Source organism: Panthera pardus, unplaced genomic scaffold, assembly GCF_024362965.1.
Source record: "Panthera pardus isolate Hobbes unplaced genomic scaffold, ASM2436296v1 HiC_scaffold_1, whole genome shotgun sequence".
In the NCBI taxonomy this organism is placed as follows: domain Eukaryota; kingdom Metazoa; phylum Chordata; class Mammalia; order Carnivora; family Felidae; genus Panthera; species Panthera pardus.
The window spans coordinates 86,269,763-87,423,195 of record NW_026526654.1 but is presented as its reverse complement, the minus strand read 5'-3'; the positions used below and the strand labels follow the sequence as shown (position 1 = coordinate 87,423,195).

The following is a 1,153,433-nucleotide window of genomic DNA, read 5'->3' as shown; positions in this document are numbered from 1 at the left end:
GCAAATTAAGACCAACCTGAATCTCCCGGACTAGAGGATTCTGTTTAAATACACGACCCCGTGTCATATGATAAGCTATTATCCCAATCATGTATGAAAGAATATCCAACAAAGTAGGATAAGTATACGATAGAAAATTAAACTGTACAAGTCCCAATGGGTAACAGATAGTAAATAATTATTCCAACTGTTCATTTAAACGCATAGCCTCACAAACACAAGCACACACACATATCTCCACCAGTAAACATCTGGAATGATACCTGCTAAAGAAGTATGTCTCAGGCCATGTGTGAGTGGTCCAGCGTAAGGCAGACTTTTTTTTTTCCCATTTTATACCATTTCATAGGTTCAAATTTTCTAAAATGAACACCTATTTCTTTCATAATGACACATGAAAAAATGTGATTTTTGAAGACTAGACATTTGCCAGGAAGGAAAAAAAAGAACTGAGAGCATTCTAAACAGAAATCCAAGTGCAGATCCAAGTTTAGAAGCAGCAAAGGGCATGAGGCTTTCTTCAGAGTGTTCTCAAATGGCAACCTTGAAACCCTAACTGCTATCCAAGAATCTGGAGGCTTTTACTGGGTCTATGATCTGTAAGGACCCAAGCCCTCTGGTCAACAGAGAAGGTACTAGCAGTGAGTAATGAGTGTGTTTTGTAGAATTTAAGGACTGGACTGGGTTGTAATTCGATTCTCGCCCATTGCTTATCTCTTCCCTAAAGAAAATGGCCCCTGAGTAATCAATGCTTTTCAAAATTTTCTTCTGTCCTAGAATTCCCAGTTTCCAACTAGAAATGTTCAAAAGCGTTTCCTTCTCACCACTGTATCACAAGGGAAATTTTAATAGCCTCTGAAGATTGACGAAGAGCACAATTCGATTTGTTACGGCCAAATCAAGAATGATTTCCATTAATTATAGATTGGTAAAAAAAATTAAAAATATTGTGATTGTTGCTTATACGCATCCGGGCGTCGGTATACAGTGTGTCCCATATGCAGTCTCATCAGGGATTATATGAAATGTAGGAACTGCATGATGATCATGGCGCTTTGATTCTCAAGATTTATTTCATTGTCCTTGCAGAGTGCGGAAATTAAAGTGCCATAAATTGCAGTGATTACCACAGATTGAGTTGACATCACAGAAGTCATAAAAATGGACTCTCTGCCCTGACATACCACTAGTCACTGTTCATTAATAAAGAAAGATCTAGATTATAACCAATAGCATTCTTGGTGTGAGCATTGGGAAGAGGAAATAGTGAAAAGCATTAAACTGCATCCATAATTTTGTAATTCTGGATATTTCCAATAATAACACCCTACCCTAGGGGCACCTGGGTGACTCAGTCGGTTAAGCGTCTGACTCTTGGTTTCAGCTCTGCTCATGATCTCACGGTTTGTGAGTTCCTGCCCCTCATCAGGCTCTGTGCTGACAGTGGGGAGCCTGCTTGGGATTCTCTCTTTCCCTCTCTGCCCCTACCCCCGCTCAAAATAAATAAACTTAAAAAAAAATCCTGCCCTATAAAGCAAAACTCAGTTACGATGGAAAGCTTCCTATATGTAGCGTTTAGAACAGTAGCTGGCACATAGTAACTGCCATCCAGAGAAGAAATCTAGTTGTGTGTCCTACAACAATTCGTATTTCTGGTTTTCTGTCTCCCTGCAGGACCAAGGTGCCATTTTGATTAAGTCATCAGATATGCTAATTATACCACAAAAATAACCATCCGAAAGTACTGTATAGGGATCTATTGATCTTGACATTCTGTCATTCTCCAAGTATTATTTAGCTAATTAGGGCAAAAAGCAAATAGGAAAATAATGCCAGTTTTCCAATGTACTTGAAAGCATTATAATGGTTTTATACATGATTTTTTATGAAATTTCAACAAATGATTTCAGTAATATAGTCATTAGAAGGCATCTTATGCCAGGATTAGGTGAAGAATGAGGAAAAGTAAGCAGGTATAACCTCAGAGTGAGCCTTTTTAGGTCAAGAATGAATTGTTTGAACTCCAGACTCGAGTCAACTCTAGGTTAGAGTGAAAAGAGGTCAATGACCTTTCCCCCTTGAGGATCGAGTCAACTTAAGCATCTTTACTCCTTAGTCTGGATCCAGGCTTCCCTGTTCTGTGTTCCATATTTCCAGATAACTTTGCTGAAAATGTGGATTGACTGTCTTCAGGTCAACATTAGGAGAGCTGGGACTTGTCAACTTAATAATGAGAATTTTCTTAGGTAACACTAAATGTGTCACAATTCTACTGATATTTAAAAATTACTCACGGATTTCCATGGAAAGCAAGTTGATCTAATTAAGTAATTAAATTATTAATTTCAAAATAATTTAACCTATGAACAAATGCAAAGATATCCATTATCAAGATATCATCCTTCCCACTAGTGTTCAAGTATTTTCAACCCTGGCTGAATCTCATCTTAATTCCATCTCTCTGGCATGAGGAGGATAAGATTTTCTATAATATTTTTCTATGAGTCAAAAATCTTTCTGAAAAGTGTTCGTTGCTCAAGTTTAATTCTTCAGAATTGGTTAATGGTAAAATTTCTTACAGGTGGCTTTGAGCCACTAACTGAAAAATACCAAAGGTCATGTCTGATCCCCTATCCCATGCAACCTTCTTACCAAGATGGGGGGGTGGGGTGGAGAAGAAAAGGAAAGAAAAGGAAAAAATTACATGTATTGGCATGGTAGACACTTTCTTAGATGCTTTATTTGTGGAACAAGCATACTGTCCTTTTCAGGACTTTTAATAGTCCACTTCAGCCTCAAATGTGACCCTGATCTCATACCAAAGTCAACTATGTTCCTACCAGGAACTAAGGGCCCAACTGTGGTTAAAAAAAAAAAAAAAAAAAGATACTTCTATTTTCATCTTGCTTCCCCATTTTTTCCCTCCCCCGTCCATCTTCTGACCCCTTCAAAGTCAGGGCACAGAAATGGGGATTTGAAAAAAGAAAGGTGGGGGAAGGATAAAGATCTTACCCATTAGCTGCTGCTTCTTGTAGTTCTGACTCAGCAGACAGTGGCTGGCCACTGTGTCTTCTATGGCAGCTGTCCAAATGCTGGCTCTCCCAGGGAATGCATGGGTGGGTTCTTTGGAATCTCTGTGGGCAGAGGTCTCTGTGCTGTGCTCTTCTCTGACGTGGGTGGTATGCTATTTGGCTGATGCCTCACGGTCAACCCTCAGAGTCTCTTACTCTTCGAGCAGGCAGCCTTACTAGACAGGGTCCTTCCAAGATGCCTACCTTCTAATGTCTAACTGACCCATAGAAAACATAGGTAGCTTTGCCTGGCAGACCAGAGGAAGTAAGGTTGGCCCAGATGCTGACTCCTCTTCCTTGTTCTGTGATTTGGGGCTGTTCCAACCAAAGTGCAGACTTCAAAATGTCCAGCATGGAAAGTAGCACATCAGTGTTTATACCTATGTTTCCAAATCCTGGGGACAAAGAGCACATGCTCACAAGAATTCTTTTGCCTTGTTCTGCTCACATGGCTGTGTCCGAATGGACCTACAGCTTAGTATGCCTATGATTAAATAGCTTCTTTTAAAGATCTTCAATCTCTAGAAGGTGTTTGTTTGTTTGTTTGTTTGTTTGTTTGTTTGTTTGTTTTGGCTCTCTCTCTCTCTCTCTTGCCTTACAGGTAGGGGAGTGGCTACTCTTTTCACCGAAAGGGAAAGGAAGAGAAAGCCTTAGAACACCCTGCAATTTCTCTATTCCTGAAAATTCCCCTACACGTTGTCTTTCACATTTTCAAATCTTCTCTCTTAGAGGCTTTAGTCACCTGATGATGGTTGGATCATTTCTGCTGCATTTTAGAAATTCCCATTTGGACATATTAGCAACTCGTGTAGCCATTTATTGAGACAATAGGGAAGGTCCCATTTGATATTCTATCACCGATTCAATATCTCATTTAACCCTGACAATAGTCTTTATTACTATTTTCATTTTATGGAGGAGAATATCAACATCCTTTGATGTAAATAAATGCTCCAAGGTCACAGTTAGTAGGTGTGCCCAGGATTTGGAATTTAGATGTATTTACCTAAGCAGCCTATCATGTGCCTTCTATGTCTGTGGTTCCAGAACTTCAGTGTATATCAGAATAACCTGAAGGGCTTCAAAAAATGTAGACTGCTTGGTCTCTCAGTGGATGTGAGCAAAAACCCGGAAATTTGAATTTCTGTCAAGGTTTCGAGGTATGCGGATGCCGCTGATCTGGGGGTTGCACTTTAAGAAGTAATATTGCATCATCCGTGAAAAGGGGAAAGAAACATTACGTAAGATTGTGCCACATACACAAAGCCATCCTTCTATACTTCTCACTTTGTATTTTGTTTGAAATTGACATAACATTTATTTCCCTAATAACCTTTCCAAATTCTTCGTTTTCTAATGGTTGGTTTCCATTATAGATTGACTAACACAACTGCTTTTCCTTTTTATATATACTTTTTAATTGTTCGAGTTCTCGCTCCCAGAACTTGTGTTTATAAACGCAGCTGTGCAAACGCTAGATCAAGTGGTGGGTCTCTTTTTAACTTTGCAAGGAAGCCTCATCCTGTTTTCCAAAGCAGCAACACCATTTTACGTTCCCGCAAACAAGATGCAAGGGTTCCAATTTCTCCAGACCCACTCCAACCCTTGTTGTTTTCTGTGTTCTCAAGAAACTGTGGTTCTTTAAACTACCGAAGCTCCTTTCTTTATCTTTCTTCTCCGGGAAATGTTTGAAAACAAAGCAAAACAAGCCTTTCTGCACAAGGCTGGGCGTGGTTTTCCTTTGCTCTCCTTGGTCATTCACACTTTAGGGAATATTGGTTTTAAGACCTTTTCTGAATCAGGTTTGGACTCACGAGAACACTAAGGATAGAACAATAGCGTTGCATCAAGATAACAGGGAAAGTAGAGAGTCCGGGAAATGGGATTGGAGCCCCTCTTCATTTTTTAGAGTCTGACCAACTACCTCAGAGACAGGAGTGCTAGCCATGTTTCTGGTGTTACAGCCCAGATTGGATTTTATCATCCATAGTGATGACGAGTGAGTATTAGATTCTAGAAGGGAGGGTGAATCTCTAAACTCACTGTTGTTTTGTTTTTCCGTTTGCTGTTACATATTACAGCATCGAATGACATTTGACTCCTTTTCTTCTCTTAGAAGAAAAAAAGGACTTAGTTAATATACCTAAATAACTTCAAAAGCAGTAGTGAACCTTTGTGTTATCTTTTCACTGAGGAAAAAAGATAGAAAATGGCATCATGTTTTATATTATGCTTTTCAAATGCTGAATGTGGTCCAGTCTGCGCAATTACATACGGCTTATGACCATTTCCACTTAAACCATCAGGAGGATACTTGTTTGGGAAGACACTATTCAGTTTGTTTGATTTTTAATTGGCAGGTAACTTACAAGGCTGTTTTTTACTGCAAAAGGCATAATTGTATTGTTTAGAAACGGGAGTGTGAAGGAGCTGGTAAAAAAAGATTATAGTGAGATATTTTAGAAACTTCATGGTTTATAGACCCTGCTATGTATAATTATAAATGTAGCCAAGGGGAGGGAACTATGCATGCACTTCTAAACACAGACACATAAAGATGAGCGATGAACATTCCAGGCGCCTTGGACAATAGCTCTTCTCTTTGAGATGCTGCTGACTGGGACAATTTCGGCATTTCCGGGCTTTCCTTCTCTCCTTGGTAACAAAATCAAAGCTTTCCTTTTTAGTTGGCATTAATCAGATAGAAATAGCTTTGTAGATGCTCTTTGGTTTCCTACTTTCTCAGCTATTTTCTTCACGAAGCAAACACTTCAGCTTTAGGAAATACAACTGTTTCCAACCACAAGTTTCCAGAGGAATCTTCACTCTGGAGAAAAGTTGGGCTGTGCAACTTAATCATCATGGCGTCCGTCCTCCCCACTGTGTGCTTCTCAGGCACGTGAGAGGCGGGTTATTTCTTGTTGGGGCTCATGTTTTGTGCTCTCTTGTGTTACACGTTCTTGCTCAACCCAGTGTGAAACCTGCATCCTAGCCAGCGGAATGTGAGTTTCATCTGCATGTTAGCGCTTCCCAGAGCACAAAATCAGGAGCCAAATGACAGCACGGGGCAAGCCACCAAGGGAGAATAAAAAGAGAAAAATCAGCACATTAACGGCCAGGAAAGAAACCGTGTTGTATCTGAGTACAAAGATGACACCACATTCCAACACTAACCATAGAATTCCCTCCAAAAGGAATTTTCACCGTTCTGAACCTTTTTTTTACTGTCTTCCAAAATCTTAATTTCCAGCCTGGAAAACCATTTCATACATCGGGTAATTTGGGCCTGAAGGGTCGTGAAAAGAAAAGGCGGTGGAGGGAGAATTGAAACAAAGTTTAGGCCTCCTGGAAATATATCTTTCGCCCAGAAAGACTTTTATCATCAATTTGTTATACGTTAATTACTTTCTTTGGAAAAACTTCTGCAGAAGCCTTGATGAAGGCATGGCACAGCTTCAGGATTCTGTTTTAATCCTCCTACAGGTTAATTTTTTCTGTGTATTTGACAAGACGTCTCCTTTCCTCCTGTTAATTATATTCCTCATAATTGTTTATTAAAAAAAACAGGGAATTAATGTATTTGTTTTTTCCGTTTGGGTAAGAGTTATCAATTAAAAGGAAGGCACACATGAAGTGTAACAAAACAAATCAGTTTAAATGATAGCATGTTTTTTTTTTGCATCTGAATTTTAAATTGGCATTTCTTATTAATGAATTAGAGCATTTCGTAGTTAATGACGACCTAACTGAAAACGAGGTCACATTACAGCCTGTTTCATTTGGCCAGTTCTTTTTTTTTTTTTATGTTTGTATTTATTTTGAGAGAGAGAGCACATGCATGAGCGAGGGAAGAACAGAGACAGAGAGAGAGAGAATCCCAAGCAAGTTCCACTGTCAGTGCAGAGCCCGACACAGGGCCCAAACCCACAGGCCGTGAGATCATGGCCTGAGCTGAAATCGAGAGTCAGATGCTCAACCGACTGAGCCACCCAGGTGCCCCTGGCCAGTTCTTATCCTCTTAAAGGTTATCTGCTCCAACCAACCACCCTTCCACTCATTTAACCCATGTTCACTGACCACCTTGAACTTGTACCAGGAATACCCACCTGTCTGCCTAACATCACTCGCTAAAATCACTTCCACACATTCTCATTCTTCATCATGAAAAATTTAGGATGTAGTTGGTACGTGGTAAGGCCGTGTTTGAAGTATAACAGGAATATAGGAGTTGGGTCCTAACCTATCTAGGAAAATGTAAGCCCCGGAGGACCAGAGAAGAACCCACACAACGTGTTGACCAATGACTTGACTTAACATATAACAGATACTTTACACATTCTTTCAGGTGCTACAAGTATGGAAAGATAAGGAAGACACTGGATGATGAAATAATGGTCCAGGAGTTTCTTCAGGAGTCAGAAAAATGATCAAATTTAAAGAGGTGGAGGTTAGGAGAAATGAATCCGTGTGTTTGTTTTCAAGAAAGTATTGCATGAATATAGTTGCTCTTAATAAAGAACACCTGGGTGGCTCAATCAGGCCTCAGCCTCTTGATCTTGGCTCCGGTCATGATCTCACGGTCCTTGGGATCGAGCCCCGTGTTCGGCTCTGCACCGAAAGCAGGAAGCCTGCTTGGGATTCTCTCGCTCCCTCTCTCTTCTCTGCCCCTCCCCCACTTGTGTGTGTGCTGTCTCTCTCTCTCTCTCAAAATAAGTAAACAAATAAACTTAAAAAAAAAATAGCAACACAATTCCCAAGATCATTAGCTACCCTTTGTTGAGTGCTTATTGTGTTCCAGCCACTTCTGTGGTCACTGTTTATTTCATCTGTACTCTTCATAGAAATCCTCTAAATGGAGGCATTATAACCTCGTTAGGAGATGAAGAAAGTAAGTAAAGGAGCAAAGCTCATGGCCAAGGGCTCACCGGTCTTTCTCAAATCAGTGCCATTCTTTTTTTTTTTTTATCTTTATTTTGCCTTCTGCAGTACTTAACCAGATTACATGGTTGCTGAAAATAATATGAAGACCGTACCTTTGTGAAAGGAGCCCGTAACAATGCAATTTCAGTAATTACCCTTAAATCCTGAACAGCTGTCATGAAGAGGTTCTACACAACTTACGTGATTCAGAACCACTGACTTCTCTGGATATCCAGTTTCGTTTTCCTGCTGGTGATGTTTTACTTTGTGCTTTTAGTTTATTACTTGATTTTATGGCCCTTTGCTTCAACATTTACTTATGTCTTTTCACACGGCATTGAATTCCAAATTTTTCATTCTTCAAAAAACAACAAACAAACAAACAAACACAAACCTTGTGCTCCTATGATAAGATTGAAGAGATTTGTTAAAGAAAAGATGGGAGATGAAAAAAGACAGTAATGGAGGGCCAGTTGTGCTTTGGACATTTTTAGGACTTTTGACTTAAACCGCTCTGACGTTTTGTACGCTACTGAGAGAAGATATTCTGCAAACAGAAGTTTTTCCCTGAGAAATGTTTGATAACCATAAGACTTCATTCAAAATTCCTCTCCGTTAGCCACTGAATCTGGGGGAATGCCTCCCTGTGGGGATGATAAGTAAGGGCTGACTTTGGTAGGCAATTTGCAGGCAGCTCTTATCGTATTTCTTATTTATTTTGCCTCACGAAAGAGGTACAGGTATTGCTGTTATCCACTTTTAGCAAATGAGGTAATTGAAGCTTGGGGAGTTGAAGAACTTGTCCAAGGTCAATACTCTCCAATGGTGGAGCTGTCATCCTGATAGAATTGACTACCCAAACCCATATTCTTACCTCCTACAATTACAACTTAATGGACATTGCCTATCACAAGTATGCATAGTGATTATAGATGAGTTATGGAACACAGATCAGTGATCAAGGATACAAGACATCCCTCAACTCAGACACAAGTCGGTAAACTTGCTGTAAATGGGTGAGCACACAGACACACACATACACACACAGACACAAAGAGGTTTGTTGTTGATGGAGGTGTCGTACGAATGTAGCCAAACGCTACACATTTTTTCTGAAATGTGCTCGATTTTTACCCATTCGTCAAAGTCCTTTCAATCCCGACTCGTGTAAATCACAGCATTCTTTTGACCTCCACCGTTTTGCAGTGTTTCCTCTGCTAATGAACCTTCAAATTATCTCTGGATAGTTGTTCGATTCTGCATTTAATTAAGTTCCGAGTGAACTTACAAAACGTGTGTGTGTGCTTTTCTGTCTTTTCAGTCTTGCAAGTACTTCTGCAGGATAAATTCTTACAAAAAGGTGTTCCTGTAATATATAGGCTTGCACATTTAAAATATCAGTAGATACTGGCAAAATTCTCACTATCCAGAGGTGGGTATAAGTACCCATTTTAACATACTCTTGCCAACCATAACTTTTTTCCAATACCCTATTCCAATTTATTCCACGAATTATACTTAGTTTCAATTTGCATTTTTTTACTAATGTGGTTAAGTACATCCCATCTGTGAATTTTTTTTACATATTCTTTTTTCTCATTTTTTTTCCTTCGGGTTATTTGGTTTAGCTCTTTTATCTTTATGGCCTTTTATATATAATTTATATCACTCTGCATTATCTATGTTGTAAATATTTTCTCATTCTGTCTTTCACCTTTTTAACATAGAACATCTTCTGTTCATTAGAGGATCTTACATTAGTTCATCATTATAGTCCTTATTTTTTTTTTATATTGGTTTCATGCCAGGTTTGGAAAAGCCTGCTATCTCAAGAGCATAGAACATATTTTCCTATATTTTTAATGTTATTGTTAGTTCTTTAATCTACTTGAAATTTATTCTTGTGGATGTAAGTGTGGATATAATTTTATTATCCCCCAAATGTATAATCAGTCCCCATATAGGTTAAGAAAAGTTCTCATCATCTTTAGGTCAGATTCCCAAGAAGTACATCCTGTGTCAAACAGGATTCTTATGCAAGTGATTTCTAAAGGAAGTGCTCCTACAAGAAACTTTGTAGTTGGTAGGGAATGGGAAAGGCAGGAAAGGAAGGGAAGAGAAGCCAGGGGAAGGCCCAGAGAACATTTTACAATGGAGTTATCCTTTCTGAAGGCACGGGAGCTGGGTTCTCATCCTCATATGCCAGGCTGCATCAACAGGTGCCTGAAAGGGACTTGAACTTCCAGTCACTTCTGGCTTTTGGGGCATCAGATAAAGCAGCTTCGACAACCTAAAGGTATCCCTCTACACAAGTTTGTAGGTGTGAACTATTAAAAGTGAAACACACAGAAACTAGAGAACAGGCCCATAGAAACTGTGGAAGGGACCAAAGGGACCTGGGTGGAACATGACAGACGCTGACACTTTCTGCTACTGTCTACTCCTTTCATTCTTAGACCCATTTGTTACTTGCCCTGAGCATATGCCCTCACGTCACAGCTTCTCCCAAATTCTGATTGTTAATATTAATTGGGGGGAAAAATCTTATAGGAGAATGGTTAGTGGGTCTTAATGGATAGCCCATGTCTTAAGTTGGTCTCAAGGTCAAAATTATTAATATTATGTAACTTCTCTACCACCTATTCTAGATTCTGCATAGTCTTATGTAGCATTTCTTTTTTTTTTTTTAATGTTTATTAATTTACACTCAGAGAGAGAGAGAGAGAGAGAGAGAGAAAGTGCACATGCATGAGCAGTGGAAGGGCAGAAAGAAAGAGAGAGAGAAAGAGAGAGAGAATCCCAAGCAGGCTCCATGCCATCAATGCAGAGCCTGACATGGGGCTTGATCTCACGAGCCTGAGATCATGAACTGAGCCAAAATCAAGAGTTGGACGCTTAACTGACTGAGCCACCTAGGCACCCCTTACCTAGAATTTCTGCTGGACCAGATGTCTTGACTCGTAGGTGACTCAGACTTTCGTCGATAAGGGATTTGAGCCTCTGTTACCGTGATCTTACCAGAATGTGGTTGCTGTAATTATCTCTTCACCGTGGATTGGACATGGAACACCAAGTGACATCCCAGTCGATCCCATGAGTCACCTTCTCAAAGACTGATTCCTCCTTACTCGTATGTAGCTGTGACTACTTCATAATGATGCCAAAGTCAATTACCCCTATTAGTATAATAACTTCATTCTTTGCCTGTTTGCCCAATTTTAGAAGGAGCCAAAGATGAGATGGTCACGAGTAGCTTTAACTTTAACTTGATCCTTTCTGGGTTCTTGGATTGAGGTATCCTTCTTCTGGGAACAAGGACCTCTGGACCAACACAGCCTCAAGTTGTAAGGAGGAAAGCACAAATATTCCAATGAGTCAATGAAAATAATGAGTTAGCAGAGTTATTCCAACTTCTAGTCCTCAGTTTTTGGATCCCTGTGCCCTACCTATTGATTTCATTATTATACAATAGAAGTTATTTTAAATTCCATAACACACTTAGAGGATAGCATCCTAAACGTACAGAGGCTTTCCTCCAAGCAATCACATTAGCTGAATCATGAAATTTCCATTTCTATGCTCTGTCAGACAGGCAGCTTGTAGATGGTAAAATATGTGGTAGGAATGTGAGATCTAATAGTTATACACTCAGTGTCACAAATGTTATGCAATGAGTGGGTCCCTTAGTCCTGAACGATGTTATGAGTGATCTCATGTCTATAAATCAGACTCTCTCTGAACCTTTGGGAAGTGGTATTATATCAAAGGCACTGTAGGGTGGGAAGGAAAAGAAAATTCATATTTAGAATATGTATTAGTCCTGAGAAGCCTAAATCACTTCTCTTTCCAGAGCGGAAGGCTACGTTAAAGTGAATTTGCCACCAAATGTTCTCTTTATGCGTGATACCGCATGGGGACTCAGCTTCATTCTCTTTCTGGAACATCAAAATTCCATTTGCAGTACCAGCTAGATTAACCCAGGTGAAGGGAAGCCCAGGCATCGATCTCTGCCACCATGCCAGCCATGGACCCACTCTATACCCACTGGGGTAGCTGAAAATTACTGCATAAGTCTTCCCGTCCAACCACTTTCCATACCTCCCTTGAAACATGATCTCTGACGGATATGAATGTGAAGCACAAGTCACCTCACTTTGTGTCTACCTCATACATCGACCTGCCTATCTCTGCCACAAATGTCCAATGTATTTTAGGACTCTTGCCTGAATTGCCTTCATTTTTTTTTTTAGACTGAATTCTCTTACTTACCTACACACCCTGAAATTTCTTCTGTCTTTTCGTGGCTTGATAGCTCATTTCTTTTTATCAGCGAAAAATCCATTATTGGGTGTATATAGTAATATTCCATGGTATTAATGTATCCGTTTGTTTTTCCATTCATCTGTTTAAGGCCATCTTTGTTGCTTCCAGCCTTCGGTTATTACAAATAAAGCTTTATAAACATTTACATACAGCTTTCTGTGTGCGGGCATAAGTTTTTAAATCAGTCAAGTAAACACTAGGAGTGCCATTTCTGGATCATGTGATTAGACTATGTTTGGATTTGTAAGAGCTGCCAGATTCTCTTCCAAAGTGGTTGTACCATTTTGGGTTCCCACTTGCAATGAATTGGAGTTACTGTTGCCCTATATCCTAGCCAATATTTGGTATCGCCAGTTTTTTGGATTTCAGTCAATCTACTTGTTGCGTACTGGTATCTTGTTGTTTTAATTGGTCATTCCCCAATAAATAATGGTGTTAAGCATCTTTACATCTGCCTATTTGCTATCTCTATTACTTCTTCGGTGAGATGTCTGCCCAGATCTTTTGGCCAATTTTTTAACTGGGCTCTCTATTTTCTTATACTGGAGTTTTAAGAGCTCTTTGTATAATTAGATGCAAGTCCTTTATTAGATATGTGTTTTACAAATATCTCCTCCCAGTCTGTTGCTTTTCTCTCCCTTCTCTTAACAGTTGTTTCCCACAAAGCAGGAGTTTTAAATTTTAATACAGCTCAATTTATGAGGTCTTTTTTTTTTTTTTTTCCTTCATGGATAAGTGGTTTTGGTGTTATATTTAATAACTCATCACAAACCCTTCTGGAAGTTTTATACTTTTGCATTTTACATTTAGGTCTATATGATCCATTTTAATTTAATTTTCATAAAAGATGTAATGTCTCTGCCTAGATTCTTTTTCTTTCTTTCATTCTTTTTTCTTTTCTTTCTTTTTCTTTTTATAGATGGAGATGCCATTGTTACAGCATTATTTGTTGAGAAGACGATCCTTTCTCAACTAAATTCCCTTCTCATTTGTCTAAGATTAGCTCACCGTATTTGCATGAGTGTGTTTTGGAGTTTGTATTTTATTCCACTGATCTATATGTCTATTTTTTGACAAGCATCATTGTGTCTTGATTTCTACAGCTCTATAATAAGTCAAAGTCCTGCTGTGCTGGCTAATCTGGGTCTTCTACTTTCCATGTAACCTTTAGAAACATGTTGTTGCTGTTGTTGTTGTGGTTTGAAATTTACAACATTTCAATTTTTTGTTTGTTTTTTTTTGTTTTGCAAAAGGTGTTATGGTTTTAATTTCAAGGTCCATTTTTTCATTGCTGGCATATAAGAAAGCAATTGACTTTCGTATATTACTATTGTATCATGTCAGCTTGCTTTAGTTGCTTATCACTTCCACATGTTTTTTGTTGCTGACCTTTTAGGGTCTTCTACATAAATAATCATGTCATCTGCAAGCAATCACGGTTTTATTTCTTCCTTCCCAGTCAATGTACTTTGTGTTTCCTTTTCTTGCCCTATAGCAATTACTAAGAGTCCCAGTATGATGTTGAATAGGAGTGAAGAGAGGAGACAGCTTGGCCATATTCCCTATTTTAGGAGGAAAACACCTTGTTTCTCATCATTAAGTATGATATTATCTGTAGAATTATTTTGTAGGTGTGCCTTATCAAATAGAGAGAATTACCCTCTCTTCCCAGTTTGCTCAAAGTTTTTATGAATAATCAATGATCTTTTAAATGCTATTTATACAACAATCGATATCATCATATGAGTTTTCCTCTTAGTCTGTTGATACAACCGGTTACATTAACTGATTTTCAAATGCTAAATCTGCCTTGTGTAACTGGAATAAATCTCCCTTGGTCATTGTGCATAATTCTTCTTACACATTGTTTGGTTCAATTTACTAATATTTAAGTGAGGATTTTTCTAAATATTAGTTTATGAGAGATATTGGTCAACAGGTTTCCTTTTTTCTGTTGTCTTTATCTAGTTTTATATTACAGTAATGCTGATCTTATAAAAGGAGTATGGAAGTATTCCCTCTGCTTCCGTTTTCTGGAAGAAATTTTGGAGAATTGGTCTCATTTATTCAATAAATGTTTAGTGGAATTCACCAGTAAAACCATCTGAGTCTGTTGTTTTCTTTTTTAGAAGGTTATTAATTTTTTTTTATTCAATTCCTGTAATAGACACCTATTCTGATTATCTATTTCTCATTGTATTTTTTGGTAATTTGTGTTTTACAAGGAATTGGTTCATTTCATATATGTTATGACATTTGGGGCATATTAGTCGCTTACAATATCCCTTTATTATCCTTTTAATGATCAGTAGTAATGGTCTTGCTTTCATTTCTTTTTTTTATTTGTTTTTAATTTTTTTTTAACGTTTATTTATTTTTGAGACAGAGAGAGACAGAGCATGAACGGGGGAGGGTCAGAGAGAGAGGGAGACACAGAATCTGAAACAGGCTTCAGGCTCTGAGCTGTCAGCACAGAGCCTGACTCGGGGCTCGAACTCACGGACTGCGAGATCATGACCTGAGCTGAAGTCGGACACTTAACCGACTAAGCCACCCAGGTGCCCCTCATTTCTGATATTAGTAGTTTATCCTTTCTTTTTTTTTCTTGGTTACCCTAAATAGAGCTTTATGAATTCATCAATCTTTTCAAATAATTTGAATTTTATTTCCTCCATTGATTTCTTGTTGTTGTTGTTGTTGTTGTTGTTGTTTTTTAATTTCATTGCTTGTGGCTCTGTTTTTTGTTGTTGTTGTTGTTATTTATTTTCTTCTGGTTGCTATAGAATTAAACTGCTCTAGGGGCTCCTAGGTGGCTCAGTCAGTTGAACGTTGGACTTAGGTTCAGGTCATAATCTCACTGTCCGTGAGTTCGAGCCCCGCGTCGGCTCTGTGCTGAAAGCTCAGAGCCTGAAGCCTGCTTCGGATTCTGTCTCCCTCTCCAGAGACATAGCAAGTAAGAACTTGCTGCAGCCAGGTCAAAGAGGTTGTTTCCTGTTTTGTCCTCCAGGATTTTGATGGCTTCCTGTCTTTTGTTCAGGTCTTTCGTCCATTTGGAGTTTATTTCTGTGTATGGTGTGAGAAAGCGGCCCAGGTTCATTCTTCTGCATGTCGCTGTCCAGTTTTCCCAACACCATTTGCTGAAGAGACTGTCTTTTTCCCATTGGATATTCTTTCCTGCTTGGTTGAAGATTAGTTGGCCATACATTTGTGGAGTCCATTTCTGGGTTCTCTATTCTGCTCCATTGATCTATGTGTCCATTTTTGTGCCAGCACCATACTGTCTTGATGGTCACAGCTTTGCAATACAGCTTGAAGTCCAGGATTGTGATCCCTCCAGCTTTAGTTTTCCTTCTCAGGATTGCTTTGACTATTCAGGGTCTTTTCTCGTTCCATACAAATTTTAGGATTGTTTCTTCTAAGACGTAGGTTGCTTTATTCACCGTGACCAAGTGGGATTTATACCTGGGGTGCAGGGCTGATTCAATACCTGCACAACAATCAGTGTGATACATCACATCACGAAAAGAATCATTCATCCCATATTACCTTTTTAAGTGGTAAGAACACTGAGGTTCTGCTCTCTTAACAAATTTCATTTACACATGCAGTATTAGCAACTATAGCCACCATGTTATTCAATAAACCCTCAGATCTTATTCATCTTATAACTGGAAGTTGGGATCCTTTACTAACCTCTCCCCATTTCCCTCAATACCCACCCCGGGCAACCACCATTCTACACACTGTTTCTATGAATTCAACTTTTTTTTAAAGATTCCACCTATAAGTGATACCATACAGTATTTATCTTTTCTCTGCTTGTCTCGTTTCAATTAGCATAATGCCCTCAAGGATAATCCATGTCACAAATGACAAGATTTCCTTCCTTTTTAAAGGCTGACTAATGTTTCAGCGTGTGCGTGTGTGAGTGTGTGTGTGTGTGTGTGTGCGTCTTTGACATTTTCTTTATCCATTCACCTGTTAACAGATATTTCAGCTGCTTCATACTTTGGCTATTATAAATGCTATTAGGATGCTGCAATCGACATGGGAGTACAGGTATCTCTCCAAGATGGTGATTTCATTTCCTCTGGACATATACCCAGAAGTAGGTAATTCTATTTTTCACTTCTTTTTTTTTTTTCTTAATTGTACATTTTTATATTTAGTTTCTTGAATCCTCCATACTGTTTTCCATGGTGGACCTCCCGGTTTACACCATGACCAACAACGCTCAAGAATTCCCTTCTTTCCACATCTTCCCCAGCATTTTTAAGTCTTTTATCTTTTTGATACTAGATATCCTAACAAGTGTGAGGTGATACCTCATTGTGATTTTGATTTGTGACCAAAACCTGACGATTAGTGATACTGAGCACCTTTTCATGTATGTGTTGGCCTTCCGTATGTCTTCTTTCAGAAAATGTCCATTTTTTAATTGGATTATTTGGTGTTTTGCTATTGAATTATAGGAATAACCTGATATATCTTGGGTATTAACCCTTTACTGAATATCTGATTTGCAAATTTCTCCCACTTGGTAGGTGTTTGTTCGTTTTCTGTTGATGGATTTCTTTGCTGTGCAGAAGCGTTTTAGTTTGACACAGTTCCACATGTTTCTTTTTGCTTTTTTTTTTAACCTGTGCTTTTGATGTTAAATCTAAAAAAAAAAAAAAAAAAAAGTCTCCAGGCCAGTGTCAAGGCCTGTTTTCCCTATGTTTTCTATGTTTCTGATTTCAGATTTTAGATTCAAGTCTTTAATCCACTTTGAGTTGATTTTGTGTGTGGTATAAGTAAAGGTACAGTTTCATTTCTTTGCATTTGGATATCAAGTTTTCCCGTAACCATTTATTGAAGAAACCTCCTTTCCCCATTATATATTTTGGCTCCTTTGTCAAAAGTTAATTGACCATGGGGCACCTGAGTGGTTCCGTTGGTTAAGCGTGACTTCGGCTCAAGCACGATCTCACAGTTTGTGGGTTCAAGCCCAGTGGTCCACACTGATAGTGTGGAGCCTGCTTGGGATTCTCAATCTCTCCCTCTCTGCCTCTTCTCCACTCATGCTTTCTCTCTTTCAAAAATAAAGAAATCTTTTGTTAAGAAAAGTTCATTGACCGTATATGTGTGGATTTGTTTCTAGGATCTCAGTTTCATTCTATTTTATGCCAACCCCATACTGTTTTGATTTCTATAGCTTTGTACTGTAGTTTGAAATCAAGCAGCATCTGGGAAAGTATGCAATTTAAACCCCTTCCAGGAAGAAACTGAGAAATGGGTGTTTTTGCTGCACTGAACGCTGGTGGGGAGAGCCACAGTGAGTATCATGTGTGCGTGTCATCTGCTTCTTTGTGTGCTAGAGTCCTGTACAATTCATCGACACAAGCCCTCTTGGCTTTCAGAGCTAAGTGATTTGGGGGACCATCTCCCAGGTGGTAGCCCGAAAATTCAGCTGTGTGACCCAAACCTTTCATTCTCAGGGAGAAGCTGAGAGTCGGGGGATCCCTCCCAATTGTATGGCCCTCTATCAGGGGTGGAATTTAGAGTGAGAATGTGTTCCAGCCTTTCCTACTCATTTCCATGTGGGTATTTTCTCAGTTGTTATGCAGGAGTCACCCATCTAGTTTCTGAATTTCTCTCAGAGGGAACTGTTCTGTGTGTAGCTGTACAACTGATATGTGCATGGGAGGAGGAAAATTCGGGAGCCTCTTATGTCGCCATCTTTGTACAGAGTCTCTAGATATGTCTACTTTTTTTTTTTAATGTTTATTTATTTTTGAGACAGAGAGAGACAGAGCATGAACGGGGGAGGGGCAGAGAGAGAAGGAGACACAGAATCGGAAGCAGGCTCCAGGCTCTGAGCCATCAGCCCAGAGCCCGACGCCGGGCTCGAACTCACGGACCGCGAGATCGTGACCTGAGCTGAAGTCGGACGCTTAACTGACTGAGCCACCCAGGCGCCCCTAGATATGTCTACTTTTTCATGCAATTCTGTCAGTTCAGGCCTCACATATTTTGATGTTTTGCTGTTAGGTGTGTTCACATCAAGGATTGTTATGTCTTCTTGGAACATTGCCTCCTTTATCAATACAGAATGCTCTTTTTCATGACTAATAGTTTTCTTTGTTCTAAAGTTGGCTTTGTCTGAAATTAATGTAGCTGCTCCAGCTTTCTTTTGACTAGAGTTATCATGATATATTTTGTTACGCCCTTTTACTTTTATCTGTGTCTTGATGTTTAGAGTTTGTTATAGGCAACACAGTTGGGCCATTCTTTTTTTTCTCCACTCCAACAGTCTCCATTTTTTTAAATTAGCGTGATTATTGATAGAGATGGGTTAACATCTACCTTGTTGGTAATTGTTTTTCTATTCACTGTTCTTGTTCTTTGTTTCTTCATTTTTCTCCCTTCCCTTCTCTTTCTACGTTTTCTGATATAAACTGAGCATTATACATTATTCCATTTTCTCACTTCACTTAGTACAGCGCTTATACTTCTGTTTTTTTTAATTCCTTAGAATTGTAAAATGTATTATGAATCTAAGTCTACTTTTAATGTAACAGTATACCACTTTCAGGGATAGTGCAGGTGGCTTATAATCAAGTATCCTCAAGTCCTCCTTGTGTCACTGCTGTCGTTCATTTTACTTATTCATAGGCCATATGCACCCAATAAATTGCTATACCGTTAATTTAAAAACCAAAGTGATCTACTCAATTAATTGAGAAAAATAAATTAGGGGTGCCTGGGTGGCTCCATCCATTGAGCGTCAACTTGGAGTCAGGTCATGATCTTGCAGTCTATGAATTTGAGCCCTGCATTGAGCTCTGTGCTGACAGCTTGGAGCCTGGAGCCTGCTTCGGATTCTGTGTCTCCCTCTTTCTCTGCCCCTTCCCTGCTCACACTCTGTCTCTTTCTCCTTCTCTCTCAAAAATAAATAAACATAGAAAGAAAGAAAGAAAGAAAGAAAGAAAGAAAGAAAGAAGAGAAAGAAAGAAAGAAAGAAAGAAAAGAAGGAAGGATGAAAGAAAGAAAGAAAGAAAGAAAGAAAGAAAGAGAAAGAAAGAAAAAAAGAAAGAAAGAAAAGAAGGAAGGAAGAAAGAAAGAAAAGGAAGGAAGAAAGAGAGAGAAAGAAAGAAAGAAAGAAAGAAAAGAAGGAAGGAAGAAAGAGAGAGAAAGAAAGAAAGAAAGAAAAGAAAGAAAGAAGAAAGAAAGAGAGAGAAAGAAAGAAAGAAAGAAAGAAAAGAAGGAAGGAAGAAAGAAAGAGAAAGAATGAAAGAAAGAAAAGAAGGAAAGAAAGAAAAGAAGGAAGGAAGGAAGAGAGAGAAAGAAAGAGAAAGAAAGAAAGAAAGAAAGAAAGAAAGAAAGAAAGAAAGAAAGAAAAGAAGGAAAGAAAGAAAGGAAGAAAGAAATTTTACTTTCATCTATTCCTTCTCCATCCTTGTTCCTTTCTTTCTGTAGGTCCAAGTTTCTGTGTTGATCTGCCATTCACAAAATTCCCTTGATTTTTGTTTGTCTGATAGAATCTTTGTTTTTTCTTCACTTCTGAAGAATAATTTCACGGGATAAAGAATTTTGGGTTGGTGTTCTTCCACTTCCAGCACTTTAACTATTTCAGCCACTTCCCACTTGCATGCTTTTTAATCTGAAGTCTAATGTAATTCTTATCGTTGTTGCCTTATACATAAGCTGTTATTTTCCTCTGGGTTCTTTCAAGCTTTTCTTTGTCTTTGCTTTTCTGCAGTTCAAATGTGGTATGCCTGAGTGTCCATTTTTGGTATTTATCTCGGCATACCCTAAGTCTTCTGGATCTGGGGTTTGGTGTCAGTCATTGGTTTTGGAAATTCTTAACTATTATTACTTTAAAAATTCCTTCTATTCTTTTCCTTATTTTCTCTCTGATATTGCAATAATACATATACTGCTTCTTTTCTAATTGCCCCATAATCCTCAGATACTCTATCTTTTTTAAATTTTGTTTTCATCTTTGCATTTTAGTTTGGTAATTTTCTATTGAAATGTCTTCAAGCTCGCTGATTCTTTCCTTGGTTGTATTCAATCCCAGGTATTCTTTTCTTTTTCAGTGTCTATGATTTCTAGTATTTCCTTTGGATTCTTTCCAGTAGTTTTTGTCTCTGCTTACGTTGCCCATCTGCCCTTGTGTGTTGTCCACTTTTTCCATTCGAACAATTAGGGTATTAATCAGAGTTAATTGAAATTCTCTCTCTGAAGATTCCAAAAGCTGTGTCACACCTGAGTCTGGTTCTGATGCTTGCTTTGGCTTTTCAGAGTGTGTTTCTTGTCTTTTGAAGTGTTTTTGTTTTTATTTTTGTTTTTTAGCATACCTTGCCATTTTTGTTGTTGGTGTTGTTGTTGTTGGAAGATGAAATGATGTGTCGGGTAATAAGAAATGAGGTAAACAAGTCTTTAATGTGAGATTTTATGTTAATTTGGCTAAGAGCTAGGGTGTGTTTAATGTTCACTCCAGCTGCAGGTGCCAGAAGCTTCAGTGTCTGTCCTCTAGCACTCTTGTTCCCCACCCCCCTCATGTCTTGGGGTTTTCCTAAGAACTCCTACTCAAGTAGAGTTTGTGTCTTGCAGTTCTTTAAACCATAATCCACTCTAATATACTGGAGCCCTGTTCATCCAGGGGTAAGATGTGGTGGAAATAAAGCATTTCCTATCTTTCAATTAAATCTCAGCCTTTTAATGGTCCCGAGTCCCTGGGCTGTGAGCTTCAGAAGTGCTTCGCAGCTTTTTAGGTAAAACAGGAAGTCTAGAGGGGGCTGGAGCTGACTAATCACCTCCCACCTGGTCAGATAAGGCTCCTAGAAAGTTCTTTCCCTAGGAGAGTAAGCCTTTGTGATGGAGAACACTCCAGGCCTAGATCAAGATGGTGGCTTTTCCTTCTCACCCTGCCTGGTACAGGAGGGGGGTTTTCACTATGAGAATATGGGGGAGTTTCTGGGAGAAAGACCCGTGAATATGTAGGGCACCCTTAAACCTGGCCCCCAGGAGCTGCTCATTTTCAAGCTCTGGATCTAAAGAAAACCAAACAATAGACTCACAGTCATTCAGCTAATTGCTTTTGTTTTCACTGCCGTGGTTTTAAAGCACCGTGGAAACCCTAAGAGGTGTCAGACATGATACCCATTTCTAATATTTTAAGTGGAAATGAAGGGCTTATACCGCAACTGCAATATAGATGTTCTCAAATGTCACTCTCAGTTTGAACCTTGACTTAATTATCTGGATATGATGAGTAATATACAGTAGATATTGTTCTCCCGTCCACTTTGTAGATTAATTTATTCCCTTGCCCTCCTTTAAGAGGATTCACATTCGAAAACAGATGAATTGTCAGCCATCTAATCCACATTATTACTATGAAATAGCTGCTGGCAGAGTACCGGAAAGATTAAGACCAGGAGCTCTTTTTTTTTTTTAATTTTTTAATATTTGTTTAGTTTTGAGACAGAGAGAGACAGAGCGAGAGCAGGGGAGGGGCAGAGAGAGAGGGAGACACAGAATCCGATGCAGGCTCCAGGCTCTGAGCCATCAGCACAGAGCCCGATGTGGCCAGACCGTGAGATCATGACCCGAGCCCAAGTCAGTCGCTTAACCCACTGAGCCCCCCAGGCGCCCCCAAACCAGTAGCTCTTTAAGTGGGTTTTCACCGCACCCTGCCCACCCCGTGCATGTCAGACAGCTAGTCCAGAGCAGGACTTCCTGGGAAGAGTCCACCCTGACTGTGGAGGCCCCTCTATGTGCTTTTCCAACTAGACACAGGAAGAAGCAGTGAATGAGCAGCCCTCCGGAAAATGCCTTGTGTAGCTTGAAGGACCTTCCCCTCGCCTGTTTTAGAGAGATGATGCAACTCGCCAGGTGCCCCCTGGAAGTTTATAGTTCATGCAGACTTAGTTTTGACTTGACTCCACTCTTGGCCTTACTGGCTTTCGGACTTTCACGTTAATTTCCCGAACTTCTGTTTCCTCATCTATAAAATGGCCAGACAAGCCTATTTCATTGCCTAGCACGTGATGAGAGTTTAGGAAAGGCCACTGAACTACTCACAGGAAACATATTTCTAATTTTAGCGCCATTATAAGAGCATCGTATGAAGTAAGTAGAACGAAGGCCGAAGATGGTTGTAAATGTAAACGACAAGGAGCAGAGTCGATGTGCAGTCCCAGGCCGTCGTCTACAATCTAGTGGCAAAGTGACAGGCAGCACTGCGGACACCTCTCCCCCCTACTTAGATCATCCCCGTGCCCTGTAGGAAAACACGAAGACCACCGTCACCACAGAGCACGAGCCACAAGTTCATTTCATGATTCTGTCTCTCAGATAAGATGAGCCTAACAGAAAGGTCTATTCTATCTTTCTTAGGTTTGTTTTATTTTTTTACTGTTTATTATTTTTGTGAGTGAGCGAGATAGCGTGAGCAGGAGAGGGGCAGAGCTGGGGGGCGTTGAGGGGGTGGGGAGACAGAGGATGTGAAAAGGGCTCTGTGCTGACAGCAGAAAGCCCCATGCAGGGCTCAAACTCCCAAACTGTGAGATCCTGATCTGAGCCGCCCCCAGGCGCCCCAGCTTTGTTTTAAATATAATGGAATCACAGTACTTTACACATAAAAAGGGACCGATACTTATTTTTGAAGTGACAAAAATATTTCCAGTGTAGAAATTGTAATGGCAAATTCACAACGTAGACGTAAGCGTCTGGTCTGCAGTGTCGAAAAGAGAACCGAGAAGGTTTTACCTAAAGGCATAGAAAATATTCCTAAGACACAAACTGACAGAAAGGTCTTTCAAGAGACATCTTTTCAGAGGTCCGACAGAAGGGAAAAGAAAAGAATCGGGGGGGTTGTTCGGTATGAAAAATGGTGAAAATCAAATTCTCAGGTAGGAGGCAGCTGAGGCATTGGAAATGTAGGCATCAACCCCTAGTATCTACATGGTTTGCAGACAGCATCATGGGGTCAAGTGCCTGATGAAGCTTGGGGACAAAAAGGGAGGGAGGCAAGGCTACCACGGGGCTAGGCACCCAAGGGCTCAAGCCAAAATGCTACAGCATCAAAGGACTGGCAGCCTGGCAGAGCGGTCAATGTTACCCTTGTCCGAAGCCTTGTCACGTTGTGATGTCCCTTTAATTCCCAGTTGCCCTCGGACTGTGAACAGCAGGGCTCACCGCTGCATTAAGAACTGTGCCGGGAGAATAAAACGTTACAAGTGGGAGAGGGCGAAGAAAAACAGGTTTTAAAAAGTAAGTAACTGGCTCAGAGGAAACAAAAGCAAAGCATCAGGGAAATATCTTTGGTTGAGTGGCAAAGGACGGCAAGTTTCCAAAATATTAGGTGCCGTCGTCATAAGACAGAATGAGTTAGAGAATGACAAGTTACTTAGCAGAAGGTAAAAACCGCTATCCAAATGGGAGAGGTAATCGCCGTAGATGTGATCATCATGTCAAAACTTACTGCTGTACTAGTATGTTTTACCTCCGGAGCAATTTCATAGATGAAAGGAAATGATGTCTTGTCTAGAGAATCTAGAAGATCACAGGCTACCTCAGAGCCAAATAGTGTCAGGCCTCTTCCCCGCGAAGCAGGATGAAAAATAAACCGTTTCGCTGTGTACTGGCTATGAAAATTATATTACGGTTTTCTATTTTACCCAAAGAAGGAAATAATTTTAAGAGCGAATGCTTCATGGAGCGCTTGGGTGGCTCAGTCGGTTAAGCGTCCAACTCTTGATTTCAGCTCAGGTCATGATCTGATGGGTTCGTGAGATCGAGCCCCAAGTCGGGCTCCGGGCTGACAATGTGGAGCCTGCTTAGGATTCTCCCTCCCTCTCTGTGCCTCCCCTGCTTTCCCTCTCTCGCTCTCTCTCTCTCTCTCTCCCTCCCTCCCTCTCTCTCCACACCCCTCTCTCTCTCTCGAAACAAATAAACATTTTTTTAAAAAGAGCTGATCCTTCACATTTTTAATGATGTGTTGGTAAAATATCCTTTGAATTAGGTCCAAATTTCCTTCTTTGTTAAGTTGAAAACAATAGTTTTACAGAAAACATTCTCATATATATTAATTTAGGATTTCTCTGAACATCCTGTTTTAGGCATATAATGTTTTAGTGCTAAACCAAGGAGTTTTTCCTTTCCTTCTGTTGTTTGTCTTTATACTAATTTTTTCCCTCTTCCATAAAGGGCTCTTTTTTGAAATATTTTACAGATTTTTTTTTTTTTTACTTTCATCCTAGAGTGCTACCCTACCCTAACCCATATCTTTCACTATTGGTGCATCAATAAGTAATTGACAAGGTATTGTATTTTGATTATGCAAAATGACATACAGTGTAATTTGCTCCTAGGTTACAAATAGAAAAGTCACCTATTCCACCCCCTCCTCCCCCCGCAACGGCACTGCTCACAGAGTCTCTTCGCAATGCTCACCAGGAATTTGACGACTGTGGCCTATTTTCAGGCTGCAGCTTCTGGGCTCACAGCTCACACAAGCTGTTCTGTTCTGAGCTACGCATGACAACCAGCAGCAACCGTTCAGGACTTCCCATTGAACACCTGCTGCAGACAGGGAGACAGATAGTTACGATGCAGTGGCCCGTGTCTTTCTTCCCCAACTACCCAGAATCATTGTTAGTAGTTTTCCGAGCACTTACATGGTTAAGGTAAATTATGCAGAGATGTGGAATTTCGAACAGTTCTTTTATGCCCATCCTATTTTCTTTGTTTTAGCTGTTAACTAAAAATTAAAAAGTGATGGTAATAACTATCTCATAACTGACCCAAGCTCCAGTGCCATGATTCTACCCCCTCCATGTTCCTCTTTCCTCTCTTTTCCTATGATCTCAGTGCTCTTTTCTTTTTATGTTTATTTATTCTGGAGAGAGACAGAGAGGGAGAGAGAGAGAGAAAGCAGGGGAGGAACAGAGAGAGAGGGAGACAGAATCCAAAGCAGGCTTCAGGCTCTGAGCTGTCAGCACAGAGCCCGATGTGGGGCTTGAACCCATGAACTGCAAGATCATGACCTGAGTCAATGTCGGACTGACAGACTGAGCCACCCAGGCACTCCTCAGTGCTCTTTTAGAGACTATTTTTCAGCCTATAAAAATGAATCTGGACCACTTTCTGACACCATACACAAAAATAAGCTCAAATGGATGAAAGACCTAAATGTAAGATAGGAAACCATCAAAATCCTAGAGGAGAAAGCAGGCAACAACCTCTTTGACCTCGGCCTCAACAACTTCTTACTAGGAACGATTCTGGAGGCAAGAGAAACAAAAGCAAAAATGAACTATTGGGACCTCATCAAGACAAAAAGCTTCTGCACAACAAAGGAAACAATCAGCAAATCTAAAAGGCAACCAACTGAATGGGCGATGATATTTGCAAATGACATATCAGATAAAGATTTTATATAGATAGAAAATCTATAAGGAACTTATCAAACTCAACACCCAAAAACCAAATAATCCGGTGAAGAATTGGGCAAAAGACATGAATCAACAACTTTTCCAAAGAAGACATCCAGATGACTAACAGACACATGAAAAGATGCTCAATATCACTCCTCATCAGGGAAATGCAAATCAAAACACAATGAAATATCACCTCACACTGGTCAGAGTGGCTAAAATTAACAACTCAGGAAACAACAGATGTTGGTGAGGATACAGAGAAAGAGGAATCCTTTTGCACTGTTGGCGGGAATGCAAACTGGTGCAGCTACTGTGGAAAAAAAGTATGAAAGTTCCTCAAAAAATTAAAAATAGAACTACCCTATGACAGCAATTACACTAGTAGGTATTTAAAGGATACAAAAATGCTGATTCGAAGGGGCACATGCACCCCAATGTCGACAGCAGTGCTATCAACAATAGCCAAATTATGGAAAGAGCCCAAATGTCCATCGACTGATGGATGGATAAAGAAGATGTGATATATATATATATACACACATACAATGGAATACTACTTGGCGGTGACGAAGAATGAAACTTTTGCAACAACGTGGATGGAATTAGAGTATATTATGCTAAGTGAAATATGTCAGAGAAAGATAAATATATGATTTCACTCATATGTGGAATTTAAGAAGCAAAACAATTGAACATAGGGGAAAGGAAAGAAAAATAAGATAAAACAGAAAAGGAGAGAAACCATAAGAGACTCTTCAGTACAGAGAACAAACTGAGAGTTGCTGGAGGGGAGGTGGGTGGGAATATGGGCTAAATGATGGGCACTAAGGAGGGTTCCTCTTGGGAAGAGCACTGGGTGTCATATGTAAGTGACAAATCACTAAATTCTATGCCTGAAATCATTATTACACTATATGTTAACTAACTTGGATTTAAATATAATTTAAAAATTAAAAAAATAGAACTCAGAGCATACATTATTACTTTTCTCTCTATCTTCTGAAACGTGAGGTCCCATATTTTCATTTTTAGCACCTTGACACAGGGCTTCCCTTATAGAGATTTCATGTGCCATCTAGGACTTTCATAGGTAGAGAGGAGTCTTGCTGGCTTCAAAGCTTCAAAGGACAGGCTGATTCTCTTGTTAGGGGCTAACACAGCTGGTGACTAGGTAAAGCCACTGCTCACTGGCCATTCCCAAAACCCTAGGGCCCGTAAGAACTATGTTCAATTTTCTCTGCCTGTGTTCAAAAAGAGGAGCGAGAAAGCCTGGATCGCGGCACATCTGTTTACAGCAAGGTTTACTGAATATTTTAAACCCACTGTTGAGACCTACCACCGAGAAACAAAGGATTCCTTTCAAAATATGTTTGCTCATTGACAACACACTTGGTCAGCCAGGAGCCCTGACAGAGATGAACAATGAGATTAATGTTGTTCTTATGCCTGTGGACACAACGTCCGTTCTGCAGCCCATGGATCAAGGGGCAATTTTAACTTTCAAGTCTTAGTTTTTAAGTAATACATTCATAAGGCCATACCTCCCATAGTGATTCTGATGGATCTGAGGAAAGTAAATTGAACTTCTTCTGGAAAGGATTCACCATTCGAAAAAAAATTTTTTTGAGTTTATTTATTTACTTTGAGAGAGAGCAGACACAAGTGGGGGAGGAACAGAGAGAAGGAGAGACAGAATCCCAAGCAGGCTCCATGCCACGAGCGCACAGCTCGATGCGGGTTCCAACGCACAAACCATGAGATCATGACCTGAGCTGAAACCAAGGGTCAGATGCTGAACTGACTGAGCCATCTACGCACCCAGGATTCACCATTCTAGAAGCCATTCAAAAATCTTTGATTCACAGGAAGAGGTCAAAATATCAACGCTCACATGAGTTCGGAAGATGTTGATTTCAAAAACTCACAGATGACTTTAAAGGGTTCGGGGCGTCAGTGGAGGCAGTCGCTGCGGATGTGGTGGGAACAGCGAGAGAACCAGGACTAGAAGTGGGGTCTGAAGGTGGATGGCGTTGCCACGATCTCGTGATAGGACGCGATGGGGTGAGGACTGCTTCTCACGGCTGAGCAGAGAACCACTCTGCTCAGAAGGCCACTCCAGCCTTCACCAACCACTACCCTGGCCAGTCAGCTGCCCTCCGCCAGCAAAAAAGATGAAACTCACTGAAAGCTCAGATAATGGTTAGCACTTTTTAGTGATGAAGTATTTTTTTTTAATTTTTTAAAATTTATTTTGAAAGAGACAGAGACAGTGCAAGTGGGGGAGGGACAGAGAGAGAGAGAGAGAGAGAGAGAGAGAGAGAGAATCCCAAGCAGAGATCTGCCAGCCCAGAGCCTGATGTGGGGCTTGAACCCACAAAGCTGTGAGATCATGACCTGAGCTGAAACCAAGAGTCAGACGCTCAACTGACTGAGCCACCCAGGCACCCCTTCAATGAAGTATTTTTTAATTAAGGTATGCAGGTAATTTTCTTAGAAATAGTACTATTGCAACGTAATAGACTGCATCATGATATAAACACAACTTTAATATGCACTAGGCAATCAAAAACTTTATTTGACTCACTTGGTTGTGATATTTGCTTTATTGCAGTGGTCTGGAACCAGACTGCCGATATCTCCAAGGTATGCCTGAATATACATACAGTGGAATATTATCGGGTCACAAAAAATTTAAATAATGATACATGCTCCCGTGTGGATGAGGTTTGGAAACAATTTGCTAAGTGAAAGAAGACAACAGTAGAACACGTGTTGTATGGTTCAATCGATACGAAATTTCCAGAAGAGGAAAATATAGAGACAGAAAATCGTTGCCTAGGGCTGCAGTGGAGAAGGAGGATGGGGCTGGAAGCCGAAGGCTGACAAGTTTGTGTTTGTGAATGAAAACACTCAAAAGTTGGGTTGATGGTTGACACCTGGGATTATACATTTTTAAAGCATTGGATTACATATTTGAAAGGGTAACTTATATGGCATGTGAATATATTTCCATAAAGCTGTTGCCAAAAAAATCAGGTGGATGTCTAAAAATCTCGTTAATGGAAAATGTGTGTTTTCTTGAGTTTGGCATTTTCTTTTTGTCTTTGTTTTTCTGGAGTTTTGTTATGATGTACCAAGACGTGACTCATTTTGTACTTAACACACTGTTTGTAGACCTTTTAGTCCATGGCTGGTTGTCCTTCAGTTTTATACAATTCTCAGACATAATAGCTTCAAATATCATTTCTTTTTTTTAAATTTTTTTAATGTTTATTTATTTTTGGACAGAGAGAGAGACAGAGCATGAGCAGGAGAGGGGCAGAGAGAGAGGGAGACACAGAATCCGAAGCAGGCTCCAGGTTCTGAGCTGTCAGCACAGAGCTCGACGCGGGGCTCACTCACAGGCCGTGAGATCATGACCTGAGCCGAAGTCGGGTGCTCAACCGACCGAGCCACCCAGGTGCCCCTATTGTCTCTATTCAATTATTTCTTTCACTTCTGGACATATTTTGAACTTCCTCACCGTATTCTACAGGTCATTTACTCTGCCCTAGGTATTTCCCTATCTATCTATCTATCTATCATCTATATCACTTATCAACCTATCTACATTTCTCATCTATCTAAACTACTCTTAACTGTCAAATGAGTTCTTAATTTATTTTATCCTTCAAAGTTTACACTCTAATTCATATTTTACTTTTTAGAATTTACAGTTCTCAGAGAGAATTGACCTGGGCCTCTTCCAGGGACTGGAGTTGTGGCGACGTAGGATCCCTTGTCAGACGTGGTGACCCACGTGAAGCAGGGGTGCAGCTCCCATGAGGACTGCTTTACCCTGTTACTTTTATTTGTAAGGTGCAATTCTCAGCATCTCCATTCAAAAGCCTGGAGGTTTCGGCAGGGTCCCCGGTCATCATATTGGCGGACTCGGGCTTCCAGTTTCAGCCTCCCGCCCCAGCCCCGAGAATTGTCTAAAGCACTGGCGGTCTTTCATGTGTATATTTCCATAATTGGCAATCAGCAAATAACCCCTGAGAGACAGGGACCCCTTTTCTGAACGTCTTTCTTCTCTCAAACTTTGTCAGGTAGTTTTTCGATATAGGTTAAGCTATCTTGTGCCTTCAAATAAGCTGCCCTCCACCCCTTCCACACACACACAGCTTGTCTGCTTCTCTCAACAGACTCAGGTATTCGGAATCTCATTGTGTACTGTGATGGATTCCCTTTCTACTTACTAAAGAACAAGTTGTGCCCACAACTTCTAGATAAATTTTTGATATCTTTCTGGTATTTCCTTAATGTCGCTCTACCAGCATGATAGGATTTCCTCTTTCTGTGGCCTGACGATTGCCTCATCAAAGATTAAGTTCTTTCTAGGTGATTTGAGAGACCCTGAGTTGATTTTTAGCTAGAACTGGTGAATGAAAGTGTAGCCACGTGGTTTCCTGCAACCAGTGCTCCCCGCCATGGTCATCCCCACCTAGTGTCCATTGTCCATCTCAGGACTCATGATGCCACTCTTTGCCTCGTCGGGCACTTAAATGTGCTGCTTTCCTGGGAGTTGTCCTGCACGGATCCAGAGGACCGCTTAATGTTCCCAGTGCTATTGGACCCCCGCATCCCTTACCTGGTTCCGTGGGTGTTTCTATGGGAAAAATAAATGCATCGAAGCCACCAAGCTAAAAGCACAATCTAAAAGCCCGGTCTTCGGGACGCCTGGGTGGCTCAGTCGGTTAAGCGTCCGACTTCGGTTCAGGTCACGATCTCACAGTCGGTGACTTCGAGCCCCGCGTCGGGCTCTGTGCTGACAGCTCAGAGCCAGGAGCCTGTTTCAGATTCTGTGTCTCCCTCTCTCTCTCTGACCCTCCCCCGTTCATCCTCTGTCTCTCTCTGTCTCAAAAGTAAATAAACGTTAAAAAAAAAATTTACAGAAAATAAAAGCCCGGTCTTCGTTATTATAAATTTACTCTTCGATCTAACAAAAATGAATGTGGAAAAGCAAAGTTTGCTGTGATATAATTAGAATATGTAATTGTCCACTGGGGCAGCTGAAAGAATTCGTTAGCCATCTGTTATTATGCATGTCTCACACTTACTGTCATGCAATAATTAAATATAAATATTGGTGGCCACGTAGACTCATTCGATCCAAACTCAGTGATTTAGCATGTTTGGATGGTGGTAGATACACATGCATCTATCCACCTGGCTACTATTTTTTTTATTTTCAGTCCTCCCATATGTAGCAAATATACCAGATGTCGTAATAATAGTTCAATGAATGCTTGCTGAATGAATAAGAGAATAATTAAATCACTTAATTTATTAATCAATAAAATCAATCCATTTATGGCACTTTCTGATTATAGGTTCCTTTTCAGAAGTTAATTCAAATTAGGTCATGTGATTACCGCTTATCTACGCAGACACGAGGTACAGAGGAAGGATATGCAGCAAGAGGTTTCAAAATTTTTAGAAGTTCTAGTAACACCGAACTTCTGGGGGAACCGATCTCAGTTTAAAGATCATAACGGGGGGATCACCTGGGTGGCTCAGTCAGTTAAGCACCTGACTCTTGATTTTGGCTCAGGTCGTCATCTCATGGTTTGTGGGTTCGAGGCCCAAGTCGGACTCAGAGCTGAGAGTGTAGAACCTGCTTGGGACTCTCTCTCTCTCTCTCCCTCTTTCCCTGCCCCTTCCCCACTCACGCTCTTTCTTTCAGAATAAATAAATAAGCTTAAAAATATCAAAAAGGGCACTCTAATGAAAATCATGCTATAAACCTTAAATAAATTGAATAAACCACATTACTCATTAATTTTTGTTAGGCTTTTCCAATGCAAGGCAAAACAGTGACTTGTTACCTCCAGATTCCTTCATTTTCTTCATCTGTTGATTGTCAACAGTGGGACAGTACTGGACAGTAAAACAGACATCGATAAACATCTCTGAGCTTTATATTTGCAAAACCGCAAAAGCTTTCATTCACGTGTTAGCTATTACAAATAGACCAAAACAATAAAATTAAACTCAGTTACTTCCTAGCTTTTTTCTTGCAAAATGCTGTATTATGTAGGCATATCCCCTCTGACCAAGAATTCAGCGTGGATGAGACTAAATGCATGAAGGATTATTCCTCAAAATACATGTCCTAGGATAATTAAAATAGGAAAGAATGACTTGTTTTTAATTTAGCATCCTTTGGGGGATAATTGGTCTATTTTAAGAACAAAGTTATTTAATGTAGCCAGGAGAAAAAAGTGAGGCAAGTGCCGGGATTCTGCAGCAGCCAGAGTTAACTATAATACTGTGTTTAATTAAGTTTTATGTCCTTTCAGTTACACGGACAGAAATGATGTGTATGAAATCCTCAGTCATGTAGAGATTATCTGTATTGTCCAATTACATATTGTCTATGCAACTGACCCCTTTCCGTCAGCTCCCCCTGCCCTCAAGTTGTGCAAAGACTTAAGATTAGGCCCAAATTCGAGGTGATGCTGAAACTCATTTGCTCCCAAGAAAAGTTCAGGAGAAATAAAGGATCAGTAAGAAGACAGAAGTCAGAGTTTGGAAACCAGATTGAGACCCAGAAGAACATCTCAGTCAAAACCGGAGTAAGGAGGGTGCTCTATTCAGCCCAGTCACCAGATGGCAGCACTGGGCTTTCATCCCCACCCAGTCAGCCATAGCAAAGCTTCTGCTTGGAAGGACTTGGAGGCACTGAGCCGCTTCTTACAGGGACAGGTTTCTAGTCCCCACGGACAAATCAAGAGTAGGTCAGTGCTGAAAGGAGAAGTCCAAATAAGTAAGAAGATACCCCGTAAGACATCAAGACTCATAAACTATGGTGGGGACCAGAAAAGATGGACCACAGACTGGAAAAAGACATTTGCCAAACACAGAGCCAACACAGAAATATCACACACAATACATGTATTTTATTAACCTCCTGCAAGTGAGGGCAAGAAAAGATAGCCCAAATTATATATATATATATTTTACAAGGACACAACTGGTAATCCACAGAATATGAAAACCAAATTGTCAATAAATAGATGAAAAGAGGTTCAACCCTGTTCTAATCAAAGACCAAAGAGAGACTACTGTATAATCGTCTGATTGATAAAGCCAGTCTGAGAGTACCAACTGTTGACAAGAATGGAACTGGGAACTGTCATACAATTCTGGTGAGACTATAACTTGGGACATCTAGTTCGGAAAGCAAGTTAGTAATACCCGTAAAGTTAAAGATGTGACTACCTAATATTTCAGCAACTGCAGGTCTAGAAACAACCACACTCATTGAAATGAAGAAAGTATTAGGATGTTTGCTACGGAATCGACAGGAAGAGCAGGAAGAAAAGGAACAATCCAATCGTCCCTCAGTAGGGAACCGATAGGTCAGTGTGGTTTTCCTGTAGGGGAGACCAGTGAAGCTCTTGAAATAAAAGGTCCTAATTAACTTGCAATAAAAAAAGCTGAGAAGTATACGTATGGAACTACCAATATACATTTAAAAATCAATTTCTAGGGGCGCCTGGGTGGCTCAGTCGGTTAAGCGTCCGACTTCAGCTCAGGTCACGATCTCACGGTATGTGAGTTCGAGCCCCGCGTCGGGCTCTGTGCTGACTGCTCAGAGCCTGGAGCCTGTTTCAGATTCTGTGTCTCCCTCTCTCTCTGACTCTCCCCCGTTCATGCTCTGTCTCTCTCTGTCTCAAAAATAAATAAACGTTAAAAAAAAAAATTTTTTTTTAAATAAATAAAAATCAATTTCTATTTTAAAAAATGTACACATAGGTTACATAAATTTTATATATTATTACATTGTGGTCTATGGTTAATATCACCCCTGGAGTACCATGACTTGGTGACCTACGTAATAAACACCCTCTTCGTATTCATATTAAGAAATGGAAGGAAAGGGATCTGATGGGAGCACAGTGTTAAATGGCACACGTAGGGACACGTAGGTGGCTCAGGCGGCCGAGCATCCGACTCTTGATTTCTGCTCAGGTCATGATCTCACAGTTCTTGGGATCAAGCCCCAAGTCGGGCTCTGCACTGACAACGCAGAGCCTGCTTGATATTCTCCCTCTCCCTCCCTCTCTGCCCCTCCCCCACTCGCACTCTCTCTGTCTCTCTCAAAATAAATAAAATCGATTTAAAAGAGAGAGAAGACGCAGGGGACACAAACACACAGGAAAGAATGCCAGGGGAAGACAGAGGCAGAGATCAGCATGATGCAGCTACAAGCCAAGGACAAGTCAAAGATAGCCGGGAGCCCCAGGAAGCTGGGAAGAGGCAAGGAAGGACCCATCCCTAGAGCCATCGGAGGGAGCACAGCCTGCCGATGCCTTGTTTAGTCCCCAGAACTGAGAGAAAGTGAAATTCCTGTTGTCTGAGCACCTCATCTTCTGGTACTTTGTTATAGCATCTTTAGGAAACTAACTGACGCAGGTGTAAGTCTAAGACACGGAATATGTGGAAATCATATTTAATTTTTATGCCATTTCTTCCTGGGAGTTCCATCTGTCTTCTGTTCAGTTGAGAGATGAGCATAGTTACCTACCTTTTCTCACGGACAAGGGGAGGATGTGAATTACGTCCCCGGGAATCAAAAGTCTCTGCACTTTCTACTACAAAGTGGTCGTCCATGTTATGAGATAGGTGGAAACATAATTAGGAATTAGATAAGCATCCATTCATTCAAACGTAAGACATTGATTCATTTCAATGATTCTTAACGGGTAAGGAAGATGACAGCTCTTAGTGAAATCTGTAAAGGAAAAGTTTTATTTAAGCAGCTTATGCCTGTGCTCTGGAACAATTTTGTTTTGCAAAACTTAAGTGTCATAAATTTACTAAATTCATATTTAGTGCTACCAGTATAAAACAGAATCAATCTCATGTGACCACGGTTTTGGCACATAACATATAAAAAAGTTTCTCTTTCTAAGATGCTCCTGTTTTATTTGTGGAAAATTTGGTGGATCATTCCAAATGGAATGAATGTTTTGCTTTCAAAACAAAGATTATAGATTGTTATGTGGCAAATAGCTTGCTTTCTCTTATAATATTGACAGCTGCTATGTGTTAAGGCTTTGCTCAGATTTCAAAATTGACTTCTTCTTGTGGAGAACCAGCTATGCCCTGCTTTTCTGTCATGTCTTAGCAAGAAACATACATAGTCCATTATGAATTCGGGAAGGCTTGAGTTCCTCTGCTACAATTTAGATTGAATTGGTGCTAATTGATCAATAGTCCTTGACAATAATGAGTTGAAACTAGCCTTCCTAGGGAATTATACAGATGCACTATCATTGACTGTGAAAATCCATTAGAGGTGTGATCGGATTGCAGGGCTTTTCACTGGTAATGTCTCAATGGCACTTCATTAAGGGATAGAGAAAAGCCAAGGCTTGCTTTCACTAAGCGACCCAGGATTGTCATCCAAAAGCACACCCAATAGCATATCTGTTAAGAACTTTGAAGTAAGCTATATCTGGTACAAATACCAATACTTTCCCTTACAATCTGTAAGACCTGGAAGTCAGTATCCTGCGTAAGTCGCAGTTACCCCATCTGTGTAACTGGGTGAGTAAAAGTACCTACCGACGACTTGCCAACAACAGGGAAGGGGGAATGGTCAGCCCCAGCAGGGATATCTTATTTTTGTCAACGAGTTTGTTTAGAAGCGCCGGTGTAAGTGACAACAAAAAGCAGAATGACTTTTGTCATTAGTTTCAAAATCTCTACGGCCATGCACCCACCTCCCATACTGCCCTACCAGTCAACCCTAAGTAGGCAACTGGTCCATGAGGATTTCTGGGAAAGGCAAGACCAGATAGGCATGATTGTTTTCTGAGGAACAAGCAGGTTAACTGGACAAAGTTTCCCAGGGTCTGCATGTGGCTGTGAGGGTCATTGTATGGGGAGTATCAACGTTGGAAGTCAGTGGAACGAGTGGGGTACGGTCAGCAAACCGATGAAAAGCTGGTATGAGATTCCACAGCACCTATAAATCTCAGTTAAATGCCCCACAGAAGGTTTGGTTCTTGTGGAATTTTTTCATAGAAATCAATAAGGGGATGTCATCTTAGGACCAGGTCCTCATACAGAAGGACCAAGATGGCGGAGGAAAGGAACCATGAAGAATTAAGGGTAAATAATTGGTTCAAGTATGGCAAATACCAAGATACTTTCTGATAAAGATATTATGTGAAAAGTGATAATAACAGTGCAAACTTAAAATCTGGCAAAAAAAAATAAAAAATGTAGGGGAGGAGAATGGATGCTGTCATGATAATTTCCTTTTTTTATATGGGGAATGAATTGCAAACCTAATAGTGATGTGAAATAATACATATGTAGGTATAGATACGGAGATATGTGCATGCAAGTAAATAGCTGAAAATCACAAACTGCTATAATAGAAACCAAGACGGTTAACTTTTAAATCAATGGGGAAAAATGAGAAAGGAAATGTATTTATGAAGAAATAGCAGGAAGCATGAAAAACAAAGTGTAAAACAAGAGAAGATTAACTATTCGGTTGTAATTTGTAAGATGCAACTCAAGAATCATGTTCCCGAGGGCGGAAAGCATGTAAACAGTATCTACTATCCTGTTTCTTGCTCATGGAACAGAGACTGGCCCCAACTGGTGCCCAGTGATTCCTGAATTGGATATAAATAAAAAGCCAAATCTGAACGACATTTCATAGAATGTTTTATTGCATGCGTTACAAGATTTGACTTACTGGCATTTTGTGAAGTTCAGGGCATCTATCAAGAGCTAAGCGTGGGCTGGAAGTTTCCTTCCTTGTATTATCATTTTCAGCTTTTGGTATCAAGGTTATAGCAGTCATATAAAATGATAGAAAGAGCTGCCTCTTCTTCTGTTCTCTGGAAAAGTTTGTTTAAGAGTGCAGTTATTAACAGACCCATAAGCAGACAGAGCAAACTAACGGTTGCCAGAGGGGAAAGGGGTCCGGGAATGGGCCAAACGGGTGAAGGGGAGTGGGAGGTACAGGCTTCTAGTTATGAAAGGAGTTAAGTCACGCGACCGAAAGCTGCAGCAGAGCAAACACAGTCCATGCCGTTGTTACGGCATTACGTGGTGACAGCCGGGGTGCATTTCTGCTGAGCACAGCTTAACGTATACACCTGTCAAATCACTATGTTGTACACCTGAAACTAATGTGACGTTCTGTGTCAACTATACTTCAATTAAAAAATATAATTATTGGGGCGCCTGGCTCGGAGGGTTAAGCCTCCGACTTTGGCTCACGTCATGATTTCACAGTTCGTGGGTTCGAGCCCCGCGTCGGGCTCTGTGCTGACAGCTCAGGGCCTGGAGCCTGCGTCGGATTCTGGGTCTCCTTCTGTCTCTGCCCCTCCCCCCCCCTCAAAAATAAACATTAAAAAAATGCAATTATTTGTTCCTTGAAAGTTTAGTAGAATTCTGTAGTAAAACAATGGGGCTTGGTGTTGCCGTAAGGGTAGATTTTTAACTACTCAATTTATTTCACAGATATAGTTCCTTCTTTTTTTTTTTAATGCTTATTTATTTTTGAGTGGGAGACAGAGCACAAGCAGGGGAGGGGCAGAGAGAGAAGGAGACACAGAATCCAAAGCAGCTCCAGGCTCCGAGCTGTCAGCACGGAGCCCGATGCGGGGCTCGAGCTCAGGAACCATGAGGTCATGACCTGAGCCGAAGGCGGACGCTCAACCGACTGAGCCACCCAGGTGCCCCTAGATATAGTTCTTTCTATTGAAGTTTTCTATCGTTTTTTTCTTTTTTAAAAAAATTTATTTATTTATTTTGAGAGAGAGAGAGAAAGAGAGATCGAGCATGAGCCGGAGAAGGACAGAGAGAGGGCGACAGAATCCCAAGCAGGCTCCTCGCCGTCAACACAGAGCGGGACCCAGGACTCCATCTCACAAACGGTGATGCCGTTACCTGAGCCCGAAGCAAGAGTTCGGTGCTTAAGGGCACTGAGCCACCCAGGCGCTCCTCTACTGTTTTTTACATCAATTTTTTCTAAAAAATGTGCCTATTTCATCTAACTTAGCCATGAATTTGTTCACAGTGGTCTCTTACAGTTCTAATCTCTGCTACAGCTGCAACTGTGTCTCTTCTTTCACACTTTCACTGATATTTATTTTGTGCTTTTCCCATTCTTGCAAAATCACACCCTAGTTTGCCTATCTTTTTTGCCCCCGAAAGAACCGATTTCTGGCTTTGCTCTTTCTTTATACTTAATTATTTGAGTTCTATTCCATTAATGTCTGCTTTTCCCTTTTTATGTTATTTCTTCTTCTTTATTTTTCTCCGGCTTCTTCAACTGTGTGCTTAGCTCCTGAATCGTCAGTTATTTCCTCTTTTCCTTTTTTTTAATGTTTTTATTCATTTTCAGAGAGAGAGTGTGTGTGTGCACATGAGCAGGGGAGGGGCAGAGAGGGAGGGAGAGAGAGAATCCCAAACAGGCTCCACACTGTCAGCGCAGAGCCTGGCATGGGGCTCAATCTCATGAACCATGAGATCATGACCTAAGTCAAAATCAAGAGTCAGCCACTCAACTGACCGAGCCATCCCGGTGCCCCAGTTATTTCCTCTTTTCTGATGTAAGTATTTAAAACTATAAATTTCCCTTGAACTGTTCTTCAGGAATCTCCAAGATATGCTCTATGAGGTATTTTGTGAGGTATGCGAAAAATATTTCAATATAACAGATTCTCCTATTTCAATTTTTTTAAAGATTCCAAGATCCTGTTCTCTGGTTTGACTTAATAGCAGTGTGGTCAGAGAACATGGTTGAAATGACACCACTTCTGAGAAACGTTTAGACTTGCTTTGTGGACAAAGTTGAAGTCTGTGGCCAATTTTCATAAATGCCTAAAGCATGTCTAAAAAGGAGTACATATTTCCTAATTATTAGATGAAGACTTCTGTATAATTTCATACATTTGGGCATTTTAGTTTGTCTGTTTAAATATTTTGCTCTAGTGCTAGATTAATTGCTTAAAAAAACAAATTAGAGAGATATGTCAAAATCTCCCACTGAGACTGTGTATTTATAGATTTCTCCTTTCTACTCTGTCAATTTGCCATGTGCATTTGAAATAATATTATCAGACTACAAGTTTGGAATTATCATCACTTCTCTTGAATTATACATTTCATATATTTCTTTTAAAAAATACTGCTGTATTTTATTTTATACAATTGCTTTGCTTTTACTATTTTAAAAAGTATTTTTGTAACCAATATAGGTATTTTTAGTTAGAAGAAACTTTTGAGAGAAATAAAATAGAATTATAGCCTAACATCTGGGGTCTTGGCTTAGGCTGCTATAACAAAATAGCATAAACTGTACGGCTTATCAACAACAGAAATTCATTTCCCGTGGCTCTGGGGGCTGGAAGTCCAATATCATGGTACCAACGTGGTCCGGTTCGGGTGAGGGCTGTCCTGAGGGTTATAGATGAAGGACTTTTCCTCATGTCTTCACATGGCAGAAAGGGGTGAGAGTACCCCCTGGGGCCCCTTTTATAAGAGCACTAATCCTATTTGTGAGGGCTCTACCTTTGTGATCCAGTTACCTCCTTAAGGCCCCACCCCCTAATGCATCACATTGGGGGTTAAGGTTTCAACATATGAATTTAGGGGACACAGACATTCAGTCCACTGTACCCAGAAATTAAACTTTAATATATATCTTTCCAGGTGCTTTTCTATTCATATAGATTTATATTAAAAATGTGTGCATATATATATATATATAGTACTATATATGAATACAGTATATATATACTGCATACACACACACACACACACATATACCTACATAATTATATCTCATATACAATGAGATCATAGTATCCAAAAAAAGTTTGCACCTGCCTTTTTTCACTTGACAATTTCCAGGTTTGCTTCCACGATTTTTCTGGTTGAAAATCAGCAACTAATCCAGGCTCACATGTTGTGTTCTGTATGTACCTTAGAAGAGAGACTGAATGAAACGAATGGTATAATAAATTCTCATGCGTCTTTCACTCTACTTCAGAAAAGTATATTTGAAGAACATTTTATAGGTGTCCAGGGCAAGAGGAAAAACAAATCATAGACCAATAATTGGATTCCCAAACTTACTGGACGTTTATGAAGGAAAGTTGTTTAAATTCAGGAAAGTGAGTAAAGTTTCCCACATTGTCTGGTCACATCTAGTTTGGAGCTGTGGGGACGAATGGTTCGACAGGTTCCTGTTACTGACCTGGGTTTATTCACCATTCCCCGTGACATTTCTGAAATCCCCTCCCAGCACAGAGTGTATTGTCTAAGGTCACTTCAAGCTCATGTTCTTGTACAATACATTGTATTTGGGAGAGAACACTCTTTGTGCTTACACTCTCCAATATACTTAGATGTTGCAAAAAATTTATTATTCAGAATTTTTGATTTACTTTTTAAGGTGTTATGAGGTCAGAAGCTGTTGCTACAGTACTGAGATATGCCCAAGATCCCGGACCCCAACATCCCTGTTTGAGGGAGATGACAAGTAAAGAGAATCTCAGAAAGGATGGACAGAAGGAAAACTGCTTCTTAACAAAATTCCTCTCTGGAAACCACTTAACTATTTCCAGAAAGTGATATTTTAATCTACTCTTAAATCCCAATGCTTTTCTTTTCAGCTTATGCCCACCTCTCTCTGACTCCGTCCCATCTGCTGGTACCCTTTTCTGAAACATTACTGACACCTTCTTCAGAATCTGCATTTGGCAAGATTAGCCTCCCCTGGTCCTCTGTCTTTGCTTTACTGAAACCTGTTTTTAGAAAGGCCAAAAAAAACCCACTTTTCCTTCACTCAGCCTGAATCTGGAGCAAACAGGCAAGGCCCACAAACTTGTATTCTTCATGGATACATTCAAATAGCTGGCTCACTGGCTTTCTGTAGGTATTTCTCTGAGAGGAATTCAAGAAATCTGAATAAACTGAGAAGTAGAACATTGAGATTTATTGAAAATCTCAAGTTTATTAAGAAGACAGCCCTTCTCAAATTGACCTACAAGTTCAGCGTAATAGGTATCAAAATCCTAGCAAATTCTTTGTAGAGATTGATACGCTGGCCCTACAATGTATATGGCAATGTGGAAGACCAAAAATATCCAAAACATTATTTTAAAAAATAACAATAAGGAGGGCACCTGTTGGGATGAGCACTGGGTGTTGTATGGAAACCAATTTGACAATAAATTTCATATTAAAAAAAAAAAGTAACCATATTGGGGCACCTGAGTGGCTCACTCGGTTAAGCGTCAGACTTCAGCTCAGGTCATGATCTCACAATTCCTGAGTTCAAGCCCTGCATCAGGCTCTCTGTTGTCAACGCAGAACATCCTTCGAATCTTCTATCCCCCCTCTTTGTGTCCCTCCTCCACTCATCTTCTCTCTCCCTCTCTCTCTCTGTCTCAAAAATAAATAAACATAAAAAGTAACAATATTGAAGAATTTTTGTTACCTGATTTCCAAATTCACTACAAAACTGTAATAGTCAAAAGAGATGTAGCATGCATCTACAATGGAATATTACTCAGCCATGAAAAAAGAATGAAATATTGCCATTTGCAGTGACATGGATGGAGCTGGAGAGTATAGTATTATGCTGAGCAAAACAAATCAGTCAGAGAAAGACAAATACCATATGATTTCACTCATAGGTAGAATTTAAGAAACAAAACAAGCAAAACAAAGGGGGGCGGGGAGACAAGTCAAAAACCAGACTCAACTATAGTTAAGATGATGGTTTCCAGAGAGAAAGTGTGGGGGGGGGATGGGCAAAATAGATGACGGGGACTAAGGAGGGAACTTGTGATGAGCACAGGGTAATGTATGGAATTGTTGAATCACTGTATTGTACACCTGAAACTCATATGACACAGTATATTAACTATACTGGAATTAATTTTTTTAATTTAAATATAAGTGCTTTAAAAAAGGGTGTGGAATTAGTATAAGGATAAACTTGTGCATTAAGTGAAAAGAGAACTGTTAGGCCATGAATAGACCCTCACATAGTCAAAAGAGGAAGACAATCTAATAGCATGATTTGATTCTATAGAACCAGCCATACATGAAATCAGTCTTGGACTTTCAGGTTTGTAAACCAGTTAATTCCCTTTTCGTGTAAACCATCTCAAATCTAAGTTCTGTCACTAGCAAACAAAAGAAACATATATTCCTGGACATTAGAAAGACTCCATACTGGGATACCAAATCTAGATGATTTTCTAGACCTTACTACTGATAGATGCACTATGTCCCCAACGTGTGCTGTTCCTTGCTGTCTTTGTGCTTTTCAGAGACATGCTGCCCACCCCACCCCCCCAACCTGGACTTTTCTATCCTTGAGTATCACTCTTATATAAATGTTACAAATTTTTGGACATCAATGAGATTCCCTGTGCATCATGGAATCTTGATTGCATGGAATCATGGATTTCTCTAACTGGATGTTTTGTTTATTTCCTTTTATGTTTTTTGTGTTGTGAAGGGATTATAGAAACTAGAAAGAAAATTCAGGGATATTCTCCATGATCTTTTTCAGAATGATGTTTTGAATGAAAAAGGGCATTGAAACCCCTCCTCAGCTGTCCAAGCCTTCTCACTCACGTAATGAAGGAGGTAAAGACTCCCAGAAGGAGGTAAAGACTCCCGGTAAAAGAAAATAGAGCTAGGATTCAAACTCACTCATACCTGACTCCAAATCCCATTTTTTTCTCCATGACACTTTCTCTTCTCTGAAAGAATTATGTTACATTTTTCCTTATTCTTTTAGAGGACAGTTATTTCACTCCATAGTTTATAACCTCCCCGCTAGCTCCATGAAGTATCCCTCATTTAGTGTTAAAATGCAGTAGCAATGAAAAGCTACTGGTGCTCTGTGGACTTTGGATAGGATATCACTGTCAACAACACCACAAGTCAATCGTAGGTGTGTTTTGTTTTGTTTTGTTTTGTTTTGTTTTGTTTTGTTTTGGACAGAGAGAGAGAAAGAGCACAAGTGGAGGAGGGGCAGAGGGAGAGAGAGAGAGAGAGCACAAGTGGAGGAGGGGCAGAGGGAGAGAGAGACAGGGGGAGAGAATCCCAAGCAGACTCCACACCCAGCACAGAACCCAACACAGGGCTCAGTCTCATGACCCTGGGATCATGCCCTGAGCTGAGATCGAGAGTCAGATGCTTAACTGACTGAGTCACCCAGGCACCCCATTTGCAGCTTAATCTCAGCCATTACTCCCTCATATATGGAGGCCTGACAGAATCTGGGCTAATTTTGCATCCCTGCATCCCCCGGCCCCACATGTTCTTTATTCTGATGTTCTTACCCTAATATTCTTGGAAGAGGCTTTCTCACAGGGCACCTTCCCACAAGCGGGGAGGCGACTATTATGAGGTTAATGGCATTGCTGTTGAAGCCATCGTTCTGCCAAGAAAGACTTCGCGAAGGCAGCTGACAATCATTGCAGCAGATTTAGATGTTCCTCTGGCAAAGCTTCTGTTTATCTTGATCTGAAGCATGACGGTGTGTGAGCGTCCGATGGTAATTTTAATTAAATTTATTCACCTCCAGGGTCTTCCGTCAAATGAAATACAACCCAGATCTACTAGTTAGTACCAGAATCGTGGGCTAAAGAGGAGGCACAGAATGAAGATAAAGGATTGAAGATGAAATCTGAACTGGGGAGAACTAAGAGGTGAATGACCCCAGGCTTGCTACTGTGTTTCGTTTTTCTCAGATTTTTCTCAAAACTCACATATCCTATTCTGAGTTGTAACTGGGAGACTGAGAAGTACGGCTTCAAGAGGGCCTGCTTATCAGCAACTGAGAAGTTGACAAGATGCTTCATGTGTTCCTTCTGTGTTCAACAATGCACTAAAACCCATGAGCCAGACAGACACTGTACATTCACGGTCACCCAAACCTGGCATGAGATGACTTTGTAGAAGGCAGGAGAGTGTCAGCACAGAAGTACTGAGGACCTAAACAGGACTTTAATGGAGAGAGAGCTCAGATAGACTTGGCCAACTAGGGTTAGTTAGCTAAGGACCAGCCTTGCAGCGACCTGCCCATTCCTCTCCCCTAAGCCTTCCAACAGCTGCTTATCTCTCCTCCCTCTGCCTTTGCTCTTCCTCTCATTGTGTACATTCGTTTCTTAGTTGCATATGTATCATTTGACAATATGTGGCTATTGTCATTGAGCATGCACATGAGGAAAAAAATTGCATATATATTGCATGTATATACATAGGTACATACACGTATGTATATATACGGCACTAGGCCCACCAAGAATGCTTTTATTGATAAAGAACGGAGAGAAGCAATTGGTAATAAATCAGACCATAGGGTTTATTTCTGCTCCCACAAACTACCCACAAGCCCCCACAGTTCCAAGGATATGAGATGACATTTGACCATTAGGTAGTGTGCTTATGGTCTTCTTCACGGAAGTGAGCAGTGTGTATCTGGAGATGTGTCCCAAAAAGAAAACTTACTACTACTCTATTCAAAAAGGTCACAGAAGTGCTTTGACCATTGATTTAAAGTTGTCGCTCCATTTGGACATATGTTCCTATCCTTGATGTTCTCTTATTCTTACAGTTTTCTGTGGTTATAGTTAATACGATGATAATTCATTCCCTACTACCCTAAGAGTTCAATAATCTTATGAAATTTAGAAGGAATATTTTCGACAGCTCTGGGCCATTGATTGATTCTTGTCTACACATGGGAACTATGCATAAACTGAGATGATTCATCTGAGCCTATTTAATCTGATCGCCCCGTGTCTCTTCCTATTTTATTTTTATTTTTTAATAATCTGGTCTTGCCCTGAAAGGATCTACTTTTTTTTTCAGCTTATGTATTTATTTTGAGAGGGAAAGAATGCATAAGCAGGGGAGGGACAGAGAGAGAGAGGGAGAGAGGGAGTCCCAAGCAGGCTCTGCACCGTCAAAGCTAGAGCTCTCTACAGGGCTCCGACCCACAAACCGTGAGATCATGACCTGAGAGGAAGTTGGACCCTTGACAGACTGAGCCACTCGGGCACCTGTCCCTGAAAAGATCCACTTTTAAAACTTTGACTCTGACTCTTTTGCCTGGATTGTGTAACCTATTGTCCTGTCATTACGATAAAAGTGACTTCATCTGTTAACACTGTTAAAAACTCAGGGCTACCCTATCATTCTTATTATAGGTATTAAAGACACCTAAGCTATTTCATTTTGTAGGTAATGAGAACAATTCTGTGTAATTAGCTGTCCTTCTTTAAGATATTTGGCTCAGGGGCGGCTGGGTGGCTCACTTAAGTGCCCGACTCTTGATTTTGGCTTGGATCATGATCTCAAGATTCATGCGTCGGGCTCTGAGCTTACTGGGCTGAGCCTGCTTGGGATTCTCTCTCCCTTTCTCTCTGCCTCTTCCCCCACGTGTGCATGCACATTCTCTCTCTCTCTCTCTCTCTCTCTCTCTCAAAAAATAAAGAAAAGGTATTTGGCTCAATTCATTATTTTAGAATATACTATTGAAATCTCTTTCTATTTGGTTACTTTGTATTGACGTCTAATGTTGTCTACTATGGAGCTTTGTTTCAATCTCATTGTAGGTATGATCACTAGCACTGTGTCGAGTATGTTCTCTAGAATTATTTACATGACTCAGGGTCACGTGTGAGGGATGCTATCCGAGCAGGACCCCAGATCAGCAGCTCCAGCATCACTTAAGATGCGGTTCTGGGGCCCCACCCCAATCCTAAGAAATCAAATTCTGGGGTGGTGCTCAGCGATCTGTGTTGTAGCAAGCCTTTCTAAATCTAAAACTTGAGAGGCATTCTTTTAAAACACTTGTGTTTTATCTGCACTGAGCATGAAGCCTGCTTAATATTCTCTCTCTCTCTCTCTCTAAAAAATAAATAAACATTAAAAAATTAAAATTAAAATGATGGGTGTTGTGACCACCTGGGTGACTCAGTCGGTTAAGTGTCTGACTCTTGATTTTGGCTCAGGTCATAATCTCATAGTTTGTGAGTTCGAGCCCCACAATGGGCTCTTTGGAGCATGGAGTCTGCTTGGGATTCTGTCTCCTCTCTCTGCCCCTCCCCTGCTGGCCCTCTGTATCTTTCTCAAGATAAATAAAAGTAAACTTTAAAATAAATTAATTAATTAAAAATGATGAGTGTTGTTTCTTTGCCCCCCTGACTTGTTTTATAGTTTAAGTTTGGGAAAAATATCTATTGCAGAGATTACAATGGGAAAGCTTCCGGGTGTGGAAAGCAGGTTTGGCTACACAGAAAGAAGGGTCCATACACATAAGGAATGATCACATGTAAGAAGAAACTCTAAATGAAGGGAGCAGAATGTACAAAGCTGTACCAGAAAGCAAATCTGGGCTTAGGCTATGAAACCATAAACATGGCAGTCCAGTTAGATTACAAGGTTTATATGAGGGAAGACTTATAAAGCGCCATGTAATATCAGGACAACATTTGCAAAGAACCCTGAAGTAACGGCAGAAGAGTTTGCCTACGATCCTTCAGGTACAAGGAAGCATCAACAATTTGGAAAATGAAGATAGCCAACCTCTTCACATATCTTCATGTGGCAGAAGAGGGGTGAGAGAGAGCTCTCTGGGGTTCCTTTTATAAGGGCATTAATCCCATCCATGAGGGGTCCAGCCTCATGACCTAATCGCCTCCTGGTCCCACCTCCTCATACCATCACATCAGGGATGAATGTCAGTGTATGAATCTGGAGGGTGGGGCACAAACGTTCAGTCCACAGCATTCTGAGACAATGCACGAAGCTCAAATTGTTTTGCCAATATTCGGAAAGATCTGTCGACATAACTGATGACAGCAGCGGTGAATAAGGTAACAGCTGCTGAACTACAGAGCCTGCATTCTGCTGACGTCAAAGCAGGTTCATACTCTAGGAGTGCTCACCTAGAATTGATTTTTAAGAGCTACTGTGTATATATTACATACATGACATACATTATATATATGTATTTATTTAAAGATTCATTACTTATTTAAATTACACATGTTAATATAACATCATAATATCTGTTATATAATAATATAGTATATACATTAGGCACTTTCCCTATGCCTGGCTCTACATTAAATAATTTGCAGGGGTGCCTGGGTAGCTCAGTCAGTTAGGCATCCGACTTCGGGTCACGATTTGTGGGTTCAAGCCCCGCATCGGGCTCTGTGCTGATGGCTCAGAGCCTGGAGCCTGCTTAAGATTCTGTGTCTCCCTCTTGCTCTGACCCTCAGGAGCTCTCTCTCTCTCTCTCTCTCTGTCCAAAATAAACATTAAAAAAAGAAAAAGAAAAAGAATTTTCAAATATGTCCTCTCTTAACCCTACGAGCTGTGATTACTGAAGCTGAAGTCTTGAAGAGTAGGCGACATCAAGGTGACACAGCAAATGGCAGGCCTAGAACTTGGATCCATTCTGTTGGTCACCAAAGTGTATGACTTCAACCACTCTCCTGGCATAAAACAAACTCCTTTACTTCCTGATAAATTATATACATTCATTTCTTTGAATTCCTCTATTGTACCTCAAAAAACAAGCATATTACTCCGCTAAAGATAGTCTTTATATTTCAAACAATTTGTTCATGATATTAATGAAAGAAAATTGTTGTACAAGAAACACGCTTTCAATTCTAACACTTTCATATCGTCCCAGAACAGGCAGCGAAGTGTTGGGGAACACTGTCTTCATTCCAACCAAACATAAGCTTACTTCTGGTCACAATCCAAATTGAAGACACTCCAGTCTAGAAATATCTGTTCCAACTGCTAACTAAGCTACTTACTAGGGATTCATAAATTAAAAGTGAAATGGATAAAAATATAAACACTGTGACAAAATTAGGAGGGCATTAAATTTATTTCGTATTTACTTGAAAAGGTTATCATAAATATCCCCAATCAAAGAGTGGCAAACTGTAAATCAAGCTTATTTTCTTCTCGAATTATCTTTACATTTAATTTATTTCAAAGTTCTTTACTTCATACATTTGTTATTCCTGCATTACATACATGTCTAAAATCAAGAGGCATGTTTTAACCTTTTAAAAGCTCGTCTATAACTCAATCATCTACATGCCCTGAATCACAAGTTAATTATGTTTATTTCTTGACCCTTAGATACTGAGAAACTGTCATTTGCTTGGGGATAGATGTCTACTGACAGATATCACTTAATGACCCTAAAATAAATGTGTTAAATGTCATCATGATTAATAGTAATTTTCAATTGAATATAAATAAAAGTATTGTTTAAAGTGACAAAAGCTCCTCATAAACAAAGGAAATTGTGGGGAGGGGCCTATCTTCCTGGGATATTTTTGGAAGAAAAATTAAAATTTTGGAAGCATTTCTTCAAAAACTTTAATGCTAAAAATTACTTTTTGCATGGTCAAATAAACATACAAAGTATAAAATCTTTGCTTTTTCTCATCACTGAGTGTAGAATTCAAATTTCTGGAGTATCCTGTGCCAGATTTCACTATACCTTTTTGAGAAAACTGTCAGATAAACTCAGCATATGATTTGGGTAAAAAATATTTAAATCCTTTTTATGTTGAGTGTTTCAGTTCTCTTGCTGAACTGACCTAATACGTATTATTTTTGAAACAATGGTTCATATAGGTAATCATATTTAATGTTTCCAACCTCATATAAGTTAGCCATTTAAAATTTACGTACTTCTAAGGGAGGATAAATTTAACATGCTTGAAATAAAATAATAGAAGTAAAACTTACTTTGTCAAATACTATTAGGTACTTGCTATTGGGCAGATAACATGTCAGAATTGTATTTGCAACTCTAAAACTGTAGCCATTATTAGAGAAGTCACTGGATCTATTTTTACAAAATATTTTTTTTTTCTGATTACGAAAGGAATCCATGTTACTCTTGGGTAATTTGAAAAATATGGATAAAATGTGAAAATGACGCTCCATATCGTTAGCCATTAGAGAAATGCAAATGAAACCCACAATAAGATACAAAATACATGGAGAAAAACCTGACAGATTGACGAGAGAAATGGACAATTCAGCAATAATATGGGAGACTTTAACATAGCACTTACAATAATGAATAGAGCAACTAGACTAAATTCCAAATAGGAAGTAGAATACTTCAATCGACACTGTAAAGCAACTAGTCTCAAGGTAGAGCACGCCCCCAACAACAAGCACCGGAACACGAATTCTTCTCAAGGGCACATGGAACATTCTCCAGGATACGCCATATGTTATGAAGCCTCCTCAGCCCCTCTGGCCAACCCAGTAGTGTACAAACTTTTCTTGGACCGCCTGATCAATGAACTAAACCTTTCTTTGCATAACTACAGACCATGCATTCTGTCCTAGAGAGACCAGAGCACTTTTGCACATCATCGGGCTTTCTTGCACAACCTCCCTTGGGCACCAAGAAACCAGAACCTCTTGCACAACCTCCAAGCACTGAGATAACTCTGTAGCTGGCATCCTTGAGTCTGCACGAAAGCAAGAAAGGTCGAAGACGACAGCACTTCCATAACTGATTAAGTGGCTTTAAGAGTCTCTGGGCCAGGGGCACCTGGGTGGTTCAGTCAATGAAGCACCCGACTCTTGGTTTCGGCTCAGGTCATGATCTCACCGTCATGAGTTCAAGCCCTGCACTGGGCTGTGTGTTGACAGTGCAGAGCCTGCTTAGGATTCTCTCCCTCTCCCTCTCTCTCTCTGCCTTCTCCCGCTCATGTACCCGAGTGCTCTCTCTCTCGCTCTCTCTCAAAATAAATAAATAAACATTAAAAAAAAAAAAAAAGTCCCTGGGCCAGACAGGAATGGTGGAGGTGACCTGGGAATAAGAGTCTGCCTTCTCAGATGGCTGGTCTCCTGAATCAAGCTCATGTTCCTTTCTCGTCAAAACTTGGCTCTTGAGAATTGGCCTTCAGAGTGAGCTGAACTTGGGTTTTGGTAACAAATTTGGCAGATGAGCCAGGAGAGCTACCACGCCATGCCTGGATGGGCAAAACCGCGGGACCTGCAGCGTGCCAGGGCTGACTCTTTGCTTCCAGGACTAGTCATTCTGATGGTCAAGGGAGACCCGCTGCTCCATGCTGGTTGGCCCTGGAAGGGAGCCTGGGAGGACTGACCAGTCCTGCAGCTGCCAACACTGTTTTGGTCTCAGAGAATCTCCCTGATGATTCCTAAGCTACCTACACCGACTGCCAGTCTGGCATCTTGGTTTCAGTGACAAGGAAAGGAGGACTTGGGAAAGCCCATGAGCTTCCGGACGGGGTAAGTCCCTCAGAGTGCCCAACGCGCCCCTGCATGTTTCTCATTTGTAAAGCACTGGGTGCTTTTGTTTTGTTGCTCTTACTTTTTCCCATTAGAAAGGCATGGCTTTGGGGAGAAACTAAAGGGGACCTGAATAATGGTCACTCTATTTGGAATCTGGAACAGATCTGTTTTGGTGGGGGTGGGTGGTGTTGTGTTAAATTTTTGTGCAATGGGAGGTTCTACCTCTGTCTCACCAACAGCCCACTGGGTCGTATTTTGAATAAATGGAAAGAATATAACCAGAAGCTCACAACTAAGAAAAGGATGGCGTTTTTCTTGTAACACAGCCTGGCCTATGTAGATCAATGAGCCCCTCAATTTGGGGGAAGAACAAATGGTAACAGATTCATCTTGTTACAATTTTGTTTCTCCTGGGTTCTTCCTGAACTTTCGCCTAGGAAGATGGGGACTACTCCTTCTGTTCCCAAAGAAAGCCCATTAGGACATATTTTAAATAGGGGCACCTGGGTGGCTCAGTCAGCTAAGCGGCCAACCCTTGATTTCAGCCCAGATCATGGTCTTACAGTTCAGTTTGTAAGACTGAGCCCATGTCGAGCTCTGTGCCGAAATCGAAGAGTCTGCCTGGGATTCTCCATCTCCATCTCTCTCTGCCCCTCCCCCACTCTCTCAATAAATAAATAAATAAACTTTTGAAAAAGGACACGTTTTGGGCGCCTGGGTGCCTCAGTCGGTTAAGCATCCACCTTCGGCTCAGGTCATGGTCTCGTGGTTCCTGAGTTCGAGCCCCACATCGGGCTCCACTCTTGGTGCACAGCCCGCTACAGATCCTCTGTCTCCCTTTCTCTCTGCCCCTCCCCATCGCGGCACTCTCTCTTTCTCTGTCTCTGCCAAAATTACATGGTGCAAAGACCTAAAAACAGTCCGAGAAAAAAACCTGTTCTGCAGGAGGGAGAGGCAGGAGACAGAGATAAGGGAAGGGTGTCGTTGGAACTTTTTAAATCCACCTCCACTCTTGCTGGCAACACCCTGCCAGCTCTGCCTCCCCTCCCCCTCCGCTGGTTCCCGCAAGGCCAAGGCCGAGGCTCCCATAACCAGCTCCAGTGCCGTCCTGGGTCCTCAGGCACCACAAGCTCCTCCTCTCCTCTATGTCAAGGAGCTCCAAGCACCTCAAGCCCTTAGGCCCCCTCCTGAGGAGGTTCAAACCGAAGGCCTCCCAAATCAGCATGAGGGGCCCAGGTGCTCCCCTGGATTGAAACTGCCCACTTGAGATTTCCCCACAGGAGCCCTCCGGAAAACTGACTTCGGGGAACAAATTGATCGACTTTCGGGGGACGCAGGTGTAGCATATTTGGTATCAAAGCTAATTTGAGTTGGTTGGGTTCATTAAATCAGATGTGTTTTTAGAGTGATTCACTCTAAATATAAACATCTTTATTCTACCAAGGTTTGCGAAAGGTCAAATAAGCTCATGTTATTTCTGTTGTAATTTTGCTGGCAAAAGATGGCTTACAATGATTAATTTTGTCTCATAGAGTTCTCACGAGTAATCGCTGGGACCACTTTTAACATCTTTGAGGGGCGACCGGGGTGGGTCAGTCGGTTAAGTGTCCAACTCGTAGTTTCAGCTCAGGTCATGATCTCACGGTCTGTGGGTTCAAGCCCTGCATCGGGCTCCATGATGACAGTGTGGAGTGTGGAGCCTGGAACCTGCTTCAGATTCTGTGTCTCCCTTCCTCTCTGCCCCTCCACAGCTTGAGCTTTCTCTCTCTCTCTCTCTCTCTCTCCCTCTCTCTCAAAAATAAATAAACATTAAATTTTTTTTTTAAATCTTTGGGAACTTGAAACTTTTTTTAATATAATTTATTATCAAGCTGGCTTGTTCATTTTAGCCACTCTGACTGGTGCGAGGTGATATCTCAGTGTGGCTTTGATTTGTATTTCCCTGATGATGAGTCATGTTGAGCATCTTTCATGTGTCTGTTGGCCATCTGGATTCTTCTTTGGAAAAGTGTCTACTCATGTCTTCTGCCCATTTCACAGAACTTGCATATCCCGTAAAACAGTGCTGTGTATATGTCCCAAATTACTCAAAAAATATAACTGAAGTAATGAAAGATTTAGGTAAACACATCATAGCTATAGATGCCCTAACTGTAGATACCTTTAGCAATTAGCTAAATTCAATACCATCCAAATGGAAGTATACAATATTAAGCATTGCTATGTTTCTTGTTCTCGTTGGTTGTTGTTTGATTTTTCGCATCTTGTCAAGCAGGAGCTGGCACTATTCATACTAGCTTGGACATGCCCCCTTCGGTGGAAAAGCTGGAAACAAGAGTCTCCAACTGTGTAAGAGTCCTTCCATTCCAAACTCCCTACATTGTCCCTGATCAGCAGAAATTGGACACAGAAGATGGACCTTTGCCCCTAATTCCACAGATATGGAATGATGAGATTGACAGTGGGGAATTGAAGCCACTGCCTTGGCCCCTCTTGCCAACCTCGTAGTCTTTATACTTTAGCGAGCACTCTGAGCCCATGTGATCGATGAATTAAACCTTTCTTTGTATACCTATAGATCATGCATTCTTTCCTAGAGAGAACAGAGCACTTCTGCTAGTCACCAGGCTCTCTCACACAACCTCTCCTGGGTCCCAAAGAACCAGACTATCTTTCACAGCCTCCCCCAGTTACCGAGGAACCAAATCTTCTATGCGCTGCCCCACCCCCAGGCACCAAGGAACTAGGACTTCTTGCAAAACCCCAGAGCACTGAGATAACTTTGTAGCTGGCATCATTGAGTCTGCCTGTAATCAAGAAATGTCACAGGCCACTGAACTCCCTCAACTGATTAAACCCCTTCATATCTCTGGGCTAGGCAGAAATGGCTTTTGGACAATAGTCTGCCTTCTCCCCAAGTGGCCAGCCTCCTGAATAAAGCTCCTATGCCTTTTCAATCAAAACTCACCTCTTGAGTATTGGCCTCAATATTGAGGGATGGGTAGCCAAATTTGGGGTTAGGAACAGCTGGACTGTAAAACGAGCCTCAATACATGTGAAGGGATTGAAAGTATGGAAGTAAACCATAATGGTATCCTTCCCTATACGGTAAAACCTTGGATTGCTGGTAACTTCTTCTGGGAGTGTTCTGCAAGACAAGAAAATGTCTCTAATAAATTTTAACATAATAAACAAGTGATGTATTGCAATATGAGCAGTATGTGATGCTGAATGTACTCAGACCGTACGTGATCGTACAGGAACGTACGTGATCATAACTGAGCCAGTGGTTCTTGAAATTCTCTTTGATATACAAGTACTTTGGAGTATAAGCATGTTTCTGGAACAAGTTATGCCCACAAATGAAGGTCTGACTGTATATGAAATGTCCAGAATGGGTAAATCCATATTATAGGAAGTAAATTAGTGGTGCCCAGCAGCTGGAAGCAGAGGGGAATAGGAATGCCTTTTCTTTTGGGGGAACCGAAAACATCAGGATTAGAAAGTGGTTATGGTTGCACAACTCCAACCACTAAGAACAGATTGGCCAACAGCTGAATGCCACCAGGTGACTTCAACTTGTCCCTTGTAGAGGAGGATAATCACCTGAGCTCTCTCTGAATTTCTGACTCTCAAAATCATTAGACGTAGTAATGTGATTAATATCTTAATCCATTAAATTTTGGGGTAGTTTGTTACATAGTAGTAGATTCTGGGACAGAATTTGGTATCTAGAATTAGGGTGTTGCCATAACACACCAAAGCTGTATGGTAATGTCTTGGGACCAAGCAGTAGACAAAAGCCCAAAGGATCTTAAGGAAATTGTGGATGAGAAGGTGAAGGAAAGAGCTACAGAAAGCTTTAAAACAGGGGTCCAGGTTATATACTGGCAGAACACGAATATGCTGCATATCAATTTGGCTTTTCTTTTTTTTTTAATTTTTTTTTAACATTTATTTATTTTTGAGACAGAGAGAGAGCATGAACAGGGGAGGGTCAGAGAAAGAGGGAGACACAGACTCTGAAACAGGCTCCAGGCTCTGAGCTGTCAGCACAGAGCCCGACGCGGGGCTCGAACTCACAGACTGCGAGATCATGACCTGAGCCGAACTCGGCCGTTTAACACACTGAGCCACCCAGGCGCCCCTCAATTTGGCTTTTCAAGATGGCTCCTAAGAATCTTACATTTATTGTCCCAAATTAATATCACTTGTGGCTAAAGGTAAATAAGGTCTTCTTTCATAAGGAAATTTGGCTATGTCAGGGCACCTGGGTGGCTCAGTCGGTTAAGTGTCAACTTCGGTTCAGGTCATGATCTCGTGGTTTGTGAGTTCGAGCCCCGCGTCAGGCTCTGTGTTGACAGCTCAGAGCCTGGAGCCTGCTTCAGAGTCTGTGTCTCCCTCTCTCTCTGCCCCTCTCCCACTAGCACTCTGTCTCTCTCTCAAAAATAAATAATCCTTAAAAATTTTTTTTAAAAAGCAATTTGGCTACATATTTTGTCTAATGCAGTGTATTACAGTGACACACGGGAGGTCCCCAAAGTTTTTAAGGGAACTGTATCTTGAAAAAATGCAGAGACCGTAGCAAACTATTTACAATCGCCAAAAGGTGTAAAGAACCTAAATGTGCATGAATGGAGAAATGGATAAACAAATTACGATATACACTTACAAAGAAATATTATTCAGCCACAAAAAGGAATGAAGTATTGATATACATAATAATGTGGATAACTCTCAAAAACAGTATGCTAAGTGGGAAGAAGCCAGACACTAAGAGTAAAATATTCTATAATTCCTGTATTAAAATTTTGTAGATAAATCCCCAAAGACACAAAGCAAATGGGTGGAGGCGTTGGGTCAAGATGGCGACACAGGAAGATCCCAAACTCACCTCCTCCCACGGACATATTAAGTCTACAGCTACATACGGAACAATTTCCTTTGAGGGAAAAAAAAACAAAACAAAACAAAACTAGAGGCCAGCTAAGCAATGACTATAACTTCAACAAACTAGAAGAAAACCACATCACTGGGACACAATCTCTCCACATAGACCCCACTCCTGACATGGCAACCTACAACTGGGAAGGAATTCAAAACCTAGAGCTTCCCCCTGATGAGTGAAGGGTTTGAACCCCACACTGGGCACCCAAACTTTTAAGATGTGTGCCTGAGAGATGAACCCCCTGAAACATCTAGCTTTGAAAACCAGTAGGGTGTGTCTACTGAGATCAACACTGTAGTCATCTAAGAAATGGCTCTTATAAAGCTGTGCGCCCTCCTACTCTTGTGCCCCAGGCCCAGCTCAGAGACAGCTGATTCTATGCAGATTTTAAGTGGAAGAGGCTCATTTGAGTACAATGAAGCAATGGCCTGAGGGGCAGGCTTCTGGTTTGACACGCACCTAGTGGCCTAAGGAAGAGCCTTCAGGTAACAGAGGCCAGTGGACGAAATTTTTGTGCTCTCTCTACCTCACTCACGCTTGCTGGTAAAGGGAGCTATTCTTGAAAGCTGGTGGAAGAGGGACCCGGTAGGTACTACAAGAATGATTTGCTGAACAGTCATCCACAGCACAATGTGAAAGAAGGAAAGGGTACTGAATGAACCCATGGATCTGGGCTTCCAAAATCCCACTGCAATCAATTAAATATAAAAGTGAGACAAAACGTGGAGAAGCTCTGGAGGCAGAACAATTTCCTATATACTAGAGACGTGGAAATTAGCCCCTGCCTCTCTGTCTTCACACCCACCGCTGCAGCCATGAAAAGTAGGTGGACGGATTTTTCTGGAACAAGCCCAGGACAATCCTGACATTTGAAACTCAGAAACTGGATCCACTGGGAACAAAATCCACCTGCAATAGGAGAAACTGGTTGTGCCATGTGTATCCAAGCTTCACTTTGTAGCACTGTTGGAGGAATAAATAAAATACTGCGCCAAAGATGGCCGATGGGACTAAGACAAGCTCTAGTCTCTGGCTTGGAGACCCCTCTTCCGGGTTCTTCTTGCCCTGATTGTCCCGTGCGCAAAACTGCCCCCCCCAAACATGGAGGCTGACAACTATAAATCACCCTTCCCTCTTGCATCCTGTCCTCAGATCTTTGGAGAAACCATCTCCTCTGAGCCCACCAGTGTTAAATAAATCTCCGATCCACCAAAATCTCCGAGTGCTGCTTAGTTTTTCCACCAGCGTTCCAGCCTGGTTCCCTAACAGCACCAGGTTATTTTTAAAAATAGTATCAAAAGAAAATATACAAGTATTTTAGTATAGGAAAAAAAAATAGGAAACTATAGGGGCACAGCCATCTTTGATTAAGAAAAATCTTTCTCAGCATGACACCAAGGTAAGACTTCACAAGGGAAGTGATTGATAGAACTAAGCACATAAAAATGTAAATTTCTGTTTGACAGACAATCCCATGAGGAAGCTGTAGGACAAATGGAACTCCAGAGAAATGTTTGCAAGACTTCTGACAGAGGGGCGGCACATTTGAGTCGCAAACACTTCTTACAAATCAATAAGAAAAGTATGAACGCCCTAAAGAAAAATAGGAAAGTAAGCATCAATTGTCATTCATTAGACAAAGACATTCAAGTTGAAACAATAAGGAGATGTCATTTATACATCTAGGATTGCCAGATGTTTCGAGATTAATAATACCTTTAGTTGAGGTGCTTGTGGGACAATGGACTTAATTCGTATATACTTACGGAAACGTAAATCCTTCTTAGGAGGAAAGAGGCAGTAAGAATCTGAACGTTGCACGTATATCCTTTGCCCAGACTGGGGATTTTTCCTTAAGCAAAAATATACACAGAAGTGTATGTGGTGCCAAAGTGCTCATAATAGCATCAAACTGAAAAATCTCCACGGCTCTCTAAGTATATAGCTATGTGCGAGACAAAGATCCTAAAATGGTACTGATCTTGTAACTTTGGGAACATGAAGAGGCCATGGGGGAGAGAGAGGCCGGTGGCAGGGGGCAGAGGCAGGTAGTTAACACGAGGATTAAGATTACCTGTCACCTTCTGCTCTCTACGTCAGCATCCCTACAACAAGACCCTTTCCTCCTGGTCATGAAGATACCTTACGGGGATTCATTAAAAGAAGAACAAGTTGGGAACAGAGTTCTTCTTAGGCCGATTCTTCCTTTATGTAAAGTATCAATAAGGCTTGGTTTTATCACATTTCGAGGTCCTATAGAGTTGGTAAAGCAAAAGTCCAGATTGGAAAAATCAGTATTTGCAATACACACTTGAAGAAACGTACATCTCATCTCGACAGCATGATCACAAAGGAAACCGTAAAAATCATTTGCTCCAAAGGAAACCACGTATGTTAAATAATTCTAAATGGCGATTATGGGCTATCTTTGCATCTCTTACAGAGAGCTTAAAAATATCCAGCCTACTTTTTACTTACCTTGTATATCTTATCATGCCAAAAAAAAAAAAAAAATACAGAGCATAAAATGTACCACCTTAGCCATTTTCTACAGTACACAGCGCGATACTGTCATAGGTATTCACATTGCTGTGCAACCCATCTCCGGAATGTTTTTATCTTAGGAAACCAAAACTCTAGAGCCAGTAAAAAAATAAATAAATAAAACCTCCCCATTCCTCCTCCCCAGAAGCCCCTGACAACTACCATTCTACTCTCTGATTCCGTGAATTTGACTCCTCCGGCTATCTTCCGTAACTGGAACCATAACGTATTTGTATTTTTGTGGCTGGTTTATTTCACTTCCATAATGTACTCAAGGTTCATCCTTGTTGCGGCATGTGTGAGAGTTGCCTTCCTTTTTATTACCCTTCCACTGAAAGGGTAAATGATATTCCATTGTATGTAGGTACTACATTACCAGATAATAAAAGGAATCAAACATATGAACATGCAAAAGCTTTAATCAAAGGTAGTATGATGTAGATATAAAAATATTGCACACACATTGAGCTACGGTGGCTTCAACTCAATAGCAGAGTTCGGTTTTTTGTCTTCAATATTCTGCCTACAATGACTTCTGCTTATTTCAGTGCTCTACCCAAGCTCTTCTCAGACAAGTTCAATCAATCCTCCCCTGATTTTAAGGAAAGCTAATATTCATAAAGATTATTTAATAATACCAGTATGTAGAAATTACTAGTGCAACTCAAACTTTAAATATAATCTGTAGCATCTCAAGTAAATACTCCCAGGAAAGACCATAAAATAAGAAGCTGAACCAGCAAGAATATAAACTTGAATATGAAAAGAGATGAAATTTATTCTCTCCAGATATTTTTGCGATAGCAATTGATATAGCAGATAAAACACAGTTTTATTGGGCAAATGTTATCTAATATTTAATATGGCTCTCTGTATTTTCCCATAAACAATTATTATTTTACATCTTTCAAGCGTTTTAATTATACTTTTACATCTCTTCTCTCATTTTGCCTTTAGCTGCAAAGATTCTAGGATTCTAATGATCATTACCAGTTTGCCCAAGAAAATATTTATGTACATGTTGGCTAAGTTATGCTTGACCATTTACGTGTTCATAAATTCCTCCAAAAATATTGAATCTAGCATCCATTACTGTTCATTGTTATCGTGGTGGGCACTAAGAAGGCAGAATCGAATGGGATAGTCTTACTTTAGCACATTTATGTTGAGGTTCACATTTATTTGGTATATTTGATCTTTACCTGCATCTAAATATTCAACGCTAATTAACACTGATATCAGACTAATATCTGATTAAACTACTCAAGACATATTTATATAGTCTGGTGCCGTAGCAGGCATGCAGAAATCAGTGACCACAAGATAGACATTGACCCTGCCCAAAATGAATCTTCAGTATCATGAAGAACACAATTATTAAACAAGCCTAATCATTATAATATACACCGTTATAGATTATTATATTGTTATGTATTATATATTGAAGGGGGAGTTATATATATATTATATATCATATGCATATATATGTATTATATATCATGAGAGAGGAGTATAAGTATTGTGTGAGACTTTCAAAACAAGTGTAGATTTCAAAAAGGACCCAGGAGTGAACAAAGAGTTAGCTGAGACAGGTCACATAAATAGGAGTTGGTCAAGTAAAGAGTAAAAACGATTGAAGAATGTGGAATATTCTAGGAAAAGGGAGGAAAGAATTTGAAATAACTAAAAAATACAACATGGCTAGAGGGTAGGATGAGGGGAGGGGCGCCTTCGGGAGGCTGAAGAGGAAAACAGACATAGCTCAGTAAAAGGGCTGGGAATTTCAAGGGAAATGGGAAGCCTTTGAAGGGTAAGGTACCAGTGAAATCATAGGGTCATATTTTCATTGTTTTGCAAGATCACTCTGGACGATGAGTGGAAGAGAGTCCAGACAACCAATATTTAAGCACGAGTGTTTTTAGAATGAGATGACTTTGGGTTCACCTCCTCAATTACGATTTTTCCCGAATCATTTGCCCTCCTTTGAACCCCAGTTTTCTCACCTGGAAACTACAGCTAGCAATAGAGCTCCCATGAATGAATACATGGAAAGGAACCACTCGCCCAGAATGTGCCACTCAGTATCACCTCCTATCATTTCTGAATGACTGGGCATCAAAAGTAAATGGTTATTATTTCAAATGCCTAACTCCTCTAATGCAGTCACTGGTTGCCTTAGAAATCTGTCCCTGTGAGTTCTCACAAATAATTTAACGAACTCTGTATGTTGGGGGGAACAAAACACATTGATTTTTTGAAATATATTTTATCTTGAAACAATACAGCCTTTGTCTGAACCCTCCAACTTTAAGTTAGTGACTGAATTAATGGTGCTTTAAAAACCCTGCCAAAGTAGTGTTGCCCCAGGCGTGGGATTGGGGGTTGACATCTGAACTTGGACAAGTTACTGAATCACCCCCAGTCACGTTGTCCCATCGGCCTGAGGATAAAGCCCGAGGAGATGCAAGACAGGGTGTGTTTGGGATTAAAGAGTTATAATCCGGGGGGTGTGGGTGCAGGAAGCTACCCAGGTAGGGCTCCCGCTTGTAGGGTAAAAGTAAGTGGTTTTAATGAGGCAAAGGAAGGGGCAGTTCTAGGAGTCAAAGAAAAGAGGGGGGAAAAAGTTCTTTCTATGGGTGTTAACAAGCTAAACTATGTGGGGCTGTGCGTTGATTGTCTGCTTATTTCATCTTCAGAAATTCCAGAACTTTGAGTCCTGTGATCACGATGTCCATACCCTGATGACCTCTCAGGTAGCTGCTTAAAACAATTGCTGTTTTGCCCAATCTAAAGATCTGGTTCAGGGGCACCTGCATGGCTCAGTGGGTTAAGCGGCTGACTCTTGATTTCAGCTCAGGTCATGATCTCACAGTTGGTGAGATTGAGCCCCGCATCAGGCTCTGTGCTGACAGCACGGAGCCTGGAGCCTGCTTCGGATTCTGTGTCTCCCTCTCTCTCTGCCCCTCTCACTCTCACGCTCTGTCTCTGTCTCTCAAAAATAAACATTAAAAAAGTAAATTTGAGAGGGAGGGAGCCAAAGCATAAGAGACTCTTAAAAACTGAGAACAAACTGAGGGTTGATGGGGGGTGGGAGGGAGGGGAGGGTGGGTGATGGGCATGGAGGAGGGCACCTGTTGGGATGAGCCCCGGGTGCTGTATGGAAACCGATTTGGCAATAAATTTCATATTAAAAAAAAAAAGTAAAGTGGAAATCATTAAGTGGTTTTCCTGATTCTCTTCCTAAACTTGCATCATCTGTAGGTACAGTATCATTAGAGATTTGCATATGCAGAGTTTGTGAAAAGCCAGGAGCGTTGGTTGGAAAACACGCTGTCGCTCCACTCATCCATGCACTAGACATAAGAGTTCCACCCGATCCCCGGGTACGGATGCCAAGTTTAGCTTCAAAAAGGAAGACTCCGAATGACGCATTTGAGCCTTGACTTTGATGCCAGATGTGATTCACACAATCAATCCTGTTTTCCTCATCTTTCGAGGAGAGCCTCCACAACCCCACGTCGTCTCTTCGCATTAGAGATGATGCAACAGCGGCCGTACCTTCACTTCTTCCGGATGAATCAGCGGCCGACACAAAGCCATTCACTAGTGCAGGTAGCCACCAATCTCTCACCGCAGCGCTTAGCCGACTCACATTTTAACAATTTTTCCTGGAAACCGGGACCTCTCTGAACACTTGGACAAAAATGGTGGCGATCCCAAACACTGTGACAGGGTAAAAAGGGACCTACTGGTGCACAAGCGATTTAAGTAGCCGCAGCGGGACGGAGAGTGTCCACAGCGCCCCTCGACTACACCTGCCACGGAGATAATTGCACCGTTTTTTCTACACATTTCCAAGCGCTGGCGAAGCTCACCGTCCTTTGAAATAAAGTGTTTCGGTGCTTCGGGAAAGAGCAGATACCGGCTTCTACATCCAGGAAGTCATTTTTCGGCTTTAACTGTCAAATTAGATCTTTGCTTGAGTTGTCAGCAGGGCAACTGAGTTGCAAACCAGGCTTTGTCAAAAGAGTTTTTAAATTCCTTGACCATTTAAAGAATGCATGCCTAGAGCAACCTGGTGAGAGAGTTTCTCCCAGTATACAAAAAAGATACGTCTTTCTCCTCTGAGGTCTAGACCCTGGGGTTGCTGCCCTCGGGCTAAGGAAAGATAGGGTTTCCGGGAGAAAAAAAAAAGTACAGCCTGATGACTTTCAATCCTAAGGGATGGTGGAGAGGAGGAGAAAAAGAGACAGAAATGGAGGGAGGGAGGGAGGGATGAAGAATACCACCCTCCCCACACTGGATTCCCAGCTCTGTGGTAGGAAGGAAGCAAGTAGAAAAGCAAAAAAAGATCAAAATTAGAGGCCTGTTTCCCTTGTCCAACTGAGGGAGGGGCTAATCGCCCTTAGAAGGATCTCAGCACACAGCCACTCCCAGCCCCATGTGCAAGCCTTAGCTCTCAGGTCAAGGCTCAGGGAAACAGAGCAACAGTACTCCTGAGTAAGTGTTCTTTGTCCCCTGTCCCCGGAGCCCACATGCCACATGCCAGAGACCCTGAGGGGAACTTTGCAGGAACTTCACAGAGGCGATGTTATTAAGATTTCAGGGGGACCCTCAGAGGCAAAGGTTCAGAGGAATAAAGTCAATTTTCCACTTAGCTTGCAGGACAAAACCCAAGTGTATGCTGTAAACAAGGGAGGACCTAAGACAAAGAGATTCCAAATGGTAAATATAGACGCACAAAGGTATCCCAGGCGTATAGAAACAATAAGAAGATAGAAGCAGCAATCCGGATATCACATAAAGTAGAATGCAAGCCTAAAAGCACTACATGTGATGAAGAAAGGCACTTTTTAATGCTAAAAGCTGTAATTCACAAGGGTGATTATGCACTGAGAAATATTCGTATCCTAAATAATATAGCAAGCACCCTACGATGCGAAAAGTACAAGAGATTCAAAGAGTCATAGACCCATGACACGCTAATAAGAGGAGACATTCAAAGACCACTCTTGGCCAAGACAGATAAAATGAACAAAAAGATATAAACAGACAGAATACTTAAACAATGTAATCAACAAGGAGACCTTATAGACATATACTCAACTTTAAGAGAAAGTTCCATACTCTTGAAACATTCACAACAATGGATCGTCTCTAGGCTACAAGGAAAACATTAGTTAAGTTGAATAATGTAGAAATATTATAGGAAACAGTTCTCACCACAATGCAATAAATTTGGAAAGTATTAATAAAAACTAAAATGAAAATGAGACTTTACCCTGGGTATTTAAAATCTATTAAACAACTCTTGGGCGACAGAAGAAATACAAACTGAAATAACAAAATATCTGTTAAAAATAATCATAACACAGCATTGTATTTCCAAATCTACGGGACACATTTAAAGCAACAAGGAGAGATGCCATAGCACTGAACACTTACCAGGAAAAATGAAAGAATGAAAATAAACATATTAAATGCTCATCTCGAAAAAATGGGAAAACAAAGCCAACAAAGGAATCCTCAAGAAAATACAAGGGAGGACATCATGAAAATAAATGAAGGGATAAACTAATGAGGTAGAATAGATAAAAATAGCATAATTAGTAAACTAAATTCCTGGCTTGGGAGAAAAAAAAAAAAGACCTCATGAGAATGAACAAAACGCTTGCCTGTGGAAGCCTTGCTACGTCCACCTGTTTCCCACCTCTGCTTTCTTGATACAATTCTTCCCATCCCTGAATACAAGACACATGCCCCTAGACATCACGACCAAAGAAAGAGCTGTGGAAGAATGGGGCGGTGGGAGTAACTCGATTACCAAAATTAACAAATGCTGCAGGAATTACTTAAGAAATATGATCTCCCTTTGCTCAAGGGACAGCCTCTGCCTCAAAGCATGACACAGAGTGAGGATCTGAGGTCTGGAAAAGACGGAGAGAAAGACACACATTATAGGAGAGGGCCATGCTCTCTCGTGCACACTCGCGAAGCGTACAGATTCCCTGAAAGTAAAGATCAGGGATGAAAAACTGGCACAGCCACTGGCGTTTGACTGGAGTGACCGCATCCAGCCCGTGGGGGGTCACGGGAGCAACATTTTCACAAAATAGGATCCTACCGTGGAACCGCCAAAAGAGAAGCCAGCTGACACCCTGTGGGTGTTAGGGTTATAGCACAGAATGTACCCACTGTAAAGGTGTTATCAGTTGTACAAAAGTAATAAAAATAGGAATTCGGGAGAAAGAAACAGAAGGATATACAAAAGGGGTGATTATTACCTTCATAGGATGGAGCCAATCGATATAGTCAAATTGAAATCTATAATAAAAGAAAATACAGTTGACCCTTGAACAGTACAGGGGGGAGGGGTGCTGACCCCCAAGCAGTCAAAGATCTGCATAAGACTTTGGACTCCCCAAACCTGAACTACTAATAGCCTACCGTTGATCGGAAGCCTCAGTAATAACATACACAGTCGATTAACACATTTTGTATGTCACGTTTTCAATTTTTTTAAAAGCTTTATTTATTTTTGAGAGTCAGAGAGACAGAGCGTGAGCAGGGGAGGGGCAGAGAGGGAGGGAGACACAGAATCGGAAGCAGGCTCCAGGCTCCGAGCTGTCAGCACAGAGCCCGACGCGGGCCTCAAACCCACAAACCCTGAGATCACGACCTGAGCCGAAGTCGGACGCTTAACCGATTGAGCCATCCAGGTGCCCCTGAATATTATATGTTTTATATACTGTATTCCTACAATAAAGTAAGCTAGGGAAAAGCGAATGTTATTAAGAAAATCATAAGAAAGAGGGGCACCTGGTTGGCTCAGTCGGTTAAGCATCCAACTCTTAATTTCCGCTCAGCTCACGAGCTCACAGTTTGTGAGATCAAGCCCTGGGTCCAACTCTGCCCTGACAGCACAGAGCCTGCTTTGGATTGTCTCTCTCCCTCCCTCTCTGCCCCTCTCCTGCTTGCACTCTCTCTTTCTCTCTCTCTCAAAAGAAACAAACATTAAAAAAAAAAGAAAATCATAAGGAAGAGAAAATACATTTCAGTAGTGCACTATAAAAAAATGCATGTGTTAGTGGACCCACAGTCAAACCCATGTGGTTCAAGGGTCATGACCTTTTTGCTATTTGTAAAGGGGTCACTTAGGATCCTTTACACTCAAATTCCCTAATGCAAATGAAAATTTATCTAAAGCTCAACCTATCTCATATTTTCACTTCGGTTGCCTGTCTTTGGAATTTGAATAAAAATGAACTTAATGTTTTTTTAAAGTTAAAAAAGTCATTTAAAGTTAAAAAAGTTAAAAAAGTCATTCTTGTAAATTACTTCTCTGTTTCACATGGATATGAATATATGCAGAGAGATTGAGTCTATTCCCAAAAATGCTAATGATGGCTAATTTGAATAGAATTTATAGGGTTTTAAAAATTGTGCTTTTTAAAATGCTTTATAATAAGGAAGAGTAACTTTTGGCAAAACCAAAAGGGTACATTATATCAAGTGAAGTTTTTAAAAGTAATAATGTTGCAATTAAAATACAATTTGATTGGAAATCACCAAAATTTAAAACTTTTGCTCTGCCAAATGCTCTGTAAAGAGGATAAGGGGATGAGTCATAAAACAGGTAGAAATAATATTTACAAACTATACATCTGACAAAACTTGCATCTAAAGTGTAAAAAGTCTATAAAGTACTCTCAAAACTCAACACTGAAAAAACTGAATCCAATTAGAAACTGAGCAAAACATAGAGGTCACCAGAGAAGATGGCAACCGTGTACAAGAAAAGATTTTCAGCATCATTAGCCATTAGGGAAACGGGAAACCAAAATAAGATATCGTGACACACTGATCAGAATGGTTAAAATAAAAAATAGCGGTAACAGCTAATGCTGCTGAGGATGCAGAGAAGTTGGATCACTCACTGGTTGCTGGTGGAAATAGCATAGTACAGCCACTCTGGAAAACAGTTTGGAAACTTCTTAAAACCATAAACTACCCTAGGAGCCCACAGTTACACTCTGGGCATTAATCACAGGTAAATGAAGAGTTACGTTCACACAAAAACCTGTGTGGGAGTGTTTATATAAGCTTTCTTATTTGTTTTCTTTTTTATTTTTTAACGTTTATTTATTTTTGAGAGACAGAGAGACAGAGCACAAGTGGGGAGGGGCAGAGAGAGAGAGGGAGACACAGAATCAGAAGCAGGCTCCAGGTTCTGAGCTGTCAGCACAGAGCCAACTCTGGGCTCAAGCCACTAGATCGTGACCTGAGCTGAAGTCGACCACTCCACAAACTGAGCCACCCAGGTGCCCCTATATAAGCTTTATTCTTGAAAGACCGAGCTAGAGGGGCGCCTGGGTGGCTCAGTTGGTTGAGCATCTGACTTCGGCTTAGGTCATGATCTTGAACCCGTTAATGGGTTCAAGCCCCAGATCAAGCTCTCTGCTCTCAGCACAGAGACTGCTTCAGATGCTCGCACCCACACCCCAACCCCCCACCCCCCCACCTCCCCCACTGCTTGTGCGCATGCACGCACTCTCTCTCAAAAATAAACATTAAAAAATTAAAAACAAAAGGCCAAACTAGAAATAATCCACATGTCCTTCAAAAAATCATCAAATAAGCCATGGTCCATCCACACCATGGAATACTACTCAACCGTAGAAACTAATGAGCGTTAATGTGTTGATACCCATGTTGTGGATGGATTTCAGGGGGATTGTGCTGAGTGAAAAAAGCCAATCTCAGAAGGTTCCATACTGTACGGTTGCATTTATGTAAAATTCTCAAAATATCCAATTATGGAAATGGACAACAGTAGTTGGCAGTGATTAGGAAGAAAATGGGGAGAGGGGGTGGACCTGGCTATGGGGGGTAGCAAAGAGCGCTTTGTGAAGGTAGAACAGCTCTTTATCTTGATTGTGGTGAATCCACATAGGGATAACATTGCACAGACTTGTACACACACACACACACACACACACAAATGAGAGTACTTAGAACCAGGAAAATTTGAACAAGCTCTGTGCATTATACTAATGCCCATTTTCTTATCTTGTTACTATACGGTAGGTGTGCAAGATGTTAGCACTGGGGAAACTGGGTGTAGGCATCCTTGTAGGTTTTTTTTGTAACTTCCTGTGAACTCATAATTATTTCAAGGTGAGTTGTTTAAAAATATATAATTCAAGACACAAATAATCAAGTAAAGTAGTATATTTTCAATACATAAATGGTACAATATTTGATGAAGTCAAATAGTCTATATTCTGCAGCAGATAGAATGAATGATTTCAAATTAATGCAAACCAAGGCTTGTTAGAAATACCAGAAGAAACAATCATTAATGAAAATTGCAGTATTAAAAACTTGTCAGAATTCAAAGCATTTGTGTCATGTAATTACTAAGCTTGATTTCACAGACACACATTTTCCCAGTTGGTGTTCCTTTGAAGAGTGTTATGAGAAACATAAATAGTTGCATGGTCAGGTAAGTGTGGAAAATTCTATATACCCCATCTTCCTCTTATAGTTTCAGAATTTACTGTTTAAAATTGTTTGACAAGCATCTTCTAAAGCAGTGTACCTATGTCTACTTTAAGCTAACCTAAGGGTTCCCAGGATATTCTCTTTTGATGTAGGACTTCCTAAAACCATTCTTTTCACGTGAAACACCAGAAGTTTGTCAGAATTGGAAGTGTTACCAACAGGTTTTTTAAATGAATTTCAGAAAGGAAGAAAGGAAGACAGAAAGAAATACAAATACCAAAAGAAGGATAAGCTAGCAGGATGGATGGATGATAGATGATAGATAAATAGAGAGATAGAGAGATAGATAGATAGATAGATAGATATAGATAGATAGATGATAGATAGATAGATGATAGATAAATGATAGATAGATAGATGATAGATAGATAGATAATAGACAGATAGATGATAGATAAATGATAGATAGATAATAGATAGGTAGATAGATAATAGATAGGTAGATAGATAATAGATAGATAGATAGATAATAGATCGATCATAGATAGATGATAGATTGATTAACAGAAGGAAGAGAAAGAGAAGGAGGGGAAGAAATAGAAGTTAGTTTTTCTGCTACATCACTCTTCTTCATCTACTAGCAACCGCATTTGTTTTGTTCTAGCACGAAGCTCAAGGAAGGCCATGCTGAGTTCACCCAAAGTGATAAATGCATTTATATACTTATCTCACTTTTGGAGAGGAAAACCTTGCTTTTGTTACCCTATGTAAATACCCTAAAATAGTCTACTAAACATTTTGCTAATCAACCATTTTGAACACTGTTGATCTCTGTAAGAAATAAAATAATAGAAAAATGGAATTACATTTTGTTTTAAAAAGCATGAAGATGGTTTGAATAATTCAAAACACTCACATTGTTTTCACAAAGAAAAATGCAATTCAACATGTAATACATCTCTGTGAGACACCAGTTAGTTCATAGAGAGTACATAAGTAATACTAACATCGTCATCAAAACTTTATTCCTGGTGTTAATTATTGGGATGCCTTTGGGGTGCCTGGGTGACTCCGTCGGTTAAATGCTCAACTTCAGCTCAGATCATGATCTCACAATTCGTGAGTTCGGTCCCCACATCGGGCTCTGCGCTGACAGCTCGGAGCCTGGAGCCTGCTTCGGATTCCGTGTCTCCCTCTCTCTCTGCCCTTCACCCACTCACGCTCTGTCTCTCTGTCTTAAAAATAAACAAACATAAAAAATGTTTTTAACAGAAAAACAATATTGGGAGGCCTTTGAGATGTATCAAGCAGAGAGGTCCTGGAACAAGCCACAGACTGCACATTAAAGTTCAGTGTCACTGAGTGTTGTAAGAAGTGCTGTATCACTAAACTGTATCCCTGAAACAAATACTACCCTCTATGTTAACTCACTGGAATTTAAATAACAACTAAAAAAAAAAAATCAGTGTCATACAGCTATCTCCCATCAGTGACATTTAAGACCACGGGAAGAATTATTTCAAGATCTTCTGGTGTGTTTGAAAGCATGAGGTTAAGAGGTGTCAGTCCATATCCCGACTCATCATAAATTCATTGCCCGACCTTGAGCAAGGCACTCAACCTGCGCAAACAATTCACCTTCCTCAGTCTTACTGTAAAGAATGAATCAGACCTACAAATGACAGACAACAGACCCATGGCTGCCAGAGGGGAGGGGGTGGGGGGGGGATGGGCAAAACGGGCAAAAGAGAGCAGGAGGTACAGTTACGAAATGAGTCCGTCGCCGGGCTGAAGGGCACCGCACAGAGAACGTGGTCAGCGGTGTTTTCACAGTGTTGTATGGTGACAAACGGTCACGATATTTGTGGTGAGCATGGCCTGCTTCATACACTGTGGACTCACCATTCGGTGCTGTGTGCCTGAAACTCTCTTTCGCTGGTGCTGAGAACTGTATAAAGGGTGGTGAAGGGGTTTATTAGATACTGCCAACAGATAGATAATAATAGCAAGGTAATAATAGACAATAACAGACAGTAATAGACAATAATAGTACGTAGGTCATAGTTAACAACAAAGATATTGCCTATGAGTCTTTTATTTATTTATTTACTTTGACAAACACACCTTGATCACCATCCTTTCTAACCTTGGTACTAAGTTCCGGGAAAACAATTCACAACTGAGATGGGGAGCCTACTGCATTCATAAACACAATTACAATCAACAAGTAAGTGACAAGTGGGGCATCTGTAATGACAAATACCAAACACGTCCCTGGGAGAAGCTACAAAAGGTAACAGTAGCCAAACGCATAAATAGTAACTAAGAAATGAGGCAAGTACCTTTTCGAAGTGTAAGATTTTTTAAGAGCTAGGACTCTTGGGGCACCTGGGTGGCTCCAAGTTAAATGCTCAACTTCAGCTCAGGGCATGATCTCGTGGTTCGGGAGTTCGGGCCCCGCGTCGGGCTCTGTGTCGACAGCTCAGAGCCTGGAGCCTGCTTCGGATTCTGGGTCTCCCTCTCTCTCTGCTCCTCCCCCACTCACACTCTGCCTCTCTCTCTCTGTTGGAACCAGCCTTGACCTTTCCCGGGTGGCTCCAGCTACTTCCTGCAGCACCTGTGAGCAGTAAACCTCTCCATCTCAATTTCTCCTGTGGTTTGGGTCAAACCACATCTCACCCTTTCCCCAAGGGCCAGGCGGGACTCTGCTGCACCGGTATTAATCTGATACATTCGTACCATGCATGCTGACTAATTAAAACTCTTTGCAACAGTCAACTTTGAAGATTAATTACAGAGTTTTAGTAGAATATGTACAAGAAAAATACTTTGGTTTATACCGACTTCAGGAAAACAAGAAAGATGTGGCTTTATCATGGTTTCGTATATACGGTCGCCTCCCTTGAAGGATCAAATTATTACTCAGGGACGGACATCAATTCATGGTCATCCTTTCAAAGGCGCTCTGAGAGATTTGTGCCTTCCCTGCATTTTCCTCACCATCTCTGGAATTCTTCCCAGTCGCCGTTAGCTCCAGACCCTGAGAACGTTTTCACAACCTGAATCAACGGGTTCCTTTGCGTTTTTTCTCAAGCCTGTTAAGCATGATGGAATTCAGCTCTTCTCGAGGCCGCCAGCCTACCGATTGCAAGAGAAACCCCAGGGTAGAACAGATTCTGTGCTGTAGTTACTTACGATGCCATTCCAGCTCCTCCCTTGGCCAAACCTTTTTCTGACTCTCTGTCCTCAAGGTGAAATGGAGACAATATTACCATGTAACTTTCAGGGTTGCTGCAGTATTACCAACTCCACCGAGTTAATAAGAACACCCTTAGTCCCCTCGTTAATAATTAATCAAATCATTATTAATTAATACTCTTAATTAAGTGCACCCTTGTGGTCCCCGGGTATCCTGTAAATTCTCAACAAATGTGAGATATAGGACGAGATTTAAGATCAACTTGCTCTCTATTACTTCACTGATCATTTAATTCCAGTTTTCTTATCGATTACTAGTCCATTAGAAAATTCAGCCTACGTGTCAAAATACCATCCGACAGAGTCAAAATATCATAGATATTTAAAATATTAACAGATGCTCACGTTTGTAAGGGTAGAAGACAAAACTACAGGATTTTTCAGCCAGAATGAGACCATTTTTCTTGTCTTCCCATGATTCCACACTTGGCTCTAAGCTTTAACCTAGTCCAATTAAGCATTTATTGAGGATGCCCGATGCGTATCCTTTAATTCACTCCCTTAATTATACTGGGAATCATCAGGGGCCATACTGGGGTTGCAAGCTGAGGTGGGGACCCCTGCATGCATGTCACCAAAGTCCTGGCCTGTGAAATAGCAGACTTACATTTGAACGAAACGCAAGTAAAACTTTTCACCTGCTTTACTGCCCATGGCAACGTGAATGCGAGAAGTGGACATGGGGCGGACACCATATTCGAGGTCGGTCGTGCTCCCCTAACACCTTTTTGCCACGACACCGGAGACTGCACGCTTCGCAGCATCCTTCTCTCGGGTCTGTGTTTCAAGCCCACGGTCCTCGCTTGTCCACGGACGACCAAGCCCATGGCTCATGGGGAGTGCGGGTAAGGGCACGTCGCTGCCAGCCTGCCCTGCCATGGCTGCAAGCCCGAATTCTCCCCAGCGGTATTGACACCCAGCGACCAGTGTCCCAGCTCCTTCCTGACATGGGTATGGCTACGATCGCAGTACGTGTGACTATGGCCAATACAGCAGTAGCCACCAAAACCAAGCAAATACTTGTATTGGTTCATTCAAAAATTACATCTACCATTCACTAAGCCCTTGGGATGCAGCAGTGAAAAACCAGATGGGTGTCTTTTTTTGTCGTGCAGCTCACGTTCCAGGAGGAGGAAATAAACAACCATGTACCTACTGAGTCGGGCGTTGCCACAGAGTGTAAGGAAATCAACGGGGTCAGAGAGACACGGGCGCACTGTGTTGGGATAGGATTCTCAGGAAAGGTGACATTCCAGCAGCGGTTAGGACAGGGCGAGAGAGCAAGCCATGTGGCTCTCGGGCGGGAAGAGTACGCGCCGGGCAGAGGGCGAGCAAATGCAGAATCGTGTTGGTTGCAGTCTGCTCGGGTTGCTCAAGGCAAATCAGGGAGCCCAGCATAGCCGGGGCGGGCTGTGGAAGGAGTGGACGGAGATGAGAACACGTTGTGTTGGGCACCACGGGACAAGGTCAAAATACCGTCCTATAGCGTCAAAATGTCAGAGGCATTTAAAATATTAACAGACGCTCAAGTTTGTAAGTGTAGATGACAAAATTACAGAATTTTTGAAAGGGAATCAGACCATTGTTACTGTCTTCCCATGATTCCACGCTGGTTCTAAGCTTTAATTTAGTTCAGTTAAGCATTCCTTAGGGATGCACTAGCTTTCGCCTGGAGTGAGATAGGGAGTCCCTGAAACCAGATGTTGAACAGAGAGGTGGTAAGATCAGACTTAAGTTTTAGAAGAATCTTCCTGGTCGTTATGTGAAGAACAGATTTGAGAGGCTGAGGGCAGGAGCAAGGATGCCTGGTTCATTATATTTACGTCTCCCGCGGCCTTCTATGTTGGGTGCTTACGAACCCATTCGTCTATCTACACGTGCCTCACCTGTCCCATTTATTGAGTGCCTGTGTGCCGGGCATCACGCTACTCGTAAAGGACCATAAAGGTGGTTCGGCCCGGTTCCTGTGACTAAGGACTTCTAATTTAATGGATGACACTGTTAAAAAATAATGCACAGACTATGGGCGCTAGAATAGAGGGTTGTATGAAACATTACTGGAGGAATAATCATTTCTATTATTATCCCTTTCTAGTCAAATAATTCCCATTATTACTCCTTTGAGGCAAGAGAAGAAAACCGGGGCTGTGCACCAGGAGGTGCCAACAAGAAACAGAAGGAAAGAGAAGGTTCCGGTAAGTCGCCCAAGGGCCCGTGGAATGTAGCCGTGCAGGCTTCGCCTGAACAGACCTGTCCACATTTGGAAGTTAATACCTAGCAAAACATAATATAGGCAGGGTGGAAAAAACAAAGAGAAAAAAAGGGAAAGAAAACACAACGCTTGAGGGATTGCAGATCTATGCCCCTGCTTTCCCCGCAGGAGCCTGAGAAAGGTTTTAGAAAAGGATTTATGTCCTAACAGGTTCTGGAAGACCTCTGTGAGATAAAGCCCCACTGGAAATCCAGGCTGAGAGGAGCAGTCAACAGACAGGCTTTCCTAAAAATGAATATTTGACAAAATTGAAGAAAGGTCACATATTGAGCGTGAAGAGGACAAGTGTTTCATATTGATAAAAGGCACACTTCATCAAGACGTCAAAAAAACATTAAGGACTAAACATAGCATTGAAATATAGACAGCAAATATTTTTAAACATACAAAAAGAGAGGCTGGCAAACTAGATCCGAGGAGGGAGAAGGAAAAATCCCTCTCAGAAAATGGCAAATAACCTGGGGGAAAAAATGACAGTATTAAGAATTCGAATATCACGAATATTCAGCGTGCTGCGATAGATATGTAGAGAGAATCGTGTAACAAACAAATAGAAAATACATTCTTTTCAAACACCACAGGACACTTGCAATGATTAGCCAGATGTTAGGTTACTAAAAAATTCTAAAGGAAAAAGTGCTCAAGGCAGAAATTACACAGCCAAGTTCTGATTACAATGTTACAAAACCAGGCAGTACACAACCAAAGGCTAGCCCCAAAGAGACTTTCCATGGAAAAAAAATGTCAAACCATTCTTCTAAATAACTCAAGACAGGAAAACTCAACATTAAAATTAACAACTATTCAGCAGTGAGTGGAAATAAAATACCATACATTGAAACACAGAATTTGGGCAAAGCATTAATCAAGGCAAATTTGACTGGGAAGGCATGTGTTAGATACAGTATTTAGAAAAATGGGAAATAAGTGAGCAGAGGAGTCAATTCAATAGAGAAGAAAAAAAGCAACAGTCTAAGCCAAAGCAAGGTGCATCAGCCAGCGATGAGGGGTGTAGGCTCTGATTCCAGGAAACCTGCCTCCGACGCTCCCCAGCTCTGTCCTGCGTGGAGTTTTCTGGCCTCTCTGTGCCTCGGCCTCCTCATCAGCAAACCACAGGCTCTTTTAGTTTTCTTAAGGGATTAAGTGAGATAGTAGAGGTAAAATTCTTAGAGGGCCTGACTTAAAGTAAGCATCCAATAAATTTACGCTTCTTTTAAGAGGAAGACAACAATATAATTCAATTAGCCAAGGATCCGTTTTCTAGTGGCACAGGTGCAGCAAGAGTGGGTTCCATTTCCTGTAAACAAGGCCCCTTTACTGAAATCTTTGATCTTCCAAGTATGCCGGGGTAGAGTGCCCATTGATGTCAGAGCAGTCCAGAACACTCCAGCAATGATGTACATTTAGGGAGACATTAGGGCCAATTCTGTACAGATCCTTTCAGAGGCTAGGCAGGGAACATACCCATTCTAGCTCGTTTTATGAAAGCTGCAAAACCTTGGCTGCAAAAGTGGAACAGGACACTATAATATTAAAAACTAGGCTGATCTCCTATATGAACATACATGCCAAACTCTTAAAGTATCTGCAAACCGAACCCATTTATACATAAAGGGTAATATGAGTGACCAAGCTGACCTTACTTTAGAAACACAAAGTTGGCTTCTCCTTGGGGGAAAAAAAATCAAATAATGCACTTTATAAAGAAGAAAATTAAGTGGAATAAAATAGAATAAGATAAAGGATAAAATTCATAGGATCTCAATCTATGCAGAAAAACATTTGAAAAAAATTCAACATTGATTGTTAAAAGCTCTTAGCAACTAGAAATAGAAGGAAGTTTCTTTCGTCTGAAAGAACATAACTATGAAAACATTATACGCAATGGTGGAATGCTTTATACTTCTATTTGAGGTTGGGAAACAAACTGGGATGCCCATTATCTCCCCTTCCATTCACCATTGTATTGGAGATCTTAGCCAATGCAGTAAAGCAAGAAAAAGAAATCAGATACAGTGATTGGAAATGCAGGAGTGTGCCTGGGTGGCTCAGTCAGTTAAGCATCTGACTCTTGATTTCAGTTCAGGTCATGATCTTGCAGTTCATGGGATCCAGCCCCATGTCAGGCTCTACACTGATAGCTCAGAGCCTGCTTGGGATCCTCTCCCTCTCTCTCTGCACCATCCCCCTTTCTCTCTCAAAATAAATAAAAAGACTTAAAAAAAAGAAATGCACGAATATAATCATCTTATGTAGGTAATATGATTATGCACACAAAATCCAAAACTATCCATAAATAGTTACTAAAAGGAATATTTGAGTTCAGTAAGTTTATTTTATGTAAGACCAATATTAAAAATTAATTTTTTTCTAAATATCCAAAACAAAAGAATTTTTTTTAACTTTTAAAAATAATTTGAAATAGGGGCGCCTGGGTGGCTCAGTGGGTTAAGCATCCGATTTCAGCTCAGGTCATCATCTCACAGTTCGTGGGTTCGAGCCCCACGTCAGGCTCTGTGCTGACAGCTCAGAACCTGGAGCCTGCTTCCGATTCTGTGTCTCCCTCTCTCTGTGCCCCTTCCCTGCTCATGTTCTGTCTCTCTCTGTCTCTCAAAAATAAATAAATGTTAAAAAATATTTTAAATAATGTGAAATAAATCTAATTGAATGTGGAAAGCTTCTACACAGAAAATTATAAAACATCAAGAGAAAAAACTGATGTAGAAGAATAAAAGATATATCATGGTCATAAATTGGAAGAGACAATATTGTAAAGATGTGAATTCTCTCCATATTGATTTATAGATTCAATGAACTATCGTTCAAAATCCCTTTAGGTTCTTTTATGAAATTGGCAGCTGGTTCGAAAACTTATGTGGGAATGTGAAGGACCGAGAGTAGCCAAAAGAGAAGAAAAGGGATGTGCCCTAACAGACATCAAGATTTATTTTTAAACTATGGTAAATAAGGAGTCTGGCACTGGGTGCAGAGATAGGCAGACCAATGAGACAGAAGTGAGAGACCCCAGATAAACCCACACACAGACACTTGATTTATGACACAGATGGTTCTGTAAAGCCCTGCATGTGGCCTTCTTGACAAACAGAACTGGGAAAGTCTATGTGTATCTATTGGAAGACAGGAAATAATCTCTAATCGCATCTAATCACTCAATCTAACAATGTAGAAGTTTCTCATCCCTTTATTAAAAGCAGTTTTCACTTAGCATAACACTCTCCATTTCCATCCACATCGCTACAAAAGGCCATATTTCATTCTTTCTCACTGCCAAATAGTATTCCATTGTATATATAAGCCACATCTTTATCCATTTGTCAGTTGATGGACATTTAGGCTCTTTCCATAGTTTGGCTATTGGTGAAAGTGCTGCTATAAACATTGGGGTACAAGTGCCCCTATGCATCAGCACTCCTGTATCCCCTGGGTCAATTCCTAGCAGTGCTATTGCTGGGTCATAGGGTAGTTGTATTTTCAATTTTTTGAAGAACCTCCACATTGTTTTCCAGAGCGGCTGCACCAGTTTGCATTCCCACCAACAGTGCAAGAGAGTTCCCGTTCCTCCACATCCTCGCCAGCATCTATAGTCTCCTGAGTTGTTCATTTTAGCCACTCTGACCGGCGTGAGATGGTATCTCAGTGTGGTTTTCATTTGTATTTCCCTGATGATGAGTGATGTTGAGCATCGTTTCATGCGCCTGTTGGTCATCCAGATGTCTTCTTTAGAGAAGTGTCTATTCATGTTTTCTGCCCATTTCTTCACTGGATTATTTGCCTTTCGGGTGTGGAGTTTGGTGAGTTCTTTATAGATTTTGGGTACTAGCCCTTTGCCCGATATGTCATTTGCAAATATCTTTTCCCATTCCGTCAGTTGCCTTTTAGTTTTGTTGATTGTTTCCTTTGCAGTGCAGAAGCTTTTTATCTTCATGAGGTCCCAATAGTTCATTTTTGCTTTTAATTCCCTTGCCTTTGGAGATGTGTCCAGTAAGAAATTACTGCGGCTGAAGTCAGAGAGGTTTTTTCCTGCTTTCTCCTCTAGGGTTTTGATGGTTTCCTGTCTCACATTCAGGTCCCTTTATCCATTTTGAGTTTGTTTTTGTGAATGGTGTAAGAAAGTGGTCTAGTTTAATTCTTCTGCATGTTGCTGTCCAGTTCTCCCAGCACCATTTGCTAAAGAGACTGTCTTTTTTCCATTGGATATTCTTTCCTGCTTTGTCAAAGATTAGTTGGCCATACTTTTGTGGGTCCAATTCTGGAGTCTCTATTCCATTCCATTGGTCTATGTGTCTGTTTTTGTGCCAATACCATGCTGTCTTGATGATTACAGCTTTGTAGTAGAAGCTAAAGTCTGGGATTGTGATGCCTCCTGCTTTGGTTTTCTTCTTCAATATTACTTTGGCTATTTGGGGTCTTTTGTGGTACCATTCAAATTTTAGGATTGCTTGTTCTAGCTTGAAGAAAAATGCTGGTGCAATTTTGATTGGGATTGCATTGAATGTGTAGACTGCTTTGGGTACTATTGACATTTTAACAATATTTATTCTTCCAATCCATGAGCATGGAATGTTTTTCCGTTTCTTTGTGTCTTCTTCAGTTTCCTTCATAAGCTTTCTATAGTTTTCAGCATAGAGATCTTTTACATCTTTGGTTAGGTTTATTCCTAGGTATTATATGCTTCTTGGTGCAATTGTGAATGGGATCAGTTTCTTTATTTGTCTTTCTGTTGCTTCATTATTAGTGTATACGAATGCAACTGATTTCTGTACATTGATTTTGTATCCTGCGACTTTGCTGAATTCATGTATCAGTTCTAGCAGACTTCTGGTGGAGTCTATCGGATTTTCCATGTATAATATCATGTCATCTGCAAAAAGTGAAAGTTTGACTTCATCTTTGCCAATTTTGATGTCTTTGATTTCCTTTTGTTGTCTGATTGCTGATGCTAGCACTTCCAACAGTATGTTAAACAACAGCAGTGAGAGTGGACATCCCTGTCGTGTTCCTGATCTCAGGGCAAAAGCTCTCAGTTTTTCCCCATTGAGGATGATATTAGCTGTGGGCTTTTCGTAAATGGCTTTTATGATGTTTAAGTATGTTCCTTCTATCCCGACTTTCTCGAGGGTTTTCATTAAGAAAGGATGCTGAAATACGTCATACAGAGAAAGACAGATACCATATGTTTTCAGTCTTATGCGCATCCTGAGAAACTTAACAGAAGACCAGGGGGGAGGGGAAGGAAAAAAAATTTAGAGAGGGAGAGAGCCAAACCATAAGAGACTCTTAAAAACAGAATAAACTGAGGGTTGATGGGGGGTGGGAGGGAGCAGAAAGTGGGTGATGGGTATGGAGGAGGGCACCTGTTGGGATGAGCACTGGGTGTTGTATGGAAACCAATTTGACAATCAATTTCATATTTTTAAAAAAAGCAGTTTTCACTACAGAGTGCCCAGGAAACAGTGATCAGCAGCAGCCCCAAAATGAGAGAGATGGTGGCACTAATGGCCAGCGACCACAGCTGCCGCCAGCAAGCCTTCCTTCCTTGGCACTCACAGTGCCAAGTGTCCCCACAAGCATCACCATCATCAAAACCATGGCTCTGACACCTGGCACCTGGCCCCGCCACTCTCTGGGCTACTGAAGTGGCCTCTTCACCAGTCATGGTGAGCAACCCAGCCACTCAAACACCTGCAGCTGCCCAGGTGAGGATGTCCATCTCTTCTGCTGTCCACACGTCCACCCATCCTGTCATTTAGGTGCACACATCAGGGACTATGATAATGGCCCGGCAAAGCCAGGTAGCGACCACGCTGGTGGGTGGGGTCATCAACGCCACCGCCCTGGTGAAAAGCCCCATCTCTATCCCCGGAGGCGGCGCTCTGACTTGCAATCTGGGCAAAGTGACATTGGTAGTCCGGATCAAAGGGTCCCCGTCAGCTGGGACCGTCCTGAAGCTGGGGACCTCGGCAGATGGCAAGCCCACCACCGTCATCAGTGGCATGAGAGCCGGTGGGGCTGGGACTAAGCCCATCATCCTGGCCATTCCGGCAGGCCAAGCCCAACACAACACCATCATCGAGACCATCCCCATACCAGCCACAGGCGGGACCAGCAGTCTTGACATCAAGTCCCTTTTCACCACCATCATCACCAAGGTGATGACTTCAGGAACAGGAGCACCCACCGAAATCACTGCTGCTGTTCAAAATGCCCTGGCCATGAGAAGCACGGAGTGACCCAGGTGGTGCTAAAGAGGGTCCCTGGACAGCCAGGCAGGCACTATCCTCTGCTCCGTGCCCGTTGAGGGATGTTCACCTGGTCACGACTGTCACCGTCTCCACCATCAAGCCAGCCGTCACCGTGTTGATCACAAAAAGCGTCCCAGATGTCACAACCCTCGGCAGAGGGACAGGCAGCATTCCCACCAGCCTTGCAGAGCTGCGGGCCACCGCACCGGAGCCTCCCTGGCCCATCACTACCTTGGGCACCATTGCCATCCCTTCAAGCCAGGTGATCAGCCCCCACTGGTGTCACCGTGCTGGTTGCACAGACCACGGTGATGAGGCTTGGTGGGCGCACCATTCCCACCATCACCATGCAGCCTATCTCCCAGCCTACCCAGGTGCCTCCAATCACAGTGCCCAGGGAGGTCAAGTCCAGCCTGTGCATGACCTTCCTGTGTCCGATCTAGCCTCGCCTACGACACAACAGCCCATGGCAGGTCACCACGGCTGACTTGGTGCAGGGTAACATGTAGCCCGGGACGGTGTCACGTAGCCTGGCACTGAGATGCCGGTGGGCTACAACCCACCCTGTGAGACCCATGAGACAGGCACCACCTACACCCCCTCCCCCACCACTGGGGGTTGTGGGCAAGCCTGAGGGTAGGTAGCAGCTAGCTTCCTGCCCACCGCCCCTGTGAGATGCACCAGACCACTTCCATTGGTACCACCATATCAGTCGGCCCTGGTGCCCTGCTCCCTGATACTCTCCTCTCCCACAGGACCCTCAAGTCCAGCTTGAAGGTGGCAGCACGACTTATTGCTACCCCCAGGCCAGTGTTTCACTGCCAGCTCCTTTCTGGACACAGAGGGTATGTCTCAACCATCCTGTGAGACACACAAGACAAGCACCATGCCCATGGCCATGACTGTCACCTCCAACATAAGCTCAAACAAAGATCCCCCACCATCTGTGACCAGGGACGGGTGGACAGCATCCAGGGCAACGGTGTGAACATCACCGGCTCCGGTGCCACCACGTCAACTGTGTCCTTTACACGGACGTGGGCTATGACCCTCGTGATAATTTCCAGAAGGTACTCACTTCCATTTATGTTCAATTAATACTAGCTGCCATAATGAACTCCAAAATCTGAGGGAGTTAAACCTATGACATGGCTTCTCGCTTAGGTAACAATACTGAGTTTTTCTGGTTGGCGTGCACTGCAAGGAAATCCATACATGCAGACTCCTTTCAGGGAGGGGCTCTGGCATCTATAATTTGAGGGCTCATGAGGTCATGCTTAGGGTTGTCGCCACTTCCTTCCATTCCAGCAAGGAACGCAATTTATCCAATTCGAACAAGAGTTCCAACAGAACATTCTTCGCTCGAGGAGAAAAATTCTAAAATGCCACTGTAGAATTCTACAATTATATTTTTTGTCACTTTTAAAGACGCTTCATTTAACTTATTCATTTTCCTCCTTTCCTTTTTTATGTATAAAATGCAACGTGTGAGCTTTGGTTTTAGTAAGCACAACGGGCTTACACACGCACGGTGGTTCAGTATTATGAATAAATATTCGCAGTTGATTTTGAATAAAATGCAACTAGCGTCCTGACATCACACTTTCCCAGGTTGCTCTTCAGGCTTGCCCAGACGAGGAACAAACATTCTTCCCATAGGCGAATCTACTCCTCTTTTCACTCCGCCCAGGGGTCCCTTGACCAGCCTTCCCACTCACGGCAGCGTGTGGAAAGCAGGGGTGTTACCAACCACAAGGAGATCACATTCCAGAAACGGAGTGATAATTGCCTAAAGTGTTCAAAAGGAGACATAGTTGGAGGATGTGTTGTTCCAGGGGCAGACTCTAAAACTCCCAATAGTAGATTTAAGTGGCAAGAAAATGCGATTATCAATTACAGTTTCCTTGATACTCCGAGACGGGTTTGTGTTAGCACGCTGAAGCACAGAACACCTTTGAGAGGCTGGCTGGAGTTCAAAGTTCATGGAGGCAGCACCACGGATGGTGCAGATCATGATAAAGGTGCGGCCAACATTAAATGAATGGAGTTAGGGAACTGTAGTATCGGCTCACCGGAGACAGGTTCCAAAGGGTTTGGAAGGGAAGTCTTTTTCAGTTAGAGCCTTTAAAGGAGACGGCAGTCACAGCCGCCATCTTTTATGTGTTGGTTTGTTTGTTTAACTGTTGAGAGAGAGCAAGCAGGGGAGAGACAGAGAGGGGAGACAGAGGATCCCAAGCGGGCTCCGTGCTGACAACTGTAAGCTCGACGTGGGGCTCCAACTCAAGAACCGCAAGATGGTGACCCGAGCAGAAGTCTGACGCTCAACCGACAGAGCCACCCAGGTGCCCCCCAACTGCCAACTTGATCTCAGCCTTGGGAGACTCTGAGCAGAGGACCCAGCTAAGCTCTGACGACTCCTGATTCGGAAACTGTGACATAATACATAGATGTTATTTCAAGTTGCCATTTATGTTCATTTCTCATGCAATCACAGGAAACTAGAAGACTGGGAGATACCCCGTACTGCTCTCTCTCTTTACCCCCAAACTCCACCTATATTGCACTAACATCTAATATCTCAGATTTCATTAATCCACTTCTCTATCCCTGTTGTTCTTACCTTGGCCCACACCATCACCACCTCTCAGCTGGATCGCTCTGAGGTTATTCTAATTGATCTCGCCACTTTTAATCTGTTCTCTAGAAATCCATTTCTATCCTGAAGAATGACTGATTTTGAAACTCTGATCATGTCATTCTTCACTTAAAATCTTTCAATTTCTTCACATCAAAGCTACTCTTTAGTGAAACGGTATGTGCAAGGCCCTGGGATGAAAACCTTTCCGAATAGAATTCCAATTAATCCCGACAGTTTCAGGATATAGGCACTATTAGTATCTTGAATTTTCTTAAGGTGTCTTTTGTTTTTGAAAGTAGGCTCCATGCTCATGGTGGGGCTCAAATTCACAAACTGAGCTCAGCGATCAGGAGTCACTTGCTTTAAGGACTGAGCCAGCCAGGCACTGCTGTCATTATGCTAATTTGTAAATGGAAGGCCCTGAGGCTTACTGAAGCTAAATAATTTCCCCAGGGGTACACAGTTGTGGAGGATTAGCCGACCCTGACGTCTTTCTGTTTCTCGAACAAACGCCTTCTCTCGCACCTGCCAGAATATTCACCTTGCCCAGGAAACCTCAGCCATCTGCTCTCACCCCTGCTCCTCTCTTATCCTGCAGGACTCAGGTTACAGTTTATTTCTCCAAAATGCCTTCCCTGAACTTCTGGAGGATATTAGGTCCCCCTGCTGTGCACTTGTAATTTCCTTTCTAAACTATCTCTGTGTAGGCTTATGATCAAGTGATCTCAATGTCCCTGCAAACTCTAAAAATGACTATGATTTCCCCAAGTTTAGAGCAGTTTCTCATAAGAAGTTGGAAATAGATTGCTTTGTATCTTTAAAAACTTTTTTCCCATAAACTCTGATAATTCACTGGAGCTTATCATTTTATTTATTCTTGAGGATGCCGCCTATGTAATTGTATTTTAAAATAGTCCATCATTATGATGATATGATTAGACATCTGGAAATACAAATAAAAGCATCTTTTGGGTATTCTGCTCAGAGAAGAATAATAAACTGCCTGTCTGGCAACAACAACATGTCACTTCCTCAAGCTGAAATGTTGTCTCATTTTTCCGGACCCAAATAGACTCGACTAATGTTCTCATAAGAAAGTGACACAGCCAAAGAGCCCTTGCCTCAGCACTATTAGGGCCACCATTATTCCACCATAATAGATGTGTTGTCTCACATATTCTAGAACCATTTGGGAACCATCAAAGAGACAAAATGATAAAGATTAAAAGTTATTATGGTTACTTTCGGAGCCGTAGTTAGACTAATGCATCTTCAGTAAGGACAGCTTACCCATCAAGAACAGTTTTAGAATGATCTGTTAACTTTTTCATAGAGAAAATTACTAAGGAGGAAAAGAAAGGATCGTAGGCACGATCCTTGTAAACATTGATATTTATCTGGCAAAAATACAGGCTGAGAGGAAGACAGAAGAACATGAAGGGTGTGGAATTATAGACACAATGCCATAGACTGTTTCTTTGCTGTGTTTATACAGTCCTATCAAATAGCTATTTTAACAACACAACCCCAGGCAACCTCTTGATGGCATGTTATAGAATGGTTAGAATGGTTTAATGTTTACAGTGGATTAGAGTAGACACAAACAAACAAATAAAAGCATTAAATGTTTTATTCGACTGTACTTCTTTTAAGAAGAGAAGAAAATAAACAATGTAGATGAAGACCACATAACAATGCAATATAATAGTTAAAAACATGAGGTTCAAGTTGCTATTGGGGTATGGGATATTTTTTAAGTTCAATGAAAACTGCATTAGTTAAGCCTCTTTGGGATGCAAGTAAAAGCCCGGATTTAACTAATTTGACTACGAAACTTTTCTTGAACACCAAGAGTAAAAATGCATATGGGGCACAGATAAATAGCTCAAGGGGCACCAAGCACCATTAAGACTGGGTTTGGAGGTACCTGGGTGACTCAGTCGGTTAAACATTGGACTTCAGCTCAGGTCACGGTGTCACAGTTCATGAGTTCAAGCCCCACATCAGGCTCTCCGCTGTCAGTGCGGAGCCTACTTTGGATCCTCTGTCCCCTTCTCTCTCTGCACCTCCCCTACTCGTACTCTCTCTCTCTCAAAAACAAACAAACAAACAAACAAACTGTGTTTGTGTCCCTCATGTCTGCTTCCCTCAGTGGATTGACTTCATTGTTTCTTCCTTGAGGATGGTTTTTTACACATGATGAAAACACAAACTCTAATAACTACAAAGTTTTGTCTTAGGACCTCAGTCACCTGAGAGACATTTCCTTCACACCGTCTCCGGTCTCAAGTAGGAAAGTTGGCCAGGAAATTGGCTCAGTGATGCATTTTGGAGTGAGAGCCACATCTGGCTCAACCAATTGTGATTGTATTAAAAAATGGAAGCTCCTGAGAACAAAAGATGGGTAGAGACAGGTCATATTCATAGAAGCCTGATTTGGGTCGGTTCGAATCATGGACAGCTACTCTACTAACACAGGTGAGAGGTATAACAGTTTATGACACTAATAGAAGAATTTCCTAGCAATGAAATAACTTAACAATAGACATTGGGGTCATCACGATGGAATAGGAAGTCCCAGCCCTAGTTTCCCCACAAAAACAATGATTTAACTAGACATGTGGACCCAACTGTTGGCATTTAGGTAATCCCCAAATCCAGGTAAGCGGTTGCAGTAAACCAAGGGAGCCCAAAGCTGAGAAGAGCTGCACTGAAATGCATCAGAAGATCAATTTCCCTTTTCCTGTTTCAGCTCCTCTCCCAAGCTAGCGGAGGACAGCACTGGGAGAGGACAACCCTACTAGCTACTTCTCCCTCGGGGAGCAGGAGAAGAGTAGGGCATTCATGCACCCAACATTCTGGTTCTCCAGAGGGCTACCCGAGGGTCTAATTTGTCTTATTTCATTCGGAGCCCCGATGGAACTAGCTCAGTTTGTATGCCTATGAGGGGCCGCTGTAAACAAAGAAGGATGCGGAGTGGCTGGCTGTAGCTGGCACGGCTTGGCGTGAGTGGGAAAAGAGGCACGACTCAAATCTTCTCCCCCAGGAAGGGGGACGAGAAGTGGGACGTGTGTTCGGTGTTCCAGTTTTTCTGATGGCTGCCTGAAGGACTGGCACCTGTTTGCCTGTCTTAGGGCACTGATGGGAAGTCAGCACACATTCGATGCCTGGCAGCTGGTGAGAACAAGAGAGAATTAGGCCTTACTGCTGTAGAACCAGAAACTTTCAGGGTCACCCAGAGACACCAGGTAGAGCTAGAGATCATAGGCTCCTGAGGAAGAAGCTGGCTGTGCCTCTCTACTTGATAAATTCCTCGTACAGGCCTAGAGAAGTCACATCTTCCCCCAAAAGTTTTTAGGTGCCCCTAAAATCTCTAGTGGGGCTGTTTAATGAGCATCTTCCCTTGTATGCAATCAATCCCTAAGGACTGGGAGAGCTGGATGGTTTTACAAATGGGCACATTCCAACACCGAGTTATAAAACAATAAAGAAACAAAGAAAGGAGCCACCATAAAAAGAACAAAATAAAACTCCAGAAATTAATCCTAAAGAATGCGAGATATATAAATTACCTAAAGAACTCAAAAGAATTGTCATAAAGGCACTCTGTGAGCTCAAGAAAATAATACATTAATAAAACAAAAAGATCAACAAAGAGATAGAAAATATAAAAAAAGAAACAAACAGAGATTCTGGAGCTGAGCAATACTATAATGTCCTTCAAAATGAAGGATAATTAAAGATTTTCCCAGATTGGGGAAAAAAAAAAAAAAAAAGAAAGGCTAAGAAAGCTCATCACCAGTAGACCTGCCTTACAAGAAATGACAAAAGGAGTTAAAGGTAAATATATAGACAAATATGGAGCACCAAAATACTGTAACGGTGGTGCATGCATCCTTTTTTTTTTATTCTGGTATGTAAGTTAAAAGATAAAAGTATAAAAAATAACTTTAACTATAAAAATATTCTAATGGATATGCAAAACAAAAAGATGTAATTTGTGACATCAGTTACAAAGTGTGGAGAGAAGGAGAAGCGACGTGTGGACTATTTGTACATGGTTGAAGTTAAGTTGTCATCAGCTTCGACTAGATTGTTATACGTGCAAGATACATAAGGCCCCAGGTAACTGCAAAGAAAATATCTGTAGAAGATACAAATAAAGGAAACAATAAGTAATCAAAGCATGTCACTACGAAAAAAATCAAAGAATCACATGGGAAGACAGAAGGAGGGGAAAGGATGGACAAAAAAGCTGTAAGATCGAAAAAAAAGCAATGAAGAAAATGGTAATAGTAAGTTCTTCCTATCAGTTATTACTCTAAATGTAAATAGATTAAACTCCCAAATCAGAAGAGTAGATGAATGGATTAAAAAAATGATCCAACTATAAGCTAGCTGTAAAAGACAGATTTTAGATTCAAGGACACACCCAGCTTAACAGTGAAAGGATAGAAAATTATATTCCATGGGGCGCCTGGTGGCTCAGTCAGTTGAGCATCTGACTTTGGCTCAGGTCATGATCTCACGGTCTGTGAGTTCAAGCCCTGCGTCGGGCTTGGACTCTGTACAGTGTGCTGACAGCTCGGGACCTGGAGCCTGCTTTGGATTCTGTGTCTCCCTCTCTCTCTGCTCCTCCCCTGCTCACATTCTGTCTCTCTCTCAAAAATAAATAAAGATTAAAAAAAAATTTTTTTAAAGAAAATTATATTCCATGCAAATGTTAATCAAAAGAAAATAGGGATGTCCATACTTATCCCAGACAAAATAGAATTTAAGTTAAAAACTGTCACAGGACACAAAGAAGGAGAATATAAAATGGCCAAAAGGTCAGTACATTAAGAAGATAAAACAATTATATACTGACCTAACATCAGAGCACACACACATGAAGCAGACTTTGACAGAACTGAAGGAAGAGACAGCAACACCATAATAGTGGGAAAGTTGAATACCCCATTTTCAATAATAGATACAAGATCCAGACAGAATATCAATAAGAAAACAGAAGACTAAACACTATAGACCAAAGGAATCTATACCTGGTAGAAATCTACACCTGGTAGAAATACCAGGACATTCTACCCAACTATACTAAAATGTACACTCCTCTCAAATGCACACGGTGCATTCTCCAAACTCGACCAAATAGGCCTCAAATCAAGTCTAACAAATTTAAGAAAGTTAAAATCATACTGAATATCCTTTCTGACTACAATGAAACTAGAAATCACTGGCTGAAAGAAAGCTGGAAAATTCACAGACATGTGGAAATTAAATAATACCTTCTTGAACAATGAATCAGTCAAAGAATAAACCAAAAGAGAAATTAGAAAACATCTTGAGACACATGAAAATAAAAACAAAGTGCACTAAAACTACAGGATGCATCAAAAATTATAGGAAGAGGGAAGTTTACAGCAATAAAGTACACATCCAAAAAATAAGATCTCAACTGAATAGCCCAACTATATAACCCAAAGAAGTAAGAACAGCAACAAAAGAAGGCCAAAGTTGGCAAAAAAGGACATAACTTAGAGCAGAAATAAATGAAATAAAAAACAGAAAAACAATAGAAAAAATAATAATAAATGAAGAGTTGGCTTTCTGCAAAGATCAACAAATTTGACAGACCTTAGGAAAAAAGAGGGTAGACTAAAAAAATCAGAAATTAAAGAGAAGGCATTACAACTGATACCACAGAAATTCAAAGATTACAGTAGACTAATAGACTACTAATTGGCAATTACATGCCAATGAACTGGATAACCTAGAAGAAATGGACAAGTTTCTGGCAAGCTACAATCTACCAAGACTGAATCATTAGAAATAAAAATGTAAATAGACCTGTAACTAATAAAGAGATTTAATTAATAATAAAAAAAATCTCTCAATGAGGAAAAGCTCAGGACCAGATCGCTTCACTGGTGAATACAGTCAAACATTTGAGGAAGAATTAACACTAGTCCTTGTCAAACTCTTCCAAAAAAATTGAAGAGAAGGGAATACTTCCAAATTCATTTTATGAGGCAAGCTTTAATTTGATAGCAGAGATAGCAAAGGAAAACAAGAAAAGAAAACTACAGGCAAATATCCCTCAATGTAAATGCAAAAATTCCCGGAAAATATTGGCAAACCAAATTCAACAGCCCATTAAATGAATCATACACCATGACTGATGGGAATTATCTCTGGGATGCAAAGATGGTTCAAGTAAGTAAAAAAAAAAAAAAAAAAAATCTGTTTGCAGATGAAATGATCTTATATGCAGAAAACCCTAAAGATTTCAGCAAGAAAATAAAAGGTTAGAACTAAAAACAAAAACAAAAAAAATTGTAAAGTTACAGAATACAAAATCAACCTGCAGAAATCAATTGTAATAGTATACACAAAATAACTAATAATCTAACAAGGAAGTGAAGAGAGCAGTCCCATTTACAAAAGAAAATGAATAAAATGCTCAGGTCTGAGTTCAACACTGGAGATGAAGGACTTGTGCACTGAAACTACAACATTACTGAAAGAAATTAAATACAATACAAATAAATGAAAGATATCCTATGTTCATGGATTGGAATACTTTATATTTTTAAAATGGCCCAGGGTTCCTGGGTGGCTCAGTAGGTTGAGCGTCTGACTTCGACTCAGGTCATGATCTTGCAGTTCGTGGGTTTGAGCCCCGCGTTGGGCTCTGTGCTGACAGCTTGGAGCCTGGAGCCTGCTTCGGATTCTGTGTCTCCCTGTCTCTCTGCCCCTCCCCTGTTCATGCTCTGCTGTCTCTCTCACTCTCTCTCTCTCTCTCTCTCTCAAGAATAAAAATAAAAATTAAAAAAAAACTAATAAAATAAAAATAAAATAAAATGTCCATACCATCTAAAGTAATCTACAGAGTCAATGCAATTTTTACCCAATTCACAATAGAAATTTTTACAGAAATAGAAAAATAATTCTACAAATTATATGGAAGTACAGAGGACTCTGAATATACCAAAACCAATATTGAATAAGAAAAAGCTGGAGGCTTCGTACTTCCTGGTTTTAAAATATATTACAAAGCTACAGTACTCAAAACATTATGATACTGACATAAAAACAGACATATAAAACAATTAAACAGAATAGAGAATGAAGAAAACTCACGCATGTATGGTCAAATTATCTTTGACAAGGATGCCAAGGCTACACAATGACAAAAACAAATGATGTTGGGAAAACTGGATACCCACATGCAAAAGAATAAAATTAAACATGTTTCTTATACTGTACACGAAAATGAACTCAAAATGGATTAGAGACCTGAAAATATAAAACTCCCAGAAGAAATCATAGGGGAAAATCTTCATAATATTGGTCTGGTAGTGATTTCTTGGCTGTGATACCAAAAGCAAGGGCAATAAAAGCAACAATAGACAAATGGGACGACATCAAACTAAAAAGCTTCTGCACGGCAAAGAAAACAATCAACAATGTGAAAGGGCAACCTATGAAATGAGGGGAAATATCCGTAAACCACATATCTGAAAAGGGAATTCATGTCCTAATATGTATTTTTAAAACTCCTACAATTTAATAGCAAATTTTTGATTTGCATGTCCCTGATGATTGGTGATGTTGAGCATCTTTTCATATACTTGTGAGCCATTCATATGTCTTCTCTGGACAAATGTTTAATCAACTCATTTACCTATTTTATTTTATTTTATTTTTAAATTTTTATTTATTTCACAGAGAGAGAGGCAGAGAGAGAGGGAGACAGAGGATCTCAAGCAAGCTCTGCACTGACCGCTTTCTGCCTGATGCGGGGCTCAGTTGGCTAAGTGCCAGCTCAGGTCATGATCTCACAGTTCGTGAGTTCGAGCCCACCCCATGAGGGACTCCAAATCACAAACCGTGAGATCGTGACCTGAGCCAGAGCCAGATGCTTCACCGACTGAGCCACCCGGTCACCCATCACCTCAAACCTTTTAAGATGCCTATTATCAAAAAGACAAGAGATAACAAGTTTTAGTGTGGATATGAAGAAATCGGAACGCTTATATGCTGTTAGTGGGAATGTGAAATGGTATAGACAGTTTAGAAAACAGTATGGACGTTCCTCAAAAAAATTAAAACAGAACTACCACGTGATCCAGCAATTCCATTTCTGGGTATACACTCCGAAGAATTAAAAGTTTGATCTTGAAGAGCAATTTGCACTCCGGTGTTCACCTCTCTCCGCAGTCAAGAGGTGGAAAAAACCGAAATGTCCATTGATGGATGAATGGATAAAGAAAATGTGATATATGCTTGTGGCGGAATAGTATTGAGCCACAAAAGAAAAAATGAGGAAATCCTGTCGTATGCCACAACATGGATAGACCTTGAAGGCATTATGTTAAGTGAAATAAGACAATCACCAAAAGAGAAATGCTGTATGATTGCACCCATGTTTGGCCTCTAAAGTGGTCAAACTCATAGAAACAGAAAATAGAATGGCTGTTGCCAGGAGCTGGGAGGAGAGGGAGAAATAGGGAATTCGTGTTCAATGGGTAAAGAGTTTCCATTGCACAACATGAAAAAATTCTAGAGATCTGTTCAACACGGTGCTTGCAGTTAACAATACTGTACGTTTGAATTTTTGCTACGAGGGTAGATCTTGTGTGTCTTTTACCCCAATAAGAAAAACTTGAAAATATTAGGTGTACTTTACTGCTAAAAATATAAAATAATTAAACTATGTATATCGAATTGCCCTTATCAATGCCCTGTGCTGAGAAAGTAAAAATACAGCTGTTACAATTCCTTTCATTTTTATATATTAGTTTTCTACCTTTTACTAAAGGACTTTCCATCTTGCTTAAAAAACACAAGAAACTCTATTGGACATTTAGAAAAGATTTCACTAAGTTATATTTTAATAATATGGGAACTGAGACTTATATGAGTGACACAAATTTCCCAAGAATGTGCCACCCACTGGGGCGCCTGGGTGGCTCAATCGGTTAAACGTCCGATTTTGGCTCAGGTCATGATCTTGTGGTTTGTGAGTTCGAGCCCCGCATTGGGCTCTGTGCTGACAGCTCGGAGCCTGGAGCCGGCTTCGGATTCTGTGTCTCCCTCTCTCTCTCTGCCCCCCCCCCCCAACTCATTCTCTCTCTCTCTCTCTCTCTCTCAATAATAAATAAACGTTAAAATAATTTAAAAAAAAATTAAAAAGAATGTGCAACCCATTATGGGCAGAGCACAGACTAAACCACAATCTTCTTGATTCCAAATCCTGAAAACTCATAATCAAAGCACAACATGTTGTGCATCCAGATCTTTAAAGAAATACACTTGTAAAAGAAGCTACCGTGTACGAATCATTCTTTAGCACGATAGAAGTTAAGGACAATTCTCCTCTTCAAGATAATGTCTCCCCTGATTTAGTTTGATTGATGTTCTCTCAGAACAAATTCCTCTCCCCCTTCCATTGTGCTGTGATACATTACTCCAAGCCGCCTTTGCGTAAACACATCAAGAGCCATTTTGGCTGGTGTGGGAAATTGTTAGGGCTGATAGGAACAGAAACACTTGCTGTGGTTCTCTCTAATGGGCCCTAAATTAAGACTGTCGGAATCTTGCGTCAGGTGAAATTAGACAGGAGAAAATGTGCCAACGAATCCAATCGGGAAGACTGTCAACTGGTAATAGGTGAAAATTGTACCTTACATCTGGACGAGTCGGACATCTTAATGAAGGTACTTTCCCAAATCTGCCGCGACGGCATCATCGTGCCCCCTCAACATATGGTTGACATCCTATAGCTTCACAGGCCTGTGTGGTTAATGTAGTGAATAATGTAAATGTTTCTATCAAGAAAGGGTTCGATTTTATCCCAGATTTCGAGTATTGAAAGCTTCTCGAGTGAAATAAGTCAGTGACGCTGTTCTCCTGATTTTAAAAATAATATCAGCATTGCCAATTTAGTGAAGGAGATAACCAGATGGCGAATTATTTTCCTGAGCATTTTATTTCAAGAGGGTTAATACATCAGCGTAACTCTTCCGTGTGTTCTGCCCGTAGATTTGAATCCAAGAAACACACAAAAATTCTTTTTTAATGTATTAATCTAAATAATTGCCCGGTGATTTGATAGTTAGGGTGATCTTAAAAATATTTGTCAATAACCTAAAATTCAAGAAATACGGCTTTACAGGTGCTTAAAAGGTCACACTCTTAGAACCTTTTCGGGAAAGTTTCGTCAACATTCAGATGGACAGCGGACAAGGCGCAAGACCAACACCAAGTGGCTACGATGGTGTGAAAAGAGACAAGAATTAAATGACAGGAGAAATCCGAATCCACATAAGAACATGAAGGTAGATTTAAATTCAGGTAATCTCTTCTTCCCTTGGCACAGTCGTTTTACATAATAATTTTACATAATAATTTTGTTTTCAATGCATGCTATGCTTGGATCCATATATAATGCCTAAGGTATTATAAAATGCAATGAAATCAAATTATTATCTTGCTAAATGTTAGGGACAATTAAACAAAACCTGTTATTCTAAGATTTAAGAGGAAAATTTTCATTTTTGTTGGGACTGTCTGGGAAAATGGGAACGTGGTACTCATTTGCTTTATCTTCCACCTGAACAAACCACTAAACCACTTTTTGATTCAAAAAGGAGTCAAGGGACACCTGGGTGGCTCAGTGGGTTAAGCGTCTGACCTCAGCTCAGGTCATGATCTCGCGATCTGTGAGTTCGAGCCCCGTGTCAGGCTCTGTGCTGATGGCTCGGAGCCTGGAGCCTGCTTCAGATTCTGTGTCCTCCTCTGTCTCTGCCCCTCCCCTGCTCACACTCTGTGGGTCTCTCTCTCTCTCTCGCTCTCTCTCAAAAATAATAAACATAAAAAAAAATTACAAAGGAGTCAAAATGGGGAAGAAAACACCATCCATACTGAAAATAGGATACGATTGTAACTCCACGGTGCAAAATCAGAGAACATTTGCCAAATTCTGCAGTTTGGATGAAAACAAAAGAGGAAATTTAGGGTCAACCTATATGTGAGCACAGAACAGTGGGCAGAAGACTGGAATGTTCTAAAACACTGTCAAATAGGGGCGCCTGGGTGGCTCAGTCGGTTGGGTGTCCGACTTCGGCTCAGGTCATGATCTCACGGTTCTTGAGTTCGAGCCCCGCATCGGGCTCTGTGCTGAACACTTGCCCAGAGCCTGGGGCCTGCTTCGGGTTCTGTGTCCTTCTCTCTCTGCCCCTTCTCTACTAGTGCTCTGTCTCACTCTGTCTCTCAAAAATAAATAAATGTAAAAAAAAAAAAATTTAAAGCACTGTCAAGTAGAACTAATTGGAAAGGTGAAAGAGAGAGAGGGAGATTTGTGGGTTTTTTTCTTGTAGCCATTTAGATTTTCTTTTGTTTTAATAAACTTTATTAACTATGATACGTATATATATACATATATATATAACTGACCCATTTCAAGTGAACAATTTGATGAGATTAGACAAATGTATGCATCTATGTAACCACGAACACACTCAAGATGCAGAACATTTCCATCACCCCCAAAAGCTTCTTCAGACAAATTAGCATTAGTTTCCTCCCCCCCTTATCCTTGGCCCCAGGAACCACTGATCTTTCTAGAATCTCATATGAATGAAATGCTGCGATATGCACCCTATCGCACCCACTTTCGCTCAGTCTAATGTCGTTGTGATTCCTCCTTCACTCACTTTGCTCCTTTTATCACTGAGTTCTTTTTCTTTGCCCAGATGAACCACATTTTTCAAAACCCATTTACTATCTGATATACATTTTGACTTGTTTCTAGATTTTGACTGTTATGAATAAAGTTTCTACGAATATTCATATGCCAGCCTTTGTATGCCATCTATTTTTATTTTTATTTAGTAAATACCTAAGAGTGGAATTGTTGGGTCACATGGTAAGTGTATGTTTAACTTTATAAGAAACTTCTAATACATTTTCCAAATCAGTTATACCTTATACGTTTCTCAGCAATTTACAAGTATCCCAGTTGTCCTACGTGCAATTCAAAACGTGTTAGTGCCGGCATTTTAAATTGTACCCATCCTAGTAGATGTGTGGTGGCATTTTAGATATTTCATTGGTGACTAATGATGTTGAACATCTTTCATATGTCTCCTTCGTGTAAGGTCTGCTCAACTCTTTTGGCAATTTTTAAATTAGCTTGTTTTCTTATAATTGAGCTGCGAAACTACTTTTTATATTCTGAATATAAGTGTTTGTCAGATTAAATATAATATTTACAATTGCTGCTGTAACAAATTACCAAAAACCCAGAGGCAACACAAAGTCCCGAAAGTCAGAATTCCGAAATTTCTTACAAGGCTGAAACCAAGGTGTTGGCAAGGCTCCGTTCGTTTCCGGAGGCTCTAGGAGGGACGCCATCTCCTTGCCTTCTTCCGTTATCTAGAGACCACCTGTACCTGCACCCCTGGCCATGGACCCTCCTTCCATCTTCACAGCCAGCAGTGTAGCATCTTTAAATCCCTCCTAGCATCTCATCACCTACCCTCACATGAGGACTTTTGCGTTCACATCAAGTTTACTCAGTCGGAGATAACTTCCCCATCTCAAGATCTTTAACTTAGTTACGTCACAAAGCCCTCTTAACCACTGAAGGGAACACAGGTTCTGGGGATTAGGACACGGACATCCTTTGGGGCCATGATTCAGCCTACCATATTATATAACAAATATTTTCTCCCAGCAATGGCTTCCCTTTTCCTTGTAATTTTTAAAAAATGTTTATAGTGCTTGCTTCGGCAGCACATATACTAAAAATTTTTATATCTACTTGTTTTTTGAGAAAGAGAGCATGAGCTCAAGTGGGGGAGGAGCAGAGAGAGAGGGAGAGAGAGAGAATCCCAAGCAGGCCCATCCTGGTCCCAGTGGTGTCAGTGCAGAGCCCAACATGGGGCTCGAACTCACGAACTAGGAGATCATGACATGAGCCAAAACAAGAGTTGGATGCTTAACCTACTGAGCTACCCAGGCACCCCTTCCCTTTTTATTTTCTTAAGTGTGCATTTAGAAGAAGAAACATTTTGATTACTTTTGATAATTTTGATAAAGTCTGATTTATTACTTTTCCTTTATGGTTTGTGCATTAGGGTCATATTGTAAAATATTCGCCTCCAAGTTTAAAGCTATAAATTGCTTTCTAAGTAAAGCTTTACATGAATCACACACATTGGAATTTATTGTTTTCCCCAGTTATCTTTTTTCATTATCATTCAGTTCAAAATATTTTATCATTTCCCTTTTGATATCTGCTTTGACCCACATGTTATTTTAAATTGTGCTGTTTAATTTTCAAACATTTGGACATTTTAGATATCCTGTACTTTTCTGTTTTTAATATAATTCCATTGTGATCAGAGATTATACTCTACAATTTCAATTTCTTTTAACTATTGAGACTCGTTTCATGGCCTATTGTCTATAACCATGTGCATTTATAAAAAATGTATATTATGGTTCTCTTGAATACAGTGATCCATAAATGTCAATTTGATCAACTTGGTTGATAGCTTTGTTCAATTAATTTATGGTTTATTAATTATATGTGTTCTTGTTTTATTAATTTCTGAGATAGAAGTATTTATTCCTCTCTATAGTTACATATGTTTGCTCTTCAAGTATTTTTTTACTTTCTATATTAGTTATATACACATTTTAAATAGTTATGTCTTCTTTTTGGATTGACCTTTTTCTCTTTTTCAAATGTTTTTCTTTATGCCTGGCAGTCTTCCTTGCTGTGAATGCTACTTTTTCAAATTTTAATATAGCCACTCCAGTTTTCTTATGATTTGTCTTTGCATGATATATATTAATCAGTGTTCTTGGCTTTCACCCATCTGTTTCTTTAGAAAAACAAGGTTTTTAAAAACATAGATATGTTGGAATATTTAAATACACACACGCAAACACTTGGGTTTAAATCTGCCTTATTTTTTGTTTTCCATTTGCCTTATCTTTTTTGTTGTTGTTCCTTTTTTCTTGACTTATTTTACTAATTTTTTTTAAGGTTTATTTGAGTGAAAGAGAGAGAGAGAGTTGGGGGAGGCGCAGAGAAAGGGGTGAGACACAGAATCTGAAACAGGCTCGTCTCTGAGTTGTCAGGACAGAGCCCGACGCGGGGTCGAACCCATGACCGGAGAGATTAGACCTGAGCCGAAGTTGGACACTTCAACGACTGGGCCACCCGGGTGCCCCTTTTCTTGCCCTTTTTTTTTTTTTTTTTTTTGGATTGAATATTTTTATAATTTCACTTGATTTCTACTATTGGCTTAGTATACCTCTTATTTTTATTTTCCATTGGTTGCTGTAGAGATAACAATATGGATCTCTAACTTATCGCCGTCTATCAATAGTATTGTATCACTGCGTAAGGTAAGAACCAGACCGCAGTATGCTTCTTCCCACATCCTGTCCTTTGCGCTGTTCTCACCCTTTTCGTTTCCACACGTTATAAACTCCACTACGTAGTGTTATCATTTTTATTAACAATCAGCTACCTTGGGACTTGGGGGTGGCTCCGTCGGTTAAGTGTCAGACTCTCGGTTTCCGCTCAGGTCGTGATCTCACAGTTCGTGTGTTCGAGCCCCACATCAGGCTCTGGGGTGACAGTGCAGAGCCTGCGTAGGGTTCTCTCTCTCCCCGTCTCTCTTTGCCCCGGCTCGTGCTATCTCTCTCTCTCTCTCTCTCAAAACTAATAAATAAACTTAAAAAGAAATCAACTATGTTCTGAAGACATTTTTAATGAGAGAAAAATGTCTTTTACTTTTCCCTACATACTTAGTCATTTCCTGTACTCTTCCATTTCTTTGTGTACATCCAGGTTACCGTACTGTATTATTTCCTTTAAAACGAAAGAAGTTTCTTTCACATTTCTTGCAATACAGATCGGCAGCTAATAATTCTGTTTTTGATTGAGAAAATCCTTATGTTGCCTTCATTCTTTTTGTGTTAAGTTTTTTTTTTTTTAATTCCAGTTAGTTAACATACAATGTAGTGTTAGTTTGAAGTTGTAGTTTGTTTGTAGTTTGTAGTTTGAAGTCGAAGTTAGTTTGTAGTGTTAGTATGTAGTTGGACATAGCGATTCAACACCTCCATACATCACCGGGTGCTCAGCAGAGCAAGGGACTCCTTAATCCCCATCACCTGTGTAACCCATCCCCCCACCCACCTCCCCTCTGGAAACCATCAGTTTGTTCCCCATAGTTCATCTGGTTCGTGGTTTGCCTCCTTCTATTTTTACCCCTTGTTCATTTGCTGTGTTTCTTAAATTCCACATACGAGTGAGATCATATGGCATTTGTCTTTCTCTCACTGCCACGTTTTGTTTACCTTAACACCCTCTAGCTCTATCCACGTTGCTGCAAGTGGCAAGATTTCCTTCTTTTGTATTGTTGCCTTCGTGCTTAGAAAAATATGTTCATGGGGTATAAAATCAGAATGGGGCTTTCTTCTTCCTTTCAGCATGTGACAGACGCTGTATTATCTCCTGCCGGGCATGGTGTCTGACTGGAGTTTCTCGTCACTCTTAGTTTCACACCTCTGTGTGGGGTACGGTCTTTTTTTACTGTAACTCTGAAAATTTTTCCCTTCATGCCTATTTTACAACAACCTACTTGCGCCAATGACGGTGTGGCCTTCTTTTTGCTTGGTGCGTATTAAGGTTCCTGGATCTACAGACTTCTGGTATTTTACAAATTTGGAAAATACCTTGGCCATTATTTCTTCCATCTCTTTCTTTGGCCACTCCTCTCTTGAGGTCTCTAAGTAAATGCATGTTAGATTGCTTTGCGTTGTCCCACAGGTCACTGGTCACTGAGGCTCTAGTTTTATTTATTTTGTTTCATTTTCCTGTCTCTTTTCATTGTTTCAGTTTGGACAGTTTCTATCATTTTTGAGTTTATGAGTTTTTCTTCCATAGCAATCTAGTCTGGCATTTATATCATCCAGTGAATTTTTTTATTTCAGATTGTTTCTTAGTTCTAGAATTTCCATTTGGTTCTTTTTATATATTTTATTTCTCTGGGTATTATATTCATATTTTCATTTACTCTAAAGCATATTTTAAGAACTAATTTAGAGACCTTGTAGCCAACATTGTTACATGTTTTATTTCTGGATTTGTTTCTACTGACTATTTCTTTCCTGTTTATAGGTGACATGTTCCTGTTCTTGCAATGTCTAAATCTTTTTGGAAAGTAGACATTTTATCTATTGCTTAACAAATGCTACATTCTTTATTTCTTTACAGAATGTTGGACTTCATTGTGGCAAGCAATGCTATTATTTACACCAGTTAATCGCTTGACATTGATCAAGCTTTTAAAGGCAGGTTTAGAAGGCTCTTGGGTGGCTCCGTTGGTTGAGCGTCTAACTCTTGACTTCAGCTCAGGTCATGATCCCGGGGTAATGGAATCAAGCCCTGCATCAGATTCTGTGCTGAGCACAGAGCCTGCTTAAGATTCTGTCTCTCTCCACCCCTCTCCCCCACTCCTGCTTTCTCTCTTTATCTCTAAAATTAAAAAAAATACAGGCGGGTGTAGAATATTACTCTAATATCTCCCCTGAGTATCCCAGGTGTTCACTCTGACCTTTTAGAAATTAAAGGTATTCCCACCTTATGTTAACTCTGGTAATTATTCAGCTTACAACTCCCCAGTCGTTCTTGGAACTTCACCCTACACGTACACGGCTTAGGACTCAGTCACACGATGCAATATACAGGATACGTGGTTGAAGACTCCATTTTTGGTTTGTCAAGAAGAGAAGTTATTTGTAGCTATAAGTGCCCCATGGAGCTGTCGAGAGGACTGTAGAAAAAGACTCCAGGGTGAGTTTCCAGGAACGAGTCCCTAAAATACCCTCTGGCCGCCCTCCCCGTCAGAAGGACAATTCCTCAAGGCTGACGTGCTCAATCTGAACGTGCATTTTTAATGGTGCGACATCATCTTCAAAGAGGCAAAAATCGGTTCTTGCAGGGATGGAGTAAAACAAACCTTAGACTTTACAATGTTTGTGCTTCTGCAAAGCTCACACCTACCCAACACATCTTATCCCTTAGTATTTCATTTGTCTTAGCTGAATTTTTCTCCATAAAAAGTCATAGAAAGGACTTAGAAAAACTGACTTAGCGTGGATGCTGTAAGGGCCATGGCGTTATGTAGCGTCTCATTAGATGATGAGTCAGGGGTGGCCACAAGAAGGTGCACAGGAGAGGCACAGGGAAACAACAGTGTCCTCTACATAAAGGTCCCAAGCAATATGATGTAATGTGTAGCTAAAGTAACACACTGTTTGCAAAACAAGAGGTATGGTGAGAAACATAGTATTCAGCAGATATAAACGTACATGAGTACAAACTCTAGGATTGGCTTTGGGAGTCACGGAATAAGAAATTAAATAGAACGACACATAAAAATAGGACAAAAGTCTGTCAAACACCTTGGACTTTAGATAGGCTTTCAAAATAATTTTTTTTAAGTTCATTTATTTGTTTTGAGAGAGACAGAGACAACCCAGGTGGGGGAGGGGCAGAGAGAGGGGAAGCCAGAGAACCCCAAGCAGCCTCCTCACTGTCAGTGCGGAGCCCGACGTGGGGCTCAAACTCACGAAACCAGTGAGACTGTGACCTGAGCCAAAACCAAGAGTGGGACGTTTATCCGACTGAGCAATCCAGCGCCCCTGGATCGGTTTTAATAAGCTTTTTTGCTGTGTCTTTACTGAAAGAGGAAGGAATATGCTGCAAAAGTGTTTAAGTCCAGCAACCAGCACATTCCGCAAGAGATGTTCTGGCAAGGGGAAGAAGGTCTCAACAACAAGCTTGGGGAGATAAGCAGGGGCCAGATTAGAAAGGCTATTATAGGCCATGCTTAAAATGTTTATCTCTATCAGAAAAGCAACGGGAACATATTGAAGAGCTTTAAGCAGAGGAGTGGCGTATTATATTTGCATATTTTAAAAGTTCCTTCTGACTCATCTTGGAGAGTCGATCAGAGGGTGACAGGAATAAATGCCAGAGAATTCTTCCGAGGTTTTTTAAACAAAAAGAAAGGTTAAAAACTTGGGTTAAGGTGGTTAACAGTGCAGGTGACAGAAATAAGCATTTAAATATTCAGCGAAAGGACTGTGTTTTGGAATGTAACCGTGAGCACCACTCACACGTCAGGGGTCACTAAAGCCATAGGAATAGATGAAACCGTCAAGATTGTGTGATGTGTAGAGTGGGTTGGAGCTCAGGACAAGCCTCCACTATTCAGAATGGCAGAGGGGCGTGGGAGGCACGGTGGGGACCCAGGCAGATAACCAGGTGAGTGCCGTGTCCTGTTTACTAAGGAAAAGTTGTTTCTAGAACGTTCAGTAGTCCGAATGCTACTGATAAGACAGCAGGAGAAAACAAAAGCTAAATTCTTGCGTTTTTTCCTTTTTCCTTTTTCTTACTAAATAGTGAAAACCGTTTCAGCCATACATTTTCATTACGGTTTTTCATTTCTTCATTTTCAATTTTGCTCTATCCTATAAAATTTTACGTGCACTATTCTCCTTTGATCTTATAAATTACCAATGACTATAGTAACTTCCTCTCTACCGAATTGTTATTTTAGAGAATGTTATTTTCATTTTCAAGTGCTTTTATTTTTGTTGCGGTAGCAATGTACAGGAGGATTTGTGAAATTCACTTGCGGTCCCGTGATTACTTGGTTAGTCTCCCTTCCTATAGCATTGTTAATTGGGTTGCCTTTATTCCACGCTGACCCCACCCAGATCTTAAGCTGAAGAAACTTGATCAAATCCAACGTCCAGTTTCCCCCTCTCTCTACTTTCCAGCACTACTGTGGGGGTTTCTTTACTCTCCACACTTCTTTCATCGCTTCAGTGGGAATCTGGAAATAATTAGGTGTGTGCCCAGACTGTATAACCTGGCCCAGAAGCCAATCACAGATAATAGTTGAGTTGCTACAGCTCTCTTTCCTTCCACTGTAAACCACTGTGTGATTTTTGTTCTCTCCAACACAATCAGTGTTTTTGTGACTAGAACAATGTCGATGTCGGGGGCACTTTAAATTCCTTTTGAAGTCACTATCTGCTTAGAATTGAAGTTGAAAACCAACAGCAAATCTCCATTTGATTGAGCCATGATTTTTTTTTCTACACAATGTGATTACTGCACCCTCTGGCAACAATAACTCAACAGTAACTTGAGGATATATCTGTGTAATTGCTTTATACTCAAGAGTCACATAGCCGATAATAACACTGCAAGAGATGTGAGAGATCTTGTAATTAGTATACCCCCTTGCTTTGTAAATGAGGAAAATGAGTCATGGCTAAGACTTTGCACACCACGATTTAGTGCAAAATATGCCTGCACATTTACACAAAGAGCAATGTCTTACCTAGTAGAAAACTAACAACTTAGCATAGTTTATGGAAATAGAATTTTTAAAGGGGCTACACATAACCTCAGGTCCTTTCCAAACTAGGTAGAATAGAAATATCTTTTTGTCAGCCTTTAAAAACAGCTATTAATTTACTATTCTAAATGTCAGCAGGTAAGTTACTCAACAGAGGAGAGCATGAATTGCACCCAAAAGATATTAGAAGGTTTATGGCTGAGATTTTGCCTTTTAAGCTAATTGGGATTTCTTGACTATGAAGACATGTGATATTTGTAAAACATCCACTTATCATTTAAAGGCAGATATATCCTGATTTAGTATGTCTATTAATGCAGCCTCCACATGAATAATTGTCATTTACTGTGGCCTCACCCAGTTTTGCTGTAATTTCTGGTCTCTTCTTTCTTTCTTCATCTTCAAAATGTACACATGGGGTGTCACTGGTGGGCTTAAAGGCAGCCCAGTGACAATTCTAATACAAATTCTCATGCTATTTTTATCCTCATCCCAATTCCAGTTTATTTTATTTTTTAAAAATTTACTTATTTATGGGGCGTCTGGGTGGCTCAGTTGGTTGGGCAGCCAACTTCCGCTCAGGTCATGATCTCGTGGTCTGTGGGTTTGAGCCCCGCATCAGGCTCTGTGTTGACAGCTCAGAGCCTGGAGCCTGCTTCAGATTCTGTGACTACCCACCCCCCCTTGCTGCCCCTCCCTGACTCGTGCTCGGTCTCACTTTGTCTCACAATAATAAACGTTAAAAAATTTTTTTAAACATTTATTTATTTATTTTGAGAGAGAGAGAGAGAGAGAGAGAGAGAGAGAGAAGAGTGGAGAGAGAGGGAGAGAGAAACTCCCAAGCAGACTCCACACTGTCAACACAGACCCCGACGCAGGGCTCGAACTCACAAACCGGCCATTCTTGACCTGAGCTGAAATCAAGAGTCGGAAGCTTGACTGACAGAGCCACCCAGGCTCCCCATCCAATTTTAATTCTGATACTAATATCAGCTAAAGCTTGCTGAGTGCTCACGAAATATCAAGCTCCTTCCTAAATGCTTTACATGGATTATCTCTTTTAACACAAATAATAACTATAACTATTTCCATTTTACAGATTAGGAAACTGAGGGACAGAGTGTTAAGTAACGTTTCCAAGGGGCAGAACTGTTCCATCCACCCAGGCAGTCTGGTTCCAGAGCCTGGAGTCTGGCTTTTAAACCCTTAAACGCTACTGCTCCATCCAGGGGCTCATGCGGATATTCAGGTCACGTCCAGGTTAATAGGGGAATTTGGGGACCCTTCCCCAGCTACAAATGGACAGCGTCCATGGAGCTTGTTCTTTCTTGCACAGACTGTAGGTAACCCGCCCGCACTTGACCATGCTTGGTGCGGCAGCCTGATAACAGTCACACACATGAGCAGAAGGCAGAAATGGGGTAAGTAAATCATACCCTTGGGAGAAGCAGAAAAGACCCAGAAGGAAAAGCAGACTGTTGAGATGTTGTACAAACATTTAAATAGTGCACATAACCCCAGAGATGACGGACAGGACCAAACCCACACGTGTTTTTTGTAGATGGCCATTTCTCAGAGGAAAATGATGGATCTTAATTGGAAGTCCTTTCTTCTCGGTCTCATAAGCTTCTCTTACCTTCAGGTCAGCAGTTTTTGACGGGGTTATTCCCACAGGTGTCAGAGAAAGACTGAAAAACTCATTGAATTCAACAGCTAGAAGAAGGTCAGGAATGGGGATGGTTGCAGCGAATGAGCGAAGGTTGAAGCGGGTGTCAGTGGACTCGCGAAAAGAACACTCTTAGACTCCCATTTATAGGAGAGGGAGAAAAATAGCTCTTAGCTAACTTTAAGAGCTAAGTGAGGAATTAGATTAGCAACAGATGTTTTTCAATTCTTGAATATAAATAGCGTGACAAAGGCTGTAAAGAGGGAGAAGATGACATAATAAAGAGGGCCGAAGCTCAAGGAATCAAGGGCACATGGATGGCCCAGGGAGAAGCCATTTCCCCCACTGACACTGACGAGAAGGGGTTGGCCAGGGATAACATGGGTAAGAGGCCGAGGTATTGTCCACCCACAGCTTTTATTTTCCCTGCGACGTCTGCAGGGCTCAGGCAGTACTCACTGATTTCAATGGTATTCATTGGAGGCTGAAATACTATTTTGAATTTCAAATGAGGTATCCTGAAATAAGTACGGGGGGAGACAAAGTTGGCCAAGTCGTTGTCCAGGACAGGAAGGGACAGAAAAGACCAGTAAAATGGCGCCATTTAAGATCATTTATGTTCAATACTTTAAGAGAAACACAATTTGAAAATCTCAACGTAAAATCACTAAGTTGCTTCACATTCTGCACCTATCTGAATAGCCATGTCAGATCATTGCTACCATCTATAAATTATTTTTGCCATTTAAATTATTTTGCCAAATTCAGATGAAAAAAGAGATATTCCTTCGGTTCCTACGTCCTGCAGTCTGGTGATCTGAGTTGAAAGGCATGCACAGATAAAAGAATATAAACATTTACAAAGAAACAAAAACGAAGGAAATAAGGAAGGAAGGGAGGGAGGGAGGGAGGGAGAAACTGAAAAGCAGCGTTCCTTAAAAAAATAAACATAGACGTTTTATAGGATGTTTGTGATATTTGATATCAATATATCAATATCAATATATTTGATATTAATATTTTTGCCTCATTGTGGCATTCAAAACTTTTGACATCCATCTGACAGATGAAAATAACATTTTTGAAGGGCTGACTGTGTTTTTTTCAAACATCAGAAGCAATGGAATTTAATGGTGAAGCGCGTACTGGTTGAGGCTATAAGACAATTTTCGTTTTCAACTCTCACACTGAGCCTGTATCCAAAGTCGGAACAGCTGCTTTGATGAGAGTAACTCCAAAAATCTTAGGTTTCAGGATCATCAAACAGAGAAATCTTAATCATGCGAACAAATCAATCGTAACTGCAGCTCTGACACGTTCATTTCAAAATACTCACAACGAAGTCCTTCTAAGTGAGAGGCAATAAATAAATCTCTGTTTGACTTGAATGAAGTCTTGCTCATGACACACGCTCCTTTTCTGCTGAGTAACTTTCCAGATTATAAAAAGTTTTCAAAGATGCCGACTCAACCAAAGCCGACATACATTCATAGCTTAAAATAGATGTTAAATTTTTTACGCCTCTAAGTTAAAGTTTTAATGAATAATAAATACTGTCCCTTTTCAGTCGTTTTTTTGCAGTTTTTATGCACATGCTATTCCAAGAGTTCTTGAAATTATAGTGTCCTAATAACTATTAGCTTTATCAACCCTCACACCATATATGTTTGAACAGATCCGATTTCCGCCAAACCTCCCCAGTTACTCGCTTCACTACGATCAACACCGATGCTCATGCCCCTTCCTCAGGCCTGGTTTATACTGTGATGTGAAGTTACAGAGCTTCCTCCTCAATGATGGTGAAGATGAGGCTGCCTGTTTATAAGAGACAAAAATTATCAGCATTTGTTGCATGATTCTGTGCTAAGAACTGAGCTAACTTTTTTACACAGATCAGCAGTCCTGACGACAGCCATTAGTAGAATCTCCATTTCACAGATTAGGAAATTGAGACTCGGGTTAGTTACCTGCTTCTTGAGAGACACTCCTACAGGGGCTGTATCCTCTCTCGTACCTGATGACCCCACTGAAGAAATGAAACCAATGAACCAACCAAACCGTAAGGTCCGTTCTCATTCCACCCGATATCTGCACACATATGCTCAGTCCTTCTCTGGATACAAAGAGAGAAGTTTCTCTGATCCTTTTGAAACCCAGTCTTTCCACTTAAGCCCTGGATCCTTAGCCCTCTCGCTTTCTCAAGAAATATATGCAGCCATTAAATTCTCTTCTGCATTATTTTATTTTATTTTATTTTAGAGAGAGAGAACATGCAATGCACATGAGCAGGGGAGAGGGGCAGAGGGAGATTGAGAGAGAGAATCTTCAGCAGGCTCCACACTCAGCATAGATCCCAATGCAGGGCTCGATCCCATGACCCTGGGATCATGACCTGATCTGAAGGCAAGAGTCAGACACTCAACTGACTGAGCCACCCAGGTGCCCCATCTTTTCTGCACCCGTTTTTACTGGATCATTCCCATCAGCATACAGACCTGCTCTCTTACCTCCCAACTTTGCAGAAATCTTCCTTGGCCTCTTATTCCCCTCTGGCGATACCATCCCAAACTTCTGTTCTTTCCTATATCAAATTCTCCAATGAGTTGTCTATATTGAACACCTCAGTTTCCCCTCTTTCATTCACTCTAGTCTGGCTTATCACCTTGCAGCTTCTCAGACTCACTTATCTATAGTCTCCATGTAGCCCAAGTGCAATGGGTCTCTCGTGATCTCAATCTACTTGGCCTCTGGACCTGCCTTAGAAGTTAGCCAACAGCAGGATTCTGGAGGATTCTATGTCCCCAGGAAAAGCCTCAGCATCACGTGTAGTGGCTATGAACATAAACACGAAATCTTTCCACATAGAATATATTTTATAACTCTGTCCAGTCATAGATTCTGATTTCCTTTTATGCCTTTGTGAAAAGCTCAATCTAAAATCTACTAACCCAAGAACCTATGCACCATAAGAGATTCTTGCTTTAAAACCTCTCTCAAAGACACTCAACATGTTGCATACATTCAATCTGAAAACCATGATCATGTTAAATTCTGCCAACACTCTTCCCCCACAGAGGCCGTTGTGTTTTTACATCTGGAGACAGAGGAGGGTATATATACATTCTGCAATCGAATTGCACTTGGGTAACTACCCAGTCGTAGAATTGTTGGGTCACATGGCATTTCTTCTTTCAATTTTTTCGAGGAACCTCCGCACCGTTTTCCACAGTGGCTGCACCAACTTACAGTTCCCGACAACAGTACGTGAGAGTTTCTTTTTCTCCTCATTCTCAGCGACAATTGTTATTTCTTGCCTTTTAAAGTTTAGACATTCTGACAGGGGCAAAGTGATATCTCACTGTGGTTTGGATTTGCATTTCTTTGATGATTAGCGAGGTTGAACATCTTCTCATGTGTCCGTTGGCCATCTGGATGTCCTCTTTGGAAAAATGTCTATTCAGGTCTTCTGCCCTGAATTTTAAAATCAGATCGTTTGTGTTTTGGTGTTGAGTGGTACAAGTTCTTTATATATTTTGGATACTAACCTCTTATCGGCATGAAGGAGTCCTGGGAATAAAAGTTACAGCATTAGGGAATATAGCCAATGATATTTTAATAATGTTGTATGGGAACAGATGGCAGCTAAACTTACGGTGAGCGTAACATAATGTGTAGAGAAGTTGAATCACTGTTACATACCTGAAACCAATGTCACACGCACATTTAAAAACTGAAAAACAAAATCTCAGCTGGGACAAAAATTATACTACCCACCGGGAGCTTTGAAATACCCTATTTTACTTGTAAAAAGCAAGGCAAAAATATTTACCATTGGGGTCGAGATCTCCACGCAATGAACTCTTTTGGATTGTCTTGTATTCTGGTTGTGCCTAGACTGGCTTTTGCTTTTTGGTGCATTCCTCCCTTGCCAGCCACTCCTATTTGTGTAGTTATATGGTAAAGTCTCCAAGCAATTCAGCCCAGACACTGAGATTCTCTTGTGCTCACAAATTCTTAAAGGAATACTGTGTGTCCAGCTACTCTGTCCTTACACAATATGTCAATATGAGAATGTATGTTGTCTTTAAACATGGCTAATTTTTCCTCCAGTTTCCCCTGCAATTGGCACATGGCACAGAACATTGCCACTAGAAAATAATCTTCATACTTTCTACCAGAAGAGTTGGGGGAAACTGTCTTCCTCCTTCCTGGAGTTGTTAATTAGGATAATGTAGATCTTGCCCAGAATAGGAAGACGCCTGTATTATATCTTTCCTAACAGATAAAACCTATACAAGGAAACAAACCAAGCAGATGGAGACACCAGTAAAAATCCTTTCCCTTATGGAACTTCTAGGGAAGCTCCTAGTGAAACATAAAATAAAGACAAGTAAATCTCTAAGGGCATATATAGCACTAAGTGGTAAAGAAAAAACACAAGCAGGGAAGAGTTGGGTGAGAGCAGCGTGGATATTTGATAGAATTCCCTGGGAAACTGCATTTGAGAAAGACCTCAGTGAAGTGAGGGATGACTTGCGTGGATATCCCTCACTTTTCAGGGAGAAGAAATGCAAGTGCAAAGGCCCTGGGAGGGAGGGAGCCTGGTATGATCAAGGAACAGCAAGCCGGCCAGTGTGGCCACGGCACAATAAACAAGGGAAGCAAGGCAGGCATGGGGTTGGAGAGGTCATATGACATAAGGTTGATGCAGGGCCTCATAGCCCGATTGGAATGACCCGGCTTCACTCTGAACACGGTGGGAAGCCAATGTCCTGATTTAAATACAAAGATGGCAGTGATGTGACTTACGATTTTCAAGGATCACACAGGCTACCGTGTTACGAGCAGACCACAAGGAGACGAGAACAGAACCGACTGGTGAGGAAGCAATTTTAATAATCCTGGCAAAGGAGGGAAAGGAACTTTACAGTAGCAGGAGGGAAGAAGGGAAGGGATGGAATTCTGCGATATATGCTGAGGGTAGAACCAATTCGATTTGCGCCTAATAACCATTGGGTTGGATGTGAAGCATGAGCTAAAAATGAAGGCTCGGGATGACTCCAGCGTTTTGCTGGTGACACTGGCTTTTTGTCCGTTGACTTGCTTGTTTGTCCTGTTTGAATGGCTGGAGGGATGGCGTTATAATTCATTGAAAATGGCAAAGTATTCAGAAGGAAAAATACATTGCTAAATTTTTTTGGTGTAGTCCTATTCCATTTCATTAACTCAACCAATAAAAATGTTACCAATTATCCTATGCTCTACAGGGAAAAACAAGAAATACATGCTGTCCTTTTCCTTGAGGAATTCATGATCTAATGGAAGACTGGACATGTAAGGGTGTGTTTCAAATAATTTATCCTCTATCAGCAGGAGGAAATTTGTTACCAAGAAGAGAAGTGAATTTATTATCCCACAGACTATGACTAAACAAAATCATCCCCCTGTCCCCACTTACTAGGACGAAGTAATGTAACAAGGTTCTATAATAGTAAGTGAAAAGTCTAAAATGTCATCATCCTGAGCAGGTCCTGAAGCCAAATTCTAAGTTTGGGTCAGTGTGGTCACATCACCTCCACCCCAAAGCAGGTAAGCAGATGAACATTCGTGAAGAGAGCTGGGTTGACAGAATAATTCTATCGTTATTTGTTCAAAATTCTCCTTTGTCTTGAAGCATCAACTCACTGCGAGAACCCAGGCAGGCAAAAGATCTAGCAGTAAATCAATTTAGAATAAATGGACATGTTCTCCTGAACACGGTGGTTCAGCAAACTGGAGGAAAAGTGTTGACCATAAAACTCAAATACCTTATCATCACTCTGGATGCACGGTTGGTTTTGGAATCTTTCCCTAAAATGTTAAGAATTTAGATTCAAGGAGAACATGAGAAGTATGATCACATACTGAATTTCGAATCATCTCTGTGTGGCATCTTTTTAAAGTGGTACATATAATGTCATACAGTGTAGACATGCTAAGCTTTACCCACAGTTTTCAGAAATATAAAACTTTTCTTTCCAGTGTATATAGACTTCAGTTTACTCATCTTCAGTCCGAGCTGAGTGGTTTTGTGAGGATTATGCAAATACTTTGCATCTTTAATTTCCTCCTGTTGCTAAATTTGGTCGGTTCTAAAATTTGTGATATCTCTACATGCACACTATAGAGAACAGGATCAAATTCAACTTATAAATGTTCTCAGCAAAATGGCTTAGCAGGTGGAAAGCTGAAAGAATTGCGCAATTACAGATTTTTTAAACTACACGAGTTCCTGATGCAGTCCCCAGGCACACAAATCAAACTGGAATTTACCGAGTCCTGCCTACCTGTGGTAAAGGAAGAAAGCTTGATAGGGAAAAAATGTTGAGGATGCTAGTGAAGTTCCGAGGTGCAAAGGGACCATGCGGGTGGCAGGAAGGATAGACAGATTGCAACGTGATCTGAGTTGTAATCCATTTGCATTATTACCTAGCAGTGTAAACTTAAGGAACTTCCGTAAGCTTTCTGAGCCTTAACCTTACAGATAATGAAATGGATTGCTGTATTGAAGGTAATGGTTATAAAGACCCTAGAAATACAGACACAGCGATCGGTAGTTATTGTCAACATTTTGGTATAAACGTTGGCACAATCGTGGCAGCCTCTGGTCAAGAAAACTGTTAAGTGAGGAATGTGGTTTTGGGTGGCTAAGTAATTCTAGAGGAACGAGAGAGATTTCATGTTTGTCAAGGACTCTGCCTTCCTCCTTTCTATTTTCCAGATGCAAGCACTCTTTAAATCCAGATGCTTAAGAGAACAGTCAGTGGTTCACTAATTACTTCCGCCTACTACGTGATTTTTCTTTCACATACAAATGTGAGTAGAATAATAAATCTATGTTCTAAATGACAGGTGTCCCTGTCTGGAGGTGTCCCTGTCTGGAGGCCACCGTATTCATACTCACTCTGTTGCCTCACCATAGATCCGGAAATCTCAGTCTCTACCCAGAAGGCACTGCTCTCAGCAGAAATCCAAGTTCACTCAATCCCTGCACTCCGTTTAGTTTTCATCCTAGCATTTGTCATGCTTTGAAATTACGGTCTCGCCCGTTCAGTTGTCTGTCTCCTACCCACTAGCATGTAACTCTAGGAGAACGGGGGCTTTACTGTCTAGCGAACCACTGGATTTCTAGAACCTGATGCGAGATGGGCATCATGCCACTATCAGTGCCATCACCTGCAGTGTGACACTTACAGACACTCCTCCCTTAGTGGTGATGAGAAACCACAGCAAAGACAGAGACCGATTGACCTGCAGACGCTCGGGATGCGCTATTGATTCATGACGCACGTCAGAATCACAGGCATTAGGTGAGATGATGTCTCAAGTTCAGCTCGCAGGATCAACGCAGCCGAACCCTATCTTATTGAAACATCACTCACGGTTCTCTCTCATTTTTCTCTCTCACATCACTATAGTAACCATATCCCATAACAATGGCGGGGGGGGGGGTAAACTAGGAGGGAAGGAGAAATGGGCGTTCCTAGTTGTCTTGGTGAGGGGTGTCCTCTCTTGATCTCTGGTTTTCTTGCGGTGTGGAGGTGTATAGGGTCAGAAAGTCAGCTCTGAAGGCCCAGATGGCTCATGGAGCACTAGACACATGGGCACAACTCATAGACCCTACACGGAGACATGAACACGGTGAAGAATCCCACGACGTCCCTTCCTTGATTGCTATTTATCTAAGTAGAGGCCAATTCATCCTGGCTTCAGCGCATGTGCCGGCTCAGGATTTCAGATATTGTCTGACCCCTCGCCCTCCTCCAGAAGTATTTCTGGGAATTACTGGGGATGTTCCGCCTTCTCTCAGAACTGGGCGGCCACCAAAACCATCTTCTGCTGTTCTGCCCGGCCGGGCGCCGCACCTGCGGGAGTTGCCGTGACCCGGCGCGGCGGGGGTGGTGGCCCCCGTGGCAGCAGCCTGCCCCCCACACCCACCTGCCTTGGACCCTGACATTCTTTGCCAGAGGCCACCGTGGCTCTGACTGGCTCTGTGGCCACCGGACGTATAGATGACCACTAGATGTACGGGAGTGGGCGCAGACACCTCTTGGCGACCCGCCCTGAACTTGTCCTTGGGATCCTCCTCCCGCTACTGCTCCGGGTGCTCCCCCGCCTGCACCCTGCCTTGGCTGGAACCGTGGGATGGCCAGTGTGCGACTGCCAGACCGCGGCTAGTGCCCTGTCCCCTTCTCACTCGCACATCCCAGAGCAGGCATCCTGTGCCTCCGAGCTCCTGAGGTCAGTACTTCAGTCCTTTCCATTTTTTAACAGCCCTCACCGTCCCCCTAATCCCAGACCCGCATTCAGCTGGCCCGGGGACATGTTCAAGCAACCACCACCACTGTCAGACTTCTTACTCCTCCCACCAGTGAAGCTGGACGGCATCAGTCTCACAAGCCTGTGTCATTCTTGGCTGGGTTCTCTCCTGGAAGGTCCTACAGCCATACCCTCCCGGCCCACAAACAGATTCTTGGCAGGCAACCCCCCACAAACTCAATGACCCTCAGCAATGGACATGGCTTGAATTCTTTCTCAGGTGGCTCCTCGGGGCTTCCACAGAGTCTTCTCCCAGAGACGATTGTGCCGCCATTTTGGCAAAAATGTTCAGGAATTCCTGAACTCTAGTAGTGGGAGTCAAGAGGTTGCGTTCCAACCTGGGAAACTCACTAGGGAGACTGGAGGAAATCTGGCTGCACAGAGCGTGTGGGATCAGTGTCCCATACCACCGGACAGACAGCCTCCCAATAACTCGGACATATTTGAGAGTATGCTTCTGAAAGTCACCCTCTGTCTCTAAACAGCTTGATGGAAAATAACTTATAACTTGCAGGACATTAAAGGAAGAGAGACTCAGGGGAAAGGAATTCTGAGGTGTGTGTCCTACCAAGATATGGCAGACTAAAAGGGAAGGAGGCAGGGGAAGGGGGCCACAGTCGAGAGGTTTTTGAGGACAAAGACAATAAGCTACATGCACGCCAAACGTTGCAATAGGATTAGTCTGGAAGTAACATTATATTTAAAACACCTCTGATAAATAAAAGAGCAGATAAAAGCAATAATTACGGGGCGGCTGGGTGGGTCAGTTGGTTAAGCGTCCAACTCTTGGTTTGGGCTCAGGTCATGATCTTGCGGTGTCGTGAGTTCGGGCCCCAAGCTGGGCTCCGCTCTGGCCGCGTGGAGCCTGCTTGGGATTCTCTGTCTTCTCTCTCTCTGCCCCTCCCCTACTCACACTCTCTCTGTCTCTCTCAAAAATAAATAAATAAACTTAAAAATAATAATAATAATTAAACTTACTGTTGTCATTCTATAATATTATCTAGCATTAAATAATTATTCTATTTTGAAAAAATCTTTAGTTGTTCATGGTATAATTATCTTGAATCGGGTGTCCTAAAGCTTCCCTGGCTTGAGCTGACCATGTTTCATTTCTAGGGAATAATTAGAAACAAATTGTAAGAGCAAACCTGTGGTAAGAGCAAATTTACAAGCCGATAGCCCATTTCCGGTCCACTTCCTTTTTATGCTAACATTCTTCTTACGCTCCTGAAAATGAGTGTGGCTAATTCCAGTTGATGCACAGTTTTTGGACTAAGAAAATCCAAGCCTCTCATTCTACTGAAAGTATAAGGAAAAGAGAGGAATTGATTCTACCGAAGAGTAGAGGGGGCTCTACTTTGAGGGGGGCTACTTATATCCTAGAACAGATATTCTTTAACTGTACCTACCCCACCATGGTTTTGCAACGGATGTGGCTATATGTTTATGAAATGGTTTTAAATAAGCAAATAAAGAAAAAGCATCGAGGAACGTATGAAACAGTATAAATGCCCTCCCTCAACTTGACGTTTGCATCTGACCCTGCTAGAAACAGAAAGCATCACTCTCGGACGGAGGCAAAGCTTCAAGCAAAAACGTGTTCCCTTCTCTTGAATCTATTCAAAACCTAGAAGCTGCTCCCTGTCCTCAAGGGCAAAGTTCAAGAGGGTGAGAACCATAATGATTCATTTTTGCATCCCAGTGGATAATACATAGATCTGTAACAAATGTTTGCAGATGAATAAAGGAACTAACCAAGTCATTATTTTCAGTATGATAATTGAATAATCTATAGCGGAAAGGATTTTCAAACAAGTTAAAGAATGACCACCTGATGTATGAATGAAGTGAGAGAGATCGAAGGCATAACAGTCTTGGGTAGAGGAAATTCTCAGAACTTCTCAGAAAGTTCTTTGGCTGATAATTACTCTCATACATACATATCAGAGAATAATGTGGTGAAATCTAAACTTCTCTGACAGTGGAGTAAAATATTTTGAGATGCCATTTAAGAGAGATTCACAAAAGAACCTGTAATTATAAAATGGATAGAACTGTGTTACAGAAAATCAGAGTACCTCATGTCATATGGTGTTTTGAGAGTTGTAAAACCTTAAAATAGTCACTGAGTCCCAGTAGGTGTTTTGGATATGTTGAGTGATAGTAATAGTAAAGAGAATAGTATAAGCACTTAAATTCAGCAAACCTTGAGAAGTACCCGTTTGAAACCGTAATGGATTAAAGAAACTTTTATCAATCACCTGCGACGTGCCCACTCTGTATAAAATACTGGAAATCGAGAGATGAATGAAACATGGTTTTTGCCTCCAAATGTAGTGGTGAGGTAATTATAAATAATTAAATGGCAACACGGGAGGAGGCAGAGTGGAGGTGCTTTCAAAGCATGATGGGGACAGAGGAGGATGAACTACTTTACTATTGACTTCTAGGCTCTAACTCCCTCTAGAGAACATAAGGTTTTCCTAGAGCTTTGAAGAGCAGGGGAGGAGTGGTTTTCCAAGCAGAGAAAACAGATGTTAAAAAAAAACCCTGGAAGCAGTGTGTATACAGTGGACTCATTGTATAAATTCCAGTTTAGAACACACAGGGCGATGGCCTCGGGTAAGATGAGGAAGATAGCGATGTTAGACTGTGAACGGCCCCGTGCGTTAGAATTTTTCTTGTAGGTGATGTAGAACCATCAAAATTTTGAAGTATGCCATAGCCTAAGATATAAGATACTTTATTTTATTTACTTATTCGTATTTTTTTAAGTTTCTTTATTTTGAGAGGGGGGCGGGCAGAGAGATGGAGAGAGAGAGAGAATTTCAGGCAGGCTCCGTGCCGTTAGTGCGGAACCCGACACAGGGCTCCAACTCACCAAGTGCGAGATCATGACCTGAGCCAAAAACAAGAGTCAGACGCTCAACTGACAGAGTCACCGAGGCAACCTTATCTTATTTTATTTTATTTCTAGAGAGAGGGAGTGCATGCTCACGTGCACGCAAGTGGGGGAAGGGCAGAGGGACAGAGAGAGAGAGAGAGAGAGAATCTTAAGCAGGCTCCGCACTCGGCTTGGAGCCCTGTCCCACAACCCTGGGCTCATGACCTGAGCTGAAATCAAGAGTCGGACCAGGTGTCCCTGCAATATGATGTTTTAAAATAGCTTTTTATTAAACACTGTACTTTGGAAACCTTATGAGAACTGAACCGTTGAAAAAAATATAGAAGGTAGAGGTCTGAAATGTTTCAGCAGCCCTGCCTCTGTCACTCCCTGGGAGGCACTTGGAGAAGCTGTAATGTTACCAGTTGCACTGCAGTGAATTTTAAGAACTTAATTTAGTATCAGGGATTAATTAAGGCATTGGAAGGAATCTGGCTCACTGCCCCTGACCAAGGTCATCAAACAATGCTGTTTTGGCATGTGTTCTATACAAAGCTGAGATTAATCCCGATCTTCTTCTATTTTAATGTTTCATCCCATAATTGCACACGCAGAGGCAAGAGGAAAATGGAGCAAACTCCAAGGCAATTAACTAGAAATAGGAAAAATTCTCCTGATTTCTTTCTTTCAGTGCTCTCCGGAAGCTCTACTGACAAAATGTGTGATGGTGTTCATGTGTGAACCCTTCTCTTTAGAAATGAAAGGACCTATTAAAAGTTTAAAAGTACGGACTATTATGAATATAAATGGGATTTCAAATACTATGGGCTTCAAAATGATTCTATCCTATGTGTCCTATCCTCCGAGTCCAAAAATTATGTTTCAGAGGCAAGCATTTTACACTTTCTATATCCATTATTATATTTTATTATGGGAGGAAGTCTTCTTGGAATAATGCAACTCTATGTCCTACATTTGGGAAAGAGCTGTATCTAGATATTAATAGGGAGTTGTTTCAATAGATCTTTATTATTACAGATTTTCACGACACCTACTCTTGAGTTCATTCCAGATTCTCTCTATGACGTTCAAATTCGGGGACTCGGATGGTCGTGGCATTAAATGTGTCTCCCCTTTTCCTCAAGAAGATTTGCACACGTTTCGATGGACCCTTAGTGTCCTGCTGAAAAATAAATGGTCTTTATTTTTCCTCTCCAGTGTCAACAGTTGGGGATGATTATATCCCTTCCGAAATAGCTGTTGTGCTGTGGTTGTTTTCAAGGTCCACTTAAGTACCTAAATCTACTCACATTTTACCCCTGGTATTGCAGTTTGGAAACACATAAAACATCACACAGCAAGACGAAGGCCATCTTTAAAGGAAGATGGCAATATTTACCTCCATTTAAAGGACAGTTATGGAACTTTTATGCAGCCCAGAAGCCTAGAGAAGTTAAATAATTTATCTGAGGTCACATAACTCGTGAGTGGCAGTTCTTCCAGACTCCAAATCAGACTCTGCTGATGTCTCAGGGTCTGTCTTCATGCAAGTGTGAAGCAACTGATGTTTCAACGTGTGTTTCCTGAGCACCGGCACTCAGGCAGATGAGGAATTAAATACTGTACCTCTTTATGGTTATTCATTCAAAAACCTTTTTCAGGCACCTGGTGCCAGGCCTTCTGTTTGCAAAAATAACTGAAACACTGTTCTCGGACAGAGAAATGCTTAGCCTAATTAGGGAGGAAATCTCATGCGTTGAAGAAAGAACAGGAAAAAACACCAGGAAGTCTCATGCGTTGAAGAAAGAAAGGAAAAAACACCACTACTATGTTAATTGCTGTGAAAAAGGAAGTGGGAGCAGGGTGCCTGGGTGGCTCTGGTTAAGTGACCGACTCTTGATTTCAGTTTAGGTGATCTCAAGGTCATGAGGTTGAGCCCTGAGTAGGGGCTTAAGATGCTCTCTCTCTGTCTCTCCTTCTCTCTCTGCCCCTCCCCCATGCTCTCTCTCTCTCTGTGTCTCTCAAATTAAAAAAAAATAAATGAATAAATAAGTAAAATAAAATTTTAAAAAAGGAAGGTGGAAAAGGAGAGTGGAAGGAAGGAAATCTGTGCCATGGTAACAAGGTGTAGGGCAGAGGAGGGGGTCCGGGACCAGGCTGCTCCCAGAAGATTTATGGAGGAAGCGGGCAGACAGGGAAAGAAGTGTCCACTATGGTCAAGCGTGCGACAAAATTGAAACTTTTCTTTTCACCTCAAATCCTGGAGAGTGCTCAGTCCCCTGATCTTCATTTGACTACTCACATCCAATACGGTACCCAGTGCTACCCACATTCCTCCAATCCCACCTTCTGTTTCAATTCTCATTTTCACCTTCCTAGCAAAGCCACCACGACCCTAATAACGCGTTGCAAGGGAAGAAACTTACCTGGTCTCCTGGCTTCCCGTCTTAAACCCTACTCCTAACTACTGGAGCTCTTTTTAGAATACCTACCTGGCCATGATATTCTCAAAACTTTTTGATGGCTTCCTGTGGTCAAAATAATTGGTTTCCAAAATGGAACTTAGGTCACCCGACCGAAATCACTCCCCTTTATCTATTTCCCGTGCCATAGCAATCGCTCCAGCCCAGAAATATTTTCTAAACATTTATTCATAAATAGTAAGGAATCCGGAGTCCCTGATCCCTGAAAGCTTTCAATCTGGTCGGAAAGAAAACAAAAAGCAAATTAGCTGAATAACAGAACATAGAATACTCATTGTATGGGAGTGACACGGAGTTAAGGAGCTACACACGAGCTACGGGGTCTCAAGAGGCGAGATTTTTGCAATCCACCCCATTTTTTTTTTCAAGTAAAATCTTAACCTTAGAACCCCAGGAACTAAGGCAGATTAAAATGTAATTTATTTGCATAAGAATTACTCCCAACCCCAGGGCGCCTCAGGGATCTGGGAAACCTAGTTTAAGAACACTTAAAAGATCAAGAAGCAGGCATCCTGACTACTGATTAGAAGCTGGAGTCTTGCCATGGACCACAGCATCCTATCACCCGGGAGCACGGGAGAAATGCTGAATTTCAGACCTACCCTGGAGCCGGAAGCAGTACTCTTGGTAGTAACTCATATGCACATTAAAGTTTGAGAAGCACAGACTTAAAGCACCGTAGCCTTAGCCCGCCCCCCCTGACCTTTGAGGGGTGGCCTTTCCCACCCCTCAAACAGGATGTGGTCTACCCTCTTGAGAACCTGTAGCACTCAGTACCATTTCCATACAGTGAATATTCCACGCTTTGTTTTTCAGCTAACCTGATTGTTGTCTTCTCTAATAGCAGACTGCAAGCTATCGGGGATGGGGAATTCTGGGTTCCTTCATATTCACGTATACATGCTAACAAAATATGTCTGGGGCGGACTGATTGTTATGGTAAGGGGCACAGATAAAGGGGAGGTGAGTTCAGTCGAACGACCTAAGTTCCATTTTCACCCTGCTGGCAACCAATGTACCCTAGTCGAGTCACTTAGGCTCTGCAATTCAGATTTCCCTTCTGCTATCAGACAACTCCGGTCCAACTCTCGGATTCTATTGTCTGTGGGCGGTCGTGGTGGTCGTGTGTGAAACGTCTGCCGGGACTATAAATTTCAAGTTATAGTCATTGGAATTACAAAACTGAAACCCATTATACACGTAGCCTTCTTTAATTCCTAGCATTCAACAAGTACATCCTATACTTGCCAAACAAATGTGGAAAATACAAATACAGAAAGTGAGCACTCCCCACAAAATTCCATGGAGTTATTAGATTTCAGAGGACAAAAATTTTTTTAAAGAAAGAAAATTTAATCATGAGGTCGGGACTTAAATTACTTTATTTTATTTATTCTCTTAAAAATCTCATTGCAGATGGGTTATGAGGAGTTTACAATGAAAGGCTTAAAATACCACAAAATGATGAACTAAAGGAAAGAAATATAAGCGTAGGAATGGGAAATGCAACAGAATGAGGCCCAAAGGTGGGGTAAACTTTGAAGACATTTGCTTAGCCTCTTTCCTAATACACAAGCAGACAATGGAGATCCGAAAGTTATACTGGGCTAAGCTTTTAGCAGCCAACACAAAGAGGGACATTTTCCCAGTTGAAGACTCATATCTATCACGTAAGATGGGCTGTATCATTTTTGCAATCAAGATTTGTTGAATATTAGAAATACAGTTAGAAAACTTTCTTCCAAGGAGCGCCTGGGTGGCTCAGTCTATTGAGCGTCTGACTCTTGATTTCGGCTCAGGTCATGATGGGATCCAGCCCCTGAGTGTGGAGTTTGCTTGGGATTCTCAGTCTTCCTCTGCCCCTCTCTCCTGCTTGTGCTCTCTCTCTCTCTCTCTCTCTCTCAAAAATAAAATTTAAAATATTTTTTAAAAAGAAAACAGTCTTCCAATAAACATTTGGAAGGTGCCTACTTTGTAGTTTTTTTTTTTCTTAAATTCAGCTTTGAGGTATAATTGACATAGAAAATTATACAATATTTAAAGTATACATAGTGGTGATTTTGATGTATAGCTACATTGTGAAAAGATTCCTTCAATCTATTTAATTAACACATCCATCACCTCACTTTTATGGGTGTGTGAGAGAGAACATTTGAGCTCTACTCTCTTAGCAAATTTCAATCACACAATACCATTCAGTGTTGACAGTTGAATGAAGACACGTATGTCTTAAGAGACAACAGAACTGTGGTTGGGTTGGCCACCTCTTGTGAAAGGCAAAGATTCTATTAGGACACAGTAACTTGCACAAAGATCAAGCCAAAATTGTATGAAGACAATTACTTTGCACCTTTTCTAAGGCACAGACTATAGAGTGAGAACCTCAAAGTTATTATTCCCTGTGTGAGTCCAATAATTTTAACCTTGACAAGTGCAAAGGGAAATAACATACACAAGCACTGAGCACAAAGGGAAAAAAATGTCTCAAGACACGTGGGGAATAAAAGGATTTTACTGTACCTGGATTTCACTTTAATACATGCTTTTTAACAGTCTCCACAATGACATTGGTCATTTGATTAGATGGAATGCTGAATGGAAAATTTTAATAGAGATAATTTAATTTTTTTTAACATGTATTCATTTTTGAGAGACAGAGAGAGACAGAGTGTGAGTCAGGGAGGGGCAGAGAGAGAGGGAGACACAGAATCCGAAGCAGGCTCCAGGCTCCGAGCTGTCAGCACAGAGCCCGACACGGGGCCCGAACTCATGAACCATGAGATCACGACCTGAGCTGAAGTCAGATGCTCAACCGACTGAGCCACCCCGGGGGGCCCCATAAGTACATGAAAACGTTGGTGATGCTGAGGTTGTAGCTGATGTTAAGTTTTCTGTATACTGTGTTTTTCACAATTTTTATAATGTATGTGAATTAGAATGACAGTCATAAATAATGATAGAAATACAAAGAAAGAGGCATGCTCTTCCGTGGCAAGGTGAATGAGGACTGCTTTCAAAAGAGTTTCCAGATGTACAATTCTGCAGTCGGCAGGGAGTCTGAATCTCCCGGCCAAAATATTCTGGCTATTTTCAATGAAAAACATCACAAATTAATAAAGATAAATTGCCTAGAGATAGATTTTAATGAAACTGAACATACAACAGCAGCATATTTATTACCTTGAATTTGTGATTTAACAGAGGCACATCTGGGATACATAGTGTTTAAACCATCTCAGCACATCTGGGCTTATCCTATTAAACAAGTAATGCAAATCCAGGTATAATTGAGGACCTCCTCCTATTCGTGCGAATCATGATTTTAAAAAAGCTTTCCAAATAGCAAAACGTATGCAAGGAGCCGCAACAGCACCTACAGAAAAGCGCGTGTTAATACTCGAGTTAAATCACGTACGGGTCAGACCACGGATACATCTTGAAAATGGCACGCACGATTCAAGGCATACTTTGCTTCAGGAAAACGACCGAACTTTAAAACGAAAGAGAGAAAAATAAATGTCTAAGTACACTCTAAAAAGCAAATTGTAAATTACGGGGCACGCCGGATCATACGTTGCATCCCATTCATTAGTTAAAATTCTGTACACACGTTAACGTGCCAGCTTCTGATGGGGCACTGGTGGGTGGTCCAGGCCTGACTCCGACAAGCACAGAGCTTTGAGTCAAATGGGTGGCAGACAGCACACATAAGCGGAAGAGAAGCCCCTAGAGGGAGAGAGAGAGAGAGAGAGAGATCAGGCTGTGAGTAATGTTTAATTTTAGACTTCACCTGCAACTGAGCCGCTAATAACCCAGAATGCAGCCCCCATCAATAAAATCACTCCACTGTGCAGTCTCCACTACATCAGCAATCAAGCAGAGGGGTGTCCGCGTAAGGTTTACTAAATGATTGAGTTGACATTGAGGCCTGAACCTTCTCCAGCCTGTTCGTCGCTCTATCTGGCCCACTTCAACATGCAATAAATAATTGCCAAGTGAAGGAATTAACCGTTCAGTAACTTAATTCACTGTTTCTCTTTAAGAGAGGCACGACAACATTTCCGTATGCTCGGGGAGCGACAAAAAATGTCTAAATTTGTCTTGGAAATGACCATGAATTGTGCAGTTTGGAACCACACAAAAATCATTACAAGATGTCATTGAACAATCTAAGTCATTGAAATTACAACTCCTGTAAACACCACCGGGCGTGCGGACCCAGACCCCACGACCCCAGCCACCACTCCATTTTGCCATGCCATCTTTCGTTTGACTCTGTAACCTATTTCCAGAATAAGAGGATACTCTAATTACTAGGAATGTTGTGCTCACGTTGGTCAGGACAGTTCTTCCTCTCTCAAGGGTAATTTTCTTTTGTAAAGCAACAAAACTTTTCCAGTAAAACACATCTCTAGTTTAATGTTTATCGTTTCTCTTTAAAAGATTGCTTCTGAAAAGTGCTGAAACAAATTATTCCTCAGAGCAAAGAATGATCTGTACAGTTTATTTTAGAGGTGTTTGTCTATTTCATGTAACCAAAATATCCAACCAAAGCTCTGACCATTTCTGGTCTCAATGTTTTTAAGAACGAAAAATAAGGGCATGGTTACTGCTCTCAGTGAATTCACAACATAGCCAGGTAAACACATCAAAAGAAACAATACACCAAAAGTGACGAACCCTTAGTGAAATATACATTAAGGTATATAATAACAAAATCATACGATGCAAATAATTAATAAATAACTCAGACAGAAGGCCCTCAGGAAGGGCTAGAGGAATCCAAAATGATGTCATAGAGGCGGTTAGATCTGAGAAGAGCTTGAAGGGGAGGGATTTTGTGTGGACAATCTTCAAAGTCATCGCAGCATGGTGGATGGAAATTTCTCAGGAAACTCTTATTGCCCCTTCCAGCTCTGTCTAATCAGACTAAACATTGGGAGCTATTCTATGCAAAAATGGAGTTCTAGGGAGACCTATATATAGACATACATACATATATATATATATGCATATATAAAGTATATAAAGATATACAAAAATATTAGATGGCTATAATCATATCTGAGGAATATATATTGTAGCATATATAATATAGTGTATCATATCAAGGAGACCCAAGTCCTATCTATGAACAGAGACTGCCCTAAGACCTAAATTCCTGGGTTGCCTGGGTAGCTCAGTCAGTTAAGTGTCCTCCTTTGGCACAGGTCATGACCTCATGGTCCGTGAGTTCAGGCCCCACATCAGGCTCTGTGCTGACCACTCGGAGCCTGGAGCCTGCTTCGGATTCTGTGTCTCCCTCTCTGTCTGTCCCTCCCCCACCTGTGCTCTGTCTCTCTCTCAAAAATAAATAAACATTAAGAAAAAAAAAAAGACCTAAATTCCTGACCCTGACCCTCAAAGTTTGCTTTTCTGAAAAAGCTCTTCAAAGAAACTGGCATCTATCTTTCAGATCCACAGATTTCAATCCCAGTAAATAAAATCGTCCCACAACTAGCCAGTCAGGAAACTCCAGGATACAGCTTCTTCCATGATGGGTTAATCTGACCCTTTAGGGCTCAAGCCACTGTCACCTCTCACCTGGACTATTTTCTTTTTTCACTTGGACTATCTGCCACATTGCCCCTGTTACTGCGATCCATTCAATGGGTGGAGGGAACAACAGAAATTTATTCTCACGGTCCTGGAGGCTGGAAGTCTAGGAACAAGTGGTCGGCACGTTTGGTATCTCCTGAGGCCTCCCTTGTTAGCTTGCAGATGGCCGCCTGCTCCCTGTGTCCTCACATGGCTTTTCCTCTTTTCCTCACATGCCTCGTGGCTGTCATATGTCCTGATCTCTTCATTTTAGGAGGACACCCGCTAGATTGGATTAGGGCTCCACCCTTAAGACAATTGCCTCCTTAAAGGCCAAATCTCCAAATACGGTCACCTTGGAGGTTAGGGTTTCAACATGCGAATGTGGCGGGGGGTGATGGGGGGAGACACAATTCAGTCCATCACAGTATCGCTCAATGGCTTTGTCATCACACATAGAGAACAAGCCAATGTCTTCTTGGTGGCCAGCAAATGGTACCTGATGTGGCCACCTTCATTTCCACACCCTCCCTAGATTTGCTCAAGTAAATTGGCCTCTTGGATCTTTCTAGAACTAACAGGCACCCTCTTGTTCTTGCTCGTCTTTCTCTTCACAATAATCTTTCCTGCAGGTCTTTACTAAAAGGCCGCTTCTCCAAGAGACCTCCCTACCGAATTTATGGTCTCGACCCTAGGCGCCCATCTGCATATCATAACCCCCTTTCCTGCTTTACATATCAAGGCACTTATCACCATCTCTCCCAGTCTTGACGTGACATATATTTTATATGTTTATGTGTTTATTGTCTGTCACTATGCTTCATGGTGGCTGAGGTCTTTGTTTTATTCAATGCTGTCCTCCATCATCTTGAACAGGAACAAGTATTCCCCGATCAAGGTGACAGAAATTCATGACCGTTTTCAAGGGTATACTACTGATGGGGAGTTATAAACTATTTCTAGACCAGACTTGGTCTCAGCCAACAAATGACCTCCGCTTTCCCCTACTTATTAATAAACTTTTACTGGCTCTTGGACATCTTTCTGGCTGCTGACTTTGCACAGCTACTCAAAATCCATTATTATTTCTTGTGTCTTTGCTTGTATACTTAGAACGTGCTGAAATCAGCACATACAAATTCATAAATTCAGACCTCAAGGGCTTTCCTATGAAAGCCCATGGTTTTATTGAGGTGTTAACATAAACAATAATACTGCGAACAGAGATTTTAGATTAAAGAAGAGAACATTTATTTATTGAGCGCCTCCCCATCATGCACCAGACCTTTAATAAATACACACTTTCACCGATTGTCTCCTTTCCAACACAATATCCTGTGCTATTCCTTTAACATAAGAACATCTCCATGTTTTCTTCCGAGTGTGCAAAATTTATTTACAAGCCTTGAAAATTTGATACGACAACTCTGTGTTTTCTCTTCTCAAGCAAGCTAACGTTCTCCTGCCTGGACACCCCTCTATTCTCACACATGGACACCCGAAGACACCTGAATCTAGAGGCTTACCACCAGCCGGAGCTCACGAAGGGAAGGACAGGCACGTGCCCTCATCCACCCACCTCTGGGGGCAGATGTCTGCAAGTGGAGAATTCCTTGGGGGTCTTCAACAATTTTCAAAACGCAGCCTAAAGGAGTCGTTAAGAATATGGACTGCTGAGTTCAAATCTCCTCTCTCCCATTCACCAGCTGTACGTCTTGGGAAACGACTCCCCTTCTCTGGAAAACAGGAAGGATGGGGACGATGGGGACGATCGTACTCACGGTGGTGTTGGGACGCCTGAAATGAAACGGTTCGTGGAAACACTTAGCACCGAACCCACGACCTGTGAGAGCCTCCCACAAATAATAAGCTAGTATGCTGCAACTTGCTTTGCTCCTTCACACAAACTCATCACAAATTTTTCTTTCTCCTGACGGCAAACATTTAGCTGATTTCCAATCTTTTGCTTTAATAAGCTTTTGCCAGGCTACACATTCTCACACGTTTCCACCGACTTACGTGGAAACTAGGCTAGAGTGTACACGTAGAACAGAGTCAGCTGTCTGGGAGATGTTCACATGCAACGCGTCTGGATGCTCCAGCAAGGGTGTCTCTAATGTGTCTGTACCAAGTTTTATTGACCCCAACAGTGACACCTGCACCGTCGTCTGCTATTGTCAGGCTTTCTAAACATGCCTCTCTGGTGTGTGTGAAATGACATTGTCTTTTCATATCTGTGATTATAATAAGCAAGGTTAAACATGTCTCATTGTCTCGGACGTTCAGATTTCCTTTTCTCCCAATTGCTTATTCACCATGATTTCTTGCATCTTATCGGTCAAGGAAATTCATTGAACCAGCCTGGATTCAGGAAAAACCGAGAAAACATCTCTAAATGGGTAAAGAGCCACACACACACACACACAGAGGGAAGGACGGGATGGACGACAGCCACCTTTGAAAACCATCTGTCACAGTCTGTATGGGCCTTTGTCAGTTGTACTGTTTTGCCTCTTGTAAGTTTTTGAGCTCATTTCATAGGAGTCATCCCGTCTCTTGCAAATAACCATTCTCCGTAGGTTGTGCGTCACAAATATCACTTCCCTCTGTGTGGCTGTTCCCGCCACACTTTCCAGCGTCTTTTTGACTCAGAAGTTTTCAGGGTCACTGCCAGCGCACCATCTTTTAACTATCTTTCTTTTTTTTTTTTTTTAATTTTTTTTTTTAACGTTTTTATTTATTTTTGAGACAGAGAGAGACAGAGCATGAACGGGGGAGGGTCAGAGAGAGGGAGACACAGAATCTGAAACAGGCTCCAGGCTCTGAGCTGTCAGCAGAGAGCCCGACGCGGGGCTCGGACTCACGGACTGCGAGATCATGACCTGAGCCGAAGTCAGACGCTTAACCGACCGAGCCACCCAGGCGCCCCTAACTATCTTTCTTAAAGAGAAAGTGAGCGCGTTCAAGTTCGGTCTCAAAACGCTTGTGCAATTCTCGCAGCGTCTTCTAGAGCAAGCTGAGTGACACCAAACCGTTTCAGGACCCCGTCCCAGTGAACAACACGCATTTACCTCTAATCTGTGATCTGCTCCAAATCTGACCCATCCAGTAACTAAACCTAATCATACTCGATATGCTTCTTACTCTACTTTTTCTCAGCGCGTAGAATCCCACCGATATTCTCTTAAAAACTCCTTGTAGGAAACCTGACACCACTTCTCATTTCCTCATGCTCCAAAGTGAGCTGTTAAATTCGGTTTAAGAAGTCCCTTGGGCAGAATGTCTTTCTCTTTGTTTGTCTTCTCCCGGCTGGCACATTTCCTGACATAAAGTCGGCACAACTTGACTGTTTGCTTACCTGTACTTAATTAAAGGGACAAAACCAAGGTGAAAATGGTAACGAAAGTTTATGAAGGACTTTTTTCATCACTAAAGTTGAAGCCAATGAAGTGAGAGTGAAGACTATAAGACATCTATTTTATCCCGTCTAAAAACGTCCTAATTATTGTTACAGATTATTGCAAAGCGTTTCAAATTATTTGAAAAACCAGCAAAGAGCACAAGGGTAAATTTTTTAAATATAGATAAGGGGTTTGAGCCAATTCAGATTTTATTTCTTCACTAAAGTTAATGAACCTTTCAGACTGTAGTTTCAATAGGAACTTATGACACTATTCTTGAAATCTGTTCATGACTATTCATGGTGAAGAAGTTTTAGGTTCACTGAATTTACATGTTGCAGAAAGTCACAGCTTGAAACCCCAGAGCTAAGAAACCTTGTGACTTCTAATTCAAGTTAATTTATGTCATGAATTTCGAGATATGTAAATTTGTAATAGGAGTGACAACTGTTTGTTTTCTACATGTTTGGTGCCGTTTCTGGCCGAGAACATTTAATCACGTTTTTTATACATTCACAAGATAGTTTAGGGCCTCTTGTATGTTTGTCCCGGGGTACCAAGCCACGGCTTCTTAAATTTCTAGCACAGTCCACAGGCTCCAAAGACTTTAATATACTTTTTATAAGTGATTATTAGAATGATGTGTCTGAAACATAAGCTGACACCACAGGTATGAAGTTACTGTAATCAAGGAAACTTTTTGAGAATCTTATAAAGGTTTAGACACTGTCCAAACGAATGCACACTTACACGAAATTTTCTTTATAAATTTAAGAATTTCAGAGAATACTGAGGTCTAATTCTTAGCATCCAGGTTAAGAACGTTAACTTCGTCCAACCCCCTTATTGGGAACCAAAGCCCAGAGAGGGACAGGACCCAACACTTTAGTGGCGGAGCTGGACTGAAATCCAGCTTCGCTGCCCAAAGTCAATACTCTTTTTTTCTGCACTGCGCTCAGACTTAAAGGAGGTGACCAGAAGCAAGTCACAGGATTAGAATTTAAAGGTATCATTAGATATGAAACGAACTCTGAACGAGATAAGAAGTATAGGGGCACCTGAGAGTGTCTGACTCAATATCAGCTCAGGCCATGATCTCACAGTTCGTGAGATCGAGCCCTGTGTTAGGTAGGCTCTGTGCTGTCAGCAACCTGCTTGGGATTCTCTCTCTCTCTCTCTCTCTCTCTCTCTCTCTCTCTGACCTCCTCAAAATAAGTATATAAACTTAAAAAAAACCTATAGGTATAATAATTATAGCATATATTTAGAAATGGAAGATGACCAAAACAATCAAAAGTGATATCCTAACCATGAGTGGCCAAAACAAATCTCATCAACTGAGCAGGGGTCATCAGTATAGGGTGATGACTGATGGGAGGGAGGAAGGAAAAGGGTAGGTTGAGAAAGAGGAGGGAAGAGAAGAGAAGGAGAAGGGAGTGGGTGGGAAGGAAGAGGAGGGGAGAGAGAGGGAGGGCAGAAATAGAGAAAAAGAGGAAGAGTACATGGGGTGCCAGGGAGGTGGCATAAGGACTAGGCTTCTGGTAGTTCTTTCTTCCTCAGAACCTCCAAATCCGGAGATGGTTCTAAAACTCATAGAATGTTTAATGTGGCTGGTTGATTTAGGGAAACCATTGAATGGACTAAATACCTTTTTTGGAATGATGTAGTCGTCAAAACAAAGCTGTTACTTCTAAGGAAACCCTTTCTGACGACAGCACATCGTGTAGTCCCCCCTTATCCGTGAGGATACGCTCCAAGACATCCAATGGATGCCTGAAACCATGGAGAGTACCCAACCCTACAAATACTATGTTTATTCCAGTACATGCCTACGATGAAGTTTAATTTTTAAATTGAGGATTGTAAAAGATTAATAGCAATAATAATACAATAGAGCAATTATAACAATACACTGTAGTAAAAGTAACATGGACCTGGTCTCTCTCTCTCTCTCCTTCTCAAAATGTCTTGTTGTACCATACTCACTCTTCTTCTTGTGACAATGTGAGATGATAAAATGCCCGTGCGATGAGATGAAGTGAGGTGAATAATGTAGGCATCATGACACTACTATTGACCTTGTGATGATAAGTCAGAAGGAGGACTGTCTGCTCCCGGACCAAGTTTGACTGGGGGTAACTGAAACCGTGGAAAGCAAAACCACAGAGAAAGGGAGACAACTGGGTTTCCGAAGAAAGTTACGGAATCGTGTCTGGCAACGTTAAGATTAAATTAGCCATCCAAGAGATTGAAACGATGTAGGAATACAACCAACCGAAGCCATCAAAATCTGCTAAATATCTTCTTCAATATCTTTTAACCTGTGGTTCATAGGATTTTATTTGTTTTTTCTTCAATAGCCTTCACGTTTTAAAATAATAAACACCATTAGAAACAAGACTTTCAGGTACCGAATTTAAATATATCTGTGAAATTCACTCATGCACAAGGATTTCATTAAGTTCAGTGAAGCAAATAAAATCTGTTGTTATGAAAGGGACCTTTGACAGCTCATAATTACATAAAAATAAATGCATCACTTGAAGAGTAGAACAAAATTAAGATGTCAGCATTGACGGATCTCATAACTAAAATTTTCAAAAAGCACATTAAATCTCGGTAATTTCTTCCTGTTTTGTGTAGTTCTATTAAAATGGTAACAATTTTGCAGCAACTTGACAGTATTTAATTCTTAACACATCATGAAAGTTAATTTTTAGAAATGATAGACTAAAATATATTATATTGAAATCTACTCAGTTAATTAAACCATGAAAGACTAAGATGGCAATCGCAATAGGAAATCAACTTAAATCAAAACCTGGGCTAAATGTATAGAATATAAATAAATGATTGGCTGTAACACTTATAAGGAGAGATTACTACCTTAAAACTAAAAGCGTCATTATATAAGTTAAAATTTTGTAAAACAAAAAGGGGAAATTGGTATTTTCTAGTGAGCTGTTCAAGTGGGTCAGTCAAGTTTGGGCGGGAAACTCGACAAAGAACTTGAAGGCTTGGTGCAGTCATGTTAGTGCAATGTCTCAACAATTGTAATGCAACAGTTCAACTCCTACCACCAAAGAATATTGTTCCAGAATAGAGGTAGTGCTTGGGGTTGATTTAAAAAATCACTTGTTAGGGGCGCCTGGGTGGCTCGGTCGGTTGAACATCCGACTTCGGCTCAGGTCATGATCTCACGGTCCGTGAGTTCGAGCCCCGCGTCAGGCTCTGTGCTGACAGCTCAGAGCCTGGAACCTGTTTCAGATTCTGTGTCTCCCTCTCTCTCTGCCCCTCCCTTGCTCATGCTCTGTCTCTCTCTGTCTCAAAAATAAATAAACGTTAAAAAAAAAAATTTAAAAAAAAATCACTTGTTAGCCTTTTCTCCCGTCTCTCCCCTCCCTGTGCACCTTCCCCGCGCCCACAGCTTTCCTGTTCAGAAGGCCCTCTTCCATTCTTCAGTGTCTAACTTGTCTGCCCTTGTCAATCAGCTGTCAGGAGGATTAACTGGGAGATAAATTAATTTCTAATCTATAAATAACTCTACCAAAACCCAGCACATTCCCCCCTGGCTCCCCACAGCTGTATCTCAGAATGTCACAGACCCCAAAACAGTCTGATGATGCTGGAACTTAATTGAAACCTCTGTGGAAATAATGATCTGAAAAACAATTCATTTTCACGGAATGAAACTTGCTGAAGTCACATTCTAAAAATGACTCCTATAATGTGTCTAGATTTTTATTCTCAGAAACCAATACCCGATACCTATAAGGTGATGCTAAGCAACTTCACCTTTCTGGTAAGGTTTTGTAAACATCGATTCTTTATGTAGTTTGTTTAGTGTGATGCTGATTAGGTTAGATTGACTGCATATAAATTTGGAATGTATATTTTACTATCTAATCTTTGCGACATCGTTACCAATATCTTCATTGGAAACATTGATTAGTGGTCTTTGTTGTTTTTGTTACAAGTCTTCTTTCATAATATGTCTTTTGGGTAGCTTGAAGTAGCATTTTCCCAGATCAAGAAGGTAGTGAAGGCCACCCTCAGTAGTGATCGTAGCAAGAGTCTTTTTGGTAAGTTATCAGTCGCCAGCAATAGTTAGGGCTGGTAAGTATCACAGACTTCATTTAAAACCTAAATCTCAGATCGAAATCTGTCACACATCCATTCGTTACAAAATAGACACGGAACAGTTCCATGGCCAGTTCTGCAAGTTACCTCAAGTCCACAGCACCTTCCACAAAGTTCCACCCAAAACAAATGTGACAATATTCCCTTTGTAGAACTGTGCTCATCATATAGCTCATGGATTATCTTCCAAATCAGTGACTGAACATGAGACCACTTAGCCACCCTATCCAAAGCTCCACTTCTAGGCTACTTGACTCTCACCAGTCTAGTGTCCTCATGTGCTTACGCAAGTGTGCTCAACATGTTCCTAGCCAATTTATAGACCTTAAACGTTGTGAAGTTCACTGGTCAACGCGATTTCCGTAACCATTCTGCTTACCAACAAGCCACACTTTTCATCAACGAAACCCATTTCTAACACCCGTGATGCTCACTTACTGGCTGCATGTGGAGACAGTGGAAGCCCTACGGTAGCTACTTCTCAAACGTGGTGCTTCAGGGAGGGAAGGAACACAGTGTAGGGGACTGGGGGAAAGAGCCAGACTTCTCTAATTACCCCTTGATTTGTAGGCCTGACACTGAAATTGTGACACTGACTGACATATTCGGTAAAAAACACAAAAAAAGAACCTGCCAAGCAACCTTCACTTGTTCTCAGTAACCATGGTGCTGATAACACAGTTGGTGTAGCACCCGGGAACTGCCATCATCCTGTGTGAGCCGACGATGCCAGTCTTCAGTACACATCCAACAGGAACGTTTGCACAGTGTACCACCAGTCGTGTACCAGACTACTCACGGAGTCGAAAGGGGGAAACAAGACAAAAGTCCATCCGCAGTAAAGCAAACTGTGTTCTAACTCTTCAATCGTGACCCAAAGCAACAAAAATGAACTGGTGCTGAATGCAACAACAGAAATGAGGTTCATAAACAATAATGTTCAGGGGAAGCCACACACAAATCTGTGTATCTCTGTATCTATATCTCTAAGCAGCTATCTATCTATCTATCCACCTATCTATCTATCATTTGTCCATCACAGGATTTCATTTAAAGTCCCCAAGACAGGCGAACCTAAACTTTTTTTCTTGTTAGAAATCAAGACAGGGGTTGGCACTGAGTGAGAAGGAGGGAACCAGACCGAGAGGGAGCACGAATGAGTTCACTTGAGTGCTGATAAATTTCTGTTGTTTTGGTCTGAATGTTGGGTATGTGGACATTCACGAAGTGACAACTCACTGAGTTTTTACATTTATGCCCTGTGCTCTTTTCTGTGTTTTGTTTTATTTGAAATTCCTTTTAAGGAAATGGCTGCATTCATTTACACTTGAAAACGTTCAAGTTAGATTTAAAATTTTATTTAAAAGAGACGTTTGATTTTAAAACCAAATTATTCGAGATTTTAAGACAGAATCCACAATATTATCAATCCGTGCCCCAGCTTCACAATGTGCTGTGTTACACTTCTGGATGTCTACTTAGATAATATGATTATTTAATTTAATAACTTGATAATAACAGTAATGTGCAAAATTTGCCATACCTTACAGCCAATACAGAATAGAAAAATGAAAGAGACAGCAAACAATAAAACAGGAAGAATGAACTTTGGCTGAGTTTACTGTTGGAAAAGTAAGCTGTAGGAGTCTGGTTCACTTAAAGGATGTTCTACCCTGGGCCTGTAACTCGTAGACATATCTTGGCAATTTTACCCTTTATTCCTAGGAAAATAAACGAATAAAATACTAAGAATGTTAAGAGAAAGGACTTTCCAAGTGTCCATTAAACGGAGCAAAGATGCTGCTCAGAGACTCTGAGGCACCGGGTCTCCCATTTTTCCCTTGATGAAAATGCCACCTTTCTGACTTTAGGTTTGGTTCAAGAAGCGGAAAACTTTATTTACCCTAGAAGGTAAACGTCACGTAGACAGCGGCCATCAGTTCTTCCTGAATAGTGCAGAAAACCCACGTTGAAAGGATCACGGTACAGCTCAGAATGAAGTTTCGCCATTCCAGCAACATCCCACCTCTCCCAGATGTCCAGTCCCTCGCATCTGTGCTGCCACCTCTATTCCAAACATGGCTCCTGGCACCTGGGCAGTGACCGTCAGGAGAAGGTGTGCTGAGCCACAGTGCAGATGCCCCCAGTCAGCCATGACCACAACAAACCGAGCCTTGACCAAAACTCACACAGCGGAGAATGTGTATTGACAAGGCCTTATCATCTTGCTGTTGCTCTAAGGGACCCACGGAAACAAAACACGGTATTTGGCCAGTTGTTCATGACCTGGTTGACCACCAAGTATTTCTTACATGGGTTCATGTGGTAGCTCTTCTTCCATCATAGACGAACACGGTTCCTACTCACAGTGACAATTACCCAGGGAATCCCAAGTTGAGGGAGTAAGGTCAAGCTCATTGTCAGCTCAATGATGGACTACGAAACACACCCCACCCCATATGCAGACAGTAGTGGGCACTTCAGCAATTGTTTTCTCTTTGCATTGTTAAGAAATGCTACTGATGAAATTACCTATAATTGTGATCTTGGTAGTTATGGAAATTTCAATGCAAATGAAGGGTGGAATTATTGCCTAAACCCTGCCAATGCATTTCTTTTTTTCCTGGCTGATCCAAGGCTCTGGTAGAATTGCTTTCTGAGATGAATGGTGGCACAGGATACCAAGGTGAAGGGTACTCACACCTTGACATAATACAGTGTTAATCAGTGTGGGAAAAGGAAAGACTTTCTTTGTTTTAAATTATCTTGAATGGTTGGAAAATTGGTTTCATAATGATAGACATGCACACTAACATTAGTACTCTGGAGAAGTCTATGCAGATGAACTGACTAGAATGAAACTCTGAAAATGCTAACAGTGGTTGTATTAGGTTAGTGGATATTGAAATTTGTTTCTATGTCTGTATTTTCCAAATGCGTTATAAGATTAACTTATTTTAATGATTTAAAAAGTAAATATGTTAGTAGGTATTATATATAAAAATATATTCTAAGAATAATGGAATCAAAATGACACGTATATCTATACACCCACATATGTAAATATAAAAATATATAGTTAGATAATTAGTAGGTTATGATCTTTTCACCTGAATGGTAGAAAAGCAGGCAACCTTTTATACACGAACAAATAGAATTAGTATCTTAATTTTAATGATATCTTTCTGAGAGTCATTTTAGCTTTTGTTTCAATTATTATTCAATTTTGTTCAATTATTTATATGAATATAATTGCTTCACATATCCATCTTCGAGGGATGGATATCTGCTAACATTATATTGGTGCTTCATGTTATGTCTGGTGAATTTTATTGAATTTAGTTGCATTTTTAAGTTTTACATTGTTTAAAAATATGTAGTAGAGTGATTTATTTCCCAATAATGTATAGATTGAATTCCAAAAATTCAAATTATATCTCACACTATGGTTTAATAGTAGGAAGTTGTTAACTAGTAATTTGCTTTTTCAAAAGTACTGGAAACCTATCCCCTTATTTAACATTCAGGAAGCAAAGCAGAGACTAAAAAAGAGAAATGCTTGACTTCACACACCCAAGGTAATATTTAGTCGCATATTCTTCAAACTTCCAACCTTTGCACTCACTGAGAGAGGCATACCTATTTTTTACGTAAAAGTTATTATTCTACAAGACTGCTTAATATTTGTCTTTTTTTTAAAGTTTATTTATTTATTGAGAGAGAGAGAGAGAGAGAGGAAGAGAGAGAGAAAAGCAGGGGAGGGGCAGAGAGAGAGAGAATCCCAAGCAGATTCTGCACTGGCAGCACAGAGCCCAAGGCAAGGCTCAAACTCACGAACCTTGGGATCATGTCCTGAGCCAAAACCAAGAGTTGGATGCTTAACCAACGGAGCCACCCTGGTACCCCTTTGTCTTTTTTATCAACAGTACATCATGGACACATTTTTAAGTCAACATAAACTGACCTCATAGTTTTAATGACTGACTCACGTTCCACTGAACAGTTACAGAATAATTTATTTAACCAATGCCTTATTGATTAGAAATTACAGTCCTTTACTAATTTTCACTACAACTCACAACATTATGACAATCTCGAAGTTCATCTGTGCAACACTGTCTAAATGTTATTTTAAGAAAAATTTGTAGTAGCAGAATCATTGTTCCAAATGAGCCTATAGTGCTTAAAAGTTTTTGATGGATAGTTTAATTTGTCTTCCACAAATCTTGTGCCAAAAGAAAACTCTCATTAGCAGTTTATGAGATTGTCATTTATCAAAAACCTTTATAACGTTGAATGCTATATGTTTTTTTAAATATTTGCCAACCTGAAGAATAGATATCTTGTTTTTATCATCACTTTGTTATTTATTAAATGATGGAATATTTTCCTTACAGCTGTCGACCATTTATGTTTCTCTGTGTATGTATTGCCTATTTGTGTCCTTTACTGTTATATGAATAGCTTACAATTTAATTTAATTTAATTTAATTTAATTTAATTTCCATTATTAGCTTCATTCTTTAAAAATCCCAAGTTCATAGGACAGTGTTTCTCAGTGAGGCACCACTGGCATTCAGAAAAAGACAAGTCTTCATTCAGAAGAATCATCTACATACTTCAGGATATTAATTGCACAAGGACCCTAAATGCCACCAGTGCTCTAGGCTGCCTAACAACCAAAACGTCCCCACTTATTTCCAGACACTCCCCCAAGAAAGCAACAGTACTGCCCCTTTGGTTGAAAATTATTTAACTGGATATCTCTGCTTTCCTTTTACTCCTAATTTCTAGTATCATCCCAGGTGTATTGACCATTATAAACAGTATTCTTATCATTACCTTTTAGCTGCCTGTGAACATTTGGGTACATTATCAAATTTAACCTTATGGCTCAGTACAAAAATAAACTCAAATTACATTAAAGACCTAAATGTGAGACCTAAATCCATAAAACTCCTAGGAGACAGCGCAGGCAGCAATTACTCTGACATTGGCCATAGTAACTGTTTCCAGATACGTCTCCTGAGGCAAGGGAAACAAAAGCAAAAACTCAACTATTGGAATTGCATCAACATAAGGAGCTTTTGCACAGCAAAGGAAACCATCAACAAAACAAAATAGCAACCTACTGAAGGGGAGAAGATATTGGCAAATGATCTATCCAGTAAGGGGTTAAGATCCAAAATATATAAAGAGCTTTAAAAACACAACACCAAAAAACAAAAAAGAAATCAATCTGCTGAAAAAATGGGCAGTGGAACCGAACATTCTTCCAAAGACCAACAGACATGCGAAAAGATGCTCAACATCACTAATCATCAGGGAAACGCAAATCAAAACGGCAATGGGCTATCACTTTACACATGTTAGGATGGCTGAAATGAACAAGCCAAGAAATAGTAAATGTTGGCGAGGCCTTGGAGAAAGAGAAATCCTGGCGCACTGTTGATGGGAACGTAGACTGGTGCAACTACTGTGGAAAACGGTACAGAGTTTCCTCAAAAAATTAAAAATAGAAACGCCAGATGATCCAAAGACAAGAAGTACCGTACGATCCGGTCGTTCCAAATTTCCCCAAGAAAAGACATCCCCCCCGCCTTTTTAGGATCCACGAGCATTCAAAAGCATGTATCATGGAATACCATCACGCATCACTTCACCATTGCTCAGATCCCCCGTCATGATCCACGACGACAGAACAAGCAGCCTGAGTCCGGATTCCCTCCTCAAGTGGCTGACTCAGCCCCACACCACGGATTCCGTGGATGTCTGCACACACGTGATTAGAGCAACCGACCCGCATTGAGACACCAGCTCCAGCACAGTTTGCAGCTTCCCGGAGTCTCCATGAGAGAAGAGGATGGGAAAAAAATGTGAGTTTGCCAATCCAGGGTCCATCGTATCATCATTATACTTTGTCTGTGTAGTTCTCTTAAATTTTCTTTCTCTTCTAAAATTCAAAACACGTCTCATGTGTTCTTTGTTCCTTTATTTCCTTCATTTTGTCCTTCAAACAGCCAAGACTAATTTACTTTGGGCAATTTAGGATTTTGAAGTTATACAGCTAACTTTATTCTATGACTCTGTCACTATAAAATATTTAAAACTTACATTCTTCTGTCAACATAAGGACCAAGCTAGTCTTTGTAGGCTCTCCCATAAGAAACAGAACCTTATCATTTTTTTATTCCTTTCACTACTCGCTCTCAAGGTATAATAGGTTTCTTAAATATTCAATAATATTTCTAGAGATAATACATGGTGGTATAGTTTGGGAGTCTTCACGCATTTGAAAATATCCCTTTTGCTGTTTGGCATAAATGTTGTATTAGCCGAAGTCAAATCCTACTAAGTCATAAACTGAAAATGTGTTCATCTTCCAATATTTAATATTAACACAAAAATTCTAAAGTAAAGCTGATTCCATCTCCTTACTAACCATTTATTTTTTCTTTCTAGATATTGTCAGTAATTTTTTCTTTTTTAATGGGGCTCTTGGGTGGCTCGGTCCATTAAGCATTTGAGTCTTGATTTCTGAACAGGTCATTATCTCACAGTCATGAGATCGAACCCCGGCGGGTTTCATGCTGACAGCCGGGAGCCTGCTTGGGATTCTCTCTCTCTGCCCCCCGTTGGACTTGATCCCATAAACAGTGAGATCATGAGTCTGACGCCCAACCAACTGAGCCACCCAGGAGCCCCAGTAAATTCTCTTTTTTATTGAAGTATAGTTGACATACAGTATTATATTAGTTTCAGGCGCACAACACATTGATTTGTCATTTATATACATTATGAAATGCTCACCACAATAAACGTAGTTACCATCTGTTGCCAACCAGCATTATTACAATACTATTGACTATATTCTGTATCGTATACTTCACACCCACGTGGCTTACTTAGTTTATAATCGGAAGCTTGTTTTTGCTATTCAAGTTTTTAAATTACGATCTCTTTAATTCTGCCTAAACATGGTGAAATTTTAAGTAAATATCCATATCTTTCTTCATTTTAAGAGAAATTTTCTCATTTTTTTCCCCCACTGCCACGTCTCCTCCTGCATTAGGTCCATTCTTCTTCTCCCTCTTAACTCCCATTATGTACTAATTGTATCTTCACAATCTATCACCCAGGTAGTTTGTCTTTTCTCCCCTAATTACCATTTGTTTCCTTTACTTGCACGTTAGGAGAAGAATTTTTCTCTTACTCAGTCTTACATAGATTTTTTTTTTCTTTTTTTACTTAAGTGCTGGTAATACTTGGACTCGTCACCTTTCAAAGACTTTAGGCTCTCTTTTGGTCTGTTAAATCTTATTTTTATCAGAGAGGCATAATAGAGACCCGTTAATTTTCAAAAAATCCCTCATGCGAGGTGACACAACAGAGATTTTAATGAATCGCTTTGTGGTATAATAGTGAATAATTAAGGAACGAGAAAAAAGAGAAGATAATTTTAGAAGTGAAAGCATCAAATAAAGAAAATCTGAAATGAAATAAGACACATTTGTCCGGTTTTTTCATTTGTTGCTTATGACTGCCCCACCCAAGGTTAGTTACAAGGATTGACTCTGATATTTTCTTCTAGGAGTCTTTTCTTTAAGCTCCTGCAGGAGGCCTGTGACCCATTTTAAGTTAACTTTTGTGCGTGGTTGAAGGAAGGGAACACGTTTCCTTCTTTTGCATTTGTTTGCATATATCATGTAAATTACATAATTTGTCAGTACAGGGTTGTTCGCAGTATTCCTTGAAAATCCTTTTCTCTAAGGTTGATATTGATGGTCCCTCTTTCACTCCTGGCTTGAAGAATTTGAGTCTTTCCTCTTTTCTTTCTTGGTCAGTTTAGCCTCTGAGACTCCTGTCCCCAAAGTCCCTGTTGAGCTTCTGGCTGGTTTGCCTCTGTGCATATCACACTCAGTTCTGAGCCTCCACTAATTGCTGGCTGGTTTCCCTGTTATTTTCAACAACACCTAGACATAAACTGTTCCTCAGTTGGATCCAATTACAGCCCAGTCCCTTTGCAGGAGTAATCTTTGAGGCCAGTCTCTGAGGTTTCCTCCACCCTGGTGGTGGGGCAGCGGGGGGAGCTCTTTTCTTTTTCCTGGGTTTCTCTGTTAAATTCCTAGCGGGTCCACCATTTAGCTTTTGGCTATCACGGAGCTTCCAACGTCCTCTTAAATACTCATTACCAAGATCTCCACTGGGTCCTTAGGTATGAGCTTCCCCACACCCTCTTCGAAATAAAATCTGTCTTCTCAGGGAGAGCTGTGGGGCCTTGTTACAGCCTGTGTTTCCCACTGCCCAGAACCTCTGCCCCGCTGCCCCAGAGCTGGAGGCAGGCAGCAGCCTTTTCCTTCACAGTGACCCTTGTGCTCTATGGGCAGGGCACTGATTGGGGTCTGTAGCCCTTGCTATTTATTTTCAGTTTTCCTCTCCCAAGGAGGAACCTCCACCCTATGAGTAAGCTATGGTGGGGTCATTAGAAGCCCAATATTCTTACCCCGCTATACCTGGCGTAGAGCTTCCACACCTCCCCCCCCCCCCCAACCCCCAATGGCGGCTGGATAGGTGGAAAGCCCCACACCCCTCAGCCACGTCTGCACACAGCTTGGGGACTGGGGCTGAGAAGGGTGGAGGCCTGCCCCTCCCAGGGAGAAGCCGATATCCTAGACCAGGAACTGGGGGAGAGAGGCCATCTTCTCTGTCCACATTCCTCCAGAGCAGAGTTTCCATGGCGTCGACCAGATGCCCACATTCTTGCTCTTCTTACCAAGATTTAGTAGATTTTCATGAACAAATGCTCCTTCATTGCCTGTATGCCCTTGGGACAATTTCCAGACACTTTAAATGATTGTTTTTAAAACTTTGCACCACTATGGTTGTTCCATTGGGGAGCCGGTGTGCAGAGATCCTCCTTCATTCCGATACTTTTCTCCTGTGTACCTTTATCTTTCCTTTTTAAATTTCTATTTGTTTTCCAATGTAGTATGTTAACTTCAGGCATGTAACATACTGTATCTTCACAAATGCATATAATTTACAAATAAATATACATGTACCGGGTCGCTCAAAATATTTTTTACTGATACGGTGCTCAAACTGGAGCCGTCATGCCCTTGTACACACGACTGGGGTTTTTCCATACACTGCTTTGGCCGTATTTAGCTTTTCTGCCAGGACAATTATGGCAAGTGCTCCCAATCCTCTGTGTTCTCACCCTCCACAGCATCAAACTGTTGCCAGTTATTTCTTTCTAAGGCAACAGAAAAGAAGTCCTGACTCTGAGATCGTATTAGTTTGGGCAGTGAAAATGAATTAATAACTTTTGAATTCTTTGACACAGACGTACACCCTGCAACCTTTGCTGGATAGTAAGGACATTTTTAGAGCAACAGTTCGCAATTCTTTTCACTATGCTGCCTGCAAAACAGATAGAAAATGATTCATATGTCCTTAATAATATAGCGCAACCTATATCTTATTTATCCTTGTGAGAGTGAAGTTTTTGAAAGAAATGGTTGTCACTATCACCTATGAGGTGATACGAAACCTTTCGTTGGACTTCTCTTATTGGACACTGACTTATCCCTTCCATTTCTACTTTTGAAAAAGTTTGCTTTAATGTAATCTGAGCATTAGAAACATTTCCGCCTCGGGACTATTCATTTTGTTACATGAAAGACATGTTTAAATTCTCCAGGATCTTTATGTTTCCATCTGGTTCCCGATGCGGTAGCATAACTCCACTAAAAAAAATCAGAAACTAGGGGCAACCGGGGTGGCTCAGTTGGTTAAACCTGACTCTCGATTTCGGCTCAGGTCCTGATCTCCCAGTCCTGAGATCCAGCCTGGCTAAGGGCTCCGCGTTGGTCAAGGAGCCTGCTCGGGCTTCTCTTTCCTTCTCCCTCCACCCCTCTGCTGCTCACGCTTTCTCTCTAAATAAATAAACAGTAATAAATCAGAAAACACACCAAAATGATCCTTGCAGGAAGGAGAGAATTTACCTCCCGAGCACATTCACCTAACGTCTTCAGATACCCAAACCATTCTCCAGACACAAAAATGCTAAAACCAAGTTCACTATCCTGTGTAGACAAAGGGGCGCAACTGTCTGTGTGGACGCAACCAGAAAATCCACGATTGAGGTACATCAGCACTCACAGGATACCTAGAGGCCATGGAAACACAGTGGGGCGCACCTCTCCAGGCCTGAGAAAACCAGAGTAAAAGCGGCTTCCTAAAAGTCGTGGATCAGCGCTCGCTGCGAAGGAGCCCCACGCAGGGAGCTGGCGGTGCGCGGCGGCATTTCTGCCGGCACCAGGCTTCCGCCCTTCCCGCGGGGTGCCTCCTCGCGGCGGGGGCCGGCCCTTGCTCTGCAGGAGTGTCGACGAGGAAAGGGCGCCGCTTCCGGAGCCCCAGTGGTGGTCGGCAAGGCTCTCGAGCCCCCTGCAAGGGACCATGCCCCCGGCGGGGACGCCCTAAATTAGGAAATGCGCTGGCTGTTGCAGCGGGGGGCCCGGAGCCCAGGTGGGCAGAGGGGTGGTTGCGCGAGCCCCAGGCCCGGGATGCCCGAGGCGGGCGCCCGGGGGCCGGAGGGGAGCAGGAGGGCGCCCCCCGCGGGCAGCCTGGAGGAGCCGGCTGGGAGCGGGGGGTCTGCGAGCGCCCTGCTCAGCGACACGCGCGCGTGCGCGCCCGTGGGGGGCGAGCGGAGGGCGGGAGGGGGCGCCGGGGTGCTGTCGGGGCTCGCGGCGGCGGGACGGGCGGCACGCGGGGGGCGCGGTCGTGCGGGGCGCGCGGCGCTGGGGCCGGCAGGGGGCGCGGCGGAGGGAGCCGGGGGGGGGGGGGGGGGGGGGGGGCGCGTCCCGCCGGCGGCGCCCCCTGCTGGGTCCGGCGAGCGCGCGCGCGGGGCCGCCCCGGGGCGGTGCGGGGGGCCGGGCCGAGTCTCACCCCCCGAGGGGAACGGCCCCCGCCTCCCCTCGCGCCCGGCCGGTGGCGCCGGGAGCCCGGGCGGGGATGGGGGCCCCCGCGGCTCGGGGGGAGCGGTGCCCCCGCCCAGGAGCAGAGCTGTCGCTGCGGTCGCCGAGGAAGGAGGACGGAGCCCAGGCCCGCGCGGTCCGGGGAGAAGCCGGGGGTCTCATCCCGTCGGGAATGAAGGGAAGTGCGGTGGCCGTTTGCTCGCCCGGACCGCCAGGAGGACCGCAGGTAGAGAGAATGGTCACGGACCACCACTCCGCTCTCCGTTGCCCGGATGTCCTTCCTTCCTCCTCTTGCAGCCCCTGAACGAACTCCTCCGAGGTTGGGGCCGCCTGGTTCCTCCGCAGCCCTTCCCCAGGACCCCGGAGCTACCTTCCCACCCCGCCCCCTCTCCCTCGCCACCCCCTGTGTCCCACGCAGCGTGGGACGTCCTCCGCCAGGCTCTGAGGGCTCTGGCACAGGTGGGAAACGTAGCTGGGACAGGTGGCCTTTCTTTGCGCGAGAAAACTTTGCTAACTGATGTGCGCTCTGCCACAGCTCTTAAGTAACTTTGTCGGGGCCGGGGTGGGGGAGGGGAAGAGTAGGGGGGGAGGGGGAGAGAGGCCGGCGTGGGCGGGGGGGGGGGGGGTGCGGGCATGAGACGGTATGGAGATGAGAATGATTTGTTTGCTGCAGATTGATTTTGCCAAAAAACATTGCCCTGGATTGGCGACTAGCCCATCCACGGACACTGAGTAAGCAGAGTAAATGCACCGAGTACAAAGTTGCCCAGGGTTAGTTGGGGCGTTTTCGCGGAGACACAGAGATGCTTAAAATCACAGGTGGCTCACCCGCTCCTCGGTGGGATTATAACTTGATGATCCAACCCCGTTCTACCCATTATCCCCATTATCCCTCGTTAAGTTCCCATGGTTGGCGTTTATGTATTTGCATGTTCTCGTTTGCTTAAACCAGAGTTAGCGAGTTGATAATTTTGAAGTCGTTACTGGGTGGTCTGGTGTTTATAAATACTGACACAATCACACGCAGTTTTTTTGTGAAACAGCTCATCGAGTGATGCCGAATGTTGTGCAGGTCGATTGGTAGCGACGGCGCTCTGTGTGTTAATGCCGCTGGGTGGGCTTTAAAACAGGTAGATCTGTGTTTGTAAAGCAATGGAATCGTGTTTAGTTTTCTTTTAAAGCAACTATTTTCCTATGGCTCTTCCTGTGCTTTTCTTTCTTGAATACGAGCAGGCTCTTAACCCCCCCCCCCCGAAAAAAAAATACAATAGATATCACAATATTTTTCAAAAATTTCCAGGAGCTGACCTCCTGGTTTTGGTGATGGAATGTTTCACTAAAAGGTTCAGTGTCTCTGGTAGGAGAACTTCCTCTCTAGAAAAGAGGTGTCTCCAAAGTGACATCTATTCCGCGTGTGTAAAAATATGCAGAGTAGACTTTTAACTTCATTGGGTTACCGTGTTTTCAAGTATTTCGTTTTGCTTAAGTCCTATGCTTTTTTGATGTTTAATGTATGTTATTACTGAACCAGACATTAAACACAATTTTTAGTAGATATTACACCTAAATCATTCATGTACAGTGTGGGCTTAAAAGTGTAGAAAACCTGGCCTGTAAAACAATTACATCTATAAGATAAATATCGGAAGAAATACAGTGATGAAAATCCATTTAGCAAGTGCAAATCATTAGACATACATAGCAGCCTATGAAAGAAATCAGGAAACTTTGATGTTTAACAAATAATGTATTTGCTTTTTTAAACTATCCTAATACCTCTTTCAGAGAGAATGAGGATCATATGACTCATTTCATTTGTAAAGAATCATTTTAATTGTGTCCAGAGGATATTTTAGATAGATTATATTAAATATATATGTACACTATTACATTTCAATCAGCATCATTGTATTATCTTGGGTATGACTTTTTAAAAGTTATTAGGCCCTCATTTAGATGTTCAGTTCTTTTGATTGTGTCCTAAAAGAGCTTCTAATGCCCTTTGGGCAAAATAGGCAACTATCTATGGACATACAGTTAAGCAAACAGTTAATGTTAATTTTACTTCTTTCTCTAGAATTGCACTGTTAGAAAGTGATTTATAGGGACATGCTTATTGTAATATAATAACCCTTCTAATTTCCTAACGGCTTAGGTGATGTTGCTTTGTGATTTTTCAAAAAGTGCCCATTTCGTTGTATCTTTGGTAGTTAAATTTATGTGAAGTCAACACAACTGGTTACATGGTGTGAGTGGTACAAATACAGGGTTATCTGTGTGAAGTTTTCCTCGTTTGAAGTTATATTTGCCTGTAACTTTCCCATCCTGACACCTTCTAAATTCGGAAACAAAATAGCTACCTATAACGGCCTGACTGTTTAGTGTATCATTTTGTTACACATGAGGGAGATACTCGTGCTGGAATAGGAGACATCAGGAAAAGGAAGGATATAGTCGGTAAATTAATGCTTCCTAACTATTGTAAGGTCATGGATTCCTTTGAAAACCTGGCGATAGTTAGACATCTGCTCTTTGGACTGGGTTTCAAAAGGTTAACTGTTCTTGTAGGCAGTTCTGGATCCCTGGCTGAGATCACTCAGATTAAGTTCTCAGCATGTAGGTGGGCTTGGTTGCGGCACCTGCAAACCCTTGAGTCAGTCCGTTATAATGAAGTGTAATTACATGAATACTTACGTTAATCATAAAACAATGAACACTTAATTGGATAAGTAACAGGAACCTGGTATTAATTTATAGAAATGTGCCTGGAATATTTTGTCTTAGTAGACTTTTCTGTTTGTTGCTAAACTCCTTTTTCAAAAATAACATACGGTAAATGACCTGAATGATAAAAGGGGAAGTTGAAAAACTAGGAAATCTTAACTACAGTCATATTGCATTGAAGACAGGGGCCTCAGTAGCAACCAGGTATAAAAAGACTAAGGCTGAGGCACCTGGGTGGCTCAGGAGGTTCAGCCTCTGAGTCTGGATTTCGGCATCAAGATGAGATGATTGTCACCGTCTCAGGGTTGGTGAGATCGAGCCCTGTGTCAGGCTCTGAGCTGACAGCACAGGGCCTGCTTGGGAGTCTCTCTCTGCCCTTCCCCTGTTCACACTCTGTGTCTTGAAATAAACAAACACTGAAAAAAAAAGGCTAAGGCTGTATAAAAGTTGTTTTTATAAAAATGTCTTTAGGAGTCACCAGATTATTTACATGAAATTCTGCGGGTTGGATTATAACCGAGGTTGCTTTGCCTTTCAAAGGCTTGGTTCCCAGATGCTCCAGTCCCCAGCCAGTCCACGGCTTCCACACCTGCCCCATGGCTGCTCTCGGAAGCCATGGTTCCTCTTCCGTATCCTTGGTATCCTTCTCCCTTAAGATTCTTGACTCTGTTTGTTTATAATCGCCTATACTCTGAAATGATTTCAGGTAAATACCCAGTAAATCTTTCTCCAAAGACTTTGCCTCTAACACGTAGAGCTTGCTGCTGTCCCTCTGACTTCTAGCACTTGCTGTAAAAAGGAAAGCGCTGGGACGCCCGGGTGGCTCGGTCGATTGAGCGTCCGACTTCGGCTCAGGCCATGATCTCGAGGTTGGTGAGTTGAGTCCCGCGTCGGGCTCTGTGCTGACAGCTCAGAGCCTGGAGCCTGCTTCCGATTCGGTGTCTCCCTCTCTCTCTCTGCCCCTCCCTCACTCATGCTCTGTCTCAAAAATAAATAAACATCAAAAAAAATTTTTTAATTAAAAAAAAAAAGAAAAGTGCTTTGTTCCTCCCCTTGAGCGAGGTCCTCCTTTAGGCGTGGCACGGTCTGTCTTCACAAGCACCCTGTGAGGAGGGCCCCACTTAACACAGACAGAAACCAGGCCCAGAGAGGCTGTGGTTTGCCAAGGCGATTGCTCAGCAGGGTTGAGGAATAACACAGACCTTACACCCTGCTCGCCCCACACTCCCTCCCCACCCCCACTGCCCCGGCCCTAGCACAGAGACAAGAGGAAAGAAAACTTTCACAAGTTCTTCTTGTGAATGCCAGCTAGCTCAAATGTCTAGTCGACAAAACTATTGTTAGTAACACTTTGAATCAAGGAAGAAGACTCATCTTTAAGGTGAACGTTCGCTAGCATAGAGAGTCAGCACCCGTAACCGCGGTGCCCTGACAGCCTCGGATTCTTCCTTCGAAACCCTGCAGAAGTCTTGGAGGGGACTTCAGTGCCTTCATTTTCTAATTAAGTAGTTTTCTCTGATTTTTTCAATAAATTAGGAAATACAGAAGGCCTGTACAGTACATAAGATAGCATCTCATTGGCACGGCGTTCCGTTAGCAAGTCTTGAGACGTGTCGAGCACGGTGCGACGCTGTCCAGCCCGCTGTTCTCACCTTTTTTATGAAAGCTTTTCGTGTTAGTATACTTATCTGAAGCAACAGTTGTATCACCCTTCACATATCATCCTATTTTGCGGCCTAAGTTTGGCTTTCCGGCCTCTTTTCCCCTTTCCTTTCCATAATCCAAACTTTGGTGAGAATGACCCAGCTGGAATAACAAAAGAACGATATTCCAGTCCCTTCCTTTGACCCGTCTCATGCCCAGGCGGCTGTCCTGCGGTGTATGTTTCTTTAAGAAATACCACACGGTGCTTAGGGTTCCACTGAGAACCTTTCTACGAGTCTGGAAAGGTGGACATCACTATCTCTTTGAAAAATGCTTCTCTCTTGTATTTTTTTTCCCACCTCCTTCTTGAATCCTCACTAGATGCATTTTGGCCCTTCTCGTTTCCGTCTTCCGTCTCTGCTCAGGCTGCTGATGCCCTCCTTCCACATCATGATGGTTTAATTGCTGCAGTGATTTGTAATTATTTTGTGTGAGCTCATCTACACTGAGAGTTATTCTTAGATAGGAATCTCAACTGCAGCAGGTGTGAAAGTCTCCCTAGTGGTGTTTCTTCTCATGTATCTGCTGGGATGCAGAGGTTTTATGGGTCTCAGAGCAGCTCTTATGTCAATTCCATGGCTTGGGGTGATAGCAGCACATATCTTTTGTAAATTTGGACACATTCACACCTATAAATGGTACAGGCTCGTAGTTGGTGCAAGCTTATGACTTTGCTTTCTTTCTACCCAGTGGTTCATCTTTCTATCACAAGCCTTAGAGAGGGAGGGATCTCTTCTTGTACTTTCTTTCATGGTGGGAGCTCCGGCCTTCTTCTGGACAGAGGCCAACTCTCCCATCTTTGTTGAGCGTTAGGATTCAGGCTCAGTATCTAGGCCCTAGATCCATAAGTGGATCTAATAACCTGCATCTCTGCCTCTGATTTCCATTCTTTTTTCTAGCCTTGAGAATGTTCCATTCTTTCCTATTTGACTATATATTTGTAAAGTATTACCTTTTGTGAAGAATTTCCGTGTCTTGGTGGTACAAATGGTGCTCTCTCATGTCTTCTCAGTCCATTATATTGGAAGAACTCTGTAGGTGTAATAAATTTCATTATTTGGGGGGAATACTTCCTATGCAACCACTTCTGAAGATAATTATGATATTACGAAAAATAAGCTGTACTGGCTAGATTCTGAGCTAGATTCACAAAAGGGCTCCATGACATTCGTTATCTAAATTTTATTTTTGGGGTACCTGGGTGGCTCAATCGGCTGAACATCCGACTTCGGCTCAGGTCGTGATCTCGCGGTTTGTGAGTTTGAGCCCCGCGTCGGGCTCTGTGCCGACAGCTCGGAGCCTGGAGCCTGCTTCGGATTCTGTGTCTCGCGCTCTCTCTGTCCCTCCCCTGCTCACGCTCTGTCTCTCTCTGTCTCAAAAATGAATAAAACATTAAAAAAAATTAAATTTTATTTTTTTCAAAGTGTTTTTTTAAATGTATTTATTCTGAGAGAGAGAGAGAACAAGCAGAGGAATGGCAGAGAGAGAGGGAGACAGAGAATCCCAAGCAGGCTCTGCTCTGGCAGCACGGAGCCCAATCTCATGAATTGTGAGATTGTGATCTGAACCCAAATCAAGAGTCAGATGCTTAACTGATGGAGCCAGCCAGGCGCCCCTAATTAAATCTTAAATAAACCAAATTTTAACTGACCTCTGGGATTTTCAAATTAGCAATAAAGTTAAATGGTATATTAAATGATATTGAATGATTAGATGTATAATAAGAGTAGTTCTCATTTATGTTCACCTGTGGATTAAGTTGGTTATCTAACCTGTTGTTTATTTTTGAGCTGTCTACACCTTTACTACAAAATTTTGTTTTTATTTATTAATATTTCTTCCAAATATTCATTGGAAAGTGAGGACAGACATCAGGACAGTTTTGTTACCGATTAGGGTTTGAGCATTTGGTTGCTTGAAACTAATAAATTGAGGTTTGGGTATTTTATTTACCTTGTGATGTAAAACTGAGACCTGAAGTATGAATTTGTAGTCAGGACAGGTACTCAAGTAAGTACCGGTTGATTTTAGATTTTTACTTTGCAGGGAGAGTGAAGGGGACATAAGAATGTAATACAATCATCAGATTCACCTCTTGGATTAACCATGATAATGAGACAATAAATTTATCTTTAAAATAGTAAAACCCAACTAAAACACGACTTGCGTATCTACAATGAGAAGCATCAGAAGTAGGTAGGCAAGCTTTTTCTGTAAAGGGCCCGATAATAAATATTTTAGACTCTGCGGGCCGTAAGATTTCTGTCACAAGTACACAACTCTGCAGTGGTAGGGTTGGAAATACATAAACAAGTAAGCATGGCTGTGGCCTGGGAAGACTGTCCTTAACAAAAACGGGTGGCCGGTCTTCTTTGACACACAGGCCATCATTGACCAAACCCTGATCTGTACTAATGAAAACACTCAATTCCAAAGGAATCAAAACTTCCGTCGTGAAATAGTTTTCAACATAGACTGATATTGTCAATGTTAAAAATTAAACAGCAAAGGCTGTCAAGCAGCAAATTGGTTTATTGGGGCACAGCAGAGAAGTCGCTAGTTAGGACGCACAAACTACGGGGAACCCCAGGCAAGTCCAGAGAACAAAAACATCCTTTTGTTTGTTTTTAAGTATAATTAATTGTCAAGTTGGCTAACATACAGTGGAGATACAGTGTGCTCTTGGTTCTGGGGGTAGATTCCCATGATTCATCACTTACGTACAACACCCAGAGCTCGTCCCAACAGGTGCCCTCCTCCATGCCCATCACCCACTTTCCCCTCTCCCCCACCCCCCATCCACCCTCAGTTTGTTCTCAGTATTTAAGAGTCTCTTATGGTTGGCCTCCCTCCCTCTCTGTTTGTAACTATTTTTCCCTCCCCCATGGTCTTCTGTTAAGCTTCTCAAGATCCACATATGAGTGAAAACATATGGTATCCGTCTTTCTCCGACTGACTTATTTCACTCAGCCTAATACCTTCCAGTTCCATCCACGTGGCTGCACGTGGCAGGATTTCATTCTTTCTCATGGCCAAGCAGTGTTCCATCGTGTATATAAACCACACCTTCTTTATCCATTCATCAGTTGATGGACATTCAGGCTCTTTCCAGAATTTAGCTATTGTTCAAAGATCTGGAAGAGCAGCCTTTCGTACAGGGAAGAAGGAAGTTGGGAGGGGTCGTTCTGAACAGATGTTCAGTAGGGGAAAATAGGCTCCAAGTGGCGACTGCAGGTGACTGAGGTGGTGACAGCTTGTCTTTGGCCGCAGGCAAGGGCAGCGTTCGGTCGCCAGACTGAAAGGAAATCGTGCCTCTTCCTGCTGGACTGGGTAGGCCACGAGGAGTGTCTCCTCCGCCATGACTCCCAACTCCGTTTTCAGGGAGGTTTCCTTTATTCCTTTTCACAGGAGATTCGTAAACGTGATTTTCTGAGGAGATCACTTCATACAAAATCCTAATACAGTCATACTCAAAAGGCTTAGGAAAGAAAGAATTGCCCCTGTTTATTTTTTCTTCACCTTGTTTTCTCACTTCTTGCTTCAGACAGTGAAATAATTCACAAAATTAAAAAAAAAACCAAAAACCATATTGCTTTCCTCTCGGGAGGAAAGTTAGGAGCTGAAACTTCAAACTGTTTGTAAGTTCATGGTTGTAAACTACCTCTAATTTATAAATGATACCTTAATATATGATACCTTATGATATGATATGATATATGATACCTTATGATACCTTAATAATGATACCAAAAAAATGATACCTTAATATACGCATCACTGTGAATTTGCTATACGTGGTACGTAACATTAAGGATCATCCTTGGGCGCCTGGGTGGCTCAGCTGGTTAAGCATCCGACTTCAGCTCAGGTCATGATCTCACAGTTCCTGGATTCGAGCCCTGTGTTGGGCTCTGTGCTGACAGCTCAGAGCCTGGAATCCGCTTCGGATTCTGTGTCTCCCTCTCTCTCTGCCCCTCCCCCGCTAGCGCGCTCGCGCGCTCTCTCGCTCTCTCTCTCTCTCTCTCTCTCTGTCTAAAATGAACATTAAAAAACAAAAAAACAAACAAAAAGGATCATCCTTGAATTTCATCACTATATGAAACTGTTGCGACAGGCCAAAATATAAAAAATTAGAGAAATGTATTTATGTAATCCATATTTAAAAGTGGATATTGTATTGTACCTTTCAGTAAGCCATGATCATCTGCATATTTGGTTTATGACTTTGTTTCTACATGTAGTAATCAAATGGAGGTGAGCCAGAAGAGTCATTTTCCTTTAAGAGATAAGAATTTATGTAAATTGGAAGCAAGGAGGAAAAAAACCCTAAAAATTATTTTATCATGTTTGCCTCTTTTGACATTTAAAAGATTTTACAGTTTCATTAAACTATTTAGTTTCATAAAGTCTTCTTAGGTTCATAGTGGGAAGGGCTCCAGATTTTTCTATGTTGCCCGATTTAAAAATATTAACTACTTACTGGCAAGTGATGTTAATCCTTTATTTGCTACACATTAAACATTTGGAAGACGTTTTTCCAACTCATAGATTTTGGTTATTTGTAGATTGTGTTTTCAAATAAAGTCAACAAAAGGTGGTAATCATTTTGCAGTACATAAATGTATCAAATCAACACACTGTACACCTTATGCCTTTAAAATGTTGTATGTCAAATATACCCAGTATAGCTGGAAAGAAAATAAATGAATGGAACCCTACTCCCCCATTTCAAAAAAGAAAATACTGTTATATTATATAGTGATGGTTATATATCATTATATATGTGTCCAAACCTATAGAGCATACACACCAAGAGTGAACTCTAGGGTAAAATATGGACTTTCAGTGATTATGATGTGTCAGTATAATTCAGCTTTGGTAAAAAACATACCATTCCGGTGAGTGGTATTGAAAACGGAGGAGTCTGTGCATGTGTGGAGGCAGGAGGTATATGGCAAATCTCTGTACCTCCCTCTCAGTTCTGTTGTAAACCTGAAACTGCTCTGAAAAATAGTCTCTAAAAAATGAGCCGTGCATACATACACCACATTTTCTTTGTCCGTTCATGTGTTGATGGACACTTAGGTTGTTTCCATATCTTGGCTGTTGTGAATGAGGTCGCAGCGGACTCAGAAGCGAAGCTACGTCTTCAATATCGTGACTTACTTCCTTTGGATATATACCCACAGTGGCATTGCTGGATCCTGTGATAGTTCTATTTTTAACCTTTTGAGGAACCTCCACGCTGTTTTCCATAATGGCTGCGCCATTTTACATTCTCGTCAACAGTTCCGGTTGTAAGAGTTCCGGTTCCTCTACGTCCTCGCCAACGCTTGTTATCTCCTGTCGTTTTTGATAATAACCGTTATAACATCTCATACTATACCATACAGTTGAATTTGGTTAAGGTGATAGCGTTTAAGTGTTCTGACCAGGGAAAAAAGGCAGGAAGGAAAGAGAGAAGGGGAGGGGGAGGGAAGGAGAGCAGGAACCGGTAAGTACTTGAGGTGATAGGTGTGTTAATTAGCTTGATGGCGGGGATCATTTCACATCACGTTGTACACCTACAACTTTGAGGCGCTTGGGTGGCTCAGTCAGTTAAGCGTCCAACTTGGCCCGAGGTCCTGATCTCCGGTCCAGTCCATGAGTTCGAGTCCCATTGGGCTCTGTGCTCGCAGCTCAGAGCCTGGATCTTGCTTCGGATTCTATGTGTGTCTGCCTCTCCCCTGCTCATGTGCGTGCTCTCTCTCTCTCTCTCTCTCTCTCTCTCAAAAATAGATAGCCATTAAAAAATTTTTTTAATATATGCAGTTTGTATTTGCCAATTATATCTCAGTCTGGGGGTGGAAATTTTCCACAGGATATGCTTTCGACGTGATTTCTATATTATATCCAAAGTGTGGCTGTCAACTCCTGCCCCAGTCAAACAAACAGATATCTAAAAGTTAATCTGCTGCATTCAGAAAAGGGAGGGGGAAGATTGAAAGGCCAGACTTCCATTAGCAATGGCTTGTGTTGTAGCGCCTCAGAGCTCCTCTGCCTCGCCTGCCCTGATCGCAGACCGCAGACTGTGTGTCTCCATCCAGCAGTCTGCTCGTCCCGCATCTTTGTCCAAAATGGGATGCCTCATTATTCACTTCAAACCATTCCTGCTCTGCTGGTTAACCTTGCTTTTCGTTCCACTTACGCTCCCACACAGCCACGTTAAAACCTTCCGCTTGCCCATCCAGCTGGGTGCTAAGTTCCATTAAAGCCTCGCTCTACACGGCCTCCCAGTTTCCTGCATTTGGGTCCAGTGGCCTCTGCTTCCATGATGCTTGGCAGCTTGGTACCTGCTACCATCTTGGATTGCTCGGCAAATAGTTGTGGAGTCGGGCTTAATGTTTTCCAGCCTCTCAAGTCTGAGCACGGAAACCTGCCCCGAACGTCCTTTGCACGTAGGAACTGTCATGAAGAAGCCGAGGCCCTGCCCCTGTCACCTTCTTGGACTGCTGTCCATAGGCCTCCTCGTCCTCCCCCTCGTCGCCATTCCCCTTCCCGCGTAGCCGGGCCCATGTTGGTTCCTGAGCTGCCTTGGCCTGGCCAGCACCGTCCGCTTCCCCCTGTCCACGTGTATCTGCTCCATCCCCTGAGAAAAGTCCTGCCATAGGTTAGTCCTGTGCGGTGATTTTCCTGTTCTTCTCCCCCAAATGTCTTTAAAATCCCATAAACGTTCAGTGGCCAGTGCTGACCATTCACAGCCTCCAGCTGCAGCTGGAAGGACCCTTTAGCATCACGCTGCTGTCCTTCGCTTGTGCTTGACTTGTTCCCTCTCCATCCCGTCGGGAGTCATCCCAGACCTCCTCCCTGGTCCTCCTTCGCTGCTGACCTCCCTCCTCTCAGCTGGGACGATGCCCTGCCTCAACTTCCTGTTCTCCCCAACCGTAACCCTAACCATGCCTGCATCTGTCCTTTCCTCTTCAGAGCTGCTTCCCCGGGTCCTCCCCTCTTGCTTTTCCTTCACCTTCTTTAGGCCATTACACTTCTGTGACCCTCCCCTCCATGGTGCTTTCCCGTATTTATGAATTAGTGCAAGATTAGACATGTATTTGAGGTTTACATAAAAGACTTGAGAGAGAGAGAGTGGCTGCATGTATGACTGGTTTATTAAAGACAGAAAATAAATTATTATCAGCCTAGCTTTGAGCTGTGTAAAGCAATCTTATCCTGTGCCTATCTTGATATAGTTTGTATTTGAAAATTTTAGTCAACTTACTCCATTAAAAAAATTGGGGCAAAAAAAATGATTTAAGACAGTTTTTGAACAATGAAAGGGATACATCGCATCATCCTCAAATCAGTAATTATGTGACATACTCAGTTCCACAAGTAAATGACCGGTATTTCTTGAACAAAATTTTGACGTACAATTGTTGTATTTAAAAAAGGAGCAAAACAGTATGGGATGAAAGGTAAACAATTTTAAAGACTTTGGGGAGAGAGGATAGTTGTAGGTCCACAGCAAAATTTAGAAGAAGGTACAACGATTTCCCATACTCCTCCTGCCCCCCCAGTCTCCCCAATATCAACATCCCATCCTACATTTGTTACAGTTGATGAGCCTACCGGTGGCAACTATTATCACCCAAAGCTCAGAGTTTGCAATTAGAGTTCACTCTTGGTGCTGTATATTCCATAGGTTTGGACAAGTGTATAATGACATGCATCCACCATTGTAGCACCATAGAGAATAGTTTCACTGCCCTAGAAGTTCCCTGTGTTCTGTGTATTTAGCCCTTTCTCCGCACAGTTTTCTGGTGACCAGTGATCTTTTTTTTTTTAACTTTATTTAGTGTGTGTGTGTGTGTGTGTGTGTGTGTGTGTGTGTGTGTGTGTGTGAAAGAGAGAGGGAGGGAGAAGGACAGAGAGAGAGAGGGGAGCAGCAGAGTGAGAAGGAGAGAAAGAATCCCAAGCTGACAGTGCAGAGCCCGGCAGGGGGCTCGAACTCGCTAACTGTGAGATCATGACCTGAGCCAAGACCAAGAGGCTGACGCTTAACCAACTGAACCACCCAGGTGCCCCACCACTCATCTTCTTACTGTCTTCGTAGTTTTGCCTTTTGCAGGACGTCATATGCTAGGAATCATACAGTAGGTAGCCTCGTCAGACTAGCTCTTTGTACCTAGTAGCATGCATTTAAGTTCCCGTACATCTTCTCAGGGCGTGAGAGCTCATTTCCTTACATTGCTGAATAATATTTCATCGCCTGTTTGCACCACAGTTTGCTTATCCATTCACCTACTGAAGGACATCAGGTTTGTGTGAAATCTTTTTAAATGCAAAGCTTATTTGACTTTTCTTTCCTGAAAACATTCCTAAAACTATTTCTTTCAACGTGAGTCCATTTAAAAAAAACAATTGTTTATACTGTGGGAAGAAAAAGGCCTGGGATGATCTTCCTCATAAGGTACACTACCATTTGTGTCCAGATAATTGGCTGCGTTCTAGACGTTTGTTGGTAAATCTAAATATATTTTCTCAGGGGCGCCTGGGTGGCTCAGTCAGTTAAGAGACTTCGGCTCAGGTCTTGATCTTCCGGTTCGGGAGTTCGAGCCCCGAGTCGGGTTGTGTGCTGACAGCTCGGAGCCTGGAGCCTGCTTCGGATTCTGTGTCTCCCTCTCTCTCTGCCCCTTCCCTGCTCATGCCCCCCCCCTCAAAAATAAACATTACAAAGAATTTAATATATATACATTTTTTTCTCAGAAATGTATCGTATATCTGTTATGTTGGAAGGACATTTTTGCAAATGCTTCTTCAAGTGTTAATGTTGTTAAATAATAATGTTTCCTTTGCACAAAGCCTAAGTATTATTCAGAGTATCACCTCTGTGTTTCAGTTATTAAAACCAAGAATATATCAGAATAGATGATGGTCACCATTGGCCTAAAGAATAAGGATTCAAATGGGACAAGTTTACAGTGACAGTTTGGTAGAAAGGGACTGAGTGTGGCCCAGGGAGAGAAGGAGGATTCTGCACACACGGTGGGGACAAGCTCACAGCTGCTTGGCGATATACAGCCGTGTGAACCTGAGCAGAGGGTTTTACCAGCCATATCGATAAACCAGTAGTGGGCTTAATGTCCACATAGTGTAGCCTAGAGGTGAAAAAAAGCTTAACTGGTTCTTTCAAATATACAGAAAGAAGGAAGGAAGGAAGGAAGGAAGGAAGGAAGGAAGGAAGGAAGGAAGGAAGGAAAGAAGGAAGGAAAGAAGGAAAAAGAAAAGAAACAAAGGGAAAGAAAAAAAGAAGAAAGAGAAAGAACAAAAGAAAGAAAAGAAAAAAGGAAAAGAAAAAAAAATCTCACTTTGGGAGCTAAAGCAATTACTTCATGCTATTGAGTTGAAATGAACTGTCAAAAATGACTAAGCTTTCAGTTATACTCCAAGGCATAAAGGTGAACTGAACAGAATCATGTTCCAAAAGGGAGCACGCACGTTGCCAGGGATCGAAAGTGGGATGCGATCTACAGAGGAATTGGGAATCCTGAAAGTCTGGCTCGAACCAAGGCCACAAACTGTCCTCAAGTCTGGGCTCCGTTTAAGCTTTTACTGAAACTGAAGTATGCTATTTTCCTTTTGTCTGGTTATCTAGGGTTTTGTGAGAGACCAGAGTTCTTTCAGGAGTCAGATTCACGGAAGGGAACACCATGGTGGCCACCAACAGTTGTCACGCGTAGCTGAGGACCCTCGTAGCCCCTTGATGAACACGTCGGTGACCGATTTCCATCTTAAAGATGACAGTGTGAGGTTAATAGTTACACAGTGCCCTCCCGAAAGCATTCAGGAGCAACAAGGAGAGAGAAACCCATTCACACTCTAGTTGAGGCAAAAGTAGGAGACAGCTAAAACCCAAACACAAAATTAGTGGAAAGTTGCCCCAAAGAGTGGGAATGGAACAGGGGTACGTCTGAAAGAATAGCGAGAGAGGCCACTGGAGCTGCAGACTCAGAAACCCGGGTGTGTCCTGCGTGGTGCAAAGTGTGCACGTCTCGCAGGGAGGACGGGAAGTGCACACGCGGACGGCAGGTGGGCAGACAGAGTCGCACAGGTCAGTCACACGTCCAGGAGGCAACCTGTTGAAGCTGAGCATAGACGGACCTTGTATTAGGGAAGGGAAGGGGAGGGGAGGGAGGAGGAGGGAAGAAGGAGAAGGGAGGAGGGGAGTAAGGAAGGGAGGGAGGGAGGGAGGGAGGGAGGGAGGGCTGACCGGGAAGCGAACATCAGACAAGCACAAAAACTCCGGATCGTGAAGAAAATTGCGGTCAGACCAGAACATCTCCCATCCCGGCACAGACCTCCTGAAAGTAGCCACTCAGAAGAAGGGAGAGAGGAGAGGGACGGCTGTGTGGAGCGGGCTTGTAGGCGGAAGCGAGCAGCATTGCGCTGACCGTGTCCGTCGCCCTCATGTATTTCTGAGTCTGGCATCATAGCGTCTCGTCTTACACTGGGCTATAGCTACGTTGTTGTGCGGCTGTGGCTCCATCCTTGGTGACCCACGAGACTGGCCTAGGCATCTGGACTGGTAGCGGGGCCCCTGTTGTGCCAAACACGTCAGAAGTTCTGCAGAGGATCCTGGAGAATGGTGGGTATTATGTTATACATCCCCTGCTTGGTTCTGTTGTGTTGCCACGGCTGAGAACCACTGTTCTTCATGCCTCAGTCTCTCTGGCTTTATCTGTGCTTTTCCACGCACCATGTTTCCACCCCGGGGCCTTGCTTGTGCCTCTTCAACATAGACGATCGTTCCCGCCCCAGGGCCATTGCATGTGCCACCCCTTGCCCGTATCACACTTTGCCCAAGTATTTTCACGATTAGTTCTTTCTCATTATTCAGATCATCCCACAAAGGCCTGCCCTATGTATTTAAAATATTCTCCCCATCACCCTATTTCTTTTTTTTAATGAAAAAAAAATTTAAGTGTTTATTTTTGAGAGAGAGGCAGAGTGTGAACAGGGAAGGGGCAGAGAGAGATGGAGACACAGAATCTGGGCTGTCAGCACAGAGCCCGACGCGAGGCTCGAACTCATGAACCGTGAGATCATGAGCTGAGCCAAAGTCAGACGCTCAACCGACTGAGCCACCCAGGGGCCCCCTTATTTATTTTCTTAGTAAACTTGCCACTGTAAGAAACCTTCTTGTTCATTGTTTTCACATTCATTGACTGTTTCCTCTCAACTAGAATATAAGCTCTAAGAAGGCAAGGCCTCCTTTGTCCTGTGCACTCTGGTGTCCTCAGCATCTAGAACAGTGTTTGGGACCAACGTCGTGCTCATTGGATCAAAAACAGCAGACGTGGCCTCAGCAGGATCCTGGTGGCCTTTAAGTATAACTGGTTCGTATAAGACAAACCAAGTCAGCATCCCAGAAAAATGGTTTTAGAGACTCAGTGATGAATTCCATTTGACAACCACCATATACAATGGGAAGCATTTCCATACAGCTACCTAAAAAGGCTTTACTTTTCTTAGATAATTACTGAGATGAGAACTGAATTTCTCCTTTATTCTAGCAGACAGACATAAAAACAAATCAACAAAAGCAACTCTTGTATGACAGAGACAACCCTTGATGAATATTATTTAAATAAATCACCAAATGACAGACAACTGCTGTTATCATTCACTCTGTTGTGCTGTTATCATATTTTACCAAATCTAAAATGTCCATTTCTTACATTTTGATAGCTCTTACTTGCGATGCATATTATAATTAGTGTTTTGGTTTAATTTGCAGAGGTACTTCCTTAGTGCTGAAAAACACCCGTGGTCTTAAAATCATCAGTCTTGGCTTTGATGAAATAATAGTCTGTGAGAAAGTTCAGAACTTTTGCATGAGGGTTTCTTGAATCGTTACTATGCCTATGGTTTTCTTTTTTTTAATTTAGAACTACCACCTTAAATTTTCCCATTCTTCTTTTGCCAAATCACGTGATGTCTTTTGGTCCTCATCCTTGACCTCCCCAGAGCACGTGGTAGCACAGAATAGTCCCATCGTTTGTGTATGCCACCACAGAGGACATGGAATTCTGCACCCCCCAAGTTCTGTTTCATGACTGATGGCAGGGAGTTGTTCACATTTGTGTTCATCACCTCTCTTCATTTTTTGAACTTTTACTCTTGCCACCATCGTCCCCTCCTTCTCCCACACCAGGTTCTTTATTGCACTGATTTCACTAAAACTTAAGTTAGATTTCTACGTTGCAAATTATCAAATACCAACTCTATAGTTTGCGATGAAAAAAGGCAATGTGCCGACTGACGCAGCCGAAAAAGTACGAGACTGCAGCTGATTTAGGCATGCCGTGATTCGTGGACTTGAAATTACCATGCATTTTTCTCGTCGCCCAGCTCCAGCCCTCGTGCTGTCAGGTGGTCATGGCCGCTCACAAGACAGGCTCATATCGCTGTCAGCTTCAAGTCCAGCAGAAACCAAAGTGTGTCTTGTCAGTCACTGAAGCGAAAGTCGTGGGGCTGCTCTGACTGGGGCTGGTTGGCTTGGATGGACTCATCCTGAAAGCATCTCTGTGGCCAAGAGAGCGCCTTGCTCTGCTCAGCCCGGGCTGAGTCACATGACCTGCCGCTCAACCTGGGAATGGCACTGATGTGACTTGACCGAACGTATAGACTAAAAGCAAGGTACGGGTGGCTGCTCAAAAAGAAAACCCAGCGGTCGTTACCAGTGGTAGAGTTAATGGATGTTGAGAAACGAACAAAAAGCATGTATTTCTACGTTTTCTTGGAATGAACGTGTTCATTTTTGCCATTTTCAAGTTTTCAGTTTCTCATTTTTAAATGAGAAAAGTGTTTGTCTCCTTTTTGCATATGAGTGAACGAATGGGATTTTTGTCCCTTGCTGGAGAAACCAGCTTTTGTGCTATTGTGGAGATGCCAGATTTTCTTGTTGCTGAAATTGTATACAATCTGGGGTGCCTGGGTGTCTCAGTCAGTTAAGTATCAGACTCTTGACTTTGGCTCAGGTCGTGATCTCATGGTTCGCGAGTTCAAGCCCTGCGTCGGGCTCTGTGCTGACAGCGCGGAGCCTGCTTGGGATTCTGTCTCCTTCTTCCTGTCTCTCTGCCCCTCCCCTGCTGCTGCTCTCTCTCTCTCAAAAGAAATCTTAAAAAACAAATAAACTTAAAAAAATTATGCTGAATCTGATGCTGGATATCAAACAGCTTTTTTTCTTTCATGGTAAACAACCAGACTGGGTCACGCATGGGATGTGCTTAGGCCAACATCCTTCATCTTTTCCCCTTTCATTGCAGTCTTCCTTCTCCAGTTAAAAATTAGCAAAAGAGCATTTGCTAACTGAGGAACAAATACACACAGTAGTTGAAATAATTTACATTAAGCTATGGATGATTTCCAGTGTGACCAACTGGCCAATGGCAATGCCATTAAGCTAAGGAGGAGAACAGAAGAGAAGGGTTGCAGAGAAGTGGGAGGGACGATTAAAATACGCTGAGTTTGCAACATGATGACTGAGATGTCCATGCCTATAGTAAGTCTTTAAACACAAAGGATCCAGGGCGCCTGGGTGGCCCAGTTGGTTAAGCGTCCAACTTCAGCTCAGGTCATGATCTCACGGTTCGTGGGTTCGAGCCCCATATCGGGCTCTGTGCCGACCACTCGGAGCCTGGAGCCTGCTTGGGATTCTGTGTCTCCCTCTCTCTCTGCCCCTCCCCTGCTCGCACTCTGTCTCTCTCTCTCTCTCTCTCTCTCTCAAGAATAAATAAACATTAAACACAAGGGATCCAAGCCAACTTCACCTCTCCATCTCATGTCTCAGTGTCATTCTCTTCACCACTGTCTTTTCTCCCGGGCCCCAGCAGCATAATCGTGCTGGCACTCCCATGACCTCACAACACAGCATTTCTGTTGTCAAGATCCCTCTAGTGTCCAGCTACACATTTTCAGTGGAAAAAGGGTTTTTGAAATAATAGGATCTTGAAGACTTTTCGGTAGATAGGATGAAGGTAGGAGGTCAGGAGCACAGGGCCCCTCAGCATGACCTGAGCAGGACAACGGTCAGGAGCAAGTCGAGTGCAGCTGCGTGGGATTACCAGCATCTTTAGTTTTCAGACTATAAAGTATCCCCGTGTGTCTGCCAAGACTGTTCGACTATACGTATCGTATCAAGGCAAGTTGTTGACAAATGCTGTGGATTTGGATATCAGAAAGCTAAACGGTAAGGAAAAATAATTTGGTTTGATAAACTGTAAGAAAAAATAATAATTTGGTTTTCTGTTGTGTGGACTGCCTGTGAAGGTTCGTTACTAGCTGAGCTAATGAGTAGGCACAACATCAAGTCAAATGAAGTCTAAATGCTTTTTATCATGTTAGGTATACGATTAAGTAAGCCAAAATACCTTTGCTATAAAGGCTGAATTTGTCATAGTCTGCGATTCACATATTTTATTTCGTTTTGAAAAATTCACTCACGGCATTGACAAAGAGTTGTAATAACATAGCTACCATTCATATGTGTTTTTACTGTGTCCCAAGAGCCTTTTGTGCATTGCCTCATTTAATTATTTTAAATAATTAAGTAGCTAATATTATCCCCAACATTAATGGCAGAAAACAAACCATTAAAGAAGGGAACTAAGTTACCTAACACAAGCTATTACTTGTGAAAAAGCTGAATTTAAAACTCACTTGATCCGAAAGCCTGGAATTTGGGGCCATTGGTTTACACTATTTCTAAGGAAAGAATAAGTAAGGAAGATTTTTACATTAACGCTGTGTAGTGTGAATCATAATCAGACTACAGAATATAGGAGATCAGCTAAGCTGTCAAGCCATAGAGGCTATCAGGTATCTGAACCTGATTTTGGAGGGTTTAGGGAGTTCAACGAAAGTCATCAATACTGTAACAGTAACTTTTTGAAGGTTTTGGTTAGTGCTCTCCAAACCCACTCATGAATCAATAGAAAACTTAGGTCAGCGACAGGCACATATGTCCATATGTGTTGACTCTCATATTTTTACAAATTATGTTCACCCGCTATTATGTCAACTTATCGAATGCGTTTGAAACATGCACAAGCATTAGAAATTTCAGCCGGCCAAGGTAATGATGATTTCTGCTGTTGGAGAACGCACTACCACTAGGTCTCTTCCAGAAAGAATTAACTTTTCCTTTATATGTCTCCGTAGCCTGTGCTACCTACCTAAACTGTTAGGCGAACCACACTATTGAGTGTTTAGCGGTCTGCCCTCTAAGCTGGAAAGAAAACTGTATAAGCATAGGAATTGTGGTTCACTTACTAGAATGCATTCATTTAGCAGATATTTACTGAGTACGTAGAGGCTCAGGAAATACAGGGGTCAAGACTCAGTCCCCGCCATCAAACTTAGGATAAAATAAAGGAATAACGGGATATAGGGAGGTAAATGAGCAGTGACACATTGGTCTGCCGTGAATTCTGTGAGGACCACAGAGGTATCCAAGAGGGCACCAGCCTGGCAAAAAGAAGAAGATGAAAGAGAAGAGTTAGATTAGGTGCTAATACAGAATAGCCCCTGCTATAAAAGTAGATCCTTAGCAGAGATGTGTGGTTGTTAGATGCTGATTTTTTTTTGTTTGTTTGTTTTTAGTTTGAGAAGATTGAGAAAAATCCCTTCTGTGTTTACTGCCCGAGTTCTGAACCAATTGAGATGAGGCAAATGAAGGTCTAAATGTCATTTTTGTTGCAAAGAGAGCTGTCGGAGAACATATTCTAGATGTGCAGCGACCATGGGCTTGCTAACGTTGCATTCCCAGCAAGGACTCACCCATCTCTTCGCTCTAGATGATCACAGGTCCCCCCCACCCCTTGCCCCCCGCCCCCAGGAAGGTTACAGTTGAAACTTACAGCCTGAAACTGTACTCCCTGCAGGCATGAAGGTCCCTGACGAGGGAGGGACTGCACCATACAGACCCCCTTTCTTATTGTAACTCATCAGGGAGAAGAATTAAACCACTTACCCTGGGAAGAAATGAATGCAATTATAGAGAGAATCCAGAAGAACTATTACACTAGGAGAAACGTCCTCACGGAAGGAATAAGTATTCTTTTTTGTAAGTGGCTATTCTCACAAATTTCAATGTCTGACTGCTTTCCATGGCCCTGGGAACAGATCTTAACTTTGCCTCCAAATGCAGATTTCCAATATTTTTTCAATTGTTCTTTTTTTCCCTCCAGTTTATTTTATATCACGTATCTTCCTTTTCATAAATCCTACCATCATTTACTCTCTAGTTCTTGGTCAGAAATTTCTGACCAGAGCAGATTTTAAGAATATTCGTGAAATATAACTTGAGTGTCTTACTCAATCATTACTTTTCAGTAAGAACAAATACACTTACATTTTATAAATGGACGCTACCTTCTCTTTGATATATTCAGATATGTGAAATACCAGAGGAACATAACAGGAAATAAACTAGGGAGAATATTAATTTTACCAACAAAAGATGCACACAGCTACCTTTAAATAGTAACGTACCTTACTCAAAATAAACTAGAAATGCCAATGACTAGAATTACATTTCTCTGCGGGAACTCTTAAGGACAGATGTCAATGGAGCCAGGACTTCAAAGTTTAGTCTGAAATTATTTTAGTCCAGAATTTTATGCTAAATGAAAGTATTAACCAGTTTGGGAGCAGAATTGATACATTTCCCGACATAAAAGGACTCAGATAGTCTACTTCCCCCAAACCCTTTCCGAATGCTCATTTGAGGGGACATCCCACCAAAGCAAGGGGGTAAATGAGGAGAGGACCTGAGAGCTGATTCAGGGAACTGTTCACGCAGCTTAGGAGCGCGGTGAGGAACACGACCACTGTGCGGGAGGCCAGCTCAGCCCCTTGGACTGGCACAGGACGAGGGAGAGTCTGGCATACAAGGATGCTGAAGAAAAACGCGATCGTATACAAAGGGTTTTATTATCAGAAATTCGCCAGAAGTCTGACGATGGGGCAGAAGTAGAGAATAAAAGAAACACAAAGACCATCAAAAAGTGAGGAGATGGAGGAGACTCCTACAAGAAAACCATGGTACAAGCTACTTAAACTAGAAAGGAACATTTTTTTTCCTTCAAGAAGAAAAATGACATTGATTCCAAATAATAGGTTAAAGGAATAAAAAGTGAGAGACAAGTAGGAGATAAGCTGAGGATGGCAAATTTAGCAAAACTTCTTGTACAACAATTAAGGTGGCATTCAGAAACCCCCGACCACAAAAGCTCTCTGGGAAAGGCAATTGAAATATTTGGAGAAATATTTCAAAAGTGGATCATTCAAACTGATAATAGAAGCTTTGAGGGGCACAGGTGCTTATCCCTGAAAGGAGCACGGTCGGATAGTCGGGTAGCTAGTCGTAAAATGTGAACACGGTGTATTGCATTAATTTTTAAATCAACTTGATCAAATCATAGGAGATGCAGAAGATTAGTTTCTTTTTAAAAATTTTTTTTCAATGTCTATTTATTTTTGAGAGAGTGAGAGACAGAGTGCAAGCAGGGGAAGGGGCAGAGAGAGAGAGGGAGGGAGGGAGGGAGGGAGGGAGACACAGAATCCGAAGCAGGTCCCAGGCTCTGAGCTGTCAGCACAGACCCCCACGCGGGACTTGAGCTCAAACCGTGAGATCATGACCTGAGCCGAAGTCGGACGCTCAACCGACTGAACCACCCGGGCGCCCCAGGAGATTAGTTTCAGTGTAGAAGGTGAATATGACCATTGTGAGCATGCACAAAAATAAAGGCAAGGACAGAAGTTTGGAGACAAGACTGGAAGGCACTGTGGGCAAGGGTCTGGGACATTCAGAATGCTAATGCCCTCCATCAGGCAGCAGGACCAACGGATACACGGTCATTATGGAACAGGAAGTGAATGTTTAAGTCGATTGTTTGAAATTGCAGAGGTGACCGCAGAAGAAAAGAACTGATGATCAAAGCACATAGGAAAAAGGAGACAAGGGCTCCCGGGTGATAATGTACATGAAGTAATAGACTAGGTCAAAAGTTCATAAACCCAGCTAGAGCCTTGTAAGGGTACTTGAAGGTCAGAGGTAGGTAGGAGAAGGAAGATCTAAGCGGTGACCTCTGACCGATGGAAGTGTGGATGGGGCGGGGGGAAGCGGGAGACAGTGAGGTTTCCATTACAAGCCCTTCTGATAGATTTCCCCTTCGCGTGTGCAAGTTCGGCTTTGGTCATTACGCCTCGTGCATTTCCTGTGATTCTGCTATGTGCACGCCACATTTCCGTTTGCTGCCCGACCTGAGAGTCACCGCTCGAGTTTGCACCTAACGGAGTTGTGGAACCTGTTCCCTGTCAATTTAGGCAAAGTCCTGTGTCCATGGAATAAGACTTCAAACATACGATGACCCAGTGAAGTGATTACCAGCGGGTAACTTTTGAAATCTCAGGCCATGTTTCTCTCCTGAAATGTGAGTTTCCTTTTTTTTTGTCTTTCTCACCTCTTATTTTTCCAGGATCCCACAGTTTTCTTTCCCATCATCCCTGACAACACTGAATTAGCTCTTTATACTAAAGAGTGACTCCGCAACTCTCCCAAAGTACCATAAGAAGCCACAAAATGCCTACATGCGGTAGTCTAGCGATCAATTTAATTTTTTATTGATACAGCAACTCCAAAAGAGAATACGAATTATCTTTTTCAAATATGCACACATGGATGATCCCTATTTAAAAATAACCAGAGAATTTGGGTGAGAAGCATCCAGGTGATGATGTTAATTACATTCCAGATTTAAATTCATCGAGAGTTTTCATTTGTGTGCAGAATCATCTGCTCACTCCATTTTGCTAGTGCAAAAAGTCTGTGGCCATCTCTCCTGAGGAAGTGTGGCTTCGACTGGAGGGACAGAGAACTGATGTGGTATTTTTTAATGCTTGAAAGTTTATCTCTTACAAAATAATTTAATTTGGTTTCACTGTCATTTGCCCTGAAAGCTAATATCTTTATTACTGTTATACTGACCTCTTCTGGAAAAGTCTTAGAATGTCATGCTGATCATATGTTAGCTCTTTTTTTTTTTTTTTTTTTTTTTTTTTTTTTTTTTTTTTAATTACTGTGCACTGCGGAATTGGTATCGTAAAAAACACTGAAGTTTGGTGTCACTGTTCAGAGGCCAGTTGACTGAGGGCTCACTTTATGCAGGTGCTGAGCAAGGAGTTCATGGTCTAGTAGGGAGAACACGTATATAAGCCAATGATGGCAACGTGAATACAAAGAACTCTAAGTTTATAAACACATCTAGAAAGCTGATAGTGACGTGAACAGACTTTTAAAGGTTAGACAGTCATTCGTTTTCCCGCAGAAAAGGACGGGAGGTGACTCTAGTCAGAGGCTTGGCCAGGTACCCGAGGGCAGGGCAGGAGAGACAGACGCGCGGCCCAATCGTGAAGGTGTGTGTGCCCCGTGGAGTACAGGATACTGCACCCTCAAGGCTCCCTGAAGCGCTTTAGGCTGGGGAGTGCTGTGGAGAGAATGACCTGTTCTTGGCGTCTCTCTGGCAGTTCCAGGAGAGTAAAGTGGAACGTGGCAGGACCTGGAAGCAGACAGCAGCACCCGGCGAGTCCTGATGTGACCCCCCGCCCCCCATCAGACGGGGATCTGGAGACGAGAGAGCAGGCAGAGCAGGCGATCCTGGGGCTTAGTGACCGACCGGCGGGCTGGTTGGTGAGGGATGTTCCTTTATGGGTCCTCCATGACTTTGGGGAGGATAGAGTCACACACTGAGAAAGGACGGATGGACGAAAGAACGGGTTTGGGGAGATGGGTTTCGTTGCGGAGGCAAGCGTGTCTACAGTCAGTGTCCAAAGTCACAGGAACTGTCAAAAATGGGACCAGTGGGTAGTGATCAACTCCGGCTGTGCCCTGAACACGATCTAGTATATTTCACGAGTGAATTGACTTCCCTGCTCCTCACAACTGCCCTATTCTTTTCACACTTTGAATGATCCCATACCCCCGCACCCTGTGTCTTGTCACAACTCACTTCATACCAAAACCAAAAATGAGTAGTCCAAAATGAACCATATCTCCACCAGAAATTCCTACTTTTCGCTAGATCTAAAAGTGATCTCCCCAACCCAGTATCTTAAGCTACAGGGCCAGCAGCAGGACTGTCTGCCCCCAGGCAGAAGCAAGGTAGGAGGGCAGGATTGCTAACTGACAACAGGAGGAAGGATGCGGGTAAAGCCCAGAAGGATCCTAGAGTTATGGAAGACCCTCTTAAGAATCCCAGAGAGATTCTAGAGTTATGGAAGACCCTCTTAAGAATCCCAAGAGATCCTAGACTTATGGAAGACCCTCTTATGAATCCCAGAGAGGGGCGCCTGGGTGGCTCAGTCGGTTGAGCGGCCGACTTCGGCTCAGGTCATGATCTCGTGGTCCGTGAGTTCGAGCCCCGCGTCGGGCTCTGTGCTGACAGCTCGGAGCCTGGAGCCTGCTTCTTGTTCTGTGTCTCCCTCTCTCTGCCCGTCCCCTGCTCATGCTTTGCCTCTCTCTCTCTCTCAAAAATAAATAAACATTTAAAAAAATTAAAAAAAAAAAAAGAATCCCAGAGAGATGCTAGAGTTATGTAAGACCCTCTTAACACGAGAGCCTAAGGACTTTCTTTCTTTTTTTTTTTTTTAATTGAAGTGTAATGGACACACAATGCTACGCTACTTTTCGGTGTGTAGTGATTCAACAATTCTGGACGTTACACGGTGCCCGCCAAGATGAGCGTAGTCACCGTCTGGCACTGACATTATTGCAATATTACTGACTACATTCCCTATGCTGAACTTTCCATCTCCATGATTTATGTAGGACTGGCACTTTGTACTTCTTAATCCCCTGCACCCACCCCCCACCCTCTCCCCTCTGGCGACCACCGGTTTGTTCTCTCTGTAGGTAAGATTCCATCTCTGTGCCGAGCTACGGCCAAGCCAGCTCCGTAAGCCTGAGCTCCGTAACCTAACATCCGGTGGAATGTTAGACCTGGTTTCCTTTAAGGTCTCTTACAGCTTTCAAGTGTTAGGATTCCACTGAAAACATAGGAGATGTGTATTTGTGAGTTACAGAGTGAAGCCAGACCTGCATTAAAGACTTCGAAGGTGTTTTAATAATTTCAACTATTCTATAAAATGAAAGGTTTTTTTCCTCTAAGCCTTCCTACTGAAGGACCGAAAAGAGACGTTGGTAGTACTAAATGAATTTTTAGATGTGAATGCAGATCGAGTCCACAGCTTGGCTAACATTTGTACAAAGCAGTCCCCAAAACATTGAAAAGTTCATCGTTATAAAACCAATTTACTGATTGATGAAAAGGTCCCTCGATGCGTAACCTTTCGTCGTGTGACATTTCAACCAGAATACTGAGTTAGGAGTTGCCAATTTTGACTTTTTAGACACATACTGGTACAAAAATACATCTTATGTCATCATTGTTCAGTGTTCTATGTTTTTATTAAGAATTGATAGTTGTGCTATAATTTTATGTCCAACTAAATTGCCATGATAGGGAAAACAGTAATGGGCAGAGAGTTCATGAAAGATTTTTTAAAGTCTTATAAATAAGTGTGTGATTAGTTGAAGCTGTATCAGCTCTTAATTTAAGGCCTGCAGCTGTTGGTATAAGAAGCATCAAATGTCAAAAGACGTTAGGGTTATGAATAAATAGAATAAGAGAAGAGGTCTCCTGAGAAGAAAAGAAAATAAATATTAAGCATATGGATTATAATTACACCACTTCTCCTTTTCAAGTTTTAGTGCTAAAATCCAAATTTCAAACAGACAGTTTAGTCCACGTTAATTCAGGCAGCTCACCAGGCTATACAAAAATAGGACAAAATAAAAGATTATTAAAAAGCTCGATATTTATTTTCTTTACCTCTTATAAAAGTTTAATGATCTAACTTTTTCAATAAAGCTAAAACATCAAGATTGCATTGTTACATTCGCATACATTGTTAAACATAATATAAGTTTAGTTTATTAGTAAAGAACGGTCATAATTTTAACATATAGAATGTATTTGCCTTCTCTTTATTAGGATGGTAATTCCTCAAGGTTTTCTTCTCAAACATTAAAATTTTTCACTTAAAAAGAGACTTAAAGAAACGGATCTTTAAGGAGTGACTATTCTAATATGCATTTCATTTGAATGAGAATAGTTTACACTTAATACTAATAAAGTCCTAAGTTCTAAATGCTGCCTGTTAATTTGAAATGATTTCTATGAGATTTTGTCAACATTAGCTTCTCCTGGAAACCAGTCTGCTTTTCTGCTATTCATTTAAGGTAAAGTTTATTTTAGAAAGTTGTTATTACATAAGGCCATCGTGATTCAAGATTTAAATGTTGGTTTTATAAGAATTTTCTTTTCTTTTTTTTGGCCCACTTAGAGCTGTGTCCCAGAATTGGTGCCCAAACAATTTTAAGTGTGGTATGAGCTGTTTATGTCACTGAGTAAAATTAGACACGCCTGTTGCTAATACGAGGGAATGAAACATGACCCAAGGCCAAAACACGTGAGAGCCTTCCCGGCACAGTGGGTGAAACCTCAACCCTTCACTCATTCTGCAGGGAAGGGGAAAGTTCGAAACATTGAGTCCCCGCCTAACTCTGGAGCTGGTACTGCCCCCCCGCGCTTTCTGCGACGTCTAAGGTAAGGCCCAAGTTTTACCTTGGATTTTGTATCCTTGAACTTGGATTTTTTAAAACCTTGCTACAATGTACAACTTAAAAACCCAGTAGGTACAAGATTTCTCCACTTGTTTTTCTTCATAGGTGACATAATAGTTAATAAGTTCCTTTTAAAGTGTTGAATAGCTTTCTCTGGAAATGATGATATGTAAGTATCAATAACATTTAGTATCATTTCTCATTTCAACTCTTAAGTTGCTCTGACTGCTAACACGCTACATATTTTTCACACGATTTGTGTTTCTAATGTTTTTAATCTGTAGAACTCCATGGTAGCATTTCTGTATTTATCGGACATTAAGTTGTATACTGTAGTTAATCTAGATAAAATATAATCTATAAGATTGCCTGATTCTAATTCTACCCTTCAGCTTTTGTGGTAGAACTACGTTTGCTTTACCTTTTGTCCATAGCGCTGTTACAGACGTTAAAAAATAGAGTAAAGTTAATGAGAGCAAAATTTCAAGTCGTGAGATAAATCTGGGGAATAAGCAAAACAAGAGAAGAATACCAACTTCGGCTTCCCAAATATTCTTGGAGCAAAAACAGGAAAGAATAGTTCTCTCCTAAAACCTGGAAAACAACGTGTTGTTCAAAACACTTGTCAAAAAGTAAATATAAATAAAGTAAGGTAACCATGTGCCAACACTCGGGCCTCCTAAACTTGTCAGCTCTTTCTCTGTTTCCCGAGTTGATACAGGACAGATTGGAAAGCAAGTTGAAAGGAAGGCGCAGAGAAAGAGGAGGGAAAATAGGACTCAGCTGGCAGAAAGACTGGCCAGCAGGATGGAGTAACTCACTAGCATGAAACGTCCTGTGTTTACTTTTCACTTATTTTCTTGGAAACATTTTGCTGAAATAGGTGCAAAGAGACACACTCAGAGTTTCAAGACGAATGGTTCAAGTTGGTGTTAGTTTTATAGGTTCTAGAACTTAGACCTGAGATTTTCTTTCAAAGCCAAATGAAAAGTAAAGCACTTCTGCATATGTAAATGTCCCATTCCTAAGACTGAAAAATCCAGGTTTCCAAAAGAGGCTGTAAGCTCGCGCTGGCAGGTGCCAAGGGCAGGCCACCCCAAAATGTAAAGGCCGGTTAAGAAACAGCCAGCAGAACACCCTGAGCCCCACCTCCCACACCTGTCTCCAGCCTCCCCTGTGAAAGGCGCCCTCCCTGTAGCAGGAGATAAAGAGACATCCTCATCACCTGAGGTAGAGAAGTTAGAGCCAAGAAGCCTATACAAGCAACTCTTGTTACTTTTTACTGATTTACGCCCCCAGCCAAAACTCCGCTTAGAATTCCTTACGAACGGGGGGGGGGGGGGGGGGGGGGGGGGGGGGGGGGTGCCTGGGTGGCTCAGTCCGTTAAGGCGTCCGACTTTGGCTCAGGTCATGGTCTCGTGGCCCATGAGTTCGAGCCCCACACTGGGCTCTGTGCTGACAGCCTGGAGCCTGCTTGGGATCCTGTGTCTCCCCCTTTCTCGTGCTCTCCTCCACTCATGCTCTCTCTCTCCCTCTGTCTCAAAAATAAATAAATGTAAAAAAAAAAATTCTTTACAAATGGGAGCTCCCAAAGCCAAGTTTTCTTTGTCAACTCCTCACCGACTTATGGCCGCTTTCTTCAAAAGGTATAAAAGCCACCCACCCCCGTCTTGTCCTCAAGCCTCAACCTCGTTACTGGGCCTCCACGTGCATGTGGTGAGCCTTTGGCTTGGTTTTGTTTGATTTGTTTTTTCCCCCCTTTATTCTTACACCACCTGGAAGACCTTCAAGGGTGGAAGGAAAAATATTTCCTCCCCTACCCAGTTAAAATGCTGAAAATAAAATGGTTCCTTGTTGTCCTTCAAAATACTCACCTTCTAGTCATATTGCTATCGAGTATGAAAATCCAGTAATAACTGCAAATGATGAATGGCCCTACTGTTGAACTTGGTGTATTTTGTAGGACCTCTGGTTCCCCCTTTGCTCCCCCTTTTACTTGGCTTCTCGTAGACCCTTGTTTCTTCTCAAGTGAGCCCAGCCCGCCTGCTAAGCAACCCCCCCCCCCCGCCAGGGGTTCCTAGTGGGAGGGGGAAAAACTCCAGTCAGAGCAGGATTCTGCTACTTTCCTACTCCTCAGAAGCTGCCTCTACCCCTCCAGCCTTCCCTCCTCCTCTTCTTCTCAGCCTCAACAGCATCTGCCTAGCTCTGTGTGCTTCTGGACCCACTACAAGGCCAGATGTTTCCATGACGGCCCCACGAGTGTTGTTGAATTCCTCGCCCACGGGACTTGCCATTTTCAGGGCACAACCTCACTCAATTTTATATGTGATTTTGCCCTAGAGAAACGTATGAAAAACTGGCAACAGCAGTATTCTTAGCAATTTGTAGATCTGCAGAAGTCTCAAGACTTCTCTCAGGACCCCTCGAAATATTGAAGAGTGCTGGGCGTGGGTCTGACTGGTGCGCAGCCTTCCGCCGATGAAAACCGAGCTGGGGTTGCAGGAGGGTTCGCTTGCCCCCAAAGGGGTCCACGCTTCCTCCGGAAGCAGTGGGGCGCCATTTAAGCGTTTGCCACAGAAAATCCACAGAGACCGGATTATTCCTTGGGATGCTCCCTCTGGTTGCCGTGCAGGATGGGTTGGGGGCAAGGGGGAGGGAGAGGAGAGGAGTTCTAGAAAGTCCAAGGCCGAGGACTGGGGAACGAAGGGAGAGCCAGCAAGAAGAGGTCATCGCTGTTGAGATGGATGCCGTGAAAGCTTGCCTCACCTTCGTGACTATTTCAGTTCTCTTCTGAACGTTCTCAGTTAGTCTTATGTGTAGAACACCCCTGAAAAGCACACTACGCATGAAGAGGCAATCATTACAAGTTCAGGCTGTGAAGTCAGGGGGCCACTCTCCCGCCGTGGGGCCTTGTTCGTGCGACTTGCTTAATTACCCTCAGCTTCAGTTTCCTCATTTGTAAAAATGGGAATAAAATCGCAGTATCTACCTCCTGAGGTTATAATGAGTGCCAAATGCAGTTGAGACAAAACATTTAGACAGTGTCTGACTTCCTGGTGAAGAGTAGTCGTACTCCTCCCCCCTCCCGACCCCACCCCTCCTTGCCTTCACAGTCACTGTCAATAATGAGGAAACACATAACCTCTTAGTCTCAGTGACCAGGAGGTCAGGGAGGAGCCTCAGAATGGTGAGTGATCAGGATTTCTAACCTGCTTCTCCTGGATCCCCTAGGAAGGCACCGTGAGCCCCATATAGAAGGTGCTAGACTAAGGAATGCTCTCCACACGCAGTCTGGGCTGCTGAGGAGGAAATGCACATTCCAGAACACAAACAGAAAACCCTCTCTGGTATTCTCACTAACTTACTGGAAATCCCTATTGCCTTCAGGAAAAACAAAAACAAAAAACAAAACTCAGCTGACTGGGTTTCCTATGAACATTTTCCCTTCGTAAAACATTTTAGGTCTTAATGAAAATTTTATATGAAACATTCTAGAATGTTAATCTTGGTGAAACATAGAGGTATGCTGTCCCCCTACCGGAATGCATTTGAATGTGTATTCTGTGCAACAGTTGAAAATCGCTTTAAATCCTCACATTTCAATCCTGAGGAAAAGGTGTCTATAAAGATAGAAGTGAATCGTGACCTTGAAGTTCCTGAAACTTCTTAATGAACTGTCAAAGCAATCACAAAATTGCATATACACTACATTTGATAAGAACCTTAATTATGCCTACCTCAAGAATTTCTTTTTGCCCTAAATCTTTCACATGGAGACTTGTAACTAAAAAGAAGCTCAGCTTGGTTGATACATTTAAATAACTTTTCTTTTCTTAAAGTTGGTCCTTAACTTTGTGTGGGTATTTCTCAGAGTTAGCATTTAGTTCAATGCTATTTTTAGGGACTCGGCAAATTGAGGTTTTGAGGGGAAGGGGTTATATAGTTGCTTTGCCTGAAAATTTCAGTTCGGTTAGAAAACTCCAAGGACTTAATGCCATAGGTGACAGGCTTCTTTATTCCCTGGTTAAATGCAGTCTCCCTGTGTCACTCGAGGAACATTCTAAACTCTGTCTTCCTTTGTAAATAATGTCAAACGTCAGGGTCATGTCTATACAGGATGAATGGTACTAGGGCGGGCTCAGGTCCCCCTCACCCGGCTGGTACACGAACTGGCCACTGAACCGCCAGTGACGGTCAGGACAGTTCTCTAGGCACCCGTGTGTCACTAGACACATCTTTGTGTCTGGCTTCTCCTGCCCCGACCAGCTGTTCTCATTGCCTGACATTCATGCCTCTTAGAGAACATTCCCTTCATGAATCATTTGAATGAGCGTCCTCACCTCAGGTTCCGGAGAATCCGACCTGAGATAGACAAGGTGGAGCCGTGTGCTACTGAGAAATCCATCGATGTGTCTGACTGATCGCTTGTTAAAATCCCGATGTTTCCAACAGCCGTTGTTTAGACCAGTGTCCCCAGGAACCACCCTGAGCTGGAGATTTGCCTGCCGGTTTATTGGAGGGAAAACACCTGCACGCGACCGAAAGCAGCCCAGTTGGGCAGGAGGGTTGAATAGCGATGTAGACGCATCAGAGCCGGGATGGCCCTCCGAGTTGTCCTCAGATTGAGGGAGGGGCCTGGGCTTTTGCCCCCCTGCTGTGATCAAACAGTGGACGTGGGACATACGGTAGGTGGGGCGGCTCAGTGCCATCGAAGCCATTCTCATCCTCAGGTGTCACCGTGGCAACTGGAAGAGTGAGGCCTGGGTTCTGAAGACTGACCAGGGTAATACGCCACTGCTGTTCACCCCTCGCGTCGCGCGGATTACTCCACGTACCTAATTTGGAGATCGCCCCCTGCCCCCCACAAGGTTCTAATCAGTCTCTTTCCCTGAGGAAACCACTGAAGGAACCTCAGTGGGATGAACTACAGGCCCTGTGGCTGCCGTCAGTCTCCAGAAGGCAACCGACGCTCATCGTGTCTCCCTCCCACCCACCACCCCCGGCCACCCGTTCATTCCCACCTAATACCTTTGCTGGTCTAGGTGGCCAACCTGGGTGATGACCGTGACGTTCACCTCTGAGGGGTCTGAGCCGTTGGCCACCGTGCCCTTATGTATCAGCCTTTGTGTGAACACGTGTCCATTTGCCATCCGCACGGTCAGAGGATACCGAGAAGTGCCCTTCCAGGCCTTCTGGGCGACAGACATTCTTCCCAGCCAGGAATGGCGCATCCTTTCCTTCTACCTGCTGTCTCGGTGCGAGGGCTCAACTGAGTGGGTGGTGGCATGCACGTTAATGGGACTCACGCTGCACTCCCTGGTGGAAGCGTTTCCCACCGCGGAACAGACTTCTAGATCCACAGAGCCCATAGTCGTGGGGATGGGAGGCCCGGGTTTCCCATCCAGGTCATTAAAAGCGATGGTAAGAATGACCACTCCTACTCTCACCCTTGGTTCCCAGGCCATGCGTTCTACCCGTTGAGGACGGGATACGGTGCCACGTGGTGGTTCAGATGGCCGGTACGGACTGCATCCTGAGGCATCACCCACCCTCACAAGGAATCTCCACACTGGGGCCTCAACAGCAACCTCAAAAGGCTGTCCCATCCCGTTCTCAAGCCGGCAGCTCTGGAACATGCCATGGGTGTTGAGAACAGTAGGCCGATAGTCAAGTGCCACGGTGCCCTTTGTTATGAAGTGGATACTTTGATTCACTGCAGTGTCGCAGGGAGTCCCACACCAGTGGATCCAACATCTGTAGGTCCTCAGAGAGTCATGGTGGCCAAGGCCATGCAGGCGAAAGAGAAAAGCCCATACCCGTCCCGTGTGTTCCAGTCAGAGTGATGCAGTCGTCTTGCCATTGAGTGGCTGCTTGGACGTGTTGGGCTGTGTCCAGCCTCGGCGTGGCTGTCTGTTGTTGGCAGTTTAGACATTCAGTAGTGGCAGTAGCTAGATCAGCCTTGACGAGAGGGCACCCTCGTTGGGCCCACACGTGGCCTCCATCGCAGCCACTGTGGCCACTGTGTTGATGAACCCGCTGTGGGAGCACGGGGTGGGTGATGATGAGCTGGCTGCTGTCAACTGGCTGAGTCATTCTGGCCGTTTGGTGCCTCCTCCACAGCGGACACTCGGGAGGATGTTAGTGTGTGAAGCGAAGGTCTTTGCCCTTGTGCCCCCACAGGTCCACCCTCAGGCTCTTTCCCTCATCTCGTTGTCCTCCCCCTTCCGGGTCCTGATGAAACAGCCAAGCCATTCACCCCTGTCAGTGAGACTGTCTGTATTCCAACCTCAGCTTGTCTCTGCTTCCACCAAAAGTGGATGTGCAGATGAACTGCCTGAAGCTTTGTGCTTTGGGAAGATTTCCTCTCAGCACCTTGACTGGGCCATGGTCCACAGCAAGACGTTTGTGGCTTGCACCAACATACTGAGCCAACCCAGCCTGAAGCCAGGTTTGGCCGTTCTCTTCCTCTACAGGCTGGTCGTAAGGGACACCCCTCTGTGGCCAGAGGACTGAGATGAGGCTGAGGTGGTGGGTGACAGAACCATGAGTCACCTGTGCACGCAGCCTCTTGTGCCCTCTGCCTGCCCCGGGGCCTGGTATGCCACTTCTAACGTCCGGGAGATTACTGCTGGCCTCTGACCTCATGCCTCGGTGGAGGGCTAACAAAACTCAAGTTGTGATGGGAGATTCTGGCCGCGTGGCCAGATAGACGTCTCGCGGTCGGGTGCCCTGTCTCCGCAAAAGCCCGGGAGCGCTTAGGGAAATGTTTTACAGATGGCATGTACTTCCCTAGACGGCACCACCTTATTCCAGAATGCTAGAGGACTATACTGTGATTCTTCCACAGCGTTGCCCTTTGCTCGTACCGCAGCCCAGTCACGCGGCCTCCGGTTCTGCCGGGCGGGGCTGGATGAGTCCTCGCACTGTGTGCTTGCTCCAGTGTCACAGGTGTTTCCTTCCGGGGACCTGGCTGCAAACTGAGCAGAGTTGGGATTTTTGAGGGGGCCGGGGGCCCTCAGCCCCCCGATCATCCGTCCTTGATGCGTCTTCTTGCACAAATGGAGAGAACTCCCTTGCTGGCTGCCCGTCTGTGTTTGTCCTCATCGACAACTAGCATGGAAGTGCCGGCCCTTGCCTTTCACCAGGTGTCATCCATTGCTTTCTCCAGGCCACCCGTTTCCCCAGGAAACAAACAAACAACAGGAGACTGAGATTTGCATGGAGGCGGTTCATTAGGAAGGGTTGCTAGGAGGAACAGCTCTGTGGGAGTGGAGGAAGCAGGAATGGGCAGAGGGAGAAGCTGGAGACAGAGGGCTCCGTGATCCCACCGGACTGGCTGGGCGGAGAGGCGAGGTGGGGGGTGCTCTCTGGGGCCAGACTGACCCTTCGGAGAAGACATGAATGAAGACAACAAGGGCCAGGCCCTTGTGCCACCAGAGCGACCTGTCGTGAGCTGCCCTGGGAGGGGCGTCGCTTTGGATGGGGTGGGGGTGGGGGGGGGGGTGGGTAGCCCTCTTTGGCCAACAACAGTTCCGGGACCTCAGGTGCACACTGTGTGCAAGGAGTATTCCTGGCGGCCGAGAGAATGAGCTCCTCGGTGACTCGGTGACGAGGAAAGAAGGTCTACCCGACACCACAGTATCTATGCAGTAGTCCTCAGGTTTGCTGCCTTTATGATTATTTGACCTTTGCGTGGATTTTTAGAAAATGATTTCTTTCGTGACTGTTTTACTTCTGTAAGTAGGACTCTTCGGTCATATAATCCAGTAGAATAGCAGTTTATAGAGAGCATTTAATGGAGAATTGATCTCCGCGTTATTTTCATCCATTTGTTCATCAAATATTGGCAGTGTTCTAGGGAGCGAGACTGGCCAAGAGCGTAACAGAAGAAAAAAATCCTGCCCTTGTGGGTATGGGGCAAACGATATGGGAATGTGGATGCAATATTTTTTGGATGTTGCGTAAGATAGGAAACTGGAGGCAGGAGAGAGAAATTAACGTTGCTTGGGTTCATAAGCAGGGGAATAAGTTAAAGCTATCAACAGAAAGGCCAGCATAACTCCACCTTAAGTAGTGGCTAACTTCAACTAACTAATTATCCCTTTGCTCTCAGTATAGACAAATAGAGGTCATTATTATTTTGGTGATTACTTTGATTAAATCATATTCTGTTATCAAAGCGTTTTATTTTTTTAAAGTGTTTAAAGTTTATCTTAGAGCACGTGCACATGCACACACGACTGAGGAAGGGGCAGAGAGAGAGAGAGAGAGAGGGAATCCCAAGCAGGCTCTGTGGTGTCAGCACAGAGCCTGTCACAGGGCCTGAAGCCATGAACCGTGAGATCACGGTCTGAGCTGAAATCAGAAGTCAGATGCTCAATAGACTGAGCCACTCAGGTGCCCCTGTTATCAAAACATTTTAAAGGGACGAAAACAAAAAATAAATATTTAATTTTTTGATATGCTGAGAGGAATTGATCATGAAAATTTTTAACATAATGAGTCTATTTAAAATATGGAAAATATGTAAATATGTGAATCATTTATATAATTTAGTATATTGGCATTTGGGTTTTGATTGATTATATCAATGATATTGTAGAGCTTTTCTGATCTGGTATGAGTTGTATCTGTAATAATAGTTTCCAGAACTTTGTCAAGATGTCACACCGTCATCTTCTATAAATACGTATTCTTTGAAATACTAGTATGATCTAGCTTCAAAGTCAAAAGACCACAAATGTTGTACTTAGTGTACAATAATAGCAAGTCTAACACTCTGTGCTAAACATTATTTTAGGAACAGTGCCCTTTCCCTTTGGAGCTAGGGTGGCAAATTTCGGGGAAATACTGGCCTCCAAATATGTAAGACTTACGAATATACTTGGGCATATATCAGAGCATATGTTATAAGGTTAACTGGGTTGGTCGTGAATGTTTGGTGTCCGATGGTAATAAAAGGGCTTTGTTTGGAGTAATGAGAGTGATCAGAAGCATAATAACCTTTATGAAACTTATAATTCTCATGATGTGAAACACATGTAAGGCACCCATGAGTCTTCTATTCCACCTGGTGGGAGAAAGACACCAGCAGGTCAGGAGTTAGACGCACCCTCAGAACTCTGGGAATCCCAACTGTAAGCATTTGGGCACTTCGAAGAAAACGATTACATTGCTCATGGTAGTAGGAAAGCGTTTATAAGTTATAATGCCAGTAAACAGCCCAGTGAAGGCTTCATGTGTTAAAAGAAATTCTTGAAAGACTGCATAATTAAACTCTATGTTTGGTGATCCTTTTTTTGTTGATAAAGCATTCAGGAAACACTATGCAATGAAATATTCCACACATTTGCAGATAGTTTCTGAGTAATTTGACAAAGCACAAAATCAACAACAAACACATGGGGGGAAATGGTAACCATATACAGTTTCCTAAAAGACTACATATTAAATCAGGAAATAAATAGTCTTGGTCATTTTGGACCATCGAAATCAGAGAAGTGGGTATTTTAAAGACAAGGCGAGAAGCCAAGACCGAATAACATCATATGCCTTCTGCCCCCACCTTCGTCTTCACTGTAGGAAACTGTGAGTCTCCAAGTAAATCTTGCGTGCCATTTGCCCAGAGCTTGAGTCGGATCACAGGTTGGAGTAGAATTTGAGAAAGGAATGACAGTCTGAAGAAGGAAAAGAAGATAAAACAGCAAGGGGGACCACATTCTCAAGGAAGCAGGTGCAGGGATCAGAAAGAAATGTGGCTCCGTGGGCCTTGTCTCATGGACAGGGCCAGGTGGCAAAGCCACAAAGCCCTGCCGAAAAGCTCTTCAAACATAGTCCACCAAAATTCAGGACGTGTCTTCGGATGAAGGAGTCTCCACTGTGAGGAGAAGGCTGTGGGGCCTTTTGACTTGATCGGTTGACAGAATCCATCACGGCATCACGAAGTTTTCATCATAGAGCTAAGTAAGGGTGTCTTTAGAAATCAGGCTGGTTTTATGTGAAAGCAACAGGGAAATACCTGAGATAAGACGGTTGAAAAGCAAAAGTAGGAACAGGGCTTTTCTGATGCTAATCTTCCTCCAAAATCTGACTCCTTTATCTTATCAGGGTAGAACTTTATATGATCTTGACCCTTAAAATGTGCTCTTCGGACACAAAGAGAGCTCATGATTCCCATTCATGCTAGAAAATGGAGTTGTGCGCAGGATGGCCGAGATGTGGAATGAGGGAAGTGTCAGCCTATGAATTGTGACATACGCATCAATCATATCATTATGCCAATAAAAGGGTCTGGCAAACAATGATGTGTAAATCAATCATTTTCCCCTTTTGTTTGGTGTGTTCCCATTCTTTTCCGAGCTATTCATGGAGTTTCTATTGAAGTTGGTAGGCTCTCAGTTAAAGAATGGGTAGGAGAGATAATACGATCCTTGGGTGGAGATGGAATGACTTGCATTTTCACGCGTAATGCCGTTTCGTAGACATGGAAATCTGTTCCACAAGTACGTTTAATTTTTTCACGTTTGTTTTTGAGAGAGAGCCCACACGTGCGAGCGAGAGGGGGAGGGGCCGAGGGAGAGGGAGACCCAGAATCCGAAGCAGGCTCCCCGCTCCGAGCGGTCGGCACAGAGCCCGACGCGGGGCTCGAACCCACAAACTGTGAGATCATGGCCTGAGCCGAAGTCGGACGCTTAACCGACTGAGCCACCCAGGCGCCCTGTCCACAAGCACATTTGGATGCGAGTGTGTCTTCTTTGGCCTGCCTGCCTGTAACCAGTACATGTAATTGAGCCCCTACTCTGTTGGCAGGTCCTACTCTCGGTGCTGTGTGTGTGACAGTGAACAAAACATTCTTCCTGCCCTCGAGGAGCTAAGAGTCTAAAGAGGAACAGACCAGAAAAAGTACACAAATGAAGGCAGCATCATCCGTCCTGGAAAATGAGGGAAATAAGCAGGCCTCGGTTGTAAATGACGACGGGGCGGAAGGTACACGGAAGAGGTGCTGGTGGAAGTCCACCTAAGTCCCGGCCGAGGTGGCAGCCACGTGGCACAGACCACGTGATTCGGGCAGAAGGAGCAACGTGTGAAGGCTACAAGATAGGAAAAGCTGGTTCTGTTTGAGGGATCGGAAGAAGTCAGCGCTGAGAAGGGCACAGTGGGACGGGATGGGATGGGACGGGATGGGGCTGGAGAGGCGGGATGCAGCCCCGGAGTGGAGCTTCGTCCCAGGGGCAAGGGAGGCCACTGAGTGACCTTCCCCAGGGCGACGCGGGGTTGCCTTAGGGCTTCTCGCAGCGCCTCAGTATACATTTTGTTAACTAACTTGGCTCTCACCGCAGCCAACCACTACTGGCCCTCTGCATTCGCTGTGCGCGCACAGGTTAACGGTAGGTATGAGCCCCGCGAAGAAGCGGACCCTAGTTGGTACCAAGTAACACCTGGTTCTGGTTAAGAAGCTAGTTCTCCAGGGGCGCCCAGGGGGCTCAGTCGGTCGAGCGTCTGACTTCGGCTCAGGGAATGATCTTAACGTTCGTGGGCTCGAGCCCCGCGTCGGGCTCTGTGCCGACAGCTCCGAGTCTGGAGCCTGCTTCCGATTCTGTGTCTCTGCCCCTCCCCTGCTCACACTCTGCCTCTCTCTCTCTCTCTCTAAAAAATAAGTAAGAATTTTTTAAAAATTAAACCAAAAAAAGCGAGGTGTCCAAATGTGGCAGCCTTTGTTATGACACTTTCACGGGCGCACTTGTAACTGACGTGAGTGCTGTTCTTACTCTGCCGTCTCTGAGCTCTGCCAGCTTCAGTTTCTGGATGTTACTGTTACTCCTTAGATACTGTATAACGACACCTAAAAGCCTCAGATTTCGGAGTTCATTTAATCAAAACAAGGACAAAATGCTAAGAAAAGTATATTTGAATTGCCCACCTTTATAAACCTAACGCTTTGAAAATAAGCCTCTATCTGAACCATGAAACAAAACATGACATTTAAAACCACAGTTTCTTGGGGTGCCTCGGTGGCTCAGTGGGTTAAGCATCCAATTTTGGCTCAGGTCATGATGTTGCGGTGAGTTTGAGACCCGTGTTGGGCTCCGTGCTGATGGCTCGGCGCCTGGAGCCCACTTGGGATTCTGTGTCTCTTTGCCCTCTCTGCCCCTCCCCTGCTCATGCCCTGTCTCCCTCCCTCCCTCCCTCCCTCCTCCCTCCCTCCTCCCTCCTCCCTCCCTCTCTCTCTCTCTCTGTCTCTTTGTCTCTCTCACAAAAATAAATAAACATTTAAAAAAACAGGGTTTTTTAGCTAATATTTGTATGACAGTGAGTTTGATGTTTTCTTTTTCCTTGTAGTCACTCGTTCATTTAAATAAAGGTTTCTTCCCATTTAGCTTTCTTAGCTACTTACAGGGCAGTTAATTCTCTTGGTTTGGTGTATTTTGTAAAGAGCTTTTTTTAAATGGCAACGTTTGCCGTTTTATTTTAAGAGTCAATTGTGGTGTAAGGACGAGAGGATAATTTGATGACCTTTTAATCTGAGTGTGCACTTGTGTATGTATGTAGAATATTGGGCATGTGTGATTGTAACTTTGGATGAAATTGATAATTACGATCCGCGTACTTTGCTCTATTTAGGTTTACAATGCTGAGCAATTTGATGAAAAGATAAAGCAGATCTATTCTTGAAATTGGTCATCCTAACTAGTGATAAAGTTGAAATGAGTATGGTAAATTAATTAGTAACTTTAGTATTATCAAAGGAATATATATGTATGCACACACACACATATCTCAAAAGATAGATTTGTATAAATTCTATAAATCTGACAACATTTGGGGGAGGCATTTAAAAATTTTATTTACATGTTTATTTATTTATTTTTTAATTTTTTTAAATGTTTTTATTTATTTTTGAGACAGAGAGAGGCAGAGCATGAGCAGGGGAGGCGCAGAGAGAGAGGGAGACACAGAATGTGAAGCAGGCTCCAGGCTCTGAGCTGTAGGCACAGAGCCTGACGCGGGGCTCGAACTCACAGACTGTGAGATCATGACCTGAGCCGAAGCTGGATGCTTAACCGACTGAGCCACCCAGGCGCCCCTACATGTTTATTTTTGAGAGAGACAGATACAGAGCTCTAGCAGGGGAGCCGCAGAGAGGGAGGGGGGGACACAGAATCCCAAGCAGGCTCCAAGCTGTCAGCGCAGAGCCCGGCGTGGGACTCAAACTCACCAACTGTGAGACCATGACCTGAGCCAAAGTGGATTGCTTAACCAAATGAGCCATCCAGGTGCCCCTAGGGAATGCAATTTTAAATGAAAAAAAAAAAGAGTCTGAGGAAATTGTCTTAACAATTTTTAAATTTCATCATCTTTTTTTCTGTGGGTATACATTTTAATATGTTTTTCAAAATTCTATCTTTTTCACTTAACACACGGTCATTAGCATTTTCCTGGGATGGTTTTTTTTTCATTTCAAGTCGTTAATTCTGTCATAGTGCGAGAATCCAGTGAACTCGTTAGTCTTCATTATTTATTTAGTGTCCGTTTTTCACCACCCTAGATAATGCTACCGTAGATATCCTGAAACACAAATCTTCATTTTCATTCCTAATTGGTCCTTTGGACTAAGTTCCTAGAATTGAAATGCCTGTGCGTGTTTGAGGCTCTTGGTACTTAGTGCCAAGTATCTTTCTAGAAGGGTCATGTTCCCCCTCCCGCTCACCAGCAGAGGAGTACCGTGGTTATTTTTCAAACACTTTGCCGATGCTGGCTATTGTCAGTTTGTCAATCTCTCTCAGTCTTTGCAGACGGCTCCGGTGCTCGTGGTTATTTGAACTCCTTGGACTCACAGCGAAGCTGAATTTTTTTACCGCGTGTATTACTGGTCAGTTAAGTTTCTCTGATGTGCGTGCGTGGCCTTGCGCAAGTGTTGCTGGATTACTTGTGGTTTTTAAGGGCATCAACCTTGCCTTTAAGGCACATGTTCCCCCCGTTTACTACCAGCTCTTGAGTGTTTCTTGTTCTGACGTGCTTTCTGTCACACATCGGTGAGGGTGGGCTCGTCCCCGAACTCCTTGTCTCCTAAACCGTGGCTCCCGTTCCGAGTGATGAGTTATATAATGCAAGCAGGGAGGCAGGAAGTTAGCTAATTACTGTGGGAAGCAGCTGTCTTTGAGAAGTCTGAAAGCAAACGGAGGTGCAACTGGGCCTGCGGCTCTCAGTGCTGTCACGACCTAGTCCGCTTTAACCGATAAGCGCACTATCTTCCTCCTTCCCCGGAAGAGTGGCCCACGCGTCCTGGATGCCTCTTGTTTCTCGCCTTCCATTTACTTATCGCTTCCATTTACTTATCCCTAAAGCGGGCTTGCTTTAGACGCTTCTAATCGTCTTTCCTGTCTCTGTCTGCCCTTTGTCATGATCTCATGTTTCATACTGAAGCACAAAACTATGCTTTGCGGCCTGTAAGTCCTACTGTCTGTGCATTCATTTGGCCACCGCATACTCACCGATTGCCTGTCAAGGGCGCATCACTCCTACTGGCCTCGGTGACACAGTCGCGCAGTTGACCCCCCCCCCCCCGCCACGGTTACGTAATCGTGCGATTGACCACTCACCTCAGTCCATGCCTTATCGTTTTAACAGATGATGTAACATGATAGCACAAGATGTGTGGTAAGAAATTACAAGGCGAGGGTGGCTCAGTCGGTTAGGTGTTCGACTCTTGGTTTCGGCTCAGGTCGCGATCTCACCACTCATGGGTTCGAGCCCCACGTCAGGCTCCAAGCTGATGGTGCGGAGTCTGCTTGGGATTCTCTCTCTCTCCCCCTCTCCCTCCGCCCCCTCCCCTCCTTGCTGTCTCACTCCGTCAGATAAATAAATTTAAAAAATTACGCCACCTGGATATTAGAGCTGTGTTACATGGTATGAAAGGCAGTTTTTGAGAGTGTCAAAAATGATTTTCCTACAGTTTTTGGGTTGACGTGATGGGTGCTATTAGATGTGTGGTCCGCCCCCAGTCAGCATGCCCTGTGGCCTGGCAGGACCTTACTCAAAGCGGTCAGAATTCCGGGGCGCCTGGGTGGCTCAGTTGGTTGGGCGTCCGACTTCGACTCAGGTCACGATCTCACGGTCCGTGAGTTCGAGCCCCGCGTCGGGCTCTGGGCTGATGGCTCAGAGCCTGGAGCCTGCTTCCGAGTCTGTGTCTCCCTCTCTCTCTGCCCCTCCCCCGTTCATGCTCTGTCTCTCTCTGTCTCAAAAATAAATAAATGTTAAAAAAAAAAAAAAAAAAAAAAGCGGTCAGAATTCCAACCCTAACACGCGGGTGACTCTCCCTTGGAGAGATGAGGTGGCTGAGGAGCTGGTGCCCACTGGACATCCTCCCCCCGCCTTGCCTTGTGGTTATGGCAGGAAAACACAGTCTGAATCATGTGTGTGTGTCTGAGTAAGCATGATCTCAAGCCTCAACCCCGTCCTCTTACCATATTTCAAAGACTTTGGTTTCTGTTTTATCCGTTAGTGTGCAATGCAGTTCTGATTGTACTGTATTATCACCAGAGCAGAGAATTTGTCTGAAGCCGATCCACTGGCCCTTCTTCATACTTTCTTGTTGAACTAACATGTTATCAGATTTTGCAAACGTTACCCGTATGCTTGAGGAAGATAAGCATTTCCCGGTCTCGGGGATAGGGCTCTATACGTGTCCATTTGAACACGTTTCAGTTGCGTCGTCTAGGTTTCGTGTAGCGCCACTCATTTTAGAGGGCTTGATCTATCCGTAGAGGTATGCTAAGATCACTGTGATGAGGGCTTCCTTCCCTGTTTCCTGAAGTTCTCCCATTTTTATTACATGTGCACAGATGAATAGATGTTTGTTAGACACATAGAAGTCCAGCATTTCTACAGCTGCCCGGTATGTATTTTATATCTATAGTATTACGGCAATACCCCCCCCAACGTGCCCTGTCATTATGGGCGTTCATGTATAACATAAATGAGAGATGGCTCCTGTCCTCTGCTCCTGCCCCGTTGTCAAAGGAGGGGTGGCTGAAGTTTTCCTCTCCTTTTGGGGGCAAAGGATGTGTGCAGGCTGGAAATAAGCAGCACCAGTAAAGGGCGCCCCATTCACCAATAATCCAGATTACTCGTCCCAGAACAGGTGAGCTGGGAGATTCTTGGAGTCACTGCTGCGTCCTCCTTCCCTTCCTTCTGGGGATCGCTGTGCAGGCCCAGAGTCTCAGCATCGCTCCCAGCAGTTGCCCTACCGAGAAGTGCTAGCTGGAAGGATGGATTTGAATTCTCTGCCGCCCTCTGGACTCTTAGCCCACAGCCTATAGACCGGCCCTCACTGGCATGAGTTCATTAATTCTGCAGCAAGGCTACGTTTGCAAAGTCGAACGCTGTCGTGTTTTCTGAGATTTATCTTCTATACCGATTTTCTTTTCGGCTGGATGTGATCTGTTAGATACAGAGAAGACATATATTTTGTATGTCTTATAGCTTTAAGCTATATAACTCCTTTTCGAATTTTAAAATATAACTGAGTTTCTCGTTTCTAAAGGGTCTGTTTAGTTCTTTTCAAACCCATCTTTTTAAAAATCACATCATAGCAGCTTCTTTTCAGCATCTTCCAGGGGTTTATGATCTCTGTGTCTCAAACTCCTGGCAACAGCCTGTCCAAATTAGGCGTGTCAATAAATGATGTTTGAAATTAAGAATGCCCCTTAACAACATTTATTTAGTAGACACAATGCTCAGTTCACTACGTTATGTCCCATGACAAGAATCAAAGAATACAGAAGACTGAATTCCTGTCCATGATGTGGTTTTATTTTCAATAATAAATAGGGAACCATTAATTCAAAGCAGATAAAAACTGATACTTATGAAAAAATGTATTCTAATGCTTCATATTTGATTCTCTATCTATTAAAATGTTGATAACTGGGGCGCCTGGGTGGCTCAGTAGGTTAAGCATCTGACTTCAGCCCAGGTCATGATCTTGCAGTTCCTGAGTTCGAGCCCCGTGTGGGGCTCTGTGCTGACAGCTCAGAGCCTGCCTACTTCAGATTCTGTCTCCCTCTCTCTCTGCCCCTCCCCCACTTTCTCTCCTTTAAAAATAAATAAACATTAAAAAAAGTTTTAATAAAAACTAAAATGTTGATAACCACATTTGAGAGAAGCACTTAAAACCCATCAAAATTAAGTATACCACCATCAACATACTTTGAGGATTAGGTTAACAGGAAAAGAGGTGTAATTAAAAAAAAAAATTTTTTAATGTTTATTTACTTTTTTGAGAGACAGAGACAGAGTGCGAATGGGGGAGGGGCAGAGAGAGAGAGGGAGACACAGAGTCCACAGTAGGCTCCGGGCTCTGAGCTTTCAGCACAGAGCCCGACGCGGGGCTCGAACCCACGGACCGCGAGATCATGACCTGAGCCGGAGTCAGACGCTTAACAGACTGAGCCACCCAGGCACCCCAGGGAATTCATTTTTGAATGATAACATAAGTTATTTAAAAAACTAAAGCGGTCTATGAAGGTAATTTTTATTCAAGATGTAGTAAAACTCAAAATTCCTTATCTTGGATTATAAATTTTAAGTTCTAAGATAAAGCATCATTTCATTAATGTTTTTGTACAAGGCTTATAAATAAATCACAAAGTGCTCTGCCTTGTTGCAGTGCACTTTCCCGCCAACATGAATGCTACCTTGCTGTTGTCTGACTTCAGAGTCCTGAAGAATTGGTATCCTTCCCAATGCTGATTATAATAAATATCTGAAGGAAGCTAGCCAAAGCAGATAGCCTCTGAGAGTCTCTTCTGGCAAAAATTTAATACACGGTGTCAAATAAAAAATGAAAACCACTATGAGCTATGAGGACTGTAAGCTAATAATTTATTAAATAACAAAATCGACTCTTTAGAAGAAAATTTAAGTTGAGTGTTCCGCCTGGCCACTTACATCATGCCTGTCTAGAATAAAGTCCTCGTTTTCTGCGTCATAGTCAGCACTGAGAAATAGCGATACCCGCTTGGCCAAAATACGTAAAGTGGGCAACGGCAAAACGCGATAGAGTGAGAACGACAACCGGGAAAACAAACAGATTCGAAAGGAGAGGTCGTGGCTTTGGTAAATACAGCTCGAGTCTGGAAGGACCAGAAAGCAGGTCACTGGCTTCTGAGAGTCAGCCTAGAGTTGGTATGGTCTGCTGAGGAAACGGGGTCCGGCCTCTTCCTTGGGCCGTCAGCAAAGCAGGGGTGCAAACGTGGGGTGACTCCTAGACTAAACAGAGCACTTTCCCCGGTTTCCTCTCTCCTGGGAGACCCTCCAGAGATTGTAGGGTAGAGCCCGCCTTCTCTCTCGCAGCAAACAGCTGGTCACGCTAACCTAGTCCGTTGTGAGTGGGTTTCCACTTACTAAATATAAACAGTTGAGGGAACTCTGAAGTAACTCTCCATGTATTTTTGTTGTTGTACATTTAAATTATCTGGGTATCTGTGCATTCAACGTTTATACTCAATTTATCGAGCAAATGTTTATCGAGGGCGTACTACGTGCCAGGCCCTGCTCTAGGCACCCGGGGATACAAGAAAATAACGAAACAATCGAGAGCCCTACCTTCTGGGGGCTTCTATGCGCTGAGGTGAGCCTTTACAGTAAAGTAAGTCAGTAAGGTATGTAGTATGTCATGTAGAGTTAAGCGCTATGGTAAAAAAAAAATAAAGATAAAGCAAGAAGGAGCAGAGAGAAATATGCAGTGGTGAGAGCGGAGGGTTATTTAAATCAGGTGACCGGGGAAGGCCGGTTGATAAATGCTCTTTGAGCAGGGAGTTGAGTGATGTGAGGGAGACGCCAGCCATTATCTGGGAAAAGATCTTCCCGGCTTCCAGGTAGAGGGCATCGCAACTCCAGAGTTCAGGCTTGGAAGGTGCGTGGGTGAGCAAGACCGGTGTGACTGCGCCAGGAGTTAAGGAGGAGAGCGGTAGAGGACGAGGTCAGGATGGGCCCTGCCAGTCAGGCTGAGGATGTCGGGGTTTACTCTGAGTGGAACGGAAAGCCGCAGGAGGATTTTATGGAGAGGTGGTCGGTGACCCAGTCGATGCTTTCACAGGACCTCTCTGGCCCCCGTGTTGGAAATGGACTGTGGGAGATTTGGGATAGGAGCAGAGAACTGCGAGGTGGCAGCTGCAGTCGGCCGGGTGACCGATGGTGAGACGCAGTCAGATCCGGATTATTGGCAGCACTTTGATTCACTGAGTCATTGATGGATTGCATGTGGTATGGAGAAAGAAAGGGATTAAGAACAACTTAAAGATTTTTGACTTGAGCATCTTTTTTCTCAACTTGTTAACGTTTATTTGTTTTGAGAGAGCGAGAAAGAGCACAAGCAGGGGAGGGGCAGAGAGAGAGAGAGCGGGAGAGAGGATCCCAAGGAGGCTCTGCGCTGTCAGTGTAGAGCCCCACGCGAGGCTAGATCCCACGACTGGGAGATCATGACCTGAGTCAAAATCAAGAGTCAGATGCTTAACCGGCTGAGCCACCCAGGTGCCCCTTGACTTGAGCACCTTGAAGAATGAACGAAGTTGCCACTCAGCGAGATGGGGACAGTTTTACAAGGAGCAGGTTGGGGAGATGAGGTCAGGACAGGTGCAACGTGAGATTCCCAGTTGGGGAATCTTGAGTTCAAGGTGAGCCGTAGCTAGGAACTAGGAGTCCTCAGCTTAAAGACGCATCCACAACTGGGGGTAAATTCAAATGAAGAGGGGAAGTAATCTCGGGGCTGAGCCTGTGGCTCAGAGACGATGAGGACATGGCAAATGAGAATGAGCGGCCATCGCCATTGCAAGTGGGGTTTCCAGAACCCTAGCGGAAGAGGAGGCAATGACTATTTGGCATGTGCTAACCCTGGGTCGTGTGAGCCCACTTTGCTTAGCAGCATGGAGACCCTTGATGAGCTTACCAGAGCAAGTTCAACGGTGGCCGGTGTGAAAGCCTGTCTGGAAGCGAGTTCTGGAGAGAAGGCAGGCACAGAATTAGAAAAACAGTGGGTATGGTCAACCCACTCAAGGAGTTTTGCCGGAGGGAGGAGTGGAGAAATGGAGCTGGGGCTGTAGATATTTGTGAAGCACCTGCCGTTGGCCAGAGCACACGGTGGTAAGACATCATCACTGTCCTCAGGAGCCCCAGGCTGGTGGCTCACCCCTTCTGATAAGACCGTTTTTCCAGTCTTTATGTAGTTTATCCTTGTTAGTATTCTTTCAGTAATAAAATCCTAGAGACCTCATGTTAGAAGTCCTCTTTCCAACAGGTCTTTTCTGAAAATGCTTTAGCAGAGACTGCATGTTTTATTTTTGCCTACTTAGCCTGGGTCCCCTTTGGAATTAGCTCCTCATCAACAATCGTTATTTTAGAAGAGTGTTAGACCGCAAGTGCCAACTCTTTTCTTAATGGATTCAGTGCGTGCATAAATCATAGAATGTTTTGTTTAGGATGTAATTCGGAGAAAACACTCCATCTATCTAGCCCCATTTACCAGCCTCATCTCTGGCAGGTAGGTAGCCCAATTAGTGTTTGTCAGATTCAGTAGTTCTATTTTTTTTAAATGTTTTAACGTTTATGTATTTTTGAGAGAGAGACAGACAGAGCATGAGCAGGGAGGGACAGAGAGAGAGGGAGACTCAGAATCCAAAGCAGGCTCCAGGCTCTGAGCTGTCAGCACAGAGAGCCCGACTGAGGGCTCGAACCCACAAACCGTGATATCATGACCTGAGCCGAAGTCGGACGTTTAACCGACGGAGCCACCCGGGCGCCGTTCTTTCTTTCTATTTTTTCATCCATTCACTCATTCCCTTAAGGCTTCTATTGTGTCACTATTATTTGTCAGTTACCCTGTTTTAGGGGCACAGCAATGAAAAGGCTCACATAGAGTTTACGTTCTGAGGAGGGGGGAGTCAGTAAACAAGTGAATAATCAAATAAAACAGATTCCCAGGACGAGTAAGAGGGATTTAAGGGCTACCCTCGTAACAGAATTGCTATTGTCTGTCCCGTAAGCCACAGCAAAATTGTCTTAAATGGATATTAAAGTCTTCCCCATCTTATGTAAGTGGGAACAAAAGCTTCCTATGAGAGGCAGAATAATGACCCCCACATATGGCCATGTCCTAATCCCTGGAACCTTGCATGGTAAAAGGAATGCTTCAGTTGTGATTATGTTAAGGCCTTTGAGATGGGGAGATTATCTTGGATTACCGAGGTGGGCCCGCTGTAATCACAAAGGTCCTTAGGACGGAGAAGCAGGAGGGTCAGAGTCAGGAGCCACGGCAACATAAATAGAGGTTGTAGCCAAGGAGTGTGGGCAGCCCTGGAAGCTGGAAGGAGGAAGGAGCAGATTTTGCCTGGCTCCTCCAGAAGGATTACGGACCTCCCCACACTTGGATTTTTAGCCCCCACAGACCCATTTTCAGACTTCTGACCTCCCAAACCGTAAGATACTGAAATTGTGTTGGGTTTAGCCTCTAGGTTTGTGATAATGTGTTGCAGCAGCAATAGGAAACTATATATAGGAATAGAAACGTGTAGCAGTTGGAAACTCTGTGTGCGTACACACGTTCTTGGAAAGCTGCTCTTTTCACGGATCTGGAGCGATGGCGTAAAGTGGTACACTGGCTATAAATTCAGACACTCTGGCCACCATTCTCCATCCACTTGCGGTCTGTTAGCCCACGCTTCACAGAAATTGTGGAGTTGCCACCATTATTTCGGATGACGGCAAACACTCCGAAAGAAGCGTAAGAGGGTAAGGCAATGGCAGGGGACTGCGTGCCCGGAGAAGGCTTCTTTGAGGAAATGACATGCGATCAAATGACTGAAGGCTAAGAAGGAGCCCGCTCGCAGCGTGTTTCAGGTGGACGCGACGCCCGGGACGGAGGTCCTGGGGTGAGATGACCCGGTCTGTTAAGGAGTAGCCGGAGAGGAGAAGGTAAAATGGTGGTGGATGATGTCGAAGAAGTACGCAGAGACCCTTCACGCAGGGTCTTCCCGGTGATCGAGGAGTTCAGATGTTCTCAGTTTTGGGGGAGAAAGCCGTCTGAAGGTCTGGAACGACACAGCTTGCTTACATCTTGCACATTTGGCTTCTGGGTGGAGAATGGCTTCTGGAGGGAAACAGTGGTACAGACGAGAGAGTCTGTGGTGGCCCGACTAGGGTGGCCACCAGCCAGAGGTGTGGACGGATTCAGGATGGGGGTTAAGGCGGAGCTGAGGCGATGTGAGGTTTGGAGGGAAAAGAGAAGAAGCAAGCGTCGCTCCTGGGACTGGGGAGCAACGGCGGGGGTGGGGTGGGGTGGGCCCTGAGTCAGGAAGGCCCAGGAGCTCAAGCCAAGGAGCAGGGAAGTTACACCAGTGTGGAACCAGTAAGCCCTGAGGTTTCGAATAACGTAGACGGTCCGTCCTGCGGATCTGCAAATCCCGTGTGCTGAATAGCATAGTTTTATATAATCACAACACAGGAAAATGCCAGTTGTTGAGCGAGAAGGAGATTTAAAGAGTTATTTCAGACTGTGACTTACTTGAATAAGGACACCTCCAAACCATCCCTAAAAATAAACGTAAGACCGTTGCATGAAGAAAAAACAAAATCCCAGAGGAGAAGATTTTCTGTTCTGATTCGTCGTTTTACCGCATGTACAGTCAGGAAGGTCTTCATTATCTGTCCTCTTCCCTTCATAAATTAAAAGCAAAAGTGGAAAGTGTGGAAAGTGGAATAATGGCTATTTTCTTAAATCTCGTCATGGAGTTGAAATGGTTATGAAAACTCTTGCACGAACGTATGTAAAACAGCGGGTACTTGTAACCATTTGCATGCACGTGTACATTCTGATCGTTCTTGGAAGTAGGTGAATACCAAGGAAATTTATTATGGGCAAAAAATTACTGTGGTGGGTATCTTGACAAGAGCCTTTTTAATTCTGAGTAATTTAGCGACTGTAGAAAGACGTGGCTTAATAATTTGACTTAACAACTAAGTAATTGGATTTTAAAAAGACATACAGGTATCAGCTTGATTTTCCACCCACTGAGTCCTTTAAAAACTTGATTACTTGATTATTTTAGGTTAATGCTTCCATTCTAAGTTTGTGCAGAATTTTGAAAGTTGTCTATATCTATCTATCTATCTATATCTATATCTATATCTATATCTATATAGATAGATAGATAGATAGATAGATAGATAGATATAATTTATTGATTAAAATCTGAAAATATGGCCACTGGATTTCAGATGGATTTGCCATATCTAAACTATTTTGCATGCTTGAAACAGTGACATGTTTCAAAGTAATGTTCAGTTCTTTTTAAAAATCATTTTCATTTTAGAAATTTATTATTGGGGTAGAAGGTGTTATTTTGTTGGACTTTTAGTAAATCAGTATTGACAAACAAGTTCTCTGTTTCTGTCTGTCTCTCTCCCTCTCTCCCCCTCCTTCGTCTCCTCCCTCTCTCACTCCTTCTCTCCCTTTCTCTCTCTCCTTCACTCTCTCCCTCTCTCCCCCTCCGTCTCCTTCTTCTCTCTCCCTCTCTCCCCCTCCTTCCTCTCCTTCCTCTCTCACTCCTTCTCTCCCTTTCTCTCTCTCCTTCTCTGTCTCTCTCCCTCTCTCCTCCTCCTTCCTCTCCTTCTGCTCTCTCCCTCTCTCCCCCTCCTTCGTCTCCTCCCTCTCTCACTCCTTCTCTCCCTTTCTCTCCTTCTCTCTCTCCCTCTCTCCCCCTCCTTTGTCTCCTCCCTCTCTCACTCCTTCTCTCCCTTTCTCTCTCTCCTTCTCTGTCTGTCTCCCTCTCCCCCCGCCCCGTCCCATCTCCCACCTTCCCCCTACGGCATGGCAGATGGTCCGTGAACAGTACACTACAGCCACAGAAGGCACCCACGTGCAGAGGCCAGAGAACCCGTGTGTCTACAAAATTGGCATTTATGGCTGGAGAAAACGCTGCCTCTACTTATTTGTTCTCCTTTTACTCATCATCCTCCTTGTGAATTTTGCTCTCACGATTTGGATTCTGAAAGTGATGTGGTTTTCCCCAGTAAGTATCGTCTTCCTTTCCTGGCGAGCATGTTCTTCTTCTGTTTGTCGGATCACTTTATCCATATTGTATTGGTAGAAGCCTCCTTTAGTGTCCTTGATGTTTGTTTCCGTCTGGATCAGGATGGTCTCGCGGCAAAATACTCGTCCTGTTTCTTTCTTTAATGTTTATGTTTGAGAGAGCGCAAGCGGGGGAGGGACAGAGAAGGGGGGGACACAGGATTCGAAGTGGGCTCGGCGCTGACAGCAGCCAGCCCCGTTTGGGGCACCGGCTCACGAACCATGAGATCGCGACCTGAGCCGAAGTGGGATGCTGAACCCACTGAGCTGCCCAGGCGCCCCCATACTCTACGTTTTCTTAATTTCACTATGAACTATAGTGTGTTGGGTTTTTTGTTTTTCTGTTGCAATTTTTTTTTTATTAGTCATAATGTCTACACGTGAGAAAATTGTGCCAATCTTGGGTTTGAGTCAAAATTGCGTAATGATTATTCAATAATTTGTAAAATTTTATGAATCCTGTTTTCCTAATCTCATTAATCCATAAATAATAACCATCCAGATGCTACCTTCTCATTTGTTTAAAAAAACTTTACTTTAAAATACAATAAATTAATAAATTCATGCACAGCTTCATGCTTCAACACTTAGCAACACATTTAGTAGATGAAATACCAGCAGTCCTAAGGAATTCATATTCTAGTTTACACATCCTGATGTTTTCTAGATTGTTGGGTAATGTTGTATGCTCTGATGATATTTCTGTGTACTTTTTGAAAAAAATATTCATTTAATATAGAATATCTAATTTTTGCTAGATAGTCATGGTGACAAAAATACTGCAATGACCGTCACCTGTAGGTGAATCTGTTCCTCGCATGCATCTTGAAGGTGTGATCCAGGCAAGGACTGTCTCCAAGAACAGTCGTTGTAGCTTGCAGTGTGAAATGCCTTCCACTGACGACTCTCTTTCTCTTTCTAGGCAAGTATTTCCTTCCTGCCACTGCTCTGTGGCCAGTAGGCACATTATTTATTTCGTTGACTTGAATAAATATTTACATTTTCATGTATTCAAAGAAGTAATATACCAACCCAATCAAAATATGCCTTAAGGGGCGCCTGGGTGGCTCAGTCGGTTCAGCAGCCGACTTCGACTCAGGTCATGATCTCGCGGTCCGTGAGTTCAAGCCCCACTTTGGACTCTGTGCTGACAGCTCAGAGCCTGGAGCCTGCTTCTGTTTCTGTGTCTCCCTCTCTCTCTGCCCTGCCCCCACTCGAGCTCGCTCGCTCTCTCTCTCTCTCTCTCTCAAAAATAAACATTAAAAATAAAGAGAGAGGGGCGCCTGGGTGGCTCAGTCGGTTAAGCGTCTGACTTAGGTTCAGGTCATGATCTCGTGGTCTGTGAGTTTGAGCCCCACTTCGGGCTCTGTGCTGACAGCTCAGAGCCTGGAGCCCGTTTCGGATTCTGTGTCTCCCTCTCTCTGACCCTCCCCCGTTCATGCTCTGTCTCTCTCTGTCTCAAAAATAAATAAACGTTAAAAAAAATTTTTTTAAATGCCTTAAAATATGTTATTTAATATAAACATTATACATTGTTATTATAAATTATATTTAACTATTAAAAATACCTAAATATATTTAAATTAGCCAAACAGAAGTAGTCATTTCTTCTTTAAAATTTACAAAAACAATATTTTTACGCTATCACAATAGTATTTTGTTCCATTGGACACCTTTATTAATGTGTCGTACATCATCTTCATTTTATCTATAAATTAAATTTTTTAATGTTTGTTTTTGAGAGAGAAAGAGAAAGACAGAGCACGAGTCGGGGGAGAGGCAGAGAGAGAGGGAGACACAGAATCCGAAGCAGGCTCCAGGCTCCAAGCTGTCAGCCCAGAGCCCGACGCGGGGCTCCAACTCACGAACCATGAGATCAAGACCTGAGCCGAAGTCAGATGCTTAACCGACTGAGCCAGCCAGGACCCCCTCTAAATTTAAATTTTTTATTTTAATATTTTGGGGACAGTTAGCTGAGGTTGGAGTCCTCAGATGATAAACTGGGATCTCTCGGATGCCTCCTGACTAGAGGGCCCTCCACTCACATGCAGTGCGCCCTTCAGTTATGCGGAATGTGGAGAGAGAATTTACTAGGGAGGCCAGATTTTAATAGTCCCTTGGCATCAGGGACCGTGAGTTCTGTCAATCATCTTGGCACATGCTTACCACTCAGTAAATATATCCTGAATGAATAAAGGTGTGCATTATATTAGAAATGTGTGTGAATTAATTTTATAGACTGTATGTGAATGTAAATGACAGTGTATCTACTTTGTGCTCTTGCCTTATATTGTAGCACTGAAAACAAGTTTTGGGCGTTATAGATTTTGATTACATTAACCCAAATTGTGCCAGCAACTGAGTCCACTTCGAGTTAGGATGGCTAACCCCAGAGACCAGCAAATGTTTCCTTGCCATTGCTGCCCCTGTTCCTAGCCCGCACTTTCTCGCGAGATACGGTCAGCACGCATGGCATTTTCTTCAACATTCAGGAACCTGTTGCTAATTCAGGGTGCTTCAGTGCTGCCTTTCAACAAAATAAGGTGAACAAACACACGTTCATGGATCAAAAGGCAAGATGCACAAAAAGATTATTCTGCAGAAAGTGCCAGGGTTTCACCGAAAGACGATGGGTGGACTTTAGGTCATTCTCCTCAAAGTGAGATGCTGTAAATGATATAGTTCTCATCTGTGGGTGAGCTTAATCCCTTGCTTTGGAAATACTCCCTACATACTATAAGTTAATTTATCCTTTCATTTTTTTCCTAGTTTGAAAGATTTCTCTGTAGAGAAGATTGCAGTTTTGTTTTTATTTTATTCATCTGTAAACTAATATCCTTCCTTGAATACATACATGCCAAGGAAGTAACAGGACTATAAAAGAACCCTTTCATGAGCTTTGGCACCAAAATGATAAAATCAGCTAGAGCTCTCAACATTTGCAGAAAGCTATAGAATTTTTAACATGCAACAGCTAGTTTCTAATTCTCTGCCTGAATGCAGTCACCTACACAGTCATTAGTCTCGATAGACTGAAAACCATAACTTCCCAAATTAGCAAAGTTTAGAAGACTTTCTCTGCTTAGATCCCCAGTGGGTAGCAATGGAAGGTTTATTATCTTACACATATGATCATTCCAGTCCCCTTGTCCACTCTTCATACTTTAATATTTCTCTATAGAAAACAGTAAAATCAACTATGGGTAATATATTTAAGAATGCCAAGATCAAATTATGGGGGAAGACAAGTAAAACATTACAAAATGAAAACACAAGGATGTCAAAGAATATCGAGACATTAAACAGAAGTTAAGTGTTGACAAGGGAACTAATCTGAACTCCGTGAAACCAAGCCTTTAACAGCCTTTATGTGCCCGACACGCATCACAAAGACCCCAGATGGTGAGTATCTCACCAATGAGTTCCACTCTTAGCACTGTAACTTCGTGTAGGAGAATTTTACATAATTGCCACGTATGACATCTGTTGAATATAAAGTAATATTAGGACGTTGTAGCAACTGATGCTAACCATAAAGGTTCTAGAATATTTTGCGTTGGCCACGATCATAACTAAATCAGTTAGGAATGTGGACATTAAAAGAAATCAGTGCAATAAAGTGGCTAATTCCGTTTTTCCTTTTTATACTTTCTTTCCATAAAACTAATATACAATATTAGTTTTAGTTCTAGTGTGCATGGTTATAAGATGACATCCATGAGTCTTATCAGTAAGTATGTCAAAACAAGGCATCTTTAATTTTTAATGACCCGCATGGATTTTTTTAAACCTTTATGGTTATTTATTTATTTGTGTAGAAAATATTTTAGTGCATTCAATGAATGTAATTTTAACAAGATAAGATGAAAGAATCCAAGCTTAAAAAGAAAAAAAAAAACACACTAACCCTGAAAGTTAAATTTCTTTAGGTACTTTTTATTTGGGGGTAAAAAAGGATATAAACAATCAGAGCAGAATTGTAGTATTGAATATCAGAATTAAGCTTACAGTTCTATATTGGTTCTTGACCCTCTCAGGAGCTACCCGGGTGAATCTGAAATTGGCCCCCAAACACGAAGGCAGGGGGAGACCAAAGAAAGAGGCAGGCTTCTCCAGGTTGGTAGGTGACAGTTTTTTGTGTTTTTAAAAAATTATTATTTAATTATTATTTTTTTAATTCCAGTATAAGTAACATACTGTGTTATATTAGTTTCAGATTACAATAGAGTAACCTGTAAGTAACCTATAAGGCCCTTTGCAGACTCAACAGTTATACACATTACGCAGTGCTCATCGCATTGAGTGTGTTCTGGATCCCCTTCCTCCATTACATCCATCCCCCTGCCCACCTCCCCTCCGGTAACCGTCTGTTTGTTCTCTGTAGTTAAGAGCCTAGTTTTCGGTTAGTTTCTGTTTTTCTTTGTTCGTTTGTTTTGTTTCTTAAATTGCACGTATGCGTGATACTGTATGGTATTTGTCTTTCTCTGACTGACTGATTTCACTTAGCGTGATACCCTCTAGATTCATCCATGTTGTTGCAAATGACAAGATCCTGTTCTTTTTTATGCTGAATAATATTCCCTTGTATGTACCACATCTTCTTTGCTCTTTCATCCATCAGTGGACCCTTGGGCTGCTTCCATATCTTGACTATTATAAATAATGCTGCAATGAATGTAGGGGCACATATACCTTTTCAAATTAGCGTTTTCCTTTTCTTTGGGTGAACACCCAGTACTGGAATTGCTAGATCGTATGGTGGTTCTGTTTCCAATTTTTTGAGGAAACTCCATACTGTTTTCCACAGGGGCTGCACGATTTTGCATTCCCACCAACAGCGCAAAAGGGTTCCCCTTTTTCCACACCCTTGCCAACATCTGCTGTTTCCTGAGTTGTTAATTTTAGCCACTCTGATAGGTGTGAGGTAGTATCTCACTGTGGTTTTGATTTGTATTTCCCTGCTGAGGAGTGACGTTGAGCATCGTTTCATGTGTCTGTCGGCCATCTGGATGTCTTCTTTAGAAAAACATCTGCTCGTCTCTTCTGCCCATTTTGTGATCGGATTGTTTGTTTTTCAGTGTTGAGTTGCATAAGTTATTTACATACCTTGGATATTAACCCCTTTTTTTGATGAAGTCCCAATAGTTTTGCTTTTGTTTCTCTTGCTTTGGGAGTCATGTCTAAAAGAACTTTTTCCTTAAAAAAATTTTTTAAGGTTGATTTTTGAGAGACAGAGACAGAGAGTGAGCAGGGGAGGGACAGAGAGAGAGGGGGAGACACAGAATCCAAAGCAGGCTCCAGGCTCCGAGCTGTCAACACAGAGCCCGACGCGGGGCTCGAACTCACAAACCGTTACATCGTGATCTGAACCGAAGTCTGGATGCTTAACTGAGCCACTCAGGCGTCACTTTAGTGATATTTTCTAACGCCTCCATTTGTTAACTATGGCATTTTATAAACTCTTAAAATCTGAAGAAAATTTACTGGCACTCACTGCATATGAAAACTTGAATACGTTGTTCTCTCAATGACTTGTTTTCTTCATCTCTAAAATACTTGATGAATACTGGATGATACCTAAGTCCTTCCTGATGTAAACTTTGATGATGCTTTCTCAGGTGCTTTCCTCGTGGATTTTCAATAAGTACTATTGTCTCATTTTGGCGGATCAAGACTCGTGATCTTGCTTTCCTTGCTTTGGATGGGTAGTGAATGTTGAACATGGCACACCAGCTCCATGGCAATCTAGACTGTGTTCGATTATGTATGAAAAGCTAATGAAGACAATCCCTACCATGGCTTTATATGGTTAAATATCTTTTTTTTTTTTTTTCAAACTACCTGGTTTATGCTTGTGGTGGGCAGAATTGTAACAAGGCTCCCATGACCTCCAGCCCTGGTGTCGTGTTCTGTATAATCCCCTCCCCTTGACCGTGGGCAGGACCTGTGATTTGCTTCTAGGACCTGTGATTTCAATTGAATATGGCAGAAGTGGTGGAATTAAGTCACATTATGTAGCAAAGGTGAAGGCACTTTGCAGATACGATTAATGGCCCAAATCAGTGATTTTGAGTTAGTGAGGAGAGACATTATCCTGGGGAGGCCTGACTCAATCAGGTGAATGGCCTTAAAAGACAGCCCTCTCGTGAGAGATTCTCCCGCTGGCCTTGAAGGCCTGAGCTGGCATGTTGAGAGGGTCTGTGAGGGGCCCCGTGGCGAGGAGGAGGGGGCAGCCACTAGGGGCTGAGAGTGGCCCCTGGCAGCATGGAGACCTTGTTCCCTCTCCTGCAAGGAACTGAATGCTACCAACAACCCCAGAGCTTGGAGGGGAACCCCAAGTCCAGAAAGGAACCCCGCCTAGCTGATCCCTCAGCCGCGATTGTGCGAGACCCTGAGCAGCACCCAGAATCCTGACCCAGGGAAACTGAGACAGAAGAAATAGTGTTTTAAGCTGCTACATTCCCGATAGTTTGTTACATAGCAGTAGACAGTGAATAGAGTGTTATCCAAGATTCAGAGTGTTTCATTTCTCTTTTGCTAGATATTGACAACCAGAAAGAAAACCGAGAGAAGACTCTAAAAGTACCTAAATGAATTTTCCTGATGATTTATATTCGTAACCACTTCTTATTGAAGACATATTTAATTTTTGACTCTTTGTGTTGCTGGACATTGATATATCTTAAGTAACTGAGGACATAAGAAAAAGATAAGAATATTTGAGCCTAATCTAATACTGTGCCTTTTAACCATTTACTACGTGAGAAATTCTTTATTCAGCAAGTAAATTTATTTCTTTTTGAAAATATTTTATTATGTATCCTCAGTTTTTCACTTTAATAACAAAAATGTTTTTATATGCATTATTAGGATAGATTGATTATTTCATTATAATCGAGGAAATCACTGAATATATGTATTGGTATATTATTATCGTGAAAAGAGCTTATATTTAAGAGTCTCTTTTTTATTTTAATAACTCCTAGCTGATGCACACAGATTGCACAGTCCATTTATTCCCATTAACTCAGTTCATCCTCACAATTACCCTATGAATATGACTTTGACTACACCATTATATATTTTATTTTGGTGATTTCAACGATAGGCGTACTTAACAAATACCAGTTTCCATGAAAATCAGGAACACCTAAGCCAGGTCGTCAGAGGTCTTCTGCACCCAGTTAGAAGGTAATAAGTACTATGAAGACGGTGTCCTTGGATTTGGGGTCCTCACACCGTGTCCCAAGGAGCCCTAGTGGGATCTTAGGGGACCCAGGAAATATCACTTTTTCCCTAGCCAAGTTCAGAACCAGTGAAAAGGAGAAAAAGGAGTCAGGTAGGGACAGCTCAAAATAACATCTGTATTCCTGATAAAAGCCAAGGGGAGGGTACAGTTTGGACCTGCCCAAACATCTCGTCCCTCAGAATTAGAGGAGTTGCCCAGCAAGTCACAGATAGCATGGGAAACTTCAGACACCCCTCCAAGGGCAGGGACCTGACCACTGTGCCACACTTCCGATCTGTACGGACAGCAAACTGGAAGTCTCAGGGCAGGTAGATCCTCAGGGACGGAGGAGCAGAGCCAGTGGACTGCTTCTTCTCCCAACTCACCAGCCCTGCAGGGCGCTCCTCCTGGCCTGGGGTGCAGAGAGGGGCCAAAGTGTTTCTCTGATGGCAGGGCCCTCCTGTGTACCCCACTTCAGTGGCCCAATGTTGACTTTTCAGACTGCCAGAGAGGGGAAATCAGTCAGGATGTAAGTTAGAAATTGGGGGACCAGAAATGTGCAGGAACGGGGAGCCCATCCAGCCACCTTGGAGACCTGGTGATCCCTGACCCTGGTTACCCCAGCCTGCCTCTTCAGCTGTTTTAAAAGCTCTGTCTGGAGCCGTCTGAGATGAGGAGATGACTCCATTGTGTACATCCAGTCCTGTTATGGAAAATCAATGAGTGGATTCCCTTCCCATTGGGCCCAAAACCACATTAGCTCTTAAAATTCTGCGGATAGTTCTCTTTCGACTCAGTGCTTCTGCACACGTTATTCCCTCTACCTAGAACAGCGACACGCGCGCACACACACACACACACACACACAGTCTCAGCTCAAAGGGATGTTGACTGGGACTCAGCTCAAAGGGATGTTCCTTGACCATCCCCATCCACAGGCTAAGACAGGGTCCTCCTATCCTTCTATTTTCTAGGACTCCGATTTGTTTCCCCCGTCATAGCACACATCATAATTTGAATTTGTATACCTTTCTGTGGTCATTTAATGTCTTCTCACCCACTAGGATCGTGTCCGTTAAGCCCAGTAGACTCAACATCTAGCATCTAGCATAAAATCAACACTCCCTAAATAGTTCTTGAATACATAACTGATCGAATGACTGAATGAGAGTATTTTCCTTATTTCCTTCAATTAAATTGTCGTTCTGTATTTTTAGCAAGGGAATAGAGAAGGAGCCAAGGCAACCCAGAATAGGCAAAGGCGATCGAAAAGCAGGATAATCCGGTTGCTAAAGTGCAGATTAGGGAGGAGGCTGGAGGGTAACATCACACGGGAGTGAGGGCTGTCCCACTCAGTGTGCATGACAGTTCCTGGAAAGGTTACTAGAAATAGATCTTGTGAAGCCACTTCCCAAAAGATGCTGGTTAATGGCGTCTAGAGTGGGGCCCAGGGTTCTTCCAGGGACCCGAGTCCAGGTTGTAGACCAGGTTTGGGAACACATTACCTTACGGTCATCTAGAGTTCAGATTACTTTCAGGTAATACAGTGTTACTTACGTGGTGTCATTTGTCCAGATTTCATGTTGTTTCCTATATCCTGTCATTCTTAATGGTTGATGCTGAGATGTGTCGTAATGTAGAAGCATTCTGTTCCTTAACTGATGGAATGAAAACAAAAGGAGGAATACGCCTGAATGAGATCATGCAGAGCAAGACATCGCACTTTGTCTAAAGAGCAGTCGACTCATTACCCGTATCTCAGCCCTGGTCTTACTAGCAAATACGTCGAATAGCGTTTATCAAATAGAATTCATTCAAAAAGAAAAGATGACGCATAAGCTGTTGAGATGGAAAGAATTCTTATCTGTGTCAGGCCTTGCTCATTTATTGAAGAGATCAAGTTCAGTCAAAACAAAAGTTGCTTGTCCGAAAATACTTTCTGCTAGAGTATTTCAATATTTGACAAATGTTTCATTAGAATTGGGCAGAGATTTAATTTAAAAATATCTTACTGGGCACCTGGGTGGCTCAGTCAGTTCAGCGTCTGACCCTTGGTTTTGGCTCAGGTCACGATCCCAAGGTTATAAGATCAAGCCCCATGTCGGGCTCTGTGCAGGCAGCGTTAGGATTCTCTCTCCCTCTCTCTCTCTCTGCCCCTGCCCTGTGCATGCTTGCTTTCTCTTTCTCTCTAAACATAAATAAGTGTTTAAAATATGTATCTTACTTACTGCAGTAGCTGAGTGGAAAAAAGAATTTCTATCATATATTCAGTTACTGATACGACAGTACATATATTTTTTAATTAATTTATTTTTATTTTCATTTTTTTTTAATATATGAAATTTATTGTCACGACAGTATATTTTAAGATGCCTCTGTTCGGTGACAAGACTTTGCCCACGGAAATCACTGGGGGGGGGGGGCAGGCACCCACAGGTCCCCCAGGGCCTACCAGGTCTGCAGGTGACGTTGTGCTCAGCCTGGCCCTTTGTTTGCCAAAAGCAGTGTGGTCTCTGCCCACAGGAAGACAGCAGGTGTAAGGGTGAAGGCAGTGACGTCTCATCTGGCCCGTAGATCGTGGAAGAGATTTCCACTTCTTCACTGTGCCTGTCTACCATGCTGGACATCTCCCTCCACCTCACAGAGTTTTACCCTCTGACTCCCACCTGCCTTTACAGAGACCCGTGCTCGTGGGGCGAGAGCAGGTGGCCTCCTGTTTCCATCCCTGCCTTCCGGAGCCTGGCCTCCTGGTCATTCCATCGTCAGGGAGCCCATATTGGCTCCTAACACCGCCTCCCTCTTTCCCACTCATTTTTCACACCAACGGAAATTCGGATTAAAAGAAAACCATGACGCGGTGGCATTTTCAAGCAGCACCTTGACATTTTCTCAAATTAGTTATAGCTCTCTAAGAAGAATTACACGACATCGGTGCTTACCAGTCTAAAAAGCAAATTGAAATGTTTGATTTGTGTCTTAGTCATAATCCCGTGGGATTGATCCAGAGGTCACAGACAGTAAGAACGCGTACTAACTTAATGGCATTTTCTTTCTAAGAAGACAAGCTATTAGTGAGCCGGGGTGGAGGGGAGGGAGATACGCCTAGAGCTGGTCCAACTACGCAGGAATTTCACTGATACCACAGTGACACAGATCCCATTGTCACCGGTGTCTAGAGATATGCATAACACTGTAGTTTTCATTTTAATCTCAAGGACATTCCTTCAGTTTTCCTTTTTATTCTAATTTTTCCATGAGTGACTCAAGCATATTTTAACGATTGGGAAATAAAGAAAGCAAAAGCACCCAGTCTCACAAGCCTTAGGTTCTTGCCACGCCTGGTGGCAGTCAGTCATCCGCTTACCCCGGGCACCAGATCCACGTTCCCGTCATGGGGGGTATTCCAGCACAGTGAATGTGCTCTAGATGCAAATGTATCCACATGCTTCCCTTTTCCACTAATGATGTAAGACTGATCATGCCTTTGGGCAAATAGTTTGTTTTTTCTCATGAATGCTAATGAAGAGAATATCTTGTAATTAATAAACCAACCTAGTCTCACTCACTTCTTGAAGTGATACTTGTTTAAAAAAGAACAAAAGCCCAATTTTTACCAGTACTGGAAGATGGAAAGAACATTAGCTTAGGAGCCAGACTGGATAAGAATCTTGGTTTTAATTAGGATTATGTTCATCTGTGATTTTCTGATGGTGCACACACACACAGTACTGTTTGCAAGTATTTGTGTGTGTGTGTGTGTGTGTGTGTGTGTATGTGTGTGTGTGTGTTTCAATATAATTTATTGTCAAGTCAGCTGACATACAATGTATACGGTGTGCTCTTGGCTTTGGGAGTAGATTCCCATGATTCATCGCTTACAAACAGCGCCCAGTGCTCATCCCAACAAGTGCCCTCCTCACCCACTTTCCCCTCTCCCCCACCCCCCATCAAACCTTAGTTTGTTTTTTGTATTTAAGGGTCTCCTGTGGTTTGCCTCCCTCTCCATTTGAAACTATTTTTTCCCCTTCCCCTCCCCCATGGTCTTCATTAAGTTTCTCAAATTCCGCATATGAGTGAAAACATATGATCTCTGTCTTTTTTGCCTGCCTAATTTCACTTAGCATAATACCCTCCGGTTCCATCCACGTTGTTACAAATGGCAAGATTTCATGCTTTCTCATTGCCAGATAGTATTCCATTGTATATATAAATCTCTTTTTTTAATTTTAATATTTATTATTTTTGAGAGAGAGACAGAGAGTAAGCAGGGGAGGGGCAGAGAGAGAATAGACACAGAATCCGAAGCCGGCTCCAGGCTCTGAGCCATCAGCACAGAGCCTGACACGGGGCTCAAGCTCACAAACCATGAGATCATGACCTGAGCCAAAGTTGGACGCTCAACCGACTGAGCCACCCAGGGACCCCTAAACCACATCCTCTTTATCCATTCATCAGTTGGTGGACATTTGGGCTCTTTCCATAATTTGGCTATTGTTGATAGTGCTGCTGTAAACACTGGGGTGCATGTGCCCCTATGGATCAACACTGCTGTGTCCTTTGGATAAATTCCTAGTAGTGCAATTGCTGGGTCGTAGGGTAGTTCTATTTTCAGTTGTTTGCTATTTATTATACTTAAATGCTTGGTTTAAATGTGGCACAAAATTATGAAATCCTTTGGCCAAAGTGTTTTTTACTTTATTCTGTGTTGAGCACAAAATAAATGTCATCCCGTTAAACTTCTCGCTGTAAAAATATGGGGAAAGTCACACTCAGACAATATTATCATTCCATTGGTCAAATATGGGTCTGAGCATGGATGATGTGGTTGATATTAGTACAAAGAGCAGGGGGTTAAAACCATCACTGAAACAAAGGTCTGTGTGGTCAGTAGTCACCATTGCGATAGAGCCATAATGCTTGAACTGTATGTGACTGTCAAATGTGAAAGTCCGACCAATTTCAGATATTCTGTCTACAGAGTTTGAGATAACAGAATTTCAAGGATGACCATACTCAAAAAAAAAAAAAAAAAATGAGACACAGGGAGGGGGACCATTTATCTACTGTGTCTTAAGAATTAATAGGAGACTTTTTAGCGTCCTCCTCCATAGCAATCTTTCTATGACAAAGTTCATTATTGCCATTCCATTAAGAGCCCTTTAAAAGTGAACTTGAGTCTTTCTTATCTTTCTGTCTTGGCCCAGATTGAGTCCCACACGCTCCGAGAAATAGTCTCCAGTTTCTCTATTAATCATGCCTCGTTCTGAACTCTCAAAGTTGTCTGTACTACTGGTATATTTTTTCACGTCAGAGAAACTTTCTGAGGGGCCAGTAGAGGTTTTTGTTCTGTTTTATTTTAATCCCCAGTATCACAGTGCCTTGTACAGAATTTACGTACCCAGTAAATACTTGATGCTCCTAAAAAACGAGAAGAAATGAAAGATAATTTTCGCACATGTGTATGAAATTAGCAATGACCAAGAAAAAAACGGCACAAATTCAGTACTAGGTTGATTACACAAAATTACTATAGGATTTGCAGATGGGTGGATGGATGCAAAACTACGAATCAAAAATTTGCTCATCTATTATGTATTTTGTTCATAGACTCTGATACTGAGTGGACCATGACATTTGCTCACAAATTCTCAATTTCTTTGCAAACGCACTTGGATAAATAATGTGTGTCCTTAAAGTTGTTTCCCCAAATTCTCTGAGATGTCAGTGTGGTGGTATAACATTGACTTCTCTTCGTTTCCAAATGTCCAGGTGAGTGGTAGCAAAAGCATCTGATCTCTAGGACACTTCCCAGCTGTGAGTTGTATAAAACAATATGGACTGACTGATTTAATGTAGACTCCTCCTGTTGGCCAGCCTGGTACTCTGACTTTAATCCCCAAATCTATACTGCTTGAATCACCTGGTCTGAGTATTCCCACACTACTGGTAATATATGGAGAAGCACATTCAGATATTCTGGAAATCTGGTTTTAATGCCAGGATAGTAGAAAACGATGATGATTAGGATGATAAATAACTTTGTGTAGTGCTTTAGAACGTATAAAGTACTTTCAAGTGTATACAGCATTATAAACATCCGTATATAACGTCTCTGTATAATGCCACCTTTTCCAAGTAGCAAATTAAGGAACTACCATTCAGAGTATTCCTGATATGAGCAGTTTTAACTGGATTTCTCTCCCCAAACACCCAGTTTTATGAACACCATTTATAGAATGATCTGTTTTTTGCTTTTGACAACTTTTATTACTTTTAATGTTTGTGAATTTTGTATGCAGTTTTGAAAGAAAGAAGACTTGAGAAAGAAACAAGAAATTACTCCTAACAGAACTATCTAAAAAAAATTTTTAACATTTATTTATTTTTGAGAGACAGAGAGAGACAAAGCATGAGCGGGGCAAGGGCAGAGAGAGAGGGAGACACAGAATCCGAAGCAGGCTCCAGGCCCTGAGCTGTCAGCACAGAGCCCGACACGGGGCTCGAGCTCACGAACCGCGAGATCATGACCTGAGCCGATGTCGGATGCTCAACCAAATGAGCCACCTAGGTGCCCCCGATTTTTAAAAAACCTTTTAACATTTATTTATTTTTGAGGTAGACAAAGCATGAGGGGAGAGAAGCGGAGAGAGAGAGGGACCCTAACGGAACTATCTAGATATAGCTTGGTATATTTGCGTAATGCTTCCTTTATCATATAATAGGCAGCTATTAATAGAATCTGCTTTAGAGCTATATGCTTCCTCTACCTGTTTATTGGTTCTTTTGACAATGTTTTAGGACCCAATTTTCATTATGATAAACTTATTGTTTTCACATATAGATAAGAGGGCAAAGTCATTCCTCCTTCCTTTTAACTTTCCAGGTGTCCTTAGCACTATGACCTGATTATTTTTGTCTTTGCATTATATGGTGAATAATTTCAAACATAGAGCCTGCAGATACAAAATTCTCCATGAAGTTGTGTGTCGTCTTTACAAAGTACCACGCTGATCTTTTCTCATGTTTACAGTGGTGTTATCTATGCTACTCAGTGAACACACCATCCAATCATTCTTGGCTCTTTGACGTTCCTTCATTTTCTTCTTGTCTCTCAAACTGCTCTGCTCTTACGGTGGCTTCTCTCCTGTTTCCTTCCCTGGGTCGCTTTATTAAGTCTACGAGGTAGAAAAGAAGCCAGTCTATGTATTTTGTTCCTAATACCTTGTCTACTGCCACCACATGCGAGGCACTGCTCCGTAAACATAGGTGTTCCTTAACTTGAAGTGTCAGAAATTTAAAAATTGTCTGAGATCACCGGGTGAAGAAAATAAGAATTAGAATTTGCATCCATTTCATTTCATTTGAAATCCGCCCTTTTTTCACTGCACCACACACATGGGCTATCGTAGATGGCGGTAATAAAAAGAAATAGTTGACCAGCATACTTCCCCTAACATGATAGCGAATATTTACCCGAACCAGCAGCCAGAAACATACTTGATACTGAAACCCTAGAGGCATTTCTGTTGAAGCAAAAACGAGAGAAGTGTATTACTGTATGCTACCCTTTTATTTTTTGAAATATTGTCCGTACAGCAAGGCAATCTGTTAAATAAGGCGTTGAAATAGTTAAACAGCAGATGATTTGAGGGAAAAGAAGTATTGGAAATAATTACCACGTTGTCTTATAAAATCCAGAAGAATTAAATGCAAAACCCCCCAAACAAATACGAAAGTTTGATATGTTGAGTAATAAAATGAGGTACAAAATGTAGTGTCTAACACCCACTCGTATTTTAGTCCAAACTAGTTAGAAAACGAACTAGAAGAATCACACTTCATATTGCAATAATTACGCAAATCCGCAAGACTCTCAATTTGTGGGAATATACTTTCCCGACAGTCCCGAAAGGAACCCTGAGGAAAAGGGTCTGCACAGCTGGATGAAAAGACTTCATATTAGCTTTATTCATGACAAAGAATAACAAGGGAAAGCTTGCTCTAGCAAATACCAAAACATTCCATGAAACTAGAATGATCTGGCGCCTGGGTGGCTCTGTCGGTTAAGCGTCCGACTTCCGCTCAGGTGATGATCTCGCAGCTCTGTGAGTTCGAGCCCCGCATCAGGCTCTCTGCTGTCAGCACGGAACCCGCTTCAGATCCTCTCTCTGCCCTTCGCCTGCTCGCGCTCTCGTTCTATCTCAAAAGTCAATAAACATTAAAAAAAAAAAACATCCAAATCATGTGGCTCATAAACACCAAAAAGACCCATGGAACATAAAGAGATTTTAGAGACAGAATATAAATTCGTAAATTTAGTACAATTATAATCTCACTTTTCTAAAACTTATGCTTAATTAAAATGTTTCTGAAATACAAGTAAGCTCCATAATTTTAATGTAATAATGTAAAGTAATAAATTAAAACATTAAAAATTATGTAACTTCTTTGTGACGTTAATAATTATAAATTGATAAACTGATAAGCTGATAAATATAAAAACTGATAACTGATAAGTATAAACTGATAAATATATAAACTGATAAAAAATTAAAACTTGTTTGATGGGAAAGGGTGGTAAACGCAAATACATCCTACTAACTTCAAAATCATTGTCAGGCAGTAACCAATATTTTGTCATACACTGGGATAACTTTGCTGCTTAAACAAAGGTAGAGCATATCATACCTATTTGTCTTTATTTCCTTGTGAAAGATTCTGTGCTGCCTCTATTGTACAAATATGCCAATACATTTGAATAATGTAAGTTGATGGGGGGAAGGTGCATTTCTTCGTGAGTCTATGGAAAACTTAGGGAAACTACCCTGCATTTAAGTTTTGCAGTGATATAGTGGGAAAATTATGAGCCAAAAGAATATGTATGTTGTACTGCCAGAGTATTTGTATATTGTATATTTTCCTTTATAGGTTTTTATTAGGTGGCATTTTGTAGTTTGGATCATTCCTTGGATTGCTTTTAATGTCAAAATGAAATTATCCATTTTTCATCAGAAGACAACTTTACTAGCAAATAAGTTTTTTTCCAGGGGGTTTTTGCTTTTGTATAACTGTAATAATATTAAAGGGATTTTTCTTCTAGGAGAGGATATATTTTTAACTTGTTTTGGAAGTCAATAGAAGGTATAATTCAGTTGAAATTAAATTTGCTTCTATAGCAAGTTGCTGGGAAACATCAATTTCATTAAATGAAGTATACCCAGAACTGGTTTCTATATATATTTCTAGAGACTCTCAAAGTTTTACTGTTGACGAGTCAGCTGATCAACTTGACCAAACTTTATCCTTTCTTATGCTGAGCCAAAATGAAAATTCATTATCCAGTCTTCTGCATGGTTTAGAAGAAATAAACATCAAAACTTCCTAAGATATAAAGCATTGAGAAATGAGTCTCTTTACGGGTATTTGAAAATAGACAAGACAATCACTGATTATTCTGAGACTATTCCCCAAGGCCATCTTTACACAAAATATGCTCACTTTAATTTCTCATTAAATTCTAGGAACCCCTTGCCCACAAGATGAAAAATCAGGATCACGATAAAATTGAGAGAAAATTGTATACAAATCATACCACTGAAGAATAAATTTATGTCTGTCCTTGATCTGTTGCAGTGCTTTAGAATATAGTCAGATAAAAAAAAACTGTAAACATTCATTCGTGAAATAATTCTTCCTGTTTCTAAGGGAAAAAAATCCTTATGAACTAGAAAAACTTACATTTATTTGATGCCTAAAGTTTTTACTAGGGGCCTAGCAAGTAAGAAAAGTTTTGTAGAGAACTCCCAGAAGTGATTGAAAAAAACCCAAAAACCTGAGGTAAACAAATAATAGTTGTGAGAATAATTAAAGGAGCCTCAGTTTGATTTTATGTCACCTCTCAACTGTCGGCATGAAGTTTATGAAAGCACAACAAGGTTAAAAACTTTAAAATCACTACAACATCCCCCCAAATGCCAAATTCCTTGCTACACACCGTGGGTCATCCTAAAGGTGCGAATTCTGAAGTAATACCAATTATCAACCTGTTCGTTTTTTAAATGTATGCCGAGCAGCTAACGTAAGGTGTCATGGATCTCGCGGTTGCAAAGGCCAATCAGTGAACCCACTGTTGGGTCCTGCTGTGTGTAGGGTGCTAGCCCCCACAATACAGGCCGGGTTTACAAAACTCTCAGTGCAGTAGAGGTCTAGATACATGTAACATAATGGGATAAGGTTTCTATGAGAGATATGATCAAACTTTTGTAGAAACCCAGAAGAAGGAGTTATGGCGGCCTGAGGAGATCAGAAAAGCTTCAACAGGACTTCGATAGTTTGGGGATGCAATACAAGGATGAAGAAAGATTGTTGAGTGAGAAGTGTATTGTCATGAAGATGTAAGGTTCGAAGGAGAAGGGCAGGAGATAAACCTGTAGAAATAGGGACCATGTATAAGAGCCTTGTATGCCCGTAGGTCACTTGTGTGGCATTGTGTACCCCAGTTTTTAAAGAGGGAGAGTAAACGTTAGGTTAGTGTTTTAAGAAATTATCTGGAGAACACTTAGGAGGGGTACTCACGTGTAAGAGGATGTGTGTGAGGGTTTAACATATATTCAGTATTTACATGGTGCCAAGGACGCAACTCCAAGAAACGCGGGCATTTCACAAAAAAGCCTAGGAGGACATCGTTGAGAAAAAGCGCCAAAGGAACAGTCGAAGCCAAAAGATAAACCAAACTGCCCGAAGCCTCAAGGGAAGGTAGAGTGCGAAGAATTATGGATTGGCCAACAGTCCCAAATGCTACCGAATTTTCCAGTGGAATGAGAATTGAGAAGGGGCGTTGGATTTTTTAATAACAAGGTGATCGGGGAGAGCAATTTCAGTAGAACGGTGATGGTGGAAGCCACACTGTCATGGGCCAAAGACCGAGTGGGACTGAAGGCAGTGTGAATTGAATGTGGACTCTGACAGAATGTGACTCATGCATTGTGGGTACATTCAGCTTTAATGGAAGCTGCCAGTGTTTAGGGCGGATTGCGCCAACTCCCGCCAGGACGTGAGAGTTCCAGAGCCTCCACATCCACTGCTTGCCACTGCCTCTTGACATTTTCTATAATGTTTTCAGCTTTATTGAAGTAGAGTTGACAAAACTGAAAGAGATTTGAAGCGGACCACATGATGATATGACAGACACACACACTGTGAAAGGACTTCCCTCAGGGAGTTCACACATCCATCACCTCCCATATTTACCTTTTGTGTGTGAGGGAGAATAAGTTCTACTCTATTAGCAAATTTAAACTACCCAAAACAGTGGTATCAGCTATAGTCACCATGTTGTTACACAATAGATCCTGAGACTCCATTCAGGTCTTTTAACTGAATGTTTGTACCTTTTTACCAACCTTTTCCTACTTCTCCCCACCCCACCCCACCCTACCCCCAGCCCCTGGCAACCACTTTTCTATCTGTTTCCATGAATTTGATTTCCCCGCTCTTTAGATTTCACATAAAGTTATACTATGCAGTATTTGTCTTTCTCTGTATGACCATTTCACCTGGCATAAGACCCTCCGTGTTCATCCAGGTTGTCACAAAAGACAGGATTGCCCTCTTTTTTTAAGGCTAAATAATATTCCATTGTCATTGTATACCACATGAGAAGAATGTATAATCTGCTGCTGTTGGGCTGAATGTTTATCTGGTCTAACGTACAGTTTAACCACACTGTTTCCTTAGTGATTTTCTGTCTGAGTGATGTATCCATTGTTGAAAGTGGAATATTGAAGTTTCCTGCTATTACTGTATTACTCTCTATTTCTCCCTTCAGTTCTTATACTCAAATGTTGGGTGCATATTTTCTGGTGTGACATTCTCTTGATGAATTGACCCTCTTAGCATTCTATAATGACCTTCTTCATCTCTTGCTATAGTCCTTGGTTTATAGTCTGTTTTTTCTGATATAAGAATAGCTACCCTTGATTCCTGTTGGTTTCCATTTTCATGGAATATCTTTTTCCATCACTTTCAGTCTATATGTGTCTGTAGAGATGAAATCAGTCTCTTATAGGCAGCATGTAGTTGACTCTTGTTTGGTTTTATTGTGTTATCTAGCCACCCTGCGTCTTTTGAGTGGAAAATTTAGTCCATTTACATTTGAAGTAATTTTTGGTAGGTATGAACTTATGACTGTCATTTTGTTGATTGTTTTCTGGTTGTTTTGTAATGCCTTGGTTCCCTTCTTCAAGTCTTGTTTCCTTCCTTTGTGATTTGATGATTTTTACATAGTGTTCTGCTTATGTTCTTTTCCCTTTATCTTTTGTGAATCTATAGGTTTTGGCTTTGGTTACCATAAGGCTTATATAAAACGCTCATAGTTATAACAGTCTATTGTTTTTTTAAGAAATAAAAGAGTTTTATTACAGCCCAAGTTAAAGACAGCTGCCTGGGATGCACAATCTTTACAAAGAAGAGAGTGCTCTAGGGAAGGAACATTGGGTGCAGAGTTACAAATGTTTTTTACATCAAGAGTTACAAATCAACTTGATAAAGGACATCCAGAAAGTTACAGGTTTTATCTTATTTTTTAAATTTTTAATTCCAATACAGTTAACACACAGTGTTGTATTAGTTTCAGGTGTACAATATGGTGATTCAAAAATTCCATACATCCCCCAGCGTTTATCACAGAAGTGCACTCCTTAATCCCTATCATCTATTTCACCCATCTCAGAACCCACCTTCCCTCTAGTAACCATCAGTTTGTTCTCCATAGTCAAGAGAATGTTTCTTGGTTTGTGTGTGTGTGTCTCTCTCTGTTTTTACACTGGCTCATTGTTTTAGTTTTGAAATTCCACCTATGAATGAAATCATATGGTATTTGTCTTTATCTGACTTATTTCACTTAGCATCATACTCTCTCACTCCATTTGTATTATTGCAAGTGGCAAGATTTCTCTATTTTTGTGGCTGAATAATATTCCATTGTATATACATACCACATCTCTTTTATCCATTCATCTATCGATGGACACTTGGGCTGCTTCCATAATTTGGCTATTGTAAATAATGCTGCTGTAAACATAGGGGTTCATGAATCACTTTGAATTAGTGCTTTTGCATTTTGGGGGTAAATACCCAGTAGTATGATTACTAGATCCTAGGGTAGTTCTATTTTTAATGTTTTAAGGAATCTCCATACCATTTTCCACAGTGGCTGCCCCAGTTTGCATTCAGCAAACTATCAGCAGTGAAAGTAAGTTCCTTTTTATCCACATCCTTACCAACACTTGTTGTTTCTTGTGTTTTTTATTTTAGCCACTCTGACAAGTGTAAGGTGGTATCTCATTATAGTTTTGATTTGTATTTCCTTCAAGGTGAGTGCTGTTGAGCATCCTTTCATGTGTCTGTTGACCATCTGGACGTCTTCTTTGGAGAAATGTCTGTCCATATCTTCTGCCCTTTTTTAAGTTGGGTTATTTGTTTTTTGGGTGTTGAGTTGTATCAGTTCTTTATATATTGTGGATACTAACTCTTTATTGGATATGTCATTTGAAAATATCTTCTCCCATTCAGCAGGTTGCCTTTTAGTCTTGTTGATTGTTTCCCTCTCCATGCAGAAGTGGTTTTTTTTTTATTTAGGTGCAGTCCCAGTAGTTTATTTTTTACTTTATTTTCCTTGCCTTAGGAGACATATCTAGAAATGTTGCCATGGCCAATGTCAGAGACATTACTGCTTGTGCTCTCTTCTAGGATTTTTGTGGTTTCAGATCTCACATTTAGGTTGTTAATCCATTTTAAATTTATTTTTGTGTATGGTGGGAGAAGGTAGTCCAGTTTCTTTGGAGTTTTCAGCCTTACACCCCATTCTCCAAAGAAAGGAGAGAGGCTGGAAATGATTGATCATGCCTACCTAAGGAAGCCCTCCATAAATCCCAGTCGTAAGGGATAAGGGGAGCTTCTAGATTAGCAAACATATCCACACCAGGAGAGTGATATACCCCAACTCCATGGAGACAAATCCAAAGGTCCCTGCACGTGGGATTTTCCCAGACCGTGCCCTATATAGCTCTTCGTCTGGCTGTATATCTGTGTCCTATACCATATTTTTTAATATACTGGTAGTTATAAGTGTTTCCTTGAGTTTTGTGACCTGTTTTAGCAATTTAATCAAACCCAAGGAGGGGACCATTGGAACCTCCAATAAAGAGCTGGTTGGTCAGAAGCACAGATGATAATCTTGGCTTATGACTGGCATCTAAAAGCGGTTGGGTGGGACTGAGCCCTTAGTCTGTGGAATTTGGTGATGTCTCTGGGAAGATATGTCTGAATTGAATTGAATTCTTGGACACTCTGCTGGGATCTGAGGATTTATAGTTGCGGGGAAAACTTCCACACATTTATTTGGTGACCAGAAATGTCAGAAATGAAGTGTCTATGTGAGGAACAGGATCCTCAACAGGAAGGAAAGACATAGTAGGGGAGAACTGAGTTTTTCCTACAGAGGAAGGAAAAAAACCCCAAGTGTTTCCTTACCATACCCAGCTGGCCTTTAGAAAATGTTGAATGGGGCAGTGCTGATCGGAGAAGGAAAGCGGAGGGTAATCTATTTCCTACAAGAAGGGAAAGTTATCAAAGGTAGTTATGTGAAACCAAATTGATGTAGTAAATTCAAAAGGATATGTAGGTTCATTTAACTTTAAGAGATGAAAGGAAATCCGAGAAGCCTGCAGAACTATCAAATATTTTGCAGTTTTTGACCTCCAGAATGAAGAAAGCCAACAACAATAGGAAATTGACTAGATGAATTTAGGGTTCCAGGGAAAGTTAACTAGATCGTGTTCTACTTGAGTTCAAGCTGTGAATGCTAAGCTTACAACTAAGAAAATGATGATTAAGGGCCAGAGCAGCACCCCATCTGTGAGCTCCAGCTTTGGGAAGATGAAAAGTGGGGAAGGGTTTGTGCCACAGGTAAAGGTTAAAGTCATGGATGGGAAGAATTTGAGTCATGACACTGTTCTTGTTACATGGAAGGGGCTTTGCACTGAGAGTTCATTCACCCTTCTGGCGTTCTGTGTAAATTGCCTAAGGATTTAACCAAGGCATCATCCTGCAGGGACTGCTCTCCCTGCCCCCTGCTATTGCCCAGAAGTGTTGAGCCCACTCTGAACGAGTGGTGGGAGCAGAACAGAGTCAAAATCTGGCACTTGGTTGATTTTTGCCAAAACAATGAATGAGTCACGGTACAGTCACATTATGATTGACAGCAGCTGATGCACCAAAGGAAGGAAAGCCAGAGATGAGATGTCCCATACACATGAAACTGACAGTGTGGTGCAACGTAGGATCTAAGTGACATTGAGCTTTATCAGCTTAACTGATGTTTTTCTGGACACGGATCGTTTAACAGCTCAACAACCATGTGCTGAGCACTTTTGTGCATCAGATATTAAACGAAGAGTTGAGAATAGTTGTGGTTCATCCCTGCTCACAAGAAGTATCCTGGCTAATCTGTTGCTACAAAACATGTTAGTCTAAAAACAAATGGCTTAAAACAAAAGCTATTTTATCATAACTTTTGATTTTGTAAGTCAGAAAATGGGGCAGGGCTCAGCGAGGCAATTCTGCCCGCCACCACCCCCCATGTCAATTGAGGTCACTTAGATATAATTAGCTGGTATTAGGGCTGGTTTGGAGGGTTTGGGATGACTTCATTCACATATCTGGTGCCAGTGCAGGGATGGCTGGAAAGCTGGGCTCAGCTGAAACTGACAACTGGAGAGTGTGCCCTTGGTCTCCCCAGCATGTGATCTCAAGGTCCCTGGACTTCTTACATGGTAAGACTAGTCAGGACTTCTAAAGTATTCCAGTAGGCCTGAGCAGAAGCCTCAAGACTTCTTTTGATGTCATACCTGCTGGTAGCCCAGATTCATGGGCAGAAGATTATACTCTACCTCTCGGAGGAATAACCAATATTTTGTGCAGAAACAAACAGGCTCTTATATTAGTAATGATATAAGTGCTACTACAGAGCTATGCACAGGGTGTCGTGGACAGGGAGAACTGAAATGAAGGATTAGGAAGAATTAGCTGTATAAATTAAAATAAGAAAGTTATTCGTCAACTCCATGAGCAAACACACGGATGCCGAAAGAGCGTGCTGCCACTCCTATGATACAAGAGAGTAGAAGTGAGGGAACCACAACGCCATCAGCAAGAGTCAGGAGAGACTGAGGGATCCAGAGCAAGTCTGTTCCACCTCAAGGGTCAAGAACGGACCTGGTGCCCAGAGCCTATGGCCACATGGCTCCAGACCCTCTCCCCATAAACAGGAGTCAGTGGGGAGCAGCAGGCACTCACCTCTTAATGCCCCTCCCCTTCCCGGATTTCCCTCCGCCATCGGCCTCCAGTGCGCTGCAGATGAGGCCCAACTCCCTTTCATCCCCATCGATGTTGGTCACCATAGGAAACCCTCGCCTCCCCACTGCTCATCTCTTGCACTCAAAGGCTCTGAGGTTCTGCTCACGCACTATCCTCTCCTACCCTCATCCTTCCCCAACTCTGGGAACCCTGTGTTCAACCCTCTGGAATTCAGGACTTGCATCAGCACGACGAATGTTTTACTTGGCCCATCACTTTAAGCACTTGATTAAAGGGCCAGGCTTCTTCCCTGTAAAATTACTGTTTTCCCATTTGCAAGTATAACTATTTGGTAAGGAGATAGGTTTAAACTATGTAAAGATACTGTTTTCGTCAACCCTTCCATTCATTTGTTTATTTTTACATGTCTGTATGGACTCATGATTTCTAATTCTATTCAGTGGGTTCTCATAATCCATTGCTGCCATTTCTTTCAGTGCTTATATTCAGTCTGATTTGGCGTCTGGGAGCCCCTTTTAGCCGGCTCTTCTGCCTTTTGGTCTATCCTCAGTATTCTCTGTGCCCTTTCTTGTCTACCCGCACAGGATCTTCCAGGCTCATCATGCTCTTTGCTTACTCTGGCCCTGAAATTAGCTGTCTCTCCAAGGAGCTGTAATCCCTCTTAGTGCGGAATGGTATTTAGAACCTGAGATTCAAGTGTCAGATGCGCTCATTGCTGTCAGTGTGCTGCTAGCCCAGACCCACTCAGAGGACATGTAACTAACACCCGCGTGCACGCATGCAGATGCACACACACACACACACACACACACACACACACACACACCTTTATATGAACATTTATTTCTCTACCTATCCATCTACATGTGGAACACCATGGGTTCATACAAATGTTTAACTTCAGTGCAACAATATGGGGATTAACCTGATTTTCTCTCTTTTTGTATTTGTACCTCCCTTCCGTGACAACGAGGAACTTAGCTCCCTTGCTCTTTCATCTACTTATAAACTCAATCCCTTGCATGTTTCCACCCTCCTACCTCTGCCACCACCCTCTCCCCGTTGCACTTGAGCTGGACACCCTTCCCCGGGGGAGCTTCGCCACTGAGGGGTTCTATTCACCCTTCTGGGACCTGACATCAAATGCTCGGTCACGCCTCTTCGTAGAAGCCCTCTTCACCCAGCTGGAGCATTTTATGTAACAAGAACACTTGGCCTTAATGGAATCGTACACCTTTTGTGTTCTTAAAACCACAGTGTTCTTACAGGGCTTTGCTATGGGTGTCAGAGCTCAAGGGGCCCGATGATTGTCAGGTCATGGGAGATAGTACTCAATAACCAGAGTGACTTTTCTTAGAGAAAAATAAGATAGTATAAATCCATCAGAATATTTCATTAATTTAAATGACTATGGACATTAAACTCTACTATTAATAAAGATTTTCAAGTTGTGTTTTTTAAAAGATCATCTATAATGTCCTTACAAGAGACATAAAAGAAAAAAATGAGAGAGTTTGAAAATAAAAGAAGGAAAAAGGATAATCCAGAACAGTACTGACTAAATAGAAGCTGGTGTGAGATAAAAATAATATCATTTATAATGGCACCAAGACACATGAAGTATTTATGTAAAAATCAAGCAAAATATGAATAAGATTTATATGCTGAGAACTACAAAACAATGATGAAAGAAATTTTTATGATTCAATGGGGAAATAGTGTTCGAACATTGGAAGACTCAATATTTTTAAGATGTTAGTTCTTCCCAAATTCATACTTACATTCAATACATTTCTAGTCAAAAACCCAGCAGAAATTTTTGTAGAATAGATAAGCTGATTCTAAAACTTATATTTAAAGGCAAAATGCTAGGATAAAGTTAGAAAGAAAGACAAAAAATGTATATGATTCCACTTACTTTAGGCACATAGAATAATCAGATTTATAGAATCAAGAAGTAGAATAGGAGTTACCAGGGGCTGGGGGGGGTGGGGAATAGGGAGTTGGGTTTAATGGGTACAGAGTTTCAGTTGGAAAAGATGAAAAAATTATGGAGAAGGATTGTGGTGATTGTGCAATGATATGAAGGTACTTAATACCACTGTACTATGCAATTAAAGATGGCTAAAATGGTGAATGTTATTAAGTATACTTTATCATAATAAAGATTTTTTTTTAAATTCGAATTGCCAAAATAATTTTGAACTCCCACTGGGTGATTTCAAACCTGACGGTAGGGTTAGAGTAATCAATACAGTATAGTAAGTACAGACACATAGGTCAACAGAACAGACAATCCAGAAATACAACCACATGTGGTTAATTTTTGACAAAAGTACAAAAGTAATTCAGTAGAGAAGGGATACAATTATCACCGTATGGTGCTGGAATAATTGAATATCCACCCATACGCAAAATAATCTTCATGTACGCCCCACACCATACACAAAAGTTAACTAAAAACTGGTCAGAGACCTAAATGTGTAATCTAAAACTATAAAAATTCTAGAAGAAAACATAGGAGAAAATATGTCCTTGGTTTAGGGAAAGTTGTCACATAAAATATCAAAAGCATAATCATAAGAGAAAAGTGATAAATTAAACTTCTTGAAAATTGAAAACTTTTGCTCTGCAAAAGACACCAGTCAAGGAATAAAAAACCACAAACTTGGTAAGAATATTTGCAAATTACATATCGACAAAGATGTGGATAGTAAAAAGCCCACTGAAAAACACTTACTATCATTAGTCGTTAGGAAAATACAAATTAAAACCACAATATGATACCATCACGCTCCTATTAGAATGAAAAAAAGTACTGACCGTACTAAGTGCTGACAAGAATACAGTGCAACCAGAATACTCATATATTGCTTATGGGAATGCAAAATGGTACAACCGTCTTGGAAAACTGAAGTTTGGCGGTTTCTTGTTTCTTATAAGGTTAACCATAAACCTACCATACAACGCAGCAAATCCCCAGGCGTTTGCTCATCAGAAATGACCACTATGTGCGCACAGAAGCCCTTTATTCGTAATCATCAGAGCAAGCTAAATGTCTTTCAACTGACACATGTATAAACAAACCGTGGAATATTCTCCAGTGGAATAGTCTGCCTCTCTAAAAAGAAACAAACTCCTGACACACACAAAAGCATGGATGACTGCCAGACGCTTTATCCTAGGGAAAGAAGGCAGTCTGAAAAGGCTACATACTGTATGATTCCATTTAGATGACATTCTGGAAAGGGCAAGACTATTGCAACAGAAAGCAGTGGTTGCCAAGGAATGGGGGTTGGCTGTGACTGCGGGGGGGGGGGCATTGTTTATCGTCTCCAGAACTGTTGTGTACCTTCACGGTGTTGGTGTGTGGTACTTTGATTGTGAAACCTGGCAAAAATATTCACTAAAAAAGGTGAATTTTATTATTTGTGAGTTGTAGCTCAACATGCCTGAGTTAAAAAAAAAAAACGAAAAGAGGCGTATTGTTTTGTTTTCAGACGTTGAGTAGTGATGGATTGTTTGTAGAGGTTTGTAATTCATTTTGTTAAAACCATAGAATGTGGGCTGAGGTCATCTCATGTCAATTTCCTCATTTTTCAATGAATGAAAAAGCCAGAGGAGGAAATGACACATGACAAAGAACAATCACCTTTTGCGATGTGATTATGTAAATAAGCTGCTTCAGAGGCTGGGATGTGCATTACTTTTTTGTTGTTTTCTGCCGATGTAGCGAAACAGAGTCCAGAAAAACTCCTGGCATCTGTTCGGTTGAACCCAGAAATCCACAGCAGATTTTCAGATTTGAATGTACAATGTTGGAACCTCACTTTGGCTAGTTCTAGGACCAAAAGTTCCTGATGCAGTTGTCTGCTGAAAATTGGTTTATTATACACACACGATGGGTCTTACAACATTGCTCATGTTGGCTTCATTTCATAAACTGTGTCTTACAACTGCACGGTTACATTTTGTGAGAAGTTGTACCATAGTGGCTGTCAACTTTTTAGATTTGGAGCCCCGCCTCCAAAGCTACACACTCAGTCACAAATGTAAGAGTGACTCGGGAAAGCTTCTCTGCGTGTGGTGTCGGTTGACCCAAGCCCAGCAGCACTGAGGGACTTCCATTAATCACAGTGCAAAATCCACTGCTCCCACACCCACGTTTGGGAAGAGGGCCATAATGGTGGCTCACAGACAGCTAGCCAGGCCGAATGATTCCAGACTGAATCTGGTTCTTGTTAACAGGGCTTATCAGTCAGTGGAGTTCTTGGGAAGAGAAGTCTGTGGCATCGGTTCAGAGTAACAGATCTCCGTCCCGGAAGTCACCTCTCACTGTATAAAATTGTGCTTAATGTCATTGTTCCATTTTATCTGACCATTCTACTCTCCCTTTTTAAAATCTAACTCTAGACTCAGAAGAGAAGGGAGATCAGAATTCAGTTTGTTGTATTTAGGTGTTACCAAACTTTCAAAAGGGAAGGAGAGATGGAAATTGTATATATGGGTCTGGAGCTCAGGAGAGAAAATGTAAACTGCAGATAAAAACAGGTGAGAATTTCCACACTGAGATGGTACTGGGAGCTGAGGGTGTGGTCAGAGAAGGACAGGACGGGGCCTTCCTGTGGACAGGAAGGGGCCGGACTGCTGAGGAAGCCAGCAGTCCAGGGCTGGGCAGAGGAGGATGAATGTATATGGAGGCCAAGGAGAGAAGCTAAGAGAGCCTGGTGTCCTGGAAATCGAGTGAGGATAGGGTACCAATGAGAAAGAGGTCCAGTGTTAAATGCTGCTGAGAAAGCAAAGAGAATGAAGTTTAAAAATGTCCACGAGATTTAATAGCATGGTGGTCACTGGTGATCTCCACAATTAAGTCTTCTATCCTTTGTGGTCATTCTTCATGATGAAAAATTCTTCGAGAACAGACCCTTTGAATAGAGCTTCACGTCCTCCTATATGGTTTTGTGCTTAAGAAATGGCCACCGAACAGTTGCTATATTGTAAACTTACCTGATACACATGAAACCTCAAGAAGGTGTCATGGTGGCGGGGGTGGGGGGGCACCTGGGTGGTTCAGTCAGTTGAGTGTCCGACTTCAGCTCGGGTCATGATCTCACAGCTGATGAGTTCAAGCCCTGCGTCAGGCTCTGTGCTGATGGCTCAGAGCCTGGACCCTGCTTTGGATTCTCTCTCTCTCTCTCTCTCTCTCTCTCTCTCTCTCTCTCTCTCTGAAAAATTAAAAAATAATAAAAACATTAAAAAAAATTTTTTTCAATGGTACCATGGGGGTGGGGGTGATGGAACTGTTATGTACCCTGGTTGTATCAGTGGCTACACGTGTTAAAACTCATAGAACGGTACACCTCAAAACAGCCCATTTTATTACATTTTAATTTAAAAAAAACTTTTAAATAGTAATGGTAAGAGTCTTTTTCTTACATGGTGGCGACTCTCGGGTGTTTATTGTGAAGTGACTCTTTCAATCTCATACGTATTTCCTAAATAGTCCTTTGTATTACGCAAGGGTTAATGAAATATTGACAATTTAATAAAAACAACTAACGTTTTAAGCAAAGTAAGAGAAATCCAGAAAAGTGCCAATAGAAGATTTATGAAAATGCATCTATAATTTTAGCTGATACTAAAAGAAGTGAAAAGGAAAGCAAAAACAAAATCTCTGTTGTCTCGTCTTTTTAACAGACAGGAATGGGTCACTTGCGTGTTACAAAGGATGGTCTTCGCCTGGAAGGGGAGTCAGAATTTTTATTCCCATTGTACGCCAAGGAAATACACTCCAGAGTGGTAAGAAAATGATGAAACATGTAAATATGTTGTGTTTTATGAAAAATTAATAATCGTTAAGCGTAGAAATTCAGCTATTTCGGAAGAGAGCTCTTAGAATGTATATATGTACACGCATTCATGTTACACGCTTTATAAAAGCTTGGTAGAAGGTTGTAAAACTTATTTCCGATATTACATTATAGAAAGACGCCATTTTCATGTGCTTCAGCTCTGAACTCGGTGGCCTCAGAAATTGAAACCATAATTAAAAACGTTTGGTAATTAAAACCTTTATCAAAGGCAATCTAAACCTCTTTCCATTACTGCAGGTAATTTAAAGACACTTTTCTCAAGGCAGTTAAAATTATCTGAGAAGTTTAGAAAGAAATTAGTTTCATTGTAGCATGTTCTGTACTAATTACGTTAATTATAGATTATGGTCCTGTGGGATTCTCCACAAGTAGATTAAACATATCTGTTCAATATTGTGTGACTTTAAAAATAAATCTGCCTCCGTATTATCTTGATTTACCTCCATGAAGTTTGTAACAAATAGAGCCAAGCGTGAAACACAGTCAAATAGCTTTTGTAATATGTTCTATTTTTCTTCATGTGATGCTATGGACTTCGTAGTAAAGGTAAACCTTTTGCTAAATTATTGGTTGGGTGTCATCTCAATGACATGTTGAGACTTCACCCAACTGTAACCTACCGGTTGGATGAAGAGTGTACTCTTCGTTTTCCTCCCGTGTTTACACGTGTGAAAGGAGGTGTCAGTACCTCCTACATGCTGAGGCTCTTCGAGTGACTCTAGGGCAGTCAGAAAGGATACAAAAGGCCAACCGCTGAGAAGCATGTGGTCTTATAGGAGGGGTAAAGCACACCCCCACACAGCCATCAGAACGGTCACCAAGCCCTACTACCAACCATAATGGGATGCCGTGTAAGACTTGCACATAAATACACTGCCAAGGAGTCTCGAGAGTGCAAGGCACATTAGTAGCTCTTAGGCACTATTGTATTACTTCTGATAGTGTCTCAGTTGACAGGAGGAACCCACAAATGACCTGGAATAGGACAGGCTGATACATGCGTGAGCCAGATGCCGTGAGCTTAGCTGAAGAGCTAAGACACGTGAATCGTGATGGCATTTCAGTGTATTAAATAGCCGTGTCATATGGAAACATGAGGAATAAACCCAAACTTATGTAAAGGGGGAAGTCAGATGTGAGCAAAGAATTTAAATATTAGAACCATTTTCCCCCCCAGAGTTATGTTGGCTAATTCCCTACCTATAGTTTTGAGGAGAGAAGACTGGTAAAATAGCCTGATGGCTGAAATCAGGTGATTAGTTCTAGCAAATTTAATATTCTGGAATTAATAGTACGTTTAGTTATATCTTATCAGATTTTTCATATCTCCATATACTTAAAAAAAATCAGGGAGCAAAATTATGTCAATTATTTTAGATAATCATATATTAAACTCTTACAATGATGCATTGATGCAGTATGTCGATCGATACATAAAATTATAGAAACATTTGGAATGATATTATGTGATCACAGCTATAAAGTATCTGGTAACTAATATGGCTTTCCAATAATTGGATTAACTGAACAAAATTAGGTCTTATATATTCTGTGTGCACTGATGTATTAGTTATGTTTCCTTTTCAAAGATGAGTCTAGGAGGTAATTTTCCGTAAAATTACAGAAATGGATTTACAAAATTTGGCACATATTAATTTATGTATAATGCTGAGGTGAGAGAATTTCCTTATTCTAAATATAATTCAACATGGTACTCTGGCTTCTAACATGTGATTACTTGGTAACTCTTCAAAGCTAATACATGAGGTCCTGTGAAGATTGTGCCTGGAACTCATGATTTATAACCATCTACCCTGCCCATTATTAACCTAAGCACATAGCAATTATAACTGATAAAACAAAAAAGTTATAGTTAGCAACATACAGACATCGTCAAAGATGAAATGAAACCAAAACACGCAATGGTAAAGCTTTACTTGGAATGATTGTCTTTGAAGTTCGCAGTCCTGGAAAGAGGCAGGGACAGCTACGGTCAAAGCCCACGGAGGCACAGGGACCAGAATGTTGCCTGATGGGACTGCTTGGGACTCTAGCCAGACCCACTGCATGAGACAGCAATGAAAGGCAGAAAATAGTTGCACCTACTGCCCAGACTTGAATAAAGATGCCAGACCAAGACCCGAATGTCATCCGAGGACACGAGCCCTGAGCCACCATGACAAGGCTGAGAAACCCAGGGGTCTCAATGAAAACAATGGGAAAGCCCTTAGGCTCGGTAAATCCAGAAATCAAAATACATCCACAGAGGGAAGCTTGAGACTGAGACTGGAAACCACATAAGGAAGCCTTCATCTAAAAAAAGGATTCCAACTAAACTCCCCAAAAAGAGAATTAACTTCCAACTAAGTAGAAATAATCATTCTGAAAATGACTGGAAAAGCACACGTAAGCATCTCACAGAGATAAAGCTGTTTTTGAGGAGGTTCTATGAAAAAGACAAGAAATGTAAAAATCAAAACAGGTAATACGAGACAAATAACGGAACGGACTCACCTGCTTTATTAAACAACTAAAAAACTTGAAAATGTATCAGAAACCATGGTTTTTGCTGTGGCCTGGAAGTTCACATGTTGAAACCCTAACCCCCAGGGTGATGGTATTAGGAGGTGGGATTTTGGCGACTTCCTCATGAGGGAATCAGTGCCCTGATCAGGGAGGCCCCAGAGAGCTCCCTCACCCCTTCCACAAGGTGAGCTGGAGGCCGGGAGGCCCCTTCTATGAACCCGAAAGTGAGTCTCACTGGACACACCAAATCTGCCAGCACCATGACCTTGGACTTCCCAGTCTCCAGAACTGTGAGAAAGAAACCTTTGTTGTTTATAAGCCACCGAGTCTCTGGTATTCTGTTAGAGCACCAAAATGGAGTAGGACAGTTTTCAGACGTTGGACGGTGGCAGTCAGGACAGTTCTCTCTGAGAGGCGGAAAGAAGAGGCGAGCCCCAGGACCGCCCCAGTTTGCTACTTGCAGAGAGTTTCGAAGGCCACGGTGAGGGAGGGGGGCCAACGAAGAGGCAGGGGTCCTCCCCGAGTTGAGAAGATATGGCCGGGAGTCCAAGGAAGAGCAGCCAACCTAAAGCTCACAGGCTAAAGCTCACCATTGAGGAGGCCACCACACAGGGAGAGCCCAGAGGCGGCGGGAGGTGAGCCCCTCCTCACACCCCTGCACGCCAAGGCTCTACGTAAGAAACCGGTAAACCGTTAACTCTTACCGTGCTACTTATTTTTGAGCAATGTGAAGACAAGTATCAAGGTCACATCAGTGGATGAAACACGAGATGCCGATAGGTCACCTGCTTCCACAAAGCGACGGGGAGAATTTCGGACCTGCCAGAGTTCCAGAGCGTTCCTGAAACTTCTTTCCTTCTGAAAAATCACAGTACTCGCTACGACTTTGGAAGACATTCGGTTCCCTCTGAATGGATCATAAACCCGCCTGAATCCAACAGCCAAATTGTTGCGTTCTTTTTTGAAGAAAATTGCTTATATAAAAGCAAACAATCTTCTGTAATGCAAAACCAGCCATTCGGAACTATGATACCACAGGAGGCGCTTATGACATAAAGCCACCTTATCTTCCAACAAAAGTTTAAAAAGTATAGATATCTGATAAATTTTTAAAAGCTCTTGTGAAGTTGTGAAAAGGCTTTACATGTTGAAAATAAGTAATGTGGTGTTTCTTACAGAAGAACTAACCATGCTCTGATTTATCTTCTAAAAATATGTCATGTCCTGGACATAGATATTAAAAAAATTTTAATATTTTAATATTTTATTAAGAAATTTTTATTCCTTGGAACAGGAAAAGACACTGATTAAAACTCGATTATTTTAGATCTTCACCCAGAGAGCTAACGTGGTACACTCTAGCCATTGCATGCGAGCAGTGCGAACCCATAAAAATATTATAATTTATGAAAAAAGGAGTTAGGACACCCTGTAGCAGCAAGGAAATGGATTTTGCCACCAACCACATGAGCTTAGAAGAAGCTCTTGAGTCTGGAATGAATCCTCAGCCCTTCAGTCCCCTTGAGACCCTGAACAGGGGACCAAGGTAGCCTGTGCCTAGACTCCTGACCCACAAAAGCAATAATATAATAGATACGTATTGTTTGAAACTGTTGGAGTAAAAAATTTTCATGTACTCTTTTAACATAGTATAATCCAAGATTTTAAAATACTGTGTAGGGCCACAGGATCTCTGACTATGGAAAAAGTATCTTATATAAATCCTAAATTTATATATGAATATAAATATACAGTCATTTTATTTTTTATTTAAATTTTTTAATGTTTGTTTATTTTGGAGAGAGAGAGAGAGACAGAGCGTGAGTGGGGAGGGGCAGAGAGAGGGAGACAGAATCCCAAGCAGGCTCCAGACCCTGAGCTGTCAGCACACAGCCCGACGTGGGGCTCGAACCCACGAACCGCGAGATCGTGACCTGAGCTAAAATCGGACGCTTAACCGACCGAGCCACCCGGGTGCCCCACAGTCATTTTGAATACTGTCTATTCATTGGGGTGCCCGGGTGGCTCAGTCACTTGAGTGTTTGACTCTTGACTTTGGCTCAGGTCATGATCCCAGGATCGTGAGATCAAGCCCCGCGTTGGGCTCTACACCGATGCGCTGAGTGCGGAGCCTGCTGAAGATTCTCCCTCTCCATCCCTCTGGTTGTTCCTGCCCACGGGAACGCACATGTACACGCTAAAAATAAGTCGAAAAATATGTCTCTCTAAAAATAAGTGAGTAAATGAGTGAATAGTATGTATTTGTCACATTTTGTAAATGCCCTTCTAGGATTCATCTCTGCTTCTGCAGTCAACTCAGAATGTGACCGTCAACGCACGCAACTCTGAAGGGGAGGTCACAGGCAGGTTAAAAGTGGGTGAGTCTAACCTCTTCACAGTGCTTTGCATGTGAGTGGTCCGTGGATAGTTGTGCTGAATGGATACACGTCTCTCTTCTGAAGAATTCACAGTTACTCATGAACAATTGCAGTACGAGTTTTCTAAATATCATGCTGTGTTGACTGCAGAGAATAGTTGGCATCACGAGGGAGACAGTCTGAGATATTTTAATTAAAGTTATTGCGATTCCAAGAAATAGAGGACCATTCAAGGTAGTAAAAGACACATGATTAGTACAGAACGCAAAGGAATCTCAGAGACCAAAGGAAAGGAGCCAAAGTATCTGGCCTCAAAAGAACAGAGACCAGGGGCTAAGAGCCAAAAGAGTCTCTCTCTCTCTCTTCCTCTCCCCACCCCCTCCTTCACCTTCCCTTTCTCCTCGCCCATGTACCCCTCCTTTCTACAGCATCTCTGCCCATTATTTTCACTTGGCCACGTCGGTTCTAACTCTGTAGGACGTACAGGACCTCTCTGGTTCTTCATCTGATAGGCTGTGCTTCTCAACACCAGCCAGCGTGGTCTTTAGTTTCATGAATTCTAAATTCACAAGAAAGTACTCTAATTGGCCCAAGTAATGTGTGTAACCAACTGCCCGGGGGCAGCTATGTATCCTATCCAACCAGCTAAGACCAGAGAGTAAGCTCACCCAGCAGTGAGATCACATGAACTCTTCTACAGTGAGAAACAAAGGATTACCAAGAAAGATCATAGGTGGAAGAAATGAAAGGAAGAAATTGCTTTCACCTAGTGAAAGGAATGTGTATCCTTTCTCTATACTATCAGCAGTCTATACATGTGCCAAATCTAAGAAACTGAGTGGCCTTCTGGGTTATGGGAGAACAGATGAAAAGTGTCCCGCCAGCACAAACTGGTAACTTTCAACGTCTCTTTTTTACGAAACAGAATAATGTTACATTGGAAACTGCAGCCGTATATTAGCCTGATGATTCCTTTTTATCATGTTGATACACAAGTTCCATATTATATGTTCGGCTTTAATCTTCATAACTTACTTCTCTTTTGCTTAGAAGTTTGTTTGATCACTAAGTCCAGTGAGATTCTCAGTGGTTCCAGACATGAACCTGAGTTTATTCAGTGTACATGTTCTTGAAACGTGTCTAAAATCAAATCATATTTTCTTGAAAGATTATGTAGGATTATGATTTATCTTTACTATTATTTCACAGACTTCTTTGGCTGTAGCTTTTATATGTTTGAGGGATTTTTGCTCATCTTTTGTCATTCATTTGCCATTTATTGGATGCCTACATGCACTTTCTATATGCTGTCACATGTAAATAATATGTATGTACCCCTTAGGAGCCCCACAAGTAAAAGACTCCCTTTATATTCTTATAAAAATGATTTACTACAAATACTTATTTCCTCATTTAATTTTTTGTTGAATGTAGATTTTCATATATCGTACAAGAGAGTTAGGGGCACCTGGGTGGCTCAATCCGTTAAGTTTCCGACTTCGGTCATGATCTCACAGTTCGTGGGTCCAAACCCTGCATCAGGCTCTGTGCTGACAGCTCAGAGCCTGGAGCCTTTTTCCAATTCTATGTCTCCCTCTCTCTCTGCCCCTCCCCCACTGATGCTCTCCCCCCCCAAAAAATTAAACACTTTTTAAAATTTTTTTAAAATTTTAAAAAAAGAGAGTTAGATGTGAAAAAAATCTGCCTCCAGTTCCATGAATGAAAAAAAACTGAAGCAGTGAAAAGCGAATTTGCTCAAGAACACAGCTATTTAGCAGAACAAGCCAAACCAGGAGTTAGCAGGAATTAGTAGTTTAGCAGGAAAAGCAAACCCCAGGACTTCTCTCCCTCAGCCTGGAATGTACCACTCCCTCTCTCCAATCAGATTTCCTTAAATTATGGCACACCAGTTTCCTTAAATTATGGCCCTATTTCCTGCAAATATGGTTACCATTTTTGTCACCAAGGAATTTACTTAAAAAAAGTTTAAAAAAAATTTTTCCCATTAGAATTACGTTGGTTTAAATTGTTCACCTTAAATCTTGAGTTTTAACCTGGGTGTTTCGTGCTTGATATAATGTTAAAGCTGGTGATTTTTCTTAAACCCTTGGTTGAAAAGCCTCTGCTATGTGGCGGACCCGGCTCACCGAGGGTATTTTCAAGGAAACGACTTCCGCAATCACAGCCGTTCCGGCCTCACGTTTCCGGGAAGAAGTTAAATGTAGCCAACCTGGATATTAAAATGTAATTTATGTGAACTAGGCAAATTCATCCCATGTAATGAAATGAATACTTGCTCATTACTAAACCACTGAAAATAATGGCAACCAGTACGGTCGAAACCAAAAGTCTTAAATCCCCAAAGAAGTCAAACACTGACATGAACAATAGCTAACACTCTAAATCCTTGAGCTGAAAGATACCAACTCATAGCAAAATAACGGGAAACTTACTGTGAGTTCAGCTCTGGTTGCCTACCAGTCATTTTCTTTTGATTTCAAATAACAGAGACAAATTCTGGTTAGCTTAAAAAAGTTTACACAGGAGGGCTGGTCGGGTTCGACAGTACGGGTTTTCTGAGGACCGAGCCGGGCTGCAGCCAGTGGTTCCTGGGGAACCGCCAGCTTTCCGGCAACTGGCAGTCGGTATAGAGTTTGATCAAGCAGGGCCGCTGGCCTCTCTGCCCTGCGATTCCTCTAGAGTTATGGTCACTACCAATCCAACTGGGGATTTTCAGATAACAACCAAATGAACCCACTGGGGAGGCTGGTAATGTTTATGGCTCAATTTGGTCACCATCACGCAGACACCCAAATCATTTTCCTGGGTGCTGAAAGATGTCCTCTGTCACAATCACACTGTCTTAGATCCAGGTGTTCGAATAGCAAAGCTGAGAAGTAAGAATCTCATTAACCCATTAAGTTGGTTCGGGTTCTTGGAACTTATGCATAGCCATGGTAAGCTTCTGCAAAAGCCTTTGTATACCCAGAGCGTGACTAATATCAAGAACAGAAATGTAAAACAGAAGGATAAAGTGAATGTAGTATTGCAGAGTTTCATGGACCCACTATTAAGGAACAGCAGTGCACCTGCAGCCAAGATATCTTTGGGGGTAATGATTGAACTCAGCAGAAGAAACATCAGAGATGAGGCCAAAAATACCAGTGTTATCCCAGCTGCATGTTTCTCTGAAGTTACCTAGATATTGCTGCTTTGCAATCCTTCCCAGGGAAAAGGAGACAGAGGACAGTGACTGCAAACCTGAAGACAGGGGACCTTCCGGTGCAGCACGCCCCAGGGAAGAGACGCTCCAAACACAGCACAGGGTCGCAACAGGCTGTGGATGTAAGAATATCCTCGAGAGACCAAAGCAGGACAGTGACAGACATGTTTGACATTTCAGCCACTTGATTAGTGACCCCCCCCCCCCCCAGGTTAGCAAATAAATTACTAAAACACACAGCAAGTTTTGACAAGAGATTTGAAGTAAGGGTGATGCTCAGGGACCTTTTCTCCAGACTGGTGGGAATTCATGCACTTTTTCTCTTTAGCTTCAATCCTTTGGGCAGGGGTTTCTGCAGCCCCGTCGAAGAGAAATAACCAAGAGCCTTCTGTTTGCTGCCCAAGCGTGCCATCATTGCTCAAAGCTGAGGCCAACAAGTTTGTAATTGACCAAAGGTCTAGGAAAGTCATGACAGTAGTAATCAACACTATTCCAAGACAGCAACTTGTCCTCTGGCTATGACCGAGACCCCTCCAAGATCTGGCCTTGTGTAAAACACACAAAAAGAAAACTGTGATGACATCGTCTGGAACTTTGGTTCAGCTCTCCTGAGCACCATATCCGCAGATGTTGCAGAAGAAATCCTGGAGTGAGCCTACGGAGGCCTCGAAAGAAGCACGAGTGCAAGAATACGGAGAATTCGATGCTAGATTGCATCTCAGAAGCGGACATTCTAGAATTCAAAAGAAGAGGAAGAGAATGACAGATGGGTGGGGAAGTGCCGGTCTCAGGGAGGGGAGGATGTCGATGGTGAATGGGTTGACACGGACCACTCTTCCCTGTAGAACAGCAAGCATTTGCCAAGAATCTGACCGGCACGCTCTCAGAGGGGAAATCCAAAACTTGTGCCTTCAGCAGATTCTAACCCGGAAAGACTTCCAGAAACTCCACCTGGATTTTTCTCCAACTGAGGAACAAATAGTACTTCCCCCAGGAAACCCCAAAATTAAATGTATTGAAATACCACCAGTGGGCCCAGAGACAAGTGATGTCCACTTAAGGATATCGAACGTTTTCATAAGAACCCAAGTCTAAAGAGGAGACAAAACCGGCAACTACAGTGGCTGAAAAGACAAACCAGAAACAGTAGATTCAGAAGAAAACCTAAATGAATCCACTTTCCGGTTCCACAAAAAAAGACAAAGGGGCAGGGGCACCTGGGTGGCCCAACCTGACTTCGGCTCAGGTCACGATCTCCTGGCTCATGGGTTTGAGCCCCGCACTGGGTTCTGTGCTGACAGCCCAGAGCCCGCTTTGGATCCTCTGTCTTCCTCTCTCTCTGCCCCTCCCCCAATAGCATGCACTCACTCGCCCTCTCTCCCAAAAATAAACATTTTGAAAGAAACTTCAAAAACTACTTAAATATCCAGATGTACGGGTGAACTGTTGAATAACCACAGTGCATTCGCGTGAATACCATGCATCTGTTAAAAAGAATAAGGAAGACGCCTATGAATTGATTCGGAGTAACTCCTGGGGCATATTTGTAAGCGATAAAAGTGCAGAAGCTTACCTATTGTAGGCTACCCTTCATGGAAGTAGGAAAGGGCTAGAAGGAAAGATACATGTGTTTGCTCATTTGTGGCCAAAAGAAATAGAGGAAGCATAAGGCCGAAATAGACTGGCTCCCTGCCCGGCTGCCTGGGAAGAGGCTGGGGGGCCGGGACTGAGGCAGAGGGGTGAGGAGGGAATCACACATGCAATCGAAGCTGTCAGGGATTCTGTATGTCAGGAAAAACTTGGTTGTATTTTCACCGGAGAAAACCCTTCGGCCAGTTTCACAAACTTAATTAGTCAGGTCCTAAAACCGTCCTTTATTTATTTCTTTCATTTTTCATTTCCTTCTTTGTACCAAAGCCGCTCGTTAAAAATTTTCCTTTACCAGATAGCTCTTGTTTTTTTTACCACCAAGGTAGAGTTTGAATTTCATCTCTTAGCTCCACTGCAGAAGAAGATTATTTGCTTGGCTCTAATCAGTGTCCAGCGAGGTTCATAAAAACAAGTAGAATATTAATAAAATTTAAAAGGTTAATTAGAAACTCAGTTATTTTAAGAGATGATTATCCCTGTGGTTATGGGCTAGGGAATGATGTTTTCTGAAGTGGAAACGTGTTTAAAGTTAACATTCGATGCCTCCTTGTTTTTAATAAAATGAAGACGGAATTCTATTCACTTCTGAGCCTTTCCTCTAGTATTTCCCTCTACCTGGCATGCCTCATTCTCCCTTCATCAGGGAAATGGAAAGTCTTTCTTCAAGGTCAGCTCAGACATCATTTCCCCAGGGTGCCATTCCTGACCCACAAGGACAGACCATGGATCCCAGGTTCTCATTAAACACTGCCCATGCTTGTATCATAGCGCTTACCAATTTGTCCTGAAACTAGGTTTATATGCTTCGCTTTTCAGTGCACTAAGTTGTGAGCTATATCCCACTTGTTTATATATCCAAGGTTCTTAGCACAAAACCTTGAACATAAAAAAAATGCCATAAATATGTGCTGAGTGGTACACTCAGTTTTTTACATTTTTTAAAGTTTATTATTATTATTATTATTATTATTATTATTATTTTTAGTAATCTCTACACCCAACGTGGGGCTCAAACTCATGACCCTATGATCAAGACTCATATTTTTGCATTTTCTTTTTCTTAAGTTTGTATCTTTATTTTTTAGAGAGAGAGAGAGAGAGAGAGAGAGGAGAGAATTCCAAATAGGCTCCACACTGTCAGTTCAGAGTCCGATGCGGGGCTTAAACTCAGAAACCATGGGATCATGACCTGAGCCAAAGTCAGACGCTTAACTGACTGAGCCACCCAGGCGCCCCTGCATTTACTTTGACTTGAGTAAGGGTTTATATGGTTTCCCTACTCATGAAAATTATGCAACTAAACTCGTTGAACATTTCATCACCGTATATGAAACAAGGGTTACAGAAAAAAAAAATCATGTCGTTTAACCCTTTTTACTTAATCAAGCCCCCTAGAACTGTGATATGAGTCTCCAGTAAGCTAAACAGTGAAGTCTTACTGGAGAAATTATTCCAGGTTTTTTTCCCCCTCTCAATTTTAAATTCAGATAACTCAATATTCATCATTTAATGCAAATCAGTACTTATATGATAAATGTCTAAGGTATATCCGTGATCCAGAAGAGATAAATGGTGCCACTGAACCCCTGAGTGACTGAGTCTGGGTGAAAGTGCAGATGAGCAAAAATACAGGCCACTATCCAAAAAATAAAGTCCGGTTTCCTTAAGAGAAAGAAGATTAAGACATAGAGGAAAGATAGAGAAATGTGGTCCACTTTATAACTGTCCTACACATACACGCAGACATAGGTAAATGAAGCCTTTTGCAGTATTGATTAATGAAATAACGTAAGAATACGTTGGTGACCATATCCAAAACTGTTTAATGTATTCACTGAAGAGCTCCTATTTAATTTCTAGTTAGGTATCCCTCAACTTTAATGAGTAGTGGGAGTGATACAGGAACACACACTCAAAGACTGTAAGATATCCATTTTCTCAGGACATTTACTCTCCCGGATAAGAATATAAAGCAAACCTACAGAAGGATTAGGGAACGCGTGTAGTTCCTTGAGCGAATGCTCGGAGCTGTGTCCCGGAGAGATTAATCCGTTATGCTCCAGGGTTAGAAAGATTGGAAACACAAAGAATTAAGAGACATAAAATGGTGAATGCCTGAGTGTGGGCGAGGGAAATGGAACAAGGTCGCATATGCTCTTGAGGGCACAGCATCCCCGGTCCCCGGGCACGTGGGAGCACTCCCCAAACCTTGTGAGTCTAAAGGGAGTCTAAAGCAGTGAGTCCACAGCTCACCCAAGGAGATGAAACTGGGACAGGAAAGTGTTGCTGTTGTCACTGAAATACAAAGAAGGAGGGAGTGAAGAGAATGACAAAAACGCCATAAGGGAATCTGAGTAGGATTCATCTTCTGGGCTGGCTTTGGCCATTAAAGTCAGCCATGCTTTTTTTTTTTTTTCTTTTTTAGATTTCAAATTTATTTATTTTATTTTATTTTATTTTATTTTATTTTATTTTATTTTATTTTATTTTAAATATGAAATTTATTGTCAAATTGGTTTCCATACAACACCCAGTGCTCATCCTAAAAGGTGCCCTCCTCAATACCCTTCACCCACCCTCCCCTCCCTCCCACCCCCCATCAGCCCTCAGTTTGTTCTCTGTTTTTAAGAGTCTCTTATGCTTTGAAAGTGAGCCACTCTTAAAATGGTCATTCATGGGGCACCTGGGTGGCTCAGTCGGTTGAGCATCCAACTTTGGCTCAGGTCATGATCTTGCGATTCCTGAGTTTGAGCCCCGCGTTGGGCTGGCTGCTGTCAGTGCAGAGCCCGCTTTGGATCCTCTGTCCCCCTCTCTCTGCCCTTCCCCCGCTCACGCTCTCTAGAGCGTGAGTAAACATTAGATAAAAATGGTCTTTCGCAAACCTCACGTCTCAGAATACAAAATCCTTAGTTGGCTAATACTCAAAAGATTACAAATTTACATAAGCTGAGTAGACAAATTATGTTATTTTTGGCTAGTTTTAACTTGAAAAACTTCACTTTTAAATGACTTATTCTTTTATGTGACATAGATTAACGCTTTCTTGTTCTTTTTAATTTTTTTTTTTTAATTTGAGTATAGTTGACAAACAGGGCTACCTTTGGGTCAGGTGTACAACCTAGTGAGTGATTCAGCACCTCCATACATTTGTGCTTTGTAGATTAGCATGTATTCGACATAAATTAATTTTAATAATACCATAGATTTAGGCTCAGAACGTAAAAAGTTTAATCGCAAAATTTTTAAAAAATACTGTTGGTAACGGATTTTGTATATTTAGTAATTTGGTATTGCTGGGTGATGTGGCCTGCGTAAAAAGAGATTTTGACACTACGTATAGTAAACACTTCATAACAAACTGTTTTAATGACTCGTGCAGGTCCCAAAATGGTAGAGGTCCAGAGTCAACACTTCCAGATCAACTCCAAGGATGGCAAGCCACTCTTTACTGTCGATGAAAAGGAAGTTGTGGTTGGTACAGATAAACTTCGAGTAACAGGTGTGTGATAACTTTTTCCTTAATTGAAATATAATCCATAGATAACATTAGTTTCAGGTGAACAACATAATCATTTGATATCTGTATATATTGTGAAATGGTCCCCCGGTAAGTCTAGTTAATGTCGATCACCACATGGAAGTTTTTTTCTAGTGACAAGAACTTTTATTTTTTTATTTTAATTGCAGTGTAGTTAACATACAATGTTTCTGTGTGTGTGTGTGTGTGTGTGTGTGTGTGTGTGTGTGTGCGTGTGTGTGTGAATATAGGTTCTTTAATGTAGTGCTCTTTATCTGTTTATTTTTTAAAAACTTTTAGTCAGTCACCATGTAGTGCAATAAATGTTGGTAGTAGAATTCAGTGATTCGTGTTATGTTAGATTCAAGATCTATTCTCTTAGCAACTTTCAAATATCCAATACGGCATTGTTAACTCTAGTCACCATGCTGTACATCATATCCCTAGGACTTAGGGATATTTTATAACTAGAAGTTTGTCCCTTTTGACGCCCTTCACCCACTTTGCCCAACCCCATCCCCTGCCTCTGACAACCATCAGTATGTTCTCTGTATCTCTGAGTTTGGTTTCTTTTTTAGATTCTACATGTACGTAAGATCACACAGTATTTGTCTTTCTCTGACTGACTTCACTTAGCATAATTCCCTCATGGTCCATCCATATTGTTGCAAATGGCAAGATTTCCTTCTTTTTATGGCTGAGTTATATTCCATTGCATATATAAATATCACATTTTCTTTATCCATTTATACGTAGGAACTCTTGAGAAAAACAAAATCCCGTAGAATACACTTCCACAAAAGCATATTTTACTTTTGGCAAGTTTACTCTGGAAATTGTCAGGCAGGTAAGAAAAAGTAGTTGAATTTGTTGACTCTTCTTCATAATGTTTGTTTTTTTAATTCTTGATACTCTCCTGGAAGAATGAAATCCTCCTCATAAATCTTTGCTTACTCTTTTCTTCCACCATATTGTTACCCTTTATCTCTTTCCAATTAGGGTAACCCAAAGACTTATAAATTCCTCTGTCATCTGTATGATATTCAAGTATCTCTTTTCCATATGGTTTTGCAAAAGAACCTTCTCCAGAGTTTCTTTTATTCTCATTGTATCAAGCACTTGGAGTCCTTCTATTGCTACAAAAAATTGTCTCTCTTGGAAATAAAGATTGGGTGGTATTCTTATAAGAATCACTTTTAGGACTGAAAAAAAGCAATTTTGTGAAAAAAAAATGTCCAGAACGTGTGTGAAATTTACCTGCTGAGCTCCTATAAAAATGTAATGAGAAAGACAGTAGTTAAATTCATCCCAGCACTTTTCTGTACTATTCTGAAAAACAATGGCAACCTTATTCTCTCACACATTATTACCAATACTCATAAATGAAAACTGCCTTAAGAAGCAGACTCAGGAGGCACCCAAGATGGCAGAACAGCATGGAAGTTTTTTGTGTGTCTTGCGTCCATGAAACACAGCCAGACCAACACTAAACCATCCTGCACACCTAGAAAACTGATCTGAAGATTAACACAACAATATGTACAACCTAAACCACAGAATTCAGCAGGTATGCGGCGCGGAGAGGAGAACTTGGGGAGAGAGAAGCCACGGAGGGCAGAGAGCTGCTTTTGCATGTGGAGAGAGGACGGAGACAGTGGGGAGAATACGGTAAAAGCACTCCCTGCCAAAAACAGCTGGAGAGAAAGTGGAAAATTGGAAACAGCCACAGGGACTAAACTAAAAAGGGAGAAAGGAGAGGGTTTAAATTCCATTAAGACTGTAAACAAGGGGAACGCAAAGGCTGCACCTCCGCAGCTCCATACCTGGCGGTGCTTTGGTGGGAAGGACGAATCCCCAGGAGCAGAGTGGGATCCGAGAGGTTCTCAGGCCACATGGGGAAAAGCGGTTCCACTGCTGGAAGGACATTTGGTAGAGGCTGTGAGGCAACCTGGGCCCAGCAGACCCCAGAGAATGGGCACATTCACTGGTGCTGGAACAAGGTCGTTAAGGGTGAAGCCTGGTGCCAGGTGTGTGTTGTGATTGTCGGTAATCCCGGAAACGCCTCTCGAACATTTTCTGGGGCGGGCTGGCACACGGCCGCAGTCTCTGGGCATCGGCAGCAGCAGGGTCCTGCAAACGTTCCTGCCATTGCTCGGTGAGACCCTCCCACAGAGGGGCGGAATGGGTCAAAGCCACAGTGCTTCGGAAGTAAGAGGCCAGGGAAAACAACCGCATCTGAGATAAAACTCGGAAGAGAGGTACTGCCTGGGGCCTGGTCACAGACAGTGGAAAACCGGGGAGTGGATGAGAGCTGAAGACAGAGGACGGGTGTGTGACTGCTGATTGGGAAGAACAGACTTCCGATACTAGAGACTGGGTAGCTGGGTGACGCCATTTTCACCGCTTCTGTGCGTGTGCGTATGCACCTACAAGCGCCACAACAATCCACCCCAGTAGGCTAGCAGCGCCATCTAGTGGAGAACGGAGACATTACACTGAGCCCGCCCAACTGGGCCAACCTCGCTCTTCAAGAATAGAAGTCTCACTGCCTATTTGGTTTATGGATTATAAAGTGCTTCATAGTCTGGCTTCTAGGGGAAAACAAAGTAATTCCAGTCATATTTCAGTCTGTTAGCAGATCCATCTCTTCACTTTTCTTTATTTTTCTTTTTTTCTCTTTTTCATTTCTTTTCTTTTTCTTGAATACAGAAAGAGAAAAAATTCATTTTTATTTTCAATTTTCATTTAAAATACTTTTCTTTGTTTTTACTATATTTTTTACTTTTGTGCAAATTTTTTCAAATTATATTTTACTTCCATCATTTCATTTTAGTCTACTTCAATGTATTCATTTTTTCAAATTTTCACGATTTCCTTTTTTTTTCTTCTTTACCCCTTTTTCTCTAATCTTTCAAGCCCCTTTCAACACCCAGACCAAAACACACCTAGTATCTAGCATCATTTATTCAATTTGTGTGTGTGTGTTTTTAATTTTTTAATTTTAATTTTTTGTAACTCGTTAATTCCTTTTCTGTCTTCAAAATGACAAAATGAAAGAATTCACCCCAAAAGAAAGAGCAGGAAGAGACGACAGCCAGGGACTTAACCAACGCAGATACAAGCAAGATGTCTGAACCAGAATTTAGAATCACAATAATAAGAATACTAGGTGGAGTCAAAAATAGATTAGAATCCTTTCTGTGGAGATAAAAGAAGAAAAAACTAGTCAGGATGAAATAAAAAATGCTATAACTGAGCTGCAATCACGAATGGATGCCGCGGTGGCAAGGATGGATGAGGCAGAACAGAGAATCAGTGATATAGAAGACAAAGTTACGGAGAATAACGGAGCAGAAAAAAAGAGGGAGATTAAGACAAAAGAGCATGATTTAAGAATTAGAGAAATCAGTGACTCATTAAAAAAGAACATCAGAATCATAGGGGTCCCAGAAGAGGAAGAGAGAGAAATAGGTATAGAAGGGTTATGTGAGCAAATCATAGCGGAAAACTTTCCTAACCTGGGGAAAGACAGTCATCAAAATCCAGGAAGCACAGAGGACCCCCATTAGACTCAACAAAACCGACCATCAACAAGGCATATCATAGTCAAATTCACAAAATACTCAGGCAAGGAGAGAATCATGAAAGCAGCAAGGGAAAAAAAGTCCTTAATCTACAAGGGAAGACAGATCAGATTTGCAGCAGACCTATCCACCGAAACTTGGCAGGTGAGAAAGGAGTGGCAGGATATATTCAATGTGCTGAATCAGAAAAATATGCAGCCAAGAGTTCTTTATCCAGCAAGGCTGTCATTCAAAACAGAAGGAGAGATAAAAACTTTCCCAGACAAACAAAAATTAAAGGAGTTTGTGACCACTAAACCAGCCCTGCAAGAAATTTTAAGGGGAATTCTCTGAGGGGAGAAAAGATGAAAATATAAATGCATAAATAAATAAAGACCAAAAGAAATGAAGATTAGAAAGGACCAAAGAACACCACCAGAAACTCCAACTCTACAAGCAACATAATGGCAATAAATTCATACCTTTCAGTACTCACTCTAAACGTCAATGGACTCAGTGCTCCAATCAAAAGACATAGGGTAACAGAAAGGATAAGAAAACAAGATCCATCTATATGCTGTTTACAAGAGACCCACTTTAGACCTAAAGACACCTTCAGATTGAAAGTAAGGGGATGGAGAACCATCTATCATGCTAATGGTCACAAAAGAAAACTGGAGTAGCCATACTTATATCAGACAATCTAGACTTTAAAATAAAGACTGTATCAAGAAATGCAGAAGAGCATTATATCAAAATCAAGGGGTCTATCCACCAAGAAGACCTAACAATTGTAAACATTTATGCGCCAAATGTGGCAGCACCCAAATATATAAATCACTTTATCACAAACATAAAGAAACTCGTTGATAGTAATACCATAATAGTAGGAGACTTCAACACCCCATTCATAGCAATAGACAGATCATCTAATCAAAATATCAAGAAGGAAACAATGGCTTTGAATGACACACTGGACCAGATGGACTTAACAGATATATTCAGAACATTTAATCCTAAAGCAGCAGAATATACATTCTTCTCCAGTGCACGTGGAACGTTCTCCAGAATAGACCATATACTGGGACACAAATCACCCTAAGTAAGTAAAAAATGATTGAGATCATATCGCGCATATTTTCAGACCACAATGCTATGAAATTCGAAATCACAAGAAAAAATTTGGAAAGGTAACAAATACTTGGAATCTGAAGAACATCCTACTAAAGAATGAATGGGCTAACCAAGATGTTAAAGAGGAAATTAAAAAGTTATGGAAGCCAATGAAAATAACACCACAACACAAAACCTCTGGGACACAGCAAAGACAGTCCTAAGAGGAAAGTATATAGCAATCCAGGCCTTCCTAAAGAAGGAAGAAAGATCTCAGATACACAACCTAACCTTATGCCTTAAGGAGCTAGAAAAAGAACAGCAAATAAAACCCAAAACCAGCAGAAGAGAGGAAATAATAAAGATTGGAACAGAAATTAATGCTATTGAAACCAAAAACCAGTAGAACAGATCAATGAAACCAGAAGCTGGTTCTTTGAAAGAATTAACAAAATTGATAAACCACTAGACAGTTTGATCAAGAAGAAAAAGACCCAAATAAATAAAATCAAGAATGAAAGAGGAGAGATCACAACCAACACAGCAGAAATAAAAACATTAATAAGAGAATATTATGAGCAATTATATGCCAATAAAATGGGCAATCTGGAAGAAATGGACAAATTCCTAGAAACATATACACTACCAAAACTGAAAAAGGAAGAAATAGAAAATTTGAACAGACCCATAACCAGTAAGAAAATCGAATTAGTAATCAAAAATCTCCCAAAAAACAAGAGTCCAGGGCCAGATGGCTTTCCAGGGGAATTCTACCAAACATTAAAGTAAGAGTTAACACCTATTCTCTTGAAGCTGTTCCAAAAAATAGAAATGGAAGGAAAACTACCAAACTCATTCTACGAAGCCAACATTACCTTGATTCCAAAACCAGAGACCCAACTAAAAAGGAGAACTATAGACCAATTTCCTGATGAACATGGATGCAAAAATCCTCAACAAGATAGTAGCCAACTGGCTCCAACAATACATTAAAAAAATTATTCACCACGACCAAGTGGGGTTTATACCTGGGATGCAGGGCTGGTTCAGTATCCACAAAACAATTAACATGATTCATCACATCAATAAAAGAAAGGACAAGAACCATATGATCCTCTCAATAGATGCAGAGAAAACATTTGACCAAATACAGTATCCTTTCTGGAAAAAAAAAAAACCCTCAAGAAAGTAGGGATAGAACAATCATACTTAAAGATCATAAAAGCCATATATGAACAACCCAACTCTAATATCATCCTCAATGGGGAAAAACTGAGAGCTTTCCCTCTAAGGTCAGGAACAAGACAGGGATGTCCACTCTCCCCACTGTTATTCAACATAGTATTGGAAGTCTTAGCCTCTGCAATCAGACAACACAAAGAAACAAAAGGCATCCAGATCGGCCAGGAGGAGGTCAAACTTTCACTCTTTGCAGATGACATGATATTCTATATGGAAAACCCTAAAGATTCCACCAAAAAAACTGCTAGAACTGATTCATGAATTCAGCAAAGTTGCAGGATATAAAATCAATGCACAGAAACCCATTGCATTCCTATACACCAACAGTGAAGCAACAGAAAGAGAAATCAAGGAATCGATCCCATTTACAGTTGCACAAAAAACTATAAAATACCTGGGAATAAATCTAACCAAAGAGGTGAAAAATCTATACACTGAAAACTGTAGAAAGCTTATGAAAGAAATTGAAGAAGACCCACAAAAAAATGGAAAAAGATTCCATGCTCCTAGATAGGAAGAACAAATATTGTTAAAATGTTGATACTACCCAAATTTATCTACATATTCAACGCAATCCCTATCGAAATAACACCATCATTCTTCACAGAGCTAGAACACATAATCCTAAAATTTGTATGGAACCAGAAAAGACCCCGAATAGCCAAAGCGATCTTGACAAAGAAAACCAAAGCAGGAGGCATCACAATCCCAGACTTCAAGCTATACAATAAAGCTGTAATCATCAAGATAGTGTGGTACTGGCACAAGAACAGACACTCAGATCAGTGGAACAGAATAGAGAACCCCGAAATGGACCCACAAACGTATGGCCAACTAATCTTTGACAAAGCAGGAAAGAGTATCCAATGGAAAAAAGATAGTCTCTTCAGCAAGTGGTGCCGAGAATACTGCACAGCGACATGCAGAAGTATGAACCTGGACCACTTTCTCACACCATACACAAAAATAAACTCAAAATGGATGAAATACTTAAATGTAAGACGGGAAGCCATCAAACCCTCAAGTCGAAAGCAGGCAAAAACCTCTTTGATCTTGGCCGTAGCAACTTCTTACTCAACACATCTCTGGAGGCAAGGGAAACAAAAGCAAAAAATGAACTATAGGGACCTCATCAAAATAAAAAGCTTCTGCACAGGGAAGGAAACAATCAGGAAACTAAAAGGCAACCAACAGAATGGGAGAAGATATTTGCAAACAACATATCAGATAAAGGGTTAGTATCCAAAATCTATAAAGAACTTATCAAACTCAACACCCAAAAAACAATCCAGTGAAGAAATGGGCAAAACACATGAATAGACACTTCTCCAAAGAAGAAATCCAGATGGCCAACCGACACATGAAAAATGCTCAACATCACTCAGCATCAGGGAAATACAAATCAAAACCACAATAAGATATCACCTCACACCTGTCAGAATGGCTAACATTAACAACTCGGGCAACAACAGATGTTGGCGAGGATGTGGAGAAAGAGGATCTCTTTTGCACTGTTGGTGGGAACGCAAGCTGGTGCAGCCACTCTGGAAAACAGTATGGAAGTTCCTCAAAAAATTAAAAATAGAACTACTCTGTGACCCAGCAACTGCACTACTAGGTATTCATCCAAGGGGTACAAGTGTACTGTTTCGAAGGGACACGTGAACCCCCATGTTTATAGCAACACTATCAACAATAGCCAAAGTATGGAAAGAACCCAAATGTCCATCGATAAATGAACGGATAAAGAAAGTGTGGTATATACATACATTCAATGGAGTATTACTCGGCAATCAAAAAGAATGAAATCTTGCCATTTGCAACCACGTGGATAGAACTGGAGGGTATTATGCTAAGTGAAATTAGTCAGAGAAAGACAAATATCTATAACTTAACTCACATGAGGACTTTAAGAGACAAAACGGAGGAACATAAGGGAAGGGAAACAAAAATAATATAAAAACAGGGAGGGGGACAAAGCATAAGAGACTCATAAATATGGAGAACCAACAGAGGGTTACTGGAGGGGTTGTGGGAGGAGGGGTGGGCTAAATGGGTAAGGGGCACTAAGGAATCTACTCCTGAAATCATTGTTGCACTCTATGCTAACTAATTTGGATATAAATTTAAAAAAATTAATTTTAAAAATTAACAAAGAAAACATAGAAGCAGACTCAATCCTAGTATAAAGTCTTGCGTAGTGTGTAACTCCTAACAAAACAAACTACAAGAATCATACCTGTGTTGCAGCATATACTAAGGCAATAGGGTCTGTGGTTTTCTTACTAAAATAAAGGACATTAGGAAATCTATTTAAAGGACATTGATTGTTTCCTAATAAAGAAATGGCTAGAAAGTCCAAGTGCCTCAGTCATCAGAAATCTATCTCAGGGGTGCTGGGTGGCTCAATCAGTTAAGTGTCTGACTCTTGATTTTGACTCAGGTCATGATCTCTTAGTTCATGAGTTCAAGCCCTGTGTCAGGCTCCAGGCTGACAGTGGGAAGCCTGCTTGAGATTCCCGCCCCTCCTCTGCCCTACCCTCAAAATACCCCCCCCTACCCTCAAAAATAAATAAATAAACTTCAAAAAAAAAAGAAAAAGAACTCTACTATTGCTAGTACAAAGCATATTGGCTTTTTAGATCTAGATTCTGTTCCTGTCTCAACAATTACTAGCCACATAACCTCAGGCAAGTTGATCTCTTTTGGCTGTTTCCTCATTTTTCAAAGTGGATTGATGATCCCTACCATACTAACATTGCTAAATTAAGTGGATCAGTATATACAGAGGACAGCAGAGGTCTTGATAAAGTATTATGGCACTGCAGGGCAATGAAATCTGTGGGGAAAACAGCCTAAAAAACAGGAGAGATTGCTACAACCCCAAGCCATCCTACACAGGGCATCCCTTAAGTGAAATTTTTCTTAGCGTAGGACTCCTTCCAGGCCTTGATGTTAATTTTAGTGGAAGAGGTGAAAAAAATTGATAAGCACCTATATTATTTATTACCTGCATACATGTATCAATCACCTGGAGGGCTAATTAAAATATATATTGTTGGGCTTCGTTCCCCAAGTTTCTGATTCAGCAGGTGTGGAATGGGACATGAAAATCTACATTTCCTACGAGTTGTCAGGTAATGCTGCTGTTCCAGGGACCACAGGCTGAGAACCACTCCCTACACTAATCTGACCGGAGTCAGTGGGAAAAACCTGTTGGTACCAGATAGATGCTCTCTCTGGCACACACATTTAAGTTAGCCTTTGTATTTATTTTTTAATTTCTTTAATTTCTTTTTATTATGGGGGGGGGAGGGGGATGTCGCACACACAGGAGGGGCAGAGAGAGAGAATCCCAAGCAGGCTCCACGCTGCCCGCACAGACCCTGATGTGGGATTCGATCTCACAGACTGTGAGATCATGACCTGAGCTGAAACCAGGAGTCAGACGCTTAACCCACTGACCCACTCAGGCGCCTTTAAGTTAGCCTTTTTAAAGATAAGTTATGTTCTTCTTCTTTTTCATAATTATTTTTGTCTTGTATGGTTTTCTTCTAAGCCCCTCTGCTCCCCAGTGAAACTAACTGGGGCAAATATACTGTACCTGTAATTTCTGAATACTTTCCTTGTCATTATGCCTTTAAAACAATATGGAGTTCTCCTCACCAGGGCAGCCAGGAGCGGTGACTGCATGAACAGTGACATTTCGACCCAGACCTTGACTCTTCTCAGCTTTTCAGTATGTTCTTAGCTTCCCTAAATTTGCAGTTAAAGCAATGCAAGGAGTCGTACAATTCTGACTTCTCTCCTCGTTTTTTTCTAAGGTCTGATTCCCTCTCTGTGTCATATAACTTAAACTTTCTCAGCCTCCACACTACTGACGTTTTGGGCTGGATAATATCTTTGGTATATGTGTGGGGGTATCTGTGCAATGTAGCGTATTCAGCAGCGTCCCTGACCTTCAGCCATCAATCCAGCAGCGTTCTTTCCCTGGGAGTTATGATAACCAAAATGTCTCCAAACATCGCCAAGACTTTTCGGAAGGATGACGGCGTTGCAAAATCACCTCTGGTTGAGGACCACCTGTCTAACTTAACCCTACGCCGTTTCTCTGGACTTATATTCACATTGCCTTCCTGTGTGTTGCCAGCTAGAAATGAAGCTAAATGCCTATAGTACAAAATAATTAAGACACACTTCCTTTCACATGGCGTTTATATTTTAACTGGAGAGCTGTTACCACAAATTAATTGGTTGGACACAGTCTGCTAAGGATTGTAATAGATGTTTGGGCCAAGGGCTACAGAAGCAGCCTGGACAAGGACGTCAGTTGTGCCAGAGTGTGATGGGAAGAGACACAGAGTAGGTCAGACAGGGTTTCTCAAGGAAAGAGGGATTTGAGGTGGTCCTAGAGAAATCTCTAGAGGTTGTCCGGAAGAAAAAGTAAGATTCATCGTTCTGAACAGAGTGTAGAGTGTGAAGGGCTATTAATAGACGATTGTTAAAAATAAGAGTGGATGACGCTCTGAGAGCCAGAACGAGTTCCAGTCCCGGCTGCTCACGGAACAGCCATGTGACCTGGCTCATGTCTCACCTGTCCGCACTTCACGATACATACAGCCGCACACATCTCTACCCCGGGTCTTCCGCTGACTGGAGGACAGTGGACAGAGCGCAACCAGGCAGAGACAGATTGGTCGTGAAATTCGATTGTGACTCTTGCAAAAGATGCAGGGCTCCCAGAAGTCAAAAGTGGTACAGAAATACTGGAGCCACTGACAAAACCAGTAACAAAAGAAGACCTGGGAAGTCAGACTTGCCAGCCGCTGAAGAAGTGAAAGTGAACCAAGAAGGTGACCTGGCGGGTACTCCAAAGATCAATAATGTTACTAATGGTCAAAAGATGACATTATTCACCTTTGGGAAGCGTGGCAGTGCCATCGGTTCGACTGTCACGATGGTTTTACTGCCTCTGTAAACCTTGTGAACAATGTCATGTTGTGTCGCTGTGGTAGGCAAAATTCTAAGAATGAGACCCCCAGCGACCTTGCCCTTGTAAAATTCCCTCACCTCTGAGCGTGGGAGGAAGCTGTGAATATGATAAGATATCACTCCCGTGATTATGTTATTTCTGTGGCAAAAGGGAGTCCATCTATCTGAGGATCCATTCTCGACGGCCTACTCTAATTACATGGGTTCTTTATAAGCAGAGAGTTTTCTCTGACTGGTGGTATACAGGGAAACCAGAGAATTTGAAGTGCTAAAAGGGTTCTCTGTTGCTATATGAAGACGGAGAGGGCCATGTGACAGGAAATGTGGCGCCTTTTAGAATCTTAGGTGCTAGGCTGGCAGTGGGAAAATAGGGCCTCACCCCTAAAACCACGTGGAACTCTCTTCTGCCAACAGCCTGACTGGGCTCGGAACAAGATTCTTACCCGGAGGCTCCAGAAAAGAGCCCTGCATGGCTGACTCCTTGACTTTGCCCTCGTGATGCCTTGAGCATAAAATCCAACCAAGCCCACTGGGTAGGACTTCTGACCAAAGGACTGTGAGCTAACAAGTGGTTACTGTTCTAAGCAGTGAAGTTTGTCACAATTTGTGATACAGAAATAGAAAATTAATACAGCCATCATATAATTCCAACTGTGTTGGAAAAAGTGCACCGCAGGACAAAACTTGAGTTATTCTTTGTTTATTTTCTGTGAATTCATAGTTATAGTTAGAACTAAGTTTTGTTAAATATAAAATACAATAAGCATATTTTTATAAACATTAATTTTTAAAGATCAGTTTCCATTAAAGCTTCCTTCCACTACTTACTATAAAAGTTTGGTCTTGTTTTAAATGGATCCACTCCAGGTAGCCTTTGGAGTTTCCTGGAGCAGAAGCAGCAGCGGCTGAGAGCCAAGGAAAGAGGACTGATAGGAGAGACAGAGCCAATTTCACTCTGGGGACTGGGAAAGAAAATTAAATGCTTTGCTTCACTTTTCTCTCTCCTGGTCACTTGCATGACTGCCCAAAGCATAGGATTAAAGAGGAGAGATCAAGTGGTTATTTATTTAACGTAGTACACTCCACAAATATCTGACTGGTGCTAAATCCTGATCTTGACTCTTGCATAAAGAAATGGTTTCTTTCCATTACCTTTGTCTTCAGTACTCCAAGAATAAAATGAAACCTCTTTAATTCTTAAGCAGATTCCATTTGCAGAAGATATGACTTTTTGTGTAGAAAATCTTCTAAGGATTCAACCAAAAAAGCTGCTGGAACTAAGCAGCAATTTCAGTAAAGTTTCAAGATGTAAAATCAACATACAGAAATCAGTTGCATCTCTATACACTGATGATGAAACATCTGAAAAAGACGTAGAGAAAACCATCCCATTCACAATAGCATCAAAAACAATAAAATATTTTGTTATGAATAAATTTAGCCAAGGAAGTAAACGATCTGTACAATGCAAGTTACAAGACTTTTTTGAAGACTGAAGAAGACACAAACCAATGGAAAGACATCCCATATTCATGAATCAAAAGAATCAATAATGTGGAGAAGTCTATACTATCCAAATCCATCTGTAGATTCAACAGCATGCCCACCAATATGCCAATGGCACTCTTCACAGAAATACAAAAAAACAGTCCTAAAACTTGGAACCACAAAAGACCCCTAATAGCCAAAGCAATCCTGAGGGGGGGCAGAGTGACTAGAGGTATCACATTTCCTGATTAAAAACTGTACTACAAAGCTATAGTAATAAAAACAGTATGGTACTGGCATAAAAATAGACCTGTAGACCAACGGAATAGATTGAGAGCCCAGAATTAACCCCCCACGTATGCCCTCAATTAATATTCAGCAAGGGAGCCAAGAACACCCAATGGGGAAAGGATAGTCCCCTCAACAAATGGTGTTGGGAAAACTGGATAAACATGTACAAAACAATGAATTTGATCTCTGTCTTACACCGCTCACAAAATCTAACTCAAAATGGATCCAAGACTTGAACATCAGACCTGGTGCCCTAAGCCTCCTTGGAGAAAACTTAGAGAAGATGCTCCTCGACATTGGTCTTGGCAAAGATTGTTTGGATGTGACACCAAAAGCACAAACAGACAAAAGAAAAACTCAACAGGAGGGACTGTACAAAGCTGAAAGCTTCTGTACAGCAAAATAAAAAATTAACAAAATGAAAATCAACATACAGAATGGGAGAAATTTTTGCAAACCGTATATCGGAGGAGGGGTTCATATCTGAAATATATAAAAACTCAACGATAAAATGTTCAAGTGCATAACTCCTACAAATCAATAAGAGCAAGAACAACAAAAAACTCACACAACTCAAAAACAAACAAAAAAAGATTTTAAAATGGGCAAAGAAACTCAATAGACATTTTTCCAAGAAGACATTCAAATGTCCAACAGGTACGTGAAAAAATATTCAACATAAATACTCATCCGGGAAATGCAAATCAAAACCATAATGCAATATCACGTCATACCTGTTAGAATGGCTTTCATCAAGAAAATAAGAGATAACACGTATCGTATCGGTGAGCATGTGGAGAAAAGGGAGTACGCTGTGGGTGGGAATGGAAATTGTCTCAACCACTGTCGAAAACAGTATGGAGGGTCCTGAAAAAACTCAACATGTATCTATATGATGCAGCAATCCTCCTTCTGGGTATACACCCAAAGGAAAAGAAAGCAGGATATTGAAGACGTGAAGGCAGTCCCATATTTACTGCAGCAGTATTCACAGTAGCCAAGATACGGAAACAACTTAAGTGCCCGTCAACAGATGAATGGATAAAGAGGATGCTGTGTATACATACAATAGGGTATTATTATTCAGTCATGAGAAAGGACATCCTACCGTTTGCAACAACACAGACCTTGAACACATTATGCTAAGTGAGATAAGACAGAGGAAAACAACTGTCTGATGTCCTATGTGGAGTCTAAAAAAAGCAAAACTCATAAAAACCAAGAATAAAACCATAGTTGCCAGGGGACGGGGGAGAGGACAGATGTTGTGTAAGTGTACCAACTTGCAACAAGTAGTAAATAAACCCCAGAGTCTCATGCAGACTGGAATGAGCATAGAAAACATTATTGTGTTTGATCATCGAAACTGCTAAGAGACTAGAACTTGGTTCTCACAGTCACTAAAAAGAAAGGACGACTAGGTAACATGACAGAGATGCTAATTATCGCTACAATGACAGTCATCTTACAATATATAAATGTATCAAATTAAGATGTTTTACCATTACATTTACACAACGTTCTGTGTTAAGCAATTTCCATTTAGGCTATAGTCAGCTGCGGAACTGAAGAATTGTTTTTAAATCAGATTTATGGAGGAGATTAAATAATTTCATGAACTCGGTTTGAAATTGATCACGGCGTTTAAACAGTCTTATTTTTCCCCCTAAGAATAGAATTGGTCACCAAGTGACCAAAGTTAGCATGCCCTTTTGTTAACCCAGTTACAGAACATATTACTGGAGCAGCATCAAAAGTTCATCTCAAAAAAATGTTTTATTAGGCTATTGCCAGAACTGACTTCTGGCAAAAAATCTACTTTGATTCCTTGGCAGCGATGTGCTTGGCTGGGCCCATTCCCCAACATTTAGTAAGAAAAACAGGGTCCTATAATGGTATCCAATTTCTCTTGAGGACAGCAAGATTCAGTGATAAGCCAGTTCCATTTCTTTGCACCTGTTGTGGCTAAGCAGGATTACATGAAGTCAGAAGTGATGGTAGAGAAATACTGCGGTCACTCACAAAGCCACTGAGGATCTGGAGAATAAGATTTCAACAACTGAAAAAGTGGACGTAAACAAAGGTGATAAGTCCAGGTCCCTTAAAAAGACATGAAGACAGATTATCTACAAGATGCTAATAGATCACCATATCCTTTAAGAACATAACCAAGATCTCCAAACACTTGGTAATGAAGCTCTGTGGACATCGGATAACCTGGCCCATCAGTTGACGATCTTTCGGCTGAAAAGAACAAAAGACCCAATTAAATCTGGGTTAAGTGATAAGGACATGTATCATCTTACATGAGAAGTCTGCAGGTTGATTAATTCAGTGGTCCAATAATTTCTGCTCCCGCTTTGCTTTTCTTAGATGTGTTGATATTCCCCTTTTAATCACAGAATGATTCCATCAGTGCTAAACATCACTTCCCAGTGCAATGACTTCTCTAAACTCCTGTAGGAAGTCGATGACCTCTTTAAATTACCCTTCCAACCTAAATCCTCATATTAAATGACTTACATTTCTCTTGAAAGTGGCATTTAGCTGAAATTTATTTTTTTAACCCATTGGAATAGACCTTGTGGGTTTTTGGGGGGGGGGGGGGAGGGGGGTTCTTTGTTTTTATTTTTGCTTTAGAGAGAGAGAGAGAGAGCACCTAAGCAGGGGACGGGGCAGAGGGATAGAGAAAGAGAATCCCAAGCAGGCTTCATGCTCAGTGCGGAGCCCAACTCAGGGCTCAGTCATGACCCTGGGATCAAAAACTCAGCCAAAATCAAGAGTTGGACACTCAACCAACTGAGCCACCCAGAAGACCCTAGACTTTGGTCTTTAATGAGGAGTTTTAAACATTTACATTTTGCGGCACCTGTGTGGCTCAGTCAGTTGGGCGTCCAACTTCGGCTCAGGTCATGATCTCGCGGTTTGTGAGTTCGAGCCCCATATCGGACTCTGTGCTGACAGCTCGGAGCCTGGAGCCTGCTTCAGATTCTGTGTCTCCCTTTCTCTCTGCCCCTCCTCACTCATACTCTGCCTCTTAATAATAAATAACATTAAAAATTTTAAAAAAATAAAACATTTACATTTGTTTTGATAACTGTTCTATTTGGGGTTATCTGTGTGATATTATTTCATGATTTTTATATTTTGATCAACATTTGTTTGGATAACTGTTCTATTTGGGCGTATCTGTGTGATATTATTTCATGATTTTTATATTTTAATCAACATTTGTTTGGATAACTGTTCTATTTGGGCGTATCTGTGTGATATTATTTCATGATTTTTATATTTTAGTCAACATTTGTTTGGATAACTGTTCTATTTGGGTGTATCTGTGTGATATTATTTCATGATTTTTATATTGTAATCATATGGAATTTCAGTCTGAAACAAGCCTGGTATAAGGCGAGATGCAGAGAAACCAGTTCATGCAAGTACTTTTTGGCCATTATAAGGACTTCGGATTTGTTTTTAATGCAATGGAAAGACATTGAATTGTTTCAAACGGTGCTTTCTGATCTACACATTTTAAGATCAATATAACCTATTACAAGGGAAAATAGATTATTTGGAGGAAAGAGAGGAAACAGTAAGACCATTTAGGAGGATGTCAACTGAACAGGCAGTAGATGCTGGTGACCTGGCTGGGTGGCAGCATTGGCCACTGAAGGACACTAATGACTCCAAATTAAGAACTGACATACAAAGACGTGCCAATGGATCAAACGGGTGGCAGATATTAAGAGAGGGAATCAAAGACCAAAAGATTATATTTGTTTCTGGATGATGGCATTATTCTCTAGATACTGGAGAAGACTGAGGAGGAAAATACATTTTCAAAACAAAGACTAGACAATTAATGTTTTAGATGCATAAATGTACGGTATGTCTGAAACAGCCAAATGGATATGCCAAGTCAGCTCTTGGATATGTGAGCTATTTAGTGCTCAGAGTTCAAGTCTTGACCAGAGATAGAAATGAGGGCATCATCGGCCAAGTGAGTTCTGAGAGATACCAACATTAGAGCCTGCCAGATAAAGGAAGCATAGCCAGCCAAGGACAGTGTGAGAAGGCAGAGAGTGGTGGGAGAAACGTCACAGGAGCCATTTTCTCGATGCCAAGAGAGGCTGTGTTCCCAGAATTTGGGCCGAGGAAAGATGAGGATGGAAACTGCCATTGAATATGTCATCATGGAGGTCATTATTATCTTACCAAGCATTTTCTTTGGAGTATTAAGGCAAAAGGCCGTTCACACTGGTGGCAGGATAGAATGGACCGGAGGCAGTAGAGACACCATGTGGGAGTCTGGCTGTGAAGCCAGTGGAAATCTTTCTTGTTTCTGCACCACTTGTAAAGCTCATTTCAGTCCATAAATACTCAGTGCACATGTGGAATCAATCTTAATAAATAGTTATCAGGGTAGACATAAAAACCTAACTGGTGTCTAGGCATATATCAGCCACTGTTTGGGCAGTAGCATTCTTACTGAAATACGTCTGTATTTCTGAACCGAAGGAACCTACAGTAGCCACGGGTAGGGAAGGATGGGGCAGCCTAGAGCAATTTCCCCGTCAGTGTTGGGTCATGTCCATGAACTCTAGAGTTCATGGGTTCTGTGAACTCTTCACCACCATTCCAACTCCTCTTATACCACAGTCTTACTACAGATCTTCATATGAATATCCATTCATCATAAATTATTCTGTGTTCCAGGAGAGAAAGATGGAGTCATCCAAACTATTGACATTTTATAGTGGAAATGACCAGACCATTTACTACATCTAATCTTAGTGATACATTCTTTAAAAAAAAAAAAAAAAAAAAAAAAGCGTTGTAAGACTAGGCTTTTTTTTATAAAATTTTTTTTTAATGTTTATTCATTTTTGAGACAGAGAGAGACAGAGCATGAATGGGGGAAGGTCAGAGAGCGAGGGAGACACAGAATCTGAAACAGGCTCCAGGCTCTGAGCTGTCAGCACAGAGCCCGATGCGGGGCTCGAACTCACGGACTGCGAGATCATGACCTGAGCCGAAGTCGGATGCCAACCGACTGAACCACCCAGGTGCCCCAAGACTAGGCTTTTTAAATTACTATGCTTCCCTTACACAAATGGTTATACAGGATCATACTATACAGAGTTATTTAAATGCATTATTTATATAATGATATTTTATAGTCGAACTTTTTTTCCCAGTTTAAATTAGATTATATGACCCTAACTAATATGTCCTATCTTCCACAAGAAACAGATGTTACACCAATGATATATTTTTATATCATCTTGGTTGGGAATACTTCATATGAATGCATACATAAGGGAAACATAGTTACACTGAAAATTAACAGAGATTTACTGAGAGTTATTTTATGAAACCATTTACAAAACATCTAGTGTAATGTATGCAAATAGGTCCTGAGGAATGTTACTTTGAGGCCAAATAGTAATAACAGAAGTAAGGTCATACAATTTGTGCATCGACAATTTCGATGACGGAGAAATTAAGGATGATACATACCAGTTGATAGGCTTTATGCCTGCCTTGTACTTATGTCCATTACGATACCCACACATCATTGTAACATGACTAAGTGGTTATATTAGAAAGTAACTGTTACACCCTTAAAGACTAATTGCCGACTTGTAGTTCCTTGTAAAAGAGTGCCCTCTGAGAATAATTTCAGCCCCCTGGAAAAGTTACATTAGTTCCTGTATATTAGTTGCAGTTTCTTGCCTCCATCTGCCCAGATTCAGCAACAAGCTCAAAGTCCACTTGTGCTTTAGTATATGAACTACATGTTTCATTTCCTTGATGCTGTTTATCTGACTTCCGTACAAAGTTGCATCTCTGGTTTTGTTTAGGGCCTGAAGGCGCCCTTTTTGAACATTCAGTGGAGACCCCACTCGTCAGAGCCGACCCGTTCCAGGACCTGAGGTAAGGATTCTGTTCACATTTAAACTCTTCCATGGAAGGTACCTGGATATGTGCTGGAATAATATTTTAGCCGTTATCACCAGCATCTGCCTTATTCCGTTCACCGTCTTTATTCTCATCATGTTCCACTTACCGGCTAGTGGCAACTTGCTAAAAGCCAAGGACACTAAAAAGCGCTACAGATTCCCTACGCTTAATCCGCCCCCAACAGAACACTTACCGCCTTAACCACTTTTAAGCGTGCAGTTCGAAAGTATTAAGTACATTCGCACTGTTGTGCCACCATCACCACCACCCATCTCCAGAATTCTTTTCATTTCGCAAAACTGATACTCTGTGGCGGGTAAACTCCTCCCTATTCTCACCCGCCACCAACCCTGGAAACCACCATCCCGCTTTCTGTCTCCATGAATTTTATGACTCTAGGCACCTCATGTAAGCGGAATCATACAGCATTTGTACTTTGTGACCGGCCCTTTCACTTAGGATAACGTCCTCAACAATGTGTATCTTTACCTAATGTCAGAAGATATACGGTCACCCAGTTCCAGATGCAAAGGGATTCTTCATATGGGGTCTCCGTGTGCCTATGTGTATTTCGCTTTATCACTGCACTACCAGATGACATGTATTCCAATATTATATTTGTATTTTATAACAAAAAACACTTTTTTATTGAGTTATTTTTAAAGTTTATTTATTTTGAGAGAGAGAGAGAGAGAGAGAGAGCGTGCACACACGAGCAGGGGAGGGGCAGAGAGAGGGAAAAGACAAAATCCCAAGCAGGCTCCATGATGCCAGCGTAGAGCCCAATGCGGGGCTTGAACTCATGAACAGGAGATCATGACCTGAGCCGAGGTCAAGATTCAGATGTTTAACCTACTGAGCCACCCAGGCACCCCCAAATACTATTTTTTTTAAACATTTTTTATTTATTTTTGAGACAGGGAAAGACAGAGCATGAACAGGGGAGGGTCAGAGAGAGGGAGACACAGAATCCGAAACAGGCTCCAGGCTCCGAGCTGTCGGCACAGAGCCCGACGCGGGGCTCGAACTCACGGAGTGCGAGATCATGACCTGAGCCGAAGTCGGCTGCTTAACCGACTGAGCCACCCAGGTGCCCCCCAAATACTATTTTTTAAAACAAATGTCTAAAGTCTAAGGCATCGCTCAAAATTATATTCAAATATATCTCTGAAATATACATGTGTAAATATGACAAATTTAAATTTTGATATTTGCTCAAATGATAGTCATAGAAGGGTGACAATTACTATTTAAGAAAAAAGATAATTTGTATTTAAACTAGATTTGCATTTCTTATAGCAAAATCATTTGAACTTGAAATAAAGGCAGAACAATTAACATTCTAATATATTATGTATCATAGAAGAAATAAAGTACAGTCCCGGCTTTACACCGAGAAGCCTTGTGACCTTGGCCAAACCTTTTGAAACTATTTTTTCTCATTTATAAAATGCTGGTAGTAATACATATCTCAAAGGATTCTGGGAAAGATTTAATAAGCTGTTAGGTTAAGAGTATTTTGTAAACTGGAAGTTGAAGACACATAATCATTTTTATTATCAGTATTATACCAAGTGAATAATCACACTAAATGGAATAAAAGGAAATTAAGCATTTCTCTTATCTTTAATGCCTAATTAAATATTAGTCAAAAGCAAGTGAGAGTTTAATTTATCTTACCCACTTAGAGAACATTTGCAGCATGAAAATAAATTGTGACTCTAATTACGTGAGAACAGTTTCATTAATTTTGATAAAGGGTCATAAGATCAATATTACAGAATTATTATAGTTAGGAAAGAAGAACATTTCACTTTTCTAGGATACAAAAGTGATGCAATATCTTTAAAACATAATCCCATTAAAACCATTTTGAAATTATAAAATCATACCAATTGCAGAGATACCAAACTCCTTTTTGAACTAAATGTCACTGTCTTAAAAGATACAGCGCTTGAAATTAAACCATTCATCTTATGTTGTCCATCAGGATATAAATCTGCCTGTTCTACAGCAGACCCTTGCTAAAAAAGAAATGGCAGACAAGTATCCTCTTGCTTTCTGAAACGTGACATACTGTGGGACGTCACGTAACCCAGGCATTATAACCAAGTTGACTGAGGAAATAACGAACTTGTAAGAATTCCTGGAGGAATGGGGTGAAGCTAGAAGGTATCAGCTAACAGGCCCTGAATGTCACGCATCTGTGCTCCGTGCTGTCTCAAAGTTTATCTCATTTCGTCATCAACTCGACCCTAAAAATTATCAGCTTCATCCCCATTTTATAAAACAGAAAGACTGAGATCGAGATAGCGGCGTGTTCTAAGCAAAGATTAAAGAGTGTCCAAAAGATCATCCAAATTCAGCTCTGACCCCAAAGCCCACGTGCGTTGACTAGATTGTCTCCACCAGCTGAGTGGACCCCTGAGTGGTTTATCCTTTGATTTACAGCCAGACTCCACTAATCGATTAGATGATAGTCATATTTTCTTCTGTAAATCCTTACTATAAACCTCCCACTTTTTCTTTCTGAGTCCAGTACCATTACTATTCTTGGCCCAAGTACAGTGAAAATGATTCTAGAATATCCTGAAAGAATGTGGATTTTGTAGGGCTGAGATCATAATGCATTTGCAAATATATCTCTGAAATATACATGTGTAAATACCACAAACTTAAATTTTGATATTTGCTCAAATGATAGTCGTAGAAGGGTGACAATTACTATTTAAGAAAAACGGTAATTAATTTGTATTTAAACTAGATTTGCATCTCTTATAGCAAAATCAGTCACAAGGACAACATGAACTCTGACATGCTGCCTTCATTTTGACTTGCTGTTCATTCATATGTTATGTAATTCATTGTTTTTTTAAAATTTTTTAACGTTTATTTATTTTTGAGACAGAGAGAGACAGAGCATGAGCAGGGGAGGGGCAGAGAGAGAGGGAGACACAGAATCCGAAACAGGCTCCATGCTCTGAGCTGTCAGCACAGAGCCCGACGCGGGGCTCGAACTCACGGACCACGAGATCGTGACCTGAGCCAAAGTCGGCCGCTCAACCTACCCAGCCACCCAGGCGCCCCAGAATTCATTGTTTTTTTAAAAAATTGAGCAAAAATGTACCAGACGTGTTTTTGTGCCAGGGTAGATGCTAGTTCTGCACTGATAAAAGGCATGGTTCCTGCTCTTCACGATTTTAAAGTCTGTTGGGAAGTGAAATAGGCAAACAAGTTAGAACAGTATAGTTCCTTGCTCTGATGAAAGTCCAAAATATAGTGAGGGCATAGGAGAAAAAGCTCAAAACCTTCCCGGGGTTAGCTGAGATGATGTCACAGGGAAGGAAGCATTTGAACTGAAACTTAAGGAATCGGGAAACATTAACATCACAGGGTAGACTCTGCAACCCAATAGGGATGTGATGGCAATTGACTAAGTGACTATTTGTAAATTGCTGGAAACAATGCCTAGCACCTGGCCAGTAATACAGGTGTGTCTTCATTAGGTAAAGTAAAAGGAGAGGACGCGGAAACATTTGCTCCTGTTTCAAACACTTGTAAATACGAGTTTACTTCTAAATAAATAAATAAATAGGAAGGAAGGCAAGGAAGGCAAGGAAGGCAAGGAAGGGGAGAGGGAGGGAGGAAGGAAATAAATACTTATAAATCTATATTGTAGACTTATAAACATTGTTCAGCTAGAAAGCGAGACAAGCTCATCCTTAGGTCTCAGTAACAAAGAGGAAATTCATTGTACTGCTAGAGAATCAGGATCCCATCGAGATGGGGGGCCGGGACCTTAACGTATTATGGGACGGGATGCCAAGCCACAGCCTAGTGTGTGTGAAATGCTCAGGCTGAGACGCCCTGTACACCCTGGTCTCCCATAGAAGTTATTGTAGAAAATGTGCCTGGTAGTCTAAAGATGCTGCGACTTGGGCCCTGGGTTGGGTGACCCAAAAGAAATCAGGAACTACAGGCCTTTGCTTGGCCAAGACAGGGGGACTATATCCACACTGCCTCATAAGATCTCAGAGCTGGAAAATTAATGTTAAAAACTGCACTGAAGTCCAACTACTTTGAAGAAAGTATCCCATTACCCATGACATAAAAACACCTATGGAAGACAGTCATTGCCGAAGATGCGTTTACTACAATAATAATAATAATGCAAAGACATAGAATTAGCAGCCTCTACAAGTTACCCCCTGAAACTCCAAGTAAGAGAGCAAAGTGAGAGATTTTTAAAAGATATGAATAAAGGGCTCAAAGAGGAAAAAAATGTATTCTTTAAAAAAATTTTTTTTAATGTTTATTTTTAGTTTTTGAGAGAACAGACGGGGGAGGTCAGAGAGAGAGGGAGACAGGATCTGAAGGGGGCTCTGTGCTGAGAGCGGAGAGCCCATCAGGGGAATTCACAAACCACAAGATCATGACCTGAGCCGAAGTCGGATGCCTCACCGACTGAGCCACCCAGGTGCCCTCAAAGAGAACAAAATTTTGAATACAAGGTTAGGCAATGTCACAGTCGTATGAAAATGGCAGATTTGAAAAATAACAATAGAAATTCTAGAAGTGAGAGATCAGGTAATTAAATTCCGTGTCACCCAGCAGTTGGTTCCTCATCTCATTCTGCAATAAAAGAAGTCAGGATTCTTTGAAGAAATGGCTCATTCTAGGACGGGGGCAGCGAATGCAGAAGATGAATTTGGAACATTTTGCAGTGCCAGCGAATAAGCTATGCTCAAAAATCAAAACAGCGAGGGCACATCAAGAAGACCCAGGAGCCACATGAACGAGCTCCCGATCGAAGGACTCCCAGTCACAGCTGGACAATTTAAGCAAAAAAAAAATCTTAGCATATTGAATTGTAACCAAAGGAGGTCGATATCGAATCTCCGTGATTTTTCGTTTCCATCGAATACACTGTAAAGTGATGAGTGGTATTTCAAAATGACGGTGTGTATAATATGCAGAAATGGTATCTTTTGTAAATACTTAAACTTCTGAAAAACACAACGTTAACTTAAAACTGTGTAACGGGTGCGTAGTTTTTCAGCTATCTTTTAGGACGGAGAGCCCTGCTCTGAGTTGTCTATTCCACCAAGTTTTACAAAGCGTGGGTTTGGGATGTGAACATACCTGGCCAGTGCGCCTCTCAACGTGCCTGATCTGATTTATTGCTCCGCGAGCAGTGTAAGGGTCTGTCTTTCCTCACCTTTTTACCTGTATTTTGCACTGTCAGACTTGATGATCTGTTTCATGTTATCTTGTGTTATTTTACTTTTCATTTCCCTAGGGACTAGTGTGGTTCAGCATCTTTCACATTTCTATTTTGTTATTTAAATACTCAGCCTTCTCTTCAGATCTTATAAATCGTTCCCTTTTTATTTAAGGCTGCTTCTCCTGGAACGGCCTTCCATCTCCTTTGCTTCTTTAATGACTCTTTAAAATGGATTTGTAGAGGGGCGCCCGGGTGTCTCAGTCAGTTAAGCGTCCAACTTCGGCTCAGGCCATGATCTCATAGTTCATGGGTTTGAGCCCCGCGTCGGGCTTTGTGCTGACAGCTCAGAGTCTGGAGCCTGCTTGGGATTCTGTGTCTCCCTCCCTCCCTCTCTCTCTCTCTGCCCCTCCCCTGCTCGTGCTCCATCTCTCTCTCTCTCTCTCTCTCTCTCTCTCAAGATAAACATTAAAACAAAATTTTACTGGATTTGTAGGGATTAAAGTATAATATAAAATATTCTGAATATTAACATTTTTCCTGTTAACATTCTACTTTTAATGTTTATACACTCAAGTTTATTTATAATTTCATTCATTACATCTGGATTTTAAGACATAACGTGAAACTTTCCTTACAGAAAGAGGAAGTCAGGCATGTTGCTTGTCTGGTTTTGCCTTTTACATTATGATACATTTTAGATCCCTGATGCCTTTAGAGTTTGTTCCTGTATCAGGTATCAGGTGTGAAGCGTGGGTCTAATTTTATCTTTTCCAGTCATCCAGCCACCGGAGCCAGCAACTAGATTATCTATTAGAAATTCCACCTTTGTCGCTACGATTTGAAATAAAACCTTTATCATCTATTAAATTTCCCTATGCACGTGGGTCTGTTTGTGTATTTTCTGTTCTGTTCCCCTAGTCTTCCTGTTCAGGTCCTAGTCCCAACCTTGTTAAATAGGGTATAAAGTTTATTTTATTTTATTTTATTTTATTAAGTTTATTTATTTATTTTGAGTTGGGGAGAAGCAAAGAGAAGGAGAGAGAGAATCCCAAGTAGGATCCATATGGGCAGCACGGAGCCTGATATGGGGCTCGAACCCGCAAACCATGAGATCATGGCCTGAGCCGAAACCAAGATTTGGACGCTTAACCAGCTGAGCCATGCACGTGCCCCTATAAAATATAGTTTAATGTCTGGTAGGACTAGTCTCTCTCCCTCTCTCTCTCTCTCTCTCTCTCTCTCTCTCTCTCTCTCTGTCACACACATGCACACATACCCTTGTAGCTTTCAATATTTCTCTGCCAGTTCTTGCTTATTTTTCCGAACTTGAGCATTAACTTATCTAGTTCAAGAAAAGCATATTCTTTTATTAGGATTATCTTAAATTCATAAATTAACTTGGGGAAAACTGACATCTTTATGTCATTATTTACCCGAAAAACATGGGATGTCTTTCCATTTGTTGAAATCCATTTTTTCCCTTTCAGGAATACTTAAAAGTTTTCCTTATGTATGTTTTTCACATTTCTTGGAAGTTTACCGCTAAGCTCGGCACCCGGGTGGCTCATTTGAGTATCCAACTTCGGCTCGGGTCATGACCTCAGTTCGTGAGTTCAAGCCCCACATCTGGCTCTCTGCTGTCAGCACAAAGCCAGCTTCAGACCCTCTGTCTCCCTCTCTCTGCCCCTCCCCTGCTCACTCACTCTCTCTCTCCCTCTCTCTCAGAAATAAAGATTTTCTTTTAAAAAGTTTACCCCTAAGCTCACCTTTGTCGCGATTATATCCCCTAACAAGTTACCACTGTGGATATGAAAGCTACTGATTGCCGTGTGATAATTTTATATAAACAACCTTACCAAACTTTTTATTCTTTGAGTCAGTTTTATGTTGGCTCATTAGGGTTTTCAGGTACGCTGTCCTATCATCTGCAGATAAATATACTATTACGCCTTCTTTTCCAACTCTGTGTCTCCGATTGGTTTCTGATGTCTTATCCCGTGTCCCAGCACTGTTAGCGCCATGTGAGGAAGAAGTGGACGTAGCGTAATCCTTGCCTTTTCCCAGTCTGAATGCAGATGCCCCCGGTGTTCCCCCATGAAGACGATGTGAATACGTATTTTATAAAGCAAATAAATACCAGTTTCTATTTTGTGTTGAATGGCCGTTAGACTTTGTCAAAGACTCTTTAGCCCTTGTGGAGATGGCCATGTGTATGTGTTCTTTAGATGTGTTAATACAGTGTATCATGTTCATGGGTTTTCTCATACCACACCAATCTTGCATTCATGGAATCAATTCTACTTGGTCACGGTATATTCTTTTCTTAAGTTGGTGTTCAATTCCACCTGCCAATATTCTATCTAGAACCTTCGCGCTCATATACGCTTAGTGATGTCAGTCTGTAACTTTCTTGTTTGTGTGCTATTTTCGTAAGGTTTAGGTAACAATGTTATCCATGCTTTTCAAGAATGGGGAAGATTTCCCTTATTTTCAGTGTTCTGGAATGATTTGTTGACAATTGGGATGCTCTGATCTCTGAAGGTTTTTGGTGGAATTCTCCCTGGAACCATATGGGCCTGATTAATTTTTTAAATATAATTCCTTAAGAGTGCGATTCTTCTTGAGGCGCCTGGGTGGCTCAGTCAGGTAAGTGTCTGACTTCAGCTCAGGTCATGTCACCGGTTGTGAGTTCGAGTCCCGTGTCGGGCTTTGTGCTGACAGCTCGGAGCCTGCAGCCCGCTTCGGATTCTGTGTCTCCCTCTCTCTCTGCCCCTTCCTCACTCCTGCTCTGTCTGTCTGTCTGTCTGTCTCTCTCTCTCAAAGATAAATGAATATTAAAAATTAAAAAAAAAAAAAAGCTTCCAGCTTCAGCTCAGGTCATGATCTCACAGTTTGTGGGTTCAAGCCCTGTGTCGGGCTCTGTGCTGACAGCTCAGATCCTGGAGCCTGCTTTCGATTCTTTGTCTCTGTCTCTCTGCCCCTCCCTCACTCCTTCTCTGTCTCTCTCTGTCAAGAGTAAATAAACATTAAAAAAATAGTGCAATCCTTCTTTAACTGATTTTTTTTTTAATTTTTAACACGTATTTATTTTTTGAGAGACAGAGAGGGAGTGCGAGTGGGGTAGGGGCAGAGAGAGAGGGAGACACAGAATCTAAAGCAGGTTCCAGGCTCTGAGCTGTCAACACAGACCCTGATGTGGGGCTCGAACTCATGAACCATGAGATAGTTACCTGAGCCAAAGTCGAGTGCTTAACCGACTAAGCCACCCAGGCACCCCCAATTCTTCTTCTTGGAGAAATTTGTCTGTTTAAACCTTTACCTTTATAAGGGTCAGTTTTGATCAACTGTTTTTGCCTAGATAATTATTAACGTATTCTTGGTTTTCACATATATTTGCATATGGTCTGAAAGTGTTATCTTGGGAATATTTTAATTCCTTCTCTTTCAGTGTTTTTTGAAACAACTCATTGATAAAAAATCAGTGTCTACAAATGGATGATTAACAAATGAAGCATTGAATTGATCTCACCCAGCTTGCATAATCGCATTCCTCATCCCAAATATTTATTTTTCATTTATCACAGGTTACTATTCCAAGTCTACTTAAATACTGAAAGTAATTTGTGCCTCATGGTAATTGGCAGTTTATGGTGTGGCTCGTTTTCCTTAATTCTAGAAATTCCAAGAAAAAAGAAAAAGTCATAAAATATCAAAACAAAACATAGTACATTTAGTCAACGCAACAAGTGGAAACAGTTTAAAGAATTGAAAGTTTCACCCAATAACAGGGGGTCTGCCTGGCTGGCTCAGTCAGTGAAGCCTATGACTCTGCACCTTGGAGGTGGGGGTTCCAGCAGTACATTGGGTGTAGAGATTACTTAAAAAATAAAATCTTAAAAAAAAAAAAAAAAGTTTCATCCAGGAACAGAATAGTGAAAATAAACCCTTAGGAACTTGAGTGTATTGGAAAACACCATTTGGGCATTAGGAAGGGAACGAATTCTTTCACAACCACGTTTGCTTTTCAGATTTAGGTCTTTGATCCAACCAGATTTGTTTTTCGTGTGGGGTATATCTTATGTTTCAGTTTCTCAAATTTCTGGATTTGAGATTTAACCCCCTACCTACAGTAAAGTCCCTAACTTTTAATAGGGGAATTAACCATTTATATTGATTGTTGTCACTGACATACTTGACATATTTCTGTGGTCTTATGTCGTATTTACTGTGCTTGTTCATTTCATTTTTTCTTCTTACTGACCTTTGGTTAGATCAAGAAGCTTTTCCTTATTTTCCCTCTGGTATTTTCCTCTACTGGTTCCGTTTTTATTCTTTTAATGATTACCCTTTATATTTTACATGCATGGAGATAAATTAATACTTTCTGATGAAGTTTAAGTGATTATCATTCTCTTCCCAAATTATAAAAAAAAAAAAATTTAAGTTATCCCCATCTTGTTTCCACTTTGCTTTTACTCATATCTCCGTTTTCTGTTTTTCAAGCAATACCTATTCAGCTTTACCCACACAGTGTGTTGATTATTCTAATGTCCACCATTAGATGGTGCTTGCAAAATACTCTTTTTGCAAAATACTGCTTCTTGCAAAATACTCTTTTCCTCTGGTTTTAGGTCCTAGAAGTACTGTATAGATAGTAAACTTTTCCCTCTGGGCCTGAAATGTCTAGTCCCTTCATAGTGGAATGGTAGTTAAGCTGGGATAGATTTTTAGGCTGATGGTACATTTTCATCAGCATTCTCGAGATATTATTCATTACTTTTGGGTCTTTGGTGAGCAACTTCATTCTGAATATTTCTCATTAATCTCACAGTTTTGCAGTTTTACCGCCAAGTGTCTGGGTGCTGGGTATGTCTTAATTCATACTTGGGTATTAGGTTGCCACTTCAATGTTAGGAACTCTTGTTATTTGTGAATTCTGGAAAGTGATTAACCGTGACCTCGTCATTTCTGTGTCTTCTCATTCTCCAGAGTACAGGCGTTCTTAACTTGTGGTCTGTGGATCCCCTGGGTATCCAAGAATAGAATTTAGCGGGCTAATGATTTTGAACGTGAAAAAGAAATCCTTCATTTTCGCTGACCTCCAATTCACATTTTGCATTCCTTTAGCTATAAATGAGAGGCAACAAACCACAATAGTATCAGCAGTTTCTTTGACTTTTTCATCTGTAGAAGCCAGAGGTACCTCAGTATCACGTAAAGGTTATAGCTAGTATCACAGAATACGTTACACACTCTTCCCTGCTTTGAAATTACACTAGTTGTAAGACCTCCGACCAGATCTTATTTAATACATTACTAAACAAGCTCATAAACTGCTGTATCACCCATTGAAAGATATTTTTACATTTGTATTTAAAAGTCATTAGTTCCCTTTGAAATTCTATGTGCTTTATTTTATGCATTGAAAAACATTAAACTTCTATTTCAGATTTTACATTTCTCGTTTTTCCACTGAATTACCAAAGCCACATTACAACATCCTATTCTCTTTTCATATGTGGCATGCCTCCCATTTAGCCTGCCAGAAGACTTCAATTTTTTTATTTCATGAATTTCTACTTCCTTGGTTTTCATTTTTTTTTTTAAGTTTCACTTATTAATTTTTGTGTGTGTGAGCGAGAGAGAGGCAGAGGAAGTGACAGAGAATCCTAAGCAGGCTCCGTGCTGGGAGTGTGGAGCCTGACTGGGGGCTCGATCCTACAAACCGTGAGATCATACACAAAACCAAAATCAAGAGTCGTTCGCCCAGCCAGCTAAGCCGCCCAGGCGCACCTGCTTACCTGGTTTTTAAGTCTTTCTTTTTCTACTCTGGTCTTGTTCTGTGAGCATTGATTTATCTCTTTGGATGCCCTGAACTTAGTTACGTGTTAGTCCCTTTCTGACTGATCTGTTATCTCTAGTTCCTCATGTTGAGAGATTCGCCCATGTGGTTTGGCAATTCTGGGCGTTCATGCCCTTTGGCTCTTCATCTGGGAGAAGCGGTCGGGGAGACCCTTCCATTTGCCTTTCATGTCTGTTTCACTTTCACTTCTGCCAGGGCCCTACAGGGGGCACTGTTCTGAAGCCAGGGTTTATAAGTCTTTCTCAGGTTGGGCTCCTGCAAGGCCTGAATAGTGTGTGCGTTTGGGTTCTACACTAATGCATGATTGAAGACTCTCTGCTCACATCCCCGAACGAGCAGCCTGCTTTAGGGTTGTTACCATGCTGCGTTTCACCTCCCATCTGTGTGCCCAGAGCCCGTTTCCAAACACCTCTGTCCTGCCCCCCCTACCCCCTTCCCGTAGTTGGCCACATCTCCTTCCTTGTAGAGATTTAAAATACCAGTCCACATGGCATTAGTCTGCCCAGTACCTGCAGGGCTCCGGCATTTCAACTCCCACTCATCACTCTAGGAGTTTCTTGTGTTTCTGGCACAATGAAAATGCCCTTTGTTTGTTTTTTATGCCTAGTACGTGTTTTAATGTATTTTGTTTTCCCATTGTATTTTAGCCAGCATTTATGTGTAAGCGGGCACTGAGAGGAGAGCTCTGAGCTGCTTATCTGTCTTGAGCAGACTTAATAGATTTGTCTGTAAAACATAGCTGGAATCGGGTCATTCCTCTGCTTACAGCCTTTCATCTGCTTGAATGTTAGACTCCTAAAGGCAGGAAGCTTGTCTGCCTTGTTTGCTACTGTTTTTCTACAAACCTAGAACAGCACATAATAGCACTTTATAAATAAGGGTGAAATGAATTAAATGCATTTTCCCCCACCACGTTTGGGTTAAAGACGAACACAGTGAACAGGGCCTAGTGGTCGGCATGGTCTGCCAGGGGACACAATCTAGCCCTTGCATGATTTGGCCAGTGCTGCCTCAAGGCCAGCTTTTCTGGTCAGTTTGCGTTTGTGCTCCCTGCTCCCTCATCCTCTTTGCAAAATTTGGACTTAATGGGAGCCTGAAAGGGCTTGAAATCAAAACATTATCCATACATTTCAATAACTTTTCCCCTTTGTTTGGTACTAACATGACATGAACAAGAAATATTCTAATCAGATGTGATTGACCAGTTACATGCCCTAAACTCAAAAATGAATACGGGCCAAAGTTTGGGAAGTTACTGAATTCTTTGTGTCTTTACTTAAAAAGGAACACAGCTTAAAACTCACCTGCTTTAACAATCACATTATCTTAATTAATTGTATTTTTATAACACGAATTGTGTGTGAGCATGTTTGTGTATTTACACACACAGCTTATTTACTTAGTGTATTTCTGGAGCAGTGTTCAAAACTTTTTGTTCCTCGTGTAAGTCACGAGTAAATATGTTTTTTGAATGTTTATTTATTTGAGAGAGTGGGGGAGGGGCAGAGAGAGAGAATCCCAAGCAGGCTCTGGGCTGTCAGTGCAAAGCCCAGCATGGGGCTCGATCCCACAAACTATGAAATTATGACCTGAGCTGAAATCAAGAGCCGGACACTCAACCGACAGCCACCCAGGCCCCCCCAGCCATGAGTAAATGTTTATATGTTCATATTTGAAGAACGGGCTCGATATCTAACCGGCAAACTAAAATATAACAAAAGAGAAAAAAACAAGTTCTTTTATATCTGACTGTTGCTCAGTGTGTTTTTGGAAATGTGTACTTCAGAGCTGTCTAATCACAGCCTTTTTTGGTAAAATGTGTCTTAACTTGTGCTGAACTGATACGTTTCATCTGCAAGGTTAGAAGTGATGCAAAGGGGAAGAAATTTGCTATTCCAGAAACACCGTATTATAACCTGGCTAAGAACTAGTGATTGGTCCTGCTGGAGTCATTTTGTGGTTTGATGGCTGATCTTGAAACACACTTGCCTTCACTAGGGTCTTCAAGATCACCAGTGGTTTGCCTGAAAGGGACCAGACCTCTGCAAGTTGCTTCCATGCTTTTCTCCCTTCCTTTCCTTCCCCATCCCCCCTCCCTTTCTTTCTATCAATCCAGGCAGGAAAAATGTAGATAATTAGCAGATGGCAAAGTGGCAAAATGGGCAGGCGATCCACAGACCAAATCATCTGGATATATCTAAGTGTTACCCCATAACGTAAGCTTAACATAATTTGACCAATACATTCCATACATATCTCTTAAGTGTTTTCTTGTACTCAATGTAAATATAAATTTCAAAATACATAACATCAAATTTTTCATATTGAGATGTACATAAAAAAAAAACGAACCTTTGTTTTCTGTAACAAAGAGTGGTAGACAAAAAACTTGCCAACTGAAGGTAGCAGTTCCTCCGAGTCAAAGGTCTATGGGGTAAATATTCAATCAGTTCAAATGAGAATTAACAATCTAGATACTTCTGTCCTCTGGAGCTGCTCCCTTTGTCTCCCCTGCCCATGCCTACCCTAATCTTACCCTGCCGTGGGTGGATGACAGACCTGTACCCTGTATCCTGTTCCACTTCTTACTGATCTTTAAACATTTCAGTCAAATCAGCCTTCCAGACTTTGGGGTTGGGTTGCCTTAGGTTGGGTTGGGCGTTGCCTTGGGTTGAACCTTTCAAGTGATGATGGTGTGCCATCTGGTGGAAATTTAGTGTTTTTTCAGGCAGAGGCAAATGGAATTTCTCTGATCCATATATTCCCCGGCTCTGTATCTATGTTTGACTTAGTCCCAAGGAGATTCTGATAGATTTTACAAAAACAAAGCCAGCTGAGGCCAGCTTCCATCCTGCCAGTATATCAACTCTACCAGTTCATTTCTTTCCCAAAAGAAATCTTTGCATTTGTAACCCTCCTAAGCTTTAAAAAAAAAAAAGCAAACAAAACCTCAAGGCTAAACATGCATTCTATTTTATGAACAGGTGGCAAATGAACATGTTATCCTTCCTTAAATCTGTCTTTTTCCCCAAACAAGTTTGAGTTTTCACTAAAAAGAAAGCTTTACAGAGTTTTCACAAGTAGCATTTTCTTTTGGTGTGTAATATGCAGGGTGCTTAACCCTGCCATCTGAAACTACTATGTAGGGGTAGGGCTGTCTACTGTTTTATCCGTTTTTAGAGGATACTGATTTCGTAGACTCTCACTGATGGGAAGTTAATTTCCTTACTGAAACTAACACATTATTTCTGGATTGGTCAATAAGGCGTATACACTCTAGTGGCATTCAAGCACGACACGATGGTGCTTTATACTTTATTAGTTATATTTTCATGCAACGCCATCAGTCAGTGAGGGATTCCTGGGGAATTATTTTTAATACTGTTTTTTTTTGTTTGTTTGTGTGTTTGTTTGTTTCTTTACCTCATTTCAGATTAGAGTCTCCCACACGGAGTCTAAGCATGGATGCCCCAAAGGGTGTTCATATTAAAGCTCATGCTGGGAAAATCGAGGCCCTTTCTCAAATGGATATCGTTTTCCAAAGTAGTGATGGAATGGTGAGTTCAGTGCGCCAGCTCCTGTTGTGTATTTCCTGGTGATCCTCACATCCATTAAGGTATCGTTAAATTTATGGCCGTCTGTAAACCGACTGAAAAGAAGGCAAGAGACAATCGTGCATTTCAAGAAGAGCCAAGGACGGTTAGAGTTATTCTGTACTGGATCCAGACAGTATTCTTTGCCTGGTATCTGTGCTGTCCAGTCTCTTGTTATTTTCATCTGGGAAAGAATACTGCAGATTTTCCGAGCCACTTCCTGTGGATGCAGCTTCTCTCGATGTGGCGGTCACTGGGAGCTCCCCATAAATGACAGCCACCAGCGCGTATTGCCTAGACCGCTATGCTTTCTCGCACCAAATTAAGTTTGCGTGCAAGTTAAATGTGAAAAATAAGAGCTTTAAAAGCCACAAGAAGGATGACATCTGGAACTTCAAGTCTGGGAATGAAACGTCACCGACACAAGCCAAAGTTCATAACAAAGCAGTAGAGCGCTTGCTGCTCAATATTGATTGTCCTAGTACCAGATCAGTTCGCAGGTTACCTGTTTGAGTTCGGGGAAGTTAACAGGCCTCTCCGGACCTGGACCTGTCTTCTCATTTGTCAAGTAGGGAAAATAATACTTGCTTAACTAAGTCACAGACGATACCAATGTGATAATATGGGTGACAACATTTTTAAATTAATTTAATATTAACAGGAAGGGACAGTAGTAGCAAACGTAGACCATGAGAGGTGGCCCACGTGTGTGGACAGGACCTGTCCGACGGCAGCCTGCCAGGAGAATAGAACAGTCATCTGGTGAAGCCCCTTCAAGTTGTAACTTAAAACGTTATGATGTCAGGAGCAGATAGATGCAAACGTGAGAAGTCAAGAATTCTGGTATCTCATTACCACATCGTAATGTGACCACATACTTCAACTGTATGACCTTGACAAAATACATACCGATTTTAATTTTGAAATAATGTCACTTGTTTCCATCAATGAGGTCATGTTTATAATTGCATACAGCCTGACTCATAATTGAAGTTGCTATCCCTTCTTACTGGGAGCTAGCTCCAAGTGAGGAGATGTCTGGCCTCCCACAAGATATATTCCCGTAAAGCCCAACGAAGATGAGCAAGGAACTGGTATGCGGACTACTAAGTGACTAGAGTTTGCTAGAAGAGCAGGAAAAAAATAACTAGAAAAGAAGCATCACCAAGTAACCATAAGAAAGGAGAGCAGACAGAACCCAAAGCACTGGACAACAGCATGAGTAGGTTCCACGTTTAAAAACAATACAGTCCACATTTCCCTTCTTTTCCTCTGACCGTGTCCCAGACCACAAGGCAAAGCTTTGCTTCTAATACTGTTCCACCCGCTACTTCACACAGGAGTGGCCCACTTCCCAAGAGTACAGACTGCACGCATCAGTTTATGTATATATATGATCGGAGTCCGTGAGGGCACCCGGATGGCTCAGTCGGTTGAGCGTCCGACTCTTGGTTTCAGCTCAGGTCATGATCTCACGGTTATGAGTTCGAGCCCAGCACTGGGCCCTGCACTGCCAGTGCGGAGCCTGCTTGCGATTCTGTCTCCCTCCCTTTATGCCCCTCCCGCGCTCGCACGCTCTCTCTCTCTCTCTCACAAATTAAATAAACTTAAAATTTTTTAAAAGTTAAAAAAAAAGGGGCGCCTGGGTGGCTCAGTCGGTTGAGCGTCCGACTTGAGCTCAGGTCACGATCTCGCGGTCCGTGAGTGCGAGCCCCGCGTCGGGCTCTGGGCTGACGGCTCAGAGCCTGGAGCCTGCTTTCGATTCTGTGTCTCCCTCTCTCTCTGCCCCTCCTCCATTCATGCTCTGTCTCTCTCTGTCTCAAAAATAAATAAAACGTTAAAAAAAAAATTAAAAAAGTTAAAAAAATAAGATTGGAGTTTGTAGATAAGAGTATGTAAATAAAGAAGAGTCCAGCCTTGTTTGCAAGGAAGAACATTGAGCCTGCCTGCGACACACCTTAATTCCTGCTAACAAGCGAGCGCCCTGGAGTGGGTGAGATTTGGCTACTCGGTGAGAGGGTTCTTCTTTCTTCATTCCGAGAATTTCAAACGTCAACTAATGACCATTTGTTTACATTTCAGTTTCAACTAGAATGGGAGCAAAAACCCCAATAGCTTTTACTCACTTTCAGTTGGCGTTAATCTGTGTGTCTGCTGTTCCTCCACACCTACGAGAAGGCAGCACAGTTTCAAATATTTTAGAAACTAGGGAAATGGTTGGTGGCTAATCGGATGAATGTAATTGCCTCTTCTAGGAAAACAAAATCAACAGAAATCCCAACATTCACAGGTAAAAATTGTGAAGGGACGCCTGGGTGGCTCAGTGGGTTAAGCGTCTGACTTTGGCTCAGGTCATGATCTCATGGCTTATGAGTTCGAGCCCCGCATCTGGCTCAGTGCTGACAGCTCAGAGCCTGGAGCCTGCTTCAGATTCTCTCTGTCTCTCTCTGTCTCTCTCTGTCTCTCTCTGTCTCCCTCTCTCTCTCTCAACAAAAAATAAATATTAGGGGCGCCTGGGTGGCTCAGTTGGTTCAGCGTCTGACTTCGGTTCAGGTCATGATCTCCCAGTTTGTGGGTTCGAGCCCCACGTCAGGCTCCATGCTGACCGCTCAGAGCCTTGGAGCCTGCTTCGGATTCTGTGTCTCCCTCTCTTTCCGCCCCTCCCCTTCTCGTGCTTTGTCTCTCTCTCTCTCTCAAAAATAAACATTAAAAATTTTTTTAAAGAAAGAAAAATCTGATCATATAATGATCATATAAGACTTAAGTCCCGTGCCTCATTTCATTTTCTATGCAGAGAAAAAACTAACCTGTTTGGAGCATTTGGAGATACGAGTTTCATGCTGTCCCGCTCATCCCACTGGACCACTTCATCTCTTGTTTTCTCCCAAACAGCTCGTGCTTGACGCTGAAACCGTGTGTTTACCCAAGTTGGTTCAGGGGACTCAGGGCTCTGCCGGCAGCTCACAAGAACTCTATGAAATCTGTGTGTGTCCAGATGGGAAGCTTTACCTGTCCGTGGCTGGCGCGGGTACGACGTGCCACGAAAGCAGTCACGTCTGCCTCTAAACCACCTCCATCTTCCACCGAACGCCTGCCTCATGTCCGTGAGCTTTACGGTACTGACCTCAGGCCTTCACACTGAGCAACTTAACATCCTATAAAACCGAGATGGTGGATGGGAAGTCGGAGGACGGAAAAACGTGCCAACGGAAGTAGGATGCAACTACGCGCTCTCAGAACGGTGTGTACTTATGAGACACAGACGTCTAGCAACAGCAAACAAGGAAATGTTTGTCCCACTACATTTATTTTCATCAGAACCGCTGTGACTTTTCCTTTTCTTTCTTGTAGATAATCTACAGTGAAAGATTGAATTGCTGTGTGGAATTAACTTAGGCTGTTCAGTTGTGAATATCTAATTCCCCACAGAAACAGCATTGGTCTAAATGCCCCCAAAGTTCAATGTGGTCCCGTTATATCACTCAAACCCACACACTCATTTTAACGCACAGCGTGTCAGGTCTCACGAGAAAATCTTCAGGTTTTAAGGGGACTTAGGTGGATCTGATTTTCAACATGTAGTCAAGGGAATAAATTCTACAAAATCAATCATGTTTTCTTTATGCATAGTCAACAAGCAATAAAAATCAACCTACATTTTCACAAACTTCAGTTTGTCTTTTATGTCCTCTAATCCTCTCTCCGGCATTCTGAGGTAGGTATCATTTTCCCCCAAGTTCCTGGTGATTAAAAAAAGGTTCAGCTTGGGGCGCCTGGGTGGCTCAGTCGGTTGGGTGTCCGACTTCAGCTCAGGTCACGATCTCGCGGTCCGTGAGTTTGAGCCCCGCGTCGGGCTCTGGGCTGACGGCTCAGAGCGTGGAGCCTGCTTCCGATTCTGTGTCTCCCTCTCTCTCTGCCCCTCCCCCATTCATGCTCTGTGTCCCTCTGTCTCAAAAATAAATAAACGTTAAAAAAAATAAAAAAAATTAAAAAAGGTTCAGCTAGGACAAGTCAGAAGGTCACATAATCGCCAGTGAAACGAAACCGAAACGTGAGCCTACATGTCAACGGCTGTTCTCGCTTCAAAAAACTCTGGCATATTGTCTCATTCCATCCAAACACCAACTACATGGTAACTGTGTAAATGGGATGATACTCATTTGACAAGTGAAGTAACCAAAGTCCAAAGGGGTTTTGTCGCCCACCAGGATCAGAGAGCCAGGAGGGGGTGGGACTCATAACTGCCCAGCCTGTGTATTTACTTCTGACACAACAGTAACGGACTGGCTGCTCCTTAGACTCTCTTCATTTTTGAAAATATGTTTAATACCAATGGGTCGCACATGCCACTGTAGAAATCAAACAGGACACACTGAGCCTGTGAAAACGGGCTAGCTTTGTGTGAATGAATCGCTCGCTCATTTTGTTAAATGCCGGTCGTCACAGAGTGGTGGCTTTTTGGTTTTTTAATGTTTTGTATTGTTTTGTTTCGTTTTTGTGTTTTACCAGTTGCTGTAATTAGAATCTCCAAGTAGCACAAGACGTGGTAGGACCAACAGCATTGTAACTTCCTATTTATAGGATTTGTAACTATAAACACCAGTTCGGGTTCATTTTCTGCAGTCTCAGAACGGAAAGCAGAAAAGGGAACCCTGTTTTTAATATGTTAACAAGGTGTTCATCCAACAGTGTAGCCCACTTACAACAAATCCTGGATTTTCAAATTGCTATGTGCGTAAAAACTGGAAAGTACAGGGGCGCCTGGGTGGCTCCATCGGTTAAGAGTCCGACTTCGGCTCAGGTCACGATCTCGCGGTCCGTGAGTTCGAGCCCCACGTCGGGCTCTGGGCTGACGGCTCAGAGCCTGGAGCCTGCTTCCGATTCTGTGTCTCCCTCTCTCTGACCCTCCCCCGTTCATGCTCTGTCTCTGTCTCAAAAATAAATAAACGTTAAAAAAAAAATGGAAAGTACAGAGTGAAAATTACATGTGTCCTGGTTAAGAGCAAACTTGACTAGGGCCGCCTGGGTAGCTCAGTCGGTTGAGCATCCAACTGTTGATTTTGGCTTAGGTCATGATCCCAGAGTCATGGGATCCAGCCCGGAGTCAGGCTCCACACTGAGCTGGATTCTCCTTCTCTTTCTGCCCCTTTCCCCCATTTGCTCGCCGTCTCTAAAAAACAAAACAAAAACAAAAAACACAATCTCCAGTTTCATAGGGGATGGGTGTTTTTAGATTTTAAATTGGTATTTCACCTTTTTCCATTTAGTTAAGTCCTGATTTTTTTAAGTTAACGTCTGCTTTCTTGTGACGACATTCCTACTGTCACGGTAAATAGTGTTGCCTTTGTTTTGTTTTGTCATATGCTCTCCTGCTCCCTGTTTGTGCAAAACAAATGTCTTCAAGCTCGGTTGACGCAAGGTCAAGAAAAAGAATCAAGGAGAAAGTATGGGGGATAGAACCCTTTGAATAAAAGACATAAATTAGGTGTTTTTTCGCTCTTTTGCTATCTGGAATCATCATGAAAGAAATTGGTATGGGTGGCTGCATTCTCCAGAGTGGTAAGGAATTTATCCTTGCTTAGAATCAAAGCTTTTAGATAGGCAGTATTCTCAGATGTATTACATACACCTTTTTGAACACGTCAATGCAGTGTAATTTAAATTTTCATTAAAGGTGTAAGATCATGACGATGACCATCCCTAACGGACATACCTGATGAGGTATGTGCGCTGATACTCCTGTATACCAAGTGGTTGTATGTAGACCATTGTTGATATGTGACCTCAAAAATAGCCCCTCTTTTTCCATTTCCAAGCCAGCTGAGTGGACACGAGTCAGAGAGGTGAAGAGCAAAATGTTAGCTTTCATAGTAGAAACAATTTGATTTGCAGCAAGGTGGACTGGCCTCCCTAAGCCTTGACAGCTGCGTATCACAGGAAGCTCTCCCAAGCCCGGCAGGACTGTGGGCCCCTGCCTTCGGTGGCTCGCCATGCCCAGGCCAGACGGAGGCACCTGTTCTGAAGGCAGCCACGTTCCAGGTAAGAGGAAGGGGTGAGCTACACGTGCACGAGTCCTTCCGGCCCATCCGCCCACCAGGTTCATCTCGGCTTTGGGGGTCAGCGAAAGAGCAGAAGCTGCTCAAGGCAGAGCCAGCCCCTCACACTAAGGCCGTTAGGCGGTGTGAGCTTTAGTTTTTTGCCCCTTCCTTCCCCCGAACGCTTCCTACTCAGTGGTAGCAGTTTGCCCTACGTTAGGTTCCACTTCAGACTTGCTGTGGTTTCAAAACCAAACAAACGCTTATTATCAGGTAGAACAGGTGGCTCAAAGGGCGGCGCTAAGGAAAAATCCATTTTTTACCGTGGAGACAGTGCACCTTCGATTTTGTCCTCTTAGATCCCAGCTTTGTGGTCAGAGTATATGAGGGTATTTCCCGAGCCGCTTACCAACCATGAGAGAAAGAATATGCATTTTAAACACATAATTCTTATTTTTAAATAAAATCTTATGCTGGCTTTAGCATACGAGTAGACTGGGCTCTCAGTGCAAACAGACAATTCTCACCGGTCTGTGCAAACCGACAGCCAGGATGGAACGCGGGCCTTCACGCCTCCAACACCTGCCCTAACGCCTGCGCACAATGCTGAGGGGCTGTTGAATGAGTGAATGAATGAATGGCACTACTTTCAGCCATATCTGCTCAATGGAAAAAGCTTTGGAAGCCGAAGGGTGAGGACGGTCCACGGCAGACTGTCTCGGCTTGAGCCCCGCCTGGGGGAGTTGGCCGCCTGTGGTGTCCCCCTGCCCTCTGGATTGCACGCTCGCCAGCCCCCACAGTCACGGTCACTTCCCGGAAATAGAGGTCTTCACGTATGTGTATCCGTGCACCTTCTGGTCCTGGGTTCTCAGGTAGAACCCTGCTTAACGCATGACTGATTAAAACCTGTAATTGGTCTTTTCTCCCAGCACTACAAATTTTAACCTTGAGATCTGCAGAACGTCTTTAGTAGGGAAGATGTCCATGGGCACTGACGGGAGAGAATCCCACACACCTGCCTATCAGACCCGTGAACCCCTCTTTATGAAAACGATTTGTACATTTTGCCAGCATCATCCTTGGGCTCTCGGCGTCCCCCCCCCCCCCCCACCTCTCCCCGCTGCCTTTGAAACTATCTGGTCTGCGGGGGGTCTCCCTGAGTTCCCCGTGGACGCTGTGAACAGCTCAGCCTGCAGGGGGCGCTTCCCTCCCCACCCCCACCCCCCACCCCCCTTTGGCAGCGAAGAACCAGCCCCCTCCTTCCCGGACTGCAGCTGCTGCACACGCAGGCCCAGTTTCCATTTTCCAAAAGGAGGAAAAGCAAAATAGGGGGAAAGCATAAAATAAGAAAATACAAAAATTAGTTCACGTCAAAAATTCCCTAACCCTGAATTTCAAAGTCCAAAAAGCTCCAAAAATCTGAACACCTTGCAAATGCGTCTGCTGCAAACTACTGGTGGCAAGATCTGACCTAACTTAAGGTGAGGTTATTTATCACGTCTGCGCGTTCAGCTTAGTGTGAGTGTCCATCGGTTTCCCGGCAGGAATTTAATGTGTTTAAGAGCGCTACCCACCCCTGATGGGAATGCTTGTATTAACTTTCTAAAATCTGATTTCTGAAATAGATTTGGATCCAAGGGTTTTATATAAGGGATTATGAACCTGGTTTTTAAAAAAAAATAAGTGTAGAAAAAGAACCCCAACTAACCTCAACTAGCATAATGGCCAGACAAGGTTTTCTGTGTAAATTTCAGTATCAAAAAACAGTAAAATATGTTCCAAGTGCTAAGTGTGAGTTTCAAAGGAGCAAGCTCTTCTCAAGACAGTTCCAGACAGCTAGCGATCCAGAATTTGCTAAACCCCAGAACAGTAAACTCTTAGCTCTGGTCTACCTAGCCTTGAAGACCTGTGCCTCAGGTATTAATGATGAACATTTTCTGTTAGGGCTCAAGTGTAAATTAGCCCCAGACATGCAGCCCTCTGCTGGGGCAAGGTAAATATCAATTCGGCCTCCACCTATGGAAGAACCGTATTTACTGGGTCTACTTCCGAAGATACATATGTATATATGTATATACACCCATACTGTATATGTCATCTAATCATATTCCCTAAAAAGGAAAAATGAAGTCTTAACAAAGCCAATGAGCACCTAATAAACTCAGTATATACTATCAAGTACTTTATATTCAATCATAAAAAAGAGCCTACTAAAATGCTAATATAAAATGTAATAAAAAATTCTATCCTAAACATTTCCAACAAACATACATATATGCACATATCAAAAACTTTATATAGGAAGGTACTAAGTTTGCTTTTCAGGAAATACCAGTTACAATAATTTCATATGTACATTTGCTTTATTAAAAGTATGGCACTTAATATAATAGCAGAAGTAATTACATAGCTTCACATCCAGAAGCAATACAATAGTGGAGGCACAAACATTCCTTATTCCCAATAAAAGTAAAAAAGTTTGAATATGTTCCATAAGCCCTTAATTGCATAAAATATTATATTTAGCATCATCTACAGCCAGCACACTTGTATAAACTAATAATTATCATTACCTCTCTTTTACATTCTGCCAAAGAAATATGCCAAAGTGAATACAATATAGGAGGACACTCAAGCATGAGAAAAATCAAATGTCAGTTCCGAATCATTCATGGGGAAAATGCAATAAACTGTCACAAGCTACTGGACATTGTCACAAGGATTTCACACTGATTTTTTAACGTCCTCAAAAGTAAAATCCAAGAAACTCCACTAAGTGCCATGTGGAAAGAAAAGCTTTGTTTTAACTGCAGCACCTTTAGACAACAAAAGATTGCATCCTGTTCAGTCGCGCTATATAAATTATGATATTTGTGGAAAATATGTACAAACAGAAAGCGAATGTTCTAACAGTTGACAAATGTCGTTTTGGTACGCAGTTCTTGGACGCGATATTGACATCTGGTGATAAGAACTGCCGCCATTTTGAGTTTTCCAAACATCATCTTCATGAGATAAGGAGCCTGTAAACAGAAGGTGTAAAAAACCACTTAAAAGAAAGATGTAAAGTGCACTCAGTGCACCCTAAGGAGTACTATGTGCATACTCTTAGTCAAGTAATATTCAGGATTAAAATACTGTACCATTTTTTAAATGTACTATTTACGATGTAAAATTGCAACAAATTCATAATCAGATCCAGCTGATAATGATGCATCCAAAAGAGGATCTAATTAAAGAAACGATCAGCTCCAAAGACTTGATTCCCCTTATTTGTTTAAACCAGTGATATGTCCAGTGTTTCATAAGCTCCTTCAAAAATACCGCGTTAAAAACATAAAAGATACCTCCATCCTGATCACGGACACACACAGACTCGCATCGAACAAACCGCTAAGCTTTGGTTACATAAAGTGCAGTTCAATAATGTGCCATCCTAGCCATTCAAATACATCTAGCAATTCTGCAGCTTACCACCTTCAAAATAATTTTCTTTTAAGGTCGGCCAAGGTCCTCTGTTGATATGCACGTTAACAACAACTCCAAAGTTCTTCCCAAACAACCTGCAATGTGCTTTACCATTCTTAAATAACTAACTGGCAATGAAGCCTAAGGACGTACAGCATTCATATTTGTGCTACAACACAGTCAAGGTCTGGCTCTGCTTTTTTTTTTTTTTTTTTTTCCTTTAAATACCTCACACCTTCTGTTGTATAAAATTTTCAAGTTTTATGATGATACAGGCGGTACATTCCATCACCCTCATAGCAACCTCAGAAGTGAACCTGTCGTTTGGGATCTGCGGGAAAGGAAGCAGATCAGGGTATCTTGTTTTTAAACTGTCTACGCCATAGGCCTCCAGCGTGTGGACATCATTCGTCAGCCCTTCAAGCTGCTGACTGTACTCCTCTATTTTCTGTGCGAGTGCGGTGGGCTTTACATCTTTATCGGACTTCCCTCTCACAGCGTAGTCAGCGGCGATCAAAGCTAACTTGGTAGAGAGGTGACATTTGAAGCACACCCATTCATTGGCGTTTTTATGAAGGTCATTCCTGGCAGCTGAAAAATTTGCTCTGGCCTGTCTTAACCATCTACGCGCTTCAACCGGATTGCCAACTGACTTGAAAGTGGGAGGGACAAAGAACCTCTGAGAGTAAGTCTGTCCAGCTGAAGGTGTGCTTTTTTCTTTATTTTGTTGTTGCCTTTCAGATTTATGGCTCGTTGCTTCTTGATTCCATGAAGTATAAAATCTTTGAAACGAGTACTTCTCTGACTGAAATCGGGATGCTGAGGTTGAAAATGTTCGCCTTGAGGCTCTGTCTGCATTTTGATCTAGAAAAGCCTGCTTCTCTAGCCTGTTGATTTCGTTCTGCAAATGTTTAAAAACTTCATTAGCAATGTCATGATTCTCTGGATTTTTGTCAGGGTGCCATTTCAAATACAACCGCCTAATAATCTTTTTCCTTTCCGATTCTGGAAGCTTCCAAGCTTGCTCCACCACTGATGTCACTTCTTTTAAAATTTCTGGTAAAGAATTCACCTTGAGCTTTTTGGGGGACGGATGCTTCGAGGATGAGGTCTTTTGGCTCTCTCTGCCGGAGAAAAGAGGAGGAATGGTTCGTAGACCAGGGGCTAGGAACTCGGTAGGGCTGGTCGGTGTAGAAGGGGCACTGTCCCTGCTTTGAGAGCTTTCTTCGGGCCTTGAAAACTTATAGAGATCGAGAGAGCTAACTATTTTATATTCACTGTAACCAATATCAATCTGATAGATCTTTCCCAGAAAACTAGAATTATCAGCATCTTCTCTTTCAACCTCTTGTACAATAATTGCATACGTATACGTTGGCTGGTACGATCCATAGATATCACCACCTTCAGCATCAACAAGGTACCCAACGTATTCTCCCGGGTAAAAAACATTCATTGGATCCATAAGCAGAGTATAATGGATTTCAGCAGGTATTGGAGTGCCAGGCATCGGAAGTTCAAGTTTCGATGGTTCAGAAGAGTCGTATTTTACTCCTAAACTGTCAAGTTTCTCACTGATCCTGTAAATATCATTGCAACCTAGCATAGCAATTAAATACGAAGTGTCAGAGATCAGATTGTCCGTCGCAGACTTCAGCGTCATTGCCAATGCTAACAGGAAGTTAATGTCCTTGCTGTCTGAATGCTGTATGTATAGCAGAATGACCGCGTTGCCAAATCTCTTCAAAAAAGCGAAAGTTTCACTTCTGCTGTGGGGAATAGGGTTAAAACCTTTAACTCTTAGTGTGGTTTGAAGCTTTTCAAAACAGGACACTTTCAATCCTTCTCTTAGGGCTTTGCAAAGTCTTATGGCTTTTTCTTCATTGGCCAGGAAAGCATTATCATTTTCATGCTTCATAATTCTAATCAGTCCTGTGATGAACTGTTCCGAAGACAAGAGTAGCTGCAGTCTTCCCTGAAGAGAACACAATGCTCCAAACTGACAAACTTTGGGAGTCTCCTCGTCTAGCTGTTCTTCAAGTATACTGCTCAGTAAACGAGGTCTAAGTTTTTGAGGAAAGAGCATTATCAATTTAGTGTGAAAGCCATGGTCCTTCCCTAGGTAGCACTGGCTAAGGTCAACCAACATCTGCACGCCGATATTCCCCTGGATTCTACTTTTGTAATGTGGCGCGTCATCAAACACTAAGATGCTCGACTTCACCAGTCTGCCATCCTGACTTGGAAGGTACAGCGCGAGGTCTCGGACGTTCTCGAGATCACCCCTCACCTTGACCGAATCATTTTGCAGACTCTTGAACAAGCCGGACACTACTCTCTTAACCGTGCGCATTTCATTAGGATCTAACTGTTTTCCTTCAGAATTTTTGAATATGCGGCTCAACACTTCAACATATTGCTTGGTTGAAATGATATCTTCAGTACCTAGGTGTTTGAACAACTGGTGAAACGTGCCAAGTTCTAAAGGCAGCTTGTACAAGTAAGGTTTAAAATCGGATTCGTATTCTAGATTTATCACTACCTCCTCAGGCTTCAGGAGTTTCCAACCATCTTCCACCATTACAAAAGCAACACCCCGCAGCTGAAACCGAAACTCCCTTTTTTCTGCACTGAGAAATTCATATATGCTCCTTAAGACCTTTGCTCTAGTTTTTACCATCTCTTCATCCAATGTTGTTATGTTGCATATGTTTCTGCAGTTATTAATGACCTTATCAAGAGGAGGATCCAGGTTAACATTAAGCATACTTAAAACTTGTTCGAGCTGTTCCTGCGGACCAAGGTCACTACCTTCTTGTTCTCTGATGCTCAAGGGTGTGGCCTTCTCTGGAAGAATAGGGCAGGATGTCCATAAGAGCTGGAGCACATCACACTGCTTGAATTTGGGGTTTACTTGTGCTCCATTGAACTTTATGAGAGGAAGCGTTCCATTGACCTCTTGATATTGAGGATGAAACCTAATGAACTCTGCAGGGGCCCGCTCAGGACACAAGAACGGTATTAGAGAAAGTTCTTTCAGAAAACTGCCAGATAACAAATCCATTCGTTCTTGGAATATGTGATGGAGAAGGATATCAACTGTATTTTGCAGTGTTTCCTTAGACCAGTTTTCTGTATTAGCTCTCACGCTGATTTCCTTAGCAAACTGCAGCAACTGTTGCTGAGATAGGATGTACTTTAGTCCAATGTTTCTCAAGAATTCCACCCAGGAGGTCATAAACGTGGCTTGATTTTTGGGCTTTATAAGCTGCTCCAATTTTTTAAAGAAGTCCTTAGGAATAAACAATTTTTCGGGAAGCATAACTTCAAAAACTCGCACCGTTCTATCATAAAAATGTTTCGCTTGCTTTAGTCGACTGTTCGCATCGTGGATTATCAGTAAACTTTCCAGTTTTTCAAAAAGTTGTTCCTTGATCTCTGACAGTTCCTCAATACTTGACAGCCTATTCTTCAGATAGATCAGGTGCTCCAATTTTGCATCGTAAGAGAGATTTTCAATTTTGGGTAAGAGGTGCTTCAAATATACCTCAAGATCATCTACAGGTACACAGCCAAGCAACTCATAGAGTTCTTTTAGGTGTATTTTTTCTTCAAGAAATGCAGATGACGACGACTGTGTCCATTTTTCCACTTCAGCTGAAGGAATACTTTTTGTGAGTACATAGCATGTCCCGAATTTTGCGATGCTCATGTAGCGACCACTGATGGATTTGTAGCATGGAAGTGACTTTAAAATTTTTATGTCGTCTTGGGACATCAAGTGACTGAGATTGCAGTTGAAATACATCAGAAGTGCTTCAAAGTCATTTTCTACTAATTTTTCGGTTCTAAAGGTTGATGTTTGCACCATATAATGTACGGCCTTTAAAATGCTTGTGGGGCTCTCTATGTTTGCAGTGTGACGGGACAACAGAGGAACAAATGCACTGTCTTTGGAGCAGATTTTGTTCAAAGCAAGCTGGATACAGCCAGCTTTCATGAGCGCATGAAAGACTTTATCGCTCTGGGCATTTGGAAAAACTGCAATGTGCATGAGACTCAGAGGAAGCAGAACATCACCTTCAGGGACTACAAGCTGGTTGGCTGAAACGGTGAACTTTGTTCCTGGAAGCAACGCCCAGTCTTTTAGGGTATCGACAACAATGTCAAATGTTGGTTGTGTTTCTTCTTGATCTTCTTTCACGTTTACAGCCTCGCTGATAAAATGCCACGCGTTCTTAAGCCAAGACTCACTTGCAAAACTGTCCTTCCACTTGGTACAATTTTTGGTCTTATACTCACGAGGCAACACAGAGGATAACAAATCAGCGAAGCTGGAGATGTCAAACACTTTTGCAACCTTACAGTTCAATAAAATATTACTGTATTTCAAATATAACGTATTCATGAACAAGTCTTTGCGGGATGGAATCAACTCATGGTACGTTGTTAGAAACTTGGGTCGTTTTGCATCAAAAGTCTGCAAAACACTGTCCAGTGTAATGAGAAGGGGCAGTCCCTCCACTTCAATCTCATTTTCTTCTGCGTCCTTGAAACAATAATCCACTAAAAGTTTCAAACTATGAAAAAGCTTTAGGTTAGTCTGCTGGAGACGACAAGGCAGCTTCCCAATGTGGCAATTAGTGTCAGGAGAAGAAAAGGTCATTAAAAAAGATCTAACATCAGCAGGGGTGACGTAACTAACAGGGATATCCGCATCTATAAGGCAGTGGTACAGATTGGCAGTTTCATCACAGTTATAAACCAAGTTGAAACCGATTTCTAAAAGGAGGTGTTTCAGTCTATAGACGTTCTCTGCCACCGTCTTGCGGGTCGTGATGTTATAATCTGCATTCTTCAGGTGTTGCAATTCATCCTGCAGTAAGTTGTCAAAAAACGGTCTGGTTTTATTTGAAGTAGACATATTAATCCAGGTAATTATAACCGCAGAGTGTAAATCCGAGCCATCGATATTTGGAGCCCGTACAACAGGTAAAAGGCGTTTCATGTCTTCGTGAATGCAGCTGTAAAGTGCTTTCACTAGACAATATAAATCTGGTTGTAGGTCAAGCCTGTTAACTGGGAAAAACGATAAAAACTTCTTTAAAGTATCCTTCACCACATGAATCGGTGTGTTCTGCAAAACCGACAGTGTTGGGTCAGAACCAGGGAAATAGCGCTTTTTTAGCTGGATTAGCAATTCAACATATGCAGGAGCTATTAATGCTGTCATTAAACTGTTATTCCAGTCACTGCGAACGCCAACTCCATTATCGTCCCGCCACAGATTTCTTCTGGCTGAATCTAGAGCAAAATGGCCGTTCACGTGGAACGGCAATCCCGTCTCTAAAGAGAGGGGCAAGAAACAGAAGGCCCTGTGGGGTTTTTTGTAGTTGTGAGTAATGCAGGCAGCTACTCCGCCACGTGGAAAGAGAGTAATATCTTGGTTCTTGTGAGCCGATATAACGCTCTTAGACACTTTTTCCATACTTGAAAAACCCGATCTATTACAAATTAGCCACGTAGTAAGATTTCCTTCGGAGTCTTCAGTGTCCATAGTATAGGTTATCTGTTGGACTGGTATGTCTTTGAGCTGTCTCTTTTTCGTAACACTATCGATTACAGATGCGTGAAACTGTTTCCTTTTCAGTCTGTCCCCGTCGGTGATTTTGCCCTTTACAGAATACAGCACATTCAGGGCTCCAGTACCTTTGTCTATTTCACAAATAGAAATCTTTTCCATGTGATTAAGAAACATTAAAAGTTCTGCCCCATCTGACCGCAATTTGTCCAAAAGGTTCTGGACCATTCTGTCTGACGACGGAACTGAAGAAATTTCCGAAACTTTTGCCATTTCTGCGTTACGAAGAGGAAACCTAAACATTGTGCAATTATCCAATTTAAAGTGGGTTCCCAAGTAAAGATCCAGGACATCTGAGAACTGTGTCCTAAAATCTGCATCCAAATCTCTAAACATGCGTCCAGGACTAACGGATGTGGCTCCTGGTGCGTATCTGGCATGAGGATCAAAGATACACAGGATGTCATTGCCAGAAATGAAAGAAGGGCAGTCGGTAATATGATACACAGAATTGAACCCTATTCCGTACTGCCCAGTTTTACAGGGATTTCCTTCTTTGGTGCCTTTTCCAAGGTTCTGAATTCCCCTGACGTCATCCTCCGTGAAAGGTTGGTTGTTGTACACACACAGCGCTGGCCCTTGCAGGGGGGCCCACTTATCATCAAATATTCTGTCAACTGGATGCTGTCTAGGATCAAACACAAAACAGATTTCTGTGGCCTTTGCGTCATCGGCATTCTGAAGAAGTTCTTTCAACATTTCCTTTTCTGAAGGATAGGCGTTAAGGATACTCTTGATTCTGCTGGTCAGCTTCTCTTTCTGCCCAAATTCCGTGCCAAGTGTCGTGAAACAGATGTTGGAGGCGTACCTCTCCAAGGCTTTGTGTCGCTTTGGGACGGCTCCTAGTTTCACAGCTACTTCCCTGGGTATATCAGCATGACAGTATTTCACGGTGGTGTCCTTAACTTTTATCCAGGGACAATCGTTGTAGCATAAAGATTTAGCAGGGAGAAGCTTAAGATTAGTATCTGGCAGTAATATTTTGCCATAATTTTTCTCACAAAATTCTTGTTTCTTTTCTCTAATGAGACTCCATATTCCTTCACTAATTATTCGCCGGCAAAGCTGAAAATTCTCTTCTGTTATTTGCTTTGTTCCTTTCTCCTGATCAATAGATTCCAAAACAAGGGCAAAGTCCTCAACAGTAAATGACTGCCGCACGCCCACACTTTCGAAAAGCTCACGGAAATTGTTTTTGTATTTATTAGGCAGCTGATAAAGGTAGGGTGCTGCCTCGAAATTCAAGTGAAAAGACACTTTTCCTGAGTCCACATATGCATTCTCAACTAGAATGAAGCTAAAGGGCTTTAACTTTTCAACAATTGACATCTTAGTGGCCTCATTTTGCATCATTGCATCATGAAGGTATTTGTAGCAAGCATTGGTGATGTTCTCCTGGTACAATGTTATCCCGTCGTCAACTGACTTTGCAACTTCTTTCAGCTGGTTCACAACCAGATCAACTGTCGGCTTCCTCAGTAATCCCAAAAACTCCTTAACAGCCAGTGACACGGAACCACACCCCCTGAAGGAATGTGAGTTTTCATTTAGAATTGGTTGCAGGAGACAAACTATATCTTGGTGCTCAGCCGTGTAAAGATCAGTCGCTGCGAACATGGTTTCGGGCTTAAAACTGTTACCTTTCCAGTCCAAAGAAAACCCTGCCGGCTTTGTCAGAAACGGAAGGAAGGGGATTGTCTGATATTTTGCAGCAAAATCCTTTGCCCTGGGATCCCTGATTTTCAGCTTTTCATCAATGAGACTTAACAGGATGCTGCTTCTCAGACAAGCGGCAGCGTGATCGCTTTTATTGATTTCAGCCACTGACCGTGCACGTTCTAGCATGTCGTCCCACAGAATGTCGTCTTTGGCCATGCCCAACTGAACCAGCTTAATCAGAATAATAGGATTAAGATAATCCTGAGTGGAGCCATAAGGAAAGCGTCCATCTTTAATATCAAACAGCTTGGCGACGCGTCCTTCAGGGTGGATCAGCCTTGACGGCAACACCAGAGGATGCCCCTGCAAAGAGCAAGGGATACATGGGGTAACGCGAAGAATTCCTGAGAACTCATCAATTTTCTCATTTAGAACAAAGTTCATTAAGGGATCTCGGAGCTCTGCTTCGATTTCCTGGATATTTGGGAAAAACACTTCAGAAAAAAACTGCTTCTCTGAAAAGGTATTTTCAAGCAGTATCTGTTTGCAGCCAGCTTCTTCAAATCCTGCTTTTACTGAAGAAGGAAGTTCAACAGCACAGAGGTTCTTTGACCCGGTCTTCTTGAGGTATTTCAAAAATATCTTGAAGGCTGCTGGGCCCACATCTTTTCTTTTAAGTATAGAGTCATCCAGAAATCTCACGTTCTTCATGGAAACCCACGTAGATCCGTCAGAGAAGACTTTGGTCAGCTCTTTCCCTTTTCCATGAGCTATATCTTCATAAAATCCTTGGCAAATGACAGAAAAATCATCATGGACTAATTCAGGATCAGGCCACACCGAGTAGTAAGTATAATCCATTAGCTCCCCATTAGTAGCCAGGTCGCGTAGGACGCTGAGGGCCTCCAAGTAAGCCCGCACAATAACGTGCCTCATGAAGGTGGCATTCCATCGTCCTTTCGTGTCTGTCTTCCAGATTTCTTTTCTGTTTGAAGTAACTGCAAAACACCCATTGATGTGAACCGGCAATCCTGTTTTTATTCGTAAGGGTAAATAGCAAAACACTTCTCCCATGTGTGGCTTCACAGCCCACTTCTGGTCCTGGATTTCGGACAGCAGAACCCCCACGGCCCCACAGGGAACCAGCCCTAGTCTTCGCCCACTTTCATTCAGGGAAAACTTTAGAGCCTCTCCTGTGTCCATGCAGGTGCATATCAGCCATGTGGTACACTCTACTGTTTTTTGAGGCAACTCATCTGACGGCTTTTTCGACTGGCCAGACTTAGCCATCTCGAAGAGAGCCGTTAGGTCATCCTCTGGACCTCTGAAAAGCGGTGACTGCAAATCAGCAATCCTCCTGAACACATGGTGAAATTCTTCAACTGTGACCTGAAGAATGCAAGACGACTTGGGGGCATCGGCAGGAAGCTTTTTATTACTGCTGCTGCAACTCTTCATGAGCCTAGAAGCTTCTTTTAAAACACTTAAGACAGGGGCACTCACTGCTTTGGAAGAGCAGGGGCTTTTCTTAATGATCACCGTATCCTGCGCCAAGCTGGGATTGCTCTCCTCGATTTTCAAGTACTTCAAGTACATGGAGTTCACACTCTGAGTGAAAATGATAAGCCTGTGACCACAGAGACTAAATTCATCCACAAGAGAGTAAATATCTGCCGTATTGTAGCAGGTACTACTAACTTCACTCACTTTGGCTTCCTGTTGCGTTCTAAAGGACAGTCGGAAAAGAGTTCCATCGTAGCTGTAAGGGGCTTCTACGGTCAGAGGTAACCGACAGCCAAATACGTCTATAAACGGTTTGAACTGATTGGGAAATTTCCGAAGTCTTTTCTGCTGTTTACTCCAATTAATCTTGATCCCAGGATTAGATTTGTCTTTAATGTGCTTACTGATGTGGTTTATGTTCGGATCGAACATTATCATGAATTCTCGACTCATAATGATGGGAATGTCGGTGATATGGTACACGGAATTAAATCCCAGACCAAATTTTCCAACTTTGTCAACCTCTTCCCTCTTCAAAGATTCTCCTAACCTAGTTATGTTCACAAAATCTGAATCGGAGAATTGAGAATTATTGAATGACCACAGAGCAGGTCCATGGCAAGCCGCCATCCCCGGGTCTAGAAGATTCTCTCGAATGTCCATATTTCTTCGCATATCAATCATGAAACTGCATTCTGTTGCATTTGCGTCATCGGCGTTTTGGAGCAGTTCTTTAAAAATATCTGACACTGATGGGTATTCTTCCAGAATATTTTTAATTCTTACAGTAAGCGGTTCTCTCTGACCTGACTGCTCAAATCCCATGTTCTCAGGATTGATCAGTCTTGTGCTGAGGCATGGAACTTTCAACCATTCTGCAGTCTTCATGGGTATGTCCTCGTGTACCAGAATGATTGGCTCCACCGAATCTTCCAGTAGATCATTGAGGTCATCAACTTTGATGTCACAGTAACAGCATTCATGAATTGGCTTCATGACAAGTTTAGAAGGGTTTTTGCTGTGATGTATAGGAACTGGTGTGTTGGGACTGGCTGGAATCTGATTGCTATACAGCCACCTGATGATATTCAACATAAGATGGAGATTTTGCTTGCTTTCCTGATCGCTGAGATCTTGGTCACTTTTGAGATACACCTTCTGAATGACTACGGAAATATGATCCGACGTCAACTCCTCTATCGAACCACATTCCTTAAACAGTTGGTGGAATTTTGCCATGGTTTTAGGCACACCGTGCAAATAGGGCTGAAGATCAAGATCATGGAATGGTTTTATCACAGCCTGGGCGAGGGGACAAAATTTCTTGCCGGTCCAAACCCACGGAAATTGTAAGGCCCTGAAAGCATCCTTCCCTTCATTTAAATGATCATGCATGAAGCCGTAAATTTCCAGCAAAATATGTTGAAACTGATAGTAGTCCTCATCACTAAAGGTTTTCGAAGTATACCAATCAACAACAATTTTAAAGTGTTTTAAGACCGCACTGATGCTAGGTTCTGTGAAGATGCCCAAAGCTTTTTCCAAGTTCACATGGACGCTCTCAACAAGAGGAAGTGACGAGCCAACCAGGATTGCATGGGCTACATCGCACATATCTGGTGGGGCACAGAGGTCGCAGACATCTCCCTTCCAGACCAACGAGCCTGGATAGTTTGGTGGCCTTTCCTTGCAAGCCGGGACCCATTTTATTTTCTTCAGGGTCATCTTTCCTTCGGATGACTGCAACAGCGTATGATTCTTGTTTAAAACAAGTAAGAGTGTTTTGGCTTTCTTTACAAGAACCTCCTGATTTGGACAAGAACTGACCTGTAAGGCTTCGATTTTTTTTGCCACTTGCACAACATCAGCTTCTTCGAGGCTGGCTTCGTTTTTTAAACCAATCTGTCTCAAAGAGTGCAGGATATCTGGTGAGGTAAAAGCTGCGGGTGGGAAACAGGTTTCTTCTTCACTATAAAAGAGATCCTTTAGTACTTCTAGATCAGGATCAAAGAGTTCGCCGGCTGACACCATCCGATCCTGCGAAATCTGAATGAATTTTAATGGCCTTAACCAATCAAGCACATTCGGATTCTCGTTTTTAAGGGAGGACAGATTCTCAAGGGTCCATAACATAAGGTGTGTCAACTCATCGTGTGAATAAAATTCATTTTCAATATCTTTTAAGATGAGCTTGAAGCAACTGGTGGTCTTTAACTTCTCTATCTTCAGCATGTTTGCCAAGCGAATGGTAGCTTCGTCACTACTGTCTATGACTGAGAGAGAGAGTCGCAGATCCGGTGGAAGCTTGGCGGTATGGTGCAAGACCTTACAGCCTTTTAGTTTTGTATACGAGGAAATGCCCTGACCAGATAAGTGGTTAATCCGCTTGAATATTGGCAACTCCTGAATTATTCTTTTCTCTTTTTCACTGCTATCAGTTAAAGTAGCTAAAAACTTCCTCAGGGCATCTTTGTGCGTGGGAAGTAGCGAAGCTATCTGATTACACAATTTCTGCAGCGGCATCTTCTCCATTATCTGCAGCACAGCACTTGGTAACGGCGAGTGAATGTATTTCTTAACAAGTGGATGCTGTATGGAGGCATCTAATTTCTTAAGGACAATCCCTCCAAGTTTCTGTACGATATCTGCTAAAAATTCAGGAAGCTGTGCTTCGGATTCATCGTCTAAAATGACTAACGATGGAGTCCTGAGTCTAATGAGCTCCACGCACGCCTGACCATCTTCTAGTGTAGTTCTGGGGATAAGTGGCATCTCATCAAATAGAGTCAAATCCTCTGAAAAATGTATATAGAGATTCTTCCAAACCATTTTAAGCCAAGAAACAGATGGGTGATTTTTGTCTTCATCAGATGGATACCACTGAACAATCAACTCTCGGCCAGGCCAGAATGTATTCATTACTTCTTTGATAAGACGTGCAAATCGTTCTGGATTTAGAAGCTGCAGCTGGGTACACGGTCTTCCTGTAAATCATACACAGAGATGTTATAAATACATACAACCCTACTCTAACTTGTCTAGCCTTCTAGTCTTACAGATTACGTAGTACTACGAAGCCATTTTTAGAAGGTTTAAGGACACTGTAAAAATGCGAACATTCAGCATAACTGGGCTAAAATAAGTTTTAAGTAACGACAGAGAATCTGCATATGCGCTTGTATTTATGGGAGAAGTGATTCTCTTTGGAGAGTGCTTATTTTAAATCAATCCATAAAATGCATTTACATGCATTTTTAAAATGATCCTGTAAGTTTCTACAAATAGAATCAACACAGAAAATAACTTTCAGTGGTTATCTGTCCACCAAAAAAAGCATCAAAGAAAATGTGGGAAAAGCTTAAACAGGTACCATTCTACTTAAGGCTAAGTAATTTACAAGGATACGCAATACAAATTTCCTTTCTTCGTGTTTCCAGGAGCTGCGCAGGATGAAGGGAGGGGCGTGATAATGGGGTCCCAGATGCAAGTGACCAGCACTCTCTGAAGCTGAGGCCGTGAGGAGTCTTCCACAGTTTCCTTCCACGTACTAACTGGATGCCTAAGGTAGGTGTCACTCAATCTTGTGGGGCCCTGAATCCTCTCATCTGGAGAGAGGATGTGGATGAGGTTCTAGGTCCCAAGACTGCTCCGTTCACATGCCCGAGTATAGACCGCATTCACAACTTTTCCCAGCAGCTTTTACCTCTCTACTTCTTACTGACTACGGTGGGCTCTTTGGAGCCCTGGGATTTTGTGGAAATGCTTCGGGGAGAAACAAGTGGGGCAGCCAGGTGCTGCTGGGCAGGTGGGGCTGTCCCCAGCCAAGCGGCTCTACTTCCAGGTGGTTCATAAATAAGACTCTAAGATTTGTGTCTCGGGGAAAAGACTGTTGCTGATTTTTTAACCACCGGTCCAGAAAATAACATTCGGGCTGGCCACGGCTTGTGTACTTAGTGCACAAGCATTTGCACCAAGTGCATTTAGTGCCTCAGAGTAGTTATAACACCATTGGGAAAAAAATGTTTAAATAATACTGTGTACCTATAGGTATGTGTCAGCAAATAAATAAATAAATGGCATTTCAAATTCAATCTTCTGGAAACCTAACAATTTTCTTCCAGTGTACATACAATTTCTAGACTCTAAAAGGGTAATTTTGGGGAAAAAATGATAAAAAAAAAAAAGGCACACCTCAAGCCCCTTGAAACTCTGGTTTATCACTATTTTTTAACCGAGAAAGGACACCCTTACCTCACAGTCTTACACCTCAGGAAGATGACTTTACCTTCTACCAAGAAAAGGATCCCTCGTGTTACAAGGAGACATTTTAAAATGACTGCCACAGAAATTGAAGCCAGGGCACAGTTTTGCAACCTTTGGGAGATGTCAATACCCAAACGCTGAACACTCTCAGTTTCTACATTGTGTCATTTAGGGTAAGTCACGTAGCTACACTTAAGAAATCCTAAGAGCTCGTCAGCAATTTGACTAGTATAGCCTCCTTGACCTATGTGCCCCATTAAAATAGACTTTGTATAATTAAGTTTTAACAACAAAGTTCTTAAAAAAAATGTTTACTGAATTGAGTTAATAGACTACCCAAGGCAAGGATATGATTTTGCAAGGATACAAAAAAGAGTTAGAAATTAAAATTCAGAGCACTTTGAAAACGAAACATTAAATATGCACCACATTGTTCTATGTTAATAGGGGCCACATGACGTGCATTTTGTAGATACTCCCATCTGGTATCCTTGCGCGCAACCGGCAACTTATAAACATACACCCACCTTCGGGAAAATAATCTAATATTAACATATAAGTAAAATGCCAATAAAGCACCCACACCACATATAACATGCAACTAACACACCAGTCATGCTCAACTGAAAAAACGTACGAGAAAATAAAGGAGAGAGAAAATGAAGTTAAGACACAATTCTAAGTGCTTCAGATGGATTCAATCTGAAGTCCCGATTTCTATTTCGTTTGTATTTAAGCTTTTCACCCTGAAGTATGAATGTTAACGCAGAAAAACATCTTCACGCCCCGGGTCAGAAAGCCACTGAAAGGCTGAAGCGCCTCCAGCGGTATCAGCCAAGTCAGTCTTGTGCCATTTTGATAAACGACTTGGCTTTTCTCGCCTCGGCCTTTCAAATCATCAGCACTGTCAAAAGAGGTCACCTGTTCAGGACTCAAGGAGTCCCTGCAGACAGAAACGTTTCACCTAACCTGTCATCAGACAGGACTGTCTAACTCCGAAGTGACTCTTTTAAAGAGCGGTTTTTGCTCTACTGTCCATCTTTCCAAACTAGTAACATCAACCCGCTCAATCACTCTTCAAAGACTGCGCTGATTTGTGTTCATATTTGTTCACTTGTTCCCGTTCACTACTAACTTCGGGACACGTTTGTGACACGGACAAAAGGATACTATAGAGACTACTTCAACGTTTACTTTCCAAGAGACCCCAGTCCTGAACGCTCTCCTTAACTGGGGGCTCACTACACTTGCGCCGACTGGTCGGAGGCGCAGCTGGCTGGCCACTCTGTGCATCGCGGCCGCGGGCACGGCGACAGCTTTCCGTGCTTCGTTTGTGCAGAAGGCGGCAACGGCAGCTCTGACGGCTGATGGGTTCTAGCCACGCTCCACTGCGAAGGGACACCCAAATCTCCCTGTAAATACACGTGCGAGTGAAAGTCCAATGAAACGGTAAGCTGGAGGGGGGTCACACCTTCCGAGAAACAAAAAGGAAGGAGGCGAAGGAAGGACCAAGTCAAGAAGGGAAAGGGAAGCGCCACGTCTGCCCGCCATCACTCCATCTGGCACCGGGCACGTCTAAGTGGCAGCACCGCGGGTGCCACGGGGGTCCGGGGGGTCGCTACTCTAACACGGGCCACGCCAAGGTGGCTCAAAACTCGCACTGGTGACCAAATTTCTTCCCGGGAAGTCCACGCTGACACTCTGCGGCTGCCTTCCTGGAGTTCATCTAGAAGAGGAGAGTGACCGACTGGAGCGGTCACTCGCCGGCATCACCCAGAGCGCCCCCACGGCAGGCGGAAGCCACGCCGCCTACTCCTACTGCCGTCGCGCTTTCCTCTTTGATTACACCTCAAAACTACAGGCCCCGTGAAGGCTTCAAAATATCTAGCAATAGTAGCTGTGGATGACACGTCACTTACGAGCCAGAAACCAAATTTCGTATTTATGGGAATCGTCAATATAACCTATGACTTGGGTTTCCCAATCAGTTTGAGCATGGGTATACGTTACTTCAAAGAACTGAGCCACTCCACAAATAGTATTTACCATAAAAACAATTTCCATAAAGCAAATCTTGCAACCTCTAATTTTCCAGGTGAAACGTGAACTGGGGGAAAATAATACCAGTTGGTCAAAATATTTTTATTTAAAAAAAAAAAAAAAGACGGTCCGTAAAATGACACACTAGGCTCCGTAAGAACAATCGCCAACTGCTCCTAACGAGCACGGTGTCAGCCACTTTGCTTTCCTCAGGGGGGGGCCGAGAAGGGGGTGCTCTCTGCCATTCCCGGCTGTGGCACAGCGAGCCAGGCTCCACCAGGGGCGCCGTAGGGCTCCTCCCCACAGTCCCTAGTCCCAGGACTGGCTCCCCTCTAGCCTTTTTAATCACAGACATTTGTGTGTATCATTAAGAAAGGGGTGTTCAGTCTCCTACTCCCCCACTAGAAACCACAGCTTAAAATACAAATTTCGGCAGAATTCTTTCATTTGAGACTAAGTGTTCTGTGAAATGGATGTTTTCAAGTCATTTAGGTATGGTTTTACTGTGGTGTGTCCAACCCCCATCTATACACCTATATTGGTACAGTTTCCTCTCTCCTTTAATATTTATTGGCATCAGAAAAAAAAAAGTTAACATAATTTCTAGCTACTTAGGTAAATGAAAAAACAAGATTCAAAGAATCAAATGAACAAAAACATCAGGCTACAAATAAACACAACATTCAGTTATCATACCTGAATATCCCCAGAGTAGTTGTTGTGCTAGAATACAATTAAATCCGATCTTAGAAAATGCCAGAATTGTCACAATTTCACATGATGGCTACAGAAATTATTCTATATCTTAAGATAACACTGTCTATGGAATCTTACACAACATATGTAAAAGAAAAGCCATACACACAAGTCCAAATATAGCAAAATATACATTTAAGATTTAAAAACGTATTTCAATGCAAACTAAATCCAAACTACACAAAGGTGCGGAATCTTAGTTTAGAAAGAGAGCAAAGACAAGAGCGGTAGGAACTCTGTCTGTATAAATTACATTTCAACCACATAAGTAAAGTCATTTGATAAGCTCCCAATGTGCTTTTGTACAGATGACCATCATGTGACATTCAGATATACTAGGTAAGAATTAAGAAAGGGAAGACATGTGATTTGTGGAGCAAATCACTCCATAAATTGCGGTGTCTCTACAAAGTAGGTGCACGAGTTTTGGAGTATCTCTATGAAGTAAATAGAATTCTGACTCCACGATAAAGTAAGGGAGGCTTTATCATACATTTTCACCACTTGCCTATGGTAACCATAAATAATTTCAAACTTCAGAGAGCTGCTCCATGGCCATCTAAGCCATGATCAAGTACGACTCCACAGCTCTGTAGATGTGCGCAGATTTGGGTACCTTAGGCTACACTTGGCGGCTAACACAGAGAACACGCTCTTACCAACGGAAGTTAAGCTCTCCTAATCTGAATACCCTTCCAATTACATGAGACGCAATACTGACTGTTAGAGATGGAGAAAAAAGCAAGACCTCGCGCCACGTCTCACAGTCTAATGGGGAAGGCGGGCCTTCGACATGATTATAAACGATTAAGCAGGTACAGGGGTATGGGTACGAGTGATACGAGGAGCTCCGTGCTCCATGGGGACACGCGGGCCATGAGACAGATGAACACGAGGGAGCCAGATGGGGGGGCAGAGGAAACCAGGTGCGCACCTAAGGGAGGACAAGGACAGGCTGTCTCCCAAATGTGAGAAAGATCAAGGGAGACAATCAAGGAGACTATTAATAATAATCACAGTGCCAGCCAAGACTGATATACCCTTTCCATGTACCAGGAATCTTTAGAACACCCAGAAAATGGAACCACATAATGCAGGGCCTCATCAGAAACATTAAGAATTTTGGCCTTTGTTCAAAGGAAAAAGGCAGAAGCCTTTGAAAGATTTTCAGATAAGAAGTGGGAAAAACTTCAGAAAGATCATCGTAGCCATACTGTTGCTGTATTAACTAGAGAGGCAAGGACGGACGTGGGGAGACTTTGAGGTTATGCGTATTCCAGGTGAAACAAAACGGTGGCCAGAAGGAGGGTGACGGTGGGGTTGGGAGGCGTCCTAAGACAGGGCCCTTCTGTCCAAAAGGCAGCTATGAAAGTAGGAACCTAGAACATCCTCACGGCACAAATCCTGCACCAAAATCTTTGGAATACTGCTGATCTATGTATCTGAGGTTGGCACCTGAAATTGCTTCTTCTGAAAAGTTCTGCATATATATATACGTGTATACATATGTATATATTTGTGTGTGTATATGTACACACATACATGTATATGCATATACATACACACATACAGGACTGTCTCCACAATGAACTGTAAATCATTGCAAAGTAGTGTCAACGTGGACCAGGGGAATACACAGCCCCTCCAGACACGACGTCTGCAGTCTGTCCCCTGAACGTCTGAGATGGAACACGGGGCCAGCTCCTCCGTGAGGTCCCCCACCCACCCCGACCTGCCACGCCCTCCTTGCACCGACTCTGCTCTCAGTGTTTGACACACGACCCGTCACGCTAACTGGCAGGGTTATTTGCACTGCTGTCCCCACTGGGTTGTGAGCTCCTTCACTTCTACTCTTCTTTCTGTTGCTTCCGTTCAGCATGACGCCTGGTACCCAGGGGGAAATTCAGACAAATGGTTACTGGGAGTCTTTGGTCATGGAAAGGAGCAAGGCAGGAGGCCATATGTAATAAGCAAGTATGAAAGTATTTTAAATAATAAATAGGATCCTGCTGCTAACCTAACAGGCTTTCCTACCATTTGTCTGATTTGACTGCTTTTTTCCTCCTGATGTCCTCCAAAATCCATCTATCCGCTCTTCTAACTACTCTCTAAATTCTGACAGTGAAGCGTTTACTCGAGCAACGTAACACTCAAACGACTCCAATGAACACGACAATATACGGAGAGCAAGTGAGAGGACAGAAGATGCTCGTTTGAGGAGGAAGTACTAAACCACGGGCACGACGCCAGGGATTCCTCTGCCGCTTCATCTTCGAGCTCCCGCCTGCTGCAACACCATCCCCAGCCCCGCACACAGAAGCGTGAACGTGTCCAAGCAGGCTTGTCAAACGGGCACTGCGAGTCAGAAACTAAATAAGGGATCGTCCCTGCTCTCAGGGATTTTCTAGCCCAGCATGGCAAAGTTAGGACCGTGAGAAGGCCAGGGGGACTAAAGGGACCACGTCCTGAGCTCCCCGAGCAGAGGAGGGGCATCTACCCCTGCTGAGCAGGGCAGGGCATGCGAGGGGCGGCCCACGCGAGGGGCGGCCTGTTGGGAGACACGTGTGGGCTGAAGGGTAGGCGAAGAACACAAGCCAGCGGGGCAGGTACAGGACGGGGAGGGTGTTCCAGGCAAAGGGAACGCGGTGCACAAAACCACAGACACGACAAAACTTTCACTGGGGTAAAAGCAATTACCGAGCGGCCGCCTGACGCGGCTCTACGTGCTACGCGGCGGTGGCAAGTGTCGCAGGGCACAGGGCCCTGCGCTCGCCGAGCCTCTCAACCTACAAGTGCTTGTGACGGCGAGAACAGAAGGGGGACGCTGCGGGAACCAAGGCAGGAGATGGCGAGGTCCCCACCACAGAAAGCCCTGTCGCCCGCACGAACCACACCAGGTCTGCCCGGGAGGAAGCGGCGTCCGCTGGGGATCCCGAGCAGGGGAGGGGTGCGTTCGGTGAAGAGCAAGCCCGGGAGCGAGGGGCTCTGTGAAAAGCCGCCTCGGCTACCACGGTGGCAGCACAGGAGGAGGAAGCCCGACGGACAGAACCGGGAAGCAGGGGCAACGCATCTGGGGGAGGAGGACTCGAGTCGTGGAAATGTTGATTTCGAGACACGCGCAGACCTCCGAGTCCAACGCGGCAACGGCGGCCGTTCCGTCGGTACTCACGACGTGCCCGGGACGGTGCTGAACCGTGTGCACCGCGGACACGTCACGCCGCAGTCACAGTCATGACTCCTGCGAGTGAACAGCACGGCAGAGCTCTTCTCAAACGAGCCCTTCTCAAATGAGCACCGCAAACGGGATAAAGTCCAGGTAGTACGTTGTGACTGCCTGCCTTCCTGACCCACCCCGTGTTCGCCTGCCATTAACCTCGAAATAAAGCGATCTTGCATCGGGTATCACTGAATCTTGAGGGCCTCAGCTACGCCCTCGTGGAAGGATGTTACTGTATTACCAGGTTACTGGTCAGGAAACACAGGCTAACTTGTTCAAAGTCACACAACGGAGGAGGCAGGAGTGAGCCCAGATCTGCGTGACTCCCAAGTCCCGGCACATAACCGCTACGCCACACTGTCCCTCCTGGGACTGGGATGGTAACTGGAGATCAGCGGCTCTCACACACATCTGGCAGTGGGGGCCCGGGGCCGCCTCACTCAAGGACAGCGAGGCGCAAAACAGAAGAGCGCAGAGGCGCCTGGGTGGCTCAGCTGGTTAACTGTCTGACTCTCGATCTCGGCTCAGGTCATGATCTTTCAGGTCGTGAGCTCGAGCCCCAGCTCTGGCTCTGCGCTGATAGCTCAGAGTCTGCTCGTGCTCGCTCTCTCTCTCCCTCTCAAAATAAGTAAACTTGAACAAAAAAAGTCAGCGCTGAGAAGAGCTCCTGAGCTAGCCCATATGCGGTGGATAAACTCAGGTACAGAATTCACAAAGAATTCTGGGAAGCAGGCCTAAGAACAAGGACACAGAAAGAGAATGGTGTCATAAAAGCCAAGGAGTTCAAAGAGGGTGTGAGCAACAGCATCGAAGCTTCAGGGAGATGAGGGAAAAGTGACAAAAAAGTCCACCGGATTTAACAAAAAAAAGTCATTAACGGGTGACTTCGGCCCGGCAATTTTATCAGAATGCTAGCAGAAGAAAATGTTCATCTGCAGTGATAATGGATGATAAGGAGGTACAGACGATAAGCACGCCCCACTCGCTCTAGAAACTGGACCGGGACAGACTGCAAGAAAGGAAATCAAAGTCAGGCTTTGTTCTGTTTTCCCCAAGAAGGAAGAGACTGGAACACGTCCACAGCTAACAGTAAAGGGGCAGTCGCAGCAAAGAGTGAAAGCACAAGCAGTAACTTAACGCTTAGCTCCGGATTCTAGATGTGATACAAGTAAAACTAGCAACTAATGAGACAGATTTTACTTGAGCTATGAAACCAGAGAAGTACCCACGGCAGAGAAAAAACCCTCATGTTTTAATTCTATGCCCAGAACTTTCAAAAACGGGCAACGGGTGGTTACTGAGAGTCCAGTTCCTGGTTCACAGCTTTAGATCCTGATGGTAACAGCACTGCACACTCATGGAACTTGACTCCTGGAACTTGGACTCACCTTTAGATGCCACCCCCATCCCAATTCCCTTCCCTTGTATTTAAATAAATACGTGTATGACCGGTAGCAACTTGTCCTTTACTCATTATCCTCGAAAACACCATATACTGTAAAAGACACATCACAAAGAATATGCTTTATAACCTTAACCAATGGGACGAATCCAGAATTTTTCAGGCCAATATCCAACTTCGAAAAAGTTCAGGCAACAGTTCCCTAATGGAAAAGATGCTGGCGGAAGTTGAAAGGTGACATTAAACTGAGAACCATGGTGATTTTGCCCCCCAAACCCTTCTGTCTTTTCCTAAAAAGAATTCTCAATATAAAGGACACCCATCCTTTGCCAAGACCTCAGGAGCCCCCTTTCCTGACCCTTCCATCTGTCTGCAGTCCCCAGAGCTGACAACGCACGGCTGCACACAACTCGGGAGGGCAGGGCGGTATGGGTGACATAAGGCTGGCAGGTGCGAGACCTGAGCTCTGGGCACACGGGAGCTCCTGACCTTGAACCGAACCTCTCCTTCCTCTGTGCAATCCAACCGACCACAGCTGTGCCCACTTCCCACTTCTACACAGACTAGGAGATAGGAGACTGGGGGGGGGGGGGGGGGGGGGGGAGGGCCACGTGACAAAGGAACTGGGAAAGCATTAAAAAGTTGTGTAAGAAATTACCATAAACGTACACCAGCCAACCGTGACAGGAGAGGTTCTGAAATACGATACCTGCCACCTTTCGATTCTTTTAGATGTCAGAGTGTAGCACTGAAACACCTTAAAATATAACAATTACAACAGGCTGAACCATCTGAAATCGTGACTTACAGATCTAGAGTGGGGAACTCCGGGCAATTTCATATTGGTTCAACTTCATACAGAACTTTTAAAAACTTCGTATTTTTAAAAATTGGTTTATGTAAAAAAAACTTTATATTTTTAAAAACAGGCTTATATATAAAAAAAGAAACTAAACAATTAATACCTCGGGTTTGGGCAGCTTCCTTTAAAGCAGCTATAAGATGAGGCTTCAGGGTATCCAAAATGAACCTTCCTTCAAGACCTGGGAAAAGGGACCTAAAACGTGAAAGGAACACAGCAGTGATAACCTTCTAACAACTACAACATATTCATTTATTATGTCATTTCAAGGCAGTTAAACGTGCTAGCTTGCATAAATCACACTGCCCGCGGTGTGATCACACGGCAATACCTTTTGAGCAAATCTTAGCCAGGCTTCACTAACTTAAAGTGTCGGCAGGCACCAAACCCAAGTCCAGAGGGGTCTAAACATCTCAGAATTCATTTTGTTTTCTGAAATGTCACGCACACGCTCAGGTACGTTGATTTCATGTACTGTTCCCATGCAATCGAATTGCCTCAAAACAATTCATCGCGGACTCCCCTTACTTCGTTATTCCTAGCACTTTAGGACCATGGCTTTCAATGGCCTGCGCCGCGCCTGCCACTCCGGAGAGCAGCAGCAGCTCGGGACACCCTCCGGCAGGCCCAGCCCCCAACGCTTTTGCACTTCAGCGGGTGCAAAGGGACCCTCCGGCACGTTAACAAATGCTTCCGCCAGCGGGCCCCTGACCGCCGCCTCCCCGCCCCCCACGCGGCCGACAGGTGGATTTCCCACTAAAGGGGTCTGGGAGTCGAGGCGGGCAGGGGCGGGGGCCGTACCTGGGATAGTCCTCTGAGGTAATGTAAATAACGTCTTGATCTGATACAGATGACGAGAAGGGCACAAAGTTGCCGTTCTGCACGGGCAGCAGCTCCAGCCCCAGCAGCTCGCTGTAGGCCTGGTCGGAGAGCACGAACTCCAGGAGGTGGAGCTTCTCGCGGGCCCCGCCCGCGGGCGCGCCCTTCCGCAGCACCTGCCGCACCCACGCGGGCGTCACCTTGCGCACCGGCTTCGCGGGGGAGGCGGCCAGCTGCACGGCGGCCGCCAGGTTGGCCGGGACCTTGACGATGTGCTTCCCTGAGCTCTGGAGGTAGTTGAGCACGGCGGCGGTGCACTCCGCACTCTCGTCCAGCTCTGAGAAGTACGCCTGCTCCAGCCGGACCCACTGGTTGCTCGCGGAGTACAGGACCGCGTTCTGGAACAGCTCGTTGAACAGAGGCTCTAACACGGGCTGCCAGTGCACCTTGACCTTGCCGGCGTCGGGCCAAAGCCTGTAGATGAGGTCCGCCGACAGGGGGAAATCGGCGCTCCTCTCCGTCTCCAGACGCTTGATGGAATCTAGGATGAGAGTCGCGTAGGCTTTGGGGACGACGTTCACCACCAGAAACTCGTTCCACAAGGCCGCCGGGTCTCTCCACTGGTCCAGCTCCCGCCACTTGATGCTTCGGCGGTTGTCGGTCAGGCCAAAGAACCCGCTGATGTGAACGGGGAGGCCCGTTTTGCTCTCCTCACCCGGCGGTAAAGGAAGAAAACAGAAGGCTTTTCCTGAGAGATCAGCTGTGGCTCCTTCTTCGCCACCGTCTCTCGATAAAGACATGGCTATTCCAATGATGGGGACAAACTTCAATTCGTCAGCTAAAGAATCAAGCTTCCCGCTGATCCCTCGCCCGCCCACACTGTTACACACCAGCCACGACGTTTTCTGGGCGTCCTTCCTATCCTCATCTTCTACAACTATATTTATATGATACGTGACACAGGTGATGCTGTTGCTTGGGACCTTCTTACAATAGTTGCTTATGGCAGTCTCCAGGATCTTTACAGAATTCGGCCGCTCGTGTCTCAGGGCCTGATTCTCGCTCGCAGTCACTCTGAACACCAGTTTCTCGGTTCCGTCGGCCTCTCGGACGTGTAAGGAGACGTCCTGCACGCTTTTCAGGAAGAGCAGCACCGTGTCTGCGTCTGCCCTGAAAGAGTCGAACAGCTCGAGAACCTTCTGCTTATTGTACAGGTTACTGCTGAGCTGTGAAGGCTGGAGGCGAAGGGGGGAAACGGAAAAATGTTCCCGGAAAATTGGCATTTACAAACGTTTCCTTGGTGCTTCCAAAAATGCCGATAAATGGCGCAAACTGGTCTGAAAGTTCACTCATTTCTTTGCTGTCGTCTTTGAGATTCCAACACTGGCCTGATTCGTGGGGACCAAAAAGCGTTTGATGAGGATCTAACATCCCAATCTGGTCACCACTAAAGATACAGGGAACATCTGTAAAGAAAAATTCGACACTCATGAACAGCTCTGAAATGTGATAGACAATTATAATTACAATGCAGACTATCAAAGCATTTCGTGTGGAAGAGCACAAACCATAAAGAGACTCTAATGCGGATTTATCTAAAAACCAACTAAATTTAGCTTCAGAAATTTAATTTCTCTGGGCATGAAACATAATGGTTTCTCTTTTGATTCCGTAAGTATCAGGCAGGGAAACTTCTAATGATTACTGAGCAAATGTAAGATGTACCTTCAGACACCCGTTAAACGAGATATGCAACGGCTACCTGGGTATTTATGCTCAATCTCCGCAGCCGCGTGAACCCAATTATGCAAAACGCAACTTCATCCCAGGCTCAAAATAAAAATTTCAACCGCAGATTCTCTGAAAAGCGGGGGAGAGAAAGCACAGCACAGCGACTGCCCGCCATGCTCCTCAGTGAGCAAAGGCCCCCGAGTGAGTCTGCAGTGAGCCCCGGGTTCGCCTCCCCCCCCCGGCCGCTCACACCGAGCACATCTCACCACGCAGAACCCAAGTGCGGTGCTGCGGGAGGCGCCCTGCGTGCACAGCGTGGCTCATAAAACTGGTACCAGCTGCTTCGCCTGATTCTCAACCAAAGACGGGATGACACTTAGACACCGGCAAAACGACTAGAATGTCAGATGCTCCGTACCTAGAGAAATTCTTCACCACGGTGCCCCTGTAAGGACTCCGTGAGAGTGATTTCGACACGTTTTTCCCCACATGCTGACATTAGCACCTAACCTTCAGGCAAGACACACGTATCAACGGTCACCAACAGCAGGCTGAGCCGTCACAAACACTGACTCCTAAGCTCTCAGCTATTTCAAGTATGAAATGTGACGTCCCCCAACCCAGCCACTAAATCGATCAACAACGTGGTCGGATGGCACTCTTGTCTGTGCTCCCTTTACCCCGTGTCCACACTCCCGTTACTTAAATTATGTCAGGGAGACTCCTGACAGTTATAAAGCATGATGTCGGACCTTTGCAAATCCTGTGATTAGAGAATAACACTCCAGTTAACACTGTCCCACATAAACGTGCTCATTCTCAAACAGGGAACAAATCCACAGCATTTGCTGGCAGTCAGCTAGACTCTCTGACTAAACAATTCATTCCTGTACAACAGTCTCCACACTCATGCAATTCACGTCGGTGCCCCCATAAAATTTTAAAACTTCCGTATGTCAGGGACCTACGGGGGTACCATGCAAATGGCTGAACACGTGAATCTTAGCATTCGTGTATGATGGTTATATAATGCTGTGATATATGATTTAATGTATTATTTACTTACAATACTATATAATAATATAAATGCAATTTAAAAAACAGGCTTAGTAAAACTGGGCTATATAGTGAGTGTGACCCTATGTCCCCCCACCTGCCAAGGGTAGTCCCAATTCAGGCCAGCTGGCCAGCTGTTTGGGAACAATACCATCCTCTTGCACTCTGACCAGTGTCCCAATGTGAACAATGAATTATATGGTCACCCTAGCTATAGCTATAGCCCTGCCAGCTCAATCCTTCCTTCTCTTTCAAGTTCAAAAGGCAAACAGAGTTTTGAAACTAAAGTGCCAATTACATTAAAAACAAAAACTTTTTATCACAAACGAGAGTAAATACCAAGAGCTTTGACTCTGGAAACATAGTCATCCATTCTTAGAGATGTCTACACCACAAGTTCCAAGTATTTCCTGCTCTAACTATGAACCAGAACCCTCATATTCTTTCTAGATTCAACACATGATTTCAAAGTAATCTTTAAAATACTTCGAAGCTGGGGGCGCCTGAGTGGCTCAGTCGGTTAAGCGTCCGACTTCGGCTCGGGTCACGATCTTGCGGGTTCTTGGGTTCGAGCTGGTTCGAACCGAGTTCTTGCGGTTCATCGGGCTCTGTGCTGACGGCTCGGAGCCAGGCTGCTTCAGATTCTGGGTCTCCCTCTCTCCCCGCCCCTCCCCCACTCACACTCCATCTCTCTCAAAAATAAATATTTAAACAAGTGCTTTAAAAAAATAAACAGAACAAAGTAAAATACTCAGAAGTTTGAGAAGAGCAAAAGTTTTATGAGGAAAATGTAGAGAAGCCAGAATCAAAGATCTTCACTTTGGCCGTCATTCAATACTGCCGGGCATTACACTTTCGTCTTTAGTCGCTTGATATTTAAAAACGTGTACAAGAAAATCTATGAACATCAGTTGGTCTGACTCAAAAGAAGTTCAGTGTAAAAATTCTGAGAGTGACAATTTGTGCAGGCATTTCAAGGGCTACATTTCAAACCTCACGTAAAGTGACTTAATAGATACTATCACACCGGTCCCACTGGACAGTGAGGACATTAACTTTCGGCATCACATGGTGACGCTTCGGTGTGGCTACCGTGGCAACTTCAGAAAACCCAAGACACGCTGATAGTTCACTGGCATATTTCTCGCCGCTGCCAGAGAATTCGGGAGATGCCTCTGAAACCGCTTTCATCTGGAAACGATGCCTTTAAAACAGTATCATCTCCAAAGTGAACCAAATAAATTACAAAACACAGGTGAAGATACTTGGCACTGGTGTGACAGAAAAGGCGAATACTCTACCTGTTATATGGTAGACAGAATTAAACCCGATCCCGAATCTTCCCACCTTCAGGGGGTCGTCCTTCTTCCTGCTCCTTGCGATCTCCTGAATGCCATGCCAGTCCTCGGGGGTGAAGACTGCATTGTTGTACACGTAGAGAGCCGGCCCTGCGGGGGAAATGCACGTGCAGGCGTTCAGAGAGAAGTAAGCCAGAGCGTTCGGCCCTCTCCCAGGAGCTTCCTCTACATAAAACCGCTTACTTGATGGCAAAAATGGAAAAAAGTGAAGGGAATGACTGAATTCTGCACCGTGATTCCAACGCTCACGGTAAAAACAAAAACGTAAGCTAACAGCAAAAATTATTAGCAGAACAAAACATTATGGCTGGTCAAAAACCCAAAAAGGAAAAATTAAGGATGTTATGATACTTAGACATCCAAACCACAGGGCACACAAGGAAATTAGTCAGAGTACACTATTACTGTGCAACATTCCTTCCTAAATAGCATGTTTAAATTTTTGTTTTGTAAATGCGATAACCTGTACGTGTACGGGAGGCCTTGTTATCTACGACAACCTTGTCAATATATTATTTCATAAGGAGGAAAATAATCCTTCAGTCATGTTAATAATCACCTTGTTTGTTTTTGTTTCCATCAGCCTTTGGATTTTTCTATTCAAGGCATTACTTGTCTAACTACTGTAATCATTAATGTGACACATTTTAAAATCAGCACCTCAGAATAATGCCACCCTGTCTCTAAAGTAGTTCCTTTAAAAAGTTCTCAAAATACTTGAATTTATAATGTGGATTTATAATTCAACATATTTTGGGGGCATCACTTTTTGAAACTTCTCTTCAGAATCTCTAACATTGTTTGAGTATGTTCAACTATAGTAATTCATCATATTTAAAAATAATTAACATTTTTCTTTTAAAAAGCTACTGAAGTAAACACACACAGTAAAGTACAAAGACCTTACATGTGTGGCCTGGATGAACTCCGACAAAGTGAATAAGCCTGTGAAGCCTCCAACTAAATACAGAGAACATTCCAGCACCCCCCAGCAGCCTCTTCGCGCGCACCTATAAATTCCAGCTCCGATACGGGGATGTTGGCCATTGTTCGCTTTACAAAAACGGCCCGACGGCTGTGTGTAAACGAGTCCAAGAAGGGAGATGAGAGTTCCCAGGCTTGTCTGAGGAGGAGAAGCCCACAGCGGGAGAAGGGGACTCTGGGGCCGGGGGAGCTGGATGTCAGACCCGGATCCACCACTGCCAACTGAATCACTTCAGGCAAACTAAAGCCACTCAGGCTCAGTTTCCTCGTCAGTAAAATAAGGATGAGAACAGCCCCGCACTCGCAGATGAGATCATACAAATGAAGGCCCCGGCCCAACGCCCAGCACAGAGGAATCACCTACACAGATGTTGTTACCAGTACGTGTAAGTATTGGCGACTAACCAAATAACTGTTCTAGGGATCTATAAAATAAGTATCGTACCACCCAAGAGCTAACGACAGCTGGTTTAGAATGGCATCCAGTGGGCAATGTCTGGTTCTGCCTCCTCCAAATCTCCGTTAGACATACCTCTGGAGACACAGAAACGGGGACCGCAAACACGGACCACACAGAACATGAGGACTGGGAGCGAGGCTCTTGCCAGAATCTAGAAAGAACCTGCGTAACTAGCAGGTCTATGGAGGGGAATTAGGAACCCAGCGGGAACACATCAGGTCACGGCGCCAGGAAGGAGGCACGGCGGGCCAGCCTGAAGGAAGACCCGCCTTCCTCCGCGCCAGCAGCCAGAAAATCCCTTGCTGCCCAGCTGCTTTTACAAAATATTTGTCAAGTTACCAAATAACAGATGCACGTTCTTAGGAATTCAAGCGGAGTGCTTCACGGGAAAAGGAATTTCCTCCTCACATCCTCGATCTTCAGGGTTTACTGACACATCAGAACTGTTCCGATGCTATACATCCACAGGTGACAGACCCCCCTGCACGTGGAACCGCCCTTACTCACTGGCTTCTGGAATATTCCTTCCACGAGGGCCAGTCAGTGTCTGAACAGGGTGGTGCACAGAGGAGCCCCCCCCCCCCCCCCCCCCCCCCCGCACAGGCAGCAGCAGAGAACTGGGTGGGTCAGCTAGACGCAGGCCCCTCACGGGCCTCCACACCCAGCACGTATCACCCAATTCTTTTTTCATGGTTTCGATCGAGGTGTTATCTGATCATACGCCTCCGGGACTCAGGAGGAAGCTGTATGTATTCCACCTCTGTGTTCATCTTGAATCTCACCAAATCTCCGCCTCCATCATGCAGATCAATTTTAAAATACCCCAATCTACCCTGATCAAAAGAACATCTCCTGGTTCTGAGAGTGAGATAACAAAAGAATAAACCTCTTGAGAGAATTTTCTCTAACAAAAGTTGCAGTTATCTGGGAAGGAAAGGTTAGCAGCAGGCCTGCAATCTACTTTCTCCTTTTAAAAGGGAATATGGAGAGAGAAGGGGGGGGGAGGGAGAGAGAGAGAGAGAGAGAGAGAACCCAGCCCAATCTCCTTGCAAACACGCTGACAACAGACCTCTGGGCAAACACACTCATGCTGTTTGCTAGCCGAGGAGTCTAGTGGAGGCTTCAGAACTTGATTATAAATAAACCTGGAATTTACAGATTTACGAGACACAACGTCCTGAAAAACTCACAAGCTACTGAACTATCGGAGAAAAACATGTACGTGTTTTATGACCGTGTAGGTGCTGGCCTTCGTGCATCATTCCGAGGCCACCTCCGCTAACTCTAGGCCCAGGTGTGCCCTAACACAGCACGAACAGACCCAGCAGGAAGAGCGGGGAGTCCGACCCTTCTCCAGCCTTCCTTCACCGTGTCTCTTAATTAACCACATCCTTGAAATCCTTACTGGTGGGACACTGGGTGAGATCTCCTCATTCTTATGCACCTGATTTGACAGACTGGTTTGTCATCTGGTTATATAAAAATATAAGAACAAGAATAAGGTGGACTGAAAAGTTCTCATTTGCAAAACTAAGTATCAATAAAGGGGAACAAAACTAAGATCCAAGATGACACCAGCTAAGACAATATTCACATCTGAACATAAAAGACAAGCTCGAATATGCAAGAACATGTAGGGCCCTCAACAAATATTTGTTAAATAAAGGGATCAGAGATCACTTCTACCTACTTTTATGTGGCCAAGTTTATTTTAAATCGGCTAATCTGATAATGCTTTCAAGAGCCCATCTACGTATACAGCTGACCCTTGAACAACACGGGTTCGAACTACACAGATTATACATGGATTTTTTTTTATAAGTTCTAAAAATGTATTTTACTTATCATTTTCCTTACATTTTCTTTCCTCTAGTTTACTGTAAGAATACAGTATAGAATATATATAGCATACAAAATATGTGCTAACCGACTGTTTATGTTCCAGATAAGATGCTCTGGTCAACACTAGGCTATCAGTGGTTAAGTCTGGGGGGAGTCAGAAGTCATACAGGGATTTTTGACCGCACGGGGTCAACAGCCCTAACCCCCATGTCCCCCCAGAGTCCACTGTACTTGATTCGGTTAAATAATTTTTATTTCAAATACTTTTCCAAATGAGGTAAAGTCAAGGCTGGAAGCAAAAATCCTAGATGCTGGGTCGGAGCCTGAAGCAAACTACTTCTAGGATCTCCTCACACTGTCCCCTTCGTGGCTCTAAGGTACACACATAATGATTAATATCAGTGTGACGCCAGCCGTAAAACGTCATCACACAGAGGAGCTCTCTTCACCCACAAAATCACTGGGAGGCAGGTTTTGTTCTTATTACCATTTAGAGGAGAGCAGACTGAAGCGAAGCGGGGCCAGGCCGTCTGCTCGGTCACGGTGAGTGAGTAGGTGGATCGGAGCGGCCGCCAGGCGAACCGGTGCCCAGGGGAGATGTGCCAGGGGGTGGGCCCGTGCGGGACCAGGACCTGAACCAAAGACCCTCCCTCCGATCCACGCCCGGTATCTTCCAACCACGGCTACAGGATCAGGAATGCCAGAACCGGGACGCCTGACCCGGCAGCCGTCATCATGAAACCGGACGACGGCAGAGGGGCCGCCTGCCCCCATCACCGAGGCAGGAGCAGCCCGGTCCACACGGGCAGCCGCCAGGCATGGCAGGTCTCCTCGCGCCTCGTCACACGACACACACGTGCAACCTGCCTGTCCCAGGTCTGACCAGAGAACGGTATATATCAGCTCTAATAAGTGTTAACTATATAACGTTTACGTAGTTAACAACAGTTTTGATCACCCTCCTAAATCCTAAAACATGTTTTCAAAAATAGAGGACCTGCACCTCTTTAAAATATATTCAGGGATGTCAGAATCAATCTTTGTTATTTTCAATAACTTTCTACCATATATAGTCATACACAGTCACATACATCCCCCATCTGACTTGTAAGTTGCACTCAAAGTTATGAACGTTCTCTTGAACACAGCACGTCCCAGAGTAGGACCGAGGTATCTGGAGTCTACTGGTCACGGTTATCTTACTGTCTTACCTTTCGTTGTCCTTATTCCCTTGTCTCCTTCAAGCCCTCTTCCCACCCACATCAATCAATAACCGATTATCGATTCTTACCCTGATATTGTGCCATATCTTTTGACCAAAGAGTCTCCGTTCCATACTGAGTTTCATCGTATAAAAATTTAACTTCTGTGGCCCCTGCATCTTCTGCGTTCTGAATTAATTCCTAATCAAGAAAATACACCAAAAAATAATATTTAATAACACAGCAATCTATTGCCCATCTTTGAACTTCCTATACTGTTTGAAAAGTAATTACATTTCAGTCACAGAAACCAACGACCGGCATCACTACCTTTAAATCCGGTGGGGATATGACTGCAAGTACCTGCCACACGCAGAGGAGAGCACGGTTGAGAGCTCGTGAGTCCCTCTCCAATGACACACTTAACATGCAACCTTTAACTTGCCATCTCCTGTCCCCCAGTACAAATCCTGACACTGTTTACAACGCTGACTTACAATCTATACAAGCCTTCATTCAAAAGAAATGACTCCACCTCTGAAAGGTGCACAGGTGGTTCTGGTTCTGGGACGGGCAGCTTGTTCTCAAGCAGCTACCAAAGACAGACCTTTATTTACCAGTCCCTTACCAAACTCACCTCTTCTGAGGAAAAATGTATCGGTTTATATGTACCGCTTAGTAGTCTGCATGCTTGAGGAATTGCAATCTGACCCTGACCCTGTCTTTCTCCTGCACTAAAGCTAAAAGCTTCTTCACAGTCAGGACTGACTCATTCCTTTCCCGTAAAGAAGGCAGCAATGTTATTTGTTTGGCGGATTTGTTTGGTGATCACACCTCTGCAGTGTAGAAAGGAAAGAGCAAACTACAAGGCTTACACACCCGTCGGTAGTCCCCCCAAAATCCTTTTTCTCAACAGCCCCAATCACTCTGGCGGGCCCACCAAAAACATGTGGGGCTCTGGTCCATCTGAAGGGAGCTCTGCCAGACTCTGAAGTAGGAGCCCAACTCTTAAAGCCAACACCGGCATCATGCATCTAAAGTAAGGAAAAGGCAACAGATGACAACTCCTGGATGAGCTCTGACACAGACTAAACCAAATCAACTGGTTTCATTTTTGATGGATGGGTCTTTAAAACACAGTAATTCAGTCTGTAATATTCACCCTGAAGGACAGGAGGAAGCAGTCAAGGATGGACGAGAAGTGAAGAGAGCTTATCCTGATCCCACGGCAATGCCAACAGCAAAGCCTTTATCACGTAGGGAAGAGATACGGTGCCCACGGGACACGACACCACCGTGGCCGAGTGAGGGCACACAGCAGAACTGGAGAGCTAATTCTGAGACCAGGGATGGCGTCAGGGTTCACCCAATGCACACCGAAAGGTGGGGCATCTTAATCCCACCTGCTGTTCAACCCCAAACACGAACATTTGAGCCATGCCCTTAGCTACGTCCTTATCATCTACAAATTCCTCCTATTTACGCAACTGTCTATTTCTAAAAGATTTTTAAGACCTATCCCTACCCTATTCAGTCTAAAAGAATCCCTAAAACATAGCAATCTTATTTACATTAGGAAATTATAATATAAAAGACAGAAATAAGAATTATCGGTAGCAAAATACAACGTTCACCTACAAAACGAATAGCACTTTAGAAGCTGGATCTTGTTTCCATTTGGATATCTGTGAGTGATTTCTGTGTATTTTAGGGAGCAGAGAGGAGGAACACTGGAGATAAAACCTGTTAAGTCCCAGGCCCCAACTAACAGTCTCAAGTTGAACAAAAAATAGGATGGGATGCTTTTTGTCAGGGGATCTCTTCCAAACTAATTCTGAGAAGAGGCAATAAATGTGCCAATTTGCATATGATCTTGGGCAAGTCACTACACTACGTCCAGACTTGTTCCAGCAAACATCACAGAGGACAGTGACCTGAGTGTAGGTAATTTCTATGATTCCTATTAATTAAATCTCTAACTGCCGAATTCAACCACAACATCCAAAGAACAGAGATGATATCGAGCCGGCTCGCACACAAATGCACGCAGTAAGAAGAGCGAAGGCCCGCGGGCTGCTTGCCAACTTTAAGGTGTACAAAGACCTCGCCCAAGCCCCTGCCCTGTGTCCCCTCAGTCCCCAGTCACTTGCTTCTGAACTGACGAGCCCCTACTCCCATTACCACCAACTAAATCTTCACTTAAAGTCGCTTAGCTTTGGGGCACGTGGGTGGCCCAGTGGGTTACATGTCCGACTCTTGGTTTCGGCTCAGGTCATGATCTCACAGTTCGTGAGTTTGAGCCCATCGGGCTCTGTGCTGACAGTGCGGGGCCTGCCTGTGGTTCTCTCCCTCTCTCTCTCTGCCCCTCCCCTGCTCACTCACTCTCTCTCTCTCTCTAAAAATAAATAAACTTGAAAAAAATTTTAAATGGATTCTATTCACCTCTGTCTACCCCCTGACAATCCACACTTTTCCCATACTGTCCTAGCATCTTGAAATAAAACAGTTTCCAAGCTCACTTTCTGTGAACCTTCTGTGAACCTATGCTGAAAGATGACCTTAATTTGCTCCAACATACCGTCATTAAAATCACTAACAATGGGAGCAATCTGCAACCAGCACCTTTCCAAGAACAACTACTTAAGTTCAGTTAAATACACCTAATCCTTACTTTCTAGAAACTTACCATCCAAACTAAAACATATAATGAACACCAGGATATGAAAGGTAATAAACATTAAAATAAATTAGGGGGAAGAAAAATGCATAGCAGTTGATCTACTTTTACAGTTAATTGAGGAGGTTTCTTATGAAGCTTAAACACCAAATAATTTTTGCACGTTCTTCTATTAGTGGTTTCTTTTATGGTTGTTTGGTTTTTTGGTTTTTGGTTTTCAGTGAGTGTATTCAAACTAAAAGAATACACTGTAAATAGAAATAAACAACTAAAGTCATTTTGTAGCAACGTGGATGGAACTGGAGAGTGTTATGCTAAGTGAAATAAGTCCTACAGAGAAAGACAGACACCATATATTCTCACTCTTATGTGGATCCTGAGAAACTTAACAGAAGACCAGGGGGGAGGGGAAGGAGGAAGAAAAAAAGGTTAGAGAGGGAGGGAGCCAAAACATAAGAGAACTCTTAAAAACTGAGAATAAACTGAGGGTTGATGGGGGGTGGGAGGGCGGGGAGGGTGGGTGATGGGCATGGAGGAGGGCACCTTGTTGGGATGAGCACTGGGTGTTGTACAGAAACCAATCTGACAATCAATTTCATATTTAAAAAAAAAAAGAAGAATTAAACCTCTTTCTAAACCCAGGGGTCAAATGTGCTCATGGCCCCTGAATGTGGGTTTGAATTATTTTGTCCATTCGGTCAACCGGTTGGTTTGCAGTGGCCCCACATGATGTTCCACAAAAGTTATAAAATTACATTATGTATTTACATAAGATTATTGAAAAAAGCGTTCCTAGAGCCACACTGTGCTTGACTACAGCAGCCAGCAACTGAGCGGGCTCCTTTGCCTCTGAACCCTCGCGTACTTACGACGGCCGCACTCGCAGCCCGGCCGAGCCAGCAGGTGCGGAGGGAAGGAAGTGCAGCTGTTCAAATCTAGACAACGTGTTTCAAAAGTTAAACGCCACCGGGACTCCCAACTCTTTTTTTTTACCAAAGTAAATTCACACACGTATACAACACACGCCCCTACCTTAAGGATCTGTCCTCCTTCCGGATATCTTCTTAAAATGTCCTTGAGAAAATCAACAAGCGGTGGGGTTGTTTGACCAAACCGACCTAAAGCACAGAACGCACTTAAAAACTGATTTTAGAAGAAAAATCCCCCGGCTGTTGCCCACGTGCTGTTTGGTTCCAAGACCTAAGGAAACTTGGACAAGTTATGACTTCACATGAGTTGTCGCAGCTCTCAGCTCTGAACATCTACCTGGCTAGACACAGTACAGAGCAGAGCGGACTCATTTATCAAATCTCCACCTTTTTAATCAAAGTACAAAATTCGGTTTTTAAAAAAGGCTCACAAACAGACCATATATCACAAAAGATTATTCATTCAAAGTCGGAGAGCATGGGGCGGGCTGTCGCCAGGTTCCAGAGCAAGCGAAGTCAAAGGCAGTCTTTTGTGGGTGCTCTTGCCGCTAAGAAATAAGCCAGAGATAGTGGTGGCTACTGGGCCATTGTTGATATTCTCAAACTCAACTGACGTTCTGATTACGCTGAAATCGGCCCAGTCACTGTCCCAATAGCTGTCCAGTTCAAATACCCGTAAGCATTTCCTCACCGAGAGATGCTTAGAATTGACTGACCCGGTGACCTTCAGAGAGCTGACAGGGAAGTATAGAGAGGACGGGGAAAGGGAAGTAACTTCTCAGACGCACAGAAAAACACACAAACAAAACTGGGCGTAAAATAACGAAATCATCACTACAAATTTATCTGCATCGTCGGGGTACAGCACCCAGCAGGCCCAAGCCCGGGCAGGACTCTGCTTCGCAGGGTACTACACCCCACACGTTCTCATAGAAAATTCGCTAGCTCCGCCCACCCTGGTTTTCCAGCCTGATACAGCCTCATCACATCCCGTGGAATATACCTTCATTGCACGTTTAAAACATAACCGTTATGCAACTAAAAACGGCACAGGCTCCTGGTAAAAGCAGTGCAATACCTCCCCCTTTTAAGCCTTTTGATTGAAGGTTTACAAAAAGATGACAGTTTCTGAAAGTCAGATCTCCAATCTTGATCCAGTCAGATAACTGAAAGAAAAGAAAAGAAAAGAAAACAGTATGTATGAAGAGCAACGTTGTTCACTCAAAACTACCTCCATCATTTTTCTCACTTAAGAAATAATGCTTGTTGACCTTTCTTATTAGGAAATCAGTTACTGTGGACAAGTGAACATTTCAAAGAACAGAAATCTAGTCAAAAAGTTTCCTTAAAACCTGACAGGACTTTTCCTTAACTCATTACAAAACAGATAAAGATACATATCTGCTTTGAAACAACGTAAACTTTTAATGATAAATCGGGATCGTCAACATAATCAAAATCTTCCTTTTTACATTTCCAAAATGTACCGCTCAGAAGCCAAGGCCAGATCAACCTGTTCCCCAGCACTCCTCAAGTGCTAAGATGGGATGACCTCTCACACGTCAACAGCCTGCAAAAAGTCACCCAAAAGCTCACCTGCAAGAATCTTCGTAACTTAACACTCCCCGACAGGGTGCGAATGACATCATTCACCGTATCAAAAAGTCAGTGTTTCCAACTGTCTACCATCATCCCACACAGAGATCCTCCAAGGTTCCTAAAGCTCAACCCGTCAAAAGTGACCTCACTGGGTTTCCTTCCAAACCCTCCTCTGCCATCTTTTATTGTATATTTCTATTAATAGGGGCACCTTCTACCTCTGCACCTCGGAGGGAACGCGGGAGAAGCGCTCTCTCTCTCTCTCTCTCGCTCTCTCTCACTCTCTCTGCAAACCACATGGCCAATTAACCTTCCAGGTGCTACCAGGTCCATCCCCAGCTTCCCTCAGACCTAACTTGCTCTTCTCCGTTTCCAAGTGCTCATGCTCAGACTCTCAGTATTTCTTGGATTTTTATGACAATCTCTCATCTGGCCTCCTTACTTTCTGTGTATCATCATTCTAGTCCCCATTTCTAAAACACAAATACTTATCATTTACATGTATTACATATTATATAGTATATATATAGTAGTATATACTATTATAGTATAGTATATATAGTATTATATACGTATAATATATACAATATATAATACTATATGTATGGTATTATATGTAATAATTATATACAATTTATATTATATATAGTATTTTATATATATATATATATATATATATATATATATATATACACACACACTCCCACTGAATCTTAAAGCAAGCCTGTAAAAACTAAAAACTCCCTGCACAGGAAATATGAATAAGAATCATCCTAGCAGTACCGTTGCTAACCACAATTATTTTAGAAACAACCCCAATTCTATAACATATTGACAGAGCGGAACATCATCCAGCAATGAAAAAATGGGTTAACTAAGCTGCACATAACTCTGGGTGAATATTCATAACATAATACTGACTTTAAAAAGATAACTCCAAGTTACCACATATAGAATAATAAGCTTATAAAGTTCACAAAGAACTAAAAGTAAACAGTGTATCACACAGGTTATAGACTTAGGTTACAGACCCACACATACACATATATGGATATATGTGTTCCTAGGTATACATATGTACACACATAAATATACACACTTATGATAAAACGACTGAAACAACCAGAAAAAAGGCAACAGAATAATAAATGCAAAGGGGTAAGGGAAAAGAGGCACACGGGCTGGGGCGGAGAGGAGCACACAGGTAAATACAAACTACCAACAGTGTTCTTCTCCAGTTGGATGATGTCATCAAAGTTGTTCATTCCATAGTTAGTTAATTAACCACTTAATTACTAAGTGAGAGCCATGCATAAACCAAGGATTACTAGTCCAATTTAGCACAGCTGAGGTTTATCTGAAGGAAGAAAGGCAGGAAGGGAGGAAGGGAGGCAATTTTTAATGCAGGAAGAAGTCTGCAGGTCTTAAAGAGGCCTTGAACAGGAAGAAGACAGGGTAGAATCGCGTTCGTAAACACAGATGTAACTGGCTACGGGAGCCTGACAGCGAATGCTTTTGGTGCAGTGTCATCAGTGACCTGTCCACAGGGAAGTGATTCTCCCAAAGAGAAATCGAGCAGCACAGATAACTGACCTCAGCAGGGCTCTCAGCTTTCCCCTCCGGAGTCTGCCAAGATTAAGGAATCTGGCTTGGGCCTCTCTCCTTCCTAGACCCTACACCGCTCCAACCAAGCAAAGTAACATTGGTCCTACTCCTCTCCAGAGGCAATGAAATCTTAAAAGTTGCCCAGTTAAGTCTTTAGTATTCAGACTTAGTATATAGACTAGTATACAGACTCCCTCAAAAACTTCAGAGATGATCATTTTCATGGACTATGAAACAACTCTTTCCAAATTATTAAGCAAACAATACGATAGTAATTACAACCTGGATCTCCCAACCCTTCTGCCTTTGTTCAGTTGTCAAGGACACAAGGAGGTTCTAAGACTCAAGAGGTGACAGAAAGGACATTTTTGATCAATTAAAAGACAGGAAAGTCAAGTCATGCTTCACGCCTCCTAGTTTGAGGCTCGACCACATTCGGTGCAGAGGAAACAGCTATAATGAGACAGTCTCTTCATCAGACCGGAGGCAAAGTGAAGAACTTACAAATTCCACTTCCAGGCCAGGGAAGGCAAAAGAGGGACGAGGACAATGAAGGTGGCGGATGGCCCGGAAAGACTGAGGACTGAGAAAGTGCCTGATGCCAACTATGTCCCAAACGGACCCAAACCCGTGAGTGACAAGGAGTCCTCAACAGCTTTTGCTTCCTGCTCACCCTGACATATTTAGGATTCCATTATCTCTGGGTCTGACTCAAGGCTTGTGAACATCCCTGGCGAGACCTTCTGCCTCTCCACATCTACCCCTCTACCCTGCGCACATGCACACACGCACATCCATTTGTACCAACTGCCGTAATCACATCTTTCCAAAGCCTCCTGTATATCCTTTCCTTCTAGTTTCACTGTGACAGTCGGTCACGATCTAGAACCTCACTAGCTCAGGACAGCACAAGCTTCCTGACCAGACCCCCCCTCACCCAGCCACTCAGTCTGAAACTCTCTATGCACCACGGCCACATTCACTATCCCATACCAATGCTTTGCACAGACGCCTCCAAAAGCACTTCTACGGGCAAGACTGAGCCACGACTGAGCCTCAGGGTTTGACCACGTGTAGGGGACGAGATGGCAAAGCAGACCCAGAGGAATAACCAAAGAAGTGGGTACAGAACCAGGAGACTATAGACAGGAAAGCTAAGAGACAGAGGTGGGCCCAGAGAAAGAGGTAAGAATGACAAATATTTATAGAAGAATAAGCTTCTTAAAAAGTTCATAATTTGCTCCTCAATTCTGTCCAAAGTCCTCTAACGAGTCACAGGTCTATGTGCTACCAAATACGTAAGAAGGGCTGAGCTGTGGAGGAACATAAGACCAGTTTAACTGTGAACCCGTGTCTAAGTGGTCAAGAGACCATGGTGTGGACCCAGGTACACACACGGTCAAGATTACACTGAGGGATTGAAAAATACCAATGTTTGTACCGGATACAAATCCGAGACTTGTAAGGTCATTCTGTGTGGCTCAGTATTCCTTGTATATCTGTTTAACATTTTTTTTTGCCTCTTCTAAATCCTGGAAAGGCTCTTTTATCTTCTAAAAAGTGAAGGTATTTATTAGGATAAAAGAATGGGTTAATTTTCAGTAAAATGTTTCCATTTAACTCCTTTAAGGAAATTAAGTTTTTTCACAACTTAAAGAATATATAGATCACAATATGAAATAGTCCCATCTTTCAAAGTTTTTATTGAAGCCATTCATTTGCACCCCAGAAATTTTAATGGGAAAGAACAGTTTCTATAATATAGTCTGAAGATCCTTTGCCTAAATTTCTGTGATTCAAAACTGGGGGGGGGGGGGGGGGGGGGTGAAGGTGAGGATTATTCCAGTAAAGTATACAACACAATTAGAAAAATCTGGGGGCACCTGGATGGCTCAGTCGGTTAAGCCGCGGACTTCAGTTCAAGTCATGATCTCACCGTTCATGAGTTCGAGCCCCTCGGCGGGCTCTGTGCTGACAGCTCGGAGCCTGGAGTCTGCTTCGGATTCTGTGTCTCCCTCTCTCTCTGCCCCTCCCCCACTCGTTCTCTCGTTCTCTCTCTGTCTCTCTCTCTCCCTCCCAAAAATAAAAGATTAAAAAAAATTTTAACACACACAAAAAAAAGAAAAATCTGAGTAATGGTTAAGTCACTTCAAAACAAGTAAACCAGCACAAAAACCCTCTGGCTACAATGCCCATCGAAAAAGTACCTTAATTTCAGGAAGTGAAGATTCAGACAAAACGGCGGGCAGGGGGCAGGGTGACACAAACGCTGAACCGGCAGCTCCATTAAAATTGCCACTCGCGAGGGGAAACCCCGTGCGCTTCTTGACCGTGTTACTCACAAAGCATCACGTCCCGGGTGATCGCTAAAGCCACCTCTGCCCTCCACGACGCGAGAATGAAACCCGCCCGGTTTCCGTCTCAGCGAGCCCACTGACTTAGCAAGTGGATGCGCTACAACCCCGAGCACAGAGGCGGGCCCACCGTCCTACAGGGAGCGGGGACCGGCGCGCCGTACCTCCCTGTCGCCGAGCCACAGCCGCTGCTCCGACACCGGGAAGCCCGTCTCCGCCAAGATGCGCTCCTTGATGTCGCGCACGGTCCAGGACGCCCGGACGGCCACGGTCCTGCAGCCCACGCAGCCGGGGAGGACGGTCACCCGGAGCCACCTGTGCAAAAGGCAAAGGGACCTTCAGTGGGGGCCACGTGGGGGCCCTCCCGCGCGGGGTCTCCGGGGGGGAGGCGGGGAGCCTCGCGGCCCTGGGCTCGGCCCGGCCCGGGCGGGGTTACCTGTCCCCCATCGCGAGCGTCCCGGCCGAGCGCGGGCCCGCGTCCGTCCCAGCGCGCCGCGCCCGCTCACGGCCGCCTCCGCCGCCCCGAGAGGCCCGGGGCGGGCGCCGAGCGCGGGATCCTCATGGCGCAGGCGGGCGCCGCCCCGGCCCGGCTCAGCCGCATCTCCGGGAGCGGCGGCACGAGCCGAGCCGAGCTGGAAACGCGAGAGGAAGCGGCGGCCGCGGAGGCGGGGCGGGGCGAGGCCGGCGGCGGCGGCGCGCTCCCGGCCGGCGGGGCCCCAGGAGGCGCCGCCCGCGGGCACGCGCCCGCCCGCCTGGACCGTTAGCCGCGTGGGCGCCCCGCCCTGCCCGCAGGCCCCGCCCCGCCGCCCGCAGGCCCCGCCCCGCCGCCCGCGTTCGCCGTGGCGCCAAGGCCCGAGGACTTGAAACACTTAAGAGTCCGCGCGGCGCCCTCGCGGAGAAGGCGCGTGCGTTTTCCCCGGCGGGGTTCAACAGGGCCGTGAGGGGCGCAACTCGACATTCCTGGGGCCTACGCCTCCGTCGCCTTTAATGACTTTTCATCCCTGGCAGCGTCTCCAAATAAGACTTCTGGTGGCCTCGCAGGCACAAGCTACCGCCGTGGTGGCTGCGGAAAGAAGAGCCTTTCGCGGTTTCGTGATTGTTTTTAAGGCACAAAAGTAGGATCAATGATTCGGTCTGCTGGAGGAAGGAGCAGTAAGAAAGTAATAGAAAGTAATAGATGACGATATACATAAACGTATTCTATGCCGTGTTGAAATACACGTAACTTATTTTGGCCATATTTCATGGTTGGTAGCCTGTTTTCCCATGACGCCTGCAAGCTCCTTGATATCAGAAACAGGCCTTAAGAGTTGGTGGAGGGGCCCCTGGGTGGCTCAGTCGGCTAAGCGTCCAACTTTGGCTCAGGTCATGATCTCACAGCCTGTGGGTTCGAGCCCGGCAGCAGGCTCTGTGCTGACAGCTCGGAGCCTGGAGCCTGCTTCTGATTCTGTGTCTCCCTCTCTCTCTTCCGTTCCCCCACCCACGCTCTGTCTTTCTCTGTGTCAAAAATAAATAAACATTAAAAAAAAAATTTTTTTTTTAAGTTGATGGAATCACCCAAGAGGAACTAATGTTGCCTTGTAATTTGAAAGCGTGCTAGCTTGACGAAGCTTCAGAACATACCATTATTTTCCTCTGGCTTATTTCTCAGAGGTAAGGATGAGACCCATCAGGGGCGGGGGGGGGGGGGGGGGGGGGGGGGGGAGGCGGAGGCAACATCTATTACGACAATTCAAAGGCTATGTCCTGAGGAAGTAAACTTCTGTGCTTCTTGTTTAATACCAGGAATAGAATTAAATTTTAGTGTTGGCGCAAAAAAAAAAATGATATTAATGACGTTTTCAGTTATCACTTTTCCCCCTCTTGCACAAAAAAATATTACTCAGAACTAGTTATCAGCAATAATAGAGTACCCATACAGAATATTCCATCCCTTCCTTCTAACCACATTTAAAAAGGAAAGGCTGGGGTGCCTGGTAGCTCAGCCGGTTAAGGCTGGGACTCTTGATATTGGCTCTGGTCATGATCTCACCATTGGTGGGGCAGAGCCCCGCATCAGGCTCTCTGTTGAGAGTGCACAGCCTGCTTGGGATTCTCTCTCTGCCTCTCATGCTCCCTCCCTCTCTCTCTCTCTCCCCCCTCTGACCTCTCCCGCTCTCGTGCGCACTCTCTCAAAATAAATAAACATTTTAAAAAGGAAAGTCTGTAAATCATGCAGCTCTTCCCCTACTTGGAACGAGTACGCACAGTCAATCAGAGAAGAGGCCAGAAAACCCTAATGGATGAATATTTGCTTTCTCAATCAGACAACACTGTACATGCAAATGCATTAGAATATCACCAAGGAGAAAATCTCACTGAGCTGCTGAGCACGATCCCCCAGGATAAATCCTCCACGCATAAATCCTTTGATAACCCCCGGGTCTACCTGCTTTCCTTATGCTCTCTCCTAGGGAGACAGGCAAACGTGATGTGGTACAGAATTAAAGCCTTGAGGAAAAGAAAGGCCCCTAATGGAGGGGATTTCACAAGAAGTGAAGCAGATCTGGCTGGGAAAGGGGGCTGATCGTAAGTATCTTCGAACATTTGGAGTTCGAAGTATATTCAGGATACACTCTAAAGCGTTAGTCTGCATGGGAAATATAAATCTGGAACTCAAACAAGATGTCAAAGCTAAGGATATAGGTTTAGAAATCATTTGTTTAATCATTCAGATAATATTTGTTAAACCCCTCCTCTGTGCTAGATGGACACATTTCTAAATGACGGGAATAAACAATGAACAAAACAAAGTCAACATCTCATGCTTGCATTCTAGGGAAGGAAGCCGATTAATAAATAGACAAAGGATATATGAATTCCTCCTATGGTGGCAGCCAAGTAGGGATAAGTAGTATTTAAAGGTGGGGGGAGGGAGTTGGGGCAGGACAAGATAAGAGAGGAAAAGAGCTAAGATGGCCGTAGAACTTTCTAAATGACATGTGAGAAGAGGCCTGAATGAAACACAGGAGAAGGAAATTATCCAGAAGGAGGTTATATGAGAAGGAAGGGGGGCAGAGCAACACTTGTAGCCCATGCATCCATCATCTCTGACCTGGATTTGGGGTCATCCCTCCCTACTTGTTGCCTCCCCTCTATTTCTCTCCTCTCCAACCCATGCCCCAACTGGCCACAAAACCAAAGTTGGAACTGATGTCTGTTCTGTTTGCTGATAGCTTCCCAGAGCCTAAAAGAGGTCCTCACACAGAATAGGTGTGCAGTAAATATGAAGAAAGGAAGGAAGTATTGAGGGAGGGAGGGAGGCAGGGAAGGAAGGAAGGAAGGAAGGAAGGAAGGAAGGAAGGAAGGAAGGAAGGAAAAACAGAAGAAGGAAGAAAGGACAGAAGGAAGGAAGGAAGGAAGGAAGGAAGGAAGGAAGGAAGGAAGGAAAAACAGAAGAAGGAAGAAAGGACAGAAGGAAGGAAGGAAGGAAGGAAGGAAGGAAGGAAGGAAGGAAGGAAGGAAAAACAGAAGAAGGAAGGAAGGAAGGAAGGGAGAAAGGAAGGAAGGAAGGGAGGGAAGAAGGAATTACATAAAGGAAATGAGGGGAGAAAGAAAGGGAGGAAAAGGAATAAATAAATATCTGGAAAATACAGAAAAGTAGATAAAAGCTCAAACATTATACATAATTCTAACACCCCAATACGAACAACATTTTTATGGCCATTAATTTAAGGGCTTTTTATATGATTACAGTAATATTATGGGTACACAGTGTTTTTCCTATTTTTATCACTGTAATAACTGTATTTCTAATAATTGCCGAATTTTCCATTGAGAAGAAATATCTTGGGCTACTCAACCCTACTGATAAATACAAGGGCATTTTAATTTTTCAGAAGTGCACAGACCAATAAATATCTTTGTTCATGAACTTTCACCACTATTTAAGATGAGAAAGAAGTTTGTAAAAATGATGCATTCCAGTAAATGTCTAGCTGAGCCCTAACTCATTCTGTAGGAGTATATTATAAAATTCAGAACAGCAAAAGCCAAAACCATAGTCTCTTCTTTTAGAATGAGTCCAGACACAATAAAAAAAAGGGGGGGGGGGAGTCCTGGGACCATCCTTTCAGCCTATTTCAGTTGTAGAGACGAACAAATAAAATTATTTTATTGCACAAGCCAGATTCAGCAGGACAGAAGCAGAAAACAATGTTGTTCTCTCTCACGAGCCCTGTTTTAATTTGTCCTGATACTTATTTCTTTCCCTTTCCCTGGATGACAGAGGATGGCAGGGCTTGGACCCTAGATTCCCCATCACTCCTGGATGATAAAAATTCTCCAGTTCCTTCCAGTCCCTAAAATGACTCATCTTAGTAATTGAAAACCCTCTCCAGGGTAACAACCAAACCACCAGTCCAATCCAATGTAAAAAATTCTGAAATAGTAACCGGGCTTTATTCCGTCTCACCAAGTCAACTGCAGTGTGGAAACGTAGCTCAAGGCTGAGCTAATTTCCCCTGAAACAACACTTTGTGGTTTTATGAAATGGAATGTGCCTGATAGCATGTCTTTGATCAGAGGGAAACAAGAAATTAGTCCCTTCTGGGGAATGTGCACCAGTTATGTAAAGACCGAAGAGTGACAAATCATTGTTCCTTTGTTTAATGAGTCAGCGTAAGGCTGTTTGGCTTGAAAATAAAAAGATGAGAATATTGTGGATATGTGAAGTCCTAGAAGAATGAGTAAAACCTTAAGCCAAACAGAAAAAGGAAAAAATCTCTCAGGGAGAAAAAATAGGACCTCTAAAATCATGGAGTCAAAAAAATAGCAATAAAGCTGAGGCATCCCAAGTAGCTTCCTATGATGGAATCCGAGGGGAGGATTCACGCAAAGGCACAGAAATGGGATCCGAGAGCACCTGCAGGGATACCATGGAATCCTTACGCTACATCTGCAGTTACATGAGGGGAATGGGAGCCACTTTCGGATTTGAATCAGGTTAGGTGATATAATTTGCATTCTAGAAAGACTGAGGATGACTTGGAAGGAGGCAAACTTAAAATAGGAACAAAACCAAGAAAAAAATGCTATCTGTGAGATGAAAACCTTCAAGAACAGTATCAATCACGTGGATAAAGTGCCCGTAGGATTTGACAACGAGGAGGCCATTGTTGGTTGACCTCTATGCTCCAGAACCTGCAAGAATTTCCTGATGACTGTGGGATCAAGTTCAAGTTATCCTGCATGGACAAGGCCCATCACAACAGAGCCCTGGTCAACCTTCTCAAATTCCTCTGAGGCCACCCCACTGTCTGTCTCCGTGACCAGCTGATAGTAACACGTAAACGTTATGGAATACTTACTATGTGCCAAACACCTACTAAAATCCTTATGTGACTTAGCTCATTGGATCTTCCCCCCAAACCCTACAAAGTACATAAACCCTTAATTTCCAGGCAAGGAAAATGGAACCACACGCCTTACTTGTAGCTGCACAGCTGTCAGTGGGCGAGCCAACTCCATGAGCCCGAGCCCTATCACTATTAAACTATAATATTCACAGAATACAATCACTTCACATGGCCTCGCTGCCCCCTGCCTGCACTGTCCTCACCTACTTGCAGTCCCCTTCCCATCACTTTCCATCTGATAAATCTCTAAGTCGTCCTCCAAGATTGACTACTTGTCCCAGATTCCCCCGTCTCTTCCGGGCTCCTTCTTTCTGCATAACGTGTGCACTGCATATTCACTGTTGGTATTATAGCACATATCATGTTTTTTAGTAACTATGACTCATTTTTATTCATTGCAATGGGAGCCCCATTGCACTCCTCTTGGTACCCCAAGGGCCTAGTACAGAATACTAGCCATGACTGTTGCTGAGATGTTTGAGATGAATGAACAGGCTGCATATAGGGAAATAGCAACTTCATTCCTAACATCAATCAGGCTTTGTTTTGTTTTGCTTTGGGGTCTGTTCAAAATGCTTTGGGCTGCAAGTAACTGATTCCCCGACTAGCAGTAGCTAAACTGATAATGGTTTGTTTTTCTCACGGGTCAGGAAGTCTAGAGGAATGCCATTGTTCACCAGTCTCAAGACCAGCATTCCAGTGATGTTTTGGGACTTTCCTTCCTCGTCATAGAATGGCTCATCCAGTTCTAATACTTCCATATTCAATGTAGGAGGAAGGGAGAAAGGGAGAAAGGGAAGAAAACAGTTTTACCTCTTTTATCATAAAAACAAGAATGTTCCCACAGACTCCTGCTTCTCATTGGCCACCCCTAGCTGCAAGGAAGGCGGGGAAAACCAAGCCTCTACAATACAAGGTTCTAGAAGGAGAATAGGGATTTGCAAGTGACTGTTGGATCAGCCTACAACATTATCTACAACATTGCTCTAATATACATGGCAAATGTATTTCTTCTAATGTTTATTTATCTTGAGAGAGACAGAGACAGAGAGCAAGCAAGGGAGGGGCAGAAAGAGAGGGAGACACAGAATCCGAAGCAGGCTCCAGGCTCTGAGCTGTCAGCACAGAGCCCCATGTGGGACTCGAGATCACAGACTGTGCAAGATCATGACCTGAGCTGAAATCGGACGCCCAACTGAGTCACCCAGATGCCCCGGCAAATTTATTTCCAAAGTGTCTACAGAAATATTGGAAAACAATGTAACGGGTAAGTTTTCATAGCCTGATTAGTGACATACCAAGGCACATCTTTTGAAAGGATAGTAGGAGAAGTGTTTCATGCAACTAATCTTTCGCTGCCTTGGGATGGGGATTTGGGTAAATCCTATGATTTTTCTGTTCACTTTTCTATAATGACAGTCCCTAAAGTCATTTTAAGTTGCAAAACAGAATTTCAATTCTCTCATTGGGATAAGTTCCAGGCAAAATCATTAGATAAAATTTCAACCTTACGTCTTCATTCAAAGGTCACCTTCCTCTTTCTGTTGCCATCACCACCCCACGCTAAGTAAGACCCGTTGTCAGATGCCGCCCACCTTCCAGGAGGCGAAAGCTGTGGAGCCAGGAGAAGGCAGGAGGACGGGCTGTTCGTTGGCTGTGTGGATCTGAGCCCTACGGGTCTGGCAGGTGATTAAGCTCACCATTTCTCCCGTGGGACTCTTGGGGAAGTCCTGTCACTGGGGACCCCAGCGGGAGTGGGGAGCGGGCAATGCCTCTCTCCACTGAGTGATCACTCACGACTGCTTCCACAACCTTCTGGAGTCCACGCCACCTCCCACCCCTTGCTGTTCTGGCCCTACCTCAAGCAAACCGCATCGAAGAGGCCCCGACCTGATGCTGTCCCACATAGTTCAAGTGTGTTCTATGGAAAATTCTCTCCTGTCCCTTGCCCAGCAAGCTTGGGCAGTGCAGGCCAGAGACCACGATGGCCGCCTGCTGCCTCAGAGTGCTTGGTCCCCAGGCCTGAACTGGCCTTGAACCCAGTCCCAAGTTCTTCCTGTGGTTCACCAGGCTTGATGTAAAGGAGATAAACCCCTCTAATCCTGTCCACTTGGCAACATCTTTCTCCAAAGAAATCGGTAGCAAACTTCTCTTCCCTCCCTATACTCTCACTAAAGGGGATCACACAACAGGTCCTGAGGCTCTTTGTAATTGTATATGAGGGAACGTCTGTCCCCCAAACACTTTCCAAACTGAGGTAGGAAGCACTTACTTTTAGCACTTTTTTACCTTCAATACGCATCAGCCATCGGAATAATTCAAATTGCGTTCACAGAGACCAACAGAAAAAAATACAGAATAGCATGTAAATCAAAAGAATATATACGCGAGACATGCATCATTATATATTCATCAATGCAAAATTCAAACACCACAGTATACCAGAACCATGGCAGTTAAACAAAACACCAGCTCCTATGAGGCTCCCATTCATAATGGGGAGGCAGAAAATAAATAAATGCACAGATATATAATATGGAAAGCAGAAATAAGGCCTATGATGAAACATGGTGGGCAAGGGATGGAACGTGGCATGGGTCGGGGTGCTGTCATCTGAGAACAGAACCGAATATGCAAAGTGAAAAAGCATAGAGAAGGAAGCCTCGGGATGAAGCTGGTGATTGAGAAAGCAACCCTTACCCAAAGGCAAAGTGTATGATCTCTTCCCCATAGGAAACAAAATCTGCTATTCTAGTTCACTCTGTTTAACTCACCTCACCTTATTCCCGTAACTCTGCTTCAAATATTTTAAATTAAGAAAGTACTCATCAGAATCCTAAGTATTTCACCCACTACAAATTTCTAAATGGAGTATCTCTTCTAAAGCCAATTAAACTATTAAAATGAGGTATTCATCCAAATGATGAATATTTTGTTTCATATTGGTTTTCTCAAGCTTATTTATTAATTTTGAGAGAGAGAAAGACAGCATGCGTGCGAGTAGGGCACAGGGAGAGAGATTGGGAATCCCAAGCGAACAGCACGGAGCCTGACATGGGGCTTGACTGCATGAACCATGAAATCATGACCTGAGCCCACATCAAGAGCTCAACCAACTGAGCCACCCAGGCGCCCTTATTTAATATTGGGTTTTTGTTTCATGTTTATTTATCTTTGAGAGACAGACAGAGAGACAGAGACAGAGTGTGAATAGGGGAGGGGCAAAGAGAGAGGGAGACACAGAATCTGAAGCAGGCTCCAGGCTCTGAGCTGTCAGCACAGAGCCTGACGCGGGGCTCGAACTCACAAACCACGAGATCATGACCTGAGCTGAAGTCTGAAGCTTAACCAACTGGGCCACCCAGGTGCCCCTGATATTGGTTTTATTTTTATTTTATTTTTTAAATCTTTTTTTAATGTTTATTTTTGAGAGAGAGAGAGAGAGACAGAGTGCAACTGTGGGAGGGTCAGAGAGGGGGGAAGACACAGAATCCGAAGCAGGCTCCAGGTTCTGAGCCATCAGCACAGAGCCCGACGGGGAGCTCGAACTCACGAACCCCAAGATCATGACCTGAGCTAACGTGGGACGCTCAACCGACTGAGCCACCCAGGCGCCCCTTAACATTGGTTTTAAATTCACTCAGTGAGACTTCAAGGCGAAGCACTTCGTCTTTGTCAATATTCGTACAAGCGGCCAGTGGGTGCACCACGTTGTGTGTGCAGTGGTGAGTGTGTATGTTTGGGCGTGTGGAAGACAGCTGCTCCTGCTGTTTAACACGCCGTGAGTCTCTGTGCAACTGAATCCTAATGCACGGTCATCACTGATGGAAGCAGGACTCCCCACTGTCTGTGCCCAGAGACACTGTGCGCAAGTGAAGGGAGGAAACTTACCTCCCCGCTCAACTCCCGCACGACCTAAGACGCCCAGTGCGGTTATGGCAGGATGTCCCAGCAATCAGGGGAAAGGTGGCAGGTGGCACCCAGACCCATGACATCCGGGCTAGACGGCATCATTGATAACGCTGTTACCTCCGCTGGCAGAAAGCCGCACGTCCGCAGGCTCCTCTCTGGAGCCTTCTTCCCTCTGGAGCCTTCCTTCCTTCTTCTCTTCCTTACCCCTGTTGTTACCGACCCGGCTCGGTGTGATAAGCCCCTTCCAGCGCAGCCTTCTGTCCAATTTTGTCAGGCTGACCCTTCAAGGTCATGGTAAGACCTTGGCCCAGGTCAGGCTCGTGGGCGTCCCCCCCCCCCCCCCGCCTTTCTGCTTTCTTAGGGCACCCCCACCCTTCCCCTGCTACCACCCCCGGCCCTCCCGCCACCCGGCTGCTCTGGTAGCACCGTCAGCCTCCTCCTCTTCCCGCTCCTACGCCTTTCTAGAAACATCCACTCACGTACAAATTCTGTTTTGACAATTTTGCGCTCAGCACGTGACGGCGCGGGAAATGACGACCCAAAGTCCGAATACAAACGTGACAGAGGACCGCAGGTGGCGGTCAGGGTCTTGGGGAAGGTGTAGCTACCGAACACAGGGGCAAAATCCAGATAAAATGGTGGGCTGAAGACGGAAATTCCTGTACCAATGGCTTCCCACGTCACTTAAAGGTAAAGTGAGGGTCCTCGGCGAGCAAGGCCTTAGTGGTCAAGCCCCCTGTCCCCGGGCTCGTCTCCTCCTCGCTCCTTGTCCCCCTAGCCCCTGCCTCCTCTCCCTCTTGCTCATTCCACCGCAGCCCTCGGCACCCTTCAGTCCTGAACACGGAGCCACACTCCCTGCCCCAGGGTCTTTGCACTTGCTGTCCCCCCGGTTCGGCATGATCTTCGTGCAGATGTCATTTCTTACTCCCTCACCCCCTTTCTGTCTGCACTCAAACGTCCTCTTTCTCAGGATGCCTTCCCAAACAGCCTGTACAAAATAGCAACACGCCCCATGCCCCCCCTTGAGTTGCCTGATCCCTCTCTACAGCACCCATGACCATCTGCTACATACTTAGTTGTTTATCCATTCGGTATCTATCTCAGCCCAATGTGTTGTCCACTCCGTGAGAGCAAAGCCATCGTCGGTTGAATTCACTGCTCTCTTCCCAGCATGAGAGGGGTTCAGCCACGCCACAGGCACTCAGGAAATATTGTTGAACATACGAATGGACGAACGCTCACTCTACTGGCATCCTGGACCCCGGGCCGATGCCCGGGGTATCTGTTCCCCCACACCCCCCACCCTCGTTCCGAGCTTGGCTTCCAGCCCCTGCCCCCAGGGCTCCGGCACTGCCAGGCTCACTGCAGCCACAGCTGGGGCGTGGCTCTGACCGTGTCCTGCCTCACGCGGTGGCTGTCCCCCGGCCGCACCCCTCTGGCCAGCAGCTCTCCACGGTGCCCCAGGGAGCCTGTGACCTGCTGTCCCACACTCACTCTGCAGGTGCCAGCTGACCCCAACTCACAGGTCACTTAGCAGGACAGGTCCTGCCACTTTGGCTTCCTTCCCAGGACGTGTAACCACCAGCGGATAGGGAGGACAAGGTCACCTTCACGTTTTACTCCCTTGATGGAGATTCTCACGTCTGTGTGAGAACCCACAGCGGAAGCATTCAGGAAACCTGTGCCTGGGGTTTAAGGTGGAGAACGTACATCCTGATGACTCTCACTGAGAGACATTCCTAAGAGACGCATCTCTGTAGGAGAGACAGGTTTTGTCGCACCAGACACTGCTGGCTCTTGCATCGTGCTCTCCCTAGATCCTCCTAGGGGCCCCAGAGTCCCTTCCCGTCTGCAGACACATCCTGCGCCTGCCCCCGTGCCAATCCCACCGGAAGGGAGGGAGTCCCAAAGCCCTGGGGCACGTTAACAACCCCCTGCAGTGGGTGTATCCCTAAACGACACTCTTCGCTCCCCAATACCGCAACGTGTACTGTCGCAGCCTCAGCTAGGGCGAGCTCTCCACCACCAGTTTGCACCCCCCCCACAGCTCCCATCTGGTGCTGAAAAATCTGTCCACGCCTGGAACACAGCATCCTCAGCGAAATGAGCCGAGCACTCAGGACCACACGTTACAGGCTTCCGTTCGTATGAAACGTCCAGAGGCAGCAAACCCACAGACACAGCAGGTTGTCGGGAGCTGGGGAGGGGGGCGATCAGGAGTCACGGCTAACGGGCTTCTCCGGGGGATGTTGAAAATGGTCTGGAATAGCGACACATCCTGGTGAGCATCCTAGAAGCCACTGAATTGGACCCTTTCAAGTGGTGAACTGTCCGGTAGGTGAATTTCAGCTTCCGAAGAAAACTAATACGAGCATTGCAGTTGACGGGAATACATCGCTGTACCGCCACGTGTAGAATCCCTCTGGGCACAAAAATTCTTTAATGCGGCTACCTTGACCTTCCCGGTGGTTTATCGAACTGTCTTCTCGAGATGGTCTCCGTCGCTTTCCAGAACGGTCAGAACGGACGGCTCTGTCCCGAAGACACACACAAACAAGACACGATGCAAACTCCCTATCGGCTCATCCAAGTTCTCCTTCTCGCCCTCATCTCTCACTGGCTCCGGGTGACTTTCCCCACCTCCCACCTACCTTGCCACGCCACGCTCCAGCCTCCTCAAATTAACCCTCTGGGCCTTTCGTGTAGCCTCCTTCCCTCCTCAATGTCCACTCCACCTTCAGACCCAACCTTCTTCGGGGAGCCCGGTGCTTCACAAGGCAGCACAGCCACGAGCCTGTCTTCTACCTTCTCCATCACTCACACCATTTGCGTCTCCTCCCCGAGCTCGCGAGGTCAGGGCACCGGGGTCCTGAGCTCCACTTTCAAAGCCTTATGCAGAGTAACCTCTCTAAGGGAAAAGGAGGTCTTCAGCCGGCACTGCAGGTGGCTCAGGCAGAATTTATCCAACAGGCCCCACGTAAGACCCAACAAGCCAGACAAATGACAAAACTTCCCTTCTCTTTGTGCTACGGTAGACACAATTGCTTCACTTCTATTTTTAGTTACATTGGACGTGCTCTGGGAAATGAGGTCATGCTTCTGAATTAACATTCCTGCCTGTTCTGCTTCCAACGAGGGTACCACGAATTCCCCAAAGCGCCGTCAGAACGATGAGAAAATCGGCTTGTCCAGACTTTCTTTCCCTGGTGCTTTTGCATCTATATCGCTAATGGGAATAAGGGCTAGTTGCTGGGTTGCCAAAAATCCTAGGTGACTCAAAACCAGCTTTGCCAAAGCAAAATTAACCAGTAGGGGCCTTATGTGTAGTCATGCGTACATACACCCATTGACTGATCCAAACGGACGTCGCATTAGAAAGGAAAAATAAAATAAAATGACTCGGCCCCTGGATGTCAGAGATGACACATCTTGAGCTACATTCGCCATTTTGAGGACGACTAGAACCACATGTGAATTCCTCTGGATTCTGAATTGCTCTTCCTTTCATGGTGACCTCTGGTTAAACATCCTCTCCTGGAACATTTTGTAGAAAGCACGGAGACAGCGTGAGCCGACTAGAGCAGTATGCACGTTAACATAAATGTGCCGCTTGTTAATAATTAGAAAGTTTGAATGGAGTCTCAGCCCCAGACACGATAGCAGGAAATTCATGATACAAACCTATCCCCTTATAAAACTAGACAAGTTGAACACAGAAAAGGAAATGGTAAGGGCAACAAACACCACAGTTCTTTTCTTCCTTTTTTCTGCCTCTCCCGCCTACGGTTCTTCTTCCGGTCAGTTGGCTTCCCTTCTTCTACTTGTCCTTTGTTTTCCCGCATTGTTGTCCTTCACTTTCTGCCCTTCTCCATCCTCTGCCCCTTGTGTGGTAGTGAATTGAGGGTGAGCCTCCCCCACCCCCAAACCTCACACCTGCCAGCCGGGTGGATCAACACGCGTCTGAGCTCACTTTCCCACCTGCCCACTGGACTGATTGTCAGGTTACTGTCAGGTGAAATGGGGCACCTGGGAGGTGCTCATTTATTCATCTAAAAAGAAGCGTAGCATCCACGGTGCCCCGGACACTGGTATCAGGCTGAAAGAGCACGTTCCTGCCTAGGGGGCTTGTCACCTCCCGGGAACAGCAATCAGGCAGAAATTGCAAGATGGCGGCCTTCCACCCCCTTTTCTTTTTCTCACCCCCAGTCTTTCCCTTCACACTTCTCTCTTGCTTGGGCCTCTGAATGGCCAAAATCAACATTGACGGGGCTTTCCTGGACCAGCACCATGGTTCATGAGCCAGTCAGGAAAGAGGCTGCCCTCCTGGTGGATTTTATATCTGGAATGAAACCTGTTTCGTTTTGTTCTTTCTTCCCCCATTATCTTCGTGCCCACGCACACCGCAGAGTTCAGCTTCCAGGCAGATCTATCTAAGACACCGGTGGTGGCTTACGGCCCAGTTAGGGCACACTTCAGGTCCTCTACATCTTTCCTGCGCGTGAGCAAAGTCCCAGTCGAAGGTGGTCCTGGCATTCCCTTCCCCCGCATCCTCATTGGTCTGTGCGTGTTTGTAGAAATGATTTCTTTGTCTTTCCACCTCTCCAGACCTTCCTGAGGACGGACAGTGCAAACAGAATAACTGTCACCAGCACACTCCCACCACTCTCGGGGGCCAGGGAGCTGTCCTTCGGCCGCTCTTTGCTTCTTCACACAGGAGGGCAATGACAGGCTATTCCCATAGCTAACACCTCCCTCCCAAGTATATTTGTATTTTAACAGGGGATTCTTCATTTCTGCTGCTGGGTGGGAACTGGGTTCATATTTGGGGAAGTTTAGTCACCCGATTCCCCCTGAAGTCGTATCTCGAGGATAGTTGTTCATTTTCAGTAGCAATGAGGACGGTGAGAAACTCAAAACAAGGTCTAATAATAATCCCTGCCATTAATTAAGTGCTTACCAGCCACCAAATGCTTATTTAAATCTTCACTAAAACTCTATGAGGCATTTTTATTACTATTTTATTCCAAAGGATGATGAAAGATTCAAAAAGGTCATAACTGCCCAAGACCACACACAGGGCCAACATCTAACCCCACTCGAAGTGAACCCCAAACCTGGGTTTTTAATCACTGTCCACATCCCCATACGGGGTTGTTACTGACAGAACTAGAGATGTTTATCCTGGAGAAAAAAAAAAAAAAAAAAATGACTCCCAGGGATGTCTTATGCCATCTAAATAGAGGAACGTTTTTCATGTATAAATATTTCTGTGGCTCCAGAGACAGACAAATTTGGGGTTCACTCTGATGAAACATATCCCAACAACTAGAACAATTCTCATTTTTATTCATTTACCACCAACCGCCCGTCAAATCCACATCCACCATTATATTCACTCCCCCCACGTACCTACAAAGAAGACATCATCCACACTTAGAAGTCAGAGAAGATAAATAATCTGCCTCAGGTTTCCTTGCAAATGCAAGTGTCAACATTGGAATTCAGGTCTCTGCTCAATTTCCCTTATTCTGTGCTGCTCTCCAGAATTGAGTGAGGAGAAAAGGCTTTGCTTGAGATTTTAAAAACCGTGCATGATCAGCATGCCCTGGAGACAGCAAGGTCTTAGGTTCTCTTCTTTAAAAAAAAAAAAAAAAAGTTTATTTTTTTTTTGAGAGAGAGAGAAAGCACAGGGGAGGGACAAAGAGAGGGAGACAGAGGATCCAAAGTGGAATCCGTGCTGACAGCAGAGAGCCCAAGGCCAGGCTCGAACTCACAGGCTGAGCTGTGAGATCATGACCTGAGCTGAAGTTGGACGTTCAACCAACTGAGCCACCCGGGGGCCCCTAGGTTCTCTTCTAAGAGCTGATCACGGTCTTGTATTTCAAACAGATGGCAATTTTACAGGCTGGCCAGATGTAGGCACGTGTTAGCTCTCACACATACACACGGGGGAACAATTCTAAACATAAATTTACAAGCATGAATTACACAATGAAGAGGATATAGACATTCGGCCAAAAAGGGGAGATTTTACAAATTAACTACGTCCTTTCAGTTAGTCATTTAAAACACACTCCGCTTTATTGAATGGTATCTCAAATAGAATCCCGAACATAATTCGATTAAACTAACATCCTGTAGTCATAAGTACGTGAGAAACAGTTTATTTATGAAACAAGAAATGGAAATCTTATTGATTTTTGGCCTATTTTATTTTGACTACTTCCTGTTCATATTCACTAAAGATTTTGAAAAACAAAAAAAAACACGTTCTTATGAATCCCATTCCTAAACATCTGGGCTCAGAGTGGTACGGCCAATGAGGAGTTCAAAGGGTGAATTATTTTATCTCTGTGCAAAGCCAATGGCATAACTTGGAAACCACACATCTGTGAATTTGTGAGAAGGAAGACTGTATTTTTTTTCCTTTGCTTTATAGTAAAAGAGGAGAGCCTGGACAGTCTTCCTCACCCAGAGGGTTTACAAATGGCCGCCCACACATGCTGTCTTAGGGAACAATTATAGCATCTGGCAGGAAGCCTCTACTGGAGGGGACACAAAGAAAATGCTAGTTAGAAATAGGTCAAGGGAGTTGTTTAAGGACAGTGACAGTGAATCCATTAAAAAACAAAACAACTGAATTTTACACGAGCGCTACAATCCAATAGAAGCTTCATCTATTAAAATTCTACATTTTGCTCATTTCCCAAACCATTTCAAATTTTCTCTTGATAGGACCTCGTTGGATGAATTAAATTGTTAGACGCTGGAAAAATGAAGATGTCTGCTTACTCACTGCTTATAAAAGTGAATATTTCTTACGTACCAAGGACAAAATTTTTAAGTAAGGAAAGCAGAGATAATATTCAAATGTACATTTTTTTCAGAAGCCACCCAAATCAGAACTTAAGTTCATCCAAAACAAGCCAAATGATTGCTCACTATTTATATCCTCTTTATAAATATAATGGCTAAGTAACTGACATATAAAACTCATCAATTAGAAAACTATTTAGGGCAATTGAATATGGTTCAGAAAATGTATTTTTTTAAATTTTTTAATGTTTATTTATTTTTCAGAGAAAGGGTAGACAGAGCGTGAGTGGGGGAGAGGCAGAGGGAGAGGGAGACACAGAATCTGAAGCAGGCTTCAGGCTCTGAGTTGTCAGCACAGAGCCCAACGCAGGGCTCGAACCCACGAACTGTGAGATGAACCTGAGCCGAAGTCAGACGCTTAACCGACGGAGCCACCCAGGCGCCCCAGGAAACGTATTTTTAATTGCATTGGTAATTAAAATTTTATGTGTGTTTGTCTTTTAAGTCTTTGGTCACCTTCTTGTTTTCTAAATATTTTCATTTTTTGAGTACATAATCTGCAGATATCGTAAATATAAGACAAATATTCCAAAAAGGAAATATTGTTTATTCTCTGCAAACCCTTCACCTACGCGTCCAATCAGCTGCCACATCTGAGTGCCCCATCACACTAGCTATCTTTGAATCTGTTCCTTCCTGGTGTTCATATTACTTTGGGCTTTCCTCTCTCTTGCTCAGACCATGAGGTCAGGGCCCTAACTTTCCTCACTGCCCCAAATCCTTTCCCTTCAGTCAATCCTTCACAGAGCCATTGGGTTATTCTAGAATGGAGTATGACAAAGCCTCTCCCCTTCATAACGATGTTCAGTACTTCAAGTTACCCGCATGATCAAGGTCAAATGCTTCAAAGACAGGCTCACTTTCTCGCCTTGTCCCCTCCCCTCCTTCCTGAACACCCCCCCCTCCAGCCCCGCCACCAAGAACGCTGCAGGCACGTTCACGTCTTTGTACTTGTTTTTGCACATTTCTCGCACATTCTGTTTCCTCCCGCAGCATCTGCCTCCTCCCTACCTGTTAAACTCAGTACCTATCCTTGGTGGCCCAGCTCAAATGCCCCTCCAGTTGTGAAACTTTTCCCTCTCGACCCAACACTGCCTAAGGAAAAACAGGAATGGGGCCATGACAAATAAGGCTTTCGGGCCCTTTCTTATTCTCTTATAATACTTATAATACCGTGTACTTACATGGCTGCATCCCACTCTGGAGACCGGGAACCTTTTAAGAACAGAAAGCTGGTGTCGGTATCCCTCATCCACCCCCCCAGAGACTGGCACACAATCCAGCCAGTGCTTAGGGAGTGAGTGAGGACCGACGAAGGTAAGCTGGGCAATTGCAAGATCTTTCTCTGAACGGCTGATGAAAAGCCAGAACCTTAGACTCGGGCCGTGCATCGGGGAAGCACTGATCTTATATTGAAGCTGTTAAGTGCGTGAACGGGGGACGTTGGAAACACTCCTTCGCATTTTAGGAGACAGCTATAAAACACTTGAGAGATGGGAAGAACCTGATAATCACGACTACCCAGACCCTACCCGTCCATCGGTGCCCAGCCAGCAGAGCAGAAGGCTTCCTCTATCGGAGCCGATGAGAAGAAACCTCTGTCTTCTTGAACATCGTTAGCACTTAACTTTCACGTATGGGTGACTGAAGAAGGAATGGATTGTCTTTATTCATAAACTATGGAAACGCCTCTCGCTCACAACCTCTCCCGTGTCGTTCCATGTCCCGCAACATTCACGGCTGAAAACGGGGAGCCCAAGTTTTCATATACTTGGTTGCTCATGACCATTCCCTAGAGGCACTTCCCCATCTCCATACAAAGTAAGAACTAGAAGAAAAGTGGGTTGTTCTTATCTTTTTTTTTCTTTTCTGTAATATTCCTCTTAACGGACAGATATTAATACGTGGCACCAGAAAAAAACTGGAAGCTGGTCTAACCTTTCATCGCAAACTCCAAAACAGTTTCTCACAGCTTAGGGAGAGGTACACTCCTTCACGACACAGAAGTTGGGGGAAAGCAATGATTCAAAAAGAGAAAAGAAAAGCAACAGGGCCCAAGGGAAGTTGGGACTCAGCCTATGGAAGATCAGACGGTAAGGAGTTATTGGCATTTGTGCAGAGTCTAAAAAATGTTTGTGGTCAATGCTGTGAGCATTTACTGGTCACTTCCTGTACTAAAGGCTTCCTTCAGAAGCTAGAAGTCCTGGTACACATCAACTGATCGCTCTGCTTGCCCCATACACTTTTAAGTACACCCTATGCCCAATGTGGACCTTGAACTCATGACCCCAAGATCAAGAGTCTCATGCTCTACCAACTGAGCCAGCCAGGCACCACTAAACATTTCTTTTTTGTCTTAATATATAGGTGATACCAATCCATTTACACGTGAAAGTACCATCTGCTCGTGTAGGATGATGATCTGAGATCTGGTGATGAAGCCGCTGGGGAGAATCTCTGGAGCAGAAGACCCTCGGTGGGCCGTGAAGTTCAAGTACGTAATTCCTTACTAAGTCCTTGCAACTGAATTTGTTCCTAAAACCTAAACTTCCTCAAGCTTAAAAAGTCTTTTCAAGTGTGAGAATAATGAATTTTAAAACTTCCATTTTGTAATAGATGACTACCCACGAGAAAGATATTAAATTAAACAATGTTAGTGATTCCGCTTTAATGACCTTACGGTAGAAATCAGCCACCAACACTAGGCTTCAACAGTCGACCGACTGGATGCAGGAGGTTCAGAAGACAACTTAATTCATGGAGAATCCACTTTACCCATGACAGGCATGAACTAAAGAACCTTAACCCTTGGAGCAGACGTCGCTAAATAAGTTTAGGTAAACTGATAACGTAACTCGGAAAGCCCTTACTTCCAAAAAGCAAACTAACAATTGCCTGTTTCAGAATTGGAAATAAGGGTTTGTAATAAGCTCTTACTGTGACATGACCTATGGATCCACAGAGTATGACGATAGGCACCGCTATGCAGCAAAATGTAGATATGTTTGCCTTTTACGGTGACTGGTCAGTGGGCAGAGAGAAACCATCATTTGCCTCTGCACTTAATACGATGTCTGCAAAGCACATGTTGTCCTTGAAAACCTGTCCTCTCCTATAACTCAACCAGAGTTTTAAGCTAAGCCTTCCCTCATTAGAGAAAAAAAAAAAAAAAAAAGGAAAACAGGACAGTAGACATGTACAAGGGGTCTGGAATGCATCCTTCTTTTCGAAGAACACGTTTGCTTTGTTCTTCTGCATGCAGGTGGAAAGAAGGGATAAATTACAGTGTCTGAACTCTGTTCCTTGGATTCTGCATTTAGTCACCATTTCCTTGCAACATGGCAAGGGGCAGTTCCTTTAATTCTTTTGGGGAGAAGGGAGCAATTTACTTTTATGTCAGAATGTCATGGGGCGCCTGGGGGGCTCAGTCGGTGAAGGGTCTGACTCTTGATTTCAGCTCAGGTCACGATCTCACCGTTCATGAGTTCGAGCCTCACATCGTGCTCTGTGCCGACGGGGCAGAGCTTGCTTGGGATTCTCTCTCTCTCCCCTCTCTCTCTTGCCTCTACCCTACTTGCTCTCTCACCATAAATAAATGAACTTTAAACAAATTTTTTTAAATGTCAAGTTGTTTGGCCATGCCTACCTATGCCGGAGGTCCCAATAATACAGAACCACTTTTATACAGCCTTTCTGTTTTTCATATTTTAGAAGATCTTTCAAGGGATTTTTTTCCTATTCATTCTGTGAGAGATTTTATATAGAACCTGTTTACTTGGTCTAGAAGCTGCTGTAGGCTTCCGATTGTGTCTGGCTCTGAAAAGAATTAATGTTTCTGTCTGCCCTGTTTTTCTTATGGCTGTGGCTTTCAATCATAATAAATTAGAAAAACCAGAATAATGTATGTCAAGAATTCGTATATAGAGCATTTTTCCTACTGTTTAATTAAAATTTAAGATATATATACATATATCTTCAATTTGACTCTAAGTTATCATTTCCGAATGACATTTTTGTCTCCGTAAGAGAGTCAGTAAATGAGATTATTTAAAACCCTAGTGTCTTGGGGCGCCTGGGTGGCTCAGTTGGTTAAGCGTCTGACTTTGGCTCAGGCCATGATCTCACAGTTCGTGGGTTCGAGCCCCACGGCCGGCTCTGCGCTGACAGCTCAGAGCCTGGAGCCTGCTTTGGATTCTGTGTCTCCTTCTCCCTCTGCCCCTCCCCCACTTGTCTCTCGCTCTCTCAAAAATAAATAACCATTAAAAAAAATCTTTTAAAAATAAAGAAATAAATAAAACCCTAGTGTCTTATGCCGGGTAATAAATTAACTCTATATTCTTCTCAAGAAAGAGCTACCAGTTGATTTTTCAGCGAAGAGTACCTTCTTAAGTAGTGTTTAAAGGGTGATGATTCCGGGGCACCTGGGTGGCTCAGTTGGTTGAGCATCTGACTTCGGCTCAGGTCACGATCTTGCGGTCCGTGAGTTCGAGCCCCGCGTCAGGCTCTGTGCCGACAGCTCGGAGCCTGGATCCTGCTTCAGGTTCTGTGTCTCCCTCTCTCTCTGCCCTTCCCCCACTTGTGCTCTTGTGCTCTGTCTCTCTCTGCCTCTCAAAAATAAAATAAATGTAAAAAAAATTTAAAAAAAAAAAAATAAAAGGTGACGATTCCAATGCCTACAAACGTTAAATAACGAACGTATTTCCATCTCTGTTAATGCCCCCCCCCCCCCGCCTTCCCAATCCCTCTGGGGGATCGCAGAGAACTTCCTCTGGCACCACCCACAGAACTCCCTCCTTCCAAACACACCTGCCTGGAGTGGAGAAGCCTCGAGGGCTCTTTCGGGGTGACCCCTGCAGTTTGAGAAGGGCCACCACACAGCTGCACCCGCCGGGGCCTTGCTGTGGGGACCGGCACAAAACAGAGGGCAGGACTGGCTCTAACGTGCCGAAGTAAAGAGAAAGAGGGGAAGGAACAAATTCAGCAGAACCTCAGTAAGTATTCAATCCGCGTAATGAGCGTGTGGGTGTTCACCGCAATGCTGTCTTCTGCCTCTACGGATGCCGAAGAGTTTTCGGGATAATATATTTTGAAAGGGGGTACGGGCGTCCTAGGGCCAGGCACACGACTTCTGCCAATCATGGGGAAAGAGGGTGAAAGCCCAGGCTCCATTCCACCTACGCCGAATGGCCTCTGCCTCTCACGTCCACTCTCCACTTGGCTCACCTGGTGGGGACCACATCCACAGAGCCTCAGGGCACTTTCGCCGCAGGCTGAGTCCACCAACAGGAGGGTCAACGCGAGAGTGACGTCAGAGAACCCATTCCCCCAACACCCATCCCACATCCTCACCCCACGGCCTGACGGTGTCTTTCAACCAAAGGTCCCCTCTCAAGGGACGTTGTTCCTTGTCCTTCAAGGTTCAGGCAACCGTTTCCACCCTGGTCCCCCTGGCCTCGGGAGGTAACGGTGCCTCGGCTGTCAGGTTCCTCGGCAATTGCCCGTTCCTTTTCACCACTGCATGGAAACCCTTGGCTTATCCTAAGCTGACTGCGGGGACCCCATCTGATAGAGCGCTCACCAGAGCATGATTGCCTATTCCGTCCACGAAGGAGAAGGTGAATCCGACTTACTATTCTGAGAAGCAGCAGCGTGCCTGGTTGGCAGGGAGCCACTGCAGACCATTCCTGAGTATGTCTGTCCCTCCTTCCCTCCCCAGATTCCTCCCCTTGCTCACTGGCGATGGATTTCTTACTGCTCTGAAGCTGACAGCTCCGGATCAGCTGCAGATCAGACACCAGGCTGCCAGTACCCCACGGAAGGGCTTAGAGCCGCACATGCAGGCTGAGGTCGCCCTCCCCCGGGAGCCAGAAAAATGGAAACTGCAGGGAAACCACGCTGGCCGTTTCGTCACCACTCGGTGAGGGCCGCCACCTGTCTCGTCCTCCGCGGCCTCCTGATGATGCTTTCCCTAAAGATACCGTGTGGTCTCCACCAGGATTCTGCCCCCCGCCCCCGCCTCTTTGCGTCTTGTGTTTTCCATTGGATGGCCAAAGACACTGGAGAAGCCCCTCCCCAGGCAGACCCTGGGGACACACGCCGACACACCGAGGGGATGATAGTGGCAAGAAGGAAAATCCCTGCAACCGACCTAGAGAGGTAAGACAGACCGGCTTCCGACGGCTCCTTGGGTCAGGAGGGCGGGAGGCAGCACAACTCCTGTGACAGCTGTGTGATGGCAGAAGCCGTCGCGGAGGGCTAGATGTCATGCGACTTTCTGGATAACGGAGAGTTAGAAAGAAAACCCCGGGCCCAAACGGGGTCACTTATGTTAAGAGCGTCACATCAGCAAACCAAGACTTAATACCTAACCCAACTGCAGTCTCACCCGCCTCTGAAATGTAACCTTTAACCAGTCAACAGGGAATTTCCACTCAGCGCTAGCAAATATGCTGATAGACCCCTTCCACTCTCCTTAGGAGGGTGACCTTGCCTACACCAATGCATTCTTCGCTAATAATTTCCCTTTTTCCACTCCGTCTCTGCCTTCAAAAACCTTTCCTTTTCTAGACCTCCTTTCTATTTCCTACATGGGATGCCGCCTGGTTCGTGAATTTGATCTTTTAAATTACTCCGTTGAATTTTTGTTGCTTAACAGAAGTAATCGTAACAAGTGTCACCTTTTCTTGGGCATTCTGGGTCCCATGCTTCGCTAAGTGTCTTACGCTCGTGACTTCTAACATTGTAGGCACTATGATCACCATACTAAGAAAAAGTAACGTACTCAAGGCCATGTAACTGTAAATATCAAAGCTGAGACTCAAACCACGTATGTCTGGCTCAAGAGTTAATACTCTTTCCATTACACAACTTGTTTTCTCTGAAAGGAGGTGGAAGGATATCTGTTCCGAGTTTGTTTTGTTTGGGTGCAGAGGTATCTAAGGAGAAGAGAAGAGAGAGAGAGAGAAAGAGAGAGAGAGAGGATACAGAAGAGGCAGGACAGGCCCCATCCTCCTCTCTCTGCTCATACATAAGGGACTGGTTTTGAGCCTCTGAGGACAGAAACTCAGGCACAGTGCTGATGAAAAGTTGGACTGGATTAAGTCCACACAGCACTGCTTTCTCCCTTAGAGAACAAAATCAGCCCAGGCTTGAGGAGAAGCTACTGCTCTCCCCTCACTGCCCTGTTCCCATGTTTCAGAGTCATTTGGGGCTCAAGGTGTCCACAGGGGATAATGTCTTACAGAAGCGCCTGCTGCAGAGACCTTGACAAGTCCCCTTGACCGAGAGGCTCAAGAGGAAAGAAAGGGAGAAAATACATTCCTGAGCCCATATAAGATGTCACCACCCTGAGGAGGCCCCGACACGGCCAGGGAAGCATTTACACTGAACAAGAGGAGCATGGGCGGGGTTAAGGTCTGATCAGACAGGTGAAGGCTTGGAGCCATGGAGATATGGATGTAAATATTAACTGACCTTATTTATACTCATGAACTACTGGACCCGAGGAGGTGTGGAATAGTGACGAAGCCACATGTTCTTTCTTTGGACTCCTAAAACCCTGGCTCCTTGTTGGGGTCACTGCCATTAGACCCATGGCTTCAAGCCTGCGTCTGCTCCTGCCCCCTCGTGAGAACGCCAAGGTCTGGCTTGTTTTCCTGGCCCTCCGCCGCCCGCCTGCTCTTTCCTTTCTCGGCTTCGTTTCATACACTAGGTCTCAGCTTCCTTGTCTGTTCTCCTGAAGACTGGACTCCACTCTCCCATCTGAATTTTTCTTACTCCTAGTGTGTTCCAGGGAAAAAAAAACCAAAACATGCATTTGGTTTTTGTCTCCTTGGGCCTGGGACAGAGCTTGGAAATTTCCTGAGCCACAGGGCTCGTTTGTGTATGCTAATGAGATCACTTGTGGCGGAACTGTTACGTAGGTTCAGGACCAGAGGCTGGACACAGAGGGACCAATCGTGTGATTCGAGGTTTAGAACTTTCCGCTGCCCCCCCCCCGCCCCCGGCCTCCAGGGAGGGGAGAGGGGCTGCAAATTGACTTCGGCCACGGATGACTTGACCAGTTTTGCCTACCAAGTCAAACTTCAGTAAAACCCCTGAAACAACGAGGCTCAGGGAGCTTCCAGGTGGGTGAACACACTAAGGTGACGGGAGGGCCCGGAAACTCAGCACACCCCTTCCCCCCCAGTCTCGTCCACTGCTTCTCTTCCAATTGGCTGTGACTGAGTCACTTGCGAGTGAAGTGCCGAGTTCTGAGTCGTTCTACTGAGACGCTGAACCTGAGGGAGAGCATCATGGGAATCCCTGAATTTGTACTTGGGCAGCCTGGAGATCCCACTTGTGTCTGGCCCCTGAAGTGGGGGGCCAGGCCTGTAGCGTCTGTGCTAACTCTTGGTAGTGTCGGTTGGAGAATTAGGAGACTGATTGCTTTGGGGGAAAATGGTGCAACAACCACCCTAAGTAGGTTGCTGTCGATATTCGTCTTGATTGTATTTAACGTGGTAAGGATATTCTCGCAGCCTTGGCGAGGACACTGACAAACACGTGCACGAACCACCACGGAGCCGTCAGGCAAGAGCCTCCAACACCCTTCTGTCCCGCCGAGAGCCGTCATCATCTCTCGCCTGGATTGTTACAGCAACCCATAAGGGGTCTCCCCACTTCTATACTGGCCCTCCACGCAGCAGCTAGAGGGATCCTCTAAACACGTAAATCAGAGCACATCACTCCTTAAAACGCTGCAGTGGACTCCCAGTTCCTCCACAGTGACCTGGTGCCCAGCTACCCGTTCAACCGCATCGTCAACTGGCCATCATTCACCCCACTCCATGCCTGTCACCTCCTTATTCTTGGAACATTCCAGGCAGCTCCCACCTAGAGGCTTCGCACGGGTTCCCCTATCTGGAACCTTCTTCCCCTAAATGGCTTGTGATTATTGCCTCCCCTCCTTCAAGTGTTTGCCCAGACTTCACCCTTCTCCACGAGGTCTGTCCCGACCTTCCTATTTAAAATTGTGACACATCTTCTCATACAACCCCTTCAGACTCCCACCTCCTTGTCCCGGCCTAGCGTTCCTTTTGTCCCGTCACATAAGATAGCATATAATTTAATCATGCATTGCATTTGTTGTTTCTTTTCCCTCTTTCCTTGCTTGAATGTAAGAGTCACAAAGCTCAGTATCAAATCAATTTCTTTCCCTGATGTATTCCAAGTGCCCGGCACATGATAAATGCGCAATACACGTTAGGTGAGTGGATGCTTTTAAGAACAGAGGTTTGTTTGAAGGACCCCGATGGACAGTGCTGCCCTGTAATCCCCAGGTTAGATGTGGAAGTGGCTGCATTTGGTAGACCCTGGGAGACGCTGGGAGAGGCAGGTCTAGTCACACTGGTCCGGAGCTTGCTTGAACCTGGGCTCTCTCCTTGACCAACCTTTAAAAAAGCTCCTCTGAGCCCTCTGTTCAATGAGGCCTTGCCTTTGGGCTGTGACCTTGACTTGTCTAGCCCAGTTTTAATAAGAATCCACTAAGTCAGTTTAGCAAAAATCGCCCTCCCCTTAATATGTGATTTCCCTCCATATTTAACCAAGTTCCTTAACCCCTACCCCTGATACACGATCACCATGGCCTGCCTTCAGCAAGAATTCTGTCAAGTTGGTTTAGCAAGAATCCCCCTACACTGGATATCTTCTCTTATTAATTTTCCATACCCTGGTCCCCTCACTCTGCTCATTGGCTATAAGTCCCCAGTTGCCATTGCCGTATTTGGATTTGAGCCCAATCTCTCTCCCCTGTTGCAATGGTCTTGACATCTCTTTCAATAGTCCTAAATAAAGTCTTCCTTACCATTTTAACAAGTGTCAGAATAAATTTTTCTTTAACCAACCCTATGAGTTTGAGCAAGTCACATAATTTCTGTGTCTCATCTGTCAAACCCATAAGAGAGGATCCCAGACATCGCCACTAGCCTGAATCAATACCAAAGATGCCAAGCTCCTTAGCACATTGTAACTAGAATTGTTTCCTAGGCATCATTGGGGGCAATTTCCCCAAATGTGGCCCACCCTTCCGTATCCTGGAATCTGCTTCCACACTGTCACACACTGAAGCTCCAGAAGCTTCCTGACGGCAATAGAGAGAGAACCAATCCCAAAGTAGCCTTCAACAAGTGAGATCAAGTCTCAACTTTTAGTTCAGATATTCATATGGCACATTCAACGATACATCTGCCTTAATTTTAGCATAACACTTGATATTGCTTATTAGATAGACAATCTAACTAACTTCTTTTCCCAAAACATTTACATAAATCTAGTACCTTAGGAAGGGCCTGATTTGTTGACGCTGTGACCGCATGACTCCCCCACCACACACCCACCCCCCGGGGATTCGCGATACAACCCCCCCCAGAGCTCAAGAAACCCAGACTAGATCTTTTTCAGCTTTAAAAATTATCTTGCCCCAGGAACAAGGAGACCAGGCAATCAAGTTTTATAGATTTATGGTCTTAATAAGACAGGTTTTAAATGCCTTAATAAAAGTGTGTACTTATAAAAATGACCTTAAGATAGATACGTGGACCCTCAACTCATGTACTCCACTCTATGTATTCATACATGTTGCTATATCCAGTCACTGACATTTTGGCTTTAAAAAAAAATTTTTTTTTTTAAATTTTTTTTTTAACGTTTTTTTTTTTTTTTTTTTGAGACAGAGAGAGACAGAGCATGAACAGGGGAGGGGCAGAGAGAGAGGGAGACACAGAATCGGAAACAGGCTCCAGGCTCCGAGCCATCAGCCCAGAGCCTGACGCGGGGCTCGAACTCACGGACCGCGAGATCGTGACCTGAGCCGAAGTCGGACGCCCAACCGACTGAGCCAGCCAGGCGCCCCTAAAAAAATTTTTTTTAATGTTTATTTTTGAGAGAGAGAGACAGAGTGTGAGTGGGGAAAGAGCAGAGAGAGAGAGACAGAGAGGGACACAGAATCTGAAGGAGGCTCCAGGCTCTGAGCTGTCAGCACAGAGCCCGACGTGGGGCTCGAACCCACGAACCACGAGATCATGACCTGAGCTGAAGTCGGATGACTTCAGTCGGATGACTGAGCCACCCAGGCACCCCCAACATTTTGGCTTTAAGTAAATAAGTAAATAAGCTTCAAGTAAATAAATAAATCAGTTGTGAGGAAATTCTAAAGCACCCAAAGCCTACATAATCTGAAAAGATATATCCAAAGTTAATATACTTTTTGCTAGCTATAAATAGAATTTATCAGCCAATGACTACAAAGACAATTGAACATGTTGTTTTCTCAACATCTGTCAGATGCTTTCAAATCAATCCTGACTGTTGAAAAGTTGGACTTCAGTATAACTATACAGCATTAATGCTTTATTTTAAAATAAATTTATAAGGGAGCGTGGGGGGCTCAGACAGTTAAGCGTCCAACTTCAGCTCAGGTCACGATCTCCTGGTTTGTGAGTTCGAGTCCCACATCGGGCTCTGTGCTGACAGCTCAGAGCCTGGAGCCCGCCTTGGATTCTGCGTCTCCCTCTCTCTCTGCCCCTCTCCCATGCAAACTCTGTCTCTCTCTCTCTCTCTTTCAAAAATAAATACACATTAAAAAAATAAAATAAATTTACAAATGAAATTATTTTTAACCGATCAGTCAACTGGTAAGTTGAATGAAAATGAATTCACCTTTAGTTTGAAAGGCAACGACTTTCATAACTAAGAAGACATTATACAGAAGCACTTTAAAAGGTAAAAAAGAGGGGCACTTGGGTGGTTCAGTCAGTTAAGCACCCACTCTTGATTCCCACTCAGGTCATGATCACAGGGTGATAAGATCGAGCCCTGCATCAGGCTCTGCATTGAGCATGGAGACTGGTTAAGATTCTCTCTCTGGCCCTCCCCCACTGGCATACGTGTGCAGGCACGTGTGTGAGTGCACCTGCACACACGCGCGCTCTCTCTCTCTCTACTAAAAGAAAGATAAAAAAAAAAAGAAAAAAGTCAGAACTACTGTGAGAAAACACGTACAGTGATACATAAGTATATTTCTCTCACGTCTAAGCAATTTAGTATCAGTAAGGGTACGAAAATCCATCTTAGATGGCTTCTTATTATACTAAAAAATTCAGAAAATAGATATTCCAATTGGGCAATAAAAATCAAAACCATGATGTAGTCTCAATTCGTGTGTGCATTCACATATTTAGGTAACAAGCAGTCGCAAAATTAATCCTGATTTGCTAGAAGGCAAGTACTATTGAAAAAGTTACACTTACCTCCACGGCCTAATGAATAAAACACTTAAGAATTTTTATTGTGGAAAAATTTGAAAGAGAAAAACAAATACTGAGCTTTTTCAAGGGTAAGCCAAGTTTGAAAGCCAACTTGGAAAAGCCTTCCATCCACTGATAGCATTAGGTTATAAGATGTGAAGCCTTACGTGGTCCCTGTGGCACGAAAATTTTATTTATTGAACATAACTGTTTGAATACAGCATTCAAAATCAATGAAAGAATGTTTTGCTATATGCTTAAGAAAAAAAAGAATACATGGAAATGTAAGGGGTAATTATAAATATTATATTTTTGCATAAATCCTCAAGCCTGCAAAAGAAGCATATATTCTCATAAAATAGCAATTAAATTTGAGGAAAGGAGTGAATTTTGTTGTTATCATAGTTCCCAAAGTCAATGCAGACTGTGTTCGTTCTCTCTCTCTCTCTCTCTCTCTCTCTCTCTCCCCCACCCTTTCCTGGGTTATCTGATACAATTTCAGGTACTTCAGTTTTTTATTTAACATTTTCTGAATAATCATATGGCCAGTAAGAGGCACTAACATATACACCTGAAGAAGGAGAGAACGGGGTAGATCCAATCAACTGTCCCTTACAGCAGCCACACCAGAAGACAGAAAATCAAAAACCATCTGGGCGAAGGTAAGGAATGATTTTCAACCCTTGGCTTGAACTTTTACACAGGTAATTCCAGTTAGAACTAAAGTACCTAGAGTTGATTCACTTTCATCTCTAGAAAGCTTTCACCTGTTTTTGCCTACCTATGTTTCACTCGGGAAAACCCAATAAACCTTGAAATATCAGTGCAAATTGTCATAATTGAAAACATGAGCTCATTTACCTATTATCCTTGGCCTCCATTATCACTTCCGGAATATGTGTCGGTGAAAATCATGAAACTCTTTTCCTGTCTTCTAAGTCTTTCGTTTGTGTCTCCTTTGAATGTGTACTCCAAGCTCAGCTCTGCCTGGCCGGTAAAAAGCCCGTGTTCCCCTCAGTGTCCATTCATCATCTGACGCCCGGAAGCATGGCTGCGTTTTGTGGTGTTCCCTCACGTGTGACTCTCCAGACTGAAAGTTGAAAGTGGTTGCCTCGTTGGGTTATGCGCCTGATCGAGCAACCCACAGAAGTTCTTCAGGTAAAATAGTACTGGTTGGGCAATGGTTTTTGGCTATTCCCCACAGCACAAATGAGCTATTTTCATCTGAGAATCTTCTGTATTTTCTTCACGAAGGTGGTGAGGAAAAATGTCACAGAAGCTTTGGGGCTCGGTGTTCCTCCCCCTCATCTCAGCAGATGTGAAATGCTCACGGGCGAGAGCCTTTCTTCTTGCTCTGCTGGTGATACCTGCTTTTCCACGTCACTTTTGGACCCTGAGAGAAAAATCAACGAAGGTTAAAGGAAGGAGTAAGGAAAAGTACGCGGAGTAAATGCACTGAAAATGTAATTCCTCATGGAAGACAGCCACGGTTCTTATTTCCAGCGACTTGCTAATTATAAACTGGTGGTTGCACTGTGGCCCTGCCAAACAGCATGGCATTTATCCCTCCCTCACAACCAACAGATGCACATGGCGGCCTCGGTAAATTAAAAAAAAAAAAAATCTACTTAATTTAGTTTCCTGTTCTCACTCCCTATGCATTTCTTCTCATTTCTCTATTTCTCTGGCTTCTTTCAAGTGAAATATGTGCTTCACATAATGTACCTTTTGCCAGGCACAGTACCATTAAATCCAAAGCTGCAACTTTACATATAACACAACTCACGTTTGAAAGTAAAACATCTACATCAGAAAGAGGAAAGAAAATGTGTCTTTCACAAAGCCTTTCTTTCTAGTATAGTCTCAATAACCACTAGTACCTGCCAGCAGTCTAACATCTTAAGAAACAAACTAGAAAAAAAAAAAATGACTAACTTTGACAACGGTGATAAGCCAGAGGGACACATGAGACTGAATTTTCTACCCGTTCATACAACTCTCTTGAGTATAAACGCTTGATAATTTTAGACAGTACCACACTTCAACAGTTCTTTGGAGCAGACAGAAGAGAGGTAGAATTGCTAAGATGTTTAATATGTTAACGAAACTTGAATGCAGAAAGGTAAGTAACTGTTCAAGCTCACTCAACCAGGAACTGATAAACCAGAAACTGGAAAACCAGCTCCTGGACTCCTATTCTACTTTTTGTTAGCCGATAATATTTCATTGTGGACAAAAGTCATTTAGAGGGGCGCCTGGGTGGCTCAGTCAGTTAAGCGGCCGACTTCGGCTCAAGTCATGATCTCGCAGTTGGTGAGTTCGAGCCCCGTGTCGGGCTCTGTGCTGACAGCTCGGAGCCTGGAGCCTGTTTCAGATTCTGTGTCTCCCTCTCTCTGACCCTCCCCCGTTCATGCTCTGTCTCTCTCTGTCTCAAAAATAAATAAACATTAAAAAAAAATTAAAAAAAAAAAGTCATTTAGAGAGAGTAATCTAAGCTATGCTTATAATACTATAGATTCTTGACTTCATGAAAACCAAAGAACTCAAAACTCACTGTAAACTATTTCCCAAAAACACTTCCCCAGTAACTTGTTATAATAAAAATATTACCAGGCATCATGAGTGAGATTAATTGAAACAAACCAAACCAAATCTTAATTACGCTTTCATATAAAAATGTGTACAATGAAATTTGAATGCCGTGTGTCAAGAATTAGAGAAACTTTGTATTTAAATTTTTAATTAAAGAATTAAAATTAAATTAAGAATTTATAGGGCGCCTGGGTGACTCAGTCGGTTGAGTGTCCGACTCCTAATTTCGGCTCAGGTCGTGATCTCAGGGTCGTGAGATTGAGCCCTGCATCGGACTCCGCACTGGGCATGGAACCTGCTTGGGATTCTCTCCCTCTCTCTCTCTGCCCCTCACCCCTGTGCATTCTCTCTCTCTCTCTTCCTCTTTCTCTCTCTGTCCGAAAAAGAAAAAAGAAGGAAATTACATAACAAGAAGATGAAACCCTTTTGTATGACAATGGATTTCAGAAATTAGACTCTTCAATTTGAAATGTTCAGTTTAAGAGAAGTTCTGTGCAATAAAGTGGAAGATTAGAATCAGTTTCTTTACCTGTAAAACAAGGAGCTGGAGTAAGTGTTGTAACTCATTAACACCTGTGAGATTCTACGATTCGTTCTATGACTTAACTTATAACAATTCTGAGCATAGGAATTAATCCAGATATGTCTTCTGACTAAAAAAGATTTTGTCATTTAAAATGTCATGTTAAATATAAACATAAAATATAAATGTATTGTAGAACGGACACAGGTTTTATATAAATGTTTATGATAAAATATGAAATTCCAAGGGAAATCTGGAATCAGTTATACTCAAATAGAGGCCTTAGGCTGCACGTGTTCTGCCTCTGTGGGAGCGTTAGAGAAAAACAGAAGTATTGACTTAAGTGTAACACTGCAAGTTCGTGCTTACTAGCCTCACTGAAGGAGTTTCCAGCTCTAATTCCAGTTTGTCAATATCTTTTGAAAAACATATTCTGAGATCTGCAATTTTAATTAGCTTTATATCACCTGGAACATTTTATAAAATTGCAATACAACGTAGGAGAACCCTGCGGCAAATTATTAGAACATTCCTCCAGAGGGACAATGATACGTTGATGACAAAAAAAAAAAGATCTCTAAATAGTTTTTACTACACAACTCTGAGCCCTAATGAAAGTCCCATCATCGAGCACATCAAGCTATCAATATTAGCAAGATACAACAGCTTTGCCCAGTGTATCACCAAGGCCAAGGTACAGTCTTTCTGCTGACCCCTCCACGGTGCTGCCAGTCTAAAAATGTTGTCAAAGGGGACATCGACATGACATGTTCTTGATGAACCCATGCTGGGTCCCAGGGATAACCGTGCCCTTGTCTAACAGCCCCTTAATTCTCTTTCAATGCAATCAATTTTAATATGACTTCTATAATTAACATCTAGGCTACAAGTTAGAATTCTAACAACTATTGTTCCTTTTTGGACACTGGAACATTGGTACGTGTGCATCTCCCCAGGACTTGTCTTTTTTCTCCAATTGTTCAGAACTTACCCCCTGTGAAAAGGCACAGCATAGGCAATACGGTCAATGATACTGTAATAGTATTGTATGATGACGGGGGGAGCTACTTTTTGGTGGACAGAGCAGAATGTATAAACGTTGAATCGCTATGCTCTACACCCAAAACTAATGTAACATTGTATGTCAACTACACTCAAATTTTAAATTTTTTTTAAAAAATTTAGAAAGAAATTACCCCCCGATGATATAACAATTGTATACGCGTATTGATGAGAGAAGACAGCGTGTTACCTGGAAACACCAGTTGCCCGAACGGTAGTCACTGATGAGTCACCCTTATGGTTTTTTTCATATTTGAGGATCTGTGGCCTAATTGGGTACCATCTATTTGTCACTTACTTAATAATTTTTAAAGTTACTCTGTGCTTACATAAATGTATTATGAAAGGAAACTCTCTATTCACAACATACATGGAAACCCAGTCCTACGTGCCACAAATAGAGGGCAACTCTAAAGATAAATAAGATGAATACAAAACAAAAGGAATCTTTCTAAATTCTGGTCTCTCTTCATTAAAAAGGGGGTTAGTAAATGGATGGGGACATTTAGAGCCTTTAATGATTTCATTTAGAAAGAAGAAAGACTGAAAATTAAGTATCCACTTCAAGAACTTAGAAAAAGGTAGTGGGACAAACCCAAAGAAAACAGGAAATAATGATGAGAGCAGAACTAATGAAGTGGAAAACAAAGACACAGAAGAAAATATCAGCAAAGACAAAAGTGAGTTTGTTTAAAAGACACACTGGCAAACTTGGGGCAAGTCTGATCAAGATAAAGCAAAGTCACTCACACTTTAAAAGATACACTGGCAAACTTGGGGCAAGTCTGATCAAGATAAAAGCAAAGTCACTCACACAAAGATAGTGCTGGGAATGAAACATTAGATGCGTCAGAGATTAAAAAGATAAGAGACGATACAACCTTTTGGGTAATGAATTTTTAAATTTTGAAAATGGACAAATTCCTGGAAGAATATAAAGCACCAAAACGAATTCAAGAACTAAGTCAATCCAGGAAATAGATTCGATCACTGATATTTAAAATCTTTTCACAGAGAACACATGAGGCTGGACAGTTTCACTGGTGAGCCGTACCAAATGTTCGATAAACAGATGAACTCTAATATCTTATAGATTCTACCAGAGAACATGAAAACAGACAGTATGTCCAAGTAATTTCATGAGGCTGATAATATTCCCAAATTAAATGATCTACACCAAACCGGGACAATTATGAAAAAGAAAACGTAATGGCCAATCTCACTCATGCAAAAATTTGAAATACCTATTAGCAAGTTGAGTCCAGCAGTGTGTAATAAGCATAATATCTTATGATTAAGCTGATCAGAGAATAAAATACAGTATCCATTAATAACCAAAAAAAAAAAATTAAAAGGAAAGAAAACAAAAAACTTCAGGTCAATGAGAAGTAGGTGAGCACTTCATTAAAGGGCAAACATACCCTCCTGTCTTAATTTCTATTCCCCATTTTACGGGAGGTGCCAGCCAGTGAAAGACAGAAAAGGGGGGAGAAGAATGAGAAACGAGGGGAGCAAGAGAGGAAGCAAAGCTGTCACTATTCACAGATGGAATATTAAAAAAAAGAAATTTAGGCAAATTACCAAAATTAATAGTAGAGTGAATCAAGATTATTGATAAGTTCAACTGCCTTTCTACATACCAACAAGAGTTTGTGGATTTTTTTAAGGTGTTCTTTTAAACGATAGCCATTTATAATAGCCCGTGGGGGGTGGGGGGGGGGGGAAGGAGTTACCTTGGAATAGTTATAACGAAAGAACTTGTATAAAACTTCTAGGAAGAAAATCTGTCAACTTGAACAAAAAAACATTAAAGAGGCCCTTTTAAAAATGGAGATAATGCATGTAATGCCATGTCAGCTCTCCTCAAATTGATCTTTTCATTCAGAGGAATTCCCACTAAAATCCCAGTAAGTTTTTAAAATAAAACTTGACAAGCTGATTCTCAGAGTTTTAGGGAAGAACAAAGGGACAAGAATTTTTTTAAAAAGACTCCTTCAGAAAGCTTTTCTAGATGTTGAATCTTAATGTAAAACTATTATAACTAAGTTGGTATGGCATTCACACAGGAACAATCAGAATAAAAAGCTTAGCCACAGGGCCCTGCATTCATGGAAACTTGATACATGACAGAGGTGTTTGTAGAATTCGGTGGAGAAAGCGGACCATTCGGAAAATGTTACTGGGACAAGCAGTTATCTACGTGGAAACACAATGTATCTGTACCTCCCACTGTGCACAAATACCAACACAAACTCTCATGAGCGAGAAGATCAAACCTTAAGCTTTTTAGAAAGGAATATAACACAATATCTTAATGACCTCAGAGTAAAGAAGAATTCTCCAAAGAACAAATAGAAGCCACTGATCGTAAGACAAAAGATTGTTACAGTCAAACCGTATTAAAACTAAGAACTTCTGTTCACCTAAGGTAAGCTACAAAAATCAGGAGAACGCATTTGCCACACAGATAATTGACAGTTTTGTGTCCAGAATACAGAACTCTTGAAAATAAAAAAGAAACAGCCCCCCAAAAAGTATGCAAAATTCTCTAATTTATATATACTCTTTCGTATGCATAGTATTTTCATTTTAAAAATAATAAAAATTATGGGGCGCCTGGGGTGGCTCAGTCGGTTGGGCGTATGACTTCTGCTCATGTCATGATCTCGTGGTTCATGGGTTCGAGCCCCGCATCAGGCTCTGTGCTGACAGCTTGGACCCTGGAGCCTGCTTCGGATTCTGTGTCTCCTTCTCTCTATCTCTGCCCCTCCCCTGCTCGCTCTCTCTCTCTTTCTCAAAAGTAAACATTAATTTTAAATAAATAAATAAATAAATAAATAAATAAATAAATAAATAAAAATAATAAAAATTAAACGTGTACTATAAATTGTGTCTTGTGCAGGGGATAATATTAAAAATAGGGTTATAACATGACGGAGCGCATATAATGACATCTTTGCTTAAGACAGTCTTTAATATCTTCCACTTATTGCTAGAACAGCTGTTAATTAAGAATGAGGTTCTGATGGAAAAATAGAGTCTACGTAATAAGGTTTTTACAGGAAGAAGGAAGGAGAGGAAGAAAAGAAGAGGGAGGGGAGGCAAGGAGAGAAGGAACTTGCAGAAGGGGTCATATCCTCACTGAATAATCTCATTTTTTTTGATGCCTATTTGAGTCACATCACATCTCCTCATTTCCCCAACACCGACCATTCCCTCCGTGATCAGGGCATGTGGCCTCCACGTTGTGAAACGCTCTGTGAGAACCTGCTCCCCCGGCATTCCAAAGTTTTCCTCAGAGTTGCAAAGATCCACGTGGTGCCCATGAGTCCTTCTGAATTAATATGAAATTCTGCAGGTGGCGTTTAAACGACAGCACCTTACCCGTGTAGTCCCGCACAATCGCATCCGTGGTTTCACGCAATCCTCAAGCCTACTTGAGGAAAGAGGGAGACCAGCTGGCTTCCCCATTTTACAGGTTAAGGGACCGAAGCTCAAAACACGTTAAGGCATGTGCCCACGCCACAAGGGGATATAGAAGGGAACGAGGTGACACACGTCCCCAGGGCCAGTCTATGGCAGATGTTGTCCATGTGAGTTTATAAATATGAAAACGTTCGTTTGCAAAGGCGTTAATCTTCGCGAAATGTAGCTCTGCAGGGGCAGGGTTAGAAGGGGAGACACTGCGCCTGCCATCACAGGGTCCCGTGGGCCACGAGGGCACTACAAAGGTCACACCGAGGAGGTGACAGAGCCCCGACACCAGCTCTACGCCCTTCGTTCAAGAGCTTCTCCAATAAACCCAACTGCTTCCCATATAATGATATCGAAATGTCTGCAGCACACCAACATTCACAAAGCACTTATTGTATATTCTTCTCTTTATTCTCATGATTATTTTGTACTAATCCAAGATCAAAATATATAGGCGAAGGAAACATTAAAATGTCTTTTTTATTCCCAACTCATGATGGCGCGCACACACACACACACACACACACACACACACACACACACCTTTACTCAATTCAACAAACATCTATTTCTTGGTGTGTGATAATTTCACATTGTAAAAAAAAATTTTTTTATGTGTATTTATTTTTGAGAGAGAGAGACAGAGCGTGAGCAGGGGAGGGGCAGAGAGAGAGGGAGACACAGAATCCGAAGCAGGCTCCGGGCTCTGAGCTGTCAGCACGGAGCCCGATGTGGGGCTTGAACTCACAAACCGTGAGATCATGACCTAAGCTGTAGTCCGGCTGCTCAAGCAACTGAGCCACCCAGGCGCCCGATAATTTCACATTTTGAATAAGCCTATATAGGAACACATCTCTGCTTGTGATTATTTATTTAGTTCTATTTCATGTTCATTATTTTAAACTCAGAAATGCTTTTTGTGCCTTACTGATGGTAACATTAACATTACGTGGGATTTTTATACTTCTATGTTTAACGCTTCTCTTGCATATAAATCTTCACCTGATAATGCATCCATTTTTAAGTGCTCCATTTACTTCGACAAATCCTTAACAATGACATCACACAGAAGACAGAAGCCTTTTTTATGGCATCAGCCGTGAATGAACAGCAGTCCAATGCAATTTAAGACAGCTTTTCAGGACGACCAAATTAACCATGAAGTGTTAACTCTGGTGTTTTTTACTGCTTTCATAATGTTGTGTTAACGTGGCTCATTAGCATAGCCAAGAAAATCAGTATATCCTACATTTTGTGTGCAGTTGAAATGTTATTGATAGTAAAATTATAATGCAGTATAGTAGGAGTGTCTTGCAAAGATAAAGTATCTTTTTTTTTAATTTTTTTATGTTTATTTACTTTTCAGAGAGAGACAGAGACAGAGTGTGAGCAGGGGAGGGACAGAGAGAGAGGGAGACACAGAATCCGCAGCAGGGTCCAGGCTCTGAGCCGTCTGCACGGAGCCCGACGCAGGGCTTGAACCCACAGACCGCGAGATCATGACCTGAGCCGAAGTCAGGGGCTTAACTGACTGAGCCACCCAGACGCCCCAAGATAAAGTATCTTTAATTCATTGAAGTGACTCCATAGATATTATCTTTTTGCAGTTTCATAACAGCCTGGTAATTCGGTAGAAAATTGTTAATTCTGTTTCACACGTAAGGAAATTGGTGCACAGAAAGTCAAGCGACATCCAACCCTGGGACTCAAACACGGGGTCTTCGACTTCCAGCTCTTACCTTATTCACCGAACACAACATCCGTACTCAAATATGATTTCCTTCTCTCCCATTGCTTCTTCCCCCAAAGGAAAGAAAGCCGCTTCCATCACATCAAGTCTGGGGTGGGGGGTTGGTGGGGGTGGGGGGTTAGGAGCGCAGGAGGAAGGCCAAGGCTGGAGAATCACGTCATCTCTCTGCGCCTCATCTGGCCTGCCCCCTCCCTGTGCAGGTTCATCAGAAAGACCACCCGGAACTATGTCTAAAAGCACTCAGCAGACTGCAGATGACGTTTGCCAATCTTGGATGTCCCTCTTCATGTTCGTGTAATATTCTCCAACACGTGCGGGGCCAGGAAATGCACGCGTGATACCCTCTGCCGCCTGACTCAGGCCCTCGTCCCGGGCGTCGGGCCCGAACAGTTGGCTCTCTGAACTTGCTACTTGGGAACGGGGATTTGGACATCCATCCCGCCAGCTGTGGAATCCGTTCGTCTGGCTCTGAAAGCTGAGGCCGCTGCCCATGGCTAAGAGAGGCACGGCGTGCCGTTCAGTGACCTCTCCGCCTTCCCGGCAAAAATACCCTGTTCTGGCAATCAGGGTTTTCCCCACAGCGGGTGAATTTGGCACCATCTACGGTCTCCTTTAAGGAGGAGGAAAGACACGTGCCGGCCCCGCTAACTCACGGAGGTGAAGCTCCCTTCGAGTTGCTCTGCGCGAAGCAGAAACGGCCCAGAGACTCGGGGCGGAAATCATGGCCCCGGTGGAGACAAGTGGTGACGTCCCCTCGGCCCAAAGCCGTCCTTTGGCGGGTAGGCGGGGAGGAGCGAGGGAAGACGAGGGGATTTCTAAGGTAGACTTCACCAGAAAGCAAGAGGACAGAACAGACTTCCCAGGAGCTAGAACACAGACACCCAGCTGCCACCCGTGGGAATGAAAGGAAAGGTCTTTCCTGCAGGGAACGAGATAGAAATATCAACAGGACCTACCCCTTGGACTTCATCCCCAGGATGATGTCCCTTCTCTTTGGCTTAGCGTGTCCGTTAAATACAGAACCACATGGGCTCGGAACTAGTAGAAGCCCGTCTTCATGGAGGGAGAGGAAGTGGCCTGTGGCCCCGAGGAAGCGAGGACATCCCGGGTGACCTCTCCCCCTTTCCACCGTTGGCCGTGCTGCCATATTCACAGGCGTCGCGCTCTGCAGCTTTACTTATCAGAATAACGTTGGTTTCGCCAGAAACGGTCCTTCAACCCACCTACAGCAAACAACAGGGTCAGAGCTGCCCGTGGTGACCTCCTGAGAAGGGCATCCACATTCATCTACAACTGGGAACTAACAACCCACATTACTGTGTATCGCGTCTGACCGAAGCCACTGGTAGCGAGATCCTCTGGCACGCGGTGAAAATTCACCCTTGAAAGTCCCTCACGTCACGAGAACGGGGAGCCGGCCACAGACAGACTTCCGGCCCCCAGAAAGCCTCGACTGGCACTGCCCTCGGAATAATTGCCTGGCCCTCCCTAATGTCAGAACAAAACAGGAGTCAGCAGAGACTTTCAAATGGCATCTTTGCAAAACGGAGAAATCAGATTCATTCGCCCTGTACGTGAATGGAGCAAAATTAAGATTTTAAGACGTAGCAACTATTTTGAGTGTCGCTAATGACAGAACTGTATCGGCACGATCTGTTGCAGAAAAGGCCACGGTCGCTAGTCATCATCTGACCTCAAACGCACATCCCTGTGATTGAAGGTGTCCGTAAATGCACTTTGTGGGCGATAAGTAACTGGTTGGTTGTGTGCACGTGTGCGTAATTGAAGATGTCCGTGTACAATGCATAACAGAAAAGATACCGTATTTCAAACGGAATAAGAAAAAACTATGAGCTACTCCCTCAGATTCCGAAGCTCTTCTGTGTTACACAAATCTTCCTCCCCTACTTTGCTGAACACGCCTCAAGAGTGTTTTCTTCGTCGTTGACTCTCTCACTCAGTGAGATCTGGGGCCATGGATACGTAAGGCATTCAACAGAGATTGAATAATTTAGTCACTTTGGCCAATTTCCAGCTAATAAAAATACACATACTTTTATAGCGTATCTTGGATCGAATTGAGGAGCCTCTGTTTTCAGTCTTGTCAACTAATGGAGCAAATTGTCTGAGGCAGGAGTCTGGGGAGGGCTGATACTGGAAGGTGACCTCCTCAGAGTCTTGGGTTTATCTTGGGATCAATGTTATCAAAGACAACGTTTCACCCCAAAATAAGTGACCATATAGATGAATTAGATGGCATGGGAATTCGATCTCCATAAAGCTCTTAAAAAATAATGCATGAAAAATAGACTATATGATTAAAATACATCTCATTTCATATTATCTGACTAATATTATCATCCGGGTTTTTTGCAGGGAAAAAGAATATTCATTCATTCCCTTAAAAAAACAAAGGGAGCTTGCCATGGAAATGCACGCCAGAGGCTTTATTCACCTGTCATCTGACCTCTGAGGTGGTGATTGTTAGCCTATTATCAGTGCCACTTAAGGAGGAGGAAACTGAGGCACGCCCGAGTAGCTCAGGTCATGATCTCACGGTCTGTGGGTTCGAGTCCCACATGGGGCTCTGTGCTGACAGCTCAGAGCCTGGAGCCTGCTTCGGATTCTGTGTCTCCCTCTCTCTCTGCCCCCCACCCATTCATGCTCTATCTCTCTCTGTCTCAAAAATAAATAAACGTTTAAAAAAAAATATCTTTATGCTCAAAGTAAATGACTCTCTAATTTATCAGTTAAGGTTCTGTTTATCTAGGGTTCCTAGATTTAGCAAATAGAAATGTGCCTAGTTGAGTTTGAATTTCAAATAAACAACAAGCAACTTTTTAGTGCATGTTTACCTTAGGCCATATTTCCTGTAACGGATCTGGTGACCCTATCAGTCATGTATTAATGGCCCTAAGAATTAATAATGACCCTAATCATTTCTTAATGATTAAATTGATCACTGCATTAAAAACAAGGAGAAAGAGCTAAGCCTTCACTGCTAGAAGTAGTGCACAAATCCCTGAAAAATGGAAATACATGCGGCTCTCTAGCACTCAGTGCTTAGATGAAACAAGGAGATCTATGAAGCGTAAGTGATCACCCATAACATTATTTGGGTCTTTGACTTATTTTAATATGTTGTAGTTTCAGGACACATGAAAAGGAAAATGGGGATTACACTGCCCTCATCTTCTAATTTTCTAACCCAGAGCAGAATATTTAAATCAAATCTTTGGACGCGATGTCACTGTAACCAGACCATCTATGCCCCCTTACAAAAGCGAGAACCGGTGTGCATTGGATTTCAGGCCACTGTAAGCTCTAAGTGCTGTGAGAGGGGACACGGGGGTACAGGGGCCAGAGCTCAGCGTTTGCAGGCTAAGGACTCACTGACGTCTAGCGAGAAAAGTCCACTTGGATACCACCTGGTCGACCTCCCCTTTTTACAAATGAGAAATCGTTGGGGCTCTCTTCTCCCTTGGTCTTACGTTTTATCAGCGGCAAAACAGGCCGGCTCTTCCTCGAGGCTATTGTGTCGAGGACAACGGACAATGGAGGTGAAAGCACGTGACTTGATCAAGTAACTCTTATACACCAAGAGTACCCCAAAGACAGGGTGTATTAATTGTGCACCCAGGACTTGAAGGAAACGTAAAGGGTGTCTGCGTCGTACCTCTGATCGCAGAGGTGAAGTCAAATGACTTTCCGGTTTGTGCAAAGAGAAACCAAGGCCTCAGAGCTAGCACCACGCCCCTCGATTCTCGCCCAGCACTTCCCAGCTCACCACCACGGTGGCTCCGTCCCAGGCTCTAACGTCAGACGCGATGCGCGACGCGTAGAGTTCAAGGAAAGAAAAGGTGGCAAGGAGGAAGGAGAAAAGCACATACGAACAGAAACTAAACTAGCGACAGGCTGGCAATACAAAAAGCAAACTGCTGCTCGGGTTGTCCAAGGTCAGAAGAGCAACGGGAACTGTTCTGGTTTCCAATTTGGCACTGTTCGCATCAGTCGCATCTAGCGGTCCTCACTTGGACAGTCGATATCATCATCACCTCTGCCATCGTCAAGGCTTTAACAGGAGCTGTACAAAGACACTTGGCCTTCCCTCCTCCAATGAACACTCTTGTGGCAGCGTGGAAACGTCACCATTACGCTTACAGGCAAGAGATCCCAAGCAAGTACCGGGTATGTTTCTTATATCTACTTAGAGCTGATTAAGATGCACTTGATCAAAAGATCATTTCAGAGTCCCTTCCTTTAAGGAAATGCTATGAGAAACCACGGTAGCCTGCTTCCCCCACGGATCGGGGAACAGGAAGGTGGGTAGACTTCCTATGGGAAGTGGGAAGGTGGGTGGGAATGGGAAAAGTCAGAACTCCCGCTAAACAACGATACGGTGCACGTTCGGTGCTGATGCCCTCACGTGCATGACCTCATCCGAACCCGGGGACAGTTGTGTGAAGAACAACGGCCCACATCTCTAATATAGGAAGGTACTGAGACCCACAGAAGTTAAGTGAGTTTTCGGCGATCAGAGCTACAACGAAGCGTGGCTGAGATAAATACCTGAAGCTCCTGAGAACCAGTCCAGCATAAACAACAATACAGCAGATGCTTCCGATGGAAGGGAACCTCGGTCTTTCAAAGAGCGTGACTGGGCTTTTCCTCTTATCATGGGAAGCATAGAAAACACCATCTTCATCACGGAAAGAATCTCAGAAACCAAGCAATGCACGAGGGAAAGACGGGAACGTGGGACATGTGGCTTGGTGTGTTTGAAAAGGAGACTGAAGGAGCCTCGAACGCCAGAGACAAGAAGGGGGGAAATCGGCCAGCCAAACAGCCAGAGAAGGTACGGAAAGGATGAGTAAGACTTTGCGGCAGGGTTAGGGAAAGGAGGCTGGTTAGTCATAAGCAAAACCACCGGGGCACCGTGGTCACATACTGACCTGGTGCGTACCCGGTTATCAATGGGCAGCTTTAAAAAAGACCAATATAGGAGACTTACTTCCCACGTGACAAATACAATGGGATTACGCGTCGATTACTTTTCTCTGCTTTGGAGGAGAAATAAAGAGCTGCCCTTGCGTGGAACTCGAGGGCGGTTCGTGCTGGGGAAACGCGTGGAACGAACCTGCTTTTGCCTTCCACTTACACAGAGCCGGATGAAACGAAAGCCCGGACCAGTGGCATGTTAGAAACCAATCCGGCGGTCTGTCCTGAGGTTATTAACCTGGTTTCAAGAGAAAGAACAAGACGGAGAGGTTTCCTCCTTGTTAAAACCGGGATACTCTTTCTAAGAATGTGACGGATCACTCGCTGGAAGGAAATGGAATGACTTGGTAAAACGCTGCTCACTAAAAGCAGGATTTTCAAAACCCGTTATGTAAGGTAAGGATCATATGTGGAATCACGCAAGGGCGTGCTGTTTAAAATGAGGACAGCCGGTGTAAATTCCGCCAGAAGCCGCTCTGAGAATCCCACTTGGTATTCAACAGGGCTCTTGACCCCCACACCCCGTTTTACAGCAAAGGACCCATTGTGACCAAACACTGCGTGGAAATTAAAATGACAAAGCCGGGCGGTCTGAGCACGGGGACCACCGTGGATCTCTCTAGTAAGCAGCCGGCTGGCGTCTCCCCGCCCCCCAAACCCGCAGGCTGCCAGCCCCAACGGCACATTCTAAAAAGAGCCCATTACTCACAGGTGCACGACCCGTGAAAGAAGATTCTCTGCCTTCCACGGAAGGCAGTGTCTTAGGAGAGTGGTCAGTGCTGTCCGAAAACAACTGCAGTGACTGACCGACCTGCTTCCAGCCCAGCTCTCGGAGGACCCGAGAACCAATCACACCGTGGGCTCGCCGATTTCTACAAGCTTCTTCCTTTTCCCTTCCCGTTCCTTATCTAACCGGATCCTCAGCCACTTACCGGTGGCCGTCAGCGTCCATCTCAGCGCCTTTGTTTTCCTTTTGTCACATCAGCAGGCTCCAGCGTGACTGCCACCGCAGCCGCACTGGGTCCAGGGGACTGGATGCCGCAGTCAGCGGGGCCCCCCGCCCCCACCCAGCAGACTTTTTTTTTCTTTTTAAAGAGATAGGACCATCATCAACCTTAGGCTTTAATAATGCTGCAGAACGCAGCGCGGGTGCTCACGCTGGTCGTGCAAAATAACAAGGGCAGTTTCTATTCTCACCAAATTGCCCAGATTAATTTTAGGACATAGACACGGCTGACAAAAGCCCGCTCTGTTAAACGCGAGCCGAGTGGCCTTAGACAAGTCATTCGTGGGTCTCGTTTAGCTCAGGGAAAATGAGGAGTTGCGACCAGGCGATAGTCTGGAAATGCTATCATTTACTAACATCAAATACAAAACAGCGGCCACATACTCACATATAAAAGACAATAACACGCTACGTTGGCCTTGCAGGTTATAGCTTACAAAGCGCTTTTCTTATTTTATTTGGATTTGGCTGTGAAGTTCCAAGGGTTAAAAAAAAAAAAAAAGAGCATTTACCCAAAATGCTTTGTAAATTAGGAAATGTTACCCAGCTATAAAATGGTCTAAGTTTTCACTGGTAATGTCAGTTTAGTAATAAAAATATGGTAAGAATAAATTTAAAAAGAGCTCTATCTTCTTGCTTCCTAAAATGGGGGTTGAAATACCCAGAGAGCCTGTTTTTGTAACTAGCTCTCCCCCGCCACCCTTGGGTGCACCATATTCCTCATTATAGCCTCCTCGTACAACTGCCTACATCAGTAGAAATCTAGAATAGAGGCTTACCTAGAACCACTTGAGCTCTGAAAGTCTGGCTTGCTTGACGTCTGAGCAAAATACCTGACTCCACTCAGCAAACTCCAGACCTGAAAAGGCTAAACTCTTACCTCTCCTGCGAAGACCAACTGAGGCCCAAAACAGCATCCACGCCAGAAGCAGCATCACTGTCTGCAGCGGGGGCCTCCGCAGGGCCGCCACCGAAGACACCAAATCTAATTTCCTTTGTGTCCTAGACTCACAGATTCAGGTATAGAGCGTGCCCAGGAAATAGCAGGGCAATGTCTTATTCCAATAAAATCACTGTGTGCCAACAAGGGAGAAATAGTGTCCTGACGGCCTTTTGTCTGACCCTCACCGCAGCGCTTTGTGGGCCGCCAACGGTCTGGTCCTCGGGGGTATTACCCCCGTGGGGGTGAGCTTCTCCCCTCCCAGGGTGCCTCAGTTCTCGCAGCGCCATCTTGGATGTCATCAAATTAACTCAGGGCACATCTGTGGACCACTGCCACATAGTTAGGTACAGGGGGCTGTGAGACGAATCTTCAAGTTTCTTGTTCACGTAATGTGGTCATCTACATACTCCCATCGTTGAGCTCCTGGAGCCCCGTGGGCGCCAAAGTTATAAATTATCAGGGTTTATAATTCCCGGTTCCTCCACCTTCCAAGGAAAATGGGTCCCTAAGGAGATCATTTTGTTTGGTTCAGTTGCAACGCTGCTGGGATGTAACAGAAACAAAGCGATAAGGACTGTTAGTGTTGTATGCTAATTAGAAAGACCGCGTGTTACTCTCTTAGAAAATAGGAGAAATGGAGCCCATAATCCTACCATCTGAAGCAACCACTTTTTATCTTTTGGTATTTGATATATACACATTATATACATATTTTATACATATATATATACATATATCTGGCTTTCCCACTTAACATTGTATTGAAAACATTTTCCTCTTTCACTCTTTGAGGACATACTTTCTAACACCTGCATAACACTTCTTACAGTTATACCATAGTGTGTTCAACCGATTCCCTATTGTTGGTCTTTCAGGTTGATATGTGCTTCTCTCAGAAAGGTTATGCCGTTTTGCCCACCTACTCAACACTGAATGAAGTGCCCAGTGACACACTGGTTATGCAGAAATGACCAAGTGATGCAGAGGTTGGAACTTCAGGACCCCCACGTGCACTGCACCTGACATGCCTTTCGCTGTCGCAAGGATGTGCCCGTGGGGGGGGGGGGGGGAGGGGGGGTGGTTCCACATGCACTCTGAAGGTGGTTTCACGTGAAGCACAGCCCTTGACCTCGCCCCAGTCCAGACACACTAGCGCACTCAGGAAACCATACGAGTCACTTAAAGTTGTGGTACGATTTATGGTCTTGAACACTGTGGTCAAAAGATTGAGGCTTTGTCCTAAACATGGTAAGGAGCCAAAGGTTTCTAGATAATCCGTGAATCGCAAATCCCGCATGTTCTGGTCAAAGATTGACTGTTGACACACGCTGTGCTGAAAGAGGTCAGCACATCTTTCCTCGCCTTAAGCTCACTCTGGCAAGCGGCGTATGAAAGCATCGTCTAGTACCTCCCTTGCCCAGAACCACGAAGACTTAGCCAGAGGGAGAAGTCTTTGCCACTTTTCTAGGGCTTTTAAAGAGTTGGCACCAAGTCCCTGGCCTCTTCTCCTGGACGACTCCCAGCCGTGGCTCTCGCCATGGCCCACTCTTCCTTTCTAGCCACATCATGTGGCCTGCAGTCCACGGGGCCTTTGTGGCCCTCTTCCATAAAGCCGTATGGGTGTCAGATGTTTATCAGCTCAGAAACAGCCATTGTTCCACCTGAGAGATGTTAGCTCAACCCCGACATCTACTCCTAATTCTAGAGTCTTAGCCTTAGTATCTTTGTCACAGATTCTGTTAACTCGTGCGTGTATGATGCCAGTACCCTCTCCATCTCAGTAACTGCGTTTAGCAGCTCAGTAGGCCAACCATGGATTTGATCCCTATAAACCAGTACGTGTCCACGCAAAAAGCACGTATGCTTTTTGACCTTCTGTTTCTCCTTCTGTGAAATGGCAATATTAACTCTCCAATATGGGGATACACAGTTCTTGGCAGGTAATAGGGATCCGAATTAAAGGAGCTGTTAGTTAGTTTTTTATCTTATTTTTTCTGCTTTAAGTCACTCTCCCAAATCGAGAAGTATAATTTTGGAACTGAGAGCCAGACACTTGCCCTTAAAAGATATCTATGTAACCTCAGCTCAAGACTTTTCGAAAATTCCCAGCTACATTTCTAATCCCAGCAGCAATGTGATCCCATGACATGTTCTAAGAAGGACACACAGACTCTAAGTTATGAAAATATGGAGGGCATCAGATGACAGAAATACGACCTCATAAGCATCGTGGCTCCCAAGTACAACCACGGGGCCACGGTAAAGGCACCCGCCATTTTGTACATTTCTTAAAAATCCCCACAGCTTCTAGTCCAGGGTAGGCATGCAGTAGACGTGTGGCCAATGTTAGCTGAGCAGAGAACGTGGGGGCAGAACCCGCTTCTTCCTTGGGCCAATTTTATTCTCATGTCTCACTATCAAACTTAGGGGACCAGAATATGCCATCCTAAAATACTCCACTTTGTCACAAGGATTATTTTACACTGAAAACAACTGAGAAGCAGCAGACACAGAAAAAACTCTTTATCCCTGTGTTAATCACCAGGGAGGAGCCCAGAGGAACATACATATCTTGCTACAACCCCCCTTACCAGCCATTAGTTTTCCCACAATTTGCCACCCCTAAAAGCCTGAGTCCCTCCTCCTTTGCCTTGTCTCATCTCTACAAACTTACCGTTCTTTGCGAAGACCCTAGATGGAGCCCCAAGTTCTAATCACCCCTTTGAGTCACTGCTCAGCGTTGAGTTCCTTCAGTGTTACTGCACATCGCACACACTGTTAAACTTTGTGTGCTTTTCTCTTGTTCGCCTGTCTTGTGTCGGTTTAACTTCCCAGCCCCACTTGTAGAACACGGAAGGAGGGAGGAAAGGGGTGTCTACTTCCCTGCCTACAGTTACAGACTCGCGACTGGCTCCCTGAACTAGTTTCCAAGAAGTCAGTCCCTAGAGCTTAGCCCTGACAACATTCCCTGCAGTTTTCTAGTCCTGTGATGTTCCAGGAAAACACAGGCCACTTGAGGCGCGGCCACACAGACAGGTAGAGCAAGACCACAGTGCACAGCTTCCTTACAAGTAGCTTTCTGTACACAGCCACGGTGGTGTTCCTTTGTCCCTTCTTCACCCCTTACAACATTGCAATGAAACCTTGCAGACTCCGTGCTTCTTAATTACAGCGTGCCCCGTTCTGCCACAGGATGCGGTGGAGGCAAAATCACAATCAATTTTTAAGGTCGATGATTAAAGTCATCCTGGCCACCTACAAAAAATAAAAGAAAGAAAGAAACTGCACACCAATTTACAGGATCATCAACTCACTGGAAAAGGATACTATCGTCAACAACCCAAACCTCGCTGAGACCACAGAACAGAGTCTCAGCAAGCAGAAGTTGTCTCAGCTGAGCACCGCCCCCTGCTCCCACATTTAAAAAAGAAAACTTCAGGGGCCCCTGGGTGGCTCAGGCGGTGGAGCGCCCGACTTCGGCTCAGGTCATGATCTCAGGGTCGTGGGTTCGAGCCCCGCGTCGGGCTCCGTGCTGACAGCCCGGAGCCTGGAGCCTGTTTCAGATTCTGTGTCTCCCTCTCTCTCTGCCCCTCCCCCTGCTCACAATATCTCTGTCTCTCTCTCTCTTTCTCTTAAAAATAAACATTAAAAAAAATTTTTAATTAAAAAAAAAGAAAACTTCATTTAAATATGCAAAAATTAACCATCCTACCACTCGGAAAAAAACACTCCTGGTACTTTAGTGGGTGTAACTCATTCCACGTTATTTCCCCGGGCATGTGTGTGCACCGCCACCAAGTTATTCAGGCACCGTGTGGCTTCCAGGTGCAAGGCCCTTTTCCACCTGCTGCTACAGTCAACAAATGGCGGAAAACTGAATAGGCAAGGGCCCTCCCATGGGGAGCTTGTACTGCAGTGGGGAGAGACCAAATAAAAGAAACGTGCGTATGCCAAGTGGTTAAAATAAATAAATAAATAAATAAATAAATAAATAAATAAAAAGGAAATTAAGCACCATGAGAAGGTGTTGTACAGGTGCTATTTTAGACGGAGAAGGAACTCAGTCAAGTTATCTACCTCAGGGGCGCCTGTGCAGCTCAGTCGGTTAAGTTTCCAATTCTTGATTTCGGCTCAGGTCATGATCTCCAGTCGGGGGACTGAGCCCTTCATTGAACTCCACACTGACAGCGTGAAGCCTGCTTGGGATTCTCTCTCTCTCTCTCTCTCTCTCTCCATCTCTCTCTCTCTCTCTCTCTCTCAAAAATACAGAAACATTTATTTTTTTTATATTAAATATAATTTATGGTCAAATTGGTTTCCATACAACACCCAGTGCTCATCCCAACAGGTGCCCTCCTCCACGCCCATCACCATAAGAGACTCTTAAACAAATTTAACACTTAATTTAGTACATTTAATACTTAAAATGTTAGTTTATTTTTAATTGCACAAGTCAGCAGACTTGTAATTGGGTTTTTCTTGGACATGATCAGAACCCCGCGGCTAAAACGAACTTTCTATTATAAAGCCCATCCTCTGTTTCTCATCTCAGAATAAGTAACCACCGTCATACGTCTCCTTTCAGAGTAAATTGTCTCAATAATGCATATGCTCATGCAGACATACTGACAGCATGTTGCAGTGAATCTTCCAAAGGACTTAAATTCTACTTTCCTTTCTGCAACTTGCTTTTCTCACCTAACAATCTGCCAGTAAATATTCTTATATTTCCATGCCAGTGCCCCATTCTTTCTTTCTCTTTAAGTAGGCTTCACTCCCATTGTGGAGCCCAATGTGGGGCTTAAACTCACAGCCTTGAGTTCATGACCTGAGCTGAGATCAAAAGACAGATGCTCACCCGACTGAGCCACCCAGGGGCCCCAGCACCCCATTCTTTCCAGCTATTGCGTGGTATTCCGTGGTTAGGACACATCATATTGTATTTAACTCTTCCATTTTGATAGATATTAAGGTGACTTCCAATTTGCATCATCAAAAAATAAAACCGTAGGGGCGCCTGGGTGGCTCAGTCGGTTAAGCGTCCCACTCTTGGTTTCGGCTCAGGTCATGATCTCACGATTCAAGATCGAGCCCCAAGTCGGGCTCTGGAGTGACAGCTGGGAGCCTGCTTGGGATCCTCTCTCTCTTCTCTCTCCACCTCTCCCCCGCTCACACTCCCTTGTGCCCTCTCTTTCTCTCAAAATAAATAAACATTAAAAAAAGAAGAAGAAAATGAAACCTGCCTGTTCATGTCCATGTGACTCAGGCAGGTAATATGGAGTGGAATGGCTGAATCATAAGATTTGAGTTTTAATACCATACTGCCTGATGACTCTATCCGTTTAAAGTGCTTGTGTTGGTTTAAAATTCCACCAGAGGTGTACCCTTTGCAAAATTAGAGCCACAATACACCTACTGTTTAAGACTGTATTTTCTCCCATGTAACGAAATACCATGAACATCTTTGTATGTATTTAAGTGTCTTTTATTTTAATTTTTTTTAATGTTCATTTATTTTTGACAGAGAGGGAGAGAGACAGAGCATGAGCGGGGGAGGGGCAGAGAGAGAGAGGGAGACACAGAATGGGAAGCAGGCTCCAGGCTCCGAGCCGTCAGCCCAGAGCCCGACATGGGGCTCGAACTCACAGACCGCAAGATCATGACCTGAGCCGAAGTCGGACGCTCAACTGACTGAGCCACCCAGGCGCCCCTCAAGTGTCTTTTTAAAAGACAATTTTTAGTGGAGGCACATTATTCTATCTCGGTTGTATTAAACTGCTTGTTTTAAATCAGTTTCCTTACTGTTGAATATTTCAGATATGTCCCATTGCAGCTATAATCTTTGTATGCATTCGGGATCGTTTCTTTATGGGACGTTCTTTGACGTTAACCCTGGACCAAAGACGACGCACATGTTTAAAGCATCTTACCCAGGAGCGGCCAAATTACCCTCCAGGAAGACTTCACCAGTCGACATTCCCACCGGCAGGCGGTCGGAGTTAACACATTTATGTTCGGATGCACATTCCAGGTGTTGCTCGGGATTTACAGGGCCTGAGGAAGTCCCGAAGGACTTTACGAAAGTGCTGAACTGCCCACGATGGACGGGCCCCGCACCGCAATGTGGGGCAACGTGGCAGAATGGGCGAGCGAACGCGCCAACTGTATCCAAACCCCGGCTTCCCACTTCCCACCGTGGGCCCTGGAAACACAACCTGATGTCTTCATGCCTCAGCTTCCTCACACGTGAAACAGGAATGCTAACAACACCCCAGTGGGGGTTTGTGTGCAATAAACGAGTCCACGGATATAAAGCTTTTCGCACAGCACCTGGTTCGGCTCTCTCATCAATACCCGCAGGAAGTCACCAGAACTTTGCTGTTTTCCACGGTGTTCGATGTCAGCAGCGTTAACATCCGATATTCACTCGTTCAACATGTTTATTGAGTCCCTCCTGTGAACCAGACACTGTGATAAACAAGTATCTTTGACCATGTGACAAATCTATTTGAAAATTTATGAGGAAGACTGTCCACTGGAAGGAGCACTGTCTCTTGTGAGCGGTGCAATTATATATGCACATGCGTTTGCCTTTTTACCTTCGTTCTTGGGAAGTTGAGAGGGAATTTTAATGCTCTGTTATAATAATACTGACCCCATTTGTCTCTTTATTTAGTATGTTAATGCTTTCTCGTTCTGACACTTTTCTTTTCACTTTCCATTTTCCACAGTCATCGGCCTTGCTTTGAGTAGCTTTTATATGGACATATAACCATATACTTTTACTTAAACACCTGCACGTTCTGGGGCGCCTGGGTGGCTCAATCGGTTAAGCATCCGACTCCACGTCGGGTCATGATCTCACAGCACGAGTTGGAGCCCCGCGTCGGGCTCTGTGCTGACAGCTCGGAGCCTGGAGCCTGCTTTGGATTCTGTGTCTCCCTCTCTCTCTGCCCCTCGCCTGCTCACACATTCTCTCAAAAATAAATAAAACATTACAAAAATAAAAACCATTCTAAGTTATGAGTATGGAAGCTTTTCATTTAAACAGATATAGAGGTTCCCCAAAAAAGGCCAAAGTGTAGCAAGGTACAAACTACAAAAAATACTAAATAAAAGAACTGATCTTTGTGATGTGTATCTATTTGGAAAAGTTCAGAAAAGACAAAAAACAAAAATGGGATGAGGGGCCTTGAAACTCGTGACCTTTGGTTTCCTGGGTACCTGAGCCAGGAAGGGCTAGAAACTGCCTTTAAGGAGAAATGGAAACTAACATTTATTTCACAATGTACAGAGCTCCAGGCACTACGTTGGTTCCTCTCATGCTTGGTCTTCGCAAAATAGTCCTGCGGGGTAGGTATCATCCCCCCTCTAGATGCAGAAGCTGGTGTCTAGAGTGATTCATTCCCAGATCTTGGTTAATTACCACCCCCATTCTCAGTAAGGAGTAACATGCTGGCATCCCCAGGGTTGGGTGAGAAGAAAGACAAGGGTAGGGCTCTCTTCAGGAGCCCTAATGCTGAGTAATCGTCTTACTGGTCTAAAAGAAGGAGGATGTGTAGTACTTTTTAATAAGGAATAGGGAGAAATGTTGATATCATATCAGAATATAGTAATATGAGACATAAAAATGTGTATGCCATGGTCCATCAAACCCACAGCTAGAAATTATCCCGATTCATTTAACAAAACTAGACTCTACAGGCATAAAGATAGTTTTGCAACATTGTATGCAATACAGCTTAAATGAACATAGAGTGAATTATGAAATAATAGTCATAAAAGTAAAATAAAGAGAACCTAGGGCCAGCTATGTAATTTTCAGGTCCCACCACCAAATAAAAAACATTAGTCGGGGCGCCTGGGTGGCTCAGTCGGTTAAGCGTCCGGCTTCGGCTCAGGTCATATCGCGGTTCGTGAGTTCAAGCCCCAAGTCGGGCTCTGTGCTGACGGCTCGGAGCCTGGAGCCTGCTTCGGATTCTGTGCCTCCCTCTCCCTGTGCCCCTCCCCTGCTCATGCTCTGTCTCTTTCTCTCTCTCTCTCAAAAATAAATAAAACATTAAAAAAAATTAGTCACCTTGTTCAAAATTATTAAGAATTTCAACATGTTGACAACTGGTCATTAAAGCAAGTACAGGGCCCTTCTGAGCACGGGATCCCGTGGTCCTTCATGAAGCTGATCTTGACAGAAACGTAGAAAATGTTTACAATGTGTCACACAGGAAACAATACGTGAAGCAAACGCACCATGATTATAGTTAGATAGAACACATCTGCACGGGCAAAAAAAATCTGGGAATTAACTCCAAATAACCCAAACAGTTGTTAAGGAGGTAAGGTCACGGGGAAAAACCTTCCGTAATATTTCCATCATATGATTTGGGGGATAGAAATGTTTTAAATAAAGCAGCTAGGTTAGAAATTCTATATAAACAGAAATTCTACGTAAAAAATCTATAGAAACAGGATAATGAGTGATGAGGCCCACAGCCTCTGCAGGGTCGTGTGCCTCCTCTGGCAGATTTCCTGCCGTCCCCACTCAGGTCACTCCAGTGGGGCCCGAGGTCACGTGAAGAGACCGCCTGTGCCTGCCATTCCGCGTATGACTGCCAGAATGGTCCGGAGCCGTCTTGGCTGGTCATCGGGAGCCTACCTGGCCCAGGCTCCTATCTGATGCTACCTGAAGGGCGGCACTCAGGGCCAGTGAGACAACAACCAAAAAAAAAAAATGGCGGAGAATGGTTAGGCACAAAGTATCACATCAACTAAGCTGGTTTATAAGATACAAACTCGATGCCTCCAGAAAACATCTCGGTCCTGGTCCTTACCTCCTCTGAGCCTGCCTTGTACCACCTGTGTCCACACGTCTGTGGTCACCACCCAGCGTTTGCCCTTTGGTGTCTGAGGTTGTACAACGCCCACCCGTAGAGAGCCTGGCAGTGCGTCCCCGGCAGGGCGACCCGTGACCCGTGACCAGGTGACCCTGGTGGGCAGACCCGTCGCCATATGCAGGATGTGGGTGGCTCCGGGAGCCTGTCAGGCCACTTACCCAGAACATTCCCCAAGCCCGAGCAGAGCCAGGAAGGCAACACAGACACACGGTGTGTCGGGAGGGTGGTGAAACCAGACCGAGTGGCGCACGAGGCCGTGGGGGCACGTATTTTTGCCAGGCGGCAAGGCCAGGACCCCGGGGGGGTTCATCGGACAAGGTCTCCCGTACAGGGTGAGCAGGGTCAGCGTTTCAGGCCAGCCCGGCTGGAGCATTCTGCAGGCCGGCTTCCTCCCCGGATGTTGGCCTCTCCGCGCTCGAAGAAGAGCCTGAAAAGACAGCGACTGCCAACAGCTGCATCGTGGGAGCCTTCGGATTTTGCGGGCGATTTCGTTTCCGCCACGAGACACTTCACAAGGTGAGCGCCACACGACCAAAAGCGTGCAGCCGCTTCCCAGCGGCTGACGGTGGGCTCACAGCTTCTGTTCCATCCCTTCCGGTCGCGAGCCTGCCCAGTTTGTAAGAGCACGCGGAGCCAGAGCTCAGACCTTCCTCGGTGCAGACCACGTCCACCCCAATCAGCCGCCATCTCTGTCCGCTGGCGGACGTTGTGTCGCCTCTCGGTGCACAGCCTCAAGCTCTCCGCTAACGATTGTGTACGGAATCCCCCCCCCCCCCATTCTTCTGTCCTGCAGTGAGCACCCTGTAGAAGCGAGGCATTCAAGCTCTCTTAGGCGGTCAAGATCTCTCGCCTCCCCACTGCTGACACCCGTCCGGCTGACCCGACTGAGTCACCGCAGGCTGCACGGCCATCACGGCTGACCGGCTCCTTTCAGGGCCTCTCTCTCCCACTGTCCTCTCTTCTGGTATGTGGGTGGCCCTCCCAGGCCAACCTGGCTGGCTATTCCTGGAAGCCACTTCCAGATTCCACGGCCACGTAGTAAACTCTTCCCGCTTCATCCGGAGTTGGGTCTGAAGTCACGTAAATCGGACGTTGCACCTTTCGTTGAGAAACCTGCTGGCAGAGAAACAGGATACCTTTCCACTGCATGTGCTTGGGAAATCTTTAAATATCTTACTTTAGGCTTCTCCAGGCTCATTATTGCAGGATCGTAGGATCGAACACCTTCTAACTTTATGGACATGAAAACGAGGCACAGAGAGGTCAAGTGACTTCAAGGGTAACACAGTTAATAAGTGTTGAATAATAGGTCTCCAGAGAGCCCCAATCAGAACCTGTACCTTGTGATTCCCAATCCAGAACATTTTTCTTTTATTCCTCCCACCCCTGCCCCTGACACCATCAAGCACTGACATAGACAATGTTAGGCATCCACTGCAACCTCTGTTGTCTACCTGAAACACACGAAAGGATTTCTTTTGTTGTTGGTTTTACACTGAGCTGACCCTTCCGGTCATGAACGTTGCCAAACGTCATTGCATTGGGTTTTGCAAAACAGTTTCCATAATTTGTAAAAAATTTTTTCCGTATCCTTGTTTATGAGTAGTTTCTAATGACTAGTTTGTAATTATGTTCTATAGTGGTGGTTTGGACAAGGTAGAAAATCAAAGACGACAAATGATCTTGGAAACTCACTTGTGAGTAAATGGTCACTGATGACACAGAATGACAGTAGGGGACAGGCTCTGGGGGCTGCAAGATGTAAATAGTAGAAAGGGCTCCGACAGCTTTCCTAGAGTGGAACTGGGTGTTTTGTTTCCGCGTTGTTGCTTTTCACTTGTTCACTGTTGGTGGTTCAGTCGGGAAAGCATCCGACTTTGGCTCAGGTCATGATCTCAAGGCTCATGGGTTTGAGCCCCACATCGGGCTCTGTGCTGACCGCTCAGACCCTGGACCTTGCTTCAGATTCTGTGTCTCCCTCTCTCCCTCTCAGCTCCTCCTTCACACTCTCTCTCTCTCTCAAAAATAAATAAACATTAAAAAAAATTTTTTTAAGAAAAAAAAGAAGTAGACAGTAGGCTGTCTGCTGTAAGAAATTGATAAATTAGATCTCTTCTCCATTTTTCAAGGAAATGGTGTCCCTGCTGTGCAGGGGAGGGGGGAAAGCAGGGAAGCTAATGGAAGAACTTAGTAATACCTGCAGACATCTCCTACTGCCATATTGCAAAACCATAACGGTTAATGAAAGATCCATATCCTACACACACAGGCTCAGATCCCTCAAAAAATGAAGGTGTGAATCACTCAAAAGAGGAAAGAACCCCAGCTGTCAAGATGCTGGCTAAAGACAAAGGGGATCCAGAATAAGCAGCAAAGAAGGAAACTCTTAAGTACGAGTTCTAGCCTCGGGAGCGTTTGCAGAAACGGGGACTCTCACCCACCCATGTTTAGTATTAACATATGGGATGTTGGTGGTAATGGAACTTACAATCAGATCCACAAGTTACAGATCATAACCCAAGTCTCAGAGAACTTACAAAAGAAAGCAGATCGGTCAGACGTACAGGACCTGGGTCTGAGTGAACATATGAGGGTTTGGTTTGTCTCCCTTTACAAAAGGTGTCTCTTTGGTCAGATGACCAATAGGAGCATCATACAAGGAGAAAACGTTTGTTTCCATAGACTATAAATATTGAAAGAAGGGAGCATGCATCAGTTACCTATTGCTGTGTAACAAATTATCTCCAAACTTAGAGGCTCAGAATGACAAACCTTTATTATCTCACGGTTTCTGGAAGTCAGGGATCTAGGTGTGGTCTGGGTGGCTGTGGTTCAGGGTCTCTCGTGAGGTTCTAGTCAAGATGGATACTGAAGCTGCCGTCTTCTAAGCCCTCCACGCGGGCTCTTTTCACATGCTGTGGGCTGGAGACCCCATTCCTGCCCACGTGGACCTCTCCATAAGGCAGTTTGGGGGTCCCTCCGTGCATGCGGCTGGCTTCTCCAAGAACAAGCAATCCAAGAAAGAGAACAAGGAAGAAACCACAATGCCTTTGGCGTCCTGACCATCGTGATCATTCTGTGCGTTAGACACGAACCACCAAATACAGCCCACACTGAGTGCAGTGGCTTACCCCAGCCATCCTTGGTTCCCGCCCGTTCTCCAAGTCTTCCCAGCAGTGCAACGAGCTACCAGCACCTTCCAATAATTTTCTTTTCTGCCCGTTGGTCAGACTCAGCTGGTCTTGCCTGGCACCTGCTCTTGACAAATACAAATATATTGAAGTCCCAGCAACATGGTCTCCTCAGAACCCGCAATGAAATGCCTCCACGCACTTCCCACTACACCTTGTCTATGTATCTGTTTACTTGCATGTTCTGCATAACCATCCGAATGGCAGCTCTATAAGAGCATCTCATCCATTTTATATCTTCCCATCTTTTAAAAAATAACTTTAGGGGCACCCGGGTGGCTCAGTCGGTTAAGTATCTGACTCTGGATATCGGCTCAGGTCATGATCACGCGGTTTGTGACCTCAACTCCCCTATCGGGCTCCAGGCTGACAGCATAGAGTGTGCTTGAAATTCTCTCTCTCTCCCTCTCTCTCTGCCCCTCCCCTGCTGACACACACACACACACACACACACACACACACACACTCTAAATAAATAAATAAATAAATCTTAAAGAAATTTAAAAAAAAAAAAAAGAAAAATAACTCCGGTTGCGGGGGGGGCTCACTCTTGATTTCAGCTCAGGTCATGATCTCACGGTTCGTGGGATCAAGCCCCGCATCAGGTTCTGTGCTGACAGAGCAGAGCCTGATTGGGATTCTCTCTCGTCCTCTCTCTCCACCCCTCCCCTGCTGACACACTCACACACACGCACATACATACACATGCACACACACACTTTAAATAAATAAATACATACACTTTAAACAAGAAAAGAAAAATAACTGTATATTTTGAACTCGTTTGTGAATCACAAGAAGCTGCAGAAAATGCTAGAGAGAGTTCCTGTTTACACTTTGCCCGCTTCCCCAGGGATAGCATCTGCATACGCGTGTGGCACATACTCAAAACCAAGTAATATGACATTCGTATCATTGGTATTGTACTACCAACTCCAATGCAAATATTTTTCTTCCTTTAATTTTTTTAATTGAAATATAGGTGACATAGTGCTACATTAGTCTCAGGTGTACAATATAGTGAGTCAACAATTCTACATATTTACTCAGTGTTCATCAGGATAACTGTACTCTTTTTTTTTAATGTTTTTATTTATTTCTGAGACAGAGCAGGAGCAGGGGAGGGGCAGAGAGAGAGGGAGACACAGAATCCGAAGCAGGCTCCAGGCTCCGAGCCCTCAGCACAGAGCCCGACGCGGGACTCGAACTCACAGAGTGTGAGAGCATGACCTGAGCTGAAGTTGGACGCTTAACCGACTGAGCCACCCAGGGGCCCCAGGATAACTGTACTCTTAATCTCCTTTACCTATTTCCCCATCCTCCCATCCACTTCCCCTCTCGTTTGTTCTCTGTATTTAAGTCTGTTTTTTGTCTCTTTTGTCTTTGGTTTTTTTTTTTTAATTGCACATATGAGTGAAACCACATGGTATTTGTCTTTCTCTGACTCGTTTCACTTATTTCACTTCTAGATCCATCCAGGTCATTGCAAACAGCAAGATTTCATACTTTTTTTTTTTTTTCTGAGCAATATTCCACTGTATATATATACCACACTAATCAGAGAAATGCAAATTGAGACCACAACAAGATATCACCTTACACCTGTCAGAAAGGCTAGAATCAAAAAGCCTAGAAATACCAAGTGCCGATGAGGTTGTGGGGAAATGGGAACCCTTGTGCACTCTTGGTGGGAATCCAGTGCAGCTAGTGTAGAGAATGGTATGGAGGTTCCTCAAAAGATTAAAAATGGAATTATCGTATGATTCAGTAATTCCACTACTGGGTATTTATCTACCTAAAGAAAACAAAAACACTGGGGCGCCTGGGTGGCTCAGTTGGTTGAGCGTCCGACTTTGGCTCAGGTCATGATCTCACAGTTTGTGAGTTCGAGCCCCGTATCGGGCTCTGTGCTAATGGCTCAGAGCCTGGAGCCTGCTTCAGATTCTGTGTCTCCTCTCTCTGCCCCTCCCCTGCTCGTGCTCTGTCTGTCTCTCTCTCTCTCAAAAATAAACATTTAAAAATGTCTTTAAAAAAAAGAACATGAAAACACTAATTCAAAAAGATACATGCATCCCTGTGTTTATTGCAGCATTATTTACAATAGCCAACATGTGAAAGCAGCCCAAGTGTCCATTTATAGATGAATGGATAAAGAAGGTACACTCTGGTATCTTCAGGACCCAGGTAATAGTGCTTGGCACATGGTAAACACCCAACCAATTCTTGCTGAATGAACAAACGGGTGAATAAGTGAATCAATTATAGCAGTACTCAGAGAAATAAAGGGAACACTTTTAATCCCAGGCTGTGGGATGTGACCTCACATGGAGAAAGAGAAAGGGAAAGAAAGAAGAATGTGGGGGGGGGGGGGTCCTGGAATGTAAGGGAGTTGAGACAAGAAGTGAGATTTTTGAACAGCTTCCAAAGGGACTGACAAGTTTTAAGGATGTTTTCCTATCAGATGCACTGTAGAAATCCTATTTAAAAAAGAAAAAACCTACACTAACATTCTACGTTACACTTTGAAGTCATATTTGACATTGAAGGCTCTGAAGTCATATTTGAATTTCATTTAAGCGCATCAAGTGGAGATGATCCTGAAGGCACTGCAGATATATCCAGAATATGCTAACTTACTCAACACTATAACCTTGCTGGAGGAGGAAAAGATCTGGAACGTCCAACATACACTGATGTACTGGACTGTTATGGAGGGAAGTAGGGCACTACTGTACTGGAAGGGGAGGGCTGCCCCAGCTCACCCTCATCAGTGGAGGCCTGTGAGGGTAGCAGCAGGACACAAGGGGACCCCCAAGAGACACCTAAAGACTGCAGATCATAATCAACCATCACCCTATGTCATTAGTGAAGTAAGCTGGGACCCATGGAAGAACAGAGAAGAGTTTGGAACTGGGAAGAACAGAATGAAGTTAAAATTAGGTTGATTAAGTCACTGATATTATATTCCATTCTTTTTTTTTTTAATGTTTATTTTTTAATTTTGAGAGAGAGAGAAAGAGAGCATGCGCACGCACCAGCCGGGGAGAGGGAGAGAGAGAATCCCAAGCAGGCTCCGCACCGTCACGAACTGTGAGATCATGACCCAAGCCAGAATCGAGAGTTGGATACTTAACTGACTGAGCCACACAGGCACCGCGAGAGTCCGTTATTTTTACAGCTGCAGACCCACTAGGAAATTATCCCAAACTGAAAACTGCATATAGTGAGTTGAACGTTAGCTCCCCTCCCCCGAAAAACTGTATTCTCCAGAATCTGTGAATGTAAACTTATTTGGAAAAGGGGTCTTACAGATATAATTTAGGATCTTGAGATGAGATCACCCTGGATGATTTAGGTGGACACTACATCCAATGACAAGTGTCCTTACAAGAGACAGAAGAGGAGGTGACACGGACACAGAGGAAAAGGCCAGGAGAAGACAAAAGCGAAGATGGGAGTGATGATCTACAAGGAAGGCACACCTAGGGCCACCAGCAGCTGGAAAGGGCAAGGAAGGTGCCCCCCAGAGCCTGCGGAGGGGTACGTCTCTGCCGACGCCCAGATACGGAACTTTTGGCCTTCACGCGGCCTCCACATAAATGTCACAAAGTCTGTGGTAATTTGTAACGGCTGCCCCAGGAAACAAATACGCTGCCTAAGGACACACAGTGTCAGGTTTGAAAATGTGGGCTAGTATAGCTTTCAAGACACGGAGTAATAGCGTCTGTATCAGTCAGGGTTCAACCAGTCCCGTAGGAGATAATGGGATTTGTTGGAACGAATGGCTTATGCAATCGCCGGGGCTGGCTGGGACGGTCTGAAATGTGGAGGGCAGGCTGGAGCCCTTGGCACAGGCTGACACCGCTGTCCTCAGGCTGACTTCCTTCTTCCTCTTAAAGCCTTTCCACTGGTTGATCGGCCCACCCAGGTTACCCAGGATAATACACTCTTGTTTCAGGTTAGCTGGCTTTGGACCTTTATCACATCTACGAAGTACCCTGGGAGCATCACCTAGATTGGCGTTTGGCTGAGTAACTGGGGATGGCATCCTCCCCAAGTGGACACATCGACAAGGCCACCACGACGCCCCTGAGCTACTACTTTATGCGCTGCCGTGCTGGAAGTCTGCACCCTCAAGTTGTTCCTGCACGTTCTGGCCCAGAAGTGACTGCTCCCACCAAAAGGTCTGGCCATAACCTCATCACTCGTTGTCCCCAAAGCGGAAGACCTAGAATCCAAGACAGAGCAAAAACTCAGTTAAGAATGGAGTTGGCCAAAAATGAACTACTGGAACCTTGGCAAAATAAAAAGCTTCTGCACAGCGAAGGAAACAATCTGCAAAACTAAAAGGCAGCCGACAGAATGGGAGAAGATATTTGCACACGACATATCAGATAAAGGGTTAGTATCCAAAATCTATAAAGAACTTATCAAACTCAACGCCCAAAAAACAATCCAGTGAAGAAATGGGCAAAAGGCATGAATAGACACTTCTCCAAAGAAGACATCCAGATGGCCGACCGACACATGAAAAAATGCTCCACATCACTCATCATCAGGGAAATATAAGTCAAAACCACAATGAGATACCACCTGACACCTGTCAGAATGGCTAACATTAACAACTCAGGCAACAGCAGATGTTGGCGAGGATGCGGAGAAAGAGGATCTCTTTTGCATTGTTGGTGGGAACGCAAGCTGGTGCAGCCACTCTGGAAAACAGTATGGAAGTTCCTCAAAAAACTAAAAATAGACTACCCTACGACCCAGCAATTGCCCTACTCGGCATTTATCCAAGGAATACAGGTGTGCTGTTTCGAAGGGGCACATGCACCCCAGTGTTTATAGCAGCACTAGCAACAATAGCCAAAGTATGGAAAGAGCCCAAATGTCCATCGATGGATGAATGGATAAAGATGTGGCATATATATATATACAATGGAGTAGTACTCGGCAATCAAAAAGAATGAAAGCTTGCCATTTGCAAGTACGTGGAACTAGAGGGTATTATGCTAAGTGAAATTAGTCAGAGAAAGACAAAAATCATATGTCTTCACTCCTATGAGGACTTTAAGAGACAAAACAGATGAACATAAGGGAAGGGAAACAAAAATAATATAAAAACAGGGAGGGGGACAAAACAGAAGAGACTCATAAATATGGAGAACAAACTGAGGGTTACAGGAGGGGGTTGTGGGAGGGGGGTGGGCTAAATGGGTAAGGGGCACTAAGGAATCTACTCCTGAAATCATGGTTGCACTATATGCTAACTAACTTGGATGTAAATTTTTTGAAAATAAAATTAATTAAAAAAAAGAAGAAGAATGGAGATGCTGTGGGGTGGCTGGGTGGCTCAGTCGGTTAAGTGTCCAACTTTGGCTCAGGTCATGATCTCGCGGTTCATGGGTTCGAGCCCAGCGTCAGACTCTGTGCTGACAACTCGGGGCCTGGAGCCTGCTTCAGACTCTGTGTCTCCCTCTCTCTCTACCTCTTGCCTGCTCATGCTCTCTTTCTCTCCCTCTCAAAAATAAACAAAAAAAATTTTTTTAATAGAAAAAGGAATGGAGATGATGTATTAAGAAAAACCTGACACAGCCGTGAATCGAAAAGTGAACGTAGAAACAAACCTCTGGTTCTTCTCACCCCCACCCCCGCTAGGGTGGGCTTTTCAACTAAAAAATGAAAAGATAATTTCTCCTCTTTCACCTTTCCCTCACAGGGAAAACAGTCTTGTATAACTGATACCATGGAACTATGGACAGCATAACATTTTTATTTCCAGAGCTAACCGTAAAGAGTTGTTGCCCAGGAGGGTAGGGTCAGACAGAGCCGATTCCTGCCAGGGTTTTCTGTGTAGAATTTAGACAAGAGGTTGCAAGTTGGCAATAAGGCTGGTGACAGGAGCCAAGTCAGCAAGGAAGGCAGAGCAGCAAGCTGGAGACAGCCAGGCACCGAATGGTGTCACTGAACAACCGAACCAATGCCAACCACAGCCTAGACCTCTGCTTATGTGGGAAAAACATTGAGATCTTAACCGGGCAGGCCGATATCTGTGTCTTTCCTTTTATTTGCAGAACGAGAAATGTGGCTGATCTGACAAAAACAACACTTAACGCAAAGTCTGCCCTGCCTGCCTCAGCAGGTTGGTATCTGAATTAAATGAGCTAATGCGTCTATAGACACGACAGTAAGATAAGGTGTTTTAATACAGTGCCCAGCCCGTGACAGCTGCCCAAGAAATGTGTGTTGATTTGACACACAACTCCCATGAAGCCAATGGTTTGCTTGCGAGTTTTTGTTTGTCTTTTTTTTTTTTTTAAATAAAAGCAAATGAAAAAAAAAGGATTGGAAATCAAAGTATTTCTATTTTTCGATCCAGGGAAACAATAGCACATTTTATTTTTCACAAAGAGGAGAGAATATTATTGTTTGTGAATCTGCAACTTTCATCTAAATGTCAATTTCCATGTCCTGACACCTTTTGGAAGAGGGATTAAGCAAGTCGAGGAGGTGTTCCCAATGCCATGCTGGCCCACATAACTTGGGGAAGGCTGAAGTCCCTTTGATCAGCTCATTTGCTGCCTCCCTTTGTGTCAACCAGGAGGAAGCTACGGGTCCATGAGGATCCGTGGAAATGAGAAAAAATTATGTCAGGCGCCCAGTGAACCTTGGAAGGTCATCAATGACCATCTCTGTGCTTCAGGCCAGCCAAAATCTAAACCATCCATGGGGCATGAGGACTCGCCTGGGCTGTCAAGCCACCTGCTCCCCATTAATCAGGATGACATCTGGAGTCAAACGTACCCTCTTGAATTCTGGAAAGCATCCTGGTGCGTGATGACGGCACTTCTCCTTGGATCATGGAAGTGAAGTGTATTTAGTCAAGTTGCAATAGTAACGATGCCTTCATGTGAACCTCGGAGAGCTGCCCCCATTCTCTGTAAGGCCATTATATGGGGGGCAGGTGAAATAAGTGAAGGGGCTTACAAAGGGGATTGAACTTCCAGTTATAAAATAAATAAGTCACAGGCATGTAATGCACAGCACAGGGAATAGAGGTTTTTTTTTTTTTAATTTTATTTCTTAGTAATCTCTATACCCAGCGTGGGGCTCAAACCTACAACCCTGTGATCAAGAGTTGCGTCCTCCACCGACTAAGCCAGCCAGACGCCCGGCGAGAAGAGCGTTACTATTGTAATAACTTTGTGTGGCGAGATGATAACTAGACTTATTGTGGGAATCCTTTCATAGCATATACAAATATTGAACCACTCTGATATACACCTGAAACGTATAGGAGCATGTCAATTATATTTCAGTTAAAAATTAAAACAAAATAAGACACTTCAAAATTCCTCCCCCCAAAACCTTTACTGGTTTGTGAAGAACTGTTTGCCGTAATCAGTGAATTGAACCCTTTCACTTCACCGCTTTTAAAAAGGTCCACCTTAACTGGAGAGAGTTATCGCAGTGGCTAAGCCCAAAGACTGTCCCTCGACTGAATGTCTAACTTCATCATTTAGCTGTGTGGTCTTAATGCAAATTACTTACCCTCTCTGTCAAAAGGGGTATATTAATCCTGCTTTTTATTTTCTATGTTTTAGGATACTTTGACGTCTTGGGGGCCTGGCTGGCCAGGGGCGTGACCACCCCTTCCTGGGTTAGCTAATTCCTACAGATAGCAAGCTGCTTCCCTCAGAGTGCGACTTTCCTATGCAAACCAACCAATCCAGATCCCGTATTCCCCAACACCTCCTTTATCCCACTCTGTCACACCAAGCCAGTATTTCCCTGGCCCCACATCACCCAAGAGCTAGGTGCTGGACGACTAGAGACGCCCTCTATAGACAAAGCCGATCAAAATTATTCAAGGTATCCGATCCACATCTGCTCAAACTGGCCTACTCTGCCTTACCCATTCCTTCTCATCCCCATAAAAACCACTGGAAAGACTCTGGGCCTTCACACCTTCTTCCCGTTGACCCTGGGACTTCTCTTTGTGGGCCTCTGTGGTGTGGCGTGCCCCTCCTCTTGGAAACTGTGAGAAATAAAACTTCTTTCAATGGCATCGATCTGGGCTGTCGCTTGAACACCTCTATCAGTTAAGCCCCGGGCACAAATGAAACAGGGAATGTTGAAGGTTCCCACCTCTAGGGCCAGTATGAGCATTAAGCAACTGAAAGCCTGCAGAACATCCAGAGCGATGCTGGTGCTTCGTATGCCTGTCACGGGTTAGCTGTTACTAACTGGGCCCATGCTGCTCCCTGGATGGAGTCTAGCACGACTCCTCACTACCCCTGCCCGGGTCCAGGCTCCTCTCCACCCCTGTCTTATGATTGCAGTCTCCCTGCCTCCAACATCATGTCTTGCTGCACTGTCCTCCTTACAATAATCTTCTTCCTCCTCTCTGATTCCCAGACCCCTAAAAGCCTGTTGTCTGGTAGACCAAGGCCAAGAGCGCACACTTCTTCCCGAGAGGGCCTGGGCTGGCCCAGGCACCCACCTCCTCCTCTGCCCAGCACACGCACCTGTCCCAAGTTGCCTTGAGGATTCAGTCACGCGCCTCTCCAAGATACCAACAGAGGTATTGAATAGACTACTCCCCACGGTACCATTTTGGACACAATCACCACAACAGCCACCGATAATACGGATGCGTCTCCTGGGAGCCAGCGCTTGGCTCACTTTCATTGAGATTTTACTTCTTAGTACAACTCCTGAACCCGGTACCATTTTACAAGTTAGACAACCATTGTTCGGAGAATTTAAGTCATCTACCAAAAGTCCTGACCGCTGGGGGGCCGAACCATATTTCCAACCCAGAGCTACCCGACTCTTAGCCGTGCCCCTATCACATCACTTACATGAGCCGCTTTTCATATTGTTGGGATACTGTTGACCATTATTGTTACTCGTGTGGTTCTTATCGCTATTGCTGCTTCTAGATTACTGGCCAACATCACAGAGGTACGTTTTTTATCATTCCAGGTATCCTTCCCACCAACAAAGAATCAGACTTCTAGCATAAGCAACAAAGGCCACCTCCATGTGGAATGCTAGCAAGTTAGAGTTTTCTCGTGAAGACTGGTTTCATAATTTACCTCACCTCTAGCTTGTACTGTTTATTGTAGAATCACTCGTGCTTCAATACCATTTTTTTTTTCCACTGAGAGAATAATTCTGGAAGTGAAACAGCAACGACCCTCCATGTATGAACCAGATGGAGGACTGTTAGCCAGTTCCCAAGGAAAAAAAAAAAAAAAACCTTCCCATTCTGTCATAATATTTTCCAGTTAATTATCCAGTTCAATTATCAATCGATAAATATCAGTTATCCAGTTAATTGTGGAAATTGAATGGCCTGATTTACTAATTAAATTTTCTAGGCAAAAATATAAAACTCTATGGGTTTTCTAGGCACAACTACTCATCTTGTGTAAGCGTAAAAATTATTTTATAACAAGACTGTAAGCTGATAAAAGCATTTTCACATGCGGCCAGGGTTGGATTCCGGCCTTTGTTGAAGCAATTTATTTTATTTAGAAAATTGTTCTTTCCATACGGGCATTCAGGACCTCCTCTGACTCAAGCCAAAGCACTGAAATATGATGCCTGGCAAGGCAGCACGCCACAAATAAGCAGTTAAAATTCTAAGATAAGCTGTAAAAACTAATTACGGGTAGAAAGCTCGGCTCAGTCGGTCAAGCGTCCACCTCTTGATTTTGGCTCAGGTCACGGTCTCTCGGTCCAGAGATGGAGCCCCACGTGGGGCTCCACGCTGAGTGTGGCGCTTACTTGGGATTCTCTCTCTCCTCTCTCTCTGCCCCACACCTGCTCGTGCTCTCTCTCTCAAAATAAATACCTAAACATTTAAAAAGAAAGCTCATAGATCTCTAACTGATAGAGCGATTTCTTTAATCCGTTTTTCCAAGGGAATAAACCAGGCTCAGACGTGATGTGTTGTAAAGCTCATGGCCAGATGATGCAGACAACGCATTTTTTGTTTTAAGTTTATTTACTTTGAGAGAGAGATAGGGAGGGGCAGCGGGAAGGAGACAGAGGATCCCAAGCAGGCTCTGCACTGACAGTGGGGCTCAAACTCGGAGACCATGAGATCATGACCTGAGCTGAAATCAAGAGTCAGACGTTCAACTGACTGAGCCACCCAGGTGCCCCCAGCCAACATGTTGTTATAATGCTTAGCACGAACACTGCTTGAACGGCAAAATTCACCCAACGTTTCTTATGGCCTTCAATATGCCAAGTGCTGTATCAAGCCTTAGGGTGAGTGAGAGGAGAAACACATTGCTATGCTCAAAGGTTTACAGTCTAGTGGGGGAGCCGAGCATGTAACAGTCTAAAATACAAGGTGATCATGATATATATGATGGAGGGACCATTGGGGTGCCTGCTGTGGGGCTATAGTCAGGGACCTAATTCAATGTGAGTGGCTGAGAACTATCACCAGGGCAATTCTTACCCATTGTCTACAGACCCTTTGGAGACAGGACGATGCATTTTCCTTCTCATGTGTATACAATCCCCACCCTGCACGCTGTTTAACGTGCCTCTCCAGCCTCAACTCTGAGCACGCTCACTTGCTTACATCCTGCCACGCTGACCTCTTCTCCTGCCCCAAACACCCTGCCCGACCTCTCTTAGGCGAGTTCCCTCACACCTACCGTCTTCCTTCTATGCCCCTCTTACCCGATCTTTTTCTCACCTGCAGGTCTTTGCCAATGTCACTCCCACATGATGTGTTGGGCCACACATCAACCCTCACAGGAACAAAGGGGTCTCTGGAGATCCTTGGCCTGGGAAGCCATCACTGGCTCAGCCAAGACCACATGGGTGCCCTCTCTCTGCTTCCTTAGCTGCTCAGTGACCCAGCCCTCTCTTTTCTGCCCCAGCCCAGGGGTGGATTCAGGGACCATGCCACCAGTGCCCAGGATAGATTCACTGTAGACATCCAACAAGTAGTAATAAAGGCAGCTTTTCAAAAATTTATGTAAAAATTCCGTTTCCACTTACACAATTATACAAACAGAATGGCATGTCCCTTGAACTCCCATAATTCTTTATCGAAAATGCACACTGCCAGGGGTTCAGGTTTACTCACATCTGTAAACTATAAGATGCTAAAACCCCCAAGTTTCCAAGAATAGGGTGACTCTCAGAGTATTCGACGGGTTTTATGTCTCTAAAGAACTTTTGTGCAATGGGGTGACCGAGTGGCTCAGTTGGTTAAGTGTCCGACTCTTGGTTTTGGCTCAGGTCACGATCTCGTGCTTTGTGAGCTTGAGCCCCATGTTGGGCTCCTCCTCTCTCTCTGCCCCTCCCTCTCTCTCTCAAAAAAAAACAAAACAAAACACTTTGTGCTATATTGGGTATAGCATATGTACAAGGCATTCAGATATTAACCAACCTTTTTATATGATGGTAGTAATGATTATGAAGTGGGACAAAATGTACTTGTCAATTGTGAACCAGTACACAAAAGTGAGGGACCATGAGCATCAGGACTCTGCCAGGCCTAGGACCCCTTGGATGTCCCGCCGTGTCCGGTTAATCTCAGACAATTGTCCCTCCTTCTCACCAGGCCTAGGACCCCTCGGATGCCCCATCATGTCCGGCTAATCTCAGACAATCGTCCCTCCCTCTCTCCAGGCCTAGGACCCCTTGGATGCCCCATCATGTCCGGCTAATCTCAGACAATCGTCCCTCCCTCTCTCCAGGCCTAGGACCCCTTGGATGTCCCGCCGTGTCCGGTTAATCTCAGACAATCATCCCTCCCTCTCTCCAGGCCTAGGACCCCTCGGATGCCCCCCTGTGCCCGGTTAATTTAAGACTATTGTCCCTCCATCTCCCCAGGCCAAGCCTAACCTAGCTGAACACCTTGCAGTGCCCAAGAAAAATCCCCCCAAGCCAAGAATGGCTCTAAGTTCAGCAACAAACAACAATTAAGACAAGCATCGAGGCCACCGTAAAGCTTGACATGCTCTCGCCTTTCCCAGCTTGGTGATTGCTTCTATTTGGGACTTCCCGGCAAGCCAACCACCACCACTGATGAGCTAGAAATGTGTGCTCCCAACATAAGGGGGGAAGGGCGGGGGGCACCGTGTTCGTCATCCTCATCAAACCCTAGAGCACAGAGAGGTGGTTCAGCCCCTGGGAGGAGCTTGCTTTATGGCCAACTGCCTGAGCTGACTCCAGACGCTGCCTCTTCCCAGCGGTGTGAACTTGAACATGTACACTAGCATGGCTTCGATTCTTCTTCTGAAAGATTCAACCACAATAAAACTTCCTTTGTAAGATTTTTTGTGAGCCCTAAGGGGACTAACCATTTTCTGGATTAGAACAGTGCCTAGTACGCAGAAAGCGCTCGGTACATTTGCTCTCATTACCAGCACCATCATCATTCAGCTGGTTTCCAGGAAACTAACTCAAACTAGTGTAGGCAAAAACTTGGGCCTCAGGAGTATAGAAACCAGAGCTGGAAATGCCACAAGGACTCTCTCTTCGTCTTTCGTCTCTGCCCTTCTCTTTGGCCGAGCTAATTCTCTTCGAGTGAGACAGTCCCCACTTGGGCTCCTGGGTTTGCTCCGGCCAATCCCCATGGACAGGACATGGCATTGAGGAAGATGGCAGCTGTCACTCAAACCTGAAATAAAGGAGCCTCTTGATAAGGGACCCTCTTGCACACAGACGAGTCAGTTACTACGCTCACTGCCGGCTTCTACAGAAGCATTTCTATAGGAGACAACCCCTTCCCCTTCTGGAACACTCTTCTTTCTCATTCATTCGCCCTCACATCTGTCTGTTACCCTCATATCTATTTAAACAAATATTTAATCACATTTCTGCAAAGTACCAGGTGCTGTGCTTCGAGGTGGAATCAGAGATGAAAAAGACATAGCCTCTCAAGACTCTAGATTTCCTTTTCTCCTAATAGACGACGACTTGGCCAGAACACATCCATTGGTTAATAAGAGAGAAACTGCTTCTGCCCAAAGATTGATGCCTGGCCATACTCCCTCTGAAACAATGAAGACAGCAGCTGTTGCCCCACAGAGGCCACCTTGTCCATCAGACAGTGACTTCCGAAGGCTCGGGAGCAGCTGCCTCCACTCACGGGTGACATGTGACATAATTCAGGGAATCCTACAAACGACGGCGGGGCAAGTGTTGGTGTAACCTCACCATGAATGAGTGTTTGGAATGTGGTGAAAACATGAAGCCCAGGTCTGTGACATACAAACAGCTGCAGAGTCAGATGAGCCTGAGAGAAGCATGTGAGAGGTCAGACTGGAGAGCCAGAGTGAGGCCAACCCCTGGCCCCCCTTCTACAGCCTGCCCCGCGTTCATCCTGGGCCATGTCCTTCCCTCACCTCAGCCTTCTCCCCTCTGTGTATCACTTTGGTGAACACTTCTGGAGGTCCCCTGCTCCGGACTGAATGTTTGTGTCCTGCAAAATCCGTACGTCGAAGCCCTAATCCCCTCCATGTGATGCTATTTGGGGGAGGATGATATTTGGTGGCTTTTGAGAAGCGATTAGGTCATGAGAGCTCCGCCCTCAGGAATTAGAGCCCTTACAAGAAGAAATGCGTCAGAAATGATCTCTCTCTCTCACCAGGTAAGAGCACAGAACGAAGGCTGCCATCCCCAAACTGGGAGCTGACCTGGCATCCTGATCCCAGACTTCTAGCCTCCGTCACTGAGAAACACATTTCTGTTGTTGAAGCTTCCAGCGTGTGGCATCTGTTACAGCAGCCCACTCTGACTAAGACATGTCCTTCTAGTGCCGAGGCTGAGGTGGGTGCTGGGGTAGAAAGAAAAGCAAGAATGGCCTCCTGCCCCACACCAGCATGGATCGCCCCTCAGGAGAGGCACACAGCCTGAAAGATGGTGTGGAATTCAGAAGAGTGGCTTTTGTGCCTCAAAATATGACTCAACTGTGATGTTCATTTTTAAAATTAATGTTTATTTCATTAAAGTTACAAATTTTAAAATTTAATTTTCCTTTAGTTTTTGTGGGTTTTTTTTTTTGCAAGTATTCTGTTCTTTTTTAAGTTTACTTATTTATTTTCGAGAAAGAGAGAGAGACAGAGAGGGAGAGAGAGAATCCCAAGCAGGCTCTGTGCTGTCAGTGTGGAGCCTGACATGGGGCTCAATCTCAAGGACCATGAGATCATGACCTGAGCCAAAATCAAGAGTCGGGCACTTAACCCAATTTTCCTTTAGTTTTTAATCCAACTTCCAAATCTTATTATTCTACAGCCATGAGTGGCGTGACTCTAGCAAAGCGAACTCTGACATCTCATTGAGATCACCATAAATAGTTCAAACTTAATTATAAATGTGAAATGTTCACTTTTTTAAGTGCTACAATAAACAAAATCTTCTTATTTAAATAGCTCCTACAAATCTTATAAATGTAATGATTCCTAAGGTATCGTAACTGTCTATCATGTTAGTAAGACTTCAGTATAAAACAGCAAGTCAGAGTGAACCAGTCAATGGCAAATTTTTAATAGAATCATAAAGCTAATCCATTGCTTTGGGACGCCAAGCTCTTTCAAACATTACAAATCCTTAAAATGTCAAATATACACAATTAATTTTCCAAAGGTCAACTACAAATACCACATGGTTGATGGATTTCACCTCCTTAAATATTTCTGTATGTCACACAACTTTCTCAGATTAAGAGATGTTTATCCACTAAGAAGGCAATGGTTATCAACCCAACATTTTGGATGTAACTCTTCTCCTTGCTGAGGGTGCATAACAAAGGAGATGGGAGCTAAGCCTGAGCCCAGAGGATTCACAGGTCTATTTTTCTAAGATCTTGAGTACCAGGCTGAGCCATACAAAATGAACTCTACACCTCAAAGAAAGGGTGTTCAGGAAACCCACATTCTTGGATCTACGTTTGACGCATCCACTTACCTTTACTTCTAATCGCTCGTGGAAGTCTACAACTGCCAATCAGGATGCTATGCTACCTAATTAGACTTTGTGTCCGATTTCCTAATTGGCTAAGGTTATATCTTTCATGTCTGGTAGAATAACAAACACAAAGAAAGCCTTGTGGAGAGAGAGGGACCTGAGCTATGTTTAGAGAAACCTCCTCACGCCATTTTCTGGCGCCTCATGCCTGCTTGATGTCTGCTCACTGTCCAAGACCCCACCGTGGTGGCCCAGGGGGATGCTGGAGGCAGCCGTATACATGCCCTCCTAGTGCTTGCTCAGCAATATCACATTGGTAGCTTTAAATCAGCCACAGTGAGAGTGTTTACTCCATGAAAATAGGCAGATGCTACTAACAAGAGCCTTCAGGAAGCTAGTTGTCACTTACCAACACCCAGTAGTCTCCCGCCTTATCTGTACCTTAGCCTTCGTGGTTTCAGTCACCCGCCAACAAGCCTGGAGGCAGATGATCCTCCCGTGACGTGACGTATGGCCAGAAGGTCAACAGTAGCCTAACGTTACTGTCATCCATTGCACTTCATCTCATCAGGTAGGCATTTGATCACCTCACATCATCACAAGAAGAAGGAGGAGCATAGAGCAGTAAGATATTCTGAGACAGGGAGACCACATTCAGATAACTAATATTATAGTATATTGTTATAATTGTTCTATGTTATTATTCGTTGTTATTGTTAATCTCTTACTGTGTCTAATTTATAAATTCAACTTTATCATAGGTATGTCCGTATAAGAAAAAATTCGTATATATAGGGCTCAGTACAATCCACAGTTCCAGGCACCTGCTGGCGGTCATGGAACATACCCCCTATGGATAAAGGGGGCTACTGTACTGTTGGTGGTACTCCAGTCAGGCTTGTGACCTCCGGTCAAGCTCTGTATTCTAGGCCAATCAGTTGATTATTCTCTTCTTCCAACCAAATTTGGTTTATGCCAAGTGGGAGTATTCCAAAGCTTTGTACTACTTTCTTTAATGGAAAAGACTAACCTAATGACGGATAAACTAAGTCACGTGAAGATATCAGTAACAGGTGTTTACAGGCAAGCTGAGAGAGGACTCTTCCATAGCATAGTGGGAACATAATTATAATTTTTTAAGTGTCACCCTTGCTTTCCATGATACTTTCTCTAGTATCTTTTTGGTTTTATTGGTGATCATAATCTTTAAAAAAAAAAGCGTAAACCTATTACTGTCTTTAAAAAAAAAGGCCACTTAGGGGGCCTGGGTGTCTCAGTCGGTTAAGTGTCCCACTGTTGGTTTCAGCTCAGGTCATGATCTCATAGTTCATGGATTTGAGCCCCGCATTGGGTTCTGTGCTGACAGTGCAGAGTCTGCCTGGGGTTCTCTCTCTCTGCCTCTCCCATGTGCTCTCTCTCTCTCAAAATAAATAAATAAGAATTTAAAAATAAATATATAAATTTTAAAGAGGCCACTTACAAAATGAAGAAAAAGAAATCTCGGTAACATCACTTTCCAGAGACCCCTGCTATTTCATATTTTGGTTTTCCCCCTCTGTTTTCTAGCTATCCATATTTTCACATAGTATTTAAATTCTAGACACAGTTATGATGCTTTTCACCTAGGACTTCTCCAGCCTCAGTGAACATACTTTACGCCAAAGCTACCTGACCTCTCTGGCCACCAGATTCAAGGGTAGCCTGTTCTTAGACTGAGTAAGGACCTCTGAGCTGGGATCTGACTCAAAAAGACAAGCTAGGCCAATCAGTCTAGGAGTCTGGAATTGGGAGGCTGAGAACTGAAGCCAGTGAGTAATGAAGCTGAGATGAATGGATATGAAATATAACAGAAGCTAAGAAGAACCTTTTGGTCTATGTGCACACTGAAATCCTGAGACAACAAAAACCACGTTTAAGGAGAAGAGGTTGGCATGATAGAGAAATACAGAAAAGGCATGCAAGGACAATGAGAAAATTCGGTAGCCCAAAAAAGGAGACTTATGCTCATTGATCTTCCAGATTCAATTTCCAAGAGACCTGTGTTTCTTCCTGTGCTTTGATTCTCATGAGACTTCTGAAACATACTTCAAGCCCCCTTTATCCGAGTTGGGTCAATGATACTGGCAACCAAAAGAGACCCGACGCAAACAATTTAAATTGGAATTGACAATTTTGTATTGACTATTCTAAAGTATTTCCCAGGTTATTACGTATGTTTTAAATATATAGTTTTAAATGGCTAATCGTATTTCATAGTACAGATACATGGGGTAAGAAAGCTGAAGGGCAAGGAAGTTGACTGTGATGCTATTAAAATTATCCCATAGGTACTAAGAAACCTAAGACCTGTGGTTGCCCAAATGACTTAGGAAAAGCTCCAAAAATTTTTAAGAATCTTTTTACCCACACTGAAATGGTGTCAGCTCATAGATTGACATCAATATGTAGTACACCCCTGGGCCAGCTCTGAATAATCTGAGCTCCACTCTCTTCAAAATATAATAGTAGGTTTGGAAATTGGGAAAAAAGGTTTATCACCTTTCCTCACGCAAACTGTATCCACATGTACCTAGAAAAAGCTTCTGTAGCTCCTTTCTCAACATAATAGGATAGTTAGCCTTTCTAGCTCCAAACTTGTAACCTCACACTAATCGTCCCACAAAATTATACGCATACAATATTACCAAATACGGACAAGAGAGAACACCCACAAGTAAAACTTAAAAAAAAAAAAACACACAAAAAACAGAGGCATCTATGAACATGAACTAGCCTTTCTTTGAGTGCTTTGCCTTATGTTTTTTTCAGGGAACGGATGATGCTATGATGTAGCTAAACCACCGATGAGGTTAGGGACTTAAAGTTTTACTATTTATTTAGTATTATTTAGAAACAATCACGGGCCCATGTAATTCAAAGGTTAGTTCTGGGAAAATGGGATATCAGGTGTGTAAAAGCATTTAATTACATTTTAAGCAATTTACAAATAAAATGATTTCCTTTTGCTAGAAGGTCAAGTAAGGGAAAAGGTCTAGTGACCAGAACAGGCTGAAATCTCACAGACTTGGATTCAAATTCTATTTACTTGACCCTGAGAAAGTTCCTCACTGCTCTGCACTTGGGTTTCCTCATCTGTATTACAGTATTACTGGTATATTATGTATTTCATCAAAGTTAAGTGTATCCTGTATGAATAACGCCTTCCTCACCAAGTTAATGAGAAGATTCAATAGGACTTGTGATGTGTCTGCAATTAATGTGGTCTAGCAGTGGTGAAAAAAAGGGGGGGAGCACTTTCCAAGTGGTCTTGCTCAGAGGTTTGATCATTCTTTCTACTACTCCCCTAGTTTCATTTGACCTTCATATTTTTTGGCCAGCACGGTGTTTAATAAGTAATTGCCACATTGACAAAACATTGTCAACATTCAAAAGTTGGAAGGCTTCACTTACAGTCCAGATTTCTGGCTTCTCTTGACAACTGGAAGATCTGTGAACACACTGACCCATATTCTCGAATGGCCGATGGTCAACAATGGGCGCAGGCTGGGAAGCAGGGGCTCCTCTTTAAATGGGTTATGTTGGCTTTAGCTCATCACAGTGCTGATCTGACCTACTTCTCTCTCACTTACATTTACTGCCCGGAACGGGTCTTGGAAATAAAGATAACGTTTCAAGCAGAGTGGCAGGCCGATGGATGTTTTTCTGACATAACGCGGGCCTTCCTGAGGGGAGTGTTGACACCCTCTAATAACACAACGCATTGCCCGGATGATAAAACTACAGCCCTTTCTAAAACTATTCACTCCAATGTCCTGAATCTCCAGGCCAGGCTACAGATTTGATCAGCATGCACACAGTGCTTTCTCTTAGACAGAATCACAGACTCCCTGGGATAAGAGGAACCTTCGTGATAATCTGGCCGAGGATCCACGTACTGCTTGAAACCTCTCTTCAAACATCCTTGCCAGAGATTCCCAGGGATCTTCAAGCAGCTGAGACGGTATCATCACCTCCAAAGGTAGCTTTTGTGACTCTTGAGACCCTCTTCATAAACTGGACAGAAATCTGATGTCCCTGTTATCTCACCAAACTTGTATAGCGGTGCAATCTGCAGAGTTCAACCACAAATGAACTCTCTTCAATGAGAGTCCTCCACAGGACTGCGTTATTATTTCTATCGTTGCTTCTTTACAGATGGGGACGTAGAGGCTCAGAGAAGTTGCGTGGCTTAGCTCAAGTCACAGAACGATGACCAGTAGTGGCAAGAGGTGGTTTCCTGATTCAAATGTCAATACTCTTGCCGTAGAACCATCAGTCTAAGTCGCTTTCCTACGAAATAATACTGCACCTCTCATTTCTCTTTTCTGTAATACACCTTCATATGTTTGAACGCAGATAGGATGTCTCCCATGAGCAGCTCCTGCTTCTAGGTAAATAGTCCACTTCCCCTCAATCCAGACTCATGTGACAAAGTTTCTACACTCCTCACCATTCTCATTTCCCTTCCAAACACGACTGTGATGATTACGTTGATAGGTCAACTTGACCAGGCTGAGGGATGCCCAGATAGCCAGAAACATGATTCCCGAGTGCGTGTGAAGGTGTTTCCAGAAGAGATTAGCATTTGAACTGGTAGTCTGAGTAAAGAAGATGTGGAAGAAGAAGTGGACAGGCCCACCTCGCCACCTCACCAAGGTCGAAGGGCATCATCCAATCTGTTGAGGGCCCCAAGACAACACTGTAGGCAGAAGAGGGGTGAATTTGCCCTCTGCAGACATTTCTCTGGTCTTGTCCTCAGACATTAGTGTTCTTGGTTCTCAAGCCATTGGTCCAACACCTGGACTTACCCAATAGACCCCTTGCTCCTGAGGCCTTCAGACTCCGAATAAATTACACCACTGGCTTTCCTGATTCTCTGGCTTCCCAGCTGCACATAGTGGACTTTTCAGCCTCTGTATTGGATGATGATCCAATAAGCCAACTCATATAATAAATAAATGTACATATCCATCCTACTGCTTCTATTTCCCTGGAGAAACCCGACCAATACAACAATCAATTGGTTTTGAAGTTCAGATGTGAACACACTACTCCAGAGACGGCCAGACCAGCACAAAGGAGAGTAGAGCTATCTTTTTCATCTTTCTGAGTATTACACACGTGGTAATTCAGCTGAAGTGTACCTCAGGGTTTGGACTCCCATATCAATACGTTAAGCTACATGTACAGTGATCATGGGTCATGTTTTACCCAGGACAGTCCCTGATTCTGCTTATTGTCCTAAATTATCAATACTGCCCCTTTTTACTCTCAACTGCCCCACTTTGGGTGATTAATTGTATGCTCGCCTTATCTATATGAAACATGGCGACAACTACATCTTTCCTAGATGCCGTTTCCAGATGCCGTTGCTCAGGCCTGTCTTCCTGGGATAAAATTTGAACCCAAGTTACAATAAATTTATCCGTGATACATTTCATCTCAATGGATTCAACCTATCTAGATTGCACCAGAGGTCCCAATTCTTTAGCGTTCTTTGTGCCTTTTACCACGTAACTTTGCAGGGTCCTTACCTTATGGGCTTGCTGTCATTCTCAGACCCTCAGCTTGGCCATGCAGTTTGCTTTGGTCAATGGCATGTGAACCCGACACGAGAACAACGGCGTCTTGCAAAGCGTTCCTGTGACCAGGCTTGCATGCTTCTGCTTCTGGCATCACTGTGAAGTGACTGCGTCCCGGGTGGCTGCCGGTCCCAAGAGAATGAGAAACACGTGGAACACAGCTGCCCCAATCCAATGACCCCAGCCTTGAGCTGCGGCCAGCGGACATTAAGTGAGTGTTAGCTCAAGCCACTGAGTTCTGGTGGCTTTTCAATGCAGCTGTGCATCTACGGTCCAGGACCTGACTCTCACATGGTATATTTGCTTCTCCTCAGCTAAGGAGCTGTCACCCAAGAATATGCACATCGTTCACATCCTCACTCGGGTCGCTTTTACATTGCTGAATAGGACACAACTTAGAATTCTGTAGCCCTCTAAAAACAACATTTCAGGGGCACCGAGGCATCTCAGTGGGTTAAGTGTCTGACTTCGGCTCAAGTCATGATCTCACACGGTTCATGGGTTCGAGCCCCGCATCTAGCTCCACACTGACAGTGCGGAGCCTGCTTGGGATTCTTTCTCTCCCGGTCTCCTTCTGCCCCGCCCCCAGCTGCGCTTTCTCTCACTCTCAAAATAAATAAATAAACTTTAAAAATAAATAAATAAATAAATAAATAAATAAATAAAAACAATGTTCCAGGTTCATATTGATAATTTAATCCATATCCTTTGGGCAGACCATTGATTTATTATACATACTAATAATAACTACCTTTTATTGAACATTTGCCATTTGTATGTCTTAAGCATTTTATATGTATTATCTCCTTTAATCCTCTCAACTCTCTTTTAGGACAAAGACACTGATGAACCCATACGTCAAGGACCATTTCCAAAGTCGTACTGCTGGGAGTAAAGCCCAGGTCCCCCTTCTCCCCCCAGCAGCACCCTCACTCACAGGTACCTCCTCCTACAGTCTCTTGGCTACTAACCCCCCACATTACGATCAGATTACAGGAGATCTTGGCAAACGGGGTTTGGGGGAGTTGGGAAATACATTTCTGAAATCTTAGCGGGAGATCACTCACCTAAAAGTAGTCATGGTGAACTAAAATAAAAGAACACACTCTTTGGAGGTAGCCAGACAGATGCGGGCTGAGATCTGAGCTCCCACCAACTGTATAACCTGCGGGCCACCTATTTGATCATTCACTTTGAGCCTTGGTTTTCTCACCAGGGAAATGAAGATAAAAATGCTAACTTCCCCCGGCTGTTGAGAGTGCGTGAAGCCCCTAGCTTCAGAGATATGTGCACTCTTCCCCTTCTTAGGTGGAGAATGAGGTTGGTCTGCAACCTGCCACGTGGTCTGCGAGCAAGGTGGGTTCTGCACTCATGCCCACACTTGCTTGCTGGAGACCCTGTTTTGTGTTCCCGACGTCCCCTCTTTCTCCAGCCACTGCTGAGTTTTACTCTGACTATTCAGCTCGTCACTTACCCCAAAAAGGACAATGCAGTCCTCCTTTTGAGCTAGCTAAGTGACTAAAAAACAAAATCTGGAGAAGTGAGAACCAAAAGAAAAATCAGCAAAAGTCATTTCAAGAATTCTAACTATGATAAGAGATGGAAAACTCACTCTCCAATTTTGGAAAGTCCTTTGTCATTTGAACCTAAGTATGGAAACGAACTCATCATTTTGGCATGCTGCACAGAACTCGGCCATGGTAGGTTCTGAGTAGCCACATTCTGACCAGATATCAGTAGAGGTGAAGATCACCATCCCAGGTGTTAGTCCTGAAAATTCCAAAGCGGCTTACTGGCTGTGGAACCTCGGCTACTCAACCCATCTCTGCTCTAGTTTTCTCATCCATAAAATGGAAATCACAACAATGCCACATGTCCAATGGCAGTGAGGATTCAAGTACCTGCAGAAACCTTAGCACATAGCAAACTCTCAAAAAAATCAGTGGGGATTTACACTGCAAAGAAGATTTTATTCAATTAAATGTGTCTCTGGAACACATTTTAAATTACGTGCGAGCATTACTACAGCAATCCAAGGCAACGCTATAAGAAATGGAAGAATCTAGGAGCACCTGGGTGGCTCAGTTGGTTGAGCATCCGACTTCAGCTCAAGTCATGATCTCACGGTCTGTGAGTCTGAGCCCCGCGTCAGGCTCCGTGCTGAGAGCTCAGAGTCTGGACCCTGGTTCGGATTCTGTGTCTCCCTCTCTCTCTGCCCCTCCCCTGCTCATGCTCTGTCTCTCTCTGTCTCAAAAATAAATAAAACATTTTAAAAATTTTGAAAAAAGAAAAGAAATGGAAGAATCTAGAAATGGAAGTCATCGATCCCCACCTGCAACTATTCCTAGTAGACAGCATAAAATGCTCTAAACTCCCTTTCCCTGTCCACCTCCTCTCTCTCCACTTTTCCTTCTCTCTCGCCACTGAAACAGGAGTCTAACCGGCTATTAAGGAAGGTCCACATGGAGGTGACAAAGAATAGGACATTGACATAAATGTCAAATATCTCTCCCCAAACACTCATCAAATACAAAGTGCAAAAAGTCATGATAAAGTCATGGAGGAACTGGGCAGACGCCCACTGGCCCATTTCATCAATATTAGCATCGTTCAAGTGGATCAAGGTGACCTCTAAGAGGAACACGGCATAACTTCTGATTCTTCCCAAGTCTGGTCGTGCGAAAACACCAGAGAGAACCAAGTCGGCGTCATCCTACACAGAAGACCTATACTTTTTTGTTATTACTCTCCAGATACAATCGACAGAGAACATCGTTTTAGCTTCAGGTACACAGCATAATGATTTGACATACGTGTCTACCGCAACACGATTCCTACAATAAATTTATAATTATCGTACCACTGCACGCAGTTACTCTTTCTTGTGGTGAGAACTTCCAGGATCTACTTCAGGTCTGTACTTTTTAACCCTCTCAAGGACCCTGTTATGAGCTGAATTGTGCTTCCCCCCTCCAAAAACATCATATTGAAGTCCCAGCCCCCGGTACCACAAAACGTGACTGCGTTTGAAGACAGATCCTCATCCAATCTGACTGAACGTATAAGAGGAAGAGATCAGGACACAGGCTCCTACGGAGGAAAACAACACAAGAAGACGACCGCCTGAAAACCAAGGGGAAACGCATCAGAAAAACCCACTCTGCCAACGCCTTGATTTCAGATTTCTGGCCTCCGGACCTGGGAGGAAGGAAGTTGTTGTTTCAGCCACCCAGGCCGTGGTACTTTGTTATGCTGGTGCTAGAAAACTAATCCAGACAAGAGAGGGAAAAAGTGAGCGTGTTCCAGAAGGAAACTAACCACATGTGACAACCAGGGGCCACACACGATCCTGATCCTGGACCAAAAAGGACAAAGAGAAATACACTGGTGAAAGAGAATGCCTCCTCCGTCCCAAGAGGATAAATGTCCTATGATTCCTCTTACATGAGGTTCCTAGAGTAGTCATACTCAGAGACACTGAGGGCTACCAAATTATGCCACCCCCAAAATATGCCTCCCTGGCAATGGACCCTTTTGAGCTTAAAGGCCGTTGCGAACCGGCAGAGGCAAGGACAGGCTCTAAAACCAGGGGACCAATTTTCCTTTTGGGAGGCGAATGTGCGTCTATACAGGACATTTCCATTTGTAAAAGGTATCCCCCTTCAGAGAGCAGGGAGGAGGACTATGAACAAATCTCATCAATGGACCAAGTAAGATCTGTACCCCAGGCCAGACCAAACACCCTTCTTGGCCACACTTCCTGGCTACCTTCCCATAACCCGCCTCCCCCACCAAGAAGCCCCAAACCCCTTTCCCTTTGCTTGGCCTACGAGGGGGTCAAAGCCCAAGCTCTCACCATCGCTTTGGTTACACACTGCTGGGCGTTGCCCTGTGCCCGTGCGTGATGCACATGCTAATGAACTTGTGTTTTTCTCTGTTCATCTGTGTTTACAGGGCTCCGGCTGGAAAATGTCAGTGAAAGTGGACCTCAACCACCTCCATGTTGACCTCCAACCTTCTCATTGATTCTTCCCAGCTTGTTTTCTAACTCAGGCAACAGACCCTGTGGGCCTGACCCCGTGACTGACCTCAAGCCAGTGAGGACTTGACCCTCCCTGCCCACCTGCACGTACTCACTAACCTTTATCCCACATTTTCCTCACATAAACCTGGACATATTTTCGCGACTTTGGGACGCTGGCCGGCTGTCTTCCCCGTGTTGTCCTCCCTGGAATCAATCCCTTTCTGTGTCACCACCTCTCATCCCTCTGCCTTTGGATTCTGTCAGCGGGGAGTGGCCGAACCTGGTCTGTTTGGTCCCCCAGGGCCAGGGGCCCTTGCACCCTCGGGTCCCGGCTCTAGGAGGATAGGAGGGAAAAGGAAATTTCCCTCCTTACGAGACTACGTAGAATGTTGCCAGGAGCCGGAGGAAGAGGGCAAAGCAGAGTTGTTACTCAATGAGGACAGAGTTTCAGTTGTGCAAGATGAACAGTGCCCTGGAGGCTGCACACACAACCCTGTGAACCTTCTTAGCAAGGCCAAATTTACAAAGAACGAAACCAGTAAATTTTCCTGTTATGTGTATCTTAGAGATTTAAAAGGCTCTAAAAGATATCGTGACGATCACTTCTGTCTTTATATATCTGCCTTTTCTTCCTTAGCTAGAATAAATCTTATGGAGGCAGAAAACATGTCTTAAATGCACTGCATCTTTCAGAATCGAAAGCCAGGTCCCAGAAGCTGACCCGTACAGGTTTGCTTACGGGAATCCTGAATGTTTGAAACTATAGTTGCCTTGGAAAACCTGGCATATGGGGTTTCCTTACTTATTCTTCTTAATATTCCCCAGCATCTACCACAGCGCCCCATACATAGTAAGGGCTCAATAAATGCTCATCGGTGACAATGATAAGGACCCAAAGGCTTCTCTGACCCTTTCTTGCACTCCTAGCGGCAGATGTAGGGGCACAGGGGGCTCTGGCTGAGTGGCCATTCTTCTCACGGTCTAGGAATATGTCTGCCACATCATATCCTGCAGAAGTTACTTTGACTTTGACTAGAAGCCAGCTCTTCATGCGCTTTTTATTTTTCTTGTCCCCATAATGACTTCGATAAATGCCTCATTTTTACTAACTTTGTAAATTCAGGGCTCCACGGGAGGCATCCAGAAATATGTCAGGACACCCGGAAGTGCCCAAGGGGACCTAAAATTCATGGAGTGCCAGAGGCTCTGCATTTGTTATTTCATTTCAAGCTCCCAGAAAACCTCAGGATTCAACCAGGCTTCCAGCGAAGAAAATGGCGGCTCGCAGGGGTTAAGTAGCTTTGCCACCAAGTCCCACGGGGCGAAGAGCAGAACCCATGCTTTCTCCGGCACCCACAGGTCTCCAGTGGCCGGTCAGCGGGGCCACTCTTCCCATCACGTGGGTGAGACCATGGCTCTGGAGGCAGCCAAACCAGGAAGTGGGGGGACTTGATGAAAAGGCCCTCCAGCAGGGTGGCTCATTCGGTTGAGTGGCCAACTTCGGCTCAGGTCATGATCTCACGGTTCGTGGGTTCAAGCCCCACGTCGAGCTCTGTGCTGACAGCTGGGAGCCTGGAGCCTGCTTCCGATTCTGTGTCTCCCCCTCCCCTGCTTTTCCTCTCTCTCTCTCTCAAAAATAAATAAAATAAAAAATTTTTCAAAAAGGCCCTCCAGTAAACTGTTAGGTGTCCATGTGGGGAAGGCACGGGTTGGGGGAGGGGGGGGGGGAAGGGTCATGTGAGTATTGGCTTCACCAGGAGGAGGAAATGATTCTCAGAAGTGCGTCTGAGAGATTCTTGAGAAGTAACTGACATCACCTGTTACCCAAGCAACAGCGGGACTCGTATTAGGACTGGTGTCTCCGGGCTGGTGACTCCCAGGGCCTCTCGGTCGTACTTGGCAGTGAGCCTACCTGGCAGTGCAGCGCTTTCTGGAATGGTCAGTTGACACAGACACGGATCTTTGTGACTTGGGCCACGCTTGCCTGCCCCCGGTTCCCCAGAGCCCTGCCGTCACACTGGGACCGCTTGAAGGCCCCACTTTCAACCACAGGAGGGCGCAGTGGTATCATTAAAAAAAAAATCCCCACCTCAAAGCCGCTGCTCAAGATGTGGTTTTGCGAAAAGACCCACATTTGGGTTGGAGGGGGGCGGTTCGGGGGCTGGGAGTTCATAAGAGATTGTTCTAACACAGACACAATTGTTGCCAACAGGAGTGTGTTCCAACGCCCTCGTTGTGCAAATAAGAAAACTAATCCCAGGAGGCTCCAGTCCTTTCTCCGCCCACAGTGCAGATGGCCGGTGACCAGGGGTATCACTCCAGGTTTCCCCAGAGAGTCCAACCATGACCCGGCCGGGGTCCAGCAGTGGAGCAGGGGGCCGCTCGTGACTCAGAAAGCACACAAGAAGGGGCACCCGGGTGGCTCCGTCAGTTAAATGTCCGACTTCGGCTCAGGTCACGATCTCGCAGTCTGTGGGTTCGAGCCCCGCATCGGGGTCTGTGATGATGGCTCAGAGCCCGGAGCCTGCTTGGGATTCTGTGTCTCCCTCTCTCTCTGCCTCTCCCCTGCTCGTGCTCTGTCTCTTCTCTCTCTCAAAAATAAAATGAACGTTTCTAAAAAAAGCACACAAGAAGCCTCAAGGGACAGGAGTCCCACTGTGTGTTGCAGAGAGTTGCCACCAAGAAGAAGTCAGCATTGTTTCTAGGCTTGAGGAACTTGTGGCGAAAGGAGAGAAATTAGTGGGTACACTTCACGGGAAGAGCGGATCACGGAAACACACAACCCAGCGGTGCTGAACTAACTGCAGCTGCCCTGCACAGTGTCAAGGATGCCCGAGGGTGGGTCGAGTGCGGCCGGCGCCGTGCCCGCAGAGATCTCCCCGAAAGGGTTTCCTAAAACTGGCCTTGATTCGCGGCTAGCTCCTTCGCCTGCACGCAGAGTTGACAAAGAACGGTTCCGCTCTGGAGTGTCTGGCAAAGGACCTGACGTAAATGATCATTAAGACAGGATAGGCTCAGGGCGGCTGGGTGGCTCAGTCGGTTGAGCGTCCGACTTCAGCTCAGGTCACGATCTCACCGTCCGTGAGTTCGAGCCCCGCGTGGGGCTCTGTGCTGATTGCTCAGAGCCTGGAGCCTGTTTCGGATTCAGTGTCTCCCTCCCTCTTTGCCCCTCCCCCGTTCATGCTCTGTCTCTCTCTGTCTCAAAACAAATAAACGTTAAAAAAATTAAAACAAAAACAAAACAAAACAGGAGAGTCTCATGAGAGAGGACTGAGGGCAGCAGCCTTCTTAGACACAGAAACGTCGAGGAATAGCTACCAAGTCCCGTCCCAGATGGCGAGATCCGTCCTTGTGTTCCAGTGCCGAGTTTCTGAGTCTGTTGGTGGCAAGGACCCAGCCAGCTTCAAGCCCGAGCTCCTAGGGCAGCACCGTGCACTGAAAGACCTCTGTATACCATTGGTGGCTAAGGCTGGAGGCTGCTGAAGCAAACCCACAGATGGACAGAGCCTCAGAACCAATGACCTGGGCTAGCACATGTCTAATACTCAGACACACGTCCCCACTTTTAAATTTCATTTTATTTACGACTCTGCTCTATTTAGTCTTGATCATTCACACTTAAGTACTGTTGTCCGTGGAATCTCATTAAACACCTGTTCTCAGATAATAAGCTTGCGTACCTTTCCAGAGTAATGTAGGAAATAAACAGGACCAAGAACCTGAGGGGAGCCTGGGGGGGTGCTCAGCTGGTTAAGCGTCCGACTTCAGCTCAGGTCATGATCTCGCGGTTCGTGGGCTCGAGCCCCACATCGGGCTCTGTGCTGACAGCTCGGAGGCTAGAGCCTGCCTGCTTTGGATTCTGTCTCCCTCTCTCTGCCCTTCCCCCACTCACGCTCTGTCTTTCTCTCTCTCTCAAATATAAATAAACATTTAAAAAAATGAATAAAAAAAAGGACCAAGAACCTGAGAGACTTAGGTACTGAGAATCTGTAAGAAATGTTTTCTGGTTAACAAATGTACTGCTAATCAGGCCTCGGGCATTTGTATCAATGTGGATGCTACACCCACAGTGAACTTCAGGAGAAGCGAGGTCTCTGCTTCTCGAGTTTTTAAAGAGATACGGTCTGTTTCTTCTAGAAGCATATAATCTAAAAACAAAGGTGATTTCGTTGGACAATAAAAGACAGTTATGCCTTATTGTTTATATAAACCCTGTCTTTCTCCAAAATGGTTTTGATATTATTTACAACAAAAACATACGATAGGCTTAATAAAAGAACAGAGATGGGAACTAAGGACCGAGAGGAAAAAAATATAGTAAATACAATAATATGAACACGTAACGTAATTTCTATAACTGAGTATAAAACGTGGCTCTGAGCTCCCTATGGGCTGAGGCAAAAGTAGAGACAAGACAAATGTATAATATCAGTAGGCAGACAAAAGAATGTGGATGTTTAAAAACAGGTTTTTTTCCCCTAGAAACCAAATCTAAAAAGAACTGCCATATGCAAGGATTCATACGGCTTTACGTGAGGATGTGACAGACAATACCCTCCCCAAGAGTTTTGACACAAGTTGAAGGGAATAAGAATTTTGCCATTAAAGCACCACTCGGTAAAGGTAATCGTCTCAGGGGCTGGGCTGCCACGAGCAAACTTGTGAAGAAATACTTAGAATTTCAGCAAACGGACGCAGGGAACGAAGGCCACCTAGTCATTCAACCTACAGCGTGGCGCACGGAGCCCGGCTTAAATGTTGACGACGGCTCCTTCCGTAGAAATTCAAGTGGGGGTGTTCAAAACGGGCGTCTGCAAGGAGTCCACATCTCTGATTTGAAACTGTGAATGGGTTTCATCAGCCGTGTATCCGGCCCCTCCGCAGGCACCCTGGGCCCAGACACCAGGCTGTTTGAGCGTGTCCTCCGTCAGGCTCGGTGCACGAACGGAAGACGTCTACGCAGCACACGCGTATCACCTCTTTATTTCCCAATCTCATTGCTTGATTGAATTTTGAGCAGATGTGCCTTTCTCTCTCCTTTTTTTTTTTTTTAGGGTAGAAAGCAATGGAAAATGCTGTGGCTTTAAAATTAAGTGAGCACTTGAAAAACATTAGCTCTAGTTTGCTTCAGGTTTCTGTCCTATACGAAGGCTCTGTTCTTGGCAGCAAAATGTCCAGTTGAAAACGGTGCAGCCACTGGCTCCCTGCTCCTTAAAACAAACAAAAAACAAGCCTGCGGAAAGTCTCCATTAACTGAAAGAGAGAACTTCTTCACAGTTTGGTTGGTTGGTTGGTTGGTTGATTTGAGAGAGAGAGAATGAGCGGGGGAGAGGGGACAGAGGGAGAGAGAGAATCCCAAGCAGGCTCTCATGCTCAGAGCAGAGCCACACACGGGGCTCGATCCCACAACCCTGGGACCATGACCTGAGCCAACATCAAGAGTCAGACGCTCAACCAACCGAGCCACCCGAGTGCCCCATGAACTTTTGCCTCATCAAAAATGTAGCAACCAACAAAAGAAGCAATCCCTACTTTTTGCCTGATGTGGAGTATTTCTTTTTGCGCAAACGTTTATGATGACTATTGAGGGAAGGTGTATGTTCTGGAATTACCAACACGACTGTCGAGGGCAGTGTGGCTACCAGGTTCATCCGCCTCCCTATTTCATGGAGTGCCCTTGACAAGCCAGTGGACAGAGACCGGGCAGCAGCAGAGATCTCATTTAACAGGTAAGATCTTGGGGTCAACTAACAGATCTGCTACAGTCCCCAATATCAGCTTGACAAACCCTTGTTAAATACCAGCCACGGCCGTGTTCTGGGCAGTGTGGGATGATTAACAAATGGTCGCTGCCCTTTGGGCAGTCATTGTTTTATAGGGAATTCTAGAAGCAGGGAGGAAGGAAGGTCTCAGGGGGGTAGGCTTTGAACTGAATCAGTCTTTAAAGATAAATTGGTCAACAGAATTAGAGAGCGGAAGAGAAAAGACCGTTTTGAAGGTGGACCTTTCAGAAAAAGCAAATAACTTGAGCAAAAGCATGGGCACAAAAAAGCCAGAGCATTTGGAGAATTTCAAAACATTTTGCATGACTGAGTAGAAGGAGCACGAGAGGGTCTTTTGAGAAATACGGCTGGAGAGGTAATGAGGGGCCAGACCTTGTGTCACACAAAGGACCTCTTATGCCACACAAAGGAATTTGGATTTTTTTTTTTTCCTCCTTAGGCATAAGGAAGCCATTGAAGGGCTTTAAACAGGCAGCAATGTAATCAGATTTAGTCTTTGGAAATAAGACCTCCTGATTAGTTAATGAGCTCGTATTTCTTTTCTTGTATGTTAACCATTGTTTTATTGCTCGGTCTTTAGACTCTATTATTGATCGAAATAACAAAATGATGGGAGTTAAGAGGCTGTGCCACTTAACCTTCCAAAGTCTGTTTCATCTGCTTTACCTTACTGGTTTGGTGTAAAATTAAAATAAGATACAGGCAGAGAAACTAGCTTTGCAATACTATTCCTTTGATTTGCCTGCTGGACTCCATCAGTTAGCTAGAACCAAGTAGCGTACAAATGAATCAATATTTATAATTGGGCCACTTGTGAACAAAATCAGGAAATATTTCATCTAGCATAAATTTTATAAACCACTGAGTTTTTCATTTTGCTTTGCATTTTTAAATATTGACAGCCACGTCCCAACCGAGAGATTCTGATTTTGTTCATTAGGGCTATAGCCTGGGGTCAGGATTTTGAAGAGCTCTTTGGGTAATTTGAATATGCAGTTAGGTTTGAAAATCCTCAGTCTGGTCTTTTGTGCTGTTACGAGTAGGTCTCTTAACTTTTCCAGTGATACATAATTCACACGCTATGTAGACTGTACTAAAACACACAGAAAAAACAAAGGAAGCTATTGAATTCATTTTATGAAGCCAAAACAATCCTAATAACAAAAATTAAAACTTTAAAAAATTCATCCAAAGACATTAAGCTGTAAACTAGCCTCTCTTATGAGTATAATTATAGAAATCATAAATAAAATATTTAAACTGTATATTAAAGGAATAGACCAAGTAGGATTTATTTTAGGAGTTTAAGGATGGCTTAATATTAGGAAATTTGTAATTGTAATGTGTCATCATTTAAATAATATTTATTGAGAAATACAAAGTAGCAGGTACTGTGGGAAATGATGGATATATAAAAGAAACTGTCTCTATCCCACAGAACGTACACAGCAGTGTTGAGGGTAAATAAATGTTAAATTAATCGTATACACCAAAAGGCAAAATAAGAAAAATATTAATAAATACCGAGTGATATTGGATAAATTTAAACACCAAAATACTATTAGAGCCAGGAATAGAAAATACATTTTTATCATGATATCAAAATGAAATATATTTCCTTCTAGTAGCCAATATCCTGTGAAAATCAGGAACAAAAAGTTGCCTGTTGATGTCATTATGATTTTCATTGTTCTAGAATTTCCGGCCAACAGAAAAATAAATAAATCAAAAATAAGAAAGGATACTAAATCGCAATTATTTGAAGAAAACCTAATTTTCCACTTAGAAAAACAAAGGGAATCATCTGAAAATTATGAAAATTAATTTCTGAAGCTTAGTTTAAAAGCTGAATAAAAAAGGGGCACCTGGGTGGCTCAGTTGGTTGAGAGTCTGACCTCGGCTCGGGTCCTGATCTTACAGGCAGTGAGTCTGAGCCCCACATTGGGCTCCGTGCTGACAGCTCGGAGCCTGGAGCCGGCTTCGGATTCTGTGTCTCCCTCGCTCTCGGCCCCTCCCCCACTCATACTCTGTCTCTGTCTCTCAAAAAATAAACATTAAAAAAATTTTTTAAAGAAAAAGAAAATGCAAAGGCAAATCTCAAGCTGAGAAAAATACTTGCAAACCATATATCCAATAAAAGACTGGATCTCGTATAAAGAGCTCCGTAACTCCATAGAGAACTTTATGATTCCATAGGAAAAAGGCAAATTCTCCAATTAAAATTGGGCAAAAAATGGAACAGATAATTCACCAAAACATATTCTGGATGAAAGATAAGCACACGAGAGCTGCTCAGAGAAATACGAATTAAAACTATAATGAGGACTATACACACACACTAAAATGCCTGTGATCAAAAAGACTGACAGTCAAGTGTCGGTGAAGATACGGAGAAATGGACCTTCACACACAACTGGTGGGAACATAAAAACCATACAGTCACTTTATAAAATAGTTTGGCAGCTGCTCAGTAAGTTCAACACATGCACTCCTAAATATCTACTTAAGAGACAAGAAAACTTAGGCTCAGACATGTCCGTGTAAACATCCGTAGCAGCATTATTTCTAATAGCCGCAAGCTGGAAACGTTGCAGATGTCCATAACTGATAAACGGATAAACGATATATGGTATATCAATATAACGGGATACAGTAGTAAAGAGAATGAATTGCTGATACGCGCAGGAACACCGATGAACTTTAGAAACACTATGCTACGTGAAAGGAGCCCAACACAAAAGACTATATACTGTATGATTCCATTCGCATGATATTTTTGGAGAGGCAAGGCTATAGGCGCAGAAGGCAAACCAATGCTCGCCTGCCGCTGGGGCTGGGAGAAGGAAATGGCTCAAATAGGCACAAGCGAAGGGCTTCTGGGTGGCTCAGCCGGTCAAGCATCTGACCCTTGATTTTGGCTCAGGTCATGATCTCACAGTTTGTGAGACTGAGCCCCACATCAGTGCAGAGCCTGCTTGGGATTCTCTATCTCTCCCTCTCTCTTTGCCCCTCCCGTGCTACCTTCTCTCTTTCTCTCTCAAAATAAATAAATAAAGTTAAAAAAAAATAGTCGCAAGAGAACTTTTTGGAGTAATGGAAGGTTTCTAGAACCGGACTGATGATTGCACACCTTTACAAATTTATAAAAGCTGTATAGAACCATACAGTTACAATTGGTGAATTTCATTATGTGTATAGTATATCTCAATAAAGTTGCAATATGAAAAAAGACAAATAAGCAGAGGAAATAATGACAGCAAACATAATGGAAGAATTACTCACTTTAAATATGCTTATTTTTAAAATGCACAAAATATCACCAAGGATAGCATTATAACTTTTTTAAATTATTATAAAATCTTCAAGCACACAGAAGAATATAGGGAATGATGAAACAAAAACTAGTATATTCATTAGTCAGTTTTGTCAGAAGATAATATTTTGCAATTTTTTGCTCTAAATACTTTTTTACAGAAAAGGACTGTAGAGAAAATAAACTCTCAAGCATTACTATTACAGCATTTCTGGGAAGAAATCTGATAATATCTGATACAATCTGTTAAAGCTAAAAATATACATACTATTTGACAAGCAATCCCACTCTTGGGAAAATATCTACTAGATAAAATCATCTGTACATAAGGATGTGTGTTCAAGGTTATTATTGCAGCAAGGATGTGCAAAAGAAGAACCAAAGAGATTATTCATCAATAGAGGAATGATTGAATAAACTGTGGCCACGTCCATAAAATAAATAAACTCAGACTTTTCCGGCTAACTTGGGGATTCTCAAACACTTGTATTTAATTTTAAAAAAATCAAGATTCAGAGATAGGTGAATTAAAATCCAAATGTTACGGAGGTCCAGTATACGATGGCAACGTAGGAAGACTCTGAATTCACCTCCTCCACAGAACACACCAAATTACACCTATTAATAGAACAATTCCTCCTGAAGAAGAACCGAGGGGTGACTGAACAGCGACTGAGCAGCCAAAGATAGAGAGAACTACAAGAGAGACAGAAACACGGCCACAAAGGGAACCCACACTCCCAACGCTGTGAATGGCCGTAGGGACACATAGTCCTGAGGTACAGGGAACTTTGTCCTTGGGCACAGAAAAAAAAAAAGCCATAATTTAAAAGAACAGCTAGCATATGAAAGAGACAACACTAGAACTCTACCAAGGAGCACAGGAGCAGTGAGAAGTCTCTCCAGGTCTGGGGACAGGAGGACAGCACAGTTTGCACTCCCACCCCACGTTAAAAGCCTAGACCAGAGCTGGTTCTGGCACACACTTTGCATACAAGACACCATACACAAGACTATTCCTTTCAGTTTAGGAAAAGTAACCATTTTGCCTAATCCATAGAAGCAAATGCAGAAACTCAAGCACAATGGGGACACAGAGGAATATGCTCCAAAAGCAAAAATAAGAAAAAAAACTCAAAAAAAAAAACCCAACCCTAAATGAAACAGATAAACAATATGCTCGATAAAGAATTCAATGTAATGATTGTAGACACACTCACTGGGCTGGTGAAGAGGGTAGAAGAACTCAGTGAGACCTTAGATAAAGAGAAAATATTAAAAAGAACCAATCAGAGTTGAAGAACACAATAACTGAAATAAAAAACCTACTACAGGGAATCAACAGTTGATTAGAGGGTTCAGAAGAACATACCTGTGATCTGGAAGACAGGGTAATGGAAACCACATAAGCTGAATGGCAAAAAGAAAAAAGAATTTTTAGAAATGAGGATAGATTACGAACTCTGTTGAACAACATCAAGTGAACAAATACTCACATTATAGGGGTCCCAGAAGAAGAGAGTGAGAAAGTTGTAGAAAACATATTTGAAGAAATAACTGAAAACTTCCCTGATGTAGGGAAGGAAATAGACATCCAAGTCCAAGAAACACAGAAGGGCCCAAACAAGACGAACTCAAGAAAGTCCATGCCACAGAACATAATAATTAAAATGTCGAAGATTAAAGATAAAGAGAGAATCTTCAAAGCAGCAAGAGAGAAACAAAAGGTTACCTACAAAGAAAAACCTATAAAGCGATCAGCTGATTTTTCGGTAGAAACTTTGAAATTCAGAAGGGAATGGCATGATATATTCAAAGTGCTGAAAAGAAAAAATATATCACCAAGAATACTCTACCTGGCAAGATTATCACTCAGACTTAAAGGAGAAATAAAGTTAACCAGAAACACAAAAGATAAGGAAGTTTATCACTACTAAACTAGCCTTACAAGAAATGATAAAGGGATTTCCTTAAGTGGAAAAGAAATGGCCATAATTAGCCATAAGAAAACTATTAATAAAAATATGTAAAATATGACGACATATACATAAAATGTAGAGAAGAGAGTAAAAAGGGAAGTGAAAGGAAAAAAGAAAAAAAAATTTCTGTTTTTAGTTCAGTTTTGGGTTTTTGTTAGGATGTGTTTAAATAAAAATGACCATCAAATTAATATGGACTGCTGTTTACTTAGGATGTTACGTGTGAACCTCATGGTCACTACAAACCCCAAACCCATGATAGATACACAGAAAATAAACGAAAGAAAGAAAGAAAGAAAGAAAGAAAGAAAGAAAGAGGAAAAGAAAAGAAAGGGAAAAAAAAAGAAACGCTAGACACACTCATTGATCACAAAGAAAGAGAGCAAGAGAAGAAAGGAACAAAGAAGAACTATGAAAACAAGCAGAAAACAACTTTTTTAAATGGCAATAAGTACATACCTATCAATAATTACTTTAAATGTAAATGGCCTAAATGCTCCAATCAGAGGACAGAGAGTGGTGGAATGGATAGAAAAATAAGATCCATCTATATGCTGCCTACAAGAGACTCACTTCAGACCTAAAGACACATACGGACTGAAAATGAAGCAGTGGAAAAATATCCATAATGCAAATGGAAGGGAAAAAATAGCTGGGGTGGCAAGACTTAATATCAGGCAAAATAGAAAATAAGACAACGACCATAACAAAAGAAAATGAAAGGCAGCACATAATGAAAAGGGATAAATCCAACAAGAGGGTATGGCAGCTGTCAATATCTGCATACCCAAAATTGTAATGTTCGTGGACATAAAGAGAGAAATCGATGGTAATACATTAATAGTAGGGGACTTTAACGCTCCACTTACATCAATGGATAGATCATCCAGGCAGAAAATCAATAAGGAAACAATGTCTGTGAATGACACCTTGGACCAGAGGGACGTAACAGATATCTAGAGAACATTCCATCCCCAAACCACAGAATACACATTTTTTCAAATGCATATGGAACATTCCCCAGAATATATCACGCTGAGGCCATAAAACAAGCCTTAATCCATTTAAGAAAATTGAAATTATACCATGCATCTTTTCTCACCATAATTACATGAAACCAGAAATAAATCACAAGACAAAAAACCTGGAAAAACACAAACATGTGGAGACTAAACAACATGATACTAAACAACCCACGGGTCAATGAAATAAAGAAGAAATCAAAAAATACATGGAGACAAATCAAAATGAAAACACGATGGTACAAAATCTCCAAGACACAATGAAAGCAAGTTCTAAGAAGGAAGTATATAGCAATGCAGGCTTACTTCAAGAAAATAGAAAAAAATCAAACAAACAATCTAAGACCTAAAAAAAGGAGGGAAAAAAAGGAGAAAATAACAAAACCCAAGGTGAGTAGAAAAAAGGAAATAATAAAGATTACAGCAGAAATTAATGACATAGAGACTAAAAAAATAATAGAAAAAAATCAACGAAACCAAGAGCTGTTTCTTTGAAAAGATAAAATCAACAAACCCTTAGCCAGACTCAACAAGAAAAAAAAGAAAAAGGACCCAAATAAATAAAATCAGAAACAAGAAAGAAATAACAACTGACACCCCAGAAATACAAAAGATTATAAGAGAATGCCATGAAAAATTATATGCCAACCACCTGGACAATCTAGAAAAAATGGACAAATTCTTAGAAACATACAATCTTCTGAAACTGAGCCAGGAAGAAATTGAAAATCTGAACAAACTGATTACAAGTAATGAAATTGAATTGGTAAGTCAAAACTACCAAAAAACAAAGTCCAGGACCAGATGGATTCACAGGTGAATTCTACCAGACATTTAAAGAAGAGTTAATACCCATTCTTCTCAAACTGTTCTAAAAAATAGAAGAGGTAGGAAAGCTTCCAAATCCATTCTGCAAGGCCAGCATTAACCTGACACCAAAACCACACAGACTCCACAAAGGAAGAAAACCCCAGGCCAGTATTCCTAATGATCATAGATCCAAAAATCCTCAAGAAAACATTACCAAACAGCATATGACATTTAAGCAAACACTCACCATGGTCAGGTGGAATTTATGTCTGGGATGTAAAGCTGGTTCAATATTTGCAAATTAATCAATGCCACACACCACATCAACAAAGCAAAGGATAAAAGTCATGTGATCATCTCAATAGATGCACAAAAAGCTTTTGACAAGATTCAGCATCCATTCCAGACAAAAACTCTCAACAAAACAAGTTAGAGGGAACATGCCCCAACATAATAAAAGCCACATATGAAAAACCCACAGCTGACATCATACTCAATGGCAAAACACTGAGAGCTTTCCTTCTAAGATGGGGAACCAGATAAGGATGTCCACTCTCACCACTTTTACGCAACATAGTCCTGAAAGTCCTGCCCAACATAATCACACGACAAAAAAGAAACAAGAGAAATCCGTATTAGTAAAGAAGCTAAACTATTTGCAGATGACATGATATTACACGTGGAAAATCCTAAAGGCTCCACCAAAAAACTACTGGAAATAATAAATGAATTCAGTAAAGTGACAGGATACAAAATCACAAGCCAGAAATCGGTAGTGTTTCTATACACTAACAATGAGTTGCAGAAAGAAAAATTAAAAAAACAAACAAACACCATTTACAATTGTACCAAAAAGAATCAAATACCTAGGAATAAATTTAACTGAAGAGGTGAAAGACCTATACTCTGAAAACTATAAAACACTGATGAAAGAAATTGAACAGGACACCAAAAAATGGAAAGATAGTTCATGCTCATGAAATGGAAGAATTATTATTGTCAAAATGTCCATATTACCCAGAGCAGTCTATAGTTTGAGTGCAATCCCTATCAACATACGAACAGCATTTTTCGCAAAACTGGGACAAATAAAACTAAAATTTATATGGAACCACAGAGGACCTCAGGTAGCCAAAGCCATCTTGAAAAAGAAGAACAAAGCTAGAGGTATCACAATTCCAGATTTCAAGATATACTACAAAGCTGTAGTGATCAAAACAGTATGGGCGCGCCTGGGTGGCTGAGTCTATTAAGCTTCCGATTCTAGATTTCGGCTCCCGTCATGATCTCACGTCGTGAGATGGAGCCACATGTTGGGCTCCGTGCTGACATTGTGGAGCCTGGTAGGATTCTCTCTCTCTCCCTTTGCCTGCCTCTCTCTCTCTTTCTCTCTCTCTCTCCCTCCCTCCCTCTCTCAAAATAACTAAATCAACGTTCAAAAAAACAGTACGGTACTGGCACAAAAAATATACACATAGATCAGTAGAGCAAAATAAAGACCCCAGAAATAAACCCACACTTATATGGTCAAGTAATCTATGACAAAGGAGGCAAGAATACACGATGGGGAAAAGATAGTCTTTTCAATCAATGGTGCTGGACAACTGGACGGCTACATGTAAAAGAATGAAAGTGGACCACTATCTAATAGGATAAACAAAAATAAACCCAAAGTGAGAGGCACCTGAGTGGCTCAGTTGGTTCAGCCTCCAACTCTTGATTTTGGCTCAGGTCATAATCCCAGGGTCATGGGATTGAGCCCTGCATCAGGCTCCATGCCATGCTAAGATGCTCTCTCTCCCTCTGCCCCTCTCCCCAGCTTGTACTCTCTCTATCGCTCAAAAACAAACAAACAGAAACAAACAAACAAAACAAAACAAACCCTGAAAATGGATTAAAGACCTAAACGTGAGACCTGAAGCCATAAAATTCCTAGAAGAGAACACAGGCAGTAATTTCTCTGATAGTGGCCGTAACAACATACTTCTAGATTTGTCTCCTGAGGTGAGGGGAACAAAAGCAAAAATAAGTTACTGGACTGCATCGAAATAAAAAGCTTTTGCACAGCAAAGGAAACCATCAAGGAAACCAAAAGACCACCTACTGAATGGGAGAATATATTTGCAAATGATATATCTGATAAGTAGTTCATATCCAAAATATATAAAGAACTTACACAGCTCTACATCAAGACAAAACAAAAACAAAAAACAAAAACAAACAAAAAAACAATTCAATTTAAAAAAATGGGCAAAAGACCTGAATAGACATCTTTCCAAAGAAGATGTATAGAAGGCCAACAGACACATGAAAAGATGCTCAACATCACGCATCACCAGAGAAATGCAAATCAAAGCCACAATGAGATATCACCTCATGCCTGTTAGAATGGCTAAAATCAGAAGACAAGAAAAAGGAGTACTGGCAAGGGGATAGAGAAAAAGGAACTCTCGTACTCTGTGGGTGGAAATGTAAAGTGGTACAGCCACTTGGGAAACAATATGGATGTTCCTCAAAAAATTAAAAATAGAAATACCATATGATCCAATAATTCCCGGGTATTTGCCCAGGAAAAATGAAACACCAGCTCAAAAAGACACATGTGCCTCTATATTTATTGCAACATTATCTACAACAGCCAACACACAGAAGCAGCCTAAGTGCCCATTGGTAGATGAATAGATAAGGAAAATGTGGCGTGTGTGTGCGCGTGTGTGTGCGTATACCTACATATATGGACCTAGAGGGTACTATGCTAAGTAAAATGAGTCAGAATGAGAAAAACAAATATTCTATGATTCCACCCATAAATCGAATCTTTAAAAATATAAATAAACAAAAAGCAGAATCAGGATTATAAATACAGAGAAGAAACTGATGGTTGCCACAGGGGAAGGAGCTAGGGGGGTTGGGCAAAATGGGTCAAGGAAAGAGGGAGGAGATACAGGCCTCTAGTTATGGAATGAGTAAGTCACAGGAATAAAAAGCAGAGCATAAAGAACACAGTCAGTGGTATTGTAATAGCATTGTCATGGGACAGATGGTAACTATGCTTGTGGTGAACATAGCATATCGTATAAACTTGTCAACTGCCCCCCTCCCCCAAAAAACAAATTTTATAAAATAAGTAATGACCAAAATACTCTATAAATGTGCCTTCGTGCATGCATTTGTATTAAATCTAAGCATAAGCAATCAGTGGGAAAATGTTAAATTCCATTAGTCATAAAACAATAAAAATCTTAGTAATAATACAATATGCCATTTTCACCTATCACATTTTAAAACTTTCAAAATAGAAATAACTGATTCAGGAAATGCTTCTATGAAGCAAACATTCTCATGCATGGATTTTGGAAGAATAAATGTGTACAACCCTTTTGAAGTATGATTTGGAAATGTTCTGAAAGCCTCAACGACACTATTATACTTTGAGGCAATAATTTCAATAATGGACTCGAGCCTTTAAAAATAAATCAGTAGGGAGGCGCCTGGGTGGCTCGGTTGGTTAAGCATCTGACTTTGGCTCAGGTCATGATCTCATGGTTCACGAGTTCGAGCGCCACATAGGGCTCTGTGCTGACTGCTCAGAACCTTGAACCTGCTTTGGATTCTGTGTCTCCTTCTTTCTATGCCCCTCCCCTGCTTGCATTCTCTGTCTCTCTCTCTCTCTCTCTCTCTCTCTCTCAAAAATAAATAAATATTTTCTAAAAATTAAAAAAAATAAGTCAGTAGGGGCACCTGAGTGGCTCAGTCAGTTAAACATTCAACTCTTGATTTCAACTCAGGTCATGATCTCACAGTTCATGGGTTCAAGCCCACACGGTCAGTGTGGAGCCTGCTTGGGAATCTCTCTCCCCTCTTCTCTCTGCCCCTTCCCTACTGTGTGTGCTCTCTCTCTCTCTCTCTCTCAAAATAAATAAATAAACTCTAAAAAGTATATAAGTTGGGGCACCTGGGTGGCTCAGTCGGTTAAGCGTCCGACTTCGGCTCAGGTCATGATCTTGCAGTTTGTGAGTTCAAGCCCCGCATCAGGCTGTGTGCTGACAGCTCAGAGCCTGGAGCCTGCTTTAGACCCTGTGTCTCCCTCTCTCTGCCCCTCCCCCACTTGTGCTCTATCTCTCTCTATCAAAAATAAATTAACGTAATGTAATTAATTAATTAATTTTAAAAGTATACAAGTCAATAGAGGCATCTGGGTGGCTGTCGGTTAAGTGTCTGGCTCACGATTTTGGCTGAGGTCATGATCTCTCGGTTGTGAGATCAAGCCCCACATCGTCAGGCTCCAGGCTCACAGCCTGGAGCGTGTTTGGGATCTTCTCTCTCCCTCCGTCTCTGTCCCTCTTCTGATCTCTCTCCTCTCAAAATAAATAAATAAACTCAAAAAAACATTAAAAATAAGTCAATTAGTACACAACAATGCTCATTATAGAAGTAAGTATCACCCTTGAAACTACAAAAATATCTTATTAGAAGACTAGCTAAATATATTTAAAATTACAGTAATTACACAGCAATTACGTTATAAGTTAATATGTACTATACACACAGTAACTTAAATGAATGACAATAAAGACTTCAGAATAACATTAAACACTGCTTATGTGATCATGTTAATTAGAAAGAAGAAATACAATTATATACGTAACGTGATATGAACTAGGCAAATACCTTTTTGAAGACAACAAGGAATACTCTAAAAAGATCACAGAGTCTGTTTCTGAGCTTTGAGTTTACAGGATCCACTGTAAGATGGAAATAATTGTAAACGGCCAATAATATTTCTCTGAATTGATAAACTTATTCCCCAGGGCTTTATATAATGGTACCAACCTCTTCCACCAGTCACTTAATATCATCCTGTTTTATTTTCTTCATTCTACTTTTCCCTATCTGAAAAATCTTATGTAAGTCACTCACTTATTTGCAGTCTCTCCTTATTAAATGAAATCTCTGTGAAAACAAGGAGCTTTTAGTTTTCTTAACTCCCTCATCCTCAGCATCTAGGACAGCGCTTGTCCATAGAGCACTCAACACATATTTGTTGAAAGAATGATATATGTACAAAGACAACATTACAAATATCAGTCGTGGTTCTTTCAAACGTAGACGAGAACAATGATGAGTTAATCCAAGTAATTTACATCAAGGAAAACTTTTAATCTAAAATATTTATATATTTATTACATAGAACTGGTAAATTTCTTCTTCAATTATCTGGATAGTATCTCAACTTGAGAGAAGTCACACTGTGGTATTTTATATGGTATTTGTTAAAAGAATTTACACATGCGTCAAAGATTCAAACCTGAGGATAATCGAGTTCAAGATCATAGTGAACATATATCCACCTCCCATTCCTCCTGAAAGCCATAAAACGACAGCATAGACACACGAAGAAGAACGTATTCACGCAACACAGAAAGCAAGGAAGAGGGGTATCGGTAGACCAGAAACTTGAACAAATTTCTGGAAGACAGAAAGCAGATGAACAGGAAACAAAGGAAGTTGGAGCCCAGAACTGTTGGAGACAGTGTCGGAGGGAGCCAGCCTCCCCTCTGGAGTCTTGGGCCTCAGAAATGGCAGATACAGTGAGCAGAAATGAAAAAGAAAGCAGAGAACCAGAGGAAATGATTGAATGTCTTCATAGACCTGTGCTAGTCTCCTCTCTTTCATACCCCATAACCCCTCCAGAGCATGTGGAAGGCCAACATTGTCCCTTCAAAGTACTAACAAAGGAAGTCTGCATAAAAGAAACTATACAAAACCCGGGAAGACGTAAACCTACTGTTGATACTTCATTACAGAGTATTCCTTCAGCATCAAAGAGCTAGGATGGACGCCAGTCCAACTGCCCCATGTTGGGGCTTCTCAAACCATCTGTGGTGAAGGACCAGTTCCTTTTCCTTCCTCCTGTTGTTTTTTAAAATACAATCGAAATAAATCACTAGCAAAATAAATATTTATAAATAAATAAAAATTTAAAGGCAAAGATGTACAAAGTACAAACACAAATGTTTCAGAATCCAAGAGACACAAGATTGCATTTCAACATAATCAGAATAAACTTAAGAAAAAAGTGGAATTACAAAAATGGTACACGCTTATTGAAAGTGAGAAAATAGGCAACTAAATAGAGAATTAATATTTAATAAGTTTTTGTCATTCTGGAGTCGTAACTAGAGTTATGAAAGAAATAGTGGTTAAAAAAAGGAAATTGTGATTGCCCATACAAAAAAATAGGGTTAGGCTTGTATGTCTAAAAGATAAATATAAAAAATGTATAAATTCATATAATTATTAAAAATATATATTCATATATGATATTTGTGTACACATTACCATGGTAATGTATATGTGTGTATAATATATATGCATGTGTATATTTTAATGATTATATTAATGAGAGATAACTATCAAAAAACTAAATATAAATGATGTTGATATGCTTACTGAATATGTATGCTGCCTATCATACATAAGATTGACACATAGGGGCGCCTGGGTGGCTCAGTCGGTTAAGCGGCCGACTTCAGCTCAGGTCGTGATCTCGCAGTCCGTGAGTTCAAGCCCCACGTCGGGCTCTGTGCTGACAGCTCAGACCCTGGAGCCTGTTTCAGATTCTGTGTCTCCCTCTCGCTGACCCTCCCTTGTTCATGCTCTGTCTCTCTCTGTCTCAAAAATAAATAAAAACGTTAAAAAAAATTTTTTTTAAAAAGATTGACACATAAAATTATATAATACACTTTGCTTTTTATAAAGAGGTATACTGCTATTTGTCTCTTTAGGTCTGTTAACATTTGCTTTATGTATTTAGGTGCTTTTATATTGGGTGTATAAATGTCTATAAATATATATTGTATAACATATTTTATATATAAAGGAGAAACAAACAAATACAATAATAGTTAGGGACTTTAATTCCCGACTCTCAAAAATGGATAGATCATCCAGACAGAGAATCAATATGGGAACAGCAGACTTGAAAAGCCCTACAGACCAAATGGACACAGACATACACAGAACTTTCTACCCAACAACAGCAGAATACACATTCTTCTAAAGCACACAGGCAACATTTTCTAGGACAGATCCTATGTTAGGCCACAAAACTAGTCTTAGCAAATTCAAGAAGGCTGAAATAGTACCAAGTGTTTTCTCTGAGCACAATGATATGAAACAAAATCAATAAATAGCAGGAGAAAAATTGGAAAACACAGGAGTACATGGAAATTAAACAGTGCTCTCCTAAACAACCAATGGATCAAAGAAGTAATTAAAGAGGAAACAAAAAAAATCTTGACACAAATAAAACTGAAAATGAAAAGAAACCATACCAAAATCTACAGGTTGCAGCAAAAGCTGTTCTAAGAGAGAAGTTCATAGCAATAAATGCCCACATTAAAAACCAAAAAAGATCTCAAATGAACAACCTAACTCCACACTTCAAGGAACTGAAAAAAGAAGAACAAATTGAGCATGAATTTAGAAGAAGGAAGGAAATAATAAAGACTAGAGTGGAAATAAATGAAATATAAAATAGGAAAATAATAGAAGAGATTAACAAAACTAAGAGTTGGTTCTTTGAAAAATAAACAAAATGACAAACTTTTAGCTAAACCAAGCAAGTAAAAAAAAAAAAGAGAGGACCCAAATCAACAAAATTCTAAGTGAAAGAGGAGTTATTACAACTGATACCACAGAAATACAAAGAATTATAAGAAGTTACTGTGGACAACTATATACCAACAAACTGGACAACCTAGAAGAAATGAAAAAATTCTTAGAAACATATGACCTACCAGACTGAATCAGGAAGAAATAGAAATTAACAGACCAACTACTAGTAAGGAGATTGAATTAGTAACCAAAAATCTCCCAATAAAGGAAATCGTAGGAGACCAGATGGCATTACTGGTGGATTTTACCAAACATTCAAAGTAGAACTTATATCAAGCCTTCTCAAACTCTTCCAAAAAATCAAAGAGGAAGGAACACTGCCAAACTCATTTTAGGAGGCTGGCATTACCCTGATACCAAAGCCAGAAAAGAACACTACCAGAAATGAAAATTACAGACCAGTATCCCTAATGAATATAGATGCAAAATTTCTCAATAAAATACTAGCAAACCAAATTCAGTAGCCCCTCAAACAAATTATTAGCCATGATCAAATGGGATTTATATCTGAGATGCAAGGATGATTCGACATATGCAGATCAATCAATGTGGTATATTAATACAATAAAAGAAAAATATATGATCATTTTGATATCTGCAGGAAAAGCATTTCATAAAATTTAGCATCCATTCATGATAAAAACTCTTAACAAATTAGTTATGAAGGAATATACCTCAACATAATAAAGGCCGTATACAGCCCGTAGCTAACAACATAAAGGGTGAAAGTTTTTCCTTTAAGATCAAAACAAAGACAAAGGTGCCCATTCTCACCACCCCCATTCAACATATTACTGAACATCCTTGTCAGAGCAACAGGTAAGAAAAAGAAATAAAAGTCATGAGAATTGAAAAGGAAGAAGTAAAAATATCTCTATTTCCAGATGACATGATTTCACATATAGAAAACCCTAAAGAGCCCACAATCTAATCAACAAATTCACTAAACTTACAGGATACAAAATTACTATACAAAAATCAGTAGCATTTCTTTACATTAACAAATTGTCGGAAAAAAATAAACTTATTTAAAATAACATCAAAAACAATAAAATGCTTGGGAATAAATGTAACAAAAGAGGTGAAAGAGCTTTATACCTAAAAGTACAAGATACTGATGAAAGACATTAAAGGCACTGAATAAATGGAAAGAGATCCATGTTCATGGATTAGAAAAATTAAGTTGTTAAAATGTCTATGCTACTCAAAGCTATTCATAGATTCAATGTAATCCCTATCAAGATTCTGAGGGCATTTTTTACATAAGTAGAAAAAAATCCTGAAGTTTATATGGAATTACAAAAGACCCCAAATAGCCAAAGCAATCCTGAGAAAGAAGAACAAAGCGGGAGGCATCACACTTCCTGATTTCAAGCTATATTATAAAGCTATTGTAATCAAAACAGTATAGCAATTGCATAAAAACAGACACATGGACCATTAGAACAGAATCAACCCAGAGATAAACTCATAGATGGCTAAAATGAACAAATCAGGAAAACAACAGATGCTGGTGAGGATGTGGAGAAAAGGGAACCCTCTTGCACTGTTGGTGGGAATGCAAACTCCTGCAGCCGCTCTGGAAAACAGTGTGGAGGTTCCTCAAAATATTAAAAATAGATCTACCCTATGACCCAGCAATAACACTGCTAGGAATTTACCCAAAGGATACCAGAGTGCTGATACATAGGGGCACTTGTACCCCAATGTTTATAGCAGCACTTTCAACAATAGTCAAATTATGGAAAGAGCCTAAATGTCCATCAACTGATGAATGGATAAAGAAAATGTGGTTTATATATACAATGGAATACTACTTGGCAATGAGAAAGAATGAAATCCTGCCATGTGCAGCAATGTAGATGGAACTGTAGGGTATTATGCTAAGTGAAATAAGCCAGGCAGAGAAAGACAGATACCACATGTTTTCACTCATATGTGGATCTTGAGAAACTTAACAGAAGACCATGGGGGAGGGGGAGGGGGAGGGGGGAAAGTTACAGAGAGGGAGGGAGGCCAACCATAAGAGACTCTTAAGGACTGAAAACAAACTAAGGGTAGACGGGGAGTGAGGGAGAGGGGAAAGTGAGTGATGGGCAAGGAGGAGGACACTTGTTGGTATGAGCACTGGGTGTTCTATGGAAACCGATTTGACAATAAACTATATTGAAACAAAAGAAATAAACTCGTAGGTATACAGTTGTCAAGATCCCTTGACAAGGGAGCCAAGAATATTCAATGGAGAAAAGACAGTCTCTTTAATACATAGGGCTATAATTTGGATATTCACATGTAAAAGAATGAAACTAGATCCCTATCATATAACTTAAATTCAGACTTAAATGTCTGAAACCATAAAACTCCTAAAAGAAAATAGGGGATAGACCCTTGATATTGGTCTTGGCATTTGGATTTGATACCAAAATCAAAGGCAATAAAAGCAAAAATAAGTATGTGGAACTGTGTCAAACTAAAAAGCTTCTGCACAACAAAGAAAGTGATCAACAAATGAAAAGGCAAACTAGAGAATGCAAAAAAATATTTGCAAATCATGTATCTGACAAGGGGTTAATACCCAAAATGTATTAGGAACTCATACAATATAAAGAACTCCTGCACAATAGCAAAAAAATAAATAACCCAATTAAAAAGTGGGCAAAGATCCACAGCTAATATCATTCTCAGTGTGGAAAAACTGAGAGCCTTTCCCCTACGGTCGGGAACAAGACAAGGACGCCCACTCTCACCATTACTATTTAACATAGTACTAGAAGTCTTAGCCTCAGCAATCAGAGAACAAAAAGAAATAAAGGGTATACAAATTGGCAAGGAAAAAGTCAAACTTTCATTATTTGCAGATGGACATAATGTTCTATGGAATAGAATAGGAATTCTATTGAATTCTATTGAAAAGACTCCACAAAAAATTCATCACTAATACATGAATGCAGCAAAGTACAGGATATACAATAATCAACATGCAGAAATCTGTTGCATTTCTATACACCAATAAGAGGCAGCAGAAAAAGAAATCAAGTAATCCTATTTAAAACTGCACCAAAAAAAAATAACATACCTAGGAATAAACCTAACTAAAGAAGTAAAAGATCTATACTCTGAAAACTATAGAAGACTTATAAAAGGAATGAAGAAGGAACAAAGAAATGGAAAGGCATCCCATGCTCATGGATTGCAAGAACAAACATTGTCAAAATGCCTACACTCCCAAAGCAGTCTACACATTTAATGCAATCCCTATCAAAACGCCCCCAGCATTCTTTGCAGAAATAGAACAAAAAATAATCCTAAAATTTGTATGGAACCAGAAAAGGCCCTAAATAGTCAATGCAATTCTGAAAAAGAAAAACAAAGCTGGAGGCATCACGGTTCCAGATTTTAAGTTATATTACAAAGCTGTCGTCATCAAGACAGTATGGTACTGGCACAAAAACAGACATATAGATCAATGGGAAAGAATAGAAAACCCAGAAATGGACTCAAAACTAGGACCTGAATCTTTGTCAACTCATCTTCAACAAAGCAGGAAAGAATATTCGATGTAAAAAAAGACGGTCTCTTCAACAAATGGTGTTGGACGGGGACATGCAGAAGAATGAAACTGGACCACTTTCTTACACGTGGATCAAAGACCTAAATGTGAGACAGGAAACCATAAAAATCCTAGGGGAGAACACAGGCAGCAACATCTTTGATCTTGGCCAGAGCAACTGCTTACTAGACACGTCACTGAAGGCAAGGGAAACATAAGCAAACTGAATTGGGACTCCATCAAGACAAAAAGCTTTTGCTTTCCAGTGAAGGAAGCCATCGACAAAACTAAAAGACATCCTATGGAATGGGAGAAGATATTCGCAAATGACATATCTGATAAAGGGTTAGTAATGAAAATCTATAAAGAGCTCTCAAACTCCCCCACCCCGCCACAGAAAAACCAAACAACCCAGTCAAGAAATGGGCAGAAGACATGAATAGACACTTTCCAAAGAAGGCATCCAGATGGCTAACAGACACATGAGAAGATGCTCAACATCACTCACCATCAGGGAAAAACAAATCAAAACCACAATGAGATACTACCTCACACCTGTCAGAATAGCTAAAATTAACAACACAAGAAACAACAGGCATTGCAGAGACTGTGGAGAAGGGGGAACCCTCCTGCACTGTTGGTAGGAATGCAAACTGATGAAGTCACTCTGGAGAACAGTATGGAGTTTCCTCAAGAAATTAAAAATAGAACTTTACCCTATGACCCAGCAATTGCACTATTAGGTATTTACCCAAAGAAGACAAAAATATAGATTTGAAGGGGTACATGCACCCCTATGTTTATAGCAGCATTATCAACAATAACCACTATGGAGAGAGCCCAAACGCCCATCAACTAATGAATGGATAAAGAAGATGTGGTATATATACATGATGGCCATCAAAAAGAATGAAATCTTGCCATTTGCAACAAGGTGGATGGAGCTAGAAAGTATCATGCTAAGTGAAATAAGTCAATCAGAGAAAGACAAATACCATATGATTTCACTCATATGTGGAATTTAAGAAACAAAATAGATAAGCACACGGGAAGGGGGGAAGGAGAAGAGAGGGAAACAAACCACAAGAGACTCTTAATGAGAGAGAACAAACTGAGGGCTGATGGGGGGAAGTGGGTGGGAGATGGGTATTAAAATGGACACTTGTTGTGATGAGCTCTGAGTATCGTATGTAAGTGGTGACTCACTGAATCCTACTCCTGAAACCAATATTACACTGTATGTTCGCTACAATTTAAATTTTTTAAAAAGTCCTACAAAAAGGGAGAAGAACTGGGGCGCCTGGGTGGCTCTGTCAGTTAAGTGTCCAACTCTTGGTTTGGCCCAGTTCATGATCTCACGGTTCGTGAGTTTGAGCCCCGCATCGGGCTCTGAGCTGATAATGTGGACCCTGCTTGGGATTTCTCTCTCCCTCTCTCTCTGCTCCTCCCCAGCTTGCTCTCTCTCCCTCTCTGTCAAAAAATAAATAAATAAACATTTTTAAAAAGGGAGAAGAAGTAATAATTATTTTTTTAGAAAATGGACAAAGGATCTGAATAGACATTTTTCCAAAGAATATATGTGAATGGTCAACAGATATTCAAGACCACAATCCCCTCTACACCCCAGAAAAAATTTTCCTTAATGGTATTCTAATGCTGACTATAATATAAGTTGGGGAGAAAAGACAATCCTAAAGACAGAAAGCAGAAGCTGGGTTAGTATTTGATGAAAAATTAAAACTAACTATTGCTATAGAACTTCCATTATATTCATGATGTGGAAGATTGGGAAAGACACTTGTGCTTCTGTACTTTGAAAAGTTTATAAACTCCAAACGGGTATATAACTATAAAATGATTTAAAGCAGACATCATACACTATGGAAAAACACGAAAAGCAGTTCCTTTAAAGTCAAGAAAAATGTAAGAATGGCCATGATCACCATTTGAATTCACCACTGTAACAGATATCCTAACTTGTTCAATTAGATAATGGACATAGGATACAAGGCATATTTTAATAATGTTATTTTTATAGATATTACAAATATAACTCTATAATTACAAGAACAACTACAAACAACTAAAACTTGTAAGAATTCAGCAAAGTTGCTTAGAGTACATAGTGATAAAAAGCTACCTTACTGTACAATCAGCTGCAAAATGTAACATTTTAAAAGCCCATTCACAAAGAAAGAAAGCATCGCTTGTGATGAAATAGAAAAGAAATACAAGATGTATATAGAGAAATGTATAAAACTCTATTGTAGGACCTGAAAAATATCATTGGTGTATAGGTTCCTTATTTAAAAATTAAAAATAATAGGGGCACCTGGGTGGCTCAGTCGGTTGAGTGTCCGACTTCGGCTCAGGTCATGATTTCACGGTTCATGAGTTTGAGCCCCACGTCAGGCTCTGTGCTGACAGCTCAGAGCCTGGAGCCTGCTTCCGATTCTGTGTCTCCCTCTGTCTCTGCCTCTCCACCGCTCGTTCTCCCTCTCCCTCTCCCTCCCTCCCTCTCTCTCAAAAATAAACATTAAAAAATTATAAAAAACTAAAATTAAAAATAATAAAATATTTCTTCCCCAAAATAAAATTTACTTGTGATGCCAATGAAATTTACAACATGTTTGTTCACTAAACTTGCCTATTCCCGGAATTGAGACAGAAGGATAAAGAACACAGAGCCAACATTAGCCAAAGCAATTTGGAAGGAGGAATGGAGAATGGATTCATTCAGTTTGCAATCTATCAGGACTTATAAGTAGAACCATTAAATTACGGTGTACTACTTGTACGAGGATAATGAACAGAACAATGAAATAAAAGAAAATCGGGAAATCCCTCCATGCATTCGTGAAGGCCCTATACGTAGCAGAGTAAAAATTTCAATTCAATGTGGAAACAATGGATCGATTATTCTACACACAATATCGGGACAACTGGTTACCAGTATGGAAAAAATAAAATGTCAGTGAAATTTACTCCACGTCTAATTTAATTTCTATACTATGCAAAATTTGTGAAAAGAGACTTTTAAAATACTAAAAGTGCATAGGAAAATATCTTTATTTCTTCAATAGCAGAGAATGAGAGTTTAAACAATGCAAAAACCAAAGGCATACACACATGCAATGAAACCAAAAGAAAAAATTGATAATTTTATCACATCAAAATGAAAACATACTATCTTGGTAAGGAGCTCCTGAGACAGCCACTTTCCCAAAGCTTGGGTCCTTCATGCAAATTCCTCCTTCTTTTTTTCTTAATTTTTTTTAATGTTTATTTATTTTTGAGAGAGAGAGAGAATGAGGGGAGGAGAGGGGCAGAGAGGGAGACACAGAATCCCAAGCAGGCTCCAGGCTCCGAGCTGTCAGCACAGAGCCCGACTCGGGCCTCGAACTCAGAAACTGTGAGATCATGACCTGAGCTGAAGTGGGGCGCTTAACTGACAGAACCACCCAGGCACCCTTGCAAATTCCTCCTTCTAAAAAATATTTACTTTGTTTGGTCACTGCACTGTCCCTTGAAATTAATGACTAAAACTATTAAGTACAAAAAAGGGTGATAAAAACTCCCGACAATAAAGCACACTGAGTTGAGGTATCCATTTGAAAACATGGGCCAAGGCCCCGAATAGACATTTTTCCAAAATTATATGAACAGCCAACAAGCACACGGAAAGGGGCTCCGCATCACTGATCATTAGGGGAATGCAAATCGAAGCTACAGTGAGATATCACTTCACACCTGTTAGAACAGTTACTACCAAAAGGACAAAAGAAAACAAATTGGGGAGGATGTTGAAGAAAGGGAACGCCATGGATGCACTGTTGGTGAGAATGTAAATTGGGGAGAATGTAAATCTCTCTCTGCCCCTCTCCCATTCCCAGTTCTTCTCTCATCATGGAGGTGATGGAGGTTCCTCGAAAATTGAAAAATAGAATTACCATATGATCCAGAAATTCCACTTCTGGGTATACATCCAAAAGAAAGGAAATCACTATCCCAAAGAGACAGCTGCACCTCCAAGATCACTGCATTATTATTGATAACAGCCAAGTCACGGAAACAACCTAAATACACACACACACACACACACACACACACACGCGCGCGCGCTGGAATATTACTCAGCCATATCAAAGAAGGAAATTCTGCCATTTGAAACAACATGGATGGACCTTAGGGCATTATGCTGAGCGCAATAAGTCAGAGAAAGACAAACATTGTATGATCTCACTAATGTGTGGAATCTAAAAAAGAAAGAAAGACAAAAAACAAACGCAGATAAGAGGAGACCAGACTTGTGTTTACCACAGGCAGGGAGTGGTGGAGTAGGGTGCAGAACTTAGATGAAGGTGGTCAAAAATTTAAAACTTCCAGTTCTAAGATGGTTAACACTGATGTACGATATATTAATAATTTTTTTTAAATAAGCTTTAGGCCCCACATGGGGCTTGAACTCACAACTCCAAGATCAAGAGCTGTGAGCTTTACCAACTGAGCCAGCCAGGCACTCCTTTTAACTTAAAAAACATTTGAATAAAACTCTACCCCCGAGATGGGATGGAACTCACAAGCCCGAGATCAAGGGTTGTCTTTTCCACTGACTGAGCCAGCCAGGCACCCCTAGCATGAGTTCTTAAGAGAACAGATCCTAAGAGTTCTCACCACAAAAGAGAAAAAAATAGGTTTTTTTTGTATCTATACAAAATGAAGGGTGTTAACTAAATTTATCGTAGTGATCATTTTATTTTATTTTTTTAATGTTTATTTATTTTTGAGACAGAGAGAGACACGGCATGAGCAGGGAAGGGGCAGAGAGAGAGGGAGACACAGAATGTTGAAGCAGGCTCCAGGCTGTCAGCACAGAGCCCGACGCAGGGCTCGAACTCACGAACTGTGAGATCATAACCTGAGCCGTAGTCGGACGCTTAACCGACGGAGCCACCCAGGCGCCCCCGTAGTGATCATTTTACAACACGTTCAAGTCAAGTCATTTTGCTCTACACCTCAAACTTAGTGCCGTCTGTTGATTTTATCTTGATAAAACAGGGAAGGGAGGGTTAAGCAAGAAAAGATTGAAAAAATAAAATAAACGTGTTTAAAAAAAGAAATCCATAGTCTACTGATCTATATTCTATCGTAATCTCCTTAATGTGGGTAAAATATTTTCCTGCCAGTGCAGCAGCCATCAAAATACACTCCTATGTAAAATTTAAGTGCAAAACCACACTTGCTAACATTAAGCACGCCAGCTTGCGTTTCTCAGCAACGTGCTAAAATATCACAAAAGTGTGCGAGCAGTCTGAATGTTCATCCTGACCTCACTGCCATGAAGAAAAGGAGGATTTCATTTGGTTAGCATGATAGAGAGGCAGATAAATATAGCAAAGGTATATTATGCTTTTTCCAAGAAGGATAAAAATAATTTCAAACTCTAGGGGAAAACAAATGAAAAGGTATACAGGAATGGCCCAATGTAACAATCATACTATGATAAGCTTTTGAGCATTTAATGCAGGAACAGAAAGAGCATTTATGTGACTCTCATGGGCACGCTCTCCCGGAGCATCACCACCGCTCTGCCCCGGACCCAATGGGAAGGAAACCTCACGCGGGCAGTCTACCCAGATTCGCACTGAGCAATATTTACAAATTCCTAACGGTTGCCCTTAGCTTTCTACTTTTGGAAGCAACCTATAAACATCAAAACTTTATAGTTAAAAAGATACAAGCTGAAATATCATCAGCCTTAACAGTAGTGAAATTAAGTCTTAACTGTCAGAAGTTGCCTGTGAACAAGGGTGAGGGAAATGAGAGAAGATCATGACGCGCTTTATATGGGGACAAGGGCATCAAATGACATTGACAAAAGTGGACCAAAAAAAATTTTTAAAGGAGTATATTGCTTAAAATGACAAAAATAACCAACATAAAAATAACCAAACCAAACAAAAAAAACCAACATAAGACTTTTAAAAATAGTATGTTATTGTCAAAAATTGGCAGACATGGGAGTGGGGGAAGGCAGTTCTATAAGTAAGGTAAATCTTTTGTATGAGAAAATTATTAAGTATAGTCTTAAATTGATTGATCACTTCCATTTCTATGAAATGTCCAGAAGAAGGACATCTACAGAGACAGAAAAATAAAATAGGAATTGCCTGGGGCTGGAACTGATAACGTGAAGTGACTGCAAATGTCTAGGACAGATCTTTTGGGTGCGATAGAAATGTTCTAAAATTAGACTGTCGTGATTCACGCAATCCTGTAAATTTACTAAAATTCATTTTGTTGTACATTCAAAATAAGTGAATTTGTATGTACATTATACATCAATAAAATTGTGTTTAAAAGAAGAATTGTGGGAATGCGAGCTGGTGCAGCTACTCTGGAAAACAGTATGGAGGTTCCTTAAATAACTGAAAATAGAACTACCCTACGACCCAGCAATTGCACTACTAGGTATTTATCCACAGCATACAGGTGTGCTGTTTTGAAGGGACACAGGCACCCCATGTTTATAGCAGCACCATCAACAGTAGCCAAAGTATGGAAACAGCCCCAACGTCCATTAATGGATGAATGGATAAAGAAGATGGGGTATATATATACAATGGAGTATTACTCGGCAATCAAAAAGAATGACATCTTGCCATTTGCAACTACATGGATGGAACTGGAGGGTATTATGCTAAGTGAAATTAGTCAGAGAAAGACAAAAATCATATGACTTCACTCCTATGACGACTTTAAGAGAAAAAACAGATGAACGTAAGGGAAGGGAAAGAAAAATAATATAAAAACAGGGAGGGGGACAACACAGAAGAGACTCTTAAATATGGAGAACCAACAGAGGGTTGCGGGAGGGGTTGTGGGAGGGGGGATGGGCTAAGGGGGTAAGGGGCACTAAGGAATCTACTCCTAAAATCATTGTTGCACTGTATGCTAATTTGGATGTCAATTTTAAAAAATAAAATTAAAAAAAATTTTTTTAAATAAATAAATAAAAGAAGACTTGATAGGCGCCCCTGGATGACTCAGTTGGTTAAGTGCCCGACTTCATCCCAGGTCATGCACCATCTCATAGTTTGTGAGTTTGAGCCCTGCATTGGGCTCTCTGCTGTCAGCACAGAGACCTCTTAGGAGCCTCTGTCCCCCTCTCTGTCTGCCCCTCTCCCATTCACAGTTTCTCTCTCTGTCTCTCTCTCAAAAATAAATAAACATTGGGGCACCTGGGTGGTTCAGTCAGTTAAGCAGTGGGATTCTCTCTCTCTCTCTCTCTCTCTCTCTGCCCCTCCCCCATTTGTGTTCTCTCTCTCTCTCTCTGTCTCAAAAATAAACTTTAAAAATAAATAAACATTTTTTAAAAAAGAATTGATAAAAAAAATTAATTGGTCAAAGCATAGACATGTAGACCTCTGTAAGTAACCAACAGGAGTGAAAACAGAAACGTTCTCAAGAATTATCTAGGAGCAGTGGGACAGGCTGAGGAAGAGTGAGAGGGAGACTGTTCTTTATCCGTTTTGCCTTTCTATACCGTTTCGATTTTTTAAATCAATGCACGTATTACCGAATACCTTATTAAAGTTCTTAACAAATAGTTAGATTCCCCGATGCAGAAAAAAATGTCCTGCTTGGAATCATTTGCAATTTAAACGCGAGCGGTGCTGTCATCTGGGCGGATGAGCAGAATTCATTTCTTCTCCCAATGACCCAGGCCAAGCGGCAGACTCTTGTACAAGCCGCCGCTCCGACCCGAGGGGGCGCGGGCTCCACGGAGCGCCGTCCAAAGTGCACTTCGCTCCCGAAATAGAACAGGGGAAATGAGACACAGCATGTGATCGTCCCGGGAACAGCATTTGCTAGAGCTGTGTTGGTGGCGGCCATGGGTTAACGGTTGCAACCTAAGTGCTCTTCGGGGAAGCGAGCGCCCTGGGCAAACGAGACGGCAGAGCGAAGAGGCTCATGTCACCAGCCGTCTTCCTCTGTTGCTGTAAGAACCCTGCCGAAGGAACCGGCTGTGAGCCTGGGTGTAAGCCTCAGCAGACAGCCCTCCTAACGTGAGCCCAAACCGACAGGGCGGCCCTCGAGAGACTGTTGACAGTGGAAACAGACACTAAGGACTTTTGGGGACAGGAAGTAATGGGGACGATCCTGAGGCCTTAAAGCTCCAAGCTGATGATGGCCTCGCGGTCGGTTCGGGGACCAACACACTCAGCGCCCAGGTCACCACAAAGCGTGGGGGGGGGGGGGAGGGGGGGTGGTATTTCTGTATCATTTCATCGAGTAGCCAGAAACTTGAGACACGTGTTCCCCTGAAAACTAAGCGCTCCACGCCCCGTGGTAACAACAAGAAGCCGATCCGAGTGACTGCGTACAGCCAAGCAGAACATGGCTTGCACGGTGGCTCCAAACGCGAGACCAAGAAATGGGAATGGGCCTGCCTTTCTGCCAACTCCACCCGATCCAGTATTTCCCTGGTGAAAGTGAAACCAGACCTTCCAAGGGCCCGTCTCTTGCCCTGAACTGGCCTCAGGATTTGGCACATTACCTGGATGGGCCCGTGGGGAGCCCCGCAGGCACTGAGGATAAGGTTGGGTTGCCCCTGCCATCTGCACACCCCCGGGTCCCTGCTCCGGGGCGGAGTGAGCAAGAAACCTGAGGAGAGCAGTGATGGTCAAGAGGCACCTGTCAGACACAGTGAGGGTGGAAAGGGAAGCATGATGTACAAGTCGGGGAGAATGCCGTACTCCCCCCGCCCCCCAAAGGTGGAAGCGATCCCCTAACTGCGATTCTGACACCCGTTCTGACTTGTGGGCCCTTTTTACCACACCACCAAGCAATCAGCTCAATCCGGACACTATCTACCTGGAGACAGCACCCCACCCCACAGGTTGAGGTTCAGTCCCGCTGGACTGTCCCCCCCCCCACGTCAACCTCAGATGCCAAACCGAGTCCAGTTTACCACTTGTGCTTCGGACCGACTGGCTATGGAATGGAGGGCCCCACCATCTTCTCATTCGGCTTGACCAGTCTGGCTACAGCAACTCACAGAACTCGGAAACATGTTGCTTACCAGGTAACCAGCTCGCTATAAAAGGAGGCAACTCAAGAAGAGCCCGGTGGGAGAGATGACTAGGGCAAGGTACGCAGGAAGGGGCACCACCGCCCCCAAATCTCCATGTGCTGACCAGCCCTGAAGCCCTCTGAAGCCCATCCTTTTTTTAGCTTTTAGGTCTTTAGGAAGGCTACGTTACCGAGGCACGATTGATTAAATCATTGCCCATTGGCGATCAACTCAAGCTTCCCTCCCTCTCCTTTCCCCAGAGGTAGGGGGAGGGGTGTAGGACTGAAAGTTCCAACCCCCCTTCTCAAGGTTGGTTTCCCTGGCAACCAAACTCCATCCTTAAGTGCTTTCCAAAAGGCCACCTCATTCACAGAAATTTAGGTGCAGTTGAAAGCTCCTGGGTGGCTCACTTAAGTATCCAACTCTTGGTTTTCAGCTCTCAGTTTCGTGGGTTCGAGTTCCCCCTCGGGCTCCACGCCAGAAGTGTGAAACCTGCTTGAGATTCTCTCCCTCTCTGCTCCCTCCCCCTCCCCACCCCCACTGTCTCTGTCTCTCTCAAAAGAAATAAACTTAAGAAAAAAAAAAACAAAGAGAATGGTGACATTTTGAATTTACTGCATATATACGAACCAGGCTTTTGAGAAAGCTGTAGTTTGTGAAGGGTGTGAAATAGAGATAGCATGTAGTGGAAATACACATACCAGAAAAACTTTTCCAAACAGGTGAAGTCATTGGTGAAGGAGTAGATTCAAACCTTTATAAGCCTCCTGGGCATTCTAGTGGCTTCCTGAACAGTTTTCATGAAACTTGATAGTAATTATTAAATTTCTGAGCCATCCCACCAAAGTTGTGGAGCTGTAAAACCACCCAAATTATGCACCTTGTAACGTTGGAGTAATGATGTAAGGAAATTTAAAAACAGAACGAGAGCCTTGTTTTCAGTTGGAGCACTGGCTGATCTCAAGATTTACATAAATGCCGAAAGGAAAGAACGCTGTCCAATTGGGTGTGAAAAGGACAAGGAATTCCTTTCCTCTTTCTGTCACCACAGCTGGGACACAAGTGCTGCTGTTCCCTGCTATTCTGGGAGGAGCCATGAGGAGGGAATCGGGGATGCGTCATGGATAAGTACGGTGGGCCAGTCCTGCCCGTGGTCCCAGCTTCAGCAGTTCCTAAGCGTCGGGACTTTGGGCGAGTGTCCTCATCTATAATATGGGGGAAATGATAATACCGATCTAAGTTTGTTTTGCGGGACCTTCTGTTTGTTTTTGCTTTTGTTTTTTAAGTGTAGTTGACCCACATTGTTACGTTAATTTCAGGTGTAGCACGTGGTGATTCAACATATTGTACCTTATGCTGTGCTCCCCACAAGCATAGCTGCCATCTGTCACCATACGACCCTGTTATAACATCATCCCCCACGTTCCCTGGGCTGCGCCTTTCATCCCAGTGGCTTATTTAGTCCATAACCGGAACCGTGTATCTCCCACTCCTTACCCACTGTGCCCATCCCCCCTGCCCCTCCCCTCTGGCAACCATCCGTTTATTCCCTGTACCCGTGGGCCTGTTTCTGCTTTTGCCAACCTCCTAACTTTGTGTGAGGATTACATGGGATGTGAGAAAACATTTGAAAACTGCCTCGTCCAGTGATGGCACCCTGCCTGTTCACAATCGTCCAGCGGTACCCTCTTTTTTTTAAAGCAGCGAAACGATACGCCTTTACGTTTGAAAAGATGTGGCCACCGTGAGGCGAATAAAGCAAATGGGAAAAAGACGATGGGACCCCCAGGAACCCCAGCAGCGGGGGGCAAGGCTCTGTGCTCAAACCCTAGCTCTGCCCGGGCGCCCGTGATGGATCAGCTTACAAGGGCTGGCCATCGAGGAGCAGCAAATTCCGGGTCCGTTATCTCCATTTCCTTTGAACTCAAATTTGGAACACAGTGCTATAGACTTTCTGAAACCAAGCATGTCACGTTAAAATGGCAATTGTCTTTTTGAAGCTACTTTTGAAAATGCTTATTTTCTTCGGGGGGGGGGGGCAAGAAAACAACACCCATTTTAATGTGGTTCCAGTGAAAGAGCAGAGCTTTGTTTGTTATGAAACCATCTGAATTAAAGAACAGTGTTCAGTTATGATACACCATTTTGCCCAAAACAGTCTTTGTTTGCTTATTTATTTATTTTTGGAATCCCATTTCTATTTAAAATTGTCCTCCAACCAGTTGGAAATAGAATTCTGAGAGAAAGCCAATTGTGAACCAGAGGAGCCGGGAGCCTGATTTTCTTCTGGCTCTATTCATGAGCGCTGGGGGGCCTGCATTCTTTTCCCTTCTTTCCAGGGCCGGAGCTCTGTACACAGTGACTCCCTTGGCTTCCCGACAAGCCCCTGGAATGCAGGCATTCAGCATCTGCTGCTGTCACTGACAACCCCCCCTGGCCCTTCTGGCTCACCCCCACCTCTCCTCCAACTGCCCGGGTCACTTTTTATCCACATTTAACTTTCCACAGGGAGTTCTTTACCTACGCCGCCTCTCAAAATTGTTTCCTGAAGTCACAAACTGACTAGTCTGTGAGGAGAAAATGCAGAAGGGACTGTAAGAAAATACTATGACAAAAGGCATGGGAAATCTATCAACTCACTTTCTGTACTATCGTCTACTTAACAATATTCATGCAGCTAGAAGGCACTTTCTCACTTACCTTTGGACCCCAGGTTCTGCTCCTCGTGGCCGACCGTTGGGAAATCTGGTTGACATGCAAACTGAGCATGACTAGCTCCTTCTGATTTTCTCTCTGGCATACGGGGAAAGTATATGGGATCATCATCTACTACAAATGCTTGTGGGCACATAAGGGGAGCGTGCCTGGTGAGGCAAGATGCAGAGCATTTTATGGGGCACAAAGTAATTACTTTGCTCTCAATGGCTCACACAGGGTACATTGATGAAATAATAAATAACAACAGAAACCAGCGTATTAAGGGTCAAATGTGTGTATACATATATAGTATGTATAGACTAAGTATGGATGATGGGTTTTGTTCAGTTTCACTTTGACATTGGTTACGTGAGCCCATCAGCACGTGTGCAGGTGTGCGTTGGAGAGGATGCTAATGATACAGAACATCTTAAACACTGAATTAGGAAGATATAAGAATAAATGATCAGTGCTGCTTTCTTCTCACTCATTTATCTACATTTGTCCAACCCAATCTGCTGACACATCTCTTCGTTTTAAGCCCCAGGTCAAGGTAATTGTTGAACTCCAAGATTTAGTAAGCTCACCACAGACAATTCCAGAAGGTTTTAACTCCCTGACAATTCACCAAACCCAGCACCACCCAAATTCTCTGCTGGGACACATATCATCGGGCTACTCAGCCCCAAATACAGATGAAGGATATGGTTTTCTTTCCTTGCACCTTCACTCCTCTGTGCCCCAACAGAAAGTTACAGAAAGAGACTAAACATTCCTCTTCACCTTTATTTCAGCCCAATCCTTTTATTCCTCCAGAAAGGAAAAGAATTGGAAGAATTATCATGAGTTTCCCTGGCCCTATTTTGTTGCTGTTGCCGTTGACTTTCATTGAACATACATCTCCTGTCCTTTTATTTCCTTTTCTTGACATAGCTAAGTAGCCAGACTGAAGAAGATATCCAATAAATCTCCTTTATTCCCTTTACTTTAAAAGTAAAAACTTGGAGATCTGTAAAAAGCCAAGGAAAATGGAAGAAGGAGACCGATCAAAGAAATAATGCAAGAATCTTTCTCAGAGCTAGGAGTCACTAGTTTCTGCATGGAAGGGGCCAACCAAGCAGTCGAGAATTAAAAAGCAAAATCGTATCAGAGCACATTATCAAACATTTTCAGAATCCCAGGACAAAGAGAACCTACAAAGATGACAACAAGAAAATACCGTATTACTTCAGCCGTCTCAACAAAAGCAATGGAAGCCAGAAGGCGATGGCGAAATGCCTTGGAAACTCTAAAGGAAAATATTTTCATCCTAGAATTACATATCAAGCCCAACGACAAGTCAAGCAGGAGCCCATAATAATCATATTTTAAAATATTTAACTTCTCAAAAACATTTTTTGTGTGCCTTATAGCCTCTCACAAAAAACTTGTTTCTTACCAGAAAATAAGTTCCACCAATAAAGAAGATCTGGAATAAGAGAAGAACACAGGAAGAGGCAAGCAATGGTTAAGAGAGATGCCAGGATGACAGCTGTGTACCAGGCGTGGAGGACAAGCAGTCTAGGTCAGAGGAAATAGGAAGGTTATAGAGGAGACTTGTCCAGAAAAATGAAACTGATAGAATGCCTCCCGTATCTGGAAGAGGCAGTTTGTGAAGAATCTGGTTGAACTAACAAGAGGACAGAAAGCCCAGGGGAAAGAAAAGATCATTAGCTCTAGGAAAAATAGAACTCTGCATAGAAAGGAAAAAGTAACCATAATCCCCCACATAACTCGGCTACAAATAACATTTACATAGTCATAATGATGTAAATACAAAACGTTGAGCTAATTGTTTCACAACATAACTATTTGGAGAGTCCGGAGACTAGGAACAAAACATGGCTAATAGGAAGAAGAGGAGTTAAATGATCATCTTTTATAGGAGGAAGGTAACCTACAATACAAAGACAGAAAAGGAGCCATGCCATTTAGAGACACTGAAGGAAAGCAAAATTTGCCTAAAGACGTAGAGGTGGTTATCTCAGAAAATGAGGGGAGAAGGAAATGAAACCTATTGTTTTTCACAACCAGCTCATTGGCTTCAGCTATGGGCATGTATTATTTTGATAAAAATTAAAGCTAAAACAAATATATACAAAAGTAATCCAACTAACAAAGGGGCTGGCACAAGGGGATTTGCTTCTGATACCATACAACCATGGAAACCTGGCATTTCCATTGACAAAATAGGGATCCAAACTGCCTTCAATTAGGATAAAAAAAAGACTTTAGACCTATATATTTAAAGTCATTGTAGTCAGAAATCACTGGGATTTTCTGGAATTGTCTAGAATTATAAACTTCTGGCACTAATAAGAAATAAGAAAGAGGAGAAGTAAAACAATAGAGTGGCTCACATTGTGAAACAGAGCTGAGTTATTTTATGAAATACATATCATAATTTCAGGTTTATGGCTTCCGCATCTATACAAAGAGTTTTCTCATAAGACAAACCAGGCTATAGGTGACTTCTACCCAGGGCAACAATGACCTCTGCCTACATAATAATGGGTGATGTGGGAGGGAGTCACAGACTACAGGGAAGTTTCAGGAAGAACTCATCTGGGAAATGCAGTCACCTGATGGTTGAGAAGAAACTGTCAGTACGAAACTGGAACCCAAAATAAAAGATCCGATTTGAGTACCTTACTATGAGGCAGCAGAAACCAGAAACAAATGGCGTAAACAAAAGCTGACCTTACGTGGACTAACAGTACATTCCGCTCCCATCCGTTTGGGTTTACTGAATGGTGCTTTGCCAGCAAAGCTGGGGAAAGGCATAAAAACAATTCCATCCCTTTTCAGGCAAGTAATGTAATCAGAAAGAAAATATAATAAACCAGTTCATGGCAATGGTGGGGGTGTATCCTGTAAAAATTCAAAGCCAACATATCCAAGCCAGGATTGACTTCTTCAATAAAATACTGCTGAGTTTCCCAGGACGGTACGTCTCCCTTTTTTCTCCCCAGAAGCATCCCAACCCAAAAAAACCTCTGGAAACAGTATCCTGGGCCAATTTCCTAACTCTGAAAACTCTACTGCAGATTATCCTAAGATAATGTCATTAGAAATGCTAGACTAGATTCCTGGTGGATTTCATTATAAGTCTGATATAAAGTCATCTGCAATTCTAAAATAGAGCAATAAATCCTAATCTTGCCCCCTGAATAGCAGGGGGGGAAAGGGGGGGTGTGGTGGGACTGGATGTCTTTAATAAAGCATGGACTTCTTAGTCTTTCACAAATCATAAGGTGTGTGCTCCTTAATTAAAATAGGAAGTTTTTCTGTTCTTCCTTTCACCCTACAAGCCATGGAGGCCTTTGCAGATGAAAGAGGTGATGCTAGCCCCTTGTGTATCAGTCAGAATCCCAGCAAGAAACAGGAGTTCACGCAGAGGGCTCACTTCATACAATTTCAGCGCGAGGACTTTTCAGAGCTGTGGGTCTCACGAAGGGACCCATCAAAGACGCTGAAACACCCAGAGGTTAGCAACATTAGGGAGCCATCATGTCCCTGGCCTTGAAGTAACAAAGAGAGAAAGACGGTGACCAGAGGCCAGTAGCTACAATCTTTGAAGGGACAGTGATTACCTACCTTGCGGGGCGACTCAAGACAGCAAGGGGAAAAAGATCCTCACCTCCCTGTCTTCCTGCTGTCCATCTGCTTGCCATGCATCAAAGCTACCTGGAAAAAAGCTAAAACATGAAATTTGAAGGGGCCAGTCTCCCAAGATTCAGGCAGAAGAGTAGAGATGGAAGGGGGAGATGGGGGAGAGAAGAAGAAAACAGGGAATGACCAGCACCCCTTGTGTCTGAACCAAAATGGTTGACTTAGTACCACACCTGAAATTCACTTTTCAGAAGCTCTAAAAGTATGTATATTTATGTGTGCATATATGTGTATATAAAACAAAGAGATATTAATAAATATATGATACACACTAACAATCTCTGTATCTCTAAAGTGATCTCAGTTTGCATACAGTCATAAAGACACAAAATACCTTAGGTTATAAAATTACGGATGTCATAGCATTTCCCTGCCCCCACCCCAAGATTCTCCTTCAGTCAGGAATAAGGGGCCCTGGTGTTTGTATTTTCAACAACTCAGTGATTGATTCATTGCACATACAATTCTGAGAACCATCCATTTCAATAGACTTATCAGTCATTCACTTCTTTTTTTTTAAATTTTTTTTTAATGTTTATTTATTTTTGAGAGAGAGAAAGAGACAGAGCATGGGCAGAGGAGGGGCAGAGAGAGAGGGAGACACAGAATCCGAAGCAGGTTCCAGGGTCTGAGCTGTCAGCACAGAGCCCGACGGGGGGCTCGAACTCAAGAGAACTGTGAGATCATGACCTAGGCCAAAGTCAGATGCTCAACCCAGCTGAGCCACCCAGGCACCCCAGTCATTCACTTCTAAGGAAAAATTCATTTAAGAAGATTATTTTCCTCCTAATGACTAGGTTAGACCTTCACTAACTGCGAGGAGAAGGGCAAGAAATGGCGGGGGGGAGTATTAAGAAAGGGAGAGAAGGTGAAGAGAGGAGTTCAAGTGAGCAAAGGTATTTTATGAAGGAAACAGAGAAAAAGAACGGAGAAGCTTGGGGGAGGGGGAATGGGTTCATAATAAGAAATGGGAATCAGAAATACGTATTTATATTAGAAGACTTATCTAGGATCAATTTAAAACCTTTAAAGATTCTAAGCACTGAAAAGATTATGACTTATCTGCTGAGAAGTTCTAAAGATGTTGACACCCTGGTGGCAATGAACATTCCCAGGGCCCTGACTTTGGTTTGTAAATACCATTCTGCAATAAAAGAAATAGGGTTCCTTGGAGCTGATTCTAGAGCTGGGGCAGGGGATATGCAACATGTGCCTGGAACACCTTGTAGCATCAGAAGGTAAGAGAGAACTCAAAAGAACAAAGAATGGAAGTGTATTAAAGGGACACAGGATCTAACCTGAAAGAGGTCCCAGTGGTCAAATCTGGAATAAGGAGAGCAACAGAATAAGGTAGATTGGGATTATAACCCAAAGTATAAAATAAATATACATAATTATATAAGTAACACTGAATAAATAAATGAGGGAGAAGAGACAAGGTTTTTGTACAGAATTCCAAACAATACCAAGGAGGTGGAGTCTAATTGCCCTCCTTTGAGGATGGGCTGGGCTTAGTTACTTGCTTTCAAAGAATGAAGAACTGGAAAGAGAAAAATAATAACTTTGCAATGGAGACATCTGATAAACCCTACCTGAAGCAGGTGGGGAAGGTTAACGTCACCAGCAACGTCCCATAGGTATCACGTGCTCTCAATATGACACATGAAAAAGACACCTGTGATATTCTTTCCAGAAATCCGTAATTCCAGTGCAATTATGAGAAGGACATCAGAAAAACCCAAATTACGGGACATCCTAGCAAATACCAGACTGGTACTCCTCATCACGTTCAAAGTTGTGAAAAATAAGGAAAGGCTGAGAACTGTCACAGACCAGAGGAACCAAGGAGACATGACAATGAAAGCAATGTGGCCTTTGGGATGGGATCATGGAATAGGAAAAGTGAATTAATCAGAAAACATATTGAAATTTTAATAAAGTCTGGAGTTTAGTTAATAGTAATGTAACGATGTTAAATTTGAGTAATTTCAAAATTATAACGCCTATAACAAATAAAAGATCACGTTTCTAGTAGGACTACTGATACTTTCTATAATATGTAAAGCAAGGCATTTAAGACATTGGCTTGAGTCCTAACGTAATTAAATTACGAACCATTTTTGGAAAACTAATATTGCACAAAACTATGTAAACCTTTCTGCTTCATTTTATGCACAGTAAACATCTGGATGTTTCCATTTACTTTACTGAATGAAAACCAGCTCATCCTCCAGGAAGCACAAAGTAACTACCATATGCACTCACTAGCCAAAAGTTGCATAAATGAAAGCTCGTGTAAAATTTCTGAAACTTTCCTTGAACTAAAAATAAGCAAAATGAGTTATTGATGACGAGATCACTGATAAATTCACCCCAGGAGACATTCCAGAAGCTCTGGAGATAATCATCTGCTTCCACAATAAATGTCAGACTCTTGGCCCATGAGAAATTTCACTCTCTAAAGCGGTAACAGGTTTTGATTAATGCAAAAAAATTCTCTTTAAAGGTTCCAATAGGAAGCAAAATTTGGATAACTCAAGATACTCTGAGAAATTAGGTATTGTAATAGATAAGATGTTCATAAGATGTTCCATTTACAGGACCTTCATTCTTGATAAGTCCCAAGGTCCTTACACATAGCAGTGACACACTGTATACTTTTCTTTAGACACCTCCCTCTGGAGACAATTAACTGACTCAGAATCATTCTAGCTAGAGATCATTTATCCAGGGTTAACATTTGGTTATGTCTTTTTCTTCCTAGAATTATGATATACTAATGATTCTCTGCAGCACCAGTTTCAAGAAAATACGCTAAGCCAGATACTTTCTGAATGTTTCTCATGGGTTGGAAAATGATTCTGGGGTATGGGGGAGACACTTCCCTGGACATCAAGTCCCACACAGTGACCAAGAGCACTTTTTTCTTTATACAAGGCCTTCTGAAGTAGTAAAGGGCAGAGAGGAAAGGAGAGAGAGAGGGACAGAGGGAGAAAGCCAGACCTCATGCCCGAAAGCACTAACCCACCACCAAGAAGCCAAAATATTTCATGTAACTGTGATAGGGCATCTTGAGGCATTAGTTTTATTAGTTATATTTCATTTTTACCAAACTCCAGGTTTTCAAATTGTGTCCTTTTATTTTTATCCATTTTTATTTTACAGATCTCATATTTTAACCAAAACATTGGCTTTGGTTTGTGGTTTTAAAGATCTTTCTCCAGTATGAACCACTGAATTCCCGTGGTTCAAGCATGATATTCCATGGGCCGTCTTCATACCTCATACCAATAACACAATTATATAGAAACATTCGCAGCCGATTCATCCTACTAGGCGACCTGGAGTGCAGAAGCAGATATTCCCCCAGGGGACTGTTAAGTGTTTTACCTATATAAATGACTGGTGCTATGGACAAGAAAAAGCTTCTGGGTGGCTGTTCTCTTTGCCATGCACCATGGCAGGAATTATACCGTGTCACATGAATCTGTGCCTAGATATTTGGATGGGTTCAAAGCTTAACTTTGAGGAAAACCCAACCTCTGCCCACAGCTGCCCAACCTTCCTAGCCCACCTTGAGTTGGGATTGTCTCCTTTCATTCCAACCCTGGCCAGATTTCTCAACATTTGTAAAAGGAGGCCACTCTTCCTCGTTTGGTAGCCAAAACATATGGATTCTCTTAAAGACTCCATTGAAAGTCCCTAGAGAACAGGAACTGTGTCTTTTTATCCCCAAGTCTAGCACAGGCCTAGCCTGATGAACAATAAATATTCATTGACTGATGAAATAAATACTATGTTATCACCCAAGCCCCTTGTGTAAAGTCTGATGCTCTCCACTCAGTACTGATCGCTAGGAAAAGGTTGTCTCTATTAAGGAATTTATGAACATCCAACATTAGAATTCTTTAACCCATTAAGCTTACATTTTTGTCCTGGCTGCCCAGTCAGAACCAAATACAGAGGCCCTCCCTCATCCCTGCTGGGGAAACTTCCGAGCCCCCGGTGGATGCCTGAAACCACCGATAGAACCGTACCCTGTATTTACAGGCAGTCCCCTTACTTATAGTGGTTTGACTTGGGATTTTTTGACTTCACAATGGTGCCGAAGTGACATGCGTTGGGTATGAGACATACTTGAATTTTGCATTTGGATCTTTTCCCGGGCTAGCGGTACGTGGGAGGGTCCTCTCCCGCGATGCTGCGGCTCCCAGCCAGGCACACCGTCACCAGGCCCAACAACCGTTCCACACCCAGACCTCCACAGTACCTGTCACTTTCAGGATGGCATTCGATCAGTTACATGAGCTACTTAGCACTTGGTGAAAAAATAGGCTTTGTGTTCGATGATTTTGCTAAACTGTCAGCTAAAGTCAGTGTTGTGAGCGCATTTAAGGTAGGATAGGCTCGGCTGTGACGTTTGGTAGGTTAGGTGTATTAAAGGCATTTTGACTTACAATATTTTCAACCTACCATGGGCTTATAGGGATTAACCATAATAAGCCTCTTCCATCTTCCGTCATAAGCCAAGGAAGATCTGTACTATGTTTTTTTCCTATAAAAACATACCTATGGCTCAGTCAGTTAAGCACCCAACTTGAGGTTTCGACTCAGGTCATAATCTCGCGGTGGTTCATGAGATCGAGCCCTGCATCAGGCTCCACACTGTCAGCAGGGAGTCTGCTTGGCATTCTCTCTCTCCCTCTCTCTGCCCCTTCCCCGCTTGTGCACACACAGACTCCTTCTCTTTCTCTCTCAAAATAAATAAATAAACATTAAAAAAAATACCTATGATAAAGTTCAGTTCATAAGTTAGACACCATATGAGATTAACAACAATAACGACAAAATAGAACAACTCTAACGATATATGTAACAAAAGTTACGTGAATGTGGTCGCTCTCGAAATATCTTATTGTATGGCACTCACCCCTCTTGTGATGACGTGAGATGATAAAATGCCTCTGTGAGGAAATGAGGGAGGTGACCCAACGTCAGGCTACTACTGACCTTCTGATGATACAGGTAACTAAATATGGGTAACTGAAAACTGCAGATAATGGGGTCACAGTAATGATACTAACCACATATTTTCCTTTCTCATTTTGATTAAACTTACTGTTTAATTATATTCTATCCTAAGCTGCCTCAAATTTGAAAAGCGAGTCAATTAAATAAATTAATCCATGGAGAGCTGATCCATGGTTCCAACAAGGTGTCCTGTTCTCCTCCAGGAGACACGTGGAGACTTAGTTCCTTCCTCCCCTGTCCTGGGGGCAGGAGAGTTTTCCATTCTTCCCCTAGGGCAGTCAGGTTTTGTCTTTGCCTCTTCGGAAGCAGAAGGTCTTGCCTCCTTCCCCAGTAGAGACTTTGCTCTCCTCCCTTAACCATTAAGGCTTTTGCTTTGTAAGAGGAAAGGTGTGTGGGTGGCATTTGTGCGGGTCCCCAGAGGCAGCTGCTCACTTCTGTCACCCTGCCACTGACAGGGGCTCCCCCTGCCCAGTCTCCTGCATGAACAGCCCGTGAGTGAGCGCGTTCTCCCTTTAGGTCTGGGCCCCCAGTTATTCCAGACAGACACGCTCACCCCCGCTTGGGCTTTAGGAATCTGTCAAGATTGTAACCGATTCCTTCTTACTTGCTTGTAGGGTGGCCGCCTCCCCTTTACGTGCTGCCCAAGGTGCAGCAACTCACAGATCTGGGCTCTGCTGGAGGGGTGGTCCCTCTTTGAAATGCCATTCACTCAGTGGCCTTGTGACCTCAACTTTCTGACGGGCTTCTGAAAAGTTACCATGTTCTAGATGATCCAGCCTTTTGTCATCGGCAGGGTGGGAGCGATGCCTTTTGCGGTTTTCTACACGCTCCGTGGAAGCAGAACTCACCAGAAGTGGCATTTTGCAACGCCATTGGGGTGTGTGCATCGACTGTTTGGCTAACTCCCTCTCAGCTGTAGATTGACATTTCTATTCCTTGAGGCCAACGGCATCCACTGGGCCAGGGATCTGATCCTTCGCCGGGGCTCCCGTACCAATCAGACCCATGACTTGAGTTTTATTAGTTTCCTTAGTACCGTGCCCACAGCACCTGGGAAACCAGCCACCCTGATGTGAAGTCAGATTACACAACAGGGACCGAGAATAGGTGCCTTGTACACAGCGATCGTTTTTCATAGCAGGCTTCTATTGGAGCAGGATCTCATAAATTCTCATAACAGGATCTTTGGCTCACGCGGTACAAAGAGAAATAGAGATGAAGCCTTCTAGTAATTAATATTTGGTAACTTGATCAACACAGTCCATCCGAATAATTTAAGCCTCCGTGATACTAGCTGTCTAAAGTTACAATGAACTCGGTTTATATGAATTAGCCCATGCAGAGTTATACTTTTTCTTAAGGTTTATCATTCCAGGAAAATCTGCAATGAAGTCCGTATGGAAAATGAAGGTTTAGTGCCTTCCTAAAAGTTATTTTTTCAAACTATAGAGGCCACTATAAATATATCTTCACTAATAATCAGCTTTCTTACTGTCTTCATGTTTCTACGTTAACTTGTCCTTGTATGGTTACTGTTTCTGGCTGGTGTTATATCAGGCCTGGTAAAAGAAAGCAAAATGTCCATTTGAGCTGTCATAAGACTGCTGCGTGATTAACACCAACTTTCATGAAGTCGCCTAAAGATCGTACCCCCCAAAATTGTATTGTTTCAAGTTTTGAAGCAAGTAGCCTTAAGTCTAAATAATGGCAGATGACCGTTTGTTTCCCAATAAAAAGTTAACAATACGGTTACACTATTACGGGGGCCCATGCGCTACAACGTTTTCTGAGGCAATTTTTTACAGTTTAAATTACAAATACCAGAAGTCAAAGGTTTATAATCAAAGCCTTACATTCTGGTTTCACGAATCCCAGACAGGGAGCCAAACAGGGAGCACATACCTTTTTAATTGAGCCTTCTAGCCAGAGCCCCCGGCAGAGCTGAGAGTGAGACTTCCGGTAACTGGGGGCAGGGGTAGCGTCTTCCGGTGGGATTCCCCAAGGGATCCTCCAAGGAGTGGGCCTGTGCCCAGCCCGGAGGTGACAGATTATTTCCAAAGAGCAGCATGGGGGCGATCACGTCTGATAGAAAAAGCATTCACTTTTGAATTTATGACGCTATGCTAGTTGAATAGAGCAAAAGCCTGTCTGACTTTCTTATGTACCCAACTTAGTAAGTTTTCTTTTGCAGTGAAGAATGACAGAGCAAGGCCGTGTTTCTCGGAGCCAAACCAGTCCAAACTTTTCTCCGGGGAAGAGATAAGGCACAACACTATATCTAAAATGAAAAGCTTAGCCAATCACTTGTTAGATCAGAAACACATGTAGAAGAAAAAAAAAGCCAGATACACAGGTATTTTATCTCAGCCAAACGATATTTTAGACAAGGATATTAGCTTTCTTTAAGCATTTGTAACAGATCACCCAATTCCACAATCTCATTTCTTAGGCTGTCTCTTATCAATTAGCTGAATGTGTATTTATTCTTTAATGATAAGAGTTATTTGGAATATAAACATTTTCAAAAAATTAAAATCCTCTTCTAGGCCTGTCCTCAGTTTTTTCACTCATTTAAAAAAAAAAATTTAAGGTTTTATTTGATCGGAGACTTTCTAGCCGATGGAAGAGAACATGTATTTTGCGAGAAAATATGCTCTTTGCAATCGCTTAAGTTCTAGGTCCGAAGCTATTGAGATTTTTCCATCACCTTGCTTTGTTCAGATTTGTATAAGCTATTGCAAAATACCACCGCCTTTCATAGGAGTTCCTTTGCTTTAAAAGGCTACGTTTACTTACGACAGAATTATAATTGATCTAAGCAAGATCTAAAACTACAAGCCAAAGCATCGTTTCTAAAGGAGCTGCTTGTGCTCTTAAACGTGGCCAGTTCACTCCACAATGGCATCTCTTCAATATCATTTAGCCACATCTGTTTCACGGATTTATCTGGAAAACAAAAGGGTTATGAGAGCCTGCGAGACATTGATGTGGCCACCAAACATGAATTCAATTCCTCTGTCTTTGAAATAGCCCTCCCAAGACACGTTCTATGCGTTTGATTCCATGTGGAACAGCTTAGGCAATTCAAGAGGACTTCAATATTAGATCAAAAGTGTATTTCCAGATGCCACTTTAAAATAACAAACAGAGCTTTGTAGCTTACATCCCAATAGAGGCAACATTTGGAACAACGCTTATCATCAACAGCACCGGCTTCTGCTGATTAAAAACGTGAATCTGTTCTTTTGAAAAGGCTACCAAAATATTTTGTACCAATCAAAAGAGAGTTTAACAGAGTCTATTAAACGCCCGCCGTCCCTTGTCCCTCTGTGAAGGCACCGTGCCTGCCCTGAGGAGAAGGAAACGCGTGACAGGAACAGGTAAGAATTTGTGTCTGGAAAAGTGACTTTCGTTAGAAAAAAATCAGAGAGTAAATGGAAGTCAGTGAAAAGAGAGAATAAAGATTTCAGGTGTAGAGTTTCCTCGTCAGTATTTCTGACTGGTTCTTTTTCTAGGCCCTTCTCTAGTTCACTCAGCCAACGTTACCCACCTCTCCTTGACGTTTCCAGGCACTTTCGTAAGTGATCCTCTGAGGACAGTGATATCATCGTACGAAGGAGATTTCTCTCCCAAAGTAGGCACTAGGTTCTTTGAGCGTCTGCACCACACCTTCAGATTTGTGCGTCCCCTACCGTCTTCCAAGTACAGATCTCCTACGTAGTCACTGTTGACTGAATGTTGAGTTGAAGCAGAGGGTGCAGAATGGAGGAAAGGACACTAAAGAATAAAGATGGAAGAAGACGTTTCTTCAAAATCAAAAAAAGTTCACAAAAACATTCTCCAAGAATAAAGAAATTTGTTCCCATTATTCAGGGCCACTGACATAGGGAATGGAAGCACTATTCTTCCAAAGGAAAGTCTTTGCGTTCCATCACATGTCCTGATAAACCACTTCTCCATCTTATAAACTAAGGGTGCACGTGGAGCCGGGAGGAAGGGAACGCACCTGTTCTGAGCACCAGGTGCAATCAGGGCTCCATTTATGGTCCTGCTCCCCAACCCAGGTTCCCAGCTGTAGAACATCAAGGAGCAGTGATGGAGATGAGCTGAATTTGACATCGTTATCAGTGAAGACTTCAGTCTGTCTTGCCTCCTATTAGCTTAGCTCAGAGTTTTCATCCATCCCTCCAGGAGAGGAAAGGAGAGGGGAGGGGAGGAGAGGAGAGGGGAGAGGAGAGGAAGAGAGAAAGAGGGAAAGAGAGGGAAGAAAGAAAGACCAAATTCTTTCCAAAGTGGCAAAAACAGCACAATGAAAATGTCTCCATATATTCTTCAAAATCTCACCCAGAAAAGCCACTTCAAACACTCAAGGTAGAACATGATACTCTTGGATTATTCCCGAAGTGTTGCTCAATCACAAAAATCTAAACGGCTCCTTGGCAATAGAGAAACAAAAGTATAAATAATGCTGCTTCAACGTTTCTAAATGATAGTAGCCTGGAAATGCTTCCCTCCCCCCAAAAGATTAGCCTGTGTGTTAGACAGGCGTATTGGAGGGACTGTCTCTCTTAATCACTGAAAATAATATTCCCTTTCTCACTAACTTAATCCAGAATAATCTTCTCACATTATTATGACACTTTTAGAAAGAAAACACCTGTGTGTATCACCTGGCACAATTTAAAACTTGTTAACAAGGTGGTGACAAGGAATTGGATGCCATTTAGCAGTGGTAGCTACATGTTTCCAATAAACAAAGTTGAGTTTGAACTCCCCAACGCCTTGCTTGCCAACAGTTTAAATACGTGCCTTTCCTTCAGTGAGAGGTAGGTCTTTGCCAGCAGGTGGTGCAAAAACCATATTGTAGAAAATATTCACAGAAAACAATAGGGTATCCCTAGCTGGGTATTCATGGTACCCATGGGCATTGCTTTTGGAAGAAGTGACGGTAGAGTTCCTCTTTTATCATCAATTGATATGCTATTTCCATAATGCGTCACCTCCTCCCAACCCGAGCCACCTTGCTAATTCTATACGTTGGGGTGGACCTCACGCTGACCCATTTTAGCCATCATGACAAACTTCACTATTGGTTCGCGTTCGCCTCATTCCTTCTTCTTTCTCCAACTGCTTAAGGTTAATGCCAGACCCGCACAAGCTCATCAGCTGTCCCCAAGGGACACAAGTTATTTGTGATGTTGACTCCAAGAGTGCCATACTGTTCTTCTCACTCCGCCCGGTAGGACTCACGATGAGGGACAGCGTCCTGAGATCTGATGGATCTTGTCTGCTAACTTGAGTGTCCCTTTCCCTGCCTCAGTCTCTGCTTCCACTCGGCGATGAGATCCCATACAATCAAGACTGGTCCAAAGCAACCTATTATTACTGGTGAGTGACAGAAATACTGCATCACGGGATGCGTTATGGAGAATAAACAAAATCGGCCTAAAATGTAAAGCACTTGGTAAGTTAAAATGAGCCTAGAACTTTTGAAGAGTTCAAAATCTGATTCTTTCTTCTCTGACCTCCTCCAAATTCCTTAACCTTTCTGCACTTGTTTATTTCTTTACTTACTTATTTTTGCCACCTGAAAAGGGAAAACGTGAGGTACGTCTAGAGAAAAAAGTCCAGAGAAAAAAGAATAAACTAGACCCAAATTTAATTCTTATTTATTTTTGGGACAGAGAGAGACAGAGCATGAACGGGGGAGGGGCAGAGAGAGAGGGAGACACAGAATGGGAAACAGGCTCCAGGCTCCGAGCCATCAGCCCAGAGCCCGACGCGGGGCTCGAACTCACGGACCGCAAGATCGTGACCTGGCTGAAGTCGGACGCTTAACCGACTGCGCCACCCAGGCGCCCCCCCCAAATTTAATTCTTATTCCCTGTTCCAGGCACTGTGCTTTGGACTTTCACAAACATCAGTGAAACAGCTATGGAGATATGGTTCTGGAATTCAGATCCAAGCCTTGGGTCTTCCAGTGTGTTTCTTTTCATATACGGATCCATAAATGCTAATTCAATCCCAGGTTACAGGCTCCAGTATTCAGACCCAAGTGATCCCACAGAGTGAAAGTGACGGCGGATGTATGGTTCTCCTTCTAAGGATGCCAGTGTTATAGGGACACTGATCAGAGGAAAATCCCCTCCCAGACACACACACACACATACACACACACACACGGTTCACTTTATTCTTTTTTTAAGTTTATTTTTATTTTTTCTGAGACAGAGAGAAAGACAGCAAGTGGGGGAGGGGCAGAGAGAAAGGGAGACAGAATCCCAAGCAGGCTCCACGATGTCAGCACAGAACCCACTGCGGGGCTCGAACTCACGAACCGTGAGATCATGACCTGAGCTAAAATCAAGAGCCCGATGCTCGACCAACTAAGCCACTCGGGCGCCCCTACAGTTCACTTTAAAACGGACTCCAATCTTACACATGGTAGGATGATCCTAGAAAGCCTGGACATCCCGCCATGTGTCACGGAGAAGCCTTTCTGCCAGTGAATCTGTCTACTTCCTTTCAGCTTATCTCAGCGTAGGACCAAGTACTCCGACCCAAGTAGGAGAGTAGACAGTTTCCCTCATTCCCCACTCTTCCGTGATAGTCAGAGATATCCTTGGGTAACCTGGACAGGCCTTAAATGACCCCGCCATTTGGATGGCCACCTGGACCACTTCCAAGCTCTGCCCGTCAGCTTTCACTCCCTGCGAGCTCGCTTCTCCTACGTGCACCTGCATTCCACAGGGGCCGGCTGGGTCCCGCAACCCCGCTCAACCTGCCCTCCTCCGCGTCTCTGTTCTCACCACCAAGCCCTTCCAGGAGCCACTCTGGGGACCCAATAGTCTCCTGCCCCCAACCTATAAGACTCTTGGGTTCTCAGACGAACCCTTACTTAGTTACGGTTGCGTTCAGTAGCATCTATCTGTCACAAAAAATTTAGGGCAGATCTGATTCATCCCCACCCCTGCGACCAAATTATTTCCTCCAACCTAATTCTATCCAAACGCAGAACTTTCTAGGCTCCATAAATGCAGGGTTTTTCTTTACCTGTAGTGAAAATCTAGGTCTTCTATATAATTCTTTAAACTTGCGTTAGATAGCATATTTCATGCTGATTCCCACTATCCACCGACTGTCGTTATATTTGCAGATGTCTTACCTTAAGACACATTTTGTTCCTAATATGTTCTAATGTCACACGTAAGAATGTAAATGTCTGGTACAGGTTTTATCCTTTTCATTGTTAATTCTACTTGTGCCTATTTTTTTCTACTCGACTTTTGCATCGAGTTTATCAAGTGAATGATCCGGATGACAGAAGAGCCCATATGTCGTTTTTCATATTACCCATGTTATTCAGTACGTATTGACTAAACAGCGACAAAAATGCAAGACACAAAGCCTAGCCCCAGGAAACAAAAAGCAGTTGAAAAGTGATACGCTCAGCCCTGAAGGAGTCTATGACCTTGAAAAGGGGGAAAATTAAGAGTGTACATATGGCTCCACTAGGAAGCAGGGAGAGGTAAACCTGTCGCAGAGGCATAAACAAAGTGGTCTGGAAACACAGGGAGGGGGGATTTTTCTGGCAGAGTGCAGCCTCTGCTCTCTACCAGAAAATGAGCCAGAGAGGGGATGGGGCGAGCAGTCTGTGCCATTTGAGGATAATGGCATTCACACGGCCAGAACGAACAGAGGAGACGTTCCAGGCAGGGGGACAGCATGCCCAAATCAGAGACGACCCGGCACGCTGGGGAGACGCGGTGAACTTTTTGCCAAAGCCCACCCCTGGCAACGGAGAACAGAGACAGATAACACCCGTAGGCACCGAATTGAAAAGGAGGGTGTGGGTTCAAGAGATATTTGAGCCGGGGGCGCCTGAGTGATTCAGTGGGCGAGCATCCGACTTCAGCTCAGGTCACCATCTCACGGTCCGTGAGTTCGAGCCCAGCGTCGGGCTCTGTGCTGACGGCTCGGAGCCTGGAGCCTGCTTCGGATTCTGTGTCTCCCTCTCTCTCTGCCCCTCCCCGGCTCATGCTCTGTCTCTCTCTTTGTCTCAAAAATAAACTTTAAAAAAGATTTAAAGAACAGCCTCCGGAATTTGGCACGTGGTTGGGTAGGAGAGCACGAGTTCACAGAGTCCTTTCTAAGCAAAAGGCAAAGTTTTAAGTCTGCAGCCTTTATCACATCGCACTGCATTTGCTTATACATGTATCTTATCCCTTACTTACATTTTACTCCTAAAGGATCTTCTTTCCATCTTGGCACTTATGTTCAACCGTATTTGGTTGCATTGAGAAGGGGCTATAAATATCATCTTTAGAGCATTGCTAATTCAAGTCAGGGATCGAGAGGTGCCAAGGGAGAGAGGAGACAGAAGACCAAAGACAGATCTCCCCTCTAGGGAACACCTCCACTGAAAGGACAGGAGAATGTGGGAGACGTAGTTGAAGGAGGGCCCAGAAAGAGCGAGATGCCAGAGAGTGGAGGCCACTACATCACACGAGCCGTGAGGTCAGTGGTGCCTTGTGTTGACAAAGGGAGGGATGAGAAACTCATAAATGCCTAAGGGGCCCCAGGATGCTGGGCATTGGCTGGGTGAGCTACAGCAGGGGAAGCAGGGACCCCGGTCTCATCTCATGGGCAGCAGTCCTCAGCTTGAGGGAGGGTTGACTCGGCAGATTCAAATCTTCCGAGGTTTGGGGGCGCCTGGGTGGGTCAGTCGGTTGAGCGTCCGACTTCAGCTCAGGTCACGATCTCGCAGTTGACGAGTTCGAGCCCCGCGTCGGGCTCTGGGCTGACAGCTCGGAGCCTGGATCCTGCTTCGGATTCTGTGTCTCCCTCTCTCCCTGCCCCTCCCTGCTCAAGCTCTGTCTCTGTCTCAAAAATAAATATTAAAAAAAAAAAACCCCAGGGGCGCCTGGGTGGCGCAGTCGGTTAAGCGTCCGACTTCAGCCAGGTCACGATCTCGCGGTCCGTGAGTTCGAGCCCCGCGTCAGGCTCCGGGCTGATGGCTCGGAGCCTGGAGCCTGTTTCCGATTCTGTGTCTCCCTCTCTCTCTGCCCCTCCCCGTTCATGCTCTGTCTCTCTCTGTCCCAAAAATAAATAAAAAACGTTGAAAAAAAAAATTTAAAAAAACAAAACAAAAAAAAAAAAAAAACCCAAAACATGAAATCTTCCGAGGTTTTGACAAAAGCCAGAATGCAGACAGACATGCAAATATTAAAGCTTAGCAACTAACTCGAGTTTAAAAACTAAACTACGGTAGTCAACACTACGTGAACCAAACAAGTCCCAGCTCACCTGGAGGCAGCCCGCGGAGGACATCCGGGCAAGGGCGATGACGGTGGGGAGAACAGACACTGGAAGTGGTGTTCAGTGGTTAGGGATCGCTGAGACCACACAGGACGCAGATCACACTGCACGGGGTTAGCAGTGGGTTGAGAGCTGAGCAAGTGGAGGCACAACACGTGACAAGCCACCCTCCCTTGCCGGCCTCTTGACGTCCTGAACCGCGCAGCACAGCCAACCTGGGAAAGCCTGGGGCTCAGGCACCTGCTCAGAGCAGCTCAGGTGGTTCCTTCTTCTCATTTATCGACAGCTTAGCACGGAGGGAAACTAAAAGTTATCGTTTCTCTAAAATACCTGCAGGGGCCCCAGAGCTGAGGCTGGATTTAATCAGCGAAGGTCATGCCCATTAGCGTCCATTAATGTCGTTGCCATCTGTGGTGCCTCTTGAAGCTCCGCCCGGTCCAGCAGATTCTTTCAAACCCTGAGGCGACTGTGTTTGGGCTGTTGCGGGCTGGGAAGCAAGATGAGAGCCCCAGGAGACTGAGGATACGATGCATCAGCTGGGTTCCTGCCACCGCTTAGCAAACCCTCACAGCGAAAGGACTCCCAGTGAGGGGAGTCTTGCCTTTCAGAAGGCCTTTGCTTGTCAGCACACCTGGATGTTAGCTTTCCAGTGAGGACCGAATAACGAAGGCTAGTTGTTTATGTCTTCTAGAACTTGGTTACCCCAACTATGAAATAGAAATAATGATAGCAAACCTCCCGATCCAGGAGGTTTCCTGTATTTATCATAGTGCAACATGCACCTGAATACGTGCGTGCGTGCGTGCGTGTGTGTGTGTGTGTGTGTGATTAATGGAGAAGTTCCATCACAAGTGAAAAAAAGGTTTTTAAACTGAGATTTTTTTTTTCTTCTTTTGGTCCATTATCTCCGAATCACAAAATAGACACACACCCATGAGCTATTTACAACCATCTCGTTGGACACATTCATAACCGTTCCATTTCAAAGAGTGCTATTTAAAGGTTATGAAGTATCTCATTGGAAAGCTCCAGTAAACATACCTTACTTCACTGAGCATTTCTGGAGAGTTAGTTCGGAATTGTCCAAGATGATACAGAGCAGTTCTGGCTCACTCAAAAGAAACAAAGGGGAATTTAGTAGCTGTGGGTTGAAACCAAATAATGTTGCCAAAACAGTGTGCAGCCTCTTACTCAAGACCTTGCTTTAACCGATAGTGAAAATTCTCATTTTCATGAAAGCTAAGTACAAGTTAGGGTTTCTGAAGTCCTCCCTAAACGCACAGTTGGCTCACTTAATGTTTGATCTTCCCCATTGCTTTGATGTGTGGCTTTATTTTGTGACCCTTTTGTTTAAAGGCACTCTGTGATTATTTCACTGCCGTGTCCATTCTTGAAATCCTTGGGATTTGAAAACACTACCTATCACAGTCAGTCGCTAGGAGGATTCTGCCAAAAGAGAATAATGGGATTAAAACACCACACACATGCAGGGAATATCTAGGAATAGACAGGAGTCAATTTAAATATATACTAAATAGAGCATAAATCAGCGGAGACAGTGCAGGTACAAGTTCATTCACTCTCAAGGCCTGTGAGCCTCTTTCCTCCAGCTAGTGCTGCTGGCGGCAAAGAGCTGGTTTTTGGGTGGCCCCGGAGACATCCATCTCCTTTTGGACAATTCTACTTCAGGGCAAAAGCGGGGCGAGAGAGAGCTTCGGGCAACAACACACTGTTTTAGCTGTCCACACATAAAGAAATATTCTTGCAGGCTTAAGAGGAAAGTGACCTGACATGCTTCCTCAGAGCAAAACCCTTCTGCCCTTGGGACACCATTTCCAGCTTTACTGGCCCCAGTTTGTCTGTCTCAAAGCGAGGGGATGCCCTCGTGGTGACTGATGGTACCCTGGGTAGGGGTGTTGCCGAAAAGGCACATGGGAAGCCGGTGACGTTTGCCCCTGAGACTGACTGTCCTCGGGAACTGTACACAGTTCTCATTTTGCCACATTCCCAACTGAAATGCTGGCTATAGACCAAACACTTGTGTTCCCCCCAAAATGAGTATGTTGAGATCCCACCACCCAAAGTGATGGTATTAGGAGGTGGGGTCTTTGGAAGTCATTAGGTCACAAAGGTAGAGTCCTTGGGGCACCTGGGTGGCTCAGTCAGTTAAGTGTCCGCTTCGGCTCAGGTATTGATCTCACTGTTCGTGGGTTCGAGTCCAGCATCAGGCTCTGTGCTGACAGCTCGGAGCCTGGAGCCTGCTTCGGATTCTGGGTCTCTCTCTCTCTCTCTCTCTCTGCCCCTCCCCTGCTCATACTCTGCCTCTCTCTGTCTCTCAAAAATAAATAAATGTTGGGGCACCTGGGTGGCTCAGTCGGTTGAGCGGCCGACTTCGGCTCAGGTCATGATCTCGCGGTCTGTGAGTTCGAGCCCCACGTTGGACTCTGTGTCGACAGCTCAGAGCCTGGAGCCTGTTTCGGATTCTGTGTCTCCCTCTCTCTCTGACCCTCCCCCGTTCATGCTCTGTCTCTGTCTCAAAAATAAATAAATGTTTAAATAAATAAATAAATAAATGTTAAAAAAATTTCAATATTGAACAACAGACATACATGACTGAGCACGCAAATATGTCTGTTTCATGACTAAACCCAGTGTCCGCAAATTTGGTGTATCTTCCTGCTTCTTACTGATTTGCATGCCGAGGCTGAACAGAAGTCCTCTCTAGCAAGCTGTGGGCTACATTTTGAAGCTGTGCTATGTCCCTGTCATCTCTCATCACTGTCTTTGTTCTGTAATGTCTTTGCCTCGGTTCAATGATTTTACAGTATCGCTGATGTGATTCTTTACTGAGCCGCTTCTTGAAAAGCAAACTGCCCCTGTGTATGCTCAGGAAAACAAAAAGTAGCCAGTGGAGTGGCTGAGCCAGCATAAACTACTCCAGGGCTGATGGCTTCCATGAAGGTTTCTTGAGCTCCTGCTGGAGCAGCCATACAGCTACTTAATTACGATGTTGTTTTTCTTGGTTGTCCCCCACAACAACCCTCTTCCTTCCGTAACTCACGGTTTCCTTCGTCCAACAGTTTGGAACCATGATTTTATATTCGTTCTCTTAATAGAACTGGTTCAGTTATATTATTTCATGAGCCTAACCTGATAGTTGAGGAAGTTAAAGAGCGGGATCACCAACGGTCCTTCCAACTCTGAAGGTTAACGCCAGCAGGGAAGCGAAGGTACCACGTATGATTTGAAGTTGTTCGTCTAGAGGGAAAAAAAGGCAAAGGGATTGCTTAAGAATGATTCGCAAGGTCTACGGAGCATGGCGTGCCCACAGTGACGACAATTTAAGAGAGAAGAGGATGAGAAGGTCAAAATCGATGGCTCTCACAACCGAGGGTGCTTTTGCCCCCAAAACACGTTTACGGTGTTTGGAGATATTTTTCACTACTTCAGCTGGAGCTTGGGAGCGGCTGCTACTCTCACGTAGTGGGTAGAGGCCAGGGGGATTGCTGAACATCCTACAATGCTGGGGACGGCCCCACCTCCAAAGCAAAGAAGGTCAGTAGTGTGAGACCGACACTCAAAGAGACTTAAATTAGGTGGAAGGAACAGCCATCCGACCACCACTTACCGGACTGAACCACACGATGGGGGGGGGGGGTCCCAATCGTCTTTTGTTCTTTCTTTTTTTAAATATAATTAACATGCAGTGTCATATTAGTTTCACGTGTACAACATATTGATTCAACCATCCTGTACATCACTCCTTGCTCACCACGAGGAGTGTGGTCTCCATCTGTCACTAAACGACGTCATTACCACCTGATTGACTATAGTCCCTGTGCCGTACTGTTCACATCCGTGACTTATTTATTATTTTCTGGAAGTTTGTACCTCTTACTTCCCTTTAGCTATTTCATCCATTTCCCGCCCCACCCCCATCCCCCTCTCCTCTGGTAACTACCATTTCTTCTCCGTGTTTAAGAGTCTGTCTTGTCTCTTTTTTTCTTTGCTTGCTTGTTTGTTTTGCTTCTTAAATTCCACAGAGGAGCGAAATCATGTGGTATTTGTCTTTCTCTACCTGACTTAGTTCACTTGGTAGGGAAGATAGGGAAGCAACCCAATAGGGATGGATCCTGTCCATCCATAGATGAAAGGATAGGAAGATGTGGCATATAAGACAACAGAATATTACTCAGCCACGAAAAGGATGCCATCTCGCCATTTGCAACAACATGGATGGATGTAGAGGGTATAATGCTAAGTGAAATAAGTTAGACAGAGTCTTCCCCAGTCTTCTGACCTCGAGAACATGAACAGAGATTTCACATTCTTCTGTCGCCAGTTGCTGATGCTGTAAAATCATTACAAACCAACAGAAGCATCTTGACGTCATGTACATGTGCATACATCAATCCCTTCACATGTCACTCTTTGTCAAGATTTGGGGGGAAACTGACCTGTACATGGTTTTCTGAAGACCCATCTCACTAGACATTCTGCTCTGGGGTTTTTTTTTTTCCTCTTCATTTTCTGAACTGATCTGACCGTGCATTAATGTTATTTTTACTCTGCTGTAAACTCTCAGAAGCCCTTTAGAGCATAACGTGTCATTTAGGTTAATAACCACAGTCGTCATTAGATGTGCAATGTGTTCTATGTGCCCACCATGCCTTAAATTATAGACTCCGTAATAACTAAATAACTAAACTATAAATAACTAAATTTAACTTGGAAATGTTTTCTGTTGAGTTTATATAACACGTTTTGACCTGCTCCGTCCACAGGAAGCCAGAAGAGAAAATGGTAAATAGAGTTGAAGAAGCTTTTCAATTCGGTGCAAACAGTAATCCACATTCAGGGTTAAATCTTGAAATTCCAGAAAGATTTGAAGGTTTTATAAGGCTTGCCCACCCATTATGTTAACTTCTTCTTTTTTTTTTTTAGTATCTACCTCGCTCGCTTTGAAAGACAATTATCACAGTGAATGATTTTTTTAAACCAAGATTTTGCCAATATACATAGCTAATTTCACTAAGTGTCAAATATTTGCTGCCTTTGGGGGATAATATCTTTAAAACTAAATCAGCAGTAAATCTGCCAGGATGCTGTCTTAGATGGAGAAGATTTCTTTGGTGGAACCAATTATCTAGGACACTGTGTGGTGTAGCATTTAAGATCCAGAACCAAAGTCAGACAGCTAAGGTTCAAATCTCCCCTCTGGGGGGATGGTGGGTGTGCAGCCACATTATTCATTTTCTCTGTCTCAGTTTCCTTGCACATAAAATGGGAATAATAACAGTATCTCCCTCATAGGTATTTGTCAGAATTAAATGAGTTAAAACAGTGATTTTCTTTTTTCTCTTTAATGTATATTTATTTTGAGAGAGAGACGGCAGTGGAGGGGCAGAGAGAGACAGAGAGAGAGGATCCCAAGCAGGTTCCATGCTGCCAGTGCAGAGCCCGACCCAAGACTTGATCTCACAGACTGTGAGATCATGACCTGAGCCAAAACCAAGAGTCGGCCGCTTAACCGGCTGAGCCATCTGGTGCCCCAAACCAGGGATTTTCAACGTGTGATCCACAAATCAGCAGCAACAGCATTATCTGGGGGCTTATTAGATGTGCCAGTTTTCTGGCCCCACCCAGACCCACTAAATCAGAAGGCATCCAGGTAGTTCTGATGCAGGCGAGAGTTCGAGAAACCAAGAGTTCGAGAAACCAAGAGTTCGAGAAACCAAGAGTTCGAGAAACCAAGAGTTCGAGAAACCAAGACAAACTGTAAAATGTCAAACAGTGCCTGATATATGATAAGCATTCAGTATATGTTAAATATTGTTATCAGCAAATCTGTGTAAGCTTTCCTAAGATACTTCACTAACTCCTTATTTATTTCAAAACATCTCTTAAAAACATCTATTTTTAAAACACCCTGGTTTTCGTATACTCTTGGCTTTTGGTCAAGCACAAAGTGATTCATTCCTCCCACGTCCCTCTGGCTTTCTAGACTTCCTGATCACTCTGTGCCTGCCCTCGGAGACCCCCATCTTTCCTCTTTGAGTCCCGTACGGGTCTTGTCGCTGTGGGATGAGTTCTTGTGGCTTTCTCCAGTCACTATGATTATGTGAGAAAGGGAATGTATACCCTGATGCCAGAAGGTGCACATACATTTTAATAGTTCCCTTCAGGAAACAGATCCCCCCTTTGTAGTTTATCCCACGGCACAACTCCAGGGGGCATCATTCATACTATATTGTATAAAACCCTGCCCAAAGTGCCATCCCAAAGGACAATTTTAGGACAAATAAGGAGGAAAGATGATGCCCCAATGGCACTGACACGAATATTTTTGGTGAGGTCGGTCCTCTTGACATTCCTCCTCGAAGTGCTAACCTTGCTCATGCCACTGAGCTGGAAAGACTCATTTGGGACACAGACACCAAAGCAAAGAGGCAATGTCATCGTTTAGTGAAGGACTTCTGATGAGAAAGCCTTGTATGGGGGGCTCTGATCCCAATGGGATTCCTACCCTCGCTAGGTTCACAAATCAATTTAACTGACAGAAAAGAGAAAAGCAAGCTTCCTTCCAAAGGGTATAGAATAGAGAGGGGGAGGACAGAAAATGGCTTTACAGTGGAGAAACCTCCCAAACACTACCTCAACCAGGTGACCTAGGTCAACATCAACAGTCATAGATCACATTGATAGCACACACCCTTGATTATGTAGCCTTGTATTCTAGATCCAGCCTATGCTTCTAGCTTTACTTCTATTTAAACCTTGTATGTTGGGCAACATGACTATAATTTTCTTAAGATCAGGTTTCACTACATTGATTCTCCGCAGAGTCTCGTCTTCTTAATTCTTTGAGAAATTGACAGAAGGAAAGAGAGAAGAAAGGGGGAGAAATAACCTTTTGGAAAAATAAATGGATTTTCCTAGTTTCTTAGAAGATACAGCAGATAGGGGTGCCTGGGTGGCTCGGTCAGTTGAGCATCGGACTTTGGATTTTGGCTCAGGTCATGATTTTGTGGTTTGTGAGTTCAAGCCCAGCATCAGACTCCATGCTGAGCGTGGAGCCTGCTTGGGATTCTCTCTCCCTCTCTCTGCCTCTCCCCTGCTCTCTCTCTCTCTCTCTTTCTTAAAAAAAAAAAAGATTTATATATATATGAGATATATATATATATTACCAATATATATATGATATTATCAATATATGTATGTATATGTATGTATATATATGATATCTTATAATTTCTAAGTAAAATAATCATTAGGATATATTTTTGTTAATAAAGAACAGAGAAATCATGTTCTTTCAGGCCATTGACATTTATGGACTTCATGTAGGATTCTCAGTAGTTGTGCCCTATATTTGGAACTTAGCTACGAAAGGACATAGAAATAAGCTAAAATAGCAAGGTAATATTATGAAATCTATATTTTAATGACTTTGAAAATGAGCACAAAACACAAGCCACTCTAGAAGATGATTCGATTGACTCAAAACTTTTATAAATCTCAAAAGAAAAACCTTTATAGTCATTTTAAAAAGTCAAGTCAGTGGAGAAACAATAAAAAAACAACCATGACTAAACCAACAGGCCACCCTTAGACTGTTTTACAAACAAGTTTACTAAATTTTGGAAAAAATAGCCTTTTTAATGAACTAACTATATTTGAAAAAGGAAGTGGAGAGCACATCATTTCATTTTGTGATGCTGCTATAATCCTAAAAATAATCAAATAACAGTGTCTCAGGAAGAAAAACTGCAAGCCAATCGTTGTTTAACACGGATGTAAAAATTCTGAATATTAGCAGACTGAATTCAACAATGCAATGTTATATTTCTCTGTTGCTTAAAACTGTTGTCTTTTTAGATCAACTTTAAGGGAGTATAAGTTCTAGACAATAAAGTTTATGGATGTAATGTATATGTATATACTAAATATTATCGCTCCCTCTGTGGTTACCTTTTCATTTTTTACAATACTTGGAAGAACAGAAGTTTTAAATATTGTTATTACTATTTTATTTTATTCTTGGTGTTTTGGTGTGCTAACAAATTTTTGCTGTCCCAAAGTCACAAAGGCTATTTCCTGTGTTTTCTTCTAGAAGTTTTACAGTTTTAAATTTATGTTTAGACATATAATCTATTCTGAATTCATATTTTCAAGCAAGGGTCATTCAGAAGTGAAATCCATCTGTTTTCCATGTGCTGAAAAGACACCCTTTCTCCCATTGAATTGTCTTGGCATCTTTGTTGAAAATCAATTGACCATACATATGTGGGTCTATTTCCAGACTGTGTATCTGTGAATGTCAATGTGGTCTAAGATATGCCCAGGTAGCTGGTAAACCATGATTTCTTGATGTGTCTGCAGAGGAGATTAGCAGCTGATTTGGTAGACAGAGGAATGAAGACTGCACTCACCAGTCCAGGCTGGCCTTATCCCATCTGCTGAGGGACTGGATAGAACAGAAAGGTCAAGGAAGGGCAAATTTGTACTCTTTGCTTGAGCTGGACATCTATCTTCTCTTACCCTCTAACGTCTGTGCTCCTGATTCTCAGATTTTCACACTGGCCAAGACTTACACCATCAAGCTTTGCCACACCTCTTCTCAGGCATTTGGACTCTGGCTGGTCTTTCCACTTTCAGCTACCTGGGTTTTCAGCCTTTGGATTCAGACGGCACCACACCATCAGCTTCCCTGGTTCTCCAGCCTGCAAATGGCAGATCATGGAACTTGTTGGCCTCCATGATCATGTCAACCAATTCCTGTAATAAATCTCATATGTAGACAGATATATATATATCTGTACATATCTTATTGAGAACTCTAAATAATACAGTATTCTACCCCCCTGATTTCTACCTGTCTTAACATAATTCCACCCTGTCATGATTACTCGTTAGCAAAACTTGCCATCAGGAAGGTATGTTCTCCAACTTTATCTCTTAGTGTTCAAAATTGTTTTGACTCTTCCAGGTTATTTGCATTTCTATATACTTCTAGAATCAGCTTTTCAATTTCTACCCCAAAAGCCTGCTGGGATTTTGACTGAGCTTACATTAAATCTATAGATCAGTTTCAAGAGAATTATCTTTTAAAAAACACTGAACCCTCTAGGAAGTTCTGACATACGCTACAACATAGATGAACTTTGAGAATGTTATGCTGAGTAAAATAAGCTAGTCACAAAAAGACAAATACTATATGATTCCAATTATGGGAGGAATCTACTCAAATTTATAGAAACAGAAGGTAGAATGGTGGTTACCAGGAGCTGTTGAGGGAAGAGAATAAGGAATTATCATTTAATGTATATGGAGTTTTGTTTTTGCAAGATGAAAAATGTTCTGGAGATTGGTTGCACAACAATATGAATATACTCAGCACTACTGAACTGTATGCTTACAAGTGGATAAGATGGGGAGTTTTTTTTAATGCGTATTTTACTGCAATTAAAAATTTAAAAACATGTATTGAGTCTTCAATCTGTTAATACAATGTGTCTCTTTATTTAGATAGTCTTTCATTTCTCTTGGTGAACGGATCTTACAAGATTTTGTTAAATTTATCATTGGGTAACTTTATCTTTTTATGTCTTTGATGTCATTGTAAAAGGTATTGTTTAAAGACAGTTTTACTACTTCCCTTACCATTTATATACCTTCCTTTTCCTCTTCTTCCTTTCTTCCTTACCTCTTTTCTCTCTTTTTTGGCAATGTTGAACTCAAGTGGAGAAAACAGACATCCTTGCCTTGTTCCTTAGAGAGAAAATGTTCAGGCTTTTTCCATTAAATGTGTTGTTAGCTCTGAGTTTTTCACAGATGATGCTTATCAGATTGAGGAAGTTTTCTTTTATTCCTTTTATTCCCAGTTTGCTTAGATTATTTAATATTAGTGAATGTTGAATTTTGTCAAAGAGTTTTCCATGCATGTTAAGATTCTGGTGGTTATGTGTATTCTGTTAATATAGTGAAGTATTTTGGTTGATTTTTTTTTTTAAGGTTGAGCCAGTCTTACATTCCCAGGGCGAAGCCCACTTGAACATGATACATTAATCCTTTTTATTTATTTATTTTATTTTATTTTTTTTAATTTTTTTTAACATTTATTTATTTTTGAGACAGAGCATGAACAGGGGAGGGTCAGAGAGAGAGACACAGAATCTGAAACAGGCTCCAGGCTCTGAGCAGTCAGCACAGAGCCCGACGCGGGGCTCGAACTCACGGACCGCGAGATCATGACCTGAGCTGAAGTCAGACTCTTAACCGACTGAGCCACCCAGGCGCCCCGCATTAATCCTTTTTATATACTGATGGAGTTTGATTGGCTAAATTTTTTTTAAGTTTTTATTTAAATTCCAGTTAGTTCATATACAGTGATTGGCTAGAATTTTTATAAGGATTTTTTTTAACTCTATGTTTACAATACATAGATAAATAGTTTTCTTTCTTTCTTTCTTTCTTTCTTTCTTTCTTTCTTTCTTTCTTTCTTTTCTGGTAATGTCTTTTTCTGGATTTGGTATCTGGTTAATGCTCACATCAAAAAATAAGTTGAAAAGTGTTTTTCTTTTCCTCTGTATTTTCAAAGATTGATGGGAAGACTTGTGTAGAATTTGCCGATCGAAAACTACCTGGGTCTGAAATTTTCTTCATCAAGAGATTCAGTAACACATTAAAATATTTAATAGCAAACTATTAATATTTTCCATTTCTTCTTGGATCACATTGACAATTTGTTTTTAAATTTACTAACAAAAGGTCATTCACAATATCCTCTTATTATTTTTTTCATATCTGTATGACCTGTAGTGATGATCCACTCTCATTCCTAACATTGGTAACTTGCCTGTTTTCTTAACCATTCGAGTATACTTCCTCTCACTCCATCTCATTTTTTGTGCTACTGCTGTCACGTATTTTGCTTCTACACTTATTACAAGATCCAAAATAAAATGTTATTCCTACTTCTTTAATTTTTCTTGTCTGTCTGTTTGTTTACTTATAATTTCAGATAATTAACATACAGTGTTATATTGGTTATTACTTCTTCTTTAAGCTGTTACATTTACTTACGTATTTACCATTTCTGGTGTTTTTCGCTCCTCTTTAAGATCCAACTTACTAGTATGATTTTACTTCAACCAGAGGAATTTCTTTTAACCTTGCTTATAGTAGAGGCCTCCTGGGAAAAAAAATCTTTCCAGATTTTGTCTTCAATAAAAGCAAATATTTTGCCTTCATTTTTGAAGAGTATTTTCACTGGACATACACTTCTATGCTCTCACTTTTTTTTCAGAAATGTAAAGATACCATTGTTTTCTGGTTTTCACTGGTCCGAAGAAGTGTGGGACATTCTTAATTTGTTCTTGTGAACGTAATGTCTTCTTCCCCCCTCTGGCTGCATTTAAGATTTTTTCCTAAATCATTGGTTTTTAGTAATTTGAGTGTGATGTGCCTTGGTGTGTTTTTATTCATGTTTCTTCTGCTTGGTATTTATTGAACTTCTTGGATCTATTGACATACAGTTTTCACCAAATTTTGAAAAACATTAACTCATATTTCTTCAAAAATATTTTCCGCCCTCTTCTCATTCAAATGACATGTTGAACCAGTTGATATTTTCCCAAATGCCACTAAAGCACTGTTCGTTTTTGTTCAGCCTTCTTTTTCTCTGTGTGTGCATCAATTTGGATAGTTTCTAACGCTATTTCTCCAATTTTACTGCCGTTTTCCTTCTGCACTCTTTAATCTGCTGCTAATCCCACTCAGTGATTTTTCTTTTCGGGTATTATAGTTTTCAACTCTACAAGGTTTCAACTCTATAAGTTATACACACACACACACACACACATAAGTATATGTATAATTTAATATCTTTTTTAAGCTTATTTATTTATTTTGAGCGAGAGAGGTAGGGGCAGAGAGAGAGGGAGAGAGAGAATCCCAAGCAGGCTCCACACTGTCAGCACAGAGCCCTATGCAGGGCCCAATCCCATGACCCTGGAGATCACGACCTGAGCTGAGATCAAAAGTCGGATGCATAACTGACTGAGCCACCCAGGCGCCCCTAATATGTAGTATCTTAAATATATATAAGATTATGTAATTATATATTATAGATTATTATGTATAAATTATATATTATAAATACTTATATATGGTTATATATAATACATATAAAGAAATATATATGTATCTTCAATTTCCCTTCTGGTTATGTACACGTCTTCCTTTAAATCCTGAACACAGTTGTCATTTCTTCCAGGTCTAAAGCCAGGATGATAGTAGGTCTCACCCTATCTGTTCCCTTCCCTCAGGAATCGCAATCCCACACTCCCTGTACTGCAATGTGTTCAAGCACCTATTTCTTGATTTCGTCCACTTGTCTAATTGTTGGTGGCAGAAGGGTGAGCCCAGTGACCACAACTCCAACACGAAGGAAGTGGAAGGTATTTATAAGCTTTTAACACACAATCTAACTTCATCTTTACCCCCCACCCCCCACCCCCACCTCCTTTTATTCGGTCTCCCTTACCAGAATGGAAGTTCTATCAGGTTGGGGACTCTGGTCTGTTTCCTTCCTGCTATATTTCCATTACCTAAAGTATACCATAAATATTTGTTAAATTATTAAAGCAATTATTTATTTTATCTGTAATTTGAAGTACTTTAGCCAAGAAAGAGTGAGAGCATATTTGTTTCAGTAAATTCAAATTTCAACACGGCACAGTCAACTTTTATAATCATAAGTCCACATTTAAGGGTGTTTAGCCAGCACGTGAAGAATTATCAATTAGCATAATGTGTGTGAAAAATGTGCTCTCGGGGCGCCTGGGTGGCTCAGTCAGTTGAGCATCTGACTCTTGATTTCAGCGCAGTTCATGATTTCACAGTCATGAAGTTGAGCCCTGCGTCAGGCTCTGTGCTGACACCACAGAGCCTGCTTGGGATTCTCTCTCTCTCTCTCTCTCTCTCTCTCTCTCTCCCTCTGCCCCTCCCCAGCTCACGCACACATGCACACATGCTCTCTCTCTCTCTTTCAAAAAAAAAAAATGCCCTCTCATTGATGGAATTAAACATATTTAGAATATGGGGATAGGCGAATGTATTTCAGAGGCATTCCTCACCCTTATAGGACATAAGAATTCAAAGAGTCTATCGTCTGAACCCACAGAGATGCTTTGAGGGCTTAATCTTTAAACAAAATACACTTGGAATCCAGCCACCGGTCGAAGCAAGTATCTGTTTGCTTGACACAAATCATGGAATGTTGTCATGCATTGCATGCAAAGTGTTGGTCAGAGGACCCAAATGTACAGAGGGCTGGAATTGCATCTAGAGTAGAGGCCTGGGTGTACGAACAGTTTTATATCCACTTTTTAATCAATATTGGTTGAGTACATGTTAGTATGTGTACAGAATTTTGTCTAAGATACGGCTTCATTATACCCGGCGGAGAGATTGTGAGGCAGTAGTTAACCTGCTCCCACCTCGAACTTTTCAGAGGCTCCTGCTGCCTACCAGACAATAACTAAGAGTTACGCAGTCCCAAATTTACATAGGCTAGTTTGCGATTGACCGAGTTGGGTTTATTCTCAAGAAATTTAACTTCAGAGAAATCTGTTCATGTGATTCATCCTATTAACAGACAAGATGAGGAAAATCTTATAATCATGTTGGAAGATGGATCATAGTTCTGATATATAATTTCAAACAAATTCATAATTAAAAAAAAAATAGCAAACAGGAAATGGAAGAGGCCTTTTCTTAAACTTCAAAAACGTTGTACCCAAATCTAACATTATTAAATGGGCCTATGGAATAAAATGAAAACCAAGGAAGAGTTTATTTTATGTATAACATATATGCAGTAGTCTAGAGGCAGCATTCTGGGTGGGGAAAGTATGAACTACTCAACAAATTGTGCTCCTTTTACTACCTGGAAGGAATTTGACCTTGGTTGGTTTTTCGTTTTTGTTTTTGTTTTTTTCCCCTGTGGTAATCTAACAGTCCTAACAACCTTTGATAATATGTCTGAATTATTTTAAAAGAGAGTCAAAATGAGGGCATCTGGGTGGTTCCGTCGGTTGAGTGTCCAACTCCTGATTTTGGCTCAGGTCACGATCTCATGGTTGGTGGGTTCGAGCCCCATGTCAGGCTCTGTGCTGTCACTGCAGAGCCTGCTTGGGATTCTTTATCTCCCTGCTCCTCCCCTGCTCACACTCTCTCTTTCCCTTTCTGGTGCGTGTGCTCTCTCTCAAAATAAATGAATTAATTTAAAAAAAGAAAGTCAAAATGACTAAATACCTAATCTCTTACGAAAAGTATTTCAAATACAATCTTTTTGCGTGCAATTAGTTTTATTGCATATACTGGGACACTTAGCGATTCTCTGTGGGGGATACACTGCATCTATTTCACTCCAAACACAAAAATAAATTCCAAATGCATTTAAAAATCTAAGTGTGAAAAGCAAAACAGTGAACAATAGGAGAAAAATTACAGAATATCTTTGCAACCTTGGAATAAAGAAATATTACTTAAGACAAAAGAAAGCAAACACCTTATAATTCATCAAAAAGATATATAAATTTGGGGGCACCTGGGTCGCTCAGTCAGTTAAGTGTTTGACATCGGCTCAGGTCATGGTCTTGCGGTTCATGGGTTTGAGCCCCGTGTCCGGCTCTGTGCTGACAGCTTAGAGTCTGGATCCTGCTTCAGTCTGTGTCTCCCTCTTTCTCTGCCCCTCCTCTGCTCACACTCTGTCTTCCTCTCTCTCTCAAAAATAAATAGACATTTCAGGGCGCCTGGGTGGCTTAGGTGGTTAAGCGTCCAGCTTCGGCTCAGGTCATGAGGCTCACGGGTTCATGAGTTTGAGCCCCGTGTCGGGCTCTGTGCTGACAGCTTAGAGTCTGGAGCCTGCTTCAGATTCTGTGTCTCCCTCTTTCTCTGCCCCTCCTCTGCTCATACTCTGTCTCTCTTTCTCAAAAACAAATAAACATGAAAAAATTTAAAGAAAAGATTTATCAATTTCATTATGTTAATATTATTTAACTTCAGCATAAAAAATATATCTGAGACAAAGATAAAAGGTGATCACTGCATGTACAATCAGCCACGAATTAGTATCAAAATGTACATGTGACATTGAGCAATTCAACAAGTAAAAGATAAACCAAGGTGGAAACCGGCAAAGTACATGAATGGGTGGTTCAAAAAAGAAAAAATATAAATGGTCAATAAGCATTTCAAAAGATATCCAAACTCACTAGTAATCAGGAAATGGAGCTAAAAATAATAAAATATAATTTCATACTCATTAGCTGGCCAAAGTTTAAAACCAAGCACTGGGTGGGGTTAGTGGAGGAATGAGAACTGAGGGCTCACTGAGAATCAGAACAACCACTTTGGGAAACAACCTGATAGCGGCCGGCAAACCCCTAAATGCTGCCTTTAAGGTATACTTGTAAAAATCTCACATATACGTATACACTAGAGTTGTATACGAGTTCAGTGATGTCCTTCGCAGCATTTTGAAGTAGTAAAAACCTGGAAACAACCGAACTATGCATCACCAGGTCAATGAACAAACACTAACTGTTAACATCCATGTGACAAAGATGTTTGTCTCTTGCTCCTTCCCGATGCTCAGCACCTAGAACAGTGCCCGACTCTTAGCAGACTCTCAACAAGTTCTTGCTATATATACGAATAAATGAGTGTTCACACCATGTTATAGCAGACAGCAGATAAAATAATCTACGTGCCTCAACACTGATGAGTCTCGAAGAAAAATGACCTGCCAGAGAATTCGTGGGGTATGAATCCATACATGTAAATTTTCAAACGCACACAATAATGTTATATTGGTGGATGGCGATGTAGGCACTTTCCACAAATTCAAAATCCATCCGGAATTCAACCAGTCCTGCCGCATCCCTGCTAACTAGCCGGCCCAAGCCACCACCAACCCCGCCCCGGATTATTATTGCTTCACTCCCCTAACTGGTCTCCCTCCTTGTGCTCGCGTCCTGCCTAGAATCGATGCTCCTCCGCACGGTAGCCAGAATGATGCTGTTAAACATTTGTCAGGTCAAGCCACCCTTCTGCTCAAAACCCTCGAATGGCTCCTACCTCAAAAACTCCTTACGATGGACTGCAAGGCTGCACCTCACCCCAGCCCTCGGCCCTCTGACTTTGTTCATTGCTCCAGAGCTGCCCCAACCTCACTCCTTGAACCTCGGTTCCCTTGGCCTGGCATGCCTGTGGCCCTGATGTCTGTGTGCTTTATTCCTTTTCTTTCTCCAGATCTTCCTAAAATGTAATCCCGTCACTGAGTTGCTCCCTGGCGATCTTATCCCAAATTGAACACGCCCCTACCCCTCCTTGTTTTCTTTTCCTGTTTTATTTTTTTCCTTAGCACGCCTTCTCATCTAACACTCCACGTGTTTTACCTAGTTTTCGCTCATTGTCTGTCCCTACATTCTTTCAAATGTCAGCAGCAGACACGTGGGGACATTTGTGTGTTTCATTGCTTGCTACATCTCCAGGAACCAGAATATTGCGTGGTGCAGAGTAGGCTTAGATTGAGACATAGGGGCCAGGATACAGACCTCTTTCAGAAGGGTGATTGCCTTTGGGGACTGAGAAATGTAGCAGAATGTGGAGACAGTTCCAAATATATTGTATTGTTTTGTATTCTAATCAACAACAACAAAAATGAAGCAAATATGGCAAATGTTAGCATCAAAATAGATTGGATGCTATAGATAAGAAATATATGTTGTCTACTATCTTTCATACTCTTATTTAAATTGATGGATATCTGTATAATAAAGTATACCAATCTTAAGTGTACAGATAATCACTATTCTTTTTTTTTAATTTTTTTTAACGTTTATTTATTTTTGAGACAGAGAGAGACAGAGCATGAACGGGGGAGGGTCAGAGAGAGGGAGACACAGAATCTGAAACAGGCTCCAGGCTCTGAGCTGTCAGCACAGAGCCCGACGCGGGGCTCGAACTCACAGACTGTGAGATCGTGACCTGAGCCGAAGTCGGACGCTTAACCGACTGAGCCACCCAGGCGCCCCGATAATCACTATTCTGACTTCTATTATCAGTTAAGTTTGCCTGTTTCTTGAAGTTCGTATAAACGGATTTATACAATATATATACTCATGTGTCTGCCTTCTTTCACTCAACGTAACATCGTTGAGATTTGTCCACGTTTCGTATGGACCAGTAGATCACTTTTTAAAAGTTAAAGTAATAGTAATTACTATAGTATAGTAATAGTAGTCCAATGCATGCATATACCGCAGTGATTTCCCTCCACGGCACCCTCCATGGCGGGCATTTGATTTTTTTCTCAGGGTTTGGCCATTATGCAGAAAGCACCTATAAATTTCTGGAACGTATTTGTTTATAAACGTATGCCCCCATTTCGCTTGCGTATATTCTAGAACTGGACCATCTGAATCTTGTATATGCTCGGATTCAGTAAAAATTGCCAAATAGTTTTCTAAAGTGGTTGTACCATTAACACCAGCACCAGCGATGTCCTAACTGCAGTGGCCCGGATCCTGCCAACACTTGTTACCGTCAGTCTTTTTAAATTGCAGCCATTCTGGTGGGTGTGTGGTGTATCTCAGTTCAGGTTTTAATTTGCATTTTCCTGATGAGCAATGATGTTAAGCCCCTTTATTCACTTGTTGGCCATCCGGACATCCTCGTTTGCAAGGTGCTCCCTTTAAAATTTAGGTTTATTGTCTTTGCTTATCCTTTGTAAAGCTTCACCTGTTCTGGAGAAGTCTTCTTCAGATACACGTATCGTGAATCTGGGGCTTGCTTTTATTTCCTTCCTTATGTTTTTTGATGAAGAAAAATGTCAAATCTCGATGAGATCCAACTGCATGCTTTTGGATATTTAAAATATTGTGTAATTAAGGGGCACCCAGGTGGCTCAGTCGGTTAAGCGGCCGACTTTGGCCAAGGTCATGATCTCGTGGTTGACCAGGTTGAGCCCCATGTCAGGCTCTCTGCTGACAGCTCGGAGCCTGGAGCCTGCTTTGGATTCTGTGTCTCCCTCTCTCTCTGCTCCTCCCCCACTCGCTCTCTCTCTCTCAAAAATAAAAACATAAAAAAAATTTAATATTGTGTAATTAAAAATGTTTAGTTAAAAAAAAGAGAGAGAGAAAAGGTCTTTCCCCTTCCCTTGCGGTTACACAGAACATAAATGGTTGGAAGATTTTTCCTTTTGCTTCTCCTTCCTTCTTCCTTCCCTTACCACCTTTTTCTTTCCTCTTTCTTTCTTTCTCTTTCTTTCTTTCTTTCTTTCTTTCTTTCTTTCTTTCTTTCTGTTGTATATTGTATTAACTCACCTAACTCCAAGACCATCATGGGGGTTAATTTTTAAATAGGCATGAGCCCTACACCCTTCCGGTTCTCCGAGGCTCTTACCTCCCACCCACTGGGCCCCGTCCCGTGCGCGCCTTGCCCGCAGCGCCGCCCTGCGGCCGGAGCCAGCCTACCCTCCCCGTGGCCAGGGACCGGTGGCGCGCATGCGTGAGAGGGGGAGGGGCCTGGCCCCAGCCGGGGAAGGAAGGGAAGCGTTGCCAGCGCGCCGCCGGATAGCAGGTGCCGCTGGAGTAGAATCGTGAGCCCCACGGAGCAGGCTGCAAAGGTTTGTGGGGCTCCTGCTTCATCGGGTTTCTGGAAAATCCACCTGGCCAGGGCTGCCATAAATGTGCTGTGGATTCAAGGCGCGCCCAGACACACTCACGTTCTGGGATAAATAGTTGAGATTCCACTTGAGACTAATTAAGTCGACTCTGCTTCATCAGCTTCAGGAAGAACGAAGGGAGTGAAACGAGCTTCTCCTGCTTGATCAGTGTGCTGAGAAGCCTGCCGCTCACCCAGAAGGAATAGGGAGGAAATGAGCGTTATGGTGCATGAACTTCATGGGCTTCGCGTTCGGCCAGATTTCCAATCTCAGTGATCCCCTGCACAACACTGGAGAGCTAGAGATTGCAATCGTGTTTCGTGAATGCGGGGGAAATGTCTCGCAAGATGAAAACAATACCTCCGACCACCTGGAACAGCCACCACTTGGTAGACTGGAAGCTACTGGAAGCATTTTAGTTTGGAGTCTAAACCCTAACTTAGTCCACGCTGAGCCTTCATTTACACGCTCTCTTCCAACTCCCTATGTCTGCTCAGGATTATCTGGGTACACATCTGTCTCTGTCACCAGATATGAGCTTCCTTAAGGTCAGGGCTATGTTTAGACACCCCCCGTGTCTAACATAGTATTTTGCTTTTATAAAAAATAATAATACTAAATATTTTTTAACTGACTAAACTTCTGGCCGTGTAGACAAAATCTATTCCTAAACATTGTATATACAAAGAAAAACAAAGTTTCTTACCACTTCTTTTTTTTTTTTTTTTTTTTAGATGTTCCACCTGCTTCTATTTGTTTGTTTATTTATTTTCAAATGTTGATTCCAGGGGCGCCTGGGTAGCTCAGTCGATTGAGCATCAGACTTCAGGTCAGGTCATGATCTCACAGTTGGTGAGTTGGAGCCCAGCTTCGGGCTCTGTGCTGACAGCTGGGAGCCTGGAGCCTGCTTCGGATTCTGTCTCCCTCTCTTTCTGCCCCTCCCCCGCTCATGCTCTGTCTCTCTCTCTCTGTCTCAAAAATAAATATAAACATTAAAAAAAATTTATGGTGATTCCAGCATAGGTAACATACAGTGTTGGATTAGTTGCAGGTGTACCATGTAAGGATTCAACAATTCTATACATTACTCAGTGCTCACCACGATAAGTGTATTCTTAATCCCCATCACCTATTTCACCCCTCCCCCCACCTCCCTCTGGTAACCATCAGTTTGTTCTCTACAGTGAAGAGTCTATTTTTTGGTTTGTCTTTTTTTTTTCTTTGTTGCTTCTTACCGCTTTAAAGCCAAGGACCGATTCCTTGTGGAAAATGTTCCAGAGATAGTATATGACATTGCAGAGTAAATAGACTAGAAGGAAAAAAAAAAAAAAAATAGGTCCCTGACTTCAAAACTTTTTGAAGTGTGAATCTGCGAAAACACCTATTGCAAATGCCACCGTGGCATTGGTCCCTAAGCAGTTTCCAGCAGGAACATTTCTTTGGGAGTTTTTTTGGCATCTCACTCACAAACTTCAACAGCTACCTCGAGTGGCAAGGTCTGCTTTGGAAAGCCAGCCACGAAGAATTCTGGAAAATCTGGCCTCCAACAGAAGGTTTCTATTTTACTTCTTGAGGTAACTCAAAGGGGCTGGTTTTAATCTACAAAACTCTGTTGTCTAGGTAAAAATTCCTTAGAAATCTCTGCATTCACTTACACACTTTTCCCTGTAATTAAGGTGCTGAGCTGTGTTACTGCTTATAATGCAAAAATACAAACTTCAGGGAACGTGAAGTTTGGTCTTGGAGAAGATAGTATCCTCTTAATAACCCCTTTATTAATTCACATTGGATTGAACAAGCACAATTCTGGATAACATGGAATCTGTCTTTTTTGGATGATGAAAAATAGAACTAGGTGGGATAGTGAAATTTTCACAGGAAACTGAGAAACATCGCACACAAAAAATAGATTTGGAGAATAATGCTCATGAATTTATAGAGGAAAAACAAGAGATAACATATTACAAAATAGGGCATAACTTGGAAAAGAGAATACGTACTCGTCTACCCAATGAACGAGTAACAGAACCAAAGAGATAACAGATAATTCCCAACAAAAACTAGTCATTTAGTTATTCAACCACTCTTTCTTGGCCATCTTCTGCGCCACACCCCATACGAGGTGCTAAAAATGGCTGCCAATTTGTACAGGGCATTGATCCAGTCCCCAAAGGAGCCCTACCAGCAGGACTGGCCCTAAGGCAAATGATGAAATCTACAATATAACATTTACCTGAGTTTTTCTTCTCTTCTTGTTGCAAACTTCTCCCTGCCCCTTTCCCTTTCTGTGGTTAATTTTCTAATTCGAGGCCCCAGAATTAAAAACGTTCTAGGAGGGGCGCCTGGGTGGCTCAGTCGGTTAAGCGTCCGACTTCAGATCAGGTCATGATCTCACAGTACGTGGGTTCGAGCCCCGCGACAGGCTCTGTGCTGACTCAAAGCCGGGAGCCTGCTTCGGATTCTGTGTCTCCCTCTCCCTCTGCTCATGCTCTGTCTCTGTCTGTCTCTCAAAAATAAATAAACACTAAAAAGAATTTTTTTTAAAAGTTCTAGGAAATATATGTAGTCAGTGTGGTTACATCTTTGTGGAAATTGAGGCCAATGTATCCCCTCACAGTGGTATTCGTATTTTAAAGCTTATCTATTTCAATTGAAATGCTTGACCAATCAGGAGAAGGTGGACCCAAATTCATCAGCAGAAGAGGGCGATAAACAGCCCTTTCTGTTACCCCACGGGTAAAGCCACCCCACATTGTATTATTGTGAGAAACCAGAAGGGCTAGCCTGTTTAACTGTAAGCTTGAAATGACTTTAGTTATAGTCATAGAGAAAGTCTTGAGCTGGGCCAAATGCTGCAGAGATTTACATCGCGGAACAGTAAAGGAATATTCTCTCTGCAATCTGCTTCTCCAAAGACTATAGTTGGACTGCTCGGAGCGATATTTGTTAACAGAAGTAAGTTGATACAGTTGAGAAGATCCCGAGCAAGGCACCAAAATGATCAAAGGAGTAACTTGTGCGTTAAGATCAAAAGACCTGGCGGTGTGCAGATTGGCCAAGTAACGGCGGAGAGGGGTACCTGGGTACTTGATAAGCGTCTACAAATATTTAAAAGGCGTTAACTTTTTAAAAGGTGCCTCCTTGCTAGAGGACGCAAGTCCTTATTTTGCGTGCTTGGAGGTGAAACAGCAAAGGTTAAACTAAGGAAAGAACAGCGTACCTAGAATAGCAGGAAATAGTCCCAAAAATAACAATCGAGGCTTTTGCAAAATGAGACCATGGGAAGCGTTAGATCCGCTACGTCCACAGCAGAAACTAAGCCTGAATGACTCCCTTTGGGAATCATTATATCTCACTGTACTTCTGGCCTCTGTTACCTGTCATTTGACACTCCCTTACCTTCTCCTACCTGCTGCCCAACGTCTTTCACATCCTTTCACATCCACTTTTACATCTACTTTTTGGCAGAGTATGACTCATGCGGCAAAGTCATATTGACGTATACAAATAGGAAAGCCTTTCAATAGTTGCCGTCACCGTATGTGTCCCCTACATAGCATCTCTGTTAATCAAACAATGCCCAGTTTAGGACGACGGAATTTTAAAAGCCAGAAACAAGCTTGAGGTAACCATTGTCATCGGAGAGGCTGAGTGACTTCTCCAAAAGGCACAAGCCTGGTGACCAAACAGGGGCTAATCCCAGGTCTTTGCCACAACGGGACCTGATTCCCACCATATGGCAATACCTTTATCTTTAAAAAAAAAAGGGGGGGGGGGGTTGCGCCTGGGTGGCTCAGTCGGTTAAGCGGCCGACTTCGGCTCAGGTCATGATTTCGAGGTCCATGAGTTCGAGCCCCATGTCGGGCTCTGTACTGACAGCTCAGAGCCTAGAGCCTGTTTCAGATTCTGTGTCTCCCTCTCTCTGCCCCTCCCCCATTCATGCTCTGTCTCTCTCTGTCTCAAAAATAAATAAACGTTAAAAAAAAATTTTTTTTTTAAATGCAACCCTCTCTGACTCCGTGTGACCATCTCAGTTTAGTGATTAGCAAATTCTAGGACATTTTTTCCTCTGCCAGACTTCCAAATTTTCACATTGTTATTCCTGCTTAGAACAGATTCGTTCCAAATCGCAAAATAGGTTCGTAAACAGCACAGCCTCTGTCCTAGCGGAAAAACGACGTTGGAGCCAGGTGTCACTGAAGGTCAACCCACCTGTTGTCGGACCCAGTGAGGTGCTCAGGCTGAGGGGCAAGGCCTTCTCCCTCACACACAAATGAGCAGTCCTGCTTGCTGCAACCTCTTTGCCTAGATCAAGCCTCACATGGGGCCCACCGAAGTCGGAGATGAGACCTCGCGCGGCCAAGAGCCACGAGAGCATTCTTGCCATAGTTCGTGACAACCCTACCAGATGAAAGTCGGGACGGTGTCGTTTCTTTTTACCTCAACCCTTCACCGGCGATAAGATGACTGTGGGGGGTGGGCTGCATCGCAAGGTGACGAGTGACGTGTTGCCGGCCTGACCTCACTCTTCGTCGGCTGCCCGGTTGGTTCTCAGCTAGACTTGAGGGTGGTGATACGGATGGGTACAATGTGGGTCCTGCCTTCAAAGGGCGCAGGGTCTAATGTGCACAGTGGGAGCGGAAACCACTTTGTAAGACTGAGAGTAACGCTACGACAGAGACAGTAGGGGTTGACAGGGGTCATTCAAGAGGGAGAGACAAGGGGTATCCATCCCCGGTGACGTTAGGGAGAGCTTCCCGAAAGAGCAGGCTATTCTACCATTCTTCCCGTTTTATTTCTCTCTGCATGTATGCAAATGTATACCCTTCATATGGAGACTTTTTAATGGGTTTATATCACAGATTGCTATGCAACTTGCTTTAAAAAAAAATCAACAAATAGCATGGATGTCCTTCCATATATTCCACGTCATTTTTTCAAATAGCTAGAGAGTGTATTTCCACCATCTACTTAACCGTTGCTCTGTTTTGAACAATTGGGTTGTTTCTAATTTTCACTAATTCCTAAGGTACTCTAGATCACAGCCTCCCCCTCATTTTGGTCCCACAGAAGGTGGCTGTGTGCCCCCTGGGGGCAGGGGGATGGACCCGGGAGGGCACGCTTTAGTCCCTGGAGTTGGGGTCCTCTGCTGGCCGGCGTTCCCCTCTACCAGTGCACCCCAGCAAGATGACTGGTGCTTCTCAGAAGGCCCGTAGCTGAGGGGCTGCGCTCTTGCCAAAAACCAATACAACCTCCCATCTTTTTCAGATCAAACACACTCGCTTCCAAGAGGCCTGTAAGTAACACTTCCCCCGGAAGAATGAGTGAGCTAAATATCCTAAGGTATTTCAGCTTGGTGGGCAAGATGGGAGGAAATTGAGTGAGGTGATGGCCAACAATCGCTCCTTTGTTCACCTAACTCCCTCTGTCGTTCCAGCCAAGACGGGCAATGTGCCTCTGTTGAGTTCTGGAGAGGGCGTTCCAGGTGCCCTGATTCCCTGGGCCTCATCTCTCAGTCCTCCTAGGTTCTGACATGAAAGCCCTCCACCCGCTGCCCCCACCCCTCGATCAGGAAAGTTGGCCCCCACGAGAGGGTAACAGAGGAGGCCTTCACCAAACTTCCGTGGAGCCTGTTAGGCTCCCATCTCTAGACAGGTGGCCAAGCCCTTGTCCCACAGACAGAGGACGGACAGAAATGGGCAGCTCTTGACGTCTCTCCACCAGCGAAGCTGAAACTGATTAACCCCCTGAGGTACCTGAAGAAAACATAACTCATCACAAAACCATGTGAGGAGTTCGTGATCAAGCCTATTTCTCCTATTACCTTGACTCTGACCCTATTCCTTACAAAACAATGACCTTGGCCGAACTGTGTCAAAGTTGCATCAAGCTCTCTCCTGGCCCGATTACTATTTCTAGTTCCTCCACATTAACCAAGAATGCCTCTGGGTGAGTCATTGGGGCAAACGGCACCACGAGCAATAATTTTCCTTCTCTGGCCTCCAAAAAGCGCAGGGGTGAAACTATCATTTCACCCGCCACACAAATAATGCGGAGATGCCTACCCTTGTCGGTGGTCCTTGCGCACACACATGGGTGCGTTCCCAGAACTAGACTAGATCAGTACAGCTGTGTTGCCAAATACAAATTTACAAACCTTCCATCAGGGTACGATAAATATCCCTTTCCCTCTGCATCACCAGCTCATTCATCACAGGCAAAGGAGGAAATGCAAGGACGAGACAGAAGGAGGCAGGAAGGAGAGCAAAGGTAGGAGGAGCCCAGGAGGTGCCATTGGACGAAACAGCTTTGAGAAGACACAGGAAAGTGGAAGTTCCCACATATGAGAACTAAATTCATTCATCCATACGCCCCCTCGTTTATTCATTCAACGAATGTTCTTTCAGAGCCTGCTACGTGCCAGCTTTGGGGGTTCAGTGTGCTGGGCATATGCTGGGCATTGGGTATGCATTGCCAAACAAAATAGGATTTATGCTCCTGGAACCCAAAGTTCAGACTTTTAAAGGAATTGTGGGGAAGCTCACAGAAGGTCAGATGACCCACTGTCTTAGGAGGAAGCTCTGTCTCCATCCTATAGGCAAGGGAAGTGACATGATGCTGGGGACTGAATGTTTGTGCCCACCCCGCCCCCCACTCATATGTTGAAAGCCTAATCCCCAATGTGATGGTATTTGGAGGTGGACTTCGGGGAGGTAATTAAGTCATGAGGGCGGAGCCCTCAAAGTGGGATCTGTGCCCTTATTAGGAGAGACAAAAGAAAGCTTGCTTCTGTCTCTGTCTCTCTGTCTCCCTTCCCCTACCCCGGCCATGTGGGGGCAGAGTGAGAAGGCAGCTGGCTGCTAACACCCTGATCTCAGACTTCCAGGGTCCGGAACGGTGAGAAATAAATGTCTGTTGTTAAGCCATCCAGTCTATGGTACTTTGTTACACAGCCCGGTTGACTAAGGCACATAATCTCAAGCGAGATTTTGGACCATCCATATAGATCCAAATAGACTCAAGGAAGCCCAGACTTCATGGCATGGTGAAGAGAAACACTTGTCTTTCTTCTCGTGGAAAAGGTGAGGAGCCAGCCCACTTACGAGGGGAAACTGAAGAATTTTTCCCCGTGTGTAAATTTAGGCTGCACTGTTGCAGAAAGAGACTATACCTTAAAAACAGTTGTCCTAACAATATTAACATTGTAAGACATACAAACACTGAAAACCCTTTAGTACGTAAGCTAAGTATTCTGAAGGTGACATGGGGGCTTGATATTGCTGTTGAAAACAAGGGTATTCTAACTCAGAGGAGATAGCCTTTCCTAATCATAACACAAACTCCAGAAATCCGGAAGAAAGAAAATATCCAATTGTTTCTTTGTGCATCGATGCACGGTGTGCGTAGTGGGGAAGGGGGTAGAAAATGAAATTAGAAATGAGGGTAGGAGGGAAAATATGTAAAATAAAATGCAATGCAATTCAATAAAACACAATAGAGCAAAATAAAGTAATAAATGAGCAGAGTCTCAGATAATAGTATGCCACAAGCTAAAAATAATTGATTTGATTGATTGTGTTATGTGCATATACGATACAGGAACACAGACAAGTTTAAAACGCAAGTAAGCAGATTTGGCAACAATATTTATAACATATGTAATACCTAAATTGTTATTTATAATATAAAAATCATTGTTTCAAATCAATCAGAACATGTTAAATAATAGACAAAGATAGCAAGTCACAATAGTGGAAACACAATGGCCAATAAATTTGTGAAAAACTGCCCCTCTTCACTTCGACGCAAAGAAGGAATGAAAATTGAGGGGGGCACTTGTTGGGATGAGCACGGGGTGTTGTATGTAAGCGACGAATCACAGGAATCTACCCTCGAAGCCAAGAGCACACTGTATACTCTGTATGTTAGCTAACCTGACAATAAATTATATTTAAAAAAAACAGTGAGATATATTTTTCACCTATCTAATTGGCCCCAGAAAGAAAAATGCTGATCAAATTCAATGTGAAGCAAAGCGAAAGTTGGAAAAAACAGTCCGTTTTCGTATACTCCTGGCAATAATGTTAACTAGTATGACCTTTTTGAGAGTAATGTGGCATTACCATACAACTATAAATGCCTGTCACTTGACCTAACAATCTTCTAGAAATCTTTCCTACAGAAATATAAGCACATTCTGGTGAAAATATTACCTATGGTACATTTACATTAACAAAATAATTGGAAATACCCTACTAGCCACTAATAAATGAGTATCACGCTAGCATTTTGGTATACTTAGGACAAAAGTAAGTTTTAAAATAATACAGCAGATGGGGACCCTGGGTGGCTCAGTCGGTTGAGCGTCTGACCCCCCATCTAGGTTCAGGTCACGGCCGCGTGATTTGCGAAATGCAGCCCATGTCAGGCTCTGCCCTGACAGCAGATTCTGTCTCTCTGCCTCTCCCCCACTCGTGCCCTCTCTCAAAATAAATAAGTAAAACATTCCAACAGTAAAACATGAAACAATACAGCAGAATGCAGCACGGTCACCTTTGTGTGTGTGTGTGTATGTGTGTGCACAGTGCATGGTGTGTGTGTGTGTGTGTGTGTGTGTGTGTGTGTGTGTGCACGTGCACGGGAGGCATGGGTGTTGCCCCCCGTGTGATGGATTTGGATTGGAAGTAAGGAGGGATCCTCTCCAGTGCACACGTCTCTGTCTTTGAGCTCTCATTACAGACTCCCGTACCGATGTTCTCATCTCTGAGTCATGGTTCTCTTTTCACGCTAGACCTTCACGCTAGACAGGGTGCAAAACCCATTCAAATTCCAACACAAGCGACCTTTTTCTTAGGAACCTCATCCGGGGACAGTGTCTTACTTTACAGCCTCTCCCCCGGTGTCGGAGACCTTCCCAATAAAGGGACCGATTGTCAGAGGCATCTGTTTCATAACGCTTTGCGCGCAGATACAATTGTGAGATAAAGCAGCAGAACGCATTTCCTGTATTAAATATCACACCGAAGCGGTACTTAGGGTAGCAACCGGAAGGTTAAATAAATAGGAGACGAGAACACCCTTGGCAGAAAACAGCACGTTCGCCACCTTCTCTAGTCGGTGTCCGCCAGTAAGGAAAAGGGCAGCGGCGCTCGAGGCAGCAACTGGGAGTGGCCTCGAATCAAAAGAATATCTGTCTAGAAGTTTGTTCAGTGAGCTGTTGGCCGGGGTCACTTCTGAGAGCAGGACGATACTTTTACTTCTTGCTTTAATTATCTAAAACTACATAGCTTTTTAAAAAAGAGAATAATTTAGAATTATGGGTGATAGGAGTGATTTCTTCTTACTTTGTTTTTCTTTAATTATCCAAATTTCCATTATTAATACTTGTTGTTTTTGTAATCGGGGAAAAAAAATCCCAATACTTGAAATTTAACATTTTTTCAGAGGCCGACACATAAGCCTCCTGTTGGGGATTCCTATGGCGCGAGAAGCCTAGATTAATTTACAGAGGCTATTAACACTTAGGTTGGCAGGGCTCCCTACTTGTGAAAACAAGAACAGCGTTTTAGAGAGATATTTAATTAACAGAAAACAATAGTGAAATAGTGTGATCTTGTAACAGAGCAGAGCTGTAGAGTCATATGCTCTTGAGGTCGATTTTAGCCATGGGACCTTGGAAAGTGACATAGCTCTCCTGACCCTCCCTCTCGTAGCCTTCGAACTGTGAATCTAACAGAGTGCCAGGCGGAAGGGGGAGAGTTAACTGGGAGCTTTTGTCAATAACTCTGCAGAATGCATAGGAAAGCAGAGTGCCACCATGTTGCCGACCCGTCGGAGACCCCAAAGGAGCTGTCAGATCATCATGGAGACATTTGAGGGAGGGCTGGACACTTCACTGTCTCTGATGATAAAGGCTCTCCCGCCAGGTCCCATGTGCATGTGGCCCCAGAGTCCTTCACTTGTGGTCACTCTCTGGACTTTTTACCAGTTGGATTCCTCTACCTTTTACTGGCTGAAGTCCTCACCGTTCACCCATGTCACGCGAGGCCTTGTAAGACCAAGCCCTTAATCCTAGCACAAGAATTCTTGTTCCTTCCCAGTACCTCAAGTTTTTGCCCCTCTCGGTAGAAGCCCACACCACACCAGGAGAGCAGAATCACAAAATGCTGCCCCCTCCCTCCTCCCTGACATACACAGACCACCCCTGCTGTGTTCCCAGTTATTCCTCCCTGCCTCCATGGAGAGTCTTGCCCTCCTCCATACGCTCAGCTTGGGCACTTAGGAAAGGCCAAACATCCTTCTCTGTTTTGGGGGACTCTGCCCCTCTGAGACCGGAGGAATCACTCCCTGTCTCGCTGTACCTGTATATGAAAGTCCTACCAGTCATTGACCTTGCTACACACTTCACGTATTATTTTGAGAGAATCTTAATTATAATCTTAAACATTCATCTAAAGAATGGCGCATCCTCGACCTTGACTCCTAACATGAACAGGAATGAAGTATCCCCTTTAAAAACTATCATGAGGGGCGCCTGGGTGGCTCAGTCGGTTGAGCGTCCGACTTCAGCTCAGGTCACGATCTCACGGTCGGGGAGTTCGAGCCCCGCGTCGGGCTCTGGGCTGACGGCTCAGAGCCTGGAGGCTGCTTCCGATTCTGTGTCTCCCTCTCTCTCTGCTCCTCCCCCATTCATGCTCTGTCTCTCTCTGTCTCAAAAATAAATAAACGTTAAAAAAAAATTTTTTTTTTAAATAAAAACTATCATGATACACTGAACTTTTTGTTTGTATAACACTGAAACGTCACAGCAGCAAGTTCTAAAACTCAAAGTTATCCACTTTCAGATTCTATAAAACAAGTTGCCTGCCAAAATGCAAAATATCTTTTGGCTTCAAGATGAGAAATGCTTTTAAAAAGAGGAATACGGAGTGCTTTCTCTCCCAAAGAGGAACAACTTTTTCTCACTTGTTACAGTCAGAAATAACATGTCTTTTTTTTTTTTTTAGCAATGCTTAAAACAGTCAAGAGTTAACATGTGTTCCATACTTACTACGCGACAGTACTATTCTAACGTTGACAAGAACTAAGGAGCAGTGTTCTTATTATTCCCATTTTAGAGAGAGGGAATTTGAAGTTTAAAATGACTCGTTCATCCTCAGACGTGTATGTTAAGGCACTGGACTTCAAACCAAGGGAACCTCGTGCGAGAGACCATCCACCTGAGTCGTATGGTTCTAACTAGGACACTGAAAGGTGGCAACTTGTCTAGAACAGTTTCCTTTTCCAAACTCTTTACATCTCTTACTTGCTTTCAATAGTCTATGAAATTAGAAAAAAAACAAGACTAAACTCTGAGACCCGTACAATCTGTACGTTTTGACTTTGAATCACGTTAGAAAAGTTCTCATGTAGTCATTTTTTACAAATTATAAATGGCAACTATGCCATGGTATATGCTTTATAAAAAGCTTTATGTGCTTTATAAAATAGCAGATGAAGTAACTCATTCCCAACTCATTTTAGGAGGCCAGCACTGCCCTATACCCAAGCCATACACCAAACAAAGACATTCCAAGAAAAGAAAACTAAAAATCACTATGCATCATGAACACACAGGCCAAAAAACATCAACAAATCGAATCCAGCAATATATATAAAGAGCTCATATATCACAACCAAATCCCAAGAATGCGAGACTAACCTAACATGTAAAAATCAATCCGTGTAATTCCCTATGTCAACAAACTGAAAAAAAAAACATATGGTCACCTCAATAGATGCAGAAAAATCATATCCTACAAGTCACCATCCATTTATGATAAAAACTCTCAGAAAACTAGGGATAGAGAGGGCTTTCCCCAAATTGTTAAGCATATGAAAAAGCCCTATAGCTACTATTATACCTAATGGTGAAAACTGTGTGCTTTTTCTTTGAGAGCAGGGCAAAGGCAAGGATGTCTTCTCTTATTATTCTGATTTAACATCTAATGAAAGTCCTAGTTAGTGCAATAAGGCAAGAAAAAAGAAACAGAAGACACGCAGATTGGAGAAATGATAAAACAATCTCAACTTGTAGATAGCATTGTTTGTGTAGAACATCCCCAAAAGCTTTTTAAAAATCCTAGAACTGGTAAGTTATTCTAGCACGGTAACAGGATAAAAGGTCAGTATGCAAAAATCAATTGTATTTCTCTAGATTCGTAATGAACAATTGAAATTCAAAATTAAGAAAACAACATAATATACAACAACACCAAACAATTAAATACATAGGTGTAAGTCTAGTAAAATATGTGAAGAATATTTATAGCAACAGATCTAAAACACTGATCAAAGAAAACCGAGAGAGAGAGAGAAAGAGAGAGAGAGGTCACGTTCATAGATTGGAAGCTTTTGCAATGTCAGTTGTAAGACCCACACATTCAACACAACGTTAGTTAAAACCCCTGAGAAATTTCAACAAGCTTATGCTAAAATTTGTATGAAAATTCACAAGAACTAGAGTAGTCAAAAAAATACTGGAAAAAAAAAGTTGGAGCATTGACACCACCTGATTTCAAGACTTATTATAAAGCTACGGTAAATAAATGCAGTGAGGTACTGACTAATAAAGACACAGGTCAACAGAAGGGAATAGAATGCAGAAATAGACTCACACAAAATATAGTCAACTGGGGTGTTTTTTGTTTTTTACAAAGGTACAAAGGTGGAGTGCCTGGATGGTGCAGTCGGTTAAGCATTCGACTCTTGATCTACTTAGGTCATGATCTCGTGGTTTGTGAGTTCAAGCCCCGCATGGGGCTGTGTGCTCATGGCACCAAGACTGCTTGGGATCCTGTCTCCCCCCTTTTTTTTCCAATACAAGATTTTTATTTTTTTAATTTTTTAATTTTTACTTATTTTTTTCCTTTTTTTACAATTTATTTTTTAATTTACATCCAAGTTAGTTAGCACATGGTGCAACAATGATTTCAGAAGTAGATTCCCTAGTGCCCCTTACCCATTTAGTTCATCCCCCGTCCCACGACCCCTCCAGTGACCCTCTGTTTGTTCTCCGTATTTAAGAGTCTCTTATGTTTTGTACCCCCCCATTTTTATATTATTTTTGCTTCCCTTCCCCTATGTCCATCTGTTTTGTCTCTTAAAGTCCTCATATGAGTGAAGTCATTTGATATTTGTCTTTCTCTGACTAATTTCGCTTAGCATAATACCCTCTAGTTCCATCCATGTGGTTGCAAATGGCAAGATGTCATTCTTTTTGATTGCCGAGTAATACTCCACTGTATATATATATCCCACATCTTCTTTATCCATTCATCCATCGACGGACATTTGGGCTCTTTCCATACTTTGGCTACTGTCGATAGTGCTGCTATAAACATGGGGGTGCCTGTGTCCCTTCGAAACAGCACACCTGTATTCTTTGGATAAATGCCTACTAGGGCAACTGCTGGGTCATAGGGTAGTTCTATTTTTAATTTTTTGAGGCGCCTCCATACTGTTTTCCAGAGTGGCTGCACCAGCTTGCGTTCCCACCAACAATGCAAAAGAGATCCTCTTTCTCCGCATCCTTGCCAACATCTGCTGTTGCCTGAGTTGTTAATGTTAGCCATTCTGACAGGCGTGAGGTGGTATCTCCTTGTGGTTTTGATTTGTATTTCTCTGATGATGAGTGATGTGGAGCATCTTTTCATGTGTCTGTTAGCCATCTGAATGTCTTCTTCGGAAAAGTGTCTCTTCATGTCTTGTGTCATGCACTACTAAGTATTTATCCAAAAGATATAAAGATGCTTGATTCAAAGGGGCACGTGCTGAATGTTTACAGCAGAGCTATCGACAATAGCCAAAGAGCCCAAATGTCTATCTACTGATGAATGGATAAAGAGGATGTGATAGGTAGATAGATAGATAGATAGATAGATAGATAGATAGATAGATAGATAGATGATAGATAGATAGGTATACAATGGAATACCGCTCGGTAATCAAAAAGAATGAAATCTTGCCATTTGCAACAGCATGGATGGAACCAGAGTGTATTATGCTAAATGAAATTAGCCAGGCAAAGAAAGATAAATATCATATGATTTCACTCATATGTGGAATTCAAGAAACAAAACAGATGCACATAGGGGAAGGGAAGGAAAAATAAGATAAAAACAGAGAGGGGGGCAGACCATAAGAGACTGTTAAATACAGAGAGCAAACTGAGGGTTGATGGAGCAGAGGTGGGTGGGGGGACGGGCTAAATTGGTGATGGGCATTAAGGGGGGCACTTTCTGGGATGAGCTCTGGGTGTTATATGTAAGTGACGAATAACCGGTTCTACTCCTGAAGACAGAACCACATCGTATGCTAACGAACTTAAATTTAAATAAATTTTTTGAGAATCCCAAAAAATAAAAACAAAAAAATGTGCAAAAGATGTGAATAGGAACTTCACCAGAGAAGACGTACAGGTAGCAAGCAAGCACATGAAAAGGTGTTCAATGTCATAGGTCACGAGGTAACTGCAAATTGAAATAATGAAATACCATGACACATTATGCTAAAATCCAAGAAAACTGACCCCACTTGACAAGGATGCAGAGCAACAGAAACCCTTGCTCACTGCATGGAAGAATGCAAAACGGTGCAGTAACTTTGGAAGACAGGCAAGTTCTTTCAAGCTAACCATAATCTCATCCTATGATCCAGAAACCATGCTCCTAGGCATTTATTCACCCAATTGAATTGAAAACCTACATCCACACAAACACCTGCACAGAGATGTTCAGCAACGTTTTTCACAACTGCCCAAACTTGGAAGATACCAAGTTTTATGTAGCCAATATGTCAACGTATCTATGCGATATGTAAACAAACTATGGCACATCCATACAATGGAATGTTATTCGGCGATGAAAAGAAAAGAGCTATTATGAAGCCATGAAAAGGCAGGGAGGAGCCTTCAATGCATATCCCCAAATGAAAGAGGCAAATCTGAAAAGGCTACGCACCGTACGATTTCTATTATGTGACATCCTGGAAAAGGCAAAACCGTGGAGACATTAAACAGATCACTGGTTGCCAGGAGTTCAGGGCATTGGGGATGAACAGGTAGAGCACAGAGGATTTTTAGGGCGGTGAAGCTCTTCTGTACGATACTGTAATGGTAGATACATGACATTACGCATTTGTTAAAATCCGTAGGCTGGTACCACACAACGAATGCGCTTCAGTATAAACTGAGGATTTCAGTTCATGACAATGTATCAATACTGATTCATTAATTACAAGTGCACCACACTAATGTAAGATGCAAATCATAGGGGACACTGTGTACAAAGCCTAGGGGTTCCGTGGAAAACCTCTGTATTAACTACTTGATGTTTCCGTCAACCTGCAGCTATGTCATAAAATGAGGTCTATCTGTGTAAGAAAAGTTAAGCACTGGCATCAGCAAATCGCAAATTAACACCCTCATCAGGCCCCAGTGGGCTCCGTTTGAATGGCTACAGTTATAAAGACTGATAATATCAAGTGTTATCAAGGATGTAGAGGAAATGGGAATCTCACACCTTGTGGACAAGAATGTAGAATGATCTAACCACTTGGGAAAACAGTTGGGCAAGTTCTTTTTCCTTTCTTTTTAAGTTTATTTTTTTTTTTGAAAGAGAGTGAGAGAGAAGGAGAGAGCTATGCCCTATAACCCAGAATTTCTCCTTCTAGGTGTTTACCTAAGAGAAATAAAAATTTATATCCACTCAAAGACTTGTCCACAAGGGTTCATTAGCAGCTTTATATATAACAGCCAAATTTTGTGCTTTAATTCCTGTCTTCAATTACTTTCAGCAGTGTTCTGCTTCATTCAATAGTACCCCTGAACTGACATTTTGGAGACGAAAGAAACTTTCTGCCCATAGGGGTGGAAGCAGTCCAGCCAGAGTAGGGGGTGCCCACAGGAGCTGAGAGAGGTTTCTAGGAAGTGGACAGGAAGCTTTCTGGTGAGAATATAAGCCTTTTGAAGTGTTGGGGGGCTCTGTCTCAGTTCCTAGGACTGATGTAATGTGGTACCTATTCTGGACTGGGCGGCTTAAACAACAGACATAGACTGTCACAGCTCTGGAGGCAAGAGGTCTGAGATCGAGATGCTGACAGAGTTGGTCCTTCTGAAGGCTGCAGGAGAATCTCTTCTAGGCCTCTCTCCTTGGCTGATACATGGTCGTCTTCTCCCTGGGTCTATTCACGTCATGTTCCATCTGTATGTCTCTGTGACCAAATTTCAGCCTTTATGAGGAAGCTGGTCATATTGGATTAGAGCCCACCCTAATGACCTCATTTTAGTTGATTACTCCTCTAAAGACCCTGCGTCCATTCTGAGTTCCTGGGGGTTAGGGTTCCAACATACGAATTTGGGGGCTACAATTCAACCTCTAACAGGCTTGAAACATTTCTTTTTAAGGTCATGTAGAAGATAAACAGATAATGGAAGACTGGTCCCTGGCCTCTAAAGGACTTGAGGACATCCGGGCTCACCTCGGACTCAGATTAACCAGACCCAGGACAGGGTGATGTTCCGCCCTGATCCTTCTGAAGATCGAGCCCAACTCAAATTTGAGTTTGCTCTCCAAATAAGCGTCGGTGTTTCACTATTATTCTTTAATCGTCACAGGGAACAAAAATGAAACTTAGCTTCTCTGTTGAGAGTTTTCTCTGCTTGATTCTCAATTTTTCTCCCTCTTGAAATTCTTGGTAAAATACACTAACATTAAATTCAGCATCTTAACCATTTTTAAGCGTACCCCTCAGTGGTACTAAATACATTTATATTTTTGTCTGACCATCACTGTCATCTCTGGATCTCTTTTCGTCTTGCAATGCTGAATATCTGTCCCCATTAAACAAGAACTTCCAATGGCCCCCTCCCCTACGCCCCTGGTAACCGATGTTTTTTGTTTCAGTCTCCCCTTTCCCCCCACACTCCAACTTCTGGTAAGCACCACTCTACTCTCTGTTACCATGAGTTCAGTGGGCCTTTGTGTTTGTTTCTGGTTTAAGATTCCACATATAAATGAGCTCCTGCAGTATCTGTCTTTCTCTGTATGGCTTATCCACTCCAGGTTCATCCACACCGTCAAAAATGTTAACTTTTCCTTCCTCTTTAAGTCTGAAAAATACCCCATTGTGCAGATATACCACATTCTCTTTATCCACTTATCTGTCACCAGACATTTAGCTTATTCCTCTCTCTTGGCTGTAGTGAAAACTGCTTCAGTGAACATGGGGACACGGAGCTCTTCCCTCTTCGATTTTATTTCCTTTGGATATACACTCCAGTGGGACTGCTTGATCGGCTTTACAGAAGCTGGTGGTCTCAACAACACTGAGGACGCAGATGTTGTCATCTTCTTGCAGTGTAGGAAAAAGAAGCTTTGTGTCTCGCCCACATCGTCCAAGCTGTCATGAAGTTACGGATGAAAAAAAAGTCAGACTCCGGTACCCTTGCCCCTCCCGCAGCATCGAGCTACCCCCACACACGGAAAGCGTGTCCGTGAAACAAGTTCTAAAATCATTTCTCCCAATTTGTGTCCCTACAACTGTATTAGCTGATGTATAACCCAGGATGTCGCGAAACAAAAAGTTGAGAAGAGACGGCGTTAAAAAAGAGGTCCAGGTAACTCCAAGAACTTTGAAACTTAGCGGGGGGGGGGGAAAAATCTGTTACCCGAAACTGTATCTCGCCATCGCAGGAGTGTATGTGATTCTCCTGTCAAAGCAGAGAAACCAAGAAGCGTGTGTCAGCTGTTGGGAAGAAAATAGCAGTGGGTGGCGACGGAGGGGCATGCGAGGCACCTGCTCCAGAATCCCAGGAAGGCCCCCCCCCCCCATCCTTTGATATGACAAGTGGAAGCTTCGTCCGGTTCAGGTGCAGTGAAACGTAGCAGGCAGCTAGCTCCTCACCCGGGATCCGATCGAGGTCCCTGCACCACTCACAGCCAGGTGGCTGAAACGCCATTTGGGGAAGAGTAACAAAAGCCACTCATGGGTGACGTGGCACTAGGAGTCATCGATAAAACGTTCTCACCTCGTGTCGTTGCAACAGGTAACGAGGTAGAGTGGAGCGACATATTTCTTATCACCGTGGCACCAGACTTAACGTCACCCGTCTAAGTTTCTGGGAGGGAAAGAGAAAAGCTTTGCTTTCAGGGTGCTGCTCACAAAGCACAATGGTCCAGGCCACATGTCCACAATGCAGGGAGCTCCGTGGGGCCGAAGCACAGCACTAATGAGCCCCGGGTCAAGAGGTCCCTCCTCATTCCAGAAGGGCCTTCAGCCACACTCTGCTTCTGGCGACAGATGGGGCCCTAACCTCAATTTCCTTTCATCTCACACGTGGGGGGCGAGGGGGACGGGTCTTGGCCACAGGAGGACCAATGCATAATAATGTTCAGTGACTCCGGGAATTAACCCTCCCATCGAAGACGTTACTGCATCGCTAGGCGTGTTTTGCACAGCAAATCTCCCTTGATGAGATTTGTGTACATCAAAGATCATTTGCCTGGTTTTCGTGTGAGTCCCTGCTTTCAAACGCCTCCTGGAAGCTCCCGGTGAAACCGTAGGAGTCCTCGTTCAGTCCCTCACCTATTTCTGCCGGTGTTGAACTCGGGCAAGACCCTAGGATTACTCGCCACTGCAACGAACCGTGCAGAGCACCAGGTGTTCTGACTCCCTGCGTCAGCTTCTAGGGAGGCCCTATTCCAGGGTGCAGGGGGATGGGATAGGGGTTTCATGCTGGTTGCAGGGGTGGGTGGCCTCCAAGAAGAAATGGGCACATGCCCACTCGGAACTATTTTGTCTTTTGAAATGTTTTCATTGAATTCGCTTTAGCATCGCCAGCAATGTTACGTGGAGTCCAGGGATCCCAGGATTTTTTTCCTGCCCTGCTTTTAAGACGTCGTAAAGAATGACACCTGCACTTCAAACACCATTGGAGCTCTGGGCCTCTTTGAGCAATGATGTGTGCGGTAGAAAAATTATAAAGGAAGTGTTGAAAAAGAAACGTGACTATTTAAATGTCATTTATACTGAGCTCAGTAGCTGTTCAAGCCAATGTTTTGCTGTTAAAATTCGTTCGAGATTCACAGAACCCACTATAAAGTACACTTTCAGGAAAAATTAGATGAAACAAATTAGGGAGAGAAGTTACATAAAGAATGATTAGATTCTACTGTGTTCTCAGGTTTGCAAAAATGTTTTCACCTGACCTTCTAAAGGTTGGCAAATTTCCCTTAGAAAATAGAACATTTTCCTTCATTCCATGAAAGAGTGGTCTGGAATTCAGAGATGCCCTGTACCCCGGATTGTGATGAAGACAAAATTTCTGATGACCTTCTGTTTTGATAAACACTAAAAATAAAATCATCTTGTTGTATCGAATCGGCCATTGTCAAGAACCGATCGTCAAGAGAACGCTAAATAATGTGCAACAGGTCTCATTTTAAATTACGGAGAATGAAACCAACGTGGTGATTTTTTGTGAGTTACAAGTGAAAACTATGGATTTAGGAGAAACAATCCCAAAGGCACGGATAGCTTTGGGGTTAGCACGGGGCAACGGCTTTCCTCTACCGAGTCCTTTTCTTTTATGAATTTAAAAAATGCTCAACAGGTGTTACTGAATTACACCTATCTAAGAACTACAGGGGCGCCTGGGTGGCTCAGTCGGTTAAGCATCCGACTTCGGCTCAGGTCATGATCTCGCGCTCTGTGAGTTCAAGCCCCGCATCAGGCTCTGTGCTGACAGCTCGGAGCCTGGAGCCTGCTTCGGATTCTGTGTCTCCCTCTCTCTCTGCCCCTCCCCCGTTCATGCTCTGTCTCTCCCTGTCTCAAAAATAAATAAACGTTAAAAAAATAAAATAAAATAAAAACTAAGAACTACATGTTGTTTTAAAATATAGTTTTCAGAATCCCCGATAAAGACCAAGAGTAAGTCTCTGCCCTCAGGCTTAAGGGAGAGGGTGGTACATATTTAGCCAGTGATTAATTGCTGGTTATCCGCGGAGTAATTACTTTAATTGAAACACCACTGTTTCGCTGGTGTTCGACCTCTACTAATTTAAGTTTCCAGGAAAAGACAGTTTGCTTTAAGTCCTTAAAGATGGGTCACGCTTCAGACAAAGACGACATTTTTAAAATGTTCCCCTCTCCTTGCAGCAGAGCCCCTGGGGGTTGTCTGCAATGGTCTTAGAGTGCTATTTAACTACTCTGAATATTTGACACCCAGGCTTTGTGAAAAAATTGTGATTCTTATCAACGAAGAGGCAATTAAATGCAGTCCTTTGGAACCCAGATGGATCAGGGATCTTATCACACTCCCGCGATCGCTGTCCTTTCCAACTGGGAAACAGATAACAGAAACTGTGCTGCGTGAGGCACACTAGCCTAACGTGATTGGAAATCAGGCAGACTCTGGCTGCTCCGGAGCTCTGCTCCCCCACAGGCTGAATTATAGCTCTCCTGCCAGTCCCACGGCGCTGAATGATGTCATGGGATCTGCAGTTCAGCGAGATGAAAGGGATCAAGCAGAACCCGCTGGCACTAGGCAAAGCCTCCAACACACAATCCACAACACGGCTTGGGAACCGAAAAGGCTACGGATCCAGCCACTCAGCTCAAGCTTGGGAGAGCCACGGGTATCGCCTGGTTGCAAAGGGGAAGGGGGGAAAAAAAGAGAGAGAGAGAGAGAGAGAGGAAAACAACGTGATCCGTGTTAAACAAAAGAATTTGTGGACGAGGAGGGGAGGGCAACTACCTGCGGAAAGGGAACTTTCTCGATATCCATGCATATATATAAACTTAGCCCTGCCTTTGAAGTTCTGCAACTGATCGCCGATCAGATTACGGCATTTCATCTCCCTGCTCGTCTGCCTTTGATCTGCATGGTTAATTTTATTTTCCTGGATTTGAAGTTTCGTCCGGGCTTGTGCTGACATACATTTTTGGGAAGGTAGCAGCACTTGGCACAGAAACGCTGCCGCGGAGAAACTGAGTTGCCGAAAGGGTGAGTCCTGGAAAGAGTTCAGCACGTTTGCAGGTACAAATTTTATGTTTTGTCGTAGCTTTCACTTCACTTTTCCTGTGTGCTCTAAGGAAACGACGGCTTCAGTCAATTAGAAGCGGGCATTTCTCTGCTTGAATACCACATTGTGTTTCCTGGGTGTATCAGAGTAACTATGATTCTCCATGCCGTTTTTAGAGGTGATACAAAAGGGTTGGCAATGGGTCATGCAAACTGCACTTGGAAATGAGTTGTTCAAACAGGAGAAAACAGAGCGCTAACTTTAGCATACAACCCGCCTTCAGAGCCTGAGATCTGTAAGCTGTAATTGCGTTGAGTGTTTACAGGTTACTTTATTTAGTAAACAGGCCGGAGAACTTTCCTAGACGCCCCGAGGCTTTCCTTATTTTCTTACATAAAAGAGTATAGTGCACCTTTGGCAATACTGTTCCTTAGTTTATTTATTCTCTCACCTCCCAGACGTAAACCCATCAACTACATTTCCTTACGCAGTTTGCATCCTCAAGGGAATCGCCGAAAAGGCATTCGAGTACGATTAAAGCCTTTTAGGTGTAAAACTGAAGGATGTTTAAACCAGAGAGGGTAAAGTTGTGCCAAGTTTTGTTAAAAAAATCCTCTAGTGATTTTCTGTAACCTTTGGAAATAGCACAAGCCTTGTTTACAGAAACATTCCCGCCGTTGGTATTCCTAAATTAACATTTACTTTAAATTTATAGTGACAGCTGTTGCCAGTTAAAAGTTGCCAACTGTTTATGAAAACTATCTGAGTAATCAACAGTTGCCATGCTCCACACAGGTTTTAGTCAAATTCTCACTTGGGTTTATACTCCACTTGGCAAAACCAAAATATATCTTGCAGTGGGTGCCAAATTTGAAAGTTAACTGTTGTTTTTTGTCAGTTCAGTGATCACACACACACACACACACACACACACACACACAACTAGCACACATACAGAGAACTCTTTACATGGAGAGGCAAGATTTTAATACAGTGCAAAAGAGTCTGTGTTCACATTAGTTCACTTTAGTGTTCTAGTCTTTATTTGGGTAAAATAATTATCATCACAATGGCATATTTTATGCTAGCTGAACCACAAAGAAATTATAAGTGATAAGATTAGTTATCCTTTAGTTTGAAATTCTGATGAAACAGGAAAGGTCTAATGAGCCTCATTTCATATGTAATTAATTTTTCAGAGCCAATTAATTTAATTACTTTCTAAACTTTCCTCCAGATATTAGAAGGAGGGTAATTAGCACTGTTTGTTTAATTTTAAAACTGTGATCACTGTTAAGAGGATATTATTTAAAACCATACTAAGCTGACTATATTTTAGAGATGTGTCGGTAAGAATTTAATCTAAGAGATTTAACTGTTGTTTTTTAGTCACGACGCCAGGAGAGGCATTTAAATTTTTGTTCTGACAGTGTAACAAAGCCAGTTCAAAATATCCTGGGGTATCAGTTTAGGTCGATTCTTTCAATTGTTTGCTGAAAAAAATCCTCTTTAAATCACAAAAGCAGTATTCATGTTCACATTCCAATAAAGAAAATTAAGCTTTTAAAGTAACCAGTGGAGAAGATGCCTGAAGAAATAACACGCTGAGGAACTTGATCATTTAGTTTACATTTGGGATTTATAAAATTTCTTAAATGATTGCTTCTACTGCTACCAGGCTCATTTTAACAGATACAAACACTCCTCAGCACTAAACAAAAGGGAGAATCAGCAATTATCTGATTAATTTCGGCTTTGTAGAAAACTAGCTTGGGCAAGTCAAGTCCTTGAAAATCCACTTCAGTTTCTGAATTAATTCAGTTAATTGTTTACTTCTTGGGTCCTGGTTGAGAAATGAAACAGATTGTATTTGATTTTAAAAGGAAGATGGCTATTGCTGAGGTACAGGTACGACGTCGAAAGGCATTTCTTAATTAATTGCCACATGATGATCTCAGTCGTGACTTAAGTAGCCCTGATCCATAATACTTCCATGAAGGACACCCTTGTATTGCATTTTTTTCAAAGCACTCTCCTATCTATTGCTTCAATGGCAGCGTTGTTACTGTAGAAGGACCAAGTCTTCAAAAGACTTTTCTAGTCCTGATTCGCTATGTGACCTTAAGAGAGTCACTTCACTACTTGTTTTTCTCCTGTGTTAAATGAGGGAGTTGACTATCTCGTTGTGAAATAAGCCGGAGGAATTTTTATAGCCATTTTGCAGATGAGCAGACTGAGATTAGAGAAAAGTTAACTTGACTCTCCTAACCAAGGTCACATGGCTGGTTTTTCAAGTCCTAATCCAGTGTTCTCTCTATTTCTTACTTTCAGACTAAGAAAGAGTCTATTTTCTAACAACTGCACAACAAATTCAATGCACTATGTAGCTGAACAGAGAACAATGTTAGTCTGAAAGATAAAGAGTAAGATAGCCACTTCCTAATGGAGTATATATTTTTGTTTCCTCAATAGATGTCAGTTAGCTGGATTAGTCTGGTTATGTTCTACCTGTTCCTTTTGCTTCTGTATTTCTAAGCAGTCTGAACACATGCTGGACCATAATGTTTAAGATGATTTTTTTTTTTTTTTTTGAGAGAGAGAGAGAGAGAGCAAGCACACGCAGGCAGGGGAGGGGCAGAGGGACAGGGAGAGAGAGAATCTTAAGAGAGAGAATCTCCATGCCCAGCAAAGAGCCTGACACAGGGCTCAATCTCACCACCGTAAGATCACGACCTGAGCGAGATCAAGAGTCAGACATGTAACCTCCTAAGGCCCCCAGGTGCCCCTAAAATAATTTTTACCAAAAGTCGAAGTCTCGGCTCAATGTGCAATTCTATATATTTGTGTGAGTCGGCCTGTGTATGTGTGCATATACAAGTGGGGCCTCATATAAATAAATCTCTATGTGTTTTCCAGGAATTCATATTTTCTGAGACGATGTCCCTGAAAAGTTTAATAGTGAATGAAATGTCGTTATTCGTTGAGGGAGATTCCCGGTGGGATTTTTGTGAGATTTTACTTTGCAAATTTCATATGGCTTGTACATGATCTGTGTTCCATGCCACATTTGATTACATTAAGAATCCTTGAACAAGTTTCCTTTAATTTTTTCTGTTCCTTTTTTCCCTTGAGAAAAAAACATTTCTTGCGAATAAATTCAACTTATTGATTGACTATAAAGCTTGAACGTAGATACTGCTCTTAAGGCCAAATACCATCCCCAAGTCTTCTCATCCTCCTAAAGTTTTCATATAAAGCTTTGCAGATTATTATTCCATAACAGTCACTAATATTTCTTAATTCACTAATTATTAATTATTTCACTGATACGTATTGAGGACTTGTGTGCCAGGCACTCTCACAATGTTTTTCACTCTCTCATTTAATTTTATAATTGTCTCCTTCATGGTACAGATGAGGAAAGTGAGTCTCAGAGAGACTCATAGACAACATGTGCGAGATCACAAGGCTAATTAAGTGGCAGCACTTGAGTGTATCTGATTTCAGACCTTGGGTTCTTTTGTTCTAGGACTAGACCGTTAATTGTTTCCATCACAAGAATTATATAGAGCCAACTTGATTTTGCCCAAAAAACAGGTTCTGTAGTTTACTTTCTTTTGATATATTTTATTTTATTTTATTTTATTTTTAAATGTTTTTATTTATTTTGGAGACAGAGAGAGACAGAGCATGAACAGGGGAGGGGAAGAGAGAGAGGGAGACACAGAATCGGAAGCAGGCTCCAGCTCTGAGCTGTCAGCACAGAGCCCGACGCGGGGCTTGAACTCACAGACCGTGAGATCATGACCTGAGCCGAAGTCGGACGCTCAACCAACTGAGCCACCCAGGCGCCCCTCTTTTGATTTATAAGAGCTATTAGAAATTTTTGATAGAGCTTTCCATCGGTTAGCCTAGAATCTATAGCTATAAAGGATGTCAAGACATAAACCATTCTTCCTCTGCTTCACTAGACAGAACTCAGACATCTGCCACCGGCTTGGTCAGACTCTCTTCTCTGTGATGGCAGAGACAGTCCAAGTCGCCCTGGAAAAATTAATAATTTGGTGCCCCCTTGAGAGGATGATGCTTTATCATTTTGTCAGCCCAATTTAGAAAACTGGCCCTGAAAAGGAGGGCAGGGGAGGCTCCCCGGTGGCGGTGCTTAATTTCCCCTCTACTGTCCCTCGCCGTTCAGCGTTGGCCCCTGAATTGTTCCTCAAACCCACCCACTGGCTGAAATCACCACTGAGAAGTTACCGAGTCTCCCATCCTTAGACTGACAGGTGGTTTCACAGCATCCAGGGTGAGTTCAGTTTGCTCTTTGATGAAAAGAGGGAGGGAGAGCGGAGATGGGCAGGTGGGGCTTTCCAGCAACTTTATCAAACCATTCCTTCCACCATAAACCACCCTCTGCGAGAGGCGTACTGATAAGTACAGCTTTCTGCATCCTGCTAAATGTCCCCATTCTTGGGCTGTTCCCAGGAAGCCCGGTCTTTCATTCAGCCACATGCGGAGGAGCCTGCCACATTTATCAGGAAAGAGAGGAGGAGAGTCCGGGGCCATTTCTTTTCTCATTAAACACATGACAAGTCTAGCCAATGGCGGATGTCGTAAACTCACAAAGATCACTGCAACTGCTATTCACTCATAACAGCTTTGCTCTAAATAACCTCGTTGGCCTTTGCACGTATATTGGCTTATGTAGTGGTATGGTGAACATTATGTTAAGACTCAGGGGGCCTGGGTTCTGACTCCGGCTTTATTATGAACTTGGTGTGTGACCTTGAGCAAGTCACAGCATGTCTGGCCCCAACCCGGCACTGATCATCCAGGATTGGCGGCAATGGGTGTTGCGAATTACTTAAGTAGCTGCATCTTGGTTATTTTTTCCCTCATTTTCTTAACTATATTTGACAAACTTTATTCATCTTTGAGATCGTCACTCCCACTTGTTAACTCATTCAACAAATGTTAATGAGTACCTACTATGTGCCAGGCACTGTAAATTAAATTCCACTGACAGACAAAATTCAGTACCTTCATGTGGCCTGCATTCTGTTGCCTTTTCCCAAGGACTAGTGGTTTACGCTAGAAATTACTAGGAAGTCAAACAATTTTCCTTGAACTTTGCTTTTAGTGAGCTGGCTGGTCACTAAAACTAATTTTTTTTTTTTTTAAGTTTGTTACTTCACTAGTTTAAGGGGGGGGGGGGGAATAGCCTCTTGTCTTCCAGCATCTGAATGAGGGTGGTAAAGTGGGCAGTCTTTACTGAACTTAACCAGCCTCTTTTTTTTTTTTTTAACGTTTATTTATTTTTGAGACAGAGAGAGACAAAACATGAACGGGGGAGGGGCAGAGAGAGAGGGAGACACAGAATCGGAAGCAGGCTCCAGGCTCTGAACCATCAGCCCAGAGCCTGATGCGGGGCTCCAACTCACGGACCGCGAGATCGTGACCTGAGCCGAAGTCGGACGCTTAACCGACTGAGCCACCCAGGCGCCCCAACCAGCCTCTTCTTTAAGGATAAGATGCGTGCAATAGCTAGAGTGCAGAATTCCAGTGCTCTTTGCCCCCACTGTCAAATATCATTTCAATTACCATTTATTTACTGCTGCTAGGCTTTGGATGCCCTACAATAGATATCCTGCCATCGTAATAATGGCTGCCATTTAGTGAGCATTTACTCTGTGCCAGGCATGGAGCTGAGTGCTTTAAATGCCTTGTTTTATTGAGCAACCAACGATGAGACAAATTTTACAGATGAGAAAAAAAAAAAAGGAAATTTAAGGAGGCTAAGCTCCTTTTCCCAGGATATGCAATAGTGGATGGCAAATTGGCATCCAAGACCAGATAATCTGATGCCAAGGCCAATGCATGTCAAAAATAATGTCTCTCTCTATTGTGAACTAATAGGCTAACCGGGCAGATCAATCATACACACATAAAATGATGCAAGAATGAATGGGCTAAATAATGTCTTACTGTCTCTAAGTACAAAAGGAGGCCAGAGAACAAAAGAGCTTTTAGCTGAAGTCACAGAGGTAGTTCTCAAGTTGGCAGATTAAATTCCACTGAGAAAACATTTATTGAACATTTGCTTGGATGTTTGATATTATCAGAGATACAAGTTTGAACAAAATACACCCCTTCTTTGTAAGCATTTTTAACTCCTTAAGGCAGAAAGCTAAGTCAGTCCCACTTGGATTCAAGTGCTATCATTGTAGGAAGCCCACGAATCTTGGATAGACTCGGGAGAGCTGTGGCTTTCCAGCTGGTTCTGAAATAGAAGTCAGGTGTAAGTAAGTGAGGAGTCAGAGCAGTAAAGGGGAATCGGTGAGTATTAAGAGGAAGAGAAGGGGAAGTTCGGGGCACATTTGAGGCAAGCGAGCCGACCAGTTTGGCCAGAACAGAAAGTGTGTGGTCTAGAGGAGAGAAAGATAAGGCTGAAAATGTGGGCAGAGCCCCAAACACGGCAATCTTTGAATGCTAATTTAAGGAGCCGGAAAGCCGGTCTTAACAATGAGGAGCCTCTCGTAAACCTTTTAATTAGACGCTGCCAGTGATGAAAGGCGGGAGGAAGCAGACCGCTCGCTGGACAGACCAGCGGAGAGAAAGGTTGACTGCGGCAATGTCCCGGGGCAAGGTGGGGAGGGCCTGTACCTTGGTGGAGTTAGTGGGACAAAGGGTTTTCCCTTCCTCTTTTTAGAGGAAGAAAGGGTGACTGTGTGAGACCTCACAAAGGAAGAGGCAACAATTCAGCTTCACCAAGACGCTGAGTGCTCTAGGTGCCAGACCCGGGGACGTTAAGGAAGTAACACGTGCCCTCCGGTGATTGAAGTCCAGGTAGGGAAAGGAGCGCAATCAAACAGGCGACTTCGGTATAACACGCACAGGAGTGCAGTCGTGTAGTTGTGCCAGGCCACGGCACAGATGGGCTGCGAGGCTCTCTTCCTATCTCCCGATAAATATGGCAGACTCCTCTGCGTGAAACTTCCCTGAGCAGCAGCACATGATGCTAGGCTAGGGCTGCCGGAGCCCGGGGACGTTTAGGAAGATGCAGAAAGCTGCACTTATCAGAACTCCTCTCACAGAGAGTGGTTTGTGCTGGAAGGACTGAGTGGATTGAAAAGTCGCTGCAAAGCCTACCCCCCCCCTCCTTTCATCGAAGAGCAAATTGAACTCACTGTGGATGGTGTGAAACCACCTCTCCATCTAAGGATGGAAGTCTTGCCGTGAGGTTCAAATATGATGGTGCATATCATTTGTAAGTTATTTACAAAGTCGATGTTGGGGTCTGTATTCAGACTGGGTTAGATTTGAAGTAGGTCATCTTGAGGTGTGACCCTTGGGAATGCTTTTGAATGTACTTTTCACAAGCACCTGGCCTAGCACTATGGTGTGCTCAAGGTCTCAAGACGTACTATCAGAAATTAACTAGAACAACTCATTCATTTATTCATCAACAAACATTTATCGAGGGGCTACTATGGGCTTTAAGGTATCGTAAAGAAACACAGGCTATGGTTCCATCCAAAGAGTGGTGTCCTTGTATCAGGAAAACAAAACCAACAGACAAGCGGTGGATGCCTCTTTTTACCAAAGTCATGAATGTATCTTGTGTTTGAAGGAAATTTCCCCTTTTATTTACCCGCTGGACAGATGAAACAATAGCTGCTTACATTTCTATGGCATTCTACTGCCGAAAAAGTATTTTTTAGGTACCTGATTCTTTTACTCCTTCCAACAAATTTGCAAACTGGGCACCGTTAGCTCCGTTTGATAAGTGCATAAACTCAAGTGCATAAGTTTCAACACCTTCCACAAAATACTTTGTTAAGGCGTGGAGCCAGCTCTCTGTGCTCCCCCACATGGCCAGCGGCTTCCAGGTTAAGGAGTGACCTTAACGGTTGGATTGGGCTAGTGCTGGCGTGGAGGAGGGGGACCCAAGCGTATACACAAGGATTCACCTTGTTAACTGATCCTTAGAGGTTTCTGGCCAAGGTGGGGGAGGGGGCGCCTTGGGTGAGTATCTGCTGGAAAAATGCATCAATGAATGAATGAGACGATTATTGACGAGCCAGGTCATCATGATTTTGATCGACCAGAGCAAACGTGCCACATCGTTTTCGGGGGGGAGGGGGGGGGGAGGGGGGGCGGTTCTTTCCTGCTACGCAGAAGCAGGTGCTGGGTAGAATGCGACCAGGCAAGGGAAAGGCACAAAGGTCCTGAGAAAATACGTCCAGAGTACAAACGGCGGCTCTCTCGCTTCGCCAAAGGCAGTTCCCCTCACACAGCCAAGCTTTTGCCGGTCTCGGTGCCCCGCTCTCCCCCCACCTCCCCCACCCCCGGCCCCAGTTAGCCTGCGGGACGCATCCGCCAGCTCCCGCAGCCTCAGGGGTCAAGCCTTCTGCGCCTCTGACCTCGGCTCGGCAGTGGGAGGGGAGCCGGGGTTGAGCGCAGCTGGGGCGGCCCAGCGCCGGAGGCGGGGCGAGGGGACGGGAGGGGCCCTGGGTGGGCGGGGCCGGCCCTGGGTGGGCGGGGCCGGCCCTGGGTGGGCGGGGCCGGCCCTGGGTGGGCGGGGCCGGCCCTGGGTGGGCGGGGCCGGCCCTGGGTGGGCGGGGCCGGCCCTGGGTGGGCGGGGCCGGCCCTGGGTGGGCGGGGCCGGCCCTGGGTGGGCGGGGCCGGCCCTGGGTGGGCGGGGCCGGCCCTGGGTGGGCGGGGCCGGCCCTGGGTGGGCGGGGCCGGCCCTGGGTGGGCGGGGCCCGGGAGGCGGCTGCCGTTGCCCGGCTACCGGAGAGCGCGCAGCCCGCGGCGCAGGGAAGCGTCCGGCTCGCGCGCGAAGAGGACCCCCCCCCCAGACCCGCCTGCGCGCCGGGTACCCTGCACCCGGCCCTTTCCGCGCGCCCCTTTGGCTGCAAGCCCGCCTGGACCTGCAGGGCGCGACGGGGAGCGGCGGCCGGCGAAGCCTCCCGGGTCACTGGGAAGGTAGGTGCCCGGCTCCGCCGGGGGCCGCGCGGAGGTCCCCCGCCCCCGCCCCGGGTGGGTCCCCGAGGCTCGGCAGCCGGGGAGGAGGCGGCCGCCTGAGGCGAGGGTCGCCGGCGAGGGCTGCTCCGGCGCAGCGGAGGGGAGCGGGCGGACCGAGCCGGGCGAAGGTGACCCCCGGGCGGGGGTGACAGCCAGGGGAGGAGGGAGGACGCTCTGCAGATGCTGGAGTTTTGGTCGCGGCCGCGAGGGGGACGCGGGAAAGCGAACGCCTCCGGGTCTCCGCCGGCGGTGGGAGCGGCGGGACTGGGTTTTAACATCCAGGGATCTTGGAAACGGGAAACGGCTTGTGAGGCAGACGTGTGCGCGCGTGTAGATGAACCTGCGGGAGGCTGAAGCCGGGCCCGGAAAGGTGGCGCTGCAGCGTGTGCCCCGGGCGCCCCTGCGTGGACGCGGCGCCCCTGCGTGGACGCGGCGCCCCTGCGTGGACGCGGCGCCCCTGCGTGGACGCGGCGCCCCTGCGTGGACGCGGCGCTGCCCGGGGGAAGCGGGCGCAGGCCTGGCCTGCCCGCCCCGCCGCCGTGGGGCGGGGCAGAGGACACTCACGGCCCTTACGAGCCCTCCGTAAACAAATTCCGTGGAAGCGGAATCTCGCAGACCTCGGACCGTCTGTCAGGACGGTGATGGGCAGAGCAGGTCGTAGATGAGGGAGGAAGGTCAGTGCTCGCGGCCCTCGTCTGGGTTGCGTCCCAGAGAAATTTACTGATCAACTCTCGAAGATGAAGTTTGGGAGGCTCGGCGTTCAGTGATCCGTTTTGATGGTAGCAAACTGTTCATCGGACATGTGACGAATCCTTGTGAGTCTTTTTTTTTTTTTTTTTTTTTGCATTTTCATCAAAGGGCTCGATCTGCAAACACGACCATAAGCCTTGTGCCGTATTTCTTGAGCCGAAATAACTCAAAATATTTATGCAGGTGTAGTTTTCTACTCCATTGACGGTTTTCCTTTACTAGAAGACAGTTTCTTCACATAAACAGGAAACAGTTATTGTTAAACATGACTTATGCAAACGGAAGATTTTAATATGCTGTTATTTCATGATCCGGTACTGCTCTGCAAAAGGGAGGATTATGTTGCATTAGTTCAGGATTTGCTCAGTATGTTTTCTGTTGTGCAGGTTCACCTCGGGCGTTTTTGCCAGTGCTGCTTTCATGTAGTTTGCAAATATTTTATTGCAAAGCGCTGCTTAGTCTCTAATTTAAAGATTGGCAACTTGAAGGGGGTGAGAATGGAGTCCCACTGTGGAAGAAGAACGTGTTGGGCATTAATCATCATTCACAGAGATGTGGGTGCTTAAAAAGAATTTATCTTGGGTGATATTTATCGAGTTGTCCTGAAAATAATACAAAACCTAGAAATGCATTTCATTGCGAAAATAACACCTTGACATCAATGCATAGCTCTGTAAGTTCTTTATTTTCTGATCTATGAAATGCCATAACATCTACCCTATTACCAAGGCCACGTGACTTTATTGACTTGAGAATTTTTTTCCACAGTAAGTGCTGACTTTGAGACATTGTGTTAGTATTTTCTGGGACATTGATGGAAGTTACCATCCTTGACGAGAGTGTCTTTGGACTAGGCTGCATCTTGAATTTGAAGTTAAGGACATGTGAAGACGTTTATGCACTTGAAATTGTAGTCTTAAAGTACCTTTCCTATCCGGAAAATTGAGTAAGGAACACTCCTCATATAAGCTTTTTAAAAGAAAAGAAAAGGAAATGAAATGTCTTTACTTCAGGTAATCACTGGATTTCATTTGTACCTACCTGCACACAACATATGAATGGAAAAATGGAGACATGTAAGGGTCACATGTTGTCCTTGATATGTTAATTTAATTTACTAGTTACAGCTCTCAATACATGAATCGAGGGCATGTTGGGAATTTTCGAAACATAAGTGAAATATTCAGCTAACACCCATGAAGAGAATTTGATTCTCCTTTGTCGTGTATTTAAATCTCCAAGCTTAGCCCAATCCCCTGTGATCACTTCCATCACTCAGAAATTAGTAAAACACAAAAAACTGCAGGCACCGTGAACATATGAAGAAAGCAAGTCCTTTCAAATCTGCCGAGTCAATATTTAAAGTCAAGCATTTAAAATTCGGGGAAAGGCCAACATACCCTATCTCTGTTGATGACAGGTTGAATAAGAATACCCACCTTGAATAAATGTACACTCCAAATAAATAGACAGCTGCTTATGTGATAAGAGCCAGGAGCGGTTCAACAGTGAAGTACATTTGTCTCATGGCAGCTGATTATTATGAAACGTTCGTAGCCTTTTTAGAGTAACTTTCTAACTGAAGAAACAACAGTAAAGCAGTGTGAACACAGTTTCTTTTCGTGATTTACGTTGAGCAGTGAGTTCATTCATTGTATTTCATCCACCTAAAATGTTTACATTTAAAAGTAAGATGTTTAAACAGTATCGGGCTATCTTTTAGTCCACACATCACAGAATATGTACCTTTTAAACTGAAGTTTTAAAACCTGGGCTTTACAAAGAGAACAGGCACCCATCAGCAATTAGGTAAAACAAAGGAACTTGTGTATCTGGAGATTAAATATTATGGAGCCACTCTTCAGTGGGCTTGGATAGGTTTAACACGAGGAGATCTAAAAGAACGGACGCCACTTATACTGGAAAAGAACCCTTCGAATGTTTCAAAGAGAAGCTTTGGAACCGATCCAGACTTCTAAAATAAAAATTGAAACAGCTGTGTTTTAGAAATGGCTGTGCGCAGTTCTCTGAAGATACGCCGTGTCGGCCTTTGAGGCCCCCACACTCCTTCATGCTACCGTTGTTCTATTTGCATTTTGAGACAGAAAAACATTTATGAATTGCAGTGAGGTGGGGGGAGGTGCCCTAGTTACAGTATGCCACATTTCTCGAGAACCCTGACCGTGATTTTCCTAAGGCAAAGATGAGAGAGTCCACAACTCAGAGAAACCAAAAGAATTCATCTTCAAAAACCCTGTCCTGGGTTAAGTTCCTAAAAAAAAAAAAAAAAAAAAAAAAAAAAAAAATTATTGTAGAAGCCTTGACAGTGAGTGGCCCCTAATGTTTTTGAACTTTGGGGGAATTGAAGGTATTGTGTTTGGCAACAGAACGTTGTAAAGCTTGTGGAGTTTCTAGTAGAAACTATTTCATGATCTGAAAAAGGGAAATCTTTCTCATTTCCCAGCCAACAACAATATGTATATCCTTATTACTGCATGCCTTGGTGAGGCTTCCTAGGCTACAAAGAGGCTGCCCACCGTATGATGTAGGAAGAATGGTTTTCAGAACGTCAGGCAATGGAGGGCTAAGGTGGGAGGAGGCCAGAGGCCGGGGTCACTGTCCTGCTTGGAAATAGCCGTACCCTACATTGCTAACTAGTTTTTATTCTCTCGGCATCTGGGACTGACCTTATTTCTAAGCCATTTATGATTATGGTCCACCATTAAAAAGGCCGTATGCATAGCACTGGCTTTATTTCAAAGCTGATTTTTATAAATTGTAAGCCTGCCAGTTTACTTTAATGTTGATTTTTTAAAAAAATATTTCAGTTTATTGCATATTGGAAAAACGTATGAGTTGAATGTAGCCTTATTACATAATGGTAATACAGTTTTATGAGATGAAAACTGTTACCTATTGCGGGCACTGTATGTTGGATAATAAATCAAATAACCGTAAAAGGATAAAAAACTAAAATTAATTTATTCTGGAAAAAATATCCAGGCTATTCGAATTACTCTGAAATGCATGCATTCTGGTCATTCGTAAGACAAAAAATAAAGGTCATTCTCAGAGAGAGTTAATGGATTGTTAACATTAGAAAAATAAATACCAGATTCTTCGTTAGTGATCTTTGTTAATATGATAGCACGATATTCAAGAAGTGGGGTCCTGAACTGAATCGTGTTCTACCAAAGCAATTTATATTTCGATCTCAAGTTACAGCTGCACATATTTTCAACACCTATTGTTTTAGTCCTTCTAACAATCATAAGAGCTAAGAGGTTATAGCTAATTAGTGAATTTCTCCATTCATTCAGTGTGTACTGGGCACATATTTTGGGTTAGAGTTCTACAGTGAAATCAGTTAATCTTGCCATTAAGTCCTCCAACCATAATTGGTGGTAAACTCAAATGGGTTGGTAGGTGCTGAAGTGAAGGGAGGGTTCTCAGTGTGCATTAGGGAGTGGTGGAGACTGGGGCGCTAGGACGTATATGTTCTGCGTGAGGGACAACTGATAGCTCAGCTCTAGCTCGTGCTGCCTTGATGTGGGACTCATGGTTGCCAGATTTTCTGGTTTTTCAAGAGAATTCTTTATTTTTGATATTGGAAACTTATTTTAAAAAATTAGGGGCGCCTGGATGGCTCAGTCAGTTAAGGGTCTGACTTTGTCTCGGGTCATGATCTCACAGCTGGTGGGTTCGAGCCCCGCGTTGGGCTCTGTGCTGACAGCTCGGAGCCTGGAGCCTGCTTGGGATTCTGTGTGTGTGTCTCTCTCTCTCTGCCCCTCCCCTGCTCACACTCTGTCTCTCTCTCTCTGTGTCTCAAAAAATAAGTAAACATTGAAAAAACAAAGTAAGAACTACATCGGGCTGCAGAGAGAGTGGACTAACCGGGTAATTATGCTGCGGGGCGGAGAGGAACCCAGGGTGCAGGGGCGGTGCCAGGGAAGCACGAAGGAGAGGTGTCATTCCAGATTCAGGGAGAGCCCAGAAGAACTTTGACAGATTGTGGGCCAGGCGTGGCAGATAGAGTCACGGGACACGTAGGAAGGACCCAAGACAAAAGAGGGGCGGTCACGGAGCCAGCTGCAGGTGGAGACGGCTGCCGTGGTTTGGGATCCGGTGGTCTGGCCGGCCGATGGGAGGTGGCGCCCATAACTGCTCCTCTCTAGCGGGCTCCTGTGAACGGCTGCTGGGGGCCTGGTTTCTTGGCCTGAGGACACAGCAGCGTAGGTTTCCGTGATCTGGACAAGGAAGCAGAGGGCGTGTGCGTTGCCGCGCCCCCTGGATCTGCCCCCGTTAGCGGCTGGCCAGCTAGGACATATCGTGTGAGTTACCCTTCGTTCGAAGGAACAGGCCGAGCAGCTTGACTGGATAAGCAGCCCCTTCTGTGCCGCCGAGCACGACGTCTGCCAGCTCTGCCCCTGAGGCGCCTGTGCCTTCTGTTCCGCTTGCCCGGGTCTCCCAACGCCGCCGCTCTGTTGGGTGCTGTTGATGCAGCCGGTGGGGCAGAAGGGCCAGACGCCTCGAATACAGTAAACCAGGCGTCATTAGGCTTTTCCTCATCGCTTAGCGACAGCCAGTTTCTCTGCACACGTTTTGCGAGAATGGTGGCTTGGTGGTTAGTAGGCGCTATCTGGTCTGGACCGTTTCGGCAAACTGTGAAAACCCATGATCCCGGTAATTTGTATGTGTCGTGGCTGATAAGTCATCTCCAAATAAGCAGAACACTGAAGTCGTTTTCTGTCTGGGCCAGACCCCGAATGCTCAGAAGCTAAAAGCCGTTTCAGTAAATACCTTTTTATTGCCTTGTTTTTATTTTAAATATCATTCTTTGAACACTTGTTATTTCGTTACGTTTTCCTTCTTTTTATGAACGCCGAAGCATCTCACAAAGTATTTCGCTTTATTCCGGGAAATGCAAAGTCACACTTACAACACCCTACCAGCTAAATTGTTTGTTTCCAAACAGCCCTTTGCCAGGCTAGACTAAAGGGTGCTTAGGAGACGTCCCCGCCCCTGCTAAGCTATGAGCTTCCTCAAAGTGCACCTTTGTACTGTCCTGCCCCAACCTGATGTTGCCTCCTTTCAAGCACCTAATAACCGTTTCATCGTTACATGTGTTATTTGGGTCTATAGTTTTGCTTTTGTTGATCAGTTTTGCTCAGGCACTCCTACTGTGCCAAATGACCATTGGGTGCCACGGCGTATGATGATCCAACCCTGAGTCGACCTGGCAGGGTGGCCGCGAGCCTCGCTTTGGAGTTACCAGGCGTGAACTCGATTCGGTTTTCACCTTCCTATCACGTGTCCTTGACCCCTGGTCTTCTCTCATCTCGGGTGGGAATAAATATCTACTTTACGGTGTGGGAGTAAGGGAAAAAATTATACGTTTCGTAAAGCCTTACCGCAACCCTCAACATGTAAGTGCTTAGTGCAGACTTTGAATTGATTCTTAGTGTTTGAATGTTTTGTGCAGACCCGTGGGTCTAGAGATCTAAAGCATCACCAGCCACCGGACTGTGGCCATCTGAATAATGTCTCCTGCCTGTCTACCAGGTTACGGTCTTCAAGAACTGTCACACGCATTGGATCATATGGCCTCCAATAATAACGTCATCGACAACAGTAATCATCGCTAACACCGATGCAGCACTTACTAGAAAGTTTGTGTCAATGAACTTTCCCCGGAAGTGCTTTTTAAGTGCTGTTAAACTCACAGGAAGTTCAGGAGGTGTTGTCACTGTGCCCTATGTAGAGATGAGGAAACTGAGACTCAGATTGAGGAACTTGTCCAAGTTCACACGCTAATGAGTGACCTTGGCAGGAACAACTGCGGTAGTAATGACATCAGCCCCAGTCATCCGTTAAGCATCTGTTCTGTTTTAGGTGCTGGGCTAAGCGCTTTATAAACATCATCTCAGGTAATCCCCACAACTCCCTTGTGAGATAGGTTCTGTCTTTATGGCTATGTAGTTTCAAAGTGACATCGCTAAGAAACGGGACTGAAAACCCACGCGTTCTGGTTGCCATTTTCCCTTGACAGTTTCCCCTAAGACCAGGGTGTTTTTACCCGTGTCGGGCTTACGTGCAGAAAACTGTTTGAACCTGGATTTTAGATCATCCCAACTGCTGTCAGAACAGTCGACCCCAGTCAAAATTATTTCCCAGCCCCTTGGTATAAAAAAGCCAAGCTAAGAGAGAAGTCACAGAAAAGAGAAGTGACATAGTCCAACAGCACATTTCAATCTCTAGCTCCTGGAAACCTAGGGAAAAAAAAAAAAACAAAAAACTGCTCACATTTTTTAAAGTGAATTAGGATTTTTAGAGAGAAAAATCCTCCTTCAGTCCTGCCTTCTAGTACAACGCACTTAATACCCATTATGAGATAGTAATAAGATATATCTGAGATGGAATGTTTATTCTCGTTCACCTCAGAATATGCAACCAACTCTCACCTGTTTTCCACAACACATTCATCGTTTTGTGCTTCTCCACGCATTTAATCCAGCAAACATTTGTGTGCCTGTGTGTGCCAGGCAGTATTCTAGGCACCGGAAATACAGAGAGTAATGATGCGTGCTCCCTATTTTCAAGGAACATACAATCTGGTGAGCGAAAATAAGCATAACTGCTAGGCCATACGATCGGTACTGTGCACGGAGGCAAGAAAGGCCTCTAGGGCCACAGGGAGCAGATCTCTTCAGTGTGCTTGCTCGTGGACAGCATCTCAGCAGGGTGACAGTTGACCTGGTTCTCGGAGGGATTGAGGGGGGACGTCTCTCAAGACCAAAGTTACAGTCTGTGCAACAGGGGAAGACCACGGGCGTTCAGGAAGAGCGTGGCTGTTGGGCTGCGGCACAGCCAGAGGGGCATGAGAGCAGTGACCAGGCGGGCAGGCCAGCAGGTGAGACTGTAAGGGCCTAGGTCCAGGCAGAGGAGTTTAAAGGATAATTTGCAAATGTAAACCCACTCAAGCTATTCAATTTAGCATATGTGTTGGGAGAATAACACAAGTCAGCACATAGGCTATAGTTCCATTCAGTTTCTACCTTAAAAAAATCTAAAAAAAAAAAATCTCTTTCTGAGGCACAAATCATAGTACTGTATTTAATTTTGCTTTTTCCTTAATAGTGTTTATGTGATTTTTATCTCGTCACTTCTTTTCATTTGTAGACTTTTCAAGCAGGACTCTGCAGTTTATCTTTTTGCCTGAAGAACATTATACATGTATTTTTTTCATTTACTTCATGAACAATGAAATACTTACACTACAAAGAAGTTTTAGGAAACGGGAAAACGTTCAGCCAGGATGCCACGATATGAAGGAACCTAACCGTTGATGGTATCCTGGCTCCTTTATTATTTTTTTAAACTTTTTTTAAGTTTATTTATTTATGAGAGAGAGAGAGAGAGCACGCGCGCGCATGAGTGGGGGAGGGGCAGAGAGAGAGAGGGAGACACAGAATCCGAAGCCGGCTCCAGGCTCCGAGCTGCCAGCACAGAGCCCAACGTGGGGGTCGAACCCACGAACCGTGAGATCATGACCTGAGCCGAAGTCGGACGCTTAACCGACCAAGCCACCCAGGCGCCCCTGGCTCATTTATTTTTGTACATAAAACAGGTGTATCTTCTGAATCATATTGCCATGACTTCTCACTTGGTGTGCATGGTAGTGATGGCCGCGGCCGGAAGATGCTAAGTATTTGTGTTCCGTCCCCAGCAGTGGGTACGGTATCCCAGTATAGCGATCTGTCCAGACCAGTTGCCTGATTGTGCTGTACTCTGACTCTGTCAATCTCTTTTTTTCTCATGTTTTGTGTAAATGCACGGGTATTTATACCCTCTTTTCCATATTAGCTAAATCCAAACGGATTTTATGCTACTACTTTTCAAAATTAGCACATTTTTAACAATCAGGACCATGTCGAAAAAGAGATAACCTGAAGCATACTTTTTAGGGAATGTGAGTTTATCTCATCCCAATCCTGTGTCTGCACAAGCAGGAAGCCGCATGGTTGGGTAATTGCTGGGTCATTCTGAGATATGCAAGGAGGAAAAAAGATGTGACCAAAAAGCTAGAAAAGCAAAAGCGAACAAACAAACAAAAACACCCCACAACACTTGGAATTCGCTCAGAATGGGTCATTCATTCAGCAAACGTGTAAATGATTCCTTATTGCCCCGATACTTGGACCTACTCAGGCGACTGGAGTGACCTTGTGGGTTGTTGCTGTCCCGGCTTGTTCAGGCTCACCCCTGGCTGGCTGCTTGGCCAGCAGTGACACAACCACCCGCCCGGCCCCGCTCCACTTCCTTTATTGTTATCGTTACTGTCTTTCTTGAGGTCTTTGGCCCACAGTTCTGGTTCTCTGCCCTGGTTTGTTTGTTTGTTTGTTTGTTTGTTTGTTTGTTTGTTTGTTTTAATTGATGTTCATTTTTGAGAGAGAGAGAGAGACAGAGACAGAGTGCAAGCATGGGAGGGGTAGAGCGAGAGGGAGACACAGAATCCGAAGCAGGTTCCAGGCTCCGAGCGGTCAGCACAGAGCCCGACGCGGGGCTCGAACCCACGGACCGTGAGATCGTGACCTGAGCTGAAGTCGATGCTTCACCGAGTGAGCCGCCCAAGCGCCCCTGCTCTGATTTCTTTCTAAGTGGCCTGATTGTCTGCTCTGGGTGTCTGTTAGTTTTAGAAGATTCCACTTGGAAGGGAAACTGAACCCTTGTTTCTCTACCTGATGGATGGAGCTGCCGGCTGAATGTTCACTTCTTCTTTTTTTAAAAAAACATAAATCTCTTCTCTTGACGTTGTGTGGACCTGTAAAAAAGGCAACCCTGTTTGTTGCTACATTTTAGGTCCTTTCTCGCAAAGATGAAGAGGTCTGGTTTACCTTTTGTTGAAAGGCAACTGCCTCCAGTTTCATCACTTGTGAATGATTTTTAGGTGTTTTAAAACAAATGCTTATTTTTCTGCCCGGAGATCACCTTCACTGTACTGTTGGCGGAGGAACTCACGCATGCCAGACATCGGCCGTATCGGCCTCTTAGTGGAGCTGAAGCCCCACCGTCCAAGCGTCGTGACTGTGTCGCCGAGGATAGTGACGCAGGGACACGCGAGCCAACCCACCTGGGTGTGCGCCCTGCCCTGCCTCTTACTGGCAGCGTGGCCTAGTGCGGTGTGATCCAGCCCTCTCTGAGCCTCAGTTTCCCCATCCCTAAAGCGGGGATAATGACGGTATCTCCCTTCTGGAGTACTTCGGAAGGTAAACGAGCTAATGCGCTGGAGACGGTCCCTGGCGGAGAGTGGTTGGCACATGTTTACTGTTGTTTTACCGCTATTATTCCCCTCTTGGCACTGACCAAACCCATCTCCATGGAGGTTGATATAGTCGCTGTTTGGATATACCTCTCTGCTGGGTGGAGTAGTTTGGACACTGTCAAGGCCTGGGTAGAAAATAAAGGCATGTGTGGGGGCTCCCGGTTGGCTCCGTCAGTAGAGCACGCGGCTCTTGATCTTGGGGTTTTAAACGCGAACCCCACATTGGATGTAAAGACTACTTCAAAAAATGAGATCTTTTTTTAAAAAAAGAAGAAAATAAAGTCCTGGATAGCCCAGGAATTCGGAGCCAGAAAGAATTTTGGACCAATTTCAGAAGGACAAAGCTTTCATTCTCCCAACCGAAATTGTTAAAGGCTTACCTATTGTTTGTCTGTGTATCTTTTACAGAGCGATTTCCTTTAAAACATAAATAGTATTACCTAGTATATCTATTAACGGTAAACATTCTAGAGTAAATACAAGAACACGGTGACCAGTGTTATTCCGGTTAACTAGATCTTCTTGTCTTTTAGAAAACTCTTCAACAAAAGGGAGCCATGACTTTCAAAGCGCACCTGGGACAAGAGAGGGCATTCCGCACCGTTGTGGTTTTACTGGCCTATTTGGTAAGTCAAGTCTTTACTTTCATAAGAATGTGGGAAAGAATCGCTATAAATTGTATTGAAACTGTTTTGTTTTTCCAGGGCCATCTTTTCAATTTTTCCTTCAAATTGTATTTTATCAACGTCACATGTAATTAAGAAGCAAAGATTGCTGCCGAGTCTTGACATTTGTACTGATGGTTACAATTATTTTCTTCTTTTAAGTTGATTTATTTATTTTGAGACAGAGACAGCGTGAGTCGGGGAGGGGACAGAGAATCCCAAGCAGCCTCTACATGCACTGTCAGCACGGAGGAACCCCAGGAGGGGCTCGAATTCACAGAACTCTGAGATCATGACCTGAGCTGAAACCAAGAGTCGGACACTTAACAGACTGAGCTACCCAGGCGCCCCTAAAATTATTTTACTACATTTAGATGAAGCAATAAAATCACAGCGTAACTTATAACCAATGACAATGGTGCTCCCTTGGGTTTATAGGCAGATGCCTCTACAATACACCCTAGACCCTGACGAGACCAGATTCTAATTGGAGTTCGTGACTTCCATGGTGTGTGAAGACACTAGAATTGACTTTTAAAAGAGCTGTTATTTTTATACGGTTACTTATATCCTTCTTGGTCCCAAAAAGGATTAAAGACAGTTGGAGAGTTTTAATGTTTGAAAACTTGACACAAAGGACCTATAAGATGTTCACAAGAATTGAAATTCATTAAATCTGGAGATAGGATCATCACCTGCAAATGTGAAAAGACTTATTTACCCTGAAGACGGTACCTGAAGTCTTCTTGAAAGACAAAGTAAGGGGAAATGGGTCACATTGGATTCTGAGGTTCAGGTATGGCAAGGAAAATTTCCTTTCTTTCAGTTGGGGCTGTTAAACGTTCGAATGACTGGTCTAGGAGGGAGGTCGTGGAATTTCTTTCGCAAAGCCATTGCAGTCTCTTTGTGGCGGAATGGAGTCTCGTACCTCTCTTAAATAAAATCAGACTCCTTAAGATGGGTAGTCAAGGGGAGTTAAGAGAGGCGGGAAGATATTATTAGGCCGTTAGCCCCAGATCATTTTCTAGTGCTGAACTCTGCCTTGAATCCTCCCCTTCTGCCTGCTCAAGAGGTTCAGGCTTTGATTTTATTCAATTAGTTGCAGGACATCATTGTAGACACTCTCGTGTCAAGGTGGAGGCAGTTTGTACTAAATAATGGCTCATTATTACAACCATCAAAAACAATTTCCGATACCCCTGTGTGTGACAGGCATTCTACAGAGCAACAGTCTGCTTGCCCAGTGCTTCTTACTTAGAAAAGGGAATAGGCCATTCATTAAAAAAAAAAAAAAAAAAAGACCTCATTCAGGGAATACAGAGGAGAATCAGGTTTATTGATTTATTTGTCCACTGACTTGTTCAGAAAGTGATTTTTCTTCCTAAAGTGAAAATTAAATCGGCCTCACTCCGCATTAACATTGACATTCAGTGCTTATATGAATAACACTGATAATGTTGCTGCTTTCTTGCAAAAAAAAAATGTGATGAACTTACTTTAAAATAACGTTTTTGGGAGGCACCTTGCTGACTCAGGTGTCCGACTTCAGCTCAGGTCATGGTCTCACGATCTGTAGGTTTGAGCCTTGCATCGGGCTCTGTGCCGACAGTTCAGAGCCTGGAGCCTGCTTCCGATTCTGTGTCTCCCTCTCTCTCCCCGTCTCCCGCTCACCCTCTGTCTCTCTCTCTCTCTTTCTCAAAAATAAAAAAATATAACGTTTGGGAAACTTTTTTTTTTTTTCAGGTATGTAGAGTGATTTGCGAAACAGGAGACTGTAGACAGCAAGAATACAGAGATGGGTCTGGAAATTGCGTTCTCTGCAAGCAATGTGGGCCAGGCATGGAGCTGTCTAAGGTAGGTATCGGATGCATGGAGAAGGGGTAGATCTGTGTTTTTAAAATACATTCTTTCTGGCTAGATTCTTTTAGTTAATGACTAGTGAAGATTTGACACCATGAGATAATTCTTGGATCGTTAGGTTACTTTCTTTTTTTAATTTTGTGGGGGGGGGGGGTGCATCTGGTGGCTCAGTGGGTTAATCATCCGACTTCAGCTCAGGTTATGATCTCATGGCTCCTGAGATCAAGCCCCTCATTGGGCTCTGTGCTGATGGCTCAGAGCCTGGAGGCTGCTTCAGATTCTGTGTCTCCTCCTCTCTCTGCCCCTCCCTGGCTCACACTCTGTCTCTCTCTCTCAAAAATAAATAAACATTTACTTTTATTTTTAGTTTATTTATTTTGAGAAAGAGCTGATGAGCAGGGGAGGGGCAAAGAGAAAGAGGGAGAGAGAGAATCCCAAGGAGGCTCCGTGATGTCAGCACAGAGCCCGACTCGGGGCTCAATCTCACAAATCGTGAGATCATGACCTGAGCCGAAATCCAGAGTCAGATGCTTACCTGACTGAGCCACCCAGGCGCCCGTCCCTATGTTACTTTAGCCAAAGATTGCACAGTTCTCTTTCCAATACCTTTGATTCATATGTCTTACTGAGATAAAGGAAGTAGGTTCCAATAATTAGAATTTAGTACATGTTTTATGTAATTTGTGTTATTGTATTTCGTTGAAAGAATAGAATGATTAAGGTGTATTTGCATTAATTAAAAAGAATCAATGTTTACTAAAGATTTAAAAATAAAGGAGTGATAAGAGAAAATGCTAGTGATACCTTCTCTTACTGGACCTTCTTTTTCTTAAAATGAATATTCCCATTGCTGGTCCAAAAGTAGCACCTACAGTAACCACGTCCCATGGCAGCAGTTACTTTCCAAACCAGGGTTTTGCACATTCTTTTGACAACGTGCATGATTGTTTGTCTCCCCATGTTGGGTGTATGTTACTCCCAAGATCGTTTTAAATATATTCATCTTGACCACTGTGTGTTAAGAAGCATATTTCAGAATCGTGGATATTCTCACTGCCTTCCTCTTTTATGGGCATGTTTGGAGCTAAACATCCATTTGCTTTATTTTCTGACCTTTTGAAGATGTTACTAGTTGTGGATAATTGGTATCTCATTTTGTTCTAAATCATCAGTCTTCCTCGCAGAAAAGGAACAAAAGGTTTTTCTTTTTACTTAGAGTGACGTTCCAAAGAGAAGTCCTTTTCCCCTACAGACTACCCTCCTTTAATGTGGACTCTTGTCACGCATAGAGTTTTGACCAATGATCTACAACCAGCAGGAAACAAAATGTCATGCGTTCCCCAACTGATTCCCGGTGGATGGCTTTCCTCTGCTTGTTGTGTTAAGTGGTGCCTTTTAGTACCCAGGGCCTTTACGTTTGGATTGAAGCTGGCGGACCTTCGGATCCCGTGTTATGTTAACTGTAGCATTTCCACCGCTGGTATTTTTCAGTCTCTGTTGATTGTAGTAAGGTGCATTTTCAGGTGCGTTTTGTTGTGTTGGGCCGACAGGGATTCTTTGGAGCCGACTGAAGGTCTGGGATCAGTGCGTAACGTAGTTACAAATGCAGACAGTGCCCGAGAGGAAAATAGATGATGAAGTTGCTACCCCTCAGAAGTTCCTCTTTTCCCAAATCTCTGGGCAAATCTGAGTGAAATGTCACAGATGCTGAGAGACGCAGAAAACATTTTTCGAGAGGCTGCTTCCTTTCCTTCATCCTTTGAATTTAGAAAATATAACCTCCAAGTAATTTCTGGGGAATCAGACCAGACGATGAAGCTTCTATGAGTTCTAAATTTTTTTTATTGAGTATTAAAAAAAAACTTTTTAAATGTTTATTTATTTTGAGAGAGGGAGAGCGAGTGCGTGTGAGCATGAATGGGGGAGGGGCAGAGAGAGAAGACACAGAATCCGAAGCAGGCTCCAGGCTCCGAGCTGTCAGCACAGAGCCCGACGTGAGGCTTAAACTCATGAACCATGAGATCATGACCCGAGCCGAAGTCGGACGCTTAACCGACTGAGCCACCCAGGCGCCCCTTTAGCATTTTTATCTAAGCTGTTTTATTAAAAATGTTTATTTAAAAACACCTAACTTTCTAATTGAAAAAATAGGATGAAGGTCCTATCAACTCTGATTTTTTTTTTTTTAATAATCCATCTACTGAGATGATCTGGTGATAGTTTTTCTATTTCGTAATTTTTCGTGGATTTCCAGAGGAAATGTTTTTCTCTAGGTAGTAATTTCCCCCAAGTGTTGAAATAGGCGTTTAACCCTCTGACACTGGAATCAACCAAAGGGAAGCCATCTGAATAGTTCTGCCTTTATTACTTAGTGTATTTGTTAATATTTCTGTTTCACTATTTACTCTCATTTTCTTCATTTACAAACGACCAGGACAAACTGAGTGAGAAAGAATAAAACTAAAGGCAATATGTCACTGAAAACTTAGGGTAAGACCCACGCGGGTGCACGAATGTTACAAATGTATACGCCAAGTCCCTGCACAGCCTGGGGTGTCCACCTTGAAGGTAGGCATCTGGAGCTGACCTTGGCTTCCACCCCTGCTTAGCTCCTAGCAGGCAGGCAGAGTATACCTTTGCTAAAGGAGTGAGCAAGTCAGCCAACCTCAGATAGTTTTGGGGAGAAAAAGTGACACTTAAATCTTGTATTATAAAAGTTAATGAATGTGTGTGTGTGTGTGTGTGTGTGTGTGTGTGTGTGTGTGTGTGTGTGTGTTTTAAATTATGTATTTTGCCAAGTGTCTTATCTTGGTTTTAGCTCCTAGTAAATAAAGTTCCCAACTTAGCCTTGCTTATGGCCTAAGGGAGCAAAGGAGTCAAACACGTCATTGGAAGTATATATATTTGTTTCCTAGTGAACTAATCAAGACAAAGAGCTTGACTTTTTAATAAGCAGTCACCTTGGAGCCAGAAGTTTCTAAACTGTCCATTCATGATTTTACAGTTTCTTCTTTCCGGGCTGCCCTGATTAGGTCTTCTGTAATAACATACATCTTTCAGAGGAAAAAAAAATTAAGTTCTGAGTATATTAAAATCAGATAAATCACTTAAATTAGCAAATATATTCAACAGGTTAGTCATGGTGTCCAGGTTTTACATTTCTGGCTAAAAGTAAGCTTTTTTAAAAAAAAAAAATAGTGAAATATTTATAAATAATTGAATTGTTTTTTACTTCTTTCACGAAATATAAGTTTGGATACCTGTTAATCTGTAATGAGATGACTAAGTTCAGTAGTCATTAGCTTTTTAACTGAGGGTTAAAATTTTGGTTACCTGGGGTGCTTGAAATTTTGAATGCCCAATAAACAGTAAATATTTTAAAGTGAGTTATTAAAAAGTAGAAAAGCTGAATCAAATTACTGATAATACAACTAAAGTTTTCTTTACATTAAGGGTAAAAAAAAAAAAAAGTGCATTTTCACCAGACAGGAAAGCTTTCAAATAACTATTATTCTAACATTATTAAGTTAATTGTTTTGCTGTAGTAAACATAACTTAAACTTGATGTCCATTTTCTAATATCATTTGTCTCTACCCAAAATACCAAAAGACTGGGTCATGAGGTTCTTCAAGTTATAAACGTGTTTCTGTCTTAAACCTGAAGCCTGGAAATACTCTGGGTAAGCAGGTAGAGTTCATATTTCCATCTGTGGCTTTATTACTCCTAATGATTATTTTCTTTGGAATGCATTCAGTTCTGGTTTGTTTTTTGTTTTCCTCAAGATGCCTGGGCTGACTTTCCCATTGTCAGGTCTCTGCCATTTAAAACATGTAGTTGGGTTTGGGGGAAGTTACCGGAATAGCATTCCTGGAGACAGTATGCTTTTTGGTACACCTGTCATGTGTGGTCAGTGGTTCCTCTGACCTCTTTTCACTTCCTTTCAATTATTAGGTAGTAAGAAGTCTGCACAGAAGCTCCAGGCTCATTAATAACTATTGTTGCTTGTTTAGACTGAGACCCTTCCCTTTGCTACCCACTTTTTTTTAAGTTTATATAAAAAAACTTAAAAAAAAGTTTTAAGGGGGGAGGGAGAGAGGGGGAGAGAGAGAGAGACAGACAGACAGAGAGAGAGAGAGAGAGAGAGAGAGAGAGAGAGAGAGAGAATCCCAAGCAGGCTCCACCCTGTCGGTGCAGAGTCCAACGTGGGGCTGAAACTCACAAACCACGAGATCATGACCTGAACTGAAACCAGATGCCCCCAATTAGCCACTTTTTAAATGATTACCTAGTTTAACCTTTCACCCAGGATACTTTGGGTTATGTGCATGAAAAGGATTTCTTGTAACAAATATGCACTGCCTCTCAAATATGCTTTCAGTTCTTATTCTGCAATACATATCATGCAACCAATAGATATTAGTTACCGTTTATTATAATGAGCCAGGTTCTATGTGATATTTATATATTCACTACTGGAGTCCTTTTAACATATGTCTTAAATAGGGGGTATAACGCCTCCTGTCTTATAGATGAGGAAACAGACACAGAGATGGTTAGTGGATCAGTCCATTGTCACCGTTAGTAAGTGATGTGTTGGGAGAAGGCGGTGGGGCCACATGGGAGTAATGGTCTTTTTCTCATTTTGAATAATCCTCGAGTACGGTGCTACGGTCGAATTCGCTGCGATGACGGAATGGTCTGTGTCTCCACTGGCCAACACGGGGGTTACTAGCCACTTGAAATGTATTCATGAACACGTGAAAGGTGGCTTGTGTCACCAGAAGCACTGGGTTTTACATTTTATTCCGTTGTAATTGATTAAATTTGAGTTTTGCCACACGCAGTTGTGGCTGTCGCATTAGACACTGCAGCTCTAGAGTGGTGAACGTTCCTCCCAAAATTCTGGCCCGGGACCGACTTCTAAAACAAAGGGATCTCCAAATCATGTGGACCTCATGCTTGTGCATTCCAGGAGCCGCCTTCCTGGTCAGCCTCCTTCCTCCCCTTCCTCGTCTGAGCAGCCCTGGTTCCGGCTGCCGCTCTCCAAACACCCGCCTGCTTCTGCTTCTGTTTGGTCCGGCCACATGGGCGTCCTGGCTACGGCTCTTCACACCGGGTGGTGCCCTCTGTGTCCCCCTCTTGTGCCTTCTGAGCTGTCTTCCGGCCTTAGCTCTTTGGGTTTCCAGTTCTTTCCCTGAAAGCCCCAAGCATCCTGGCTACTCAGTCAAGTTCTTTTTAGTCATGCAGGCTCGTGGGTAGTCTTTCTGTGTCTTGGGGAAAGTGTAGGACAGGCCATGGAGCCGAGCGGGGTCGGCTTTGAGGACGCTCTCCCATGGAACCATAGTCAGTCACTTTCTCTTCCGTGACGGGGCTTAGGTTTCAAAAGTTTATGAGGAAGAGAACTGATAATGCCTTCTTCCTATTTCTGAGGCAAAAAAATACAAACTGTTGTTTTCATAGCTGCATAAGCGGTACACGCTGGACGTTTGGAGCCACGAATGTGCACAGGAGAGCTACACGGCTGGCCTTGCGGCTCACGAAAATAAGCAGCTTGGCGATATGTGGGAGAGGATGACTTTTGTTTTCCCCGAGTGACCACATTAGCCTTTTACTTCTTACCATCTAGAATCTGCGCGGCCGCGGCCCCTCCTCCTCACCGAGTATTATTGCCAACAATGTGCTTTTAACATGATCGCCTCCCAGCAGTAAACCAGGAAACTAGTTTTCGCACGAACCGCTTGAAATAGTCTTCAAGCTTCTGGCACGGTTTTCAAAGGAAGCTTTTCTAACCAATTATTGGGAGGACTTTTGCTAATGTGAAAAAATTAATTCTCGTAAACAACAACACACTTTGCTCCCCACGGGTGCGTGCCTGGCTTCCCATTTTTGCAGACATCTACTTTTTGGAGAGCTGTTTTCATCCCCATGAAGAAAGTCACACATGCACACAAAAAAATTAGAGTAATTTGCAAGCATGAAAAAGATTCATTTCTGCCATTTAATTACAGTGTTGCTCACTTTATTTCTGTTTAATTATACCTAATCGAGCCCAGCGGTGTTTGGCAGATATTAGCAAGCTCTAGCTTGTAATTTTTCTTTAAAAAACTCAGTTACAGATTTTCATAAACTGGAAGTTGGTGGAGGTGGGGGGGGGGGCGCGGGAACCGTCTTTGGTGTTGTTTTATTAAAGGAAATTAAAAAGCTGATTTCTAAATACCAGGCACATAAATCTAATTTGTCATATCCATTTGCATGTGCTAGACTTTCTCTACGAATAACTTCTTCTTGGTCCAGATTTGAGCTTTTAAAGTTCAAAGAACCAAAGTTAATAACTTACTGGCTTGCTTTCCAAGTGAATAGTGCTTTTGACCCGAGGCCCCCCGAATGTGCTTCCTAGCCAATCCATGGTCTGTGAGCGTCTCCCCTCTGGTCTGGGGAGCTGCTCCTGGAGCGTGTAGGTGGGATCCACTTGTGTTTTTGCTAAGTGCTGAATTTGCAGAGGGCGAAGAGAGAGAAGGGGATTTGAGGACTGTTTACTCTGAGTCGTTTTGCCACTGGAAAGCCACCAAGTGTGGCTTAAAAATATTGGGCAGGGTGTCAGAGCTCCCGCTGCCGCCAGCTTGGGTGGAAATGGCCCAGCTGGACGCAGCCCTTCTCCTGCCTTGGAACCAAGATAAGGAAGCCGCGCGCGCACACACACACACACACACACCCCACGCCGCCCACCTGCACCAGCCCACACGGTCTACGTGGCCTTACCACGTGGGACACTGCTGTGGCCTCTGTAGGCTAGCGCTGCCTACAATAAAGCAATAATGACACTACTAATGAAACAACAACAACTTAGGAAATGGTGCCTTCAACCATACTCGTTCATCCATTGTTTGGTCAGCAAACATTGGTGTGTTACTCACCGGCCTGGTATGCGTTGTTAAAGAAGAAGGTATTCCGTGGCACTTTTTAAGGATGGCAAGGCAGGCTTTAGGGATGGAGGGGGGACGGCCACAGTGGGATCTTGCAGTGGAGGGGGGAGCCAGGGGGCTCCGTCCCCATGCAGCATGAGCTCACGGGAATGGATCGCCAAGGAGCGAGGGGCAGCGGGTAGAAGATCGCTGAGGGGAAGCAGCCGGGGGCAGGGGGGCCTGGCCAACGCAAATGTGACAATTCTCTGCTGGAGATGATAAGCCAGGGTGATCGAGCTTCAAACGGAGGAGGAGGAACGTGAGCAGATGTTCAGGGTGGGTGGTTCTGGTGCCGCTGACGGAGCAGAGCATTTGCTAAGGCTGGATTTTGTGAGGAGGTACACAGATGGGCCCAGAGGAAGGTCAAGGATCCTGGCTGAAGTTTGGTCAAGCGAAGAAGCTTCGGAAGTACCACGTACCCTGAGAGGCTCTGGGGAGAGAGTGGTGGAGGGAGGCGTTAGCTACTGGGGATTGTTCTCTTATTGTAGAATTTGGGGAAATAAGTAGGACTCCTATAGCTATGCTTTATTTGTTTGTTTGTTTATTTATTTGCAATGTTTTTTTTAATGGGTTATTCTTCGTGTGTATATTTTCCCACCTCCAAGCTCATTAATAAAAAAGGTTCCCCAGGGACTCAGGGACATCGTAAGTATTTCTTCAAAGGTACCAAGTCGTAATTTCAAAACTAAAGACTCTAGGATTATGTTAAAGGCTAAATGCATTTCTACCATTGATATGAATGGCCAGACCGCGCTCCATAAAAATAAAAGTCGTACCTCTAACGCGGACACCCAGGCTGATGACTAACGCCCTCACTCCCGTCCCGGTCCCCTCCCACGCATCCTCCCCCACCAAACACACATGTAGTCCTTCCAAGGAAATGGTGAGAGGGAGAGCTCTAGTTGTGACCCGGAAAGTTTCGGAGAACCGCAGCAGGACAGAGGGGAAAGCCGTAAAAACAGATTTCGCTCAGGAACTATCGCAATAGGGAAAGAGAGGCCTCAGTATAGAACTGGGCTCAATTCCAAATACAACATGGACAAGAGGGGATTTTAGCCAAGGGGCCAGGTGGGGGGCAGTGGACGGAAAATTCCTAGGAGGAAACATCAGGGGAAAGGGGATTGTGGCTAAAGCAGACCTAACGGGATTCTTGCTGAAGGCAGGCCAGGGTGGCCAGAGGGTGGAGGGGCAGGAGGCAATTTGACCAGGTATGGAGGGTGAGCAGATGGGAGGGGAGGGGATTCTGGCTCACCAGGCACAGGAGTCTCAGACAACGGGCTGTTGAGCACAAGGCCCGAGGTTGGGGCCTAACTGGGAAGGCAGCTCCCAGGAGCCCGTGAAGGCCGCTCAGAAAGCTCAGCGGGACCCCAGTCAGCACGGCCAGCTTACTCTCTTTTCTGAGGACTCTTTGTTTTCCCTCACCACAAACCCATTCCTACCATTTCTTTTATTCCCAGCGGTAGTATACTAGCCTGCTGGGGAAAACCGCACGCCTAGGGGAGTTGCCCCCTTTCTACCCAAAAGTAATGGAGGGAAGGCCCAGAGCATGGCATGCTGTCGTCCTCCGCTGCACAATTAGGCCACTGACCAGGCCCCGCGTACTTCAGCAGACGCCCACGGCTGCCCCCTCCGTCCCGGCACTTGGGGCGCAGGGTGAGTAGGCTCCAGTGGAAGGGATTCAGCTGTAGCCGCACCGTGGCGGGCTCTTCATATGCAGACGCGGAGAGCTCTCCGAGACCCACCGAGGGGGGAAAACTGGAAAACTAGCTGCGGAAGAGTGTGTTAAAATACGCACGCGCGCACGCGGAAGACATTAGGATGTTTCCGGGAGGTTCTCCCAAGAGCTGGTGGCAGTGTTTGCCTGTGTGGAGGGAACGGGACGTGAGAGCAGGGATGGGAAGGAGGGTGCACTGTTTGATTTTTTTTTTTTTTAATACAAATCTTGTGTGCAGTGGAAGTTTTTCAGCATAAAAAGGGGTGAAAAGACAGCAGCAACAGTCACTGGCCCTAGGGGAGTGGACACAGGGTTACAAAGGCACAGTCTCAGTGCTCTCTGAGCAGTGTTACTCTGGGCAGGAGGCTGGGGGGCCATTCTCTATGCCGTTTGGCCTTTTTCCTTTTTCTCTCGCTAGTTATTTATTGAACTTAATGGGAAAGGTTTGAAGGCATTTTTAACCACCTACTTTTACTGAATGAAATAAAAACATCAAAGTAGACATTTATATTGGGGGTAATTTAATGTTTATATGCTGTTTACTTTATAGCCTGGATTTCAAATAATTGCAGGGTCTCTGTGTTTATGGTGCTTTAGAAATAAGACAATTAGCTCTAAAAGCGATTGCTGCCATGGACACCATGCTATCACTTAATTCCTCGGAAATACCTTCTCTGAATTTCTGGTTAATTCAAGATTTCTGGTGTTTTGTTTTTTTAGTATAATTTATTGTCAAGTTAGCTAACGTACAGAGTATACAGTGTGCTCTTGGCTTCGGAAGTAGCTTCCCATGATTCATCCAACACCCAGTGCTCATCCCAAAAAGTGCCCTCTTCAATGCCCGTCACCCATTTTCCCCGCCCCCCCCATCAACCCTCAGATTGTTCTCTGTATTTCAGTCTCTTATGGGTTTGCCTCCCTCTCTGTTTGAAACTGCTTTTCCCCTTCCCTTCCCCCATGGTCTTCTGTTAAGTTTCTCAGATTCCTCTCAAATACAGAATGATCGCTTTATAAGTTCCTTAGACCATCATGAAGTGCAAGCGTGTTTTAAAAGTTTAAAAATAATATTAGGTCGGTGTTTTAATGTTGTCTTTCAAAAAATGACAAATACTTTAGAGAAAATATATTTTAAACTGAATTCCTTCAAATAACCAATCTCTGTATAAAGGTTCCTAGGAGACTATACGGTTCACTGTACCTGTTCAGTACATTTAGGTATTATTTTGTGATCAACCTCTCACCTAAATCTACTCCAAAATTACTATCGTTGCCACTAAAACATATAAAATCTAGGGGCGCCTGGGTGGCTCAGTCGGTGAGCGGCCGACTTCGGCTCAGGTCATGATCTCGCAGTCCATGAGTTCGAGCCCCGCGTCGGGCTCTGTGCTGACAGCTTAGAGCCTGGAGCCTGTTTCAGATTCTGTGTCTTCCTCTCTCTCTGACCCTCCCCCGTTCATGCTCTGTCTTGCTCTGTCTCAAAAATAAATAAACGTTAAAAAAAATTTTTTTTAAACATATAAGATCTAAGCAGAACTAGTAAATTAATATCCAGACAATGAAGGCAAAATCATGATGCATTAGGAGCCTGGCTTTGTTGGTTTTTTCTATATGTAATTTGGTCCAATATAGAATGGACTAGAAAGGTACACCTGGCTGGGTCAGTCCCTGGGGCACGTGACTCTTGATGTTGGGTTCATCAGTTCAAGCCCCACACTGCGTAGAGATTACTTAAAAAATAAAATCTTGGGGCACCCGGGTGGCTCAGTCGGTTGAGCGGCCGACTTCGGCTCAGGTCACGTTCTCGCAGTCTGTGAGTTCGAGCCCCGTGTCGGGCTCTGTGCCGACAGCTCAGAGCCTGGAGCCTGCTTGGGATTCTGCGTCTCCCTCTCTCTCTGCCCCTCCCCCATTCATGTTCTGTCTCTGTCTCAGAAATAAATAAGCATTAAAAAAATTTTTTTAAAAATAAAATCTTTAGAACGGACCCAAAAAAAAGCTTCACAAAATCCTCATTCTATGAAGTATAACGACATGTAAATGACACACAATGGTATATGGCAGAAACACGGGGTCAAAACGGTTCCCGTGTACCATTTAACTCTGGAATCCAGTCAGGACTCAAAAGTGTTTGTTGTTTTTCAAAAGAGATGAGACCCGTCAAAACACCTACTTGTAGTTCTTTCAAGTTGGCGTCCACTTGGCTGTCTGTCTAGTTCATTTCTCAGGATGGAGAGAGGAAGTGAACTGCTGGAGGCAGAGATTCTCAGCAGGAGAAAGAATGATAGTTCACTGCCGGGGGCGGGGGGGGGGGGGGGATTAAAACCGCAAACTGCCCACCCAGCGCACGCACTTGACCCAGGCAGGTGCGGCTAAATTGTGTTCCACGTACCGTTGTTAAAAGACGGATAATTCTGTTTTAGACCTATCTTATTCAACGAAAATAATTTAGGTGGAAAGTGGTCTTTCTGGTAACCCGGCAAAACACTGCAGCCTGAAGGTCCCCAGTGGGGCTTTTTCATACTTGAATCAGAACAGTTGGTTTGTTGGGCCGTAGAGAATCTAAAAGGGTATCATTTATCTGGTGAGCGCTCACTCTGTGCTCGATTTATAATTTACAGCTTGTCTATGTTTTTTTCCCTTTTATTCCTCAAAACAGCCCTGGAGGGCAGGCGAGTACCGACCCCCTCTCGCAGATGTAGTGACCGAGGATCAGAGTTCCCCAAGTCGCTTAGCTGACGAGTGGCAGCGTCGGCCTTCAAGCTCATGTGTCTTTGGCTCCACTGTCAGACACACTTTTTCTTCCATATCAGCCTCGCTGGAAAAACGGCATTTCATGTATTCCCAGCTAAGACACCTTCTTGTCTTTCTCATTTCTCTTTCCCTTTGTCTTGCCTCTTCTGCCCTCTTCCTTTTTCCTTTCTTTCTTTGTTGGGTTGTAACTTGTATATGAGACCCTTCCAGTCCCAGCCGCCTGGATCAAAGTGTGATTTTGAAACTTGGCTCTTGCGTGAACCTTTGACGTGGCGGTGCCGAACCTGTGGACAGCGAGGTCCCCACGCCCCTACCCAAATGTCACACCTACCACCCTTTGATCCCGGAAGATTGTGACAGGGCGGCTCCCATCTACACTGAAAGAGAGCCTTGGGATGCACTCGGCTCTCTCGGCAACTAAGGTACTCGGCAAAAACCCACTTCTGCCCCCGTGCGGAAGCGCAGTGCCCATGTACAAAGCACCAAAACCAGCAGGGACCTCCCTGCAAAGACCTAGTGTACTCCCCAAGAAATTCTTTTTGAATACGTATCTTTGTTGTTTTCCTGGTTGCCAGAGTCATAGATGTGTTTTTGCCAAAGAGTAAATTATCAGAGAATTACGAAAATTCAAAACACCTCATAATTTCACTATCCCCCTCTCCACCCCCCGCCAAAGATAATCTCTAGTGAATCCATTCTTCAAGTCAGATTTTTTTTTTCCTTCTGTCTGTGCCTTGGTTTAGGACACTAAGGATTAAGAAGGTTGTTGACCTTCTGCTTTCTTGGTCCCCTACCCTTTGTTGTGCATGTTCAGGGCTCACATTTGAAAGGCGGGCTGAGTAACTGAAATGAGGAAGGAACGTACCGCTCCTCTAAGACGTGAACGAGTTTATTAGCCAAAAATATTCTGAATATTTTATTCAGTAGCTTATTGAGTACAGGGACACTACCCTTTGTGTTCGTTTTGATTTCGTTTTTGACCAATAAATACCGCTTAGCTGACTGTGCGTGTAACTACAGATCAAGGATTTTAGGCATGTAAGTTTTATAGGCAAATGGGCATTTTGAATGAGCGGGGATTTGCATTCTGCATCCAGAGTTTTCAGGGGAGGGGGCCAAGAGATATTGGTGAGGCTCTTCTCCTCTGCTGCATTGAGCTGTGTTTGTGGGCTTGCTCGGTATGCTCTCCAGACGGAGAGAGAACGTGCCCGACAGATCCCACAGTGTCGTGGTGTGGAATCTGATTCCGGAATTCAACTGGGTAGGTTCAAATCCTGCTTCTAACATTAGCTATGTCAGCTGGGTTCAGGTACATACCTTCTGGGAAGCTCCCTACCCCCATTCATGAAATGGGAATAATGATGGTGGTTCCCTCATCGGGAAGAAGTACGAATTCATGAGATAATGTGCACAGAGTAACCCAATCGATGTTATTGATTATTATTAACCAACTCAATGTCACTGAGTATAATAATTACACTAATTATTAATGCTTTTGTAAGAGACAGACACGTACTTCTCATTCTATGTTATAACTTATCTTTAAAGCGATCGTGAACACGTGTCTACACCATTCTTCGTGTTGTTGCATCGTATTTGCATTACACGGCAGGCTATGATTTATTTGGTTCTGGACCTTGTGGAAATGAACCATGTGTGCTGCTCATCCTTGGACCTTTAGTGTCACACGGTTGAATCCAAACGAGAATTCCGTATTCTTCTAAGAAATAGGGAGGAACCTTCCTACTATTACACAACCATAAACGGCTGAACATTTCAAGGTGCCCTCTCCTGGGTAGACCTTCCAGATCGTCAGCTTAGGAAATTCCTTACCCGGTTAGCCTCGGTTTGAAAATATCACTGTTGTCGTATGGAAACCAGTTTGACAATAAATTTCATAGTAAAAGATAAATAAATAAATGAATAAAAGTGGAAAAAAAAAAAAAAGAAACTATCACTGTTGCTATCAGAGTCCGTATTTCCTGCCCTGATAAGTGAGTAAGCGTCTGAGTTTTTCTCTGACTTCAGTTTCTGAACATGCACATGACTGGCTTAATTGGAGAAGAAGAAAGGGCCATAATTCTGCCATAAACTGGCCATAATGCAGCAGCGGGGGGTCCAGGAGGACCTTTCTTATGCAAATGCTCGTGGCTTCTTGAATAAAGTGGATGACTAAGAATACTTAATGCAGTAAGAGAGATGATTAGCAGCGGGAGACACATTTGAACTTGCCGGAAGAGCTGCCTTTGTGTCCAGGAAAACCCACTCCGTAGTTATTAGACCAGCTCTTCCTTTTATCCCCGCCGTCTTTTTCGTCTTCTTCACACTTGCGACGTCTGAATAACGTTCTGGTGCTTGTGAATCCCTGCAGGAGTGTGGCTTTGGGTACGGGGAGGATGCCCGGTGCCTGACATGCCGGCCGCACCGGTTCAAGGAGGACTGGGGCTTTCAGAAATGCAAGCCGTGCCTGGAGTGCGCGGTGGTGAACCGCTTCCAGAAGGCCAACTGCTCTGTCACCAGCGACGCCGTCTGCGGGGACTGCTTGCCAGGGTAGGTTGCACGATTTCTTTGCCTCATAATTATTGGCTTAAGTTTTTTAAGGTTTTTTTTTTAATGTTTGTTTATTTTTGAGAGAGAGAGAGAGAGAGTGCAAGCACAAGCAGGAGAGGTGCAGAGAGGAGGTGGGGGGGGGGGGAGGGGACAGAGGATCCGAAACGGGCTCTGAGCTGTCAGCACAGAGCCCGACGCAGGGCTCGAACTCACGAACCATGAGATCATGCCCTGAGCGGAAGTCAGACGCTTACCCCGACTGAGCCACCCAGGCCTCCCTGGATTATTTTTAAGCGGGCTTTTCCCTTGGTCCCTCCCAAGTGTGAACCCACACCGATGGGAAGCGGAACACATTTGTCGCATGGTCGTGACTCCATCCTTGCCCGCTGTGCACTGTGGCAGGCGCTGGTTATAAATAAAGTGAATAAGCACACTAACAAAGGATTAGCGTCGCGAGACCCTAAAGCGTTCCCTATAAATCGATGAAAAAGAAAATGTGGACAAGTGGACAAACGAACGGACGGGCAGTTCACAAAAGAGGAAACACGCGTGGCCTGTGATCAGATGGCGATGCTCATCCTCGTTCGTGATCAGAGAGATGCGAATCACAGGTGTTCGCTCATTTCCGCGGGTTTTTGTGAAGCGGCTTTGGGAGAAGCGAGGCGTTGCTGAGGTACAGAGGCCGAGCGCCCTACCCGCGTGAAGCTTGTGTCCTAATAAGGGATTTAGAAAGGGCCAAACAAGTAAATAACACAGAAGTGAGTTCTGTTGTAGGAGAGGAACCTGGAGCGGGTGAGGCGAACCAGGCGTGCCCGGGGTGGGTGATCAGGGCAGGGGGCTCTGAGCAAGACTCAGCAGCTGTGTTGGGGAGGGGCACTGCTGCGGACACGGGATGCGGAGACGGGCCCTGTCGTGGACATGACCCTGGAGTTCGGGCCCCCGAGGAGTCTAGGCTCGAGGTCGCTGCAGAGGCGCGGCTCTCGCTGGACGTAGCGAGAGCACGCCCACAGGTCACCGAAAGGCACCGTGGCTCTTGCCGAGGTCAGAGGGGAAGACAGACCTGTGGGCCTGAAGGGCAGAAACAGGGTAGGAAAGAGCCTTACGGGCTACGTGTGATGCTACACGGTGATTTAGCACCTGAACTGGTGCAAATTGTAATTGTGTAACACCGGAAACACGGGCAGTGGAAGGATGACCAGCTCGTGGCCTCCACCCAAATGAAAATCTTTTGTGCTCCAAAGGATATCATCAAGAAAACGAAAAGACAACCCGCAGAATTAGAGAAACTATTTGTAAATCATATAGGTGATTAGGGACTGTCTCATCTAGAATTCGTAAAGAACTCTTACAACTCACTCATGAAAAGACCAATAACCCAATTAAAATATGGGTGAAGGATCTGAATAGACATTTCTCCAAAGAAGACATACAGGCAGCCAGTAAGCACATGAAAAGATGCTCAATGTCCGGGAAATGCAAATTAAAACCACATACTTCAAGCCCGCTAGAATGGCTGCGACCAAAAAGACAGACAATGACAAGTGTTGGTGAGAAGAAACCGGAACGGTCATCCACACCCGTCCTTTCTCGATAGAGACAGAAATTCAATTAGTGGTTTCCTGGGGCTGGTGGCTGGGGAGCGTGGGGAAGAGTGAGGGGTGACCACTCAAGGGTACAGGCTTTCTTTTTTTGGTGTGATGAAAATGTCTAACACTGATCATTCCGAAGGTTGCATGCCTCTGTGAGTACACTCAAGACCATTTAATTGTGTACTTCACGTGGGTGGATTATAAGGTGTGTGAATCAGGTATCAGTAAATCTGCCACTAAAAAAAAAAAGAATGGTCTATAATCTCAGACGATGCTGATACCTATGAATATCATCAGCCAGAGTTCTGACCTCGTGCAAATCTGATTGAGGAACACAAAGCCAACGTCTGACGCGTCTCTGTTGTTCCTCTTCTACAAGTCTGATAAAAGCACGTGGGTGCCCTTCATCTTTGGGGCAGGGAGAAGAGGTCCCGAGGAGATTCAGGGGGCGGCGGGAGTGCGGAAAAGCACAGGACCCAGGGTCTCGGTTTTTACAAAGAAGGAGCCCACGGGGATATGCTGTAGAGTCTGAGACGGGACGCACTGTCCCCAGGACCTCCCAGCAGAAGTGCTTCCTCATGCTTAACCTCATTCGTTGTCACCTGAACCCACTGGCTTAGCTTCTGTAATGTTTGCTCATTCTTTAAGCAAATGCTTAGATGTGGGAAAGTCAGATTCAAGGGAGTAGACATTTGAATGATGTTTCATAGTTTATTTATATGATTAGTTTAAAATTACATCCTTTCTAAGCCAGCATGAGGCAGGCAATAATTATATAGTGACTTTAACCCAGGCTTTCCAGAGTGTTTTAAAGTGCTCACCCAGGTTGACTCTATTTGTGTGAAGAAGGTTAAACCGTTGGAACCCGTTTTATAGATAGGAAAACTGAGGCAGAAAGAAAATAAGCAAATTGCATATTGCTCTCAGAAAAATGATGCCGGGGCACCTGGGTGGCTCAGTCGGTTGAGCGTCCGACTTCGGCTCAGGTCATGATCTCGCGGTTCGTGGGTTCGGGCCCCGCGTCGGGCTCTGGACTGACAGCTTGGAGCCTGGAGGCTGCTTGGGATTCTGTGTCTCCCTCTCTCTCTGCCCCTCCCCCACTCACACTCTCCTTCAAAAATAAACATTAAACAAAATTTTTTTAAGAAAAGGAATAAAAAGCAATAATTAAAAAAAAAAAAAAAGAGTCCTCTGCGATCCTAAGGCTCAGCCCCAATAGGACAGCAGCTGCCTTTTCCCCACAAGCAGTACAGCGTGGAAATAGTGTGTCCCCTGTGCCTCGGTGTGAGTGATTGGAGCCTCAGTGTCCTTGTTCCCAAATGTGTCCAACGACTTCAGGCCGGTTCCTTAATTTCTCTGACACCTGTTCTTCTCACCCGTCCGTTGTCATCTGATAATACCGACCTGCAGGATCGCTGGAAGGATCGAGGATACAATGCATGTAAAGCGCCCAGCAGAGTGCCTGGCCCCTAGTAAGCACTAAATACATACTTGACATCCTCACCAATTAGTGTTACTAGAAGCCAGTGAAAGCTTTATTTACATGACTGCTTCTTTTTTGGTTTTTTTGTGAGGTGTTTTTAGAGTGTGGCCAGTGGGCCTGCAGCCACCTTCTCTGTCTCCCGTGTTCCCATCCCTTCTCTGCCAAGGGGACATGGGCCCCCGCCTGGCCAGCCCCTACCAGTTCTTTGCTGCTTCTCGTGACGACGATAGCTGACGTTTATTGAGCATTTATGATGAGTTGAGCACTGTATGCAGGTTAGCTTATTTAATCATCAAAACCACTCCGTAAACCAGGGATTAATATCAAACCCCCTTTACCAAGGGAAGATTGATCCTTGGAGGGGATAAATGACACGCCCAAGGTCACCCCGCTTGTCATGCTACTGCTGAGCCCCTGTGCCTAACCGCATGTCTGGTGTCACAGGAAGCCCTCCCCTGGAGCCTCTGTGACTGAAGCTAACCATGCGGCCTGCCACAGCCCTTCTGTGCCCCGCCCCCAGTACACCCTGGTGCCCCGCCAGCCTCCTTGCTCCTGGAAGCTGCCTGAATTGCCTTGGCGGCTCTCTCATCTTGACGTTGGGCCCCCCTTGCCCATTCTCAGAGTATGGGCGGAGTATCCAGTGTGAGATCACTGACCACCGCACTGTTCTTGGCCCTGACCCTGATGGGTCATCTCCTCATAGGTGTTTGTTCACTTTCAAGGGGCCCTTGCTGTCAGTTGCTAAGGAACGTGAACAGTAGGCTGTCCGTCGGTGTGAAGCTGGGTGCCGGTACGAGAATGGGAGAGAACAGAGTGGTCATCCAGTACGTAGAACATCCACTGCAGAACGTTTGAGCGTGGCCTGACTGTAATACACAGGACATGGTGACTGCCTTCCGGGCTGTATTGAGCGAGCTCAGTATAAAACGAGAGCTGGACTGTGGTGTGTCGTTTACCCTGTAGAAATGCTTTCGTTGATTGAACAGTTGACGGTTTACAACCAGGTTTTCTTAAAATGGCCCTTTTCAAACATGGCGTTCGTCAGGCAAACTGGTGTTATTTGGATTGAGTTCAATTAAAAATTCTTTTCAAATTCAGTGTTGGAGAAAGTTTTGGGTCTAAGAGATGCATTTACTGTGATTAGGTAAAATCCAGCATGATTTCCTTTTTCTGTGTGCATTAGCCATGTGAATGCCCAGAGTAAAATTCGAAGTTCCCCTATGGATGCCAGTTTAGCCAAACACCTGTATATGTCCTGATCCCTTTTATTTCATTTTATTTTTTAAATTTTTTATATGTTTTTCATTTATTTTTGAGACAGAGACAGAGCATGAGCAGAGGAGGGGCAGAGAGAGAGGGAGACACAGAATCGGAAGCAGGCTCCAGGTTCTGAGCGGTCAGCCCAGAGTCCGACGCGGGGCTTGAACTCACGTACCGCGAGATCGTGACCTGAGCCGAAGTCGGACGCTCAACCGACTGAGCCACCCAGGCGCCCCTCATTTTATTTTTTAAAATCTGTGTCCTTTCTCACTTGGTCAGAAAGCAGAGTTACCAATGTTTCTGTGTCCCTAAAACCATGGCAGTCTAAGCAAGAGAAGGTAAGATAGTTTTTAAAGATTGATACGTTTCTTTATCCACTTAATATTTTCAGTTACATATTTTTTAAAGATTTTTATTTTTATTAAATGCTTATTTATTTTGAGAGAGAGAGAGAGAGGAAGAGAGAGAATCCCAAGCAGGCTTCACGCTGTCAGCACAGAACCCACGTCGGGGCTCAGACTTACAAACCATGAGAGCATGACCTCAGCCGAAATCAAGAGTCAGACGCTCAACTGACTGAGCCACCCAGGTGCCCCTTCATTTACATAGGAAAACTCTAATTTCTATACCTTCATCTTCAAATTGGAGGATAATTTTGAGGCAACTTTTCTAACAATTAAAAGCACAATGTCTGTGATGGCGAGTACATAACTGGTAGTTTAGTAACTACTCGTTTTTAGAATTCTGAATTAATCTCACTTTGTACTAAACAGAAAAAAAGGAGAGTCGGTGGATGGTTTTAAACATCTTGTTCCATTTTTTTTAGTTGAAAAGTTAAATTAGAATTAAAAATTAAGTTTAAAAAACCTTAGATTCTGCCGTTACGCCATTGGAATAAAGAAGCTGGCAGGGCAGGTTCTGAATGCTTTGGTGTAATCTCCGTGCAGCTGCGGATAGCTGCTCTGGGTCACGTCCAAGCATCATCTGTCCGTGGGTGCAGCGGTTACATACGTGGGAGCCTCATGAATTGGTGTGTCCACTCAACCTCATTTCTAGTCAGCTTTGCAAGCTGTTTCTGCTTAGTGTTTAATGGTCATTTAAACATGGTGTGACCGGGGCGCCTGGGTGGCTCAGTCTGTTGAGCATCCAATTTTGGCTCAGGTCACGATCTCACCGTCCGTGAGTTCGAGCCCCACGTCGGGCTCTGTGCCGACAGCTCGGAGCCTGGAGCCTGCTTCGGATTCTGTCTCCCTCTCTCTCTGCCCCTCCCCTGCTCACGCTCTCTCTCTCTCCCTCTCAAAAATAAATAAACGTTAAAAAATTGAAAAAAAAAACAAACATGGTGTGATTTGCTCACCTTCTAGTTTCGTCTCCATAATGGCCCTCAAACTCATAATATATTTTCATCAGTATACTTTTGGCAAATATATGTGATTCATTTGTTAGGGAAAGCTCAGACCTCAAAAGCGTTTTGTCATGAGGAGAGGTCCTTGTTCTAAAAACATTTAATGACATCTGCATTGGAGTCTCCATGCTTTCCATTTCCTTAGTTTTTAAGAAGTTTTAAAATGTGTGTTTCAGTATCACAATGGGATGTTGAAAATGTTGGGTGTAACATTTTTTTATTTCACTTTCTGTTCTGCCTATTTACAAAAATGAGTTTTCACATGTAAAACTATTTTAGACTGTGTCGATGTCTACTTGTAATTTGGCAGATTTTCTGGCCGAGAGGATAAATAATGGTAGTCCGCATGTATTACAGGGTTTAGTAAGAAATACATCCGTAATAATGCCGTCTTACATTACGCTACGGTTTTTACCTTACTTCAAAAATTTTTATGCATTTTTGGTTGTGAAAAATAACATAAGGTTTATCGTCTTAACCATTTTTAAGTGTATAGTTTACTAGTGTTAAGTACATTTACATTGTTTGGAACAGATCTCTAGAACATTTTCATCTTCCCAAACTGAAACTCTATACCCAGTAAACAATAACCTATCCCCCTTTCCTGCTCCCTTTGGCCCCTGGTAATCACTGTTTATATGAATTTGATTACATACCTAATCTGAGTGGAATCATGTAGTATTTCTCCTTTTGTGACTGCTTTGTTTCACTTAACATAACGTCCTTAAGGTTCATCCGTGTTCTAGGATGGGACTGGGACAGGATTTCCTTCCTCCCATCCTTTTTTTTTTTTTTTTTTTTTTTAAATTAGAGCAGGTCTGTTCTTTTTAAAAAAAATGTTTTTAAGTTTATTCATTTGTTTTGAAAGAATTGGAGACAGCATGAGTGGGGGCAGGGCAGAGAGAGAGAGGGAGGGACAGAAGCCCAAGCGTGCTGCCAGCACAGAGCCTGATGTGGGGCTCGAACTCACGAAACCGTGAGATCAGATCGTGACCTCAGCCGAAACCAAGAGCCAGATGCTTAACTGACTGAGCCGCCCAGGCGCCCCCAGGATTTCCTTCCTTTTCAAGGCTGGATAATATTCCATTATATGGCTACGCCTCATTTTGTTTACCCCTCCATTTGCCCCATGGATATTTGGACATGCACCTTTTGGCTGTTGTGAATAGTGATGCTAGGAATGGAGGTGCAAATATCTCATCTACACCCTGCCTTCCGTTCCCTTGGAATCAACCCAGTAGTGGAATTGCTGGATCATATGGTCGTTGTATGTTTCGTTTTTTGAGGAACCTCCTTACTGATCTCCGTAGCACCATCTCACTTTCCCGCCAACAGTGCGCGGTGCTTCCAATTCCCCTCCGAAGCCTCCCCACACTTGACGGTTTCTGTGTTACTTTGCTTTGGTTTTCAGCAGCCATCCTGATGGGTGTAAGGTGGTACTTCATTGTGGTTTTGAAGTGCATTTTCCTGATGAGGAGTGATGTTGGCTGTCGGCCGTCTTTCCATGTGCTTATTGGCCATTTGTACACCATCTTGCAGAAATGTCTCTTCAAGTCCTTTGCCCATCGTTTAATCAGGTTATTTGGTTTTTGTTGTTGAGTGAATATCCTAGATAGCAACTCCTTACCAAATACAGGATTTGCAAAGATTTTCTCCCCTAGTGCAGGTTCATTTTTCACTCCGTCGATTGTCGATTGTATCCTTGTTTTTTTTTAATCCTGGAAAAGAAGATTATTATTTTATTATCATTTAAAACTTTTTTTTTTTTGATGTGACCTACTTGGTTTTAACCAGTTTATTGAGGTATAATTGACAATTAAAAAGCTGTACATATTTAATGTATACAACTTGATGAGTTTGGGGATAAGTATACATTGATTGTGTCCTTTGATGCAGAAAATTTCACGTAGCCCAGGGTATCAGTTTTTGCTTTTGTTGCCTATTTCACATATGCCTTTGATTGCATTTTGACGTCACATCCAAGAAATCATTGCCAAATTCAGAGTCATGAAGTTTTTCTCCTGTTTTCTTTTAGGAGTTTTATAGTTTTGGGTCTTATGTTTAGGTTTTTAATTCATTTTGAATTAGTTTTTGTATAGAGTGTTAGATAAGGTTCCAACTTTTGCATGTGGATATCCAGTTTTCCCAGCACCATTTGTTGAAGACCTGTCTCCATTTAGGTGGCCTTGGTACTCTTGTTGAAGATCATTTGACCCTGTATGTGAGAGTTTATTTCTGGGCTGTCTTGTTCCATTGGTCTACATGTCTGTCTTTGTACCAGTATTGATTATTGTAGCTGTAATTGGCTATTATACTGTATTGTATATGGTACACTGTGTTGTGTATTGCACTCTGTTGATTATTATAGCTTTATAATATGTTTCAATATCAGGAAGTGTTACTCCTCCACCTTTGTTCTTTGACTATTGCTTTATGCATCACAAAATAAATTTTTTAATTAAAACCAGGTGGGAACTCACCATATTACAATATGGATATATTTTCATAGTCAAATGAAAATGGAAGGTTAGGCAAATACTGAATGTACCTTAGCATTTGAGGTAATTTACCTGCTTTTAAAGAAAAATTTGGCAGGGGCGCCTGGGTGGCTCAGTCGGTTAAGCGGCCGACTTCGGCTCAGGTCATGATCTCACGGTCCATGAGTTCGAGCCCCACGTCGGGCTCTGTGCTGATAGCTCAGAGCCTGGAGCCTGTTTCAGATTCTGTGTCTCCCTCTCTCTGACCCTCCCCCGTTCATGCTCTGTCTCTGTCTCAAAAATAAATAAACGTTAAAAAAAATTTTTTTGAGAAAAATTTTGCTTCAACCATAAATCATACAGATTTGCTACTACAGTATCCAATTTCATAAAATAATTTCATCTGTCTTGCTCTTTATAAACTTGATCTGCAAATTAATTCTCCAAATCACTATTTTGTCATAGAAAAAATATATTTTGAAATACATTTACAAGTAATCACTGTTTTCTTAAAATTTTCAAATGTTTATTTGTTTTTTTGAGAGAAAGAGACAGAGTGTGAGCGAGGGAGGGGCAGAGAGAGAGGGACACAGAATCCGAAGCCGGCTCCAGGCTCTGGGCTGTTGGCACACAGCTGGACGCAGGGCTCGAACTCATGGAGTGTGAGATCATGACCCGAGCCCAAGTTGGCTGCTTAACTGACTGAGCCACCCAGGCACCCCTAAATAATCACTGTTAATAGTTGGTATATAATATGCTTCCACATTTTTTCAGTGCAAATACATGTATGTAAATTATTTTAGCTGCTTTGGTAAAAAAAAAAAAAAAAAAAAAAAAAAAAAATCTGAAAGGATCTATACCAGAGTGTGTGTTTGTACAAAATAGAATTATGTTATTCACCTTTCTTTTTTTCACCTACTGATATTTCATGAGTTAAAAAAAATATGTATACTAGATCTGCGTCGTATTCCATTGCCTCGGGACTACCGTGGCTAGTCATATCGACTGTTACGTACTGAAAGTGTGCCTAACTGGGTTTTTTTCTTTTATAAATAATAACACGATTGCATTGTTGTAAATACCACGTCACCCACTTGGTTGTTTCTTTAGGAAACATTTCAAAAAAATGAACCTCCTGGTTAAAGGATATATAAACTATTTTATTGGGTTCTGATGGCGTATCGCTGAACTGCCCTTCTACAAGTGGCCTTTATAATGCCACTGGCATCCAGACATGTGCTATTTTGTCTGTACTCACTAGTGTTCTGAGTAAAAATGGTACATTTTCACTGCAATGTGCATTTACTTGATTAGTTTCACAGGGTCTAACATTTCAATGTTAAATTTTTTAACATTTAATTGCATCATGCTTTTTAGTTTTCACTGAAAGTTTTAAATTATGAAATGTTCTTCTTTTGGGGAGTTAATGTTCTTTGCCTGTTTCTATTACAGACTGAAATTACAGACAATGCTATGATTAGGACTATTTTTCAGGGTTCTTTTGCCCGTTAACTATGTTGATGGTGCTTTATTTTTGCTCTTCAGCAGTATTGTGTGTGTGTTTGTGTGTGTGTGTGTGTGTGTGTGTGTGCACGCGTTTGTGTATGTGTGTGTGGTAAAAGCTGTTATCTCTTCCATTCCAGCTCCTGGGTTTCTTGTCATGCCTACAAAAATAACCCCGTATGAAAATTATATAAGTATCTCCCTACATTTTTCCATTGCTTTTATGGTTTGCTTGGCTTTTGGGGGGCTCTGAATTTCGGGTGTTTAAAAACTAGCACTTGATTTACGAGGGGTTTTGTCGTTTAAGTTACAATAGAATTGCAAAAGACCACCGATTTCCTATTCCCTCACCAGCACGACCATCTCAATATAGAGGGGCTGAGTAGAATTTACAATGTCTAGTGGAATTGATATTTCTTAAATGTTCACCGCATCTAAGGATGTGTCTAAGATACTGCTATGTTTAAGCCTTTGAATTGCTTTTTTAAAAAAGTAGAACTGGTAATTTGTAAATTATCCTGAATCTGTTAGCTGCAACTTGGAGCTTAGAAGGAAGAGCTAATGAGGATTATTTTTCTTTCTCTTCTAGATTTTATAGGAAGACAAAACTCGTCGGTTTTCAAGACATGGAGTGTGTACCTTGCGGGGACCCCCCGCCCCCTTACGAGCCACACTGTGAGTGAACTCCAAAGACTTTTAGAAACCTTTCTACAGTTAGCAAATGGAGCACAGTCTCTCCCTACGGTGGGGCTTATAATGCGCATTCTTTTGTCAAGCCTCCAGCAGGGTAAAAAGTCCTTTTGTTGTGCGCCCCAGTCAGCCAACTGTGTCCCTTGGTTTGACTCTCAGAGGGAAATACAGACATTTTGCTGCCTCTTGTTTCATTCTAACTCTTATCTTCATTCTGGATATGGAACTCGGGCAACTCCAATTAACTAGGTGATCCAAATCCTAATGCGTAAGGTCTTTGCCTTGGCCCCGCGAATTCCTGTGTTTTCCCTTCTTAGTCCCCAGACACTGTCATGTGGCCACTTCCCTGCCTTCCCAGAGACATTCCTGTCCATGATTCACCACCCTCATTAATATATCATTAAGTTAAATACTGGCTCCTTTCATTCACTCCTTCATTTTTCTCATTTCACAGATAAATAGGAAGAGAAAACCCATTGCATGGCAGAAATACAACTATGAATGAGAAATTTTTGCCTTTTCTTCTCTGTGTTAACATGGATCTTTTTCTATCATATTTTCCCCTTTGATATAAAAAATATTCGTTAGCAGTTCTCAGTTTGCATTGATTTTGAATAGGAAGGAGAGTGGCTCCTGGCTTTTCTTAATCCCACATACAGATCTGGCCAGTGGAAACTCACAGGTGATGGGCCAGGAAAGAAATCAGCAGATGGGCTCCCCCCGGGGCGGGCGGGCTCAAGGCTTGTCTTTGCTGAGCAGGGCTCTAGTGGGTTGTGCTTCCGTGTCCAGGAGGGAGAGGGTGGGAGGTGTTGATCCTGTGTATAGGTCGCTCATGCCTTTCTGGGGAGTGTTGGTAATAGAGATGTATATATTTGGGGTCGCTTTGATGTGTTCTTGCTTCTTCTGTGACAAAAGCACCCTCTGAACTAACTGAAAGTGATTGTATTACTGATAAGGCCACATAGTGCTGTGTTTTCTAGAATGTCATGTAATTTGCAATCCATATCATTATGTCCTTTACCGAAATGCATTACTTTCTATTCTTTGTTTAATGTAGTAGAAAGGCAAAAAAAGGGGGGGGGGGATTCTGAGCTTTACAGAAATGCATATTGGCCCTGTTTTTAAAATATGCAAACATTGGCCACATAATTCATTGCATTTAACATATGCAGTTTTGACTGTTATGTTTCAGCCATAATAGGGAAACAGTTGTTTTCCTTAACTTTCTTGCTGCCCTATCATCAGCCTAAATTTATCGATGAGGACACCGGGTCCAGAAAGAAGAATAATTTTCCACGGTTGGCTGGGAAACAGTGGAGACACAATTCAGACCCTAATCTGTCTAGTGTCAAACGTTGCGTCCTTACCACCACACTCTACTGTCTCCCTAAGAAAAACAAACACGTAATCTACGACATGTTGACTTTTTGTTTGCTTTAATATTCATCATTTAAACCAAAACTCTAAAAACCTAATATAGAGGAGATGCTTTATGCTACACAGCCCGTAAAAGGACATGTCCTCTTGCCAATTAAAACAGGGCGGCGACCTGGTCATGCCTGTGGGTCAGCTCAGCCATCATTTTGCCCAGAAGGCAAATTAAGATCATGTATTTCATCCCAAAGCACCATTAAAAGATGGAGTAAAGTAGCTGCTATTGCCCAGTTTAGAGTTGGAAAGTACTTGGGTTAGTTTTTCTCTTTAATTTACTCGGTTTAAATTTAATATGATCTGGTCATAAGTCTGAGGCATTGGAATTTTTTGCCTTTGGGGATCTGGCTAAGCTCGGACATCATAAATTAGACTTGCAACATAGTTTTCACGTTTAACTTCTAATGTGTTGTAAAGTCCTGAGTAAGTTACAATTTGAAGAGAAAGTTAACTGGCTTAACGTATGTGTACAGATCTATTCCTCCATAAATGCCACTTTTTAGAAAGCAAAGAAAAACAAGTTATTTTTCTAAGTGGGAAATGCCGCGTCCAAATCATGAAATCATGAAACAATGGTCTGGTGGTCTTGAGTGAGTGTTAATCCTTATCTCTGTAAAGGAAGGTTTGCTGCCTTTGGCACAGTTCTTGGGAATGATTCCAGGGCGCACACAACTAATCTCCTCAGAAGAGATCTTGAAGTCTTTTGGGGGGTTTCTGTAAGGTACCGTATGTTTTCATTTCTTCTGCTTTGGGTGTTTCAACTCATCCACAAAGAACTACTTTTCCGGTGATTTTTTTTTCCTGCTGAAGAGTTCCTGTTTTATTTAGAGTCAGCTGTAAGAAAGTGGCACCACTCAAGCCGCCTCAAATAATGGGGTTTGTTTTGAGGCTCTACATGGTAGTGAGAGGCTGGAACTTCCCTGAACTTGGGGGCAGCCCTTACTTGGGACCTGGGGCAGCGCTGGAGTGTGGGAGCTGTCGCCCCCCTGTGGCAGGAGGCCGTGAGTTCTGCCCTGGGTTCTGGTCAGCACCGCCATGGTTTCTCAGCCAGTGGGGACTCTGTTTATGTCTCCTCATTTCCCCCATGCTTCCACGGGGCCGCTTCGGTCTGTACTTTCGGGTCATGCCTCTGAAGGAGAGACTCTGATTGGCCAAGTGAAATACCACTGTCCTGTGAGACAGAGCCTTGTTCATTTAGCTGTTGAACAAATATCTGAGCGTCCAATGGGAGCCAGGCCCACGATGACAGACCAGTAGACCCCGATTCTTATCGGAGCTTATGGTATAGTGGGGGGAGTTGTCAACTGACTACCCCACATGCAACAGTATTCACATCCTACCCACATGGCTGCAAAAGTGTGACGGGCCGGTCCTGTGCCTGGTGGGATCTGTGGTGCTCTAAGAATGTATAGCGGATAATGATGTAGGAACATTAGGGACGACTTTACAGAGCTATGACTTTCAAGCTGTGATCTAAAGGGTCGGTTAGAGGAGGATGAGCCAGGGAAGTCAGAAGAAGCCAGGAGAGTATGTAGAGTCCCGCAGCCATTGGATGCTGTGCGCAAGTCGAGTCGGTTGACACTGGAAATGTCCTTTGCGCTTAGGACCCTGGAGGTCTGTGGTGACATCGACATCACCGTCTTAGTGAGTAATGGAGATGCAACCAGGTGATGATGAAACGAGGGGAGGAGTCGAGACAGTTCTGGACAACTGTCCAGAAGTTTGCCTGCGAAGGTGACACGGGAGTGTGCAGCCAGTGAAGGGTTTTGTTTAATTTCGTTCCTTAGGTGAGCAACACATTTGCTTGTTTGCAGGTTGAAGGGAAAGGTTGAGAGAGGCTGACTATTTTATATGAGAAAAGACTGGAATGAGCAGTCGCATAAGGGCTGCTGGAAGAGGACCCTGAAGCGTAATTGTTGGGTTGGCCCTCTCTGGAAGGAGGGAGTGCTCCCTGCTCTAACGAGAGAAGAGGGGAGCGGGGGCAGTGACCATGGACTTCTGCCTTCGGTGGCAGGAGGTGGGGGGCGGGGGCTCATAGACTTGGCTTCTGTGTGTGTGTGAAGTAGGAGGCACTGTTTTCTGCCAAGTCGGGCAGGAGCCAGGGAACTCAGAGGCTGGAAAAGCACAGGTCTTTGAAGTTCTCATTACGGAGTGTGGGAGGGAAGTCGATCGGAGAAAACAGTGGCTTTCCCGGTGGCACCAAGAGTCCAGATGAAGTTCACGGTCATAGCAGGGCATTGTTTGCTTCTCCTGTGACGTCTGTAGATGCTTCTGCTACAGGGGTGACTCAGGCCACCTCTGCAGGTGCCCCAGAACATACGTAAGTGGTGCCCTAAATGTGCAGCCTATAGCAAGCTACAAATAAGTCTTGAAAATACAGTCCATATTAGTAACACAAGAGTACTTTGAAATAAATGTTAAGTACACTTTCTTATATTGATGTAATACCTGAAGCATACCAAAGTAACGACTTAACAGAAACGCAAGACTGAAAACCTCCCACATTGCTGTCAACCACGTTTTCTTTATCTATTCATCCATCAGTGGACACTTAAGTTGTTTCCTGTCTTGGCTATCATAAATAATGCTGCAGCGAACATGGGGTGCAGATACCTTTTTGACTTAGTGTTTTCATTTTCTTCAGATAAATACCCAGAGGTGGAATTGCTAAGTCACATGGTAGTCCTATTTTTATTTTTTTTTTCGGAACCTCCATGCTATTTTCTACAAACTGGCTGCACCAGTTTGCATTCCCACCAACAGTGCCAAGGGTTCCCCTTTCTCCACATCCTTGCCAACATTTGTTATTTTTTGTCTGATAGTAGCCATTCTAACAAGTGTGAGGTGATATCTCACTGTGATTTTGATGATGAGTGATGTTGAGTTCGTGTACCTGTTCATGAGTGATGATGAGTTCATGTACCTGTTGGCCATCTGTATGTCTTCTTTGGAAACGGTCTATTTAGACCCCCTTGCCCATCTTTTAATCAGATTTCCTTTTGCTATTGAGTTCTGTGAGTTCTTTATATATGTTGGATATTAACCCCTTGGGATATATGATTTGTTTCTATCTTCTCCCATTCAGTAGGTTGCTTTTTCACTTTGTCGATGGTTTCCTTTGGTGTGCAGAAGTTTTTTAGTTTGATGTAGACCCACTCGTTTATTTCTGCTTTTGTTGCCGTTGCTTTCGGTGTCAGATCCCAGAAATCATCACCAAGAACTGATGTCAAGGAGTTTACTGCCTCTTTTCTTTTCTAGGAATTTTATGGATTCAGGTCTTACATTTAAGTTTTTCATCCATTTTGAGTTAATTTTTGTATATGGTGTTAGAAAGTGGTTCAGTTTCACTCTTCTGCATGTGGCTGTCCACTTTTCCCCAACACCATTTATTGAAGAGATTGTCCTTTCCTCATTGTGTATTTATTGTATACAATTGTATACAATACATTGTACATTTCGTTTGTCATAAATTAATTGACCCCCTATCTGTGGATTTATTTCTGCGTTCTCTATTCTGTCCCATTGATCTGTTTTTATGCCAATACCATACTGTTTTGATTACTATAGCTTTGTAATGTAGTTTGAAATTAGGAAGCATGTTACCTCCAGCTTCGTCCTTTCTTTCTCAAGATTGCTTTGGCCGTTCAGGTCTTTATGGTTCCATACACCTTTGAGGAAGGTTTGTTCTATTTCTGTGAAAAATGCCATTCAAACGTTGATAGGAGCTGCATTGAATCTGTGCATGGCTTTGAGTACTATGGGCGTTTTAACATTAAATCTTCCAGTACGTGAGCAACGGAATACCTCATGCAGATTTTCGAACTAAGTGAAATCAGATCCAGAAACATACCTGCCACAGAGTTAGCTCAGTAATGACCGTTTACCTGCCGGCCTGCTCTAAGTGATGACCGCACCTGCCCTACATCTCCCGCCGTCCCACCCCAGCCCACGTGTGCTCCTTGGAGCATGTGTCCCACATGGGGAGGGTCTCAGGGTGCAGCTGGCTTTGATTGTTGTCTTGCCGTCTTCCACCCCCACTGGCAGGGGAGCAACAAAGGATACCCAGAAAGGGGCTGCAGGGGATTTTGTGTTTGAGGACTGGAATGGCTAGAATACCAGGCTGCAGCAACCCTACATAGGCTGGTCTCTTTCCTCTCTGTCCCCGCTGCCCAAGGCCCCGAGCCACCTGCCTGAGCAGCGTGAGCTCATTTCGGCTTCCCTCCCCTCAAACTAATACTGATGGATGTGTGAAGGCAATTGATTAGTCCACTGGTCACCTCTTTGTCAGCTGGCCAGTAGCATCAATTTGCGACAAAGAGCACAGGGTTGATTGGTGACATCAGTGTAAATTGCAGATCAATAAAAGGCACCATTTATATAAAAGTCCCTGCGTGGGGCTTTGTTCCTCATTGCTTTTACTTCACTTCCTAAAAATATGCACCCATTTAGGGCATTAAGGAGAAATGCGGGCGGGGGGAACACACAAGAAATGTTAGAAGAGCTACATCCTGCCCTGGGTCTGATAAGAAATGCAGATTTTGTATGATTTCTTTGAGCAATGTTTACTTAATTTGGAACAAATACTGTGGTTGGAACAAATGGTTTTGAAAAAATTCAGAGCGGTTTTTCATCCAGCGCAGCTTTATTTAAGTGTGTTTAACCTAGATGTTTGCTTTGTTCTTGGGGGCTTTGTAAAACAAGCCACGTGATTCTAAAGAGATAAGTGACCAGATAAGTCGCTGTGTGGGGGAAAGAGAAAAAAGCGGGAGCTATGTTGGCCTGCAGCTATTTAGGAGTTTGACATGGCTTACCAGTCTCTAAAAACACAGCAGGTCTCTGTACCAATACGTAATACATGACAGCCTTAAAAAATGATTATTCTTCAAAAGAAACTTAAGATACCTTCCAAATTAACAGAGAAAGGTAACATCGAAATAACCTTTTAAAAGAAATACTTGCTCCTTAAAGATAACTTTTAACCATTAGTAGAAAACAAGAAGGGAGAATACCATAAGCAAAGCATTTCCCGCATTAGCGCGTACAAAACAAAAGCCAGCATCTGGGTGGTTTTCTCTCACCCTTTTTCGATCTTTACCACTGATATTTGAAAATTTGATGTAATTATGGTGGTCATACTGCTTTGCCTTTTTCTACTTACGCTATAATTTTTTTCATATACTATCTAAGCATTATTTTAATGACATTACTTTTTTAAACGTTTATTATTAAGAGACAGAGACAGAGCGTGAGCAGGGGAGGGGCAGAGAGAGAGGGAGACACAGAATCCGAAGCAGGTTCCAGGCTCCCGAGCTGTCGGCACAGAGCCCGGCGTGGGGCTCGAACCCGCGAACCGTGAGATCACGACCCGAGCCGAAGTCGGACGCTTAACCGACTGAGCCACCCAGGCGCCCCAGTTTTAGTGGCATTATTGACTAAAGTACCATTTAGGTATTTGGGCTACAGTTGGACTGTAAGGCTGCTGTGTTACGCGCATCGTTGCTGTTCACATCGCTGTGCAGGAAGCAGTCTTTCCCCGCGGACGCACTGCGGATGGGTGCCCACAGCTCCTGGGTCCAAAGGTATTCACGTGCAGCTGTCGTGAGGTTCTTCTAAAGGTAGGGTGCCTGGGAAAGGCGTCTTTTAAAGAAACCAGAAACAAGTTGAAAAGGAAGGAAGTTGCAAGTGTTTCGGAATCAGTGCCAATACGATGCATCTTCAGGTTTTCTCTGAAAGGGGAGGGGGCAGAGGAAGAGACCTTGGCGTTCGGTGAATCGCAAGCAGACTTCAGCTTTTTTTCTGGACGTTTTCGGCACATAAACTGCTGAGGTTAAAAGCCCAGTTCCTGGCATGTACGGTCTAAAATGGTAGCGGCTGAAGGTTGCTTATGTGGAGACCCAAGAAACAGAAATCAGCCAGCGTCCCTGCAGAATCCCCGCACAGCAGAGCACCTTTCCAGCCCTTCCCTGGAATCCATCCATTGTTTTGTTTTTTTTTTTTTGTCCTAAGCATTGCTGTGCCAAGTGAAGCAGCCCCGGGGGAGGGAGGAGGGGAGGGAAGGATCTAGCAGAGGCAGAGACGGAGAAGGCAAGAAGCAGAAGGGCAGCCTGCGGTCCAGCGGGGAGGAGTCCCAAACATGCACAAAGCAGCCACAGGAGCTCCGAACCAGCTGAGATGTTGTGCCATTTAGCGCAGCGCAAACAGACCTACGCGTCCCAGTGCCGGACCCCTGAGGGTCCTGGTAATACCCCTCCTGGTAGCCGTAGCTCCCCCTCTTCTTCCTGGGCCCCGAAAAAGAGGTGGGGAGATGATCCACTTGTATTTGTTGAAATCTTTTTAAGAAAGCAGAACCCCACCGTAACGGTTTCAGACGGATTTCCTTAGAAAATGATGAATCCTTTGTGAAGCTCATTTGCTTTCGGGGCGAACAACGGGCGTCTGCACATAGGTTGAAAATGGGCTAGAGCAAACGCCTCCTTTTCCAGGGATGTTGCAAAAATAGCTGGAGAGTCTAAATGGGTTGGCCTCGTTAGAGGAAAAGTGTGCTATAAATGCTACCGCTTTGTATGATCAGGTAGCTATTTCAAATATTTGTCTTAGCCCTAGCCCCATTCAAGTTATAGAAATCAAGACTTCTTCAGGGGCGCCTGGGGGGCTCCGTCAGTTAAGCATCTGACTTTGGATTGCAGCTCAGGTCACGATCTCCTGGTTCATGAGATAGAGCCCCACGGTGCTGGGCTCTGAGCTGACGGCACGGAGCCTGCTTGGGACTCTCTCTCTCTCTCTGTCTCTCTCTCTCTGTCTCTCCCCCGCTCGCGGTCTCTCTGGGGAACTGCCTCTTTGCCTGTGACATCTGGGAGGCAGGGGTGTCCTGAGCTGGAGATACAAAAGGAACCCACAGGCTTTGATCCCGGTAGCTGTTGATTATTACCCAGTCAGCTATAAATCGGACTTCCCTGCCCTTTATCTGCAGTCTCTTTGAAACATTTAAAGTCAGTGAGCCGGTTTAAATATTTACTCTTGAAGAAACAGGTTGTGGTTTGTTAAAGGCCATCACTAAATTAAATGAATGTTAGATTAAGTACAGTTTATTTGAAAAATATAAAATCCAACAGGCCTGTTTCATGAAGTTGTGGACTTTTGTAAATGGAACAGTGATTTGTGTGTGTGCCCATCAAATGCTTAGCATCTAAATAAACGTGGAGAAAGCATTCTAGCAGTTTGTGCCACACCTGCAGTGGAAATCCTCAGCGTTTAGACTTAGAAAGCCTTCCCCTTCCTACAGGGGGACGTTTATTTTCAGGATGTAGTATGTCAGGGCTCACCTTGTGCCAGGAGACCAGGGTTTGGTCCCCTGTGGGCTCACATTCCAGGAGGCGCTGGAATATGTCACCTTCACCGACGGATGGAGATCTTTTTTCTCTTTAAACAAGGGCGGATGCCTCTGGCCACTTCCTCCATCAGCTGGAAGGGGATTCAATTTGAGGCACATCATTTTGAGGAGGGAAAAGAGAATCACCAGGAGGGTTGAAAATAGCAAAGCTTGAATTCTGAAGGGGACCAGACGTTTCACCTGCCTTTCCCACCCTGAGCTTGCACTGTCTCTCTGTGCTTCTCCAGTGCCTTCCCTTCACAGCCAGGCATCAGGCGCGGAGAAAAGGAGCCAGGATTCGATCCCAGGTCGGCCTGACGGCATAGACCTGCAACCTGTATATTCGCCTCTCCAAGCGAACTCGGAAGGACCTCTCTTACGCCTATAAGAGAGTTTAAAAATAATCGTTAAATTAAGACAAAATTGTGAAACTCTAAATGAAATGTAATTGAGTCGCTCTACTGGAAGAAAAAGCGTAAAATAACTCCAATTTGGAAAAGGTGGTCGAAAGTAAAAATTGAAAGGCTGAAGTCCTGTATCAAATAGGAATTAGGGTTTTTCAAGATGATATCCCACTTTGGGGGCTTAAAACAGTACTTTGACTGCTTTTTAAAATTATCTTGATGATCTCAGAGAAATTGTCTTAAGTTTTCATGGAAGTCTTATCTATGTTATTAATCATGTAGCCATTTTCTTAAATATTCAAGAAATATCTTTCCTTGATACTTACACAGTTATAATTAAAGGGAGGACAGTGCCTCTTCTTTTTAACTGCTACAAAATAATTTTTTAACTTAATTGAAATGTAATTGGCATGCAAGCAAATGCATATAATTCGGTGAGTTTTGACAGATGTATATGCCCGTGTAATCGTCTCTCTAATAAAGATGTAAAACGTTGCATCCTTTCTCTCAGAAGGGAAGTGCTGTTAACTGACAACTTTGGAGTAGCCTCAGAAGGGTTCTTTTTATCTTATTTACCAGATTCCTTGAAGATATGGTTTGGGCATCTTTTTGTTCTCTTGCATTTTCAAAAATTTATGCACGTATATATTAGTGTTTTCTGACCATGTTTAACGTTTCTACCATGAGACCCAAGCGTTATGGCATGAAATGTTGCATTTTGTCTTTAAACATTTATTTATTTTTGAGACAGAGAGAGACAGAGCATGAACGGGGGGAGGGCCAGAGAGAGAGGGAGACACAGAATCTGAAACAGGCTCCAGGCTCTGAGCTGTCAGCACAGAGCCCGATGCGGGGCTCGAACTCACGGACCGTGAGATCGTGCCCCGAGCGAAGTCGGACGCTCAACCGACTGAGCCACCCAGGCGCCCCGCATTTTGTCTTTAAATGAGCAAAATCTATCAGACTTGAAAATGTCATTGAAAATGAATCATTTTTGGAAAGCTTTCCAGTGGTCACAGGAGGCATGCTTTTCTTTAAAATGAAAAAAAATACTTTTTGGTGTTAGGCTCTTGAACTCAGGAAGCGTGTTGGGGAACACTTTCTGAGTGCCTGATGTAAGTATGGATACAGCAGAATCCTCCTCAGGGCATCTCTGTGATGTCGCGAATGACCTGTAGATCAGTCTGCCCTCTTGTTCGTTGACAAATATGTTGAATGCCTTCCCTGAGCACTGATGTGGGTACTGGGGACCCCACAATGAAAAACAGATGAAATTCTCAGTCCCCAAGCAGTTGGCATTCTAACGCTCCAGAGAAGGGGTATCATTTAAAATAAGGTGGCCGGGGAGAGGCCTGTGTAGAGTGATCCTAGGACAGAACCCTGAAGGAGAGGAGGAGAGAGTGAGCTGGGGGCTGCGATTTGGGGCAAAGCCAACAACACACTTAGCAGAGGCTGGAGCCCAGTGAGTGGGATGGATGGGCCTGGGGAGAGGGCGTGGGCCGAGTAGAGCTGGTAGGCCATTGTAGAGACCCCAGTGTCACCACAGGAATGACACGACCTGACTTAACTTAAAAAGCCCTTCTGGTTGTGGTTCAGACTAGACTTCAGGGGGGCAAGGGAAGAGAGGAGACTAGCGGCACACGGTATTTTCAGCCGATACAGCAAATGAACAGGCCTTCACCCTTTTCTCAAGGTTTCATTACTACTTTATTTAATTTAATAAATTTAATTTCAACGCGTTCCATTAATTTAATTATTAGTTGTATTAATACTATAATACTTGTTACATTTTGCCGGCTCTCTGTGATGCCACAGCATTTGATTTCTTCCCGAAAGTTGGGGAGGTCACAAATTGGGAAGAGGTTCACTTCAGATGTCACATCAGTATCATTAGATTTTAGTTCATCATAACTGTTGTCTGTTATTTTAGGGCCTCGGCAAAGATCTGAACCGTAAAGTCGGGGGAGTTTCTCTCTGCCGTCTAGAACTAATTAGGACTGAAAGGACACTCACGTAACCACCCGCTTTGATCATCCCAGGACCAGTACGGACCAGTATGCGTCTTACATGTTAGCTCACGTAACCTTCCCTGGGAAGAGGACGTGATTCGGAGTCCTGGTCCTTGTACTAACTTTCAAACCAGACATTTAGATTTTCTGTGACCCAGGTTTCTTCGTGTACCAAACGAAGATGTTAATAATTTGAAGAGAGGAAATAAAGCATCAGTTGAATTCCTGAATCTGCTCCACGTTCCAAGTCCGCAGAAGAGCGGGCTCTTTCCGACTTCACCCAGGGTTTTGTTCGTTACCATAAGTTCTGTCGACTCTAAAATTGTATATAAATTCGTAAGTAGCAGAATCAATTCTGCCGGACTAGGCGACACCAAGAAGCACAGCCTGAATCCTGATTTCCTGTTCAGTGTAGACCCAGCCATATTAAGCTGTGCATAAATGTACATGCCTTATTTTTCCGTAGTTGGAAGTGAATGGGCAGAAATCATTTGGAGTTTCATCATCTCAGGGTAATTTCACAGGAGATTACTTCTTTAAATGCTGCAGCGAGGTAAATAAAAATTATCCACTTTGCTAATAACAGAGAAGCTCACAATTACAGGAGGCAGAGTCCTTAGGTAAAAGCTTGCCTCTTTGATCCCGCCTTCTCCACTCTGAGGCAAAATGAACACGGTCCTGCTTTTACAAGGATATGGAGTCCAGGCGCCTAAATGGATTCTGGCACCCAAAGGGTTAAGCGCGCTGCGCAGGGAACACCAGGGCAGAGGTCCGGTTTTGGATCTTTGTTCCAGTTCCCAGATGGCAACCCCGTCTGTTAGTCCCAGTTGAAGCAAAACTGTCTTTGAGCCTGTGTATCCTTCGGCACAGATGTTTAAGGCCGTAGTGATGTGTTTCTTCTATGGTGTCCTCTTTGTGTCCCGGTGTGGAAGTTTAAGCGCTCCACCGTTTCATCGGTCAGATAAACACAGCAAGACCTTACAGGACTGTGGGATAAGAAGAAGAAGAAAAACATCCTCGGAAGCGGGAAGAGTCGCTTCGCTTTATTGTGGGCACGGAGAACTGCCGTAGACAATCCGCTGCCATTTTGTGGCTTATAATGTTTCCGGCGTTAATTACGGTGTTTATCACGATGGAAGCACCAAAGAGTTACGCTTGTAGTCCACCGAGTGCCCAAGAGAAGGAGCAGCGAGCTCGCCGTGGGCGTGACAGGCCTTCCCGGAACAGCACGTGGCGGCGACGGTCTTTGGTTGACCCGGTGGTCTCCACTGCGGGCGGCCAGTGGCCGTCGGTCACCTCCCTGCCCGGCCAGCCGCTCTCCTGTGAGAGCTGCCTTCTCCGCCTCTCTTCCTTCTCTGTTTCTTTTCCCTCAGAGACACGCGTGATCATTTCCGTCCTGTTTTCCCTGGCGGGACACAGACCTCTAGGCCCGGTGATCTGAAGCAAGATGACGAAGGGCAGAAACCAAGCCTAGTGAAGTAATTCACCGAGTCTCGGCCACTGTGACATCAGCCTCCAGCGACAGGGCCGCTGCCTGGGATTTTCTCCCTTCCCGAACGCTTCTTCACGTCCTGGGTGAACTTTGCCGTGCTCTCTGACCTCCAGCCCCGCAGGTCACAGGTCACGCTCTTCCTGCCTCCCCGGCCTTCACAGCTGCCTTTCTGTCTGTCGCCAGACTGAATCCCTCAGCCGGCAGCCCAGCCCCTCTCTCAGCAATGCCCCTGACCCCTTGGTCTGCTCGGCCCTGCGTCGCACCTGCTCTAGTCCTGTCACCGGGCTGCCGAGCGCCCTTAGGTCCCAGGTCCCTTTACTTTCATTGCTGCATTTCTGATAGCGCGTTCCATGACGTGTGCGTCTTAAAGAGCAAAAACTCTTTATCTTGTGCATCTATGATTCTCTTTTGTCCTGTTGGAAAGAAATACAGCTGTTTGGTTAAAACGTCTTATAAATACAGTTAATTTTCCTTTTCTGGGTAGAAACATTCACATATTGGACTAATAAATAAAATCCAAAGCCGCATGTATTTAAGTATTATACTTTTTTTCACGTTTATTTTCGAGACAGAGCATGAATGGGGGAGGGGCAGAGAGAGAGGGAGACACAGACTCCGAAGCAGGCTCCGGGCTCCGAGCTGTCAGCACCGAGCCCGACGCGGGGCTCGAACTCACAGACCGCGAGATCATGACCTGAGCCGAAGTCGGACGCTTAACCGACTGAGCCCCCAGGCGCCCCTAAAGCTACATTTAAAGACATTTTTAAAAATCTTTGCCACTCACTGTCGGTAACAGAGTGAGCCGTGATGGAGTGAGTGCTCAGCCATATCCACATGCCAGGTTGATTTGTCCCCCTTCTTCCCTTGGTGTCTCCCTCCCCCCACACCCAGTGCTGGGGAGCAAATCATGAAGGATTGTGGGTCTGAGTCCACACTTCTGTCTTCACGGCTTAGGCACCTCCCCAGCCAATACCGTGTGGTCCAAACAAAACAGGCTCCTGCGTCCAGCCCGTGGTCCACACGCCTGGCAGGACGCAAACCGCTTTGGAGGCCGTGGTGTGCAGTTGAGGAAGGGGTGACAGGCGAGAACCAAGGTGGGTGGTGGCTGTAGGGGGGACGAGGAGAAAGACCCCAGTATTCGGAAAGTCGATCTTTGAAAGCAGCATACAGTGCTGGATGTGAAAGAGTATTCTAAAATCAATGTTTCCGGCAGTTTAAATACAAGGCACTTACCAGAACAGTCAGCACGAACGACGGTACGGTGTGTTTCCAGCTTAGGAACAAAACTAAACGACACTGGCACGATAACAACCCTTTGCACTTACGAAGTACCATCAGCTCCCTTTGCAGCATGAGTCGGCATCTACACCATCCCATGTGTCGGCGTGGTGATGTCCGGAGCAGTGGAGAGGGTTCTGGGTGGTGCAGCCTGAGAGGAGAGAGGAGCTCAGCTGCCCCAAAGACTCTTAAAACGTGCTGTCAGAGGCCGTGTATTTAGTTGGAGGAGGTTTGCATGGAAAATAATGGTCTGCGTTGACTAGGGAACCAGGCCCGTGTCTATACGCACCAACCACAGACTTGGTGACTTCTGCCTTAGTTTTTTAAATCAGGTTTTGTAAAGTCACAGGTTAGCAATTCAGGTCAGCAAATGCACTGAGCCGTGTTGATGAGAGTTGGAAACGACCAAATCCCTACTTTGTTTCATACCGTCAGCTTATTGCCAAATAAATGCTGTTGCAGACTTCCTTGACTACTGCAATGCGGCCAACTTTGAGGGAGAGTTTGACTCTCCCGGTAAAAATAAAAAGGTAAATCAAGGAGAGCAAAGAGGCATAGGATACATAGGATACAGTTTTCCATCGGTCACTGTATCTTTCTGCTTATGGCTGCTCTGCTGGGCCAGCGGGCCTTCCGTTCGTCTTTCTCCTTCTTTCTCTTCCTTTCTTTCTCTTCCTTCTCTTTACTCCTCTCAAGAGTGAGTCCTTCTCTTCCCGTGCCGGCAGTCCTCCATGTCGAAGATGTTCAGTGTCACCAACCCACCCTCATGAATGAACAGAGTCAAATTACCCTGCCCACGTAACTGGTCTTTTTTTCTGCCGTAATCTTGCCAATTAAATATTGGCAGTAGAACCAGACAAATGAGGTGTCCGTGAATAGACATAGACTTCCTCTCTGCGTCTTCCTTTCAGACATCATTTCTGTACCTCTCTCGTCCTTCCCTACCCCTTTTCTGCATGTGATTTAAATGTGTACCCTTGTTTCTCCTTAGTACTTGTTCTGTTTCTGTGTGTCTGTCACTCTGTAGGTAATAAGTCCTGCTCAAGGAGCGAGGGAAGAAAGAGGAATCATTATTTTAGTTCATTCTCTCCAAATATCTATGCGAATAATAACTTACTATAAGCCTTTGGAAGAATTTGGACACCTTGTACCAAGATTGCCCTCACTTGTGGTAAGGTCAGCCTGCCCCTCACCCCTGCAGAATCCTCAACAAGGTGTGTTTGAGGAAAAGTAAGTACAGGTCCTGGCCTTCGTCTTCTGTATCCCTCGAGTGAGAACATGAACCGTAGGGGTTGCCTTCAACTCTTGGCGGTTATGCCCGAGTTCTGGATCGTCAGAGGTATCGCTGTAACTAATAGGTAATTAAACTTTCTTATTTGCTTATCGGAGTTTTTTTGTTTGTTTGTCGCTTTTTGAGAGAGAGGGAGAGAGAGAGAATCCCAGGCAAGTTCCACACCCAGTGTGGAGCCCCAGACGGGACTCAGTCTCATGACTGTGAGATCATGACTTGAGCCAAAATCGAGAGTCAGACCTTTAACTGACTGAGCCACCAAGGTGCCTCTTGGATGTTTCCTTTTTCTTTCTTTCTTTTTTTTCCCCCTAAAGGATTTTCTTAGTAATGGTTTTACCATTTTAGTCCCAATATTCCTTGAGGTTTAGGTATTTTGTTAATTGTTGCTTACTGTTATTGAACATTGCGTAATGTTACCAGTTAGATCATATTGGTAAGATTCTGAGATACTTCCGTAAAAGCAGTGGGAGCTATGTCTTTTATAAGAAATGCATCTAAACTTCTGGGGGGAACTATTTTGGTTTGTTTTATTGTTAATTTTCTTTCTGAACTTTCCAGTGCTTTAGGGGTGTGTTATGAGGACACATTTATGCTCATTCCACCCATTTATTCAACAGCCTATCTACTATGTAGGTGGTTTCAACCTGCTTAAAAGACAATCCAAATCCTGACATAATAATAATTACAATATAATGTCCGATTCTGAACGGTCTTGGGGAAAAGCATGGTTAACACAGAAATTTTACTGTGCGTGAAGTACTCTACTAATAATCCCTTTAAATGCATTATTTCATTTAGTTCTCACAAAAAGTCCCATGAGGTAGCTATTATTCTCTCCTGATTTTATCCATGAGGAAACTGAGGCAAAAAGTTGTCATTGCTGGTTGTAACGCTGCTGATAAGTGGCCAAGTGGGGATTCGAAACCCAGACTGTTTACTACAGAGTTCTTAACAATTAGAATGTGTGGTGTTTTACAGTAAGTTCTAAAAAAAAAAAAAAAAACCAAACATGTTTTTATTTTAAATTTATTTTTTGGAGAGAAAGCGTGGGGAGGGGAGAGGGGCAGAGAGAGAGGGAGAGAGAAAATCCCAAGCAGATTCTACACTGTCAGCGTAAAGCCAGGTGTGGGGCTCAAACTCATGAACCATGAGCTCATGACCTGAGCTGGAGCCAAGAGTTGGATGCTTCACCGAATGAGCCACCCAGGCGCCCCTTGACAGTAAGTTTTGAAACCAGGAAAAGACAAAAGGAACAAAGGATGAACACCTGTTGATATACAGGTATCACATACGGACCAGTGGAGGCAGGTTTCTGTCTTAATCCTTTTTAAAGGTTTAATCTGTGAGCCTTCAGAAGCAAAGTGCTTAAACTGGTCAACAAGCAATGCTTCCAGTTCTCGTAGTACCTTCCCACAGCAGAGCCCCCAGCAGAAACAGCAGATCAGGCCTCTAGAGTCCGTGCGTTGGCTGTTTTAGCTCTCGCTTAGTAAAATCAGTTTCATGTACACACTACGTGAACATGCTCTACGTAATATGAGCTGTTTACCAGTAGAATCTGCCCATTCAGTTTGCTGTTAGGTATATTAATGTATCTGGACAGTCATTGGTACCATTTTCTGCTTCCTCCGTGGGTCTAATGGAAAACAACTGTTCTACATAATTAAAATATGCTGCCACCTTTAACCCTTTGATTCATAATAGTGTTGTGTCAGTACCAAATTATTAACAATCAGTTGCCTTTGTCTTACTCCCTGAGAGATGATTTAAAACTACTGGCTTCGGGGCGCCTGGGTGGCGCAGTCGGTTAAGCGTCCGACTTCAGCCAGGTCACGATCTCGCGGTCCGTGAGTTCGAGCCCCGCGTCAGGCTCTGGGCTGATGGCTCGGAGCCTGGAGCCTGTTTCCGATTCTGTGTCTCCCTCTCTCTCTGCCCCTCCCCCGTTCATGCTCTGTCTCTCTCTGTCCCAAAAATAAATAAAAAACGTTGAAAAAAAAAAAAAACTACTGGCTTCAATGAAGGTTTAAGAGCGGAGATAAGATCGCAAATAACTGGTAACTGGTAGACCTGTTATTTAAAGAACTTTATACTTTCCCAGTTACACATCTGTTCTAGGAAATTGAGCACAACGTTTTGGTGAAAGCTTTCCAGAATGCAAGATAAAGCTTTGGTGGTCATAACTAATGTTGTAATTGCAATATTTGAACCTCTCCTTCTGCAATTCAGACAGTCGTCTAGCCATATATTTTTAAGTGTCTTACAGTAAGGAGTAATGTGTGTTATGAATCTAAGGGAAATTACTGTTTAAATGTCTTCATATAAGGATATGAGAATAAACATAAGTGTGGAGTGCACTCCTTGGTGCTTTAAATTTAAGAACGAGTGCAGTTATATTTCCCCCTCCCTCCCCGCTCCCCCAAGAAGGGCATGTCGCATTTTCTTCATGGCTTCCTCCCAGCAAACATGGTAACAGGCTGACAATGGCAATAAAACCGTGATGGGCAGGCAGCCCAGAGGAAGAAGAAATTGATCAAGTCAGGGCCGCCCACTGGGGAGAGGGTTCAAAGAGTCTTAGGGGGAACTCTCAGGGTCACCTGCTCCACAACGCTCTAAAGAACAGAATAACCTTCATCCCATAATGCTACAGCTGCAGACCTTGTCAGTGCCATTGCAATAGACTGGGTTTCATATACGTGGATTGTTGGCGTTCCAAGGACATCCTTTCACGTTCCACTTTCTTTATGTGCAGTGGCCCTTAGATACAACTTAGCCAGGCGGGGAATCGAGTGATAAAAGTTAACTTCTTAGGGTTGGGCTCTGTTTATAATATAGCCATGTTTGTGAATCGTCTGCCGGAGTATTAAAAGCAAGCAAGCCTGGGGCCCCTTTGGGATTCTGCCTTGATTCACTTGCATTTAAATCACGGAAGAAATGGTAATTAGTGTGCTGGCTAGAAGAGAACTCACGAGGAGTGAAGCTCAGAAGTTCTTTATCAACAGACATTAGTTACAATGTGGCTCCACAAAGGAGAAGGGCTTGCAGAGCTGTAGTGGTTTTGATGTGCTCTCAGTTCAAAAAAGAAAATCCGTAAAAACATTTAGAGCACTAACTTGGAAACTTGGCACTCAGAACGTGTTTGAAACCTGCAGACGTGGTGAACTTTTGATTGTACACACACACACACACACACACACACACACACACACCTGTCTGTCCTAGATACAGGAGTTAGAAGATACTCTGGACAATGTTTACTGGGCTCAGATGCTGGTAAACAGAGATGTGAAGCTAAAAATGTACATATTTGGGTGATGCTTCAAAGTCAAGTCAGAATGACTCCTTAGGAAAAAGATACAGATCCTAGTCATTTGAAAAATGATAACTTTTTTAAAGTAAATAATCTTGCATAAGCAGTGGGATCTTGCTTAAGTCATGATTACTATTTATTATGAACTTCCACCGTGCTTTGCTTGTATAATTTTACTTGGTGACGTCATATTTTTAAATCACATTTTGGTTTCATCTTAATTCAAAAATTTATTGAACAGTAGCTCCAATGAGCAAGGTCACTAGCTTTTTAAAATCACAAACCTGCTTAGCTTCCTGCTGGAATGTTAAAATATGCTTTCTATAATTAGTCCCTAAAATAAAATACCGTGACGTAGCCTAGTTATTTAAGAATCAGAACAATTCATCCCAGTAAACTTTGGTTTACCACTTCCTTCTTGAAACACATTCTTTTCCAGGCTTCCTTAACACCGTTCCTGCTTATTTTTCTGGTCTCAGAGGCTAGCTCCTCCTCTTCCATCAGATTTCCTAAATTCACAGCGTACCTGGGTTCTGTGCTAGGTCCTTATCTTTGACTACGTTACATATGGGGGCGGGGCGGGGCGGGGCGGGGGGGGGGGGAGGATTTTACCAGCCCTTTGGCTTCAGGTGTTATCCTCGCTCTCAGGATTTTCCCATTTGTGTCTCCAGTTCCTGTCTCTCCCCGGTCTTGTTCGTCCAGCCATCTGCCAACTCCACAGCCCCACGCGGGTAGAGAATAGGTATCTCAAGCGTGACAGTCAAAACAGAATTGTCTATTCCTTACCTTCCTGCCACCTCCCCCCCCCCCCCCACCATCCTTCAAGTTTTCACTCTCCCCAAAAATTAGCAACTGGACTATGATTTGCCCGTGGTCTTCAGACACCTGGGCATCATTCTGGATTCCGTCCTGCCTTGCGTCCAACCGCCGTTCAGTGTATCTAGCTGCTCTCACAACAAGCCTTTCGCAAATACAGCCGGTCGACGACACCGCCCTGGCTGTGAGCTCAGCCCGAGCCGTCATCCTTGTCGTCTGGACCCCTCGTGGTCCCTCCCACCAGATGTCCTCTCTCCCTCTGCAGGCGGCCCTCTTTCTAAAGTGGAAGTCAGAGCCCGTCACCGTCCACCCCTGAGACCCTCTAGTCACTTCCTCCTATCCTTTTCTATGGTGATAGAACTCGCCATTTGGAAATGTACAGCTCGGCGGCATTAACTACGTCCACAGTGTTGTGCTGCCCCCCCCCACCCCCCCCCCCCACCCCGCCACCATCTGCTTCCCTAACCCTTCGTCAGTCTGGACAGAAACCCTAGCAACTAAGCGGTACCTCCCTGTTCGCCTCCCGTGTCCACCCCTCGTGAGGTCTGCTCTGCTTTCTGACTCTGTCAACTTGCCTATGCTGGGTATTTCATACAAGAGGAACTGTATCAATGTTTGGCCTCGTGTCTGGTTTATTTCACTTAGCATAATGTTTTCACGGTTTGTTCACGTCGTAGCATGTGGCAAATTTTCACTCCCTTTTTAAGGCTGGGTGACATTCCACTTTATGTATACACCACAGTTGTGTTACCCAATCATCAGTTGATAGGTGACGGGGTTGTTTCCGCCTTGTGGCCATTGCTGTGAACACTGCCGTAGAAGGATCTATTTGAGTCCCCGTTTTCTATCCTTTTGCGTATATACTTAGGAGTGAAAGTGCTGGTTGTATGGTATTTCTGTTTGCCACATTGTAAACAGAATGGTAAACAGAACAGGTATTTCTCTTTGCCACATTGTATCCTCCAGTGGCCATATCACTGATGTTCCCACCAGCAATGTGCACGTCTTTACCAACACTTATTTTCTGTATCATCATCATCATCATCCTGGTAGGTGTGAGGTAGTATCTCATTATGGTTTTTATTTGCATTTCCCTAATGATTAATGATGTTGAGTATTTTTTTCTGGGGCCCTTTGGCCGTCCATATACCTTCTTTGGAGAAATAATGTTTAAGTACTTTGTCCATTTTGGATTGCTTGCCTTTTTGTAGGGTTGGAGAAGTTCTTTATATATTCTGAACGCTGAACACTTCCCAGATATGTGGTTTGCAGATATTTTCTCACACTTTGTGGCTTGTCATTCATGTCCTTGATGGTGTCCTTTGAAGCACAAAACTTTTTTAATTTGATAAAGCCCAACCTGTTTTTTCTTTCATTGCCTGTGCTTTTGGTGTATATTTAAGGAATCATTGCCAAACCCAAGGTCATGGACATTTTCCCTTGTGTTTTCTTCTAAGAATTTATAGCTTTCAACCTTCAGATTTAGGTCTTGGATTCATTTTTTTAGTTGCCCTTTTAATACGATATGAGATACATAAGAACTTCATTCTTTGGCATGTGGACATCCAGTTTTTCCAGCAACATTTGTTGAAGACACTGTTCTTTCCCGCATTGAATGGTCTTGGTACCCTTGTTAAAAATCAGTTGACTTGTATGGGCTTATTTCTGGACTCTTACTCATTTCCCATTGGTCTGTATGTCTATCCTTATGTCAGTACCATATTTTTCTGAATACTACAGCATTTATAGTAAGTTTGGAATTTGGGAAGTGGGAATCCTTCAATTCTTTTTTTCAAGATTGTTTTGGCTACTTAGGGTTCCTTGAAGTTCTATATGAATTTTAGGATTTGTTTTCATTCCTGCAAAAAAAAAAGCCATTGGGATTTTGATAGAGATTGCATTGAATCATGCTTATCACTTTGTTACTTTCTAGTGAGTTTTTAAATTTAAATCTGTACTTTTTTTTTTTAAAGTAATCTCTAGGCCCGGGGCACCTGTCAGTTAAGCGTCCGACTTCAGCTCAGGTCATGATCTTGTGGTTCGTGAGTTCGAGCCCCATGTCAGGCTCTGTGCTGACAGCTCAGAGCCTGGAGCCTGCTTAGGATTGTGTGTCCCCTTCTCTCTGCCCCTCCCCCACTCATTCTCTCTCTCTCTCCCTCTCCCTCTCTCTCTCTCTCTCTCTCTCTCTCTCCCTCTCTCTCTCAAAAATAAAGTAAAACATTAAAAAATAATAATGACAAAATAAAATAAAGTAAGCTCTATGCCCAGTGTGGGGCTTGGACTAACGAATGGCCTTGAGATCAGAGTCACATGCTTTATTGACTGAACCAGCTAGGCACCTTGTGCGTGTCACTGTGGGTAGTACTGTCATTTTAGCAATACTGAGTATTTCAATATATGAAGACGGGATGTCTTTCCATTTACTTCGCTCTCCTGTAACTTCTTTCACCAGCGTTTTGCGATTTCCAGTGGACAGGTTTACTCCTTGGTGAAATTTATTCTTAAGTATTTTAATCTTTTTGATGATATTACAAATGGAATTATTTTCTTAATTTTGGGGATTGTCTCTTGCTAGTGTATAGAAATACAACTGATTTTTATGTGTCGATTTGTCTCTAAAACTTGACTGAATTTGTTTATTAATTTGTTCTATCATCTTTTTGTGGAATCTTCTGGGGTTTCTACGTAGAAGACCAAGTCGTCTGTGAACAGAGGAAATTTTGCTTCTTCCTTTCCACTTAGGGTATCTTTTGTTTCTTTTCCTTGCCTAGCTACTTTGGCAAGGACTTCTGGCACGAGGTTGAATAGAAGTGGTTAAAGCAAGCATTCTTGTCTTCTTCCTGTTTTGGGGGGAAAAGCATTCAGTTTTTTATCATTGAATATGATGTCAGCTATGGGCTTCTCACATATGACCTTTATCGTGTTGAGGAAGTTCCTTTGTCTTCCTAATTCATTCAGTATTTTAAAAAACTTTTTCTTAAATGTTTTCTTACTTGTTTTTGAGAGAGAGTGCACGTGCACAAGGGGAGGGGCAGAGAGAGAGGGAGGAGAGAGAGAGAATCCCAAGCAGGTTCCACACTGTCCACACAGAGCAGGACACGGAGCTCGATCCACAAACCATGAGATCATGACTTGAACTGAAATCGAGATTCAGACGCTCAACAGACTCAGCCACCCAGGGGCCCCTTTTTTCAGTACTCTTATCATGAAAGGGTGTTGGATTTCATGCAGTGTTTTTTCAGCATAATTGAGATGATCAGTGTTGTTGTTTTTTTTTTTTTTTTCTCCCTTTCATTTTGTTACTATTTCACTGACTGATCTTTATTAGTCATCACTGCCTTTCTGGGATAAATCCCACCTGGTCATGGTGTGTGATCCTTTAACATGCTGCTGAATTGGATTTGCTGTGATTTTGTTGAGGGTTTTTGTGTCTATAAAGGATCTTGATCTGTGGTTTTCTTTCTTTGTAGTGCCCTTATCTAGCTTTGCTATCAGGGTAATGCTGAACTCATAGAAAGTTTGGAAGTAGTCTCTCTTTTTCTTTATGGAATGGTTTGAGAAGGTCTGATGTGAATTCTTTATTTTTATTTTTATTTTTTATATTTATTTATTTATTTATTTACTTACTTACTTACTTACTTACTTACTTACTTTTGTGAATTCTTCTTTAAATGATTGGTAGAGGGGCACCTGGATGGCTCGGTTGGTTAAACTCTTGGTTTCCAGTCAGGTCTTGATCTCAAGGTTGTGAGATCAAGCCCCACATTGGGCTCTGCACTGAGTACGAAGCCTGCTTGGGATTCTCTCGCTCCCTCTCCCTGCACCCCTTCCTCTCTTGTGCATGCAGTCTCTCGCTCTCAAAAGAAAAAAATCACAAATACATACAGACATACTTGGTAGAATTCACCAGTGCAGCCATCCAGTCTTGGGCTTTTCTTTTTGGGGAGGTTTTTGATTTCTGAGTCCATTTCCTTCTAATGGGTCTCTTCTGATTTTCTATTCCTTCTGTTTCGGCTTTGTTGGGTTGTACGTTTCTAAGAATTGTCCTTTTCATCTGGTTTATTTAATGTGCTGGTGTACGCCTATTCACGGGATTGTCTTAGACTCCTTTTCATTTCTGTAAAGTCCGTAGCAGTGTCCGCCCTTTCAATTCTGATTTTAATCACTTAAATCCTTTCCATTTTTTTTTTTTTTTTTTGGTCCATCTGAAGTTTTTGTCAATTTTGTTGATCTTTTCAAAGAATCAACTGTTGGGCTTACTGATTCCCTGTATTGTTTTCTATTCTCCGTTTCATTTATCTCTGCTCTGATCCTTATTATTTCCTTCCACCTGCTTTTGATTTAATTTGCTCTTCTTTTTCTAATGTCTTAAAAGCTGAAAGTTAAGTTATTGACTTTAGATCTTCTTTTTCTTTTTTTTTTTAATTTTTTTAAATGTTTTTATTTATTTTTGAGACAGAGAGAGAGGAGCAGGGGAGGAGCAGAGAGAGAGAGACAGACACACAGAATCCGAAGCAGGCTCCAGGCTCTGAGCTGTCAGCACACAGCCTGACATAGGGCTCGAACTCACAGACTGTGAGATCATGACCTGAGCCGAAGTCAGACGCTTAACCGACTGAGCCACCCAGGTGCCCCTAGATCTTTTTCAATGTGGACATTTACTGCTAGAAATTGTCCTCTAAATATCGCTTTTGCTGTATCCCTTAGGGTTTGTTATGTTGTGATTTTGTTTTTGTTCATCTCAAAGAATGTTTCTAATTTCCTTTGCAAATTCTTCCTCAACCTACTGGTTATTTAAGGGTATATTTCTTCATATGTGTGAATTGTCCAGTTTTCCTTCTGTTAGTGATTTCTAGTTTCATTCCGTTGTGATTAGAAAAGGGACTTTGTATGATTTCAACTTTTTTAAAAAATATTTTTAAGGTTTATTCATTTTTTAGAGACAGAGACAGAGTATGAGTGGGGGAGGGGCAGAGAGAGAGGGAGACACAGAATCCGAAGCAGGTTCCAGGCTCTGAGCTGTCAGCACAGAGCCCAATGTGGGGCTCGAACCCACGAACTGTGAGATCATGACCTGAGCTGAAGTCGGGCGCTTAACCGACTGAGCCACCCAGGTGCCCCACATGATTTCAACTTTTAAAATTTATTGAAACTAGTTTTGTGACCTCACAAATGTTCTGTCCTGGATAATACTCCATATACACTCGAGAAGAGTATATATTCTGCTGTTGTTGACTATATCCTATTATTCTTGGAATAGAATCCAAACTCCTCCCTACATGAACTAACCCTGACCAGTGTCTCTACTCTCCATCATCGTCATCCTCCACTGTCCTCTTAGTTCTTGCTCAGGAAATACTTTTATTTCCTGAGTCATTCACCGACTTAATGCTTTAGTGTAATAATAACGTGTCTTTTGATGGCATGTAAAACAATGCATCTTTGTGAAAAGTTTTAAAATATATGGGAAAAGCTTATATGTGAATCTTCATGGCGGCATTCTTCACAGTAGCCAAAAGGTAGAGACAACCCCAATGTCCGTTATCTGATGAAAGGATAAGCAAAAGCTGTATGTCCGTACCGTGGAATGTTACTCAAATGTGAAAGGAATGGAGTTCTTATAATAATACAAAACGGTTGAACCTTGAAAACATGACGCTAAGTGAGAGAAGCCAGACACAAAAGGCCACATAATATTGCATGATTCCATCCATATGAAATATCCAGAATAGGAAAATTCATCGAGACAGAAAGCAGATTAGCGCTTGCCAGGAAGTAGAGAGAAAGGAGAATGGGGATTGAGTACTCAGTGGGTATGGGGTTTCCTTCTGAGGCGATGAAAACGTTCCGGAATTAGTGGTGACAGTTGCACAATGTTGTGAATATATTCAATGTCACTAGCGGTAAATGTTATGTATATTTTACCACAATAAAAAAAATCAGCCCGGTTTAAATATACATACATAGAAACACATAGAAAAAGCTCATTTTGGACTAATATTCCCATCAGTTACTGCAAAACAAACCACATAGTTCTAAAACCCAAGTCTAAAATGAAAAAAATAAATAAAGGTGATGACGTCTCACTCTTTTACATTTATCCAGTGTCCGAATGCTTGGTATAAAGTGGATTAAAAAAATCCAACTGTTTTCGTTTAGTGGCCGACTCTTGTGGTATATCTGGAATTCATATGTTGAGTGTTAACAACGATAATTTTGTTTAGCCAGTTTAGATTAACAATATAAAGCTTGCACTCCAAAACTGTATCCTTGCCTCAGTTAACGTTGCAAAGAGCTCTTTGTTAGTACATTTTTTTTTAATTAAGAACATTGCCAGAAATAGATTCACTGGGCTTTAATCTCGTTAAACCTTCATTTCGTGTGGGATTTTTATTGGTGATGACAGGAGAGCACAGAAAGCCATGAACTGAACTGTTTCCTTGGAACTGGAATGACCTGTCTGTCAGAGGGCAGAAAACCTAATGTCTTATTTGCATGTGCTAAACCCTCTGATGGAAACACAAGGTATTCGTGAAATCTTGAAAATGGAACTTAGAAAGCATAATTCGTTTACAACTTGCTCTTCCCTACTATACCTATTTGCTACTCATCTAATTATATCATAAAGACCTTAAAAATAAAGTTTAAAAAATAATGCTTAAAAGGGTCATAAGTTATTTTTCCCTGCAGTAAAATGCAACAATAGCCTCTTTAATCTTAGGGATAAGACAGTTTGAATTTTTTTTAATCTTTATTGAGAGAGAGAGAGAGAGAGAGAGAGAACATGAGTGGGAGAGAGTCAGAGAGAGGGAGACACAGAATCGGAAGCAGGCTCCAGGCTCTGAGCTGTCAGCATAGAGCCTGACATGGGGCCTGAATTCACGAACCACAAGACCATGACCTGAGCCAAAGTCAGAGCTTAACTGAGCCCCGCCCAGGTGCCCCAAGACAGTTTGAATTTGTGAAGCTAGGTTTGTGTTTTGGATTAGGTTAAGTTATATTGTATATGTTAGTTAGCCAATTAACTAGAATTTACTTGTCTGTACAAAATTTGAGCCAAGAATCTTTCACACTGTAATATATTTTTTGCTCTAAATGGTTGGGGAAAGCATAGCATAATTTACAAAAAAAAAAAAAAGCGAGCAAGCATAAATTTGAGTGTCAGATAAACCAGGCTCAAATCTAGATCCAACCACCCAATATTTGTTTGAAGTGAAAAAGCATACATATATTTATAGCGATGTATAGCCTTCTTCATCAACAAACCCTCACTGCAGAGGATTATTATGACATTTCGAACGTGAGTAGGTAAGGGGCCGGCCCGCTCTAGGCGTTTGCCCTGCAGACACGACGTTTGGCCTGTAGTGTTGATAAGCCGGGTAACTGTCTCTAGAAAATAATCACGGGTTCCTGTCATCAACAGTTCTCCAGATGCGCGTGTCATTTTCTCCACGCTTCTGCATAGTGTGAGGGGGCGGGGCCCCGAAAAAGTGTAAGCTGACTACGTTTGAGTTGGTAAAATGATGGGAGTGCCTAATTGTCCCCTTTATCCGGTTCAGCTCGGAATCCGTTTCCAAAGTCGGCACCAAGGCGGCTTTCGCTGGAAGGTGAGGTGGTTGGCCTCCCGAAGGTCCTTCCCTTTGCTGGCTTCTTTGGTAATTCACTACAAATTAGTCATCGCTGTATATGTATGATTGACTTCAGATGACACTTGGCATAGAATAACTAAAATAAGACCCCTCTGTGACCAGTCTTGGAGCGCTAATTAAAACTGCCTGGAGAAGGTGAAGCTGTCGTCTCCTATCCATTCAGCAATCTTCCAGGTTTGTGTATCGCCAGCCCCGAGCAACCCTTGTGCTTCCACCTGTGGTCACAGTAACGTCACACCCAGTGTCGCCAGCTGCCCGCACCTGCACCGTCACCGGGGGTGGAAGGAGACCCAAAAATACCGCTGCCCGCGTAAGACAGACGTTCCTCTCCCACCTCTGCGGGCGTGCAACCGGTTCTGGGTGGTGGCACAGGCCCGCCTCGCGGCTGTCATTCAGAGCCTGGCCGCCTGCCCCCGGCGCTTTGCCAGCCTTTGGATATCTCCTTCATCCGCGGGCTCAAGACTGGGCACGGTCCAGCCATATCCAGCTTCCAGCCCACAGTGAAGGCGATGTCTGGGGCGAGCTGCTCGTCCCTCCGTCAGAGGTGACGGATCACTTCTGTCCATCGCCCCCCTTCCCTGTTGGCTCTGACTTAGACATGGCATCATCTGGCTGCAAAGGAGGCTGGGAAACGTGGCCTCTTGCTGGGCCCAACCCCGGTGGGTGTGTTTGGGGGTGCAGGATACGTTCTGTTACCCCCGCCAGAGGGGAGAAGGATGCTGAATCAAACAAATATATCAAGTGTCAGATGGCAGTAAGTAGTGGGAGGGAAAAGCAAGCAGAGAAGGGGGGTAGGGAACACGGAGCAGGGAGGCACTGCGGTTTGAAAGGGCTCGGTGGGGAAGCCTCGCTAAGTGGGTGATGTTTGCAGAGGGGCAGCCGAAAGAGTGATCCGTGCGGCCCAGGACGAGCCTTGCGGACCGGCAGTGATGGGCCGGAAAGGTCTGTGGGGAGGGAGGGGTGTGGGAGGAAATGAGGGGGTTGGGGCTGTCGGAGGTTGTCAGAGGTCTTGCTCTGGACTCAGTTTTGAGCCTGAGATGCATCTCCGTCCGCGCAGAGATGTCCAGTAAGCTGTTGGATAGATGAATCTAGAGTTCAGGGAAGCCGCACAGACTGGACACACAGATGCGGGGGAGGGAAATACAGCATCCTGCTTCATCTTGTTCTTTAACGTCAAGGCCACGGTCCTTCGCGCGGGAAGAAACCGGCCAGGCCGCAGATAGGTCACGGGACTTTCGTGATAGCGAACGTGTCCGAGGGTGCGCAGAAGCTAGCACCGCACTCACCCGGCCCGAGAGACACTCTCAGTGAGCCCTCGGCCTCCCTGCTGGTGGATCCTGGTGTCTGTGTGACCAGCCACTGACCCTTCCCTGGGAGGAAGCCGAGATTCAGAGAGGGGGTGAGTCTTGTCTGTAGCCAGTGCGGAGAGCCGTGAGAGCCCGAATGGGGAGACCAGTTTCCTTGCTCCCAAGCCAGCCCTCCCTGAGCAGGGCCCTTTGTCAGGAACGTACTCGGGGAAGAAGGACCTTCTGTTCCGCAGGTTTTAAACAGACCACTAGGAAGCTGGGGTGGTTAAGCAGGTAGGGACATCTGCACGGAAGAAGCACGGAAATGCACACGAGACCTCACGGAGCACACACACGAGCCTGATGCTTCCGACCCTTCCCGGGTTCAGTTCCCCTCCTCCCCGCCTCAGTGATGCCCAGGCGACGCCCCGCGTGCCCGCCTGCAAGACCCACACTGAGGCCGAGGGGCCCTGAAATATTCTCTCGGGGGAAGACGCGTCCGTGCGGAACTGGCTTCACGCACGCCTGGGCAGTCTGCTGTTCAGAAAGTCCCCTGATCCCTCCGTGGCCCGGCTGGTTTCAACCTGCAGGCAAGAGCACGTCCTTCACACAGACACGAGCCACACTGTGCTTCATCTTTCCCTGGGAGAATGTGTTACTCAGAAGCTACCTGCATCCACAGACCAGCGTGGTCCATCAGCAAGGGTCCCAAGGCCTGGCTCCAGTTCCTGAGCTGTCCCCGCTTTGCTGTAGCACCTTGGGCAAATTACCTGAAGTCTTGGTTTTCTCATCTGGGAGACACAGGTTGTCCGCGCACTTTCCCGGCTCTGCCCAGTTGTCAAGGGAGTGAAGTCACCGGGGGTGCATTAGCAGCGTCCAGAGTTCTACAAGCACCCAGAGGTCTGAGAAGCACATTTCGGGGAAGTCGGCGGCCTGCACTTGAGTTCCCGACTTGCAGCTTCTGAGGAGTGTTCCTCTTCTAAGACTTTTCCATGAGTAGTCAGAGTCCGAGAAGAGATCTCTCCAATATATATGCGTCTCTGCAGCTACATTCTGAGGCTGTGTAGGGGGTAGGGTGCGGGCAGAGTATCTCTGCGGCTTGGGTGTTTTGCACCTTGGTCGCACTCCAGAGAGGGTAAACGTGGACTTCTCTAGAAACCCTTGCCAGACTTTATAGGTGACCTCCGTTTTCTTCTACTCAGATTCTCTTTCAGCTTATTTAATGCTTTGTAGGATGTCTTATTCACGGTAGATACTCAGCGCCTGTTAGTTGAGCTGCACGCCTAAGGAAACGTAGATGTGAAATTGCAGTTACCTAACAGTAGAGCAAAATTTCGGCTAAGAAAACAGTTCTCGCTCTGAAGTAAATTGCCAGAAGGTAGTGCTAAGATGGTAGTGGAATGTAATAACTTAATTAGGGTAAGAGAGGCCTTTGTATTCCAGAAGAGTTAAAACTTTCCAAAGGCTGTGGACATTCCTGTCCCCAACTCTTCAGAATCCCAATAAGGCATGGGTGAAAGTCCTCACAGGCATTCAGTACGCTTGGTCAACTGTGGACGGGAATGTAGTCAAGGCACGCGGGTGGAAAGAATCTTTTCATCTCAGTATCATTGTGGCAATCACAGGTCAGCAAAGCGAAACTTTCAGTTGGTAGCAGATGAAGCCTTTCCTGAGAATTTCTCAGCAATATCTCAATTAACCGGGACTTAATGTAAGAGAAACCACTTTCTATAACTGGTACCAAACGCCCCCCTCTCTTTCTCCCCTCCCCCCCTTTTTTTTCTCTACTCAAAAAGAATGATAAGGAAACAGACTTTTACCAGAAACTTATGTGAATGAGTTTCTGGGGTTCTTTTTTTTTTTTTTTTTTTAGTTTATTTATTTTGAGAGAGAGAGGGAAAGAGAATGCAAGTAGGGGAGGGGCAGCCATGGAGGGAGAAAGAGAATCCCAGGTGCGGAGCCCCACACGGGGCTCAAACTCACCAACGGTGAGATCATGACCTGAGCTGAACTCAAGAGTCAGACGCTTAACTGACTGAGCCACCCAGGCGCCCCTGGGGTTGTTCTTAAATCAAACGCTGTGCGGCCCAGTCTCCCACAACGTCCACGTTTACGTCTGCTTTGCTCTATGTGATGATGGAACTGGAAAGGATGAGCCCATGTCCTACAAAATGGCTTGTTTGCTGTAACTGTTGTCATAAACTTGGACATATAAACAGAAATCCAGAATGTGGTTTCCAGAGCCCTGCTTCCCACGGAGACCTCTCTGAGGGGGTGTCGGAGTTAGCAGGATACCTTTTCTTACGTCGATGTCGAACACTGAGAGGCAAAACTACCGTATTTTTCTTGTTCATCTTCGGGGAAATGTTAGCGAGGGGGCTTACTGAGTTATTATGGCAATTCGGTGTCACTGAAATTACAGTATTAATACCCTACTGTGGAAAGATATGTATTCATAGGACCTTTAAGATTAGCTTGGGGAAAATAGATCCTGAGTCACCAACCACCAAACTCAAAATCCCCACCGGGGGCATTTTAGTGTGTTTATAAGTTGGAAACAGTTGCTGTCAGGTGAAGGCAAGTGAGGTGAGTAACATATTTTAAAGGAGGTTAAGCAAGAACTTGCAGTTTCTGGTAGGGGCTCCACTGGAACCTGAAGTCTTAGTAGGGTTTTCCCGAATATCCAATACCGTATGAATCAATGCGCTTAACTCGGCAGTTGCTACATAGTTAGGAACTTTGAGATCTTCAGCTCCAATCACGTGCCGTGTTTCATCCCGACAACAGCTCTTGCTAAAGCCCCGCGTCGTGTGGAGCTGTGTTACGTGATGAAGAGGGTAAGCGAGGGGACCTGATCCCGCTCCGAAGTCAAGCCCCTTGCGCACAAGCACGAGCAAGGTGGCAGTTTCCCACCACTTCACCGTTTGGGCCAAATCTCCCAGGTCCCTTCCCCTGCAGGCCACCTACCCTGTCCCTTGCGTAGGATACGAATTCCTGTTCGGCTATCGATTGGTCAGGGTGGTTTGTCCAGCGGTTCCTGTGTTCGTACACCCTCTTGTGCACCTGTCCACCCGCAGAGGCTGTTTCAGATTCAGATTCCATCTCTGTCGGGTCAGGGATGTACTTTGCTGTGGGATAAACTTCAGTACCTGCTATTGGGTTACTATAGGGTGTCTGTATGGCTGTAAGTGGTAAGTATTGGTAGGAATATTAAACATGTTTATGAGCAAACATCCTTTAAAATGTCTGATTGGACTATGATTCCTAATCATCCAAGCCCAAGCCATATAGCTTAGGTGCCTTCCACCGGGCAATAAGAAACTTTTATCAGGGTGGCCCCAGAGTCACTGAGCCTAGAAATACCAAGATTCAGTGTTCTCAGATGATCACCCTGCTATCATGTTTTTATGATTCAACATTACAAACCCAGAAGTTTCTGTTTCTACCCTCAAGTGTCACACAGTGGAAAACAATCTTATGGGGGAAGGCAGATGTGTAACCAGGGACCAGAAGAAAGGTACCAGCTGGGGCGCCTGGGTGGCCCCGTCGGTTGAGCGTCCAACTTTGGCTCAGGTCATGATCTCACCGTTCGTGAGCTCAAGCCCCGCATCGGGCTCGCTGCTACCAGGGAGGAGCCTGCTTCCGATCTTCTGTCCACCATCCCCCCTCTCTGCCCCTCCCCTGCTCATGCTTGCTCTCCCTCTCTCTCTCTCTCTCAAACATAAACATTAAAAAAAAAAAAAAAGAAAGAAAGAAAGACAGTTACCAGCTGATGAGTTGGCTTGCCTTTAGGGGCCATGCCGCACAAATACTGACGCCAACCCTTAACGTCTAGAGTGTTGATGTCCAGACGATAGCCATTAGCTGTACGTGGCTATGGAGCACCCGAAATGTGCTTAGTGCAAACGGAGATGGGCATATCAATGTGAAGGCACACTGGGCTTTGACATTGTTGTACAAAATACACCGCGTAAAAGACGCCACTAACAATTTTTATATTGAATACGTGAATACATATATGTTAAGGTATGTTGGGTTAGGTAAAATAGATTAATTGTACCTTTTTTTCTTTTTAGTTTATTTATTTAACGAGAGACGAGAGAGAGCACAGGGAAGGGCAGAGAGAGGGAGAGAGAACATCGCAAGCAGGCTCCGTGCTGACAGTACGCTCCATCGCTGTGGGGCTTGATCTCACCGACTGTGAGATCATGACCTGAGCCGGAACCAAGAGTCGGATGCTCGACTGACTGAGCCACCCAGGCGCCCCTGTTTTTCTTTCTTTTTTTAACAGGGCATCTAGACAACTTAAACGAACATGAGGGGCACGTGTTAGTTTCCCTCAGGCAGCAGTGGTCTGGAGTAACCCTCAGCCTCAGGGGGACTCCCAAGGAGCTGAGAGCATCTGAAGGGGCAGAATGAGGGCTCACCTCACTCAGGGGTCAGGTGCCCAGAGGAGGAGAAAGCGGAACTGCCCCTCTGTGTAGGTTTCAGGCTCTCTCAGATTCTTGTCCGGTTAATTCAGTTACGAAGCGGCTGCACTACATGAGATGTTTGTTCATCCCCGTGCCCTAAAACTGTGAGTGCTAATTATTATCGTCATTAATAATGATAGCAGTCGAGAGCTAATGATTCTAGAGCACTGCGTACAGGACGTGTTCTACACGCTTTCCCTGATAATGCATTTTGTCCTCTCAATAGGGGGGACAGTTACTAGCAACCCCTCCAGAGAGCAGAGGCGTGCATGAGACTCCAATAGATTGAGTAATTGGCTCAAGGTTGCACATCCAGAGGTTAACCCAAGCAGTGAGATTCCAGAATCTCAGCCCTTAACCATGGCACAGTCCCGCCCTCTAAAGCAGAATCTCGGGGCGCCTGGGTGGCCCAGTCAGTTAAGCATCAAATCTTGATTTCGGCTCAGGTCAAGATCTGGCGGTTTGTGAGATCGAGCCCTTGTCGGGCTCTGCACGACAACGCCAGGCCTCCTTGGGATTCTCTCTCTCTCCCTCTCTCTGTGCTCCTCCCCTCCTCACGCTCTCTCTCTCAAAATAAATAAACATACAAAATAAAATTAAAATAAAAACTCTTTATTGACACTTTCGTACATTACAGTGCTGCCCAACCATAGTATAATAACAGGAATTGTTTTTTTTCCTGCAAAATTTAGATGTTGTTCAGTAATTTAACAGCCAGGCATGAAAAAAATTTACTGTCTCAGAAGTTGGGGGTTATTATTAGGTTGTGAACATTCTAGCTCCTTGCTTTTCCCTGAAGTTGCCCCAAAAAGCACCTCTTAATTCAGGCCGTTTGAAAATCTAGGTCATCCAGTTCCAATTAAATAACAATCGTGACATACCTACTATGTGCCATATTCTGCATCAACTACCGGGAGACACAGAAAGATGAAGAATTCCAGCTGCCCAACAGCTCTGGCCCAGCGGGCCTAGAGGCACATTCAGACAACACGATGTGTTGAAGGTTGTGTGTCCACAGTGCTGCGGGAAGGCTACCGGGAGGAGGTGTAGTTTTAAAGAAGTCACCCGGGAGGTGGGAACACTCGAGCCATCTGGAAATCCCTCCCCCTGTGTTCTGGGCTCTTCCTTACCTTGCACGGAGGCCGTTATTAAAGGCAACCACCATGTCGGGTGGAAACCTCAGAGTCTCCTGGGTTGTCGAGAGCCTGCTGATCCCCTTCCTGTGGTTTCCAGGTACCAGCAAGGTCAACCTCGTGAAGATCCCGTCCACGGCCTCCAGCCCGCGGGACACAGCCCTGGCGGCCGTGATCTGCAGTGCCCTGGCCACCGTCCTGCTGGCCCTGCTCGTCCTCTGTGTCATCTATTGTAAGAGGCAGTTCATGGAGAAGAAACCCAGCTGTGAGTGTTGAGCTCTGTCTGTTCCTTAGCATCTGGGTGAAGTGTGTTTATCGTCGCGGTCACTCGAGCCTCCCCGAGGGCCTTGACCAAGACAACGGTCAAGAGCTGTGAAAGGGACAGAGCACACGTGGAAACAGGCTCACAGCCACCCGGTCCCCCAGGGGCACCGCTGTAGAAGGACGTGGGAAAGGCGGCCATGTCCTGTGCCTCTAGGCAAAAATGGAAGTCGGTCTTCGTTCTGGCAACAGAAGTACTCTATGGCGTGAGCTTTGACAAATTGCTTCGTATTTGTGTCTCCGTGTGAGGAGAAGTATTTTTAGATGGGAACGCTAGCCACCTTTTTCTTCAGCAAGACAAGAGCCAGAATGGTGCATGTCTGCATATGGTGTTCATGGGCTCCTTTACGGAGGAAATGGTCCCCACTGACCGAATTCTCGCCCCCTGTAGGGTCTCTGAGAGCACAGGACATTCAGTACAACGGTTCTGAACTGTCATGTTTTGACAGACCTCAGCTCAGCGGATCTGCTCCCAGACCGTGTTGTAAGTGTCACCGAGACTCGGCCCAGACCTGCGGTAAGTGCAGCCGGGTAAGGGGCCGTCAGGGGAACCCCGGGGACGCCCACCCTGCAAAGAATTGTCCCTGCTTGTCCCACAGCTGAGGAGCTCTGCTTCATTTTCTAAGCACAGCTAATCTTGTTAAGTTATTCTCTGTCTCCCGATGGTTTTGGTGTTTTGAGCCTTCTACGTATTCAAAAGAAGAGAAGCAGCTCATTAAAATTCTAGAATTATTCAGCAAGTTTGAAAAGCAAATTTGCCTTTATTGTTTTGGGTCAACAGAGTTAAAATAATGTCAACCTTCTGTTAATCCTTTTTTCAAAACGTTTATTTATTTTTGAGAGCGCGCAAGCCGGGGAGGGGCCGAGAGAGAGAGGGGGCGAGGGGATCCTTGGCAGGCTCTGCGCCGACGGGCTGTCAGCACAGAGCCCGAGGTGGGGCTGGAACTCACGAACCGCGAGATCATGACCTAAGCCGAAGCCGGACATTTAACTGACCGAGCCACCCAGGAGCCACTGACAGGGTCCTTTTGTAGAGTAGGAGTGTGTATCCTGTCTTGCTGGTGGATTCAAGCCGAGCTTGGAGGTGTCCATGAATGTCTTTCAGGATTTCTTAAAGAACAGCAGGGAGGGAGACGGACGGCAGGGTTTCCCACAGACCTCGATGGCCTTGGAGCCACTCCTTAAGCTGAGCGTTTCCCACTTAGACCGGCTGACACTCCGGGAACCGTCCGGTCTGTCTTCCCAAGAAGTTGCAGGTCCGGGTTTCTACGTGTGACGTAGAAGTTTTCAACAGACTCGCTTGGCCTTGCTCCTTACTGTCTTCTGTTGTAGCAGGGGGGTGGGAATAAAAACATAGGCCTGTCCGTGGTGTGTGCGCACCTGCTTTTGCCTTTGCCTGCACAGATAGTTGGCTCCTCGACAGCTCCTGACAATAGCCGGGTGAGCCTCCAGACAGAACCCTGAACCCAGAACCCTGGGTTCCCAGGTACCGTACTGGGCCACGACCGCTGGAGTCGGGGCGCCGGAGTCGTTTCTTGAGAGACGCACTGAAATGTGAAATGTAATAAAACGCAGCTTTGTGCGAACTCTACCTCCTTTGCACTTCTGTTGGGGAAGAGAGATTAAACAGGCAGATGGCCTTGGTGCCATCTTAACAGAATGCCGACCCTGGAGAGAATCCGCCCGGCTAACGCTCGGGTTTGGTACAGCTCACCGGGGTTTCCTGCTTTCGTGCAAATGCCTTCTTCCTTTCAGCTTTTTACTCTGCCGTAATTTAAGACTTACAAAAATGCTGAAAGAATAGAACAAAGAATTGTCACGCCCTCTTCACCCAGATTCCCCAAATATTAACATTTTATCTCATTTCCACAGCTGCCTTACCATTTTTCTAAGTATACATTTTTCTCATCTCCACTTAAAAATCAGTTGCAGATATGATATCCCTTTCCTCCTTAATGCTACGGTGATTCTTTTCCTAAGAGCAAGAACGTTCTCTTACAGAACAGCACACTTATTAAAATCAGGAGATCAGCACTGAGTCAAAGCTATGGTGTAATCTGCAGAGCATATTCAGATTTTCGTAATTGTCCCAAAGACGTCCTTTACAGTAAAAGAAAACCCCAGATAACCTTGTTGCACTTAGTTGTCAAACCTCTTTACTTGATTTTAATCTGGCACAGGTCCTTAATCTTTCTTTGTGTCGTGACATCATTCTTTTTGACGGACACAGGCCAGTATTTGTCTGCTGTTTCCAGACGACTGGATTCCCAAGTACCGCAGAGGCGATGCTGTGTCCTTCTCAGTGCCCCATATCAGGAGCCACAGCTTGTGCAGCCGCCCCATTCCCGGTCAGGTTCACTTGGGTCCCTTCGTTAAGGTGGCATCAGTCAGGTTTTCGCTGCTGTAAAATTCTTGTTGTTCTCTGTGTAATTGACAAATACCTTCTGGGAGACTCTCTGAGACCATGTAAATATCCCGTTACCCTCCAAACTTTCACCCCGGAGTTTAGCATCGCCCGATGGTTCTTACCTGCGTCAGTCATTACCATGATGCTGGTTTCATAATTCCATCATTCTCTCCACATTCATTAGCTGGTTTCCTGTGGTAAGAAAGAACTTCTTCTTCCCCATTTATTTATTTACACGAATTAGCATGGACTCCTGGACCCTCTTCCACGGCTGATGCTCCTTTGCTACCATTACTTACCTTGGCACTCACAACTTCCTAGCCTAGGCCAGTGGAAGTCCCTTCAGGGTGGCTCATGTGTCATCTTGACACGTCCCGATTATTCTCTTGGTGCTTTCTTAATTTCTGGCACAAGGTAAGTTGCAGGCTTATCTGGCACTTTCACCGCTTGAGCCCTAGGAAACAGCCGTTTCGAAAAGGAATGGCAGTACCTTTTACTTTTAAATAATTTTGAAACGTCTCGCGGTGAGCATGACACAGACCTGCTGAGCTGATTGGCAGTGGGTCCGGGCGAGTTCCCTGTGCTCAGAGCAGCATATGCGCAGATAGAGGTTTAGGCAAAGGTGTGCAGGTATCTGTCCTACTGTGTGCTGGTTTGCAATTGTGTGTCAATACTTAACATTCGTTTTAAAAAAGGAAAACAGCAACTTCACAATATTTTTTCCTTTTTATAAAAGAGGTCACTTCTCGTGAAAACTTTGGATACACGCAAAAACGTATAGATGTATATATGTAAACACATAATTTCTTCACATCTTTTTCTATGTGCGTGTTTTTTGTATGCTTTAGTAGGTTTGTGGTTCTGTAAAAATCAGAATTATATTTGTATGTAACTAGAAGTCTAGAAGGCTGTTCACCAAATGTTGACAGTGTTCATTTCCAGTTTATAGGATGGGGTAATCTCTATTTGTAAATTTCTTATCTAATCCCACTCTTCTTAGTTTTTTTGTTTTTCCTGTGGGGCACCTGGGTAACTCATTCGGTTGAGCGTCCAACTCGATTTCGGCTCAGGTCGTGATCTCACGGTTCGTGAGTTCGAGCCCCACATCGGGCTCTGTGCTGACAGCTCGGAGCCTGGAGCCTGCTTCGGATTCCGGGTCTCCCTGTCTCTCTGCCCCTCCCTTGCTCATGCTCTGTCAGTCTCTCAAAAATAAACAAACATTAAAAAGGATTCTCTCTCTCTCTCCCCCCCCACCCCCGCCGACCAGTCTCCCCTACTCATACTCTCTCTCTTCTGCCTAAAATAATTTTTTTCTTCAATAAACTCCTATTATCTTTGTAACCAAAAATGTAAGCTGCCTCAGTGAACAAAATGGCTTGTAAAGCTGTGTACATACATCTAGTTATTCCTTATGTTACATTCTCACCAGTAAAAAAATAATTGTGTGTGTGTGGGTGTGTATATGATGTGGATGTGTGTGGGGTGTGTGTATAGATGTGTGATATGTGTGGTGTGTGTGTGTGTGTCTGTGTGTGAGAGGGCTGGAACATCTCTTTTCCCCTGTCTTGTACCGCCAGGCCACTCAACAGAAACGTGCTATTTCTACCGTCACGCGAGTCTCATTTTCTTGTGGTAAAACATATATACCATAAAATGGCTGATTTTATCCTAGGGCCCAAGACCTATATGTGCTACTGGGGCTAAACTGCAATGAAAGAATATAAATATGGGTAATACAAGACGAAAAAAATAAAATATATATAACATAAAATGTATCAGTCTAACATCAAGTGTTCAGTTCGGTGGCATTAAGGACACTCCCACCGCTGTGCCACCCCCGCCACCACCCATCTCCAGAACCCCTTCCCCTTCCCACACTGAAACTCTGTCCCCGTTAAACAACAGCGCCCCACCCCCAGCCCCCGGCGCCCCCCATGCCACTTCCGGTCTCTCTGGCTTTGGCTGCTACTCTAGGTACTTCACAGAAGTGCTCGGTCATTTTTGTAAGGTAACAAAAGAGGGAGACAATTAAACCTCACATTTCCTTTCTCCAAAAAAGTCACCCAAGGGGGGAAGTGGCCGGATTTCCCACAGCAACGTCGAACTGGTATTAAAGAGAAAGTTGCCAGAAGAACGCCTTGTGTCTCACGCCTCCACTGACTTTCCCAGGGCCGGTTCACTTGATTCCGTCCCTGTGCTGTGACGAGGCCTGCAGCATCGACCGGGTGACTCTGGGCTGTAGAGTGCATTCCAAGACCACTCTTCAGGAGAGGTAACTCGGTATTTTTAATCCGTCTGATTCTATGTCCCCTTGTGCAAATACGCGCTCTACTGATTTGCCAGTTTTCCCGCGAAACTACGAGAGATCATTTAAAGCAGGTTATTCGTGACATTCTGGACATCAGAGAGGGACAAATCTTTGGCAAGAGATAAGTCTCTCAAGGTTACTGATGCCCAGTGCAGTGTCCTTCACACTTTATGCTCCACTCATTTCATTTTTTTCTCCTGTCCGTGATCTGTGACACTTCTGTCATCCATAAGTAATGGTTAGCATGTCATTTACTCCTAGAATTTTAGAATAGCCATCAAGAAACTCCGTTAAGACCAGGAAACCATATTTTAGACATCGGGTTAAGAATAACTATCTTGATTAGAAGTACGTATGAAACTTCAGTGTTAAAGTAAGTTCACTGAAGCGAGTTTATGGCAAAGGAAACACTAGAAGTCTGACCTAATCGGTTGCTGTTCCATCCAGAAAACTTAAAAGCAGAGACGGCGTATTGCCCGGTAGTGGTGTTTTTTCCTCCCTCTAGAGTTACAGATCTTTTGAATGTGTGTTCAGACACGCAGGTCCGGTGGGGGAGACCATGCCCACTTTCTTCGGGTCCCTTTCAAGGTCCATCTGTGGCGAGTTTTCAGATGCCTGGCCTCTGATGCAGAACCCCGTCTGTGGTGACGACCTCTCTTTTTGTGACTCTGATCCTGAACTCACTGGAGAAGATGTTCATCCTCTCAGTCTGGAAAACCACTGCTCATTCTCCTCGGATTCAGACAGTCGTCAGGATTCGGTTGGTGGAGCTGTTCCAATTCAAGCTCGTCCTGAAAACTTGACAGATGCCGCTGATTTCTCTAGACCTCACAGCTCACTGACGGAATCAGTGCTAACTCAGGCTACACTGCCTGCCAGAAGCCAGCTGCATCAGGAGAGCGGGGACATGATCGGCCTGACCGCTCAGACGTCCCTCCAGGTAAGGCAGTGGCTGGTCTCAGTAAGGACGTGGCATCGACTCGTGCCAGGCCCGAGGGATGGGATTCCTCTCACCGTAGAACGTGGGGGGACCCGATGAGAAGGTTTTTCCGTCTTCCGGAACTTCTTGTTCTTGTCTGTTTGGAGAATGTGTTTTAAATTGAATTTCAGGAGTCGTTTCTTGGTTTAACTAACAGCTACCCTATAAGGCCATACTGAGCAGCTGTGTCTTCTTACTCTTCATAAATCCAGCTACTTAGCACGGCACCCCCTAGCTCCATTCCCGGCTGAGAGAGAGGAGTCCGTCTCGGAACATCTTGTAAACCACCCCTCACCTTTATTTTCCCTGTGATGCTTTACTCCCAATACTGAAATGCACTTCATTCACCGTCGGGCTGATGGGAACTTGGATCTCTCAAAGTTTCTCTCGTTCACTGTTGTGTTCGAGATTGCTGTGCTTTGATCGGTTTCGTTGGAAATTGCCGGTTGTGATCTGGGTCCAAACACTGCATACGAACCTTCTAGAACCAAGGGTTTAAAATCAGGGTTGCGGGGAGGTGGTGACTGCAGGGAGATGGGGCTTTCAGGCCTGCTGCAAGGCTGGAGGCAGAGAAGCATCACGGATCCCCGGGCACCACCTCTGCTCTCCCCTTCGGCGAGGATGTCGCCTTTCCCGAGCGTGATTTGATGTCTGCAAACATTTCCCTAATGTGAAAGCACATACGCTGTTGGAATAGTCTTCCGGAAAAACGATGCCCGCCTTCAAAAAAAAAGGGCAGAATCACAGCACCAGCAAGGCTCCCAGGCCCCACAAGGCCCTGCCTGCACACGCAGCCTGTGGGAAAAATGCTCTGGCACGTGGGTGCACTCTCGACGCGTGCCTGTTTCCCACAAGGTGATGTGTCCTTGTCTAATTACGTTAGACACAGCCTAAAGTCAAAGTGTGAATAGAGATGTGTTCAAGAACAGCACGTAGGTTATATGTTGATCTAAATCTGCAATATTTTTTTTCTGAACTACCAAAAAAATTCTATAGAGAATTTACAGGGAATTCTACGCAGGAAACACTTGTTGGCTTTGGAGAAAAACAAGGTGGTTTCTCTCCAAATAAAGGAAATACAGAAGAGATAAGGGAAGAAAAAGCAAACCAATTAGGCATTTAAAATGTAAAATACGTACCTCTGTAGCTGAGGAAGGTGTTTACTGACCTTGTTCTTTTGAGCTGTCCCATCATTTTTATGACTTCCGTGATAATAATAAGAAAAGACTTAAGAGTTAGCCAAGTTGCACAGGTCCCAAGAATGGACCCCATGGCTCACAAACCTTCGGGGCTGAGCACACCCAGCCGCCCGAAGGAGGCAACAGGTCCCGAGAGCAGGTGACAGAGGCGGAGAACAGCTTGGAGAAGGAGACCCCGCCCCTTTAGCAACTAACCCCAACTTCCCAGTCGGATGCCCTTTCCAAGTACTCTAAAATAAGAGTCTTGGGAGTCTTAAAATGTTAAAATTACAAGATGTCCGAGTTTCTTGTGCATCAGGTCAATTGGTTTTGATCATGAACTTGCTTGTGTTACCTTCGCAAATGTCTGCTACCTTTCCCCACATATCTGTTGCCAGGGGCGAGGCGGAGTAGCTGGAATTGTGCTCCCAGTGACTACCGCGGGTTTTCCAGAGCATTGCCAGCCAATGAAAGTACCGCTCAGCTTATTGTGTAGCTCACGCCCAATTTTGTGATGTAAATTCGAAGACTAAGGAGTGAAGCATCTTGATGCCGAGTGGTGTCAGAACCAAAGCATTCTCTACCTTTTTTCTGATTCTCTTGTTGGTGAGGTGGGGGGATGCTGGTAAGCATTATTATTACAGCTACGTGAACGTAAAATGGGTTAGTGTAGAAGATTGGTGTAGATAATGGCACTGACTTCTTTTCAAAGACAATTGTCAAGGTAATGGTGATCTACGTAAAGATACTTTCAACCCAAATTATTATGAAAAGAAAGTTATAATTACGTATAAAATGAATGGGAAAATGTTACATTCCGTTCAGGTTGCACAACGTAATTTAGTGATGACAGGTTTTTATTAGCTTTCCAAGATGTGTCCCCTCACTGGATAATTTGGTAAATATAAGCGAGACATTCTGAACTCAAGAAAGGAATTGTTAAAACGTGAATCATTTCAGTTTTCTCCCTATAACCAAAACCAACAACAATACTTTGAGCCCATTTAAGAGATCATCTTTTCCAGGTTCTGGAAAGCACTTTATGTTTGGTTGCACTTACTGAACGTGTGATGCTTAGTGAGCGAACCTTAATCTTCAAAAGCAACCAGGAGGGAGACACAACCGCGCATCTTTGGGAGATAAGTCTCTTAGTTTCAAGGGTCGACCAAGAATTTAGCTCAACTAGTTCTGTTTTTGTTCAATCCATTAGATTCCAGAAGGCAATTCGGATTTCCTCTTACCAGGCTGATTCTCCAAGGTAGGGAACATCCTTACTGCACATAAAGAATTTTCGTTCAGCAGCTTGGTATTATGAACCAGAGGACTTCCGGCTCCTTGAGTTTGTGTTTAGTCAGCTCGACTGAACACCTTGAGCCCATGGGCTCATTCGTAATCCAGCAAAGCGCGGCATTCCTGTTTGGAAAACGCGTAAGGACAGCTGTAGCCATTGTAGCCTCCCCCCTTTTAGTGATTTATTTCTATATCTTTTCAATGGAACTTGAAATTCTTATCTAGGAATTCACTCATATTTTCAGTTTTTTAGCCTCAGTTCTCCCCTTTTCTTCAGCTTGAGATGTAATTGACACTTAACATTGTGGAAGTTAAGACGTGCGACGTGACCGTTGGATACACGTCTATACCACAGAATGCACAGTGGCACTTTTGTCTGTACTTGGTGTGAGGCTCAGATTGCTAAGGCATGATGCGTTTCCAAAAACTGTACTTTTACACAGTAGCTTTCTTGTGGGTGGTTTAAGACCACCCAGAATCTGATGATGATAGTTACGGTGCAGGATAAAGTAAATAGGTGTGAGAACCTTCTTGAGTCTGAATGACTCAATTCTAATCAAATTTTCCCAAACACACCTCCCCAGAAGAGGAACAGACTAAGATATTTGGGACATCAGTTGCTAGGATACTTGGGAGAATGAGGCCAGGCTGTTTACCTACAGGAAAAGCTTTTTTGGGGGTGATGTTTTTAGCCATCATTGGAAATGTCAACATAAAATAATAGAAGGAGTGGTTAAAAAAAAAAAAGATATGACCTAGGATCTGGCTGCTCAATCTTTTAAACTTTTTCTTTTCCGTATTGGCAAAATGACTAACATTTGCCTCCCACAATAGTGTTAATGTGGTTCTTACTGTCATATTAACTGATAGATATATTTGATGAAACGATCTCATATTATTAAGAGTTCTTTCAGAAGTTTCTACATCTAGGTACTGTCCTTCAACTCAGGGGAAAAAATGTTCTCCTGTAAACGTACCTGATAGGTCACCAATGCCAAAATAGTGGTAAATAAGTGAATGAAAGGTTACAGCATGGAAGGTTTTATTCACTGCAGTAAAGTGCAGTTGGCCGATCCCTCCAGAAGTCAGGTCGCTGCCCTTCTGGGATAAGGGACAGATCTAAGGGTGCCACTTTGCTGAGGATATCTACCCTGGAAAGAGTGTGAGCCTTCCAGGAAGATCATTAGAAGAGGAATCCTTTCTAAACCATCTCTAAACTTTGTCCAGTGGTTTAGCAGAAGTTTTAAATGCAAAGAATAACTTTGTTCTTTTAAAGAAGGGACTAACAGATCCTAACATCTTTACCTACAAATGCTTTACAAGAACACGACACAGAAACAAACTTTAAATATTTGGATAGTGTTGGAAATCAGCCAAAGAATCACGTGTTAATACATGTTGTTGGCTGTGGGTCACATGATCGCCTCTGCAGTGTTGTTTGCAAATGCTGAGGGGCTGTGAGTTGTTATAAAATCTTTATTCTCAGAATGCGTGGATACCCGGATATTCAGTCACCATGAATGAGCTGCTCGCCTATATGTTATTAAGTTCATGTGTACTCCTAGTTAAAAGTCACGTACAATAATTTTGAATGATTCCAGTCTAGCAGCTTTCGTTTGTGAGGTTGTTTTTCAAGCTCTCCTTCTGTTGCTGTTTCGGGAAGCTTAAAGGACTTGCTTCTTTCTGCAGGAGAAGAATCCGGATGGAACCCAGCAGGCACTTACTCCTCCGCTTGGGCTTACGGACTGAGCACTGTCTGGACCTTGCATGGCTTCTGGGGGGAAAGAAAATAAATCTGAACCAAACTGATGGCGTTTTAAGCCTTTCAACCAGTTGCTTCTGAGCCAGACCAGCTGTAAGCTGAAACGTCAAGGAATAACAAGCAAAGACTCCAGGCACTCACGATACTTTGCATCTTTCCTGAACAAGAAGCTTCTATGCCACAAGCGAGACTTCAAAGACTGATGGGTTGAGTTTGCAGCCTACGAGATTATGAGCATGTAACAAGAAACAGAAGTGGATTCATGCGTATTTGCATGGCGAATGTGGTCTTACCAGACGGAAGACCCAGGGTGTAAGTTTTCGCTGACGTTTGCTCTCCAGAAATAATTTCATATAGCCGCTTACCCTGTTAAAAGTCAACGTCAGATTGGTTTCCTTAGTTTTTATGGAGAGTGGTTCCAAACTGAGCGCGCGTATTTGAGGAAGCTCACGTTTTCGTCGTCTGATTAGTTTAGGAGGTAAGAACGGACTTGCACGCCACCTGCCTACATCATGGGTCTGTTAGGTGAAGTGAACTGGCCCGACTAGGTATCAGGAGAGCAAGTCTTTCCTGGAGTTGACACGAGTAACCTCGGCCACTGGTCTCAGGAGCCCTGCTAGACCCAGTGTCGAGAGGGCCCGGGCTGGGAACGTGGTCTTTTCACTGATTACCCGCCTTGCAAACCACTGAGCACACCTATCCTAGAGACTTGTGTGCACTGATTAACATACTTCTGCGGAAATCAGTCGATCGGAAGCATTTGTTACTTCTGTCCCTGTGACTGGGCTCAAAAGATCCAGAAGCTGTCCTTTACACAAAAGTGGTATTTGTAAAGATAATGTTCTTTTTTTTTTCCTTCCCATCCTCCTCACCCGCCAGTGTCCTGCCTCTGACAACCACCAGTCTGTTCTCTGCACCTGTGAGTTCGGTTGTGGTTTTTTTGTGTGTGTTTGTTTCGCATCCTGACACGAAGGGCTTTAGAAACTACCTGTCAGGTTCCCCTGCCGCCAAGATGGAACACCGTGCGGGTAGTCCTGTGAGACTGCACTACCTAGTAGAACAAAAAGAAAAAGCACAATTTGTAGACGGCATGTAGGTGAACAATTCGTGATTCCCCTTAGGCAGTCTGGCCAAGTACGACAGTGCTCCCTCTGACCGTGTACATTTCGTTCCCACCGTGATCTCCTATCTCAGCCACTGAGGCTGGGTTTAAGTGCTTCATTCTGGTACCCCATCCATCCCTCACCTGCTTGGTAATTACACACCAGAATTCTCTCTACACCTAAGATAGAAATGAACCCAGTTCAGTCATGAACCAGGGGATGGCTCGTTTGCTGTTACTCTTTGTGCCCTGGGGAGGAATTACCAGAAGAGGATTGATTTGTTTCCTACTTGAACCTGCATGATCAGATCTGGCCTTTGTCTTTTCACTGATTACCGTTAGCTCTGTCACACTTGCACTTAAAAGAGAGACAGAACATCATTGTGTTGGAGTGTACTAAAATTCTTTTGTTTCACAATTGCCCCAACCAAAGCAGTGTCTTTTATCTAACGTTTAAACTTCATTAAAAAAAAAAAAAAAAAATCTTAGGACATATTTATCTTCTCACTTCTTGAAACTGTGTTTCCACTCTTTGCAAGATATTTAGGAAAATCTAATGAGTCCTCTTCCTCATGGCTGGGCTAGGTTATCTACCTGCAGTTTTAGGTTCAAATGTGTGTGGATTCTCGTGACCTCGGTTCCTTTATCCAGAATAGGAAATTGGAGTCGTCTCAGGGTAACCCATAGCCTTCTGTGTCTGTTTAATATCCAGTCATAACTGATTGGCTTTTCCTCTTCTTTTTTTTCTTGTAGCATGAACCAATGGTTTTTCAACTTTGATTAACTCACCAGCTCTTATGAGAGTTGCTTTAGGAAAGTGATGTACGATATTTAGGATTTGACCACAAGATGTCCATAAAAATGCACACTGGAGTTTCCTTGAGTGGTTTCCCTGTAATTCACATATGTGTGCCATTGTTTGCAATCTGATCGTTTTGTTTTGACAGAGGGATGATCAAAGTAGGCCAGGGTTGTGCTCCTTCTGGTGACCTGAATATATTTTCCACATGTAGAAACCCTCCTCAACTTCAAAGACGTATAGTTGCTGGAGAGAAGGCTGGATCAATGGGAATGAGACTGTGGCCCCCAAACCCTGAAACGTCACTTTTGATCAGTAGGGAAATACTGAGGGTTAAACGTCAATTTCATCTGATGCTGCATTTGGAAAATCCTGGGTTATTTTATCCAGATGAAGACACTTGACCATCAGTGACTACAGAAACATACAATAATGCTAGATTCTTCTATACTTTGGGTAAACACTTGAGAGGAAAATCCCGTCTGCGTTTCCCACAGTCGGAATATCCCTCTAGCACCCACATGGATTCCCCACGTGGGTGCTGGGAAATCATCATCGGGTAATAAGACTGGGAGTGAGAATCGGTGTGACGTCTAATGTGCAGAAACCCACCAACAAGAATGAGACATGGGGAACAACCATGTAAAGGCATGGGTTTTCTCATTTTGTGTATATGGAATCTATTTTTCCAGTATAGATTTTTGTACTCTAGATAAAGTGTTCATGTTGCTATTATCTAGTTAAGCTCTACTGTCTGTGCTAGTAAAAAAAAGAAAAAAGAAAGAAGAAAAGAAAAGAAAAAAGAAAAGAGTCCGTCATTGCTTGAAGGTCGCCAGCTTGAATCAATTTAGATTTCATCATTACTATTTTGCATACTGGAATTTACAAATTTGTAAATTTTCATTTTCTTACACAAATAGTTTTGTAATACCCTTTTTTATATGTGAATAAAATTGTTATCTGGTATTCATTTGTACTTACATGTCCAGTAAAAAAAAAAAAAATGGTGATGGGAATACAAATTTGTTTTCCCCTCTTGCTCTCCGCGTGGGGGTCTCCCTAAGTTCTGATCCTTCCAGTGTAACGCTCCCTCCCTGGCCCCTCAAATGTCATGAGGGAGATTTGAAATCCTTCCTGGTGACCTGGTTCTGTTTCTCAGGCATGTCAGACTACTGAAGAATGCTGAGTTATTTGAGAAGCTTTGGCATCAAGATTTTATTACGATCTCTTCTTTTGCCTCCTTCATTTCCTGACATAAATAGGGGAAAAATAAAGGAGAAGTTTTATACTCATTCTTTCCAGAGGTCAGTAGAGTGTTTTCCTGCAGAGGAGTGGACTAAACTCCCACAGAGCAACATCGGTCACTGTGAGAGTTTCGTTTTGCCTTCCCAGCTTCTGACCTTCCTTCCCTTCAGTAAAGCTTTTAAAGCTATTATTAGATTTTGAGAGAGGACTTTAAACTTCCTGGAAAAAATTAGGTTATTTGAAAGTGACGCCATATTCTCTCCGCTGGTTAGTCTGTGTTGTTAAACGACAGATTCCCTGAGGGAAGGACAGTGGCTGCTGTCCCTCTTCCATACCGCCACCCGCACACCAGCTCCTTGGCTCATGTAGACATTTCCTGTATCCACGCGTACTGGTTGAGCTCGTGGGTGCCCTCAACTCTCTGAGAAAAGCAACTCAAAGCTTGTGAGGTTCTGACAGGAGGTCTGAAGGATCCTGTAGCCACACAAACAACTTATTTTCACTGTCCTCACTATAACGAAGGTCTCCCTGCAGCTGGCCGGTTGTTGTTCTGACTTTGTCTATTTGTCCCATTTTAACTTGAGAAGGTATTGTCTGATTTTCTTAAAAAGGATTCGGCATAGGCAGCTTAAATTTATCATTCAGTCAGGTTGAAACTAAACAACACTGAGAATTCCCCAAACCTTCTAGAACACCTAAGAAACTTCAGTGTGACCTAGTAAGTGATTCTAGACACGTAATTATACAGAATGAAGTCAACAGCTCACCGTGATGGTGGTTATGTCACATTTCAGCCCGAGGAAGGTCACAGGGCGTCTCCTGTAGGGATCAAGCAGATCAGGGTCAGGTCTGTCCATAAACCACCAGAGGCATTTGAATCAGTGTGATTTATGGCTGCTTTCACATGAGCCTCTCCGAAAGACTTGAATTCTCAAAACCACTTTCTCTGGGACCATGGGTGGTCTTATGAAGCGGGCTTCCATTGTTTGTCCATAAAGGCAGGATTTTGTCTTATCGTGATTTCCCACGGCATTAACTATTTCTGCTTAAGACAGAAAGAGCTGTGTTCTGTCACTTTTGTTTGGTGTTGAACTGAGCCGGCAGGACTCTGCGGAGGGATTTTCCCTACCGGGGTTGGCTATTTACAGTCAACAGAAGATGTAGGGAACCGTCCACGGCAATCCTTGAACAGCAGGTTAGGGAGGGAGGCTGCCTCTCAGCCAGGCACACATCACCCCCTGCGCAGATCAGATACGATTGTTTCCCTTGAAGTTCCACACGCAGATTTAGCTCCTCTCAGAAGCCTCCATCTGAGAAAACCCTGCTTCCTAGGTCAGTCCTTCCTTCCTTCACCCGTCTGTCCATTCGTTCAGTAGACACGTGTATAAGCAGTAGCATAGAGTATATACTTGGTTGCAAACGCAGTGCCAGGGGTGACGCAAACAAGGGAGTGTGAGGGAGACAAACCTTCTAAGTATTTATAAAATAGGTCTTTGTTGTAAAGACGTAAGGGCACATTCTTCTGAGGCATGGGGAGGGGGGCAGTGGCGTCGGGGAAAGTCAGGACTGGCGCAGAAGCTGGGTGAGGACCGAGACAGGCCAGCGGGGAGGCGGGATGGGTGGAAGGTGCTGGCACGTGGACAGGCCCAGCTTGTTCTGGGAGTGCAGAGAGGTGCAGGGTGGGGGAGGGGGGGGGGAAGCGAGGGGGGAGCTGCCGAGGCCCGGGTGCCAGCTTGACAAGTGTCTGGTGTTCTGTGCCCTGGGCTTTGAACTTTACCCCGTAGGGCATTTACTTGCCTTCAAACAGATGAGTGACACTGACGCGAAGACTCCGAAACGTCTAGTCTTTCAGAAGCTTGGAGGTTGCCCAACCGGGGCGAGGTAGACCCCTTTCCAGACTCTGAATGGTCCCGGGCATGGAGGGCACGTGGCCACCTGGAAGGAGGGGCAGAAAGTGGACAGTCAGCCCCTGGTTAGAAAACTCTGAGCCTGAGGTCTTTTCTCCCGCCATCGAGGTGGCCTTGGTCCTGTTCTGATTTCGAGGGGGGCGGTGCTGACCCCGGGATCTGTGTTCGGGACTTGGCTGCACCCCCTGCTGACATCTCAGAAACGCGGCTGCTTCGCTGTGTGTTCCCCATGTGGCCAACCGCCTCCCCCAGGGAACCCAGAAGGAGGCTGGCCTCTGGCTTGGGGGTGACGGCAACGCTCGGCGGCCCGCCCTGGACGTGCCACCACGTCCGTGGCCGCAGCCCCTCTGCTCCCCGGCTCCGGGCACGCCTGCCACGACACAGAGCTGTGGCCGTCTCGCCGTGGATGCTTCAGCCCCAAATCCGCGCACAGGGACCAGCTCGAGATGGAGGCCGAGCGTCCAGTCGAGAGGAGCCGCGCGGGGGACCCCAGGGCCACCCCGAGCCCTGTCCTCACCCTCGAAGTTCATCCACGTGCTCTCCAGGGACCCAGAACTAACCGGCTGCTGCGATAACACAATGAAAAGCGTGCATCTTTCTGAAGAATGGAGGGTTCGTGCCAATGTCGCTAAGGCCCAGCCTCGGATCTCGAGAGAGAGGGAGTGCGGGATTTATGGTGTTTTTTTCAAACGCAAGATTTGGGAAGCAGGTGCCAATGGGGGGAGGGAAGATTAGAATTCATAACTGTGAAAGATTTTCTCCTCCTTCGGTCATTGCTTTCGTCTTTCCTTCGCGCCCCTCAACACAAGACCTAACCTCTTGGTCTCCAGCCTTCCAGCAGATGCGGAGGCTGCCTCCCCCCGCTTTGCCCGACAGTCCCTGGCTGGATGACAGAGCAGCGCACAGAACAAAACGAGGAGAGGCGGCCCAGGGCTGCACTCAAGTCCTGTCTGACTGGAGACTTCGCATTCCCGCGAGGAATCTCACATTTAATAAATCTGCCAGGGGAATACCTGAGCTTGGCCGTCAAATCTGATGACAAGGCGCCTTTGCAGACGCCCTTTCTTGAAATGAAGGGTCATGAGGAAGTCACGGAAGGCCAGGTTCCAAGAGACGCCTCTGTGGAGAATGTCGTCTTCTTTCAGCTTATAAACCAACTACCCACGACTGAAGATTCCAGGTTAGTCTCTGAGCAGATCCCAATTAGACGCTGTGTCGGGGAGTGTGGTGGTTGATTTTACGCGTCGACTTGGCTGGATCCTGAGACCCAGATGTTTTGGTCAAACATCAGTCCAGATGTGGCCGGGAAGGTGTTTAGATGAGATCGGAATCAGTAGACTCTGAGTTAAACAGTTTACTCCCCATGCTGCGGTGGGCCTCATCCAATCAGGTAAGGTTTTAAGAGATAGACTGAGGCTCCCTGAGGAGGGGGGAACGCTGCCTCCTCTCTGCCTTCAGACCTGGGTCTCCTGCCTGCTGGCCTGCCCTGTGAATTTCACACTTGTCAGCCCCCACAGTCTCTTGAGCTAATTCCTTAAAACAAATCTTTTTACACACACACACACACACACACACACACACACACACACACACATTGACACTGGCACCCTGTTGGTTCTGTTTCTCTGAAAAGCCCAGATTAATGCCAAGAACTAACCAATCACTCCATCCCCCCAACTAAATAGACACCGGTGACCAAACATGAGCGAAGTGTTCTCTGTTGGGCAGACCAGTAGAATCTCAGGGGACTCAAGGCTTTCTGAAAAGTCAGAGGGGGCGCCTGGGGGGCTCGGACAGTTGAGCATCCGACTTGGGCTCAGGTCATGATCTCACAGTTCATGGGTTCGAGCCCCGCGTCAGGCTCTGTGCTGACAGCTCGGAGCCTGGAGCCTGCTTCAGATTCTCTCTCTCTCTCTCTCTCTCTCCCCCAAAAATAAATAAATATTTTTTTTAAAAAAGTCACAGAACCCAGAAGTCATTGGCCTGTCAGACAGAAAATACAGAAAATACTGCGACTTCTCGACTTTGTCTTCAGACACAGCCCCTCTGTGTTCGTCCTTCCCTTCCGTTCCACCAGTAGCACAGGCTGAGGTCCCCACCCCGCACTCTCCCCTCCTCTCTACTCTGCCTCTCACCGCAGCGGACATCCCACATTGAGGGAAAGGCCTGGCCCCGGCTGGTTCGAATGCGATGACTACATCTTAGTTCGGGGAGCGCAGGGGAAACAAAGGCCACGGTCCCATTCTAGAAGAATGGCCAGATCGATTCTCTCTGAGGGGAGCCTTTGCATGAAAGCCCCCGGCTGGCCTGTATTATTAGACATGCAAAACGGTCTACAGTGTGATCTCAACTGGCCGAGAGCCACGGGGTCCTGTGAATTCTCCTGTCTCCTTGGCAGCCGGGCAGTGGGAATTACTTGAGTGCGAGAGGGTGACGCACAGAAAGAGCCCGAGGTCCTCGGTGACTCAGAGACAGCGTCCGAGCAAGAGCCTCGTCTTCCACGCTTCTCAAGTATCGTTTCAATGACTCCAGTAGAAACTTGTTCCCCAAGACCCAAAGCAAGAAGTCCCTGCAGGCCAAACTTCTAACAAAGAGGCGACCCCACCTATATAACTGTCTGAGTCCCTCCCGGGGGAGCTCTCTGTTTTCATTCTGAACACAGGCTCTGTATTGCTCTCGGACTTGGGGTCCTAGGAATGGCCATCTCCAGGACGTTTCTCTCACTGACTTAAAGGTGCAGCATGCCGTTTCTTAGGTCAACAAATTCAGTTGCTGATTTCCAATGCTTCTCGAAACAAATGATTGATTTTGTTAGTGGAGACCGTGAGGCTGAATTTTAGAAAAATCATACAGGAAAAAGTACAGTGGAGAGGCATCTGGGTGGCTCAGTTGGCTCAGCGTCCGGCTCCGGCTCAGGTCATGATCTCACGGTTTGTGGGTTCGAGCCCCGTGCCGGGCTCTGTGCTGACAGCTCAGAGCCTCGATTCTCTCTCTTCAGATTCTCTCTCTCTCTGCCCCTCTTCTGCTCATACTTTGTCTTTCTCTCTCTCTCAAAATAAACAAACACAATAAAAAAATTTTTTTAAGTAGAGTGGAATCTGTCACACAAAACAAGCTCATAGCACATCCAAGGGATTCCTCGCTTCTTTGAGAGAGAGTGGGCCGTGGGTGCACATGAGCAGGGGAGGGGCAGAGAGAGAGAAAGAGACAGGAAATCTTCAGCAGACTCCTCACCCAGTGAGGAAACTGACGCGGGGCTTGATCTCAAGACTGAGATCATGACCTGAGCTGAACTCAAGAGTTGGACCTTTAACCGACCGAGCCACCCAGGCATCCCCAAGGTATTTCTCATTCTTAAACATATTTATCTAGCTTGCTGTGCCCCTATATTCACAATCTATAGCTTTCTGGGTATAATTACTAGTTTTTCACCAAAATTCAATCCACCGAATAAAGAGTTACCACCACAAAGGATATGCCAACTTTGGAGACAGCTTCAAAAGATACATTTCCAAGAAGTCTTAAGTAACAGTAACATTATCAGAATAACAAGTTGCCCAGCCAAGGGACCTCTTTGAAGTTAATGATACTTATCTGGATATTCAAGGCTTGTTTGTTTTTTTAAAAAAATCCTAATGCTTGACAGCTAGACCTTGTACATTGGATGTTTCTGTCAGGGTGATGAATAAACTCAAAACCAGATTCCTCACTTGGAGATCCGCTGACGATAGTGTGTAACATTTGAAAACAACTCGTCTCTCACTGAGCACTTTGACACCATTATTCCATTGGATTTTCACATCTTCCCATGAGTGCTGTCATTAGCTTCATCTTCCAGATGTACAAGTGAAGATTCAAGGAGATAAATAACCAGCCTTCAAGTCAGGAAACAGTAGAAATTGGTAGAAAACACATTAAAAAAAAAAAAAAAGTTTTCAGCCAGCAAGTGGTAGGGCTGGGATTTGAACCCTGGACTTCTGACTCCGTAAGCCATGATCTTTCTGCCATACAATGCTTAACAAGCAACTTTCCACCCTAAAGTGCAACGAGAAGAGATTCCACGTTTCATGAGCATGCTTGTGCAGAATGAAGGCATAAGACTGAAACAGCAGAGCCCAAGCGAGGCTCCTTGCTTTGCCTTATAGCCCTAACACAGAGCCGGAAGGAACCTTAGCAACTGTCTGGACTAGCGGTTCGGCATGGGGGTCTGTGGGTCCCCAGATCCAGAGCTCTGAGGAGGCTGCCCAGGGAGAGAGAGCGAGAGAGAGAGACACCTGGGCTGGGGAACTGGCGCTGCTCTAAACACAGGACGATTCACCTCTTCGGTGTGTACATGGAGATACACGGACCCAGAGAATCTCAACTTCATCCTTGGTCTCCTGGCTCCAAATTCACCGATCTTCCTCCTCGTCCAGGCTGGACTCCACCCTAACTTCTCTCTTTTCGGGCAGGAGACCGAACTGGAGAACCACACCCACCGCTGCCCGTGGCTTGCTGACGACTATGCTGTGATTACATCCCTCCTTCCCCAACCCTCCCGTGCCTCCCCAGCCTCACAGTGCCAAGTCCTGACTCCTCAGCAGGACAGCCAAGGCTCTTCAGCACCTGGCCTCGGGTCACCAGCTCAGCTTCATGTCCCTCGGTCTCCTGTGCATCTCAGTCTCTCCCCCCACCCCACGCCCCAGGTCTCAGCTCTGGGCTCACTGAGGTGGCTGGGCTCCTGACACGCCGGGTCTGCTCTCGGACCTTCGCACGGCACTCCAGCAAGGTCGTGCCTCCCGGTCTCCCGGGGAGTTCAGACTTCAGTCTCAAACCATTAGCGCATCCCTGGTAATGTCCCTAAGCTCCTTGCACACTTTGAAATATTTCCCCCTAAGGATTCCGTTGTTCTGCCCTGATTTTAGCAATTGTTATATTACTTCGTGATCACTTGCGTGAATTATCTTTCTTCTCACCAGGCTGCCAGCAAGGAATTTTGTCTTTCCAGTTCTACAGTTCTAGCCTAGAATAGTGTTTGGCACAAGATGGGTGTTTATGTACCCATTATTTAGTATGATGCATATTTATTTTTAATTTTTGTCAATTTAAATAATTATTAATAAAATAATAAATATTACACCAATAGTTATGGATAGACAGTAATTGATGGATTACTTCTTAATTATGAAATTAACTATAAATGTTAATCAATTAAGTACAATTTTAATATTTTTCATAAATACGCATTTATTGTATATGGATTAAATAAATAAGTATATTTACTTCACAAATGAATGACTCTCAGATGCCTGAAAGCCCTACAGCCCTTAGAATAAATTACAAATGCTTTATCCTGGCCTTCAAGGCCCTTTCTGATCCAATCCTTGCCCACCCCTCAATCATCTCACGCTACCCTCCCACTGGCTCCCTTCTTTTCTACACCTGGGCGTTTGCACGGTTCTTCCCTTGAATTTTGATGGCTGATTTAGACTTATCCGAGGACTCACCTCAGGTGCACTCCCCCGCAAGAACTTTTCCCTGATCACTCTCATCTAAAATGCATATACCCTCATTACACACACACACACACACACACACACACACACACACACACACACACACACACACCTAATTCACTTCCCTCCTGATGCTCAGCGTTTATTAATGTACAACATTTACTGATTTTTTCATCATCTGCTTCCCAATATAATGATCAAGTCCCAAATAGGGAAGAACATTGTCTTTCTCATTCATCATTAAATCCCAAGACTGGAGTATCATGGGCACATAGTAAATGCTTAAATGTTTGTTGAACAAATGATAAATGGGGTCAAGCATCTGTGTGTTTTATACAGTTGCTGGTTTCCTGCGACCTCCCCCTGACTTCTGATGTATTTACTCTGACCTTCGGTTCAGCATCAGACTAGACAACATGTCGCGGCTCATATTTGGGGACGAGGCAGTGACCTAACAGACTCATGGGGCTTTTTCCCCGGAAGAAGGGATAGATTTACAGAGGCAATACAATGTAGTGGTTAAAAGCCTGGGCTCTGAAGCCAGACTGAAAAGAATCCTACCCCCACACACAACAGCTGTTGAGTGTTACCTGGTCCCCAAGCACCAGGTTCCTCCATTAACAAAAGGAGACAATAATTGTCCCTACCTCACCATAGAGTCATGAGAATTAACTACAAGCTTAATGCACAAAAGCCCAGAGTTAATATTCAACAATCCATTATTATTATTATTATTATTATTATTATTTTCCAGGTCCCCCAAAGGCTACATAGTCCAAATGTCCAAGCACAGAGTCAGTGGCTTGATGAAAATTGACACAAAGACAAAAACAAAGAGACCAGATCCTAATCTGAGTTTCGCCACCCTGGGCACATCCCTTCTCTGGACCTCATTTGTCTTATTCTGCAAATAAATGGATCTGATTTCATAAGGTCCTTCAGGCCCTCGGGTTCTGCGATCTGAGATCTTGGCTTATGGAGACTCTAACGTGCCACGCGTCCACCGGGGTGGGGAGAGCCGCGACGTCACCCAGCCGTCCCTGCCGTCTCCCCCCGAGCTCACCTCCATACCCGTCATGTCCCCATGGGTGGCAAGTGTCCAGCTCAAGCCCCAGCATCCCCTCCTCCCTCCACATCATCTCAGGAAAGTAGCAGGACCTGGCTGTGACCACCCCCACGGCCTCCCGCTGCCACGTTATTTCTGGCTGCTGTTGGAGCGGACACACCCCCCAGAAAAAGTTTCTAGACCACAGAATGCAGGAGCTGCCACGGGTCTCTGGGAGGTCATCTAACCCCTGTTTCCTCTCTCAAAAACATCTATCTATCCACGGATAAATGGGCAAGCAAAATGTGGCAAATACATCCCGTGGAATAGCGTTCAGTCATGTACAATACGGATGAAGCTGGAAGACACCATGCTCAGTGAAATAAAGGATAAATATCGTACGGTTCCATCGATATGAAGTATACCCAGACTGGGCAAATCCACAGAGACACAAGCAAGGTAGAGGTGCAGAGTTTCTGCTGGGGAAGACAGGAGAGTTTCGGGTGTAGACAGTGCTGACGGGTATACGACATTGTGGATGTATTGAATGCCGCTAACTGTACACTCAGGAATGGATAAGATGGTCAGTTTTATTTTATAAATATTGTACCACAGCAATTTTTTTAAGCTTTTATTTATTTATTTTGTGGGGGGGGGAGAGAGAGAGAGAGAGAGATTGAGAGAGGACAAGCTGCGGAGGGAAAGAGAAAGGGAGAGAGAGACAGGATTGCAAGCACAGTTTTTTTAAATGTTAATTTTTTAACCCCTAAGGGTTTAAACCCCTAAAGGGTTTATTTATTTTTGAGAGAGGGAGAGATACAGAGCATGAGCAGGGGAGGGGCAGAAAAGGGGGGGGGTGCGGCGGGCACAGAATCCGAAGCAGGCGTCGGGCTCTGAACTGTCAGCACAGAGCCCGAAGCAGGGCTCGAACTCACAAACGGGGAGATCTTGACTTGAGCCGAAGTCAGATGCTTAATCAATTGAGCCACCCAGGCACCCCACGAGCACAATTTGTAAAACCTTAGTCTATTACCAATATCAGGACTCCCAGGGGCTCAGCCCAAACCGTCTGAGACTCCCAAAATGGGTCCCAAGAAGTTGGGACAAGCCTCCAGGTGATTCTAACAAAACAGGAGTCCAAGGACTACTCATCCAATCTGCTCATTTTACAGCTGGGAAGGCTGAGGCCTAAAGCCTACCCCCCTTCTAAAACCACATAGCTGGTAGGAGAGGAAGCACCCACTCAGCCACAGCATGTTGTCTCCAAAGACCCTTGTCACAACATGAATGGCCTTGGGGACACTCTCCAGGAAGGAGCAGGAACAGTGGGAGGTGGAGTGGAGCCACGTTAGGCGTGGCAGTTAGACTTCAGCTCAGGCCACGATCTCGTGGTTTGTGAGTTCGAGCCCCGCATCGGGCTCTGTGCTGCCAGCTCAGAGCCTGGAACCTGCTTCGGATTCTGTGTCTCCCTTTCTCTCTGCCCCTCTCTCACTCACACTCTGTCTCTCTCTTTCTCTCAAAAAATAAATAAACACTAAAAAATTAAAAGAAAAGAAAAGAAAATTAGGGGACTGGAAAGTAGACGTGAGGAAATGGAAGAGACCTACGATAGAATGCATGAAAAATAAAATGAGAAAGCCTCAATATAGCTAATTAGGAGTTCCAGAAAGAGCGAACATAGAGGAGGAGGAGGGAAAGAAAATGTTCAGAGACCATTTTCCAGAACCACCTGTTACATCTACAGTTCTAGCCTTAGACCCAGGCGAGCAGGTGCCCGGCCGTGGGTCCTGCACCTCAGGGAGCATCCGTGCTTTGAAATCCCTTCCTTGAGGTTTTCTATGTTCCCCTCCAAAGGCAAGGTCTGAGCAGGGCTGGCAGTGTTCACACAGGTGCCCAGAGCCTGGAACAAGGCCATCCGTACCCTGTGAGGCACTCTCTGACTATCTGGTTTAGGGGTCAACCAGATGTTCCAATAGACCTCAGGTCTTATCCCTGTGGATTGTCCTGGGGTCCCCAGAGCCAGATCCCAGAGCCATGGTGGCAGCCTCATGAGTGGGATCCCTCCCATTTGTCAAAGCAGTGTATCTTTCTGAGGATCACATGTGACTCGGCTGCCAAAATGACGCTGACATACGATTTTGTTGACACAAATGGTTTCTAGGGACTAGGACCCACAAAAGTTATTTGCTGCGGGCCCTACGCATCTTATCATTTATCAGCAATGAAAATTGCTGTGAGTAAAACCGTGAGTGTGAGCCTATATACTGCAAAAGACAGAGAACATCTTTAAAGCCACCAGAGAGGAAAGACGGCTGGCCACAAAGGCATGGCAGCAGCCTGAGCCCAGAGCATAGAGGTCATGGGCTTTGGAAAGGTATTTTCAAAATGCTGAGGAAGACCCTCAAGTACGTATGCAGATTAAAATCTTGTTTAAGGGGCGCCTGGGTGGCGCAGTCGGTTAAGTGTCCGACTTCAGCCAGGTCACGATCTTGCGGTCCGTGAGTTCGAGCCCCGCGTCAGGCTCTGGGCTGATGGCTCGGAGCCTGGAGCCTGTTTCCGATTCTGTGTCTCCCTCTCTCTCTGCCCCTCCCCCATTCGTGCTCTGTCTCTCTCTGTCCCACAAGTAAATTAAAAAAAAAAAAAAAAAAAAAAAAAAAAATCTTGTTTAAATGCAAAGCTAAAATAAAGACATCTTAAGACAAAACAGAGAATTTACCCACTAATGGAGCCTCACTGAGGAGCCAAAATTTTTTATTCAAGAAGAAAAAAGGGGTGCCTGGCTGGCTCAGTCAGTAGACCATGAGACTCTTGATCTCAGGATCGTGAGTTCAAGCCCCACATTGGGTATAGAGGTTACTTTAAAAGGAGAAGAGAAGAGAAGAGAAGAGAAGAGAAGAGAAGAGAAGAGAAGAGAAGAGAAGAGAAAAAAGAAAAGAAAAGAGAAAAAAAAAGAAAAGAGAAAAGGAAAGAAAAAAAAAAAGGAAAGAAAAAGAAAGAAAATGGTGGCCAAACAAAAAAATAATAAAAATAAATATCTGGACAAATCTGTTATAAGATAAAAATGATAACTATGGTTGAGAAGGGGGATTGAAAACAAAATGGGTGTTTTTTTTCCTCTTCATTTTGGGAAGTGTGTAAATGTATTAAAATATATAAAATTTTATACTTTATATGTCAATATTATTCTTGTCAATTATACCTCAATAAAGCTTTTGAATAAAGAAAGAGAAGTAGAACTAAAATTCACAATGGTAATAACATGAAGGATGGGAGAAGGAATCAGGGTTAGGGCTGTTTGTTTTCAGAAGATCTCCATGCTTTTAGAAGGTTAAATATATTCACACTAGACTCTAAGGCAAGTATGTATTTTTAAAATGTAAGTGTAACCCACTTAAAAAAAAAAAAAAAGGAACAGATTACATAACTTCCAAACCACTAGTGGGAAAAAAAATTGGCATGAAGAAGACTGCAAAAATTTTTCTTTTGAAAAACCCAAGAGAAGGCAGGAAGGAGAGAAAAGAAAAAAGACGGTAAGTAGAAAGCACAAAATAACACTGTTAATATCTCAGTGACCACAATTAACATAAATTGTCTAAACTCGACGGTAAAATGCATAGACTAGCAGACTGAATAAATAACAAAATCCAGCTATGGGTTTTTTCGTTAAAAGAAACATGCCTGTAATGAAAGAATGAAGAATAAGCAGAAGGAAAAAATATCCAGGTATGTACTGCTCAAAGAAAGCTAGGATAAGCGATGTCAATACAAGATCAAATGAACTTTAACGTGAAAATAAATGTATTAGAGTTACAAAAGAGGACCATTGTATAATCAGAAAAAAACAACAGGAAATATAGCAACATATAAACCTAATGGCATAGGCTCAAATATATAAGTGGACCAATAAAATATGGACAAGATATAGAATATGGACAGAATTACATGGTGAAATTATTTTTTAATAGTTTTTTTTTTTTGGGGGGGGGGCGCCTGGGTGGCTCCGTTGGTTAAGCGTCCAACCTCAGCTCAGGTCATGATCTCGCGGTTCGTGAGTTCAAGCCCCGCATCGGGATCTGTGCTGATGGCTCAGAGCCTGGAGCCAGCTTTGGGTCCTGTGTCTCCCTCTCTCTCGGCCCCTCCCCCACTCATGCTCTGTCTCTGTCTCTCAAAAACAAAGAAACATTAAAAAAAATTTTTTTAAATAAAATAAAATAGTTTTGTTTTGTTTTTTATTTGAGAGCCAGAAAGAGAGAGAGAGTGCAGTGGAGGAGCAGTGAGAGAGAATCTTAAGCAGGCTCCACCCTCAGCACAGAGCAGGACGCAGGACTCAATCTCATGACCCTGGGATCATGACCTGAGCTGAAGTCAAGAGTCAGACGCTTGGGGCGCCTGGGTGGCTCAGTCGGTTGAGCGTCCGACTTCGGCCCGGGTCACGATCTCGTGGTATGTGAGTTCGAGCCTCGCGTCGGGCTCTGTGCTGACTGCTCAGAGCCTGGAGCCTGCTTCGATTCTGTGTCTCCCTCTCTCTCTGACCCTCCCCCGTTCATGCTCTGTCTCTCTCTGTCTCAAAAATAAATAAACATTAAAAAAAAAAAAAAAAAAAGAGTCAGACGCTTAACCGACTGAGCCACCCAGACGCCCCAACAGTGAAATTATTGAATTGACCTTTCCAGTGGGAGATTTCAACACATTTCCCACAATAAATTCAGTGACGGTCCCATCAAAATCCTGACAGTTTTTTTAATTGAACTTCATTGTGCTGATTCTAAACTTTTTCTGGAAGAGCTAAGGGTCAACAATAGCCAAACATTTCTGGAGACGAATAAAGCGAAGACACTGTAAAGAGAAGGGAATCATGCCAGTGCAGTGGGCACAGCAGAAACCAGAAAGAAGTGTAAACCAGATGTGAGAATATGACACAGACAGGCAGCACTGAGGGTCACGGGCAGAGGGGGGAGCGCCCAGGACCATCCGTTATCTGTAGGAGAATTTTAAATAAAGTCGGAGACCTAGCTCATGCCCCGCACAAAAATAAATCCCATGTAAATTAAAGATCTAAACGTTCAAAGCCAAACTCGAAACTTTTAGGTTAAAATCTATTATGAACTCGGGTGGGGAAAGATTTCTTTAATGAGACATAAAAAAGAAAACCCACAAACCATAAGGGAGAAGATTGATAAATTTGACTGTAATAGACCCTTGAAAAACTCGGGGTTGGGGGCACCAGCCTCCCAGCCCTGAGCAGTCGAAAACCCACGTATAACTTTGACCACACCCCAAAACTTAGCCTACCATTGACCAGAAGCCTTACTGATATATACTGTATTCTTAAAATAAAGTAACCTAGAGCAAAACAAAACCCCAAAAACCAAAAACGATGTTATGAAGAAAACCATAAGGGAGAGAAAGTACATCTACAGTCCTGTACCTATATTTCTTGAAAGAAATCCTTGTAGGAGTAGATCTGTGCAGTTCAAACCCATGTTGCTAAGGGTCAGCTGGACATTCAAATTCAAAACTATTCTATCAGGGAAGTCACCAAACACAAGCTGATAAACCAAATCACAGGCAGGGAGAGAGTACCAATCAAGGATTGACTGGTAGCCTGATTGATGAGAAAAAGAAAAACTAAGCTCCTACGACGGTAGGTACATTTCCGTCTCAAGAGAAAAGGAGGGAGAGGGAGGTGGTGGTCGGGAATGGTGAAATGATGATGTTGGTTCAGGACCGCTGAAGCCACCACAGTCCAAAGCTAATGTCTATTTCATCCAGATCAGATGTCTGTTACCTGGATTTCTCGATTTACTATATATTAAGAGAGGGTGTAGGAGGGGCTTAGTAGGGAAAACGAGTAAGGAACGGGAACCATTAGGAGCGAAGGCAGAAATGAGTGTTTGGGCATCTTTCCTAGTAAGCCGACCGTCTTTATCAGCTGGCTGTCCACATACTCACCTTTTCAATCTTAACGCTCAAAATGCACACCCAGGCACAAGGCACACTCAGGAGTGTAGATACATGCATGTCATTGTCGGTTTGAACAACACGTGGGGCCCCGCTGGGCAGGAAGTCCCGTCCGCCTTACTTGCACAGTGTTTCCATCCTGGGGGAGGGACGCAGACCCCTTTCCTAGTGGGAGGGGGTCGGGCCATGGAGCATCTACTAAGAGACAGCGACCCCAGCAGTTGTGCCTGGGAAGTCGCCCGAGCCGCGTGGAGGTGCTTTTCCCTAGTGACTTGTGGCTCCTGATGCCTGGCCCCGTGGGGCTGCCTGGGTGCAGGAAGGCCCAGGAGCCCTCGGGCCCCGTGGTAGCTATTACTGATCCCTTCTGGCAGGTGAGCTGGGGTTGAATCTGATACCGGCCGTCCGGGCCTGAGCCGGGGAGAGGGAGAATCTCTCCTCTGTTGTGGCCTCGCTGCGGGCCTCCGGCTCCCATTCCCGTGAAGTCCGTTCGAGCAGCGGGCCACGTGCGTGCCACTCACCCTGGGTCTCCCTGACTCTGCTGGCTAAGGTTTAGATTTCTACCTGCAACACATCCCCTCCCAGACACGGCGGTGTCTTCTCATCCGGACACAGGACCCTGGGAGCGGGCCCGTGTGTGCACTGGAGCCTCCGAGGAGGGGGCCACGGGTGCAGGGAGCCCGCCCACGCACCGGTGACCGAGCCTCACGGGGACCCTCCGTGCGGGCAGGAGCCGTCATCGCCCGGAGTGAGCCTAGGCCCGTGCGTTGACAAGCCTGCCTTGGCCTTTTCTGGGCCGCTCTGCGATTCTGGTGACGTCCCAGGGCCAGAGTCGGCTTCAAGGTTGTGCAACCCAGGAGTCATCCGGGACCCCGGGCTCAGAAGGGCCCCCGTCTGGTTTCGTGCTCTGCTTGCAGTCGCCCTCTTAAAACCGTCAGTCACTTTTTAACAAGGGCCCCCATGTTCCCATGTTGAATTGAGTTCCCCCACCCTGGACCCGAATTGCAGTGTCTTCATCGCGTGGCAAGGTGAGGGGCATGACCGGACAACGGGAGGCAGAAGGGATACAGGTGAAGTGCAGGGGGTCCTGGGAGCAGCCGAAACATGGCTTCCCCTCCTGGCCTCTCCTTCCCCTGCATCAACCCTGCCTGCAGCTCTCATTACAAGATCCCCTCCCGGCCTACTAGGACCCGCTGTCGGAAAGCCCCGTCCTGTGAGCTGAGTAACCCTCTGTTCAGGGTGCCAGGTGGTGGACACCTCTGCCTCTGTTTTCACGGGGTTAGAAGCATCTCGAATCACTGTAACTTGAAGAGGAAAATGAAGAGGAAACCTTCAGAAACCCTGCCGTAACTGATCAGAGAAAACCAAACGCCTTCCTAAGTACAGCAAAAGCATCCGACGATGGCTTTAAGCGAAGAACCGGGTGGCATTTGTCATGCCCTGGGGTCTGAGGTCCAGGTTCTCTTGAGAAAGCCCAACTGGTGACTTCCTTTCCCTGGTTGCGGATCTATGGTTATGTCCATTTGTGGAGAAGAGTCGGCTCGTCTTTACTTCCTGTGCTTTACAAAGGGGCTCCGACGATCTGTGCTGTGGGGAGCCGTGGTGGTTCTAGAAGGGAGGTATGGAAACTGGGGGAACCTCCAAAAAATAGCCGAGGGAACACTAGATTCTGAGCTCTTTCTCAGCCCTTGTGATGCCTTAGTTCATTCTTCCTCAAACTTTTTCTATAAAAAGGCTGGAAAAGTAGCACTTTAAAGAAAGTATAGAATTTTGACCAATCGACCCCATTCTATGAAAATCCACCCAATTCTATGAGCCTTGGTTGGGCAGGGGTGAGGTGTTCTGCCTCACCATCTCAGGCCTGTAGAGTCATTGAGAGCTGAAAAGAACCTTATATATAACGAAGTCCTGAGTATAAATATATCAATATGAGAAAAGTGTGACTCAGGGAAAACCACTGACTCGGGCTCATTTCTGTCATCACGTTATCATCCCCAGAAACCACCACCACGTTCCTCCCCCACTCAATCTCTTTCAAGCTCTGCTTTTGCCAATTTTCCCACCACGACCGAAGCAGGTAGCAGGCCACTGGGCGTCACGGTTAAGAAGCGTCAGCAGCGTAGGACCCAGTTCACGTGGTCCCACAGCCGAGCCCCCTCCCAGAGTTACTGACTGCCAACACGATGGATTCTGAAGCCATCAGTTCAAGGTGGGGTAGGAGGTCCGAGTTGAGCAGCACATGTAGGCCCTTTACGTGTAAACCATTTTCAAAGTGTGAGATGAGGTTCATGGAGATCAAATGAGTTTCTAGGGTCAAGAACGCCTATTGTGAACGTGCTCGTTTGAAGCTCCTACACCTACAGATAACGGAGAAAAATGGTTCACATAGAACAAAAGGAAAGAACATCACTGAGAACCACGTCCAAAGGACTGGAATCAAAGCCGGGAGCTGTTGATAGAGTTTAATGTACTAAGAATCCGCTTTTACAAGGGCCAGGCTGGAGCCCTTCTGGGTAGAACAATCCTCGTTTTATTTTCAAAGATCATGCAGGAGGAGACTCTTACCACCCCCGGCTCCTGCCCTTGAGAGCTCTTTCTTGGCCCTTCTCCACCCCATGCCTCACGATTAGCTACGCAAAGCGTTTTCTCGAATCTAAATGCAACCCCTTCTTCTAGCACTAACCCACTGACGTCATGTAAAAGAGACGGAAAATAGAGCTAATCTCTGTCCTTAATAGAGTAATGCCTCCCCCACAAGAACCCTTAGGTCGTTGGGTCCGGTTCCCCGTGAAGAAGTCCCAGTTATTTTATGCTCTCATCACAGGTCGTATCTCTGGAGTCTTGCCATCAACTGCCATGATGGGCCCTGGTCGGCCAGAGGAGTCGCTGAGTAAGTGACAGTCTGTGAGGCGGGAGGAGAAGGCTGAGCGCCATCGGCTACGTGAGAAAGTTAATTCTCTCTGCCGTCGCCTCCCTGGTGAGAAGACCAGGGGAGGTGGTGGCCCATTAACTGAAACTAAATAAGCCTCCCACTCAAGGATGAGAATAGGATACCAGTAGCAAGAGGTGATAATTAAGGGCAGCAAATAAAAGGCGGTCCAATGTGGAAAAAATGCAAGCTCTTGCACTAAGGGGGACGGGAATCCCACACATAGTTATTAATGGCAAAGAGATAAAGTATTTGGAAAATACGAACACCGAAGGAGACCTCAGGGGAGTGAGAAAAGGCCAACAAATTATATGTGAGCTGGTAACGTGATACAGCCGAAACAACCACGCAAAACACAAGTCATTCTGAGCCGCATAGTTGAGGCATGAAGTCATGGACCGAGGAAGGGAGAGACCGGCTCCTTGAGCCCTCGGAGACCACATCCAGGGCCCTCAGACAGTAGAGAGATTTAGATGAGATGGAGGGGATTGGAAGGCGAGCAACCACAAAGGGCAACGAGTGGGAGGGACTGGTTTCGGAGGGACAAACCCACAGCTTGTGCAAGGGGCCACTGGGAACAGTGAGGGCCAAGCACCGGGGCCATGGACGGCCCTGCTGAGGGCGGGAAGGCCAACTAACTGAGGCATGCAGGCTGCTGGGAGTCAGACAGCTGTGGAGACAGCCGTGGGGCAGCAGAAGGCCACGGACCGTTGGCCAAAGCGGTTCTTCTGAGCGTGCAGAGGCCAAGCGTATCACAAGCCACCAGAGCGTCTGCGTGGCCGCGTGGCACGGGTCCCCAAGAGCCTTGGGTGTGCTCAGTGGGTAAGGCCCTGGACGTTTCCTACCAGCCTTTCCAGAGAACCAAAGGGTTTACACCGTCAAAGGGCAAACTTCTCAAGGACGAGCCTGCCTGTTCCACCTCCACTCGCCAAGACCCTGACTTCTGTGAGAGGCCGCATGATAGAGATCACCTCTCACTGGGTCGCCCTCCTGCCATGCCTGGCCTTTCTCTAACTTCTGGTGACCTATTTCCTGCCTGCATTTTCACAAAAAGCCAAGGGAAGAGAGAAAAGCAGAGGGGGACAGAAAGGACCAAAGCGTGTGGCAGAGAGGGCGGGGAGGCTCCTGGGGCGGCCGCGGGCCCGCGACGGCACAGGAAGCCGAGGGGGAGAGCCACGTGGGAGGGCAGCCCTGCCTTCCAGCGCCCACGGGTCAGCGGCCTGCCGGCCTGGGGGGCCCTGGCAGAAGAGCAAGCTCCCCAGCGGCCTCCAAGGGCACCGGACTGCAGGCTGCAGGCAGGTAACCGTGACCGGGGGCCTTCGTCAGCTGTATGACGCACATCAGTCTGTCACGCTTTCAGCGGACGTTTCCCGAGCCTCACGGGCCCAGCGCTTGGCTAGACCCTTACGTGCAGAACGAACGGCGTGAACTTCAGCGGGACGAGGACACGGGGGACTGGAAGTTGAGTCGCCGCTCCCCAATGTCATATGGTTTCAAATCTGTAAATTAGAGGGGCCCCCGCGTGGCTCAGTCGGTGAAGTGTCCAACTCTTGATTCCAGCTCAGGTCATGATCTCCCAGTTCGAGAGTTCGAGCCCGGCGTTGGGCTCTGTGCTGATAATGCAGAGCCTGCTTGGGATTCCCCCTCCCCCCTTCTCTCTGCCCCTCCCCACTCGCATGTGTGTATATATGTGTTCTCGGTCTCTCAAAATAAACACACAAACTTAAAAACATCTACAAATCAGAAGTCATTTCTCCTCTGATTCTCTAAAAGTCCCAGCGGCTTGTACCTCTCTGGTGGTGCCTTCAAAGGCCTTGGCCTTCCTGTCAGAACCCCTCTTCCAGCCCTTCTGCCACTGGGCTCACTGTCTCCCTCACTCCGACACACTGAATTTTCCCAAGTGCTTTGAACCCATGATGGAAAAGACAATCGCTCATACTTAGTAAGTACTAACTCTGTGCCGTCCAGGGTTCTAAGGCTTTACTCACATTAACATGTTTAATCCTCAGAATGACTCTGGGAGGCAGGTGTTCTCTTTCATCCTTATTTCATGGATGAGGGCACTGGGGCACAGAGAAGTTAGGTAGCTTCCCAGAGGTCACACGGAGCAAATCAGCACCCGTGCTATTCGTGCCGTGGGACTCTCTCTCTCAAAAATAAAGATTAAGAAACACTTTTTTGAAAATGCAATACATCTTTTTCCATCGTATGTGAAACCATGCTCCCATCGCATGACCTACGAAACTAAATTTAAAACGCTTTGGTGTTTTTCTATTGCGTAATTCAAGAGCTATCGCTTAAACATGAATTTACTTGTGGCTAAAAGACCAAACAAACAAAAAATGTCAGAGACTAATTATTTGGCTCAAGAAAATACATAACGCTGGGGCAGCTTGGGAGAAAAGAAATGAGTTCCACAAAAACTGGTTTTACCAAAAATCATAAAATTAGTGATCGAAATAAAAATAGTTAGCATTTGATGCTTATGGGGTGCTGCCCCTGAATGAAATGCTCCAGTGGCCGGCCAGCCTCTCGGGCTCTCGGTCTGGAAATTTACAGTAAAAGGGCCTTTGAGGCCCCGGGAGAAGAGTGACCGGGTTCCTACACTCAGGGGATCTCAGTAAATCTTTTAGGTGATGACAGAGCCACTGATTTTTAAATTAATTTATAATGCCATCACCTGTGTTTCTCAATCTTTTTACAATGTTTATTATTGAGAGACAGAGAGAGACAGAGAGTGAGAGGGGGAGGGGCAGAGAGAGGGAGACACAGAATCCGAAGCAGGTTCCAGGCTCTGAGCTGCCAGCACGGAGCCGGAAGCGGGGCTCGAACTCACGGACCGCGAGATCACGACCTGAGCTGGAGTCGGACGCCCAACCGACGGAGCCACCCAAGCACCCCAGTCACCTGTGTTTCTTAAAAGACTATATATCCCTTGGGGCACCCGGGTGGCTCAGTCAGTTAAGTGTGTGACTTCAGCTCAGATCACGATCTCACGGTTCATGGGTTCAAGCCCCACATGGGGCTCGCACTGAGCACTGACAGGAGCCTGCTTGGGATTCTCTGTCTCTCTGTCTCTCTGTGTCTCTGCTCCCACCCCCCTTGCAAGTGCTCTCTCTCCCAAAAATAAATAAAGAAACTTAAAGAAACACACACACCTCCCCTCCCCAGAAGCTACATTTCTACAAGCGAGGGATCAAAGGGCAGGCCTGGGCCTCCCCAGGTCTTGCATGAAGGAGCAGGACGGCAGGTGGGGCCAGGTCTCTGTCGGCCCACAGGTCCTGGGGAGCAGGGTGTTGCTGTCCGAAGCCCTCCACCTGCCTCCCGGGCCCTGTCCTGTCCTCATCCCTTTCATTTATCCCACTGGCTACGATTTGGGGTAAGGCTCGGATAAAGGAAGCCCCATCTGGCCCGAGGCCTCAGCCATGTGCTTTCTCCTGGTTTCCAGAGTCTTTCGAAGCCTAGCATGCAATGGCGTGCCACTTTGGCTTACTTGGCCACTGTAGTTTGGGTCGAGGCCTCCCCGGACAGGGCTCCGTATTCCTCTGGCCATGACAGCCTAGAAACCACCAGAACCATTCGAGCTGAAGGACACCTAGGTCCCCAGTCACAACTGGACACTCCGGCACCGGACAGGGTCCCTCTCCCATCACCTGAATGCTCACGATGGGGACGCGAAAGGGACATGGTGACTGGGGACCCAGACCCGAGCACCGCCCGGCACCCTCTCTCCCCCGCCCCAAACCAAGTGCTTCCGGGACCGACGCAGAAAACGCAGCCCTGCCCTCTGACAACCTTCTAAAACTTGGAGCCAAAGCACTTTCTAACGGGCCAGGAGTATCACGAGGCATCACGAAGACGAGTAAAGGGTTCTGAACGCAGGAAGAGTGAGACAACAGACATTCTCAAGGCCTGAGGAAGGACGGTTCTCACCAGGGGCCCAGGGTGGCTTCAGCCCAGACCCCGCGGAGTCTCCAGCTGGTGCGACAGTGAGAAGCGGGCCCCAGGCCTCCGGTATAAGCAACGTGAGCTCCCTCGGGCCTCTCCTGTACCACTTTCCACACAGGCTCGGGCCTCATAAAAGTTATAAGCTCCTTTCCCAGGGGTTGCTGGGAAATTCTTGAGGCCTCTTAAAACGCCGAGGTTGGGAGCCGGGACTCCAGAAGAGCGGGAGGTGTCTGCGGGAGTAATTATCAAACCGGTGACCTCCAGGCAACGATGGTGGCCGTCCTGACCACCTGCCGGGTAGGGGGACAACTGAGGAGCGTCCCTCCTTTGACCGCAGCAGCCGAGATGTAAAGAGTTAAGAAGAAAAGGCTCAAAGGTCAGGAAATCTGACACTCGATTGCAACAGCGGGAGGACTGGAGATGCTCTTCAGCACACACACACACACACACACACACACACACACACACACACACGCAGCCGGCACGGTGACCAGTTGCCGTGTGCCCAGCTCTCTGCTGAAGGCCTGATGCCTGCTGCCCGCCCAAGCGCTGGGGATACAGCGAGAGAGAAAACAGCGCTTTTCCACCAGAGGGCTCGTGTTGCAAGCGAGGGGGGCAGGCACCCGGGGAAAACCGGACTCATCCGTGCCCGACGGGTTCGAGTCGGGGGAAGCATCACGGGGGGGAAATCGAAACCCGGCGCGGGGTCAGTCACGTGCCGGGAGGCGTGTGACAACCGGTCCCTCGCGATGAGGCCCCGGTCTGTGGCGCGGCTGACTCCCGGGGCGCGGACGCTCCCTCCGTGGAGGATCCCACGTTACCAAAGCGAGGCCACCGAAGGTGGGGCTGGGAAGAGGGGCACACATTTGGCTCCCCGGACTTGGTCTGAGCCGGCTCAGGCTCCCCACTGGGAAGGGAGGTGTCCCCGCGGGAGGCTGCACAGGGCGCAGCCAAAGGGGATGAGCCCCAAAGCCGGACCGCCCGGGCTCAGATCGCGGCTCTGAGGTTTACGGGCTCTGTGATCTTAGACTCCCTGTCCCTCGGTCTATCCCCCTGTAAAATGGGCACAACAAAAGTATCTCAGGATGGTGATGGAATGAAGTGAGTTTTATTTATTTACTTAATTTTTTTTTAAGTTTATTTACTTATTTTGAGAGAGAAAGAGCGTGAGCGGGGGAGGGGACAGGGAAGGAGAGAGAGGATCCCAAGCAGGCTCGGCACTGTCAGCACGGAGCCCGATGGTAGGGCTCGAACTCACGAACCTCGAGATCGTGACCTGAGCCGAAAGCAAGAGTCGGATGCTTCACCGACTGAGCCACCCAGGAGCTCCTTATTTACTTATTCTAGAGACAGAGAGAGAGAATGAGCAGGGGAGAGGGGTGGAGGGAGAGAAAGAGAGTCTTAAGCAGGCTTCTCGGTGCAGAGCTCGACATGGGGCCTGATCCCATGGCCCTGGGATCACGACCTGAGCCAAAATCAAGAGTCAGGTGCCCAACCCACTGAGCCACCCAGGCATCCATGGGTTTATATATTTAAAGTGTTTAGAAGACATCTAGCATGCGGTAAGCGATAGGTCAATATTTTCCAAATAAAACCCAGAAGGAACAGGAGGACAGGGGTCCGAGTTCGTGTCGTGGTGCCTTTCTGAGTCCCAGAACCAATCACAAACAGGGGGTGTGTCCTAGGAACAGCAGGATGTCAGACAGCAGTGTGAAGGAAACTTCCGGGTTTCGAAAACTGTACTGTTTTGTCTTTAGCAAAGCTCAGTGCTTCGAGATAGACATCTATAGCCTTCAAAGGGTCCGGCTCCTTTCTACCACAGAGCCTTTTCACACACTGTTTCCTCTGCTCTTCTCGTGACAACTTGGGCTCTTTCACTGTCCTCTTAGAAGTCATTTTCCCCATGAGCCTGCCTGTGACCAACCCGATTTCAAATTGCATGCTTCCCCAGATCCCGCCTTCCCTTACCTATTTGCCCATAGAAGTTGTTGCCCTTGAACCTACTGGCTGCTTATTTTATTTTCTGTCACGTCCTAGCAGAACGTAAGAGCCACGAGAGTAGAAAGCTTGGACAGTTCGGTTCGCTGTTGCCTCCCTAGTACCTAAAAAGTACCAAAGCAGGGGCTTAATGAGTATTTGGGAAATGAACGGAGGGCCAAGTCTTGTTTGGGCTCAGGCTAAACTTTCAGGGTTATTAACTTCATAATATTCATGCCAAAGTCTCGGCTGTAAATTTTAGCCGTGTCAGTCTTAACCCAAGTGTCAAGGTAGCTCAGTGAGACTCATCAGGAGGCGTCCCCTCGTATGACGCACTCATCGCTTCGACTTGTGACCCTCCATCTGTGTCACACGTTCGAACATTTTATCTCACACACTTTTCTTCATGCCTCCCCCTCCCCGCTGGACCCGGACAGGAGGTACTGAGAACTGATATACCAGGCAGGCGCTGAGTAAATAGCCTTTCTCCACCTGTGAAGGTGGGCATCACAACCCCAGTGTTCTAGACAAGGAGCCTGAATCCAGCGAGGGTGGCACAGCTATTAAATGGCCGGTCCAGGAATTTGCTCGGACTATCGAGCTTCTAAACCCATGCTTTGGCTGATGCGTCATTGGCCTCCGAGTAAGTTCTCGCTTTCTGGCTTATGGGCTACGCGTCCTTCTCTTCCACAATCACGCTGAGTTGATATACTCAGAGCCCAATGTAGATTTAGTCCCGGAGATGATGCATTTTAGGCACTGATATCAATTAATTGGGGAGATGTCATGCTCCTCTTTTCTCCCATTTTTCATAGAGCTCGTGGTCTTTCGGTCTTCATATTTTAAAAGTTTTCTATTTTTCTCGATCACTAGTGTATCTGTCCCCATCACTCACCCGAGTATAAGCGCGTGCAAGGCATTGTTCTAGGAAGGAGGCAGGCGATAACGAGCGACACAGCCAAGTTCTTACGGCGCTTTCGTCGGAAGGTAAACAAAAATTTCCCTAACATTCATTCAACAGAGTTTCGCTGAATGCTCTTGGTGGGTAAGATGCTGTTAGGTAGAGGAGCGACAGAGATATTCTCTTTATCCTCAGAAGAGTGAGTGCCCCACCCAGCAGGAGACGTATGTGCGAAGATTTTAACAGCATATTGTAAAAAATTCTGCACATGCCCCAAATCATCACGTTGATAACAAGTGTTAGGTCATTACTTACCACTTCGGTAATGTTTTTTCTGCAGCAGAGTTCTCGAGGGAGTCAGAGCCCCTGGCTTTGAGCTAACAGGAACACTTACACGCACACGCACACACGTGAGCGTCCCAGATTAAATCAGCATCTCATTGAATCAAATGAACCATGTGCACATTACACGTCTGTGTGTATGCTTTCTGCTAACACTTTCTGAAGACATTTACAGTGCCCATAAAACACTGTGGCTGTTGCCCTAAGATGTACGTGAGCTACGATGAACTCTTTCCGTAATAACCGTGGTTAATTCACAATCATCATAACTCATTCACGACTTCCAAGGAAGTCAGGCTCACACTCTCCACGGTGCGTTCCAGGATGCTTTGGCAAGATTCGCATAACCTAACACGACAGCCACACTTAGAAACCAGGACCTGAACGGAAAGCATACCTGACTGCTTAAAATGATGGAAAACTCTCACCCCGACATCTCTGTCCTGGGTGCGTTCGGGCATTAAGAGATCCCTATCTTTGCACTGGCGCCCCTCAAATGCAAGAGTTCCAGGCATCCCTAACGCATGGCTGGGTGGTCCTTTTTTTTTTTTTTTTTTTTCCCAAGGTTTAGGCAGGGACGGGCCACCCCCCTCCCTCGTCCTCCCACCAGGACACCTAAGGGCTGCTGTCACTGCCACAGCCTTGCTTGGCTGTAAAGGGGCCCCGAACCGCTCCTTCAAGAGACTTTTAACGGCAAGAGCTACCTCTTTTGTTCTTGACAAGCCAATAGGGTTTTTTCTAAGAGTTTTCCAGAAACTAAGGTTAATTAAACATTGATAGAATTGCCGTTGTGTCCATAACGCGTATGGAGGAGGAAAATTTCAGGACAGCAGCGTTTGGCAAGGAGATGGAATGATGCTTCGCAAATAACTCCTGGCCCGAAACTGTCCTACTGTGTTCAGAGCCGGTGGAAATTTCCAGTCCGATTCTAGGTATGAGGCACTCGACTGCGCCACTGTCCCCCCGGGGATCTTGCCTTGCCCAGGACCTGTCACCCACCCCAGGACTTGGGCGCCCTGTCTGTCCGTGTCTATAACCTGGTTTCTCTGTCATACAGTCCTCTCCAACCTGACTGGCGTGTCAGAAACCCAGTCAGGCTGGTGTCAGGACGGTTCAGCCCCTCTGTGTGGCTCACGTCTAGTCTACACACCTCGGCAACACTGGAAGCGTCACTGCCTTCGGCTTCCAGAGGCCAACTCAGGCCCTCACCTTAAACCAGATCTCTCAGTCCTCTGGCCCACCCCTAAGTCAGGACTTACGACTCTCCCATCATCTGCAGGGGACAGGAAGGCACGTGCCTTGTCCTGAGCTCGGCGAAGGACCTGTCCTCCGGCTCTGACCAGCGGCCCCCATTCCCTGCCTTGGTTCGTTCTGATGGCTCATCCCGCAGGGAAAGCGACCACCTCTCCTTCAGTACCTTGATGCACATTCTCACACTTGATGAGTGTTAAATACACAACAGAATAGCAGCCACACATGTGTTTGTCCCACCACGAGAAAGAGTATGAGCACTTTGCACAGGAAGGTCTCCGAAAGGGCTAGCTCACAAGTGGCTGTATTTCTTAAATTTTTTAATGTTCATTTTTGAAGGGGAGAGAGAGAGAGGGTGAGAGCGAGCGAGGGAGCTTGAGTGGGGGAGGGGCAGAGACAGAGGGAGACACAGAATCCCAAGCAGGCACCAGAGCCCGACGCGGGGCTCAAACCCACAAGCCTCGAGATCATGACCCGAGCCGACGTCAGAGGTTTTACTGGCTGACCACCCGGGCGCCCCTCAAGTGGCTTTATTTAACATGAATGTACAAGGGAGCACCTGGGGGGCTCCGTCGGTTAAGCATCCGACTTCGGCTCAGGTCATGACTTCACGTTCCCTGAGTTTGAGCCCCGTGTCGGGCTCCGTGCTGACATCTCAGAGCCTGGAGCCTGTTTCGGATTCTGTGTCTCCCTCTTTCTACCCCTCCCCTGCTTGCACTCTGTCTCTCTCTCAAAAAAAAAATAACCATTAAAAAAATTTTTTTAAATAAATAAAATGACTGTATAGGGGCACCTGGGTGGCTCCATCGGTTAAGCATCAGGCTCCTGATTTGGGCTCAGATCACGATCTCATGGTTCGTGGGAATGAGCCCCACGAGGGGCTTGGTGCTGACAGTGCAGAGCCTGCTTGGGATTTTCTCTCTCTCTCCCCTTCTGCCCCTCCCCTGCTTGTGCTCTCTGTCTCTCCAAATAAGTGAACATTCAAATAAAATAAAACGAACGTCTGAAAAGGTCTGCGAATGATCTAGTAGCAAGATACAAAAGTTCTTACACGATGCATAACGTGAGAGCAAGACAATAAAGAGGAATGCAAGCTTGTGGTCGCGATTTCATACTCTTTGTGCTATGGCGTCACAAATCCTTGTTAGGCAGGGCGCAAAACTGGGCGGTATCGTAACCCCGTCGCCCTCGGAAACGCACTGCCCATTTGTTGTGTCCTGTCCCTCCTCCCCAAGCGGAGACTCTGAGGAGCCGCCAAAGTGAGTTAGAGACGCAAAAGGATGAATCCTACACGCTTCTACTTACAGGGGCGAGACTCACGCCAGGCGGATCCAGAGACAGAGAGCAGACCGGTGGCCTCCGGGGCCCGGGAGGGGCTGGGGGTCAGTCAGCCAGGGGTCTTCGCTGGGCAAGAGGCAAAGTTCCGGGGCTGGGAGGTGGGGGTGGGAATGTCCTTAAAGCCACAGAACCTTACACCGAGAAATGGTGACAACGGTACATTTTCACGTTATGTATATTTTCCCGCAATTTGTCAAGTAGGAGCGAATCGCTCTCAGAACTCAGAGGGGTTCTCTTCCAATGAACCAAGCCATTTATGTCATTGATTTTATTTCAGCTTAACAAACAAGTGAGGCTTGTTTGGATGAGGCGTATCCTCACCGGATGCAGAGCTAGGTGAGGGTGGCCAGGTGCGTGGTGTTGAACCAGGTGCATGGTGTTGAACCCCACTGAGTCCCTGGAGTGCGATGTTCCCCGGGTATTGTCGGCTGCGTCACAGGCCCAGGCACCACTGCTCACCCTGACCCCCTGCGCCCATCTCTACTCCCTACCCCCCCCCCCCACCCCTACCCACACCTCCACCCCACCCTTCCCTCTTACCCCCCGCACCCTGGCTTGCGTGGGCCTCTGAGCTGGCCCGTGACTTAGTGGGCGGCAGAGGGAGGCCCGAACCCCACACACCCCAGACAGCCCCCCACCCTGATGGCGTCTGTTTGCAAATGTGTGGTTCACCTTTACCTTTCCTTTTTCTCCTATCCCCCAACATTCATCTTAAGGTAAGGAGTGTTGGGCCAACTTTATTCTTTAAAAAGGACTGACTACCTTAAGTGGAGAATATTTTATTTAATTTCATCCCCAATCTCTTTGAGGGAAAAAAGGAAGTTGGTACATTTTTATTATGGGGTTTATATTGGAATTATCTAAAGACCTAACATAGCAAATGGTTATGGTTAATAAATTTGCTTTTGGAGTGCTGATTGTGTTCATGGGAAACGCCCAATATGGGGAAAATCTGTTTATATTCGAACATTCACCATTTTGTACGCAAAGTCCTTTGAATTTTACCACGGAAAGCCTCCCCACTTTTTAAATGAGTAAATAATTCAAATCGGAATGTTATCACCTTGGAAAGAAAGAGTTCTTCCTAAGTTCTACGAGGCAGCGCCTTTGACACAATATTAACGTTCTTAGAAAGGACATCTTATAAGTAAAAATGTGGTTGTGACTATGTCTGTGGAAATAAAAAAACCTGCTTGAAATCGATTAAGACTGGTTCAATTTAGGAGCTCGTGGACCCCGTGAGGCCCATGCACCAGAGTCCCTGCAAACCGGTCTCCTTTGATGGAGCACGTTCATCCTGGGCTGCAGGTGAGACACGTTCGAAATCAGTCCTCTGAGCAAATATCTTCTGGGCAATCGCGATGAGTCAGGTTCTCTTCCAAATGCTGGGGATTCAACAGGGACTCCGAGAAGTCCACGCCATTAGAGACCTTCCATCTTAGAGGGGAAGGGACCACGGAAACAAAGAAATTGCAGGGTAATTTCATTCTGATAAATGAACGAAAAGGCGATGCTGTGAGTGAGACCGTGTCAGAGCGCCCACGGGCACAGGCGGAGAGGACCTCTCCAGGAGATGGCATTTGCGCGGATACCTCGGGGAGAGAAGAGCTGACTCCTGGCAGAGGAAGCCGCAAGAGTGGAAACAGGTGGAGGGAGCTGGTTAACGAGGAGAAAGCAAGACAGCGATTGTACCTGGGGGGCCGAGCTAGAAGGCACGCTGGAGGGGGTGTGGTTTATTCCTAGTTTAGAGGGGATGTCTGGGTCTCGGGGGGAAGGACAGGAGCACCCTGCCCCCTGGCACCCACATAACCAGCCCGGTGCCGGCCTGTCCCTGCCGCCCTATTGGGCTTTGCTCCTCCCAGGGGGCACCTCCCTTCTGCCGGGAACTGGCCTCATTCTGGTCCGCGTCTTCTCTCCTTGGAGGGGAGGCCGCACCTCACCTGTCTGTGCGTTTCCCATGGGGCTGCCCACAGGGAACCTGTCCATTGCTGGTCCCCAGCAATGTTCGAAAGAAAGCAGCCCGCATCCATGCGGCCCAGGCCTTTGGCCGTGTCAGGGCTGGAGTGACTTCTGACCAGCTGAGGTTGACCTCAGCTTACTTTACCTTAAGACGAATACCAAGCAAAGAGCCCTGCTCTCTATGTGGGCCCCGAAGGCCTGGCTCTTTAGTAGGTGATTTATTTACGGCTGTAGGGGACGGGGGTTTTAAACACATGCTTGTGCCGGGTGGTGAATTTTATAAGCCAAACTTATTAACTATGCAAACCATTAAATGTGTAAGAAAATAAACATGTAGGGCTACTTGTGGCAGAGATTTGTCATTTTGAGAAATGAAAACTTTGCTCCTGGCATTTATGAAGATCCTACCTGTGGCCAGGACATTTCTCTCCATTTTTCTGTTTCTATCTCTGTCTCTCACACACACCTCTGTTGTTGATGGAGAGAGCACTGACCAGAGGACATCAAATGACATGGAACAACTCAGTGAGTCCCTGTCCCAGAGACCAAGGCTGGTTAATTCTCTGGCTTTGCACCCTTTGCTTTCAGAGGGTGGCCCGACACCTTAGCTGCTTTGATCTGCCACCTGTCTTTGGTACTGGTCTTCCAAAGGGACAGTTGTATGCTGGTTTCCTATCTTGTTTTCCTAACTTCCGGAAAGAAACAGAAAGGATTCTAAAACTCTGAGCCAAGCAGCTCCCAGAAAGAGGTGTGTCCAGAATAATGGACAAGGTGCCCGAGGCTGGCTCTGGCCCTAGGCCTGCCTCCTGCCGTGGGGACGCCCATGGGCCACTGGCAGTGGAATCCAAGACCTCTTCTAGGGTGTCTGTCTGAGGACAAAGGTGAGTTGTAGGTGGGGAGTCAAAGTCAAACAGAGGGCAGCAAGATGGCTGGGCACTCCCTTCCCTGGCTTGGCCTTTACTGGTGCGGGTGGGGATGAGGAAGAGTTCACTTGGCAAGAGTTCACACGGGTATGGGAGCACACCCTGAAAGATCCTGAGAACATCTCTGTCAGCTCCAGGTGTGAGGGATATAGGGCATGGAGAGGCATGCGACAGGCTGATGGGCCGACCACCAGCTGCTAGAAACCCTGGTGGCTCAGGAGAGTTACCAGAATTCAGAATACCCGAATGCGGTATTCTGGTCAGAAATCCTGGGCGTGCCCAAATCGTTGGGTCCATCACCCCTCTTCCCTGCGGTTCAGCTGAGCAAGATATATATACAGACGAGAGGCAGAAGGGGCATTGCCATCAGGTCGATTCACCTTCCACCCTCACCCCAGATGCTGTAAGATGATTCCAGAAAGATTACAGTTCATTCATTGCCTACCATGGGGCAAGCAGCGCCCATGTGACTGTCATTCAGAAAGCAGGTGCTATTTCGTCCCATATTATGTTGAAAACACTTAGGCTTCTCCTGCCCCAAGCCCCAGAACTATTAAGGAATTGTATTTTCCCAGAATCATCCTCTCATGACTTCACTACGATGCCCCCAGGGTTGGAAAATACGATCTATGTACAGGATAGGTGTACGGATCAATTTCAGGGGTCTGTGCCTCTGGAAACATTGTCCAGTCTATTCAAGAGGTTTCTCTCACTTTCTATTCCCTTGTCCACCAGGAAAACTCCTCTATTAAGATGGCTCAAAATTGAAATAGCACTGAAACTACAGATATGTTACCCAACAAATTCTCCAAGATCAACACAAAAGGACTAATCCAGAATGGGTACACGTTAAGGAAATACACTCTCACATGCAGTTGACCCTTGAACTACGCAGGGGGTGAGGGGTGCTGACCCCTCCCCCTTGCAGTTGAAAGTCTATGAATAACTTAAAAAAAATTTTTTTTTAATGTTTTTATTTATTTTTGAAAGCAAGAGAGAAGGGGAGATGGGCAGAAAGAGCGGGAGACACAGGATCTGAAGCAGGCTCCAGGCTCCGAGCCATCAGCACAGAGCCCGATGCGGGGCTCGAACCCATGGACTGCGAGACTATGACCCGAGCTGAAGTCAGACGCTCAACCGACTGAGCCACCCAGGCGCCCCAGTCCATGTATAACTTTGACTCCCCAAAGCTTAACTACTAATAGCCTACTGTTGACTGAGAACATAGTCCACGAACACATATTTGATATGTGTATTGGATACCATATTATAATAAAGTGAGCCAGAAAAAAGAAAATGTCAAGAAAATCACAAGAAAGCGAAAATATATTTGCAGGCATATTTGTTGAAAACAGTGCGCATGTAAGTGGACCCACACGGGACAATGTGTACCGATACAAGCTTTCTAGAAGGAAATGGGGCAAAATGCACCACGAGCTTCAATCACGCTGATACTGTTGGGCCTGGGAATTTCATTTCTAGAACTTTTAATGAAATCACCGTTAAGTGGTCACAGATTAATTAGCAAGGTATTTAACTTCAGTGTTGTCTAGCAACAACCTAAATGCGCAATAAGGGTACTTGGTTCAATGAGCCAGGACCTTCTCTTGTCAGCAGGGAATGCGTCTTCGTAGTCATAGAGTTGTGGGCTTTCCCCCAGTCCTACCCGCTGCTTTCCCTAGAGTTGTGGGCTTCCCAGAGAGTCCTACTGGTTGGTGAGTTACAGGCGCTGGGGGGTTGCGGGGGGCATCAGAGACCCCGTGCTTGGAGCCATCGTTTCCTTTCTTCCTCACTGTCCACCTGGGCCAACGCAGGAGCTGGGGACCTGGCCGGTTGTCTCCTTTAAACTCTCCCTGAGGTGGGTTCTTCCAGTGTATGAACAGAGCGATAGAGTTGGCCAGCCCAGTGTGTCTCTTATGGTGAATTACGCCTCCCCATTTAGCTTTAATTAGGAATGGGGGAGGGGGGGTGGTGAGATCTCCACAGCAGGTGGAGAACCAATCTCGATTGGGGTGGGAAAGATGGGCGATGCTTACTGACTTCTCTCAAAGAGCCTCAAACACATTCATTACAACTATATAGCCATTAAACTGGTATAGAAAAATACGTAGGACTCAAATGGTTGGATTTTAAAGCAAAAAAAGCAGGTTACAAAACAATAGGTATATGTTGCTGAGAAAACTGAGGGGACACCAACATCTTGTGGTTATTTTCTTCTTATTCTGTGTTCTCTAGGTTTTTTTGTTTTTGTTTTTGTTTGTTTTTTCACAAAGTGGTGTCGATTTTAAAAATAAGAATAAAATCTGGGGCCGCCTGAGCGGCTCAGTCGGTTAAGCGTCCGACTTGATTTTGGCTCAGGTCGTGATCTCACGATTTGTGAGATCAAGCCCCACATCAGGCTCTGCGCTGACAACCCAGAGCCTGCTTGGGATTCTCTCTCTCTCTCTCTCTCTCTCTCTCTCTGCCCCTCCCCCACTCGCGTGTCCACCCACACTCTTTCTCTCAAAGTAAATCAATTAAAAAAATTTAAAACTAAAAATAAGAATAACATCTATATATAACAATTTGCGAATCATGATCTCTGAAGCCCTCCTCATGCCCTTCCAGGCTCCCTGGCATCACTGCGCCCCTCACCGTCCTCGCAGCCCTCATACATCCTGTACCAGGGCAGTTCTGGTATCTCACTGTGTATGATAATCACTTATTTACGGATCTCTTTTCCACTCGATTTCGAGCTCCTTCGGCCAGGGAGCACGTCTTCTCCATCTCTGTGGCCACAGCAACCAGCAGGGCACTCGGCTCATAATGGACGCTCAACAGATGTTTGACCAACGTATTGCTGAACGGAAGGATAAGTGACATTTTAATAAGGTTCCCGGTACCTCAAGGGCAGTGACGGGGGAAACAGTGAGCAGCTAGGTGTTCTTTCAAGACTGAAGAAACGGAGGTGGGTTGGATGAACTCGGGAAGGCCCTCTCTATCCTAGGATGCCAAGGTTAGGCAAGTGAGACCTCATTGCTCTATCGTGGAGCAGCCCCTACCTTCAGCCTGCACCACCTTTCACACAATGGGGAGCACCTGCACCCGGGTAACTAGAGATCTTGTAGTTAATTGGACACGTGTGTGCAATCCTGCACCTCCATTCTCCTCCTCTGCCAGGCTCTAGGGGGGCTCACCACCTTTGTCTCAAGGGTACAGAAGAGCAGCTACAGTTGGACAGCTGTCCATTCTGGTGGACTCTGGCTTCCGGCCATAGCTCTTAGCACCTCACTCTGCCCCACAAAGCACCATAATCCCTCTTCAGTGGTGGTTCTTCTATTGTTTTCATCTGTCCAGGATTCTCTTCTGCTCACAGTCGGCCTCCTGTGACCATTTCCCTCTGTGTAGCTGCCCTCCTTCTTGCCCAAACCATGCTTCCAATTGAGTGGCCCTCTTCCACGTCCTGGGTTGACTAATGACCCAGACTTCATGTGATCCTCACATGACCCATGCATCAGAGCTCCCCTGTAGCTACAGTGCCTAGCTCAGGGCTGAGCATGTGACCAAGATGGGTCCAATCAGAATCAACCCAGGGACGTGCTAGGGCCATCGTGAAACAGGTGTCCTTTCCCCATTGGGGTTACTAAGCTGTAGCTGATTCTCACTGCTGCCGTGTGGGACGGGGGTGACCGCCAGGGAGTGAAAACCACAGAACATAGCTCTTTGGGAAAGAATAGAATTTGGACGTTGGTAACTTCTTTTTACTGGCGTTTTGGTCTTGGACAAATTTAAATTCTGTAAGCGTATCCTCGGTTAATAATGATAATTATGATGGGGCATCTGGGTGGCTCAGTCGGTTAAGCGTCCACTTCGGCTCAGGCCATGATCTCGCGGTCTGTGAGTCCGAGCCCCGTTGTGAGCAGATTTTCCCCAGTCCCCAGCATGGCATCTGATTCACAGCGGGACACAGAGAATTGATGTCTGTTAAATGAATGAGGTGCCAGGCAGAAGGACTCATTGCAATAGCGCAATGCTTTCTCTGAAAATAACTTCATGCAAATTTGATGGGACTGTCCACGGTTTCTGTGGGCGCTGTGGAAATGCACTGTTTAGATCTTCCTCAAGAGAGCCTGCGCTGGGGATTACAGTTGACTGACAGCACCAGTGGCTAAGCCTTGGGGTCCAGCACAGCAGGGTTGGTGGGCTGGGCTTCCCCTGGGCAGGGGACTCCACTCAGTGACGGACCGTGGTGAGGGTACTGGTGCTGGACCGTTTCTGGCGCTATTTTTAACAGCCTAACTGAAGCGTAATTCATATGCCACAAAATTCACTTATTTAAAGCATATACTTCAATGGTTTTCAGTATAGTCACAGAGTGGTGCGACCATCACCACTACTTCTAGATCATTTCCATCATCCCCAAGTGAAACCCCACACCCGTGATCACTCACTCCCCATTTCCTCCAGCTCCAATTTCCGAGGCAATCACTAATCTACTTTCTGCCTCTCTGTATTTGTCTACTCTGGAGATTTTATATAATTAGGATCATACAATTCTTGGTCTTTCGCTTAGCATCATGTTTTCAGGGTTCATCCTCGGTGTAGTACATAACAATGCTTTGTTTCTTTTTACTGCTGAGTAACATTCCACTCTGTGGCTATACCACTTTTGTTTCTCCGCGTATCACTTGATGCACTGTGGGTAGTTTCTACTTCTTGCGTATTATGAATAAAGTTTCTATGAACATTCATGTATGAATTCTGGGATTTATAAAGATTTTACATTTACATATGAATGTGTTATACAAATATATATTCAGAGAAATATCCAATAGATCTAATATATTTAATATATTCCTATTTCATTTCACGGGTATATACCCGGGGGTAGAATTGCTGAGTCATATGACAACTGTATGCTTAACTTTTTGAGTCATTACCAAACTGTTTTCCAAAGAAGCTGCACCATTTTATATTCCCATCAGCAATGGGAGAGTTCCAGTGTCTCCACATCCCCACAGGGCTTGTTACTGTCTTTTTGATTTGCATTTCCCCAATGGTTAATGACGGGAAGCATCTTTTCATGTGCTTCCTGGCTGTATGTGTATCTTCTTTGGAGAAATATCTGTTCAGCTCCTTTGCCCATTTTTTAATTGGGTTATGTTGCCCTTTTATTGTTGAGTCATAAAAGTTCCCTATATTCAAGTCCCCTATCAAAGATAGGATTTGCAAATATTTCCTCCCATTCTGTGGGTCGTCTTTTTGCTTTCTTGTTAGTGTAATTTGCAGCAAAATGGAAAAGTTTTACATTTTGACGCAGTCCTATTTATCTGTTTTTTATTTTGTCTCTGGTACTTTTGGTGTCCTATCTAGGAACCCATTATTTAACCCAAGGTCATAAAAATGTACACCTATGTTTACAGTTTTAGCTCTTATACTCAAGCCTATAATTCATTTGTAGGTATAGGTGAAGAAGTAGAGGTCTAATTTCATTCTTTTGTATGTGAATATCTAGCTATTCCTGAACCATTTGTTGGAAAGAGTATTCCTTCCCCATTGGAAGGAAATCAGCATTCTTGTCAAAAGTCAATTGACCATAAATGTAAAGCTTTATCTCCGGACTCTCAATTTTATTCCAGTGGCCTGTATGTCTATCCTCATGCCAGTAACACACTGTCTGGATTACAGTAGCTTTGTGATATGTGTTGAAATTGGGGAGTGTGAGTCCTCCGATTTTGTTCTTTTTCAAGATGGCCTGGGGTATTGTGTCGTTTACATTTCCATATGAATGCTGGATAGTTTCTGTGGGGGGCAGGACCCCTCTGGTGAGCAACTTTGACTTGCGGACTCCCCACTGGCCTGCCCAAAACCTTCTCAGAGTTCTGAGTTGCTTCTTCTTGCCTGATATTCCTTCCCCACCGCTCTCCTTTCATGGCTGTCTGACCTTCATCAGTGTCTAAGGGCTCTCCCTGCAAACTTTTCCTACCTCCTCTTTATCCTTCACATGCATTTCCCCCAACTAATCTCCTGTGCATCTAAGCCTGTCTCACCATCTGCTTCTCAAAGGACCTGAACTGGCTCTGTTTCCCTAGCTCGGATTTTCTAAATCCCCTTTCAAACCTTTCTGATACACTTGGAGCTGTATCAATCCCCAAGCAGGACTTCCTTCTGAAGCATCCCTGCTAGGCGCTTATCAGCTTCTGCTCGAACATTTCCAGTAATGGAAGGGCCCTGTGTCATTGTTAGCAGCTCAAGTTATTGGCAAGATATCCTTTATACTGAGTCAAAACTAGACAGCCTCTGTGGCTTTAGGTCACTGATAGTTTTGCTTTTCTGGGGACTGTAAAGGCTGTCCCTCCTCCCACATAGCAGTTTTTAAAAATGTCTGCAGTCAGCCAGCATGTCTTTCCTCCAGGCTCTGTCCAGCTCTTTTCCTTATGCCTCACTTACCATGACTAATAGGCCTTCCATTTGTCTCCCTTGGATGAGACCTGCTTTGTTAAAATCTGAAATAGGGTTCTCTAGGGAAATAGAACTAATAAAAATACACTGGGGGTCAGGAAGAGAGAGAGAGAGAAGGAGAAAGAGATTGATCGTAAGGAATTGGTTCACATGATAATGGAGGTTGGCAAGTCCAGATCCGCAGGGTGGGTGGGCAGGCTGGAGACCCAGGAGAGCTGAGGTTGCAGATGAAGTCCAAAGGTAGTCTGCAGCAGAATTCATCCTTGCTTGTAGAAGGGTAGTCTCTTGTTCTATTCAAGGCTTTGACTGATTGGGTGAGGACCACCCAGATTATTGATTAACCTAGACATTAATCTCATTGAAAAACATCCCCACAGAAACATCCAGAATGATGTTAGGCCACCTATCTGAGGGGGCCCGGCCAAGCTGACACATAAAATTAGCCATCACGATGTCTATCTGGAGAATGTGACGCATAAGCCAGCCACAACACTGCAAAGCCCTGTGATTGGTGACGGGGGTGTAATACATCACTTCACACTCTTCACACACCTCCGGGGACAATGTGGACTCATCCAACTCTACGTTCCTCAGAGGCGTGGGATCGTGAGATCCGATGCCATCCCATCGCCCTTGCCATTATCCTGACCAGGTTTCTTGACAGAATGACCTACGCTCGTTGCATCTGGTTTCATTTTTCATCTGGTTTCTCTCTCCGCTCACATTCTCTTAGCCCCCGGGTGTAATAAGAGCTATGGCCCGCCCTGCCCCCTGCCCCTCTGCGGCCCTGGACGCTATCACTATCCCCACTCCGGAAACCCTTCCCTGCCTTAGCCAACACGATCCACACTCTCCTCCCATTTTGTTCAGTTCAACAACTGGTAATGGCTGTGTGTCACCCACTGCTGGGTGCCGGGGACACAGAAACTGCTCAGACCTCCTTTCCCCTCAGTTCTCTTGACTCTCTCTTCAGGCTCCTCCCATTCACGGTATAGAAGAAAAAGCACAATAATATATGGATTGCGCAGAACTCCATAAAACACGCAATACCCATTAGGTAAATACCGAGCTACTACGATGTGCAAGACGTCGTGAGGGACCCACCCCAAAACAACAAAAGATGTAGCCTTTCCCCTTGGGGAATTAACAACCTAGCAGCGGGGGTGATAAACATGTTCACAAACACATACATTATCAAGTAGAAAGCACAAGAGCTCTTTAAAAGATTTAATTATATGCCATAAGTTAAGATCAAAAAAGGGAAACCAGGTCTCAGGCAAGTGGCCTCTGAGTTGCAACCTGATGTGCGTGTAGGATTTGGGCATGTGGAACAGAAGGAAGGACGTTCCAGGCAGAAGCAGCTGCCTTAAGAAGGCACAGGTGAGGCGGAAGGCACACAGGGCCCGGGATGCCACCAGCTATCAGTTTGCTAAACAGTTTGCTTGGCATTTTTTTCAAACGTTCAACAGGGACTCCGTGCAAGGTTCTTTGGTAGCAACACGGTGTGGTAAGCAACACGCTTCAGAAGTGTCTTCTAGGGGCACCTGGGTGGCTCATTCGGTTGAGTGTCTGACTCTTGATTTCAGCTCAGGTCACGATCCCAGGGTCAGGGACCGAGCCCCGAATTCTGTGCGGAGCGTGGAGCCTGCTTAGGATTTGTTCTCTTTCTCCCTCTGCCCCTCCCCCACTAGCACTCTCTCTCTAAAACATAAAATAAAATAAAAATCCCCTTAAAATCAGCATCTTGTATTTTGTGGCGGGAATGGATATAAAATAATCTGTCTAGGTTTCAGTCTCTCTGGTTCTTTTGGGGCGGCGGTCACCTCTTTGTTCTGGAATCCTTTGCTCATCTGTTTCACGGAGGCAGTCCTTCACTTCAGTCCCTTTTCTCATTTCGGTCCCTTTTCTCGTTCCTCCCTGTCACTTCCCTCAAGAGCCCCCTGAAGACGTACTTGCTCTTACATTCTGGTCTAACCTGTAACCACACACTAGAAGTCCCTTCATTCTTCGGCACCTGTCGACTACACAGTTAGCAGTGTTGAGGGCAGAATTCAGATTTTAATCATCCTTGTTATTTAGAGCACCCATCACAGGGCTGAGAAAGCCGTAAGTGATTCAGTCTGAACAAATACCAACCGTGCTGACAATTCCCACACGGATAGGCGTGAGAGAGACAAACATACTACACGTCACACTTCCTATCGTGCGTGTTTTTGTGTGTTCCAAGTGGTTCTCAGGACCTCGGCTACTGTATGTACCCGAGTGACTGCATAGTTGTGTCCCTCACCCCCAACAGGGTGCTGATGTTGCTCTTACGTAAGGAGACCAACTCATGTTGTCATGATTAAATTCCCCTGGCCTTTGACCTCTCAGGAGCTCTAGGACTTGCTAAACGTTCTAACCGTGATGTATCCCAATCTTCCCTAATGCAAGTCCTTGGCTTTCCCGGTCTGATATTGTTACATTATATCATATTCTGCTGCGTCTTCTCTCTGTCCCTGGGCCCCTTGGCCTCCTCAATGGGTCATGTGACCATACAACACTGCGTCCGTGTCTATGTGCACACGTGAGAGCCTGCAGAAAACACGCATGTTCCCCTGAAGACGTGTATCAAGTGGGAAGGGTAGTGAAGTTGGCAAGGAACCCAAGAAGCTGGCTCTGGTCCTGCGTCTGCCAGTGACCGGCGCTGTGCCACCAGACAAGGTCACCAAGCCCGCCTGCCTCAAAGGTGAGGAGCATCCCGTGAGATAACTACACGACAAAGTTTTCCGTAAACTGAAAAATGGCACACGAATGTCGAGCACTGTCGTTGTTTAGTGTTTTATCTCACTTTTACCAACCAGACTAGACCTTGGGTATGAATACAACGTCTGTCTGCACAAATTGTTCCGCGAACGTCCCAGAGACGTTTTCTGAATTTGCTTCCAGCAGCCAAGCATTTCTTCAGAATTGGAAAAATTCTTTAAATTTGGCTCTCTCATGATTATTAAACTTTTTGTAAATGTTCAATGATTAAAATTAACATATCGCCTACTTTTTTTAAAGTTTGGGAATAGAAGAAGAAGAATGGAGAAAAATAAAAGGCCAATCTCCAAACACTAAAGATAACCACATTAACATTTTATTCATTTTCCTACAGTTCTTTTTCTACGTTATTTTTTTAGTGCTTATATATTCATAAGTACTTCGAATTGGATTTTTGGAAGCTGGTGGTATATCATGATTACAGGAGAGAATTTTTCCCCCGAGGAATTGCTGTGCGCTTATGGGTTTATTCCCATCATAAGGAAAAGCATTCATAATGAAATAATTTGCTTTTATGATTTATCCAGCTGTTATTTTGAAAGAGGCAGTGACCCCTCTGCATTCTTAGAAGCTCCATAGGGATTTCCTTTCCTTTGATGCTTGGCCTAAAGTACTTTTTCTTTTAGCAATTTTTAAAGAAAGGTACAAAGCTTAGATGTTTCCTGAGCCCTTATATATCTGAGAATGCTATTTTGCATCTCAGACTTTACCTCTCAAAACTTTTTTTCATTGTCCTTTGGCATTTAATGAAGATGAACGACTGCATTCTGGGATCACCGTAATTTTTTGTTCCTTTATGCGTAAGCCTGTTATTGCCAGCTGAATGTTTTTAGTAGTTACTTCCCAGCTTTGTGAAAAATGTCATCCATAGGTACTCCAAAAAAGGGGGTGAGGGTCCTATGATCAAATGTGTTTGGGAAATACTGGTTCCTATACGCAATGCTAGAGATGTTTTGTAATTGCAGGATTGCTAACTTTCCACACTGAGTTAGCATTTCCCAAATGTATTTAACAACAGGATCCTTCTGAGTTCACAAGTAACAGCTACCGGGAAGTGTTCTGCAAAGCCCAATTTGGGATACGCTGGCTTAGAATTTTAATTATATTCGTTATTAACCTCTCAAGGGACAGGTAGATTGTGTCTACGCAAGGGTCTCTTTTCACTGTTTTGTTTTGGTCTGGAATGCAGGATTCTTTTTTTTTTTTTTTAATTAAAAAAACCTAAAATACACATAAGGTATAATTTACTGTTTTAACCACTGTACAGTTCAGTGGCATTAAGTACGTTCACGTTACTGGGCAAACCATCAAAATCCCCTTATTAAACTGCACACTTATTTCTTCTTCCCATCTCAAAAAAGTTTCCTTAAATCCCCTGAACGGCATGTATCCACCAGAGCAACTCCAACGTGCTGGATGCTGTTTTGAGCCGTGGGAATGCAGAAGAATTGATCTTTTGCTATTGCCTTTGATCCTCAGAATTCTGTCACCCAGAGGAGGTGGCTCCCCTCTCGGCCACCTGGCCGTCGGTCTCACCACATCTCTTTGAGCTGCATCCGGAGATGCTTCTCAAGGTTGACCTCGACCGTCTTGCTCTTTTCTGCTTGGATCACGTTTTAAATCACTGTACTCACATCTCAGTTTCTCTGCCTTCCTTCCTTCCTTCCTTCCTTCCTTCCTTCCTTCCTTCCTTCCTTCCTTTCTTTCTTTTTAGCTTATCCTATTACCTTATTTTTGCTCAGCTTTTCTTTTATGGCTTCATTTAATAGTGTGTTTTCTCAAATCTCATTAAGAATGCCAGAGAGGTTTCCTACAATGTGATTTACTTCCTTTAAAAAATAATTTTCAGGGGCACTTGGGTGGCTCAGTCGGTTGGGCATCCGACTTCGGCTCAGGTCATGATCTCACGGCTCGTGGGTTCGAGCCCTGCGTCGGGCTCTGGGCCGACAGCTCGGAGCCTGGAGCCTGCTTTGGATTCTATGTCTCCCTCTCTCTCTGCTCCTCCCCTGCTTGCTCTCTCTCTCTCTCGCTCTCTCCCAAAAATATATAAACATTAAAAAAAGTTTAAAAAATAATTTTCCAAGTTATTACCTTCCAGGTAGTCTTTCCCTTTCCTTTTTCTTCTGTTTGTACAGAGGCTCCACACAGAGTCTCCTCCTCCCTCGCCTTTGGCGATGAAGACCCAGAGGCTTCGTTTCTGACCGGCGGGCTGATGTCAGTGTCTTCAAGTCCATTCCCAAAACGGAGTTAGCGTTTGTGTACTGAGAGTTTGTCCGGTAAGATCTTTCCTTTCCTTCGCTCAGAGACTGAATGAACGGGGTGGAGCTCGGACACAGTTGCATTCCTCCCTGGGCACCAGGATCGGGGCTCTTCCTGTGGCCATCACCCCGCCAAGCCTAGCCCGCCCTTCCCCAGTGTTGTTCTGGGTATGGAGACGGCTCCCCTGGCAGGCTTGCCCTATTCCCTGCTTCCTGCCCAAGTATTCGCTGTGAGATAGAGTTTCCAAGTGTTCGCAGACGGAGAGATTCCAATGGGGAGGAGGTGGAAAAGCGATAAATGGCAGCACCCTGGCCAATGTAAGCGTCCCGCCCTGGTGGTAGGCCAGCGGCTCTGCCTTCTGGCAGGTGCACACTTCGGGTTTCTCAGCGCGAGCAGGAGGTGGGGGCAGAAGGGAAGGTCTGTCAGCCTCGCGCCCAGGGGGATCCGGGACGCGTGGGCCACTGACATTTCTTCATCCGGTCTCATCTGTTTCTGAGCTTGTAGAAATTCCTCCAGATCCTACGAATAGGCTGGACATGTGTTCTAGCTGTGGGAATTTTAAATCTTGCCGTTTGCATCATCTTTGGTCATTTAGTGAGAAGCAGAAGAGGGTGTTAGCGGATGCCATTTTAAGCTCAAGTCTATAATTAAATTCTTGACTTTGATGGTAGGAAAAACCCACTGAAGAATTTCTCTCCTACTATTAACAGGCAGTGATACAATATGCAAGGATGCAAAGCAGATGGGTTCAGGATGAAGGCAGACGTGGCCTGAATCCCACTTTCCTTGTTTACCAGTTGCTGGATCTTGGCACATTGCTGGTTGATTGCACTTCCCTTTGTACCTTCATAATCAAGCCAGAGAAGCAGGAGTTCAAGTCCTCTCTGTCCTGAGTCCACCTGTGCAGTGCCCAAGCCCTCAGACGAACCCAGTGCAGTCAACTACAAGTACTTTGGAAACCATAATTACTCCACGTGCATTTTCAAGTGGTAATCACTCAAAAGAACTACATGTATAACTCTTCTAAAGACTGTTTCAAACTAAAATAAGTTTGCTTTTAATTAAGTCTCTAATTGAACCAATTAGAGATCAATGCAAGGGGAAAAGTTCAACAGGAGACTGGCTGGATTAAGGAAATGCCCATACTTTGCATTTAACAACGCTAGGCTCTAGTTTTTATTAGCTCATTGAGTAGATTTCCATATGTTCAAAAATCTGCCAAACAGGCTAAAAGCCAGAATAATTAAAACAAATTATTTATTCCCAGTTCCATCCATTTAAGCTTTTTCAGAAGTTATTACAGAAGTGAATACTGAAATCAGAAACGAGAGTTCACAGCTGTAACATTTACAGCAAAGTTCATCTCTACAATGGCCTTGATTTAAAAGATCCAAGGTGCTTCCATCACTCAGAATCCATGAGGAAAGTTTCGAAGTCCGGATCCAAGTCAGAAACAAGGGCACTTACAAAGTCGTCAATAGAAGGACATTTCTGAAGCATACCTGCAAACAAAGAAAAGATCAGCCAGCACACCCACCTGCAGACAGTAAAGAGGAACAAAGACACTCTACACTAGGGGAACATTCTGGCTTTTTGAAATGAGAGCTTGGCTCTATGACCTATGTGAACATTACAAAAAGTCATAAGTAAAAAAAAATTCATGGTCAGTATGTGGGTCCTGAAGCTATTTATGATTTTAATATATTTTTACTATCTAATCAGCAGTTAGAATAGAGATTTAGGACCAAATAGGTTTCCCCAGAGTTTAAAAAAAATTTTTTTTAACATTATTTATTTTTGAGAGACAGAGAGCGGCAGAGCATGAGCAGGGGAGGGGGAGAGAGAGACACACACACACAGAATCCGAAGGAGGCTCCAGGCTCTGAGCTGTTTGTTAGCACAGAGCCTGAAGCGGGGCCCAAACTCATAAACCGCGAGACCATGATCTGAGCTGAAGTCGGACACTCAACCGACTGAGCCACCCAGGCGCCCCTCCCAAGAGTTTTTATATTGCAGATATTACTATATACTTAGAGTGATGTTAGAAGACTGAATTGTTAGTTATCTTTGAGTGCATTGGTTCAGAACTTAATACGTTTATTTGCTTATCAAGTTTTACTGTCAGGTTCTATACACTTTAAAATCAATCAAGTGTAATTCTTTTGTAGAAATCTCATATCAGAGTCAAGTTATTGGCTTCCCTCCAGATTTTCCTATTTTGGAGAACTCCTAGATTTGCAACTTTCTAATTGTATAATGAGGAATCACTTAAAATATCTGGTACTCAGATTTCGTCATTTAACATTTGAGGTGGCTACAAAGATAAAACAAGAAGATGTAATAGAAAACAAGGAGGCATCGTGTCTAGCATGTCTTAACAATTCGGTAGAAAGCTAAATTTATCGCCACTCTTCACTCTCAAAGAAGCCAAGATTCAAGCAATCAACGTTGTTGTTTTGACCAGTATTCTTGGCAGATAATTCTTGGCTAACTCAAGGGTTGAGCAGGGCTCTATACACTGGCCTTTAATTTGGGGGTGGATCCCATAAAACTCATTCCAACACAGAGACATTAAAAGATTGACAGAGTCCTCTATTATCATCTCAGTCTTTAACGCAATTCAATTAAGATGTCTTGAGTATTTACTGTGTGTAAAGGATGAGGCCAGGTCACGAGCATTCAAAGACAAGCAGGCTAAGTCACAATATGACTAAGTGTGAAAGCTAAAATTATGAAGGGTGTAGAAGAAAATACCTTTGTGACTTTGAGGTAGGCAAAGGTTTCTTAGACAAGAAAGTAACAATAACCATAGAAGAAAAAAAATGATATGCTAGATCTCATCAAAAACAACCACAACAACAAACTTCTATTTTTTAAAAGAAACCATTAAGGAAATGAATAGGTAAATGACAGAATAGGGGAAAACACTCAACATAATATATATCTCATAATGGATTGGTATCCAGAATATATAAAGGACTCCTTCAACTTATAGAAAGTATTTTTAAAAGGCACCTGGGTGGCTCAGTCAGTTGTGTGTCTATTGATTTCGGCTTAGGTCATGATCTCCTGGTTCGTGCTATGGAGCCCCATGTCAGGCTCATGGTGACAGCAGGGAGCCTGCTTAGGACTCTCTCTCTCTCCACTCTCTCTACCTCTCCCCTGACTCGTGGGCACTCTCTTTCTCAAAGAAATAAATAAACATTTAGGGGCGGCTGGGTGGCTCAGTCGGTTAAAATTCCTCCAGATTCTCCTATTTTGGAGAACTCCTAAATAGAGCTTTGCCTCAGGCCATGATCTTGCAATTCGTGGGTTTGAGCCCCACATCAGACTCTCTGCTGTCAGTGCAAAGCCCACTTCGAATCCTCTGTCTCCCCCTTTCTTTGTCCCTCCCCCCCCCCATGCGCACATGCGCTCTCTCACAAATAAAAAATAAACATTAAATAAACAAACACTCTTTAAAAAAAGGCATTTAAAAAATTTTAAAAGGGACAACAGGTTTGAGTAGACCTTTCACAAAAGAAGACAAGCAAATAAACACAACAGGCACTGAGAAGACATGTCATCATTGTCATCTGGGGAGAGAAAACTAAAGAACACAACCACCAGAATGGCTAAAATTCCAAAGACCAAACGTAGGCAAGGCTGTGGGCCAGCCTGCATTGTCACATATCAGTGATGGAGGGGTGAAGTGGTACAACCACTTTAGAAAAAGATCTGGAAGTCTCTTCTAAGATTCGCACACACGTACCCCACGACCCAGCCATTGCCTCCCAGGTATTTACCCGGGGGAAATGAAGGCATGTCAACAAAAAAGGATTTTACAACCCCCAACTGGAAACGACACAAGTTTCCATCGATAGGACATGGATAAACAAACACGGTATATTTGGAAAGTGGAATACCACTCAGTAACAAGAACAACAACCCACTGATGAGTGAAACAACAACATGGCTGAATGTCAAAAGCCTTCCACGAAGGAGTGCATCCTGTTGGATTTTATTCACAGGAAGTCCAAAGGTGGGCCAAAGGAGTCTCTGGTGAAAAAACATCAGAAGAGCTGTTGCTTATGGGCGTGGAGAGGACAACTGACTGAGAAGGGACACAAGCCAGCTCTCTGGTGTGATGGTCATGTTCTATAGATGGGCAGTGATCATCATTATTAAGCGTATATATGCCTCAGAATTCATTAAACGGTACATTAAAGATGTATGCATTTCACTGTCTATAAATATTACCTAAAAAAGAGAAATCGGCATATAATAGTGTCTAGGGCAAAATGTACTACTGTCTGATACTTGCTTTGAAAAATTATATATATTATATACACATGATGGCTTGAGGGGTGGATAGAGGAATGGATGGTTGGATGTGTGACAAAGACAATAAAATGTTCATTGTAGAATCTAAGTGGCAAGTACATGAATGTTTACTGTTCTTTTCATTCAGCTTTTCTGAATGAAAATTTTCAACACAAAACATTTGGGAAAAAGTCAACTGTGGATGTTAACAGCATACAAAGTGCAGTTGGTGGGAGAAGAGGGGGAGGAAGATGAATTCTGATGGAGAGATTCAGATGGCTTTGTGGAGGGATGGGATCTGAGTGGAAACTTGAAGGACAGGGAAGGGTCAGGGTCAAATTAGACCCTTCTAGGTGGAGAGGACGATGTAGGAAGGCACGAAGGTGGGAAAAGGAAAAGAATGTATACTGACCACTAAGTGGTCTGCTGGGGTCTTGGAGGAAGGGTGGAGGCTCCGGGAGACATGTTTTATGAAGACTCTAGGGCTTGGAACGACAGTGACCAGGATGAGAAGGTAACTGGGCCAGAGCGTGAGAGGAAAGCCAACAGCTTGTCACATTTAGGTGCCGGGTTGGGGGGCGGGGGAGCCATCAGGCCTCAGTCAGCCATGAGAACAGAGAGTTCAGGGGCGGGTCCAGGATGGGACACATGGCCATGGTCATTCCCATCAGGGGGAGCGGCCACGTGGGAAACTGCCCAAGGACTGGCTTGCGTGGCGGACATAAAAACAGTCGTGCCAAACACATACTCGTAAGCCACGGACTAGACCTGCAGTAGTTAAGAAAATAAGAATGTTGTCATGTTTTCAACTGCAGATCAAAATATTCTCATCCTCATCCTAGTTCAATTCTACTATCTTCACCCAGGAAATATCTGAGAAACAAGGAGAAGCTACTGAGGGGGAAGTTCATTGCTTTGTCTTTATTTACAAAACAAAATTCAAAACATAGTTTTCCTTTCACAGTCAAATAATCTCTAAGGGTGAAAGAAGGCCTCTCCTCTGACCCAGCCGTGTCACTAAGGATGGAAATGGTTGAGTCTTTGATGGTTGCTAAAGTAGCCCATTTCACATTAGATCTTTAGGTGTAGGTTATTGCTTAAGTAGAAGCAATCTGATTAATAAATCAGGTTTCGGGCACTTTCTACGCGCCAAGTTTCTTAATGCAGAGAACAGCTGTAGGGAAAACATCTAAACGTGGCTCTCAATCAAATGTGTTAACCTATTACACCCTTTTCTTCCCTTTAGTATGTGAAACATTCTATAATTAAATGACTGGTCATTTATAATTAAATGCCTGGGCCTGTCAGAAGGTAAAACCCAGTTATTCAGAGCCAACCTATTCAGTTAAGCATAGCCTCCTGTCCCTTTGAAGTGGTTCATTTTAACTCGACCAACTGCCAATATAAATATGACCTTGCTCTGTCCTTCGCGGGACATGGACCTAGCTAGCACATGTCCTTCTCCAGTCTCCCATCCTCCACCGTGCCTGCGTCTCAGGGAATGGCAATTATAGCGACAGCAAAACAAAAACATACATGCTCATGGCATTTTTAAATAAAATCTGGTCAGAAGTGGTTTGGTCATTTTTGTATGTCATGTGACTGCTAAAGACGAAGGTCCCCAGAAGAGGAAATCAGGACTCACTGGGATAAAGAATAGTCCTGAGGCAAGAATTCTCTTGGCATATCGTGATGGTATCCTTGCTTTAATTAGATTTAAATGTTTGGCAAGTGTCGACATGAACTAGCTTCTACACAGAGAATTAAAAGAAAAATGCAACGTTTGCAGGCAGTTCCTTAAATAAGACAAATTGAAATTAGCTTTCATATGTGTGTATGGTCCAAAAAGTTCCAGGAACTCTTTGATTTTTTAAAAAGCTGACAAAGACGTCCTCCTTGTCTTCAAGTCGTAATCTTAAAGGGTGATGATTAGACCCGCGGTCTCTTGGGAGCCCCTGGGAGCCAGGATGGAGCTGTTCAGTCCCTGAGTGGAATTTCCAAACGTGTTTCACTGTGGAAGTTACCTAAACTGGGGGCAGTGGGGGGCGGGGGGGGAGGGACAGACGGATTTTGCCAAAAGAAGACTGAAACCTCACAACTAAAAAGAGGGAAGTGTTGACAGCCATGTGAGAAAGACAAAGTTGCATTAGGACAGACTCCGCACATATCAGTTCATAAAAAGGAAAAGAGGGAGTTGACTTTCATCTGTCCTAGAGGAAGAGACAATACATAATGAGTATCTGAAGAATGATGATTTAATTTATTTTTCTCATTTTACCTGAGGGGCAAATGGGCTAATAAAAGTCGGTGCAAGCCAGGACATTTTCGTCTCGACCGCTCCGCTCCAACTAGCATGTTTCATAACCTTGCAATTATTCTGGGCCCGACTAAAATAAATTATGATATCAAAAGGATTCCAAGACTGACTCTTGAGGCAGTGGGGGTTTCCAAATTGTACTCTGTGCTATTCTTTCCAGTGCCTGTTGGCACAGAGCTGGAAATAAGCGAGGGTGAGGACAGCAGGCATGAGGACCTGACCCCACACACGGCTGGTCGAGAAGGGGTTCATCAGAAAACAAAGTGCTAACAGCAGGTATCTGCCGATCATTTACTATGAGCCAGGCACCTCGCTAAGAGTATCAACTCATCTGAACCTTAAAGCACATCTGTGAGGAACCTACCTTGCTAATAAAGCAGAGCAAAGAGAGATCACACGATTCTTACTTTTTTGTTGTTGTTGAACCCTGGAAGCCTGGTGCCAGAGCCCACGCTCTCGGAGCGCGGGGATATACTGTCTCGTGCCCTGGAGTTTTGTAAAACAACACGTTCTCAAAAGCTCCACACTTAAATACCGGCATCCCGGATACGACAAAACCCGTATGTGTGGGGACATTCTGGACGGGTGGGGGGAGTCTGATAGCTGCCTGATGCCACCACGGCTATACGGACCCAACCTATTAATTGTCCCCTCGCTGCCTTGAAGACAGAGCCAAAACGTCCATTGTCTTTTGGGCAACTCGGTTCTGGTGCCACAGTTTACCCTTTGCAAACAGTCACAGCTACTTAACTGTCCGTGGCGGTGGAGTGCAGAGGACCCTGGGAGCAGGCTCTACTGAAAAGGCCGTACGGGGAACGTGGCTTTGCCCGGCCGTGACCGGGACCCGAAGCTCGGCCGTGCTTGGCCGCTGCTGCTGCAGTTCGAGGCATGACACTGGCAGAAGGAAGTGCCTAGGAGTTCCGCGCTTAAGGACGTCTTCTGGGTGGCCTCCAAGTATCTGTGGTAACTCCTTGCAAACAGAAGCCCTTACATGTTTAAGGGGCTCCCAGCTCTGCATATTTCTACGCTTTTACCGAGAACAAATTCTGTCAGTTCCAAGATGAGTTCAGCGCGTGTACGAAGCTGCCGGTTTACGCCCTGTTAGTTTGTAATGTATAATACATAATCTAACCAGGCCATTATTTAAATATCAACATATTCTTGGCAGGAACTCTTTAACCTCTTGAGTGCCCATCTGGATGTCCAAGTAATACAGTTATTTGAAAAAAAATGACAGGGCAACTGGTCGGCATGTCGATTTTGCCTCTAAGACAACCTGGCAAAGAGGGAATCTTGTTATGGTCCCCTTTACTAAGTGCCCCGGGAACACGGGAAATTACTGTGTTTCTCGGGAAGACGGGAAATTCAAGGGGCACTTGAAACCACTGTATATATACATTGAGCCCCCAACACGGGGCTCGATCCCATGACCCTGGGATCATGCCCTGAGGCAAAATAAAGAGCCAGATGCTTAAATGACTGAGCCATCCAGGCACCCCTAGAATTATTCTGAACCTTGGAAGAGTTAACGCCTCCTCTTTGGGTCTATTTCACATCTTGCTTAACACCAACCAAGGGTGCCCAAATAAAGCTGTGGCTGAGTATGACCAAAGTTGAGTGAACGCAAAGCAGGGTGACTGAAGTAACTATAAATAAGATCTTTGTAGGGGCGGTTGGGTGGCTCAGTCAGTTGGGCGTCCAACTTCAGCTCAGGTCATGATCTCGCGGTTCTTGAGTTCGAGCCCCGCGTCGGGCTCTGTGCTGACGGCTCAGAGCGTGGAGCCTGTTTCAGATTCTGTGTCTCCCTCTCTCTCTGCCTCTTCCCCGCTCGTGCTCTGTCTCTCTCAGAAATAAACACTAAAAAAAAAAAAAATCTTTGTGAAGTTTTTTTCTTTCAGTCATTCGCTTATTCACTCTCTCACTGTGTATCTGAGTGCCTAAAGTCAACTGAAGGCAGGCAAAAAGATCACACAGTTACTTATTAGGAAGGTATAGTATATACACTATGTATAAAAATGACTAAGAATCTGTTTTATAGGAATATAAAACGGCGTAGTTCTCAGACAAACATCACGGGTATTACCCGGGAACCTGCTAGAAATACAAGTGTTTGGTCTCAACCCCAGACCTACTGAATCGGGAAGCGGGAGGGAGCTTGGCAGGCAGTGATTCCGATGAAGCGTGAGCGCCGCGGCCCAGATGGACATGTGGAAGCTGAGGAAAGTGGAAAATGCGATCGGGTTTCTCTCCGTTGGCAACTCTAACTCGCACAGGACGGGGCAAGGGAGACGTATTCCTATTCTATTCAGCTAACCTAGAAAACAATATTTGTTTCTCAAGTGAAATAGGAAACGAAAGCAGGATTGGCTTGGGACGCCGTTCAAAGTTATGACTGCCAGGCCTCAAGAGAGAGGACACAGCTGGCTGGACAGGCCCCTGAAAGGATCCAGTGGACTTGGCGTGAAAACAGTCTGAAAATCTGGGGGCGGAGGAGGCGGGAAGGAAGCCGAGGGGAGCCGTGGCGCGGTGGGAGGGGGGTGCGCCGGACTGGCCTGGCTGGGAGGGGTCCCAGACGGGCGGCGAGCTTCGGAGGCGGGAGGCAGGGTTCTTGTTTTAGGAAACGAAGCGGAGTGTACTCTGATCCCTAGCAGCTCCCTGGGAGACAGCGCTTGGCGGTTCTCGGTGACTGACTCTCTGGTGAGGACGGCTCAGAACAAACCTCAGAGGCTCCCTTCACGTAGCGATTCTGACCGTTCGGAGCTTGAGAACCGCGATCGGTTCTGTCCTTGAGAACTGTCCTCCGCGGACAGGAGCCCAGAGGGCCCAGCAGGGGCGCCTTCTCCAGGGAAAAGACAGGGAGGTCCATACAGGAGTTCGGGGTTGGCCGGAATGTCGCGAATTCTGTGAAAATGGGGTCCTCCTAGGGTGACTCGGGGAGGGGGGGGGATGGTGGAGGGGAGAGCTGGATGTTGGTGAGGTCGACTCCCCATAGACTTGACAAGCTCCCTCCTTGAAGGGGTTCAGAAAGGACACCCCGGCCTGGATGTTCCACGCCCCACGGCAGGGAGCAGGCGTCCTACTCAAGACGGAAAGTCTGTGCAAACATTTACCAAAAATTAAATGCTCCGAGTACCTGTGTGCTAGAGACACTAGGCACACGGATACGAGTGGGACACGATTGCTGTTCTTGACAAGTTCATTATCTGGGGAGAAAACCACGGAGATACGTAATAGTGAACGTAGAACAAACGTGTATATAAGGTACAGACAGAGTCGGCGCAAAGGCGGGAGTGACTGAGTCACGGGCTCATCGTGGCGAAAGCCCCCTGGGACCATGTCGTTCCTTCTCCTGAGACCCCGGAAACTGCACCTTCTGAGCTCTGCTGTGACTTCCCCCTTTGATTCTGTGGCCACCTGCACAGTATTCCAAAAAAATTCTGCTTTGGTAAGCCTGAGTGGGTACTAGTTTTTCAAGAAGATTCCTACTTGATAAGAAGATCAGTTCACAAGTTATTAAAAGGAATTTAGGGACGCCTGGGGGACACTGCTATTTTTGTTTGATTAAGGACCAACTTTCCAGACCCAGGGCTTGGACTAGAGGCAGGGTTGTTTGGTTTTTGTTTTTGTTTTTTTTTGCACATTTAAATAAGTCTGTCTTTCCTCAGATTCAGAAAGTCTGAGGGATACACAGCAAGCTTTATGTCGGATTTCCTCTCTCCAAGTTCACTGGGGAGGAAAGGAGAGTCTTCCTGGCCAAGGAGGAGAGACAAGCGTCCCACTGTCTCACAGTCCTGGCCAGGTGTGCTGGGAGGCGTAAAGGGGGTCTAAGAAGCAGGTAGGATTGTCTCAGGAGTGTTTGGGTCCTCCTGAAGCGGGTTCTCTCCCTGTACAATCAAGGGAAAAAATCGCCTTTACGTTTGTGGGTTTCAAAGGTGCAACGAAAGTTCGAGGATTGGCTGTTGTCCGAGGCTGGCCAGGAGAGATGAGGCCTGGGTGGTCCATATTCGGGGGCCAGGTGGAGGTAAGCCCGACACTTATCGACTGGCCACGGGTTCAGAGCCCAAGATAGCCAGGGAAAAAGAACTCCTCAGTTCTTTGAAAATCAAAGCTAAAAGGCAATCATATTCTGACCTTTCAGACACTGGTATTTGGCTTAAATTGTATCAGTCAAGTTTACAGTTAGGGCCTACAGGTACCATTTATTTAGGGGTCAGGCTGGTGGACCAAGACAAGCCGTAGGCCCCCAAAAGGGAATGTGCTGGGGAACCCCTCCAGGGAACACAGCCCACTCTGTAAAAACCAGCCAGGTAACTACCATGTGGTCTGATAAACAACCTCGCGGGCAATGTGCAGGTGCAGGTGAGGATTTTAGGCTGAATGGACCATTATCTGTCTTGGCATAGCGTTCCATAACTTAACATTTCAGTGTAATTCTCCTCTTCTGACTATACCAAGGTTCTCCTTTGCAGGGATGCCCAGGGGAGACAGAGAGGAAAGATAAATTCTTCCTTTTCTAAACAAAACTTCCGAAGCCTCTAAACAAGGTACTATATCCTGATGGTTAAAGTAAGGGTTTGGTGAGCGACCACCTGAATTAACCAACTGGGTAAGGGACCTTAGACCAGTCCCTTAACTTTCCATACCTCGTTTCTGCTCAGAGCAATCGGAAGTAAAGGTAAAATGTTAGAGTGGAATATAATGTTTGAAAATCATAAACCTGACAGAATGTCACCTTCTTTGCTAGACTGTTGCAAGAATTAAATAAGATAGCGCGTTTCCGACAGAAAATGCTCCATAATTGGTAACAATAACAACCAGATCCAAAGGTTTATAAAGACCTACTTCCCAGTTCAGTGAACTGAAGAATGAGGTTGCTTACTTACTTATTTATTTGCACAAGGTGAATTCCAAAACATTGGTCTGTGATTAAGAATTTAGGATAAGCTCATCAAACTCACAGTCCCAAGCGAGTTACCCAACTTGGTCTACTTTTTTCTACTTTTTGCCATATCTGCTTTTTAGGAGATAACTGTTTCTCGGCTAAATGAAGAAAACTAAAAAGAGGGAAACAAAAGATGCAATGAAAAGCCTTATTAGGAGCTGTGAGAAAAGGTCTGCCAAGAAGAGATCACCGGTAGGGGTGCCTGGGTGGTTCAGTTGGTTAAGAAGAGATCACCGGGATGATGGGAAAGTTCTGGAAATGGACAGGGGTGATGGTTACAGGATCGGGAATATAGGACATTGTGAATGCCCACTGAAATGCATATTTAAAAATGGCTAAAACGGTAAATTTTATATTGTATATACTTTACCCTAATTTAAAAAACAGTGAGGAAGAGGGCCCAACGTACTAAGATAGAGCCTTTGATTCCCCCGGATGGTCAGGTGGCCCTGCCACCTCGGGGCTCTGTTGGCAAACACAACAATAAGCAGGACGTGCCGACAGGCAGCTGAGCCCTCCAGATCTGAGAACGAGGGAAAAGGCCGGTCTGTGTATTCCCAACACCACCGTCCGTTCTAAAAAAGCCATCATAACAGTAAATGGCTGTCTTTCGTGTGTGCTGAAATCATCACATGTACCAAACGCAGCTCCGTCTGATGAAGAATTACAGTACAAAGGCTGGCCTGGCAGTTTGAAAAGCCTGAAGTGAATTTTATGAGATCAGAACTCTAATTCCAGATCTGGCTCTCCCAAGCCTAGGGCAACCGCACTGCTCACCTTGTGCACTTTGAAGTTTTTCTCTGCTACAAGGCTGTGGTTACCCACACCTTTCTCTAAAGGTGGATTCCCACTATCTCCGATCAGTTCCTGGGAACATCAGAACATCAGCCAGAAAGTGAAATTCCTTTCTTCCTTTGAACTGAGAAAACCCGATGCTTCCCCACCCACCCCCCCCCCCCCCACCCCCCGACCTCCCCGGCTCGGTTAATATCTGTCTCTGGTCAAACGGGAGGTTCTGTCTACGCGGCTGCTGACTGGACGGGTGCAGAGGGTCTGAGCTTCCTGCTGGACAGACGCCGATCCGGCTGGAGCCCCACATACGCGGTGTGTTTACAAACTGGTTTCTTTTCACTTTATCGTCAGATGGAATAATTCCATTTGCAATTACGCTTCTGGGTCACAAAACATTTTGCCTTTTGAAGCTCCACGTCTTCCTTAAACAAACACACCCACATATTAAACGTACACACACCCTCTTCAAAAATCAGTGCGTTTACAAAAGGGAGGTCTTAGCCTTGAGAACGCAGGTGCTCTCTTCTCTTCCAGCTCTTTCTTCCAAAAAGCTCTCAGCTATTTCAGAGGCCACGTTGAGTAAACAGCCAAACAAGCCAGAGATTAGGGATTCTGTTTCCTTGGCTCCCATTCCAGGCTTGCCATTTACCTCTATTACTGCAACTATGTCATAATCCTGGAGCCACTAAATTCTAAGTCTGCTTCCAGGACATGCTTCCCTCCTTTATCCCTGTTACGCTGTGCAAGGAGACAGGGTTGCTGCCAATGAGTGTGTGGTGAAGCGCCAAAACCTGCTGGGCGTTCTCACCCGACAAATCTTATTTGGCTACGCGCAAGCCAGTTGATATCTCACCGACTCTGGTTAGCACACGTCACCTTTCGCCACTGTCCCTGGGGGGGGTGGGAGGGGTGGGGATCTCACCCCGAGACCTCAACGGTACCTTCCTTGAGCATCAGTGTATTTGTGCCCAACATTACAAAAGAACGAACGGGAAAACACAGTGGAAGAGGCACACAACCACTTCTCAAGCCGAAGCTTCCTGGTAGGACCTGAAAAATCAGTGGAAGAGACTACCAGTCCTTCTGAGACCCGTCCGGGCGCCCGAACCGGAGTCGCACCTCTACCAGGTGCTACGCTGTGACCTTGGGCAGTAAACTTGGGGAGCACCACAGGACTGCTCAGTGCGTGAAGCGGGGGCGGGGGGAGACACAGGACAGCGTGCTCAGCACAGCACCTGGCACGTCAAAATCTCCCCACCGATGTTTCTAGCAAGTAGTTACGGGTATAGTTACGGCTATCGCTCTCATTCCTGTGGTTGCTGCCACTGCTACTCTCTCCAGTCCACTCAACTCCAACAGTGTAAAAGCAGGAGAAATTAGTCTGAACTGGTTAATGTCCAACATAAAGCACTACTTATCTTAGGAAAATCAGCATGTGAGGCTCCTGCAGCCTTTTAACGACATTCCTATCCTAACGTGAAAAAGCATGTGCATCAGAAGGAAGACCCAGGGGAACGGGGTGCTAGAATTCCAATTATTTTGAGGGTGTGATTTAAGACTTCAAGGATTTTTTTAAAGCTCTTTTAAAATTTTTTTAAGGTTTATTTATTTTTCAGAGAGAGAGGGAATGAGAGGGGGAGGGGCAGAGAGAGAGGGAGACACAGAATCCGAAGCAGGCTCCAGGCTCCGAGCTGTCGGCACAGAGCCCGACGCGGGGCTCGAACCCACGAGCTGTGAGATCACGACCTGAGCCGAAGTCGGACGCTCAACCGACTGAGCCACTGGAATTCCGATTATTTTGAGGGTGTGATTTAAGATTTCAAGAATTTTTTAAAGCTCTGTTTTCTTAAACTGCTTGAAGGGAAAACATAAGTGGAGTTTAGGTGTCCTCCTGACCCTACAGCTTATTCAAACTGAACATACCTTTAGTTGTGTACGGAAAAAGACTGAAAGTGAGACATGTGTTACTTGACATTCCCTACCTTGTATGATGAGGTAGAAAAAGAACTCGATTATCTTATTCAAATATTTGCGATGTGAACTCTGGGATGAAAGGGATCATTCCATATTTAAAAAAACAAAACAAAACAAAAAAAAACAAAAAAACTTTAATGTCAACATAAACCGGTAAGTAAAAGAGAAGATTAGGTTTTGGCTTGATCGTTCCTTGATCTAAGTTTCGTCATTAGTAGTGTTCCATAACCAGCAAAAGGAAAAAGTTTCTCTTAGAGATAGTCGAAAACACTCAAGTAAACACTGGAAGGTATCTTGTAAAACGATCTTGCAGGAAACGAGCCAATTAAGCCAAGAGACACCTTCCTGTCTCTGCGCTCGCTGGCAGCATTTCAAACAAGAGTTGGTTAGCAAATGCCAGTTTCAACTGCCCCCCTAAGACCTGCTCTAAATCTGTGCCACTGCTATCATTATTTACCTTTTATCGGTATTCTTGCTAGCTGGAAACGCAGCAGCGCACCCCGATATCGGTCCCGCCTGAGGTTAACTGAGGGCTCCTAACTTGCTCAGCCCTTGAGGCTTGAAGCCTCCGGGTGTCACGCTAAGAATCTAGATCAAGAGCTTTGGGGCAACGACACCTGCTTTGCTAGCCTGTCTTTAGCCCGCTGCCAACAGCGCACGTTTGTAACCGCATGTTACGAACACCATCCATAATGACTATCTTTAAAGAAGCCTTTATAACGTTTCCATTAAGCAATTAAAAAGAGCTGAAAGAGTAGTATCTACATTCTTTTTAGAAGGCAGTGCGGTTGATAGCATCTAAAAGTGGAATTGCTGGTGTACTTCCTGGAAGGAGTCTACCACAAGTTATTTACTTGGGAACAAAAAGACGCTCACATCTCAAGTGAAGCCAACCTCCAGAGGCACTGTCTCAGACGGCGACACAAATGGCGGGGGGCTCCGTCACATTTACACAGCAAGGAGAGGTTACGTGAACGCGACTCGCCGAAAGTAAGAGGCCACAAGATGCGTATCAAGATCTATACCTTCAAGGGCACGGGGGTGGAGTGTTATGAGCCGGCAATGGGCCCCTCAAAGGCTTTGAAGACACAACGGCCTGGGTCAAGGTCAAATCCTGACAATGCCATTTAATAGCTTTGCAACACTGAGTTAGTTCCTCAGGGTCTAGGCTTTATGTCCCATATATGCGAAGTGCGGATAACACCACACATCAAATTAATGTTATGCGGATTACAGACGCTGTGTCCGCACCTAACACACTTTCGTTATGTCACTGTCCCTTGTACTTCTGCAAAACAAATCGCCTTCCTGCGTGCCGACTATCTGAAATCATTGAGTAGGAACTTGGGATGCCCAGGGTTTAAGAAGAGGTGCTCTACACCCTGAACGCCAGTGAACACGCAGGGCCGTGGTCTTTTGTCTAAAGGGATTCTCTACCCATCCCTTCTATCCAGTTGTCGGATTATCAATACTCACTCGCCCCGTAGGTAGAAGCAAGGAAGTGTATTGAAATGAAAAGTGCCACAGATATATATGCAAGTAAAACCATGGATTGCGGGTAACTTGTTCTGCGAGTGTTCTACCAGACAAGCAAACATTTCTAATAAATTCTAACTTGATACACGAGCGATGTCTTGCAATACAAGTAACATACGACTCCGAACAACACATGATCACAGCTGAGCCAATGGTTCCTCTCTCTCTCTCGCTGTGGGATTGTGGGTGATCACCTCCCACGCTCGGATGTAGGTCTCAGGCGTCGGTGTTTGGCAGAAATCAGCGATTTTTCAGAACGCTTGGAAGGCGCCCACCACTGGCACTAGTCTATTTTTTGCCACTTCAAAGCACCTATAAACAGTCCTTTGCTTTTCCAGACAAGAGAAAGCGTAGGAATGCTTTGCTTCATTCTAGGTCAAGCGCCTGCAGATATAGACCCTTTCCTCTGCCGCCTTATTGCCAGTTACATTATATACAGTATATGACAAGAGTTTATGAATACTGCACTGTAGTCAACATCTGTTGGGCATATACAATGGCCCCCATGCAGGGGAAGATTCCACTGGGCCAACAGATAGCGTTGATTCCATTAGTGATAGTGAAAGTCGTCCCACACGACAAGAGACCCTCCTGTCTCTTGTCTCCCTCGTACCAACCATGAAGGTTTTCAAACGTAAGTGCGGGTTAACTTATTTTTCTTTACATTTTGTATTTTCTTTATTATTTTGTATTATATTACAGTATTGTAATCATCTTGTATTATATTACTGCATTCTAATCATTACAATATTGTAATCAACATGAGTATCTCTGGGTTGTGGAACGGATCATCTGACTTTCCATTATTTTTTATGGACAAATTCACTTTGATATACAAGTGCTTTGGATTACAAACATGTTTCTGGAATGAATTATGCTCGCCAACCAAGGTTTTACTGTATGTATGTGTATGTATGCACACACGCACACACACACAAAGTATACACTGATAGGTTAAAAGTTAACATCCTGAAAAAAGTTAAAATTCTATTTAAAAGTTACCTCCCCAGAGGCTTTTCATCCTCTTTGCTAGCAAAAAATTATGTTGCTGAATTCAGTCATTGGAACACTGACAATAAAATAGGGGGGAAAAATCCAAGGATAGGAGATGCTTCTGGGTTAAGTTTTGCAGAAGAAAAGATCTGTCATTTCCTGGTAAAGGCTGACTTCTTTTTATCGGTGTAAAGAGATCAATATGTCATGTGGTTTCTATTACCCTACACTGTAAAAGTTATACAAAATGCTCATCAGTTTCTAGTATGATAGTATGCAGTTATCTGCCTGATACGTTAACAAAACACTGTAACCCACAGGAATGACTTATTCCTGGTGCTCCAAAGTCAATTTATTTAGAAAGTAAAAAAAAAGAAAAAAAACCCCACTCTTTCCGTGAAGGCATTCCATCTACAACACCTACATATCTCCTCTTTTGTTTAACTGTTTCACTGGAACGCTGACCTTGTATTTTTACACGCAAAGAGCATCCGAGTGGCTATTCCAAGGGTGGGTGCCTCTGATCGTTATAAAATGCTCCAGGAATAGACTCAGTATATTTTGCATGAGAGCATCTGGTGAAATCAGGCTGCGGATCCCCAGACGTGCTTCCCATTAACACGACAGGTGTGGAGAGAGCTGAGGGTCGGCATCGTGCCACACCTACTTGTGTTCACACCTTCAGCATATCCCCTCCCGGGCCACCTCACCTGGCGGGCCGGTCGGTGCCCGGCCGGCGGGAGGGTGGGGGGTGGGAGCGGCGGAAGCCCAGGAACCTTGCAGGCCCCCAGCCTTGTGTCCCAGTGCAGGCTGCACAGCCCCAGTGTGGGCGCCTGTCTACAACTCCACCTCCCAGAGGGCGCCTTCCTGTAAATCTGACAGGACGCTCCCGGGTCTGCAGTTAGCTTACTGGTTTATTTCTGTGTCCCTCAAGTGCCTGCTTAGCAATATTCAGTAAATATTCACTGAGCTTGAGTGAAGTAACATCATCAACAACGAACAACACTTTCTTTCATTCTGTCCGATTGCTTACTGGTCACTACCCTAAGGATATTAAAATAATACATTTTCACGAAAGACTGTACTGGGACAGCTCCTCAGTCTTAGGCTACAGGGGTCATGTGGCTAAAAGCAAAGGGGCCTGGGTGCCAACACACACAAGGTGGCTGTCAGGAGGGAGAGACGTCGGAGGGAGGTGGTGGTGAAGGCCAAGGCCTCTGGGACCCCCTGTTCCCAGGGAGAGTTTTACTTCGAGTTGGCCCTACTTTAATGAAGCCCCAAGAGTTGACTCACCTCGTATAACAAAGCCCACTACTTTCTGCCGTAAATCAAGTTGCGGAATTTATCTCTGACCTCCCACGGTAGTGGAAACACATTCCACTTTAATGCCTGTTTCTTAAATCACTACTAATTCACCAGACTGACGTGGTCGTGCATTATGGGAATTATAAAGCACAAGGTAGGATCTATTTTCTTCTAACCTTGTAGAACACCGGTTATGTGGTATAATAAATATACGTAGTGCATAGCGGAAAAGCTCTACGAAGAACACAGATATGACGAGTAGCCAAATGGATGGAGGTCTCTTAGGAGCCGTGGCTCCCTTCTCCCTCCCGACGAAGGCTCTTTGATCAAAAAAGGATTGAGGCCAGTGAAGCTAGGGTCCCGGTGTGGGTACGGCCGGTGGGGCAGGTGGAAGCTAGAAAGAGTGGCAGGACTGACAAAGCAAACCTGATATCCGGACAGCTGGGCAGACACGGTGACACGAAATCAGAGAGGGAGACGCTGAGCAAGCAGGGGATGAAACTTTCACTGCCCGTCTTTCTCTTTTATGTTAGAAAAGAGCTTTCGCAAAAATATTTGGGCCCATAAAACCCTTAGAAATATCTCTGTGATATAAAACTTCGCAGACAAGGCGAATAAAACCCTGTCCCCTTTCTAACAGTCCCCACTTTTTTATGGCACAAGAAATAGTTCACCTTTTCAGCATATTTCAAAATTTATGTATTTGCTCACTTAACGTATCCTTCCCGAGTGCCTGTTGCAGGCACTGGAGACATGGCAGGTGCAAACATCAGTCTCTCTCCTCTGATGGGGCTTAGAGTTGATGCGAGAGCGCAGACGACAAACCGAGAAATGAAATAATACGTTACACGTTATGTCAGGGAGTAAATACGTGCTATGGAAAAAAAAAACAAAAAAAACACAACAAAGCACAGAAAGGAGGTACCAAGAGACAGGGAAGGCCTTCCTGACAGCAAGAGGGAAATAAAGATCTGTATTTTTAAACATCTGAGCAACCCATGCAAATTCATCTGGTTTACCTGGCATGCCGGTCGTTTTAAATCGTCTTACCTTTCAATATTTCATATATCTGAGGGCTTTCCTTACAAGCCACAAATGGAAAACACACTCTGGGGTGGGCACTCGTCGGCCACAGCGCACGTCTTGCGAGCACATCCTGGCATTTCTTCACCCTGAGCCCCTACACGCCCAGGGGACACAGATGTCAGCTAAGTCAGGCAGCACCTGGCACGTGTGAATCTCTCCCTTGAAAATCCCACTTAATTAGAAACACAGAAAGCAAAGAGGCATATTTACAACAACGACGACGGCGACAACAAGTCAGGAGTAAGCATCCAGAGTGCCCGTACATCCGTTCATTCTCCCACAGCGTTCGGCCTGCCAGCTTTGTGCCAGGCACGGCGACGTTCAGGGATTCACCAGACGGCACGATCAGAACTGCAAGTAGGAACCACAACTGGTTTTTAGTTCCACAAAACGATGCAAAATGCCTCCCCTCTCGAAGTCAGCGGGGATGCGTTTGGACAACAGGGGAAAGCAGTCAAGCGAGCGTCAAACAGTGACGGCCTCTGTAGCCTCCTGGCTTTTGCGTGTCAGCTCTACTTCGGCCGACAGACAGCGCTTACTGCTCCCGGCGGCCGTCATGCTCGTTTCGCACAAACAGCCAACGGGAAAGCCTCCTGCTAAGCAAGAGGGGCGTCTAGACACCGGGTCCCTGCGGTAATCCTGGAATTGAATCCCCTGGACTTGGGAGCTTCTAGCGCCGAATTCCACACGTGCGCTGAGCTGCTCCAGGGCAGCGGGGCTGCTTGTCGGGCCCGTGTTTCTCTCGTTACCTTTCTTTAAAGTTTATGGATGTGTTCTGGGAGAGACAGAGAGACAGCGCAAGTGGGATAGGGGCGGGGAGAGAGGGAGAAAGGCAGAATCCCAAGCAGGCTCTGGCTGTCACTGCAGAGCCCGAAGTGGGGCTCGAACCCACGAAACCGCGAGGTCACGACCAGAGCCGATTGATTCCAAGAGCCGGACGCTTAACTGACTGGGCCCCCCAGGCGCCATCCCGTAGGCTTCCCGATGCCTTACACTGCAGTCAGCCACGGCTCCACCGCTCTCATCAGTGGGTCCCCTGCGCTCTCAAGGGCACGGCCACCTCTCCTGCGGCCAAAGTTGGGAACTTGGGAATCATCTCTGGCATCCCGCCCACTTCCTCACTTCCACACAGAATCGATTCCACGGCCAGCGGCTCTTACTTCATAAATGGTCTTAAATCAGAAAACCTCTTCTCATCCCGACTGCCTACTCTCCCAGGCTGGTCGCCCTCGACTCTCACCAGGATTACTGCCAACAAGGGGCCTCTTCGAACCAGGCAGCCCCTCGTCAGCAGGCGACGGATACCGGAAACCGGAAACCTGATCTGGTCACTACCTGCCTTGCAAACACTGTCGGTGCTTTCTCTGGTCCTCAGAGTAAATGCCAGAAGTCCTTCACAGCATCTACAATGCCCGCGTGATGCCCATTTCCCCTGACCGCACGCTGTGCCAAGCAGCCCCTCCTCCAATGGTCCCCATGGGCTCCCCCCGCACCTCCCCCCAAGGTGACAGTGGCAGGAGACCAGAAAAATACGGCAAATGGAGTTGGGGAGCAGGGAGGGGACACCGCGAGCAGCAGCGTCATTACCAGAAAGCTTACCAAAGAGGCTTGTTCGTGTACTGGTAATTTTAGGATAGTTTTACATTTACTGAAGAATTGTGAAGATAGAGAGTTCCCACACACCTGCCCCAGTCGGTCGGTGCGTCTCCTCCACTGTTACCGTCTTCCCTTGGTTGGGCACGGGCGTCACAACTAGTGAACCGATATTCCTTCACGGCTGTTAACTAAAGTCGGCATTTACTCACATTCCCTTCGTTTCTACCTAATGTCCTTTTTCTGCCCCAAGGTCCCATCCAGGACGCCACACTGCACGTAGCCCATCACCCCTGCTTAGCTTCCCCTGCACACCTTGAAAGTCTCTTCAATTCCCTGACCTTGACACTTTTGAGGTGGGCCGTTTGGGTATTTTGTACTCTGTCCCTCAGTTTGGGTGACGGGTTTGGGAAGGAAGCCCACAGAGGTGAAGAGCCTTTCTCGAACATCATATCAAGGGCACATCCTATCAACATGGCTTCGCTGTCGATGCTGACCTGGAACACCCGACCGGGGGAGTGTTTCTCAGCTTCTCCTCTAGAAAGTTCCTGTAATTTCTCCCGCCCCTTTCCATACTGCATTCCCTTGGAAGGAAACCACCCTGCACATTCACACGTAACTTACGATCCGTTTCCTGGAGAGCAGAGCATCTATCTGTATACATTGTTGAAATGCTTCTGCACGGGAGGTTTGTTTATTCTCCCCGTTTATTTATTCAATCATTTACATCACTGCGAACTCAAAGGCAGAACTTCTATACTTTGTCATGTTCTAGTAACTGCCTTATTTACTCGGTTGCTCAAATTGTCACAACTTTGGCCACTGGGACCTCTTTTCAGTTCGCCTCCCTTTGACATACACACCCCTCCTTGGGTGTGTTTCTGGGCACTTTCTTATTTCCTGGAGCTTCTGGCTCGTGCTTTACACTCAGCCCTGGAATCAACCGTCTCTCCAAGGAGCCTTGCTGTGAGTTGGCGTGAAACCGAGATCTGAAAGCCGGCTGTGTGCACAGCTACTAGGACCAAGATGGTTTTTAAAGAAAAGAGGAGTCATCACCTTAGATGGTTTGCATGAATCTCCTCGGGGCACAGGGATGACCTTTTGGAATAGAGACCACAATTCTCTGGGTTTTTTTCTTGGACAAAAATGATATGTAATAAGTTAGAATAGATGACACAGGATAATTATGGCAAAAATGAATGTGCCTGGAAAACCATAACGCTCGGCAGAAACGTAAGGTATTATGATTTTCATCAGCTTCAAGTGAGGCCCTGTGGGCTCCTAGACTTTGGTTCCAGGAGTCAGTTTGGCAACACAGAAAAACAAACTGAAGGGAGTGCCACTGAGACTAGACTCATTTACCTAGTAATTCTTTCAGTCTTCTCTGATGTTTGGTCCTTTTAAAAACTCTGCCAGGTTAATACTTTGTGTCTCTACTGGCATGACGGCTTTTGACCACAGAGACATAAAAATGAAGCTAAGAGTTTCTCCTCTGGCAACAAGCACAGAAGTAAAGTGGTTGAGTGTTCCCAACAGCCTCCTGGAATGCGAAAGTCTTGGACTTTAACCTTTCCTTCCCCCCGCAAAATTCTTGGTGCAAAGGTTGAAGGGTAGAGCACAGGGAGTGCTCTAACCAGAGGCAGAAACACGACACTTACTGGGCATCGAGCTCACTGGGCTGCGGCGGGGACCTTTCTCTCGGAACCACCATGACTCAGAATGATTATAAACTAAGTTGATAGCTTTACCACAAAAGTCTAAAGGAGCTCCTACAAAAACAGATGAAGGGAAATCTTATTGCTGATGGCTGGATGGCAGGCAGGCCTCTCCGATGTCAAGGGGAACAGTTAGGATGTGAGGTTAGAAACAACAAACCGCAGACTCCTGGGGATCGTGCAGGCCTCAGGGCTCACTCCACTTACATCTCCCATGTTCTAAGGACCAGCTCGATCTCAAGTCAGAATTTAGAGGTCAACCGAGGAAGACGCGGGAGTCGGGAGGAGAGGCGGCACAGAGAGAGAATGAACTCTTGACGGTTTCATTATCTGTAAAAATGGGGACCATCTGACCTACGCTTTGGGGACTAAATCGGGCAGCACAGCGGAAGGCATCGGCACGTAGCAGTTGATGCAAATGTTAGTTGCTGCTGTTGTTGTTTTTCCTGATCATCGGAATGATAAATCTGAACCTAAAAACTTAACAGGGGCCATTCACCCAAGCTCGTAGAGGACATAAAACACAGAGAGACGGCGTGCAGAGGAAGCTACGCGTGAGGACTCCCTCCGTCATTCACAGACTGCTGAAATCACGCAACTTCTATCCCGCGGGGCCGAATCATTCCACCCTCGTGTCTGGTGTGGTACGACACGATCGTGCTGCCCAGTGGGTACAAAACGGCGCTCCCTTGCTACTCACAAGCCTTCCCGCATGTTTGCGTTCTAGCAACCCGTACATTTTCTGCAACGGTTGTGACAGACACTGAACCCACGGCACCCTTCGAAGCATTCTAGTCTAGGCTTTGAAAAATAAGAAAATGAATGAAAATGTCACGTTATCATCGTTTCTTTCCGGCAAAACCTTGACGTGCTCTTATTACTCAGAAATGGGGTACTTAACATAAACCAAAAAAACACCGGCGGGTGGGGGTAGCGTATGGCAAGAAGGGGAGAAAAACTCACCACCAGCAACTGAATACAAAGAGTTCAAGCTCAGCCCGGAATTCTTGGCAATTAAGAAAGTTGGTTTCCATCAGGTGTTGCCAAACGGTTGAGTGGCGGGGGGCGGGGGTTGTTAAGTAAACGAATGCTGTGCTTATAACCTGTATCTTTGCATGTGCCATGGATGTGTTTAAAGGCAGGTAAGGACATACCGAGGGAGGGGAAGTGACTTTCTCCTGGAAGCCAGAGCCAGCAAGGGCACATCCTACTACAGTAGGCTGTGGTTACCATGTGACCTCTTTTCTTCCCCGAGGGGGGACATGCCGTTTTAACTACTATTTAACCATCAAGTTGTTTTCAAATGGTGTTTGGAGTGTTGAGAGGAAACAACTATGGGCTCGGACTCTACCAAAGGCCCCTGTTGCCACGGTTGCACGACTTGGGATTTATTTCCCCGCGGGGCTCCCTCAGTCAGGGATAGAGTCCCTGACTCTATCGGGCGACAGCCACTCCCTCGGGCTAGAGTCAGCACCGGGACAGGGCTGCGTGGCAGCACCCTTTAGCTGATGAATGGGGGGGCGACCAGTGGGAGACAAGAAAGAGGAATGCGGTGTTCTCTGGGACTTCCTTCAGGCCGGGCTCTGGCCACAAGGAGGCTCATCCGTCAGTGGGCCCAGAAAAGGTCAAGGGATTCAGAGCCGATGACGACTCATTCTAAACACAGCTCACCTGTGTGGTTTTTATTATTCAAAGGTCAAAAGCATGACGTATTTGATTTCTGTGACTAGGTATCATTCGGAGAGCATCAGTACGAGGCAGAGGTATTCTGACTCGAAGAATGGCCTGAAGTTCATCCGCCATAGAAGTCTTAAAGTAAGGAGGTTAACAAAGTTGTCATTTGGCCAGGGAGGAACGTAATTTGAAGGGAGGTGTTCTCATCTTTTGCTACTTAATATAACTCTTTACGTTGACCTAGTAAGTAGTTAAATAACATATTTAATAAACACCTGGTAAAAATTACACTTCCAAACAGGAATAATGCCTACCAGATCATTTAAGCTTTTATATCGCAACTCTTAACAATTTCACCAATCGCTACTCCTAGGGGTACCCTAGTGTTCGGCTATGAGCCATCCCCTAAGACATTCTGTTTTGGGGTACAGGCTGGCTGCATACAAGAAAATGAGAAGCCACTGCTGGTCTTGTCTTACAAATCCAACCCTATAAAGCGACGACAGGCGTAACTTCTCCGCACGTCCCCCATTCATCTTTGACATGTAACAAACCATGTGAATTAATGAGATCAGACAGAACCACATTAAGAAAAATATTGAGGTTTAAAAGCAGAACCATTCTATTGTTGGTGTTAACTGGAATCCGAACACTTTCTCATCCCTGGTTTGAACCACAATCTTGTTTTTCTCTCCCAAGTGTGCGAATTCCAGTGTGGAAAATATTAGGTTTCTTAACACAATGACGTTTCATATAAAGAGCAGAATTTTTAGAGAGGTTTCTTACAACATTCCTGGAGGCAGGGTAGACCAACACACCAGCCAAAAGACAAACACAGAAAAGGATTTACTTTTTTTCCCCCTTGGATGGAACCATACGGAAGCTAATATTTATGTGCAGACACCATTGAGACCTTGGTCTCAAAAAGGAGAAGCTGAGCACAGCTACTGGGAGAGTATACAGAACAGAACATCCACAGGACAAAGCCATCCTGCAGCATATCTTCTTGGAGCACAGTGGGCTTTTCGTGCAGGACCACAAGCTACTGGCTACAAGCACACAATTTAACCTCTTGGTGGCTCACTATCATGAGCCAAGTAATCTGCCTTTCACGTGGGTCCGTAGGAGACCCTCACCCCAGTGTCGTGTTCCGCAAACACGTGAAACAGCACAGACTGCCGACGGCCTCGGTCTCTGCAGCCAGAAGTCACAAGTTCAAATCCTGACTGTTCTACTCACTGCCTCTAACATGGACCAAGGACTGACCTGTTTCAGCCTCGGTCAAATGGGAATAACGATCATTCCCACCTCCTAGGGTTGCTAGAAGATTGCATCAACCAACGCATGCAAACCATTTTAAACCATTCCCTGGATGTGGCACAGTTCACGAAGGGCCAGTAAGGCTCAAGTGGGAACTGAGGCGCCATGAGCGTGCCCTCTGCACCGCAGGACGGCTCCGAGGGCAGTGCACTGATGGAAGAGCAAGGCGTGCCTGTGGCGGACTTTTGTCATCTCTGGTTCGGCGGGGCCCCATGAAACTGCAGGCTTTGCAGGCGGGCAGATTTGTTTTCTGAACACGCGGCGGCATTGGGCGGACTGTGCCCACGAGAGCGCTCCCTCCCGGCAGAGCTGAAGGAGCGCGAGCCGCACAAGGACCCGATGGTCGTCTTCGCCTCTTCCGCTCCTGCCCTCCGCACAGGGCAACACAACACACAACCACAGCGGTGCCCCGGGCAGAGTGAGCGCTCAGCAAGTACCCGCTGAACACACGGCTAAAGGGAAGGAACTGGGGCTCCGCGAACACCCGCAACAGGTGTTAGACCGAACAGATCTAGGCAAGGAAACCTTGACGTCAGACCCACTGCGACCATATTTCTCCAATACTGGATGGTATTTCCTAAAAGCAATTTTTATCAGCTAGTTAGGGAGATCAGCTGCAAATAAAATTGTCAATACATTGAGATCCAATAACATTCGCATGTTCCTTAAAATATTTGTGAGAACATTTTATGAAAAACCATGATGGTCACTTCCATTTACAATTAAATTTTCAGTGCAAATACTTAAATGAAAAAACGAACCTCCCAAATTACATAAGACAACAAGCATCGTAGTACCTCAAAGAGATTTACTTAGGTTCTAATTTTTCAATGGGTAAAAAAAATGCCTTGGAATTTCTAGCAAAGGCATGGCTAAGCTTTCAGAGAAAGCTTACAGGACTTCTTTAAGCTAAAGAAATACACTGGGACCTATTAAAACCAATTTTTTTGATAATTTATGACAAATTTATAAATTTCCTACATTTTAAAAGTTAAAACCTGAAATTTTATCCTGGCATCTAAATACATCACAGTAACTAAAAATTAATTAGTTTGGGATACAATGAACTAGATACATGCTCAGAACAAAGGACACAGCTGACGCATCACCTCTAAAGGCAAAAAAAAAAAAAAATGTATGGAGGAAATATGAAACAGCTTTCATTATAGACGGTGCAAAAACATAACTCCAAGAGCTAATATTAAAACCTAACCCATAAAACGGGAGGGTGGTGAGGGGATGGGCGAAATCGATGAAGGGGACTGAGGTACCAACTGCCAGTTATCAAATAAATAAGTCACAGAGATGGAAAGTACAGCATAGGGAGTACAGTCAATAATACTGTAATAACAGTGTTCAGTGACCCATGGCAGCGACAATATGCTGGTGACCCTGGCGTAATGTACAGACCTGCCCGATCACCGTGCTGTGCACCTGAAACTAATAGAACGTTGTATGGCAACGTTAAATTATATTATAATTTAAAATATATACAACCCACAAAACCTTGAAAGAAAGAAGGTCGCACAGCAGAGTTACCAATCCTCGTTTTGTTTTACCTTGCACCATGAGCATCGGTTCCTTGCCCCCGCCGTGTGCCAGCATCTCCCTGCGATAGCGCTCCCCTGCCGTCCTGGTGGGGGGAGAAGAAGAGACCGTTACAGGCACTGACACGGGCAGCCCGCCCAGCCCCCGGTCACCCGTGTCTTAGTTTCTCCAAGTGGAGCCACGCTGACAGAAAAGCCGCCACCATGAGATAGCTCAGCCCTCGATTTTCCTGCTTCTAAACATCGACTTCCAATTTTTGAATTACTCTAATAAAGTCAAACTAGGTGTGAAATATTTACTGTAAAAGAAGTGTATTTTTAGCTTTGTTTCACAGCAAGCAATCTCTCTTCAAAGAAAGGATTATTTCGTTTATGGATCATATACTAAGTGGAAGCTATCCTATTCTCCATCGTCTTTGGGATTATCTTAGAGTGAGGTTTTGGAATTATTTATGCTGAGATGAAACAGAGAGAGAAAAAAAGAAGACTGTGAAATAAAAGCGAAGGAGAAAACGCTGGCAGGAGAGGGTTAATTACACCCGGAGACCTTGGCTTAGGGTAACAGCTAATGGAACAGGAAACTGACTCTTGAGTATACAGGTGGAAAGGGCAAAGTTCAGAACGGCCCGTCTGTATCTTCCGATGCTCTTTGTCTGCTGGATTCTGCAGGGAACACCGTCTGTGATGATACGTGCAGGCAGATTTTGGAGAACTTTTATAGATAGAAATTCTCCAACTTAATGGCACCCGGACACAAGGCTCTTTAGAGCTACTTTTGTGTATTATGGAAAAAGCAATTCCTTTAATGCCAGATGACTGACACCCATGATGACATAAGTTACATAAATCATGATGTTTTCATTGCACTATTTCTGGAGCATCTTTGCATACGGGCAATTTTGCAAACGTGGTTTCTAATCAGAATTTCTGATAGTGTCACAGTATCCAACATAGGTTGATGTCAAACATGAAGTGGGTGCTAAGGCAAAGCGTGTCCTGAATTAGGAAACATGGACAGAAGGCTGGGCCCACCCAGGGAGGGGACAGGGTGGCTGAGAGGCCCTGCCTGACCTCTGGCCTGGGGGAGGGGTGTACCTCCTCCTGGCCCCTGGCTTTCTGGTGAGGCATCCAGTCTGGTGATTTTTTCAGGAGTGGGATCAAAAAGGATCTTTTGACATAGGTAAGAAATTTTCTAGCCCTATGAGTATTTTTACTAGCTTACTTTTACATGTCTATAAAAGTGTGGCAAACTACATGTCTAGGCAAGAATGCACACATAAACAAGATATAAATGCAAGAAATATATGTACTTAATAGTATGTGGTCTTCTAGTAAAGTGCAGTTCCTTTAAACAAGGTAATATTTTGCCTGTTTATAGAAATCTCCAGTGAAGAATCGTAATTCCCCGAAATGATTTATTATAGTCAATTTTGGCTTTCGGTCTTTTGAAAATAACAAAATCCGAAAAGCAGACCGAATGTCTGCAGCATGCAAAGGGCAGGAGACAAAAGAACATGTGGCTACGAAGCTGCAAAACATTTCAACATTCTATGACATCAGACTCAAGTTCCAAAGACTTTGGAACTGAATGTGATTATTAGATGCTAAGAAAATCCCAACCTGCATCGAGCTGCATGAAAAGCTGGAGTTGGGCAGGAGACGGGGAGGGGGAGGGGGCTAGGAATCAGCAGACCTGTTTTATCAGCTCACTCCAGTCTGAACTGTGAGGCCTCGGACAAACCACTTGCCCTCTCCGAGCCTCAGTGTCCTCTCGTAAGAAGTACGTGCTCTGCCAGGACAACCGTGAATGCAAGCTAACGCGCCGTACGGAAATTTTAGGGCACTCCGAAAACCCAAGGTGCCATTCATCTTCAACCACATGAAAGCAGTGAAGACACCAGTCATCATCCACGGCTGCCTGACAGGTATTTGGAGACGCGTCTGTGTGGTGAGGAGACAAGATGTTTTAAACGAGTATGAGACCAGATCATCATTAGTGGTTTGCTTTCAAGGAAGCACCTTCCAAGGACTCTGAGACCAGAACTCAACTTCCCCAAGGTTGCGGTCGAGAAGCATCCTGTGGAGGCCCACTGGGGGCACGACAGCATACTCCTGTGCTTCTGATCCTGGGGATGCGGGGCTGCCCAGCCCAGACCCCGCTCTCCGTCCTCTTCCAGCCCGCCGCCACCTCGCATGGCCTGTCTCCACGGCGGGGAAGGGGTTGGGCACCGTATGTCCCTACCTGAAATCCACCTACCCGGATTCCCTCACTGAATCACTACAGGCTCCCACGGTCACCGGCTAGCCTGAGGCCCGAGACTCAGCCCACAGTCATGTTCGTGAGCCTTCCGCTGAGTCAGCTGCGGATTCTCCCGTCTGAACCACTGCCCATCCCGATGGTGGAAATGCTGAGCAAGGCTACTCGAGAGGGCGCCCAGGAGGCAGGCCGCGGGAAGCGATGTGGGGCAGGGGTTCTGCAGCTACCGATACTAAGTGGTGGTCAGCGGCCCCCATGAAGGGGAGCTGTGGAGGAGCCGTCAGGGGAGCGGGTCCCCTTCTTCAGACTGCCACCGTCTTCCACGGGAAGAAAGCGTTCCAAAGTCGGGCAAAGGGGGAACCTTCCGGAGCAAAGTGGACCCTGGCATCGAGAATCAACGCTTCCAATGGTGCTGCTCCCAAATGACTGAGAGTAGCGAGCCCTTCGTTGGGCAACAAAGAGGAAATCAGGTGTCCCGTGTGACTGACTCCTTGGAAGCTTGTGCTGAAAATAAGGAAGGCCGTCTCAAGTAACAGGAAGCACAGAGCAGTGGGGAACAGACAACAAGACAGGCTGGAATAGCCACGCAAACCCACAGGGGACGCACGGGAACACAGCAGTCTAGGCCCACTTAGGAGGCACAAAGACCCCTCACGCAGAGGTCCCTGCGGGCGTGACAGGAGGGTGCCACACCATCCGGTGTGTGACAGCCGTGAGTGCTGCGGGGCGAGGCGGAGGCTCGGGGCCCGGCCCCGTCTCGGGCAGCCGGTCGGAAGGGCCTGGCAGTGGCCTGCACTGCGGGGCAAGCGGCTGAGGTTCCCGGCCTGGCTTCAGACGCAGGGGGGGTGGCAGATTACTGGTGTCGGAGAAGAATTCCTCCCCCTCGTTACCTGTTAAAAGGGTCTCGTCGAAAACACTCCTTCCAGACCATGGAAGCTACCGCCCTGGACATGAGGTAAGAGTAATACTTGGCACCGTAGCCCACGAGGTGGCTGAATCGAAGCTGCCAGGCCTGCCAACACGGAAACAGCAAAGGAAATAATTACATCTTTGTATCTCCAGGTATCACGCACCAGAACACAATGAGAGCACAGGAGGAAATCCGCAAATGTCTGGATTTAAATTTAACCCTCGAGGGCCACGTCGCTCACCATATTAACATTTTTCCACATTTTATACACTGTTACGGACTGAAGGGCGCCCCCCCGCCCCAAAATTCGTATGTCGAAGCCCCCACCCCGATGCCGCAGAATGTGACTGTATTTGGAGATAGAGCCTTTCTTTTAAAAGGGTGGCTAAGGTAAAATGGGGCTAATGCAGGGGGACTAGAGTCCTTCTAAGAAGGAGAGACACCAGGGTGGGCTCAGAGGAAAGACATGTGAGGACACGGCCAGAAGGCGGTCGTCTGCAAGCCGAGGGGAGGAGCCTTGAGGAAAGCAAACCTGACACGCTGAAGCGTTTTGTACAAGTTCGTCACTGCTGGGGCTCAGCTCTGTGACAGACATGGAAAGCGGGCAGCCCGAGCTCAGCGGGAGAAGTGAGGATCGCGGAGGGGGCTGGGCTTTCACACCCGTCGTGGCCTGCGGATGCCTGGTCGTCCACGCCAGAGGGAACCATGGGTCTGGCTCTGAGTGCCTCCGTGCTTTTTGAGGACAATCGTGTAGCTCTTATAAGAAAGGCCATGTGAGTTTTCATGGAAGAGTGCTCTCCCACTGGAAAATTCTCTTCCTGCCAATACCGTTCTTTCTTGGGATCTAAAGGCTAAAACACCTACCTCCTGATTGGTCAGTAGTAGGAAGGGTATCCAATGCCAACGCATAAACTTACCCGGCCATACTCACGGTGACATCACGACGACAAAAGCTAGAATTCTAAAAACTGTCCTCAAAAGACGGATGTATGACTTAAACATGACATCCACTGTGTTCTAATGTATGCTTTAGTTGAACATTAAAACTTTTTGAGGAAAAAAAAAAAACTGCAGCCCACATATTTTTTAAAGATGTAACCAAAAAACTAAGCCTTATTCGTGACTGACAGATGGATATGTTATACTTTCATTCGTAATTTTTTTTCTTTTATTTATTTATTTATTTATTTATTTATTTTTATTTTTTTTTTTCAACGTTTATTTATTTTTGGGACAGAGAGAGACAGAGCATGAACGGGGGAGGGGCAGAGAGAGAGGGAGACACAGAATCGGAAACAGGCTCCAGGCTCCGAGCCATCAGCCCAGAGCCCGACGCGGGGCTCGAACTCACGGACCGCGAGATCGTGACCTGGCTGAAGTCGGACGCTTAACTGACTGCGCCACCCAGGCGCCCCCATTCGTAATTTTTTAACAAAGGCATAACTGATATACTACAGAAGTTTTAGGTACACAACATAATGATTTGCTATTTGTATATATTGTGAAATGATCACCACAGTAAAGCCTAGAAGCCTGGTTTTTTTTTTTTTTTAAACTAAGATAGTCATTAACAAATCTTTTAATTCCCTGGAAAATAAAGTATAAGCTGTAATCCTTACCACAAACCTATAAACTAGATAAGCAAATTCTACCTGATTAAGAACAAACATTGAGAACACAGACGGTTCCCTGATCACAGTGTGTGGCAAATTCTCGAACATCGTCTAAGTCTCGTATCTACTCCACAGGGGCTTATGATGAGGTCCCAGTGCTGGTTATTCTCTGGGCGTGTCTGACACTTTCAGACAAATAGTTTGCCTGGATTGGGCAAAGGAGCTGTTACAAAAGAGGGTGTGCTAATGTGACATTGTCAGCTATGCTTCGATGTTTTAGGAGCACTTAAAAAAAGGAAGAGCACAAATAGATGGAAAATGGCAAATGGGGAAAAAAAAAGGAAGGTACGCTGAGGCGTTCCAACTGATTTTGAACGTGAGGATACCATGGCAGAGAGAAACAACTACCCTCCGTATCCACTCTCCCCATTTTTCAAAATGGCTATGCTTGGAAGTAAAGTGAGCACCTTGTGAGTCACGTTCTTAAAGGAAACAGATGTGCCCCTTGCTCCTGAGGTCTGTCACGTCGGGCCATCTGTGAAGGTGAGCCTCCGGCGAGGGGGAGCCGCAAGCCGGGAGCGTGGTTTCGGACTCCACGTGGCCACCGCCAGCACCGGGTGGGTGCGTTCACGAGGCTGCTGTCTGGGGTCTGTTACAGTCACCGGACCTGGATCCTTCCTAACTTCACCATGACAACATGAAGGGCAGCTGGACTAAGGCCCAAAGGCTCAACTGTGGCCTCGCCCCAGATGGGAGAAAGTGACTGCACACTGTGCAGTCAACAGGTACCCTCAGGGGGACGTGGGGGACACGGAAAACTCAGGCTACCTTTCGCATCCCGTTTCTGTGCAAGGGGTATGGAAATTGAAGGCAAATTGTCAAGGACCATCTATGGGTCAAAATCCATTGCGATAAACTTTGAGTGACTAAAGTTTGAGTCAAAGGGTTAGGTCTTTCAGAGTTCAATTATAACCCATACAGTTCTGGATACTCTGTCTTATTAAGAAAAGGGGAGGGTCTATGTCAATTTTTGTGGTATGCTGGCATCTTAATGGGCCACTGGTAATCTTTCTCACATAAAGCCGCTGGGAGGCGATGGTATCTTTCGTAACGGAGTACGGCCTGCTGTTTTAATCTGGCTCTTATGCGATGGATTCTGTAAGCCTTTCTCAAGGTGGAAGTCTCGAGGTCAGAAGCACACAATTTAAGGTGCCCCGTCTGAAGCTTCTTCTCGGTGATCTGCCGTAACTAGTTCGGTAGCCTTTGTGAGGCAGAGCGAAGTTTAATTTTGTTTAGATTCCAGCTGGATACGCTTTCGTTTTGCCTTGAATGCAGGCCTACTTCCATAAAGGCGTTTGATTTGAGCCAAGGGATTTCTAAGTTCGTTCACGTTATCAGCTCATAACTGAGTCCTCACATAAACAGAGTCATAAAAATCAGACCTCTCGGAAGTGTAGAAAGAGACGTCGGGACGCGTGCAATGCTCAGCTTCCTGAGCTGTCGTGGTGTCTGCTGAACAGCAACATGCCCGCCGGGATGCAGATGCTCTGGCACAACGCACACCCCGTCGCGTCTTGTCCTTTAATTACAGGCTTGAGTCCGGTACTACACCCTTCTCATACCCAAACGTTTCACACGCCAAATAAATTGCACCCACCTGCCACCTTTCGTCAGAGGCCTGCACGTCTACGGTAGACGAAGACCTACGGTTCCACTGCTGTTTGACCACAAATAGCTGAATTCCTGCTGATTCAACCTCATATTAAGACCTTATTATAATTTCACTCATCCATCAGGAAAAGGAAGAGGCAGCACTTCGTTTTAAGCTCAGGAGTTAACGATATGACTCTCCCTTTGAAGTCGAATGTTTCATGTCCTAAGGGACAAGGTCAGATGGACAGAAGTTTCTACCCTTCCTTTGAAGTGTAATGTGCGGATCTGGTCTTGAAAACCAAGGGCACCAACCCCTTCGCTGCTTCTCTTTTATTCTGTGCAGACCTTCTTCTAACCCTGCCCCTGTCCCACGGCTTGGTTGTGACAAACCTCTTGGTCAGACACGCCCAGGGAGCCCACAGAAAAGACAGGAACGTGGAGCAGGTGAAGAGTGAGTGTTCCAGGAACTCTGTGGAAACCGTCACTCGCTTTAGAACTCAGGGAAGCGGGGCCCTCTGAGGCTTCTCATTCGCTGTCGCTCCTTCCTAACAGCGCGACTTTCCTCCGTCCGAGTTAGAGACCGGACCGGAAGGCCAGGAACAGAAACAACAAAGCATCTGGTGACCTACGATCTACCTCAGTTTTGAACCCAGAAGAGGGGCTAGTGCAGAGTAAGCACTCATCAACTACACGTTAAATGTTCAATGACTGAACTAATCACCTCTTAAAAAAATTTTTTTTTTTAATATTTATTTTTGAGAGAGGGAGTGTGAGCGGGGGAGGGGCAGAGCGCGAGGGAGACACAGAATCCGAAGCAGGCTCCAGGCTCCGAGCTGTCAGCACAGAGCCGACGTGGGGCTCGAACTCACAAACCTCGAGATCATGACCTGACTGGAAGTCGGACGCTTAACCAACTGAGCCCCCCCCACCCCACTGGCACCCCTCATTTCTCTTATACTCTCAGCACACCATTTCTTCATTTCTAGCTATATGTGTATAAACGTATTTACTAAAATTTATTTTAAAACAATCTTTATCGGTGACATTCGAAGTTGCATGAACACAGGAGCGACACCCATCGCCTCCTTGGTATATGCCGTATGAACCGAGATTTCCTTCAGAGCAAAGACCACAGTGCTGTGTCTACGTCTGAGCTCAGCACGGCATGGGGACCATGAAAGGAAATCAACAGCTGTTTGCTGGCTGGCTGGATGAACAGATGGACAGGTGGACAGATACTAAAGGCTTCGTTTAGGATGATGCTCAATGTTCCTGAAAAATTAGCCTTTGATTGCAAGGAGGAGGCGAGGAACAACATTTATATCACAAACGAGGATATCACAGAGCTAAAAGCAAATGTTGGATCTCATGCTATTAACAGTAGGTTTTTTTTAACTACATTTTTTTTTACTATTATCTGAAAAATGACGTAAGATTTTTGAGGCTAATTTCGACACCAGATCTCCAGGTCTGGACTCTGTGTGGTGTTTTTCTTCACGGACAGACCATTCTGACTTTTCACATGAGGCACAATCTTGCTGGTTTGTGGAGGAGCTCTTAGGGTATCAAATCTGTGCCATCCCAAAGTGTTTATTTGGCCGCCACGGAAAGCAGGACATATTTTCCCATCTGCCTTCTCATGTTTATATTCTCTCTTAACATATGCATACATATACATTTTCCATGAATCAATGTAGACTAGTTTTTCTAGTTTGATAAAAACTCCCCATGGACACTTTACCAGAACCTGAGAAACGATAGTGCCAAACAAACTAGAATTCTCCATTTGAAATACAAAGGGATTTAAATTTTTTTTAGTCTTTCTTTATCTTAGAGAGAGAGACAGAGCGCGAGCAGGGAGGGGGCAGAGAAACAGGAAGACACGGGATCCGAAGCAGGCTCCAGGCTCTAAGGTATCAGCACAGAGCCCGATGCGGGCTCAGACCCACGAACCGTGAGATCATGACCTGAGCTGACGTCAGACGCTTAACTGACTGAGCCACCCAGGAGCCCCGATACGAGGTGATTTTATTTTTATTTTTTTTATTTTTTATTTTTTTTTACTTGTTAGGTATTTCAGCTATACGAGGTGATTTTAAATGAAACACAGCTATCGTGCTTGACACACCCCCGGGTAGTCCCTATGTTCCCGTTCATGCCTTAGGGAAACCTCCTCCCCTTGAGTGTGGGCAGGACGTGTGCCTTGCTTCTAACCAACAGACTACGGCAACGGCAATGGGATGTCACCCTCATCGTGAGTTGTGTTAGACACAATGTCTCGTCTGATGAGCAGACTCTAGAAACCCTCCGTGGTGGCCTGAGGAACTCAGGGGCTATGTTGGGGAAGCCCATCCGGCAGGAAGCCAGGTGAAGCCTCTAGGATCCGGGAGGAAGGATTTCAGACACAGGGGTGGCCTCTCGGGCAGCACGGTGTCCTACAGTTGACGGCAAGAAGTTGGGGCCCCGGGTCCCACCACTGCAAAGATACGAACGCTGCCACTGACCTGGACGAAGCGGTCAGGCCCCAGCTAAGCCCGCAGCCAGCCGACCCCTTGGCTGTGGGCTTGTGAAGGCCCAGGCACAGGACGCACCCATGCTGTGCTCTGCCTCCTGATGCACAGAAACTGCGAGTGCACCGGTTTGAGCCAGCAAGCCTGCGGTAATCTGTTCCACAGCAACAGAAAGCGTGCGTCACTGTTTATATCAGAAGGTGAGAGCTGTACTCAGAAACGCCACTAAGAGGAACTAAGAGAACATGGAAGGGATACCTATATTTATCAAGTGTCTCTTCAACAAAATGTTGTGAGGGTGACGTCTTCAGAGTGATTTCATTAATTTTTATGAATAGTTATGTTTTACAAATAGAATCAAGCAAGAGTGATTTGGTCGAGGCCATGGGCGCAGATGGTTGAATGGCCCCTCCTCATTCCCCTCTTCCTCCTAGGAACAGAACCACACCCCTTCCTTAACGTGTCTGAGCAAGGCTGCGGTCGCGGTGGCCGAGACGCCATCTCCCAGGCTTACATTCGAGCAAGCACAGGTGACTGGAAGTAATGTGTACAACCATGGCCTTCAAAACAAAGTGGTTCATTCTCCTCCTCCTCTTTCCCCCAGCCTTGAGAAGTGAACACCAGCCACCGCATCAGACCCTGACTGAAGCCATGTGTTGAGGGACCACCAGCCCAACAGCCCTATCTGCCCATCCTTGCCTTGTCAGGCGGGAGGAAACGAACTCTATCGTATTGAAGTCACTGTATTTTGTATTTCCAACTGATGACCACAGAATCCAAAGCCAGGTGTCTTTCTAAATTCAAAGCACATGCTCTCGGGCTATTCCATACCACACATCCTAAAGTATCAAATTATGGGACCTACTTGCTTTCCACAAATGGGAAAATTATAATCACCCTGATTTCAAACTCTGGACCCTTAAATCATATTCCTATGCATGATTTGTGTGTATTTGACACCTATGACTTAGAACTTAATTTCTATCATACCAGCTTAAACACATCAAAACATACCACACAGCTACTTTTATAGCTAAAAAGGAAAGACCTTATACAAGTGATAGTAAGTGTTACAATTAAGTTAAAATGTTAACACTGCTGGACTTGGGGAGGCCTCTGGGACCTACGAGTGGCTTGACAGCCAGGGGAAAGCTGTCTTATGTACATTAATACTAAACCTAAGTATAATAATAAGAGTAAGTTAAAATGTTAACACTGCTCTCCGATACATAAAAATATTTATCCACATTGCATAAGTTCTTCTCCATATGACTGTTCAAACCTGAATAATTTCCCAAAGTGCCATTATGAGAATTTTCTAACCCCAAAAAGACTCCTATGCCATATGTGTGTGTTTATGACACAAATCCTAATGACAACTAGAAGAAATTTTCTGTGCTCATGGCAGAATTATGGCGTATTGTAAGGAGACAAGACCGTGTCAGAAGAAAAAAATTCATTCCTAACAAACGGACCAAAGGTCTTCAGGCAGTGGAGACGAACATCAGGCAAACCATTACGGATGCACCAAATACTAACTAGGAGTGTGTCTCTTCAGTATGCCAACCTCAATTACCAGTTTTATTTATATGTGGACAGTGCGGGGGATAAAGCTTTCACCAAACAAAAACAACATCCCTGGAAATGCTGGACCGTGCCGACGAAAGCCAGTCTATTGGCAGAGAAAAGGTGTAACTCATTCAAATGTTTAAGTTGTTAAAGTGTTCGTTAGATGAAATACGGGTGGTGACATTAATCTAAGTAGATGAGATAATAAATGAAAAACAACAAGCATGGAACTGGAACCAAGACAGGCTAGCTTTTTTCTTCTTCCTCTTTTTTTAAAATTTTTAAAATGTTTATTCATTTTTGAGAAAGAGAAACAGAGTGCAAGTGGGGGAGGGGCAGAGAGAGAGGGAGACACAGAATCGGAAGCAGGCTCCAGGCCCCGAGCTGTCAGCACAGAGCCCGACGCAGGGCTCGAACTCATGAACTGAGAGATCGTGACCTGAGCTGAAGTCGGATGCTTAACTGACTGAGCCACCCAGCCACCCCTAGCTTTTTTTCTTCTGAATGAAAGCTCTTTAACACTGCTTCTCCCCTTGCCTGTACCATCTCAAGAGAAAAAGTAGGTTCCTCTCCACTCTAAAGGAACCCAGGGTCAAGTAATGAGGACTGCCATGAAATATGAGGGCTTCTGTGATCAGGAGGGCACCCAGGAGAGCAAGAGGGACCCCTGTAGGAACAAGACACCATCTCTGGTGTTAATACAGCCACCAAAAGAAGAGGGATATTAAAACACCAAAACGAAAAACAGAAAACAATTGACAAAAATGGCAATAGTAATTCCATACCTATCAATAACTACTCTAAAGGCAAATGGACTGAATTCTCCAATTAAAAGACACAGAGGGGCCCCTGGGTGGCTCAGTTGGTTAAGCATCTGACTTCGGCTCAGGTCATGATCTCACGGTTCGTGACTTTGAGCCCTTCATTGGGACCTCTGCTGTCAGTACAGAGCCCACTTCAGATCCTCTTTCCCGCTCTCTCTCTCTGCCCCTCCCCTGCTTGCACTTTCTGCGTCTCTCTCAAAATAAATAAGTAAACTTAAAAAATAAAAATAAAAACACAAAAGACACAAGGTGGCTGGCTGGATTTTTTTTTTTTTTTTTTTTTAGAGAGACCCAACTATATGCTGCTAACTAAAAACTCACTTCAGCTTTAAGAACACACAAAGGCCTAACGCAAAGGGATGGGAAAAGATATTCCATGTAAACAGGAAGCACAAGAGAACAGGGATAGATAGCTACACTCACATCAGAAAAAATATACTTAAGACAAAACAGTAACAGAGACAAAGAAGGTGATTACTTAACGTCAACAGAGTCAATTCATCAAGAAGACAGAACGGTTGTAAATATACATGTACCCAACATGAAAGCACCTCAATACGTTAAGCAAATACTAACCATTCGGAAGACTAAAACACACAACCATACAATAAGAGCAGGGAACTTCAATACCTGACTTTCAATAATGGACAGATCACCCGGACAGAAATCCACAGAGAAACTTTAGACTTGAACCATACCTTAGATCAAATGGTCCTAACAGACATATATATACAGAACATTCCAGGGAAACCTAGGGGGCTCAGTCAGTTAAGTGTCCAACTTTTTGATTTTGGAACGGTCATGATCTCACGGCTGGTGAGTTCAGGCCCCACGTTGGGCTCTGTGCTGACAGCAGGGAGCCTGCTTGGGATTCTCTCTCTCTCCCCTTCTCTCTCTGCCCCTCCCCCACTCACGCTGTCTCAGTCTCCCTGAAAATACATAAACTTAAAAAAACCACTTAGAACATTCCATCCAACAACAGCAGAATGCATATTCTTCTCAAGCACACACAAAACATTCTCTAGCATCGATTGCACGATAGGCCACAAAACAAGCTGTACTAAATTTAAGAAGACTGAAATCATACCAAATATCTGTTCTGACCACAATGGCATGAAATTAGATGTTAATAACAAGAAGAAAGATTGAAAAGTCATAAAGATGTGGAAATTAAACAACACACTTCTGAACAACTACCAGGTCAAAGAAGAAACCAAAAGGAAAAATCAAAAACTCTCTTGAGACACAAGAAACTAAAACTCTACCAAATGTAAATCTATGGGATACTGCAAAAGCAGGTTGAAGATGGAGAACCTCAAAAAAGAAAGAAAAAAAATCAACCTATATTTATACCTTAAGGAGCTAGAAAAAGAGGAACAAACTAAGCCCAAAGTTAGCAGGAGGAAGGAAATAACAAAGATCGGAGTGGAAACAGATGAAATAGTGACTAAAAAGACTATAGAAAACATCAGCGAAACTAAGAGCTGTTTCTTTTTAAATAAACAAAATAGATGAACCATTATCCAGATGTACCAAGAAAGAAAGTGAAAAGATAAAAATTAGTAATATTCGAAATGAAAGAAGACATTACAACTGATACCACAGAAATATAAAGGATCATAAGAGACAACGAATTACACACCGACAAATTGGATAACCTTGAAGAAGTGGAACATAGATCAATGGAACAGAATAGAGAGCCCAGAAATAAAACCACTTGGAGAAAAGTGGCATATCCCCACTTCTCGGGATGTACCCAAAGGAAATGAAAACATCATCCTGAACAGATGTCTGTACTCCCATGTTAACTGCAGCATGATTCACAAGAGCCTAGGTATGGAAATGACCTAAGTGTCCATTAACGGATCAATAGATAAAGAAAATCTGGTAAGTATATGGAATATCTGGCCTTAAACATCAGGAAATATTTGTTCGTGACAACATGAACGAACCCAGAGGGCATTGTGCTGAGTGAAACAAGCCAGACGGAGAAAGACATACAGGATGGTATCACTTACATGTGGACTATTAAAAAAAAAAAAAGCCAAACTCATAGAAACAGAGAATAGAAGTGGTTACTCAGGGGTAGCAGACACAAGGGATTACGCTTCGTATAATAAAAGAGTACAAACTTTTATTATAGGATCGATAAGATCGGAGGATCGAGTGCATACTACGATGACTATAGTCATACTCGACTCTATAATTGAAATTTGCTAAGAGTAGATCTTAAATGTTCTCACCAAAAAAAAAAAAAAAAAGACAAAGGTAAATATGTGAGGTGATGAATGTGTTAATTAACTCGGGGGAAAGGGATCCTCTCATAATGTATACGTGTATCACATTACCATGGTTTTATACTTTAAACGTCTTATAGTTTTGTTAATTATACCTCAATAAAGAGAGAAAAAAAGAGCATACGCATATTTTGAAGGAAAAAAAAAGAAGGGATACTGCTTCTGTCTTCATTGTGGTTGTGAACAGTTCGAGAAAAGAAGTCGGTGTCTGTACAGCGAGACAAAAACCATGAAAGCAAGCACGGAAAACACGAGTGCTCCTTGTAGACAGTGGGGTTTTCTGCTCCCGCGTAAAGAAGTGATGCAGAACGGACGGCAGCTTCTCAACGTGGGAGAAAATGCAAGAGCAGGTGCATCACCCACGGATTCCACATAGGAACTCAGAGGAGTGAACGCACACAGTCGGGCCGTGTGGGCAACCGCTTGACGCTCACTTCCCTCCTCCAAGGGACCGGCTGGTCTACAGGTTTAGAACCAACACCTCCAACCCACCTTCGAGCAGGCAGACAAGATCCCCAGCCTGGGACGTCAAGGTCAAACATGGGCTTGTCTACTTCTGGCATTAAACAGACAAGCAGAACCCTGGAATCTCTTCCTCAGAGCCCTTACCTGTTAGATTTCAGGCCAATCACCCTTCCCTCCTCACTCTGCTGCTTGGCTCACCAGAGAACACAACAGGGAAGTTCCCGCTCCTGCAAGTCTTTGTCCTGGCTCTTCCGCTTGCCTCAGACACTTTCCCCAGAGATATGTGTACGGCTCAGGGCCCACACTTCTCTTCAGTTTCTGTGCAAATGATCTTTCGCTGCCCAGGGCTTTTCTGAGGTTGAAAAAGGGACATCTGTCGCTCAGTGCTGATCGTGGGCACAATCAGGAGGCTGGCAACGAAGGCCACTCCTCAGTTGTACTGCTGCCCTCCTGCCCCCGGTAGCTCTGGGCCCTCATGGCCGGAGGGGCCCGCTCGCCCCCTGGGTCCCTGCTCATCCTAACGCCCAACATGGAGGTCTTTGCTTGACCTTCCACGACACGCCCTCGCACGTGGTCGGGGCCCGGTTCCCCCCTCCCTGACGCCTCAGCCTCACCCCAGTGCCTTCTGGGGCAGTGGATCTCCGTGAGGTTGGACCCAAGGGCTCGGCCACAGGGCCACTTTACCCCCATGCCACAACCACACCTGGCCCTGTCTTCCTTCACGTCACTGGTCAGCACCTGGGAGGACTGCCACTGACACCAGGAACGGCGAAGGGGAGAACAGTTTATGGAGGTGAAAGGTGAAAACACACGTGTTTAATAACTTCAAAGTATTATCCCAGGTACAAATGAGTTTTTATTGTGCTTTTAAAGTCTTCATAGAGAAACCTGGAGAGGCTGTGTGTGTTTCCCTCCCTGAATCCCCAGAGCCCTTGGGATCTGTGCTAGCAGCTAGGGTCCGCATCACTCCTTACAGACGCCCACATTCCTCTCCTCCTCACCTAGGGCACAGCACCCAACAGTTAAGCACACAGGCTGGAAAATCACCTATCTTTTCAAGGTTCACCGAACGCTCACGGCATGCCAGGGACTGCTGTAAAGGGGAGCATTCGTGGACACGGCCCCCCTGGCCACACAGCCTACTGGAGAGACAGACACTAAATAGTGTCATGGGAATGATTACAATGTGACAAGGGCCATGTGACTCCAGGCCAGGCACCGACCAGCCGTATGGTTATCGCCAGATGCTATGACCTCCCTAAAGCCGCATCTTGAGCACGTGACCGTGATCACATCTGCCTCATGGGATTGCTGTGTGGGTTAGATGAGAGAAAGTAAGGACAAAGTCTGGTGCTGGCCTTCATGGATGACTCTGTCTGTCAGCGACGAATACAGGCCTTCGCAAGCAGGGAGAATACCATGGACCTCTTTGCATCTTGTGCCTAGCACAGTGTCCCCGAAAAATATTCACAAAAAGCCGAGAAAAAGAGTAGGGAAACTAGAATCAAGCTACTGTAATTTAGACACAATTAACATCAGTAAGTCTAAATTCTCTTTCTATAATTAACTAGTTTCAATAAACACCAAAGTGTTATGACCAAAGTCATAACAATGTCAACAGGTAAGAAATCATTTACTGATTACACACACACCCCTCTGAATTTCTGGAGTGATAAAACACAATTAAGATTGCCACCAAAAAAAAAAAAAAAAAAAGACTGTCACTAGCCTTTATTAACTCCTCATAGGATTGAACCAATGGATATAGTTCACACTGAAGAATCCAGGACCCTTATGCAGGTAACGCGCCCCAAGACCTAACACTTCATCCCCGAAATTTGTGAAGTCTTCTGTCCGCACAATATCATCTTCATTTCACTGGCGTTTACCTATCAGCCCTTACCTAAGAACTTCAAGCGATATTTACTCGGCTTCCTGGATTTGAGTACCCGTGGCTTTCCAAACGTATCTTCTAATTCACACGGCAGAAGATCCCTACAGATCACATGAGAAAGGGCATTCTATGAACTTTATGTCGCCTAAGATGCACACAGCCAGACACGTTCAATGAGGAAATGTGTCTTACTGAGGGCCATGCTCCCGGTAAGGTGAAACTGAGTTAATACAGTTGGTGAACACCTTCACCTCCAGGAACACACGGTGGCCACCTCTCGCGCCCCCTGTGCAGATACCGTGAAGGCACCCCAGCAGTTCACGAAGTGATGGCATGTTCTGAAGTGTAGCCCAGGGCCTGGGATAGTAGGTCCGCTGCAGGGTCGTGTTACCACCTGTGTTTTGTTCAGAATAACGGACAGAAATAAAACATGCGGCGGATCCGCTGACATCGCGAGGGTTGCCTGCTTTCTATCGACATGCCGTCAATCCTCTCTGATGATCTCGTCTCAGGAATTTCCAAAATTCCTGGCGTAACAGCTTTCAGCAATTTCTTACAAAAAAGGAACTGCCAGAGTCATGGCTGAAACATATGGAAAACTTGGGTAACGACAAACAGTACATATTACTGTAGTTCAAAAAAAGGGTTCGATACAAAGAATCGGGTAACCGTTAATTAAAATTTGTAGTCACTATAAAAAAGCAGCACCTCAGTATTATTGTAACTTCGTATAAAAATAGCATGAGCTAGCATTATCTTATAATGCTATAATAACAGGAGTTATGTACTGACTTTCCTCTTCTCACATCTCCCAAGGTTGAAAGTTCAAGGTGTAATCTTCAAAAGGGCCGGCCCGAAGTGACAGCTTAAGGCTGAAATGAACTGATGGCCTTCTATTTCCTTCTAAATCTACACGTTACTAAGTTAACCCTTACTCCATATAACAATAGCCAGAACACCCGTTGGAGGCAAGCTGGCCAGTTCAGTCTCCTCCTTCCCTGAAAGGACTAGAACCCATCTGGTGTGACCTTCGCAGCCCTTCCCTGCTCCAAGGCTGCATGATGCCAACACCCACTCTTCTCTTAAAAATTCAGGTAAAATTTGGGGCGCCTGGGTGGCTCAGTCGGTTGGGCGTCCGACTTCGGCTCGGGTCATGATCTTGCGGTCCGTGAGTTCGAGCCGCACGTTGGGCTCTGTGCTGACAGCTCGGAGCCTGGAGCCTGTTTCAGATTCTGTGTCTCCCTCTCTCTCTGCCCCTCCCCCATTCATGCTCTCTCTCTGTCTCAAAAATAAATAAAAACATTTAAAAAAAATTAAAAAAAAAAACAAAAACAAACATATAGATTAAAACATACAAATAAGTTGACTGTCTGATTTATTCCTATCTACCCTCTAATTCAGATGCTAAAAGACCCCAGGGCTATTGCTTAGAAATATGTAAACTGGGTTAAAACTATTAAAAATATAAATATATTGGGGCGCCCGAGTGGCTCAGTCGATTGAGCCTCCGACTTCAGCTCAGGTCATGATCTCACAGCCTGTGAGTTCGAGCCCCACGTCGGGCTGTGTGCTGACAGCTCGGAGCCTGGAGCCTGCTTCAGATTCTGTGTCTCCCTCTCTCTCTGACCCTCCCCTGTTCATGCTCTGTCTCTGTCTCAAAAATGAATAAACATTAAAAAAAATTTTTTTTTAAAAATTCAGGTAAAATTCACACACCATAAAATTCATTCTTTTGAACTGTACAGTCCAGTGATCTTCAGTATATTCAAAGCTGTGCAACTATCACCACTAATTCCAGAATATTTTTATCACCCCCAAGAGAAACCCCTTACCCATCAGCAGTCACTCTGCATTTCTCTCCTCCCCCCGAGCCCCTGACGACCACCAATCTACTTTTTTTTTTTAAGATTTTATTTTTAAGTAATCTCTACACCCAACATGGGGGTTCGAACTTAACAACCTTGAGATCAAAAGCTACTCCACCAACTGAGCCAGCCATGCGCCCCATCAACCTACTTTCTGTACCTATGGACGTGGTTATTCTGGACACTTCGTATATATGGAATCATACAATAGATAGTGTTTGTGCTTGGCTTCTTCACGTGGCATAATGTTTTCAAGAGTTATTCATGTGGGGGAGCGCCTAGGTGGCTGTCGGTTGAGCCTCCGACTCTTGACTTTGGCTCACGTCACGATCTCACGGTTCATAAGGTCGAGCCCCACGTCAGGCTCTGGAGCTGCTTGGGATTCTCTCTCTCTGTCTCTCTGCCCCTCACCTGCGCGTTCTCTGTCTCTCTCAAAATAAATAAATAAACTTTTTTTTTAAAGTTATTCATGTTGTAGCATGCGTCAGTGCTTAATTCCTTTTTATGGCCGGATATTTCACGGTATGGATATACAATTCTTGTTTATCCATTCACGCAAATGTCAACTAAAGGACACCTGGGTTGTTTCCACTTGTAACTATCATGAATAATGCTGCTGTTAATATCTGCCTACAAATTTTTGTGTGGACGTGTTTCCAGCACTACTGAGTGTATAACTAAAAGTGGCATTGCTCAGTTACATGGTAACTCTGCTTAACTCTTTCGGGAACGGCCAAACTGTTCTCCAAAGTGTCGTACCGTTTTATATTCCCACCAGAAGTGTGCAAAGTCCCAATGTCTCTACATCCTTGGTAATACTTATCATTGCCTATCTCCTTTATTATATCCATCACAGTGTGAGTAAAGGGTATCTCACTGTGGTTTTGATTTGCATTTTCCTAAGGACCGATGATGTTGGGCATTTGTTGTCTCTTGTCTTTTGGTTGATAGCCACTCTGACAGGTGTGAGGTGATATCTCATTGTGGTTTTGATTTGTGTTTCCCTGATAATTACTGATACCAAACAACTTTTCATGTACCTGTGGGCCATTTGTATGTCTTCTTTGAAAAAAGTCTATTCAGATCCTCTGCCCATCTTTTATTTATGAAAAAAAAATTTTTTTTAATGTTTATTTATTTTTGAGAGACAGAGAGAGAGACAGAGTGCGAGCTGGGAAAGGGCAGAGAGAGAGGGAGACAATCTGAAGTGGGCTCCAGGCTCTGAGCCTTCAGCACAGAGCCCGATGCAGGGCTCGAAGCCATGAACTGTGAGATCATGACCCGAGCCGAAGTCGGACACCCAACCGACTGAGCCACCCCGGCACCCCAAGATCCTCTGCCCATCTTTTAATAACATGGTCTTTCTATTGAGTTATAGGAGTTCTTTATATATGTTGGATATTAACCCCTTATCAGATATATGATTTACAAATATTTTCTCCCATTCTGTAGGTTACCTTTTCATTTTGTTGATGGTCTCCTCACGGTGCAGAAGCTTTTTAGATTAATGTAGTCTCACTTACTACTTTTTGCTTTTGTTGTTTGCGCTTTTGGTGTCAAATAAAAAAATTGTTGCCAAGACCAGTGTCAAGGAGCTTTATCCTGTTTTCTTCTAGGAGTTTTATGATTTCAGTTCCGACGTTTACGTCTTTAACCCATTTCAGGTTAATTTCTGTGAGTGCTCTAAGAGGACAGTCCAATTTAACTCTTCTGCATGTGGTTATCCAGCCTTTCCAATATCACGTATTCTTTCCTCATTATTGACTCCCTTGTCAAATATTTGTTGACCATATATGTGGAGGTTTATTTCTGGGATCAATTCTGTTCCGTTGGTCTATGTGTTTGCTGTTATGCCTGTACCATACTGTTCTGATTACTACAGCTTTTTTGGTTGCTTGTTTAGAGAAAGAGAAAGAGCGACTGTGAGCAGAGGAGAGGCAGAGGGAGAGAGAGAAACTTAAACATCGTCCATGCTCAGCACGAAGCCCGACACGGGGCTTGTTCTCACCGTGAGATCAAGACCTGAGCCAAAATCAAGAGTTGGACACTCAATCAACCAAGCCACACAGGTGCCCTGATGACTACAGCTTTGTAGTATAGTTTTAAATCAAGACATGTGATGCCTCTGGCTTTGTTCTTTCTCAGGAAGAACTTTGACTATTTGGGCCATTGGAATTTTCACAGGAATTGCATTAAATCTGTACATGGCCTTGGGTATTTATAGACATGTTAATGATATTAATTCTTCTAATCCATTAATATGGTGTATCTTTTCCTTTTTTTTTTTGTGCCTTCTTCAATTCCATTCATCAAGGTTTTGTAGTTTTCAGTATATAAATCTTTCACCTCCTTGGTTAAACTTATTCCTAGGTATTTTATTCTTTTTGATGCACTTAGAAATGGGATTATTTTATTAATTTCTTTTAGTTCACTATTAGTATATAGAAATGTAATAGATTTTTGTATATTGATTTTGTATCCTGCAACTTTACTGAAGTCATTGATCAGTCTAACTTTTTGTAGTCTAAAGACTGGTGAGGACTTCTAGTATGTTGAATAAATGTGATGGGAGTGGGGTATCTTATCTTGTTCCTGAGCTTAGAGAAAAAGTTTTTAGTTTTTCATCAAGTATGACATTAGCTGTGGGTTTGTCATACATGGCTTTTATTATGTTGAGCTACATTCCCTCTATACTCCTCTATACTCAATTTATTGAGAGTTCTTACCATCAAAGGATATTGAATTTCGTGAAATGCTTTTTCTGCATCTGTTGAAATAATCACATGATTTTTATCCTTCCTCTTGTTAATGTGATTTGTTACACTACTTGATTTGAGGATGTCAAACCATGCTTGCATCCTGGAATAAATCCCATTTGACTATGGTGTTATGATCCTTTGAATGTACTGTTGAATTCAGTTTGCTGAATTATTATTACTATTAATGTTATTTTACTGAGGACTTTTGCATCAATGTTCATCAGGCATAATGGCGTGTAATCTTCTTTCCTTGTGGTGTCCTTGTCTGGTTTTGTTGTCAGGGTAATGCTGGCCTTAAAGAGTCTAGAGTTTGGAAGTGTTCCCTCCTCTTCTGTTTCTTTGAAGAGTGAGAAGGATTGATATTCTTTATTTTTAATTGAACTAAAGTTGACATGCGATATCATATTAACCTCAGGTTTGCAATATAGGGATTCAATTACAGAATCTTCACCAAGCTACGTATAGTTCTCATCTGTCACCGTAAAAAATTGTAACATTATTGCCTATATTCCCTATGCTGTATTTTTCATCCCCTTGACTTACTTTATGACTGGAAGTTTGTATCATCTATCTCACTCATTCCTCCCGTCCCTCACCCTTCTGGAAACCACTGGCTTTGATCTCTGTATTTATGAGTCTGTTTCCTTTTGTTTGTTGGTTTGCTTGGTTGGTTGGTTGTTTTCCACAGGGGCTGTACCAACTTACGTTCCCACCAGAAGTGCACGAGAGCTCCCTCTTCTCCACATCCTCACCAACACTTGTTACTGTTTCTTTGACACTAGCCATTCTGACTGGTAGGAGGTGGTATCTTCTTGTGGGTTCGATTTGCATTTCCCTGATGATGAGCGATAGTGAGCATCTTTTCATGGGTTTGTTGGCATTCGCATGTCTTCTTTGGAACAATGTCTATTCAGGTCCTCCTCTGCCCATTTTTAATTGGATTATTTGCTTTTTTGGTGTTGAGATATACATAAATTCTTTATATATTCTGGAGATTAACTGCTTATCAGATACATCATTTGCGAATGTCTTCTCCCATTCAGCAGGTTGACTTCATTCTGTTGATGGTCTCCTTTGCGGTGCAAAAACTTTCCAACTTGATGTGGTCCCGATGGTTTATTCTTGCATTTGTTTCCCTTGCTTGAGGAAACAAATCCAGACAAATATTGCTAAGGGTGATGTCCAAGAGCTTCGGGTGTATGTTTTCCTTTAGGAGTTTTAGGTCTTACATTTAGGCCTTCGATCCATGTTCAGTTCATTTGTGTGTATAAGAAAGTGGTCCAGGGGCGCCTGGATGGCTCAGGGTTAAGCAGCCGACTCTTCATTTTAGCTCAGGTCATGATCTCTCGCTTTGTGAGATCGAGCCGCATGTAGGGTTCTGCACTGACAGCACGAAGCCTACTTGGGATTCTCTCTCTCCTGCTCTCTCTGCCCCATGAACACACTCTCTCTTTCTCTCTCAAAATAAATAAATAAACTTAAAAAAACAGTGGTCCAGTTTTTCCAACGCCATTTACTGAAGACTGTCTTTTTCCCATTGTGTATTCTTTTTTCATCATAGTTACATGGCCATATATGCTATGTGTTCTGATCCACTGATCTTTGTGTCTGTTTTCGGTACCAGTACCAACCGTTTGATCGCCATGGTTTTGTAGCTTGAAATCTGGAAGCTGATACCTCTAGCTCTGTTCTTCTTTCTCAAGACTGCTCTGGCCATCCAGGGTCTTTTGTGGTTTCGTACAAATTAAAAGGATTATTTGTTCCGGTTCTACCCCAGCCCATCTGTTGGCAACGACAGGCCTTGGTTACGGAAGGAGCACTGGCGGGCCGGGCTGGCCCCCAGCAAGGCTGGCTCAGAGCCCCGGCCACAGCTGCTGTGGGCACGCTGGCAAGAGGGGCCAGCCCCTGGTGCAGCCGGCTGAGAGGCCCGGCCGCAACGGCTGTGGGTGTGCCGGTGGGCAGGCTGGGGGGAGGGCTCCCCCTCCCCAGGGCGGAGGTCACTTTGGAGAGGCGCCAGTCCTGACTGAGGCGGTCCACCAGGTGTGGCAGGGTGGGAGGCGGGAGGGTCTGAGGCGGCTGCGGGGGCCCTCAGGGTCCTCAGTGGTGCTTCCAGATCCACACTGGCTAGGCACCAAAGCCGGCGGCAGTGGTGGCCCGACCCGGTGGCGTGAACTCTCGGTCACAGGGAGCAGCCGCAGGTGCCAGTGTGGTCGCGAGGGCCGGACGCGGACACGTGCAGCAGCAGGCGGCAGGGCAGGCAGAAGGGTCGGGGCCGGCTCTGGGCTCACGGGCAGCTGTGGGGGCCCTGGCCGCTGGCATGCTGCCCCCGGCCGGGCGGTCTCTCCCCGGGCACGTGCACCGCAGTGGAAACTGGTCACGGGGGCCACGGGCACGCAGCTGGCGGCCCTGCATGGGCGGCGACCTGCAGGTGAGCACGATCGGTGCTCAGCCTGTGAGCATGATCGGAGCACGGCCGGTGACAAAAGACAGGGCCCGGTCTAGGCCCGCGGTAGCTGCGGAGGCCTGCATGTCTCACCCCAGGCAGGTGCGCACAGCGGAGGCTGGCGACGAGTGCCGCACACAGCCGTGGAGGTCGGCGGCGAGGGTCGGGGCGGGCGTGCTGCCCTCACGTAGCCTCCGAGGCCCAGGCTGGTGGAGCTCTAGGGCTCCAGTCAGGGAGGGAAGGGAGCGGCGAGATTCGGGCGGCTGGTGTCCACAGACACGAACACCCGTGGGGCAAACGCTGGGGACATCTGCAGGGGACCCACGTCTGGGCCCTGTCTTGGCGGCAGAATATGCTGGATCTGTCTGCAGGGCAGGTCACGGTTACCCACCATCGCTCCGACCGCCTGGCTGCTGTCGGTAGCCCGTTGTCCTTCCTCGGGCCTTGCTGTTTCCACACGCCTCGGTTTTGCCAGCGTAGGTGGGGCGCACCTGACGCGTGACCCTCGTGTGGTGCCCCTCGAGGCGGAGGAAGCGGGCCGTTCACGCAGCTCTTGCTTCTCGGGTGTGGCTGGGGAGCTCCCTGCGGGCGCTGAGCGATGCCCGCAAAGCCAAGCCGTCTTCCTTCTCTTCGGAGGCGATTCTTCTCAGGGCTCTTTTGTTCCACTGCGTTGCCAAACATTCTTAAGTGGACTCCAAGCCTTTCCCAGGTCCGTTTGTGTCTGTGGGCAGCTATCTAATTGCCGAGATTTGTCTCTTACGCGGCCGGTCGGGCGAGGTCACTCCTGGAATTCTACAGCCTTGATAACTGCAGATTTTGTAGCAAGTTTGGAAACTGGGAAGGGTGAGCCCTCTGACTTTTCTTTTTCAAGATCGTTTTGGCTCTTCTGGATCCTCTGCATTTCAGTATGATTTTTTTTTTTTTTTTTTACCAGCTTTCAGTCTTGGTGCCCCCCCTCCCCCCAAAAAAAGAGGCAGTTGAGATTTCACGATTGTTTTCAGTCTGTAGATCAATTTGGGGATTACTGCCTTCTTGACGAGTCTTCCAGTGCATGAATGGGAGACGTCTTTCCATTTCTTTTGGGCTTCTTTAACTTCTTTCAATAATGTTTTACAGTTTGCAGTACACAAATGTTGAACATTTTTGCTAAGTTCATTCCTGAGTTCTTTATTCTTTTTGATGCTATTACAAATGGAATTATTTTCTTCATTTAATTTTGGACTGTCTGTTGCTAGAGTATAGAAATACAGTTGAGTTTCATTATTACTCTTCTATCCTGCAACCTTGTTGAAGCTGTTTATTCGCTCGAATAGTTTTTTATGGATTCCTTGGGATTTTCTACATACAAGCTCATGTCATTTGCAACAGAAGTAATTTTATTTCCTCCTTTCCAGCCTGAATGCCTTTCTTTTATTCCTTCTTCTTGCCTAACTGCTCTGGCCAAAACCTCTAGTATAATATTCAATAGAAGTGGTGATGGCAGCCAATACTGTCCTGTTCCTGTCTTAGGAGAAAGCTTTCAGACTTTCAGCACTGACTGTGAACTGTGGGGTTTTCCTAGATGCTTTTGTTCTGGTTGAGGATCAGCTCTGCCTTGTGATTCCTCATCTCCAGTTACCTTCGATGTACCCTCAGGTCCTGAAAATTTGTAGCTCAATAGATTTCTTGAATTTCTTCCCTGATGCAGATGCCTAACATCAATGCCTGGATTTAGACCTTTATCATCTTCTGCCTAGACTGTAAGACCTTTAAGGCAGGACCTATGTGCGTGTGTGTGTACATACACATATACACACACTGACAAAAAGAATCACATTCGTTAAACAAGATCAAGGTGCTATGAAAAAGCAGCAGCATTTACTGGCAATAAAACCATAATTGTGAAAAGCAAAAAACAAAGCTAAAACTAAACTAACAGTAGTGAAAAAGGTAGCAAGGAAAAAAAACTGCAAGGTAATCTCCCAGAATGGAACACAGAGCAAACACTGAATAGGAATAACTGAAGGAAGGAAGGAAGGGAGAAGACGGACAGAGGGGCTTCAGTTTGATACTTCAAGTAACAGTCCCAAATGAAACAACTAAAATGCTGGGTAAAAGATATTAATGAAAAGATCTGTGAATGCACTGCTGAGGCAGGAGAGAGTGAAATGTTAGCGAAACGATCAAGGAGATCATTTTTACAAATAAAAATGCATGTTTTTCAGTATCTTATCTGGTAAAATCCACGATGTTTTTTGTATTTGTTCGCATCTATTATTACCCCTGCTTGCTTCAATGTTTCTGCCCTCCAACCCATGCTCGATACTGAAACCTTCACTCTCCCCTATAGCTGATCCCTGCCTGTGCCACTACTCTGCTGACAAACTTCAAACCTCCAGGGTCTCCCCTTTCCCTCCAGGATCATGTATAAGCCTCTGTGCAGACACACAGGACTCCTTAGTGTTTGATCTTAGTTTCATTTTCAACACCCAGCCCCCAGCCCCTGCTCCCATACCTCCCATGCCTGTCGTCAGGCAACCCGAGACAAGCATATTCCCTCACCATCCTCTGTCCCCATCATACCTCCCCTGTCCCCCTCTCCCTCCCCGCTACACTGCCTTAACCTGAGGTAAAACCTGACTTGGAGTGAACTAAGCAGAGATAAAATGCCATTTCTGACACCAGGAGGCACGATTAAACACCTCTGTGTCTGTAACAGAGTTCTCACAGCATCACAATGCATCATTTTTCACACTAGCTTATTTATACATACTCTTCTTCCCCAAAGACGATGTCTGTCAAATGAATTAACCCCCGTGAGGAGAGGTGATACTGTTGGGATTAAATAGGAGCTGTAGTTTTATTTCTCAGTAATTTAGTTGCAAAATCTCTGTTTCTAAGAAAGGTTTTATGGTTGATTTGGAAAAGGAGGGTAGAAGAGGCAAAAAAGGGGGGGGGGGAGATAAATGAACGTGGTGTTTCTCAAACTGTGGGGCCCTTATCTACTAGTGGTTTGTGAAACCAACAGAGTAGGTTGTGACCAGCATTTAAAAAGTGAAAATGCAGAACAGAAAATACTGGACCACCATGCACATAGTTAGGATAACTTTTAGTCCGTGGTACTTTGCTTCACTTTTACACACACACACCCCTAAATGTACATACGTATATTTGTATCATCATCATAATACAATGCATTCCTTCCTGTGGGCTTGGTCAAAATACTTGAAAGTCAATACGTTAACGGTTCAAGGACGCAGGTAAGGAAACCAGCCCTACTCTAAGTAGAGAGAGAAGCCAAGGATACGCCAGCAGATGAGAAAGCTTAAGATGGGTGCTTTCACAGCATATGCTAGATTTTACCTGCAGGGAAGTAGTTTATGAAGAGATAAATCACCTCTGTGCCTCTCTGCATTTAGCACTTTGATGTGTTTTCTAACATTACGTATAATCAGGACGCAGGCTCTCAAATGATGTGCCAGTCTCTACCGATTCTGCTTCTATCGGTCCGGTGTTCACGGAGCTCGTGAACTCTGCTTATCATCTACACAGAACAAAAGGAGTCGTAGGCTGTAGATTAAAATTATGAACTGCTTTTAGCTAACCACTCTCAGAGAAAGAAAAGACAATAAGCTTCAGAGGTACTCATCACGAGCAAATACAGGGTGTCGAAGTAATTCACGACACGGAACAAACAGCACGGTGTCGGTACTCGTTTCTTGGATCCAACCGTGTGCACTCTGGTTATGGGGGATACCGTCCCTGGGGAAGCTGGCTGGAGGGCACATGAGAACTCTGTTTGCCACTCACGAATATGTGGAATGAATATTATGAAGTTTTAATTCAAGATAAGAGGTTATTAAACATAATTAGGATTAAAGTGCCCTGTGGATTCTTAGGATCGGTGCCAGCAGACTAATCTGAGATAACTCCACCACGGTGACTGTGCTGATTCCTCACGATGGAGACAAACCCGCTCACGGCTGAATTCTCTTATTTAGAACGAGCCAGCTCGGCAGCGTCCAGCATTACTCTACTCATTTTCAATACTGTGCTTTTCTAAACTGTGGCCATCTATTATTCTCCAAAATCTTTTTGTACATTTCTTTGTTCACTTTAATTTAATCTCAATATAGGACTGGCTGAACATTTTGGAGAATATACTAAGTTTTAAGAGGGAAAACAGGTTGCAAAAAGTGGTTGTGAAACAAATGTAAACTACCATTTGATTTATAGACCTCCACTGCTCTCGTTTAAAGGACTTAGCAGTGGGGAAGGTTGTTTAGACTGTACTTGGGCTTAAGTGGAAAAAAGTTATTGCTGAAATTGTATAAATCATCTCAAATATTGTTTGATTTTAGCTTTTAAGAGTCTGAGTTTTCCTAAGTGTGCCGAGAAAGTTTGGTTGAGTTTTCACTCTCCATAAATCAGCAAGTATTTCAAAGCCTCCCCGAGACACATAAAAACATACACGTGTGAGAAGAATGACTACACCATCAGTAAGTTAAGGATCTGAAAATAAGGCATATTAAAGCGAGCAACGAGCTGGGTCCTCGCTTCTGTCATTATTAAATATATAAAGAGGTGGAAAAGACACCAAGATAAGCTATTCTCACACGTCAATAACCACATATGGGCACGGAGAGCAGCTAGAAGGGCGCAAAGCCACCGTAGCGCTACTCAAGCAACCAGCCGCGCCTTACCTCGGGGGGCCTCCGGCTGTCTTTCGGGAACAGGGATCACCCTCAAAAGTCACCGACAAAAGAAGGTGGCCCACACACGAGATTCCCATCTATTTTCATCTGTTACCCATCCTACGTGCAAGTGATGTGATTTTCTTCCTCAAATGACATTTTTGATCATTTAAGTCCCTCCTTTTGAATAAAAAAGCCAACGAAGGAACGCAGTCGATGGTACTGTCGTAGTGTCGTATGGTGACAGGAGCTACACTTGTGATGAGGACAGGGTCACGTACAAACGCGTCGAATCACTGTGTTGTCGCACACCCGAAACTAACGTAACATTCTGTGTCAACTACATCCAAATTTAAAAAAAACGTCCCCTTTCAGTGATCACTTACTACATTCACAATACAAATAATGTTTAACATCTGTTTTGCATTTACTATGTGCCGGGCATTGGGCTAAGTGCTTTTGACAAATATTCTCTCACTCTTACGATAACCATAGTGGGTTCGATATCACCATCTTACAGATGAAGATCTGATGCTTAACACTGGCTCTAGGCCATCTGATCCCGAAGCCTCGCACCCACCTTATTCCTGCACCGTCTCCCAGGCAGAGTCAACCTGGCCCTCCACGGGGGAGACGCCTTCACTCAGACTCCTTCCCCTACACAGAACCTCAGCTGCGGACCTCCTACTTCCTCACGGAACCTTCTCACTCCTACCTTTGTAATCTGAAGATGTGACTATCCTGGCGTATTCTTTTCTCTGACCCTCACACGCTCTGGCCTCTTTCAAATCACAGGTGAAACCTAAAACGTTTCGTTAAAACCATAAACCAAACAAGTATGCTCAACTTCCCTATTATTATTCAGCATTATTTTGAAAGTTCAGCCACCGCACCAGTCAAGGACACACGGACGCATAAAAATTGGAAAGGGGCGGCAAAAATATTACTTACATGTGCTGTGGGATATGTATCTATATAAATATGTATCTATATGTATATCTGTCTATGTCTATATAGATGTAGATAAATAGATAAACATATATAGAAACATATCTGGAAAATCCCTAAAACCTGGTAAATAAGTATTGAAAACAGTCAGTTGTTCATCAAGACTGTCAGCCACAAAAGTAAAAAACGAAAATAAATAACTTCTATGTACCAATGGAGACTAGCTGGAAAAAGGTGCTGGGGGATATATAATATCCATTCACAACAGAAAAAAAATCTTAAAACAGGAATTCATGTAATAAGATACAGGAGGGACTTCCAGTAAGAATGTTAGAAATGTGCAACACGGTGACGGGAATAGGTAGATGACGTAAATAGAGGAACAAAGGCATCTCTATTAATAAACAACCAACAACAAACACCCAAACTTCCACAAATGATTATCCAGTCTGGGCAAGAACCCCTGAAATGGAAAGCCTAGAAACAAACCTTGTCGTGCAGGAAAACTTCGCATCTCACAGAGGGCATCTTTTCAAGTCAGTAGGGAAAAACGGGTTATTCAAAAACCAACTAGAGAAACGAAAGCCGGTTCCAATCTCATCCCTTAACACTGCCACAAACTTAAACAGTCAAAGATTGAAACATGAAAAATAAAACCACAAGAGTACGAGAAGAAAACGTGGACAGAAAGTTGAATGCAGTTAGGCCAGAAAGCTCTCTTGAAGGCTGACAAAAAACTGAAAGAAAAGTCTAAAAGATTTAACTCAAAACAACATTTATTGCCATCAAGCTAAGTAACAAACATAAAACCTTCTAAGTGTTAAAAAAAATCATAAAAGAAGCTGAAAGATAAATAACAAAATGGGAGGACAAAATTGTGACAAAAAGACTAAAAGGCTGACGACCCTATGAAAACGAGTAACAAAAAGATGAACGTAAAGATGGGAAAATGACAAAAATAGACAAAATTCAATTCCTACTGGATGGTAAGACACCACAGGGGAAGCTGTTGGTTTCACCGGCAGTAAAAGAATTGCAAGCAGAAATAAATTAAAGTATGTGTGGTCTATCAGATTGGCAAAAACTAAAATCAAATCCATAACTGGGGTCATCAAGGAAAAGCCATCTGGATTTTAACTTTGCGACGTGTACCAGAACATAAACTCTACACGTATCTTCTGGCTATGCAATTTCACCCTTAGGGATTTATTTTAAGGCTACAATAGTCAAATGGACAAGACATACGCATCCATAGTTAACTGTAGTTCTTCTACAATATCGAAAACTGGGTTCGGAACCTTGAACAAGAGCTAGGGATAGGAGTTAGGGTTCTGGGGCACAGTCTCAGAGCAAGAAGAGAAAGGGTGAATACCAGACGGAGCCTGGGAAAATACAAGGGGCAGGCGCGGGGGAGGCCTCAGTTTGGCACGTAGATAGGAGTCCAGCCTACCGTCTGCTCTGCACGTAGGATCAACACATTGTGCCTGGCACGCAGCAAGAAAGGCCCGTGGAAGAAGACGAACAAGAATGAGCCAAGACTAAACTACATTTTATCGAGGATTGAATTTAATCCTAGTAAAGACACCTGGGACTTCAAGGTGATCTGGGAAAGTAAGAGAATCACATTACGGACTCGGTTGCAAAGAAATCCATTCATTTTCATTTATTAACGTCCGTGTAACTTTTGTCCAGGTGAAGAACACACTTTCTCTTTTACGTTCTCTGCCATGGTACTTTCGCACAGTACCCTGCAGTGAAAAACTGCTCGGTGCTGTGAAGATGCTGGGCATCACCTCGAAAGTCATCCCTTTTAGAAGGTACCTTTTCCGGGACAAGAGAGTCTGCATTCCCAACCTCCAAGATCTCTCGAAGAAGGGAGGGAAAGTATTCAGGCTCAGGTGTGGTGAATTTTATATCCAGAACTCAAGCCATGGGGAGAAGGAGCTTCTCTTCTGAACCTAATCCAGGCTCGGCCCTGCTCCTTCCTCTCAGCTGGGCTCTGAGGAAAGGAAGGGCCATATGGTCACTGACATTTCAATGGCGTTTAGTCTTCAATGGCACAGAAAGAACCGAATGAACGCCTGTGTCACTGGAAGCCAACTGAAGCTATGTGTGTCTGTGTGTGTGCGTGTCTGCCCTTCCAACTTTACAAGGAGTCTGTGCTCCTTAAAGAAAAATCGGAAGGAAAAATACAAAAAGGAAATTGACACTCACCCGTAATCCGTGACTGTGATAAACAGTTGTTAATGTGAAAGCTCCCTTCGGTTTTCAAAAGACAAAAATCACACTATCTATGATTTTATTAGATGCTTTTCACTAACCTGGTATTAAGAATTCTTTGTGAACGTTAACGGCTGTATATTACTTCATCGTGTGGCCTCTACGAGTCAGGATATACTAAGTGACGATGGCAGTAACATGAATCCTACCGTCTCAGTGGCTTCCAACAGCAAAGATCTGTTCCTTGAGCAGACGACACATCTCTCTCGGGTGAGCGGACTCCTCTCACGTCAGCAGCACTTAGGCACCCAGGCTTTCTGAGTCTCCACCACCCGGAAGGTCATTGGTTGCTGGGCCAACAGGGAGGAAATGTGGACAAGTGCGCAGTGGCTCTTAACTGCTGCAGCCCAGCAATGAGCCCCATCACTTCCGCTCGATTTCTTTGGCCAGATCAAGTCACGTGGCCACAACTAATTGCACAGAGCAAAGATGTGCAATTCTACCACATGTCAGAGATAGCACAGTGCTAAGTGGGCAGGCCTAATGACAAGCACAGGGTACGATACGGCTTGCTTAACCTTTCCTCCAATGTTGGACTCCAATTTCTTGTAGATGTGCTAATTATCAGGTGTCCAGCTTTATTGGGTTTTCTATGTATATCTTCAGAATAAATTCCTCAGGGCTACATTAGTGGCTTTTGTAGACTTCCATGTTCTTGATCCCTCCTGCCAAACCCATTCCTCCTCCTAGAAACAAAAATAAAAATATCTACATCGGTGTATCAATACAATCACTAGTGTTGTCTCTTAATAGAATGTGGAGTCATATGATAAGTGAACGTGTCATTTTGCTGTTATTTCCATTTGCATACTTTTGCGCACCAAGAAAGTCAAACAATTTTTTTGTAGATCTATACTAACTATTTGCATTGTCTTCTTTTGTGACTGACTTCTATGCCTATTTTCCTTTGGGGGGAGTGTTGGGATTTTGTTGTGGTTGTTGTTCTGCCCGTTTTTTATTTGTATTTGTATGCGCTCTTTATGCAGCAACAATATAAACCATTTGTCATTAAGTGTTGCAATTTTTGAAAACCAGTATGCTTGTCTGTGAATTTTATTCATATTTCCTGAGAGAAATTAAAATTTTTGTGGTCAAATCCATTCATCTGTATTTTCATTTGTAATTTCTTCCATCTCTTTTTAACCTACTATCCTTCTCTAAACGAAAGAGAAGATAAGAGGAGCTAAAAGGAGGCAGATAAGGGCTTATTTTTTTCTATTTAAGTGTTGGCTCCATCTGGTATTTATTTCACGACAGTAAATACGCATAAAGCGACGCAACACGTACACTACTCTTGCTTGGAACATCTTGGGTAAATTACTTAATCTTCCCTCTTCTGTCCCTATAACACAACTCCACAGTTTGGAAAGCTTCTTAGCTTCAGTACCAAAGTGAATGGGCGTCCTGGCCCCGCCCCCACGCAGAGTCCCAGGAACAAATAAACAAACAGAAACGCTGCCCGTCCGTTTGCAAACTAATGTGAACCCGTGTCACATTTCCTACTCCCCGTTCATCAACTCCCAGGCTCTTCAGTGCGACTGGTTTTGAGCTTACCCCATCCAACCGCCATACGTTCCAAATGAGACCACTGGTTTCCAGGACAGTGCGCTCTTACATTTCCCTCCTAACTCATTGGTTTCTCTCTTTCTGTGTTGGTCCTTCCTCATTTTCCAGCCCTTTAAATGATGGCCCAGGGCTCATCACTCCTAAGGGTGATCTCACCCAGTCCGTTGGCTTTGATATAATCTATGTGTGGATAACTGCAAATCCCTATCTCCAGCACAGACTGCTCCTCTGAACTTTGGACTTGTATATCCACCAGCCTACGTGACAACTTCTCGTTTGACTAGTGGCATCTCATACTTAGTATTCCTAAAACCGGTTTCCTGACTGCCCCAAGGACCTAGCCTTCCCACAGTCTCCTCTCCACGTTAAAGGTAACGCTTTCCTTTTGGCCACTTGGGCCAAAACCCTCGCAATCACTCTTGACTCTTCTCCCGCTCTTATACTCCAAATTCTATCTGACCTCTACCTGAAACCTTCGGATGGCTTCCTACTCATCCACATCCGAGCCAAAATGCTTACACAAAGAGGACATTCAAGCGGCCCATAAACATAAGAAGAAGTGCCCGGAGTTCTTAGTCATGAGAAAAGAACACATTAAAACCACAATGTGATATGGCTCCGTACTCCCAAAGTGGCTAAAATTAAAAGGACTGACAATATCAAGTATTGGACAGGACGTGGAACAAACGGTGCATCCGAACATTGCCTGTTGGTGTGCAAACCCCGCAGAATTATTTTGAAAAACTGTCTGGCGGGAGCTGCAGTAAAGCTAAAGTATCCCCCAAATTACTCCCAGCTACATACTCAACAGACATGAATGCTTGCGTCTATCAAAAGATATATACGTGAATATTCGCAGGAACTTTATTCACAATAACCCCAGAAGGGAAGTAACTCAAATGTCAGTCAATAGTGGAACACATTAGTACGTTGCGGCATATTAAAAATGGAATACTTCAAAGCGATGGAAAAGAATAGGTCACTAAACCACGCAACAAGATGCACGGATCTCGCAGGCACGATGCCGTATAGAAGACGCTACACTCAAAAGAGTACCTAACACACGGTGGTACTTAGCTCAGGTTCGAAACAGGCAAAGCTGGTGGTTACCTTGTGGGGAAGGTATGTTGAAGGAATACTGACTGGCAGGTTGCAGGGGCCTCCTAGAAGCAGGTGCTGAAAACGGTGTATATCTTGACCCGGGTAGCAATGAGACAGGTATACACCGATGTAAGATTTCCTGGAGCTGTGCACTAAGATTTGTGTATCTCATGTAAGTTCCGCCTCAATAAGACGGTAACAAAACAAAACACCTTCTATTAACATTTGTCGGGCACTACCATGCACAGGTGACCTGAAGGAATCATGAACGGATCAGAAATGGGCCCTGCTGCTATGTGAACGTCACTCCCCTCGGGAAGACAGAAAGTAATCAAATGACCTCGAGAAATCAGGAACCGGGATGACCGACACGCAGGGAAAGAACTGGGTTCTGTGAGGGTGGGCGACAGAGGAACCGGCGAGCTCGGGGGGAGTGACATTCCCAGCAGAGCAGAGTGAGAAGACAGGAGAACGTGCTCCAGGCAGAGGGAAGTGAGTGCCAAGAACCCGAAGCCAAAGAGGGGCTGTGTTCAGCTGGACAAGGCTGGGCTGACCAGGCCCCACAGGAACCCGTGGGCGGCAAAGGTCTTCGGCCTCTGGCTCAAGAGCAGCGAAAGGCACTGAGGGGTTTTAAGGGAAGGGGTGTTATAAGCGAATGCGCGTTTAGAAAAGATCTCCCAGATAGCTGTGTGGATTTGAGAGAGGGAAAGTCGGTAAGGGGACACTCGTTAAGAGAACTGTAACTGCCCAGGCTAGCGTCCACCCATCTGGGAGACAGGGCAGGAGGCGCGGTGAGGGAAGGTCGTCACTGAGACTGCGGATTCGATGTATCTTTATATCTCACAGAAGCAATTTCCACTCCAGGTCAGTATGTGAGAGACAACAGGAACACCAGGGACCCCTATGGACAGAGGCGGAGGGCCAGGGGGACGGGAGCCCAGGAGGGACGTTACACATGGACCCTTTCACGTTTTTACATCTTACGGTTTTCAGGCATGTGCATATACTCCTTCCTACTCAAAATATAATTAAAACGTAAAATTAATATCACTCAAGGGGAGCCTTCCTTACCTTACTAATGTTGCCCTTGGCTTCTCTGTTGGTCACAAGGCACAGAGGTAAAAAGGCATTGTAGCAAGCCCCTCTGGGTACTGTCATTCCATGAATAGTAGTGAGGTCCCCACGTCCTGCTCACAGCTCATGTTTGCCATGGATGAGAACATAATTTACTTAGAGAATCACCAGAGAAGCCACTTCCTGAAATGTAAACTGCCTAAAATCTAAAAGACACATGTGCATCATTTAAAATATACAGTTTACTTGGTATAGGAAAAACTCCTAATATCCTGGATTTTCATTTCATTATATCTAACCCATGTAAATTTGCAGGGGGTCAAAAAAAACAAAAAAAGTATAGCTCTATTCGTGAAAACCAAGACAGAAATGAAAGCCGGTGACTTGGCCCAAAGAGCTCTATTATAAAAACAACCCGGGTAGTCCTATAATTTCCCCGTGTTTTAAATCAGTGAAATCTAGAGTTGCAGCTGTCCCACAGACTGAAACCATATAAATTTTTAGAAAATGAGTCAATCATGAGATTAAAGTTTCAATTTATAACACTTCTGTGTTTTAGTTACAAAGTCGTAAATAAATCCAGCATGACACAGAAGGTAAATATTTTCTCAGTTGTTTATGCAGCCAAAGAGGAAAGGAATTTAACATGCAATTAACTACTTAGGTTTTTTTTAGATACGCACCACATGGTCTTTGTATTCCAGATAAGCAAAAAATAAATATTGTTTTGTTTAATCTAACATTTGCTTAGCAACAACAAATACTCCAAACTAGTGTGATACCTGGCTGATACCTTCACTTTCTGGAACTGTTTTTCCACTTGCAAAAGAGGTAGCGCGTAAGAAAAGGGAGGAAATGGAACTGCTTCCCCAGGAAGAAGAAGAAAAAAAAACTAAATAGGAGGAATGAAGATTTTTATTAAATAAATGAGGTTGAAGTCTCTGGAGACAGAATGATGAACTTTCAACCACTCGGGGGCTCTACTTCTATTGTTTTCAGGCAGTATTTTTTTTTTCCCCACATTAAAAAAAAGAGACGTTTATGCCATTCTTTAAACCAACCTCTGAACAGGTGTGAGGTTAAGAACAGGTCGAAAGCAGACCTCAGATTTCTAAATAAAGCCTCCCATATGATCAGTTTCTCTTATTGGCCTTACTTTAAAAGTAACCGGAAAAAAATGTGACTGCCATTTTAATCGAGATGGTAGAAATCGCTTACGAGGGCTATTATTTCTTACCATCATGATTTACCAATTTTTCTAAAAATTAAAGTTTTTAAAATAAAATCATGAACATGTGAGTCTATGTGAGGTCACTAAGCTGTAATATAATTTTAAATTAAAATTATGTAATCTCCTCTGGAAACTTCTGAAGTATACACTTAAAATTGGACATTTTTAAACATGATTTTTAATCTGAACGCACAAGTGTCAGCTATCCACAGGGATTTCTACACAAATATACCGACTCACTCACTTACTTATTTTGAAGAAAGAAGCCCTTCGAGACTGCCTATCAAGTAAACAGGAAAGAGAATGAACTCTAATGGCAATAAATCAGTCTTCACACCCAAACCGTGTGTAGCAAGGCCGTTTTCTCATTGTGTTTCTGCTTATTTTTCTTCTTTTTGAGACTTAAAAAAAAAAAAAACTCCATACAGTAAAATAAACACGGTAAAAGGACTCTCAAAATCTCTCTGCACTCTCCCACTGTGTCGATTCCATGTCCTTCCACATGGTTAACAGGTCAGTTTGAAAGTTTGTCTGGGATGAGCCCACTGTGCAAACAAGTGGGTTTACCACTGGTTGCACACCATCTCCCAACTGGTAAATTACACGTTACTTTCCTTTGCACCTATTGTCATGACATCAGCAATGTCAGGGTAAGAATGGGCTCCAGAAATTGAGCAATTTCAGGAAGGGAAGCCCTCAAGTTACACATAAACTGTATGCTAAAAGTTCATTTATTAGCCTGTTTATTTGGGAATGCAGAACACACACCCAAAATAGATGTTCTATAAAGCATGTTCTAAGCTACTACAGTCAACGTAACCCTAAAATAATAGAAAAGAGCAGAGCATTATACTGTTTTAATAGTAGCAGAAACGGAAAATAGTACGTTTAAAATTTTGGTTTTTGCTGGTACTTGAAAAAAAGCTGTTCGGGGTTGGGGGGGGGGGGGTCTGGGTGGCTCAGTCGGTTAAGCGTACGACTTCAGCTCAGGGCACTGTCCCACAGGTCGTGAGTTCCAGCCCCGCATTGGGCTCTGTGCTGACAACTCAGAGCCTGGAGCCTGCTTTGGATTCTGTGTCTCCCTCTCTCTCTGGCCCTCCTCCACTTGTGCTCTGTCTGTCTGTCTGTCTCTCTCTCTCTCAAAAATAAACAAACATCAGAAAAAAAAAGCTGTTCCAATTAGAAGATCTTATCCAACCGCACTGGCTGATCCACTGTGCTCCCACTGCTTAAATATTCCCCTCAGTTGTCTTCTAAATTTCCCTTCATCTTACTCAGCAAATTCTCCCTGCTCAGTGCAGTCTGTGATCATAGCTTATAGTTCCATCTGTATCTGTATCTGTATTTTAACTAAAAAATAATTTTAACTAAAACTAATTTTAACTAAATTTTTTTTTTTTTATTTTAGAAAGAGAGAGTGCAAGCAGGGGAGGGGCAGAGAGAAACGGAGAATTTCAAGCAGGCTCTGTGCTGTCAGTGCAGAGCCCGACATGGGACTAGAACTCATTAAACTATGAGAAAATGACCTGAGCCAAAATCAAGAGTCGGACGCTTAACTGAACCACCCAGGCACCCCCCTAAAATTTTTTTTTTAGAGAGAGAGAGAGAGAGAGAGCATGAGCAGAGGAGAGGGGCAGAGGGAGGGGGAGGGAGACAGAGAGGGAGGGGGGAGGGAGGGAGAGAGGCAGGAGGGGAGGGGGGAGAGAGAGAGAGAGAGAGAGAGAGAGAGAGAGAGAGAGAGAGAGGGAGGGAGGGAGGGAGGGAGGGAATATCTTAGGCTCCACTGTCAGCATGGAGCCTGATATGGGACTCGATCCCTCGACCCTGGGATCATGACCTGAGCCAAAATCAAGAGTTGGATGCTCAACCGACTGAGCCACCCAGGCGTCCTTTCTTTTCACATTCTTTGTTGGCGTTTGTTCTAACAAGAATAATGAGCGGATATCAACATGTCATTCAATCCCAGTAAGTGCTTTCCTAGAATAAGTCTTGTATATTTTAGCTTTATTCAAGATACCAAACTTTAAATTATGAATGGACAAGAAAGACAATCTCCTCAGATATACTTATTGTGATGTTTTCAGGTGCTCAGGACTTTCTTATTCTGTACTCATCACTGTTTTCAACATGAGGTGGTAAAGGACAAAGAAGGCCTCACTGGCGGCAAGATTTATTCAGAGAATTCTTTTATTCCCAGGATAGCTGCGTGTGAGACACGGCTTCACCAACAAAGTCCACAAAGGTAGTTCAACCGAGCGAGATACAAATGAGTCGTTAACAAATCTTGGAAAGCTGCGATCTGTCAGCAGAGTCAGTTGTTCATGCTTTGAACTTGAAAAATACTCACAAGGACAGAACCGAACGGTCACAAGGCTAGAGATAGGTTTTGACCCAGACGCTCCCAGACATGACTGCCTCTCAACTGCTTCAGAGGGATGAGCGACAGTGTAAAAACATAAACTTGGAATCCTATAAAAATAAAAATGCAGCATCTTCCACTCTCTGAGTAAATAATGGAGGTGATACACAATCATCTAGGAACAGAATGTTCTGAGAAGAGATGGTCATTAATATCAAAACTAAACATCAGGCTCCGAATAGAATAAAAGCGGTAACGGTACAAGACTAGCCCGTTGGATACGCTGTAAAACTGCTCTGTTTACAACCAGCTTTTGGGCCCCTAGCAAACTACTGTTAGAATAGCAAGAAAATTACAAATTACATCTCTCTATACATTATATACAGCACTAGAGCTAGGTCATAAGTATCAATAAATTGCTGACGTAATAAGTCTGTTCACTCGAAAAATAAGCACCCGTTATTTATTGCGGGATACGGATGGAGCTGCCCATGTTCAATAATCGCGTATCAGAAAAGCAGAGTTTGCCAAAACATGATCTACACGGGGCTGATGTCTAGAAATGAACCAGGCAGAGTTCTGTGGTCATTAGTAAGCTTTCAAACAAAGCACGAGAGACTCAATGTTCATTAGCACATCACAGATCCTGAGAAGCCCGCTCGACATTGTTTAAACAAGTATTCCTCAAACGTAGCTGATGGGACACTTTATTCTCAAGGTATTAATGCGCTTGGAGAGACACTAATACAGACACATACATAATCACCGTCTAAAAGTTTAGGCCACATTACATGCATATAATCTGTGCAGTTCTATCAACATTATGAATACTCTGTAGGTTGGTGTTCAAATTATATTCTCCTGTTCTCATGGTTTCATTGGAGGGAACAAAAGGATTCACTGCAGAGAAACATCCCTAGAGATAAGTTTGTAGGGAAACCATCCCTCTTCCAGCCGGCATGGCGGGATGCTCTCAAGTCCCCCTCCCGGGTCAATGCTCGTGACGAACTCACACTCATTCTCCACCCCCTGACCTCCACGTCCAGCCGACCACTGCGCCTCATGGAGCCTGCCTTCTACACTGTTCTCACACCCAGTTCAATCTTTCCACCTCCACAGCTACTTCCCTGGTGCGAGCTACCCGCTCTACCCCAGCACCTGAATAATTTCCCAACTGTTCCCCCTAAATCCATTCTTTACCACATATGGCGCAGCCAAAATAACCTCTTAACGTAGAGAAATCTTTTCCACGTACCAGTTTTCTACTATTTCTATAAACTAAGATAAGGAGAATGACAAAACTATCAAGGTTATATGCACTATCAGTTTAAGAAACAAGACACTTCCAGGACGTGTATAATCCCATTCCTTGATCCAGAGGTTAGCACCCTCTGAATCTTGTGTTTACTGTTCCTTCACTTTTCGTTAGAGTTTTACTGCGTATGTGTTTACCTGTGAGAAGTCCATCATCTGTGCCCCTCAGTTTCAGCTGCATGAATTCCAGATAATGAATATGGCACAGATTATTTATCCATTTTTTCCACTGACAGTCACTTGGGTTCTTTCCCGAATCCCACCTCTTCCTTTTTTTCCACTTTTACAAACAGTGCTGTTATAAACCTTCCAGTTATTATTTTTTTATGTTTCGAGGTTTTTGTTTTTTTTAACGATGATTTATTTTTGAGAGAGAGACAGAGCGTGAGTGGGGTAAGGGCAGAGAGAGAGGGAGACACAGAATCCGAAGCAGGCTCCAGGCCCCGAGCTGTCAGCACAGAGCCCGACGTGGGGCTCGAGCCCACGAGCCGTGAGATCATGACCTGAGCCGAAGTCAGATGCCCAACCGACTGAGCCACCCAGGCACCCTTAATGTTCCAAGTTTTTATTAAATTCTAGTTAGTTAACAGGAGTAGAATTTAGTGATTCATCACTTACATATAACACCCAGTGCTCATCACAAGTGCCCTCCTTAATGTCCATCACCCATTTAGCCCCTCCTCCTCCCACCTCACCTCCAGCAACTCTCAGTTTGTTCTCTATAGTTAAGAGTATCTTTGGGGCGCCTGGGTGGCTCAGTCAGTTGAGTGTCTGACTCTAGGTATCGGGTCAGATCATGACCTCATGGTTTGTCGGATTCTCTCTCTCTCCTTCTGTCCCTTTCCCTTGCTCATGTTCTCTCCCTGTCTAAAATAAAATTTAAAAACAAAACAAAACACAAACAAACAAACAAAATACAATGTACTCAAAGAGCCATAGCTACTGCCAATGAACAAGGGAGACAATCCCAGTGAAGAGATAAGTCTCTGTATTTTCTCAAAAGGAAGTAGGACAAGGATAGTGGGCTTAATAACATCATCCTTTCTTTTAAATTCAAACAATTTACTGATAGTTGATTCAGAATTTGTTTGCCACTGTTACTTCATCTTTGTATATTTCATTATTACGCAGAGGAATCTGGACGGTAGGAAGTTTGGGTTCTCTTCTAAGGACAGGTACAGCTACGTCACCATACAACTGGAGATAAAGAAAGGCAGAGGAAGCAGCTCGGCCAAGCTCAAGTTCTGCAGCTTTAGAAAGCTTCCCGCTTCCTCCTAATTTTTGCCTTCCTATGATTTAATCACTTACTGATCACGTTATAACTACATGGAGTTCACATCACATCCATCTGTAAACTAAGCAAAGAATAGGGCGCCTGTGTGGCTCAGTCGGTTAAGCATCTGACTCTTGGTTTCAGCTCAGGTCATGATCTCACGGTTCGTGAGTTCAAGACCAGTGTTGGGCTCCGAGCTGCTGACAGTGCAAAGCCTGCTTAGGATTCTCTCTCTCTCTCTCTCTCTCTCTCTCTCTCTCTTTCCCTCCCTCCCTCCCTCCCTCCCTCCCTCCCTCTCTCCCCCTCACCCCCACCGTCTCTGCCCCTCCCCTGCTTGTGCACACTCTGTTTCAAAATAAACAAACTATAAAAAATAAATAAAACTAAGCAAAGACTAAAAAATGAGCACAAAAAACACACGAGCACAACAGCACATGAATCAGGCAGTGTTCTGCAAACTGGAAAAAGCTATTAAATCTAGGCAACTGTTATGGTTTGTTCCACTGATGAATATTCCCATTGCCACAAATTTTCACTAACACAGACAATCCAGGGCTCAATAATACACAGCATTAGAACGGTAAATTACACATAAAGTCAAAAACAGGTACGTAATATGCCTAGCATTATATACTGGAGCAGATGATTAAGCGTCCAGATGACCAAAACTATTGATAAGAAGTACTATGATGATAAAATACGCTATTACTTTACTTGTGTGGTAAATTCGAACTATTCCAATGTATGTTTGAGTGTCAGGACCTGAACATCCCCTGGACAATTACGGTTCACTGACGAGCCTCTTAGCACGGGTGCTGGCACCCAATACTGTAACAACACGTGTTCGGCATTGTACAGATCACAGAGCGCCTCCAAATGTGCTCTCTATCAGACTGGCTAAGCGGGGACGATCTAAACCAGGCCCTCCCGGCAGCCACCGCCCCACCTAGTCAGGGCAGCCCGCCTGAGGACGAAATGAACCCCAAGAAGGACAAGCCTGAGAAATGGAAAGAAAGAGGAACTTTTCGAACGGTATTTTGTAAGCACTAATCAGATCCAACTTACCTGAAACGAGATATACCCTTGTATCTTTCAGTGATGAGATTGCACAAAGCCTCTTTTCTGCCTAAGCACTATGAGAGTGAAATCAGAGGTTCTCTTGCAAAGCAGCCAGCTGGAGTCTGGCACCGCGTTCTCAATAAATGATAACAATACCCCTGCCTTCTATGCTGACAGACCACACTAAATGAGAGAAGATACGCAAAACTTCTATCATAATCCCTGATGCAAACAAGGTACTCAATAAATGTCAATTCCCTTTGCAGTGAAAGTGATTAGGGGCTGGTAATCACATTCGTCTCGTATCGCTAACCGTTCTTCTCATTGTAGGAAAATGACAAAAAAGAACTACAGACTAACTCCAATGACCTTTTTCACCGCTTACCTTCCCAGGCATCCAGAAACACATTGCTAGCAGGAAGAAAATAAGCATTATCAATGGATGGCTAGAGATATTAAATGAGCCAGGCAACTGCTAGCATTTGCCCCATACAAAACCTCGGCATAAATGTAGCGATTTCAGGTTCTGCAAGGGGTAAGGGACCACAACCTACTCCCTCTGACGGAGACACTTGCTGAACCATTCGACGGCACACGGCAGCATCAAAATGCGAGACTCACGGTATTTGGAACGTATGGTAAGCCATAAAATTTCTCCTGGGTTTCCCTGAGAATGTCTGTGGTCGATGCCGTAAGGGGGTGCTTCCCATGGTAGATCTGATCCAGGGCGGCATAAAAGACCTAAGAAAGATGAAAACGTCCACTTAGTTCTGGCAGTCCAGCCTTACATCTAAGACGCAATGGGCCAAAGGTGTTAGAAGTGTACCAGAATAAGAAGTACACGTAAGTTACGTATACGTAACATTCACGAATATAAACGTATATGGCTTGAAATGTAATTTGAACCACAATTCAGACCATGCTAATGATGAAAAGGAAAGCTGTCAACCTTTTCGTGATGAAGGATATTAAAATTTTTTGAACTGTATCTATAAGGTACTCTTTACGTACAACGGAGTAAATTAAATTTGTGACCACAAAACTGGAAGTTGGCCCATTGATGTCTATAGATATACGCAAAGTATATAGTTGGAAATAGGAGAAAAATAATGAAGTTACAACTTGTGACCCTCTGGATCTAATACATCCTGCGTGGTCTCTTCCTGGAATCCTGATACATCTTAAATGAGAGAAATGAAATGGTCCGAATCCACGTTTTGTGACGAGAAGGGACGGAACGTTAAACAGATGGGGCGAGGTGAAGGAAGAACGACTCTCTTGCGACAGGTGAGTAGGGACGTTACAAAGAATTCTGGCGCAGCTGTTGGGGAGTCTGGGGCCCGGGTCCAGCCAGCTCCCACACCTGGTGGCAGCAGATACCAAGAAAACAGCTGCTGTGCACGGGCGGTTCTGGCCGACGAGGTGACCGGGAGAGAAGGCTCCCTCACCTCTGAGTGGAGGACACGGGCCATCGAAACACGACAGGAGAAGAAAGCGTTAATTTGCACGTGAAATCGGCAGCTCACAAAGTTCCGAAAAGCTAAACCTCACGTAGAAAACCTAACTTAAAGATAAAAGTGCTTTCTCCCCGGGACATCTGGCTCGAATACTAGTGTTTGCGTGGAGTTCACCTGAAGCAAGAAAGTAGAAAAGGCTTGATTTTAAAGGAAAAATTCTGACACGCAATTACGTTTCTGATATGTATCTTTCTGACTTGAAAACGGAATTTGCAGAGAATGTGCAGCTGTTGACTTAAAAGAACTGAGGATTAGTTTGGATAAAAGAAAAAATTTAAATGACCTCCAGCTTTTGGCTTCCTCTAGATATAGAATTATGGTTCCAAATTACAAGTCAAGCTTAAACCTCCCCTAGAAAAATATAGACATCTCCTAAATATAAATATTGCTTCACTCTAAGTGGTAATCTAAGCATATAGCTAACTACAGCTCTTTCAATTCCATATTCTATAATGAGTAATCATGCAGAGGGAAATCAGAGGAGCCTAAATTACTCACCCACGTCTTGTCCATATTCCAACAGAATAAATTATCAGGAATCGAAAGTTAAATTCTAACCTCCACTAAGGTGTGAGGGGTTTTTTTGGCCTCAATCTACAAACAAATCTGAATTCAGAAGGTTCATTCCTACAGCTATGCCTTCCACACGTGAAAGGCGTAAGTACGGAACGACTTTTTTTAATGACAAAAGCAGAGCAAAATAAACGCAACGCGCGTGTGTCTCACCCTCACCTGCTGCTCACCAAACAATTTGAGAGTGATGAGTCTACCTGCCTACCCAGCGAGTCATGCTCTCCTGGGACCAAGAACCTCAGAGCCACAGAAAAAACAGGAGCCCATTTTTAAAACAATGCGCAACAGAAAAAAAAAAAAAGAAAGAAAGAAAATTGCAATTTTCAGAACACTTCGTATGCCTCCCTAGACACCAGACCCAGTTCATTTCCTTTCCAGCCTCGTGTGTCTGCGGCGTGCAAGGGGACTGCTGCGGGACAGGAAAGCCTGCAGGGGCAGCTGTCTGGCAAGCACTTGCCTCCCTCTCTTCTCTCTCTCTTCCTCTGCGTCTCTCGGTGGGGGTTACTCTCTTTGGAGGGTGGAAGGAGGGAACGGTTGGTCTTCCTTTTGAAAGAAAACCCTTGGAACAACTACTCAGAAAGAAAGCCACAAGGGCAGAGCTTCCATTATAGATATCGGCAAATCAAAAGACTTGAAGTTGAGTAAGGCAGAAATTTTCAAATAACTTGAAAATGTTTCGAATAACGCAGAAATCCTTTTAAAATTGTACCGCTAGGCAGGGGCGTTAAATAACGTAAGTTCGAGTGTAAGGCCATGGTTTTCTCGATAGCATGCATTTTCTTCGAATGTATATTTGAAAGTGCAACATAAACAGAGTTCGTAAAGGCTGAATTCTACGAAGCCATAAAGCAATTAAATGGTGCCCGCACTTTGAAATAGGTAGCCGGACCATTATAAAAGCGAACACTGCCTGACATGAAAGACGGGTGTTTGGGCTGTGTTTATAGAATTCTCCAGATCTGATGAAGAGCAAGAATGCGATAAACAATCTGAGCAATTAAAGTAACCTGAACATCTGGTATCGTGTAGACCTGACATCCAGATGGTTCATAAAAGTTTTCTAGTCTCTATCTGGAAACCGAGAAGACTGCCTTTGAATATTATCTAAAACTAACAATCCTCCCTGTTTAAACTTCACGTCAAAACCACAAATTTTTAAAAAGACAAAGTGACTAAAAACGTAACTTGCAGGCTGAAATGTAGGAGTTAGAAGAAGTCCCGTGACTCCTCCGAGGTTTGACTTTCCCGGCTGAAAACCGGGAAATAAACGTATTCAACGTCCATTTCCCAAGGACAGCACGAGGCCCGAATGAGTCGGTTTTGGTCAAGTTCTTTGAACTCAGGTGGAAGATGTGTTAAAAGCATAATTATTATAATCAAGGTGGAGCGTTGGCAAGAATTTAAAGTTACATATTTATTTTGAATAACCGCTCTGGAAAACGTGAGAACAAAGGTACATACATACCTGAAGTTGCATATCGGCTGCAGCACCCACCTTTTTGGACTCACAAAGCCGAGACACCATATTTTTGGGCAGCGACTTGAAAAACAAAAGAACACATGTGTGAGTCAATTGCTTCCTAAGTCACCGCACTGGCTGCTTATCAGGCAAGAGAGTTAAAAATGGCATCAGACGCAAAAATTCATAGAATTTAATCGCAGTGACTGTCAAATTAAGGTCTGTACACGCAAAGACAGCACCGTAGGCAAAGAGCGTGGTAGCGTCGACCTCTAAACGTCTATTGAAAGCCTTAGTAAAAGTTAACGCTTTTTCTGTACCGCTGTTACCGGTGGAAGCCTGTCCAAGTGCTCTGTTGGCTCTTAAGTGCATATAATAACGGATGACAGGAATAAAAGAGTGAGGTATCAAAAAACAGACGACAATTCTCGGGTGTCAGCCTGCACTGAAGCTGACTGGCTGTCCCAACAAAGGACCATGACAGTGAATTGCACATTCTCTTCTTTTGCAGCCTGAGAGAGGTGCAGAACGTGGAAGCTCAGTGTCATGGCCCTGTCTGCTTTGGGGCTTCCTGCCTGAGACCGATTAGGCCTCATCACACAGCACCACGTACTCACGTAGAAATAAAATAACGATCTGGTCGAGGAAGCACGCCGGTCAACTGACTCTACTTGAAAGTCACTAATACTGACGTTTCCTGAGAAAGGTGACCACTCTGTGCAACTCTACTTATAATCTAAATGACGCGAAAAGCCTCCCTACAGAGAAACACATCAGGGAGGCACAAGGCGGGTTAGCAGCACTCCAGCCGTGCACATGAACCACCCAAGGAGGACAGTGGGAGCGGTCTGCTGGCAGGGGCACCGGGCACGGCGACGTAGGTGTGTGTATCTCCTCGGAGTGCCCGCCCCACAGCAGATGCTCAGTAAATCTTTCCGGAAGAAATGAACGAACACGAGAACAATCGTTTAAAAGGGCTCCTTGAGTGCAAGACTACACCAGGACGTGACGGAGGCTCAGACAACAAAGCCTGTTCTCTCCTCTTTCTGTTTGGCCGTAAGAAAGGCAAACGAGGCAAAAGAAAGAAAAGAAAAAAAGGAAAGTTTAAGGCTGTATAGTACACATTCCAGTGCAGGTGAAAGGCCTGGGGCTTTCTCACACCAGGGGCGGCCATCCTGAGCGAAACAAAAATTTCCTCAGACGGGATTTGAAAAGGTCAAGCCTTAGTTAAGTCATCTATGCCAAGAACTCGTACCAGGACGTTCGGGTTTCCCTAAACCCTCACTTTACGTGATACCTTCCGCTGACGGGACTCGCGCTACACTTGGGTTTTTTACGACTCACAAAGCTTTAAGAGTTTTGTTTCCATTCTCGAAAAGTCTGTGTGGCAGGATGGCATTTTCTCGTTTACCCAAAAATGAAGAGTACTGTGGACGAGCACTGTATCAGGCATCGGGGACACAAAAGGGCCACCAGACAGGGCCCCGGCCCCGCAAGCTTCACAAGCTGGCATTACCCACGTAGGCACAATTTTTAGGAGTCACCGACTGTTGTGAGTGCAAAGATGGAAAGGCATGCAGGTCGGTGTGAGAAAACAGCGCAGACAGGCTTAGATGAGGGACTCACGTAGAAGTGCAATGTGCAAAACGAACGGGCATTAACGAGACAAGGGATGGGCGGCCGGGAGCAAGGAGCATCCCAGGCAGAGAAGAGGAGGGCTGCCGGCACGAGGTGAAAGAGCCGTGGGCAGGAAAAGCGGGTCCCACCGGGCTGGAGAGGCAGGCAGGAGCCAAGCGGGGACACTGGTCTCCACCCTCGGGAGTCCTCGGGGTAAGCCGCTGGGGAGTTTAGAGCAAAGGAGTCACAAGGTCAGGTTTGTGTTTCTGAAAGATCCCTTTGGCTGCAGTGGAGACACTGGATAGGAGGAAGGCGGAAATGGATCAGGAAAAAACAGGAGGCTATAGTTAGTGCCCCAGTGACGCACGTCAGCAACCTAAGCAACTGCTGGAATGACAGGGGCAGGGGCACCGCTCTAGACGGCTTGAGCTGAGTGGGAGGTGAGACCCAGAGACGGTGAATACATATGACCCAGCACCGTTTCCAGACGTGTGCGGAGAGGAGCAGGGTGAGGGCAGCAGGGGCAGAGGGGAGGAAGCTTTTGTTTGAGGTTGGGAAACGCACAAGCAGGCTCAAGACAGGCTGATGGTAATGAGGCCTAGAGGGACACAAACTGGAGAAGAGGCCATGGGAGCCTGAGGTTCTTGAAAAAGAAGGGGACGCTGCACAGACCACAGGCGAGAGGCCGCTCGGGTGTGGGGCTCCCTGGACGGGCATCTCATAGGCGACGAGGTGGATTCTGAGGCTTAAGGAGGTTAGAGAAAGTTGGGGAGAGTGGTCCACTGAGTCATCAGCCCTGGGGGAGCTCTGGGATCGCAATCGGGCCTGGGATGCGGCAGCACCGGGGATGGGGGAGTGGACGGTGGATGAGAAGGAGCATCCAGTCAGCAGTGGGAGACGCAGGGGTGGCAAGGCCCGTGGCGGGGTGCCCCCGCTGGAGGGGGTGTGGGCAAACGAGGAGCCGGGGGTCCCACAGCAGGCCAGGCAACTTTGAAAGGTTTACTCCTTCTGCTCTCTGGACAATGATACGGAAATGCCAAGTACTGGATCCCAGACCCAAACCCAACATACCCCTTTCCGTTCAGAGTCTTGACAGGCCAACCCCTCGGAGACAAACCCACATAGAAATGGCACACGTTAAAGGAACAAATTTAATGAGGCTTAATTCTTTCCTTGTCGGGTTTACAATAAAACAAAAGATGCGAAGAAAGACACCATGTAAGAACAAGGACAGCTAAAAACAGTTCATCAAAACTTATGTAGTAAAAAGGAGACACGTGGGCTGCTGTAGTGACACAAAAAGTCACCGCCTGAGGAAGTGAGTACCATTGCTGCTGAAGGTGACATGGGACCTGCGGGTTACTTTGTGCCGCTTCCCGTGAATCTGTGATTATTTCAAAATCAAGGGATAGGTCCAAACAAACCTCCCAAAATTATGTCTTCAAGGCCTACTCTACATTCCGTAGTAAATTCAAGGAACGTTTTACCAAAAATATAAGTAGAAGCTACGTACGATGGGGGTAGACTGGTTCAAAGAAAAGAATCATAAATCCACCAAGTCGCAAATTAAATAGTGTGTTTATAGCACGTGAGGTGTAAACAGGGAAACAGATTTTTTAAAAACCTCGTTTGGGGGACTAGGGATTCCCTTGTAAGGAGCACTGGGTACTGGACGGGAGTGCTGAATCCCTGTTTTGTACACCTGAAATACTACACTGTACCCTAACCAAGGGGAATTTGAATAGAAACTTAAAAATAAATAAAAATCTAGTGTGGCTCTTGATCCATGGATTTTGGCTCTTCGTCTATTGAAATTAATCAGCGCATTTCAGCGGCTGGAAGGGACGTAAGCTTGTCACCGCTGCTGTATCTCCCGCAGTTTTAGCTCAGACCTCCACACCAAAGTGAGTATCACAATAAAGCCAGTTAAAGGAATTCTGGGGTTTCCCGGTGCATACAAAAGCTACATTTACACTATGCTGTAGCCTATCGAGTGGGCAATACCATTATGCCTAAACAAAACAAAACAAAATATATATACCTTAATTAAAAAATACTTCATTACTAAAATATGCTAACCGTCCTCTAAGCTTCCGGTGAGTTGTAATCACCGATCACAGCTCACTGTGACAAATTCAATAGTAACGAAAGTTTGAAATACCGCAAGAATTACCAAAATGTGACACAGAAACACAAAGGGGGCAAACCCTGTTGGAGATGCGGCACCCGCACACCTGCTTGGTGCAAAGTTGCCACAAAACATCAGTTTGTAAAAAATGTAACATTTGAAAAGCACAATAAAGCAAAGCACAAGAAAATGAAGCATGCCTATGTTTATGTTATTCTCTTAGAAAGTACTTCCTTTTTTTCTTACAAGAACAAAAATAGGACAAAACTTTAAATACCATACAAATTGATTTTCAAGTTATGTGAGAATCTCTTTAATAAAAATATTTAGAAGTTAAATCTTAAATTTCAAATTAGAAAAATGTTTCCGGGGGGCGCGTGGGTGGCTCAGTCGGTTGAGCGTCCGACTTCGGCTCAGGTCATAATCTCAGGGTTCCTGAGTTCGAGCCCCGCGTCAAGCTCTGTGCTGATGTCTCGGAGCCTGGAGCCTGCTTCCGATTCTGTGTCTCCCTCTCCCTCTGCCCCAGAGTCATGATAATCAACATTGAAATCAACCAAATTTTGCTGTCCTTCTGGAAGTGGTTGTATCTACCGAGTAGCACAGAGATTTCAATGGTCTCCTAATGTGAAGACACTCACATTTGATATACTGAAGAAACAGAATACGAATGCATCCAAGCTTCAGGTAATGAGCAACGATATATAAATAAAAATGCATTTAAGACACCCGAACCTCAAACAGTACTGCAATTAGTTTTCATTATATTAAATTAAAAATTTATAAAAGCCCATAGCATCAGAAATAACTGTTTCACCATATCATCAACTGCATTTTTTTTTTAATTTTTAAGTTTATTTATTTATTTTGAGATGACATTGACAGAACAAGTGGGGGAGGGACAGAGAAAGAGAGGGAGAGAGAGAGAGAATCTCGGGCAGGCTCTGCACTGTCAGCACAGAGCCCGACGCGGGGCCCGAACCCACGAACCATGAGTTCACGACCTGAGTGGAAACCAAGGGTCAGACAGACACTGAACCGACTGAGCCACCTGGGCGCCCCTCATCCCTTGCACTTTTTAGCAAATTCTACTTCAGTCTTCATAATTTCCAAGGTAGGAAGTACGTTCATGGACCACTAAGCCTCCAATCCCAACGATGACATGTTATTCCCAGCTCTCCTTGGGATCTGGACGCTGCCATCTGCATTCAAGATTGAAAAGAATCCTACTAGCATACGAAGAATGCTATAAATCAAGAATAAAGTTCAGATCGACTAATTCGGGTAAACAATGATGTCATGAGACACCTGGGTGGCTCAGGTGGCTGAGCACCCAATTTCGGCTCCGGTCATGATCTCATGGTCTGTGGGTCCAAGCCCCACATCAGGCTCTGCACTCACAGCTCAGAGCCTGGAGCCCGCTTCGGATTCTGTGTCTCGTTCTCTCTCTCTCTACCCCTCCCTGCTTGTGCTCTCTAAAAAATAAACATTAAGAAAAAAAAATTTTTTTTAAAGAATGATGTAAGAAATGGCACAACTGGACGGCTGTCTTGGGTCTTTCAGGCTATTTCCAGCATCTTTTTTTTTTTTTTTTTTTTTTTACATTCACGTTAGTTACACAGTGCAGTCTTAGCTTCAGGAGTAGAGCCCAGTGATTCATCTCTTACCTATGACACCCAGTGCCCCTCACCCATTTAGCCTATCCCCTCACCCTTCCCCCATCCAGCAAGCCTCAGTTTGTTCTCTGTATTGAAGAGTCTCTTATGATTTGTGTCCCTCTTTTTTCCTTCCCTTCCCCTTCATTTATCTGTTGAGTTTCTCAAATTCCACATATAAGTGACATCATGCGGTATGTCTTTCTCTGACTGATTTATTCTGCTAAGCATAATACCCTCTAGTTCCATCCACGTTGTTGCAAACGGGAAGATTTCATTCTTTTTCACTGCCAAGTAGTATTCCATTGTATATATACACCACATCTTCTTTATCCATTCGTCAGTTGATGGACATTTGGGCTCTTTCCATAATTTGGCTATTGTTGACAGTGCTGCTGTAAACATTGGGGTGCATGTGTCCCTTCGAATCAGCATTTTTATGACCTGTGGATAAACTCCCAGTAGTGCAATTGCTGAGTCGTAGGGCAGGTCCATTTTTAATTTTTTAAAGAACCCCCATACTGTTTTCCAGAGTGGTATTTCCAGCATCCTTAACTTCTGCCTGCTAAAATGGCTACTCCACATCATCCCATATCCAGAAATACCATTCCTTCCAGGAACCTTCTTCTTAGACTCGTTAGAGGAGAGCTGAGAGCATGGTCTGCCTTAAACCAACACCTGCCTCTGAACTCCCATTATGATGATTCATTCACTGGAGCGTAAAGGAAAGAGAACAGGTTTCAGAGCCAGATGAAACCAAGTGTGAATCCTAACTGCACCATTTACCAGCACAGCGGCAGAATGTTGGGGGATGTACTGAACTTCTCTAAGACACGCTTTCCTCACTGGCAAGATGTTAATATTATCTTTTGGCGGAACTAGACGAGGACTGAACAACATAATGTAACTTAAAAACATTCTATGTTAGACTAGATGCTGAATAAGTGGTAGGTAGTATTATTCCCTATTACACTAGCCCTGGGTAATACAATCATCATGGATTTCGACAAATTTTATTTATGTGTTACTGTTTTGTCTACATATTCTGTAAACACGGTCTGTTTTAGAGTCGTAAATTCTTCGGAGACAGGAACTTTGGCTGAACAGTCCTCTTCCTGTGGCACCCAGCGATCAAGTTCTTCATAAGGAAATGTACTCTCATGGTTTCCTATCTATATTTCTCTTCATTTGTAGACTAGTCCAAACACGTGTGATGAAACACACGTGCCTCCTCAAATTGCCCAGCTTGAGAAGAGGATACTTTCTCCACCGTGGTGATTATTTTAAGGTTTTTAGGCCACTGAAGTCCACCAACATGTCATTAGCCTATCTTCCAGATTTCAACGTCTGCCGCAAAACGTGGTCATCAACGCTCATTCGGAAAATCACTTTAGGTAGAATTGGTTATCAGACACTGAGTTCTTCATCTGTAGGGTTCAGCTCTCACTTAGAAAACACTGCTACTGATCAGAAAATGTTCCCTTGTCTGATGACATTTTAACCGGATGTATCTCATGCTATGGATCTTGATAGTTCAAACTTCCATAGTTTCTGGTGAGGAGTCTGCTCTATCTGTTTTTTTTCTATCTGTTGCTGTCTTTATTTTTTCCTGTGGCTGCCTTCAGAATTCTCTCTTTATTTTTGACCATGGAATCTGTAAGTGTGTTGTCTTTGTTACCTGTCCCGCTTGGGGTTCTCAAAGCGTCCTGGATCTCTGGCTTGGTTTTCATTATTTTGGGCAAATCCTCAGCCGTTATCCCTTCAAACAGTTCTGCCTCATTAGCCCTCTCTTCTCCTTTGTGGAGCTCCATTGGCCCCGAAGTTCTTGGATGCTCTGTTCTGTCCCTGTCCCTACTCCTTCCTCCCCCTTGTATTTCAGCTTGGGGAATTTCTACTGACCTCCCGTTAAGTTCACGGAGCTCACATTCTTCCCTCAGCTGTGTCAAGTGTACGGATGAGCCCCTCAAAGGAATTCTTCTCGTATGACCTCATGGCTTTACTTCCTGCGTTTCCATCTGGGCGTGTCGCACACTCACCACCTCCTGTTTCATCTGTTCATACAGGTTGCCCACCTTTTCCTTCAACAGACTGATTGAAATCCCTGTCTTCTGACGGTTCCTTTCAAGCTGTGCTAGTTCTTAGTTATTCTCAAGTCCCTGAGTCTGATTCTGTTGCTTTCTTGATCTTTGCCCAAGGAGGCAGGGTTCTGTGGTGTTTCTGCACAGCCGCCAGTCACCTCCTGTAGGCCTGCAACACTGAGGGTGGCCCCAGGTGGTCTCCCACCCCGCACCCACAGGTTCTCAGCACACCTGGTGACGGCCGATGGAAAAGAGCCTACAGGGGGGTGCAAACTCCCTCTGTATCGGGGCCCTCAGCTCTTCCAGACTGACAGGCCAGCCCACACTTGGCCCCCAACAATCTGTGAAGATGTTCTCCGGTTTTTCCTCACCCCTCTGCAAGGCAGCCTGGCCTTCCGCCATGCTTCGCCACAGGTGAGCCAGCCTGCATCTCCGGGATTCAGGCCACTTCACGGGCCTGTGACCTCAACTCTCGTAAGAGCTCAAGAAAAGTTAGGGTTTTATCTTTTGCCTGTGGTTAGCTTGGAAGCGGTGCCCTGTGTACCTTCGACATGCCCAACCGTTCAGACTTTCATCACTAATACCACTTAGGCTTTTAGCTCCCAAAGGAAAAAGAAAGGCAGTAGAGCTTTGTAAAGGGTGAACTACTCTCCACTAAGTCAGGCACAGACACCGTTAAAGATTATTATGAAGAAACTTGCAATGCAGGCATCTACAAGTATCAGTTAGTAGGTTTTAGCCGAAAGACAGTTCACTCAACAAATATTCATTCATTGCCCATCATGTGACAGGCGAAGTTGATATATCAGTGAATAAGATTGATAAAAATCTCAGTTCTCAAGGAATTTATATTCTAGGAGACCCTGGTAGTATTATTTTTACATTTTTTTTAAATGTTTTTTTAATTTATTTTTGAGACAGAGAGAGAGCATGAGCAGGGGAGGGGCAGAGAGAGGGGGGGAAACAGAATCTGAAGCAGGCTCCAGGCTCTGAGCTGTCAGCCCAGAGCCCAATGTGGGGCTCGAACCCATGAACCGTGAGATCATGACCTGAGCCGAAGTCGGACGCTCAACCCACTGAGCCACCCAGGTGCCCCCTGTTAGTATTTTTTTTTTAGTATTATTTTTAAATTACCAATGAGGGGATGGACACTTTCCCACGGTACCTAGAATGGCACCTTATACTAAGAATTTATTGAGTGAATGGATGCTTTTAATATATATTGAGTGATCATTATATATATTGGTGCTTTTAGTATATACTGAGATCATGTATTTGTGTATTTTACCATTTCATTTCCTTTGGAAGTCTATGAATGTGAATCACATGCACTATCTAACCCTCATTGACTATCTGTTACTACTGCTATTATTTAAACATAAGGTAAGCAAACTCACAAAGGAACTTAAAGTGTATAAAGACTGCATCTGTAAACAGCATGGGAATCCACGCAGTTTGACCCTTTTGGTCAACCTAAAGGAGATGGTGCTTTAAATCTCTGTCATTTTATTCTTTAAGCCACAGGATTTAAATTTATTTTCAGTTCACTTAGGTATCTCTCCTCCTTCAACACCGTAATTCAGGTATAATGCCGCTTGGCGGTAAAACTAACCCTTTGCAAAATTTTATTAACACTCCAACAAGTTCCTCCCAAAAAAGGATGAGTAGTGATAATAAAAATTTCAGTGAATATTAATTAGCGTTTAATTAACAGATGATGAAGTTAAGATGGGGAAGGAAAGGCAGGAAAATAAAATGAGGTCAGCATGGAGGTTAGGCCTGCGATCCCACAGTTTGAGATAGAAAAACGATGAATCTCTGTGTGGCGTATATTTTGCCTGAGGTACATGGCGAACTTTCCGCTGAAGAGAGAACAGATGAAAAAACAGACAAATAAAGCTTTTCATTCAAAGTGTCCCACAGACAGCACCACGCACATCTCTTCCTGAAGGGAATTACAGATGTGTCCTTAAAAATGAGTCAAATAGGGGTGCCTGGGAGGCTCAGTCGGTTGAGCGTCCGACTTCGGCTCAGGTCACGATCTCACGGTTTGTGAGTTCGAGCCCCACGTCGGGCTCTGGGCTGACAGCTTGGAGCCTGGAGCCTGCTTCCGATTCTCTGTCTCCCTCTCTCTCTCTGCCCCTCCCCAGCTTGCACTCTGTCTCTCCCTCTCTCAAAAATAAATAAACATTAAAAAATTTTTTAAAAAATGAGTTAAATAACGAAACAAGTGAGAGACTCTTCCTACAGTCGTCATTTTGTATCTAGGGAATCCAACTGCGTGTCAAGTTCCTCGACCTTCGCTGGGCACTGGCCGAGTCCCAGGCCCGTGTTCACTGAGGGGAGGCCCTGCTCTGTGGTGAAAGACACAGTGATAAAAGCAGGTCAGATTGGTCCATGAGATTCCCCCCAAATACATTTCTTTCCTGCAGATTCCCAATTCAAATCAGCATATTAAAAGTTATGAGCAGTCCTCGCTTCTGAGGATAGAAATCTTAATTAATTTCTACACGCATTTCCCCAAATTATTTGAGCACAGAACATGTTTCCACTCCCTAATTCATCTTTACAGAAGGAAGAGATTTAATATACAGGACACCAGTTGGGAAATAGTTTGCTAAGGAAATTAAACGTAAACCGTACGTAAAAGAAAAGTTATTACAAATAAAGCTTCTTTAAAAATGCACAAATGCAGCTGTTATCATGCTCATTAATCTTTACATTTCCTGCTGATCCTAACTTTATACACACTTTCTTCGGAAAGCTTCTTTTCAGTTCTTTAAATCCCGTCTTGGCACCCTCCTCTCCAGAGGCCGGCAGGCCCCCCAGGTTTTCTGGACACTGGTCTCCAGCAGCCCCCGGCTGCTTCCTCGGCCCCACCAGTTCAGTGCCTCGGTCCGAGCGGTGGTTTCAAACTCACGCAAGCTGATGGAGCTCACGAGCGCGAACACACTAATGTGCCAGGAAACAAACGGGCCGAGTTCCAGAGGGACGCTTTTCTCTAGCGTCCTCCCTGCATTAGCACATCCTGAAGCCCCTCTGCCTTCTAGGCTGCAAACCACCTGCCGTTCTCCGCCAAGCCGCAGACGGAAGACAGGCCAGCCTCGCACAAGAGTCCACACTGGAAACGCCAAACAATCCCGGGCCCGAACCCCACGCCGCTCCCCTGCAAAATTCTTTTCCTACAGCAAAAAGAGGCAAATTTCTACTTTGCTCCTTTTCAGGTATGTCCTGCTCTCAGTACTGTTTCCACAGAGCCATTTTCATTAAACACAATAGTACATCTAGTCGTACCCTTAACAAAGCTTAGCCGTCTGCAGCCTTTCGAGCGGTCTTAGTGTAGAGCCGTTCAGACATGGTGTTTCTAAAGCCACTGGTACCTCGACAAGGGCAGACTGTTTTGAACAAGGTTACAAAACACCGATGCGGATTGATTTCAAAATGACATTTACTGGATGAACGTTATATGTCAGATAATTTAAGCCCTAGCCTGGGTTTCTTTTAGAGACACACCTGCAGGGGTTTTGTCTCGTATCGAGGGTTGCCAGGTCTGAAGCAGCCCTGGCTTGACGCTGGCTGATTTCCGCGTGTACAGAGCAGAGCTCTGCCCAGGGAAGCGGACAAAGCCGTGAAGGCAAGTCAGGTTTGGGAGGGAGACCGACCCACTGGGCTCATCTTCGCCGAGCATCCCGCTGTGCGCGAGGGACCCTACTAAGCAGCTGGGGACCCTTCCGGCTCCCCTACCAGGAACAGGAAAAGGGATGTATGCGGAAACCAACAATGCAAGGGGAAACGCCCTAAGAACCACAGAAGAGGTACAGACAGAACAAGGGAGGAATGAATTGAGAAGACGGTCATTATTAAAAGTGCCCAAGAGGGGGCGCCTGGGTGGCTCAGTCGGTTAAGCATCTGACTTCAGCTCAGGTCCTGATCTCGTGGTCTGCGGTCCATGGGTTGGAGCCCCATGTCAGGCTCTGTGCTGACAGCTCGGAGGCTGGAGCCTGCTTCAGATGCTGTGTCTCCCTCTCTCTGCTCCTCCCCGCTACTCTCTCCCTCGCAAAATAATAAACATTAAAAATTTTTTAAAAAGTGTCCAAGAAGCAATTACTCTAATTATTATTCTAATTATGCCTCCTATACTATTAGTGTGGTAGTATTTCTATTTCAAAGATTCACCCTCGCTCTAAGATACACAAAGACACTGTGGGTATTTATCCCCGCTGTTGTAAAGAGGAAAACGGTAGAAATGTTGTTTCTACAACTGGAGCCCAAGATGCCAATAATTAGCTATGGTGACCTAATGCATCTGAATAATTCATTACGAGTTTTTCCACAACTATCTTTGATCTTTATTTAAAAATAAGAATCCTTGTGTTATTTCTGAAGAAATAAGATCTGGCTTGGCAGGACTACAACAAAGACAAAGCAGTCGGTCTCATAACAAATGGCAAGCCCCCTGTAAAGTACAAAACTGTGGCCCAAGTCTCAGAGTCTGGGAGGCTACGCTGCCCCACCCGAGGGTTCAGCTATGTATAGAGTTCCTATTTCTCGACGTTAGTTCATTCACTCATCCTTTATCCATTGATGCATCCGGTGGTTTAAGTTTAAATTTCTGGAACCCCAACCAGACTCTGAGGCACAGCCACCACGGTGTGAAAGTTCCCTTGAAAGCACCCTAGGGACCAGAGGGCCCATCCTTCTCTGTGCACCCAAAGCACACGGCTAGCCTAGAGCCTGGTGCCACACGCATCTGTTCTTTTTAATTTTTTGTTAATGCCAGAACAGAACTACGGCCAGGAAGAGAAGACCGTAAAATTGATCCTTCCGTCAAGAAGGTGAAGTCTGGCCTCCTGCTTATAATTAAAAGATGAATAATAAGAACAATAATTACCCAGCTACGTGAAGCCCAAAGCAAGTAAAGACCAGCAGTCTCAGCATGAATCGGGAGCTTCTCGGAAATACAAATTCTTGGGCGTTCCACACCCACTGAACCAGAATCTACATTTCAACCGGATCTGCAGGTGATTTTATGCATGTTAAAGTCTGAGATGTTCTGACTTCAAAAAACATCATCACAATTAGCTTCTCGACAAAGGTGGGTAGAGTTCAATCCTCCTGGTTTTACAAGCGGAACTGCCTACAGGGAGGTAGCACCACGAGAAAGAGGACACCTCTGAGGTCGGGCACCTTGCATTCGCCATCGCAATCAGTAAGAAGACTCAACAAGGTAGGAGTTATTCGGTCCACCTGAGCACAGGATTAACTAACTGGATGAAATTCAAGTCACGGCACCAAACGCATCTGTCTTGCTGAGCGCGGTCATCGCGACGGTGACCACGTACGCAGCGCGTGGCCCTGACAGTCCCAGGTTAGGCCGCCTGTTTGGGTGTGATTACGAAGGGCGCCCCTCTTCCCTCCCAGCAGTGGCTTGGCTCGGACAACAGGTTACATCATTGTCCCGGTAACAACTGAGTTCTTTGAGAGCTTCAGACACCATTAATTGTGCAGTGAGCCTTACCTACACCGCCTCCCCAGAGGAAGGAAGGCGCTTACTGTGTTCTCGGGATAGACACGCGCCGCACTGAGGGCTGACCATACGCGGAACAAAACTGTTAAAATAACAACAGCTTTTCTGTTATATTAAGAAAGCACAGGGGCACCTGGGTGGTTCAGTCGGTTCAGCCTCAGACCCTTGATTCCAGCTCAAGTCATGATCCCACGGTTTGTGGGTTTGAGGCCCGCATCGGGCTCCGCACGGTCAGCGCTTAGGGTTCCCTCTCTCCCTCTCTCTCTCTCTCTCTCTCTCTCTCTCTCAGCCCCTCCCCCACTGGCTCATGTGTGCTCTCCCTCTTCCTGAAAAATAAATAAACTTTGAAAAAAAAAGCACAACATTTTTGGAAGGTTTCAGACTATCATCAAAAAATGGAAATGTCTTAGGGAACTTGGCATTACTTGAATTCTCTGGATGCTTCTCCATGAGCTCAACTTGTAAGCATGTAACCTCATCAATTTGCCAGACATTTTCTATCACTTCACAATCTCACCAGTCCAATTTAAATAACATCTTGCTAAAAGTTTTGGCATCAAATTCTTCCAGGGCCACATCACCATGATAAAATATCTTGTTTTATTTATGACCACTTAGAAAATTTATTACGGTAAAAGCTGCATAAATATTAAAAGTTCAGACATCCTCTGGTACAAATCCTTGTTATGGTAATAATTCACCTCTTCCCAAAGCAAAGAACTCCGGCCATTGATATCCTTTGGGAACATGCTGGATCTAATGACATAAACTTGTTGAGACATGGTCATCCAGAGCAAGAAAAGCCTTCGGAGGCAGAAAGCCAAGCATCAAAGCGGCTTGAGTTCTACAGCTTGATCCCATACCAAGCGCTAAATCTCTGCGCGTGTCTGTGGTGGGAAAACAACTAGATTCGGCACGCAGCGACTAGTCCGTTTTGCTATTAACCCATAATCCAGATGGCATATAATCAATATAACGAAAAAGCTGCCTCGTCCCAAAGAGACAAAATCTCAGATCTAAATCCACAGGAAGTAACATTGCTATCAACTTACATGAGTTTTAGTGTTGTTTTCTGACAAATTGAGATGTAATGAGAAGAAAGAACCTTTAGAAATGCTTACATGTTATCACGGACTCGCTGATGGTTCAGAGAAAAAAGCAGAAGTATTGTGACATTTTAATGTGTGACAGAGGTCTCAATTCCATTTTTTTCTTTAAACAATTTCGAGAATATTGGTCTGCATACATTACTAAATTTGACAGAATAGAGTTCTTGAGGTAAGTATGGAGGCATAGTTTTTAACTTCTAAATTTTCAGTTTTTATTTTATATAAAAGAGCAGAAGTCTCAGACAAGTTCAGCAACTGACCAGAGGTCAACTGTGTGTGGGGGGCACAGGGGGGGAGTGGGGGGCAGGCACGGTCAGACCCGCCTCTGCCTCCCAGTTCCATGTTCCTGTCTAGACATAATTGAAAAGCATTAACACTGAAAATAAGAAAAGTTTCAAAACAACTGAAACCTGCCAAAACTAATCTAGTTCCAGTGGCACTGTAATTTTTACCTTCAATCCTTGTTCGTATCTCCCAAAAGAGAATGACAGGAGAAGATTTATGACAAGCCTATCTGTCTCCTTGGAAATAGATCTTAAGCAATTTTGGCTTTGGGCTGACTTTCACAAAGTAAGGGAACAGACTAATCTTACGGTGACGCAGCACAGAACGGTTCCAAAACGAAAGCACTAGATTTCTACATTCTAAAAATAACACCTACAATGGAAACGGGTCTGTTATTTTCTGAGACAGATTGTGTAAGAAGTAGAAACCATTTTCTACCACAGCAAAACTGGGGAAAGAAAACACCCACATTGTAATACAGATTTTAGCAACTCTGACAGAACTTTGAGGAAGTTCTGATGTGAACCTAACAGGCCCACTAATAGATCACAAATGGAAACTAAGAGACCAACCCCGATGTTACTATTGTGTGACCTTTGGCAAGTGACTTAACCTAAGTCAGTTTCCGTAAAGTGTGGACGGCCACGTGCCCACTTCATACACTGCTAGATAGGATTAAATAAGATAGAACTTAATAGTAAATGCTCATTCCCATTACTTATTGTCTGATAAATATTTTGTGACAAAGATGACTCAAGCAACAAGCGTTTTAGTGGTTAATGGGCAAAACTGTATAAAAATCGTGGTTTCTCTCAAAAATCAAAAGACTGTACATTTTTTTACTTTTAAGTAATCTCTACACCCAGCACCCAAGGTGGGGCTCAAACACACAACCCCAAGATTGAGGGCCGCATGCTCCACTGACTACTAAGCCAGCCAGGTGCCCCTCATGTGACTATATTTAATGCTTAGTGACATAGCTGGGTTGAAAAATGATCAGAAGAGACTTTAAGATGAAGCATTATGAAAATTAAGAAGACAACACATGAGGAAGAAAGAAGGAGCTCCTCAGAAAAATATAACAATTCTGTATGTTTATGCATCTAATAAAATATGCTCTAAGGGCGCCTGGGTGGCTCAGTCAGTCAAGCGTCCGACTTCGGCTCAGGTCATCATCTCACGGCTCGTGAGTTCGAGTCCTGCATCGGGCTCTGTACTGACAGCTCGTAGCCTGGAGCCTGCTTTGGATTCTGTGTCTCCCTGTTTCTCTGTCCCTCCCCCACTCTCGCTCTCTCTCTCTCAAAAATAAATAAACATTAAAAAAATTTTTTAAATATATGCTCAAAGTACATAGAGTAAAAAGAAACAGAAAAATTTCCAAGGCAGTGAAAATACTGGGTATGAGGCCATAATGACACATACCTGTTATTATACACTTGTCCAAACTCACAGGATGTACACAACCAAGAGTGAACCGTACTGTAAACTGTGGACTTGGGGTGATTACCACGTGTCCGTGTAGGTCCATCAATGGTAACAAACGTACCACTCTGTTGGGTGATGCTGATGACGGGGGAAGCTATATACCTGTGTGGGGCGCACACAGGGTATATGGGAAACCTCTGTACTGTCCCCTCAAGGTTGCTGGAAACCTAAATTGCCCTAAATAAATCAAGTCCTAATTTTAAAAAATAGGTAAAACTAAGGTGAAAAGGTGATCTACGCATCATCCTGGAAGATTTCCACCTCTCAATTTTTGTTAGTTCAAAAAAACTAGTTACATATAAAAAATCTAAACAACACAATTAAAAGACGGACTTAACACACTTATATGAAAGCCCAGATCCAATAATTAGAAAATATACAACGTGCTCAAGCACACACAAAACATTTCCAAAAAACCGATGATCCAGTAAGATGTAAAATACCAACAACGGCAAACAATCAAAACTCATTAGACTAACTAGTTACGTATTGGTAAACAACAACAACAAAACAAAACAAAAAAATCATAACTCCTCTGCAAAGGCTTAAAAATTTTAAACTTTACTTCGAACAACTTGTTGCTCAAAGAGGAAATTACAATGGAAATCAGCAACATTAGAAATATTTTGTATTGGGAGCCTGGGTGGCTCAGTCGGTTAAGCGGCCGACTTCGGCCCAGGTCATGATCTCGCGATTCGTGAGTTCAAGCCCCGCGTCGGGCTCTGGGCTGATGGCTCAGAGCCTGGAGCCTGCTTCCGGTTCTGTGTCTCCCTCTCTCTCTGACCCTTCCCCATTCATGCTCTGTCTCTCTCTGTCTCAAAAATAAATAAACATTAAAAAAATAAAAAATAAATAAAAAAAAAGAAATATTTTGTATTGAAAGCATGGCATGCAGCTAGAACACCGTATCCGCACAATTTATAATTATAATTATAGCGCTGGGAGCCTGGGTGGCTCAGCTGGTTAAGTGTCCAATTCTTGATTTTGACTCAGGTCATGATCTCACAGGTTCATGGGATTGAGCTCACGTGGGGCTCTGCCGCTGACAGCCAGAGCCTGCGTCGGATCTATCTCTCCTCTCTTTTTGCCCCTTCCCCCAGCCTGCGTATGTTGCACACACTCCCTCTCTAAAGAAAGAAACTTAAAAGAAAATAAAATTACGGCATTGAAACTTGAACAGGGATGTTAGATGTACTGAAATTTAATTAGGTCAGTGTGTACCTTGATTGAGAGATATAAACAAAGAAGGAGGAAGGAGAGAATAATAAAACAGAAACTAATTAATGTTAAAACAAACAAAATGAAGAGTATAAACAGAGTGTGCATTAGTTCTTTGAAAACAGTAAAAAGACCAACTTCTGCCAAAATTAATAGAGAAAAAAACAAGAGAACAATATGAGGAATGAAAAGGATAGAACTTAACTACACATTGAGCAGGATTTGAAAGATGAAAGAATGCCATAAATAACTTTATCCCAATAAACTTGAAAACTTGGATTAAATGGGTGAATTTCCAGAAAATTACAACTTAGCAAAGCTTACTTAAGAAGAAAAGAAGGCCCAAAGACTCTTAGGGCTATTAAGGAATCAGTCATTTAAAATATCTTCCCACAGAGAAAATAATAGACCCCGAGCGGCTTTATAGATGAATTCTGACAAAGTTTCAAGAAACAGATTATTACAATTTTATAAAAGCACTTCTAAGGAACAGGGAAAAAAAAAAAAGGAGCATTTGGAAACTCATTTCATGAAATGGTATATTCTTATTACCAACACACAGCAAAGAGCAAGGGGACAAAGCAAAATCACAAGTCAGTCTCTCATAAGTACAGATGCAAAAATCCCCTGTATTAAAAACATCAGCGGGGCACCTGGGTGGTTCAGTCGGTTGGGCATCCGACTTCAGCTCAGTCATGATCTCACAGTTCGTGAGTTCGAGCCCCATGTCAAGCTCTGTGCTGACAGCTCAGAGCCTGGAGCCTGCTTCGGATTCTGTGTCTCCCTCTTCCTCTGTTCCTCTCTCACTCACACTGTCTCACTCTATCTCTCAAAAAAGGAATAAATGTTAAAAAAAAAAAAAAAAAAAATTAAAAAACATTAGCAAACTGAAGCCAGCACTGTGTTAAAAACAGTAAGACAAAGCCTATCTAATCCTGCCATACAAAAATGGCTTACCATTCACTATATGAACGGCTCAAAGAAAAAGTACAGCCCGATTACCTGAAAAGATGGAACGTGCACACGTGTGCACGCACACACACACATCTGAAAACATGCAATACCTACTGATAATTTTTAAAAAGTAACTAGACATAGGAAGGAATCTCCTTTTCCTGCTATCTCCACCAAATCTACAACAAACATCTTCCTTTATGGTAAAACACTGAAAACATTTCCTTTAGAAATCAGGACAAAGGCAAACCATGCCCATATCACAGCTTCTATTCAACATTGTACTAGAGGTTCTAGTAAGTCAAATAGGGCAAGAAGAGAAATAAAAAGATGTAGGAGTTGAAAAGGGAAAGTAAAATTACCATTTTTGCAGAATTAACTGGTTGAAAAAGTAACAAAGTCTACACGTAAGTTATCTGAATTAAAAAGAAAGTTTACCAAAGTGTCTGGAAATATGATCTATATATAAAAGAAGGATAAATAACACCTTTAAGTACCAGCAACAATTAGAAAATATAATTTTTAAAAATATACTATTTATAATAGTATCAAAAAGGTCGGGCATCTAAGACTAAGCATAACAAAAGTTGAGCCTTAGGGAAAAAATTTAAACTTTATTAAAAGAGGCGTCTGAGTGGCTCAGTCGTTGAGCGTCCCACTTTGCCTCAGGTCATGATCTCGTGGTTTGGGAGTTCGAGGCCCACGTCGGGCTCCCTGTTGTCAGCATACAGTCTGCTTCAGATCCTCTGTCCTTCCCTCTCTGCCCCACCCCCACCCCGCCGCTTGCACAGGCTCTCGCTCCCTCTCTCTCTCAAAAATAAATAAACATTTAACAAAGACTTAACAAATGGAAGAATATATCACATTCATGCATCTGAATATCAATATGGAGAGATATCAGTTTTCCCCAAATTGATCTTCAGATTTAATATAATGTCAACCAAATTCTTCTCACAGTTTTTTTTTAAAAAATAGGCAAGTTAATTCGAAATCTATATGAAAGAACACAAAAGCCCAAAACTGGACAAGAAATCTTTTAAGAATAAAGAAAGCCTTGATAAAGTTTACTACAATAAAGACAGCATGGGTACTGGTTATCAGGGCAGACGATGTAAACAATGGAATAAAAGAAAAATCCCATAAACAGATTACTGCATATAATGGGTATGTGCTTTATGACGGGTCCCTGGAGAAAGAATAAATGGTGCTGGGATGATGGTTACTATAGGGAAGAAAGGATGTTAAACTCTACCTTATACTAAACCAAAGAGAATTTCCAACTTGATTATAGACACCTAAAAATAAAGAAAAAACATCAAACATTTCTTCTGTTTTCAGAAGAAAACAATATTGTATGGCTTTTAAGGAAACAAATGTTTCTCAAATAAGATCTAAAAAGCACGAACTGGGGAGCCTGAGTGGCTCAGTCAGTTGAGCATCCAACTATTGATTTCGGCTCAGGTCACGATCTCTTGGTTCGTGGGTTTGAGTCCCCGCGTCGGGCTCGGCACTGACAGTGCAGAACCTACCTGCGATTCTCTGTCTCCCTTTCTTTCTGCCTCTCTCTCTCTCTCTCGAAAATAAATAAACTCAAAAAAAATTTTTAATTAAAAAATAAAAAGCACTAACTATACAGAAAAGATTGCTAAATTCAACAACATTAAAATGAAGGAATTAAATCCATCAAAAGATACCATAAAGAAAGTGAACAGACAAGCCATAAACTGAGGGAAGGCATATGCCTAACACAGGGTTATTCTAACATATCAAGAAAGGGGAGAAATCAGTAAGAAAAAAGCAAACCGCCATAAAGAAAAATGCTCGTAAGACAAACAGACACATGACAGAAAACAAAAGCGAGCAATAAAAACATACGGGGTGTGGGGCACCTGGGTGGCTCAGTTGGCTAAGCACCCGACTTCGACCTAGGTCATGATCTCTCTGTTTCTGTGTGTGAGCCCTGTTTCAGGCTCTGTGCTGACGGCTCAGAGCCTGGAGCCTGCTTCAGATTCTGTGATTCCCTCTCTCTGCCCGTCTGCCCCCCTCTCAAAAATAAATAAAAATTTTTAAAAAAACAACATACAAGGTGCTTGGGTGGCTTAGTTGGTTAAGCGTCCGACTTTGGCTCAGGTCGTGATCTCACGGTTCATGGGTTCGAGCCCCATGTCGGGCTCTGTGCCGACAGCTTAGAGCCTGGAGCCTGCTTCGGATTCTCTCTGCCCCTCCCCCACTCATGCTCTGTCTCTACCAAAACTAAGCATTAAAAACACACACACACACACACAAAAAGATGTTCAACCTTAAAAAGTAGCCAGGGAACGTTGCTGCCAATCAAGGCCACAACAGCATTCCATTTCTTAACTACAAAACTGGCAAAATTCAGACTCTGACAATATCAAATGTTGATGAGGATGTGGTGTGATGGGAACCATCGCTGAGAGGAGGGAGAATAAGCAGAAATATTTTGAAAAGCAATCTGGCATTATCACGTAAACTTAAAAACACGCATCCCCTCCCAAACCCAGCAATTTCGGTCCTGCACACGAATATAAAACGCAGAACTGTGTGGACTAGCGCGAACCCGGAAGGAGCCGAGTGTCCACTGACAGGAGAAGAGCTTCGTGAGTTACGGAACGTCACCACGGACCGAAAGCGAAGACACTGCAGCTGTGTGTACACCTGACGAGTTCGGGCACACAGCCGGCAAAAGCTGGTCACAGATTATAGACAGTAGAATACCACTTCTGTACGGCTCAAACACAAAACGAAATACCACATGGCTTACGAACAAATAACTTGGGTGGCAAAAACTATTTCTAAGCAAAAATCAGTGAGAGTTCAGGACTCCGAGAGGAGCCTATGGTAATGTTTTGCTTTTTAAGTTGGATGGTGGGTTCACAGCTGTTCCTTCTAGAAATGTTATTCTGCAACATTAAATATTAAATGAAAAGTTTATTACTTTCAGAGGCACTGCCTTTCTGATCAGTCATGAGAAGAATCTACTGAACTGAAATCAGCTGCAGCATAATCCCCATCCACTGTTACCAGTAACGTCGTTTTTTTTTTTGCCGGAGAGATGTCGAACGAATACACTTTCTACCTTTACATGGCATCCTTCAGATATTCTACAACAGACTGCAGTTTATTTTTTCTAGCCTTACGCCATGTCTAACATGAGACGGTTTCCAATTTTATACAAATGTTGCAGGCCACTCCTCAGAACGCTTTCTTGCTCATCAATGTCACCTGCGGAACATAGCGTCCCACGCTGAACAAAATACTCGAGTACGTTGAAATACACTGGGGTCTGCCACCTGCTCCACGCAATAGGCAGACGGGATATTGTGGGAAAAGTGGGAGCAAGGCAAGTGTGTGTGGGAGAGGAAGAAGGGGTCAGAGATTATTGGTTGGAAACTGGGACAAAAGGGGACAGAGGCAGATACTGCTGAAGGGAAATAGGGTGGTGTGATATTGTGATATAAAATATATATTTGGTCTTCATCCCTGCCTGAATAAAAAAAATGAGAAAAAGTCCACATACTCTAAATAATCTGAGAGTGAGGGACAGCCTAACCCCCTCATAGGGATATATAGGGACGAGGGTCAAGGGTGAGGCTTTTAGACGACATTATGGAAGTGCTTAACATTTTCAACTTTGGTGTAGGGACTAAGACTATCTTATTTCCTTGAATCTAAGAGTACGCTAATTGTTAAAAAAGAAAAAAATATATACCTGTGAGTTTATAATAGCTGGGGAGGGGGCACACTTACATCATTAAATAGATAGCAAGAGATCTGTTTCAGAATTACTAAAATAAGAAAAAAAAAAACGCTGCATCATCTACTAAAATTAACCCAAAATGAATCAATGATCTAAACATAAGACTTAGGGGCACCTGGGTGGCTCAGTCGGTTGAGCGTCCGACTTCAGCTCGGGTCATGATCTCATAGTCCGTGAGTTCGAGCCCCATGTCGGGCTCTGTGCTGAAAGCTCACAGCCCGGAGCCTGTTTCAGATTCTGTGTCTCCCTCTCTCTGCCCCTTCCCCGCTCATGCTCTGTCTTTGTCTCTCAAAAATGAATAAACATTAAAAAAATTTGTCTAAAATAAATAAATAAATAAATAAGCATAAGACTTAAAACCATAAAACTCTTAGAAAAAAACATAGGGAAAAAGCTTCATAACATCAAGTTTGGCAACGATTTCTTGGATCTGACACCAAAAGCCCTGCCAACAAAAGAAAAAATAGATTAACTGGACTATATCAAAATTAAAAACTGTGTATCAAAGGACACAATCAATAGACTGAAAAGGCAAACCACACAATGGGAGAAAATACTTGCAAATCATATGTCTGATAAGGGATTAATATTAAGAATACATAAAGAACTCCTATAACACCACAACGAAAAAAAGACAACCCAATTAAAATATGAACAAAGGACTTGAACTGATATTTCTTTGAAGATATACAAATGGTCAAAAAGCACATTAAAAAATGTTCAACATCAAGTATGGAGGTTCCTCAAAAAATTAAAAATAGAACTAACCTATGACCCAGCAATTGCTCTAGTAGGTATTCATCCAAAGGATACAGGAGTGATGATTCAAAGGGGCACATGCACCCCAATGTTTACAGCAGTGCTTTCAACAATAGCCAAAGTATGGAAAGAGCCCAAATGTCCACTGACTGATGAATGGATAAAGAAGATGTGGTGTTTATAGACAGATAGATACATACATACATATATACATACAATGGAATATTACCCGCCAATCAGAAAGAATGAAATCTTGCCATCTGCAAAAACATGGATGGAATTACAGTGTATTATGCTAAGCAAAATAAGTCAGAGAAAGACAAGTATATGATTTCACTCATATACTTGAGTATATCATTCAGAAAACAGATGAACATAAGGGAAGGGAAGCAAAAATAATATAAAAACAGGGCGGGGGACAAACCATAAAAGACTCTTAAATACAGAGAAGACACCAAGGGTTCCTGGAGGGGTGTTAGGTGGGCAGACGGGCTAACAGGGTGATGGGCATTTAGCAGGGCACTTGTTGGGGTGAGCACTGGGTGTTATAGGTAAGTGATGAATCACTAAATTCTATTCCTGAAATCATTATTACACTGTATGTTAACTAACTTGGATTTCAATTTTAAAAAAATGTTCAACATCATTAATCATTAGGCAAATGAAAATCAAAACCACAGTGAGACACCACCTCACACCCAGGAGGATGGCTACTATCAAAAATCAGAAAAGAACAAGTGTTGGAAGGATGCGGAGAAAAGTGGAACTTTATGCTCAACAGTCCGCAAAGTAGGAAGGTAAGATGATGCAGCCACTGTGGAGAACTGAATGGCGGTTCCTCATGAAATTTAAAATAGAATTTCTATACAATCCAGCAATCCCACTTCTGTGTACATATGTAAAGGAACTGAAAACAGAGACTCAAGCAGGAATTTGTAGACCCAGGGCAGCATTATTCACAACAGTCGAAAGGTGGAAGTGACCCAAATATCCATCAACGGACGAAGGGACAGACGCAATGTGGTATACACATACAACGGAATATTATTCAGCCTTTAAACAGAAGGCGACTCTGACATCGGCTACATGATGCGCCTTAAAAACATTGTGCTGGGGCGCCTGGGTGGCTCAGTTGGTTAAGCGTCCGACTTCGGCTCAGGTCGTGATCTCGCGGTCCATGAGTTCGAGCCCCGCATCGGACTCTGTGCTGACAGCTCAGAGCCTGGAGCCTGTTTCGGATTCTGTGTCTCCATCTCTCTGACCCTCCCCCGTTCATGCTCTGTCTCTCTCTGTCTCAAAAAAAAAAAAACAAACCAAAAAACAAAAAAAACATTGTGCTAACTTACAACAGGGCGAATACTGCAGGATTCCACTAATATGAGGTACTTGGAGTAGTCAAATTCATCGAGACAGAAAGCAGAAAGGGGGCCGGGGGCCCGGGTGGGAGAAGAAGCAGGGAGCTGTTTACTGGGGACAGAGTTTCGGTTTTGCAAGAGGAAGAGTGTTCTAGAGACGGATGGCAGGGATGGCAGCGAACAGTAAGAATGTGCTTCATACCGTTGACTGGCACACTTAAGCACGGTCAAGATGCTAACTTTTTTTTTTTTTTTAATTAGAGAGAGAGAGAGAGCGTGTGCATGCACACGCATCCAAGGGCAGAGGGAAGAGAGAGAAAGAGAGGGAGAGAATCTCAAACAGGCTCCCTGCCCAGCACGGAGCCCAACATGAGACTCGATTCCGCGACGCTGGAATCATGACCTGAGCCAAAATCAAGAGCTGGACGCTTCGCCAACTGGGCCACCCGGGCGCCCCAAGATGGCAACTTTTATGCTGTTCTTACTACAACGAAAAATAAACCGCATCTAACAACGTTTAACGGAGAACGAGGATCATGCCTCCAGAAGCGCGGGGCCACCTGCAGATAATTTTCCACTTACTGGGAACAACTGGAAAGGGGGCAGGCTCAAGGCGGGAACCAATAAGCACCGAGGAGAGCGACAGCACCCTTCAATTCCTTGGACGGCACGGGTCCCAAACGCCGCCTGAGCCAGAACGAGGTCTGTGGGGAAACTCCATCAGACAGTTGATTCACGTTCAGTTCACCACGGCTAAAAACCCGGGAGCTTTGCCCACGAACTGCCACCAAGTCTGTACTCCTTCTCTACATGTGCTATCGATTCGAAGACCTATCGACAAGAAATTCCACGTCCGCTTTGATGCTGTAGCTTGTCAAGGCAGTTGTGAATCTCAAATGATCACCTCTGGCCCTGCTTACCTCTGACAGCCGCATGGCCCCTGCAAATCTAATACGCATGCTTCTCATTCCTGAACCGCAAGGAATTCATTGGCCAGTGGCCATGCTCTGGTTCAGATAAAATACTCGTAGGTGTTAATAAGTCACTGATATATTATCCTTACTCTGCGAGTTCTCTCGGATACACCCCACGATGTTCCAAGAAAAAACAATCCTTTCCTAACATGTAGCACAATAAGAAATGGAGCATAAAGATGCAACCCTGTCATTCTTCTTATGGGCTTTAATGCCATTTATTTACAAAGCCTTGGGCTTTAGGGAATTAACTCCTTGTCCTTAAGGCTAGAAGTGCCCTTAAAATGAAATCATCTAGCCACTTGGTATCTTAATTAGTGGCAAGAAGAGGCAAGCCCTTTGTGAAAGTCAAGGCATTCTCCCGTTTCTTGCCTTCTGGCACTCTTTCTGTTCTCTATACGACTTGCAAAATTATTTTAAATTCTTTCGAGACTGCGTCTGCAAGTCCCCTTAGCTCAATGCACATGTCTGCTTGTGTCTGAAACTTGAATTAATTCAAAGCAACTTACTGCTTCTTTCCTGTTTCGAAGTGTAGTTTTGGACTCAATATTGTTTTCTTGCAACTCTCTTGTTCAAAATGGCTCTTACAGAAGAACGCCATATTAAAATAAGAACTGTCCTGTTTGGGGACATTACACTATCCTCCAAGCAGTGGCTCTTTGCTCTTCTTTTTGGCCCTTCTTTGCTCTTCCGATTGTCCTGTAAACAGGTAATAGTTTAAAAACCGACTTTCATAATTGTGGTGAATTTTAGCCCGAGATTTAGCTTTTTGCTTTAAGTACTGCTCTGAGAGGCTCCTGGCGCTCTCTTGTGCTAACCCTTACCTCGGGGTTCAGATCCCCTGAGCAATCTAAGATCAGCTCCTTTCCTGGTGATGCTGCTTCATCACATACCTGCTGCTTTTCTCTCACGGGTCATGCCTAACCTCCCTATACGTTAAGTGCCAGCTCTATGCCAATTACCCCCACACCCCGCAGGGTCTATTTGATTCTGTATTTCAGAGTTGTGTCACTCATGGCCCCATGGACGCAGCCCAAAAAGAGCTGTCTTCCTTCCTCATATTTGGACCTCTTCCAGAATTCTCTGTTCATGGAGCCTCCGTCTTTGATTTCCCTCTCTCACCCCTGTTATCCAACTGGCTTCAAATCCTTCCAGTTAAGTCTCCAATAGCTCCCGGAGTCTGCTTCTCCGAGCCCCCCAGGGCCAGGACCTTCGTTCTGGCTCTATCACTTGACTACATATTTTCGGGGCTGAGCAAGGACACAAGTTCGAAGATGGAACCCAGGGAAGCTGTCTGCCAAAGGCTAATGAGGAAATGGGTTGGGGCAGAGCTGCCTGAGAGCCAGGAGGACTAGACTCAACTCCTGAGAGGAAGTGTGGCAGCAAGGCCCAGTGTAAACACCGCCAGTTAGGGGCACCTGGGTGGCTCAGTCGGTTGAGCGTCCGACGTCAGCTCGGGTCATGATCTCACAGTCTGTGAGTTCGAGCCCCGCGTCGGGCTCTGTGCTGACAGCTCAGAGCCCGGGGCCTGTTTCAGATTCTGTGTCTCCCTCTCTCTCTGACCCTCCCCCGTTCATGCTCTGTCTCTCTCTGTCTCAAAAATAAATAAACGTTAAAAAAAATTAAAAACAAAAACGCCAGTTAAAACTACTCAAGTCACAAACGGTGGTCGAGCAAATGAGCTAGGATCAAAAAGTGTGTGTCGGCAAGAGGAATGCAGAAACTGGGAGCAAATTCTAGAAACAAAAACTTTCCAGTCTCTTTTTCTCGCTCCCCTTCCTCCTCCTCCCGTACTTACCACTGCCAGCACCTTGACACGGTCTCAGACTTTTCCGAGACTCTACAGGCTTTTCCTTCTGGCTGGAATAACCTCATCTTTAGTTTTGCCTTAGTTCTCCTGGGATTTGAAGGCCTTGAGGGCTAGACTGTTGTCTCACTCACTCCCGGCTGTTTCTCAGATGCTGAGGACAGTTCCTGGTACTTGATAAAAACTCAATAACTACTTCTGACTGAAGGACCTGTGAGCATCCTTAGCGTTCTCGACAAATATATTAAACGAGATGGAAAAGGGCTGCCGAAAGCTGACGGGCAAACCGCCCCTTTTATGTATTTTTTCAAACCTGGCTCCTCCGGGACTTCCTGCACGAAGCCTCTCCCAGCGTCCCTAGCCAAGGTCCGGGGGCTCTCCCTCATGGGCCCCCGCTGGGCATGTGGCTCTGCCCCAATATGCCTTGTGCCCTACCTCCCTACAAGATGGCCAGGGGCACAAGTTCCGAAGGAGGGATTTAGTCAGGTCTTCCCGGTCATTCCCAAACCCCAAAATGTGGAAATGTGGAAATGTGAAAATGTGGACCCGTGGACCCATGCTCCCCTTCCGTGGCTTATGCGTTTCCACGTTACTGGCTGGGTCTAACTTCTCCGAAGGTTAACGGAAAGACAGCTAATTGATCGCCAATATCTCAATTCTGTCATCTTAATAACCGAGACAGATTATGATGAAGGTCCGGTCAGACTGGTTATCCAGAAACTCCTCTGTTATTCTGCAGCTGACAATAACGGTGAGATGAAATCAAGTCCAAAAACCAGAAATGACCAAATCACGTTAGAAAAAGAGTCACAAATAAAGGTGGGTTTGGAGCCTTTTCTCATTCCATTCATTCCTTCTAGTGCTTCTCAGGAGCTAGGCAAGATTCTAAGTGCCAAGGATCCAAAGATGACTGTAATTTGACACCTGCACTCAGGGAGGCACAGTCTCAGGGAGAAACCAGTGACTGACGGGGTATTTATAATCAAAGTTCTCAGAGAAGGAAAAGAAGATATTTCGCAAAGTATGTGTGGACAGTTCACTGCACAACATCGACAGTTACGCTTACTGCTAACTCATTACAGAGGTCTCTCATTGTCCTCCTACTTCACCGATTTTCTTAATCTTTAAACTCATGCTTCGAATCCAACTATTGAAATCGAAACCTTTCAGACCTACGGTGCAGGGCACGATGGGAAAAATGGGCAACGCGGTTCGGTTTTGACAAAACAAAGGAACAAACAGAGGCATAAATGAAAGACGAAAGGAAGAGCGACGGCTTTTCTGAAGCGAGACAGGTTGGAAGGCCTGTTGTACGGTAATCTTGTTTCCTCCTCCGGAAAACAGGGACCAGGCACTTCCCTCAAGGGATGGTTGTGAAGGCAAGATAGGCTCCCAGCCGATAAGAGAGAGCTTGTCAACACTGTGGTCCTAGTGGCTGGCAAAAATAAAAAAAATAAAACGAAAACTAAAAATAAAGTGGAAGGACTCTGGTACTGAGAGGGTGACAGTCCTGAGGAGTCCACGCTATGCATGTCAGGAAGGCCGCCCCCCCCACCCCCCCAAGGACACGACGTAGCACTGTGCTCCCCTACCTGCCCCGTCTGATAATGTCTGGCAAACTGGCTAACCACTCGGTGGTCATTTGCAAAGTACTCCATCAGAATAGAAGGAACTTCAGCGAAGTCAGTGGGGCACCTGGTCCCTAAAATGGGGGGAAAAGAAAAAAAAAAAGTTGGCATGAATCAAATCAACATATTTATCTTTCTTTTTATGTACTCTTTTAAAACTTTTATGTGTACTTCTGATGAAGGTATGATAAGATTTAATTCATTAAATCAATATTTTACTTCTATAAAATTATTGTACATATTTGCAGAAAAGTTTATTATAATCCCATATATTTTCCTATATATCAAAAGTAAAACAAAATATTTGCACAGCTGGATAAAACACCTTGTAAAGCCATGGCTCACACCCTCTACAAACAAATCTGTCTTCAGCTCTGCTTGGCGATATAGGAGACACAAATTAAAACATTCTTACAATTAATGTACCATTTGTATTTAATTTGCTGAATTCCACCACCAAATGCTTTTATCCTTCACTTATTTGTTTGTTGGCTGGTTCTATTCCCTATGCTGTAATTTTCATCTCCATGATTTATTTTCTAAAATTTTTTTCATGTTTATTTTTGACAGAGAGAGAGAGAGAGAGAGAGACAGAGCATGAGTGGGGGAGGGGCAGAGAGAGAGGGGGACACAGAATCCGAAGCAGGCTCCGGGCCCCGAGCTGTCAGCACAGAGCCCGACGCCGGGCTCGAACTCACGGACTGCGAGATCACGACCTGAGCCGAAGTCGGACGCTCAACGGACTGAGCCACCCAGGCGCCCCAATGATTTATTTATTTTCTAACTGGAAGCTCATACCTCTAATCGTTTCTCCTATTTCGCCCATCCCCCCACGCCTTCCCCTCTGGCAGCCACCAGTTTGTTCTCTATGTTGAAAAGTCTATTTGTTTTGGGGCGCCTGCGTGGCTCAGTCGGCTGAGCGTCTGACTTCGGCTCAGGTCATGATCTCACGATGCGTGGGTTCGAGCCCCGCCTCGGGCTCTGTGCGGACAGCCCGGAGCCTGGAGCCTGCTTCAGAGTCTGTGTCTCCTTCTCTCTCTGCCCCTCCCCTGTTCACGCTTTGTCTCTGTTTCTCAAAAACAAATAAAGGTAAACAAATTGAAAAAGAAAAGTCTATTTGTTTTTTAGATTCCACATGTAAGTGAAATCATCTGGCATCTGTCTTTCTGTGTCTGACTTATTTCACTTAGCACAACACTTTCTAGTTCCAACCATGTTGTTGCAAATGGCGAGTTCTCCTTCTTCATGTCTCAGTAATACTTCATTGTACACATACGTATATATATATACCACTTCTTCTTTATCTATATGCTTCGTTTTAAAAGTATTTTTTTAAACCACTGTTTGCTCCTTGTAACAAAGTCAATCCTCAGTGAGAAAAGCAACGTTTTAAACTTAAAATTACTTAAAGCAACAAATCCCGTAAGAACTTTTTGGTGACATTTTATGATGCTGTCCAGCTCATCTATAGTCTTGTCAAATATCTTCTCCTTCCCCCAAATACTGTATTTACAAAGTCAGTTAATAAACACTGAATGGCAGCAATTTAGTAGGTGACCTATAGCTGACCATATAGGATAGTGAGCTTATTAGAGATGAGACAACAGAGAGGAAAGTCTACACAGCATATCATCAAATATGGCCACATTACCAACATGAAAGGCTGTCATTTTATATAGGGGGAAAGCATAAGAAAAATGAAAAGTACCTTATCATACTTTTTAAACAGGCTTTAATGTGTTTTCTAACTGATTTTGGAGACAAAGAGGCAACATTCTTTCACTTACTCACTAACTCTGTGCTAGGTACTGAAGACACATGTATTTATTCACACACACACACAGCCAAAAACTTAAATTCCAGGGGCGCCTGGATGGCTCCGTCAGCTGAGGGTCCAACTCTTGATTTCAGCTCAGGTCATGATCCCAGGGTTATGGGATCGAGCCCCAAGTCAGGCTCCGTGCTGAGCGTGAGCCTGCTTAAGAGTCTCTCTCACTCCCTCCTCTGCCCTCTCCCCGACCACCCATACTCTCTCTCAAAAAAAACGAGTGTCCAAAAACTTCAATTCCATATAGAACATGATAAAATGAAAAAGGTGCAAACTCAGAAGACACTGGCATAATCCTCGGTCAGAACTGTTAGCAAGGGAGGAGAAAAATGTACGATGATCAGGTTGTGTAACAGCTGGAAGGGCCAGGTGAGGCAGCCTGCAGTAAATGACCAGCGGACAACATTAAACGACCGGATTTTCTGAATGAGGAGCCTTTTTCCCCCCAGTCTAAATAAACGACATGCTTTTTTAAAGGATCGTTGTTGAACAGAAGTCCCCCCTTCGTGGCTCACCAGTGACGTGCTGGTAACGAGTACGTCCCAGCATAGAATGCATGGCATGTCCCATTTCATGGAAAAGATTTTCCATCATTCCAGGAGTTAATAAAGTTGGTAAATTCCTTGAGGGATGGGGAAGATTCAGCATAAGAACTACGACTGGGAGCTGGTAGTCTCCGTCTTCCTTTAATCTGCCTCCACGGATTGTAAAATGGCAGTCCTTAACGAGATAGAAAACATAATTAGATGAGAAAGTATTAGGTAATCTGAATATAAAATCACACCAAGGTGTGTGAGTTCCAATTTTAACTTAATTCTCTTTATTTAGTTACAGACACTTTTCCAAATGCTTACTTTGCTAAAATTTTAAGTTTTCTAAAACACCAGTAATACCCTGAGCTTGTGTTGATTACTTCATTCATTCGCTCCAAACAGATCTATCGAGGCGACACTATACCAGATGTTGGAAACACAGTCATCAGAGAGTTTAGATCCACACCCTCAACTGTCCACGGGCAGGTGGGTAGGGACGGACATTGAGCTACTACTTGGGGTGGGTGCTGCCATTAATGTTTACTGAGCTCCCTCCACGCGCGTCAGGCGGTGAACTAGGAGACGCTTCTCACACCCGTTGTCTGTGTCACTCAGAAGTGATGAACTCTAAACTGTCACAAAGCAAGGAATTTGGAGTAACTTCCTCTAACGGGCTGAGAGTCACAGGCACTGTGTCACTTATTCTTCACAATAACCCCATGAGGCAGGCATCTCATTTTTCAGAGGAGGAAAAGGAAAGCGAAGTCATGTGCCCAAGGACACACAGCCAGGACTGCTGGGATCTGAATCTGTGTCACCTGGACTCTGGCCCCACCTTTGACACCTACATCAGATTTGCCTCCGTGAGCTTCTCTCCCCCCTGTCAAATCCCAGAGCAGCCCCCCCCATTTCATACGCGCATAGCTATTCAAATGCACTAGAAAGTGTGAACCGCTATTCAAATATAGGGCCCCGTGATCTCTGTTATAACTTAAAACCTCAACTCTTGACATTTCCCATCAAATTACCCGAAACTGCTGAGGCTAACTAACTGGCAAACCTGGAATGCGGCGAAAGGAAATGAACCTCACGTTTTCTTTACAAGGCGTGAACTGGTGGCTGATAAGGTTTCCATGTGGGCATATCTTCTATAATTCTAAACTAAGACCCTTGTCAAGTATGAAAAGTAGAAAAGAGCGAAGGCTCTAGTCAGGATGTCTGGGTTCAGGGGTGCCTGGGTCGCTCAGTCAGTTAAGCATCTGACTTTGGCTCAGGTCATGATCTCACAGTTTGTGAGTCTGAGCCCCTCGTAGGGCTCTGGGCTGATAGCTCAGAGCCTGGAGCCTGCCTCGGATTCTGTGTTCCCCCCCCCCCCATCCACCCCTCCCCTCCCCATGCTCTGAGACTATCTCTCAAAAATAAAATAAACATTAAAAAAAAAAGAAAGAAAAGAATGCCTAGGTTCAAGTCCTAGCACTTCTAGCTGTGTGGCGCTGAGCAAGTAACTTAACCTCTCTGGCCTGTTTCCTCATAATGTCGGAGCTTAGTTCAAAAGGTTGAGATGAACATTCAAAGGCACCATGGCTGGGATACAGAAGGGCTCATAAAACATCCGCTGTCGTTATAACCGTAACCCAGATAAAAATGGCAGATACAGGCGTATGTAATTATTTCCATAACCTTTATTACCTTTAAATTCCTCCCTAATTTCAAATTTATATACTCAGTAGCGGGGCGCCTGGGTGGCTCAGTCGGTTAAGCGTCCGACTTCGGCTCAGGTCATGATCTCGCGGTCCGTGAGTTCGAGCCTCGCGTCGGGCTCTGTGCTGACCGCTCAGAGCCCGGAGCCTGTTTCAGAATCTGTGTCTCCCTCTCTCTCTGCCCCTCCCCCGTTCATGCTCTGTCTCTGTCTGTCTCAAAAAAAAATAAAAACGTTAAAAAAAAAATTTTATATACTCAGTAGCTACCGTTAATGTCTTCTAAATGCTAGGGAAGTACCACACTGAAATGTGTTCTAAATGTTAGGGAAGGAGAAAGGTGAGAGGCAGAGCACACAGCGACACGAAAGAACTGTCAGTCCCTTCCAGAGAAATGGGTTTATAAACAAAAGCATCACCTGATGTGGCTTGCCCGCTCGCTGAAAAAAATCACAGTAAATGTACCCCAACAATCCTTCGGATTCATGAACCACAGCCTGGAAAAAAAGTACATTCAGGGGTGAATCAGAAACTAACAGTGGAAAAACATCCCTGATAAGAATCCATATATAAAACCCCCATCGCCGTGACCACGTCCACTCGGTTAGATTGTACATCCCGCATCATCTCAAACTAGATTCCGTTTTCTCCTCCTCTCTCAGAGGATTGTGATCTGGGGATTCTGTCAGGAGAGGACACCTCCTTGTTCGAGCCCTTCATCCAGACCGCCAGCGCCCTACGCCACGGCCACCAAACCCCGCTCTTCAGACTGTCCACAACCTCCCCATACGCTTGGGGGTAAGCTCTGGCTGGACAGCGTTAGACCTCCATCTCACGATGCGCATTTATGCCCCCACATGTTAACCCCTGAACCCAGACACGACAAAAGCTGGCTCCTGGCTTCAGCTGAAGACCAGTAAGGTCATTTATGCCCCTCCCTCAAACCGGGCCTATAAAAGACGCACGGCCTGTGGAGAACTCGACGGCTGGCCCCCAGCTCGCCTCGTCCGCCTTGTCACAACTTGAGGGTTCTGCCACGGGGAACCTCAGCTTTACGCCTCCCAACCTTCTCCTTGCTTGCGTCTTGTCCTTTCACTCCTGTTACCGGTTTTTCTTTTACTCTATCTCCGCACTTGACCGGCCTCCGCCACTCTGTGAAGGACGCACTCCACAAACAGGTAGTTCGGGGCGGTGAGGAAGCGTGCTCCTACCCGACCCTTCCGCTTCCGTCACCGCGCCTATCTCCCGGAAGGCAGCCGGGAGCCCCTGAGGTGGCGTCCTTCTCTCCACATACAGGGAAGGGAGCAAGTGTGGGACGCACACAGGCAGGAAGTCAAACGGCCTAACAACACAGAGCCTTTCAGACAGACAGATAAGTCAATACCGCCTCATAATCTTAAAATGAGGAAAAAATAAACATATTCACGTCTCAAATACAGGGGGCCCTAACTGGAGAAGGGTGGATGCCAGGCTCGAAGTTATTATCAAAGAAGTCAAACCAGAGCACGGGAGAAAAATCAATATATTATGCAAATTATATATATATACAATTGCTCCCACAAGATGGGAGGGGGGTTGGGGAAAAAAGTACAAGTGACAGAGGCCATGGATTCTGGAATTAACCGAAAGTGACACCGAGCAGTGCAGGAACGTGGCAAGTAACGACAAATGTCCCTTGAACCAGAATCTGTCAACATACGAAGGCTCAACGTTCCAACAAGCCCCTACGCTTCACAGCTCTGTGTCTATCGATCCGAGGCAACAACCGATTTTAGAGAAAACTGGTGCTTTGTGCAGTGTCCCAAGTCAGAAGTGGTGATCTGGATTTTCTGGTGAAACGGAAATAAGGGGAGACAGGCTCCGCGAGGGCAAGGCTCGCTTGAACGTGAAACTGCCAGAAGCTCCCTACCAGGCCCGAGAGACACGCGGGGCGACCCCACGCGAACCGCACGCTTACCAGTTTGCGGACGCCCTCGCACCACACCTCTCCTTTCGCGGGCTGCTCGGCATACAACGTAATCCCTAACAGTCTGCCAAACAAAGTGTTGAGGCCTTCCATGCACGCTCCAAGGGAGAAAAATGGACAATACAAACTGGGCTCGATATTGTACCTGAAAGAAAGAAAAGAGGTTCAATGGTATTTTTGTTTACTGCAGTTTCTTAGGGTAAATCCAGGGAACTCTCCATGTAAAACCTAGGATCATGGCAGCTAGAAAAATGGGATTGAAAACAGAAAGGTAGATATACATATATATATATATACACACACACACACACACACACACATACACACACACGCACACACACATATATTTTTTTAATTTGAGAGAGAAAGGGTGTGAGCAGGGGACAGGAGAGGGGGAGAGGGGGAGAAAGAGGGGGAGTGAGAGAGAGAGAATGAATCCCACACAGGCTCACGCTCAGCATGGAGCCCAACGCGGAACCTGATCCCACAACCCTGAGATTGAACTGAAATCAAGAGTTGGACACTCAACCAACCGAGCCACCAAGGCGCCCTCAGAAAGGTATATTTCTATATCTTTTGAGGGATTTTCAGAAAAAAGGCAGTCCAGTTATTCTTAGTAGTAAAAGTAGTAAGTAGTAATTCTTAGCATTAAGAATAATTTTAGGAGTGCCTGGGTGGCTTAGGTGGCTAAGTGTCCGACTTTGGCCAAGGTCACGATCTCATGGTTTGCGGGTTCGAGTCGGGCTCTGTGCCGACAACTCGGAGCCTGGAGCCTGCTTCAGATTCTGTGTCTCCCTCTCTCTGCCCCTCCCCCGCTCACACTCTTGTCTCTCTCTCTCTCAAAAATAAACATTAAAAAAAAAAAACACAGTAATTTTAGTAATGAGCAATTAAGGTAGACACACCATTCTGCAATCTTCATCCCTTTCAGGTTATTTACTTTCACTGACTTAACTAAGCAATCTATCTCAATTACCCACATTATACACATTCCTTTATGTACACCTACAGACAAATCTGACCAGTCTGAGCTACAATGATAAAGTTCCCGTTACAAAATATGGCATATTCTAAAAGTTTGTGACTTATATCGAATAAATAGCAAACAAACCCAAGACCTGAGGCATACTGAATGAATTTAAATTTCACCTCTAGTAGAATATTTGTTAGTGGAAAAAAACCTCTGTAACATACATAATCAGACCTTAATTTGTCTGTTTCACTATTATACACCTTAAACGAAGCACAACATACTGGCAAGCGTAGTTATTATTCTTCACTCGAAAATGACTTTTTATGTCCTCTTCCAACATAAAGCAAAGCACACCAGGATACGTGATGCAAATGTCCATTTCTGGGTCATTCGGCCAGGCCAAACTTTACGACCACAGCTACAAAGAATGGTCCAGAATAAGAAGAGGTGCTTGTTCTGTGTCCCCTCCGTGGAGTTAACAGAACATGTACTTATGGTGACAGAAGGTAGCTGGAGTTGTGACGAGCGTAACTTGTCAAATCACTATGCTGTGCCCCAAAACTACCCGAGCTCTTGCATGTCAACTGCACTTCAATAAAAAATAATTAAAATAAAAACATATATATACACAAACTTACACAGAAAACAGATGCAAACTTATGCTTACTACTAAATGGGGGCTTGGATTTAGTGAGCAAGTGTAAATTATACCACAAGAGAGATTTTGGCTTCAGAAATCCACAAATACACAACGTAGTTCCTGATCGATTTTTCATAAAAATAGACTCTCGCTGGTCAAAGGTACGTCGGCAGCCCAGTGCCCTCGCTCACTGATTCGCACGCTTGTGCAGGCTGCCGAGACAGCTGCTGGATGCTGGAGGTAAGGAATGGGGGGCGGGGGGGTGCCTGTAAGGAGCTCACTGTGAAGGAGGCAGACAGGTGGAGGGACCGCCCTGGTCTTCCCGGCCTGGAGCAGCACAGAGTAGGTGCTCGAGGTACGGCGGGAGGGCTGAGTGAACGACCCGGACAGCGGGACAGCAAGAGGGGTGATGGCTTCACTTGCGGAGGGCAGCGTAGAGACAGGAAGGGGTCACAGAAAGGAATTCAGAAACGGGAGTCTGCTGGCTGGGGTGCGGATGGGGAAAAAGGGCAGGGTCGAGTAATAAAGAAATTCCAGGGAGAAGCCACAGTATGAAGTCATGAAACAACCTGGTAACTTCTACACCAGGTGGCTAATCAGGAGCGAGTTCAGGATGCTGGGGATAAACGGGAAGAGAGAGGGAGGCACACGTGGGCAGGGTCCAGAGAACCGAGGGCCCCACGCGTAAACCTGAGCGGTTGGGACCTTACATTGTACGCACAGGGTCCCTCAACCTTTTATCACGTACCCCAATCGCTAAAAGAAGTTCTGAGTATTCAACCTTGATATATGTATATTTATAAATCACATGTGCGTGCTGTGGTTCTACTACATTCCAAGACAAAAAAAGATCCATTCTTACAAGCTGAAATAAAGAAAAATAAATCTAAACAGAATTTCTAGTGCCGTATGCCCATACTCTCGGTGAACTGTTTACAGATTGGGAAACGGGAGACTGCCTCCGCAGGCAACAGAGAGGCAATGCGATGCTTTCTGGAACACTGCAAGGTGGACACCGTGGCGGGACGAATGCAGGAGCGGCGGAGAGAAAAGACGGTAAACTAGGGTCCGAATATAAGCAACGGCGGTGGGGCAAGGATGAAGAGGCAGTTTTCGATTTGTTTTTGTTGGAGATGAAAATGTTCGGTCGGGGCTGTGTGAGCGAGAAAGGAAGGTCTAGAGTAACACACAGGGTGCTGGCGTGAGGAAATGCACGCATGGGGTGGCAGAGTCACGAACCAGAGCACCAGGCACAAAGAAAGAAAGAAGGGAGTGTGGATAGGTTTGTGGGAGAAGAAAGGAGGGTGGGGTGCAGTCGGGGGAGAAGGATGATGGATTCGCGGAAAGCAAATTCAGTTCTGGAGACACTGGCTGTGAAGTGCCCATAAGATGTCAGACGCTCAGGATGTTGAAACTGAGACTTGCTCAGGTGTCAGTTAGAGCCGCAGGAGAAGAGCAGTCACTGGGGAAGGGGCCCAGCAGCGGATCTTCCAGATGGAGAGACGCAAAGGAAGACAGAGAAGAAAAGTCAGAGCTGTCAGGGCACTGAAAGAAGGGACATCATGGAAACAGGGGAGAAAATGTGTTGTAAAAGCAGGAAACAATGGAGGCTTCCGGTGTCTGGTCCGGCACGTAAGGAGCCCGGAAGGCATCGCTCCATCCCAAAGACAAGAAAAATGCTCAACCAATGAAACATCAACAACTTTTCTTGTATCCAGCAGAGAATTGAGGTCACAGAACAAACTGCTGCCCCCCAAATTATAAAGATGCTTGTCTGCTACAGAGAATCACAGTTCAGAGAACTCTCCAGTATATATAGACTAGCACCAAGGAGGAAAATTTAAACTACAATTGACAAATTGCTGGAGGCTCAGTGTGGACAAATCGGAGAAGTCAAAACTCTAGGGAGGCTCAGTTTAAGGGAGGATCCCCACACTTTTATGAGTTTTTACCTCTGGGGGCCCTACCAGGTTCTCACAAGATGGAGAAAAATTCTCCCAATGCTTCCAGCAGGGGGAAGTAAAAAATTGGCATTTTGAAATACACCAGGGCACTGTGTTATTCTTAATAAGGCTGGCCTCAAAAGAAACGATCTTACCAGAGCCTAACTTACCTAGAAGAAAAGAGATATCCAACCCAATCCCCCTGTCTCATGAAAGCAGAAAAGGGGAACTGAAAAGCACTTGTGAAAGTCAGAGCCCAGGGGCACAGGCTCCATAACAGGCTGAGACCCGATCACAGGACTACAGAAGGCATCCCCTCCCCCACACCCTCACCACCAGGGCAAGTGGGGATCCTGCAAAATAACAGGAGAATACAACTGAAAAACTGCACATCTCACACCTTATTAAGTAGAAGTCTCCAAGGAAACCCAAACACAACATGGGAGACAGAAAAGGAAAAAAAGAAAAGAAAACGTTTGGCCTCTGCTACCGCAGCCACTATAAAAAGCAAATAAAGCCTAACTAACTCGTAGCCAGTGAGTAAATCATACCCAGCTTTCTGCAAACAATTTCCAGTCACGATCAAAGACGAAGGCTACAGCCTGAAGAAACAGAACAAACGTTCAGGTACATTGGAGACGTCAGAATAACCAGATTGAGAATTCAGAACGGCGATGATTGACATGCCAAGGGGTCGAGGGAAATACACAAGATTCATGGGTCGTGTAAACAGCCAGAGGGAAGCCCTAAAAAAGAATCAGGAGGAGACGCTAGAGACGCCTAACAACGTAACACAGAAGAAGGCGGCCTCTGTCCTGCTCATCGGGAGACTGGGCGTGGCCGAGGAAGCCACCCGTGCGCTTGCAGAAAGGTCAATAGAAACCTCCAAGGGTGTGACGCAAAGAGAAAAAGGATGAAGACGACGAGAAGACCCAAAGAATTGTGGGACAGTTACAAAAGAGGTAACGTACGTGTAACAGGAATCAGAGAGGAGCCCGCTTTCAAGCCTTAGAAGGGAGCGGAGCCAGGATAAGGGCAGGCCTTCGTTTGCTGCGCTAACGAGGCAGGGCCCTTCCCGCCATTCCACAGGTCGTCGGCTTTTCCTGCTCTGGCCCACGGGACCGTGAAGAACCCATGGCTGTGTGTGGGCTGCCGCGACGAGTGCCTGATTCCTTTCATATGGTTCTGTCCTCGCTGTCCGCACAGCGCTCCCTCTCTGTGATTCTGTCCTCTGGACTGAAGGGCCTTGGCCTCCATGGCCTCCCGGCTCTAATTAGGGGCTCTGCCAGGGAGACCAGCACGACCCTTGCCGACCCCGCGGCTCGTCTACAATTTGGAAGTTCCTCCAAGAAGGGAGCTGGGGCCCCTGCAGGGGTCACCTGTTTGTCTTCCCTCTTTCAGGGAACGCGGGCTGACATCCGACCGTCACTGCCTCATGCTTTTGATCAGACTGTGTTTAGTCGTGCAGGCAGGAGGTAAATTTGGCTCCTGTTACTCAAGGTAGGGCAGAAGTCTCCTTGTATTTGAGGGCGCCTGGGTGGCTCAGGGGGTTGAACGTCCGACTCTCGATCTTGGCTCACAGTTCGTGAGATCGAGCCCCGTGTCAGGCTCCAAGCTGTCGGTGCGGATTCTCTCTCTCTCCTCTCTGCCCCTCCCCCTACTCGTGCTCTCGCTCTCTCAAAACAAATACTTTTTAACAAAAAAGAAAAAAAAGAAGTCTCCTTACATTTGAATTTTAGGACACTTGATGTTCAAAAGGGAACATGAAACGTATACCTTCTCGGGGGGTGAGAAAAGGGAAGTAATCAGGAATGCCAAGGCTATTGCTACGACGTCCAGTGGAGGGACTCCACAGCCGTCCCGGGCAGTACTGTGGGGAACCAGAACACAGAACTAAGATCGTCTAAAGAAAAGAAGGACCTTAGGATCCAGAGGAACTGGCTGGGTCTGGGAAAACACATAAACTGGAGAAGCGGGGCTCCAGAAAATGCTTCCAAGCAGCACGGGCAAACCAGAAGAACATGAGACGTAGAAGCAAAAGGAAGCGGGGGACAGCACCGCCATAAACTCCCTGCGCTGCCCACTGAGCCTCTGGGGGCCCCGCCTCGAAGTGACTTTGGATAGAACGGGAGTGCCTTTTTCTAGAACGTGCGAGAGTTTTACTACGTGTGGTGGGGTGTATTTTTAAAGTTCGGGGGGTGAGGAAAAGAATTTCTGTATCTAGAAAGAGGAGAGGGTACTGGCTAAGAGCACCAGGTTGGAACCAGGAGGCCTGAGTCTGAAGCGTCACCCTATGCCGCTTGCCAAGTGACCCTAAGTGGATTACTTCCTTTACACTATCTCAGTTTGGTCACCTGTGAAGACAGGGATCGGACCACACCGACTTCACGTGGCGTGGAGGTTTCAGACGAGGTAATCCACGAAGCGAAGAGACCAAACATTCAGTAAGTATCGCCAAGCTGATGAGGAGGGAGAACGGAGGAGGCACCCACCTGCACCCCGTCTGCTGATCACAGAGACCCTCTTCGGTACGGGAGACACTTGGCCACGCTGCAGCCGCGGCGACCACGCACACACCCTGCCGTGGCGGCCACACGCGCCGGGCCTCGGCCTGGCCAACCTCAGCACTCCGAGAGCCCTGGTGGCAGACGCTTCCAAACTCGGCCCCGAGATTTCTCAGTTACGTGAGTCACCAATTCCGTCTTCTGTGTCCGTTAGCTTGAACTGGGTTTCCATCAGCAGGAACTGAGAGGCTCCTCATGTAGTAGCCACGGTCTGAACTTAATGGCTTTGGAAAAGAGCTCTTATAGGCCATACAGCCCAGATGTTCACATCGGGCGGAGCGTCCTAAGGGCTGTGGCTAACTGGGAGGTCCCTATTTGAGGGCTGGCACCACTAGCTCAAAATGTCACTTGTCTGGGTGAACAAAAGAAATATGAAAATGGAACTTAGTTTTATGGAAAATAAAGGAGTCGCTTATGTGTGATGATACTGAATCAATCTAGACTGACCTTAAAGAAAAAAATCAAAAGGTCAAGCGCAAACCACAGACAGAACACGAATAAACAGAAATAAAAATTAACCACACAGCACTCTAAACTAGAAAATCTGATTTAAAAACATAACTCATGGGGCGCCGGGGTGGCTCAGTCAGTTGGGTGTCTGACTTCAGTTCAGGTCATGATCTCACGGTTTGTGACTTCGAGCCCCGCGTCGGGCTCCGTGCTGACAGCTCGGAGCCTGGAGCCTGCTTCGGATCCTGTGTCTCCCTCTCTCTCTGCCCCTCCCCTGCTCATGCTCTGTCTCTGTCTCTAAATAAACATTGGGAAAAAAAATGAAAACCAAAAGGGGGCGCCTGGGTGGCTCAGTCGGTTGAGCTTCCGACTTTGACTCAGGTCACGGTCTCGCGGCTCATGAGTTCGAGCCCTGCGTCGGGCTCTGTGCTGATGGCTCAGAGCCCGGAGCCTGCCTCGGATTCTGTGTCTCCCTCTCTCTCTGCCCCTCTGCTGCTCATGCTCTCTCCGTCTCTCCCCAAAATAAACAAACATTGAAAAAAAATTTTTTTAAACATAATTCACGTTTTGATTGCCTGAAAATAAAAATAAATACAAAAGCAAAATAAAAAAAAAAAAGAGAGGATTCTGGGACGATGCCAAGCAGGAAGCACCAGCAATCGGTCTTCCCACCTAGACCACAAGTGCACTCGTAGAATGTGTCTGATGTAGCTATGTTGGAGCTCTGGAGTCTGTGGAAGGCATTCAGCTTCCAGGGGAAGGCCCGGAGCGCAAACTGGTCACTTTGAGCTCCCAGCACGGCAGCGCCTACCTATTCCCCATCCACAGCCACAGGGCAGACAGCTGCACACCTGCTCCTGGAGCAGCTTATACACAGAGCTCGTGGGGTTAGGGTGGGCAAAAAGGACTCTGTCCCCCAAACGGCGGGGATCTGTGCTCTGAGGGCTGATTGCTGCCTCTGATCCCAGAGGTGCAGACAGGCAGACAGCCACTGTCGTACCTCTCCCTCCCACTGTTGCAAGCCTCCCCCTCCAGCTCAGGTGACTTCCAGGAGATATAAAGGACTCACGCTTTTTTTCCTCTTTTTCACTTTTCCCCTCCTCAGAACCAGATATCAAAGAGTGGGACATTCAGAAGCAACTGCACGTATGAGGAAAATCGGAAAGTATCTGCACATGTCCCCAGAAAGGCTCAAAACAGACCTGAGAAAACATTAAGTTTACACCTCAGGCTGATCCCCAGCAGAGAAACGGACTACAGCAACCGAAGCCACAAAAACAATGTACTAAAATTATAATTAAAAAGCCAGCAAACACTAGAGAAGTTTTCAACAACAAAAAAGTATCACGAGGCATACAAAGAAATAGGAAAGTGTGGCCTACGCAGAGGAAAGAAAGAATTCAAATTCATCTGTCTCTGAAAAAGACTGAATGGCAGATATACTAGACAAAGACTTTAAAGCAACTGTCTTAAAGATGCTCAAAAGCTAAAGAAAGATGTGAAGAAAGTCAAGAAAACAGTGTGTGAACAAAATTAAAATATCAATAAAGAGACAGGAAAACCTAAAATGAAACCAAAAAGAAATTCTAAAGCTGAAAGGCACAATAACTGAAATGAAGAATTCGCTGAAGGGAAGCAAAGGCAGATTTGAGGAGGCAGAAGAAAGAAACAGTGACATGAATACAGGAGAATGAAAATTATAGAGGCTGATGAACAGAAAGAAAAAGGATTGAAGTAAAGAGAGCCTAGAGACCAATGGGAAACCATAAAAAGGACCAGCATACAAATCATGGGAGTCCCAGTAGGAGAAGATAGAAAAGGGCAGAGAAAACATTTGAAGAAATAATGGCTAATAAGTTCCCAAATTTTAAGAAAGACAGGAATATAAATATCCAAGAAGCTCGAAAAACTCCAAGAAAAATGAATTCAGACACCCAAACCAAAACAAATAATAATGAGACTTTCAAAAGCCAAAGATGAAGGATGAATCTTAAAAGCAGCAACAAAAGCAAATCATCACATACAAGGTATATTCAATAAGATTTTCTGCATATTTCTCATCAGACACTTTGGGAGGCCAGCCAATATATTCAAAGTGCTAAAATAAAAATAATCAAGAGTATTGGAAACTGGCAAAACTATCTTTTAAAAGTGAGGGAGAAATCAAGACATTCCCAGATAAACAAAAGCTGAGGAAGTTCAAGACCACTAGACCTGCCCAGCAAAAAAATGATCAAGGTGAAATTTAAGGACACTAGACAGTAACTGAAACCATATGAAGACATAAAGATCTCAATTAAGGTAAATGCATGAGAGGTTACAAAAGCTAGTATTATGGTAACAATGGTTTGTAACTGTATTTTCTGTTTTCTACAGGACCTAAGAGACCAACCAATACATTTAAATTAAAAAAAAATCATTAATGTAAAATCTAATATTACTGTAACTTTGGTTTGTAACTCTAAATCTTTGAGTTTCTACACAATTGAGGAGACTAATGCAGTTGAAAGAACTGTTGGTTTATGTTGTTGGGCACACATGTGTAAAGATGTAATTCTGTGACATCAACCACTGAAGGGAGTAAGGACAGAGCTGTGCAGGACACTTTTCATATGTTATTGAAGTTAAACTGCTGTAAGTTAAAATTAAAATGTTATAATTTTAGGATGTTAAATATAATCCTCATGGCAACCATAAGGAAAATAACTATAGAATATACACAAAAGAAAATTACAAAGGAATATAGACATTTCATTATAAAAAAAATCAACTGAACACAAAAAAAGACAGAAATGAGGAAAATGAAGAAATAAAAGTCTATAAGCGACAGAGAAAACAAATAGCACAATGACAGAAATAAGTCCTTTCTGATCAGTACTTGAAATGTAAATTGATTCAACTCTCCAATCACAAGACACAGATTGGCAGAATGGATAAAAACACATGATCCAACTAAATGCTGTCTATAAGAGACTCACTTGAGATTCAAAGACGAATGGGTTGAAAGTAAAAGGACAGAAACACATAGTCCATGGAAATAGTAACCAAAAGGGAACAGAAGTGGTTATGCTAATATGAGACTAAATAGACTTTAGATCCAAAGATATTAGAAGAGAAGGAAGGCACAATGCGTCAAAGGTTCAACAGAGCAAGAAGATACAACAATTAAAAACATGTACACAATGACAGGCCATCAAAATATATGAAGCAGAAATGGAGAGAGCTGCAGGGAGAAACAGACAGTTCTACAATAACAGAGACTTCAAAACCCCACTTACAATAATGGATACAACAAGACAGAAGACAAATAAGGAAACAGAAGACTTAACACCATAAACCAACTAGATCTAATAGTTATATACAGAACACTCCATCCAATAACAGCAGCACATTCTTCCTACATGCACATGGGACATTTTTACAGGATGGACCATATGTTAGGCCACAAATTAAATCACAATAGATTTTAAAAGACAGATATCATACAGAGCATCTTCTCAGGTCACAACAAGATGGCGTGAGAAAACATGAAAAACTAAAACAATCACAAACTGTGGAAATTAAACAACAAACTTTTAAACAATTAATGGAGAAAGAAGAAATAGCAAAGGAAATTAGAAAATGCCTAGAGATAAATGAAAATAAAAACACAACATACCAAAACTTATGCGAGATGGCAAAAGTGGTGCTAAGGGGGAGATTTATAGCTATAAACGCTTACATTTAAAAGAGAGAGAGATCTCAAATCAGCAACATAAATTTACAACTTAAGGAATTAGAAAAAAGAAAAACGAATCCCAAAGCTAGCAGAAGGAAAGAAATAAAGATTAGAGATAAATGAAATAGAGAACAGAAAAACAGAAAAAAAAATCAATGAAACCAAAAGCTGTTCTTTGAAAAGATCAACAAAATTGATAGCCTTTAGCTAGGTGGACTAAGGAAAAAAGAGAGAAGACTCAAATTACTAAAATCAGATATGAAAGTGGGGGCATTCCTGCCAATTCTACAGAAATAAGATTATGAGAGCACTGTGGACAATTATACACCAAAAAAACTGGATATTCCTAGAAACACAAAAGTTACTAGACTAAATCATGAAGAAATCAATAAACTGAACAGACCTATAAACAGTAAGGAGATTGAATCAGAAATCACAAATCTTTTAATAAAGAACCCTGGACCAGATGGTTTCTCTAATGAGTTTTCAAGAACTAACACCAGGGGCACCTGGGTGGCTCAGTTGGTTAAGCATCCAGCTTCAGCTCAGGTCATGATCTTGTAGTTGTGAGTTCGAGCCCCACGCTGGGCTCTGTGCTGACAGCTCAGAGCCTCGAGTCTGCTTCAGATCCTGTGTCTCCCTGTCTCTTCGTACCCCTCCCCTCTCATGCTCTCTCAAAAACTAATAAACGTTAAAAAATTTTTTTAATAAATAATAAAGAACTAACAATCCTCTAAACTTTTTCCTAAAATTAAAAAAGGAGTACTACCTAACATTCTATGTTAGAGAGCATTACCCTGATACTAAAGCCAAAGACATTATAAGAAAAGAAAATTATAGGACAATATCCTTGATGATCATCAATGCAAAAATCCTCAACAAAATATCAGCAAACCAGATTCAACAGTAAACTAAAAGGACCATACACCACAACCCAGTGGGATTAATCCTGGAATGCAAGGATAGTTCAACATATGAAAATCAATTGATGTAATATGCCACATCAATAAAATGGAGGGAAAAACCTGCGTGATCATCCCAATTGATGCAGAAATTGATGTTGACAAAATTCAACACCCTTTCATGATAAAAACACTAAACATATTAGGAATATAAGAAAAATACCTCCATGTAATAAAAGCCAAATATAAAAAAACCCACAGCAAACATCATACTCAATGGCAAAAACCTGAAAGCTTTTCCTCTAAAATCAGGAACAGGAACAAGACATGCCTGCTTTCATCACTTCTATTCAATGCAGTACTGGAAATTCTAGATAGAGTAATTAGGCAAGAAAAAAAAATAGAAGCCATCTAAATTGGAAAGGAAGAAGTAAAATTATCTTTTTGCAGATGATACAATCCTATATGTAGGAATAACTAGTAGTATTATTTATAAGAAGTAATAAATTCAGCAAAGTAGCAAGAAAACAAAGTCAATACAAAAAGAATCAGCTACATTTCTATACATGATGAACAATGTGAGGAGGAAATTATAAAACAACTCCATTTACAATAGCATCAAAAAGAGTAAAATACTTAGGAATTAATCAAGGAAATGAAAGAGTTGTACAATGAAAACTACAAAATACTGCTGAAAAAAAATTAAGGAAGACATAAATAAATGGAAATACATCCCATGTTCATGGATTATAAGACTTAATACTGTGAAAGTGTCAGTATTACCCAAGGCAATCTACAGATTCAGTGGGATCCCTATCAACATCCCAATGGCTTTTTTTGTGGAAATCGAAAATCTCATCCTAAAATTCACATGAAATCCAAGAGATTCCCAAACAGCCAAAACAATCTTGAAATAGAACAGAACTAGAGAACTCACACTTCCTGGTTTTAAACCTACTATAAAAGTAACACAATGGACACAATGTAGCACTGGCCTAATGGCAAACATACACCCTTGCATATACAGTCAAATGATTTTCAACAAGGGGGCCAAGACCATTCGGTCTTTTCAACAAACCGTGATGGGAAAACAGGATATCCACATACAAAAGAAGGAAGGTGGACTGTTACCTAACACCATATACAAAAATTAACTCAAAATGGATCAAGGACCCAAATGTAAGACCTAAAACAAAACTCTCAGGAGAAAACATAAGATAAAAGCCTCGTGATGCTGGATTTGGCAATGGTTTCTTTTTTTTTTTTTTTTTAATCTTTATTTATTTTTGAGAGAGAGACAGAGCGTGAGCAGGGGAGGGGCAGAGAGAGAGGGAGACACAGAATCTGAAGCAGGCTCCAGGCTCTGAGCAAGCTGTCAGCACAGAGCCCAATGTGGGGCTCAAACCCATGAACCGTGAGATCATGACCTGAGCCGAAGTCAGACACAGATGACTGAGCCACCCAGGCACCCCTGGCAATGGTTTCTTGGATACGAAACTAACATTTCATAACGTTAGGCAACGTTCATAACGAAAGGCAACACAGGAAAAAATAGACAAACTGGGCTTCACCAAAATTTTAACAATCTCTACATCAAGAGACACTATCCACAGAGGAAAAAGGCAACCCACAGAATGTGAGAAGATATTTGCAAATATTTGCAAATAAAGGATTAATATCCAGAATATAGAGAACTAAAACTCAACCCAATTCAAAAATGGGCAAAGGACTTGAACTGAAATTTCTCCAAAGACATACAAATGACTCATAAGCACACGAAAAGACACTTAACATCAACATCTGCCTCAACATTTGCAACAAATGCAAATCAAAGCTGCAGTGAGAAACTACCTCACACTGATTAAAACAGTCACTATGCAAAAAACAAAAAACAAAAACAAAAACAAACAAAAACCAGAAAACAGTGATGTTGGTGAGGATGTGTTTGGTGAGAATGTAAAATGGCACAGCCACTGTAGAAGACAGTATGGTTCCTCAAAAAATTAAAAATAAAATTACCATATGATCCAACAATTTCATCTCTTGACATGCAACCAAAAGGAATTGAAAGCAGGGTCTCTAAGAGATATTTGTACATGCATGTTCACAGTATTACTCATAAAAACTAAAACATGGAAGCAATCCAAGTGTCTGTCTACCACTGAGATAAGTCAAATGCGATGTACACACACACACACACACACACACACACACACACACACACACACACACACACACAGAGGAATGTTACTTGGCCTGAAAAGAGAAAACGATTCTGCAATGTGCTATAACATGGGCTGAACCTGGAGAACTGAAATAAGCCAGTCACAAAAAGACAAACGTTGTCTGATTCCACTTGTATAAGGTACTTAGAGGCATCAAAATCAGAGACAGAAAGGAGGATGGCAGTTGCCAGGGCTGGGGGAAGAGGAGAATGCGGAGTCAGTGTTTAATAGGCACAGGGTTCCCGAGGTACCACACGAAAAGAGTGAGGGGATGGATGGTGTTGTGCAACAGTGTGAACGCACTTAATACCTCTGAACTGTACACGTAAATATGGCCACGGCAGTGAGTTTTCTATTACGTGCATTTTAACTTCATAAAAAAAGGGAAAGGGAAAAAAGTAAATAAAAGAGAATAAAAGAATCTATACCTGAAAATTAAACCTTGTTAGCTTATAATAAACACGTACATTATCCGAATAGGTTTGTAGAAAAGAAACACAGCAAAGCTAACAACAACACAGGCTGTCAATAACCTGAAAAGACTTCTTGACTTACCCATAAGTGGAATTCAGGTAAAATTCAAGAAGACAATTTAGCTTGGAGAGAAAAATCTCAGTACAGATTATGTTTATATAATACTCTACAGACAACTCCACTTCTGTATAAATTATTATGAATGCTAAAAAGCGCATGGTTTTAATCTGAAATGAGTCAGAAAAAAATGTATTATAAAGTCATATAAACTCCCTGTTTAAAAAGAAAGATCTCAAATAATATCCCCTGGCTCACTGTGCCCATCATCCAGGGGGCATAGTAACCCCCTCTTGTGTATCCTGATTTTATTCGTGTAGACATGTTTACACACGAATGAGAGTACACACGTCTACAGGACAACAGGTATACATACAAACACGAAGCACATACACATATAATGCAAACAGACTCACACCATTCATGCTATTCTGCAATGGACTTGTTTAACAAAAACAGGATGTGAGACACCGTCACTTTCGGTACACAAGGCTCCGTCTGGGTCTCTCTCGGGGGCCATCCCTGACAAGCGTCTGCCGGGCCTCCTCTGGGCCGCCACCGGCTCTGATGTGCGCGGATGGGGACGCAAGGCCAATGCTGCACCTTTCAAAGGGAGCGTCCTTTCCCTGACGTTGTTTGGAATGGCTCACACATGCTGATGATACAAGAAGCCAGACTGAACCCTGTTTTCATCGATTCTGACTTCCCTATGGGAAACACTCCCACGTGACCCTCCCTGCACTGCTCTGCCTCTGCTTCTCCCGAGCGAGTCGGCCTGCTGTTGGTTCATCTCTGCTACGGAAGGTCCTTCGGCGACCAGCCCGGTCACACTGGGCAGGCCTACCTGCGGGACCCATCACAGAAGTGACCTTGTTGCGAAGAGCACGAGATGCTGGGAAAAGGTTCTTCAGGAATTTAATTTTATTTATTTTATTTTAGTTTGAGATTTTAAGTCTTTACACGGGATTCCAAATCATCCTCCAAAACACTGTATTAATTGACATTCCTATCAATTGTGTACAAGAATGGCCAGCGTCCTCCCTCTTGCTAATGTAACTGTTGTGTTCATTTTAATACTTTCTTTGGCTCCGTGGGCAGCATCTTCTTTTTCTTTCTGCTCACTTGGTGTTAACAATCTATGTTTCTTCCTCTGGTGGCTATCTCTCTCACTTTTGAAAACACTTAAGCATCGGGCGCCTGAGTGGCTTAGTCGGTTAAGCATCTGACTTCGGCTCAGGTCAAGACCTCCCGGTTGGGGGGTTCGAGCCCCGTGTCGGGCTCTGTGCCGACGGCTCGGAGCCCGGAGCCTGCTTCGGCTTCTGTGTCTCCCTCTCTCTCTGCCCCTCCCCTGCTCACGCTCTGTCTCTGTCTCTCAAAAATAAACAAATGTTAAAAAAAAATTTTTTTAAACACGTAAGCATTTATTTGTTCGTTCATCAACTGGAAATAATACCTACTATCACCCATGATTCCTGCTATCACATCATCCCATTTCCTATTTCACCCTCCCGATCTGTTCTCTTACTGTATATAGATGTAGGTGTAGCTATAGTGATGGTCTTTTTGTTAATTTTACCAGGTGCCAGAAACGGGGGGTGGAGCTAAAGGCCTTTACTTTGCACCACGTACTGGGTGTCTCTAAGAATGCATGCAGTGTGGGAGTAGCCACGGTTAGCAGCCCGGAGGAGGAGAGAAATAAGCAACGCTGTGCTGTAGGAACACTATTCTGGCAGGAATAAACAGGACGGAGTCTAGAATACAAAGATTCATTATGATGAGAGATCAGAGGAGATTCAATACGGCGAGTAAGTCCATTTCCCCCTCGATGTAATCTACAAAACCAAAACTTATCCCTAAGTCACAACGATGATGATGATGATGGTGATGATGGTGACAGCAACTAACTGTCACTGTGTCACTGGACTAATAAGCCCATCAGAGTATATGTACCTCATTTAAGAGCAAAAACAATCCTGCAGGCGATATGATTACCCCCACGTGACACGATTTACATGAAGCCTTACGGGAAGGGAAGTCATCTCCCCGAAGTTCCATGCAGTAAGGAGAAGGGCTGAGGGTTTCTTTCTAACGGGATGACAGTGCTATGGGAGTCGAGAGAAAACGGTTGTGGTTGGTACCTTGGTACTGAAGTCCTTTCCCCAAGGACTTGTTACAAGTTCAAGTAGTAAAGGGAGACTGCACGTTCATTCTTAGCCACAGCTCCCAAACCGCCGTGACAGGAAAGGAGCTCCCGATCACAGCCGGGGTGTCGGAGCCCTGAGTGCACTCCTAAAGCTGCCAATTTAGAGGAGAGAAGTAAAAGGGGAAAATGAGAGGGTGATGACAAAGGTAAGAGGGAGTCGGGGGCATGCACTGAAGAGAGAATTTTAGGAAACAGGAAATGGTCAGCAATGTCGCAAACTGCAGAGGCTGTGGGGTTTTGAGGGCTAAAGTGAGTTACTGAACTGTATGACTGGCCGGAGGCCGGGCCCTGGGGAAGACCAGCCGGACGGATTATCAGGGCTAAGACTCAGACTCTGGCCATTAGAAGAGGAAGCATCCAGTGTGGACCACTGCTGGGGGAGGTCTGGCAAGAAAAAACAAGGGCTACAGTCTCTCCAAGGGTCAGGGGAGGGGAGGGCAAATATTTGTTGTTGTTTTTTATTTTTTTTAACGTTTATTTCTTTTTGAGAGAGAGAGATAAGAGACAGAGTGCAAGCAGGGGAAGGACAGAGAGAGAGAGGGAGACACAGAATCCGAAGCAGGCTCCAGACCCTGAGCTGCCAGCACAGAGCCTGATGCGGGGCTCGAACTCACGGACCGCTAGATCATGGCCTGAGCCGAAGTCGGGCGCATCACCGACTGAGCCAGCCAGGCGCCCGGGAAGTATTTGTATTTTAAGATGGGGATATCTTAGCACCTCAGCAAGCACAGGGAAAGAAGTTAAGAGAAAGAAAGAGATTGAGGATATACAAAAAGTTAGGGTAAGCGATCCCTTTTTCTTCTTTTTATATATAACAACATATAATTACTATTATACCAATCCCTGAGATGCTTTACAATTTTCAGAGCACTTTCGCATCAAGAGTCTCCCACACTCCTTACGTAATTCTGTGAGCCAGCCAGAGCGAGAATTACCGCTTCGTTTTACTTGAGGGAACGGAGGCCCAGAGAGGCTTGTCACGGCACCAGGCGGTCTAGGAGAGAGAGCCCTGAAGTTACAATCCTGGCTCTCTCTCTCCCTGGTGCTGTGCTTCGAGCAAGGCACTTGGCTTCTGGAGGGGTCTCGATTTGCTAACGAGGGAAACGGAGACGACGCTTCCCGGCTCCCCTGACGGCCAGACCAGGCCTGCGAAGACGCTGGCACGGTGCCCACCGCACGGACTACAGCGGCACTGGCGAGAAGGTGGAGGCGGGGCAGCGAGCACTCACGAGTCACCTACTACGTGCCTGATAACTCCTCGAGGTGGGAAGGGCCTGGCACCGTCGGTTCACAGAGCAGGATCCCCAGGTGAGAAGGGGCATAAGAGCGGTGCTCAAAGGGCCGGGAACAAAGACAGGCCGTGGCTGATTCTGCCCGCCACGGGGGACAGGATGCCACCGTGAGGGTCAGGGAGAAGTTCCAAAAGGAGGTGGCCTCCGGGGCAGGGGTCGAGGGACGAGCTCCCCGGTGAGGGCGAAGGGCATTCCTGGAGAAGGCAGAGCACCAGCCAAGGCTCACGGGTACCGAGGGCCCATGAGCAGAGGCTGCCCACGGCCGACCCGGCCACCTGCCACAGCCGGAGGTCCCGCCACCTGTGTGCTGCCCCCGCCCTCCGTGACTCCCGCAAGCGAGAGGCGATTCCTGCCCGAAGAGCAGCCATGACGGGAAAAGGTCCAGCGAGGCGGGAAGAGACTCGAAAGGCCCGAAGGGACGTCCAGCGGCCACAGGCCGGGCCTGACGCACCGGCCCTACGACACACCGGTCCCGGGGCAGCAGGCCGACCCCGCGGGCCCCCGCCTTTTCTGCTCTCGGCTGGCACCTGCCACACGGTGTGAAATGACACCTAGGCCACTGAACCCCTCGAGGACGTGGGGCCAGAGGCCGGCCAAGCCACGGCCTGCGGCCACGGCACTGGGGCGGCCACTTTGCTTCTGAACACCTGTTCAGGGCATCGCCGGGCACAACTTTCCTATCTGCACAGACACTACGTGTCAGAAACGCCTCCTCCACCATCTAGAGACCGCAAAACGGCAGAAAGGTACTGCGGGGACATGGAAAACCTACGGCCTCTCAGAGCCACAGCCCAGCGTGCACAGCGTGAAACGGGTGTGCTCTGGGGACTTATTTAGTGTGTTATTGCCATCTGTGTCGCCTGTCACTCACTTAGTCATTGCCATCCCTCTCGTCACCTCAAACTCTCTTACGGCTTCACAGGAGAGTTTTACTACTATTTGCTGTCAAGAGGGCCCCACCGGTTTGAATCCGGACACGAGACCTGTCTGCAATCCGCGCACGCTTCTTCCCCAGCCGGAAATCGGAGGAGAATCACCGTTAAGCCACCGTGGCAGCCAAATGAAGCGGAAGAGATGCTCTGCTAGTCGTTCTGGTGAGAAATAGGAGGCCCAGGGGTTTACAAGTTCTCGATTTGCAGAGAATTAGAACATATTATAATCAGCAGGGTACTGGTATACAATGAAATCTTTCTGATTGGGAGCCCTAGGATTTAGCCATATCTCAAAATCCCCATCAGGAACACTAATTATCACTGAAATAAGTACAGAAGTATTAGAGACTTTCAACTGAAGAATTCTTTGTTGTTGAGGGCTTTTTTTTAAAAAAAAAAAAGTATTTATTTTTGACAGAGAGAGAGAGAGAGAGAGAGAGAGACAGAGCATGAGTAGGGGTGGGCGGAGAGAGGGAGACACAGAATCCGAAGCAGGCTCCAGGCTCTGAGCTGTCAGCACTGAGCCTGATGAGGGGCTCGAACTCATGAACAGTGAGATCACGACCTGAGTCAAAGTTGGATGCTCAACCGACTGAGCCACCCAGGCATCCCTGAGGGCTTTTTTTTTTTTTTAAAGAAAAGATCAATGTATCACTGTACTTAGGAAGTACAATCTATGAGTCAGATTTATATTTCAACCTGTGATGCACCTGGGATTATAGAAAGAACTTGGATGTTATTTCTAAACACATCTTGGCATCGAACGTCATGAAAACACAGAAACACAATTAAGTGCAGCCAGCGGATCCTGGTTGAAACTGCAGGTAAACATAGGCTTCGGTCTTCCCCGGTGCTACTCAGGAGGTTGAGCGAATGTCAGAGAAGCTTTGCACCGCATGGCAAACACTTAGAGAGACTCACCACAGCAGGAACGAGACAGCCGGCCGGAGGGCGCGAGTGGGCGAGGGAGAACGCACACAGGGTAAGAGCAGGGTATGTGACGATGCCATCAGGGCAACTACTGACTTTAGCAAGAGAAAATGGAACAGGGTGTTTCTGGCATCAGGAATGACTGCCTAAGCGTGATTTTAATGTGATAGTTGGATGGTGTTTTAAAATGTTTAGTCCTGAGAGCCATAGGGGAGAGCGACCGTTCCATCCGGTTAAACCAAGGTGAGGCAGTAAAAGGTGTCCGACGCCGAAACCCGTTTACCCTTCAGGCAATTCGAACGTACTGAAAATAAAGAACAGAGAATAAAAACGCTCTGTTTTATAAAGAACCGGCCATTGCCAGTTGTTTCTATCTCGCCTTCTGAGGCTACAGCCAAGAAAACTTCTCCAGCCAAACTTCCTGGTAATCGGAGAACAAGGTTCCTTAATGGTACAGACGGGCTGCTTAGTTCACCGGAGACTGTAGTTAACATAAATCAAAACTGAAGTTCACAAATACAGTACGATTCCATCATCACCCCAGAGAAGTGGGAAAGTAAACGGGCGGGCCTGGCGTCCGGGAGAGAGGATGTCCACGTTACAATGCTGTGACTGACTCTGGTGACAGAACCGCCACCTCAGAGGCCGGAGCCACATCTTAGGACAGCCGTGGGACCTCTGTCACGCAGCTTATTTGTTACATTAATACGTAGAATTAGTCATCCCTGAACTGCAACGGTAAGACGAGACGGAACACCCAAAAATGACGGGGGTCCCGTCACATCCAGATCGGAGGAAGCAGCAAAATGACGCTACAAGAAAGCGATCGCATAGACCCAGAAGTCTGGGACATCTGTAAGACAAGCAACCTGGTGTCTGCCACAAGGTAATAATACGAAAGAGATGGGGGGCTGGGCTGGGGCAAGGCGTGTGCTCACCTGCCGCAGAGTCAGAGATTCGGGGGACAGAAAAAACCGATAGGACGTGTAGGTCTTGGGTGGACCCTGGTTCCAACAAGCTGCCTGGGAGAAAACGGACCCAATACTATCAAGGAAACATGAATACAGACTGAGTATCAGGTGGTGCCAGTGAACTGCTGTGAACCTTCCTGGGCAATGACGGTGCTGGAGTGATGGACGAAAATATCCATATTCTTTAGAGGTACACAAGAAACACATTGAAGTGAAATGACATGAGGTCTAAGGTTTAGTAACAAGGAAGAAAGGATGGGATGGAGGATGGGAGGGAGGGAGGGAGGGAAAGAGAGAAAGAAACAGAAAGAAAAAAGATAAATGAAGCAAATATGGCACAGTTTGGATAGTTACTAAATTTGGGAGATGAAAACATGGGGTTACCTACGTTCTTTTTTTTTATGTTTTTTTAATTTTATTTTTGAGAGAGAGAGAGAGAGAGAGAGGGAGGGGCTGAGAGAGACACACACAGAATCCGAAGCAGACTCCAGGCTCCGAGCCATCAGCACAGAGCCTGATGCGGGGCTCGAACTCACTGACTGTGAGATCATGACCCGAGCCAAAGTCGGATGCCCAACCGACTGAGCCACCCAGGTGCCCCTACCTACATTATTCTTTATACTTGTCTTTATTTTGAAAGTTTTCATAATAAATGTTACTGGTTTTCAACACTGTCAGCACCAAGTTCACTGCACATACACTAGCCAATAAACTATACAATTTCACACATCATACAAATCTTTATTATCTTGAAATACCACAGAGTCATCTGTCTGTGAAAGTTCAGGGTTTCCTGAAGAGTTTAAAACAGAAAACATTCCTATTTCATTATGTGAATGAATGCTCTCGAACTTTTGCAAAGAACAGACAATACTGAATTCCACTTCCCAATAATATCTACAAAATACCACCAAAATTAATGAAGTAATACTCACTGAAACTCACTGTTGGCAGAAGAGAAATAAAGTTGACCAGCATTAAAAACAGACATCAAACACTGCCAGGACACTTGAAACAACTTTAAAATGATTACCTCTAGGGGACAGGGGCAAGGGGGAGTGCTGTGAGCAGGGACGGGTATGACACCAAAATTTCTCAGTGAGTACTTTTTAAAGTTGTTGTGACTTTTTGAACCATACGAATGTACAGCCTGTTCAAAAATCCCATGTAAATTTTAAATAAAATAACTGTATGTATAATTTTCATAATTTAAAGAGTGACTTTTCAGGGTGCCTGGATGACTCAGTGGGTTGTGCGTCTGACTTGGGTTCAGGTCATGATCTCGTGGTTCATGGGTTCGAGACTCATGTCGGGCTCTGTGCTGACAGCTCGGAGCCTGGAGCCTGCTTCGGATTCTGTGTCTCTCCCTCTCTCTCTGCTCCTTTCCCGCTTACCCTCTGTCTCCCTCTGCCTCATAAATAAATGTTTTAAAAAGTTTTGTAAAGAATGACTTTTCCTGTGCCATGAAGACTCCAACACTAAAACTTGAAAAAGAAAATTAAGATTTTTCTGTGCTCTTTAAGATTTCCATCGGTCACTCATGCCTCTATTTCCCAGGACCAACCCTGGGTGGTTTGAAAACACGTTAATTTCTCACCTCACTTGTAATAGGTTCTTTCTTTAGGCGAACATTTAAGAAACTTGAAAGGAATCTGAACATAAAAGCAAAAAAAGAAAGGTCCCAGGGGTTAACTTGAAGAAAAACTCAAACCAAGGAAAGCCTTCTATTTTTTGTTTCGTGTCAAACCACACATTTATTTAAGTCTTTACTTGAAAGCAGAGGAATTTAACAAGGATTTAGCAGTCCTCACGTCATTCCGTCCTTCCAACCTCCAATCCAAACTGTTCTGTTTTCGCTTTCTTTTCTCATCCATTACCTGTGCCTCTCAGCCTACTCTTGTCAATCAAGATTACTGAAATCTCAAGCCAAAACTCAATCATTTGCCTTTTAAGCTACTGAAAATCGATGTTTAAACCCCCCGATTCTTACGATCCCCTCTGAAGCATTTCGGCATCCCTTTTCTCGGCTCTTTGAAAGGAGTTAAGAGCCCAACACATGACCTAGTATGGACACTTGAAGTAAATTCAGTAAAGCGCCTGGTGGATACCAGGCAGGTTATACTGTGTTCCTGGAAGAGCTGGCGATTTCTTAACTCTAAGAACCAATAAGCCTGGTGGAAACTTCTGTCAACAAATGAGCGCTATGAAGACCTCCCAGAGGGTTACCCGCTTCCAACCAATCTGGTAGACGAAAAAAGCCATTCACGAATATACGGTATGATATTCTCTTTACGACTGGATTGCTTTTAATAAGGATTTCCGAGTACTGCTTTGGACACAGTCTTGAACAGTGGCTATTCGCCAATAATGCATTTGTCGAGAGCCCAGAGTGTTTATTTCACACGTAACCGCAAATGGAAAAAATAAGACGAACTTTGTTCTTAAGAGCGTTAAGGTATGGTTGACAAGACGTGTTGAACACAGGGGACCAAAGGAACACGTCGTTAAAGGTCAAGGGTGCCGCGTGGAGGCTGGGAAGTATGGTGGTGACGGGAAGCACAGAGGCTGTGGCAGACCCGGAGGTGTCGTGGACTCTTGGCGAAATTTCACAAGTGAGACAGCAAAGGAAGGCAAAGGGAACGCTGTTAGCTGCCAGACACAGGCTCTGTCTGAGACACAAAGGGATCTAAGTGCCAGATGCAGGGTTTCGGCTGGCTGAGGAAAACTGTAAAGGAAGAGGAATGGGTGGGAAAGACCAGAGGGCAGGGCATACCCAGCAAATAACCATGGGTGTGCACGTATTCATTGTTAAAGAAAAGCGGGCTGTGACCAGACGGATCCTAGAGGCCATGAATGACAGCTGCAATTCTATTTTGAAGGCAGTAGCCTTCAAGAGGCTGTGGCCTTCAAGAGGAAAGCGACCCGAGGTGAGCTGCCCTGCCCGCCAGACACAGGGTTTCCTCCTCCTTGGACAGAGTGATGCTCTGGGAAGCAGAGGCGAGGTGTGCTTCCCTGTCCCTGTGTCCCTCCTCTATCCTTAAAAGCTTGTCTGATGAGCATTTTACAACTAATTCGACATACTCATTACACTTGAGACGAGTGTTTTCTTAGAGGAGACTTCGGAGGGAAGGGACCACTCCTTCGAAAGATTTTAAAGAACACGTAGAAAGCATCTCTTAGAGCAGATCATCCTCTAGAAGAGTGTCCCCAGAAGGCCAATTCCATATAATCATGTTATTTTAGTACTCATAATAGCAACATTATCTCATTTCATCCTGACCTACAAAGTAGGGACTGTCATAACCCCCATTTTATAGATACCCTTGCTGAGAGGCTTAGAGAGGACAAGGAACTTTCTTTCCAAAGCTCATGGATACCTCATTAGCGGTGGAGCCAGGACTCACACAGGCCCCCCAGACTTCGGGGAACATACTCCAGACCACACTGCCATGCTGCCTGGGGTGTTGCCACTCAACAATTGCCCCGTGTGGACGGTAACCCCCGTCTCTGTGGCCAGTCCAGAGGACAGAGAACTCCCAATCTATCTGCGGGCTCAGAGATCCCTAAGGACTGACTCTAGAGTCAGTCAGCAACACAAAGACTTCGCAATATTGTACTTTCGGTAAAAACGGAGAAGAGAAAGTCACCACCTTTTATTCAGTACCTTTTATTTAAGATTACTATCAAACTTCTCAGGGATCTCCTACTCCTAATTAATGCTTATACTTTATAATTGATGATGTCTTTCCAAGTCTTCAAATATTCACAAGTAATTTCCACAGAACCACCACCTGGGCATCCTACACTTATAGAGTAAAGCTAAATAACAAATAAAAATCACAGAGCAAAACTCAGGAAGAAACAAACACATCTAATTTACATCACTTTCCACGAACAAAAAATTTTAAAAACCTTATATAGATATGGAAAGCATTAATAAAAAAAATTAGTGTTCTCTTACAAATAACCAAACCAAATCTCTCTTTGAAAAAGTTTTAGAAGAGAAATGATATGTTTTCTGTAACGATAAGGAGCAAGGTCTGAAGTTCCACAGCCATAAAACGCACCTGTGAAATGACTACATTAAGCTATAACATATTCTGGGCACCCACTGTGTATCATAATCAAATGATTACAGATTTTGAATGACAGCTTATGTGCTTCCACAGAGAAGGAGGCCTGTGCTGAGTCTGAAATATATATATAAAAAACGTAGCTGACAAAGTATTAGGAGACAATCTGCTTTGTAAGTAAGACTTGAATAATGCAGAGGAACAGAAAGACTTTAGAGCTGAATACCAAACTTAAGTATATTATTATCATGATGTATGCCAACATGCTTTAATGGAGAAAAAGGCACAAAACTTATTTTCGTCCACTACCTAAATCAATCTTAACTCTCGTGGTTAAAGCTGAGCAGCTCAAGAAGGAGCTGTAAGAGAAAAATGTTAAAAATCTGTTGAAGGGTAGGATTTGGAGGTTTTCAAAAATTCCTAATGCAGGGGCGCCTGGGTGGCTCAGTCGGTTGAGTGTCCGACTTCAGCTCAGGTCACGATCTCACGGACCGTGAGTTCGAGCCCCACGTCAGGCTCTGGGCTGATGGCTCAGAGCTTGGAGCCTGCTTCCAGTTCTGTGTCTCCCTCTCTCTCTGCCCCTCCCCCGTTCATGCTCTGTCTCTCTCTGTCTCAAAAATAAATAAACGTTAAAAAAAAAAAAATTAAAAAAAAAAAAAAAATTCCTAATGCATATATAAAGGTGCTTGGGACATAAACATTTCTAAACGTGCTCAATTTGTTTTTTGGGTTTTCTCGTTTTGTTTTTAGATGTGTTCACTTTGAACAGCCCTCCATATTTCTTGGGTTTACATGCAAATATAAAAATGACAGAAATAGGGTGTATTTAGGGGGGAAAACAAACATACCCACTAGTTTGCCATTATATAATCTAAGAGGAGACTACGGAACTGGAGGAGGACTTAAATCAAGTTAATGGTCCTAAATCTTAATTTCACATGTATCCTTCCAGATGTGCCAATAATATGTTGACAATATGTTCAAATAAAAATGAGGAAACATAAGAAAACCGTATGTCACCATCCCCAGTACCACTCTCTTCCTTCCTTAGTTCAACATATATTTGCCGAGCACCCATCCCGAGCCAGAAACGAGCGACAACCAAACTTCCAGCCCCCGAAACACTCCATCTAGTAAGAAAACCTGGAAACGACTCCCAGGAAGAAGCCAGATTCTAGACACCACACAGAGATATTTAAAAGTTTTAAACCAGGAAGTGACCCGAGCCATACAAGTATAGGCTTTGGGGGAGGGGTAGACTATACTAAGGCTGAGAGCACAGGTGTTAAACCAGACGAAGAATGTGTGGGCAAATGTTGGCAAAGGCCAGGGCAGGGCGCGGACTTGAGCGTGCACGGGCTTCTAATGCGGGCAACTGAGTGAGGAGATTACTCACGTTGCACGATTACTGTACAAAGTGCTCAATACACAGTTTCTTTCTTCCTTCTCATTTATAAGGGTTTCTCAAAACAAAACAAAACAAAACAACTTACCTCTCTGCACGAATCACACCGCTGTAGTAGGGGGGATCCCAAGGCATTAATTCCTACAATGGAAAAATCCATTGCTATGAAAATTATTGACTACTTCGCAATTTTTACCAAGAATTTAGCCAGCTTATAAGATGTAAACCATTATATCAGGTAAGTTTTTTAAAGACCCTAAAAATGCTCACCTCTTTATTTTGACTTCCCTATAATCAATGAGTACAAAGGCATAAAAAAAACAATGTCCCAGAATTTGGGGGGAAAGTAAATAATGTACAATGTCAACTTATAAAAGTCAACATTAATAGATTAAATTAGCCATGTTGAAATTTTTCCCAACATGTAACCCACGTATTTATCCATAAAACATACTGCAGGTAAGATTAGGGCTCTAAAGGTAAGATTAGAGTTCTTTCTAAATCTAAGCAGGAAGCTTAGGGTGGATCCCCAAAATGAAAGCAACAATTTCAAGTGTAACGAAGGGAGAATTAACTCTAATCGTGGCAAAGAAAATATGCCATAAAGAAGCATTGTCCTAATAGTTGGTTTTGACAACTGGTACAGAATACTGATGGGGAAAAAGCCTGAATCCCTGGAAGATCATCCTCCCCACAAACTGTCCAGGTGACAGGAGTGACTAACGGCCCAGGCTGTGAAGTCAGATTGCCTAGGCTCAAGTGTTCAATCCACATTACTGCACAATGTTGGAAGAGTCATTTCTTAAATGTTTATTTATTTTTGAGAGAGAGAGAGAGAGACAGCGCGCAAGCAGGGGAGGGGCAGAGAGAGACAGGGAGACACAGAATCCGAAGCAGGCTCCAGGCTCCGAGCTGTCAGCACAGAGCCCGACGCGGGGCCCGAACCCACGAACCGCGAGATCATGACCTGAGCCGAAGTCGGACGCTCAACCAACTGAGCCACCCAAGGCGCCCCTGGAAGAGTTATTTCTGCTCGCCAATGCTTTCCCATCTCCCTTCTACATGACCTGATTGCACCGCCCTGAACCCTGAGCCCACCTCCTGCGACTCTTGCCCTCCCTCACTGCACTGGTCTCCTCGTCGTTTTCCAAGCACAACGGGCAGCTGCTCTCTCTGCTGAAAAGGCTCTGCCCTACGTGACGTGTGCGGGGTACTGCCTCGTTTCTCCCAAGGCTCTGCTCAAGTGTCTTTTACACGAGAAGTCTTCCCGGAGTCAGCTAAGCATCTGACTCTTGATTTCAGCTAAGGTCATGATCCTGTGATTCGTGATTTCAAGCTCTGCGCTGACGGTGTGGAACCTACTTGAGATTCCCCCCACCCTCTCTCTTCCCCACCCTCCTCACTGTCTCTCTCTCTCTCTCTCGAAAGTAAATAAACATTAAAAAAAGGAATAGGAGGGGTGTCTGGGTGGCTCAGTTGGTGCTGACAGCTCAGAGCCTGGAGCCTGTTTCAGATTCACTCTCTCTCTCTCTCTCTCTCTCTGCTTCTCCCTGGCTCTCACTGTCTCTCAAAAATAAATAAACATTAAAAAAAAAAAAAAAAAAGGAATAGGAAGGTGAATCTGAGAATTACAGAAAACCACAGAAAAATCTTAAACAAGAGAGTGACGAGGTCAGATCTGCTTTTTGGCAAAATCCCTCTAATGGCAAGTCATTCATTCATTCATTCATTCACTCATATTTCAAGTAAGTGTTGAGTACCTACCCTATGTCTAACACTTAGCACATTGCTAAGCAGTCCAAATCAGGAGCCAGAACCAAAGGCTAGAAAAGTAGTTCAGCAACTACAACTATGGTCCGGGTGAGAAGTAAGAATGACCTCAACCAGAACTGTGGCAATGGGCGTGGAGAGGAGAGAACAGAGTTCTCTGGAAGGTAGAATCCACACGATTTGGTAAATGGTTATATGTGGGCAGAGAGGGGAAAGAGATAAATAACCCGAAGGGCTTGTTGGAACAGGACTGTAGGGCTGGAGATACAGCACGTCTCATGTGGGACTGGAGAGTTTGTATTTCTAACAAGTTCCAGATGCTGCTGCTGCTTCTGGTCCAGGGAACACACTTTGAGAACTACTGGCCTGGAGCAAATCCAGGTTCTGGCCAGGGTTGCAGGGTGAAGCGTGGTACCGTTCACGACGAGATCAGGCATTTCACAAATATCTAGAGAGTCACCTGTATACCAAATGTCTAGAGAGGATAGTTTCATACTAGCTTATAATAAAGGAGCTTCTGGCAACGTATTTTATCTTTTCTATTTCTATATTCACCAACATAAATTCTGGCCTATACCTAGCTTCCTAAGTGGATCTACCTACCAAGCCAAAGTTGCAGATGACTGACCCTAGTTACTTTGCTACACAGCTCCTACCATAAATTAACAAACTGACATGCTACTCTTGAAATTGGTGAATTTGCTAGGATTAATCTATTTCTTAGTGGCTGTATCTGAGAAACTGGAAAATAGTTTCTAAATCTGCAAGGCTCATTTCCCCTAGATGTTCTCTAGGACTTTGGCTCTAGCGGCCAGCACCAAAATCAAGAACTGCCAACGACAGGACCAATAAGAGAATAAGGCAGACAACCAGTAACCCAGTGAACGCCCTTGAACCAAATGAGAGCGAGGGTCCTAACACCTGGAATCCCATCACTTTTGGGGGCACACCATCACTTGGGCATCCTTCTGGACATAAAGACACTTAAGTCTGTACTATAAGATCATGCAATCGCTTAATCTTATGATTGAAAACACCACCTAAGTGTTTTAAGATGGGGTATCCTTTGAAGTCCACATCGATCTATTTAATTGAGCTCCATAAGTTAGCAAATAAAAAAGTAAACTGTAATGTTAACACTGATGGTTAAATTGCCACCTGCCAGATCAGTCCTCCACCGAGCTTCCTTAAAGGCTGCTTCAAACTGAGAAGCCCACTTTCCGTAGAATAGAAGCAGCCTTCACACGAGTATATATGAATATACATAGTTAATATACGTTTATAGGTGTGTGTACATGTATGAGTGTGTGTGTGTGTGTGTGTGTGTGTGTCTTATATCAACTAACCAACAAAAATACTGGATTGCCGAGAAATGTCAGATTCGGACGTATGGATCAAGTATTTCAATATTTTATTCACCAAACCCAAGAATCAGAACCAAGTCCAGGGATAACAAACAAGACTATACGTACCTTCAGCATATAACAAGAAAGTTCTAGAGTCAAAAGATAAGGACCCCAGCTGATAGATTGTTTACATTATAATAAAAATATTCCGCGGTGCCTGGGTTGATCAGTCAGTTAAGCGTCCAACTGGACCTTAGGTCATGATCTCACGGTTCGTGAGTTTGAGCCCCGCATCAGGTTCCGTGCTGACAGCTCGGAGCCTGGAGCCTGGAGCCTGCTTCGGATTCTGTGTCTCCCTCTCTGCCCCTTCCCCGCTCATGCTCTGTCTCTCTCTCTCTTTCAAAAAATAAACATTAAAAAAAATATATAAAAGTGTCACTTACAGAATTTTGAGGATTTAGTTTCATTTTCATCCCTCGTATCATCTCAAAGTCTCTTATAGTTCTGTAAAACAAGTTTATTAGGACAAAATTTTAATAATTACATTAATAATTTTGTTTATGTACCTTTCCGATGTTCATGATAAAACCAGAAGTCATTTGTAGTGCAAATGTAAGCCAGTATTAATCCACATTTTACCTGTGTTAAAAGGGATGTCAATATATCATTAGTAAAGTACTGCCATTTCTACCTTAAAAACATCCTAGCAGACAGATAAAGGTTTTGATAGTATTAAAGCCTGGGAAAATGAGCAATGTTACACAAACATGCAAAGTATTCACCAGAAAACTTAAAATAACTGCTTTTTGCTACACATTAAGAAGGTAAGAGACTAACAAATAACTTTCTACAAGAAAAAACATGAACAGAGATTATATTTAAGATTTCCATTCATATTTTTTCCCCAAAGAAAACTCTAGCTGGGCAATAATCAAATATGTGCTTAAAATTATAAAATATGAAGTTTCTGTTAGAATTAACACCTATATATATCCATAAAAATCTGAAGATATGTTTGCTCAAAATACAATCTATAGCTACAGAGAAGGGAAGGAAGAATACTAACACTTTCCTAATAAAGCAGAGTATATTCTCAACTAACCGCATAATTAATACTTCCTTTTCATTCTATCAAAGCCACAGTGATTCACTAGATTAAAAGAAAATTTTAGAATTTAAAATATAATCCAAATTAGAGAGGACTGGGTGCTAAGGAGTGAATTTATAATAATAGAAAATAGAAATCTGAGATAAATTCAACGTGTTGGTGGTCAAAAGGCAAAGGAAATTCCAGGCAGCATAATAAGGCAGCCGTGACATGCCTCCTTCTGGAACCGTCGGTCTCTGAAGGCTGCCGGAGTGTGGCCTCTCAACAAAGCACGAGAGAAGCACCGGCAAAGGACAAGTGACCCGATCAAGAATGGAAGGCAGGGCCACAACAAAGGAACTCAAATGGGGAGGCAGATCATTCTTAAGATCAAAAACACAGCTCAATCGACCACATCCATGAGCCATGTACATGTAGGCCAAAAGAAGAGAAACACGACTTTATGAGCTTGTAACATTGGTGGCAGGAGTCGAAAATATATAGTTCTAAAAAGGTTTGGAAAACATTTTTTAATTACACATCAATGATGGGTTCCTAAGACAATGAACTGGTTAATCAGAGGGGACAGCCTAAGTTTTCAAGACTGTCACCTTGGGAAGACAGCTATGTGCTTTCAAAGTATTCCTCATCGTTAATCCAATCTCCTGACTCGGCCATGGATCTGACTCGATATTCCCACACTTACATTCTTAATAGGTCACCTTCAAATTTTTTATAAATTTATATAAAGGCACCTGGGTGGCTCAGTCAGTTAAGCGTCCGACTTTGGCGCAGGTCATGATCTCACAGTTCATGGGTTCGAGCCCCACATCAGGCTCTCTGCTGACAGCTCAGAGCCTGGAGCCTGCTTCAGATTCTGTCTGTGTCTCTCTCTCTCTGCCCCTCTCCTGTGTACGCCCTGTCTCTCTCTGTCTCTCAAAAATGAATAAAATGAATTTTAAAAAAATGAAAAAGAAGAAAAACCTACATGATACACATCTGAAGAGTAGTACAAAAACCAACCTTTCAGAAAGTTTGTCTGATAGCTTCTCAAGGAACTGCATGACCGTCTCTAAAATGAAATCCAAAAGAAAATGTCTTTAATTACATAAAATATAATGAACATACCTGTTAAAATTAGAATGTAATAGTCATAATCTATACACTGTAATGTCCTTAAAGAGATCATTTTCAAATGCCCTCAAAGAGATATGTCGGGGTTGCTAACATATCCTAGGCATAAGTATTTCCAAATGATGATGATCAGTTTATCAGAAAACAAATTTAACGAACATAGTAGTAATCCAAACCCTTCGATTATACCCCAGAGGAAGGAGTGAAGGGGGAGGTTAAAAAAAAAAAAATCCAAATTTTCAATGTGTTTCTATCTACTCATATGTGTAAGAGAAAAAATACGTTTCTTAGACCTGCTTAATTTTGCCCGAGTTTCAAAAAAATAGCCAGACTCTGATTTGTTCATAAAAATCAGTGTAATTTTGAAGCGTGAGTCATTGAAAATTAGATTTTAAAAATCAATGTTTTTCCGGAGAGCTATATTTCTTTTTTATATATAGCTGCAGAATAATCTATTCAGGATCAACACCAAAAGAAAATAAACAAAATTAGAACCTTAGAAATTTAAGCTCCACTAGGATTTTTTTTTTAATCACTTAAAGACTTCAGCCATAGTCATTATATACTACAAACTCATAAAGGCAATATGGTACAACTATCATTATTTCCCATGACGGGGAATTTTTCATGTGTACTTTTGAATTTGCCACTTTCCGCCACTGATTTATGTGTAGAGTTTTCACATGCGTTTTAGAGTTTGCCACAAACACTGTTTTTATATTTTCCAGATGATCTTGTATATGGTTTTAAGTTTCTCGCCGTCTCCAATTTATCTCCTTTCTGAGTAAAATAAAAGCCTGAGAAAAGAACGGAGGTTAACCTAAACCAAGAAGCTCTGGGGTTTCTTGCCACTATTGATATTTAACAGGCCTTGTAACAGTAATCTTGGAAACACTGCCCATGTGCCATATTAAATGGTATTAGGTCTTTTAGGAAAAAAACATTATTTCATTAAAAATGAAAGCTTATGTTAGGATATCATACCAGCTGCCATAGAGAAGTATGTTCAAGTAAGTCTGTGCATGCTTTTATTTCTAAGTGAGATTTTTACTCACTTTCACCCATTTTTGTTTTTCTAGCTATCTTACATGTGAAAGATCTACCTCAATCTACCTGGAAAACTGTCATATTAAAAAGAATGAGGGGCACCTGGGGGGCTCGGATAAGCATCTGACTTCAGCTCAGGTCATGGTCTCACGGTTCGTGGGTTCGAGCCCCGTGTCAGGCTCTGTGCTGACAGCTCAGAGCCTGCAGCCTGCTTTGGATTCTATGTCTCCCTCTCTCTCTGCCCCTACCCCACTCATGCTCTGTCTCTCTCTGTCTCAAAAATAAATAAACATTAAGAAATAAAAACAATAAAAATAGGATAGGATAGGATAGGATAAGATAAAATAAAATAAAATAAAATAAAATAAAATAAAATAAAATAAAATAAAATAAAATAAAAGGTTTGAAAGCCCCTGAAAACAAATAAATGCCTCACTGGAAAATTATTTCCTAATTCGCCTGCCATATGAGTGCCCACCTTAACCTTGGTTTATATCCCTTCCCACCTCCTTCTCTCTGCTGAAAGTTCACCATTTCTTCACCACCGATTTCCAGTTTCACCTCCCTCATAAAACCCTCAGCAACTACATAGCATCTGACAAACTTCCCGAACTCCTAAAATCCTCTAGCATTGTTTTGTCTATACTTGCCACTCGTTTGACACTGAAAAGACAATGACCTGCGTTACTGTTTATATTTAGATCACTGAGCTCCCCAACTAAATTTTAAATTCCTTAAGGACACAAACTCATATCCTCTGTGGCTCTGTGCACAACAGCGCAACTCTAACATACGACCATGCTAACCACCTGGCGAGCAGTGGATTTGCTGGCAATGATACCTGGCATTAGCCGCTGCAAGTCCGGTGGGTTGGAGAATCCACACTGCTCACCCCAGCAGTCAATCCTCGACCTTCTTTAGATTTCACACGTCCTCAGCATTTGAGTCAGCTGATCACTGTCCTCCCCTTCAGTCACTTCCTGGCGTGGCCTCCAGGACCACCCACTCCGTTCACTTTCCTCCTCTTTCATTGATGCTCCTTCTTGGCGGCCACTACTGGCTTTTCCTCATCTCCCTGACGTCTTAAACTTGGGAGAGCCCAGAGCTCAGTCCCTGGACTTCCGTTCTTCTTCAAATGCACTCACTCCCATGGACACCTCAGACAAAGTCATGCCCTAAAATACAGACCCTAATTTATCTCTCTGGCTCAGAGCCCTCTCCTCAACTCCTGCCTACTCAACATCACCATGTGAACACCAATTGGCATCTCAACTTAACTTGAACCAAACGAAGCCTCCAGTCCCCTCCCTCTTGGTTGACAGTAACTCGCTATGTCTTTTCAGTTGATCAGCTTAAAAATCTTGGTTCCCCTTCAAAATGCTGTGTCTCTAGAATCTGACACATCCTATGACTCCACTGCCACCACTTTGGTCAAGCCGCCATCTTTCTCATCACGATTACTGCAAAACCCCTTCTGACAGGCCTCTCCTCCACCCTTGCCTCTCTGCAGCCTATCTCGGTGTCAGCAGGACATGACCTGCCATCAAAATGTAAGACAGATCACCCTACTTCTCTGCTCAAACCCCCAAATGACTTCCCATCTCACTCGAGGAAAAGCCCTGAACACAGCTCCTCCTTGCATCTGCCTCCACCTCTTCCCGCTCCCCTCGCTCACTCCACTCGCCACTTTGCCCTTTTTGCTTCTCAGATGTGTCCAGCTACCTAGGGTCCTCTGCCCTTTCCATGCCTCCATCTGGAACTTTCTTCCCCTAAGAGCCACAGGCTTATTCCTGCACCTCCTTCAAGTCTATGCTCATTTGCCCTGCCCCTAGTCCCGTCAACCCTGTTTAAAATCTACACATGTTCACATTCCTTAACCCCTTCCCCATCCAGTTTTCTCTACAGCTCGTATTAACTAATAAAATACTGTGTTCTTTACCTATTTAGGTCGGTCTTATCTCCCTTACAGAAATATAAACCGCTCCAGAGCAGGAATTTCCATCTGTGTTACACACTGATTTATTTCTAGGGCCTACAGTAATATCGACACATCATGGACACTCGGTAAATACTTGTCAAATCAATGGCTGATGACAGAGAATGAAGATGATGCCTTTTATACATCTGTTTGGTCTCAAACAGCCTACAAAGACCATACACTTAGGGCATGGGTTTAGGGTTCAGCCCTGACACTTTTTGGCACAATAACTAACCCTGGGTTCCTATCCTATCAAGTGGATACGAACATCTACCTCACAGGGCTGTGGAGGCACTGAATAACGGCCCAGAGTAAGCACCATACTATTATCACAGCTGACCCTTGAACAACACGGGTTTGAACAGTGTGGGTGCACTTACACGTGGATAGTTTTCAACAGATACAGTATAGTACTATAAACGTGCTTTCTCTTGCGATGTTCTTACTAACATTTTTCCTCCGGTTTACTTTATTATAATACAGTACATAATACATATAACGTACCAAATATGGATGACAAACTGTTTGTCATTGGTTAAGGCTTCCAGTTGACAGTGGGCTGTCAGTAGTTAAGTTTTGGGGAGTCAAAAGTTACATGTGGATTTTCAACTATGAGGGGGTGGGGGGTGTCAGCACCCCTGCACTGTTCAAGGGTCAACCGGACATAAAATAATAATAATAAAACATCCTAACAATCTGGTGACCACAACGACCACAGAAAAACACAAATTGTTGTACGATCTATTTAGGAGCTAAATGGGGTGTAACAAATTGTTCAGAGACAAGGGTGTCTAAGGGAAGCGAAAAGTGAAAAGGCTTTGTGAAAGAGGTGGGTTTGGGGCTGAACACTGAAAAATGTATAGGATTTGAAGAGACAGATTGGGACGGGGGAGCTGTTCCCCATGCAGGGAACGGCATGAGCAAAGGGGGGAGTGAGATGTGCCTATGGCTTCGCAGAGAGCCTCGAAGGGTCAAGGGAGACGGCTGCTTGCAAAAGAAATGGCCATTTTTAAGAACACTCTGGAGAAGACAGGAACATACTAGAGAGAGAAGGGATACGCACGGAAGGAATAAAGACAGAACAGAATCAACGATGTGATCTTCCGCCCACACAGAGTTCATTTCCAGCGTTCCCTCTCAACCCGTGAAGGGCACGTCCGCCCAGATGCTCAACCGGAAACCAAGGGTAGCCGGCACACCGTGTCCTCCTCCCTCTCAACCCACCACCAAGTCTTGGAGGTTCCAGCTCTGACAGGTATCTTGAACTGAACAGTCCCAGCATCACAGCTACCCTGCTCCTGACCCTGTGTGAACTATCACGGCAATTTAATCTGCCTTTGAACAAACCTACCATATACGCTTATATTTGTACTACCGTGTAACGTTTCCTTTATATACCATAAATCATAAAGAGCTCAGCAGAGCACAAGGCAAGACTTTCACAAACCCCAGGATGCTTCTTCCCACCTTCCCATCCAGCACTCTTCCCTCTGAAAAGGAGGTTCATATACCCACATGCTTTTATAGTCCTAGCCTATATTCAACCTTGTCTTCAGCAGACACATTGATCTTTCCCCTCCTCTCATCCTAATCCTAACCGACGTGGTTGGGTCGAACACAGAAACCGGCTGACTTAAAATGAACAGAATTTAAATTAGCATCAGTGAAAATTTAAGTATGACTTCACTCTCGACGTGCACAAGAAATAAACTACCTCGGTTGGAGAGAATATATTTCCAATTACTGGCTCTATTTAAAGGTCAGGTCTATCTAAACAGGCAGAAAATCTCAATAAATGGGGCTCTGAGGATATTAAAAAGAGAATGCTCATTTAGAGCCACGTAAAATAGAAGCGGAGTTTTGCGAAAATCCTGTTTTAAAAAGCTGGGTAAACGAGCTTACCTGGACTCTGGGCTAGTGTTCCTTGCAGAGCTCTGTGGGAGTACGTGGAGTACCCCACTAACTTTGCCAGCAGGTCTCTGTTGCTGAGCAATTCCTCCAAACATCTCAACTGACCAGCATTGGGATGAAGAAAAATTTTATAAGCGGCTTCTCGCACCTACATTTAAAGTGTAAATGGTAGAAGGTATAATAAGTACCGTGACACGGAGGCCCACGCAATAAAAATATAGGCTAACTCTCACCCCCTCTCTTCTACCGGTGATCACTACTTTAAAATGAAAGTAAGCCACCTGGGTGGCTCAGTCAGTTAAGCGTCCGACTTCAGCTCAGGTCATGATCTCATGGCTCGTGAGTTCGAGCCCCGAGTCGGGCTCTGTGCTGACAGCTCGGAGCTGGGAGCCTGCTTTGGATTCTGTATCTCCCTCTCTCTCTGCCCCTCCCCAACTTGTACTCACGTGCGCTCTCTCTCTCTCTCTCTCTCTCTCTCGCTCAAAAATAAACATTAAAAAAAATAATAAATAAGGGTTTATACAGAGTGAATAAAGCTTTTAGATTCAGAAACTAGCATGGGGTATAAACACATACTTGACTGGAATTCTCGGTCATGGGGTCTGGGGGGACATACACAACCATACCCAATTTTACCCAACACACGTGCTATAAAGCACCTTTAACCAGGTAAAGACTACAGGCAGTAAGAATCTGGGTAGTCTACAATGTAATTGTTATATATTTCTTTATCGTACTTTAAAAATGAGGAGTTCTTGGGGCCCCTGGGTGGCACAGTCGGTTTAGCGTCTGGCTTCGGCTCAGGTCATGATCTCACAGCTCGTGAGTTCCAGCCCCGCGTCGGGCTCTGTACTGACAGCTCAGAGCCTGGAGCCTGCTTCTGCTTCTGTGTCTCCCTCTCTCTCTGCCCCTAACCCACTTGCATTCTGTCTCTGTCTCTCTCAAAAATAAATAAACATTTAGGAAAAAAAAATTTTTTAATAAAAAAAAATTTAAATGAGGAGTTCTTTATGAGATGAATAATTAAACCATTTTCATATTCAAAGCATTTACAGAATAATCCCACAGTCCAATTTTAGTCCAATCCCAGCCAGGCATTTTTAAAGGTATAATTACGTTATCACTGAATTTTGGGTTCAAACAGTAGCAAACACAGATGAGACCTAGACTATAAAGCGAGGGGAATACACATACCAAGTCATCTGGAGATTCTGCGTGTAGACCATCAACTATCACGTGATTTCCAGCGACTACAAAGTTTTGATGAATGTGTTCTGGCAAGAGATGCTTCTCAATCTTGTTGGGAAAGTTAGTTCCCATGAGAAATGTATTACTCAAATCCAAGATTTTAACATTCAGGTCCACTGCTCTCTTACGCTACATGCGGAGGGAGTAAAAGTTATTTAAAGGCATTTAAAGTAGTATTTCGCAACTGACTTAACAGACCATCTATTAAGACAGTAAGGCAACATATTGAATAAGATACTAAATATATTAAATGAAATGAATATTGAGTATATTGCTTGTGCCATAAATATATAATAATATACTACGAACTATGTGAATTCTGTTTTTGATATGTATTTAATATCTTAACAAAATGATTATCCTATGGTTTTTATAGTGTTTCTATGCTTAATATTTACATACGTTCTAGAGTTCTGTTATGTCTAGGTTATATAATCTTTGAAATTAACAACATTGGGAGGTACACAATCCTTCCCTATCCCCCCAAAAACCTCTTAGTTAAGCGAATCAGAGAATAGCAGGTAGTTGAATCTAATCAATATGATACTTATAAGTGTTTGTGGGCTAAAAAGAGTATTTCAAGGACACATTTGAAAACATCCTCGATCCTAAAAGATTAGACAGAAAGGTCAAAGGGAAGGAAAGGAATTACTGTAAGTCTTCACAAGAGCGTAACGAGCATGCAGAGGGGGACACACGTTAGCAGTTCTGCCTCTGCACACACTTGATTAGCTAGCGAAGGCCAGCAGGGGTGGGGGGGGCAGAGCCAGACGGAGCCTGCAGGGCCGACTGTATCTCCCGGCTCCGTGCCTGGCACCCGTCAGCCCGCCGAGCCCCTGACCATGATATTGGATGGTGTTGGCACACCTATGTGGGGTTTTTTCTTGCAGTCACACCTTGAGGATATACAATCCCCTAAGAAAGCACGTATTAGCCGAGGGGTGACACAGATGTTCTGAATGAAACCTAACTACAGTGCACATAATCAGCCAGCTCTACTGGAGGACGAGGATGAATTTGCAGTCATTCTTACTAGGAAACTAGACGGGCATCTGGACCTGTGAAAGGCTCTGGGTGAAATCAGATGCACGTCTTTCTGGGAAGGGGGTCAGTAGCTGTCAGCACATTCTGAACTATACTATGACCCCAAAACATGGTTAAGCAGCACTAATTTTTTTTTAAAGGTATTTAAAGAGGGGCGCCTGGGTGGCTCAATTGGTCGGGCTTCCAACTTCGGCTCAGGTCGTGATCTCGCGGCTTGTGAGTTCAAGCCCCGCGTCGGGCCCTGTGCTGACAGCTCAGGGCCTGGAGCCTGCTTCGGGTTCTCTCCCTCTTTCTCTCTACCCCTCTCCCACTCATGCTCTGTCTCTCTCTTCTCAAAAATAAATAAAAACACTTAAAAAAAAATTTTTTAAAAAGGTATTTTAGATGCCGATGTACACTTGGTAAGATGCTGGGGAAAAATTAAGTATATATTAATAACCAAAAATTCTACAATATAGAAAATTCGAACTTCGTGGGAAAACTGAGTTTTCAGATACTTCAAGGTCTTTATTAGTCCAGATTTCCTGTTGCCTCTTTTGTTTCTACTATGACCATTTATCACCACCTAATGGTAATCATTGGAATAACCCAAAAAAGGCAAAAGATTGGGAATAGCACTACAGTTCCAAAATGTTCCACAAAACCTTGACTATGAAAAAATAAAATGATAAGATTATTTCAAAGAATTTACCGCCTGTTAAAGTCCCCCTGGAATTAAAAACTGGGTTTCCTTCCTGCCCTCACCAATTTTCTAGGCATAGCATTTCATCATTCTGGGATAAAGATGCAGTATTCGCACTTCTAAGAATTCTATGAGATTGTTGTGCTAAGTTATCAAATGATTGCTAAAAAATATGTACTTCCATTAATTTTAAACTTTTCAATTATATTCATGCGAGACCTTTACAATAAAATAAGAAATAATGTGGGAAGAAAACAGAAAAAAATATACAGGCCTTTATAATGTGTACATTATGTTGGTGGGTTTCTTTCAAGATCTCTCTTTTAAAAAGGGTAACGTGTCTCCTCTTACCTGTTTTAGTGGCACACCTTTGAGAACAGACAGAAATTATAAGAGGAATTCAGCACATTTACTTGACTTGCATGTTTAATGCTCATGAGTTCCCAGGGAGTTACGTGCCGGGCGGGGGGCAGCTACCCTTGTAAGAACACTCAAGACTAAAAGCAGCAAGTTCAATGCCGGCAAAACTGACCTTGACCTGACACCCAACACTTCTGGGTAAAGTTTCAAAAACATGGTTCCTGAAGATTACATAAAATAATAAGACTGTTCACCTACTTTCTCTACTAGGAACGACAGTATTCTCCACTATCGTCCTTCTGAATATCAGACCTGATTAGTATTAGCTAGTATTATTATGATTCCCATACAGTCATTCAACATTTGCTGAGGCCAAAACTGGAAAAAAACATGACCCATGTTCTTGGTCCTTGAGAAGCCTGGAATTTAGACAAGTAACGCAACAGGAACCGCTTCGAGAAAAGGCAGGAAGAGGTAAATGCCATGTGCATGAAATACATAGAATGGGAGTTCAGATGAATACAAACTTTCATCTGGGGAACTGGTAAGAGCTTCGCGGACACGGTGGTCTGAGGATGAAGCCTTGGCGGGGGCTTGAGGCAGGCGGGCCGGGTGAGCAGACAGCAGGAGGAGGATGGGGACCACGCATGAAAGTGGTCCAACAGTGTCACGAGTTACAGGGGAGCACAGGGAAGGCTGGGAAAGCACCGCCACGGACACTCTTCGTTACGTATTAGCTGCCATTGGTACTTTTTCAATAGGCAATGGAGAGTGACTGAAAGGTTCTGGGCAGGACGGTAAGGATCACACCAAGACTTCAAGGAAATCACTTCAACGTTCACAGACGGGTCAGACTGACCAGCAGACAACCCGAGCCGGGTTGGCGAGCAGCCTCTGGAGTCCGAGCCTCCTGCAGCTACTGGCCCTGTGACCCTGGGTAGATCACAGAAACTCGAGGTGCCCCAGTCCCTCATCTACAAAACGGGAGCGACAGCAAGGGCCTCAGAGAGGCTATAAAGATGTGATGAAACACATATGCTTCAAACAGCAAATGCTTAATTATCAATTGCTTAACTATCAATTATAATGAGTGTCAGCAAGACCAGGACCTTTAGGACAGCTCAGTGTGGCGATAAGGTTCAAGGTGAGCTGTCGGGGGGGGGGGGGGGGGGGGCGGGGACAGATGCAGAAGCTCTACAGAACAATCCGAGGATTCTGTCACGAATTACGGCATAAAAGTACTGGGAATAAAAAAACACAAACTAACCCCCAATTTTTATTTGAGTGACTCAGAGAACAGTGGACTCATTATACCGAGAAGTGGTAATAAAGATCTGGCTTGAAGAGAGGCCGATTTTAAGCAACACGAATTTACAGTAGTGCCTGTCAGCCTCTCAAGGCTGCTGGGAGGCATGTGTGGGCTCAGGGTTCGGTCAGGAGTCTTGTGCTGAGCCCTTAAAGCCACATAAACACATCCACGTGTCTACAAGCGGCCCCAGCATTACTCAAACCCAGCACCAATCAAAATGATGTTACCTATTGTAGATGACACATACCCTCAAGACTGTGACCTCTACTTTCTAGAATACTCTGACGAACTAACCTCTATTAACAGGTAAGTGGATTTGTGTTCTGTTTATTAGGAGAAACATAACTACAAAAAAAAAAAAAAAAAAAACATAACCATAACAGACTGCAGGCAAGTAGGGAGATAACTGTGGAGCGGGCAGATTTTCAGGGGTGGTCAACTCACCCCCTTTCTCCCAGCCCTCATACTGAAATGAGGCGTTCAAGTTTCGTAGGATACTGCGTTCTAGAAAGAGAAGTGGCCAGGGCTAGAAACTCTGGATACTAAGGATGAGAACTTGAGCAGATCACTTTGTCCTATTTCCGTATCTGTGAAACGAGGGGTGTGAACAATGCGTAAGGTTGCTCCTGTCCCAGGGTAGACGCTGTAGAACCCCTGCTTCCTGTTTCCGGAACAAAACCGTGTGGATCTGTCAAAGACGTGTGTAATGTGAACACGCGCACTTCTGTCAAGTTCTTAATGTTCCCTGTGCGTCCACTTCCAACCTTGACCTTCGCAACTCTCAGCCTTCCTGCTCACGTGCCTCTTTCCCGATATTGCCCATCTAAATGCACATCTAAAACACCCCCAGTGTCTCAAGCAAGGTCTTAATTCCGAATTGTCACGGGTGGCAGACTGGCAGAGTCTGAGCACTCCATTCAGACACAACTAATCGAAGTATCTCGCGACACAAACACCCTAAGAGTTTTTATGACAAACGAGTTTAAGCAACACACAAGGGCGACAGCAACAAAGAAACCAACTGGACGTGAGCAAAACAAGAGGAAAAACCAGAGAGGAAATATTCACCTTCTCTTTGTCTAGGTGGATTCCGCTGATTTCAAAATCAAACATAAACAGTTCAGCCACTCGCCTATAAACAAAACGAACCCAGGTTATAATGGGTAACAATAATTATTCACAAAATCACTTTCTTGGTAAATAAATTGGACTTTTCAACCATACTCTGCAAAAGTCAGATGTGTACACACACACACACACACACACACACACACACACACACACACACACACACACACACTTTCTTTAAAACCAGGAGCTTAACATCTTAGAAGTCAGTCCAAACATGTAGCTGACGGACTGGGCTTTTAAGCTCTCCGATGGGTGAGTTAGTATCATATATGTCATACTAACTGTACGATAAGTCTTAAACTGACAATGTTAACTGACAAAGGAATGACAATTTCTCCAATGAGGCCAACTTATCTGCCGTTTTTTTTGTTTGTTTGTTTTTTCTGGAAAAGATGGACATCTTTTTGACTGTCCACCATCTTTCCTTCAAAAAAACACTTGCTGCATACTTTATGCAACCCACCAAATAACTACTTGTGGGCTGTACACATGCTAAGTGCAAGTAGGTAAAACTCTATAATCCAGCATGGATATTTAACGGAACTACAGAGTATCATAGACTGCTTGTGGGTAAAGACGTGTGTGTTCCACAAGGCACGGGTCCCAGAAGGAAACCGATACTTTTTGAATGAATGAACACAAGGTTAAAGATACAAGTGTCCTAACAAGGATACAAATGAAGAATTTGGGAACTTCAAAGAGAGACCAACAGAAACATCCTTGCACAGGTCAGCACTATGCGAACCATCACCGTTCATTCCTGCATCGCTGTTAAAAGGCAGGTTCCTTACTTATCAGCTCCCACCCACCACGCTCCTCCCCTATCTGCTAAGACTTGTGATGGAAGGTTCCCTCACGATTTCCAGAATTCATACTAGCATGCACCGTAGAAAGCAACATCTTTTTTCTTCGCATTTTTTTAAATATAATTTGGGGCGCCTGGGTGGCTCAGTCCGTTAAGCGTCCGACTTCAGCTCAGGTCACGATCTCGCGGTCTGTGATGAGTTCGAGCCCCGCGTCGGGCTCTGGGCTGATGGCTCAGAGCCTGGAGCCTGCTTCCGATTCTGTGTCTCCCTCTCTCTCTGACCCTCCCCCGTTCATGCTCTGTCTCTCTCTGTCTCAAAAACAAATAAATGTTAAAAAAAAAATTTTTTTAATATAATTTATCATCAAGTTGGCTAACATAGAGCGCATACAGCGTGCTTTTGGTTTTGGGGGTGGATTCCCATGATTCATCGCTTACATACAACACCCAGTGAGAACAAGGTTTTTAATAATCATCAAATGCATCTGCAGACTTAAAAATATGCCCTAATTTTCCCCACCTTTCCTTGATGTAACAATTTCATCAGGACACTAAGAAGAACCGGAAACCATGGAGCAGAAAGTATCTTGAACAACATCTAAAGGAAGGGGTACCTTTTCATTAGTTTTCTCCTGTAGTATTTTATCCTTAGAAGTCCATCTCTCCCTTTTTAGTTCTAAGCTAACTTGATGTTGTTTAAAGGAACCCAAATACTGAATTCATACACGTACTGATTGAGAGAAAATTTGGCGAGCTATGGAAACAGGACGAGTACACACAGCTCTTCAAATCTACTTCAGTGGAAAACACGGTCCCTGATGTCCGGGAGATGAGGATCTAATCCCACTCGTAAGTAAATCTGACCGGTAGATATGTATCAGGGGATCCGGAAACGAGAGCGTTTCTGAAAGCACTTCTGCCAGTATTACTAACCTGTAAGTAACAAATAACTCCACCTCACTTCTTTATTAGCATGTGAAAATTACTCCTTAAGTGGTAGCTATTTATTTGGGTGGTGACGGGGAGGAGGACCAGAAGTGAGGCAATCACCCGATTTAACCCCTTCTTCCCTACACCTCCAGCCTAGGCCAGGCTGCTGTAACCCTTGCCAGCCCTCTGGCCCTCCGGGACGACCTCTGTCAAGGTCAGCAGTCCTTAGTGTGATTAAACCGGCATCCCAGGAATCACCCTATCCTCCGCTGCGAGGCCTCTGCGGGCTGTCCCCCACTACCAACCAAATCAGGTTCCTCTGCTGTAGGCTCCAGAGGCATTTGTGATTTCCACTCAACAACCTTAATCCAAAAAAAAAAAAAAAAAAAAAAAAAATCGTTCGGAGAACACAGAATCTTTGCAAAAGGCTATGTTGGAGCCACGCGAGCGAGTCATGGATGCTTAAATATAATAAGCAGAGAGAACGAAACACAGCGGCAACCAATGTTTTAAAAAGTCAATACATGTATCACAGAGCGTGAAAAATAGTTACGATTAGCTTTACATGTAGAAGCCTGTTCCTTATTCATAGACTACAAACCTGTGAACGCCACCATGATAATTACTTATTTATTTCAACTCCATCCAAACCCCAATAATTAAAAACATGAAACAGCGTACACTTGGACAATTTTTCAAAGGCCTTCTGCATGAGGTTTTCAGTTTTTCTTCCAACTGGTAGCAGCCACTTGAACATTAAATTCTTTGATGCTGTGCCGGAAGCTGGGTTTCTTGGCTGATGGGACTTGTTTTCTTTTCTCTTTAATCCTGCTGCACACTTGGAACCAATTTCAAGTGTAACACCTCTTTCTGTCAATAGTAATTTTTTTAACTATTTTTTTTCGGGAATTAAATTATCCAAATATTTGATCTACTCTCCTGGCTTTCCCTGACTCTTTAGAAAGGGTATACTTATCTTCCTGACTATTGCCCACTATACTTTGAACGGACAGAATTAACGTTCTTCTAAAAATTCTGAAAATTCAACAGACCACATTAATAATCTAGTCACTCGCCTTCTTTCTTAAATAATGTTAAGGGCTTCACTCGAGCCCCTAAAATATCCCCATTATCTCTATCTCACGGTGATCTCCCTTCCTGAACAGTCAACCTGAAAAACATTCCGCTTTATCTTTTCTAGCAAAGGTATTTTCTGTTTGTTTTTATAAGACAAAGCACAAAAAAGATAATGGGGGTTGATAAATAGGGATGGAAATTTATTGTATAATGTAAGTTTATTACATTATATAATGTAGGTTTACTGTATAACAGCTTTACTATAGAAATGTAGGAAAAAATTAAAATCGCTAATCTCAGCAAAGACAACCCCTATTAAAGTTCTTATATTTCCCTCCAATCTGCTTATGTTTTTTTTTTTTAATTTTTTTTATTTTTTAAATTTTTTTTTTTCAACGTTTTTTATTTATTTTTGGGACAGAGAGAGACAGAGCATGAACAGGGGAGGGGCAGAGAGAGAGGGAGACACAGAATCGGAAACAGGCTCCAGGCTCCGAGCCATCAGCCCAGAGCCTGACGCGGGGCTCGAACTCACGGACCGCGAGATCGTGACCTGGCTGAAGTCGGACGCTTAACCGACTGCGCCACCCAGGCGCCCCAATCTGCTTATGTTTTTAAGACGGCGTGAAACTAACTACGATAAGGTTAGGGAAATTAGCACATAGTAGGTGCTGGAAGAATGTTTGCTGAGTTTCCGAACGGACGTAAAGGGCACTGAAGTCCTCAGACTGGAACATCACTCGCCCTGGCTGTTGGGCTGGGTGAGCCGGTGGGGGACACCCAACGGGATGTCCGTCCCGAAATGCACGGGCAGAGGCAGTATCTTTGGTCTCATGAAGACACGGTCTCAGTGGCAACGAACGTGTGGCTAACACCAACAAGAGAAGACCTTCCCTTGGCTTCTATCCAATTTACTCTCAGTATATTATACTCCTTGTTCTGAGTAAGTGGGAGCCAACTAACATGGACGTTTGTACCCTGCTTTTTCTTGTGAAACTGTACCACAAACACTGAACATTTCTTTGAATGCCCTCAAAACCATGGCTTTTAACGTTCGTAACATTTGGTCCCACGAACTAAAAATATTTTCATTTTTCCCACTCTGTAATCTATGCTATGATAAAATTCCTTGCCACATAAATCTCTTTATCCTTTTCTTTATGATACATTCCAAGAAACTGAGCAAAAAGGGATCCTCCATAACTATTTATCAACTGACACCTAACTAGAGGGGACCCATTATCCCAAACCATTAAAACACTATTCTTACTCTGTTTCTATTCTGTTAAGTGACGGGCTCTCTGTTCTACCTTTCTTTAAGGATGGAAGGGTCTCATTCTTTGAATGGCTTCTATGTGCAAGACACTGGCAAAGCATTTTACTTTCGTTATTTCATTTAAACTTCATATGGGGCGCCTGGGTGGCTCAGTTGGTTGAGCGTCCGACTTCGGCTCAGGTCACGATCTCACAGTTCTTGAGTTCGAGCCCCGCGTCGGGCTCTGTGCTGACAGCTTGGAGCCTGGCGCCTGTTTCGGATACTGTGTCTCCCTCCTTCCCTCCCTCCCTCCTCTCTCTCTCTCTCTCTCTCTCTCTCTCTCTCTCTCCCCCTCCCCCCCAACATGTTCTCTCTCTCTCTTTCTCTCAAAAATAAAGCATTAAAAAACTTAAGAGTAGAAACATAAAAAATAAAAAAAAAATCCTGTTGGCATTTTTAGGAACATCTAGAAATGCGGTATGCATCCTGTCAGAACAAGTCCTTTGTACCTAAAATGGTCCGTTATTCCACTACAATTTTTACACATTAAATACAGAAAAGTCAATCTTCAGCAAAATCAGATAATGAATAACCTGTGGTCACTACTCAGTCAACACCAGCTGAGTATAAATGCAGCACAATGAGCAGGCATTCAGCCTCTCCTTGTTTTGCTAATGAAGACAGTATCAGGCTCAAGCCTAAAATCGGAGTGAAGACAAACTAGTCTGATGATACCACCAGCTTTCCCAGTATCCTCAGCATGAGAATTGACGAAGTGAAATAAGGTCAAACAAGTATCTGCATACTAGGAACTCGGGGGAAATTAATGCCCCAAAGACAGCCTCATCGTGCAATTCGTATGGCATGGTACTCATACATCAGATAAATAACAAAATCCCATTATCGACGGATCCCTGCAGAGCAGGGCTTCGTGGGGGCTCAGAAGCCCTGTGTGGAGACAGAAAGGAGAGAAGGAAGCAGGAGGAGAGAGAATCGGAGAGTGAAAAGAAGTAAACAACACAAACAGGTAAGAAAACGTATACCCTCTGAGCCACGAGATGAGTAATATATAGATGGCTTAATAACAAAGTTATAAAACTATTAATACGTACATAAATGTGTGCAAAGAAACATGGTATCCAAGATCCTGTATCAAATATTTTGGGGGGCTGACCTAGAAATGTAGCTTTTTCAGTTCGGAATAATAAAGGTAATCTAAGGAAACAAAGGAAATCATTTCAAGGATCTTGACATCCCACCAGTCAATAAAATCAACTGGTTTCTATCTTCCGGTGGTATCGATGATGGAACTTCACGCATGAAGCTAAGTGTAATTCCCAACTGTTTAGAGGAACTCATTCCTTTGGTAAGCACCTACTACAGGCCAGGAACTGCTCTAGGAGCCGGATTCAGCTCTGAACAAAACAGACCAGATCCCTGCCCTCCCGGAGTTCCCCATCTAGGGTGGCGGAGAGATGTAAACAAATGAGCAAACAGAAATGCTGGAAAAGGTCAGGACTAAGAAGAGAACACAAGCAGGGTAAGAGGACAGGGCATGACCTGGTACAGAGGAGGAGTGAAGGCCTAAAGAAAGTGCAGGAGTCGTGCAGACTCCCGGGAAGAAATGTTCCAGACGGAGGGGGCTGCAGACGGAGGGGGGCTCCGGAGTGCGGAGACGCAGTGGGGGTGGGGGTGGGGGTGGGGGTGGGGGTCGGAGAGCCATCTGCTGGCCTCTGTGGTCACAACCATAAGGAACGCAAAGCAGTCAGTACCTGGTTTCTGGATCAAGGGAATCCACAAGTTTTTTGTCAGCTAGCAATTTTTGCAGACTTCGATATAATTCCACATTTGTGTTCAACCTAGAAAAATTACAGATGGAAAAAAAACCAATTAAATGACTTTCTCATACCTTGTTTTTAGCGTTACATTAAGAGAACTGTGTGACATCCTAGCATGCACGCGCCCAGAGACCAACGTTCTGGGGGTTGGTTTTGTCTCTTCGTTTGGAAGAGAGAGAGCGTCACCGCCGTTAGAACAGAAACGGGGAGTCCGTCAGGCGGGGATGTCAGGGTACTGAGGGTTCTGAAAGGTAAGAGGATACATCTGAAGCCACAACCAGCAGCTGGAACCAGAAGAGCAGTCGGGAGGGAGGGCACGGGAGGAACGTAGCTGGCGATCTGAGCCCGTTGCCATTGAGAACTCATTCCGTTAGCAACAGGCCAATGGCCACTTGTCTTTTGGTCTTTTTAGTGAGAAAGGAGCGAGGATGGGAGGAAGGATGGGCACAAAGATTTTGCGGTTCCCGAGTGAAGAGCCTAGAACCTGGGTAACCTTTGCCCTCCTGGGCCAGAGTGGCAGGCCCACACCGCCGGGAGAGTTCAAGGACACGCCCTCGAGCTGCAACACCAAGCCCACCGCTACTCTGTGACCTCGGGCAAGTTATTTGAATCCCCCCAGCTTGTCCGACTTCAGGTCACCCTAAGGGTTAAATGACATGCTACGTGTGGAGCACACACTCCCCACCCTAGTGGACAAACACTAGCCTTGCCAGCCTGCCCTTGCCCCCACCCCCACCCTCACCCCCAACAGCAGTTTTGCCCTCAGCCCGGGTCGCCATCCCACAGTCAGGTCCTGAGTCCTTCTTTCCCGGATGCCAAAAAGTCCTGGCACTCTCGGGGCTAAACAGTGAACTGGTTTGGGATACGATCTGCTCCCTGCCTGGTAGGTCCTCTGGGAAGGACAAGGCGGTAAGAACCATCAGCCAGTCCGTACTCAGGAACCCGAGATCCCCAGTCAGTGCGTAATCAAACACCTGCAGCTTTGTAGAAATGGAAGGGTTTCTGTTGCTGTGTTCTCACCGGCCACCCCAGAGACCGAGGGGACTGAGGCTCTCACCGCCACTGGGAGGATGCTCGCCCAGAAGGGCAGGCATACCACGGCCTCTGCACCCGGGCATCACTCCCAGGAAACCGGGAGAAAACCGACGTGGGCGCCTATCTCCCCCAGGCCCGCTCACCCTACGGGCCACCGCGTGTCACAAGGACAGGTTTAGAGACAGCCCGCAGTGTCCTCCCTTCAGAGGGTTGAGCCAACATCCCACGTGACGTTTTGTGTCCTAAGATCCTGCGGTAAGGTCTCTAGCCTACAGCTGGCATCGACTCTAAACAAACACACCTCATCTCAGGCTTTTATTTCCACTACTGGAAATAGATTCTTCGAGGATCAACGGAAGCAGTTAAGATAGGACTCGGTTCAGGGCGCCTGGGTGGCTCAGTGGGTTACGCGTCTGACTCTTGATTGGGGCTCAGGTCGTGACCTCACGTTGGTGAGTTGGGAGTCCCACATCGGGGGGATTCACTTTCTCGTGCGCTCTCTCTCCCGCAAAATAAATATATGTTGAAAAACAAACAAACAAAAAGGTACAGCTCAGCTAGACCAAAGGAGAAGAGAAGCCCTGGCGCTGAGAATGGAGAGCAGGGCGGGGAATGGAGCGAAGGCTGCGAGTTCTGCCTCCTGACCCTCCCTTCAGGCCCTCGGCAGGCCTCGGGCGGTGGCCAGAGTGTGGCGCCCAGGGAAAGACTGGCGCACGTCTGCAGGATGAAGGGAGGACCTTGCCCGGGTCCTCAGGACAACACTCGGCTACAGGTCATGGCTCCCTTGTGGTCCCCCCGCAAAACGCGGAACCCACATCCACGAGACCGGAAGCGCATCTAGACTCAGGCCCGATGCAGCGTTCAAGGTGGCTCAGGCGGGCACCCGGGCAGCTCGGACTCGTTTCTTGGGACCTTTCGCTGCACGAGGCGTGCTCTCTCCCAAGGAGCCCCCCGGTGCCGCCCCCCGCCCCGCGCCGGGTGTCTGGAGTCGGCGGCGACCGGCTTCATCTCTTTCAACCTGCCACGGCGAGCAGCCGTGGCGACAGGAGATCCCAGGCACTGTCCCCAGCAGAGCAGGTGACGCTCCGCGGGGCGCAAGCAGCAGGTCCCCGTCCAAGCCGGGAGGCCGCCGCGTCCCCGCCGGGCGAGCCGCTGGGCGGCGACGTCAGCGCGTCGGGCGCCGAAGAGCCTTCGGTACCGCGCGGCCCAGCTGGGGGTGGTTTTCGCCAGCGCTGCCGAGCCCTCGGGAGCGGCGCGAGGCCTTTCGAGGCCCTTCGGGGTCACCCGAGCCCGCTCCGTCACAGCCCCGGCCCGCCTCGGCCCTCCGGGCTGCCTTTCTGAGCGCCCTAGACCCTCCCCGACCCCGCGCTGGGGGGCCTGCAGGGCCGCTGGCGTCCAGACACGGAGAGACTCTGACTCAACGCGGCGACGACGGCCACCAGGACGGCGCAGCTTTGCTCTGTGCGTCACGCGACCGCGGTGTGAGCCCGCCTTCGGCGCAGCAGACGCGAGGCAAAGCACGTGACCGCCTGGCTGGCGGGGAAGCCAGGCGACCGAGCGAACGGTGAACGGACAGACAGACACGGGGCCACGCCCCCGTCCCCGCCCCCCAGGGCAGCGCAGGCCGTCCCCTACCCCCTACCCTGCGGGCGGGCGGGGGGCGAGCCCGGCGGACAAGCGTCCGAAAGCGCAAATCCACAAAGCCGCGTCGCCCGAGGCCGCAACGGGGGCGGGAGGGGGGGACAGAACATACTTTTCCACCGCGGTGCCGATGCTCGTACAGGCTTCCTCCGCCGCCTCTCGGAACGCGGGCTCGGGGTGGGCGATTTTCACAAAATCGGCCTAATGAGGAAGAAAGACAAAACCGAGAGGGCGTGTGACGGCAGGCTCTCCTCCGAGATCAGAGGGCAGAAGGGACAGCCTCCGCCGTCGAGTCAGCCCCTTGGCTCCGACCCCCGCGTTGCCATTCCTGAGCTGTTCCTACCCGAGTCCGGCGAAGCGGCCTCTTTCTCAACGTGTTTTGAGTCCCCGGATCCAGTGGGGATCGTGCCAGAGAAAATACGTTCACTGGCCTCCTTTTAGGAAAGCCGTTCTCCTTCAAACGTAAACGCCAAGGAAATTCTCCCTAATTCTGTAGTTCAAAAGAAGCAGAATTTTATTTCAAATACTCTACAACTTTCTGGCTAAGATCGTTTGCGGTGCGCTTCTCACACGTTAACCTGGCTGCAGAGAACAGCTCTTACAGGCTTCTCTTTTTGTGTTGTTTTAATTGACACACAGCAGTTTCAAGACTGATTTAACTACATTCTAGCCTTTGTGCAGAAAACAAAGGCACATTCTCTCTTTGCAGGCCTTTTAATAAAAATGGATTCCTACTCTTACCTCCCGTGACTCACAATCACCAGGGCCTGCAGCAGCTGCTACGCTGACCTCAGCATGTAACTGAGCTACGCTTCTTTCTACTTTTTTAATGAAGTCACGTAAAGTTAGACTTTAGTTTTCATGTTGATTGCAGTGTATTTCAAAAGAAAAACGCAAGGGAACTACGAAATATCACGGATGTTCCTCGTTCTCTGAGAAAAGAACATGTATGACTATAATACGACATAAAATCACCACAAGGTCAAAGTTCCTAATTTTATTATTAGTTTTCAATGTAAAAACATTTAAATCCATAGTTTTATACATCCGATGTAACAATGAGATAACATTAGTGCCTGAAAAATTAGCTATGTAGAATTTACAATTTGTACAAATTACTAATCTACACGTTGCAGAATTTACCATCAATATTAATTTCAAGATACTGGCATACATTTTAAAATTCATCTGTAATACTGATGAGGAAAACAATACTGTTACATAGGAAATGTATTAAAAAAAGAAAAAGAAAGCGAATGTCCATTTGGTGGCAAATCATAGTTTATAAAATCCTTGCCCTATTATGGTATTGATCCTACTGGCAGATAAAACCTTAAAACTTCAAAAGGAAGAAGGTTCGAGGCACCTGGGTGGCTCGGTCTGTTAAGCGTCCGACTTGCTTTCGGCTCAGGTTATGATTTCATGGTTCATAAGTTTGAGCCCCACATCAGGCTCTGGGCTGACAGCACGGAGGCTGCTTGGGATTCCCTCTCTCTCCCTCTCTCTACCCCTTCTTCACGCTCTCTCTCTCAAAAATAAACATTTAAAAAAGAAAAGGCAGAAGGTTCTTTGACTTTTTTACTCAAAGATTTCCACATACAAGTCATATTTAAAACTTTTTAAATGAGGGGCGCCTGGGTGGCTCAGTCGGTTAAGCGTCTGACTTCGGCTCAGGTCACGATCTCGCGGTATGTGAGTTCGAGCCCCGCGTCAGGTTCTGTGCTGACTGCTCAGAGCCTGGAGCCTGTTTCAGATTCTGTGTCTCCCTCTCTCTCTGACCTTCCCCCGTTCATGCTCTGTCTCTCTCTGTCTCAAAAATAAATAAACGTTAAAAAAAAAAAATTTTTTTTTAACTTTTTAAATGAGATACTACTATACCTCATAATCATAAAAAACTTTAAAAACAGGACAAGCTACGGGGCAGAGAGTTAAGATCTCTCATCGAGGAGCAAAAGAAAAACTGTGGGGAAAAAAAAAAAATCCTAGACCACCACTTAATTAAAATGCAGGCTAAGACAACAAATAAACCACCAACGAAGACATAAAGCCAGTACTTGATTGCACATAAGTGAAATTCCCTGACAACTATGTCCCTTTGCAGATTCCATCGGCACAATTACACGGAGGAGGTGTGAGGGGTCCTGGGGCAGTGAGTGCGTCTCCCTTCTCCTCCTCCACCCAAAGCATTCGCAGGGCAAACCGAGACCCTATAAAACCGAGAAGTGACTTCCAAACATGCGAAAAACAAAGACGGGGAGGTGTTACTCTGGGTGAAAGAGGTCATTTTCAAAGGGCAAGTGATTCCACTTATCTGACATTTTAAAAGAGGCCAACTGCGGGAGGGAGAACAGGTGGGTAGTTGCCAGAGGTAAGAGGGGAGGCCTGGGGAGGCCTGGGCAGGACTATACAGGGGCTTTTGGGGGGTGATGAGATGTACATTCAGCACGATGTACCCTAACTGTGGCGGTGGCTACGTGAATACGTGAGTTAAAATTCACAGAACTACTCCAGCCCCAGAGAGAAGCCAATTTTGCCAAATGATAATTTTAAAAATAAATCCTTTTCAAAAAGCTAAGTGACACTCCAACCTCTCCAGGTAAGGGAGACCTATTCATCTGACCTAAGCAGCCAGCCAGCCAGGAGGAGGTTCAGAACAGCGGGTTGAGGGCTTGAGTTCTACAGCCAGAACGCCTGGACTCTGAGCCCAGCCCCACCACCTACGGGAGGGTGACCTTGGGCACATCACTTAACCTGTTACTGCCTTTCTTTCCTCAACTGAAAATGCTAAGAAGGTTAGTTCAGTTAACCCAGGTAAACCTCTTACCAGGGCCTGGTGCCTCATAAGATCTAAAAAAAAAAAAAGCTGGCATCGGAACATCAGCTCCCTGAGGCCAGAGACCGTGTGCGTCATGAGCCGCATTGCCAGTGCCTAGAACAGAGCCTGGCACGTGGTGGGGGCTCGACACTGAACGCATGTGAAGGGAAGGCAATATAGAGTCTGATACGAAGTAGACAGGCTCAGGAGGGTTCAGTTTTGGATCACGTGCGCCACTCTGACGACGCGACTACTGAAGACGTGGCTCTTTAGGGCAGACACACGTGTGCCTTCTATCTCAGCAACGGGCTTCTTCGCGAAGAGACGGAGGTATATGTCTGTTTCAGCTTCAAAATGTGAAAAAAGGAAGCCACTAATGCAATCAGTTTCGTATCCAAATCTTAGTTTTCACCGGGAAAGACATTTCTGAAAAGGGTGATAAAAACTGGCTTTTCATAGGATTAATTTTACTGTCATGTGCAGGTAAATGTCCTCTTAAAATTCTCGTAGAAGTGTTTATGAGGAATCTTTGCCATACGAGTAATCATTGTTTGATGATACATCACGTGCTATTTTCGTAACTACACGTATTAAAGTACAAGTTCTACATGTCACCCCTTCCTCTACATTTTTCCCTTCCTAATGACTTTCTCCCATGAGAACAAGCGTCTTACCAAGTCGGCCACCCTGCACAAGGAATCAGAGAGCTCGTCGAAAATGAGCACGGTCTGGGGCCCAGGTGCCACGGAGCACACGCGCTGCACAAGCAAGTCTGCCTTCCTCAAGGCATTTTCTTGGGCGACCCGAAATCCTTCTGGGGCACTGAGCTCAGGAACTCCAAAAAGACCCTGCAATCCAGAGAACAGTTCCCATTTGTCACTAAAAACACGATATTTCGGTGTTAAGTGTAAGTCCTTTTCTCAGAGAGGAAATCTCGGTTTTCACTGGTGTATCACATAATACCATGTTCACATTTCCCACGTCATTCCATAGATTAAACGACACCTGTTTTAAGAATGTGAATGTTTTTTCATTTTTAATTATTTCATACAAAACAAAAATAGAACGAAACAGGTTCAACACCCAGCTCAGCCACTACTACAGACCCTACCTCATAGTTACAAGGATTAAATGAGATGATACGTGTTTTTAAAGCATTTCAACACTGCCTGGCACGCAGAAAGCCATTTAATAGATATTCGCTGTAATCATCATTAGCCATATGACCTCGGTTGGCCTAGTTCTCTCTCCTCCTGGGTCTAAGTTTCTCATTAAGCACGATGGGGATGACAGTACATATCTGACAGCATGGATACAGGTATACCAGATTAGAAAGTATATGTAAAGTCTTCTGTGGACGCTGCTGGCCATTGGGTCCAGTCCAGTACCTAGAACTAAGTATTCCACAACTCAAGATAGAGAGAATGAGTTGAGCACATAGACACTTCAGGAAGATTTAATAAGCATGTTAAAACCAACTCATTGGCTGAAAGCAGCAAATTTTATACTTTCCGAAAGCATTTCAGCATCTTGATAAGGACAAAGATCACTAATCCAATGGGAATGACCATCCTTTTCTACCAGTTCAAACACTCTCGTTCCAGCACTCAGGAAGGCAGGATAGAAAACACAAAGCATTTACTATGCATTTACTGCACGCCAAGAGAATTCTGTACCTAATATAGGTTCCCTCATTTAAATCACATAATCCTAGTGCAGGAACCATCATTCTTCTTTCACACATAAGGAAACACACTTTAAGAAGCCAAAAAAAAAAAAAAAAAAGTTTGAGGTCATTAATTGTGGCAAAGACAGAACTTGAGCCCGCTTCGTACATCTCCAAAGCCCACACTTTTTCCATACTTCTGTATTGCAATTTATCTGTTTGAAAGTCTCTCCTGAGAAGGCAAAATCCTAGAGGGAGGAACTGCTTTCATCATTTGAACCAGCTGCCCAGCATAGTGCCCACCACATGGGCAAACTCGCGGACGAGACAAATTAACGGACCAGCGCTTAACTCTGTAGTTTAACTTTGCAGATGACTAATATGTTGATTTTGGAAAACAGCAAGAGGTAAAATTTTCAGGACCGATAAGGCCTACCTTTTCTGCAAGAAGGGATGCGTGAAATTAACCTCTCTCCAAACTGATTAAATAATGAAAAAAATAAAAGACAGTTGCGGGCAGAGCAGAATCAGGACCAAAACCAAATTAGATTCTCTACACTGATTTAATTTGATTCAAGTACAGACTATTTTTCATTTCCCAGCACACCTCTCCACACTGCTCTTGGGAATTCTAAACCTCAGACTACTAGTTATGGAAATGATTAAAAAAAAAAAAAAACTACATAAACCTTTGTGGTTTTGTGTTGTTCTCGTTTAATCAAAAACCAATTCAGGTACCTGAAAATCTAACGTCAGTATCTAAACTCGTGATCTACAAAAAAAAAAAAAAAAAAAAAAAAAAAGCTAAAATTAGTTCTATTTCATCCACCCAAAACCAAACTTACTTTTTTCATCTTTCTACTCAATACCTATACGTGGTTGTTCTCCTCTCACCAAGTATGTTAAGACCTTATTCTGGTATTTACCCCTACGGAAGTTGGCCAATTTCATACAAAAATATTTTTAAAACAGTCAAAGCTAATGGCAGAGATCAAATAAGAAAACACTCAAATCAGTAAGCTCACTGTTAACGGTATCCTAGGCTCTTACAAGAAAGGCAATGGTACAGATAATGAAGAAATTTAAAAGGCAAACATAAAAGTAACAACCCGAGGAGGGTAAAATCCACAAATGTAAAGTACAACAGGAATAGAAGGGTAAATGCCTTTCAAGCGTGCCTTCCTTTCACCTTTAACTCAGGCGTTCGGTAAATACTGACTGCCTACGTAACACCAGACACCTGCTGCGTGTGTGGACGTAGCAATAAACAGGAACCAAAGAATTCAGTCAGTGACTTCCCGGGGGAAGAAATCAACGTGATCAACGCCATCGCATTATAGGAAATTAGACGGTTCTCAACAGTTTTTGTGTTTTATAACAAGAAGAGCCCAGAGCTTTGGAAAAAATTTAAACCGGCATTTCGATCATCGCCGGCATCAGTAATTACACGGAAACTTGACGCCGCCCGTGAGCTGCAGGGCGAGGCGCCAAGGCACTAGGGTTGGGTTGGGGCAGAAGCGCACTTCAGCTGGGGTTGGTCCCAGTGTGAGGCGAGGGCGGGACCCGGCAGGCGGGATTCACCGCCACCGCCAAAACGAACTATTTTAAGTGCACGTGGAGCGAGGGCTCACACGAGGCAGGTCCCAGGACCCACATTCTGGGGGGCAGGACCCCTAAAGGCCGCCCCGCCCCCCCTACACCAGCCCCTCAAAGAGGAGGTGACGGGCAAGGTCACCGAGAGCGCACACGACACCCTACTGTACAAAGCGGGTTGGCTGCCCGGCTCCTCCCAGACCCAAAAGACCCGGCCCGGATCCCTGCTGGGCCACGCGGGGGGTCCGAGGGGAGCCCCCTCCCGCGCCGCTCACCCGGCGCTCGCCGAACAGGTCCAGGCGGCGGCCCTGGGGCTTGACATTGAAGGCGGCGCCCACCGGGGACCAGCTGGTGCTGACCCCTCGGGCGCGGATCCTGGCTCCGAGGCCCCTCGAGCCCGCTCGCCCGGGCCACAGAGGCGCCGCCCGGGTTCCGAGCCCGCGCAGCCTCCCGGCGCCCAGCATCTCGAGCCCAGAGCAGCCCCTTCCCCCGCCGCGAGACCCCGCCCCTGCACGGCGGCTCCCGCCTGGAGCACGCGCCCCGCGTTTCCAAGGCAGCGGGCCACGCCGCACCACGTGACGCCAGCGCTTCCGGGTCGGGGCTCGAGGCCCTCAGAACGTGAGCACGTCGGAGTCCCGCGAGCAAGAGCGTCGCTCCGCCGCCTTCACGGCGGACGCCGCGGTCTTGCGCCCCCGTGTGTCTGGAGTAAAGAACGGCCCAGGTTTACGCTTCCCTCCCACGTGACTCGAGCGAGGCGGGCGAAGTCTGGCTGCAGGGTGAATTCTTCCAGGAGGGGCAGCGAACGCTCGGCGACGGCCGCCTGAGTGCCTTCCCCGACGCGACAGCACCGGTGACGCTCCTCGACTCTATCGGCCTCCACCCTAAACGAAGGTCGAAATTAAATCTACGGTATGACTGCACCGCATGGTTGTGTGGAACCGAGTAAATTTACTGCCAGTGAGTCTGCACTCAGATTTTGGCTGGTAAAATTGTTACGATAATTAATCTACAGTGTACATTTGCAGAGGGACGATTTCGCCGCACTTCACTCAGCCATAGGGGAATGAGAAGATTTGGGGGCAGGAGGCAGAAAGGAAACTGCGACTTGGGGCTTAGGATGGGGAGTGTGGGAAAGGGCCGGGGGCCCTGGACAGCCTTGGCCTCCCCTAAATGAACAGAAATCACACGACAGGCGGAGTCGGGCCGGGTTCTTGTCCAGGGCGGGAAGCTTACCCTCGCTAAACTTCAACGCCCTCGTCTGCAGAAAGGGAATCGTGCCAGGTGCCTGCCTCCTGTACCTTCCGGAAGTGCGTGCAGATTAGGTGAATGAGTTCACAGCGAGGTGTCTTTGTTTCCAGAGGCTTCTGTAGGTGGAGGGAGAAAGATGCCACGGTTGGGGAAGGGAGCGAGGGGAGGGGAGGCTGCCAACGGCACCCTCACATTTTGCCTGGCTTCCTCCCTGCAGACACCTGCCGGTCCCTGGTCTATTTCAGGGTCGAGCCGGGCTGCAGAGTGGCGGATGCACGTGGGACGGGCCCCTTGACAACTGACGCTTCTGCAGAAGTGGAGCCGGGGGTGCGGGTGTGAGAAGAGGCCCACCTAGGAAAGCGAGCAAGAGGGGAGGGCTGGCGACCGCCGCCTCCCGCTGTAATGCCTGAAGTTCCAAAACCTCCCACAAAAGACCACCAGAGTCGTAAGTCAAAGCCAAGCGGCAAGGGTCGTTTATTGCAGGTTCGAACCTGGTCCTCTGCGCACTCGTCGCCGGTGACACAAGAGGCCACGAATAGGGTTGGTATAGCGTTTTTATAGACAGAGACAAATAGCACAGGGGAGGTTTTTTACTTGTGGCGGGAGGAAGAAAGGGGGAAGGGGGTAGGTGAGGAATGTGCTAAGCAGGCAGGTTTACAGAAGCGAGAAATGCCGGTTAGTTTGTATACAATCACTCATTCCATTACATATCAGACTACATTTAGGAAGTTTTACAGCCCATTCTACAGTGGGTTACAATCAGGAAAGGTCTCACAATGCTCGTAGCAAACAGCAAGCAAAACAAACTTCTCAGCAATTGTATTTCTTATCAAAGATCCATAATAAGCAGAAAAGAGAACCTAGCTTTAAACTAAGGTGGGGCTGTCATTTGAATTCAAAGCTGTTCCTTTCACCGCCAGCCCTCGAAACACGAAACACGGCCTCAATTTTATGCAGGAACTGGATGCCGCCTGATGCGTTAAATCGGTGAGCGCAGAGGGCATCGACGGCGGTGGCGAGCTAGAAGGAGGATTCCTGTGACTTGTGCAGAGGAACAAGAGCCCGAGTGAACCTTTTGGTTCCGGGGCAACCCACAGGCACATTTTTCTGAAACCGCTTTATTTGAAGTCGTTCCAGAGCTTTATCTCCCCTGAATGTTTGGGCTTGGAGTAAAACTCTGTTCACTTGAGCATTGCCTGTTGGGTTTGATCAGTCCTAAGAGCCTTCTGGAAAGGCCCAGAAAGCCAGAAGGTGAAGCCAGGAGTGGTACGTGCGTCCTACAGATCGCTTCTAATCCCCCTTCCTCCCTTCGCCTGGGGGGTAAAAAAAAAAAAAAAAAATTAGTTTCAAATGGAGTTTGTTTTCAGTTTAGCCTGGCAGGGAGAAAAGGCCCAGTGAATCGTGGTACATAACAATTAAAATTTAGCTAAGACAAGCAGTGTAGCAAACCTATACGATTCTTTACAACTTAACTATAAACTGTATTTCATTATGCATGTACGGTAAGTTGTGATTTCATTTTCTCCTGATTTTTAATCAAAGACTTCAAATGATTTAAAATCCCCAAATTCCTAACTCTGTGTTAATATCTCATTATTGGCAACCGGTGGCTCTTAGGGCAGCCTACCCCATGTGGCCGACCTAATGGCCGTATAGCAGACCCTTACAAAGATGTCAAATGTGTCGTGTAAAAAAGAAAATTCATCAGTATATTATCAATATATTTGACCAAAAAATAAATAAATACATAATAAAAATATATATATATTTGACAAAAATGCTTTTTCATTTTTTTCTTAAAAAGGTGCTTCAAACCTGAGAGCCTTCCTTTAGCCCAGAATGATTTTCCTACAAGGATCCCCAACCATTGTAATGCAACATTTTAAGCCTAAGAGTGTCCTGGGGTGGGGGTGGGGGGTGGGGGTGGTGACAGCTTGTCCCAAATTAACCAAGTGTCTTGGGTCTCAGAGAGCCTGGCATCGTTAGACTGTTGTTCAGACCTGCAGCCCAGATTCACAGACCAATGAAAAATAGTCACAAATGGCGGATTACATGCGCCCACCCCTGCCAGTCCAGCTTTATCTTTTGAAATCCTTTAAACTATGCTTTACATCCCATCTTCCATATTTCATCAAAAAAAAAAAAAAAAGAAGAAGAATTTTATAAAAGCTTGTATCCCATGTGTGGTCATAAATGTATTTTTTTCCTTATGTCTAGCTCAGCGTATAAAGTTGGGTTCCTGAATAAGTCAGCACAGGTCGCCTCCCGATTCAGCCCTAACAAAACCAGACTTTACACTGGGGAGAAGCCGCTTAGATTACTACAATTGAAAAAAAGCCAGAGAGGGGATCCTGGGCTCAGTCAGTTGAGTGTCCGATTTCAGCTCAGGTCACGATCTGATGGTTCGTGAGTTTGAGCCCCGCATCGGGCCCACGGCTGTCAGCCCAGAGCTCGCTTGGATCCCCTGTCCGCCCCTCTCTCTGCCCCTCCCCTGCTTGCTCTCTCTCTCTCTCAAAAATAAACATTAAAAAAAGCCAAAGAATAAGGACACTCTGGCTCAGTAAATAAAGTGATCAGTCCCGCTGTAGCTGAGGGGAAGGAGGACAGCAACGTGGGTACAGGGGCCACAGTGCAAAACTGAAGGAGACACTCAGAGTCAGGGTCAAGTGCATGCCCGCCAGCACCTGAAGGTGAGCCCCTCCTTCGATTCTGCACCCAGGGCCCCTCACTTGCTTCACCCCAGTCCTGGCTCTGTTCTAGAAGAAATAAGTTAAGGAAGGCCAATCAAATACCTATAAACAGAAGCTATTTCTGTACATTTCCCAGATTTTCCATAAGCACTGAGCAATTTTTCAATCCTTCATTTTTACAGACTGCTGCCTGCTTGTAATGATCATTTAGAAAAAGCCCCACTTTCCCCAGGGAATGAAGACGTGCCAAGTGTGTTGACTTGGGGCATGGATAGAATGGCCCTAAGTCCCAATTTCTAGTGGCCCATCCTGTCAGATAAACTGGTCCCAGGCTGCGATTTGGGAAATAGCATGGCTTGCATGTGCACTGAACTTTCATCCTTTTGCTCCTTTATCAGTTGCTGTCAAACTCATGGAAAAGTATACGAGGGGCGCCTGGGTGGCTCAAGTCAGTCAAGCGTCCGACTTCGGCTCAGGTCATGATCTCAGGGTTCGTGAGGTTGGAGCCCCGTGCCGGGCCCTCTGCCGTCAGCGTGGACCGTGCTTCAGATCCTCTGTCTCCCTGTCTCTGCCCCTCCCCTGCTCGCACTTTCTCTCTCAAAATAAACAAATAAACTTAAAAAAAAAAAAAAGTATATTGAGTTAACGGAGGGCTATGTAATACTTGCAGAATATTAGAGGCTTGGGACCGTGTAAAATGATTTCAGTCAACCACTGCTGTACCATAGGAGACTGGAGCACAGAAGAGCTGAATGGCGTACCCACTGCAGGTTCCTTGGTCAAGGCTGGAACGACAGCCTGTACGTCTCGATTCTTCGTCTTGGGCTTTTTCCGCTATAATCACGCTGCCCCCCTCCTTAGGTCATAGACTCCTCAACGTTCTTTTAGACACAAGCCGTGGTAACAATGGCACTAACAACAAAAGACCTGCGTCAGACTGGTTGAAACAGAGAATCTGGTGGCTCACGCAACAACCTAGTCCAGAGGTATCTCTGCCTTCAGGGACAGCTGGCTTTAGGGGTCTTAACAATGTCATCAGAACCGGCTCATCTCCAGCCCTGTTTGGCTTTGTTTTCAGGCTCTACAGATGAGCTAAATGGCTGCCAAGTAAAGTCCTGACGTCGCCTGAAGATCTTGCCCTTCCCCACCCCCCCAACAGGCCTTCCAAAGTTGCAGATTGCATGCCATTGGGTCTGATGGGATCGGGCACCATTTTGGAAATAGTCCCCGTGGCCAGAAGGTACTCTTCTTACTAAATAGGCCTGAATCCCATGTCTACACAGAGTGTAGAGTCTACACCCTTTGAAAGACTTGTCTGAGGGTGCACCAGACAAGCGGGAGGCAGAGGGTGCCCATCTGAACAAGAATAGCCACTGTGGCCTAAAACGCAACTTTCTCCTTACCTCGTTTTCTTAGTAAATTCACCTGCATCCTCCGCTTTCCGCTGTAGCTGTTTGGTGTCTCTGTCCAGGAACCTTTTCCTTTTGCATAGCTCCTTTAAAGCTTTTATAAGGTAATGGGGCACCTGGGTGGCTTCGTTGGTTAAGCGTCCAATCTCGGCTCGGGTCATGATCTCACAGTTCGTGAGTTCGGGCCACGCATCGGGCTCTGTGCCGGCAGCTCGGAGCCTGGAGCCGGCTTCGGATTCTGTGTCTCCCTCTCTCTCTGCCCCTCCCCCACTCATGCTCTGTGTCTCTCAAAAATAAATGTTAAAACAATTTTATGAGGTAAATAGTGAAAAAAATCAAAAGGAATTCACCCTGCTGTGTTTTGAACTTGTTTGAGACCTGTGATCTCTTTTTTTCTCCCTTTTGGAATGGGACTGTCTATCCTGTGCCTTTCCCACCATTGTATTTTGGAAGCAAATGATGTGTCTGGTTTCACAGGTTCACAGAGGCAGAGGGATTTTGCCCCAGGATGATCCACGCATCAGCTCTTACTTATAACTGACTTAAAGGAGTAAGATGATGAGATTGGGGACTTTGAGCTGGCGATTTTTAGAGGAGATTTAGAGTTAGCATGGATGCTGACACTGTTAAGACTTTGGGGGATGTTGGGATGGGGTGAGTGTATTTGGCATGGGGGAAGGTCAGGAATTTTGGAGGACCAGAGCAGCCTATAATATGTTGGATCGTGTCTCCCCAACAGATACGCTGAAGTCCTAACCCTTGGTATCTGTGAACGTGACCTTACTTGGAAACAGGGTCTCTGTGGGTGTACTCAGGTTAAGAGGAGGTCATATTAGATTAGGGTGGCCCCCTAATCCAAATGACTGGTGTCCTTATCAGAAAAGGGAGGTTTGCACACAGGCAGACATAGAGGACGGACGGCCAGGTGAGGATGGGGGTAGAGCTTGGAGGCTTCCGCAAGTCGGGGAAAGTCTGGGTCTGCCAGAAGCTGGAAGGAGCCAGGTAGAACCTTCCTCAGGGGCTTCAGGGATACTGGCTCTGCTCATACCTTGATTTAGACTCCTAGCCTCCAGCATCGTGAGACAGTTACTTTCTGTGGTTTTCAGCTCCCCCGTTTGTGGTGCTTTGTGACAATAATCCCAGGAAACCAGTACAAATTCGAGCCTGGCAACTGGTTTCATAAACAACTATTTGTTGACCTAAATGGCGATTAAAACGCAAGCTACCAAATGAGCAAAGTGTTCCACAGCTTTCCGGAATGACTCGTCACCAGCTTACGCCTTGTGTTGGCTACGACATGGAATGAGCACTTGAATGCTTCCCGGTGTCCCCAGAAATTCACATGAGGGGTAAGTCCTGACGCGGCTCCTTCAAGAACTAACTAGCGTTATCAGAACACTGGTCCCATAAGAAACACGCGTGCAAAGGATTCTCCGGATAAGGGGAACGATGAAAATTCATAAATGAATTATAATAGATGATGCAGGCATCTTTTTAAGCTTTTATTCTTAAGTAATCTCTACACCCAACACGGGGCTTGAACTCACAACCCCGAGATCGAGAGCTGCAAGGCCCCCCCCCGGTTGAGCCAGCCGGGCGCCCCAACACGAGCACTTGGGTGCCGCTCTGTGATGATTACAACAATGAGGGTGCTTCGTAGAGTAGAATCATCGGACAGCATCTTCACGAAGCCGTCTCCGATGGGTGGTGAGCAGAGTCTAACCGCCTCCCCGTCACTGGCTGAACAGAAGGAAGCCCGTGAAAGTTGTGTCATCGTCCTCATCCGCAAACAAGCCGTTAAACCTCTCCCCTCCTGCCACCTGCATCCACACCTCGTCCCCCAGCTTCAGGGGCAGCACGATGCCGCCGGACGCCTGGTCCTCCGAGCTCATGTAGCCGTCCTTGGTGTGCAGGATTTTTACCCCATTTTTGACCAAAGCTACCTGAACGTTCCTGGAGAAGACAGTGATGTGGTAGGTGAAGTAATAGACCCCGGCAACGTGGCAAGTGAATTTCCCCGTGGCTACATCGTAGTGATTGAATTCGTTGTACAGGATCTTATCAAATTTAATGGGCGCATCTGAAGCCGGAAACTTGCTCAGTACCGTGAGGCCCACCGTGAAAGCGCTTTTGGGCAAGACGGGAGTCTCGCCGATTTTCCCTTTTTCGCCTCGGTCCCCTTTCCAGCCTCTCATCCCCCGGACTCCCGGCTCCCCCTGGGGCCCGAGGGGCCCAGCATCTCCCTTGGGGCCAGGCTTTCCGACGGGGCCCATGGGGCCAGGTAGACCAGTTGGCCCCGAAGGCCCAGTGTGGCCCTGTAGCCCCTGAGGACCAGTGGGCCCCACGTCACCTTTCTCCCCCTTTGGCCCTCGAGGGCCAGTCTCCCCCTGGAGGCCTTTCTCTCCCATGGGACCAACAAATCCCTTGGGCCCGTGTTTTCCTGGGGGTCCCTGGGAGCCTTGATCGCCTTTGATGCCTTTGGCTTCGACTTTCCCGTCTGCTCCTAGGCGGAGAAAGAGAGAATAAAGGAAAAGATGACTTGCGACACGTCACCTTGCAAAGCCAGCTTTGGCTTTTATCGAGCACACGGAGGAGATAAAGCCGTGCAAGTACAGTAGATGCTCCGGGTCCGAACGTTACTTTACTCCTAAAGTGCGTGCGTGGCATCCACACCCGCTCACACACGCGTGCGTGCACACAAAACCCCTTCGTACTCCTGTCCGTTACGGTGGTGTCGGGGTCCACGTTAGAAATTCCAGCTCCTTACCCGCCACAGAGTCGACTCTGGCCACTATACACGGCCGACCCTTGGGCACAGGTCTTTGGAAAGGCAGACGAACTCAAGCTGCCTCCAGTGACCTGCCACTCAGCTCTCGTTCTGTGACATCTTCTAAAAAAAAAAAAACCCTCACGGGACTGAACAGCAGATAAAGACTTCGTGGCCTGTCCATTGTACCAACCGGGTCACACCGTTCGTCACTGTGCACGCACACTCAGGGCCCCCCGGCTCCTCCAGCCCGACTGGAGAGCCGTGGTGAGGAGCACGGGTTCTGGGCCAAATGCCAAGACTCCTTCCTGTCTCCTCCACGCAGGCACAGCGGGACAAGCCAGTCAGCCACCTACACCTCTGATGCCTCATCTGTAAAACTGAGACAATAATACCACCTCATTTATAGGCTGTTGTATCGAGTCGATATGTGGAAATCGGGGCACCTGGGTGGCTCAGTCGGTGAAGCGTTAGACTCCTGGTTTTGGCTCAGGCGATGATCTCACGGCTCAGGAGTTCGAGCCCCGCACTGGGCTGTGCGCTGACAGTGCGGGGGCCCGCTTGGATTCTTGCGCTCTCCCTCTCTCTTTGCCCCTAGTGCACGCGTGCTCTCTCTCCCTCTCTTTCTCTTAAAATAAATAAACTTAAAGATACGTGAAAAGATGGGGCGCCTGGGTGGCTCAGTCGGTTGAGCGTCCGATTTCGGCTCAGGTCACGATCTCACAGTCTGTGAGTTCGAGCCCCGCGTCGGGCTCTGTGCTGACTGCTCAGAGCCTGGAGCCTGCTTCGGATTCTGTCTCCCTCTCTCTCTGCCCCTCCCCACCTCATGCTCTGTCTCTCTCTGTCTCAGAAATAAACATTAAAAAAATTTTTTTTAAATAAAAATAAAAAAGATACGTGAAAAGCACTCAGAGCAACCTGGCACAAAGTGTTTGCCCTTGAGACCATTGTCTCTCCCCCCATCAGTCACAACTGGCAGAGCCCTCCTCACCCTCCCAGGCCCAATTCCAGCGCCACCTTCTCATGCACTGTTGCCAGAAGCCCGGAGTCAAACTTTAGCGTCATTCCCCAGTGTCAACCCACTAAAACAGGCTTCAGCAAACTACGGCCCGTGAGCCAAATCCAGACTCACGCGTGTTTTTATCTGGCCCACAGGCAATGAATGGTTTGCATTTTTAAGTGGTCACAAATAAAATTCTGCCCTAGAAATAATGCTTACAAATTACATAAAATCCAGCTTTCAGTTTTCATGGAGCTTCACCGGAACACAGCCCCACTTACGTCGCATCTATGGCTGCTTTTCACTACGGTTGTGACCATACGGCCTGGGAAGCTGAAATTATTCACTATCTGACCCTTGACAGAAAAAGAATCATGAACTTCTAGAGATCAAGGGCCGTGCTGTCCTTATTGTTGGATCATCCTCAGAGGCTACAACGGCTACTTGTCCTTGGTGAGCGCCAAATGCCTAAGTCACTGACGGCTCAGAATTAGAGGGTGGTGACACGGAACACGATTTCTGACCTCGTTCTCCTTTCTCTCCATTCATTCCATCTTTCCCTGGACCACCAGGATGTCCTGGTTCTCCTAGGTGGAAGAGAAGGAAATAGACAAGGGTTAGAATCCTAATTCCACATTTCCTGAACATCGGTCTCAATGGGGGTATAGACCGAAGAGTCCTGGGAGTGTGCCCCCACCCCCGCGATGCACACACTGTCTTTTGCAGAAGTGCCGGTGGAGAGAGGCAGATGTGAGTTGTGCAAAAGAAGCGAATTATGAAATGAATTGAGTGGACGTCCCAAGCACCCAGCTCCAGGAAGACAAGACAGGAAGGTAATATGTGCACAGATGATCACAATTATGTTTTCCCCTCTTGAATTGAACTTGGGTAGCGACTGGCTGTTGGAGGCACTGGGTGCCTCACTTCCGCTCTTTTTCTGTCTTGTGTAGAGCGGGGTGGAAGGTTCACTAGCCTCCTGTGAAAACACAGATGACTGTGGTTACCTGGCGCTACTGGGGACGGAAGAAAGGATTCTGGAAGGATCTCTCCAGCACCTTAGAGTGGTGGTAGATGTCACCCATTAAGGTGGCACGGCCGGCCCCACTGGGAACATCAGGGGAGTGAGGTTTTGCCGACCACACATGAATTTTGAGCTCAGAACAGGCAACCCTGAGCTCCAACTTCCTATGTTGTCAGTCAACATCTCTGGAATCAAAGGCAGATCTTGCCGTAAGGAAGGACAGTAGGAGCAAAAGTTGAAGGAATCACGAAGACACGAGTGTACCCCGTGTATGTGTACGCACACACACAGCACACACACTGTGGTCCCAGTGGGAGGGGAGGGGAGAGGAATGGAGTTCATCAAGGTTGAGGTTTGGCCATTTACTTGCACTGGGCTGTCGACTACCCAGAAATGAGACTGGTCTAATGCCAAAAGGGACATGGGCTCTACTAGAGATGTCACCCATCGGAGACCCCGCAGAGCCCGTCTGCAGGGCAGTGGCAAGAGAGATGGCAGGTGGCCCTCTGCTTCGTCCAGCCCACCCAACAGATCCCCTGGATTAGCAAATGCCGTGAGCACAGAAACACCTAAAAACACCAAGACTTTCATTCGGCTCTACAGCTGACTCCCCATACGAAGTAATTTGTTCTAATATTCATTTCTCCAAAACTTAACAAAGGCTTTTTAAAAACCCATATTCCGGGGGGCCCGGGTGGTTCAGTCGGTTAAGCGACTGACTCTTGATTTCAGCTCAGGTCACGATCGTGAGATCAAGCCACCCACCCATGCCAGCACGGAGCCTGCTTGGGATTCTCTCGCCCTCTCTCTCTGCCCCTCCCCCCACCCTCTAAAATACAATAATCGTTTAAAAAATCCATATTCCAACAGCATTTGCTGGCAAAGCACCTTTTAGTTCATCCTGAAGTTACTTTCTGTGTATCATTTCAACCGTTTTTAAAATAGCCAGAGGAATATCTAATCTTCTGATAGGATTCTGAAATAGCAAGAGGGAGGAAAAATGACCGTGGTTTGTGCTCAGTTTCCCCACAGAGTCCTGAAATGTCTAATTTAATTGGGGTGTTTCTATCAATGACTGATATCTCATGGTACAATTTATAATTGGGATGAGATTCATTCTAATGAATGTAAATGTATACCCGTATGTCCCAAGTCTTAAAAATCTCTAGGTTTTTGTCAGACATCTTGTCAGATGTCTGACTAGTTCATCATTGTTTTCTCCCACTCACACGCACTGGAAAAGGTCACGCTAAGAAGAGAAATGACAGCGCTATTTTTGTGTGATTCTTGAACGTCTGCCTCATCAAGTCGACCTTCAATCTTCGATTTCTTTGCAGAGGTATTTCGGGCGCCCATCCGTTCGTGAGAGTTCGACAGTACAATTTGAAAGTCCCTCGGGCTGGGCACGCGTAACCACAATACGCCACAGTACACGGACAGACGATGAACGTGTGAGGGCTCTCGCTCCTCCCACAGCACATGCTTCCGGCTTCACGTGACCTGTCCAAAGGGACCACGCGAAGCCACCCAGGTCAATTCATATAGGAAATATTTTCAAAGCTCAATTTTTTTCATCAAAATTTACCTTTTATTTTTTTAATTTTGTTTCATGTTTTATATTTGAGAAAGAGAGAGAGAGAGACTGAGCGTGAGCAGGGGAAGGGCAGAGAGAGACGGAGACACAGAATCCGAACCAGACTCCAGGCTCCGAGCTGGCAGCACAGAGCCCGACGCGGGGCTTGAACCCACAAACCATGAGATATGACCTGAGCCGAAGTCGGATGCTCAACTGACTGAGCCACCCAGGCGCAATCTAAATTTATCTTTTAAAATGTCAATTGGAGTTTTGATGTTTTCCCCCCTGTACCCAGATAGACCAATCCACTTACGTTTCAGGTATGTGACCCTACGGTCAGACCCAGGCTCAAGAACCAAGCCTGTCAGTTGGTGTCATGGAATCCACTCACGTATCCTGGCTTTTGCAGATCTCCTTCCCGGAGGCTGCATCCTGACCCCAGATCCCCAGACCCTGGGGCAGGTCCCAACACCTGAGTCCCGCCGTGTGGCTTCAGTGACCATCTACTTGGGTATTCTCTGTCACGCCACGTCGCCTGCCTCACCGTGTGGCAAGGGCCTAGCTCTCCCGTGCAGCGCAGCTAGGCGCTGTCTGCTAAATATTCAGCGATCAGATTTCTCTACATGCTCCAAGTGCTAAAGACCCACCATACCCGCCATCTGAGGCAGAGAGATCTACACCATATGCTTCTGAAGACGGCCTGTAGTATCAGACGTGATGGCCCAAAAGCAGTTGTCCCCACTAGATGAGAACGTCCGGTGGAGGGGGGAGCCGTGTTGGTCTTGTCCTGCTCGGTACCCCAGAATCTGGCCTGGAGCGGGCTCTCGGTCACTGCTTTCTGAGCGAGGGGTGCACGAATGAAGGAGGGGGAGCGGGCAGGCGATGACTACACTGGTGATGAATGAATGAATGAATGAATGAATAAGAGGAACGGAGGGGTACATGGAAGGGTAGCTGGAGGCCACCAAGTGGTGAGTACCTGCCTCTCCCTTGTCGCCCTTTGCTCCGTCTCGTCCATCTCTCCCGGGCAAACCATTGTGACCGGGATTCCCAGGGACGCCAGGGTGCCCCTGCCTGCACGTGTCCTGTGCGTTCACGTTTCCCATGCAGATCCCGCCGGCGAGCAGAAGCAACCAGGTCCTCATGTTTCAGACGACGGAGCTGAGCTGAGAGAGGGAAACACAGACCAGAAGGAAAGGCCTTTGTTTCTGGGGCCACAGACACAGGCTCTGCTCCTTGCCGTGGGGCACGGGCCCACTCCCGATCGACCTTGGACAGGATGGCCAAGACCGGTAAGGGCAGAAGCCGCTAGCAGACGAAGCTTCTCACAACCAGAAGGCCATTGTTCTTGAAAGGAACCCACGTGACTGGCACCACTCTGAATGGCGAATGGTCAAGGGGAAAGCCGAGTTCCAAGTCAAATACTCGCATTTGCCACTCCGCTCCACTTGGGGCAAACCGCTTTTTGGAGCCAGAGAAGGGAATGATACTCGCTTCTCGGCGCTGCTGTAAGAACCAAGGTTGACTACAAAGTGCATGAAAAGCACATGTTCAACAGTAAAGCAAACACAGAGTTAGCATTTGGTCCGGCAACCCCAGTTCGGGGTAGACACACACAAGGGTTCGAAGCAGAGACTCCGACACACTCGGACACGCGTGTTCACACCAGCTTTAGTCACAGGAGCCCGAAGGTAGGAACCACCCACACGGCCGCCGACATGTGAATGAACAGGATGTGTTTACACACACGATGGGATGCTCCTCAGCCTTGAAAAGGAGGGACGTTCTGACGCATATACCACAACACGGGTGAACCTTAAAGACATTGTGCCACGTGAAATAAGCCGGACGGGACCAACACTCTCCGACTCCACTCGTATGAGGGCCCTAGAGTAGTCGAATTCACAGGGACACAAAGCAGAACAGTGGGAGCCAACGGCTGGGGGAAGGGGAGGGGGAGCTAACGGGGACAGAGTTTCAGGTTGGGAAGATGGAAAAGCTCTGAAAGCAGACGGCGGAGACAGTCGAACAACGTGAACGTACTTCGTGCCACTGAACTGGACGCTTGAAAGCGGGTAAAGTGGTGAGTTTTATGCAATGTTTACTTTACGATAAACAATAAATAGAATGAAAAACAGTAAAGCATTCCACGCTGTCCTACTGTGATGAGACATATGCTTTGAGTTAGATTTTTGACTCTACAGGAAACCACCGTGAAGGGCACGCGCGCGCGCACACACACACACGAAGGAACAGGCAGTTTGCAAAGTACACCTTCAGGCCCCACTGCGAGTTTTTTATTTGCTTTCCAGCCCCATCAGGAGCGAAGGCCACGCCGGGTGGTGAGGTTTGCGATGAGATCTAAAGGAGCAGAGCAGCTAATCAGGCCAAGTGTTCTAGGCAGAGAGAACACACAGGCAAGACCCTACGGCAGTGTGCACACAGGATTCGTGGGACGCTCTTGACTACATCAGATCTCCCCGGGAAGGGGGCACCACACCGATGCCTCTCTTTCACGGCACCGTAGTACAGGGCTACCCTTACTTACGTCACCGTATGACTGAAGTCTGACTGCATTTTTCTCCTTACTGTACTCCTAGTACTCAGTATTAAGCCTGCAGCGCTGTGTTGAATAAATATGCGTTGAATGAAATGCGTGTGCCATGGCAGACACTTTAGGACATAAAAATAATAATAACCTGAGAATCGTGTCACACAGAGGACGGGTTAAGACGGCAGCGGAGTAGCCTGAGCTCGCTTCATCCCTCGAACATTCGAACACAGCTAGATGAGTATCAAATCATTTGAACACACGAGAAGCCGATCTGAACTGAGAGGGCCGGGCTGCACAACTAGAGCTAGAAAAGCAACCCCAGTGTGGACGGTGGGAGCCACGGAGAGTTGACCTCTGGGGAGAAAAGAACGTGTGTGTGCTGCGGAGGGGAGGGAGCCCTGATCATGGAGAGAGGAGTGAGTGAGAGAGAGAGAGAGAGAGAGGGAGAGGGAGAGAGAAAGAGTGAAGGGGCACCTAAGGGGTCTCAGAGGAATAAACCTTCCCCAAAACCACCGGGAAAAGAAGACGGGCTAACCACCACAAGCTTTTATGAGCCGCAGAGCGCAAAGTCTGAAGTTACCCAGGTCAGCGCCATCACCAGCTTTGTGCCCGGTGGGCCTGGCGGTGCTCCAGCGGGGAAGGAGTGTGGAGGGTGGAGGCCCGAAGCGGGCAGCATGGTCTGAGGATCTCTTGGGTTGCACAAGGAGAGACAGTTCCCTGGCTTGAAGTGCATTTGGGAAAGGTGGGCTGGCCTCTCCTGGGACAGAAAGACCCCGTGGGCACCAGCCTGCCGCTCTATTCACTGGCATAAGAACAGAGATGCCAGCTGAGGGCGGCAAACCTTGGGTGCCGGGTTTTGGCTGTGCTTTAACACCAACTCCAAAAAATTGCTAGAACTAATACATGAGTTCAGCCACGTCACAGGGTATAAGATCAATGTCGAGAAATCTGGTGCATTTCTATACACCAATAAAGAAGCAGAGGAAAAGAAACCGAGGCATCGATTGCGTTTATCGTTGCACCAAAACTCATAAGAGACCTAGGAGTAAGCCTAACCAAAGATGTAAAAGATCTGTATGCTGAAAACTATAGAAAACTTATGAAGGACATTGAAGAAGATGCAAAGAAATGGAAAAACATTCTGTGCTCATGGATTGGAAGAAAAAACATTGTTAAAATGTCAATGCTACCCAAAGCAATCTACACATTTAATGCAATCCCTATCAAAATACCACCAGCATTTTTCACAGAGCTAGAACACATAATCCTAAAATCTGTATGGAACCACAAAAGACCCCGACTTGCCAAAGCAATCCTGAAAAAGAACACCAAAGCCAGAGGCATCACAACTCCAGACTCCATATTACAAAGCTGTAGTGATCAAGCCAGTAATGGTACTGGCATGAAAACAGACATAGATCAATGGGACAGAATAAAAAGCCCAGAAATGGACTCACAACTATATGGTTAACTAATCTTTGGCAAAGCAGGAAAGAATATCCAATGGGAAAAAGACAGTCTTTTCAACAGATGGTGCTGGGAAAACGGGACAGCGACACGCAGAAGAATGAAACCGTACCACTTTCCTACACCACACACAAAATAAATTCACAATGTATGCAAGACCTAAATGTGAGACAAGAAACCATCAAAATCCTAGAGGAGAACACGGGCAGCAACCTCTATGACCTCAGCCACAGCAACTTCTTACTAGACGTGTCGCCAGAGGCAAGGGAAACAAAAGCAAACATGAACCATTGGGACTTTATCGAGACAAAAAGCTTCTGCACAGTGAAGGAAACAATCAGCAAAACTAAAAGACAGCCTACGAAATGGGAGAAGATATCTGCAAGTGACATATCAGATAAAGGGTTAGTATCCAAAATCTATAAAGAAATTATCAAACTCAACACCCAAAAAACAAATAATCTCGTGAAGAAACGGGCAGAAGACACGAATAGACATTTTTCCAAAGAAGATATTCAGATGGTAACAGACACATGAAAAGATGCTCAACGTCGCTCATCATCACATGAATACAAATCAAAATCCCGATGAGACGTCACCTCACACCTGTCAGAATGGCTAAAATTAACAACACAGGGAACAACAAATGTTGGCAAGGATGTGGAGAAGGGGTGTAACCCTCTCACACCATTGGTGGGAATACAAACTGGTGCAGCCACGCTGGAAACCAGTATGGAGTTTCCTGAAACAGTTACAAATAGAACTACCCTACGATCCAGCAACTGGACTACTAGGTATTTACCCGAAGGATAAAAAAATACAGATTCAAAGGGGCACACGCACCCGGATGTTTATAGCAGCACTATCAACAATAGTCAAATTAATGGAAAGAACCCAAGTGTCCCTCAACTGATGAACGGGTAAAGAAGATGTGGTATAGGGGCACCTGGGTGGCTCCCTCGGTTAAGTGCCTGACTTCAGCTCAGGCCATGATCTCATGGTTCGTGGGTTCAATCCCCACGTCGGGCTCAGTGCTGACGGCTCAGAGCCTGGAGCCCGCTTAGGATTCTGTGTCTCCCTCTCTCTCTCTGCCCCTCTCCTGCTCACGTTCTGTGTCTTTCTCTCAAAAGTAAACATAAACAATTTTTTTAATTAAAAAAGATGTGATATATATATATACATATATATATATATACACACATATATACACACATACACAATGGAATATTACTCAGCCATCAAAAAAATGAAATCTTGCTGTTTGCAATGACATGGATGGAGCTAGAAGATATTATGCGAAGCCAAATAAGTCAGAGAAAGATAAATACCATATGGTTTCTCTCATTGGAATTAGGAAACAAAACAGATGAACATATAGGAAGGGGGAGAAAAAAAAGAGAGGGAAGCAAACCGTAAGAGACACTTAATGATAGAGAACAAACTGAGCGTTGCTGGAGGGAGGAAGGAGGGAGATAGGCTAGGTGGGCGATGGGTATCGGGGGGCACTTGTGATGACGAGCACTGGGTGTTGTATGTAAGTGTTGAATCACCACTATCACACCATACGTTAACTAACATAATTTAAATTAAAATTTGGAGAAGAAAATAATAACATGAGGCTAGTGAAGCAGGTCAGAACCCAGACCCTTATACAGCACTGAAGGCAACGTCCATCCGCACAACCTTTCAGATAAAGAGAAAAGACGTTCATATCTTAAACTTAGTGATCTCGTGCCGAAAATTCTTAATAATCCAACATTTGTGTGCCAAATATATTAGCCGTGACATTATCTGTCATAGCGCAAAAGTGCATAATGTGTTTCCATCAGTGCTTCTTGGGTATAATATTATGTAGCCCCTGAAATAATTATGTAGGTCATGTAGAAATAAAATATGTGAAAGATATATGTTGTGTTTCATTAAAAAAATTTTTTTTTGTTTATTTTTCAGAGAGAGAGAGAGAGAGAGAGAGAGCATGAGCAGGGGAGGGGCAGAGAGGGAGGGAGACACAGAGTCTGAAGCGGGCTCCAGGCTCCGAGCTGTCAGCACAGAGCCCGACGCGGGGCTCGAACTCACGAACCGCGAGACTGCGACCTGAGCTGAAGTCGGATACTTAACCGACTGAGCCACCCAGGCACCCTGATGTTGAATTTTTAAAAAGTAGAATAAAATGGCATGTACATTATGAATTACATAGGTACCCATGTAATTCTATATGCATATCGACAAAAACTAGGACCAAATATATCCAAATGAATATGGCTGCTTTAGAATAGCAGGGTTATGAGGGTTTTTCCTTTTTAAAAAATGCTTTTTTACAGCGTCTATTAAAATATTTCTAGATAAATATTAAAACCAGCTAGACTTGTCTAGGATTATATCGCCATCTTATGGAAACTTCTAAATGTCACAGCGTCCAGTTTGATGGCAAAGTATTTTTAGACAAAAAAATACAGATGTTTCCTTTTGAAGTCACAAACTTACACCATTTCCGGAAATTGAATTGTTTTGTTAGAGCCAAATTCCATAAATAATCTACACCATCCTCTTTTGTTTAACTCCGAAGTGACTGGTCATAGTTGAATCGAAATGGCACAGACCAACCTCTGCTAAAGGGTCTATGTTTTTCCTTTTAAATTTTTTCAAAATGTATTACAATTATTTCAATAATAAAAAGATCTCAAGATCATAAAGGTATCAAATTGGGGTAAACTCCATTTTGTCCTCCGGCTAGGGAAGAGCTAACATCTATCCTTCCGTAATTTTTTTTTAATGTTTATTTATTTTCGAGAGAGACAGAGCATGAGCGGGGGAGGGGCAGAGAGGGGGGAGACACAGAACCCGAAGCAGGCTCCGGGGCTCGAACTCACAAGCCATGAGATCGTGACCTGAGCCGAAGTCGGACGCTTAACCGACTGGGCCACCCAGGCCCCCCCTGTCAGTTATTTCTCTGGTTTTGAGCACTTGCTTAGACCTCAAGCCTAGCACACAGACAACCTTCAACAGACGACTGTGAATAACCAAATAAGCTTTGGCACTATCTTTAATACGAAAATGGAGAAGAGGGACGTGAGGGTTTGCGCAAGGAATACAGTAGACGTTACGTTAATATGTCATTTGTAAAAATAAAAAGTTGCGTTTGTGCTTCTTACAAAGCCATGAATTGGATCCTCTGTTAGTTCAGCCCACAATCGATGCGCCCAATTTAACTGCACTATGTGTCCTGGAATTGATGCACCTTTCAATTCCTCTCCGTGTTTCTCCAGAACGCGCGAGAGCTGGGAACGCTTCTCTCCCGTCCTTCCCTCCCCCTCCCCCTCCCTGCTCTCACCTGGATCACTGCCACCCCCACCCCATCTCCACCCTGCACCTAGACTAGGGAGCACTTAGGCGCCAGCCTAGGTCATAAGGACAGCCACTGCGTCTTTCCGCTTGCTTATTTTCAGTACGTCACCAACAATTATTTGTTGAATGATTTAAAAAGAGAGAGAAAAAAAGAACTTTCGAAAGAAATATCCTGGCTCCAAATGTGTGGGACGCAGCCTTTGGGGGTGTGGCTGGGTATTAAATCGAATCCGCGTCGATGCCTTCGGTGGAGATGACTCGTTTCTCCAACGCCCCCTCCTCCCCTTGCTCCTCGTAATAGAAATTTGAGGTGGCACGTGGCTGCCCGCAGTGGACATTTCCCAGCCTCCCTGGCAGAGGCCTGGAAAACACGAGGAAACTGGATTCTGGCCGGTGGGAAAGAACAAAAGGGATCCGTGCAAGGACCACAGGCTTCACGGGGAGGAGGGCTGCCGTACCCTCCCCGGGCCCCTTGCCCCTCCCTGCGGCTGGGGTGTGCGTGGGTGGGGGGGGGGGGGTGGTGAGACGTCTTGGGACTCCTTGAAGGAGAGCCGCCCTTCGGGGATAGAAAACGTCTGGTCCCTGATGGCCACCCAGACCAGACCCGCCCCGCCGGCCCGTCTGTGACACAAGAGAGAAGTACATCGCAAGCCTGCTGGAGCCACTGTTATTTGGGGTCTCCCTCCCGACTGCCAAGCCCACGTCTTGACTAACGCGAGGCGCCTGCTGCCACAGGGGTGAGCATTCATCCCAGCGAGGAAGGTTGGGGGCCATGTGTCGTGGGCCCAATCGTCAGAGCTGCTGAGCACTTGTTGGATATGCAGCCCTCCGGGCAATAGATTAAACAAGCGACCAGGGTCCTGCCTGGGGCCGAGGACCCTGGGATTCTGCTGTGATCTCCTAGATCTGACACACTGCCCCGGGGGGGGGGCGGGGGGCAGAGGGACACAGACCGCAAAGGACTCTGGAGCTACGGCTTTTTAGACCCCCCGCAACAGGTCCTGACTGGGTTTCCGGGTTGTGTCTCCTTTGCTTGACCTACACTGTGCCTTCACTACTGAACTTCTGGTTAAGGTCCCTCGGTTTAACAAAAGACCTGCCAGAATCGAGCTGAGCGGCGCACAGTGGGTCTGCCAGCCTCCGAGCTTCTGCTCTGCGTCTTGCGTGTAACGGGCGAGAGAAGAAACAACCCCGAACACCCCTCCCCGACTTGACACCTCGTGAATCTAAGAATCAAACGATTTTCGCTCATCGAGTACATTTTCTTCCACATGCCCTGCACGTTGTATTTCTCCTTTAACGTATGTTGAGGGGCTGGTTTTCAAGCTACGCCGTGTAAGTGATGAAGTACGGCCATCCGTACAAACATGCACAGGCTCAAATTTGGGCCAAATAATCTACGAGCTCCTCTAGAAAGCTCTCGGGGAGGGTCTACCCTTACGCCTTCTCCTGTAGCTTCATCCCTCCTCCCAGCCAGTTTGCAGGGTTCCGGAAGAACCTCAAGATCTGCTTTTGTCTCCTGTTCACCTCTTCCGCAAATGAATTCTGAAACCAGCGTGCTCCTGTCCTACCCGAAACTCGGCAGACAGCTAGCTGCCTACCTCGCCAATGACTAAGCACGATCGTCACACACGGATTCAGAGCTGCTTTAGGACCCCCGTGCCTTAAATCGAAACCAAAGCAGCGGTTTCCTAACGCACTTACCTGAACCCCAGGGCCGCGGGCTGCATGCAGGTGCTGCACAAACCGGGAATCAAGGGCTCACTAAATAAAATCACGCCTTCCTGCCACAGAATTCCCTAGTGGATGTATCTGCAAAACAGCAGGAAGGGGAGGGAACCGAGTAAGGCACAAGATGTTTTGGAAGAGCTTCAAAACTTGCAGCCAGGGGCGCCTGGGTGGCGCAGTCGGTTGGGCGTCCGACTTCAGCCAGGTCACGATCTCGCGGTCCTTGAGTTCGAGCCCCGCGTCGGGCTCCGGGCTGATGGCTCGGAGCCTGGAGCCTGTTTCCGATTCTGTGTCTCTCTCTCTCTCTGCCCCTCCCCCGTTCATGCTGTGTCTCTCTCTGTCCCCCAAAAAATAAATAAATGTTGAAAAAAAAAAACTTGCAGCCAGACTGGAGTCAGGTAGCATCTTCCAGCACTATCTGTTCCGAAAACTCGGCTCTTTACCCCCCCCCCCCCCCCCGTCCTTTTTAATCAAGGGAGAGAAAGCGAGGTGCACTTCCGAGTCTGGAAGAAGGAATCCCCACAGCCGGTGTCTTTCCGACTCCCCCCTCCCACTGTGGCTGCCCCTCCCCCACCGGCGTCACCCTCGTCTTCCCCTTCGCCGTCCCAGTCCGCTCCCCTGTCCTCTCCCTCCGCCTGTTCGTGCTCTGGGGCTGGTCCAGGGCCCACCCCCTCCTCGGGCCGTCCGCTCTCGGCTTCCTTCCCACCCGCACCTCCCGCTCTCACCTCTCTCTGGAGCCGCAGCGTCCGGCGGGTAGACCCGAGGGTCACGCGGGCCCCCCGCCCACCCAGCCTTTCTTCTCTGCATCCGTCGGTGGCACCAGCGCCCGGCCATCACCCCGGGGCAGGACCCGGAGACCGCACCTCGCCTCCACAGCCGCGTGGCGGGCTCACGGCCGAGCATCCTTCACCTGGGTCCGGCCTCGCCCTCTCCTCCAGCCTCTCTGCCGCTGGACACGGTCCCCCAGGGCCCCCCGGGCCTGGCGCGAAACCCACCCTTTTCCCCGACCCCGGGATGGGGCTGAGCAAATCCCACGCGAGCCGAAATCCCACACAATCTCCCCGCCTTGCGTTCTTCGGCCACGAAACGAAATCCCGGTACCTCACGCCGCTTGGCAGGCCCTTTGGGAGCCGGCTTCGACCCCCTCGGTTTCTCACGCGGCCCGTCGGTTGGATTCAAGCCGCACACCCAGGCTCTTCGGGGGCCGGGGGGGGGGCCCTCGCCTCCCGGGCCACCCCCCCCCCCCCCCGCCCGGACACTCGCCAGAGGGAAGGACTCCGTTACCCGAAGGCCGCGACTTGAACGCCCCCCCCCCGTCGCTGCACACTTCACTTCGCCACGAGCTTTCATTACAGCTCCACGCGCCCGTCTCCCCGCTTCGACCAGACGCCCCTCGGGAGGATCACCCAGGTCAGCTGGCCTCCCGCCGCACGAGGCAGGCCGCGCTCCACCGGGGGAGGTCGGCTACCCCTCAGCTCTTCTGGCAAAGCCCCCACCGCCCTCTTTACCAGGTCCCCCAAATGGCGCCGGCTGGGTCCCTGGGAGCCTCCCCGGGGAGGCCTTTCAGACCCCCAGTGCTCACCCTCCCCCGCCCCCGCCCCTACCCCCCTCTCCCAGGGCAGCCCGAGGGAAGGGAGAGAGCAGTTTGGGAAGGAGGTGGAGGTTAGGGCTCAACGGTGGCGACGGGCTGCCTGGCAACCCTCTGGGGAATACTTTTCACTGCGAACAATGGGCTACTTACCTCACTTCTCTGAGTGTTAATTAGAGAAGGAAATTCAGGCCTGTTCCCCGCCCCCAGAGGGTGAGCAGCGGATCTCCTGGTGAAGCGGCTCGATCTCCACCCGGAACGAAAGGCGAAAGGCGTGTAAAGGCCTGTGCGGCTCATCTACCGTCCATCCAAGAGCTGCTCCTACGGAGAAGGCCTTTTCGCTCCGGGCGTGGCTTTACCAGGCTTGTTCCAACCTGTGCGGACTTTCTTCAGTCGGGCGGCTCCTCCCTGTTCCCCTGGGGACCCCTTCTCTCACACTTGACTAGTGGTTTAAGCCTGATCATTGAGGGATGGATTTTTACTGACGGGGAAGTCTATCACTGTCCAGTCAGGAAATGAGCTGTAGATCCAGAAGCCCTCCTAGCACTTTCTATTAAAAAAAAAAAATGTAGGGGCGCCTGGGTGGCTCAGTCGGTTGAGCGTCCGACTTCAGCTCAGGTCACGATCTCACAGACCGTGAGTTCGAGCCCCGCGTCGGGCTCTGGGCTGACGGCTCAGAGCCTGGAGCCTGCTTCCGATTCTGTGTCTCCCTCTCTCTCTGCCCCTCCCCCGTTCATGCTCTGTCTCTCTCTGTCTCAAAAATAAACGTTAAAAAAATTAAAAAAAAAAAATGTAAACACCACACACACACACAGTCTTATTTTACTACTCAAATGCATTACTGGAACCAGTTTGGCAAATTAACTTTAATATACAGATACAAAACAACAAATATAGATTCACAGCATTTACAAGAAATCATTCAAATAACATTGTAAATAATATCTTTTTTTTTCTTTTTACAAAACTTCATTCAACAGAAATACATGTCAAGTTATAGCAGTCTGGTACAACATAGTTCAGCTGTCAACAGCTAATTCATCAGTTTCGAAGCTGTCACTTGGCTTAACAACATTGTCTTGATGTTGATGAGTTAAAAATCAAGGAAAAGGTTACTAGAAGTTTGCAAAATGGGTAAACACAACTGATGCTGATATTTACAAAAGAGACCAATTATTAAATTACAGAGTCAGTTAAAGGAAAGTATTTTCTAAATATAAAGGTTGATGCCTATGACATAACTAAGACAATAAAGTTAAGTGTGTTGTAGCTAAGTATGTTTGCAACAAATATTTAAGCTTCTGGGTTTCTCTTTTCAAGATCCGACAGTTGGCTGCTTATTCTATTCAAAACCATTTGAACTCTACTTCCGCTGCGCGCATCCTGAGATAACAGCATCAGCCGAGTGGAATTCTGACAAGGACATTTGTAGGGTAAGCTTATTACAAGGACACCTGCTTTTGGGTGGTTTGACCTCGCCGATCTGTGTCCAGCATCCCTGGCCTGTCAGCCATCAAAGGGACATTTATCCACACTTGTCACCGCTGGCCTGTGAGGGACACGTGTGTTTCTGCTCTCTTCCATAAAACGACCATACAGCACGCTTGTTCCTGACTCCAGGTACTCGGGCTGCTCTATTCGGGTAAATAAGTGGACTTATCTGTGTTGAGAAAGACCAGCAATTGGGGCACTGGAGATTTATTTCCAACTTACAGATGCTGGATTGTGGCTTTTACAAAAAGATTCCCATCGTGAAACAAAGTCTGAATTAAATGCACTTTTGTTTTGTGTCTAGACAACAGCAACGTAGGATCGAGGGGATTTTCTGAACAGGCTTGGAGTTGGTCTTTGTCTGGACTAGGTATAAAAAGGCACAACAATATTCAGAAACAGCATGGAGCCCGGGGGTGAAATGTTTTCAACGACAACATCAGATCTATCAGGGAAAAGAGGAGATCTACTGAAAATCAAACTATGAAGAAGGGACCCCGCGAAAGCTCTAGCACATTGCTGTCATCCTCTTTCTTATCCGTGGGCCAAAGATACAGAATGGTGTTTCTCTAGGATTTTACAAATGTCCCATTTTATGATGGTTTACGATTTACTGCAAGATTGCTGTGCATTTTTGGTAGGATTAAAACTGAGAAGGCTGCTTTTGACTCACGGTCATTTGAGTGGTCTTCCAAAAGAGTTGGCAAATTCTGAAATATAAATAATAGAATAAGTGAAATTTGTCAAAGTGTTGTGCCATCTTTGTGATTGTGTGTGAGCATGTGTGGGGGGGTTGGGGGGCATCCAGAGTATGCAAGGGGGGGGTTAAAATGAGACAAACAGGGAAAAGCAAGACTCCCAAACATACAGAATCCACACGGGAGGCTCTTGGCTTCTCTTTTCCTTCCCAAGAGGAACACGTGACTTAAATTAAGGAGGAAAGTTTGGCAAACCTACGATTAGAATACTTGAGCCACGTATTCTTTATAGAACTCAGACGTTTGGTTAAAAAAAAAAAAAAGAACTCAAGCTAGACAAACAGATTTAAAGACTCAAAGGCATTCTACCTTAAAAAAAAAAAAAAAGTCTCAGTTTTCAAAATCGCCTAAGATTTCAAGCAGTATCCACTCAGGGTGGAGATTTGATCGTGTGACTCTCCACACTGTCCCAAGTTCACGGGGCAGCCTCGTAAAGGCCCTGGGGTCCGAGCTTCCTTCTTCTGTTAGAGAATCCACGGAGGGACAGGTGGCACCCAGAAGCTGGGGCTCGGCCGGGAAATCAACCCTGGTCACAGAATTTAAGCCCCTCCTCACTGCGCATTAATATCAGTAAATGGAAGCCCTGAACTGGTTCTTCAGTTGAATTCAATCCTCATCGAAAATGTGACATAAGCAAATGTTTCTCTTTTCTTCCCTAAAGCAATTTTCTTAGATTAAAACAAAACAACTGTCCAAAATTGTCCTACAGACTAACGACTCCGTTTAGCACAGAGACTCCTACGGCTGTCACTAAGGGGCCCACAAAAAGCACGTTAAGTGTGGTTTTCGAAATCTATCATTGCATTTTGTTAGTAGAAGGGTCAGTTATATAAACGCAACTAAAAGGGGGCGTTCTCCTCGGACCCGGAACAGCGACGCACGCACTCGCCTGGCCGCCGAGCCACAGCGCCTCCCGAGCAGGCCCCTCGCGGACGCCGCCTTCCTACCGGGACCCAGGGCGCTAAGGGCCCCGGAAGCAGCCCCGGGCGGCCGGCCACGGGGCAGTACCGGCTCGCGGCGACACGACACGCGGGTGAGCACCTCGACGCGGCGGAGCGGGGTCGGGACGGGTCCGATCTCCAGATGGTGCTCCGAGGCCCGCTCGACGTCCAGGGTCTTGTCTCCTCGACGCGTGACGTCACCTCCTCTGGGGCCAGCCCTGGGTGGAGGGGAGGTGGGGGAGCAAGGAGGGGGCCGGACCCTCGGAGGCACAGTTACCCCTCTGGCCACGGCGCTCCGGGTTTCTCATAAGCGCGGCCGCCGGGAAACGGGCCCGAGGGGAGCGCACGGCAAGGGCTTCTCAAGCAGAAGCCACAGGCGTGTCCCGCGCTGCCCCGTCCGGCAAACCAGGTGCGTTTCAACGGCGTCGCCCTTGCAAAGCCCGTCTTCTTGAGACGCGCTCCGAGTTCTTTCCATCCGGGTTTACAACGCGGACGAAGACAAGGAGATTACGACCGACAGGTATCGGCCCACGTGGCCTCCGGGACAGAGGACGGCCGTGTCTGGGGCGACGGGTACTTTCCGTTCATTCTTACGGAACGAATCTCCGGAACCCTCCTGACAGCACAGTAAGGCCGTGGCTGGCCCTGCTGGGTGTGGAGTTTATGCAGGCGAAGTCGGCTTCGGGTCCTGAGGGGGGCTGCTCGGAACCGCGTGCTTTCTCGGCGGACCGTTCGGGTCGCCGTCACTGGATTGGTGGGGACGCCAAAACAACTGATGGGAAAACCTCGGATGTTCTAAGAACGCCTTGCAACTGCTGCCGGTGCGTTATTTAATTTATCATAAAATTAAAGCAGGTGGGGTTTCATATCGCAAACAGGTGCGTCCGATTAGTCTGTTAGGTCACAGCGTGTGAGTGCGTGTGACTTCCGCCGCGCTCCGGCAGGAGGGTGCCCGCCGGGGGGGGGGGGGCGGTGGGGGGGGTCGGGATGACACCAGCCCGCGGCGGGACGCGGCACTCTCTCCCGTAAGCAGCGGCAGCTTCAGGAGGCTTCAGTGACCCCGACTGCCCTCCGCGTGAGGGATTCACGGTGCTCGCCCCTCCGGCCTGTGGGGGACGCATCTGGCAAGAGGCAGCCTGCGCCGCTATTTGGCAACAATGCAGAGGACACCAGGGGACACGATGGCCACGCGCGCTGTGGCGGGAAGTCCCCTAACACTGTGGAAGAGAGGCTTACCGGTGCTGGCGAGACACCTTCGCGCCAACCCCATCACTACCGTCCCCCTGGAACCCATTTGCAACGGTGACAGTGCGATCCGGTCTGTCCTCAGGAAGGGCAGCACTGTGCGTGCCCGTCACGGCGACGCCCGCTGGGGTCACCTCTCGGCTTCCCTGAGGTCGTCGCTGGTTCCCACGGCCCGGCCGGCTCGGCTCGGATCACGGAGGGGTCTCGTGGACATCGGGGCCGCGCCTCACGACCTTCGCCTCCCTCCCAGGGGGGGAGCCGGGCCTCTGAACGCTGAGGTGCGTCTGCGCCCTTCTGTTCCCCACGGATCCCCCGAAACAAGTTCTGAGCACTGGGGTCAGCACGCGAGAAACAAAACTGGTTCTCCTCTTTGCGGGCACCTCAGCAGAAGTGCGGCCTTCCGTTTTCACTTCTTGAAAGGGGTGAGTTTGTTGAACGTGTGCCAGAAGAGCGAAGGCTTCCTCTTGGGTTCTGCCAGGGCAAACACCTGCTGCTGGGGGACGCTGGTGGGCACGGTCACGTGGCGCTGGTGAAGGGGGTGCAAGCTCTGGTGCGGCAGGGCCACCGGGCACGCGCTGTAGCCTAACCCGAGGGGGGAGGGGGACGGAACAGGGACCCAGCGTCACTCGTCAGCCGAAAAGGAAAAACAGCACCAACACTCGAATTCTCAGCTGATTCTTAATCCACACGCACCCGGAGGGCATCTACGAGCCATCACGACGCTGCTTATGTGCAGACGCTGCGTGTGCAGCCATGGATTAGGTGGCGTCACAAAAACCCTCAGGGAAGGGGACCTGAAACCCAGAGAGGTTGTGACCATCACCTGCGCTCACGCAGCGGGAGTGGCAGGATCAGGGCTGCTCGCGATGAGAGGCAGTGAAATGCTCCGAGCGCCTGTGGCCCAGCCTGCCCTGGCCCAAATCCTGCTCTGCCGCTTACTGGCTGTGATTATTCAGGATAATTATTTGGGAAATTATTTGATTTCTCTGCACCCCCACTCCCTGAATCTGTAGTGGGGATAACAGCACCTCCTGGCTGCTATGACAGCTGTGAGCTAATATAAGGAATGTGCTTAGAACAGGGACCCCGAACTGAAGTGCTAAATCGAAAGTGTCTTATTGGGATAGGGGTTTTCAATCTGCGCAGAGGTAATGAAAAAGGCTTATTAAAACTAGCTACGAGATCACAAGCTAACTGTGAAAGTCAGCGTGGCAGGAGGAAATAGCGTGGGTTCCCGAAGGAGCCAGGACTCAGGGCAGAAGGCATCCTTGCCCTGGTCTGGACTGGCAGGAGGCTCTCTCGGCCTTCCCACATAAGAGGTGCCTTCCTTTCGGGGGTGCCCGGGTGGCCAGCTGCTGAGCCAGCGCTCCTGAAAGACAGCAACGCAAACTAACAGATTCTGACAGGTGATATTTACTAGTCACCTGCCACTCAAGTGAAGAGGCTCACAAACAATAGGTGTTTCTGCCTTCAAGGTATTTGTAAGTCAGTGGGAGGTGGGGGTGTGTGTGTGTGTGTGTGTGTCTGCATTTGAGGGGAGGGAGCAGCAGGACAATGGCAAGGTTAAGTGCTGTTTTGGTAATGAAATCTTCCAGTCCCCTGGCCCGTCCTGGGCTCAACTGGGTCTTGTTTTCCCATTTTCAGTTACAAACATACTGAATGGGACACAATTCATAGGACACATCGTTCTTAGAAAAGTTGACCTGAATAGAAGTTTCTAAGAACATGACAAATATTTTTGGAATAAAAATCCTTATTATTTCATTCCTGTTGGACGAGATCATATGTATCACACGCACTGTAAAAATAAATCTTTGTTTGCACATCGGGACCCCCGGGCGTGACCTGAGCACTGCTAATTTCACAGTGCGTGCAGGGCAGGGGGCCCTGCTCTAAACTGGCTGGCGTGCCTTCCTAACTCATCTCTTCACATCCTGCACTTTTAGGCCCGTTTTTCTTCTCTAAACTCGAATGCAGCCTGCACTGACGAGCAGTTTGGGGCCGGAGACTGCCTCCGGCCGTGCCCAGACCACGCAGGAGCTGTTGGCTTGCCTCAGACTGGCGAACTGGCCGGGCCCGGGGAAGAATGCCGGCACCTCCTCAGGACGGAGGTCTAGAAGGTGACCTAGATCTTACAGGCTCACGTTCAAATGTAGGCAAATACTGAAACACACTCCCACTCAAAAGCAAATGCAGATTGTTTTGGACCGCCCATTTCTGGGGGCCCTGTCCCTTTGACAGACCCGTACCATCACCTGTACGCCTCCCCCTCGTTGAAGGCTGGTCGTCAGTGGGCTAACCACCGCGGGCGCTCGCCTTGATCTGAGTTCCGATACCGATTCCCACGAAGGAGATGGGGAGACGAAGCGTCCTTCAAAACTTACCCTTTGACTTCCCGTGTCCTGCCTTTTGAGCATTTAGCATGGCGAGTTTCTTTTGATTTTCTGAAATTTCCATTCCTGGATTTAGAAACAGACATGATACACATTCAAAACAAGTGAAGCCACTGCAGAGTAAAACCAGAACCATAACCTGGAGCAAAAAACCTCATTCCTTGAGGAACCAAGGGACACTGAGAAGCTTACAAGTGGAGAAGTAGCAAGGACTGTCCCCGGGACGGACACTCGCATAACCTGCTCCCTACAAGGACATGTTGAAGGGTGACATGGGGTGCTGTTAGTAACGACACACAGGCCACTTGTGCAGACCCAGACGCACGTCCACGTAGGGTCACCCAAATCACAACCATAAAGGGTGAGGCCCTAGGAGGAGAGGGCAAATCGAAGGAGTCCCAGGGTCAACTCGCCCACCTGCTGTGAAAGCCGAGTGAGCGATTCCACCTTGAACATCTGCGTAACGGGAACTGGATTTTGTACCCCAACTGTCGAGAGCACGTGCCTTGAACTTCCCCTGTAAAGTTCGCTGTCTGCACGGAGTGGGTGAGGTGGGGGGGAACAGCAGGCCCCTGCACGCAGGACGTGGAGAGAGAGCAAAGGCCAGAGACAGAGGAGGGCCAAGTCTGTCAGGCTGGCTCCTAGGCCGGCAAGAAAGCTTCTTCCCGGAGGCAGGCTCTACACCCGGGAGAAGGAAATCAGGGCTCAGCCTCCGCCGTCACACTCAGCTCCCAGCGGCTCCCTGGGCCGTGGCTCCCTGACCGAGCTGACGTCTGACAGGTCCCGACCCCTCCCTCAGGTGCCATACACTGGCTTCTGCTGCTCCTGGACCCGCACGGGCCTTCTGCCCCACTCCGGCCCTCCATGCCCAGCCTGCCTTATGGCGGACCTCCCCGATCTCTCCACACATGAGGTGACAGGCACTGGACTAACATAACATGCCTGGCGAGGACCCGGGGCCACCCTCGTTCATTCCACATTCACCCAGTCCAGAGACTCCCAGAGTGCCCCATTCATTCATTCATCCACTCATTCATTCACGTCTTCTGAGGACCAGCCACAAGGGAAGCAGTGTACTAGAGAAAGGTATAAAATCAAGGCTCGTCTTTCTTTCTGTCAAGGGACAGAGTTGAGACGTGTTTAGGATGCCCCCTGCAATACTGGTTCCATCTGAGGGGAAAGTGCAATATTCCAACTTACAAATGATGTCAGGGCCTACACTAGATGACCTTACATGGCAGGTAAAATCGGGATCTTTGCAAATATTTGAGGAGTTCTCAGCATGACAGAGGGAGGAGTCTTACTCCAGTGAGACCCCAGTCAAAAGTGGCACCGATATATGGCAGCTGCTGGGAAGCAGCTTTCCTCTTGGTGAAAGGGGGACGTCCACTTAGCCGAAGGGGTCCCCTATGAGTAATGAGGGCTACAGGTGTCACTAGGGGTTGAGGTTCAGTGTTTCAGAGGAGATTCCTGCTTGACGGTGAGTGAGCCAGACTGACTCCTAAAGCCCTTCCTGCCCTAACGTGGGATCCCACAGACCCTCCTGTGGGTGAGACTCAGATCCGTGGCGAAGCCTAGGATCGGTACAACACGGATCCGTGGAACATGGACAGGGCGGGGGTGGGCCCAGGCTTCCACTCTAGCTTTCGTCGCGGCAGTGGGTGGCTCTTCCGTCCTGCACTACGTAACCTTTACGGTCTGGGCTCGCGTGGGCCGCAGAGATGAGTATCCTTATTCCACCTCACCTTTAAGGCCCCTGGTCCCTGGGGCATCCTGACATCTGTCCGACAGTTGGTGCTCAAAACCCTAATGTGCTCGGAAGGCCCTGCACCTTGGGCTTACAGACCGGGCCTGACGGTTTCCGGCTTTTAGGGCTAATCGGTACCTGGAGGCGAGCAGACCCTGGGACGGTAAGGGCGACAGGAGGAAGCAGTGCTTGAATCGTAGGACAGGGTGCACGGTCCTCAGCTTCATGCACGAGAGAGATGGGGAAACAGGTGGGCCAAGGTCTTGGGTCTGAATGGACTAGGGCGCAAGGTAAATTTAAAGTGCTTTAAAGGTACACCCGAAGAGGCGGCCTCGAGGATCATCCGGTATTTCTCATGGCCTGGATGACAGTCACCAGAGTGTGGCCCAGTGTCGGGGTGACACTGAGCTGGCTTTAAATGCTAAGTGGTCACGCTAGAAGAGTGGGTAAGTGCCCTGAGCCTCAATTTCCTCACCTATAGTAACGGGTATAGCAACAGTATCCACATCTTGGGATTAAACGGCACAAGCTCCGTACATGTGTTAATCGACTACATTGGCCGTAAGGCTCTGCGGTCAGCAGCAGGCTGTCAGTCGTCAAGAGTTAACACGCGGGCTTCTGACTGTGCGTGGGGTCGACCGTATTCGGGATTTGCAGATCCCGCTTCTTTTCTGCAAGGGGGCTACTTGACCCCGGGGCGGGGGGCGGGGAAGAGCTGACCGCTGGGGGGGGCGGGGGGGGGGGGGACGCGGCTGGGGCGGGAGGGGAGGGCAGAGGCACCGCTCACCCATCTCGCGGTCCTCTCGCACGCGCCTCCTCTCGTCGCCGCAGGCCTGCAGCCACCTCGCCTTGTCTTCCTGCTTCTTGGCACAGAACAGGTGAACCTCGTCGGTGGTTTTGCTGACGAGCTTGAAGGCGTTCTTCACGCTGAGGTTCCAGTCCTTGTCCCGCCCGTCCTCCAGGTCCACAAGCCGCACCTCGTCCATGTCCGTGCGGCCTCGGTAGTAGAGCACGTCCCTGCGCAGCAGGTCCTTCTTGCACGACACCAGCTGGTGGTCAAACAGGAAGAACGTCCGCTGCTGGCTCTTGCCGTGCCTGCTGACCTGGGTCAGCTCCCCGGAGTGGATCAGTTCCGAGCTCCGCTCGAGGATATCCAGCCCCTGGAGGGAGGGAAACACAGTTCACGGTCTCCCCATCCCGATTCCTTCACGCGTCACGGAGACAGGAAGAGGTCCTGACACGGTCTGTTCTCGGACCTTCCAGTCACAGGAGACCCGTCCGCGGGTCAGCGGGGCTCAAGAGGCCACGCGAATCTCGGGCTGTTCGTCTCCCTGTGTGTGAAATTTCCTTTCTTTACCTCCTACTCAGCGGGAGATGTTACAGCGTCTCTATGTTGTGAGGTGTATTCCCGGTGGCAAACGTGCTGGGTCACTAGACTCCACCCCGTCTGAAATGGCTGCTCCTGGGAGAAGAAGGCCACCACAGAGGCTTCCTACGGGTGGGAACTCCGCGCTATCGACCCTGGGGCTCGGGCTCTCCCGTCTGGTATACACAGCGGCTCCCAGAATAAAAACTAGCTTCGGATCTTGGAAACAAAAGGCCACGTGGCAAACTGCCAACCAGAGATCGGTGAACTTCTGACAATAAATTATCCCCTCAATGCCACAGTCCAGGAACACAAGGAAAAATACACCTTTACAGTATTAGGTCGGGTCTAACCCAATGTACCTTTACGGTATTGGGTACGACACCGGCCTTTGATCTCTAAGATTTTTATTCTCCTTCAGTCCCGGTCACACACAACATTCTGTGGAGGCAGAAAATCTTGACTCTAAAACAGTTCTACTTACTTGCCTATAGCAATTCTGTGTCCCAGATTCTTCACTTACAAAGTAAGAGAGTTAAACACAGTGATGTCTGAGGGCCCATTCAAGCTCCACAAGTCTCTACGGCCCCTGAAATAGAAGTATTTCTTTCCAACGTTTATGGCCATCACCTACTTTAGTTAAAAACCTAACTTCTCCATCCAAACTTTCTTAATCCTTCGGGACAGTGTGTTCTGACTAATCAATTTGATGTAGGATGAATCTCACTTGGTCTAAACACAATCGGAACAGCACCAGCTGATCGTTCTTAATGACTGCCATAGGGTCTAGCGGTCACCAGCATGCGCTCTGAAGCCAGGCTGCCTGACTAGATTGGAATCCGGGTGTGCCACTCTCCGGCTGTGTGGCCTTGAGCCAGCTCCCTACCCGTGCATGTTTCCGCTCCCTATCAGTTCAGTGGAGGCCACAGCAGTCCCTACCTCATAGGGTCACTGAGAGGATGAAATGAGTTCGCATATAAAAACGGCTTAGAGCAGCGCCAGACGCTGCTGTGGTTGTCGTGTTTATAAATAAATACGCACGCTAGACCATTCTGACAGGGTGTGCCAAGGACTGCGTTTACCACCGTCTTAGACAATCCTCACAACAGCCCTGTGAGGCAGGTAGCGTTTTGAACCCCACCTTATGGATGAAAATATTGATCTGGCCCAGATCAGACCAGTTCGGACGCACGCAGTGTGAGTCCGGAGTCCGGACTCCTCCCACACTATATTGTGTATTTTAAGGGTTCTCCGTTTGCTTTCATGGAGCGTACTTCCCAGCAGGAGAGACAGCGTAAACGATAAATGAATTACAGACACGCTTCAGAGTTGATTTCTTGGTGCAGGTGAGGCGTCAAGTAGCTGACTGTTAAGGTCGAGCACGTGCCTCAAAATACAGACACCGTGAAAGCCAAGAATATGAAGTGTCAGTCACAGGATGCTGAAGTATGGCATCAAGCTAGACCGGAGCGAGGGAGGGGGTGCACAGTGCTGGGCGGCGCAGCAGGTGCAGGAAGGGGTTCGCACTTACCTCCCAGCCCACGATGGACACCTGCCACCGTGCTATCTTGTCGATGCTTTCCAGCCTGCGCTTGCGCTCATTGATCAAACAGGCTACGTTCTTCATGGCTTCGTAGGCCGCCTTTATATTGTTGTAATCACTGCAAAGCAGGAGGTTCGTTTTAACCATATAACCTGAAACCTGCAAAGGCAGACTGACTAAGTCATGCCCCCCATCCCCGATTTGTATACCAACAGTCTGGACGACGTGGCATCTAAATAACGGCCGTTGTTCCCTTTTGCTTTTTCCTCTATGAATAGACTACAGTCTCCATAGGTTAAGGGAGCTGACCGAATGCAATCCAGAATTCTTTGGAATAAGAATGTTTTCATTCATTTCCCAGAAATCGCAATGAATGAAAGTGAATGCCACAAGAAATAAGTTTTAGTCACAGTGACAATAGATTATTTTCATCAATAAAGAAAGGACAGTCTTCATTATTGCTTTGGTTCTCTTACAGCCAGTGTTGCTATATAAAGTACTTTAACAATCAGTAACCATTCTCGAGACTAATTATCCGCTCTGAGCCTCATCTGTGATGATATTCAGGAAAGGACACAAAGGGCACATGAGCCACAGAAGCTGGACGTGGTGTTATGTAAACACTAACACCGTATTCACCTCACTGAACGACCTTCATTTCTGGTGCTTCCGTATCCTGCGGTCAGATCAAACTAAATGTTCCCTGGAGCAGGCTGCTGTTCCCCAGGTTTCTAAAACTGGAGGTACTGGAAAAATAAATTACAGCTATACTCTACACACAGACTCGGGCAGGGCATGTCTAGTATTGGGAAGTTTTACATTCCAGTTTGCTCGGCATTAATAATTTGGGGACATGTAAACCAATCATCCAGCTAATGAGCTGAATTCTTCACTTTCTGGCACGTTCCTGTGTCTCACGGGATAGACGGAGCCTTTGGATCTCAGTTGCACCGAATTCAGATCCTCCTGCGCAGTCAGGACAAGAAAGCCTTGGAAGCAGACTCTTGTTTATTTAGCAAACACAATTAAACTCCACTCCTGGGAAGTCCCTGGGCACTCCCCCACAAGGCAGACCTCGCTGTCTTTAAACAGGCCCGTTCACACTCAGAAGCGGGGCACAATGGAAGACCAAAACGGATACAAGGGGGCTGCCAAAGTAATGGGAGCCACCACTCACCCCAGGCCTCCGACAATGAAGAAGAGTGCACAAAATTATTGTATATGTTTTCCTACAAGATTTTCTGTCAATCCTAGGAAAGAGGCAGAACGTAATGTTTTTGTTTTTTTTTTAATTGTTTTGTTTTATTGAATGAAGACAGGGAAATGGGCTTTCTGTCATTTCCTTTAAAAGGATTGGGGTTGGGGAGGGGGGGGAGAGTAGTAGCCAAAATACACAAATGCCTCACGGTGAGAAATGCCCTTAGAAGAGAAAAACCAACTGTTGAAGGATGAGCACAGACTTCTGGACATACACTTCCCACCTGAGAACGTACCAATCTGCTTGCCCATGTCTGTCAAGATGTCTCTTTTTACTCTTATCTATTTTCTCTGGTTCCTCATCATGTTGTGTGTTCATTCTTGAACATTTTCTTTAAATGTGTGGCTCTCTTAACTTTGCTATTTTGCTTCCACTCAAGTTTTCTGATTTTCCCATCAGAAGTAGAAATAGAAACAGAAATAGAAATAGAAATAGAAATATATATAGCTCTCTTCTCTCTTACCTCTTTCAATGAATGCCTTTCTCTTATTCCTTTAATCTTAATTCTTTAACATCCATGTCTATAGGGTCTATTGTTTGGCAACCCAGCTCTTTTTCTCTTTCCACCTTCCAATCTAATTGTAAAAGGATTCCTTCTGCAAGCCCCATGTCTCCACAGGAGTCCGGCAACAGACAGGACAAAAGATGGCTCCATCCGGCACACCCTGCAGGGCCAGGCACTGCCGGGGAGAATCTGATTGCTCTCCGGGCAACAGTTAGCTGTGAAAAGCCAGCACTGTTGTGGTGTGGCAAGGCAGATTTCCTCTGGGTACAATCCTGTCCCCCTCTCTGCATCCTAGAACCTTTCCAGGTCATCCTTTCAAGGGCTACGGGTAGGTACACTGAAAGCTTTGTACCAGTGGCACGGATGTCAGGAATGAGGTTTGAGTCTTACCTAAAATAGCAAGCTTTATCCCAAAACCTTGGTATCCAGCTGGCATTCCGGTTGTGGCCTGGTGAAAACACAGCAATAACCCAACCAGTGCCACTTAAAGGCACCACGCACAACTGGGTCCTGCACATCCTGGGGAGTGGCAAAGAACGGCGTGCCCATTCCAACACCCAGTGGGTGAGATCTCACAAATAATCACAGCACGGTTATGCGTTATTCTGTGCATGCAGGAAAACAGTGAGTTGCTGTTAAGTAGCAACTTAATAATTAGCTCCCCCAGAAGAACTTAGGGACAAGGAAATGGAGCATTCGGGTGACCACGATGAGAAGTCCCGTGCCCCAAAGCGCAAGGTGTACGGGATGGAACGGATTATGGAGACGGAGTGAGCACCCAGGTTGGGCAAGAAAGGGCTTAGAGCCAGACGGGACCTCGGGGGGATGCTTCTCCAACCTGACCCTACACGCTACCCTGTACCCTCGAGATTCCCCACTCTTTCAGGGTTTAAACTCTGGCAGTCCTCACCCTTCCGTAAAGTAACTTCTCCTTGCAGTGCATGACAGCGCTCTGGGGGTGAGCTGCTATAGGACGGGAAGCAGACTGTTTCCGAAACTGAAGTTCCGCCGGTGTAGGTCTTTATTTATTAACTACTGAGTAGCTACAAAAGAGCACTTGTAGGATATACGTCACTTATAAGGACCAACAGACAACACAAACCCCCGTGTGCTCATGACACAGTTTAAGAATTATTCTTAGATGTTGAGCATCTCTAGGAACAGATATGCCGGAGCCTCTTCGATGACCCTAGTTCAGACTTCAGAGTAATCTTGAACGTTCGAAGCGACACGACAGCTTCTTCCCCAACGCTCAGCGAGAGCGTCAAGAGGACGCGTGAGCCAGCCCGTCACCGCCACTCCGCGAAGCCCCGAGTGCCCCCCTGGGGGCGGGGTGCGCAGGCTCCGGTGCGCGTCCCCCAGCGGCACCTGCCCCTCACCTGTGCTCCTGCGTGGTGTACTTGAGCAGCTCGGCCAGCTGCAGAGGGTACTTGCAGATCTTCTGCACCGGCGTCAGCAGGAACCCGTCGATGGCGATGTCGATCATCTGCTGCAGCAGGCGGCAGGCTTCGAAGAAGTGTCGGTAGCGGCCCTGCTTCATCAGGCGGGACAGCTCCGCGCAGGCGCCCGGGTGGTTGTTACAGTACTCGGAGTAGATGGCAAAGCCCTCTTGCTGGGAAGGGGAAGCACAGCCGCGTCAGGCTATGGGCTGGCGATGGGCGCGGCCCCGTCCGAGGGGGCGTCCCGGAGAGCACCCCGATTCTGCCCTGTTCTCATGCAGCAAGCCCGCGTCTTCTCTGCAGGCAGGGGCCGCTTACAGAGCAGGGGGCCCAAGGGGGGGGGGGCTGCTCTAGGACTCGGTGCCCTGGCCCCACTCGAAGCCCCCTTCGTCGAACCCTGACGGGGTGTCTCACGGTGGCCCGGGGCTTCCACAGGGGGAGCGGCACCCACTGCCACCGTCCTCTCCGCCCCAGCTCTGCTCCAAGGAAAAGGCAGGCCCTGTTCCCAAGTCCCGTCTGTCTCCCCCTCGTCCTCTTTACTTTCACTGACACACAGGCTTGTGACTGTGACCACAAGGGGGGGATTCAAAGCCACCACCCGCTCCCCCCACAGCACGTCCTCCCCCTAACGCCCCACCGCCTGGTCCCCACACACGTGAGGCCCCCGGCTCCCTTCCTTTCTCCCGGACTTCTCCCTTTGAGGCTGCTTGTCCAAGGTCTCAGGACACCGGCGCTTCTCTCCCGGATCCCAGAGCGGCACCCTGTCAGTCCCCCATCCGTGCTCGAGGGCTTGCCCCTGCTTCCACATTCCCAGGGCCTCCGCACCCCACCTCCGAACAGCCCCCCGCCGCAGCCACTGCGGCCAGGCTGCCCGCTGGCGGTCGCCCGCCCTGCCCACGGCTGTGCGGTGTCCCACCCCGCAGTTCCTACTTGTCTGTGCCCAGCACGACACGCCTCAACTCCCGTGTCCCAGAAGTCTAGAAGGTTTTCCCCACCCACCTGTTAATTCTTGGACACTCAACGCCCTGCAGGCAGTTCTGACGCCCCAAGACCAGTTTCGTCAGCTGGTTCTCAGAAATCCCCACGCCCACATGTCTGTCTTTCCACACACCCACTGCAGTCACCCCTCCCCAGTACCACCTCGTCCCTTGTGTGGCTTCTCCCGTTCTCCCGGCAAGGCCGCGCCCAGAGGCTTCGCCTTCATCAGGCCCTGCCCCCTGCAGCCTGACCTTCACCGACCTCTGAAGCTTCTGTCTTGGAACCTTCTGCTCTGGCCAAACAGGCCTTTCACCAAGTCCCAAACAGACCCAGTGCACTCGTGGGGCGGATGCTCCCCGCTGCGTGGCCACCACGGCATTATCTTCAGCCACTTAAAATCAACCTACCCGAGGACCAGCTTCCGTTCTGCTGCCTCTGCATAGCCACTGGGGTCAGTACCCAGCAAGTGCTACCTGAGGAGCTGGCTTTGTCACTGCTATTATTGTTACGATGATTGTGTCCGTTTGGGCTGGGAATAAAGTCTCCTTCCTCTGAAATCTGTTAGAATTAATCAGGGGCACTGAATCCTCAGTTATTAAGCTCACGCCATCATCACAAGACCGTTCTGAGGTACTTACAGCGTTCCACACAGGGGTCTGAGAACTGCACACCTCGGTCTGAACCTACACCTGCTCCTTACTAATGTGTGACCTTGAGGGGCGCCTGGGTGGCTCAGTCGGTCGAGCGTCCGACTTCCGCTCAGGTCATGATCTCGTGGTTTGTGAGTTCAAGCCCCGCGTTGCGCTCTGTGCTGACCGCTCGGAGCCGCTTCGGATTCTGTGTGTGTGTCTCTCTCTCTCTGCCCTCTCCCCTGCTCATGCTTTCTCTTTCAAAAATAAACAAACATCAAAAAAAAAACTAACGTGTGACCTTGGGTCACTTGCTCTCTGGGCTAGTTTCTGCATCTGGAAAATGGGTAAAATAATCAATCCTACCACGTCATAGCAGTACAGAAGCTAACACAAGAAAACCCTGAGAAGAGTGATTAACATATAATAGTTACTATGAGAGGGACTATGAGAAATTACTCCAAACACAACCCCCTAACTCCAAACTGCATAAAAGTGGGAAGATTCTAAAATCTTGAGGTATGTAGGTAAAGATTAACCATATAAACCAAGCAACTTAACTTACAACTGACATCTCCATTCCATAGGCAATTAATCCAGCAAACAAAGCAAGAAACAAAACAGAACAAAAAAGGACTCCTTTCTAGATTGGAGAAACATTTCAAAATTATTTGACCGGATGTGATTAATAAGACGTAACAGGTGACATACATGTTGCAGAAAGCAGGATCCTATTTCACTTAAATGAGGTTCCTCTTTATTGTACTGTTTCTCAAGGTCTTTCAGGAACTTTCTTTGGAATTTGTAAATATCTTCAATGTTTCCAAAAATGGTGGCTAGTTGCGCAACAGTGAACATTCCCGTGTGTTTGCGACACTGTCGGATATAGCCCTGCGAAACAGAGAAGTAAACTTTTAAACGTTAATTTGGAGATTCACAGAAATTATTTGAATAATACAGTGTTCTGGGCCCAAAGCCATTATCTTGGAGGAGATTTTAATTAGAGAAAATTATTTTACCCTATGGGTCCCTGATGGGGTAATCACACTTCCGCGACTGCAGTGTGCTATGAATATTTTTAAAAGAAAAGAGAACAACAGGTGCATGTGGTTGGATTTAGGAGGCAAGAAACTATATAAAGTTTTCAGATTATACTCATAAAGCAAAGTTGCAGGGTTTCAAACATGAGGCTCAAACATTGGGACTGTCATACTTTTTCTAAACTCTTAAGATAATCATTCTCCCATCCCTAATTTCATTTCACAGCTGAGAAGACCTGTCAAATACAGAATGCCACAGCTTGCTGAACGGCTCATGCTGCCGGCTCACTGTCATGGCAAAGAGCCAAGGACATCTTACCCAAAGATTCCACCATTTCCTACTTTCTATATAGAGCACAGATCCGCAGATCTTTAATCCGAGGCCTGCCCCGATTACAGCCCTACTCATTCTCTACGTACAACACCCTAGTTGTACCATGGCTTGGGTAGAAGTTAGTGTGGAAGGAAGGAAAGGCCACAAATGTGTGTAATAATTATCCCCAAATCAGCATCATGTAATAACATAGCCTAAGCGGACTCCATGATAAAATACATACCGCTGCCCACTTGGTCTGAACTTTAACACAAAGACAATGTAAAGGTTCAAGATACAGGCTGTAGGGCAGACCCGTCTGATTTAAATCCTCACCCCACCACTTTACCTTCTCTGTGATTCAGTTTCCTCATCTGTAATAGGAGGGGTAGTAGGACCTGCCCGGTGAGTGTTTGTAGGAATTCATCCAGGTCAAAGGAAGGCACAAAGTCAAAGCTCGACAATTATTAAGACATGACTTACTTTCCTAAAATGGCACTTTAAAAAAACTCCCTTAACTTCTAGGGAACAGATGGTTAAAGCTAAACATCGCTCAGTCTTTCTCTGGCCAGCTAATCCAATCACTGGGCACTTGTCTCCCTTGCGTTTGTCTTTAGTGCTAAATGTTCACAGCTGAACTGAGAGTGCAGCACTCAGCATTCAGGGCCAGGCCAGCGGGAAAGAGGAGATGGGGCCAACACCAGTGGAGCATAATGCTCGTACAAAATCCACAAAAACAGAGGATCGTGGGAGACACAGAATTTATCACACAGTAGAATACCATGACACTGCAGAATATGGCTTTGAAAATCACTAGATACAACGAAATTTTTTTTTTTTTTTTTGGTCTGCATCTAACTGACTGAGAACCTAATCTGTGAGACAGCGATTAGATGTAGTGGGATTGTAAAGAGTGACGCACATTTGCGGAATCGTGTGGGTTTCACCCGACGGGTGTTGCCTCCTCTGAAAGTCATTCACTCTGGGGGCGCCTGGGTGGCTCAGTCGGTTGAGCGTCCTATTCTGATTTCAGCCCAGGTCCCGATCCCAGGGTTGTGAGATCGAGCCCCACGTCGGGCTCCGTGCTGAGCACAGAGCCTGCTTAAGATATTCTCTGTGCCCCTCTCCCTGCTTGCTCTCTCTCTCTTTCTCTCAAATAAATAAGTAAATAGATAGATAAATAAATAAAATTAAAAGGCAGAGAGTCATTCGCTCTGAATAACCTCAGGATGTCAGTCCTGAGAGTGTAGGAAAGAAAGCTGACTACAGCAGGGGGCCACTGATGCTCAACAAGGCAGACAAGTATTTAATGAGGGTGCAGTCCATGCAGGGGCCGCATGGACAGACAGGGGAGGAAAAGCGAGGGCTACAGAAGAGTGTGTCCGACTGGGGACAGAAGAAAACCACACGGGCATATCCCACAGACAACCCGGGGGAGGCCGCGGGGTCCGGGGTCTTACCTCACAGATGTCCTTGAGGTGCTTGATGTACACCCGCTCGGTGTTCATGATCTCCTGGATGACATTGGTCCGCATCTGGTGCTTGCTCTCCAAATGCCTGTGGCGGTTCTTGCCGGCGCCCTCCTCCTGCTCCTCACCCTGGGTGCTGCTGGAATTCTCCGACAGCTCTTCCTGATTGACACGCAACTGCGGGCCACACACAGGTGACAGGTGACTCGGGGGGGAGGCGGCGCCAGAAGCAGGCAGAAGGTCCCCCCGACCCCAGGTTTCCACTTCTCCACGGCTGGTCAGGAAGGCAGCCTGGCCCTAGGCTACATCTTCACGTACTTGGCAGGGCCACGGCCGGGCCGGCGGCTCAAACCATGGCAGCAATGCCACAGTTAGTTGACCATGGTTGAAATTTTTCCTTCAACCCATCTAATTTCTGAAAGGTTTCATTAAAATGATTACAAAGAGGGGCGCCCGGGTGGCTCAGTCAGTTAAGTGTCCGACTGCAGCTCAGGTCATGATCTTCGTGGTCCGTGGGTTCGGGCCCCACACCGGGCTCCGTGCTGACAGCTCGGAGCCTGGAGCCTGCTTCGGATTCTGTCTCCCTCTCTCTCTGCCCCTCCCCCACCACGCTCGCTCGCTCTCTCGATCTCTCGCTCAAAAATAAATAAACATTTAAAAAAATTAAAAAATAAGTAAAATAACGTCACGACAAAGAACTGAGCCTATAGAGAGCGGGCTTGAGCTGGACGCAGCTCTGCCGCCCCCCACAGGCAGCTGTGGGAAGGGGAAAGCGTCACACTTACTCTGACAAAGCTTGCGGGGAACCAGGCTTCCTTGTCTTCACTCCGGCCCCACCACCAGTCCTTGTTAGAGGCTTCCAGAACCTGGATGACATCTCCTGCCTTGAAGCCCAGCTCCTGGTCGTCCATGGTCACGTGGTCCCATAGGGCCTCTGCGCAGACCACACTGCCATCGCTGATCAGCTGCAATGGGGACACGTGCTTAGCGCAAACTGCGGCGGGCAGATGAGGGGACACAGACATCTTCCGCTGCTTCTCTGTACATACTGCTGGCTCCAGGTCAGTCCTTAGTGTTTGAGCCTTGTACAAAATGCGTTTCCTTATCAGGGAAAATCAGGTGGGTGTCTCTCATATGTTCCTAAAGGAAACCCCGTATCTATTTTTTTTTTCCCAAGGAAGTATTAAAACGGCTCACTTATCTGTACATCAGTTATCTAACAAATATGAATTATGGAATTTTCAGCCCCCAAGCAATTGTCTGTTTCTGAGCAAACTAGATAACACAGAACCGAGCCTCCAATGGTTATGTATATACATTATAGTAAGACACTCACAGGTTCACCTAGAGATTACTCTCCATACTTCATTCACGGTCTGAATAAACTCTTGATCTAACTTGATAGTCTACTACAATTAAAGAGGACACAGCGTGGTCTCCAGATATTTAACAGCTGATTTAAAAAGCCAGGAACAGACACAGCTCATCTGTTAGTCGGCCACAGGGGCAGGTGGCTGTGGGTCCTCTCAGCTCCCAGGGACACCGTCATCTTCTACAGCAACAACCGGTATCACTAACGGAGACGCTAACTCATTGAGAAGTGACATTCCATGCACTCTGGTCAACAGGTCCAAAAGCCAGGGGTGTCTTCTAGAAAGAGTTCCATAAAAGGGGCTGCAGATGCCCAGTGGTGGAAAGAACACCAAACGTGTAGTAAGAAATACGTGGCTAATTTCAGGTCTGCCATTTGCTAGCAAGTGTCGCGCCCTCTTAGTCTCTGAGTGTGTATTAAAATACGGGTAGTGATTATAACATCTACCTCTGCGATCAGCTGTGAGATCTTTCTGGGATAACGTAAGGAAGAGCATTTCTGAACAGCACTATCCAAACACTGATGACTGCTGCCCTTATGACTTAGAGCAACGTGTGAGCTTTGGTTATCTAGAAAACTTAGTCACATACGTGGTCTTTGAAAATGCCACGATATCAGAGTTCTAGGTTTGGGAATAGGTTTGGCGAGAAAGAATCAAGAGGGCCAAGTCTGAAGTGACCGTGTGCCCTGAGAGTCGGGTCCCCAAGACCCGCCACCGTTGTGTGCGATTCCAGTACCTCGTTGATGGCCAGCTGTTCCCCGCCCGGCTGGAGGTATCTGGGGTTGGCCTGACAGATGTCTTCATAGCTGTAATCCTCCTCGCTGCCGTTGTCATCCACTAAGGCAGAGGACTCGGTCCCTCCATCTGAAGAGACTGAGAAAGAAACGGCACGGTTTACGGTTTAAAAAACACGGCTAAGGTACACTAAATGACCTCTGAGAACATTACTCCCAAGGGGAAGTAATCATTCGTGTCTTCCCCAGAAAGAGAAATCATGGGAAGATGTGTATAGATCTATGAATCTCCAAGTAGACGCTGTGCCAAGAGCTGCGGTCGAGGGTTACGGGAAGTGGGGACGAGGACGGCTCAGAGGGCACTGCCAGCGCTAACACACGGCATTACTTTGCGGGTGAGGATGGTGAGTGAACTGTGTGTCATCTGGCTGGCAACTTGTGCTCCAAAGGAGACATAAAAATATCCACAAGGTGTTCTGCCTCCGTCTTTCACCTGCGAGGCAGTGGTGCTACTAAAATGAAAAGGTGTTGACGGTGTCCTAAGCGGAGACCCGCAGGCGTTCGCTCCAAGTGCCTACAACGTGAAAGGGCTCGAACTCACAGTATCGGAGTCAGGAATTAGGTACCACACCTTTGCCAAAAAAGAGACAAAGACCTTTTAAGGACGGCTACAGCGCTTGGGACCGCCCAGCTTGGCATTCAGATCCCCCCACCCCCTCCCCGGGGCAGTGACGTGGTCTCCTGGCGGCTAATTAATCTGTCATCCAGCAGAGGGAATCGCAGAGAGAGAACGTTCCTTGTGAAGAGAACGGGAAAGACCTTGCGCAAGCAGCAGCCGGCTCTTCGAGGTGGCTCTTGACCTAGAGCAAAACGTGGCTCGATCTGAAGCACGTGGTACACGGACACCCGTCCCTCTGACAGAAGAGGAGACTGGAAAAGCAAGGCGGGGGGGGGGGAGCTTCGAGTGCTAGGGTAGGCAGGGGGGTGGCTCCTTCAGGATTCTGAGAAAGGAAGGGACAGGGGTCGAAGGGAGGCCCCGACACCACGGACAGAGAACAGGTTTCCGAGTCCTACGGCCGGTCTGGATCGCAGCCCTGCCCCTCCGCGGGCACGGGAGCCCGCAACTTACTCCTTGAGCTTCACCCCCCCCCCCCCCCGCCCTCCAGCTGTACAAAGCGTTTTCTTTCTTTCTGGAGAATGAGGTGAGGGGATGCGTGTCAAGTGCCCGGCGCCCTTGATTCCCGGTCGGGCCTCACCAGGGAGGGTTTCGCCGGGACGAGGCGGGAGCCGGGCCGAGGACGACGCTGGGCGACACGGGCGGAGGGAGGGGCGGGGCGGAGGCGGGGCCGGGAAACCGCGGGAGCGGGAGGCGGTGGGCGCGCTGGAGCCAGCGGGCCGAGCAGCCGCACCAGGCGAACCAGGCGAACGGCGCGGGGAAGGGCCACGAAGGGTGTCGTCTGCGGAGGCTGGGCCGACGACGACGGAGCAACAGAGAGGACGAAGTCCGCGATGATCTGGAGGATCCCCCGTTGCCGGCGGAAGTACCAAGAACGCAGAGTCCGAGCAGCCAGCGCGGAGCGAAGGACGAAGGCCGGTTCGGGGCGGCGGTGGGAGCGCGCCGTCTGCTCTGGCCTCGTCCAGGGACTCGCGAGTCCGGATTTCCGGTAACTACCCTCCGGGGGCAGGTGTTCTCTCCAAGCAACTGTCTGTCTGTCTCTTCTTTAATGAGATAGCTCCTGTTCCGTGCTTTGTGCGAAGCCTGCCAACCGGCGTCGCCTCCCACCGCCCGGCGGCATTTCCGGGGCTCCACAGCCCACCCGGCCGAGGCCACGGCCCGAGCGCGGCACACCAGGCCCCGCGCTTCCCTCCCGTCACCTCGGCCACGCTGTCGCGGTGAACACCTTTTTGGCGGAAACACACCTCGGGAACAGAGCCTCGAAGTCTTACCCTCAACCCGCGATAACTATCGAGAACGACTGGCAGCAACGGGCGCCGAGCCACACTGCGGGGGTTGGCCCCGGGGCACACCTCGCGCGCGGGGGTCCGAAGCTCTCCTCTCAGGGCACGGACGGGCCCGCGATCATGACGACGGATTCAGGCCAAGTGACGGAAACGAGGGAGGCTCAGGGAGCACGGGAGCAGATGGGGGCACGACGGAGGGCGAGCGGCCCCTCCTCCCTGACGCCCACCCCCTCGCCCGGGTGCGGGACGCCGCGCCTCTCCACGACGCCCGACAGGCCGGGTCTCCACGGGGGCCCGTGCTTTACGGCTGCCTTCTCATGGCCTGGGGTGCCCCCCCTCGGAACGCGGGAGCCCCTACGGCCCAGCCGCAGTCACCCCTTCTTCGAGCCCCGCTCAGCTGACTTTTACGGCAGCGGGTGCCTGGCGACTCGCGGCCACGGGGCGGCCTCTCTCTGTCCCGCCAGGACGGCAGGCGGGAGGTGGCGTCCCCACGCCCGGGGCGGCACACCGGGTGGCAGGGCGGGAGCTCGGAACGAGAGGGCGACTCTGCGGCGAGTTGGGGCTCTGAGGCCGGGGGTGCCGGGCGCCGACCACCCACTCCCACTCCGCGCCCCTCCCTGTCCCCATGCTCAGCCCGGTTCCGGCGACGCGGCGGCCTGCATCCGAGAGGGGGACGTGCGAGTGAGCGGCCTCGAGGGCGAACGGACGCAGGGGCGGAGCGTCCCTGGACCCGCCCACCAGGTCCGGAAGCCCGGCGGACCGTAGCTGGCGGCCCGGCTGGCGGCAGTGCAGGCGGCCCAGGTGAGGGGCGTGCAGGCGGCGGCCGGCGGCCCTGCGAGCGTGCGTCCGTCCCAGCGGGCGGACACGCCACACAGCAGGACCTTCTGTCCCCGGGGCTTCTCTCCGGAGTGCAATGCTGGTGGTGCCGGGGGTGAGGGTGGGGATCTGGATGCCGCGTGGTGACTTCTGCGTCCCAGGCGGTGGTCAGAGGGCTTGCGGGCAGAGGACCTGGGGTCACCGGGTCTAGGGCACTTTGCCGGTGTGTGTATTTGGGGGGTGGGTGGAGGGAGAAGGTCTTAACGAAGCAAATATAAACTTTCTGCACACGCGTGAGTCTTTCTCATTAGACTACGGAAAACCACACTAAAGCGCCAAGCCGTCTCTACCCGGAGCCCTGGGAGCAGCCGCCAGACCATGACGCCCAACAACTACCTTCGGCAACGGCTGAAATGCTCTAATGCCCCGGGTAAGGGAGGAAGGTACGTGCGAGCCCTCGGTCTTCAAGGGGGCCAAAGCGGCAGGAGCTGCAGACTTCAGCCAACACCGACCTGCCACAGCCTGGCACCAATGGCATTTCTCCCGATCACATTTCGGCCGTGGCTGAGCCAAAAGGAGTGAAATACAGTAAAATAAAGGTGCCTGGGCCTCCTGCCCACGGCAAAGCCCTGAAAACGACACTCTTCCCCTCAAAGACCCACTGAAGAATGTTTACCGGGGAGAATTCTTACCGTCTGATCTGGCTATTGCCATGAAAATCAGTAAGAGGGGAAAAAAGCAACAACAAAGGCCAATGATGGTTATGTACAAATGCACAATTTACAGGAGTCTAGTGACAAAGGGATCCCGTCGAAAGAATGCTAAACTTCCCCAAGAGGTAGCGGGATAAAGTTGTCTCGACACAGGTAAGGACCTTCATCCACTGAATGACCTCTGGGTTGCCATCGTAAACACTCAGAATACCATCCTGACTGAGGGGCACCATGAGAAAGATTTCAACAGTGACAGTGTCACCAGCATGGGTTAGTGTTTACTAATGACTGTGGAAACAAGATGGTGCTAGGCCCTGGGGTCAGCTGACTCAGACTTCCAGGGGTAAGTGGGGTATGCCAGGCGGCCTGTGGCAGGAGGGAAAGCCTAAGGGGTGTGGAGCAAAAATAATCTGGGCGAATGAAGGTACTAGCTTTACTAACCGTCGAGCTCAATGACCTCGTTTACCCTCTTTCAACCTCAGTTTTCTCATCTGTACGACGGGAGTAAGTTTTTACATGTCCTCTCTCCAGAGGCGTTCTTGCTCTTCTGCCTCACACATCCCCTGTCCAGCTCCTCAGCAAACCCCGACGCTCGCTTCGGAAAGCATCCAGAACCTGCTCAGTTCCCACCGCTCTCCCGTGAGCTCGCTCCAGCAGCCCCTCGCCACGTGCTAGGATTCTCACCAAAGAAGCCACGACCATCCTGTCACTCCACTGCTCCAAGCCGTCGGGGGAAAGCCCAAGTCCCCGAAGACGGCCTCCTACCCCAAACGCACTCTGCGCCTCCCAGCCCTGTCACCGGCGGTGGCTCTGCTGGCTGCCCGCTTCGTAGCCAGGGTCTCCCTCCTCGGGGTGTGCTGTTCCCTGCACCCGGCATCCTCACGCAAGCACTCAGGCAAGTCCTTCCCTGACCGGCGCACTCAAAACCTCCACTCTCTCCAGCCCCGATCTGCTTTCCCGATTCATTTTTCTGCACGGCATTTCTCACCATCTAACACGCTTTGTCTGCTGTCTGTGTCTCCAACTAAAACGTAAGCTACGTGAAGGCAGTGATTTCGTCTGCTTTGTTCTTAACTGTATTTTTAGTATCTGGACCACTGCCTGGCACACACAGGCACTCACTATGTATTCGCTGGAGGGACGGACGGACGGATGGATGGAAATACACCAACATACAGTCTAAGAGCAGGCCTTTGGGTCAGACAGACTTGGCTTCAAGTAACAGTGCTGCATAAAAATGATTTGGTTTCTTTCTTAATAGTTTCGAGTCCTTGGTAAAGTTTCTTTCTCATTTTTTTCACCCACCCAAACGGTCAGAGAAAGACAGTAATATCCATCTCACAGGGTCGTTTGTCAATCCTCAACCAGTTGCTGTTATTACCTTGCTGTGAGCCTCAAGCGAAACGGTGATGCAGGAAAGCCTTCTGTAAACTGAAAAGTATTACAGAAGTACCAGGTTCTTCGCCTCGGCCTCACAACGTGAGGCCAGGCACAGGGTTATTGCTTGGCGGGACTCAGCTCATACAATCCTCATGGCGATGCTGTGTGGCAGGTACTAATCTCCCCAACTTCCAGACAAGCGAACTCAAGTCCCAATACGACATGGCGTGTGCAGTGGGGACCAAGCCAACGTCATCAGCTCCCACTCACTGGTGTTACCACCCCTGCCAGGACTACCTCTGTTATCAGTGACGAGACAAAAATACTGGACAGATAGTAAAAATGGCTTCCCGCCCCAATTTTAGTACTTCTAAATCATTCTGGAGCATGGCAAGGTTCACCCAGCCCCTGCTCCTCGTGACTACCTTTTCTTCCCACTCCTGATCCCAGTCCCCACCTGGGTCTGCAGTGATCTGATTTTGTTTTATCCTTTTCCTTTCCTGACCCGCAAGTCCCTTCCAAGTCGATGACTCCTGTTTCTGTCCTATAATTTACGCACATCTTATGGAGTTGGATTTTTCAGTGTCTGCTGTCCAGATGGGAGGGATTTTAGTCCTACAGTTCGATGCTGTATCTGTGCACACGTACTGTATTTACATGCGTGTTTCCCTTTGGAGACCCTAACTTCCTTTAGGAAAGGGACAGAGTCTATTTTTGTATCCCTGGCACCTAGCATAATACCTGGCAGAGAAAAGGCACTCAAAAATTGTTTAACTGAACTGCAATTTGCTGACGAGTAAACTAAGGGTCCAAGAACTTTTAACTATTTAACTATTTACCCGGAGTCGGGTCCGAAGCAGGGTACACACGCTGGGCTTCCTGATTTCCATCCCCACCAGCCATCCTATGTATCACTTCCAAGAACAACTTCTTTTTTTGTTGGTACCTTTTCTTTTTTTCCTTCCTTCCTTCCTTCCTCTTTCTCTCTCTTTCTTTAATGTTTTATTTATTTTTTGAGAGACAGAGCATGACCACAGGAGGAGCAGACAGAGAGGGACGCACAGAATCCACGGGAGGCTCCAGGCTCTGAGCTGTCTGCACAGAGCCCGATGTGGGGCTCGAACTCACAAACTGTGAGATCGTGACCTGAGCCGAAGTCGGACGCTTAACCGACCAAGCCACCAAGGCGCCCCTCCTTCTTTACGTAGAGTCGACACACGATGTTACTTAAGTTCGAGGTGTGCAACAGCCATTCGCCAACACTGTGCTGTGCTCGCACATGTAGCTACCATCTGCTCCCACACAGCACTATCACAGCATCACGATATTCCTTATGCTGTACCTTTTATTCCCATGACTCACCTAGGGTAAACTTCTGGAAGCACTGGTTTCATCACGTTCACTAGAAACCACACAGGACTTAACAACTGCATCCTGCCAAAACTCTCCCGTGATCTGGCCCCACTCTGCATAAGCCACCTCGTCTCTTACTGCGCACCAAAGCCCACAGCCACCTCGCCGGGCAGGCCTGTGCACAGACAGGTCTGCACCACCGCCCAAGTGGACCGCAGGTTTCTTCATGCTGCGGGAGCACCTCCTCACCAGGTGAACGTGGTCTCATTTAACTTACCGCCTTCAAAATCTTCAACTACAGATGAAGGTTAGTCATAATGGCTGTCTATTTAGGGGAATTTTGCATGATGGGGAGCTGCTATAAATTCTCAACATGTACCTCGGCACCATTAGGAGAAATAAATATGTTCTAGTAATAAGAGTACATTCAGTGTCTTCCTTTCTCCCTTTCTATTGTGGTAAGAAACCACGTACCATTAAATTAGCCATCTTGGCCATTTCAAGGGTACAGTTCAATATTATTAAGTGTATTCACATTGTTGTAAACAGATCTCCAGAACTTTTTCATCTTGCAAAACCTCAACCTTATACCCACCAATAACGGATTCTCCCCCCTTCCTTGGCAGCCACCTTCCCACTTTCTGTTTCTTTGATTTGGACTACTTTAGATACTTCATTGTAAGTGGAGTCATACACTATTGGCCCTTTTGTAGCTTGCTTAATTTCACTTAGCACAATGTCCACAGGGTTCACCCGTGTAGCGGAACGTATCAGAACTTCCTTCCTTTTAAAGGTGGAACAATATTCCATTGTACACATACACTGTGTTTTCTACACCCGTGCACCTACTGACGGACACTCGGGTTGCTCCCAGCTCTTGGCTCTTGGAAGTAATGCTGCGATGAGCGTGGGTATGCAAATGTCTCTTTGAGATACTGCTTTGACTTCTTTTGGATATATACCCAGAAGTGGGATCGCTGGGTTAGGCGGTAATTCCATTTTAACCTTTTTCGAACTCCCATCCTGTTTTCCATAGTGGCTGTACCACTGTATATTCTCAACAACAGTGCACGGGGTTCCAGTTTCCCCACATCCTTGCCAAATGTATCTCTTCTGTTGAATATATAGGTGTGGAAAAGCCATTTTTTGAAAACAATCCTGTAAGCACACAGCAAAGACTGTTGAGAATGAAAATCACTTTTAAAACCCCAAAGCCCACGGGGCGCCTGGGTGGCTCAGTCGGTTCACTGTCCGGCTCTGGGTTTCCGCTCAGGTATGATCTCACGGTTCATGGGTTGGAGCCCTGCGTTGGGTTCTGTGCTGACAGCAAGGAGCCTGCTTGGGATTCTCTTTCTGTCTCTGTCTCTGTCTCTCTCTCTGCCCCGCCCTGCTCAGGTTCTCTCTCCTTCTCAAAATAAATAAACATTTAAAAAATCATTTAAAACCCCAAAGCCCTAGATATAATACGAGAGCAGAGATGGGGTGTTCTCATTCCACAGCACTTCTTACAGGTGTGGTCAAACCGAAGGAGAACCTCCTTTATCACCTAAAAGCTCTGCCTACGGAGTTTTGGCACATACCTCTGGCCAGGGCCAATTCTGAAACAACCACACACCTCTTTCCATAGAGTAAATATATGTAAATATTCTAAACCTGCATAAAATGATTTTTTAACGTTCTCGTTGAATCGTCAGCATCCTTCTGGAAAGGCTGCTGTTATCTGGGGTCACCGAGGCACTGCACGTGGGCCCCCTCCTTCCCGTGGCTCCGCTTATACAGTCAGATCTTCGGATTCAGCTCTGAATTCTCTCCCCTCCAAACGCCTGCTTACTTCCTGAAGGAACTGGTCACGTCTCCAGGCTGCAGCAGCTGCCTGAGGAAACATCCCTGGGCCACATTTGCAGCCTGGCCAGAGGCAGCTTCAAGAACAACTGGACAGAGCCACAAAGTCATAGAGCACAGACTATTTTTAAGTCAGCAGGACCGTTGCAAATACAATTAGAGACGATACAATTAGGGATGACATAAGATTTTTTTGAAAAAAGGCCAACAATAAACAGCTTTCACATTCCTCAGGAAAACATTCCTCTGTCTGAACTCAGACTTTACGCTGGTGAAGGGACGAAACCTGGCCACCGACTCCAAAGGTGAATTTGTTATGACAGGAAATATCAAGTATCACCAACAATGGAAAACTTTACTTTGTAACATGCACCAAAGGATAAGGATTTCCCACAGAAGTCTGATTTACACACACAGAAAACAGGCCTGTGTCCTGGTAGGAGCCTTTGTCGGGACCCGCAACATGTCTGCTCCCACTTGGCTTACTTTTACATGTTTAAGGGCTTTTGAGCAGAGTGATGAATTGCAGATTGGTCTGGGAGTCCAAAGACCTTGGTTTGGGTCCAGCAAGACCACACAGAAAAAGGCCCTGAGCTGTCTGAGTCTTCGCTTTCTCTTCCGCAACTGAGAAAAATGGCACCCCTCTTGTGTCTCACGGGTTCGTGGGGAGGGCAGATGGCGGGGAGCAGGTGAAGGGTTTTGTCAAATAAAAGGAAGGGAAGAACGAACACAGCGGGCTTCACAATGAGGCACGTGGCATGGAGTCATTCGCACGTTAGCTGTCATCACGATGTCCTGACTCCCAACGTTGGAGTACCTACCGGCCGTCCCTCTTCCTGCCCGTGTGGCTGCTCCATGAGGATTTCCCCTCACCAAACTGGACTGACTGCAGGGAAATTCCTGCACTTAGAATCATCTGTTACAGACATATATTTTAGCAGACCTCCTGCTGGTCACTCAGACTTCCTCAGGTTTGAGATAAGCCAGTCTCACTTCCCATGTTAGAAACGGAAATGGCCAACACAAGGGAGGGAGCCAGGCAGGCAGCTTGCGCTCAGCTCAGGGCTGTGAGCAGCTCTTACAAAGCCACTGCTGTTTGGGCCAAAAGCCTGAGCACCCTGAGTGACTCTCGAGCCGCAGAGATGCACAGAGAGGAAATGACCTAGGCCCCGGGGGCCCTGCCCTTCAACGCCAAAACATGGTACACCACTTCCAGGGCCATTCGTCTTCAGTGGCCCCCACACACCCAGCGTGGATGGCACCCAATCACATGGGGAATGTGTATTAGAATAAAGATTCCTGTGCTACGCTGGACCATGGAACCAAGTTCTCAAAAAGAGTGGAGCTGTTTGCCGAGAATCCATTTCGAAAAGCACACTGAGTGATTCTGACGTCTGGCTAAATGTGGGACCCACGGGAATTAAGGCCAGACTTACTTAAACCCGCACGCAGAGATCTGCTCTAGGACCTATGTGTTCTGTTGCCTAGCCACACAGCAAGACGCGATTTGGAGGGCAACGGGCTCGGATCTCACTGGTTGGGAAAACCTCTGCTTTGGCTACTTTGTACCCCTGAATGTTCCCTGTATTGACAAAAAAGGACAAAATCCCTTTGTCCATGCTGACCTCTCCATCTGGAACAGCATTCCCACCCAAAGAGCCAATCGAATTCGGACTCATCCTTTGAGGCTGCTCGGCTCCCACTTCTTGGTGATGGGTTCCAAGAGTTTTTTCCTATTATTCCCTGACCCCCGCAGTAAGTCTCTGCCTGTGATACTCTAGAAGCACGGTAGCTCACCTCCTAAAATATTCATCACGTTTACACAGTTGTATTTTAGCTGTTTAGCTACAACACTCTAGTTTGCTCTTCATGTGTCTATCCCTGCCCAACCCCTATCCCAGGGAACTAACTTTCTTTAGGGAAAAGAAACATGCATACTAGTCAGTGTCACTTGACTGGATGAAAGCCTTGAAATATCTTTCATATCTGGAATTTAGAATGTTATTGTCATGAAAGTCACTTTTGTGCCTAATCTAGACTTGGAACCCATTTTCCATAAATAGTATTTTTGAGCCTTTTAAACATATCGACAGGAAGATCAAGCAAGATCCCAGAAACGGACATGCTGACCTTCACTGCAAACCTTTTATAACATCTACGGGTCTTTCGAAAGTAATTCTCCCGGCATACAGCTCTCTGTGTGGATTCAACTTGGGACCACTGACTTCTGCTGCCCAGGACGGTGACGGGAATAAGTTACACCACAACAGAGCTTCATTTACACCAAACCCCCGACAGTGCATTTTGTTTCTACCAACGGTTTCGTGAATTTTGCTTTAAACTACCCGTGAATCCGCTTTCCGCTTCTCAATCTAAAGTCAAAACTTGCCCTAGAGTTGTGTCACATATGCCCTATCTCATTAAGAAAAAAGTCCGCCTGTGCTCATCCGTAAAGTGGGTATTTAGAGCCCTCAGATATGAGGGTCTGGGCCAAGACGACGCCCCCGACGTCTCCCCTCCACTCTCTCCTGAGAACACAGTGGCTGGAGAGTCCTCAGCTTCCGCCTGTTCTGGAAGCTCGCCCTCTGTCCTGTCTCCAATTCAGATGTGGGATTCAGGCTCTGCGTTTCTCACTGTCTCACCGCGACCCCTCAGCTTTTACTTCTGGCTTGTCCCCGGGAGTCCTCTTAGCAAGCTGCGGCTTCTCCTGGGGTTTCTGGTTCTGACCAGGGCTCCCCACGCTGCCACCTGTGGATCTGTCCTGGGCTCCTCTCCCCCACTTGGCTACCTACCCCCCCAACAGCTCTCTGGGCTAGGTCTCACCACCCCTGCCAGCTCCTGACGGCTGCTTCTTGGCTGGCTGCACAAATCCTGAGCAGGAACCTGCCTGGTTTCACCACATCCTTGGAATGAACTCTTAGCGTGTACCAGGCACTGCGCTAAACACTTACTATAAATCATCTCAGTCAAGCCTGATAAGCATCTTGGAATTATTACTGTTCATTTATAGAGCAGGAAATTGTGGCTTAAAGAGGTTAAGTATCTGCTCCCAAATGGTGGGGCTGGAATTCAAACCCAGGTCTGTCTGGCTCTAAAACAATCTTGCTACACACCTGCCACAGTGCTGGCCTCACTTAGCTCACGTGGACAGGACCACGACCTGGTGGCCCATCCTCCCCAGCACCCACCTTCCCCCTGCCTGTCCCCGGCAGGAGCTTCCTCCAGAGAGGAGAGTCATCAGGCTGTCCCTCAGGGTCCCCCCGCCCCTCCCCTGGCCCCTGACCAATCAGGGTGCTCAAATAAAATAGAACCCACAATTTAGCAAACTCCATACTTTATCTTATGCTGGCATATCATTTAAAGTTGACTAAATACTGTGTTTGCTATCATTTCCTGCACACACACACACACGCATAGTATTCTGAGTATATGAAGAAGTCTTTGGAACACTGAACCAGTAAACATTCAGAGCAGGAAAAGGGACGATTTCTACAGAACTGGCGTTCCCAGTTAGAGAGAGTTCCTTCCTTTTCTTTGCAGTCAGGCTCGTCAAAGGAACAGAGCCACCTGTGGAGGTAGGGCAGGAGCGAGGGAGCCCCAGCGGAACACAGGCGGGGGGGAGGGTGCAGAGCCTTGCACAGAAGATTCTGCCCCGCTGCCTCTCTTCAGCTACATCGAGAGCATTCCACCCAAAGCGAGAGGCTGGGTCAGGCCTTCCCTTGGCCTTTGCATGAGTGTGGGAAGAAGGGCTGGGAATCTTGCCCGGGGAGTGGAGGAATGCTGGGAGGAGGAGCAGGGGACAGCAGGGGCTCCCATCACTGACCGCCCGGCCGCCTCTGCTCTCCCACGCGATGGCTTGGCTGGCTTGGCTGGAACAAACACACAGATGCACCCACTGGTGCTCAGGAGGAGGGGGGGCGGCCAGCTCCCCTCTGGTCTCTACTCCAGCCCCCTTGGGCCATGTCAGGCATGGGACCGTGGTGCCCGGCTGCTCAAGCTGACCAGCACGGCCAACTGGTAGGCAGGTCTGTGCTCTGAATGCAGTGATCAGTGGGCAGCTTTTTGGTGAAGCAGAGTACACGGTTGGTCTTGTTTTTTTTTTAATCTCCAGACATAGAAGCCATAACCACATCCCTGTCTGCTCTGAGCCAGCACAGAAAACCCATCACAACGAGACGAAGCACAAACTCCAATGGTCTTGCCCCAGCGAGGCCCGAGGCTGCCTTCGAGCTGTCAACCACAATTCTTCCATTCCATGCTGAGTTACTGGCATTGATTTCAGGCAAAAACAGAGGCAAGACTTTCAAAAGCATCCTATTGTATCCACATCGTAGCAGATGGCTAAAATTCTTGGTTTTTTCTTACTCCTTTTAAAGACTACAATCTGTAACTTTCTAGTGTGAGAGTACCACAGTTCCTTCACATTTAAGTAGGAACTGCTTTAGTTGACAACATTCACAAAAATACCAAAAAGAGGGAGAACAGTGCAGTCACAGAACATGGGGCATTATCACTTTTGAAAACAGTAAACAGTCTTTCTCAGAAATCAATTCGTAGCCTTACACGCCCCAAGTTAGCAAGGAACATTTTTACAGACAGCCCGACAATAAGCTCCCAATTTCACGTAATACGAGCAAAAACCAGAACGATAAAAACCAGAGCCATAACTCATCCAGGACGCTTGCTTCTTTTTGTCTATTTCACACGAACTGCTATACCATAAACAAAGCCTTTCTTTCTTTGATTTACTACATCCACAATTAAGAGTGCCCTCAGACGCTGCACTAGGACGAATGAGCTTTCACAGACACACTCGCACCGACAAGCAGCAGCAGACAGAAAGCACTGTAACTTGGACAGAAACAGACTGGAATCAGCAACATTGGCACGATATAATAATTCATTCTGCGCACACATACCCATGTGAAGGCTTTCCAGACTCCAGAATCTTGCTATTTCCCCTCTAGCTACCATCCTTCTCTTTGAAAAACAGCCACATTCAGAGCGGGACCGGGGTGCGACTGGGCATCACGGAGAATCACACAGGCTCTCGGCTACGGAAACCGCAGAAATCGCTTATTCACTGCTTTGACGCTGTGCACACTCCCGGCTGGAGCCTGCCTAGAAGCGGACAGCTCGCTCGCTGCTCAGGGCTGCTAAGGTCAGCGGCACCAGGCGGCCCGCGGACGTCAGGGAGGAAGTTCTAAACTCAAGCAAAGCCTCCGCATACCAAACCCACACACACACTCACGAGCCTAGCAGGTGTGGTCAAGGGCTGTCAATGAAGGTAGGAGAAGTGCGTTTGCTGCTTTTAATCACAATCCCAAAGCCCAAGTTGGACTTTCAGAGAGTTTTTTTTTTTTTAATTTTTTTTAACGTTTATTTATTTTTGAGACAGAGAGAGACAGAGCATGAATGGGGGAGGGGCAGAGAGAGGGAGACACAGAATCTGAAACAGGCTCCAGGCTCTGAGCTGTCAGCACAGAGCCCGACGCGGGGCTCGAACTCATGGACCGTGAGATCATGACCTGAGCCGAAGTCGGCCGCTTAACCGACGGAGCCACCCAGGCGCCCCTCAGAGAGCTTTTAAAAAGGTATCCATTTCACAGGGAAAAAAGCAGGGAGGTTGCTAAGTTAAAAAATGTAGTTAGCATTTTATAACAAAAATTTGAGTCATGATGTTAACTGTAATTGATGAAATCACATTAAAGGAAGAATTTTGCTCAAAAAATATATAGGTAAATATGTGCACACCCTACTATGTGAGAGTAATATGTACATCTTTCACTACATAAAATGTATGTCCTAAATAATGAAGAGAACTGCTTTTCTTAAAGCATCTCTCTAGATGACATACAGCTCATTTATTTCCCCGTACTCTTCACCATTTTCCAAGTTATGTACAATGAGCAAGTCTTTCTTTTATTGTGAAACAATGATCGTTAACAAACAGTACATACACTTCCTTCAATTTCTTCATGACAGGAAGACACTGCTTTTTTAACTTGATGAACAATGAGATATAATATATGCAAAGTAGTGATCACATGGTCATCCCTCAATAAAAGGTGGTTAAAAAAAATAACAGTGCTTGTTAGTAAATGCATGTTTTACACTGATGGGGGTCAGAGCAGCTGGGTTTAAAATCTGCTCTACCAAACTACATGAGGAAAAGTTTCTAAGTCTCTAAAGAGTTCAGTTTCTGGTCTGTAGAAGGGGTATGACTGGGGCGCCAATAATCCCCTTAGGGTTACCGAGAACATCTTATAGAGTGCTGAGAACATTGCTGGCACTGCACTAGGAATTAGCAAATGTCACCAGTCATGCTGCCACAACTCCAAAAGCCCGAGGTCCACCAAAAGGTGCCAGTCCCCATAGAATCCACAGCATGAACTCACCAGGCAAATAATGTGATTAGTTACATTATCCATGTTGACTATGTGCCATATTGTAGACTGTTCTTAAGTATTTGTGGCTATTTATACTGACTCGATGCATCCCACCCTTAAATCCAGCTAAAGAAAATTTTCTGGGGAACTCACAGCTTCAATAATCCACAACAAAGGTGAAATGCATGCAAACACACACACACACACACACACACACACACACACACACACACACACACCAGATTGGCTTCAAATCTTCCCATTGCAAATATTTTTAGAAAATGATTTATGAGTGGGGCTTCTGGATGGCTCAATAGGTTGAGCGTCCGACTCTTGATTTCGGCTGAGGTCATGATCTCATGGTTTGTGGGTTTGAGCTCCATGTCTGTCAGTGTGGAGCCTCCTTGGGAATCTCTGTCTCCCTCTTGCTCTCTGCCCTTCCCCCACTCATACTCTATCTCTCTCAAAATAAACAAACATTTTTAAAAAATGATTTAAGAGAGTCAAATTTTTTAAAGGATTAATAAAGTAGCTCATGCAAAAGGGGCCTCTCCATTCTTTAAAAAGAAGGCACTAGGGGCGCCTGGGGGGCTCAGTCGGTTAAGCGTCTGACTTCAGCTCACGTCATGATCTCGCGGTCCGTGAGTTCGAGCCCCGCGTCGGGCTCTGTGCTGACTGCTCAGAGCCTGGAGCCTGTTTCAGATTCTGTGTGTCTCTCTCTCTGACCCTCCCCCATTCATGCTCTGTCTCTCTCTGTCTCAAAAATAAATAAACGTTAAAAAAAAAAAGTTGAAAAAAAAAATAAAAAGAAGGCACTAAATTAAATTACAAACTCAAGAGACTCTTCGCAATTGTTTTTCAGAACAGACCCTCTCTATAAGTAAATTTCCTATATGCCACAAGGAATACTAGTTGCATAGTATGGTTCACGAAAAAAATGTCTACCTCTCGGAAATGTACAATGATACCTTAGGAGCCACAGGCTCCCAGAAGTCCAAATAATGACATCGGTGTTACTTTAACATAGACTTTCCTCATCTTATTTGGTCACAAAATTCTCTTTTTATAGTAACACATATTATTAACCCTCCCAAAAAATGTGCCAGGGCCTGGCTACTTGCATGTGGTCCATGGACCCACAGCACTGGCATGACCTGGCAGCTGGTTAGAAGGGAAGACTCTTGGGCCCCAGCCCTATCTGTGGAATCAGAATCTGCATTTTAACAAGGTCCGGGCCATTCCAATAAACATTCAGGTTTGAGAAGTGTTGTTTCGGGCAATTCAAGAAACTCTTTCCTCTGCGGCAACATCTTGAATGCTACTGTGCTTTTTTAAAAATCTATTCAGAAACTAATGACGCCCATGGAATGAATGGGTAGATGTGGTTTTAGTTAGAACAAAGAGGCAAAATGCTGAATAAGGAGATAGCAAGCGGTGAAAAGTTGGAATTAATTCTGATGGGTATCCCTTCTAACAAAGTTTAAATTCCAGCAGGAGGCAAATAAAATCCAGAGTGTTTTTGTTTCCTTAAATTTGGGGTTCATTTGTCTCGTTGGTTGGTTAAAATTACAAGCTGTCAAAAAGAAAAAGATCTCTTGGCTGTATTTCCTTGGTATTGTCCTAAGGGACTGTGTGCCCACTGTCACTTTTCACTGTACAGAGGACAGCTCTTATATCCCAAGGACTCTTTCCAAATCCAGAAATGGGGTCAAGGCATTACACTAAGATCCCTGGGAGTTTTCAGACCTTAAATTAAAGGCATTTATACTAAGTAAACTTACTTTACTGCACATTCAAAACAAAATAAAGACAAAAAAAGGGAAAAAGTAAACAAACAAAAACTGTATTTAAATGAGGCATCTCATCAAAGGACACTGACCCAACAACCCTTCTAAGATATTTTTGGAAGAAAAAATACATAGGTTTGACTTTTAGCCTAACATTTTTCTTTTAGTGATTAAAGCCTATATTTACAAGATCAATAAGAATACTACAACAAAGACCTTAAATATAGTTGAAAAAAATCTTAAACTCCACCCCTGTCCCAACACACCCATTAATCTATTGTCTTTGGATATGATTCCACTACATCACGTGATCAGGACTGAGACATTACCAACATTGATTACTGGCAACCCTAAAAGAATTAAGCAAGGGATCAGTCCCACAAGGCAGTAGAGAAATTTAAATTATATATTAATATCAAATATTTAGAAATCAATGAAGATAAAACAAAAGTTGAAAACAGAAGGAATGTTCTGATGATTTTTGTTGTATGGATGTAGAAATAAAGGTGATTTTTGGCAAAGCGGTCTTAAGACCCATAGATATTCACACACACATACATACGTGAAAAGGAAATGCCATAAAACTGTCGGGGTAAATTAGTAGTGAGACCTCAAACTCACACCAGTGGTCTCCTCTTTGCTTCTCCAGGACTCTTTTCCAAGATTGACTCGATGGCTGTTAAGGTTCCATTTAGCTCTGAATTTCTGGTGTCTTTTTATTTTCAGTACTATATGGTACAGATTTTCTTATGTGGCCACCTTCTGACTTGTACAGAAAGCTGACCAGCATTGGTTTCGACTCAGAGGTTCCCAGCCGTTGCTTCACCAAGGCAGCTGCCGTCCTGCAGGTGCAGAGGTATTCTGAAACTAGGGACATCCCGGCAACTTTATGTCCCCCCAAGGTTTAGATACGGCCCTATTACCAAGAGCTACAGGACAGGCACAAAATAGTAGGAGGCCCCAGAGGACAGAGTAACACTACCCTTCGGCACGACAATACTGTCAATTTTAGAAATGGGCTCAAGGATGGCTGCCACATCAGCCAAGAACCAAGAAAGTTCCTACGTCTGGCTGGACCGAGCTACGGTCCAAACTCCCGTATGAGCAACGACTACCCAGAATCAAGAGTAATGCAGCATGCGTTCTATGTACACACTCACTCGCTCTCCTCCACTGCTGATATGGGGCTGCAGTTCCTAACGCTGGAAGGCGGGATTCCTTTACAGGAAATAATTTGCCCATTTGCTATCAGTTATTGAAACCAATGCTCCCTTGTCCACTAGCATATATAACCGAGTATCCAGAGTGATCCCTTTATTCTGAATGGATTAAAAACAGGAAATATTATTAATTTACAGAAGTTATGCTATTTTTCAGAGAAATATAAAAAAATATAACAGACATCCAGCATAACATACAACATTTTCTAGAACATACTGATGTACAGCTCCAAACAGTTTCAGTATGCTGTTTGCTCATGTACGGCTAAGGCAGGCTCAATTTAGATCTCACCGAAACATCATTCAGCAGCCAGACTCCTCACCACAGAAGGGGAGGACCCAGTCACACAGAGCACACAGGAAATGGAGCCTGAGTTACAAGAACATGCTGGGTGAGAACCATTCAGTGCACACTTGACAATACAGAGGAAGAAAACGTGCCTCTCTTTGTGTCTTCAAAGCTAATGCTTTTTAATCTGGGGTAATGTAGACTTGAACACGCAAGATGATGGAAAATTTGTCCTCAGTGGCTTAAATAAACCCTCCCATTTGCCTCTACTCCATGCCCCAACCTCTCCAAAAAAGACGCTGTTCCCAGCGTAAATGTTTATTACAACATTTGGACTCACTGAGAAACAAATAAAATATTGCCCTTTCTTTTTTTCTTTTCTTAAGTTTATTTGAGAAAGAGAGAGAGAACCCATGCACGTGACAGTGAGCAGGGGAGAGGCAGAAAGAGAGAGAGATAATCCCAAGCAGGCTCTGTGCTCTCACACGGGCTCGATCTCGCAAACCAAGAGATCATGACCTCAGCCGAAATCAAGAGTCAGATGCTTAACCAACCGAGCCATCCAGATGTCCCTAACAAATTGCCCTTTAAAAGTAAAGGTAACGTCTTAATTTTAAGACCTCTGCTTCTCCTGTCTTCTGGAAGCAGCACGCAGATTTTTCATCCTTCAGGACCTAGCACACATTTCAGGTCTTTTCTGTATTTACGTGTTTGTCTTCACATCCTTAAGACTGAGCATGTTTCAAACGTTATAAGAGCAAAATAGATACTAGAGGAATTTCACTTTCTTCTTTTGTTTCAATAAAAGGCAATTATTAGGGCATGGTCTTAATTAAGTGCCAACACACAGGTATAATGTGCAGATAAAAAAAATCTTTTTTTTTTGTTTGTTTGTTTGTTTTGTGATGGAAAAGCACAGCACCAGGAGACAGGGAGTAGAATGGCAGGAACCTGGGCTTTCAAGACAACCTGATCTGGTCTGAGTGCCAGCTACCCTACTTACAACTGAAATCCTGCTTAGCTGAGTGAGGGAAAAAGTCCTGAATAGTTTTAAGCCTTGGATTCGTCTGGAAGAACAGGAACATGAACAGAGTACAGACACGGTGTGGTTGTCTGCTAGATGTTTAGATTTCTTGGCTCTCCTTCCATGACTTTTAATATTCTTTCTTTTACTTTTAAAATCCAATTGCTGAAACCTGTATTAGACACATGATATTTTGAGACATTTTACTTTTTTTTCATTCTAGAGAAATTTAAACAAATCTAAGTTTTAGAACTGAGAATGTTTTTTTAACTGTTAAGATCATAACAATTTCAAGGGTTTGCTGGCAAAATGTTAAACACTTGATTTTTCTGAGACAGAGACTAGAACGCTATGTTCCTTTAAAAAAACTCTTGATGATAGGCAATGATAAGGCATGAAATGCCAGCTCAGATAACTGCTACTGGAGCTAACAGCATCTCTAAAAACACGCAGGCACTACGGTTCAAGGCGCTGCTGTCCATGTTTGTAATACTTGTTCCTGTATACGGAATAATTTCTAAATTCCTCTGACTGTGGAATCCACACTGTCTCACAGCGTGGTCCGAAGAGAGTGATCTCAACGCGCTCGGTGTTAGCAGGCAGGAAAACATTCTTACTGCAAGTACGTGCCTAAAGACAAGTGAGCTGAGTCATCTGGTTTCACAAATAAATACAAGCAGAGCCTAGTGTCCCCTGGTAGTAGAGTATAAAAGCAGGACGGGGAAGGGAAAAGAGACCTGGACCGGACTCAGGACGTCCGCACCTAACAACCAAACTCTACATCACCAATACTCCAGCCTGCACTCCCAAGAACCGTTCAAATTACTCTCAATAGGTGCGAAGCAAGCAAGATCTGATGCTGTATTTTCTCTCTGATTCATTATTGAAAGAAAACTTCTGAAAAGCAGATGCATAAAGAGATAATCCAAACAAGAAGAGATCAGACAAAAAAGTGTAATGGTGTGGCTATAATAATTTTAAGGCATCACACGCATCTTAACGCCGGCTATTTTCTTTTTTTCTTCTGCTTTAACGAAAAGCTCAGTGGAGTCTCTGAGTGATACTTTGGGACATCTTTAGATAATGCGTGAAATCTTGGGTCAAGAGAATCAACAGAAAAAAACTCAGCAGAGTTTTTTCTTTTGCTAATAACCGGAGTGTATGCCTTTGAAATTTGCTTAACCCGTATTTGGATCATAATTAAACAGAATACTGTTCCATAAAGACTCCCAGTACTCTAGGGCTTTACTCTTGGACGAAGTGAGCTGTCTAAGGTTAAACTGCTGCCTAGTGCAGTTGAGTAAGTGACTCAGAGGTCTGGCTCTAGACATGGCCCGACAGTCCTCACTGCCATTGTCCTGTGTAAGGTCCTCTATTTCTTCGCATGAACGCTAACATTTGCTACATGTCTACTGTGCGCTGAGTCATCCTCACACATCTGTGGGGCACAGAACGTTAATATTTCCTTTCACAAACGAGGACATTAAGACTTTGAGGTTAAGGTCACATAGCTAGTCAACAGAGGACTGGGCTTCAAATCTGTTTTTGGACCTAAAGATCTGTCAACGAGAAAATGAACTTTCATAACAATTATTAGAATAACAAATCAGAAGTAGGATCAACAACAACAAACTAAGGCAAAGGAAAAAAATGTATTTTCTTTGTTTTGGCCAAGTAAAAGAATACATCAAAGGGTTTCAATAAGTTTACTAACTTCATCGCAGACTTTTCTAAAAAATTGCTTATTTTCCTACAACTTATTTAATTAAAAAAAATCAAGAGTTAAAATGGCATAAACCCTTATGCTTAAATTTCCTCCGCCTCCTTAATGTTGGGATATTACCCTCATAACCCTAAGTCAAGGAATGGAACTCGTGGTGCATATTTAACATTACTATTCCTTTCAGAAACATTTAGTAAAAATAAACATGGACACATCTGTATCAATGAGCTTTCAGATGCTGCAATGTAAAGCCAAAATAATTTTTTAATAAGGTAGCAAGACAAAAGTTCTTTTCATTAGTCCCGGCATTTAGGAGAAATGAGAAAGACAACAGATAAAATGCCTCTGCGCTAAAACTTAAAGTCTTCACATCCCCCACAGCCTTGCAGGCGCCCTCTCGCAGCATTCTGGCTCTGCCCTCCTGGCGAACTCAAGCTGCCTTTTTCAATCAAGGTCAACTCGGTCCTCCTTACCGCTAATCCAAGGGGTATTTTTCAGGGTATCCAACTTCACTCTGGATACATGTGACAGTGTTAACCACTCTGTCCCTGACGCCAGTCTTCCTCTGACATCTGGGACACCACTGACCTGTCCGGCCATTCCTTTCCTATCTTCTTTGTGGATTTTTTTTCCTTTACTGGTCCCCAGATGTTGCTGATCGTCTCCTCATTTTTCACACGCCCATCTCGGATGATAACATTGCCTCCCACAGCTGAAGAACAGCCATTCATTTACTGCCGACTGTCACGTCTTTACTTCCCTCCTGGCTCCCCCTCCTCAGTATCAGACCTTCACGATGAAGGGCATGGTGAGGACATCACTTAGCTGTCCCACCTGTGCCTCCAATTCAACGTGTCCGGGACGGAACCCGGCCCCCCACGCATGTGCTCTTCTCCTACACTCCCCATCACCCTATACTCCTCAGCACCCAAAACATCCAACTGGCCTGACCTCCAGGTTTTCGTTTCTCCAGGACTACGTTCATGTTCTGAGATCAGGGCTCAGGCCACTTGACCTAGCAACACACTCCTCCGGTCTCCAGAGAGGACACGGTCTAGCCAGCCCCTGCCTCTAAAATGCCAATCTGATCACCTCACTCCACTTAAAACCCCAGTGGCTCCTACTTGCCCTTGGGCTAGTCTAATCCCCTCACCTGGAGGCCCTAATGGGCAGGTCCTGACCTCTGATCTCTAGTCTAGACTCCTCTCTCAACACTTCAATCCTTCCCTCACCTTTTGCCATAGCTGGGACACCTACTGAAGAGGTCCCCCCTCGCGAACGGTCGGACTGCACGAAAGCCCCAAGTCAAAAACACTACGCATGCACGCACGCCATGAACTTGACTTAAAGCACCTAAAAGTGCAATTGAATTCATCTTTGTTATCACAAAGGCCCAGAGGTCTTGGTGTGTGATCATCTGACCGGAAGTCCGCATTCTTTCCTGCACAAGTCACCACAGAATGTGTCGACTGTGATTCCAGTTTTGGTTTCTTCAAAGTACAGTAATAACCAGAGATGCCCGTGAAGACTTCTGAGTACAGATGTCTTGATTTTTCACGTTTTACAGCTATCAATTCTCATGTAATTCGGACAGGAAATAAGTTTTTGGCAATTCACCTTTATTGAATCTCTACTAAGTATTCAATTTAGCTTTCATACATGTGAGTCTCTTCAGTCTTACATTTCACTTGTTTATATACCTAAGTTAGATCTAGAATTAAAATAATAAACACAGTTGCCTTAAGTGGGTTTGGAGGCATGCCCTTGACTCCTGGTAGGGAAATAACTCAAACAGTAGGCAGGAGTAGCCTAACAAGGCAAGCCCTCAGGACCCTGCAGGCATCAGTCTGAATCTGAAGAACACCCTGAGTCTGAGAAGCCTGTGGATGGGGTGAGAAAGTTTCTGTTGGGCAAGCCCAACCTCAGTTTCTCAAACGTGCTCTCCCTTCTCTGGCTTCCACCCTTCGCAAACGCCGTTCCCTCTGCCTGGAATATACCTTCCCCGACAACAAACCTAATCTAACTCCCATTCACCCTTCACACGTTGTTACCTGCAGGGCTCCCGGAACCCGGGCAAGTCCTAGAAGCCCCTGCCTAACTATCAGTTTTCTCTTTTAGAGACCAGCTAGCTAATTGCTGGAACAGAAAAAGAAACATTCTGAGTATGACCCCCACCCCACCAGGACTGCGGCTGCACACGAGTCCTAAAGCGCCCCGCAGTTACCTCCCTGCCCTGGGAGGGGCATAAGCTTCCTTAGCATAACATACAACGCACGTACCGGCACGTTTTCTGAGTGCGCACGTGCACCTTTATGCCTGTCCCTTTATGCTGAGGCCGCCGCCTTTCAATATTCGTCCCCAAGCCCAACAGAAGGAGCCTGCTTACCCCTGTGTGGGGAGTCGTGGCTTTGGAAGTGATCCTGTGTTCTCCTCAACAAAGTTACCTCGTGAGGCAACTCCACCTGGTGTATTCGGTCTCTTACTCCCCAAGGAGCCGACCCGCCGGTTCAGTAACAACATCTCAACGTTCGTATCATTTCCTCCAGGAAGTCCCCGGCTCCCCACATCTGATATGCATGCTCTCTCTTCACACTTGGCTCCCTGATCCTTGCAGCGGCTTGACAAGTCCCCACGCCCTACTGGAGGTTCCGTGAGAACGGTCTCCGGCTTCCTCCGGACCACCCAGCCCCCGGCACGGTGCTTCACTCATCACGGGGCGTAGATACGGATACACAGATGGAGACGGACGTATCTCACATCATCACACACGTTTGCTAAATGTATACAAAGGAGGGATCTCCTAAACCAAGGGCCTATTAACAGCTCAGCTCTGAGGGCAGAGCACCCTGGGCACTTCCTGAAATAGCACCGAGCGATCATCATGTCTCAACGGCACGCCCTGTATCACTTCTAATACTAGTGTCAACGTCAGAATAAGGCCGAATAAACTTGCTTTTACAACTCAAACTAGTTCAATGGGGAAAATAAATACACCTAAGGAAATCTTTTCCGTTTCTGAGTAAATACATTTCAGTACAAAACCAAACTGAAGAAACAGGTGTCGAAGACAGGGAAAGAACGTCACCCCTGGGCGATAACCCCCAACTGGGCATTAAAGACAGCAGACAACGTCTCAGTGTACTTTTCCTTTCCTTTAGACAAACCGACCTTAACCGTGTAGGCAACACGCGCCGGATGACACCGAACAAGGCGGGGGGCCGTCCCGGGGCCGCCGTTGCAGGGCCGGCGCTGCGGGGGCGGGACGCGGGGCGGGCAACCGCACCGGGGCCACGCGGGTGGGGGCGCCTGTCCAGCCCCCGGGCCCCCGGGGTGGCCCCGCCCGGCGCTGGCGCAGCTGCACGCCGGCCTCGGCTTAAGGAGAGTCCCCACCAGGCTTCCCAAGAGGCGGCCGACCCCATCGTCTCCGCCTGCGCCTTTCGCATTACCGTTGATTCAGCAAGGAGAACCCCCGGTGTCGCCGCGGGGTTCCCCGAGGCAATCGTCTACCGGGCACCCCAAGCCTCCCGGGACTACTCGCGGAGGACCAGCACCCACCTCTGCAAGAAGTCACGGATGGGAACGAACCAAGCTTGAAGGCACTGGGCAGAAGCCAGTGCCTATGGACAGTTAGCGGATGTTCGACCAACTGGCCGATGGGGGCCCCCCAAAGACAGTGAGTGAGCTCTCTTCACCTCCTGACCCGAGTGTTTCCACACGGACACGCACAGTGCAAGCGATGTTAAGTGTAGGGGAAGCCGGAGGCCACGCGGGGGTAGGCACACCACTGCCATCACGCTTTTCTCTAAAATAGTCTTCAATTTATTCTGCAGCAAAATGAAAAATACAGTAAGTTGAACTTCTTATTGAGAAATAACTTCTTTGGGAAATTTCCATGCTGCCTTATTTCTCACACTTGGCTTTGTATTCTAGTGGTAGGCCGTGGTAAGACCAACGATCAGTTTGCCGTCCGTGGTATCTTTTACTTGCTTTTCTTATTGGCGCTAGAACCAGGAGTTTTTAAACACTCAGGGCAGGTTTTCAAAGTACAGTTGACTCGAACAACATGGGTTTTGAGATGTGTGGGTCCACATATATGCAGATTTTTTTCAATAAATTCAGTGCAATACTGTAAATGTATTAGTGTCTTTCTAATTTTTGGAGTTTTAAAAGTCAGCAGGCTTGTCTTATGATTTTCTTAACATTTTCTTTAGCTTACTTTATTATAAGAATACAGTATAGAATATCTATAACATACAAAATATGTGTTAATCAACTGCATATGTTACCAGTAAGGCTTCTGAGCAACAGGAGGCTGTCAGTAGTTAAGTTCTGGAGGAACCAAAAGTTACACTCTGATTTTGGATTACATAGGGTGGGGATGGAGCAGGTCCCTAACCCCCGTATTATTCAAGGGCCAACTATATTCCCTCCACCAATCATGAGCTAGCTCTAATGTGCTCACAGACAGGTTGGCCAGTGTACAATTTGGGTGGTTCTGTCCTTTGTAGACCAAGATGTTTTTTATATCCAAGTGTCGGCGAAGATGTGGAGAAAAAAGAACCCTCATGCACTGTTGGTGAGAATACAAACTGGTGCGGCCACTGTGGAAAGCAGTATGGAGCCCCCCCCCCCCAAATTAAAAACAAACCTACCATATAATCCAGTAATCGCACTACTGGTTATTTATACAAAGAATATGAAAACACTAATTTGAAAGGATATATGTACCCCTATGTTTACTGAAGCATTATTTACAACAGTCAGATTATAGAAGCAGACCAAGTGTCTATCGACTGATGGATACACACACACACACACACACACACACACACACACAACACGAAATATTACTTAGCCATCAAAAAGGATGAAATCTTGCCATTTACGACAATATGGATGGAGCTGGAGAGTATAATGCTAAGCAAAATAAGTCAGTCAGAGAAAGAAAAATGCCACATGATTTCACTCATATATGGAATTTAAGAAACAAAACAAAGGGGGGAAAAAGAGGAAACAGACTCTTGACTATAGAGAACGGATGGTTACCAGAGGGGAAGGGGGGCGGGAGGAGGGGGAAAATAGGTGAAGGGGATTAAGAGTACTCTTACCATGTTAAGAACTGAGTAATTCATAAAAACGCTGAATCACTATATTCTACACCTGAAACTAATCTAACGCTGTATATTAACTACGCTGGGAATTTAAAAATATATATATTCTTTACATATGTCTTGCCTTTAAGGACTGGACTTTTTGGTTGGCTTCCTAAGGAAAGGTTGTAGATGGGGCTTCTGATTTAGAGTTTCGCAATGCCATTGTTAGCAACTATTACATCATTTTGCCAAAGACTGAGTGATTCTGGCCTAGGTCATTACAGGGCTACAATGGCTTAATTTGATTCTCTTTCCTAGCTTGCAAGAAATGACTATATTCATAGGAAAGTACGATGTAAAATTTTTAAAAAATCAAACCAAGCAATAATTTGAGTAATTTAGAAATATTTCTAAAAGCCATAAAAAGCCTAATATAGTCAGGGCACCTGGCTGCCTCAGTCGGTACAGCATATGCGTTTGAGCCCATTGTGTGGTGTAGAGTGTACTTTAAAAAAAAAAAAAAAAAATCTAATCAAATCAACTTGTCAGTGTATCTCCTCAGAAAACCATTTTCTTAGTTTTTATATTTAATCATTACTGTACCTAATCTTGTTTCTCTGTTGTGTGGCATTATTACATAATAATATAGTATTTATTGGTTAATGAGAAGCCTTTTTAAAATATAACAAACAGATATTTTTAAAACTGGCATCCCCAGATCTCCGGATCTTCAATGTCATGTTTTAGCTCCTTGCTTGTGACCCACAAAGATTCCACAGAAATTCAACAGCTGAAGAAACTGAATGTTTTCCTTTCTGAGAAATGTTTCCTTTCTGGTGAAGATCATCGCTTGCCTTATGTCACACGAGCAAGCTAACCTGAACTCAATGCGTGAGATGAGAAGAAAGAGAAGGATGAGCAGACACGAGCAGTAAGAATTTTGAAAAGTGATCGAATTTGGCTTCTGATCAATACAGATCAGTTGAGGGAAGACGTGTGGCAGAAACCCAAAGCAAATTTGGGAAAATCAGGAGCACAGGTAGGTTGTGACATAATAAATTGCCTTGGATGTAAGACAGAAGCTTCATAAAAGAAAGCAAAAGGCAGCAAAGATAATCGCCTACGAGAAAGTTACCACAGCAGAGGCATGCTTGGGGAGACCCAGGGAGAAAGAAGGGCCACAGACACCACCAGCAGCAAAGCGGTAAGGTTGTATCGGCTGGCAGCTCCCCCTTCGCGAACTTTATGAAGGCACTTACGAGTGCTTTCTGATGCCTGATTCGATTCTGATTTCAATGCGTCACCCATCTGATCCTTACTGAGGACTGTTCCACGTGACCTTCCTTCACAGACTATAAGGGGCTAGTAAGGAAGGAAGACCGTACTTTACCTAAAGCAAAGCAAGAAAGAAGTTCTAGAAAGGAGCGCAGCACGGTGCCAGGAAGTGCCCAGAAGGGAGAGAGAGCTCACCTCCACCTGAAGGAGTAGGTCTTTATTTCTTAACAAAAATTAATTTGCTAATACTCAAATATCTACATTTTGAGAAAAATTTAGTTGCGGCCATTTCTTGATTTGCAGATTTGGGGAGCAAATCCAGGGAAGAGGAAGCATACTTTCGTTATTTTTTTAAACGTTTATGACACATTTCAAACAGACGCAAGGGCAGAGATATTAAACGATGAACCCACAATTGTCAGTTTTTTCCCAACTCTTCTCAGCAACTTTTCGGAGCGTTTTAAAGCAAACCTCACATATGTTGTTTCGTGCAAAAACTATTTGTGTACCCATAACAAACAAGGGCTTCAAAATAACTACGCTATCGTTATCCCTATTAACAAAACGAACGACAATTCCTTCACTGAATTCTCAGTCCATGTGAAAATCTCCCCGCCTGTCTCCTAACGATCTTTTTATACTGGTTTGCCGGTATCAGGATCCAAACAAGGTGTTCGCGCTGCGTTTACTGAACGTGAATTTAGATTCAACCCAGTCTACCCATTTGGGTGACATCTACCAGAGATCATGCGTTCAACACACGGGCTCATGGAGCTGGCTGTCGTCCCAGCACTTAGAAGGGCCACAGACCTGGACCCAGCACTGGCCCACTCTTAAGGCAGTGGAGGGGCCAGCATGTGGCACAGAGGAAGAAAGAAGTACAGAGGCCAGAAAGGCAGAGATGCGGTACCTGGTCTATCACGGACTCACCACCCCCCGGGCCGGGTCTCCCAAACCAGGTGACGGGAGTGGCAGCAACTTTTCTAAGCACTGTACTGCTCATCTGCTTAGGCGAGGGAAGTCGGCGAGAGAGGCCTCTGTTGCACGGAAGCCCGGGACCCCCATGGAGGTGGGACAGCTGTCACAGGAAAAGAGGACACGGCTCCTAAACGGGGCAGCACGTCCATTTTACTCACCGGAATAGCCGGCCCACGCGATTTCTGGCTGTCCCCAACCTATTACGGGGTCTGCAGGAACAAAAGTGGTAACTCCACTACAGTACTACCTGATTTGTACGGCAGAGAATTTCCAAATCTGGTGACAGGAACCTGACTTGAACCACCGTGGCAGAGAATCAAGGACCCTTACACGGCTCCCAGATCGGGTGGTTTCCAAACTCAGGGCCTCTTTATGAAGCAGAAGCCAGGTAACCTGGGGGTCAGTATCCCACAGTTAACAACTCTTCCTTCCAGCCTTCCCAAAAGGGATCTTCCAACATTCACCCTCCACCCAGAAAGGGAAACCCCCAGTAGTAAAATCTAGGCGAGAACTCTTCCTAATCCTTTCTGAGTGGGAGGAGAAAGGGCCTCAGCAGGGACTTAGCTTGTGTGGATACATGGTTAGGACAATGGCTTGGCTGAATAGCTTGGAGGAATTTGGGAAGAACAGAGTAGGTAATGGACTCGTTTCGGGAAGGAGTATAATATGTCAGAATTCACTGAAAGCATGAGAAATCGTCTGTCCCATATTAATGTCTAGTCGCATCCCATGTGAATCCTACTGCAAAAGAGGCTGTTTAATAATTGTGTGAACATTATGTCCCAATCTTTGTTTCTAGTCATCTTGATGCTTACTCAGTGGGTTTGGGGTAAAAAAAAAAAAAAAAGGCCATGGTGGCAGAAATGGATGCCAAGCCTGGGCTAAACCACAGGGTGTCCCTCTCAACAAAGTTAATGACATGGTTCCTTGAAGGAACCAGACAGCTCCTTGTGGAAAGCTGATTACAATGGACCCTTTCATAATAGAGGGGTAGATGATCTGTCCTTAGTGGCAAAGAGATTTATTCTAGATTTGGATTTGTTTTCCTTACCTGTCAGACCTCTGCTAGAATCGCACTGAAGGCCTCACACAATGTCGTGGCACCTCACATGACCATGCTTCTACCCGAGGGCCCCTGTCAGGGAAGCACGGTGATAGGCCAGTGTCCACGAGTGTCGCGAGCTTTATTCTTGTTTACCATTGTCCACAAGCATGGAATCACGGCCTAATGAAAATGATGTTATGGAGACAGCTTGGGGACACATCCTGAAATTGCGATGCTGCCTTGGATAGGGTCTGTATAGCACTGAATCGGTGACTGGTACGGTGCTGTGCACCCATGGCCAGAGTACATGGGTCCAGAAACAAAGGGCAAGCACAGGGACTGCTTCTCATGATTACTGAATAATACATTTGCAAAGTATTTTCTTCCTGTTCAACAGCTTTGCCTGTCAAAACTGAATTTATTCCCCCAAGAGAGAAGTCCTTCCACCAGAACTCGCAGGCCTGGCCCCACTGGATTAGAACCAAGGCCGGCCATTTTTGCCGCCCTGTGCACTGGAGAAAATGAGCACCCAAGACAGACATGGACGTCTTTTGTGGTCACTGCCACCACTGTTTCCCAACTGGACTTATGCAACAGTGTCCAAATCAGTCTCCCCTCCTCTGCCTTTTCTCCCCCACACTGTCCTTCCTCTCTAAAGCTTAAATCAGTGCCTTTCACTCCGCGGCTGGCAATGGCTTCCGGTTTCACTTCGAATAATGCCAAGTCCTACCCAAGACCTGCAGTGCCCTTTCTGTCCAGCCGCAGCCTCCCCACCAGACTGCAACGCCCTCTTCTGCCCTTGTGTCTTGAACTCCGGTCACCCTGGCCCTCTTGCGGAACCTCAGACACATCAAGTTCCAGTCTAACGTTGGGCCCCTGATGTTCCTTCCACTGGGACTTCTCCTCCCTCAGATCTTTGACTCTCACTCACCTTTAAAGCCTCCACTCCAGGGGTGCCTGGGTGGATCAGTCGGTTGGGCGTCCGACTTCGGCTCAGGTCATGATCCCGCGGTCCGTGAGTTCGAGCCCCGCGTCGGGCTCTGTGCTGACAGCTCAGAGCCTGGAGCCTGTTTCAGAGTCTGTGTCTCCCTCTCTCTCTGACCCTCCCCCGTTCATTTTCTGTCTCTCTCTGTCTCAAAAATAAATAAACGTTAAAAAAAATTTTTTAAATAAATAAATAAATAAATAAAGCCTCCACTCCAGTGTCACCTCCTAAGGGACACTAGGTCACCCTCTGCTGTGCCCGTTGCCACACTCTCTACTGTATCACCCACGTTCTTCTCTCGGGAGCCATCATTACGGCCTGACATCATGCTCTTTACTGACTTACTGAATTGGTTTCAATACTGGAATGTGAAGTTTGTGATGCTTTACCCTCTGCTGTATTTCCAAATGGTAAAACCAGTGCCTGGAAGGCTCAGGTTGGTGCTCCACACATTTTTTTTTTCTTTATAGATGGGCTGCTTTTTTGACTAAGGGAGGCGAATAAGTAAGACTACTGCGACTCTAAGCGAGCAGAACCACTAAGAGCCCCACACGACGGAGTGAAGGTCTGGGCCACCTCAGCTGGCAAAGAACACTACCAGGTAAGGTACTGGGCAGGGGCCAGGGGAGCACGCAACAGCAATGAGATGAGCAAAGTCAAAAACAGCAGGTATGACCTTGCAACCAGAAGCAGGAGGGATTTCCTTTTGTGGTACCATGTATATACACATAATATTTATTCTCTATTTCCTTTCCTCCCCGCCCCCACCTCTTTCCATTATGATTATGGTATGTTGCTTAAATTTACCTCTGGGTTTGCGGAGTGGAAAAGGCACGGCAGAACTGCAGAAGAAATGGATATGACTCGGGGAGGGGGGCCTAGACTTGGACATGTTTGCAGTAACTGACAAGCTTTTGAGTTGTCTCCCTCTAGGGAAAGACTCAGCGGGGGTTGAATTATGCATCATGTTAGAATGACATTTTTTTAGACATGAATACCCTCCACACTTCTTCAGTTTTCTTTATAATACTGCCTGCCGTATTACAGAGTCATTTGTTAACTCATTATCCCCTCACCAGAGTGTAAGTGATTTAAGGGCTTTTGCTCACTCCTGTCATCTGGCACATGGGAAGCACTCAACAGCTACTGAATATATGAATGAATGAATGAATGAATGAATGAAGAGAGAACCTGTTCAGGATCTATTTCTATTTGTTTTTTTTTTTTAATGTTTGTTTATTTATTTAGAGAGAGAGAGAGAATCCCACACAAGTGACATGGGGATCCATCTCATGAACGGTGAGATCATGAGCTGGGCTGAAATCAAGAGTCGGACGCTTCCCCGACTGAGCAACCCAGACACCCCTATTTCTAACATTACTTGGACTTCCTCTAAGGGAATGACCTCCCTTCCATTGTGTTCAGCTTCGGTGACAGGGACCCAGGTACCTGCCTCCTAATATGGAAGGCAAAGGGTCTCTGGAGGCACCCAGACCTTGTGCTTGTCCCAGCGGCACCAGGTGGCAGACACATCACCTAAGCTTCAAGAATTGATTTCTCGGGGCACCTGGGTGGCTCAGTCGGTCAAGCGTCCAACTTTAGCTCAGGTCATGATCTCGCGGTTCATGGTTTTGAACCCTGCGTCGGGCTCTGTGCTGACAGCTCAGAGCCTGGAGCCTGCTTTGGATTCTGTGTCTCCCTCTCTCTCTGCCCCTCCCCTACTCGTGCTCTGTCCCTCAAAAATAAATAATAACCATTAAAAATTTTTTTAAAAAAGAAATAAAGAAAAAATAATTGATTTCTCTATCCTGGGACTTTGACTCTTGAGTGAGTGACTGAAGGACAGGAGGAATGGTTCTTCACTCATTCCCAGGGGTGGCATTATACCTTCCTACTACACGCCTTTCTTGGCTTCTTGCATGTGGTTCCTTGCTTCCCAGGAACAACCCTGACTGCCATCCATTTCCCAGACTGGTCCTCTAGCCATTTTCAACTCTGGGAACACCTAACATCCTTCCAATAAATTCTCTTTTTGCTTAAGCAGGTCAGTCAGTTTCTGTTGCTTCTCAACAAAAATCAAAACAAAACACTGTTACAGAAAGCACAGAAATAAGCTGGTTGTATGTACAGGGTTGCATAGGGTTGTACAGGGTTGGAGGAGACCTCACCTACCTTCCTTCCAACTGAACCACACTGCTTTTATTTTTGCATATTCTTGTTAAATCTTCGACCATGTGTGTACATGTTGCAAACTGTTGCAATCACGGTCTATGTTCTAGGTTGGATTATGTACCCTGTACAGGTACCAAAATCCTAACCCCCAGTAGTGTCAAAGTAACCTTATTTGGGAATAAGGTCTTAGTAGACGATCATGTCAGGAGGAGATTATTAGGGTGGGCCCTAATTCAATGGCATGGAGAAAGCCATAGTGGCATAAAGACTGAAACAAAGGCGATACATCTACATGCCAAGGCACGAGGTACCCAAGACAAGAAGCTAGGATGGGCCGGCAGAGATTCCCGGGCCCTGCCCTTGGAAGGAACCAGCGTGCCAACGCTTTCATCTGACTTTCACCTCTAGTACTGAGACAAAAGATTTCTGCTATTGAAGGCACCCAGTTCGGGGTACTTTGTTACAGCAGCCTTAGCAAACTGATACAACATACGTGATTTTATCTTCTATTTTTTTCTCACTTTAAAATTGCGGTTGTCGCTTCTCACGTTGTTTGTTTTCCTACTTACGATGTGAAGTGTGTTGAGGTCGTGGCCTAAGCAGCACCCCGACCCACGATCCCAGCGTAACGGGACATTCCCATGGCTTCCACTTCAGTGCCATCACGGTGCTGTAAACGCTGTGTGCGTGTAGCTTTCTCTCTCCTTTTGGAAAACTTTCCCAAAACACATCACCAGATGTGGATGACCGGATCAGAGGGAACGAACACGAGGCCTGGGGCCGAGCGGCTTTGCAGAAGGAGGACGATGGATGCACTTTGTCTCCAAGGGCACACAAGGGAATGCGTTTTGAATTCTGAGTGGGAAGAATGCTGACACAAGGAAAAGGAAAAGAAGGGAATTCGAGGCAAAGGGGGCACCGTGAGTAGCGCGAAGGGAGTGTGAAAGCCCAGAGCGGACGCAGGCACGCTGGATGGCAAACGCTGGCAGGAGAAGGGACAGAAACAGATGGAAGGAGAGACGCAGGTTTACAAAAGCCAACACACTGGTTTAAGGAACCGGGACTTGATTCCAATGGTGGGAAAGAGCCGAAAGCGAACAGTGACTCTGACTAGAGAGTGTATGAGAGCCTGGCCTGAGGAGGCGATGGGGTGGCCGTGAGGGGAAGGGTCAAGGAGCCTGAGGAGCAAGGTGACCCTGAGAACCAGCGGACAGGACCTAGTGACTCCACAAGGAAGGGAGCAAAGACTCCCAGGTGTCCAGACCACGGAGCTGGGGGGTTGACCCAGGCACGAGATGTTTACCAATTTCCTCAAGCTCCACCTGCAACCCCCCCTGGACCCCTCCCGGTATACGTGACACGAGTTCGAGACCATGGCAACACAATCAGGGGCAGGAGCACTTCCTCACCGTTCACCGACCCTCTGACCTCCCACCACCCGGCGTGGCCCTCCTGGGACGCGGTCCTCGACAACTTCTGTGTCGGAATCCATCAGCGAACTTCCCGTCACATTTCTGGTCGCTAGCCATCGTCCTGTTCGACCCGTCCTTAGAAACGACTCCCTCGCCCAGGGAGTTCACGCCTCCTTGGTCTCTCTCCCTTCCCCCCCCACCCGTGTTTCCTCTCCTCGTCCCCCTGGGATTTCAGTTCTTCAGGCGACGCCCTCAGCCTTCTCCAAGTCCGTTCAAACCCGTCCTCTTCGTACGGCCTCGGGGGTGTGCCGTGTCGTGGAGGACTCGGCCGTGGCGGGGCGGTGGCCCCGCTCAGCTTCCCACCACCCGGCTCCCGCTGTCCTGCCCTCCACACGACACTCACTCCTAACAGTGAGACAGGAAGCCCTGCCGCTGGGGCCGTCATCCTCGGTGTCTGCTGCACTTGTTTCAGGGGTCAGCACGGTTCAGTGGTTTTTAAAAAGGAACCTCTTGGCATTACAAGTTCCATCTGTAGATTCAAATCCCATCCCCGCCCCTTCCTGGTGAGCGACTCAGGGCGGTTTGCCCAAGGACACGCGGGCTTTTTTATCTGGAAAACGAGGACAGTAAGAGCAGCTGGCGCGGCAGGTGATCGCACACGTCAATGAGCCGCTACGGCCGAGCACACGGCCGGGCTGCCCCCCGGGAGTCGCCGCTGAACGTGAGCTCTAGTCACGCTGGCGCAGGGCACGGCAGGCCACGCCACCACGCGACCGACTGGCCGCACGGACACGAGTATCAGTGTGGGGGAGGATTTCCTTTCTTACGAACGGAAACATCATTCCGAGGACACGTGGGACCAGTTCAAGTCGCCAAGTACTGACTGGGTAAGTACTGAGAGCATATTAACTACTACGTTAGGTGGGCTTTTCTCTGCTGTTCAGAGTGGGGTCAGGGGATCTCAGACACCCAGAAAGAGCCTCGGAAGGGTTGCGACAAACGCCCGGGACTCCACGCTTCGCTCTCCACCCGCAGGCACTCAGGCACACAGACGCGACAGGAGCAAACTTGTAGCACGGGGTCGCCTGATGGCACGGCACGCCCGGCCTGGATGGCCGACGACGCCCCCGGGCCCGCGTGGGTGGCAGGAGACGAGCCCTCCTCACTCCCAGGCGCACGCCGCCCCGGCCCAGAGAGACAGCGGAGAGGGGCGCCATCCGGCGGGCACCTCGGAGTCCCGGGGAGCGGTCCAACCCAGGACGCCACCCCGGTTTCTGAGAGGGGGGCCCCCGAACAGGGCGGGCCCGGGAGACTCACCGTTGGACGCTCGCATCTGCCGCCGGCGCCCCACGCGGTCCAGTCCGATGGGGGTGCTCTGGGAGAAGGTGAAGGGCCGGAACCGGGCCGAAACCGCCTTGTAGGGCAGCACCTGGTGAGCTGGCACGGGAGGCCTGGCTGCCGGCTGCAAAAGGAAAGCAGGGGGCCGTGAGGAGGTGCCAGGAAGTGGCACCTCTCGCGGGCTCTTCACACACACGGCTGTGAGCAGCTCGGCGTCGTCACCTCGGAGCCGCTCACAGAGGGGAGCGAAGCGCCTTCTCCAAGTCGTGTCACGAGCCTCAGGCCACACCACGGGGTTCGGCTGCCACGACTCACTCCGAGATTTTCAAAACCCGGCATCGACTCACACGCCGCCTCTCACGCCAGCGACACACCGAGGGGGGACGCTCAGGAAGAGCAAAGCGTCCAAGAGGACAAGCAGATTTAGGAAGGGGTGGCCTCTCGCACAGAGGCGGGGTCACAAGGAAGACGTCTTCCCGGCAGAGCCGCCAGGGGCGGCCGGTGCCCAAGACCGAGTCCGGGCGACACGCTCGGACTGGCGAGCCCGTCAGGCGCTGCCACCACAGACGCCAGGTCTCGTGGAAGCCGAGTCTTCCTCACCTGGGCTGTCGTGACAGTTGAGCTTTGTTTAAAAGAGAGCTGGCTCTCCACAAATGGACCCGGTCTCTTTAGAAGGGCCTATGTCCCCTGTTGATCTTCCACAGGCACCATCCCTATAACTAAATCGGAGGCCAAGTCGGTTTAGGCCTTCCTGACGTTATCTTAGGACTTTCCCACCCAACTCCCTATATGAGGCTACAGCGCGTAAAATTATCTCACCGCGTTCCTTCGTGATGCTCCGAAGTGAGATAATCTCTAAGCGCTTTCGATTTTCCCCACACTGCGTTTCGAGCTGAGAGAGATTATAGTTTGCTTTGGTTCAGAATTACTTCCTAGCGCGGGACACGTCTTCCCACAAGAAGTTCACGGTATTCTTCCACTTCATTTTTTTACCTTAAGAATTCAATTCAGTGTAACGCAATTAAACAAGAGGTATTTGAGCGCTTGCTAGAAACAAGGCATTGGGATGTGGGCTTTATAGGGAGAAGTTAAACATAAAATCCAATACCAACACGGGCTTTCCCTTTTAAGAGAATTTCGAGTTATCTACAGTATCAGCTGGCAAGCTCAAAAAGTGAAACCGGGCACACACTCATATACTGTTGTGGGAACCCGTGACCACATCTCAGCAAATACCATTTGCCGAATGTTATCCTGAACAGGGCCTTTATTTAAATGTTTTGTGGCCGCAAAGTGCTCTTTGGGTAACTGATAAATACTTCTAATCTATTGGTAAAGAGCATAAAATTCGTGGAAAAAAGTATTTCCTTAGCTCCTAAAAAACCGACTCCTTATCTTCTTCTTATCCTTACATTTTAACACTGGAGGACACTTCCCCTTTCAACAACTTCTTCCATGAAGCTCACTAAATGTGCAATGCTACCTTTCCCCCTATTAAAGTCTCGGGTCATTTAGAGCCAACAGCAAACCAGTTTCACATATTGTTGGAGATTCCAGGAGAGACAGGAGATTAGTAAAAGGCATCCACATGCCAGATTGTTAGTTTAATTCACGTGTGTTTCCAAAGTCAGGAAGAAAGGCTGGGAGTCTATCCTCCTTGAGCAGAGAGGAGAAAGAAAAGCAGCGGCCTGGTTAGTTAGTCTGCAGCAGAGAACAAAGGCCAGGAAGCTGGAGGCCTCTGCTAGCTTTGGCAGAAGCACACCAGATCTTACTTGGGTCAGAAGACTCTCTATTTCCTCTGTCTGGCTGTTCCCATAGAAGCTGACCCCGCCTATGACAGAGATGGGGCGTCTTCTCCGGCCGCCTTTGGGACAGCCCACGGCAGGGTTCTGGTCTGCAGGGTCCATGGAGGCCGTGTTTGGCTGCTGGTCCCCGTCCACAGTGTCCTCTTTCTGGGGGTCCACAGCAATGGAGTCTTCAGGAATAGAGAGACTTCGGTTGGCCAACTGGCCATAGTCGGAGAGCGGTCGGGGCCTTGACCTTCTCCCAGAACCCCACTTCCTCCTGGTGATCCTCTGAGCCTCTGTCCTTTCTTCATCCCGTGATGAGCCCCGGCTCCAGGATTCCTCAGCCACAACCTTTTCAAATGCGAACAAGTTAGGTGAGCACCAATGTCCAGGAAGGTATTGGAAAAGAACAAGCTATGCGCTCCCTCCCATCCTCTTTAGCCTTGCCTCAAGGCTTTCTTGATCTATTTGTTTATTTTAAGAAGTTATTTGTGTAATAGAAAGACGTAACTGAGACGCGCATTAAAATAAGCACGACTTTCACCTTTCACTGCAGGCTGAATTAAGACCTTAACTTAAATAGTGATGTATGGTGACCAATGAGCTACTGCAAAAGATATTAAGAAACTAAGTACCACTGTGAGTTACTAGAAAGAACTTTCAACTGTGGTGTCACCCGAAATACACAAAGCAATGGCACGGGGAAATGCAGGAGCCCAGGAGGAGAAAGGAATGGGGAACACTTTAGGTGCTACTCTAAGGTATTTTCCTGCAATAATCTTTAAAGACAGAAGGTGCTTTAATCAGATTAAGTCTGGGCTGTTAAGGCCTGACATTTCAGTAAGTTAAGTCTGCTGGAGAGAGCAATGACCCGGGATTCAAAGAACCAGATCAGGCTACTAACTAGCTGTGTGATCTGGGGCAAACAAGGAATGACTAACCTTTCAGGACTAGACAATCCCACAGCTGGAGAGTCTGTGGTCCTAAATTAGCCACTACTTTCAAATTGTTCCAATACCTTTTTCAGAGGCAATGCAATGTACCAGAAGAGGGACTATGAGCTTGGAAATGGGCAGCCTTCTGTGTGAGTCAGGCGGGGCCACTAGCTACCTTTGTGACCTCAGGCCAGTTACTTAAGGTCTGGGGATTTGGTTCGGCAACGGTTCACTGGGGAACAATGGGTCCTTGTGTGGGGGAAATGCTGTGACAGCCCTTATCAGCCACAGTTAATTATTGCTGTTAAAAAAGCAGTGTGTGGAGTAACCATCCCCAGGCTGAGCCCTGCCAGGGGATAACCTCTGTCTCAGAGGACCCCTCAAAGCCGGGTCAGAAGAGAGTTGCTGCACAGCCCATGGGAGGGAGGGTGCAGCCGACTCTGGTCACACGCCTGTGAGCCTAGACACCTTCAGTTCTCCTACCCCTGGTCATTATTTAAAAAAGATATAAACAATACAGACAGACAAGGGCACGTGGCAGAGATGTCACTCAAGGGCAGGCAGAACAGGCCTCCCTGGCCTAGAGACCTCCAGCAGAACTGTCCCGGCGCAGCCCAGCCCGGCCCTGCCCTGAGGACCAGCCCAGGAGGTCAGCTGCTGGCCAATCAGTGGCAACTAAGACCTCAAATATAGACGTTCCCTAAGATCATACACAGTTGACTTCTGGGCAACATAGGGGTTACAAGTAACGACCCCCACCCCAGCACCACCACCTACCGTGCAGTCAAAAATCGGCTTGTAACTTTCGGCTTCCCTAAAACTTAACTACTAATAGCCCACTGTTGGCTGGAAGTCTTACTGATGACAGTTGATTAACACATATTTGGTATGTGTATTATATACTATGTTTTTATAATAATGTAACCTAAAGAAAAAGATACTAAGAAAATCATAAAGAAAATATTTATGGTATTATACTGTATTGATAAAAAAAGAAAAAAAAAAGGCACACATAAGTGGTCCTGCACAGTTCAAACCTGTGTTGTTCAAGGGGCCGCTGTACTATGAAAAATCTGATAGGGCGCCTGGGTGGCTCAGTCGTTAAGCATCTGACTCTTGGTTTCGGCCCACGTCACGATCTCACAGTTTGGTTCCCGAGTTCAAGCCCTGCATCGGGCTCTGCGCTGACAGTGCGGAGCCTGCTCGGGATCCTCTGTCTCCCTCTCTCTGCTCCTCTCCCCCAACATAAATAAATGTTACAAAAAATTTAAAGAAAAATCTGATGAAAAGCAAAGAGAGCAGAAAGAGATTTATGGACACTCTACTCCACCACCATCATTTTTCAGATCAGGAAAACCAAAACCCAGGGAAGTTAAGTGACTTGCCCAGGGCCACACAGCCAATCAGCAGCAACAGAGACACTGAAATGTGGGCCTCATAATTTGTGTAATAATTTGCATAATTGTGCAAATGTGCATAATTGTGCATAATTGTGCAAAATTTTCCCACTGTACCAAGTTACCTCTGCTCAAAAGCTAATGAGTACTAGCAATCACTGCTTACCTTGCTACCTGCTGATTCTGACTCCCTGAACTTCCTGTTTAAATCAAGTCACTGCAGAGGGGTCCAGAGTGCACCACTGTGGCATGAAAACTGTTCTGAGCTGAAGGTATTTAAGAATAGGCTTTTCCCCCCCTGAACTCTCTTATCTCCCTGAAAGCAGAGGTCCCAAAAGAACTCAGCAGTCGGGGCACGTGGGTGGCTCAGCGAGTTAAGCGTCCGACTTCAGCTCAGGTCATGAATTCGTAGTTCATGGGGTTGGAGCCCCGCATCGGGCTCTGGGCTGACAGCTTGGAGCCTGGAGCCTGCTTCAGAGTCTGTGTCTCCCTCTCTCTCTGCCCCTCCCCAGCTCATGCTCTGTCTCTCTCTCCCTCAAAAAATAAATAAACATTAAAAAAAAAAAAAAAAGAACTCAGTAGTCATAAATCCATTGTCTTGGGATAGGATTTTCTTTCTTCTAACCAGGGAAGATGTGACTCTTATCAGCTGAGAGGAAAAGTCTCAGCAGACGTTGCCACAAAACTATCAGACTTCCCATTTGCTCTCCCACAGGCCTCTTTATCTTTCCTAAATCACTGGGTTTCCCATAAGTGCCCTCTCCAGCTCCCCTGCCCCTCATAAGAGGGGATATATACCTCCATCTCTAACCACTTCCTGGAGTCACTTTTTCCTGTGAACTCCCACTGGTTCACATGAAGAAAAAGCCATCTTTTCTCTTGCTACTGTCTTTTGTCAGTTTAATTCCACACTCCCCACGTAGTAAGCCTAAGGGGGCGGGGGGGCGGGTCTTTCCTCTCTGACACTATACCAAGGGAAAATATGAGAAATCACGAAAAAGTTAGTATTATTTTTTCACTGCATATTAAAAACAGGATTATCATGGAGAGTTTAACTACATTATTAAACCAAATGGCACAATTTAAGCACACAAGAATTAAAAGGTTCAGAAACAAGGTGTTAGAAAGGTCCAGAAGCAAAACAAAATTACAGGCAATGAGTAGTCTGGTAACAAATCTACGTGCGGTTTTTTGGTTTGTTTGTTTTGGGGGGATTTTTTTTGTTGGGTTTGGGTTTTTTTTTTACTTTTTTTTTTGCACTTATGCAACATGTGACATGCCTCACTGAAGCTTTGCTAATGCAGACAGGAAAACAAGGAAATGGGCGTAGGAAAACAAGAGGTTGTCTTAGTTGTTCAGGTAAGAAATCCTTCTGAGACCAAAACACACTCCAGGAAGTGAGGGGGCTGGATAAAAGCAGGTATGCTCAAAGCAGGAAATGACAGAGCAGGAGACGTGCCAGGGATGATCCCTTTAACACGTCCTGCCTCAAGTGTCAGCTACTGCTCCCACTGGGGTGGGGGGTGGGGGGCAGGGGCACAGGATGTGCATAAGAACCCACAGCGATTCTCCTAGAACTGTTTCTGCAGTCCCACGGAAGAGATAAAAGGAGAAACCAGCCTTTCTACGTGGTATTGCAAAAATTAGTTAGCAGGACAATATCTACAACTGAAATGTCCCCTTTACTCCTTAGCAAAAGAGGGAGAGACAGTGATCTTTAGCCAGAAGAGACTTACATCCCTTGTAAAAACAAATTTGAGCTTTGATGCATGTTTTAAAACTGAATCTCCTTTTGGCAAAGTCTGTGTACTTCCAAAATATGACCGAGGTGCATTCCAGAGAACACGGTTTGACTGTGATCACATGATCATACCTGCAACTACAAACCCCCGCCACCACCACCACCGCCAACATTCCCCGACAAGTTACAACCTACCCCAGACTCCGCCACAGCTGGTGGTGGCCCACAGACACACTGAAGGAACAAGCAGTTGACCATATCCGTGCTGTCTCAGATTCTTGCTGGCCTTTAAAACGTGACAGTGAGGGTGCTGAGCGGCCATGCCAGAGGGATGCCCACAGCGGCTTCTCACAGTCCAGCAGCCGGAGCTTCAGATCAATCCAGGGCTCCAAGCTTGATTGGCCAATTCACACCCAAGTCATAAGCCTTTGTAAACAAACTCTGCAGTGGAGTGGCTGACCTTTTAACTCTTGCTTCTCTGCACAGTTGTAAAGTACTTTCCCTACTCAGGAGCCCTGCATTTTTTTCTTCCCACACAAGGTTCCTTCCTTTGCTTCCCAAAAGTAAAAAGCCAAGGTAGATCTTAATACCTCCAGTGAGATACTTCAAAACATTTTTTGAAACCACAGTGAGAGTAAATTATTAACACAGGAAAAAGACTGGCACAAAAAACCCTGATGTCACATATATCCATTTAGAAGCTTGGTCTAAAGGAAGTATATAGGATTAAATAGCAAGAGTTGTGGGTTGAATTCTGCCCTCCCCTCTCATAACAGGTATGTTGAAGCCCCAACCCCCAGTACCTGTGAATATGATCTCTTTTTTAAAAAATTTTTTAAGGGGACGCCCGGGTGGCTCAGTCAGTTAAGTGTCTGACTTCGGCTCAGGTCATGATCTCTCGGGTTGTGAGTTCGAGCCCCGCGTCAGGCTCTGTGCCGACAGCTCACAGCCTGGATTCGGATTCTGGGTCTCCCTCTCTCTCTGCCCCTCCCCTGCTCATGCTCTATCTCTCTGTCTCAAAAATAAATAAAACATTAAAAAGAATTTTTAAGTTTATTTATTTTGAGAGAGAGTGCAAGCGGGGAGCGAGGCAGAGAGAGAAGGAGAAAGAAAATCCCAAGCAGGCTCCGCGCTGTCAGCACAGAGCCCGACGTGGGGCTCGATCCCATAAAACGTGAGATGACGACCTGAGCCGAAATCGAGAGTGGGACACTCAACCAACTGAGCCACGCAGTCTTCGGAGATGTGATCGCGTTAAAATGAAGAAGTACTGGATTAGGCGAGCGCTAAGCCAACGGCTGCCGTCCATAGAAAGGGGGAAATTTAGACACAAAGCAAAAAGGAAAGAAAGTCCTAGGAGGACAGAAGCCGAGATCAGAGTGGTGCATCTACAAGCCAAGAAACTCCAAGCACTGCCAGCAAACACCTGAGCTGGAAGAGGCCAGAAGGGAACCCAGACCCCTGGCCTGCCTGACAATGAGAATAAAAGCCTACTGTTTTGAGCCATCTAGTTGCTGGAAATTTGTTACAGTCGCCTTAGGAAACTAATACGGCAAACTGATTCAGAAGGAAATACTACAAGCAGGGAAATTTAGATGCTTTGAGAAGATGGACAAAAAACTAAAGCAGAGCTTTTCCACTGGACGAGCCAAAAGTGTTCTCAAGATGCATACTAATACAATCAGCAAGCCTCCCACGTTTTCGCAGGTTCTCAGTGCCCCGAACACCACAGGGAATTCAGGTACGGCCACGGGGCTGGAGGTGGGACGAGAACACATCTCGACGACTCGTGCTGCAAGGCAGTAACGACAGATGTGGCTCTTGACCACCAAGATGTGCCAGAACCACACCCGGCGTGTGTTCCCTTACTTAATCCCCACCGCCACACCGCGAGGTAGAACTACTCATGACATCCTACCGATTCAGACGTTGGAGCGATGACGTGCTCTGGTTGACAGAGCCAAGGGAGAGTGGCCCCGTTTAACAACCCAGTCTGTCTGACTTCAGAACCTCTGTCCGTTCCACTCTGTATCTCTGCGTCCCTGGCATATGCTTGTACGGAAGGAAAACAGAACTTGGTAGGTCTTCCTACCCTCAGCTGTAGGGCTTCTTGGAATGCAGGGGTGGGGGCTGGGGGGGAATGACAGGAAGGGAAGCTCTGTAAGTGCCCCTGCCATCTGGGGAAAGCTGGAGACCCCTTCCCCAATGACATGCATAAAATAAAAATATAAAGTAAGCTCATTACTTTGAAATATAATTATCAAAATATTAAAAGGATTGCTATAATAGTATAGACAAAACACAGGGATTAAGAGTACTGGCAACAGGCGTGCCTGGGTGGCTCAGTTGTTTGAGCGTCCAACTCCTGATTTCAGCTCACGTCATGATCTCACGGGTTTGTGGGACCGAGCCCCGTATCGGGCTCCACACTGACAGCACGGAGCCTGCTTGGGAATCTCCCTTTTTCCGTGCCTCCCCCACGTGCACTCTCTTTCTCTAACCCTCTCTCTGTGCAGCTTCCCTGCTTTCACTCACTCTCTCTCAAAAAATAAGTTGATAAACTTAAGAAAGAAAGAGTCTTAGCAATAGGTCTAATAACTGCCACCCTCTGGAAATACCGTTGAATAGAAGAGACTTTAAGACATCAGCGATGTGAAAAAGATCTGTGGTTTCTAAGAGTGACAAAATCACAGGTGTTGATAAAATCACTCTGGTTTGATGCCTATGTTCATAATTTAAGGAAATGCTACATTTCACCTACAGGAGAGTGAAATTAAAGCCCCTACTCCCAAATTTCTGTTCACAGAGCCCTGGGATGAACCGAGGTTCAAAACTCTCCGTTTACATAGTCTCACTTAAGACTAGTCTATAGCACCAGCTCTGGGCTCCAACTCCACAGAAGTATAACTTTGGGCCTTATATATTACAAATTTAAAAAGTGTTCTCTCAGGGGTGCCTGGGTGGCTCAGTCCATTGAGCAACCGACTCTTGATTTCAGCTCAGGTCATGATCTCACAATCGTGAGATGGCTCCTTGCGCTGGGTGTGGATCCTGCTTGGGATTCATTCTCATTCTCATTCTCTGTCTCTTTCTCTCTCTGCCCCTCCTCCACTCACATGTGTGTGCGCATGTATGCACGCGATCTCTTTCATAAATAAATAAATAAATGGCATCTCACCATTTAAAGCTATATGTCACTAATTCCCCTAAAATGATGTCACTTAATTTCCCTTAAATTAATGTATCATAATAAAAAGGATTTTCCATAGGCTTTTTTTTTCCTTTTTTTTTAGTGTGGGTATTTTATCTGGATTATAGAGTGCTTGGAATGGGATGGGTTATAAGTATATGTCCTACGATTCTAAGTGAGGGCGGGAACTCATAGGATCCCAGATCAGCTACTACTTTTTAAGGAGCTCAAAGTAAGAACAAGAAAATCTTTACATATTTAGAAAGAAGTCTGAGCACTAATGACATTCTTCTCTTTTTGTTAAAACACTAAAAAGGCAATGTCTTAGTTACTTAGAAATCGTAAATTTGTATTTCTAATCTACCTAAGATTATATTTTCAGGTTAGTAAAGAAGGCATTGTTATACCCATTTTGGAGATGAGAACCCAGTTCACAGAGAGGGCACCAGATTTAATGAAAGACAGGGAATGTGAGAGATCAGGCACTTCGTTCAATTTCATCTTTGCAAGGCCAGCACTAGACATGACGTGCCCCCCATTTACAGATATAAGTAAGGAAAATGCAGTACGGTTTATTGCAAAAACTCTCAGCAGCAACTTGCACAAACACCGGACCTCAGTAACATTGCTCCATAAAAAGCCTCAGTGTGCTTATCGCTTTTACATCTCTCCACTTCCGGATGCTGCTTCCCCTCGCACCTCCTCTCTGGGCTGCTGGTAGGTCCTCATCAGTGTGTGCACATGCCCGTTTCCCCAGACTCTTCCTCTCTGCTGCTTCCTCCCGTTTCCCGTATCACATCTCACCTTTACTCTTGTTCTCAGCTCCACTCCCTTCTCTCTCCTCGTTGCCCACACTTTTCCCTTAAACTGATCACATACGGAACGCAAACACTGTGGTTTTGTTTGACTTCCTGAATCATGTTTGGTTTCTTCTCCTGAATTTTTAGAATGAGTGGGTGGAATAATCTTTCTTTCTCCAAAGCTTCCTTTTCTTTTACAGACCTTGCTGGTGGTGGTGGTGTGTGTGTGTGTGGGCGGGGGGGGTGGGGCAGGGGCTGTACTAGCATTAAGGGGATGGCGGGGACCCTACCAGCCTTACAGGGATGGCGGGGACTGTTTTAGCATTACGGAGGTGGCAGGGACTGTTCTAGCATTACAGGGATGGCAGGGACTGGACCAGCATGATAGGGGTGCACGTTAAAAATGGCCCTCCCACCACCTGGGTGTTCTAATTCTGTCTCCCTAACTTTCTAGGGTGCACACGTCTTTTCCTACCACACTTAGGCTAGTTCAGGAATAAACAGTAAGGTTGAGGGACTTCTACGGTGGCCCAAGCAAGGAGAGGAAAGAGGCAGCCTCTGACTTGGTGTGAAATAAGTAACTGGCCAAACACTCATCACTCACCTAACGACCACCTTAAAAATCATGCATGGTCAGGCTGGCTCCGCTCCACCTTTCAAAGTCTCCTCTAGTTCAGGGACCATGCCAGGAAGGGACAGACACCATCATAAACTTGTCCCTTCCCTTCTTAGACCCCAGATTTGGACTTAGCCTGGAGGTGGACGGGGCCTGGGCAAGAAACAGAAGGAAAGTGGGAACGTAATTTCTGGGTTTGTCCTTCTGTGGCTCAGGGGCACAAATACATGTTAATGCTGGGTGACATTCTTACTAACATGCTGCACCTTTAAGACACAAGGTTCCAAGCTGTAGGAAGACAGTGGTTGTTGGAATTCTGACAGCAAATGAAACACAAATGATTAACCAAAAACTGTTCTGATTGTTAGCAAATGAGATTACACACACATATAGAGAATTTTGACACACCTCTTAAAAACTAAAGAAAAAGAGAGAAGAAAAGAAACAAATGCAATCTGGAAAACTGTGGCCTTGTCCCTTGGGTTCAGGGGATAGATAGGCCATTTGCTAAGAAAAAAATTATACAGTATTAAAAACATTTAAAAATATATTAATGCTTCTTAACGCCCTTGAAGTAAAAGGGGAGTGCAGTGGACTTGAACTGTCCTTGCCTGGTGAAACTGATGATAAAAATGCTAAAACAGAGCTGGTGAATTTACAACTTGTTTTATAGGCAGAATCGCTCATTCACTAGAAATGCAAATACTGAGGTTCATGAGGGAACACAATTTAATACGCTTAGCCCGATTCTGTACGCGTTAAGAAGGCACTTAAGTATGGACATTTTAGACACCACTGACGACTTAGAATACCAGACTGAGAAAGCAGTGTAGCTGAGGTCATCCTCATTTTATGCAAAATCAAGAAATGAAGTCTGCGTGACTGTGGTGAGCCCCATTCTGACCATGCCCCACGCCCCTGACATCGTGGGAGGGCAGTCACCACTGACCCTGTGTGAGCACAGGGCTGATGAGGAAATTTCCCCCCCCAGGCCTGTGTAATAATCACCTAAGGCAATTCCATTTTCTGGGCTTATCTAAAAACTCAGACCATACTACTAAGTCAACAGTGGCAAGACGATGGTGAGTTTGACACCCAAGCAGAGAAAATAATAGAACTGTAAGCTGTACTTTATGCCTGGACTCATTAAGAGTGAAGACACATTTTTCAGAGAGATAGACGGAGTGCGAGCAGGGGAGGGGCAGAGAGAGAGGGAGATACAGGATCCGAAGCAGGCTCCAGGCTCTGAGCTGTCGGCACCGAGCCTGACGCGGGGCTCGAACTCACGAACCACAAGATCATGACCTGAGCTGAAGTCGGACGCTTAACCAACTGAGCCACCCAGGCGCCCCAAGAGTGAAGACATATTTTAAAACCATCATATTATAAAATTAACATATACAATGATCCCATCTTAACATCTTGAAATGTATCTCTGAAATGCATGCTGAGGAATACAGAGGTCTACTCAAACTTTCTTTTTTTAAACTTATAAAAAGCATGATTTTATAAAAACTAACTTTCCTCTTTTCCAAGTACTTACTGAGCACAACTAAATATTCCAAAATCATGAACCATGTTTTAGATTTGAATATATTAGAAATCCACTGTTTTTCTAAACCCTTTTTGAACATTATAGATTTTTTTCCTAATCTGTTTTGACTTTTCTTGTACAGAGAAGGTAAAAGGACCCAGGAAAAGAGGGTAAAGAAAAATGGGCAGCAGACGACGAGGTCCCAGCTGATTCTCTAGCGGAAGAAGATGGAGAGAAATGTCTGTTCACAGCATTGCTGGCATGTCGAGCCACGAATGACAGCAAACAAACATTCAAATCAATGGCCCCACGTGACTTCAGAATCACGAAAACTAAGGGTTTCTAGATTAAAACGCAGAATAGCAACTTCACAAACCATGAGTAATTAAAAACGCTTCATGCATGTATAAAGGGGTGAATGGCTGAGTTGATGGACAGATAAATGAGCGAATTAATGGACAGTTCTGGGTGGCAAAGAAGCTGTTCCCTCCCTACATTCAGGTGTGATTTTATAAAAATGAGCCTGATTTAAGTTATTGCTTAGTTATCATCACTAAGTATTTCGAAACCCATAACCATGTTTTAGATCAGGAAACAACCATCCGTTCCTGTCTCCTTCATAACCTATTTGAATTGTGCCACCCTGAAAACAAATTGACTACAGTTTTCCTCCCCTTCTTGTCAACAACCCAGTTTTGAAGGCGCCCTACTTAGTTTCAGATATGTGAACTACAAGGTAATGGGATCTTTTCCAAAAGTGAGTGTCCCCTGCTGGCAACAGAACGTAAAAAGAAAGATTTAGGACTTTGAAGAAAATCTCTTTTCTGTGTTTCAGTTTAAGCTTGCAGCATTACTGTGCTGGAAGGAGAAAGAGAGAAGGCGAACAGGAGGCAACGAACGAAGAGCACACAGTGACGGCGAGTTGGATGAAAGAACCCAGAAGAGGCAGAGCAAGCAACGACATCACATGGATTCTCTCTTCCAGCAACACTCACTGACTCACTGACGGCGGATTGCGCCACTTGCCTTGAAACTTGCAAGGGCCCAGGGGCACCTGGGTGGCTCAGTCGGTTGAGCATCCGACTCTTGACTCGGGCTCTGGTCATGATCTTACCGTTTCATTAGTTCGAGCCCCGCATCGGGCCCAGCTTGCGCTCTCTCTGTGTCTCTCAAAATAAATAAACTTTAAAAACAAAGAAATGAGTAAACTTGCAAGGGTCCAGCCAATGAACCTAATCGAGAAAACACTGACCCTAAATTGGATGTGTTGTTCACCAAGAACGCTTCTGCTGTGAGTGCCTGGCCTGTCTGTACAGGGACAGTCACAAAGGTAAGGCGAGACCTACAGACAGCACCAGCGGCATTTCTTTTTATTTCTACTGAGGGATCTGAGAACGTGTCCTGGTGCAAACAAAACATCTTGAAAACGTTTAATTCAAAACTTGGCAGTGGGAGAATTATAGATGAATAATTTATAACACAAAAAGAGTAAAAATATAACACCAAGTATACAACAGAAGTTCGTTATAAGCAAATGTGTAAAAATGTATATTACACAGTGGAGAACGGGGCTGGAACACCTGACCTCAGTCACAAGCTGTATTTAAGGCTCCAGGCCTCCTGTCTCCCCACCTGTGGGGCTGACCTACAAGAAATGGCTGTACACAGACCTAGGGTCGCACCACTGTCCGCTGTCCAAGGTGGCGTGCTTCAACCCTGTGTCAAGTCAACTACCGAAAGAAGCTGCCGGAAGCTAAGTTGAGCTGCTGAGCCCATCCTCAGTAGCCAAAAAAACCTCACCTAGAAGAAAACGAAGAAGAAAGGCTCTGACTTGGGCAAGACTAACTGTGGCAGGAACTGGCCCACGCTCAGTGGGAAGAACGCCAATCATGGAGTCAAAAGAGAAAATGGAATGGAAATGCATCAAATATACCAGTGTTGGAAACAGGGCCTTCACGAATCCCATCTCATTTAATTAAAACAACCTACGCAGTAGATACTTACAGGCTTCTGTTTTACAAATAAGAGACATGATGAGATTCCACCAAAGATCTGGAAACTAGCAAATGGCTAGAATTTAATTCTATGTGCCAGCTGCCAAGCAGATGGTGTTTTTTGGGCTTTCCTCCCCATTCTGAGACCTGATTCTAGGCCCAGCTGCCACTCAGCGTCTGTGTGACTCTGGCAGAAGGGTCTTACAACCTTTCTAAGCCTCAGTTTACCCATCTCTTAAGGCAAATACAAAAATGCTGGCCTACTTCGCAGGGTGGCTATGAAAACCAAATGCAACAATGTCATGTGACTTTTATTAGCTTTAAAACTGTTATATAAATGCAAGAGGTTACTACTGATACTTGTATTTCTAATCTATTTTTTTACTGATACTTTTATTTTTAAGAGACAATTACATTTTTTTAATGTTTTTTTTTTTTTTCAGAGAGAGAGAGAGAGAGAGAGAGAGGCAGAGAGAGAGGCAGAGAGAGAGGCAGAGAGAGAGGCAGAGAGAGAAGGAGACACAGAATCCAAAGCAGGCTCCAGGCTCTGAGCCGTCAGCACAGAGCCCGACTCAGGGCTCACACTCACAAACCACGAGATCATGATGTGGGCCAAAGTTGGACGCTTAACTTGACTGGGCCAGCCAGGTGCCCCAAGGGACAATTACGTTTTCAGACTTCCAAATGAGTTGGTAAGATTCCGGTTTCCAGCAGTGGGTGGAGCAACTGCTCAACATATTTTTTTTTTAGATTCTTAAAACTGTTTTTTTGGGGGGGCGCCTGGGTGGCTCAGTCGGTTAAGCGTCTGACTTCAGCTCAGGTCACGATCTCGCGGTCCGTGAGTTCGAGCCCCGCGTCGGGCTCTGGGCTGATGGCTCAGAGCCTGGAGCCTGCTTCCGATTCTGTGTCTCCCTCTCTCTCTGCCCCTCCCCCGTTCATGCTCTGTCTCTGTCTCAAAAATAAATAAACGTTAAAAAAAATTGTGTTTTTTTTTAATTGTTTTTTTTTTTTTTTTTTTTTTTTTAAGTAATCTCTACACCCAACGTGGGGCTCAAACTCACAACCTTAAGATCAAGAGTTGCATGCCCCATCGACGGAGCCAGCCGGGAGCACCTTCTCAACACGCATCAGAGCAAATTCTTTATACCACCATTTCTTGATTAAAAAGTTTTAATTTCACTCTTTTGCCAAAAGGAAATGTTCGTATTCTGTATGAATTCATATCCATTTGGTAATATAAATTCACATCCAACTGATTAATACAGTTCAATGAGAGAAACAGGATCGTAGGCTACCTTTTAACTTTTTCAGGAACAACTCTTTCCTAAAGCAAGAGTTAACTGGGGTACATCTGCGAAGAGAAAAGCCCAAACCTAAAATACAAGACACTTAAAACCTAGAGGAGCCCACAAACTTAATACCTAGAGCCTCAGCCTGGACAGCAGATCTCAAACTTCAGTGGGGCAAAAACAATTCCCCGGGTAGCATGTTAAAAGTCCTGATTACCGGATCTGGACTCCAGTGATTCGAATTCGGTAGCTCCGGGTGGCCTCAAGAATCCGTACTGTTAGCTTGTATCTCCATTCCAAACTTTGAGAAACTCCAGTTAGACAATCAGAAGTAATTTGCAAAGTTCAACTGGTCTGTGTTGAAGTATCTGACCAAAAGCACCAATCTTAATGATAACAAAGATTGTGATGATGATAAAGCCAGCTTTATTTCGTTTAATGTGTTCCGGGCATCGTGGTATCTCCTAAGCACTATTTCATTTAATCCTGGTAAGTACTATTAACTCCATTTTTAAGGAAACTGAGGCTTATGTAGGTCAAGGATACAGCTGGTTAGTAGGGAAACCAGGATTTGAACTTAGCCCGACTACAAAGCCCACCTATTTTTTATCCCAGAGTTCCTCCACCACTCAGAAATGTTGGCATTGGTGGCTGGCAACCGCATCAGTGCTGGTTTCCTAGGAATTTACCATCTGTGAGTGTTCTTTCCTCTGCAACTTATCCGAGCGTCCCCACCCCCTCCCCAGCTTTATTGCTATTATTCTAAATGAAGGCAACATTCCAAATGGTCATTTTTTCCTGGACTGTGAGTGGTGGGAGAAACACAGGTAACATTTAGTTTATATAGCAACACGTGGCAATTTGCCGTTAGGCGTTTCTGCCAATTAAATCTATGGTATTCCTTCCAGTTGCCATGGCAACTGTGTGTCACATGAACGTGTGGAAAAGTGATTCCCAACCCTGGATGCTCTTTGATCTTAATTATTACAGGCAAGTTAAGATGAGGAAAATGAACCAGGAGAAAAAGATATACTGGCATCATAATCATCAAGCTAAAATTTCCCCCCCGAAATACTGACACTCCTTTTCTGTATTTTATAGCTTTATTAAGGTCTTATTATGCATTTGTTATGCACAAATTAAAACAAGGCACCAAATAAAAGTAAATATTAAAACCTTAACAGGTACACTATAATACCGTTTCATATCATTTAAGTATTTCATTTGTTTAGGAAGTTTAACATGCATAGCATTAATACGGTACAATTACGAATATGATACATTAATATAACTTATACCTGACTACATATGATTATTATCGTAATTCTATAAAAACTAGACTCCTGCTCAGTATATATAGGGATGTATTTTCTGTCTCCTTCTTCCTCCCTTGTTTTTTCATTTTTAAAGCAATCTTTTTTTAAGCTAAGTTCTAAACCCAATATGGGGCACGAAGAGTTGCATGCTTTACCGAATGAACCAGCCAGGTGCCCATTACCCCCTTGTTTCTAATGGGAAAATCCTACTCGATGACACTTCACCAAACAAAAACTGTTCTAGAAACAAGCCACTTTAAAGTTCAAGAATGACATGATTATGTGTATAGACTGTTCTTTAGATTCTCCATTTTTAGAAATAATTTTAGAAGTGGCTTCTTAAATATATAAAGTTCAGTAGCCTGTCAAACACTGAGCACCCATTCAGAAATACTTTGAAACCTTCACTGCAAAAGATATACCCCTGTTTATGTAATGATGAACATAAATCTGTTTTAGAGCAAGTGGAAACTTCTTTTTGAAAAGGCCGAAAATGATGACTTAATTGTTAAAAGGCTACCTTCACATTTAGGCTCATGACCTGTATTTTATGATTTCATAATATTTCTGCAAGAGCTCTTTTTCTCTTTCGTTCTTCTGCAAAAAGGAAAATAAACCAACACAAAACACCTTAGGAGAAACTACACACAAACTAGCACAAGGATGACTAACAGAAAGCACACCGATTCCCTTTACGACATCCCACGGGGTGATGCTGAACAAATACCCACCCCAGGGTTGCCCACTTAGGGAATACAGTATAGCAGGTGTCCTCGTAACGAAATGTTAACTTCACTAGAAAAATATTTTTAAAAGCACAAATAGGGGCCGCCTGGGTGGCTCAGTCGGTTGAGCATCCAACTCTTGATTTCAGCTCAGGTCATGATCCCAGGGTTATGGGACCGAGCCCCGCACTGGGCTCCACATTGAGCATGGAGGCTGCTTAAGATTCTCTCTGTCCCTCTGCCCTTCTCCCCCAGCTTGTGTCCTCTCTCCCTCTCTCTCTAAAAAAAAAAAAAAAAAAAAAAAAAAAAAAAATTAAAAAGTAAATAAATAAGCACAAAAAATATCATATTTTCAAATGATCTTTCCAATTTTAATTGCAATTTCCGTGATTCAAGTTCTAGAGCATCTATGTCAGAGAAAACTGAGAACCCAGTGGAGTATAGAAACTTATATTCTCTGTAACGTGAAAACTGTGGACCGTTCAACAAATTGTTGAAGGTGGGATATGAATGGAGGTGGGATAACTCAATGTCCACATGACCAAAAAAAATGAACCTAGGCCTTTACCTCACATTGTACACAAAAATTAACTCCAAATGGACCATTTGCCATTTAAGAAACAAAACAAATGAACAAAAGGAAAAAGAGAGAGAGAGGGGCAAACCAAGAAACAGATTCTCAACTAAAGAGAACAAATGGTTACCAGAGGGGAAGTGGGTACAGGGATGGGGGAAATAGGGGGTTAAGAACACTGAGAAAAGTACAGAATTGCTGAATCACTTTATTGTGCACCTGGAACTAATATAACACTGTACGTTAACTATACTGGAATTATAATCAAAAACGAAATAAAAAAAAAAAACAACACAGAGCATAGATGTAAATGTAAAAGCTAAAACCGTAACACTTCCAGAAGACAGGAGAAAATCTTTGTGATTTCCGTCAATATAGACATTTTTGCTCTTCAAAGGACATAATCAAGAAAATAAGAGGCAGGGGCCCCTGGGTGGCTCAGTCGGTTAAGCGTCCGACTTCGGCTCAGGTCATGATCTCATGGTTCGTGGGTTCAATCCCCACATCGGGCTCTGTGCTGACGGCTCAGAGCCTGGAGCCTGCTTCAGATTCTGTGTCTCCCTCTCTCTCTGCCCCTCCCCTGCTCATGCTCTCTCTCTCTCTCTCTCTGCTTCAAAAATAAATAAACATTAAAAAAAATAAAAAAAAAAAGAAAAGAAAAGACAACCCAGGGATGGTGAGAAAACATTTGCAAGTCATGTATCTGGTAAAAAACTTGTATCCAGAATATATAAAGAAATCTTGCTGCTCAATGAAACCAAAAATGCAGTGAACTTACGAGCAAAAGATCTGAAAAGACACTTCACCAAATAAGATAAATGAATGGCTAATAAAGAAGATGCTCGTCATTACGGATGCATTAGTCACTAGGGAAACAGTAACTAAAATCAAAGTCAGATGTCACTACATACCCACGTAGAGGACTAGAATCCAAACTACTGATGATACCAAGTACTGGCAAGGACGTAGAGAAACTGGAACCTGACACATTGCCGGCGGGAATCTACAACGGGACAACTGTTCTAGAAAACAACGTGGCAGTTCCTGAAATGGTTAAACACAGAAGCGCCGAACAACCCAGAAACTCACCTCCTACCTACCTACCCAAGAGGATGGAAAAATACGTCCATACAAGTTGTGCGTAAGTATTCATAGCAGCCCCGAAGTGGCAAGAACTCAAACGTCTAACAACTGGTGAGCGGATGAACAAAGTGTGGGATTATCCACACAACCGATTATCAGTCAGCCTTAGAAGAGAAATGGAGTGCTGATGTGTGCTGCAACGTGAATGAGCTTTGAAAGCAATATACTGGGTGAAAGTAGCCAAGTCTCCTTCAGGGGTGATGGAAATGTTCTAAAACTACAGTGGTGATGCGACGCATGGCTCCAACAAATTTACAACAAACCACTGAACTGCTCACTTAAAAAAAATATCGAGACAGAGGGCAGATCAGTAGTTGCCTAGGTCTTTACTGGGAGCAGGAAATGACAGCAGAGGGCATGGGGGACCTTTCTGGGGGGATGGAAGGGTTCTATAACTTGACTGTGGCAGGGCCTGCACAACTCTATCAATTTCCTAAAAATCATTAAGCTGTATACTCACAATTGGGGAGTTTCATGTTATGTAAATTATACCTCAATAAAACTCCTAAAAAGCCTTGGGCAGACTTTCTAGGGTCATTACATTCACTTCTGTATGTGCGACCTCATCTTTCTGATTCTAGGGATGGTCTGTGACATAGCTGTGGATAACTCCTCATCTCCAGAAGAATTGTTTAAATCTCTCAACTAGCTGTGTGAGTAACCCAAACAGTCATGCCTGAGAAATTTGCAAAGAGTCAAAATGATGTGAGGTATCTGTATCTCTGAATAAGTCACATAAAAAACAGACCTTTGCCGCTATCATTATGCGTTAAGTACCCATCAGCAGCAGCATCATCAAACCCCACAATTTGTAATGCACATTGCAACCAGGCCTGACGTTAGCCCCTGCTCACCTACTGGATCATTCCAGTACTGTAAGTCGGAAGGAAGTTTCACTTTAGTGACGCTGTACCTTGTGGTGCCACAAAATACCCTCCTTTTTCTGAGGCAGGAACAAAAACGCAAGTAGTGCTTCTGGGGTGGGGGCCACCCCCGTGGGTGGTGGGCAAGCTAAAACCCCACGTGGTAACAACGCGTATACTACAAAATCTCCCAGTCAGGCACTCAAATCGCTTTGACTGTAGAAGATCGGATTGGATGATGGCTTCCAACAATTTTGAAGCTACAAATCCCTGAGGAAGAAAATGATAAAATCCTAAAACACTGGAGTGTTTGAGTAAACGGAGGCTTAGAAAAGGAAAGGGATTTTCTACCAGGAGCCAGAATGTTTGTGGAAGGGCCAGGATAATAACCTACATTCAGCTCTGGTTTTTTGTTTTCATGGCTTGACTACTGATTCCAACACAAAAGCATCCTCTGAATCACTCATCACCTATGACTTCGCTCTCCCCCAAAATATTCAAATGCTGGTTAAAAATATAAACTGTGAGGGGCGCCTGGGTGGCTCAGTCGGTTAAGCGTCCGACTTCGGCTCAGGTCATGATCTCACGGTCCGTGAGTTCGAGCCCCGCGTCGGGCTCTGTGCTAACGACTCAGAGCCTGGAGCCTGCTTCGGATTCTGTGTCTCCCTCTCTCTCTGCCCCTCCCCCACTCATGCTTGCGCGCTCTCTCTCTCTCTCTCTCTCTGTCAAAAATAAATAAAATGCTAAAAAAATTATTTTTTAATAAATAAACTGTGAGATCATTTTGAAATGCAAACTCTCCTCTCCCTTACCATGGTTGTAGCACAGATCTCATCTCTTCTGGACTAGACTACTGAGGACTGTTCTGTCCCAGGACTGCCCCCATACCAATCCTCTCTACGGAGCTCATCCCCTTCTGTGGTTCCTGGTAAACACCTCTGTGGCTTTCTACTGCTTGCAGGGTAAAGTCCAAACTCCAAGCAAGGGCTTTCCTAACTCCGTAAGACCTATTTTTACAATCTTATCTCCCACTTCTCCACCCAACCAACCACCCTGTACAAAAGTTACGGTGAGAACGTGCAGTTCCCTTCGCACCACAGATTATCATCTTTGGGGACACTTACTATACGCAAAGCTCAGTGTGGAGTTCTCTACCTGCATCACCTCATTTCATCTTCACAACAACCCCATGTGACAGGCAGGTACCCTCGCCACCCCCAGTTTACAGGGGAGGAAGAGAAGGCTTAGATAACTCCTCTGGCTGACTTTCTCCCTATGTCTATAGTGCCTGTCCCTCCTGCACACTCTTCCACTTGGCCTAAAGACCCTGCAGCCCCTCAAGTGCTGCCCCCTGCATCTTTTTTCAAGACCCCATTCAACTGTCTTCCTCCAGGTATACAACTCTTTATCCAGAGTTAATAATTCTGTCTTTGGTGCTTTCATGGTACTTTGTATGTTCCTCACTGGAAACATCACACTACATCATAATATCTGTATCCATTCCAATAATATCTGTATCCAATCCAGTCTATCAATTAGAATATGAATCTATCAGAACAAGAATAGCTATTCTCTTAAACTCTTTCTTTTCTCTATGTTTGGCATACAAAGCAGGCAGGTAAATACTGAATGACAAGGTACGTTAGTCTTTATAATGCATTGTTTCATTCACTCCCTTTCCTTCCTTATATATTCTATTTCCATCTCCACATTCTTAGAGCCTTATTACCTCTGAGCTCTCTTTGGCAATAAATTCCTGCTAGCTTTCTCCCTGGTCACTTTTCTTTCCAATTCTCTTCTTTACCGATGGTGGATTAACTTCCTCAAAACACAGTTCTGCTTGGCTCTTCTCTATTCAAAAATATCCTTGACTCTGTGGTGCTTACCAAGGAATGTATAGATTCTTTACTCTAAATTCAGAAGTGTCCGTGACCCAGGCTTAATGATTTCACTTTAACTTGATCCTTCTCCTACACTAAACAGAATTATGTTCCTTCCTGTTCTCTCAAATCACATAAAAGCCCTACCCATCTGACCACTGAAACTATATGTATAGACATTGCGCTTTCTTCAAATGAGATTCAGTCACCCTTACTCAGCATTCCTTGATTTGATACATGCGTAAAAACTACAACTCTTCTGAAATCCCACAGCAAATGGTTTTGCCTCTTTCGTGGGATTTAATCTACATAGTTCCAATATGATTTGCATACATCTTAGCTCATTTATAATGTCCTCGACATCCTTACAGAGCTATATCTGAGTGTCTTACGCCTGGTGGGTGCTCAGCAAGTTCGCTTTGTGCAATCCTGAATGAACGCATAAATGTTAGGTCATCCTGCAACCTAACTAAACTAAACTAAACCTAACCACACTCTCATGCTTTAAAAAAAAAAAATTGGGGCGCCTGGGTGGCTCAGTCGGTTAAGTGTCCGACTTCGGCTCAGGTCACGATCTCGCGGTCCGTGAATTCGAGCCCCGTGTCGGGCTCTGGGCTGATGGCTCAGAGCCTGGAGCCTGCTTCCGATTCTGTGTCTCCCCCTCTCTCTGACCCTCCCCCGTTCATGCTCTGTCTCTGTCTCAAAAGTAAACATTAAAAAAAAAAAAAATTAATGTGCAATCAAACTAACTGACTGAACATCTTCACAGTCCTCCCTAAGACTATAACACAGTGGCATGTCAAAACCATTTCTGGAAAAATCTGACCTTAACTGGCCCATGTCTCAAGAAGTCAGGTCGATCTAGGATGGGAACATCATCTAAGTGGATAGTAACCATCACACAGTGACAGCCAGTGTTCAACACTGGGCCAAGTGCTTGCTAGACCTAATGCCCCTGGTTCCTACAAACATCCAAGGCAGATGGAGCTGTCCCACATTCTGCGCTGGGGAGACTGAGGCCAAGGGAAAGCTCAGCAGTTTGCTCCACTGGTGGCTCTCTTTGGAACAGCAGAGCCGGGATTCACACCAAATTAAAAACACCTACTGAAAGACTAAAGCTCCCTATTAAGGAGTTACAACAGACTTTCATCATTTAAAAGAGCTTCATCTATGGCATATTTCAACACTACCACACACTTCTGAATCTATACTGCATGACTAAGGACAGGGTCCCTTTCCTATTCGCTATTTCAGGCGATGGAATTACCCTGTGACTTGGTAGGAAAACCAGCGAAAACATGCTAAATTCCTGTGCCTGTACATTTATCAGGGAACAGGTAGCACTGTCCACAAGCATCCATGCTAAACCGCATTTCCGGACCAAGTAACAATTCTAGGGCATCCTTCCAAAGTTATTCTTACAAGGAAATTTACCACTAGGTGGCAGAAGTATAAAGTTAACGCGGTGATTTCTCTCTAGTGAGTAGCGGGACATGTTCCCACCCTTTTCACAGTAACAAAATCCTGTGAAACTGCTAATGGTTTTCCAAAGATTATTTTGTCACCTTGAGAGTGGCATTTTATACATAAATGGTTCTACATTAAACTATTCTCCCTTATTGAAAACTGCATTATAATATTTATTTTAAATATCATAATATACAGATTTCAACCTTTAAAAAACTTTTTTTAACGTTTATTTATTGTTGAGAGAAAGAGAGAGAAAGATACAGCATGAATGGGGGAGGGACAGAGAGAGAGGGAGACACAGAATCTGAAACAGGCTCCAGGCTCTAAGCTGTCAGCACAGAGCCCTGGGCAGGGGGGAGGGGGGGGCGCTCAAACCTACAAATCGCAAGATCATGACCCGAGTCGAAGTCGGTCGCTTAACCTACTGAGTCACCCAGGCGCCCCTCGACCTCTATTACATTCAACACTAACCACAGCTTCAACTAGCTCTAAGCACGTAAGTAGAACCATACTATCACTGAATTAAATAACCCACTGTATGTTAAAGTACATTGAAACTGAAATTTAATTTTGTGTAATGTTATACAAGATGGCTAACAAGTGCTTTTAAATTACAACGGTTGAGGGGCGCCTGGGTGGCTCAGTCAGTTGGGCGTCCGACTTCAGCTCAAGTCATGATCTCGTGGTCTGTGAGATCAAGCCCCGCATCAGGCTCTGTGCTGACAGCTCGGAGCCTGGAGCCTGCTTTGGATTCTGTGTCTCCCTCTCCCCCTGCCCCTACCTTGCTTGTGCTCTCTCTCCCAAAAATAAACATTAAAACATACATACACACACACACACACACGAGGAAGCTTAAGTTTGAGAAAATAAATCCAACTTAAAAAGTGATAAACATCTGGGCACCTGGGTGGCTCAGTCGGTTAAGATGTGACTTTGGCTCAGGTCACAATCTCACAGTCTGTGGGTTCGAGCCCCATGTCAGGCTCTGTGCTGACTCAGAGTCGGGAGCCTGCTTCAGATTCTGTGTCTCCCTCTCTCTCTGCCCTTCCTCCACTTGTGCTCTGTCTCCCTCTGTCTCTCTCTCTCTCTCCCTCTCTCTGTCTCTCAAAAATAAATAAATATTAAAAAAAGTTTTTTAATGCGATAAACATCTTGAGACAAATCTGTAGAATTATCTATCCACACATGTGCACTTTTGATCACTTGTGCCCTGCTTTGTATCTTTGGTACAATTTCTTTGTGGGTAGAAATTAAATTATATATATTATTAAATTATTAACTGTATAATTAAATTATATTTAGCAAATATACGGGTAAACTATATAATCAAAATAATTCTGAAAACAATATGCATATGTTCGCTTAATATGCACTCAAGAAGAAAATGTTTTAATGATGATTTTCACTAATTTCATTAAGTAGAAAATAAAATCCCCACCTTTCACATAAAGAAGCCTCTAGAACTCTGCAAATCTTCTATTTTGGAGCAGGGGATGAGAGTTTGGGCTCCTCCAGGAGCGATGAAGGGGGGCTCTAAACCATCTGTGGGACAGGTTGGATGTGTGGTGGAAGGAATTACACGTCATCTTATCATCCATCAGAGGAGTCAAGGAAGCCCGGCCTGCTTCAGGCTTTGGCCGATGACGTACAGCAGAGCTAGCAGAACTGGAGCTCCTTCAAAGGCTGGCAACTAGTCTGGTGTCCTTACAACTGTTCCACAAGGCTTCTTTGGAAATATGCAAATGAGCAAATGGCCGTCAATATCTAAGACCTCTAAAGACACACTGGCCCTGAGGTCTCCATACAAACTCACATCTACAAAGCCTCACTCCTCTGGCTGCCTCGGGGATGCTTCAGGCTAATTGAGATCTCCCCAAAGTGACCTGCGACAGGCTTTCTACTTCTGAAGACTCTCTGAAAAGCAAAAGTGAAAACATACGGTCCGGAGGCTATCCTGGCTCCCAAGTTTGCAAAAGCGGCTGTGTAATCCCTCACCTACAGACATTAAGACAAAACTGAGGTCCTCTCCAAGGATCCGTGGGAAGGAACAGTTGCCAGGGGATTATTTTCCATGGCAAGCACCAATTTATACCTATAAAACAGTCTAGCAATATACTTGGAGAATAATTTGCAGTATACACACATGGATGCATTTCCTCATCCTTTAGCTCTGTACTGTACTGAATGCATTTATAAATGAGTGAAAATTACAGAGTCAGGCAAAGTTGTCTGGATACCTGACAGGATATGAAAAGAACGCTGCTCCTGTAGCCTTGACAGTTATTAGTTGATTCAATTCATGAGATGCTTACGTTCTCTAAAAATAAGTCAAGTAACCATCATAAGAATTTCTTTGAACCATCATCACTCGGAGGTTGACAGGTATCAAACTGCACGTTTCTAATTCATTCCTAGGAAATAAAAGAGACTTCGAACGGGGTCTTAACGTGAAGCATCTCATTTACATGTACTCTGTTGGGAAGGATACAGAGACAATTTAAAACACAGAGAAGAGAGCTATGGGAATACAAAATGTTGCAAAAATCAAATTTCTGAGAGCCCCTACTAGCTGCATAGAGTGGACAGAGGTCTCTATCAACTACCCGCCACCTCCACCCCCCAGAATCTACGATGGGGTTGGTGCTCAATGGAATCTGCTTTTGAATGAATGGTGTGGTGCCGTCTCAAGGAATCCCACTGGGTGGCAATTTACTACAAGAGAGGCGGAGATGACTGTGAACTTGGTAAACAGCAACCTGGCAGGAATTTGATGGCAGTGCAATTAGCACGGGGCCGCCTGCTTCTACGGCAGGTGAAGGCAAGAGGGTGAATGCCAGCGGAAAACACCCCAGCGCACCGGCAACCCCCGGGAGACACGAAGGGTGACGCTGTGACAGGTACCCCGTGTGCAGCCGGTCACCTCCAAGGGGCCCCCGCCCGGCCCTTACCTCCTCCCTCCTTTCTTCCGGACCCGACACCAGGTGGGGGCTCAGCTGAGGGTGGCTGCCGACGCTGCCGTCGTCACTGCCCTTGTCACACGTGGCTTGCGCCGAATCCTGGGAGGACGCGGGCCCCTCTGCCCTGTCTTCACTGTCCACTGAACTCAGGGACAGCGCGCTGAGACTGCTGGGACACGTGGCGTTTCCTGCGCCCGGGCTCTGAGGGCTGGGGGGCTTGGGCGTGGTCGGCCTTTGGGGGGTGAGCGGCTGCTCCGGCTCGAAGGTAAAGCGGCTGCCAGCTTGGCGTCCGCCCGGGTCCTCGGCAGCCGGACTCGCCGAGGCGCTGCCGGCGCCAGGACCCGCGCTCGCCGCCGCCCTCGAACCTGCGGCTTCGAGGGGACACGCGGCCGCCGCCGCGTCCACCGGGGGGCTCCCCGCCCCCGCCGAGCCACAGCCCGGGGCGGCGTGCGCGCCTGCGCCTGCGCACCTCCTCCACTCGCGCTCGGCGCTGGTGGACACGCGGCGGGAGTAGGCGTCGTGCAGCCTGCTGTGCACCTGCAGCCTCCGGCTTGCCTCGCCCGGCGGCGGTGCCCCGCCCCGGGGGCTCTCTCTCCGCCAGGCCGCGTCCGCGGCGCCGCTCACAAACCTCAGGACTCTGTCGAAGTCCCTGGCCCGCAGCGGGCTCTTCCAGCGTTTCGTCCTCCTCTCGGCCCCGCCGAACTTCTCCGAGTCGGCGGACGAACTGCTCAGCGTCCTCCGGGGCGCGGGCTTTTCGGGCGCCCCCTTGAGGTCCATGAGATTCGAGGTGGACTTCCGCTTGAAGGAGCTCTTCTTCAGGAAGTTCAAGTTGTCGGTGCTCTTGCTCTTCCGGTAGACGATGCTGTTGTTCTCAGAGTCTTTCACTAGAATCGCACGCGGCGCGGGCTCCTGGGACACGGGGGCCAGGGGCCCGACGTGGTTCTGGGACCCCTGGCGCTTCTCGCCCTCCAGGAAGCTGATGCGGCCCAGGCCGTAGGCGCGGCGGATGCTGCGGGACCGGTGGGTGCTCCTCTGGAAGGCGTCGTCGGCCTCCTCGGGGTCGGAGCAGTCCGACGCGCCCCCGGGAGCCGCCTTGGCGGCGGGGTCGCTCGCCGGCCCCGAGGAGGGGCCCCTGCCGGTGTGCGTTCCGGCGGCAGCACCGTTCGGGATGGGCTTCCCCGGGTCGCGTTCCGGGTCGCCTTCCTTTGCCGCATCTGACCCCTCTCGGTGCTGAATTCCCTGAAGGACGGAGGACTTCAGTTTTTTAAAAGACCCCATTTTCCGGAAGGAGGCAAGGGCGTTCCAGGTGGAGGAATTTCCCATCAGGACCATGGAGCGGGGCCTTTCCGGGTTGGCGCCGGCCCTCTTCCTACTCGCGGAGAAGAGGCGGATGAGCCTGGCAGGGCTGAGTCTGGCCTCCGCGGCGCCTTCCGCGTCCCCGCAGGGGTTGCTGCCGCAGCCTCCATTCTGACACGCTGGGTAGGTCACCATCGTGGGGTCTTTGGAATCAGAGACGGAACAGGGGATCGCGGCGAGTCGGCCATGGCCGTTCCGGGCTGTTGTCATGTTCTCGGGGCGGCGAGCCCGTGGCCACAGGGCAGCGGGGTTCAAACCCACATGCACATCTGTGTCCACAGGCCCCAGGCGCAGACCTTCATCTCCGAGGCTGCTGCCGGCCGGGCTTTCGCACCTGCTGTGCGCATCAGGCTCCTCGGTTGTGGCCACAGCCTGGAGCGGAAAACAAAGCCGGGATTTAGTCATTTTCCTCCCACGGAAGAACCTCTACGAACAGCGGCTTCTCATTTTGGCTAATAATTGCCGGGATGAAAGAAGCATGCCTCATGACAGGGTTGATCAGGTCAAAACTGTCTTAAATTAGGAGCCCCCGGCTGGCTCCGTTGGTCAAGTGTCCAACTCTGGCTCAGGTCATGATCTCAGGATTGAGGAGTTCGAGTCCCGCGTCGGCTCCCTGCTGGTGGCGTGGAGCCTGCTTGGGATTCTCTCTCCCTCTCTCTCTGCCCCTCCCCCACCTCTCAAAATAAATAAACGTTCTAAAAAATTTTTAAAAACTTTTAAATTAAGTTAAAGTTTTACCTTTCCTAATTGATTTCACAATGAATTAAAAGGAAGAATGCAAACATACATTCCTTAAAAAAAAAAAAAAGATAATTATGGGTTGTGCATTCAATGCAAAGGTAAATCCTTGAACCCATTGAAACTTGTTTAAAACTTCTGAAAAACTGCTGGAATGCCAAGGCCAAGGCGTTATTCCACACTGGGGCTTGTCTTTATTTGAAATGGAAGAAATTCTTAATTACTGAATAAAAAAACCCACCAACAACTATTTCAAAACGTGTTACAGTAAAATACCAGCCTATGTTAAATTTCACACAGCTGATAGGCATACTGGCTACAAGAACCAGTGTAAGGAGCTGTAGCAAAGACCAAGATGCTGTCAGCTGCCCACTTGTCTACAAAAATACCCAAAGTGCTACAGAGAAACACAAGCACAAGGGACAAGCTGAGGCTGCATGTATGAGGTCGGGCTTTGTAAAGGAAACAGCATTAGTGAAGGGCCTCTGTCAACAGGATTCGTATTGGCTGGGGGATGGAGGGAGATAAGGATATTACTTAAATATTAGAAATTCAGACACAAAACTTCAAATTAAACCAATGTTGCACCTTCGTCTTTCTTTCCCCGTGCCCTCAATTAAGGCCGCCACACACCTGCAGTCCATGCTGTCTCCCCCAAGTGAACATGTTGCTCTCCTTCCTCTCTGCCCATTAGGCCACGGCCTGCTCAGCCTTGGTGGGCCGGCTTAAATGTCACAGCCACCCCCTTCTCAATTAGTGATTAGCCAGTGAAGAAGTGTAGGGAAGATGGCGATATTCACCATAAAAGACCACCACTCGCTAAGCGTTTACTACATGTCAGGCCCCTGTGCTAAGTGCTTGTGAAACGACCTGCCACTGGGTACTCCTATTAACCTGTAAGATCAACAGAATAATTTCCATTTTATAGATAACCAAATGCACACTTGGGCAGGGGGCGCTGGGGGTTCCCGCAGCTGCCTCTTCGGAAGCCTATGCTCCTCTCCGCTACTTTAAACTAATGAAAAAAGAGAGAGGCAGTGCTGGGATAGGAACCCATATCTTGGTGTCTGACACCAAGTTCAGTGCCTCGTGACATAACCCCAACTCAAGTCAAATCCCCGAAGTCCTTATGCCAGTCAAGGCCACTCTTCCGAAGGCAATATTAAAGGCAGAAGAAGAAAAGGAGCAGACATTTGCATAAAAACCTTAAGGTTAAGTCCCAATTTAGCTTAGTCCTCTCCAGCGCAGAAAAAAATGTGACCTCATGCAAAGAGGTCTCATCTGATTCTACTCTGTAAATTCTCTCATGGGCTCATTTTTATTTGCCCTTACATGGAGCTCCCTGAGGGATTCCCAGGGAGATTCCCAGTTCAAGGGCTGATTCCATCTGGGACCAGGGAGGCTACATAGGCTTATGTGGCCTGGAGCCTTTCTGATGTCCATTTACTCAATTCCATTACTCAGAAGCCTAATGGGACTACCACATGCCTCTGCAGTTTAATGTTCTAATGGAGAAATTAGGGATCCTGAAGAGCTGTGGGCTGCATTTGAATGAGCCATTCAAGAAGCAGAAACTTGAATCATCCTAGCGTTGAGGCTGGATGTGAAATCTACAAACGATTGCAAAATGAGTCTCCCACTGAGTATCCCATCCACCCTCACCCATTCTGAGAGGGACAGGGGACTGTGGTGGTTTCGGCTTCTCACAATCTCGAAACGAAGCAGACAGTTTATGCAAACATCGAGTCCGGTCACAGGCACCGACTGATGGCATATTACACAATACTAATGGCCTTGTTGCGACTTGCACTGGGTGCAGAGGAGCAGACACGCTCCTTCTCTTGTAATCTGGCTGGACGGAGACAACCCGAGGGCATTGTGAGACCTTTTATAACGAAGGATGAAAATGTGTCAGGCTGCCCCTGGAGTCTCCAGGGGTGCAGGCAGTGCTCGATTTTAATGTTGCGTCAGTTTGGGAATGTTCTAGGACAGGCATGGGGGCAGGCCCAGGTTTTAAGCTCAGTGCCGTCACATGAATCTTGAGTACCGTCATCTGAGTAATCTGTGCTTCAGTGGCATCTATCCAAGAGCAGGTGCCAACATTTACGTCTACAGTAGATCAACCAACCAATTAATTCATGAACCTCTGCTGGGTACAAGGATATGTGTAGGCCCCATGACAAACTCAAAACAGTGACAAGGTGATAACCCGTTCTAGGTGGGAACTTGGCATAAGCAAAGGAAGACCCAAGAACCTAAATTCTGACTGAGAGGCAATAAACTCGGGTGACCAGTTGGCCCAGTTGGCCCGGGGGTAAGGTGTTTTCCAGGACATGGGACTCTCGGGGCTGAAACCGGAGAAGTTCTTGGCAGACTGGGATGTCTGGTCACCCTATTGTTCTATTAAGTAGAACAATATAATTGGAAGGATGGCTCAGTGTCGTGAAGTAGTAGAAATTAAGGCGAAAACAGGTTTAGAAAAAAACCACATCCCTTTAAGTCTAACACTTTGAGACTGTCTACAGGTGTCATCATCTTTGGGAATCCCTTCCTGATGCTCCTAAAATTAATGCCCCCTTACTCTGTGGGTTATGGGCATCTCACCAAATTGCTTTACCAAGACATATTTATAATGATAGGTTTTTATGGCTGCCTTCAGAACAAGACTTCTATGAACTCTTTGAGAATAAGAACGGTGTGCCACATGTAAATTATTTAAGTTTATCTTGATGTAATATTGTTATCTATTATCCTGCCTTGTCAATGTCTATGCCAACGTAACAATTCGCCATATCCCCACATATCTTTCCAATGTGACGATGTTTAAATTTTTACAACACTAAAAAGTCTAAGTATTTACTTAAACCTTAAGTTACAGATCTAGTAAAATATACACAATGCCGAGTTTCTGATTGGGGCAACATGCTTTTTAAAAGACCAGTGACTTACTATTTCGTTCATGCAGCTGAACAATGTGATTGTTGTGTGCTGCTTGGAATGAAACTGAAAATCACGGAAAAAGGCTTTTCCTGGAATTTCCGAGAAACATACCAAGTAGCATTATTTAGAACTAATACTTTGACCTCTATTAACTAACAAGGGTTGTGATTCAATCACTGGTTTTGTAGTAAGTCTTGCAAATTGTGGGAGCTCTGCCAGAGAGATTTATGAACAGAATACAAGAAGAATTTTAGATGGGAATATTGTGAAATCCATTGTCTACAAGCTGGATTCTGGGGTGTATGAACTTTAGAATAGAACATTTCCTTTCACTCGTAATGAGAATTCTCTGAAAACAACTATGACCAATAATTTTTAAATATGAATTTAGAATACTTGAATTTGAAACCCAGAACTATATACCAGGTTGAATGTACGTACAATTTGTAACGTGTTCATGTAAATTACAGAAAACGTGCCACTGGAGGAAAATGTATTGAAATCTGCAAGTCTAAATCTTTCGATCACAGCGCAGTAGAAGATTGCCTTTGGGAACATCTAACACCTAGCTGTAAAGATTAGGACCCTGGGACCCAGTGGTTCTGAGACACATACTCCTCGTCAGGCCACTACGGGTGGAAAGCACAGTGGAGCGGGAATCAGAGGGACCAGGTTCGGGCCCAGCACTGCCTCATGCTGGCCATGCCTGGGCCCAGCACTGCCCATACCTGGGGGTGATCCTACAGCACTTCCTTTCCCTCCAGATCTTCCTTGGTCACCAAGTTTAGAGATTCTAGTCCAGTCTCAACAATCCATGCTCAGTGTGGCTGCCGCAGCCTATTTCCAGCCTTTTTAGGCCAGTGCCTTCCACTTGGACACCTGCATTAGCCTCCTGAAAAATCTCCTGCCTTCGCATCTGACTCACCTCCAAGCTGGCCGGCGTCCTTCCCAAAACACTGCCAACGGAGTCCTGCCACTTCATCTAGTATCCCCAGCTGCCACCTCTGAACCTTGAGAAGATGTCAGATCTCAGCCGAGCACACGATCCCTTTCACTCTAGCCATGCTGAATTATTTACAGTGAGGCTTTCTCATGCTGCTGTGCTTTGGGTTATTTCCTTGTTTGCTCTGATTTTCTCCAGCCATTTCTGTCTCACTGTATTACACGGAAGCACAATTCCCAGGCTCCTCTGACAAAGGGCTTCTGGCCAAGTTGGCCAAGGGTGGGGATGATGTGTGTGGGGGGAAGGTAGACACCAGGGTATTTCTCTCTGCATGGGCTACAGCAGGGGCATTTCCAGCAGCCGCTGGTCTCCTCTTTTGCTCCAACTTCTGCTGGCCAGCTCCTCCCTCCTAGGTCCCAGCTCCCACCAGGGGGCACCAGTGCCCCGCTCAAGTAGAACCAGCTCCCCCCTGATCCCCCCCAGCCTCTGGGTCAGTAGCATTTTCCTGCCATTATTGTTCACCTGAGTTCCTTTCTCCCCTTTTGTTTCTCGGCTGTGTAAGAATAATCCTATGTTAGATTCTCTGTGTGAAACACCTAGAGATGTTTCTCTCTTCCTGATTAATATGTGCTCTGCCTAATTAACTTTCATTAATTCAAATCGACCTTTCCCTCGAGAAACGCTCTTCTTCCTGTCCAATTCAGATGCCGTTTCTCTGTGGTCTATTTTAAAAAAAGAATTTTTTTTTAACGTTTATTTATTACTGAGAGACATAGGGAGACAGAGCATGAGCATGGGAGGGGCAGAGAGAGAGGGAGACACAGAATCCGAAGCAGGCTCCAGGCTCTGAGCTGTCAGCACAGAACTGGACGTGGGGCTCGAACTCACAAACCGCTAGATCATGACCTCAGTCGAAGTCGGAGACTTAACTGACTGAGCCACCCAGGCGCCCCTCTGTGGTCTGTTTTATACATTGGCCCTTCTCAGCATTTACCATACTGCTCTGTAATTCTGGTTTCTCAGTCTCCCTTCTCTGCTAAACCCTAAAAAGGTTGAAAAGTCAGAAACGAGGTCTTATTTAACTCTGTGTTCTCAGCATTCAGTGGGTTATTGAATACCTTAGGTGTGTTAACATAACATGTGGGGCCGGGTAGCTCTTAGCCATGAGGGCTGTCCTCTGCACTGCAGAATGTTAGCAGCCTCCCCGGCCAGTGCCTTAAAATGATGCCATTAGGAAAAAGAACTGTGAGAAAGTTCTGAACACCATAGAAGTGCTATTGATTAGCTTCAGAATGGTGTCTCTGAAACTGTTGGAATTTATCAGTTTCAATCACAACACAGAGTGTTCTGTATACTGTGATGGTACTGATAAGCCAATTTTTAAAATACTAATACAGTTAGCAGCTAGCTTCCTGTGGTAGAAAGCTCAACTTAATGTTTATCTTCCATTATCTTAATAGTTACATCTGTGTGGATGTTTTTTATACATTCAGTGAAAAGGAAAATTTAATACACTGTATACAGTAAATACTGACATGTTAATAGTTACCCAACTGATCACTTTTTAACTATCAGTACAAGTACTTCATTTCAGTAGGTAATCAAATTTATCCAAAGTTTACCCATTTGAATGCTCACATTACACAAAATATACATCTGAATTAGCAGGACAATTAAGAATTTTATAAACATTTCATAACACACTTAAAATGTTTTCTAATGTTGGGGCTCCTGGGTGGCCCAGTCGGTCATCTGACTTCAGCTCAGGTCATGATTTCACGGTTTGTGAGTTCGAGCCCTGCATCGGGCTCTAGGCTCAGAGCCTGGAGCCTGCTTTGGATTCTGTGTCTCCTTCTCTTTCTGCCCCTCCCCTGCTTGTGCTCTGTCTTTTTCTCTCTCAAAAATAAATAAACATTTAAAAAAAGATCAGATGCTTTGGGGCACCCGGGTGGCTCAGTCGGTTGAGCATCCGACTTTGGCTCAGGTCATGATCTCATAGTTCGTGAGTTCAAGCCCCATGTCGGGCTCTGTGCTGACAGCTCAGAGCCTGGAGCCTGCTTCAGATTCTGTCTCTCTCTCTCTCTCTCTCTCTCTCTCTCTCTGCTCCTCCCCTGCTCACACGCTCTCTCTCAAAAATAAAGATTTTAAAAACTTTAAAAAAATGTTTTCTAATACTAATGTTGAAATGTATATATTGATAACTTATACTTCCATCTATCTGTCTCAATACTAATCAGCAAAATTTGAATTAAAAAATGTTCAAAGAGGGTCCAAAGGAACTGTGATTATTAGGAAAGTGACTTTCTTCTGTAAAATTATACTTTCTTTTTTAAGTATAAAAGATTTATTCCATAAAGTATGTCTTGGAAATATGTGATACAACCCATACTCTAACACTTTCCCTACTCTTAGTTCAATGAAACTATTTTAATGTATTAAATGTAAAACAAAAGTGAGTTGGCATATATATTAAGCTGGTGCAGGCCTTTATAAATCTCTTTATCCAGGGAATTAAAGCTAAATGCATTCATACTTGGGTAGAGAATAAGATGCTCTATTTCACACCATATATTATCATATTAGCCTAAATCAGGTCTAGCTATACTGTAGTCTCAGTACCCGAATCATGAACTTCTATGTCAACCAAGATGGCTATGAAAAAAGACACAGGTATGTAGCAAAGACCTTCTGATAAATATTAATTTCTAAATATTTGACAACGATAAATGCTTTACTTTATTGCCATTACGTAGAATTGTATTTCCAGTAAGTTACAGCTTAGGGATTGCTAAAAAGAAAGCCCCCTGGTCGTAAGTCTTTCTCAGATGCTGAACTTGCCCATTTTATTCTCCGTCTTTCTCTTCCTGCCAGGTCTCTTCCTTCTATTATTCATTCCACTATCTTTCCCAGAACCTCGCTGAACCAAGCCTCTGAGCAGAAGCTGGAAATTCTAGCACCCCGCACTATATGAACAGGCTCTACTCTAACGGTATAATAGGCAATGTGTTTCCCTACAGACTCTGCCCCCCGAACCATACTTAACTAATAATAGTTAATGGTTAACCATAAGTTACAACATTTACATAGCAAAATATATCTAAGACTCAACTGTGGGTTCTAGTTCCAGGGAGGAATCTGCTTCCCACCCTCACAGTCCTTAATATAAGATACTCTCCCTCTCTTCAACCTCTCACGTCCCCTCGGACATCTCAACCTCCGTGTGTACATGTCTGTCAAAGGAAAAATGTCCCTCACCCGTGGATCTGGTATCCTTAGAGTCTCTTCTGTTGAAGAATTGGGGGAGGATGCCTCAAAAAAGCCAGAGCTCTGGCTTCGTTTAAATATCCAATCACTTAAGTGTTTAAAAATGGGAAGTGTACTCGAAAAGGGAACTCTGGATGAGACTGAACCACTGTGTCTATGGGAAAGGTGTCAATTCCATACAAGCCGTGTGATTGTCTTGGCTTGTCTTTATCTGGGTTACTAGGCTAAACCACATTCCTGTGGGTGAGACGGGGTTTCCCAGTGGGGATAGGTGCTTGCTCTGTCAGTCCCGTGGGGCGGGAGGGGTGGAGAAAATGAGGATTTGCCAAGGCGGGCCTTAGACCAAAGAGAGGAAAACCTTCCTTTGATCTCTGAAATTGGGGGTCAGGCAGGGATAGCAAGACACGCTAGAGTGGGTCTGGATGTGGGGGACAGCTGACGCAAGCTTGCCATCACTCCAGCACCCAGCAGGGTCCCAGCCTCCGAGCCTCTCCTTCCCCTTCCTCCGCTCCCACGTTAAACCTCAGAACTGAAAGGCCCCGGAACACTTCAGGAGAGTCACTGCCAAATTAAAGGTCTGAAGATGGCTTGTCTTGACTCCCTGTACTTCGTCCCCTGTCTGCCATCGGCAGTAACCACCAGAGTTCGTGGTTAGGACTACCTAATGCGTGTAGCCAATGCCAAAACTGATGTCACCACAGAAACTGTATCTCCCTTGTACTTCCTGTTCAGAGCAGAGAAAGTTTTCCAGATGGATGGCCCTCATCTTGAAGGCACTTTGAAGGTCACTGGAGCAAAAACAATGTTTCTACTTGCTAGAGGCGGGTTTGCAGAATCTGGGGCCACGCGTCATCAGACTCACAGTCCAAAACACCGGGTGTGGGCTGCAGAGACCCCTTCCAAGGATCAATGCAGCGTGTAAATAGTGTTTGGTAAGATACACTCAGTAACTGTTTATGAGAGGGCATATTTGTGGGGCGCCTGGGGGGCTCAGTCGGTTCAGCATCCGGCTTCGGCTCAGGTCATGATCTTGCGTTCGTGGGTTCGAGGCCCACGTGGGGCTCTGTGCTGACAGCTCGGAGCCTGGAGCCAGCTTCGGATGCTGCGTCTCCCTCCCTCTCTGCCCCTCCCCGACTTGCACGCACACGCCCATGCTCTCTCTCTGAAAAATAAACATTAAAAAAAAAAAATTTAACGAGTGTATATTTGCATTGTACTTTCCCTGAATTTTTTTTTTGCTGCTCAAGGTTTTTGTTTTTGTGTTTTGCATAAAATGAGTCTCTAAGCATAGAACCACAGTTTATAACACCGCACGTGGGGGAAATCAGATCAACTTTCAACTCTGTTTCTACCCAGCAGCCAAACAAGTTTTAACTTGGGGGTCGTCACAGCAGCCCATTGTGCCATCACTGAGGACAGAGGTCCAGAAAACACTTTTTCCCTGCTCTGTTCAGCCAGGTATCCCATAGTCTCCTATTGTTTTCCATATTGACGCAGTTGCTAAAATGCCTTATATTGTCTAATTTAAATTGTCTTCTAATTGGACTGACATTTGGATATTGTCCCTGTAAGCCCTTCACGCCTCCCGGCGGACATCCTCCTCCGGGAGACATGCTGGGCAGCAACGTGGATGACGCCACCGAGGAACAAAGCCAGTGGTTAGCGGACGACTGTTCCTGAACACAGGCCCCCTACGTCACACCTCTGCCCGTGGGACGGCACAGCCCAGGCCTGGCAGGAGCTGGTCTGTGGCCACTCTGTTCGAGGAGGAGGCTATTCTGGTGAGTCCACCCTTGGGAGACATCATTCATACCTCCGGGGCATGAAGAAGTGATGCTGAGGACTTCAGACATCGTTCTGGAACATAAAGAAAACTTCTTGCTGCTGCTGACGAAACCATATTCTCACACTCTCCCGTGGCTTGGAAATGCAAACTGGCCTCACCTACAAGGAAAACCTCACAGAGGGACAGAGGAGCAGAACCCTGGCAAGGAAGGTTCATGGTGGTAAACAACAAAAACCAAAAAACAAAAAACACAGCATGTTTCTCGGGCTTTCACTGTTGGTGCCAATTTCTCTGCAAATATTTGTCCTCCAAAAAGGGGCTCACTGGCAGCTCAGAGGGCTCCCCAGTGGCTTCTTTGGACTTTGCCATTCTTTCTACACACAGATTTGTGGCCAGAAGCTTCCGTGGGATCGCATAACCTGCTGCCTCATCACTTGGTTTCTTTGTTCAGGGCACGGTTCTGGGTGCTCGCTGAGATCCATCCCGTGGATACCGCCTGTCACGGTGACTGTCCTGACCATCTACCCTCCCCACTAATGCACTACATACAAGGAGGCAGTGAACGTAAGACACAAACCATGCTTTATCCCTTCGAATCTTCACCCCTCCACACACCCACCCCGGGAGCATTTTCCTTTCCTTCCATTTTCACTTCTGACTTTCTTTCCAGTCAGGTCTGTTGTGTCAACCTGTGGGGCCTCACAGCCCGTCAAATCCACCCAAGCCTCCAACACTGGGCCTGTGGGGAGACGTGGCCGTCACTGTGGCCATTCTTCCCCAGCTTCACTCACCCGACGTGACGTTCTGGCTCTCGCTAGCCAGAGGCTTCTGGGGGCCTAACGTGACAGGAGCACGTATCAGACTCGGGAATACTCCGGCACCACATCCTACTGACACGGTTTCTCCGACACGGGGCTTGATAATGTTCTAAATACATCAGATGCAGGGCATGGGTGGCTCAGTCGGGTAAGCGTCTGAGTCTTGGTCTCGGCTCAGTTCATGCTCTCACGGTTCGTGGGATTGAGCCCCATGTCGGGCTCCACGATGACAGCACGGAGCCTGCATGGGATTCTCTCTCTCCCTCTGCCCCTCTCCCCCCCCCCACCTTCTCAAAGTAAAATAACTTCAAAATACATGCATCAGAGGCTTGGCGGAGCCTAAAATGGAATGAATACTATGTTCTGTCTTTTGTGGAAAGTTTAAAACCAGTTTACGTGCTAAAACCAAAATAAAACAAGACAAAAAAACTAAAGAACAAGAAAGACTTAAGTATCTGGAACCTCAAAAAGGCAAAGTGGAGTAGCGTACAAGGTGAAACCCGGTCACTCTCCTGAGTCCAGGCAGTTGGGGAAGGAAACAGATTTGCCTTCTGGGAGCACCTGGAAGGAGCCAGGGCTGAGCAGACAAGACCCAGAGAGTGTCCCTCTCAGTAGGTCCACACCTCAAACAGTCACAGCTGAAGGCAGGTTAGGTGAGAAGGGGCACTGCGCCGAGGCTCGGAATTCCTGGGCGTGGGTTCTTTGCCCTTTCGCTCCCTTTGGGAACCCGGGCCATCTGCCGCCCATCCCGACCTCAGGTTTCCCAATGTGATGCTAACATTTCATTGAGAGTATTTCACAGGGTTGTTATGAGAAGCAAATTCACTGTGAGCAGAACATTCTCGTGGAAATATTAACCGTGCTTACAGCACGACGCCTTTCTTTTGCAAAGCACACATTGCAATGTTATAGGTTAGTACAAAAAACGTGACTAGGAAATGAAATTCCAGCTCAAAACTTCTAGATCAAAAAGAAGTGAAATACTCTGATGTAAATTCAATGGACTTAAGCCTATTATACACACATCTGGACTTAGGCAAAAGTAAGAGAGCTCACGCGGTCCACGCAGGTGCAGAAAAGGTGCCCACGTGCGTAGGTCAGTGCTTTGGGACTCACAAATGGAAGCACATCCGCTCCCTACAGCCATCCTGCCAATGCAAAGGTCAGTGTCAGACGGGCGTGTAAGGACCAGCCATGGAGTACCTAAAACGAGGGTAATTCCCAAAGGACGGATCTGGAGCCAAATATATATTAAATTCCATTATTTCATCGTGACGTCAGCTCTAACTTTTCTTCACACACATGCATGATCTATACCTTAGGACTCTTCCTTACCCTGACGTGGAGGCATAAATAACAGAAGTCTCCAAATTTTGACAAGTAGTATTCTAAACGTCAAGTTAGAAGTCAGCCGTTCAGAATTTAAAACACATTTTCTTCTAAGATTTGTCTATTATCTGCCCGATCCCCTTAATTTGTAATGTAAACAGTTTCCAATAATAATGGGACTGCTATATTAATAACTGAAATTATGAGTACATTCAACTAAATTAATGGGAGCAATTAATAAAAAGGATGAGCCTGATTTCTTTGGCTTAGGGTCATATGGTAGGAGTGGAAAAAGTATAAAGAAGAGCTTTGCACCCTCCTTCCTATACAAGAAAGACCCTGGTGATATTTGGAAGGAGGAGTGTTTGTCTTCGGAATTCTCTGACCTTCCTCTCTTTACACCCATCCTCTGTGAGCTGCTCCCACCCCCCACCCTTGACATGTTCCATTACGTAAGAGGTTCCTTCTGCCTCTTGGCCACCTTCCTCTGATTTCTCAGTCCAGAAATTTTCTCTATGCTACGGAGACGGGGCAAAGCCAGGCAGGCCGGCGCGCGGAGATAAAACCTGCCGTCGCGTCCTTGGCCGTAACTCACTACTGCGCTAAGGTCGGGCCTGCCCTGGAGTCGGCAACCCTACCCTAGCCTGCCAGCCACATCTTGTACTCGTGGCATCTCGACATCCCAAGCCTGTCCCGTTTGGCTGCTGTTTCCCCGGTGGCGGTGATTTCAGAGCTCGGGGCTCCGCAGTGGTCCAGCCAGGCGGTGACCTCTAAGGAAGAAGGTCTGCGAGTCTAAGTGTGCCTGGCCACAAAACAAAGCCTGCCCTTTCATTCCGTCAGGATCTGCCAAGGTAGCTGTGCAAGCGCGTGCTTCAGTGTGGCCAACAGAACTGTATTCGATTTCATTTCAAAACAACCGTGCTTCGCGTCTCCCCCGCCAAAAAACCACCTGCCAGAAGTCTGCCGGTGCGTGTCTTCTCTAATTATAATTTCAGAACTGTAACGATACAGCAATCAACTTTAGAGGCCCAATAGTCTCACCTGGACCAACTGTTCTGACGCAAGAGTTAGGGGGCGGGGGGGCGCGTGGCAAGTCAGGGACCACGTAAGTGGCACGGGGCCACGTGCAGGTAAGAACACCAGCAAAGTCTGTCATCCCTGGAGCGAGTGTAAATTAGAGAGAAACACGGATGGCCTCAATGGAAATGAAGTTCCTGCGGTCTGTTTCAAAGCTTTGTCTTTTAACAAGAAAGAACCTCTTGTGAGGCATCATTCATTCATTCATTCATTCGGTAAGTGCTTCCTTGGTTCGTCCCGGCTGGCTGGTGTTGGGGGAGACACAGGGGTAGAGGGGTAGACGGCACATACGGCCTCGGCCATCGCGGACCGTTCTCCAGCCGAGGACAGAGACACAGCTGAACCTTGACCAACCCGCCTTTAAACCGCGCCGGGCCACTCACGCGCGGGCTTTTTTCGAACAATACAATGGCATAAATGTATTTTCTTTTTCTTACCATTCGCTTGATAACATTTCCTTTTCTCTAGCTTACTTTCTTGTAAGAATACGGGACATGATACATACAACATACCAAACACGTGTTGGTCAACCGTGTAGTTGGCAGTCAGGCTTCTGGTCAAGAGCAGGCTGGCGGTGGGGCGCCTAGGTGACTCAGTCGGCTAAGCATCCGGCTGCAGCCAGGTCACGATCTCACGGTTCGGGGGTTTGAGCCCCGCGTCGGGCTGTCTGCTATCAGCAGAGTCCGCTTCAGATTCTCTATCCACCCCTCCCTGCTCCTTCCCTGCTCACTCTCTCAACAATAATAAATACAAAACATTTTTTTTAAAGAGTAGCCTATTAGTAGTTAAGTTTACGGAAATCCAAAGTTATATGCAGATTTTTGAATGTGTTAGGGGTTTGTGGCCCCTAAACCCCATGTTATTCAAGGGTCGGCTGTATAATTAAATAAGCAGTTGTGGGGTGCCTGGGTGGCTCAGTCAGCTGGGCGTCCAACTCTTGGTTTCGGCTCAGGTCACGATCCCTTGGTTTCATGAGTTTGAGCCGGGTATCAGGCTCCGCACTGACAGCGCGGAGCCTGCTCGGGAGTCTCTCTCCTTCTCTCTCTGCCCCTCCCCCATTCACGCTGTCTCTGTCTCTCTCAAAATAAATAAACTTAAAAAAAAAAGAAGCAATTGTAAGAAACTCTACATTGTTATGGCACCTGAACTGGCCTCCTTCAGGAAGTGACACGACACTAGGACCTGACACACGATTGAAGGGGAAGGGTACCGACCTGGCTGGAGGACGGTGGGCAAAGAGAGGCTAGGGCCTTGTCAGCCAGGCTGAGGTTTCAGGCTTTATTCTGAGCGTCAGGGGAACCGTCAGCAGCAGGCGACCTCCAAGGACCTGGAGGCAGCAAGACTAGAGGCCGAGGAGGCAATTACGAGGCCGACAGAGCCGCCAGCGTGGGACAACCGTGGCCTCGGCTCACGATGGGGGCTGTGGGACGGGGACGGTGCCGGAGACGGAACGCTATGGCCTGGTGACTGGCTGGGTGTGTGCCGTGAGGGGGAGGGAGTCGGGTGTGACTCCAGGTGACGAGCCGAGCCGGGACAAACGGTCGTACAGTTTACTGAACCACTGAAGCCTGGAGGGGAGCAGATGCGGAGGGAAGACGAGGACTTTCCGATCAAGAGATGCTGCCTTCACTTCACGCTAGTGGATACGCTCAGGCGGCCGCTGCAGATTACCCTGAGCCCGGAGTGGGCAGCAGGTCTGGGCTCGAGGCGCAGACCCCGGGTTAGCCTGTCACTTCGGAGGCGGAGCCCCACAAGAGGGGGCAGGAGAGGCACCCCTAAGTGACAGCTAGAGACAAGTGGTCTGGAAGAGGGAACTGAAAAGGAAATAGCAAACAGGGTGGATCGAGCATGGGGTCTAGAGAGTCGAGTCTTTCCTTCCCGTTACACAGGTCAGCGCCTGGAGCTCCAAGAACACGGGGGCCGGCGGTATCACCTCGTGACAAAGGTCCTCACTTTCTTTTTACCGATTAGCCTTTGGCAAGAACTATCTTCTCACCTTCAATTTGCTCACCGCGCAATTAAAACGGTCATCTTTTGATCACAAAAAAATTGCGTGGAGTTACAAGTCTCATCTCTCGGTCCCCTTGAGACCATCCAACTGTCTGCCTGTCCAACTGAAAGCGTAACGGGTCCTTCAACATGCTTACTGGTGATACGACTGTGATTACTGTGCATTTTCAGGTTGAACTCCTAAAATCCGCTTGATCCGAAGCATAGCTCTCGTTCCCCTAAGTTGGCAATTAGCACCATTTCTCACTGCATCCCTGTTATGAGGGATCCACCCACAGGAACTGGGGGTTTACCGATACTGCGCGAGGCCCAAGAAACCACGTTCTACGTGGGCCTGCTCTGCGGAATTACAATGTTGCCCAGGAAACAACACAAACCTAATTAGAGGGTCCTGTTTTCTAGGAATTTTGTGAACGTTAGTTAAAAAAGAAAAAATCAGAACAACCTATATCCAACCTTCAACAGCGGAGTGACTGTTCGTCTCTTGAGACGTCCGTGGGACTTCAAATTGCACCAAGCATAATGATTTCGGAAGAAGCTGAAGCTTTTCTTAACTTTCTTCTTTCTCTCTACACTTAAAAACATCCTTTTTCAGGCAGCTAATTAAAACTATTTAGGTACGTGGAATTGTTAGGTATTTCTTGTGGTCTGGGGTTCTATAAAACCCCCACTTAAGACACGGGGATCAGGGACTGAGAAAGTTTGGGGACCCTCTGAACCACAGAGTTAAACCTATTTGCAGCTAAAGATCAATCTGGAAAGCGCTCCACCCCCACCAGGCCTTTCATGACCTAATCACTGAGAGCAGCCAGTGTGAACCACCATCCGGATAGGAAGGCAAAACGGCTAAGAACTCGGGCTCTACTGATATTCCCCGTCCGGAATTCTAGCAGCACTGGGAGATTGTGAAATTATGCTATTCAACTTCAGTCCTCCTCAGGCACATTCTCTTTTATTCCACAGAACAGTCTGGAGTCGAAACCACCACGCATCTAACCAACAGGAATACGGAGGATGTGTTATTCATCCTGATCGGCCACTCAACCTATCACAGGCCATCACTGGAATCGAGTTGCTTCCTCCCCAGAACCCCTCGCTATTCTGAGAGGCCGCGGGGTCCTCGATTCTAAACACACTCAGCAATTCTGAGCCTCACTTGACATTAACTGCCTTCCTCCGGCTTGCTGACAAAGAAATTCCAGTCTCAAGATTATTGGCAGACCGTAAGCACAGGGCTCGCCACAACCCGGCTGAAAGCTTTCAACAGCTCCCCATCAGGCAGTGCCGCTCAAACTTTGCCTCCAAACTACCCCTGATAATGACAATCAATGAGAAAGTCTACATGCCAGGCGTTCTCAATGTCATGACCACCCTGTACCATCCCACCCATGGCGCAGATGCAAATCGGACTTTGGGCCGTAAGATCGCACAGGAGCGAGTGACGGAGCCAGCGACGGAGCCAGCATCGGTATCGAGTAATCTGGTCACACCGCGTGAGCCCTTAGCCCACTGCAAGCGCCTCTCAGCTAGTTCGCACCTTGGGGGAGGCTGTGGAAGCAAGTTGAAAGCAGAAAATGTAAAGCTTCATGGCTTGTCTTTACAAGTCATGTAAATTTTGCATCTTTTTTAGGAGACATGTTTTTACTTAAAATTTTTTAATGTTTATTTATTTTTGAGAGAGAGAGAGAGAGAGAGAGAGAGAGAGAAACAGCGTGAGCGAAGGAGGGGCAGAAGAGAGGGAGACACAGAATCCGAAGCGGGCTCCAGGCTCCGAGCCGTCAGCACAGAGTCCGACGCGGGGCTCAAACTCACAAACCATGAGATCATGACCTGAGCCGAAGTCGGACGCTCTAACTGAGCCACCCAGGTGCCCCAGGAGGTATGTTTTTATTTAAAAAAAAAACCAATGCTTTCTAGCTTATACCCATTAAGGATGGCCTTTATCCAAAATACAGAAAATAGCAAGTGTTGGCAAGGATGTGGAAAAATTCGAACCGCTGTGCACTTGCTGGTTGGGAATGTAAAATGGAACAGCTGCTATGGAAAAACAGGATGGAGGTTCCTCAAAAAGTTAAACACAGGATTCCCACAGGATCCAGGAACTCCGCACCTAGGGATACGCCCAAAAGAACCGAACGCAAGGTCTCGAAGAGACTGTTCGCACACCTGTGTTCGTGGCATCATTACTCACAGTAGCCAGAAGGTGAAGCAAACCAGAGACCATCGACGCGTGAACGGATCCACAAAGTGTGGGCTCTACACAACGGAATTATCATCGGCCTTAAAAGGGGAGGTGACTCTGCACTGTGCTGCGACACGGATGAACCTCGAGGACATTATGCTCACTGAAAAGGGCCAGTCAGACAAGGTCAAATACTGTATGATTCCAATTACACTGAGGTACTCACAGCAGCCAAGTTCATCGAGACAGAAAACAGAATGGTGGTTACCAGGGATTTTGCGGGGGTGGAGGAGGAACGGGGAGTTAGTGTTTACAGGATAGAGAGTCTAAATTTGGGACGATGGAAAGGTTCTGGGAAAAAAAAATGCTCTGGCTTAAAAAAAAAAAAAAAAAAAGGCAAGGAGCAAGAAGCCAATTTCAAATTTACTGCTGGGCAAATTAAAATTTTCCACAATATATTTGATTCAGGAAAATTCGTAATTATCCTATACAGTTTCCAATCTCCCTGAGCACAAAGCTTCCTCAGACGTCTAGTGGGGATAACAGTCCCAGATACCTCGCGGGGTTGGGGCAAGGATTAAATAATAGGATTCACGCAGCAGGGTCTCGCACACAACAGGTGCTCGGGGGCAGCTCCTGGTTAAAATTCCATGCAAGGCCCTCGGTGGCCTAGCTCCCGCCACCGTCAGCTGTGAGAGTCAGTTCAGGAAGTGAAACTTCCCCAATGGCTTCCTGAAAGCGACAGGTCCCGCGGCGGGCTGCATCTAACACACACCATGACATAAAGTTAGGCTTGCGTGTGACTCACGCACCCCACCGGACACTCAGGCCCCCTGAAGACGGGGCCTGTCTTAGTCGCCCCCAGCCGCAGCGTGTACAGGGTTTGGGACCTAATAACAGCTCGATAAATATTTGATGAGATATTCAGGGTCTCCTTGTAAACATTCGGTCTGGATGCCTACAAGGTCAACTTATCCATCTATGAGAGAGACTACCAAATTCTTCCCGTGATTTACCTGTACGTTATAATATCAAAAAAGAGGCTTTCCAGCTTCTTGTCCATACATCTACCAAGAAAAAGAGAAGTCAGTCTGAAAATTGATGGGCCCGTTAAATTGAAGCCAGAGAAGTTAATCCCGGTTCTTGCCTTCAGGAATCAGCCATGAAATGAAGTTTCTACGTTACTGGGGTCCTACCCTCCCAATACACACGTGTGACTGTCTATCTTCATGTAACATCCAGAGACCCGAATACCCCGTCTAATCCTCAGAAGCGATGTTTACGGAAACACGTGAAGGGCCACAGGAGTTTGATCCCATGTCTCGATCTGACATCTGACTAGGCAGTTACTGAAACAGACTTTATGAAATGAAGGCTTCTTGGTGCGAACTTCAGAGGAAAGACGGAAAAAGGTGAAGTGCTGTATTATCGGCAGTTTTTCCTCTTCTCTTAAAATTTTTTTAAATGTTTATTTATTTTTGAGAGAGAGACAGAGCGTGAGTGGGGGGTGGGTCAAAGGGAGAGGGAGACGAAGAATCCGAAGCAGGCTTCAGGCTCCGAGCTGTCAGCACAGAGCCCAACGCGGGACTTGAACCCACGAACTGTGAGATCATGACCTGAGCCGAAGTCGGACGCTTAACCCACTGAGCCGCCCAGGTGCCCCTCTTCCTTTTCTCTTAAGTGGTTACCCAGGCACCGATTTGTATCCTCCATGGAATGGTCCTTTGGGGGGGAAGGGCATGGTGTGTGGAAAAGTGGCAACTCCAAATATCTGTTCCTCTGAAACCCTGACATAACAAAATCACAGCATGATTCTAAGAGCTATTTATTACTTCATAAGTTAGGGTTTACTATTTCCTTATCAACCCCCACCACACTGGACAAACACGTGGAATGCTTCAGCTTGAGACCATTCTTTAGTTCGCAAAATAAATGGCGTCACAACGTTATTCTGGCCTCTCGTGAGTGCTGTGCTACCTTTGCTGATATTTTTTTTAATCCCAAAAAGTAGGAAACGTAAAAAGAGAAGAACAAAAGAAAAAAGAAACCCTGCCTAATGAGAGACCTGTCACCGTCTTCTGCCTACGTCTTCTGAAGAAGAATATTGGACCTATTATCTATTATTTTCCAAGACTCTTCCTCCTACTCCCTTCAAGTATTAAACCTTGATTTCAAATTTCTTCCCCAATTGCACACACACACAAAGTCACAGGCGTTCCAACACTGTTCCTGAAAGAACAGGTAAAGATAAAAATTAGGAACTTAGGTCTTTGACCAAGGCCAGTACTGGGTCCCAGGGACTGCACTGGCAGGATGCCCTGCCCAGCTCTGGTGCAGATGAGAAAGCGCTCAAGCAGACATTTGTCCCCAGGCTCGTCTCAAGAATGTGCTGTTCTCTGTGGGACCAAGTGCCCTTTATGGTCATGAGCAAAATATTTACAGCCGCCTAGTTAGTGTGGCCGTACAGCTTTAGAGTCAAAAGAGGGCTTGGGGGCCCGGTCACAAGGGAGATCAAACTCTTCTGGACAATGAGATTATTAATGTCCTTCTGAAATGAATCCTAGGAGAGTTCAAAAACAAACTCACCACCGCAGAACAAAATGATCCTTACGTGTTATCTTCTAAAAGCAAGAGTAAACGCCGACGTATGGGAGACGGGAGTCACGTATTACAAAGCCATTTATCTTAATTGTATAAAAATAAACACTGCTACAGGATGGATAAACCTCGGAAGCTACGTAAAACCTCAAAGGGCTCAGGAGAAGACGACGGACACGAAGCCCACGTACTGTTTGGTTCTGGGGACACGCTGAGATGCCCAGAGAGCAAACCCATAGGGACGAAAAGCAGACTAGTGGCTGCCGGGGGTCAGGGGAAGAAGCAAGTACTGCCCCGAAATGGCCCTGAGGTTTCTTTTTGGGATGCTAGAAGCGTTTCGAAATCAGATTGTTGTGATGGCTGCATGGCTCTTTAAGCTTACTAAAAATTACTGAAGCTTCCAAATTAAAATGAGCCAATTAAAAATGGCAATTGGGGGGACTCTTGATTTCGGCTCAGGTCGTGATCTCACGGTTCGTGGGTTCGAGCCCCGCATCGGGCTCTGTGCCGACAGCTCGGAGCCTGGAACCTGCTTTGGAGTCTGTGTCTCCCTCTCTCTCTGCCCCTCCCCTGCTCACACTCTGTCCCTCTCTGTCTCTCAAAAATAAACATTAAAAGAAACTTTTTTTAATAGTAATAAAGCTGTTAAACGTAACAAGTAAAAAGCATTAACCACAATTGCCTTGTGATTGATTAGTCTAATAAACATTTGAGGAGGATTCAGACAACAGGTCACATAACTCACGGTAAAGTGTGTATTTACTCTAAGTATTCAGGTCATGGATTTCCGTCGAAGGAGCCCCAATTTATTTCCCAAATCCCCACCTCAGGAAAGTCTGTAATACGCCTCACCATTTTTGCATCCTTATCGCCAACGAGCTCCCAAAAGTCTTCCTTCTTGATGGTTTTTCTGTCACTTTTTTTTTTAATTTTTTTTAATGTTTATTATTTAATTTTGAGAAAGACACCCACATCATTCCAGAACAGTAGAAGAATTCTGGGATCCTAAGCTTTAAAAAGACAACTATTAGGGAAGATACCACAGTGATTCTCTTATGCAAGAAGGAGTAGAGATTCGAACGTACACCCTTGGGTAGAACCAGTGCACAGAATGAGGCTGCTTTCATCGTGGGACAGAGAATTCACGAACAATCAAGGAAACAGAACCTGCCATCTCGTAAGGTTCATGCTTCCCACAAAGGAGGGCTCAGTAGCTGAAGCCACAGACCACAAATGCTGTGTGTACTGGATTCATAAACTCTAAGGTTTCCTCCACCTTTATGGTTTTCTGATCCTGAAATATATAGTATCTATCCTAAAAATGCAATCCTTACATAAACAGTGGAAAAACCCTGAAGGAAGGGGCACCAGCCATCTTGGATGCCCACTGGTTATCCCTTGGGAACTTGACTTTGCTGGGACTCTTCTAACTTTGCTGAGCCAGTTTCCATGTCCTAAAGATCACATGTGGGACAGGCTCACACAATACCTGGGCTTTTAAAACAAGGACAACGAGAAGAGATTGTAACACAACAGTCACCTGTTTACCTGCATAAGCCTATGTCCAGTTTTAAATTCCGAACAACGGTTACTTGGGAAACTGATGAAGGCTGCCACAAGAATGACACAGAGTGGTACCCCTACAGTAATCCCAAGCCCAACTTAATAACTCAGTGGGAGCCTCCTGTGGGTTTTGTTGCCTGAGTCTATAGGATTTAGTGGCAAAGCTTTTCGGAGACCTCTAGACTTTTTTTTTCTTGTTTCTGGAACCTACGGCAAAGCAATTTGTATCTGAAATAGGCTTGGGACTTTCTGACAAAGTGACTTTCTGTGAGTCTATCTGGGGGTGGGGAAGGGAAGCTGTGAGGACCTGACATTTTAATGAGTCAGTGTAGAAACAAAACGAGGTAACAAGAGAGGAAAAATGGGAAGGTAAGTTGTTGGAAGAGCTCTGCTTTAAAGAAACCAAACGTGTTACTATAGGACTTGAGCTCAGGACAAAAATCTGCCCCCAGAAGGCCCCGTGCTCATTGAGAGACACAGGGAACGCGATGGAATTTGGGCGGTATTAACGGTCCTCTCCAATGCTTATACACATTTTTAAAAATTGTCCAGGGGCGCCTGGGTGGCTCAGTTGGTTGAACGCCCACCTCTTGATTTTGGCTCAGGTCATGATCTCACACTAGTGAGATCGAGCCCTATGTCAGGCTCCATGCTGGGTGTAGAGACTGCTCGGGATTCTCTTTCTCTCTCCCTCTCTGGACGCACATGCATACGCTCTGTCTCTTAAAAAAAAAAAACAAAAAAACAAAAAAACCCAAAAACAAAAAGTAAACAAAAACCAAAAAGACACACACACACAAAAAAAACAATTACCCAGAAGTGAAAATAAAGTGAAGGACGCCCACCTTTCAGCACCCACCCAGAGCAGGTCTAATGAGCCCACCCAAGGTTACTCCATTCTCTGGGAGAATACACCTTATTCTGATTTGCTGTTTGCTACTGACTAGGTAAGTTACAGGTTAAACGTGTAGATTCATTTTGTCCAGGAGCGATAAAAATAATTTCCGCCCTGCAGAGAACATACTGCAAAGGTTACTGCCCTGTAGGACTTGCACGAGTTTTGCCTCTAACTTAGCAAACATTTCAGCAGGCCTTTCCCGGCAGAGTTGATAAATCTCCGCTCCTCTTGAAAACTGCTTGATACATTTAATCTATATTTAACCGCCAACGTGCCATTTACACTTTCCCTCTTACTTCTATTTTGTCTATGTCACAATTTTTGTCACAACTATCCGGACACTTAACTACTTTATCATACACACGTTAGTTAACGTAGCCGTCAGTTATGGGGGGTTCGGAGAATAGAATGGAAGACTTGTTTCCCTCTAAACACGAGTCGTTTCTAAAGACCGGAAAATTAACTAAAACTTAAAAAAAAAAAGTTTTATCACAAAATAAAGATTTCCAAATAATTTAGTCCTACTTTCCAGCATATTTGATCGCTACTCACCCACACCTGGCAGCTGGCTGCTCATTTCAAACTCCTTCGCAAATCAGTTCTCGTCTTCTAGTCAATCCAACATACTAGTCTAATTTAGAAATCATGCCTGGTGTTGTCTCTTGAAATATACTCCCCTCTACTAATCTGCCAGTTTCTTCAGGAAGCAAACAATATCTAATGAACATTAAGTACCAGACATCGTAATAGGCAGCTCACGTGTATAAACAAAGAAGAAACCAGAATTGTTTCTAAAACGAACTGCAATCTTGACTTTCTAAACACATCCTAACCCATCTAAGTACTTATAATCTTTTTTACCTCTATTCTTGTCCTATAAGTTGTTACTATAGATGTTATATTACATGGTCCTACTTAGTTTCTATGGCGCTTAAACAGGTTTTCTTTGCTCTACTCGTTCTCCAGATGCTATATCAAATGCCCCGACATGTAAAAAGATCTAGAACGGTCTAATTACTCTGGTCTCTGCCCTCCAATGTAATCCCAATTACCTTCATTTCACATACAAGGATACGGAGCCCTAGAGATTTATAGGGAGGTCCAAAGCCTCACAGTAGAAGGCCTAAGGTGAACCCTGACAGAGTAACAGAATCTGACCTCTTCTCGACCACACTCCACTGCCTCTCAAAACTGAGCTAGTTCCAGAAATTTCCCACATGAATTTAACCATGCATGATCCCTTGGGGGAAGCAGAGTGATGCTTAGAAAGAGTAAGTCGCTTGACCAAAGTCATAAAGCAAGTTTAAGCACTGGGACAAAAACTCAGGTCCTTCCCGCTGTAAACTGTCATCTTCAACTCTTTATTCATACATATTTAAACACCCTGCCCCCAAATCTCTTTCCACAGCATCCTTGTCTCTTTTTCCTTTTATGTTGCCTTGTACTTGATTTCTGCTATCACATCTTGATGCTGTTTTGCTCAAGTACCCTGCAGGATCTTAAACAGAACGGAAAACATCTTTTGTGTTTATGTCCCTAGTGCAGGGACCAATCGACATTTATTAAACGTACGGATATCACGAAAAGGACAGTAAAAAATCTGTCCTATGTAAGTTGGACGTTTTTTTAGTGTGCTGGGGGAAGGTGCAGCTATTTTCATTTGATGTTATGTAATTTAAGACTTCATTCTATGTTATAACAAACTTTAGTTATCGATTATGTAAATATTATGAAACAGAATATAAATTCATGTAAAGGTTAAAGATCGCAGTGTAACGCTCCAAAGTCAAGTTCGCTTGCAACAGCCCTCTTTAGGTGAAGCCTTCGAACCCTTTGGGGGAATGCCTTCATTCGCGCTGTCGTCACAAGGACGTCACTGAAACCACCAGAGGAGCACTGATGGTGACACTCCTCACCACATTTGAAGACCATAGGAAGCTCTTAGGAAATTCACCCCAGACCTCCTGACATGTCCCAAAAACTCTGCATGAAGTGCTGCCACTTGTGGTGAACTTCATGACATGAGACCCTTTACTCAAACACAAACAAAGGCACGAAAATTAAGTTTCAGTTTTCCCTGTACGGCGGCCATCCAAATCATACGGAACGGGCTTAGTTTTCAGTTATGTTCACAAATGAACACCTCAAATTTACAAATTATCACAGTACCCGAGAATATATCCCCAGTCCTATGGGGAGCACTTTTCATTAATCCAAAACCTCACTTCAGTTAACACACTCAGCCTTCCCCCCCGCCTTACACCTTTCTAGCGAACTCGTTAACAGGTGTCGATATGAACCTACATTAACCAACGGAACTTCTTCCCACGTTCTCCTCACCCGCCTGCCCCCAGGGAAGTGAAACTGGGTTTTATGAGAGTGAAACCAACAAATCAATTACTTGGGAGACAGAGAAAGAGAAACCAAAATTCTAGAAAATCCACCTGATAGCTCATCAGGGCCTGAATGATTAGGAGTTTGCAGTATCACAGTAATACTCTGTTGTTCCAGACCACAAGTGTGCACAAGGGTGTGAAGAAATCAGAACCCCCTTCCGTGGCTGGTGGGGATGTAAATGGTGCAGCTACTTCAGACAACAGTTTGGGAGCTGCGCAAAATATTAAATTTAGGGTTATCAGATGCCCCAGCGATTTCACGCCTAGGTGTATTCCCAAGAGACTAGACAACGTAAGTCCACACAAAACCTTGTAGGTGAATGTTTATAACAACATTAGACCTAACAGTTAACATGTGGAAGCAAACTAAATATCCATCAACTGATGCAGGAAGCAACCGAATAGAACGCATCCAGAGATTCGAATATTATGTGGCCATATAAAGTACGGACACACGCTACACGGGGATGAGCCTCGAAGATACCGTCCTAAGTGAAAGAAGCCAGTCACAACAGGCCACGTACTGTAGGATGCCACATATATGAAATGTCAAGAACAGGCAAATCCACGGAGTCTAGCAGACTGGGGGCTGGGAGAGGCTAGAAGAGGGAGAAAGGGGGAAATGGTTTTAAAAAGCTATATTGTCCGCTTCTTATGAATTCAGTCGTAATTCACCCTTACAAGATGTATCGTTTTACCTCCTGTTCCAATAAACATTTTGCAGCTGTTCTCCAGATAAGAAAACCATTGTGAGCTCCTTGTACCGATGAGATCCCTGATTTATGTCTTGCAGGTGAAGCCAAGATTCCACACACCTTTGAGCAGATAGTCTACAAGTGACTCAGCCACAGTATAAACAATAGTGTTAGAAGAGGAAATCCTTGTAGACCAAATCAGTTCGTGGTAAAACGCTGACTATGTGGTTGAAGGACCATCGTTCTAACACTGTTACAAGTTTAGATGTAAAACAATCGTCCTTTAAAAGGTCACTTGAGGGGGACAGGTTGGATGAAGAGTCAGTAAGTCCATTTCCATGGCCCGTGAATGACTCAAACGTCCGCAGGAATCAACTATAGCAAGTGTCTAGAGCACTGGTCCCGCCTCCCCACCTACACTTCTCATCTCTCATAGGCTTGTTCTACCAGTGGTTCTGCAATGTCCCAACCACGTGTACCCCCTCCTGCAGAGCACCTGGGAGCTCTCCCCTCCGGTTCCTTCTCTGCTCTTGCAGGCCATCGGAAAAAGAAAAGTGCCAAGGTGATCTTAGCTGCATGGACTTGACTTTTCTTCTTTCCCTTCCTTTTTTCTTCTTTCCTTCTTTCCTTCCTTCCTTCCTTCCTCTCTTTCTCTTTCTTTTTTTGAAAAACCGTATGTTTTAGGGCACCTGGGTGGTTCAGTCAGTTGAGCCACCGACTTTGGCTCAGGTCACGATCTCGAGGTTCAGGAGCTTGAGCCCCACATCGGGCTCACTGCTATCAGCCCGCTTCGGATCCTCTGTCCCCCACCCCTCGCTCTCTGCCCCTCCCCCATTCACGCTCTCTCTCAAAAACTAAAACAATAAACCTTAGAGAAAAAAAAAAAAACTGTTTTGAATGGTGCCAAGTTCAGGGCACCCGTAAGCACGATGACGTCACTGCCTGGGTGGGCACCCATCTGGCGCCATCCGCATCTCGGACCCCGCCTTGTACACCCGCAGCGTCACCGTCTCAGAATCTCCGGCCCACGAGGCCCGGCGGTGCGGCCGGCGACGCTGCTGGAGCTGCGTAACCGGAAGGCGGCGACGATCAACGAGGCCCCGTGGGAACCCGGAGCCCCGGACGGGAAGACGCGCCTGGAGCTCGAACAGCCGACAGCGCCCGTGTCCCCTGCCGCCTCCTCTCCAATCTCTGCTCCCCGTGCTTCCGGAGCCCTCCTAGGCCCGCCTCGATGCCTTCCGCTTCTCCGATTGCTTGTCCTCCGGGTCCGACCCGGAAACGGTGAGGGATGAGACCACCTTGACCTTCTTCATCGCTGGGGCCGCATCACCGAGCACGTCCGTGGGCGGGGACAGCCACGTTCCGCGTCAGGCTGCTGCCTCCCTCCGCTCCTGGAACCGCTCTCCTGCTCTCCCCACCCTCCACTCGGGGAGCCCCTTCCCCCGGGGGTCACCTCTCGCGTGCAGATGCAGCCAAGCTCAGCAGCCGCCCGGTGCCAGCAAAACCACCTGCCACCTTCTGTTGGCACGACCTCGGGTCGCCCGGGGCCCCACACCCACCGCCCAGAGCGGGGGGCTGCTCCGTCTCCCTGTCTCCAGCCCCACTAGCCTTTCCTCCCGACGCGTTTCCTCCTGCCTGCTTCCTCCCAGGTCTCCCCCTCGAGCTTTACCGCCTCTCACCAAGGTGGACCTCTCGGCCACCGGCCGCGTCTCTGCTCTCCAATCCCTTCAGGGCCCAGGTGCCAGACGAAGCTTCCTGAAGTGCATCCCCACTCACAGGCCACGTCCCGCTCGACAACTTCCGACGGCTCCCTGGCTTAAATCGTAATCTCCTCCATCCAGCCTTTGGGGCTCCCGTCGTTCCTACCCACTCTGACCTTCACCTAGTTTCAAAAACCCCAAGGAGCTCCTATGACATGGCAAGACACGGTCGGTGGTGTTTTGAGAACAGCAGAAGAGCGAGAACTGCTCCCATCTCGTGCTACTCCCATGTAAATAAAGATGCTCTTGGCCTCGGTCCCCCTGGACCACGTGGCAGTTTCTGGGCTGCCTCGTGTTCCTTGCCTCTGTTTACACCGTTCTGCCACGCAGAAGGTCTCCTTTGCCACGTTAACCTCTCAAAATCCTGCGAGGTCTTCAAAACCTGCCTCACGGGACACCTTCTTCCACAACCTTAATCCTCCCTTGGCTTCGCCACCACCCTAACTCCAATCACACCCTGGGGGACAAGCGCAGACGAGCTCGGTCCCTCGGAGCCCGTGGCAGGTGTGCCATTGCCAGGGGACTCGGTCCCGGGACAGGAGGGGAGCCGTGCATCCACACCCAAGTGCCCGCCACACTGAACACGCACTAACGCCAGAGCTTCGGGTCTTGCCTCAGAAGACACAGGTGTTGACGAGCACGTGGGGTGAGTGGGGACAAGGTCAGAGGTAGGGCCAGAGCTGAGAAGGAAGAGGGGGCTGGAAACCCACATCCTGGAAAACACGTGCGGTTAGCGCAGGAAGGAGCACAGAGACCTACAGGACAGAAGCAGAGCGAGGAGAGCAGGGCAGCGGAGTCAGCAAGCAGAGCTTCGAGAAGGAGGGTCAGGGTGGCCGAGAATCAAGAGGTACCACACAAAGGCCACGGACTTGAAGATGATGAGATCACTGCTTAAGCCGGAAAGTGCTTTCATTACTCGGGGAGAGTACATCAAGCGCAAAGGCTCTAGAAACAAACTCACGGTGAAGAAGAGGGGCAGGCATGTCCCGTGCCCTTGCCAAGCTACCGGAAGAGGAGGGTGGAGGGATACGGGGCGAGGACCGTTGACGGAGCCGGCTGGGGGCCAGAGCCAGCCAGGGCTGCTCAGAAAAGCAGTCACCCGCCAGCTGAGAGCTCTGACTGCTTCACCCGAGTCCAGGAGGGATTCACGCACCACTGAGGCAGGGATGATCCTGCAGCAGACAGGTCTGCTTTTGTCTCTTACTGCCCCCTGTCTTTGGACAGTGAAGGAACTAACGGGCTCTGGAAGCCCAGAGGTGCGTGCCCAGTGACAGCACAGGTGACAGCGCTGGGAAAAGAGGAGGCTCCGGCCGGGGTGTCATAGCACAGAACTCGGTGTTTGCTGGAGCAGCCTCCTACAGGAAAGGGAGGAACAAAAGGCTCCTTGTGGATTCTGCTTCGTTTGTGGAAACCCGCACCTACACATCAGACCCCCGCGAAGGCTCTTCCCACTCAACAGCACACGAAGTATGACTCTGCAGAAATGAAACCGCTTGCTTGATAAATTCGCCAGAGAGAACTTCCTCAGGACATACAAAAGCCATATGCCCCACTATTTCCTATCCTCGCTCTTGGTAATGCTTTCTTTTTCTCCCAGTTCCCACTGGTTCTGGTGCCCGTGTCGGACACGCTGCTTTGTGGAGGACTCCTCTCCAAAACCTGTATTTTCCATGCGGCGCATTAACGTGCCCGCTACGTCGCTCACCTTTCCATCCTCCTTCTGCAACTTCAGGCTGAGAAATCCCAGAAGGTGACATCTCTCCGGCTCTTGGGGCTGGCACCGTGGCATGACTTAGAACCTGATGACAACCTAAAATCATTTCTGCTGGAATCTTCTATCAGAGTGCACTGCTGAAGTTCTACCTGTGTTTTCTGAGACTTTGGGGGAGCCCGTCATTGGTTTGGCAGAGTCGTTGCTACCCCTCCCGCACCTGCTTCTGTTTGAAGACTGTTCCCAGCTCCGGCAACCATATGACATGGAGCTTGGTATGGTAGCCTTGTCATACCTTGAATTTCTATCCTTAATCACACTATTAATTTCTGATTGCTGGTGTGGCATCTAATTTCCCTGTGGTTACTCCCCCACTTTCTAATTTTCCACTCTTAGCTTGTAGTGAATTCTATGTTATGAGAGCAGATGGGCAGAGGAAGAGGTCCTCCTCTCCATGCCCACAGGTAAATTTTTTTCAATGTTTATTTAATTTTGAGAGAGAGAAAGCGCGTGCACGCGCGCAGGGAGAGAGGGAGACACAGAATCCGAAGCGGGCTCCAGGCTCCGAGCTGTCAGCACAGAGTCCGACGCAGGGCTCGAACTCACGAGCTGCGAGATCATGACCTGAGCTGAAGTCAGCCGCTTTAACTGACTGAGCCACCCAGGTGCCCCGCCCACTGGTGAGTTTTAACATCCACATTTCCCCATGTGGTGGTAATGATGGTTAATTTTATGTGTCAACTTGGCTGGGCCATGGTGGCCAATTGTTTGGTCAAGCACGAGTCTAGACGTTGCTGTGAGGTATTTTTTAGATGTAATTAACAGTTAAATCAGTAGACTTTGCATAAAGCAGATTACCCTCCATGAGGCAGGTGGGCCTTATCCAAACAGTAGATGGCCTTAAAAGACCAAGGTCCCTACAAAGGAAGGAATCTGGCCTCACAAATGCCTTGATTCAAGACCACAACGTCAACTCCTGCTGGAATCCCCATGCTGCTGAGCTAACCTACAGATTTTGGACCCACCAGGGCCCACAACTGCATGAACTGATTCCTTAAAACCAATCATTCATTCATTCTTCCATTCCTTTTCTCTCTACACATACATACATACACACATACATATGTACGATTGGTTGTGTTTCTCTAAAGAGCCTCGATAAATCCAGGTTATAAGATAGTTTCAATAAAATTCATCTACGATCTTTTAAATACCATGCCTATTAAGTTAAAACCAATGATCTGCTTAACGTTTCTGAAATGAGAGCATGTTAAAAGACTTGATGTACAGAACTACCAATAATCACGATGCCAAGAAGTATAGAAGTCTGCTAATGGATTTTAAATTATAGGAGCAATTATTTCTAGAGGTACTAAGAAAGTTGTAACTTCATTTCAAGTCTCAGTCTCTTAATCCTCTTACTGAATGGATCTCCAGGTAGCTTCAGAAAAAGTATAGCCTTGCATTAGGAAAATCTAAATCACAGGCCCCTAAAAATCACGCTCACGGCAGAATGTCGCCACTAAATAAAATCCCTCGTGAAAGAAAATCTTTGCTAAAGCAATAGAATTTTACTGGGTGCCCACCACACGCATTGGGAACTATTATAAACAAAAGCATTTATTGTACAGTCTTTTGTAACAGAAACGAACATCCACTCAGTGCCACAAACACATGTCACAGTGAGGTACACTGGTCGCCATTATTAGGAAAGGCTTATATCGAGTTACATAAAGAGGGTAAATGCGCACATTGGTAGTAAGTACAATTATAGAATAGGTCTCCTGGAGAATCAAAACATAATGCTACATGAATGCACTTCTCCGAAGACTGATTCCCACTGTCTGCCCTTAAAGGCATTCGCTATTCCATGAGGTAACAACTAACGTATCGTCTCAAATCCTGTAATAGCAAAGCACTGGCCACTTTCTGTGGATTCCGCGACTTGACCTTAAACTCAGAACCCTAACCAAACAATGGATTCTCCTTTAACTCTGATCTTCGTGAAGATAACTAGAGAATATTTCATTTTAAAAACAACAGACTGGACCCACTGCACCTTTCCAAGTCTGCAAGAGGACACTAAACAGGTCACACCACAGAAGATACGATTTTATTTTAGGCCCCGGTGCTCCGCAGAAGAGCTCAGACGGTGACATTATCAGCGCTTTGAACTCTGTCCCTACACAGAAGGCAAAAACCCACCAGTATGACTTGTAAGTCCGTGCTGTTGCCTGGCATTAAGTTAATATATAACAACAATCACACATCAGAGAGAAAAACAACTCAGCAAGTTAAATATACACTCTAGGAAAACCAAAAGCGGCAACAACAAGAAAGGGACAACCTGTGCAATCCGGTCGGCCCTATTTGTAGGCCTTTTCTCTGCACTTTCCCATATACGGGAGGACTTCTGCTTGTGACCAGGCGGTTCTGACTGCGGACAGCGGGGCTCACCTCTGATCCACCCCACAGGCGGGTTCTGTTGAACTCAGTGGCGGTGATTTCAAGAGAAAAGCTCTCCGGCCACCCAGGTTCGGGTGGAACCGAAGATTCCTCCCGGAGAGAACGTTCTGCGTGGAATTTCAACATCCAGATGACCCGAACGCTAGTTTCTCAAAACGAGTCATTCTCTGAGCCCTGCCACCAGATAGCTACTCAAAATCAGCCATTCAAACATCTGTGTCGGCGCGTATCACAAAGACAGAAATCCACAGAGCTCTAGCCACTCGTCATTTAACACTCAATTCTATGTTACTTCTCACCACAATCCTGCAAAAAAAAAAAAAAAAAAAAAGAGCGCTTCTGGGTGACTTTTAGCAAGTTATCTTATCTCACTCAGCTTCAGGCTTATTTGCACGCTGGGAGGAATGATGCCTGCCTGGTGCGCTGTGTACAAGGTGAACCAATACACAAAAGCCTAGGTAACACCATTTCATGAGAAGCTTGCGTGATTTAAAACACACACACACACACACACACACACACACACACACACACACCCACACACACACAGAGCAAAATCAGGACTAGAATGAACTCTCCACAATTCTGACCCCAGTGTACAAAGGAACACAGGTCACCCCTCTCCCTCTCTCGGCCCAGGTGTGCTGACAGGTAAGGCCACTCTTACTAGCCAGTGGAGAACATTAGAAGGCAATGAGAGCCTTGCCTTGCAGCTCCTTGACAACTTTCCACGCAGAAAGAGTTCCAACGTCTGGAGCTTATGCTTTTTCGTGTCCTAAGTTTAAGGAGTGATGAACCCTGGTCAAGTGTTTCTAATTCTACCATCAATCTGGTTTTGTTCCGATGGCAGGTTTCCATACCCTGAAGGAACTTTATATCCATTATCTTTGACCAACTGATGCTCAGTTTATGTGATTTTATATCTGAAACATTCAGCCCTCTGCTCAAACAACCTCCACAGGCAAATGAAAAAAAAACTAGATGAAAAAATTTAGACTCTGTAAGACAGTACCTGAGAGAGCACTAGAAATAATAGTAATAACTCCAAAAAAGGCTTTATTTATTACCCTTACGCTTTAAAGTCATGCATGCGCGTAGCAATCTTTCTCTACCTTTTCCGGTGAGTTATCACCAGTAAGGAATATACGTATGTCTTTCTTCAGAAGCTTCACACGCTCCGATCCCAAACGTGGCAATAAAAATAACAGTTCCTGCTGTGTGCCTCTAATCCTCTTTAAGTACCAACCCCACCACAGACAACAATACCATGATGGTCACTGCGGTAATTCTTTTGGGTTTCACTGGGTTTGGTTGAATGGACTAGGCTTTGTTTAACGGGCCTGGTTAATGAAGTAGAACAACACAGGGAGTTTTCTAATGCTGATAAAATCTGCACAGCTTAATGTTTAACTCTATTAGAAACACAAAAAATCACCAGACATGAAGGTATAAAAATAAATTCAGAGATAGAGCTACAGTGGGATAAATACGTAACTACAAAGTCACAGCATCACAGCCCTGCTCATCTCATCTTAAAAAAATTTTTTTTAATGTCCATTTATCTTTGAGAGAGAGAAACACAGCGTGAGTGGGGGAGGGGCAGAGAAAGGAAGACAGAATCCCAAGCAGGTTCCGGGCTCTGAGCCGTCAGCACTGAGCCCAACTCGGGGCTTGGACTCACCAACTGCGAGATCGTGATCTAAGCGGAAGTCAGATGCTCAACCGACTGAGCCACCCAGGCGCCCCACTAATCTCATCCTTAAAGTACAGGTGGTGGAAAGGACCCTTCTCAGCTCAGACTCTCTGCCTATCTAGAAATAGATTTGCATCTCACCCAACCAGGCCCCCTTCCCAATGTAAGATTCTTGTTACCAAAAAAAAAAAAAAAACCCCAAAACCCCTAAGAGGAATTTTCCACAGGGGTGTTAATAATTTCAACAAAACTGTCCACCCAAACATTTGCTAAGTGCCAGACATCATACAAGGTGAGGATGATGATAAATACGAAGAAAACAATTACTTAGCATTCGGCACTTAACCAAATGCCAGGTCCTGTGCTGAGAGTTTCTCACTGAGTATCTCTCTGAATCCTCAAAGGGCCCTAAGAAGCAGGTACTCATTCCTGTGTGACCGGGGAGGAAGTGGGAGACTAACATGGCTGGTGAGTGCCTGAACTTGAATCCCTGTCGTCTGACTCCGGAGCCTGTGCTTTTAGGCACTCCCTCAAGCACTTCAGTCAAGGAAAAGTTACGGTCTTTAGCAACAGCTTCCAAAGACATTCCAAAGAAATAACGGAAAAAAAAGAACACTCTTTTGTCAAAGTATTTAGTACGGGAAAAATTTAGCCAATCAGCTATTAAGCAAAATTTAAAGCTTTCAACAAATCATCTATTGTTTTAAATAAATATCAGAACATGATTAATACCAGATAAATATGAAATACAAATATTAAGCTATGGCTCAAACCAGATTCATTCTTTAAAACGAGCTTAAGCCAGTAGTCATAATAGTCATTATGTCCTGAGTGCCTACCAGCCCAAAGTATTGAGCTAACTAATTAATATTTTACTGTAACCCTCACACCAGTTTCCATATTACGTACCAGAGCACAGACTGAGACCCAGGAGTGCTGCCCCCCAAGTTCTCTTTTAACCACACTTAGGTCTGTGTTTGAAATAACGTACATAGTCCTACGAAACTATGTATACCAAAAAAAAATAATAAAATAAGACGTGTATACCAATACGAAGAACACACACACAGAGACACTCATACATACTAGGAAACCTTGAAAAAGATTATTTTCCAGAGCCTTTACCGCCCTCAAAAAGCTCACAATCAGTAGACAAATGGAGGTGTGAAACACTGGAGACTATAACAACCTAGTACATAATTAAGGACACTAATGGGCCTTAAACATTAATGACTGAAGTCCAGGAATGAAACCAGCTTCACAGGCAAGAGGAATCAGAGAGACCATCAGGAAGCAGCTGGGATCCAACCATACAAGCCATGAACGATGAAAAAGAGTGACTGGAAGGAAGGACAATGTGAAGGGGGTCCTTTCTTTTAAGGAATTAAAAAAAAAAGGTAAGGAAAATTACTTCTGCACAAAGTCTCCCCAAAAAACAGAATAGGAGGGAACATTACCAAACTCATTCTATAAGGCCAGCATCACCCTGGCAAGAGAACCAGAAAAAAAATACCACAAGAGTAGAAAAGCACAAACTAATATCTCTTACGAACACAGATTTTAAAAAATCCTGAACATGGGGCGCCTGGGTGGCTCACTCGGTTGAGCGTCCGACTTCGGCTCAGGTCATGATCTCGCGGTCTGTGGGTTCGAGCCCCGCGTCAGGCTCTGTGCTGACAGCTCAGAGCCTGGAGCCTGCTTCCAATTCTGTGTCTCCCTCTCTCTCTCTGCCCCTCTCCCGCTCATGCTCTGTCTCTTTCTGTCTCAAAAATAAATAAAAACATTTTTTTAAAAAATTTTAAAAATAAATAAATAAATAAATCCTGAACAAAATACTAACAAACCAAATCCAGCAACATATAAAAATGATTATAAACCATGACCAAGTAGAATTTCTCCCAGAAATTCAAGGTTGGTTTAGCATTCAAAAATCAGTTAATGTACTACACCATATCAACAGAGGACAAAAAACACATTTTATGTTCTTTTTTTTTTTTTTTTTCAACGTTTTTTATTTATTTTTGGGACAGAGAGAGACAGAGCATGAACGGGGGAGGGGCAGAGAGAGAGGGAGACACAGAATCGGAAACAGGCTCCAGGCTCCGAGCCATCAGCCCAGAGCCTGACGCGGGGCTCGAACTCACGGACCGCGAGATCGTGACCTGGCTGAAGTCGGACGCTTAACCGACTGCGCCACCCAGGCGCCCCAAAAAACACATTTTAAAAAAGTGTTTTAATGTTTATTTTTGAGAGAGAGAAAAAGAGCACGGGTGTGAGAGGGCAGAGAGAGAGAGGGAGACACCGAATTCATAACAGTCCAGGCTCTGAGCTATCAGCACAGAGCCCAACACAGGCTCCAACTCACGAACCATGACTTCATAACCTGAGCCCAAGTTGGACGCTTCACCAACTGAGCCACCCGGGCGCCCCAAAAAACACATGATTATCTCAACCGAAAAAAAACATTTGAAAAATTAAACTTCCCTTCACGATAAAAGCACTCAGCAAACGAGAAGAGAACTTCCCCAACTTGACAAAGCACATCGACTGGAAACCCACAAGCTAATCACCATACTTCATGGTGAAAGGCTGGATGCTTTCCCCGCAAGACCAGGAACCAGGCAGGATGCCTGCTGTCACCACTTGTACTCAACACTGTACTGCAGGTTCTAGCCAGGGCAATCAGACGACAAAGTAAAATAAAAGACATTTAGATTGGCAAGGAAAAAGTAACACTAACTCTATTTGCAAAAAAAACCCAAAAAACAAAAAACCATGATCTTATATGTACAAAGTCCTAAGGATAACACTAAAAAACTATGGGACTAATAAACATTTCAGGAAGGCTGTAGGATAAAAGATAAATATTTTAAAAAAATCAATTGCATTCCTATACATTTGCAATGAATAATCCAAAATGGAAATAAAGAAAGCAATTCTATTTGCAGTAGCATCAAAAAGAATAAAATACTTAGGGATTAATTTAACAAAAAAAGTGTAAAGCTTACCCTCTGAAAACTACAAAACGTTATTAAAGGAAATTAAAGATCTCAATTAGCGGATTTATGGATTGGAAACTTAATATTGTTAAAAGAGCAACGTTCTCCATATTAATCTATAGATTTAATGCAATTCCTGTCAAAACTCAGCTGACTACTTGAATAAATTGGCAAGCAGATCCTAAAATTCATATTAAAATCAAGGGACACAGAATAGCCAATACAATCTTGAAAAAGAACAAAGTGAGCTTACACTTTATAGTTTCAAAACTTACTATAAAGCTATGCTAATCAATGTAGTGTAGTCCTGGCATAAGGACAGACCCATACATCAGTGGAACGGAGATTCCAGAAATAAACTTTCATATTCATGGTCAATTCATTTTCAACAAAGGTGCTGACACTATTGAATGGGGAAGGAATTGTCTTTTCGATACATGGAAAAAAACGTAACTGGATCCTTCTTTCATACGTATATAAACTTAAGTAAAAATGAAGCATAGGTCTAAATTTAATAGCTAAAGCTATAAAACTCTTAAGATGAAGATATACGAATATATTTCATAACCTTGAATTAGGCAGTCTTTTTTTTTCCAGTTTATTCATCTAGTTTTGAGAGAGAGAGAGAGAGGGAGAGAGGGAGAGAGGGAGGGAGCACGTGAGCAGAGGAAGGGCAGAAAATCCCATGTCAACAAGGAGCCCAACACAGGACTCAATCCCACAAACTGTGAGACCATGACCTGAGCTTGACCATGATCAAGAGTTGGACGCTTAACCAACTGAGCCACCCAGGCGCCCCTGACAATCACTTTTTTAGATATAACACTCAAAGCACAAACAAGAGAAAAAAATGGGTAAGTTGGATTTCACCAAAGTTAAAAACTTTGATGCAAAAGACACTACTAAATAAATGAAAACACAACCTACAGATTGGGAGGAGGTATTTGCAAATCATATATCTGATAAAAGTCTAGTATCCAGAATATGAAAAAACCCTTACAACAACAAAACAGCACACGACCCAATTAAAAAAATGGGCAAAGAGCCTGAATATATACTTTTCCAAAGTTACACAAATAGCCAACAACCACATGAAAAGGTGTTTAACATCATTATACATCAGGAAAATGCAAATGAAAACCAAATGAGGAAGAGGATTCTGGGAATATGGTGGAATAGGAACCAGCAGAAATCTGTCTCCCCACAAGCGCGCGGGTGGAATGTGTCTGATACAGCCATTTTGGAATTCTGGACACCACTGAAAGCATGCAACTTCCAGGGCAAGACTTGGATGGTAAATTGCCATGGTGAGTTTTGGTCCGTTTCAGCTGTTAGCACAACAGCAGCCATCCATCCCTACTCCCAGCCATGTAGCAGGCAAGTGTGTTTGGATTCCTTCAGCAGCTTGCACACAGCTTGCAGGAGTCATGATGGGCAAAAAGGACTCTGTCCTCCAAATATCAGGGATCTGTGCTCTGATTGCTGGTTGCCGTTTCTGATCGAGAGGTGCAAAGAGGCAGGCAGCCATTGTGACTGCACCTCACCCACACTGTTGCAAGCCCTTCCCCCTCTGCCGGAAGTGATTTTCAGGAGGTTTAAAAGAACCCGTATTCTGTTCTCCCCTAGCTTCTTTTTTCCTTTTGGGGAGCCAGACATTAAACACTGAGACATTCAAAACAACTGCGTACACAGGGAAAATTAGAAAATAACCATGTGTGCCCACAGAAAGGCTCAGAAAAGACCTAAGAAGTTGTTAAGTTTACACCTCGGGCCTGTCCTCGGCACGATAACCAAAACAATAACCAAAGAAAAGCAAACTCTGAGAAAGGGACAGGATCTGATTTCCAGAGTTACCACATTATTCCATGCAAATGTCCAATGTTCATTAAAAAAACAAACAACAACAACAACAACAAAAACCCAAGGCATACAAAGAAGCAGTAAAGTATGGCCCATTCAAAGGAAAAAAAATAAATCAACAGAAAATGTCCCCTAAAAAGACCTGATGGCAGGTCTATCAGACAAAGACTTTAAAGTAACTGTCTTAAGGATGCTCCAAGTAAAGGGAAGATATGGAAAAAGTAAAGAAAATAATGTGAACAAAATGGAAATATCACTAAGGAGAGACAAAACAAAAAAGACACCAAAAAGAAATTCGGCAGCTGAAAATTAAAAGAACTGAAATGAAAAATTCACTAGAGGGATTTAAAGGCAGAGATACGAGCAAACAGAAGAAGAAACAGCAAACTTAAAGACAGGGCAAGGGAAATTATAGTCTGAGGAAGAGAAAGTGAAAAGACTGAGGAAAAGCAACCAGAACCTGAGAGACTTATGGGACACCATCAAATGGACCAACATATGCCTCATGGGAGTCTCAGAAGAAGAGAAAGATAAAGGGGAAAGAATACTGGGAGAAAAAATGGCTCAAAAGTTCCCTAATTGGATGAATATAAATATCCATGAAGAATAGCAAACTCCAAGTAAGATGAACTCAAAGACTGACACTGAGACACATTATAATCAAAAAGCAAGAGAGAAGCAAATCGTCATACAGAATGGACCCTTCACAAAATCATCAGCAGATTTCTCCACAGAAGCTCTGCAGGCCAGAGGACACTGACCAATATATATCAGTGTGCTAAAAGAAACCTGTCAACCAAGGATCCCATATCCAGCAAACTGGCCCTTCAAAAGTATGGGAGAAAATAAGACATTTCCAGGTGAACATAAACCAAGGGAGTTCGTGACCCCTATCCCTGCCCCGCAAGAAATGCTCAAGGGATCCCAGCAAGATGAAATGGGACACTAGGCAGTGATTCAAAACCACATGGAGAAATGAAGATCTCAATAAAGGTAAATACACAGGCAATTACGGAAGATAGTATTACTACCTATATAACTTTGGTTTGTGACTCCAAATCTTGTCTGTATATAATTTAAGAGGCTAATGCATTTAAAAGAATTATTAGTATATATTTTGGGGTTCGCAGTATATAATGATGTAATTTTGTAGTAACGACCAAAAGGGGTGGGGACAGACCTATAAAGGAGCAGAGATTTTATGTTATTAAGATGGTATAAATTCAAACTAGAGGGTTGCCTGAGTGGCTCAGTCGGTTAAGCGTTTGACTTCAGCTCATGATCTCATGGCTCATGAGTCTGAGCCCCATGTTGGGCTCTGTGCTGACAGCTCAGAGCCTGGAGCCTGCTTCGGATTCTGTGTCTCCCATTCTCTCTGCCCCTCCCCCACTCATGTGCACGCGCGCTCTCTCTCTCTCTCTCAAAAATAAATAAAAACATTTTTAAAAATTTTAAATTCAAATTAGAGTGTTATCACTTCATGATGTTAAATGTAATCCCTATGGTAACCACACACACACACACACAAAATAGCTACAGAATATACACAAAAGGAAATGTGAAAAGCATTTAAACATTTCACTACAAAAATTCACCTATGTTCAAAAGAAGACAATAATCAAGGAAGTGAGGGACAAAAAAATGCTATAAGGCATATAGAAAACAAACAGCTCAATGCTTAGGTCCTTACTTAGTAATTATTTTAAACGTAAATGTGCTAAATTCTCCAATCCAAAGACTGAGATCAGGGGTGCCTGGATGACTCAGTGGGTTAAGCCTCCGACTTTGGCTCAGGTCATGATCTCATGGTTCATGGGTTTGAGCCCCGCATCAGGCTCTCTGCTGTCAGCACAGGGCCCACTTTGGTTCCTCTGTCCCCCTCTCTCTCTGCTCCTCTCCCAGTCACGCGGTCTCACACACTCTCTCTCTCTCAAAAATAAAACATTAAAGAAAAAAGACTGAGATTGGCACAAAAGATAAAAACACATAATCAACTAACTATATGCTATCTATAAGAGACTCACTTTATATCCAAAGACACAGACTGAAAGTGAAAGAATGGGAAAAGATATTCCATGCAAATAGTAACTAAGAGAACAGGGTTGGTTATACTAATGTCAGACATAATAGACTTGAAATATATGAATGTCAGGGGCACCTGGGTGACTCAGTTGGCTAAGCATTCAACTCGATTTCAGCTCAGGTCATGATCTCACAGTTTGTGAGTTTGAGCCCGACATCAGGGTCCACACTGACAATGTGAAGCCTGCCTGAGATTCTCTCTCTCTCTCTCTCTCTCTCTGCCCAACCCCCACTCAGGAACTTGCTCTCACACACACACTCTCTCTCTCTCTTAAAATAAATTGACTCAAAACATATAAATATGTGAAGGTTACAAGAAACAAAGGACATCATATATTAATAAAACATTCAATACAGCAAGAAGATACAACAATTATAAATATTTACACACTTAATGACAGACCATCAAAACGTATGAAGGAAGCAAACATAAACTATTGAGACTTCATCAAAGCAAAACACTTCTGCACAGCAAAGAAAACTATCAAAACTAAAAGACAACTTACTGAACGGGAGAAGATATTTGCAAATGATATATCTGATAGAGTTAGTATCCAAAATATATAAAGAACTTATCCAACTCAACACCAAAAGCACAAATGATCCAATAAAAAAAAAAAAAAAATGGGCAGAAGACAGGAACAGACATTTCTCCAAAGAAGACAGGCAGGTGGCCATCAGACACATAAAAACATGCTCAGTATCACTCATCAGCAGAGAAATGACATCAACAACACAATGACATAACACCTCACACCTGTCAGAATGGCTAAAGTCTAAAACTCAAGACACAGTAAGTGTTGGCAAGGAAGTGGAGGAAAATGAACCCTTGTGCACTGTTGGTGGGAATGCAAACGGGTGCAGCCGCTGTGGAGAACAGTATGGAGGTTCCTGAAAAAATTAAAAATAGAATTACCACATGATCCAGCAATTCCGCTACTGGATATTTACCCAAAGAATACAAAAAATACTAACATAAAAGGTATGTGGACCCCCAGGTTTACTGCAGCACTATTTACAACAGCCAAATGATGGAAGCAGCCCAAGTGTCCGTAGATAGATGAATGGATAAAGAAGAAGGGGTGTGTGTGTATGTATATATATATATATATATATATACATACACACACACACACACACACACACACACACAATGGAATATTATTCAGCAGGAAAAAAAAAAAAAAGAATGAAACCCTGCCATTTGCAACAGCACAGATAGATCTAGAGAGTATAATGCTAAGAGAACTAAGTCAGAGGAAAACAAATTCCATATGATTTCACTCATGGGTAATTTGAGAGACAAAACAAACAAAGAAAAGAGGAAGAGACAAACCAAAAAACCGACTCTTACCTATAGAGAACGAATTGATGATTACCAGAGGGGAGGTGCACGGGGAGGGGGGTGAAATACGTGATGGGGCTTAAGAGCACACTTATCACGATGAGCACCGAGTAATATACAGAGTTGTTGAATCATTATATTGTACACCTGAAACTAATATCACACTATGTTAATCACTCTGGACTGAAAAAAGTAATTTTGGTAATTTGAAATCACAAAACAAACATATACATACACACACACACACACACACACACACACATATATACACCCATATACACATATAATATACATATGAAAGAAAAAGTGACAGAATTGGAGAGAGAGACACAGTTTCACAATAATAGTCGAAGACTTCAATACCCCACTCATTGCAATGCGCAGAACAACCAGAAGCGAGGAAACAGAATTTAAACACCACAGTAAATCAACTAGATATGACAGAGATAAAACACTTCCTCCAACAACAGCACACACATTCTTCTCAAGGGCACACGGGACATTTTCCAGGACAGACTGAATGGTAGGTCATAAAAATTAAGTCTCAACGGATTTAAAAAGATAGCTTTCATACAAAATATCTTCTCTGAACACAACCAGACGAAGTTAGAAATTCTTCAGCAATTCCACTCATACACACGAAAGAATTGAAAGCAAGGTCTCAAAGGGACATTTGTACACCCACGCTCGTAGTGGCATTATTCACAGTAGTCAAAGGTGGACGTAACCCAAATGCCCATCGATAGAAAAATGCATGAAGAAAATGTGGCAGGGGCGCCTGGGTGGCTCGGTTAAGCTTCCGACTTCGGCTTGGGTCGTGATCTCGCAGTTGGTGGTTCGAGCCCCGCGTCGGGTTCTGTGCTGACAGCTCGGAGCCTGGAGCCTGCTTGGGATTCTGGGTCTCCTCCTCTCTCTGCCCCTCCCCTGCTCATTCTCTCTCTCTGTCTCTCTCTCTCCCCTTCTCAAAAATGAATAAACATTTAAAAAATTAAAAAAGAAAATGTGGCCTATACATACAATGGCATAGTAGTCTTAAAAAGGAAGGAAATTCCAGGGGTGCCTGGGTGGCTCAGTCGGTTAAGCGCCCAGCCCCAGCTCAGGTCATGATGTCACGGTGAGGGAGTTCGAGCCCCGCACTGGACTCTGTATTAACGGTGCAGAGCCTGCTTGGGATTCTCTCTCTCCCTCTCTCTCTGCCCCTGCCCTGCTTGTGTTCGCTCTCTGTCAAAATAAGTAATAAAATAAACTAAAAAAAAAAAAAAAAAAGGAAGGAAGGAAGGAAGGAAGGAAATTTTGACAAACGATACAACATGGATGAATTGTGAGGACATTATACGAAGTGAAATAAGCCAGTCACGAAAATATAAACACTGCGGGATTCAACTCACGTGAGGTATTTACAGTAATCCAAATCATAAAGACATTTGGGGATAATACGTAATGGTGGCCAAGGGCTGGAGACAGGAGGTAACAGCGAGGTAGCGTTCCCCGGGTACACAGTTTCAGCTCCGCAAGATGAAAAGGGTTATGGGGATGGAAAAGGGTTACGGCTGGTGATAGCTGCACAACAGTCTGCATGGACTTAATACCACACAACTCTACACTTTAAAATGGCTAAGATGGGGGCGCCCGGGTGGCTCGGTTAAGCGTCCGACTTCGGCTCAGGTCACGATCTCGCGGTCCGTGAGTTCGAGCCCCGCGTCGGGCTCTGTGCTGACGGCTCAGAGCCTGGAGCCTGTTTCGGATTCTGTGTCTCCCTCTCTCTGCCCCTCCCCTGTTCATGCTCTGCCTCTCTGTCTCAAAAATAAATAAACGTTAAAAAATTTAAAAAATAAATAAAAAAATAAAAATAAAACGGCTAAGATGCAACATTTTGATATGTGAACTTCTTCACAACTTTAACAATACACACAGGTGCTGGTGAGGAAGGGGAGAGGCTGGAATCCTCCTACGTTGCTGGGAAGAAATGGTGCCGTCTCCGTGCAACGGTCTGACGGTTCCTCAAGAGGTGGCACGGGGTTGCCACACATCCAAGCAACGTCAGGTGCAGGTGTACACGCACGGGAGAGAAAAACCTAGGTCCACGCAGACACGTGGACACAGGTGTTCAGAGCAGCGCTACCCACAAGAGCCAAGACGTATAGACCACAATCGGGCATAAGCTAGTGAGTAAACGCAACGTGGTCTATACGTGCGACGGAATCTCGTTCGCCACCGAAGAGAAATGAATCAGCTACACGCGAACACGCACAAACCCTGAGATGCGATGCAGGGTGAAAAAAGCTAACACAAAAGGCCACATAGTGTAGGATTCCTTTTATGTGAAGTGTCTAGAAAAGGCAAATCTGCAGCGACAGAGTTTACAGGAGTCACTGCCCAGTCCTGGGAGTCTGGGGGGAAATGGGGTACAGCCTTCCTTTCTGGGGTGATGACAAGATTCTGAAATGGACCGTCTGCAATATCCTGAAATGTGACTCTGTGACTACATTGAAAACAAGTGAATTTTAAACTTTGAACGAACTGCACGGGATGCCAATCATATTTCAATAAAACTGTTTTACATGACTTCGCTCACCCGAGGACTTTAAGAGACAAAGCAGATGAACATAAGGGAAGGGAAACACAAATAATATCAAAACAGGAAGGGGGACAAAAGAGAAGAGACTCTTAAATATGGAGAACACACAGAGGGTTGCTGGAGGGGCTGTGGGGGGGGGGCGGGGCTAAATGGGGAAGGGGCGCTAAGGAATCTACTCCTGAAATCATTGTGGCACCATATGCTAACTAATTTGGATGTAAATTTTTTTTTTTAAGTTTTGTAGTAAAATAAAATAAAAAAACTTTTTTAAAAGGAGGCTAGTTGCTCCGCTGTGGTGTCACTTCATCCTTCATCTGGACAAAAGGCAGTAACACAGGAATAATACAGTATGAACTGCTGGGTTATCAGCTCAGCTCAGCCATCAGGCAGAACGCATCTGCTTGGGTCATAAGTGAAACTTTCGGGTCCTCCATATGCACATATTATTTATATGGATGATAATGCCTCCCTAGCAATGCCTGGCACACAGTAAGCTCATTTATCATGGCACTTGTTATTAGCAGTACTTTTAATAATTGTGTGATAGTAACATCATAACCGTATAGGAAAAACAGCTCTTACTATAAGAAGACACATGTATGTTTCTCACAAGTATCCAACTGATCTCTAGTTCAGGGCGCCTGGGTGGCTCAGTCGCTTAAGCGCTGGACTTTGGCTCAGGTCATGATCTCACAGTTCGTGGGTTCGAGCCCTGCATTGGGCGGCCAGCTCAGAGCTTGGAGCCTGCTTCAGATTCTGTCTCCTTCTCTCTCTGCCCCTCCCCCGCTTGCGCTCTGTCTCTGTCTCTCTCAAAAATAAACACAAAAAACATTTTTAAAAAAAGATCTCTAGGGGCGCCTGGGTGGCTCACTCTGTTGAGCGTCCTACTTCGGCTCAGGTCATGATCTCGCAGTCCGTGAGTTCGAGCCCCACGTCGGGCCCCGTGCCGACAGCTCGGAGCCTAGAGCCTGCTTCCGATTCTGTGTCTCCCTCTCTCTCTGCCCCTCCCCCGCTCATGCTCTGTCTCTCTCACTCTCAAAAACGAATAAATGTTAAAAAAAAATTTAAAAAAAAGATCTCTATTCGTGGCGCCCATAAAGCAGTTCAATAATTCAATAAACATGATTGTTCACCGCTGTTAATTCAATTTTTTAAGAGCATGTTCGGGTGGCAAAGCACTGGCTTTGGGTTGAATTTTATAGTGCCCGTACCCTGTTTGGCCTACACAGGGAATTTTATAGAACGTGAATTCATTTGCAATATTTAAGAAGAGAGAGGCTTCACTCAAAAATGCAGATTTCTAGATTCTCTCGGGAAAAGGCGGGTTTGCTAACACTGGGCCATGTTCCTTTCTGGACCCTATCATTTGGACCTAGGAGGTCTCCAGCCAAACTGCATAGCTCCTCTGCTACCTGCCTGGCCCAAACGGCATAAGCACTTGCAACATCTGGGCTGTCGCAAACTGGAGACTTGGAGATAAATCAGCCATAGCTGTCAATCTTCCGGAGCTCACAGACTAGCATGTTATGATGAAAACAGCCATAATAAATAGCTGGGGTCACTTAATATCAGCCAGATCCATTTTACAGAAAGGGAAACAATTTTATAGAAAGGGAAACAAGCCTCAAAGAAGTGACATGATTTACCTAAGGCAAACCGTATCAGCCAGACTAATACGTCTAAATTATTATGAAAGTATCTGAACCCTTGTGTAAATATCTCTAAGCATTTAATGTAACAGTTAAGGCCATTATCTTCCTGAAAATGAAGAGGCAAAACCCCTTTAACTTCGGTGGATTGTCTTCAAAAATTAATGTAACAGTTAAAAGTAATGGTGAATCGGGGAAGTTATGTTCATGACCACCATGCTTTGATTAACTAAGAAATAACAAACAAATGGACAAATACCCCATTCAACTTCTTTTTACACAAGGAGGAAAGGAGGCACGTTAATAAAATGATACAAAATGAAGCACGAGTGGGGCGCCTGGGTGGCGCAGTCGGTTGAGCGTCTGACTTCGGCTCGGGTCATGATCTTGCAGTTTGTGAGTTCGAGCCCCGCATCGGGCTCTGTGCCGACAGCTCAGAGCCCGGAGCCTGTTTCAGATTCTGTCTCTCTCTCTCTCTCTCTGTTCCTCCCCCACTCACACTCTGCCTCTCTCTCCTTCAAAAATGAATAAACATTAAAAAACGTTAAAAAAAAAAAACAAAAAAAATGAAGCACGAGCTTGTTATGTTACCAATTAATAGCTTATCAACCAAACACCTATCATTTATTCTGATATATGGAGCTTCTTTAGAAAATTACCAGACTCTATTTTCACAGAAAACACAGTAATTAAAGAGCCCCAAGGTGAGAGAGGGAAGACTGAGGATCATTTCTAGGAATCATGCCAGGTTCCTGTGTGCTTAATCTGTCCTTGGACTGACCTGGCCCCATTAATCAAAGCAACTGGTTTTCTGGGAAAATAACATGTTTTCGTGATCTGAAAAACAGATATTAAAGGGAAACTATGATGTCATGGGGGGAAAAAAAAGCAAAGACGACGAATAAATTTAGCTGTATTTTCTCATTTTCTGTGGCGTTCCATGAAAAGTAAGAGACCAAGGTCTCTGTTGCCTTCTGTAATCGTACCTGGTTAAACAGGTTGAACTAATAGGTGTTTACAAAACGACATGAAGTCACTTCAGTACTGACACCGATACTAGATGTTTGCATTTAAGTTCAACACGACTTACACAGATATTCTTCATAAAGTTGAGTTATTAAAAAAAAAAGATGTAAATAAATTTTTTCCATTATACATGGAAGCTTCTATTTTTTTTAAGTTTATTCATTTATTTGGCGGGGCGGGGGGGGGGCAAGAAGGGGCAGAGAGAGGAAGAGAGAGTGAATCCCACGCAGGCTCTGCACGGCCTGACGTGGGGCTCGAGCCCACAAACCTGGAGATCATGACCTGAGCCAAAGTCAAGAGTTGGAAGGTCAACCAACTGAGCCACCCCGGGGCCCCTGGAAGCTTCTATTTCTTAAGAAATAAAGCACAAAGATAAATACGAAGTTCAAGAAATTTATATCTGGCCTCTATCTTTACATCAGGCTTAAGAGAAAAGTACACCAGGAGCTAGGCAAACCCTGCCCCCTTGCACCCACCTCAGTGCCTGGCACACTGGTAACATGCAAGAAATACCAGGTTTTCAATTAAAGTGACTATGTGACCATGTACTAAAACATACTTTTCCTGCAAAGCATTTTTAATATTATTTTTCAAGTTTAGGTTGTAGCATGTGAAACCAAAATAATCAAGGCTGAATTTACTCTCACATTCCCTAGAAATCAGTCTTAGCCATTGGGACTTCTGGGTTTTCCTTCTGTGGGAGAATAAAGGATATTTAAGTCCATGCTTCTCTAATTTATTTTTATATCCTCAGGGACTAGCACCAGCTCCGGAATAGAGGAATTACTCAGCAAATATCTTAGAATAAATTAGTAATCTAGCTTTTTATAGCAACGATCCTTTCTCTGCTCTGGATCTAATGAAAGTAGTGATTAAGTAAGCACTCTAAACAATAAGTTAGTTAACTCATAAATACTCCTCAACAAGAAGCAATCCAAGCAAACTTGAAATAAACCCTTTTCTTTCAGTCCTGGGTGACAGCTTTAGCTGCCTTACCTCCGATTTTCAGATCAAGCTTGGTTTTCGTTAAGACTTTCTAATTCTAAACAATGGTTGGATGAAATGGCCCTCTGGTAACTTACATTTGCAATAGCGAAGAGAAACCCTCCTCTCTCCTTGAATGGTTGTCAGAGTTACCTTAAATTGGCAGCATAGACTCTGTCTCCTTATTTTTGCCCGACCACATGACTTCAAATCCTCTGCTGTCTAGTTCTCATTCCCCTTCCGTTACCAGGGAAAAAAAGAAAGAAGGAAAGAAAACAGTAACAAAAAAACCCACTACCAATGCCACCACAACACTTCATTTCAGGAGTAACAGCATCAAATCAACAGGATGAGACATTCAGAGCATCCTCCACCTACAACAGCAGAATATATATTCTGTCCAAGACTACGTGGAACGTATATGAAGACGGGCAATATTCTGGGCTGTAAAGCAATCCCCAAAACAACTGTAAAAACTAAAATCATATAGAATGTAGCCTCCAAACAAAACGGAATGAAGTACGAATCACTAACAGAAAGATGCCAGGAACATCTCCAACCATTTGTAAAGTAAACAAGATGCAGGTAAATAATCCACGGGTCAAGGAGGAAGTCAAAGGAAAATTTTAAAAAATACATTTAACTGAATGAAAATGAAAATGAAACATATCATTGTAGGACACACCTAAAGCAGTGCTCTGAGGGAAATCTGTAGCATGAAATGAACACATTAAAAAAAGAAGAAACTTCTCAAGTCAGTAATGTAAACTCCCATCTCAAGTTAAGCCCAATAAAAGCAGAAGAAAGAAAATAACGAAGGTAAGACAGGTAAAAAGAAATTGAAAACAGAAAAACGGAGAAAATCAATTAAACCAAGAGCTCGTTCTTTTTAGAATATTAATAAAATTTACAAATCTCTAACAAGACTGACAAAACAAAAAAAAAATGGTGACACAATATACCAACATTAGTAATGAAACAAGATATGACTATAGACCCACCCCCAGACATCAAAAGGACAATAATGGAATATTATAAACAACTCTGTACACATAAGCTTGGCAATTTAGACAAAATGGACCATTTGTTCAAAAAATACAAACCAAAATTCACACAATATGAAATAAGTAACTTCAATAGCCCTTACCCATTAAGGAAACTGAATTTGCAATTTCAAAATTACCAAAAAAGAAATCTCCAGGCTCAGACAGTCTCACTGACTCTACCAAATGTTTAAGAAAGAATTAACCCCAATTCTACACAATTTCTTCCAGGAAATAGAAGAGGAGGAAATACTTCTCTACTCTACAGGAAATCAAGAGGAGGAAATACTGTTTCATGAAGTTATTATTAACCTGAAACCAAAACCAGATAAAGACAGTACCCCTCCCCACAAAAAAACACAACTACAGACCAATATCCCTCATGAATACGGACATAAGAATGATTAACAAAATAGAACTCAGCAATATATAAAAATAATTATGCACACGAACAAGCGGGGCTTATATGCATTTGGGTTTATTCCAGGAATCCAGGAGTTTTTCAATATTTGCAAATTAAGCAATATACTTCATCATATCAGCGAGCTAAAAAAAAAAATCACATGATTACATCAACTGACACAGAAAAAGCATATGGTAAAATTCAACACCCATTATCATTTAAAAAATCCCAAAACACAGGAATAGAGGGAAACTTCTTCAAGTTGATAAAGAGCATCAAACAGAAACCTACAGCTAACGGTGAAAGACAGAATGCTTTTCTCCTGGGATCAGAAACAAGAGGCTAGGGCTCTGACCACTCTTGTTCAACACAGCGCGAGAAGTTCTACCCGGCGCAGTAAGGCAAGAAAAGGAAATAAATGGCATGTACGTAGACTGGAAAAGCAGATATTAAACCATTTGTTTGCAGATGACACAACTGTCTTCATAGACATATTCCCAACAGTTCCTTGGGATCCCAAGGAATCTACCAAAAAATTCCTAGAACTAATGGATGAGCTCTGTAAGGTTGCAGGATACCATCCACCAGAGGTTGCAGGATAAATATACCAACACACCAAACCTATATACTAGCAATGAACACATGGACATGGAAAGAAAAAATACAACACCATTATGGACCTTGAAGGTATTAGGCTAGGTGAAATAAGTCAGAGAGAGGCAAACACCATATGATTTCCCTCCCACGTGAAGTCTAACAACAACAAAATGAACAAACAAAACAAAAACAAACACATAGAAACGCAGGACAGTTTGGTGGTTACCACAAGGGAAGGGGGTTGGGGGGTGCGCAAAATGGGTGAAGGAGGTCAAATGTATGGTGATGGATGGTACTAGACTTTTAGCAGCGATCACTTGGTAGTACATACAGATGTCCAAGTATAATGTACACTTGAAAGTTCTGGAATATTATACACTAATTTTATCTCAATAAAAAACACGATACTATTTACAATCACTCAAAAAGCGAAATACTTAGGTATAACTCTAAATCATGAATAGGAATTACATGCTGAAGACTACCTATGATGATGAAATTAATGGGAAGACACACTGTGATTACTGATTGAAAGACTCAACACTAAAGATGCTGATTCTCCCAAAATTGCAGCAAGATTTTTTGTAGATATGAGATTATTCTAAAATTTATATAGAAAGGAAAAGGAGTTAGGATAGCTAAGATAATTTTGAAAAAGAATACAGCGAGAGGAATCAGACCATCCAATTTCAAAACTCGTACCTATATGAATCAAGACTGATACCAGCTGAGGTATAGACAATGGCTCAGTGCGACGGAAAAGAGAACTCAGAGAAGGACCTACACAAATATGCCCCGTGATTTTTGACAAAGGTGCAAAGCAACTGAATGGAAGAGAGGGAGTCTTTTCAACAAAAAAGTGCTGGACCAATTAGACATCCACAGACAGGGGGAAAGAAACAGAAAAGGAACAAACAAAAAAACACCAAAATCATGACGTAAATCTCATACCCTACCCAAAAACTCAAAAGAAGCATAAACTTAAATTTAAAATGTAAAATCATAAAACTAAAAAAAAAAAAAAAAAAAAAAAAAAAAGAAGAAGAAGAAGAAAATCTTTAGGATCTAGGGCCAGGCAAAGAGTTGTTATTCTTAGGCTTGACAGGAAAAGCATGACCCGTAAAAGGGAAAACAAATCAAGAAATTAGACCTCATCAAAATAAAAACTTTTGTTCTACAAAGGACCTGGTCAAAAGCTAAAAGGGCAAACAAGTCAGAGAACATATTTGCAAGCCACACGTCTAAAGAAGGACTGGTATCTTCAGAGAATTATGCTGAGTGAGAAAAGCAAACCCAAACATACTATGTTCCAATTTTATAATATTTTTTTTTAATTTTTTTTTAACGTTTATTTATTTTTGAGACAGAGAGAGACAGAGCATGAGCAGGGGAGGGGCAGAGAGAGAGGGAGACACAGAATCGGAAGCAGGCTCCAGGCTCCGAGCCATCAGCCCAGAGCCCGACGCGGGGCTCGAACTCATGGACCGCGAGATGGTGACCTGAGCTGAAGTCGGACGCTTAACCGACTGAGCCACCCAGGCACCCCTATAATATTTTTTAAATGACAGAATTATATGGGGGATAAATTAGTGGTTGCTGGAGGTAATGGAAGGAGTGGGGACACGAGGGAAATGGGTGTGGCCATAGAAGGACTTGAGGGATCCTGGTGGCGTAGGGAAAGGTCTCTAGCTTGACTGTACCAATGTCAATATCCTAGTTGTGATGTTGTACGATAATATGTAAATATCACTGCACTACACCACGCATGTGAATCTACAATTATCTCAGGATGGAAAGTGCAATTTAAAAAGTTAATAAACAAGAATTTGAAACTTCACGAACACAATTACACGTTGCCTTAGCTCTCAAATCCCCACTCTTCTTCAGCAAACTCCCGCCTCTGCTGTGTCGATGTTCACTTTGAGGAACCTTACTCCAGCTAATGACGATCATCTATGCGCCTCTGTCTTCCACACAACAGATCACCAGGATTTCGGTCTGCCTTTTTCTTGAATATTCCCAAGTGGATGTTCAGCAGGCGAGTCTAGGACCAATACCACAGGTGTGTGCGAATTCCGGGACAGACCACCCAGTCATGCACCGGCAAGCAGGTGTGGCGGCCACTTGCCTGTTAGGCCATCGGTAATCACCAGCCTTCTCTACATCACTTCCTTTGAAACCATTCACCTAACCCTTGTAACATTTCCACTCTTACCTGCATCACGCTGTGGAAGAAGTAAGAGGCACCGAGGTCACGGGACCACACATCAGACACCTCAGTGAGAGGGCCTTCCTGGCACCGATCCTTCTTGCTCTGTCCTCCGCGTGGACGCGGCAGATGCCGTCAGATGGCCCTGAGGGTCCTGACATGGGGGTCGGTAACTACTTCACCACCTTCCTTCCAGCTCTCGCCAAACGGCAGCACTGAATACACGAGGCGGCCAACAGGCAAGGTTTCCCAAGCGCCTTTGCACTCAGGTAGCACAAGCGTCTCCTTTTTGGGAATCTGGAACCGTCCAGATCTCCTAGTGAGCAGTTAGTGAGTGGGTGGTCCCAACACAAATCTGAATTTCTCGCTCCTCTGAGGAGATAGCTATAGGATTCTCCCAATGAGGAAACAGCTTCCCAACTAAAAATCCATGCGAAGTGTGTTCCACAACTAATTCTTTCTGAATCCTGCAGGGATGAGGTTAGACAAGGAAGAGAAAGATTCATAGCCAGGCACGTGTAATAACTGGTCACTGCGTGATCCAGCTCTGTTTTCTTTTTTTAAAGTTAATTTATTTTGAGAGAGAGAGCATGTGCATGCATCCCCCACCCCAACGCGGGGGAGGGGCAGAGGGAGGGAGAGAGAGAATCCCAAGCAGGCGCTGCGCTTAGTGGGGAACCTGACGACATGAGGGGACATCTACAGTCCCACGCTGACCTGACTGAGCCCCCCAGGCACCCCGGTCCAGGTCTCTTTAAACAATCGCATAAAAAAACACCCTTCTGTTTGGAGAAAACAGTAATAAAGACACATGCTTTCAAGAGTCTTGTGGGTTTCGGGGCGCCTGAGTGGCTCAGTCGGTTAAGTGTCCGACTTCGGCTCAGGTCATGATCTCACGGTTCGTGAGTTCGAGCCCCGCGTCAGGCTCTGGGCTGACAGCTCAGGGCCTGGAGCCCCCCTCGGGTTCTGTGTCTCCCTCTGTCTGCCCCTCCGCTGTTTGCACTCTGTCTCTCACGTTGTCTCAAAAATAAATAAACATTAAAAAATTTTTTTTTTTTTTAAAAAAGAGTCTTGTGGGTTTTTTAAATCTTCTCTCACTACCAACTGAAGGGCTCACCGGGTCTTTCCAGGTGACCTGTAAGTACACACAGAAGGTGGCTGTCCCAGTTCAGTCTGACAAGGGGCCGGGAACCGTCCTGCTGAACCAGGTCCCCTTTCACAAGGATCTTCATCCCGGACCGATCTGCACAGATACCCACTATCTTCGTCTCAGAGGAAAAGTGTTACAAGTGACACAAGGTGTTCTTAAAAATCCGCAGCCTGCACTGTGTACAGGGTAAGACCTGGCCTCTACAGAGACAACTTTCCAGGAAAGCCTAGAAAACAGTACCGTCCCACCGACAGTAGGCCACTTCCGTCTTCCCGTACAGATTCTTCATCCCAGCAGGAAAGAAAAACTAAGAGATTGCTAGTATCTGCCCATGAAAATGAAAAAAGGGTATTAAACTCCTATAACCCGAAAACCACAATCATCTCCTTGAACAATTCCAATTCAGGAGTCCAGCATGCACCGAAATTTAATAAACCGCCCTGCCTTAGAATAATTGTCACATGGGGTTTGATTTAATTAATCTCAGCAGGCTTGAAAACAGCCCCCAGGAAGTCAATGGGATAAACTCCCTTCAGACGTGCTAGAATGAAAATGTGAATTAGCTAAGCTACCAAGTCAATATTTTAGGTAGTGGTGGGGATTTTAGTTATATGCTTTGACCTACCCACCTGACTGTAAGCGCTGACCTTGTAAAGCTAGATCGTTCTTGCTTCTGGGTACCCCTTGACGGCTTCTGGGTCAGCACCCATTCAGGGTGAGCACCACGGAGGAGGGGTCAGATTAGAAACAAAGATTAGGAGAGGTGCCTGGGCAGCTCAGTCCGTTGAGCATCCAAGTCTTGATCTGGGCTCAGGTCACGATCGCACGGTTCGCGGGTTTGAGCCCCACGTTGGGCTCTGTGCTAAGCCTGCTTGGGATTCTCTCTCCGCCTCTCTCTCAAAATAAACAAACTTAAAAATAAATAAAGATTAGGAAGAGCAGAAAGAGTTCTTGCTTCCTCCTGTGAGATTCTGCTATGTTAGAAGGAAGGCAGACAGCATTCTCTGAGCCCTGGGTATTTTTCCTCCTTTCGAGTGGAGTTAAGAGAAGCATGGATGATGTTCCTCGCGGAAACCCAGAGAGCGGAAGCAAGCACGCATACCCTCTCGCTCCTCCTGAGCCCCACTGCCCTGGAAGAAGATTCTAGCTCAGAAAGGAAAGCCTGGAGGAAGGTGACCTTCATCATTCTCCCATCCAAGAGTGAGGTCTACTGAGAAAAGGAGAGACTGGCAGGGGGAGGGAGGGGTGAGCCCCGCCCATGCTACAATTAACACTTGACAGACGCTGTGAGCCTGCGCTTGGCCCCAGTGCCTCACCCTGGCCTCCGCTGCCATCTGCATGTATGAGTGAATGGTCCCTATGTCTCAAGGAGCAGGACACCGTCATTATCCGTGAGCCACGCAGAAGCACAAGACGCTCTGCCCGGCGCACGGCATTTCCAAAGCCGGGTCTGGAGCCGGTGTCGGCCTCCACCCGGCTCAACGTTGGACAGGGCTGTTTCTACCCACGCCGGGGGGTAAGGACAGCAGGTGACAGTATGAAGCTAACCCAGTCAGCCTGATTCCCCAAGCTGCAAGTTTATAAATCACTCCTCACCCACACCTTGCCATGACTTGTGACTTGTCATGAAAAAAAACTAAACGAAGCTGCCGCTCTTCCTTGTTCAGAATGCCACTGTTTCATTTGCTTGGTGAGGCCGGGCGTCGAAGATTGGAACTTGACGTGATTAGAAGCTCGCTCCGGGTCATACTGGTACGAGACAGCACAGCACCGTGGTTCCATCACACACAGCGCTCTACGCGCACACAAACACACACGTACGTAACACACTTGCACACCACACATGGCGATCAGGGACCGATGGAGCAGGCACATACGGTCAAGTCGCCGATCCTTTTCTAGGAAGCAGAGGACACGACAGTTCTGGAAAAGCGGCCTAAGGACACAGAGAGAGAGACGCTCTGATGCCAGAGCTGAACTGGATTTGGTGAAACGAGTAGGCTTTGGTAAGATGAGCCAAGCAATCACTGGGGAGTTTAAAAGGTTTGTGTTAGAAAAGTCAAAGGTAGCAAAAGCAGAGAAAACAGGTCTCGCGGATTTTAAGAACATACCATGTTGAAGAACATTCTGCGTACCCTTCCTGGTGTTTCTTGGATCGTTAGCCTCAAACGTCTGAAACCTAAATGTACTTCTCACCGTCCTCGTTTTAAACTATATAATTCTGTTGAATATAACTAAAGCTGCAGATATTAATATATTCCCGCCTGCTTTGCGGTTTTCGATGAGGGTTCGGGGGATGTTATTTCAGAAGGATCCATGGAACGTTTAAGCAAGGGCAAGTCTTTTGAAGGCCTGCATTTCTAAAGCCTATTCAGTCCGCGGGTAACTGGAGTGATAATGGGAAGACCACACAATGGAGCCTAGTCTTTACCATAATACTGAGCTGCTTGTGTGCTCGCTACACAAAAGTTTCCCCAGTGGTAGATTTTCACTCGGTAATCGGGCAGCAGAACAAATATAGCGAATCAATTATTTCCATTTGAAACACACACTTAAATGTCCCGGGGCCGACCTAACAGTAAACACCAATTACTTGCATATCCTGCTCCGAAAACAATACCAAACACATAATCTAACTTTTCCACAGAAAGAGAACAAATATCTACACTCGAGATTAGGAATTCACCTACTTCTCCTTTCCTTATTTAGTTTGGCCATCCTCCTAGGACTGACTCTGGACTAAAAGATACTACAAACCCACAGAGTTCAAGCCGCATCGCAGATTTCATTCGGAGGGCACTACCTGTGGACCACTCACTCAAGCCTCCTGGTCCCGGGCAAACTACATTTAAAAAAAATTTTTTTTAATGTTTATTTTATTTTTGAGAGAGACAGAGACAGAATATGAGTGGGTTAGGGGCAGAGAGAGAGAGAGACACAGAATCCGAAGCAGGCTCCAGGCTCTGAGCTGTCAGCACAGAGCCTGATGCGGGGCTCGAACTTATGAACTGCAAGATCATGACCTGAGCCGAAGTCGGACGCTTAACTAACTGACTGAGCCACCCAGGCCCCCTGCGGGTGAACTACGTTTTAATAACTTGTCAGGATATATTAGAATAATTGTTGCATGGGGTTTGGTTTAATTAATCTCAGCAGGGTTCAAGGAAGGCCCATGAAGTCAACATGAAAAATGTCCTTCAGATGTTCTATTATTGAAAGTTGGGGAGCTACGTCACCAAAAAAGACAGTGACAGGGAAGGCTGCAGATATAAATCAAAACCCAAATACTTTACACGTGCTGATAGAGAGATGTTTGTCCCACCACGGTAGGAAAAGAAGGGACAGACAGACTTGCTAGGTTGGGGGGTGTGGTGCAAAGCAGATGTTCATCAATAGCTGTAGAATTACTAAAACAACCAATGAAGGTTGAATGAACATGCGTGACGAGACAGGGAATGCAAAAGACTCTACATCCTTTCAAGCGATGGTTGGAAATACATAATTTATAACATAATGGCATTTAGATCCTACAAAACAGATTGGGTGCCAAAAAGAGACCGAGTCTGAAGATTTATTCCAGGTCTGAAAACGCATTTAGGTACAAATGATATATTCGAGTGGATACAGAATAAACTGGATTCAGATCCCAACCCAGCGGCTTGCCACCTGCATTAACCTCGGGAAGGCATTACCCTGTGTGTTTCAGCTGCCATATTTGAAACACGTAGACAGTAATGGTCCCCAACTCTTAAGTCATTCCCGTCCATGTTGCAAAGCATTGCTATTTCATGACCATAGAGTCTGGATAGATTCCAAAAACTCATGTTTTTCCAGACAGAGATGGGAAAACGGTGCCAGGTGCCGGGAAGGCTGGGGTGGGGAGGGCATGCTGTGTTTACAGCGTGACCCTTATATCCTTACAAAGAGGGGGCTTAGAGAATCAGATGTGGAGATCCACAGCATTGGGCTATGGCGCCTCTCAACTCTGAGAACAAAAGACAGGACGGCCAGGAGATCTCCCAACCAATATGCATTCAACAATCAACGAGTGTTCGTCATCGAACAACTGAAACGACTGCCTTTCTCCTCCTGCCATAGAACCATCAGTGCCCGTGCCAGCAGATGTATACCAAGCACTTACCACACGCCAGGCCCTCTGCTAAGCAAGAATGGACTCATTTTACCCTCACAACAGCCGGTCACAGTGGTTCCCACACTCCGCTGTGCATGGGAAGCTTCTAAGAATTCCCATACCTAGGTCACACCCAAAACCAATCACGATATTTGGGAGTGGGAGTAGGCATCAGCTTTTTTAAAAGACCCCTGGGTAATTCCAACGTGCAGCAAAGTTTGAAATGCCTACCTAAGGGCTGGGTACTGCTATTGCCTACATTTTTCAGATAAGGCAACTGAGGCACAGACAGGTGTTACAGAAATAATACGAATTACTGGCACGCAATGCAATGACGCAGGGGGGCCGAAGAAATCGTGAGGATGTACATACGCTGGGCGAAGAAACGCAGGACATGACGGCGGCTGTCGACCTGACAAAAATCCTACGCAATCCAACCAGGCAGACACAGAGCTACCTTTTGTTGAAACAGTGATCACGGAACCATGAAGGCTAACTGTTTAGGACCGTCTAGAAGGCACGTGTTCTAGAATAATCGTTCTCAAACTCTGGCCTTCTGAAACTCTCAGCACGTCTGACTGAGAGCCCTAGAATTTGCTCTTCTAACAGATCCCCGAGTGAGGGAGAACCCCTGTTCTAGACACACCATAACAGGCATAAATGAGACGCTGGGAGCCACAACCAAGCAGAAGTGTTTGAGAGTTCCTAGGGGCACCGAGCTGCAGTCTGTTTCCCCGCCTCTGCTTATTCAATCTGGCCGAGTCTGTCTTTATGCCTCCCTCTGCCAGCTCCTTCCCTAAGCTGTTCACCCCATTCAGCCCAGGCTGTAGTTAACTCTTAAAACAGAGGCTTCCTCCAGGAAGCCTTCCTGGATCCTAGGCCTCTCGTGTGCTCCCCAAAAACCCTGCCCCTAAACTGATCGCTACACCTGCTATACGTTTCAAGACTCTCCTTTCACACATCTACCCTCTCCCGCTGGACAGGAAGGTGAGCCTCCTCGAGGACAGGACCTGTTTCCGAGAACTCTTTCCACCTGCGGCAGCCAGCACGAGGCCCGGCACATAAAAGGTGCCAAGTGTGTGCCTGCGGGCCCACCATCCCGCCAGGAAGGCTGGAAACGGAGCAAAGTTGTGAAGCAGAAGCTGGTTTTCTTATAGCTACAGACGGTCCCAATGTATACACTGGATGTGTTTCAAAGTCCACGTGTAAGTTGTCTTTAGGACTCAGGGCTCATTCACTTCTCCAGCATATGCGGTGGTTAAACACTAGAGCCTGACCTCAGAAATCTGTTTAACGTGACCGAACCGTAAGTTTAACACTCAAGTACAAGACTGCTCACTGTTTAGATTATATAGAATGATAATCTCTATGAAAGACTGTGATCAAAGTTCCGGTACCAGGAACACATCTCATTCCTGGCCTCCTGCCCCTCTGTTTTAGGACAATAAAATCTTGGACTCCCTCCCCTTGCACCTGTCCTACGGGATAAGGAAAGTTCCCAGTGTCCCACTTGCCTGCAGGCTGCCTCCCTCCTCCAACAGTTTCCAGTCTGATCATCTCAGCCCTATATTCTCCTCTTCTCCAAGGACAGCTTGCCAACCTTAGAAGCAAACTCCGTCATGATGGGATGTTAACGGGGGCTGGGGGGAAAGGCTGGCTGCCCCCTTCTTCCAGATTAGCCATGCAGAGTCCTCTCGGGACTCCCCAGTCTGGCTGATTCCAGACAGCGAGGACAGGAGGCAGGGGAACGTTCCAGTCCGGAGCTGGCAGGCGAGCGTGGAAGATATTTTCAGTCAGGCACATGGTCCCTGAAATTACAACGCTGAGTTCTCATTTCTTCCACAATGACACAGAGTGGTCCTACTGCAGGGAAACGGTGGAGGCTGTATCTGACCAAGAAATCAGGTCCTTTGAGGTCCTGATTAGATGAGGTAACAGTCCTACGTCTGGGCCATTTGAACATGAAGACCACAGGATGGGGCATCGCCTGTGTCCACAACTGTGGACATCCGACCACGGCAAACTGCCACCGCCCTGTATTAGAAACATACACAATTGTCTTTTCTTTTTTTTTTTTAATTTTTTTTTTTTAACGTTTATTTATTTTTGAGACAGAGAGAGAGAGAGCATGAACAGGGGAGGGGCAGAGAGAGAGGGAGACACAGAATCTGAAACAGGCTCCAGGCTCCGAGCTGTCAGCACAGAGCCCGACGCGGGGCTCGAACCCACGGACCGTGAGATCATGACCTGAGCCGAAGTCGGACGCTTCACCGACTGAGCCACCCAGGCGCCCCACACGATTGTCTTTTCATCCCGGACACTGCCACAGCTCCCCGGTGCCCTCTCAGGCGGTGAGAAAGCACTGCGTGCTTCACCCGACGTGAAGCAGAGAAGTTCCGGAAGGCCCTGGAACTTCTGTGAGCCCCGGCCCCCCACCCTCGAGCCGCACCTGCAGCTCAGCAAGCAGGAACCATCACTTTGTAGAAGCCTCTGGGAAACAGTGCTGCCTGAGGGAGTCACAGGCCACAGGGCAGACAGACACAGGGCAGCGGACGCCCGGATTTCCTGGGCCAGGCAGCCCTGTGCTCTGGTCTCACTCTGGTCACTTACTATGGGGCTCTGGCCATGACAACGTCCCTGACCTCCATCCTCTCAACTGTGAAAGGGGACCAGGAAAACCTCACTTGCTGTTCAGCTGTGACGATCCCCACCTGAACCACAGAACACAGACAACAATTTGAGTGACCATTCCCTCGATTCTCCCAAGGAGGGACCTAACCACCCTTCTCATTCTAGAAGCCTCAGAGGGAAGCTAATTACATACAACGTATACCTTAGGGCATTAGGGTTTAATTCTGTCAAGAGGGACGGATACAGAATGAGCTGAGTTGAGCATTATGGGTAAAGAATACCCTCCAGGTTTCCTGAGGGTTCCTGGGGGAAGGGATTAAAAGGACAGGAAGGACCCGGGAATCAGGAGGGCATGGGTGTAAGTCCCGGTCCAAGAGAAGCGGGGGTGGGCTTGTCAGAGGCAATACAAAAACAGAAACTAACCCGACAGGCTCTCCCCCTTCGCTTCTGTTTCATTTGAGACGCAGGATGGAGGAAATCATGTGAGCACTTTGTGCCTAATGCATTTCTCTCTGCAAATGGAAAATACAATTAAACATTACAGTTACTGATCTTTAAACTGCCGTGTATAATATGACTCGCCTCTAGGAAGCAGTGTACGTTTGGTGCTCGCTCTTGGTGTTTTGAAAATAACAAAATTACTTCTAAGACATCTGAATTGATAACTTCCGTTGATTTTATGATCCCACGTATGCCATCACGTATCTCAAAAGCAAACATTTTTAAGGGCTTAGCTTTCAGACAAAACACACACACACACACAGAGAGAGAGAGAAAGAGAGAGAAAGAGAGAGAGAGAGAGAGAGAGAGAGAGAGAGAGAAAACCCCTGACAATTTCCATTCTAAATGAATCTTTCCAAAGCCTCTTAGCTCAGGAAAGGAAGAGGAAAGACGGTTCATTGTTTTCAGCAGCAAGCAGAGAGGTCAACCCACCAAGCCGCAGGGCCAGGCACGGAGAGCCTTAGACCCGAAGTCAACTGATCTGGGATCTAAAGCCAGTTCTACTGTCTTGCTGCTTTCCCTTGGACGCGTCACTTTTTCTCTGGGTCCCAGTTTCCTCACCTGTGGAATGTCAGATCCCTTCCTGCCATCAGAGGATAAAACTTTGCCTACAACTCTGCTTCAGTATCACCAAAAAAATATTTGCCTCCAACTTTCAGGAAGGTGAAGACCAACAAGACAGTATTTGAACAAGGCTTTAAGGTTATATAATGAACTAGAAATAAACAAGACTCATAAAATCACAGGGTTATCAGGGACTCTGAGGTCTGGCCAGCTAGCTGAAAATGGAATTGAACCCTCAATGCACAGGAGACAGTTGGCAATGGTCTTTTCTTTCTCCTCGAGTTCCTGTAGCTAAGGGGCCCAGGGTGTTCTCTTGAGGAAGCAGGCTGAAAGTGAGCTTGAAATGACAGTCAGCCTGGTCAGTGTCCCCAGTCTTGCTGAAGGGCATTAGGCATCAGGTTTTCCCCATATATTGTTCTACAGGTAGAGATAGTTTGCCCTCAACTGTTATCAATTGCAGACTAAATAAAGCATGCAAATGATGACCTGGTTTCCAAAGCCAAATTCCAGCCCATGTCTGAGTTCAAAAGTTCCCACCGCACGGAAGCTCAGCGCCTGGTGAGGAGGGGTCCACCACTATGTAGCCATGAGAAACTGGGCCTGTTACTTCTCTCAGCCTCTCTGGTCTCATCTGTAAAATGGGGACAGTAATAATATCTATATTCCAAGGAGGAGAGGAGGATTTGTGAGCTTTATTGCATGTAAATCCCTCAAAAGGGTGCCTGGCCCATGTTAAGTGTTTTGGTAAGTGCTACCTAACATTCATATTGATATCAATGGTAACATAATTCCAGAACTATGTATATGATACTAGAGCAGACAGGAAGATCCTGAAATCCACAGCACTCCTGGGGAGATGCAGCTGTCCCCTACCTCCACCTCCTGACCCCTTCAGGGGTCTGAAATAAAGAAGTCTGCAAGGTAACGGACAACTGATTGGAAAAGAGGAAAAGGAACCGACGGATGGTGATGGCATAGAAGAATCACAACCAAAGACAGTGAAACGAGGGGTGCTGTGAGGGCAACAGCAGGCTGTGCTGGCAAAAAGCACCTGTCAAGGAGAAAGAAGTAGGTAAAAAGCAAGAAAGCACCATGTGGGAGAAACTCACGATACAGAATCAGGATGCCCACGCCTGTGTAGCACAAATGAAAAAGTGGATAATCAAACTGGGTGGACAGATGATAGCAAATGTGGGGGCCGAAGGAGGTAGATGAAAATTACAGTATGTATAAGAAACAGTCACATAAAACTCTAAGGGATGTGGGGGCAGAGAACAAGGTTCAGCAGCGGGAGGAGTGCATAATTAACAGACACCAGGAGAACAATGGAGTGAGGAGGTTTGCAAATTGGGGGACGTGAAGAAAAAAGGTGCATTTGTTAAGAAAGGTGGAAATACAAAACCGGAGTGAGATTTCTGTGCCTGTTGGCAAAGGAGAGCAAAGAACTGGGACTCCTGAAGGGGGGTTATGGGGAAGAAAACATCAGGCAACACAGAAAACGAGGTGGGGTGCAGAGAAAACCAGGGGGGAGGGGTTGATTTTGATTTTGGATAGCCCTGGTCATAAATGCTAAGTAAATTCAAATTACTGTTCTAACATTATCATCCAACGCTGGGAAGCACCTAACCCGGAGAGTTCTTGTTTGCTTTGGTTTGGTTTGCTTTTTCGCACTTGGAGGGAGGGGAGATTTGCTCAGGCTCTGTAACTTTGCACAGTCAGATGGGTGGCCCGCCAGCACAGGTCACCTGAGTTCCCCCTGACGCGGGCAGCAGTGGCGGCTCCTACCTTCCCGGGGCTGGTATGCAAATTCCCTCACCACGTCAACCACGAACGGAACCAAACCGACGCCAGCAACTCCCTCCGATCCACAGACGACAGACGCCGGGTCCCACCGCTCTTTCTCGTGAAATGAGCCCCAGCTGGGACCCAGGGAGAAACTCGCTTCCAAAACCAAGGTCTCCGACCGCCTCCCTTCCAGGGCCGCCGGCCGCATTAGCCCCGGGCGGGCGCTCGCCGCACCGGTCACGCTGCCGGAGGGAGCCGAGCCGGGGAGGGAACACCGGCCGCACCAGGCTCCCCGAACCTTTGTCCGCGCGCCCCGCGCAACCTCGCAGGCCAGGCCCGGCGAGTCGGGAGCGCGAGGTAGTTTCAGGGTAATCCCCGAAAGGGTCGTGCAGGAGCCGGCCTCTCCCACGAGCACCGCCGGCACACGCTTCCCCCGGGCCACGCCGCTGGCGAGCCCGGGGAGCGCCGAGCAACCGCCGCAGGGCACCAACAGGTGGGCAGCGCGGGCGGCCCGACGAGCGGCCAGGAGGACTGAGCGGGGCGTCCCCGGACTACGAAAGCCATCGCCTGGGGCTAATTCCTCTCCCGGGGCTCCCAGCTAACAGCCCTGGACGCCGGCCCCGCGCCCACCCCGCAGAGCCGCACGTCCGGGTGCAGCCTCACCTCGCGTGGGCCCCGCTCGGCGGAGCCTCCAAAGCCAGCGGATCCAACACGTCCCTGCGAACACGGGGCCGGTCCCGGTCCCGCCGAGCTCCGAGCACGCCGGGCTCCCCGGGAGCCTCTGCACCCGCGCGCTGACTCCGGGCTGGCGGCGGGCGGGGCTGCCCCGGGAGAAAGCGCGCTGCTCAATCCCGCCCGCGCCGCAGCCACCCGGCTCCCCGGGCCACGCCCCCAGCCCGCCCGGCCACGCCCCCAGCCCAGCTCTCCCTCGACGCCCGCGGACGGGCCAGCCCTCCAACCCAAGCCACGCCCCCGGCCGGCCCTGACCACGCCCCCAGCGCGGGTCTCTGTCCACTCAGGCCACGCCCCCGCCCAGGCTCTCCCTCCGCCACCCTCTCAGGCCACGCCCCCCGCCCAGCGACCCCCCCCCCCCCCCCCGCTAAGGCTGCCTTTGCCTACAGCCCGGCTGTCCCCACCATCCTCCCGGCCATTCCCAACCCCCCACAGCATCCCCCATCCCCCATCAGGATCACCCCCCCACCCCCCCACCCCCCCGGCCCTCCTACACTGCTCCCCCACCCCAGCTTTTCTTCCTCTCAGCTACACCCCCAGCCCGGCTCCTTTCCTACCACCCCCAGCGACACCCCCATATCACTACCGCAGCCCACCCAGCCTCGCCTAGGGCGGGAGGAGCCGCCGCGTTGCCGGGGCAACCGCCCCCCCCCCCCCCCCCCCCCGTCCACTCGCCCCACCTCTGCCTGGGCGTGGAGCGAAGGCACCGTGGCTGCGCGCATTTCCGAGCAAGGGAAACACTAGGTGAGGGTTTTTAAACCTACCCTTTTCCCCAGGAACTAGGGCAAGTCTTATGTGTGCCGTTCAGTGAACCCACTCAAAGCACTGCCACCTTTTTCTGTGTGGCTCACGGGCTAATCATTAATTCGCATGAAAACCACAGAGGCGAAGCAAACCCTCCTGTGCTAGGATGAGGACCCCAAATAGTCTGTGAATGTTTACATGCAACTGATGAAACTTAAAAGTAAACATACCCTTTCGAAAGCTGCCAGTTTTTAGGTGATTCATTTGAATGGTTACTATGCGCCAGCACTACTGTAAACATGGATTACTTCTGTCATCAAGGAACAATAACAACTATTTTTAAACTAAGGACATAAAATGGGGGCACCCGGGTGGCTCAGTCCGCCTTGGGCTCAGATCATGATCTCAGAGCTCCTGATTCGAGCCCCGCCTAGGGCTCTGTGCTGATGGCTCGGAGCCTGGAGCCCGCTTCGGATTCTGTGTCTCCCCCTCTCTCTGCCCCTAACCCGCTCACATTCTGTCTCTGTCTCTCTCAAGGATAAATAAACATTAATTAAAAAAAAAAAAGAACATAAAATGATGAAACTACCGAATGAAGAGTCAAAATTAACTTTGTACTCTTTTAAATAGTGAAAACGATTGTAATATCAAATGGTGGATACATGTCAGATACATTTGTCAAAACCCACAGCAAGCGTGAACTCAAATGGAAACTCGTTCCTCATAATGGATAAATATTGACTCATCAGTTGTAAGAGATGTACCACGCTGATGTAAGACGTCCATGGTAGGAGAAGTTGGGGGGGAGTATAGGGGAACTTTCCACTCAGACCGCTCTAAAAAAGTCTACTAATTAAAGCACACACACCAAAATATTAATGGCAATTAACTCTGGGTGGTGGAAATGTGGACAAATTTTAAATTTTTTGTTTGAACCTTTATTGAAATCCCCAAATTTTCAGCAATGAGCACATATTTTTAAGGCAGAAAAAAATATTACATAAATAAACTGTGGAAAATTTTAGAGACAGCATGAGAGGCTAATATCAACTATCCCACTTATCTCTATTTTGCATAACTTTAAAAAATCTGCCTGAAGCCCTTACGAGTGTTAAAAATTAAATCTATTTTAGTATTGTTAAAAAAAAAAAAGAATCTCAAGGGTGAACTTTTTTTAATGATCTCTTGAGAATTAGCACAAACCTGGGGAGAACATTTTTATTTTTCTTTATAAAAAATCTGGGTCTCAAACAATCACTTCTGCCTGCTTGGAAATCACTATTAATATTTACACGCAACACTTTTTCTAGTGAAGAAAAACATTATACTCGAAACCACGTTCTTGGGCGAGATAGTCCCTGGCCTCCGGATACTTGGATCTCTGCAGAGTTCGAGGTATCTGCTGTCCTGATACCTGGGATCATAGGCAAGCCTTTTGCCTGAGTTTCAGTTTCCTTCTCAGGGAAAAGGGAAACCTCGCTCTCTGGATTGGTTGGAAAATACCCAACTTTAGCCCATAGAAGAATCCTGGTATCTTAGCACGTACAGGTGCTTGATAATTATGAGTTCCTGTCTTTTAAAAAATACATTTTTTAGTGTTTTAATGAGAGTCTTGAGCTCCTGATGTAATAACCTATTGGAGCAAGGCAGGATGTTTCAAGAGAAACCTCATCCATGTGACATGGAGGGGGGATTGGGCCCTTGACCATCACTAGCTAGAAGCATTAAGCGGATAAATCACCAAACTTCTCTGCATCTCATTTTTCTAACTGGTTAAATGAGAGATTTGGACCAGCGATCTCTCAGCTTCCATCACTGCATGGGGAATGTCAGTGTGGCTTCTGAGTAAAAAGGTTTAAATCTCCTCCAGTGACCTTTCTCTCGGCCTGCAGGACCAGCCATCACTCACCACCCTGCAAACAAAGCTGACATCTGCCTTCTACCCTCCCCACAAAAGACCGAGTCCCAAGGTTTCTTTGAATTGTTTTCCTCTCTGTGATCTCCTTGGACCAGACTAGCCGCTTAAATTCTAACAGTAGCCAATCCATAGCTTTGACCAAAGATTCATGGTAACATCACTGGTGCTTTCTGCAGGATAATGTCCAGGGACAGAAAGTACCATTTTCCACCAAGTTTACGGTGCACTTTTTTCCCCCCACATAATTACGTCTCCAAAAGTATAATGTGTGTTTCCGTTCATATTTATTGAGCACTTAATATGCTGTGTCGTTTACATTCAATATCTCCTTAACGCCTCAAAACAGCCCCCAAGGTGCTATTATCATTCTTGTTTTATAGATGGGAAAACAAAGTTCAGAGAAGGGGAATGCATTGCTTATGGTAGGTCCCCCAGCCAGTAAAAAATGATGGCTCCAGGTTTGATTTCATGCTGCTGCTTTTAAACTCTGTGAAGGCGGCTGGATTGAGGCTTCGTCCAGGGTTCTGAAGAAGAATTACTGTCTTCGGTCCCCTGACAGTCCCCACTCCTCAGGGGTTTTTCAGGAGAAGGGATAAGGGAGGAGAGTGTTCCAGACTGAATGTTTATCCCCTGTCCATCTCCCCCACGCCTCCCCCTGTAGTCTCACATGTTGGAGCCCCCATTCCCAGTAAGATGGGTTTAGGAGGCAGGACCTTTGGCAGGAGAGAGGGTTTCGATGAAGTTATGAAGGAGGGGCCCCATGATGGGGTTAGTGCCTTAATAAGAAGAGAATTCTGGGTCTTACCTTCTCCTTCTGCCTCTCCCTTGGGAGGACACAGCAAGAAGGTGGCCAGCTGCAAGCCAGGAATCTGGTGGCTTATCTTGGACCTCCCAGCCTCCAGAAATGTAAAACATAAATTCCTGTTGTTTAAGCCGCCCAGTGTGCTCTTTTGTCATGGCGGCCAAGCTGACTAATACAGAAAGGAAACTCCTTTCTCCTTGTTTTAGATACTTTTTCTTTAAGGATCTTCCAAAAAGTAACCCTTCTGGCCTCGGGCCCCACCCTCTACTGCCCAAGAAGTGGGAGAAATCCATTGGTCCACCTAATTTATTAATAATTTATTAAAAGCACAGGATTCACTCTTTTCGAACCTCTCCACCCAGACAACTCCAGAGCCAGACTGTCACCTGGACAGGATACCTGATGGTTGTCATCTGACTTGAAGGGGGCGGGGGCCGGGGGGGGGGGGGAGGGGGCAGGAAGAACATGCAGATTATATTAGTAAGAACGCTTCGCACAGACCCAAAGTCACACTCTCTACCAGACTTTATCAGGAACATCACTGACATTTTTGTCCTCATCTGTCAGTCTCCTGCATCTTGTTTCTTAACTGGTTGTGAAGGCAGAAAGGGAAGGAAAGAGGGCTCGGCTGGCCCACAGTTGTCCCTGGGGTGGAAGATAAAGCCTGAAAGAGCATTGGCCTCTTCTACCCCAGCGCTGCAGCTTTGAGAAAATTGTCGAACCTCTCTGTGACCTTCTCCTTCTCTGTGACACACTCTGGTAAAGATCAAGTGTGATAATATATGTAAAGTCCCAGCTTACTTTCTGGCACATGGTAAAATGCAAATAAGATGGTGGCTGTCATCATTGATCAGAATGGATAAGAAAGATTTGCTGTCGTTAATTTTACAGTTTATCAGAGCAGACGTCTCTCTAATTTAAGCTTTCTAGGATGACAGAATAATCTTTGGTAGGGGCGCCTGGGTGGCTTAGTTAAGCGTCTGACTTCGGCTCGGGTCATGATCTCGTGGCTCGTGAGTTCGAGCCCCATGTCGGGCTCTGTGCTGACAGCTCAGAGCCTGGAACCTGTTTTGGATTCTGTGTCTCCCTCTCTCTCTCTGCCCCTTCTCCACTCATGCTCTGTCTCTCTCTCTTTCTCTCTCTCTCTCAAAAAAAAAAAACCTTAATAAAAAATTAAAGAAAAAAAGAATGATGTTTGGTATTTGTCACATTATTTGGGCACATAAGTACCTATTTGGGGGAGGGTAAGGAGTGCCCAACTGATTCGGACAGAGAAAGAAAGGCATTTTCCCTATTCTTTGCCCAGGGGCCGGCTCCAGCATCGGTCTAGGGTGCCCTCCCTGTGTGCTCAGCCAAAAGGATGCTGGAGGAAATCCGAAGGATTTGGAGAAAATGTGATGGGCCAGGTGGCCATAAGGAAGAGAGGAGAATGGGCAGTAAAACCATGTCCCCAGCTTCCTTACTGGCCAACCAGAATCTGCACAAAGCCATTAGCGTGAGGGGTGAGTGGCTGTCTGCAACAGCCCGATTCCCACGTGGTTCTGAAAGCTCTTCAAGACCCCTCTGCCCCTCTCCCAACCGGGAATCTGGGTTTCCAGGGTGTATGTTGACTCGACTGAGGAGGACAGTTTCCGAGAGCAGTTCTCCACAAACACGGTCTCTCTCTCCGCCTCAGTCAAACAACTCCTGAAATCCTGTCTTATCACATCGCCATGATTGAGCCCCTCCTCTGTCAATGTTTGCTTCATCGCTCTGGCCCCTTCACTGTGTCACAGCGTGCCCTTGCTCCTCCACGCGATGCGATCTCTACCTTGGTGATGGGGCCCTGGCTGCGGAGGCAGGCAGCTGCCATTGCGCCCCCTTTCACCTTTCACCAGCTGGCCTTGGGTAAGCTCTCCTGAACCTCAGTTTCTTCATCCGTAATGTAGAAATAATAATGCGTGCCCTGTCGTGGTAGGGATCACATGAGACGATCTCTGCGAAGACTTTAGAACCGCCAGACCTACAGAGAGTATGTAATATGAACGGCTGCTAAGAGTACACACACAGGCAAACCCAGACCTGCCTGGTGACCTCCAGAGTCTTGCTCAAGGCTCACCTCAAGTTCGCGTCTTTGAAGTCTTCCCTGACTTCCCTAGGTGGGGTTTGTTACTTTCCATTCTGTGGGACCCTAAGACCTTAGACACACTTCTGTTTCAGTGCTAACCAAAGACACTATGAGCGCCCTGAGGCAGTGTGTGTGTGTGTATTTATATATACAATTTTTTAATTAATAGTCTTTTTTAGAGCAGGTTTTGGTGTATAGAAAAATTAAACAGAAAGTTCAGAGAGTCCCCACATACCTCCTTATTCTTACCGGGAACGGTTTCTCTCCTTGTTAATAAACATGTGGTATCAGTGTGCTACGTTTCTTCCAACTGATGAGCCCATATTGACACATTGTTATTAACTGAAGTCCATCGTTAATGGCAGGGTTCACTCTTCCCATTCAACACTTCTGTGGGTTTTAAGAAGGCAGAATGTCATGTCTCTACCACCACAGTTTCACCCAGAATAGTTTCACTGCCCTAAACATCTCCTGTGTTCCACGTGTTCATTCCTCCCTTCTAACTGCTCTCTCTACCATGTCCACAGTCTCGCCTCTTCTAAAATGTCATATAGTTGGAGTCATACAGTATTTAGCCTTGGCGAACATTAATGACCCTAAGACTTCAGACACAAATGTGTTTCAGCACTGATCAAAGACATTATGACCTCCTTAAGGGCAGACATTTGTTTCTTTTACTTTATTTATTTCCTTTGGGATCTCCCACATTACTAGGTACATGGTAAGTACTCGGTCTTCAACAGTATAATAATAATAATAATAATAATAATAATAATAATACACTTTAGATGTTAGTACATGCTTTAAAGCATATTAGAAACATAAAGAATGAAAATTTTTTTTAAAAACCAGTTTCTAAATTCAGGGTTCTGACAGTCTAGGCAGGCATCCAATTCTTTTTGGCTCATTTTTATAAGTCCTATTAAAACAATAATTCTTTTCAACTCCAAAATTCTAAGCAAACTCCTAATAACCACTATAGCCCACAACTATAATTTTGAGATGAATCACGTGACCAGTTTTGAATTTCAGCTCTGACCAAACACTTTCGGCTTAAAACCCAAGTTAATTCTTTTTTCTTCCCCCCCACCAACTTCAAAAGTAAAGGAGAACAAATGAGAGAGAACAAGATGATTCACTGTTCACTTAGAAGTAGACTTTGAATAATGAGGAGCAACTTAAGGAGACAGTTATAGTAAATGTTAACAGAGGGCTACTTCCCAGACCAGAATATTAACTGAGGAATATTCACAGTAAGTCTCTAGATCTGGGTAGCGAGGGAAAATGAATAAATGGACGTGCCAGGGAAAGGAACTATGATAAGAGAATCATACTCATAGAGGTTTAAGAAAACGGCAGTAAAGGCATCCACTGACCAAAGTCAATTAGACTCCAGGGTTCCGGCACCTGCTTGGACTTACTGCAATGCTGGAGACATACAAACTGCCCCCTGAACACTTTGCAGAATTAAACTAGAAATGTTTACAAGTAATAAAATGGAAATGTCTCACCATCACTGAGAGAGCCGCCGGTCCCTGCATCAGAGTAGACTTCGATCTCTACCTATATCTTTTCATTCAGTCTTCAGGGTGAGAGCACAGGTTTGGTAGAAGACAACTGAATTTGGACCCCACCCCTGCCACTTAGTAACTAAGTGACTTAGAGCAAGTTACTTTATATCTCTTAGCCTTAAATATTTAAAAAATTGAGGTATAACTTAGATATGGTACAGTACATAAATCTTACATGTATAGCTGGGTGAGTGAGTGTGTGTGTGTGTGTGTGTGTGTGTGTGTGTGTGTGTTGGACAGACCCCAAGATGACCCACCATGATGCCTGCCTCTTGATGTTTCTGTCTTTATGTAAGTCACTCTACCGCTACAGACAGAATCTGCGATTTCCACCCAACCAATGGAATATGGCACGAGTGATAGGATATTTTATTATATAAAGACCCCATTCTAACAGACACTCATTGTTGGCTCGGTGAAGCAAAGTGGCCCCGTTGGAGAGGCCCATGTGGCAAGGAACTGTGAGCAACCTCTAGGACCTGGGTGGGGGGCAGGCATTCTCCAGCCGATCGCCATACAAAAGCTGGGGCTGTCCACCATACTGTTGCACGGAAGTAAGTTCTGCCAACAACTTGAACGAGCTTGGGAGCAAGTTCTTCCCCACTCAAGCTTCTAGGTCACAACACAGCCCAGCCACACCTTGATTGCAACTCAGAGCCAAGGACCTATCTGAGCTGTGCCCAGACTTTTGATCCATGGAAACTGAGAGGAAATACCTATGTGTTGTTTTAACCCACTTAAGTTGGTGGTGATTTGTTTTCATATCACAGAAAACGACTGCGTATCAGTGTAACCACAAGGCTGATCAAAAGATAGTATATCTCTAGCACCTCATGTGCCCTCCCCGTTAGCAATGCCCACTACCCCAAGGACAGAGATGATTCTAACCACCATCACCGTAAGTTACTTCTGTTTTTGAACGTCATATAAATGGGATCATGCAGTGTGTATTCTTTTGTGTCTGATTTCTTTTCTTAACACTGTGCCTGTGAGCTTCATCCACGGTCCATGTAACAGTAGTTCATTCTTTTCTATTGCTGTGTAGTATCCCACTGTTTGAACATACGAAGTCCTGTTCATGGTGAACAATTAGGTTGTTGCTATTGTCGGTTAGTACACTTCCAGGAACATTGTTGAATGTGCCTGTACTAGAAAAAAAAAATTATACCCAGGAGTGGAATTGCTAGGTCACAGAGTTTGCATGTGTTTACCTTGTTTCATACTGCCAAATATTTTTAAAGGTTTACGTATTTCTTTTCTTTAATGTTTTTATTTTATTTTTGAGAGAGAGAGACAGAGCACGAGTGGGGGAGGTGCAGAGAGAGAGAGGGAGACACAGAATGGGAAGCAGGCTCCAGGCTCCGAGCTGTCAGCACAGAGCCCGACATGGGGCTCGAACTCACAGACAGTGAGATCATGACCTGAGCTGAAGTCGGACACCCAACCGACGGAGCCACCCAGGTGCCCCAGGTTTATTTACTTTTGAGAGAGCGTGAACAGGGGAGGGACAGACAGAGAGAAGGGGAGGGTATCCAAGATTGGCTCCATGCTGGCAGCAGTGAGCTCAATGTGGGGGTGGAACTCATGAACCGTGAGATCGTGACCTGAGCTGAAGCGGGACGCTCAACTGACCCAACCACCCAGGTGCCCCCAAACATTTTTTCAAAGTGGTTGTATCAGTTTACATTCCCACGAGTGACATAACAGACTTCTGGGTGCTCCGCCGCCCTCATCAATACTTGGTATCGTGTTAGCCTCAGAAGAATAGGGATAACAAGAGGACCCACCACCTAGCGCTGTGAACATCAAGTGAGAACATATGCAAATGTCCTCATAAAGTTGAGCTTGCTTGATTAATAGCAGACATTTATTTCCTTATTGGCTTCCAGCTCACACAGGTAGAAGTGGCTGGGCCGGGATTCAAACCCCAAGGGAGAAATTCCAAACGCCACCCTCTTTCCACCACACCTTCTTCCACTAGGCCACTTCCCAGACATTTTTAGTGGGCATCAATCCCCACAAATAGTTCAAAATGATCTCTTTTTCTTAGACCCCATTCTCCTCCACAGATCCCCAGGAAGTGTGTGTTCTTTCTACGTGACATAAAACACGAATAGAATTGCAGGCCCACAATGTGGAGGGTGTCTGCGATTTCTTTTACAGAAAATTCCCACGCTCTTTATTGCCATTTTCTGTGGCGCGTTCCCTCCACCAAATACCTTCTTTTTGTAAATTTTTTTTTTTAATGTTTATTTATTTTTGAGACAGAGAGAGACAAAGCATGAACGGGGGAGGGTCAGAGAGAGGGAAACACAGAATCTGAAACAGGCTCCGGGCTCTGAGCTGTCAGCACAGAGCCCGACGTGGGGCTCGAACTCACGGACCGCGAGATCATGACCTGAGCCGAAGTCGGCCGCTTAACCGACTGAGCCACCCAGGCGCCCCAGCCACCAAATACCTTCAGTTGAAAGTGGTCTTGGCTGCCTTTGTGGATTTCTTCGTCTAAAGAGCTTACTTTACGGTTGGTCCTAAATTGTCAGCTTCTTCACTTTCCTGCCCCACACTAACAGGCTACTTGCTCTATTATTTCCTCCTTGCCTACACGACAAGAACAAGTTGCATCCATAAATGAAGGCAATGAAATGGAAGGTGAGATTGTGCGGGTGGCAGCGAGGGAGAAGCTGGTGAGGTGGGCCATGCAGCCCAAAGACAGGACAGTAGGTGGACGGTGTGGCTCCCACATCGGAGGCTCCAGGACCACACAAGAGCCTGTCTGGAAATCCACACGGCTGGTCTAGCATCCAGGCTCATTGGCCAAAGGGCTGACGTGTCTGTAACGCACTGGAATGTTTCCTCTAATGTGGATTTCATGTTTGTGGAGGAAAACTGCAGATGGAATCAAATCAGATCGAGGACAATGTCTAGGGAGGATGCCCCAGTCGCAACTCAGAGAACACGATTAGACATGAGAACAGATGTAATACAGATTTTTCTTCTCAGACACATATTCAGGATGGTTCTCTGATTTGCACGTCGCCTTTATCACATTCAACTGCACCGTGTGTGGAAATTCGGAAAAGTCAGCAATGAAAAGAGTATTACGATTTAAGATGCAAAAGTGAGAAGGAACGCAGAGAACCGACACTAGGCCCTGAACGCGGGGGAAGAGACAAAACTGTTTCAAGACCTGCAACTTTCTCTGGGACAGGGGCAGGGAAAGGCTCAGAGGCAGCAGAGTCCTAACCACATCCTCCGCAGAGTCCCACAGCGTCACCTGCGCCTTTGGATGGCAGGCTCTGCTCTCCGCCTGTGCTGGCTGTTTCTGACAGGTTCGCCAACCTTTCAAAACTAGGTCTTCCCCGAGAGCTGAATCATGACTCTCCAGCAACACACGCTTCTCTTCTCTCTGCTGCCCTCACGCCGGGCCACGTATAGCAACTGAGTTAGTCAAGCATCGCATACGTAATGCTCAGTACTATTAAAAACTATAAGGGTAGAAAAAACAGTGACGTCTGGTAATGTCCATTTAATACTTACTATGTGCCAGGTTCTGTTTTAAGCATTTTACATGTTTTTACTCCTTTGATTCTCGGCATAAACCCTATGGGGTGGGAACTGCTGATGTTCCCACTTTACAGATGAGGAAACCAAGGCCTCACCAGGGAGTCTGGAGACTTACCCAGGAAGACACATAGCTGGAATGTGAAATCAGACAGTTGACCTCCAGACCCCACCCTCTTACAGCAATGTGCCTCAGTAATGGACATTAACTTCTAGGAAGTTAAACAGAACAAAACACCACAGAATCAGAGACTAAATATGAAAAAACCATCAAAGGAAATTAGATGTTCAGCAGACTACCAGAACACAAAGGTTTGGTGCTCACTAAGGAAGCACCTACTAAAGAATAAATAAGTAGAGGGGCACCTGGGTGGCTCAGTCGGTTAAGTGTCGACTCTTGATTTCAGCCCAGGTCATAATCTCCTGGTTGTGGGATCGAGGCTGCCTCGGGCTCAGTGCTGGCAACACGGAGCCTGCTTGGGATTCTCTTTCTCCCTCTCTTTCTGCCCCTCCCCTGCTAGTGTCCACGCATGCGGGCTCTCTCTCTCAAAAAAAAAAAAAATAAATAAACAACTAGAAACGTATATGGGAATAAGTGAAGGCGTATTAGGAATGGTAAGATAAATAATAAACAGACACGTGATGTCATTTATTAAAATTATGGAATAATCTGGGATGCACTGTATATGCATGCACAATTTGAAACATTTTTTATGCAAAGGAAAAGATAAAACAAGCTTTGTTTATACATAACATGATCTCTTATTTAGAGAATCTGGTGTATTCTACAAAACTAAAGACTACTAGAACTAATCAGTAAGTTTAGGAAGGTTGAGTACCCTGGATCAATATACAATTAACAGTTTCATTTCCATACACTATCAACAAATCAGATTAAAATTAAAATTTAAAACATCTATATCATTTCTTTTTTTTTTAAATTCCAGGGTAGTTAACACACAGCGTTATATTAGTTTCAGGTGTACAATACACGGATTCAACAATTCTATACATTACTCAGTGCTCATCATCATAAGTGTGCTCTTATCATGTATTTCCCATGAATACATGCCCATCACGTATTTCACCCCCCCTCCCCCCGCACCTCCCCTCTGGCAACCATTAATTTGTTCTCTATAGTTAAAAGTCTGTTTTTTGGTTTCTCTTTTTTTTCCCCCTTGTTCATTTGTTTTGCTTCGTAAATTCCACATGAATGAAATCAAGTGATATTTGTCTTTCTCTAACTTGTTTCGCTCAGCACTCTGCTCTAGATCCATCCATGTTGTTGCAAATGGCAAGATTTCATTCTTTTTTATGGCTAAGTAATATTCCTTTTATATACATCACATCTTCTTTATCCATTCATCTATCAATGGGCACTTGGGCTGCTTCCAAAATTTGGCTATTGTAAATAATGCTGCAATAAGCATAGGGGTGTATATATCCTTCCAAATTAATGTTTTTGTATTCCATGGGTAAATATCCAGTAGTGTGATTACTGGATCATATGGGAGTTCTATTTTCAATTTTTTGAGGAACCTCGTAGTGTTTTCCACAGTGGCTGCACCAGTTTGCATTCCCACCAACAATGCACAAGCATTCCTTTTCCTCCACATCCTCACAAATACTTGTTTCTTATGTTTTTTATTTTAGCCATTCTGACAGGTGTGAGGTGATATCTCATTGTGGTTTCGATTTGCATTTCTCTGATGATGAGTCATAATGAGCGTCTTTTCATGTATCTGTTGGCCATCTGTCTGTCTTCTTTGGAGAAATGTCTGTTCCTGTTCTCTCCCCATTTTTCTTTCTTTCTTTCTTTCTTTCTTTCTTTCTTTCTTTCTTTCTTTCTTTCTTTCTTTCTTTCTTAAGGGAGCCTGTTTTATTGTTTCATAAACTGATGTGTGACAAAATTCTTTGGTCATTAATTTATTCAGCAATTGTTAAGTGAGCATTTACTCTGTAGTAAGTACTGAAATCTACTCTCTAATTTGATTGTTTTTTTCCCCACATAAATTTATTTTATTTTTTGTGTGTTTTACTTATTTTTTTGTTTTATTTTTTATTTTTTAAAATTTACATCCAACTTAGTTAGCATATAGTGCAACAATGATTTCAGGAGTAGATTCCTTAGTGCCCCTTACCCATTTAGCCCACCCCCCCACACACACAACCCCTCCAGTAACCCTCAGTTTGTTCTCCAGATTTATGAGTCTCTTCTGTTTTGTCCCCCTCCCTGTTTTTATATTATTTTTGTTTCCCTTCCATTATGTTCATCTGTTTTGTCTCTTAAAGTGCTCATGAGTGAAGTCATATGATTTTTGTCTTTTTCTAATTTCACTTAGCATAATACCCTCCAGTTCCATCCACGTAGTTGCAAATGGCAAGATTTCATTCTTCTTGATTGCCGAGTAAAACTCCATTGTGTATGTGTGTGTGGGTATACACACACCACATTTTCTTTATCCATTCACCCATCAATGGACATTTGGGCTCTTACCATACTCTGGCTATTGTTGATAGTGCTGCTATAAACATGGGGGTGCAAGTGTCCCTTCGAAACAGCACGCCTGGATCCCTTGGATAAATGCCTAGTAGTGCAATCACTGGGTCATAGGGTAGTTCTATTTTTGAGGAACCTCCATACTGTTTTCCAGAGTGGCTGCACCAGCTTGCATTCCCATCCCCATTTCTAATTGCATTGTTTGGGGTTTTTCTGGTGTTGAAATGTATGAGTTCTTTACATATTTTGGATACTAATACTTTATTAGATATGTCATCTTCTGTCGTTCAGTAGGTTATCTTTTACTTTTGTTGATAGTTTCCTTTGTTGTGCAGAAGCTTTTTATTTTGATGTAGTCCCAATAATTTATTTTTGACTTTGTTTCCCTTCCCTCAGGAGACATATTTAAAAAGATGTCATTATGGCTGATATCAGAGAAATTACTGCCTGTGTTCTCTTCTAGGATTTTTATGGTTTCAGTTCTCCCATTTAGATCCTGAATCCATTTTGAGTTTATTCTTGTGTGTTTCTTACAGAAAGTCATCCGGTTTCATTCTTTTGCATGTAGCGGTCCAGTTTTCCCAACACCATTTATTGTTGAAGAGACTGTCTTTTCCCATTCCATATTCTTGCCTCCCTTGTGGAAGATTAATTGACCACATAATTGTGAGTTTATTTCTGGGCATTTTATGCTGCTCCATTGATTTATGTGTTTATTTTTTGTGCCAGTACCATTTTATTTTGATTACTACATTTTGTAATATAACTTGAAATCTAGAATTGTGATACCTCTGACTTTTCTTTTTCAAAATTATTTTGGCTATTCAGGGTCTTTTGTGGTTCCATACAAATTTTAGGATTGTTTGTTCTAGTTCTGTGACAAACACTATTTGTATTTTGATAGGGATTGCATTAAACGTATACATTGCTTTGGGTAGTATGGACATTTTTTACAATATCCATTCTCCCCATCCATGAGCATGGAATATCTTTCCATTTGTTCGTGTCATCTTGAATTTCTTTCACCCGCATTTTATAGTTTTCAGAGTACAGGTCTTTCATCTCCTTGGTTAAGTTTATTCCTGGGTATTTTATTCTTTTTTGGTGCAATTGTAAATGGGATTGTTTTAATTTCTCCTGCTGCTTAAAATTATTAGTGTATAGGAATGAAGTGGATTTCCGTACAGTGATTTTTGTATCCTGCAAACTTACTAAATTCATTTATCAGTTCTAGTAGTTTCTTGGTGGAGTCCAGAGTTTTCTATATATAGTATCATGATACTATATATCTGCAAACAGTGAAGGTTTTACTTCTTCCTTACCAGCTTGAATGCCTTTTGTTCATTTTCCTTTTCTGATTGCTGTGGCTGGGACTTCTAGTATGGTATTAAATAAAAGTAGTGAGAGTGGACATCCTTGTCTCCTTCCTTACCTTAAGGGAAAAGCTCTCGGTTTTTCACCACTGAGTATGATGTTAGCTGTAGATTTTTCATATATGGCCTTTATTATGTTGAGAAACGTTCCCTCTAAACCTACTTTGTTGAAGGTTTTTTACCATGCATGGATGTTGTACTTTGTCAAATACTTTTTTCTAAATCTATTGAAATGGTCATCTATTTTTTATCCTTTCTCTTAATGATGTGATGTATCATGTTGAGTGATTTGCAAATACTGAACCATCCTTGCATAAATCCCACTTGATCATGGTGGATGATTTTTTTAATGTATTGTTAGATTTAGTTTGGTAATATTAGGTTGACGACTTATGCATCTATGTTCATCAGAGATACTGGCCTGTAGTTTTCTTTTTTTGTAGTGTCTTTATCTGGTTTCGGTATCAGGATAATGTAGGCCTCATAGAATAAATTTGGAAACTTACCATCCTCTTCTCTTTCTTGGAATAGTTTGAGAAGAATAGGTATTAACTCTTTAAATGGGAGAATTCAACCATCTGGTCCTAGAGTTTTGTTTGTCGGGAACTTTTTTTTATTATTACTGAGTCAATTTCATTGTTGGTAATTGGTTTGTTTCTCCATCCCCTCGCTTTCAACCTGCATGTGTCTTTAAGTCTGAAATGAGTCTCCGGTATGCAGCATGTAGATGGGTCTTGGGTTTTTTTATCCATTTCCATCACCCTATGTGTTTTCATTGGAGAGTTTAGTCCATTTACATTCAATGTAATTATCGATAGGTATGTATTTGTTGCTATAGTTACTTGTTTTACGGTGGTTTTTGTAGTTCTTCTCTATTCTTTTCTTTCTTTGAGCTCTTCTCACAATAAGTTGGCTTTCCTTAATGATATATTTTGATTCTTTTCTCTTTATTTTTTGCAGATCTATTACTGGTTTTTGATTTGTTGTTATCATTAGGTTTATGTGTAATACTTTCTGCTTATAGTAGTCTATATTAAGTTGATAGTGGCTTACGTTTGAACCCGTTCTTTATTCCTCTCCCCACCATGATTTAGGTATATGGTATCATACTGCATGTCCTTTTATCTTGTGAGTCTCTTGATTGATTTCTACAGATATGTATATTTTTACAGGTTTTGTGCTTCTTACTTTTCTTACTCTTACTTAGGTCTTTCCTTTCCACTCAAAGAGTCCCCTTTAACATTTCTTGTAGGGCTGGTTTTGTGGCCATCAATTCTTTTTTTTTGTTTGTCTGAGAAGCTCTTTAGCTCTCTTTCAATTCTGAGTAATACCCTTGCTGGATAGAGTATTCTTGGCTGCAGATTTTTTCCTTTCATCATTTTGAATATATCATGCTACTCCCTCTGTCCTGCAAAGTTTCGCTGAAAAATCAGCTAATAGCCTTATGGGGTTTCCCTTGTATGTAACTGTTTTCTTTCTCTTGCTGCTTTTAAAATTCTTTCTTTATCACTACTTTTTGGCATTTTAATTACTATGTGTCTTGGTATGGACCTCCGTGGGTTAATTTTGTTGGGGGATCTCCGTGCCTCCTAGATAGACCTGAATTTGTTTCCTTCCCCAGATTCAGGAAATTTTCAGCCATTATTTCTTCAAATGAAGTTTTGCCCCCTGTTCTCTCTCTTCTCCTTTTGGGATCCCTATAATGGGAATGTAATTATGCTTGGTGGTGTTGCTGAGTTCCCTAAGTCTATTCTCATTTTGCATAATGTTTTTCTCTCTCAGCTGCTCAGCTTGATTACTTTCCACTACTCTGTCCACCAGGTTGCTGATTTGTTCTTCTGCTTCCTCTAGTCTGCTATTTATTCCATCAGGTGTATTTTCAATTTCATTTAATGTGTGTTTTTGTCTACTTATTAAGGGTCTCCCTGATGTTCTCCACTCTTTTTTCAAGTCCAGTATCTTTCTGATCATTACTTTAAATTCTCCATCAGGCATATTACTTATCTCTGTTTTGCTTAGGTCTCTTGCTATGATTTTGTCCCATTCTTTTATTTGGGACATATCCCTCTGTCTCCTCATTTTGTCTAACTCTCTGTGTCTGTCTCTGTGCGTTAGGAAAGTCAGCTACATCTGCTCTGGAAAGTAATGGCCTTATGAAGAGGTCCTGTAGTGCCCTGCATGCAGTATCCCCTGTTTACCAGAACCTGGCACTTCAGCGATGTCTCCTATGCATGTTGCTTCTGTGCACTCTGGTACTGTGGCTGCTTTTTCCTTTAGTCCAGCATCTGAAGTGGCTTTCTTTCCCTGTTCTGGACAGTGTTTGGTCCCTGTGGTGTAGTGGACCAGTCTGGGGTCATCTTGAGCTTGAGTTAAGTCAAACCAGGCATTTGTCAGAGATGCAGTAGCACCAAACTGTAGGGCGCTTTCCCTCTGTTGGTGGGTGGGTCTGGTAATCAGACCTGCCCCCAGCCCACTGCTGGGCCTCCATCTGACTCTGGTGTCTGGTAATCTTCTCCTCTCCCTGAGGCAGGAGTCACTTTGGAGTGGTCCTGGCCCCTATCAGGGCTGCTTGCAAACTGCCAGGCTTGTGGCCCTGGTTTTGATGGGCTCCAGCCAAGAGCATATTGGAGGCAGCAGATTCACAACATGTGCAGGGGCAGGACAAGCAGTTTTAGCAGGACAGGGACTGAGGCCAGCCTGGCTGGAGGGAGCAAATCCAGGAAGTGCAGTGTTGGTTTCAGCAGGTGGCTATAGTGTGTTTTGCTGGACAGTTGGGGAGGGAAATGGTGCCTGCCAGCTCTTTTGCTCCTGGAGAAGTCCCCGAGCTACTCTGAGATTAGTAAATAACTCTTCCTCCTGTGAGCTGTAGGTGTTTTTCTAACTGCTGCTTCTACGCTGTATCTCTGGGGGCTGTTTCTTGTGCAGTCTCTGTAACGGTGGGAACTCAGTTTCCTCTTGCCCTCCCAGGTCTCCCAGAGCCTGGCCCTGTGAGTTTTAAAATTCCGGGTTTTAAGTCCCATTCATTCTAAGAACTCACAAAATTTGGCCCGTCTGGTTTTCAAAGCCAAATGCTAAGGGGATTCGTCTTCCCTCTGCAGGCTGCCCAGTGTGAGGGTCTATTTCTTTCCCCTCTCTGTGCCCACTGCTCCGTCCCTCCTATGGATGGTCCCGCAAGTCTGTTTTGTGCCCACTGTGTCTCTGCCCTTCCTACCCTCTTCGATGTGACCTTTTCTTTACCTTTAGTTACGGAGCCTGTTCCGCCAGGCTTCAGGTCCTTTCTGGGTTATTTACATCTGTGTGCGTGTCTAGTTTATATGTGAGCTCACCGTCTTCCTTTTCCACCAGCTTCCCACAACTCAAAATGTTTTTTATGAAACCCTGGCAGACACAGAACTTTCAGGTATACAAATGAATATTTACATTCTCTCCAAATATATCAGTTGTGAATGATTAAATGTTATTCCTGCCGTTATTGTTGTCCGCTGCCTGATCACTTCATGCCAGGCACTGTGCTGTGTACGTCATCATTAAAACCACACTAGGTAAACTTTACTATTATCTCCATTTTATGAATGGGCAAAGTTAAGGCACAGAGAGGCCCCCCCCCCACCCCCCAGGTCCTCAGCTGCATGTGTTTGGCAGAGCCAGGGTTCAAGTCAAGGTGCTTCACTTTCAGAGCCCCAGCATACCCAGTACGGACATCCTGCAGCTCCCCTCTGCCGAAGGACCCCTCACCACATCCACAGCGTAGTCACTGCCTACCGCAGCAGGAGGCACTCAGAATCTGGGGCCGTGACCTGGCTTCCGTTTCCAGAACTTTGGGACTTGAGGTGAGTCTCTTAACCTGTGTAAACTGCAATGTCAACATCTGTGAACAGTGAGAATCCTCTCTCTTCCCAGGATTACTGACAGAACAGATTAACATATGTGAAAGCCCAGACAAGAGCTTGTCAGCTCCTTAGTGTGCACATGGGAGTGGGGAGGGGGTGGGGTCAACATGGTTCATTTCATGTGTCAGTTTGGCTGGGCCATGGTGTCCAGCTACTTGGTTAGACACCAGTCTCCACATGGCCTTGATTCTTTTTAAGATTAAATCAGGAGACTCTGAATAAAGTGGATTATTCTCCATAATGTGGGTGGGCCTCATCCAATCAAAAGTATTAAGGGCGAAGATTGAAGTTTCTGGAGGAAGAAGGAATTGAGTCTCAAGACTGCAACATAGAAGCCTTGCCTTAGTTCCCAGCCTGCCGGCCTGCCCCACACACTTTGGACCGGCCAGTCGCCATTACCACGTGAGCGGTTCCTTCTCACCGTCTCTGTCTGCCTGTCTCTATTTCTATTTCTATATCTTATTCTGTTTCTCTGGAGAATCCCAATGAACACAGGGGTGGAAGGCAAGTCTGGAAAGTCTTCAAAAAAGGAAATCCTGCCTGAACCGAGTCCCACGGAAGAGTAAAAATGTACCAGTCAGAGACACCGGATAGGATTTGAATGCTCCGGATGCTAAATGAAGACAGCTAAAATGTAACCAAGGCAATAATCTGCTCTCTAGCTGACGGGCAGGAAGTGAGTTCTGTAGCATACCAACCAAGGGATGTGCGGGAGCCAGGGGGTGTGCCTGGGGCTGGGGCTGGGGCTGGAGAGGGGAGGGAATGTGGGCTGTTCAGGGAGGCTGAAGCTGTGGTAGAAGAGAGAGGAGGAGATGGAAAGCCTTGTAGAGCTGAGGCAGCTCAGCAAAGGAAGGGCCTGGAACTTCTCAAAGCCTATGCTTCTATTCACTGGCCATTTTCTGACATGACCTCCTGACCATTCGTCTAACCTGAAATCTCAGCCTTACCTGGGGCCATACTCCACTTCAGGAGTGCTCCCCACGCCTGTGACCTACTTCTGGCGGTCCCTCTGCCTGGAAAGCCAGCTCTGCAGTTCTCCACGCGGCAATTTAAAGCTAGTCTTTCTTCATGGCTCAGTTCACACGCTACATCCCACCCTTCCACATACTTAATTCCTACAGGACTAAGTATCCCTTCATCTCTCTCCCACGGTTATTTTATTTTTTAGTTTTTAAAGTTTTTATTTATTTAGTTTGAGAGAGAGAGGGAGAGAGCACACGTGCAAGTGCATGTGCATGAGTGGGGGAGAGAGAGGAGAGGGAGAATCCCAAGCAGGCTCCACGACCAGCAAGGAGCCCGACCTGGGGCTCGATCCCATGACCGTAAGATCGCAAAACCAAGTGTCGGAGGCTTAACCAACTGAGCCACCCAGGCGCCCCTCCATAGTTCTTTTAGAATTGTGTGTTTATCTTCATCATCAGCCTGCAAGCTCCTTCAGTTCCTGGTGCCTAGTATCATGGTCTGTATTCAGCAGGTATTCAGTAAGCATCCATTGAATTAAAGATTGCCTTGGATTGGGGAGCTTTTGAAGCAACAATATCTATCTTCACATGGCTGATAAATGGCTGAATTGAGATTCAAATCCAAGTTTTTAGCTTTATTTCAGGAGGCTTCCTTATACCACAGCTGACAGACGTACCGGCAGTGTGGGGCACCCATGGGACAATCCCCGATCCCCGTGTAGTGACAGCGGTAGAACATTCACAACCATCTGAGACAAACAGGGACCATCTATTTCAAGTGCAACAGTAGCCACATTTAGACCCCAAACTTTCACTGACTGAGAAAGAAGGTCCAGGAGCAGAAGACAGGCAAAATGTCAGAATGTTTCTCAAACTCCTCCCACAACCCAGAGCGAGAAAAGTACTTTACATTATAATCCAGTAAACACCTTCAGGAACACAGACACCCGGAGAAGACATTTACAAACAATGCTGACCCTTAGCTCATGCAACGCACTCTGGTATTCTTTAATTGTCTGCTGTTGTCTTCTTGGGTTCTGGTAGACTCGCTAAGGGGTGACTCCTCTAGTCGGATACACTCTAGCGATCTGATCCGATCCGATCCGATCCGATCTGTAATGTGAAAACCACAACAGGGCAAGGATGTGACATCCCGTCCCTCTGGTGCTTTTCCTCCTTCTCCCTTTTCAGCCCACTCTCTTGCTCCTTGGTGCAGAGACGGTCGGTTTCGGCCAGCGGTCCTCTTCGTCTGCCTTCCTAACAATTAGGTATTGTTCCCCTTTCTCTGGCAAGTTCTACTTGTAACTTTAAGTTACGGGACATATTATTTATATGATAACACTGACATTATATGTTCTATGTCAGATAATTAAAAAACCAAAAAGGAGGCTCTTTTTCTCTTCTGTTTTAATATTTCCATAAAGCAGAAAGCCCAAGAACTCAATTTTGGTGATTGTTCAGGCCTAACTGTGCAGAGGACTGGACTGATAGCTTTCTTGGGCCCTCGGGATTGTGAGCTTTAACCGAAATCCTGGACTCCTTTGTGGGTCTCTGAGCCCCTTACTTCCTGAGTCACAAATGATTTTACCAAGCGGTCAAATACGGCATTCAAGCGTTCATCCTCCTTCGTCTTTGTAGACGGAGTTTACATTCCCGCAAGACTAGTCAGCACCACTGAATCACACAGTCCTCTGCGGTGCACTGAGAGCCTTTATGGTAGAGACACTCCTGGAAACCATGAATACTAAACCAGCAGCTCTACCCAAATTGACAGCAACCGCTGTGATCCTCCTTCCTGCCATCCACCCCTCCCTGGCCTCCACGAACTTTCCAGATCTCTCTGTAGGCACACTCACGTTAGAACAGAGCATCACGTTCTCGTTTTTTACTTATCTAATTTGTTCGATCGGTCGAGCCCTCGTACGAAGTAGACAGGCGTGGGCACAGGAGAAGGGCTGAGCCAACCGCCTACAGAGCTCAACTCTGCAACCACGTTCCCTCTCTGGTTTGTAGCCTCTGCTGGGTCCTGTGACAGATGATGGCGTTTTGAACCCCTGTGAGGTAAGGACCAGGTGCTTGGATTCGGTGGCTCATGTCAGCGACTCCTCCAGGAGCCCCGGCAGCCGGTGTTACGGAGGAGAAAGCCGGGCTTGGTTACATTTCTAAGGTTGCCAGGTAGTTAATAAGCGGCATAGCACACAGCTGCACCCCAGCTTATTTCCTTTCGCCTCTATAAGCCTTTCCGCTCTGGCGTGACACAGACGTGCATTTCTGAACGAACACCTCCCTTGCTCTCTTCAACTGTGCACAAAAGATGGCAGGGTTCGAAGGAGAAGCAGGGCTGAGGCAGACCACTCAGACCCTTGCAACTTTCTCACCAGAGCCCTAAGGAAATAGTAACGACCCTAGTAAAAGGACTGATACGGTGAAAACGGCAAGGTAGGTTCCTAGTAAAGAAAACAGAGGACTTCATCTTTACACATGGGGGAGAATGAAAGCATATCTTACCCCCAGGTTCACAGCAGCGTCATTCACAGTAGCCAAGAGGTGGAGGCAACCCAAGTGTCCCCTGTGATATATTCATACAATGGAGTATCCTTCAACCTTAAAATGTAAGAACATGCTGACACGGGCTACGACACGGAGGGGCGTTGAGGACATCTTGCTAAGTGAAACAGATGGTCACAGAAGGTCAAATACTGTATTATTCCCACTTACATGAGCTACAGTAGTCAAAATCATTTTTTTATTATTAAAAAAAAATTTTTATGTTTATTTATTTTTGAGAGAGAGAGAGACAGTGCGAGCAGGGGAGGGGCGGAGAGAGAGGGAGACACAGAATCCGAAGCAGGCTCCAGGCTCTGAGCTGCCAGCACAGAGCCCGACGCGGGGCTCGAACCCACAAACCGCGAGATCATGACCTGAGCCGAAGTCAGACGCTCAACCGATTGAGCCCCCCAGGCGCCCCCTACACTAGTCAAAACCATAGAGACACAAAGGAGAATGGTATTTTCCAGGGACTGGACACAGGAGCAAAGGGGAATTATTGTCTAATGAATATGGGGTTTTGGTTTTGCAGGATGAAAGAGTTCTGGTGAGGTGGGTGGGGGTGAGGGCTGGACAACAATGTGAATGTACTTGAAGCCACTGAACTGGTCGCTTGAAAATGATCAAGATGGTAAACTTTATCTTCCGGGTATTTTACTCCGATTTAAAGAGTAAGAAATGAGTAGCTCCACGGAAGGAACGGAAAAGTCGACACCGATGAGTTATGGGGACAAGGGCAAAAGGCACACAGATTGAAAGAACCGAGCACAGAAGAAGTCGACGAAGGAGGCTGTGGAGCAGGCATGTGGCCCTGGCGGGGCTGCTGCTCTCGGAGGCACCAGACCCTAGCCTTCTGGAATCTCCATGAACTGGGACAACTTCTGCGTCACATTAACATTCTTTCCCTGTTTGCTGGTCGCACTGAGCTACACCACTTTACAGAAACACAGCACCTTCCAGAGCAGACCATACTACGCCGTCATGACCAAGTTGCTCAATCAAGCCATGGTTCCACCTCCGTCGGGCTGCCTCGGGCTTGGTCTAAATTACTAAAAATGCCACACGTCAAGGCATCGACCCCCATGCCCATTAAGCAGACTAGTCTTCCTGAAGCACACTTTTTACTTTACGTGGGAAAACATTACACTCTTCGTGGTAAAAACATCATCTTACGCATCAGGAACCACCGACCCCCAAAATGTGCGGTATTACAGCCTCTAGAAAATAACACACTCACCCAGAGGCCTCTAGGGAAAAGAGTCTATTGAGAGCGATCAAGAACCACCAAAGTTTCCCTCCCTTTATTTCCATGTGGAACACATAGTTTTTCTAGGAAGAAAGCATTTTATGTCCGAACAAGGTCTCTTAAAGGAGGAACTAGCACAGGGGCGCCTGGGTGGCTCAGTCGGTTGAGCATCCGACTTCAGCTCAGGTCATGATCTCGTGGTTCGTGCGTTCAAGCCCTGCGACGGGCTCTGTGCTGACAGCTCAGAGCCTGGAACCTGCTTCAGATTCTGTGTCTCCCTCTCTCTCTGCCCCTCCCCTACTCTTGCTGGGTCTCTCTCAAAAATAAATAAATGTAAAAAAAAATAATAAAAAAGGGAGGAAATAGCACAAACAGTCAAAATTAGGGGGAATGTTAAACAAATACCAGCCCATTGGTGGGATGGCTACGCTACGGTGTTGTAGAGGGCACGGGGACCGTTAGCACATTGCCAACCACAGTGGAAAAGGCTCTAGATACAAGGGGATATGCTAACTGAATGTATAACATAACCATGGCGTTTTAAAAATGCCCAGGGGCATTTAAAGAAAATTACTGGCAACTGAAAGAAAATTCTTGGCAATTTAAAAAATGTCTGTACTTTCTATAATGACATCTAAGAGAACATTTTTTATAGCCTACATTCCTCTATGTCCACTCACACCAGTTTCCATGTTATTTCTTCTCTTATTAAGGCTATAGAGATAAAACTACGGACTACTTGGTTACGTATCTCCTTAGCAATTTTAGTTATCAGTGCTCATCTTTAAATGAAAAGCGACACTAACGAGCACAGGGATGAGTGGTTGGCGTGAAGACAAGGGGCGTTGGTGGATTCGGATGATTCACTGTGTGGGGTTTAAAGGGCCTGATGCTTCTGCCCACAATAGGAACGGCCTTGCTGCTGGGGCTGGAATGCTCATACTTAATTGGCTGGAATCCCTAGCCGTCATTTCTGAATTAGGACAGGCTTTGTCAGTGGGATCCGGGTAACCGAAGTCTGCTGCCTGAGGTTCCCCCTATCCTGAACCTCGTGTGGATAGTTACTGCCTAAAATACCATTAACCCACATGCTGCTCTCCTGCCCAATCTGCCAAGACTTCCAAATCCACTTTTCCCCCCTCGCCTCCAAGGCTCTCCAGAAAGCGACCCCTCACCACCCGTTCAGTCTCCTTCCTCCCATCCGCAATAGCCTCTTCCTCAGCTCTGCCAGCATAAGACCTTCTCTCCTCCAGGACCACACAGCGTTCTCTCTCTTCCGTGAGGCCTTGGCCAATGCCGTCCACGAGGATTTTCCCTTCTTAGTCCTCCTCACACCTTCCTGGCCAGTGCCACCAAGTTGACATCTAGTGGCTCTCTAGTTTTTGTTCACGCACACTTTTCTCCACCTGTGAGTGGAGCATCTTCCAGAAATATGGATTGAGTCATCTTAGATACATTAAGTATCTACTCTCACTGAGTTAAGCATTTTCCTTTTTGTATTCTTGACTACATCACATAACAGGCAAAGCCACATTCTATTGGTCTTTAAAAACACACAGTACTCTGGGGTTCCCGGGGTGGCTCAGGCAGTTAGGCGTCCGACTTCGGCTCATCACGTGATCTCAGTTTGTGAGTTTGAGCCCCACGTCAGGCTCTGTGCTGACAGCTCAGAGCCTGGAGCCTGCTTCGGATTCTGTGTCTCCTTCTCTCTCTGCCCCTCCCCCACTTGTGGTCTGTCTCTGTCTCTCAAAAGTAAATGTTAAAAAAAAAAAAAAATTAAAGCACACAGTACTCTAACACCCTTTTCTTCAGCACGCACTGGCTTTCTTTTCACTTTCACTAGGCAACTCCTCCCCAGAGTGTAACAAATCCCATCGAGGCTATTAATACCTTTCTTCTGCGACCTGTAAATTAAGGATTATAGGAAGTATCTATCTCCCAGTCTTTCTCTGTTCCTAGCACAAATCTAGCTATACAAATGCTGTTTTTCAGGTGTTGGCCTCTACCCTCTGACTCTTCTTCCTGGGCCCTGGCATTGCTTTCTCTACATCTCTTAACATTTCACTGGGCTTATGTCCTCTGTGTACTCAAATTAACCAAGAACACCTAAGAGGAATGCTATAGTCAGCTTCTTGGGACTACATTAGTCTTTGCCTCTGAAGGGACATGCTCTAAACATTGTCCAAAGACTGCAAAGTCCGTGTTGGGCTGGAATCCTCAAGCTATTTTACAATGCCATGGCTGTTACAGAGACAGCCCTACCTAGTACCATTAAGAGAAGAAAAGAAACCTGATCACCACCTACTGTCCAGTTAGTTGGGATTTTGTGGCCATCGTAACAGATCAAATTCCTCCAAGGCAGTAGGATTTATACATTTTAATCAAGTAACCTGTCCATGCCTTTCTACACTCTCTCTTCACGGCCATCACCAATACCCAAACTGGAGTCATGTCAGCATTGCCGCGAGCTGAGAAGGTGATTGGCACAGGTCTCCTTTGACTTGCCTGGTTTTGAATAGTGGCCCATTGTGGCGAATAGCTGCCCACTTAACGCTGCCTATGTTTACACTGCCCCTTTCCTCTCCACTTTCTGCCACCTCATCCCAACCCAAAGGACACCCATTTCCTCATCTCCCGTGAGGTCACAGCTCTGTTAAAATGTCAGTCTAAAAGTGGGCAGGAATGAAGGCTCTCAGGAGAGGGGTCAGCACCTTAAGTCTGAAAGCGAGCTCCGGCCAGGAACTGGGAGACAAGGGCAGGGAGGCCAAGAGCCAGAAATCAGCTTGTCATCCATGGTCCAAACACTGCCACACCAAAGGAGCCTGGAAGCGCGGTCTCTGTGCCCACACCCAGGGCCGGCCTGGGAACGGGGAACAGGATCTCAGCGGCAGCTGCAGCCGACCGGCGAGCCACATGCAGGTGCCAATGAGGGGCAGGACCACAGCCACCTGTAGGGACCGGGGGACCTCCACCAGCGACTCAGCCATGCCGGAACGAAGCCTTCCTGGGCCGGCCCGGCACAGCTGGTGCCGTAAAGCAGCCGAACAGGATGGTCATCCTGCTGTGCCCAACCCTTGTCAAACAAGATGCCTTCCATGCAGCACCCAGCAGCGTACCTGGGGCTCGGTGCTGAGTCACATGGTTCACGTTCTGTGCCCTTGTCCTTTTGGCTTAGGAGGTAGAGCTTACAGGCATTCTTTATTTGTCCATCTCGATGCGGGAAGAGGTTGGAGGAAGGTGGGTATCTGCTATCTTCACCTTGGTATGATGTTCCCAAAGGATGGGAAACACGTGGCAAAATGGATCACGGAATCAGACCAATGTGGGTTCAGATCCTAACTCGCCCACGGACAGTCATATGACCAGAAGCAGGAGGCTCAATGTCTCTGGGAACCGAGTTTCTACTCTGCAAAGTAAGGATAATAATAATGGCCTCACAAGGTTAGGATTAGGGTCTCCTGGGATAGAGCACTCACGGCTCATGGATGACACAAGTCTGAGATTCAGTGAGAAGCTGCCTCCCCACCCCCACCCACCGTGTGCTAAGAGCCTTTTCTGGCCGAGCCTGGACCAGACATGACCTTATCTAATTTCAGGGCCACCACACGAAATAGGTATGATTGGGATGCCTGGTGGCTCAGTCGGTTGAGCGCCCAACTCTTGATCTCAGGTTCATGAGATTGAGCCCCACATCAGGCTCTGTGCAGAGCCTGCTTGGGTTCTCTCTCCCTCTCTCTCTGCCCCTCCCCGCCTCAATAAATTAATAAACGTTAAAAAAAAAAAAAGAAATGGGTATGATTATTCCCATCTTACGGGTGAGGAAATCAGATAAACAACTTACTTCAAGACATCTGGCCAGAGAGCAAAGCATTGAAGCTCCATGTTTCCGACCCCCATTTTAAGCCCTTCCTCCACTTTTGGGGGCCATTTCAGAACTTCTGGGACTATCCCACTGCGAGATGTGGCATCGAGTTGCCAGAACATTTCTGAAAAGAGTAACCCCCCCGTGTTGGGTGTTCTATGCTTTCATCTGGTGGGGTGTTTTGAGCAAAGTGTGGGTGCCACTGGGACATCCCCACACTCAGGCATCTCTCTTTATAATTGGCCTCACTGTTCGAAAGCCTGGGAAGAAAGACCACAACTTGGAAAACAACAGCTTTTTAAGTTTAGAAAACACGTTTTTTGTGTTTTTTTTTCTGCCTTGGGTCATTCGTCTTTTAAAAATAGAACCCAGCACCAACTGATTCATAAGTGTAAGAGTATATTAATGACAGCACTGCCGGGTGCTGAGGACTGTTACCTACACAACACTTCCGTTCTGATGCCCTCCCCTCCTCTCCTCATTCCATCTACCACGTATTTGTTTTTTTGTCTTATTTTGCTTTTTAAATACTAGAGAACATGCGGAGAGGAAAAACAGCAAGCAAGAAGGGGAAGGCAGAAAGGGCACCGTAGTATCCCTCCCAGATCTTCAGACACTTGCAACTGCCTTAAACATGAAGGACTTTCTAGACATTCTACTGCAGGTCCCAGGGACTCTCTACCCGGGGGTGTTCTCGGGTTTGGAATGGGCCAGAACACCAGAAAAAAAGTGCCCTGGGAGCAGCCCTCGTGCAATGACAGCTAGGGGCTGCAGATTAAACGCCCCAGTCTTCTTCCCTCTCTTGCTGCCCTGCCACCAGGTAAGTGACCCAGACTCAAATCGTGGTCTCAGCGGCTTCTGGATGAGCCCAACCGAAGAAGCAGTTTGTAATCAGTCGAAGCCTGGGAACGGACCGCCAGCGGTCTCAGCAGCAAAAGGCCCCTGGTTGACGACGAATCTACTAACAGGGTAAAGAGAAAGCATGTCTGCTCCATCTTCTCCCCAGTGTCCCCAGAGGCAGGGAAACGCACGCTCTTCGAAGGGGATCTTTCCATAGATCATGATTCCAAACTAAGTCGTTAAGGGATATATATGCCAAATCCCTAAGAAATACAGAGGGGGGGGGGGAATATATATATATATACATATACATACACATATACATATACATGTATATATATACATTTAGGGAGTAATTATCTTTTAAGGAGCAAATTCCCACACTCACACAAAACGTGAATGTGAAATTTTTTTACAGATACTGAGAAGGGCGCAGTACCTTCTGTGGCATTTCTGCCCAAAATGCATACCCTCCGCCTAACGTGAGGAAACATCAGAGAAATCCAAATTGAGGGGATAACTGGCTGGTGCCCTTTGAAAGTGTCAAGGTCATGAAAGACACAGAAAGACTGAAGAAGGGGAATGGTTTGGAGCAAACACTTTAGTTTGACAACTGAATGTAATGCGGGGTGTTGGATTGGATCCTCGACCAGAAAGAGGACATGAGTGGGAAAAATGGTAAATTCTGAATAAAGCCTGCAGGTTAGTAAAAATAGTGTTGAATCAATGTCAATATCCCGGTTTGGGTCATCGTGCTGTGGTTGTGTTAGACGTTAACATTAGGGAAGCTGCTGAAGGATACACAGGAACTCTGTACTATTTTTACCACGTCTTTGTCAGTGTAAAATTAGTTTAACATAAAGGTTAAAAAAAGCATCCCCTACAAATGATTAACACTGTCAAAATTGCTCTAAGACCAGGACTGTGAGTCATAACTGGAAAAAACTTGCTGGATTTTTTTTGGTAAAAAGCGAAAAAAAAAGAGGGGGGGGGATTGGGAAACACTGCCTGGTCTACCTTTTATAATCACACACAAGCTGGAACATCCAGAGTAGAACTTCTAAGTCATAGTTAGCTCACCCTTGCAAACAGTTTTTTAAGGGGTTGTTTCTACCAAGTTCATCTGAGATGCTTGAGCCAGGTGGGTAAGTAGCTACGTGAAGACCTAACACCCCATGTGCCAACGCAAGTTAGAGGGCAGTTTTGAAGACAAGAAAATACCAGACTTCCCCAAAGTGGTGGTTAGTTGGGTCTGACAGAACACATTATTGTCCCTGAAGCGACACAGGAATTAGAAAAAAAAAAAAAAAAAAAAAAAATCGACGGTGTTCACTTTTTTCTTCTCCAAATGAGGCTCCACAGTTGGTGAGATAAAACTTTTATAGGTTGCCCTAGTTGTAACCTGCTTAACGAACATCCATTAAATACCACCTGTATACAAGGGACTAAGGCTGCAAAAATAAAAAGAACTCAAACCATTTCCTCATGAAGTATTCATGTTTTGTTTTTTTTTCAAGCAATCTCTATACCCAACATGGGGCTCAAACTCACAACCCCAAGATCAAGAGTCACAGGCTCTACCGACTGAGCCGGCCAGGCACCTCTGAAGTATTCATGTTCTAACAGAGGCTACCGTCATTATGTTATATAAACTCTTTAATAGCTTACCAGTAAAAAACTTAGAAAATTAGCCCAGATTTTGTGGGCCCACTGCCTCATTATATCATCATTTTTGGCTTTTTCACTTCAGTGAACCGCAGAGATCCACAAACAATACCTAGCTTAATTTTAGTCGTTTCACAAGGACCTACACACAAACAGAAATACACATAAAACCAAACTTTTCAACAAGCACATTTGACCTCAGCAGAGAGAGGCTGACTCTGGATCTTTCTACATCTGACCCTATTTGTATTGGGTTCCGGAATCTCTCACCCCAGGTCCCACCAACTCTCTTGTTTAGAAAGTGCTTTGAAGATGAAATTCTATAGTTGAATCACTAGTTTCACTTCCAACATCAATGAGTCCTTTATATTTGGAAAATATCCTCTCTTCCTGTGGAAAGAACAAAGTGTGGATTGATTATCTGAGCATCTCAGCATCTGACAGAGTTCTAGACCTTCCCCAAATCCAACACAGTATTCAAGGATAACAACGCTTTAAATATAAACTAACTTTAACCTAAACTACCAGGCTTGTGTTTAGTAACCATAAAGCTGGAGAGCCATTTACCCCTACAAACATAGACGTGAAAACAGAAGCAAATGGATTTAACTTATTATGGCCTTTGCAATCATAGGTTATTAGTCTCAGATTAGAATTAAAAGCCCTAGGGGCACCTGGGTGGCTCGGTCGGTTAAGTGTCTGACTTCATCTCAGGTTATGATCTCACAGTTTCTGAGTTCGAGCCCTTTATCAGGCTCGATGTCAGCGACTTCGGAACAAGAATAGATGATGTCAATTCAGCAAATGATTCCAAGTCACATAGCTAAGCAGCCCAGAACCAGGAAACCACCCAAGCGCTTGACTCTATGTAGCTATGTGCTTTCTACTTTACTAGACTGGCAGAGTTGATGTTTATAATTCCAGCGGTTAGTAAGCACTGAAATCTTGAGACCTACTTTATATGTTTTTCAAATTCAAATAGTTTAAAATTTCAAACACGTAACTTTCTCCGTTACCTTGATGTAACAGATGGTAATAAACCTACACAGATTGTCCTCAGATTCTGTCACTCACCTGCCAGTTTTCTGCTCTTTCCCCATCAGAAGAGCCTTCCGCCCATATTTTCTTTTCCAGTATTGTTGTGAGCTGAAAGGTACCACCCCTCGAAAGAAAATAGGTTTCCGTCCTAATAATGCCTTAGACCTTATTTAAAAATAGGGTCCTTACACTATCATGCTGAGTGAAATAAGTCAGTCACAGAAAGACAAATAACATGCGATTTCACTAATGTGTGGAATTTGAGAATCTCAACAGATGAACACAGGGGAAGGGAAGCAAAAAGAGGATGAAAACAGAGAAGGAGGCAAACCATAAGAGACTCTTAAATAAGAACAAACAGAGGGTTGCTAGAGGGGTGGTGGGTGGGGGGAGGGGCTGAGTGGATGGCGGGCATTGAGGAGGGCACTTTTTTGGCATGAGCACTGGGTGTCACATGTAAGAGATGAGTCACGGGATTCTCCTGCTGAAGCCAAGACTACACTGTGTGTTAACTACCTTGAATTTAAATTAAAAAAAAAAAAAATAGGAAAGAAAATAGGGTCCTTACAAATGCAGTAAAATTAAGATGACGTCATACTGGATTAGGGTGGGTCCTAACATGGCCGGTGTCCTTCTAAGAGAGGAATTTGTCCACAGACACCAGGGAGAAGGCTGTGTCAAGATGGAAGCAGGGGTGGGAGCGATGTGTCTACAAGTCAAGGGGCAGCAAAGATTGCTAGCAACAAGCAGAAGCTGGGAGAGGCAGGTTAGGAAAGTCCACCAGGGCCCTCACAGACAGCGTGGCTCTGCCGATACCTTGATTCAGCCTTGCAGCCTCTGGAACTGGGAGAGAACAAATTGTTCTTGCGTTCAGGCACCCAGTTCGTGGCAATTTATTATGACACCCCTAGGAAAGTAATCCAAGCATGTTATTAAATAAGATGCTGAAAGCCATTAACACCCCAATAGATAGAGAATAGAAAAAGATATCTTAGGACCAAAACAAACAACTGGTAAGCAACCATTGAAAAAAATATATTCAATGTACTGAAGCAAATGCCCATTAAAAGACCAGTGTGGTAGGTCTTTTATTCAAGTAGCAAAATTCAGCCTAATGTCAATAGTCAATGCCGGTCCAGTTGTGGGGAAATTAACAAGCTACAACTGTCTTAGAGGAAGTGCAGAATTGGTACGACCCTCCCGAGAAACAGTTTGTTTCAGGGATACTGTCACTAGCACCTCTGGGCATCTGATGATCGGGTCCAAAAGGAAGGAGTAAAATTTCAAGAACACACAGTAACAAGAGGTGGTTGGACACATCGCCAAGTATCAGACTTCATAAAATAGAATAGTTCAGCTGCCTGCCTCCAAGCCCTTTCTGGGTCTGATGACCCACTCTGTGATGAGGCACATAAGATGCTCAAATGAAAGTCTGAGAGTACAGGCACTTCTTGATAGTGAGCAATATGGCCTCTTGAGAATATTATTCTCACTTACTATCCCTTCCTGATAACACTTAAGCTGAATTTTGGGGCACCTGGGTGGCTCAGTCAGTTGAGCATCCGACTTCGGCTCGGGTCGTGATCTCATAGTTCGTGGGTTCGAGCCCCGCGTCGGGCTCTGTGCTGACAGCTCGGAGCCTGGAGCCTGCTTCGGATTCTGTGTCTCCCTCTCTCTCTGCCCCTCCCCCACTCATGCTCTGTCTCTCTCTCTCAAAAATACACATTCCAAAAAAAAAAAAAAATTTACTTAAGCTGAATTTAAGGAGGCCTTATTCCAAAATCCCACTCGAGTCTTAAAACTGGTAATACAGATCCCATTCTACAAGCCTTCAGAGTAAAAGATATTTCCTCTGTTACAGATGTGATTTCTCACAGAAGTCCTCCCCACTTTACCGAAGAGGAAACTGAGGCACCAAAACATTTTGCAGATCGAAGGGGGCCCCTGGGCTCACTCACTGGTGGCAAAGCCGGGACTAGAACCCATGTCTTGTCATTTCGGTCTGTAGTGGTCTTGCGCTCCACCGTGACACGAGGGAAGTCTTTGCCATGACCTTTTCGAGGTTCAAAGAGACTCAGAAGCTAAGTTACTCTGAGGAAACTGAAGCCCACGGAGGCTACATAACTTTGCCAGGTTCGCACGCCAATGCCAAGGTGTTGCATCTGACATCTGTGCTGCGTGACCGTATCTCTCAAAGGTAACGGAACGTACTTCATCCAATTTCCATCAGCTCACATGGCACCTAAATCCATCCAGCGTTTCTGGACCTACCGGGTGCCAGCCTTGCGCTGGAGGCTACTGTCTAAGCCCAGTGGGCCCAGAGGTCAACAGCACTGGGGGACACTGTGGTCCCCAAAGCCGAGCCCGTCAATTTCGCTTTGGGAGGTCTAGAATTAGAATTTATCTAGTGAATTTTCTGAATATTCTAGTTATTTCTGCCCATGATGATCATTTAAAAATAAGGAATTTTTGTGGCCTGGCGGTGAAAGACCATTTGGAACCTCAGACAAATAATTTCCTGTTAATAATCTGCTTAGGAAAACTTCTCTCCCACACACGGGCTCAGCTGAGCTTAACGCTCCCTGAACAGCTTCTGAGGCCCACTGCTGTTTAAAGGCAACCAAGAACTTCTTAATTTGGCTCAGGAAAGTGAACGCATTGTTTTCCGGAGATCAAAAGACTGATCTAAAAAGAAGTATCCCTGTCCCCATTGTCTTTCAGATTGTGCTAGGTTTGCAAACTTTTGTGAGAGAAATAGGCTTGTCTCCGTCAGGCAAATGAATCATGCCAGAGGCTCCTAAGCTTGCCAGTGTTTACCCTCAGTAAATACCATTAGCATTTCATTATGTTCCCCTTTATCCTGCAGTAATTCTCGGGATCAAGCAAAAATCTCCCGGGTGGGGAAAATGAGTTCTAACTTTACTGGGAAGGTGGGAAGTGAAGCATCTTGAGTGATGGTCTTTTGTAAAAGGAACTAACTCCTAACTTAGGAGATGATTTTAACCTTGGACAAATACGATTTCATAGGACACGCAGAATTTCAACCTCCAGTAAAAATACATATTTGTCTAAGTTTGATGTGCTGCTTCCTGGCCAATTGTTGCAAATCTGAGGGAAAGAAAGGAGAGAAAGGAAAGGAACTGGTTTTGGTTTTCATTTTGGGGTTTTTCTTTTTTGTTATTTTTTTGGGGTGGTTTTTTTTTGGTAGTAGTTTGCTAAGGCTGCCATAACAAAGCACCACAAACGGAGTGGCTAAAATTTTGAGCAGAATTTTGTTTTCTCACCGTCTGGAGGCCAGAAGTCTAAGATCAGGGTGTTGGCAGGGTCCCTTCTGTGGGCCACGAATGGAGCATCTGTGCCCGGCCTCTGTCCTCGGCTCACAGATGGCCATCTTCTCCTTGTGTCTGTGTGCATCATCTTCCCTCTATATGTGTCCGTCTCTTTGTCCGGGTTTTCCCTTTCTATAAGGACACCAGTCATACTGGACCTAGGCCCACCCTACTGACCTCATCTAAACTATATCTGCAAGGACCCTATTTCCAAATAAGGTCACATTTTGAGGTACTGGAGGTTTCAGAGGACACAATTCAATCCAGAACAATGAGTGAAGCAATCCTGAGGCTCATAAACCCAGTGAACCGAGGCTTTGTGTTTTATAGGCCCAGGAGGCAAGGCTGGTGCTACAAATGGCCAGGACGGTGAGTTTCAATTAGGAAACTGCAGGTTTTTCCTCCAGGCTCTCGGGGAAACAAGGGGGGTCTGAGGGCAACACTGCTGGGCTCAGAAGGGCCAAGTCTCGTCCTTGTGGGCCACAAGCTGGCAGGTGACTTGGTGACATAATTTACATTTCCCACAGAACATCATCTTTTGCCAAGAGTTCCGCTGTCGTCTGTATCATCTCAGTGAAACCTTACCAGGACCCCGTACATCAGAGAGTAGCCCCCTCTCGTGGATGAGAAAGTTGAGACCCAGAGAGGTGGAGTGACCAGCTCAGGTCTTAGTTGAACAAGTACCAGGGCCAAGACTGTGACCCACAGCTTCAGACGCCCAAGGCCACGTCCAGGGTTTACTTCTCCAGATCAAAGACCCAAGTTTCCCACAGATGGCAAAGGTCGCTTTCAGCTCTAAATATGTCATATCTAACCTCTCATGAATCTCAGGTGAAATTTTGAGCTACTTTGCTGCCCCTTCTTATTCTATCTGCAATGGCTGAAAAGTTTGGACTCAGTAGCTGTCTTGCTGAAGAACAATGTCTCTTGGGGAGGGAAGATCCTTCAAAGAATGTTCCCGACTCCACTGAAATTCATGCATACGAGCAAGTGTGCTTGCTCTTCTGGGAAAAGGTCTTTAGTGTTTCATCAGTTTCTAGAGGTCAGTGGTCCTTAAACCAGTTAGAACCTCGGTCTACCACAGTGACACATCCAGGGTCTCCACTGGTGTTCCCTGCTCTTCTCCCCCTAGCCACTGTCTTGTCTCCTCTCTCCTGGAAGCACTTCCCAAGGGGATCCCTTTGCAGATCTACGCCTGGCCTAAACCGCCACTCTGGCAATTGGTTCAACCTCCAATTAGCAGGTGTTTCCCCACCCGCCCCTTTGATAAACCACAGGCAGAAGTTAGTCCCAGGGCTTATCTGTCCCTGAGCTGCACACCAGATCCCCCGGGGATCCCAGGGCAAGACTACTCACTGGGAAGACGGCTGGGCACTTGGGTATTCACGACTTGGACAGGCCCCTGAGACCAACATAACAACTCCAGCAGGTACTGTCTACCTGCTCACTCCTTGGAAAAAGGCCCAGACATCCTAAGGTGTGTGGGGGGAATTCATCGGGCCTGAAGCCACAACCAATCACACGGCTTCCGAAGTTCCCTTCGCTTAGTTTGCCAGGCAGGGTCTCACCCAGGCACCACTCTACCTCTGTCTTCACTTTGGACCATTTGATACCTGTCCCTACCCACTCTCGACTTTCTGCCAGCAACCACAAATCCCACATGGCCCTGGAAAGTCTGTGCAGTCAGCCTTACACCAGGATCTGGAGCCAGCTGTCTCCCGGACCAGGAAAACTAAGAAGCTCTAGTGAAACTCCCAGGCGATGTGCTGTCTGTCTGGTCCAACACTGGGTTGCATCCTCTTCTGGAAGCCACATCCGCACCAGATGTAGTTCCAGTGCTTATGTCCCTGGCTTGATAACTTGTCCTGTTCCCTTGCCCCTTCGGACCAAAACTCTGCTTTCTTTTGCCATTTTCCTTTGTGTGGCCCTGAACTATTGCCTGCCCTCTGCCCCGGTTCTGTGGGTGGGGCCAGTGCCCCAGTCCCCACCATCTGCTACAGTCTCTGGAGCTCTCTGCTCAGCCTCTCCACCTGCCCACCTGTTAGGGAACCCTAGGACACCTTTTGGTCCACCCACCACCTGTTGCTTATCCCTGGCTTATCCCCTGCTTATCCCATGACCTGCTTTTCTTCCCTGACCATCAGGTGTATCTAGCACCTGCCCCCCCTCAGTAGGAGGTTCCATTTCTAACTCTGTCAGTCTTCCCTGTGCCCACTGAAATGAGCCCTTCTGAAGCTGTGGGTGCTGGTGTTGCAATTTACATACAATGTTGCAGACATACAGAAATGTAACTTTGTTTCCTAAAATTGATCTCAAATGTCCTGAGAGCACAATCTCCACTGAGGGGAAAAAAAGCATAGCACAGTTATTGTGGCTGTAATTGGCTCTACCACACTGACTCGGTCTCTCTGGGGTGAATCCTCAGTGTTTCAAGTTTCTCTTTCCCATTCCCTGTGCACCATCTGGGCATAGGGCAGGTTTCGGGGGGCAGGAGGGGAGAGTGGCTGACCTCTGTGTTACCACCTGGTCCACACAGGCCTCACAGTCTCATCCCCTTGGTCTCTGGGCACCCGTGTCTCTTGGCTGCACCTGCTGCTGGACCACCCATCCACTGGGATGTGCGGGAGTCCATCAGGGATGCTGGCTTCCCTCCCTCCCCTCAGCGGTAACACCCATGTGTGCTGTGTCCTCTTGTCAAACACCAAGTCTTTCACGGGCCCACCAGCTCTCTCTGCTTATCTACATACCGAGATGTAGCAACTTCTGGATCCCCCACCTCCATTTCCAAGCCATGGGAACCTAGATGTGGCAAGAGGGAAGCCATCACCTACCATCTCTGCCCCAAGACAGCCACACGAATGAGACCTGGGACCAGAGCCCTCTCTGCGTTTTAGATCCCCTTCCAACCTCCTTGGAGCTTCTAAATGTCTGCTCCTCACACTGAGGGTGAAATAGTCGCCCTAACAGTGCTTGGGCAGATGGACAACACACACAGACCCTGCGATGGGGCCTCTGGAGCTGAAAGCATTCTTAGATTCAGACGGGCAGCCAGGCAGTGAACCTCGGGGAACTTGGCCGGGCTAGCAGGGCACCTACCACCGGACTGGGGATCAGAGGCAAGGTTTCTGACTCCAGCGTTTGACGAATTAGCAAACGAGAGACCCAGGCACAGGGATTGTTTGAGAAAACTGGGGTCTAGAGGAAATCCTACACCTCGAGATGAAGACAGAGACCTGCTCCTAGAACTCAGGCCCAAGAATAGGGCCAGAAGAGGGGCGCCTGGGTGGCTCAGTCTGTTGAGCGTCCCACTTTAGCTCAGGTCATGATCTCAGGGTTCCTGAGTTCGAGCCCTGCGTCGGGCTCTGTGCTGACAGCTCGGGGCCTGGAGCCTGCTTCCCATTCTGTGTCTCCCTCTCTTTCCGCCCCCGCCCCCCCACTCATGCTGTCTTTCTCTCTAGAAAATGAACAAACATTTAAAAAAAAAAAAGAAAAAAAAAAAAAAAGAATAGGGCCAGAAGAACACAGAGCACGATGTGGGTCCATCCGTGATTTTTCTCTAGCTCTCAGCATCAAAACCAACCTACCATATGTCCAACCATAAGCTTTTTTTTTTTTTCCCGTGTACTAGTTTCCCGTTCATCTAACACAGTTTTGTAAGCTCTGAATCCACAGGCAAATGCTAACTCCATTGTCTACCTTCCGTCTTCTCCCCCCTTCTCTGCTGTCTCTAGGAACCAGTCACCCTTTGCCAGATCGCAGTGCTAGGACATCGTTTCCTTTACGTCCCTTTTCCTGCTCAAGAACCTGCGGGGGTTCGGGTTCGGTGGTCAGTCCGCAGCCCTCGGCCCGCGAGGGGAGGAGGCTTTTAGCAACTTCTTCCGCTGCCTCCCGCCTCCCGGCCTTCCCTTCCCTTCCCTTCCCTTCCCTTCCCGGGACTTCCTGCCCCGCAGCTTCAGTTCCCTCGGGCGCGTCCTAGGTTTGTCCTGCTTTCAAGTACCGACTTCCGCCTCGCTTCCAGATGAAACCGAATTATCAGGGCCTACTTTGTGAGGCTGGCACATCCAGCCTCACAGACACGACAGTCACGACAGAGGGAATGAAAATGAAAGAATCTGGCCCCGACTTCTAAGAAGTTTCCTTTTATGGGAACCCCTTGAAGTCGCCTTTCCGAGACTTCGAATTCCAAATACCGCACCTTCCTAATGTTTTCTCCTAAGCCCGTTCCCGTCATATTAACCCCTTTTCGTGCCTTAGTAGGAAAGGGATTAATACTTTATATATAACACTATGCTTCTGAAATGTGTTCAACTAACTTTTGGACTTTAAAACGGCCCGTGGGGGTGTCAGGACGGCGATTTCTCCTCCCCCCCCAGTTTCGCATTCGGGTACACGACGGACCGAGGTCGCACACTCACAGGAAGGCCCGGAAGCAGGGCTGGGACTCGGGCTCTGGGTCCTTTCTGTCCAGCCCCGCGCACGTCAGGACTGCGTTCGGCCAGCCCTGCGGACCTTCCGAAGCCTGCGTGGGGTGGCTGAGCCCAACAGCGGTCCATTCCTCTCCCGTTACATCCAGGGCCGACATGGCAGCTCCATGCCGTCCGCGGGTTCCAGGCTCTTTCTGTTTCTGCTCAGTCACACTTCGCACGTCGTCTTCCTCCTTGCGGTGGCAAAATGACTGCCACCGCCGAGGCACTAGCTCCGTGTTCCACGAAGAAGGGCAGGCGGCGAAAGCCAACATGGCGGCTATCAGTTACTTCTCCTTTCCGAAGCGTTCCTGGAGGCCCCGCCCAGCGACCCCTCTCGCACCTCATTGGCTGAAGCGTGTCAGCTGGTCAAGCCTAACCGCGAGGGCGTCTGGGAGGCCGGAGGTACTAGGCTGGGCACGTTGGCACCCAGCCGCAAACCTGAGCTGTCGTGAACCGGGGATGGTCGGCCGTGTTTGCTGCGACGGCTTTCCTCTCTCCTCCACCTTCGCTTATTGTGGGTGGCCGCGTCGTCTCCCGGCCTCCTCATCGCCTTGTCCTCTCTCACCCCGGTTCCCCACCCCCAAAACGGTTACAATATCCCGGGAGAGCCAGGTTCTCCGATTGTTGCCCGTTTCTCAGCAAAACTATTTCAAGGAAGTGTTAGAGGGCCGACACTCCACGAAAGTAATTAATACGACTCCGTGAAAGCTGTATCCACCCTGGATTTTGTTATAGTTCCCGTTTCAAGTAGGTGGTCCTCCGTAAACCAAAATACACGTTCTCACGAGCAATTGGAATGGCCTGTAAAAACCCCAACCTTTGCGCCTCCAGACTTGACCTCCTGGGTATCCGGAAGTAGCACAAAAGGCCTTTGTCGGACATGCCTTGATCTTGGGGTCTTTCCGGGAAACGGGGATGCCGAGGTGAATGAGACAAGACCCCATGGCTTCCAAGTGCTCTCTGGGTGGGGAGACAGTCCAGTGTCCTGGTCGGGTAAGTTGGGATGGTTCTGTGGATTGAGTCCATGCCTCATGGGGCCCAGAGAGGAGGGACACTGGTGTGTGCACGAAGGAACAAGCACGAGGACTATTTGATGGGACACGGGCAAGGTTTGCCCAGAGCATGGTATGAATTCTCCTCTTTTTTGCTGTAAACAAATGCACAAAAACTTAAAAGCTCAAGCAAACGTTGGTTTTTCTCAAAGTGGCCACTAAGTGGACGTTACAACGCAGCCTTTGTTCCAAGCGTTCCTTTCCAAATGCAGTATGTTCAAGTGCAGTTCCTTTCCTGGATTACTTTCAAGTGTTTGGGAAAATCTTTTGAATTTGCTCACTGAAAAATCCTTGTCCTTGGGGCGCCCGGGCGGGTCAGTCGATTAAGCATCTGACTTTTGATTTCAGCCCAGGTCATGATCCCAGGGTCATGGGATTGAGCCTCTCATCAGGCTCTCCACGGGGCATGAAGCCTGCTTAAGAGTCTTCCTCTCTCCCTCTGCCCCTCCCTCACACACACATTGGCTCGCTCTCTTTCTTAAAAAAAAAAAAAAAAAAAAAAAAAAATCATTGTCCTTTAGGATTTCTTTGTGAGCATACAGGGACGTCTATGAAGATACACAGGTGAATCAGGATGATACAGGATTGCTGCAGAGCTCCCCACAGCTTTCTTTCCAGCAAGTTCACCTGCTGAGAGTCCCAGCTCCTTAGTTACATAAGTAAAGCCTATAGAGAAAAAAGTAAAGAATTTTAAAAGCCGTCAACATCTGAACAGACCTTTATTTATGTCCAGGACGACAGTGTGTTTACAGATTCTGTTGGTTTCTGTCCCCTCAGTTACGCGATAAGTGGTCACTTCTTCACATGTGGTCGGTTTTATCCTGAAAAACAGTTAAACCTTCAGCGTGCTATCAGCACAAAGAACTATCTACTTATCTGCTTAGGGAACGTGGATTTGGGACGATTAATCCTACAAAGCTGGCCACCTTTAAGCGTCTCGTCTTGTCTGAGAAACACCTTGCTCTCATGACACTCAAAGATGAGGTGAAACGTAGCCAATAAATCAGAAAAGTTACTCTTCCTTCCATGTGCTTCTAGAATTCTCAGCTTTACTTTTGCCTTATTTCTGACCTTTTCTCATTTTCTCTCTTCTCTGTTCATGCTTTCTCTTCTCCTGGCTGGACCCTGGGACAGTGGCTCGACTCATGTTTGCTAAGCAGTCTCCTTTTCAATCCAGTTATAGGTCGGTGTCCATATTGGCTCATACTGAGTACTGGCAGGATTTTTCCTTCTGACCGCGAAGGTCTGGGCTCTGTTCACTGAGTCACCAGAACCATTAGCCTCTTTGTGCAAAGCCACTCTCTATTGCATCAGCCGGTGGCTCTCCGGTGTGGACTCCTGGGCACTTATGGGCACTTATTTCCCTGGCACGGTTCGCTCACACAAGCCGCTGGGCACACATAGAGCTCGGTGCAAACATGCCTCCAGCAATGACAGGCCCTGAAACTGGGGATGAGGTCAGCCTGAGGGTTCACTGCCAGCACTGGGCAGAAAGAAAACATCCTGAAGGAAAGGGTGGGGTGGGGCAGCCTCCAGGCCACCTCACCCACCTCTTTGAACTTTCCCCAAATGCTGGGGAGCGGGAGGTGATTTTCTGCTTCAGGAAAAGACAACAGATCATCAGGAAGCAGCACAGGGCTAGGACTCTGGGGCCCTCTCGGGCCCTGACCTCTTGGCCAGGTTCACGGGATTTTTAATCCACCACTTTGGTCCCAGAGCCATTGATGGGCTTTGGTCCCCAGGACGGGGGAATGATCGGTATCACTCCCCAGACAGGAGCTGGGTGCGACTGGCTCCGTTCTTAGGAGGAAGCATGCCTGACAAAAATTTGCTGTAAGTCCTGAATGATAAATAAATGATACGTAAATTGGGCACACTGAGTATATAGGCAGAAATAGCCAGAAATCCTTGCAGGGATCAGAAGCTACTGGCTCTTCCTTCTGCCCCAGACACAGAGCACCATCCATCTCATCCAACGTCAGCGTCAGCAGGTACCATCAGGGGAATCAGACAGGTGACTGTTGAGCAGAACAAACCAACACTTTCTAATTAAAGTTTCTAATTTGCTTAGGCCTCCAGCGAGTGTCTGGTCTTTAGTGCTAGCTCTGAGGGCTGCAAAGAACCTTGGGCTCTTCTGACAGCCTTAAACATCTCTCCAGACATTCTGACACAGCCTTAACGTCTCTCCAGACAGGCCCCAATGTGTGTGTGTGTGTGTGTGTGTGTGTGTGTGTGTGTGTGTGTGTGTTAACTTTAAATCCTGAAACACAAAAGTTAACTTTAAAAGGATAGACCGTGGGAATTTAAGGATTAAAGTTCAGGCTGGATTCTTGCTCCCTCCCTCCCACGCAGGACAGATTTCCCACTAAATTCTTTGATCATTGGATGTTCTTCTGACCCTCAATATTTTAGCGTGGGCTGTGCAAAGTGGACATTGCCACCAAAGTTCAGACGGTCTCTCTTTTCAGTAGATACCACCAGGACTTTGGATGTAAGGCCTGCCTTGCAGAAGTCACCTTTTAAAGTAACATAAACGGTCATTAGAGGGTCTCAGTAGATTGATGGCCGGGAGCCTCAGGGTGACACAAAAGAGGGTTGGTCCCCTGGTGTTGAGTTAGCCCAGCGTCTGCTGTGGTCACATTAGATCGTTGCTCTCCTGAAACTTTAGTGTAACCATTTATTTATCATCCTAAATAAAGAACATAATTTAATTTTGAATGGCAGAAAAAATAAAAAGGTTTTTAGATCACTTGTTTTCTTACCAGGTTTAAAGATCCATGTGTAGTAAAAATGTCATTGTATTGGAAAGGTAAGCACAAAATTAATCATTCCAGAAATAAGATACACTAAAGGCTGACCTTTACGTCATATTTTTAGTGGAAAGTAAGCACTTTCTTATAAGGTAGGACATTTTGATGCTAAAATCCTCCTTGAATATATTTTTTGCTTCTCTCACTCCAAGGAATCCGGTTTCCAACAAACAAGGCTGTATGTCCATATCAATGGGGAGCTTTAAAAATGCAGATTCATGGGCCGGGGACCAGCTAGGTTGTAAAACTGTAATTTAGGACAAGGAAGGACAGGCTAATTGCTAGTAAGCTACATGAGGCCTGGGCAGCATCCAACGGACCCTCCTGCTTGCTCTGCCCTGCTACTCAGTTACCTCTCAGCTTTATCCCGCTCTTCAAACAGCTAACCAGAAGCCAGAAAAATCTGACCGAGCATTGGGCTTAGAATAAATTTAAGTTGGTGCTTTAAAATGTTTTGAAATCTTTACAGAGCAGGTTAGGTAAGTTCCCAACAGAACCGGCAGAGGCAGAGGTCAGAACAGGCCCTGGATGTCATTTCCTCTCCAGGGCTTGACAAGTGCACATAGGCAGACGGCCCCACAGAGCGTGGGAAGATGCCTGATTGGCCATCGAGGAGTCCAGGTTATGGGCAAGGGTACCTACTGGTCTGGACTGCTGGAATGGACCCCTACCGTGTTGCCTGTTGGAGGGCGCTTTATTCTCCCGACACCGCCGGACCCTAGGGTTTACAACTGATATGTTAGAGGTTCCTTCCATCCAGAGTCTCCCCCTCCAACTTCAAAGGGACTCGCAGACACCAGAGACAGTGTGAGGCAGGGGTTGGCCCTCTGATTACAAAGCAATTTACAGTCATTTATCTGTGAGTGCTGTTAGTTAATTACACTGTCATTTTGCCAACAGAGGAAGAAGTGCTTGGATGCAAACTCAACTCAGAGCGAAAAGCAAGGAATGAATAAAGCCATAACAGACTTGATGCTTTTTTTCCCATCTGTGATGTGCAATTTAAATGTATATCATCATACTTTAACGTTACATTCAATGCAAATGTTATGCTTGCTCACAAGTCAATATTTTATGCCCCTTCCGGAACCTCATTACTGTTCAGCAAACACTGGCACATCCTATATGCGCAGGGATGGACTAACGCTTTGTGGGAAAACAGGTTTAGAGGGATCTAAACTGAACTTGAAGTGACTTGTCACAATGTTCATTTCTTGAACGCTTCCTGTGCTGGATATCTTCTGTTTCCTTCCTAGGGTTACCCTTCTCCAGCCTGCTGTGTCCCCAGTGGCTGCCTTTGTGCCCTCAGGCTTCTGGTTGGGTTTGCACGATGGGGAGCCCAGCCCAGCCTGGAAGGAAGGAGGGAGGGAGGAAGGGAGGGAGGGATGAGGTCAGGCTGGAGGCACTGTGGGCTGGCTGTCCTTGACTAAAGGTCACAGCACCTACAAGGCAGCTGTCTCTGCCTCCGGGTTTCTGGCAATGACCTCTCAGGTTCCTCCTCTAGCCTGGAGGTGGTGTCCCTACACCTTTGTAAATAATTCCTTTATGAAACATTCTTCAAGTGTCCCCCTTTCCTGCCATGACTGACTGGCATTTCTGCTGCCACTTTTGGTATTATTTAATTAAATCCTCAAACAACACGATGAGGTGAACATTAGTAACTTTACAGACCCTGGAACCGAGTCTCAGGTGAGTTGGGGATTTCCCCAAGGCCACAGGTAAGATCATGGAAGTGCTGGCATTCCAACCCATTTCTGTTTGGCTTCATAACCTCTGGTCCTCCTATTACAATCGAGAGAGAGAGAGAGAGACAGAGAGAGAGAAAGAGAGAGGGAGGGAGGGGGAGGGAGAGAGAAGCTTCGTGGTACAGATTAGCAAAGAGCTGCCAAGTTAATAATGAAAGTAATGTGCCTATTTTTGCCCTCTTTCCCCTGTTCCTGTCTAGGGAAACTCCAGAAGGAACACTGACTGTCACCAGCTTTAGAAAATGACTCAAGTCCAACATTTACTGAGGAGTCATCTGTTAGTAACTCCAGCTGGTTAGAGCCTGGCGGTAATGAGACCAAGATCTGACCTCAGGCCCCTCTGTCTCTAGTTAATTGGATGCCGTGACAAAGTGTTCCGGAGGCCCCGGGCCACATCCACCTCCAGATGCCTCTCCCGGACTCACAACACAGCAGAGAAGCCTCCAGACAGCCCTGCCTCCACCCCTCAAGGCCGCCTCTGCAGCGCAAGAGGGCCGAGAAGGGAACAGAATTGCAGCAGGATCTTACAACAGACCTGGAGGTGGGGGGAGGAAGCCTCCAGTCATGTCTAGGCTGGGTCAGCGGGGAGGGTGCAAGACTCCCACCTGCCTCCCCTGCTCTATCCCCATCCCTCCAGGAACCACGGGGGGGGGGGGCGGGGGGGGGCCTGAAGCTGAACCAGACACTTGCTCCCAGCTGCAGGGACAGTCGTCTCTGGGAAAAGGGAGGATCTGAAATCCACATTCCAGAGTGGGCTCCCTTTCACCTCTTTTCATCCTTTTATTGACTTGCCAACTAATTGACCAGATGTTTATGGAGCATCTATTATTTTTCGAGAAGAGTGCTGGGCTTCCTGTGTCCTTTTCTCCTGCCTTCTGGCACCTTTCCCTTGGGTTGCCCAAAGCACTTCTGCCTTCTTCCTTGTTCCTCACCTCCAAAATGACCTCTCTCCTCCTTCCTACTCCCAGCAAGAGAAACTTCCATCCCTTGAATCATGAAGATCCTAGCCACATATGAAGAAGAAATTCCCTGGTTATTCAGCTGGGAGGACTGACAACTCTCCCTAACCCTCCCCGGGTCCTTAAACCTACTGGATCTCTAACTGGTAACTATTACAGAGTGTGGAGGAAAGCCAGCTGCTCCATGGACTGCTCCATGGGCTCCCCGCAAGGGGTCATTTGCATTTTCTATCTGTGCTGAAGGAGAAACTCAAAGTACACCCCCTCTCCCCCTTTCCTAACCTGATCACTCACCAGCTTCTGTTAAAGAGGCAAACACTCTTCCTCTCACCCTTGTCTCCCCTCTGCCCCTTCCCCGCACCCTCAGGCTCCAAACGTCCCTTCCAATTTTCTTTTCCCAGTGCAATTAGGAGACTCTCGTTAGGAACGAACGAGAGGATGCTTCAAGGGTCCTCTCCCCCCACTTCTGTTAGAAGCAGCAGCTCCCTCACGGGGAGCCCACAGACTGCATTCTTGAAGAATGCAGAAGAGGTGGGTTCTGACCATCACACGCCAGCCCCAGAGTCAGTGCCTCTGTGGCCACCTCTACGTGCTGTGCAGGCTTAAGTTATGGGGGAGCAGGAAATGGGAGCCTTACAGCGGACACTGGAAGGGAGGAGGGGGGAGGAGACAATGGAGCCACTTGGGGGCAGAGGAGAGAGATCCCGCTTTGCCACTACCTTCTCTACCACCTCTCCCTTTGCCTCTACCCTTTATTCCCCTGTGAATTTCATCCCTTTTCGGATCCTTGACCCCAATGAGGGACTTGCTCTTACAAATTTGGCTCGGATGAGAAAGGAAAAAAAAAAAAAAGCTGATAACATTCTAGTAACATCTGGTCCCACTGCAGACATTTGGACAAGTCTGTACAGAACATTAGAAATTAACAAAATGGATCAACCAGTGATTATATAAAGATGCATATAAAGAAGGCAAAAATTGGAGTACAGCCCTCTTGTTTGTTTCAGGGGACAAAAGTAGGATCTATACAATATAAAACATGCAAATGAAACTGGCAAAGTTTAGTCACATGGCTCATTTAGCTTTTCAGGAGGTTGAGTGCCCGAAACTCAGACTTGTTTAATGACCTTTGAATAAATCCACTCCCAGGATTACCATTTTCACCAACGTCTATAAAAGAGCACAGCCGTCTGAGCGGATACCTTTGTTTGAGAAGATGGGATATTCTGCTGCACTGGAAAAGCAAGACCAACATCCCCCACCCACCGCATCTCTTTGTTATTTCAGAACTAAATAGGGGCTGTGGGTCTAGACTGGGTCTACCCTCAGAGGGCTCTCCACAGCCTCCCTCCTGGTAATCTGTAACAGGGAAAAAGAGGGGTCGGTCATGGTTCTTCTAAGCTTCTAGACAGAAAATGAGATTGTGCCATAGTGTAGATAAAATACGCAAAACAAATAAAACAAAAACTTAACCTCCCCCGCCAATTTCTTAAAAACGAAAGACCAGTTCATCATTGACTATTTCCTAAGAACTGAGATAACTGCTTTCTTTGGCAAATTTACGTGTGACGTGATGCTTAGAAGACTCTGCCTCAACCGGGTGTGCTTGGCAAAGGAGGCGGGTCGTAGTCGGTTATAATCTGGACGAATGCCAGGGCTCCGTGCTGGCACACTGGTGTGGACCCACCCGCCCACCCAGAGCCCCGGCAGGCCGCCGGGGGAGGTAGCTCAGCCGGACAGGCATTCGAGCCTTCCTTTCCCATAACCAGTTTGCCCCGGTGATCTCAAAAACCTGAAACAGGACATTTGTTGAGGAATTAACAATGGTCATCCCTGGGTGGGGGACTCTTAAGTGACTAATCTTCTGTTTTAAACAGTCCCCAGGGTGCTCTCACTGCTTTCGTGATTTTTTAAAAATAAAAAACAAAATAAATATAAAAGGCAGAGCAGTGGGGGACAACTCCCACTTCCTCTTCTTCATTTGTTATCTTGCAGTTTTCTGCCCTGGGAAGGTTCCCACAGTCAGTGTCATTTCCTTCACGGCCGTGCAGTACCTAATTCCCATCCATAAGTGGAACTCAGTGAACTCTTCTCTCAGTCCACGTTTGGTCCTGTCTCTCCTGTTCGTTCGTTCGTTCATTCATTCATTCATTCATTCATTCATTCAGAGAGTGCAAGTGGGGGAGGAGCAGAGAGAGAGAGAAAGACAGAATCCCAAGAGAATCCCAAGCAGCCTCTGCATTGCCAGCACGGAGTCTGACATGGGGCTCAAACCCAAGAAACCGTGAGATCAGGACCTGAGCCAAAACCAAGAATCAGATGCTTACCCGACTGCGCCCCCAAGGACTCCCCACCCCCCACCCCCTGCCCGCCCCGTCTCTCCTATTAACCTCCAAGTGCCTGATGGGCAAGGATTCCAAAACACTGGGCAGTCCCTTCAGCTCCTAAACACACACACAGTTTTTCTTTCTGGCTGATACTTTGACTTTGCTTTTAAGCATTTATAGTACTAATGACAACAAGCACTTACGGAGTATTTATGCCAGAATCTGTCTAAGCACTTCACAAGCATTAACACTTAATTCTCATGAAACCCTAGGAACTGGGTACTACCACCGTCCTCACTTTAGAGGTGAGAAAACCGAGGCAGAGGACGATAGAGTAACCAATGAGTGGCAGAGCCAGAGTCTGAATCCAATCTGACTGTGCTCTGCTTGTAGAAAACGTACAGAAACTTCATTTCCTTTCCTTGAGGCTCCCGTTGCTGCTAGGCATGGTAGGGACAAAGGCAAGGGAAGACCACTTACACCATAAATCTTCCTAGAGTCTAACCACAGGACCAAAGGGAGTAACCTAGGAGACTCACCCAGAGAGTCTCACTTGCAAAGGCAAAAAGCCTTTTGCATTCTGCAACATTTCCTTGCAGTCACACGCCAGTTTCTTGACAATCATTAACTAGGAAATTAAACAGTGGAAGCAGAATCCTGACTTTTACAAAGGAGGAACAGACAGAATCCCAGGAGTTTGCGGGCTGGGAGGAACAGACGGAGGCTGGCATCTAGGATTGCCTTAGTGCCAGATACAGATCACAGCAGGGTGGGATCTGATCAGTTTCCCACTAAAGACAGCTGGAATAAACAAATCAACAGAACAAGGACCATTTGGTGATTGTTTCTCCTCGCTGTTTGGGGGAGGGAAGGGGAGGGGAGTAAGTAAGAGACTACAAGCTGTTTGAAGAGAACTTCGGCATTTGATTCTCACTGTAATGCTAATGGCCACCCTGTCTAAAACACCACGGTAGTTCCCAGCAGGACATCTTCTCAAACCGTTCTTCTGGTGACACAGAGAGGGCATTTATCTGCCCGGCAAGCCTCTCCAGTTGTCTTGTTCTTCTAAGGTCGCCATCCCCAGCTTTGACCAGTCGGTTGCTGGTTCAGCTCTCAGGAGGACTGTTTATAATGAAGACAGGAGATAAGACTCCGCACAGCGACAAGTTCAGACTTTTGGCCGATTTAGAAGGCACAGACTGGGAAAACCTTGCAAAGGGGTTCTGTTTTTCTGAGTGACTCATCGGCCGCTTTTGAGGACCTTTTTTCCTAGTGACAGCTGCTCACACCAAGCAAAGGTTATCATGATGTTCACCTCAGTTGGAGCAAAAGGAGTCTTTACAAGAGGTTCTGATAAATGCCCCACGTCTGATTTCCTAGACGTCTGGGTCCATGGGAAAATGTCTAGCAACTGCAAAGAAAAAAAAGTAGTATTTGCAAAGGCAAGTTCGGTCAATATTTTTTTTTCTCTCTCAATATCGGTTTCAAAGTTTTTCTGTTGAATTTGTGTAGAATTTTCTCCTTTTAAAATAGTTCTGGGTTTATCCTTGGCAAGGATTGGGTAAGAACTTGAAAATGATCACACACAAAAAAAGAGAACGTTGTCCAAGGATCTTAGTGTTTCGGTTCAACCCCCAAAACATCTTTCCTGGCCCCACTACATACTGGCCATGTGACTGTGGGTTAGTTAGCCTCTCCCAGGCTCCATAGTTCTCTGTGTACAATGGGGACATAGGTTGGTATCTCCCCGATAGAGATGTGAGAATTCGAGGAGAATCTTCGCAATGTTCTTAACACGGGGACTAGCACACAGTAAGTCCCAAATAAGTTCTTTGTACTCTTGCTCTTGTCAGCTATTGAGAGGTAAGTATGTGCTGGGCACTAGGAGGGTGGGGAGTGAGGGGTGGCGGGGTGGGGGGTGGGGGTGGCCAGAGATGGTTCTTCCTCTCAAGAGACAGGCAAATGCACTGCTTCTCAAGCTCTGGTCCTCGAGGCGGCTGCAGCATCGACAGAGACTTGCTGAAAATGCAAATCCCCACCCCAGACCCGCTGACTTTGAACCCCTGGGGGCCGGGCCCAGCAATCTGCCATTTACAAGTCCCCAGGTGACCCTGGTGCCTGCTGAAGGCTGAGAGGCACGGCAGAACCAATGGGACACATCTGATGCATCTTTGGTGAGGATTCTAAATTTCAGGGAATTTAGTCTGCTGTCCCGACTGCCATGATCGCTACTATGAGAGGTACTGCAGAGACCCAACTAATATTTGAAATCAAGCTGATTGCTCCAGGGAACTCTCCTCATGAGGAAAACACCCAAGTGTCTTTTAAAAATGTATTTGTTGATGTTGACCATATCAAAAGTGCAGACCAAGAGAACCTTTCGTGATCCTTTCCTTTCCGTGGCCCCGCATGGCACAATTCCTTGTCTTCTCTGCTGATGGACTGTCTCTGGAAACTTCTCAGTCGGTCTCCAGAACCCAGTCTGGGCTGGGTTCAAAAGCAAACCAAGAAAGTCTGACTGATCTTGAGCTGCTCCCCCAAAAGCAAAAATGGGAGAAATTGTGTGAATCTGAGAAATAAAAATGCGGCTGATGGAGCGGTGTTCTTGAAGGGATGTCGCAGCAAGTCCAGAGCCTGCTGAACCAGGAGAGGGGCACTGGAGGGAGGCCCCGGCCCCCAGCGTGCACTGTTCTTTCTTTTCTGTTCACTAAATGGTCTCCTGAGGTAAAAGCGCTCTCTTCTTTTACTTGAGGTAAAGCACCGACTTCCTACACGCGTGCACACACACACACACACACACACACACACACACACTCTGAGTTGCCTTCCATATCCTCAAGTATTGGTTTCTAGTCAATTCCAACACTCAGGGAGCAACGAGGAAAATCCACAAGCAGATATGACAGACCAGCAGAGAGAGGAACAACAATCATCCTTTTGTAGTCTTTCGAGAAACTGACTAGCAAGCAGTTCAAAAGCTATTCCAGGCCCAAAGCTATTTCTGGAGAGCCATGGTAAGTCCTACAGCACATCTGAATCCGGAAACCTAACCAAAGCCTACATCTGCTGCATACGAACCGTGCACTTCTCAAGGAAGCACTATGAGAAGTTAAGTTATTCTTCCACATTCGGACTTGTAGAAAACATTTTCATGACTCAAGCAACCTGCATGCAGGTCAAACCCATAACCGCAGAGAGTGCTTTGCAAACTTAACAACACGTTCTCCATCCTTGAGCTGGTGTTTATACAACTCGCTTTATTTTCTGGTTTTATTGAAAAAGGTAACAGAGTCACTTTACAGAAGTAACTTATTAGACACCCATTCAAAAAAAAAAAAAGAGAGAGTTGACGTCACCATTAACAATGGTTTGAACCAAAATAACTTGCCTAAGATATTAAATAACTGAGGGAAAATGTTTTGGTGTATGCACACATTGGCTTGCAGAACGAACGCTTCAGATGGCTGTTGTCCAGATGACCTCCGCAGTAGCGTTCCAGGAACACGTTAGGGAAGAGAAGCAGGAAGGACCTCAGCGACGGCATCTGTCCTGCTTCATGGGGGATGCTGTCCTGGGCACCCAGGCCTCCAGGAAGTCAGACTTCCTTGTCCATATGTCATCACAGTAGGTAGCCCATCCTGTTAAGTGGCATCTCTCAGAATGAACTCTACAAGAGCAGAAGTCTAGAAAGCATCCAAGAATATAGCGACAGAGCAACCCAACCAGGAACAGCATAAGAGAGTAAATGCATGGGTGAGAAGCTTCAGCAAGAGCAGGGAATTTGAAACACCGCAGCCAGACACTGAAGAACTTGGGGAGAGAGACTGAGCCCCCAGCCCAATGAGACAGGAAACAGGGAGAGACTGCGGATCAAGAGTGAGAAAACAGAGGGGCGCCTGGGTGGCTCAGTTGGTTAAGCGTCTGACTGCAGCTCAGGTCATGATCTCACGATCAAGTACTCAAGCCTCGCGTCGGGCTCTGTGCTGACAGCTCACAGCCTGGAGCCTACTTCGAGTTCTGTCTCTGTCTCTCTCTGCCCCTCCCATGCTCATGCTCTGCCTCTCTCTCTCTCTCTCTCTGTCTCTCTCTCACCCTCAAAAATGAGTAAAACATTAAAAAAAAAAAAAGAGTGGGAAAACAGAGTGTAGGACTGAGGTTATAATAAAGCCACAGTGATTAAAACAGTATGGGAACAAAAATAGAGACAATCAGACCAACGGGATAAATAAGGAATCCAAAATGGACCCTTGTTTATGTGATAAACTAGGACATGGCAAGGTGCAGTGTTAGAAACTGGTAGGACAACAGACCACATGTTGGATCTGTAATGAGCTGTTTGTGTTTAACTGATCAGAACATTTAGTTCATTTATTCAACACACATTGGCTGTCTTTTATTTTTGGTGCCTGGCACTACACCGGGCGTGGAGATTGCAAAGGTGGTGGATAAGGCACCAGAGGAGAGGCCGGCCTGTCCTCACTGGTGTCCCGCCATGGAGGTGGCCACAGGTCTATAGGAAAGCACAGTGGGAGGGAATGCAGAAAGGTAGGCATGCTGCTGTCTTAAATGAGAGCGTCCTGGAGGCCAAGGAGAGAAGTATAACCCACCATATGAACTGCTGCTTCCAAGGAATGTTAGAGGAGACCCAAGAACTACCACTTACCAAGCCTTCAAGGACCAGAAATAATTCAAAACGATCTAGAGAATGGAAAAAGCGACAATGCTCCTTGACTAACTGGATATAAATCTCGTAAAACCTTAATAACAATTTCAAACAAGGACAGCATAAATGATAAAATCATGAGTCAGTCTGGATTAGGAACATGGAGGCAAAATAGCTGAAATAAGATATTAGCAAATAAATCTCAAACATGTATTTTGAAAGCTATCATTATTGTGATAACGTTGTATGGTGACAGATGGGAACTACGTTTGTGGTGAAGGTGGCTTAATGCATAAGCTCGTAGAACCATGATGCTGTGAATGTGAAATTAACATAACTGTGTCTCAACAGTGATTTGGAAAAAAAAATAATGATAATAATAACAACAATCTATGACCAAGTAGGAGTTGTAATAATAGCTGCAAATTATAAAACATAAATGCAATTCACCTCATTAAAAGATAAAGGGCAGGGGCGCCTGGGTGGCTCAGTCGGTTGAGCGTCCGACTTGGGCTCAGGTCATGATCTCGCGGTCTGTGGGTTCGAGCCCCGTGTCGGGCTCTGTGCTGACAGCTTGGAGCCTGGAGTCTGCTTTGGATTCTGTGTCTCCCTCTCTCTCTCTGCCCCTCCCCACTCATGCTCCGCATCTCTCTCCTTCAGATATAAATAAACATGAAAAACATTAAAAAAAAAAAAAAAAAGATAAAGGGGGAAAAAACGTTTTGTTCATTAAATGCAGCCAAAGTTTTGGAACATTGATTTCACCGTAAAAACTGTTAGCAAACTAGGAACACAAACACTGTTTAATATATATACATATGTATTAAATATTAATATATTTATGTATTACGTTAATATATATTAATATATTTTTTAAAGATAAAATATTAGGGAATACCTGGGTGACTCAGCTGGTTGAGCATCCAACTCTTGATTTTGGCTCAGGTCATGATCTCACAGATCATGAGATCGAGCCCTGCCTCAGGGTCCATGCTGGGTATGGAGCCTGCCTGGGATTTTCTCTCTCTCCCTCTGCTCCTCCCCTGCTCACTCTTGCCCTCTTTCTCCCTCAAAAATTACATTAAATTAAATTAAATTAAATTAAATTAAATTAAATTAAATTAAATTAAATGATAAAATTCTAGGAATTTTCCCTTTAAAGAAAATAGAGAACAAAGATACCTTATTGCCACTTGTTTTCAAAATTATACAAGTGATCTAGCCAGCAGAATAAGACAAGAAGAGGAAAAAAGAGACAATAAAACTTGAAAAGGAAGAGAAAGCTGCCATTACAGAAAATGATCGTCTAAACTAAAAATACCAATAAAACAGTGAGATTTACAATGTTCCTGGATAGCAAGACTTGATATCACACAGAGGGCAATTTTCTCCCAAATAATCTAAAATTCAGCACAATTTCAATCAAAAGGCCAACAGGACATTTTGAGGAAGTCTCTAGGCTCTGAAAATGTATGTAGAAAGTAAAGGACAGAAGACAATTTTGAAAAACCGGTGAGTATGACTTGGCTTATTTGAAATGAAGGCTTAGAATAAAGCCATGGTAATAAAACAGCATGGAATAGAAACAGAGACAACTAGACTGATGGAATACATAGACAATCCAAACGGACCCATGCTTATTAAATTAGTACCTGGCAAGGTGGCAGTAGGACTTTGTAGAAATGACGGACCATCCAATAGCCAATGCTGAGACACTTAGCTGTCATACGGGGCAAACGGTATCCATATTTCATACCATAAACAAAAACCATTCTAGCCAAATGACACGACTAAATGTTCAAAACTGAAACTTTTGGATTTTGAATAAGACAAAGAAAGAAAGCACAAACAATAAAGGAAAAAAATGATAAATTTGAGCACATAAAAAATAAAGCAGCAATAAAGTCCCCAGGTAAGGACGGATTCCCGGGGTCAAGATCCATGTTGGAGAGAGAAAATAATGAGTACCTGAATTAAGATACTAGCAATCAAGGTGGAAAGGATAAAAGATATTATAGTTGATTTTGTTAGAATTAGAAATGTTTTTTTCCCTTGTCTCTTTTCCTATTTTTAATAATAAATAAGGAGTCGAGAATGTGTTGGGGCACCTCAGTGGCTCAGTTGGTGAAGCGTCCTAAACTTGATCTCGGCTCAGGTCATGATCTCTGGGTTTGTGAGACGGAGCCTCATGTCAGGCTCTTCGCTGACAGCATGGAGCCAGCTTGGGATTCTCTCCCTCCCTCTCTCTCTGCCCCCCACCCCACTCGTGCACACACTCTCTCTCAAAATAAATAAATAAACTAAAAAAAAAAAAAAAAAAAAAGAATAGGCTACAATCACAGATAATACAAACATATTCCAGTCTTTAGCAGAGGTCCAAAAGTCTTGGTGTTAACCTTACTCGATTCTTCATACCCTTATCTGAAGTTGCTTATTGACTGGAAAGATCTGCCTTCCTTTGTGTAATCTGCTTTATGGGCTATAAATTATCACTGATTTATCATACATTAAATATTTATTCCTCAAATAGTGTTTAAGCTCTTCACCAGCAAGGACATCTTATTTCATTTCTATGTCCTCAGGATCTAGCAAAGTGCTTGGCACAGGGTAGGAGCTCAGTAAAGCCTTGATAAGTGAATAATAAACAGTCATTTATCCCCAAGCCCTACTTCTCCCCCACCATCCTCTAGGTCTAAGCAAAGTTTAGGCCCAGATCAGGGGGTACCAAATCCTCAGGGCTGATGCATTTCAAGAGAAGCAATTAGTCTCTACAGAAGCTCAGGAAAGTCAAGGAGTGTGGAGCTGACCCACAGACTTATTTCAATATTAAGTGAATTTGGATCTAGTTCCATCAATCCTGGTCCTAACATGCAGTTCACTCCTCGGGTTTGGTCTCACTTTTCCCTTATTCCTATAGATACCACGGGATAAAGGGGAATGAAGTCTGATCTAGAACCAGCTTCCTCCTTTCCTTTCCCTCTCCTTGATCAATGCTCTCCAGCCTGGCCCAACTGAGAAGGTTCTGGGAGAGGTAGGCTTAGCCAGCAGAAGAACATGGCTGTGTTGATTGTACATGCTCCCTACCTTTGACTACTCCCTACTTCTGCTGTGGGAACCCAGTACAGGCCAAGAAACCAGTGCCATTGTTCTCCTATAGCTGGAATGACAGAGTTGACAATAAAGTCAGCAAACGATTAAAATAAGAAGGCATCTTTGCCTAGCAAATTAGCAAGTTTAAAAGTACAGTAACATCCAGAGTTGGAAGAAAATTTGAACTAGCATCAAACGGGAGTGATATTTGATCCACATTTTCTGTAAAGCAATTCGGCAAGGTGTAGCAAAAGCCTTACAAATGTGCAACCCTTTGACTCGGTGATTTCACTTCCAGACGTGCATTTCCAAGGAAATGGCCAGTGATGTTCACAAATGATTCTAACAAAGACATTCACTGCAGATTAATTTACTGGAATGAAATTTACAAACAACATGAATGCCCAGTGATGGGGTGCTGATGAAGTAAATTACAGTCTATCCATATAATGGAATACTATGCAGACATTTAAAAACACAATAACGATGTAGGAAGTACTTCAAAACACGTGGGGAAGTGGGGGGAAAGAGGCTCTAAAAGGGCATGGATAGTGTGAGCTCTCGTTTTGTAAGTTTCCATAGCTCCCAGCTCCGATCCAGTATGGTCGACTGAGGACAGTGCCTCAAGTATGCGAACGAAAGTGGGGGCTCTCATCGGCAGGGGAGGGATTTTAAACATTTCTGGACGGCAAAGCAAATGCAAGCGTGTTGCTGGTTAAAACTGAGTGGAGTCCACTGCAGCCCAGAATACTCACAGGAGGGAGCGAGGGAGTGGAGGAGGAGCCATTCTTTCTGGCAAAAGCCCAGGGCAGCTCTGGGCCTGGGGCCAACAGACTTACAGAGTAAGGACAAGGAAAGGTGCTGAAACCAGGAACAGACCGGAAGTCGGCCTGCAGAGCCACAGCATGTCTCCCCCAGCCCTGAGTGCTACTGGAAAGTAGCCAGTATTTACTCCCCGGCTCCAACAGGAGGGTTCTTCTAAAGAGAAATTAGTGAACCATCGAGGGAGACTTCCTGATCTAAGAGTGCGTGTCTGCACAAACCCACCAGAAAGCGAGTCCCTAGATTCACCAGGCCTGACCCCAAAGGCAGGCTCCCTGTTGAGGGCTGTGCCTAACAGAGAGGCAGCGCCCCACACCCCAAGCATCTAGAATGATTAACTGAGGCCTTCAGGCTACATCTTACTGAAGGGTCAAGTCCAATGTCGAAGGAACAAGAAATAGAGGCTTCGGTCAGGGGACAAAGGTGTGAAGGTAACCAATGGAAGGACTGAACACAGAAATGGTTAACATTGTGAGAAGAGCTAAGGAGAATGCAAATGAATGTCTTTCATACCAAAACTCAAAATATATCACTTGAATCGATATATTAATGGATCAGTAAATCAACGACAGCAAGAAGCATCTTGTGTAGAGTTATGAGGGTTATCCCCGAAAGTGCTAACACAGAAATGATTACAAGAGTTTCCTCTTCTCTACTCATGGATATATCTATTTTTTTTTTTTTACCATGGACATATACAGCTTCAATAAAATTTTTAAAATAGATGGAAGAAAGCGTATATAGAGATTATCACTGTGCTTTTGTATTTCTCATGTGAAATTCAGAGACTGGTCAATCTAAAAATGTCAGAGTCCACATCGAGGTACCTTGGGTGAGAGGGTGATTTCTCTCTATGAATTTCCATAAAGACAGCATTGACACCAGTTGTTTTTAGTATTTTCCGAGAAAGCCGGCTTATTTAAATCAAAGGCTAGGGGTGCCTGGGTGGCTCAGCCAGTTAAGCATCCCACTTCGGCTCAGGTCATGATCTCACGGTTTGTGAGTTCGAGCCCCGCGTCGGGCTCTGTGCTGACGGCTCGGAGCCTGGAGCCCGCTTCGGATTCTGTGTCTCCCTTTCTCTGCCCCTCTTCTGCTCACACCCTGTCTCTCTCTCAAAAATAAATAAAAAATTTAAAAAAATCAAAAGCTAGTGCATTCACCTTTGCTTTGTTTCCTTACTAGGGCCTTAGGTTAGTTGGCTAGTTTTTTTCACTTTGGCAAACCACTCTCTTGGGACTACACAGTCACGGTTTTGACTGTGAACGTTCCTCTCTCTGCCTACAGCTTTCACTGTCGCTACGCATATAGGACATTTTCACCGGCATTACCCAGGTAAGTGGGGCTGAACAGACAGCCAGGGCCTTACAATGTTTCGTTGTGAAAGGGACGCTTCAAAGGAGCATCTGAGCGCCAGGTCATTTTGTAATCTCATATTTCATTCTCCTCCTTTACTTAATATATCTGCTTTAATTTCTAGTATTTCCTTCCCCTGATATAGCTGTAAAAGCTTTACTTATTCTCCCCACCACTCTGGCAAGTGTAAATTTCCCTCCTTCCCCCCTTTTTTTCTGCTTTTATCTTCCCTTCGCGTTTGTGCCTAATCTGAAGGTTCCCAGAAATATAGTTTTCAGAGAGGAAGTGCAACTAAAATCCTATCAGTCAATTCCTCAAGTGTTCAGGAGGGTCCACGGACATTAGCACGTGGTTACCTTTTGAATTCATGATCCGCTTTATCTGGCATCTGTAATGAATTTAGGAACAAGATTTTTCTTTTGTTGTCTCTTTCTCGACAAGATTACCTATCGTCCCCATTTCTTTTAGCAGGTTTTGGGTTTGATACCTGAAATGTGGTAGTTCTGTAAGGTGGACATGGCCCTCACCTTGAACTTGTTTTCTAAGTCTGCTCTGGAGTGACAGCCAACTCTGTGGGCCCCAGCACCAGGGGACTCCATGTTGGAAACAAACAATTATTGAATTGTTGGTACTTAGACCCGGTGAAACACAATGCGGGTGTTGTTCTGTGAATGCCACTGGCCGACCGGCTGCGAAATGATCCCCGAACAGGGCTAGTCTCTGCCGTACGAGTGCTCGACTGAAGTGAGAGAAAGCACAGGAAACCAAAAAAGTCTGTCACGATTCCCACCAACTTCAATGGTGCGACAGTCCACGTTTTCATATACGAAGAAAAGTTGAGCGTCAGGAAAAAATAACTCTTGGTTTCTAGCAGATGAAAGACACAAGGCAGGAAAGATTTCTATTAGTTGGTATTGACCACAGCCTGGGTGGCTTAAACAACAGAAACCTATTTTCTCACAGTTCTGGAGGCTAGAAGTTCACGATCAAGGGGTCAGCAGGGTTGGTTTCTCCTGAGGTCTCTGTCCTTGGGCCACCTTCTCTTTATGCCTGAAGATCATGTGCCTTCCTTCCGTGTGTGCCTGTGTCCTAATCTCCTCTTATAAGGACACCAGCCATATTGGATTAGGGCCCGTCCTAATGACCTCACCTTAATTTAATTACCTCTTTACAGACCTTATTCCAAATGCGGTCACATTCTGAGGTACTGGGGATTAGGACTTCAACATATGAATTGGGGGGGGGGGCCCTAATCCAGCCTGTAACAGAGAGCTTTCACGTTCTTTCCATTTCTACCTTTCCATTTCTATTCTCCTAAAACACATTCTCTATCGGCTTATTTTCAGCTCTGATTTCATATGCCACCTGTTGCTTTTTCCATTCCTCAACATATAGAGTTTCTACCACGTTCCTTTACCCGGTGCTTGGGGCTGGAGATCCTGCCACTGGGAGAAACCTGACATGTAAAAAAATTGTAACAGGCCAATAAATACCATCATGGAGGTTTAAATGACATCTTGTGGGGATGCCTGGGTGGCACAGTCGGTTAAGCCTCCGACTCTTGATTTTGGCTCAGGTCATGATCTCATGGTTTGTGAGTTCAAGGCCCGCATCCAGCTGAGGGTGCAGCGCCTGCTTGGGATTCTGTCTCTCCTTCTCCCTGCCCCTCCCCTGCTTGTACATTCGGTCCCGCGCTCTCTCTCAAAATAAATAAATATTTTTAAAAATTAAAAAAAAATAAATAAATGACATCTTGTGGGCGTTCAGACCAGTGGTTTCCACCTGGGGGCAAGCAAGTTTGAGCAGAGAAGAAGACAATTAAGAAGCTCTTAAAATAATGAATACGAGTTCATCGGGAAGAAAAAATGGAGATAACATTGTTCTAGAAGAGAGGACCAGAGAGTACAGAGTATAGAGCATGGGAAGTATGGCACAATCTCGGGTCGTGAGCTGGGGGGTTGAGGATAGGGGGTAAAAAGAAATGAAGCCGGAGAGCCAGGCTAAGAAATGAGGACTTCAGGCAAAGAAAACCAACTAATATTTGAAAACATTAATTAATAAATTAATATTAAAATACAGGTTTCTGAACACCCATGTGCAAAGGACTGTTTTTATGTTACCTAGACATGTGCTCAACTGGTGTTGCCCTGCCAGCTGGACTTTCAGCTCATCAATGACAGGACCTTTACCTAAGACTTTGTCTGTATTCCATATGCCCCTATCGTCATCACTATGAGTGAATGAATGAGTGAAACAAAAAAAGGAATCCTTTCCCTTCTCAGAAACCATTGTCCCTATGCCCAATATCTGTCCATAAAGATCAAGATACTTGCATATGTATGCATCCATGAAACACTTTCCCTTGCCTGTATATTTGAGGAAGAGTTTTGTAAGAACAGGTAGATTTTTTTTTTAATTGTTTTTTTTAACGTTTATTTATTTTTGAGACAGAGAGAGACAGAGCATGAACAGGGGAGGGGCAGAGAGAGAGGGAGACACAGAATTGGAAGCAGGCTCCAGGCTCCGAGCCATCAGCCCAGAGCCCGACGCGGGGCCCGAACTCACGGACCATGAGATCGTGACCCGAGCTGAAGTCAGATGCCCAACCGACTGAGCCACCCAGGCTCCCCAAGAACAGGTAGATTTATGCCTGCTTTAAGAATTTTCATCGAAACCTACTTAAAAATCTGGTAGACTAAATCATGTCTTCATCGTACAGACGGAGGGAATGAGGATCTCTTTAAATTAACAGCAAGTGAAATCAACTGCTCATTTTTGCCTCACGTGAAACACTCTCCCTACAAAGGTTCCATTCGGTCTTCACACCACACAACAAAACAAAGCCATCCACCCTCCAGGGGCCTTACCCTCCTGGAATTTTCTCAGCATTTACAGGGACCGTGGACACTCTCTAACAGTTTCACATAAGTAATTTCCTTTACAAAATCATTAAAAGTACATGTGTATCCCCCCTTGTCACCCACAGGGCCTGGCATACAGAAAATAATGATGGCAAACAACAGTATATATGGTGTCAAATATTTTATGGATAATTGACTCATTTAATTCTTATAATAATCTGTGAGGTATGTACCATTATTTTCATTTTTTTTAAAGATATAAAAACTGAGGGGCACCTGGGTGGCTCAGCTGGTTAAGCATCTGGCTCTTGATCTCAGCTCAGGTCGTGATCTCACGGGTTTGTGAGTTCGAGCCCCATGTCAGGCTACATACTGCCAGTGCAGAGCCGTCTTGGGATTCTCTCTCTCCCTCTCTCTTTGTCCCTCCTCTGCTCATGCTCTCTCTCTCTTTCCCAGAATAAATAAACCTTAAAAAAAAAAAAGATGTAAAAACTAAGGCACAGAAATGTCAAGGAACTTGCCCCAAGAGCTATGATGCGTGAGAGGCAGGTGGAATTTGAGCTGGGTCCGTCTGTGGAGTCTGAGTCTTGGTTACTGTTATACTAGTCAAGAAGCTCTCATAAAATTGGTTTATTAATCAATACGTCATCTGAGCCCCTGGATTATTGATTGGACTGATTCCTCACTCAACTTATTCGGCTGCTGGATAAGAAGGCAGCAAAGTGCAGGCCTCGTAAGACAGTGCCTGCCAATGCATTCCACTGCCTTGCGCCCCAGGGCTCTGTCTCTCCGGCCCAGCTGGACAAGGTCAATAGACCTGTGTGTGTCGCTTGGGGAGGGAAGGGAAGAGACAATGTCCTGCTTTCTTCTCCTTACGCAGCAGCAGACACATGGCCAAAGAGCTTTTGTTTTTATAAACATGGCTCAAAGAGAATATAAATTGAGCATGGTGGTTATGATCATGTTTTAATTTTTTTCTAAAACTGTGAAGGATCAATATAGTTCCTAATAATAGCTGCCATTAAATGAAACCCTAAGGCAGGTACTGGGCCAAGTGCTATGTTGCATGGTCTCATTTTTTTATATGTTTATTCACTTATTTTGGAAGAGAGAGAGCGCCCACGTGTGTGGCACATAGGGGAGGGGGAGAGAGAGAGGGAGAGTCACAAGCAGGGTCCTGCTCAGCACGGAGTCCCCACATGGGGCTTGATCCCACTACCAGGAGATCACGACCTGAGCCAATATCAAGAGTCAGATGCTCAACTCACTGAACCACCCAGGTGCCCCTTCGTGTTCTCAGTGAGTCTCCCAGGCAACCCTAAGCAGTAGGAACTCATCTCCCACTTAGCCAGGAAAGCAAGACTCAGAGGTCAAGGCCGACCAGCTGCACACGGCAGAGTTCTCCTCTTCCCCATCCCCCTCTTCCTCTTCCCTCCCATTCCCTTTCTGTCCCCTCCTCTCCCACCCTCTTACTTCAGCCCATGTATCTGGTTTTCTCTCTTTCCTTATGAATTGAAGTATAAGTGACACAGAGTAAAGACATTTTTTTCCATTCTTAATTTTTTTCTAAAATAAAAATTGTCTTTTAAACCTCTATTTCTTTTTTTTTTTTAATGTTTTTATTTATTTTTGAGACAGAGAGAGACAGAGCATGAGCGGGGAAGGGGCAGAGAGAGAGGGAGACACAGAATCGGAAGCAGGCTCCAGGCTCTGAGCTGTCAGCACAGAGCCCGACGCGGGGCTCGAACTCACAGACTGTGAGATCGTGACCTGAGCCGAAGTCGGACGCTTAACCGACTGAGCCACCCAGGTGCCCCTAAACCTCTATTTCTTAGAGCTGGACAATAAACTGTTCACCGTGAAATAAAAAGATGGCAGCCTTAAAATATTCCAGCAAAAATAAATTAAAAATGTTAAATGAGAGTACAGATAAAACAAAACCAGACAAAAAAGGGACACACTTTCATAGTTCATGTCTGTGCCCAGATCTAGATGGGGACACTTCCAGCACCTGAAGGAGTCCAGCTCTTTGTGTCTACATTTACTGTCTCATGGAAAGGCCATTAAAGTCTCGGCGACATTCACATCAAAACAAGGGCTTCTAGGGGTAAAGATTCTTCTGGAGCATTATTAGAGTTTATCAGCAACGCTTTCTGTGACCGAGATGCAACTGAAATCAGAAAAGTGGTTGACCCGGCCAGGTCGTATTTAATTTGGACCTCAGCGGCTAATTTAAATTTAAACTCAATTCACCAAAAGCGATTTGCATGAAATCCTTCACAGGAGAACATGGGTTCATAAAGGAAGTTGCCAGTGAAGGCCCACTCAATCCGTGCTTGATGGGACCTGTGACACAAGACAGGAGCCCTTTCTCCAGTCCCTGCTTATGCCTATGTGTGGAGGTGACCTAGGGAGGTCACATGGATGGTGACAGTCACATGGTCACTACTATCCGCGGTGCGCTTCATGTGCTGTAACCACAAAGGCGTACCCAAAACCTGGGGCGCCCTTTGCAGTCTTTTTAATGTCCTAAAGCTTCCTGAAGGTGCTGGGTAGAACATTAGATCTGCTTAAAACTGTATGGATGCCCTTTTTGGGGGGTGGGGTGGGGGTTGAACGTTTAAATTCCATCCGAGTCGTTAAATTCATCGAATTTGATTCTATCACCTCTTGCACTCTCGAATAAAGGGTTTTTTTAAGTGATTGGCTGGGACGTAGGTAAGGAAGGTGGCATGTTGATGCTGCAGAATAAAAATATCAATGGCAAGCAGTGGACATGCTGATGCAGGATTTAGCTGAGAAGGAGTTTCGCTTCCAGTGTGTTCTTTTTTAATATAGCAGGATTACTTAAGGTCACTAAGATTAGAAAGGCTGCAAGAAACAGACCGAGTAATCACTGAAAAGTGCTGAAAACAGCCCTACTGAGAGTAACTCCTACTCACTTAATAATCAGAAGTGACAAAACAGACATGCCGAAGAAGGGTATAACCTTTGTTATTTTTTCTCTACAAAAAGAATGAAATGGCACTTCTGGATGTGACAACTATGAACAAGGATGAAAATTCTCCGTAATGGAATAGATACGCTTAAGTGTGGGCTCTTCTACGGGGGGATCTTGTCTCATTCCTCCTCTTATCCTTCCTCCCTTCCCCCTACATACAACACTCAAATCTCACCGGAGAACAGATGAACCCATTTCTCTGAGATGGTCACTACAGAGTGTCTCTGCAGAATACATGATCTCATACATAGAAAGCCCTAAAGACTCCACCAAAAGACTGTTAGAACTGATACACAAATTCAGTAAAGGAGCAGGGTACAAAATCAACATATATAAATTGTGTTTTTATATACTAATAGCAAACTGTCTAAAAATAAAGAAAATAATCCCCATTCACAACAGCATCGAAAACAATAAAACGCATAGGAATCCATTTAACCAAAGAGGTGAAAGACGTGTGGCCTGAAAACTGTAAAACATTGATAAAAGAAATTGAAGATGACACAAATGGATGGAAAGATACCCCATGTTTGTGGATCATTAGAGTTAATATTGTTAAAACGTCCACAGTACCCAAGCCAATGCAATGCGATCCCTATCGAATTCTGACATATTTTACAGAACCAGAAAAAACAATCCTAAAATTAGTATGGAGCCATACAAGATGTAACCTGATTTCCAACAAACTTATGATAATCAAAACAGAATGGTACTGGCATAAAAACACACCAGTAGAACAGAATCAAGAGCCCAGAAATAAACCCATGCATATACAGTCAACGTTCGACAAGGGAGCCAAGAATACTCCATGGGGAAGAGGTAATCTTCGATAAATACTGTTGGGAACACGGGCTATCCGTGGGCAAAAGAATGAAACTGGACCCCTATCGTATCTCACTCACAGAAACTAAATTGTAATTGGTGAAAGACTCAACTGTAAGATCTGCACCATAAAATTCCTGGAAGAAAACAGAGGGAAAAAGCTCCTTGCCATTGGTCTTCACGAGGATTTTCCAGATGGAACAGCTGTAGTGCAAGCGACAAAAGCAAAAATCCACAGGCGGTCCTGGATCAAACTCAAAGGCCTCTGCACAGTGTAAGGAACAGTCAACGAGACCGAGAGGCTGCCTATGGGATGGGGAAAATATTTGCAAACCCTATATCTGATAAGGGGTTAATATCCAAAACATATAATAGAAAAAACCACAAATAATCTGATAACAAAATGAGCAAGGGGCAACAATAGACATTTTCCCAAAGATATACGAATGGCCGACAGTCTCATGAAAAGGGGCCCAACAGCCCTTTTTGAAACCACAAGGAGATACTATCTCACACCTATTTGGATGGCTATTCCAAAAAACATGAGAGATTACAAATGCTGGTGAGGATGTGGAGAAGACGAAAGCCTTGTGTGCCGTAAGTGACGACGTGAACTGGTGTAGCCACTATGGAAAACAGTACGGACATCCTTCAAAAAATTAGAAATAGAACCACCGTATGACCTTCTAATACCACTTGGGTATATCTCCGAAGGAAAAGAAGTCACTGTTTCAGAGAGATATCTGCAGCCCCAGGTTCACAGCAGCATTATTTACAATAGCCAAGGCATAGAAATAACCCGTGTCCATTAACAGATAAACAGATAAACGGACACACAAACTGTGGATTATTCATTTTTTTTTTTTGATAGTGGCCACACTAACAGGTGTGAGGTGATACCTCACTGTGGTTTTGATTTGCATTTCCCTGATGATTAGTGATGGTGAACCAAAGAGAAAGAAGCCACAAAAAGAAGAAAAACCTGCCATTTGTGACAACACAGATGGACCTTGAGGACATCACGTTAATTGAACGAAGTCAGACAGAGAAAGACAAATACTGTATGCTCTCACTTACAGGTGGATAAAAACAACTCATGGAAGCGGAGAACAGATTGGTGGTTGCCAGTGGCAGGGAAGGGGGTGGGGGAATGGACAAACATGTCAGAGTACAAACTCCTAGTTATAAGCTGAATAAGGTCTGAAGATCTAAAGTACAGCATGGTGACCGTAGGTAATAATTCTGTATTGTATACTTGAAGATTACTATGACGGCAGATTTTAAAAGTTCTCAGCACACAAAAATGGTAACTATATGGTGAGGAATACGTCCACTAACCATACTGCAGTAATTGTTTTTGCAATACCTACCTGTATCAAGCCACCACATTGTGCATCGTAAACTTGCACAAAATTGGATGTCAGTTTTATCTCAGTAAAGCTGGGGGTGGGGAGGAAATTTCTGTGCAGCAACGGAAACAATATATAGAGAGAAAAAGGGTTAATGTCCAGAATATATATGGGACTCCTACAACTCAATGCTAAAAACCAAATAGCCCAACTAAAATATGGGCAGAGGACTCGAATAGATCTTTCTCTAAAGAAGACCAACGAATGGCCAACAAACATATGAAAAGATGTTCAACATCACTAATCATCAGGGAAATGGAAAACAAAACCACAGTGAGATAGCACCTCACACCTGTTAGTATGGCCACTATATAAAAAAATAATAATAAAACTCTGAAAATAACAAGTGCTAGGAAGTTGTGAAGAACCCGGAACCCTTGTACGCTCCCGGTGGGAATGCAAAATGGCACAGCCACCATGGAAAACAAGGGATTCCTCAACATATTAAAAATAGAATGGCCATATGATGTAGAATTCCCATTTCTGGGTATATATCTGCAAGAGCCAAACAGGATCTCCACTCAAGTGTGCACTGTGGCATTATTCACAACAGCCAAGAGGTGGAAGCAGCCTGAATGCCCATCAATAGATGAACAGATCGATAAAATGTGTGCACACGTACAACGGAATACGGGTCAGCCGTAAAAAAAAAAAACCGCAGGAAATACTGTTTATGCTACAACATGGATATTATCTTGGGGACATTATACTAAATGGAGTAAGTTAGTTGCAAAAAGACAAATAGAGGATGAGTCCACTTCACTGAGTTATCTAAAGTAGTCAGTTACAGAAACAAAATGGATGGAATGTGGTTACCAGGAGCTAAGGGTACAATGAAGGGAAATGCAGGTTGTTCAATGGATATAGTGTTTCAGTTTTACGAGACCAAAAAAATCCGAGGGGCGCCCGGGTGGCTCAGTCAGTTAAGCGACCGACTTCGGCTCAGGTCCTGATCTCACGGTTCGTAGGTTCCAGCTCCCCATCGGGCTCTGTGCTGACAGCTTGGAGCCTGGAGCCTGCTTCGGATGCTGCGTCTCCCTCTCTCTCTGCCCCTCTCCCATGTGCACCCTGTCTCTCTCTGGCTCTCAAAAATGAATAATTGTTAAAAAAAATTTTTTTTTAAAGCAAGACAAAAAATTCTAGAGATCTGTTGCAAGGCACTGTGGGTATAGCTAACACTACTGTGCTGTGCACTTGAAAATGGTTAAGGTGGTAAATTTCATATCGCATGTCTTCTACCACACACACACAAACAGATTACCTGAACACATAGCAGTATTAAACGAGATTAAACAAATAAACAAAAACCCAAGTTCAGCAAACCCCGGGTTAGCATTAAAACATGAAAAAGTCAAGTATAGCAATGGTCACAGTGCTCTCAAATTGAGAATAAACTACCTATCCAAGTGCACAGAATGTTCCAGGCACATCTGTATTAAGAAATGATATGCGTAAGTTAGACCCCAATTCCTTCCCTACGCTCTACTACTATTGTAGGTATGTCTTCCCTTTGGCTACCAGATGCCAGGGCGTTTTCCTCCACACTGACCAATTCTCCAACACCAGCGGGGTGTCTAATGATTCGATCCTATCCCGAAGACTATCTACCTGGAGTTAGCACAGACCCTACAGATTAAGGGCTCTGTGCTAAGACTGACTACCACAAGCCTGCCCACCCCCACCCTGACTTCAAATGCCATGGCCAGGCCAGGCTGTCACCTGCACTTCTGACCAGCTGTGTAGAAATGGGAGGTTCCTACAGCTTCTTTCTCAGGTTTGATAATCTGCCAGAATGACTCACAGAACTCAGGAAAAGTTCACTTACGGCACAACCAGTTTGTTTATAAAAAAACAAAACAAAACAAAAAAGAACTCAGAAAGAGCCAAATGGAAGAGTGGGGAAGGAGCAGAGTTTCCAAGGCTTCTCTGGGTGTGCCACCCTCCAGCACCCCCACCAACTTGGATGTTCTCCAACCCCCATGCTCTCAGAGATTTTTTTATGGAGGCTTTATTATTCAGGCATGGTTGATACAATCAACAGCCATTGGTGATGAGCTCGATCTCTATTCCTTCTCTCCTCCCAGTTGTGGGGCTGAAAGTTCCAACCGTCTCATCACAGGGTTGATTCCCCTGGCTACCAGCCTCTATCTCAAGGTGAGGTCGTTGAGGAGACCAGTCTCCAGTCATATCTCATTAGCATGCAAAAAGACAGTTAACCTTTGGGAAATTTCAAGGGTTTTAGGAGCTGTGTAATGGGAAAGGAGGGTGGGTCGAGACTAAACACATATTTATCATGTCAGAGTATTAAACTCAAGAGCATTTTTGAAAATTATATTCGAGTGTGTGTGTGTGTGTGTGTGTGTGTGTGTGTGTGTGTGTGTGTGGAGAGAGAGAGAGGAGGGGAGAAAAGGGGAATAGGTGACAAAAGGAAAAAAAGCAGAATGGAGTCAAGACTGGAAGGAAAGCAATGGTAAGCGTCAATAAGCAAAATCGTGTTGGATATTAATCGTGGGTCTTGACATTTTTCAAGACTTTATAATAGGGAAGTAATTTGACAGCCAAAAAAACCAAGGCGTTTTAAATTAAGAATTACACCGGATGAAACCTTCAGGGAATAGAAGGAAGCACTGGGAGGGGAAGTCCCTGTCACCGTCGGGCACCGGCCCACGGGCACAGCAACTGCACAGTGTGGGCACAGGAGCTCAGGACCCCAATCTGAGGAAGAGGAGCCAAAGGGGCCAAGGCCACCGAAAGGACTGGAGGTGCCGAAAGTTACACTTAACCTGTTGCACAGTTTCACCTGGGTCCCCATATGTATGTGAATTTCCCTTCAAGAGTATTCGGCAAGTTTTTACTGCACATGCCTTCTCATGATGGTCATATTTCCCATTAATGATGCTGTAATACTGTCGGTCACATAACTAGCCGTCTTCTCCTTCTCAACGCTGTAAAATCCAATGAAAACTGATGTCAAAAGAATGCATGAATGCATCACTGAAATTACTATCAAAACACTTGCTCAAAGAGGGAGGGAGGCTGGGATGAAAGCGTGTGGTAGACGTGAATCTTAACAACGAAGCTGGAAATTATGGGCAGCCCGGTAGGGAGGACCTCAGGTGAAAAGAAAATCTGCCCTAATCTTGATACAGGTTTTTTTTTTTTGAAGAGAAACAGAACCGGGGGACTAGAAAAATCAAAGATCTGGCCCCAACCTTGCTCCACATTAGTTCTGCGACTTTTGGCAAATAGTTTCGTCCCAGTTCTCAAACGTGAGTATTAAGGAGGGTTGACTGGGATCAGTCATCTTAATGCGTCTTCAGCAGAACATTCTATCATTACGAGACAGAGAAATGTACAAAGCTCCCTTGGAAATAGTCGGGAGAGAGGGTTGAGAACAAGGTCTCGGCGAGCACATTTCAAGACGCGTGAGCTATACAGAAGTAAATTAGTCTGAAAACTAAATGCACAAGCTGACAGCAGGAGAAAATGGAAAGTAATTTTTTTTTTCTCCTTTCTAGAGCTCCTTGGTACCTCGGAGCGAACATAGCGTAATCTTCTTAACTGTTAATGCAGTGGGGAATACGGGTGTCACTTAGTGAAGAGGTTCAGTAAGGAAATTTAAAGATCATAAATCATAAGGAATTATCTTGTCAGAGGCATAGTGCTCCGATCACACACTCCTAGCTTCCTTTTTTTAAAGAAAACTTTTAAATTCTAAAATAAAACAGTGATAGAGAAAAGCATTACAAAATATGGCTTTATGAAGTGTTATAAGGTGAACACTTGTGATCAGCACCCAGCTCAACAAACAGAACTTTGCTGGCCTGCTGGCCACACCAGAAACCCCTCACTGGGTCCTGTGCCTGTCACCCTCGGTTACCCTACTAGGCGCCCCTCTAGTATGTTAAAATTACTTTAACCTCCTGGTTTAATTGTTTTAAACTCCTGGTCTCTCAGGAGGCTGTGATGTCTGCTTCCCAATCTGACGCTAGCCGAGGTCGACGCTGAATGTCTACAGTGCTGTCTAACAAAACTTACAACGAAGGAAATGTTCCCAGTGATCCACTGTCCACAACAGAAGCCAGGAGCACCTGTGGCTGTTGAACACCTGAAACGTGGCTAGTGTGACCGAGGAGCTAAAATTTTAATTTTACTTAATTTTACTTAATTAAAATTTAGATTTAGGGGCGCCTGGGTGGCTCGGTCGGTTAAGCGTCCGACTTCGGCTCAGGTCATGATCTCACGGTCCGTGAGTTCGAGCCCCGCGTCGGGCTCTGTGCTGACAGCTCAGAGCCTGGAGCCTGTTTCCGATTCTGTGTCTCCCTCTCTCTCTGCCCCACCCCTGTTCACGCTCTGTCTCTCTCTGTCTCAAAAATAAATAAACGTTAAAAAAAAAAATTTTTAAAAATTTAGATTTAAACAGCCACAGGTGGTTAGTAACTACCCTATTGGACGGCACAGGATACTGAAATTTCACTGGAATTTGTACAACGGTGACTGGCTTATCTTCATTTATTATACGAAGTGGTACAGTGTGTAGAGATCAAAGCAAGATAAATGCTTGTTTTTCTCCACTCTTCACAGATTTTTCAGGATAATGAATTGGTTCCCCATTCTCCTCTATCGGTGACCATTTGGGTTTTTTTTTAAGTATCATTGTGAGTTCACGGATGTAAATATGAGTTTCAACCAACTGCAATTAACATTCATTGTACAATTCAAATTGTCCCATCTTTGTTCAGTGGGAACGTCCTCAAGCTGGCTCCAGAGTCCTTTTGACATTGCCCTGGTAATCTGGGACAGCTTCGGGGCCACCCGAAATGAGAAGCTGTTCGGGGTCATCTTTTTACATTTCTTAACTCACCCCTGGAGCAACCGTTCTTCCCAGAAGCTCCCATTTCTTTAAGAGGGAAAAGATATTTCAAGACCTCGGTGTGGATCCTAAGGATACTCTGTAACGGGCTTGGCCACTATTTCTAGGCCACATCAGTGAACAGAATTAGGAACTGTTTTATCTTTAAAAGATGAGGTATCGGGGCGCCTGGGTGGCTCAGTCGGTTAAGCGTCTGACTTCAGTTCAGGTCACGATCTCACGGTTCGTGGGTTTGAGCCCCGGGTCGGGCTCTGTGCTGATGGCTCGGAGCCCGGAGCCTGCTTCGGATTCTGTGTCTCCCTCTCTCTCTGCTCCTCCCCTGCTCATGCTCTGTCTCTCTCTGTCTCAAAAATAAATAAAACGTTAAAAAAATTTTCTTTTTTAAAGATGAGGTATCTCGTGAGTTTGTACTAGTATTTCCAATTCAAATTTAGGACCACATGGTTTTTGTTTTGTTTTTCAAACGAATACTCGTAGTCTCATAGATTTATGGTCAGTTAATTTTCAACAACAATGACAAGTCTATCTAATCAGGAAAGAATAGTCTTTTCAACAGATGGTGCTGGGAAAACTGGATAACCACCTGCAAAGGAATGAAGTTGCATACCTATCTCATACTATCTACAAAAATTATCTCAAATCGTAGACCTAAACATACAAGCCTAAGCTATAAAACTCCTAGAAGAAAACGTAGGTGTAAATCTTTGTAACCTTGGATTCATTAGGCAATGGTTTCTTAGATATGGCACCTAAAGTACAATCAACAAAAGACAAACATAGATAAATTGGACTTCATCAGAATTAAAAACTCTTGTGCTTCAAATAACACATCAAGAAAGTAAAAACAGAGCCCATGGAATGGGAGAAAATACTTGCAAATTATATGTATTGGATAAGAGACTAGTAATCAGAATACACAAAGAAGATCTACAACTCAATCATAAAAAGGCAAATAACCCAGTTAAAAAATCGGCCAAGTTTTTGAATAGGTATTTGTCCAAAGAAGATATACAAATGGCCAATAAGCTTGTGAAAAGTCACTCAGTGGCATTACTCACTAGGGAACTGCAAATCAAGACCACAGCCAGATGTCACTTCACACCTGCTAGCATGACTATAATCAAAATGATGACAGAGCAAGTGTCTGCAAGGATGCTAAGAAGTTGGAATCCTCATGCATTGCTAGTAGGAATGGAAAAGGGTACAACTGACTTGGGAAACAGTTTGACAGCTCCTCAAAAAGTTACACAGGGAGTTAACATACCATCCAGCAATTCCACTCCTAGGTATATACCCAATAGAACTGAAAATGTATGCCTACCAAAAACTTGCAAACAAATGTTCGTAGCATCATTACTAATAATTGCCCCAAAGTAGAAATAACCCAGATGTCCACTAACAGATGCATGGATAAGCACAGTGTGATATACAATACAATAATATTATTTGGCCATAAAAAGGAATAAAGTGATATGGGTGAACCCTGAAAATATTATTCTAAGTGAAAGACGCTAGTCACAAAAGGCCACATGTTGTAGGAGTCCATCTATATAAAATTCCCAGGATAGGCAAATCCAGAGAGACAAAACACATTAATGATTGCCAGGGCCTGGGCTGAGAAGGAGTGCGGAGTTACCGATGACAGGTCTGGGTTTCCATTTGGGGTGATGAAATGTCATGGGGTCAGACCTTGCGAATCTGCTAAAACCACTGAATTGTACACTTAAAAAAGGATAGGACGGGAAGTAACCCAAACAGCTTCTCAGGCATAGTTATCACGTTATATTTCTTCTGGAATAAAGAGCTCTGGCTTGAGCCCTGATATCGAGGCCCTTGTCTCGAGAGCATGGTTGATAAAGAGGGTCTGGAGACATACAGTGTTGTGGGTCTGGTACCACCAGACAAGACCCATTTCAAAGATAGGAATGAGAACTTCGACACCGAACTGATCAGAAGCACTTCTCTAGGAAGGGAAGACTCATTTGGGAATGAGAACATATGGGAACATAACCGGGAATGTTAACCTTGGGAGCCAAATTTTTATGTAGAGAAAGGAGGATATGTTCCCAGTCCATTGTTTTGAGCTGTGTATCCCCAGAGGAGAAGAGTTTGTGGATTCATCCAATACCCAGGATAATTGTGTTGATTATCTAAGGTGGGCTTAAAATTTTGTTTAATGATTAATTGTGATGAAATACACATAACGTTTACCATCTTAAACACGTTTAAGCATACGGTTCTCAGTTGTGATACGTACATTCACATTGTCGTGCAAGCAATCTCCAGAACTCCTTTCATCTTGCAAAAATGAAACTCACTAAGCAATAATTCCCCACTCCCCCTCACCCCAGGCCTTGGCAACCGCCATTCTACCTTCTGTCTCTAGGAGTTTGATTACTGTAGCTACTTTATAGGTAAGTGGAATCACGCAGTATTTCTTCCTTTGTGACTGGCTTAGTTCTCGTTTCTTCCTATTGTAGCATGTGACAGGACTTCTTTCCCCTTTGGGCTGAAGAATATGCCGCTGTATGTTTGGTCCGTTCATCCACTGACGGACACTTAGCTTGCTTCCATATTTTAGCTATGGTGAATAATGCTACTATTAACATGAGTGTATAGGTATTTTTTCAAGACCCCGCTTTCAAATTCTTTTGGGTAAATACCCAGAAGTAGAATCGCTGGATCATATGGTAATCCTGTTTTTAATTTTTTGAGGAACCTCCGTACCATCTTCCATAGCAACCGCGCCATTTTACTTTCCCACCGGCAGTGCACAAGGGCTCCGATTTCTCCACATCTTCGCTGACCCTTGTTATTTCTCCACATCTTCGCTGACCCTTGTTATTTTCCGTGTTTTGGTCATTCGAACGTATATGGGGTGGTAAGGTGGCTGCATGATGAGTCTGAAAAGGCTCTCCCAAATGCGAACCTTATTTACTTCTTCTGGATATTCGAAGCATACGGAAAGAACAGGGACCATAGTAGCAAACATCTGTGCACCCTCCTTTTAACTTTGTCACATCACCTTACTTTGCCGTATCCTATTCTACCCTTCCCCCCCCACCCCCACCCCCGTTTTGAGATATCGCGTGCTGGGAGAGTTTTCTTTTTTTCTTTTTTTTTTTTTATAATGTTTTTTATTTATTTTTGAGACAGAGAGAGACAGAGCATGAATGGGGGAGGGGCAGAGAGAGAGGGAGACACAGAATCGGAAGCAGGCTCCAGGCTCTGAGCCATCAGCCCAGAGCCCGACGCGGGGCTCCAACTCATGGACCGCGAGATCGTGACCTGAGCCAAAGCCGGACGCCCAACCAACTGAGCCACCCAGGCGCCCCGCTGGGAGAGTTTTCAAGTTACCCAGTTCTCTCCAAAAATGTTCATGTGCTTTTCACGACTATTTGAGCAAGCAGAACTACGCAGGCAGAATCATTAAATGTACCCAAACCTGCATTTTCTGTGCTAACTTCAGGTTCCCACTAGTAGACGCCACGCACTCGCAAAGTCCTCATGATCACGCTACCTAGAAATACACAGACGTTTCTATGACTGAAGTCACAGAACACAATAGATACGATGCAATAGTGTTTGTGTTATTCTCCGAAATCCTATGTCCTAGGTCTATTCCAGAATGTTCCTGGAACGTAGGAGTCTGGCCTATGCTGACATCCACTATTCAATCGGCACCTCCGAAGAGTGAACCTGTACCACTAGAGCAACATCCGGGATGCAGAGAGGCCATCTGAGTGCGACTGGGGCCATATGCCTCCCCTAAGGCCTGCGTATATAACTCATCAAGAATGGGGCCCCCAAATGCTGGGAATGCCAGACAGACACGCACACTCCAGAGGGCAGCATCCCTGGGCCCAGGAGAGCATGGTGCGGAAGAGGTCTAATACCTCCAGAGGATGCCAGATTCTCTCAGGGACCCCAGGTGTATGGGTGAGCGATTGGCTAAGAGAAGAAAACAACACAGCTCCTCATATTTTATCTTTCAAGAAAATAGCTACAACTACTTATTTTTTATATTTCTATTAAAATCTCGGGGTGCCTGGGTGGCTCAGTCGGTTAAGCATCCGACTTCAGCTCAGGTCACGATCTCGCGGTCCGTGAGTTTGAGCCCCGTGTCGGGCTCTGTGCTGACAGCTCAGGGTCTGGAGCCTGCTTTGGATTCTGTGTCTCCCTCTCTCTCTGACCCTCCCCCGTTCATCCTCTGTCTCTCTCTGTCTCAAAAATAAATAAACGTTAAAAAAAAAATTTTTAATCTCAATGCAGACAAGAAATCTTCCCAATTTTTTTTTTTTTTTTTTTTGGCATTTTACTTAAAGCCAATGTTTCTTTAGCCTTCACTGATTGACAAAAAATGCTTTTGCAATATCAATGATTATGCATTCTGGCCCGTTTCTTACAACCATTAGAAACATTTACTGAGAAGCCCTATGCTTGAATTCAGAGTTGTTACTAATATCTTTAAGTTTTACATCTAGAACTATAAAATGCCAAAGTGCACCTGAGGGTATCACGGATGTGAGTGTGTCTGGGGGTGGGGAATGGGAGATTATAAGGGGTAGAGGGGAGAAGTACTTGTGTCGAAAATCCCCCTCAAAAAAAAAAGTAAGCACACATTTTTATTAAGGTTCCAATAAATTCATATTGTCAAGTACATCTTTCTTTGTCACACATATAAATCAACATTATACAAGCTTCATTGATTGCCACTTAAACTCACTCGAACTGTGATTCTCAAGTCAGATTTGTCCTGAGAGCGTCACGCGTTGTGATTCACGGGGGCCTGAGTGTGCCTCCCAGGCCTGTTCTCAGATGGCTGTTAGGTGTATGAAGTAGGTTCTCTTTACTCCACCGCAATTTTCCCCAGTGCGAAATTTGGTAGGAACTGCAAAGCTACCCTTGAATATAGGAGTTAAATTTCTCTATGAAAGTTTGCCCAAAGGTTGGCTCTAGATTCTAGAGTCACCTAGGGTGGGAAGTGTGCTTGAAAAAGACAGATACCTGGCTCCCATTCCACATTCAGCGATCAGAAGTTGGGCAGTTGGAGCCCAGGAATGTCTCTTTTGATCCTATGCCTGTGGATGTTTGCGATCGGGTGACCTGTGGTCTACTCTTCACTCAACATGGCTGCCATGAGGTGAAAGATGTCACAGTTTAGATGCAGTGACTCAGCTCAGCTCCTATGTGGGTAATTGAGAGACGCGGGGACCCGTACTTAGTCACTTGTCCTTTTAATATTAGCATAGACAGAAATGTTCCCAGCTCTAGTTCTAGGTGATTCTAGAACTGCCCTTAACTTTTGCCACGCGGCAAGCACAGCAAGAATAAAAAGGTTGGTTTTTTTGAGTTTGAGAAGACAAATGAACACCAAGAAAGTGCTAAAAAATTATGGAAAAGTGAACATCTTTATAAAGAAGACCAACCAAGTTAGGAAGATAGTTTAGAAGAGCCCAAGTGAGAGCTGCATAAAGAAAAAATCCAGGTTATAATAGTTAAGAAAGGAGAGAAGTACTTAGTATTTAGTTTGTGCTAGAAGCTGGCTTTATTTTATTTTATTTTTATTTTTAAAGTTTATTTATTTTGAGACAGGGAGAGAGAGAGACAGAGAGAGAGAGAGAGACAGAAGGGGAGAGAGAGTCCCAAGCAGGCTCTGCACTGTCAGTGCCTGATGTGGGGCTCAAACTCACAAACCGTGAGATCATGACCTGAGCCAAAATCAAGATGCTTACCCGACTGAGCCACCCAGGCTCCCTAAGCTAGTTTTATTTTTAACTCTTGGGTTAACTGGAATATTAAAGTGCTTATAAGCAGAAAATAGGACTTCTTCGTGGTTCTCAAACTTTAGACTGTATAAAATTCCGACTTAAAATTCAAATCCCAAGTCCTAGAGTTCCCTAAAATTTATGAGGGCAGGAAAAGACCCAGGAAGCTGTGTTTTTAACAAGCATCCTGGCTGATTCATACAGTTCTGTGACCCACGCGCCTTGAGAAAGTGTTCGAAGTATGATTGGCACAGCCTGGCTCTTTCCTTATGCATTTGTCCTTCATTTTAATGTTAGAATCTTGATTCTCTGCTCTGAAAGCAGCCAGGCTTTTCTTAAAATTGTAACATTACAAAACATTCAAAGTGCTTAAAACAAACCTGCTTAGCAGTTTTCTCAAAGCCAAACATTTCACTTCTTCTGTGTGGTTCTGTCTTTTCCCACAACTGCTCCGTTTAGCAGAAAAGAGACAAGTCAGTGAGACGTCAGAGGAGCGTCTGGGCCAGACCTTCTGGCTGTTCTTTGGGATATATCTGAAATGTGCCTGAACTTTGCATTTTTGTCAGAGCCACTTAGTAGACTGTTGTATCCTAGGGTCCGTCTCAACTTTCAGGTAGTCATTTACCTCCAGAAAATCTGGATCACTAACTATGGGGTCTCTTCTAAAAGCTGGCAAATTGCTGAAGAGTATTGGCATTCCTAATGGCACAGAACAGTGAGACGCTGGTGAGTGGAAAGTGAATTTCCTCATTTCCTGACTTTTTATTCAATTCAGGAAGAATGACCAGCTTGAGTGAACCCAAAGATGATTGTTTTCACCCTTTATATAATAGATTTGAAAAAAATCAGGCTCAGTCACAAAGAGAAACAGCAGATTCCATTGGTGTTTCTCAGTGAGGCTGACCTTTTAACCCCATGAAATATAGGGGGTTTTTTGCTGGTTTTGGGTTTTTAGGGTCTGGTGGGAAGATGGATGGATTGTTTATTGCTTTGGAGAGTAATGCAAGTAAAATGTGACCTTGCTAAAAAAATGTGATCACTTACTGTTTTAGCAGGATGCTCTAGAAAAATAAGATAAATTATCCGAATCTGCTATTGTGCTCTCAGAGTCTATCTGAAAGGAAATGGTCATCTTTATTGTTAGTGAGCCGATACCACACGTTTAAAAATTCAACTTAATGTCAGCACTCCAAGCTTACTCAAGCAGTCTTTTCATTCTTTTTTAAATTTTATTTTTTTTAATATTTATTAATTTTTAAGAGAGAGACAGAGTACGAGCAGGGGAGGGACAGAGAGGGAGATACAGAATCTGAAGCAGGCCCCAGGCGCTGAGCTGTCAGCACAGAGCCCGATGTGGGGCTCGAACCCACAAACCGGAGATCATGACCTGAGCCGAAGTCAGATGCTCAACCAACTGAGCCACCCGGGCGCCCCTGAAGCAATCATTTTGTTCTTACTAGCTTTTTCAGTAAGCCCACATAGGAGAGTCTACGGAGTATAAAAACTCCACATAAAAGCACCTCAATATGGTTACTAAAAATGGCTGCTTCTTTATAAACTACAACTAAAACGTGTAGACCCATTAGGCTTCCAAACATGTGGCATTTCGAAGGGGAATAACTAGTATATTAATAGAACAATATGTATTCAAGAGTCAGAGGTCAACAGAACATTCTCTGGTGTAGAGTTTTTCTACATTTTGCCTACATTTAGCCTATTTCTACATTTCTACATTTAGCCTACTTCTAACAGATTCTATGGTTGGGCTCTGTAATTAATTATCTTTGAATAACCTTAATACTTAAGTTATTCTTGGGGATGCCTGGGTGGCTCAGTCGGTTAGGCGTCCAACTCTTGGTTTCGGCTCAGGTCATGATCTCATGGTGCGTAGGTTCGAGCCCCACGTTGGGCTCTGCACTAGCTGTGTTGAGCCTTCTGGGGATTTTCCGTCTCTTCCTCTCTCTCTCTGCCCCTTCCCCACTTGCGTGCTCTCTCTCTCTCTCAAAAATAAATAAACATTTTTTAAAAATAAAAATAAAAATAAATTACTCTCATAAATTCTATCACTCTTAATAGCTTCCCATTGTACTTCATTATCACGACTGTTTTCAAAACTCTGCCTCTTACTGACACCTATTTGGAAATGTAAACCATTATCTTTTCTTCTTATTCAGGTAATACCAATTATAACCGTTTAGTGACTATACGCAGCAGCAAGGAAGAAATAAAAGCCTACTGGGGGTGTGAAAAATAAGTACAATAAATATCTAATGCTTTTTTCTTTAATGCTATCGTTTCATTTTGTTTTGAATGCTATTATTTATTTATTTAAGTAAGCTCTGCACCCAACGTGGGGCTTTTGAACTCATGACCCTGAGATCAAGAGTCACCTGCTCTACCAACTGAGCCAGGCAGGCACCCAAGTATCTAATGCTTTTAACTGATCCCAGAAGCACTAAGCATCCCCTTCCTAAAATTGCTGTCTTCAGAGAACTGTCAGGATGCCTGAAAATATCATATGGCTATGATTCCTTCTGGGAGTGAAGGTACGATCTCTAAAAAGCCCCTTAAAAAGGTCAGTATTGGATGGGGCTCCTCGGTGGCTCAGTCGGTTGAGCGTCCGACTTCGGCTCAGGTCATGATTTTGCAGTCCGTGAGTTCAAGCCCCGCATCGGGCTCTGTGCTGACAGCTCAGGGTCTGGAGCCTGCTTCGGACTCTGTGTCTCCCTCTCTCTCCGTCCCTCCCCTGCTCCCGCTCTGTCCCTCTCTCTCAAAAATAAATAAACATTAAAAAAAAAAGAAGAGATTGAAAAGAGTAAGGGGGGGGGGGCGCCTGGGTGGCTCAGTCAGTTAAGCCTCTGACTTCAGCTCAAGTCATGATCTCACTGTTTGTGGGTTTGAGCCCCATGTTGGGCTCTGTGCTGACAGCTCGGAGCCTGGAATCTGCTTTGGATTCTGTGTCTCCCTCTCTCTCTGCCCCTCCCCTGCTTGTGCTTGCTCATTTGCTCTCTCTCTCAAAAATAAAGAATAAAAGAAATAGAAAGAAGAAAGAAAGAAAGAAAGAAAGAAAGAAAGAAAGAAAGAAAGAAAGAAAGAAAGAAAGATCAGTATTGGAGAAGCACTTCCAGAATGGTGGAGTAAAGGCCTTCCAAAAACCTCCACAAAGAAAATGAGAAATTGGCAAAATTTGTGAAAAACAAGTTTTTCAGAACTCTATAAACTAATCAAAGCATTGCAATGGTTCGTGCAGTATTTCCTCAAGGACTATGACCGAGTCTCAGTGACAACAGTGAGCTTTGTGACATTTCAACTCGCTCTGTTCCTATTCACTGCTCTTCCCAGCGCCACAGTAGCCTTGGAAAACAACAGCTTTATACATTGATACATGTGAAAAACAACAACCTAGCAGCCACAAGAAGGGGCAGAATGAGTTTGAAGCCCCCCTGAAGCCACCCTCAAGACAACTGTCATTTTTAAGGCTGTCTGGAATCTCTCAGAAAACCTGCATTCTCAAGATCTGTCTCTATTCGACCTGATTTAGAGTAAGTTCTGTGCAAAGAGCTGTATCCCTAGGGCATCTGTAAACACAGTCAGTGGCAACTGTTTGCCATTACGGCTGCGCGTGGTAGTGATACCAGTTACGACTAACAAGATGCTGAACAAAAAAACGTAAAAGGAGATGCTGGGGAAGGAGATGTCTTCAGGGGCCTTTGTAAAGCTGTGACCTATTACTGAGAATCCAGAAGGCCACATGCACGTGCAGGGTGGTGGGTACGTCTAGGCAAGAGCTTAGAAGGCTTAATCGCTCACCTCTGGCTGACATTGAGACGACATACGAGCAGGGAGAGAAAGCGAAGGCAGAGATGGAAACGGAATATGGCAGGTGTGGCTCAACACACACAGAGGGCCTTACGAAAGCCTGGGGGACTTAGTATTTCACTGCGTTTGAGGACGTATCTCTCCAACCATTTGGCAACCGCTAGCTAACTGAGCAGAGGCTTCCGTAGGTGCAAGTGACAACGCATAGTTTGTGGAATTAATTCGGGAAAGTCACGAAACAAGCACACAGCAAGAACAGCAACAATAACGAATCCCAAGGAGAAGAAAATCTGGATACTTCGTATTTATTTATTTATTTTTCTGGATACTTAATATTTAAAACATCTAGTTTCCATAAAAAAATTTGTGAGACAATTATATATATATATATATATATATATATATATATATATATATATATATATATATTATTATTATTATTATTATTCCATGCACCGGAAAAAAGTAACTAATATAGAACCATCCTAAAGGAAGTCCAGATGTTGGATTTACTAAACAAGGACTTTAAATCATCTTTTAAAAATATGTTCAAATCACTAAAGGAAACCATACCTAAAGAATTAAAACAAAGTGGGGTGCCTGGGTGGCTCAGGTCATTAAATGTCTGACTCTTGACTTCAGCTCAGGTCGTGATATCACAGTTGTGAGACTAAGCCCCACGTCAGGCTCAGGACGGGCACAGAGTGCAGAGCCTGCTTGAGATTCTCTCTCTCTCTCTCTCTCTCTCTCTCTGCCCTTCCCCCACTCATGTTCTCTCTCTCTCTCTCTCTCTCTCTCTCAAATAAATAAACTTAAAAATGTTTAAAAGAAACTAAGAAAATGATGTCTCATCAGGTACAGAATATCAATAATGAGACAGAAACTATTAAAAAGAACCAAATATAAATTTGGGTTGAAAAGTGTATACTGAAATGAAAAATTAACTAGAGGGGCTCCATAGCAGATTTGAACTGGCAGAAGAAAGAGGGAATTTGGATACTGGTCAATCAATTGGGATTATCCAGCCTGGTGAACAGAAAGGGAAAAGCATGAAGAGAAATAAACAAAGCTTTAGAAACCTGGGTGTCACCATTAGGGGTAGCAACATACACATCATGGTAGTCCCAGAAGGAAGGCAGAGTCAGTGAAAGGGCCAGGAAGAATATTTGAAGAAATAATGACCAAAAACTTCCCAAACTTTTGAAAACACTATTTTACATATACATGCTCAATGAACTCTCAGTAGGATAAACTCAAAGATATCTATATCTATGTATATGTATATGTATACGTATATGTATATGTATATGTATATGTATATGTATATGTATATGTATATGTATCTCTATCTCTATCTCTATCTCTCAACAAATCAGTGGATGACATATTCAGACTGTTGAAAGAAAAAGATTACCAATCAAGAACTTTACAGCCACTGCCACTGTCGTTAAAAACAAAAACAAAAACAAAAAACAAAGACAAACTGAAGATAATCACAGATTAACCAAAAAAATGAGAGAACTAATCGCTAGCATACCTACCCTACCAGAAAAACTAAACGCAGTCACTCAGATTAAACTGAGAGGAAAGTAGACAGTAACTGAGTTCCATCAGAGAAATAAAGAGCCCTGGTGAAAGATAACTATGGAGGTAAATGTGAAAGGTACTATGAATATATTTTTGCTCGTAACTATTTTATTTTGCTATCTGATTTAAAAGACAACTGCATAAGGCAAGAATTATAAAACTATGTTGATGAGTTCAGAAAGTCGAAAGATGTAAGTTGTATGACATTAATAGAAGGAAGGAGGTGAACAGAGCTAAAATGGAGCAAAGTTTTTGTATACTATTATAATTAAGGTCGTATTAATTCAAGTCAGATTGTGTTAAGATGTTAATTATAATTACTAGGGAAAATACTATGAAAATAACTTTTTTAAAAGTACAGTAAAATAAATAACAAGGAATTTAAGTGGTATTAGAGAATATCTATTTGACACACACACAAAAGGTAGTAATGAAGAAACAGAAGAATAAATAAGACATAAGACACATAGAAAAGAAATATCAAAGTGGCAGATGTAAATCCTACCTAAGTAATGATTACATTAACTATAAATGCACTTCAGTCAAAAGGTAGAGATTGGCAATATGGATTTCCAAAAAAGAAAACACATGATCCAACTACCGTGAAAACACATGATGCATAATGCCATCTCCAAGAGACACGTTTTAGATTCAAAGATCCAAAATAAATTGAAAACTGAAGGACGGAAAGAGATACCCTATGCAAAGAGTATCCAAAAGAGAGCTGGAGGAGGTAAAGTAATATTAGGTGAAATAATCTTGAAGATAAAAATTGTTACTAGAGATTAAAAATTGTAAAGGGTCGCACCATCAGAGAACATAATAATTATAAATATATGCACCTAATGATAAACTCTTTTTTTTTTAATTTTTTTTTAATTTTTTTTTTTTTAACGTTTATTTATTTTTGAGACAGAGAGAGACAGAGCATGAATGGGGGAGGGTCACAGAGAGAGGGAGACACAGAATCCGAAACAGGCACCAGGCTCTGAGCTGTCAGCACAGAGCCGGACGCGGGGCCCGAACCCACGGACCGTGAGATCATGACCTGAGCCGAAGTCGGACGCTTAACCGACCGAGCCACCCAGGCGCCCCAATGATAAACTCTTAAATTACATGAAGGGAAAACTCAGAGAAGTGAAGGGAGAAGTAGACAATTAAACTCTAACAGTTGGAAACTTCATTATCCTGTTATCAATAATGGATAGAATAACTAGACAGAAGATCCACAAGGAAATGGAAGATTTAAATGACGTTATAAGCCAATTAGACCTAACAGACACCCATAAAACACTCAACAGTAGCAGGATGTACATTTTCTCAATGTCCATGAAATATTCTTCAGGATAGACCATATGCCAGGCCATAAAACAATCAAAAAGTTAAAAAGGAGTACAATCATACAAAATGACTGACTACAGTGAAATGAAATTAGAAATCAGTAACAAAAAAAAAAAATTGGGGAAATTTACAAAGATGTGGAAATTTTAATAATACCTTCCTGAATAACCAATGATCAAAGAAGAAACCACAAGAAAAAGTAGAAAGCACTTTGAGATAAACCAAATGAAGACAAAAAAGATTAAAAAGACTAAAAAAGATGCAAGTCCATATAGGGATATAGAAATATACACAACTGATGTCATAAGAATTAGAGTGGCCAGGTTTAGGAAAAAAATAAAGGATATCAAGTTAAATTTGAGATAAAAAAACAAATACTTTTGGGGGCCCCAGGAGGTTCAGTTGGTTAAGCGTCCAACTCTTGATTTCGGCTCAGGTCACAATCTCATGGTAGTGAGAGCCCTGTGTCGAACTCTGTCCTGGGCACTGGGTGTGGAGCCTGCTTGACATTCTCTTGCTCTCCGTCTTCCCAACTTGAGCTCTGTTGCTCTCAACACACACACACACACACACACACACACACACACACACACACACACACACACTTTTTAAAGTATTAAGCAGGTCTCAAATATTGCATGGGCCCTACTTACGCTAAAAATTATTTGGATCTCTGATGATTTGTGGTTATTTCATGAAAGGTACATTCATGTGATACAAATTAGACAAGACTAAAATTATCACCCTAGCCATAAGGGGTTTTATAATGATGGTTATTTTGTGGAAAGCCCCCCAGACTTTGAACCTGGAGACCTGTCTTTGAGTATGAACTCTTTGACTTCCTAAGTATATGACAATAAGAAACTCCTTTGCTTCTCTAGCCCTTCATGTCCATAACAATGAAAATGGAAATACCTCCACCCGCTTTTCTTATCACACCAAGCTGCTGTGAGAATCAAGTCTAAGTAAAATATGCGGACATCCTATGCAAATGTGAAAACCATCTAAGCAAATAGGAATGATTGTTACTACCCATTTAATGAGCTGTTACTGTAAAAACAGCAAAGGGTTTTGGGGAAGTCAGTGTTATTTAATAGATATTGAGCCAGGATATCCAAAAGTAACAAGAAATATAAAGTAAGAGAAACATGATAGGTGTTAGAACCCCCTTAGATGTGTACTTTAGTTATCTTTCCTTGTGAGGTGTTTACAAGTTAGTTAAAACGTTGTGCCCCTTTGGGGCGCCTGGGTGGCTCAGTCAGTTAAGCGTCCGACTTCAGCTCAGGTCATGATCTCGTGGTTCATGAGTTCAAGCCCTGAGTCAGGCTCTGTGCTGACAGCTCAGAGCCTGGAACCTGCTGTGGATTCTGTGTCTCCTTCTCTCTCTGCCCCTCCCCCACTCTCACTCTGTCTCTCTCTCTCTCTCTCTCTCTCCCAAAAATAAATAAACATTAAAAAAAAGAGTGGTGTCCCGTTGACTCATGGTCGGCCTCACCCATAAAAAGGATCAGCGTCTTGAGACGGCTCCTAAAATGATCCGTATTTCCCACTCTCATCAGTATTTGTTTAGGTTTCTATTTGCCAAAAACCCAGTAAGTGGTCCATGACCACATCTTGTCTTAGGATATGTACTCTTCATCCTTTTTCACTCATCTTTGTAGACATCGAGGAACTCAGGACAATTGCTAGTATTTCGCCTGTTGCCACCTTCGTCACATGCTCCTTGGCCGGCACAGCAAGAAGCCCGGGGAGAACTGCAGAGAGACGGGGGCGGGGGGTGGGGGGACCTGGAAACACAGCACTAAGTGAGAAGCAGACCACACAGGCCATTCCATCTCTAGAACAGATCATCCGGAAGTAAGAGATTTAAAGCTTTGATTTTTCATTCCCTTTTGGAAAGGAAAAAATTGATATTAAGAAAGAAGATTTATTGTATTATTTTAGAAATACAACTTAGTGCAGGCAAAAATTCACAGAGATACAATGTAGAGGGGTGGTTTCCAGAGGCTGGGGTTGGGGTGGGGGAAAGTGCAGGTTGTTTCACGGGGACAGAGTTTCAGTTTCCTAAGAGGAAGAGTTCTGGAGGCTGGTTGCACAACCATGTGAACACGCTCAACACTCCTGAACACTTAAATGGGTAACATGGTACAGCTTAGGTCAATATGCCACAATTAAAAAATAAACTTTAAAAAACTCAACAATAAGAAAATGGACTTGATTAAAAAATGGGGAAAAATATCTGCCCAAACCCCTTACCAAAGCCGAGGTACAGATGGCCAACCAGCATATGAAGAGATGCTCACCATCACGTGTCTTCGAGGAAGTGCAAATTAAAACAAGATATCACTACGCACCTATGGGAAGGGCCCAAATCTAAGACACTGACAACACGAAATGCTGGGTGAGGGTGGGGAGTAACAGGAACTCTCATTCATCGCTGGCGGGAATGAACAATGGGGCAGCCCCTTGGGAAGAGAGTTCAGCGGTTTCTTACAAAACTGAACATATGATCCAGCCAGTGCAAACCTTGGTATTTACCCAAAGGAGCTGAAAACACGTGTACACAAAAACCTACCCATGGAAATTTATAGCGGCTTTATTCATAACGGTCGAAGCTTGGAGGCCACCAAGATGTCCTTCACTAGGTGATGGATCAACTGTTCCCTCCAGACAATGGAATATTATTCGGTGCCAAAAAGGAATGAGCTATCAGGCCATGAAAAGACATGCAGGAACCCCAACTGCTTATTAATAAGTGAAAGAAGCCAATCGGAAAAGGCTACATACTGTATGAGTCCAACTATGTGACGTTCTAGAAAAGGCAAAACTATGGAGACGGTAAAACGATCTGTGGTTGCCAAGGGTTAGGGGGAGAGAGGGATGAATAGGCAGGTCACAGAAGAATGTTAGGGCAGTCAAACTACAAATGACCCTCAAGCAACACGAGGTTCAACTGGGTGGGAGGGTCCATTTATATGTGAATTTTTCGCAGTAAATACAGTACAGTAAAGTAAATGCACTTCCTCCTTATGATTTTCTTAAAAACATTTTCTTTTCTATAGCTTACTTTACTGTAGGAATACAGCATATAACACAGATAATGTACAAAATATGGGTTAATTGACTATGTTATTGGTAAGACTTCTCGTCAACGGTAGGTTATTAGTTAAGTTTTCGTGGAGTCAAGAGTTGCATGCTGATCTTCCACTGCACGGGGGTTGGCACCCCTAACCCCCACCTTGTTCAAGTATCAACTGTACTCTTAGGACACCACAATGATGGACACATGTCACACGTTTTCCCAAACCCATCGAATATACGCCACGAAGAGTGAGCCCTAATGCAAACCATGGACCCTGGATGATTATAATGTGTACACGTGTACCAGTCTGATGGGGGACGTTGGTAATGGGGGAGGCTACGCATGTGTGGGGGCAGGGGAGTATGTGGGGAATCTCTTTACTTCCCATTCAATTTTTCTGTGGACCGAGGACTGCTCTAAAAATTAAAGCCTATTAAAAAAATAAGTAAGTGCAGTTGCTATCTGCTGAGAAGGTACTAAAATTTTGTCTTCCGGGCTGTTGATCGAGCGATCGGTATTTGTTACCGCATGTATCAGACAGAAGAGGAAACAGTAAACACACAGAGCTGCACGCTCGGTTTCATACACATTTTTATCCCCAGGGGAAGAAGAACGAGACCGGAGCTCCATGCTGCAGCACAGAGTATAAACAGAGTTCCGAATCCCAAGTCAGCTGGTTTTAGGCTCTTATCCCAATTTAGACAGTAGTTATGTGGCCTTGGGTACATTCGGGAGGCTCTCAGCCTCAGGTCTGTAAAATGAAAACAAAACCTACCTGAAAAATTGGGGGCCTAGTGTCACCCCAAGCAGCACTTAGCACACGCTAATTCTCAGTCTCCTGGGACCATGGTTCGGCATAAGCCTTCAGGTGACAATCTGCCCTCGCCCAGTTAAAATCGCAAAACCAGAAACGTGTGATCCCAGGTCGCTTCATTCACAAATTCGAGGGTCAAACCCAGCTCTGGGGACATTAGAGAGTTACACTAAATGCGGTTCAGTAAAGGGGACCCAGGCGGCCTCCCGGAGTGCCAGGCTCAGTGACAGGTCCAGCAAGGGGATCAAAGCGGTTTCCAGGGTGACCTAGAGCAGCGTGTGGGGGAGGGTGGAAGGCGACAGGCAGGGGTATTTCAACCAGGCCTCGCCTCACGCGAGAGTGCCTCCCTGTGCCCTGCCTGCTGTGCGTGGACGTTCGCTTAAAAGATTTAGCATTCAGTCGGAATGTCTAAAACTCAAAAGATTTTCACCTGAACAGGAGCCGGAAACCTTTAGAATCTCATTAAGATTCCAACAAATTGACCTACTCTCAGTACCCGGATGTCATCCGCGGCTAAGGGTCACGGTCACGTTGCTCCCGGTGTCCCTGACCGAGGGACAACCAGAGCGTGTGATTCGTCGAGTGTGCGTCCAAGTCCTGTCCCTTGGGGTGGGGCGGGGGCGCAATGACCTGGTCACCACTTGGCTGTGACTGAGACACGTGGCAGAGGTGCTGGGGGCAGGACGCCGGCCACTGAGCCAGCCGCTCTGGCGCAGGATTCGTGCCAGGCCTGCGAGGACCCCAGGCCTCCCGGCCGCACCCCTTCACTCCAGATCCGGGCTGACACGCGTGGGAGCCGGTGGTATTGTCAGCTTTTGTCTGTGATCCTTGGAGCATCGGCATGATGCTCGGAGGGAAGTCTTCCTGGGCCTTTGGAGATTTGAGAGCACATCCCTCAACTGTGTTCATAGGAGGGGGCCTGTTGCAGCAACTATGGCTCTTTGTGTTTGCTCTCCGCCTTCATTGAAAATGAAAGCAAATGAAAAAACGGATTAAGCCACAGGGAAATGGAACTCACTTGCCGGCCCAGAGTAGAGACTCGATCAGGCAGTGGACTTTGCTTTCTTCACCCCACCCCCCACCCCAGGCCACTACTCCCCTCACTTTTCTCCCTCCCGTGAAAGGCTCATCTGCCGTTTCACCTGCTTCGGCTGCTGCCACTATCCACAGACTTGCAAAAAACAGGTCCTACCCACTCTCCCGTCCGGAATTCGCTTGTGCGTCTCCGGCTTCCTGAAGCTTCCGTTTGGTGCCTACCATGAGAAGCTCTCCGGGAGGACTCAGAATTCCGCCTTCTTTCCTCTATGTCGTTCTTTCTCTGAACGGTTTCTTCCATGATTCATCCCAGCTGGTCCTCAACCTCGAACCCACCCTTGTCACCTCCACCCTCCCCTGCCTCCTTCCCTGAACTGCGTCCGGCCAGTCACCAAGTCCTACTGACCGCGCCATGCAGTGACCTCCTGAATCCACCCTTCGCTTTCATATAGGGAACCCGGGACACTTTCAAGCATTTTCCAAGTAACGGCCTGTGCTGCTGCGATTTCTACTCACGTGCACTGTCGTGCGTATTTTTAGCTTCGTCCACGGCCGTGGTTCCGCACGCACACACATAGCACACGTCTCCGAAAACCCTGTAATCTCCTAAGCGATAAGAGCAATGGGAGAATTTTTGTTTCCGGATCTGGTCTTTTGTCCCGAGCTCCTGAAAGAACTCCCGAGCAAGGAGGTGAAAGGAGTGTCTTGTTCATGACGAGCCCTTCCGATCTGAGTTTCTGCTAATCAGGCGGTTCTTGGAAAGCTTCTAGATAACCACCCGGCCCTTTGCCCATACCTTGTCCTGGGCGTCTCTGCCATCTGGCTCTTTCTGAGTTGTATCCTTTTATCACAAACCAGTACTCTAGTAGGCAAGCTATTTTCCTGAGTTCTGAAAACTGTTGTAGCAAATTAATGAACTGAGGCGGGGGGGGGCGGGGGGTTGTAGGAACTTCTGATTTATGGCTGGTAGCTCAGATACACGGGTAACCCGGACTTGACAGTGACATCTGGGGGGGAGGGGCAGTCTCGTGGCATCTGAACCCTCAACCTGTGGGAGCTGATGCTGTCCAGGTGGATAACGTCAGAACTGGGTTGAATTACAGGACGCTCATCTGGTGTCGCACAATTGCTTGGTGTGGGAAACTGCCCCCAACATCTGGTATCAGACGTGAACTACTGAGGGGAGCCTGGGTGGCTCAGTCGGCTGAGCGTCTCACTCTTGATTTCGGCTCGGGTCATGATCTCATGGTCCATGGATTCGAGCCCCGTATCAGGCAGGCTCTGTGCTGACAGGGTGGGGCCTGCTTGGGACTCTCTCCCTCTCTCTGCCCCTCCCCTACTCGCACGCGCGCGCTCTCTCTCTCTCTCTCCCTCAAAGGAAATCAATAAAAAACTTTAAAAAAGAAAGGGGAGTGAAGCATTGAGCGTAGAGGAGGAGTCTGGTTTTTCCCTTCCCTAACCCCGATTCTGCGTCTTCCTCCTCTAATTCAGCTGCTAAACAGCAACCAGACGACTCCTTCCAAACTTGACACAGAGGACTCCCTTGTTAGAAAACGTCAGTGACTTCCCCTTGCGTGAGTTGCCAGAGAAAAGTACGGGGTGCCCAGTTCCGTCTGAATTTCAAAGAAACAACAAATACGTTTTTTGAATATGACTATACCCCATGGGATATTTAGGACATAGTTACACCGAAAGTGGTTATCTACCTGAAATTCAAATATAACCGGGCATCGTGTTTTATTTGCCAAATCTGACAACCCTCCCACTTGCCTACAAGACAGAAGCCAAACCGTGCACGTGGCATTTAAGGCTTTCCACCATTTGAACTTTCCCCATGGGTCTTCCCCCACTACCCTTATAGTCAGACTTGTCCACTCCCCACTTGGCACTAATATTTCTCCAGCCCAGGGCTTCCCCCTCCTTCTCTTTGCTTGAGAGAGAGCAATTTATTTTGAGAGAGCGAGTGGGGGAGGGGCAGAGAGAGAGGGAGAGAGAGAGAATGCCAAGCAGGCCCTGCACTGAAAGTGCATCTCGATGTGTGGCTCGAACCCACAAACCATGAGATCACGACCTGAGCGGAAACCAAGAGTCCAATGCTTAACTGACTGAGCCACCCAGGTGCCCCAAATGTGACCCTCTTTTTAAGTCCCTTTCTTCCATGAAACCTTCCCTGGGTTCTGAGAACTGGCACTCTGAGCCTGTAGACTTTATTGACCGTATGGCTCTGATCTGGTTAAGATGCCTTGGAATATTGGACCGCCTGGGTGGCACAGTCGGCTAAGCGTCTGACTCTCGGATTCTGCTCAGGTCATGATCTCGTGGTTCATGGATTCAAGTCCCATATCAGGCTCTGCCCTGACAGTGCAGAGCCTGCTTGGGATTCTCTCTCTCTCTCTCTCTCTCTCTCTCTCTCTCTCTGCCCCTCCCTCATTTGGGCTGTCTCTTTATCTTTCAAAATAAATGAATAAACTTAAAAAAAAGAAAAGATGCTTTGGCATATTGACAGTGCCCTGGGACTCGGTAACACCAGAGCTAGCCAACGCAATGGGCGTTTTGCTCGTCGCCTGGGCAGAAGCAAGAAGGCTCCAACCCCACAGACAGGCCAGCTCCAGCCGTGCCAAGCAGCTCACTGGTAACTGCCTGGCACAGACCTGCAGGGTGTAGGAGGAAAGCTCTCCCTGCAAAGAAAGCCGGTCCACGCAGAAGTGAAGGAATAGCCAGGTAGGGGCAAATTCAACATCTACCAAAGGCACCTTGCTACGGACGAGGGAACCTCCCTCTCGGATCTAGGGTCCCTCGGGCTTCCTGTTTGGGACCAAACACCCCCAATTCCTCGAGCCCACATAACAGGGCTTCCCACACCCAGCACTCTTTCCTTGGACATTCTCAAGTCAATGTTGCTCGTTGAAAAGCAGACCCAGAGCCGGATCGCACACTCTGCATTTGAGGCTCCATGACCAACGGTAACGAGAAAAAAACACAACAGTCTCCCGTCCACCCCTTGCTTCTGAGCAGACACATGATGTTGAGCTAGGTGTTTATCACCCCTGTCGCTCTCAGGTTTTACGCCTCGTTCCTAAGTCGGCAATATGGCCAAATCCTCTTCTCATACACTATGATCGAGCTAGGCTTCCTCTGACCTACACGTGAATTTTCGGATGAATTGCTCAGTGCACTGGAACCACTTGTTCCCCGGCCCACGACCGCACACCGTTAGAAGGAAACAGCGAGGACGCGGATGTCCTTCCCTGGGCATTGTAGCAATCTTCAAGTAGCAATGCGAGCAACTTCTCCGCCTCTCGTGGGCTCAGCTCCTCCTCCCTCCCCTGTTCCTCTATAAAGAAGCTGAACTGAACGCTCACACCCTTTCCCCACCTAGCAAATGCCGCCTTATACTGTACCCGGAGCCCCGGGGTGCCCGATTTCCCTACTTACACCCACATCTTACCAATGAATTTAAATCACTCTGCTCCTTTCTCCGCTCACCCAGGATGTTGCTAAGTTACGGAAGATAATTAGGAACAGGTTTGAGAGCTCATTATAATTCCAGTCACGGTGCTCTCTCTCTCTCTCTCTCTCTCTGCCCCCCCCCCCCCTTTTGAAGGAGCAGGAGGCATGGGAGGAAAATGCTCGTTAAGCCCACATCAAGAAAAACCTTCATTTTTAGAGCGGGTAGCACCGGGCTCTTGCAAACTGCACAAATGAGTCCTCGTGGCGGAAATCCATGAAACACTTAATCGGACCCCCGCCTGCTTCAAGGAAAACGTCAGGAAAGCACCTGGCCTCTAGTTGGGGATTGTTTGCGCCCGCTGACAATGGATGGGGCTGCCAGGCAATGAGCAGTTAAAACTTTATAAATTCTCAAGTAGCAGGTGGAATCAGTCTAATCGCCATCTGGCCGAACGTGGTGTTTCAGACCAGTAAGTGCCGCCTCCGTGTCTGAAAAGTGACTCCCTTTGATTCCCCAAGCGACCCTCGCAGAAGAGGTCTGAAGAGAGCGGAGTTTTATTTTTTTTTTTAATTTTTTTTTTAACATTTATTTATTTTTGAGACAGGGAGAGACAGAGCATGAACGGGGAAGGGTCAGAGACAGAGGAAGACACAGAATCCGAAGCAGGCTCCAGGCTCTGAGCCCTCAGCCCAGAGCCCGACGCGGGCTCGAACCCACGGACCGCGAGATGGTGACCTGAGCCGAAGTCGGCTGCTTAACCGACTGAGCCACCCAGGCGCCCCGAGAGCAGAGTTTTAACCCACTGTGATTCATGTTACAAAACGAGTTCGCCTAGAAATATTGTTCCGTGTGCCAATGGCGGGGGAGGGCAGGTCAGAAATTTGGGGAGCCTTCAAAACTCCAACCACCTGCAAGCAGAGAGATACCACCGTTCTCTCTCCGAGGCTGGAGTCCCTGGTCACTCCCCGATGACCTGGCGCCCTCTGGCCCAAGCCAGCCCCATCCTCCTTTGACCCCGCCGGCTTGTTCGCAATCTATGGTCCTCGTTTTCTCACACTCCCTGAGAAGGCAGAGCTGAAGCTGACACGGGGGCAAGGCACCGTCTGTTAGATGGCAGGAGCCAAACCCCCCTGCATTTGCCACTGGGCACCTGTCTCTATTCCATTTTCCTGGGACACCTCCATTTGCCGGTGGAGAACCGACGTGGCCCCCGAATTATTCTCTGATGCTTTTCTCTCCTTAGGGTTGTAAGCACCTGGAGGCCGTAGAGTGCCTCGCTCCTCTCTGCACCCAGAAAAGCTTTTTATTAAACAAACGAGTTTTCCTTAAGTGGAAGCTTTCCAGTCTGCCTTAGAAAGCATGGGCTATTCCCGGGGCGCCTGGGGGGCTCAGTCAGTTAGGCGTCCAACTTCAGCCCAGGTCACGATCTCACCGTTTGCAGGTTCGAGCCCCGCATCGAGCTCTGTGCTCACGGCTCAGAGCCTGGAGCCTGCTTCAGAATCTGTGTCCCCCTCTCTATCTGCCCCTCTGCCCATCGTGGTCTGTCTGTCTCTCTTTCTCAAAAATAAATAAATATTTAAAAAAAAATTTTTTTTAAATGCTTGGGCCATTCCAACCATTAACCATTTAGATGTATGCCTGAAGCACGGAGAAAAAACTGTACAAAAATACTCTTCTAATACATTAAGAGGTCTCCAGAAGAGAGAGCCCTTCCATACTGACACTACTCAGCCGTTTTCGTTTTTGTTGTCATCGTACTGATGTGGGAATAGTGTGAGGACCTCGTTTTTATTGCAGCTCTGGTCGCAGACAAGAATTTCTGTGGCTCTCTGAGCACTGCACTCTGATGGGGAAAACACTGCACAGGGCCACACCCCCAACCCCGGGTGAACTCCCGACCAACGTCACCCTCCCCCGTCGCAGCTAGTTACGTGATTTTATTTTTTTTTTTTAAACTTTTTTTTTTCAACGTTTTTTATTTATTTTTGGGACAGAGAGAGACAGAGCATGAACGGGGGAGGGGCAGAGAGAGAGGGAGACACAGAATCGGAAACAGGCTCCAGGCTCTGAGCTGTCAGCCCAGAGCCTGACGCGGGGCTCGAACTCACGGACCGCGAGATCGTGACCTGGCTGAAGTCGGACGCTTAACCGACTGCGCCACCCAGGCGCCCCTAGTTACGTGATTTTAATCCAACGAACCAAGCACGTTTGTGGGCACGTATTTTTCAAGGCATAGCAGTGACTGACGTCGGCTCAAACCCTGCCTCCGTCCCAAGAGAGCTGTGTGCCCCTGGGTGAGGAACTTACTTTCCTCAACCTCGGGACCCTCACCTGTCAACAAGATACTGACTGACACCTCGCAAAGACGTAAGCGTTTCGCACTCTGCACATGAGGCAACCAGCATGGCACTCGGCAGGTGGCAGATATTTAATAAATGGCAGCGGACCTTATCATCGTTATTCTTCTAGGTACCAAGCTGGTAAGATAAGGACAGTGAGTGGCCATGGGAGTGGACATGGTGCAGCCATCTGAGGGAATGTGGCAGTCAAACTGTGAAAGCAGGTGAGGACATGACCTATGACCTGTACGTCCCGCTTTCAGGAGATTCCCGGGGAGCACAGCACCGGGGAACAGGTGCGGGTGGCGGACTGCAGTATTCTGGGAAAGTGGGGGGCAGCCTGGGGCCAACCCGTGTGCAAATGGATAAGAAACACAGCGGCTACCCCTGAGAGAAGACTGAAGCAGACAGAGGCATAAGCCAGAGGTACCGTCAGAAACATCCATTGGTTTTTACGTATTTGTTTCAGAAAGGTTTCTATTTTCTTAAGTGATCTCTACACCCAACACGGGGCTCAAACACACAACCCCGAGGTCAACAGTAGCACGCTCCCGTGACTGAGCCAGCCAGGCGCCCCCACCTCCTGGTGTTTAAAACACAGTTTGCCATTGGTTCAACATTAGGAAACGTGCGTCCTAAAGCACAATACCATTCTGTAAATTTAAAAAACTTAACACTCGAGGGCATCAAGTGGCTCAGTCGGTTGAGCGCCCGACTTCGGCTCAGGTCATGACCTTGCAGTTTGTGAGTTCAAGCCCCGCGTCGGGCTCTGTGCCGACGGCTCGGAGCCTGGAGCCTGCTTCGGATTCTGCGTCTCCCTCTCTCTCTGTCCCTCCCCTGCTCGCTCTCTCTTCTTCTCTCAGAAATAAATAAACACTAAAAAAATAAAATAAAGTGCTTATATTCACGTAACCACGCTCTGTACTGTTCAGAGATCTGTACACATCCAGGGACACATGCCAAACTTACCACAGCAGGTGCTTGTAGGCCCGGGGGAGAAGGGTTAATGAGAGTGGGGCGTGGGGATGAAGTGGGAAAAAAAGAATAAAATAAAACGAGAGGGGCAACCAACTCTTGATTTCGCCTCCGGTCATGATCTCACGGTTCCAGGGTTCGAGCCCCGCATCAGGCTCCATGCTGACAGTGTGGAGTCTGCTTGGGATTCTCTCTCTGTCTGTGCCCCTCCCCTGCCTGCACTCTCTGTGTCTCTTTGAAAATAAACTAAAAGAAAAAAACAAAACAAAACGCGAACAACAACAAAACACACACAGAAAAAACGAAAGCAGGCCTTTCCAGACTATCGGTGAATTTAAATGCTAAACACATCCCTTGGCTTTATGTTAAGAAAAAAAAGAAAAAAAGCATGTTGGTCTCTACTGTGTGACTTGGCCGGCTTTACTTGAAACGAAATGACAAGGACAAAATGGAGTCCTGGGGGACTCCTGTTTATATCCACAGTACTTAGCACAGCACCTAGAAGGTAACGGGCAGAAAACAAACGCTTGAATGAATGGACAAAACAACACATACTTAACACTCACTTAGAACTCTGCCTCCTTAATGTCCGGAGGCTGACAGAACCCTTGGAATGGCGGAAGCTATTCCTGAGAGCTCGCTGGAGGTGCGGATGCCTCTAAGAGATGAGGAGGAAGGAAAAGAGGCCCTTTGGAGCTGGGTTTCCAACCCTCAAGGAGGTGGGTTTAACCTCTGGAGGGAGATTAAGGAGGAAACAGGAACAGGAAGAATAACCCACCAGAGCACGTGGTGAAGCGCAAAATTAGCAAGCGTGTTGACCTCTACAGAACCCGAAGGAAGGTGACTCTGCTCTGTTACGGGGTACGGCACACAGGATGCCAAGCGGTAGGACCGGTTCTCCGTGACATCCGGGTGGAGGGTCGAATCCCAGACCTAACTGCAGATTCCAGGGGACGTTGCCTTCTGAACTGCCGTATGGCAAGCCAAGGCCAACGATCCCAGGGTCTGACAGGGCTCAAATTGCCAACTGCAAATACGCACAATGACTCCGATCTTCCCTCCCTACCCCATTCTGTATTTATGGGGGGGGGGGGAGAACGTGCCTTTTGAGCGTTTTATTCATCTTGAAGCGATGAGGCATGTGATGGTACTAAGTGACCGGGATCAAGCAGCGTGTCCAATTCCTGGGTTTAATTTCTGACAGTCCTTGGTACCTAATTCATCTCTTCACAGCCCATTCATTCCATAGCAGGAGACCTGCCCGTTTGCTGCGTTGTCCCCAGTCGTCTGTGTACAGCAGTAACACTTCTGAGAAATGTTTTAAGAATCTTACTCCAGGCATCTCTATTCTGACAGGCAGAGAGCCGAAGGAGAAAACTGCCATCGGCGAAGATGAACGTTGGGGTTAGAAGGGTTCGAGATCTAGACTGGCCTGTGTTAGGGAAGGAACCCAAGAAGTCAGATTTTTCAGAATTCTCAGTGTCCTCCTTCGGTTTTAGCGTGAAATTGCTTCTCATTTCTGGTGTCATTTCTTTTCTGAGACGTTGGTGTTTACGAGTCAAGCAAGAAACACGGTCAGACCTTAATCTGAAAGTCGTAGCATCTTTAGACAGGCGCCGGCCAGGTTTCCAGACTGACTTTGTGACTTGGTGAAGGAATACGCCCAAGAATCACCATCACCACCTGACACTCAGAAGTAGGAACTAGGAAAGTATTGGGTACCACACCTGCTAGGAAGGGCCTTCCCCTCAAACCCTCAGGACTTCCCCAGGAGCAGAATCATTAGACATCTGCACATTTTTGTTCAGGTCAGGATTCCCAGCTAGACCTTCTAGAAAGACTCCCTGGGAGCAATGAGCAACCAGGTCAGCAAAGAAAGTTCAACCAGAGTCTTTCAAGTGGAAAAGTCCAGATCAGAACCCTCTACTCTTCTCCTTCTCTGGCTTCTCTCCAATTCGTTCTGCATCATGAAGCCAGAGCGATCTTTCCCAAGAGTATCTTGGATCATGCCATCCCGGCCCCAACCTTAACTGTGTTTAAACAGTACCTCAGTATAAAGGGAAAACCCCACTGTGGCTTCCAAGGCCTTGGATGGTCTGGCCCCTATTTATATCTCCAGACTCACTTAATGCCGTACAATTTCTGCTGTGGCCACACTGGCCTTCTACACATTGTGCTCCCTTATGTTGCAGGGCCTTTGCACATGCTCTGCTCACTGACGGGGATATTCTCTCTCTCTCATCTTCCACTGCCTCCTACTCATTCTTCAGTTCTCAAGGCAATATCACTTCCCCCAAGAAACCCTCCCTGAGTCTCTGGTTAGACCCGACGCGATGATAGGCTTAGAGCACTCTACGCCCGCCTCTTGCCAGTTGTAATGTTAGATTCATCGGGTGATGCTTTGACGGGGGTTTTCCTACTAAATCATAAATACCGAGAGGAGAGGACAAGAGGCCATGTCCCCTTTGCAAACTGTTGTGTTTACGGCATCCAGGCAGTACTTTCTTCAATAACCGCCTAAATGGGTCAAGGGATGGATGAACCAACCAGGACTGAAACCCACTCACACAGTGGGGACCGCAGAGACGGGGCAGAGGTGGGAAGGCTGTGCGTACAGACCACAGGACTATGGAGTAAGCAACGTGACCTTAAATCGGGGCAACGAGTATTTCCCGAGCGTGCCTGCTGGGACATGGAGACGTGGACAGGCAGGAACAGCGAGTGGCAGCGGCTGTGACCCCTGAGGCCCCTGCCTGCTGGACACTGGGCTGGGCTTCACGTGGGGCCGCCAGAGGCTGAGGGTGCAGGTCCGAAGTCATGCTGGGGTACAGTCTTGGCTCCCTCCCTTACCAAAGAGTTTCTGTAGGCAAAGCACTCGAGTGCTGGAGGCCCCCCTTTCCTCGTTTGTAAAATGGGACAAGAGCATTTGCTTCAGACCGTTATTGTGAGGCTTAAATGAACTAACACACGCAAGGCCCTTCCAGTAGTATTTGGCACACGGTAAACACTGCAGGGATCGCACCGAGCCTCCAGGCTGAAGGTCTTTGGTGCCTGCAAATAAGCTAGACCAGGTCAGCTGTGGGGACAGAGCAGTCAACAAGCAGAGGAACGGGGTGGGGGGGGCAGGCAGCCAGCTGTACAGAGTTCTGGCCACAGGTGCCCAGACAGAGTCAAAGTTTCCGGGACTGGAGTAGAGCAAGGACCAAATGATGGGACCAGGAAGCTCCACCAAAATTCACAGTGGCTGGGACCAGTTTGCAATGTCGGCGTGGGATGGACGAGATAGTTGGTGATGCTAGGCCGGGCCTTGGAAGTCCGTGAATCAAGATTGGAATTATTCCCAAAGCTTGGGATGGCGCTAGGCCTGCAGGAGGGAGGAATGAGGGACCAGCCGTGGGGACAGAGTTGTGGGGCCAGCCAGGCATCACAGCAGTGGTGGGGCCTCTTCCTGAGGCTTCAAGCCAGGGGCGCGGGGCGTGGGGGTTCAGACCACAGCAGGAGGCGTGTGAGCCTGATGCCCCACATTGAAGCCGGAAACGCATTTTCCTGTAGATGGATAGTTATGCATGGTGTTGGGGTCGACAGGGGTCTGCTAAGGATAGCAGCATTTGAAGCACGACAGTGTAGTGCTCCCTGGATCTCCCAGTACAAACCCAATTTCAATACTCTGTCCTGTTCTTTTGTTGTGGTGAGAACATACATACTTGCCAAATCATGGATCTCAATTTGGGGTCCAGAAAATATGGCCCCTATAACTATACTTCAGCTCTATTGTGAATTAAACCAGCTCTTGTGGACTGGATCTGGGACTCTAATTCCTATTTCTATTTCCTGTGGGAAAACCCAGCCCAAGTTCCAAAGAACTTTTGGAACGGAACCCACTCATAGGTTGGGCACTGCCTACCCAGTGGAAAAATCCATTTGCTTATTATTAAGTTCAACGATAATGACATCGTGCTCCTCCTCGACGTTATTCCACATTCTCTTCATCCACAAGAGATGGTATTTTAACAAAAACCAGAAATACTGAAAACTGTGGCTTGACAAAGAACCCAGGGTCCCTTCAACAACATGTGAATTAAAGGGAGAGAGTTTGCCATTTTCTGACTGAAAGCTAGCTGTTCTTGAAAACACAGCAAGGTTAATGGGGGTCATCCTCTGTAGGGATGTGTCAGCCCACCAGGCCACTTAATGCACGAGGACCAGAGGAATCTCGCCTGCACTTTGGGAGGACCTCACTTGAACTCTGCTTTCTCAGCCTGCCTTCTTTTCTGGGGGGGAAAGCAGCTTCCTTTTGATTAAGCATGACAAGCTGGACTTTTTCGTTTCCTGTGAACGAAATCCTTCCCTCTCTCTCCGTCTCCCCTTCCATCTCACCGTATTAACCAGGGCCTTAGTTCCTGCGTCTACCAAAGCATGGATGACCGGAGCCACAAGAACCTATACGGCCTTGAGTTTGAATGTCCCAGATTCTGCTGGTTTGTTGATAGTCATTCTTCCCCATGAACAAAGAGCTCTGTTTCATTTTTTTTGCACAAATGATATCAAAACAAGAATACAGAAACAAAACAACAACCACAACCATCCGTAAATCTTACCATCCCTCGGAACATCTATTTCCTCAGTCCGTGCCCAATGGCAGGCCTGCTGACCCACTTAGTTTACCACTGTCCCACTTAGTTTCTCAACTGCCACTCAGTGATGGAGTCACCAGACACAAGGCACATGAAGATGAGTCAGGTTGATCCCATAAGGAAGTCAACCTGCAAAGTTTAGGATCAGTATGGACACTATTTCATTCAACTTTAATGAGGAAGATTGAATAGATTACTTCCCAATGGAACATACTTCTTGTCCATGAAGTAGGCAAGTGGATAGTCGTCGTATTTTGTGCCAGTTCCTGAAGGACACTGAAGAGAATATTTCAATTCTAGAAGGGATATAAAACAGATTTCTTTTTTTTTAACGTTTATTTCTTTTGGGGAGAGGGCAAGTGGTGTAGGGGCAGAGGAAGGGGGGCAGAGGACCCAAAGTGGGCTCTGTGCTGATAGGCTGTCAGCGGTGAGCCCAATGGGGGGCTCAAACTCACAAACCGAGAGATCATGACCTGAGCCGAAGTCGGATGCTCAACCGACTGAGCCACCCCAGCTCCCGGACATAAAACAGATTTCAGCTAAATATCTCCCACCTGGATTCCCGGCCCTGAGTTACAAAAGTAAAATCCTCATTTCTAATATGATGGGACCCGACCTTTCCCCCTCCCTGTATGAGTTGCCATGCCAGAGTTTAGTCACAGTATAGACTGCATAAAGAGCAGGTCTACAATGGCTAATACACATAAAATGCTATGTTTCTGGTTTTTGTTTTTGCTTTTTTTTTCCTTGAGGATTTCTGAGAACCTTCCAGTCAACAATGTACATCAATGGTGTTTATTACATTTTTCTTAAGTTTACTCTGAGGGAGAAAGAGAGAGAGCACAAGCAAACGCAAGAGCACAAGCAGGGGAGGGGCAGACAGAGAGGGAGAGACAGAGAATCCTAAGCAGGCTCCGAGCGGTCAGCACAGAGCTCGACTTGGGGCTCGAACTCACGAACTGTGAGATGGTGACCTGAGCCAAAGTCAATCACTCAACCGACTGAGCCACCCAGGCGCCCCAATGGTGTTTACTACCTTAATGAAATCCAAAGTAAACTCTTTATTTTACAGGTGGAAAAACATATTTACAGGAGAGAGAGAAAAAGATTGTCAGCTTAGTATGGGCAGCACATTCCAAAGATATTGATGGGAACAGAAGGCCTTATGGAAAACTGAAAATTTTCTGCCATGTGATTTCTTTGTTTTAGGTATTTTTTTTTTCTCTTCTAGACTATTTTTGTTCCTAATTCTGCTATAGAAAATTTTCCTTCTATGGGCATTTCTCTTCCACAGGGAGAAAAATATCAATGAAGGGAGAGAAAGAAAAGAGGCAGGTGATCCTTAGAACTTTGCTTTCCATCCAGAAGGGTCTCTGAGACATAGATGACCCTGTGACTAGCCTCAGAGTGACAAGGGCTTCCTGTCCAGGTATCTTTTGCTCTCTTGATTTGGAGGGCAAGATGAAAAACTTTCACTCACTTTAACTTCGGCTGAAATTACAGACAATCTTCAAGTTTCTTGGAACTAAATACTTAACCTTCACTAAGCTGGATAAGCAACTTTGTCATAACTTTTCCAATTCCATAAAGTAGAAACAATGCCAGCATTATAGCTAATCTAATCAGCAAGCACAGCTAGAAGGTATCAGAATAGCGTGTGGTCCTTAGAAATAAGAGAACATTTTAGCAATTCTGCTTAACTCTCGAGTTTATTTGAACCCTTGGCTCCATGGAGAGAATTTCCCTATATCGACATCTGCTTTATTTTGAATTTTATTAATGTAAGATTCTAAATTGGCCGGGCTTATTCCTTTACCCATTCATTTGCTGTTTCAGCCAACAACTATTGGTCGAGCACCTAGGTTTGCTACTCAGGATATAACAGGGTAAAGTCAACTCAGGCCTGTGTTTTCATGGAGCTTACACTTTAGTGGGAGACTGGCAGTGAACAAAAAGTGAATGAATATTAAGATGTTAGAGAGTAATAAGGGCTTTGCACTGATTTGAAACAGGCACCATCATGAAGACAAACTAAACTCGGTAGTCAAAAAAGATCTTTCTGGGGCATCCGGGTGGTTCAGTCGGTTAAGTATCCGACTTCAGCTCAGGCCATGATCTCATGGTTCATGAGTTCGAGCCCCGCGTCAGGCTCGCTGCGGTCACTGAGGCAGCACAGTGGAACACCTACACTCGAGAGCTAGACTCGGGCATCTGAACACCAGTTCTACCGCCAGGATTCGAGCATCCAGGAGCAAGTTCCCTAACTCTTATGAAGGTTTTGTAACCCTTTGTTTCCTTGTTGGTAAAATATGGATAATGATGGTTTCCCACTCACAGAGATGTTGCAAAGCTTAAAGGGATTCATGTATGTTAGAATAATGCATGTATGTTACATAATAAGTGTGATAATAAGGGATGGTCACTATTATTAGTATCAAAAGTGCTAAGTATATATAATTACGTTCATACCTGCATTATTCCCAATAGCTAAAATGTGTAAGCAGACCAGATGTTTACTGATGGAAAAATAGATACACAAAATATGGTCTATACATACAATGGAATGTCACTCAACCTTAAAAAGGAAGGACATTCTGACACAAGCTACCACATGGATGAACCATGAGGACATTATGCTATATGAAGCAATCCAGTCACAAAAAGACAAATACTGTATGATTTCACCTAAGATGGGGTCATGAGATTCATAAATCTGGAAATTCTACAAAATAGGAAAGGTGAACGGTCCAGGGCAGCCATAATCTTCATAAATGTCCACTACAGTCCACCCCTAGCCTTCCGGGATCAACATACACTCTTCCTCCACAGTGAAACTTAACAACCATACATGGCCTAGAAAACGGACCAAAAAGCTCCCATCATTGTCTTGGATGGAAACACCTGATGTCATCAAAATATCAATGATCCTTAAATCAATCTGCAAAACTTAAGGAGATAAGAACCAACGGGGGTCAATGTTGGGCAGGTTCAGTTGGAAAAGCTAAAGTGAAGGTCAAATCTAGAATCCAGGAGATGGTCTGGCTTGGACACATGAAGGGAGGAATCATTTGTGCATTCGGCTTAGTGTTGGACACCATGGCCAAGGATGAAAGCTTGGGCAACACTTAATGGAGGTGGGAGAAGAAAAGCAGCCAACAGAAGATGCTGAGGAGGCGATTAGGAGAACAGCCAGGAGGGATGAGATGCTAACAGAGCCTCTGGGAGCAACCCAGGCACAGGGGGGGTGCAGAGACTGGGAAAGAGAAGAATCTCTAGTCTTCAGACTAGCTTCCCAAACCATGAGTGCCAGCCAGAACTCGGTGGAATGAGTGGTGCGTGAGTAGGAGGCACCGAGGGGAGGCAACCAAGGCCACACAACCCTGTTATGAAGTTCGACTCCAAAGGGAAGGGGAGGGATGTGGCAGAAACCTTTACATAATGGAATGGCTATGTTCAGCCCCCACATGAGCACACACTGTGGAGATCAACCGTCTAGGGCTCAGCGTGAACATTAGTCATCTGCGGGCACAGTTCGTACACATGCTTGGTTTTTCCTTTATGTCTCTGCAAAGGCCCCATTAGTTTATTCAGGCGCAAAGATTCTAGAGACTTTCCATTTAGAATAGTTCTGCAAACGGGCACTTAAATAGAGACAATGGCTTTGGCAGTGATTTGGGGGCTTTAAAAAATAAATTTGCACCAGTAACTCTAGCTGGTTTTATTTTGTTTTTCTAGGGTGAGTTACAAGCCATTTCTAAGAAAACATTTATCCTGTGACAGAGAATAACTTTTTTCCTCCCATACTTGTGTGTTCGATTTTGTAGTTTCACCGGTTCGCTCTTACTTAATACCCTTGGTTGGATACGTACCCTTCTCTATTTTCTATAAAAATTGGGCAAAGGACATATGAATTCAATTATTAATATAGCAAGCACATGTCACGTAGTGATGCCAACAGAACCAGCAATGGCATGCGGTCACCAGCTGCAGAGCCTGATTTCTGTAAGTCCCCCAGCTACCGGAGCACCCAGGGACAGCGGCCGTAAAGTGCACGTGGAGAGAAGCCCTTTACTCAAACACTCTTTCAAGTCTCGCAACGTTAAAACTTTTGCCAACATAAAAACAGAGCTGGCGGGCTTCCAGAAAGACAGCGAAGTAGGTGACAATGCCAACAGCCTCCTCCGCACTGAATGCTACGACATATGGAACAACACAAAGTTTCAGCAGCGAAATGCCGGCAGCGAACATTCAATCCGACTCGACCCAGGGCAGGGTAGGCGTGTTTCAATTCGCAGCGCAGGGGCGCCTGGGTGGCTCAGTCAGAGCACCCCACTTTCGATTTGGGCTCAGGTCAGGATCCCAGGGTGGTGAGGTCAAGCCCCGTGTCGGGCTCCATGCTGAGCGTGGAGTCGGCTTGGCTCGCCCTCCGCCCCTCTCCCCTGCCCGCATGCTCTCTCTCTCTCTCAACTAAAATTTAAACATTTAAAATGAGTTAATGAATGAATGAATTCGCACTGCAGAGTTGACAAGACCAAGGTCCAGATCACAGAGCGCTGAATCAATCCAAAGGCACGTCTCTGAGGGCCTGTGTTCCCCGGTTCCGCCTCAGAGACACAAGGGTAAGGTACTTAATTCCCTCGCCTCTGCCTCCTCATCTGTAAATTATGGGTAATCAGACCCACTTCCCAGGTTTCTCATGAGGACTGAATATGTCAACACAGACAGAGGCTCACTTATGTGCCTTGCACCAATAATGGTAATGGCATCATTATTATTTTTTCTTAATTTTTATTTAAAAAAAAAATTTTTTTTTAATGTTTATTTATTTTTGAGACAGAGAGAGACAGAGCATGAACAGGGGAGGGTCAGAGAGAGAGGGAGACACAGAATCCGAAACAGGTTCCAGGCTCTGAGCTGTCAGCACAGAGCCCGATGCGGGGCTCGAACTCACAGACTGCGAGATCATGACCTGAGCTGAAGTCAGACACTTAACCGACCGAGCCACCCAGGCGCCCCTTAATTTTTATTTTTGAGAGAGAGGGAGAGAGAGAGAGAGAGGGAGGGAGAGGGAGATGGCACACACGGGGAGGGGCCGAGATGGGGGACAGGACAGAGGATCTGAAGCGGGCCCTGTGGTGACAGCAGCCAGCCTGAGGCGGGCCTCGAACTCACAAACCACTAGATCATGACCGGAGCCAAAGTGGGACGCTCAACCGACTGAGCCACCCAGGCGCCCCGGCAGTGGCATCATTATTATTCCATGTTAGTTACATCCACTGAGGTTCACTGATGCAGGCTGAGCTCCAACTTGCTTCTGTGCCAGTTCTGACAGTATCTGGCTTCCTGCCCTCTTGCTGCTCTCCATTCCAATGCGTCTAGAATGAGTTCTAGGCTCCTCTGAGTCTCCTGGGATGTAGACTTGCCTTCTATACAGGAATGACACTGCCATGTTCAATCAGTTTATAACTGAGCTAAGGCATTCGTTTTCTCAGCACCTAGTTTCCCTGATTAACCTAAAGCCTTTCCCTGAGCCACAAGTGTATCGGTCAGGCCCCTCGGAGAAACAGGACCAACAGGCTGTATAGATAGATATAAATGTAAAGAAAATGTATACAGGAAAGGGCTCATGTGACTACAGAGGCTGGCAAGTCCCAAGGTCTGCAGGGTGAGTCGGCAAGCTGGGGACCCAGGCGAGCCGACAGGTTAGTTCCAGTCCAAGTCCAAAGGTCTGAGAACCAGGAGAGGTAATGATGTAGTTCTAGTTTGAAGGCTGGTGAGTTTGACACCCAGGAAGAGCCAATGTTTCAGTGTGAGTTCAAAGACAGAAAAAAAAAGCTGGTGTCCCAATTCAAAGGCTGTTATGCAGGAGGAATTCTCTTACTCTGGGAATGTCTGTCTTTTTATTCTGCTCAGGCCTTCACCTGGTTAGTTGAGGCCCACCCACCTGAGGAAGGACAATCTGCCTTGCTCTGTCTACCAACTGAAATATTCATCTCTTTCAGAAAAACGTTCACAGACACGCCCAGAATAACGTTTGAGCAAATATCTAAGCACCCTGTGGCCCAGTCAAATGGACGTATACAATTTACCATCATGATAAGTATACAGTCTCATAGCTCAGACTGAAACTAACCAGTAAGATTCCACTGGCTAAAGGTAGGCACACAACAAACCTCTAGTGAAGCAGACCAGATAAGTCATACACTATGGAGGGGCGCCTGGGTGGCTCAGTCCGTTAAGCATCTGACTTCAGCTGAGGTCATGATCTCATGGTCTGTGAGTTTGAGCCCCACACTGGGCTCTGTGCTGACAGCTCAGAGCCAAGAGCCTCCTTCAGATTCTGTGTCTCCCTCTCTTTCTGACCCTACCCCACTCACTCTATCTCTCTCTGTCTCTCACAAATGAATAAATGTTAAAAAAAATTTTTTTTTAAAGAAGTCATATACTGTGGACTTCTAGGAAAGAATATCCTCTCTTCTCTTCCTTTCAATGGGATACCTAGAGCTGGTGTAGGAGTTCACCATCCTCAGGGAAGTCAATGTAAGGAGCACAGAGCAGACCAGGAGACTCCCAGAGGAATGCTGTGGCTCTGATGAAGCCACATATAAAGTCTGATTATGTCGGGACATTTGCATTACCCAAGCAGATATATCCTCTATCGTGTGACCCAATTTGGTTGGATTTCCTGGAACTTGCAACAGGAAGTCTAAATGGTCTATTTACTCCAACACTAGGACCATTCTTGTCATCGCTCTGGCCCCCACTTCTGAGCTCTGTCCCTATATAAGCAGTCAGTATCTGCGACACTGTCCAAGCTAGATTAAAATATACTGGATCTGGAAAGTCTCCCTCAAACATCACCTCTGCCTAACAGAATGACCCCTCTACCCTTCCCCCCAAAATCTCAAGCAGATATGAATGTTGTCCCAGAGCAACCCCATTTGGAACATTTCTTTGACCCCTGAGATTGAACTGTGGGTCACCTTTTGGGGGGGGGGGCAGTCCCTCCACCCCACCCATACCCAACATTCTCCCTTTCACAACAGCCAGTGCCATCTGGTCATGGATCATGATCAAATGTCAGAAAGAATTACTGCATTAGTAATATGACAAGAAAAACAAAATAAATGATTAAATAGAGAACATATTTGTTGCTGGCAAGTATATTTGTTGAAGCAAAAACAGTATTTGATCAAATCAGCAGCTTTTTCTATCCCCAAATTCTTTCCCTGAAAAAAGAAACAAGTGGTTGCCTTCCCTGATGCTAATTTCAAAAGAAAAATTAGCCTTAACCTCTCATACTGGTGAATTTTTAATTTTATATTTATTACAGATGTTACCTGTGAATTTATTTATGTAACCTTCCCCAATCTACTTATATTTGTGACCTACACAAAGATTCAGGCTTAATATGGGGTAGGTGTTTCTTTAGATCTTTTTTATGGAGCCACCTAGTTTGGACGCTCTTGAAGTTTGATGAATAAAGCCTTATTCACCCTAATCATAACCCCTCTCAATTTACAGACAGTATTTATAACTCAAAAATAATAAGCATGAAGCAAGAGTGAGAGATCCAGGATCGGTGGGATTTCCAAGTGTTTGCTGCCTGGATTCTGGTGTTTAGTCATGAATGTCATGATGGAGTTATATTCCGACCAGAGATGAGAAAAGCATTAAGACTTCAGAGGTTTGGTCCGGGAAGGACAGCAGTGTCTGGGAGGGGCGGGGGGGGGGGGGGGGCGGAGAAAGAAGTTCAACCAATCCCATCTGCTTCCAATGTAGCCCTGGAAGGCTAGCATGGGAGAGACCCACTGAGCACCAGGTTTGGGAGGTGAATGGGGGCCGCTTTACCTAGGATCTTGAAAATGGCAACCCCAGGCCTCTTCCTGGTTGGGTCTGTTCCTCCCCAGGCCACGGTTCCACGGCTGCTGACCAGGTCTGGCCTGAGTTTCTGACTCTGGCTGCTGCGGAGGTAGGGTACAACCCTTCTTCCTGACCCTAGGGTACAGAGGATGTGGGGGGAGGAGGCACCCCTACTTGAGTGGGCTTCAGGGAAGCTGTGTTCTTGACTGACAGCCAGGGTTCCGTTCAGGCAAGGAGGCAGAGGAACATGTAGCGATGAGGTAGGGGAGCGTGTTTTCCCACAAGGAGATTTCCAGAGGGTAGGGCACAAATGTTTGAGCTGTAGTCCGCTGAGGCCCTTGGCGCAGGGGAGGGGAAGCCCAGATCAGCTTGGGGTTAAAAGGAGGGGCTGACGGTTGGCCCGAGGGCCTCATAACGTGGGCACGGGTCAAGAATTACAATAACTCGCTCACCCATCCGATGTATTTATTCAGCGTGCTCTCTGTGCCAGATGGTGGCTTGGCAATGACAATACAGACGTGAATGCCACACAGTCCCTGCCGTGTGGAGCGCACCTTCGAGGGGCCTCGACATAGGGCGGTGGGGACGTGCTGTGAGAAGAATCGGGCAGGTGAGGGAATTGAGAGGGGGCAGGGGCCGCTCTCTTAGGTCAGGTGGTCAGGAGAGGCCGGTGTGAAGGATGGCACCGGGCAGACAGCTGAAGGGGGCAGGGGGGTGCCGGGATGAGGAGGCTTCCTGCAGAGGCCATGACAGCCACGCGGCGTGTGGAGGGAGGCCTCCAGGACAGAGGGGCCAGAGGACAGCGGGAGGGGAGGGAAGGGGGAGGCAGGGGGGAAGGCCGGCGCGGGCAGGCCCTGAGAGGTCCCGGCCTGGTCTTTGCACCTGATTCCGAGTGCAACACCAGGCCAGGGGCACCCTGAGTGTGCAGAAGTGCCACCATCTGATGTGACACGACAGACCCGCGGTGCGATGTGCGTGGATGGCCGCGGGCTGCCTGGAACGTCAGTTCCAACAGCAGCCACGAAGACAAGTGTGGCCCCGACCTCTCGGCAGCAGCTGTATGCGGGACAGGGTTGTTTTTGGTTTTTTGCCTTAAAAGTGAATCGGCAGACGCCAAAGTCGGTCTTTGGATTCCGAGACTTCCAAAACAGAAGACACAAAAGCTACTGCTGGCGAGGGGACTGCGGTCTCTGGAAACGGGCAGCTGGACAGGTCTGGCCCCTCTGGAAGAAGCACGCACAGCCTGCTGAACTGCTCACAGTGGCTACAAAGACCTACTGGTTCAAGGCTGCTGGCGTGGAGCCCCCAGGCGGGGGCCGGAGGGGTCGCCTGGCCTGCGGGGCTCGGGGGGCGCAGCTAACGAAGCGGGAGGGCCCTGGGCCGTCAGACGGCAGGGCCATGCCTGGGGTCAGAAGGGCGCCAACACCTACCGCGCAGTGCGCAACAGCCTCCATTGTAACATGCATCCAGAATCAAAGTGTAGACGCTCTGATTCTGCCTTTACATCATCCTGACCAGGGACTCTGGGACGGAAGGCGGGACAGCAACGACACATGCGCACACCCTCCCGTAAGGTGCACGTCCCGTCCCGGTTCCGCCCTGGATCCCCTTACTGCACTCGGGCCTAACATCTAGAGGGAGGTGGAAACTTCCGAGTTGGAGCTCTTTAGCCACCTGCCCCGATGCCCTCCGACTGGCAGATCAGAAAGGAGGCCTCCAGAAAGTGAGGTGACCTGACCAGGACGTGGGCCTCTGGGAGGGGAGGGTGGAGGCGGCGGGAAGGCAGAGCCCCTCTGCCCACCGCAGCCCCGCACCCCTACCCTTACTGTCCAGGTGAAGGTCACCCCGTCAGAGGGAGAATTCCATCGTGATCGCCTGCTCCAAGTGTCCCCACCCTGATCAACCCCTCCCTTGCCCTGCCCTGTCCTTCAGCCTTCTCGCAGAAGATGGCAATCTCGCCCAGACCCACAACCACCGGGGTAGCGGTCAGTACCCAGAACTTTGGGGCCACAGGAAGTGGGCGTGGGGCTAGAAGTCCTGACAGCTGTTCCTAGAAGAACATCAGCACGAAGCAATCACTTGCCGAGAGTCACAAGAAACCGTCTGAGATGTAACCGGACCGGTTAGCGTCTGCACGGAAACAAGTGTGCTGTCCTTCCCGGCATTCCCGTTGGTTATGTGTCTCTTCACTGATGTCTCTACTGCTTATAACATCTCCCGACCTCCTCCTCAAGGCCGCAACGGCGGTGCAAAGTAGGCTTCCGAGTCAAAGCCACCCAAGTTAAATCTTGGTTCTAAAGCATAACCAGCTGAGCTGTGTGCCTTCGGGTGAGTTACTTCATCTCTCTGAACCTCAAGCTCCTCCAATTATAAAAGAGCCATAAAACGTCACAAAACTGATGAGAAGATTAAATGAGACGACAGAAAGGAACGTACCTGTGCTCCGCATGTAATAGAGTCTCAGAAACAGTTTCTTTCTTCCTCCTTTGGGAATTAGCCCTCAGAGAGTGAAGCGTGAGTTTAAGTCACTTAGCAGCGCTAAATCCTTATCTTCTGAAGGTGAATTCTACCTTTGGAAAGGGCCAAAAGCTATTAGGATCCAAGTGTGATGAAGAAGGCCAGCAATCAAGCAAACAAGGCACGGTACAGCCTCTGTGTTGGTGGACAGAATGGTTTTCTGGACGGATCAAAGACAGACTTCTCTTGACGCCCATGTTCCCAGCGAGCGCGGTGCTGGGGGGTGTGTCTACAACAGCAAACAGATCGGAGTCCTTGTCCTGAAGAGCTCCCGGGTCTCTATGAGCTGCAGTGGCATGGCTAGTGGAGGTCTCGAAAATAATGCACAAGGGGTTGGAGATATCGTAGGCACTTTGTTTAAAAGGAAGCTTTGCTGCCTCATACCTTAACCAAAAACACCTATAAAGCCTCTACATAAATCATTAGAGAAGGAACAATTCGACCCTTTCCCCGAATAATTAGCTATTTTTCACTGATCTGGCTTCGTTTGATCCAACGAAAATAAGGAACAAATAAATTATTTGAGTTTCACAACTGGGTAGGCATTTTCCAGGCCTGGGGTTTCAAAGCAAGAAAGTTACTCGATCATTTTCTTTTCTAGAGTCTCTACTCGGGTCATTAATTATTACTTTAAACAACTCGTAGCCCTTATGACACGGAGGCAGATCTGCAGCTTGTGAACTGGTTTTTCATACCGTATACAACAAAAGCCACCTAGGTGGGAAGTTCCACGCCCTTCTCTTGTGCCTTGTTTCCCTCAACCTCAACATGGAGACGTTAGAACTGCCTACCCATTACACTGTGGGGAGGGTTAAATGGGCTCCTACGATTTAAAAGGTTTCAACAGTGCCAGGAGCCCAGTGAGTTTGCTATTGCTGGTGTTATCTGATATTGAAACGATAATAGCAAGTAGTGGGCAATAGACCGTTTTCTACACTTGGATTCCTGCCTTCCCCTTAAGATGAAAAGATATCATCCAAAGCGAGCTTTGTGGGTTTTGTTTCGTGGCCGGCAAAAACTCAACTTATGTGGCATCACGATTATGCAAAGAGAAACAAATATAAAGATTCCACCCTCTGATGTGGCATGGGGTGTGGAGGCCACTGAGTGTGGTGAAACGGGAGCGCGTCCAGGATCGGGCATAGGAGGCACACACATTGCTATGTGGGTAGCAGCTCGCCAAGTTTGAATCTGACCTTGAACATTCCTTCCTGCATTCTACGGCCCTCGGCCACAGCACCCACAGAATGAAGATACGACAAGGTGGGGTTTGGCAGTCACCCCAGGGGCTGAGATCACAGGAAAACAGAGGAAGGCGATCTGGGGCAGCAAAACTCAGTCTGACTTCCTCTCGGTCCTCTCGGACCCCCAAGGCTGGGGATGCGGGGCGGGCTGTGAACCTTCTCTCCCACCCCAACTGCAGCCTCGGTTTAGGGTCACTGCACGGGGAGAAGGGAAAAGAAAGCAGTGACACGTGTGGCATGGAGAATCCAAAAGGCTGCGACTGTCCAGCTCTGGGACTCTGTGTCTCTAGTGCCCCGAGGGGTGGAGGTTGGGGAGAAGGTGGTGGGGATGGGGTCGACCGCGAGAACGAAGAAATAGAGTTTATGGCCCATTATGGCCATTCCTTGCCCCGAAGCACAGTCAGACCTGTGACCCGAGCGGGTTGGACATCGTGTCACAAACGCAGAGCAGCTTGCTCATTCACGTCTTCACTCCTCTCCCGAAGCAGAGCCCCCAGGGCACCCAGAACCTGGGACCGGGCTTCCGGGTAGGCACAGGGCAGAGACGAGGCTGCTGAAATTCACACGCTAGCCTTTCCGTTCCCTGGGGACACAAACACGGACGCGTGTTCTCCTCTTGTGCGCTGGACACTGGGCTGGGCGCTGAGAGCACAGCAGCAACGAGCCCTGGGATAGCACCTCAGCATCCACGGAGCGGAAATTCTGGAGGGAGACACCGCATCGAGCTGCAAGTTAAGGGTGCCATTTCGGCTGAAGAGCGCGGTACCACGGGAGTGCGGAGGAGGGTTCCAGTCGCCCCGCGTCTTGTACGGAAAACGAATAACGGATCTAGGGTTATGTTTATTCTGCCACTACTCTGCAAGTCCAAACACGAGTCTACCGGGTTCACCAGATGCTTAAGCTTTGCCTGCCTGCCCCGCTCCGGAACTCCCAAAGCATCTCTCCATGGATCCTAGACACGGAATCGGAAGCAGGCTCCAGGCTCCGAGCCGTCAGCACAGAGCCCGACGCGGGGCTCGAACCCGTGAGGTCATGACCTGAGCCGAAGTCGGACGCTCAACCCACTGAGCCCCCCAGGCGCCCCTAGTCCTTCATCACTCCTGGGTTTCACTTGCTCTGTTTACTCGTTTGGTTAAAAAGTGACTGATTTCCTCTATTCGGCTGCTTCAGCATCCATGAAATGTTGAGGCGCTCTCCTTATCCCATCATCCCCTGCAGAGACTCGCTAAGGTGCCCGAGGGTGCTTCTCTTTGGCAACCACTGTCGGTTCCTGACACCAGTGCAACCTGTTGTTAATATGCTCCCTAAACTGTCCAAACCACAGATGTTACTGTGTGATATCTTTGTATCTCCCTTCGTTCCAAGCATCAAAATAACCCCACTTTCCATAATAAGATATGATGCCGCCAAGGTCATTCCTCTCACACCTCGCAGTCGCTGTGTTCTGGATCCGTGGGTGCGGACAGACGAACCTCCTCCGCCAACTGAAATGAATTTCCACACAAGCCTACTTGGCTCAGTGTTAGAACATCCAAGAATATGGAGAGTTGGAAAGTAATTTTGAGACGACTGACTTTCTTACTTGACCAGAGAGAAATCCGAGGCCCCACGAGGTCGAGTGACTTAGCCAGAGCCGCCTGGCTAGTAAGGGTTGGTGGCACCTGAGGACAGGTGTGGGGGCCCTTGTTCTCAGGCATCCTTCCTACCACTACCACTGGCTCCCCGCTGCTCAGCACGGCGCCTGAGATATCACGCCATAAAGACATTTTAGACGGACAGACGGTGATTGCCTGGGAGCTCAGTCAGTTAAGCGTCTGACCTCGGTGCAGGTCACGGTTTTGAGTTTGAGTCCCGCGTCGGGCTCTCTGCCGTCAGCACCGAGTCTGTTTCGGACCCTCTGTGTACCCCCCTCTCTCTCCCCCTCCCCTGCTGGTTCTTGCTTTCTCTCCAAATTGCCTACCATAATAGAAAAGGTCAGAGCCCGGTTTTGAACCCAGGCCCTCGGACTGAGTCTGTGGTCTTGAAGACGATGCTGTACCAACAATGAAGGGAAGGCTACATCACAACACGTGTAACCCTGAAGGAGGAGGAGAGGGCTGGGGGCGGGGGGGAGCGTTTAAGAACCACGAAACCGAAATTGACTATCATACAAATGTACAGAATTATCACGAATACATATGCTTCATACTATATACACGTAAACCACAGTCTGATACCCTTTCAGACTGCTAGACACTGTGGGGTCGCTGATCTGAACCTCAAAGACTATGTAAAGTAAGACAGGGCACAATATTCGCTTTCTCGCCATATAGATTTTGAATTACAGCAACTGGTGCTATGTTGTTCATAAAAAAAGACTGAATAATAAATGTAAAACATTAGTCATAATAGCCGCCTTCTTAAACCTAGCTAAACCCACTTTTTTTTTTTTTTTTTTAATGCCAGAGAACAGGAGTGCCTGGGTGGCTCCGTTGGGTAGGCGTCTGACTCTTGATTTCAGCTCAGGTCGGGATCTCACGGGTTTGTGACTTCAAGGCCCATGTTGGGCTCTGCACTCACAGTGTGGGGCCTGCTTGGGATTCTCTCTCCCCCCTCCTCTTTGCCCCTCCCCTGCTCTCTCTCGCTGTCTCTCTCAAAATAAATTTAAAAAATAAATAAAATAAAAAAATAAATGCCCGAGAACGTATTACCGCAAGAAGTTGATGCCATTATTGGGTGATTTATCAGTACTCAGATCCTCATGTTATCATGCAGTTTCCCCCAACACTAAATTGGAACATGACTTCTGGGTGGGCTGATCTTCCTAAGGCCATACCATCGACATTTCCACTTGGTGGTTACTTCTTAGAACGCCCCCTACTTAAAAACGTACTTGAATGGAGCTCATTTTGCCAAACTGGACATTGACCTATGCAAGATTACTGCAAAGGGATTTGAAGTTCTCTTGAAACTCCCCTGAATGATTTCCCTCCTTTCCTGGCTAAATGAACCAGTGGTCTACCCCACGGGGGCTGCTGTGACAAGCTGTGGTGGGGACCACGGACTTTCCCACACTGAAAGTGGCGTAGGAGGGACCTGCTGTGTTGTCCTTGAAGTCATTATTCTTTGTGGGCGTCTTCACATCCTCCTCCATGTCCCATCCCCCCGCCCCCCGCTTCTACCTCCCCTTTGCAAGGTTGCCCACCGGCACAGGGCACCGATTATCCAGAGTGACCCAGCACAGGCAAAGATACGCAGGAGCCCCAGGCAGATGCTGGACACAGAGGGTAAGCCTGTGACTGCTCTGCCATTTTTAAAGATGTCTACACCTCGAGCATATAAATAATCCAGAATACGTTTTCCTCTGTTGATTCATTTATGTTTGGAAAATCCTTATAAATTCCTATTCCACGGCACACACAATAATCCATTCCTGGAAGTGTTTCAGTTTCCAGTCAGGATTCAAACAGACATCGGGAAAACTCAGGGATTGTTCTGGTGTCTCTTAAAATCCTCATCGAGTGTCAATGGCTGAGTCACCAGCCCCTAAATCTTACAAACATGAAACCAAAGCATCACGGTGCTCCCATCAGCAGGATTCAGGAGCTCCGAGGGACACCCCGGGTCTCTCAGAAACATCGACATCTAGTGGCCATAGACAGAAGTACCATCCTGAATTCGCCACCCCCACTCCAGACAGGTCTAGAAGGGTGCTCAGGTTGCAAGCTAGTTCACCCTCCTGATTTCCAGGTAAGAAAGTTGAAGCCTGGGGTTAGAACGGCTCACCCATTTCACACCTCTGATCGGTGGTGTTAGTACTTAATTCCCACAGGTCATTGCTACCTGAATATTAATATGCAGGAAGGAACTCGGGACAAATCACCCATGCAACGGTGAGTGGGTAAGAGGAGCTTCAGTGGTTTATGGCTCACTAGGTATCTGCATCTAAATGCGGTGATTTTCCAAACGCTATCATTCATCCTTTATCAATCACGGCACTGCGTTATGAAAGGGAAAAAGAAGTTAAAATTCACATCCCAGTCTAAGTGAAAACCAGGTCAAAGCAAGCTCAGAGGAAGTACATCAGGCAGCACTCTGGTTCTGAAACTCTACGCAAACTTAGCTCACACAAGCCATTTTCTGCAGTTCATGATCATAAAATGCGAGCAAACAAAATACCCTTGCTTCTTGAACACTGGATACTTTATATCTAAACTTTAAAAAAATCACAGAGGTAAATAACTTTGCGCAGTAGGTACACATAGGTCCTATAAACCTAAAACGGGATGCCAAAGGAGACTTCTTTTCATAGACGAATAAACAGCAGGGGAGAGAGAAAATTCGAGAGTTAGGAATCAGAGCTGTTACGCAAGGTAGAGGGGAAAAAAGAAAAAAAACGAAGTCAAGGTTCTTAGTCCCAAAATATCCCTGCAGGAAGCTCAGGGGAACGATTTTCCATGGAAAACAGGAGACACGTGTCATCAATGACAGGCTGGGCAGGGCGGTGAGCAATACAGGAACCTATGGCGGAAGGAGGGCAAAGCTTCCGGAACAGACACTGGCCGGCCCTCCCGAAGGAAGGCTGTGGGCTCCAAGGCCAGGACCCTGAAGGTTTATACTCTTCGTATAAAATGTGTCTTTTATGGAGAAATTCCATCACACGCTACTGTGTCCAAGGAGCTCCTCAGAGCAAAATCCTTTTACACTTCCCGTCTCCCCTTGTCATCAGGCCAGCGGACACAGAAACCGGTCTTCATCTGGAGAGTCGGGCAGAGATGCTGTCTGTGGTTGGAGGCTCCCAGTAATCTGCCTGGAACATTTATTTACTTCTCCTCTAACAGATTGGAAATAAAAGTAGGGGCGCCTGGGTGGCTCGGTCAGTTGAGCGTCTGACTCCGGCTCAGGTCATGATCTCACGGTTTCGTGGGTTCAAGCCCCATGTTGGGCTTTGCGCTGACAATGCAGAGCCTGCTTGGGATTTTCTCTCTCGCTCTCTCTCTGTCCCTCCCCCACTTTTTTCTTCCTCTCTTTCTCAAAAATAAACGTTAAAAAAAATTTTTTTTAATAAAAGTAACAACAAAACCAAGACCCAAGACAACTGTGTGTGTGTGTGTGTGTGTGTGTGTGTGTGTATTATGTATATTATATATCAAGTCTGTATGCCCGAATGTAGACAAACCCGAATGAACCTGGTCCGTTCTGAATTTAAATTTAAGATCAATTCTTCATGACGATCAAGAAACAAACACTTCAAGATCAAACTATGCCACTGAGACCCCCAGATCCTTTACAGCCAGGCTTTCCCCTCCCGTTCTTCCATGTGTAATTGCATGAAGAACAGAGACCCGAGGGGCCCTGAGGGCCCAGAATGAGAGACTCCTGTGAAAACGCCAAGCCATACTTTCTCCCCAGCAACGAGGAAGGTTTTAGTTCTTCCACGAGAAACGACACAACTGATGATGAGCAGGGATGGCATGAAAAAGCTGGAGACAGGCGATCTGGACACAGCAGAGACCCACACGGGCGGCCACTGCAGGGATGGAGGGGAAGTGACCCCTGCAGGTGACTGCTGCAGGGGTGGACTAACTGGGGGGTGAGGGGCAGCGAGGGCACCTGTGCACAGAAGGTCAGGGGAACTCCTGGGGCCCCGTGCCTCTGCTGCCTTGTCTGTCCACTGCAGCACTCCCCCCGTGCCCTTCTTTCTGGTCCTAGCCTACCCAACTATGGGCAGGCTCTTTCCCCCATGATCTTTTTTATTATTATCATTCCTATTGTTTTAAGTTTATTTATTTTGAGAGAGACAGAGAGAAAGAGCACAAGTCGGGGAGGGGCAGAGAGAGGGGGGAGGACAGAGGATCAGGAAGCAGGTTCCATGTGGACGGCAGAGAGCCCTATGTGGGGCTCGAACTCACGAACCCCAAGATCACGACCCGAGCCGACACGGCCCGCTTCTCTTAGGATTCACCTCAGAATGTTTCCTCTATGGAGTCTCTTCCTTGCTTCCCTTGTCCCAGAAGCACCTCCAAAAGGGACCATTCTCTCCCTTGGGCTCCACTGGACTCAACCAATGGACACACAGCATTTATTCATCCGCTTCCCTCTACCGACCATCCCACCTTCTATGTTGCACACGTGTGTGCCCCCGATGCCTCCCCCAGAATCCCATGCCCGGCATCCCCCAAGAGCCCCTGGGCAGGAGGGGAGGGGCCTGCGAGCCTGAGGCACCACTCGGTCAGTTGCACCTGATGGAGCTGGGCGGAACCTGCACAGGAAGGTCGCCAGGGTACGGCTGGAATGTGACAGGCCCGGAAACCCTGAGGGAGTCCGTATGGGGTGTCTCGTGTGGTCCGTGGGGGAGGGGGGCCGTGACAGGTGTCAGCGAGGCCACTGGACAGGGCTAGGGCGGGGGTAGGGGACTGGGCAGGAACAGGACAGAAAATATCCGGCTTCTGAGGAAGCTCTACCTCCAGCCCCAGGCGTAATGTCGTTCACCTAAAATGTCAAGACAAAGACGGGCGACTCAGATGACCACAGGCACAATCCGTCCACAGGGATTGAAATCACTTGCTGCCATTCACATCTTCATGGCAGATCACAAGGACCCTGCAACAAGGCAGGTGCTGTGTGGAGAGACAGGACGGCGAGCTGAAGTCTCCGAGAATCTAAGGAAGTTAGCACCGGGAGGGCTCACTTAGAGGTCGCATACTCTATCCCTTCCACGTATGTTCAGGGTACCCAGAGAAGAGAAGAGAAGAGAAGAGAAGAGAAGAGAAGAGAAGAGAAGAAGAGAAGAGAAAGAAGAGAAGAGAAGAGAAGAGAAGAGAAGAGAAGAGGAGAAAGAAGAGAAGAGAGAAGAGAAGAAGAGAAGAGAGAGAGGAGAAGAGAAGAGAGAGAGGAGAAGAGAAGAGAAGAGAAGAGAAGAGAAGAGAAGAGAAGAGAAGAGAAGAGAAGAGAGGAAGAGGAGAGGAGAGGAGAGGAGAGGAGAGGAGAGGAGAGGAGAGGAGAGGAGAGGAGAGGGAAGAGAAGAGAAGAGAAGAGAAGAGAAGAGAAGAGAAGAGAAGAGAAGAGAAGAGAAGAGGCCTCCCACAGCTTCCCACCTAACCAATGGCAGATCCGGGTCTAGAACACAGCTTAACTCAGAGCACACATGCCCGTAAGAAGGTGACGGACAAAACCCTCAAGTAACACAACTTAGATGTTTTAGGACAACAGTATAAACGGCACGTTTCTGAGAAGTGGGTAGACCTCCCAGGACATCACGGCAGCACCAGTTCAGGCTTCCCCTTTGATTTCGTTTCTGAGTGTTGTGCAAACTAACACAGATGTGGGCAATACATGTGTCCGTCCATGTGTCCGTAGAGCCCCGCTGTGCAGCCCGGTACTCTACAGACGGTGGTCGTCAACATTGCAAGGAGTCCTAACTTTGAAGCAGGAGGACAGAGGCGAGTTTCACGTAACATTAGAAAAACACATCACCGTCTCAGCCAGTCTTCTGGCAGAGACACAGCACAAAAAACGATTTCACCTCGTGTGGACTATTGCCCGAGGCTGAGACCCAGCCCGGGGGCCCTTCTGTGGCCCGGGAGCTGCTCTGGCTGGACGCCACCACCGGCTCCCCTTTCCCCTTGGCTGGCTGTCGCCAGACTTGGGGAAAGTGGCCCCTGAGCGACGGTACATGGTGTGAGCCAGCCTCAGATCCTGGGAAAAATAAGGCACATCAACTATTCTGTGTGTGTTTTGTTCTATGTGTGTGTGTGTTGTTTGTTTGTTTGTTTGTTTGTTTGAGCATTCCTTTCTTGTAACAAGCATGTTTGGTTTCCTGGGAGGACCAGTCAAGCAGGTTAATTTGGCTCTGGGAAACTGACCGGTCAGCGTTATCAGATTTCATGGAGCTAGGAGTACAGGGAAGATTGAAATCTTCTCCTACTCGCTAAGATCAACTTTCTACCTGTCTTCTAGTATCTTCTATACACAAGTAACGTTATAACAATTTCTCACAAACCCATGGTTAATATCAGTCTATGACGTATACAGGTGGCTCAAAGAATCTGAAACCATCCGCAAATGAAAATAATCAGACTTGTCTTTTCTTGGCTTGCAGAGGGCTGTGGTGGCCCCACGGTAAAGGTACGTTAGGCACTTTCTTCAGAGTATTTAACACGTGGCACAAAGGCCTCCTTGGACTTCGGCTCTCCCTGCGACATCAGTTTTGAGCCTTTGGTATACGGAAGTTAGCACCATACCAGATATGTGGAGGAAATCTATACTGCCTAAATCGCACTGTGACAATATGACATTTTTAATACCTACTATGACCATTTACGCTGCCTTAGGAATTATTATTATCACTGGTGCTATTATTATGTTATAGTGAAGGAAACTAAGTAACCAGAGAAGTGATAGGTTTGTTTTTAGCCCCTCATCTGGTCCAGGTTAGAATTCAGACATTTCTGACCCCTAATACTGAATTCACGTAGCCAAAGATTTAATAGTCCTCGGGTCTACACATTACTCTCAACTTATTATTATTATTATTATTATTATTATTATTATTAATTAGCTTGATTTCCTTTTGCTAGGTCCCTTGAGGATTTTTGGGTTATTTTTTCTTCCAGTTTCTTAAGATGAATTCTAACCTGTGTGTTAGAAATTCCTTCTCTAGGGGCACCTGGGTGGCTCGGCCGGTTGAGCATCTGACTTCGGCTCAGGTCATGATCTCATGGCTCACGAGTCCAAGCCCCGCATCGGGCTCACTGCTGTCAGCTCAGAGCCCGCTTCAGAGCTTCTGTCCCCCTCTCTCTCTGCCCCTGCCCGGCTTATGCTCTCTCTCTCTCTCAAAAATAAATAATCCTTTAAAAAAATAAAAGTTAAAAAATTCCTTCTCTAGAGAAAAGGTATTAAAGACTATTTCCTCTAAATACAACAATTCCTGGACCCCACAGGCTTGGCATAAGGTCTCCTTTTTTTTTTTTTTAAGTTTAAGTAGTCTCTACACCCAATGGGGGGCTCAAACTCACAACCCTGAGATCGAGAGCTGCATGTTCTTCTGACTGAATCAACCAGGCGCCCCTAAGACCTCCTGGTTTTAAACTTGCTAGATAACTTGAAATTGATGGTAAAATCTCTACTTTCTTGAATCACTTGAAATGCCCTTCTTCCTCAAGTACCAAACTGAATTTTGTAAGTGTTAAAGGACAAAGAGGAAGGAAAAACTATATGTTCTCTACTTGTAGGATGCGACTTTCGTCATGGACAGGAGATTAAGAATGCATACAGATCCTACTTCTCCCTGGGTATTTCAAGTGTACTTGATCTGCTGAACTGTGAAATAAAAATATTTAAAATCAGAGGCCCCTGGGTGGCTCAGTCTGTTGAGCGTCCGACCTTGGTTCAGGTCATAATCTCACGGTTGGTGAGTCTGAGCCCCAGGAAGAGCTCTTTGCTGTCAGGGGGAGCCCCGCTTTGGATCCTCTGTCCCCCCTCGCTCTGCCCCTCCCCTGCTCGCTCTCTCGCTCAAAAACAAATAAGCATTTAAAAAAAATAGTTAAAAGCATTTATTATATTTGTACTTACCAAGTCGTTTATAGCTCTAATGGCTTTTGCTTTATGTTTCGATCCACGTTATTTCTCGTATCAGTATCTTATCTCAAAACTAGAAGGTATTGTTAACAAGGCAACGGAAGCATGAGTCACCTGGGAACTACAAAGGCAGAGCAGAATGAGCTATTACTACGCTGCCCATGTAAGTGGGAGCACCAACTGTCTGCTGTGCTGTCAGAACCAGGAGGCCAAGGCAGGGCTCGAACTCACGAACCGTGACATCATGCCCTGAGCCAAAATCCAGAGTTAGACGCTTAACTGACTGAGCCACCCGGATGCCTCCAAAATAAAATCTTTTTTTAAAAAGAGTGTCATTTGAGGAGGGAAATTTTTACAAACAAAACAGCCCCGGATTCTATTTTTTGAGAACAAGTTCCAAGAAAAAAAAAAAAAGAAAGAAAACAGAAAGAAAGAGAGATTCTGGTGGTTTTTTTTTTTTTTAACTTTTATTTATTTTAGAGAGAGAGGCAGAGTGCCAGTGGGGGAGGGGCAGAGAGGAGACACAGAATCCGAAGCGGGCTCCAGGCTCCGAGCTGTCGGCACAGACCCCAACGTGGGGCTCGAACCCATGAACCGTGAGATCATGACCTGAGCCAAAGTCGGACGCTTAACCGACTGAGCCACCCAGGCGCCCCGAGATTTTGGCTTGTAAAAGGCAGCAGAGACCCACTAGGCTGGCCAGGCGGTGCCTCTGGGACAGCGGGTCAGCCCAGGATCCCCCAACAGTCACAAGGCCAGGCCTGCCCTCCACTGTCAGTGCCTTAGTTTTGCTACAAGACAAAACATAGAAATAGCAATACTCACCCTGCCTACCTCACACCGAAGCACTCTGTGCAACGTAAAATGCTCTACCAGCATAAACCTATATTCGCCATCAAAATGGAGGGGAAAACCGCCACGTTTTCAAGGATGAGAAATTTGTCATTCTCATAACCTTTGTCTTGAGGGTGATTTCATCTGTTCCACTTACTGTCCTTTCCATTTTTGTCAGGAAGGGCATTTATTAGAAGATCTCAATGTGTGATGAATCAGCACAGAATTACAAAAATGTGACCTTTCGCTATGAGTTGTTCTTGCCCAGTGTTCTGTCCTTTCCCTCTGGCAGAAGTCTATAAACAAAAAAATTCCCCCACTTAAAGTTACAAGAGACATAATTCGCAGAGGGCTTTATCCTCCAGGGAAGCGTGCTCTTTTTCTCCAAGCTAACAACCATGGATTCCAGTCTGGAAATTGCCAGTGAACCCGACACTCTTGTGTGCACACGCGTGGTGTGAACTCAGGTAAACGTGTGTTCATGTACACGGATGTATTTTTGTAGCCATCGCACAACCAAGGCCCAGAATCTGGGAGCTGGAGCGTTCTTTTCTCCCTGAGTAGAGAAGTGATTGCCCAAATCTCTCAAACCTCAAGGGCCCCTCCTCCTGAAATGGGAGAAGTTGTCGTAGTGTTTGATTTCTTAAAAAAAAAAAACATTATTTGACAGCTGCTAACATAGTGGATCTTAAAAGTTCTGATTACAAGAAAAAAATTGTAATTAGGTGTTAATGAGAAGTTAATTCAACTGGTAGTCATTATTTCATAAGTTACCAAGTCATTATGTGGTCTGCCTTAAACATGCAAAATGTTCTACGTCAATTACATCTCGGTAAAACTGGGAAGGGGGGAAAGGGTAAAGCGTCATCACGTAAGCACCCGCTCTCTTGTGCCCCACACGTGTCGTTGCCAAAGCAAATGTCCATGGTGAGGCAGCTCAGGTCGAGCAGAGGAATACCATGCCACTGAGCAAAAGGGCACGTGGAAAAAGTTCAGCTAGGCTCTTGGCATCTATCTACGAACGTAAAGCTGAAGAAGAGAAAGGACGTTGCCAACCCCCAAAATAGGTACATGGGATCTAATGAGTTTGTTTGTTCCATTCAGCTGAACCATGATTGGCATGATTAACCCAGGCACACAACGCAAAAGGTCTTCACTACGAACTCACCCGAGTTGAAGACATATTTATGTGTATCTTTTAATAACCACATTTGCATCACCCTACCCAACCGTCAAACTGTTGTTAAAGCTCTGAACTTGTGATCTAAACAAACAGTAGATGGGGCGCCTGGGTGGCTCAGTGCGGACAGCCTGCGACTCTTGACCTTGGGATCATGAGTTCAAGCCCTACAATGGCTGTAGAGATTACTTAAATAAAAACTTGAAACAATTTTTTTTATAGACGTTTATTTATTTTTGAGCGAGCGAGAGACAGAGCATGAGCAGGGGAGGGGCAGAGAAAGAGGGAGACACAGAATCGGAAGCAGGCTCCAGGCTCACAGCACAGAGCCCGACGCAGGGCTCAAACCGTGAGATCACGACCTGAGCAGGAGTGGGACACTTAGCCAACTGAGCCACCTAGGCGCCTCTAATGTATTTTTTTTAAATAAACAAACAGTAGACCTCTGAAGAACTATTATTTTACTGTACATTCCCAGACTCCAAGTGGGGTTCTCCGAGCGCTTGGGTCAGAAGCGATGGGGAAGGCTTGGTAAAATGCGGATTCCTGGGCTCCACCGCTGGCTCTTGGGGCAGCCGCTCTGGGGTTGATGCTGGAGAAGTCCCACGTCGCTCAAGCTGCCCGGATTATATCCAGGCACAAGACATCTTGAGAAGGTTCATCCGAGAGTGAATGCAGGAAGGCTGACCCAACGGCCAGCACACAAACGACGACTCACGAGCCGCTTTTGTGAAAGAAGTTCGAGCACGTGTGCGGATGTGCCCTCGCACCTCGCAGCTACGTGACTCGCGGGGAGAGTGGCCAGTGGTCTCATGTGGCAGCCTCACGTGCTCCGAAAACCGCGGTGCTAGAAACATGCGACATTTAAGAATATGCGGCCCCGCGCTTACTCATTACCCCGCCCCCCACGTGTGCTTTTCAGTTTTAGGTTATTTTCCGCTTCTTCTTCCGTTCAGTTAGAGTGTGACATTCCCACGGAGACCAGCGTTGCCGCTCCATGACCCTCAGGGTGAGTGACCGCGTCCCTACAACTAAGGAGTAACAAGAGAAGTCACAGAACTGCCTTCTCTCTCACCGTCTACACGAGCCACCTACAGCCTCGGCTCAGGCAGCCAACGTCCCCGAGGGAAGATTTGCACCATTCCCAAGGATGGGCCACAGACCTCAAAACCGGAGACACAGGCTGGCTCCGCCGTGTCCCGCACCTGACCCCAGAGCAAGGAATTACCGCTACATTTCTAATAAAACGAAGAGGTGAAGGCCGTGTATCAACGTGTTAACGTTGACCTTGACGACCCACTGCGATTCCAGCTAGGCTTTGCAGCACTGCCGTTGGTTGCCAAGTCCCCTCTGCCCTGTTCTCAGCGGACGGCAGCCTTCCTTTACCTACTTCCCTCTGTCCCTCCTTCCTTTTAGGCACAGGGTGTGTGTGACCACCTCTCGGATGCATGAGACTGAGCCGGCATCCCGGATCCACCAGCTATGCTAATGCCGGCCCTCCCCCAGGCCCCCCTGCACTTCGCAGTTTTCTACTGTCTGATAGGCATTTCCCCCCAAGTCTGGATGCGTGCAAATATGAGTCGGGTGCAAAAGACTAAAGAGAAAGCGTTTCCTTAACACCACCATGGTCCCTAACCCAACTCCAGGCCTGTTTGTGTGTCTACTGTCTTTAAAGCTTCAACCTATGAGCTATTTGACAAAAACGATACTGACTTTTTTGTCTGGTTTCACAGAACATATAACATCGTTTGTACCAGAGCTATTTACATGTGAGATTCTGATTCTGAGACATTTAACTTTGACATAAGCATCACGGACTATGCTAATCTGAACCTGGTCAAAAATTTCCAGTTAGGCAAATGAGTGTTGTTTTTTTTTTTACTTTTTAAAATGTTTATTTATTCTTGAGAGACAGAGAGAGACAGAGCACAAGCAAGGGAGGGGTGGAGAGAGAGGGAGACACAGAATCCGGAAGCAAGCTCCAGGCTCTGAGCTGTCAGCACAGAACCTGATGCAGGGCTGGAACCCAGGAACCTCAAGATCATGACCTGAGCCGAAGTCAGACGTGTAACCGACTGAACCACCCAGGCACCCCAGCAAATGAGGTTTTTGGTTTTTTTGTTTTTTGTTTTTAATTAAGTCATTAATTTATTTTTTTTTAATTTACATCCAAGTTAGTTAGCATACAGTGCAACAATGATTTCAGGAGTAGATTCCTTAGTGCCCCTTACCCCCTTAGCCCATCCCCCCTCCCACAACCCCTCCAGCAACCCTCTGTCGGTTCTCCATATTTAAGAGTCTCTTCTGTTTTGTCCCCTCCCTGTTTTTATATTATTTTTGCTTCCCTTCCCTTATGCTTATCTGTTCTGTGTCTTAAAGTCCTCATATGAGTGAAGTCCTATGATATCTGTCTTTCTCTGACTAATTTCACTTAGCATAATACCCTCTAGTTTCATCCATGTAGTTGCAAACGGCAAGATGTCATTCTTTTTGATTGCTGAGTAATACTCCATTGTGTGTGTGTGTGTGTGTGTGTATACCACATCTTCTTTACCCATTCATCCACCGATGGACATTTGGGCTCTTTACATACTTTGGCTATCGTCGATAGTGCTGCTATAAACATTGGGGTGCATGTGCCCCTTCGAAAACGTATACCTGTATCCCTCGGATAGATACCTAGTAGTGCAATTGCTGGGTCATAGGGTGGTTCTCTTTTTAATTTTTTGAGGACCCTCCATACTGTTTTCCAGAGTGGCTGCACCAGTTTGCATTCCCACCAGCAGTGCAAGAGAGAGCCTCTTTCTCCGCATCCTCGCCAACATCTGCTGTTGCCTGAGTTGTTAATGTTAGTCATTCTGACTGGTGTGAGGTGATATCTCATCGTGGTTTTGATTTGAATTTCCCTGATGATGAGTGATGTTGAGCATTTTTTTCATGTGTCTGTTAGCCATCTGGATGTCTTCTTTGGAGAAGTGTCTATTCCTGTCTTTTGCCCATTTTTTCACTGGATTATTTGGTTTTTGAGTGTTGAGTTTGATAAGTTCTTTATAGATTTTGGATACTAACCCTTTATCTGATATGTCACTTGCAAATATCTTCTCCCATTCCATCAGTTGCCTTTTAGTTTTTCTGACTGTTTCCTTTGCTGTGCAGAAGCTTTTTATCTTGATGAGGTCCCAATAGTTCAATTTTGCTTTTGTTTCCCTTGCCTCCGGAGACGTGTTGAGGAAGAAGTTTCTGTGGCCGAGGTCAAAGAGGTTTTTACCTGCTTTCTCCTCTAGGATTTTGTTGGCTTCCTGTCTTATGTTTAGGTCTATTATCCATTTTGAGTTTATTTTGCGTATGGTGTAAGAAAGTGGTCCAGGTTCATTCTTCTGCCCGTCGCTGTCCAGTTTTCCCAGCACCACTTGCTGAAGAGACTGTCTTTATTCCATTGGATATTCTTTCCTGCTTTGTCAAAGATTAGTTGGCCATACGTTTGTGGGTCCATTTCTGGGTTCTCTATTCTGTTCCACTGATCTGAGTGTCTGCTTTTGTGCCAATACCATACTGTCTTGATGATTACAGCTTTGTAATACAGCTTGAAGTCCAAGATTGTGATGCTTCCAGGTTTGGTTTTCTTTTCAAAATCGCTTTGGCTAATCAGGGTCTTTTCTAGTTCCATGCAAATTTTAGGATTGTTTGTTCTAGCTCTGTGAAGAATGCTGGTGTTATTTTGATAGGGATGGCACTGAATATGTAGATTGCTTTGGGTAGTATCGGCATTTTAACAATGTTCGTTCTTCCTATCCGGGAGCATGGAATCTTTTTCCATTTTTTTGTGTCTTCTTCAATTTCTTTCATAAGCTTTCTATAGTTTTCAGTGTATAGATTTTTCACATCTTTGGTTAGGTTTATTCCTAGATATTTTATGGATTTTGGTGTAGTTGTAAATGGGATCGATTCCTTGATTTCCCTTTCTGTGGCTTCATTGTCGGTGTATAGGAATGCAACCATTTTCTGTGCATTGATTTTATATCCTGCGACTTTGCTGAATTCATGGATCAGTTCTAGCAGTTTTTTGGTGGAATCTTTAGGGTTTTCCATATAGAGTATCATGTCATCTGCAAAGAGTGAAAGTTTGACCCCCTCCTGGACGATTTGGATGCTTTTTATTTCTTTGTGTTGTCTGACTGCAGAGGCTAAGACTTCCAATACTATGTTGAATAAGAGTGGCCAGAGTGGACATCCCTGTCTTGTTCCTGACCTTAGGGGGAAAGCTCTCAGTTTTTCCCCACCGAAGTGTGGGGAAGTATTCATGTTGGTTCTTTCATAGATGGCTTTTATGATCTTGAGGTATGATCCTTCTAGCCCTACTTTCTTGAGGGTTTTTATCAAGAAAAGATGCTATATTTTGTCAAATGCTTTCTCTGCATCTATTGAGAGGATCATGTGGTTCTTGTCCTTTCTTTTATTGATGTGATGAATCACGTTAATTGTTTCGTGGATATTGAACCAGCCCTGCATCCCAGGTATAAATCCCACTTGGTCGTGGTAAATAATTTTTTAATATTGTTGGATCTAGTTGGCTAATATCTTGTTGAGGATTTTTGCATCCATGTTCATCAGGGAAATCAGTCTATAGTTCTCCTTTTTAGTTGGGTCTCTGTCTGCTTTTGGAATCAAGGTAATGCTGGCTTCATAGAATGAGTCTGGAAGTTTTCCTTCCATTTTTATTTTTTGGAACAGCTTCAAAAGAATAGGTGTTAACTCTTCTTTATATGTTTGGTAGAATTCCCCTGGAAAGCCATCTGGCCCTGGACTCTTGTGTTTTGGGAGATTTTTTATTACTAATTTGATTTCTTTGCTGGTTATGGGTCTGTTCAAATTTTCTATTTCTTCCTGTTTCAGTTTTGGTAGTGTATATGTTTCTAGGAATTTGTTTATTTTTTCCAGATTGCCCATTTTATTGGTGTATAATTACTCATAATATTCTCTTATTATTGTTTGTATTTCTGCTGTGTTGGTTGTGATCTCTCCTCTTTCATTCTTGATTTTATTTATTTGGGTCTTTTTTTTCTTTTTCTTTTTTTTTTTTTTTTTTTGATCAAACTGGCTAGGAGTTTATCAATTTTGTTAATTCTTTCAAAGAACCAGTTCCTAGTTTCATTGATCTGTTGTACTGGTTTTTGTTTGTTTGTTTGTTTTGTTTTATTTTGCTTTTGGTTTCAATAGCATTGATTTCTGCTCTAATCTTTATTATTCCCTGTCTTCTGCTGGTTTGGGGTGTTATCTGCTGTTCTTTTTCCAGCTCTTTAAGGTGTAAGGTTAGATGGTGTATCTGAAACCTTTCTTCCTTCTTTAGGAAGGCCTGGATTGCTATATACTTCCCTCTTATGACTGCCTTTGCTACGTCCCAGAGGTTTTGGGCTGTGATGTTATCATTTTCATTGGATTCAATGTACTTTTTAATTTCCTCTTTAACGTCTTGGTTAGCCCATTCATTCTTTAGTAGGATGTTCTTTAGTCTCCAAGTATTTGTTGTCCTTCTGTGGTTGATTTTGAGTTTCATAGCGTTGTGGTCTGAAAATATGCACGGTATGATCTCAATCTTTTTGTACTGGCTGAGGGCTGATTTGTGTCCCAGTATGTGATCTGTTCTGGAGAATGTTCCATGTGCAAATGAGGGTTTTTTTTTTAATGAGGGTTTAATTTATTTTGAGAGAGAGATAGAAAGTGAGCAGGGGAGGGGCAGAGGGGGAGAGAGAGAGAGAGAGAGAGAGAGAGAGAGAGAGAGAGAGAGAATCCCAAGTAGGCTCCACATTGTCAGTGCAGAGCCTGATGGAGGGCTTGAACTCACAAACCATGAGATCATGACCTAAGCTGAAACCAAGAGTCAGACACTTAACTGACTGAGACACCTGGCAGCCCTAATTAGGCAAATGAGCCTTAAAAGAATATTTTTAGGGGCTCCTGGGTGGCTCAATTGGTTGAGCGTCTGACTCTTCATTTCAGCTCAGGTCATGATCCCAGGGTCATGGCATTGAGCCTTGCATCGGGCTCTGTGCTCAGCCTGGAGCCTGCTTGGGATTCTCTCTCTCTCCCTCTGCTCTCCTCCCTTTCTCACTCTCTCTCTCTCCCTAAAATTAAAACCAATTTTTTGAAAGATTATTTTTATCAGAAAGAAGGAGGGGGGGGGGAGAGAGAGAGGAAGGAAGGAAGGAAAGGAAGAAACCAAAAAGCAAAAAAAACTTTATATCCAAAATTCAGGTTGAAAACCCATGATTTTAAAACTCCAAGTAACATATATAACACCGAAACTACCAGGTGATTCTACAAAGAGAAGATGTCACTTTTATTACAAGAAAACAAGCTTTCCAACATTTCCTGTGTGTTTTGAGCACACTGTCGGTTGAATCAAGCCAAGTGGCAGATGTGGACTATTTCAGCTTCATCCAAGCCCCACCCCACAGCGTTGCCATAGATAAAAGCACGGGTTGGTATTTATATTTTCTTCTCTTTGCTGTTTCATAATAAAATCGCTTTCGCCGCTCACGTCTGAATGCGGCTTCAACTGTACGATGTACCAGCATGGACCCGAGCCCCCTGCTCTCTGCTCGCTCCCACCACGAGGCTGGGGTCCCCTGGTGGACCACAACTACAGTATTTTCCTTCACACTGTGATCTGATCTGATCAGATCAGCGAAACTTGCCGCAAAAGTTATTGTATTGGCCAAGCACGGTCTCTGATCTCAGAAAACCGGGAAGAGCTTTATAAAAGGAAATATAATAAACAATTAGCGAGGGCCAGAGAGAAGAGATTCAAACTATTAAAGGGTTTCAAACTGAAGTGCCTTGAAGCCCTTGCCCCCCTTTCAGTTGGAAAGATCTGCAGCCATAATGGAGAAATCCTACTTGGAATTTCTCCTCATTAAAACCGAGTTTACACACTTGGTCTTTGTTTCGCCATCCCTGGGGCCCCATGGCCACAAGTGTCCTGGTCCCCCGGTGTCAGTGTGCCATAGCCGTCTCCCTCTCCAATCCATTTTACCTTAGAAGTCACAAGTAGAGTCCGGCCTGGCTTCTCTTCTAGGTGGTTCTATCAGTTTCCGCCCCATTCTCTAATTACCATTTGGTAAAAAAACAAAAACACAAAACTATTTGTTGAAAAGAACATGGACAGCCAGCCTCCGATAGACTTTGTTTCAAATCTTGGCTCAGTCACTTCCCACCTGCAAGGCCTTGAAATGTCACTGCTCAAAGGTCTGTGGTGCTTTAAGTAAGACGCGTGCCTTGTTCTCGTCTGACACACGGTGAGCACCCAGTAAAGATTAGTTCCTTCCTCTCTGCTGGGCCCAGAGTCCCAGCTCACACCGTCCATCCAGCTTAGCTGGAGTAGTGGGCCCTTGCCATTTCGTTTGGCCACCCGGCATCTCGACCCCGTCTGTGTCTGGGGAATTTCTGCTGACTGGGTTTTGGTGGCAATTCCATGGAATTGCTACTGAGGGTGCTAATCTAATGAAAGGTGCTGGTGGGTGGCTGCACGTCGTCTGGTCTTCAGTCTTCCTTGCTTCTGGGCAGTGGCATGCAGCCTGGGCTCCACGATCACAAAGGCTCTCACCGTACTATGACACAACATGACACAACATGATGGCAACACAAAAGAGACGGGTCAGGGTTCCGCCTCTCCTGGGTGAGGACAGCACCACAGGAGGCTGGAAGGGGGCCCTCTTGGGGCAAATGTGGCATCGACGCTGACAGCATTAACAGTCGCCAGAAACCCACGTCTGGTAGAAAAGACACAAGACCAGAGCCAGCCACAGAATTCCCGCACTCCCAATCCACGCGCGATCGGGAGCACGCATGGCGACTTACTAAAGACAAAAAAAAATAAATAAGTGTATATCACTCATCGATCCCTCTCGCTGAAAGAGCAGCAAAAGACAAAGGACTAAGAACCAAAGCAAAACCCTGATTGCCTTTGCGATCCAACGCTCCCTACTGAGAGTAAAAAAGCGCCCTTTTATGAAACCTGATAATAGAAAGGAATCTAAATAAGTGTAAGCATTTGACAGGTTTTTAAATTCTGATTTGCAAGTTGAACCGTTTAAACCTCTTCGGTGTTTTCAGATCCGCGAGCTTATAAGAAGCTGTGAATCAGCTTCCACTATTTGTGCTCTCTTAGGAATGACACTATCGAGTTTCCGCCTACAATTTCTGTTCCCAGCAGGCTCTCCTCCCGCCGGGCAAGGCTGTGATGGGGAAGCTGGCAGAGCCAGTTGGGTAAATGAGCAGTAGCTGGTAGAGAAATGACTAGCAGCTGCAGCCACAGCCGGGTGCAAATGCAGAACTTCACACGGAACAATCAAGAGATTGTTTTTAGAACTCGGCTGACATCATACGCCGGGAGCCTTTTATTCATCATCTGCACGGAACAGAGAAAGAAAGGGGCACTAATTACAGAGAGGCTGCTCAGGGAGCAATCCGGATTTTACAGCAGGAGCCTGCCCTCTCCTTGTTTGTGATGGTGTGAACAATAACCTTGCTTCTCGTCTCTGATAAAGGGTGCATGAGAACTGGAATGGTGATGACAATATCACCCCTATTTCCTTACCTATGTCACCGGGCTGCCTGTCTGGACCATCACCTGGGATGCGCTCGTTCCTTTGGATTTGTACGCTCATTTTTAAGCCAAGATTAGAATTACACACTAGTGGTGAAACGGAGAGTTTTGAAAGGCGTGCCTAATTATTCAGTGTTGTGCCTTCTGGCACTAACTGGGATTTCCTAGGTCCCGGTGAGCCCTGGATTAGATGGAGGCTGGCAAACTCTGGCCCATGGGCCGAAAGTAGCCACTGCCTGATTTTGTAAATAGAGCTGTACTCAGACCCAGCCACGCCCATCGTTTGGCTACCTTCGTGACTATCTTCTATGGCTGTGTTCATGCAACGGTAGTAGAGCTGAGAAGTTGCAACGGAGACCATCTGACCTGCAAAGCCTAAAATATTTACTCTTTACCCTTGACTGAAAAAGCTTGCTGACCCCTGAGACAGATGCTTGTCTCGTTTCTCAGCACTACAGAGTTGCTATGCTAACTAATGCAGTCATATGAACTGTTTCCTCAGTTCTAACCACATGTTTGCCTGGGACAAGACAGAATCAAGAGGGCAAATCAAAGGTTCTCTTCCAAACATGGACTTCCTTGGAATTTCAAATGTGACCAAATGATTGGAATTCTTTTTTTTTTTTTAATTTTTAACATTTTTAAATTTATTTTTGAGAGACAGAGCATGAGCGGGGAAGGGGCAGAAAGACAGGGAGACACAGAATCCGAAGGAGGCTCCGGGCTCTGAGCTGTCCACACAGAGCCCAATGTAGGGCTCAAACCCACAAACCGTGAGATCATGACCTGAGCTGAAGTCAGACGCTTCACCAACTGAGCCACCCAGATGCCCCGATGATTGGAATTCTAATGTAAACACACAACAGAGAGAACTAAAATAAAAGCCCACTGGCCTAATCCAGGAAGGATTTGCTTTTATAGTTGAGGGTCTGAAGGATGAGACTGTGTGACCTTTCCTGACCACATAATAGATCTTTGGTTTAAAATCCCCTAAAAAACCAAGGTGCCTGGCTGGCTCAGTCAGTAGAACATGTGACTCTTGATCTCAGGGTTGTGAGTTCAAGCCACACATTGAGGGTAGAGTGTACTCAAAAAAAAAAAAAAAGAAAAGAAAAAAAAAGAAAGAAAGAAAATCCTCTAATGAACCAGTTAGAATATACCTGTTGAGAATCTAGCTTAGTTGTTATTAACCCTTTTGAAGGGTGGGGGCAGGGGGTTAATACTTCTGAAAAAATGACATATACGCAGACATCCACAATTTCATTTATAATTTCTGTGGGTTCTTGGGCTCCCAAGAAGATAATCCATGAGCCCCAGATTAAGAAACTGTGATCATTTTTTTTTTTTTTTTGCTAGTTGTGGGAAAACAAGTTTTACAAAGCACTAGTCAAAGGAACCTGTTTTCTTTTTTTTTTTTTTTAATTTTTTTTTTAACGTTTATTTATTTTTTTGAGACAGAGAGAGACAGAGCATGAACAGGGGAGGGTCAGAGAGAGGGAGACACAGAATCTGAAACAGGCTCCAGGCTCTGAGCTGTCAGCACAGAGCCCGACGTGGGGCTCTAACTCACAGACCGCGAGATCATTACCTGAGCCGAAGTCGGCCGCTTAACCGACTGAGCCACCCAGGCGCCCCAAGGAACCTGTTTTCAATTAACTTAATTAGCAATTAGCAAGTACATACTTGGCAATTAATTTAAAATTAGCAGCATCTACTAAACGCCCAATAAGTGGGTACATACAATAACACTGACATTGAAAGAAGAAAGAGATGATTGTTGTTTAATAAGGTGAGAGAAGGCTTCATGGAAGAAATGTGATTTACCCTAAGCTCTGAAAGAATATCGAAGTGTGAGATGTGCACAAGGGAGCAGGAGGGGCTGGCCCAAAACTGTCTTCAAGGTTCAGAGAATTCTCAGTCTTGGGTTTCTTCCCTGTTGGCCCCAGGCAGAGGAGCATCTAAAACGTCCCTAAAGGAACCTCCAGATTCTGAGGCTTCAGAAGAAATCTCTACACTTTGTCTATTCGCGCCATCGTGACTTGCATTCGGGGCAACACTGGATCCCGGCCCAAGTGGGTTTCGTGGGTGCTTGGCCTAACGCTCTCTTTTGCCTTCTTCAAATGTGTCATAATTTAACAAATAGGCAGTGGTATTTTCATTTTGAACTGAGCCCCCCAAATTTTGTAGCCAGTCCTGATCCCGGGGGAAGAATGGATCCAACAGTAACATGATCAAACATGGGTAAGAAGGCAGCGAACCGTGTGGCTTCCTCCCCCAAGCTGGGACACCAGTCTAAAGGGTGAGGGAGCTCCAGTTCTCATGTGCCATATAGACGGCTTGTCACCAGTTCTTATGGGTCAACTTAAACTCCTTCAAATGATCAGATGAAGCTAATTATAATCTTCTAATTTCGCTCATAGCAAGGGATGCCCCACATTTCACTTGGGCAATTAAAACCTGCTTTCCTACATTTTAGGTTTTCTATCACACTTTTTAAAAGAAGAAAACCAATCCATAAACGCTAGGACTAAATGGAGGGAGAAAGATTGTAAGATTTATTTATTTTTTAAAATATTTATTTTGGGGGGAGGGCATCAGCAGTGTAGCAGCAGAGAGAGGGGGACAGAGGATCCAAAGCAGGCTCTGCACTGACAGGACAGAGCCCGATGTGGCGCTCGAACTCTCGAATGCGAGATCATGACCTGAGCCGAAGTCACACGCTCGACTGAGTGAGCCACCCAGGTGCCCCAAGATTTATTTTCAATTTCATTATTTATGTCTTTTATTTTAAAGCTCACTCTGTATTCTCATTTCTCCAAGTTGCTGTAACAATTCAGGTTGGTCTCTTTTACCTACCCTGAGTCTTTGGTTCAGGAGGCTCCAATCCTCTGACCTGCGATGAAGGACCAGCCTCTCCCCCTCTTTAAGCTTTACGATGTTCCTTGCACAGTTAATTCAAAGCCATTTCCCTCAGGACTTTGGTTGCCATTAGAGATTTGGCTTTTCTTCTGAGAATGGAGAACTCTACGTTTGAACAGAGTGAAAGAAAGCTTGCTACTTACTGCTGGAACAGCCAAGGTTCTAACTTGGTTTAGAGAACTCAGTATTGGGGCACCTGGCTGGCTGTTGGTAGAGCGTGTAACTCTTGATCTTGGGGCCATTGAGTTTGAGCCCATGTATGGCTTTTTACTTAAAAAAAAAAAAAAAAAAAAGGAATGCAGAACTTAGTATTTATCTGACAGATGACCACAGCAATTCCATTACTTTGAGAACAAATTTGAACTCTTCCTCGGGGCATAAATGCAAAATGTAAAACAAATGAGGCAGAAGGAAAATGACATTAATGGACCACATGCTTTCATAACGCTTCATTCAGGAGAGCCAACCACTTTCTATAAAAAGAATAATATCTGAACGTGATGATTAAGAAACCAGAGCTTGGCTAAGCTAAACACAGGACGTTCTACAGTCAAATTCAGGGTACTTTGATGGGAATGATCAGCCATGTAATTTAAGTCTTTTGTGACTAGACAGAAGAGGGAAGTTTGTGTGGTTCTAAAAGACCAAGAAGGGAGATGCCTTTAATCAGTGGTATTCAAGTGGGGTCTCTAGGTCCTAGAGGAGTCGCAGAGATCCAAATTATTTCTGTAATAAAATATGAAGGTGTCATTTGTTTTTTACCGTGTTGACATTTGTACCAATGCTGCTAAAGCAACGGTAGGTAGAGGTACAGGGTCCTTGGCCTGAGTCAAGGCCCTCAACTATACTAGGGGTCCCATTAAATCTGTCACGGCCCTATGCTTGTAGTTACAAAAAACGAACGAACAGGGGCGCCTGGGTGGCTCAGTCGGTTAAGCGTCCGACTTCAGCTCAGGTCACGATCTCGCGGTCTGTGGGTTCGAGCCCTGCATCAGGCTCTGGGCTGATGGCTCAGAGCCTGGAGCCTGCTTCCGATTCTGTGTCTCCCTCTCTCTCTGCCCCTCCCCCGTTCATTCTCTGTCTCTCTCTGTCTCAAAAATAAATAAACGTTAAAAAAAAAATTAAAAAAAAAAAAAAAAAAACGAAGGAACAAACACACGTCAGTTTCACTGAAGAATGCCCATGATGATGTAGTAAAAATTTAAATCTCAACCTTTTTAATAGTCTTAAAAAATGAAACTTTTCATGTCAACCCTTGTAACAGTCCGCATAACAAGATGGAAAGTACTCGTGGAGCACTCCTGTTGCACATGGAAGTACAGTAAATGTCTCGAGAAGTCCTTAAGCAATAGTTTGAGTCGCAAGCCTTTGGTTTCCACGGTGCACTATTTGTACTTGAAAGAATGACTGACGGACTGTGGTCGCTCAGACTCGAGTTTGTTGGACACGTTCTCAAAAATCCTGTCACTGAAAGGAAAACAACAGAAGGTATTTGTTGCCAATAGTAAAATTCAGGTTTCGAGCAGAAACGAGGTTATTGAAAACCTGTCAGTCACCATGGACTTGACAGCTTTCCAATATCCCAAGAATTTTCTGACAAGATTGGTGTTGATATGAACAGGAATGCTTTTTTGATACGTATAGCAACATTTGGAAGACCTGCAGAATTCAGACAACCAATATTTTTCAAGAGATCAATGCATGCCGTGACCAAACCATGCATGGGTAAAGCACCCACTGAGAGCGCGAACGAGAACAATAGAGTTTAACGTAACAGCATGAATCTGAAACTACACTGTGACTCACCTTTAAGAAATGACGCTGGTTGAGAAACTCAAACCCACCATTATTTTTTTTTAATTTTTTTTTTTACATTTATTTTTGAGAAACAGAGTGAGACAAAGCGTGAACAGGGGAGGGGCAGAGAGAGTAGGAGACACGGAATCTGAAGCAGGCTCCAGGCTCTGAGCAAGCGGTCAGCACAGAGCCTGATGCGGGGCTCGAACCGACGAACTGTGAGATCGTGACCTGAGCCGAAGTCGGACGCTCAACCGACCGAGCCACCCAGGCGCCCCAAACCCACCATTATTTGAAAGGGCTGTTGAAATACTTCTTCTTCCACAGAAATATCTGAGTGAGGCCAGATTTCCTTATACACTTCGACTAAGAAAACATATTGGGACAGATTCAAATGAAATGCCAAACCAGAGAGAGGACTCCTGTCTTCTATTAAGCTAGACATTAAGGAGATTTGCAAAACTCCCAGACAGCACCACTCTTCTTACTTTTGTTTGGTTGGCTTTGGAAAATACTGACTTTCATAAGAAAGTGTTATTTACGTGATGGGGTTATTACTGTGCTTTTACATAAATCAGTAAGTATTTTTACAATTTCTCAATCTTATTTTTTAATATCAGTAATGTAGCCCGTTGTAAACAAAAGCTCTCGAGGCTCGTCAGCTTTTCTAACTAGGCTCCCAACGTGGGGCTTGAACTCATGACCTTGATATCGAGAGTCACACGCTTCACCAACTGAGCCGGCCCGGCGTCCCAGGCTCTTCAATGTTTAAGAGCCTAAAGGGGTCCTGAGGCCAACAAGTTTGAGAACCCTTGCCTTATATGAACTAAATACGATTGGAGGACACACAACCAACAATGAGTGCTACAGATTCTAAAGGAAGCCTCCAGCATGAGATGACTGAATCCAACCAATTTCATGGCGAATTTGGCCTCTTGCCATTATATTTGATCCAGAACAGAAAGGATATTAACCTTTTATTTTTTTTTTCTCATTAAATTCCGCCACTTGGCAGTAACTATGTTAAGAGGAGCAGATTAGTAGATTATGTAAGGAAGGTTCCCCTGGGTTTGGATTTAGATTGTTATACTACTTGATTTTCCCACTCTTGAGTTCCCCTCTTGCCCGAGACCATAAATGCAACAATTTCCCAGCATCATTCCAGGAGTCTAAACAGTCTTTGGAACAGCTGCAGAATGTTGACGGTCTCAGGATTCCTTAAAGGAATCTTTAAGGAATTTTTCTGTGGGTAGGGGAAGCCACCGCCCGTGACTCTTAATTAAATGTTGAAAGCCCGCGCCCGCCCGCAACAATGAAAGAAACTGTGGATTCCTCAGAATCTCAGTGCAGATAAACTGTCCCCTCTTCCGTAAATAAGGACTTGTTCCAGAGAACTCTCTATCGCCTTCTTCCTTTCTGTTTAGTGAAAAGGCTATGCTTGATAAATGGGAAAAGCAAACGGGTGGCTTCCGTGACTGCATTCACTTGAACGCATTCCTCCTGGCACTGACTTCCTTCCTAAGGCTCACAGCTGGTCGAACTGTAGGGCCTACCTGCCATGGGAGGGACGGAAATGCAGCCAGGGCCAAGGCGATTTTCTCCAGGGACACGCTGAGCAATATCCCAAACATAGATTCACTTTACTGGGGACGAGACCAGAGGGTACACACAGCACCCACAGCTCCTCAGCACTGCACTGGGTCCCGGTGCAGGAAGGGACGGGGACCCAGAGCATAACGGGCCCCATGAAACTGAAGCCGGAAACATCTGGCCCGTGGGTGGCCGGTTTCCCCTTAGTTCCTTCTTCTGTGTCAGGGTTCATTACAATTGTCAATTTACCCTTCTGAGTTGAAACCAGTAAGTTAGCAGAACATTTGGGGATGGGGAAGATCCCAGAAAGATTTCTACATGCAGATCAAATGAGCATACTCACGAATGGTAATGAGTTTATACCTCTGATACTGGGAGGATCTGGACATCAGTAATGAAAGGGAAACCTCAGGCACCCTTCTGCCCCCGACAAATCACAAAGCTGCTTCTTACATGCCTCTCAATTTGACTGTTTTTGACTTTCATTTTTATCAGATTTTTGAAGTTCTGTTTTCTTTTTAATTTTTTAAAAAATATTTATTTTTACAGAGAGAGGGGCGCCTGGGTGGCTCAGTCGGTTAAGCGGCCGACTTCGGCTCAGGTCATGATCTCGCGGTCCGTGAGTTCAAGCCCCGCGTCGGGCTCTGTGCTGACAGCCCAGAGCCTGGAGCCTGTTTCCGATTCTGTGTCTCCCTCTCTCTGACCCTCCCCCATTCATGCTCTGTCTCTTTCTGTCTCAAAAATAAAATAAATGTTAAAAAAAAAATTAAAAATAAATAAATAAAAAAATAAAAAATATTTATTTTTACAGAGAGAGAGAGAGAGAGAGACAGAGCATGAGTGGGGGAGGGGCAGAGAGAGAGGGAGACACAGAATCGGAAGCAGGCTCCAGGCTCTGAGTTGTCAGCACAGAGCCCGACACGGGGCTTGAACTCACAGACCGCGCAATCATGACCTGAGCTGAAGACGGATGTTCAACCGACTGAGCCACCCAGGCGCCCCAAGTTTTTAAAAAATGTTATTTATTTTTGAGAGAGTGCGGGCGGGGGAGGCATAGAGAGAGGGGGGCACAGAGGATCCAAAGGGGGCTCTGTGTTGACAGCAGCCAATGGTAGGGCTTGAACCTATGAATCACGAGATCATGACCCAAACCGAAGTCAGACGCTCAACCAACTGAGCCACCCAGGTGCCCCTTGAAGTTCTATTTTCTGAGAAGTTTTGTAAAATTTGGTGGCTTCACACACTGTATGGATGTTAGGTGAGTGGTCTCAGTCGGGTCCTGCAGGCCCAGGGTAATTTCATCAGTCATCTAACACGAGAGGCCTCGCTACAGGTCCCTAATAGTTAAATACCTTTAAAAAGTTAAACTGATATTTATCTAGATAAAATGTGTATCTCTTCTTTCTCCCCATTAAGTCGATTGTATTAAGGTAACCTTTCCAATCTGCCCCAAACCGAATCAAACAAATAAATGAGTCAAACAACACTCTCCAGCCAAGACTATATCAAAGGCCCCAGTATTTCCAGTTTTAGTGACTCAGGAAACAAAGACTAAGTCTCAGGCCTACTGACTCAACTAAATTGAATTATAAGGATGAAAACCAGACTCTGAACTATGGCAACCCTCTAGGGCAAGGCCGCCCTGAGCCGTGAAGGCATTTAGGTTCACTCCTTTTTAAAAGTGTGGTTACATTTGGGGGCAAACTTCACTCTCAGTGTAAAGTTAATTTCAAGTTCTTCTGCTCAGGAACTAGATTTTCCCATGTTCCCAAATCGGTAATGTCTTCTTTGCAACCCAAAGCCTCCATACTCTCTGTTACTACAGAAAAGAAATAAGCAGACAGCCTTTCCACACAGTCAGCCACCCCAGTGAACAAACACAAAGGAAACTCAAGATATTTGTCATCACTCCCTGGGAAGCCTCTAGCAGAAGCATAGGTGGGTTGATTCCAACGGCATTCACTTCCTGCTCTTGCCATATGAGTAAATGTTAGGAAACAACAGTGCCCTGAGTACTCAGCCCACAGAGGACAACTGTGGGTGAAGAATTACCCAAAGATGGAGAAGAGGGACCCAGAGAAGCAACTTGCCTAAAGAGGTAACTTGTAAATACACTACCGAGGACACCTTGGAGACCCAGATCTCTAACGAGGTATCTGAAGTCCACTTCCTCAGGTCTGGAATGAACCGAAGAACGTTGCATGCAGCTATAAAAAAGAGAATTCTCCGGTGTTGATCGAGCATTATTTAAGGGAGAGAGAAGATATGGGGCACCTGGCTGGCTGAGTTGGTACAGCATGGAACTCTTGATCTCGGAGTTGTGAGTTTGAGCCCCATGCTGGGTGTAGAGACTACTTAAAAATAAAATCTTTAAAAACGGAAAGGGAGAAGGAGAAGGATATGAGATTATAAGATCCTCAAGGGTAGGTTACTATCACTGATCTTTGCATCCACAGTGCCTGGCATGGTAACCAATATGTGGTAAATACTCACTACATGCTCATTGATCTGTTTTATGGTAGAAATCTTGGCTATTAGAAACATTTTACCAGACATCCTGGATAAGCCTGAGGCCATTTAATTTTCTTAGGTCATCTAATTTTCCGTGTCCTAATTCAAAGTTTGCCAAGCACACCGCTGGTCACAGATGTGTTTTCCCCTCTGTCCTGCTATCCGGAACATCCCTGGAGAGTGGGTACAAGTATTCTGGTCGCTGAAAAGGACTTTCTCCCACTATAAATTGATAAACTGGAATCCTGGCCCATGAAACGTGAGCATGGGTCAGTATACTAGAGTCTGACTCGCTCCAGGTAAACTGATAATAACCGAGTTGCCAAACCGGTAACTCTCAGGACGAGACTTCCGCCTGCGCTAAGCCCTAAAGAGAGGGCCACAGATGCGAGGTCCTGCCTACGCTGTAGGCCACCAGTCCTGACACCAGTATGAAGCCTACCCACCACCGGCAGCAGTCTAATAGTGGCATAAATAAATAAGATGCAACTACGTAAATAAATAAACATAAGCTTTAACACTTTTGCTGCTTTGGATGGTAAAAGGTAATGAGAAATGGAAGAGAGCGGAGCAAACTAGGTGAACATACAGGTTTTGGAGGTTAGGAAAGCTAGGATTGCATTGGGTGGTTACTTTGTGAATTTAAGCAAATTATTTAACCTTCCTCAATCTCTCCATTTTCTTTGTGAAACTGAGACAATAATCATATCCATTTCATTAGGTTGGGAGGAATGAGAGAATCTACAAAAAGATTTAAAATTTTCCATTGCTAGCAAAATAGCGGACTAGAGAAAATCCTCCCACTACAGAATACTTAAGGATGCTGAGTTCAAAATTATTTTTTTTTTAATCTTTAAAAATGTATGGACTAGGTCTCAAGAGAGTAAAACATTCCTCTGAAATCAGGAATGAAGCTGTAGGATCAATCCAAGGAAATGAGACACTATCGGACATTCAGCTAGCCTGGAGGCACCTTCCGGTCCCAGATGGTCCAAGCTTTCATCTTAATGGAAACATGGGTGGGCAAGGGATTAGGAGGAAGGAGAACCAAAGACCACTACAGAAAGACAAGGCACATAAAAGGCTATGCCTTTAGAGAAATGTTAAATAAGGGAAAAACATGAACACCCCACCCAAGCAGTAGACAAGGAAAGTCATCTGTCTCAGTCTTGACTTTTAGTGGAAGAAGAAAAAGTCTTCCCGAGTCAGGTTGTCAGATTTAGAAATAAAAATACAGAGTGCCAGGGTTTTCTAGAGCAGGGAAACTCTTCTACACTTGTCCAAATCAATAGAATGTACACCACCAACAAACCCTAATGTAAACTATGGACTTTGGGGGTTAAATCTGTGTCAATGTTGGTTCGTTGATTGTAATGAACATACCATTCTGGTGGGAGATGTTGATGGAAGGGAGGCTGTGTGGGTGTGGGGAGGAGGGGTATGTGAGAACCTAGAACTAAATGGTCAGTTTTGCTGTGAACCCAAAGCTACTCTAAAAAATAAAATCTATTTATTTTATATAAATAACATGCTTATACTAAAAATGTATTCATTGTCGATTTGAAATTCCAATTTAACAAGGCACCCTGTATTTTTTATGGCAACACTGCCCTTCATAATCCATGGCTATTAGCCAGACCTAATATGGATTTGGGTCATGAATTCACATTACCTGTCTAAAAACTGTAAACTAAAATATTTATATTAAATAGATCACAGTTTGTATTGTCCCTAGGTGCCTGGTAAAAGCAAACAAAAAACTTCTTCCTATAAAAAAAATGCATCTTTACCCCAGGCCTCAAAATATTCCCGCAGTAGGGGTGCCTGGGTGGCTTAGTCAGTTAAGTGCGATTCTGGCTCAAGTCGTGATCTCATTGATCTCACTGTGCTGATGGCATGCAGCCTGCTTGGGATTCTCTCTCTCCGTCTCTCTCTGCCCGTCCCCTGCTCTCTCTCTTTCTCTCTCTCGAAATAAATCAATAAACATTAAAAAAAAAATTCCCACAAATAGATTTCAAACAAATGTAACATTACAATAGAAAAATACAAGGAAACAAAAGGACCACAGAAAAAAATACATGGACCAGACTCACCAGGACATTAGATATTGGACTAATCACATATAGAAAATAAACCATTTAAATAAATAAATCAGAAATTGAAACCATAAGCAAGAAGAATTTTTATATGACCAGAAACATTAAAAAACTAACCTCTAGAATAGATACATATAATTATTGAAATGAAAAACTCAAAGAAACCATTAAAAAGCAGATTATACATGACTGAGTAAAAAATCAATGATCTAGAAGCCAGAATCCAGCACCAGGAAAAAGAAAGAAAAATATGAAGGGAAAGTCGAATACGAAAGCTTGAGTAAGAAGAACTAAAAAACATTCAATGAAATTCCAAAAGGAGAGGAAATTAGAATTTTCCAAAACCGATAGTAGTTTTGAGGACTGATAAACCCTCAGAATTAAGAAGCGTAAAGAATACCAAGAAAGATCACTTTATTATTCATCAGTGGATGAATCGATACAGAATATGTGGTTCACGCATACACAATGGAATACTACTCAGCCATAAAAAAAAACCCACAAAATTTTGCCATTTGCAACAACATGGATGGATCTAGAAGGCAGAATGCTAAGTGAAACAATTCAGAGAAAGACAACTACCATGTGATCTCACTCACGCGGACTTTAAGAAACAAAACAAACACAGAAGAGACAAATGTAAAAACAGACTCAAATATAAAGAACAAATCGATGGTTATCAGAGGTGAGGTGAATGGGGAGACGAGTGAAATAGGTGAAGGGGATTAAGAGGACGCTTATCCCGGCTAAGTGCAGAGTAACGTACAGAAGTGTTGAATCGCTATGTTGTGCGTTATGTGTACAGTAATATAACACTGTACGTTAATTATGCTAGAATTAAAAAAAATAAGGAATGAATAAAATTTTTAAAAAACCAAAATTCGGAATTCTGACTACCTTTTGAGAGAAAACAGCGTGCACAATCCTGGACTAACATGCAGGGAACTCCAGATATTTATAATGTTCTATTTCTTTTCTTCTTTAATGTTTATTTTTGAGAGACAGAGAGACAGAGCATGAGTAAGGGAGGGGCAGAGAGAGAGGGAGACACAGAATCAAAAGCAGGCTCCAGGTTCCACACTGTCAGCGCAGAGCCCGACGTGGGGCTCGAACTCGCAAGCCATGAGATGATGGCCTGAGCCCAAGTTGGATGCTTAACCACTGAGTCCCCCAGGCGCCCCTATAATGTTCTATTTCTTTTTTTTTTTTAATTTTTTCTTAACGTTTATTTATTTTTGAGACAGAGAGAGACAGAGCATGAACGGGGGAGGGGCAGAGAGAGAGGGAGACACAGAATCGGAAGCAAGCTCCAGGCTCTGAGCCATCAGCCCAGAGCCCGACGCGGGACTCGAACTCGCGGACCGCGAGATCGTGACCTGAGCTGAAGTCGGACGCCCAACCGACTGAGCCACCCAGGCGCCCCTATAATGTTCTGTTCCTTAAGATGTATGGTGATGGGGGGGGGGGCCAGAGGTTCACTTTATTATTATGCATCCTAATACACATGCACATCAAAATTCCTTTTCATTACCAAATATTTATAAAAACATGAAAAATGTTTAAAAAGACCTTACTGTGTAGTGCACAGAGCATTCAGTATCTAACGATAACACAACAGCTGCTGTGCAGTCACCAGAAGATCTCTAGTGGCATGGGCCTCAGGGGCACTGGGTTGCTAACACTTTCCAGCTAGGACCCCCTATTCATGCATGTGGCTGGTCTTGTCATGGCGACAACTCAGGACAATGAAGTGGTCCTTCTTCTTTAGCCAGCAGCCTGATTCACCTTTACCCCTTCATCCTCCTCATCCATCCATCCATCCATCCATCCATCCATCCAATAAATACTTAAGTACCTCCCAAGGTCTGGGAACCTCCAGACTTCAGCTTTTATCCAAAGTCCTATAGTTTGAAGAATCTTAGGGCAACAATCGGTCAGCAAGTTATAGATACATGACTGGAGTCTAGTCCAAGGTGTATCTGATCCCTCTCCCTTGACCACCCCTCTACCAGTGTGTTTTGAAATGGGTTGTTGTGATTCATAAACTTGCATAATACATGATTCACAAGCTTCTCCCACACATTCGTGATTTTCATCCCCTCAATTCTGGTAACTGAAGCTCCCGGCTCACATGCACCGACGTGAAATGCCTTCATGACAGGTAACCAGGAGATTTTATCATGAACTGACTGCGATATTACAGAGGATCTGTGTGTAGGTTTCCTATTGCTGCTGTGCCAAACTATCACAAACTTGAAATGAGATTTGTCACCTACAGCTCTGTAGGTGAAACGCCCAACAGGGGTCTTACCCTGGCTAAATGAAGGGCTCAGCAGGGCTGCGTTCTTTCCTGGAGAATCTTTTTCATTGCCTTTCGCAGCCCCTGGATGTAGCCCATGTTCCTGGGCCGCTGGCCCCTCCTCCGCCTTCAAAACCAGCAATGTCAGATCCAGTCCGCACACAGAACTCCCCACACCCGCTCTTCTGCCTCCCCTCTCCCCACTTTTAAGGACCCTTGTGATTTCACTGGGTCCACCAGATGATCCAGGATCATTCTCTAGTCTGGGCATCAGCCGATGAGCACCCCTAATGCCTCTTTGCCATATAAAGGAATATGTTTAGGTTCCGGGGATTAGGACGTGGACATCTTTGCAGGTAGGGGTGGAACTACTCCACCGCTCGTACTATGAGACATCACTCATTATTCCCGAATTTTCTCTCTAAATTAGATGATCAAAAAGTAAGCTATCAGGATCATGGTATCTCTACCTTCCAGAGAAATGATTTACTTAAGCCATGCCTTAACGTCTACCTTTATAGAAGACCCAAGTGTGACCGAACAACCTCTGTGTTTTTCAGAAACGATTGAAGTTACTGTTCAGCACGTTATTCAACGTTCTTTTAATGTAAGAGCCTACCTTATAATTTTTTGCTAGAGTTTAATACCAGGAAAACTCCTGATTCAGCGGATGGATTCGCCAAATGAAAACAACGTGGACCACAGTCTTGTCTACCTTGCGCTGGTGGCTAGAAAATTTCAGAATGAAATTCACCCCACTTCCTGTAGTTTCTGTTTTGTTTTAGCTCTAAAAAAATTTTCTCATTTTGGGTTTTTAAAGTTACTGCAAGTACTCTAAAAAGTAGTCACTTCAGGGACGCCTGGGTGGCTCAGTCAGTTGAGCGTCTGACTCTTGATTTCGGCTCAGGTCACAATCCCAGGGTCGTGGGATTGAGCCCCCACATTGGGCTCCACACTGAGCGTGGAGCCTGCTTAAGATTCTCTCTCTCTCCCTCTACCCCTCTCCCCCACTCATGTTCTCTCTCTAAAATTTAAAAAAAAAAAATCTTCTAAAAAAAAGTAGTCATTTCTGTCTTAATAAATATAATGAAAACATCTATTAACCTTTTTTAAAAAAAGAGATCACTTTCACCTACTTTTGAAAAACTTACAAATGCTTTAGCAGGTTCAGAATACTGTAATTAAGAAATATTAAGATTTTCTAAGAATTTATGCCTAGTATGTACTCAAAAGAGATTTGGTGAATAATGCCTAATCACCAGTGAGCACGATAGCATTTTATTAAATCTAGCTCCACGGACCTAAACGCTGCTAGGATATTCTACGGTTTCAAGGCCCCGAACCACCACAGTTAATAGGGGAAAGCATAGATAGCAGGGGATGTGCCTCCCACTCTCACCTCTATAAGTGGCAGCTACAGGTTCCTTTGGCCACACTTTCACATGCAGAGCAATTAGGTACAAATAAGCCCCCCAGCATTTATGTGGGACCACAGTGCAGCCTGACCTGCCTTTTCTGCTTGGTATTCCTTTAGTCACCTTTACGCAACCTGTGCCTCCAGCAAATGGGACCCTTCGGGGTTCCCCAAAATTCCGTAACTTACGCCGTGCTCTGTACTTAAGCGTATGGCCCCATCTTCTCACACTCCGGGAGTCCTCCCATGTGCATCCTTTTTAAAAATAATAATTTCCTAAGTTTATTTATTTACTATCGAGAGCGAGGGCAAGCTGGGGAGGGCAGGGAGAGAGAGGGAGACACAGAATCCGTAGCAGGCTCCAGGCTCTGAGCCGTCAGCACAGAGACCGTGAGATCATGACCTGAGCAGAAGTTGGATGCTCAACCCACTGGGCCACCCGGGCGCCCCTCCCCCATGTGCATCCTTAAAGGCCACCTTCTCCATCCTGCCTCCTGCCATGCAGCCTCTCTCTTGTGAAACCCCACGGTACTTTGTTTCTTATGGTTCTTACATTTTATGTTCTACTTTGTAACGCAACTGTACGTGCACAGATACACACACATGCTTGCGAACCATTTGCATTACTTATCTTTATAATCCCTTTTAGAAGAAAGTGCCTTGTAAATGACATGTGCTCAAAAGTATCCATTGAATTTAACTGCATATAAATTCCCACATATAATTTAATTATATGCATAACTTTTGTGCTAACAGGAATAAAAACCATGCTACCACTTATCACACTGCATTACATTTTGCGGACCAGTTTATCTGGATAGTTCGCCCAAAGGTTTGTTGAAATTCGAATATATTTAATTTAAGATTCAACAGCTCCCTCTAGTGGCCTCTGTGGGCAACTGAGCTTGCTGGACTCCAGAGTTAAAACAATTTCATTTTATCTTTGGTACTTAAATTTGAAGTGGTTCTCAATAATTTCAGTTTTACTGTTAAAAACTGATTGCCACTGAATGGTAAATTTCATTTGGCATAAAAGTGTCATTTTTATGCCAAGAATAAATATAGGCAGTTATTGATCAATGGTTTCCATCTCAAATGACTATAAACCTGTTGTTAAAAATATGAATATATTTTAATTTAAATGTTAATAAATATTTGATTAAGGTTACAAAGCAAGTTTTCAGAAGGTCACGTATACTTTACCAGTACATGAGAATGACTATATCTTGGAACTCAGTGACAATACACAACACTCTATTTTTGCTTTTTCCAAATTCTGGAACAGTATCAGTTACAAATAACTTAAAAGCTCAAGCATTTTAACTATACAATCAAATGTTCAAGTTGAAATGGAACAACGTAAAACAAGGAACCAAGTAAAACTGCAAAACGTTAAACCCCAAAGTATAGCTCTTAATGAGGCCCAAATCTCTTAAGACACCATGCCCATGGCCTGGGGGTTTCCGCCGTGAAGGGAAAAGCTAAGGAGGTCAAGGTCTGGCTGTTGGTGGGTCTCCACACTCCGTGGCGGGCTTCCCAAGGAAGCAGCCCAAGCCACAGCATCACACAGTGAGAGGCTAAGCTCCAATAAAGCTAACTGTCTGAATTCTGGAAGAGCACAAAATGCTGCAGCTGGCCACAGGCTCTCCAAAGAACTCCAGGGAGAAACTGGTGGGGATCCCAACCTCCCCCGTCTTCACTGGCTCCAGAGAGGACAAGAAGAAACAGAAGGGCAACACTGAAATCTACAGCTATCATTGCTCATGTGACCTCCTTTGAGAAAATAAAACATCTATTTAATAGAAGCTTTTCTTGTATCCAGAATGTCTCTTTCCCTTTGGATTCCCACTGTTGCCTAGGATTCCAACAATTATTTACAAGCATTATAATTTTTGTGAATACTTTGATAGTTTCCCCTCTGGAGTTGTGTTTTTATATAAAATCTGACTTCAGAGAAGCGTTTTCATTAATGATATTTATTCTAATTGGGAAGGATGCACAAGAGGAAAAAGAAAGAGAACACACACACACACACACACACTGTAAGTTAGATAATCGTTTAGTGTGCGACATAAAAAAAATGTTTTAAAATACACAAAAATTATTGCTGGAGATTTTTTTTCATCCTAAGTTTACCAAAAAGCAAAACAGAACAAAAAATATATAGAAATTGGAACTAATTCTACTGCTATTAAATTGGTAGTTATTCTATAGTATGTTATAAAAATGCATAGTGTTTTTCGCTTTCATTGATAAAAATCATATAAACTTGGGGCTCCTTCTTCTTTAGAAACACATTCACTTTCCCTGAGTATCACCCAAATTATAATAATATGCCCACTGAAATCCACCCAGTCAGGGATGTTTCACCACTCTCCTTCATACTAAATATTAAAAACAGGCTGAGTAAATTTTTAAGAGTTTATCATAATTTCTTTTCACCAAATGATTCTGAAGTAAGATATAACGGACTATGATAATCCACTTACCCAACATACCAAAATTTGGAACCCAAATGCCATCACGTAATTTGTCCACAAACAAATACAAATAGTTAAAAATTGAAAAAAAATGCATCAAGGAAGCAAAATATTTTTCACTTCAGGTCAACGGTAAATGGCAAATGAATGGCGACATCAGGTAAGGTTGATGGTTCACACGAAATCAGTGAACTTCAACAAAGCCATCCGATCACCTAGCAAGGAACCTGCACCTTCTTGTCATCAATGGCTTCTAATGAATAGACACCTCTGAGTTTCTGACATGTAATCTCAGATTAGATTTTCCAAATTTCTCATTGCTAACTCAGTCAAAGCTTCCCATACACCGTTACCCACTTTAGTTGGAGAATAAGGAATACAAAGATGTTTCATTCAATACTTAAATGGACTTCCTTAGACTCTTTACTTGTCTGTCTTTAGCCCCAATGTGGAAATCACGTCTGTAAATAATGCTGAGACAAACATGATCTTTTGCAACACTTCTATCTATCCATCAAAAAAGATACTTTGGCCTCACAACCATGAAGTGATTATTAATATAACTTAATTTATAAGAGACCTAAATACGTGATACACATGTATATGCATACTAAAATGTGTTAAACCCTAAAGTTATATCCATCCAATAAAAAGCAAAAGGCCCCAGAACACTCCCAGGTTTTTATCACAACAAAATATCTCAAGAATGTAACAGCCTCATGTTTGATTTTCCATTGGGGCGAGGTGACTAATTTGCATTCGTTTACAAAATAAAATCATCCCCAAGTTCGCCCACCAGTGGATTGGCCGAAACATCAGAATAGTTGGTGGCAGTACTGAACATTAACAAAGTTCGTTTATGACCCAGAATTATAGTAAGAGGAGGCCTTAACTTCAAAAAGGAAGACATCACCCAAAGGGCCTGACGGGGGGGGGGGGGGGGGGGGGGGGGTATATGTTGAAAGTCAAGAAAAACGTGAAGCCGTCAGTCTGAGGCTCCAGAAGAAACAGAAGAGACAGTGGGGGAGGGGATGGAGGTCTGGAGGCCATTCTTACCAGGTTCGGAGCACTGGCGACTCTTAAGGACAAGTCCTGGAAAGGAAGGAAAAGATGTGCTGTTAGTACGCAGACGTGTGAGAGATCATTGGAAGTTAAATTAGAATGTCAGTTCTCGATTTGATCTGAAAAAAATATATGGAGAAAAAATAAATTGTGTGCACACACACACGCGCGCGTAAATGCATGCGTATAGATTTACACACCCTTGATAGATTTTAAGAGCACTGAGAAAATGATGCATTCTACCTAACATATCTGGATCACACCGCAACCCCACGGTTCTGGCTGTGTTATTCCGTAACGATGAGCCCTGGGTTTCAAATTCACTGATCTCTGGTTAAGTGCACAGGCTCTGAAGCCAGACTGCATAGGGTCAAATCCCAGACCGCGGTTTCTTGCTGCGTGACCCAGGGCAGTGATTTCATTTCTCTGCCAGGCTAACGGCAGAGAATGGAGTGAGGACTAAGTGAATTAATATCCACAAAGGGCTTGGAGCACTGCCTGGCACATTGTAAGCACATGCAAATGCACGTTGCCATCTTGGGGATTTGCTCTCTGTGGCGAAAAACTGGGCAGCTTCTCGGGAATCCTTGCTCCTTTGCAGACATTTATTAGCTCCCTCCACTGGCCCCCCACTTGGTCCCCCACGTGTAGAGAACTTCTGCTCCCCAGTCCCTACAGCCTCATCCCATCCTTCCGGAGCCCATCACCAGCCCTTGCCTTCCAGAAGCACCCTTCGTGGAAGCTGCCTGCCCCTTCCTACTTAGGATCATGCTAATTTATGCTCATCATACCATCTGGATGGGCAGCTACCTATTCACTCTTTTATTCACCAACCCAACACGCGTTTATTGAATGCTGGCAGTGGGCCTGGGTGGGAACGACGGAGGCCCGCCGTCTCTGCACCCATGTGATTTATCGTGTCTTTAATCCCATGGGGGGGGGGGGGCAGGCCAGGCAGGGACAGAACTGTCACCCTATTGCTGGAACTGTGTGCCATACCACACATCCTGGAGTGTCCTGTGGGGCTTGTCTCTAAACGAGGACACAATAAAACTTCTGGGAGAGAAAACGCTAGAGACACAATAGCTCATGAGGGTAACGGCAAGGGAGGAGGGGATCGGATGCAGGGTGCTCAGGCTCTGGGGCTCTGCGCGGGTCCCTGGGGCGCGGAGCCCGCCTGGGTGGAGTCAGTAATGTCAAGTGCAGCCCAATGACCTTGCTGGGTTGTGGGCACAGAGAGGCAATTTTAAGCCAATGTTATGGGTGTAGTTTGTATCACTTTCCCACCCAGCTGCTGAGGAAGGATGCTCCAAGTGCTTTCGGCGAGACCTCAAGGAAGTTGGAAGTCAGCGAAATAACATTAGTGCAACGGCCAGGGTGCTGTCAGAAATGGGAAGAATTCCCCTTTGGACACCGCTGAGGGTATAACTCTGCTGGGAAATGGCCATCCCGGCTACAGGCGGGGCAGCCGCTGCCCATCAGAGTGACCACGTCATAGGAGGAGCGCCACCGTGTGACAGAACGGTCACGCTGGTCTCAGCCCGCCTGCCCAACCAGGAGGAATGGCCCAGAAGCAGGGCAGAAGGACAAAGCCACACACCGAGACCAAGGGCTGACGGACCGTAAGAACATCTGAGGAAAAGGCACAGAGCGTCCCGAATCCTGCCAGGGGACGGAGGGGCTGGGGTGGGGGTTCCTGCCATTTTACTGTGGGGCTCGGAACCCGGACACTTGTCACCGTGGCTACCACCCCCCGGCACACACTGCCCGTGCCGTCCACATCGCGGTAGGGCTGGGGTGCAGGTCACAGCAGAAAACAGAGCAACATTCACTTCATGTCCACGCAGGAAGCGTGAGGCCAGCACTCAGGGGGGTTCGGGAACACGAAACTTGCTTCGGGGTTATGGTGAAGTCTCACTAAGTGAAGAAAGTATCCAGGTCATCTAGAAATGACAGGCCTTGGGGCGCCTGGGTGGCGCAGTCGGTTGGGCGTCCGACTTCAGCCAGGTCACGATCTCGCGGTCCGTGAGTTCGAGCCCCGCGTCGGGCTCTGGGCTGACGGCTCGGAGCCTGGAGCCTGTTTCCGATTCTGTGTGTCTCCCTCTCTCTCTGCCCCTCCCCCGTTCATGCTCTGTCTCTCTCTGTCCCAAAAATAAATAAAAAACGTTGAAAAAAAAAAAAAAAAAAGAAATGACAGGCCTTGGGGGCGCCTGGGTGGCTCAGTCAGTTAAGCGTCCAGCTTCGGCTCAGGTCATGATCTCACGGTCCACGAGTTCAAGCCACACAGAGGGCTCTGTACTGACAGCTCGGAGCCTGGAGCCTGCTTCAGATTCTCTCTCTCTCTCTCTCTCTCTCTCTCTCTCTGTCTCTCTGCCCCTCCCCTGCTCATGCTCTGTCTTTCTCTCTCTCAAAAATAAAATAAACATTAAAAAAATATATATTAAAAAAAAAGGAAATGACAGGCCTTGCTCTGTTGAGAAATTACTGCTGTTACCATAAAGATCTAGAAAGTGCCACAAAAGCAACCAGAAAGGGAGGATGCCATGAGGCTGACACAGTGTGTGTGGATTACAATGTCAGCAATTAGGGCAATTCCTTTCCTCCGTCCCACGCTAAACCAAGCAATCTTTTTCTCTCTTTAATGTTTATTTATTTTTGAGAGAGACAGAGACAGAGACAGAGTGTGAGAGGGGGAGGGGCAGAGAGAGAGAGGGAGACACCAGATCCGAAGCGGGTTCCAGGCTCCGAGCTGTCAGCACAGAGATGCGGGGCTCAAAGTCCCAAAGGCCAGATCATGAGGACGCGTCACCAAGGGAACCAGCCGGGCGCCCCAAGCAATCTCTCCCTTCAAAGGAGCCCAGTAAGTAACAACGACCAACGTGGGCAGAAGACGTGCCCGACTTTGTTACAAACTAAGAAACGGAGGAAACAGGTGAATCGACTGTTTAACACGGTTTGACTATAAAATAACTGAGAAGACACGGCAGCCAAAAGAACATCTGAGAGAAAATTATTTTTTTATACTTTACATGATTGTATTTTTAAACTTTATTTTTTTAGTAAAAATTGTCAAGTAGCCTCAAAAACGGAGCTGAAAAGACCTCTATGAATCCATTGCCTAGATTCAACAGCCATCATTTCACTCCGCTCATGCCATGAATTTTCATTTTGCTGGGTTTTTAAACAGCAAATCCCAGTCTTCATGGTACTTCACCCCTCGATCATTCAATATCCTCTTTAAAAGGGGACATTTTCTCACATAAGCATAATGCTTTCATCACACGAAACAAAATTATCATTCCGTAGTTAAGTCAGCCCTCTAGTTCCATGGTCGTTTTGCTATAACCCCTGAGTTTACAAATAGGTGTTTTTCCAGAAGTTTGGCTCTAAGTCGGTTTCGATTTCAGAAAATGTTTCCCACAACAGCATCTTTAACCCATATATCACCTGAAATAGAACAATTGTCCAGCTAAAAATGGTAGAAAGTCGTGCTTACCGTGTAAAAATGTTCTATTTCTACGGAATCACCCGGAATAAACATCTTCGTATACATTGTCTTTGTCCGTGTTTAAAATTATTTCTATCCTAAGTGAAATTCAAGAATTAGGATCATCCTAAGAATCCTGTTTCATGCTGCCACACTTCTTTCCAGAAAGTGCTATAGACAAGTGCTTCTCACACCTTAATGTGCATTGGAATCACCTGGGCACCTTGTTAAAATGTAAATTCTCCTTCCGGACATCTGGGGAGGGGTTCTGCGGTGACATCATGCTATCTGCTCATGGTTTGAATGGTATCCCCTGCCCTCAAATCCATACGTTGAAGGGGCGCCTGGGTGGCTCAGTCGGTTAAGCGTCCGACTTCAGCTCAGGTCACAATCTCGTGGTCCGTGAGTTCGAGCCCCGCGTCGGGCTCTGGGCTGATGGCTCAGAGCCTGGAGCCTGCTTCCGATTCTGTGCCTCCCTCTCTCTGCCCCTCCCCCGTTCATGCTCTGTCTCTCTCTGTCTCAAAAAAAAAAAAAAAAAAAAAAAAAAGTTAAAAAAAAAAAATCCATACGTTGAAGTCCTCAGTACCTCAGAATGTGACTTTATTTGGAAAGAGGGTTGATACAGATATAATTAGCTTAAAAAAAATCTTTTAATGTTTACTTATTTTTGAGAGAGAGAGAGACAGAGACAGAGTGTGAGTGGGGGAGGGGCAGAGAGAGAGAGGGAGACGCAGAGTCCCAAGCAGGCTCCAGGCTCCGAGCTGTCAGCACGGAGCCTGACGCGGGGTTTGAACTCACAGACCGTGAGACCCGAGCGGAAGTCGGCGCTTCACCAACTGAGCCACCCAGACACCCCCAGATATAATTAGTTTAGACGAGGTCATCAGGGTGGGCCTTCGCCCACTCTGACCAATGTCCTCATTAAAAGGGGAATCTGGACACAGACACGCACACACAGAAAATGCCACGTGAAGACTGGAGCCACGACGCCGGAAGCCAGGAGAGAGAAGCCTGGAACAGATCTTCCCCTGGAGGCTTCAGAGGGAGCACAGCCCTCCCAACACCTCAGTTCGGCCTCCCAGCCTCCAGAACTGTGAAACGCTCAGTGTCTGTTGGTTAGGCCCTCAGTTTGGGGTCCTTTTTTCAACAGCCCTAGCAAACTAATGCACAACCCTTTGCACAGCCCGGGTTAGGAGGATTCCTACTTGGACACACCCCGGCCCTGTGTTTGGGGTTAGGATAATGACTACAAGCTTAGACTCTGCAGTCAGACGGGCCTGTGTTCCATAACCTGTCCTGGGTAACTTCGTAAATTACTGAAGCAGGCTGAGCTTTGATTTCGTCACTTGTGACACGGCCATGCAGACCTGTCTTGTTAGGGTTTTGCAAGAGTTACATTACAAACACATGCGATATTCCAACTCTGCTGACCTTCAAGAGAGTACTTTTTAGGGCAAAAAAAAAAAAAAAAGTGGAGAAAAACTCAAAAATTTGTAGGCGATCAGGGAACAGGTGGGTGGTAAGGAATGGAAGCACAGGTGTGGCTTACTCTTTCAAAGCTTTTTTTTCTTTTCTTTTTTTGAAAAAGGGAAGTTAAAGAGAAATGGGACTTTGAAGGACTCACAAGGTCAAGGAAAATGTAATTTTTAGGATGAGCAGGACTTAGTATTTTTTTTTTATTATTTTTAAGGAATTTTTTAAATGCTCGTTTATTTTTTGAGAGAGAGAGACAGATCATGAGTGGGGGAGAGGCAGAGAGAGGGAGACACAGAATCTGAAACAGGCTCCGGCCTCTGAGCTGTCAGCACAGAGCCCGATGCGGGACTCGAACTCACGAACTGCAAGATCATGACCTGAGCTGAAGGTGAATGCTTAACCGACTGAGCCACCCAGGCGCCCCTAGATATCTTTTTTTTTTTTTTAATATTTTTGTGTTTCTTTTTTTTAAGTTTATTTATTTATTTTGAGAGAGCGAGCGAGCGTGTGAGCGGGGGAGGGGCAGAGAGAGGGAGGGAGAAAGAAAATCCCAAGTAGGCTCCACACTGTCAGTGCAGAGTGAGACATGGGCTCGAACTCATGAACCGTGAGATCATGACCTGAGCCAAAATCGAGAGTAGGACACTTAACCGACTGAGCCCCCCGGGCGCCCCCTTGATTGTCGATACCTTGTCCTCATCCTCGCCACAGGTAGAACCCAGGGCACTGTCCCCAAACCCTGCCCCAGGTGCTGGGGAAGGGGCAGGGGGCGGTGTGGCTGCCTGGGTCCTCCACAGCCTGGAGCTGAGAGGCCGAGAGACAACTGGAGGCACAACTTGAGCAACGGTCGGCGTGAAGGGGTCAGAGGGGGAAGGTCGGGTAGAAGGAAGGGGATGCTATGAAACCCCGGGAACTCAAGGAAAAGCGAGAGTCCCACTCGACGAGTGGGCAGTGGGGCGCTGAGGGGAGAGCCCAGGGTAGGCGCAGCGTGCACGGGGAGGGAGTACTAAGTGCTCTGAGTGCTGCTCGGAAAACCCAGGCTCAGCCCACCGAGCAGGTGATCGGGGGGAAGTTCCTCCGGGTGTGCCGACGTTTCCCACGTGACCTTGTGCCATCCTCCCACGCTGGCTCTGGGCTCAGACGTGTGGGCAGTGCCCGGTGGGGCATTCACAAACGGGACACAGCAGAGGCTTGGGAAGCCCCATTTGGGCCTGCTCGCGGTTCCCCTCTGCCACCACACGAAGAACATGTCCGGGCGAGCCTGCCGCGTGACGGGAGACCCCCGGCTGAGTAGCTCCATCACCCCAGCTGGGTGCCAGCTAGGTGAGGGGGCCCCGTCAAGCCCAGGTACATCCCCAATCTGTAAACCCACGAACTACACGAATGCTCGGTGTCGTGAGCCACTAGGCTTCGGAGTGGCTCATTACGTGGCGTAACGATGGGAACAGACGATGGGTACGGTGCCCGCGGTTGCTCAGCAGCCACGGCAATGACTCCTCTGGAAGACGAGAGCCCCTACCACACACCCCAGTTGTGGGGCCAGTAATGAGAGACAGGTGGGCACAGACGCCAGGAGCTCATCCTGGCAGAGAAAGAGGGACCACGGGAGCCACTGAAATTGGAGGGTCATGACCTCGATCATCTCGGCCAACTTGAAGGGTCCTAACGTGAAGTCCAAGTGGGCAGCCTGTCAGTCAGTATTTCCCGTAAGGGTGTCTCTCTCGCCGCTCAGACCCAGTAGGTAAAATCTTTGTGCCCATCCTGTTTACACCGGAAGGCGCCCTCAAGCTATTAGGGGGCCAGCGGCTTGGCCAGATACTGACCGGCAGGGGGCATCCGAGGCCGACGGAGCAAGCTTGGGCAAGACGGATGAGAGTTTTGTCCACAAGCTGCCCTGCACCCCCCTCCCGGCCCCCGGAGTCTAAAAGTGTTTTGGTCTGAAAGTGCAGCACAGTTGCCCGCTCTGGGGTGGTTCACAGAATCCCTGTGTCCGTGACGGAGGGTCTGGCTGAGATGCAGGGTGGAGGCAGCAAGACTCCCGGGCAGGTCTGAAATCTGCCCTGACCTGGCATCATCGACCACTTACCTGCTTGGCTTCTTGGCAGTGGTTTTCCAGTGACCGAGTCCCTCGCATTCCTGCCGGGCCCCACGGTCAGAGGCAGGGGCCACAGGCAATCCCTGCAGGACACCCAACGCCTCTACCCTCTCTGAGTCTGGCACTGAGTTTGATTTATAGATACAACGGTACGCAAGACTAGGTCCTGGCCCTGAGTCTCACAGTCACAGGGGTAGGAGGAGGTGAACAGGACGGCCGCCATGACAAGTGTATGAAGAAAAGGCAGAGAAGCCCGGGGATGTTACCCGGTCTGTGAGTTCTGGGTCTGTTAGTTCAAGAGAACGTCAGGGCTTCACAAGCCCTGGCCAGTTCATCCCTCGTGACCTCTCCGGGGCCTGTCCAGACCTGCTTTTGCCGGAAGGGTCTGCAGGCGGCATCACTGGCCGCCTCTTGCCTCTAAGATCAGGACCACCACGTGCCCGGATACACAGGTCTTGGCCAGAGGCGGCGGCCACGGTCTCAGTACGTCCTCTGCCAGGCGCAACATCAGAGCCTGGGATTCCGCTCCCCCAGTAAAGTTAGAGCCCGGTGTTTTCAGCCACACGTGGAGAAGAAAACAAGCCAGGGTCAGTCCCTTGTTGGCCAATCTAAGGGTCCTGGTGCCACTGGGTGTGCTGCCCAGCCCGAGCACCGAGAGCAGTGGTAGGGTTCCAGAACTCTCCTGTGGCTCAGGGCTCCATCCTCATCAGCAGCGACACTCTCAGGCTCTGAGGGCCTGGTCACCGTGGTCCCCAGGGGTGGGGCTGGAAGGCCAAGTTGCCTCCCAGGACTGTACTGGGGCCCAGACCAACTGTGGAATGTGGTGACTAAGCAGCATCGCCAAGGTGGCATTGCCTTGGGAATGGGGAGAAGGAAAATTCCTAGAACCAGGCGCTCAGGAGTCATGCCCACTTCTGGGTGCTGATTGAAGTGGGGGGCAGAAACCCCAAAGTGCGGGCCCAGCCTCCAGCCTCAGGCGAAAGCTGGCCTCTCCCGTCTGCGGAGCACGGCCTTGCAGGGAAGGAGCATAGCTGATGGGTCAGGTCCAGGGGAAGAAGCCAGAGTCAACGTGTCACGGCGGTCAGCCAGCTGGAGGGTCCAGACACATCACAGCAGGATGGAAACAGGGAAAAAGGCAAGAGGAGGTCAAGGTGGAGACTGCCTCCCAGGCTCAGGGAATTTCCACGGGAAAAGCCAGGGTGCTGTCCCTTGAGAAGGCAGGCAGGTGCAGGGCAAAGCACCCAGGCACCTGGCAGAGGAGACATTACGTCGGCCACGGTGAGGAAGAGTGGGTTTGATTCAGGCCGGAAGTAGAACAGGCAGAGGCAGAGGACAGGGACCAGGGGCAGCGGGGAAGAAGGTGGCCCCGCAGGGCCTGCGAGGGCGCGGAGAAGAAAGAGACCGGCAGGAAGCTCTTGCCTCCTTGTCGGTAGTGGGTAGGGTCGTGATACACAGCACTGCATTTGTCAGCTCCTGAGGGAACCAGAAGCAGAGTCTGGGGGGTGGAGCAAGCTGACTCAGCCGGCCCTCCCCCACCTCCTCCTCCGGCAGGGCCTGGAAGGGTCCAGGGACCTGCAGCAAAGACAAAGCCCCGGGCGCGTTCCCGCTCTGCGTGCTCACTTGGGGGCATGTCCTAGCTGCCTGTTATGGTCCCTGTGCTCCCAGACGGCATATGACCACTGCGCTCTGTTTCTTGAGTAGCCTCCACCTGCTTGGGCCCATCACAGTATTTCTGCCACCTCGTGCCTCCTCAGCCAACTGGGTTCCTGGAGCCTCTAAGTCACTCTATCCGTTGGAGGCAGAAGTCTTCTTCACAGACAGGCTGATAAAACTAGTTCTCTGGGATGTGCAAGGAGAGGGAAGGGGAGGAGGAAGGAGCACAAGGAAGAGGTAGGGAGGGAGCATGAGGAAGGAATGGGGAGGGAGCACCCAGAGAGGGAGAGGGGAGGAGGCATGAGGAAGAGGTGAGGAGGGAGCTCTGTGGGGGGGGGAAGGGGAGGGGGCAGCCAGGGAAGGGGCGGGGAGAGGGAAGGATGGGGAAGGGGTGGGGAGAGAGCACAGGGCCAAACTTTCTCGCATTCAGCGGACTGGGAAACTGAAAAGGAAAGAAGCCGGGAGCACTGGTCTCTCCTTGAACCTACCCATCTTAAGAGTCGGGATTTAAGAGTCGGGAACACACAGCCTGTACCGCAGCTCCCCGAGTGTGACCCCACCTGTAATCGCCCACCCTACTTGGCAGCACAGGCCCCCCCAGCAGCCCTTGTGCTGCCACCATTCTCCCCAGGACCTTCCCGGTTAAGCTTCATGGCCTAACATACAAGGAAAATGTGCACCTTCTGGGGTGGCTTGTGCACAGACAGTAACGACAATAAATGAGGTTTATTAAGTCTTACTGTGCGTCAAGCACATATGAAGTTTCATTCGATCCTCATGAGGACACTTGGGGTAATAGTACACTACTCCTACTTGAAAATGGAGACAGGGGCGCCGGGGGGGGGGGAGGGGGGCTCAGTCGGTTGAGCGTCCGACTTCGGCTCAGGTCATGATCTGGCGGTCTGTGAGTTCGAGCCCCACATCGGGCTCCGTGCTGACAGCTCGGGGCCTGGAGCCTACTTCGCATTCTGTGTCTCCCTCTCTCTCTGCCCCAACCCACTCTCATTCTGTCTCTGTCTCTCTCAAAAATAAATAAACAATAAAAAAAAAATTTTTTTTTAAATAAAAAAAAAGATAACGGAGACAAACGCGAGCCTCCGTAACTTCCCCAGATTGCACAGCTAGTCATTGAAGGAGCAGGGTTTCGAACCCACGGCCCCAGCTACTGACCACAGATATGATGCCACACGCAGAGTGGGCTCCGTCCCAGCAGGCCAGCCCCACCTGCCCCCAGGCAGACCTGAGAGGGTCGCCTGGCGGGTCCTAACCCTTCCCAGAGGCTCCTCAACAGAATTCAGCTCAGCACTGCACAGGTACTGTGCTCAGAGCTTCCGGGGACACTTGGGTGGCCGGGCACTGGCCCTGAGATGCTTTCCAGTCGGGCCAGCTGCCGCCAGAAGGACTGGAAGGTAGGAAATGAGCCTCTTGGGGGCACGGCTGGGGGCCAGGGCAGGACGGGTTCTCTGGACCGAGGGGAGCCCGGAAGGCTCTGTGAAGGGGCTGGCATTTCCACGGGATCTGCGAGGCAGGGTGGGCTGGGGACAAGTAAGGGTACAGAAGGACGGGGCCAGGGACGCAAGGAGAGGCTGGTCCAAAATGATGGAACAGTAAGAGCGGCGGTGACCCTGCGCATCATCCTTTTAACAGGCCGCTTTACGTGTGTCGCAGGCGAGCGCATCCTTTCCCGGCCACCGTCCACATGGCTTCCCTCTGCGCTGTCGCTAGGAGCCTGTAACTCATGATGAGTAAGTGGGCGGGGCTGGGGGCACGTGTCTGGTGCTGTCCTGCCCCCACCTGTCTCAAGCCCACTGTCTGAGCTGGAGGCCTCCCTGACACTCAGTCCCGCAGCTCTAACCTGGGATCGTGACTGTCCATCATCACGGGATTATCGTCACGATTCAATACTGGTGCACGTTGAGTGCTCAGATTGGCGCCACGTGTAGTAAGTGCTCAATAAAGCAGGGCTGCCCTGAGTACTAGCAGTAGGAGTAGCAGTAGTTACTACACGGACCTGCCTGGCCCGGCTCTGCCAGCCTTTCTGCACCACGTTGTGCCCCAACTCCCCTCCGTGGCTGGGCTCCACTCTGGCCTTCCTTCCGAAGGTTCCTTCGTGTATCACAGAACTCACAACGAGAACACAACGGGAACGATTTTCTCATGTATCTGTCTAAACCTGTTGCTCACTAATACTATTTACAGATTTTTTTTTTTTCGATCACATTCTCAATGCACGGAAGGCTGTTGTGGTGCAATGCTCAAGGATGCTGTGCCGGCCTGTGTATTTACCTGCTAATGAATTAGTAGATCTCCTTGACTCGGGGTGACGGCCCATAGATACCCTCGGAATAAGAAAATTTTTATACAAGGCAATAACTCCTAATGGATGCTAATATTTAAACTTAGCCTCTATGAATACTATGTCCATTATTAACCTCTCACTTAATCGTAAAATCGTGGATGGTTACAAGACGGCTGTATTTTCTCTGTGGTTCACCCCAAATACCAAAGGAATGTGGCAGGAACCTACGGCTGCTTCCAGCTCAACAGGTCTGAAGACCTTCTATCCAGAAGTGAGAGTCGTAAGCGTGGCAATTGTGGAGTGGAACAGGTGATGATTATGCAAGAAATGGTGTACTGTATTTTAGAAGGTCAATTCTGAAGGGCAAGGGAGTGAAAGTCTTTATTAAGGAGGGGAAAAAATGTCAGTTATGCTGCTGTGTGCACAGAAAGGAATCTACTCCTCCATTGACAAAAATGCCTCGGCTGCTTTCTTGCGCCTCATCTTAGGGTTTGTTGACAAATCTAAAAGAATGTGACGGGCATTCCTTGGGAAATGCCCTTTTATTTTTAAGTTTATTTATTTATTTTGAGAGAATGAAAGCATGAGCAGTGGGGAGGAGCAGAGAGAGAATCCCGAGCAGGCTCCCTGCTCTCAGCCCTGCCAAGGGCTCAAACTCCTGAACCATGAGATCATGACCTAAGCAGAAATCAAGAGTCAAATGCTCAACCAACTGGGCCACCCGGGTGCCCCTGAGAAACGCCCTTTTAAATTTTGTGTGTCCTCAGACCCTTTTACATGACATTTATCACGTCTTCTTCATAGCGATTATTTGAATGACAGTTTCATGAGCTACAATCTTTCCCATTTTCCTCTCGTCCCTACACCAAGAGGGGTCAAAACACATGAATTCATTCCTTCACCAAACAAGAAAGCACCTTTTCACCCATGAGACCATATTCCCCAAGCATCCACAAAAATATTATTTTATATCTGCATATACAGTTGACCCTTGATCAACATAGGTTTGAACCACATGGGTCCACTTACATGCAGATTTTTTCAATAAATGTATCGGAAAATATTTTGAAGATCTGCGACAATGTGAAAAAACTCACAAACCGTTCAGTCTAGAAATATTGAAAATTAAGAAAAGGTCAGGTATGTCATGAATGCATAAAGTATATGTAGATAGTCTATTTTATCATTTACTGCCATTAAATATGCATGAATCTATCACAAAGTTAAAATTTATCAAAACGTGTGCACACGCAGACTGCACGTGGTCCCGTTCCCAGTCAAGAAAAATATAAACAAATGCAAAGATGCAATATTAGATCATAACGGCACACAATTAACTACAGTGAATACTATAGCCCCCTTGCTGGAATTGCAGTGAGCTCAAAGTAACTACTTAAAACCCCTGTGATGCTAATCATTTTCCAGTGAGCAGTTCACGTCTCCAGTAAATTGTATTTTGCAATTAAAAAGTGATCTCTGGCAGTTCTCACTATTAGTAAATTTGGGGGGCGTCAACATTTATACACAGATTTTAAAGCATGTGTGGGGTTGGCACCCCTAACCCCCATGTTGTTCAAGGGTTAACTGTCCTTTATCTTTCATACTTAAATCTGAACTCCTGCCCCTGGACCTCCCCTGCTAAGCCCCCAGGTAGCACCCTATTTGTGAGTTAATTCCATGATCTAAGAGACGAGGCAATTCTCCAATCCATCCAAGGTGGTCTTTGATTACTGCCACTAAACACACACACAGTATCTTTTAAGAACAGGGTTTCATATATCCACCCAGATTTATTCAACTTTATCAAAATGCAAACATTTAAAACAATGTTAAAATATGAGCACTATACACAGGTTGTCAAAGAACAGGATTTCTTTACAATTAAATGCCAACGTCATCTAGCATTTAACTCCTCCCCTATCAAGGCAGAAAAAGCAGAGTTGTCTTTTGTTTATTTGTTTGTTTGTTTTGAAAGAGGGTGGGGTAGGGGGGTGGAGAAAGAATGAGCGGGGGAGGGGCAGAGGGAGAGAAAAAGCAGAGCTGTTTTAAAATCAGGACCCTCAATATATTATTTACTTTGAGAAACTCTTAGACCTACTGAAGTGGAAAGCAAGTTGGCAAAGATAATTTATATGTTAGTAAAAGGTACTAGTATAAAAGGGAATGCGGTGCATTTTCAAATGCCTATCAATTCCTTCCTTTGATTTATTCTCACCTAGGTTATAATAATAATAGAGAAGCAAAGTCAGGAGAAGAGCTAAGCTTTTGCTGGGAATCTGATGGTGGGAAGGGATTTATAGTCTGATTTGGAGGACTCTAGGCGGGAACATTTTGTTTTCTGTGTGCTCATTTTCGTTTTACCATTGGCTTTAGCTCACTGTCGAAGCTCTGGTAATTTACGTTGGATAATGTGACTGAACATCACTTGGGATGATAAATCGTATGGAGAGTGAATTTTCAGCCTTGTGTAAGGGAATAATCTTAGAACAGAATTAACTGATGCAGTGTTCTGACCCATTCCAGAGTCTTCCCGGGGAATGTCTGTCTACATTGCCTACAACCAGTTCCAGGAAGATGCCTGAAGAAACATATTCATGATGGGTAAGTCCCTTCTTCACTGACTGTTCCTCTTCTTTCCCCAAAGGGGAGAATGGATGGCCAACGAGTTAAGAAAACCAAAACCTGGAGAACTAGATAGGCTGAAAGTAAATGATCCGTAGCACAGGCTTCCATATCGTGAATCTCAAATATACAAATATCAATCCAACCTAGATAAAATCAGTTCGGTAAGGAAGAAGTAAGCACATGGGCCGCATTAAAAACTTTGAGCACGGATATAAATGGCATCCATTCAAAATGCACATAGAGCCTGTCAGCATCAGGAGTCACGATTTCGCTCCTAATTATCAGGGATATTTTATGTTTTTTATTTCATTTTTATAATAGTTGTTCCTTCTTTTTGTAATTTACAAATAGCGGTTCGTGATACTTTGGAGATTTTAAAAAACAATCCTTTACCGGGGTGCCTGGCTGGCTCAGTTGGTAGAGCACACAACTCTTGATCTCAGGGTCATGATTCCAAGCCCCAAGCTTGGCACAGCGTGTACTTAAAAAAAACCCAAAAAAACAAAAACAGAAAAAGTAAAAAGCAGCAATCCTTTAAGGACAGAGAGGCCGTGCCCTGGAGGGGACAATGCCATAGTGCACCTAGGAGGAACCTAGGTCCTTGAATGACCTTAAGAGGTAGACCAGAATTCCAGACTGCTCACCAGAAACTGTGAAAGGGAACCAGAGTAAATTTCTACATTAAAAAAAAAAAAACAATAGTAATACAGATTGTGTGTATATGTATATATGCAGTAAATGTACAAAACACTTTCTGGAGAGAATGGCCAGACAGGAGAGTGTAAATGGAAGGGGTTTCTACTCTATCCATTCTTCTTATGGTTACTGTGTACACAGATTTGTACTGTGTTTTCATTCATATATTTTAAAATGTCTCTAACATTGCATTATATTTATAAATTAAAAATAGAACCAAAAACAAGCTATCTTAAGATATCATTAATATAGTGAATAAAGGCTGATGTACAGTGGAAAATAAATTGTTTTGCAAATATTTTCCATTTGTAAAAAACAAACCCCACAGACGTTCTATGTCCTTATTATTAATAATTTATTTTTTGCTTTAATCCAAAGCTTTTTGAAATGTATTATATGCAATTAAATCTGCGTTAGGGTACTACCAATACAGCACATAAAGAAAGAGCTGATTATATAATGAAGATTCTAATCTTAACTCTATTATTTTTCTTAATTCTAGGTTTTCTCAAAAGCTACTTGTTATCATCAAAGTCCCTTCACGTCTCTCAAGACGACATTAGTCGATATTTAGCACTGCAGCCTATTAATGCAGGTTTTTCAAAAGACACACACAACACTGTCTTTTCTGTGTGTGTCCCATTCATCATTTGAGCTGTCAATCTTTTTTAAAGTCTAATTTACCAAACCTTCTCCTGTAAACTTGCCATTATCTCAAGGCCCAGTAATGAAATTGTCACTGGTGTCCGAGAAGCGATGCTTAGTTTGAGATGTCTGTTACTGAAACACAAAAATGAATTCATCCAACCTTTTCCCTGAGTTATTTGACACAGGTATTCCCCCTCCTTATCTACATATGTATGCCTACACACACACACACACACACACACACACACACACACAGGGTGGGGGGGCGGGGAGGGGGAATGGTATAAATAGAATGATGTAGAACCAGACAAACAGGATTTTGCGTTTCTGCAAATGCTGCACTTCTTAAGACTGAGTGACTGGCCTCAGGGAGCCAGACCTACCCACACACCCAGGCCTGAGTGCACAGGGGAATCAACAAGAAGAAATGAAGAGATATTCTCTGTTCACCCCTCCCCTTCCCTCCTCCATGGTCTTCTCTTAAGTTTCTCAAGATCCACATATGAGTGAAAACATATGATATCTGTCTTTTTCTAACTGACTTATTTCACTCAACATAATACCCTCCAGTTCCATCCACGTTGCTGCAAATGGCCAGATTTCGTTCTTTCTCATTGCCAAGTAGTATTCCATTGTATATATAAACCACATCTTCTTTATCCATTCACCAGTTGATGGACATTTGGGCTCTTTCCATAATGTGGCTATTGGTGAGAGTGCTGCTATAAACATTGGGGTACGTGTGCCCTTATGAATCAGCACTCCTGCATTCCTTGGGTAAATTCCCAGCGGCGCTATTGCTGGGTCATAGGGTAGGTCTATTTTTAATTTTTTGAAGAACCTCCACACTGTTTTCCAGAGCGGCTGCCCCAGTTTGCATTCCCACCGACAGTGCAAGAGGGTTCCCGTTTCTCCACATCCTCGCCAGCATCTGTTGTTTCCTGAGTTGTTCATTTTAGCCACTCTGGCTGACGTGACCACCCGTCTTTGACAAAACTTCTCTTCCTTTGAATTCTGGGATGCCGTGCTCTATTAGTTTTCCTCCCTGACAACGCCCCTCCCTCGCCTTTGCAGTTTCCTCTCCCCTACCTGGACATTACCTAATTGTGGTTCTTCAAGGCTTGGTCCTTGACCCTCTTCTGTTGTCACTTGACACTCTCTCCCTAGGTGAGTTCGCCCATGCTCACAGCTGCATTACTGTCTGCTGCAGGTTGAACTGCGTCCCCCACAAAAATGTGGGGTTCTAACCCCCAGCACCTGTGAATGTGGCCTCAGTTGGAAACAGAATCTTTCAGATGATGAAGGTAAAATGATGTCACTAGGCTGGGCCTTAATCCAGTACGTCCTTCTAAAAAGGGGAAATTGGACAGAGAGACAGACGCATACAAGAAGGGTGCCCGGGTGGCAAAGTCGGTTAAGCGTCTGACTGTTGATTTCGACTCATGGTTCGCGAGATCATGACATTGAGCCCCGTGTGGGGCTCTGCACTGAGAGCACGGAGCCTGCTTGGGATTCTCTCTCCCTCGCTCTCTGCCCCTCCCCCAACCTGCTCACTCTCCTTCTCTCTCTCTCAAAATAGGTAAACATTGAAAAAGAAAAGGGAGATGGTATGAAGACACAGGCAGAAGACGGCCACTGACAAGCGAAGGAGACAGGCCTGGAACAGACCTCTCCCTCACATCCCCCAGGAGAACAGCCCTCGCCAACACCTGGACCTCAGACTACCAGGCTCCGGGACCGTGAGATCGTGAGTTTCTGTTGTTTCCTAAAGCCACTCCGGCTTTGTACTCGGTTACAGCGGCCACAGGAAGCTGACACGCCATCTATTCCCACAGTCCTCTCTCCGATCTACACGTTTCTCACAAGCTGGGTCCGTTATCTTCACTGGCTGCTTACTGACACCTTTGGGGGGATGTCCAAAAGACACTGCAAATCTAACATCTCCGAAACAGAACTCTGTTCTTTTACATCCTGTGCCACCAAATTTGACAAAACAAAATTTAAAAAGAAAGCAAGAAACCCAAGGCGCCCTGTCTCAGTAGGTCTCGCCCCCGTGAAAGGCGGGGGTAATTCTCAAAACCTCTGACCCCGTTCCCCACCGCCTCACTTCCAACCAGGTCCGGGTGCTTGGGAATCCCTCTCGGGCATGCACGATACCCGATCTGTCCTGACCCCCCTGTGGCCAAAGAAGTCACCATTTCCTGGCTGGAAGAGAGGGCTCGAGATCACGCGGAGAAAACCACTCAGGGATCACTCTGCTTTGAGCCTGTCTCTCTCGTCTCATCCGGCTTCACTGTCCGTTGGCACCACTGTCCAAGGCCTTTGATCTCCTTAAACACAGCCAGATCTTTCTCCCGCCCAGGGATGTGTCTTACACTCGCCTAGAATCCTCCTCCAGGGCCCCTCCCCCGCTGCGGTCCCACGGCTCCACGTGGCAGGTCCTCTGTATGATTTACCTCTCAGCTTACATGGCCCGTTCCAGAAAGGCGCCCCCGGCCTGTGCTATCTGGAGTCGCTTCTCCTCAAGCAGCTCTCCATCTCAGCCCCATTTATTTCCTTCACAGATCTGATCACGTTGGCGGACTTCACACTTGGCTTGTGCTCCGTCTCCCCGCAAGAATTTGTTTCGAGAAGGCAGGGGTCATCGTCACGCGCACGGGGTCTAGGGCTGTGCACACACACTCAAAGCCGGCCTGGCTGTGCAGCCTCGTCGCCCACCACATGGTCCCTCGTTGGGTTCCACACACCCAGCACGCTCTCCTCCAGGGCAAGGCTCCTGTTTTCCATCCGTATTTGTCCAGCTGAACTCCTACTCATACCTCAGATGCCCCAACACCGGCCACTTCCTCAGGGAAGGCTTCTCAACTCCCAGACAAGATCAGACTCCCTGTTGTACCTTCTGGCACGTTGTCCTCCTCCTTCATGGCACTACCAGGGCTGAAATTTTCTATTAGATCAGTGTCTAACTCTCCCATAAGACCATATGCCCATCGAGGCAAGAATCACAACCAGTTTTGGTCACCATTGTATTCTAGTATTCAGCACAACACTGGCACATAACTGCTTTAAAAAATTATTTGTTTGGGGCGCCCGGGTGGCTCAGTCGGTTGAGCGTCCGACTTCGGCTCGGGTCATGATCTCACGGTCTGTGGGTTTGAGCCCTGCGTCGGGCTCTGTGCTGACAGCTCGGGGGCCTGAAGCCTGCTTCGGATTCTGTGTCTCCCTCGCGCTCTGCCCCTCCTCCGCTCATGCTCTGTCTCTCCTTCTCTCTCAAAAATAAATAAATTTACATTAAAAAAAATTTGTAATTATTTGCTTGATAAACAAGAGAAGCAATTTACCCAGAGTTACATAGCTTATTAGAGACCAACCCGGGACTAGAACCCACATTTCCTAACTCACTGTCTTGTGGGTGTATGCATGCAAAATACACCGTATGTTAAAAATGTGTAAAATACATACGCAAAATTTAAAGAAAAAAGATAGACTGCTTATGTCTGCTCAGGTTCAACAATAAAATATCTCCGTGACCCTAGAAGTTTCTTGTATGCCTCTCCCCAGTAACATCCCCTTAGTATTCCCAGGGGTGAATGCCACCCAAAATATCATTAACTGTGCTCTTGCTTTCGTTATAAAGATGTGTCTCGAAATAATATATAAACTAAAAATATGTTAACATATAAATTTATATAAATTATATTAACATATAATTTATATACACTTAATATAATTTATATACACATATAAATTATATTAACATATAATTTATATACACATATAAATGATAAATAATATATTTAACAGAGCCCGTATACATCCTTCTGTGCATTTCATTTCTGAGATTCTTTCATATTAATGTGTGTAGTTGGAGGTTATTTTCACTGTTGCACGCTTACTCCATTTCATGACTATACCACAATTTCTCTATTCTCTTGACTGTTTACTGACTTTCAGGGTGAGTCTGACTTGTGACCGTTACGAGCAATCCCCACGCTGTCGTGAACATCCCTGCACTTAGCTCGCGGGGCGCGCTGGTCCCTCTGGAATCGGTACCTAGGGCACCACTGCCTGTGGTAGGCGCGTGCCCACCTGTGCTGGTGTGCCAGCCAGCAGACCTGTGGACGCTTCGGATCCTCTCAGCCTCACCCGTCTCCAGGACCACACACTGTGCCCTGCCCGTCCCTGCAGCAATCAACTTGGCGAGTTTTGCTCAGCCACCGGCAGAGACAACTTTGTGCAGTTTCTGCCTCCACTGCTAGCATCTAACTTCCTCCCGGCCTCAGACTCAGACAAAGCACCATGATGCTGGCCGTGGACTCTCTCTTTCCAGCTGTTGGCTGGGCCAGATGCAACCTGAAAGTACAGGGGAGTCAGCTCCCACCGGGGAAGCTGGGATCCATGAAGGGCTGGAGGAGGGAACCAGCAGGGCAGTTCACTCCCCTACCCATTCTAGAACAACTCAGAGGCCATTCAGATGCAACTGCCTTCACTTCCCCTTCCTCCTCCTTCCTTTCTGCTCCTGGGACCGTGCTCCCCAGTAACATGTGAGCAGGGCTTTGCCCCACACTCCCTTTCCTACAGAATCTAGGCTAAGGCTCTACATACTGCGAAGTCCTTTCTCACTGTGGTTGTACCTTTTTCTTACTGCCGCCAGCAGTTAATGAAAGTTCAGTGTTCTGCTTCGTCTTCAACACTCGGTATTACCCAGCTTTCAAACTGTCTGCCAATCTGGGGAATGCGAAATGCCATCTTCCTGCGAGTTTACTTTGCATTTTGGTGCTTACCCATAAGGCCATGCATATTTTTTTATGTTTATAGACTGCTCGCTGTTGAATATATTCCACTACACTCTCTTCCGGGCTTGGCAAATGAACCACTTAGTACTGTTACAGGCCAACTATTCAGCCTAGGAAACTTCACAAGAGAGTGGCTTTGGATTCATTTTCCCTAAATATCTAAGCAGAAGAAAGTCTGATACGAAAAATTAAAAGATTTCTGATTCTGAAAAAAAAAATGGAGTATTAAGAGCCAGATTTACCGTCTCACCTAAAACAACAAAAAATCAAAAAACTTGAATATATAAAACAACAGTTTTCAAACATTAGAAATCAGGCAACATGGGAGAGTGATCCCAGAGAGATAGGAAATGAATTAGGTGAACCCTTTGGGGCACCTGGCTGGCTCAGCATTCTACTCTTGATCTTGGGGTAAGTTCAAGCCCCACGCTGGGCATAGAGCTCACTTAAAAAAAAAAATCAGGTGAGGGGTACCTGGGTGGCTCAGGTTGAGCTTCTGACTCTTGGCTTTGGCTCAGGTCGTGATCTCACGGTTTCATGAGTTCGAGCCCCACCACGGGCTCTGTGCTGTCAGCAAGGAGCCTGCTTGGGATCCTCTCTCTCTCCCTCTCTCTCTGTCCCTCACCCACTCATGCTATCTCTGTCTCTCTCAACATAAATAAGTAAACTTAAAAAAAAAAAAAAAATCAGGTGAGCCTTTGATTGCCCCAATGCATGACTGGAGAGAGCTTCTAAGCCATGAGACAAGGAGGAAGGATCCAGACTCAGTCTGGAGATCTCCCTGAGTTAGGAAGGAGTTGTGCTTTGGGAAGAACACGGTCTGCATACTTAAAACCACAAAATGCTAAAAAAAAATTTGTTAAATAAAACTATAAAATGCTGCTGGGACAAAATGAGATTCAATATTGTTAGCACACCAGAGCTTCCCAAATTGATCTAAATATTCTAAACAATTCTAATCAAAATCCTGACAGTCTTTTTTTTTTTTTTTTTAGAAATTGAGAAGCTGTTTCTAAATTACGTGGAAATACAAAGTAACCAGAATAGCCAAGACAACCTTGAAAGAAAAAGATGGAGGGACTGCAGTACCTAAAAAATTGAGAGAGTACAGACTGACACATACCTGGCCAACTGATTTTTTTTTTAATTATTTGTCAATATTTATGCCTTTTTGAGAAAGAGACAGAGCATGAGTAGAGGGGGGCAGAGAGAGAGACAGAATCCGAAGCAGGCTCCAGGCCCTAAGCTGTCAGCACAGAGCCTGACGCGGGGCTCGAACTCAAGGACCTCAAGATCATGATCTGAGCCAAAGTTGGATTCTTAACCAACTGAGCCACCCAGCCACCCACGGTCAACCGATTTTGACAAAAGATGCAGACAATTCAATAATATATCTATATCGATATCGATATCTATATCGATAGATGTAGATATCTCCCTTTCAACAAATGGTGCTGAAACAAATAGAAATACATATGTTAAAAAAAACCTGGATTCATATCTCACATCATATATAAAAATTAATTCAAATTGGATCATAGGCCTAAATGTAAAATCTAGATAGATAAACCTTCTGTAAGAACACATAGGAGAAATCATTGTGATCTCGAGTAGGCAAAGGTTTCGTCATAAACACTGGAAAAGCACAAGCCAGAAAAGAAAAAAAGTTGATAAACTGGGCTTCGTGAAAATTAAGAACTTCCGCTCTTTGAAAGACACTATGGAGCTACAGGCTGGGAGAGGACGTTTGCAAATCAGGTATCTGAGAAAGGACTTTTCCCCCAGAATATCTGAAGAATTCTCAAACGCAGTAATTTGAAAACAATCCAGTTTTTTTTTTTTAACGGGCAAAAGATTTGGAAAGACATTTCACAAAAGATAAATAGATGATAAGTTAGCACGTGAAAGAAAAAGCTCAGGGGCGCCTGGCTGGCTCAGTCGGTAGAGCACCCAACTCTTGATCTCACGGTTGTGGGTTTGAGCCCCATGCTGGGTGTAGAGAGTAGTTAAAAAAATAGATAAAATTTTTAAAATGCTCAGCACCATTAGTCATGAAGGAAACGCAAATGGAAACCTCTCTAGATACCAGGATGCACCGATTAGAATGCTGGAATTTACAAACTCATCATACCTAGCATTGTTGAGAACGTCCAGTAACTGCAACTCTCATTCACTGCTGGTGGGAATGTAAAATGGTGCAATGACTTTAGAAGAGTTTGTCAGTTAGGGGCACCTGAGCGGCTCAGTCGGCTGAGCGTCCGACTTCGGCTCAGGTCACGGCTCAGGTCATGATCTCGCGGTTTGTGGGTTCGAGCCCCGCGTCGGGCTCTGTGCTGACAGCTCGGAGCCTGGAGCCTGCTTCGGATTCTCTGTCTCCCTGTCTCTCTGCCCCTCCCCTGCTCACCCTCGGTCTTTCCCTCTCTCTCAAAAATAAATAAACATTAAAAAAAAATTTAGAAAAAGAAAAGTTTGTCAGTTTCTTAAACATTTAAATATATCTTCTAGATGGCCCAGTCATTCCATTAGCAAGTATTCCACAGGGCAGAAGAAAGCATCTGTCCACGCAAAGACTTGTATATGATGCTTACAGCAGCTTTACTGGTAATAACCAAAAACTAAAAACAACACAAATAAACAACACAAAACAACAACTAAAAACAACACTCATAGGTGACTAGATAAACAACAGAATACTACGAAGCAACATTTGATCTTCTAAAGGGGAAATTATTTTGGGGTCCCCGCCTGGCTCAGTCAGTGGAGCATGTGACTCTTGATCTCAGGGGTGTGGGTTCGAGCCCCACATTGGGTGTAGAGATTACATAAAAAAATAAAATCTTTAAAAAGGTGTTGGGGGAGTGCCTAGGTGGGTCAGTCCAACCTCAGCTCAGGTCATGATCTCACAGTTCGTGAGTGTGAGCCCCACATCGGGCTCTCTGCTTGCTGTCAGCATAAAGCCTGCTTCAGGTCCTCTGTCTCCCTCTTTCTCTGCCCCTCCCCCCCTCAAAAATAAACACAAAAATAAATAAAATTTAAAAGGGGGAATCACTTTATAAACAATAAATCTGACTCTGATACACACACACACACAAAATACTACTAAACAAAAAAAGGCATGACCAAGTGATATACTCAACACGGATGAATCTCAAAATAATGTTGAGTGAAAGAAGGAGTCAGACAAAAAAAAGAGTTCATGCTGTTTAATCCCTTATATATATAATTATAAAAAATAGAGACTAATCTATAGTGACAGGAAGCAGATCAATGTTTGTCTGGGAATGGGGGTATGGAGGTGGGATAGATTACCAAGGGGCATGAGGATACTTTTGGCAGTAATGGATATGGTCATTATTTTTATTGTGGCCATGTCATGGGTGTGTACATAAGTCAAAACTTACCAGACTGTACACTTTATATGTGTGCGACTTATGTTGTATGTCCATTATACCTCAATGTTAAAAAAAAAAAAAAAAAAAAGCAGAGGTAAAACAAAAATGGTGACAATCTCCATTCACAATATTTCCAGTTTACACTTAATGGATGTTTAAATAGACAAAAAAGAATTATTTCTAAGAGGTCAGATTTTTCTCTTAACCACAAATGGTCTTTACAAGAGTAATTAGAAACCCAGAATTAATATGACTTAGTCCATTATTTACTGTCCTTAAAAGAAATAGCAAGGACTCTAGGCTGCATTCTCCCACCCATAAAATGGGAATAAGGACACCTACCTACGGGGTTATCTGGATGGGCCCAATGTAACCACAAGGATCTGTATAAGGGGAAGAGAGGGGCAGGAGAGCCAGAGGAGACATGACTATAGAAGCAGAGGTCGGAGTGACGTGATCACTCCCTGTGGGGGAAGGGGTCATGAGCCAAAGCATGCAGACCGCCTCCAGAGTGTGGAAGAGGCAAGGATATGGATTCTCACCTAGGGCCTCCAGAAGGAAAGCAATTCCGCTGATACCCTGAATTTAGCTTGGTGAAATCTCCCCCCAGAACTGTAAGATAATAAATCTGTGTTGTTTTAAGCCATCAAGTATGTGTTTTGTTACAGCAGCTAGAAGAAACTAATACATAACCTATCCATAAGCCTTCATTTCCTCAAAGACCACCATCAAGGGTCTGTTCCCTTCTAGAATGAAGATCCCAATTCCCATGCATCTCACAGGTACCTCATCAACCTGTTCAGGTATCCTTGAAGCTCTGCACTTAACCTGCTCTCCAAACACTGCACATCCCTCTTTAAAAATGACGCTCGGATATGGGCAGAACACATGTTATACAGTACATCCCAATCAGTACTGGGAATAATGGATCACTAATTCCCATCCAATTCAAGTCAGCCTCACTCTTCAGGAATTCTCATTGCCCGAGGGATGAACACGTCCATTCCTTCCCTCTCAGGAAGGCTGCCAATTTGAATTTGTGTCCTCTGTACCTTCCTATATTCTTTTCAAAGACTTAACTCCTTTGTTCTCGGCTGCAAATTCACACACTAATTAAGACCACCTTCTTCATTTCCCAGCCTTTCACCATTATGTTGCTTTTTCAGCAGATTTTGGTATGAAGAACCAGGACTATCTAGATCTCAGAATGTAGTTATTATAAATACGATATCAGGGGCGCCTGGGTGGCTCAGTCGGTTAAGCGTCCGACTTCGGCTCAGGTCACGATCTCGCGGTCCGTGAGTTCGAGCCCCGTGTCGGGCTCTGTGCTGACAGCTCAGAGCCTGGAGCCTGTTTCAGATTCTGTGTCTCCCTCTCTCTGACCCTCCCCTGTTCATTCTCTGTCTTTCTCTGTCTCAAAAATAAATAAAAACGTTAAAAAAATTTTTTTTAAATAAATAAATAAATAAATACGATATCAGATAAAGACGGACATAGCGTCACATACTTATTACAAAAGGAAGACCCCAGTCAGCCTCAGGATTGCATTTGTTTTGGGCTGAAACTGTCCTCTTCTTTTAAGGCCACCTGCCAAAGCTGAGTGATTTCTGTGGCTCTGCATCTGGGCAGGATTCATTTCGAGTTATCAGTATAATCAATGTTCTAAAAATAAGACAGAAATAATAACAAGTCTAAAACCCAAGACCCAGTGGTGTTGATATTGATGTTAAACTGAGTTAAACAGAATTCATCAAAGGACAACACTGAACCCTACTTGGATCTGATCAAAGCAAACTGGAAAAGCAAAATCATCTTTGACTTCTTCGTGTTCAAAGATCATATCTTTCTTTGTCTTTCTAGGGACCAGAAGATCGGTCATGCACGATAAACCATTTCAACACATGATTTTTTTGTAGTTTTCCAAAACGAATTCACTAAACTAATTCACCTGCATAGTAATGATTAAAGCAAATACTTTGTAGATTAAAGCAGATACTTTGTAACCTTCTCCCCATGCAAATTTAACTTCTAGTCTGCCTTACAGGCCTAACATGTAGGGCTTGGTTACAAGCTATTTTCTCCAGATAGGGGAGAAGCTATAGGAGAAAATCTATTGCCTATTGCCTAATACAAGTCTACTTTTCTGTCTCCAAAAATTAGTACTATTTTCTTCCTTCACACTCAGAGACACCAGTTTTGCAAAGCCAATCGATCAACCGATAACAAAAATATCAATTTTGTTAAAGTCACTCTACATTCACTTCTTCCGTCGTTATGCACCGAAGAAAAGGAAATGCCAACATTTTCCACCTGAAGCCATGAAAGACAGGCTCCCAATTCCCTGTGGGTGGGACCTTCCCACCACTGAAAAGGAGTCACGGAAGAGTCACTGCTAAAAGATGCCTTCAGAATAACACCGGCCAATCTTACACGTAAATCTCCTCGACCACATCTCTGTTTTTATTCTGATAGAATCACCCTCTAGCTTTCACTGAGTCTACTCTCTGGAGCCATGACAGGATCTGCCAAGGTCCTCCACTACAGGTAGCTCTTAGAGAGTTATTGTCCATTCATTACGAATGGACAGTAAGATACGTTTCAAATTCTTTTTTATGTTAAATATAATTTACTGTCAAACTGGTTTCCATACAACACCCAGTGCCCATCCCAACAGGTGCCCTCCTCAATGCCCATCACCCACTTTCATGTTTCAAATTCTTAACAACCGTAGGACATAAGCCTGTACAGGACCTTTAAAAATATATTTTTTTAACATTTATTCACTTTTGAGAGACAGAGTGAGCAGGGGAGAGGCAGAGAGAGAGGGAGACACAGAATCGGAAGCAGGCTCCAGGCCCTGAGCTGTCAGCACAGAGCCCGACGCGGGGCTCGAACTCACGGACTGTGCAAGATCATGACCTGAGCCGAAGTCGGACGCTCAGCCAGCTGAGCCACCCAGGCGCCCCTAGGACCTTTCAAATTATAGTTTTGCCAAAAGTTTGGTCAAAGGTGATTTTGTGAATCAGTATTATGGTATGAAGCCCCTAATACCTTTCATAGCAGTGAAATTAGAGAATATTGCCGTTAGAAAAATTTTCCCAGTTGGAATTTAGAATGCCAGGAATACATCTCCTTTACCCCTAAACTGCAGCAGCCTGCCCCAAATCTGTAAGAATGGGCTCTGACACCAAAACTTGGCAATCACTTCGTAATTGAGAAGAAGGATGTTTCATTGCAACTGCTTGTTACTTGTCCAAAAAAAAAAAAAAAGATTGAAGAAGTGTGTAACACCCGGCTCCCACACTTCAGAGAAGCATCACCCACCTTCCAAATGGACAGTGCCTTGAGCACAATAAGTGGGTTTCATTTCCTAAATCTGTTGTTCAAATGTTCAGCGCCACTGACTGCTGTGAGTAGCAGGATGGGGGGGTAATCTCTGGGGAAGCACCCAGAGGCCCCGTCAGGAAGTAATCCCAGCTGGTTCCTCTCCACCTTGCCAGAAGATGGGTTCTTCTAGGTAAGTTCCTTCTCTATCTTAGCATTTGTGGGTTTGAATCTATGGCTCAAGAACGCAGTCCCGGGGGTGTGTGGGGCAGGGTGGGGGTGGGCACGATAAAGGCACATCTACCAGCTCCCTGGCTGAGAACGTATTAGAGAGGGAGAGGGAGAGGGAGAGAGAGACAACGCCGGGGAGGGTCAGAGAGAGACAGGGAGAGAGAGCATCCCAAGCAGGCTCCATGCTGTCCATGCAGAGCCTGATGCGGGGCTCGATCCCAGGAACCGAGAGATCATGACCTGAGCCAGGACGAAGAGTCGGACGCTTAACTGACTGAGCCACCCAGGCACCCCAAGACATTTTTCATGTGTTAACTCAGTTTTCTCAACAATTCTAGAAGGTAGGTTCTGTCATTAATCGTCTCAGTTCTGAAGATGAGCAACCCGAGGCACAGATGGACTAAAGGAAGGTACGTGACGAGGTGACAAAGCCAAGATGCCAGAACTCCTACCCGCTACGCCATCCAGCCTCCTAGCCCCTTGCTCCTGTCTACACAGTCACGAGGCGATCTTCCAAGCGTGGAACCGGGTTCCAATCCTCACTTCGGTCGGCCGTCGGGTGGGACTGTGGGCTGCCTTCGAGTCCAGTCCTCTTGGTGACTGTCCCTCAGATGGCAGTCGGCCCTCCAGAACTCTGGGGTCTTCCTCAGCCCTGTGCTTAGCTAATGGGAGGCCACACCTGCAACTGGGAGTCGCCTTTCTGGTGTTGACCAGTCATGTTTCTGACACACCTACAATGTTCCAATTTGTCCCGGTTCTCGGCCCCAACCACGGGGGGACCTTTAGAAATGCCTGGGGAGCTTTTAGAAAAATACCAATTATATCAGAATCTCTGACCGAGGGACCCACGGACCGGTATTGTTTTTAAAGCTCCCTACGTGGTTCAACAGGGAGCCAGACCGAGAACAACCCTGTCTAAGTCTCAGATGACTTTGTCCAGGGGCTTATCAGGGGCCTGAGCATCTGTACTCATCAGGGTTCTCCACAGAAGCAGAAACAATAGATTTTAGATAGACAGATACATAGATGGATCAATCGATCGATCTCTGGGTCCATATCGATCTATCCAGAGAAAAACTGTGTATTATAAGGAACTGGCCCACTTGATCATGGAGGCTGACGAGTCCCGAGATCTGCCAGGTGAGTCAACACACCGGGAAGCTGACGGTGCAAGTCCCGGTCGGAGTTCAAAGGGGAGAGAAGACCGATGTCCCAGCTCCAAGACAAGCCGAGAGGGCAAAGTTCCCCGTGCTCCAAGTTTTCGTCTATCCGAGCCTTCGGTGGATGAAACGAGGACCACCACGTGGAAAGACCATCCGTTATGCTCTGCCCACCAGCTCCGATGTTCATTTCTTCCAGAAACGCCCCCACAGCACACCCAGGATACTTTCACCAAGTATCCGGGCACCCCGTGGCCTAGGCAAGTTGACACATGACGTTGACCATCACACCCTGTCTCAGAGTGTTCTTCTTGTGCAAGGTCTGTCCTGTACCCACTAGGCGTCTGCGCACTGAACCCCAAGTGGTTATGTTGTCATTTCACCCTGTAGGGCATCGGCTGTCGAGATAAATGGTTTCCACACCTTTCCAATTACACATCCCTACAAGGAAATTTTTTTACATTCTGTATGTCCCTAAACACATTTTTAATTCATTTGTAAACTACATTATTTCTACTGGACGTAGATACACGTATATTCTGATATGCCTACATATACACGTACCTACGTATACACGTGTATGTGCATGTATGTTGATGTATATGCGTGTGTGTATACACACGTCCTGATGCCTCTGTCCACCCCAAAAGGAGTACCACCCACCACTTTGGAGATTACAGGTATAGACACTACATTTGTCTCTCTGGTGACAGTGTTTTGTACTATTCATTCTCTCTCTCTTTTATGTTTATTTATTTATTTGAGAGAGAGAGAAAGGCAGGGGGAGAGAGAGAGAGAGAGAGAGAGAGAGAGAGAGAGAGAGAGGGAATCCCAAGGAGGCTCCACACCGTCAGTGCAGAGCCCAACTCGGGGCTCAAACTCACGAACCATGAGATCACGACCTCAGTCGCTTAACCGACCGAGCCACCCAGGTGCCCCTGGACACCTCAGCTTTTTGTGGGGCCAGCGGCAACAGTGCCTGGAACATACTGGCAGAAACGGTAACGACCAGCAGCCCCAGCGTGGGGCACACTTATGCAGCATCATGAACGAGTGGCTGACACTATTACTGAGCTTCTGCCATGTGCTAGAAGCACTTTTCACACACGTAGCCGAGACTTCTAGCAGTCACCTCACACGGACACACGAGACGTGTTTCCCAGCACTCTGCAGCCCGAGGGTCTAGCCAATGAAGTGTGACCTACCGAGGTTTGTGTGCCGTGAAACCATCTTGTGAGGGGCTGTCATAATCTGCTCACAGGCCGCTTTTTCTTTTTCTTCAGTTTATTTATTTCGAGAGAGAGACAGGGAAGGGCAGAGAGAGCAAGAGTGAGAATACCAAGTAGGCTCCATGCTGTCAGCACAGAGCCCAATGCAGGGTTGGATCCCGTGAACCGTGAGATCGTGACCCGAGCCGAAATCGAGAGTTGGATGCTTAACCCACTGGGCCACCCAGGAGCCCCGACTTTTTATTTTTCTTAAAGAACTTCCCCCGAATGGCGTTCTTTCCGGGCCTCACCATACCTGCAGCCACCCCTACCAACACCCTTCCCTGGCCTGTGGGTGGGGCATCAAGGCCTCAGGGTCCCTGGAAATCACCTGTTGAAGGTGCCGGAAGCTCCAGGAGCCCAGATCCCTGCAGACTTTGTAGAAAGGAGCCGCCCACCGCTGACCGGTAACATTTGCCTTTGGCCGTTAACAAAGCAATAAGCTTTTCCTGTGTCAAGACGCTGAAATATCGGGGGGCACCTGGGTGGCTCAGTCGGTTAAGTGTCCGACTTCAGCTCAGCTCATGATCTCACAGTTCGTGGGTTCGAGCCCCATGTCAGGCTCTGTGCTACCCTAAGTGGGGGGAGCAGAGCTGACTCACACCCGGGCCGTGGCTCCTGGACACTGGTGGGGGCCGTGGATCGCCTGGGGTCAGGAGCACATAGGGGAGCACCAGCTCTCTGCTTAATACCAAGTACCCAGACCCGGGAACGTCAGGGAGGGAGCGCTCTGAGCCTCAGTCATCAGTCCACAAGGGACCCGATTATTTTACCGACTTTGTATCTTACTGTGAACGCTTATAACTCAAATAACCCGTGTAAAACATTCAGCAGAGCGTTGGCTTCTGAATGTAAGCCGCTATGGTTACAATAACCCTGTGGTCCTCATGATCCTTTCCTCCTCCCGTTTGGGGTAACTTTATATATTTACATATTTCACTATACTAAAATCTTCGTTCTGGATGAGGACTCACTCTCTTCATGTAAGAGCTTTCTTCTCCGAATCAAACAAAAACAACACTCCTCCCACCCCCACCACTGAGTGCAAAGTCTCCCTAATCTGATCTTCTATAAACCGAGGTCACAGTAGCTTGAATATTCAGTTCTCTTGGTATTATGGAACGAGAAGAATATTTACCTCTTAAACAACTGTTCTCAAAGAATGCTGCCTTTGCTCCCAGAGGCAACAGGAGTCACGTCGTTGTAACCCTCGCTCTTTTTCCTCGTTGGCCTTGCCATGAAAACTAGTCCGATCGGCTTATAGAGGGAGAGAATAAAGGAACAGCACCAACACAGCGGGCCACTGGGAGGCTGGGACTCCCTAACTTCGCAGGTGAATCCCCCACAGAGAAGTTTCTTACTGACAGTAAATTTCCAAGCAGACAAGGTGAGCAGGAGGGAAGTCATTTGAGAGTGTCTTAAGCTCACGACTGGCTTGCTTATTTTATTTTATTTTAATTTTTTTAACGTTTTATTTATTTTTGAGACAGAGAGAGACAGAGCATGAACGGGGGAGGGGCAGAGAGAGAGGGAGACACAGAATCGGAAGCAGGCTCCAGGCTCCGAGCCATCAGCCCAGAGCCCGACGCGGGGCTCGAACTCACGGACCGCGAGATCGTGACCTGAGCTGAAGTCGGACGCTTAACCGACTGAGCCACCCAGGCGCCCCTGGCTCGCTTATTTTAGACAGAGTCCACTGATGTATGACCTTTCCTATTTTTTACTGTTCCGCACGCTGGTCAGACCCAAAGTCCCAAATCAATGACTCTGTTTTGCAAACACAGGCTTCCTTGTCCGGAATCAGCCCCAAACCACACTTACATGTCAAAGAGAGGATGTGACTGTATTAAAAAGATGGGACTTTTGTCCTCTAACTAACAATTTGTGTGATGGTGTACTCAAAACCAATCCCCTCCTCAGCTGACCACCGCTGGGATCTCTGCCCCAGGCCTGTCGGCCGCAACCGCCCCATACAGCTCGCTCCCTGTCTGGGACCCTGCCCAGAGTATTGGCAGGTGGCCTCTGTTTCCCTGCTACCCAGTCTCGACCTTGAGCGACCCTCATCCTCGTGTCATGCTCATGACACCAGCAGGACATTAAGCAGACAAGAGCGCAGCTAACCTCACCCTCTTTTCTTGCCACACGGATGTCAGAATTTGCCGGGAAGCCATTCAGCGTTTCACTACGTAACATTATCACAACCCACTCACACGTAGCAGCACCCCGTGCCCAGAAGACCCTCTCCTTCCGCTCTCCAGGCATCTTCCACAACCACTCATCCGCGGATTTGACGGGCAATGCATGTGTTTAGTTGTTGAGGCCAAGGTGGGAAACAAAGGAGGCCTGGTCCTCCTCCTTGGGCACTTACGGCCTGGTGAGGAGTACCTGTTTGTACAAGGAACAGGCCCTTACGGTACAGGGGGATCGTGTCAGATGAGGGACATTCAGGGACCCAGGAGAAGCCATTGACTCAGACTGAAAGAGTGTCAGGCAAGACTTGCCGGATGGGAGAAGCGTGAGTAGAAGTTTTCCAGGTGAAGGAGGTAGAGGGAATGGAACAGGGGAGCACATTCCAGAAAAGTCAATGCGCACCGAGTTTGAGGAACTGAAAGATTGCGAAGGGAAGTGGGAAGTGTGGAAAAGGGGATGTGGCGAAGGAGGGAACTGAGAGGTAAGTGGGACAGGCCAGGGCGCTGCGTTAAGGTCTGAGTTTTATCCTAAGGGCAACAGGGGACCATCAAAGGGTTTTAAACAGAGATGTGCCGCTCTGATTTGCATTTCGTAAACCTTACCCTCGGCTCCAGATAGGAGAACTACGGAACTGGGACGAGTCTGCAGGCAAAGGATCAGCCGCAGGTTGCTGCAGCAACCCAGAAGAGCTCAGATGCTGAGGTCTGGACAGGGCAGCGGACACAGAGTCACAGGGTGGTGGACACATGGGAGGGATGTCGGTGATAAGCTGGCTGGATATGAAGGCGAGCGCCCATCTGTCTTAGAAAATCCAGCCAGGAAATACAGGAACTTTGTGGATCAAAGGAGCGAGTCCAGAGCGGGCCCTGTTGAGCTGGAGGTATCCAGTATGGACTTAGCTACATCGGGTTCGCAAAATGAAATTTAACAACATGCTATCTTAGGTCGTTGTTTTTTTCAATACATACCAAGTTGTTTATACACCCACCTTTCGAAAGACGAGTAAATCCTAAACAACGTTGAAACACATCGTAGGGGCACCTGGGTGGCTCGGTCAGTTAAGCATCTGACTCTCGATGTCGGCTCAGGTCACGATCTCACGGTGTGTGAGTTCGAGCTCCGTATCAGGCTCTGCGCTGACAGGGCGAAGCCTGCTTGGAATCCTTTCTTCCTCTCTCTCTCTGCCCCTACCCCATTCGTGCTCTCTCTCACTCTCTCTCTCGAAATAAATAAATAAACTTAAAAAAAAATTTTAAACACATTGTGAGAAGTATTTATAATGTTCTCACAGAGATATACTTTCTTCTGAATATGACCACTTCAATAAAGCCTCCTACAACATCAGATGGTCTCTCCCCTTAATAATATTTATTGTCACGGAGCCAGGATTTGGTCACTGGTGTTGAAAAGCAGGTTTCGCTATTCTTAGACAAAGCTCCTGTTTCATAGCACAGCTCCAAACGTCTCCCACAAGCTACATTAAGCATGCCAAACAAAAGCAAATTTTTCAACAACAGCCAATATAAAGCGGAGGGAAGAAAAAAACTCAATAGCCTAATTGAGAAATGAACAAAGGAAATGGAGACAGTCCCAGTAAAAAAATAAATAAATACGATGGCCCTAAATCTCGGAATTCACTCGGGACAAGAGAAATGCAAATTGCAACTATTCTGAGACGCGATTTTCCACCATAAGATGAACAAAAATGAAGGAGTTTGGTAGTGCTCTGTGTTGGGACAGAGGTAGGGAAACAGTCTCTAAAGAGTATGTAAATTGGTATAATTTCCATAGAGGGCAACTGAGTAATGGCCCCCGATTTAATAAGCCTATAACATTCTTTTGGTCCACACATACAATTATTCAACCATTAAAAGGCAACGAAATTCTGATACACACGACCACATGGATGAACCTTTGGCACGTTATGCTGAGTGAAATAAGCTGGACACAAAAGAATAATTACGCAGGATTCTATTGTATGAGGTAGCTAGAAGAGTCAAAGCTAGACGAGTCCAATTCATAGACACAAGAAGTAGAACGGTGGTCACCGGGGACTTGGGGGGGACGAGCAGTTGTTCAACGAGGACAGAGTTTCAGCTGGAGATGGATGGTGGTGACATTCACACACCAGTGTGAATGGACTCAATGCCACCGAACCGCACACTTTCAAACAGTAAGTTTCGCGGGTCGCCTGGGTGGCTCAGTTGGTTGAGCGACCGACCGACTTTGGCTCAGGTCATAATTGCACAGCTCGTGAGTTCGAGCCCCACGTCGGGCTCTGTGCTGACAGCTCAGACCTTGGAGCCTGCTTCAGATTCTGTGTCTCCCTCTCTCTCTTCCCCTCCCCCACTCATGCTATCTCTCGCAAAATAAATAAACTTTTTTTTTTTTTAATTGTAAATTGCAGGGGCGCCTGGGTGGCTCAGTCGGTTGAGCGACCGACCGACTTTGGCTCAGGTCATGATCTCACAGTTTGTGAGATCAAGCCCCACGTCAGGGTCTGCACTGAGTGTGGAGCCTGCTTAAGATTCTCTCTCTCCCTCTCTGCCCCTCTCCCCCACTCTCTCTCTCTAAAAAAAAAAAAAAAAAAAAAAAATATATATATATATATATACATATATATATATAGAAAGTCTTATCACTGGTCAACGTTCTTTGAAAATTCTTTCATTTTTCTTACATTTAACAGAAAGAGTGTTTAGTCAGTTTCTAAAGGAATTTTCCCTTCTTTTTCTTTTCTCTCTCTCTTTAAAAAAAAAAAACAAAAAACAGGTTCTCCCTGCTAGGGGCATTTTAATTTTTATTATTACCCTCAATACCTTAGTGTATGGCTTAGAGTGTGGCTTTGAAGACTGGCCAATTTGAAATTAAATTTTTTACATCTGTTATTTATTGTGGGGGGGAAAGCTATTTATACTTTGGATCATCAAAATACCAAGCCTTTCAAATCCAGGGCGTTTCCCTCCTAATTGGTCAACATTTAATTGCATAACCAAATTCTTACTGGCCAAATCATGTCCTTTGGGGGGGGGGGGTAAGTGCCCAAGTTGGTTAAAGGCAAACATTGCTGGGCAAATGATTTGTTTGGGCAGATTGCCAGAGCTGACGGTGATTAATACAGTTAACTTTGAAAATGCGTATGCTTTTCTCCAGAGAATATATTCCCACAATCAGAGGAATTGTTGATTTTCACATTATTCCAATTTTCTTTCCTCCCACTAAAAACGTGGGTACCTTATAAGTCGTGTGGCTCCTAGCTTCCAAATCACATATTTAAGAGCTAGACAGGAAAAAACACTTTCTTTCTTTTTCCCCCTGAGGTTCGGTTAGTTCATTTAAAATATAAATCTAAAATACCAACATTTAGGGGCGCCTGCGTGGCTCAATCGGTTGAGCGCCCGACTTCGGCTCAGGTCATGATCTCACCATCTGTGAGTTCGAGCCCCGCGTCGGGCTCTGTGCTGACAGCTCAGAGCCTGGAGCCTGCTTCCGATTCTGTGTCTCCCTCTCTCTCTCTGCCCTTCCCCTGCTCATGCTCTGTCTCTCTCTGTCTCAAAAATAAAAACATTAAATTAATTATTAAATAAAATACCAACACTTAAAACTTTTCAAATTTCATGTTATGTTTTCTATTTTACACTACTCATAAATGTGTAAATACTTACACGTATTTACACGAGTACAGGCTCTACCCTCAATGATCATTGCACTTCACTTTGTATGGCTTCAGTTCACTGCACGGGGAGATCCTTCTATGTTCTCAATCAAAGGAAATTAATTACAAGAATCTGGGTTGAGGATGCATCCTGAGATGTCCTACTGGAGATGTACTCTAATGACAACCAAAATAGCCCACGACCTTGACATTTGTACAGCACTATGACTGCTGTTTGCCCTCAGGGCTTCTCAAAGCTGAGGTCTCCAGCCAAGACAGAAGCCAGGGGCATCTGAAGACAATTACGTATTTACAAAGCCATGAACTGAAAGAATCCCTTAAGAAAAGCTGCTAACTTTCACCTCTAAAGTTTTTGCTGTAAAGACTTTCCCAACGTTGTGTTTGAAAACAGATTGGTAACATTACCATCGACCAGTAGAGTCCCATAAGGTCACTGGAAAACTCATGTATAGAAGGCAAAAGGACCGATCGTTGGCAAGCATGTGGTATTCTTCGAGAAGGCACATTCCATCTGAGGCTGTCTTTTAGAAAGAGCAGAAGAATTCCAGAACGGTAAGGAGCCTTAGATATTATCTAATCAAGTCCCTCCTCCCACAGGTAACAAATGGTAACCTCTGGAAATTTGGCTCACTGAACATTTTTTAATTGGTATTAGACACAAGACTTACATGCACATCTCCCAACCCTCCAGTAATGCTCTTTGCTCTTACACCTTGGCCGTCCAAATAAAATTCTCGTCGCACCAATCTTCATGCCACAAACACTTTGTGCAATAACAATACATTTCACTTGTTTGGAATTTGGCACACAGTTTCCTTAGCAATAGATACACAAAGACATCCCCGAGCCAGCCCCAAATACCGAACGTATGCACACGAAGCAGTGGGATGCATAAAAACCAAACAAAACCACCTGCAAATCTAACACCCTAGAGCTGAAATTACTGTGCCACCTTGAAATGCGAGGAGCAGTGATGGCATCTACTCTCCCTGCTGGGGACTCCTCCAATTCCAAATTCCTGCCCATCATCAGGAAGGGAGGAGCTGGCTTCCGGTGGGTGAGGAGTGCAGAGCCTGGGGCTTCTGGAGGATAACCCCAGGGGGCACTTCCGTATCAGGAGCCGGCTTCCCAGTCGCCATGTTTATTTTCTTCCCAGTCTTCAGATGACGGCCAGTTGCTGCCGCCCCACATTCTGTCTAGGGTTCTGGACCAGTGTTTTTCTCCTCTCTGCCCTGCTGTTGCTTTCAACACAGTCTCACAGTCATATGTTGCCTACATATCCTTCTGTCCTTAAAATGCATACTCAGGCAGTCTTTTTATGGCTTCCCAAGGGTTTATGACTCCTAGCAATGAGGAAAGAGATTGGAAATGGTTCTCTTTTCTGCTCCTTCAACCCAGCCCCTTCTTTCATTTCCTTCAAATGGTGAAGAGTTTCCTCCAGGAGTAAGAAGGCTTAAAATCCTAAGACCAGATTCACCCTGGTTTAAACACATTCAAAAATAGTATTTCTTGAGCACCCTTACTGGATTGAAGCAAGACTCTGAAAAGCAGGAAAGGGCCTGGACTTAGAGGGTGGGGGAGGCGAGAACTTGAAGGAGATAGGCATCTGCAAAGCCGCAAAGAGGAAGAAAGATCTAGTTCTCTGGCCACTGAGCCCCACCTGAAGCAGTCGCTCCCGGGGCTGCTGTATGTCCAGGAGAGCCCCCGGCAGAGTCTTCAATTGTGCTTTCGCATTTTCACGTCTGTTGACCCAGAACTCGAGGGTCGGCTACTTGAGGAGAAAGATGACCTATCTTCTCATGCCCTCTCAGCACTGAGGACACAAGTGATTGATGCATATTTGTTGACTGCCTGGGAACTTCCAAGTCACTTCAAGGTCATGATTTTCTTCAGTAACGCAGGGGAATGAAACGTACTTCCCTGTACCAACATCCGGGGAAGTTGTGAGCAGCCATGGACAGCAGTGTTCCCTCACTCTTTACACATGTGTGTTTGGCTCTTTTCTCCTCACTCGAGGCAGCGCCTCGGGGGCCACCTTTTCACGAAAAGGTGTTCCAAAAGTAGCTGTGGAGCAGGCCAAGTCACCTCCCGGACCTGTGTCAGCTGACTGGCACAACTGACCAGTTAGACCAATGTCTGGCTCGAGTCAGAGGAGAGAGAGGTTTTGCCCTTCAAAGCTGACTTTTCAAATTCCAGGTACTGGCATCGATCCCTTTACTAATTAAGTATGCACTGCTCTGGGAAACAGGCACTCTTTTGGGGTCTGGGTAACAATCGCTACTCCACACAAGAACCTGTTTCTGAAACCGCCCATCATGGAAAGCTACTGGATCACACCCAAAGAGTACGTTTCGAAAACTTCTGGTATTTCTTGCAAAAACTCCACTGAGTTTTTGGATGCATATTCTTCGGTAGGGATATTTCAGAAGACGGTCCAGGGTCTCATACTTAGACATGACTAGGATGGTCCCCAAAGGGGAACAACTCAGGGAGATGCCATGAAGGCACAAATAACAGCCCCACGATTCTAGATGGTGAGGGGTAGCTCTTGTGAGACCAACAGAAACAGATTCCTAAAACAGTGGACAGAGCCTCAGTTCAACCTACAAAAATGGGCCAAGAAGTGATCCTATTAAAATTCTTGTAGGGGCGCCTGGGTGGCTCAGTCGGTTAAGTGTCCAACTCCAGCTCAGGTCATGCTCTCATGGTTCATGGTTCATGGTTCATGGGTTTGAGCCCCGCGGCGGGCTCCGGGCTGACAGCTCGGAGCCTGGAGCCTGCTTCAGAGTCTGTGTCTCCCTCTCTCTCTGCCCCTCGTGCTCTCTCTCTCTCTCTCTCAAAAATAAATAAACATTAAAAGAACTCTTTTAGCAACTCACAAAAGAGTACATGAAGAAAAGCAGACAGGTATGTTTCACCTTTTCTGAAGGCAGAACATGAAGTAATGAAGGAAGTCAAGGAAACACAAGTACTTTGAGATTCTGAGGATTGGTGAGATACAGAAACTCTTACAGAGGCAGAAGCCTCTGGAATTTTCTTTGGCCAGCTTGAAACACAGCACTGGCTCCCACCTTTGCAAAGCAGTTTCTGTGCTTTGGGCAAGGCACTGGCCGCAAGCCTTGCAGGCTTCCCACCCGTCCCTGCTCTTCTATGACCACGGCGTTTGAATAATTTGAGTCTCTGCAACACATTCCAATTATAACCTTGTTAGCCGCTCAGTGCCTCAGGGAAAACTTTCCAATTCTTCTGGCTACCTTCCAGAGTCTGAAGTACAATGCTGAACATATCTTGCTGGAAATAAGCGTGGAAAATGCCATTCGGAGAGAAGGTCGACCTAGCTTACCTCCATAGCTGTGAGGGTTGTGAAATCTATACTTCACGGTCCTTCCAGTATTGTGAGTCCATTCTTATGGGATTCAGCATGCCATACAGGCAGTGCATAGGACTCAAATCATAGGCACTCCACAGCTCAAAAAAGGCGGAGAGATCAGACCTAGCTGGCAATGGGATCATCATCAGTTTCGTCCGCCCTTGTCAAAACCTGACAAGGCTTGAGGCTGGCCCTCCAGAGGTGAGAGTGAAAATCAAGTAAGAAGCAAGCTAAATATAGAAGAATTCACTTCTGAATCTCTCGTTGTTACTTTATACATCCAGTGGAGTATGCTGATGTAGACGTATTTGCCGCGACTTGCTCAAACATTTTATTTGTGCCAGGAGAGAACACTGCCAGGAATAAAGCAGCTGAAAGAGGTCTTGTCTTCAGAGTTGTAGACCAAGTTCACTCTTCAAAACTAATAGGTTGAAGTTCTAGCCCTCCAGGGCCTCAGAATGTGACTGTATATGGAGACACAGTCTTCAAAAGGCAGTTCAAGGTAAGAGGCAGTTAAGGTAAAATGAGGTCACATGGGTGGGCCCTCATCCAAAATGACAGGTGTCAGAAGAAGAGATTGGGACACAGACATGCACACACACAGAGGAAGACCGTGTGAGGATACAGCAAAACGACAGTCACATGCAAGCTAAGAAGACTGGTACCGGAAAAAAAACAACCCCGTGGACACCACCGACCTTGGACTTACAGCCTCCGGAGCTGCGAGACAATAAACATCTGTTGTTTCAATCAGCCAGTCTGTGGTCCTTTGCGATCACAAGCCTGGCTAATACACGTGGCTCTCCTAACCACCAATTCTGCACACCGGTTCCTTCTTTCATTGACTTCATTTCACTTCCTTTTGGTCCACTGAGCCCCTCTCCGTGTCTCCTTTTCTTCTGCCCTGCCTCTGTCTGTATTTGTCTTTTTTTTTTTTTTTTGAAATTCATTTATATATTTTGAGAGAGAGAGAGAGAGCATGAGCAGGGGAGGGGCAGAGAGGGGGAGAGAGGGAGAATCACAAGCAGGCTCCGCACCATCAACAGAGTCCCATGTGGGGCTCGAACTCGTGAACCACGAGATCATGACCTGAGCTGAAACCAAGCATAGGACGCTTAACTGACTGAGCCACCCAGGTGCCCCTGTATTTGTCTTTTAAAGGAGGGTCTCTCCCCTTCTTCCCAGACAGACGTGGAGCTCTGGAAGGCGAGAGGGAGAGAAGGCATCTTGTACTCTGAGAGGCTCAGGCCCCGAGAGCTCAGAGGTGCATCTGGTGGGCGAGGGTGTAGTGCAAAATCATTTGATTTGCATTGTAGTGCAAAATCAGCCTCTCTGGCTGACTCTGACCAAGTCTCAACTTCTCTGAGTTTCTACGTTTCCATATATTAAAAAAATCAGTGATGGGAATTACTGCACGGTGGCTGTGAGTTTCAATTAAGATAAAACATTGGAAAATATTTTATATACCAATCACTGTAGCTCAGTTTTTCTATTTGTAGAATACATACTACCTAGAAGTTAGTATCATATAATATAGTATCATTTTAAAAAATCAACAAATATTTAGAACTTCTGTGACTATAAATATTATATATTTTAAAGGATTACTTCTACTCTATATTTCATCGGCCTAATAAAGTTTCCTTTTGCTTCTCTTGCTACTTAATATTGAGAAAGGATGTTGTACTTGGTATTAAAAGATGAGTTCTAAAGACAGAAAAGACCTGGCTCTTGCCTTCACGGATCCTGTAAACCTATTTAGAAAAGTCATTTTTACAGTAAAAAACACTTATAAAATCAGTTCACAGTGGTTCTCGGGGCTCTGATCAGGTCAAATCAAGTACCTACCTGAACTTTCTCAGACAACATCCCAGAGAGCCATTTCCACCTATCGCCTACTAAATGGCCTGCCAGCAGAAGTTAACAAATCTGATGTAAAAGATTTAAAATTAAGAAAGGTAATAAAAACCCGAATGCTAAGTAGTGCATTTTGTTTGAAAAAAATTTAATTCCATACTCATTTGTAAAGAACACCTTAATACACAAGTATCTCTAATATTCTTTTTTTTTTCTAAGTTTATTTACTCTGAGACAGAGAGAGAGAGTGCGAGAGAGCCAGGGAGAGGCAGAGAGAAAGGGAGACAGAATCCCTCGGCACGAGGCTCGAACCCACGAACCATGAGATCATGACCCGGGCCAAACCAAGAGTCAGACACTTAACCAACTGAGCCACCCAGGTGCCCCAAGTATCTCTAATATTCTTAAAACTAGATTCAAATAATCAAATTCTTAGGTTTTCATTAGCTTCTCAGGAACCCCTGGAAAAAGATGATTGACAATGGCAACACTCCAGTGGGAAAAATGTATATTCTTCAGAAATGTAATTGTTATTTAACTTTAGGAATATCTGACTGTGGGAGCGCCTGGGTGGCTAAGTCGGTTAAGCGTCGGACTCCTGATTCCAGCTGAGGCCATGATTCCAGGGTCGTGCCCCCAGCTGAGGCCATGATTCCAGGGTCGTGCCCCGCATGGGGCTCCACACTCATTGTGGACATTCTCTCTCTCTCCCTCTGCCCTTCTCTCCAGCTCATGCTTTCTCAAAAAAAAAAACAAAAAAAAATCTGACTCAAAACATCTCAACCAACAAGAAAACCATGTATTTTTTGTTTTAGAAATTGACACTATTAAGAATAATCAAAATATGGTAAGTTGGGTGTGTAGGAACATAGGGATAAAAGGGTTTAATGCTTCAGAAACATGGCGTAGCAGTCAGATTTGGATTTCGATCCCGACTTTACCACTTAACGAACTGTAAGACCCGAGGCAAATTCCGTACTTTTCTAGTCTCACCGTCCTCATGTCTTGAATTAGTGCATTATTATGTCTGCCTTGGATGAGCAGAGCTGTGATCAGTGCCCCCCTCCTGGCCAGCAGAAGGGGATGTCTTGGGTGGAATTGCTAAACGAGAATGTGTCACAGTTGATTATAATTGCTTCCTAGCCTTCTCCTCTTCCTAAAATGTAAACTTTTCTTTATTACTATTATGTTTTTTTTTTTTTGTTTTTTTGTTTTTTTTTTTATTTTTGGGACAGAGAGAAACAGAGCATGAACGGGGGAGGGGCAGAGAGAGAGGGAGACACAGAATCGGAAGCAGGCTCCAGGCTCTGAGCCATCAGCCCAGAGCCCGACGCGGGGCTCGAACTCACGGACCGTGAGATCGTGACCTGGCTGAAGTCGGACGCTTAACCGACTGCGCCACCCAGGCGCCCCACTATTATGTTTTTTAACGTTTATTCATTTTTGAGAGAGTGCACGCACATGCCCACATGAGGGGCGAGGCAGAGAGAGAGGGACACAGAGGATCCGGAGCGGGCTCTGTGCGGAGGGCACAGAGCCTGACTGGGGGCTCAAACTCCCGAACCCCAAAATCATAACCCCTGAGCCCAAGTCGGACGCTTAACCAACTGAGCCACCCAGAGGGCCCTGGAAACTCTAAACTGTTTTAATTCAACTTTGTATGTCTCTCTCACCACTTAATCCTTCTCCTCCCAAGTCTGGTTCTGTATACGGCACGTAGCAAAGCCTAATAAACATGTGACGAAATAAATACATGAATAAATAAATAACACACAGACCATTTTAAATTGGGGGCAGAGAAAGAAATAAACCAGTGTGTGAAACACAGCTTAAGGACTGTTAACGGGTCAGTGTCTTCGGCAAACAATTAAAATCTGAGAAACAAACTAAAAACACCAAAAGTTACCCTTAGCTATGATAGGATAAATGGGCAAAGGGGTGAGGGAGTAAAAAGTATTACTGTAACTGCCAATCACGGCTCTAGAAAAGATCATTCAAATTCCTTTCCAATATTTTTTTTTCCTGTATGTATGGCTACAACAAATAATCTTTGAGATAACGAGCCAAAATTCTCGGGCACATTTATATGTAAGAAAATACCCAGTGAACTATTCTCTCCCCTGCTTTGCGAAATTCGTCTTTGTAAAACATTTTAAGATACAACTGTCTGAATATCTCACACTGTGCCTGCTACCTACTGCGTATGCTTTCACTCTGCAAAGATTTTGGTTAATATGTTGGAAGGGTGAAGGTCAATTCATTTTCACGGGTCCAAACCAGGTTCTGTATTTTTTTATGATGATAATTAAGGAATACTGAACAGCAGACGCTGTTCGGAAAACGAGGAAAGAGAATACTTTTCATGGCTATTGATTTGTTAAGGTGTATCTTGTAACTTTTTCACGTCGACCATCAGTCCACAATCCAGTATTTTCGAAAACGGAGTATTAGGGCATTAAGCAGACGATAGAGCCTAGAGGCCTGATTCCCTTGCCCAAGGGCGAGTGGTGGCCAATAAATACACTTGTCTTGAGGACCCGGCGGCGAGACAAGCGTTGGCTCCTCTCGGAGAGATGCTCGCGAACATTCTGCGTACCCCCCCGCCCCCCAGCGCCCCTCCGTCGCCCGGCAACTCAGGCACGCCGCGGCTCGGCCCCGCCCCCGCTGCCAAGGCAACGCGGCCGCGCCGGCGCGCGGGCTTTGTGCCCCGGGCGCCCCGGCGCAGCAACGCGCGCTTGCCCCCCGCACCTGCTTGCTGGGTCGCGGCAACTTTTCAAACCTTAACCTCTTCAACCGCTCTGCCGGGTCTCTCACCCGGAGCCGCCGACCCCCGCCCTCTCCCACCTTTGTTTCCGAAAAACTGTTCCACGGGCACAGGATTCCAGCCACCTGCTGCGTGGCGGTCCCTCCTCCAAACGTGAGGGAGAGGTGACAACCGGCGAGGAAAACCCACTTACCTTCCTCAGCATTCCTCCGCGTCGGCAGGGGGGTGGGGGGGTGTCCCTGGAGGGATCGGACCGAGCCGCGCCGAGCTCAAAGTGTGACGGGAGTGTCGGAGACGCGGCCGGCGAACTTGGTCCCGGGCGAGCGCCGCCCCCGCGGCCCCCGCGCGCTCCTCATTTGCACCACAAAGGGCGGGGACCTTCTGGCCCCGCGGTCCGGAGACGGCTAATCCCGCCGGCGGTTGCCCTCCCGGCCGGGGTTCAGACGGGCTCCGAGGGGCTGCTCAGATGCCACAGCGCCCCGGCGAGGACCAAGTCCCCCAGTCCCCTCCCCGGGCGGCGGGTCGGACTCCCCAGGCCGGCGGCCGTGCTATTGTGCGCGGGGCCCCGGAGGCCGGGCGCGGGGCGGGGGCGGCCCAGGTTGAATTTCCCAAGAGCCGGGCTCTCCTAGCGCGCGCCCTCCCCGCCGCCCCTCGCTGTTGCATATTCATGAGAGGGCGGGGTCGCTCGCCTTCTCGCGCTCCTCCGGGCTGAAGGCGGCGGGAAGAGTTGATGCGAGAGGAAACGCCGAGAGGAGAAGAGCGTGGGGAAAAAGTGGCAACGTAAACAAACGGAAGATTCCTGTTTCACCAGTCGCCTGCGCTATACACACACACTCACACACACACACCATTTCCCAAAGCCTGAGCTGAGCAAAGAAAATTTCAAGACGGTCCTGTCTAAATGTCTTGGTCCTAATGATAGTATTAGAACAATTGGGATGTGTGTGTGTGTGTGTGTGTGTGTGTGTGTGCGCGCGCGCCAAGGATTTTTAACGATGATTTTAACTGTGTGCTTCTCAGAGAGAGCCATTGAAAATGTATACATGCAGACCTCACTGATTGCATTGATTCTATTGAATTGCATCGTAATTGATCGTCTGCTTTTAACAGAGCCCTCCACCATTCCCTCAAACCCAGCTTTTCTGATTTATAAAGTCAATTTGCTAATGGAAACCCATTTTCAGGAAATAAAAATAGGGTGGGAAAAATGAGGCCTGAGGACCCTCCCTTAGGGATCGGGGGCGGTCTGAGAAGCTGCAAAAGCCATTGGCGCTGAGCTGTTACCCCCACCCCCCGCACCCCCCCACCTCACCACCCTCCCCCCCCCCCCCCCCCACCTAACAAGCAGCCCTCCCGAAGGGTTTCTCTTTCCTTCCTGAAATATCCACCATGAGAATCATCACTAAAGCACATCCTGGAATTCAGAACCAGTCTACCACTTGAGGTACAAGCGGCTGCAAAGGTGATCTGAAC

General features: G+C 44.8%; 6 protein-coding genes, 3 long non-coding RNA genes and 1 pseudogene across 29 annotated transcripts; 6 read left to right on the top strand and 4 right to left on the bottom strand.

Annotated features, from left to right (window-relative positions):
- Positions 1-70,934: 70,934 nt before the first annotated feature.
- Positions 70,935-79,392, top strand: LOC109265825 (host cell factor 1-like; annotated as a pseudogene).
- Positions 79,393-139,904: 60,512 nt separating this feature from the next.
- Positions 139,905-271,538, top strand: SGCG (sarcoglycan gamma). 7 transcript variants are annotated; one of them, XM_019447988.2, is made up of 8 exons: positions 139,905-140,042; positions 191,513-191,707; positions 221,069-221,170; positions 226,061-226,148; positions 234,401-234,520; positions 253,092-253,164; positions 267,712-267,835; positions 270,764-271,538. In XM_019447988.2, exons 2-8 carry the CDS (start codon positions 191,513-191,515, stop codon positions 270,935-270,937), a joined length of 876 nt encoding a protein of 291 aa, XP_019303533.1. In that variant the 5' UTR covers positions 139,905-140,042; the 3' UTR covers positions 270,938-271,538. The 7 variants fall into 7 exon arrangements, with proteins under 7 accessions (XP_019303533.1, XP_053756932.1, XP_019303527.2 ...); XM_019447981.2 differs by lacking the exon at positions 139,905-140,042 and adding an exon at positions 140,475-140,717; XM_019447986.2 differs by lacking the exon at positions 139,905-140,042 and adding an exon at positions 167,492-167,625.
- Positions 271,539-276,250: 4,712 nt separating this feature from the next.
- SACS (sacsin molecular chaperone) lies at positions 276,251-361,253 on the bottom strand. The gene is given in 11 exon segments (XM_019447979.2): positions 276,251-289,161; positions 298,821-298,912; positions 299,519-300,786; positions 300,788-301,002; positions 303,625-303,771; positions 308,259-308,370; positions 311,879-311,964; positions 312,854-312,941; positions 317,498-317,648; positions 346,663-347,194; positions 361,133-361,253. Coding segments are annotated over 10 exon segments (13,737 nt in total). The 5' UTR covers positions 346,683-347,194; positions 361,133-361,253; the 3' UTR covers positions 276,251-277,603.
- A 130,790-nt stretch (positions 361,254-492,043) lies between these two features.
- On the top strand, positions 492,044-585,642 carry TNFRSF19 (TNF receptor superfamily member 19). Of its 7 annotated transcripts, XM_019447972.2 has the most exons (11): positions 502,113-502,432; positions 512,223-512,315; positions 514,098-514,208; positions 528,011-528,189; positions 538,496-538,581; positions 572,631-572,795; positions 573,243-573,368; positions 577,428-577,530; positions 578,101-578,506; positions 580,934-580,981; positions 582,703-585,642. In XM_019447972.2, the coding sequence occupies exons 2-10, from the start codon at positions 512,247-512,249 to the stop codon at positions 580,970-580,972; spliced, it is 1,284 nt and encodes a 427-aa protein (XP_019303517.2). In that variant the 5' UTR covers positions 502,113-502,432; positions 512,223-512,246; the 3' UTR covers positions 580,973-580,981; positions 582,703-585,642. The 7 variants fall into 7 exon arrangements, with proteins under 7 accessions (XP_019303516.2, XP_019303515.2, XP_053756907.1 ...); XM_019447971.2 differs by lacking the exons at positions 502,113-502,432; positions 580,934-580,981 and adding an exon at positions 492,044-492,574; XM_019447970.2 differs by lacking the exons at positions 502,113-502,432; positions 580,934-580,981 and adding an exon at positions 492,045-492,607.
- Positions 585,643-628,639: 42,997 nt separating this feature from the next.
- MIPEP (mitochondrial intermediate peptidase) lies at positions 628,640-791,383 on the bottom strand. 4 transcript variants are annotated; one of them, XM_019447962.2, is made up of 19 exons: positions 791,092-791,379; positions 788,232-788,405; positions 784,855-784,943; positions 782,001-782,087; positions 776,099-776,162; positions 771,582-771,764; positions 770,379-770,535; positions 765,341-765,389; positions 763,674-763,734; positions 760,203-760,255; positions 734,354-734,507; positions 732,816-732,893; positions 730,682-730,886; positions 728,303-728,412; positions 699,988-700,062; positions 697,054-697,173; positions 657,643-657,764; positions 654,508-654,581; positions 628,640-628,901 (listed from the first exon to the last, which is right to left on the bottom strand). In XM_019447962.2, exons 1-19 carry the CDS (start codon positions 791,278-791,280, stop codon positions 628,804-628,806), a joined length of 2,142 nt encoding a protein of 713 aa, XP_019303507.1. In that variant the 5' UTR covers positions 791,281-791,379; the 3' UTR covers positions 628,640-628,803. The 4 variants fall into 4 exon arrangements, 3 of the variants coding, with proteins under 3 accessions (XP_019303507.1, XP_019303510.1, XP_019303513.1); XM_019447965.2 differs by lacking the exon at positions 657,643-657,764 and having other exon boundaries at positions 791,092-791,382; XR_002079609.2 differs by lacking the exons at positions 628,640-628,901; positions 654,508-654,581 and adding an exon at positions 685,605-686,141 and having other exon boundaries at positions 657,654-657,764; positions 791,092-791,383.
- A 1,622-nt stretch (positions 791,384-793,005) lies between these two features.
- Positions 793,006-796,512, top strand: LOC128776501 (uncharacterized). The gene is made up of 2 exons (XR_008421575.1): positions 793,006-793,330; positions 795,153-796,512. It is a non-coding gene; the product is annotated as an uncharacterized LOC128776501 (long non-coding RNA).
- Positions 796,513-797,627: 1,115 nt separating this feature from the next.
- Positions 797,628-811,775, bottom strand: LOC109266162 (complement C1q and tumor necrosis factor-related protein 9A). The gene is made up of 4 exons (XM_019447961.2): positions 811,598-811,775; positions 803,507-803,693; positions 800,455-800,517; positions 797,628-798,666 (listed from the first exon to the last, which is right to left on the bottom strand). Exons 2-4 carry the CDS (start codon positions 803,670-803,672, stop codon positions 797,897-797,899), a joined length of 999 nt encoding a protein of 332 aa, XP_019303506.2. The 5' UTR covers positions 803,673-803,693; positions 811,598-811,775; the 3' UTR covers positions 797,628-797,896.
- A 2,285-nt stretch (positions 811,776-814,060) lies between these two features.
- On the bottom strand, positions 814,061-1,152,474 carry SPATA13 (spermatogenesis associated 13). 5 transcript variants are annotated; one of them, XM_053900894.1, is made up of 14 exons: positions 1,152,154-1,152,474; positions 1,108,948-1,108,983; positions 895,430-897,166; positions 871,000-871,365; positions 869,207-869,351; positions 834,434-834,570; positions 833,110-833,289; positions 832,316-832,501; positions 830,214-830,393; positions 827,836-828,068; positions 824,682-824,811; positions 822,572-822,944; positions 820,029-820,103; positions 814,061-818,226 (listed from the first exon to the last, which is right to left on the bottom strand). In XM_053900894.1, exons 1-14 carry the CDS (start codon positions 1,152,163-1,152,165, stop codon positions 818,051-818,053), a joined length of 3,966 nt encoding a protein of 1,321 aa, XP_053756869.1. In that variant the 5' UTR covers positions 1,152,166-1,152,474; the 3' UTR covers positions 814,061-818,050. The 5 variants fall into 5 exon arrangements, with proteins under 5 accessions (XP_053756869.1, XP_053756870.1, XP_053756875.1 ...); XM_053900895.1 differs by lacking the exon at positions 871,000-871,365 and having other exon boundaries at positions 1,152,154-1,152,473; XM_053900900.1 differs by lacking the exons at positions 1,108,948-1,108,983; positions 1,152,154-1,152,474 and adding an exon at positions 959,863-960,065.
- On the top strand, positions 858,117-864,260 carry LOC109266160 (uncharacterized). Its single transcript, XR_002079602.2, has 3 exons — positions 858,117-858,602; positions 860,865-861,061; positions 863,718-864,260. It is a non-coding gene; the product is annotated as an uncharacterized LOC109266160 (long non-coding RNA).
- On the top strand, positions 960,439-989,150 carry LOC109266161 (uncharacterized). 2 transcript variants are annotated; one of them, XR_002079603.2, is made up of 4 exons: positions 960,439-960,675; positions 981,373-981,420; positions 987,835-987,983; positions 988,273-989,150. It is a non-coding gene; the product is annotated as an uncharacterized LOC109266161 (long non-coding RNA). The 2 variants fall into 2 exon arrangements; XR_002079604.2 differs by lacking the exon at positions 960,439-960,675 and adding an exon at positions 980,546-980,627.
- Positions 1,152,475-1,153,433: the final 959 nt, after the last annotated feature.

Bases quoted from the DNA above. Each gene is read 5' to 3' on its own strand.
- TNFRSF19 (XM_019447971.2), top strand. From the start codon at position 512,247: ATGACTTTCAAAGCGCACCTGGGACAAGAGAGGGCATTCCGCACCGTT. The intron at 572,796-573,242 runs GTGAGTGTTGAG...CGCCCCCTGTAG, and splicing joins CATGGAGAAGAAACCCAGCT to GGTCTCTGAGAGCACAGGAC. The intron at 577,531-578,100 runs GTAACTCGGTAT...ATGTGTGTTCAG, and splicing joins AAGACCACTCTTCAGGAGAG to ACACGCAGGTCCGGTGGGGG.
- MIPEP (XM_019447962.2), bottom strand. From the start codon at position 791,280: ATGCTGGGCGCCGGGAGGCTGCGCGGGCTCGGAACCCGGGCGGCGCCT. The intron at 763,735-765,340 runs GTTGGTTTTTGT...CTTGTTTTACAG, and splicing joins TCAGACAAACTTTCTGAAAG to AACTATAAGAGACTTTGAGA. The intron at 654,582-657,642 runs GTAACGAGGGGG...TCCCCCCACCAG, and splicing joins CGACGAGACCCTTTTAACAG to GACGGCAGGGGAGCGCTATC.
- SGCG (XM_019447981.2), top strand. From the start codon at position 140,529: ATGGGGGCCCCCGCGGCTCGGGGGGAGCGGTGCCCCCGCCCAGGAGCA. The intron at 221,171-226,060 runs GTAAGAAAATGA...ATGCCCTTCTAG, and splicing joins AGGAAATACACTCCAGAGTG to GATTCATCTCTGCTTCTGCA. The intron at 234,521-253,091 runs GTGTGTGATAAC...GGTTTTGTTTAG, and splicing joins AGATAAACTTCGAGTAACAG to GGCCTGAAGGCGCCCTTTTT.
- LOC109266162 (XM_019447961.2), bottom strand. From the start codon at position 803,672: ATGAGGACCTGGTTGCTTCTGCTCGCCGGCGGGATCTGCATGGGAAAC. The intron at 800,518-803,506 runs GTACTCACCACT...TCTTCCACCTAG, and splicing joins GGGCGACAAGGGAGAGGCAG to GAGAACCAGGACATCCTGGT. The intron at 798,667-800,454 runs GTCAGAAATCGT...TTCTCCGCCTAG, and splicing joins TGGAGAGAAAGGAGAACGAG to GAGCAGACGGGAAAGTCGAA.
- SPATA13 (XM_053900894.1), bottom strand. The intron at 871,366-895,429 runs GTAAGGGCCGGG...GCATTTGAAAAG, and splicing joins CGGAAGAAAGGAGGGAGGAG to GTTGTGGCTGAGGAATCCTG. The intron at 869,352-870,999 runs GTAAGATCTGGT...TTCCTTTTGCAG, and splicing joins TAGAGAGTCTTCTGACCCAA to CCGGCAGCCAGGCCTCCCGT.